Here is a 1,153,433-nt window from a genome sequence, read left to right on the forward strand (position 1 = left end):
GCCTGCCTGGAGCACCTGAAGCCTCCGAGTGTCAACGGTTGGCCTGTTCCCTGGGAACAAGAGCCTTAGAAGCATCCTGCAGACTTTGTGTTTTTAATTAAAAGTCTATTTTAAGGGCAAAATCGGGTGGAAAGGCGTGCGTGCTCAATTAACTGTATCTAAATGTAAGGCCTTTAACAAAGATTGAGGTCTCGTCTGCAGGATGCCTGGGACCGTCCCCCTCTTTCCGTGGGGCACAGAGACCCCCAGTGGCTCTGGACTTCTATAGGGACCCCCTGCGGCGAAGACCGCCTCCTCACGCTTCATTTAATTAACAGTTTGTTTTGATTAACGCCGTCCGTCACGGCCTTCACACTGACACCTTGGCGCAATCCGCATTAACCAAGGTCGGGGCCTTGACCCTGAGCGAGCCGGGGGGTTGGGACGCTGTGCGCTGGCGCAGGAGAGGGGAGGGGCGGGGTGTTGGGGCGGGGCCTGTGGGGGGCGGAGCGTTGGGTGCGAGACCTGCGGGGGCAGGTCTGTCGAGGGGCGGGGCGTTGGGGGCGGGGCCTGCGGAGGGCGGGGCCCGGGAAATTCCCGGGCGGAGGTGAGGAGGCAGGCGCGGCGGTCAGCTGAGCCGCGCTGGGCGGGGTCGCGAGGCTGCACGTCAGCCGGAGGCTCCCCAGCCCCCAGCCGCCGCCCCCAGCCGGTACCGTGGTCGGCGTCTGCATCCGGGTCCAGATCCCTCCCCCAGCGGGCACGATGCGGAGGAAGCAGTGACCCCGAGGGAGGCCGGAGCCCGGGCGCCGGGTGAGCCGGGGCGGGGGGCGGGCAGGGGCTCCCTCTCCACCCTGGAAGCCGTTCCCGCAGCCCCGCAGCCCCCTTCCCTGCGACCCGGAGCCAGTAGGGACGTGGGGGGCGAGGGGTGGGGCGTCCCCTCGGGTGGGACGGCTGCCCTCGCTGGGAGGGTTTGCAGGCCCCGGTGATCCGGACCTGGTGCGAAAGGGCGGCGGGGGCGCCCATCCCAAAGCGCCCTTCCCCCTTTTTTACCCGCCAGGCTGGCCGCAGGTGACTTCCTCTGTAGGTCATGAAGGTGGTTTAAGGGTGACATCCTTCCTCAGGTTGGGAATGATTATACAGCCAGTTCCTCATTAAAAGGGAAAGGGTTAAGGACACACGTTTGGAAGATGTAAAAACCACTTCAGCTTTACAAAATGGCCCAGGACACTAAAGAACCAGTGACCGCTCTCTAAGGGGGTGGGATTACGGAACAGCTGAAAGGAATCGTCATTAACCGTCGTGTCTAGGAGAGCACGTGTGTGTGTGTGTGGATACATAGGTAGAGAATATGAATATTTGATGAGGCGGAGAACCCCCCCAAAGGGATTGTTTCTGTTGTGTAAGCTGGAGGTCGAGAAAACGTAACCCCGCCACAGAACTGCCGAAGGATGAAGTGGAAAACGGAAACTTAGAACAGCAAAAGCCCGGCATCTGCTTAAGCAAGCGGCACTATTAGCAGAAGAACCCCTCACCCTTGCTCTTTGCCTGAAGGAGAGAAGAGCTGGGGGGTCCTGGCCACCACCCCACCCCCCCCTCCCCCCACCCCCCAGGATATACCCAGTTTGGAGTGGGCTGAGGAGGTCCCTGGCTGGCAGTCCAGGAACTGCCCCGTAATGCCCTGGGCAAGAGAAGCTAAAATGTAGGGGGTAGAGAGGACAGTGATGAGAGTCTTCCGGGTGATTGGTCGCTTTTTCTACTGGGCCAATTTTAGTTGTTCTTTAGGTATTGTGTACAACATTATAAAAGTAGTATTTTTTTTTTTTTATTTTTTGTAACTGACCTCAAGTTGCATGTTATGCTATGGATTCCAACTAAACTCTCCAAAACAAAAACGCTTATTCTTGAAAGGAATTGGTCACTTTTACTTTCCTATGCAATACCCACATGGTTATTCTCTTCTCCAAGCCTCACTTTCTCTTAATTTTATAGAGATTTGGACTGTTTGATATGTTCTTTGGAATCTACGGAATAGTAAGTCCAAAGGAAAAGGAAGAAATTAAACTGTTTTGAAAATAAAATCTGTTTCAGGAAAAAAAAAATTAAAAGTTCTTGTTTTCACTTTGACATAGTATGTGGGTTGAGTAATGGAATGTTATGAAATAACATCCAGATACTTTTGTAGTGATATTTTTTAAATAGTACTAATTTTCAAAATAAGTTGAGCTAAAGAATCTGGAAATGAGTGCTGTTGAACTGTAGAAAAACTTGTAATACTAGTATGTTGGGTTTGTGTTTTACAAGTGTTAAGACTGAAATACCTCGTTACACTCTAGTTTCACTTCATTTTAGCAGACGTTTACTGAGAGCCTGCTCTCAGTGTGCATGTCTCTAAATAAGGTAGAGATCTTGACTTAGGTTTGACGGGAAGATTGACCGGCATGGGATGTACTTTGCATGAAAGGACCAAGGTGGGGTGGAACATACAAAGCGCTATTGGGTGCTCAGAGGAAGGGACAGGTCATTTTACACAGGACATCTATTTGAGCTGGACATTGAACTGTCCAGTGGGTGTTTGCCAGGGTAAGCGAGATATGGGCATTTCGGGGATGGGTGGAAAAGCAAAAGAAGGCCGAGAACTGTGAGCTCTTTAATGTGCCTCAGGTATGAGTGTCGTTGGTGACAGGAGATGGATGATACTGGTGAGTAAGTGGGGGCCAGACACTGAAAGCCATGTTTGTCTTGCTTGGGAGCTGAAGCTCTGTCTTGTATGGGAAGGGTTTAAACCAGGAGATGCCCTCGTACTAGGGAAGAAATCATGGAGGCAGTGAGGCTGCAGTGCAAAGAGATGAGTCAGACCATGGAGGAAGCTATGCAAATTCATTCAGCAAGTATTTGTTGAACCCCCATTATATGTCGGGTGATGTTCTAGATGCTAGGGACACAGCAGTGGACAAAACAGATGGAAGTCTTGTAATCTGTGGAGGAAAGCATTGCTGTGGGCCAGACAAGACAAGAAGGGTCTGCCCTAAGCAGGTAGGGATTGAGAGGGGGTGGGAGTGACAGGACTCCATGACCCATTAGACTTGGGGGAAGAGGAAATAGGAAGACTCGAGCATAAGTCCCAGGTTCTTGCCTTGGGTGATGAGGGTAAATCTGTTTCCATTTTCTTTATGTTAGCAGTTACAAAAGTCAAACTACCATTTCTGGCATAAAAGGTAAGGCTTCTTTTACCCCCTTAATAGGATATGTACTTTGAGTTCTTTTTCCAGGATGGTGATGAGGTTAGTTGACGCAATCTTGGAATGTTACTCAATCCCCTTGAAAATCCCAACAAGAATTTGCCAATGGCCAACTGCTGTCTCTGATTAGGAAATAGGTTTTCACTGTTTAAAAGTAATTTATCCATGTGGGGGTTGAACCTGTGAATACTGAATCAGCAGGTTTAGAGAATCAGCCACACCAGGCTAAGGGCCTGGGTTTATTCTGTATTATTCTTGCTGGTCCAGTGTCCGGTGGGAAGTCAGTATAAGGCAGATTTCTGTTGGATACAAAATGGCTTTCTGGCAGTCAGAGCCATCCTGGAATAGAATGGGCAGTTGCCTGCTGAGGTCATGTGCTCATTTTTTTCTGTCATCGAAGTCATTCAAGCCTGGGCTATATGACCATCTGCCATGGAAACCAGACGGGACATTCTTGCATTGAATAAAAAGCTGGGCTGGGTCATTTTTAACACCAACTCAGGAAGGATATTTAAGCTCATGCCTATGAAGTCAAGTCACTGTTACAATTACTTGACCTCTGGAATTAAAAACAATAATTATAATCAGGAATTCAAATAGCAGATCCGGGAATAAAATCTAGGAGATTTTGTTTTTGATCTTTCACCTTCCAGGTAGTTCCCAGTCTTCCTCATTGGTGAAATCTTGACAAATCCTGTGCTAAATTAATTCACCCTTCTGTAGTTAAAAAAAAACCTTTGCTTAGAAATGATGCATTTCTGATCATTGGTTGGATCTTTATGAGAAATTCTGTTATTAGAACCTTGGAGTAAATGGCTTATTTCCAATTTTCATAACCGTTGAGGATGTGTGCAAGGATTTGTAATACACCTCTGCATTTTCTCAATTGAAAATACTTCAAAGTGATGTTAAACATTTAGAGAATTCAGCTTTCTCTAACTGGCATTCTACCAGTAGACATCTCATATACACACTGTACTGTGATAGCTTATAATGATGCCCCCCAAATATTCTAAAATCATAAAATGCACTTTGAGTCACCAAAAATCAATTAAATTGCTTTTAGTAAAATTTTGATTATAAGCATTTACATGCTTCTGTTTGGCATGTAGGCTAATTTCTTATTTACTATGACATTTGAATTACCAAATAATTTTTCCTAACAATGCTGCATAACAGAGCTCACTATAATCGGGACGGGCATGTGTATTAGTGAGAGAGGGCAGCGTCACTGGGAGGGTGCTGGGGTGTATGTGTTTGACAGTGGGGGTCGGACTGTGATCTTGCTAGAAGCTTAAGAATACTTTTCACAGGGCTTTTGAGCTGAAAGCAACCTTAGTGATCATCATTTGCTAGATGAGTCCCTAAATCATCACAAGAGGTCAGGTGAGTTCTCAAGGTCACACATCTGGTTAGTGGCACCCAGTTTATTTTTCTACTGTCTCCTTTAGCATAACCCTGCCCTTTTTTTTTTTTTTTTTCTTTTCTCATGTCCTTATAAAATCTGGGCATCCAGAAAATGTTGATAAGTGGAGCTGGTTTTAACTGTTACAGTTGTGCCTGGAGTCTTGGTGGAGATATAACAGAAAGTCAAGGAGGAAAGCTATCTGAAGGAATTGTCTCTCTTTTCTCCCCTCCTCCTTCCCTGCTCTCACTTCCCCTCTCCTCACCTTTCCGCCTCCTCTTCTCTCCCTCTGCTTTAGGTACTTTTAAAAAAATCTGTTAAGTGTTTCCATTTACTTTTGCAAAGTATACTCTAATCCTTGAATATCTGAGGAAATTTAATATTGACAAATGAATAATACACATTAAAAGGATTTTCTTTGTCGATTACTTAGAATTCTCTGCAAAATAGGAGCATTGTTATTTACTAAAAATCCATTTGTATGAAATTTTAGCTCCAACATAGTACTGTGCAAAAATGAGTTTTATGGAAAGCCAGAAACTGGCTTTATCCAAATTATTTTATGCCAAATAATCCAAGTTATTTTACTGCAGAAAACAAAAGCAGTCTATTCTGGTCACCCACTGCTAAGAGAGAGCACACTTCAGCAGGGTACCTCTTTCCAAATGAATTAGGATATGTAAAACAGGTGCTTTCAGAAGGCTCAAAATGCTTTATGCGTGTTTTCACTTCTGAGAATTGCCATCCTCATTAAAGAATTCCATGAGGATGCCTTTCCTGTGCCAGCTGCTCTAGAGAAATCACACAGGCCACAGTGCTGGGGGCCGGCTGTCCCCTCAGTAGTAGCACTGTCTCTGATTTGTTATAGGTTCCTTTAGACCAAAAGCAGGTCACCAGGCTCTTGGTTCCAGGAGATCTCCAGAGAGCCCAGGGATTGCCTCCTGCCGGAGTCGGGAAGAAGCGCCGCTCTGCACTCCAAGGGTTTGGTGCCTTATGGGCACTAATATATGGTGCTTTCCCCAGCTTCTGTCCTAACATGCACGGAGACTTAACAACGAAAACCATAACTGAAGCTTCCCTTGCAGCCTCTTAGAGAAATAGTCATTTGTACCCTGCCCCACTGTTGGGTGGCAGGTTCTATTGGCATATGTAGGAATTTCTTACAGGAACAAGGTCCTTTGGACACAGTGAAAGTCTGTTAGTAGTAACTTGTTTGTAAGCAATTCATTGACTGTTATTGCTAAGAAGTAGGAAGAAAAATCCTTCCAGCAACCCTGGTTATTTCTTTAAGATTTCTGGCAGTGTGGGATGGGTGGATGAAGTGGAATTTGAACTTTGGGTAAGTTGCATGGGCCCGCCTCCTGTGTTCATCCAGAGAGCACGCCCAGAGGTTGTGATACAGTGACAGATCAGAGAGCACCTCTCTCTCTTGATGCAGTAACTGCAGTTCCTCATGAAAAGGCGTATCATTATCTTTGTGAAATGTGAAAAAGAACGTTTGCCCACAGCATTTGATTTCCATGTCTGCCCAGGTGGTAGGCTATACAGAAGTACAGTTGGGATATACCTGTCTATCTTATCTATGGCCACATTGACCCCTAGACAAATAAATACAGTGGGATGCTTAAAATATTCTCAGAATATGGGACAAATAAGCAAGATCTTCGCAGTCTTTTTAGCGTGCTTTGCAAAAGTATCAGTTATGGAAGCCTAAGTATTCATTGGCACCTTATTGTATGATAGGACTGGGTTTTGGAATCATCCTTAATGCTCAGTTGGTGCCCTTCATTAAGTGACCTTGGATGAGCTACCAAACCTCTGTGAACTCAGCTCCGTCATCGGGAAAATAGCTGTCTAGCTGAGTTTTAGTGAGGATTAGAAGCTGACACCTCGGTGTGGTCATTTAGCACATAGTAAGCATCCGAAATATGTTAGTTCTCCCTTTCCTTTCAGCAAAAAATACAAGAAATAAAATATGGGGATTTTGTAACAGTTAATTGTTCAGATATAATTCACAAACCATACAATTCACCCAAAATAGGGAGCTTTGAGCTTAAAGATTTCTCTGGGGAAAAAAATCAATTTAATAATACTTTGCCCACGTCTACAAATATATATAACGGAAACTCTCTTGAACTCCACACGTTAGGATTTCTGACCATCTTGATATCATGCCTGTCTCCCCCTCCTCCACCCCCCACCTCCTCACTGTACCCTTTTACACACCCTTACACAGACATGCGCATACAGACTGGAGCTAGGATGTACCTTTTTTGTTTAAAAGGAAGAATCAAGATTGTTCAAAATGTAGTGGAAGAGAATGTCAGCATCTTCTAGAATACTTACTAGTACTTGCATGTGGGTCTGTGGGACTCGTGGGGACCCCGTGCAGAGGGGGACAGTTATATTTTCTGTACTTTGTGACTTTTCCATAGGAACTGCTGCCATGTCCCACCAACCACTTAGCTGCCTGACTGAAAAGGGAGACAGCCCCAGCGAAACCACAGGAAATGGACCCCCCAATCTGGCTCACCCAAACCTGGACACATTCACCCCACATGAGCTGCTGCAGCAGATGAGAGAGCTTCTCATCGAGAACCATCAGCTGAAAGGTAAGCAGCACCTGGCCCCATCTCCACTCACCCTGGGCCTTCGGGAGCACGATCCCTCGGTAATAGCTTGTAGCTGAATCCCCTTCTCTGCACCTGATTGCCTGCAGGGAGAAAGAGCATAGAATTAGCTTTTAGTAAGGCTAAAACTGTTTCCATTGTTTACTTTTGGATACAGGTAAGACTAACACGTATGTATCTCTGGGAAGTGGCATAATGACATTTAGCCCATTAAAAGGAAAAAGGAAAAAAGGCTGCTATTATTACAGAGTTAGTCCCAAATGTTACCTTAAGAGAAAGCATTCTAATATCTCCAGCCATGGCTTTTGGCAGAACCAGTGTTGGAATCCAGGAGTGATGGACCTCAGTCTATCTAGTTATTAATAGGCATTTTGAATAAATCAATAAAATCAATTTTATTTTCTTGAGACTCTTGAGGACTAGAGATGACAATAGACCTGCTAGTCCTGCCTGGAAGCAGAAACCACTCATCTTGCTACGCAGTCTTTCTGGCTGACCCTGGGGCCCAGGCCAAGCCTGGCATTTTGAGGTTCAGAGCTACAGAGTGAGGTGGTCTATGGGCAGGTTCTATTAATGACCCCAAGTCCAGTCCCCTGATGTGACACTCTCCCTGCAGAAGCCATGAAGCTAAACAATCAAGCTATGAAAGGGCGATTTGAGGAGCTTTCAGCCTGGACAGAGAAGCAGAAGGAAGAACGCCTTTTTTTTGAGACCCAGAGCAAAGAAGCCAAAGAGCGCCTAACAGCACTGAGTCTTGAAAATGAAAAACTGAAGCAAGAACTTGGAAAACTAAAAGGGAAAACTGAAAGGTCATTCGAGGTGAGCAGACTGATCAGTTGTGATTTTATTCTGTCCATATTTGTAGTGCAGTCTTACTTGACTAGACTTCTAGATCAAAACCTTTCTCGATTCAGGCTAGGTGGGTGCCGAGACCAGCTCGGCGACTCGAGGTGAGTGACGGATGCCGTAAGCTTGAAGAAGACACAGACACAGACTGAAGAGAAAAGTGGGACCCGGGGGCTCAAGACCTCTCGGATCAAGAGCCCCGCTGACTCATCCCAGGCTGCTTTTATTGAGTTCGTGGGCTAACATTCTCAGGTTACACTCATAAACAATCAAAGGCCTCACATGACTGAGGCAATTATCTTTGTTTACTTCCTGGGTCTGAGTTGAGCAGGTGTGGATTTGAGCTGGGGGTGGAGAGCAAAACAGCCCTGGGGGTAGGAGACCTCTCTCAGATATTGGGGGTCTGTGCCCCACCCGTGTTGGCCCCTCTGCGACTGTGCCTGTCTTAGGTTGTTCCTCCCTTGAGGAATCTTACCCGTCTCTGGCTAACCAGTCATCCTCCAGGGCCAAACACGGTGATATAAGGAAGGCTCTATGCACCACCCCTGTTGGCCCCTCTGCGGCTGTGCCTGTCTTAGGTTGTTCCTCCTCTGAGGAATCTTACCCGTCTTTGGCTAACCAGCCATCCCTCAGGGCCAAACGGTGATATTAGTCTCCACGCCCCGCACCCTCAGCTCCTCCACTGCTCAAGCAGGACATTCTGAATCCCATAGCTCGGCCCACGTACTTCAACATTTTCAAGGTTTCTAAAAGGTTCCAGAATGTCTTCCCACAGGTGGGTGCTTTGCATTATCTTGAAAGAAGAGTGCTTGATGAGAAGATTGGTTACAATTTTAAGGGTCATGTATAATCTCTGGTGAAGTAGAGAAATGGTTAAAGCTTTGACCATATTGATTATAGTCAAAAGAGTGTTATGATTATAAGTCAGTATTTTGTATTCGTTATAGATAGTACAGAAGGACCTCTGCCTAGAACCACCCAAGTGTTAGTCTTTATGTCTTTGATACAGAGTAACATTTTAAAAATCTATCACTCAGAATTTTCACTTATTGACCTTGTCCTTTCTCTCCGTCTAAAATAGATTCCTCACTTTATGTTTTAAATTTACTTTTGAAAAATGGTTTGACAGATGTCACATTGTGATGTGAGGTTATAAGGTTGCCACACTTCCACTGATCCAAAGAACCTGAGAAATGTACTTTGAGAAAAGGTATCAAAGATGTGAGTGAAAAAGCACTTTTGTAGCCTCTGACCGTACTCACTGGGTATTATTGTTTAGATGGACATCTGTGGTTCATTTTCCTCTAAACCTAGAGGATGGGAGGGAGGAGCACTGGGCTGATTCTTGGTTATCAGTGATTTTTGTTTCTTTTTTTTTTTTTTTAGTTGATTTACAATATTGTGTTAGTTTCAGGTATACAACAAAGTAATTCAGTTTTACATATATATTTTTTTTTCAGATTATTCTCCATTATAGGTTATTCTAAGATATTGAGTATAGTTCCCTGTGCTAAACAGTAAATTCTTGTTGCTTATCTGCTTTATGTATAGTAGTTTGTATCTGTTAATCCCATACTCCTTATTTATCCCTCCCCTCATCAGTGATTTTTCTTGAGACTTTACCTGGAACTTTGTTGATGTCTAGTTTTTTAAATGGGTAAAGAATATAAACAAAGAAGTAAAATGGAAAGAAAATAAGGAAAAGGGGATGATGCAGAATAATCTAAGGAATGAAAAGTTGTTTAGAAAAATATCAGTGATCTTACTCATCAACTCCTGCTCATGGGACAGTGAAAACATTCAGCTTTAATAAGTTTGTATTTGTATTGGAAATGTTTCATTGTTGATGAGATTTATCACATCTGATGATTCAGTTTGTCTTACAGTTCAAAGAGCACTAAGTCACTTCTTTGGGGGAAACCTCTCATTATCTAAATATTTGTGAGGTGGAATACTCTGAAGAAATGATCACTGGGGATATATGAGTAATTCTCTACTCCCTGGAAGAAAATATCTCACTGTGTTTTCGTCCCTTGGCTTTTGGGATGTGGACTCACGGTTGGCCTCGGCATCTGGGGGCCCATTACGTTGAAGCCAAAAAGGAAGCTTCCAGAAGCAGTTTGTCTGTCTGAGATAGTCTGCCTGTAGGTTTTCCGAAAAGGTCCCAGTGTTGGAAGAAGTTGAGATCAGAAGCTGGAGCTCTGGGCAGCTTCTTTCAGTGCAGAGGATCAGTTGAAGCAGATGACAAGCAGGACTCAGAAATGAGTCCTGGGGACAAAGTGACACTTAGGACTCTTAAAGACCCTTGGTCATCAGCTGTGTCCCCCCAGACTGTGCCTCCCAGGCCCACCCCTTGCCCCCTGCCTCTTCTGTAATGTTTGTTTCCTGGACCACTTGTATTGTTGGTTTTTGGTTTTTTTAATTTAGGCCCTCATCTTCATGATTTACTAAAGCTCTCAAGGCCTCAGATTTTCCTCACTCACGCTGGCTCATCTTTGCTGCTGCTTCTGCAGGGACCGCCCCCGCCCCCCCCTCCCCCCGCTTCCTCCTCCCTCCCTGCCCCCCCTCCCCCCACCCCCCGACATACAAGCCATCAGGGCCTCTCCTGTGGTCTGTGCCACACAAGGGAAGGGAGCAGGGAATTTCCTTTGGAGATCTGCCTTCCGATCCTCAGGGTGAGGCTGAGGCATTACTGGTTCTATCCAGTTTCACTGAATTACACATCATAATGATCTCTAAAGAGTACTTTTTAACTTTTAACTACAGATTGCCAGGCAAAGGTCATTAGATAGACTTTTGTTTTTGGACTATAAAATGGCCTGTCAGCCTGGGCACACTTCCAGGACAATACAAGCACACAAAAAGACAAAGAAATTGTTGTTTCACGAAGGCTGATCAATGCTAAGTGCTCAAAATGATGAAAGACATAACAAATAATGGAGTTGGGCTTGAGATCCCAGAGAATAAGCCCTGGGAGTTTAGTCCAGGAAGATGATGGACAGAGCCTTGACAGTGAAATGAAGAGAAATTTAAAGTGTCACTTCACATGGTGTTTTATATAGATAAGCAGGTCCATAATTTCCCAAGGATAATCAACAGATCCTCATGATTGCAAAAACGAAAATTAACCTGACGTCTGAGACTCTAGAGTCATGGCCTTATGTCCCTGGTCCTCAGACACTTGTTGAAAACTCGAATTCCTTCCTATTTGGAAAGGTGGTTTTTAAAAAAGTCCATTCTCCGCAGTGTCCTCAGGGAGGTCAGGAGGGTGGATGTGAAGATTGCTAACAGGGCATAGTCTTGCCCTTCGCTGCCTGCTTCCTGGTTCCAGGCTAGGCAGTACCTTTTTCCTTTTATCTTTTCGTGCCTTTAAATATACATTTGTTTGGTCTTAGTCATTACCAGGAGAGACTGCACAGGCTCTGAACCTTTCCTTGCATACCTAACTCTTCAGTTTTATAATGAGTTGCTTTTTTTCTAAAGCCTGTGGGGGTTTCCTAGCAAGAGGATGGTCCAGATGAAGGCAGAGCATGATCCCACTGGTGTGGGGAGCACTTCCATGCTGCCAGTTACTGCCTAGCCCTCACTTGTTAATACTTCCTGGACTAGCTGGTTTATAGTCGGTGCACAAGCCTTGCTGATAATCTTTTGGTTCTACTATAAGCCTTTGGGCCTGTTTACCATTCCTTAGGAGATCTGTCAGAGGAGGGGTGTGTGTGTATGGATTTTCTGTGTGTTGCAATCCTCTGATAATCTCAAGTGTATGTATCTCTGGTGGCGCCATGTCCATAAGAGCAGTGAGGGAAGAAATCAGAGAGGCTAAGAAGGTCACAGCTGGAAGAGACCACAGAGACCACGTGGTATCACGTCTTTCTTTCTGAGCTGAGAAAACTGAAGCCAAGACATTAAGTGAATCTGCTCAAGGCAACACATGCTCTGATTAGCAGAGTGTGAACTAGAATCTGTTCTCCCTTCTCCCAAGTAAAAACACCACGTCAACAGGCTCTTTCTCTTATGACTTTGTCATATGTGGCAATTGAAACAGGATGAACACAACAGGTACCTGACATTAGGCAAATATTAATATTTATTATTAGTGTTTATAGAGGCTGAAATTTAATTCTTCCACCCTTGGTACCAGCCTCTGAATTTTCAGTTTTCTTATTTCTCACTAGGCTTATTTTTAGCAACCTTAAAATATGAGTAAAGAGTATTACAGCAACTAGACTACATACCTGAGAGAATTTTGGACCTTTCTTTGTGTTCTGCCATTCCTATAACGTTATGCCCTTGGTGCTTTGGCTTCTGAGTAGACATGACAAGTGTGGGGAGAGTAGGGGTGGGTATGCATTTATAGGGAGAAAAAAAAGGCAAGAGGTTGAGTTGTGGCAGTTCTTTGTCCTTATTTTCTGGAATTTTAGACTACAGTTTACAAGTCTACCATTGCCAAAGTCTGGTTGGTTGTTTTCATGGCATCAGATTATTTCAGCATGCTGAAGAAGCCTTTCTTGTCATGAGGTTATTTTAACTTCCTGTTATTTGCATACGATAAAATAATGTAAATTTCTCCATTTGAAATGGCATGTCAGAATAAATCACCAAGGAAAAGCTAGAATTTCCGACTGTAAAGCACAGCTGTCTTGCTGGTGGGTATGGAGGCACTCGAGTTTGATGGCCGAGTCCTTAGCTTGATTCATTAATTCACTTTGCTCCTCGTCCCTTCCAGGACCTCATTGGGGACTCCAAGGTCCCCAAGGCAGAAGCAGAACAGGAAGTGGAACAGCTGAAGACCCAGGTGGCACGCCTTCAAGCTGAAAAGGCAGATCTGCTGGGCATCGTGTCTGAATTACAACTCAAGCTGAACGCAGGCGGCCCCTCTGAAGACTCCTTTGTTGAAATCAGGATGGCTGTAAGTGTGTTGGTTTTGGTTTTGTTTTAAGCAAGTTACAAAACCTCACCTGAACAACTGCTACAAATACCACCATTTCCTTTCAACATGAGGAAGCCAAGTAGTGGGGAAGTTTCAGCGCAGTCCACTTAAATGTATAACATGATGCTTGTGGTTATCATAGCTGAAATGGAAAATACTGATTACCTTTTATGGCCAAAGAGATAGTCCTTTTTTTCCCAGTATCTCCTGACAAATTTATGTGACTGATCTAAAAAGAAAAAAGAAAATAAAAAAAGACATTAACTTTTTCAGCCCAGATCTCGAAGCTGTGTTCAGCATTTCACGTAGGTGAGCAGAGTCGTGATGAGATGCAGTAAAATCAAAAGGCTTTAAAACACTTGTTAATAATAGAACCTCTTTTCAAACAAAATCTTAAGAGGAACATTGGTATCAATATATTAAAAATAAGAAGTGGAGAGAAGAAAGAGCAGAGCTGCTCTGGTTGTAGCCCGAGGGATTACCCTGGCTTCCCCGCCACCCCCACCCCCACCAGCAGTTGCTGGGGAACCGCCGAGAACAGGGTTTGAAGCCAGTGTTTTCGAACTGGCATTGACATGCAAGCCCCAGATGAAGCGAGCTGGGCGGGGTGGCACGTGCCGGCCCATTCCTGATGGACAGCATGCGTGGGGGCGGGGGGTAGCTGGTGTGCGGGGGGGGGGGGGTAGCTGGTGTGCGGGCAGTCCTGCTAAAGAGCACAGAAGGTAGGTGAACCCCAGAGGGACCTCTCCTTCTTTGCTACCAGAAAAAAAACTGACTGCAGGGTAAGGGAGACAAGCACAGGAGGATAAAATCCTCCTTTGTACACACAGTCATTCCAGCTTTGTCAGAGTACACATCTGATACAGGAACAGAGGTTAGCTGTGTCTCTGAAAGAGAAGACTTGACTTTGTAGATAAGTGGAGGTGGGCTGGGGCAGGGTGAGATGCACCTCACAGGAAGCTTAACTACTGGATGGGTCTGAAAGATTAGACTGTGACTTTCTCATTTATTTGCTGTGCTAAAGATGAATAGAGTTGGAAAATGGCTGTTAATAACCCTACCCCCCCATGCCTCTCATAAATTTTAGATGAATAAGAGCTGAAGTCATGCAAAGTAAAATACTAATGGGGAAGTCACTATGTCAGAGTACTCTTTCTGCAAATGAGCAAAGATTATGAAAACACAACATTGATTAAAGAGCGTTAACCTTCTGCAAATAACTGATAAAATTCAGGAAGCCCAGGGAGCGTATCAGAAGTTTCCAAATGAGGCTTCTTTCTTCGGGGTGCACAGTTCGCATGATATTCTCCCTCACTGATGAGTGACAGTCATTTCTAGTGTAAATATGTTTTTCTTGCCTTGCTTCTGTGAACGGAAAAACACTGCCCAAGATTTAGGAACAGTGTGCACACACAAAATTATCTAGAACCATCACTGTGTATTTTTGGAAGATCTCTCTGCTAGCTCATTAGAATAGAAATGTCTTTCAAATCATTTAAATGCCCTTAGTCTTCCTGTTCCCTAAGTGGCCCAAGATGCATGCAAATTTCTAATAGGAGCCAACCTTGTGCTTTGTGAGCCTTGCCCACAGAAAACAGCCTGCTTTTCAGTGTTGCTTCAGCAAGTTCTAGTATTTTTGCATTTTAAAGGACTATGTGGTGAAAGTATGTGGAATTGTCACTAGCTCTGTGTGACCTTAACTTGGGAGGTGGGGGGGAAATGGAACTGCCAAGGAGAGAAGAAGATAAGCTTTCCTGTGTGGGGGTCAGGTTGACTGTGAAGAGAGGAGACAACCTTCTCGACCTTCTCATTTTCGCCTGGATATTTATAATTCTGACAGGGCGTGCAGGTTGAGGGAAGGGTAAATTTCCATTCCATTTGAGTGACCAAATTTAAACATCTCACATTTCCATGTTTGATAGGTTCCTTGGGTTGTGTGTCGTCCAAATCCTTGCTCTTTTGCCTTTTTCTCGTTTGATAAGGAATTCATCTTGCAGACATGCTGTGTTAAATCCCTTTTTTTGGGGGGGGGCTGTGTTGGGTCTTTATTGCTCTGCATGGGGCTCTCTAGTTGCAGCGAGCAGGGGCTACCCTTTGTTGCAGTGCATGGACTTCCCATTGCGGTGGCTTCTCTCTTTGTGGAGCACAGGCTCTAGGCTCGTGGGCTTCAGTAGTTGCAGCATGCGGGCTCAGTAATTGTGGCCTGTGGGCTCTAGGGTGCACAGGCTTCAATAGTTGCAGCACATGGGCTTAGTAGTTGTGGCACTCGGGCTCTAGTGTACAGGCTTAGCAGTTGTGGTGCATGGGCTTCGTTGCTCTACAGCATATGGGATCTTCCCGGACCAGGGATTCAGCCTGTGTCCCCTGCATTGGCAGGTGGAGTCTTAACCACTGTGCCACCTGGGAAGTCCTTGAATCCCTTTCATTTCTGCTTTTACAGGAGGGAGAAGCAGATGTGGCAACGAAAGAAATCAAGACAAGTCCTGGGCCCACAAGAACTGATTCCATTGACACGTACGTGAAAACAGACTAGGGCTGTCGGATAGACACGCTGGGAAGTCTTGTCACTTTCAGCTCGCCCCTCGGAGGCCAAACGTGATGGGCTGAAAAAGCCACTTATTAATTTATACCAGGACCTTTCAAGAATGTTCAGTTTGAATGCTATTTAATGTTGCAGCCCAAACAGGTAGAGAATAAAAACTATGGTGCCTTTGTAAGCTAACCAACCCCTCACCACTCTGTATAGAGGTGTTTCATCTCCATCAGATGGGAAGTGAAAAGAAACTTGTTCTTGATTACAAGACCTATGTTTTCTAATTTGTTTAACCAGTGCACTCTGACCAGGCTGCCCAGCTGATAAGGGGGATGTTTCCATTTTCTCTTCCCTTTTCATTCCCGAGTACAAGCCAAGGTGATCAATCCAGGATAACCTTCCATAACAATAATGACTATTGTTGTTCTGAGTGACGGCAGCTGTTTTTTGAACGTGCCCAGATATCTTACCTGGGGAATCGCAAGTACACCTGTGCTAAGTAGATATTAGGAAGATCTTAAGAGGTGGGGGTACCTTGAGGAGGAGACAGCAGGGAAACTGGGCACCTGAGTCTCTCGCAAGTAGCTCTGACCCAGAATGCGTGTCAGATCATCCCCTGTAAGCAGGTTACTACTGTCTGACTCTACTTAAGAAGATTTATCTGAAAATTTCCCTAAGGATCTCTTCCCTCATAGGCTTTTAATATCTTTTTTCCTGTAACTTGATGAATGTATTTATAAAACATAAAAATGGGTTGTTATTTTTTTTCAATTATGCTTCCAAGCCCTTGTATAAGGGAGAAAATCAGAATTAGATATTCTTTCATCAAACAGGGCAGTTGGCAAAAATGAAAGTTATTCCTTTTTTTTTGGTTAGAAATTCCTCAACTTTCCCCCTCCTCCCGTATTGCTTTTTTAATATCAGTAGACTTTCCTGGAACTAGTGGGAAGGAAAAAAGCCCTATTTGAAATTTCCAAACCACTTCCTCATCATGTATAGCCATGTAAAGACCACTTCCTCTTCTAAGCCACACAGCTGTTTTTTTAATAACAGCTTCTTTACCCTGTTTGAAAGTATTTTAAGGAATCAGAGATTGATTTCCAGGTTTGGAGTCTGAGCTTTGGCGATGGGAACCGGGATTGAATCCTGGGTTTTTATTAGATGTGTGAACTTGAGTAGGCTACTGAAAGAGTTGCTGCCATTGGCATCAGCATAGCTGTCCAGAATCGTTGTTCCTGCAGTGCTGCTTGTGGTTTTCCTTGTCATTGAACTGCCTCTTGATTTAATCTGAGTTGGAAATCAAGAAAAATATTTGACATACCAACAGTGCCTACATTTCTCTGCTCTAACTGTTTGAAACTAAAAACAAAAATGATTTTCTTCTCGTGACTAGAGAATGTGGTGGTCTGTGTCAAGTTGGAGAACGGCCGGTGGTCTGCATGTCGCCATGGCAGCACACGTGCTTGTGCCCTTTGTGTGACTGTGGTCCTCTTGGAGGTTAGTCCTCTAGGAAAGCCAGGGTCTCTGTTCCACTGTTTATGTGGATCCTGTGGTCTGGCGCCGTGGACACGGTGACTATTTGGAGGAAGTGAGCATGTGCAGTGTAAAGCGAGCCTGCCCATCAGTCCCCACTCCTTCCCTGGAAAGCACGGAGGAGTGAGGCACTGGTGGTCACCAGGCCAGCTGTGCTTAGTCTGTAAATGAGAATTAACTGGAGAATGTTCTGGAAAGCAGTTCCTTTAAACTACTTCCAGTAATATTCTTAGGCTCTGACATTTCTCTTTTCCCATGGAAACCTTTTAACCTTTATGCTGTCCTGTGTAGTAGCAAATCTGCAGAAGGTGCCAGGAATTATTTGGAATTTGAGGAATTAACCGTGAGCCAGCTCCTGCTTTGTCTAAGGGAAGGAAACCAGAAGGTGGAGAGACTTGAAATTGCCCTCAAGGAAGCCAAAGAAAGGTATGAAATAGGAAATGCAAAATATGCATATGTTGCTTTTTTAACAGATTTATCGAGATGTAATTAAGATACAATTCATCCGTTTAAAGTGTACATTTCAAAAAAAAAAATTTACATTTCAACTTTTTTTTTTTAGAATATTCACAGTTATGTGGCCTTTACCACATTAAAATTTTAGAACAGTTTTTCTCCCAAATAAGAAACCCGATACCTGTTAGCACTCATTGCCAATTCCCTCTAGTAGTTTACTTTCTGTCTCCATAGACTTACCTTTCCTGGACACTTCATACAGATGGAATCATACATGTGATCTTTTGTGATTGGCTTATTTTATTTAGCATAATGTTTTCAACGTTCATCCATGATGTAGCATGTGTCAGTTCTTTTCTCCTTTTTGTTGCCAAATAATATTCCATATTGTAACTAGACAAACTTTTATTTATCTGCTCATCATCTGATGAACATTGGGGTTGTTCCCACTTTTTGCCTATTATGAATAATATTTGCTCTGAACATTCATGCACAGTTTTTTGTGTGGACATACTTTTTTTTTAAAATAAATTTATTTATTTACTTTATGTATGTATGTATGTATGTATTTTATTGGCTGTGTTGGGTCTTTTTTGCTATGCGTGGGCTTTTTAGTTGCAGTGAGTGGGGGCTACTCTTTTGTTGTGATGTGCGGGCTCCTCATTGCCATGGTTTCTCTTGTTGCGGAGCACGGGCTCTAGGCGTGTGGGCTTCAGTAGCTGCAGCACATGGGCTCAGTAGCTGTGGCCCGCGGGCATAGTTGCTCCGCAGCATGTGGGATCTTCCTGGAGCAGGGATCGAATGTGTGTCCCCTGCATTGGCAGGCGGATTTTCAACCACTGCGCCACCTAGGAAGCCCCGCAGACATACTTTTTTAATTCTCTGGGTATATACCTAGGAGTTGAATTGCTGGGTCACATGGTTACTCTGTTTAATACTTCGAGGAACTACCAAACTGTTTTCCACAATGGCTGCACCATTTTACATTCTTATCAGCGTTGTATGAGGGTTCCACTTTCTTCACATCCACATCAGCACTTGTTGTCTGTCTTTTGATTATGACCATTTTCGTGGATATAAAGTGGTATCTCATGATTTTGATTCTATTTCCCCAATGACTAACAGTGTTGAGCATCTTTTCATGTTGGCCATTTGTATATCTTCTTCTTTGTCCTTTTAAAAAAATTGGATTGTCTTTTAATTATTGAATGATAAGAGATCATTAATATTCTGGATACAAGTCCTTTATGAGGTATATGGTTTGCAAATATTTTCTCCCAGTCTGTGAATTATCCTTTCACTTCCTTGATGGTATCATTTGTAGCACAAAATTTTTAATTTTGATCTAGTCCAATTTATCTGTTTGATTTTTTGTCACTTCTGCTTTTAGTGTTGTATCTAAGAAACCATTGCCTAACCCAAAGTCACAAAGATTCACCCCTGTATTTTTCCCTAAGAGTTTTATAGTTTCAGCTCTTACATTTAAGTCTATGATCCATGTTGAATGCATCTGTGCGTGGTGTGAGGTGAGGATCCAACTTCATTCTTGTGTATGTAGATACCTAATTGTCCCAGCACCATTTGTTGTTGAAAAGATCATTCTTTTCCTCACTGAATTGTCTTGACACCCCTGGTGTAAATCAGTTGACCATAAATGTAAAGATTAATCCCTAAATATTCAGTTTTATTCAGTTGATCTATATGTCTATCCTTATGCCAAACTACACTGTCTTGACTAGTTTTGTAGTAAATTTTGAAATTGGGAATTGCAAGTCCTCCAATTTTGTTCTTCTTTTAAAAGATTGTTTTGGCTATTCTGGGTCCCTTGCTTTTTTATATAATTCTTAGGATAAGTTTATTAATTTTGGGGAAGAAGCCAGCTGGAATTTTGTTAGGGATTGAACTGAATCTGGAGGTTGATTTGGGGAGCATTGCCATCAATGATATTAAGTCTTCTTTTTATTTATTTATTTGTTTGTTTGTTTATTTATTTATTGGTTGTGTTGGGCCTAAGTTGCTGTGCATGGGCTGTCTCCAGTTGTGGCAAGCAGGGGCTACTCTTTGTTGTGGCGTGCAGGCTTCTCATTGCAGTGGCTTCTCTTGTTGCGGAGCGTGGGCTCCAGGTGCTTGAGCTTCAGTAGTTGTGGCACGTGGGTTCAGCAGTTGTGGCTCAAGGGCTTAGTTGCTCTGTGGCATGTGGTATATTCCCAGACAGGGCTCGAACCTGTGTCCCCTGCATTGGCAGGTGGATTCTTAACCACTGTACCGCCAGGGAAGCCCAATATTAAGTCTTCTGATCCATGAACATGGGTGTCTTTCCATTTACTTAGGTCATCCTTAATTTCTTTCAATGATGTGTTGTAGTTTTCACAATACAGGTCTTGCGCTTCTTTTTCAAAATTTGTTCCTATGTATTCTAGTCTTTTTGGTGCTATTATACATGAAATTGTTTTCTTAATTTCATTTTTGGATTATTTATTGCTAGTGCAGAGAAATACAACTGATTTTTGTATATTGATCTTGTAGCCTGCAGCCTTGCTGAATTCGTTTATTAGCGCTAATCATTTTTTTAGTGGATTCCTTAGGATTTTCTATATACAAGATCATGTCATTTGCAAAGAAATGTTTTACTTCTTCCTTACCAACCAGGATTCCTTTTATTTCTCTTTCTAGCATGATTTCCCTGGCTAGAACTTCTAATAAAATGTAAATAAAAGTGGAGAAAATAGACATCCTTGTCTTGTTCCTGATCTTAGGGGGGAACACTTTCAGTCTTTCACCATTGAGTTGGTATTAGCTTTGTTTTTCATAGATGCTTTTATGAAGTTGAGAAGCTCCCTTCTATTTCTAGCTGCAATTTTTAAAAAATTTTTATTTACTTATTTATTTTTGACTGTTGGGTCTTCGTTGCTACGTGCAGGCTTTCTCTAGTTGTGGCAAGTGGGGGCTACCCTTTGTTGTGGTTCACAGGCTTCTCAGTGCAGTGGCTTCTACTATTGCAGAGCATGGGCTCTGGGTGTGCGGGCTTCAGTTGTTGCAGCACACAGGCTCAGTAGTTGTGGCACCTGGGCCCTAGCGCAAGCAGGTCAGTAGCTGTGGCGTGCAAGCTCAGTGTGGCGCACGGGCTTAGTTGCTCCACAGCACGTGGGATCTTCCTGGCCCAGGGATCGAACGCGTGTTCCCTGCATTGGCAGGCAAATTCTTAACCATTGCACCACCAGGGAAGTCTTCTAGTTGCAGTTTTTATCATGAAAGGGTTTTGGATTTTGTTAAATGTTTTTTCTAAGTCTATGAAAATGACTGTATGGAGTTTGTTTTTGTTTTTTTAACTTCTATTAATATAATGTATCATTGAGTTGGCCAAAAAGTTCATTCGGGTTTTTCCATATACATTGATTGATTTTCCAATATTAAGCTCATTTTTCATTCATGGATAAATCCCACTTGGTCATGATGTATGACCTTTTTTATATGTTGCTGGTTTGGATTGCTAGTCTTTTGTTAAGGATTTTTGCATCTGTATTCCTAAGGGGTATTGGTCTGTAATTTTCTTGTGATGTCTCTGTCTGGCTTTGGCGTAAGGGAAATACAGGCCTTATAGAATGTGACATACACACATACTTTGGGATAGCATTTATTTACCTTACAGAGTTGTGAAGTCAATGAATTTCTGTGTGTGAATGAACTTTTTAGGAATGCAAAGTTGCTGAACCACATAAGATGGCGGTGGGCGGGGGGAGAAAATGCAACAGTTTTAGGGTTCCAGTGATTTCAACATTTAATCAAGTATACTATAAATAGCATATACTGTAATATACATAAATATATTAATGATGTCTGAGATATAATTAATTCTCTCAGACATTATAAGTGGTTCATTAATCTTAAAATTATAGCACCATAAGAAGCGCTTTCTAACTTAAGCAGTTGAACTTTTAACCATAAGAAGATCTGCTCTTAAAATTGAAGCATAAGTTATTTATTCAGAATGAGTAACCTAGAATAATCAGTGTTTGTCCAAAGACTTATTTGATAGTCAGCTCTTTTGAAAGATGAAAAAGGTATGATGGCTATGAATCATAGTTTCTTACCCCATATCCTACTGCTGTCCCTTAGAAAAGTTCGGAGAGTAACTTCTGGAGACTAGTACCGTGTATTCTAATGGAGTAAAATATTTGTCGTGCCTTTTTGACAAGTCCCCACACCTAGGAATAATGCACAGAAAAATAAATAAATAAAAGCATTCTTTTTACACTTTAATCATTACAGCTGCTTTTAAAGGGAAGATGTTTTGCTTTCAAAAAGATCTTTAATAGTCAAGAGTAATCAGTGTGTTCCTGTTTCATTGGCACGTTTACCATCCTTAGTTCTGTACACCTTTCTAACAAGTCAAGTTTAGCCAGTAATTCATCCTTCCTCAGACAACATGATTAGCTTTAATAATAAAAGTGTAAACTTAGGAATTTGCTGATTATACATCCTGATCTTTCATATAATCTAGTATATAATTCCTGCTTTCAAAATAATGATAGCTCTCTGTCTGGAGGTGTAGCTTTTCAGATTGCAGCTAGGAAGTCAGGCCTGCCTTTGAGATGGGTGTTTCCCTCTCTCACCCTGAGCGCCCTGTAAAGGATCCCTTTCTCAATAGCATTAAATTTCCATTTTGTGAGTCAGCCTTCTGGCAGTATTTAACACCTGGCAAGTCAGTGATCGGTTTCCAAGAGTGATGTTTTCCATATGAGTATTAGGATGACCTCCTGGCTAAGGTCGGACTGAAACCACGAAATAAAATCACTGATACCTGGACAGCCTGGCTTGATTTACTCTGTGGGATATAATGAAAAGACCTTCCAAGACCTAACATGTCTTTTTCTCAATTACGTAAGTCAGTCTTCAAACATTTTCATCAGTCATGAGAAACCAGGGGTAATAGACAGTCTGAAATTTACTCTGAAAAGTTTTAGGTGATTTGTGGGGAGAGGGGATGATAGACTTATCTTTCTTCCCATTGTTTGCCAGGATTCATATTTCCTGTAATTTGTGTCTTCTGAACAAACTTAAAACTGATAGCCAGGAAGGAGAGGGAAAGTGTATATGAAGTGTGACCCAGGATAATCAAGAGGTAGCAGGAAAAAGTCAGCCCAAGATGAACACTGGCCCTAGAAAATTAAGTTGAAATTCAAATGTAGGTCAGAAGCCTGCATCATATGTGAGTGATGTAATAAAGGCCCATCCTTCAACCCTGCACTAACCAGCTTTTAACCCATTTATTTGCTTAGCTAGAAACAGTGCCTGTGCACCAATTAGGTTTCGCAGTTTGCAACAGATACCAGTGCTATTTGTTTTTTATTATCACTAAGTTCTTTTTTAAAAATCAGTTTTGCATTCGCATAAAGAATTGGTTCCACAAGCTTTTTATGGAGAAACAGTAATTCTCTGACCAACTACCTCCCCCCCACCTCCTTTTCCTGCTTCTCAGACAGTCACAACATATTTAGCTGGTTCTTTTGAACATACTCCCATATATCAAGATTAAATTGCTACTTAATTTTTTTTTCCTATTTTAGATATAATCTGTTGACCTCCCACTATGAAGGATGGGGATTTAACTGCCTTTCACTCCCACCATTGTCACCACACACACTTCTGGACCCTTCTTCCCACCCCACCCCATCCTACTCCAAAATTGATTAATTGACATTTAATCAGATCACTACTCAGTGTTTATTATTATCATGCATACATCTGCATGGCACACGTACACACAGTTCTCTGTTAAGCTGTGCTGTATGCCTTGACCACTTTTCCTTTTTTATACTTAAAAAAAAAAAAATCTCTATGCAAAATGACCTTTTAAAAAGTTGCTTAGTTTCACCATACTCTTCTCCAATGAGGGAATCTCAATTACATTCAACCAAGTTAGTAGTCTAATAGTTTTCTCTTCTTGAAGACTTTTCTCCTGAAGTTGACCTGGTTGCTATCTAGGCCCTGCTGTATTGCAGTCATCTTGGAATCTCCCCTTGTCATTGTCCTGTGGAATTCCTTCAGCTCTACTATGTTGGATCACCTGTTTTCTGAATCCAGTGCCTTTCTTACTCTCTAAATATCTTTAAATATCTCCATTAACTTACTAAGAAAGACTATATGGGAAGGACATTTTCTGAGATCTGTATATCTGAAATTCTGTTTCTGCCTTTATACTTAACAGATAGTTTGGCCAGATATAGAATTCTATATTGGATATAATTTTCCCTCCAGATTTTGAAAGCATTACTTCATCGTATTCTAGCTTTCGGTGTTAATGTTGAAAAATTATTGCTATTCTGATTCTTAATCTTTTGGCATAAAACTTCTTTTGTTTTTCCTCTCCCCCAAAGGTTCTTTGCTCTGTTCCAGGTTTTCTGACATTTCACATGTGCTTTGGTGTGAGCTTGTTTTCATCCATTTGTTCCGGACATTCCTGGCCTCTTTCATTCTGCAAACTCATGTCCTTCAGTTCTTGAAAAATGATCTTGAAATAATTTAGGGATAATCTCTTATCCTCAGTTTTCTCTATTCTCTCATTCTAGCACTACTGTTATTTTATTTTTTTTTTTTATAGCCAGTGGGAAGTTGTTGTAACACTACTGTTATTTTGAATTGGACCTCCTGGGCCAGTCCTCTGACTTTCTCAACTTGGTGTTCCTCTTTTCCATTTTTCTCTCTCTCCTTATCTCTCTCTTTCTCTCCATCCTTCCTTTGCTCTTGCTTTCTTTCTCTCTTTTTCTGCTTTCTGATACATTTGATCAGCTTTCATCTTCTTGGGGGCAGGCTGTTTGAATGTTCCTCTTCCATTCTATTGTGGTGGTAATATGTTTCCTTATGTCACTAAGGATATTAATAATAGTTTTTTTGAAGTTTTTTCCCCTTGGCATACTCTAATTTCAGTAAGTTGTTTTTTTGTCTGGTTTACTTTATCTGTTTCATTTTAAGGTTTTCCTGAAATGTCTAGTAATCTTGTCAGTTCTGTCGGATTTATGAGTGGGGGGGTTAGGTGCTGATTGAAGTGCTGTGTGCATGTGTAGGGAGATCTGGCCAAGAGGTTTCCTTGAGGAAAGTCTCATGTCAGAAGCTTCAACTCTTTTCCTTATCCTGAGCAAATTCTCCAGAGGAGACTCTTCCAGTCTCTTGTCTGAAGGGTGCTTTTCTAAATGCCAGCATTCTTTTTTTTTTTAATTAAATGTATTTATTTATTTATTGGCTGCATTAGGTTTTCATTGCTGCACATGGGCTTTCTCTAGTTGGGGCGAGCAAGGGCTACTCTTCATTGCGGTGCATGGGCGTCTCATTGCGGTGGCTTCTCTTGCAGAGCACAGGCTCTAGGAGCTCGCAGACTCAATAGTTGTGGCTCATGGGCTCTAGAGCACAGGCTCAGTAGTTGTGGCACACGGGCTTAGTTGCTCCGAGGCATGTGGGATCTTCCCGGACCAGGGATCGAACCTGTGTTCCCTGCATTGGCAGGCAGATTCTTAATCACTGTGCCGCCAGGGAAGTCCTAGATGCCAGCATTCTTGAGATGAGTAGCAACAGAAGGCTGATGGTCTTAGTATTCTGTAAGTTGCCCTCTTTTCAGTAGGGAACCCAACCCCTCAACTCGGATTAAGGTCTCTGAGTCCAGAGATCCTTTATTTTATGATCTTTTAGTCCTTCTTAAACAGGTCCCAACTTTATCCCCACGTCCAGAGGTACCTGGTGTCTCTGATTCCTGAGCTTTTGGGGTCCCACAGTGTGAATTGGGCTCATCTTGGCTCTCCCTACTGTTGGCTCAGATCCAGTCCTCTTGGGCTATCTAGTCAGTTCCCAGTCATATCTATGCTTCCCAAATCTTCTTCCTATTATTTCATCTCCCTTTCTCTTTGTTCTTGTAGTTATATGGCTTTTTAAAGTCATTTTAGTGGCATTTGGGGTGGGAGAAAAATTACATGCGTATGTTTAATTTACCATCTTTAACCACAAGTCTCTCTTTATTTCATTTGTATTGGGATGGCTTTCATATGGTTATGATTCAGTGTAAGAATGTTGCTATATTTGTTTGTTTTCAGGAACTTGTAAACTCGGGTCCACAAAAAGTCTTTCCCTCTCTACTGAATCCTTATAAAGGGACACCCACTCTCATGTAGCACACATGCATGCCCATGTGTACACACATAAAAACATGAATTTAAAAAATATTTCTGTGCATTACAGTGATGTGGAAAAAGGCAGTGTTTTTCAGTGTTAAAGATAAATTATACCTATCTTATAGCTCTGTGTGCATTCATCCCTTCAATCAGTTCTAGCCAATTTCAGGTTGAAAGCAAAACCAGAGCTAATATAGTCAATGTGAAGAGATTTTGAAAACATTGATCCTTTATCCAAATTTTGAACAATATTCTTTTTATGCTTCCGCAATTGTTACACCTCTGGAAGCCAAAGAGACAGTAACTTTTCTATGTTCTGTAATTTTTCAGAATTTCTGTTTTTGAAAAGAAAGCAAAGGATCGTTCTGAGATTGAGACCCAGACAGAGGGGCACACAGAACAAGAGAAAGAAGAGGAGAAAGGCACAGAAACTGTGGGTACTAAGAGTCTAAGACGGTTATCACACCCCTGAGGGACAGAGAGTAGTGCAGGCTCTGGAGCCAAGCCTTGTGATCTGTTACTGGCTTTAGAAACAGAGCAATAATTTTCATGTTAAATATTTTCTGTTTCTCTCATATTTCCTTGTCCTGATATGACTTTCATTCATTGTATTGTACTGAGATGTATTCCTGTCCTAGTGATTCTAGATCAGTTCTCTCTCTTCTTGACTGATTTTCTCTCCAGAATCGTAAGTGAACAGGCCCACTAATTGAGAAAGGAATTTTGTCCAGTTTATAATGAGGTTATTTGAGGATATGACCCAGAAACTTAAGGTAGCATTGAAAGATCTTGGTTCTGTCGCACTACTGGTTTGAATAAAATAGTTTGAACAAAAAAGGTTCATGTTTATATACATGTTTATATACATTTTTGTTCTGTGGCAACTCAGAGGCATGCCTTGTAGCCTGCAAACACAGTCCAAAGCTTAGGGAAAGGTGACAAAGCCAGAAGTTGTAAGACCCAAAGTAGCCCACGAGAAAGGCATTTATACAAGATGCACACTTTAGCTAATTTATTTAACCAACAAATATATATCAAATGCCTACTGTATGCCATGCTCTGGGCTGAGTTCCCTACTTGCAGGAGAATGGAGAACACCTAAAAAACTGAGATGAAGAGACCACTGTGAGTAATAGTATCCTGTTGACTAAAACTAATTGACAATTAATAATAGAGAAGTACTGAGACTTCCATGGCACTGTAAAACTCATTGACAAAAATTCTAGAGCTGCCAGGAAAAAGGCAGTACAGTGAAAGTAGTCAAGTAAACTAGAAAAATAAATCAACCAGGGAATATGGGCATGAGTTGCTAGCTGGATAAATTAGATTGTGCTTTGACATCACTGTGATCTGTGATCTCCTGGATTCATTTTAATTAAGATAAAGTCATGGCACAACAGTGTAAAGCAATTATATTCCAATGAAGAGCTTTAAAAAAAAAAAGATAAAGTCATTATCACAAGTGCATCCAAATTGATCAGTTAATACTCTATAAGGAAACAGAGTTGTAGCCAAAGCTTTTTTTTTCATACAAGGTATTTGGGGCATTAATTGCCAAAAGTTTAATCAATTCACTGGTCTTAATTAGACAGCAGTGGTTCACACTGTTTTCTCACAAAGAGGTTCATTTAGCCTCTGGTAAATGCGTGTTTGTGATCTCCTGGATGACAGGTTGGAAGTGAAGTGGAAACGTTGAACCTTCAGGTGACAACCCTGTTTAAGGAGCTTCAGGAGGCTCACACAAAACTCAGTGAAGCTGAGCTAATGAAGAAGAGACTTCAAGAAAAGTAAGAATGAGCGAAGAATTTTACCCTCCTTCGAAAAGTGTAGTTTTACAAAAAATGTTAATATACAAAAACATAGTTTTATTACTGTTTTACTGAGTAAAAGAAAAAAAGACCTAATTAAAATATGACTTCAGAAAACACTAAAGTTCAGATTACTATACAAACATGAAGTCCTGGTAGTAATATGGGGGAATGGGCCCAGGGAACTCTGGTTCTGCTGTTCAGGGGCATTTGTTGAGCATACATGAGGACCTGGAAAAAGTAGTGAGCCAGACTGCCTGGGACCTATGTGAGCCAACAACATTGATGGGAACAAACATAAAGCTACAAAGGGCAAAAAGAACTTGAATGAGATTTATTTAAGAAGAAAAAAAAAAAGGATTTTCAATCAATTTGGCTAATTTATAAACTGAGAGAATTTTGCATTTGCTTGTTTCTCTTGATGTAAGAAGTTACCCCAAATTTAGGAAAGCTAAGTTGATGTTGTTCTTTTGGATTAGTTGGCAAACATATTTCTGGCACAATATATGTTTCCCTGGAGTTACACTGACTAATATATGTTTCCCTGGAGTTACACTGACTAAGGCTGTACAGTGTTATGGTTATCTAGTACAGCATAGCAGCTGATGCTAAGGACTTTGGATAAACAGACCTAAGGTTAAAATATGGATCTACCCCTTATTTGTGGTATTACCCTGGACAAGTTATTTATTTAACCTCTCTGAGCTTCAGTTTTGTCGTTTGTAAACTGTGTCATAATTCTGACTTTGTATTGTCAGCACATGTTTAACATGCTTTGCGTTAATGCCTTGCATGTAGCTATCATTGGTTTGTATTTGCTACTGTTATTGAAATTCTCTCTCTGATCTTTAAGAGGACTTAAAGCACTTTCTTCTCCCCTATGGAACTTTTGTCAGAAGTCATATTTTTTGTGCTTAACAGAGCCCATAACTTCTAAAAATGTTAAAAATATCCATGGATCACTATACAAGAAGCACCTCTAGCCAACTACTACTTTGGTCTTTGTCTAAATCACAGAAATATATTTGCATGACTATTTGAAACAATTCCTCCAGGTGGACAATAGCTTCTGTGATCTTAGATCTGTGCTTGTTTATGTTAGGCGTAAGGGTTCAGAAATATGTAAATTTCTCTTACAAAAATCCGTATTTTTTTATATTCAGGCATAATGGTTCAGAAATACTACTTCTAGTAAAGAAACAGGGAGGATAAAACATTTAATTTTGTACTGTTAAATTTTTGAAAAATATAATCCTAAATTTCTTTGTATTTGCTACCTAATCTGGGGATTTGTTTAAAAGCCACTGAGAAATGAAGGCGCACTGTTGGTCCTCATACTGTTTTGCTCTGTCTTAGATGTCAGGCCCTTGAAAGGAAAAATTCTGCAACCCCATCTGAGCTGAATGAAAAGCAAGAGCTTGTTTATAATAACAAAAAGTTAGAGCTCCAAGTGGAAAGCATGAGATCAGAAATCAAAATGGAGCAAGCAAAAACAGAAGATGAAAAGTGAGTATGCTGTGACTGTGTGGCCACTTGCTAGAAGAAGACAGGATAGCTGTTTCATGCAGATGGGAATCAGGATTTGAGAATAAATTAAAATTTTTTTCTCTTTTATTTATTTGAATAAAAACTAGGAGACTTTTCTGAGGAGATAAAATTTAAGTTTTATTATAACAATTATGAAAATTATTTGTAATCTGTCTTGATTTTGGGGGGAAAATTGTATTCTCTGAGAGTGAGAAATGCTCATAGGTGGGGGGATGATAAAGGTGGGAGGGAAGATTTTGCTACTTGAGTGTTCAGAAGCGGGTTGGGAGGGAAGGCTAAGTTTCTATGATATTTTCCCCAAGATTCCATTTTAAAATTTCTTTTTAAATAGGTCCAAATTAGCCACTCTACAGTTGACACACAACAGGCTTCTTCAAGAATACAATAATGCATTGAAAACAATTGAGGAACTAAAAAGGAGAGAGGTACTCATAGGAATAAAAAACTACTTTCACAGCCTAGCAGTAAACAGAACTGTTGAACATTTTATGTAAATATGTAAAGTATAGCTGTGTTAATCCTTAATTAAGTCTGGCTTCACAAGGTGGTTTTTCCACTTATGATTGATTTCTTGTGTCTAAGTGTTTCTAACACCTGATGTTCCACGTGTGTAATAATGTGCCTTGTGTCGGTCAGGGAGTAAGCTTTTGGCGTTTCTAACGGTGGGTGGGTTTGTAGGAGAGCTGAGCGCAGGCTCCTACACGAGTAATGACTGTATAGTGAGACTGCTGCCTGGAGCTATCACAGGCTATCACTGCCTGCTATCAGTGAACTTGAGACTCTCGACTTATTGGGCTGCAACTTAAATGATTGCAGTAGTAATGGTAATAATGTCGCCAGCATGGTGTGGTAATTTAAACACCATGGATAGATACGTCAGGTGGTAGATGTGTTAATTAACCCGATGGTGGGTATCCTTTCACAATGTATACGTGTATCAAATCATCACGTTGTACACTTTAAATATTTTACAATTTTATTCATCAGTTTTACCTCAGTAAAGCTTGAATAAATAAAAACCATGGGAGCTTTGAATTAGAAGGGGTCTTTGAGTTTATATTCTTAGAAATATACTTTGTGTTTTTCATTTACTTTAACTAGAATATTGTTCCTCTCTAGGACCTAGTAAATTTTTAATTTAAACATTCTACTGACTTTATAAAGTAAGAATAATGTGAATGGAAGAATGGGAGTATCAGCAAGTTACAACCTCCCTGAGATAGGGGTTTGTTTTTATATCTCTTATTTTAGAGTTTTCTTTTTTTAAATCATTATTGTAAATTAGGAAATTATCTGCAAGCCATAAATTAAGTACATGCAAGGTGCTAAGTTATCACTGCTGATTAACAGAACAGTTTAGAGCCAATCATTTTTAAAAAATAAAACTTCACCTAATATTTTACTAAAAGAGGTTGAATTATTTCAAAACCCTGTCTAGAATAAGCTTGTCTTTTTCAGTTGGAACAAGTGGATAAGGCGGTGCTGCAGGAACTGAGTGGAAAGCTGGAACTGGCAGAGAAGGCCCTGGCTTCCAAGCAGCTGCAAATGGATGAGATGAAGCAGACCATCGCCAAGCAGGAGAGGGACCTGGAAACCATGGCTGTTCTCAGGGCTCAGGTAGGCTTCGTTCCCAAATGTGAGCCGAGGGAGGCCAACTCCAATTATATTCTCAAACAGGGAAGTGATAGTGCTTAAAGTATATTTTTGGATTTTATACTGTTTCCACCAGTATATTTTTAAAAACCTTTTTACTGAAGTATATCACATGTGAAAAGTGCACTACACTTTTAAGTGTATTACTCACTGAATTTATCCATTCTACAGTTGAGGGAGAGCTGGATTATTTCCAGTTTGGGGCTTTGTGTTTAATGTGTTCTGACATTCTTATACACATCTCTTTGTTCACCTGTGCATTCATTTCTGTTGGGTGCACACCTAGGAGGAGAAGTGCATGTTCATAGAGTATGCAGGTTACTCAATTTTAGTAAATAATGTCAAAGAGGTTTCCAAAGTGGATGTACCAGTTTTCACTCCCATCAACAGAGTTCCTCTTGCTCTTCGTTCTTACCCTTACTTGTATTATCAGTATTTTTAACCATTCTAGTGGGTTTATAATGGTGTCTCATTAAATTTGCATTTCCCTGATGGTATGAGAGTGAGTACTTTTTCAGACGTTTATTGGCCTTCTAAACATCCCCTTTTGTGAAGTGCCTGATCAGGTCTTTGCCCAATTTTCTTCTGGTTTGCTGGCCCTCCCTCCCTCCCTCCCTCCCTTCCTTCCTCCCTTCCTTTTGTATTTATTTATTTCTTTATTGGCTGCGTTGAGTCTTCATTGCCGCGCACGGGCTTTCTCTAGTTGCAGAGAGTGGTGGCTACTCTTTGTTGCGGTGAGCGGACTTCTCATTGCAGTGGCTTCTCTTGTTGTAGAGCACAGGCTCTAGGTGCACAGGCTTAGTTGCTCAGTGGCATGTGCCAGGGTTCGAACCTGTGTCCCCTGCATTGGCAGGCGGATTCTTAACGACTGCACCACCAGGGAGGCCCTGGCTTTTTCTTAATTTTATTGGAGTCCTTTATATATTTTACAAGCCCTTGCCAGTTATACTTTTTACAGATTCCCTCACTCTGAATTGCCTTTCCACTCTCATGAACTTGTCTTTCGACGAACGAAAATTCTTAATTTTAATGCAGTCCAGTTTATCAGTGTTTTCATTTACAATTATAGTACTTTTTGTGTCCTGTTTTAAAAGCTTTCACTACCTCAAGGCCACAAACATATTCTCCTGTGTTGTCTTCTAAAAGTTTTATGGTTTTGCCTTTTACATTAAGATCTAAAAACCATCTGGAATTAGCTTTTCTATATGGAGTGAGGTAAGGGTAAAGATTCATATTTTTTTTTTCTACATGAATATCCTATTCATTTGGCACCATTTATTTAAAAGCTCATCTTTTCTTAAGGACTCTGCTGCCCTCTTTGTCACATAATATGTCCAGGTCCAGGTACCCATGGGTCTATTTCTGGATTCTATAGGGCTATTTGTACATCTTTGCTCTGGTTCCATACTGTCTTACATAAGGAATAAAATGCTTTGAAATGTGGTAGAGTAAGTCTTCCTACTCATTGAGAGTCTTCAAGAGGACTTAGATTTTCCTTCTTTTTTTCCTTTTCTTATACATTTCAGAATTCTCTTGCTATTTTCTACACAGAAAAAAAACATGGGATTTTGATTAGCATTATATTAAATATATAAAAATCAATTTGGAAATAATTGACAACTTTACAACATTGACTCTTCCAGTCCATGAATGTGACATATCTTCTTTCATTCTTTTCAGTAAAATATGTCATCTTCTCAGTAAAGATTGTGCTCATCTTTTATCAGATTATTCCTAGATATTTTCTATTTTTATGATACTTTTATAAATAGCATTTTTTTAAAAACTTCATTTTCTAATGCTTGCTGCTATATAGAAATACAGTGGATTTTTTATATTGATTTCCCATGCAGTAAACTTGCTCAACTCACATTTAAATTCTAATATTTCTGAATATTCCTTTGGACCTGGTACACTAATAATCATTTCAGTGGAATAATGACAGTTTTATTTTTTTCCTTTCCAGTTCATTCTGTCTTTTTCCTTCTTTTTCTTGCCTTATTGCACTGGCTGGGACCTCAGTGCAATGCTGTGTAACAGTGGAGAGAGCAGGCAGCCTTGCCATGCTCTCAGTCTAAGAAGCAGTGTTTTCAGCATTTTACTGTTAAGTGTGTGGTGTTTGCTATAGGCTTTTCATGGATATAATCTACCAGATTAAGAAAATTCCCTTCTCTTCCTTGTTTGCCAAAAATGTTTATTGTGAGTAGATGCTGAATTTTATTTAGGAAATGTTTTTTCTTCATATAATGATATAATTAGATAATTATATGCCTTTTTCCTTTACTTTGCATTTCTTGAATTATCCTCTATATATTGTTGGATTTGGTTTGCTCATATATTGCTTAGGATTTTTGTATCAATATTCTTGAGTGAGATAGGCCTAGAATTTTCCTTCTGCTCATGTCTTTGTCAGGTTTAGATTTCAGTGTTTTACTAGCCTCATAAAAACAAGTTGGGGCACATTTCTTCTTTTACTGTACTCTGGAAGAATTTGTGTACAATTAGCTGGTTGTGACTGTTTGGCCTACTTTTCATATTGGTGGGTGGAGTTCTTAGAGGAGAGTTTATTAGTCAGCATATATCCTGCCTGAGATGTTAAATCACCAAAAAAGTGGGAGGAAACCTCTTTTTGTTTGTTTCTATTTTGTTTGCTTAATTAAAAGTGGGATCATGCCATACATTTTATACTACTTTTTCATTTCATGATATATCTTGGATATCTCTCCGTGTTATTACTCACAGCCATATGTACTTTTTTTAACAGTTGTATGGTGTCCAGAGTGTACATTGCCATGACAGATTTGACTAGTCCTCTATTAATGGACCTGTAGGTTGCACCAATATTTTTGCTATTATCAATAATGCTGAACTGAACATTCTTGTATGTATATCTTTGCATACTTGTGGAGTCTCTAGTAAGATACAGAAATGTAATGGTTGGGCCACTGGGTATGCCTGTTTTTAAGTTAAATAAGTATTATCAAGTTGTCTTCCCAAAATGCATAACCAAAATTATTCCCTCAGCAAAAGTAGATGAGAGCTCCTATTTCCCCACATCTTTCCATCACTCTTAAATGTTTGCCAATCTGATGAAGATAAACAGATTATTTTTAATGTAACAATGCCAGAAGTTTATTATTCCCTATATACATACTTATTACCAGCTGCCCAGAGTGGCTGGCCCAGTGAAATATGGAAGTGGTTAACTGGACTCATGGCTTTAGTTTTGTTTCTATAGGAATAGAATTTCAACCTGAGCTCTTTAAGGCATTTCCTTCGTTTGGGCATAATACTGTAGTCATGTACTTTTGCCACATTCTGTACAGAGACATTTGTTTTGTTTTGGTTTTTAGTTTTATAAATTTATTTATTTATTTACTTGCTGTGTTGGGTCTTCATTGCTGTGTGTGGGCTTTCTCTAGTTGCGGTGAGCAGGAGCTATTCTTCAGTGCAGTGCTTGGGCTTCTCATTGCAGTGGCTTCTCTTGTTGCGAAGCACAGGCTCTAGGTGCACAGGCTTCAGTAGTTGTGGCACACAGGCTCAGTAGTTGTGGCTCTCGCACTCTAGAGTGCAGGGTCAGTAGTTGGGGTGCACAGGCTTAGTTGCTCCACGGCACATGGAATCTTCCCTGTCCAGGGCTCGAACCCATGTCCCCTGCATTGGGAGGCGGATTCTTAACCACTGCGCCATCAGGGAAGTCCATTTGTTTTGTTTTGAGGGATACTCTTGTTCTGGCTCAAAGCTCACAAGTGATGGAAGTGAGATTCTAACTCAGATTTAGGTCTGACTCAAAAAAAGCCCATGATCTATCAATGATAACCATGAAATGTTGGATCATCACAAATGGCAGGAAGTCCCTTAAAATGATCTCTTTATTTCATACTTTTTTGGTAACTACAATTATGATTAGAATATTTAAATTTTTATTAATTTTACCTTTTAAAGTAATGGATAAAAATTTGTATCCTGGAACCACTAAATTTGAAAAGAAAAACCTAATTTTAAATATGGAAAGTTGAAAACCGGTATTAAAATAGTGTTCAATTCACTATTAAGGCATTCATTTTTGCTTTATAATTTTATAACAGTGAAAAAATTGCTTATTATGGCATATTATTTACTTATTTTTTATAGGTAACACATTATTCTCCAAACGTAGCAGCTAAAACAACAAGCATTTGTTATCACACACAGTTACTATGGATCAGGAATCCAGGAGCAGTTTAGCAGGGTGATTCTGACTCAGGATTATCTCCGAGATGGCTCGCTCACGGCTGTGGGGGAGGCTTCGGTTCCTGACCATGCGTGCCTCTCCACAGGGCTGCGTGAATACCCTCAGGACATGGCAGCTAGCTTCCCCAGAGCAAGTGATCCAGGAGAGAAGGCAGAAGCCACCGTGTCTTTTATAACCTAGTTTCAGAAGCCACACACCATTACTTCTGTAATATCCTAGTGGTTACATGGGTTGGCCCATTCATTGTGGGAGGGGACCACATGAGGGTATGATTAACGAGAGGGAAGGATCACTGGCGCCATCTGGGGGGCTGGCTACCATTGTGGAAAGTAGCACGGTATATGGAAGCGTCCATAGTGTATGAGCTTCAACCTGGGTTCACATCCTGGTTTGAGCACTTAACTAATTTCCCCAAGATTAAGAACTATGAAACTTATAAATGTAAAATGATGATAGCAATTGTACCTTCCAAGGATTTGGGATAAGGAGGAAATAAAATGGTCAATAAGGGCACCAAACATAGGACCTGCACATGTTTGGAATTCAATAAATAGGATCTATTTATTATTGTTATTTGAAATTTAGCTTAAGGTCAGCCTTCATAAGTACACCTAACAGGGTAAATAAACCATTTACTAGATTAAGCTAGTGCTGAATATTATTTTTTAAGAAGAGACCGGAGAATTTTACTGAATTAATGGCACACAGTATTTAAACTACCTTTATCAGTGTAATTGCTGGGCTCTAGCTGTTTAAAGCACACACACAGACATAACTTGTGTCCTCTGTTTGAAGGCAGTTAGAAAGTCATGGTCATTACACTGGTTTTTAGCAGGAACATGTACCTGTTATTTGCAAGACGTGTCACAGGATGTAGCACTACCTCTTCACCTTTATCAACAGGTGAGCTGTAGAGAATCCACATTCATCTAGGTAGTAACTTCTGTCTCTTTTTTTCCTCTAACAGATGGAGGTTTACTGCTCTGACTTTCATGCTGAAAGAGCAGCAAGAGAGAAGATTCATGAAGAAAAGGAGCAACTGGCATTGCAGCTGGCAATTTTGCTGAAAGAGAATAATGTTTTTGACGATGGAGGCAGGTAAATGAGGGGAAGACGTAGAGTACATATCACCTGGGCTGTGGGAGAGGGGACTCAAAGTGTTTCCTAATTTGAGCTATAAAAATTGCTCTGAGCACACTTTGCCTGACGGTGTCCCTAACACTTAGTTTGCCCTACAGGGGCTGGCAGCGTCTTGTGGGAACCCGATCAAGTTCTTTGCTTTTAGGTAGATTGTAAAGACATAACATTTTGTGTTCCGAAGTCATGTCCTGCCATTGTCATGGATGAAATATTTCTAACACTTTAAATAATTCTGTAATATGTTTTAAAAGAAAATACTGCTAGAATTACTTCCACCTTTAAAATTTTCATTTCGAGAAAATATTGAGGAATAGAAATAGAAAAATACAGAGAATAAAATAATACACACCAATATGTACCCAATTGGAATTGAGAGTTACTAATATTTCCTTTTTTTGCTTCAAGTATATTTTTATTAAAAGAAGAAAGAGTTGTAGATGAAATTGTGGTCTTCTCCCCTCCTGCCCTCCCCCCCCCATTATAGTCCCCTCTCCCTTCCCACACTGCCTGGAACTGGTGGGTAGCATCCCCAGCTGTTTTGTACTTTTGTATATATACACATCTATGTAATATCTTGAAACAAGCTAATATTAATTTCTTAAAACAAGGTGCATAGGTTACAAAATGGTCACTATAGGTATTATTCTGCAACTTGCTTCATATAACTAATTTTGAACTTTCTGTGTGTGTGTATATATATATATGCAGATATAATTCATTCTGTTTAATTGTTCTGTTGTGTCTTATTTTAAAACTATGTCACTGTTTTCTAATCTATTCCCCATGAATTGACATTTTGTTTATTTCCTGATTTTTTAAAATTTTTATTATTTACTTTCACTACATGTGTCCTAGTGCCAATAATATTTGAAACCCAAATTACTCTTAAGTTCTGGTTTCTGTGAACCTTGGCTTTGTAGTTTAGCTTTTTTATTCTCATACTTCTGTTGAATGCCTGCTAAATGTTGTCATATTTCAGGGTTTCACATATAGTGTTGCTTTTCATCCCAGCAGGCAGTCCTTGATGGAAATGCAGAGCCGTCATGGGGCGAGAGCAAGTGACGCTGACCAGCAGGCTTATCTCGTTCAAAGAGGTGAGTCACCCGTGATTCTAGGCTGTCAAGGCTCTAGGGGTTAGCTATCCTATGAGGAAAATGCTTGAAGAAGAATTCCACTGCATTCTATGCAATGGATTCCAAATCAAGCTACCAAAAATATAGCACCTATCAGTCTTATTTCCACAGTACCCCAAACTCCATCCACTTCATACTGAATCCAGACCAGACTCTTCACCCTAGCAGTTAAGGCATGGCATAGCCAAACTTTTGAGCCTTCTCTCACTCTGTTCCCCTATAGATATTAGCCAATGGAATCACTTCCTGTTCCTTGAACTTGTCCCAAGCTTACATACTACATATACTTGCTTATGTGGTATCCTTCACATAGATGCCCTTCCCTCATTCATATCTCTCTTCCTATAGTCTCTTTCCAGTGAACTCTTGCCCCATTATTTATGTGTTCTAAATATGCATTTAAGTACTCTATTAAATAAGCTTCCTTGGAGCTTATATGCTCATCCCTCTACCTGTTAGGCACATAGTAATGGTAACCGTCTGTTGAGAGTTTACTATGCATGGGTGCTGTGCTGATCGTTTCCTGTGATATATAAATACATATTATTTCATGTGATCCTCACAAAATTCCACGAGGTATATTGTATCACCATCTTCCAGAAGACAAGCTTAAATAACCCAGGATCGGACTTCCCTGGTGGTGCAGTGGTTAAGAATCCGCCTGCCAATGCAGGGGACACAGGTTTGATCCCTGGTCCTGGCAGATCCCACATGCCGTGGAGCAACTAAGTCCTGTGCGCCACAACTACTGAGCCTGGACTCTAGAGCGCTCGAGCCACAACTACTGAGCCTGAGTGCCACAACTACTGAAGCCTAAACGCCTAGAACCTGTGCTCTGCAGCAAGAGAAGCCACTGCACTGAGTAGCCCACTCACCACAACAAAGAGTAGCTCCTACTCAGCGCAACTAGAGAAAGCCTGTGCACAGCAATGAAAACCCAATGCAGCCAAAAAATAAATAATAAACAAACAAACAAAAACAAAAAACCCCAGGATCACAAAGCTTGTTAAGGGCAGAACTGGACATGGAACCCAAGGTTATCTGACTCTTCGCCACTACACAGTACTGCATAAAATAGATTGTCACTATGTACTACATCCAGATTTTAATTCCCTGAGTGAAATTGATCATGAGATGTATTTAAAGTATGGTGCTTTGTTTATTACATGGTTTTAATACTCTAGTAATAATGTTCTGTTATTTACAGTAAATTACATCACCAAAAGGGAAGTATTAGCCTTGAGTCTAGATATGAAAAAAACATAAAATTCAAAGGGTCAAAGACTGACACAGCTAGATGAAAAGTTAATAGCAGTGCCACTAAGAAGGATCAGGGTATAAGAGCTGTTATCCAGTTTCACATAAAAGTGGTTCTTTAACTTTTTTAAAATGCTGGATCAGTCTAAGTCCCTTTCACATACCAACAGACTTTTGTTTTTTTATTGGCTGCACTGGGTCTTCGTTGTTGTGAGCAGGGGCTACTCTTCATTGCAGCGCGGTGGCTTCTCTTGTTGCAGAGCATGGGCTTTAGGCACACAGGCTTCAGTAGTTGTGGTGTGTGGGCTTAGTTGCTCCACAGCATGTGGGAATCTTCCCCGACCAGAGATCGAACCCGTGTCCCCTGCATTGGCAGGCAGATTCTTAACCACTGCACCACCAGGGAAGTCCCCCAACAAACTATTGAAATGGAACTATCACAGTGTTATCAACAGCAAAGAAGCAATATTAGTATGTATAGTTAACTATTAAATCCTAGGGGAATTTCTGAGTTTCCCTTTTACCTCCTATCACCTCCTATCACCACCGATGCCCTGCCAAAGTTCTTTTACAGGAAGAATTAGGTTAAAGTAAATATTAGAGGTAGTAATTCAGGTTAAAAATATACACAGAAAAAATAAATTCCAAAAAAACCCTCCAAAACATTACACAGTATCCATGGGGCACAGGGACTGACATAAATATTAGCCTCAGGCATTTTTTTAGCATCAGCAGGTAAAGCTGTGTTCTCTGAAGGCTGCATCTACCCATGTGCCCACTGCCAGGCCTTTTCTCTAACCTGAATTTAAATATCCTAGAACACCCAGATACCCCATATCTAGAAGTGCCTCCAAGATTGTCTGGGTTCAAAAAAAGGACAGTCTCTTGCACTTGGATTTCTTAGGGGAAGGAAGATTTTCCTTCCTCATAATTATGTAAGACAAACATCTACATATACTTAAAAAAAAAAAAAGAACTGGTCAAAACAGGCTTTGACTTATAATCTGAAAATGGCCACAAAGTGCAAATGTATTCATAATTATCCTCATAAGATTTTTGTCTTATAAAAATATTCCAGAGATTGTCTTAAGATTTTTTGTCTGTTTCCTAACAAAGCTGCTTTAAACAACAGCTCCTCTCAATATATTTCATCATGGTTGTTCCCTCCCGTCTGCAGCAGTGTCTGCTAAGTGTCTGCTCCTGTCTGGGCGAGAGGGAACAAATAGGCCTAAGGAGGGTCAGATTCGTGAAGGCCTGTGGTCTAGTTGGAGAGACAGGATGTGCACATAAAAAGATGAATTCATAGTACAAGATAACAAGTAAGGAATAGAAATAACAGTGCCGGAGTTAAGAGGAAAGGATGACCCCCTAAGGGCCAGGGGGGGTTGAGAAAGGCCTTGGAAAGATGTGACCTGGAAGCCAGGATTTAGACAACTTCTATATGAGAATAAAAGGGCAAAGGCAGAAATGAGTGTGATGTGTTAATAATGAAAACTGACTACGTTTATTTTATAGTGAAGAACCAGGAGGTAGAGGGAACCCATTAGCTGACTGATACAAGAGCCCAAATCTGCATCTTGAAACCTAGACCAGGACAAAAAGATAGGCACAGATGGACGCAAGAAAGTTTAAAGGGACTAATCAACAGTCCCTGATAAGTGGCTGGTTGTCATCTAGAGCAGGCTTTGGTAGACTGCAGCCCACAGGCCAAATCTGGCCAGTCACCTGTTTGTATAAGTCAGGTTTTATTGCGACATAGTCATGCCCTCGTGTTGACATATTGCCTGGCTACTTTCATGTTACAGTGGCAGAGTTGAGTAGCTATGACAGAAATTTATGACCTGTAAAGCCTGAAATATTTACTGTCTGGCCCTTTACAGAAAAAGTTACTGACCCCTGATCTAAAACAATGAGACCTGCTTCAGAAATCATGCCTTGTGATCAGTATTTCTGTTCAAGGGTGCTTCTAAGGTTTGCTGAACACAAACCATCCCTAACAGTCTCCCATGGTATTCAGTTCAAATAATGTGCTCACAAGCAAATAACCATGTTAAAAGTTACCTCCACTATCATCTGCCAAAACAAACATTTTGTGGGCTGAATAAAAGTCCAGAGATCTGGGTGGAGGCGCCAAAAAACTAAAATGCTTTACACTGGTGCAGAAAGATCAGATCATAGAGGTGTTCTGGGAGCCAGAAATCACTTCCCGTACTGAGCACGGTTTGCACACAGAGGACCTGCTGAGTGTCATGGCTTCTTCAGAGCATTCTTTGATTTAGACTGGAACCTCAGTTCAGCTCCAAAATTGGGGGAAACAAGAGGACTGATTCTTCCATTCTTCTCATCACTTCCTTTGCCCGGATAACTCTTATTCATTCTTGAGACTCCTCTCAAGTGGAGCTGGTCTCATCAGGGGGCCTGTCTACACTGAGCAGTCTGAGCCCGGTGCCTTTCTCTGCCCTCCCACGAAGCCAGCTGGTGTCTGACACAGCCTCGGTGCTTCCCTTACGTCCCGCTGCTGTCACTTTTCTTGCCTTACGTCCCCATGATGTCTTGTATCCTTCTCTTCCACCTCCCAGCTGTTCAAAAGCATCTGCTGAATGACCATAATTATTGCCTCTGCTTCTGAGAAGGTACCTACAGTTCCAGGATCTCTCTCCATGCTCTGCTCACTGTGCACATTCTCTCCTTTTAGCTTACACCCTCATGCATCTCTTTTCTTCTCTCAAATATTCTAGTTTTTTTTTCCAGATCTTTATTGGAGTATAATTGCTTTACAACGTTGTGTTAGTTTCTGCTGTACAACAAAGTGAATCAGCTGTATATATACACATATCCCCATATCCCCTCCCTCTTGAGCCTCCCTCCCACCCTCCCTATCCCACCCCTCTAGGTTGTCTCCCTGTGTATGCAGCAGCTTCCCACTAGCCATCCATTTTGCATTTGGTAGTGTATATATATCAATGCTATCAAATATTCTAGTTTTTACTAGAACATGTATCATCCTGTACCTGTAAGTGAAACCACGTATTTTCACATACCTAGAACCTGGAATAAAGCCTAAATCTTAATATGATAGGGAAGCAGGTACTACTTTTGGAGATTTTTTTCTGTGTGTGTAGATTACTTCAGTTAAAGACCAAAAAAACCTGTATTCATTTCCCATGAGGTATTGATTACAAAGTTTAACTGATTTAAAATTAACCATCTGTTATTAAAAACTGTTTGCAACATGGAAGGAATGGATTAACGTTTCATTTAATGCTTATTCCCAGGAGCCGAGGATAGAAACTGGATGCAGCAGCAACAACGGAATATTCCAATTCATTCTTGCCCCAAATGTGGAGAAGTTCTGCCGGACATAGATACACTACTGATTCATGTTACAGACTGCATCATTTAAGTGTTGACCTTTCACCTCCCCCAAACTGTTGGTAAATGTCAGACTTTCTTCTTCCAAGAGTTGTACTTTTGTGTTGTTTGTTTCACTCAAATATTTTGGCTCATTATATTTATTTTAGGAGAAAGAACATTGTTATGTGCTAAATAGGACATTTTTTGGCGCAGTTCCATAAACTCGCAAAATTGAATCCTTAACACACCACTCTTCTGATAATAGGTTCATTTTTTTTTTTAAATATTCAGTTGATGTGAGCACTGAACTTAAACTGTTCATGCAGGTAGTGAGAGTGTGACATTGTGGACAGAGTAAACATGGTAATAAGATGGACAAAGCCTCGCGGATTAAGAACCTTCTAAAGAGGCAGGAAAAATGAAGTCGTCACAGCTTTCATCAAGAAAAGTGTCTCTGAAGTATTTTTAAATAAATTATATTGTTATTTTTCTTTATTCATTTAAGACAGATCTATCTGGGATTGTGTATATATGTATATCTTACAGTTTTATTTCAGCCATAGCACCAAAGTTACAATGTGGCTCTTTTCAGATGAACCCTGCAAGCTTTTACTTGATCATCAGGACAAGTGAAAAAATACGGACCTACATGAAGCAGATGCATTAGGTTCCCTGGATTTCATGTAACCACCCACAGTGTAAAGTTCTTTTTCTTTTGTTGTGCTGCGGGTATATGTTTATCTACTATACAGTAGATAGTTTATTAATTTCTAAAAAGAATAGCTATTAATTTTGTTCCTGGATTAGGCTCTATATTCATAATCACAAAATATTTATTGCAAAATAAAATTTTGCTTATGAATCTTTCACATTGTTCATATATGACTGGCTAATTTCATAGGATGTGTTTTCTCTATTCAGCTTCATATAAGCTTAATACTTATTCAGAACTGTTTTGTTAACTCCATGAATATAAGCAAATTCCTTTACTGGAGACCAGTAAGTGGTGTTTGAATTAGAAACTGTTCTTTCTAAGGAGGTGAAAAGATAGGGATTTGCTGTATTTTGTAAACCTACAGTTTACCAGCCATAAAAGTTAGCAATGTCCTTATGTATCTATATCCTAAAATATTTAAGAGAAAAATTTTAAGCCTCCTCTGTTTGACTTTGTCATAAGAATCTCTCCTAGACAAACCTGACTTGTGTGTGTGTATGTGTGTAGATATATATATATATATATATTTTTTTTTTTAAGCAGGAATCAAAACTATTATAGCTTCATGCCAGGAGAACACATGGCACAAATTCAAAAGTAATTTAGATTCCCCTCCTCCCCCTTACCCCAGGGGGTTTGTTAATGACATTTCTAAAATAACCATGAATATTTTACTTTTAATTTCTTGTTTATAGTTTCTAGTTTAAAATTTTTTTCCTTACTATTTTATATTGAGAAGATAGATTTCTATAGTATCCTAAATAGAAAAGCAAAACAGATCTTTCCACACTTAAGTTATTGGGAATATCCTTTTACTTTGTTCAAGTAAAAATATTAAGCTGATCCCAACGTGAAATAACAGTGTGAATGTGCTTATTAAGCCTGTAATCAGATTGTTTCCTTGGTAATTAGAAGGACTGCAGATGAAAGCAAGTTCATATGGTCAATTTAAACTAAGGCTATTGTTTTGGGGGAATCAAACAGTTTGGTAAACAACTTGTAAAGTCTGTGCATGTCTTATCCAGTTAATTTAGTCTTCAAAGGCTTTGTTCCATAGTACCAGTTAACCACACCTCATCAGAATTTTGGCCCCTCTTCTAGGGCCAGCCATATTGTATTCTTGTGTGGCTAATGGGAGCAACAGAAAGATGGGAACTATGAAGAAATATGAGGAAGCAAAAGAAAATTTTACAGCTAATAATTTTACAAAATTAAGTCTTCAAATATTATATTTAAAAATAATTGTGGGGACTTGCCTGGTGGCACAGTAGTTAAAAATCTGCCTGCCAGTGCAGGGGACACAGCTTCCATCCCTGGTCCGGGAAGATCCCACATGCCACAGAGCAACTAAACCCATGCACCACAACTACTAAGCCTGTGCTCTAGAGCCTGTGAGCCACAACTACTGAGCCCATATGCTGCAACTCCTTAAGGCCATGTGCCTAGAGCCTGTGCTCTGCAACAAAAGAATCCACTGCAATGAGAAGCCCGCTCACCGCAATGAAGAGTAGCCCCCACTCACCGCAACTAGAGAAAGCCTGCTCGCAGCAATGAAGGCCCAACACAGCCGAAAAGAAGTAATAATAATTTTTAAAATTGGAAAAAATATAAATGTTTTAAAAAAAATAATTCTGATCTGGTCTGGTATGTAAGGAACTTGGATGTCATCACTCCTATCCTTATAATAAGAAAAAAGCTGAACAAACTTAAAATTGTCAACTCTTTTAAAATCCTTCAGAGAACTGCGGTCATAGGGTAAACCTCTGCCCCCAAACTGGAGAGGCAGACAGGGAGATACAGAGTTGCTGATTACCAGACCAGGGTCTCAGGAGCAGAAACCACAGCAGAAGCCAGTACCTCAGTAGGAAAACTTAAAACTATAATTGAAGAATTGCTAAAGTCTCAGTGTGGATGAGCTTGAGAGTTAAAAACTCCAGGGGAGCCCAGTTTTAGGGGGACCCCTGCAGTTTTGTGAGTTTTACCTTCACAAGCCCTACCAGATTCTCACAGTAAAGATTAGAAAAAGCTCCCCCAGGATTCCAGGGCAGGGGAGGGGAGGTTACAGGGAGTAGGCATTTTGAAATACACCAGAGCCTTCTGTTCTTAAGAAGGCCTGCCCTGAAGGGAAACTATTTTACCAAAGCCTAACTTGCTGGAATATTATCAGAGTCTAACCAACCTGGGGGAATGGATATACCCAACTTTTGCCCCCTCTAGCCTTATTCTTTGCGCCTGAGGAGGAGGGAAAAAACTTGTAGAGGTCACAGCCTAGAGGCACTAGCTCACGAAAAGACTGATCACAGACCTATGGAATGCTTCCTCCTCCCTCACTGCACTTCACCACCACATCAGCAGGGCTCCTCTATAATAGCAGGGGATTACAATGGAAAGAACTGCATATCTTAGACTTTCTCTAAGAAGAAGTCTAGAGGGAAACCCAGAGACAACAATGGAGACAAAAACAAGGACACCAGAGGAAATTTTAGCATATGACACTTACAGCTGCAGCAAACACTAATCATAGACCAACTCCTAGCCAGATAAACAAAAAACCTCACACTAAAGGCCTGTTTACCTCAGTTCCTTTCACCTAGTACATCATGTTCAGTTTTCAACAAAAAAATTATAAGGCGTACAAAAAGACAAAAAAACCCAACAGTTTGTAAAGATAATGCCTCAGAACCAGACTCAGACATAATGGATATAAAACGGGGAATTTGAAACAACTGTGATTAATATCCTAAGAGCTCTAATGGAAAAAGTGACAATATGCAGGAACAAAGGGGTAATATGAGCCGAGAGATGGGAACTCTAAAAAAAGGTCAAAAGGAAATACCAGAGATAAAAAATCCTGTATCAGAAATGAAGAATGCCTATGATGGGCTCTTGAGCAGACTGACCATGGCTGAGAAAAGAATTGGTGAGCTTAAAGAAATGTCATGGGAGACTTCCAAAACTGAAAATCAAATAGAAAAAAGGAATGAAGAAGAATGGACTATCCAAGAACTGTTAGACAGTTACAAAAAGTGTAACAAATGTACAATGAGAATACCAGATGGAAAAGAAGGAGAGAAGGGGACAGGGAATGTTTGAAGTAATAATGGCTGAGAATTTTCAAAAATTAATGACAGGGCTTCCCTGGAGGTGCAGTGGTTAAGAATCCAGCTGCCAATGCAGGGGACACGGGTTCCGTCCCTGGTCCGGGAAGATCCTACATGCCACAGAGCATCTAAGCCCATGAACCACAACTAGTGAGCCCGTGCTCTAGAGCCCACAAGCCACAACTATTGAGCCCACATGCCACAACTGCTGAAGCCTGCACATCTAGAGCCTGTGCTCCACAATAAGAGAAGCCACCGCAATGAGAAGCCCGCGCACTGTAACGAAGAGTAGCCCTCACTTGCCACCACTATAGAAAGCCCGCATGCAGCAACGAAGACCCAAAACAGCCAAAAAATAAATACATTAATTAAAAATGAAGATTTTTTTTTTAAAAAAGCTTTTAAAAAAAGATGGAGTAGCTATTTTATTTTCAAAGATGATTTCAAAGCAAGGTAAACTATCAGTGATAAAGGGGCATTACAAAATGATAAAGGGATCAATTTTCTAAGAAGACATAACAATCCCTACTGTTTATGTACCTAAAAACAGAGCATCAAAATACTTAAGGCAAACACTGCAAGGAAAAATATATGAATCCACTAGTTGGAGACGTCATAATCCCTCTATCAGTGATTAATAGACCCAACAAGCAAAAAAGATCATTAAGAACATAGTTGAACTGAACAGCCTCAACCAACTAAATCTGACATTTACAGAATACTTCATATTCTATATACGACAGAATACACATTCTTCTCAGACTCATAGAGAACATTTACCGTGACAGACCAAATTCTGAGCCATAAAACACAGCTTAAGAAATTTAAAACAACAGAAATCATACACAGTATGTTTTCATCGTACCCAGTGGAACTAAACTAGAAATCAATAACAGAAAGATACCTGGAAACCCTCACAACACTTGGAGATTAAGTACACTCTGTAAATAACACATGGGTTAAGGAAGTCTCAAGAGAAATTTAAATATATTTTAAACTAAATGGAATAAAATATAACATCAGAATTTGGGGATGAAATGAAAGCAATGCTTAGCTGGAAATGTGTAGCAATGAATGCACATATAGAAAAGAAGATCTAAAATCAATAATTAACACTTAAAAAAAAAACTAGAAAAAGAATGGCAAGTTAAATGCAAAATAAGCAGAAGAAAATAACTAATAATAATGAGACCAGAAATCAATGAAATTTAAACCAGGAACTCAATAGTGAAAATCAACGAAACCAAAAGCTGGTTCTTTGAAACAATTGATAAAACTGATAAACCTCTATCCATGTTAACTAAGAAAAGAGAAGACACAGATTACCAGTATCAGTATGCCATGAACAACTGGAACTTGAAATTTAAAAAAAAACACTATAACATCTACATTAACACCCCAAAAGGAAATGCTTAGTTATAAATCCAATAAAATATGTATAAGATCTGATGAAAGAAATTAAAGAACTAAATAAATGGAGAGATATTCCATGTTTATGTAAAGGGAAACAATATTTTTAAGATATCAATTCTTTCCAACCTGATCTACAGAGTCAATGCAATTACAATCAAAATCCCATTATTTTGTGGTTATCAGCAAACTCGTTCTAAAGTTTATATGAAGAAGCAAAAGACCCAGAATAACCAACACAGTATTGAGTGAGAAGAACAAATTTGGAGGGTGGACACTACCCAACTCCAAGACTTACTATAAAGCCATAGTAATCAAGACAGTCTGGTGAAAGAATAGACAAATATATGAATGGAACAGAATACAGAGCCAGAAACAGACCCAGAGAGTCAACTGGTTTTTTGTTTTTGTTTTTATAAATTTATTTATTTAATTTATTTATTAGCTGTGTTGGGTCTTTGTTGCTGCACACGTGCTTTCTCTAGTTGCTGTGAGTAGGGACTACTCTTCATTGTGGTGCGCAGGCTCCTCATTGCAGTGGTATCTCTTGTTGTGGAGCACAGGTTCTAGGTGCGTGGGCTTCAGTAATTGCGGCACATGGGCTCAATAGTTGTGGCTTACGGGCTCTAGAGTGCAGGCTCACTAGTTGTGGTGCATAGGCTTAGTTGCTCCATGGCATGTGGAATCTTCCCAGAGCAGGGCTCAAACCCGTGTCCCCTGCATTGGCAGGTGGATTCCTAATCACTGCACCACCTAGGAAGTCCCAACTGGTTTTTGACAAAGGAGCAAAAGCAATTCAATGGAGAAAGGATAGTTATTTTCAACAAATGGTGCCCGCACAAGTGAACATCCACTTGCAAAGAAAAAGAATCTAGGCGAGTGAGTCAAAAATTATCTGCACTCTGGCTGTAGAATTTATTTTAATTAACTTTTAGAAAAGACAAATACATCATTTTTCGACATAATCTCCTTGCTTCTCAATACACTTTGTCCATCTGTCAACGAGCTTTCGTATTCCCTCATTAAAAAATGTTTTAGGCTGAGCTGCGACCCACGAATGCACTGCTGTCTTCACTTCTTCATCAGAAGTGAATTTTCGTTAGGCTGCTTTCAGGGGACCAAACAGGTGAAAGTTCGATGGAGCAAGATCAGGACTATAGGGAGGATGGTTTCACACCTCAAAACAAAGTTTTTGCAGCGTGTGGACAGTGTGGGCAGAAGTGTGTGGACGTGCATTGTCATGCAAGATCACAACGCCTGTAGATAGCAGTCCTCTGCATTTAATGCAAAGTTTAGGCTTCAGCTCTTCAATAAGCATCTCTATCCATTCATACACACTTCTTTGCAACAAAACACTTTCTCCATATTGCACACAAAGTCTTTGATAAATAACGGCACCAGGTATACCCTCAGACCACAAAAAATGAATCACTGCACAGTGCTCTTCTTTCATGCAAATCACAAATGGGGCATCCATTTTTGCTTGCACCGCGTTTACAAATGAACTGATGTAACACGTTCACACCTGCACAGCAGTAATTGGGGAGACAGTAGCCTTGACGGAAAGTGCTGATAAGACAGTGCGGCCAACAGAAGTTTTAATATGACCAGAGTGCGGATAATTTTTGACTCACCCTCGTAGATGCAGGCCTTACACCTTCCACAAAAACTAACTCAAGCCACATACTGGGAATAAGTCTTTACAAAACATATATCTCAAAAAGGACTGGTATTGAAATATCCAAAGAACTCTTAAAATGGAACAATAAGAAAACAACCCAATTTTTTAAAGGGCAAAAGATAACGGATACCTCACCAAAGATGTACCATTGGCAAATAAATACATGAAAAGATGCTAAACATCATATGTCATTAGGGGATTGCAAATTTCAACAAGATACCATCACATACTTATTAGAATGGCTACAGTTCAAACAATAACATCACCAAGTGCTAGGGAGGATGTGGAACAATAGGAATTCTCATTCATTGCTAGTAGAAATGCAGAATGCTACTTCGGAAGACAGTTTGGCAGTTTGTTGCAAAACTAAGCACACAATCTTTAGTATTTACCCAAATGAACTGAAAACTGACATCCACACAAAACCCGCACATGAATGTTCATAATAGCTTTACTCATAACTCCAAAACTTGGAAGCAACCAAGATGTCCTTCAATAGGTAAATGGATAACCAAACTATGGTATACATCCATGTGATGGAGTATTATTCAGTGCTAAAAAGAAATAAGCTATCAAACCACAGAAAGACATGGAGGAATCAAAAGCATATTGCTAAGTGTTTCATTTGACCCATAATGAAAGGGCTAAGCTGGAACTGCTTTTAATGAAAATCAGATTTATTATGCGATCATTAATTCAATGGAAGAAATCTGATAGAACAGCTAGTTGCAGCTTTTAAGTGTAACAGGAATCAAGTATACGGACCAATATTCAAATGCTTTAGTGAAAGAAGGAAAGGTACCAAAATTGCGTTGCTATGAAAGGCAGAAAGTAGAAATAATTTTACCACCTTCTTTGTTATCCTTTGATTTACAGAATTTGTCATTTTAAAAATTACTGAAATAACATTATGTTCTTGCTGTGAAGATATCAGTCATTACTGAGTATTGTAAGTGTTCTTTTTTTCTAGCTAAGTAATTGCAAAGATATGAAGTACAATACAAAAAAACTGGCTCAGGAACTCTCAGTGAGCTGATAGGTTCATGTAACAATTTTGTCCTTTAAATATATGGAGCCATAATCATGGATAAAATTTATTCCGCATCCATGAAGTATATATTGTAGTTATTAACTCAGCAAAACCAAGGAAGAAATGTGTTGAGCATTCTTATGAATTAATTAAAGCCAGCAAGGCTAGAGGATTTTTTATTGGCTTCTCTTTGCAAAACATCAGTCGAGATGGAGGAACATACCCTGTTGCTTAAAGTAAGCTCTAGATTGTTTGCAAAGCAATAGACATTTATTTGGGCAACAAAGACAATATTCTGTTAGGAAAATTAAGGAGGCCGGGTTTTCCTCTTTCTCAGAGGGGCCATTCATCTCTAAGTAGAGCGCTGCCTCTGAGGAAGAATAACAGTTTTCTCAGTAAAGGGTTTTTGCCCAGTTAGTTGGACAAATTCAAGTTCAAGATAAGACTCCAGAGAATTCTGTACCATAAAGCATGAGATGTGAAGGCAGATGTAAACAGATGTCTACGGGGAGGTGGAGGGGATGCTATGGAAACCAGCTATTACTCCCAGAAGATCTGATTTTCTGATTTTGAATAGCATTGCTTCCTGCTGGGCCTAAAGGTGGGAGTATGGATTTAATCGTCTGGTGCATTAACCCTGGAAAATACTCAAAGATTTTCTGCTTCTACCATCTCTACTTTAGCGAACTCAACTGCGCTCACTAAACCTACACTTGGGGACTTCCCTGGTGGTCCAGTGGGTAAGACTCCACGCTCCCAGTGTAGGGGGCCTGGGTTCAATCCCTGGTTGGGGAACTAAGAAGCCTGCAGGCTGCAACTAAACATCCCACATGCCACAACTAAGACCCAAATAAATAAATATTTTTAAAAATAATAACAAAAAAATAAACCTACACTTGAAGCCCTGATATGTCCCCTTGGCTTGGGTCACATGCTAATGGTAGCGCTGAAATCTCCCTGCCATCGCCTCAGGCTGAACTCACCATCTCTACCCTGTCCAAAGCAAACTCCTCCTCTATAAGTCTGCCGGTCTCCCAGCTATTGCCAACCTGGCCATCATCCTCTCCTTTTCCTGCCAAAGGCAACTTTCCTTTGGTCAGTTACCAGAGCAGATAGATTTCCCTCATAACATGTTTCCAATTTGTCCCCTCCCTTCAGCTCTCACAGTCTGGGACTATCAGGATCTATCAAGCCTCTGTCTTCAGTTTCTGGTATATCCAGTTCCTGAGCACCTATCTTTTAAATTTTTCTTTTTTTTTTTTTTTCCTTTTTGGCTATGTTGCGTGTCTTGCAGGATCTTAGTTCTCCGACCAGGGATTGAACCCGGGGCCACGGCAGAGAAAGTGCCAAATCCTAACCACCGGACAGCCAGGGAATTCCCTGAGCACCTATCTTTGTTAGCCCAATCGTCCTAAGCATTGCCTTATAAAGTAGTAAAATTACACATTTAACTCTTACAAGTGTTGGGCACACTGCATATTTTCAGGTTTTTCTCATGAGTCCTCACAATACCCTATGCAATAACTATGACTGTCCCTGTTTTGCAGATAAGTTGAGGTTCAGAGAGGTTAAGTAACTTAGACGAGGTTGCACAGTTAGTAGGTGGCAGTTAAAAATCACACAATCTTAACTGTACAGTCTGAGCACTTAGCCACACCTTCCTCTATCCATCTACCTTCCTCCCCCACCTGCTCAAACACTTACAGAATAAAGTTTTCATCGTCTGCCACACAATTTGTTTCACCTACTTTTTAAAATGTTTCCACCTCTTCTTCTCTATTTTATACCTCCTCTTCAGCAAGACTGGTGCTCCCTGGTAGTCACCTTATGTAATTTGTCCTTTATGCATATATCACATCTCCCAAATTAAACTAAATTCCTAGAATATGGATCACATCTTTGTCCAACCTGCACACCTAAGGCACTAAGTGATTATGGCTGATAACCACTGTGTGAAAATGTACTTGGAATTCTCATTTGATCCTTCCCGAAACCTTGTAATCCAGATATTGCCGTTTTTTTTTCTTTTTTGCCACACCACGCAGCATGCAGGATCTTAGTTCCGCAATCAGGGATGGAACCTGCGCCCACTATGGTGGAAGCGCTATCTTAAGCGCTGGACCACCATGGAAGTCCCCCAAGTATTGCTTTTATCAGCACTTTAGGGTTGAAGAAATTGAGCCCCCCCAAAGCTAAGTGACTAGTCAAAGAGCAGATACTCTATTTGACATTTTCTCTCTGTAAACATTTGTTAAGTGCCCAGCACCAGCAGCAAGAGAGAAGACAAAGGGAATTCCCAGATGGTCCAGTAGTTGAGGCTCTGCGCTTCCACTGCAAGGGGCACAGGGTTCGACCCCTGCTCAGGGAACTAAGATCCTGCATGCGGTGCAGCCAAATATAAACAAACAAACAAATCATTAAGAAAAAAAAGAAAAAGAGGAAAGGCAGAGGAAGAGCTAGGAAGATGAACAAGACGTGGTCCCCTCGTCTCCAGAGGCTAAGATTTTGATGGGAAGAAGCAGAAGACAGTTATTCCCAGCTCTGACGCAAATCTCAGTCTACAGACCACGAACTCCTCAGGAAACAGTGGTTTCTACTGTGTCAAAGAATGTGATCCAGTCTTTCCTTCTCATTTTTTTTAAAAATTATTTATTTATTTATTTTATTGGCTGTGTTGGGTCCTTTTTTTTGCTGTGCGCGGGCTTTCTTTAGTTGTGGTGTGCAGGCTTCTCATTGCCGTCGCTTCTCTTGTTGCGGAGCACAGGCTCTAGGCGTGTGGGCTTCAGTAGTTGCAGCACATGGGCTCAATAGTTGTGGTTCACAGGCTCTAAAGCGGAGGCTCAATAGCTGTGGCGCAAAGACTTAGTTGCTCCGCAGCATGTGGGATCTTCCTGGAGCAGGGATCGAACCCGTGTTCCCTGCATTGGCAGGCGGATTCTTAACCACTGCGCCACCTAGGAAGCCCCTTTCCTTCTCATTTTACAGACGGTGACGATGTTACTTCCCCAAGGTCAGACAGAGGTAAAAGTGGACCCGATTTTTGTTGGTTTGTTTTTTAGTCCAATTATCTCAGCTGAACATAAGGTTGTAAAATAAACAACTAAGTGAAATTATCAACCAGCCCGTTCAGACCTCTCTACAGTCAATCCACCACAGGCAATCTGTGAAGCAGGCGGAAGGTCTGCAGTGGGTTCCGCGGCCTGAGTCTCAAAGTTCAGGCTTCTCGGAGTCAAGCGTTACCCGCCATCCCACAGAAAGAGAAAACGAGGCTCAGGACCGAATAACAAAGTCAGTGCCGGAAAGTATGAGGAACTCACTTCTGACTTTCCATGAAAGTACCGTACAGGGACACTTCTACTTCCTGGCGCGGGTGCGGACGCTAAAACACTTACCCCAGCAGGCCAGAGTTGCACCGACAGGAAGTTCCCTTGCCCCCAACAAAGATGGCGCCAGTCGCGTGAGCCAATCAGATTGCTCTACGCAGGGTCACCTTCTCCCCACCCCCCCGCGGTCGTTTCCGCCCTGAGCTCTGAAGTAGCCAATCAGTGCAGCCCCGTGCCGGCGTGCGTCTGACGCCAGAGGTGGGGGACGGAGTCGAGTTGGAATTTTGGCGGGTTTGGCCGTGAAAAGAGAAAGGGGTGCGGAGTCAGGTAGGAAGCGGGTCTGCGAATGCTGAGGGGCAGATCGAGGGGCCGTTGCTCGCGTCTGTGGGAGAGTTTAGCGAGCTCCGCGGGAGGGAGGCGCGGAGCCCGGGGGCGCTCAGGTGACCGAGACTGGTATTGGACGAGCGCAGGAGCGGCCTGGGCTGAGCGCAGGGCCGGCGCGGGGCCGGGCGGCGGGGTGGGCGTTGGGTGCGGAGCGGCGGGAGGTTGGGGTGGGGGGGCTGCGGGATTGCAAATGCACCGAGAGGTGCCAGGCGTTCGGCCGTCCACGCTATTTAAGGGTCCAGTTTTTTTTCTTTTTAAACGCAACCTTTTAAAACGCTTGCTAAATGCATATCGTTTGGACTTTCCCTTATTCATTCACTTGCTTAAATTGATGATTTGCTAATAGTTGCCGAGTGCGTGCCAGATGCAGGGCTCCGAACACCCATCACTTCTGCCTGCGTGAAGTTTGGAGTTTAAAGTGGGTAACAGATAGCAAACAGGTACACCATAGTGGAGCTTGCAGTTAAGTCGTGAAAAGGGTGAGGTGAGAGGGTTCCAGGGGCCTGGTCAGATAGGGTGGTCTGGAAAGGCTTAGAAAAATCGATAGTTAAGCAGGGTCTGAGGGATGAGAAGGGGCTAGGGGAGAGCTTTCCAAAGAACCTGAGGCCTGAAAGCACTTGTGGTTTCAGGAAGTTGAAAGCAGGCTTGTCTGGCTGGAGCATTCTTGGGGGGTGGGGGGCCGGCGGGTAGAGTTGGGCCGAGTGGTTGTAGAAAGAATGAGGAAGTGGAAGTAGGCAGGAGAGAGAATATCCATTGCCTCATAGGAATTTTTGTAAATTTTGTTCTAAGGGCAGTGGAAGAATCATTAAAGAAATTTTATTGAGGAAATACTGCGATCTGATTTATGTTCCTAAAGATTGCTAAGGAAAGAAAAGACTACTGTAGCTTTTGTACAGAAGATAAATTACAGAGGGACAGAGAGACCAATACAGGAAGCTAACACAGTAGTCCAGGCAAAAGATTGATGGCGGCTTGGACTAGGCTTTTGGCAGTGAAATTGGGGAGAAGTAGAAGATTTGAGCAATATATTGGAGATAGAACCCACAGTACTTGCCGGATGGTCGCAGGTGTGAGGGTGAGGAAGAGTGTGTGGGTTTGTTTGGGGGAAAACAAGGTTGGTTATACAAATAAACAAGACAGTTTGCTCTTACCTAACCCTCAGGAAAGCTTATAATCCTGAGATTCACCAGTAGACAACACAGTGCAGGACACATGATGGGTCCGTGGAAATGTTTGTTGAATAAATGAAAAGAAAGCACTGTAATTAATACTTGACATTAGATTTACCAAGGTCATATATATTATAGAGCATGTATAAGTTAAGCAGTAACCTAGAAAATTTACATTTTCTTCTTGCAGTTTTAAAAATCATTTTAAATGAAAAAAGGAAAGTGCACAGAATAATATAAATTTATCCTAATTAGCTATGCCTTCTATTCCTCTGAGCCTTGCTAACTAGTATTGAATTGAAATCTTGATGTGACTAAGGCTGCAACTAAATAGAACCACACAGTTGGCTCTTATGGACAATGTAGGCCTCAAATGTGTTACAAGAAATAAAACAGATAATGGCCCTGCTGTTTAGACCAGGCTTCGTAATACCTGTTCACAATTTTGCTCATCTGTGTAATCCAGTATCATACAAACTACTCTGTACCTCAACTGAGTTTTTATAACCATAGCTTGAAGACAAGACACAGGGACTACTTCCATACGAGGAGGGACAAGTTGGAAGTAGGTTGAGAAATAGCCAGAGCCTGGATGAATTCTGGGCTTAAGGCCCTAGAATGTGTAGGATTCTGGATTTGTTGAATACCCAATATGTGAGAAAAGAATCAACGGTGACTTTTCTTATGTTGCTTTCACACAGCCAGGGTTCTACATTCCTGTCGTCTCCTGGGCACCTGATCCTCCCTCACAGCTCTCTGTCATCTCTGTTCTGACAGCAATGGATGGTGAGTCCTGGCCGTTTTCTCGATTCCTCTTTGTTTAGTGGCAAGTCACTCTTGTCCATGGACTTGTTACTTATTCTGCTTATAAAATAGTGAAAATAGCTACCCGACCCTCAAGCATTGTTTGAATGGTTCAAAAGAATTCTCACTTCAGTCAGTGAATGTTACTTGTTTTAATCAGGTGAGATTTCTCCTCCTGACAGCATTGGTTGTCTTTCATAATAATATTAGTTGGCATGTGCTTACAGTGTGCCAAGCTCTTCTCTAAGATTTTATGTATACAGTTGGCCTTCCATATCTGCAGATTCAACGAACTGCATATAAAAAATATTCAAGAAAAAAAATTCCAGAAAGTTCCAAAAAGCAAAACTTGAATTCGCTGAACTCTGGCAGGTATTTACGTGGCATTTACATTGTATTAGGTTTTATAAGTATCATCTAGAGATGATTTAAAGTGTACAGGAGGATATGTGTAGCTTTTATGCAAATACTATGCCATCTTATATAAGGGATTTGAGCATCTGTGGATTTTGGAATGTATGTGGGGTCCTGGAACAAATGCCTTGTGGATACCAGCAATGATGGTACTGATTTCATCCTCACAGCAACCATATTTTATTCTGACAGGAAGACAGAGGGGTGATAACTTGTCACAGGTGAAACTGTGAGAGCAGTGATTTGAACCCAGGCAGCCTCACTTTGGAGTTCACATTTGATACTGAAATCCGTTGAAGTGGTTTTAGTCTAACTCTGACTTAAATTATAGTCATTTTAATTTTTCTTCATTTTTCAGGGATGTGTGCAAAATATTTACCTAGTAAAACCATGTTGCTCTAGTTAACAGAGCTCAGCCTGAGAGCAGCACAGAAATGATCGTGCTGTCTGTGAAGAGACCCTAACGAGTAAAATGCATTATTTTTCTCATTGTGTAATTTTAAAGTCCAAGTTTATTATACTTTGCCCTTTAAAAAAATTAAAACCAAATGCTGAAATTCACCACACTGTGATATGTGAGGTTGATTGTACCATCGGTATAATGATAGTTTCCTATTTCTTAAAATCACCAAATTACTGCAGGGCCATTGATGTAATACAAAGTATAACTTTTTGCTGTGAGGTATTCATGAGAAGAAGTGATGAATGGGTCTGTGTTTTCTAAGAAATCATTGTTTCCAAAAAAATCTTATTTGGTGTGCATGGCTTCACAGTTTGGTCCAGTATAGATGAAATCAAAAAGTTTCCTGGTGCTAGGTGCTGTTGAACAGCGTCCATGTTTACATACTAGTAGAGAGAGCAAGATAATAAAAAACAAGTAGGAAAATATCAGGTAGTTGGTAGGATGGGAGATGCCGGAATGAGTTTGGATGCTGAGAGGAATACACCAGAAGACAGGAAAGAATGGGTGATGTTGGGGGGAGCTGGTGATTGTCGACTGAAGTCCTGGAGAAGCTGAGAGGAATGGGAGCCAAGGTATAAATAGAGGAATTGGCCAGAAATAGGACTCGATGCTTCATCCATCGTCGCTGGAAGAAAAGCAGAGAATACGTGTTCAGGCTTGGTAGTGAAAGATGATGAAGTCGGATTGCTACTATTTTTTTTTTCCTGTAAAATATGAGACAGGATCAATAAGCCAAGATTAAAGTGGGCGGAGAGGGCATCAGAGGTTTGAGGAGAGACGTGAAGGAGTTCGAGAATAGGAAAGCAAGTGTATCAGGGAGGTGTGGGGATTTTTAAGCAGTATTGACTGCAAGTTTGTTATTGGTGGGTGCACAGTATATTTAAAGCCATCATGGTGGTGGGTCTTGGTCCAGGAAAGTTCACCAGCTGGGGTGCAGGCAGGGAGGCGGTGGCCTGTTGGATTTTATCAGAGTTAAGAACCATGAGGGCAAGGGAGACAAGCAGGGGAGTTAAGAGGCGTTAGAAAGCAGTGATTATAATGATAGAACACGGATCCAGAGTGAGGAGATGGGGGATGAGGGATGGTAAAAACACTGTAGGAGGGTGGGTGGACTTGGACATATTTTTTTTTTTAATTTTTATTGGAGTATAGTTGATTTATAATGTTGTATTAGTTTCAGATGTACAGCAAAGTGAATCACTTATACATGTATCCACTCTTTTTTTTTTCTTTAAAATTCTTTTCCCACATAGGCCATTATATAGTATTGAGTAGAGTTCCCTGTGCTGTACAGCAAGTTCTTATTAGTTATCTATTTTATATATAGTAGTGTGTATATGTCAGTCCCAATCTTCCAATTTATTCCTCCACCCACCCCTCTTTATCCCCTGGTAACCATAGGTTTGTTTTCTACATCTGTGACTCTACTTCTATTTTGTAAATAAATTCATTTGTACCCGTGTTTTTTAGATTCTGCATATAAGTGATATCATATGATATTTGTCTTTCTGTGTTTGACTTACTTCACTCAGTGTGACAATCTCTAGGTGAATCCCGTGTTGCTGCGAATGGCATTATTTTGTTCTTTTTTATTGCTGAGTAATATTCCATTGTATTCAACATACGTGTACTGCATTTTCTTTATCCATTCCCCAGTCAATGGACATTTAGGTTGCGTCCATGTCCTGGCTATTGTAAATAGTGCTGCAGGGATCATTGGGGTGCATTTATCTTTTTGAATTATGGTTTTCTCAAGGTATATGCCCAGGAGTGGGATTGCTGGATCATATGGCAACTCTATTTTTAGTTTTCTGAGGAACCTCCATATTGTTCTCCATACTGGCTGCACCAACTTATATTCCCACCAACAGTGTAGAAGGGTTCCCCTTTCTCCACACCCTCTCCAGAATTTATTGTTTGTAGATTTTTTGATGATGCCCATTCTGACTGGTGTGAGGTGATACCTCATTGTAGTTTTGATTTGGACATCTTAATAAAGTGGAGGAAATGCCTGGCGCGAGCACTGGGGTGAGTTGGTGGAAGGATAGGAGGTGGGGATCCAAGTGGAATGCTTGAAATCAGGATCTCGGAGGTAGGTTACATCTTTGCTGTGATGACACGGAATGACTTTGGGAATAAGTGGCTAAGATGAGGGGAGGACGGGACCATTGAAGGTGAGGTCAGGAAACGAAGAGACTGAGGTATTGGCTGGATCATCCTTGTGTGGGTTGTAGTTACTGAGAATGGTGACAGCAGTAGAGATGGAGGGGAATAGGGAGCCATCCTAAGGGAAATCAGTCAGTGACAGCAACCAGGAAGGGATCTTTTTTTTCCCCCAAATTGATTGATTGATTGATTGATTGATTGCTGTGTTGGGTCTTCATTGCTGGGTCCGGGCTTTCTCTAGTTACGGTAAACAGGCGCTACTCTTTGTTGCAGTGCACGGGTTTCGCAGTGCGCTGGCTTCTCTTGTTGCAGAGCACAGGCTCTAGGTGTGTGGGCTTCAGTAGTTGCGTCATTTGGGCTCAGTAGTTGTGGCTCACGGGCTTAGCTGCTCTGCGGCATATGTGATCTCCCTGGCCCAGGGCTCAAACCCGTGTATTCTCAACCACTGTGCCACCAGGCAAGCCCCAGGAAGGGATCTTGATGAAACAAATCTGCTGTCGTGAACTGTGGCTTGAAGAAAGGTAAGTGGTTCCAAACTGAACAGTGATAATCAGAGAGGATGTCAGGGCCCTGGAGCTGACCACCCAATATCTATTGCGTGCCAAGTGCATGCTGGACACTGTTCCAGCATTTGCAGTGTGGGGTGTGGATGATTAAAGAACTTCCACTCAAGAGGGTCACAGGGCAGCCAGATATCGGCTGTAAGAGCCATTGAGGGGCCTTTCCTGGTGGTCCAGTGGCTAAGACTCCACACTCCCAATACAGGGGGCCCGGGTTTGATCCCTGCTCAGGGAACTAGATCCCACATGCCTCACCTAAGACCTCATGTGCCGCAGCTAAGATCCCACATGCTGCACTGAAGATCCCACATGCTGCAGCCAAGACCTGACACAGCCAAATAAATAAATATTAAAAAAAAAAAAGAAGAAGAAGAGCGATTGAGAATATAGGGAAACTGGCTGGTAGTATATTCTGTTGGGTCCAGAGAGCAGATCCCAGGAGTTTGGCAGCAAGAAGGGTGGAAGATGGGGTCAGTATAGCATGGAGAGGACAGGTGGTTTGGGGTGGTGACCGAGGTAAACTGGGATGGGAGGCATCACGTGATCGGCCTTGGTTCCCTCATGAAACGATGGGTTCAAGGCCCAGAGTGTGGAGCCACTAGGCAACCTTTCTCACCTGTGGCTCCCAGTGGTGTGGCCCCAGGCCTCTCCTGGGGTATGCTCTTCACAGCAGCTTGGAACAGGAGAGAGAACGGAGGGCCTCTTGGCTCCATTTCGGGGATGTGGTGATCTCACCTGGAGCCTAGGGAGCCTGATGGCCTCTTCTTTTGCTGCACCCTGCAGTCTCAGAGTCATTGTTGACTAAGCAGTTCAGACTAATCGTTATGCGACCTTTGACTTTAAGCTTTAGATTCTTTCATCAGATTCTAGGCCTTGAGTTTGGCTATTGGCTCATTTCCTTCTGGCAAGGAAGTGTCGAGCGGTGGAAAGGATATTGGTTTGCTGATCTAGAGATCTCCATCCTAACCCAGGCTCCTGCGCTGACCTGTTTCACAATGTGATCATGAAAAGGCCCTTAACCTCTCTAGGTTTCAGCCCATGTCTTTCCAGTGAGGGGGTACATCACATATTCTTAATGTTTGTGCTTTAAATGCCTCTGACTTTATAAAGGAATCACACCCAAATAGGGGGAAAAAAATGAGCAAACAAAATAAACACATAAATCCAGAAAGAAGAAATCCAACCGGCCAGTAAACAGTTCTCTCCCTCACCAGTAATCCTGGAAATGCCAATCAAAATAGCAAGCTGTCTTTTTAAATCATCCATCAGATTAGCAAAAAATCTTAAATGTTGTATCAGGTGTTGGTGAGGTGGTAGGGAGAAACTCTCACGCATGTGCAAGAAGGTATATACATGATTGCAGCATAGTTTGTAGTGGGAAAAAATTGTAACTAGCCCATAAGTCCTTTATTGGTAACTGGATTAGTAAAATGTGATACACTCTTACCATGGAATACTATACAGCAGTTGAAAGAAATAAACAAACTATATTCTGATTTGGATCAGTCTTACATGCAATGTTGAATGAAAACAGGATAGGAGTAATATGGACAATGTGAAGTAATTTGTATAAATATTTTAAAGCAATCAAATACTATGTTAATGAATACCTATATATTTATGTTAAAAGTATGAAGAATGGCCTCGAGTGATGTAGCAAAATTATGACAGTGATTGCAGCAGGGCCTGGAGGCAGTGGTAAGGAGTTGGGATAAGATTTGACATAATAAACTTCTTAAACTTTTTTTTCCCAACCATTTAATGTAAAAGCCAAAAGCAAACATGATAAAATGTTAATGATGGCTAATTCTAGGTGATGGGATATGAATACACTTAAAGTAATGTTTTGAAACTTTCTATAGTTTTTCAAAATTGCTCAAACAATTAAAAAGTGGGGAATATAGACGTCTACAAGCTAAATGTATGCTTAGCATGTTTTTCAGTTATTCCCTTTTGGGTTGCATTTCGTAAGCAGGAAGTCATCTGATTAACTGAAGTAGCGCAGGTAAAGAGATCTAGCCCAGTGGCTGGCCCACTTTCTTAGCCCAGAGCCCTCCAAGAAGCACTTGGGGAGAGGAAAGGTAGAAACAAGAACAATAATTATACCAGACAAAATGGTGAATCTGCAGAGTTATTTTAACTGCCTTCTGAAAGTTGAATGTTTTAACTCTGCTTGTCAGTGGCTGTTTTTCACATATAGGCGTCCTTTCTTTCCTTTTTCTTCTTCTTCCCATAGGGGAGGAAGATGATTTGTCTCTGTTGGCTGCACTGCTGGAGGAGAATGAGACGGCCTTGAGTTGTAATTCAGAAGAGAGTCAGTCGTTGACCCAGGAAGATGGTGAACCGGACTCATTTGATGAGCTCTTTGACGCTGACAGTGATGGTGAATCTTACACAGAGGAGGCTGATGTGGTAGAAGTGGAAAAGGCTGAAGACCAAAAGGAGAATTTGGATGCTCTCTTTGGAGACATGGAAGACTTAACAGATGAGGAGGAAGTTCCTACATCGCAGTCAACTAACAACAGGGTCCTCCCTGCTCCTGTTCCCAGTCAAGGGAAAACTAATCAGGAATTGCAAGGTGCCCTAACCACTTGCTTTCTCTAATTTCTTTACGATAGAGCAGATGAAGACCACCCATCTGACAGCTTTCCTCAAAATAGCTGCCGAGTCAGGAGGGCAAAGATAAATGACTTCGCCAAAAAAATTGCATGAGTTAATGGAGCAAGCGTTTAAAGCCAGCATTTGAGGGTACAGAGACCCCCTTATATCAGTCAACCAGCTATTATTTATCCTTCCCAGAATGGCTCTAACATTTCTCACGTTTATTACAGAAAAATAAAACTTTGGGATTTAGCAAAAGGAGCCAGGGACCAGACTACAAAGCTGCTGCACATTCTGTTTCAGCAGAAGACCAGTTCTGAACAGACAGGCACATTGAGGAGTGCTAGTTTCTTATTCCCGACATCTTTCTCTCATATATTTTTAAATTACAACAAAATTCCATTTTTATCAGTGGGCTATTTCTTCTACTACAGAAGTCAGCATTTATTGTATTCATTATGGTACCTGATTTATGAAATGAATATAATCATTTCTTGACTCTTAAGAACTTGTCAACCATGGACATGTATCTGTGATTATCTGTCAGTAGTACAGATTCATAACCAGCTTTGGTGTTAGAGATTTGATTACTGGAAATATCATGTTTCTTTCTCTGAGGGGATCCCTTTGAAGTACACAAGTTCATCATGAGTTCTCGGTATGTGATTCTATTGCAGGTCTCAAGGTTGTGGGGGTGATGGGTGGACATCAAAAATCATTTCAGCACTTTCATCATGTATAATATTTCCTCTGGTCTGGTTCTTAATATATTTTTCTTCCCTAGATGAGTTAAGGAAGTTGCAAGAACAAATGAAGTCCTTACAAGAACAGCTGAAACGAGCAACAATTAAACAGCCTGCAAGTCCAGCCCGTCTGCCTAAAACCCCAGGTAATCAGACTGATTCTAGGGGTAGTATGCATTTCTGTTATGAAAGATTTCTAACATTACTGCTGCATCCAACTCCTGGTAAAACAGTTTTTGAGCCCCGTTCTAAATTTTCTCTATTAATTCCTTTTACTTTTAATCAAGTAGATAAGTCTCCACGTCCCCCTCTTAAGGAGAAGAAAATTCAGAGAATTCAGGAGTCGTCGTGCTTTTCTGCAGAGCTTGACGTCCCTACTCTGCCGAAACCCAAGCGGGTGGCTCGGACACCAAAGGTTTCACCTGCAGGTGTAGTACTTGAGGCCTCTCTGGTTTCTCACTGCTTGGGCTCTGTTTACAATACACTTTGGCACTGGTGTGTATGTGTGCGCGTGTGTGTTTTGGTCTGTCTTACCTGCCCATTGAGAAGAGTAAGTTTCCTAGGGATGGGAACCATATGCTGTATTTCCTGATCTTTCTCTACATCTCAAAGTGCTTAGAAAATCCTTATGTAGCGAGTAGGTATTTAACTAAATGCTTAGTGGATTCAATTTTTTTTTTAACTTGATAGTCCTGTAGTTTGCTTGAATTGTAGTTAAGTACAACCTCAGGGTTGAGTTCTTATGCTAGCAATCTAGAGATTTAATCTTCAGGCTGTGAGACTGAGGCACAGATCCCCTTATAAAATGATCGTTTTATTTGAAGCCAAGTTGTTTTAAACCAGAGGGTCCACTCTTTAGAAAAGGCTTCTTTGCCATGAGTGTAGAATGGTACTCAAATAAAATCCTATTTCAACACATACATATATACACAAAATAAAATGGAAAGGATTTGTAAGCTTTATGTATGGGTTTTGTTGTACTGTCTTTTTGCCCAAAGTGATTATGCTTTGGAAGATCTAAGACAAAATGGTCTGGAGATAACATAGCTTAGAGTAAGCAGCATTTTACTGATTACACATGTTCAAAAAGGCCCTTTTGACTCCCATTGGCATGTGACACAATAGTATAGAATAGCCAGCTGTAGGCTCTAAGTGTTCTTATTTATTTGACAACAAATTATATATTCTGTGTATCCATTTATTAATAGCATTTATCCCCTTAGGACCTTTGCTGTTACTAAGGTGTTTTGTTAGGCAGTGTCCAAAGTTGTGTTTTGAGGGGTTGTGGCAAGGGCATGGTTTCTGGAGATTCTAAAGTTCTAGGGTTGTCCTGGCCCCTGGCTTGGGAGCAGTGATCCAAAGTTGTTTTGAAGGTAAACAACAATCTTATTTAAGAGAGAGAGAGATTTTATTAAGGAGAATACCCGAGCTTTGTGACCCTCAGGAGCATTATCAAATGCTTCTAAAATATGAAAACCATATCAGAATACCCTGAGCTTCCTAATTATCCCCCAGCCCCATAAGTAAAATGCAATAGATTGAAATGGAATGAAACGAAATAAGAAAACAAAGGGGAGCTACCTTTGAATGTTTTTTAGGTAGAATTTGACCTGTGCACAAATCTCCACCAATTACTGATTTCTACAGAAGGGCTCTTACTCCCTAATAGAATCTTCCGCAGTGCTCTGTGTATGGAGAATACTCAATCACATTGCACAGAAAAACAGTGTTTTAGAACAGCACTGATACAGCAGCCACTAGCCACATGTGGCCAATTCGATTAAATTAGACATTCATTTCCTTAGAGACACCTTAGAGAGTCAGTTTCAAGTGATCAGTGTCCACCTGTGGCTGGTGGCCATCACATTGGACAGCGGTATAAAATATTTCCATACGCAGGAAGTTCTTTTGGACTACACTGCAGAGATTGGGGATAGTACAGAAACGATCCTATGGGCTTTCTTTGTTCTTTCAAGATTTGGTTATTGCATGTGTTGGTTAAAAAGAAACAATTCCATAAAAAAATGTTTAGTTATCAGTGTGGTGTTCTTTTTAATTTTTATGTTAATTTTTTAGAGCCCCAAAGCTCATCTTTGAGGATGACAAGTGCACCCTTCCAACCACTCCGAATGACTCCTGGGAACAAGCCTAGTGGGATGACGAGGGATCAGAGTGCAGGGACCCCCAGGAGCTCTGGGGAAATGGCTCAGACAGTCTCCGTGGAAGCCTTCTCCGGCCTGAGGCTCAGGTCAGTAACTGTAACAACCCTCTCACTCTGCTCATAGGCCTCACTAGATGCCTCTTCCTCCTTCCTAGGGCTTGAGCCTTCCAGAAGTAGTGTGTTTGTACCACAGATCCCCATAAGACCTACAGCTCTTGAACTTGACCATATTAGGCCACTGGCACTGGGTTTGACTCGGTTTATTTACATATGAATAAGGAAAACTTTCTTTTGCTTGTGTAAAGAATAAAAGATATATGTTCATAAAAAAGAAATCAATAAATAATAAGTATTGTATTTAATCAGAAACTGATAGAAACAGTGATGGAGACTATTTTCAGATACCTAAAGGCATATACAGTTTAACCAGGATAGTAGTACTTTCCTATAGTTGATGTTAAGAGAAATATCTGTGTCCTTTTTCTTCCTAATAACTTTTAAGGCCAATTTATATTTTTTGTATCTGTTATGTGGAGAAATTAAGATATTGAGTTAAAATAGGAATAAATCCCAGGACCAGTTAAGGGAAAAGCCTGGACTTTTAAATCTTCTGTGCTCTGCATCACGACTGCCTTGCATCTCCATTATACTGCCCTTGAAGCTCAGGGCAAAGCAGTAACCCTTACTGTGAAACCAGATCGCCTTTACTACTGTATCTGAGTAGCCAAGTGCAACCCCTCTAGAACACCTGAGCCTTGTCAATCTAAACTAAAACTGCTAAGCTCTTAAATTGCATGTTATTAAGCAGAGGAGGAACAAGTGACTGCTGACATGCAGTACAAGTTGGTTGCGAAGACTCAGTACTCTCCAAAATTGGTGGGGGAATTAGTATCTTAATTACATTTGAGACAGAGTTAGGGGGACGGAATACAGTAAAAGCTCATTGAGGGGGCTCAGGGTTCTTTTTTAAGGTAAAAGTGGCTCTGCTGAGATGACAGTGCCTTTCCCAGTTGAAAGTCCCTACAGATAATGAAAGATGTTGCTGATGCGAGCGTGCTGCACGTTTGAACTGAATGGAAGTAGACAAAGTTGAAACTACTCAGCCAAAGCTTCTGAGGGGCCTACAAATTTAGGAGGTTGCAGAGCTGTTTGAGTCTCTATAATTCTTTGACCTGAACCACAGAACCTAAAAATACCCTGAAGGATCATTGCCTGATAGTAACCTGTTAGCTCACAAATATCAGGCAAAGTAAGGATTTCTCCACCTACACCAGTGTTTCCCTCCTTAATATTCTTCATTGTTCCAAGTTAGCTCTTGGACTTTCTATTCCAGAAGACTTCTGAAAGAGTCAAAAAGCATGTTTTTCCCTGTTTTCTCTTGTCCTTGAATATATAATATGATCAAACATGGAACAGATGTTAATATTATACTAGAGAAAAAATTTGCAAATTCGTGAGTTTTTAGCCAGTCATTAGGAACAAGAATGTATTAATTGAAGCTAGACTCAAAGCTTTTATTTATTATGTGAAAAGGTTGGCTTTAAAAAAATATAATTAGAAATAGTAGAACTTGTGAAATTCTTGCAGAATTGATGGAATTGAAATATCTTATTTACTTAAGCAATTCATGATTTTGTGTTAAAATCAGGAGATTATTTTTAAAAGACTTACAACTTTATATTAGAATTCATAAGAACTTAAATAATTTGTGATCTTTATTTTCTACATAAGTCCCAGTTCTAGATCCATGGAAAAGCAAACCTAGCTTTTAAAATTATCTCTTTTTTTTTTTGGATGAACCATGTGGCATGCGGGATCTTAGTTCCCCAACCAGGGATCGAACCCGTGCCCCCTGCAGTGGAAGCACTGAGTCTTAACCACTGGACCTCCAGGGAAGTCCCAAAATTATCTCATTTTTATCTGCTGTAAAAATATGTACCTTGTCCATTACTACATAACTAAGCCTTCCTGAGAACAGGTGCTTTAGAGATTTTTACCTATAACATCTCTTCTAACCAATTTGCTACAGTGCCAGAGAACCTCTTCTTAAAATAATAATCTACCAATCACTGGTTTCTTGACCCAGGAAGCCTCGAGTATCCTCCACAGAAATGAATAAGAAAATGACCGGCCGAAGACTAATCAGACTGTCTCAGCTCAAGGAAAAGATGGCAAGTGAGAAGCTGGAAGAAATAGACTGGGTGACGTTTGGGGTCATATTGAAGAAAATCACTCCACAGAGTTCTAACAGTGTAAGCCATTTTACTGATTTCTCAGCTTTGTCATCACAGATTGGCATTGGGGACTCATATGTTCTTGATTTGTTACTCAGAGCCCATCAGTATTTCATTTTGAAGTCATTGCTCCTAAGCTCCCAAGTTGCCACAACCATCACTAGGTTGGTACCCGACGGGGAGATATGTAAGGAAGGCCCTACTAAAAGAAGATCATTGTACAGGCTTCTTGGGCTTTTTATTGTCTATGTCATTCTTACTCATTTCACTTGTCATTGTTTGGTGATGTATGTAGATGCCCCTATGATACTGTAATCCCTCTTGTGGAAGGGGAGCAGGTCCTCAAAGAGGCTGAGTTCACAGATCCTTTAGAAAGCTTTACTAGATGTAAGGTGTCAATTGCAAAAGTGCTGAAATTGCTGACCTGTGCCCATACAGTATGATATATTTAATTTGATGGATATTAAAAAAGATCTAACAACTTTTAAAATAACAGTTGACTGAGGCATAACAGAAAAATTATTTTGCAGCCTGATAAGTCAGAAAATCTGGATTCTAAGCCTCGTTCTCCGTTTAGCAGGAGTTGCGGCCTTAGGCTGGCCCTGAATCTTTCTTTAAGGACCTCCATTTCCTTATCTGTAAAATGAAGGAACTGGCTTTTGATTATCTCAAAGGCTCTCTCTAAAATACTGCAAATAATCTTGCAAAAACTAATTTCATTCTCCAATTTAGATCTTGGCCAACCTTAGATCTTTTAATAGCTCAACACCAGGAGTCGTGTTTCAGATTCTGAATCCTGCTCTAGCCCTGTTCTGTCTCGGTAAATGTGAACAAGTCTGGTTTTCATTTGATTAAGTTCCTAATTGCATCACCACTGGCTGTAATGGCATGGAAATAATAGGCGTGAATTTTATCTGAACTCCTCTGTACAAATCCTTGGAAGAATAATTATAATACTTGAGTCTAGGCAATAGTTCATCATAACCTGTAACCATACCCACTCTAGGCTGCCTCTGTGAAATAGTTTGATTCAATGTTGTATGAATTATTTTGTTTAAAAAAAAAATCTGTAAACGTGGAAGTTGTTCATACTGTAAGTGGGCAGCATTTTGAGTTACACTTTTAAAAATGTCATAGTATTTCCAAAATTTTATAGTTAAATACAACTAGTTTTCTATAAATGATGCTTTTTTCTTCTAAGCTAAGGAAAGATTTAGAAGCATTGGGCTGAAACCTCCTTATTAATATTAATAACATAATTAGTGATAAATAATATTTGCTAAATTTATATCAGTAAGTTTTTTTTAATTGAAGTGTAGTTGATTTATAATGCTGTGCTAGTTCTTGTTGTACAGTGAAGTGATTCATTTATATATTCTTTTTTCATATTTTTTTCCATTTTGGTTTATTACAGGATATTGAATATGGTTCCCTGTGCTATACAGTAGTAGTCTTTGTTGTTTAAATATTTTATATATCGTAGTATGTATGTGCTAGTAACAAGTTTGCTATTGGCTTGCCTGTCTTTGTCTTCATTTCTAAAATGAGGAAAGTCATACCAAAACCTAGAGGAAGGATTAATTTATAGTTAACAGGCATTCTGATGATTATAGATTGAGGGTGGGTTATACTTAGATATTTTTCCACAGTAGACCTCTCGAACTATAAATGGAGACACTGTAACCCATTGTTCAAAATTTATTACAAATAAGAATAAATATTTGCTCCAGGGGAAAACATTTAGCATCTGGCGACTGAATGATCTTCGTGACCTGACACGGTACGTGTCACTGTTCCTGTTTGGAGAGGTTCACAAAGAACTCTGGAAGACTGAGCAGGGTACCGTCATAGGGCTGCTCAACGCAAACCCTATGAAGCCCAAGGATGGTTCAGAGGAGGTAAGACTCTGTTTCCATACTTGATTGTTTATTTATTTATTTATGATCTTTATAACTTATCTGAGTTCTATCAAAAACATTTATATTGGTCTACCTCCAGGTAGTAAGTCAAGCATTTATATTCTTTTATCTCCATTAAACTGTTTTTTTGTTCGTTAGTTCAACCCTCACCCACCAATATCCTGAATTTCAGACTACTCTAGAGTATTTTGTAACAACTTCCTTCATTATATCTTTTCAAATTTGGTCCAAGGTTCCTGGAATTCTTTCAATTTTGGGGCTCAGGTTCCCTTAGATCTCCCATAAATTTCTGTGATGGAATCAAGAAGGCAAGGGTTTATAGCTAATGGAACTTTGTTCCATTTGTTAGTACAATCATAGCTGTAACTTGTGAATTTTCATTTTTAAAGTGAATTTTCATCTTCTCAAGCAGCATTAGAGTTTGAGTACTACCTGCTGATTCTCTAGTAAATTACAAACCTATATGAATAGCTTTGTGAATAGCAACAGCTTCTCCACTGGAGCCAGCAAGAAGCTACTGCTTTTGTTGTAGACAGATTATTATATCACAAGGAGTGAGAGACTAAGTTATTTCATTTCTGCTTTCACAGAGAATGGCAACAAATCTTCATTTATTGGTTAGGAAGGTGTTTGGCTACAAGTAACGGAGAAACTTCCCTGCAGTTTCTTTTTAATGGTAAACATGGAGATTTGTTTTTCTTTCATAATAAAAAATCCAGACATAGGCAATGTGGTAATGCCAGGGCCGATGTCCATGAGTCTCTCAGCCTTTTCCTCTTGATCACAAGATGGCTGTGAAGCTCTAGCCATCACATCTCCGTTCAAGGCAGGAAGTGAGCCAGGCTTCTTGCTCTGCTTTTAAAGGAAAGCAGAAGCTTTCCCAGCTACCTTCCCTGCCAATTCCTGCTTCAGTCTCTTTGGCCACATGGGGTCACATGACCATCACTAGCTATAAAGAATGCCAGGAAAACTGGGAACTGGATCCACCACCCGAGGCTGAGCATTTGGATCCTGATAGCAAAGACACAGGAGGTACTGGATAGTGGGTGGAGAGCTAAATGTGTCTTCTACACCTCCCATTTCTACAGCTGTCTTATGGAGCACTGGTTTCAAATTCCAGTGCACTGATAAAAAGGATAAAAAACCTTCTTAACTCATGCCAACCGTTGTTACATCTACTCTTGCTTATGAAAGGCCATACCTTTGTCTGCTTTTAACTCCCACTTCACCTCTTTTCTACAGGTGTGCTTATCTATTGATCATCCTCAAAAGATCTTAATTATGGGGGAAGCTCTTGACCTGGGAACCTGTAAAGCAAAGAAGAAGAATGGAGAACCGTGTACACAGACTGTGAATTTGGTAGGTTTCAGCTTTGTTGGGATGGTTTTTGATAAAGAAAGAAACTAATAGAAATAAATTACAGGTACTTTACCTGTAATGACCTATTTGGAACTAAGTTTTCCTACATTACAGGAAGCATCAAAGTGAGCAAATTGAATGCATGGTTAATAATGACCAGTTTAAAAGCTGAGGGCAGGGGAAGGATTTAACCTCTTAGGAAAGTGATCTTTTATTGCTAGCTGACTAGGAGGTATATGAAAGATAGAATTTTGATTTCCCCTCAGTTCTTTCTAGTGCTGGAGATTAAACACTAATGATGAAATACACTGAAACATTTAGTCAATACTTAACTCTATTATACCTTTTCTTAGAGCTTTCTTTTTAAAAAAATAATAGCTTTATTGAGATAGAAGTCACATGCCAGACAATTCATTCCTTTGAAGTGCACAGTTTAGTAATTTTTAATATATTCACAGAGTTGTGTAACCATCACCACTATGTAATTTCAGAAAATTTTCACTACCCTTCCAAAAAACCCATATCCACTAGTAGTCATTCCCTATTCCCCTCTTCCCCCAGTCCTCGCAACCACTAATCTACTTTCTGTCTCTATAGATTTGCCTATTCTGCACATTTCATACAATGGAATTGTATAATATGTGGCCTTTTGTGTCTGGCTTCTTTCACTTAGCATAATGCTTTTAAGATTCATCTGTGCTATATCCATGCTACAAAGCCGTTTATCAGCACTTCACTCCTTTGTTTGGTTAAATAGTATTTCACTGTATGGATAGACCATACTCTGTTTATCCATTCATTGGTTGATGGACATTTGGGTTGTGTTCACATTTGACTGTTATGGATAATGCTGCTGTAAACATTCATGTACAAGTTCTTGTGTAGATGTCCATTTTCAGTTCCCTCGGGTATATATCTGGGATGGAATTGCTGGGTCTTATGGTAACTCTATGTTTAGGCTTTTGAGGAGCCACCAAACTAGATTCCAAAGTGGCTTTTACATTCTCCCCAGCAGTATGTAAGGGTTCTAGTTTCTCCACATCCCGGCCAACACTTGTTATGGTCTGTCTTTGATTACAGCCATCCTAGTGGATACTATCCATCAAGTGGTACTTCTTAGAGCTCTTTGAAAGGATTAAATGACAAATCTCGGTTTCATCTCTTTTTGTTTCCCTTATTCTTGTCTAACAGATGAACTAGTGAGCAGGACATAGGAAGGAGGGAGATAGTTGGAAAACAGGTCTCAGGGGAAGTACTTGACAGACCACTTAAGAGCTAGACTATTAAACCTCCACTGCCACCATCTCTGAGGTTCACCCAATAGGATAATACTTCAGAGTTTCTCTTTGTTCCTTTCACTGAAAGGGTAGCATTTGCCCAAGAGTCAACCAGAGAAACAGAAAACCTCTTTAGAAACTGATTTTGTTTTATTTTTTAACTTTTATCAAGGTAAAATGCACATTACATAAAATTGACCCATTTTAAAATGTACACATCAGTAAGTGTGTTCACTTTGTTGTATAACCACAAGCTTCTTCTAACTTCAAAACCTTTTCATCACCCCATAAAAACACCCCCTACCTATTAAGTAACCCCTTCTCCGGTGACCTGTATCTGCTTTCTGTCTCTGTGGATGTATGCCGTAAAGGAATCATACAACATGGGATCTTTGTGTCTGACTTCTTTTACTTAGCATAACTTTTTCACGGTTCATCCTAGAAGCTGATTTTATTTCCATTGAAGAAAGAGGGCAAAGGCATTGAATGATACCACTTTTTCTTTTACCCAAATAGTGTGTTCAGAGTTTAGGGGAAGAACTTCTCCCCCTCCCCCCCTTTTTAAAAAATTTTTATTGGAGTATAGTTGATTTACAATATTGTGTTAGTTTCAGGTGTATGGCAAAGTGAATCAGTTATTCTTTTCCCACATAGGCCATTGCAGAGTACTGAGTAGAGTTCCCTGTGCTATGCAGTACGTCCTTATAGTTATCTATTTTATATATAATAGTATGTATATGTCAGTCCAAATCTCTCAATTTATCCTCCCACCCCGCCCCCCCTCACGTAGGGGAAGAACTTCTAAGTTGCTTAGCTGTGTGCTGAGAATGGTCTCGGAGGTCAGCAGGGAGGGTTCTGCCCACAACATAGCTCTCTGTGAGGCTGGGAGAAAGGAGCTGTGTCTGTTAACGGTGTCCGCGGCCTGTCGCCCTAACACTGATGCAGCCCCTCTTCCTTTTCACAGAACGACTGTGAATACTGTCAGTATCACATCCAGGCCCAGTACAAGAGGCTCAGCGCCAGGCGAGCCGACCTGCAGTCCACCTTCTCCGGAGGCCGAATTCCAAAAAAATTTGCCCGCAAAGGCATCAGCCTAAAAGAACGGCTGTGCCAGGATGGTTTTTACTATGGAGGAGTTTCTTCGGCCTCATATGCAGCCTCAGTGTAAGACATTCACAGGGCTTCTTTGGGGACAAGGGTCTTACTTGTCTTCTTTTAAGAGTTAAACCCAGTGGTTATATGTTTCTGTCCTGGTCCTGGAAGACTTGTACAAGTTTTATCTTTCGTAACGTGCTGCCTAGAACAAGGTAGCTGAAGGCCTCTTTCATTCCCAGGAAAAGAGGAAAACACTCAGAAGGTGGAGAAACTGAGTCAGGTCGCGATGGTGTTTAACAAGGAGTTCACGCTTCTTCTTTGGTTCCTGATGTGAATGGTGCAGCTTTGTCAGGGCTGATTGGCCATTAAAAGTTTTCATCACAGTTGTTGGCATCCTTGAAATCATTTCCCTCATGACTCCTAGCATGGATTTGCTGACCTCGTGGAACCCACATTTAATTTAGTGAATGAATATGCAGAGAAGCTTCACAGGGAAGGGGGATGGTGCTGAGGCCAGTACACCTGCCCTCTCCCTAGAGTCACTGAGTAGGTGATCATTGGCCTTGTCACCGTTCTCTAGAAAGTACATCTGAGGACACGACAGGTGGGACCTGGCTCAAGGGAGCTACAGTTGGTCCAAGAACAAAACATAGATTTTTGTCCTCGATCCCACAGAAGTTGAGCTAGAGGACTCTCACTTCCTGTCTGTTTTGTAATATCAAGCATTTTTAAGATTTTAAATAACTTCGATATTTTACCAAATTGCAAAAAAGCAAATATACATGTTATTTTTTTTTTTATGTATGTACAGTTTAGCCAAAAGGAGACAATAAAAACCATCTATAATCCCACCACCTAGATAACTGTTAGTTTTGGTATATATGGTTCTAGGGTGGTTGGTTTTTTTTCCACATATATAAATTTTTAACAGTATAAAATGAGATCATAGTATACTTATACTTTGCAACATTCCTTTTTCCCATATAAAATAACGAATTTTTCTTTGTGGAATATTCACTTATGACATTATTTTCAGTGACTACATTGTATTCTTTTACATGGCTCTGTTAATTTAAATAATTCCCCATGGGGACTTCCCTGGTGGCGCAGTGGTCAAGAATCAGCCTGCCAGTGCAGGGGACAAGGGTTCGATCCCTGGTCTGGGAAGATCCCACATGCCGTGGAGCAACTAAGCCCGTGCTCCTAGAGCCCATGCTTCACAGCAAGAGAAACCACCACAATGAGAAGCCTGTGCACCGCAACGAAGAATATCCCCCACTCACCACAACTAGAGAAAGCCCTCACGCAGCAATGAAGACCCAACGCAGCCTAACTAACTAAATAAATAAATTTTTAAAAATAAATAAACAATTCCCCATGGATAAACATTTGTAGTATTTCCAACTTTTAACAATACAAACAAGGCTTGCGTTAATATCGTAAATTTTCGCATAGGTCTTAGGTAAATCCTAGACTACTTGATCAGAGTGTTGGCATATTTATTTCTTTTGCCAACTTGCTTTTCCAGAATGGACTTCTAGCAAATTTGTAGTTTGCCTGTTATTTTACATCTGTGACACAATGCACACACCAGTTATGCTGTAGGGCCACGGTACTAAGAAAGTCTACTTACATGGTGCTTTGAGAAACTTTGACAGTTTGTAATAAATGACTACTTATGTACCTTCTTTACCTCACAGATCATTGAAGTTTAGTAATTTTCCTTTTTTCGGGGCGGGGGGGTGACTCTTGTCATTTCAGTGCAGCTGCTGTTGCACCTAAAAAGAAGATTCAAACCACTCTGACTAATCTGGTGGTTAAGGGCACGGACTTGATTCTTCATGAAACTCAACAAAAACTCGGTAATTTTGTTTCTCGATATTGTTTCTTTCTCCAGCTTAAATGTGTAGTCTTTAGTGTTGAAAATGGTTAGCTCCTAATTCTAAGTTATACTTAGTGAGTGATGTTAACCAAGCTTGGTTGGCAGCATCTTAAGAAAAAAACAGCATATTAATCTTAGCTGTGTCTTAGCTTTTTAAACTGTCTTGATGTATCTGGGCTTAAGTCTTAATGACCAGCTCTAGAATCAGTAGTATCAGTTTCCTAGTCAGACTCATCAGTTATCTTTCATTAAAACAGTTCTAGGTCAGAGAATGCCACCTGCACCCTGTCCTTGGGGCTCTGTTCATAACAGTGGTCAAGGTCTAGCATGGACCCTTAACTATAGGGCATATTCCAGGAAAAGTGTACAAAATGACCCCACAGATATTAGTATTCTAATCATTGTTCAAAATAAGATATATTTGTCTTACTTTTACAGTCCTATTAATTTCATGTCAGAGGTTAAGGATTCTCTTTTCTCTTGATATTCCATCTGCTTCATTTACAAATGACAAAGTTATGAAAGCAGAGTTTAAAAAAGGATAAGTTACATCACATAAAATAGTCTGAATTTTGAATCCTCTAAAGCTGATATTCGTATATTCCAGGAATACCCCAGAAGAGCTTGTCTTCCTCTGAGGAATTCAGGGAATTGATGGACTTGCCTACATCTGGAGCCAGAAACTTGAAACATCATTTAGCCAAAGTCAAAGCATCAGGTAGAGTCAGCCTGCCTCTGGTGTAATGTCCGTACCTGAGCCTGCAGCCTCTCAGAACCCCCTCAGCCTGTGGCTTATGTTTTAGGGATCATGGGGAGCCCGAAACCTGCTTTCCAGTCTATCTCGGCATCAGCCCTCTTAAAGCAACAGAAGCAGCGTGTGCTAGAGTTGCGGAAAAAGAAATCAGAAGAAATACAGAAACGGTAGGAGTCACAGATGTAATGTTCCCTGTTTAGACAGCTCACCTCAGGAATTCTGAGGATGTCCTATAGATTTCAAAAATGCGACTTTGGGGTGGTTGGCTACCTTTTTAACTTTGAAAGTTTTTAAAAAATAATTTTAACATAACCTTTGAAGTTATAAAGCATTTGAAGTTATGTATTTCTGACTTATGCTAGTGAATCCTGAGCCCAGGTGGTATAGGCTACAGTAATTAATATCACTGGAAAAGAGGAAGGAGCGATATGTAAAGACAGTTTTGTGAAAAGTGAAAGTAGGTGTTGGCCTGTTTGGTGCCCATTTCTCAGTTTTGCCATAGTTAGGTTTTTAATTACAGGCTGAGCCAGTGCTCAGTTTCTGCATTTGTTGAGGTCAGTGATAAAAATGAGGCACTGAGAATGGAGAGTCATCAGAGGCAAAATCAAGTGGAAATGGGTGCAGAAGGTAAATGAATCAAAGACTTTTGAACTCAAGATATCCAGATGGTAGTAAGAGCTACTGTTTATAGGCAACCAGCGTGTGCTGAGCACCATGCTTTACACTGTTCACATGCCTCATCCGTCCTTACCGTAATCAACAAGGTGTTATTATCCTTGTTTTATGACAAATGTAACTGAAGACCAGAGAGCTAATAGGTGATGGAGCCAAGTTTGAACTCACACCTACCTGTTGTACCCCAGTGCTGAACCATTATGCTGTCCCAGATCTGGGTTCCTATAGGGTACGTAGTTCCATGGAAAAGGAAGTCTATTACGAGTCAAGAGGAAATGCTTTGGAAAAATAAGAGAATGGATTTGTCCTCAGGCAGGTTAGTTTGAGGTGCTGGTGGGATATCTGTAGAGGTATTCATCAGGGGCCTACAGATGACGTAAATGTATACATATGGACATAAAAATGTATATGGAGTCATGGACCTTGTAGGGAGTAAAAAGCACCTGTCAGTTTAAAGGCATTACAGTATGAAGTTTTTCAGAATTTTGCTGGCCAAACAAAACATACCTTTGGGCAGGATCTGCTAGGCAATTAGCAAACTCAGCCTGGAGCTTACAGGAGTGGGGATGTGGTAGGGAAGAGAAGACTGGCCCAGGATTACCTGGCACTAGTTTTGAGTCTGTCACTTATGAGCAGTGGGGTCTTGGGCCTCAATTTCTTCATCTGTACCATGAGAGGTATGGACTAGATGATTTCTGACCTCAAAGTTTTTCAGTAGCCCTTAAAGCCATATATAAAATAATCACTGTGTGAATTATAGCACCTTTCTGTTAGGACTTCCAAATGTATCACATGTGTTACCTCTTCCCAGTAGAGGAAACAAAATACAGAGAGATTAGGTGAGTTCCTGAAGGATCTCAGCTAACCACAGGGCTAGAAATACAGTTCACAGCTCGCCTTCAGGGCTGAAGGTGCTCCACAGTCTGCACCCACTGGAAACCCAGTTGATAAAAATAGTCATCTGTTCTAAACTGGTGAAACAGTTAGCATTTATTCAATGAAAAATCAGTTAACTGAAGAGTTAGTGAGGCTACTATTGTTTTTACTGTGGCCTAATCTGAATTAATAACCAAGGAGGGAAAATTATTTTACTAACGACTGTTCATCAGCTGGTAGCCTGCCTGCAGTCTCCCAGTCTGTGTTTTGTGCTCACATGCATAGTTTGTGACTGCCTGTTTCTTTAAAGATTTCTCCAAAGCTCGAGTGGAGTCGAGAGCCCAGCTGTGCCATCCTCTTCTCAGCAGCCCCCTTTTCAGTCTCCACCAATGGGGGCTGAGTTCCCTAAGATGAAAGGAGCCCCAGCCATACAGACACCCAAACTTGGAAGAGGCATCTCAGAAGGAGATGATGTCCTCTTTTTTGATGAGTCACCACCACCAAGACCAAAACTGAGCGCGTTAGCAGAAGCCAAAAAGGTAACTAGCATCTCTTTTCTTCATCACTTGAATTTGTTTTCTGTGAGTGACACAGCTGGTGTTTCAAACTTTATATACCTATGACAAGGAAAGACAGACACCTCATACCTACTTATTGATCATGATAGAGTCAAAGGAATTTTAAATGATAATGGGGTATCAACATAATACCATTAATTTAATCCAAGAGAACTAGCCACTGTCTCCACGCTCTTTCTTGTCAGACTGCAGGAGATAACCTAGAAGAAGATACTGTTTTATAGCTGGAGACCTTAGTATTAGGGGGAAACATTCTTGAAATTGTTGAAGCAATTGAATTATCAAATAGTGGTTTAAAGAATCCTTTGAAAGAAACCTTACACAGAAGCCCAGTCTGTAGACAGATATAAGCTAAGTTGCTCTGATTGAAGTGGGAGTTGGGAGTGGTCAGAAGTCCCCCTGCTCAGCAGGTTCCATCTCTCCTCTTCCTGAGTCACCCTGAGCCCCTGACTTGAGCCTGTCTTCTCTTTGTTCTAGCTAGCAGCTAGAACCACATGAAGGTGCAGCAAGCCAAAGCCGTACCTACAGTAATAATAATAGCAATTATGCAAATATGTTACTGTTACTCTGTGTCTGTGATATGTGCATACATGCTATTTACTATGTACAAAATACATGCTTGGCTTGCATTATCTCATTTTATCCTTATAGCCACAACCCTAAAAGATAGGTTACTGCTGTCATCCCCATTTTATAAATGTAGAAACTGAAGCTGAACAATTAAGTCAAGTTATAAACTAGTAAGTGGCAGAGCTGGGATTCTATCCTAATTCTGTCTGTTCTGAAACAAACTTCTGAAATGTTTATGTGGTTCCTCTCTGGGTCTAAAAGCCTGCAGACTAGCTGAAGTTTATCTATTGATATTTAAATAAGCTGAGATCTGGTTTACTAACTTAGAGACCTGTCTTCCATTCTTTTAAATTTTAATAATTGTGTTAATAATGCTAAGTAAAATGAAGATATATTTTGCTAATATACATTTGATAACAGCTAGAACTCACTGGTTAATCACTGGAAAGCGGTACAGAGCTACAGATGCCTGTCTCACCTTTTAGATTTTTATCTCCCTCTCTTCTTTTTTTCTAGTTAGCTGCTATAACCAAATTAAGAGCAAAAGGCCAGATTCTTACAAAAACAGACCCAAACAGCATTAAGAAGCTAAAGGAACCCCAGGATGTCCTGGAAGTGAAGGAACGTGTAGAAAAGAACAGCACATTTTCTCCTGAAGGTACTGCAAACGAGAAACTTAGTGGGAAAGAGATACTGCTTATAAGGGAAACGTTTCAAAACATAACCAGCCTCCCTGACTACAAAAGTCATTATTTTACTTCCATTTACCTATATGGAGAGCATCTGAATAGAATTTCTGCAGCTGAAACTGATTGTTTTTCATAGACACATTAAATTAAAATGAAATTATGCCCAATTTGAAAACTTGAGATTACTCATTGGATCTTTGCACATATATATTAGTATAAAGATTTACTTTGAAAGCAGTAGAATTCCTTTGTTTTAAATTGCCCTATTTTTATTTTTAAAACTCTGAAGAAGCTGGCAGTGTCATTTAACATCAATTTGTAAATAGGCATTTTGTTGTTGTTGTTATCTATTATCGTAATTGGCTCTTATTTTAAGGTGAAAGGAGATTCTAAGTTACTGGTCAAATCTGCTGTCCCCTACCCCATATTCTAGTTTGTACTTCTCAACTCACTTCTTCTAAGAGCCTTCCTTTGCTGGTACCAGGGCAGGTAAATTCAGTTTGAAGGGTCTTATGGGGGGTGACACAGAGACTGGAGGAAGCTGAATCGTCAAGGCCCGCTATCTCTCAGAGGTTCTTCTGTAACAGCTCACGCTTTTTCTTTCTCCTTTAGCTGATGATGAATTAGAGCCTGCCAGAAAAAAAAGGAGAAAACAGCTCGCCTACCTGGAATCTGAGGAATTTCAGACAATACTAAAAGCAAAATCGAGGCACACGGGGATCCTAAAAGAGGTAAAGAGAAGCCCAGAGGGTCAAAGATGACAGAGATGTCCTCAGACTCGGGCACTCTGTCATGGGACTAAGAATCTCTTCATGTTAGTTCAGCCGAGACGCTAGTTATATGTCAGTTTGTTTGAGTTTGTTTTGAAGAACAGGAATATTGTTAAGAGATCTTAGCTTTGCCTTTGTTGCCTTGAAGAATATCATTCAGTATTTTTTTTTTAATCTTTCTATCTATTTATTTTATTGGCTGTGTTGGGTCTTTTCTGCTATGTGCAGGCTTTCTTTTAGTTGCCATGAGTGGGGGCTACTCTTCATTGTGGTGCACGGGCTCCTCATTGCTGTGGCTTCTCTTGTTGCAGAGCATGGGCTCTAGGCACGTGGGCTTCAGTAGTTGCAGCACATGGGCTCAAAAGTTGTGGCTCACGGGCTTAGTTGCTCCACGGCATGTGGGATCCTCCTGGAGCAGGGATCGAACCCGTGTCCCCTGCATTGGCAGTTGGACTCCCAACCACTGTGCCACCTAGGAAGCCCTCATTCAGTATTATTTAAATTGACTTCAGTATTATAAAAATGTTTCAGTCAATATTTTATAATAACTTTGATTGGAATATATTCTATAAAAATATTGAATTACTGTGTTATACACCCGAAACTAATATAAAATTGTTGTCAGCTATACTTGAATTTTAAATGATTAATCAACCTTTTTAAATGTTTACCTGTAGTTATGGCTGTGAAGTTATGTTTTAATTGCTCTCTACTATCTACTATTTTCTCCCTTACAGTATGCGAAGGGATTTTTCCATTCATATATTTTTATATGGGCCCTTCAGATGCTCTAATTCAGTAGTTCTCAACCCAACACTCACAATAGCAAGTGTTTTGTATTGTCTTATTATCCTGAAATTAAATTTGTGGGTAATGTAAATTACCTAGCTAGTAATTTCAAAAATACCAATATAATATCCTAGCCGTAATATAAAGAGGAAAAAGGAAAATGTTCATAATAAAATATGTATTTCATTATGTAAAATACTTGGGCACAACTACCCTTGAAGAAATAAAGAAGTAGTCAGAGGCTTGGATTTGTAAGTATATATAAGTGGATTTATCAGGCAGCTAGCATTGAAGACTCATTAGATGTGTTTTCTTGGTAACTTGAATACCATGGGCCTATTTCTTTGAAAGCGTGGGTTTTTTTTTTAACTTTTGAAGACATCAAAGCGCAGTTGTCCTTCCATATCCACAGGACTTGTCTGGTTGTGCTTTTGGAACAGTCAGTGTATATTAAAACCATGCACAAGTATTATAGGGTTGTATATAAAGCAGTTAGGTTTGAGGGTTATAGTCGGGTTTTTCATCCACATGGTTGCCTTGTAGAACATTCAGAACAATCCTTTGACGTATGAGGGACTGTTCCATGCACTGCAGAAAGTGTAGCGTCCATGGTCCCCGCCAGTAGCAGGGGTAGTCGTCACTGGGATGACAAAAAAAAAAATGCTCCCACAAATTTTCAAAATGTCCCCCATTTAGTTGCCAGTACGCCAATGACCTGCCTTTCTTTCGATTAACAAAGGACTAACAAGACAATTATATATCCTTCTACTGGACTTGAAGTTCAATCAGGAGAGGTGCTCAAGCAGACCCTGAAAGGCTGTAGAGCTCTTGTGGCCCCAAAGACCTTGTGCCCCGTGCCTTGTGCAGCTGCGCTAACCTGAGCTGTGACGACATCCATCCTGCACTGAATATCTCTCTGCCCGCACACCTTCTACCTGTGTTCCAGACCAGCAGGGATTGCTGCTGCCAAGTGCTTCGTCTGGAGAATAGTGTCGGATAGACTGGGCGTCATCACTGGGGAGGCATCCAGCACCTCCCATAGCCAAGTCTGTGTTGGAACAGTGGAAACGGTTCCCTTCTGGGGCACACTTGACCTGATGATACTGTTATCATGTCAGTAGTTTAAATTTGTATTTCGCATGTTACACGTCGCCAAATGCTTTCATACTCCTTTTTTGCCCGTTAAGGGCTTCTTTCTACTCACCATCTTTTGGGTTGCGGGTCATTGATCCGTGTCCTCATACAGTTAGGTGTCTCTTCAGTTCAGATTTCATTATTACTAAATGGCTGCCTGAGTCTATATCGGATCTGGTACAACGTCTTCTGGGTGTCTTGTCATTCCAGGCTGAGGCTGAGCTGCAGGAACTCTATTTTGAGCCCCTGGTGAAAAAAGAACAAATAGAAGAAAAGATGAGAAACACCCGGGAAGTGAAATGCCGAGTCGTGACGTGCAAGACGGTGAGTGCGGGAGACGGCGCTCCCTGCGGCCTGTCTGGGCTGCTGTGACTCAGCAGGACATGGAGGCTCTGTGGGGTATAGGGCCACGTCTTGTGACCAGAGTCCTGCCTTTTTTTAATTAGGCTGAAAACCAAACAGCCTCCCATAGCCCAGGACCGGGCTTCCTGTGACCCAGCCACCAAGCTCTGATGGTAGAACTTTTGTATTGAGATGCTCCTCATTTGGCCACAGCCCCCAGTTCTGTGGACGAGCCTCTTCCCCTTTGACCACTGGACCCAAATATTCTTATCTCTCCTCCTCAAGTGTCAGCACGTCCTCAGTCCGTAGTCCCCAGTCCCTGGGGCCTTGGTTGAACAACTTGATTTGGTATCAGATGTCGTTGATCAACTACTATTGTTCCCTTCTGCTCAGGGCATAACCTACTAGACTGCATCTCAAGGCAGTGTGTGAGTTGTATTATTGTCTCTGCAGAATTTTTACCCTGAGTCTATAAGAAAATTCGAAATCATCTACTCCTCAATATTAATACAGAATGACCCAAAAAATAAGTTCTTGCTGAACACTACTCCTTCCATTACCATTCCTTCTAAATATACCTGCATGGCTAATCCACCCCATGAGCATGTGTAAGAGAAAGAGGTGTAGCTTACCCACTGCAATTTTCTCTATCTTTATTCTTTTTAAAACCTTAGATTCTCCTTTACGCTTAGGGGGTGGCCCAAAAGGTGGGGCTTCCTTGAGAAAGTTCAGACCATGGAGAATCAGTAAAGCTTTTACCTCGGAGGACAGCTTTTCCGCTGACGGTGTGGCTATATCAGGACAAAGCTGGTGTATTCATTTTCTGTTGCTGCTGTAACAAATGACCACCAGCTGGGGACTTAGAACAACACAAATTTATTATCTCACAGTTCTGTAGGTCAGAAGTAGGTCTCGCTGGGGTAAACTCCAGGTGTCAGTAGGGTGTGTTCCTTTCTGGAGGCTCTAGGGGAGAATCTGTGTCCTCGCCTTTCCCGGCTTGTAGAATCACCTGCATCCCTTGGCTCCTGGCCCCTTCCTCCATCATCAAAACCAGCAATGGGAGGTGGGGTCCTCTGGTCACATGGCTCTGACCTCTTCCCCTGTGTCCCACTTCCACTCTTGCGGACCCTCATGATTCCATTGGGCGCACCTGGACAATCCAGGATACTTTCCCAGTCTTAAAATTGACTGATCAACAACCTTAATTCCATCTGCAACCTGAATTCCCCTTTGCCATGTAAGGTAACTTACTCATAAGTTCCAGGGAGTAGGGTGTGCACATCTCGGGGGGATTATTTTGCCTTCCGCAATTGGCATACCACTCTGCTCTGCCCTCTTTGAGACTGCCGTGGCCAAAAGTTATTTATCTAGCCTCAGTGTGATTACCAGAAACTACATTGCACTGTCCTGGCTCTGTTTCAACCTTCACCCACCATTTCTTGTTCTTTTCAGTCCTTTGAAGGGTCAAAATTAAAAGTAAATTACTTAATATCTATCTTGGTTTTGCTGCTTATGAAATAGGAGCAGTAATAAATTTATAATCCTTTTTAGCAGCCTTGTGAGAGGAAATGAAAGAGTAGCTCATTGTCCTTCCTAAATAGGCCCTGTGCCTATAATCTGTAGTCTTATGATCACGGACTACAGTGAATACAGGGCAGACCAGTCGAAGCTCCTTGGAGATTTCCAGTCGTTTTCTTTCTTTGCCCTAGCTGTTGTCTTGATGTCACAGAAGATTATTGTGTATTTTACACCTGAAATTGGGGCAAACATGAGAAAAAGTGGTATCAGTAGGGGAAAAGTCAAGGAATCACATGTATCACTGCAGCCAGAAGATCATAACTCCACCGGCACCTGCCTGGTGGCAAGGAGAGAATAGAAGTTCTCAGGACAGGCTGCCCTCATGGCAGCTGGCCCGTTTCTCCTTCAAAGCTCTTGACCAGGTGTGTGCCTTCTTTCTGCCGGTTCTGTGCAGTGCGCCTACACCCACTTCAAGCCTCTGGAGACCTGCGTCAGCGAGCAGCACGACTACCACTGGCACGACGGTGTTAAGAGGTTTTTCAAGTGTCCCTGTGGAAACAGAAGTATCTCCCTCAACAGGCTCCCCCAAAAGCACTGCAGGTATGAAATTGCTGGGGTTCTTGGTCCCATCGAGACCTCTTGAACCTTTTTCCAATTCCCATGTGATGCTGCTCCCTTGGAACTTTGAACAGTCCTCGACTCTGGGAGGGTCAGCCTTGCTCTGTGCCACCTTATGGCTCCGGGGTATCCCCGAATGCTCCTAGAGGAAAGGGACCCTGCCGCTTTCACAGCTGTATCCCCACTACTGAATACAGTACCTGGCACATAGTAGGTTATCAGAAATGTTTGTTGAATAAATAAATGGAGGGTTGGTGAAATATGTATGTTTGTGGGGGGCTCAGATAGGGAATTTTTTTTCTCTGCTGTAAAGTTATTTGTTTAAATTTTTTTAATGTGTATGTGTGTTTTAAGGGACTTTTTGCTTTTACTTTGGAGGGGGGATTTCGGATACAGAGTCAGAGCTGCTGTATTTGACTATTCAGGGGGCATGATTCATGTAGAACAGTCTGAACAATACCTGTGCAGTTTGGGGTACAGTGTGTAGAACATTGTCCTTGGTCCATTCAGTGCTCTCCTCATTTATTTCTCTGTCCCCTTCCTCACTCACTATAATGTTAGATATCTTTTCTTCACTGTGTGATTTTATTTTCCTTTAATTTATCAATGTGGTGCATTACATTGTTACGTTTTTCTGAAGTTGAACTTTCCTTTTATTCCTTGGATAAACCATGACTTATCTTGATGATTTCTCTATTTCAGCACACTGTTATAATCAAGTAACTAATATTCTATATGTGATTTTTGTATCTATATTCATAAGTGAATTAGACTTTTTTTTTTTTTTCTTTTATAGACCTATCTGGTTTTGGAACCAAGATTATGTGAGCTTTGTAAAATGAACTGGGCAACTTTCTGAAGTAACATATTAACTAGCAGTTATTTCTTGAAAGTTTAATAAATATCAGCTATAAAATTATTTAGGCCCTGTTCTTGGAGGAAAGGGGTGGCTTTGATTACCATTTCAATTTCATGGTCTCTCTTCTGCCAATTTCAGCTTTTTATATTTTTCTAGAATCCATTTCATTTAGATTTTCAAATTTGTTAACATTTAGCTGTCTCTAGTGTACTTTTTTCAGTCTGTTAGTTGCTATTGTTTTATTAATAGGTATTTACTATATTTTGTTCTGTGATTTTTTTTTTCTTTTCTTTTTCAAGGTCAACCTTGACAGAAGTCTCTTAGTTCTGTTAACCTTTTGAGAAAACCATCTTTTAGATTTTCTACACATTTATTGATTTTCTTTCTGTTTTCCTGATTTCCACCCTTATCTTTAGGTCCTTCTTGTTTCTTTGGATTTGCTTTGTATCCTTTTGTGTACATTCTTCAGTTAAAGCTTAAACTCAGCTTATTAGTTTGTAACCTTTCTTATTGCCTCATAAATCAATTTAAATCTCCTTTCCCTCTAAGTAGTTCTGCTTTAGCATCACCTGCAAAGTTTGACGCTTAGTTAAAATTATTTTTTGTCTTAAATGATTTCCTTTCTGACCCTGGAGTTAATAATATACATGGGATTGATATTATCTTTGTTATTAATTTCTAACTTTATTGTGTTATTCTTGAAGGAGGTAATTTGTATGATGTTGATTCTTTGGAATTTAAGGCAATTTCACTGTCACCTTTTCACCAGGATATTCTCACTACCTTTGTGTTCGCTCATTTCATTTTGGTTGTTGTTTGTTTCCTGGAGACCAAACTTCACTCTCATCTCAAGTTTCTCCAAAGCTGATTTGGGGTGAGGGTTGGGGGTAGGGACCCCATACCCCATGCTGGTTCATCATCTTGTCAGGAGCTGGTTTGTGCATTTTTTTACAGTCTAGATTAGAATTGTTTTAAGTAGCTATTTGTATATTGATACTTGACTTCTCTCCAAAATATTGTAACAGCAAGAGCTTTTGTAAAACATTTGATTATCAGAGAAATGTATTCATTGAGGATAAGCAGTGAGTGCAACTCAAATGGAAGAACACGATGCGTTTCAGTCTCTAGGTGGCACTGTTATTTTTGTTAAGAACATCTGCTTTCTCTGGTCTTGCTCGTGTCGATTCTTAATCTAGAGCAGAAACGGGCAGATAGTAAAAGGCCATGGAGTAAATATATTAGGCAGGCCCTGTAGTCTGTTTCAGCACTCCTCAGCTTTGCTGTCATGGCAGCCGTAGTTGATACTCAAACAAATAGGATTGGCTGTGTTCAAAAAAACTTCACGAAAACTGTGGCAGGCTGGATTTGGCCCTTGTGTTATAATTGCCAACCCTTGTCAGTGAGTTGTGCGTAATATCATCATTGATCTGGTCGTAGGCCGTGAAAGTTCTCTCGATGGATATTGAACTGGTCTCTAGCTGGGGGAGGTGGTGGAGAGGCTCGGGGCTGAGTCCTCTGGCAGCTGACACTCAGGGCAGGAGTGGAGTCTAAGCCAGATGGGGAGGAAGGATGAGGCTGGTGAGGCAGCCCCTACAGCCCAGACCCTCTCAGATCCAAGACTGCTGGGAGACATAGTCCCATGACGTCACTGTATTTCTTTTCTATTTCTCTCTTCCCCAGAGTAAATCTTATAGAAAATAGAAAATAAGCTTTCCCCATAGTATCCCAATGCCTTCTCAGGATTGGATTCGCCTCCCACGTGAATGGGGACATGGTAGGTGAATCCAAAATGAGAACGAGAGTCTCTAGGCTCTTTGACTAAAGAGAGTGGAAATGTTTGGGCTGTGAAGAGATTTCCTTCTTGTTGTGTTGGTTTAACACCAAATTTAACATTGACTTTTTTTTAACAATTTTTTAAATTTTATTTTTTTAATTAATTAATTAATTTATTTATTTATTTTGGCTGTACCGGGTCTTAGTTGAGGTGTGTGGACTTCTTAGTTACGGCATGTGGGGATCTAGTTCCCTGACCAGGGATCGAACCCAGGCCTCCTGCGTTAGGAGTGTGGAGTCTTACCCACTGGACCACCAGAGAAGTCCCAACATTGACCTTTAAGTATAAATCAAGATATCACTGTCTTCCCTGTTCTTATAACTGGAAAAGGGGGAAGGATTGTTCAAACCAGAAAGAAGAGTAATCCTTTGTTAGCACGACCTTTTAGTTCCAGGAAAGGAGAAAGGGCAAGCCATAGGCTGCACGTAGCTGTAGGCTGGCTTCCTCAATCCGAGGGGCTTCCCAGTGACCATCATGAGAAACCAAGCTCGCACGCATCACCTGTAGTGTGTGTAGCCCTCTTATACCACCATCTGAAGTCCCTTCTCTGAAGTATCTAGCTTATTGCCGAGTTGAAGACCATCTCTCAAATCATTGGAGTGTGTATTTTCAGTAGCAGTAGAGTGTAGCCTGGAATATGAATGTCACCTTGATCAGCTTCTGCTTAAATGGGGGAGATCTTCCCCCCCAGTGCAGGGACACTGTTATCTTCATGTATGTGGGCCTATAACTGCACCACTGAGTCAATCCCATCTTCTCTGTTTCAGTAATTGTGGCCTCTTCAAGTGGGAACGAGACGGAATGTTAAAGGTATGTCATCTGCAAGGTGAGGGGTTTTAGTGACCCTTGCAAATAATGTTGACCCATTTCTTACTAAACTCTTTTTATTTTTCTAGGAAAAGACAGGTCCAAAGATAGGAGGAGAAACCCTGTTACCAAGAGGAGAAGAACATGCCAAATTTCTGAATAGCCTTATATAGCCCCGACTTCAAACAGGTACCCACAGCCTACGTTGCTTTTTGTGGTTCTGGAAAAGCAGAGCATTGGCTCTGAGTTGCCAGTGTTCCTGGTTGACACAGTCAGGATGAATCCTTGTTAAACCTGCAACGTTGTCTTCTTCCTTGGTTGTGTTGGTTTAACATCAAATTTAATATTGACCTTTAAGTGGAAAATAAAGATCGCATTGTCTTCCCTAATCTCACTACTGATGGCAGAATTCACACAATTTTTATGCCCCCAAACTGGGAGGTAGATCAAGAGTTGTGTTTCTCTCGCTTGGGTTATAGAGTATGCAGTGTCACTTCTTAATTACACTGAGGTTCTGATATTTATGTGGACACCCAGAGGCAAAAGAATGAATTTACCTCAGGTAACCTGCCTGACTTCTGGGCTTCAGTTTCCTCATCTGTAAAATGTGGAAGATTGGACTAAATGATCTTGAAATGTGTCTTTGAGCACGCAAAGTCTAAAAATAATGTAATGTTTTGCGATCTAGAAAATTATGACCACCGCCCTTGATATAGTCTTGCTGTATTGATATTAAAAGCCGGGTTCCTTCTGATTCTACTGTTACCTCTATTTTGTTGTTGGAAATCAAGTTACTGACCCACTTGGCCTTTTAATTCATATTTATATGGTCTCTGTGCCCTTACAATATCATGGAGCTCTGTAGTGGAAATGCCTAAAATCTCATCATTTTAAAATGTGGCTTTATTTAAATATGGTTTAAAGAAACTTTGAAACCTCTAACCAAAACAAATGTAAAATTTGAGAAGCCATGAAGCCCGATTGGAAAACAGAAACCTCCCACAACAATCCTGTGGAGTTTGGGATGTGCAGATATGCTTTATACCCACTAAGAATTATAGGTCAGGGATCACCATGTGATGGAGGGGGAGGGGCAGCCTGGGACTTGTGATTACGCCCGAGTCTCGGCTCTTCCGCTCCCTGATTCTGTGACCGCGGCCAAGGCTCGGGGCTAAGTGCTGCAAAATGAAAGCGATGATGTCTTGGTGGCGCGGACTCACGTGAGATGGCTCATGCGTGCAAGGGCGCAGGAGGTGCCCCTTTCATTGTTTATGAGAGAAATGGCGCTTCCCAGGTAAGAGCACAGAGACGCAAAAAAGCAGGCCTTGAAAAGAGCATTTTGGTTGCGGGTCAGGGAGGTGCTGTTGCAGGTGAAGCTGGGGAAGCAGGTGGTGGCAGGCCTTGAACTTTGCAGGGCCTCCTTGGCTGTGGTGAGGACGTGGGTCTTGATCCTGTGTGTATTGGGACCCACCAGAGGGCTTTAAGCAGGGGGTTCTGTAAGATCACTCAGCTGCCACGGGGAGAATGAGGCGGGGGCGGGGGTGCTAAAGGCAGAAAGATGCTGACATATTGCAGCACTCGAGGGAAGGGAGTGGCAGCCTGGACGGAAGGGTGATGATGGAGGTGGACAGTGGTGGATGGTCTTAAAGGAACAGATTGTGCTGGAGAGGGAGTCCAGGGTAACGTTCTGGGTTAGGTAACTAACTGCGTGGATGTTGAGAGGAAACTCTGAAGGGGTGGGAGACAGATAGCCCAGACGTTCAGATGCACTAGGCTCCCCACCCAGGGAAGATCACAGCGGCGTCAGGAAGCAACTCTGGGGCAGCTTGGCCCCCAGGGCAAGACCTCTACAGTCTAAGGTTCTCCCGGAGGTTGCTAAGGGCACATGCGAATGTGGACTATAGCCACCATTTTGTACAAACATTAGGTGCAAAAAAGAAAAAAGAAAAAAGATCACATTGTATATACACAATCTTTTTCATTTGTATTATATAGTGAGCATTTCCACATTTCATTAAAAAGTCTTTGAGCAAAATTTAAAAAACAAAAAAAATCAGGTGCTCAGTGAGCTTCTAAAGAAATAGCAATTTTATGAGGACCAAGAGCCAGAAGAATGAGGCCAGCATTCCAAATACGGCCAGCATTCCAAATACGGCAGGATGGGGTTTCACTGGATCAGCTCTGTCTTATCTGTCCTAAAGCCAACTCAGAGGTGCCCATAAGGTCTCGGGTCCTTGCCTTGAACCAGCCAGGCTTTAGAGTCACTGCAGGAATCAGAGTATGTGACTCTGGCAGGGTCACCAGCAGAAGAATAGATGCGGAGGTGAATGTTGCTCATGGAAGATCCTTTCCAGGCCATTCCTCAAACACAGCTCAGTGTTTATGGGTGAAATGATAAAAATGTCAAGGATTGCCTTTCAAAGAATAAAATGATGGAAGGTGGCAGTGGTGGTTTCGGTGAACCAAAGGTGGCCGAGTTACTAATTGTTAAAGCCAGGTCATGGGTACACCGAGACTGGTGCTCATCTCTGTATTGTCACGTGTGTTGTAAAATGTCATTATGAAAAGTGAAAAAACAAGATAAGCAGCTCGAGCTTGCCTTCTCCGTGATGCCTGCCCAGTATCCCTGGGAGCAGCTGACATGACTTCCTTGAGGTTGTTGCTGTATTTTGAACATTGCTCTGGCAGGGAACTTACAGTAATGGGTTTGTTTGTCCTCGTCACCTGCTAGCTTGTATATTTTAGTGTGGTTCAATTTCCAGGTGCCAAACACAGTGCTGCCCTGCTGGTGCTCGGTGAGCGTTGGGTGGTTGGAGGGATTTTAAAAATTGTGAATACAAGGAACTTAATAAATGTTTTCTGAATTGTTAACAAACAAACAAACAAAAGAATTATAGCTCAAACCTCATGCAGGTTACCACCAGAAAATTCCATTTAGGAGAGTCCTCTGCCTGGGCAACCTGATTTTCGAATACTGTATGACCCAAGTGAATGCCACATAAAGATTGGGTCAATTGATAGGATTATTATATTGGGATTTAAATTCTAGCTAGAAATAATTTAGGTTACCCCCAAGATGGTATTATAGTAGGAACATGACACTTACAGGAGGTGGTTGTGGGAGATAGTTGATTTAGGTTTTCAAGAGACAGAAATAAATTTCACATGCCTTGGATTTCATCAAAGTTTGGTCTTTGTGGGTAGAAGCTGCTGTGTCTGACGCTTGTGTTCTTCTTAAGCTCACATCCTTACAGCTATATATTTAGGAGTATTTTACTTTCCAGGAAGTGTGTATGCGTGTTTGTTTTTCTTTAATTTTTAACTAACAGAGAAAATGTTGAAGTCTCAAAAAGAACCAAAAGCACTTGAAATTCTGGTTTTTTTGATGGCTCATTTCGAGTAGGTGTGTTTCTCCCATAAACTTAAAACAGAGCTGTGGACCTGAAGTAGCTCACAGCTGAGCAGCTGCCTGGACACTGAACTCCAGGTTACTCTTTGAGGAGCCTCTTCCTATATAAGAAACTTGTTCCTGTTTGAACCGAGGATGTTGTCAGAGTCCAGATTCACTTGTATATTGTGTATAAGTTGTGCAGTAACATTTTTATAAAGGTTAATTGGTAAGCTGAATCTAGATGCCCTCTGTTTTTAAACTTAATTTTTAAATTTTGAATGATTAAAAATAAAATCAAGTTACTTCTCAGTTACTCTAGGTGTTGGGGGGCTTCCACTGGGGGTGCCGTGTGTGGGGGGGTGGGGGTTAGAATACTCAGGGATGAGAAGGGATGGGTGGGCTGGAGGGGGCACTTGTTTGCATTGAAAATGTGATTCATCATGAGGCCAGTCTTTACTCCTACCACCTTCTTTATCAACATGTATTAAATGTTTTCAGAATCCAAAATGTGTGTTTAATTTTTTCTTACACTCTCTTCGGCAACATAGGAATTATTGTATAATCACGGGCCATCAAAGCAGGGTAAGTACACAGTGGTCTAAGCACACAAAAACTGGCTATGTCCTTCATGGTTGATCACACTGTTCTGGTCATCACAATAGATTTTTTTTTTCTATGCCTTTTTCTTTTCTTTCTTCTTCTTGTTTGTTTGTTTGTTTAATGGGGGGGGGGGGGCGGCATGCCACGTGGCTTGCCGGATCTCTAACTACTAGGCTACCAGGGAATTCCCTATGCCTTTTTCTGTTTAGAGGAAATAAGTGGCTTTTTAAAGAAAATCATCTTTCTCTTGTGTTTTGTTAAACTATACTTTCTCTTTCCAAACAACGAAAGGAAAATGAACTAGTGTAGAAAACAATGAAAACAATAGCAAATAAGAAGCTTCCGAATGGTTGGTGTGCAGTTGTCCCCAAGGGGAACTTAAAACATTTAAAGTTTTCACTTAAAAATTTTCCAGTTTTCAACTTTTAAAAACATTACAAGCTGATGTATCGCAAAGTTGACAGGCAGTGATTGAATGAATTGAGTTTTTGTGTAAAAGTTGATGATAGAAGTAAAGCTTGATGTTTTTAAGAAATTAAATGTCTGACAACATTAATTTTTTAAAATCAGGAGAGTAAGTTGTCACTGATAGCAGCCCATCAGAGCCTCTGCTCTTACAGGTAGAGCAGACACCTCAGTTGCCATGGGGAGAGATTTGAAAGCAGTACTGCCCACAAGGAGGATGACTGGCCCCCAAAATGAAATTTTGTATTTGCCAATGGTGAAGAAAGAAATGGTGATGTATCTAAAGAAAATAACAGAGAGGCACAAAAGGTGGAAGAAATCAGTTGGCTTAAGTTGACAGCAGTTTGTGAAAAAGCTGTGGAATTTTTGAATATTAAAGAAAGCCAAGAATGCAGCCACACAGCTGAACTGTCCAGATCAAGATGGGGAAGAGGCCTGCATTTCCTGCACAGTCAGATCACGTATCCAATAAAATTGACCTGCATTTTGAATAAAAGCCAGACACCGGTAATCGAGGTGGTGAAAACTCAAAGCCATTTCATCCAAGAAAGGAAGAAAGAACTAGAAATATATAAACAGTGGATTTTTGTTATTCACAGTCATTATGTTTCTCACAGTCACCAGTGGAACTAGCAGATACCTAATCGCTGCTCGTAGGCGAAATACAGGCTTAGGTTCCCTCAAACCCCTGGTCACATCTTCACCAGATGAATACATTACCTTGTATTTTCTGTGTTTGTTTAAAGACACCTTATATAATATATATTGTCGATTCATTAATGTGACACAGCCAACAGCACTGTGACTCATGACCGAACAAAGCTGATCTCAGTACACTCGTTTTCTCCGGATGGTGTATCCCAACCTTCCTGCCCTCAGGAGTGCTTCAGCATTATGCTTGGCCATTTTCAACAGCAAAAGCACCCCCAAAAAAGCACAAACGTGACGAATATGGCATGAAAAGGACATCTTTTTACAGTATCAGAGCTGAAACCAGCAGAAGTATTGTTTTGTTTGACCTCAGCTGGGAACAACTCAGATTTCTCATTGGTCCACACATGTGCATGTCCATAAGTGACCACAAAAAACACCACAGGAATTGCTTTTGGAGTTATAAATAAATTTTAGCAATTAGGTGAATTCGGAAATACACGGAATTCACAAATAATGAGGAGCAACTGTGTAACACTTCCCAAAACAGGGCCAGGTTGGGAGTGTCCTTGTTTTGCAGATTAGAAAAAATTAAGTGATTTGAAAGTATGGGTTGAAACCAGGATTGCAACCAAGTCTGCGGTAATGTTGCTCGAGCAGAGACTTCTCTATTGGTATTTTTTTAAGTCAACTTTATTAAGGGCTAAATTTCACACAGCAAAAGGCATACACCATAAGTGTACGGTTGAGGTAAATATTACCCCCATATAACCACCATCACAAGTAAGATAGGGAGCATTCCCATCACCCCAAAAGGTTGCCTCTGCCACGTCCCAGCCAGGCCACAGCCCAGTTTTCATCCATCACTGATCTCTTTTCCATCATTGGTCTGTTTAGATCTGTTTTTTCTAGAGTTTCATATAAATGGAATCATACAGAATGTACTCTTACACTTCACTCAGCATATTTTGAAATAAACCCATGTTGTTGCCTGTGTCCGTAGATCATTTTCTGTTATCGCGTATTTCAACTGCATGCGTATGTCACTATTCACCTGTAGGTGGAAATTTTAGGTTGGCCTGTTTCCACTTTGGGCTGATATAAATAAAGCCATTAGCAACATTCAGTTATAAGTCTTTCTATGAATATGTTTTTGTTTCTCTTCAGTAAGTATCTAGGAGTGGGATTTCTGGTAAGTGTTTGGCGTCATAAGAAACTGCTGAACTATTTTCCAAAGTAGTCTTTTACATATCCACTAAAGATGCATGAGGGTTCCATTTGCTCCACATCCTCACCGATACTTGGTATTGTCAGTCTTTTCAAGTTTAGCCCTTCTGATGGGTGTATGATGGTATCTCATTGTGGTTTTAATTTGCATTTCCCTCATGACATATTTTCCTGTGCAATTGGCCATTTGTGTATCTGTACTTATTTACTGGGTCAAGTCGTAAGAATTCTTTCTGTGTTTTGGATACAGTTGCTTTTCTTTTTTTCTTTTTTTTTTTTTTTTTTTTAAGCATTTATTTCAGATAACTCACCCCAGGGACAAGTCATAGATGCAATCCAGCCAACTAAAAACATTCCTTCCCTGTTCAAGCCCCACACTCAATCCCCAAGCCCTGTGGGTTCCACCTCAGAAATACCTCTCAAGTCCCCTCCTTCCTCTAGACCCATCTAGAGCCTCATTTCCTGCTTTCAGGCTCCTGTATGGTTATCTCAGGCTCAGGAAATCCTTAACTTTCATCCTATGCCTTTTTACAATTCTGTGCCTCTGCAAAACTGCTTCTTCTGCCTGAAATCCACTGGGTTAAACGCACAGACACAAGAGCCACACTGCCTGAGTTCGAATCCTGACTGAAGTTTTCTTCTTCCACAAAATGGAAGCAGCAGTACCTACCTAATAGAGTTGCTGGGAAGATTAACACAAGTTATAAATGTAAAGCGCTTAGCGCCTGGCACATAAATGCTCAGTGTTAGCTGATGTTATTTACCAACAGGGAAACTCCTACACATCCTGAGGCCCAGCCAGGACCTCACTCTTTTCTCATTGGCACTGTCACTCCTTCCTTTGCTCCTCCACTGCTTGATCCCTGTCTCTGTTGTGGTCCCTTTTACTGTATTATAATAGCCTATTCACACATCCATCTGCTCCCATAGCTCTTGTAGGCCATGAAGGGCGGGAACTATCTTATTCATCCTTGTATCTTCAGCACCTGAAACACAGTATTTCCTCAATAATTACTTTTCCAGGGCATCTAGCCCCACTGGGATACCTGTGATTCCCAAATATGCTATGGAGCTTTAGATCCTGTACCTAAGCACATGCCTTTCCCAGCCCTTCTCTGCCATCCACTTAATAAATCTATTCTTTCATTTTTTTCTACTCATGTTTCTCCACTCAAGGTCATTTTTCCTGTTAAGTCATCTTTGAGTCCTCCTTCCCTTGCTAGTTATTTCCAGGTTTATATCTCTGGAACTTTATAGTATCTATCTTTATTAGTCAGTTCTCTTAGATGTCTTTTTCCTCTACTCGACAGATCTTTGAAAACCTGATGTGTAATACCATGTAAGGCATTCAGTAAACCAGTGGCCCTCAATTCTAGCTGTGCATCAGAAATCACCCCCCATTTTTTAAAAACACTGATTTGCAGGGCCCCATCCTTAAAGACTTTTATCAAGAGTCTTTCAGGCAAAGCCCTAAATCACTCTCTGATAGCTGATGGGCAGCCAGAGTTGAGAACCTTGGTAGCAGATAACGAAAACTTATCCTTAAGACCTATATCCATTCATCAAATGGAAGACATCAAAGATTCATTTCACTAAGCCTGAACCAATTCTGAAGGATCCTCCCCGTAGAGACATATAGGGACAGTAGGGTGTCTTCCTGATGACGCTCTGGTTCCTTACCATATAACTGATACACTTTAAAGGGTCTGTGAAAGGGCAGCAAAAGTAGCAGAATGTGCTAGACCCAACCACGGTAATGGCACAGGTGAACAGAGTCCAGGAGAAACAGCTTTATTTTGAGAGTTGGAGAGTGAGAGGAAGACCTGAGATAGCATACTAAGCTAAGGAGCAGAGATTAGTTTCCAAAATGGCAGTCAGAGCTCATCAACCAAATGGACTCCATTTCCCAGCAGCCTTGCAGGGAGTGCAATCAATAAAAGGCCTGCTGGGAAATGTTTATTTGCCACTAAATCACCCAAGCGTGCCACAATTACAAGAAAGGTACAGGTCACTTTTTTCTTTCCATAACTAAATTTCCACAGCATCTCCCCAATCATAAGTATTAAAAAACAAAGTAAAAAATCACATGTTACAGATCTTAGACTTGTCTTCAGCATTTAGTTCAAATCTCCATCTTCAAAAAATAGTTCTCCTGCAAAACCCATCAGCTAAAAGTTCTATCCAAGCAGTGAAAAGACGGCCTTTGTTAGCTGATGGCAATTCTTTTCTCATTTTCCCTAGCCAGTTAGGGTTTATCAGCAGAGTGAGGCTTAGATTGCAGGGGTGGTGGCGGGAGAGGGACACGGGGGCTATATTTCCCCCAGTACAAGATGGCATCTGAAGCTTGATGGGAGAGCAGAACTGGAGAGACTTGAGGGAAGGGTCCAGGCCCTGTATTCAATCAGAGTCACTGCTGGAAGAGGAGGAGGAGGAGGAGGAGGAATGCTTGCCATGCTTGTGGTGTTTCTGCTTCTTTTTATGAGCTTTCTTCATTTTCTTCTGCATCTTCTTGTCAATCACTATTCCTGGTCCTACCATGCCAGGAGTCAATGGATTTACAGGACGCATGCCAGGGGCAGGTGGTGGGTATGGAGGAGGGTAGGGACCTGAGGGTTGGCATCCTGGATACCCTGGTTGTGGCACAGGATAACAGGGCCCACAAGGGGGAAAGGCTGGATTCCCCTGGGGTGCTCCTGGGGGAGTCGGAAAGGGGCCTGGAGGACAGACAGGGTTGGCCGGTGGTGGATGGGCAGGATTGCAACCTCCAGGGTACCTGACATTAGGCGGGTGTGGATATGGCCCTTGATGCCCGGCATTGGGATTCCACATGTTCGGGTGTTTCCTCCAGCCTTTACACCACTGCCTAGGCAGACGCCTTCTTCCAAGCCTACAGTTGCTTTTTGTGGATGCATGTGTGGTGAATATTTTCTACTAGTTTGTGGCTTGCCTTTTCATTTTTTTTTTTAACAGTGTCTTCCAAAGAGCATTTTTGTCATTTTGGTGGAGCCCATTTTATCACTTTCTTTTATGGTTTATGTGGTTTTTATTCTAGCTAGGAAATCTTTACCTGCCTTAAGATCATAAAGATTTTCTTACAGAATTTTTCTAATACAGTTTTAGCTTTTACTATTAGGTCTGTGATCCATTTCAAATTAATTTCTGTTTAAGTTGTGAGGTAAGGATTGTGAGTCGTTGTTTTCCAAATGGGCATTCAGTTGTTACAGCAGCACTCCGTGAAAAGATTATAATTTCCTCAGTGAATTATTTTCACTCCTTTACCAAAAATCAGTTGACCATACATTTTGGGGTCTTCTGGACTTAGTTCTGTTAAATTAATCTGTATGTCATTCCTATGCAAGTACCACACTGTCTTAATTACTGTAGTTATATAGTAAGTCTTAGAACCACGTAGTATTAGTCCTCCAGCTCTGTTCTTTTTAAAATTTGTTTTGGTAATTCTAGGTCCTTTGCATTTTGGTGTAAATATTTGAATCAGCTTATGAATTTTATACCCCCAAAACCCTGCTGAAATTTTTATTAGGATTGTGTTTAATCTATAATATTAAGATTTTCTATCTATGAATATAATATGTCTCTCCATTTATTTGGGTCTTTAATTTTCTCAGCAATGTTTAGTGGTTTCAGTGTATGGATCATATACATATTTTGTCTTTTTAAATAGTTTTGATGGTGTCATAAGTGGTATTTTTTTCATTTTTAATTTCCAGTTATTCTGCATACATGCTAGTATACAGAAATACAATGCTTATTTGTCTATTGGCCTTGTATCCTGGGATCATGCCAAACTTACATACTAGTATAGCAGCTTTTTCGTAGATTCCTTGGGATTTTCATATGGGATCTTGTTACCTGAGAAGTTTTAACATTTCATTTCCTGTTTGTATGACTGTTTTTTCTTGTTCCCAGGCTGAGAAGGAAAGCATTTTCCTTCACCATTAAGTATCAAGGAAGTATTTTGAATAAGATTGGACAAGATCTATAAATAATGGTGTGGTTTTTGTTTGTCTTCTCTTATATTCCATGGAGTGATGTTACCATTGAGCATTAGTGGGCTTGGCCTTGAGAAGAGGAAGTGTATTCAAATTCTGGGCTGAGTACATTTTCAGGTGGTGATGCCGACTTTCTTACATAATTATTAATCATGCCAAGACAAAAGTAGTGTCCAATTGTGTGTCATTCATGCACTTTGAGTTAAAGGTACAAGAAAAGCTGTCTTCAGTGACTTACTAAAGGAATGTAATATTCCCTTTTTTCAACAGTGATTTCAAGGGACCAAGCTAACATTATATGTGGGTTTTTTATCATCTAAATCCACTTACAAAATATAAAATATCTTGCGCCTTGGTACCACAGTTCTGTGCTGGATGCATGGTAAACAACCAAGCATGAGGTAATAAAATCATATGCAAAGGCTCCCGGACCTCACTGCCTCATTAAGATGCTGTCATTTTATTTAGAAAGTTTTTAACACTAAATGATTCAGACTCACTAGTATGTTATTTGAGACTGATTATTACAGAGTCTAAATTAATGAGAAATTATCTAGAAAAATATTTTTCACTTTCACTTTACCTATTAAATCAGTGAGGTATGTCCCCTCAAACGTTGCCATTCCCACAGGAAGCTTTTTTTTTCCAGAAGGCTTTTATGAAAATTGCTTAACTGTAAATTAACCACAAATTTTTTAATGGTAGAAAGTTAGTTTAATATGTCAAGTAGGCATCACTCATCAAAAATTAATTTTAAAGTTTAAAAATAAAAATGGAAAAGAAGTACAGCTGGATACTTAGATGTGCACAGGTCACTTGAAGGGTGCTCCAGACTTGGGGATGATGGTTTTCTTTGCGAGACAGGGAAAGGATACTGAATTCTTTTTTGTCCTGTGAAAAATTTATATCATGTGTATACATTACCTATTCATATTTTAATTAGAAAAATAAAAATAATGTGGAAAGTGGACAAAACTGTATCTAAAGTGTCATTGAAAATCACAGAGTATACCAAAGTTACATTTGTGAACTAGAATATCCATACTTTACCAATTTGCTTTTGGACAAATCCCTTAAGAGCTTTTAAATTATGAAAAACTTGCCAAAGAATTAAGAACATAATTGGTTGAAAAGGAATTAGAAATGAAAAAAAGCATATGACATTTTTTTTTTTTTTAATTTTTAAATCATTTTGGATCTCAGGAAAATTACCACCTCCTTCCAAAAATCTAAATAAACAAAGGCACATGGTAAGTTACAGAATCTCCCCTGGAGCACATACACTCTCAAAAAAAAAAAAAAAAATAGAATGACAACATGCAAAACTAGTGGGAAAAGCATTTTCACCAATTCATCCTTTGGCAAAATTTGTTTTCAGCTACATACCTGGGACCCGTAAAGGACTTGGGGATAGTAAGGAAACAGCAGAAAAGAGGTAGAAGAATGTCCCAAAGGCCATCCTTTTGACAAGGCCAGTCTCTGAAAATACAGATCCTCCGTTACTAATTCCTATGAAACTCAGCTGCCCAGATTCTGGTCATGTTTCCTTTGGCATCCTTCTCCCTGCCCAGGAAATGGCTGCGATTGACTTTGAATGAAGGAATTCTAAAATCCTGAGGTATAATGGTGGCCTTGTTAAGGTTGGGGTAGAACGAGGTAATAGAATTCTTCTTTCTGCCAGAATTCTTTATCTAGAGCTGACGTGCAAAGCCTGGCTATCAAACAGACAAGGAGAGGCTGTTTTTTTCTTTTAAACTGGCTGCTCACCCAGACCATTCTTGGTGTTTGACATCTGTATGGCCCCAGCGTTCCCTTCTGTGTAAGCAGCAGGCTTTTTGAGCCAGTTGGCTGCAAAGTGTGGCCTTGAGTCAGACTCCATCAGCCACCAGGCACCTGGCTGCCGGCTCTCCTGCCAGAGGCGTTGGGTGTGTAATTGTCACAATATGAGCCAGACCGTGGCTCCTCTTGTTTCCTGGCTGATGTGAGAGAGCAGTGCTTTGCCTTTTCTTTGTCATACATCTGGGTGTGTGAAAACACACGCACACCCTCGTAAGTTCGGGTTAGCAACCTAAAGGGTCAGGGACTGGGTCTGCTGGCGTGGCGTCTGGCTCCTGGTCAACCGAGAGGGTGTTTCGTGTGGGTGGAGCACAGGTCCACCTGGATCGCCGGCCCAGCAGCCGGCAGCCCTGACTCGGGACCTGAGCTAGCAGTCAGCAGAGCTTGCACCTGCCCCACGAGAACCCCATCTCTCGCTGCCCTGGGTAACTGAGCTGAGGAGATTCTTTGTGGTTCCTACATGCCTGTTACCAAGAACTCCTAATCCATGTGTGGGCCGGGTACCACCAGGAGCCCCACCCCCGAGAGCACAGACCTGGCCCGTTTGCTAAGGTTCTCTGCTCTACTTTCGAGGGTGCGGTAGGAAGCAGGTGGGATGCGTGTGAGTCTCCTGCCCTGTAGTTCAGAGAGGATCATCTCTGACCTTTGTTCTCAAGCCAGCTGATTTCTCCAGTGTAGACCAGAGATGGCAGAGGTGGAGGACAAACAGCAGAACTCCGTTTCGGTCTGTTTAGATTTATGCTCCAAAACTTTGAAATGCTCGTTCCTCCCAAATAGGAGAGTGAGTCAGAAATTATCCGCACCCCGGTTATATTAAAACTTCTGTAAATTCTACAGCCAGAGTGCTGATAATTTTGGACTTGCCCTCCTAATTTCAATCTTATCAGGCAATAAGAGAAAACAGTAATGAAATATCGAGGCATCTGCAGAGCTTTTATTTCATGCCAGTTTCTTCCACTGCTGTCACCTTCAAATCTGAAGCTCCTGGTACTTGCGGTGAGAGCTGTGGGGAGCAGCAGGCTTCCTAAAGAGCCTGTCGGTTGAAAACAGGCCCAAAGGCAGGGAGGTGGCTGGTGGGAACATGCAGATTGTGTAGGTGGGGTGTTCACTGATAACCTGGTTTCGGATATAGTGCTGACTGTACAGGAGGTGGTTTGAAATGCGCATGATTGCTTGATCACTAGAATGCTTTTAAAGGTTTTGTCCCAGTCTTTTAAAAAATTACTTTGCATTCATTGCAGAGTGTCCACATCTAATTAATTGTTCCACCTCTGATGGGGTATTTTACTACATTTGAGCAGCTTTTCTTCAAAACAAAGCTGCCCTATACTGCCTTGGAAACCCAACCTCCAAAGCAGGCTGGACCAGCCAGCCTGGGACCCAAGTCAAGGGGGAAGCAGAGGGCCCAGGGGTGGGGCAGGGAGATGGCCAGGAGTGGATGCTTATTCTTCATCTAGGGTCCTCTTTAACATTGAGAGCTGACCCCCACAGAGGTGTCCGCTTATGTTGTTCTTGAGTTTTCTGCATTCTTCGTGTGGAACGGAAGGCAGTTGGGAGCAAGACAGGAAGTAGCCTACTGTAGAGTCTGGGGCAGGAAGGCAGAGCCCTTGGGACAGAAGAAAGGGCACTGCTATGGGCTGGATTGTTTCCCCTAAAAGATATGCAGAAGTATAACCCCTGAGACCTGTGCGTGTTGACCTTATGTAGAAGTGGGGTCTCTGCAGATGTAATCAAGTTAGTGAGGCTGGTAGGGTGGGCCCTTAACTCAGTGACTGGTGTCCTTATAAGAAGAGAAGAGACAGACACACAGGGAAGATGTGGAGACCTGGGGAGAAAGGCTGAGTGACAGCGGAGGCAGTGACTAGAGTGACGCTGCCACAGCCACGGAACAGCTAAGCCCCCAGAAGCTGGAAGAGGCAAGGGAGGGCCCTCCCCTGGAGCCTTAGGAGGGAATGTAGCCCTGCCAACACCTTGATTTCAGACTTGCAGCCTCCAGAACTGTGAGGGAATAAATGTACATTGTTTTAAGCCTCCTGGTTTCTGGCACTTTGTTATGGCAGCTCTAGCAAAGTAACACTACGAAGAAAAAGGAGATGATACTAAAACTGAACCTTATCTGCTGTCTAGTTCTGGTTACACCTGGCCTCACTGCGGCTCTGGCCTCTGAGTGATGCCATTAAGAAACCACCGTTGAACCTTAAGTCTCTTTTCAGAGATGTGAGAAGGCCCTGGGCTCAGAGGATGGGTTTTACCCAAACAATTGCAGTAGCAGGTCCCTGCCAGTCATGTGACTGCTGAGACAGGCTGTGGAAATAGTGAGCAGTGCTCCTGAGTCCAAGCTTCCTGATGCCCGCGTCGGTGAGAGTCCCACTGTCAGCTGGGGGGTGGGGGGGACAAGTTGGTGCTGCTCAGTGAGATTTGAGAAGACAGTGCAGAGCGTTGACTCAGCGTTTTTATTCATAAGCTGCAAGCAGACACGTGATCTTTTCTTTCTACTGTGATTCTTTCATCGTTCTATGGGCCAGGAGTCTCCCTGTGGGAAGTGGCAAAGCAATAGGAAACCTCTGTAGGGGTGACGCCAGGAGGCCCCACAGGCCTTTGCTCACCTCAGAAAATCATCTGCCCAGAAGCGCAAGCCAGGACATCCATGAGAACAGAAGGCCCCAGGCTGAGGCCCTGTGAAGGGGCCTGTTTGTGTGCAAGAGGGATGCCCGAATACCGGGGGGGGGGGGGGGGGGGGGGGGGGCTGTCTCCAGCTCTGTCTTCGGGTCTGTCAGGCCAGAGTCAGATGCGGTGGCGGTTGTAGAGATAGGATGGGTACAGGCCATCGTAATGCCACTGGCGCCATTGCTCGATGGCCTCGCGGCTTCTCTCTTCCTGCTCTGGGGACGAGAGTTGAATTCTTTATGTGAGGATGGAGGGCTCTGATCTGGGGACAGCCACCAAGTCCACCCAGAGTCCTGACCCCCCACCCCCCCAACCATGACATGAACCACTATGCCTGTGTGCATGGGTGACAGACACAATGTCCCAGCCAAAGGTCTCGTTTTGCCAATCAGGCCCAGACAGGTGAGTGTCACAGAGCTGGTTGCCAGGAGAGTGGAGACTAGGGTCCTGCATTCGGTTCAGTGCGCCTTCCCTGCACAGCCAGCAAAGGGGGAGGAGCCGAGTGCAGAAACTGGCCCAGAGACACACTGACTAAGAATACGAAATCACAGCAGCAGAAAAATAGACTGCAAACCATACTGTTGAAAAAAATCATGGAAGGAAATAATTGTCAATTTTAAGTGATAGAATTATGAGTAAGGTTTTCCTTCTTACTATTTCTTAGCTTTAAAAATAACTTTAGGCTTTTAAAACTAACTGGGAAAGGGGGTGGATGAAGCCAGTGCAGGAAAATCTTGATAATCACTGCCCCCAGGTGATGGTTAAATGAGGATTTGTTATACTATACACTTTTCCATGTGTCTGAAATGTTTCATAGTAAAAGGCTAAAAAGAAGGGAGTTTTTAATGAGTAAGAAAGTCTGATTTCTCTGTCTTTGATAAGACATGTTTCTGAATAACACCTTTGTGAAGCTACAGAATTAGGTTCCAGGTGCCAGTTCAAGACTGCCTGTCACTCACTGTTAGGTACCATGAAAACACAAGCAGGTATCCCAAGGCTATCAGTGTTTAAAAAGCATCCTCAAAAAGTTGGACAGAATTACCATATAACCCAGCAGTTCTGAAAATAGGAATAGATGAACAGATAAGATGTGAGCTGTTAGATAGACAGGAATGTATAGATATGTCTATGTAGTATTCAGCCACAAAAAGGAATGACATTCTGATACATGCTGTAACGTGAATGAACCTTGAAACATGCTACATGAAATACAGTAGACACAAAAAGACGAATGTGGTGTGACTTCTCTTCTATGAAATGTGTAGGATAGGCAAATTGATACAGACAGAGAATATATTAGAGGCTGCCAGGGGCTGTGGGGGGAGGGGAGTCAATGCCTAATTGATACAAAGTTTGTTTGAAGTGATAAAAGGGGTTTGGAAATAAATAAAGGTGATGGTTGTGAATGTACTAAATGCCACTGAATTTGTACACTTAAAAATAGATAAGATGGCAAATTTTATGTTCTATATATTTTACCACAATTTTTTTTTTTAAGTATTTGGGGAAAATGTTGGAAGAGTAGAAAGTTAATAGAAGATAATAGCGAGGATTCAAAACTCAAAATGTCTGCCTTGCCTGTTTCTCAAGTGTGGGCTTCACCAAAAGCCTGTGACCCTGACTTTGGTGCTAGTGAAATGCATCCTCTGTGGCACTGGGCTAACAGGACGGCCTGGTGGCTTCAGCATATGGAGAAAATGGATGTCCCTGTGGTCCTTAGCACCTGGGAGAGCCAGGTGCCCTCAATATGAAGGGCCCTTGTGAGCGCAGGGTGTTCAGGCGCCTTGTCTGCTGGGCGTGTTTCCTTCTGTGTGAGCTTGAGGTGCGCTACCCTGGATGCTGGGAATCCTCTTAGGGACTTGGTGCCTCCGAGACAACCTGGAGCTCAGAGAGCCAGGCCAGGCTGTTAGCCTTGGGCCGTTTCAGAACTTTCTCGGGCCACATAGGGCAGCTACCCTTGGCCAATCTTGAGAGCATGATTTTGACATAGAAGTTGATTTTTCCTTCCCAGGTCATATCAAACCCTTCTTAGACCATTTCATTTAGACAAAGGGAAGGTCTCCCTGGTAAAGACCCAGGGCCTGGACACTGCGGCCTTCGTGTAGGGACCACTTGTGGCCAGGCATCATGCAGCCAGCCTGGGATGGCCTGACCTGGGCTTCCAGCTTTGAAGGTGGAAGCAGACCTGGGTACTACGTATGCCTTAGAAGTGGGAGCTCAACACTGTTTATCCTGGAGCTTTCAGAGACAGAACTCAGTTATTTTTGCCTTGAAACTGGTTTTGTTTTGAGTAGAGTTACAACAGGAGTCTGTTGTGTACAATTCACTGCTCACGGTGGAGGTTTCCGGCAACCTGGCCTCTGTGCATGGTCTGTTCTGGGGCAGAGGCAAGGGAAGGAGGGAAGCTGAAATGAGTTTCACCTTTGTCAGCACATACCCTCAGCCAGGCTGGGCCCGCTGCACCGCTTTGCCTCCTTCCTTTATCAAGCTCGGGGGAGACCCTGCTGGGCCGCTCTGCATTACCTCCTCCCTCCCTCCATCCTCACATGTCAATCCTTGGATTGAAGAAGCTCTGCAAGACCTGTACGCATTTGGTCATCCTTCGTTTACAAGAACATGGCCTTTGCTGGCAAACTCATTTAAATCCTTTATTACCTATGTCACCTGGGCATTCACATATCCTTTCTAAGCCTGAGTTTTTAAAACCGTAATTTGGAAATTAAAAGACCTGAGAGGCTGGTCATAAGGATTACATAGTTTGGTACTGTGCCTTGCAGGGCAAGTGCTCAACCAATGACAACAGCTGCTGTCACTGCAGTCCCCGAAGGCCTGTGCCCTGCCCTGGAGCCTCTGCATCTGTGGGCCTGAGGCCCCTGACCTTAGTCTCCTCTGGCTTTGGTGGAGAACCTGGCATCCCTCGTCCTAATTCATCATGGGAGGGAAAACAGTGAATGTTTTCCGTCCAGATGCTAGGGATTTGGACCCTGAAACATTTAAAAATGCACAAAATAAAATGCTGCTATTAATACTATGAGTTTAAAAAAAAAAAAAAACCACTGAAGGAATTTTACAGGCCACATTCTCGTTTTTTAAATGCTTCTCCCCAAGCTGCCCACCAAGGTAAACAAGTCTTTAACAGAAGTACTTGCTTCTGAATTACAAGAGTCTGAGCTTTTCCCAGGATGTTGACTTGCCAGGATCCTGCCCAACACCTGTCTGCAGGGCTCAGCCAGATGCCACCTGCAAGGCCATGGGCACAGCTGGCAGCCCCCTGGCACCTGGTGATGGTGTCCGTTCCACTGAGAGGTGCCTTTAGGGCTTATTACCTCCCAAATCCACCAGAGCAAGCAAGCGAGGAGGTTGACAACTTCAGAACTAAAATTGCAGACTTTCTCTAACAAAGGTCACCTTAACTGGGGTCTTATGTCCAGGCTCACCTGCATCCAGGTACTTACCCAGAAGCATTTCAATCTTGAAGTTTCAGAAAAGACAACAAAAAGGAATAAAAACACACATTGGCCTGCCTGGCCTGATCCCTGTTCCATGTTCTGTGGATTTTTTGCTATAGGTGACACTTGAGGGCACTTCATACATACAAAGCTGAATCTGCCCCCCCCCCAACCCCCCATAGGAGGTTGTGGTTCAAAGGTAGAGCCTCCCTCTACCTCCACCCTCGCCCACACCCAGAGGCCTGGTTGAAACCAGCATTCCTGCGGGGAGGCTGGAGCCCCGTCTCCCAAGGCCAGAGGGTGGGATGAGGTGTGCTAATTGAGTGTCTGGTGAGAGACACAGAGGCAAAGGCCAAAGCTTTGCAAACAAGACACTCGCAGCACCTGGGTGAGGGAACGCGCACACCCTGTAGGAACGCGCAGGGGCCCAATGCCCTGGGTGAGAGGGAGTGGTCCTGTGGACTGTAGATGTTGAAGTGGGAGGTGGGGAGGGTATGGAGCAGGGCCCCGTGACCGGAGCTTTCTGAGTTCGCTTGTCCTGGTTTGCTTCCGCTGGTCAGCAGATGCCGATGTTAGTGACCAGGTAAATGAAGGCCTGGGTTTCCCAGGATGGGCAGTTCCTAGAGCCATGACATTGACGCAAATCCAAGCGACATGAAAGTGAGTTTGAAATCCTCCCAGCCCACCAGTGCAGGTGCTAAGACAGAACACACCCAAGTAGGAGGAGAAAACACTATCAACTGAAAACTCCCCCAGCCCCACAGTCCCCAAGCTGGTGGTACCCCAGGTGTTCTGTCCTCTTGCATTTCTTCTCAAGTTCTGTAGCCACTTTTGTGACTTTCTCCCTTTTTCTTTGGAGACGTCTATAGATATGAATTGAAAGTAGAGCTCTTACCTTCCTCTAATTAAAATTTAGGGAGAAGTGTAGGCAAATCACATGGCTTTCCCACAAAGCTCCACTTCCCCGAAGTCACTGGCTGATGTGCTCTTACCATCGTTTTGCTCCTCCACGAAGTTCTCAAGCTCATTCCTTTGTTCCTCCTGATACTCTCTTCGCAGCTCATCCACCTGCAGCTTCTGCCTGTTTTCCGCTGGGGGAAGGGAAGAGGTGAGAGTTGCCCCCAAGAATAGTGGCAGCCACATGCATTTAGGAGGACAACAATCATTCTGCCTAAGGAACGTAATCAGGTGCAGAAGGGGCTGTTTGTGAGGGGGTAGGGGTGGGGCTTCACTGAAATGGTTCACTCCCATCCCACCACTTCGTTTTGTGAGAGGACTGAGACCCCAAAAGTTGAAGCCATTTAGCTCCAGTTGTAAAATGAATGGTGTATCCAAGCATGCTCAGCCTCTCAGAAGCTAGGAATTCAATGATAGAAATGAATTCCCTGAGAGAATAATCCAACTTAATTTCACATCAACACCTGCAAGTCCATTCAGCATCTTTGTGCTCCTGTCACGGCCAGAATATATGCTAAGCACTGGGATGAAAAAGGCAAGTAAGAAAGATTCTGTCCCTCTGCCTAGGAGGCCTGTAGTCCAGGAGAAAGACATGAAAATAAGTTGCACCCAGCATTATGGCTGCTATGATAGAAATAGCCATAGGGCATGATGATGGCATGTGGTCCAGGGCATCTAAGGTGATCCTGGTATTCATGCCCTTAGGTGATTCTCTCCCCTTGTGTGGCTCGTTTCTAATGGGCAAAATATGGCAGAAGTGATGGGATATGACTTCTGAGGTTAGGTTACAAACAAGGCTGGCTTCCGTCTTGGGTTGGTCTGTATCTGTCTCTCTGTCTATCTACCTATCTGTCTACCTCTCACTTTTGCTCTGAGGGAAGCTAGCTGCCACGTTGTAAGCTGTTCTGTGGAGAGGCCCACTCATGGCAGGAACTGGTGTCCTTGATCAGTAGTCAGCAGGACCTGAGGCTTGTCAACAGCCATGTGTGTGAGCTTGAAAGCGAATCTGCTTGTGATCAGGCCTTGAAATGAATGCAGCCCCAACCAACACCTTGACTGCATGCTATTAAAGACCCTGAGCCAGAGGCCACCAGCTAAGCCGACCCTAGACTCCAGAAACTGAGACAATCAATATTTGTTGTTTTAAGCTGCTAAATTTGGGGCTCATTTGTTACACAGCAGTAGCTACAGGATATGGAGTGATCAGGTATACTCTCTGATGATGGAAATACCAACCTCGGATATCCCTTAGTTTGTGTGGCAATGCATCCCAGTAAAGTTGGCTGTAAACTTTTTTATGAGGAGTCCCAGTTTCACATTATAAAATTGGAGGTAAACCTCTGTGGTTGGAGAAATACCCCCAGTGATAAATGAAAAATGAGAACACATAAACACGGCGACCATTCCTTGGCTGTTGAACATGAAGCTTGCCAGAGGGACTCCTACCTGAGCTACCACATCACATCTCACCAGCAGGTGTAGCTGTCCCTCACCTGCTTAATGTAGCCCCCGCCAAAAAATCTCTCTAGATTTTAGATTTTCCAATGTAAAGTAAGTTTCTAGGTTCATCCATTTGGCCCTCACATGTTACATCGACCTCTTTGGTGTGAGAGCTGTGGTTGTCTGGCGGAAATGATTTAAAGCTCTCAGTTTCAGCATGTATCTTTCAACAGGGCTTTAACGGGAGAGATCCACATAGGCAGGAAGGTGTGGTGCGGGAGAGCTGGTCCCTCAGAACACCTTGCGCAAGCACGGTGTGATGCCCTTACATCACAGCGAGGAGACAGAGGTGCTGTTGTCCCCACCAGCCACAAGGAGCAAGAAGAAGTGGGGGGTTGATGATGGAAACACACTGAGACAAGATGTTGGTTTCCTGCCCCACCCACACTACGGAGGTGGTGGGAGAAACAAGAAATATTTCTTTGTGAAATGTACCATAAGCCATCTCCAATCCTTGAAGGTAAGGAGCCTACGCTAAAAAGTTATGTAAATTCTAGTTATTGATTTTATTTTTATATGACTTAATGTAACTCCAGTTAAAAATCATGTTATCTGTGAATTGGTCTCAGTGCATATCCCCCCATATTTTTCCCACACTTGTGCCTCTGCCTGCGTAGTTGCGGGCATCTTTATTCTGGCAAAAGGGATTGGTACTCCAGTCCTTCCCCATGCCTCGCCCCTTGCCCCACATCCACACATCTCTTAGGAGGGGATTCAGGCTCAGAGAGGTACAGTGGCCTAATCAAGGTCACACAGCTGGTCAGGCCAGAGCTGGGACTGGCCTAGAATGTACCTTGCACGCAGCATCCACCTTACAATCCACCATAAGCCCTGATGTTGCTCCAGGTACCAGAAAGCTGCTGGGGGGTGGGGGTGGGGGTGGGGAGGCAGAGGACAGGAGGTTTAGAGGGAACAGGAGGCAGGTGCTTACCAAGCTACCACCAGTTCCTAAAGAAACATTTTCCATTTCTGTGTACTCCAGAAAAGAAACAGTCTTCCCAAATTGCCTTTTTGGAGGTGCCACAAATTGGCCCTCTGACTCAGCAATGAATAAGAATATAATTCTTGGGACAAGATGCTATTTTTATGCTATGCACCCTGTACATAGGATACATCCCTTCTAAGGAACGTGCATTTCCTCAGATTAGTTCCTCCTTTTGCCGTAAAGTAACCTGCATCTTTACCCAGAAGCTTAGAGATAGGAGATGCCTGTTTTCTGGTTCCAAATTCAAGTTTATCAAAATGTCGCCTGCCTTTGCTGAACCTGAGACATAATTGGGCATTGTTCTGCCTATCACCAGAGTTGACCAGGTGACAGCAGGTGCACTCAGGTACCTCCTAGGCATTCACCAGGCTGTCCTGGGTGCCCACAACTGAAACCCTGAGCTTCCAACCCGGGGGACGGACCTCTGGCTTAATCATTGTTCTGAATCCACTTAGAGGATGGAAACTATTTGCCTCTTAAATTCATGCCCGTTCCCCGCTGGGAGTCTGCCAGAAGGTTGCTTCTCTCATTTCCATCAAGAACTGCCCAAGCTCATCAGTCTTTTCAGTGTTTCTTGACATTTGTTAACCTTTAAATCCCAAATTCTGTGAGGCCTGGAGATTTTCCCAGTGTGGTTGTACTTCTCCAATTTAAAAAAAAAAAAAAAGGAATTTCATCTCCAAGCATTTTCATCTCACTTCTTGCCCATCATTTGAAAACAGTCCTGTTATTTTCACTGAGCAAGTTACCTTGCTGAGTGTGCTGAGAGACACAAAGGGTTTGTTCAGACACACACACAAGTAATGAATCAAGCCTTGGACTCAGAGACGGTCAGAGCGGAGTCCTTGGAAGAGTCTAGTTCAAGGGCAGAAAACTCAAATGCCTTCAAGGGTCGGCGGGTCACGGAAATGAGGATCCCTGCCAGGCAGGGGACACCGGGGCCTACTTCAGGCTGAGAAGGAGACATACTTCCGAGCTCAGAAGCCTCCCAAATGCATTGGAAGCAAAGACTTAAAAATACTGCTGGCTGAACACCGCTCTCTCAGGGGCTTATAAATAAGGAAACCTGGGTCCAGGGAGAGGAAGTGGTCAAGGCCACTTAGCAGCAAAGCTGTCACCAAAGCCACATGCCCAGTTCCCGGTCCCATGTGCCCTCTTCCCTGCTTGCAGTGCTGCTCTCTTGCCTGTTGAGGGTACACCGTGAATTACCCAGAGAGCACATACTGACCGCCAGGGAAGTCCCCTTGGGACATTTTTAACTTTCAGAAATCGAGATGCAGTTCATCACTTAAGTGCATTCAGTGTGGCCTTTCCCCTCTCTATTCCTTACACCGACAGATAGCCAGTCAAAGACTGGCCTACAATCGAGGAAACATGGTATGACTTCTAATTCAGAGCTGCAGTCACGTTGACACCCAAAGGCCTAGGTTTGTCCCTGGCGGCCCCTGCAGGCCGGCTGACTGTGGGAGAGAAGGAGCAGGAGGCAAGAGCAAAAGGCAGACACCAGCATCCTTACCATTGACCTCATCTCGGGATTTGGGAGACCGCTTGCCGCGCTTCTTGAGGAAATTCAGGGCATCTAATTCCTGCATGAAAATCTCTTCCACACCTGAAACCCAAGAGAGGCCAGTCATAACCAGCAGGGGCTCACCAGGGCAACCTCGGGAGCCAGCCCATCCATCCCGCACCCCTGGGTGGCCCTGGCACTCACCTGCCTGCACCTCTTGTCCTGCCGGCTGCCTGGTGCCCACCGACGCAGCGATCCCCTCTCGCAGCGCTGTGAGACAGGAGCACGGCATGAGGGAGGCTTCCCCCTGAGCCAGGCCAGGACAGTCCCTCCCAGGGCTGTGACTTGCCCTGGAGACTTGGATGCCTCCAGTACCCAAGAAACCACCAGGCAAGCTGTTTTCTCTGTACTGCATTGTGTTAGACACACAGACACACACACCCAGGTACAGTAGCCACCCCCTTTACCTGGGCCACCTGAGCAGCCTCACCTAACACCTAACACCAAGTCCATCCTGGAGCCTCCCCATACTCACTGGACAGGACCACAATGGCCGAGAGACAGGAGATCAGGAACAGCTGTCTCCAGGCCATCTTTGGAAAGGCTGAGGCTTTGTCTGGGAACTGCAGACAGAGAGGGTTCCACAGACCCTGAGGCTGCTGGGTCCTCACTTCTGTGTCAGGCAGACCAGGAGGGAGAGAGAGCGAGGCAGGAGGCTGGGATACCACTGGAGCAGGGAGGGCTGGGGAGGAGGGAGTGGGAGGGGTCCCGGCCGTGACTTCCATTGGCTGCTCCAGCTAGAGCACCGGAGATGTTTTTGGCACCTTGCAAACCTCACAAAAGCCGAGCCTGTCATCAGGGTCCCAGCCAGGACAGTTCTGAAGTGGCCTTTCCAAGATCTGCACCCACGGAGTTGCTGTTGGAATGCCCAGCCTCAGAGTCAGGATTCCAAAGACCAAGGGCAAGTTGCAAAGAGCCCCTGACATCTGCTTCAGGGGAGGTGGGGACTCTAGTCCTGGAGGCTGAAGCATGTGGGAGTGAAAGGGGGGGCTCAGTGGGGGACTTGGACTCAGCTCTCAGACCAGGAGGGGCTGTAAAAGGGCCAAAGACGCCCCCCCCCCCCCCGGAGATGCTCACACAGACACGTGGGCAATCTGGGCAGTAACCCCCTCCTTGCCATGTCCCCAGCTGATGCTCACTGTCAAGCAAAGCACAGACCCCTGGGCCCGGGGTCCCAGAGCCCTTTCAAGACATCGAGGAAGAGAGGCAGTCAGCCTTCCACGGGGGAGAGGAGAAGCACAGTGTGTAAAGAGCCCCTCCACTGGGCATACTTCTCTAAGGCACACCCCGCGTAGGGGAGGAAATGCATTCCTAGACATGGGAATGCTGATGGTCCAAGCCCTGTGGGCTGTCAGAGCCCAGTCCCTTAGGAGCTTTGTTCTTGATGCTGTCATTTATTCTGAACCATCCAAAGAGTTGGCCTTTGGGCATTGTTTAGCATCGTCCTCATGGTGACCATCACTAGACCCACCCAAACGAAGCTCCCCTTTCATTAGACCTGTGTAGCAACCTCCCGCACGCACGTGGACCATTGGTGGGAAAAGAATGTTAATAGCAGAAAAATAACCAAGGCAGAGCAAACAAAACAAATTGGTTGTCTGCCATTGGAGGGAAGTGCCACTGACACCTGAGCCAGCTCTTGGTGGCCGGGAGCACACAGAGGGCTCCCCTTCAACACTGGCTGACCCCACTTAACCAGGTGCAGGTGGGCTCTCCTCATCAACCCAGGAGGGGCAGCACCCGTGAGGACACATCAGCAAGGATTCACCTGTCAGGGTAACTAGCTGTCACGTGAAAGAGGGAAGGGCCACGAGACAGTGATGTTGATGGGACTTGTGGGTGAGAAAATGGGTGTGTGAAATATCTGTGACATCCTTGATATCCTGATTCTTCTTGCTGCCTTGTTTAGTTCCATTTATTTCAGCCATGAGTATTTATGAAACACCTACTCTAAGCCAGGCACCTGAGCCAGTCACACGCTCACTAGCTTTTAGTAAATCTGCCCAACGTCTCCGAAGTACCTTCTGCCCGAAGTCAGACGCTGTGCATCCACTGTCCACGCAGAAAGGCTTAGGGAAGAATCTCAAGCCCTAGAAAGTCCTTTCAGACCCAGCCTGGAAGAAAAGGGCAGGAAATCCAGAATTCACTGAATGGAGGATGGAGGCTTGAAATGGGACGCAAGCTCAGTTCTGGAAAAGCAAGCTTCCATTTCTTACATACCTAGGCTGAGATTCCTATAGGCTACACTGATGTGCTCCAAGGAATGGTCTGGCCACAGCTGGTCTCCAAGTATAATCTCTCAGTTTCTCCAGAGCTTTCTCTTCCTCTAGACCCTTTGGTGTCTGCACTTCCCACCCTGTTTCATTTTCCACTTTCAGCTCTGCTGCCTCTGGGGCTGTTCACCACGCCTGGCTGTGGTGCAGAAGTGGCCTCCTTGTGACATCATACCCCGGAGTATGACAAGCCACCCTCCTCAAGGCAAAGGCATGATTCTAAATCAACCGTAATTTTATGAATATACTAAAACCCATTGAATTGTGCACTTCACATGGATGAATTGCATGGTATGTAATCAATATCTCAAAAAAGCTATTACAAAAACAAGGGACTTCCCTGCTGGCACAGTGGTTAAGACTCCATGGTCCCAATGCAGGGGGCCCGGATTCAATCCCTGGTCAGGGAACTAGATCCCACATACATGCTGCAACTAAGAGTTTGCATGCCACAACTAAGGAGCCCACCTGCCGCAACTAAGGAGCCCATGTGCTGCAACTAAGACCCAGCACAGATAAATAAATATTAAACAAAACAAAAACATGTATATATGCATGTATTACACAATATGGAAACAGCTTTAAGATACTCATCTATAGGGGTCATGGCGGGGGTGGAGAGGGTCAGGAAGACTTTAAAGAGTGGTGGCTGAGACGAGGCTTGAGAGACGAGGGTTTCCAGAACCCAGTCAGATGGAAGGCATTGTCAAAGGGCCCAGAGGAGTGAAGCCCTTTTGAGAAACTGCAGGCATTGAGTAATAGCAGAGCACGGGAGCACATGGAGGGGCTGGGGGTAGTCAGGGCCTAGGTCACAGGGCAAGGGGTCTGGCCTCCATCCTTGTGAGACTAGCATGACAGCTATATGCACATATCCCAGGGCTAGTCTCCCAGTTCAGTCCCAGCTCTGGTCTGAACCAGCTGCATGGCCCTGGGCAAGTGATTTTACATCTCGGTGCCCAGTTCCCTGCTCTGTCATAGATTGATGTGAGGATTGGAGATAATACATCCACAGCTCTTACAACAGTCCCTGGCTTGCACAAACCATTGTGTATGTGTTTGCTCTCATGACACAATAATGACCCATTGAATAATTTTGAGCAGGGAAGTGACAGAAGCGTTTTGGATTTTTTGGGGGGAACACCACACCCATGATGTGGAGGGTAAAGGGGATTAGGCTAAAGTGGAGAGACTTAGAGAAGGCGGTTGCAGTAGTCCAGATGAAAGATGATGTCAGCAGGAGGCAGGAGGCTTAGGAATGGAGAGGACAGATACTTTAAAAGATTGAAGAAATAGAATAAGTAAGACTTGATGACTAGTTAGCTCAAGGGAGTAACGGATTGGGAGGTGTGCATTTCAGGTGGCTTCTGAATGTTTAGTCTGAATATGTGGGTGGATGAATGGTAAGATCATTTTGTGAGGTGGAGAAAACAGAAACAGAAAGTTCAAGGGATGTGTCATTGGACAGATCAAGTCCAGTGGTTTCTGGATTCAAACCAGGTCTTCTGATGTCAGATCCAGTGCTCTTCCCATTTTCCCATAACCATAATTTTGTGAATATACTAAACCATCCCCACAATCAATTTTAGAATACTTTCATCACCCTGCAAAAGAAATTCCAGGGACTTCCCTGGTGGTGCAGTGGTTAAGAATCTGCCTGCCAATGCAGGGGACACAGGTTCAAGCCCTGGTCTGGGAGGAACCCACATGCCGCAGAGCAACTAAGCCCGTGCGCCACAACTACTGAGCCTGCACTCTAGAGCCCACAAGCCACAACTACTGAGCTCATATGCTGCGATTACTGAAGCCCATGTGCCTAGAGCCCATGCTCCATAACAAGAGAAGCCCTTGCACTGAGAAGCCCGCGCACCACGATGAAGGGTAGCCCCTGCTCACCTCAACTAGAGAAAGGCCGCGCACAGCAGCAAAGACCCAACACAGCCAATTAATTAATTAATTAATTAAATTAAAGAACTGTGTCAGGTACATTAAAAAAAAACCTTAAGCTTATTTAAAAAAAAAAAGAAAGAAATTCCATAGCCATTAGCGGTCACCCCCCATTTTTCCCAACCCCCAAAGTCCTGGGCGACCACTAATCTGCTTTCTGTCTATGAATTTGCGTGTTCTGGACATTTCGCCTAAATGGAATCATGCCGTATGTGGCCTTTTGCGATTGCTTTCACTTCAAATACTGTGTTCAAGGCTCTTTCATGTTGTAGCATGCATCCGTACTTCATTCCTTCTTATTGCTGAATAGTGTCCTATTGTACAGATATACTGTATTTTATTTATCCATTCACTGGTTGATGGACATGTGGGTTGTTTCTGCCTTTTGGCTATTGTAAATAATGCTGCTATGAACATTCTTGTGCATGTTTTTGTGTGGGCCTATGCTTTCATTTCTGTTAGGTGGATACCTAGGTGTAGAATTGTTGGAACATATGGTAACTCCAGGTTTAACATATGGTAACTCCAAGTTTAACTTCTGAGGAACTCTCACATTATAACTAAAATGTTCATTTAGTGAACATAGTTCCTTCAGTGCTGTGAGGTCTCTTTGAGAAGAAGTTTCCACCTTCTTCATACTTGAGATGGTCCCTGGCACCAAATTGATGCTTCATAAACGTTTCAATAAACATTAATCAATGAAAATACTCTGGGGTGAGGGCATTAAAAGGAAACATTTATGAGCTCATTTCAATGGGCTATTCATAAGAAGGTACCCACACAGGGACCTGAAATTTCCAAGTTTATGTATTGCTGGGTTCAGGGTCCTTCTCAAGCAGCAGACATGCATTCTATGCTGCACTCGTGGATTGTCTTCGAGGACAACCACGATGGCCTTCATGTTCCCCTCAGTTAGACTGAACTTTAGACAGGTTTTTTTCTGGCTATAAGCCCCTGACCTCCCTTCTGTAAGAGCATTTAATTTAGAAAACATGCACTTGTAAATTCTTACCTTGCACCTTTGAAATGTATGCAGATCTTCTAACCTCTTGCCAGACATTCAAGCCAGGAAATGTCTTTCTCAAGGATCTGGTTTTCAAAAAAAAAACGTTTTCGAAATGAAAAAACCAAAGGAGATAGCACTTTTATCTCACACCAGGGAAGATAGCACTCATACCCTCTGTGGGAGGGTAGACACCTAACTTTGGTGGGCACTTTATTCCAATTGTGAAGGCCAATTATCAAACACAGGTGGCCTATGCTTCCCCCTACCCCAGCTCTTAAAACCTCCCCAGGTCTGCCGTATGATCCAGCAATTCCGCTCCTGGGTATTTATCCAAAGAAAACAAAAACACTAATTTGAAAAGACACATGCACCCCAATGTTCATAGCAGCATGATTTACAGTCACCAAGATATGGATACAACCTATGTGCCCATCAACAGATGAATGGGTAAACAAGATGTGGTATATATATGTAATGGAATATTACTTAGCCGTAAAAAACGGATGAAATTTTGCCATTGGCAACAAGATGGTGGACCATGGGTATTACGCTTAGTGAAATAAGTCAGGCAGAGAAGGACAAATAGTACACTTTTCACTAATATGTAGAATCTGAAAAATAAAACAAATGAGCAAATAGAACAAAACAAAAACAGACTGACAGATACAGAGAACAAACTAGTTTTTTCCAGAAGGGAAAGGTAAAGGGAGAGGAGCAAGATGGGGAAGGAGATTAAGAGGTACGAACTACCAGGTATAAATTAGTTACAAGGCTGTGATGTACAGCACAGGGAATGTAGTCAATATTTTATAATAACTTTGTATGGAGTACATTCTATAAAAGTATCAAATTACTATGTTGTACACCTGAAACTAATGTATCAATAATATTCTAAGTCAACTACACTTCAAATGGAAAAAAAAAAACGTCCAGCCCTTTTTTTAGTAGAGTTGAGTTCAGTCTCTCTCCTCTATTGCAATAGGCTTGAATAAACTCTTCCTTGCTTTGTCTGGTGCAGTTTTAACTTTGACAAGGGCACTGACTCAACATGTCACTTGATCCCCCAGGGAAAGAGGGCGTAACTCACGTAAGTGGAAATGATCCTTAGGGAGTGGGTCCGTGCAGGTGAGGTCACTAGATGCCATGGCCCAACTGTAAGTGTTATCCTAACTAAATATAGAAAAGCCCACTGTCTGTGCCTGTTACTGATTACATGTTATGTTCTTTCCTTTCACTTCATTTTCAATGGACTAATTATGCTTCTGAGCACCATCCCCATATGGCAGAGGGGAGTTAAGGATTGTACCAAAAGCGGGTCTCATGACCCTGGGAACCAGGAGATCCTCAGAGTTCAGCCCCTGCAGGCGCCCCCACAGAACATATAAATGGACACCTTTCCTGCCATCTCCTCAGTGAGAAGGAAGCACCGTAGATGTGAATGTGAAGGCTTATTTGTTGAGCAAAAGAGTGACAGTTTGCAAAAAAAAAAGTTTCAACTCATTTGAAGTCCCTCTGGCTCTAACTGTGTTGACACAGGTGGATGTGGAAAATGAGGACCTGATGAGTCAGGACAACATCTCTGAAACCTTTCTGGTTTCTTATTTTCCTGTGAAAGACATTCATTTCTCTAAGCACCTAGCCAGAGTGTCATAGAACTTCTTTATAGCTCTTGCCCTCATGTGCCTTGGAAAGGTTATCCATCCCTATGAAAACGGTATCTAGACGTCTCCCTGTGAAACTGTCTCCATTCAGAGCGATTGGCATCGCTGGACTCATGTTCTGTTCTCAGTGTGACCAACGACTTACTTGAGTCTATAGAGAAAACTATAAACCATTCTCTGTGTCTTGCTTTCCCCACATGCCATACAAGGAGGCCAAGAAACATCTGTCTTCTACCGTCCCCGCTAAGATATATGACACATTAGCTGAGGAAAGCTTTGGAAAGGGCATGGGGTATTCATGGAGTATTGCCATGAATAGCTGGCTTGACATTCAGCAGGCAAGCACTGTTGTGGCTAAAATAAGTTACTAAAATATCAAAATATGTCCTTATCAGTTGGTCAATAGCCACTTTCCTGAGCCATCTTTCACCCTCTGTTGCCCCAGGTACCCCAGGCTCTCTCCCAGAACCCCCACTTTCCATAATCCTTTATCCAAAGGGATGATGCTTGGCCCAGCAGGGAACCCTGCTCTCCCCCTGCAGCTGGCCTCGATTCTGATTGGTCAATGTCTGTCCTGTGTCAGCTAAACATATTTAATATCCCTCTGAATTCAGGGATTTCTGTTTACTCACAAGTCCTCTAAAATTACCTTATATTTTTTTCCACCTCTCCCCTTTGCCACCTCTTGTGTTTCTCATACCAAAGTACTATTCCTAACCCCCACCAAAAATCCCATACCTGTTTCAAAGATTCATGTGCACTGAAGTTTAAAGTATCTATACTTATAAAAGTGCAAAGCTGGAAACAGTCTAGATAAAACAACAGGACGCACATTATGGTGTATGTGTGAGAGAATAGTATGTACCTATTGGAAATGTTACGAAAGATGGGAGAATATGGTGGTATAATAGTTGTTGCCAAGAAGCCACAACAGCGTAGGTAGCCAAATGCTTTACCAGAAAGGTGTCCCACCGTAACAGGTTCACCTGGTTTCCTGAAAAATCCCTTTAAAATAGGGGTGAGTAAAGTAAGTTAGTGATATAAGGGAAGGGTGAATTGGCCCCATTTTTCTGGAAGATCAGTCACCTTGAAGGGGTAGATCTTCACTGTTCTGAGAATGAGTCACTTTGGCAGTTCTTGTGGGAGCGGAGGGGGAGGAGGGAAAGAGGAGGAAGAAGAGGGGGTGGAGGGATGTTTCAGGTCAGTGAGGGGGGTCTTGGGCAGGTCCTGACCCAGCATCCCTTGGGCAAGAGTCCGTGGAACCAACAAGATTCCAGAACCAGCAATCACTAAGATTGCTGAGATGTGTCATAGCTTGGGCATAAGACACTAGACTGAGAGTCCCCTGGGGCTCATCCCTCCCCAAAGAAACAAAGTGAAGGACCTTTGCTCTACTACCCATGGCAGCAACTAGAGCAGAGCATCTAGCCTTCACCTCTGGAGCGCCCTGTGCCAGCATGGTCACCTTTCCCCTAACCCTAGGAGCCTGAGCCTTCTGACCCAGACTCACTGGCTCCCACCTTCCTCAGCAGCCTCTTGCCTCTGACCTACTGCCCACTTTCCAAGCCGCCCCAGGATTTGGGAGTGGCATCTTGGTGCCTGGGTTATTGCTGCATCACACCCCTAAACTTCACTGCTCAGAAGTTGACCCATCAGGGACTTAAAAAGCCTCCCAGTCAGGGTGGCTTGAAGCCCCTGTCCTGAAGATATCACTCAAAGGTGAGAACCCACCCCCAAGGGTTTACTGCTCTACATGATGACAACAGCTTAGCTTATACATAGGAACTGAAGACGCGACCCAGCCCGCTGACTTGGACTCAACTCACCAAGGCCAGCTTCCAGCACGAACCCTAATCTCACCAGGTCATAGTCCCAAGACTAACCTCCCAAGATGTAATCAAGGCAAATTGTACTGCTGCCCACAAGACCCGTGATGTACAGCAGGAAAGAGACTGAACTTCTGGACTCTGCTCTTGCCGTCAGATAGGGAGACTTGAATGTTCTCACTCTTGGAGTGGATGTACATTCATTAGCTTTACTCCAGAGGGTTTAGAGATGTGGTTCTCAGACTTGACTGTGAATTCAGATCTCCCTGGTGCTTTAAAAATACCGTTGGGGACTTCCTTGGCAGTCCAGTCGTTAAGACTCTGAGCTTCCACTGCAGGGAGCACGGGTTCAATCCCTTGTTGGGGAACTAAGATCCCACATGTCGCGTGGTGTGGCCAAAATAAATAAGTAAATAAATAATTAATTAAAAAAAATACCAACATTGGGCCTCAACCTCTAAGGGTCTTTGGTGTGTAATTTGAAACATTCATGTCTTTCACAGATGAACCTATCTATGAAACAGAAACAGAATCAAGGACATAGAGAATAGACTGGTGGTTGCTAAGGTGGAGGGCAGGTGGGAGAGGGATGGATTGGGAGTCTGGGATTAGCAGATGCAAACTGCTTTATATAGAATGGATAAACAACAAGGTCCTACTGTATCTCACAGGGAACTATATTCAATATCCTGTGATAAACCATAATGGAAAAGAATATGAAAAAGAATATATATAACAGAGTCACTTTGCTGTACAACAGTAATTAATACATTATAACTCAACTGCACTTCAATTTAAAATTTTTTTTAACATTTTGCAGGGACAGAGGTATTATTGATAACCTAGGTCTGCACTGTCACCTGGAAAGTTGTGCATTTCTCTGAACAAAGTTACACTCTCTCTCTGGAGATGAAAGACAGAGCAGCTTTCTGGTTTCAGGATGGGCTTTCTGAGGGAACGGAAAGGAAAAGGATGCCCTGGCAAGGCCCACAGAAGAGCATAGAAATGAGGTCTGTGGGATAGGAAGTGTGGGCCAAGCTGGCTGGGGTCCCTGGCCATCCAGGAATCCTGTGACTATACAGCTCGTATTCTGGATTCTCCACAGTCTGGACAGCTTGGCACGGCATGAGGCAGGCGCTGGTGGAGAGAAACTAAGTCACCTCCAGAAGCCTGGTCCGGGGCTGAGCCATGTTAAAGGCACACAGGCCCCTCTCTTGCCCAACTTTTGGGGACAACTTTGCAGGAGAGCCTGTGGGGGACTCTGCTAGGCTAAGTCCTACACGACAGGCCTGGGGGACCAAAAGGACTGGACCTCTGACCCTCTTCCTCCTGCCAGACACCAAAATGCCTCTCACTGGAGGGAGAGGGCATCATCCTGTCACTCCCAGTGATAGCTCAGCACTGGGGAATATATTAGGGTGTAGGTTCCCCAAAGTTTGGACACCCTGTGCTATAAGATGCTCCAAGATGAAAGGCTTCCAGGGTCAAATAAATTTGGGAAGTACTATATAGACTCTATCCTCCCCCTCCATGCCAGATTCACAATGCACAGGAGCATATTAAAGGCTCTGACAAGTCCTGCAGCTGGAAAATCTGCTTTTTGTTTAGCATTCCCCAAATTTTATTGATCGTACCATCTTCATTCATAGAGCACCCTTTAACATCCCATGGCCTATTTTGGGACGATCCAACTTGGTCATTTAATAGCAAGAGAGTCTGTAGCTAGAATGGCATTTGTCAATAATCTAATTCCATTTCCAAGAACAAGCATAATGTAATGTGTTACATAATAATTGCATAGTACTGCCCTCAAATAATATACAGTCCAAAAACATGATACAAATGAATTTATTTACAAAACAGAAACAGACTCACAGACTTCCAAAACAAACGTATGGTTACCAGAGAAGAAAGATTGGGAGAAGTGATAAACTAGGAGTTTGGGATTAACATATACACACTATTGTATATAAAACAGACAAACAACAAGGACCTACTGTAAAACACTGGGAACTCTACTCAATATTCTGTAATAACCTATATGGGAAAAGAATCTGAAAAAGAATGGATATATGTGTATGTATAACTGAACCATTGTGCTGTACACCTGAAACTAACAGTATATTGTAAATCAACTTGTGGGATGTTAGTTCCCCAACCGGGGATTGAATCCATGCTCCCTGCAGTGGAAGCTGGGAGTCCTAACTGTTGGACCATGAGGGAATTCCCTGGAAATAGTTTTTTTAAATGACAATAAGCTGTGACCACCAAAGGCATTGGTAAAGATAGAATTGTCTAGGAGAGCAGTCAGTGTAGGCAGGGAAGCTTCTAAGAAAGCCCTGGTGTAAAGGAAGATGTGAGATCTTGAAGGATCAACAGAGTGTGCCTTCAGCGGAGGGCAGGGGGGGAATTCCAAACTGGAGTTATTGGTCTTATCATTTGAAAAAGCAAAAAATCCAGCAAAGGAAGGATAGGCATAGATGTGGACATATGAAAGAAGGAAAATAATCTCCCTCATGCATCCAACTGTGGGCCAAATTGGAGAGATTCTGAATTCAAGGTCACCTCTTCTGACCAGAGGGAACTTCAGATGAAAATGATGTCTTGTCCTGTGACCTAGTTAGACTCTGATTAGCACCATTTTGAAAAACAGTCCAACAGCCCATGGAAGCTCAAAAATCATTCTCCATGTGCACATGACCAAAGCCTAAGCATGTGGTAAATCTGTCCTAAGAACAGTGACTCTTGGCACCTTGCTGTAGAAGCACCATCCTTCACATCATCAGTTCTCCTGACGTCCCTAGTAGGACTCAGGACAACCTCTGTTCCCAGGGCAGGCTCCCACGTCAGCTCTCTGCTGCCAGACAGTCCCTAAGAAAGGCTGGCTGCCTTCAAGCTCAGGAGCTCTGTTCTTGTTGTGTTTTAATTTAGTTTTGTTTTCACTGAAGGAAAGCAAGGAAATGGCTGCTCCAAGATCTTAAAGTGTCTTAACAGCATGAGTTGTCAATTCTGGTGAAATTATTAAAAAGAAAAAAAGCCTCCCCTCTCCCCACCACAAATCCTTGCTTCTTGTACTTTTTTGGCACAGCTAACTCCAGGGAGGGCAGCTAGTGATGGGGCAGGCAGAGAAGCAGCCCCCAGAAGGGCTCTCATCCTTCTGGAAATAGCTGGGAAGTGAGAAAAGCAGAGACTGGCTATTGTGTGGCATAAAAGGGGCAGGGACAGAACTTTCCAAGCATAGGGACAGCTGTTGGAGTAAAACAATGAGAAGGGAGCTTGTACATAGTTGATTGTCTGTGATGTCCCAGGACCTGCATTATCATACTTGAGTCTCAATATAACCTGAGATGGGGGTGTGTGGAGATGACCACCAATTTAGGGATGAGAGAGTTGTTAGGGGCTCCCTTCTTCTTACTGGGATCCTGGACAAATTAAAGAATAAAACAGAGTGGAAGGTGAAGGTTAAATGTCACCTTTATGACTCAAAATCTAGAGTGTGAGAAACCAGGAGTGTATAGAGTTCCAGTTGCTCTACATCTTCACCAACGGCTGATGGTGTTAGTGTTTCTAATTTAGCCAATCAAGTGGACTTTAATGAAACCATATTACATTATGGTTTTAGTTTGCAGTCCCCTGATAACTAAGGATATTGAGCAATTTTTCATGTTCTTATTGGCCATTTGTACTTATTCTTTTGCAAAGTTTCTGTTTAAGTCTTTTGCTCATTTTGTATTGGTTTGTCTTTTTATTTTAGATTTTCTATATTCTTGATATACTACTTTGTCAGATATAATTTTTTAATATATTTTTTAAATACTTTGTCAGTAAATATTTTCTCTAGGTCTATTTCATTTTCATCACTGTGTCTTTTAAATTAATTAATTAATTAATTTATTGGCTGTGTTGGGTCTTCGTTGCTGTGCACAGGCTTTCTCTAGTTGTATTGAGTGGGGGCTCTTCATTGTGTTGCATGGGCTTCTCATTGTGGTGGCTTCTTCTGTTGCAGAGCATGGGCTCTAGGTGCACAGACTTCAGTAGTTGTGCCTTGTGGGCTCTAGAGCCCAGGCTCAGTAGTTGTGGTGCATGGGCTTAGTTGCTCCCTGGCATGTGGGATCTTTGTGGCCGAGGGATCGAACCCATGGCCCCTGCATTAGCAGACAGATTCTTAACCACTGCAACACCAGGGAAGCCCCATCACTGTGGGTTTTAATTAGCATCAGTTTTTAATTTTAATAAAGTATGACTAGTGTTTTTTGTTCATGATTTGTGCTTTCTATGTTCTAAGAGCTACTCCAAGGTTTCAAAGATCTTTATTCTCTTATACAAGTTTTATGTTTATATCTATGATCTATCTTGAATTGTTTTTTTAATTTTAGTTGCTTTATTTTTATTTATTTGTTTGTTTACTTGAAGTATATGATTTACAGTGTTTCAGGTGTACAGCTGATTCAGTTACATATATATGTGTATACATGTGTATATATATTATTTTCAGGTTCTTTTCCATTATAGGTTATTACAAGATATTGAATATAGTTGCCTGTGCTATACAGTAGGTCTTTGTAGTTTATCTATTTTATATATAGTAGTGTGTATCTGTTAATCCCAAATTCCCAATGTGTCCCCCCATCCCTTTTCCCTTTGGTAACCATAAGTTTGTTTTTGAAGTCTGTGAGTCTGTTTCTGTTTCTGTTTTGTAAATAAGTTCATTTGTATCATTTTTTTAGATTCTACATATAAGCGATATCGTATGATATTTGTGTTTCTCTGTCTGACTTACTTTTGTGTATGGTATGAGATAGGAGTCAACATTCATTTCTTTTCCTTATGAGTATTCAATTGTTCCAGCATCATTTGATGAAAATTTTTTCTTACTCCATAGGATTGCTTTGATGCCTTTGTCAAAAATCAGTTAACCACATATCTGTGGGATTATTCTGTTTCATTGATCTGTTTGTCTCCCCTTATGTCAGTTATGGCACCACACTGCCTTAATTTCTGTAGCTTTTTGTAGTCTTTTAAAATCACATAGTGTAATCATTAGAGAAATGCAAATCAAAACCACAGTGAGGTATCACTTCATACCAGTCAGAATGGGCATCATCAAAAAATCTGGAAACAATAAGTGCTGGAGAGGGTATGGAGAAAAGGGAACCCTCCTGTACTTTTGGTGGGAATGTAAATTGATATAGCCACTATGGAGAACAGAATGGAGGTTCCTTAAAAAACTGAAAATAGAGCTACCATATGACCCAGCAATCCCACTCCTGGGCATATACCCTGAGAAAACCATAATTCAGAAAGATATATGTACCACAATGTTCATTGCAGTACTATTTACAATAGCCAGGACATGGAAGCAACCTAAATGTCCATCAGCAGATGAATGGATAAAGAAGATGTGGCACCTATTTACAATCGAATATTAGCCATAAAAAGGAATGAAACTGAGTTATTTGTAGTGAGGTGGATGGACCTAGAGTCTGTCATACCGAGTGAAGTAAGTCAGAAAGAGAAAAACAAATACCGTATGCCAATGCATATATATGGAATCTAAAAAAAAAAACAGTACTGATGAACCTAGTGGCAGGGCAAGAATAAAGATGCGGACATAGATGCAGAGAATGGACTGGAGGACATGGGGTGAGGGAGGAGGCGGCGAAGGGGAAGCTGGGACAAAATGAGAGAATAGCATAGACATATATATACTACCAACTGTAAAATAGATAGCTGGTGGGAAGTTGCTGTATAACAAAGGGAGATCAACTCGGTGATGAGTGATGCTTTAGAGGGCCAGGACAAGGAGGGTGGGTGGGAGTCGCGGGAGGGAGGGGATATGGGGATATATGTATAAATACTGCTGATTCACTTTGGTGTACGTCAAAAACTGGTACAAGAGTGTAAAGCAATTATATTCCAATAAAGAGCTTAGAAAAAAAAAAAGATACAGACATAGAGAACAGACTTGAGGATACAGTGGGGGAAGGGGAAGCTGGGACAAAATGAGAGAGTAGCATTGACATATATACACTACCAAAAGTAAAATGGCTGGCTAATGAGATGCTGCTGCATAACACAGGGAGATCAACTCAATGCTTTGTAACGATCTAGAGGTGTTCGATAGGGAAGGTGGGAGGGAGGCTCAAAAGGGAGGGGATATGTGGATATATGTATACATATAGCTGATTTACTTGGTTGTGCAGGAGAAACTAACACAATGTTGTAAAGCAATTATACTCCAGTAAAGATGTGGGGAAAAAAATCACATAGTGTAAGCCCTCCAACTTTGGTCTTCCTTCTGCTATTCTATGTTCTTCTACATTTCCGTATATATTATAGAAACACTTGAGGGAGATTAATTTGGGGAGACCTGCAATTTTAACAATATTAGGTCTTCCAGTCAATGGCATGACCTCTCTCTCCATTTATTTATTTATTTATTTAAATTTATTTATTTTATTGGCTGTGTTGGGTGTTTTTTTTTTTTTTTTTTGCTGTGTGCAGGCTTTCTTTTTTTAGTTGCGGTGAGTGGAGGCTACTCTTTGTTGTGGTGCGCGGGCTCCTCATTGCTGTGGCTACTCTTGTTGCAGTGTGCGGGCTCTAGGTGCGTGGGCTTCAGTAGTTGCAGCACATGGGCTCAGTAGTTGTGGCTCATGGGCTTAGTTGCTCCGCGGCATGTGGGATCTTCCTGGAGCAGGGATCAAACCCGTGTCCCCTGCATTGGCAGGCAGATTCTCAACCACTGCGCCACCTAGGAAGCCCCTCTCCATTTATTTTGATCTTCTTTAATATCTCTCAGCAATGTTTTTTACAGTTCATTTTTGAAGTGCATAGCTGTTGTAGATTTATCCCTAAGTATTTTATATTTTTTAAAATAAATTTATTTATTTTTTACTTATTGGCTGCATTGGGTCTTCATTGCTGTGCGCAGGCTTTCTGTAGTTGCACAGAGCAGGGGCTACTCTTCGTTGTGGTGCTTCTCATTGCAGTGGCTTCTCTTGTTGCAGAGCATGGGCTCTAGGCACACGGGCTTCAGTAGTTGCTAAGCATGGGCTCATTAGTTGTGGCTCGCAGGCTCTAGAGCGCAGGCTCAGTAGTTGTGGCACACAGGCTTAGTTGCCCCTCGACATGTGGGATCTTCCTGGAGCAGGGATTAAACCCATGTCGCCTGCATTGGCAGGCAGCTTCTTAACCACTGTGCCACCAGGGAAGCCCTGGTTTTTTTTAAGGAATTTAAATTTTTTATTTTCTACTCGTTTACTGCTCATATATAAAAATGCTACTTATTTTTGTATGTTGATCTTTTATCCTGCAACTTAGCTAAATTCCCACACTATAGTAGTTTTTTGTAGATTCTTTAGGATTTTCTGTGTCCACAGTCTTGTTGTTTGTGAGTAAAAGTTTTCCTTTTTTTCTAATCTGTATTCTTTTTATTTATCTTCCCATATTGCAACGGCTAAAGCTTATAATGCAGTGTTGTATAGAGATGTTAGAGAGCCATCTGAAGGAAAAGGTGTTGTATTTCATCACTAAGTATGATATTAGCGGTTGGTTTTTTGCAGATGTCCCTTATCAGAATGAGATAGTTTCCTTCTATTCCTAGTACACTGAGAGGTTTGTTGTTATTGTTATTAAGTTTTATGAAATGCTTTTACTATATCGAGATATCGTACGATTTTTCTTTTATTCTGTTTTTAATGTGATGAATTACATTGATTAACTTTCAAATGTTAAAGCAATATTGTATTCCTAGGGTAAATCCTACCTGGTTATACTGAATTATCCTTATTATTTATTGCTGAATACTACTCATATTTTATTTAGGATTTTTGCATCTACGTTCGAGGGTATTCATCTGTAGTTTTCTTGTAATATCTTTTACTAGTTTTGGTATCAAGGCAATGCCAGCCTCCTAAAATGAGTTAGGAAATGCTCACTCTACTCGTCTATTTTCTCAAAGAGTGTGTGTAAGATTCATATTATTTCTTCTTTAAATGGTTGATAATTCACTAGTGAAATCATCTGAGCCTGGTGTTTTCTCTGAGCCTAGGGTTTTGAGGGAAGTTTAAAATGACAGCTTCCATGTTGTTAACAGATACAGGGCTATTCAGATTTTATATTTATGCTTTTGTCAGCTTTGGAAACTTGTGTCTTTCAAAGAATTTTTCCGTTTCATCTAGGCTGTCAAATTTATTGGCAGAAAGCTGTACATAATTTCCTATTACTAACCTTTCTGTGTTTTTATGACATGTTTTGATGTCCCCTCTTTCATTCCTAATATTGGAAATTTGAATTTTCTTTTTTATCAAATCAGTCTTGCTAAGTGTTTATTGACTTTATTAATCTTTTCAAAGAACCAACTTTTGCTCTCATTGATTTTTCCCCCTGTTGTTTATCCATTTTGTATTTAATTGACTTCCACTATTATTTCTTTTCTTTTACTTTTTTCATTTAATTTGTCTTATTTTTTCTAACTTCTTTTAAGAGGAAAGCTTAAATCACTGATCTAAGCTTATTTCTTTTCTTTTTTTAATTTAATTAATTAATTAATTGGCTGCACTGGGTCTTCTTTGCTGCATGCGGGCTTTCTCTAGATGCGCAAGTGGGGGCTACTCTTTGTTGTGGTGTGTGGGCTCCTCATTGCAGTGGCTTCTCTTGTTGTGGAGCACGGGCTCTAGGCACATGGGCTCAGTAGTTGTGGCTCGCAGGCTCTAGAGCACAGACTCAGTGGTTGTGGCAGATGGGCTTAGTTGCTCATGGCATGTGGGATCTTCCTGGAGCAGGCATTGAATCCATGTCCCCTGCATTTGCAGGCGAATTCTTAACCACTGCACCACCTAGGAAGTCCCCTTATTCTTTTCTAATATAAACATTTTTTAAAATCATAGATTTCCTACTCAGCACTGATTTCAATGCATACTACAAATTTTGATATGTTTTTATTGTCACTCATTTCTAAATGTTTTCTAATTTCCCTTGTGATTTCTTTGACCTGTGCGTTAACAGTGTGTTGTTTAATTTTCAAGTAGCTGGGCATTTTCCAGGTTATCTCCTCCTGAAACATTTTATGGTCAGAGAATATGCTTAGTGTGATTTCAGTCTTTTGAAATTCATTGACACTTGTTTTATGACCAGCGTATGGTGTATCTTCAAGTTAGGGTTCACTGGCAAAGAAACAGTGATTTCTGCAATTGTTGAGTGTAATGGTCTATAAACCATTAGCCTCTCTAAAAGAACTTTGAGAAACTGTGACTCTCCTCACACATTTTAAGATGTTATCTACAGTTTTGTTATAAATTTAAATACTTACAAATAATTTTAGAGATGTTACAGTCATTAACATTTTTAAGTAAAGTTGCTGCATTGCTCTCTTTTAAACATATTCAAGAGACTCTAAATACAATAGTGATTTTACAGCCACCATCATCCATTTAAAAAAACTACATGAATGCTCTTCTTTAACAGTTGGAAATTTGACATATTTTCCTTTGCCCTTTGAATTCTCTTTTTTTAAAATATTTATTTATTTATTTTATTAGTTGTGTTGGGTCTTCATTGCTGCACATGGGCTTTCTCTAGTTATGGCGAGCAGGGACTGCTCTTCATTGTGGTGCACAGGCTCCTCACTGTGGTGGCCTCTCTTATTGTGGAGCATGGGCTCTAGGCTCATAGGCTTCAGTAGTTGCAGCACATGGGCTCAATAGTTGTGGCTCATGGGCTCTAGAGTGTAGGCTCAATACCTGCGGAGCATGGGCTCTAGGCACATGGGCTCAGTAGTTGTGGCTTGCAGGCTCTAGAGCACAGACTCAATTGTTGTGGCACATGGGCTTAGTTGCTCCTCGGCATGTGTTATCTTCCTGGGGCAGGGATTGAACCCTTGTCCCCTGTGTTGGCAGGCAGATTCTTAACCACTGCGCCACCTAGGAAGTCCCTGCCCTTTGAATTCTTATTTCCAGTCCACAGGGATGAAATAGCAAATGCTAAGGCCCTAGGGCCTTTTCATTTGCCTCTTCACAAAATATTTTCCTAATGCAGTATATCTTTAAGCTTGTAAGTCTTCATTTATCACTCTGTCATACTTTTCTGCTAGTATATTTTTCTTTCTGAAACCATAGTCCCAGTGTTAATTTTTTTCTGAATTGAGTTGATATTACAATTATTGTTAATGCATAACTGATCAAATAACATAATTGTTATCTATTATATGATAAATGGTTATTTATAGATGTTAATTGTTAAACATTTCCTTGTGAATTGAGAATAGTTGTTCTTTGCAAATTAGATTTCATATATATATATGGATGTGAATGACATCGCTAGATTGAGACAAGATTCAGCAGTGTTCTTCCTTTTTCATTTTCATGGGTAGAAGAACTGATGAAGCTTTTCCCCATAAATAAATAGATTAGGCAAAGAGTTTTATTATTATAGCAGTGTCACTCTGAAATTCCTCAAAAATTTTCTGAGGTATATGCCAGAAATCACATAGATGATCTGTCATCGAATATCATTTGTAAGGACCTATCAGCTGACAGATCTATTACATCTTCTTTCAATTTTGATGAAAGCAAAGAGTTGGAAACCACTAGAGCTGGAAAAGGATTTGTTACCTGTCATTAAAGTCGTTTGCTTTCCCAGCTTTGGGAAAACAGAATAAGAAGGATTTTATCAAGAATTCTAAAATTATTTATTATTAAACATTTGTTAATAAAATATTTTAACAAAAATTTCATCAGAAGCATGCTGTACATGTATGTATACATTCATATATATAAATACACACATGTATATAATTTTTTGCCTTACATATATATTTTTATCAAGTACTGGAGCTGCATATTCTGCTCATGACTTTAGGGGGAAGCCTGACACCTCACCAAATTGCTAAGTGCCTTGTATCCCCTCATCATAAAGTCAGACCAGCCAACAGACTTTCTGCCATCAAAGGTCTGACTTTATTTTTCAGATTAAATAAATCTGCTAATACACTTCCTGGAACAACCATCTCACTTCTGAGTTCGGCTTCCAGGCGAGACACAGAGCCTCACCATGAATTTGTCTCTGTGATGAGATCATACCTGTTCCTACACTTTTTCTCTCTGACAGCCTCTTTGCTTTATTCTCACCAGACTTTACTCAGAAACAAATACCCCTGGAGTTTTTTTTTTACCCCCTGGAACAATGAACCTCAGTAAGATGCAGGAAGCTTGTGGGAGCAGGTGCTGGTCTTTTGTTAAAAAGTGTACAGGGGAGTGGGGAACCCACACCTCCATCTCGTGATGTTCTCGGGTGGAGCAGTTTTAGGAAAGAGGACGTGTGCTAGGACTTGATCCCCTTCAAACTCTCTGTGGTGCATACACCTAGGAAGACCTCAGGCACCCCTATTTGAAATTCTCTTATCTCAAGAATAAGGTGAGAGAGAAGAGAAGAGGTCTGAGACACACCTAAGGCAGGCACAGATTTAGAGATCAGCGATGTGAAGAAAAACGAGCAAAGGAAATTGGTGAGGAGTTGCTGGTCAGTTAGAAGGTTCAAGAGAAGATGGGTTGATGGCAGAAGGAACTACATACATCTGGTCAACCACATACATCTGACAGAAGGAACCATGTACATCTGGTTCTCAGTGGGATCTCTAAGGGTTTGGAAAGCCCTTCTTTTGGAGAGTCCCAAAGTGCTTTGCTGAGAACTCTCAGGTGAATTTGGCAGAGGGAAGTGATAGTCCCCCTGAGGGACCAGTGGTCACCTGGGCTCCTCCTTTTTCCTCATCCATCACTTTTATGTCTCACGTACTGTCTGCTCTTTTCCCTTTTCCTCTGAGTGCATTTGCTGTAATAGAGGCTATCATTTCAAACCCTCTGACACTGGTTTTCCTGCCTCTAGTCTCATTTTTCTCTCTCTTATCTATCCTGCAAACCAGTCTCAGATTCATCTTTCTACAGTGCAGATCTGATCATATCACACCACTACCTAAAATCTTCCTGGGATGCACAGCACAGTGATGGCAGCTGCCACCCCATTTTTTGTCAACAGAGCCAAGATTTTTGTCCAGTTCTCTGTCAGCTGTTGGCTTCCAGGATCTCTGGAGCCATCTCCAATCCCTGGATCTTGATTACTCAAGCCAATCAAGTAATCCTCTTGCTAATCCTTGACTTAATAAAGGGCATAAGAACTTGAGGGGTGAGAGCAAGCCTGCTGGAATAGGGTAGATTCTGGGAAAGGATTCTTAGTTTTTAAAAAGAAACACAAAGATGGGCTCCTGCATCCTGAAAAGGAGACACATAAAAGATACAAATCTTTTCTGCCTCTGGATGTTGCTGTGTGAGGATGAAATGCCTGAGGCTGCTGCAGCCATGTTGTGACCATGAGAAGAGTGAGCAACATGATGAAGATGGAACAGGAAAGAGGTGAAAAAACCTGAGCCTTTGATGACACTGAGTATATTGTGCCTTTCTCTGGGCTTCCAATTGTATGTTAATCCATTGTGTTTATTGGTTAAACCTCCAGAGTTGACTTTTTCTGTCACTTGCTACCAAAAGCATCCTGAGTGACTCACCACTGAATAGTGAATAAATTTCTAATTACTTTGCATGGCGTAAGAGGATTTTCATTATCTGTCCCTGTTTACCTCTTTGAACCCCTCTCCCTCTGTCTGGCATGTCACACCCTGCCATGCCATGCAGATTCTCCCTTTCTTCACATTGTCTCTCTGGGAAGCAACCTTCTCCTCCTTGTCCACCTGGCAAAGTCTTTCTAATTCTTCAAGATTATTCTCAAGCTCCCCTTCTTTTCAACACCTCCCTTTCCAGGTAGGAGAGACCTTCTCTTCCTCCTGTTCCATCCTCTCCTTCTCTCCCCTTTGCCTGATTTTCCCCATGCCCCACCTCAATTTTAGGACCAGTCTCACCCCATGCATTTAGATTTTTACATGGTTTCCCTTTCTCCCTGGCCACCCTTCAATCAACTCTGAGCTCCTTGAGAGCAAACACCACTTCTTATTCAGTTCTGTTGCTCCTAGGACTCACGATGGTGCCTGGCATATCATGGTCACTTAATAAATACCTGTTGAAGCAGATTTATGTGGGTAACTTGGATGAAAGCTGAGAAAAGCAGGCACGGTGTCCAGGCAAATCTGAGAGGATGGGGACTGGAATGCTGGTGTGCAGTGTGAGTGTGTGTGTACACGCACACATGTTGGCTGGTGTCTGAGTTTCTCAGTTGAGGGAACACATGAAAAGGTGTCTGTGTGAATGGTACAAGTGTTAACAAGTGGGTGAATGTAGGCTTGTGTGAGTGAAGTCTTCTGTGTAAGGAGGTATGAAAGGCAGTTTGTCTGTGTGACTGGGGAGTCTGTGAGACTCTTTGGAGTGAAATTCTGAGGGTTGAGTCAAAAGTGTAGAAGGAACATATATAAATTTTTCAAATCACTCAAAGTGTTGGTCAGCCTCAGATCTTTCCTCAAGCTGTCTTTGCAATCTATTAAGTCCTTGTTTCCAACTCTCTAATTATTTCATTCCCACTCACCCTGCCCAAGTTTTCCACATCCCTTTCAAGGAACCTGAATTTAATGAGGCAAAATGCCCTAATAACAAGCAGATCATCACCTATTATATGTGTAACCCTGGTGTTTAAAAAAACAGTTATGAGGATATGAGGAGTGAATGGGAACAATCTGAGGGTCTCTAGCCACTGGATGGTGGAAGATATGTGCATGTTTTTGCTTTCCTTGGTTTTATTTCAGAGGAAGATGCTTGGTCCCATCAGAGCAGTGAGGGACCAACACAAGATTAAGGGCCCAAGGGTCACCCTCTCTGAAGCTGGTCTGAGGCACTCCTCTTCTGACCTGGGGCTGATTTTCTTTGTTTTTATTGGTAACATGGACCTCATTTTTTAAATTTTATTTTCATTTTTATTTTTTATATTTTATTTATTTATTTTTGGCTGTGCTGGGCCTTTGTTGCGGCACGTGGGCTTCTCTGCTTGTGGCATGTGGGCTCTCTAGTTGTGGTGTGAAGGCTCTAGAGCACGAGGGCTCAGTAGTTGTGGTGTACAAGTTTAATTGCAGTATGTGGGATCTTAGTTTCCTGACCAGGGATCAAACCCGGGCCCCCTGCATTGGAAGTGTGGAGTCCTAACTGCTAGATCACCAGAGAAGTCCCTGGACCTCATTTTTAAGAACTCCTTTACCAAGTGAAGTCTGACTAGCTTCTCAACAAACAATAAGAGCAGAAAAGAAGTATGCCCAACACTTATTTATTCTTCAAGACCACCCCATGAAGCCCCATGTTACAAATAAAGAAACTGAGGTCTGGGGAATTCCCTGGTGGTCCAGTGGTTAGGATTCGGCGCTTCCACTACAGGGGCCCGGGTTCGATCCCTGGCCAGGGAACTAAAATCCCACAAGCCGTGTGGTACAGCCAAAAGAACCCACTAAAAACAAACAAACAAAAAAAGAAACTGGGGTCTGGAGATGTTAAGTGACTTGCACAGTGGGTAAATAATAGAGCTGGGATTTCACCTCTGGCCTGTCAGAGGGAAACCCTTAAGGGGAGTCCCTGAGGAGAGCTGGGGACCGTTTTGCTTTTGGTTTTGTTTCTTTGGCTCTGACATTGGTCTGGGAAATGCCCACGGACCAGGAAATATAGGTTCAAGACCAGGAGGAGATTCTCCAAGGCACCTGGAGGAGAAAGCTGTTTCCTCAGAGGTGAGCCAGTGGCCGGACCCCAGGGCCAAGTCACAAAACCCCCAGAAACAGTGCTGAACTGTGTGCAGGAAGGACTGGCCTAACTCTCTGCCTGGGACTGACTTGAGCAGCCATGGAGTTAAGGCAGGGGTGTGTTATGTACAGGCAGGTGGGGCTCTACCGGGGGCCCCTTTCTAAAGCTTTCCAAGTGGTGAGAAGCCTATAAATACATAAATGATGTTATATATGATCTTTTAATGCTTTATTCTAATGACAAAGTGGCAAGGACTCAAGAGCCTGACTGCTAGTGTTCAGATTCTGGCTTCTCCACTTTCTAGCTGTATGACCTTAGGCAAATTACTTACCCTCTCTGTGCCTGCGTTGTCTCTTTTGTAAAGTGGGGATAATGATTGTATTTACACTACAGAGTCGTTATGAGAATTGAAAGCATCAATAAAGTTGAGTACTTACAATGGTACTTGGCATGTAGTAAGGCAAAATGCAAGTGTTTGCTGCTACTGCTGTAATTGGTTAAAGGAGAAACTGATGTTATTCAAAAATAACCCCTCTGATGGCAGGGGTTCCCCAGGGCCTCTCTGTAGATGCCCCTGTGATCAAGCTGCAGGCTGTTCTGTTGTGGTTAGTTCAGTGTCACACCGGCCACTTAGCCTCTGCTCTCTCTCCTTCCAGGCCTCCCCTCCCCTCCATCACCCTTGTCTCCTGGGGTTGCACTCCCCTACAGAGTCAGTGCAGAAGCTTTTGCCTCCAGCTCTGAGACTTAAGGAATCAGGGTTCAGGCAGACATTTCCTGTCACACATCCTGTAAGTTCTACCAAGGAAAATAACCTGCAGCCCATGATTTTCTTTGTGACTATGAGTAGAGGCCCTCTGCAGGTATTCTGAGTGTGGTGGGAGAGAGAGCGTCTGGTCTGGGAATCAGAACTCCTGGATTTTCCAGTCTCCTCTCCGGCACAAACCAACTAAATTGCTCTTCAGAGAGTGGGTTACCAAAAAATGGTGCAACACATGTTTATCCTCTTATCTCACATTTGTGAGGATTAATAAGCATTGTAACTAACACTTGTTGAATGCCTGCTACACTCTATGATCTCTTTTGAGAGTCCACCAATGAGCTGGATAGTTTTACTTACAAAGACAAGGCCTTATTGCTTCCATTTTTCACATGAGCACTCTGAGACCCAGAGATATTAGGTAACTTACACAAGGTCACACAGCTATTTAGTACCAGAGCCAGGAATTAATTGTGGGCTTGTCTGACCTCCAAGCTCATCTTTCCACTGTACTGTCCTGCTTGTCCAGTGAGGAAATGCATATGAAAATATGTTAAACTCCACAAAACATAGGGACTTCTGGGCTGGCGCAGTGGTTAATCTGCCTGCCAATGCAGGGGACATGGGTTCAATCCCTGGTCCAGTTAGATCCCACATGCCGCAGAGAACTAAGCCCATGCACCACAACTATTGAGCCTGCACTCTAGAGCCCATAAGCCACAACTGTTGAGCCCATGTGGCGCAACTACTGAAGCCCACATGCCTAGAGCCCATGCTCCACAACAAGAGAAGCCACCACAATGAGGAGCCTGCACACCACAATGAGGAGTAGCCCCCGCTCACTGCAACCAGAGAAAGCCTATGTGCAACACTGAAGACCCAATGCAGCCAATAAATTAATTAATTAAAAAAACAAAAACAAAAACATAGTAAAATGTACTCTGGGAGTTGAAGACACTACTGACCATATTTATTCTAATAAGGTCTATGTTCTTTGAGGCCTTTTGTTCTGGAAATGAGACACAAAATCAGTGACTTAGACAGAAGTTAGGTCTTTTATGTATATCCTTTTTGGCCCTAACTCCTTCTTTCTGCTAGAGATACCTCCACACATTGCCACAATTTTTAAAAATTGTCTCAGACCAGTAACAAATAGTGACCATCTAAGCTATAAGAAGGGCCCGTGTTCTCTCTCTCTCCACCTCTGCGGCAGCCAGCAGGTGGCATGTGGCTCACATTCTGTCCCCAGAACTTGTCCCCAGGTCTTGGCTCCAGAGCAGGGGCCCCAGGGTCAGAAGTGGGGGTGGGAAGGGCTACAGCCATCACCAGGGCCACTGGCGCAGCCTGTCCCTTCACAGGTGCTCTTGTGCACTGCACACCTGGCCTCCTGGCCGTCTGCGTGCTGCTGAGCCCTGGAGAGCCTGCCAACATGGCGCACGTCTCTTGCCTGTGGTCATGATCAGTGTGTTATTTGTAACCAAGATTTTTGAAGGATACTGATGTAGGAGGGTCAGTCAAAAATTATCCACACTCTGGCTGTAGAATTTATTTTTAATTAACTTTTAGAAAAGACAGATACATTGTTTTTTGACACAATCTCCTTGCTTTTCAATGCACTTTGTCCACCCGTCAACAAGCTTTTGTATTCCCTCATTAAAAAATGTTTTAGGCTGAGCTGCAAGCCATGAATGCACTGCTGTCTTCACTTCATCAGAAGTGAATCCGGCTCCTTCTTGATGGCTAACACTTGTGCGGCCTTCCTTGAACTCCTCTATCCATTCATACACACTTCTTCATGACAAAACACTTTCTCCATACTGCACACAAAGTCTTCGATAAATAACAGCACCAGGTACACCCTCAGGCCACACAAAAGCAATCACTGCACGCTCCTCTTCTTTCATGCAAATCATAAGTGGGGCAACCATTTTTGCTCACACCTCAGTTACAAACGAACTGATGTAACACATTCACACCTGCACAGCAGTGACTGGGGAGGCAGTAGCCTTGAACGGAAAGCGCTGATGAGACAGTGTGGCCAACAGAAGTTTCAATATAACTGGTGTGCGGATAATTTTTGACTCACGCTCGTATTTAAGTGGATTCTGTGACTACATCAGCATCTCCACTGCACCTCAAAGCAACTCCTTTCTGGGCTACAGACTACATCACAGGTCTCGAGGGTGTCCCAAACTTAACCCAGATTAACAACGCACCACATCAGGCAAAAAATGAGGATGTTAACTAAACTTTTACGGTAATCATTTCACAATATATAGTAAATCATCATTACATTATACACCTAAGACTACTACAATGTTATATGTTCAATTATATCTCAATTTTTTAAAATAAGAGTACATTTTTTAAAAAAATTAAAAAAAGGAGCAGTCTTCCATTACACGTGGAAGCAAGCCGCACTCTGCCCTGGGCAGGGCCAGGCTTACGGCACCTTCTTTGTTGTAAAGAAGCAGCGAGGTGCAGGCACCCCAAGCACAGCTCCCACTGGGCCAGATGCTTCTTACCAAGGTGCAAAGAACTTGTTTGCTGTACTGACTCCATGTATTCATCCAGAGCCGATGGGCAAACAGGAGCTCAGGTCAAATCTGGCAGACCACCTGTTTTTGTAAATAGAGTTTTATGGGATCACGTCCAGTGCCTGTTTGCGTACGTGTGGTGTGGTCTCCGGCTGCCTCTCTGAGTTGTTGCAACAGAGACTTTATAGCTGGTGAAGCCAAAAATGTTTGCTCTCTGGCCCTTGACAGAAAAAGATCACTGACTCCTGACTGAGGGCAGAAATCCCCAGAAGGGCAGAGAGGGTTTTGCTTGCACCCCTTAGTGAGCTGGCTCTGAGTCAATTTTAATTTCTTCCTGTTCATTTTTTTTTTTTACTATAAAATTTCATTTTAGGTTCTGAATGGGGAGTGCATTCACCTGGTTCAAATCAAAATCAAATAAATGAGAAAAGTCCTGGTCCTTCCTCTCACCACCCAAAAATTGTTCCAAGAAATGACAATTCTCAAGAGAAGTTTGGTTACTCATCAGAAGTTCCACAATAGGTTTGAGTGTATTGAGTTTGGTATCTATTATTTAGTTGGATATTCTTTAAAAAATTTTAATTGTAGTAAAATGCACATCAAATTTCCAACCTTAACCATTTCTAAGTGTACATTTGAGTGTTAAGTACATTGCTGTTAAGTACATTCATATTGTTGTGCCACCATCACTGCCATCCATCTCCAGAACTCTCACCTTGCAGAACGAAATCCCAACTCCCCATTTCCTCCCCCCCCCCAACAACCCATGGTACCACTATTCTATCTTTTGTTTCTATGAATTGGACTAGTCTAGATTCCTCATATTAAGTGAAATCATACAGTGTTTGTCTTTTTGTGACTGGCTTATTTCACTTAGCATACTGTCCTCGAGGTTCGTGTATGTTGCAGCCAGTGTCAGAACTTCTTTCCTTTTGAAGGCTTTCTTTTTTGAGGTGACAGAGATGTTCTAAAATCGACTGTGGTGATGGTTGCACATATCTGTGAATCTACTCAAAGCCATTGAATTGTACCTTTTAAGTAGGTGAGTTCTGTGATATGCAAGATATCTTGATAAAGCTGATAATTAAAAAAATTAACAGTGCAGAATATGGATGCATGTTAATTAAGTTTAATCTGCACCCTCGGAGTGATCAGTTAGCATTTAAAGCAGCCCCACCAGAAACTCACGTTCAAGTGCTTTAAATATTATCTAAATCTGCACCAGAGGGTTTGTAATTACCATCAGGGAAGATAGAAACAGTGTTCCATCCTTAATACCAGTGTTGCTGAAGAGTCTCGGGAGCGGAGCGGCAGGGCGAGGGCGCTGCAGGGTGAGCAGGGGCTAGTAGGGGCTAGTAAGGGTGTGTGGGCACAGCTCTCCTAGCACATACAACACAGAGGAAAACAGCCACCGGGACCCCTGTGGCATGGCATTCTAGGTTCAGGGACCTTCATTCACAAGGACCTGCAGCCAGAGCCAATGAAAAGACTCCCCTGCTCTCAGATCACTGTTTCCCGCCCCAGATGGCAAAGGAGAGAGAGGGGAAATTCTCTGAGATGAACAGACCACGTTAGCTCACTGACTCTGCCGTCCATTTGCCAGCAACTGTTTGAATCAGTAGCAGAATTTATTCTGAGACTTGTTTGTATTGTCCACCTGACAATTGTTGGAAGCAGGTGACGTTAAGATGTTGAATAACCAGTGAAGCTTGGCGTGTCCACGGTCCTGGGGCAGGTCCCCTTTGGCTGCTGGATTTGGGGAAAGGTAGGGAGGGGTCCCAGAAAAGAGGTGGGAGCAGCTGGGATGGAGAGGTGGCACTTGGCGTGGGGGGTGGTGATGGAAACACTTCAGAACAGTGGCTATCTACCCACTGTCATGACAGTTTTCCAGTATTTCAGCAGCAGATACAACTGCTCTGATGCATACGGGCTCAGTGCCAGTTCTGGTGAAAGGGCACTTTTGGCTTATGTCACCTTGCATCACTGTTACACACTTCCCGTGACCCTCTTCACTTTTGCTTTTCTGTCCCCATCTGTTATCTGTCCTTTTTTCCCAAAGGCTGTTTCATTTCTCCTATCAAAAATGAGGAAACGTCTCCACTAAGATGTTAGGATTTAATGCCAGACTTCCAGAGGTACTTGAGTTTTAAAAGAGAACATCTAAAAAGAGGCTCGTTCCTCAAACTCATGGCTAGGGTGGAATTTGCAATGTGGGTGGAAGATGATTTGAAGTGGGAACCTTCTCGACCCTCTTCTAAACACATGACAAAGGGGGTAAGCCTATGTGGGACCTGCCTTGTTCAGGATAATGGTATTAGAACTAAAACCCAGGAGTGGCTTATGTTTATTCAGAATAATTTAGTCCCTGTGAACTTCCAGAATCAATTGTATCCTTCTGAAGAAGATAGAATTGATAGTTGAGAGACAGTGTCTTAGCCAAAGACTAAAGTATTTTGAGATGGAGAAGTTTCCAGGTTGGAACAGTAAAGGAATTTACAGAATGATAGAGATGTACACCACCTCCACCTATTCTCTTTCAGTAAGGTAATCAACTTTCAGCTGTCCTTGTAAGTCTGAGTTAAGAATTTTACTTTGGTCAGAAATATCTAACCCAGCACCACCTCACACCCATTAAGATGGCTACTATAAAAATACCAAAAATAATAAGAGTTGGCGAGGATGTGGAGAAATTGGAACCGTTGTGCTCTTTTGGTGGGAATGGAAAATGGTGCAGCTGCTGTGGAAAACAATATGGTGGGTACTCAAAAAATTAAAAATAGAACTACCATATGATCCAGCAATTCCCCTTCTGGGTATGTACCCAAAAGAATTGAAAACAGTGTCTCAAAGGGTTATTTGTATACCACGTTCATAACAGCTTTATTCACACAAGTTGGAAGCAACTCAGGTGTCCCCAAACGGAAGAATGGATAAGCAAAATGTGGTCTATCTACTCAGTAGATTGTTATTCAAGCTTAAAAGGGAAGGAAGTTCTGACACTTGCTACAACATACATGAACCTCGGGGACAGTATGCTAAGTGGAATAAGCCAGTCACAAAAAGACAAATACTGTATGATTCCACTTCATATGAGGAACCTGGAATAGTCCAATTCATAGAGACTAAAGGTAGACTAGTGGTACCATGGGTTGGGGGAAGGAGTGAATGAAGAGTAGGGGTTTAGTTTTGCAAGATGAAGAGAGTTCTGGAGATGGATGGCAGTGATGGTGGCGCAACAATGTGAATGTATGTAGCACTCAAATGTGCACTTAAAAATGGTTAAGGTTGGAAATTTGATGTGCATTTTACTACAATTAAAATTTTTTAAAGAATATCCAGCTAAAAAATAGATATCAAACTCAACACAATCAAACCTATTATGGAGCTTCTGATGAGTAACCAAACTTCTCAGTCACAGTCACCTCCTTTCCCAGCCTCCCTGTCCCCCAGCATATGTGGAAGAGGTACTGGTGAAGAGTGCAGTGGAGTGAGAGGTGGCTGGAACACTCAGGGAAAAACACATCAGGAACTGCATATCAGTGCCAAGGCTGCACAGGCCAAGTGTGTGTAAGAGGGACACACTTTCTCTTTTTCTTGATTTACAGTGTTGTGTTAGTTTCAGATGTACAGCAAAGTGAATCAGTTGTACATATACATATATCCACTCTTTTTTAGATTCTTTTTCCCATGTAGGTTGTTATTGAGTAGAGTTCCCTGTGCTATACAGTAAGTCCTAGTTTGTTGTCTATTTTATATATAGTAGTGTGTATATGTCAATCCTAGTCTCCCAATTTATCCCACCCATCCGCTTTCCCCCCTGATAACCATAAGTTTGTTTTCTATATCTGTGGCTGTATTTCTGTTTTGTAAGTTCATTTATATCATTTTTTTATATTCCATATATAAGTGGTATATGACATTTGTCTTTCTCTGTCTGACTTACTTCACTTAGTGTGATAATCTCTAGGTCCATCCATGATGCTGCAAATGGCATTATTTCATTCTTTTTTATGGCTGAGTAATACTCCATTGTATATATGTACCACATGTTCTTTATCCATTCATCTGTTGATGGATATTTAGGTTGCTTCCATGTCTTGACTATTGTAAATTATGCTGAACATTGGGGTGCATGTGTCTTTTTGAAATAGAGTTTTCTCCAGATATATGCCCAGGAGTGGGATTGCTGGATCATATGGTAGTTCTATTTTTCATTTTTTGTTTTTTTGTATTTTTCTTTGTATTCTTTTATTTTTTTTATTTTTTGGGGGGTACACCAAGTTCAATCATCTGTTTTTATACACATATCCCCATATTCCCTCCCTTCCTTGACTCCCCCTGCCTCAAGTCCCCCCCACCCTCCCCACCCCAGTCCTCTAAGGCATCTTCCGTCCTTGAGTTGGACTCCCTATGTTATACAACAACTTCCCACTGACTATCTATTTTACAGTTGGTAGTATATATATGTCTATGCTACTCTCTCACTTCATCTCAGCTTCCCCTTCACCCCCCGCCCCCTCCCAAACCTCGAGTTCTCCAGTCCATTCTCTGTATCTGCGTCCTTGTTCTTGTCACTGAGTTCATCAGTACCATTTTTAGATTCCGTATATGTGAGTTAGCATACAATATTTGTCTTTCTCTTTCTCACTTACTTCACTCTGTATGACAGACTGTAGTTCTATCCACCTCATGACATATAGCTCCATCTCATCCCTTTTTATAGCTGAGTAATATTCCATTGTATAAATATGCCACATCTTCTTTATCCATTCATTTGTTGATGGGCATTTAGGTTGCTGCCATGTCCTGGCTATTGTAAATAGTGCTGCAATAAACATTATGGTACAAGTTTCTTTGGGGATTATGGTTTTCTTTGGGCATATGCCCAGTAGTGGGATTACTGGATCATATGGTAGTTCTATTTGTAGTTTTTAAAGGAACCTCCAAACTGTTTTCCATAGTGGCTGTACCAACTTACAATCCCACCAACAGTGCAGGAGAGTTCCCTTTTCTCCACACCCTCTCCAACATTTGTTGTTTCCAGATTTTGTGATGATGGCCATTCTGATCGGTGTGAGGTGATACCTCATTGTGGCTTTGACTTGCATTTCTCTGATGATGAGTGATGTTGAGCAGCTTTTCATGTGTTTGTTGGCCATCTGTATGTCTTCTTTGGAGAAATGTCTATTTAGGTCTTCTGCCCATTTGTGGATTGGGTTATTTGCTTTTTTGGTATGAAGCTGCATGAGCTGCTTGTATATTTTGGAGGTTAATCCTTTGTCCGTTGTTTCATAGGCAATTATTTTTTCCCATTCTGAGGGTTGCCTTTTAGTCTTGTTTATGGTTTCTTTCGCTGTGCAAAAGCTTTTAAGTTTCATGAGGTCCCATTTGTTTATTCTTGATTTTATTTCCCTGATTCTAGGAGGTGGGTCCAAAAGGATCTTGCTTTGATGGATGTCATAGAGTGTTCTGCCTATGTTTTCCTCTAGGAGTTTGATAGTGTCTGGCCTTACATGTAGGTCTTTAATCCACTTGGAGTTTATTTTTGTGTATGGTGTTAGGAAGTGTTCTAATTTCATTCTTTTACATGTTGCTGTCCAATTTTCCCAGCACCACTTATTGAAGAGGCTGTCTTTTTTCCATTGTATATTCGTGCCTCCTTTGTCAAAGATAAGGTGCTCATATGTGTTTGGGCTTACTTCTGAGTTCTCTATTCTATTCCATTGATCTTCCTTTCTATTTTTGTGCCAGTACCATACTGTCTTGATCACTATGGCCTTGTAGTATAGTTTGAAGTCAGGTAGCCTGATTCCACCAACTCCATTTTTCCTTCTCAAGATTGCTTTGGCTATTCGGGATCTTTTGCGTTTCCATACAAATCGTAAGATTTCTTGCTCTAGTTCTGTGAAAAATGCCATTGGTAATTTGATTGGGATTGCATTGAATCTGTAAATTGCTTTGGGTAGTACAGTCATTTTCATGATGTTGATTCTTCCAATCCAGGAACATGGTATGTCCCTCCATCTGTGTGTGTCGTCTTTGATTTCTTTCATCAATGTCTTATAGTTTTCTGCATACAGATCTTTTGCCTCCTTAGGCAGGTTTCTTCCTAGGTATTTTATTCTTTTTTTTGTAATGGTGAATGGGAGAGTTTCCTTAATTTCTCTTTCTGCTCTTCCGTTGTTAGTGTATAGGAATGCAAGAGATTTCTGTGCATTAATTTTGTATCCTGCTACTTTACTAAAGTCATCAATTAGTGCTAGCTATTTTTCATTTTTTAAGGAACTTCCATACTGTTCTCCATAATGGTTGTACCAATTTACATTCCCTCCAACAATGTATGTGGGTAGAGGGATACACTCTTTTATGTAAGAGAAACAGTTACAAGAATGAGGAACTTCCCTGGAGTTTCAGTGGTTAAGACTCTGTGCTTCCACTGCAGGGGGCACAGGTTCCATCCCTGGTCAGAAAACTAAGATCCTGTGTGCTGTACGGCATAGCTGAAAGAAAAAAAAAGAAGAGAGCGAGAGAGAGGTTTGGTACTCACATTGAACAAGCAATAAATACCAAGGGCTCGTATGTGAGGGCACTGTAAGTGGTAACAGAGGTGTCCAAAGGGATGGGCAGGACCTTAAAGGGTCTTACCATCTCTATTCAGGAAGGCAGCATATTTACAAATAGGAAAATCATACTTTCAGGAAATGTATTAAGTGCCAAGTGGTGGTATGTACTGTACATACAGGATGGGTACAAGAGTTAAGTTGAAGGAGAGATTAATTCAGGCTGTGTTGGGCTAGTAAGAAAAGATTTTGCACAGATTAGTAAGAAAAGATTTAGAGCTGGTTTGAACCATGGAGCTCTATTACTAGAATTGGCTTTGGGAAATGTTACCATGTTTTATTGATGCAGTCATAAGCTTTTCAAACTCATTTACTCTGTCACTTAAAAGGGGGGAGCTCAAAGCAGATAAAGGTCTCTGGTTTTCCTACACTTAATCCCAAATATCGTAGAAGAGGAGGATCATTTCTATTTGTTTTGTTCCGTACTGTGAGTACCTCTTATACTCCTTTTAGATGAGTCTCTGGTGAAATAAACACAAGCCCAGGATAAACCCCTTTCCACCCACTGTGAAGCCAGGCTTTTCCTCATTCTGCCAAGATCTGGTGATATTCCTATCCCAGCCCGTCAATTTCCAGTGGATGTTGGCTCCCACCTTTCCAGGGGGTCCCAAAACAAAATGAGCAGTTGGAGCTCATCCTGCTACTGTTTTCCTTCCATATTTGGTCCTGTTACACGGAGTGGATGTGATAGCGCGGGTAATCGTTAGTCAAATCCATTTCTCCTGCCTCCACTAACCAAGGTGGTTTTAATTGTTGCTACTAAAGACTCCCATGTCCTCCACCTGGCATGTAGCCTAAGCAATAAGATGTTTGCCCGAGTAGTCTCAGAACTTGGAGTCAGCTATGTCGAGCTGAGCTGGGTAGGACCAGCTAAGACTGGATGGGACCACCAACCCTCCAATTGGGCATTCGCACGTGTCCACTAGGTGAACTTTTGACATCAGGGGACAGAAAACCACCCTCAGTCCTCGTGCTAAGCGCCTCCATTTCTGCACATGCAGAGGCCTGCAGCTTAGTCGCACCCGTGCAGAATAACAATGATGACCTGACCACACCTTTTCCCAATCACCTTTCCCATGTTCCCCTCGCATCAGTCTGCCCTGCTGTCTTATCCCCTAAATACCCCAAGCCCCTTGTCTTCAGGGAGACAGGTCTGAGACTTTGTTCTGTCTCCTCTCTTTGCTGCAAACCTCAGGTCTTGGCATCTCGGCTTCAAAAACCTTTCTAGAAACTGGGACAAAGTTAACCTGGTTCAGTAACAGATGCTTGGATATTTGTTAGATGAGCTAGTGGACAAAAGGGACAGAGATAAAATGGGAAATGTTTCCCAACTGACTGGGGTTCACTCAAAAATGCACAAAGGAAATGGCAAATTCTGCTGTCTGGTTTTCCTATTGAAGTCTATTTTGAAAAATTTATTTAAAATTTAAAACTAGTTTGAAAATGTTATTGCAGAACAGTGTCCCATACATACTGTTTATGCTGGTTTTCCTTATACATATTTTATTTCCAATTATTCCATAATCCTTAGACCCTGTCAGGGATTCTCTTGTCTTCCCCAGTTTCTAGCTAGACCTGAGCTTAGACTGGGGATCCTTACAGAGAAACTGAGAAAAACGGTGAAACTAGATTTAGGAAAACATGTGCTTAGCAGAATAACAAGAAGGGACTCTTTCTTTTCTTATTCTTTTTTCCTTCACATTAAAGCTTTAACTAGAATTTAAAAAAAATAAGGACTGTCTCCTTGCTGCCCTCAGCTGGTGTAGAAATACAGTGCTCTATTAAATTCCCCCAGTCCACACCACTTGAAATCCAAGTCAAAAGTATCTAAAAATTTCTTTCCTTGAAAGAAGTTAGGTTTCATTCATAAATGCTGAAGGTTTTCAGCTGCCCTGCCCAATAAGAATTGGCAGAGAAAGTTACCCTGGTCGTCTTTCTTTAGAGAAAAAGACTTGGAAAGATCCAGTCTTTTTTAAGGAGGGTGGTTGGGCTGGAGAGGCCGTGGAAGGAACCCTGTGTCAGAACATGAGTTTCCACCCTTATTTTTACTCCCTGATGCCCTTCTTAGGGCCTCCACTAACTGTGCCTCTAATATTCATTGTTCCCGATTTGAAAAGAAATCTCTCAACATAAATTGGGAGGTAGTTGGTTTTGCGTTTCAAAGCATTAATCTCTGCTTGGGTAAAGAGCTAATTGAATGAAACTGATCTAACACACTTCAATTATGCATCACCTTTATTAGTTGCAACTCCAAGTTTTCCTTAAAACAGTAATATTTCACTTTTACTGTTTTTACATCCTTTAAAGCCACCCCACCATACTGCAAAATTACCCGTATGCAGTTAAGTACCAGATCTGTGCAGTTTGATTTTGTTAACAAGTGAATAGAAAAGAGTCTATCATCTCATTGTGAAAATGTTTTCCTCTGACACCTTGTTCCATCTTGGTTTACTTGAAAAGAGTTCGAGCAAAGGGCTACTTCAAAGGTTGATTCTTTCTCCTTTCACAACACGCGCTCGAAATTTCCAAATATCCTGGAAATAATACCAAACACAATGAATTTATGGGACACTTCAGTTTACCTGCTCACCATAAGACAAAGATTTCTAACATCTTCAAATGGTTAAATTTTAAAAAACCCTACACAGTAGTCATAACAGTAAATAAACCACATTCTGAGACTCCAGTTAATTTACTTGCGAACATTTAATCATGTTTCATAAGCCAAGACAGTGAGTCCCCACACTGTCAGTCTTGCTCTACTTGGCATTCGTGCGGATTATGGGCTGTTAAGTTTGGTCACAATACAAATAGCTTAGTACTCAAGCTCCTTGGTGATGTTCGCCTGCTCCATTCAGAGTGAACTACTCCTGATTAGATCATTATCAAGAAAATGATGTCCTGGGCTACTGGTTTGGGTTTTTTTCTTCTTTGTTCCTAATAAAACAATACAGGTGAAGTGTATTCATTAGGAAAGCCTATGAAATACTGTCTTATGCCTGCTGTGAGAAGCACCAGTGATCTGTCACCTCTGCTACATGCAGGCTCTCAAACTCTGGATGCAAACTGACCGAAACAGACACTTGCTTGAGCATTGCTTTCTGGGAGTCTTACGGGAATTCCAAATGCATACATAACTTTCTTCTTTACAAATAAAGGAGGCCTATGATTGACAGCCCAAACCTTTAACACCTGTGTGTTCAGACGGTAGCCTTGTCCTTCATTTCCTCTCCTCTGAATCTGATGGCCTGCATACCACAGGACAGCCCAAAGACTTACAGAAGTCAGGTCCCCTACACTGGGGAAGCAAGTAGTACAAACAAACTCCACTGTCATTCTTAAAAGGGCTCAGCACTGTTTCTGAAATGAGCTCTAAACCCAAGCACTTTATACTTTCAAGTCAGGTATGAGAATTATTATGCATCTGAAGAAAGAAAAAACCAAGATTTTTACCTTGTCATTTCATACAAACATACCTTCAGGCTGATGTCTTTCACTTGACGGATTTTACTGGCCATCCCTAAAATTTCCTTTTCAATGTTTTCTTGACTGGTGCCCTTCACATCGATGTAGTGGCAGTTGGCATCTGCGAAATGGCAAGAAATTGCCTGTGCAAAGTTTTAGGAAAAAACAAAAACAAACAAAAAAACACCCTGTTAACACCACCAACCAAGCAAGAAGGCTTCTTTTAGAAATCACTGATATTTGATTTCTAGATTGAATGCTTTCCCACGTGTCCTAAATCAGTCTTTTGATGACTCAGCTACTTTTTTTCCCCCAGCTAAAGGCTAACTGAGAAATTACAGGGAATTTCCTGGTGGTGCAGTGCTAAGAATCTGCCTGCCAATGCAGGGCACACGGGTTCAATCCCTGGTCCGGGAAGATCCCACATGCCGAGGAGCAACTAAGCCCATGCTGTACAACTACTGAGCCTGTGCTCTAGAGCCTGCGAGCCACAACTACTGAGCCCACGTGCCACAACTACTGAAGTCCGGGTGCCTGGAGCCCATGCTCCGTAACAAGAGAAGTCACTGCAATGAGAAGCCCATGCACCGCAACGAAGAGTAGCCCCTGCTCGCCACAACTCGAGAAAGCCTGCATGCAGCAATGAAGACCCAGTGCAGCCAAATAAATAAAATAAATGGTTTAAAAAAAGAGTGAAAGAAATTACAAGATGTTTTTAACTAGCTGTGGTATTTATTTTCCAAAGGTATATATGGGGCAGGGAACAGAATTATGTAAGTAAGAAGTCTTAAACTTTTTAGCATTTGATTTTTCTAATGAGTAGATATTGTCAAGTCCTACAAAGGAATGTATTGCAGGCTTTTTCATCACCTTCTCAGTTATAAAAGTTACTCAGTCGAGTTTGTAATGAGTTGGTATTTCAATGGCCATAGATTATGGGGGAGGAAAACTGAAAAGACCTTGCAAAGGAAAATAATATGCAGACACCCCTCTTGAATCAAAAGGACATTTAAAGTTTGATAGCAGTCATATACAATACCCATCTTGTTTCCTTTTGAAGGTAAGATGGAAGTTACTTGGTTCTCCCCATTCTTAAAAGAGGTATACACAGATCTAACTTTCAAGGCAGTAATTAAAACTCACCTTCCTTGTCACAATTTAGTTATCTTAGGGTGACTGCACCCATCAGAAGAGCTTCCTACTTTGCCCCAAATATCAAATTTCTAGGCAACTGAGTCACAAACTTTATTTCCTATGGAAGTCCCAGTGCCATCCCAAGCCAATCTGGAGCCTGAGGCAAAAAGGGGAAAAATGTACACTCCTGCCTATATGCTTTTATATATATATATATACTATATACTTTTAATATATTTATACTTAATATATAATAGATATATATTTTATATACATATTTGTTTTTTCTGGCCATGCCTCACAGCATGTGGAATCTTAGTTCCCCAACCAGGGATCAAACCCACACCCCCTGCACTGGCAGCACGGAGACTTAATCACTGGACCACCAGGGAAGTCCCCTACATATATTTTTTAATGGTTAGTATTTTCCCAAACATTAAAGTAGTATAAAAATATTGAAAAATTACAAAGTCAGTATATTAAAACTCACATTATTTCCAGTGTACTGCCTGTACACCCCGTTTGCACAGTTCTGAGTGTCATGGTAGTGGAGGATCTGATCTCATCTTTATTTAAAATTTTGGCATTGTGCTCACCATGGACTGTTTGGCATTAACTTTGATTTTTTAAAAATACTACTGCATTAAAGTATTATTTCACTGGATTGCTGAATGTTTTTGGTGCCCCTGAGTGCCTTCTCGCCTTCTCGTGCTCATCCCGGTCCTGTTGAGCCTGATGGATGTTTTGAATGAATGGAAGGTGAAGTCTGACAACTAACCCTCAGCCTCAGGGAGCTAAGAGGGCTGGTGTGACAAACTGGAAAGCTTCACTCGGCCCCAGAGGAGCCCCTAGTATTTAGTACCAACAGCTACGTCATCACGGGAAAATGTGAGGCCATGGTATTGTCAGATCTGCTGCATTTTAGAGAAGCAAGAAATCTGCGAATTTATGAGAAATTCTGTCAATTTTTAATGTAAGCAATGAAATCATAAAGTTGAAAACACTCTTGAGTATAGCACAGGGAGCTCAGCTTGGTGCTCTGTGGTGACCTAGGTGGGTGGGATGGGGGTCGGGGGGAGGGAGGTCCAAGAGCGAGGGGTTATATGTATACATACGGCTGATTCACTTCGTTGTACAGCAGAAACTAACACTACATTGTAAAGCAACTATACCCCATTAAAAATAACTTTTTAAAAAACCACAAAAACGAAAACCACTCTGAGGCTAAAGGGTGAAAAACATGGCTGCCTGCCATATCTGATTTCTGGGCGGCCAATTCAGACCTTCCTTTTCAATCTGAAATAATATTTTCCCCAATAGTAATATTACAAATGTTCCTCTTATATGAGCTGAATACATTCCAAATGTTATTATGTGGTATGTCTGCCATTGCTTTTTTAAAAATAAATAAATTTATTTATGTATTTATTAGCTGCGTTGGGCCTTAGTTGCTGCACACAGGCTTCTGTAGTTGTGGTGAGTGGGGGCTACTCTTTGTTGCAGTGCACAGGCTTCTCATTGTGGTGGCTTCTCTTGTTGAGGAGCATGGGCTCTAGGCATGTGAGCTTCAGTAGCTGTGACACTTGGGCTCAGTAGCTGTGGCTCACGGGCTTAGTGTACCTCGGAGGCATGTGGGATCTTCCTGGACCAGGGATCGAACCTGTGTCCCCTGCACTGGCAGGCGGATTCTTAACCACTGCGCCACCAGGGAAGTCCTGCCATTGCTTTTGGCTCTGAAAACACAGGCTCTTGCTCTGAAGCAATTCCATGAATGTTCCATTTGGCTTGGATCCTGAGGGCACCTGGCTTCTTACTGCTGTGAGCAAGAAAGCATGAGGGAGGCAAACATGTTTCCTGGTAAATAAAATAGACTAAAGGGCAGTTTAGTTAGAAGTCACAAGTCCTTTAACTTTTAATATCTTGTGACATTTTTGTTTCTAATGCATCCATTTTTTGGAAAGAGCTGTGATGTGAGTGCATACCTTCCGGAATCCTTGACTTTTGTTCCGACCAGATCCGTGGATGAGCAAAGGATGAAAGAACACGGTGTCTCCCTTCTCCATCAGGAGGTGCACCCGGGCGTCATTTTTGTCATAGTCCTGGATTCCATGGAACATGATGTTAACCCCTCCCTAAAACACGAGAGAAGCCAAGTCCGGATGTGAGGAGGCCAGTAATTAAAACCCTTGTCAATGACTCATCAGGAAACATAAAGCTTCTCTAAGTTCTTCCAAGAGAAAGAGATAAATAAATTAGATTAAAGAAAAAATTCAAACAACTTATACCAAAGCTTCTCAGATGACTGGTTTTAGAAAGCCACATGTTAATGTTAAAATCATGGATTTTTTAGACCAGATGAAAAATTTGGAATTTCCACCTACCCTTCATTACTGAATTATAAATGAAGATCTAGATCAGCTTTTCATTTTGTGGTAACACAGGAGACCACCTTTCCAGGTGAACCCATAATCGTTCTTTCCCAGCATTGTGGAATTTTACATAAATCATTCTTCTATTACTCAGGAATATCTGTGAGAAGCTAACTATTCTCCCAAACTAGGGGAGAGAAAATACCTAGTTTTTCTGAGCTCAAAAATCACTCAAGTCCAGAATAAAGAAAGAATAGCAAATTAAAATGTTATGCTTGTTTATAACTATTTACAAAATTAGTTATTGCATTAGGTAATTGTTGTGTCTTTATGGAAGAAACTGAAACGAGAAGTGACTTGAAGTTTGCAAGCCTTTATGGGTCTTTGGAGGGCAGCATCCCATTTCCTTTCCTAAGACTATCCCAAATCCAGATTCCTTTTGAGGAAAGACTACTTCCTTGTTGCACTGTGTTGGGACTTTGACCCACAGAGCTTCTCTCCTGCTCAGAGTGCAAATGTAACCAAGGTAAGCCCATCTGACCTCTCACTGAGGCCACACTGAATCTGAGCAGAGGTTGGAAGAGACCAAACATAGGGCTCATCTGCCCACACCAGGTACCCCACCCCAACTGTTCCCACAAGCAAGGACCCCTGCTTTCCTTCCCCACTTTCCCCTGCCCCCAGAGCTGGCCAGCCTTCCCATGGATTCAGCATACCCCTACAGGCTTCCAAAACACTCCTCCCTTTGGCTTAAGTCACTGAGAACCTACTTCTGTTGCTTGCACCAACCTTTCCTAAACCTCCACTTAGTGATCAATTTCAGATTTCATATCAGAATCTAGAGTCAAATATTTCCACTTAACACTAATCCTCAGTGTAAGAATTCTAACTAATTGGCACAGAAGTCCTGAGAGCCATATTCTTGACACCCTACAGAACCACATCCAATCTGCCTGCCTTAACAGGTGCTCTTCCCATCCTGATCATCATTATGGGATTTTGAGACCTTATTGCCTTACACCTAAAATCATAAGAGTCTCCTCTCTGGTTTCTCTGCCTCTGGACTCCTACACCTGCAATACATTCTGTGCCAGACCACAAGGTTATCGTTCTTTTTATATATATAAATTTATTTATTGGTTCATTGGGTATTCGTTACTGCAAGTGGGCTCTCCAGTTGTGGTTAGCAGGCACTACTCTCCGTTGCAGTGAGCGGGCTGCTCATTGCAGTGGCTTCTCCTGTTACGGAGCACGGGCTCTAGGTGCGTGGGCTTCAGTAGTTGTGGCTCACGGGCTGTAGAGTGCAGACCAGTAATTGTTGTGCAGGGGCTTAGCTGCTCCGTGGCATGTGGGATCTTCCTGGACCAGGGATTGAACCCATGTCCCCTGCAATGGCAGGCAGATTGTTAACCGCCGCACCACCAGGAAAGTCCCTCGTTCTTGAAGAACCAATTTAATCTCCTCACTCATCGACTGCAAAGCATTTAACAGTCCTCCAGCAGCATCAGCTGAATTGATAAACTGTGGAACAGCCTCACAACCAGATACTACTTAGTCCTCTCCAGAGCCTCTCTCTGCTGGTCTCTCCAGCTGGAAGGAGATGATTCCTCTTCTTTGCCGCAACAGCAAGCAATCAGTGGGTAAGACTCAGCATTTGGCACATACATCTGGTGTTGCCATGTTTGTATCTTACCTCTGCAGTTAGGCTTTATTATCTCAGGTCTTTTATAGCTCTACTTTGGTTGGCTTTCAAGCACTTGTTGAAAGAACAAAGATGATCATTTTATCTGACATCCTTGAATTTTCCCTGATCCTCATTCTAAATCCTAGAACAGTGTTTTGCTAAGAAAGGAAATATCTTATTGGCAAAGCTCCTTCTGTCGACTGATGTGAAATCAAAACGACGAAAGATTCTGATCAAGACTCAGCCTCCCCTTACCTCCCACTGGGGATAATCGTGTGGTTTCAAGGGGCCTTTGTGTGTCCCCGGGAGCACAACCAGGCAGCCGTTGTTCCGGTCGATGTGCTCCATGGCTGTCCAGGCACAAACGATGCTGTTGCTGGGCCTGAAGGGGAAATAGTGCAGATCCTGGTGCAAGGGGTGACGGGACGTCTTCTTGCCTGAAACAGAACCTGCTGTTAAACTAGATAAATTCAAATCTCAGAATTCTTCTCCTGTGCCTGAAAATCCAGAACAATGACCTATCCCTGCAAAAACCAAACAGATGAAACAATGCTAAAGAAAACCAGCCTCGACAGATAAACACCAAACTGGAACATTGAATCAGCACAGTGACTCTGTCTTTTTTTTTTGGCCATTTTGCATGGCATGAGGGATCTTAGTTCCCCAACCAGGGATCAAACTCGTGCCCCTTGCAGTGGAAACATGGAATCCTAAGCGCTGGACCGCCAGGGAATTCCCATCAGCACAGTAACTCTGGATCCTATAATTCTTTCTGGGTTTCTGGTAGCCAAGGACTACTTACACTATTTTCTAGCAAGCTGTACATATGTCATCATCTCTATTGTGCTTTATTCTTTTCTAACTCTGGTTGAGGCACAGAGCTTAGTATTCCCCAAAAAAGGTTGATTCATTAGAGAGTGGTCAAATCTGAGGTCCTCTGATAGTCTTCCATGTGGCTGATACAAAAATATATTATATATTCATTAACCAACTAAATAAAAGGCCTCTCAGAGGTTTCCCCACCAAACTAGAGGCACTTGGTGTACAGTCACTGTGGAGAATCAGAGATACTAGGCCCACATTTACAGTTTTCCCTGGTTTTGCCCTCTGAACGTGGTTCCCCCAGGCCACTGGGTCCCCGCCGGCAAGACATCCAGCGAGGGAAAGACGTGATGATGTTAAGCTACAGGCGTGTTGCATAAACCTCTCCTGGCCATCAGGAGGAAGACAAAGGAGAAACGGATCAAAGATCATTCGTGGCCGATTTTCTACTGCTGGTACAGCTCCATTTCTCAGTGTGGCCCAAGAGCCATCTGCATTAGCATCTCTGGGTATGGTTAATAAAATGCAGATTCCAGGGTTCTTTTTCTGAATCAGTCTCTCTAGGAGGGAGGTCTTCAAAGTTACATTTTAGCAAGCACAGGAAATTTTAAGAATAACTATGGTATGTGATTTTTAAGAACAGTTTTGACTTTGTTAGTAATAATACTGTCTTTAGATCAGGAAGGCAAAGTCCACACTCTCACACGTGGGTGAGAGTGGGTTACAGAGCTTAGAGATGTTGAATAACAGGAGCCTATGGGGTGTAGGGACAGTTGTGTTTACTAAACTGCATCTTTCAGAAGCCCGTTGTCTGAAAACCCAGCGATAACCCTATAGTTAACATCGAAATCACTATTATACTTCATTGTTGTTATGATGTAAGCTATCTTGACTTAAATAAAAGTACATATATTCACTGATGCAAAGTTTAGCAGTTGTGCACATTGCTATTAGTTAGGACATCAACCTTATGTATTTTTTATTCTTATTTTTTATCCTTTTTGCTTTTCCTTTACAAATGAGAGCTCTTTACCAGAATCTGGAGGCTTGTTTATCAGCATTGTATGCATGGCCATAATATTGGGTCCAGTGAAGCACTCCACATATTTCAGAACCTAAGGGAAAAGGGGAAAAAAAGTTCATGGGAAATCAGATGCATAGGCAAGTGTCACAAAGTACATCTTCCTATACAAGAACCCAGATGGCAATCATTTAAAACAATCAATCGATGTTTCACAACCTTGCAAACAAACCATAGAAAAGTCAGCAACTGGAAATCATTGGAAATTTACAACACTCTGAATCAAACAGGCTTTTTGGAGCCAGCTGGAAACCTAAGTGCTTCTTCTACAAGAGACATGAGTTTCTGTGCGACACCACCTGCAAAGGGCAGGAATGCCCTTCTTTCCACTAAAGCTGTTGGCAGTTGCCCAGTGAGAAGGCAGCTTCCTGCCTTCTTCACCAAAAATAATTAGCAAAATTATGAGCAGGATTTCTCAGTCTTGGCACTACTGACATTTTGGGCTGGATAATTCTTTGTTTCGGAGAAGGGGCTATTCTGTGCATTATAGCATCCCTGGGCGCCAATAGCATCATCCCTGACCTCTACCCATTAGAAGCCAACAGGACACCATCCCTCCTGCCTGACAAGCAAACATGTCTCCAGAATTGCCAAATGTCCAGCTCTGATTGAGAACCACCACTCTAGGGCTCCAGTAGAAAAGGACTAAAGTTAAAAAAAAAAAAAAAGAAGAAGAAGATTTCAGAGGCAGGCATGCAGATGGGCTGTTAGCTTAAGGAGAAAGAAAACACAAGAAGGTCTTGAACCTCAGGGAGGGTGCAGTATCTGAAGAGTTCCCCATCTTCTTGGAAATCTTGGACCTTGGTAATCATTTTCTCGCTTGGCACACGCTCTGATTTTGCAATGCTCACATCTCTCATCAGCATCAATCCCAGTGGTTTCACTTCATTTCTGCAGATTCTTTCAAACTCATCCCTAGAAAATTCAATTGGTAAATGACATCATTACCGCAGGCTGCAAGCATCTGCCTGGCCTTATTCTGTGGAAAGACTCGAAGATTTGGGGGTGGTTTCTCTGCACTAAATTGGCCTCTAGCCCCAGGCTGAATAGTTCTGATGAGAGGAGGGAGAAAATGGCCAATTCAGAAGTGCCTGCCTCCTAACTGTGAGGCTGAAATTTGCTACCAGAATTCAGATAGTCCTTAGCTTAGCAGACCAATGGGGAAATATTTGTGATTTGGCTTCATCTGAAGAAAATAGCAAACACTTCCCTAGTACTACCATGCACCAGGCCCTGTTGAAAGCATTCTCTCTCAAAGACACATGCACCCCAATGTTCATTGTAGCACTATTTACAATAGGCAGGTCATGGAAGCAACCTAAATGTCCATCAATAGATGAATGGATAAAGAAGATGTGGTACATATACACAATGGAATATTACTCAGCTGTAAAAAGGAACGAAATTGGGACATTTGTAGACAGGGATGGACCTAAAGACTGTCATACAGAGTGAAGTAAGTCAAAAAAGAAAAATAAATATTGTATATTAACACACATACGTGGAATCTAGAAAAATGGTACAGATCCACTGGTTTGCAAGGCAGAAATAGAGACACAGATGTAGAAAACAAACATATGGACACCAAGTGGGGAAAGCAGGCGGGGGTTGGGGTGGGATGAATTGGGAGACTGGGATTACCATATATACATTACTAATAAGAAAAAAAATCAAATTATACACTTTATGTGCAGTTGATGGTATGTCAATTATATCTCAATAAAAGTTCTTAAAAAAAAAAGTACTCTCTATTTTACCTATTTAGTCCTAAAAACAACTCTAGGACATAAGTACTGTTATTTTTTCCATTTTGCAGATATGCAAACAGACATGGAAAGGTTAAGTAAATTGCCTCCTACATACAGTGTTAAGTGATGGGGCTAAGGGACTGCCCTGGTGGCACAGTGGTTAAGAATCTGCCTGCCAATGCGGGGGACATGGGTTTGATCCCTGGTGCGGGAACATCCCACATTCTGTGGAGCAACTAAGCCCGTGCGCCACAACTACTAAGCCTGCGCTCTAGAACCCATGCACTGCAACCAAGAGTAGCCCCCACTCTCCACAACTAGAGAAAGCCCGCAAGCAACAACAAAGACCCAATGCAGCCAATTAATTAATTAATTCTTAAGAAAAGTGATGGGGCTAAGATTAAAGCCAGCCACTCTGGCTCCAGCCCAGGTTCTAACAAACCACTTTCTAACAAACCCAATCCCTGAAAACTATCTGAACATAGTACATGAGCTGATCTTACTCATATTCCCACTATATACATAATACATATTTCTGTTATATAACAAATAGTGTTACTGTACCTAAAGCGTTGAATATCAGCATCAGACACCACATTTTTAATGACAAGAAATCCATTTTCTTCATAAAATTTTCTCTGTTCTAGGCTTAGAACAGTATTATCCCGAGTATACCTAAAGGAGAAGAAAAAGTCTCAAATAAGTCTAATTTAAAAATCACAACCTAACAATAATGTATTATGAACCTGAGAAATATTTGTGCTCTTCCACTCAGCATTTCTATTTCTATGACTTTAAAGAAATAATCTGAAAAAATTTTTAAAGCTTTAGATCCAAAGCATTAATTACTGTCACCAAGAAGTGGAAGACTAATTAACTAATTATATTATATCCATTCAATGGGATATGACTCAAGCATTAAAAATGAGGAGCATATAATAGCATTGACAATGCCTATTAAATTAAGATATGATGACAGTGATGTAAAACCAAGAAACTGTTTGAAAAAAAAAAAAGACTGGAAAGAAATACAACAAAAAATTTTTTTAACTGTGATTGTTTTTATGTAATAGCATTATGGTTGATTTTTTAAAATTCCTTCTATTTCTCTGATTTTAAAATTTGTTCTGTAATGAATATGTATGGTTTTTCAGATGGGAAACAACTTTAATATATTTTATGTTTTTAATTGTCTAGTTCATGCATTCACAGAAGAAATCAAAGTAACAAAAATCTCAATACGTGTAGAGTGCACACACAAACTCACGTCATCCTGTCCATTCCTCTGGTTTGGAACTGTGGATCTATGAGAATATTCCATGGAGATCAGTGTCTTCCACTTCAAAGGTTATTTTAAGATAAACCAAATATGCTAGCTAATACATCAGAATAACCAAACAACAGGCTAATTTAAATGAGATATACCATGCCTGAATTTTACAAAATAAGATTATATACTTTTTTCCTCCTTTCTGAATTTCAAAATACATACAGAAAAAGTCAGGGCCTTCAAAAATTTCCACAATTGTTCTAATTAGAACACACCCTGGAAACAGATTTGTACAATGAATTTCCATCAGGCAACATGTATTTTATATCCTACTTGACACTAGGGGAAAAAAAAACCTTTATATATACCTTGTATGGTTAAAAATTAAAATTAGATCTACTTACTGGAATTGTTGAGGATGGATCCTGGCAGGAGAAACAACCCCTGAAGTGGGATGAGCTATCTAGGATGTGAATTAAGGCAAATGAAGTAAAATTTAGGAGTCAAGCTTTTCTAGAAACAATCTGCCCTGGATTGGTTTTCACACGAGAAGACCAGCCCTAAACAGTCATCAAGCACACTGATTAACACATAAGCTCTGATGCACTGCTGCTTACATTGCTTTATTTCACAATAGCCTGAGGAGGTGGCTGCAAGCCAAGAGCTTCATCATTCCTGCTGCACAGAGCAGGAACACCAGGCTCGGAGGGCTCCTAACCGGTCCAAGTTCACCCAGCAGAAAACAGCTGAGTCGAGACTTAACCCATGCTACATTCATAGTTTCCATCTATTTTTTTCCACCTGGCTATTCCTTCCACCAAACTACTGAACGAATAAAAATGGAAAGGCTCTATTCTAGAAATAAGGAGAAACACATGCTATTCAAAAGAAGCTTAGTGGGAGTCTAGTCCAAAGTAGTAGAAACAGTTTGGCTGGTCACTTTAAAAAAAAAAAGTCTACCTTTATAGAAAGTGTTTGCCAACCCTGGTTCAAGACTATGAGCTGTTGATTTAGTGGAGTGCCTCTCTGAAAAGCACTGATTCTCGAATGAGGTAGTTATGATGGGTATCAGAATCACCCGGAGAATTGTTTCAAACCCCTGCTATGGTACAAGCTCCAAGATTCTGCCTCCAGTTGAAAATTCACTCTGAGAGGACTAGTTGCCTTAGGTATAAGATTTGCAACGATACAGCCTTTTACAGGCCTCTGAATTACCTATGGTTTCTCAAAAGAAAAAAAAAAGTCTATAAACAGTGATTCCAAGAAAAATGTGATTCACACAGTTGAGTATAATTTAAATCCCTTAAAGAACTAGAATATCCTTCTAGTTTTCTTTTCTATCCAGTAATCACAGATGACCGATTTAGCATCTCACTGGTGTTTTTCTTCTCATTTTTTTCATTTTTTCTTTAGCTTAAAGAGTTACTTTCAGAATATCACTTCTCATATACATGTTATCCTTTTTGAATGATGCCTTTATGTAACTGGGACAATATAATAGTCAAGGAGATGGGAATTCCCTGGCTGTCCAGGGGTTAGGACTCGGTGCTTTCACTGCCATTGCCCAGGTTCAATCCCTGGTCTCGGAACTAAGATCCCGAAAGCTTCGTGGTGTGGCCAAAAAAAAAAAGTCAAGGAGAGAGGCAGGCTAGGAGTCAGAATTACTAGCTACTGTCTGTTTTCCCCGAGGGAGAGAGTTAACCTCTTTGTCAACTGTTCTTAGCAAAATGTGGCTGCTGGGACAGTCTAGACATCAGCCTTCCAGTCCTTTTTTCTCCTCTACCACTCCTGCATTATGGTTTTTATTTTTGTTGTTATTTTTGGAGAGATTTTTTTAATATGTGGAAATGTTTACTCTACAAAGCTAATAAATGTTTACTATATTTACTATATATAGTTAGTAAACATGAAAAAAAATGGATGCAAAAGTCTGTACCGCACAGGATGGACCTAAATATATAATTATGCAATAATGTAAATGCATAGAAAAGAAACACACCAAAACGCTTACAAATAATGATATGTGAGAAATGGAATTATGAGTCATATTAACTTTGTGTTTATCTGCATTTAAAAACACTGTGATACTTCAAAAATTATTCCTTATTTCAGAATCCACTCTTCTTAAAACCAGTTAAGGTTGGGAAGAAACCGCTGCAAAATTTCCAGTAGTTTAAGCCTAAACCACACACATATTCCCCTAAAAATCTAGGCAGAGCTGTCCAGTACCCAGAGATCTCACCACATCTAGCTATGTAAACTGAAATGAATTAAAATGAAAACTTCAGTTCCTTAACTACACTAGTCATATTTCAAGTGCTCATAGCCACATGTGGCTACCATATTGGCCAGTGCTGGTATAGAACATTTCCACCATCACAGGTATTTGTATTGGATGGTGCTCTTCTAGGAAACAGAGATGAAAGAAACAAGCCCTGACCTTGACACTGTAATAACAAAGTCCAGTTGGATCAGAATATTTTTAGGGAATTTCCTGGCGGTCCAGTGGTTAGGACTCCGTGCTTCCACTGCAGGGGGCATGGGTTCCATCCCTGGCCAGGGAACTAAAATCCCACATGCCACACAGCACGGCCAAAAAAATATTTGTTTTAATTTTAAAAGTTCTAATACACTGGACCCGGAAACCTTAATCTAGTCCCAGTTATATCTAGTCCTGGTATATTGGTGGTTCTCGCAATTGAACTTGTATCATAAACAAGTGGAAACAGCGCTTCCTAGGTGGCGCAGTGGTTGAGAATCCGCCTGCCAATGCAGGGGACATGGGTTTGATCCCTGCTCCAGGAAGATCCCACATGCCGCAAAGCAACTAAGCCCATGTGCCACAACTATTGAGCCTGAGCTTTAGAGCCCGTGAGCCACAACTGTTGAGCCCATGTGCTGCAACTACTGAAGCCAATGCTCTGCAACAAGAGAAGCCACGGCAATGAGGATCCCATGCACTGCCACGCACTGCAGCAAAGAGTAGCCCCCCTCACAACAACTAAAAGGAAATTCTGTGCACAGCAAAAAAAAAGACCCAACACAACCAATAAAATAAGTAAATTTATATATATATAAAAAAAGAAACAAGTGGAAACGGATCACTGGGCCCCACCTCCAGGTATTTTGATACCACAGGTCTGAGATGAGCATGAGTATCTGCATTTCTACCAAGTTCCCTGGCGGGGTGCTGAGGCTGCTTGTCCCGGGACTGCACTTTGACAACCACTGCTTCCTTTAAATGACCTTGGTCAGGAGTTTTCATCTCTCCTAGCCTCAACTGTTTTCTCGCCTGTAAAATGAGATTACACAGTCACCTGGGGTTCTTTTTATCGGTTTGGGGACAGGATTTTGAATTTACAACGGTTCTGATATATCAAGGCTTGGAACTCAGCCTGGAGAGCACCAGTGAAAGCAAAAAGAGACAACCAGTAAAGTCGTCTTAGGAGAGATTTCAGGATCCTGAACACAGCAGAACAGAGGCTATTCAGGTCACTTAAGGAAAAGAAAGAAAAAAATCCCAGGCCCAGTTTTCTGCAGAGCTTCCCAAAGTTCGCCCAGAATGAAAACACTTAATCTGAGCAGGCAAAACAGTTCTATGAAGCAACTTGATTGGTGGCACGGTGACATCGCTCTGGATTCAACACCAGTAAACAAACACGCATTCTCTCGGGGATTAACTTCTGAAGGCCTGACCAGGAGCGGACAGGACAGGACACCCAGGCCTTCTTCTCCAGGATAGTGTGAGCTACACGGGTCTCCCCTGGAGAAGGAAGAGCTGGGGGACGGCTCCACCGGGTAGCTCTGCGCCCCCCGCCCCCGTTTACCGTCTCGGTCTCTGGCAGCCGGGGCGACCAGGCGCGGCCAAGTGCATTAGGTGACAAGGCAGCGGAGAGCAGGCCCGCTTGGTAATTTCCCACCCTTCCCTCCCAAAGCCGGGGAACAGAGGCCCTGAGCGGGCCCGGAAGGCTACAGCGACGGCACGCCAGTCGCTGGGGCTCACAGTCCCGCGCCGACCGGGCGGGCCGGTCCCCTCTGGGGCCTTGGGGACCACCGGCTCCTGGGGACGCACCTCCCCCCCCCCCCCGCACCCAGCGCCCGGAAGAGACATGACCATCAGGGGCACACAGGCGGCGCGGCGGCTGTGCGAGGAGGCCTGAAAGCCGCCAACCCTTCCAGCTCGAGCCCCGCGCACCCAAAGGATACGACGGCCCCGGCCGAGCGGCCGCCGAGGTGTCGCAGCAAGACCCGTAAGCGGGCGGAGGCGCGACGCTGCTCCATGGCCTAGCGGAGGCGGAACGCCCAGCGGCCGGCCTCCGCCGAGCTTTACTCCGCGGGTGGCCCCGCCTCCGCGCGGCGGGAGGGGCTTGGGGCGGACCCGGGCCAGCGCTGGCCGCGGGGCTCGGGGAGGCGCCCGCTCCCGGGCAGCCCAGGCCGCTGCGCGCAGATCCACGCGCCCCTCCCTTCCCGCGCGTCTTGCTTCTAGAAGACCCCAAAGAGCATCTCTGTCACACAGCAGGAAACTAGTCCCTAAGGGCGCAGGCGCTGTTCCGATCGCTCAAGAAGAAATGGAGCCAGAAGATAACACGTGCTTAAGGGCATAGTTCCACTTGTTCCATATGACTGATGTTTCCACTAAGCTGCTGAAGGAATAAAAATTCAAATCTTCAGCCCTACAAGTAACAGGTGCTTTCCAAAAGAGACGCTTAATTTAGTGGGAATCCAGGCCGAAGTATTAGGAAGAGTTTGGTCATTTAAAAAAAAAAATGTAGGAAATAAGTGATCCTATGAAATGTCTAAGCCACGGTCTAGTTTTTTTGGGGGTGTGTGTGTGTGTGTGTGTGTGTGTGTGTGTGTGTATTTTGGCCCTGCCACGTGGCATGCAAGATCTTAATTCCCCGACCAGGGATGGAATTCATGGGCCCTGTGTGAGAAATAAATGCACTTGTCTGATTACCAAAGCAAGGACATGGAAGCCCAGAGTACAGCAAAGCGTGACTTTAATAACAGTCTTGCAAGAGTGAGTGTCTGCCAGACGGGCAGGCACACACCTGAGGATTGCAGTTAGCGTTTTATCCGCTAGTTGGCAAATCCCTCCCCTGGGTCTTCATTGGCTGAGTACTACAGGGTTCACGGGACTTTCCCCAACGGGAGCCTACCAATGAGGTTATAATGTGTACTTTGTTACTATTGGATTGGAGGGCTTAGACTTCCCTCATGGCGCTGTGGCTGTTACCACGCCTCCCTTTGCTCTGTTACTTTTGGCACTAACTTTTGCCTTGTTACTTTCTGGTAGGAGCCTTTGGCCAGGTCCGCAAACTTCACTCCATTCTTTGGAAATGAATCGCCAGGCATCTGTTATCTCTCACAATTCCCTCTTCTTTTTGTTTATCATTTCTGATTCTTTTTCACTATTTTATTAAGCCCTTAAAGGCCTCGTTGTTGTTCAAACGTATTGAGCAAATATTGACTTTCTTTTTCATGATTTACTTTCTCATCTAAAAGTAGGAGGTTATTGGGGGTATAAGTCGTGGGCATTTGTTTGTTTATAGCTGCATCTATTAGACTCTGGGTTAACCCGCTTTTACAGGGAATAATACAACATCCTATGGCTGTTAGGACTCCTGCTACAGTGACCAGGGAAGTTACGACCAGAGCAACCATCCCCTTCCACTTGCCAAACCATCCCTCTAGCCAGTCTGTAAATGGGTCTTCAATTCCTGAATTTTCAGCTAGTTCATTAGCCAAGGTTGTCAATCCCTGTAACGCTTTAGTTGTCATGCCATCTGGGGCTGTGTTATTAGGGATGAAGGTGCAACATTTTCCTCCCAGCATGACACATACTCCCCCTTTTTCTGCTAAAATCATGCCAGGGCTATTCTATTTTTCCAAGCCATCTGACTGGTCGCATCCAGCTGGCTCACTACTCCTTGCAGTGCATCTCTAGTATAGTTAATAAATCTCTGTTGATGGTAATGAGTGTAATTAATCCAATAAACATTTTTATTAATGGTGGACCACCAAAAGAGGGCTGTCTCAAATCCTGCAGCCATCTGATTCCTGGCTTTGAATTCATTAGGAACTCCCCTAGGTGCTCCTATTGAGTCTATATACACATTAGAATCAAGTGACCCTTGTATGGACCTCTCACTTCTGTGTTGAAGTTTACCTTCAGAGTTAGAGCGAAATGCCAGGGTGAATGGAATGGCCAATTGGACCAAAGTACAGGTCCCAATCCAGCTGGATGGCAACTGGTTACACAAGCTTTTCCCTCCACAGTACCACCAAACATCCGCTCAGGGGATGTGCAGACTCGAGTAGTTACTGCCAGATTCATTGGAGACATCTAGGATACGGGTACAAGTCAGCAGTTGTCCCGCAGGAGTTGTGAAACCTTCCCCTTGCCTAGAGAGACATGAGGAGTGATTCATCGTCCCTATGGAGAAGGAGGGGCTTGTCCTTGGGTCTGACCTCTGCAAGGCAGGGAAGAGCAGAGACAAGCTCTTACAAGTCTTGTTTCCCCAAGCGTCCTTGTTCTGGTATAGGGCAAGCATACAGCTCATCCCAGTGGGTCTGTGTCCCAGTCAAGAGGGAATGGGACCACTTGCGCCTGTGGCTGTCCTGCAGCACATACATAACAATCCATTTTGTTCAAAGCTAATGCTGAAAATTTGACCCTTTCTACCCAGGCATTAGTGTCTCCATAACCTGTCTCAATTTTCTAGAGTTTGCCTTAGGTCCCTAACTTCGATTATTTTCACCTGAGATTTGTTCAGGACAGAGATACTTGTCTACCTGTGAGAGCTGCCTCTGAGCTTCTAGATTCCCACAATGTAAACTTGACAAGCATCAAACTTTACAGTTAAGAGTGTAGCTGACTTGGTTACATTAATTGTTAACCTAACGGGGTAACCATTGTAGACTGGATTTAGCCCTAGGATGAACTGGGCTCCAGAGATCATCTGATCCACCCATTTTAACCCCCATATAACCTGCCAGTATTCAGTTGTCATGTTTGGAAGTCTTCCTTAAGATATCTTTCTTAAAGTCAGCTTTAAAGGTTTCCCAGGCACTTTGTGCACCTCCCACCGTTTTTCCTCCCTCCCCTTTTTAAGTCCTTTATTAATCCCTTGACACATGTATAATGAGTCCAGCCCTTTTCTGCTGTCCTTATGGCAGTCTCGGTGGTCAGGAGCACTTGATAGGGGCCTTCCCAGCCAGGCTGGAGTCGATCTTCTTTCCAAGACTTAATCAGCACCAGGTCTCCAGGCTGGAAACAGTGAGTGAAGAACTCAAGGGGAGGAATCCTTTCAACCTGAGGGAGGACAAGGTGGAGGACACAGCCAGCACATATTCGCTTAGAAATGGATCTTTTGTTTCCATAGTGGGCAGGTCGGTTGCCCTTCCCAGGCACGGCATCCCATATAATAACTCATAGGGGGAAGTCCTAGATCCCCTTGGGGAGCCGTTCCAATTCTTAGGAGTGCTATAGGAAGACATGTAATCCAAGGTAACTTAGTTTCCAGCATTAATTTGGTTAAATGTTTCTTAAGAGTCTGATCCATTTTCTCTACTTTCCCTGAGGATGGTGGATGCCAGGGTGTATAGAAGTCCCACTGCACCTGGAGGGCCCCCATTATCCCTTGTAACACCTTTGAGGTAAAGTGACTCCCGTTATCCGAATCAATGTTTTCTATTAAACTGACCCTAGGAATCACCTGTTCCAAAAGTACCCTTATTACTGACCCTGCTGTTGCCGTCGTTAACAGGTATGCTTCCACCCATCCAGTGAGATGGTCAACAATTACTAATAAATATCTGAGTCTTCTACTCTTTGGCATCCCAGTAAAGTCAACTTGAACGCTCTGGAATGGCCTCAGCCCTCGGGGGCTTCCCCCTTCACTGATTTTCTGATAGCCTTCCTCTTTATTTTCTGAAAGACTGTACATCCTCTACAGACCTGTTCAGCAATGGTATAAATGCCCAGACACCCATAGGTTTTCAAAAGTGCATCGCACATTGCTTGAGATCCCCAGTGGCTTCCTTTATGTAATATGGTCATTAGCTCTCTCATAATTGGTTTACTGACCATCTCCCTCCCATCTGGGAGAAACCATTTCCCCTCTCCATTTGGGGAAGCTCCTAATTCTTTCATTCTCTTCATTTCTTCTTCAGTAAACTGTGGCCTTACGGTGACCACAGGTCTATCGGGGGTGAGGTTTAGGAGATTAGTCTCTCTCTCTAAGGTGACCTCTTTGGCTACTTCATCAGCAAGTCTATTGCCAACCGCCTCAAAGGAGCCCCCCCCCCCCCCGCCCCGATGGCCATTGACATGTGTTGTTGCTATCTCTATGGGCAGTAACAAATTTTCTAAAATCTCTTTAACCTGTTCTCCATGGATCAGTTCCCTTCCCTTGCTATTTATAAGACCTCTTTCTGTCCAGATTTTCCCAAAGGTATGGGCCACTGCAAAGGCATATTTAGAATCCGTATAGATGCTGCCCTCTTTATCTGCAAGCAACTTCAGAGCCTGATTAAAGGTGAACAATTCACAAGTTTGTGCAGACCATTTATTAGGCAACCTTCCCCTCTCACAGGCAGATAACTGGCGTCCTTCAGTCACTCTGGAGGACCCATCTATGAGCAGCTTAATGCCCTCATGCAGCTGCACTTCCCCCAAGTCCAGTCTGACTTTGGTTTGGTATTGAATAATATCTAGACAATTATGACCTAATTCTTCTTGACTTTTTACCTCTCCGGCACTTAAGAAGCTAGCCGGGTTGAGGTAGGTATCTGTGGTTAGTATCAAATCATCCCTTTCTAATAGTATTGCCTCATATTTTAGGATCCAAGAATCAGTTAACCAACGTCTGGCCCTTCTCTATCCCTATATTTAAACCCAATTGAATGATTAAATCTCTGCCTAAAAGATTCACCCCTGCCTTGGGAACAAATCAAAATGACCCGTTGGTTGTCTCAGTTTCAGTCCTCACAGTCATTGCTTCAGATATAGGAACTTGAAACCCTTCTCCTTTCACTGCCAAAACTAGAAGCTTCTCTGCTAAGAATTTGGTCTCTTGTGGTTTGAACATTAGGTGGGAACAGGCTGGCCCCTGTGTCAACCAGAAAGGTTGAATCCTCCTCTTTGGGCCCCACCTTCAAATTTATCAAGGGGTCCTGGTGGGGTCTAACGAAGGGGAACCCCTGACTCCCCTATTCTTCCTCATCTAAAGTGGAGGAGGTCACTTCTTTCTCTTTTTTCCAACGGGGGGCACTGTCTCTTGAAGTGACCCATTTTTTTATATTTGTAACATTTCTTTTTTCCAGAAACTTGTCCTCTTAACAGAGAGAAAAGCCAAATTCAAGTTTTGCACCAGCTTACTTTTTCACTTTCTTTTTTTTTTTTTAATTATTTTTTTGGGGGTACACCAAGTTCAATCATCTGTTTTTATACACATATCCCCGTATTCCCTCCCTTCCTTGACTCCCCCCCCTCAAGTCCCCCCCACCCTCCCCGCCCCAGTCCTTGAAGGCATCTTCCATCCTCGAGTTGGACTCCCTTTGTTATACAACAACTTCCCACTGACTATTTTACAGTTGGTAGTATATATATGTCTGTACTACTCTCCCGCTTCTTCTCAGCTTCCCCTTCACCCCCCGCCCCCTCCCATACACCAGCTTACTTTTAAAATCCATTTACTCAACTAAATTTATTCTAAACTTAGTCAATCTTGACCATGCAGAAAACTCTTTTCTCAGGGTCCACTTTCCACAAACCTTCTTATCACTTTCCATATCATTACTTTCCCATTCAAAAACAGCCACCTGTAATTCAGACCTAGTTTCTTTTCCCTAAAATGAAATTCCATTCCTCATTTCCTCATCCCGTTTCACAAACACTTTCTGTGCCTCTCTAGGATTCTTCTACCGCTTTTCCATTTTACCCTTCAAGGTTTCCTGTATACTTGTTTACCTGGCTAGGCTCAGTCAGAGGCTGGCTTTCTGATGTCCCTTGTTCCTGTTTGAAAGGTCCTATCTTCTGATTTTAAAACTGAATTTGTCAGGGATAAAATTTACTAGTGAAACTGGGTGGTGGGCCAGTGTGCTGTTTGTGAGCTTAATTCCTCTAGGAGTCACCCCAGAGTCGTTTCAGTTTCTTGACCCCTGCACAGTATGAGGACTCTGCCTCTACCAGTCCTGTAACTTTCTCAGTCGCCTGAGAAAGCTGTAACCGGCCCGGAGGAGCCTTTTTCCTTTTCTTCAGAGCAAAGCTCTCATGTAAAATTCTCAATTTCTATCCCGACAAATTCCACTGGAGCAGCTAATTTGAGGGAAACCATCAGGTCAGCAGCCTTGTATCTAACTGTTCACCATTCAGCTAAGAGCGCTCAGTTCCCTACAACTGAGCAAACCTCGGTGTTTTCAACCGAGCCCTTCCCCCAGTGGACTACCTGGGGGAATATCCAGGGGAAAGCTTCTGAAGTTTCCTCCCAATTTCCCTAGGCCTAGACTTTTTGTTTCCCAGTCTCGTCTACCAGGTGAGTGATTTAGTTCCCGAGCCCCTCCTGAGGTACTCAACCCCCTTAATGGAGGTTTCTCGAACACATCAGGACCCGCTTCATCTGTCTGGCCATTTCCCCGGCCCTGGGAGAACGGAGCCACTGATTGAGACTCCGCACTCGTTTCGTATCTAGGATAGGTCTCAGTCACGCACACGCGGCCTCCGAGAATTCCCGACCCCAAGGCAGTACTCACAGTCCAATTTTCCTACCTTGGTTCGTGTACAAGATTACCGGGTCACCATGGTGCCTATCTTTTTCTCTTTTTTTTTTTTCCCCCAGTGTCACCTTGAATGTCTCCAAAAACCAGTCTCAGGCTCTATGGATCCGTGGAGGCCAGGAACTTCCCAAACAAAGGGAGGCCACCTGAGAAACTGGGGCAGGACGTGTCTTCCTCCCCAGCAGGAAGACCCAGGCCCCACGAGTGCAAATAAATCCCTGACGAGCGCCCAGATTGTGAGAAATAAATTCACTTGTCCAGTTACCAGAGAAAGGACATGGAAACCCAGAGTACAGCAAAGTGAGACTTTAATAACGATCTTGCAAGAGCAGGTGTCTGCCAGACAGACAGGCACACACGCGACCATTACCCATTAAGGCAAGCATTTTATCCCCTAGTTCGCAAATCCCTCCCCTGCTTCCTCATTGGCTGAGCACTACAGGGTTCACACACTTTCTGGAAAGTCGCCTACCAATGAGGTTACAATATGTACTTTGTTACTATTGGATTGGAGGGCTTAGACTTCCCTCATGACCGTGTGACTGTTACCACGCCTCCCTTTGCTCTGTTACTTTTGCCGGTTACTTTCTGGTAGGAGCCTTTGGTCAGGTGCGAAAACTTTACTCCATTCTTTGGAAATGAATCGCCAGACATCTGTTATCTCTCATACCTGAAATGGAAGCGCAGGAGCCCTGACCTCCAGGGAATTCCCTAATTTTAAATTTAGTGAAGAATTAGAATTTTTTTTTTCAATTGGGTGAGTTTGGGGATGAGTATACATGAAACCAGCACCACCATCAAGGACATAAACAGCCATCACTTCTCAGTTTCTTCCCACACTCTTTAGCTAAATATTGTGTGCGCAGGTGTGCGGGGTGGGGGTGGAGTAAGAACACAATATAAGATCTACCCTCTTACCAAGTTTGAAGTATAGGAGGAAGCACTGTTAGCTACAGGCACGGTGCTGTATTGTAGACCTGCAGAACTGTCTATCTTGCATAACTGAAACTTGATAACCTCGGACCCACCTCTCCATTTCTCCCTCCCCCATCCCCTGGCAACCATTATTCTCCTCTGTGTTTCTTCCACATACAAGTACTGCCATGTAATATTTGTCCTTCTGTGATTAGCTTATTTCACTTAGCATTATGCTCTCAAGGTTTATCCATGTTGTCGCAAATGGCAGGATTTTCTTCTTTATTAAGGCTGAGTAACATTCCATTGTATGGATATACCCCGCTGTCTTTACCCATTCATCCATTGATGGACCGGTAGGTTGTTTCCATATCTTGGGTGTTGTAATAATGCTGCAGTGAACAAGGCGATGCAGGTATCTCTTCGAGATCCTGATTTCAATTCATTCAGATAAATACCTAGAACTGGAATTGCCAGATAATATGGTAGTTCTATTTGTAATTTTTAAAATTTATTTATTTATTGGCTGTGTTGGGTCTTTGTTGCTGCACACGTGCTTTCTCTAGTTGCGGCGAGTGGGGGCTACTCTTCATTGCAGGGCGCAGACTCCTCATTGTTGTGGCTTCTCTTGTTGTGGAGCACGGGCTCTAGGCACGTGGGCTTCAGTAGCTGTGGCACATGGGCTCAATAGTTGTGGCACACAGGCTTAGTTGCTCCACAGCATGTGAGATCTTCGTAGGCTGGGGTTGAACCCATGTCCCCTTCATTGGCAGGCGGATTCTTAACCACTGTGTCACCTAGGAAGCCTTTTTTAATTTTTTGAGGTACCTTTATAGTGTTTTCCATGGTGGCTATAAGAATTAGAAATTCTTTCCATAAGATCTCTTTTCCATGTAATATCTACAGATGGCTGACTTAGCATGTCCTTGAGCTTTTTTCTCTCATTTTAAAAATCTTTATTTATTTATTTGGTTGCACTGGGTCTTTTTTTTTTCTTTTTTGGCTGCATTGAGTCTTCATTGCTCTGCGCAGGCTTTCTCTAGTTGTGGCGGGTGGTGGCTACTCTTCGTTGTGGTACACAGTCTTCTCATTGCAGTGGCTTCTCTTGTTGTGGAGTACGGGCTCTAGGCATGGAGGCTTCAGTAGTTGCAGCATGCGGGCTCAGTAGTTGTGGCCCACGGGCTCTAGAGCACAGGCTTAGTAGTTGTGGTACATGGGCTTAGTTGCTCTGTGGCATGTGGGATCTTCCTGGACTAGGGATCGAACCCATGTCCTCTGCATTGGCAGGCAGATTCTTTTTTTTTTTTTTTAATAAATTTATTTATTTATTTTATTGGCTGTGTTGGGTCTTTTTTTGCTGTGTGCAGGCTTTCTTTAGTTGCGGTGAGTGGGGGCTACTCTTCGTTGTGGTGTGCGGGCTCCTCATTGCCATGGCTTCTCTTGTTGTGGAGCACAAGCTCTAGCTACGTGGGCTTCAGTAGTTGCGGCACATGGGCTCAATAGTTGTAGCTCACGGGCTCTAAAGCTCAGGCTCAATGGTTGTGGCACACACAGGCTTAGTTGCTCCACGGCATGTTGGAGCAGGGATCAAGCCCGTGTCGCCTGCATTGGCAGGCGCATTCTTAACCACTGCGCCATCTAGGAAGCCCTGGCAGGCAGATTCTTAACCACTGCGCCAACAGAGAAGTCCAGCGCTGGGCCTTAGTTGCAGCAGGTAGGCTCCTTAGTTACGGAATGCAAACTCTTAGTTGCTGCATGCATGCAGGGTCTAGTTCCCTGACCAGGGATCAAACCCAGGCCCTCTGCATTGGGAACGCAGAGTCATATCCCCTGCACCATTAGGGAAGTCCCTCTCATTTTCTAATTGTTTCTTTATCTTAAAGATGTCTCACCTCGTAAACATGTTTTGATTTCTTAATGATGCCTTTATATAATGTGGTGAAACTGCCATAGTCAAGGAGAGAAGAGGGACTCAGAATTACTAGCTGCTGCCTGTTTTCTCTGAGGCAAGAAGGAGAAAGGACCCTCTCTGGGCTTTCACCTCTGGGTTCTTTATTCTTTTTCCGTGATTCCTCCTTACCCACACTAGCAGATTCTTTTACTTAACAGGAGAACCTTGGGCCTTCCCTTACTAGTTCTTAACCGCATTCCCCTCAAACTGTTCATCCCATGGCTGGAACCTGACCCTGAACTTGTCGATTGGATCGCTAAGGGTGTTCAGGAGATGCACTTATGTTTATCATAGTTTGAAGTGAAGTGTCGGGCCTTTGATAGGTACAGGAAAGAGAATCTGCCTCTTTCTGAAACTTTCTGAGAAAACCCCCCGGCCTGAATGGGAATGGTCAGATAGCTGTCTCCTTACTGCCCTTGCCTGGTGAAAAGTGGGGACTGCTGGGAGGAGGGAAAAAAAGTAAATATGTCAATTCAGTCCACCTTTACCTGAATTTTTGTTTCTTTGGGTTTTTTGTTTGTTTTTTATTGAACTGTAGTTGATTTACATTATTGTGTTAGTTTCAGCTGTACAGAAAAGTGATTCAGTTATATATTCATAGATATGTATATATAGTCTTTTTCAGATTCTTTTCCATTATAAGTTATTATAAGATTTTGAGTATAGTTCATTTTGCTATACAGTAGGTCCTTGTTGTCTGTCTATTTTTATATATACTAGTGTGTATCTGTTAATCCCATACTCCTAATTTATCCCTTCTCCCTCTTTAGTAACCATAAGGTTGTTTTGTCTGTGAGACTTTCTGTTTTGTAAATAAGTTCATTTGTATCATATTTTAGATTCCACATATAAGTGATATCATATATGTCTTTCTCTGACTTAGTATGATAATCTCTAAGTCCATCCATGTTGCTGCAAATGGCATTATTTCCTTTTTTATGGCTGAGTAATAGTCCATTGTATGTATATATCATATCTTCTTTATCCAGTCATCTGTCAATGGACATTTAGGTTGCTTTCATGTCTTGGCTACTGTAACTAGTGCTGCTGTGAACACTAGGGTTTATGCATCTTTTCAAATTAAGGTTTTCTTCAGATATATGCCCAGGAGTGGGATTGCTGGATCACATGGTAGCTCTATTTTAGTTTTTTAAGGAACCTCTTTACTGTTCTCTGTAGTGGCTGCACCAATTTACATTCTCACCAACAGTGTAGGAGGGTTCCGTTTTCTCCACACCCTCTCCAGCATTTATTATTTGTAGACTTTTTGATGATGGCTATTCTGAGTGGTGTGAGGTGATTGTAGTTTTGATTTGCATTTCCCTAATAATTAGTAATGATGAGCATCTTTTCATGTCCTGTTGGCCATCTGTATGTCTTCTTTGGGGAAATGTCTCTTAGATCTTCTGCCCGAATTATTTAAAGATCAAGACATTTACCTTCACAGGCCTTGAGAGAGGCCTTGGCTTTCCTGACCAATGAGAAATAGGAATGAAAAGAAGTTATCTACACCTGTATTTTTAATGTTGCCTTAAAATATCCTCATTTTACAAGTGTGTGAAAATCCCTTTCCTCTCTATCATCAGTCATTTACACAAAGGATGTGTATAAGTTTATGATGGTTAGAAGAGACGAGGAAATCCTTGAGTGCTTCCAGTTGTTATCTGCCTCTTTAAAATTAGAGGGATGCTGGGTTTAAATTTTGCATTTAAGATCCCGTTGGAGGACTTCCCTGGTGGCGCAGTGGTTAAGAATCCGCCTGCCAATGCAGGGGGCACGGTTTCGATCCCTGGTCCAGGAAAATCCCACATGCCCCAGAGCAACTAAGCCCGTGCGTCAGAACTACTGAAGCCCATGTGCCTAGAACTCACGCTCCACAACAAGAGAAGCCACCACAATGAGAGGGCTGCGCACCGCAACAAAGAGTAGCCCCTGCTCACCACAACTAGAGAAAGCCCACGCACAGCAATGAAGACCCAACACAGCCAATAAATAAATAAATAAATAAATCTTTAAAAAAAATCCCATTGGGAATTAAAACAATAAATTGTTCTTTAGGTAGAGATAATTTGATGAATGTTACTAGTATTTTAAAATAGCAATTTTGGGGAGTTCCCTGGGGGTCTAATGGTTAGGACTTGGCGCTTTCACTGCTGTGGCCCAGATTCAATCCCTGGTCGGGGAACTGAGATCTGGCAAGCTGCGCAGCACGGCCAAAAAAAAAAAAAGTAATGTAATTTGGATTATTTGGAAATTCCCTATGTAGGCATTTTTAGTAATTGTGTTATTAAAATAAAAATAGTTTACAACTATTGAAACAAAACAATGAATGTAAACATTATTACAAGAGTGACAGTTTCTTCTTCAGCATTTGATATTTATTCATTTCTTATTAAGTAAAATATCTATTTTCCCTCCTTCAAGCAATAGACTTGGTTTACCCAAATGTTGAAGGTAATCTTGAAGACAAATGTTGAAACATAACAATTTTCAAAATCATCTAAGAAAGTTTTTCCAATGTGTAAGAAGTTAAAGGAAAGGATTTTTAAAATAATAGCCATATATTTGAGCAGCTAAGAAAAATTAGTAGGGGACTTCCCTGGTGGCACAGTGGTTAAAAATCTGCCTGCCAATGCAGGGGACATGGGTTCAATCCCGAGTCTGGGAAGATCTCACATGTCTCAGAGCAACTAACCCTGTGTGCCACAACTACTGAGCCCATGTGCCACAACTCCTGAAGTACACATGCCTAGAGCCCATGCCCTGCAACAAAAGAAGCCACCACAATGAGAAGCCTGCACACCGCAACAAAGAGTAGCCCCTGCTCACCACAACTAGAGAAAGCCTGTGCACAGCAACAAAGACCCAACAAAGCCCCCCAAAAAAAGGAAAAAGAAAGAAAAATTAGGAGGACCTAAGGAAAGCTTGGATTAGATTGTTCAAGTGTTGTGCACACTAAGAAAATTTCATTATATAAATGAGAAAATGTAATCAATTCCAGATTGAATAATGCCATTTCCTTTTGAGAAGGATAGATATGACAATAGGCTATGTTATTTATTAGTCAGTTTGTTGGTTTTTTCTTTTAAATTTTATTGGAGTATAGTTGATTTATAGTGTTGTGTTAGTTTCAGGTGTACAGCAAAGTGATTCAATTATACATGTACATATATTCATTCTTTTTGAGATTCTTTTCTCATATAAGTTGTCACAGAATATTGAGTATAGCTCCCTGTGCTATACAGTTGGTCCTTGTTAGTTATCTATCTTATATATAGTAGTGCATATATATTAATCCCAAGCTCCTGATTTACCCCTCCCCACCACATTTCCCCTTTGGTAACTATAAGCTTGTTTTTGATATCTGTAAGTCTGTTTCTATTTTGTAAAGAAGTTCATTTGTATCATTTTTTAAAATTAGATTCCACATATGAGTGATATCATATGGTATTTGTCTGTCTCTGTCTGACTTACTTCACTTAGTATGATAATCTCTAGGTTCCCATCCATGTTGCTGCAAATGGCATTATTTAGTTCTTTTTTATGGCTGAGGTTTTTTTTTTAGAACTTTTATTGAGATACAATTAACAGACAATAAATAGCATATATTTAGAGTGTACAGTTTGGTATCCCAATCTCCCAATTCATCCCCCCCCCAACCCTCCCTGCTTTCCCCACTTGGTGTCCATGTGTTTGTTCTCTACGTCCGTGTCTCTATTTCTACCTTGCATTTCCTCTTTCATAGTTGTTAGCATTTGCCTTATGTATTGAGGTGCTCCTATGTTGGGTGCATATATATTTATAATTGTTATCTCCTCTTCTTTGATGGATCCCTTGATCTTTATGTAATGTCCTTTCTTGTCTCTTGTCACATTTTTTATTTTAAAGTCTATTTTATCTGATGTGACTATTGCTACTCCAGCTTTCCTTTGATTTTCATTTGAATGGAATATCTTTTTCCATCCCCTCACTTTCCATCTATATGTGTCCCTAGGTCTGAAGTGGATCTCTTGTAGACAGCATATATATGGGTCTTGTTTTTGTATCCATTCAGCCAGTCTCTGTCTTTTGGTTGGTGCATTTAGTCCATTTACATTCAAGGTAATTATTGATATGTATGTTCCTATTACCATGTTCTTAATTGTTTTGTTTTTGTTTTTGTAGGTCCTTTTCTCCTCTTATGTTTCCCGCTTAGAGAAGTTCCTTTAGCATTTGTTGTAGGACTGGTTTGGTGGTGCTGAATTCTCTTAGGTATTGCTTGTCTGGGAAGCTTTTGATTTCTCCGTGGAATCTGAATGAGATCCTTGCTGGGTAGAGTATTCTTGGTTGTAGGTTCTTCCCTTTCATCACTTTAAATATATTGTGCCACTCCCTTCTGGCTTGCAGAGTTTATGCTGAGAAATCAGCTGTTAACCTTATGGGAGTTCCCTTGTATGTTATTTGTTGTTTTTCCCCTGTTGCTTTTAATAACTTTTCTCTGTCTTTAATTTTTGTCAATTTGACTACTATGTGTCTTGGTGTGTTTCTCCTTGGGTTTCTCCTGCCTGGGACTCTCTGCGCTTCCTGGACTTGGGTAGCTATTTCCTTTCCCACGTTAGGGAAGTTTTCAACTAGAATCTCTTCCAATGTTTTCTTGGGTCCTTTCTCTCTCTCTTCTCCTTCTGGGACCCCTATAATGCGAATGTTGGTGCGTTTAACATTGTCCCAGAGGTATCGTAGGCTGTCTTCAGTTCTTTTCATTCTTTTTTCCTTATGCTTTTCCGCATCAGTGATTTTCTCCATTCTGTCTTCCAGCTCACTTATTTGCCCTTCTGCCTCAGTGAATCTGCTGTTGGTTCCTTCTAGTGTATTTTTCATTTCAGTTATTGTGTTGCATATCTCTGTTTGTTTGCTCTTTAATTCTTCTAGGTCTTTGGTAAACTTTTCAATCTTTGCATCCAGTCTCTTTTCAAAGTCCTGGATCATCTTCACCATCATTATTCTGAATTCTTTTTCTGGAAGGGTGCCTATCTCCTCTTCATTTAGTTGTTTTTCTGGGGTTTTATCCTGTCCCTTCATCTGGTACAAAGTCCTCTGCTTTTTCATTTTCTCTATCTTTCTGTGGCTGTGGTTTTCAGTTCCACAAGACAAAATACTGCTGATACTGCTTGATACCGCTGTCTGCCCTCTTGTGGAGGAAGGTATCTAGGAGGCTCACGCATGCTTCCTGTTGGGAGGGACTGATGGTGGGTAGGGCTGGGTGGGCGGAGCTCAGTAAGACTTTAATACGATTTGGTGGGCAGAGCTCAGTAAAATAATCTGCTTGTCTGCTAATGGGTGGGGCTGTGTTCACACCTTGTTGGTTGTTTGGCCTGAGGCGACCCAGCACTGGAGCTTACAGTCTCTTTGGTGGGGCTAATGGTGGACTCTGGGAGGGTTCACACCAATGAGCACTTCCCAGAACCCCTGCTGACAGTGCCCCTGTCTCCTCGGTGAGCCACAGCTGCCCCCTGCCTCTGCAGGCAACCCTCCAACACCAGCAGGTAGGTCTGGTTCAGTCTCCTATGGGGTCACTGCTCCTTCCCCCTGGGTCCTGGTGAGCACACTTTTTTGTGTGCCCTCCAAGAGTGGAGTCTCTGTTTCCCCCAGTCCTGTGGAGGTCCTGCAATCAAATCCCGCCGGCTTTCAAAGTCTGATTCTCTGGGGATTCCCTCTCCCGTTGCTGGACTCCCAGGTTGGGAAGCCTGACGTGGGGCTCAGAACCCTCACTTTAGTGGGTGGACTTCTGCAGTATAACTGTTCTCCAGTTTGTGAGACACCCACCCAGCATTTATGGGATTTGATTTTAATGCAATTGCGCCCCTCCTACCATCTCACTGCGGCTTCTCCTTTGTCTCTGGATGTGGGGTGTCTTTTTTGGTGAGTTCCAGTGTCTTTCTGTCAATGATTGTTCAGCATTTAGTTGTAATTCCAGTGCTCTTGCAAGAGGGAGTCTATGGCTGAGTTTTAAAGTACACTTAAGGAGTTCCCTGGTGGCCTAGTGGTTAGGATTCTGAGCGTTCACTGCCATGGCCCAAGTTCAATCCGTGGGCGGGGAACTGAGATCCCACAACCAAAAAAAAAAAAAAACCAAAAAACCCAGAAGCCAGCACACTTGCCATGTCCCTACAGCTTTGCTATAGGACTGCTCTGTGCTCCCAGCAGAAGCCAGCCCTCCCCTTGTGCATCCCTTGTGTTGACAGTTCTCCTCTCCTTCTCCATCTTGTTGGGTCCTTCCCCCCAGCAGCATACAACATGCTCTTATTTCCCCTATTTTATAAAAGCTCCCTGTTGGCCCCACCTCTCCTTCCAGCTATCACTCCTATTTCTCCATCTTTTCACAGCAAAACTTGAGAAAATTGTATAAATTCACTGTCACCAGTTTTTCTCCTCTCATTTTCTTTGGAAGCCAGTCAATCTTTAGTGTCATCATTTCACTGAAACTGCTTTTGTCAAGTTCAGCAGTAATCACAAGGTCATCGAGCATCCAGTGGTTTGATTCTCATTATGACACTTACTGGACTCTTGAGCAGCTCTGGACCCAGTAAATCACCGAAGTGACTTCACTTCCTGCTCTTTCTCAGCCTCCTTTGCTTGGTTCTTCCTTCCAATTCAGTCCTTTTGTTGCAGGAAGGGGGACCCCTTCCAGGGCCCGAGAACGGACTCGTGCCTAACATTTGGAAATGAATTGTCTGAGGAGACACACCTGCTGACAAAGCAAGAGACTTTATTGGGAAGAGGCTGCTGGGAAGAGGGCAGCAGGGTAAGGGAACCCAGGAGGACTGCTCTGCGTCGAGGCTCACAGTCTCAGGTTTTATGGTGATGGAGTTAGTTTCCAGGCTGTCTTAGGGCCAGTCATCTTGCTTGGCCCATAGACTGACACAGGGTTCTTCCTGGTGGTGCGTGCATCTCTCAGCTGAGATGGATGCCAGTGAGAGGGTTTCTGGGAGGTTGGCAGGGCACACTGTCTCCTCCCTCCTCCTTTTGGCCTTCCCAAATTCTCCCGGTTAGTTTTCAGCGGCAGCACCATGTTCTTTATCGGGACCTCCTGATGTGAGACACTCAGCCCAGAAGTTATCATTGTCCTGGCCAAAGTGGGTGGTTTCTGTCAATGGTTCCCTAACACTTTGACATCTTTTTTTCTAAAAACACTAGTTCCCTCGGTAGTCTCCTCTGGCCTCATGATGTTAAGTTCCGTCTGTAAACTGGTGATCCCCATATTTATATCTCTGGCCTGGACTCTCCAAAAAATTCCAGACCCTGTGTATTCAATTGCCTACTTCACGTCATCACCAGGATTTCTAAAAGATGTCTCAGAACAGAATTTCTGAAGCTGTCCCCCCAGAAGATACGTCCATGTCCTAACACCTGCAAAGGGTAGAGGTGACCTTGTTTGGAAAAGGAGTCTTTGCAGACGTCGACTGAAAAAAAATGCACAACCTAAAAGTGGAGAATTATGTTTTATTTGGTGGACTTGCCGAGGACTTAAGCCTGGGAGGCAGCCTCTCATGTAGCTCTGAGCAACAGTCCTGAAGATGTAAAGGAGGAGCCAGCATATATAGGAGTTTTTGTCAAAGGAAAAAAAAACAAAAAACAAAAAAAAACCCACAGGTAGTTGGAACATCAAAAATTACCATTCATTAAAGAAAAAGGAGATATCTCAAATTAATGAATTTAGTGCTTTTCTTTTGTATGAGAAGATGCAGGAGTCTGGGCTCATTGAAATCATTCCTTTGCTATGCACCTTAACTATCTAGGGCCAGTGTCTTGTTTTTTCTCCACCCGGAATCCCTTCAGTGTGCACAGTTGGGGGCAGCTGTAGTGGCTGCTGGCTTGATGGCCACAACATCCTTGGTTTACTGGTATGGATGGCCACAACATCCTTGGTTTACATTTTTTGTCCACACAGATGCGATTAAGTTAAGGATCTAGAGATGAGCTCATCCTGGGTGAGCCTGGGTGAGCCCTAAACCCAAGGAAAAATCTCTCCAGGTGACTTCGACATATCACTACCCCATTACCATCCCGTTGAGGATCACTGATCTCTAGCATTTTTGTGGTGAAGGTGGAGTAGGGAGGAAGGAAACAAGGAAAAAAATCACACACACACACCACTTGTTTCCATTTCTTTAGCTCTGACTTACAGTTTCTGCATCTGTCCCATAAAGATCACAGTCTTCTCTGATGAAAATAATTTAAGGAAAACAGCATAAAGATATTTCTAAGGGTACAAATATAATTAAGCTGTGTGTTGTAGTTATAATACAAACCTCCTATAAGTCATTTCCAGACAAAGAGATGCAAGTTTATTTTCTCCAAGCCCATTTCTGATGTCAGCCATAATTAAAACAAGTCTGAAGAATTGAAACAATGTATGGTACAGAGAGGTTTTGAATCTTTCTGTAGGGACTAGAAACTAAAAGATACATATGTACAGATTCAGCAGAAGATGAAAGGATAAAATGATCACTTATGGAATTGTTTGGACTGAAAAATCTCAAGAGGACTCCGGTAAATTATCCAACATGAAATGAAGATATATCAACCAACACAACTTCACACACTTCCTGGGTACTGAATTTGTGCAGGGCTGCTTACAAAGTACAGGGAAACATAAAGAGGGATGCCGGAAGCATTCATGTGAGCAGAAGGTTCACGGTCTAGTTAGGAAGATAGTGAGTACCTGGCAAGGGCTAGAGGATCTGCCGGAGGCATTTCTCCACAGGGAGTACGTGCAGCCTGAGGGGACAGGGGCGGGGAGAGAGGCTGGGACCAGAGAGCCTGGGAGCTGGTGGGTCAGAGGGTAACACTATAAACCAGGGGAGGGAAAGATCCTTAGAAGATATGTCAAGTCCAGAATTTCTCTGCTGTTTTACGATTCAAGTATTTGGGGATTGGATATTTCTCTAAAATATGGCTCACAACCTGCTGGTTTATCCTCGCACTTCAGAGAAGCCGACCATGCCATAGTGCACCTGGAGGCCCAGGCTTGCTGGGTGCCCAGGGCTCGGCAGGGAGTGGTGGAGAAATCTTCCCCCCACCCCAGCCCAGTTGGCCCCACTTGGCAGGGCCACGTAAGCAATTCTTGTTAATTGATTTACAGTAAGTTCCCTACATATGAACCTTCAAGTGGCAAATTTTCAAAGATGCGAACTTGCATTCGCATATCCAGTCATGTAAGTTAGCTCACGTGTCTGGCGTACATTGTCACGTGTGAGCATCCTCTACAACCGGCTGTGCGTTTGTGTACAGAACACAGTAGTCGTACAGTATCTTTATTTCAAGCTAGATGGGCAAGAGGGCGACTTCATTGAACTCCTTGCTGTGCAACACAAGGCGCTGACTAATGAAGATCTGATGGAATTGGAGGCCCAGGGAAAGGATGAAGAGAGGCAAAAGGAAGAAGTAACTGGAAAACCGAAGAGATTCATGACGCAGGAAATGGCAAGGGGGTTTTCTTTATTTGAGGAGGCACTGTTAGTTATTGAGGCACAGGACGTGAATGTGGAATGGTACACGAAGGTTACAGCAGCCGTTTAGAACGCAATCCAGTGCTACCGTATCATCTATGATGAGAAAAAAAGAGCTACTGCCCAGACATCACTGGATTGTCTTTATAAGAGGGTAGATAGAATTGAATCCAGCAGGAAACCAGAACCTGTGCCACCCACGGCAGGCGTGAGCGACACTGCAGCTCGCCCTCCGCCTCCTGTTGCTGACGAGCCTTCAGCTCTACCATCTGCCACCTCCTCTCCCTCCTCCAGTCAGTAACTCTTGCCTGTTCCCTCGATGCCAGCCCCTGTATGCCAACTCTTGTTCTGTGCTACTGTACTTTTCAAGGTACTCTACTGTAAGATTAAAAATGTTTTCTTTAATTTTTGTTTTTTTATGTATTATTTGTGTGAAAAATATTATAAACCTATTATAGGACAGTACTATATAGCCAATTGTGTTACTTGGGTACCTAGGCTAACTTTGTTGGACTTACAAACAAATTGGACTTATGGACACCCTCTTGAAACAGAACTGGTTTGTATGTAGGGGACTTACTGTAAAAAGTACTGTGTTTGAGCCAACACTTGTTGCATCGAACAGGAGTGAACTCTAGCAGACTGCCATGGAGGGCTACGTAAATAGCTACTTGAAAAATCCTCAAATCAGATTAGCTTGGGCATGGAAGTACAACATTTAGGTGTTCAACAAAACTGAAGGTGAGTGAACTGGAGACAATTAGAAACATCTTCAATATTTCTATTTCAATGCGTGAGTATCCTATAGCCATGCAATGGGATACTACATTAGGGTTAAAGTGAATGGGAAGGGTTCTGTCATTAAATATGATAGGAAATTAGGTCCAGGGTATATAAGTAAAAAGAAATAAGTTGCACAGTAATATATCTAATATATGCCAATTTTTTAAAAGCTCCATTCCTCATTTGGTACTTAGTTTTGTTCACCTGCATTATTTCATACTCTGGAAATTCTCTTTCATTCTTCCCTTAAAATATAAAAACTGGGACTTCCCTGGTGCTGCTGTGGTTAAGAATCCACCTGCAGGGCTTCCTAGGTGGCGCAGTGGTTAAGAATCTGCCTGCCAATGCAGGGGACATGGGTTCAACTCAGCCTGTGTGCCACAACTACTGAGCCTGTGCTGTAGAGCCCACGAGCCACAACTATTGAGCCCCTGTGCTGCAACTACTGAAGTCTGTGAGCCTAGAGCCCGTGCTCCTCAACAAGAGAAGCCATTGCACTGAGAAGCCTGCGCACCACAACGAAGAGCAGCCCCCACTCGTCACAACTAGAGAAAGCCCATGCGCAGCAACAAAGACCCAACGCAGCCAAAATACATATAAACTGCCGTGAAAACACTATGGCCAGAGGCAAGGCAATCTGCTCAGCTGAGGAAAGTACTGCTAGGACAATGTGAGATCCTGCCACTTACAGTGTCACCACGTCTGCAGCCTCCCTACATGAGTGGCTCTGTCACAACCAAACCAGACTGTGTATGTATTGATGTAAGAATGTGTGCCTGCTTGTGTTACAGATGGAAAGAAAGCAAGTATGATAAAATATCAACAACTTAACATTTCTAGGAGTGTCCATTCTACTATTCCTTCAACTTTTCCATGTTTAATTTTTTTTCAAAATAAAAAGTTGGGGAAAGAAATAAATGTTTTCTGAACTTGAAGCACCCTAAAGCTTCTTAAGGTAGGTAGGCTTACTAGACCAATTTCACTGGCATAAGGTAGCCTTGGCTACTTACTTTTATAACCTTTTAAAAATTATTTATTTATTTATTGGCCATGCCACGCAGCTTGAGGGATCTTAGTTCCCTGACCAGGGATCGAACCTGTGCCCCACTCAGTGGAAGCACGGAGTCTTAACCACTGGACTCCAGGGACGTCCCTGTAACTTTTAAAATTGTCCAGGTTGGCTGTCTTATTCTAATGTTTGAGAAATTATTTATAAGCCTATGTCCTTTGATTCCTTTGTATTATTTATTAACGTGCTAGATATAAAATCTAGCTCTTTAAAAAAAAAAAACACAGGAATACTCAGCTATTACAATTTTCTTCATTCTGTCAAAATGGACCAAAGCAGGGCTATGTTTGAGACACAAATTTTATACAACTCTTAAGTACCAGGCAACATACAGAACTGGATAATTGGTAATTATCAACCTAACGTTTCACAGGTCTCCGTAAACTTCTATGTGCCTGTGCTGATCCTCCTGAAATGCAGAGGAGACAATACACTGACTTTCCCGCAACCAGATCACTAGTATCATAGGTTTTCTATTTCCTCCCACGAAGCTTTGATGGGCTTATGATATGTAGTCCTCCCAAGCACAGACTCCCTCTCAAGGCAACAGGACTAGAAGGACCATCAAAAACCACTGAAAACATCAACTGTATTTTCAGAGCTGGACATCAAATATTTAAGGACCGTGAAACGCAGGAACCACACAGTGTTTGCTGTCTAACCCAAAGCAATTGGCATTGATCACAGACTTGGATTCCAGCAATCCAGGGAGGGTGGGGAGAGAGAGTCGAGGGAGGGAGGGAATACGGGGATATGTGTATAAAAACAGATGATTGAACTTGGTGTACCCCCCAAAAAATAATAAATAAATAAATAATTTTTTAAAATTATTTATTTATTTATTTAGGCTGCTCTGGGTCTTCATTGTGGCATGAGGGATCTTCAGTTGCAGCATGTGGGATCTTAGTTGCGGTATGCACGTGGGATCTAGTTCCCTGACCAGGGATGGAACCCGAGCCCCCTGCATGGGGAGCATGGAGTCTCACCCACTGGACCACCAGGGAAGTCCCTCTAGCAATTCTTAAAGGTGTCTAGACACCTTTGAACTCCCCATCTTACCAATTGTTTCACTGGGTGAAGGCCTGACAATCTACCGACTCTGAGTCTTTCAAGACAGAGACTTTAACCAAAGACAAAATGATATTCTAATGCTCCCTTTTAAGACTAGGGCTTTGTGGGTTTTCCTGGTGGACCCTGGTATGTTTAATAATTGCATGGTTCATTGTGTGTCTTTAATGAGAAAAGGTACAAATTACTGTTGAAAATAAACTGTATTGTCTATGCAGCCATTACCTAACCTAGAAGAACAGGGTAAGCAGGTGTGGAAGTGAGCAGCTCAGGGAGATACATATACACTTACAAACACACGTGCGTGCACACATGCAACAGTTAAGTATTTGAAGCATCAATATCTATGTTTGCTTTATTACCTCTAAAAATAAAGAATAATCTAGTATGGCTATTATGGGCTTTCTTTACAGAATAACACTGTGAAACTTAGAATTCAGATTAACTCTTTTAAGGGCAATGCTAAGTTCAGGCTGGAAACTCCTGGCTACAATCAATGATTTTTAAACACTCGCATTTATTCAGAAAGCATGCAGAACTTGGAAACAATATACTAAGTTACTTAAACATACTGAGCCCCAAGGAAAAAGTACATATCACTTAACACAATATTTCAGTTTCTTTTCCTGGACTAAATCACAATAAATGCTTCAACACAGCCTGTGCAATTAACAAGCACAGCTTTGATATTCATTGGCAAATAATTCCTGTTTCTGAAGGAATTACTGAGCTCTCCAGGGTCCAGGCTCTGTAGGGTGTCCTCACCAATGCTGTGCATTCTAACAAACTGTATTTTTGGATGCAAAAACATCATAGGGTTTAAAGATAATAAATCTCTATACCAAGATGAATACACCTCAATGTGAAGTTTTAAAGTGCTATCAGAAAGTCAAATAATTGCCTATTAACTGTTCACCGAATTTTAAAATATTCTCCATAGATTTTGCCAAGAACTCAAATAGTGACAACCACTTGATTCTTCAAAGAACGTTCAAGATACTTGGGCTTTTTTGTTTGGCTCGACCCAGTCCATAAACAGAGTGGTCAAGACTTAAAATTCCTGGAAAAGCATACTGTAAAAGCAAGGTCTCTCTCCCTCCCTTGGTGCCTCCCTCAGGCCTCTGTAACATTCTTTAGATGTGTGCTTCTAACTTGAGTGTGCCTAGCCACGCAGGCTGCTCATTTAACACGGATTCCCTAGTCCCACACCCCTCAAACTGTGATTCTGTTGGCCTAGGGTGGGGCCCGATAATTTGACTTTGATAAGCATCCCCAGGTGATTCTAACACAGGTGTGATCTGGACCCGCTCTCTAAGAAACACCCCTTTAATAAAGCCCAGTTCTTCCTGCTTGATTACATGGACTTCTAAGTACCCAGCATTTTCTCTTTATAAACAAGGATCTTCACAAAGGTGATTTCCTCAGGTGCATCATTCGATTAGCTAACTTCCTCTCACCAGACCTGCCGCCAAGGAAACCATCAGCATTCAAGACATGAACAACATTGAAAGTAGTTCAGATTTAGCCATCACGCCTCTATTTAAAGAAAAAAAAAAAAAAAAAAAAAAGCTCAACAGTAGGTTTGTCTTACTCAGAGGTTTCCAACACATTTTATTTTGCAGACCACCAGTTTGTAGCTTTTGAGGACTGACAAGGGTATCAATTCCTATAAAACGTACAATTAATTTCAGTTCGGCAGCAGCCCCTCGGTCCTGCGCACTGAACTTATGGCTTGAGTTCCAGTAACACATGCGATGAGGCTGCGCTTTGGCTCCTGAAGGAGGATGTGTCCAAGGTAGAGCCTCTGCCAGGGCTTCGTCTCCCGGGTGGTGGTTTCCTTTGGCAAGAAGTCAGCTGTTCTCTTGGCTTTGGCGCCTGCAGGCAGGAATTGCGCAGAAGTGGGCAGCACAGACATGCAAGGGGTCAGTGCACTTGTGCTTGAGGACAGGAGCCCCTCCTACTTGTTTAGTAGGTGAAAATATAAGGAAGCCTCTGTTTTTAAGCAACACGGATAAACACCTTTTTAGATTGCCTATTTGTTCTAGAACTACAAAATTTAATTCAAGAAAATATAGGTCCCGTGAAAGACTTAAAAGTTTTATAAAACTAAAATCTAGTTTTCCCCCAATAAATTGTATTTTAGCCAAAACCCTCCCGATGTTTCTAAAATAATACTAAAAGGGGCATCTGATTATACAAGAGTAATAAAAAAAATTAAATATTTATTTGAATAACAAGTTGAAGTTTGAGCTGCACGGTCGGCAATGGGGTTTCCACACAGATCACAGGAGGCGTGCACAGAAAAGTACTGGCGCACAGAACAAAAGGATGCTAAGAATCAGGCTAAAGATCTGCTGATTTTAAGAAAACAAAAGGCCGGAAATCACTATACAAAATATAAAATGTATTAAACACTACTATCCACAGAACATCTTTATTTTTGATTATATTTAAAAATTATTTGTGTCATATGTTGACTTGTAAATGAGTATTATACACGAACCCCCTTCAGGAGGGCACTTCCTTGCTGTGCTGTTGAACATCTAATTACATTGCAGAAAGTGTCCTTTTTTGCTATCAATAAAGAAAACGGTTAATGATATTACTGTAAGTATTAGGAAGGCTACAAAAAAAAAAGAAATAACATTTCTTTTTTGTCTTCAAAGTGCTTTCCATGCAGAGTTAAGCACTTGCCTGGTTTAACTGAGTGCACTCTTGGGTCAAAGAGATGCTGTAGAAATAGAAGACTCGAAGGACTCATGCAACCCTCTCGCTACCGGGATACCGTGTCGCCTGTCACTCACTCACCGATTCTGTCTTTCAGAACACCATTCCAGACACTTCAGAGAGGACTGGACTGATAATGGTAAATACACACAGAAGGAAGAGACACAAACTGCTGTCTGACACTACGACGGGTAATGTCTGTGCTACATGAAAGCACCTTTAAAAAGAGCCTACTCGGCAAGAGATAAGTGTCTAAAGATTCAAAATGAATCAACAGTATTGGATAACAATATAATTCTCAACTCAGAAGCTGCCTCAAGATTAGGTGCATCTTCAGTTAATGTAATGGGAAAAAAAGGCAATGAATTTTATTTGATTAATTGCATCCACTCACAAATCGACCTAAGGTCACCAGATGTGTAGACACAATGAGATTTTTTTCGTTGTTGTTTATAGTCTTTAATTGAAATGATGATAAAGGAAATAGAGCTATTTAAAAACAAAACCACACAGCTGCCTCGGTCTAGACTAAGAGGTGGCACCAGGCGTGGGGTTCACATTCTGGGTGGCCACCTGCGGCGCGACCTCGATGATCCGGGGTTTGTCTATGATCCTGGCCGTGCGGTTACCCTTCTCCACGATCCCAATAATCCACGCTTGGTGGCCTTCGCCGTATTTGGGGGACTTTATCTCCGCGCAGAATCGAGCGGCTTGCTCACGCGGTAAACAGATCAGAAGGCCTCCTGGCAAGGGGAAAAAAGAAGAAAGGATTACCATCAGCTGTGATGCTGTGTCTGCGGTTTCCCTGCAACTCTCTCTAGAAAACATCTGCACTGAGCTTGAGCTACGTGCTACGAAGAAGCCGGCTGCACTGCCTTCACCTCTTCCACACACACTGCACTACAGAGTCTTTAAGCAACTCCCTGGTCAGCTCCTACTACACTTCAAAACACACACAACAAACTTTAACTCATGAAAACGCCCCACTTGTGAATTGTCTGATGCTGTGTGGGAATGAGGTATTTGAGGCTCAGTAATATATACGGCGGCTATCTTTTCCAGGCTACACTGAAAGGATTATTTAAAAACAGAAGATAACTTCTCCTTTTTTGATTTGATTCTCTACATGGAGTCCTCATTTTACAAAAAAAGGCTTTTCATATTTTTTTAATTAAAAAATTAAGGTCATGAAAGAGTGTGTGTGCCTCAAAGTATCTGGATTCTGTCACTGGCTCTGTCATTATCTTCAAAATAGAAAAAAATATATGTGAAATCTTCATTGATACTTGAGTAGCTAGGCCAGAATATTTCCTGTATTTGTAAGTAGAAGAAACACAATCAAGAAAAAATATATACTACACTTTTACAAAAAAAGGAAAGACTTCTCATTTTTGAATAGAGACAGCTTACGTTAGTTGAGAATATTCATTAGTTTAGGAACTCCACTGATTCCATGCTCACACCAGGTGGCAGGTGCTGTTCTGCTAGCAGTTAGTTCAGCTGCCCTCTTGGAGCTTATTTCCAGGAAATGGATTTCGTATCTGTTTTGAGGCCAGCGAGTGCAGGGTCCTCTCCATGGCCGTGAGAGGCTCACCTGAGACCCAGGCCGCCCCCAGGGCTGGTGCATGGGTGGGGCTCCATGGTCTTGGCCTCTGGGGGTCAGAATTTCTCATGACCAGGCCCACCCCAGACTGACTTAATTAGGTTTCCTGGGGGTCCACTCTAGGCATAGGTATTTTTCTTAATCCCCAGATGACTCAACTCTTTTAACCAGGATAGGGAAACTACCGAGTTATAGAGGAAATAAAATAGAAGAGAAACTAGGGGGGAGAAAAGGGGGTGGGGTGGAATTGAAAGGATGAAACAGTCTAGGTAAAGAGAAGAGAGAAAAAAAGGGACAAAAAAATGGCACTTTGGAGACATATTATACTATTTCATTCTTAAAATAGCAATTTTAGACTATTTTTTGCAAGGAAAAAATACAGCCTTTTCAATGTAACCTAGCGATACACTGGTTATTTCAAGTGCTGTTTCCAATGGAAACTGAGTGATGACCTATTTTTCCCATCTCTGCCCTCCCTGCCTCTCATCCCATCACCAAACACACAAACACTGGACTGAAAATGACTGCTCATCGCAGGCAGGAGACACCACCAGGGGCTGAGAACCCTCACAGCCAAGACCTCACACTGTGGGGTCCAGCTCCTAGACCTGGCTTCCTCATCGGGGACTTCCCACTCGCCTCCCCAGCGTAACCCTCAGCCCAGCCCAGGGCCTCGGTACCTGACGTCTCCGGACAGGTCCCATGCATGAGGCCAAACATGTTCCCGCAGGCCTTGCTCACGGCTGCCATCTTGGCCAGGACCGGGAGGTTGTGAATCACAAAGGACACCTCGTTCCTCTGCTGCTTGGCCAGGTTCTGCGCGTGGCCCAGGATCCCAAAGCCTGTGATGTCGGTGGCTGCGTGGGCGTTGAATGTGTGCATGAGGCCGGCCGCTGCCAGAGGACAGAGGAGCCTTTATCACCTGGTGTCATGAATGGAGACGCCGAGAAAACACCCTCCCTCAACTCAAAATCTTACATATGCTTTTATCTCAAAACTCCTAATTGGTCAGTGAGACGGCATGAAGGGATGAGAGTGTATTTTAAAAGAAATCAACAAAACCTGGAGTGAAACTCTAAAAGCTGGTTTCGTAGTTCAATTTGAACCACTCAGAACAGCAGCTTCAACCAACAGTAAATCCCCAGTAAACTAAACTAAACTATCCGTAGAGGGACTTCCCTGGTGGTCCAGCGGTTAAGACGCCATGCTCCGAATGCAGGGGGCCCGGGTTCCATCCCTGCTTGGGGAACTAGGTCCCGAATGCAGCAACCAAGATCCCACTTGCCGTGACTAAGACCCAGTGCATCCAAAATTAATTAACGAATAAAAATAAATACATATTAAAAGGTACTTTCCTGATGTCTGAAAGGTTAATCTTTTCTATTTTTTAATTTAAAAAATTAATACACTTAATTTTTTGTAGTCTTAGGTTTAGAGAAAATTGAGCAGAAGTGCAGGAAGTTGGCACACAGTCATCATTTTCTCCCCGCCCCAGTTTCTCCTACATTAACACCCAGCATCAGGGTGGTACTGTGATGAGTCGGTACTGACGCACTGTTATTAACTCCAGTTCAGTTTACACTGGGGTCCAGGGTTCCCTCTTGACGTTGTACAGTCTGTGGGTGCCGTCAAACGTACGATCATGTGTATCCATCATTAGAGTATCATAAAGAGAATTCTCACTTCCCTAGAAATTCCCTGTTCCTCCTTTTTACCCATTCCTCCAACCCCTGGAAACCACTGATCTTTTTACTGTCTCCATAGCTTTGCCTTTTCCAGAATGTTAGAGAGTTGGAATCATATATTTGGTCTTTTCCGATTGGTTTCTTTCACTTAGTAATGCGTACTCTAGGTTTCCCTATGTCTTCTCACAGCTTGACAGCTCACTTTTTAGCACTGTCTAGATGGACCACGGTTTATTTATCTATTCACCACTTACTGAAGGACTTGGTGGTGTGCCATGTTTTTGGGTGGACAGAAGTTTTCAATTCATTTGGGTAAATACTAAGGAGCACACTTGCTGGATCACATTAGTAGATTTAGTTTTGTAAGAAACTGCCGAACACCATTTTGCATCCCCACCAGCAATCAATGAGTTCTTACTGCTCCACATCCTCACCAGCATCTGGTGCTGGCAGTGTTCTAGATTTTAGCTTTTCCAGTAGGTGCACAGTAGTATTTTTTTGTCTTAATTTGCAATTCCCTAATGACATATGATGTGGAGCATCTTTTCATCTGATTACCTGCCATCTGTGTACCTTCTTTGGTGAAGTGTCTGTTCAGATCTTTCATCCGTTTTTTAAATGGATTTTCCTATTGTTGGGTCTTGAGAGTTCTTTGTATATTCTGGATACTAGTCCTTCATCAGATGTGTTTTGTAAAGATTTTCTTCTAGTCTGTGGCTTGTCTTTTCATCTTCTTAGTCTCTTTCATGAGAAATTTTTGATATTAATGAGGTCCAACTTCTCAGTTTTTTCTTTTATGGATAGTGTGTCTGATGTTATCTCAACAGTCATCGCCAAACCCAAGATCACCTAAATTTCCTTCTATGTTATCTTCTAGGATTTCAATGGTCTTGCATTTTACATTTAGGTCTACAATCCATTGAGTTAATTTTTATGAAGGGTTTAAGACCTGTGTCTAAATTCGTTTTTTACTTGTGGATGTGCAGTTTTCACAGCACCATTTGTTGAAAAGATTATCCTTTCTCCATTGAATTACCTTTGCTCCTTTCTCAAAGAGCAGTTCAACTATACTTACGCGGGCCTATTTCTGGGCTCTCTCTTCTGTTCCATTGATCTCTCTCTTTTTTCACCAACACACACTGCCTTAATGTCTGCAGCTTTATATGAAGTCCTGAACTTTGGAAGTGTCAGTCCTCCAACCTGCTCTTCTTCTACACTATGTTGGCTGTTCTGGGTCCTTTGCTTCTCCATCCACATAAACTTCAGAATCAGTTTGTGGATACTCACAGAATAACTTGCTGGAGTTTTAGTTGGCATTGCATTACACCTGTAGTTGGGAAGAACGGACATCTTCACAGTGTTGAGTCCTCCTATCCACATGTGTGGAATACCTCCATTTACTTACATCTTTAATTTTTTTCATCAGTTTTGTAGTTTTCCTCATACAGAGCTTGTACATTATTTTTTTTAAGAGTCACACCTAAATACTTCATTTCTGGGGGGGAGTAGCTGAAGGCTAGTTTTTAAAAATTAAATGTCTTTCTCATGGAATGAAATATGCCCTATGTTTACAGACGTACTCTGGGGTGAGTGCCTTTTTGGGGTACATATTCTCTCTTAAGACCAAGATCTCTTTTTCTTAGGTGCATTCTCCACAACACGTGCAGATAGGAGAACTGACCCTTCTGGTCCATGGTGCTCGCTGAACGGCTGGACAAGGCCATCCTATTAACACACCTGCACCTGGCACAGTGGCACAGCCCATGACACTTAACAAAGCCTCGATCTGCACTTCAGCTCTTCCCAGTGCTGTCCTCAGGTCTTCCCAGTGCTGTCCTAGGCAAGCTCTGAAGACCACAGTCGACAAGAGGACCCACTGAATCCTACAGCCTGTAAGAGGGATTCCATTTTTAAGGTACTGATTACCACTTCTTCCCTGTATGGGGAATTACTGTCGCTAATTTTTACTATGGAAATTTCAATGAAACACAAAATTAGAGAGAGTAGCAGCCCACAACGAACTCCCACATACCCAACAACAGCCAGCTTCAACCATCACCACCTTTCTCATCTATTGCTGCCCACCTGTGGGGGGATATGGGGGGTGGGGTGGGGTGGGTAATTTTAAAGCCACCCCAGTCATATCACTTCAACTATAAATACAATATTTCTGTGTGTGCCTCTAAAATATAAAAAACTTGTAACAGCTACAATATCATCATACCAACAAAATTAATACTACATTTGATTGTTATCTCAAACTTAATTTTAAAGTTTCCCCTCCTTTCCCCATGTCATTTACTTGTGGAAACTGAGCCATTTTTTTCTGTAGCATCTCTTGCCTTCTGGATGTGGTGATCTTCCCCTATTTCCTGTACTGGTGTTTAGGACCAAAGCTCCAAGAGACTCGGGTTCATTTTTTTCTGGCAAGAATACTTTATGGGGGTGATGGAGGATAATAACATCTCAACATGAACCTTTCACCAAAAGGTTTTAGCAGCCACTGGTAGTTGTTGTTGAGGTTCATTACCTCAAGGGGGCAGCAAAAATGGCAACTCTGTAATTCAATCATTCTTCCTGTGTTTATTAGATGTGTAAAAGTTTTTAGAAAATATGGTTTCCCTGAAATACAGTCCATATTAAAACAGGTAAAATAAGGGGTTGATTCCTTTTATTTCAGAAAAAGTTGGTGCCCTAGCAACTTCCAAAGGTGACCAAAAAAGTTTTAATTATCATTTATTTAGGTACTTGATATGGTCACTCTAGTCTTTGATGCTCACACTGCAACCCCCAACCCTTCCCCCTGGGACAGGCGGGAGCCCCTTCCAGTTGTGGGAAAGTGATACGATCCCACTAGTGGTTGAGAGCGCCACCACTTCCAGGCACAGGAAGCCCAGGCTTATCTTCTGTACTTCCTGTCCCAGAGCTGGGATCTGCCATTTCCCCAGGGAGTCCTGGCACTTTTTAGTGGAAAACATTAACCTTCCGATCAGAATCTGGGCACCAGGACTTCACATCTACTGGTTATCACTGTTTCTAGGCCTTTTCAATAGGCTCAGAAATAAACATTTTTAGAGAAAAAAAAATCCCGAGTTCACACTGATAATTCCAAATTAAAAGACTACAGCTTTCACTTAGCTTCTCTGATCTTATTACTTCTCTCTCATTCTTAAAATCTTTGTTCCTAACTACATTAACTTCTTTGTTTTATCTTAGTATACCAACATTCTCACAAACACAAACCCACTGATGACCATGAAATACTTTTGTGGATTTTTGTCCTGAGGATGTGCCCTGAGACTACCAGGATCAAAGCGATTTGAAATAATTCTTCTTCATGTGGTTTTCCTACTAACTTAGAAATATGTTGAATGACCTTAAAAAAACTTGGTTTGGATTTGTACAATATGCTCTTTTAATTTAATTTTTAAGTATAGAAAACTATACAAAACATTTATTTCCAAGCTGAACTTAGAAAACAAAGCATGTTCAGAGAGGGTCTGCTTCCTCCCTATTCTCTCTCTTATATGTAACAATTTTTATTAATGATTTATTTTTCCATTGTTTCTTTTTGAAAGTATAAAATACATATTATTACTTCATATTCATTTATGAACGCACAGAATGCAGCATACTACATACATGCTCTGTCCTTTGCTTTTTTCATTTGACCATATCCTAGAGACAGCTCCCTAGTAATAAAGCTCTCCCGTTCCTTTTTTTTTAGCTATATAGTATTCCTCTGTGCATGGAAACAAGATGATACAATCAGTCACCCAGTGATGGCCATTTGGACTGTTTCCTTTTTTTGTAGTTATCAACAGTGCTTCCATGAATAGCCTTGTACATGTGTCATTTCATATTTTGGCCACTGTAGCTTTGGGACAGAGGCATAGAAGTGGGACTTCTGGGTCAAAATAAAGGTACACAGAGATTTGCTAGATATGACCAAACACTCCTCCGTAAATGTCCTGCCATGCTGTATCTGCACCAACAATGTCTACAACTTCAGGACGGGGACTCTTAAATGCTCAAATATAAGCAAAATAATAACCCGTGTGGGTAAAAATAAATCCATTACAAATCACTTTCTTGTTAAACTACTTAACTTGAAGGACCAAAAACGGGGAAAAGACCCCTTAAACATTTGGAACAGCACAGGAACAGAAGTATGGAAGAAAAGCTTTGTAAGTGATGAAAGCGTCTGAGAACAAAGAATAATAAAATTCAACAACATTAACAGAAGCTGTTTTTAGCTACTTGGGACTATGAACAATGTTTTTTCTCTCCTTTTTTTCATTTTCTAAAAACTTTTCTATTGTGAGCATATGATTATTTTTTTACAGTAGAAAAACTATATATATAAAATAAACAGGAAGAGAAAACATATTAAAGAAATATTTAAATGCAGCATACTCTCTGGGAATCATTTAGCACCTTCTAGGAAAGCTGAGGCAGTAGTGCCCTCTTTCTTACACACGTGCACCAGACGTTCTCAGCAGAAACCCAATGCCCATCAACAGCAGACCAGATAAGTCAGTCACAAAGTGGAAGATTATACAGCAGTGAAAATAAATGAAATACAACTACACACACCACGGATGACGCTCAGGAATACTAAACAGTGGACAAAACAGTAAAAAACAAAACAAAGCAAAACAACCAAAGGTATGATTTAATAAAGCAAAAAATACAAAACTAACTTATTGCTTAAGGATACAAGTCTATGTGGCAAACACAGTTTAAAGTGCATGGGAATAAACATTAGATTCAGAACAGCATCACCCCTAGTCCTGCAGCTGGGTGTGGGAGGGGCCCTCGGGGTTTGAAGGCCATGTTCTTTTTCTCATACGAGATGGTGGACACATGGGTACTATAATTGCTGTTCCTTAAGCCCCACACATATTTTATAAAATTCTTTAGTATCACCTTGGTATCTAATAAAAATTTTTAATGAAGGTGGGAAAGGTGGATATTAGGAAAAAAATCTCTTTTCACATTTTAAAGTGACTTTAAAATCAGAATTTCAGAGATTTTTTGAGATTTCCTGTTCAACAGTCACATTTCTTCTTCTTTTTAAATAACTGAAGACTTCATGGCTTAAGTATTGCACATACTGGCTTCAGAGTCACTTGGGGGAAGTTGAAGAATGGGAAGGACGAGATTTCTGACTGCTAGCTCAGGGAACCCTGAGTAAATAAAGAGGGACATTTTTGAGGATAAGATTATTGAACTTCATATTCATCTAAAACTTCATCTTCAAGTATCTTCAAAGTTCCAGAAAAGGATGCCACACAACCCGAACCCAGGTCCTTAAACACAACATGCAACTAACGATGGGGAAGAAAACGTGTTTCCAAAGGAAAATTATGCCGACTTCTATCACAGGCTTATGCAGATGGAACAAGCTGGAGAAAGAGCACCAGCCACTTACTTCCTTTGAGGCGTGTCACGCTCATCCTGCTCTTCTGTCAAGAACACGCAATGTATCTGGAGTCTCACAGGTGCTGTAGGCACCAACACAAGGGGTTCTGCCGTCACTGGCCAAACGTGGCCCAAGGCCAGTTCCTCCAGCTAAGAATGTATTTTGATTTTTTAGGGGTTTTTTTGTTTTGTTTAAAAAAACAAAAACAAAACAAAAACAAAAATGTGTAAAAGAATCATGGGGGGAAAAGAATCAATGCAACTGAGACCGTCTGTGGCGCACAAAGCCTAAAATATCTCCCATCCTGGCCCTGCTCAGAAAGCTCACCAAGCCCTGCGAGGTGAGCCCCGGCTGTACCTGTCCTGTTGAGCCTGGCCATGTTCATCATCGCCTCCTGGTACGCCAGCTCCACATCCTCCTGGGTGACCACAAGCTTGATTTTATTCCATTTCTCAGGCTAATGGCAGGAACACAGGTGAGGGAGAAAAGAGAGAAAAAACGTGATCAATCTTTGTTTCTAACCAGTGAAACAGCGTATTTTTTTCTTTAGTCATTTTCTGGGGAGTTTTACTTATCGAATTCTGCACACAAAATTATGTTTCCTAAACCGCCCGCCCCACCCCCCACCCCCACCCCCCGACTACTATTTTAGGTGTTCCTTAGACATATCATCGTGGCATCTCCTCTGTCCTCAGCCACACCTCTGTAGTCAAACACTGCAGTTTCCTGGGAACATGCAAGCAGCAGGACGGTTCTGAACATCCTTAGGTTCTCCTCTCATTTCCCCTAGTAAGCTGAGACTCATTTTTCATGTAATTAATTATACTCTTACTGACTTTCCCTGAATTCTGGGATGAAGTCCTCTTGAAGAACAAATGAATGGGAAACAACTCCATCAGCTCTGAGGATGGCTTGATGACCACACAGCACATCCTCTGAAAGACCACTGTCTTCCCCCTTCTTCCTTGGTCTGATTTTCAAAGGATCAGATGCTGGGTTCATGACATACAGTCATCATGGTCCATTAATGGTCAGCACTTGTGCATTCCTTTCTTAGTAACATCCAATAACTTACTGCCCAACGCAGTAACTGAAGTCTATCTCTGCGTCCCTCCCTTATCCCTCGGCCCCCATCTCTCTCCCCCAGAGGAAACAATTCTGAATTTCATATATATCATTTCCCTGCCTTTAAAAAAATAGTATCCTTGTATGTATAGATGCCCAAATAATACTCTTTGGTTGCTTTCGACCTTCATGAAAGGGTATTGTGCTGTTACTTTTGTCTTTGAAATTTGCTTTTTTCAATTCTGAGTATCTTTATTAGACACTGGTTAAAAAAAAAAAAAAAAAAAGGCAGCAACAAAGGCAGTGTCAGGTTGCGGGTGGACAGAAGGGTCCCAGAGCCCCTCATCTTGGACCTCCCTTTGCCTCCCCTTGGCAGTCATACTGGAAAGCACCTCTGACTACTGCCCTGTAAAGGCCCTGTAGTCCGATTCACAGGTGATCATATCTGATGGGAAATCTCCCCATTGTCACTGGATGAGAAGGGAAAAATAACTAAAGAATGTGGCCTTCTTAGAGATTTCCTCTGCTCTGTTTGTCAAGCTAGATATATCTGGTTGATGGATAACATAAAATTGTTCTTTTTCAATTGTTTCTCAGGACTGGTGGTTTCAGGTGACAGTTGTAGAAATTAAAAGCACTGTGATATGTGAGAATATACCACAATCGTATTAATTTTTGAGTTGCTATGGCAATGAAAAGTCTTAAATAACGTTTGATCATAACTCACTAGAAAAGTGACTCAGGATAAATACCTTCATATCCTAAATGCATCCTTCACGAGATACTTATCTATCAAAATGTCCCTCATTACTAACTAGTTTAAAAAGACAAAACAAGCAACCAGAAATGACCAAAAAAAAACACGACTAAAATAATCTAAATTGTCAATAAGCCTGGCCTTACTTATACCTTAAATATCAAACTTTGCACACATTCTCCTCCTTTTTAAAAAATATTTGTTTACTGTTTATTTATTTTGGCTGCACTGGGTCTTTGTTGTGGCATGCAGGATCTTTTAGTTGCAGCGTGTGGGATCTAGTTCCCGATCAGGGATCAAACCCGGACCCCCTGCACTGGGAGTGCAGTCTCACCCACTGGACCACCAGTAAAGTCCCTCCTCTGTACTATCATTATTATATTTGTTTTGTCCCTGCCTCCTGGCTTGTGAGTTATTAGTTCCCCTACCAGGGATTGAACCTGGGCCTTCGGCAGTAAAAGCACCTGGTCTTAACCACTGAACCACTGGGGAAGTCCCCTCTGTATTATTTTATGTTGATGCTTAAGTATGAGAGACGCAGCCCAAACAAAAGAACAGATAAACCGAACTCACTGTCCCCTAAGTTCTCTTTAACAAATTATCTCTGAGCTCCGAGCAGGGCGCACCCACTTTAAGCATTCAACACATGAAACTTGGATTTAACAAAAGAACGGGGACAATTCCCAGGATTTCTGAAGGCCTAGATGGACATCACACTCGCCAGTACCGAAACTAGAAGAGCTTATTTTAGAAGACACACTGCTGACATCGGGAGGTGTAGGTCACTCACAATGTCCAGCCACTGGTGCACAGCCACGGCCACTTGCGTCCCCAAGGGCTTCGTCAGCACAAGCACGTCACCTGGCACTGCGTTATCTGGCCTGAAGAAGAGAACACAGGCAGGTTCTTGTCAGAGTAACCATGGAGGTAAGTTCATTATCAGCTGAACAGGAGAAAGAAGAGGCTACTAAAAGCACGTGTGTGTCTACAAACACTGAGATTTAAGCCAGCTACTACCATGCGTTAGCGCTTTGCTGTTTACTGCTGGGACGACTAATGAACAGAACAGCAAATGAAAAGTGAGGAGGCCACAGACTTTGACGCTTGGGTCAATGAGTTTCTAGTTTCCCAAAAAAGCTAATCACGTAGCCTTCAAAGGCCTCATCAGGCCCTGATTCAGCCATGTTCTTGTGCACTTTTTGACACAGAACTCCCCCCTCCCCCAACCTGGGTTCCAAGGCAACAAGACTTCTGGAACAAAGACCACTGTTTTGTTTGCTTATTTTTCATTTTGTTTTTTTTTAATTAATTAATTTATTTATTTTATTGGCTGTGTTGGGTCTTTTTTGCTGTGCGCGGGTTTTCTTTTAGTTGCAGTGAGTGGGAACTACTCTTCGTTGTGGTGCGCAGGCTCCTCACTGCCGTGGCTTCTCTTGTTGCAGAGCATGGGCTCTAGGCACGTGGGCTTCAGTAGTTGCAGCACATGGGCTCAACAGTTGTGGCTCACGGGCTCTAAAGCGCAGGCTCAATAGTTGTGGCGCACGGGCTTAGTTGCTCCACGGCATGTGGGATCTTCCTGGAGGAGGGCTCAAACTCGTGTCCCCTGCATTGGCAGGTGGACTCCCAACCACTGCGCCACCTAGGAAGCCCTTGTTTTTTTTTAAACAATAACTTATATGGTAGAGACGCAGGTGGGATTTCTCAGGCTGTGGGATTTGGCTAGAATCTGTGGGTCCAATGTTTTGGTGATTTTAGCATCAATGTTTCAAACTCAGAGTTTCCTACTTGGTACACAGAGGGTCCCTGTCTTAAAGACAGAAAGCAAATACTAAAAAAAGCAGCCCTAAAAGCAGAAAGACTGTCCCCCTCAAATAAAACTCTTATCTCACTTGCATCCTCACGACCAAGATGTGGGTCTAGCACGCACGTCTTTCTCGTCCAAGTTCAAGGAACTATATGCAAACAGCCATCCTGTCCCCTGACAGCAATCAACTCACTCATCCAAGTTGACTAAACAACCAGGGGCACAGACTTAAATATCAACAACTAGCTCCTCGACTCAACCTATAATATCTATATCCACTGTTAGCTCTGAAAAATATTAACTCTGGGACCATATACCAGAAACTCGGTTTCCAAAAACGAGACCTTAAGATATAAATGTCTTTCAATTCTGACTCAGCTGTACCTGAGGGCTGATGTGCTCTTGTGTGTCACTGGTTATATGCAACCTACAAATTTATATCAGCAAGTGAAGTGTGATATTACTGGGTTATTTTTAAGTTTATGGGCAATCTCTTTTTTTTCTTAAGTTTTACAACCCATAATTTTTATCATTTCTTTTTAAAAATTAATTATTTATTGGCTACGTTGGGTCTTTGTAGCTGCTCGCGGGCTTTCTCTGGTTGCAGTGAGCTGGGGCTACTCTTCGTTGCAGTGTGTGGGCTCCTCCTGTTGTGGAGCATGGGCTCTAGGTGCTCGGGTTTCAACAGTTGTGGCACTTGGGCTCAGTAGTTGTGGCGCATGGGCTTAGCTGCCCCGCGGCATGTGGGATCTTCCCAGACCAGGGATTGAACCGGTGTCCCCTGCAGTGGCAGGCGGATTCTTAACCACTGCGCCACCAGGGAAGTCCCTGTGGGCAATCTTTTACAAAACATAATCACCTGCATAGGTGCATTCTTATTTTACAAAGTAAACATACATGTTGTTGACAAAAAATTCACTGCAGCTTGTTTTATTATTTTTTCCTTTCTCATTTTTTGGCTACCGCTGGGTTCCTTTTCTATGGAAAAGCTGGAATGGGTGAGACAGATGGACATTTTCTTGTCCCATCCAAGTGCAAAGTTTGAGAACTACCAACATAAAACATAGGAAAATAAAACCTGGATGTAGGTAAAATGCAAGACCCTTAACATGAACGCACCCATCAGTCAAAAAATGGACCAAAGACATGAATACATGAAAACTACACTCACCCGTACTCACAGAAGTAAAGCCAAGACCGAGGAGGCTGTCACCAGGCTGTGCTGGTGAGGATGGGGGAACCAGGCCCTCTCACTCACTGCTGGTGGAGCCTCCATGAAGGGCAAACTGGAGACATCAATGAGAACTATGGGGCACGGGCACTGGACCCAGCAATTCCATTTTGAAAAATGTCTTACCAAGAGTCACAATGCAAGATGATCTGTGCGTTGGAGTACTATGTGTAATGTCAACATAACTGAAGATAACCTAAATGTCAAGGGGAACTTGGTTAAAAATACCCAAGACCAGTAAAAGCGTTTGCCTCCAGAAGGGACACTGAGGACTGAGGCGCAGGTGAGGGACTGTGCACTGCAGGGCTTCTCACACCCCTAGAATTCTGAACCGTGCGAACACAGTCCCTGCGCAGAAAATCAGATAAACAAATGGAACTTTTGCTTCCTTTGAGAACAGGACAAGGTGGCTTTCTTAATAAGACATCAATCATGAAAAGTGCCAACCTGTGTTAAGAGAACTCCTCCAAAGATCTAGAAATGGCCAGAGGGCACATGAAAAGATGCTTACAGCATCAGCCACCAGGGAAATGCAAATCAAATCCCAGTGAGGAATCGCCTCACACTCACTAAGACAGCTGTTAACAAAAAGTGAGTCAAACATGTCCTGGTGCAGATGTGGAGACGTCCGGGTCCCATCCACGGCTGTGGGATGCAAAATGGTGCAGCGGCCTTAGTTTGTTCCTCAAGTTAAATAGTTACCACATGACCCAGTCATTCTTAGGTATCCACCTCAGGGAACTGGAATGTATATCCACACAAAGAACTTGCACACGAATGTTTATAGCAGCGTCACTTGCAACAGCAGGTGGAAATAACCCAAAGGTCCACAACCTATGAATGGATGAACAAACTGTGGTCTGTCCACACAACGGAGGGTTATTCACCCATAAAAAGGAGTGAAGTACTGACACACATGCAACATGGGTGAACTCTGAAAACACACTAAGTGAAAAAAGCCAGACATAAAACATCACATGTTGCATGATTCCATTTATATGAAATGTCCAAAACAGGTAAATCCATGAGATGGAAAGCAGACTTGTGGTTTCCAGGGGATGGGGAGGAGGGAGTTGGGAGTGGCTGCTCTGGATAGCAGGTTTCTTTCTGGGGGAGATGGACATGTTCTGGAGCTGGATGGTGGTGAGCACTGCACAACTTTGTGAATACTAAAACCAATGAATTGTATACTTTTAAAAGCTAAATGTTGTTATGTGAAATACTGTTATACAGATTATACTTCAACTAAAAAAATCTAGAACTGTTTTATAAACAGGAATGAAGTACTGATATAAGCTACAAAATGGATGAACTTTAAAAAGATTATGCTAATATTTTGTGAAGAGAGAGAAGCCAGGATGAGGATGAGGACTGGGGTGGGGGTAGGGGTGGGGTGGGGGATGGATGGGGTTTCTCGCTGGGGCTATAAAAGTGTTGTGAAGTCGACTCTGGTGATGGTTGTACAACTCTGACTATACCAAAGACCACTAAATTTATACTTTATAAATACTTTACATAAGTGAACTGTATGGTATATGAATTAATATTTCAATAAATCTATTAAAAAGAAGAGAGAGAGAGAGAACCTGGCGAGGTGACATGAAACAGAAATCAACTTACATGATAAATTCGTTGGGCTGGCAGACAGTTGTAGCCACACCTCCTAAAACAATCCAGGGGTTTAGCACTGTCTGGCCGCCTGTTACAGATGTTCCTGCCTCCTCTGCTGCGTCTTTAAAACCCTGTATTATTAGGGGCATCACTTTGTCCCTTTCCTAGGGTTTAAAAGGACACAAATTAAAAGTCACATCATTCAGTTCAAAACCCAGAAAAAAGAATCTACACTTGTAGTTATAAAAAGATCATAAAACCCTTACAGGAAGTCCTGAGAGTTTACACAAGGGGCAGAGTAACAGAAAGAGGTAGGGAACAGTTCACATTGTAGCCTTTTTATCAAAAGTTGGAAGAGGCTCCAGGTTACAACCTGAATGAAGCCCAGACAACAGAGAAGTAGACACTGGAACAGGCTGGGTGCACAGGGCTGCCCTGTATCTCAGCTGGCTCTCTGAACGGTCCTCAACCGCCCTGAGACCAGCTAACATGCACCCACACGCCTGCCCCAGATGGCTATGTATGAGCAATGGCCCAAGAGCACATTGTAGGGGCAGAGAAGGGCCTACTGAACTCTCAAAGAACAGGTCAGACAATGAGGCCACAGATGCTACCAGGTGAGCACGTGAACCAACGGGACACCCTGACCCTACCACTGCCTACGTCACCATCCAACCAGCGGCCAAAGAAGTGGGTGCCCGGCCTCGGCGCCGTGCCCTGGGCTGGGAGGCCTGGCCCGGGAGGCCTGGCCCAAAGGTGCTGTTACTGCGGCTTGAATGTCATTAAAACAAGCACATGCAAACGTGCTGACTTCAGTCCGCCCAGGAGAGAGAAAGGGAAGCAGGTGGTGGGAATGGAAACATGAATAGGCCAGCCTATTTTAATTCACTGCTAACTGCCAAAAAGCAGAGGGCGAAGGGAAAGTGGACAGGCTGGCTTCACAGCGGGAAAGAGGGCCAACCAGACACATGACGGGACCACGAGCGCGCCTGAGGACGCAGCCGGAGCGGCTCCTACTTACCCGGTCGGTCATCTTATTACTGATCCCAAGGAGCATCAGCATGTTGTCGCATTCTGTGACCCCCATGGCATAGAGGTCACTGAGGACATTGGCACAGGCTATCCTGCCCTGGAAGAGAGGGGAGACGTGAGCGGGGACCACAGGGGACTTTCCGGGACAGTCACAAAGCTGGGCTGCAGGCGGTGCCCAGGAGGGGACTTTCCGGGGTGTGGTCCTCGGCTTCTGTGCTTCGCAGACTCGCTGCCTCTGCTCCATCACAGGGCTGCTTTCAGACATTCCTGTTACCAGCTCTCCTTCCTTGGGCACAATACATCATTTCCAGGTTCTTTCCCATTCTAGAATTTAGGGAGAAGTCTGCAATTTATTTAGGTGCAGAACAGGGAGTGGGGAGATGGTGGGGAGAAGCTTGGAGTGGATGGTTTCAGAGGAGCCAGACTGAAAATGCTGGGAAACAACTGTCCCAAAGAAAACGTGGAAACAGCCACTTATCCTGAGCAGAGCCTGAAAAATGTCAACTTTATTGGTTATAGAGAACATGGGTTTTATACACTTGGATGGAGAAATTTTTGGAGCTTCTTTTCAAGGCTGTATGAGATAAACAGGAAAATCATCTTGGTTGAGAAACAAAAAGACAGAAGAAATAAACAACACCTAGGCCTGAAATCTGATTGTTTTCTAAAGGAAAAGGGAAGCATTTCCCAGTAAACTATATGGTTTTATTGAGGAACTTTGAAATAGTACTCAACAGAAACATGGTAATAAAGATTTTCTACTGCCAACGGAGATTTAAAAAAAATTCTAACGTTGTCTTTCTCTAGACAGTAAAGGAGGAAATGACAAATTTCTCTTCTCACATACGGGTAACCAAATCGCAAGTTACTATCACTTCCAGTGGCCGTTTCATTGCTCGTTTATGTTGTCTCACAACTTCCCAGCAGGTCGGCAGGGGGCCAGATCGCCTCCTGCGACTCACTCTTGAGGTAACAGGCAGCGTGGCCGGCAGCTGGGGGGCACCAACCACAGGTTCGGGCTGCAGCGATCTGCTGCCCCTCCTGTGCTGGGCGCTCGGGTCCTTCCACCAGGCGCTGGCAGGGGACGAATTCTGGCTCTAGCCCCCGGGCCCCTCATCAGGCCCTCCGGAGCACTGCTCTAGAGGAGAGACCAGCTGGGCGTCTGGCTGAGAAACACACGTGCTTGTCCCCGGCACCCGAGAGGGAGCTCCCCACCTTTATACCTCCTGGCCTCAGTCCCCACGTGTGCAGCTGGAGCCCAGTGCCCTCAGCACAGGGAAGGGCCTCTGGAACTCCCTAATGACAGGACGTTCCCAATCTCTTCATCGGCTCCTGCCAGCTGCCAGGATGGAGGGTCCAGCTGGGGAGATGGAGCAGCCGCTGGCAGCAGCCTTGCAACAAGCAGGTGGGGGTGTCTGAGCAGAGCGTGATCGGCAGGCAGATGCACACGCTACACACGGTGAGGGGAGTGACCAGAATCAGAATCAACGGTCAAGTTTCACTGTGATGAGATGGTAACCTCTTTATTTCTGGACAGAGAGCTCTAGGATCAGTCCTATTACAAAGGATGGTGAAACACAGGAACGTGGCGTTTACAAATGTTAAAGAAAAGTACAAGCAAATAAAGAAGAAAACTACAAACACACTAGTCAACAGACACGCTTAACAGACCACAGGTGTTCTGACACAGACACGCAGGCAGGTGCGAAAGCGGCAGGGGACGCCCCACGTCCGCCTTAACTGCCTCCCGCATGGCACCAAGTGTGAGCAAGGGATCGATCAGATCAGATCTACAAACGCGGAAGTCAGGGCAGGGGTGAGATAAGGACTATTCATATAGACCGAAAACATCCCCCCCCCCCCCCCACGCATATACAAAACCCCAGCTGCCACCTAAGACCAAAGAAGTAAGCAGTTCCAGAAGTATAAACACACTGCGTGGAACTTACCATCATGTAAGGGTCATCGACGATGGGATAAATGTAATCTGTGGTTTGAACCAAGGACAGACCGCCGTGCCTCAGGGGAATGACACAGGTATCCATTCCGATGCCTGCAAAGATGGGAGTCATCACCGTCCAGAAGGCACCAGGAAGAGCCATGTCATTTTGTACCTTCCGTGTCCTGAACAGGAGGGGTTTTGCACAAGACACTTATAGAACACTGCTCACTGCCAACAAAGCCATGTGTTTCCTATCAAGGAGCATAACTGAAATAAATGTGAAACAAAATCAGCTGTAGACAGAAAATGAGAACACAATTTGTTAGTCATGAAGACAACTTCTATATGGTACAATTTTTAGACTTTAATGCCTTGAAGAGAAATTTTCCTGTGTGTTACTGTATCATGTGACTGGCACCATATAGAATTTCTGTAAAGATGAGAACAGCACAGATGCAACTTGGGTTGTCTTCGCTGTAGTTACTTAGGAGTATATCTTTGGGCATCATTCTGTTTTTCCAACAAAAAATCTGTAAAATATTTTACATATATAAAATGCTATTATTCTACATTTTAGTCAAAAATGACCAAAAAAAAAAAAAAAAAAAGAGAGAGCGAGAGAGAAAAGGACAAAGCTAGAATAAGTATTCACTGATTCCAATCAAGCATGTACATAAACGATGCAGCACCCATGGCATCTGTTACATAAGTTCCCAAAAGCATTTTTTAAGAAGAAATCTTAAATTTCCATGCATTCCACTCATGAGAAACTTAGAAATGTCACCTCTAGTAACTTATACTATGAGCAGGGAAAGAAAAATTTGCTTAACATGCCTACGGGATATATTTCAACTTATTAAAAATCGTTTCTAAACATTTAGAAAAATAACAGACAACTGACGAGCTAATTAGAAACCATTCCATTTTCCTGAAATCAGTTTAGAAACAGTCAAGACTAGCTACTCAAGGCTACATTGCTTTAAAAATCACCTGTGATGCAAACACAACACATTCAGACTGGCCTCCCACCAGGTCAACCGAGTGGACTGCTTTCTACACCTAACTCCCTCAAGAGGATGCTCTCCGGCCCTTAGGAAATATTTCAGCCTTGCAGTCCAGGGACTTCCCTGGTGGCACAGTGGTTAAGAACCCACCTGCCAATGCAGGGGACAGGGGTTCGATCCCTGGTCTGGGAAGATCCCACATGCCAAGGAGCAACTAAGCCCGTGTGCCACATCTACTGAGCCTGCACCCTAGAGCGCTAGTGCCACAACTACTGAGCCCGAGCTCCATGCTCCACAACGAGAAGCCACTGCAATGAGAAGTCTGAGCACCACAACAAAGAATAGCCCCTGCTCTCCACAACTAGAGAAAGCCCACATGCAGCGATGAAGACCCAATGCAGCCAAAAATTTAAAAAAAACTTTGCAGTCCAGTGGCGAAAGGCAAAGGACAAATCAGGATCAAGTAAGAAAGGAAGCAGGTAGGTGTTACCCTCTCGAATCAGAATTCCAAATGGAACAAGAATAAACCACCCCCGAGCTGCAGAGAGGACTACATGCGAGCTTTAAGGAGCCCAGCAAAGAGAAGCCAGTGCCCAGAGGCACCGTGCCAAGTCCCGATCCATTATCACTAACACAAAAATGAAATCAAGTTTAGTAAAAGACCACTCTGTGAAGGCAGGCTGATTTTTTACTACTATAGCAGACAGCAAAGCATAAACTCTTGGTGGAAGATCCGGTTAGGGAATGGAGGACTTTGCTTCAGAATGGCAAGTCTCACAAATCTGTGACAATGGAACTCGTTACCAGTGATCAGAAAGTGTGTGATAGTTCATCTCAACAGTGCATGTGTGCAGAAATGCCCTCTAACAACGTGCTGTAGCACTCAAGAGGAGATCGGGCAAGAACCACAATTAAACTCATACTGGGACTTCCCTGGTGGCACAGTGGTTAACAATCTGCCTGCCAATGCAGGGGACATGGGTTCGAGCCCCAGTCTGGGAGGATCCCACATGTCGAGGAGCAGCTAAGCCAGTGCGGCACAACTACTGAGCCTGCCTGCCACAACTACTGAAGCCTGTGCACCTAGAGTCCACGGTCCGCAACAAGAAGCCCATGCATTGCAACAAAGAGTAGCCCCCGCTCGCTGCAACAAAGATCCAATGCAGCCAATAAATAAATAGATAAATTAATTAAAAATAAACTCATACTGATCCTCCCTAAATTGGATATTCCAACAACTGTATATTCCAATATTACCATTCACTTTGGAAAAGAGGGAAGAACTGTTTTCTTTTAGATTTTCATATAAACCATAGGACTATTGAAAGAGACACTAAAAAGAGATGCTGAAAGTTAGCTTTAAATGTTTCCTAATGTGGGAATCTTAAACTTGAATTCAATCTTTTTGATTTGTAAAGCAGTTCATTTCTCTTGATATCCAGCATCAGAGCGTGTGAACCATGACTCCTGAGGACGCTCCTGGGGCTGACAAGAAGCTCCCGTTACCTGGAAGTCCCCTCTCTCCACCAGGACACCACTCGTGCTAGAAGAAGGGCAGAGTGCTGTCCACATGGGAACCGCCAGCCACGCGCAATTACCGAGCACGTGAGATGCGGCAGTTCCAAAGTTAACAGGCTCTGCAAGTGTAAAACACACTCAATTTTAAACACATAGAACCGAGAAAAGCCAACACCTTGTTGGCAATGTTTTATATTAATTATGCATTGAAATGATATTCTTCTTATATTGGGTTAAATAAAATATATTAGAATTCAATTCACCTGATTGTGTTTGTTTTTTTTTAAATGGAACTACCTGTACTAGAAATTTTTAAATGACACAGGAAGCTCACCTCATCTTCTTCTGGGATAGCACTGGTCTGTAGTGATTGGTTTACAAATCACCTACCAAATTTCAAGAAAGGAAGAGAGAGAGGGGTGAGCCTGGGAACGGCCACGGGCTTTGCGAATGAGGGTATCCAGCTGCGAGCTGCGAGAGAGACAGAGGCAGAGGGCAGGTGGAACAAAGGAAACCGCCAGCGGAGGGAGCCTCAAATACCAGACCAAGCAGGGTGTGTGTACTCATCAGGGGGCGGCAATGGGGAATTCTAGGTTTCAGCGGGACTGAAACCCTCCATCAAAAAACCAACCAAAAAAAAACAAACAAAAAAACACACCCCGAATCATCACACTACCCTCACTGCCAACAGCCAACACATGACAGCTCTTAAGCATCAGGCAACAGATGTACCAAGTTCTAAGACACACTTATCTTAACATTTCTTTAGTTAGAATACATCTAATACATGTGTATATTTAACAACTGTTATGGTTTATCCTTAGAATCCAGGAAATATGACAGTTTTTCAGAAAAAAAATTTTAAAAAACACAACAGACTACTTGTGTATATACATATATACACATATGTATATACAAACATACACATGTATGTGGGTACAGATACACACGGTGCACATGCATACACGGATAATGTGTACTACTCACAACAGTAAACAGTAAGTGTTATTGCAAACAGTAAGTATTATCCCATTTTGCAGATGGGGAAACTGAGGCTCAGGAGGGTTAAGAACTTGCAGAGTAACATTTACTTCTCTTTCTCCTTCCTGTCCCCTTGCTGTGGACATCTGTCCCCTTTTGCCAATGCTAAGTTATAGCTGACACAGCTCCTCTCCACATGTCTGGACTTAAAAACCAGATGACAAGCAGTATGGTGAGTGGAGGAATCAGAAGATGCAGATTCCAGGTCCTGACCCCCACCAAGCGACAGGGAACAGGTTACCCAGCCTTCCTGAGCTCCATGGGGCTGCTGGAAGGAGCAACTGCCCGAGTGCTCAGTAAGTCAACGGGGGCAGTTACAGAGGGGAATGATTATCTTATCCATGAAGTTTTCACTGCATTTGTCTTTGCCCACTTGGTAGATTATTTTTCTGGGCAAAGTTATCTAAGCGCTTTCTCAGTATATTCTCATTTCTTGGCAAGTAAGCTGACATCCACTCCACCTCATTCACATGGTATTTCTCCATGCTGAGACATCAGCTAGATGACGACGATATTCTAACTGAGCTCCTGCGAGCCCTAGCGGCCCCAAGAGTGTAGGGTGTGAGTTTTCCTCCCACCTGAAACAACTATGCTTTTATCTGCATTATACATCAGGAAAGAAAGGGGTACCCTGGGTTCTAAACCAATGTTATAAGAACGGGACCATAAAATAATGGTCGAATAGGAATGCAATTAAAACCTTATGTGAGAAAGCTGATCAAGTCACACGCTGTAACTACAAAACCCCCACAAACTCCTAAAATACACGTCAAACACTCGAAAGGCAAAGTGATCATAGTCTTGCATCACATACTTAACAAAGCACACAACGGAAACTAACAAACAGCATCCTAGTAGCCTAGAATTTCTTTCTGAGCTTTATGTTTGGGAAAAGGCAAACCACTAATGACAGTAGGAACTGGGTCAAGGAATCACAGCTCTCAAGTCCAGATGCCATCCTGGGGTCCACTGTTCTCGCCTTCTGTGTCCAGAGCAGTTTCCTTCTCCCTTCTCCCCATGGGAGCTTTTCAAACAATGCCTGTTACAGAGGAACCCCGAGTTCCCCCCTCCAACCCAGTCACTGCTCTCCCACTCCTGCACAACGATGCTTAAGCACCACCTTTCCTAATCCGATTTAATAAAAAATGCTTTTACTATAATAAAATTGCCTCAATCGCATATTTAATAGTTTAAAAATGGTTAGAGCACATTTCTTGATTCTTTTCAAAGTAGTTCCTCCAAACAGGTAATAGTTATCATTGCTTTGCTCTCTGAATTCTTCTTGCAGAAATTTAAAAAGAAAGAAAAGGAGGAAGGAAGGAAGGAGGGAAGAAAAAAAAGGAAAGAAAAAAGAAAAGAAAAAAAGGCAACTTGGGAAGAGAGAAATCTAACCTAGTTTTTGACTCATTGACTACACTGCAGCCAAGATGCTCTACTTAGGGAAATATGAAAGAAACAGTGGTTAACATACCAAGCCTTGGCATAACTGCTCCAAGAAACTGCTCATCTTCTTGGAAGTGGTTCTCCTGTAACGATTCCAGCAATTTCTGCAGGACATCTTGGGGCACTTTGCAGCCAGTGCCCTTCAGTTCAGTGAATCTGGTTAACCGGAAGCTCTTGTCCAATTCATAACTTTCTGGGTTAAAGGACTCCCGCGCAGACATGGTTCTTGGGCGCACACACCTCACCACTGGGCTCCTCCCCTCCCTCTCCTATGCCGCTGGTTTCTTTACAGATCCACCTGGATAGCACTGAAACACAAAGGCACCATTAAAAGAGTTCTCACCAGTACTTGCCAAGAATCAAGTGATATGACAGTGAAAAGTAAACATGAAAAGGGCTGAAGTCACCAAGACCATAGGGAAACAGTCATCTGGGACCACAACAGTTTGTCACAGTGATGCATAAGTCAGAAGTCATTTTAAAAGGTGACTGTACCATTAGAGACAGGTTCTACGGAAGAAGATCTGATGTCTGTGTTGTTGTAACTGTGGCTCTGAGGGGCAGCAAGGAAGACAGAACTAAGGGCCAGCTGGCTTACAGGACACAGTGCCATCTTGAGCAAAAAGTCCCAAATGTTCTTCTAGCTGGCAGCATTACAGGAAAACTAGTCACCTCACCTATCAACCAGGAAGTACTATGGTTTAGAAATTAGATGCCCTGGCTAAAGTGACTTTTCAGGAAGACCTTTTGCTATCTCACATAGAAAAATAAAATGCCTAACAGACACTTTTGGTGAAAAGAACGCTGATGGCTATGCTATTGATGAAATTCTTTATGATGCTAAGTTCAATTTTAGAAAAACAGGTTTTCACTCTGAGTCAGAAGTACACGACATGATCCAAAACTAATAGGAAGCCTCTCTTAAGAACACAACTTGAAAACTGGAATGGTTTAACACAGCAAGGCTCATTTTCTACCAGAAAGCAGTGGAAAGCTCTCTGATGTTTTACTTCAGTGCTATTTCCTAGAAAGCAAACATCCCGCCCAGCAAACTAGTACACACACATCATTGACAAAATATGCTACTGCTCATTACTGTTTCATTGCAGACCTAAAGTGATAAAATAAACTGTACTAAATCACTAGCATTTATGGTATCCGGTACCACTGGAAGTTCCTGGAACAAACTTTTCTAAGTATGAAGCCTTTGGGGCTAAACGAAAACCTTCTAAGAGCTCCCCGGGTTTACAAAACTTCCAGGTTGATACTTCATTGGGCATAGAATTCCAGACACCCCAAGTTTTAGGGTCAGTTTCCCCTATAAAATTTATGATTAAGAACATAATTCCCATTTATAGAGCTTTTGATCCCCTGGGAAGCACATCACTCATTTAAAATAAATCTCATGAAACCTGAGTTTGGGCAGCAATCCAAACTTTCTTTACAAAACCATGTTTGGGGTGAGCAGTGATTTCGGTTTGAAACCTACAACTGTAAAGGAGTAAACCTTCCCATATTCCAAGAAAACCACCTGTCCAAAAGGAGGGCGCCAAGGAGAGATAAGTAAGTTACGGAGATGGGAATTTTGAAGCCATTTTAGAGTTAGAAAAAGTCCAACAGCACTTTGACTTGCAAGGGTTTGGAGCAAAAACAACAGTCCTTTCCTCACCAAATGCCTCGCACTTAACACCGCCTCACTCCTACCAGGGGAAAAAAAAAAATCCAACTCACGAGGCATCCAGTTATTTTCCTACCTCCAATTCCTCTCCAAAAAAAAAAAAAAAAAAAGGCGGGGAGAGGAATTTGGAATTCAGGGGACTAACTTCCTTTTAAACCTTCCTAGAATTTTAAAGGCAAAAAGTTTAGAACACCTTAAGCCCAGAAGGCACTAGAAGAGTTTTAAAATTCCAAGCGGAACGAGGGACGTAAATCACACACATCGTATCCGAATCCTAAAAAAAAAATAAACCCTTACATTTTTGGGAGGAGATGAGAAAGGGGGGGGTGAGAGGGGGACGTGTGGAAAGGCGTAATAAATGGGGGGGTTGCCAAATACGCAGCCGACTCCAACCCCGAAGCCGCCTGTTTACACCTTTAAAACAATGATATGAATATTTAAAAACAACGGTTAACCCTCTCCTTCTCGGCCACGTTTTTCATTTGTTCAAACGAAGGCGCCAAGCGGGCCGCAAAGCCGGGGGAGCACGGTAAGCGGGGGCGGGGCAGGCGGCAGCCCCGGCCCGGTACCTACCTCCCCCCAGGCCCCCCAGCCCGGGAAGTAAACAACGGGGGGCGCCGCGGCGACGTGGGCGCAGGGGCCGCGCGCCCCCCGGGCAGCCCGCGCGGCGGCCGGAGCGCGGAGGGCGGCGCTCGGGGACACCTTAAATCCCCGGCTGCCGCCTTCAGAGGCCACCCGGGCCCGGGCTCTTTGTGCGGCGCGGCCGGGTGGAGGCGGAGCGGGGCGGCCAGCGGGGCCATGCCCGCCCGCCCGCCCGCTCTCTGTCCCGGCGGCGGCGGGAACCGCGCGGCCCAGGCCGCGGGGAGAGTGCGAGGCGCGCACGGCCCACCGGCCGCAGCGGATCCGCCGGCTCTCGGGGCGCCCGGGGTCAGGCGGGGCCGGAGGGAGGGCGCGCGCGCGCGGGCGGGGAGGGGGCGGGGAGGGCCCGGGGGCGCCGCGCGCCGCGCCCCGCGGACCCGGCTGGGCTCTCCCGCCGCGCGCGCGGGCCGCCGCCGCACGAAAATGTCGGCGGGCGAAAAAATTAACCCCTGCGTCGCCGCCCTCCCCCTCCACTCCTCCCCCGCCCTCTCCTCCCTCCCTCCCTCCTTCCCCGGCCCCGCGCGGCGGCGGCGGCGGCAGCTGAGGCGGCGGCGGCGGCGGCGCGGGCGGTGCTTCTTTTTTAAAGCGGCCCCACCAAGCCCTGGCTCGGCCCCTCTCCAGGCTGCGCTGCAGAGCGCCGGCCGTGCACGGGTCCCGGCGCGCCCGGGCGGCCCGCGGGGGGATCCGCACGGCCGCCCTGGGCCTGCAGACGAATATTCCCCTTTAAGCCTGGTGTCTCGCCCCCCCCCCCCTCCCCGAGCCAGGCGCTTACCGGTTCGCTTTGCGCCCTCCGCCTCCTCCCGCGAACGGGACTCCGCCGCTCCCACAATGCACCGGGCGCGGCCGGGCTCCCTTAAGCGTCGCCTGAATAAAAAGGCCGCTCCCGGCGGCGGCGGCGGCGGCGGCGGCGTGGAGGGCGGGAGGGCCCCGGGCCGCGCCTGGGCGCCGCGGGGGCTCGGCCTGGCTCGGCGCGCCCCTGCCGGGAACGGGGCCGCCGCGCTCCGCCGTGCGCCGCGCGCGAGGGGCCCTTTAGGGCCGGCTCCCTCCCTTTAAGGGGCGGCGGGCCGCGGCCGGAGCGGCTCGGTGGCTGCGTGCGGCCCGGGAAGGGGGCGGGGGCGATGTGCAGGCCCGAGCGCGGCAATGATTGGTCTCGGGGGAGGGGTGGGGGGTTGCAAGCCCGAGCAGCGGTGGCATCCGTTGCATGATGCAAAAAAGGATTGATTTCAAAAGTTGCGAGTTGCTTTGGCAGCAGCCTTCGGCGCCCGGGCCACCTCCTTTTCCTCGATCCGCTGGAAGGGCCGCGAATGTTTCCCAAAACCTGGCCGGGCTCAACCGCGCTGCGTTCTGCGGGACGCAGTACCTGCTCCCCGAGCGCTCCGGTCGTTCCTACCGGCAGACAATGAGCATGGAAACAGTTTGAAAATCGAGTAGGAGCAGAGCAGAGGCTCCCTTCTATTGTTCGGCCTGGCTCAGGAGTTAACACGGGTCTTCGTGAACATGCACACGTCCTGCAAAGTTTCTTGAATGTTTCATGTGCTTGGTAGGAAGTCACAGCTTAAGGTTCCTCGGTTACATTGCCTGCTCATCACAGGTCCAAGTAAACATGGCAGCCTGATACTCTGCATGTGTTTGAATGAACACCCATAGGAGCGATTCCGTTTCTGAGATTACTTTTTTCAGGTTTTCAACTTCATAAGGCGTTGCTGGATAAAATAAAGCATCATACTTTCCTACGACGTCCCTTAAAACCGAGAGGTGGTAGTAGGGATGCCGACCAAACTTTTCTAGAGTGGTCCAGCAGTTTCCACATATATTTTGGGGCAGGAGTGTGTTTTAACCGAAAGGTGTTGTAGGTTCTGTCTTCAGGTTTGTAGGCTACGCAGATGTTCTTTTCATTCTTAAAATTTCTGCTTGGCAGTTACCCAGGATTTTGATCTAGGCGAGGATGCAGTTGTGATGCAGCCTGTGGCCAGGCTGATGCAGGCGCCTCTCTGGCTTTTCTCTGTAGCCCTACAGGAAGTTAGGTAAGAACACAGTAGCCTAGATTCTTTAATGTGATGTGTTGGACTTTTGTCAGTGTGGCATAACCCACTGGTTGACAAACCTAGATTTGCCTCTGAATCGCCTGGGGAAACGCGGGTACAGGCAATTCCCAGGCAACACTGCAGACCTTCGGAATCAGGGAAGGAGGATGCAAACATCTTAATTCCCCTCATCCCCTCCCTTATATTATAAAATCGATCTTGTGAGTTATTTGTGGCATTTTGGTAGTATGTGTGTGTGTTTATTTTGTCACCAAAAAAATGTCACAACTAGGAAAAAAGATTTGGGTGATTAGGGGGAAGGTGACTCAACAGAGGTGAGTAGGTCCCTCTGTACAGATGCATGTTTCATGCTGAGTTTGGTGTTTATGCCGTAGTCAGCAGAGTTTGTCAGATTTGGTTTTTACAAGTTTAGCTTGTAAAAGAAGGCTGTACCACATTTGGGAGGATGCCCTTTCCCAGAGGGGAAAGCAGGGCCACATGTCTAGTGAGGAGAGAATTGTACTAGACAAGCATGGAGTCGAGGGTATCTGAACTAAAGCTGCAAGAATGCAGACAAAGAAAGGAATTTCAGGTGATTTAGTGCGTGGTTGGAGGAAGAAGCATAAGAAGACACCCAGATTTCTAGTTTGGGGGGAACCGGGTGAGTAGTGAGGCTACTAGTTGAAACAGGAACTTATTAGCAGGCAAACAAGTTTGGGGGCGAGTTCAGCTTTGGAAATGTTAAATTTCAGGCGCCCGCCAGATATTCTAGGCAGAAGGCAATTGGTAAAACTAGGTCTGGCACTTGGAGTGGGGGTGGGCTCTGAGTTTGAGATGCAAATGTGGGCACCATCAGCATGTAAATGGGGTTTGAAGCCCCGGAAAAGGATGAGGTTAACCAGGAGTGAGAGGAGAGGAAAAAAATGAAAGAGACCTTGGACAGAGCCCTGCGGAGCTTCAAAATTGAATGGCTAGGCCAGCGAGAGGCCCAGCCCTGCTTTGTGTGGGAGGCGAACATCCTCAGAACTCCCTCCTTCCTCCCCCAGCCTCTGGGGTTGGAGCTCTTAGGCAGCTCCAGGACAACTTGAGTCAGATTCTCCCCAGCAGAGTTTGTAGACTGTGGCCAAAGCACGATGCCTTGATTAGCCTGGAGTCAGGCTACAGTCTTGGGGTCAGATACTCCACCAGGGCTCTACTCCCTCCCTTTCTTTGCCCTAAACACAAGTCTCTCCCTGTGCTTCCCCTCATCAGCTTTTTTTTCTCTCTCTAGGAGTCTTCCCCCAGGGGGCTCATCAAAGCCCCATCCTGCTGGGAACCATCTCCCCCGAGTTCTCAGGTCCTACCAGCTCCAACTGAACGATGGTTCTCCTGGGTTGCATTACCTGGTGGAGGCTTGTTAAAAATACAGGTTTACCAGCCCCACTCCAAAGGTTATATCAATCAGGTGTCATGGGTGGAATTGTGACAAAGATGCTTTGCCTGACCAAATTTCAATCAGGCTCCTGAACCTTCTCCTAGACCCATCTGTGCACTTCCTTGTAAAATCCAGTTTTAGAAAATCTGATCACCCTCAGTGTCTGATCAGGGTCCTCATCCTCCACCATCCCCCAGGTAATGTACCTAATCCCCCTGGCCTGCTTGCAGCAAGTGCCACTGGAGCCGTGCTGTCCAATAAATACGGTAACCACTCTCCATGGTGCCTATGCCCAACTGAGCTGTGCTCTCTAAAAAAATGCACTGGATTTTGAAGACTTAAAATGAAAAAAGAATGTAAAATATTTCCGTGATATTTTATATTGCTTCATCTTGAAATAGAATATTTTGGATATGTTGGGTTGTATAAAATATGTTATTTTATCTATTTCTTTTTACTTTGTTTTTTTTAATGTGGCCACCTATTTAAAATGACATAGGTGGCTCACAGCCTGTTTTTCTTCTGGACAGCTAGGCCCTCCATAATGCCCCAGTCCCCAGAGCCCCAGACACAGGCATTCAAGTACAATAGGTACATGAGTGTTCCACAAACACTTCAAATCGAGCATGTTCCAGATCAAAGCAGTTATTTTCCTTCCAACCCTGCCCACCCCTCCCCTCCATCAACTCCCCCTCTATTTGCTGTCTTGGCAGATGGACAGTTATCTGCTGCCCTGCACATGCTAGAGCCCTGGCAATCACTCCCAGCTCCTCCTTTTCCAGTCTTCACTGTTACCCATCAGTTCTACCACCTTGATATTGTTCATATCCAATCCCTCCACTCCCCTCCCACAGTCCCTGCCTCTGTTCATTGCTCATCTGTCCCCTCAACTATTGCGGAAGTCTCCTAATTTATGGTCTTTTTGCTGTGATTTTCACTGGTCTCCATTCAGTCCAAAGTGATTAATGCTACAGAAATGATATTGATGCAAGGTAAACCTGATTGTGTTTTTTCCCTGCCCAAAACCTTTAGGTGGTTTCTGTGCCCCTGGCCCCTGGCTCCATTTCTCAAAGTACGCTACTCACTCATGGGTGTGCATGGATGGTTTTAGGGGGTACGAGGAAGAGCATTTTGTAGTCACACACACATTTTAACACACACTAAAAAGATCTAACTAGCATATAAAACCTGTGATTTCGTGGGCATTATTCTTTAGGACAAAAAGTGAGTCAACTTGAAAGTTGTGTTTTTTTTAGAATATTTGCTTTATTTTATTTATTTTAATGATAATTCCCAGTGTTTAATTAATTAATTGATTTTGGCTGCACCGGGTCTTAGTTGCAGCACACGGGACCTTCACTGGAGCATGCAGGATCTTTTTTTAGTTGCAGTGTTCCGACTCTTAGTTGCGGCATGTGGAATCTAGTTCCCCGACCAGGGATCGAACCCAGGCCTCCTGTATTGGGAACACAGAGTCTTACCCCCTGGACCACCAGGAAAGTGCCTAAAGAAAGTTTTAAAGAAAGAATAGCACAGTCTAAAGTAATGACATTAGTAAAGTAAATACATTTCAGATAAATTTCAGACTCAATGTGGTAAAAACAAACAAAGAAAAACAAAAAAAACCCCAAACGTTCATGATCCAGCTTCTGCTTTTCCTCTCCAGAAGGTCCCCTCTTCCTAGTCTTCAGCCATACAACCGTGCCAGGTGCTTACAGACCTCCAGGCTCGCCTTCTCCTCCATTTAGCCTCTCGGCAGGTGCTAGTCCTTTCCTTGTACCCCCTTATCCCCTCTTCTGGCAAGTAAGAGCTAAACCTGTAAAATTCTGCTCTGAGAGTCTTCTCTCTGAAGAGTTGTCTGCCTGTTCCAGGGAGAACCCCATCTATGGCAGGCAGCATAATGGTCCCCAGAGATATCCACATCCTAATCACCTGTGAATATGTTACCTTACCTGGCAAAAGGGACTTTGCAGATGTGATTAAGGATTTTTTTTTTTTTTTTGGCTGTGCCACACAGCATGTGGGATCTTAAGTTCCCTGACCAGGGATCGAACCCATGCCCCCTGCAATGGAAGTGTAGAGTCTTAACCACTGGACCACCAGGGAAGCCCCATTAAGGATTTTGGGATTTTTTGATGAGATTTTCCTGGATTATCTGGATGGACCAATGTAACACCAGGATCCTTATACAGAAAAAAAAGGGGGGGGGGCAAGATAGCCCAAAGAGTTGTGACAAAGGAAGCAGAGGTCACAGACATGGGGCCAGGAGCCAAGGAATGTGGGCAGCTTCCAGAAGCTGGAAAAGGCAAGGAAATGGATTCTCCCCTGAGCCTTCAAAAGGAACCAGCCCCACCAACTCATTTTGGTCCTTATTGTGGAACTTATCCTGCTGATTTGCCATTATTCCATGTAGCTAATATCTCCTCCACATCTCCCCCCAACCCCCCAGCCCAAAGCCTTGAGCTCCTGGAAACACTGCCTGAGTACTTTTTCCTCCCAGTGCCTTGTGCATTCCCTGGCCTGTGATAAGAGTGGCAGGAGAGATTTATTCTGGAATTGAAGGATGGAGAGTTTAAGAAGGTAGGAGGAGTCAGCATTGTCATGTGCTATAGAAAATTGAGATAAGGACCAAAAGTAGACCATTGGATTTAGTGGCCTTGGGGGCTGGTACTTCAGTGCAAGTGGAAGACAGGACGTAGGGGGGCCAAGGAGAGAGTGTGGGCTGACAGTGGAAATGATGAGTGTAGATACCTCTTTTAAGAAGCATGTTGTAGAAGAGGCAGAAGAAGAGGGACATTTACTTGAGGGGGAGGAGGGGTTTGTTTTTTAGAACCTGAAAAGCTTTGAACAGGTGCGTAAACTAAACAAAGAAGACTAAAGATGTAGGAATGAGGAAGGGTAGTTGGTAGAACAAGATCCCGGAGGGAGGGGAGGGGCGAGGCATTCTGGCACATGGATGGAGGCAGAAGAGAAAGCAGGTACAGATGATTTGGTAGCCAGGTTCAGTGGGTGGATTGTACAGTGTTTGCTCTGCTTTCCTCATGGACTGTAAGTTCCATGCAGGCAAGGACCATGGCTGTGGGTTCAACGTAGCGATGACAGTTAACACTTCAAATCACTTGCTGTGTGGGACTTTCCTGGTGGCTCAGTGGTTGAGAGTCCACCTGCCAATGCAGAGGACATGGGTTCGGTCCCTGGTCCAGGAAGATCCCACATGCTGCAGAGCAACTAAGCCCGTGTGCCACAACTACTGAGCCTGCGCTCTAGAGCCTGCAAGCTGCAACTACTGAGCCCACCTGCCACAACTACTGACACCTGTGTGCCTAGAGCCCGTGCTCCACAACAAGAGAAGCCATTGCAAGTGGGCTTCGAAGACCCAATGCAGCCAATAAATAAAGAAATAAATTTATTAAAAACAGAAAAACAAATTGCTTGCTCTGTGTATGCCAAGCACGCTCTAAGAGCTCGGCATAGATTAATTCACTTAATCCTCATAACAACCCGATAAAGTAGGTACCATTATCCCCATTTTATAGGGCACAGAGAGGGTAAGTAATTTATGCAAAGTCACAACAGCAGAAAGTGGAGGGCTTGGATTTGAACTTGGGCCGTCTGTCTCCCAAGTCCGCACTCAAAGATGCAGGCACTCACTAAGTTGTCAAGTGACTGAGGAATGGAGCTGGCTTCTTGTGCTTCCCTCAGAATAGCAGGGTGGTTTACTCTCCTGCAGCTCCCTGCCCCTCCCCCGAGTGGGGTGTTATCCATCTGCATTGTCCTCTTACACACATGAGGCCTGACTGAAAGGGTCACTGTCTGCTGGACCAAGGTTGCGGCCGCAGAGATGCCTGAGATGTTATCCCTTACCCTCCATCTAGCGGCAGGAACTACAAACACTGGGTTCCATTCGGATGACACCTGGACACCTCGCTCTCCCCTCTCCCTCCCTCTCAGCCCAGGCTATCCCTTGCTCCCCAGCAGATTACAGGAGTGTTCCTTCCACACCACCCGCCACTGCCTGCAGGTCTAGTTTTACAGCCCTAGACCTGTCTGCTAGCAGGGCTTAGGGCCCTGGGGGGCGAGTGTCAGAACCCCTACTGAAGGCGGGTTTCTTTGGGGGGCAGAGAGGGGCAGAAATTCAGATCCAGAAGCACGAGTGCCAGAGGTAATAGGTTCAGAGCCTGGAAAGGAAAGATGGGGCCTTGGCAGCTCTCGTGGGAAAGCAGCGTAGCATCTGTGCCTGGAATAGACAGTGTCCAGCCCCTCACAGACAGCATCGTCCTGGTGGGCAGATTCTAGAAAGGAGCAAGGTCCCTAAGGCAGATTTTAGGCTGCACCCTGATCTTTTGAGGGCCCTCTCTGTTTTCCCCTAGGCCCCTATCTAGTTCTTGTAACTACACATTTTCTAGATCACTCTAACTCTCTCAAGAGCTAAGTCTCCAGATTCCTGTCTGTATAAGAGAAACTGGCTCTTTTTTCACACTATGAAATTTTCAAGTGATCCAAATCCCAGTAAAAATGGTAACAGCTTAAAGGCCAATCAGGTTTTTTTTCGTGCAAGACATAAACACGCTTTCTCCCTATTTTTAAATATCTTTTCTCTCATTTCACCATTCTTGCCTAAAAAGTCAGGTGAACAATAAGCCTTATCTTTGAGCAGCTATTAGTTTGCAGGCACTGTGCTCAGTGTTGGGACTCTGTGAATAGGTCAAGATCCCAATCAATGAAAGAGAATTGCTGTAATACCAAATGCTAAGTCAAGGTCTCAGGCATTCTTTTTTTGGAGAGGGGGAGGAAATCTATGAACCTTCTGAAATTATGTGCAAAATTGTACCTGTGCATTTCTGGGAAGAGAGTTCCCAGCTTTTATCAGCTCCCTGGAGGGGTCTGTGACCCCCCCAAACTAAGTAATATGGTGGCAAGCAGCTGTGGGAGAACGGAATTTGAATTGGGAGGAGAAATTGGATATGTAGGGAGTGCATTATTATTCCATTAATTCATTAATGCTACAGTCATTACAATAATCATCATTTATTTTCTTCAGTGGTCTTTTATAATCTAAAGCTATGGTAAAAACCATAGCATTTTTGGATAAGAAAAAAGGTCACAAGAAATTCAAGTCATGGTGTTTGACTTCAGAAGGAGTAAATTGGTTATTTCTTTTTCTTTTTTTAATCAATTAATTTATTTTATTTTATTTTTGCCTGTGTTGGGTCTTCTTGCTGCAAACGGGCTTTCTCTAGTTGTGGCTAGCGGGGGCTACTCTTCGTTGCTGTGTGCGGGCTTCTTGGTGCGGTGGCTTCTCTTGTTGTGGAGCTTGGGCTTCAGTAGTTGCGGCACGTAGGCTCAATAGTCGTGGCTCATGGGCTCAATTGTTGTGGCTCATGGGCTCTAGAGCGCAGGCTCAGTAGCTGTGGCTCATGGGCTTAGTTGCTCCGTGGCGTGTGGAATCTTCCCAGCCCAGGGATTGAAGCTGTGTCCCCTGCATTGGCAGGCAGATCCTTAACCACTGCGCCTCCAGGGAAGCCCGTGAATTGGTTATTTCTAAATGAAGGAGGCTCTTTGGAATAGTTAAGGAGTTAACGAGTCCCCTGCAGGCTCCCTGGTGTGTCTCCCCTCCCCCCACCAAGCCTGGGGCTCCCCGGAGACCTGCTTCCTGTGTCACCCACCGTGTGTGGCTCTGAGTGTGATCGGCCGAGGAGGGTATCCTCCACTGAAACACAATTAATAATGTGATGCTTTCGGAAATTCTGGCTCTGTGCCTCCCAAAACATAGCCACATTCCACAAGATCACACTGTGCTGTGGGGTTGTCCCCAGCGAATCCCATTTATCTTAAGCTCAAAAGTGATTAATTTGGTGCTATAAAGTGAAGATTTCATTGTTTGCACCCAGAGAGTAGCAAAGGCTACAAAATTGTTTTCCTTTTGTCTGTTTGATACATGAGAGATAACGCGGAGGGAAATAAAACCAGTTTATTTTCTTTAATTGCATTTTCACATCCCTCTCTTTTCCTGTCTTCACTGATTAAAATGAGTGAAGTTTTGCACATAATTTCCAAAAATGCATAGACTACTCCCCCTCACCCCCTCCAATCCTGAGACCTTGAAAGCCATCCACTCCTGAGTCGTTATCCAGTTTTTCCCTCCACCATTCCATTCCCTCTTCTGTTAAGGAAAGCTGCTCTTGCCTTCTAGCCAGAGACCCTATCCTAGCTATTTCCAGCTTCCTGTCCTTCAGGGGTTGGTTCTGCAATGTAGTAAATGAAGGGTCTTGGTTAGTTGGTTCGGGTGCATTTTTTCCCATTTTTCTGAATCACATGTAATTGGCTCCCCCCCCCCCCCCCCCACCGTGTCTAAGACCCTCTGCACGTGATCATATTGTAATGAATGATGAGTGTTAGAAGCTCAATTCTCCCTAGTGTTTGGGGGGGGGGGTGTGGAGGAAAGAGAGGGAGAGGTGAGGAAGGGGAGAAGCTGAGAACACAGGTAGAGATGATGTGTCCATGCGGATGTAAGTTTCAGGCTTACTGTCTATTTCCTGCTCTCAGAATTGGTTAAATAAAAATTGGCTCCAGGGATTTCCCTGGCGGTCCAGTGGTTAAGACTCTGTGCTTCCAACGCAGGGGCACAGGTTTGATTCCTGGTTGGGGAACTAAAATTCCACATGCCTCTCGGCCAAAAAAAATTGCCTCCAGAACCAAGCCCTAAGTGAACTAGAGTTCACTGTTCTACCAGCAAAGGAGCAGCTATTTATTCACATTCTTTGTTCCCTGCACTTAATCCGTGGCCGACTTCACCCTTTGCTCCCAAATACTGCATATTCCTTCATTATCCCCTCTGGTCAGAGGCTGCTTGGGAAAAGAATTACAGATTGAGTTCATCCTACTCGAGGGTTCCTGTCCTCATCTGGCACTTGCTCTGTGTTGCAATGTGTGAGGCATATGCTGAACACAGCTCAGGACTGGACCCGGCCTCGGGGCCTCCAGACATGAAACTAGACAGACAGGATACACGTGAGGAATAATAAATAAATAATGGTGGAGGCAAAAATCGGTGTTAATTTAACTTTCTCAGGGCACCCACATCTGGAACGCAGAGACCGTGTCTGGTTTTGAATGTGGTTCAGGTCTGGCTCTCCTTGGCTAGAATTTCTCTGAGCTGAGCCAGTCCTCTGGCCAAGGTGGTACTGTTTTCTTCAAAGAGAGTGAGTGGACATGTTTCCATTTCCATGCTTGGTGGGTGGGTCCAAGCCACAGGTGGATAGTTGTACTGGATGAGACTTAAGATCCTTTTCCACCTGGAGATTCTGTGATTCATTTAAGGTGGGTGTGCACCCCTGACAATTTGTTGGTGGTGATTTCCTCTGATGGGACTGGCTTCCTGTTGATTCTACTTTACTGAATATTGCTCAAATCCATTCATTTTTTTTTTCCTCCACCGGTTCTTCCTAAGTTCATATTTCATTTGCCTGAATGACTTGCAGTGGTCTCTGCTATGGACAGAATGTTTGTATCCCCCCTAAAATTCATATGTTGAAGCCCTAACCACCAATGTGATGGTATCAGGAAATGGGGCCTTTGGGAGGTAATTAGGTTTAGATGAAGTCATGTGAATATGTGAATGGAGCCCCTATGATGGGATTAGAGCCCTTATAAGAAGAGAAAGAGACCAGAGCCTTCTTTCTCTCTTGCTCTCTCTTTGCGATGTGAGGATTCAGCAAGAAGGTGGCCATCTACAAGTAGGAAGAGGGATCCTCCCAGATGCTGAATCTGCCAGTACTGTGATTGTGGACTTCCCAGTATCCAGAACTAAGAGAAGTAGATATTTGTAGTTTAAGTCGCCAAGTGTATGGTATTTTGTTATAGCATCCTGAACTAAGACAGTCCTCAAACTGATATCTTTGCTTCCACACTGTTGTCCCAACCCCCATATACATTAAAATGCATGTTAAAATGCATAGACTTAATAAATTAATGCTTTTCACACACATACACACAAAACAGCAATGCAATATAATTGTGCTAGTTACAAGAAACTAGAGGTTTTATAGAGGAAAATTAGATCTTTAGTCTTATCAAAGAAAGTAAAAGAGTTTCTTTTTAGGTCCTCAGAACAAGAAGGAGTTCTTAAATAAGTTGCAAAGAGCACGAAGGAAAAAGGAAAAAGAAATGATAAATTTGGCTATGTCGAAATTAAAACTTATGTGCAATAAAAAAGATGCTTACGCCAAGAGAAAAGCCACAGACTGGGAGTAGATATTTGTAACATAATCAACAAAGAACACTTTCTGGAATAGGTAACGAATGCCTACAAATCAATAAGAAAAAACAATCCAATAGAAAAAGTGGTAATGATATGAACAGGGAATTCAGAAAAAAGGACATTTGTGTTGCTAATAAATACATGAAAAGATGTTCAACCTCACGAGAAATTAGGAGAATGCAAATGAAAACGTAATACCATTTTATATCCACCAGATTGGCAAAAATTAAAAGTCCAGTGAGACCAAATGTTGTCAGGAGTGTACAGAAATTGAGGTTGTATTATACTAATGGTAGGAATGGAAATTAGTAAAGCCATTTTGAGGAGTGATTGAATGCTCTCTAGTAAAGTTGGATATATCTTCTGGCTCATGAATTCCTCTTCTAGGTGGATGTATGTATGCAAAGACATATATCAGGATATTTGTAATAGCTGCAAGTTGGAAATAATTTAAATTTCCATCAGAGAGGAGGTGGGAAAATAAAGATTGCACAGTCATATCATGGAATGCTATATAGTGGTTGCAATGATGGAACTACTCAATGTATCCAGATGAAGGGCCTTGAAAACATAATGCTAAGGGAGTTAGTATTTGACTATGGAGTATGGAGTTTTAATTCAGGAAGATGAAAATGTTTTGGAGATGAATGGCTGGTGATATTTGCACAACAAAATGAATGTAGTTAATGCCATTGAACTGTACGCTTAAAATGGTAAATTTTATATTATGTCTATTTTACCACAATTTAAAGGAAAAAAAAATCCATAATGAACAGAACAAGTGCACCACGAAATGCATTAGATGATAAGCTCATGACAGTTAATAATATTAATCATAACTAAATAACATAATTAACTAAAGCATGAAACATATTGAGTATGTATATATATGATAAATTCATGAAGATGAAGGTAAGAAGGAATCCCAGGATTGCAAGATGTGCTCACCTGTTGGGAGGGAGAGGAGGAAAGTCTGAGGTGGTCGCTATGGTAGAAGTCTGTCTGTGGCATTTTATTAAAAAAAAAAATCTAAGAACACTCGTTAAAAACAGAATGGGTGTTATACCAATCAGTGTGGTTCAGTCTGAACACTGGGGCAGTCTCTCCCTCTGTGATTGGGCTTTATGTGTCACGTGCCCTCTGGCCTTGCATCTGTTTAGGACCAGCTCTTTTCTACGTATTTCTGGAGGTCCTTTTAGTCTCAGGCACGTTGCCAGATGCTGGGAACTCCATGATGACCAGAACAGGCATGGCTCCTACCCTTAGAAAGCATTTTCCTCCCAGGGAGGTTCTTGCACAACGGTTTTCAAAGGGTAGCCCCTGGACCTGCAGCATCTGCCTCATCGTGCAACTTACTGGAAATGCAAATTTGGGGGCCCCACCCCAGACCTATTAGCTCAGATGCTATGGGGTGGGGCCCCATTTGGGGCACTTTCACAAGCCCTCCAGGTAATTCTGGTGCACGCTCAAATTTGGGAACCATTGCTCTTGTATAAAGAGGAGAATGCTGTCTCCTTTTTACACCTAACCTGAGGTGGTGGGGGGCAGAGGGTGTCCCTCCAAAAGTTGCCTGTGTCCCAACGTGTTCCAGAGGTGAAGAAAATGCCCTTTCATCACGGTTGCATGCACCACCCCAGTTCTGGTGCCACCCTGTCCTGGTGCCTGCTGCCCCTGCCCCGGGGTGCTTGGAACTCCTCCCCTCTCCCCTCCCCCACACTCAGCCTCTGGGCTATGCCTGGTTTGCCAAGTCAGACTCTTTCCAAGTCAGACTCAGCCTCCAAGGACCCTCCCTCAAAGCTGCTCACACCAGGTCCTAAGTCTACATAGTCCAAACTCCTGGGGCAGAGTGAGTTCAGGTCATTTTCCCAGAAGTATTACAGCTCCCATGGGAAAGTGGGACACTGCTGGATACCTGGGTATAGGAGTGTCTGTGTTTCACAGGCCCACAGACGCTCCACTCCAGCTCCTGCCTGATCAAGATATCCTACTACCCTCCTTACTTTCACATTTAAGACCCTCAGTGACCTGACCCCATCTACGTTTCTCTCTCTCCCTCCTGAAAGAAGACTGGTAAAAGACAGCACTTCTCCTTGCTCATAGAAGATAGTCACACTTTCCTGTCTCAGAGGCTTGTGTTTTATTTTATTTTATTTGTATTTCTTCTGTCTGGAGTAGTTACCATATATGACAACTCTGCTCTCCCCACCTCAGCCCCCCTACACACATCATTTCAGATCAGCCTCAAATGTCGTTTCCTCCTTCTCTAGCTGGAGGCAATTGCTTCTTCCTTTGTGTTCACCTAGTCCAAGGCTTTATCGGCTTCTGTAACCTGCCATTTCTCTCTCCCATTTCATCTTGTATTCCAGTGTTTTATGTATGTGTCTTATGAAGTCATGAACTTAATTTATTGTCTTATTCAGACGTCTTAGTCAAGATGATTCCTTTAACGATGCTGAGCATGCTTTCAAGCTCAAGTGATGTCAGTAAGGGTATTGTTCCAAAGTCTCTAAGATGTGGTCTTCTGTCCTCCAATTACTGGAGGACTAGAGGGGAAGACAAATACTTTGTTTATACAGGGTGACAGGGTTCAGGACAGAGTGATGTGTTTGCCTGGAGGAGAGAGACTGATTCTGCCCGTGAAGGCGTTGGAGGTGGGAAGGGTTGACTGAGAAGGTCTGGCTGGAAGCTGTCACAATGAGGAGATCTCATTACAAGAAAGTGTAAGCGGATGGGAGGCTGAAACAGGGCAAAGATGCCCCCCCCCACCCATTTTCTAGGAGAAAAGACAGAAAGGTGTAGATGGCAAAGAAGAGAAGTAAGTACAGTTCCACAGAAGCCAAGGGAAGAATATGTTTCTATAGGAATGGAGTTAGAATCATCACCAAAAGTTAAGTCAAGAGATACCCTTATGCAAGGTCACCGTTACTGCCAGGCTTTCTGTGGGAACTGCAAGAGGTACCTAATCCTGAGAACAAAAGTAAATGCCTTGAAGGATTTCCCCGTGGAAACTGAAGGCACCTATTTGAATTTAAGACTTGGTTGCTGTTTGAACTTCTTTATTTGTATGATTTAAAATGGTGTTTTTCAATGTAGGGGCTGTAGATATATTTAAGATATATACATATATATATATTTCCCCCCCCTCCTTTGAAAGAGTCTATAGTGATTAAGTTGAGAAGCGCTGAATTATAATTTTCCTCCCGGTGTGTTTTGTGTAGAGTCTCACTCTGTCCAGTAGACGGCAGCATAACCTAATGCTCTGAGTCAGGATCCTTGCTGCTGGAGTTGGCTCTGACCCAGGAAGGAGGACGCTTTCCTCGGTTCTGTGCTTACATTTCCTTCTCTACATCCTGAAAAAGGTAGGAATTAATTAGTAGCCAAACATCTTCAAAACGTTAAATGATGTGGGGGTGCTGGGCAGAAATCACAGCTGAATATAGCACCAATCTCTCTCTGACTTGGCCCTGAAAGCTGAAGAGCTCAAAGCTTTTTGCTAGGGAGTTGTTCCCATTTTCTGCACATGGAAACTCTAAGTATGTAAATTCACAAAAGACAAGGATGTCCACTATTTAGATGTAACTAAACTAAAATAAACATCACAGCAAACTTCCACCTGTAGGTATGAAAAAATGAAAAAGCAAGGGTTTTTTTCTGGCCATTTCCATTTCCATTTTGTTACTTTAATGCTCTAAAATTGCTTAAAATGATTATATTACTTTTGAATGTATTAAAGCAGTCATTTGTCTATTGCAAACGCTGTATATTACTATCTTCAAGAGCTGAAATGTTAGGTCTGATGTATTTGCAAGTCCCTCCACTTCCCAGAGGCAGCAAAACACAGTGGAGACACATACCAGGCCCTCCCTCCAGCTGTGTGACCTCAGAGAGGTGGTCCAACCTCTCTGATCTTCCCAGCACCTATGAAATTGGACTGGTCATAATAGTACCAACTGGGAAAGCTTGTTGGGGAGCGTGAAACAAGAGCCTGGCACATAGTGGACATTCAGTAAATACTTCAGCAAATTATTACTGGCTGGATATTTGGTCCCTAATCTAGAATATGATGTGGGGCATTGGATTCGGTGCCTTCCAGGTGTCAGGTTCTATGATTCTATTGGATATGGTGAAATCATAAAATGTACTTTCATTTCGGCTTTCCTAAAACCACCCTCATGTTAAACACTGACAAAAAAGTTACTCTGCTGACCTTGACCATGTTAAAGCCTTCAGGATCACGCGCTACATCCTCAGAAGGCCTCAACTGCTTTTTCTTTCCCCATAAATTGGTTTCTTTGGGAGGTGCACTTCTGGGCTGAGCACTGCAGCTACTGTCATTCACTAAACAGAATTCCAAGCCGCTCACGGGAATTAATGGACATGATTATGGTTTGGGGACCCGTGAAAGAGAATCAGTGTATAACTTGGACAAGATGCCATGTGAAAAATGGTTGTGTGGTCATGTGTTTGGAAACACTGCTTACCACAGTCTCCTAGAGATTCACCACGTACTGCCGTGGGTCGAAATCTCTGAGTAGCTCTGTCCAATAGGAGTGGAATGTGAGCCGCAGGTGCGACTTAAAATTTTCTAGCAGCCACGTTAAAAAAGTAAAAAAGAAACAGATGAAATTTATTTTAATAAATTTACCCCAAATAGTACCATTTCAACCTGTAACCAATATTTTAAAATAAATTATCTCATGAAGTCTTCGATAGACTGCATGTATTTTATACCTAGCACACTCCTCAATTGGGATTAGCCATGTCTCAAGTGTTCTGCAGCCACATGGAGCTGGCGGTTACGTTATAGTATGACTCAGGCTCAGAGAATCTGTGCTTGGAGAGAACACCAATAGAACCTGAAAAGTCCCCAAGAAGTTACAGGGAAAATAATGGAAGAGAATAGAAGATGCCTTTAGGTTAATTTAAGAGCCAAGATCTTGGAAGAGGGACTGTCCAGAAAAGGCTTAAATGAATATAACTTCAGTTAGGGTTAAAAACTGACCCATATCAGCATTTTTCTCAAAACCTCAGGCAGAGATGGGCAGAGGCACCTGTGGTCCAGACAAAGAGGTGATATGGTCTCGTGTTTATTGACTGCTCTGAATTCTTGTTTAATCTTGTGTTTCTCTACTTCTGGGCGTCTACAGGTTGAGGCTGTGCCGTGTTGGGTGATTTTTAAAACATCTGCAAATCACGTACATTAGCAGCAACCACTTCTCAAACTCTTTAGCAAGAGACGATTTTTGCCCCCCGTCTCATCCCATTTTTCTGGTCCCAACCTGTTCACTGTGTCTGCGAGCTGGCGTTCTCTTCACTCCCCATCCTGACTCCCCCCACCTTTGTCTCATATTCGGGCCAGCTCTCATCCCCCAGACAGAAGAAGCCTCAGACTTGAAATATTTGGTCCCCTCCTGACCTGCTGTGAAATACTTCCTCTCACATGCCTCTGTAAAATACGTTTTATGATCCCGTGTATTAATCAATGTGGTTCTTTATCAGCGCTGTATAATTGTACCATGAATCGCAGCCGTGAGTCAAAAGACCTTCTCTAAACTTTCAGTGATTGCTCTGGACAGTTGCGTAGGAGGGAAGATGGCAGAAGTTTAATCAGAGACTAGGAGTCTTTCAGGAGAACGTCCAACCTACCCGACTCATCCAAAGGCCGTTTGCTTTTCCCTCCCAAGCTTTTCGCTTGATCCAAGGTCTGTTAACAATTTGAAAGTCAAATCCCCCTCTCGGGTTATGGAATGGGTATCTCCTTTTGTTGTGAAAGGGGGTGTGTAATTATCCCGTCCAGGTTCAGACACCTGATCCCAGCTGGTAGATCTCCCAAGGATGCTCCTACAGCACTAAGTTCACAAGTTACCTTCTTAGATGGGCAGTGCCACGTAACCAAACAGGCCATCCGATTGCCCCTCCCGGAAGGAGCAAACATCTGCTGGGCTCCGAGGACTGTGTTTTATGTAAACACACCCAGTTCACTCCATCATCTGGAGACGGCTGTAGAGACAGGCAATCGAGTTGGGACCACATGCTTTAGATAATCTTTTGGCAAGTGAGCATTTCCCGAAGCCAGGATTTGTCATCCTTTCTCTTTCTTAGCTGTGAGAAAGAGATACATGTTTTGTTGGTTGCACTTTTTGAAAGCCACTTGTCTGTTTTTTGGTGCCCGATATAACTTTCAAGGCAATGAATGTCAAATTTGGTTACTTTGCCTCCCGTGGTTGAGGTTACTTTCCTTCTACAGCGGGAGAGGTAAGATGGGCAGGAACGATAGCCTAAAGTGACCAAGATGGAGAGTAGTTTAGGGCAAAGTGCCCATTCTCCTGTCTGGGCCTGTCTACACCACCAGCCTGGGGCACCTGCAACTTCCTGCTATTTCAACCTTATCCTCCCAGCTAACGTTTGCTCTCCAAAACTGATAGATAAAGGTGATTTATACCTTAGCTTTTTTTTTTTTTACTATAATACATATATCATAAAATTCACCCCTTTTAAGTGGTTTGTTAGTATATTCCAAAATTGTGTGACCTTTACCACTAATTCCAGAACACTTTCATCACCCCTAAATGGAACTCTCACCTCCAGCACTAATTTACCTTCTGTCTCTAGAGATATGCCTCTTCTGGACATTTTCTATAAAGGGAATCCTGCAGTATGTGTCTGGCTTCTTTCACTTAGCAGAATGTTTTCGAGGTTCGTCCATGTTGTAGCATGAATCAGTACTTCATTCCTTTCTATGGCTGAAGAATATTCCGTGTTCCTTGTTTGGTTTATCCACTCCTCAGTTAGTGGACACTTGTGTTGTTTCCACATTTTCGCTAATATGAATGACACTGTTGTGAACGTGCCTGTGCAGGTTTCTGTGTGGATATAAATGTTTTCATTTCTCTTGGTTATATACTTTGGAGTGGAATGGCTGAGTCACGTGGGAACCATGTTTAACTTTTTGAGAAACTGCCAAACTCTTCTCCAGAGTGGCCGCACCACTTCACATTCGCGCCACCAGCAACGGAGGATGCCATTTCTCCACGTCCTCACCAGTGCTGGTTACCGTTATCTTTTTGGTCGTGGCCATCTGTGTGGATGTGAAGTCCTACCCCATTGTGGTTTTGATTTGCATTCCTCTGATGGCTAATGATATTGAACATCTTCTCATGGGCTTACTGGCCATTTGTACGTCTTCAGAGAAATGTCTTTTCAAATCCTCTGCCCATTTGGCAATTGGGTTGCCTTTTCCCTGTTAGGCTGTAAGAGGTCTCTGTGTATTCTGGATACTAGACCCTTACCAGATATAAGATTTGCAAATATTTTTTTCCCAGTTTGTGGCTCCTCTTTTCACTTTCTGGATAGCTTCCTTGGAAGCAAAAAGATTTTAATTTCGACGAAACCTGATGTATCCATTTTTTATTTGCTGCCTGTGTTTAGGATATTTTTATGCTTCGTTACATCTTTGAGTATACTTATGTTTTAAATTTTAGCTTCAGTTATAGAATAACAGACTTTGCCTTTGGAGGCAAGGATTTTGAGGGGCAGGGAGATCACTCAAACTACCTGCGTGTTAGAAAGCACTTGGTCACAGCTTCATACCTGTGAAGGTACCTCAGTGTGTGTGTGTGTGTGTGTGTGTGTGTGTGTGTGTGTGTGTGTGTGTGTGTGTGTGCACGCACGCACACGCGGATTGGCATTGCTTGAGGGCTGACACATGTGCCACAGGACTGAAGGGAACGTCGGCTTGCAGACGAGGATTGAAATGGAGAGTGAGAATACCACCTCTCGCACGTGTGTCGTTCACCCCAGTTCTTCTCAGACCGAGCTGGAGGTGATTCCTCTAAACAGTGTCTCCCGCCCCCCCCCCCCCCCAACTTACCAGGTTATCCTTCTGCCTGTCACACTCACATCACCATCTTTGTCCTCCCAGACCCATCTCAAACGCAGCCCCTGCAGAGAGGCGCTAGAGCCCCTTGGTCAGACTGTGTTTACACTTTTTATTTGTACATGTATCATACTCTGTTCTGTACGCTCCTGTGCCCACGCCCTCCTTGAGAAGCTCAAGTTGGGGGGGATGGGGTCTTCTTAGCCTGCCCATTGTGTTGGGGATCAGGCCTTGAACCCTGGGTTCTCGGTTAACACTTGTGGCCTTGACCTAAACAACATCTGCTGACCAGCTCTCAGAGCCACTTTGTGTAACATACACTTTTGTCAAATATGCCTTTCATCTTCACAGTCTTCCAGTTATTACGATTATTATTTTTTTTGGCTGCGCCACGGCATGTGGGATCTTAGTTCCCCAACCAGGGATGGAACCCGTGCCCCCTGCAGTGGACGCGTGGAGCCCTAGCCACTGGACCACCAGGGAATTACCTCTTCTAGTTATTTTATTTTATTTTATTTTATTTTTCTTGGGCACACGGGCTTAGTTGCTCCGTGGCATGTGGGATCTTCCTGGAGCAGGGATCGAACCCGTGTGCTCTGCATTGGCAGGCGGATTCTTAACCATTGCACCACCAGGGAAGCCCATCTTCTAGTTATTTTAAAAGCAGACACACACACAAAACCCTTGTAAGGTGTGTGGCAATAGTTTCAGATCACACACCACTTGGACCCGTTAAAGAGTTAATACAAAAATTAAAGATCAGTATCGGGTGAGCTTTTACTCCCTCTGTCTGTCTGTCTGTCTCTCTATATATGTATTTTAATCGAAGTAAAATTCATATGATGTAAATTAACCCCTTTACAGTGAACAATTTCATGTCATTTAGTACATTCTCAACGTTGTGCAAACACCACCTCTACCTAATTCCAAGACATTTCCATCACTCCTCAAAGAAACCCCACTCCCAATCACTCCCCATTCCCTCCTCCCCTAGCCTCTCGCAACCACCCATCTGTGGGCCTTTCTGTGGACTCCCCGATTCTGGACATTTCCTATAAATGCAATCATGCAGTCAGTGACCTTTTGTATCTGGCTTGTATCATCTAGCATAATACATATATATATATATATTTCTTTTTTTAATATATTTACTTATTTATTTGGTTGTGCTGGGTCTTAGTTGCAGCATGTGAACTCTTAGTTGCAGCATGCATGTGGGATCTAGTTCCCTGACCAGGGATCGAACCTGGGCCCCCTGCACTGGGAACGCAGAGTCTTATCCACTGCGCCACCAGGGAAGTCCCCATATATATATTTTTGACCGCACCGTGGCATGCTGGAACTTAGTTCCCGTACCAGGGATCAAACCTGTGCCCCCTGCAACAGAAGTGTGGAGCCCTAACCACTGGCCCTCCAGGGAATTCCCTAGCATGATATTTTGAGGTTCATCCATGTTGCAGGATGCCTCAGTACTTCATTCCTTTTCATAGCTGAATAATATTCCATTGCATTGCCCTCCTAATTTTTTTAATCAAAGTTCAAGTTAATTACCTATATCCATAAATGAAAAGACCAGCTGTCTCTCCCAGCCCCTCAGGGTGTTATGTAACCACAGCCTAACCAGGGGCGGGGAAGGTTACACTAACAGGATTGGACCTCTTCATCACTGTAGTCAAAGCTGACTCTAATTAATCAGATAGTGTAAGCTGTTCCAATTTAATTCCACTCAAGTAACATCATGAAATTTGGGCACTAGGAAGGATTAGTGGCAGAAGAAAATAAATACAAGTGAAGCTTCTGAACAGACTTGATTCCTGTTGGAGGCGTGTCCTGCCCCCATGGTCTACCGACCTATCACCAGCATCCGTAAAAATTACCCAGCCTGCATGCTCTTCCAGTGGGGAAAACACTCCCTGCCCTAGGGCTAATCCAACTCTAAAAAGCTGTGATCTGTATGTCCTTACTTTGTTTTTGCCCCAAAGGGCTCACGTTTCTTTATATTGGAATGTTTTGAGAGAATCTTTTTTTTTTAACACATTTATTTCTGTATTTATTTATTTGTTTATTAGCTGCATTGGGTCTTTGTTGCTGCTCATGGGCTTTCTCTAGCTGCAGCGAGCGCAGGCTCCTCATTGCAGTGGCTTCTCTTGTTACAGAGCACGGGCTCTAGGCACTCAGGCTTCAGTAGTTATGGCGCACGAGCTTAGTTGCTCCACGGCATGTGGGATCTTCCCGGCCCAGGGCTCAAACCCGTATCCCCTGCATTGGCAAGTGGATTCTTAACCACTGAGCCACCTAGGAAGTCCCATTTTGGGGGGAGAATCTTAAATGGGAAGAATCAGCTGAACCATTGACTCAGGGGTACCCCCTAGAGGCAATGAGGTCAGGGTCTGAGTTCCGTGGAACCCTCGAAACTAAAGCAGGAGATGGTCACGAGAACAAGCTTGTGGATGAACCGCAGGGCACAGAGATCTGGGGCACAGGATGTGGGTTCTAATTATGGCTGCAAGTGTTGAGCTTCCTTTGGGTCTCTCCTTGCTTCAGTGTCTTTCATTCTTCCACTCAGGGAGAGCGGGAGACATCAGGGAGAAGAAACCCAGGGGTTCATACTATGAATATTAAGGAGCAGAACAGATTTTTTTTAAGCAATATCCATGGCATCTACACGAATGAGCTGGAGAGGGAAGAGAGTGCGATTACAGAACTGCACAGAACTCAAGTCATTTGGAGATTGGATCAGAGAAGGAAAAGGATTCACCACTCAAAGCCGCAGTGTATTCAGCTGAGAAAAGGGAATGCTAACCAGAAAGCACTACTGTCTGTAAGGTGCCGGTGGAAATGTCAGCATGGTTGCACTTATTGGTGGAACCATGGAAGGGAACCAGGAGGTATCACCCCCCCACTCCAAATATGCCACTTTGGCATAAGGATTCTTTTATTATTTTGCGCTGAAGGCAACTGAGAATCAACAGATGCAGGAAGAGTTCTCTGGCCTCCCCTTATCCACCTAAGAGCCAGGCATAAATTTCCCTTGGTGACAAGAGTCCCTCTCTCTGTGCCAGGAGGAGGAGAATGACTCATATCACCAGAGACAGAGTATCGGCACCGAGATGAGTCTGCATAAACAGACTTTACTGAAATAACCCTTATCTTCCATTAGCTCTTCCATGTATATCCTAGTCACTTCCCCATAATTTATTGTGCCTTGAAGCCATAGCCTCCTTTCCTTTGTTAAAATGATATGTAAGCCCCTGAGTCTAATCACCTCTTTGAGTTTTAGTTCTTTTCTTCTTCTTCTTCTTCTTTAATATTTATTTATTTATTTATTTATTTTGGCTGCACCGGCTCTTAGTTGTGGCAGGCAGACTTCTTAGTTGTGGCATGCAGACTCTTAGTTGCGGCATTCAGGTGGGATCTAGTTCCTCGACCAGGGATCAAGTCCAGGCTCCCTGCATTAGGAGCGCAGAGTCTTACCCACTGGACCACCAGGGAAGTCCTGAGCTTTAGTTCTTTTCTATAAACTCCCATGCATGTAAAATATTAGCAAAAATTGTATGCCTTTTCTCCTGTCTTTTGTTGGTTTAATTTTGCACACCCTCGGTGACTAAGTCTGAGAGGATAGAGGAAAGGTTTTTCCTCCCTGACACCATGCGTCGTACGAGATGTGTGGACGACCAGAGGAGTGCTGGGCATTTTGCCATCGGAGGTGAGGGGGACTCTTCCCAACTTGAGTTAGTGCCTTGGCATTGGGGATTGTGCCAAGGCTATTTTTGTGATGACTCTCCACTAGAATTGCTTGGTAAATACCTTTCGACCGATTGGCTGTTGGCGTGCTGAACAGCAGTTCTCAGAGAACAGCTTTCTTCTGATGAGTTTTAGTCACAGACCCAGAATAGAAAAGGGATGGATGCAGTCAGATGTTAAGGTGGGACTTGGGAGAAGAGATGAAAAATTGTGCTTCTGGAGGGGTCAGAGGTACAAAGGGATACTGAGTTTCATGTTTTCCATGAGGAGAAAGGACTTAAGTTGTTGGCTGATTTGAGAGGCACTGATCACCCAGTCATTCAGAAAGGGCATTCTGTCATCTGAAGAACATTCCAAGGCAGGAACTTTGTTTAGAGAATTTAGAGGACAAAGTCTTTGACTGTAATCCCAGAAGACACATTGGTGAAATTTAGTTCCCCAGAATAAGTGGGACTAAGCCTTCAAAGGAAGACCATACATGACACATCTTAAAAAATATTTGGGGATTAAAATGGGTGCCTGTGATTTAATTTTCCAGTGGCAACACACCAAGCAGGACAAGAAACAAACGCTTTTACGTCTAAAATGAGCAATAACGTGGTTACAAAAGATGCTGGTTTGGTATGGCTAATAAGCCAGGACCATGAAATATGACAGGACAATGAAATGAAATACATGACAATGAGGTGAGGTACTTGGCCAGGTTGGGGAGTGGGCAGAAGAATGTTGCACGTGGCAGGGAGATGGTGGGACGATCCTTCCACCTCTGGGAGCAGAGCTAGGTTATGTGATTATGAAGAATCTGGGCAGTTCACCTGCTAACACAGGTTGAAGGAGACCTTGAATACAGGACGCCGGAAACTGACCAGCTCGGTGTGCAGACTGCAGGGAACTCCTTCCGCGAGGTGGTTCCCGTGGGACTGAAGGACGATTCAGTTTGCCCAGAATCAGAATAAAAGAGATGGGTGGGGGGAGCATCCTGAGGTAACTCCCACGGTGGAGACCAGAGAGCAGAGAAAAAGTGAAAAAAGAGCACTGGGTTCTAAGTCCGGACACGAAAGGAAGAGTTAGGTCGGCTAAAACCAAGGAGAGAACAGGGGAAATGAAAAGTGCAGCGTGGCCTGACATTGTGGTCAAAAGTGTCTTTTCTAGACGATGGAAACCGGTCCTTCTTATTCTCCGTGGGCAAAAAGTTTCAGAGAGGCTGAGGGCAGATAAAGGAATCCGAGGCTGACTGCCAAAGACCGGAGGTAAAAGACGCAAGAAGAGTTCAGAAGTTCAGGAAAATAAAAGAGGATTTAAGGGTTCTGTGAACCAGAGAAAAGGGGAAATGACAGGGAGCTCTGGGAGTGGCTGGTGGGGGGGTGGGGCACTGAGGGGGTGGGGGAGGGGAGAGGTGCGGTCCCTTAGGGTGAACTCCACCAGGTGTGGATGGGACTCTAAGTAAGTAAACAGGTGGAGGTGGGCCGGCTTTCTTCTCGCAAAGCACCTAATCAACCAGATAAAACTCTCCCCGAAAGACCAGACTAGAAGGTCTGACGGGTGGAGGACTGGTTCTGGGCAGGTTCCATGTTTACATCCTTGGAGAGAAAATTCCTTCAGCCTTGGCATTTCAATTTTTTAAAAACGTTTAAGGTTTTCTATTTTAAATAAAGCCACCCCAGACTTAAAAAGCACTCAAAGGGTTGCACATAACAAAGAGGGGTGTGGCGGCAGAGGAGACGCCCAGCCCCCCACCCCCCACCCCCCTTCCAGGGAGAGGAGGGCGGCAGAAGATAATGAAAAAGATGTAGAGGTAATAAGAAGTGCAGTGAAGGCAGGGCAAATGAGAGAACTAAAATACTGCCCAGAACAAGAGACAAATCTACAGGAAAATATTGACAACAAGGGAGAAAGAGAAATCTCTGTAAATGATGGAGCTGAAAGAACCAATGAAGACATACAGGAATAAAATCCAAAGGGGAAAGGCAAGGCAGGTCCCGGTGAAAGCCTGAAGCATGATGCATCATTGAGGGAAGGGAGTCGAAATGCTGGTAAAAATGAGGATAAATAAAACCAAGTGGACAGAAGTTTGAAGTTATAATTTTTTTTAATTTATTTCACTGAAGTATAGTTGATTTACAATGTTGTGTTAATTTCTGCGGTACAGCAGAGTGATTCAGTTATACACATGTGTATATTCTGTTTCATATTCTTTTCCATTATGTTTTATCACAGGATACTGAATATAGTTCCCTGTGCTGTACAGGAGGACCTTGTTGTTTATCCATCCTAAATGTAATAGTTTCCATCTGCTCATCCCAAACTCCCACTCCATCTCTCCCACCCCCCCACCCCCAGGCAACCACCAGTCTGTCTTCTATGTCTGTGAGTCTGTTTCTGTTTCATAAATTCATTTGTGTCATATTTGAGATTCTACATGTAAATGATATCGTATGGTATTTGTCTTTCTCTTTCTATATTTAATTCACTTAATATGATAATCTCTAGGTCCATCCATGTTGCTGCAAATGGTATTATTTCATTCTTTATTATGGCTGAGTAGTATTCCGTTGTATATATGTACTACATCTTCTTTATCCATTCATCTGCTGATGGCATTTAGTTTGTTTCCACGTCTTGGCTATTGTAAATAGCGCTGCTACGAACATTGGGGTGCATGTGTCTTTTCAAATTATGGTCTTCTCTGGATATATGCCCAGGAGTGGGATTGCTGGATCATATGGTAGCTCTACTTTTAGTTTTTAAGTCACCTCCATACTATTTTCCATAGTGGCTGCACCAGTTTACATTCCCACCAACAATGTAGGAGGGTTCCCTTGAAAAGTTGTAATTTTTAGTGTACTGAGAAATTTTGAAACTTTATTAAGATGATGAAGATGGAACAGGATACTTAGATTTTTAAAGGCCAAAATTAGAGCATAAAGAATGGGTTTCTTGTTTGGATAGATTTACTCTTGGTTTAAAAAAAAAAAAAGATTTTCAATATATTTGGTCATAGGGTTTCGATGAACTCTTGGAAATTTGAAATGACTGCAAAAAGGGAATTCAAACATTGTTTTGTAAAAATGGTATATTTTCTCTATTTCTTTCTTTCAATCTCTTTCTGCACACGCAAACACAAACTTGAATAATCTTTTTCCTGAACATTTGCAGACATCATGATACTTCAGTATACATTTCCTATTAGTAAGAACATTTTCCTACCTGTGCACGAAACCACTGTTACACCTAAGAAAACAAATAATAATTCCATAATATCTAATAGGTAGTCATATTTAAATATCAGCAATGCCAAAAATAATTTGAGCTCTTGTTTTGTTTTGTTGTTGTTTGTTTGTTTGTTTTTAAAGAAGAATCCAATTAAGTTTCATCCATAGCATTTGATTGTTTTGCCTCTTGAGAGTCTAGTCTTTTTAGGCCAACCTCATCATTTTAAAAAAATTAATTAATTAATTTATTTATTGGCTGCATTGGGTCTTCATTGCTGCACTTGGGCTTTCTCTAGTTGCAGTGAGGGGGCTACTCTTCATTGTGGTGCGCAGGCTCCTCATTGAGGTGGTTTCTCGTGTTGCGGAGCACGGGCTCTAGGCACGCAGGCTTCAGTGTTGAGGCACATGGGCTCAATAGTTGTGGCTCGTGGGCTCTACAGCACAGCCTCAATAGTTGTGGCACACGGACTTAGTTGCTCCGCGGCATGTGGGATCTTCTTGGAGCAGGGATTGAACATGTGTCCCTTGCATTGGCAGGTGGATTCTTAACCGCTGCGCCACCTAGGAAGTCCCCCAACCTCATCATTTCTGACATGAGAAAAATACTGTTGAGATAAGGGGATTTGCTCAAGGCTGATGCACACAGTATACACTCCATTTCACTTAAGTAGGATTTTATAGTAAAATAGCTTTAAATTTTAAAATAATTTAAAAATGATAAGTATCAAAGCTCTCTCATTGTCCTACAGGAATTACTACTCCTCAGATACTGTCCTGGACATTTGCATTCCTCTGCTTAGTTAACTTGTCAGAAACCACATGATGATGACTCAGAGACGCTCGCCTGCCACACAGCAGAAGCTCAGAGCTGTTGCCAGCCTGCGCTGGATCTGGAAGCTGGCAGAAGACCCAGGTAGACTCCACTGAGCCTTTATATCACTATTCTGCTCTGACACTCCAGGGCACCAACGTATACTGCCTCTGAGTATATTTTGAGACTGCCGTTGCCCTCCATACCCGTGGGTGCCGTGTCCGCAGAGTCAACCAATTGTGGGTTGAAAATATTTGGGGGAAAAAAAAAAGAGAAAGTTCTGTACAGCAAAACTTGAATTTGCCATGCACTGGCAACTAAGTACATAGACTTTAGATTGTATTATTTTAAGTAATCCAGAGATGGTTTAAAGTGTACAGAGGAATGTGTGGTGGGTTATATGCAAATACTGTACAATTTTATATCAGGGACTTGAGCATCCTTGGATTTTGGTATCTGCAGAGGTCCTGGAACTAGTCTCCCATTGATACTGAGGGGTGACTGTACATCTGTAAGTTGTATGTAACTTTTCGAATGAAGTCGTAAAACTAGGTGGTGCCCTCTCCCCAGCGAGTATTCTCAATGGCTGGCATTGGAGAGACAATCAGATGCTGCTTTGGAGAAAGGAAAAATGGCAAGCAAGGCAAGGTGAAATCTTCAGCCTTTGATGCTTTGGCCAACACAAACTGATGGGATTCCTAGGACACATTTTGGCAGTAAAGGGAGACTGCAGAACGCTTAGTAACAGTAAGAGAAAGAACAGATCATGCAAATGACAAATACTGCCGCTAAATGAACCCAGATTAAAAGTAGAATGAATGAAACTGGATCTTTCTCTTGCTGCTTTTTAATTTATTATTTATTTAGTAAACTATATGAAGATGCCAGGAAGTTTAGGGTAGATACCTTGGTTTATTTTGCCTTTGCATTCCCTGGAGTTCATGCATAATTCAGAGTCTGCATTGGTATTCAGATAATACATTCATTCAGCAAATATTTTCCTGAATGCATTCTGTGTGCCCGATGCTGTGCTGGTCCTGCACCAAGATAAGAAACAACAGGCACTTTCCATCCTGCTTGGTAAGCTTGATGGATGATGGGGTAAGTGTTGTAGGCTTGGGAGGCACAGGAAAGGCTTCCAGGAGGAGGGTCCATTTAAGTCAGGACTGAAGGTGGAGTAGTAACTCAAGTTGGCTGAACTGAATGGGTGACTTTTCTTTGAAGTAGCTTAAAGCCACAGGGAACAGTAAACTATTGGGACAGATCTTGTTTGAACTGGCAAACAGCCAGTGAGAATGCTAGCCTGTGTGTAGGAAATAGAGCGATTGGGACAAGGACGTATGCCCTTTTACATCTTTTAAATCGTCTACTAATTTTTTTGAGTCATTAAAATGATTTTTTTGTACTTCTTGGCACCCCTTTGAGAAAATTTTTAAAAAGAAAAGAATGAATTTATGTTCTAGATGGACGGTCACTGCAGGGAACAGAACAGGGAAGGACATAAACGCATCCCCCTTCAATTGAGCAAAATTTGAAGATGCTGTAAACTTCACAGTGGTCTAAGGGAAGGGGCTATGCTTTCCAGTGTGTGAGCGTGTTGCGGACTTATCCAAGGTCCAAAGAGAGAGGGAATGAAAGTGAATGGGTTCATTAAACTCTTTGTAATTTTTTTGAAAAGGAAATCTCTAGAAACAGAAACGGGGAGACAATCTGAAAAAAGAAGAGAAATGAAGACTATAGAAAATATGACAAATGCATCCCTGAAGCAATTAATCCATGTTTCTTGATCCTTCGTTTTATACAGTTGTGTTTCACGATGTGAACCAGGCAAAGGGCAGTTTTGATGACAAATGTTTGTACAGATGACACAGCGAATACATTTACAAGAGGGCTAGTATTATTGTGTGAGAGTGTTTAGATGTGAATTTATTTTATTTTTTATTGAGGTATGATTGATTTACAATGTAGTGTTAGTTTCAGGTGTATAACGTAGTGATTCAGTTATACAGATACATGTATATATATATATATATATTTCAGATTCTTTTCCCTTATAGGTTATTACAAAATATGGAGTACAGTTCCCTGTGCTATACACACCTGTTGGTTATCTGTTTATATATAGTACTGTGTACATGTGAATCCCAAACTCCTAATTTATCTCTCCCCACCCTTTCCCCTTATGGTAACCATAAGTTTGCTTTCTATGTCTGTGGGTCTATTTCTGTTTTGTATATAAGTTCATTTGTATCCTATTTTTTGGATTCCACCTATAAGTGATATCATATGATATTTGTCTTTCTCTGTCTGGCTTACTTCGCGTAGTGTGATAATCTCCAGGTCCATTCATGTTGCTGCAAATGGGAGATGTGAAATTTTTAATGGAGGGATTTTTTACTTTTTGAAATTTGTGCAAGGGCAGCGCGTTAAGGAAAATGTAAGTCTCCTAAGCCCAGTGTAAAACCGGACGTCTGGGGGAGGGCACACAAGTTGGGTCAGGAGGCGGGAGTTTGAATCCTGGCTGTGCCACTCACTAGCTCTGGAACTTTGGTGATGTTATTCAGTTTCTCCACACTGCATCTCTATCAGTGGCATCGGGTTAGTGACCCACGTGAGAGGGTTGTTTTGAGAGTTGACGGCGACGTGGCAGCTCAGAACACCAGCCTCGTGTTGTTTCCACTGGGCAGGATGGCCAGAGTCCTAGGAGACCACCCAGCTGCTGGGTGGGGAAGTGGCTGCTGTCCCGTACGCTGTGGTTCTGGACAAGAGGTGTAAAAATTGCAGGCAACCCACTGATCAGCGAGAAATTTCTGATTGCTTGCTGGGTAGGTTCGCTTTCTCTGCAGCCTCCCACAGACCTCCGTAATGGGAACCAGAGAACACCAAACCCAAGTAAATGACAGTTCATTGAAACAGAGCAGTGGAAAGCTAAGGGAGGAAAAGGGGGAAATCCTCAAGAGAAAAGCAGACATGTCAAGAGGCTCTTATGGATTTGGGGGAGAGGGAAATTGGCAAAGGACATTTCTGTGTCCATGGAGAAGGGGAGAAGCGTATTCTAGGTCTAGGTAGGAGATGACAAAAGGCAGAAGAAACACAAAACTATCAAATGTCTGCGATAATGTTTTCAGAGAAACTCAAGCAAGCTGTGGGTGAATGAGAGGTCAAAAAAAGATTGTATGAGCATATTTTTTAAAAAATTCATTCAAGAACAGGACTTCCCTGGTAGTCCAGAGTTTAAGACTTCACCTTCCAATGCAGGGGGTGTGGGTTTGACCCCTGGTTGGGGAGCTAAGGTCCCACATGCCTCGGGGCCAAAAAAGCAAAACATAGAAGCAATATTGTAAGAAATTCAATAAAGGCTTTAAAAATGGTCCACATCGAAAAACAAAATCCCTAAAAAAATACATGTAAAAACACAAAGTTGGATTTATATTGTTTCAATGCCTTCATCAAGTAAGTGACAATAAATATATCTTTTAATGTTATACAGACAATTTACAGGTGCTCTAAAATGGGTTTGGGCCCTGTTAAAAATGTTTGGAGGGGCCAGCCCAGGTAAAAATATTCACATGGGATTTGTTCTTATATGTGCCTTGGAAGGGCCCTGAGACCCTGTGGACCATCCCTGCTGGTTACTTGTTCTGGCTCCTCCTACTGTCCTGTTGGACCTGACAATTAATATTTGTAGAACATGTTTGAAAAAAATACATACAAGACAATTAGAATCACGTGTAAGGAAGTCACTTTCTGGGTCAAAGATCCATAAGAGCCCCCCTCGTCCTGGTGTTCAAAGCCTTCTATAATCTCGACCCAAACATACTTGTCCAGTCTCTACGCCAACTACAATAAATAAATGTCATTCATCAAACCCTTGTTGACTTGCTGTCAGGGTCTGAGTACCAAGGGGAGGAAGCCCCGACTGCCCTGTCATCTCACGGGGGTGCCATCCTCAGCAGGTAAGCCAAGCTTCCTCCAGAAAATACAGTGCTCCGTCCTCCCTTCACACCTTCCTCATACTGTTAAGAAGCGAGAAAAAAGAGAATAACTCAGAGGAGCAATGTGATGGAGGCATTTCAGAAACTGCTCCTCTGGCGAAGGACCTGGGATTCCTCCTGTTGCCTTGGAAGGTTCCTCAAGCTTCTTCTTCCCCAAGTCCCACCTTCCTTTTCTGGCCACTCACCACATCCGTCTAACAGCCCTCCTCTCAAGGAGTTTGCAAGCTGGTAGAAGAGGCAAACGATTAACTCTGACGGTGGCCAGCATGTGGCAGAAGGAATGCAAAGTGCTACTGGAGGGAGCGAGATGGTGGGAGAGGAGGGAAAGAAGATACTGGAATGATTTTGCGGAAGAGGTAGCTTCGGAGATGGAAAAGTGTGGGTAGAATCGTGGAGAGCTGCTTGAGTTGAATAAGGGTTTGCTGAGTAAGTACCTTGCACGGCTGGATTGGGTACATTTTTGGGTGTTAATATTCAGGTGACAAACCCAGAGAGAGTGATTTAGGACATCTTCTGAAGAGCCTTTATTGGCAGACTGTGAAATGTGCACCTAATATAGTAGCCAATAGGAATCCATTGGAGGTCTTTGAGCAGAAGAGTGACACAGAATCATGTGATCTCCAAGCTCAAAGGGACTTAAAGGCCTTTGCTTCCACCCAAAGCTAGACATCTCTGATTGTCAAGTCCAGACTTGGCCGCTAGATTCTCCTTGCCATGAGGATTGAATGAGATGACATATGTAAAGTGCTTAGCGCAGGGTTTGCCAGACAGTAAAGCTCAATAAATCTTGACTGCTATTGGCAGCATCACCATACACTGGGTTATTATTTAGGAAGGCTTTCCTTAAGCCTGCTTCCACATTTGTCCTGTAAGACTTTGAAGACGGCTATCCCATTCCTATCTGAGCTTTTTCTTCTCTAGACCAAATATTTTTGGTTTCCTCCACCACCCCACATTCCTTTACCTAACTGATGGTCTCCAGTCCTTGTAAAATGTGGTACGTGGAACCCAGTTGTCTGATCACAGCTGACCAGAGCAGGCCCTTCCCTTGTCTCATTCTACAGAAGATGCCTGAAATGGAAAAAAAAAATTAAGATTTTTTTGGCAGTCACACTCTGAATATAATACTGGCACTCATCACACTGAATATAATACTGATTTCAACTCCTAAGCCATTCCCACATGCACCACTGCTAAGCTACAGCCTTTTCTATTCTTTGCTTGTACTTGGTCGCTGCAAAAGACCTCAGATTGCTTTATGATTGTTTCCTCTTATTGTCGGGAAAAATTGGGAAAGGCCTTGAAATGGGTGAAAAGATTACTGAGTTTCCATTCAGTGGATTGCCGGGTATCATCTAGTGGATTCTTCTGTGTTGTCTGGTTTTACAGCGGTCTGTGTCTTTCCTTGTTTTTGACTGAACTATTTTGCAACTATAAATTGTAGAAAACACATGGTAATGCAAAGAATTCTTGTCCATAAAGAGACGAATGAATTTTGCTTGGTGGACATGCAATTCATTTCCACCCCGTGAAAGAGGCTGCCAGTCTTGCATCTATTAGCAAATTTATTTGGTTGCTTCTGTATGTGTCTGTTCTTTGGACTCCCCTTGGAGCCAGTTGTATGTGAGTTTTTTGGGTTTTTTTGTTTGTTTGTTTGGCTCAATAGTTGTGGCACACGGGATTAGTTGCTCCTCAGTACATGGGATCTTCCCAGACCAGGAATTGAACCTGTGTCCCCTGCACTGGCAGGCGGATTCTTAACCGCTGTGCCACCAGGAAAGTCCCTTGGAGCCAGTCGTAATGTTTTACTGCCTCCATTGTTCACTTAATGAGTTAATTAATGGACACACATTCATTTTATGTTTGTATGAGAGCCCTGATTCTAACTTAAAACTTATTCTTCAGCACTGATTTTCTTATCCCTTCACAAATTGGAAAGGCATGAACAGGGCAGAAATGAAGACTGGGCAAGCCATAGAGACTTCACTTTAAATTGACATGGATTATAATTGCCAAGATATGGAAGCAACCTAAGTGTCTATCAGCAGATGAATGGATAAAGAAGATGTGGTACACACACACACACACACACACACAGGAATACTACTCAGCCTTAAAAAGAATGAAATTCTGCCATTTGTCAGAATGACCACCTGCAATGTGGATGGTCATAGAAAATGTTATGCTTAGTGAAATAAGTCAGAAAAAGACTAATACTGTATGTTATTACTTATATGTGGAATCTAAAAAGTAAAACCAACTAGTGAATATAACAAAAAAGAAGACTCACAGATGTAGAGAACAGACTAGTGGTTACCAGTGGGCAGAAGGAAGGAGGAGGGAGCACAATAGGGGTAGGGGACCAAGAGGTACAAACTACTATGTAGAGAATACATAAGCTACAAGGACATATTGCACAGCACAGGGAATAGAGCCAATATTTTATAAGAAGTATAAATGGAGTGTAAGCTATAAAATTTTTGAATCTCTATGTTGTATACCTAAAACTACTATCATATTGCAAATCAACTATACCTCAATTTAAAAAAATAATAAGTTTAGGGACTTCCCTGGTGGCACAGTGGTTAAGAATCCACGTGCCAATGCAGGGGACACATGTTTGATCCCTGGTCTGGGAAGATCCCACATGCCATGGAGCAACTAAGCCTGTGCACCACAACTACTGAGCCTGCACTCTAGAGCCCATGAGCCACAACTATTGAGCCCACCTGCCACAACTACTGAAGCCCGTGTGCCTAGAGCCCATGCTCCTCAACAAGAGAAGCCGCCACAATGAGAAGCCCATTGCACCGCAACGAAGAGCAGCCCCCACTTGCCACAACTAGAGAAAGCCCACGCGTAGCAACGAAGACCCAATGCAGCCAATAATAAATAAATAAATAAATAAATAAATAAAATATTAAAAAAATTTTTTTCAAATAATTTAAAAAAAAGAAAAAGAAAAAGATTGACATTGGTCTACCAACATATATCTTTTGGCAAAGTTGTTCAACTAATTGTTAATCTACTTAACCATACTAATGTGCCTCTACTTACAAACAAGCCGTTCCCAAGTACATTTGTGCATAAATTCCATGTGATTAAGAAGGATTAAAATTTGCTGGCCCCAGGTGCATTCCCACCAATGATGGTTGTAGGTCTGACTTTGATAACTTTGAAATCAGTCATAGATTTCCTCTTTTTGTTTGTGTACATTCAAATGGATACCCTTTGCCAAAACAGACCAGTTTTACCTTCACTAAAAGTCCTTAAATGGGACTTCCCTGGTGGTCCAGTGGCTGAGAATCTGCCTTCCAATGCAAGGGACCTGGATTCGATCCCTGGTTGGGGAACTAAGATCCCATACGCTGTAAGGCAACTAAGCCTGTGCACCGTAACGAAAGATCCCACATGCCGCAACTAAGACCTGACGCAGCCACAAGTAAATACATAAATTTTTTTTAAAAGTCCTTAATGTTCTTGTTGGAGAGTACTGAGCAGGAGAAATGTATTGCTTTGTAGAAGAGGAATTTGAGGATTGGTTAGTGGAAACAGAATGAGTTAAGTGAGGGAAGTTAAAGTCTGTTACCAGCCTGCAGAAATAGTGCAGGAACAGCTAGGAGAATGGGGAGGTGGCTGCCTTGATGGCATTTTTGGCTTGAAGGTAGTGAGACAGCCAAGGATGCAGGTGGATGGAATGGAGGAGAGGGCCCTTCCTTGTGCTAATGATATTATAATGATACGTAAACATTAATCTGGTCCTCAGGAAACCTGTGACTAGTGGCTGCATGTTGGGAGAAGGACAGGAGGGTTCTGAGAGGATGCTCTTGGGCAGACAGAGGATGAGATCCTGGACAGGAAAGGACCAAGTTAGGAGAATGAGAGCTGGTGAAGAGGCCTTGGTGCTGGAGACCTTCTTGGGTATTACAGACTGTGTTCCAGTGTTGGTTCAGGTCTAAGGACATAATAAATCAGGATTACGGCTCCATGATGCCTCATGTTGGCCACTGCTGCACTAAAGGTAAATTTAGAAGGAACAGGACAGGTGAGGCAACAAATTGCAGTAACGTTGCAGGACATTCCTTAGCACTTACTGTATTCAGATCCACCAAACACTCTTGACGACGGACGTGGCCATGTCCACATCACCACAGTTGACGGTGGGTAGAGACCCCTCATTAAGCTCTCACTCTGGACCAGCTTTGTCTGCATCGATGGAAGGTCTTCTGCTAAAAAGCTTCTGGGTTATGTGTTAGCCCACATCTCTCAACCTTTTCTCCAAGGGTGAGAGGCTTATTGAATGAGTTGCTCAAGTCCTGACCCAGTATGTTTAATACTTTTTCTAATTTACTGGTTTAGCCATAGAAAGAAGTTACTCTTATGTAATACAATTATACCTTAGAAAGATTAACTTGTCATCAGTGTGTAGGCTGTATCAGGAGGGTGCATAGAGAGGTGAGCATGGAATTTGAAGGAGACCACGCTTGCCAGTCATTGTACAGATGACAGTGATAGCTGACAGTGTAAGATGCTACGGGAGAGGATGAAGTGAGTGAAGGCTTTCAGATAGAGCAGGTGGAAGGTCATTGGTGGTCCTGGAATCAAGGTAGAAACCAGATTACAGGAAGTTGAGGACAGAATGGGTGGGGAGGAGATGTTTACAACAGGTGTAAACTTCTCTTTCAATCAGATCAATATGAAGGTGAGGGAAGAGACCGAATGAGCAGCGTGAGTGGGAAGGAGGGCTATTTGGGGGACTGGATAGTTCGAGAACATACAAAGATGGGAAGGAAGGAATGTATCTGGAAAGACAGAAGATAGGAGCAGAGAGAGGAGATGACCAGATCCTGAGGGTGGGAGCAGAATCCTGGCGATGCTGGGAGGGGGCGCCGTTAAGGTCGCAAGTACAGGGAAGGAGGGACCAGGGGCGGGAAGGAGGACTGATGCTCCTGAGAAGAAAGCAACAGCACAGACGGAGAGTCAGGAAGACGTTGAGGTAAACTGAAGGCGTGTTGAAATAGGTCACTTCAGATGCTCTCAAATGTTTTGGGGCAAAGCAGATCTGAGGATGAGGAATGGCGGGAGCTGGAGAATCCAGCAATCGCTTGTTCAGATGCCTTAATTTTGCACTTGCTCCTCGGTGTCCTCACACCCTTGACTTTCCGTAGCGTCCAGACGGTGCAACCCTACCTCCCGGGCAACGCGATCACCTGTTCCAGTGTATCGGTGCGCACACCAGCAGCTGCATGGTGCGAAGGGGAAACCACGTAAGCTGAGCGCCCCTTTCAAAGGCGTCAGTCCTGACTGGGACAGTGATGCCACCCATTCTGCAAGGCCCGTTCCCCAGAGCTGGTGATTTGAAACTCACCCCGAGAGGAATAAATGTGTAGGTGAGTCCCTCCCGGCTCTACTTTTCAGATCGTAAGTATTTCAGATATTCTCTTGGGGACTCTAGGTAATGGAATGGTTTTTAAAATTAATAAAAATCATGCTTTATGAACATAATTTATGTATATTTTTTTTTTAGGAAAAAGGATTAAAAGCTGATACACCAAAGTATTTTTTCTTTTTTTTAAATTAATTTTATTGGAGTGTAGTTGCTTTACAATGTTGTGTTACTTTCCTGTGTACAGCAAAGTGAATCAGTTATGCATATACACATATCCACTCTTTTTGAGATTCTTTTCCCATATAGGTCATTACAGAGTATTGAGTGGAGTTGCCTATGCTATACAGTCGGTCCTTATTAGTTATCTATTTTATACATAGTAGTGTGTATGTGTCAATCCCAATCTCCCAATTTATTCCTCCCCCACACCCCTCTTGGTAACCATGTTTGCTTTCTACATCTGTACTTTATTTCTGTTTTGTAAATAAGTTCATTTGTACCATTTTTTAAGATTCCACATATAAGCAATATCACATGGTGTTTGTCTTTCTCTCACCTCACTCAGTATCTAGGTTCATCCATGTTGTTGCAAATGGCATTATTTAGTTCTTTTTTATGACTAATATTCCATTGTATATGTACCACATCTTTACCCATTCATCTGTCAATGGACATTTAGGTCCTGGCTATTGTAAATAGTGCTGCTATCAATATTGGGGTGCATGTATCTTTTTGAATGTTTTTCATTCAACAAATATTTATTGAGCACTGTTCTTAGTGCTCAGGGAGGCAAATTCCCAGCCTTCATGGACTTTGTGTTCTACTGAGGTAGACAGACAGTAAGCAGCAAACACCACAACAATAATAGTAAAAATAATCTAACAAAGCTATGAACCAAAGTAAGGCAGAGTAGGAGTATAGAGGGTGGGACTTCCCTGGTGGTGCAGTGGTTAAAAATCCACCTCCCAATGCAGGGGACATGGGTTCGAGCCCTGGTTGGGGGGATCTCACGTGCCGCGGTGCAAGTAAGCCCATGCGCCACAACTACTGAGCCTGAGCTCTAGAGCCTGCAAGCCACAGCTACTGAAGCCCATGCGCCTAGAGCCCGTGCTCCACAACAAGAGAAGCCACAGCAATGAGAAGCCCATGCACCTCATTGAAGAGTAGCTCCTGCTCGCCACAACTAGAAAAGGCTGCACCCAGCAACGAAGACTCAATGAAGCCAAACAAAAAAGTATAGAGGGTGTTAGAGAAGTGACAGTGGTATCGCATCTCTAGATGGTAAGATTACAGATAATTTACATTTTTTTCTTCGTGTTTTTCTCTATTTTCCAAATTATTTACAGTAAACAGGCATTCCTTCTGTAACTAGGAAAAAAATAAAAGCGATTTGGAGAAATGTTCTATTAAGTGGCAGTTACAGATTGTCAGGCTTCTGTTCCCTTTCTTTTTTTGACAAAGGTCTTTGTTGTTTACTGATCCTCACTCCTTTTTTTGACAAAGGTCTTTGTTGTTTACTGATCCATTGTGTATGACTTGTGATTTTCCTGGGGAGAACAGGAAAAAAGAAAGGGCAGATGGATTTACCAACTTTTCTTTATTTACCTTAGCCTGTAAGCAAAGTTTAAGAAACCAAACACTGATCAGGTCACTCTGGGGAAAAAGTGAGTTGGCAGAGCACCAAATACTGCCCCAGGCAGCTGCCAGCCCACCTGATGGCCCCTCTTCCCTGGTTTTGTGTCTATCACTGCAGTAAAAAAAAAAAGGGCACGGCTGCGATTGTCAGAAAAGCCACTGCCTCCACCATGGGCCACAGCTCCCTGGGGATGATGGTTGACTCCATACCTCTGGTTGTGACACCCCCGCCAGCAGAGCCTTTGTACCCGCCCGATGCTACCACATGAGGGACATCCACATGCCCTGGCTTGGAGCTCTGGTGACGGAGCCGGCTGCATCTGTCTGAGACTTGATTAGCAGTTATCAAGTTCATGGGACAAAGTCATGTAAGTGTGATAAATGGATAAGAAGCATCTTGGGAATTCAGCACAGAGAATCTTAGGGATTGAAACCAATCCCTAAGTTTGTAGGTTGAAGTTTTTAGAGAAATACCGCCAGGATATGCCTAGGAATCAAGATGGTGGTGTTAGGAGAGAGGGTATGAAAGTTCTGTAGGTTCTGTGAAGTTAATCCTATTTTATCTCTAGGTGTCACTTATTACGATGTAGATGTCCTTGGGACATGCTGATTTTTCCTAGTCTTTTAGGATACTCTCCAGAACATTATCTCCCCACCTAGTAGTTTATCAAAAAAGAAAGCCTTTGATTCCATGATTAGAGATGAGGATGAAAATGTAATTTCAGTGCTGTGGGTACCAAGCTTAATAGACCTGGTTCCAGCCCTCAAGGGAGCAGTGTGGTAAGAGGCCAGGCCGGATGCTACGGGAGTGTAAAGAGGGGCAGGAAGACATGGGAGGCAGTGAACACAGAATGTGGTCCCTAAATTCAGTCCCACTTGTGTCACACAGTTTTAATTTTTGTAAATTATACAAGTCACATATGCATGAATTTTCAGGGTTGTTTTTGTAGAGAGAAATATTTTTCTATGGGATATCATTAATTGAATCCATTCCACAATTTACCTTTTCATAAAAGGGCACCACTGTCTGACAGCCCAGGTCACTTGAAGAATCCCAGTCTGATTACACGCTGGTTAAACTCTGTGGGCCCTTCAGGCCAGCTCATCAGCCCGTGGACCCAAACTGTAGGGCGCTTTGGTGTGGAACTTTAAAAGTCATGTGGGTCAACTAAATAGTGAATTCATGTATCATGTGAGTGAACTATAATGATATAATAAGGTTTTATTTCTGTGATTAGTTTCCTATTGCTGCTGTAACAAGTTACCGCAAACTTAGTGGCTGAAAACAACACAATTTATTATTTACTCTTCTGGAGGTCAGAAATCCCATAAGAGTATTAGAAGGCTGAAATCAAGATGTTGCAAGCTCCAGAGAGAATTTGTTTTCTTACCTTTTTCTGGAGGCTGCCCTCATTCCTTGCCTCACAGCCTCACTCCTTTGTCTTCAAAGCACATCACTGCAGTCTCTGCTTACATCCTTGCATCTCTTTTTTATGACCTTGACCCTCTTGCCTCCCTCTTTATTTTCATTGTTGTAAAATATATGTAACAGAAAATTTGGCATTTAACCCCTTTTTAAGGATACAATTCAGTGGCATTAATTACATCCACAACGTAGTACAACAGTCCCACTATTTGCAAAACCCTTCCTCGCCCAAACAGAAACTCTGTACCCGTTAAGCGATAACTCCCCATTACCTCCTCCTCCCAGCTGACGGTAACCTTGGGTCTATTTGCTATCTCTACAAATTCGCCCATTCTACGTATTTCATGTAAATGGAGTCATGCAGTGTTTATCCTTTTGTGTTTGCTTTTCTCACTTAACACAGTGTTTTCAATGTTCATCCGTGTCATAGCATATCCTAAAACTTCATTCCTTTTGTGGCTGAGTAATATTCCATTGAATGCATACACCACATTTTGTTTATCTGTTCATCGGTTGATGGACATTTGGCTTATTTGCATTTTTCCGATATTGTGAATAACGTGGCAGTGAACGCTGGAGTACAAGTATCTGTTTAAGTTCCTGTTTTCACTTCTTTTGGTTGTGTACCTAAGAGCAGAACTGTGGGATTATATGAAAATGCTGTGTTTAGGTTTCTGAGCAACTGCAGAACTGTTTTCCATAGTAGCTGCATCATTTTACATTCCTGCCAGCAATGTGCATAGGTTCCAGTTTCTCCACATCCTCACCAACATTTGTTATCATCTACCTTTATGATTATAGTTATCCTAGTGCCTGTGAGGTGGTTTCTGGTTGTAATTGTGATTTCTTTAATGAGTAATGATGTTGAGCATCTTTTCATATGCTCGTTGACCAACTGTATACCTTCTTTGGAGAAATGTCTAGTCCTTTGCCCATTTTTAATTGGGTTGTTTGTCTTTTTGTTGTTGAGTTGTAGGAATTCTTTATATATTCTGGATATTAATCCCTTATCAGACATACAATTTGCAGGTATCTTCTCCCACTCTTGCAGTGTCGTTTCACTCTCTTGAGCGTGTCCTTTGATGCACAAAAGTTTTGCCTCCCTCTTATAAGGATCCTTGTGATCACACCTAATAATCCAAGATAATCTCACTATCTCAAAATCCTTTATTTAATCACATCTGCATCCTTAATCACATCCTTAATTTAATTACATCTTTTACCATGTAAGGTAGTGTTATCCACAGGTTCTGAGGCTAGGAGGTGGACATCTTGGGCGGAGCCAATATTCCATCTACTACAATTCATTTCAAAATGTCTACAAAGTCAGAAATTGTGAATGTATTTGTGCAAAAAAGGTGTAAGCAAGCAACTTTGAAAGAAAGCAACCTGCCTCACGTGCAGCTGTCATTTAGGCTTCTGCCCTGAATCCCCCTTTCACCCTGTGCTGGGTTCCTTAATTTCTCTGGGTTACTGAACTTCTCTGTTCATTTGTAAAATGAGACCAATTCTTCTTCCTCTTTTCCTCCTCTGGGTCTTAAGGGTGAGCGATGAATAGACCCAGTTGGGGCTTTTTTGTCATCTGCATGAATAAGTCCCAAATATAAAAGCCACTTTAGGGAACATCAAGAAAACTGGAGCACAGTGAATGCATAAATACAGGCCAACAAATAAGGTTTGTGTTTGGATCTGTATCAGAAGGAAAAATAACAGATCTATGAAGATTAATGAGGCCATGTCTTGGAAAACCTTTGAGCTCTTTGGAGGAAAAGTGCTTCGTAAATGCAAGCATTTCTATGCCCCTCCTCACCTTTTTTCCCCTCTAGCAGCTGCGGTGCCTTTTTATTCCTCTTACCTATCACAGCAGCCTGTAATTATCGGAAGTAATAATTGTGCTTGGGTGGAAAGGTGGCAGAGGGCAAAGATACCTCGGTAAGAACATAGGACCAAATGTTGGATTAGTATCAGGGGAGGGCCTGACCCACAAAGTCAGAGAATCTGAAAAGACAGCTCTTTTTCTGTGTTCCCAAAGCCTTCAAAGCAAGTGTCTGTACATTGGACAGAGTAATTTCACTCACAGGAATCTAGCCTAAAGAAATGCTCAGAAACACAGGCTAGGATATAAACCAAAGATGTTTGTCATCATTATTTGTAATTGTGAAAAACTGAAAACAACCTAAATGTTGCTTCCAACGGTTGGAAATGGTTAGGTAAATGACGGCATGAAACACCATGCTGCCATTCAATACACTGATGAATAATTTTTAATGATGTTATGAAAAGAGTCTGATCAAGTGTAACAGAAAAAAGCAAGACTGATTTCAACATGAACTGTGTTCTCAGTGACATAATATACTGATGGGTCAGAAAAAGGAAAATAAAAAAAAAGGAATGGGGACTTCTCTGGTGGCGCAATGGTTAAGAATCCGCCTGCCAGTACAGGGGACACAGGCTCGATCCCTGGTCCAGGAAGATCCCACGTGCCAAGGAGCAACTAAGCCTGTGCGCCACAACTACTGAGCCTGAGCTCTAGAGCATGCAAGCCACAACTAATGAGCCCTCATGCTGCAGCAACTGAAGCCCGTGTGCCCAGGGCCCATGCTCCACAACAAGAGAAGCCACTGCACTGAGAAGCCTGTGCACCACAATGAAGAGTAGCCCCCGCTCACCACAACTAGAGAAAGTCTGTGTGCAGCAACAAAGACCCAACGCAACCAAAAATAAATAAAGAAATAGATAGATAAATAAATAATTAAAAAAAAAAAAAAAAAACAAGGAACGCACCAAATGTTACCACTTGTTATTTCTGCTTGGTGGAATTCTGGATGTGAGTCCAGTGACCCAGGGAGGCTGGGTTCTTTTGCTTAGTGGTTTGCCATTTCCTGGGGATGATGCTAACATGTTGGGCTGTTTTTTTGATATTTGCCTTGCTTTAAGAAAGGATCAGAGAACTGAAGTATTAAAACAAAATTTAGGAGAAAACCATAGCTAATGAGTGCTGAGATTTACTGCTATAGGTGCTGTTTTTGAAATTTCCTTTAAAAGTGGTGAGAATGGAAATGAAGATAACAAAACAATCTACTTTTTCTGCCTCCCTTGCTATACTTAGCTATTTCCAATAAGCTAAACAAAACATTTCTGATGGGTCTTGTGCTAATGCTGTGTTCAGCAGAAGCTCCTCGGTCATTTCCATACTGTATGGGCACAATTGAAGCCCTAAGCCCAAGAACCTCAAAATGTGACTGTATTTGGATATAAGGCCTTTAAAGAGGTAATTTAGGCAAAATCAGGAAATATGGATAGGCCCTAATCCAATACAACTGGTGTCCTTATAAGAAGAGGAGATTAGGACAAGACACCTATAGAGTGAATGTTTCTTTCCCCCCCAAATTCATATGCTAAATCCTAGCCCCCAGTGAGATGGTATTTGGAGGTGGGGTCTTTGGGGGTGTTTAGGTCATGAGGGTGGAGCCCTCATGAGTGAGATTAGTGCCTTTGTAGAAGAGAGACCAGCGAGCTCCCTCACCCTTTCCACCATGTGAGGACACAGAAAGAAGATGGCTGTCTATGAACCAGGAAGTGGGCCACAGCAAACACCAAATCGATCATCTTTTTTTTTTTAAATAAATTTATTTATTTTTTTATTGGCTGCACTGGGTCTTCGTTGCTGCACAGTTCCAGCCTCCAGAACTGTGAACAATGCATTTCTGCTATTTACAAGCCACTTAGTTTTTCATATTTTGTTACAGCAGCCCAAATGGACTAAGACAGACATATACAGATAGAAGATGATGTGAGGACACAGGGAGAAGGCAGCTGTCTACAAGCCAAGAAGAGAGGCCTCCACAGAAACCAATCCTGCCCACACCTTGAACTTGGACTTCCAGCCTCTGGAACTGTGAGAAAATACATTTCTATCGATTAAGCCCCTCAGTCTGTGGTATATTGTTATGGCAGCTCTAGCAGACGAATACACATACTTGTTATTTATTTATTTATTTATTTTAAAAGATTTAATTAATTAATTAATTTTATTTTTGGCTGCGTTGGGTCTTCATTGCTGCACACGGTCTTTCTCTAGTTGCGTCGAGCCAGGGCTACTCTTCGTTGTAGTCCATGGGCTCTAGGCTTGCGGGCTTCAGTAATTGCGGCACATGGGCTCAGTAGTTGTGGCTTGTAGGCTCTAGAGCACAGGCTCGGTAATTGTGGCCCACGGGCTTAGTTGCTCCGTGGCATGTGGGATCTTCCTGGCCCAGGGATCGAACCCATGTGCCCTGCATTGGCAGGCAAATTATTAACCACTGCGCCACCAGGGAAGCCCCACGTACATATATATTTAAACGTGTTTATGTCAAGCATTGAGTATCCCAAACACCTGAAGACAGCAATAGTTATGGAACAGTCAGTGTTAGGAGGACAGGTGTGTGATGGGCTGGTGCATGGGGATGAGTATGTGCTTAAAGCTTGTATTGTTGGCCAAAAAGTTTATCTTTAACGGCTTATGGAAAAACCCGAAAGAACTTTTTGGCAACCCAATACTTGGTAGTAAAGGAAGGAGGTGCTGAATTTTTAATTTTTTAATTTTAATTTTTTAACTTATTGGCTGCGTTGGGTCTTCTTTGCTGTGCATGGGCTTTCTGTAGTTGTGGAGAGCAGGGGCTACTTTTCGTTGTGATGTGAGGGCTTCTCATTGTGGTGGCTTCTCTTGTTGCAGAGCACGGGCTCTAGGCGTGTGCGCGCAGGCTTCAGTAGTTGTGGAGCGTGTGCTCATCAGTAGTTGTGGCTTGCAGGCTCTAGAGCGCAGACTCAGTAGTTGTGGCACACAGGCTTAGTTGCTCTGCGGTATGTGGGATCTTCCTGGACCAGGGCTCGAACCCGTGTCCCGTTCATTGGCAGGCGATTCTTAACCACTGTGCTACCAGGAAAGCCTGCTGATTCTTTTTTAAAAACTACAACTTAAAGTAAATTCCCCTCCTTGAAGCTGGGACCAGAGAAAGGTACCCTGTTTCATCTCTTTCTGTTGGTGTGAATGTCACCAGGGCAGGGCTGCCTCACCAGGAGGGGTCTTGGCCACGCACACCCAGAGCATCTGACCCAGCTCCCATAGCTGAGGTCAGAGTCCTTCCCACCACAAAAAGGGGCCCGAGAGGTAAGGAATACTTCAAAGGCAACAGCAATGGGTCAAGTTAAATTTCACCTGGAAGGGAGGTTTAGGAAAGGGGCTGCCTGCTCACTGCTCTGGGGCCTGGGCCTTCCCCGGTCTGAAGGAGGCATTCAGATCTGGGGATTCTGCCTCGAGGTCAATCTAAGGCCTTGAGCCAAGAGAACACTTTGCATCCTTGGCATTAGGCCCTTCCTGCTTTCCATCTGCTTCAGTGACCCAGGCCTACCCAGTGCATTCCTGACAGTCTGGGATGTGTTTCTGAGCCAGGGAATTCTGATCTCTAAAGTGAATCCCCACGAGTGGTTTACACCTTCCCTGTGCCAGCCAGCTTGAGCGTTGCTTCGTAAATAAGAACTTGTGTATACCGTGGTCCAGCCACCACATTTCTCCCAGCTGCAGGCTTGGAGTTTCCACAGCTTTGGCGCTGCTTCTGCTTGAGAGGTTTAATTGATAACATAACAGAGCGACTTAAAAATAGCCCTGTGACTGCCTCGCTCCGGCGCCAAGGAACGACACATCTCCTCCCTAGGCCTACCTGTCCTGGGATTGGGGCCCTGCCCTTCTGGCCTCCTGGGCTGGGTGAGTCCAAGCTGTACCCGCTAAGGACCAGGAAAGGGGCTGTGGGGGATCCTAGCCTTTTCACACAGAGCAGGAGACCCTCTGGTATGTATCTCCTGGGATGTCTCTGGTCATAGAGCAGTTTTCTCAGAGGTGGTACGGTGATCATCCCTTTTTGATCTCTCACCCCTTCTACAGGGCCAGGCTCTGTGCTGGGAAGTGATGTTGGAATACGGTGAAAGGCCACGACCTAGCTGCTTGTGGGCTGTAAATTCAGCCTTTAATTTTCAAAATTAGTGTTTTATTGTGAAACGTGTATTCTCACAGCATGTGGCATAATCTCTGTTGGCAGGTACACAGTATGTTTAAAAAAAAAAAAAAAAAGCTTGGATTCTGGAACCAGGCCGCCTGAGTCTAAATAATCCTACCCCAGCCAGTTAGAAGCTCTGTGAGTTTGGGCCTGTACCTTAGCATCTCTGGTCACTAGTTTCCGTGTTTGTAAAATGGGGTTGATCATGTCAGACCTACCTTAAAGATTGTTATGAGGGTTATGTGAGTTTTAAACAAGGAAAGCACTTTGAACAGTGCTGGGCAGAGAGGAAGCATTCAATAAATAATAATAAACAAGTTCTTTTTTTATTGTGGTGAAATGTACATAATGTAAAATTTACCATTTCAACCAGTTCTAAGTGTTCCATTCCGTGACACTAAGTGCATTTACATTGTGCAACCATTACCACACTCCACCTCCAGAACTTATTCACCTTGCAAAACTGAAACACTATACCCATTAAGCAATAAGGCCCCATCTTCCTCTGCTCCCAGGCCCTGGTACCCACCATTCTATGAATTTGACTATTCCAGGTTCCTCATATAAGTGGAATCATACACTATTGTTCTTTTGTGACTAGCTGCTTACACTGAGCAGACGGACCTCAGGGTTCCTCCATGTAGCTTGTGTCAGAACTTCCTTCCTTTTTAAGGCTGAATAACATCACTTGTATGTCTACACCATGTTGTGTTTATTCATTCATCTGTAAATGGACGTATGAATTGTTTCCACGTTTCAGCTACTGTGAGTAGTGTTGCTATGAACACAGGTGTACAAATGTCTCTTCAGGTCCCCGCTTTCAGTTCTTTTGGGTACATACCCAGAAGTGGAATGGCTGGATTCTGTGGGAGTTCCATGTTTAATTGTTTCAGTAACCATGCTACTGCATGGTTACTAAATAGCTGCACCATCATTCTCTTGGTGTTAACCACTATCTACAGGCTGATGAATTCCAGCTTTATATCTATAACTTCATACCTTTCCTGCGTCGTAGCTAGATGTACACAATTGCCCACTTGATGTACACGATTGCCTACTTGACCTTGTCAATTAGATGTCTCACAGGCATCTCGAGATTAAACGAGTCCCAGACTGCACCTCTTACTCCACCCTACTCTTCCCCATTCTGGTAAATGACACTAATTAAAAATCTGGTTGCTCAAAATGGAAATCTTTAAGCAGGACCAGCTACATGATATGCCAGACCTGGTGCTACCTGAAGGTGGGCAGGAGCAGGGAGGCCAGCTCCCCCTTCTTACAGGTCTGCGCCTCAACCCTCAGTGGACCAGCCACCCCTGGAAGGCTGCAGCCTCCGTGCTGGGATGTGCCCAGCATCCTGGGGGGCCGAGAGCCTCCACCGAGGCCCCTGCCAGCCTGGGGTGGGGATGGTTATTGGCACTGATCACACCCCCATAAATCTGACTATGAATCATTCAATGACTCCTTGGTTCCTCTTTTTTCCTCCCCCTCCAAATTCGCTTCGTCAGCAAGACCTATGAGTTCCACCTCTAAAATCGATCTCAGCTCTTTACTTCTCTATTCTCTCCTGCCATTAGGAGCATCCAAGCCGCCATCACTTGTCTCTACTGTGAAAAACCACCCACCTGGTCTCTTTCACTCACACGTGCCCCCTCCCCCCACATTCCACACAAGAGCCAGAGTAATTGTTTCCAAAAATAAATGAGTCCGTGTTTACTGCCCAGTTTTAAAACATTCGTGGGCTCCTCGCCACACTTCGAGTAAGAGGTAAGCACCTCGCTAAGGCACACAAAGGCAGGTGATTTCATAGCCCTGTCCTTTCTTCGCAGGGCGTGACGTTCTGCTTTCTACACCGTGAAGATGCCAAGCTTGTAATGGCCTCAGGGCAGGGTTTCTCCAACCAGCACTACTGACATTTTGTTATTTATTTTTTTGACTGCATTGGGTCTTTGTTGCTGCGCACAGGCTTTCTCTAGCTGTGGTGAGCAGGGGCTACTCTTCGTTGCAGTGTGCGGGCTTCTCATTGCGGTGGCTTCTCTTGTTGCCGAGCACAGGCTCTAGGCACGTGGGCTCAGTAGTTGTGGCTCTTGGGCTCTAGAGCACAGGCTCAGTAGTTGTGGTGCACGGGCTTAGTTGTTCCACGGCATATGGGATCCTCCTGGCCCAGGGCTCAAACCTGTGTCCCCTGCATTGGCAGGTGGATACTTAACCACTGCGCCACCAGGGACGTCCCGCCACTGACATTTTGGATAATCCTTTACGTGGGGGTTTGTCCCCTGCACTGCAGCAGTTCATCAGCATCCCTGACCTCTAACCCCTAGATGCCAGTGGCACTGCCCCCTCACCACCTTGTGAGGACAGAATGTCCCCAAACATTACCAGATGTTCCCCAGGAGCCACCCCCTCCCTATTCCTCAGAACCTTCCCTGGAGCCTTAGAGCACTGGTTCTCCCTCCAGCTGGATCGTTGCCCCCCCAACACCCTCCACCGCCTTCACGCTTGTAGCATCTTCTTGTCCTTTAGAGAGACACTTAAATGTCACTTTCCCTGAGCAACCAATACTGTAGAAAGCAGTCTCTCACTCACACTCTCTGTTTTAAATTGCTGTCTAAACACTCGCCAGTCTCTGGTATCTCTTTTGTGTAATGATTTGTTTACTTTCTGTCCCAGCCTCCAGCCCCCACCAGGATGCAGGCTCCTTGAGGGCGGTGATGGGCATCATTTTGTTGCGTGCTGTGTTCCTGACGCCTGGGATGGAAGCTGGCACATAGTAGGTGCCTAGTACATCTTTGATGAACGAACGAATTCACAACACTTTGTTATTTATTTTTTTTAATTGAAGCATAGTTGATTTACAGTGTTGTGTTAGTTTCAGGTGTACAGCAAAGTAATTCAGTTTTATATATATATATATGTATATATATATATAAATTCTTTTTCATATCCTTTTCCATTATGGTTTATCACAGGATATCGAATGTAGTTCCCTGTGCTATACAGTAGGATCTTCTTGTTTACCTTTTTTTATATATAGTAGTGCATATTTGCTAATCCCAAACTCCTAATTTATCCTCCACCCCCCTTTTTCCTTTGGTAACCATAAGTTTGTTTTCTATGTCTGTGAGTCTGTAATTGTTTTGTAAATAAGTTCATTTGTGTCATATTTTAGATTCCACATGTAAGTGATATCATATGATATTTGCTTTCTCTGACTTACTTCACTTAGTATGATAATCTCCAGGTCTATCTCTTTCTGACTTACTTCACTTAGTATGATAATCTCCAGTTGCATCCATGTCGCTGCAAATGGCATTATTTCATTCTTTTTAATGGCTGAGTCATATTCCATTGTATATATGTGCCACATCTTTATCCATTCATCTGTTGATGGACATTTAGGATGTTTCCATGTCTTGGCTATTGTAAAATAGTGCTGCTATGAACGTTGGGCTGCACGTATCTTTTTGAATTAGAGTTTTGTCTGGATAGATGCCCAGGAGTGGGATTGCTGGATCACATGGCAACTCTATTTTTAGTTTTTTAAGGCACCTCCATACTGTTCTCTATAGTAGCTGCACCAATTTACATTCCCACCAACTGTGTAGGAGGGCTCACTTTTCTCCACACTCTCTCCAGCTTTTATTATTTTTAAATGATGGCCATTCTGACCTGTGTGAAGTGATACCTCACTGTAGTTTTGATTTGCGTTGAGCATCTTTTCATGTGCCTCTTGGCCATCTGTGTGTCTCCTTTGGAGAAATGTCTATTTAGGTCTCTGCCCACTTTCCCATTGGATTGTTTGGTTTTTTGTTATTGAGTTGTATGAGCTGTTTGTATATTTTGGAAATTAAGCCCTTGTGAATTCACAACACTTTGAAACCCTGCTTGTTTCTGTGTACTTGTCAGGCCATTTTCATTTTTTTCCAGTTTTTTCTCTTCTTTCCTTTTTCTAGCCTCTACTTTCCCTTTCTGGTCCCCACTTCTGCTCTATTGTGTTTTTTCCTTCTCTTCGTCATAGCATAGGTGATATTTCTCACATTAATTTTTAAAAAAATATTTATTTTATTTATTATTCATTTAGGCCATGACGGGTGTTAGTGGCAGCACACGGGATCTTTTGTTGGGGCATGCGGGATCTTTTTTTTTTTTTTTTTAGTGGCAGCATGTGAACTCTTAGTTGCGGCATGCAGGCTTCTTAGTTGTGGCATTCAGGCTCTCAGTTGCATCATGCATGCAGGATCTAGTTCCCTGACCAGGGATCGAACCTGGGCCCCCTGCATTGGGAGGGTGGAGTCTTACCCAGTGGACCACCAGGGAAGTCCCTCTCGTGTTAATTTGATTCAACATCTTTCATAACAGAAACACAGGCTAGTCAAACATGACACAAAGTATCGGTGAAGTTGAACTAAGCAACAGGATCTCATGGTCAAGGTCATTGAACTTCACACGGCAGGAGGGTCTCCCAGGACACGGAGGATCCCGGGAATTGCCTGGAACTAGAGAGGACAGCCCTGGAGGTAATCCCAGGGGCCTCTCGCTCAGTCTCTTTTCCTTCCTTCACTCTGAGTGTTGGCTGCATTCTCCTCTCTTGTTACAGCCCAGACCCCTGTGCCTCTCTGTTCATCCGGTGAGAAATATTATTGCCATCCATACCTCCCTTGGCTTTATTGAAGAAGCCAGGCAGATTGAGCCAAAATGTCTTTATCCCAAACTCAAAAGAACCACCGGGGAAAGGATTCCTTGGCTCAACCTGGGGAGGAGACGTTGCTGAGTGTCTCCATGTGCCAGGCACCTCTGGGTGATGAGGATAGAGTAGAGAACACAACAGACACAATTCTGTTGTCATGAAACTTACATTCTCTGACATTGCACTTGCTCTATGTCTATTACTAAATGCCTAACCTTGTACCAAGGATACACTGAGCAAAACACACAAACATAATTGCATATGGTGATAGGTTCATTAATTCATTTAGTCAACAGTCAAGATTGCTACATGAACATATAGCAAGAGGGACTTGATCTGGTTTGAGGAACTGGGGAAATTTTTCGAAAATGTGAATTAAATCAACTTTATTTTTTACAGCAGTTTTAGATTTACAGAGAGGTATTGAGTATAGTTCAGAGAGTTCCCATCTATCCCAAACCCATTTTCTCCTGTGATGGACGTCTTTCATTACTACAACACATTTGTCACCAGTAATGAGCCAATATTTATACATGAACGAAAGTCCATACTTTTTTCAGATTTCCTTAGTTTGTACCAGATGTTCTTTTTCTGTTCCAGGATCTCACATTGTAATCATCATGTCTCCTTAGGCTCCCCTTGGCTATGCCAGTGTCTTAGATTTTTATCATTTTTGATGACCTTGACAGTTTTGAGGATGACTAGTTAAGTATATTGTAGGATGCACTTCTACTGGAGTTTTCCTCTTAATTAGACTGGAGTTTTGTTTTCTGGGAGGAAGACCACAGAGATAAAGTACCATTTCCATCACATCATACCAACAGTAAGTCCTGTCTGCATGACATCACTGTTGATGTTGATCTTGACCACCTGGTTGACATAGTTTTCATCATGTTTCTCCATGGTGAAGGTCTTTCCCTCCCCCTTTCCATACTGTAAAGCAGCTACATTTAAGGGGTGGGGGGGAGAGTTGGTATGCTTCACCACCTTCATAATGTGTTTTGTTTTTCATAGCTTTATTGAAGTACAGTTTACATACCACAAAATTCACCCATTTTAAGTGGATAGTTCGATGCGTTTTAGAAAATTGATATAGTTGTGCCTGAGGAAAATGGTCTTGGAGCTGACAGCCAAAGGATGCGGAGGCTTTAAATAGGCAAAGACAGGGAAGAACCGTTCTAAGCAGAGATTACAGCATGCACCAACCCCATGTGGGGGCATGGCGCGTTCAAGGAACCTGAGTGAGTCCTGAGTAATCTAGAAAAGGTAGACTGTGTCACCTTCCTTCATTGAATATGCTTCATAAATATTTTCCGCAGAACATTTAAAAGTCAACAGCATTTTATCGCCTAAATGTCTAAATTCCAGTTCTGTGAAACAAATGTCTGTCTAGAACAACTCCGTCCCTGTTGGTTTATCCAAGGTTTTACTGTAACAATGAGTAAATATTAGGGTAGTAAAATTCAGAATGGTCCCTGAATAAAACTGTTTGTAAGATTTCCTCCCTTTTCAGGTCTTGTTTAAATGAGAAGGTAAAGTGTGTATACTACTGCCTCTCTGATTTATTTCCTTTTGAAAGAAGCCCACCAGAACAAAATGAGAATGAGAAGGTGATTCAGAAGTAGAAGAAGGGAAAGGAACTATACTCAGAAATATGTCCTTTTACAAACCTAGAATCTGAAAAAATCCAGTTAACAAAAAAACTGAAAGGTTATTTCCATGAGGGAAATATCCAGGAAGCTCTGTCAGGACTTCTGTGGGACACTGGAAATCCCCAGCCCATATGAGCACCGTATTAGTCAGGGTCAGTAGGGCTGTGCTGCAGTAACAAAGAAACCTCATATCTTCAGTGGCTTAATACAATAGGTCATCTGATGTAGGTCAAGGGGCTCTTCTTGGTGGCTCTCCTTCAGTAATTGATTCAGGGATCTGGGCTGCATCTGTCTTGTCATGGTGTCATCTAATAATCATGCAGCCTCAGAAGTTTGCCACAGAAAAGGAAGAGTGTGGATGATGACATCAGGGGTTTTATGGCCAGGTCTGGAATTGGGATACATTGCTTCTGCCCACATCTTTTTGGTCAGATCCAATTACATAAGCCCAACCTACATGCAAGGGAGGCTGGGAAATGATGTCTTCTTGTCTGTGCAGGAAGAAGATAATAAAATGGGGTCTGATGAACATTTAGTATTGTCTTTGCCATAAGCTCTTAACTTTTCTTATTTGATGCTTTTCAAATTATGAACTAATACATGCTTACTGTAGCTAGTGAAACAGGTGTATGAAGGTGAGACCAATTGTCTCCCTACTTCCAGGCTCTCCTCACATTCCCTTCCCTGTCACACTTCTGTCTTTGTTCATGTAACTGTATTCCATGTACCTGTGTGATTCAGGAGAAATGAGCTCTGGAAGACACATCTGAACTGGAAGTTGTCATGAGGATGCTTTTAGAATTGCTGAGAAACATCCAAAAGGAATGTTCACCCAAGAGGTACCTTGTGTTGACAGAGGAGGGACAGAATTTGGCTGAAATTTAAAATCCAGTGCTTTGTTTATTTTTTCTTGGCTCACTGCAGGTGTTTGGCATTTATCTCCACCTCTGGGTAGGCTTTCTGAACTCCCTTGTCACTATTAGAGACTCTGCTTCTGAATGGTAGGCCCAGCTGGAGCTGGGGCATCAGAAAGATCTGAGTTCAGATCCTGGCTCTGCCTCCTACAGTGTCTGTGACTTTGGATAAGTAATAAACCCTTCCAAGCATCATGGAAGCATCATGACTTAGTATTTGAAACAGAGATCCAGTACCTATCCATGTGGTATTTGCAGTACCTACTCTTTTTTATAAACTTTTATTTTATATTGGAGTACAGTTGATTAACAGCATTGTGTTAGTTTCAGGTGTACAACAATGTGATTCAGTTATACATATACCTGTATCTATTCTTTTTCAAATTCTTTTCCCAATTAGGTTGTTACAGAATATTGAGCAGAGTTCCCTGTGCTATACAGTAGGTCCTTGTTGGTTATCTATTTTATTATTTTTTAAATAAATTTATTTATCTTATTGGCTGTGTTGGGTCTTCTTTGCTGCACACAGGCTTTCTGTAGTTGAGGAGAGCGGGGGCTACTCTTCGCTGCGGTGTCCGGGCTTCTCGTTGTGGTGGCTTCTCTTGTTGCAGAGCACGGGCTCTAGACATGCGGGTTTCAGTAGTTGCGAAGTGTGGGCTCATCATTAGTTGTGGCTTGAAAGCTCTAGAGCGCAGGCTCAGTAGTTATGGTGCACAGGCTTAGTTGCTCCGCAGCATGTGGGATCTTCCTGGACCAGGGATCGAACCCATGTCCCCTGCCTTGGCAGGTGGATTCTTAACCACTGTGCTACCAGGGAAGCCCTGGTTACCTATGTTAAGTATAGCAGCGCCTACTCTTAAATCTCCCGGGTTGCTGGATATCTATTGACATCTTAGGATCCACAACCAGAGACCAAGGCAAGTGGTATTTTAAAGTGTGCACAGGGTGACTGAGAGGCTGCGGTAAACCTCTCCGAAACCAAGTGCCATAAGATGGGGAGGAAAGGAAGAGAAAATATAGACTTGAAAATGTGAGTGGGCTGAAGTGGATTTGGAGTACTCATCTTGGAAGGAAGGAAGATATACAGGGCAATGAAGATTGGGAGATGAGGAGATTATTAGAAACATGTTGAGACGATCAGGCTCCCAATTTTCCTCTTCATTAGTTATGCATAGCTCCCATCCACAGGGGCAGGGCCCTGCTGTGGCAGACCTCTCTTGTTCATGACCCAGTGGGCGCAAAGGTTTAGTGCCGCCCCCAGGGGTCCCCAGAGGAAGGGATTGGCTCTGCCCAGTGCTTTAAGTTTGTTTTGCAATTTAATGTGACAGTGATCTAAAAGCAGAGGAGCCCAGTTAGGGGTGAGCAGCAAAGTTTGCCAGTGTTGAGAGAGTGGTGGGAAGAAACATCGGCAACTGAAAAAAATTAAGAACAGAAAGATCTTGTCAAAGAATTCAGCCAAATGAGGACAAAGGACAGCACCAAACATGAAAAGTTGGGTATTTACAAGTTTATTTCAGAGATACTGAAAGTTTGGTTCCGGCTCACCGCAATAAAGTGAATGTCATAATAAATTGAGTTGCACAAATTTTTTTGTTTCCCAGTGCATATCAAAGTTATGTTTACACTATACTATAGTCTATTCAGTATGCAATCGCATTATGTCTAAAAAAACATCGTACATACTTTAAGGAAAAAATACTTTCTTGCTAAAAATTACTAACCATCAGCTGAGCCTTCAGCAAACCGTAGTAGTAACATCAGAGATCACGGATCACAGATCACCATAACAAGTGTAATAATGATGAAAAAGATTGAAATATTTCAAGAATCACCAACATGTGACTCAGAGACACAAAGTGAGCAGATGCTTTTGGGAAAATGCACTGATAGATGTGCTTGACACAGGGTTGCCACAAAACCTTCAACTTGTAAAAAACACACTATCTGTGAAGCACAATAAAATGAGGCCTGCCTGTATACAAATGTCCAAAAGAGAAAAAAATTGAAGAAATATTCATCAGTAAGTGTTCAGTCGTTAAAACCAGAAATCATTTTGGGTATTTCAAACAGAGAGGGATTTAATACAGGGAATTGAGTCATAAAACTGGTGGAAGGGCTGGGAGAGTGAAAAGGCAGAAGGTGTTGTTTACCCAGAGATCAGAAATGCAGGGAGCTGGGGACATATTCCAAGCAGTTAAATTCTAGACGTTGAAAGCTGTTGATCACCCAATATTCTAAGAACAGCTCTGTAGCTTTTCTGGTCTTTGTACCCCTCTTAGGTATGGGTTAGATTATAATCCCAAGGCTTAATTTTATGGCCTGTATAGCATGCAGAGCCCTGTAGGGGCTCAAGGCCATGACAATACTCTTATAGTAACAGAGAGGCTGTGAGAGCTGGTCCATGGCATCTTAAACTTTGGTGAACAGGCTGTTCATACAGCTGGGCTCCCTTGGTTTTGCCTTCCTCTGACTCAGCCCAGGGTTTGTTTGCTCTGCATGCTGGGCTGACATTTATGTGAATCAAGGGATGGTGCATGTGACTTTTCCTCCTAGGTGTGTTTTGGGGGAAGAGGGGATCTGTGCTTCAGGTTTGAGTCTGATGTACCTATTCTGATGGCAGCCTGATCTGATGGCAGGGTTGGTGGACATTTCTGTGGACGGTCAGGATTCCATGAGTTTTTGAAGGAATCAATTTGGGAAGAGCTCAATAGTGGGACTTTGCAGAAACATGTAGAGACGGGGCCGTCTTGGTTTTTAGAAGGCTGTGTTCTCTCTCAGGGGCTGGCCTACTACGGCTCATTCCTCAGGCTCCTCCTTCATCCTCCTTCCCCTCTGGGTTGTCCCTTCCTCCTTTGCTCCCTTAGGGCAGTCCTCCCTGCCTGTGGTGTTACCAGGGAACCCAGGTGTCTCCCAGCTGGTCTTCCCATTGATAATAGCTCTGTTGACAGAGGCTAAGGTTCCTGTGACAAGGTACTAAGTGACAAGTCTTTCTGTTCTGAGACCCCCGCTTCCTACTCCGGAGCAGGCTGATGGGTCAGTTTCCACAGAGTGACCTGTGTTTCTTCTTTGGTATTTACTCTCCACTTAAGTGGAAAGATTCTGTATTAAAAAACAAATGTTTCCACTGAATTCTCTCCCTAGAATTCCAGTCTCCCTAAAGTAGGTTCAAGTTTACCAGCCTGAGAAGTTTGTCTTGAACTTGGCTGAGTACCCCACTTGTTCACCTCTCTACCCCCAGTAGGCACTGGGCTGTTCTAATCAAATTACTCAGTAGGGGTCTCCCCACAACCCCATCCTCTTCATCCCTACATATAGCTCCCTCCTTCACACTCCCCCACTGATTAAAAGCTCTTTCGTCAGGGAGAGTCTCCCAACATCTTCTCCTAACCCCAACCTGCCCAAGGAAGGTGACATTCTGGGAAGCTTCTTAAGGAATATGATCAGAAAGCCTGCGATTACCTCTCCTGAGTGTGTTCTCCAGAAATGCCCAGACTCAGGAGTCCAACCAGGCCAGTCAAAGGGACCCAGTTTCTCCCATGCACTTTGATTGATGGTTTGCAAAGCATTTACATCTTAACACATATTCTTAATTTGAGTCTCATGTTCCATATTCTTCCCAGATGGCTCAGGGATTAGGGAACGTATGCCTGCTTATATAATAGAAAGCTGGGCCAGGAGTCAAGTCCAGGTCTTCAGACTCTGACTTCCAGACCATCTTTCTGTACCAGACAAAAGACTAGCCTAGGAAGATGTAACGAGTGTGGGTGTTTACAGCACATGTGTCCTTTCACGGTCAAAAAGATGACTTTACCCTTCAGAGCCTGGCAAGGGTACATTTTTTGCAAAGGAAGCCTCCTGTGACTGATGGAGGGGTGGGGTTATGAAAGCAGAGCATAGCCTTGGAGGACCCCCTCCATAGAGGGAGATACTCCAGTACATTTTCTAAAGGTAGTGTCTTTTGATTAAAAGACAGTAGAAAAAGCAGATCTGTTCAGCACATGATTGAAAGAAGAGTGGTTTGACTAAATCCCTGACAAAGGTGCTAAAACATGCCCTAAGAGGAGGAGGAGAGGAGAACTTAAAATGTGTGGATATTTCTCTGCTGTGACACACCTAGACCTTACACTTCTAGTACGTTGGAAATTGCCAACCAAACTTAAATCTCCAGGATTCAGAACTCATCTGGGCTTGCCTGGAGGGCTGGCAAGGCAGATCCCAGGCCTAGCACCAATGCTGAAGGACAATCTTTTATAAAAAATTTATTTTATTGAAGTATTGTTGATTTACAATGTTGTGTTAATTTCTGCTCTACACCAAAGTGATTCAGTTAAACATACGAGGGTGAGTCAAAAATTATTCGCCCCCTGGCTGTAGAATTTACAGAAGTTTTAATATAACCAGAGTGTGGATAATTTTTGACTCACCTTCATATATACATTAGTTTTCATATTCTTTTTTTTTTAAAGTATTTATTTATTTACTTATTTATTTAGGTTGTGTCAGGTCTTAATTGAGGCATGTGGGATCTATCGTTGCAGCGTGCGGGCTTCTCTCAAGTTGTGGCAAGCAGGTTTTCTCTTCTCTAGCTGAGGCATGCGAGCTCAGTAGTTGTGGTGCACGGGCTTAGTTGTCCCATGGCACGTGGGATCTTAGTTCTCTGACGAGGGATCGAACCCATGTCCCTTGCATTAGAAGGCAGATTCTTTACCACTGGACCACCAGGGAAGTCTCTCATATTCTTTTCCATTATGTTTTATCACAGAATATTGAGTATAGTTCCCTGCGCTCTACAGTAGGACCTTGTTGTTTTTCCATTCTATGTATAATAGTTTGCACCTGCTAATCCCAAACTCCCACTCCATCCCTCCCCCACTCCCCTACCCTCTTGGCAACCTATGTCTGTGGGTCTGTTTCTGTTTTGCAGATAAATTCGTTTGTGTCATATTTTAAGATTCCACATGTAAGTGATATCATATGGTATTTGTCTTTCTCTTTCTGACTTACTTCACTTAGTATGATAATCTCCAGTGGCATCCATGTTGCTGCAAATGGCATTATTCCATTCTTTTTTATGGCTGAGTAGTACTCCATTGTATATATGTACCACACCTTCTTTATCCATTCCTCTGTCAATGGACATTTAGGTTGTTTCCATGTCTTGGCTGCTGTGAATAGTGCTGCTGTGAACATAGGGGTGCATGTATCTTTTTGAATTACAGTTTTGTCTGGATGTATGCCCAGGAGTGGGATTGCTGGATCATGTGGCAACTCTATTTTTAGTTTTTTGAGGAACCTCCATGCTGTTCTCCATAGTGGCTGCACCAATTTACATTCCCACCAACAGTGTAGGAGGGTTCCCTTTTCTCCACATCCTCTCCAGCATTTGTTGTTTGTAGATTTTTAAATGATGGCCATTCTGACCATTGTGAGGTGGTTCCTCATTATAGTTTTGATCTGTATTTCTCTAATAATTAGCAATGTTGAGCATCTTTTCATGTGTCTATTGCCCATGTGTATGTCTTCTTTGGAGAAATGTCTATTTAGGTCTTCTGCCCATTTGTGTATTGGGTTATTTGTTTTTTCGTTGTTGAGTTGTATGAACTGTTTATATATTTTAGAAATTAAGCCCTTGTTGGTTGCACCATTTGTAAATATTTTCTCCCATTCTGTGGATTATCTTTTTGTTTTGTTTATGGTTTTCTTTGCTGTGCAAGCTTATAAGTTTGATTAGGTCCCATTTGTTTATTTTTGTTTTTATTTCTATGGCCTTGGGAGAGAGTGACCTAAGAAAACATTGGTATGATTTGTGTCAGATAATGTTTTGCCTTTGTTCTCTTCTAAGAGTTTTATGGTATCCTGTCTTATATTGAAGTCTTTAAGCCATTTTGAGTTCATTTTTGTGCATGGTGTGAGGGAGTGTTCTAACTTTATTGATTTACATGCAGCTGTCCAGCTTTCCCAACACCAGTTGCTGAAGAGACTGTCTTTTTCCCGTTGTATATTCTTGCTGAAGGGCAAGCTTCAGCATGGCAGGGCCATACATCATCCTCCCGAACGCGTCTCACAGCATTAGGAGTGCTGAGGAACCTACACAGTGGCCCGACGTGGGGAGGGTGGGGTGTGTGATTCAGGCTTCTCTCTTCTTTAGGGAGAACAGGCATCAGCAGCTGGTGTGTCTTGATGTCCAGGGCCTTGAGGAGAAGCCTCAGCCTGACTGTAGACCCCTGAGCAGCAGCAGACAGGAATGGGGGGAGGCACCTTCCTGGGACCTTCAGGTCTTGAGAAGCTTAGTGCATAGCCTAGTAGGGAACCACAGTTAGACTTGGGGAAGGCAGTGTGTGCCACGTGGTCGGGAAAGGACACGTGTGCCCATGAGACACCCCCAGGGGATGTCCCAGAAGTGATGACAGAGGCTTTTGGGGTGGCTGGGGAATCCTACAATGGCAGGCAGGGTCAAAGCCAGAGAACTACACATGATTTTACTGTGCAGTGTCTTGTTTGGGGTCTGTCCTAGGCCAACAAGCAGAGACCCCACATCCTATTGAGTGAATGCTCAGAGGTGGGACAGCTCGAGGCCACCAATGAGCAGGAACAGCCAGAGGTGGCCTCAGGGCTCAGAAAGCTCACCGCGTAGGCACCTGTGTTTGGTTTGGCTCACAAGAAGGGCATCCTCTCTGCTCAGTAAACCCCAGATCAAGGGCTGATCATCTCAGGTATGCGAGGCAAAGGTGGCAGGTAGTCTTTCATTAGGTTTCCTGCAGCAGGGCCATGCCTGGCTTGCCTTTTTATTACCCTCCCACTTCTCGTTGGTACCTAATATATGTTATCTGTAGACTCTGACTGAATTGGATGACGAAGCTGGAATTCCTTCTTGGCCACACTCTGCCATCCTCTCATCCTTCATCTTTATTCCTCTAGAGCCCCCACCGGGGGACTCCGATAGGTCCCACCTAGTGGCTTCAGTGTGAGAGGAAGCCCAGAGAAGCGAGGAAGATAGTTTACATGGAAGGAAAAACAGAAGGAATGGAGGGAGTGTGCTCAGTCAATGCCAGGTGAGGAAGTGGGGGCGGTGGCTGGTCACCTAATTAGCCGTCAAGTGACCCAGCTAGATTACTACTCCTTCTACACCCTTGGCTGCACACATCTGCCTTATGAAAAGTATCACATGGTTAAAGTAACATAATTGATGTCAGAAGGAGGAGGAAAAACATCCCATAAAAATTATCACCTCCAGGACTGATATTGGCAAATCTCCTGAGCTCTGGATCTGGACGTGATGTTTAGGAGGCCAGGGAGGGCACAGGTGGCAGGGGGAAGGTGAGGGCTTGTGATTTTTAAAAAACTTTTTTTATTATTTTTAAAAAATTTATTTATTTATTTATTGGTTGCCTTGGGTCTTTGCTACTGTGTGAGGGCTTTCTTTAGTTGCAGAGAGCGGGGGCTACTCTTCATTGTGGTGTGCAGGTTTCTCCTTGCAGTGGCTTCTCTCGTTGCAGAGCATGGGCTATAGGCACACAGGCTTCAGTAGTTGTGGCACATGGGCTCAGTAGTTGTGGTGCATGGGCTTAGTTGCTCCGAGGCATGTGGGATCTTCCTGGCCCAGGGCTCGAACCCACGTCCCCTGCATTGGCAGATGGATTCTTAACCACTGCGCTTCCAGGGAAGCCCAGAGCTTGTGATTTTTACCACCTTTATTTGAGCATGAGAAGTTTCTAGAGCCTGGATGCTTTCAGTAGGTCCTCAGTGACCCAGATGTAGCACTTGGTCTCCAGAGTGTTGCATGCCACCTACATCTGAAGCTCTCTGTTCTCTGCACAGAGCTGGCTTCTGCTCAGAAAGGCCTTGCACGTGGTCAATGCTCTACTGCCGCCATTTTGAAATCCTTCAGTTTTCTTTTCTAATAACTCTTCTTTTGTAGCAAAATATATGTAACAGTGTTTTACCATAGTTAGAAATAGAACACACACACATCATAAAATTTGTCATTTTAAAGTATACTATTGAGTGATATTAATTACTTTCACAATATACTACAGCTATCACCACTATCTATTTCCAAAACTTTTTTCCTCACCCCAAATAAAAAATCTAAACCCATTAAGCAATAACCCTCCCTTTCCCTCTCCCTTCAGCCCCTGATAACCTCTAATGTACTTTCTATCTCTATGAATTTGCCTGTTCTGGGTATTTCATGTAAGTGGAATCATACAATATTTACCCTTTTATGTTAAGATTATTTCTCTTAGCATAGGGTTTTCAGGGTTCACCAATGCTGTAGCATACATCAGAGCTTCATTTTCTTTTTATGGATGAATAATATGCCATTACATGTACATACCCCATTTTTTGTATCCATTCATATGTCGACGGACATGGGTTATTTCTCCCTTTTGGCAATTGTGAATAATGCTGCAGTGAACATTGGTGTACAATTGTGTCTTTGAGTCCTGGTTTTCAGGGTTTTTTTTAGTATATACCTAGGAGTGGAATTCATATGGTAATTCTTTTTTTTAAATTAATTTATTTATTTTTATTTCTTATTTATTGGCTGCATTGGGTCTTCACTGCTGCGCTCGGACTTTCTCTAGTTGCGGCGAGCGGGAGCTACTCTTCATTGCTGTGCACCGGCTTCTTATTGCGGTGGCTTCTCTTGTTGCAGAGCACAGGCTCTAGGCATTTGGGCTTCAGTAGTTGTGGCGCTGGGACTCAATAGTTGTGACTTGTGGGCTCTAGAGCGCAGGCTCAGTAGTTGTGGCACACAGGCTTAGTTGCTCTGCGGCATGTGGGATCTTCCTGGACCAGGGCTCAAACCTGTGTCCCCTACATTGGCAGGCAGATTCTTAACCACTGTGCCTCCAGGGACGCCCCATATGGTAATTCTATGTTTAGCTTTTTGAAGAACTGTCAAACCATTTGATATTCTTAGTTTTTGAACAAGGGGCCCTGCATTTTCATTTTGCATTGGGCTCTTCAAGTTATGTTGCTGGTCCTGCCTCTCAGGGCTATTGTCAGATATCAAAGTCTAAGGCATACTTGAATCACTTCTCCCTTGGAAAGTTTAGCATATGTCACCCCTATTTAACCAGAAATTAGCCACCACACCTACCCTAGAGCCCACTTAGGTTTGCTGTACTCCTGTGGACAAACATGGTCTTTACTTCTCCGTCCGTGTATGTCACAATGCGGAAGGAGAGTGGTTTGCTTAAGGTCATTGGCTCAAGGACTGAAAGCATCTATGTCCACAGAGCTAGCTTATGTCTGCATTAATGTGACTAGTACCACGCAGTCTTCACCAACATGACTTGATTCCACTGTCTTTACCAATGTGGTTTAACCATTGCAGAAACTCTTGCCCAGGAAGATAAAAGCTGCAAATAACTTTATTGACTTAGGAACTTCCCCCAAATCCACTTAAAACTGCTTAGCTTTTCAAAAGATAGCCTCAAATGACTGTTAACACACCTTGCTGTGCCCACAGTCCTGAACTAGTACATCAAGAGACTTACACAATCTCAATGAGCCCCACACTGAAAGACCCACCTTCCAAACCAGATGACTATCCTGACTTCACCTGCCTGACTCAGAGACACTGTCAAGACTGCCAGGTAGTGACCTCTCTTACTGCTGGGAGCTTTGCTCTGTCAACAGGTTGTCTTGGTATATTCTATGGGAACCTGTATTCAATAAAGCTACAATTTTATTTTCTGAACGACACAATTGCTCCAACCCTATGTGATCCGATGTAATCCATCCATCCATTCATTGATTTATTCACTTAACAAATGTTTACTGAGTAACTGCTATATGTGAGGCACCCTCAGAGACTAGCTCCCTGGTGACTGAGACAGATATGACCCTTGTTTTTACAGAGCTCACCCTCTGCTTCATCCTTCTGTCATGTTCCTGCTGCTAGAGAAAGTGGAGATTAAGAGCCACTTTCAACTTGAATTTACTTAAAAATGGAGTTTTCTGCAGCAAACAAGTTGGATCTCTGCTTTTAAAATCTGAATCTCTGGACTTTGTTGGGGAGGAAAAACTTTTCCTCCACCCTCTTATGTTCAGTACCAGAGGGCCTGCAAATTTAACCAACAAAAGACAGAATAACAGAAGAAAAGGAAGATGAATTTGATTAATATTTTACATGCATGGAGTTCACAGAAAAGAGTGAAACTCAAAGAAGTAGACAATTTGGGGATTTATACATCATTTTCAACAAAGGAAAGGAGGTTTAGGCTTATAGAGACAATATATTGTGGAGAAGTGACTAGGAAATACAAGGGGGAAACTAATGGAAGATAAGGGTTTTTTAAATTAATTAATTTATTTATTGGCTGTATTGTGTCTTCATTGCTGTGCACGGGCTTTCTCTAGTTGTGATGAACAGGGGCTACTCTTCATTGTGGTGCATGGGCTTCTCATTGCCGTGGCTTCTTTTGTTGCAGAGCACAGGCTCTAGGCATGCAGGCTTCAGTAGTTGCAGCACGTGGGCTCAATAGTTGTGGCTCGCGGGCTGTAGACCGTAGGCTCAGTAGTTGTGGCGCGTGGGCTTCGTTGCTCTCAGGCATGTGGGATCTTCCCGGCCCAGGGATCAAACCCTTGTCCCCTGCACTGGCAGGCGGATTCTTAACCACTGCACCACCACGGAAGTCCCAACTTGATCTTTAGAAGACTAGGCAGCAAGACGGTCTTAGGATGAGTTGTCGCTCCCAATGATTACCCGCCTTCTCAGGGCTGTGTTTGCCTACCTCCAAGGTGCGTCTTGTGTCCTGGTACCACCCTGTGCGGCCAATGCAGGGACGGAGCCCAGGGCTTGGAAGCCATAAGGTGACCCGAGTTCCCCAGCACAGCCCTTTCAAACCTAGCGCCCAGTTGGTGAAATGACCCACTGGCTCATCCCAGGAGAGCCCCCAGAGGGATGTTTCCGGGATATGTGATCAGCCTGGTAAGGAACGGGCCCTATTAGAAGCTTTGCCAAGAGCTATGACCTGCTGGACCGGTTTGTAAAGCAGCTCCAGCCACTTCCGGGGGAGGGACTGTTATGTGTCTGGATGTACACAAATCTGGACGCTCAAACCATTCTCTCAACGTTTGGTTTTCTTTTAACTTAAGATGAGCTTTCATTTTTCTTCCCTTTTTATCTTTTCTGCAGCCAGGTCCTCGAGATGCTCCAGCCCAACCTGTTTACCTTGTGAGCTGCAGAAAGCGTGCGCTCCCTCTGCCGCAGCTCTGTCCCCGTGTGATTACATCTTTCCTTGGTAATGGGGTTTTGACTGGCCTTTTGTATAATGCTAAGCCACAATGGGACAGGAATATTCTCCCCTTATTTTTATCAGGCGCTTTTATTTCCTGAGCTGTTTTGTTAAATGTGCCTGTTTCTGATTTTGCTCCTGGTTAGGAAAGGGGCCCAGGATTCGGGGAGAAGATTAGGTGCCTGGTGTGTCGATTGGTCTTTAAAAGAATGAAGCAGGAGTTGATCACGTGCTGAAGCTCAGGGCCAATGCAGAGCTGCTTCCCAAGAGGCCAGTCAATTTCAATTAAGGAGATTAAAAGCCCCGAGCACAGGAGGGCTGGTCACGGGTTTCTGAATGCCTTGCTTCTCCAGCAGCCTGAAAGCAGGCCATGGGCCCCAGAAACGCTGGATGGTGTCCTCTGGGTCAATGTCAAGACAGCAGTGAGGAGTCAAATGCAAAAGGAGAAGCTGGCTGAAGGGGCTCAGTGATTCTTCAGGGGCCCTACTGGCATTTGGGGCAGGACCGACCTGTCAGTGTCCTCAATCCCATCCAGTATCTAGTCCCTAGTTACTGGGCTGTCCCAACCCAACCCAACCCTATCCCTGTCCCCCACTTCCAGGGTGGAACCACCCTGGGCTCCCAGAAGCTGCCTCTGATCTGCTGTCTAGGTGGAGGGCAAGCTTTCTGTGGCTTCTGGGTGGAGAGCTGGTTCTCCTGGTCTGGACCCTCCTCCTCCACTGGGAGTCCCAGAGGCTCCGTGTCTGCCACCTTCCTTAGCTGCTTGGGCATCCTAGAGGCCACACCCCTGAGGGATAAGGGCAGAGGCCAGAGCGGGATGTCTGGTGGAGGAGAGGGGGCTTTGGCATCACACAGACCCTGGGCTGAGCCCGCCTTCACCTGTTACCAGCTCTGCGTTGGCCCTGAGTCAGCACGTGACCAGCCTGTGCTTGTTTTTTTTAAGACCATTGGACACCCCAGGGCATCCAATCTGTACCCAGGCATCCAAGTGAGCCTCACGTTCCATGTTTATAAAAGGGAGCTCCCCACCCCCGGCCTCACAGGGTTTGCCAGGCTCACAGGAGGTACTGTATGTACATAAAGCATCTGATGTCCCCAAGCAGCCCCTGATTGCAGTGGCCCTGGGTAGACAGGGGACCCCGGGGGCAAAAATTACACTCAGCTCCCCAGATCTGGTGATTTCTGTCCAGAAGCTAGTAAATCAACAATATCGCGAGGATTCAATGAACGTGCTTTGTCCACTGTAAGTGGCAGGTAGGTGTTGAAGGAGGGGGTGGGAGAACCAGGCCATGGGAGGAAGGGCATGCAGGATGTAGGGGGAAGGAGCCTCCAGGTGGGGCATGGCCTGAGGCTGATGGAAACCACGGGGATGTGTTGGGCAGGAAAGAGAAGCCAGATACAGCTTCTTGGGCAGCAGCAACTACAGAGACAAGCACAGACTTTGCTGGGAGCTCCAGGAGGCTGAAGCCACCGTTCCCCCGGCACTCAGGGGTGAGGTTCTCTCTAAGGACTGGCTGTTCATCCAGGGGTCTCTTCCTTCTCTTGGCTGTTTACCTTCTGGCTACTTTCCTATTAACAGGACAGCCTGCAGAATGAAGGGAGCAGGAAGGAAGGCTCATTTCAGGCCATTTGGCTTCTTGTTTGATTATGTAAAGGACAGGGTGGTCGCTGTAGAAAGTGACCTCATCAAGAAGGATGGGGTCACAGAGCTCCAAACCCTCATGGGGAGCCAGGTGCAGGGCAGGTCACGGACTTACCCAAGGTCACCCTCATTAATGGCAGGGCCAGTCTCCTGCTGTCCTGTTACACCCCTCAGCCTCCTGGGCCTGCTTTCATCCCTGACCTACTTCTCCCAGGATAACTGAGAAATGAGGGATGGGAGCTGCGGGCTTCTGCTTGCTGTGGAGAGCTGGGTGGCTGTTCATAAACTTTTACAGCATCTGGACCTTTCTCTAAAATGACAACAAAATCAGTCTCATGAACGTCACGTTATATAAACATGGTCTTATTCATGATAACAAATTAATCTCACAAATGCAGAAAAGTGGAACTTTTATACTGAAAAGGAGGAAACGATTGTTATGGGGAGCTTTAAGGTTGCTAAGAAAGGGGTAGGAGAGTTTCCGAAGGGAGTCCCACCTCGAGGTGGGAGCAGCTTTGTGGGAGGGAGGTGTTCGTGAGTCCCAGCCCTTCCTTCCTGAGATGGAAACCTGAGGGATGATGGCACGAGGGCAGGGCACAGCTGCCAAGTCAGGCAGTAGGAAGGGGATGGGGTGTGATGTGTCCTGGGACCTGCCTTCAAGCCCAGCACCTTGTAGGGGCAGGTCTGTGTCCTGGGGAACAGGCTTAGTCATGGCATGTCATGGGAACCCGTGCCAATTTTGATAAGGACCTGAGGGAGGAAATGCTGCCAGTAGAGGAAGCATCAGACAGCGGGAGGCTCAGCCTCAGCCACAGGGCCTTGGGCTGTCAGTAGCAGAGCCAAGGTCTCAGTCTGTTTGGGCTGCTATAACAAAACACCACAGACTGGGGGGGAGGGGGGGACTTAGACAGCACACATTTAGTTCTCACAGTTCTGGAGCCTGGAAGTCTGAGGTCAAGGTGCCAGCAGACTTGGTTCCTGGTGAGGCCTCCCCCTCTGGCTTGCAGATGGCCACCTTCTCGCTGTGTCCTCACAGGGCATCTCTTCCTCTTAAAAGGGCACTAATCCCATCCTGGGTGCCTCATCCTCATGACCTCATCTAAACCTAACTTCCACCTGGAGGCCCCACTCCATATACCATCACATCTGGGGTCGGGGCTTCAACATGTGGATTTTGGGAGGACACAGACATTCAACCCATAACACCTGGGCTCAGTGCCTCCCCATCTCTATGTCTCCCTAGTCAGTTATGCTGGCCTCTGGGCAGCACTCCTCAAAGTGTCCATGGTAAGGAAGCAGTTTTTTTGGACATGCCACTCAGCTTGTGAGATCCTACTTCCCTGGCCAGGGATTGAACCCAGGACCATGGCAGTGAAAGCACCGAGCCCTAACCACTCAACCACCAGAGAAGTCCCAAGGACCAGTTTTCTTATTTGCAATGAGGTATGATGTGTGCTGAGAAAAATGAGATTACTATATGAGATACAAGCTCATTTCTTTTTTATGGTTGGGTTCCACACCCTAGCATTGCTGTTGAATTGGCGTGAACACGTATGCTCACTTTCTGTCTCCATCTCCTTCTGGAGCAGTGACTGAGCCTTCGAGGGCCTCCCGCTGCAGACCACTCTTTCAGTGGCACTATTTAGAGCCCCATGGAAAGCACGTGTCAGCCACGGAACAGTGGTATCTGAAGCTTCCAGAGATGAAATGTCATGTGCCCCAGCTCAGCAAGGTCCTCACTGGGCCTTTTCACCTTGGTTATCTTGGGACATGTGGGGCCTGTAAGGAGGATGGTGATGTGGTTGCCTCTCTCTCAGTGGCATTCTGAGGTGGCAGAAGCACAGGCCTGAGTCACAGACCAGAAGGCAAATCTGTCTCCCACACTTGTGAGCTGTGTGAATTTGGGGCGAGCAGTTAACCAATATGTGCCTCAGTTTCTCCATCTAGCAAATGGAGGCGGTGGTAGCTTCCCCTTGGGGAGGTTGTGAAGATTAAGTGAGATGGTACCTGCACTTAGCATGGTGCCCCATCGCTGTCTCTTCCTCCTTCTTCTGGAAAAGGGCCCCAGTGGAGAGGCAGGACTCTGCCCTAGGGGAAAGAGCCCCACGCTTGACAAGAACAAAGGAGCCTCTTTCACAGAATCACGGGCTATCCATATGGGTGGGTACAACTTCTGGGAATCCAGACAAGAGTGAAGATTTCCCTGGAGAAAATTTCTCCAGCAAGAGCACTGGAGCAAGAAAGGTAAGATGTCAGCTCAACCTCAGACCAGTTGACCAGATGGTTCAAATTTCAAATCCCGCATCCAGATTTGCCAGGGGATGATGCCCTGACCGAAGAGGAGACTGACCTCCAAGGTATCTGAGATGAACACGATGCACGTGAGCGCCAACCAGCTGGGATGTCTGTGGTTTCTGCATTTCTCCCAGGAAGCCTCAAAGGAACCATCTTGGGGTACCGAGATGAATGCCAGGAGACCTGGGACCTCTGACTCACCATCGACACAGTGGCAGTAGAGGCCTCTGTATTCGTTTGCTTAGGCTGCTGTAACAAAGCCCCGGGGACCGGGCAGCTTAAACAACAGACATTTCTTGTCCCACATTCTGGCGGCCAGAGATCTGAAATCAAGTTGTGGGCAGGGTTGGCTGCTTCTGAGGGCTGTGTTGGAAGGGTCTGCTCCAGGCCTCTCTCCTTGGCCTGTGGGTGACTGTCTTCCCTCTGTGTGTGTCTGTGTCCAAATTTCCCCTTCCTATAAGGACACCAGTCATATGGGATTAGGGCCCACCCTAATCATGTCACTTTAAATTAATTACCTCTTTAAAGGCCCTATCTCCAAATACAGCCACATTCTGTGGTACTGGGGGTTTAGGGATTCAACATATGAATTCCGGGGCAATTCAGCCCATTACGGCCCTTTACCCAACTGGTCTCAATTTCATCAGCAGAGAAATAATGGTTGAGCCTGCGGTTTCCCAGATTTATCCTGATTTTAAGCATATTAAGTTTCAGCCTAGAATTGCGCGTCAACCTGCCAAATGCGGCTGAATGGGTGACTTAGGCCATGTCATCTTTCCAAGTTAAAATGTATTTATAAAGCACAGATAATACAAATAACATCTATTTATCTCCCCAGGTGTTCTGAGCCTTAAGTTTTGGATGCAGTGATGATGTATTATGAAACCAAACAAATCAGTCCTTAGGACAGACGACTCGGGAAAATCAACCATCACCTCCAAGATAAAACAAGCTTTCAACCCCACAAGAGAAAACAGGATTGTAATGCCTTCCTAACAACATTGCTTTATTGATGCAAGGCAAGGGAAACTACATTAAATTCTATTGATTCTTGTTGAGATTTAATAATATGCTTTATTCAGATCTTATTCACATTCCTCTTTCTCCACGGGTCTATCTCAGGAGCTGATATTGGCCAGTTACAAACAGAATTTGTTCTGCTGTCATTGGAAATCACAGAAGCGAATGTGTTTTTGAACACAAAGTCTACCACGCTTTCTTTGGGAAACAAGGCACAGTTGGAAAAAAAAAATCTCACTTCTAAAGGAAATTGAGAGCATGGCTAACTTGAGATTTATTTGATTACAAAGTCTTTCTCCAGGCTAATCAGTTTTAGAACCCATTCCTATTGGCACCAATGAGCCAATAAAAGATCCAGAAGGAGAAAAAAAGTATCACATCAACTCAGAGAAACAAGATTGTTCATTTTTTTAAAAAGCATTGAATCAATGTTTACACCGCTGAGTCAAATTATTTATACATGTGCTATAGGTTTTGCATCTCCAGAATTTGTTAGCATTCAGAGTATGATAAATTGTACCTGACTTACTTGTGAAAAATCATCTTGAGAAAGATTTTTTTTCCCCTGGGAAAAATATGGAAATGACACATGGTGTGTGCAGCCAGAAACACTCAGCAGAAGGAAGGGCGGGTTTTTAGCTGTCACAATGGATGGATAAGAATTTCAGCTTTGGGTCAGGGTCATTATGCTCAAGTCACTTCACCTCGAAACCTCACTGTCTTCATCTCTAGAATAGGTTTCAAACTCAGGGTTTCCTGTAAATATTGAATGGGATAACATATGCACAGAGTTCGACATTAACCCTCCCAGAGGCCAAATAAGAATCCGATAAATGCCAGCTTCTCTATCATTATCATTAGAGAAGAATCCTTGCATGCTTTGTCTTTCATCTGTGGAAAAATCACAAAAAGGATTACTTTTGTTGGAGAAAAAAAGGGAGTCTTGGGCCCCCCCTTAGCACATGTGCTCTGCATCCTTTCTAAAACGTGATGTTAACAAAGTAACAGGTGTTAAGGAGAAGGCGGAGTCACCAGAGCACTCTTACATTGCTGGTGGGGATGTAAAGGGATGCAGACCTTTTGGAAGACTCTTTGGTGGCTCCTCAAAAGTTAGACATAGATACCAGGAGAATGGAAAACAAGCATTCGCACAAAAACTTGTTCATAAATGTTCACTGCAGGATTATTCATTGTAGCCGGAAGGTAGAGAGACACAGCTCGTGTCTAGCGACTAATGAATGGATAAACAAAAGATGAAACAGCCATGCCTTGGAATTTTATTTGGCAATAAGGTACTGTGAAGTATGGACACAAGCTACAGCATGGATAAACCTTGAAAATGTGATGCTAATGGAAAGAAACAAGTCACAAAAGGCTACATACTGCAGGATTTCATTTATAGGAAACATCCAGAATAAACAGCTCGATAGAGATGGGAAAGTAATTAGATTAGTGGTTGCCTGGGGCTTGGGGAGGGGGTGGTCAGGAATGGGGAGTGACTGCTAATGGATACAGGGTTTCTTTTTGAAAGGATGAAAATTTTCTGGAATTAAAGAGTAAATGATGGTCACACAACTTTGTGAATATTCTCAAAACACTGAACTGTACCTTCTAAAATGGTGAATTTCATGGTTTATGAATTGTATCTGGAAAAAATCAATGAATGCTTAATGTGGAAATTAAGAAAATGGGGAAAAAATTGTCCTTGTAGCATCCAGAGATAATCACTGCAAATGCTTTGATTTAGAGCCTTCCAGACTGATGCAAACATACACATTTAAAAAAATAAAATGGGATCATACAGTATGTACTGTTGAGTGAGGTTTGTTTTTGTATTACTGTTTCTTTTCCTTTTTATATTAAGAAATTGCTGCTCTAAACATAGGTGGCGTCTACCTCTGAGTCTTCTCAAACGTCTTGCCTTTCCATTTTCCTCTACCAAACTGTGCTTCTCTTTCCAAAGCCCATCTTAGGACTTTTCGAATGAATCTGTTCACCTTGGATCACCAGAGTGCTTTCAGTTGCTTGCTGTCACTACTTGACCTGTTACAAGCTATTTCATTCATATCCATGACTTCAGTGAAACTGATCCCTAAATTTGCATCTCTAACCTTGACCTCTGTTCCATACACTCTTCCTGCATCTCCAAATACCTACTGGAAACCCCCACTTGGACATTCATCACTGACATTAACATAAGACGAAAATCAAACTCATACTTTTCAACACCCCAGCTCGGCACAGTGGAAGATGTGAATTTTGAAATGGAAGTTCACGCCCACACTTCACCTTTCTCATTCAAGTCAAGGTTTTCAGAAGCCATGAAAACCTACTCTGGCTAACTTAGAAAAGGTGGCTATGGAGGGAAGGCTGAGGAAGCGGATTTGGAAACAGGGCAGGAAAATGACGTTCCAGGGGCCGTGTGGCAGTGACCGCTGCCAGGTGAGCCTGAGCAAGGTCTGGCCCGATGCCTGCCGCTGGTACAGGTATCCCTGCCGCTGCTGCCTGGGATGCTGATGGTCCCCCTGTCACTGTCGCAATTCCTCAGAGTGAAGAGAGCTGCCGGATATGGGACTGTAAAGAAAAACAAGTGCCTGTCCACTTAGTCTCAGTTTCCTTAGACCAAAAGAGTGGAGATAATTTTCCTACCCACCTCATGGGACTGCAAGAAAGATGGCTGGTATTTTGGAAGATACTTGGTAAATCAAGAGCCCCTCCACGAGTGTAGCTTGTTTCTACTGTAAAGTGAGGTTTTCCTTCTAATCTGTTCTGTTCCTGACCATGTGTACCTCTCTTCCCCCTCAGGGTTTCCACATCCCCTCACAGCCCCCATGTCCCCTCACTGCCTCCTCTTGACTGAAAAGAAAATCACAATGTGAGAGTTGTGAGTTAAGTTTTATTTGGGGCAAAATGAGGACTGCAGCCCAGGAGACAGCATTTCAGATGGCTCTGAGGAACTGCTCCAAAGAGTTGGGGGGTGGGGGGAAGGTCAGTATATTTGTGATTTTGGTGAAGGGGGAGAACATGTAATCAAGTACATATATTTTGCAGAAGGTTCTGCTAGTCTTGTGAAGGTTTCTGCTGGTCATGAGGAGCAGATGTCACCATGAAGGATTTTAGTGCTTTTCTAGATATGAGGAGATGCAAGAATTGGGCTCATAAAATCTTCTTCTGAAAATACCTAACTAGCCGAAGACCTGTTCTGCTAGTTTTTCCCCAAACACAGAGTGCCTCCTTCCTGATCTTCACCCTGAACTCCTTTCACGGGGTGTGGAAGGTCAGCAGTTGCAGCAGCACATGGTTTAATCCTTGTACAGGTAGATGGCAAGTGCCAATTTGTAGGTGACACTCCAGATCCCCTCACGGCCCCCATATTTAAGCCCTACGGTCTTGCCTATTATTCCTTCTCCCTGCCACCTGTCCCTTCCCATCATCCTTGGCCCTTGAAATCAGCTGCAACAATGGAAATCAATCATTCCCAAGCTTGATGATACATTGGACCCACCTGGGGCAGTAATTCTGCTTCAGAGGAGCTGTGAGGAGACCTTTGAAGGTGTATTCTCAACAGGCTACTGAGGCGATCACAACAGGAACAGACTCACCAACCCACTGACTGAAATCTACAAACTGAGTTTGTTACCTGGGGCACTAGTCCTCAGAAGAAGGGTTCTGTGTTGCAATCTTTGTAAAACGCAGCCTACAACTTCTCCCTCCAGAGATTCACAACTGAAGAGGTCCTGCAGGTAAGATACCTGTGAAACTGTCCAATCCAGAATATCTAAGACCTATGAGATTGCAAGACTCTTTTGTCCTGTGATATTGTGATTTATAATAAGAAATATGCACGTGGTCTTGGTCCTATTTCTGGCAGAGAGCTCCCTTAACCCTAGGACTTTAAGTGGCGAGAGCCTCAAAGGTGTCTCTTGTTATGTTAATGAGGTAACTTTTGGAAGCACTTAAGGATGGGGGCTGGTTGCCATGGAGCAGCTCTGTGATTGGAGGGTTGGAACCTTGAGTCTCACCCCGCTGATCCAGCAGAGAGGAGCCAATGGCCAATGGTGCAATCAATCACACCTACGTAAAGAAGCCTCCATTAAAAAAAAAAAATCAAAAAGATGGGCTTGGAGAACTTCTGGGTTGGTGATCGCATGGAGGTGCTGCGACAGTGGTGCCTGGAGAGAACGTGGACCCTCCAAGTCCCTTCCCCCTGACTTGCCTTACGCATCTCTTCTGTCCGGCTGTTCCTGAGTTACGTCCTCTCGCTCGTAATAAACTGGTGGTCTGGTAAGTAAAATGTTTCTCTGAGTTCTGTGAGCTGCTCTAGTAAAGTGCTCGAACCTGAGACGGTTGGGGCAACCTCTGATTTATAGTCAGTGGGTCAGAAGCATAGGTGACAACCTGGACTTGTGCCTGGAGTCTGAGTGGGGGTGGGGGCGTCTTGTAGGACTGAGCCCCTAACCTGTGGACTCTGATGCTGTCTCTGGGTAGATACTGTCAGAGCGGGGTTGAATTGTAGGACCCCCAACTGGTATCCTGAGAATTGCCTGTTGATGTGGGAATCCTCTCCCTGCATTAGATTTGGTACTAGAATCCATTTAGTCCTGTAACATCTATTAAAATTCTACCAAGAAAATATTCTGAGAAGTACACTTACACTTTGGGGAACCCTGGCCTATAGAAATCAATTTGGAATTTGTTACTCTGGTTTCCAAGGTTTTTGACCACTTGGCTGCAAACTTCATTTCCTCCCACACCTTTATTTTTTTAACTTTTTTTAAAAGATCTCTTTTAAAATTATTTTTTACTTTATTTGTTCATTTATTTATTGGCTGCAATGGGTCTTTGTTGCTCCACGTGGGCTTTCTCTAATTGCAGCAAGTAGGGGCTACTCTTCCTTGCGGTGTGCGGGCTTCTCATTGCAGTGGCTTCTCTTGTTGCAGAGCACGGGCTCTAGGCACGTGGGCTTCAGTAGTTGAGGCACATGAGCTCAGTAGTTGTGGCTAATGGTCTCTGGAGCACAGGCTCAGTAGTTGTGGTGCGTGGGCTTAGTTGCTCCAAGGCATGTGGGATCTTACGGGACCAGGGATTGAACCTGTGTCCCCTGCACTGGCAGGTGTATTCTTAACTACTGCACCACCAGGGAAGTCCCCCCACCTCCCACACACCTTTATATACACAGTCGGCCGTGGGTATCTGTCGGGGATGGATCCTAGGACCCCCGAAGATACCCAGATCCTCGGATGCTCAAGTCCCTTATGTAAAATGGCCTAGTATGTGCATAAAACCCACCTAACACAATTAATACATAAAACAATGTAAATGCAGTGTAAATAGTTGCCAGGCATGGGGCAAATTCAAGTTTTGCTTTTGGGAACTTTCTGGAACTTTTTTCCCCAAATATTTTCTACTGGAGGTTAGAGGAACCTGTGACTCCAGAGCTCCTGGAGCTTGTCTTGCCTCTGAAATTGTGCTGGGTTGATGTCCTATCTCCTCCTCTAACCCCTAAAAAGCAGTGACCGTGTGTTAGGTACTTGTAGTCCCCTTTCCTGGTGCAGGGCCCTCTGCGGTAGGGGCCTGGTCAATTCAGCTGGTTTGTTGAAAGTCTTTTGGGATTTGGGGGTTTGGTGCTTCCCAACCTCCTAGGCATCCTGTTTGTGGGGCTCAGGGTCACCCTGGAGGGCGGAGTGCTGGTCAAGGCCACCAAGTGGGTTACATGACTGTCTAGGGCAACCGTGGACGGGACGGAGGGGAGGTCCGGGAGGAACACAGCTGCTGAGAGGGTCTTGGGAGGGAGTGACCGGCTGAGGATGTGGCCCAAGGAGGTGAGAGTTTGGGGTTAGTCCCTGCCCTCTAGGGGCCTCAATCCAGCTGCCAAAAAAGAGGAGGCTGGGTCTGAATTTTCCCTCATGAATGCCCCACCTCCACCGGTCCCTGGGGAACTGGCACTTCCAGTTGCTTCTGGGATGTCTTCCCGTTCTCTCCAATCAGGGTGCAAGGGGCAGTGATGCTCTCACAGGGAAAGCTTTGAGTCTGCTCTGACTCATTAAGGGAGCAATGCTGATGCTGCCAGTCTAGGGAATGACACTCCTCGGGCCACTGATCTGGGGCATCACCCCAGAGCTTCTGGGTCAGCTGGTCCAGGGTGGGGCTGGAGGTTTTGCATTGCTAACAAGTTCCCCAGGTGACCCAGATGCTGCCAGTCTAGGAATCACTCTGAGGACCACTGATTTGAGGCATCACGTCCCTCAGGCTTCCCTAGCCTTGCCACCTGCAGCAAATGTCTCCCCACCGAAATGAGGGGTTTTCAGTTGCTTTCATCATTCTGGGGATAGTCTGACCTCCATTTCAGTCTGTCTCTTCTCATTCTTTTGGTAGACGGACAAACAGTGGCGAGAGGGAGGAAATTAGGGATAAAAAGATAGCCGAGCTCAGTAAATGGCAGAGCCAGTATTTAAACCGTGGTCATTCTGATTACAAAACTCCCTCTGTTAACTACTCTGCTATGTGCTTTTGCAAACGTTTTAACAAAGAACCTGTTGTCAGGTTAAAACCGTAGCTACTTCCCAGGCTCTTCCAGACAATATTTTGGGAATATTGCAAACGAGCTGATTCAATTAAAACACTTAAAACAAGGCCGGACGTAGAACAAATATCTAAGATGTACATAGAAGTACATCTTGTAGCAAAGAGATTAGAGGCAAAGGCTGTGGATCAGAATGCCTGGGTGTGAATCCTGGCTTTGCCACTTACTAGCTCTGACTTTGGGCCAGTTAGTTAAGCTCTCTGTAACTCAGTCTCCTCATCTGTAAAATGGGGAGAATAATAGTAGTACTTCCAGGCTTACAACGGAGATCAACTGAATTCTTACCTATAAAATACTTAGGACCGTGTTATCATTCCCAGTTCAATGCTTTTGTGCAAACTAAAGTATAAAGGGCATGGTAAAGGCAGCTCCTGGCACTCAGTTGGGGTTATTATGAACACTTTACTGAATGTCTGGATGAATGGGAGCTGGAGTCACACTTCCTGGATTCAAGTCTTCGCTGAAAAATGACTAAGTGAACTGGAACAAACTGCCTCACTTTTTTCATCTGTTCAATGGGGATAACCATAGGAGTTTGCGGGCTTCTTCTAGTTGTGGTGAGTGGGGGCCGCTCTTCGTTGTGGTGCATGGGCTTCTCAGTGCAGTGGCTTCTCTTGTTGCAGAGCACGGGCTCTAGCTGCGTGGGCTCAGTAGTTGTGGCTCACAGGCTCAGTTGCTCTGAGGCGTGTGGGATCTTCCCGGTCCAGGGATCAAACCCGTGTCCCCTGCATTGGCAGGCGGGTTCTTAACCACTGCGCCACCAGGAAAGTCCCTAAACTGGACTGAAAGCATTAGAACAGTGCCTGGCCTGTGCTATGTGTCCCACACGTGTTGGCTGGTATTCACAGAGAGTGGGCATTACCTGTGGGCCTGACAGCCATCCATCTGTTTTCCAAAGCACGTCTCCTGTTAGGTCCCTGTCACCTTGCACAGAGGGATAAGCACGTGAGTGAAGACCGTCGTGGCCCAGCTGCTTGTGTTTTGGTTTCATTTGTTATAGGAACCCACTGGTTTTATTTTTCTTAGGTAGTCATTCTCCCCAAATCCCAAAGGCCCTGATGGAATTGTTTTTTGAACTGATGTGTCAAATGCACTTAGACCTCAGATAGGTTTCTTCTTATCTTGCAACTAATACATTTTTTATAAATCATCAGCTCTGGTTTCCTTTCAAGCTATCCTTTTCCTGTTAAACTGCAGAATGATTTTTCCCCCTTCAAAGTAAAGCATTAATTTCCAGAGCCCTGTAAATGGGTTTAACGTACATATAATTGGAGTAGCAAGCTAAAGTTTTCACTGGAGCTTATATGATTCTTGGGAAGCCTGAATTACAAGAGTTTGCATTGACATTTCAGGTATTCCCAACAGTATCCAAGCAGTCAGCATGATATACATACAAATATATAGACCACTGAGCCTTTTCTTCTTTACCTGTATTTTTTTCATTTTCAAAAGTTTCCTAAAATAAACATTTAACACAAATAGTTTTTTAAAATCACATAATTCTACCACCCAGAGCTAACCACTATTGACAACTTCTATTCTTTTTTTCTCTGCACGTGTATAAATATTTCTTTTACAGAAAGTGATCAGGCCAGTGGGTAGCACATTGTCTCTATCTTTTTAAAGCTGTAGGAGTTGATGTATATGTATTTTTGGACATGCTGCAATTTGTCTGTAGTTACACACAATGACCATTAATCTAACTTTATAAAAATAAATGTTTCCAAAAAAAAATATGATCAGACTGAACAGACTATTTAATAGCAACTATATCATGAACATTTCTGCACACTATAAATATTTGTTTACATACTAAAAAGTTTTAAAAATAACTTCCCTTTTCATTGCAAAAGCAACAGATGTTTGTTACAGGAAAGTTAATTTAGGTAAACAACAGGAAGAAAAATTTAAAGTACCCATGGTCTCACTTCAGAGGTAGCTATCAATAGTTGGGTGTGAGTTCTCTTAGACATTTTTTTGAGTTCAATTATTTAAAAACCCAAAAGACCCTATAGTATATATTGTTCTGTGACCTTTTTCAATCCATTGACTGTTGAGCTCTGCGTACACCACTGAAAATGGCTGTGCGGTATTCTTTTTTTTTTTTTCCATTTATTTTCTTGAAGTATAGTTGATTTACAATGTGTTAATTTCTGCTGTACAGCAAAGTGATTCATTTATACATGCATACACATATACATTCTTTTTCATATTCTTTTCCATTATGATTTATCACAGGATATTGACTATAGTTCCCTGTGCTATACTGTAGGACTTTGTTTATCCATCCTATATATAATAGTTTGCATCTGCTAATTCCAAACTCCCAATCCACCTCTTCCCCACCCCTCTCCCCCTTGGCAACCACAAGTCTGTTCTCTATGTCCATAAGTCTGTTGCTGTTTTATAAATATGTTTATTTGTATCATATTTTAGATTCTACATATAAGTGATATGTGCTATGTCTTTCTCTTTTTGACTTAGTATGAGAATCTCTAGGTCCATTCATGTTGCTGCAAATGGCATTTCATTTTTATAACTGAGTAATATTCCATTGTATATATATAAATACCACATCTTTATCCATTCATCTGCCTATGGACGTTTAGGTTGTTTCCATGTCTTGACTATTGTGAATAGTGCTGTTATGAACATAGGGGTGCATGTATCTTTTTGAATTATAGTTTTGTCTGGATATATGCCCAGGAGTGGGATTGCTGGATCATGTGGCAACTCTATTTTTAGTTTTTTGAGGAACCTCCATACTGTTCTCCATAGTGGCTGCACCAATTTACATCCCCATCAACCATGTAGGAGGGTTCCCTTTTCTCCACACCCTCTCCAGCATTTGTTATTTGTAGATTTTTTGATAATGGCCATTCTGACTGGGATAAGGTGGTACCTCATTGTAGTTTTGATTTGCATTTCTCTAATAATTAGCCATGTTGAACATCTTTTCATGCGCATGTTGGCCATCTGTATGTCTTTGGAGAAATGTCTATTTAGGTCTTCTGACCATTTTTCAGTTGGGTTGTTTTCTTGTTGTTGAGTTGTAGTTTGGAAATTAAGCCTTTGTTTGTCACATCATTTGCAAATATTTTCTTCCAGTTCGTAGGTTTTTTCATTTTGTTTGTGGTTCCTTTTGCTGTACAAAAGCTTGTAAGCTTGATTAGGTCCCGTTTGTTTATTTTTGCTTTTATTTCTACTGCCTTGGGAGACTAAGCTAAGAAAACATTGCTGTGATTTATGTCACAGAATGTTTTGCCTATGTTCTCTTCTAGGAGTTTTATGGTGTTGTATCTTATATTTAAGTCTTTAATTCAGAAAATGGCTGTATAGTATTCTAATTTAAGGATGTATTATAATTTAAACTATTGTTGGATGTGTAAATCATCTTAATTTTTAAAAATATTATACAATGTTGTAATGAACATCCTGTAGCTTGATCTTTGGGCAAATCTTTATTTCTTCCAGATAAATTCCTTCAAGTAAATTGCTGGGTCAAAAGTTTTAAACAAATTTGATATTTATTGCCAAACTGCCCTCAGAAATATTGTACCAATTAACATGCCTATTAATAGTAACTGAGTTCCCCTCATCATAAAAAACACTGGTGCTGCCTTTCTATCAGTATTTGCCCACTGAATAACCAAAGTTTTCTTACTACTGTTTTAATTTGCATTTCTTGGTTTAATTTTATTTATTTATTTAAAAGATTTATTTTATTTATTTTTGGCTGTGTTGGGTCTTCATTGCTGTGCACGGGCTTTCTCTAGTTGTGGCAAGCAGGAGCTACTCTTTGTTGCGGTGCACAGGTTTCTCATTGTGGTGGCTTCTCTTGTCATGGAGCATGGGCTATAGGCGTGTGGGCTTCAGTAGTTGCAGCATGCTGGCTCATTAGTTGTGGCTCGTGGTCTCTAGAGGGCAGGCTCAGTAGTTGTGGCTCACGGTCTTGTTGCTCCGCAGCATATGGGATCTTCCGAGAGCAGGGATTGAACCCGTGTCACCTGCATTGGCAGGTGGATTCTTAACCACTGCACCACCAGGGAAGCACTCTTGGTTTAATTTTAGCATTTTAATATTTGTTGGCTGTTTGATTTATAAGAGTTGGATATATGATAAGTATCTTCTTTCTTAAAAAATTTATCCTGAAAATGTTTTTCTCCTTTTGTCACTTGCTATTTATCTTTATAAAATTTTTGAAGTATGATTTAAAATTTTTAGTTAATTTTTACTTTATCATTTCTTCCTATGGCATCATGTTTGAGAAATCCTTTTTCTCCTCAAGCTTATGTAAATGTTAATTACAAATTTTCTAGTATTTTTGTTTTATTTAAATCCTTGAAATATCTGGAATTAATTGTCACAAATAGAGTAAGGTAAGAGGGTCCAACTTGACTATAATTTTTTAACAGCTTTATTGAGATATAATTCACATACTATAAAACCTGCCCTTTTGAAGTATACAGGTCAGTGGTTTTTAATATATTCAGTTGTGCAACCATCACCACTATCTGATTTTAGTACAGAGTCATCATCCAAAGGGAAACCCTGCACCCATTAGCAGTCACTTTCCACTACTGCTCCCCATCCTGGCCCTAGGCAACCACTACTGACTTTCTGTCTCTATGGACTTTCCTAATATGGACATTTCATATAAATGGAATCATAGTTTATGTGGCCTTTGTGTCTAGTTTCTTTCACTCAGCATGATGTTTTCAAGGTTCATCCATGGTAGCATGTATCAGTAGTTCATTTTCTTTAACTGCTGAATAATATTCCATTGTACCACATTTTGCTTATCCATTCATCATGGGCACTAAGTTTCCAGTTTTTGGCTATTGTGAATAATGCTGCCCTGAACATGTGTGTACAAGTCTTTGTGTGCGCAGATGTTTTCATTTCTCTTGAACTTCCTTCCACTCTTACTCCCCCTTCCCATAGTCTTAAATGTAGATTTATGCCCGTGAGCCAGCTTTGACCACATGGACGGGGATGTCTCCCGGGGGCGGCAGAACAATAGGATGGATGTAACCGAGTTTCCAGATGACCACATGGAGCAGAGCTGCTTACTACCACCCTGGGCCACCCACCCACTTCTAAAAATCTGCATTACGTATATACCTAGGATGGTAATTGCTGAGTCATGTGGTAACTCTGTTTAACTTTTTGAGGAACTGTTGATCTGTTTCCCAAAGAGCTTGTACCATTTTACATTCCCACCAAAAACTAAGGGTTTCAATTTCCCCACATTCTCACCACACTTATTCTTGTTTCTCGTTTTGGTTATAACCAGCTTGGTACGTGTAAAGTGATGTCTTATTTTGGTTTTGATTTGCATTTTCCTAATGACTAATGATGCTGAACAGCTCTTCATATGCTTATTGGTCTACTGGCCGTTTATATATATTCTATGGAGAAAAGTCTGTTCAACTCTTTTGCCCATTTTTAAGTCAGGTTGTCTTTTTAGTTTTGAGCTGTAAAAGTTCTTTTGTCTATTCTGGATACAAGTTCTTTATCAGCTGTGTGATTTGTGAATCTTTTCTCCATGTCTGTGAGTTGTCTTTTCACTTTTTTCATAACCTTTGAAGTACAAAAGTTTTTAATGTCTATGATGGCCAGTTTGTCCGTTTTCCTCTTGTCACCTGTATTTGGTGTCAAATCTAAGAAACCATTACCTGACCCAACAGCATGAAGATTTACTCCTATGTTTTAAGAATTTTTTACTTGTATAGCTTTTACATTTGGATCTATGATCCATTTTGAGCTAATTCTGTATATGTCTCAACTTATTTTTATAAATGGCTAGGCAGTTTTCCTCAACACTTTTTGCTGAAGAATTCATCCTTTTCTGAGCAGTGAAAAAGGCACCAGTGGTTCCAACAGCTGACTGTCACTAGTATTCATTCTTCCCCTCCTCCTGATAGAAATAGAATCAAAGTTTTAGGTAGGCACATAGCCATCCAGCTGGAGACTCTATTTCCTAGTTTCCTTTGGGGCTAGGTATAGCCATCTGACTAAGTTTTAGCCAATGGGGTGTAACCAGAAGTGATGTATGCAGTCCCAAGGTCATGTTTTCACAAGGAACTTGCTTCCCCTCCACTGTTATTCCCCCTTCCCATAGTCTTAAATATAGATGTGTGCTGATGAGCCAGTTTTGACCATGTAGTTGTAGATGTGTCCCGGGGTAGCAGAACAATAAGATGGATATAACTGGGTTTCTGGATGACCATGTGGAGCGGAGCTGTCTACCACCACCCTGGACAACCCACCCACCTCTAGGCTGTTATGAATTGGAGGAAATAAAATCTGTATTGCATTTGAGCCACTTTATTTGGGGGCCTCTTTGTTATAGCAGCTGAACATATGTTATGCTAATAACAAGTTTTCCCTTAAACCTCCATTCTGTTTTATGGGTCTGTCTACCCTGGTATCAAAACCACAGCTTCAATTTCTGTAGTTTTATGTTTAAATGGGGGAAGGATGGGAGGGGAGTAAATTTCTCTCACAATTTTTAATTGACTTTTCTCCTGCATTCAAGCTTTCAAATGAATTCAGACTGACTTTGTCAGCCTCCATCACCTCCTCTTCTCCACCTCCAAAGTTACTGGGTTCTTGCCAATCAAAAGTCATCTCTTGGTCTTTGAGAGTTGGCTCATTTTCTAAAGCTGTATATGAAAATGCTAGCCTAGGCACAATCAAGGTACATTTCAGCTCCTGTTTCTTAATATGGCCAGGAGTCAGCTGGACATTTAAAATCTACCCTGTCTACCATGACTGTTGAGCCCATCCACTGGGACAAAGGGAAAGACCAGCTGTGGTTACGGCTTCCAGGGAACACCGACATTATGGAGGTGGGTAGGACAAACACACTTGAACAGTCCGTGACAAACCATAGAAACAAGCAAAATCTTACGGAGCCAAAGCTGCCCACAGCTATAGGTCTATGTTACAGGGAGTGTCAGTGAGGTACGAGTAGAAGAAGGTGGTATTGCTTCACACCAGTGACGTATTTCTCCTAAAGATGGTGCAGTGCTACACTATTGATCACAAGAGGGGGATGGGATTGTGAACTGAGTCTGATTGTTTTCCCTATCCAGTGGTTAGAAATACATCACTTTTGGAGGGTGCTTAATTCAGTCATAAACAGAGTAAGTGTCATCTATTATAATGTATTCTTTCTCCCTTCATTGCTAGAGGACAGCAGAGAGTAGTTCTTCTATCAGAATATGCAATTGGTCCACCACTTCATTGAACCAATTTAGGATGCTCAGTTCCCTTTGTAAGATTGATTTTCTTGCTCCGTATTCACATTGAGGGCCCTCCATGTTTTGAATCTGGATGGCACCGTGGTGGAGAGGGTGCACACCTGACGTTCAGGAGCCTTGGTTTCTGACGAGCTCCTCTGTTTAACACACTCACAATCAGCTTCATTTTTGGAACGTGTTTTAAATGAATTAGCTGAAGTAGTTTAGTTTCAAAGTTTAGGTTTAAAATGCCCTTCAATTTGTCAGCATTAACAGGTAAAAAAGGCAAAAAAAAAAAAAAAAGTGCAATGAAAAAGGCCCTTAAGTATGGAGTCTGTTTGGAACATCAGTTCGTGTAAAGCACAGTGCACTGTGGATTATCCCACATGGGCTCCATTTCTAGATTGTTCTTCAGCTTTTCCATTATGACTCTTTTATATTCTTTTAATTTCACTGATCGCAAGATGGAAATAAACACATAATATGCATATACTATATGTATTTAGGGGGAATGATCAATATCATGCTTTCAGAGGTTGCAAAATGCAAAAGGAGTTGTTTTGTGTAAATTCAAAGCTTTGCTCTGAATCATTAGAGTTACCAGATTCTCCTGAAGTGCACCCAGTATCTCTCCAGCAGATTTATGGACACGGTTTCGCCAACATTTATGAAGAGTGTCAACAGGGACAGAGGAGGTCCATGTGATCTAAGGCTACGGGACGCGGAAGAGGGAGAGGGTGGTGTCCCTCCTAGTCCACTCCTGCTGGGGAGGATGGGAAGTGGGGGTCCTGAAAACACATTTTCCCCAAGGACTGGCCTTAAAGATAAGATCCTGATGTCATGACCCTTAGATTCCAGAGGAAAAACAGATAATAAACACATAAATAAGACAATTTCAGAGTGTCGTAAGTGACCCAAAGGGACGAAAAGACTGTGACTTGATGGAGACTGGGGGCTACCTGTGAGCCGACAGTCACAGACCCCTCTGTGATGATGCAGTTTAGTTCAGATTTGAAATATGCGGAATGAATGGGGCTTCAAACCTTGATCGACTCTAGCTTGGGACAAAGCTTCCTCTCGTTCAGGAACTCAACAGGCTGCTGTTTCCTCAGGGCTCACGGCTGTGCTCCCGGCCCCCAGAACAGTACCAGGCAGACCCCAAGTGTTCAGTGACCTTCCTCATGGAAGGAAAGAATAGAGTACTGTGTGCTCCTGAACTTGTCCGTCATCTTTCTCCAAGTTGCCCCTCCCCTCCGTGTTCCCAGTCTTGGGAGCGCCAATAACACCCGCACGGTTCTGCAGCCAGGGACCTGGGTGCTGGCTTCTACACCTCCTCCCTCCTCTCAAAGGCTGCACTCCCTCCTCCACCCCAAGCTAGTGCATCTCCAAGTCCTGTTGGTCCTCCTCTGCTTCAGCTTGTGGGGCTTTGTCCTCTTGGGTTCTCTTTACCCATCCCTAGCTATTCCCACAGCTTCTTAACAGGACTCCTTGCTCTAGGCTTGCCCCCAGCCAGTTACTGTTCCAGACTTCAGCCAGGCTGATCAAGATAGCCTACGACTCTGATCAGACCTCTTACTCAGAATGCTTTGGTGGCCCCCATGCCCTCCCAGCTTCTCGGGATGGTCCACGAGGCCTGGCATGGATGGCACCAGGTCGGCAGACTGCCCCAGCTTCAGCCCTCATCCCTTGCATCCCAACCCCAGCTGTGCTAAACCAACACATCGTCTCCCTACAGTGGGTGTTGAGTAAATACTTGAGCTGGACTCGAGGTGCAGCTAGGAAATGAGTCAGCCGCCGCTCTCCCATCACTTGGTTTTAAGGCTGAGCTTGTAAGAGGGGAGAAAACTGAGGCAGGTGTGTGAGCTCTTATTTTACGAGAATGCAAATAGCGCCCCTCCAGGTGGTGAGACTGGGTCGCCTCCTACTGAATGAGAAAGCCCTTCAGGGTGTTAGCCAGGCAACACAGAAGGCACAGATCCTCGCCAGCGAGTGGGAGCAAGTGTATTCTGGGGGCCTGGGGCCAAATCACGTGACGCGGCAATAATACAATAACACAAATTACTTTCCCAGCACAAAGGGCCACACCAAGCCCTGGGGGGATTATAGCAGGAGGGGCAGGCTGGTGCCAGGCCCCCAGCTTCCATGAGGTGCGGGTATGTGGGAGACTCTGGTCGGCAGTAGTTTAGATTTTCTCTCTGCAAGCAGTTCACCCTGCTGCCTTCCCTCCTGCAATCCAGTTGCATTCTTACCTGAGGCTACTGCCCCCCACCCCACAGCCATCCCTCCTCTTAGCTGTAGATTAGCTCAGCGCCCCCTCTGCCCTCAAACGAAGGCCCAAGAACCAGACCCCGAACCAAAGCCCCAACAGAGCTGACAGACCAGCCCGGGGCGGGGCAGGGGGCGGCGGCTTTGCAGGCAGGAGGGGGCAAGTCCCCATGAGGAGTAGCGCCCCCCTGTGTTCAGAGAGGAGAATAAAGCAATTAGGTTTGAACAGCCACTTTGCATTACAGAAGATTGATGTGTCCTTCTGATGTGTTGTTTCCATAGAAGCAGGGCTTAACCTTTTAAGTGAAGATTATGAAGCTACGTAATTCATTTAAAATTAGGCTTCCAGCATATCACTACTTACTGCTCAAGTGTTACCGTGGGACTTGCCATTGATCCAACTGCCAGGCGGAGCCTGTGACTTAATACATTCCGAGACACTTTCTGGTGGCAATCTGGCTTGTTCGTTTATTTTTAAAAATTAACTTCAGAAGGAGATAAAACTTTCTGCATAAGATCACCAGGGTATTAATAAATATCTTTTAATTAATGAGTAACATTGACTCCTCTTCATAAACGGGAGAGGGCTGGCACACAGGCATGAGACAGGCGCATTCAATTAAAGTAATTTATTGAATTCTTCCAGAACAGACGTAAAGGGCGTCTTGGGAATTCATACCACAACACGTTATACACCATTTTCACAGCTAGCCTTGCGTTGAATTTTTTTTTAAAGAACATAGTAATCTTAAAAAATCTAAATATTTACATATTAATAAAACATATATACAGAAGATTGAGACATTATCCACAGATATGGAATAATTCTTTTTGTTTTTGCTAAGAAAGCCTATAAAAAGGATTTCTGAATAAAGTCTGAACAGTAGTCACAGTTAAGTAAACACACAGCTTTAATTTACAAAATGTGATTTTACTGTTGCAGTTTTACAACATGTATTTCCAATTTGTGAATCCATTGCACATATCTGTGAGCTGAACAATCCCTGCCCGCCCCTCAAGTAGTGAAAAGTTCAAGCTCTTGCCCAGTCTTGGCAGGAAGTGCTTTGAAGATTCATGGTGCATATTTAACAGATTCCACAGCTGTAACGTAAATGTTTCTACCTTTATTCACAACATATTCATCTTATTGTAACAGAGTTGAAAGGTCACAAATTAATCTTTTCAATTCCCTTGAGAAAGACTTCTTTCTGAGAGGCAGAAGACATATTTTAAAACAGACCTTGCAGAGAAACAAAAGCCTGGGTTCACAGTGCTTCATCAGACCCCTTGATGAACAGAGACGCTGGCCTCAGGGAACGGGTTACTAACGGGCCTGAAATCGACAAGGCTAATGACTAAACCTGTGATGGAAATCACTAATCTGAACCTTCCCTGAGGCTCCAAAAAAAGAGACAGAAGACACAGGGGCAAGAGATGTAGCTCTCTAGCCGTTGGGTGGAGTCCACAAGCCACAGCCAGGCCAGCTCGGTCACATTACAGGGATGCCGCCTGTGGTCTTGGGCTGATTCGCTGAACTTTGGTGGCTGCTGGTTCACCCCAGAGCTCCCCTCCTAGCTCAGGGTGAGCTGTCCCGACACGTGTGACACAAGTACCTTGGACAGGGTAGGAAGGAGCTGGTCAGCCCTGATGGGTGGCTGCCTGGCCCTGGGCAACCGTGAGCCTCACGTCTCAGCTGCCTCGCCACAAAATGAGAGCGTGGGACTAAGGGACCTGAACGGTATCTCTGAGCTCTTACACTCTCTGATTTGATAAAATACGTGCATTTAACATGAGTTAAATGATAGCACAGCATCCCCTGCCCCCGCCCCCCCGGGGTTTGGTGTTTCTACTGTCCAGATTTCTTTCAAGCCAATTCTGGTCTCTGGGTCAAGTGCCAAAGATTCACAGCAGTTTGCTTTATACAGTAAATGAAGTGTAAATGCAATGCATCCAAATAAACAGGTATCTTAAATTCACCACCTTACTAGAGAAAGGAATCTGGAGGCAAATATCTCTGCAAAATAAATACCTACATTCCAAAATATTTCTTTAAAACGAATCCACATTTTCATTTGTTGGTTTTATATAAAGTGGAGGGCAAGTGTACTAGAACCAAATGATGTATATAAGATTAAGTACATGTGTGGCCGCTTGCCACACGGTGCTACGACACTGGACCACTCAGTTAAAACCATCTGTTAAAATAGTTGTCAGGTATCATGTGGAAAGCTGGCTACTTTGAGTTTCTCACCTTTTAATTAGTTATTTTGTCGCTGTGTTGACACAACCTACGTGAAAGATTTTTCTTTTCTAACAATTCATGTATCCCTCGCACGTATCAGTGACAAATGATTATTTTTGGGCGGAAATGATGTCACAAATGATTTCATCTAATAGATCAGAGCTGCCCTGTCTCCCAAAACAACTTTTCCACCTTCTAAGCTTTTGAAGGTTCTAATTAATTTTGGGCTTCACAACTGTTACTTTGGTCCTGAAAGAGCCATTCTTCTTTATACTGCATCTAAGCAATTTACGTTAAAATAAATATGCTTCAAAACTCTACACCATATTCACATTGGGAAAAAAAAAAGGAAAATAAAATTGCTTTTTAATGGACAGTGAACCAACCGAGTGATATGTTGGACATTTAAAGGCTGAAAATTCAACTCTAAAGATGATTTTTAAAAATCTTAGACCAAACTGGCAGCTCGATCATCACATATTACAAAGAAACAGTATGAAAACTATTCAAACATGACGGGTCAGCTTCACAGAATGCCCACACTTTGCAGTAACCTGAAGTGCTAGTGGTTCTTTGAGGAAATTCAAATGGAGGAGATGCCTGTGCTAAGGAGCAGTGTCACTAAAGGGAAGTCTAGGCAGTGAAAGCTGTCTCTGTGTCTTCCGTGTTTTCTCTCCTGGTGTCAAGTATATGACCTACAACAGAGACAAGAAAGTGAAGAGGGGTCCACTTCTCTAAGGAAGCGTTGTACGCTTTGCTATGACACGGCCAGACACAGGACCTCATTGGGGAGGTGTCTGTGTTTCACCTCTAAATGACTATTTTTTAGCGAAGGCATTAGATGTGCCAGATGAGCAATTTTAGCCATTAGAAATCTGTAATGATGATCTTTACAGGAAAAGCCGTGAATGCGGGTTACTATTAGAGTATGTTCATATCAATTATCCAGGAGTGGAAAATGGCTAAATAAATGTGATTTACCTGTAAGACAGAATATCGTGCAGCTATTAAATAATTTGTATGGAGACTCGTAATAAAATGGAAACTGCTTGTTAGGAGGTAAAACAAAACAAAACCTTAGGAAACAAAAGTGGATGGATTTGACCTCCATCATATAAATTTTTAAAATATGGAGAGAAAATTCTGGGAAAAAACACCCAACAATATTGGTCGTGTCTGAGTGGTAAAAGTAAATTTACATTTTCTTTCTTCCTTACACTTTTCTGTATTAATTTCTAAAAAGTTTGTAAATGAATGCCAATTTAGGACCAAAAATGCTCAGCCTAGGTGCACGGTGCACTGTTCTATTTCAAATTCAGAAGCCCCCTTTTCAAGTTGTAGGAAATACTGTTGCGTTGCGATTTCATCCTCTGTACTGTTTTCTCCCCCCAGAATGTTCCCGTCTCCTGGGTGGTTTCCCTCCGTTATCAGAGCGCTGTCTCCACCCCGGGGCCACAGCAGCCTCTGCTGCTGACCTGAGGGCGGCATTTGTTCACCAGGACCTAACTCAGTGCCGGTTCCTGGCATTGCTCAAAAATGCTTACTGCCAGGGTGGAGGGAAAAGAAATTAAGAAAATATGTTCTTCCACTATAAAACCTGTATCCATTTTTGTTAGAACTAGACAAGAAGAAGTTTGCTTCAGTGTTAACGGATTGAGATAAGTGTCATGTGACACCTGACCGTAACCTTGGCCTGGTTGGTTCTGGTTCACAGAAACACCTGGGGATTTATGCCCCCGTCCCCCCCCTCCCCAACACACATGAATTTGGAAGGAGAAAAAAGACCTTAACGAGATAATAAAGGCATTGTTAGATCTTTAAAAAGGACCAACTGTTGCCAGCTCAGATAGACCAGATGAGGAAGGTCTGGCCCGTGAGTCTCAAATCCAGGGAGGAAGCTACACATACAAGAAAGGTGGAATTCATCCCTCAGACGGGCTCATTAGGAGACATGTAAGGAGGGAGGACTCAGTCGTGACACTGTGTTCAGAGAAGCCCCAGACTTGGATTTTATGTTAGAGGGGCTCCAGAGACATGCTAGTCTCATCAAGATTGGTTAATTCCATTACTACAAAATTTGGGCACCAATGTGTGACTTCTTGTCCCCTTTCCGATATGATAAGTGGTATCATTTAGCATGCTGTTTCGTGATTTGTATCAAATATCTATCAGGAGTCTAGTGAAAAGACTGCAGGGGGTGTCCTACTCCTCTCCTCCTTAGGGCTTCACAGCCTTGGGTAAGATCTAAGGAGAAATCCGAGAGCTGAAGCTGCAGCAGACTTCAGGCAGACTTACGACGGACACTAATTGTGAAGACGGAGTGACACTGAAATGGAATCCTAAAGGGATTAGTACATCCATCAACTCTTAGGATCTTTAGGAAACATGCAGAGAAGGTATAAGAAAGCTACACGGTGGATTGGCTGGGAGTTGAGAGGCCTGGGCTCCAGCCAGGCCACCAACCAGCCGTGAGAACTTGAGAAAGTCATTTAGTGTTTCTGGGCCTCAGGCTTTTTTACCTGTAAAATAAAAGGACTGGATAAAAAAAGAAGGGACGGGACTAGATGATTTCTAACGTTCCTTCTTTCTCAGATTCCTTGAAATTCTTTTCAGTTCCATGAGGTGGTTCTACCATCCCGTGTTCAATTTTCTCATCTGAAACATTTCTCTGCCTCCATCTTCAGACAGGAAAATGCAAAGGTATTATTTCAAGGAGAATGGTTTTTGGATAATAATACTTCTTAAAAGCCCACTGTGTCAGGTGGTAGGCAGGACAGGCAGTGTAAATGTCCTGGGGTCAGTGGGGCTGCGGGGGAGGGGAGGAACCCTGGAAAGTACAACTAGCACAGCAAGGTGTTCTCCAGAGGGCCTCCCTAAGGCACAATTTCATCATCAGTAGCAGTGCTTCGTGCCTCTACCTGCAGTGGGTGGTCAGAACAAGGTTAGTGGGAGCTGTCCTGATGCTCAGAGGAGGACAGGTGGGGAGGGAACAAGAGAGATCTCAATTCTCCTGATTCCAAAGTGTGGAAACATAGCCAAACAAGAACTCCCCTTCCCGCCATTTCTGTAATGACTATATACGTGAGAAATTGATAGAAGCAGGTTGCTCTTGCCCTCTGCGGCTCATTTCACTTATTTGTCTATTGATCTGTCGCTTAGCTACTCAATGACAGAAAAGCGCTGTGTCATTTGTGCGACCGAGTCTTCCGGCTGCTCCAAAGTTCACTAATGTATGTCTCTGCTACACCGTGAACTCAGGAGAAGTGCTGTCTGTGAACATCCTACACAGACTAGTGACTCCTTTCATACTTGCTGGGTCTAACTTAAAACTTACCACCCCAAATGGAGAGAAAACACTGAGTTGTGCTTTTTCATTTACAGGGTTTTTTTTGGTGGGGGGGAGGGAGGTCTGGGTTTGGTTGTTACATAACCTTCAGGTATTTTGAGGGCAGTTAATAGAGTCTTGAGACCAACTGAGGAGATAAACTCTGTCACATGGCTCGCTGATCACACACCTGTCCCTCAGGCTCTCAGGTGAGAGCCTATGTGGAGGCAGGAGCCCAGGTCGGAAGGATTACTTGAGAGTCAAATAATAAGAATTAAGTCAGTGGCTTAACCCCGCAGCAGATGCAGCAGTGAGATGGTGTATTTGGCTGATGGGGTTATAGTGTTAGCCACCCAGGCCTATTCAATCACTCGCTAAAAACACAGTATTCATCCGGTGGCCACTCTAGGAAGAGCAACGACACTGCCTCGCAAAGCCTTTCTGGGGGTGGTGGGAGAGGCCAGAATGGACATGAGTTTCATCATAAAATGGATACCCCTAATCTAAACAGAAATATCGTTCCACGTTAAAATAGATATATTTTTAATGTCCCAAGGTTTGGGGAGGTGAAATGTTGTGACGCTAAGTTCTTAGGACATGCTGTTCTGAGCTTTCCAAGAAGATGAAACAGAATGTGAGAAAACTGTAGCTTTTCATATTCAATGTGCAAAATCCCCCTGAACACAGGGCACGAGCTCCCCTGATGACTGGGGGCTGGGTCTCTTACAGAAGCAGTTTGCTCAAGCATCTGCGTCTCTGATGGTAAAAACATTTTCAATGCAAATATTCTCACATGCTGTATTTTCCAGTGGGTGATGAAAATGGAAATGTGTTTTACCTGTTGGGGGTAGAGAGACGCCGTCCAGCCGTTCATCACCGTCAGCTGCCTCTGCTGGTTACAAACATAAAACACAAATCTCATTAGTTTCAGGGAGATTAGTCATTCTACTGAATACAGTAATACAATTTGAAAACTTCGGCGTACATAATAGTTTTCACTCTTCCTCTCTCGGCTTCAGCCAGTTCACGTCAGAGAGTTTAGTATCATTATTTAAATAGAATTTTTAAAAAATGATGATATAAAATCCACTTTCCTGTATTAACATTTTTTATATCTTATGAACCTTATTCTATCAGTCATTGATGGTTTCAGTTCATCTCCGCTTATTTCCAAGGCCTGTTCCCACCCCGAATCTGGGGTGAATTGTTTACACGTGATGGTTGAAGGCATGAGGTTAGTGAATTCCTGTGGTAGAATTTTACATGTCACCCTCAGAACCACTTCGGTGGGGCAGGCTTGGGACAGCTTGGGAATGGACCTTTCTTTGGAGATGACTAGAAATTCAGTCAAAAATTGGCATTAATTTAGTCATGAATGAAATCAGGAGTAAGCGTTTCTTTAGAAGATTCGTCCCTTCTGTGCTTTAACATGCAAACCTTCGCTCACCTCTGATCTATTTCAGTCTCATTAAGAGTTTTCCAAAGGCAGATCCTTCCTTCACAGAAAACTTTCCACTAAGCACAAAAAGAAGGTGCTCGTAGGTTTCCTTATAAGTGATGGGCTTGTCAGTTTCCCCGACGAGCTGTGGACAGGCCAGAACATTCCACGGCTACTGGGATAACTCTGGCCCTGCTCCCTCTGTCCCAGGGCTGTGGCCCTGTTGGAAGTTTCCTGTGTGTGTGCCTCTGAGGTCAGTCAGGTGAGGGCTGCTACATGTAACACGTTGTAATGATGAGTTTGTGGGAAGCAAACTAATGCTATGTTCTTGGGGTTTTTTCTTTTTAATTTATTTTTAAATTTATTTATTTATTGGCTGTGTTGGGTCTTTGTTGCTGTGCACAGGCTTTCTCTTCTTGAGGGGAGTGGAGGCTACTCTTCATTTTGGTGCACAGGCTTCTTAGTGCAGTGGCTTCTCTTGCTGCGGAGCATAGGTTCTAGGCGTGTGGGCTTCAGTAATTGCAGCACACGGGCTCAGTAGTTGTGGCTCATGGGCTCTAGAGCACAGGCTCAGTAGTTGTGGCACATGGGCTTAGTTGCTCCGAGGTATGTGGGATCTTCTCGGCCCACGGATCGAACCCGTGTCCCCTGCATTGGCAGGCAGATTCTTAACCACTGCACCACCAGGAAAGTCCTATGTTCTTGTTTTGATTGCTGTGGTTTTAAATACAATCAGGGTTCAGATATGGATGGAGACATTCAGAGATTCCCCCTCACTCACCCCTCCACCCTCCTGCCCTCAGATTGCCACACTCTGGCTCTGGTGAATGACCCATTGCCCTTCATCTGCTAAATCCACCACAAAGAGAAAACACCGAGACAGAGTAGTCAGGACTAATCTTGGTTGGAGAAGAGCAGCAACCACTAAAAATGATGCTGCAGATGGGTGTTTACTAACATATAAAACATTGCAGTCAAGCAATGGGATAAACGGTAAGATTTGAATTCTGTAAATAGGTTTATGGACAAACGAGAGGAGATACTAAAATGTTAACCGTGTTTCTCTCTGGATGAAGAGCTTATGGGTATTTAAAGTTTTGTTGAGTTTTTAAATATTTTCTTATATATTTCAAAAATAACAAACGTTATTTTTGTATTTAGAAGACATTATTTTCTTCTGATTGGTTTAAGCGAACTTGAATAGGAAGATGAACTACACGGCACTTCTTTCATTGTCTGGAATTGTAAAAATTCTTCAGCAGTAATAGTAATAACAGCTGTGATAGGCATCACCATTTACTAAATACCACCTACTGAGCAGTATGTGTCCTCTAACCCTTAGGCACCCCTGCAAGGCAGGTCTATCTTATGCCCATTTCAACAAATGAGGCAATGGAGACGGACGTTAAGAAGTTTACCTAAGGTGATAATACAGCCAGTAAGTGACTCTGCCTAGGGTTTGACTCAGGTTAATACCTGGGCTTAATCTCTTTGCTATTAATAGTGCCAACATATATCACATGCATCACTATAAGCTACATGTTTTAAAACTTCTAGTTCGTTTTACACTTTAGTAACTTTCTCTACTTCCCATGAGTAACGGCTTTTCATTAGTGCAGACAGAAGTCAGTTCTGGGTATCAGCTGATCTTCCCTTTGTAATTCAGTTCGCCTCACTTTTAAAAAACAGGCCCTTGCAATTATATGCTTTAGTGAGAACCGAACATACACAAGCCCCGAATCTGTAAAGGATTATGTATAAATTAGTAGCTGCCCTGCTCAGACAGGGCCAAATGTTGTGGCTGAAGAACACTACTGTTACTTAAATTTAATTATGACGTCTGTAGCGACAGGTTCACAATCTTTCTTCTCTGGTGACAGGCAAGTTGTGAAATTTGGGAAAGATTGAGCAAGTCCAATAAAAATTTAATGGCAGTGACAGCTTTCCTCTTAGATCCAACACAAATTCAGGTCCTTTAGGGACTGTTAATCACTCTCCCCAGCCAGAGGCACAGGTTCTGGAACACCAGGCCTTCTTCCTGCTTCCTCTGGTGTCTCTGGTTCAGCCCCTTAACTAGCAACATCCAGATCCTGAGTGTACACCATCCTTTCCCCTCAAGCTCCAAGTGTTTCCCACATTTTCCCAGGTACTCCCACCACCCCCTGTGATGCCGGAAGGGGCTCTGGGTAGAGGAATAGATTTGTCAGAAGCTGGTGGCACAGCTGGGACCAGGGTGCGAGGACCACAGGGCAGCTGGTGGCTGGGTCCTGGCCACCCTGGTCCTTTGCCTGTCCTTTGGCCTAACCATTACATTTCAGTCTCTGCACTAGGACAAATCTTAGATGTCTCTGATGTTAATTCAGTGTCTTTGTTTTTTGGGTTCGACAACTTGCTCTGAAAAGCAACAGGTAGGTACAAGTTCTTACGCAAAACAGTCAGAATCACGAATCAGAATTTAGGCAGCATGAGACCAACTGAATACTTACTAGCAAGGACACTGCTCAGGCTCACATCGAAATCTGCTTTGGGATATAAAGCTAAGGATACACGCACCCAACACGACCCCAGTGCTCAATAAGGCGTTACTCATGTAAAGCAACTATACTCCAACAAAAATTAAAAAAAAATAAGGCGTTACTCATGGTGTGCTTTTATACCTGTCAGTCAGTCACAAAAAGTGCTTTCCCTGGAGCCTGAGAGTAACAAAGGGGCCTCTGTGAGGTGTCTCCGGGTGGAGGCAGGGGACCTTTAGCCTAGGAAGAGATCAGAGACCCGGCAGGAGGTTGGTCTTCCCAGGGGTTAGTGAATCCACCCAGAGTGAGGTCTGGGCGTCTTGACTCGAGACTCTGAACCTTGGAGAGGCCGGGAGAACAGGGAGGGAAGTGAGAGGACTCAGGAGACAGGGGCAGAGAAGTGACAGAAAGGGCCTGAGGAGGAAGGACAGGGCACCCGGGGATGGCCATGCAAGAGGCCGCAGGTGTCCCCAGGACGCGGCCACCCCGCGGGTTCTGCGGGGGGATGGGGAGGCATTTGAACCTCAAGTGAGGAACTGATGGAATCCTCTCCAGGATCTCATGTGACCACCATGGACAGTAGTCCTTTCATTTCCATTCATTGGTTCATTGGTTCATTCAACAAATATCGTGTGTCCACACTGTGTCACACACTGTTCTAAACACTTAGGACAGGAACATGCAGCCTCTGCCCCTGAGGATCTCGTGGAGGAAACAGGTGCGTCACTGTCACTTTTCAGGTGGCAGAAGATCAAAGTGCCGGGGCTGCCTGTGAAGCCTCCAGGAGAAAGTAACCTTTGAGATGCTGAGTGCTTCCTAGGCAGGGGGAGAGCGTGAGTGTGGGAGGCCAGCGATTTCAGACCAGGGAGCGGTCTGGTGCCGCCATGGGAGGAAGGCAGCTGATGGCAGGAGATGAGGCTGGCACTGGACCACAAAGAACCATGCGTGCCATGCTGGGAGGAGTGTTTAGAAGGGAGTTTATTTGGGGGAGGACAGGAAGCTAGAAGTATTTAATCTGCAGTGGGGCATCACTAGACCTCATTAGCAGAGGCACAGGGAATGAAGACTTGGGTCTCAGGATGTGGCCACGCCGGCACACTAGGGAGTGTGGCCACGCCGGCACACTGGGGAGCCGCCAATAATGGGACAGTGCCGGTCACGAGGGAGGATGCAGAACGAGAATGAGAAGGAGCACCAAGGATGAAGACCGGGACCCCGGGTTGAGGAGAAAGAGGCGGGGAAGGAGACCCGAGGCACTGATGGGGAATGTGGGGGAGAGATAAGGAGAATGAAATCACAGAACCTGTGGGAAGAGCGTTTCAAGAAGGATGAGATCTGACAGGGTAAAAATCAATATGGAGGTCAAGTCCACGTGTTAATATAAACAAGTGAAATCTGATGATCTGAACGTGAACATGGCAAAGGTTCACGTAGAGGAGGGAGGTCAGAGGGCAAAATGCAATGGATTCTAAAGTGAACTGGGATGGGGAGGCAGGCTCAGGGAATGCAGACGCCTTTGGAAGAAATCTGACCCACAAGGTCAGGAGAAAGACCCAGCAGTGCTTTTAAGACCTTCAAGGAGAAAGGAACTGCTTTGTTTAGTTTTAGGTGGCAAAGGGAAGCAGGGTGAGGTCGTGGGCACTTTCTGGGCATTAGTACATGTCTGCTCTGTATCGGTGGCAATACTCACATGATCTAATTTTAGCTCTGAAAACACTCCCCGAGTTCGGTATCAGCCTCGTTACATAAATGGAGAACCCGAGGCTCAGAGAGGTTGACAAATTGGTCCAGGTTCCCAGGAAATTGTAAACAGCAGGTCAGGGCCAAGAAAGCAGACCTGTTCTCTCCACTGCACCACATTGCATTTATTTGTGATGGTTTGGGATGCAGAAGACACCCGTGAAAACTGGGAGACGGAAGAGGAGGATGAGCACATGATTTACTGTCCAAGCCTGAAAGCCTTTGAGCGCGAAAGGGGTGTCACTGATCATCACGCCAGAGAACAGGAGCAAAGTGCCTGCCCCGGCACAGGAGGCTTGCTGGTCCGCTGACCAGTCCGTCTGAGGACACGACTGTGGCTGCCCCAGTGACCTCCAAGCCGCCAAGCACGGCCGCGCACAGAGACAGGCATCTTTCGAGAGGTACGCTAGCCTCTCTGATAAAGACATTCATGAACAACACACATCTGCCTCAGGACAGCTCTGAGGCAGGCTGTACTTCTATGTCCACTTCATGATGGGAACCCAAGATGAGAAGGACTGAGTGACGTGCCCAAGGTCCAGAGCTGGTGAGAGCGGACACGAGCCTTGGAAACCAGATCTACGCACTCCGCTGTGACTTGTTACCTAAAGCAATAATCCCTTTGTTTACCCATTAAAAACACTAGTAGTCCATTGCTCTTTATAAAAAGAGCATCTGTTAAATGTAAAAGAAGTCAAAAGGTTAAAAAAGGATGAAGGGAAGGTTTTTAATCAAAAAAATTCATCTAGGTGTAGCTAGATAGAGTCCTGCTAGCTGCTTTTATAAAACTGTAAGGTTTTTCACACTGTCCCTCGGTGCCCTGTGTCTTGCTGAGTCAAGGGCACTCCTGGCCTGAGCCCAGAGCTCTCCTCCCCAGGGGCCAGTGGCCGGGCTCCTCGGCAGGCTTGGTCACGGTTACTTTTGCTCATGGTGAGAGTTCAAGTAAGAGGCAGCGTTACAGACAGTCTCACAAGTTTGTGCCGCTGTTCTCATGGACCTCTGGACCTCTGTTTACATCCCAATGTGTGACTTTCAAGCATCTAAACTCTGTTTCCCAAACTCTCATAGCACAGCCACAGAAGCACAGAAGGCTCTTAGTAGGCCAGGGGGCCTGAGGTTTGATTGTTTTTTTGTTGTGGTGGTGGTTTTTTGGGGGGGTCTTCGTTGCTGTGTGAGGGCTTTCTCTGGTTCTGGCAAGCGGGGGCTACTCTTCATTGTGGGGCGCGGGTTTCTCAGTGAGGTGGCTTCTCTTGTTGCCAAACATGGGCTCTAGGTGCATGGGCTTCAGTAGTTGTGGTGCACGGGCTTAGCTGCTCTGTGGCATGTGGGATGTTCCCGGACCAGGGATCGAACCCATGTGCCCTGCATTGGCAGGCGGATTCCTAACCATTGCGCCACCAGAGATGTCCCTGTTTTGTTGTTTAAAAATAATATCTAGAGACTTGTGGCCTTCTAGGGATGATTATTCCTACATAATGGCAGAAACTGACCTCCAGAGGATTCTTCATTGGTAAATTGTCCCACAGTCACTTTGGGGAGACTTAGATTTCACATGACTAGATCTGAATAGCCATAATTCAGCTGGTGTTCACTTTTCCTGTAAGAATTATCCCAGAACTGCCAAGCCCAGATTGGAAAAAAAAAGAAAGTAAATCAATAGTTTACTTAAAAATCCCTTTCTACTTCACATGGTATTTCTGGTAGGTTGATTATTGTTGTTGTTTTCTTTTTTGTTTTTGTTTTGTTTTGTTTTTTAACCTTAAGCAACTAGTACTTTTTATAAAGTCATGCAGATCCAAACAAATAAAAATCAATAGGCAATAGAAACAAATCACCAAAGAGCTTCATACATAAGATTATTGCTAAAAGATTAGCAATCTTTTTCAATCATACTATTTACACGGCCTGACATAATTTTCACTATTTAGTCTTAAGGTGAATTTCAAAATCACTTGAATAAGATTTTAAAATACAAAACCAAAGCACATTCTATAAAGCTTCTCCTTCAAAAGACAATGAAGTATCCAAGAGCAAAGAACTGGACTTTGCGTCATCTAAGAGTTCAATAAAGCACCCTTACAGCTATTCTCTTGTGACTTATTCATACCTGAGCCTCTCTTTAACCGTCTTCTGGCCAGCTTGATCTGATCCTGTAGAATCTGAACCCAGTCTCTCGGGCCGGGAAGTTTATCCACGTGATTAGCAGTGCAGTATTTTTCTGTGAAGACTGAAAGAAAATGTGAGATATTGTTAAATATGTTAACTAAGAAAGTATGCAGATCTGAAATAGGAGCATAACCCCAAGAAGGAAAAAAACAAAAAAGAGTATATTTCTAAAAGATGTCAGTTCTGGGACTTCCCTGGTGGTCCAGTGGCTACGATTTCGCCTTCCACTGCAGGCGGTGTGGGTTTGATCACTGGTCGGGGAGCTAAGATCCCACATGCCTCCAGGCCAAAAAAACATAAAACAGAAGCAATAGTGTAGCAAATTCAATAAAGACTTTAAAAATGGTCCACATCAAAAAAATCTTAAAAAAAAATAAAGTGTCAGTTCTGTAGAGGATGTTCTCCAAATCCATATGACATTCCTTTGGTGAAGATGGAGCCTGGCAGGACCCATCCTACCCACCATGTCCTGTGCTTCCAAATATGAAGTCGTTCTATGGAAACGACTCTTTCTGATGGCTCCATGTCCCTGCGAGTGTCTTACAAGCAGAGAAGAAAATGCTTCCTAGGGGTGCATTGGCCCCATGACAGAATTCTGCGAGTGTATCAACATATTTCACTTCTCTGTTGTTAACTCAAAATCAAATGGAAAATTACATAGAAAGATGATGTTCTGGTGGTGATCCCTGCTAACTCGATCAGTGCTCAAAATAGATGCGATGCAGTCGGGTCTTAGGTGAACGTTCCAGTCCTACTTTGAGTCAACCTCCTGCATTTTGTACTAGCAGCTTCTAGGAAAGAGCTCCCTCATAAGCACAAAGAAAACTCTGGAGAGTCACGTGCCAGGAAAAAAGGGAGGCAGGGCAATTATCTTAGGAAAGCCGCACAGCGTGTGACAGTGCACAGGGCGCTGGGGTTGGCATTTCCGCTTCACACTTCGTTCCTGAGCACTCTTCAACCTGCTCCCCTCAAGGTCAAGGCCTGCTACTCGGTCACGTCACGCTGCCTTCTTGGTATTTAAAATATCGATCATTTTAACATTTTAAAGGTTTCTTTTAAAAAGAAAGGACAGAGGGAAATGTTGACAGATTCAGCTACATAAAACTGTAAAATTGCTATTGAATAAAAAAATAAAATTTCATTTGAATGAGGAGAGCTAGTGGCACTAAATTTACCACCATAGGAAGATCCCCCAACTAAGACCTGAGGCAGCCCAAAATAAATACATTAAAAAAAAATTCTTAAGTGGATCAAATATTAAAAAAAAAAGAGAAGGGACCCATTGTCCCGAGTGCAGAAGTGCCAGGAAGGAGGGTCCTGGAGGCCATCATCACAGATGGCACTCTCCAAACATCAGGTTCCGGCAGGGAAGGAAGAGGAGGAGGAGGAAGTCTGGGGTGGGAGGTGGCCAGCACTGTGGGCGGGGGAGGATCCAGGGAAAAGGAGGGGACAGTCAGAGGAACCATATGCCGAGGCGCGCTGGGTGGGGGGTGGAGTCAGGGTCCAGGAGAGAGCGGGGGGTTACCCTCGACCAGAACCAGGAGGAAAACCTCCTCCTCTAAAGCCAGAGGAGGGTCAGACTGGGGTGGACTTAGAAGTGGTCAGAGGGGGGTCATCATCGCTCCTGACGCCTCAGTGAACGCGACGGCGAAGGGCGTGGAGGGCGTGGGGACATCTGGAACTGCCCAGAGACGAACGGGAAGAGGAAGGCAGCAGCCGAGGGCAGAGGGCCGAGCCGGAGCAGGGGGCTGCGTGCGTGCGGCGGCAGCAACCGTAGGGTAGGCACGTTCTCCAGGGCACCAGCCAGCTCCTGGTCCGCGGTGGAGACAACGGATGGGAGGGCTGGTCTGGGCTTAGGATTTTGCTGGACAGGTCTGGCAGAAGGACCGGATATAAAGCACTGAAGATGTTGGCGAAGATGCCCCCTGGATGAACTACAGCTTTCTTCACCCATCCTTCCTTTCCACCCAAATCTAAGAGGCAGGTGAGGCCAGAAAATGGCTCAGACTTGGGAAAAATCTACGGAGACCAGGGAATGGAATTATCAGTGGGGTTGGCAAGGGGATGCCAGGGAGAGGGGCAACTGAGAGTACAATGGTGGACCAACAAATATTGGCGGTGAGTGGGACGTGCGGTCCACAGTGTGGGGCTGGAGTTGAGTGCAGGTGAAAGCCAGTGTGGACGAGGTCCCCACACTCTAGCTAGGGGGTCGCAGGGACCTTTCACGTGGACAGCGAAGTGATCCAAGATGACAGCGGGACCTGGGAGTGAGAGGAAGAGGCAGAGCTGTGCTGATGGAAAGGCTCCAACCCAGCCCCAACTGAGGAGAGGAGGAGAGATGAGGAGGGGGCAGAAGTAAGATCCAGGGAGAATATCAACCAGGCTGCCCAGTACACGATGCGTGGGGCCTGCGAGGAAGCAGTCTCCACTAGGAGAGATGCAGAGGGGACAGCATCCCTGGAGGAGAGGTGCTTCTGAATCTCCTGTACCAGATTATAGACAACTTAGGGCTCTTTGTCTATTTTGTCTCCCTGAAAGCACCTACTGCAGTGCCCTGGACTAAGAACTCCACAAACATTTGAAGAATTAACAAACATATTTTCTGCTTTTGCTTCTAACGGAAGTAAATACGGTAACTCAGACATTTAGGCTAACTGGGGGCAGAAAGGCCTCTCTGAATTAGCAGGAAATCTTAATAGCATATATTTAAAGAAACAAGAAAGATAATACATTCAAATGCCCACGATGAGGCTTCTTAATCAGAGAGTTGCTGAAAGGTTCTTGAAATCCTACTTTAATGAACAGGAAAAAATATTTGTATTTGGCACTCTATTAGTATATAGGAAAATGTGTACCACAGAAATGACTGATTACACCGTCTTAGGTAAACATCTCCCGCCTTCCCTGTAATATTATTTATGTAATTAATTTCCATAGCAACCCCTCTCTTCTTAGATTGGGAAATGCATGCCTCCAAATTAGCCCACATTAGAAAGTAGAGATTCGAAATTCACAAAATACATTTGGGTTATGCCAACATCAAAGTGATTCCCGGCAATCACGTGTGTCTACGACAGAGTTTTAGGAGAACCAGAGGGAAGGTCTCCCACTGTGTGAGAGGCTTCCAAGCAGATCTTTCTAATCTCATTTTAAGCTCAAGTATTCTGCCCCTCGTTCAAAAGGCAACAATTTCTGGTTACTTTTTTCTCCCTTCAATGAAAAGTTATCTGGTTTCAATCACAAGGAACCAGGGAAACCTCTGCCTCCTGGGTCTGTGTCTGAGATCTTTGCTTGCAAAGCATTAAGCTTGCCGAAAAATACCTCTACAAACAAATGTTTCCACTGGGCATATTACTGATGTTCTAGTTCATGGCTTACACTTAAAAGAAACTTAACTAGAATCTACCTACAGAGGACGAAATCCTATTCTTTCTGTTACATGCGCAGATGAGGCCTGAGAACAGGGCCAAAGGATTGTCACTGTATTGATCTGAAAGCGCTCCACGTGCTATGTGGGTAGAGGTATCGGGTAAGCAGAACATATTTTTGCTATCTGAATCTATAGCTAAAGGTCAAGCTATTATCCTGGTAACAGTTCCATTAGGAGTAATGATGTGAAAAGAGGTATTGCATTAATGCGCTGGGTTTCCTACTATGTTAATAGCGGGCCATTAAGAATCAGAGTAGAACAATCTGCATTTATCCTTAGAATGCAATAGGTCCTGAAAAGAAATCTCCCTCTTCTCCTATTTTAATATATTAAAGAGAAGCAAGGGATCATTTTAAACAAGTCCAAATAATCTGAACAAGGGGATTAAGCCCAACAATCAAGCTAAATAGAAGAGTGGAAGCATCTACTCTGCTTGACACAGTCTGAGCTCCCAAGGCACAAAGAGTACGTGAAGTCACCAGGGCAATGACAGATGTTCAATTTGATCCGTACGTGAATAAGGACTTTTCTTAGATGCTTCCATTCATCTGAACCATGCCCTTGAACTGTGCGTCAATAATGAATGAGCCAGAGGTGGCCGAGCCGATCCTTCCCTGGGAACGCGGCACCTGATATAATCACCAACGATCATATCACGGTTATACTGATGATTATATCACTACACACACGACAGTGCGTAGTGTGTCTGAATGTGATGTCTTGGGAACCGAGCGGATTGACTGTGATCCCCACACGGCTGTCTGTTCACGCCACAGTTCCTAGAGGACCCTTCATGGGGGTTTTTCTGGGTCTCTGCGCCGAGAAAAGCAGGATGTGGTACAGATGTTTAAAGAAAGCCACTGGATCACACAGACAATTTAAGAAGCAGGAGAAGACTTGTGGAACTTTAATTTCACCGTGAAATCCTCTAGCTGGGTTAAAACTCCGGCCAGCCGTAAGAGCCCAGCTTATGATTTGCTGACTCAGGGTTAACTTCCGGTCAGGCAGACAAGCGGAAATCAAGGTTTACATCAAGCAGAACTGAAAGTGCAGTTCTCATTAGATCCGCCAAACTCCCAGGGCTTGTGAGGGGCTGGGGTCAAGGGTGAGAAAGAGAAGAGTCCGCAGTAGGGTCCCGGGGATGTGCAAACAGGGAGGAACCTTGGGACCAGCCCCGAGGAGAGAGGGGCTGGACGGGCAGATTAGGCTTCCCTGCAGGTTGAGCCCACCTCTTCCCATCTGAGTGAGGATAAGACAGGCAGCACCCCTCCCACATTCCCCTCTTTCCTTCGACTCCTTCCAAGCTATGATTTGAAACCTCCCATGTGCTAAGCACTGTCTATCTCATTTAATCTTGGCAGGAATCGGCAGCGCAGGTATTGTGATCCTATTTGACAGATGACAAGCTCAAAGTTCGGGCAGGTTTAAATCACCAGCCCAAGATGGCACAGCTAAGAGGGATTATTTTTCCACATAAATTATTTAATTTTTAATGTCACGTTGTATATGAGCACACAGATTCTGTAAAAGAATAATGACTGAGTTCTCCATAGAAGCAAATGGGAAGCTAAGGTAATGCTTCCACGTGAGAGCTGTGATCGCTGGTGTGACTTTCAACCCCACAAAGCAGAAGCGTGGCAGCCAATGGGGGAGGGAGACCCGGGCGGGTCTGTGGGATCACCCCCCCCCCACATTAAGGGGCCCAGGTGGCCTTGGTAAGGAAGACAGAGGGACACGGCCTTAGGTAGCCTGGGTGTATAGTGAGGGTGAAATAAGGACATTTTCAGGACAAAGGCTGAAAGACTATGCCACACAGACCCTCATTCAAAGCATTACTAAAGGCTGTATGTACTTGAGGAAGAAGAATCCAAACGTGGAAGGAAAGGTGGGAGGAGAGAGGGGAAGAACAGGAGGGCACGACCTGCAGGATATTAGGAATTACTGCAATGCCAAACTAATGAAAGCTGTGTAGTACGGGCTCAGAGGCAGATAAAAGACCAAGTGTAAACATGGAAAAGGAGAGCTTAGTCCATGACAGCAGTGGAATTACAATCCATGTTAAAGAGAAAAAAGCATGGTGTTAAAATGACCGATGACACCTAGAGAAAAACGCATTCAACCCCTCCCTCACATTCTAGGCAAAAGTAAATTCCAGGTGGATAAAAGACTTGAATATGAAAGAGAAAACTTTAAAAATTTTTTGGGAAAAAGAGAGAGAGAGAATACCATTACATAATCAGGGCAGGGAGAATTTCTTAAAAAGGGCACGAGAAACGCACAAAGCATAAAGTAATCTATCTGACTGTTAAATCTAAACTGTGGTATGATGAAGGACTTCGTCGGCAAAGTTTCTACTAGTTGGAAAGTGAGAAGAAAAATATTCTTAACACCTGTAACAGAGGAAAGAATTCACGTAAGTCAATAAGGAAACCGCAATCTAACGGGAACATAGGAAAAGCATGGAAATTCAGAGGCAAACAACCAAATAGCAATAAATATGAAATGATGCTCCACATCGTTAATTATCAGGGGACCCACCACTGAGCTGCCCTTTGAGACCAGACTGGCAAAGAGTCTTAACACCCAGTGCTGGCAAGAATGAGAAAAAGTGGAATTTTGTATCCACTGCTGGTGGACGTCTACACGATAGTGCTGGCTTTAGAGAGCCATTTGGCAACACTTAGTGACACTGACGATGCGTCCACCCCCGAGATGCAATCTACTCCCTGTTGCATGCCACCCGCCAGGAGAATCGCAAGCAAGGAGAACCAACTTAACTGTCTCTTAACAGAAGGCTGGGGAAGAAAGTGCTTTGTTTATACAGTGCTGAGCAGTTAAAATGAATACACTGGATTTATAAATGTACTGATATGGATAAACTTGAGAAAAAAAGACACAGACTTGCAAAAGTACAGCATGAGGCCACGTATATAATATGTACACACGCGAATTCACAAAACGATAGTACATGTGATATATGGATACACACTTAAGCAGTAAAGTAAAAAGAGCGTGATCGGGGAATAGTCATACCAACTTCACGTTACTCTGGAGCAGGAGGGAGGGAGAGTCTGGCGGAGGAACATTTTGATTCTTAAAAAAAATAAAGGAGCAGGGGGTATGAAGTCGACCTAACACCTGTTTTCAATCTCAGTGGTAAGGTGGAAAGAAAAGGAATCTTGGAAAATGCCTTCAATACATTCAAGATGAAGAAGGATACCATTATTTACACTTGTGACCTCAAGACTCTGCTGATGGGGACAAACGCTGTTCTTCAATCAAGTCTATGAATGTGGGGCTTCGCTGGTGGTACAGCGGTTAAGAATCTGCCTGCCAATGCAGGGGACACGGGTTCAAGCCCTGGGCCATGAAGATCCCACATGCCGTGGAGCAACTAAGCCCTTGTGATACAACCCCTGACCCTGTGCTCTAGAGCCCACAAGCCACAACAACTGAGCCCATGTGCTGCAACTACTGAAGCCCACACGCCTAGAGCCCGTGCTCTGCAACAAGAGAAGCCACCACAATGTGAAGCCCGTGCACTGCCATGAAGAGTAGCCCCCGCTCGCCACAACTAGAGAAAGCCCGTGTGCAGCAACGAAGACCCAATGCAGCCAATAAATAAATAAATAAATAATAAAATAAATCTTAAAAAAAAGTCAGCCTATGAACAAATCAAACAATGTCTCCCAGGATGAGGCCGTGGAAATGCCAGTGCTGACTTAGTCTCAAGCACACTCCTTACACACACTCTCTCAGGATGGGCACCAAAAGCTTTCTTTAAAAGAGAACCAGAAGACCGGGTGATTGGCCTGCTGGGAGTAACAGGTGAAGGCAGGAATCCATCAACCTGCAGGTCTCAGCTGAAATGCGACCTTCTCAGGCAAACCCTCCCTGAATTTGTTAACCAGTGGTTTTTAAAATAATACCATCTAGTGACTGTCCAGACTATAAACTCAACAAGGACAGAGATCACAGCTCTCTCGCGTTCATGGCTGGCCCATGACAGGCAACATAAATGTATGGTTGGTGGAAGAATAAATCTGAGAAACTCTCTTTCTCTGGCCTGTGGCTTAACTTGAAAGGATTGAAGGAAGAATTTCCTCAGTAAATAGCCGTCAGTCTTGAAACACACTGAATCCTGGAGTTCATTTCAGGTTTGATTTAACAATAAGACTTAGAGTAGTTCACCAATAAGTGCACCTAAATATGAAGTCTCTAGATTAGATGCAGAGTTAAAGAAACACAGTCATGCAAACAATATGTTTTTTGCTGAGATCAGAATATCCTACTGAACTGTGTACACAGGAGACTGCAGGGCTGGCCCAGTAGAGGGATAGCTGACCATAACCACCATCAAATGCTTCGTAGAGGGCTGTAACTTCCAGTTGGTTGTTGTATGAAAAGGAATCTAGGAACTTCCCTGGTGGCGCAGTGGTTAAGAATCCGCCTGCCAATACAGGGACACAGGTTTGATCCCTGGTCTGGGAAGATCCCACGTGCCGCAGAGCAACTAAGCCCGTCCACCACAACTACTGAGCCTGCGCTCTAGAGCCCGTGAGCCATAACTACTGAACCCACATGCCACAACTTTCACTGAAGCCCGTGCGCTCGAGAGCCCATGCTCTGCAACAAGAAAAGCTACTGCAATGAGAAGCCTGCGCAACACAATGAAGAGTAGCCCCCAAACACCTCAACTAGAGAAATCCTGCGCACAGCAACCAAGACCCAATGCAGCCAAATAAATAAATTAATTAAAAAAAGGAATCTAGATATCCATGAAACTTATTCCCAGTTGTATTTATTTAATTATGAGAATTTGGACAAAATTTACTGAAGTGTAGATTTCTAAACTGGAAGAGACTTGAAAAATTAGCCAAGCCACACTCTTTTTTTGCAAGAGAAGGTAATGTGTCAAGACCTTACGTGGCAGAGTCAGAAGTAAATCTACATCCCATGATGCTCCTTTCATTGTCCGCAAACTGGTGGGAGTTGGAGGTCTGAACAGTCTTGTGGAATCACAGTGATTCTCAACGATTTGAGGCCAGAGTAGTCTGGAGGAAAAGAACAATATCCCTTGCCTCCCTCTATTCAGTTTTTGCTACGATGGTGTCTCTGTCTAAGAGGAAGTGCCTTTAGTGGTGTCTTATGTTAAACAAAGTTAATTTTAATTTATTTTTATTTAAGCAAGCCCTCAGCAGACCTCATCTGTAACACAGCTACAGGGAAGTGTAACACGTTGCGGTGCTGCAACACGTTTGCTTCACGTGCTTGGTGTATTCCAAGGGGATGAATTGTATCTGCTAAATATTAAGATCTGGTTAATGACAAACTTTGATGTAATGGTGATTTACCATTTACCCCCTTTTTGGCAAAGACAGATGCTTCACGATCATAGGTGTATAGAAATTCTACTCGGAAGACAACTTGGAAATATGTATAACTCATTTATTTCATAGATCAGGAACTGAGAGGCTCAAGTGAAAGAAAATTTAAAAGATCGAGAATCAGCAGTTCAAATAGCTGCTCAGTGGCACAAAACCACGTGTCCGCCAAGCGCCCAAGCATTGCTTCTATGTTTATCTGTTCTTTACAGAAATGATGAGGAGAAAGTGCTGAGTTTTTCTCTCAACTTTTAAAGCTAGGGCTTCCTGGCATATGCACTTTCCAAGTCGTTCCATGAGGTCCTGAGTTCACCTGCTAGCCAGTATCAGCTACAGGGCCAGAATGAGTTCGGACACATTTGGGAAGTTCGGGGACCATCCTATCCCTCACGACCTCCTAAATTCAGAGATGGCCAAGGTGGGAAGAATGAGAATGATGAGCTGGGAAAGCAGTGGGGGCGATGGGGGTCTCGCCCATGGGGGTCAGGTCATCAGAGCAACATACTCGCCCCACCCCTGCCTGCACTACCTGTGGCTAATGTTGGGGAGTGAACATCAGGGTGAAGATGCCGGGCATCGGGACAGGGCTGAGGCCTCAGAGCTGGCATTCTATTTCCCGATCTTTTTTTAATGGTAACAGCTCCCTTCTGATGGGGATCAGCTTTAAGGAAACTTTGGGCTTATGTTGAGGCTGACAATAAAAAAGTTCTCGAACGTTTCCTTGATACTCTCTCTGAGGCACCAAGGTACTATGAGGATAGATGCTAAAAAAACACAGGGATGGATAAGGATATGGATATATTGAAGAGGTAAAGACAGAAAACGGCACATTTAGCCTGTTTAGGGATTCCATTTGGGGCTTTATTTAAAATCAAAACCCCACGAGAAAATTATTATGCTTTACCTTTAGGAGATGATTACTCTCTGGCATGAACGAAATTGCGAAAAACTACACTTCCTATATTGTGTATTGTGGAGGCTGCTCTTTGATGTTTAACGATAACGCATGCTTTCAGAGCCCCCACGGAATACAAACGAGGTTTTATATTCAGGATCGTCTTGATGGTTTTGATTGACAAGATTTATACCATTCTTGACTGCACCACTTGATTGTCTGTTGCTGTTGTTTCTTCTAATCTTCAAACTTAGATTCTGCCTTCTCGAATTTCAGCAGCCCTCTTCCAGCTGGTCATGCAGAAGTTGTGTGCTTATCCTGTTATTCATGCCCTGTATACATCCAATGGGGTGGAGTTGTGTTTTGATTTTTTTTTTCTTATTTATTTTTGGCTGCATTGGGTCTTTGTTGCTGCGTGTGGACTTTCCTCTAGTTGCAGCGAGTGGGGGCTACTCTTCGTTGCGGTGTGCAGGCTTCTCATTGCAGTGGCTTCTCTTGTTGTGGAGCATGGGCTCTAGGCGTGCGGGCTTCAATAGTTGCAGCACACAGGCTCAATAGTTGTGGCTCGAGGGCTCTAGAGCGCAGGCTCGGTAGTTGTGGCGCATGGGCTTAGTTGCTCCACAGCATGTGGGATCTTCCCCACCCAGGGATCGAACCTGTGTTCCCTGTATTGGCAGATGGATTCTCAGCCACCGCGCCACCAGGGAAGCCCCGTGTTGTGATTTTTAAGAAACCACCTTGTTCAGTGAGGATGAACTGACTGCCTGATTCCCTCCCTCTTTCCTTCCTTCCTGCATTTATTGATCATTAATTATGTTTCCCGTGCCATGGTATTTGCAAAGCAAATGTTTTCCCCATGTAAGATTTGCCCCCTTGGAGCTTACAGCCTTGTTGGAAAGATAAGATGTCCAAATACAAGTAGGATGACCACAGATCCTGATTTGCCCAGGACCGTTCAAAATGTCTGTTTTCCTGGTGAAATGATTAACAGCACCATTTTCACTCTCAAAGTGTCCCAGTTGGGGCAATAAATGATACAGTCATCCCTCACATAAACCATGAGCAGCAAAGCTAAGGGTTAGGATGTATTGCTAAGCTGTATAATGGGAACATGTGCTATAGGAATTTACAGAAGGGAGAAATCAGTGGGAGGCTCAGGCATCAGGAGAATGTCTCATGGAAGAGGTGATGAGACTTGGGCTGGACCGAGAAGAATGAGCTGGATTTGTCTACAAAAGAGAAGAGCATTGCAGCCCCGGGGAACACAGGATAACTCACAGTCCAAAAGGAATACGTGATGCTTGAGGAACAATGTCAGCGCTAGGCTGGTTCACTGGGTAAGAGCCCTGAGAAATGTGGTTGGGAGGAGAGGAAAATCAAGTTGAGGGGAGTCTGGCAAAGTCCAGTGTTTGCACTTGATTTAATGCGCAAAGAGGAGGTAGGAAAAATGTCATGAAGTTACAAGTGGCTGTTAGTGTGAACTAGACAAAGAAATGAGGGGAGGGAGGATATGGAAAGTGTTTTTGCCAAATTTCAGGGACAAGATGACGGATGGATGGACTAGGATGGTGTCAGAGAAGCCGGAGACCAGGGAGAGGAAGGACAAAAAGAACTGGCAGGACCGGGTTGTGAAGTGGGATTAACTGGCAGAAGAGGGGAAAAAAAGGCATTGACGGTGATTCTGAGCTTTTCAAACTTGAAAAGTAGTTGATGCCTCTGTCAAAGATAATATGTCTGGGACTTCTCTGGCGGTCCAGCGGTTAAGACTCTGCACTTCCAATGCAGGGAACTCGGGTTCGATCCCTGGTTGGGGAACTGAGATCCCATGGGAATTAAGATCCCACAGGCGGTGTGGCCAAAATAATAATAATAATAATGTTTTCAAGGGGGTGTTAGTGTTAGAAGCCCCAAGCCACCTTTCAGGTGATGCATGTGTGGGCAAGAAGGACCACCCTTGACTCTAGAAAGAGGCCAGGACAGGCCCCCAGGCCTGGTGGTTAGGTTGGATGTTCTGTGTGTCTTGGTCCCTGTATCTCCTTTGCTCCTGGCTTCTGTCCACATTTCTACTTAGGATTTGCCCCCACTTAGTTGTAGATGGCTAAGCTGCTTCCACATGGTACGGGTGGTGATGAAGAGGTGGGGGGAGACATGTAGGTAACGTAACCAACACCAGATGTGCTCTGTGATCGAAGGGACAGGGTGGATGAGGGGGCGCCAAGGTTCTGAGAAATACCAGGAGCTGATGATGGAGAAGTGTCAAAACCTAACCAAGAGCCAGAAGCAAGAAAGAAGAATCTGGAAACACAGCTGACGTAACAGAAGACTTGACTGTAGGGAGCAGTCAGTGAGAAAACCTGACTAATTCCAAGAGGCAGCGTCTCTCTCTTCTAAGGATGCTTTTAACCAGACAGATGCAGCTAGGTTTGCTTTTATACAAAGATGTCTTCAAGGCAGTTACAATCGATGACAGCTTTCAGTTCAATTTTAAATAAAGGTCTATGGATTTTTAGGCATTTTCTTAATGGAAGCTGACATATATCCTCAGATTTTTTTGTGGGCTTACCATCAGTCCCCAGGACTACAGTGACAGCAACTATCCCATGATCATTTGTATACACACCTTCAGGGCAGCAATCCGAGCACATGTCAGTCCTGCATCTCTCAGATTTCTGCAGCACACCTTGTATGAGACAGTCAATACCTCTTCATGGAAATGAATTAAAATAATTGCCAGGTCACTAGCACCAACGATGGGTCCAGGAAAAAAGCGACAAAGGAATGTGATTTGACTAATTTTGGACTTATTATCCAATTCTGCTTCCCAGCAGTGGGAAAGAAAATATGAGAGATGTGGCATTACCTAAAGATGCCGGTGAGCGTTTCAGATGAGCCGCACACTTCAGCCTTTAAAGGCAAAAGAGATGAGCTACGCAGAAAACATTGTTTGCTAGGTTCAGGGCTGTGGCTAGCCCACGCCATACCATGATGCAAATTAGAAAGGCGTCGGGACATTTTACGTGCATCTGCCAGAAAACTGTCACGACAGGGCTTCCCTGGTGGCACAGTAGTTAAGAATCCACCTGCCAATGCAGGGGACACAGGGAAGATCAGTCCATGGGCTGGGAAGATCCTACGTGCCGTGGAGCAGCTAAGCCCGTGCGCCTAGAGCCTGTGCTCCGCAACCAGAGAAGCCACCGCAATGAAAAACCCGGGCACTGCAATGAAGAGTAGCCCCCGCGTGCCACAATTAGAGAAAGCCCGTGCGCAGCAATGAAAACCCAATGCAGTCAAAAATAAACAAACAAAACAAATCATAAAAAAAAAAAACTGTCACAATAAACAAATCAAGAACATCCACCATGGGAAGGGTGCCCATAACATTGTAAAATGCACAGTCATGCTATAGTGGCCCTGCTTATGCGACAGAAACTCATCTCTTTTGACAGGAGGCTGTTTATGTAATGAAATGCAGGCTGGGTGACAATTCAGTGACCGGGACTTAGAACTGAGTCCCTGTGAGTTAATCCACCACAGGTTCCTGTCTGTGGTGTGATGGGCTGAAGATAGATCAGCAAAAGCCACAACCTCCTTCTTAACAAACGTCTGCATGTTTCCCTTTACTTCTTATCCAGATGGAGTTGTCATTTTGAGGAAGGGGAGGTCCCTTTTCTGAGCTTACGGAAGACCAGTGACCAAATAGGGACACTCGTGCCATTCCCTCTGGCCCCAAGCCCAAGGATTCCGGTTCATTAAGTCTGGGATGGGGCCGAAGCAGCTTTAAGAAGCAACTTTAAGAAGCACAGCCCCGGCTGAAAACCCCTGGAGGTAAACGGTGTTTGAGTCCGTTGCACTGGTATTTATATTTATGAAGTTAAACACCTGAAGGTGAAGGGGTTAGTGAGGACTCAAGGCCCAACGCTTAGAATAGACTTTAAACAGTTCTGGAGGCGAAGACTTTCACCCAATGTCTTACTTCACGGAAGCTGCATTAAACTTACTCTGTAAGTTAACCTTTTCCATTCTTTTTGCATCTGGGACACTGCTCATCCTTCAAGGTCTAGTTCCAGTGTCACCTGTTCCGTGAGCCCTTCTCTCACCAGGATTTCCAGCCTCTGTGCTTTCTCCTTCCAGCAGTAACAGGCACTTGACGTTTATTCTGTTCTATCCTGGAGACGGTTCTAGGTCCTGGCTCACCATTGACATGTCTGTCGCTCCGCTGGACGGCACATTCCTGAAGGTCAAGGGCCATGCCTTACTGGTCTTTGTGAGTGTGATTTGTAACAGAAATGTCACGCCTGCCGATGAGTTCTAGGTTGGTGAGGTCAGTGAAAATACTGCAGACATTTTGGTGTTCCCGTGACTTACTCAGTATTGGTAAAGCAGCGAAGACCACGTATCCTGTACCACACTGTTGGGTGTGGAAGTTGGCTGGCTAAGTGCTTCAAATATGCCATCGAGGAGCCTGGCCAAGTGCTTGCCAAGAACGGAGACGACATCTTCTGTAGTGATGATAAAGCCGCACAGAAAATACACATTTTTTATTGATCCACCTGCCAGACTCGGGCTGAAGTGTGGCAACACGCTTCTTCCTCTTTGGTTAACTAGGTGGTTAATCACTCAGGTCCTGGGGAGGCACTGCAGGCACGTCTGAAACCAGGGCCCTTGTATAACACAACAGGGAAAATCAGTTTAAGCCCCAGAGATTCTAAGGATGAGAGCCGCCAACACACGTTCTCTTCTCATTTGCTCCAGGAGAGACGTAGGGCAGCCTTCAGAAAAGGGGTGCTCTTGGCAACAGAGGAAGATGAACGTGTGCAGGAGGGCTGTGCAGCCCGTACGGATCGTGGCTCATCGAGCCAGTGATCAGAATCGGAGCCAGGATGGCACTGCTCTTCCCAGGCTGGTCTGGAAACAGCCTGCACCAGGCACCTGCAGGTGCTTGCTCAAAATCCCGACTCCCGGGATCATCCTGCACTGACTGGATCAATCTCTGAGAATGGGACCCAGAAGTCTGAATTTTGAACCAATACCTCAGGTAATTGTGGTGCACGTTGAAATATGAGACCAGCTGTGGAAGGGGCTGAACACACGGGGCTCTGTGTGTGGAATGAGCAAGATTCAGTATCACCCACCTGTCCCCGCGGCTCCATAAAAAGAGGGAGGATACAAACAACAACGAGGTAAAGTTACAGACAAACTATGACTCTGATGTCACTGAACTGTCGTTATAAATGATTCTGTTATATATTAGCAGTTCTATCCTGTTTTAAGCTGATATGATATATAAAAGTCTGAACAGCTAAGTTACAAATGATCTTCCAAAAGGATTCTTGAATGAAAGCATTCATCAGTTGGTTCCAATGGCCAAACGCTTCAACTAGAATTGAATTTACATACAACGTCACGCAGGGCGACATGCATGCTCTTTCTGGGTCTATGTACTGGAAGAGTTTCTTTCCCTAGGGAAGGGAACACACTTCTGTTTTCCTCTCTACTATGATGGGGCTGACTCTCACTGTCTTCAAAGAAAGACCTGCCCTCGAAGCTAGTAAATAAACTGAAGGACAGCTAAGCTTTGCCTAGAGATTCATTCTGAATACAACACAACAACTGACTGGTCATTTTAAATCATTAGTGTGGTCAACTTCCTGGTGCAATTTACAAAGAATCCAAAGTGCTAAAATTTAAGATAGAAATGTGAAGTTGAGGCACCTTTCTTTCTTTTCATATAGTCCTCACAGAAGGAATGAAGTAATGGAGTCAGGGAGGCCTGGGGTTAAATCCTGCCTCTCCCACTTACTAGTTGTTTCCTTTAAGTTTATTTAACTTCTCACAGCCTCAGTTTCCTCTCCCGTAAATGGAACTAAAATCATCAACATCGTAGGGGTATCTGAATTCAAGCTGATGTTTCAGCCTAGTTCTTACAGGGAGTTCTCAGAACACAGAGAAGTTACTATCAAGAAATAAATAAGAAATCAGATGTAGATTCTACCCCCAAACATATTAAAGTCTATTTGAGATCAGATAGAAAACAGCTATTCACTTTTTGGGACTAAATCCAAGGAAATAAGTAAGGATATACAATAAAAATGGAAAATAAAGGAATTCTAAAATGACAAATATAGACCCTATGTGTCTCTAGAGTTGCTGGAATAAAAAGAGAGGTTTTGGTGGTCTGTTCAGCAGAGGTTATGAAAGGGTGAGGTCACATGAAGTCTCAGAAGTACCGTCGAGTGTTTGGAGCGCCACGACCACCACCCAAGGAGGATGCTCCCAGGGATACTCTGATCCCTGAGGGCCGTCCCAGCTGGTCAGCAGCCCTGATGCTCCCCAAGAGCAGCAGTGCAGTTTGTGTGTTGCATGGGGTGAACGAAGGGCAGTAGAGTGGTTCTTGCACTTGACAGGCAGACCTCATTTCCTTTGAATGCAAGAGGATTCAAGAATCTAGTGTTTTTTGATAGTAATAAAACTTTCTCAATCACTATGAAGCTAGTGATTTTAAAAATGGTTCTAAAAATGGCTTTACTGCAACTACACTTTCTGAAGAGCCTTCAGAGGTGCAATGATTACGTCAATAATTGATAACTCTCACTAGGTCACCCTGCCTGGTCTCCTGGCATAGGACACCAAGAACTAGGTGGTCTTCGGCAGGTAAAGCATAAAGGGAGGGGAGTATGCCTGGGTCCTGACCTCCACTCTGCGTCCTGGCTGTAAAATCATTTCCAAAATGCATCCAGGACATAGAACTATCCTCAGCACCAAAACCTAAGACTCCACTTAATCAGTTCCTAAGTTGCTTCTTGCCAGAGTTAAACTCAAAGTGCTCAGGTGAATGTTTCTAATTAAGGATACTTTCATCACCACCACCTTGGGTCATACCTAGACATGAATTTTTAGTGAATTATCAATACGTGTTAGCTACCCTAAAACAGATGAGACTATGTGAAAAGCGTGATCTCTACAAAAAGGCTTATATTTTATTTTCAAGATACTATACTATGGGGGGATATTAATTATCATTACAAAGAGCTATGTTAACAATCCCAGAATAAACTGCTTTTTTAGTCCATTTCTGTTTCTGTTTATAAGCATTTTACAGGTTTTCCTTCATCTTTTTTTCCCATTCTTGTCTTAACCAACCTCATCACTTTGTTTGAAACAAAAATCTAGCCTCCACTATTGTTTTTACCTTGAAGGTTATATATATATATATATATATATAAAATATATATACAATTTATATATATAAAAATATATAAAATCAACCAGTCTTTGTATATTCCTCGGTTATAGAACTTTTCCAGTTAATACAGTATTGGGGCACTATCCCGTAAAGGATGGAGGAAGAAAGACTGAATCTTTAGTATTTGCAAAATCTTTCTAAAGTATGTGGTAGACAGCAAGGGTAACATGAGTAGTCTTGCCATTATTATGTAGAAAGAAACCATTTTCTTACTTTGTCACATTACTCAGATTCGAAAAACTTGGCTAGGGAAATAAATTTCTTTTTTTTTAACTCTAATAATAGCAAGAAAAACTGGGTATAATTATTCAATAAGACCGTCAATTAGGAGTTGCTGAGATTTCCTGGGTCTCTCCCATTTATACATGGTATTAAATTTTGTGTGATTTTCTCTTGTTAAAAAAAAAAGACCTTTAATTAATAGCTACTTCCAAAAATCACTTTATAGTATAGTATGTTGGTTAATAAACTTTTAGCAAGTCAAAGTGTGGTATGAAAAGAAAAAAGATATTAGGGAATTAAAAATTATATTCAAAATTATATTCAAGTTTGGTTTCCTTTTTTTTTTTTTTTTTGCTCTCATTGGCACTTTATTAACTGATAGCAATTTACAGCAATGTTTTGACGTCAGTCATTCCAAATTAAATGTGATGTTCAGTACTAGGCCCATTATGTCAATAAATTAAGGGCAAAGTCAAGATGAAAACTAAAAACCTCTGTCCATTTGTTCACCCAATGTGTATTTATGGAAACCCGACTGCGTATAGAACTCTCAGTGAAGTGCAACAGGTAATAAAAAATTTGAAGACAAACTTGTCCTCAAGGTGCTTGTGAGAAATTGTCAGAATAAATCAGGTAAAAACGTTGGCTAGTCATGAGAACAGAATGTTCTTGAAGAGATAAACCTGACACCACATTTATACTTTGAATGAAGACTGCAGCAGTGTATACGGTACCCTCTGAAGATGGGATGATGGAGGGCTTTCAGCTTTCTATGCTTTTTTATGGTTTGGATTTTTTTTACAAGCATGCATTATTTTTGTAATCAGGAAAAAAATCAAAATTGAAATATTTCTCTGCATCAACACAGCAAGTAAACAAGTAAAGATACAGTATCTGTTGCTTTAGATTGTTAAGTGCCTCAAGATTTATGTTTTGTTCTAAAACAATTTTTAGCGCCAGGTTTAATTCAACAATAAAAGAAGAGTATGAAAAATTTAAGTTCTTTGGTTTGAATAATCTGCTTTATTATGCTCCGGGGCAGAAGAGGCCTCACTGCCATTTTTATTTCTAGCTAAAGAGGAGGGCTGTGAAGAAGATTAAGGCATGTTTTCTGTTTGTATTTGTAATATACTTTTTCAAACTACTGTATGATGTCCAGTCTAGATTGAAAATGGTAGAATAAACCCATATCAGTCTACTCGTAATGATATATTTCATTATCATCTATGATGAGAGTAACTTCTACTGTCATTAAAATGGAACATGGTCATTTATGATTCCTAATTTCCAAACACTTTCATATTGTTAATATACTGCCCTGGAAAAAGAGAAAATTAAAACAATCCCTGGCTACATTTCAGCATGTTTAAAAACTTCAGCATGAAAAGCATCATCAGCCTTGACCTTTATGTTTCCAGAAGCCCCAGCCATATTAAATCCAAAGGGGACCCTTCTTCAATTCAGCAAGTCCTAGTTACATCATTGACTATTTTTCAAATTCTGTAATCTTGTTTTTAGTGTCGCTTCAGGCTGAATCATTCTTTTCAGAAATGGCACAGATTGTGGTATCTCTGTAGCTTATTTAATACAACTCAGCTGTCACTTTAAGTGAAAAAACTCTGTTGGAGAATGAGAAATTTTCTGTTAATGAAGGTTCACATCCTTCTGGCCACGAACAAAGGCTGCCTGGTACTTGCTAACTCCATTTAAAAATCGTATTATTTTGAAAAGTTAATTGTGGGTTTCCGAGTATCCTCTAAGTGCTATTGAATTCATTTACTTGTTCTGCACGATGGCGGGGACCAGGAGTGGGGGGGTGTCTCTGTGTGTCAGTCCCAGTCCATACCCAGACAACGGGGCAACCTGGGCAGGGAGGGGCCTCCAGGTGAGTGATTCTGAGGTAACTAAGGCCTGATCCCAAATTTTGTTTTCATGGTAGTTGTGTTTACATTTGCAAATTCATTTACATTTTTTCTGGAAATCACATTTAAATACTTCTATTACCTAAAATTACATTTATCAGAGTCCTAAATAAGGACATTTGAAAATTAAGAAATAAGGAAAATTAAATTAAAAATATGCAACGCATCTAGGATGTGGAACTGGATGTAAATGAAGATCTACGCACACGTGTGCCTGGTGGCCATCATAGCGCAGTGGAGTTCAGACGCCCCTTCACAGGTGTCAATGGGGAGACCCAGGGTCTTGTTTGCACATAAGTGGTACGATTCCATATCAAAAAACTGGAGGGAGGGGAGAAGGGTCTGGCTTCACAGTGCAATCACTTCCATTTAAAGTGTCTTCAGAAGCGGTGACCTGGTAAAGCAACTTCTGAACTTTGGAGAGAACTGTTTTACTCTCTTTTCAAAAGAGCATCACAGCTTTGTTCTTACAACTAAAAATCTAAGCAGAAATCCTATTTTGATGAAGTTCTTAGAAATGACTGAAAGGAAAAAATACTTTCATTTTCAAAGTTAATTAAGGAACAACTTTTTGGTTCTGCAGCAGATCAGACTGGCTCTTAAATTCTGATGTTAACAAATTAACATCTCCTTGAAATAGCAGAGAGAGTCTAGTGGTATTTGGGGCGGAGAGTTAGGGCGCTCACACCCAAAAGCCACGCCAGTGGGCAGAGGGCCAAAGGCAAAGTAAATTCTCCTCTCGTTCATTTGCTACAGTTTCAGCTGCATCTTTATGGAATGAAGGCAAAGCTTAACAAAGACCCCGTAAAATGAAATGATGCAGACCAACCTTTTATTGCACCCACAATATTTTGGTCTAGTCCTTTCCGGTTGTCATTGAGTCCTCTTTTCCTCTTCCCATTGGGTAGGGAGTTAGCCAAAGTCTTGTCATCAAAAAATGCACACACCAGTTTTCTAAAGAGAAGGCTTCCTGAGCGAGTGTAGTTTGACAATATAGAGTCCAGCTGAGATTTAGGCATAAACACATCGAAGCCTTCAGCAAGCTGCACTTCTGGCTACCAAAAGAACATAAATATGTCAGTAAAAGCAAGATTTGAAGCAACCAACTTTGGGCATATGTGCAACAAAAAACCATCACTAGCTCTTGCAACGGCCATATATCCTGCAAACCACACAGCCTCAGCTTTGTGTGCCAGTGTCTGCGATTTACAAAACCAATTACTAGTTACAATTCACCAAACAAGATGCTCTAATTCCAACATTGTCTTGTCAAAAGCAGTAGAAAGGAGTACGCTGAAAAAAGCGTTCTCATCTTCGAAAGAGTTAAGACAAAGCTGGATAATTACCAAAGCATCTAATCTTAGAGCTACCCAGGGGACTTGAGACTTCTGGGTCAAACGTCTGCATTTTGTAAATGAAGGAACTCAGGCCCAAAGAGATCATAATAAAAATGACTTAAAAATAATTTAGACGTACTCAGTGCATTACAGTTTACAGATCACTCTCCCCTACGTTAAATAATTTGATCTCATTTGCCTAAGGACATGGACATGGGGCTACCCCATAGGTCCCGTGCTCTTGGTACTAGGCCAGTGGTTTTTAGCTGTGGAATTGTATTTTTCCCTCCAGTGAAAACTTATGTCAACCAATATATAAAATAAACAAAAATGTGGAACAGGTGCCCCAACTCCTGCTTTTGGGTGGAAAATCTGAAGCTCTATCCCAGAGCACCATTAGAAGAGCAGTGTACCAATCATTGTGCTTCCCTGCCGGGGATGTTCTGGCTGGGATACTGGATCAGAAGACCAACGAGGGGCCTTTCAACTTGGACTCTACCGTGTAAGCTCAGACACTGATAATACATTATCTATGTATACGCCACAGATGTTTACAACCCATCTTTCAACCCAGCTTTCCATTTCAAAGCCTCTCCTAACTTCTTTCCCAAGCAGGCAACTATGCATTCTCTGTTGCTGCTATTTATTTGACATACTTGTATGATTGTGTTTATTATTCTGTATTATAATTATTGATTATATCAAGGCCCTTCCTGATGCCTGGAAATAAGATTTTGTATCTCTAAGGCTTGGCACATAGTAGGCACTCAATAAATTTTTTTTTTTTTTTTGCTGCGCTGTGCGGCTTGCGGGATCTTAGTTCCCTAATCAGGGGTTGAACCCGTGCCCTCGGCAGTGAAAGCGCAGAGTCCTAACCCTTGGACCACCAGGGAAGTCCCTTATTAAACAGATAAAAGTTCATTAGTCATGATCTAAACTATTAAGTCATTTACTGTTGATTATAACATGATGACTTTAATAACTTTAGGGTTGCAGTTGGCAAGCTTTCGTTAGCAAAAAAGTCAGAAGGAAACCTCACTTAAGATGAATCATAAAAGCTAATTCTTAGATCTCATATTTAAAACTTTGCAAACCTGATGCTACTTTAGATTTTCTCAATCGTATTAGAAACGTGAGGATTGGGGTCTAGTTTTTCTCCTGGAGAATAGCAGTTATTATTTTTCTTTAACCTGTTGCTTCTCAAAATGTGCACAGTGTCCTGTGGTCAGAGTAAATGGCTCAGAGAGGGGCTTAAATCAATCAGATGATGTGGGGATGATTTGGGGCCCTGCTCCTCCCAAATGGAATCCTCAACTGGATTTTCCAGAAAGTCATCACACTTCTCTGCTTTCCTTTGCCGTTTGGCTTTTGGTCTCTGAATGCTTGGTAAATATCACTATGAAAACAGTGCTGCTGGATGGTTTCCTGACTTTTGCACCTCACTGCTAGTGAAGGTCTGCAGAGGAGAATGACGGGAGCCAGGGGCTGTGCCCCAACTCCGACAGAAGCTGTACAATCGGCACTCAATGCATGTTTGTTGAATGACTGAATGTAGCAATGTTAGGATTGAGAGAATTCTACCATCAAAATCAAAGTGGACGTTTTACTCATAATCAGAATTTTCTTTTGCACATCCTATGGCTGCCTTTAGACCTTTTATGCTAAATGAACTGACCACAGACTTTTGCTAAGTGCTCCTATATCGTTTGAAAGCCATTAAGAATAGAACCCCAGTCTACTTTATAGAAACAGCAACGGACAGCTGCGTGAGGATCCAGGGTAGTAGAGAAGCTCTTAAACTCGTAATAGAGGAAAGGGAAAGATACCATCTTCTCTCATTCACGTATCCTTGCTGGATTCTAATACCACCAAGCAGGTGTTTAAAATTCAGCGACCTGACCTCTGAGACTCCCAGCACCTCCCCTCGGACTCATCTTAAAGGACCTGGACCCGGTTTGAGAGGCTCTGACCTAAACTAGCCACCAGGCAGAACTAGCCACTGCTTTCTTCACACACACAGAGTATTTTCTATGAACTATGTCTCTGGCACTTTTCACACTGCATTTATTCAGTCGCGAGTCTGTGTTTCTCATCAGAATGTGTACTCTTTTGCATTCAGAGTGCTAAACACCCAGCTAGCGCCCGATAGATTTTTCTCAGAATAAACAAAACACTATATAAGAATTCACTCAAAATGACTGATATTGACTTCGTGGTCTTTTATCCCCACATAAAGGAAGCGGGTGTGGAGTCTGCCGTGCCCTGGTCCAGCACGCCAGCCTTCTCCTCTCAGGGCCCGTGCTAGCTTGGGGAGCAGGCTACCTGGAGAACACTGCCCTGACCCAATCAATCGACGTTCACTCAGCACCCTCCACGTGGAAGGAGGTTAAGGTCGGGCCCACTAGATGAGACACGTACGTACACGTCTGTCCCACGAAGTGGAGAATGTTAAATGCTACAAGAGGAGTAACAGACCATTGGGGTGCTGGCAAGTGGGGAAAGGGTTTTGGTTAGCAGGGCAGGAGAGCATTTTATCAGGGCTTTGGAGGTGCGATTCAGGAAAGAGATGCAGCTGCTGTTTCTGGCATCTGCTGCGACTCCTAAAACTAAGTATCTGGAGGTTTCTGTGGAGCCAAGAGACTTCCTGTGGGATCAGAATAGCGTTTTAATTTCTGAGATGCTATCCTGATGCAGAAGCTGTCGATGCTTTGTGTTCTACTTTCTACTGCCAGACGACTGTTGTTATTTTGAAGCCTTCCTTCCAGATCAAGGAAGAGGAACTCGCCCAGTTATGCATCCCTTACAAAGGAGTCAGCTTTATTAGTGGAGGCGGCAGCAGAGGCCGAGGTGACTGCTCTCTGCCCCTCCCTTCTCCTCACGTCCTTTCTTTCATGCAGATTTCCCAGCTGGTTGTCAGTCAGCACTAAGGGGCCACAAAGCAACAGGCCAATTCCTTAAAAAAATAAAGAGGGTAGCTTTACTTCCTAAGACATGAAGAAAAGATACCAGGTTAATCTCAAATTTTTCCTATGAAACCTTTTGATTTCCTCCATTTTAGAAATATAATCACAGGAGATCACTACTGTGTAACGATCTACAGCTTTGCACTTATATTTAAAAACAGGTTAAAACTCTTTAATTGTATGCTTGGCTCTCTTCTCTTTGTTTAGTGTCTAGTCTAAGTGAGCTCTCTCTGCTTACTGATGATGGCTATGATAGAAACCACCACTATTCCAAATGAATATCATTTTAAAAGCGACACTTCCTTTGACAGAATTACTATTTGATAATAGTAATTATTATTATCAGGACAGAGCAAGGACAGACAGCTAACACAATAATTTACAGCTTCTATTGAGCGAGGACAGACAGCGAATACACTAATTTACAGATTCTATGGATTACTGAAGTAATACAGTCTTTAAATGATGACATCCGAAGTATGGGGCAGGATTTACGACACTTGGAGTCATCATTTTAAGAGTTGAGAGTCTGAATTCCCACCATAAATTTGGATTTCCATGTATGTCTTGCCTATTTTCAGTACCTCGGCCACAGTAAAGCACCAAATGTTGAATTTTCCTATCCAATGGTATTACATCTGACACCCAGGGAAGGTCGGGAGGCAAAAAATGCATGTAGTCATGAGGACTCTTGAAAGTGTTCCTGGACCCAGGCCTGTGGACATTAACCACCTTGTTTTTCTCCGCATTTCAACTGTGGTCTCCCTTTGCTTAGAAGTAGTTAGGGTCAAGATTTAGTTTGGCTGGGGGGATCCTATAACACCTGGTCACTTAAAAGATTTTCCCCTAAGTCTCTCTGAGTATATCATGTGACTCCCCAGTATAATCTAAAGAAAAATACATAAAAGAATTTTAAGGAGAGCATAACAAATTAATCACACAGGGAACATTTCTGATCTTGGCTGTTTTAGATAAGGTACTGTCAGTAGCAAATTTCAGTAAGATGTAAAAAGCTGCACGTGGTCACTGGTTAAAAAGAGTAAAAAGAAGCCCATGAATGTTCATACCGAGCATTAGCCCCAGATTTTTAACTGCAAATTGGTTAATTATACACAATAATTTGTATACCTGACTTGCTACGTAGTCAAGTTTCAGACTGGCTCAAGACTGAAACGTACAAGAAAATTAAGGATGAAAAGGCAGGATTCTGTCAAATAAGACTAACCGATTTTGGACTGAAAATGTATAGCAAAATTTATAAGAATGTTTAAAAGCTGTGATTTCGGCCTTTCTGTTTGTAATATTATCATATGCAGTGATCCTTTATTCTCGCTTAGTATTTACTTAGCAGAGTACTAGGTGTACTTCTAGGAAAATGAGCTTTAGTTTATGAAATTTAAAAAACCACAAAACCCCTTTGTAATTGATTTTATTTTGCTTACAAATGTGATCTGCTTCTGTTTGAGAAAAACTGAAATCGTTTTCTGTGACTCGGGTCTGCTCCAGGTAGATTTAGCAAGCATTACCCTTACTGTTTATTTAATGTCCCTCCAAGATCATGGCCAATGAGCTGGGCAGCCCCAGGAATCCAATGGATTGGAAGGCCGGCCTGCTCTCGGTCCAGCGGGCACAGCTCAAAGCAGCATGGCCTGGGGACGTGGCAGAGCCAAGAACCACGAGGCAGCAGAGGCTCCACGGTGGGTGGACCCCTTGTGTAAAAAGGATGTTCTGTAGCAAGTAAAAAATGCTCAGGTAAGAGTTCTATCGAAAAGTACACATCATCTCTAGATCAGCATATACTGAATGTTGAATAGGATGATAATTACGTGGAAGTCATTAAAGAGCCAATACTTTATTGATTTTTATTTGACAAAATTTTGGTAGAAGAATTTAACGTTAGAAAAGACAATCTAGGGGGGAATTCCCTGGTGGTCCGCAGTTAGGACTCGGTGCTTTCACTGCTGGGGCCTGGATTCGATCCCTGGTTGGGGAACTAAGATCCCGCAAGCTGCATGGCATGGCCAAAAAAGTAAATGAATAAAAATTAATTAAAAAGAAAAGACAGTATAGTTTGGCTCCTTGAAAACGACGCCACGCACTTGCACAATGAGACACTGCAAGTCTTCCGGAGCTGTTTTCGGCATCTTCCTTTTGCAGGTGGTAAATTAACAACTCTGAGGACCTGGGCTGGACTTATGCTCAAGCTATTGGAGCCAAAATGTTTAATACATAAGATTTCAACCACTGCAGTCTTACTTCTTCCATCACAGCTCCACTGAAGCTGCTGCTCCGAGAAGACGTCCACCTCTGAGAGCCTGTCCTTAACCCTCTGGGCAGAGGCCAACTCCACTCTGGCGGCCTGCGAGCCTTATGTCCTATTATCCTGTGATTACTGTTCATGTGTTTTCCTCACATGGTCCTTGAAGGGCGAGGACTATTTCATTCGCTTCAGGAGCCCTGGAAAGCGGTGCTATAATTAGCATGTCCTTGCTACTTAGCATAGCCCAGGCCCTAGGCTAACACGCATTACACAGGCTTTCTAATTTAATTCTCATCATGCTATGAAGCGGCCACTTTCATGATTCCCAATTTGCAGAGGCAAAAACCAAGGTTTAGAGAGATTAGGTAACTTGTCTAAGATTATTGAGCTCCTAAGTGGTGAAGCAAAGATGTGAACCCAGGCAGTCTGCACTAGAACTTAAACTCTTAAGCATACGCTGCCTTAATTTCAGTGTGTTGGTGAGTAAATTAAAAAATCGCTTGCTTAATTGATTTGCTTTACCAGCTCCCAGTGGGTTACTTTATTTATTGGGCTAAGAAGAAATTAAGAAAACAGATTCTGAATTCAGGAGCTATTTATTTGAAAGCGCCAATGCATTTTAAATTATTTATCTTAAGAATGACATAAACATTAAAAAAATTATCTTCAGTTGATGGGTATCCATAGCTTTATCTTCTGATAACTTCTGTGTTGTCTGGGATTACTGGAAAATATTCACAGTAACCACAACAAAGACAAAAACATCTTCTATGTTTTTTTAAAAAACATTTTGAAATATTTAAAAAAACTGATGTCAGTGTTTCACCAAGGCCAAAGAATAAGCCAAACAAGAAGCAACAACAAGGAAATAAACCTAAGCCACTCATATCTGCCCTGAAAAAACAATAAATACAACTAGGAAGGGAAAAACAGTAACTGTAAAAATAATTCACAACTGTCTTGTCTGAGTACTGGTAGAGTACTGGGTTGGGATCTCCTAAAGAAAGAATTAAATATTGTATTTAAATCTGAAATTTGGTTTGGGGTTTCTGCTTTTACTTCTGTGCAGTTCAGGTTTCAATTTTACTTAATGTGCTAATACCTTAAAATGGATCAAGTAATCCTGCCCCCAAAGAGAAACATTTCTGGCCACTCTCTCTTTAAAAACACTATTAGTTCATGTGTGTTTGTTCATGTATATGTACACGTAGGTTTACTTAACAAACATGTATATTTATCCCTATAAGGGTACTTAGCTAGGACGGCTAAGGTTTAAAAAGGAATCAGTATGCACTCAGTGCGTGAAACATACCAGCTACTATTCTAAGTGCTTCACACAGATGACTTCACGTAACTCTTCCAGCAGGCCCCCGCTCTGAGGTCAGCGCTATTACCATCCCCATTTTCCGGAGAGAAAACTGAGGGAGGCAAGGGTGGGTGCACTTGCTCGGGGTCACACAGCTGGGCTTCTAGTTGGGCATCCTGACCTCAGAGGCTGCACCTTAACCATGAAGTTCTCCCCTGGAACCTTCCGAGTAAACAGCATAGGCAGCCATAGTCTAACCGTTCGGGTCTCCTCTGTGTTATAATCATCTCACGAAGATTCCGAGCAGTGGTCACGTACACGAACTGGGGGAGAGCAGGGGCCTGAGTCCGGCACTCGGTGGGTCAGGGCAGCTCAGCCCTGGTCTGGGAACCAGCTCCACCCTTCTGGCTGTGTGGGCTCGGGCACGCTGCTCAGGCCCTTTATGCCACAGTCGCCTCATCTACAAACTGAGGATAATAACATTACCTCAAAGAGTAAGGATGAAATTTGAAAAATTATTTGGCAAAGGATAGCACACAAACACTATACTATGACTACTATGCATGTTATAATTATTTTTTTTAATTTAGTCCCTGCCCTTGAGGAGTCAAGGGTGAAGGAGGGGAAATCACGAAAATAATTACAAACTAGTATAGAAAGTTCTATGAAGGACTGTTGAAATTATACTGGTGCTTTGGGGGAAGGGGGTGTGTGCAGAGAGGAATGACAGGGAAAGAACAAGAAAACTGAGGAGAGGGTTGCAATTAAAGCCAAGTCCTAGACCAAAATTTTTATAAGGTGATTTTCTATACTGTGCTTCACGCGAATGCGGATGCTTGGCCATTTATTGAGTACCTTTTATGTGCCAGGCACTGCAGCGGGATTCCCGCACGTGCTCTAGGTCACTTAGTGCTGACGGCACTCGGAGGCGCGGCACTGCAGCTGGTACTGACTAGGGCTCCTGCTTCTCTGCACTGAGCAGGGACACCCATCAGGGGTCCGAGGGTCGGTGGTCCACCTGCAATGATCTATAGCCCTCATGTTCACGCTCCTGCCTAGACACACACATTTGTACTTGGGTGACTCTAAAAGTCACAGCATAAAAAAGATAATGTAATACATTGTGAACTTTAAACAATTTACAGTAATTTCTTTTTTACATTTAAAAAGCAATAACGCACAGGTTTTATGTGTCCTTTTTTCGTTGCTTCCTGCTCTAATCTTTCTCCTGTGCTCCAAATGTCTAATGACTTTTGAGGACACTCAGCTTCCTTTTACTTCCCATCCAGAACTGAAGGCCTGCTTCTGCTCTTGCCTCCCCTGTCTCTGATAAGGAAATCAGTGCCACCTAGTAACCAACCTCATTTTACAGGATGGAAATGTGGGGCTTACGTCTCCCGAGTCACCAAGTCCTCTGTGTGGGTGACCCCTGGATGCCTCTCATTTCACTGTCCCTTCAGGTTCACGGCTCACGTACGGACCCTCCCCATCTCTTGCCTGGCTGCCTGGAATTATCTTCCTCCTGGTCTCTTTGACTCTAGTCTCTTCTCTGTATTTATCAATCATCCACAATGCCATTCCAGAGGCCATTCTAAACACAGGTGTGATTATTCCTCTAGCTGAAATCTGCAATGGCTCCCTAGCGCCCACAAGATAAAAAGGCCAAGGGCCTCGGCAGGACGTGTCAGGGCTTTCACTGCCTGGCTCCATCCCACATTTATATCATCTGCTGTCCGTGCAGCCACACAGCTGCTCTAGCTGCGCTGGACCACAGGCCCAATCCTACAACTTTGGACTTAATCTTCCCAACGCTGGGTACTCTGCAGAGCCCATCTTCAGATACACAATTCCAGTCTACTTATGTATAACCCAATTATATTACCTTTTCTTCAACTGGTTTTACAGAATAATTCCTATAAGATTATCATCTATGTTCTGTTTTCTCCTCTGGACTTCCGCCAAAGTTTAAAAGGCTCATGGCTAAGAAATATTAAAATACTAGAAGGGCACCTAAATGTAGATGCCTTAGCACTGATGGTCCCGTCACCTAAGGGAGTCATCACCTAAGGGGCCAGCCTCATTCATGCCAGAAAGACTATCCAGGTACAAAATTTCTAATGATGGGACTCACTGCATGGTCCTCTAAGTGCAGTTACAGTTTCCATCGCGTAGATGAATAAAAGGGCACATCAGCTGGATAATGTAAAGATAATATCTATGCATGTTTCTGCTTTTCTTTAGAAGCATGTTATTCCTCAATCAAAGATAGCACCTAATTGAGTTTTCATGGACAATTCTGAATGTGTTTTATTAAATTTAATAGCTCTTGTTAGCAAAAAGCATCATGAATAAAAAGCTATTTTTTTGGTATTTAAATTACAATATTGATATTGGTAAAGATAAGAAAAATTCTACTTCACTAATGTACATAAGGCCTTCATCAGATCTTTCTCCATTTATCTCTGAAGTACGTTTAGAGCTTAAAAATTTTAAAAAGGAGGAGGTTCAGTTATTAGCATTAGATGGACTTATTTAGGAGGTGATTTTCACAACTCAGATGATTGCTCCTGATATATTAATGTCTATCACAGAAAAGAAGGCCTAAAAAAATTCAAGAAAAATATAAAAGTATTATGAAAACTGCTTCAGACCAAATGTACTTTGTGTTGTGGAATCATTCACCTCTGCTTCCAAGTGTGTGATCAACATGGATTTTGAAACCAGGGCCTCAGTTGCAATCACAGTGGGATAGGGCCAAACGAGCCAGCCAGTCCAGGGTGGAGTGCTGTCATCATTCATGACTTTTTAAAACTAAGTTTTTAGTCGAGAAGAACTTCTTAACAATCATGCGTGTCTTTGTGGATTAAAAAAAACAAAACACATAAACATGAACCCCTCACACCAAGGACTGGATAAAAGTTCAAACGATTTTCTCATCTAACAAAGTCACGAGATGATTTTTTTTTGTTGCCTCTCTTTATTAAAGACCCGTGCTGGCAGACTGTCTTTCTGCAACCTGAAAGGAAGACTGATTTAAAATAGCCATTTATTTCTTTTTTAAAGTTGAAGAGGTAGGGCCAAACTCCCATCCTATATAGGCCTGTGGGAGTTCTCAGCAGGACGTCGCATCCTGTGCCAGCTGGTAACAACAGCTCCCTCATCCTTGTTTATTTTAGGAACTCTCCCAGCAAGCTGGGGTTCACAGCATCACTCAGATCAAGGTACTGGAAGGAGAGTACCCATGGCAGGTAGAGCGCATCGCTGAAGAAGTTCGTTTATGGCCGTGTGACTATAAGATGGTCAGTCAGACGGATGTCTTAGATGTCATCCAGCATCTTGGGCTGCAACGACCTTTCAGCGATGATGTGAAAATAGAAAAACCTCTGCAGAGTGTTAACCTATCATTACATAGACTCCGTGGCACGGCGCTGCAACCTAATTAGCAGTGTGGCTTGCATCTATAAAACAGAATTAGCACCACTGCTCTTTTTTGTATCATTAGTTTGTGTTTCTAGAAAGGTGTGACCTTATCTGTAGCGTTCTGTTCATTTATGCCCATCTACAAAGGATTTAATTATGTTCTTTTAGCTCTCTACACTGAGGAAATTGAAAACGGCCGCTTCGAAATTAAAAATGTTAACGAAATTAGTGAGCAGAATATTTACTCCGTCACCCTTCTTCCTTTGGAGAGAATGGAAACACATGTTTAAGTAAATAAGGCCTACGATTTTCACAAGAGAAAATTCTGGCCAGGGAAATTATTAAGAGTTGTCCTTTCCTCTTTCCCACGTGTATTCTGCAAGTTTCTCTGGTTTTCCTGGGCAGGACTAGGTAAGGGCAAAGTGTATTAATACCGTACGGTTCCTGAAAGTTACACATTAGCGTCAGCAGCCAGAAAACATCAACTTACATCGGAGGCCGGTGACTGGAGCACGATGCCAAATCCCAGGATACGGCTCTCCCCGGGGGAGGGGTGCTCGGCCGCGGGGAGGCCGGGGTTCTCGGGGGCCCCCGCCGCCTTCTTCTCAGCTTCTAACGCACTGGGCTTCTGTTTCACGGTGAGAGGTTCCACAGTCTTTGGGGGCACTTTTTTCTTTTTATTTCTCTTGCGCGCGACAGCAGTTCGCTGGGAGCAGATAAGGGAAATTGGGGGTTGCTGTCTGTTTTGGGTTCCAACTGTGAACAACAAACAAAAATATGGTACAGGCACTTGTGTCTAACTCAGGGGAACATCCTTGCTTCATAAACTGAGGCTGACATGGGTTCAGTCGGGGATGAGGCACAGCGAAATCAACCTCTCGCTGGACCTGAAGGGGACCAAGTGCAGCCTTAAAGGTCTACAGGCAGAAAAACCCAAGGGAAGGCTGTGCTCCAAACGCTGGTGGGTAATCAATAGGAGGAAAGGATGATGAGCTATGAGAAAACACTGAAGCATGGTTTTACGCATCACGTGACATTTCTGTATAACTGAGAACTCTGGAACTTAAATTGAGGCGCAGACGTCCGTGCTTTCTGGCAAGCTGATCGCAGGAATATTCCAGATGTCACTTGAGGTTAAACTGATCAGTAGCCAGCAACCTACAGGCGCCAAAACTGACAAAGGCAGAGCAAGGACAGTCACTTGGGCAAGGCTCATCAAAAGCATCATTTGGGAATGGCCAGTAAGCATGTGGGCCAGGTCTGCCGGTCAATTTCAGGTTCAGTTACTCCTGCCTCACAAACCAATACTGTCCACACATCAGTTATCTCCACACAATACGCTAGTGGATTCTGACCAGGCTGCTTCTCCATACCTCGGTTTTATGTAGCTGAAAAATAGGAAGAATATAACTCTGTACGAGGAGAGCAAATCAGTAAGATCCAGGAACACTTTGAGTTCCAAAGATGAGAAGCGCCGATCAAGAACTGAGTGCGGATGTTGAATGCGTACTTAAGGCAACCAAGGATGCTAATCACAGCTCTCATAGGTGCCCTTCGAGAAGAAATGTTTGTTAACCATTTACAAATACTCTGATGTAAAGTTTAGCGGGAAAACATGGCATTATTACTTAAATCTTCATGTGTGAATATGCTTTACTACACATGACCACAGGACATAGCTGCTTTTTTTTACAGAAGTACACCTCTGAAAATAAGCCAAATGAAAACCTAAAGATCTTACCACGCACATAATATGCATCATTTCCTATCAGGTTGCAAATAAAGAATATTTGTACTTTGAACTTGATATCTGCATCTCCAGGCTGGACAGAAATTTATAAATAAGTACCCATATTAGAAACAAACTACTTGCACTGCAAATGAGCACTGAAAAGTTTTTTAACCGCCTGTGTGGTAATTAGTCTAGCTCACTGGTTCTCGACCTCGGCTATACATTAGAATCACCCTGGAGCTTTAAAAAAAAAAAGCCAGTGCCTCAGCCTCACCCTGACTAATTTGAATTGGAGTTTCCAGGGGTGATACCTGGGCTTCAGGACTTTTTAAAAGCTCCGCAAGTGATCCTTACACGCAAGCCGGACTGGGACTTTTCTCTGTTCTGTCTGAATTTTCACCCGAGGCAGGGTCTCCATCCTAAAGTCAGATGGACAACTGAAGCAATTATCAATGGTCTAGGACTCCGGCCTCACTTTCCAAAGTTAAAAGCGAAATGATTTTAGTTTAAAGAACACAAGGACTGTCTGAGTTTTTCTCCTCCTTCTGCAAGTCTGGACAGAGCTGAAGTCTTGTGCATCCAGATCTTATCGCTGGGTCTTACTCCTTGCCTTCTCCCTAAAGTAAAGGTGAAACTTTCTAAATAGAAGCTAAATCTACGTTTTATAGGCAATAAACCTTAAGTAAATCTACGTGCTCAACGCAGATTCTTAAGTTTAAGAAAATTAAAGGAGAGTAATTTATTCAGTTTATCCTTTGGGCTCTCCTACAGCTTCGGAGTCATTTACTGCCCTAATCTGCCAAGGTTCAGAAAAGAAAACAGGGTGACATAGTGGCATTTACTTAATAGATTCTAAAAAGGCATCAGTCAAGGATTTAAATGGTTGCAATTTGTAGTTTGCCATTTCAGGAGTAAGGAGCTTAAGTGACAAAATAAATCATTACAATTTCATACGCATATTTTCTTAAGTGCTAACAAATTCTTCCTTGCAGGAAAGAATCTGTACCGAATGAAGTAACCTTTCTTTCTGAGCTCCTTCTTTAGGAGATGTTAACCTTTGCCAGGTTAATAAGAACACAGATTATCCTGGTGGAATAATGTGAGTTAAATGCTTACTGGCCTGACCAAGGTGCTTATTCTTTTTTTCCTTGGGATAAGACCAAATCCAGCGCATAAAATTAGATGTTGCTTCTCAGAAAGCCTTTTGCCCATTTTACTTTCACGTGATCTTGGGTGACTGATATGTTTAAGTATTAAGCTTTTTACATCAAACCACATCACTGAATGTTAAAATTTTACTAGAATTCACTAAACGGCACCAAGTACGATTTCTGAACGGTGACCTTTCTGAACACGCTTACCGCGAAGGGGGGGTGGGGATGGGATGCCAGTCATAAAAGACTGTGCTGTTTTCCTGCCCAAGGAGCAGCTTTCCCTGCCGAGGCAGGGCGGGCTTAACAGAATGATTTAGTACTTGCTGTACCTGTGACAAAAAAAGTTCTGTCTTTTTTTCTCTCCTAACTGTGGAGACTAGAACGCACAGCCACTGTGAGAAAGACCTAGGCTTCCACGCCTCTGTGAAATGCTCCAGGTCTTCGTACCAACACTAACGACACAGCTGAGGCTTGGATCATGCTTTACAGAAGTTCATTTCTATTCACTACCTCATTCTATTTTCAAAACAACCCCGTGAGTTAGATATTAATACTCCAGTTACAGATGAGACATCTGAGGTTCAGGGAAGTCACACAGGCTAGGACAGGAGAAACTGGGACTCTGACCCCAAACTGCACGTTCACTGCTCTTCTGTGCTTCAACTTGTCTAACAGGCGTGAGAACAAAAAAAGCGTCGTGTCAATAAAAAAACAAAATAAGAGGTGTCTCTGAGCTTCCCTGACCTGAATGTTATGGAGAAAAGCCACAGGCAGGGCCCGAGGGCCCACGTTTCTTGCCAACGGATGCTCTGGATTCTTTACTGGCGGAGCCCATGCTTCCTAAGTGCTGCTCCACATGCACAAAAATGCGTGGCTCCCCACCTGCCACGCGGAGCGCAGTGCAGGGGGGCACCTGTGCAAGCCTGGGGGGTGGGAGATGCACGCAGCCCCCAAACCGAGCCCCGCAGGAGGGAAGATGAGCCATCTGCACCTCCTTCCCTGACATGAACCTCCCTGTCCATTCACAGTAGGAAAATGAGCTGAAGTGCTCTGCCCACCTTCAGGTATAATTGTTTCAAAGTTTAATTAGCTGACATTTGTGAAGTAGCGGGAGTCGGGGTGACGTATCCGGGGCACACGTACATAAGGACTGAGTAGTGTCAGCCATAAAGCATTTGTTTGACTTGCTCACAGGAAGATGGGCTGCAGAAAAAGTGGAGGAAATAGGTACTTGAAGAAGCACGTCATCAACTATATTCCAGTAAAAAAATTTTTTTTTAAATTAAAAAAACAAAACCCAAGCAGGGCGAGACAGCAAGGAGGGAAGCAGAGAGTAATCAAAGCACCACAAACATCTCAACTGGAGATGTCACACATGCATTCACACCTGAGGCCTGCATCCGAGGCCTGATCTTCGTACCTGCCTGAATCTGCATCAGTTTCCGCATGGTCTTGAGTTCTTGGAGGATGGCCTGCAACGTTGACTGGCAGTTACAAGTACAGCAGTTTGATCCAGCTGACGAACTCACCGCTGGAAGTTCTCCTAAGCACGAAAGAAAAGAATGACGGACGCCAAGCAATGGCAAGATTATAAAGATGGAAAAAAAATGGGAAGGTACCTTGGCAGGCTTCTGAAGACTATGCAGTCATTATGAAATTGTGCCTGAGGAAAACGTACCCAGTCATTTGCACAACCTAAATTCTGGGGTCTGACTTTATCTAATTATCCAGGCTTCTCTATTGTCAGGTGTGTGCTGTGTCTCGGGGTGGCGGGGCCTGAGTGAACGGACGTACACAATCTGCTGTCACAGCAGACTTGCCTACTGTCACCCCGGTTCATCTCAGATAATACAGAAAAATTCACTAGAAACACACTCACGCTATTTTGCACAAAAAACTAGTTCTCTGAACAGCCTTAGAAAAATAAAAAAACAACAAACCTGGTAGCTGTGTATGTCCTGAGAGTTCATATGAAGAATTAAATGTGTCTATTTCAAAAATAGTTTTGGCATTAATCATGTTATTCCAAAAATTAAGAACTGTCAACACATTAAATCTTCACTCTGGGTGTGGTGTGTCTGGGTGGGAAGAGCGGGGGCAGCAGGGGCTGGAAGGATCTATTTGAACTTGAGTGGTTCGAGGGGGCTGGTGTGTTGGATTTTCTCCAGCTTCGCAAAGGAGATTGTTCTGCATCTTTTTTCCATTCCCATTTCTTTAATTTCACTTTAGTCTCTTTTTCACTCTTTAAATTTAGTATATCTTTTCCTTCATAAAACTATCCTACTCTGTTTCCCTTACATGTAAACAAATATCTTCCTATTATCCCTGGAATAAAATTGGACATTTGGAAAAACACGCTTTCAAACCTCAGTATCCAACCCTGCCACCTTAAAGTGGATCAGGATAAGAGACTGCTATCACTTAGATTTCTTCACAGGTGGGAGAGGGAAGTTCTAAGGTTTTGGTCCAGTTATATCTTTTACTATACATTAAATGTAATTTACATCCTGCAATATGCATTATTTGTGGATATACTTAATGTTTGGAGCGGCACAATTCTTTACAAAGTTACAGCAAATTGAGATGTTACAACTTTAAAACTGCAGATAATTCCCATGAGATACTAAATGCAAGCAATCAACACAAAAAGATCTATTTTTAAACGAATAAGGGGGAATTTAGGCTTGCCACTTTTACCATTACTAATATTTTCCAAAGTAAATCCACCATCCTTGTTGGGTCCTGGAAAACAGAACACTGTTCACCCAACACGTATTGACGTGGGACTTACTAACTTCATAAGGCTATTTTATTTCTCTAATCACTTCTCCCATGGCAGTAGAGTTAGGAAGGGCCTTACAGAATATTCCTAGTCACTATCCCAAGTCTATCATTTTTAGAGGACAAAACCAACCCTTTTCAGCTTGTTATAAATCATTTTCTAATTTTAAAGAGAACTGCCTTTTTATTTTTATGGAGGAGTCTTTAAAGAGCGATCTCCTTCTAACCTGGAAGCATGCCAGCGTGTGAATCTGATATTGGCTTATGTAATATTAAGAGAGAGAGAAGACACCCAACATCTCTTGGGGTCCCTCCCTGTCTCACCAGCAGTGGCTCAGGATGGCTTTTCATACCTCTGAACTGGTTCTTGCAAACTGTGTTAAAAAGAAAAATAAAATCACAATAGTTCTTTTTTTCTTGAAGGATGATGAATGGGGCAAAAAAAATCCTTAACTTTTCAAGGAAACTGAAAATGCATTCTTTCTTCTTGTTCTCTTTGTGAAAACTACAGATCTGCACATCTGTACATAATTTCAGAACAAGTAACATCCATTGCCACTGGAGGGAAAACTAACGTGAATGGAGAACTCATCAAGTTTTTCCTTACGGTTTGAAAAAGAAAACTGCCATTTGATTTTTTGCTCTTAACAATCAGAAATTTAAAATAGATAACTGATAAGGACCTACTGCATAGCACAGGGAACTCTACTCAGTGCTCTGTGGTGACCTATATGGGAAAAGAACCTAAAAAAGAGTGGCTATCTGTATGTGTGTGGCTGATTCACTCTGTCGTACAGCAGAACCTAACACAGCATGGTAAATCAACTATACTCCAACAAAAATTTTAAAAACTTAGGAATTTAAACAAAGGAAGTTTTACTTTAAAGGAATCATTTTCAACCTGAATGAAGCAGGTTATTAAATATGAATCATCAGGTTCGGTAGCTTCAATGTGAGGTTAAAGTGCAGGTGTCACTTGGCGGGGGGGCGGGTCATAAGTCTTCCCTTTAACTCACTCTTCCGATAATGAAAAAGCACAGGACAAGGCAAGGGGTTGTATTAATAATACACCACGTGACCAGGAAGCTTCTTTTAATGACAAAGAGGAGCTCTTTCTGCCCTAGTGTCCAGTCTTTTGTGACAATAATATTGGCTTCTCGGCAAATGATGTCTTTAACTTCTTTTTCTTAAAAAAAAATTATTTATTCAGGCTGTGCTGGGTCTTAGTTGGGCACACGGACTCTGAGTTGAGGCATGTGGACTCTTAGTTGTGGCATGCAGGATCTAGTTCCCTGACCAGGGATCCAACCCAGTCCCCCTGCGTTGGGAGCGCGGAGTCTTACCCACTGGACCACCAGGGAAGTCCCTGTCTTTAACTTCTTAATGGGCTAAAATAATCTCTACTAAGAAACTATCCCTTCTAATGGAGAACCCCCCAGTTTTTTCCTGCGTCTCAATCCTGGATTTTGATACTCTTCAGTTTTTTCCTTTATGTCTTCCCTGTCTTTTAAAATAACTCAGCTAAGGTGGGTGATTGAGTGAGGGTTTAATATACTGAACTCAAAGAACATACTGAATATTCGGACAGAAAACACATTGGGACAACGGCCCCTGAGCGTCTGAGGACGGCCATACCGTTGGAGCTCCCGGCGGTGTGCGGCTGGCTCTGGAAGGTTCTGGAGCGGGTGCCGTACTGCCCTGAGAACTGCCCGCTCTGGGATGGTAACTCGTTCCACACACCACGGGAAGACGGGTGGAGGCTCGGTGGGGCCTCCGCAGAGTTCAAACGCTGAGGCCAGATCGAATCCAAATCCTGGGGCTCTTCTTTCAGTTTCTCCCCCTCTTTGCCCACACGCTGATAGATCCTCCCAGTGCTGTCATTCAGGAATCTTCTCATTCCTGTAATTTGTTTTTTAATTTCCATGCTTTCATCTCCTAATGGAAACAAGGCCAGAGATATCAGTGTAAATTAGCGAAAGAAAAAATAACCCACTGCCAGAAAAAAAGGAAAGCCACCCCTTCTTCCTTCTTCGGAAATGGGAATGGTTACTGAGTCCAGATGCAAGCTTCTCTTTTAAGAATCTTCTTTCCTCAGAGGATTCTTTTTTTTAAACCAAGGAATCTGTATTGCACTGAGGGTACTTAATAAATATGAGTTAAAGATGAGTCTAAAATTATACAGATATAAAATATGCTCTGTAAATAATACCATTAGAGGATGCCTAGCTCTGTTAGGAGCCATTTCAAACATACCGTCTTCTTTAATTGTCATCAGCCAGTATCTTTACAAAGATTAAAAGAAGTAGTCTTTTTTTTTTTTCCTCTAATCTGGGTGTTAAAAGTCTAATGCCAAGGTATGTTTACACACTCATACAGTCACTCTACTAAATGCCTGCAATTTCAACTACGAGAAAAGGAAAAGGCCCACAGAAAGTATCTATTAGGAAAAACACAGCTCTTGCAGATAAATCTAGCACATTTAATACTCATGTTTTAATGCATTCAGCATCATATTAGCCAGATTTTTCTGAAGCACGAACTGCACAATGAATGTAGGTATATTTTGTGTTATCTAGTTAGATATTTAGCTAATTAATATATGAATACATGACTGAATATAAGTGAACTTCTATATACTGTTTTGAAATAAGTATCTTCAGTATTTAAAATGATAAAAGTATTAATTGTCTTTAATATCTAACATGAACAAATGCAGAAATAACACAGATTTCCGAATTTACAACACTGCTCTGTGTGGGCATGTGCTCGAGAGGAGAAATACTTTAATTTGTAATAAAACTCTTTTCCCTTCAAACACCTGTGAAAACGACAATATACAAACAATAAATTACGTTCCAGATTTTACGAGAATGAATGACCAAGCACAATGTTAAGTCATGCAGAGCCAGCAAAATTTACAACTTTTTCAAGATGTCTGGGGAACACAGTGTGTCTGCAAGAGGTCCCGGGGGAATTCTGAAAGGTCAATCTATAAGCCAATGTGACTGGTGATAGTTTCAGCATCCAAACCTACCTCTTCCTGGCTAGATTAGCAGCACAGTTTGGGCAAGAAGGAGCTTCTTTCCTGCAGGGTTTTTATGCCTGATCTTCCAGATCGGGGATGTTGCACATGTACTCAAGGCTGCAGCACACGGATCTTAGTTGGCACCAGCTGGTGGCGGCCACTCCCCTCCCTCCCAGCTCCCTGGCGTGAGCTGCACCAGCCAAGCCAGGCGGAGGCAGGCACACTGCCTGGCTCCTGGGTCAGTGCCAGCTTACTCCCCACATGAACCCGGACACATCACAGCGAAAGGGATACTCTCTTTCCAAAGGGTCCACCTCTCCTCCAGTGACTGAATTCTATGCTAGAGTGCTGTCTTTGGAGCGGGGGTGGGGAGTCATGAGGATCCTGGAACTTTCTAAGAGCAAATCTGCTTTGTCATGACCTTAGTTTCACAGCCCTAGAACCTGCAGCTCTGAAAATTACAAGACTGAGACCACAGTGTGACTTCTGCACAGTTGGTATTTTCATGTGGAAGATCAGGCTCCTCGGTCGAGGAAAGGGGGTGCAAACATTAAGGGAGATCCTGGCTGTGGGCTGACGTTTAGAAACATTTCTTCCACAATCAAAACAGAAAACAAACCACGACAACAGATCAGGACCAGAGAGGGAGAAGGAAGAAAACAGCGGTCTGGGAAGGAGGGCAGCAGGGCTGGCTGACTTCCTGAGAAGAGAGCTCACAGTCTGTCGGACTGGGGGACACCTGAAAGGACAGAAAACAGAAAAGTGCAACAACCGCCAGTCAAGCAGAGGAAAGTTGAGAGACGTGGGGAAGGCTGGAAACGGGCTGGCTGTGGGAGCTTCTTAGAGGAGACCGGCTGGGCGTCCCCAGGGGACAATGGGACTGAACTGTCCTTCCTTTAGCCAGAGACGTCAGGAGCAGCCCTGACCCTACCGCCTGGGGGAAGAGGTCCTGGAACAGATCACACACTTAGCGCAGGTGACGCGCTCTGCAGAGAGAGGGGCAGAGCTTCCGCGCACATCTGGGAGGGATGGCGCAGAGGGCCAGGGCTGAGACGTGAAGACCAAAAGTGGGGATGGCAGAAAAAGCTGAGCAGCCTGCGCGCACCCTGATGGAGTGGGCACAGCCTGCAGGCCAGCAGGGGCGCTGCAGAGGCTCACGCCATGGTGCTGGCGTGGGTCAGGGGACAGGCCGGGGCCGGTGCTCCCCAGATGTGGACTCGCTTGCCAACGGTGCTGACATGCTACTTGCTACCTGATACAAGCCACCTGCTATTCTCTGACTCCAGCTTCCTGAACCGTAAAACGAATTCTGAACCAGACCTTGCTTGGTATAACCAGGGGGACATAGAGCCGTCTAGAAGGGATGCAGGTCTTTCCATTACCAAGAGGTTCACAGGGCAATGAATGCCTCTAAAAGTCACGTTTGTCCTTCTCAGAAAGAGTGGGCTTATTCTGACTGTCACAGTGAAGCCAAGTTCTCTGATTTAAAAAAAAAAAAAAAAAAAAAGACGGGAAGTATTAAGAGATTGAGATTTGGAGCGCTAGTTGACCTCTCTTTGTCTTTCCAGTTCTAAGTCAATGTCTTCACGTATAAATGTCAGGAAAAGGAAGTTCCAAAGAAGCATGATTCCATAAGGAAACCTGTGCACTTTCCTGGTTCCTTTCCAAAGCTAACTATGCCTTTACTTAAGTTTAACCACAAGGGGCTGGATCTTTTTAGAAAAGACAAACAGAAAGAAATCTTATTAACATGGATCTGTGCTATGCGGCTGCCTTATAGGTAAAACGGCCTTAAATGAAAAATGTTTTGAGCGTTTACTAACTAGACTCCTTTAGACAAGGTCTGCAAAAGATTGTTGGCTGGATTCTACCCTTTGCTAAATCTCAAGACTCTATTAGATCAATTTCCTTTATGCAAAGAATTTATATAATACACACAGAGTCTTGCAACACCCAAGTCACCATACAGGATCTCCTTTAACTTGGCCAGCAGACAAAGATATGCTACGCAGAACACGATTATTCATGGCTTGGGGAAATAAAATAAAAAAAGACGGTAATGCCCAAACATAGAGTGAAATGATGTATGTAAACATTTTATGTCCATTTCTATTTGCCTTCTTTTCACAAAGACTCACAAAGAACAGTCACCATTATCTTCGCCCTAAAAATTAACTCGTATTGACATACACATAGTAGGCATTCCATACGCCTTTCTTAAGTAAATGAAAGAACTATCCTGTTAAAAGCAGAATGAAGTCCAGTAGAATTAAATGTGATACTAAGGTTATAAACAAACAATATAGTAATAGGATGGAGTGAAAAAGTATCAGAAATAAATTATTCAATAAACATTTATCAAGCATCTCCGGAGCTATAAAAATCAGCTTCTTCAAGATTGCCCTACTGTCCGTAGATGCCTCTGCTTCCTTACTAGAGATAAAAACCAGCTCTTCTCTGAGGACCCTGCCTCCCTGCAGCCCTCTGCATAAAAGTTATTCACCTCCCATTCCCCTGGGGTCTGGGGAGGGTGGTCCTCAAACATCACTCTTCCGGCCCCAGGCAGAAGCTCACTGTTGTCTGAGTTGATGCCACAGCTGTACCACCTCCCACCCTTCTTCCTGAACAGCCGTCTGTGTGCCAGGAGTTTAAGGCTCATAAAGAGAAGCAGCAGGTGATGAATGAAGCTGAAACGTACAGTGAGGTCATCCCAGTAAGGTGCCAGGTTAAGGAAGAATAATTTTGCACTGGAGATCTTGGGTTATTTAAAATTCATTATCTCTTTTAATATAAGGGTGGTAAATAATCAGATCTTTCCTTTAGAAAAACAAATCTGGCAAAACTATGGTGAAAGCGGTGTAGGCAGAGGGAACCAGCTGGCAGGTTATTGCCAAAGGCTACATGAATGACCATGACAGTCTGTACCAGGACTGGGGGATGGGACCAGAGAGAGACGATGGAGAGAGACATGTAAGAAGGTTCACCACATAGACTTGGTGATTCACTGGATGCTGGGATGGGGGTGGGGATGTGAAGGTAACATCAAGGTTTCTAGCTCAGGGGACTGGATGGATGCTAACACCAGTCAGAGAATTAGAAGGTTGAGGGGAAGCGGGGATACAATGAGGCTACTTTTGACAAACAAAATGTAGGTAATCAGCGAGCAGCTGGAAATGTACACAAAGTTGATGATGCAGTGGTCCTCCTGACCTAGTCCCGTAGTAGCTATTACTACCAGTGGTAGCTGGCCCTCTGGACTGAGTCAGCCCCTGGGTTCACCAACAGTTCAGGGGATGGGAGGATACCTTATTCGGAGATACCAGATATCCTATTAATCTAACACAGAGAGAGCTCAAAGCTCTCATTTCGACATTAAAAGAGCTATGACCTCATTTGTGTCCAAGCTGGGAAGTGAGTCCACCTACTCCTCCTGGACTCCCTGTCCCTGTGGCAGGTAGCAGTCACCACAGTCAGAACTGCATCATCTGCAGCTCCCCACACGCCCTGACCCACCGTCAAGTCCATCTGCACTCGGTAGCTCACCGCTACAAAAGGACCGACGGACATTTAAAGTACTGAGGGACAGTCACCACTACATCCAGTATGGATAGGCTCTCACTATGGTATCATGTCCAGTTTTTGTTTGGGGGTTTTTTTTTTCGGCCTCTTGGCTTGCGAGATCTCAGTTTTCCGACCAGGGATTGAACCTGGGCCATGGCAATGAAAGCCTGGAATCCTAACCACTAGGCAACCAGGGAACTCCCATCATGTCCAGTTTTGCACTCTTTTAAACAGGTTGTTGAGGACTTCCTAGGTGGCGCAGTGGTAAAGAATCCACCTGCCAATGCAGGGGACACGGGTTTGAGCCCTGGGAAGATTCCACATGCCACGGAGCAACTAAGCCCGTGCATCACAACTAATGAGCCTGTGCTCTAGAGCCCGTGAGCCACAACTATTGAGCCCATGTACTGCAACTACTGAAGCCCACGCGCCTAGGGCCTGTGCTTCACAACAAGAGAAGCCACTACAATGAGGAGCCCGTGCACCACAGTGAAGCGTAGCCCCTGTTCGCAGCAACTAGAGAAAGCCCGTGTGCAGCGACGAAGACCCAACGCAGCCAATAAATAAATAAATTTTAAAAAAAATAAATAAACAGGTTGTTGAGAAACTAGAGATCATTCAAAAGTCAACAAAAAAGATGAAAGGAACAAGGAAAGGTTAAAAAAGTTGGGTCGTATAAACAAGACTAAAAGGCAACCCTCAGAATGGGAAAAAATAATTGCCTATGAAACAATGGACAAAGGATTAACCTCCAAAATATACAAGCAGCTCATGCAGCCTAATACCAAAAAAGCAAATAACCCAATCCACAAATGGGCAGAAGACCTAAATAGACATTTCTCCAAAGAAGACATACAGATAGCCAACAGACACATGAAAAGATGCTCAACATCACTCATCATCAGAGAAATGCAAGTCAAAGCCACAATGAGGTATCACCTCACACCAGTCAGAATGGCCATCATCACAAAGTCTGGAAACAACAAATGTTGGAGAGGGTGTGGAGAAAAGGGAACTCTCCTGCACTGTTGGTGGGATTGTAAGTTGGTATAGCCACTATGGAAAACAATTTGGAGGTTCCTTTAAAAACTACAAATAGAACTACCATATGATCCAGTAATCCCACTCCTGGGCATATACCCAAAGAAAACCATAATCCCAAAAGAAACTTGTACCATAATGTTTATTGCAGCACTATTTACAATAGCCAGGACATGGAAGCAACCTAAATGCTCATCAACAGATGAATGGATAAAGAAGATGTGGCATATATATACAATGGAATATTATTCAGCTATAAAAAGGGATGAGATGGAGCTAATTGTAATGAGGTGGATAGAACTACAGTCTGTCATACAGAGTGAAGTCAGTCAGAAAGAGAAAGACAAATATTGTATGCTAACTCACATATACGGAATCTAAAAATGGTACTGATGAACTCAGTGACAAGAACAAGGATGCAGATGCAGAGAATGGACTGGAGAACTCGAGGTTTGGGAGGGGGCGGGGGGTAAAGGGGAAGCTGAGACAAAGCGAGAGAGTAGCACAGACATATATATACTACCAACTGTAAAATAGTCAGTGGGAAGTTGTTGTATAACAAAGGGAGTTCAACTCGAGGATGGAAGATGCCTTAGAGGACTAGGGTGGGGGAGACTTGGGGGGGGGAGTCAAGGAAGGGAGGGAATACGGGGATATGTGTATAAAAACAGACAATTGAACTTGGTGTACCCCCCCCCAAAAAAAAAAAAAAAGTTGGGTCGTTTCTCTGAGAGACAAATGGCTATTAAGTGACTTATCTTCAAATACACTACAAGTTATTATAGACACTGTTCTTTATCCACGAGGAAAAAGTGGACTCAAGCTGTAGCTTCCAGGCAGGAGGCCGGGCAACACTGTAGTCTGAAGAGTTGACCCCTCCAGGTCTAGAAACAGGAGGAGCAGCTGAGATGTGCAGAAGGAGCGACAGGAAGACCGCTTTCTGTCTGGGATGTTGAAAAAGTTCTGGACACAGTAGTGATTGCTGCATGTCACTGTGATTATACGTTAAAAAAAAAAAAAAAGCTTTAAAACTCCTTGCATTTTCCAGGTCATGATATGTTACATAGAAAAAAGTTGAGTTTATCAGTGAGAAGTACTTAGATGACCAGGATTTATACTGAAGGGTGCAAATACCACCTCTCAAACGCCAGCATACGTTGGCATGGAGCCATGCTGCAGTAAAGGCTGAACTACAACCTGTCAGATGACAGCAGTAAGAGAAAGAGCAGGAAGGAGGAGGCAGGGTCCGTCAGGCCCAGGCCACAGCTCACTCCACCACATCGCGCGACAAGTGAGCCGGAAAGCCAGGCATCTGGAGCAGACTCTGCACTCTGAGAAGACCCGGGGTCGGCATCGTCACTCCAAACCCGTGGTGACGTGCTATCAAGGTCGCGACTGGCTCTCCCCAGGGACAACAGCCATGTTTACAAGGGACATGGGAGCCTGGGGTTCTAAGTCAGCAAGAATGGTCTGAAAAGCATAAGCCTAGAGAACAGAATGATGGTTGCCAAGTGAGCCCTTCCCTCTCCAGCAATCCGGAGTGGGACCCCACCCCTCCGCCCCGCAAAATAAAGAGCCAAGCTCTACTGGAGAGAAGGTGCCAGAACCCGCATTCCTGAAACAGCCCCTAGAGTCCATCTGTGCACACAGCGGAGCCTAAATGCCACTGAGGAGGAAGGAGGCAAAACGGTGGCTGCAGAATCATTTAACTGGCTGAATACAAAGCTTTGATCAGGAGTTGTTAACCCGTGTGGGTGCTGCCACGCGTTGGAGGGTCCTCCTGTTCAGCTGAAGTTTCAGGTGGAAAATAATTAAGCAGCTCGACACGTACATGGCGTTTTCACTGAAAGGACCAAGAGATTCCTTTCGAATCTATTTAGATAATATCAGGTTCACTCACCCATTCAATAAATATTTATTGTACTACTACTACATATGACATACTGTGGGGCCAAAAAAAGAAACAGAAAAGAAATGCAAGACACAGTCTCTCCCCTCCAGGAGTTTACAGCCTCGCAGGAGACCCAAAGGGACGCGTGATGATTCCAGGGACCCGCGCCTCTCTCCTAACACCTGGGCGGGCTCGACGAGCACGGGCCTCCCGCAGCCAGGGCGGGGGCCAGAGCTCTTTCTAACCAAGGCTGAGGAGGTGATGCCAGAAGAGGTCCAGGCTGCAAAACGGGCCTTCAAAGCAGAAAGGGCAAGAAGGGCTTGAGACGGGTAAGAAGGGCCAGTGGAGCAGAGAAATGCCAGGACGTGAATCAAAATGGGCTTCATGCTGCTTCTCAGATGTGTCCCTCAAAGAACATCTACAGACAGAGGAGAATAACATCTATGAGAAGTCTGGGGGCAAAGTGCTAAAAGGGGATTAAGAAGAAATTTTCTTTGATGTCTCCATGTTTTACCTTAAAAAATAAGTGCAAATACACTCTGCTCCCTGCCGCCCACTGAGATGTGCAGATTCCCGTTGCCCGGGGAACCACCCTGGGCCCCCATGGCTGCCCATCTTGGAAGCATGACGGAGGCAAAGGGCTGCTGCCTCTTACAAACGTCCTCAGCTACACGCTCTAGGAATACATTGACAGTGTGGCCGAACCAAGAGAACACAGGATAAATGCCTTGGACAGAGCATAAAATATGATGTTTCAGGAACTGAGGGGAAGAGGTCATGTTAAACTGGGAGGGTTACAGCCAACTTGATGAAGATGGGAAGACTTGAGCTGGTCAAGAACAGACAGTCAGCATTTCCATGGCAGCTTTGGGGGAGAGAGAAGAGGCAACAGCCCTGAACACAGACTGAAGGCAGAGCAAAACCAGGTGGGCCACAGTGAATACGCTGATTAGTTGGGTTGAATGGGCATTGAATGGGCAAAGCATAGAGCACAAGGACCTTGATGTTTTTATTTTATCCTGAAAATGACTGGATATCAATGAAGAGAATGATATGACACAGCTAGAACTACCCAACCAATTCAGAGAGTTTATCTGCTTTTCTCTCCTCCAAATGTTCTTATAACATGGAAAACTTTGATTTTATAATAAATACAACATGGCCTTCCAATCGAATGTTCCTTCATCAGACATGGACTGTAATTCCAGCCACATTAAGTGGTCAAGCCACCATTTCAAGTAATGTTCAGGAATAATCAAGCCAAAAAGCTAAGATCCCAAATACACGGGAGAGGTCTTATAAATCAAAGAAGAAGACGTGTAAACAACGGAAAATGGGCACAGGACATGAACATGCAATTCACAAGAGAAATAAATAGTTCAAATCTCTTAATGTCCCTAATTATTAATGTAATGAAAATCAAATAACATGAAATACTTTGTCTATTAATTTGGAAAAGACTAGATTTGTAAAGCCTGTTTTGGGGAAAGGTATAGGGTTACAATCCCTCTCATAGGCTGTTGGTGGGGGACTTTTTTTGGAGGGAATTTGGCAATTCCACTCACAGGCATTTACCCTACAGAAGTGTTCGGACAAGTACCTATGACACAAGCACAAGGACATTCACTGTAGCATCATTTCACTAGTGAGACACTGGGAACCATCCAGACATTGATCAGTGAGCATTAGATAAGTGAATCACAGCATATCTATACAATGTGATTACAGTGTATCTTTGCATGTCTGTAAAGAATGAAATGGACCTTTTTATAGTCATTTGGAAGTAAGTGCAAGATAAACTACAAACTCCATGATGGCTGAGACCATGATTATTTCCTTCACCAGAAAACCAGGGCCCAACTGCCTGGCTCAAACTAGATACTCAACCTGTGTGGAATAGATGGAGATTTGGTTAAGCAAAAAAGTTTCAAAACGTTACACAGGATAATTCCATTTTCCTTTTTGTAACACACACCCCTGTATTTTTTTATACCCACTCCACAGTTGCTGCTAGAGAGTGTGACTGGGACAGGATTTTTTATTTATACCTTGTTTTCAACTTTATAAATTAAAACTTAAAATGATTTTGAAATGAGTATGTATTAATTTTTTTTAATTAATTTTTTTATTGGCTGTGTTGGGTCTTCGTTGCTGCACATGGGCTTTCTCTAGTTGCTGTGAGTGGGGGCTACTCTTCATTGTGGTGCGCAGGTGCCTCACCGTGGTGGCTTCTCTTGTTTCGGAGTATGGGCTCTAGGCACGTGGCCTTCAGTAGTTGTGGCGCACAGGTTCAATAGTTCTGGCTCACAGGCTTAGTTGCTCCGAGGCATGTGGGATCTTCCTGGAGCAGGGCTCGAACCCGTGTCCCCTGCATTGCAGGCGGATTCTTAACCACTGCGCCACCTAGGAAGTCCGAGTATGTATTAATTTTTGTAAGAAAAAAATAATCTGGAAGAATTATGTACAGTCTTCTTCCTGTGGGTATAAGGCTACTGGGTAGAGGCAGCTTTGGACATAAAACAAATCTTCTCTAAGTCACCCAGGAAAGATGAAGCTGGGCAGGAAGGGGAAGTAGGTGGCCAGAGATGGCAGCAGAAAGTCCAGGAAGGAGGACTGGGTGAGGTATATTTTGCAATCCCTGGGGTACAGGCCTAAGATGACTTTCTCTTGAAGCTCATTACAAGCCATGTATTTTTTTTTAAAGGAATGTGGATGTACTTAGTGGGGAAAATGTTAAAGTTACCATTTATGAAGCACTTACTAAGTACTGGACCCTCTGGCAAGCACGCTGCCTACGCTCAATCCGATCACAAGCTAAGAGGTTCGAGTGTTGATGAATACATCGGACCCCGGAGAAAACAGAAACTTTGAGTTTAGAAATTAGAGACCCATCACACTCCAAGGTCCGTGAGCCTCACTGCTCTACTAAGACGCCCAGGGAACTAACTAGCTGGATGGAAGGAAGGGCTCCATTCACAAAACAATCCCTCTGCATGGCATCCAGGAAGCTGTCATAACCTGCGCTGGGCACTGTTTGAACTAGTCAGCACCTTAACAGCTTACCTATCTTAATACACATGGTGAAACAATGAAATCTTTGGACCAAACTATCTTTATGGAGTCTTAGCTGTACTGTTTCAAACCAAGAAGAAGGAGGCTCAGACATGTCCTTTTAAATTCAAAACATGGTTCATGTCAGTCCTGTTAGAGTACAAAAGCCAAATATTTAAACTTGGAGAAAGTAGAATAAGAATTTGTGTTCATGGTCCTGTGAAACATAAAGCAAAAGTCTTCGAAGGCTGACAGTACACACAGGAAAAAAATATAACAAGATGGTGGGGACTTCCCTGGTGGTGCAGTGGTTAAGAATCTGCCCGCCAATGCAGGGGACACAGGTTCTATCCCTGGTCCAGGAAGATCCCACATGCCTCGGAGCAACTAAGCCCATGTGCCACAACTACTGAGCCTGTGCTCTAGAGCCCACGAGCCACAACTACTGAGCCCATGTGCTACAACTACTGAAGCCCCTGTGCCTAGAGCCCACGCTCCACAACAAGAGAAGCCACTGAAATGAGAACCCGTGCACCACAACAAACAGTAGCCCCTGCTCGCTATAACTAGAGAAAGCCCGCTTGCAGCAACGAAGACCCAACGCAGCCAAAAAAAAAATACACACACACACACATATAAGATTGTAGATCAAGAGCAGCTTCCATTTTCCTAGAGTAGCATAACCAAAACCTTGCCTTCATTCAATAAGAGAGAAAATGTTCACAATTTACTGTCTGGAAAGAGACAATCCTTTTCAGTATAATCTGAAATCTTGACCCTTCGCCCTACTGTACAGAAAACTCTAAACGAACGCTACTACAGAAGTACACATCCCCCCTCCTGATTGACATGTGAGTTTACATATTTACGTGGTGGGTAAGTTAAGCATAAACAAGATTAAATACTGGAGGTATTATATTCCTTCGGTCATTTAAATTTGTGAAAATATTCCGACTTAAATACACATGCCGTTGCGCGGTTCCATCTCCAGTGTAAGTAATGTTACTGATGATGAGAAACGGGTCGCATCCACAGCACCTTCCCTTCCAAGGGTCTCAAGAAGCTGACGACTCTGCGCCCAAAGGCACCTGGAGGTCGGCAGTCGCCTTCCCTGAGTGAGGCCAAGGGGCGATCTCTTGGGGGGCGGGGGAGGCAACCGTGGCTTAAATCAGCAGCTTCCAAACTTTTTTGACTGATTCACAGCAAGAAAACCAACATTCCACGAATGTATCCTTCCTCCATGCAAGACGCTCTGATATTTTCTGTTCTACTTGTCTTATTATTGATGTTGTAGTTTGTGTTGGTGCCAATCTGCTAAACTGACCTCATGACCCACCTACAGGTCACGGCCATCGCCTTAAATGCCAGAGTGTCCTTGGACCCTCTCTGCACACTTCCCGGACCCCCCCGCCTCTCTCTGGCTCCAGTGGCCATCTGTGTGAGGACCCCAGCCCTGATCCCACCTTGGGGCCCCAAGCCCATATACCCAGTTACCCACTGGATGGCTCCACTTGGACTTTTCCGAAGCAACCTTAAAATCACATCCAGAAACGAATTTTATGACGAATGTCCCTGAGCCTTAATAAAGAGCACCAACCTGGCTGTCCGAGCCAGAAACCTGGGCCTCGTCTCCCATGCCTCCCCTCTCACAGCCAGTTAATCACTGAGTCCTCCTCATTATAACCTCTAGATTGCTCTTCAGTCCTTCACTTGCCTCCTGTTACCACCCGACGGGGCTACGGCCATGAGCCTTCTCCACTGCTCCCCTCCAGGCTGCCGTCCATCAGGAAGCCAGGGTGCAATGCAAACCGCATCACGTGACCTGCCTCAGTGGGATGCCGGCCACCTGGGGATGGAGCCCAGCCCTCGCACGGGGTGCTTCTCCAGGCTTGGCTCCTGCCCTGTCTCTCCTTGTTCTAGACGGCAGCTCTGGGGTCTGATACACATTAGAATCACCTGGACAACTTTCACAAAATACTAACGCCCAGGCCTCAGTTCAGGACATTGAAATCCGAATCCCATCAGCTCTAAGGAAGGTCTTCAGCTCCTGGGACGGGCTCTTACCTCCTAGCGGGCTCACAGCCTCAGCCCCACCCCCTAATTACTCTTCAGGTCTTTCTCTGCTTAAACGTCCTCTTCTCAAGGGTCACATCCCTTAACCCCCTCAGGTGCGGCCCCCTGGTTCACAACCTTGTGGGCTGTCAAATCTCCTAGCCTGGCACCAATGGCTTCTCAGTAAAGACCTACCAGTGGATACAGGAATGGGTTAATTCTAGTATCAGATACACTGGGAAGCTACTGTTGAGGAAAGCTGATAAAAAACCCAAAATGCTGCTGATGTACAAGGCGTAAACTGACAGCTGTGACATCTGCGACGGAAGTTCTCCTGGTTTCCGTGGGGCATGTGGGGTTGGCAAGATGAGGCCACTTGGTGCCTATAGTCAATCGTGTCTTTTATGAAAGCTCTCCCAAGGGCACATGTCTCACCCGCTGCATCTTCCTAGCTCATCAAAGACGACAGACAGGGCATCGTTTCCGCCACTTCTCAAAGGATAGGACTGAGCTGCCCAAAATGACCAAAGGAAACCAGACGGATGAGGTCTGGGCCCCACGTGGCCGCACTGCTCCCTCTGACAGGGTGGAGTTAAGCAGCTGACAGGGACGGCTGGAGCTCCCGCTCCTGCAGCAACTGCCGCTCCGCCATATTTCACACGATGCTTATTAAGGTACCCATTAAAGTCTTGCTAGTAATTGAAAAAATTATATATGTGCGAGGAGAATGAGTTAATGTTCACAGAACAACCTTTACTTTTGCACCTCCTGACTTCTTACTTTCAAGGTGTGCCTTAACCTTGCGTTTTTGTGGGGTTCTCTACATTTTATGTGTGGGTGTAAAGTCACATTTGAGATATAATTCCATTAGCCATACAAGCAACTTCGTAGGCTATTACGTTGCATCAACTTTTTCTGTAAAAATAAATTGTTCAGGATATTATTCCTGGAACAGAATAAATTCTTGGAATTACTGAGTAACTTATGTGCCCTACCACTGTTCCAAGAACACATTACTTATTTTATCATGACAAAGTCAAGTTATTAATCTTCTGGCTTCCATTTCAACAATGAGAAATTCTGCGAGATGCACAGCAGACACCTGCATTACATTTCGGTTCAACTTTATATCATCCATAAACATCTCTGTTTTGGACACCTCGTCCAAACAAATGCTCACAGAATACTCTCTGTAGCATTTGATTTTATGAAACTATAAAAGTTCCTTGCTGTTAATTACAGAGACAAATGTCTCATCACACATTTGGTTACCAGATAGTATAATTAGTTTTCTCCATTAACCTTTCAGATATAAAATTTGATTTCCAAGTTAAAGAAAAAAAAACATTGTAAACCCCTTGGAATGCAAATAACACAGTATATATTTGTACATGCTGGGAAAAAAACGCAATACTAAGAAAACAATTTTATGAATTCTTATTTACAAGGATACTGATTGCCTGGAATCTCAAAAGAAAATCTCTAAACTTCTTAATGGTTTTAAAATATATGATCAAATATGCATGCAGTAAGCTGTCCCTTAGGAGGCACAGCAACCTGACCGTGAACAGAATATGCCCTTTGCTCTCTCTCTTCTCGGGACAGCGATGCAGCTGAATCAGTGCATCACAGCCCCTTCGTACGGGCATCTGAGAGAACGGCAAGGGAAGGGCGTCCAGTCTATGGCAATGCAATGGTTCTTCTCCACTCAGAGCTAAAGGACCCCACGCCCCTAGCCTGCCAGGGACCACGCGCTGGCTCACACGTGCTGGGGGCGTTTCTGATTGTCACAATGACTGCGTGGGATGCTCCCAACCTTTATGTGTATTTCTGCGGCCAACATTCAGAGGGTGAGATCCAGACCTCCTTCAACTCGCAGGACAGTCCTGCCCAGGAAAACCGTCTCAGCTCAACAAACCGTCCCGCTCGAATCAGCTGATAACTGGCGGCAAGCTACATGCTGACATGTCTTAACATGGTACTCATTCATTTACGCAAAATTAGCAATTGAGAGTCTACTTGGTGCCAAGTATTGTGCACTGGGAACACAGGAAGCCCAGAGTCTTGCCCTGCAGGAATTCAAGCTGAGACTCGAGGGGTCAACAGAGGATCTCACAGACAAGGCAGTTAGTAGAGGTAATTGTAGGAAGGGACCAGCAGAGCAGATGCCAGGCCCACGGTACTGCAATACTCCAGGGGCGCCTTCACACTGTGCAGCTTAAGTCTGCGAGGCCCTGGAGGTGGGGCTGGGATACACACAAGGGTGTCCTATTCCAGAGTAGAACTTTAAAAAGAGACCTGGGGACTTCCTGGAGGTCCAGCGGTTAAGACTCTGTGCTTCCACCGCAGGGGGCGTGGGTTCCATCCCTGGCCCAGGAACTAAGATTCCGCAAGCTGTGTGGCTCGGCCAAAAACAAGTAAATAAAAGGGGACCTGCTGTTAACCTAGCAAGAAAGAAAAAAAGATGTGTAATGAAAAGTAGCCATTTCATTGTCAGTACTGGCGTATTTTGTTCCTGACATGTGAGATCCAGGTAGCTACTGAGAAAGATGTGTACATTTTCATCTCTTGCAGCCAGGATGGGGGCTTGGAGGTAAAAGAATGATAAAGCTTCAAGGTGGCTGATCTCGCTACTTTATTTTTAATTCGAAATCGGGCTCCTGGCGCATCCTTGGATGTTTGTGAGGTGACCAGCATTGTGCTGGACGGTGGGGACACAGAGATGACCGTGAGGGAGCTTCCAACCTGGGGGAGAGACACAGAAGTAAACTGGCTGTGCCTTCACTTTGGTAGAGACGCTGTGGAAGGAGAGGGGAGGGGGAATCAGAGAAGACTGCCTGGAGGAAGTTACGTCAACTTGGAGTCTTTAGGTATAAGAGAGAGCCAAGCAGAGAGGAGGGAGCATGGTGCAGGTGCAGGGTTGCAAGCAGAGGAGGTGGCTGGCGCAGGAGGGAAAGAGGGAAAGCAGGAACGGGAGGCAGTCTGGAGTGGCTGAAGCATGGGAGGTGGGAAGGGCCCTGGCAGGAATAAGCTTGAGGCAGGCAGGTGGCAGTCCGTGCGGGGTCTTATCTGTCGTCTGAGTCCTAACCTGAGAGCACAGACAACAGGAGGTTCAGGCAGGGGGGGCGATTCTCCAGGGGCCCTCCTGGCACCCCCTACATCAGTCACTGTACATCCCGGCCTGTGGCCTGCGTCCGGCTACTGTGCTAACATTCCTTCCCAGGTAGTGTTCTCTCCAATAATCTGTTACTTTCAAGAATAACAGACTTGTTGTGTAAACGTCCTAGATCTATTTTTAACTTTGAGATGCAAAACACACTGTTTCCGAGTCTTTCTTTCACCTTATGGATGGCCATACTCTTTTCTTCCAAAAGGAAAAAATCCATATTCCCATGGGAACCAGGGAGGCTACATTGTTAAGACATCTCCTTTATTCTGTCCCTCGTGAAGACTTCTTTGTTTTAGTCATTTGGTCATGATCGGTGCTGGAAAAGCCAACTCTCACAACCCATCACGTGTTTCACTTATAGGGCAGCTGCTGAACCACACCGAGCTTTGATGAGAAACAGAAAGAGAGATGTGTGTAGATGTGCGAGGGGGTGGGGGTGGGGGTCCCCCAAGGGACATTCACCAAGGTCTGTTGCCGTCTAATGCATGGACTTTCTTAAATCCAGGTGGGAAAACTTGCTGCAGGTGGAGCCTGAGAACCAGACAGTGGGTTCTAAACGTGGGCTTAGGAAGAGGGCAGGGCTGTCTTCAGCCCGTTTACAAAGTTGTGCCAAGATCTCAGCAGAGTACGAAGCCAGCAGAACATATGTTATTTTTCAATTTGGGTTTTAAACATGCCGTTGCTTTCATATGCGAGCTCCTCTCCTTCTTGGTCTTTTCTAGACTTGAAAACAACATTAGATTTCTAGTTGCCTCTCACCCATCAGCATCAGAAATCCCCAATTTCTACACTAGTTTAGTATATGACCAAAGCCTCTTCGGTTAAATAAGGCATATCTTTGTTTGGCTCACTAACTGTCTCTAAAATCTCAAGATGGTGGTATATTTTAAAGCAAATTTTCAGAGTCCTGCACACCTGTATCCAGTATACTCATGCAATGAGGTGACGCAGATTTGAGTACCAATAATTTGGGTGGGTACCTATCGTGATCAAACAAAACGCTGTGCTGAGTGGTCTAAAGGATTCAAAAAAGAATCCAGGTCCTACTTGCTCTGTGATCCTCCAATGTACATGAGGAGAGATGGGGCAAAGAAAGAACCATAATTCAACGTGGGAAGTGTTCAGGGTGAGTTGGGGGCGCAGTAAAGGCACGTACAAAAACAAGGAACTGTTAGGCAGTCCGTGGTGAGTACCATAGGAGAGTGGTGTTCCTATTTAGTGCTCAGGTGTCCAAGAAGAAAGGATAACCTCTAATGCAGGGGAGAAGGGAATAAAAATAAGAATACAGCATTTTCTAGTTTTGAAAAAGTGTTTCATCGTATAGGAAGTCCTGAGTGCTGTGGGGGCACCTGATGAGGGCGTGAGGACCAACACCAGGATTTCATTATCTAAGATAAAACCCTGAAGAGTCTTGGCTGAGGTGTGCTGAACTCTTAACCTGAGATTCAAACCGAGGTTTTTTGACCTTGGTATAAACAAACCTGAGTTCCTGCCTTCCCAAATGGGTCCTGGGCTTCCCCGAGCCCAGGCTTTCTGCCACCCCTTTCCTTCTACCTGTGGTGGGGCCCCCTTTCTCACCTGGAAGTCCTACTTTGCTGGGGTAGGGGGGCAATTGGGTTCCAGGGAGGTAAGTTACATCAAAGTCGAAGATGAAGACTCAGATTAGGGGCAGATTGTGGATACTCAAGACTCAGTTAAGGGATTTCAACTTGACCCTAGAATCCATGAGAAGGCAGTTACGTGAGCAGTGGGGAGGACGATGAATTATATACTAAGATCAGCCCGTGTGGGCAGAAGGGGAGCGGGGAGGCAGGCAGCTCTGGCTTGATGAAAAGAGGACGGAACTAGATGTTAAAGGACCCAGTTTAAAGCAGGGCCAGCTACTAATTCCCGTGTGACCTTGGGCAAGTCACTGTCATCTCTGAGCTCAGCATCCCATTTGTATAAGGGACATAACACCTACCTCATGGTGTGGTTGTTATATTAACGCAGTGATTAATAGAAGTATGAGACAGGTCTAGCAGCAAAAGCTCCAAAACTTCAGGCAATAAAGTGCTCTCCAAGCACGACTAAGTCTGCACCCACAGCTACAGAAGCACATGTACTTATATGCACTTATATTCAAAGAAACCATCCATGCTTAAGTCTCCTCAAGAGGCTCTCACATTTGACTTTGCTTGCTCTTGTTTTTGCAGCCATTTTTGGATCCACAGTAGAACCAGATATACCTTCAGTGCCATAGGAATTCTCAGAAACCATCTGGAAGAGAGGCTTTTACACAGTGATGAGGGCACCCTGACAGTTCTGCAGAGGCTGGCAGAGGATGGCGGGACATGGGACAAGGTGCTCTGGGCCTCCTCCACCTGCTCCCAGCTGTCCCTGCTCCCCTTCTACCTCCGGACATATTGGGGTTCCACCCGGGAGTTCATTTGAATGAGCCTTTCCCATGGTCAAGGGCATGGTTTTACAGACGGACAGACCCTGGTTTGTACCCCAGTTCTGTCACTGAGTTATTTTGTGAAATCCTCAAATTTCTCACCTGTAAGGTGAGAATAATAATATCTTTTTGGGGACATTCAATGGGACAGCATACAAATTTCTTAGCATGAGGACTCCCAGGGCGGTTCAGTGGTTAGGACTCCGTGCTTTCACTGCCACCGTGGTCCTGGGTTCAATCCCTGGTCAGGGAACTAAGATTCTGCAAGCTGTGCGATGTGGCCAAAAAAAAAAAAAAAAAAACCAAAACCCCACAAACAAAAAACAAAGTTCTTAGCATGGTACCGGCACCCAGCAAACTCGATGAATGACACCCACTCTTGTTGGCTGCATTCCGAACCCCAAGAGAATCTGTGACATTCTGGGGACCCTGGTAGGGGCTGCTGTTGTCAAGAAAGCAATTGAAAAGAGATTCAAAATATCAGAGATCTCGACCCTGCTCACCTGGCTTGGCTACTTCACCCTGAGCTTCATCTTCTGAAAGTTGTGTCACAGACTGAATATTAAAAAGAACAACTAGAACAGGGCCGGCATGTAACTGGAGAGCCATAAATATCTGAATGAATAAATGAATGGGACCAGACACTTGTAAAATAGACATGTTTCACATGAATCTACTATAACAGTAAATCTAGAACCAAATCCAAATATAAAAAGAGATTTTATGAACTGTTTGTATTATTGTTATGAATAATAAATTTACTGTTTCATTAAAATACTTCCTGGGACCTCCCTGGCAGTCCAGTGGTAAAGAATCCGTCCTGCAATGCAGGGGATGCGGGTTCGATCCCTGGTCTCCAGCAACTAAGCCTGTGTGCCACAACTACTGAGCCCACATGCCCTGGAGCTTGTGTGCCACAACTAGAGGGAAGAGAAAATTCGCATGCCACAACTAGAGAGAAGCCCACGTGCTACAATGAAGAGCCCCCGCGCCTCAAGGAAAGATCCAGTATACTGCAACTGACACCTGCCACAGCCATAAATAAATAAATAAATATTAAAAAAATAAATAAATAAAAAATAAAATACTTCCTAAAAGTGCCTTCCTGCCAGCTGAGGTCTCTCCAATGATCCTTGGATCCTGGCTCAACCAGGCAGAGGGAAAAGATCTTTAGACAGGAGACCTGGGTTTACTCCAGGTTCTGCTACTTACGAGCAAGTCAGTCAGCTGTGAGCTTCAGTTTCCTTCTCTGGGGAACGGAATAACAACACCGCCCAGGCTACTGCACGCGTCCACCGTAAACGTCGTGGGATGACAGATGCGCCAGTGCCGTCCAAACTGCAAAGCGCAACCGCCACTTGACGTCTGAGGACAGTGATGTTCGGCCCTCTGCTGAGGCTCACACCACCCCTCCCACCTGGAACCTGCTCCCCCTGCCTATCCAAACCCTCCCCTAGTTCAAGATCTCGCCCTTCCAGAGCTCTCCACCCAACCCTGAATGGGATCCTTCCCTTCCAGCCCTGCTTTTGCTTATTGCCCTAAAGGTTCACGCTTGTGACGTATCACACACACGCTGTGCTGTGGGGTGTTTCCAGGTCAGGTGGACCTGCGTGGGGTCCCAGCGATGGCACTTGCCCCCTGGGAGACCTGTGGCAGCCGACCTGACACCTCTCAGTCTCACCTACAAAACCAGGATGCTGATGACTCTTACAGATTTGCACTGAGGAGTACATGAGACCCTTCGCATTAAGTACGCGACTCGAGGCTGGGCACAGCGTGAGCTCAGACAGCCGCAGCTGATATGATGACTCAGCTTTGCTGCTTCACCATGTCCTGGATCGGTCCTCTAGCCCCAACTGGATTTTAATCCTTGAGAGCGCGAGCCCTCTCCTATCTGCTTCTCTGGTTTCCCCCGACCCCACTGGCACTGTAGAGAAGTGCTGAGCTCGTCATATTTTCTCAAAAAAAACCCCAAAACCAAAAAACACCTGTTGAATTGATCGAAACAAAGTAGGTTTTCTACAAAATGGTGCCCAAATCTTTATAGGGGCCCGTCACGGCCAACGGGACAAAGCTAATGTCCAGAGGGTAACGCGACGTCTCCTGACCCTATTATCAAGTTAAAAATGTGTGAGGAGCACCCAACCTGCTCAGCCAAGCCATTCACACCATTGAGCTAGCCTACCTTGCTGGATGTGCTGCATAAGTCAACAGCCTGAAAATACTCCAGGGAAATCGACTTGCGGTGGGAACCTCTGACACATTCTGGAGTGTTCTCTTTCCCTGAGACGTGGACTGGAATCTCATAGGTGCAGATAGTATCGAAGATGACACATACATATTTATGTCTGAACACAGAAAATTCCATACAGCATCCTGAAGGCCATGTTTGAGAAATGCGTTATAGGTGAAACAGTTCTGCTATGTTGCTAACAAACTCCCTTGGATGTCACAGACCTCAGCCAGAATTCTACACCATAATGAGTACTGTGATGGGTAGACTCAAGTCATTTACAAAACAAACACGATTTACATTTGCGAATAAGAGCTATAAGCTAAAAAAAAAAAAGGTCCACTTTTTTAACATCGTCAACAACAAAATTTTGAGTCTCACACGCTATCAGTAACTATTCTCAATTACTCTAGAAACAGGTTTGCGTCATCATTTGCCCTTCCACTTTTTTTTTTTCCCCAAATTCACCTGAAGATCACAAAATAGAAATGTTCTTTGGGAACCATATCACACTTTCCCCAGAATGAGGAGAAGACTGAGACTAACCCAGGCACTTTCATGCTGCTCCGTCTTTTTTCTCTTGGTGTCTAAGGCTTCCCTGACCAACAACGTAGAAACTTATCCCAAGCCTGGCCTTTCACTGATGTTCTCTTATCTTCCCGGACGCGAGCTAGGAAAAATGAAGCCAGGCCTGCTCTGTGCAGAGTTTACCTTTCAACGCATCCTAAGTACCAGCACCCTCCTGTTCTGCATCCTTTGCTCTCTGGTACCTAGAAGCCACCTTCTGTATCGTGTCCTCACCATTTTCCAAGTACAGGGCAGAAAGGGGGAAAAAGCCTGCTTTGTCAGAAATGAACTAAACCAAGGACGTGATGTTCTTTTTTATGATAAATGCGCATTTTTTCTACTAATAGGCAAGTTCTTCGTTTCAAATGGTTAGATCAAGCGGTACTTTGACATAGAATTCCAACAGATTGAGTTTAGGAAACTGAAAATACAGGATTCTGAGTAAAATGAAGGAACTGAACAGATTACAATCCAGGAATATTCTCCTGCTGGGTCTTAGCGTTTTGCTTGACTCTTGGGTTCTAGACTTCTAAATAGTAAACACATGCTGAGAGCAGTGCTGGCCTCAGTCATGCTCTCTGTCTGGATGGAAAGATCCACGTGCCTTCACTGCTCACTTGTGGAAGAAATGCCATTACTGCCCTCCTCTTCTAGCTCTATTCAGTATCTGTGTGACTTCTTGGTCCTTTGCAACCCACCCTTTCTTCTCGAAGCAAGAGAGAGAACGCCCCACTGCCTGGCTTCCTCGTTGTTTTAACTGGCAGTACCCTGGGTCTGAGCACCCATCCTGCTTCCTTAAGACCTATCAACTTTCCCCAGAGATATGGCCATTCTGGTCCTTGCTTTCAATGGCTCTTGCCAGGACCGTCTCCTATGTCCTGCTTCCTCGTCGTGCAGCACCCAGTTCCCACGCCGCCACCAGGGCTCGAGGACATACTGGGGACGGGCAAGGTGTAGGCCAAGATGGCCCTCCACTCCAACCTCACAGTACTTCATTCTTAGTGGCAAAATCCTAAATCATTTACTTTTTGGCTCATGGTCTGCAAATAAACTGCATGGGCAAGGCCCCCTGGATACAGTATTTGTACCAAAAACCACACCTGGAAAGAGAGGCATCATTTAGGGGGGACCTACTCATGCATCACGCAGCTACTCTTGTCGGACGGTCTCCAAGATGCGGCTTTGCTCTGCTTGGCCCTGGGCTGAGCTGGGAAGGAGGGTGGGGAGAGCGAAGCCCGGCTCTTCTCTCTGACCACAGATGCTGGTGTGAAATGAACAGAAAGCCAGGCAGAAGAGGGGCGGCCCCGGGATCACTAGTCCTATCAAGGGGTGGTTCAGAGGACAGTCGCACTTTTCTTTTCCTTCCGCTTTTTGGCTGGAGAGTTAATTTAATTTTGTCATGGCAGGATTAGCAACCAGGCCACAGAGGTGAAGGGACATTATCATCAGACAGCATATTAATCCTCTATCCCACCCAAGGCAGAAGCAAAACCAAACAAATAGCAGCTTCCTGGAAATTGAATTTCTGTTATCCAGATGTCAAAGATGTAATACCCCAATTACACAAACTATTGCCAGTGAAGCATGCCAGCGAATGTGCAATGTAAATGGGGTGAACGCAGAGCCACAAAACTGCACGGTCAGCATCTGGCTCTGAGTGTGAGTGATAATTAGCACTGTGTGTAGACACTAATAAACATTTATGTCTGAAATTACAACTTTTAGCAATGTTAATAAGGGATATATTGGCAATCTGTAAAATAAAAGGTCTTGAAAAGAATGTCATACAATAAGCAATGGCAGGCATTTCCCGTTCTGGCACCATCTTTTTTTTTTCCTCTCCCCCTAATTGCAAATGGCCACGCTGTTTTGCTGAGAAATTAATAGACATAAGAACCTACCTAAAAAAATGGGTTGTGTCTCTTTGGCCTCCCCATTAACATCGTTGCTGATTTCTGAGATCTTATAGACCTCATGGTGATAATCTGGGGTGAGAAAACAACCAAAAATTAGAATTCTAATGCCCTGCAAGATATGAGTAAGCAAGACAGGCTAGCATCTCATTATATATAGTATGTAAAAGCTATACTTTAATTTATGAATATAATTTTCAAGAACTCAGTTAATCACAGAATTTGTAGTCACTGGTACTCCCTAAAACTTTGCTTACTCTGGAAAAGTACACAAACTTGAAATCACTACTTTGACTTTAGAAAACAGCTCTGCTTGATCACACAGTTTTCACAGGAAATTTGGCCCACAGATGCCAATTACCTACTAGGCTTCTTTTCTTTCAAATGCCAAGTATGTTTATAAGGAAAAGAAAAAATCTTGCCCAATCACAGGACAGGGGAAGATTCCAAGTTTATCTCCACAACCCATTTTCATGAGTAGGTGACTAGTATGCTTTAGAGTTACCTGGTACTCTCAGTCTACCCAGCTTACAGGCAGGCACACATGAGAAATACTGATTTGTTATTTTAAGTATAGTATAATTTGGATAAGAAAGCCAGTCTTGTATTCAGCTACTGCACTTTAATATGCAATTGCTTGTGTTCTAAAAATGCACCTGCAGAGCAGAGAGAAAAATCAGACCCATAAGTTTAAAAAAAAAAGAAAAAGAAAAAAGACAAACTTGCTATGTCAGTCAAGCTTTAAGACACAGTATTTTACAAGCTTCTTACAGAGGCTACTTCACTTTGGCAATTATCTGTTTCTAAAAAGTACGATTGCTTAGGTAAGAAACTGGAGGTTCCTTGTTAACAGTGATTACCTTTTGGGGTCCTTACACCTCCCAGGACAAGGTCTACAAAACTCCTCTCACTTTTAAAATAAAGTAGTACGTTCCCTGAGGTCATAAATAAGAAAGCAGCCTGCATTCCAGAATGAATCAGATAGACCAACAGGCTAGTCACATATGGAGGGACTTTTAAAGTACAAATGACTGAGTAATCAACACTGCTGGGGGAAAAAATGTACATAGAAAAAAAGAAAAGCCAAATATTTTGAATACGTAAAACTACTTCAGGCTTTTTTCATTAAACAGAATTCGAGCTAAATCGGAGGAAACAGACAGGAGCAGATTTTCAAAACGTCTATAATCAAACCATTTTCAGACTAACCGAAAACAGGCTTTATTGAACCTACATCACAGCTCAGCTTAGCTGGAAACTGCAATCGCCCTCTAATTTTCATCAGCTTAAGTGTGACTTCTCCAGGTTGTTAACACAATCGCCTTGCTCTCTACTCTGATGCCAATGCTAGATAAAACAACAGAGGAACAAAGTGGACGGGTTCTCTGGTTTGGTTTTGACTTCAAGCTAATTCAAAGACGATACTTAAAACAGGATCATTCTAAACTCAATACTGGGACTTGTGACATGACGGGGAGAAAAAGTCACCTGCCTCTAATTTAAGGTGACATGATGCATTCTGATCGACATTATTTTTACGTCTGCCCTTAAGTTCTCTTCGTTTTTTAAAAGTCACAGCAGGAAAAATAAAGACTCTTTAACAAGTCCGTGAACACAGGCGGGACCATTCAACTTTCCCCTCCCCTGACAAAATAAACCCCAGCCCAGAGACTGCGGTGTACACCTGTTAAATCGTCAGGGACCGGCTGGATTTTTTTTTTTTTTTAATGATACTTATCTGACTGATGAATGACCTATTCGAAAACACCTTTCCAGCCCAAATAACGCATCCAGAAAAGATGCCGAATGTCAACAATTCTTATTTGGGCTTGGACACCTAAGTGAGCTCCTTTCTCGATCTTACAAGAGCCACCACCACCTTTTCTCCTTCTCTGTGCGGGAGGAAAAAAAAACCAAACCAACCGCAAACCACCGCGACCATTGGTCCGGCTAGGTGTCCGCACGGCCTGATGGAGAGCGGCGTCCTCCCCCACCCCGCCGCCGAGCCACAGGAGTGGAATACCAAAGAAGGCTCTCCGCTCCCCAAGTGTCATTGTTTGCTAATTTCCTGAGGTGCCCTCCGACTTGTTTACGCGGAATCGCATCCTGCCTCCCCCCGCACAACTTTCCCCGCCGCCCGGCGTGTGCGGCCGCAGCCCCCCTCGGGAGGGCACCCGGGGGGTCGCGGGAGCCGCGGCCCCCGGAGTTGGCCGCGCGGCCGGCCGGGGCGCCGGGCGAGGGGCCGGGGGGCTGTTTACGCGGCGCCAAGTCCTCCCTCCGCCGCCCGCACGCCCCCCGCGCGGCCCGGCCCGGCCCGGCCCGGCCCGGCCCGCCGCTTACCTCGGCTCACCAGTTTGAAGCTCTGGGATTTCCTGCTCCGCTTCCTCTCCGAGAACTCCATGGTGCGGCGGGCGGGCCGGGCAGGGGCTGCGGCCGGGCGGAGGGACGGAGGCGGCGGCGGCCGAGGCGGCAGCAGCGGCGCTGGCTCTTGTCACCCGGCAGCGGGAGCGCGGGGACCAAGGTCCGTCTCTTGGATCCGCGGGGGGGAGGCACAGGCAGGGGAAAAACCACTCGAGCCCGCCCGGGGTCTGCGGCCGGCGGGGCCGGGCGGGAGGCGCTCTCCCGGGAGAAGTTGCCCCCTCAGCGCGCCGCTCAGCGCGCCCCCCGACCCCGGCTCATCCCCGGCGGCCGGGCGAGACGCCGCCGGAGCCGAACTTTCCGTTGGGGAGCGAGTTGGGGGCGGGGAGGGCGGGCCGGGGCTGCCGGCGCCCTGGGCGCTCGCCGCGGGCCGGCCTGGGCGCAGCTCCGGACGCGGCGGCGGCGAGCGCGGCCCCGGGGACGCGGCGGGCGGGCCGAGGGCGGCGGCGGCGGCGGGGTGCGAGCCGGGTCGGGGCGCTGACCGCCCCCGCGGGAGGAGGGGCGCCGGGAGGAGGCGGCGCCGCCGGGACCCCGGGGCCACCTGCTGGCGGAGCGCGGCCGCCGCCATCCCCGGGGGCCCGGGCCGCCGCCACCCACCGGCCTGGCCGCGCGGTGCCCGGAGGAGGAGCCGGAGGCCGCGGCGCAGCGCCGTCGGCCCGACCGGCCGGCCCGCCCGCCCCCGGGGACCACCGGCCCTGCCCGGCGCTGGGGTCCCGACGCCGACGCCCGGCGCCGGGGGTGAGGGGGGGGGTCGGCGGGTCGGGGCGCGGCTTCCCGGGGCGGGGGAGGCGGGGGGGGGGGCTCGGCTCCCGGCCGCGAGCTCGCCTGCGTCTCCCCGCCTCGCCCCGGGGCCGATCTCGTTCCCAACAGCCCTGGGTGTCGGGGACCCTCCTGGCCAGCCCACTCCTCGCCTTGAGATTCCCGGTGTCGGAGGGCCAGACTCACTGGTTTCAGGCAAGTTTTAGGGAAAAAAAAAAAAAAAATCAACCCAAATCCCCAAACTTACCCATCTGCGCTCTGCAGGGGAAAGAGATTTTAGAATTTACTGATGAGCCGAGCTTCAGTGCTTTACCCCAATACGAGGAGGGCTGTGGGAAGATCGGGAGTTATGTTCAAGGAGAGAACTTGGAACGTGGGGCTTGGAGAGGGTGGAAGGGGTGCGGTGCGACGTCGGTGGGTGCCCGACCGCTCTGCCGACTCTTAGGGAAGAAACGAGCAAGGCAGGTGCAGAGAGAGGGCTCAGCCATTTGAGGTAATAATGCCGGAATAATTGGCAGAAACCGAAAGCTTGTGTCAGTTTTATACAATATTCTTTTCTAGGGAGCTAAGAGCACACCATTGCCTTCTAACAACAACTTTATTGTGGGAATGGAAGGGAATTCTATACCACCTGGGAGTGGCAGGACAGAAATGTGATCTGACAAGCTTAGAAGTACCGCCACCGAGCTGATCATCTCTAGACCCGAACACAAAGAAAGTAAAGAGATGGACAACCCATCCAGCACCGCGACAGGTTCAGGTGGCCTCAAAAAAGCAGAGAGGAATAAGGGGAAAGGGTATGTTGATAAATGCAGTAACAGGTTCCACTGTGAGGTCTCATTCAAGTGAGGAGATAGCTATTCAGGGTCCACTCTTTATTTAACAGGGACAGCTAGGAGGAAGGGGAAGTTCCAGGCAACCTACGTAAACACACACACACACTAGGAAATCAAATCAAGGAACAAGGTAACCCACCAACTAGTGGAAGCAGAACATGGTACACCTTCTGAGGTCTTATGTTAGGTGGTAAGTATGTAGCAAGTGGGGAGGCTGGTTATACCCAGCTTCGAGGTGGGAAAGAGGACTGCACATTGAGTTTGCTAAAGCAAACCCTTAAATAAGAGGTTCTTAACTTTTGTGTCCACTGCCTCCTTGGAGATTATGTTCAGAGCTCAGGGCCTTTTCCCAGAAAATATGTGCAGGACAAACAAAATTTTATATAGATTTTTTGGAGTTCTAAAAGGGGGCAGAAGGGATTAAAGTGATAACAAGGATGGATCATCTACCCTATTTGGTTCTCTACCATTCCCCCCCCCCCACCCCCTTCTTTAAAAGCAAGCACCTAAAGATGTTTTGAAGATTTCTAAAGAAACAAAGCATATGAGTATGCTCCCTGGGCTGGGACCCTTTCTTTCTTTTTTGTAATGCCTTTAAAAATGTTACTCCAGAAACCACAAGGCTGAGCATTATACTCATTGAGGAACATTTAGGATTGTTCATGCCTTGGAGCATAAAATGATTTTATTATGCTTAAGCTATGATGAAATCATTGAAGGTACCATACCGAAAAGCAGATCCCTGGGGGGAGATTAACAACTTGGCATTTTCAGTTCAAGTGGGAATATGAATTCCATTTGCTGAAGAAAATATTTTTGATACAGTTAAGAAAAAAATATTTCATTGTGATAAGGTTTTAAAATAATGATCATTTTCCTTGACCCTTCTTCCTGGCTCAACAAAAATGGTCTGTGAGCAGGATGGTCTACAGGGGCCATAGGTCAGGCCTGTGCTATTAACATGTAGAGAAAATTAACAAATATTTGTTTATTCTCCACCATGCCTTTATATAACAAAAAGGTATATATTCATAATTAGCATTAAGTAAAGATTAATCGTGATGTTTAATTAGAGATTGCTTTAGGTGGTACGTATTAGTTGCTTGAGCTGCCATAACAAAATACAATAGATTGGATGGTTTCAAAAATTGAAGTTTACTTTCTCACAGTTCTGAAGGCTAGAAGTCGCAAATCAAGGTCTGGCAGGATCATTTCCTGGTGAGGGCTCTCTTCCTGGCTTATAGATGGCCACCTTCTTGCAGTGATCTCACACGGTGGAGAGAAAGACAGCTCTGATCACTTCCTCTTATAAGAACACTAATCCCATCATCAGTGCCCCATCCTCATGACCTCATCTAACCTAATTACCTCCCAAAGGCCCCACCTCTCAATACCATCACATTTGGGGGTTAGGGCTTCAACATAAGAGTTTGGGGCCTGAGACACAGTTTTTGTAGCAGTATGTTTTTGGTTGTTTGAATATAGTTTTTGTGTTGGGGTGTTCTAGATAGTCCTAGAGGAGATGTACGAAGATCATTTCTCTGTCTCAATAGTTCAAGTTTCCCGAAAGGCTTTAGAACTGTAGGTTTATATATTATTAAAGCTCAGGAAAAACTGGTCAAATACTCCATGACTTCAGGTAGGCCAAATATCTTATCATATGACCATTCTAAAACTCAGTTAATTATAGATAAAGATCAAATGTAGGTTTTAATCTCTGACAAAGACAGGTAATTTGGCCAGAGAACATTTTAGCAATCTTAACCCTAATTTTTGAAACTCCCTTTCTGAAAACTCTATCCTGAGAGGAATTACATTATGAAAACCTCCATCTTTATTTACAGCCCTGCTGTCCAATAGAAATATAATGCAAGCCATAAAAGGAACTTAAAGTTTTCTATTAGCCACAATTTTTAAAAAGTAAGAATAAGCAGATTAAATTTATTTGAATAATATATATTTTATTTAACCCGGTGTATTAAAAATATTATTTTGACATGTAATCAATATAAAATATCAATGAGGTAGTTTACATTCTTTTTCTTTGTGCACTGTTTTGAAAATGGTGTGTATTTTACACTTAGAGGACAAACCAATTCAGATTAGCTAAATTCAAGTATTTAATAGCTGCATATGGCTAGTGCTACCACATTAGATGGCTCAGATTTAGAGAAATTATATGATTTGAACCACGCCGTATACATAGATATGACTACAACCTGCTTATTGTTTGTAATAACCCTCAAAAAGGAGATAAGCAGGATGGTATTAGGGCTTGAGGCTGTTTTTGAATCTTTGATTTGGAGTATCCGGAATTGAAAATCCTGTCGGTAAGTAGAGTCTGGAATCCTTCAGGAAGAGTTAATGAGTATAAATATTAGCTTTTCAGTTTTATAACGATCGCCTATCAGAAGGGTCATGGGAAGAATCAGAGCCTGCCCTACTTTAGCCTCAGTTTATCAATTTGTTGCTGGCATAACTCAAGTTTCCACTTTCATTTACTTAATGGGTTTTAGCGATTGTACCTTAAAAGAAAGAAGATAGCATCTTTGAGATTACTTAAGTGAAAATAAGATCTTGGAATATTCCACCAAAAATATTACCTTATATTTATATGAGGCTTCTCTTATAGGAGCTCAAGAATACTTATACATTATTTAATGCTCTTAATTTCTGTAGGCGGTTGGTAGACATTAATATTCCACTTTTGCAAATGAGGAGACTCAGTCTTCATAAGACTTTTTTAGTGAAACTCGAATGCCATACCAGTTTCCTGACTCTTAAATGTGATGCATTAGGGACTTCCCTGATGGCAGAGTGGTTAAGAGTCTGCCTGCAAATGCAGGGGACACAGCTTCGATCCCTGGTCCTGGAAGATCCCACATGCCTCAGAGCAACTAAGCCTGTGTGCCACAACTACTGAGCCTGAGCTCTAGAGCCCGCTAGCCACAACTACTGAGCCCATGCGCTGCAACTACTGAAGCCTGTGCGCCTAGAGTCTATGTGCCGCAACAAGAGAAGCCACCGCAGTGAGAAGCCTGTGCACCGCAATGAAGAGTAGCCCCCGCTCACCACAACTAGAGAAAGCCCGCATGCAGCAACGAAGACCCAATGCAGCTAATAAATAAAATTAATTAATTAATTAAAAAATGTGATGCGTTAACCTTCCTACCTTTCTGCCATTTCTTTAGGATAAAAATTTAATGTTCTTTTTTTATTGCAATCTAACTTACATACGGAAAAGAACATGACTCTTAAGCGTACACCTCAATCAATTTCTTTTACTGATGTCTATATCAATATAACTGCCCTACCCCCAGGTTAAGATCTAGAGCATTTCCAGCACACCAGTCAGCTCCCTCGTGGTCCCTCCCAGCAGATAACCTCCCCGCCAAGGACACGACAAGTCTAACCTCTATCACTATAGCTTGGTTTCACATGTTCTTGAGCTTCATGTAAATGACATCGTACAGTGTGTACCATTTAGTGTCAGGCTTCTTTGGGTCAACATTATCTCTGTGAGTTTCATTCCTGTTGTGGGTACAGTAGGAGTTTATTCTTTTCCTTTGCTCTATATTAGGTCATTATATAAGCATACCACAATTTTTTACCCATTCTACTGTTGACAGATATTCTTGTACATTTTACTTTGCATCTTTTGGTGGACATAAGCACATGTTATCTTGTGTATATGTTCACAAGTGAAATTTCTGAATTATAGTGCGTGTGAGTCTGTGTGTGTGTGTTTGGCTTTAGTAGATACTGTAAAATAGTTTTCCTGAGTAGTTGTACCAATTTGCACTCTCACCAGCAGTGTATGAGAGTGCTAGCTATCTCATATCTTCACCAACACTTGGTATTATCAGCGCTTAGTACCTCATTGGGATTTTAACTTGCAACAACATTAAGCACATTTTCATGTGCTTGCCGGTCATTTGGGCATCCTTTTCTGTGACAGACCTACTCAAGTTGTTTAAAATTTTTTGAGTTACTGGTCTTTTTCATTAAATTGAAGGAGTTCTTTCTATATTCTGGATAGAAATCCTTTGTAGAATATTTGTATTACAAATGTCTTCTAATCTGTAGCTTGGTGTTTTCATTCTGAATGTTCTTAAAGTTCTGAATTTTAATGAAGGTGAGTTTATAGCTGACCCTTGAACAACTCAGGGGTTAGGGCGCTGACCTTGGCAAGGTCAAAAATCTGAATATAACTTATAGTCCGCTTTCTGTATATGTGGTTCCTCTGAAACTGTGATTCCTCTACATTTGAGGTTCTGCAACCGAGGATTTAACCAACTGCAAGCCATGCAGTACTGTAATACTTAGGATTGGTAAAAGACCAAGTACAATGTAAGTGGACCCGTGCTGTTAAAATCAGTGTTGCTCAAGGATGAACCCTATAGATCTTTTTATGTCACATTAAGAAATTATTTTCTAGAGAATTCCCTGGTGGTCCAGTGGTATGGACTCTGTGCTTTCACTGCCAAGGGCACAGCCTCCATCCCTGGTTGGAGAACTAAGATTCCAGAAGCTGTGTGGTGCAGACCAAAAAAAAAATTGTCTTCTATATGCATACTTTTCTTTTAAACTTGAATTTGTGAATATATTGGTTTCCTGAGGCTGCTGTAGCAAATTATCACAAACTTGGTGGCTTAAGATGATGGTAATTTATTTTCTCACAGTCCTGGGGACCAGAAGTCAGAAATCAGTCCCACTAGCCCAAAATTCAGGTGGCAGCAGGGCTGTGCTTCCTCCAGAGGCTCTGGGAGAGAACTGTTCTTGGCTTCTTTCTGGGCCTTGCCTCTCCCAGCTTCTGGAGGCTGCAGGCATTCCTTTGCTGGTGGCCGCATCACTCCAATCTCTGCCTGTGTTTTCACGACACCTTCTCCTCTTTATGTGTGTGGTCTCATGCTGCCTGTCTCTCTCTGCCCCGCCCCCCTCTTTTTTCCATGCAGTGTGCAGGATCTTAGTTCCCCCACCAGGGATTGAACCCATATCCCTGCAGTGGAAGCACGAAGTCCTAACCACCAGACCGCCAGGGAATTCCACTCTACCTGTCTCTTATAAGGACTCTCATGATGGCATTCAGAAGCACCCTGATTCTCCAGGATAATCTCTACATCTCAAGATCCTCAATAACATCTGCAAAGACCTTTTTTCCGTAAAGGTCATATTCACAGGTGCCAAGGATTAGAACATGAGTCTTTTGGAGACCCAGTTTTTAGTCTCCTGGTCAGATTAACTCCAGAGTAACTAAACTTCAAGGCAAGACAGTGGTATTATAGACAAAGTTTTGTCTGGGAGTTGGGCGACTTGAGTACAACTCCCCATGTAAAGTTTTAATGTCTGTGGGCCTCTGTTTCTATATCTATGGGAAGAATAACATATACCTTATCAGTTCTACAAAGTTGTTTGGGTAAAATCCTGCATGTGAAAGTGATTTGAAATATTAAAATCTGTGGTCGTGTGGTTTCAGTCTGTGCCATACTTGAGGAGGTGTAATTGAGTACCTTACTCCTGTATCACAGTTCTCATTTTTGCCATTGAATGAAATTCTTAGGTAAGTAAATTCTTCCTGTGGCATTAGTGGTATCCAGGCCATGGGGAACAGTTAACCTGGATTTTCTCCCAAATGTTTGAGACAATGTAGCACTGAAGTCTGGAGTGTGTCCTCTGGTATCAGACCTCCTGGGTTTGAAGCCTAGCTTCATTGCTTCCTAGTGGCACATCTTGGGCAGTTTGGGGTCTGATATGGCACTGTATCGGGACAATTTAATGTGAAGAATTGCTAACTAGGAGAAGGAGCTTAGCTCCGAAACAGGGTAAAAAGCCTCCAAGGGGTACAGACATTGCAGCCACTGCCTCTTGGCTGAAGGAGAGGGAACAAAAACGGGACTGAGGACAAGGGGAGGGGAGGGAGGGGAGGGAGGGGAGGGGCCCATCCCCACCCCAACCCCAACCCCAACCCCAACCCCAACCCCACCTCCACCCCCACCCCCACCCCCAAGGCTGGGAGTCAGTCCCCTTCAGAGAAGCTGTGGCCACCTCATGAACATGGAGCCTGCTGGTGGGGAAAGACATTGCAGAAGGTGGGGCCAGCGCTAGTCTGCAGAAGCAGCTCCCAGTGAGGACACTGTGACCCAAAGTGCAGCTGAGCTCCTCCAAACTGGCCACTGGGCTCCCACGCCCAGTACCTGCTATGGAGGGCCAGAATCCGCTCCGGAGGGTCTTCCCGGGGCTGCGGCCTCGCAGTGTCCCTCTGGCGCCCTCTGTTGACAGCCTCGCGTTCCGCCAGCCTCCAGCTCGCAGAAGGGTGGGTTTGGAGCTGAGCGATGACACCATTGATAACTGGCAGTTATCTACTGATACTAATCCTCTTATGCCTTACGGTAAGAACTGGAAACTGGGGCTGAGAACTGTACCCCCACATAGAATTATTGTAAAAAGGAAATGAATTAAAGCACGTAAGTGCTCAGATCGGGGGCTAACACAGTCTAGGTCAGCCATTCCAACCGGCTCGTGTTTATTACCTCATCCAGGCCCATGTCCTGAGCTGACATCAAGAAAGCAATGGGATGCTGCCTCCCCTTCAGGAACCTCATCTTTAGGACCTTAATTAGATGGTCAGATTTTAGAAGAACTGTTTCCCATTCTATACTGATGGGGGTGGGGAGGGGAGGGTTAGCTATTTTTAGCAGAGAAGTACACATCATATCTTTTTATTTGATTCCTTAACTAGAGAAATCAGTGCCAAGTAAATTAATTTCTTCAACCTGTCAGGCAGTATCTAGGCCCTGGGGATACAGAAGTGAACAAGACAAAAATTTCTGTCTTCATGGAGCTTAAATTCTAGGTGGGGCTGGGGGAGAGAGGCAATAAGAATAAATAAAAATATGGCATAAGTTTCAAAACCAATGAAGCATACTAAAACTAGGAACAAGGATGAACGTGATCCTTTTTGTCAAGTCTCGCTACCTAACAAGAAGTGTGTGTGTGTGTGTGTGTGTGTGTGTGTGTATGTTGGTGCCAGTTCCATGTATATCCTGTGATTCTGTATCAGTTGTGGAAACCGGAAGTCCCAGGATCCCACGAGAGCCTGTGTTGGGAATATTTTCCTTTCCACCTAGAGATTTTGGTTAAATTTGACTTAGGTTCTTCTTTTTAAATCTTCCCTGCATAATATAAACACATTCGCTTCTTCAGTCAATTCAGACTCATTGTACCAAGTTGCACGAATACTCAGAGGGCGATGAAGTCCTCTCCCTGTTGGCAGTATTCTTAATTCTCTTCACTTCCAGATTGTGGGTGAGTTGCTAAACCCAATCTTTCTCACCTGTATGTCTGAATGTCAACATCTCCTTAAATCTGAGTAGATCCTCTGTGTTAAATTCTTTTTTTTTAATTCTTCCTCTTTTAAATATTCATGAGAATGGTTGATCTTCATCCTATGAAATAAAAGTAGAAGTTTTAGACTAATCTTCCATTCAATTCCCCCATTCCAAAGACCTTAGAAACAGGTCTGAAAATTATAGGAACCACAAATTTAAAAAGTGTTAGTTTGATATGTCTGAAATTAATGCTTTAATTTATTCACCACAGAATGTCTTCACACATCGCTGTTCTCTGCAATTTTTACCATATACTGTCTACTCATGTTAATGTGTGAAGCATGGTTAAATTATGCCTAAAAGGGACTATGAAAACTATCTACAATATGGTGACAGGGAAAGGGTCTAAGAAGGAGTAATGGGGCAAAATTGAAATAAGACAAATTGAAATAGAAATCTGAGAATAACTGTCAGGTGTCAAGATAAGTCAAACTGGAATAAGTTCTTCAGAAAAAGACTGAAACATTTAGAGCAAGTCTACTGGAAATGGATTAGACAAACTTCTAGAAAATATTTCTATAAGGAATGCATAATTGTACATGGGGCCCAAAAACATAGACTAGATATAGTGGGCTTTTGTGTGTTTCACATCTTCAGCTTTCAGTCTTTTTTTTTTTAATATAAATTTATTTATTTATTTATTGGCTGTGTTGGGTCTTCGTTGCTGCGTGAGGGCTTTCTTTAGTTGCGGCAAGCGGGGGGCTACTCTTCATTGTGGTGCACAGGCTCCTCATTTCTGTGGCTTCTCTTGTTGCAGAGCACGGGCTCTAGGCACGTGGGCTTCAGTAGTTGCGGCACATGGGCTCAATAGTTGTGGCTCACGGGCTCTGAAGTGCAGGCTCAATAGTTGTGGCTCACCGGCTTAGTTGCTCTGCGGCATGTCGGCTCTTCCTGGAGCAGAGATCGAACCCTTGTCCCCTGCGTTGGCAGGTGGATTCTCAACCACTGCACTACCTAGGAAGCCCCAGCTTTCAGTCTTTAGTTAATCATGTCAAAGAAGGTTGGGGATAAAGATCAAATGAACAGATTCTACAGAAAGAGACATTTTGTTAATATGATTTCATTTGTTCTTTTCCCCAAGGTGTGTAACATGCTGACAGGACTTTCATTCATTTTCTGTTGGCTAATTTAATGCTGGTCAAAGTTTGATAAAGCCACAGCCGTACCTCTGGAGTCTGCAGTCTGTTCTCCAGCCCCCTGACCCCATGCTTCAGTCTCATTCTGAAGAAGTCTGGGTGAGAACTGTAAAGGCAGGATGCTCTCTGTGATTCAGTCATTTGCTTTTGGAGATTAATAATATAATGCTAATTAGTATTTGTAAATGTTAGTAATTTGGAGATTACATTCATTAATTCACTGAAACTCCTATCTGTGTGCAAAGCACTTGCTTCTAGGTTTTAGGCCCCTAGGAAATACAGATTTGAGAAACTTCTCCTGCCTTCAATGAGTTTACAGTTTGCTTAGCTGCTAAAATGAGAAAGAGCTGCTGTTTTTACAGAGCCATCACCTCTAAAACACTGGATGAAAAGTAGGAAATGGAATTCAGATGGAGAGTGATTAGGGGTGGGCAGAGAAGCGCCAGAGGAGGTTTTGAGGTTGGTGAGCATCCTCTGTGGTGCTTAATGGAGTTGTTTTTACTCTTGTTTTAGGGCTATCCAGAAACAGAACCCATAGAAGACATACACATATATATACATATACATAAACATATACAAGGGTGAGTCATAAATTATCTGCACTCCAGTTATATTAAAAATCCTTTTGGCCACACTGTCTTATTAGTACTTTCCGTTCAAGGCTACTGCCTCCCCAGTCACTGCTGTGCAGGTGTGAACGTGTTACATCAGTTCATTTGTAACTGCGGATGCCCCACTTGTGATTTGCATGAAAGGAGAGCAGCGTGCAGTGATTTGTTTTTTGTGTTCTGAGAATGTACCTGGTGCCATTGTTTATTGAGAACTTTGTGGCGATAGAGACAGTGTTTTGTCGAGAAGAAGTGTGTGTGAATGGATGGAGAAGTTCAAGGAAGGTCACACAAGTGTTAGCCATCAAGAAGGAGCCAGAGGCCCATCCACGTCCACAGCTGGTGACAACGTGGAGCGTATACGTGAAATGATTCTGTCAAATAGATGAATGACAGTGGACTATGTGGCAAATCATTTGCAAATCAGCCATGTCTCTGCCTATGAAATAATCCATAACAGGCTTAGGTTTCGAAAAGTTTGTACTGAAGCCTAAACTTCAGATTCAATGCAGAGGACTGCTGTCCAAGGGTGTTGTGATCTTGCATGACAATGCACATCCCATACTTCTGCCCAGACTGTGGACACTGCAAAACTTCATTTTGAGGTGGTAAAGCATCCTCCCTATTGTCCTGATCTTGCTCCATCAGACTTTAACCTGTTTGGTCCCCTGAAAGCAGCCATACGAGGATGAAGATTCACTTCTGATGAAGAAGTGAAAACAGCGGTGCATTCGTGGCTCACAGCTCAGCCTAAAACGTTTTTTAATAAGGGAATACGACAGCTTGTTGACAGATGAACAAAGCGTATTGAAAAGCAAGGAGATTATGTTGAAAAATGATGTATTTGTCTTTTCTAAAAGTTAATTAAAATAAATTCTACAGCCAGCGTGCGGATAACTTTTGACTCACCCTCGTACATATACATGTACATACTGTGAAAATTAATGAAGGGAAACTTCACTAAAGTGGAGTTGGGAGGCAGAAGGGGGAGCTCTCACGCACATACCACCTGAGGTCAGTACAGATCCCTGCGTCTCCCTCAGGAAGTGACACTACTTTACTATGCCAGCAGGAGGAAGAAGGATTTTCTCCCTGCCTGACAACAGTTAAGCCAGTAAGAGACTGTCACTACTCAGCCAATGAAAAGCCACTATATTTCAAACTCCCAATTTCCTCCAATGGACTCTTTGCTTACAGTAGCCCCTCCCAACTCTCCCTTCTCCTTTATAAAAAGGTTTCCTCTCCTTTGTTTTACCAGATTTGCAGGTGGTTCACCATAGTTATATGCCCTGAATGGCAATTCTTTGCTGCTCCAGAGTAAACCCATTCTGCTGGTAATATAAATGGCTGTTCTATTCTTTTAGACGAACAATATACATACAGATAAAGAGATTTATCTGAGGAATTGGCTCATGTGATTGAAAAGGCTGAGAAATCCCATTCTGCATCCACAAGCTGGAGACCCAGGGACACTGGTGGTGTCGTTCCAGACTGAGTCTGAAGGCCTGAGAACCAGAGGAACTGGTGGTGTAAATCCCAGTCCAAGGTCAGGAGAAGGTCAGTGTCCCAGCTTAAGCAGGCAGGTAGAAAGCAACAGCGGTAAACGCCTCCTTTCTCTGCCTTTTTTTGTTCAAGGTTCTACTGAAGCCCTTAATGGATTGGATGATGCCCACGCACATTGGGGAGAGGGATCTACTTTACTGAGTCTACTGATTCAACCGCTAATCTCATCCAGAAACACCCCCACAGACACACTCGGAAATAACGTTCAATCTGGGCACCCAATGGCCCAGTCAAGTTGACACATAAAATTAACCATCATGACTCTGAAGTCATATTTCAGCAGAATAGCATTTCTTTCAAATGGAGCGCTGAACGTGCGAAGTCATTTTCGGACTTCTTCAGAGGAGACATAAACAGCACAGTCTTATCTGTTACTGTCTGTGCCTTCACTCTGAAGCCTCCTCCTGTTCCATTCCTCTTACATGCTCCAAATACCTCTGTTTCCCGGATCTGTCCTCAGGGAAACTCTGCTTTCACTTGGGCTGAATCTTATAATTGACTCAAACTCACCTAGGAGCCCCCATCTTATTCAAGCAGCAGGGGATAGTTGTGGGTCCAGGAAGCTGCTTTGCACTCATTACTTTGCATAGCTGCTGCTGCCCCTGAACTAGCATATGCTCTGTTCCGTCCTTGTTGGGGGACCAAATGGTCTCATTTCATCTGTGAAATCCTTTGTAGTTAAACCTTTGCTGAAGAATGCTTTGATGAGATCTGTATCTAATGAAGGTAATGTATGAATAGTTTTTAAAACAGCAAAGCAAAACAAATAAATTGGATATCTGCTATGAAACTTAGGTAATTTGGTGATTTGTCTGGTTTCATAATTTGATTATTAGTAACTAATAATCTGCATAGATACATCATACAATTCCAATAATTTTTACTAATTCAACTGATATAGTTTATAATTACATAAGAATATATTTTATATTTGCTTCTAAAAAAGTGATTTAGCCCTATAAAGTGACACTGCAGTCATTTCATTTTCTGAAGAATTAGGGTGAAATTGCTTGTTTTTTTTTTCTTCTTCTTTTATGAGAATGATCAGGATTGAAGATAAGAAAGTGAAAATCAGCCAGATTAGACTGGCTATTTATCACTTCAAATCTTCACTGCTCTACTCACTTGTATTAGTGTTTTTCAAGGAAAAAAAAAATCATGGGCTTTTTGAACACTTTGGTTGACGCCCACTCTCACCCCTCAAGTTTTCCAGGTCAGTGTAGTTAACATTTCATTGCAGTATCTTTGATCTATATCATCTGTCAGTTTGGCAATGTAGATTTCCTTCAGATTTTTAAACATTCCTACAAGCTCTTTGCTTTGAAATTCCCAAATCCCTCTCCTGGAACTGAGAAGAGACTTTGAGCTTATCTGTGCTTGCTGACAAGTAAATTTTCATGTGGCTACAACACCATATACTCTTTAAGGACAAGCTGACTTGGTCTCTGTCTGTAGGACACCAATAAAACATTTCCAGCTACTTAAGCACCTTAATGCTGCAGACTTCCTCTGTCTGATCTTGATATTTTCAGAGACTACTTTTTTGATATTTTGATGTTTCAGGTATATTTTCTTCTGGGCAACTCAAAAGGCAGTATATACCTAAAAATTTCCATTTTTAAGCCTAAAGTTTTCACTCTTGGTTTTTGGGTGTTTTATTTATTTGTTTATTTATTTATTGGCTATGTTGGGTCTTCATTGCTGCATGCGGGCTTTCTCTAGTTGCAGTGAGTAGGGGCTACTCTTTGTTGCAGTGTGTGGGCTTCTCAGTGCGGTGGCTTCTCTTGTTGCAGAGCATGGGCTTTAGGCACACGGGCTTCAGTAGTTGTGGTGCGTGGGCTTAGTACTTGTGGCACACAGGCTTAGTTGCTCTGAGGCATGTGGGATCTTCCCGGACCAGAGACTGAACCTGTGTCCCCTGCATTGGCAGGCGGATTCTAAACCGCTGCGCCACCAGGGAAGTCCCACGCTCTTCACTGATTATCATATATTAGGGTTACCAGATCTAGGTAGCAGCAAATAATCAAACAGGAGCACCCAGTTAAATTTAAATTTCACATAAAGAATGAATTTTTTAAAAAATAAGTTATAAGTATATCCTGTCAATATTGAGGACATACTAAGAAATTATTCATTCTTTATGTGAAATTCAAATATAACTGGGTGGCCTATATTTTATTTGGCAACCCTATCATAAATAGGAATTTCCATTCCTGCAGCTTCCCTACCCTTCAATCCCCAGAACTTCACCCAGGGTTCAGAGTCCAGAGAGAGGGGGTGGGTGTGGGGATGTAGAAGGGTTTGTGGCACTTTCTGGAGCTATAAACACTCTCCTAGGCCTAGAAAGTGATGCTGAGGTATCCAGAAAAAGGAAGGGGTCCTCAGGAATGAGGTAGCCTCAGGCATGAGATAGCTCCTTGGAGGACTGCTTACCCATCCATTTAAATCAATAGCAATTTAACCAGCCCCCAGCAGGGCTGCCGCGATATTTATCAATGACTATGTGGTCCCTGAATTGTTCACCTGGACTCTATAGCCGGGCTATGTTGTACCTGATGATATCCTAACAGTATACCTGGTTAGGGTTACCCATCATACTGTGCAGTGAAACGTAATTCTGCCTGTGAGATGTTGGTGTGACAAGAAAAAATAATAATATTTGAGGATTCAGTCTCTCCCCTTTCTCACCTTGGGAAGGAGAATTCTGTCTTCACTGATGCTGGTCCCAGGATTGCCCCACACCAGGTTAATGGGAGAAGAAGGGAATTAAAAGCAGCAAGGGACAGTTCCACTGATCTCAAAAAGTGACAGAATGAGAAGGGAGCAGATTCAGAAGATGAGAGCAGTAGGGCAGAAAAGGAAGAAAGTGTGTGTGTGTGAATGGAAGGGGGCATATGAAATGGAGGGGGAGAGGGATGTTTGGGGGAAAATTGTAGAGAAAGAAAGTGTTCCTGGCCCAGTGAAGATAGCAGAGAGAGGAAAGAAAGAAAATTTTCAAGAAATTTTGCTGTAGGTTGTAAGATCTGTCCCCCTTTAGGCATTATTTTTAGTGCTAGATTTCTTAATTAATTAATTAATTAATTAGGCTGCCTTAGGTCTTTCTTGCTGCGCATGGGCTTTCTCTCTAGTTGTGGCAAACGGGCTACTCTTTGTTACGGTGCGGGGGCTTCTCATTGCGGTGGCTTCTCTTGCTGCCGAACACAGGCTCTAGGTGCGCAGGCTTCATTAGTTGTGGCACATGGGCTCAGTAGTTGTGGCTCGTGGGCTCTAGAGCACAGGCTCAGTAGTTGTGGCGCACAGGCTTAGTTGCTCTGAGGCATGTGGGATCTTCCTGGACCAGGGCTCGAACCCGTGTCCCCTGCATTGGCAGACAGAATTCCTAACCACTGCTCCACCAGGAGAGTGCCCCCGCCCCCCTTTTTGGCATTTTTTGAGACATTGTGGTTAATATTTATATTTGTCTAATGACTTTTGCTGTCACAGTGATGTTTCCTTGGAATGTGAATGACCCTCAGGCATACCTACATGCAACCCAGCTTGTGCTGTTCATACGAAGTGAAGAAGAAAGAAAAGCAGGGCAGTAAGGAGCCATCAGATTCTGATCAAACAAATATTGGGCAGTGAAACTGTCAAACTAGTGCCTCATTTATTCCATCTTCAGAAGATTCCCTGGGAGTACCAGAGCAGTAATTCTCCACAGAAACATTAAAAAATAAATTGACATTATCTATTCATGTCTTCATGACATTGTAGATTTCTTCTTTACTGCCTTTCCTCCCTTTGCCCTCATGTAGATAAATATATGTGCGATATGATGTGCGACCATGAGATAAACATATTTTTGTCATGCAGAGTAGAACTTATACTCCAAATTAGTGGAATTTTTTTCCCCAAAGTTGTCAACATGGATGTTAAAATCTTTGCATTTATGCATCATTGCATTGCATTGCATATAAATATTGCCTTGTTCAAAAAGACTGAGATCTCTGTTTTGGAATGATCTTCGGAGTTTATGTCAAATTATTTTGATTGTTCTCAGTAATAGAAAATCTTCATCCTTAAAGATGCATTTGACTTTTGGAAATAGCCAAGGACAATTTAGAACATACTTTGATGGATAAAGTATGTAATCATAATAGGTAATACTTTTGGATTAAAACAAGGTAGCAAAATTAATGAAACTTTTTTTAAAGCTCTTTATTGGAATATAATTGCTTTACACTCTTGTACCAGTTTTTGAGGTATACCAAAGTGAATCAGCTGTATTTATACATATATCCCCATATCCCCTCCCTCACGTGACTCCCTCCCACCTTCCCTGTCCTGCACCTCTACGGCATCACCCATCATTGAGTTGATCTCCCTTTGTTATACAGCAACTTCCCACTAGCTATCTATTTTACAGTTGGTAGTGTAAATATGTCTATGCTACTCTCTCACTTGGTCTCAGCTTCCCCTTCACTGCCCGCCCCCAACCCTGTGTCCTCCAGTCCATTCTCTGCATCTGCATCCTTATTCTTGTCCTGTCACTGGGTTCATCAATACCATTTTTTTTTAGATTCCACATATATGAGTTAGTATACAGTATTTGTTTTTTTCTTTCTGACTTCACTCTGAATGACAGACTCTGGGTCTATCCACCTCATTACTTATAGCTCCCTTTCATTCCTTTTTATGGCTGAGTAATATTCCATTGTATATATGTGCCACATCTTCTTTATCCATTCATCTGTTGATGGGCATTTAGGTTGCTTCCATGTCCTGGCTATTGTAAATAGTGCTGCAGTGAACATTATGGTACATGTTTCTTTTGGGATTATGGTTTTCTCTATATATGCCCAGTAGTGGGATTGCTGGATCATATGGTAGTTCTATTTGTAGTTTTTTAAGGAACCTCCAAATTGTTTTCCATAGTGGCTGTACCAACTTACATTCCCACCAACAGTGCAGGAGAGTTCCCTTTTCTCCACACCCTCTCCAACATTTGTGGTTTCCAGATTTTGTGATGATGGCCATTCTGATCAGTGTGAGGTGATACCTCATTGTGGCTTTGACTTGTATTTCTCCAATGATTAGTGATGTTGAGCACCTTTTCACGTGTCTGTTGGCCATCAGTATGTCTTCTTTGGAGAAATGTCTTTTTAGGTCTTCTGCCCACTTTTGGATTGGGTTATTTGCTTTTTTGGTCTTAAGCTGTATGAACTGCTTGTATATTTTGGAGATTAATCCTTTGTCCGTTACTTCATTGGCAAATATTTTCTCCCATTCTGAGGGTTGTCTTCTTATCTTGTTTATGGTTTCTTTTGCTGTGCAAAAGCTTTTGTCTCATTAGGTCCCATTTGTTTATTCTTGATTTTATTTCCTTTATTCTAGGAGGTGGGTCAAAAAGGATCTTGCTTTGATGTATGTCATAGAGTGTTCTGCCTATGTTTTCCTCTAGGAGTTTTATAGTGTCTGGCCTTACATTTAGGTCTTTCATCCATTTTGAGTTTATTTTTGTGTATGATGTTAGGAAGTCTTCTAATTTCATTCTTTTACATGTTGCTGTCCAGTTTTCCCTGCACCACTTATTGAAGAGGCTGTCTTTTTTCCACTGTATATTCTTGCCTCCTTTGTCAAAGATAAGGTGCCCACATGTGCGTGGGTTTACCTCTGAGTTCTCTATTCTGTTCTACTGATCTTCCTTTCTCTTTTTGTGCCAGTACCATACTGTCTTGATCACTGTAGCCTTCTAGTATAGTTTGAAGTCAGGAAGCTTAATTCCACCAACTCCATCTTTCCTAATCAAGATTGCTTTGGCTATTTGGGCTCTTTTGCATTCCCATGCAAGTTGTAAGATTTCTTATTCTAGTTCTGTGAAAAATGCTGTTGGTAATTTGACAGGGATTGCGTTGAATCTGTAAATCGTTTTGGGTAGTATAGTCATTTTCACAATGTTGATTCTTCCAATCCAAGAACATGGTACGTCTCTCCATCTGTTTGCATCATCTTTGATTTCTTTCATCAGTGTCTTATAGTTTTCTGCATACAGGTCTTTTGCCTCCTTAGGCAGGTTTCTTCCTAGGTATTTTATTCTTTTTGTTGCAATGGTAAATGGCAGAGTTTCCTTAATATCTTTTTCTGCTTTTTCATTGTTAGTGTATAGGAATGCAAGAGATTTCTGTGCATTAATTTTGTATCCTGCTACTTTACTAAATTCATCGATTAGTGCTAGCAGTTTTCTGGTAGAGTCTTTAGGGTTTTCTATATATAATATCATGTCATCTGCAAAGAGTGACAATTTTCCTTCTTCTTTTCCAATTTGTATTCCTTTTATTTCATTTTCTTCTCTGATTGCTGTGGCTAAAACTTCCAAAACTATGTTGAATAATAATGGTGAGAGTGGACACCCTCGTCTTGTTCTTGTTCTTAGAGGGAATGCTTTCAGTTTTTCACCATTTAGAATGATGTTGGCTTTTGGTTTCTCATATATGGCTTTTATTATGTTGAGGTAATTTCCTTCTATGCCCATTTTCTGGAGAGCTTTTATCATAAATGGATGTTGAATTTTGTCAAAAGCTTTTTCTGCATCTATTGAGATTATCATATGGTTTTGATCCTTCAATTTGTTGATATATGCCACATTGATTGATTTGCGTATATTGAAGAATCCTTGCATTCCAGGGATAAACCCCACTTGATCATGGTGTATGATCTTTTTAATGTGTTGTTGGATTCTGTTTGCTAGTATTTTGTTGAGGATTTTTGCATCTATAGTCATCATTGATATTGGCCTGTAATGTTATTTTTTTGTGACATCTTTGCCTGATTTTGGTATCAGGGTGATGGTGGCCTCATAGAATGAGTTTGGGAGTACTCCTCCTTCTGCTATATTTTGGAAGAGTTTGAGAAGGATAAGTGTTAGCTCTTCTCTAAATGTTTGATAGAATTCACTTGTGAAGCCATCTGGCCCTGGGCTTTTGTTTGTTGGGAGATTTTTAATCACAGTCTCAATTTCCATACTTGTGGTTGGTCTCTTCATATGTTCTATTTCTTCCTGGTTCAGTCTTGGAAGATTGTATTTTTCTAAGAATTTATCCATTTCTTCCAGGTTATCCAATTTATTGGCATATACTTGCTTGTAGTAGTCTCTCATGATCTTTTGTATTTCTGCGGTGTCAGTTGTTACTTCTCCTTTTTCATTTCTAATTCTGTTGATTTGCATCTTCTCCCTTTTTTTCCTAATGGGTCTGGCTAATGGTTTATCAATTTTGTTAATCTTCTCAAAGAACCAGCTTTTAGTTTTATTGATCTTTGCTATTGTTTCCGTCATTTCTTTTTCATTTATTTCCGCTCTGATCTTTATGATTTCTTTCCTTCTGCTCACTTTGGGGTTTCTTTGTTCTTCTTTCTCTAATTGTTTTAGGTGTAAGGTTATGTTGTTTATTCAATATTTTTCTTGTTTCTTGAGATAGGACTGCATTGCTATAAACTTCCCTCTTAGAACTGCTTTTACTGCGTCCCATAGATTTTGGATTGTTGTGTTTTCATTGTCATTTGTTTCTAGATATTTTTTGATTTCCTCTTTGATTTCTTTAATGATTTCTTGGTTGTTTAATAGTGAATTGTTTAGCCTCCATGTGTTTGTATTTTTTACAGTTTTTTTCCTGTAATTGATATCTAGTCTCATGGCGTTGTGGTCTGAGAAGATGCTTGATACGATTTCAATTTTCTTCAATTTACTGAGGCTTGATTTGTGACCCAAGATGTGATCTGTCCTGGAGAATGTTCCATGTGCACTTGAGAAGAAAGTGTATTCTGTCGTTTTTGGATGGAATGTCCTATAAATATCAATTAAGTCAAGATGGTCTAATGTGTCATTTAAAGCTTGTGTGTCCTTATTTATTTTCTGTTTGGATGATTTGTCCATTGATGTAAGTGGGGTGTTAAAGTCTCCTACTATTATTGTGCTCCTGTCAATTTCCCTTTTTATGGCTGTTATCATTTGCCTTATGTATTGAGGTGCTCCTATGTTGGGTGCATAGATATTTACAATCGTTACACCTTCTTCTTGGATGGATCCCTTGATTATTATGTAGTGTCCTTCCTTGTCTCTTTTAATAGTCTTTACTTTCAAGTCTAATTTGTCTGATATGAGTATTGCTACTCCAGCTTTCTTTTGACTTCCATTTGCATGGAATATCTTTTTCCATCCCTTTACCTTCAGTCTATGTGTGTCCTTGGGTTTCTTGTAGGCAGCATATAGAAGGATCTTGTTTTTGTATCCATTCAGCCAGTCTGTGTCTTTTGTTTGGAGCCTTTAATCCATTTACATTTAAGGTGATTATTGACATGTGTGTTCCGATTACCATTTTCTTAATTGTTTTGGGCTTGTTTCTGTAGGTGTTTTCCTTCTCTTGTGTTTCCTGCTTAGAAAAGTTCCTTTAGCACTTGTTGTAAGGCTGGTTTGGTGGTGATGAATTCTCTTAACTTTTGCTTGTCTGTAAAGCTTTTGATTTCTCTGTCGAATCTGAATGAGACTCTTGCTGGGTAGAGTATTCTTGGCTGTAGGTTTTTCTCTTTCAGGACTTTCAGTATATCCTGCCATTCCCTTCTGGCCTGCAGAGTTTCTGTAGAAAGATCAGCTGTTATCCTTATGGGGTTTCCCTTATATATTATTTGTTGCTTTTCTCTTACTGCTTTTAATATTTTTCTTTGTCTTTAATTTTTGTTAGTTTGATTAATATATGCCTAAGTGTATTTCACCTTGGGTTTATTCTGTATGGGACTCTCTTGGAGTTTATTAATTATTTCCTTTCCCATGTTGGTGAAGTTTTCCACTATAACCTCCTCAAATATTTTCTCAGACCCTTTCTTTTTTTCTTCTTCTTCTGGGATGCCTATGATTTGAATGTTGGTGTGCTTAATGTTGTCACCAAGGTCTCTGAGACTGTCTTCCATTCTTTTTAATCTTTTTTCTCTTTCCTGCTCTGTGGCAGTTATTTCCCCCATTCTATCTTCCAACTCACTTATTCATTATTCTGCCTCAGTTATTCTGCTGTTTATACCATCTACAGTATTTTTAATTTCAGTTATTTTGTTGTCCATTACTGTTTGTTTGCTCTTTGGTTCTTCTGAATCCTTATTAACTCTTTCTTGAACTTTATTTTGTTGTTAAGATTTTGGATCATCTTTACTCTGAATTCTTTTTCAGGCCACTTTCCTATTTCTTCTTCATTTATTTGGTCTTGTGGTTTTTTTTTTTCCTGCTCCTTTGCCTGCATGGTGTTTCTTTGTTTTCTCATTTTGTCTAATTTATAGGATTTGCTGTCTCCTTTCCCTATGCTGCCTAGTAGTAATTCCTCTTGTTTCTGCCCTCTGACCCCTGTAGTGGGGTTTGTCCAGTGTCTTGAGTAGGCTTCCTGGTGGAGGGTTCTGGTGTCTGCTTTCCTGTGTGTGGCTCTTTGTCTTTTCTCTCTGGTGAGCAGGGTCATATCAGGTGGTGTGTTTTAGGGTATCTGTGAGGTTAATATGGCTTTAGGTAGTCTGTGTGCTGATGGGTGGGTATGTGTGTCTTGTTTGTAGTTTGGTGTGAGGTGTCCAGCACTGGCAGTTGCAGACAGCCAGACAGAGCCAGGCCTTAGACTCTGATACAGGGCTCCATGTGAGTTCTCTGCAGCTAATCTTCCCTGTGTCTGAGGACTCCCTAGTAGTCTAACATCTTGGATTCAGTGCTCCCTCCCCAGAGCCTCCTACCTGACCTCTGATGAAGTAGTCCAGACTTCAGAGGTTGCTTGTCCCAGCAATAAAGGGTTTAAAGAATACTGTCCAAGCACAGACTAATGGCAGAGTGTTGAGTCAAACAAATATTAAATCAAGGAAACACATACATATATAAGGCACACAAATACTGAATCCAATGGAACATAAGGCACTAGAAAGACCTGACAGAAGAACCCCAGTATGCAATCGACAATCAAAGAGAAAATCAACAGAAATTCAAAACCAAAAACAAACAAACAAAAACCCCTAAACCAAAAAAACACACAAACACAAATCCAGGGAGATTTTGAAATCTAGGATCAAATAGAATAAAGAGCAAAAGTACCACCAGACAGACTGAAGATTCTCAGAATGAAATCAGACAATTATACTTAGAACTAAGATAAAGACAAAACCTACTAATAAAAACCAAAGCAGTGTGTCACCTGGAGAATAAAGCAAGGAAACAGAGCAGACTGATAATATTGCTTATAAGTATATTAAGATAAAAGAAACTAAAAAGGATAAAAGACAGAGCAACAGAAGAGCGTAGTGTGACTGGAAATATGAAAAAAAGAAAAGAGAGAAAAAAATAGAAATGTATAAAAGATAGAGAAGGAAAGAAGGTAGGAGAGATAAAGTTAGCACTACAAAAAACTTAGCTAGAAACAGAAATATGTAAAACGTCTAAAAATAAAAATAGAAGAAAAAATAGAAGAAAAGAATAAACGGTATGTTATAATACGTGTAGATCCCTTAAGACTAAGATTGTAATTAACTAAAAAAATCACACGCACACAAACACATATCCAGGGAAATTTTGAAAGCTAGGATCAAATATAATAAAGAGCAAGAGTACAATCAGATGGACTGAAGATTCCCAAAATAAAATCAGACAATTATAACCAGAACTAAGATAAAGACCAAACCTAATAATAAAACCCAAAGCAGTGTGTCCTCTGGATAATAAAGCAAGGAAACAGAGCCGAGCAACAATATTGATTATAAGTATATTAAGATAAAAGAAACTAAAAAAAGGATCAAAGATGGGCAACAGAAGAGTGTAGTGTGACTGGAAATGTGAAAAGAAAAAGAAAAAAATAGAAATATATAAAAGAGATGAAAAGAAGGTAGGAGAGATATAGTCAGCACTACAAAAAACTTAGCTAGAAATAGAAATACATAAAAAGGCTAAAAATAAAAATAGAATAAAAATAGAATAAAAAATGTTATAAAACATGTAGATCCCTTAGTACTAAGATTGTAATTTAAAAAAAAAAAAAAAAAGCTAGAACTGACTCCAGAATGGACCAGATCAATAGAATTAATAATAATATTTCTGTTTCCTTGGGGTCTCAGTTGTAAGTGTCCTTCTACCTGTCCTTCTACCTTTTTGTATTACTCTGCAACAAGCAGAGCTTCCTTTATTGTTTGTCTGTAAACGCTGGTGTGTGGGGAGAGAGAGGGTACAATAGTGGCTCCTTCCCCTGGGGGTGAGTGACCAGTGGCGCCCTGCCTGGGTCGTGGCGATTTGGGCAGTGCCTGTTGCAGAAGGACACAAGTGGCTCAGGCTTAGAGAATGACTACAACCACAGCTCCTCCCCCCTGCTACAACTCCACCGGGGTGCCCTGCCTGGATCATGGTAGCTCAGTCGGCTGTGGTGGTGCCTGTTGCAGAGGGATGCTGGTGGCTCAGGTGTAAACAGAATGTCTCCAGAGCTGGGCAACTCTGCGGACTTTTGGCTCTGGGCTGCAGGCACTCGAGGCCAGCCCCACCCAGGGACCTTTGTTATCCCTGACTTTGTTAGCCAGGCCCAGAGGGTTCCTTCCTTTGTCCATCACAGGCACACAGAGAGAGAGAGAGAGAGGGAGAAAGAGGCTACACCCATGGCTCCTCCCCTCTGCTTGTGAGTCAGCAGTATTGAGCCGCTGCCATGGCCGCCCAGCTTTCCACGGTAGGCATTCTCTGCTGTGGGTTTCTTCCCTCCTGTCCTCTCAGTCCATCTCCCCACTGCCAACAATGTTTCTCACCCTGAACCAGTTCTCCGGTTCCCACGTTCCAGCTCCCAGACCCCCTGTTCAGTTATGAACTGATGTCTCAGTCCGGATACACTGAGCCGTGGTGTGGACCTTCCATGTGTTTCTCGCTTTTTCCCGTCTGCCCCAGATCAGCCACTTCACCCTCTTTGACCAGTCCCAAATGCCTCCCTTCTGATCCAGGGAAATTCCCCATTGGAGAAGGGGTTTCCCCACCAGATAAGGGCTGTTTCCCTGAATTCGGTGATCTCCCCTCTGTTTCAGATTCCCCCACCCCAGGGTGTGGGACCCATCCCTTTCCTTTCTCCTCCTCTTTCTCCTCCCCCCCCACCCCGCCACTCTGTCCCACCCAGTTATGTTGGAATCTTTGCAGTCCTTTCTGGTGTCCAAGGTCTTCTGCTGGTGTTCCACTGGTTCTCTGTGGGATTTATTGTGTCTTTTGATGTATTCCTGATGCATCTGTGGAGAGGGATGCATTCCATGTCCTTCTACTTCACTGCCATCTTTCTTCTTCAATGAAACTTTTTGTGTAACTCCTCAACTGAAAATAATTATAAAAATAAGTCATTCTAAATTGTTTTTGAGCAATGAATTGAGTAGGGTGAAACACATTTTTGCAAGGTGTTAAGATGGGATTCCAGATACCATTGCTGCAGAACAATTACCCCAAAACTTAGTGCCCTAAAACAACAAACATATTTAGTTTTCTCATATATCTGCATTTTGTGCAGGGCGTGGTGGCACCAACTTCTCTTGGCTCCACTCGACTGACAGTTAGAGCACCTGAAGGCCAAGGTCAGGCAATATCTGAACACATCACTCACTCACACATCTGGCAGCTGATGCTGGCTGGTGGTTGAGACCTTAGCTGGGGTTGTGGGCAAGAACACCCACAGGTGGTTTTGCCCACAGGTGGCTGGGCTTCCTAACAACATTGTGGATGGCTTCCAAGGGGAGAATTCTGAGAGGGAGGAGAACTAGAAGAAGGCATATCACCTTTTATGACTTTGCCTTGGAAGTCAGTCAGTGTCATTCACTGCTTTTACGCATCAAGGCCGTATTAATATTACTCCCATTTTCAAGGGGAGAGGAAATAGACCTCACCTCTTGAAGAGTGGTGAAAATTCTAGAACTTGTGGGATGAGAAATATTGCAGTAGCCATTTTTGGAATGGGCCACAGGGCATTTGCTACATGTTACATATTAGCACCAGTAGGGTCTGAGGCTTCACTCTAATGAAACCCATTAACATTTCTTTAACAAAATTAGTGAATATTCACACAAAGCAGAATCAATTTGGGACTTCCCTGGTGGCACAGTGGTTAAGAATCTGCCTGCCAGTGCTGGGGATATGGGTTTGAGCCCTGGTCCAGAAAGATTCCAGATACCTCGGAGTAACTAAGCCTGTGCACCACAACTACTGAGCCTGTGCTCTAGAGCCTGCAAGCCACAACTACTGAGCCCACGTGCCACAACTACTGAAGCCTGCTCACCTAGAGCCCATGCTCCACAACAAGAGAAGCCACCACAATGAGAAGCCTGCACACTGCAGTGAAGGGTAGCCCCTGCTTGCCACAACTAGAGAAAGCCAATGCACAGCAACAAAGACCCAGTGCAGCCAATTAAATAAGTTAATTAATTAATTAAAGAAAAGAATCACTTGAGGTTGTAAATACAAATAGTTCAATTCAGTTTTTGCCATCCAATGAGTTACCAAAAAATATTTTCATTTTCATAGATTTTCTGTATTTCAGACTTTCCAGGAACTGATTTTTGATCTGTAATCCAATTTGTGCTGATGGAGGCTATAGTTATTCATGACACACCTGGAAGATAAGATTGTAGATGGACTGGTGGGGTGGGGGTGGGGTAAAAAATCTTCACAGACAAAGTAGCTTTAAAGGAGTTAGTTAGGAAGGAACTTCCAACCAAAGAACCAGAGTATACAAAGGAATGGAAGTCTGAAAGAATATGGAGTGTCTGAAGAAAAGTAAAATTTTCAGAATAGCTGGAATATGTACATGGTGGCATCAGGGGCCAGATCATGAAGAGTCTTGGATGCCACATTATGGAATTTGGATTTTATCTGGTAGAGACAATTTGTGTCCACTTAAGGATTTTAAGCAGAAGAGGTATGTGATCATATTTGCCCTTCAGAATGATTATTTTGGCAACAGACAGTAGATCGAGGGGGATGAGAATGGAGTTCACTTAGGAAGTTCTTCAACAGGCAGCTGGAGAGACTTCCCTGGTGGTCCAGTGGCTAAGGCTTCACGCTCCCAATGCAGGGGCCTGGGTTCAGTCCCTGGTCAGGGAACTAAAGATCCCACACATGGCAACAAAGATCCTGCCTGCAGCAGCTGAGACCTGGCACAGTCAAATACATACATAAATAAAATAGATATTAAAAAAAATAGGCAGCTGGCATTGATGATCGCCTGAAACAAGAGCAAGGATGAATTGTTGCATTCAGCCGCCATTTCTTTTTGTTCTGTAGATCAGAGCAAATCAAGACAAGCCCAATGTAGGGATGGACATGAGTTGTTAAGACTGTCCGTTTTCTAATCAATTTTTTTAAGCTCTTTATTGGAGTATAATTGCTTTACACTGTTTTGCCAGTTTTTGCTTTACAACAAAGTGAATCAGCTGTATTTACACATATATCCCCATATCCCCTCCCTCCCTCCATTCCTTCCTGCCCTCCCTACCCCACCCCTCTAAGTCATCACCAATTATCAAGTTGATCTCCCTGTGTTATGCAGCAGCTTCCCTCAAGCTATCTATTTTACATTTAGTAGTGTATATATGTCAATGCTACTCTCTCACTTCATCCCAGTCAATTTTTTATCCAAGTAGTACATATATCTTCTTTACAATGTGAAACAGCACAAGGCATAGAATAAAAACCACTGTGCTCTGTACCACATCTCATTACCCCCAATCTTGTTCCATCAAGGCTCCCATTTTCACTCCTGTAAATGGTTTCTTTTGGGATTTACCTCCATGATCTAAGTAATGTGCTACATCTGTTATGAGTAACAGAAAAAACAATTGAAAATGACTGAAATGATAACATTTATTCTCACATAACAAGAAATTCATATTGGGCACGCTTCAGGCACTGCGTCCACCTCCATCTCATCTGGCTCCTCTCATGATCCTAAGATCGATTCTTTGGTTCCGAGCATTACATAGAAAAAAAAATCCAGTGGAAAACGAAGAAGGACTGTTCTAACTATGAGCCTTCGTTTTGTTTAGTTTATCAGGAAATAAATCTTTATCAGAAGCTCTCCAGCTCCCTTCCACTCCTTTGCCTTCAGCTGAGTTGGGTCACATGATCTGTGTTGGATTAGCTGTTGTTGACTTGGCATTGTCACCACCCTTGAGCCAGGGTGATGGAGAGATCATTATTCTCCCATCTGTTTCAGCCATAATTGTGATCGGATGTGGTATACTCAGAGAAACTTCAAGGTGAGTTTTGGGAGCAGTGCGCTTGAGTGTTTCAAGTTGAGAAGGTCAGTGGTCATTTATCTGACCATCGCTCCCTTAGGCCTTTTTTTCCAGGTAAACCACCAGCTCCCTATATTAGAATCCTTTATATCTAGCCTGCAAAGGGTAGTTTCTAGTTTCCTGACTGAGAGATGACCCTTCCTAAACATATCACTGAAGCAGGGGAAATGAATTACAACCCTGACATAGACAAATCAGGATTTACCCCCAGAGATAAGTGGAAAGAAGATGGACATTTTAGTAAGATTCCTATTCTACTAACAAAGAAAACTGGGATGGGGAAGGGGGTGTGACTTCAGTATGGAGCAAAATAGTAATACTGAGAAGTTTGGCTCCTGGTAGTGATGGGTCAGCTTGGTTGGACTAACCTTCCCACAGAAAACAATGATAAAATCTGGGTGAAAATATTAAAAATGAGCTCTTTGAAGACTAATTGTCCAAATTCAAGAAAAAGAAGAAAGAAGAAAAATACATAGATCCTCAGAGAGTTGTAGGACAACACCAAGCAGTCTAATCCATGTAAGTGGAGTGCCAGATGGAGCAGAGACAAGAGGGAAGAAAAAATATTTAAAGAAATAATGGCTGAAAACCTCCAAATTTAGTAGAAACACTAACTTATGGAACCAAGGAGATTAGTGAACCACAAGCAGAAGAAGGACAAAGAAAACCACACTAGATACTTGACAGTCTGCTGAAATCCAAAGGCAAAGAGAAAGTAGCCATGAAACTGTGCACCTCAGACTGGGACTCGAACCCATGTGCCTAAGACTCAAACCTGGCCAAATCCCTGATGGGGACTTGAACCCATGCAACTGGGACTCAAACCCGGCCAAAACCCAAGATCTTCCAACTGAGATCACACACCTGGTTTCAGGACTTAATGAAGCTCAGGTTCTTAATGTCTTATCACAGAAAGAATTCAGTGAGAGACAAAGTGATAGGTAACAAGTTTATTTAGAGGTTTATTTAGAGAGAAACATACTCCACAGACAGAGTGTGGGCCATCTCAGAAGGTGAGAAAGGCACTAGAGTATGGGGGTTGTCACTTTTTGTACAGGTGGGTAATTTCATAGGCTAATGAGTAGGTGGAGTATTCCAGAGTTGGGCCACCACCCACTTTTTGATCCTCATGGGCAGCCTGGAACTGTCATGGCGCCTGGAAGTTGACTTGTCCGCCATCTTGGACCCATTCGGTTCTAATCAGCTTATGTTATGTCCTTGGGCTATGTCATTCTTTCAAAGGTTGTGCCCTGCTCCCTTCCCTTCTGTTTCAGCCAGGAGAAAATAAAACCTATACATTACATAAAGAGAAACAATAACACACATGATGGCAGATTTCTCATCCAAAACCATGGAGGCCAGAAGACTGTGATGCACACCCAGATCCTATCAGTGAAAAACTTGTTGCCCCAGCTGCAAGGAGAGCTGTTATAGACAGCCTTCAGTTGCCAGCCCCTTTCGGGTATTGCCTCAGCTGTAGAGAGCTGCCTCACTCAAGGTTATGTCTCTTCCTGCAATGCCTACAGCCAGTGGCTGATCAGTGCAGAAGAATAAAGACTTGACCAGCTTGGCCCAATGCAAAGCAAACCAAAGAGCTACCCCTGCTGCAGATCTCCTCCAGAGAGTCAGCTGAGGCATGCATTACAACCCAACTTTTCCTTCTCACTATTCTTGCTCCCTTTCCTTTTCAAGATTTTGATACCAAGGAAACGTCTTAGTAAACAAACTGTTAGATAAACTCTATTTCAGAGTCTATCTCCCAGGGAAACCCAACCCATGACAATTGAGTAATGCCTTTAAGTACTGAAATAAATAAAACTGTTAACCCAGAATTTTATATGCAGCAAAGTTATCTTTCAAAAATGAAGGCAAATAAAGATATTTTCAGATAAAAGTTGAGAATATTATCACCAGCAGACTTGTGTATTTATAATAGTATTTCTTATAGAAATACTAAAGGGAGCTCTTCAAGTGGAGGGTTAGATAGTATTAATGTAATAATTCAAATTTCCTGGTTTTAATGACAGTGTTGTGATTATGCAGGAGAATATCCTTTTCTGTAGGAAATACTATTTGGGAGTAAAGAACATGATATTGGCAACTACTCTCAACTGGTTCAAGGGGAGAATGTATGTACTTTGTATTTTACCTGCAACTTTTCTTTAAGTTTGAGATTGTTTCCAAAATAAATAAGTACCCACTTCTAGAAACAAAGCAAAATAAAACCCATGAGATACCATTTTAATGGCTGAAATATATAAAAAATGGTGACAGAAAATGTTGAGAGGAGGATGTGCGGCAACCAGAATTCTCAGAGATTGCTGGTGGAATGTAAAATTACAAAATCACTTTGGAGAAGGTTTGGTAATTTCTTGTGAAGTTATCCCTTTCTTTGACACAGCAATTCCACTCCTAGGTATTTACCCAAGAGGAATGAAACTGTATATCCACTCAAAGATTTGGACATGAATACTTGTGGCAGCTCTCTTTGTAATAACCCAAATCTGGGGGCAAAATATCTATCAGTAGGAAGATGGATTAAAAATTGTGATATACTCACACACTGTAATACTATTCAGTAATCAAAAGGAAAGTACTACTTATACATGCAGCATTATGGGTGAATTTGACAGGTGTTATGCTGAGTGAACAAAGCTGGGATACACACTATTTGATTCTATTTATATGAGATTTTAGAACAGACAAAACTAATCTATGGTGGAAAAAGTCAGAACAGTTATGTAGAAGGGCAAAGGACCTAACATATCCAAAGCAATCTTGAAAAAGAACAACATTGAAGGCCTTCCTCAATTGCCTAGTGATCATGGGCTGTCCTTTTGCATTTAAAAATAAGGTATTTAACCATATGACCCAGCAATCCCACTATTGGGCATATACTCTTGAAAACCATAATTCAAAAAGACACATGCACCCCAATGTTCGTTGCAGCACTAAGTCAGAGGGAGAAAAACAAATATCGTATATTAACACATATATGTGGAATCTAGAAAAAGGGTACAGATGAATCTATTTTCAAGGCAGGAATAGAGACACAGATGCAGAAAACAAATATATGGACACCAAGGGGGGAAAGTGGGGGTTGGGGAAGGTGGGATGAATTGGGAGATTGGGATTGACATATATACACCAATATGTATAAAATAGACAACTAATGAGAACATACTGTATAGCACAGGGAACTCTACTCAGTGCTCTGTGGTGACCTAAATGGGAAGGAAATCCCAAAAAGAGGGGATATATGTGTACATATAGCTGATTTGCTTCACTGTGCAACAATATTGTTAGAAACTAACAATATTGTAAAACAACTATACCCCAATTTAAAAAAATGAAAAATAAATAAATAAAAAGTAAGGTATTTAAGAAGTCCTACTTGGCAGCTTAATATGTATAAACAAGGTTTGCTATCTGGTGCGCTTCACTGTTTTATTGGGTGACCTCCAAATGAAAATGTCTGTGCACTTTACCTCCAGGAGGTTAGAGGTGGGGGTGGGGCATGGTGGTGAGACATGGTGGTGGTGATTGGTGGTCTAAGCTTGGGAGGTAATAGTGAGAAAGGGGACCTTGGACGTCACCATGAACTACACAAACTTTCATGCAAAAAAATTTTAGGGACACTACTTTGTTGATTTCCTCTACTGTGTCTAGTGTCCATGTCCAGATTGTGGGGTTAAATTTCTCCAAAAGTAAACCTCCCACCCCTTCTCTGGGTTGGTGAGGAATGCCCAGTTTCATGGAGTATGGAAGAGACTTTTTCCAGCCACTTTCAACTAATCCCTCTATTTCTAGTTCCATTTCATATTTCTAGTTCCATTTCATGCCTACTTATTTAGTGCCTCTAATTTCCAGGGCTTCCCACAATTCTTTCAGGTGAATGGCTTGCTTTTTTTTTTTGGCACATGGGCTTAGTTGCTCTGCGGCATGTGGGATCTTCCTGGAGCTGGGATTGAACCCGTGACCTCTGCATTGGCAGGCGGATTCTTAACCACTGCGCCACCTAGGAAGCCCCTAATGGCTTGCTTCTTATTGACATCCTATTGCCAACAAGTCTGGCTGGTTTTTAGCTTCTCCTGTCTGCTAAGTAAGTTTTACCTTCACCATCTGTTTTCCATTTCCCAAAAGTTTATTGATAATCCTGTTTTTTCCTTCTCTTTCATTTTCTTTTTTTGTGGCTATGCATTTTTTAAATTAATTAATCAATTAATTTAGGCTGCATTGAGTCTTCATTGCTGCACTCGGGCTTTCTCTAGTTGCGGTGAGCGGGGGCTACTCTTCGTTGCGGTGCATGGGCTTCTCACTGCTGTGGCTTCTCTTGCTGCAGAGCACGGGCTCTAGGCATGTGGGCTCAGTAGTTGTGGCATACGGGCTTAGTTGCTCCCATGGCATGTGGGATCTTCCCGGACCAGGGATCGAACCTGTGTTCCCTGCATTGGCAGGCAGATTCTTAACCACTGAACCACCAGGCAAGTCCCGCTATGTATTTTTTAATCCTTTATTGTCATTTTAGTTTGGTTTCAGGAGGGAGCAGGAAAAAAAACCTGCCATGAAAAAACTGGGAATCCCTCTGAGCTTTCCTGAAAGGTAGTGTGATTTGGGGAGGCAGAGAGTGAAGGGGAGGGTATCATGACTGGAGAAAAAAGCAGCAGGTGGAGACAGGGGACAAAGACAAAAGATATTTATATATCATTATTTAAACACAATCCCATTACTTTATATTTTTGAACATATAACCTCAATTAGCATATCCATTTAATTATTCTCTTATACAAAGAATGCAGAAAAGAATTTGGGGGGCACAAATGCATGTGGATTATTTTAAAATAATGTGGGGATATGCGTATAAAAACAGATGATTGAACTTGGTGTACCCCCCAAAAAATAATAAATAAATAAATAAAATTTAAAAAAAATACAAAAAACAAACAAAAAACAAATGAATGGATAAAGAAGATGTGGCATATATATACAATCGAATATTACTCAGCTATAAAAAGGGATGAGATGGAGCTATACGTAATGAGGTGGATAGACCTAGAGTCTGTCATACAGAGTGAAGTAAGTCAGAAAAAGACAAATATTGTAAAAAATAAAAAAATAAAATAAAATAAAATAATAGGTTTTTTTGCTGATTAAAGATCAGTTAATTCCTCTTCTACAAAATATTAGGAAATCAAATCCAACAATGTATAAACAAGTTATATGACACAACCAAGTAGGATTTATTTCAGTTATGTAAGCTGGTTCAACGTTTGAAAGTCAGTTAATGTAATCCATCATATCAATAGGCTAAAGAATAAAAAAATCAATGATCCTATCAATAGATGCAGAAAAGTATTTTGACAAAAATGAACACTCACTTATGATTAAAAAAAACTCTCAAAAACTAGAAGTAGAGGGGAATTTCTTCAACTTGTTAGAGAATATCTACAAAAAATCTGCATCTAACATCATACTTAATGGTGAGAAACTAGATGCTTTCCCACTTGGTTGGGAATAAGCCAAGGATGTCCACTCTCACCACTCCTATCCAACATCATATTGAAAGTCCTAGTCAATGCAATAAGACAATAAAAGGGGACGGTAGGTATATAATTAGGGAAGGAAGAAATAAAATTATCTTTGCAGATGACATGATTGTAAAAAATCACAAGGAATCAATAAAAAAAATTTCACGTGGAGCTAATAAATGATTATAACAAGGTTGCAGGGCACAAGGTTAATATACAAAAGTCAATTGCTTTCTTATATAACAGCAATGAATAAGTGGAATTTGAAATTAAAACACTATACCATTTACATAAGCACCAAAAAAAGTGAAATACTTAGGTATAACTCTAAGAAAATATGTATAAGATCTATATATGAGGAAAATGATAAAACTGATGAAAAAGATCAAAGATCTAAATAAATGAAGAGGTATCCCATGTACATGGATAGGAAGACTCAATATTGCCAAGATGTCAGTTCTTTCCAACTTGCTCTACAGATTCAATGCAATCCCAATCTAAGAATAGAGAGCCCAGAAATAGATCCACACAAATATAGTCAAGGATCTTTGACAAAGGAACAAAGGCAATTCAATGGAGAATGGATAGTCTTTTAAACAAATGGTGCTGGACAGACACATGCAGAAAGTGAATCTAGATACCTTTCACACGTTTCACAAAAAGTAGCTCAAAATGAATCATAGATCTAAATGCACAAGAAATTCAATATTCCTAGAATACAAACTAGGAGAAAATCTAAGTGACTTTGGTTTTGATGGTGACTTTTAAGATAAAAGACCAAAAGCATGATCCATGAAAGAAAAAAATTAATGTTGGACTTTATTAAAATTTTAAAAAACTGTTCAGAGAATGAAATGGCCACAAATAATATATAAGGAACTCTTAAAATTCAACCACAATAAAACAATTCAGTTTGTTTTAATGGGCAAACTATCTGGACACCTTACCAAAGAATGTATACAAATGGCAAATAATTATATGAAAAGGTGCTCAACATCATATGTTATTAAGGAATCACAAATTAAAACAATGATAAAATACCATTACACACCTATTAGAATAACTAAAACACTGACATACCAAATGCTAGTGTGGATGTGGAGCAACAGGAACTAATTCATTGTTGGTGAGAATACAAGCGAATATAGCCACTTTGAAAGACATTTTGACAGTTTTTAAAATTTAAATTTGTTTGCTTTTACAAAACCAAGCATAATCTTACCATATGATCCAGCAATCATGGTCCTTGGTATTTACCCAAATGAGTTGAAAACTTAACATCCTCACGAAAACCTGCACACAAATGTTTTTAGCAGCTTGATTCATAATTGCCAAAACCTGGAGACTCTTCAGTTGGTGAATGGATAAACAAGCTCTGTTACATTCATACATTGGACTACTACTCAGTGATGAAAAGAAATGAGCTTATCAAGCCATGAAAAAACATAGAGGAAACTTAACTGCATATTGTAAGGGAAGAAGCCAATCAGAAAAAAGCACACTGTATAATTTCAACAATATGACATTCTAGAAAAAGCAAAATTATGGAAACAATAGTAAGATCAGTGGTTTCCAGGGGTTAGGGGAGGGAGAGAGGGAAAACTTAGTTGGGGGAGTAAGAGGATACATGGGAACTCTGTACTTTCTGCTCATTTTTCTCTAAACCTGAAACTTCTCTTAAAGAATAAATTCTATTAATTTTAAAAATAAAGAAAAATAAAAGAAATTTACAAAGTCCGTTCCATGAGGAAAGAGTTGTAGTGATGGAAATGTCTTTATCTTAAACAGGGTGGTGTTTACACATGTGTACTTTAATCAAAGCTTAATTGTACACTTAAAATCTATACATTTAACTGCATGTAAATTTTGCCTCAATAATAAAAAATCAACTCTATGCTTAATTTGGCTACAGTCAACTAAATATATGGTGCAACACTGGAAAGTTTAAAGGAAGTAGGACTCGGCTATAAATAAGTGTTGTTGACCTTGAAGAGTCCCCATCGTGTTCTTGAGCTTCATGAGTAGGTGGAGAATGGCTCTCAAATGCATTCCTTTGTATGGCTAGTCTTTCAGAGTAACTAACACACAGAGGGAAGAATTCTAGTTCCAGGTTTCACTTCTCTAACTGTGGCTTTTTTTGACGCCTCGTTGTATCTTTCCTTTCAGATTTGGTCAGAAGGGAAATGCCACCGCAGGTATGAGCCCACAGATGAAAGAGATCTTGGTAGAGAAGCATTGTTGGGAGCTTGTTCTTGAGGGAGTTTGTGAGACTGGACAGGCAGAGAGGTTTGGGTTTCACAGCATCAGGAGTGGCTGCGGGTGAAGGCTAGTGAACGCAAAGAGGCAGGGCTGACCTGACTCGAGTGAAGGCTTGTGTTTAGGAGCCATGCGGACTAAGTCCTTAAATACAAGAATGAGCAATTTGGTTTTGGTCACACCACCTAGGGAGTTGGGAGAAGATACATTTGTCTTTATCTCTTTCCCAAGCTCAGGGGTTCAGTGACCTTGATTTGTTTCGTGGCTATGATGGTTGTTTTTTGTGTGTCAGCTTGGCTAGGCTGTGGTACCCAGCTGTTTGGTCAAAAACCACTTCAGATGTTGCTTTTTCAAAGTGAGCAACATTTAAATCAGTAGACTTTGAGTAAAGCAGATTACCCTCCATAATGGGGGTAGGGGGGTGGTATTCCAATCAGATGAAGGCCTTAAGAGAAAATGACTGAGATTCCCCAAAGAGGGAGGAATTCTATCTCCAGGATTTCTTGGGACACAAGACTGTAGCATCACCTCTTCTCTGGGTCCAGCCTGCTGGTCCACCTGCAGATTTTGGACTTGCTGGCTGCCACTATTGCATGTGCAATTCCTTAAAATAAATTTCTCTCTCTCTCTCTCTCTCTCTCTCTCTCCCCCTCCCTCCCTCCCTTCCTCTCTGCCTCCCTCCTTCTCTCTCTCCCTCTCTCCATATATATATATGGATATATATATGGATATATATATGGATATATATATGGATATATATATGGATATATATATGGATATATATATGGATATATACATGGATATATATATGGATATATATATATGGATATATATATGGATATATATATATGGATATACATATGAGGGGGGAGAGAGAGAGAGAGAGTATTGGTTCTGTTTCTCTGGAGAACCCTGCCTAATACAATGGCTAGTAGTGCACTACCTGCTCTGAATTTCTCTTGCCGCCTTTCTGCCTTCAACCCAAATCTGCTTTCAGCTAATTCTCAAATTGCGGAGAAATAGATAATTTACACTACAGTGTTGTTTATGTAAAATTGATAGGGCATTACACATTTTTTTAACCATATAATGTCTTCTAACCAAAAAAAAAAGTACTGAAATGCTGGTGGGCTGCCCCAGACACGTGCATTTTATTATAGATACATCGATGTGTGTTTTCCCTATTTTGTCTTTGATGGAGGATCTTTCTGGATGTCAGCCTCTGCCACCTACAGACAGTGGGCGCCCACATCAACAGGCTGAAACTTCACAGTCTCTGAGTCATGGATTTTTCTCAGTCCGTGAGTAATAGATTAAGAACCAGAGTCCACTGGTTCCAAGTGTAGTCTGCTGCTGTCAACCACACACATCTAACTTGGCAATTCCCTCAAAACTGAAGGCTTGCCTGCTGGTAGGCACAGCCTTCCCCACCACTCCCCACAAAGTCCCAGGTTATACAACTGGGCTTCTGCCCTAGTTCCTTGTTTTCACTCTAGTAATCGGTAGTTCTGGAACCATGCCACAAACCTAGACCCGTTTGGCTGGGCTCTGATCACCTGTCTGGCTTTTGCTGGCTCCTGTGCCCAGTGTATGTGAGGCTGCTCTGTCTACTCTAAGTCTCATTCAACCTGGATCAACTTCCTGTGGACTCTGATTTCCGGTTCTGCTTGACTGTGCATTACCACTGCTCAGTGACCGTGGATGCTGGGCCCTCATTTACTGGATGAGCCCTCCTGGGTGGACCCAACTTGAACTGGAGCCAAGTATTTCTTGCTTCAGCGACATTGTGATGTGCATCTTGGGTCGCAACGTTGTTCCTGGATTGGTGTATTCTAAATCTAGTCCCACGGGCTCCAGCATATTTCCTGGGTTCTGCTGATTAGCCTTTGGGGCCCCAATATGCTTCCGGTTTGGTCTATAAAGGTTATAATAGAATAGTCAAATTATAGCACATGGTGGAAGGCAGGCAGAGAAGGATGTCTTTTGTTGTTGTTGTTGTTGTTTGTTTTTTTTTGTTTCTTTTCTGGTTTTTGGTTTTTTAAGTAAATTTATTTTTTATTTTTTGGGCTGCTTTCAGTCTTCGTTGCTGTGCATGTGCTTTCTCTAGTTGTGGTGTGTGGGCTTCTCAGTGTGGTGGCTTCTCTTGTTGTGGAGCATGTTCTCTAGGCACATGGGCTTCAGTAGTTGTGGCACACATGCTCAGTAGTTGCAGCTCGAGGGCTCTAGAGTGCAGGCTCTGTAGCTGTGGCACACTGGGCTTAGTTGCTCTGTGGCCTGTGGGATCTTCTCGGCCCAGGGATCAAACCTGTGTCCCCCTTCATTGGCAGGCGGATTCTTAACCGCTGCGCCACGAGGGAAGTCCCCAGAGAGGGATATCTTAAATAAGAAAGTGACATGATGAAAGTGGCGTTTTAGGATGATTATTTTCTTAGTGTTATGCAGGATAGATCAGAAGCTTGGGAGACTGACTAGCATGAGAATTCATTAATGGAGCTGTGTGGTGCTGAAGATCTGGCCTGGAGTGGTAGTAGATATAAGAAGAAATGAATCTAAAATATTTTATGCAAATAAAAGGCCATTTGCATAAAGATGTTCACTGCAGAATAATTTATAATAGCAAAAACTTTCAGTGACGTAAATATCCAATAGCAGGGGAATGATTTAAATTAATTTTGGTTATAGCCCACTAATGAAATATTATATAACTAAATAAATTTTTGAAGACTATTACTAAAAAATGGAAAAGTGTATATGGTATAATATTGTTAAAAAAGCAGGATATGCAATAATATGCCCAGAATTATTACAAAGTCTATAAATACACGTATAAAATATGTATATGTATTGTATCAAATGGTAGCACTGATTGTGTGATGGAGTTGTAATTCTATGTGATTTTATTTTCTCTGTTTTCCAAATTTCTATAATATGGTTGTATTCGTTTTAAAGATTATATAATTCTTCCTATTTAGACTAATTCTTTCTTTGGTTTAAATGACTCTTTTGATAAATCTTATTGCCGTCCCGATGTTTCCTGGGATGTGGCTTGAGGGAGTGTAAATGAAGCCATTTTGAGGAAGTCATCATTTAACCAGCAAAAAACAGGTTTGACCCTTGATGAAAAAGTAAAAACGAACAAGCAACAATAGCAAAAGCATCTTTTTTGGGACTTCCCTGGTGGTCCAGTGGGTAAGACTCCATGCTCCCAAGGCATGGGGCCTGGGTTCCAACCCTGGTTGGGAAACTAGATCCTGCATGCATGCCGCAACTAAGAGTCTGCACGCCACAACTAAGAAGCCTGTGTGCTACAATTAAGACCTGGCATAGCCTAAATAAGTAAATAAGAAGATAAATATTTAAAAAAATTTTTTTCCCAGGCACCCCAACAAAGACTTACTGAAAATCTCCTTTTTGGATTTAGATGGACTCTTGCATAGCTGGGCTCCAGTGCCCTTCTGGACCACCAGCTGCCCGTAATTTGTCCTGACTTTCCCTTCCCTTTTGGCTGTGATGGGAACTAATGTTGAAATCAACAAGCCCTGACCATCATCCAACTGACATGGCCTTCAGCTATGCTTTTCTGTCCCCCAGTACTGTCCTCTACCTTGAAGCAGTACTAACTTAGTTGATAAGATCATGGACTTTGAAAACCAGGCCAACACAGGTTCAAGTTCTGGGTCCTCTGCTCATAGCTATGTGACTGGGCAAATCACTTGATCATACTGTGTCTCTGTTTGCCCAGGGGGTGATGTTATTCACCTTACGAGATTGGAGGGTGGTTGTAAAAGGCCAAGGAAGACCTATTGATAGAGCTGTTACTTACTGTCACCAAATTGTGCTGAGGGGGAAGGATGCTGACCCCCAAGTGGATCTGCCAACCCCCATTTGGAAGAGGTCAGGGCAGGACTGTGCTCAAGGACCCTATGACTTGTGACTTCGTGGACCCTGAGATATCGTCTGCGTTAATGACTCTCCTGAGACAGTTTGGAAGTCACCATCGTCAGCGCCCAGATATTCTTATGCAGCTACAGAATTTATTGAGGACAACAATTTACAGAGGAGGCTGGGAAAGTGGCAGTCATTGTACACCTTAATGATGGCAAAGATGAACAGATAAGTAAGTAGTCCAGAAATAACAGCTCTCTGAACTCATCTCCCCTGGAGACTCCCTTTTGTGGTATTTATGGTTTTACCACCTCCTCTTCCTGGTATCATCCAGAATCTCTGAGAGCCCAGCTCCTGGTCAATTCTCTGTAGGAGCTCAGGCTGCTCAGAAATACCAATAGGACTCCCTGGGCATTACAAGGGACATCACAATCCAAGGCCATGGTCCATAAGTACCAGATAGCAAGGGGAACAATTCAGATGGGAGATCTCCTGGCTCTCCTTCCACCGTCCTACCCATGTGTCCTTGCCAGCGACTCTATTACAAAGTTTGTAATTACCACGTTCATAGCTCTGATTGCCTTCTGTTTTCAGTTCCCCTTGTACGTGCCGTTCCACAGATTTCAGTACCTGTCCTCTATTGCGCAGTCTAAAGACTCAGCCCAGCCATCTTACATGAGGTCTCAGATAAATGATTAGTGAGGCTGATGTAGCCACAGCCTCCAAGAACCTGTTCCAACTCTGGTCCAGTGGGAGGGGCACAGACTGAAGGACGCCCATGGGATACTCATACACACCCAAGAGAACAGCTCCATTCTCCACCAAGAAAACTCAGATGGGAAACTCTGAGCCTATCCTGTCCGATAGGAGGGACCGATTGGAGGAGATTAATCTGACCCTGTGTCCTTAAACTGGCTAGCTACCCCTAGCACACGACTCCAATTCTCATGAAAGCCTGCTCTGATACACTGTGCACAGGCTGGGCTGCCTCAGGTCTATTTCATGGTTGCACTCTGCTTCCTGAAGATATTCCTGATCCCTTTGGCTCCTGATCCCTTGCCCCTTCTTGTATTTATGGCTTTACACTCATCTCTTTGATCTCATGGTTGTTGCTGCCTTTTTAGCATGACTTCTGATTTCTCTTCACAACAATAACTTGCATTTACTCTTAAGGTTACCTCTGCTTCCACCTCTCGCAGTCGGCACTTCTGCCTGGTCCAGCCCAGCCCCTGTAATACCTAACATTACCTCTTCATTTCTCCAGTCCTGTTAATAGGAACCACATATGAGAAACTAGTGTATCTGTCTACCATCTACTTTAAGGGCTATACCTTCATAGCAATTTTCACCTCTTACATTACAAGTCCCAATGTGGTAAGACTCAGGAGGAAGATCTATAAGGAGCAGAGTCAGAAAGCTTCTAAGTATGAACACTTTAAGATTGACAGGGTACAGCAAAAAGAGGTGTGGAGTGCTGTTCAAATTCAAAGCTATAAATAATCTATTCATTGACTGGCTCATGGACTCTGATCTCTGCACTTTGTTACCTATGTTTCCTCTCTATCTGTCCCTGACTCTAACCTGTCTCCTCTTAGGGGGATCCATGAACTTGCTGGCTAGCCTTCTTGGCTTACCTCTTCCACCTGGCCTTTCAACAACGGCCCATACCCTCACCCACTGCTTGTCTTCCAGTTTGCCTGTCCAGTGTGGATGATCTGGTCTTTCCCACTGCTACCCTTTCTTTTGTTTCAAGGTCTAGCTCTCATTGAACACCTCACCATCACTGGCCAGAGTGATGCTCCTGAACACCCCAGCTCTGTTCCTCAGGCAACTGATACCTTTGAATAGGGCTAATACCCCTTGTGGGGAACTTAGAAGAAAGGCAGTGGGAATGAGGCAATGAGTTGGCAGGGAGTGGAAAAGGATGAAACCATGAGGGGAGAACCATAGAGGGAGAGGAAGAATTGTAAAGCCATTCGGGTGATGTTTGTTGCAGGGAAACTTGAAAGATCGAGTGTGAATGGTGGATGGAGTTCTATGAGAACAAAATTAAGTGTGTGGAGGTGAGAGCTGAAAATAAGAAAAGAAAATAGGTGTATTAGTCAGAGGGGAGCTGCAAGATGGGAGTGAAGCCTGGGGACATGGGATATAGGGCCGTTCCAAGGTGAAATTATAAGGTGGGCAACTAAAACAATTAGCAAAAGTCTGCCATTAAAGGGCACTCTCATAGTTCTTGTCTTCAAGAAAGGTATGTTCTAAAAGATGGCTTAAATATGCACAAAAAATAACTACACAATAAGGTGGACTATTAACAACAGAAAGAAAAGTATAAGTAAATGGTGATGGGGATACCAAAAAAAGGAATGCCATGACAGTCAACACTCAGTTCTGTGCCTCATATGCAGGTCACGCTCAACAAAACCACATCAGGAGAGAGCTGACATCAGAGAAGGTATTGCCGCCTATGTGTGGTTTTTAAATTGCCGTAGCTGATGTTTAATTCGCTACTAGTGATTCTCAACGTTGGATCACATTAGAATCACCTGGGAAGATTTTTTTAAAATATTTATTAATTATTATTATTGTTATTTTGGCTGCACTGGGTCTTAGTTGCAGCATATGGGATCTTAGTTGTGGCATGTGGGATCTAGTTCCCCAAGCAAGGATCGAACCTGGGCCTCCCCTCCCCGCATTGAGAGTGCAGAGTCTCACCCACTGGACAACCAGGGAAGTCCCTGGGAAGCTTTTAGAACGACTGACGTCCAAACTCCGCACTCAGAGATTCTGATGTAATTGGTTTGGGATAAGGCCTAGGCATTAGTATTTTTCAAAAGCTTCCAGATAATTCTACTGAGCAGCCAGGGATGAGAAACCTCTAGTCTAAAAGTATGTTTTTCCTTTTGAAAGGCTCAGGGGCTTAGAATCAAGGGGAGAAATGCAAATCTGGAAAGTAGGAAGTACAGATTATAGATCTAGCACTAGTGTCCATTAATGTTTTGGATAATTTCCTTTCCTCAATACAATAAAAAATTGTATCTAAACTTGGAGTAGTATATTATTTCTGTCTCTTAGCTCTCTTGGGAATTCTGAGACCTAGATACATGAATTCTTCAGTAGGAAATTACTATGTAAGTATACTTAATTACTAAAAATATTCATCAATCAAAAGAAAATAATTTTTAATTAAAAAATTGAGGTGAAATTGACATATTAGTTTTGGGGTACCATGTTATTTTTGATAACAAAACCTATTGTGACTAGAGTCTACTTATAATAAATTTATGCATTTTGACATACATTTTCATTCATTTCTCTCAAAATCTGTGCCAGTGTAGTATTATCTTTATTTTGCAAATGACTGCCTTACAATCTCACCTCCTTAAGTGGCAAAGCCACTTTCTATGAAGGTGACTCAAAAATTATCCACACTCCAGTTGTATTACAGCTTCTATAAATTCTACAGCCAGAGTGCAGATAACTTTTGACTCACCCTGGTATTTCCCTCTTTTTCAGCCTTGTGTGTTTTTCTAGGTCCTTGTTGGCACGCTAACAGCTGGGATAGTCTATGATGGATCAATAGTATTGGTTTTAATATAAAGAGTAAAAAATTTGGCTCTATTTTCAACTCACTGTTTAACTGGCAGGATGATGGAACAGAAATAAAATACATTGAGGAGGGTAAGTAAGACTTATGAGGAATTGGCATTTGCTACTGGCTATTTCTAAGCAGATTAAAAAGACACAAAGAACAGTAACAAAATACTATAAACCATTCAGCTCCTAGCATCATAACTGCTAAACATGTTTTGTTGAAAGGATGAGTGAATGAGTGAATGGATGTATTTTTAAATATTTATGGAAATGACTCTGAGGATACATAAATTATTGAATATTATATGCCGGACACTGTTTTTAGCCCTCACGTGCGTTTTTTGTATGTCTTTTAAATCAATGCACTCATTCTATTAGGTTGATACTGTTATTTTCCATCATTTTACAGATGAAGAAACTGACATTCAGAAAGATAAGTAATTAGTGGAGAGGCCCTGTCCTCTAGTCCACTAGTAGCACTGTGGTCAGTTCCTTAGTTACCTAATTTCATAATGCAGTTGGCCAACCATGCGCTTCCTCCAGGGAGCCAGGCCCAAACCCATCTAGTTGTGTTCTCTGTGGCGCCACCTGCTGGAGATGGGAAGCGCTCTTGTTCCCTTTCCTTAGAGCTATCTCTCCCTGCAATTTCTCCTAGTGACTTCTTGTTCCAGAGTCTGTTGGCACCACTTGCCAGGGTACCTCCTCAGCGAGGGATAGGAATAGGTGGGATCAGGGCTGTTAATTTCAAATGTAACATGGAGACTCTGGCCCAGGGCATGGGTTCCAGTCCTCTGGATTCAGGCTTTGCTCTCCTCTCTGCTATCTCACCCCTGTGAGCCACAGCTGTGTCCTGTGCATCCTCTGTCCAGCCATTCTGCAGTTTATTGACTCTGGGGATGCCATCAGTTCTAAGGTGCACCATTTTAAAAAAGGTATCACTAAGAAAAAGAAACATACCCAATTATAATTGCACAATGTCATCAATTGAAGATGCATCCCTGTTTCAGAGAAGTTAAAATGTGGGGGGAAAAATGCATCTTAAAATTGATGAAATACAGCATATAATCGTGTTTTGATAGAATTTTCTAAAACTTGGGGGCTGTTCATAGTCAGCTTTTCTCATGATCATTGCTATTGCCAACTTGTAATGATTTGTTCCTCCTTTTGGGTGCTATGAACTGTAGCAGCTGTGGTCACAAATAGTGTTCTGCCCCGCAGACCAGTGAAGTGTGTATATTTTGGGTGTGATGGTTAGCATGAGAGAAGAGAGTGGTAGGGTGTGCTAAGGAATGGATGCAGTTGCAGCACTATGGAATATGTCAGATGATAGGAAGTTTAGGGAGTGTCTAGAAGTGTCTTTTTTTTTTGTAACCACTTCATGATATATTGAACCATATATAGAAATAGTTCCATCCAACCCCCCACCCCCCAAAAAAAGCTCCTTCCTGCCCCTTTGGAGTCAATTGCCAGCCCAAGCCTGGCTCCTGGCCATCACTAATCTTCCTTCGATCACTATAGTTTTAATTTTTAAAGAATTCATATAAATGGAACCACGTAGTATATGGTATTTTGTGTCTAGAGTACTTCACTTAGCGTAATGTTTTGAGACTTTTTCATGTTGTTGCATGTCTCAGCTGTTCATTTTTTTAAATTGCAGAATAGTTGTTATTCCTTTGAAAAGATTATACCACAATTTGTTTATCCATTTATTAGTTGGTATACATTTGGGTTGTTTTCCCAAGCTAATGGGAAACCATTCATTCTTTCACCCTTCAATATGATATTAGCTGTAGGTTTTCCATAAATGCTCTTTCCTAGTTTGCTGTCTTGCTGTGGGTGTTGGATTCCGTCAAATGTTTTTTCTCTGTCAATTAATGTAGTCATATGCTTTTTCTTCTTTAGCCTGTTGATATGGTAGATTGCATTCATTGATTTTAGGATGTTGAAGGAATCTTGCATACCACTTTATTATGGTACATAAGTTTTTAATACATTGTTGGACTCAATTTGGTAAATATTTTGTTAAGGAATTTTGTGTCTTAGTTCATAAGAGGTATTGGTTGGTAGTTTTCTTTTTCTGTATTGTCTTTGGTATTAGAGGAATACATTGGGAAGTATGCCCTCCTTTTCCATTTTCTGGAAGAAATTGTCCAAAAGCTGTATTAATGCTACTTGAAATATTTGGTAATTTCTTCAGTGACTATCAGGGCCTAGGGAGTTCTGTTTCCAGTCCACAAATTTTTATACCCTGTGTTTTCATTTTCATTCAGTCAAAATACTTTCTAATTTCCTTTGTGATTTATTCTTTGATCCTTTGGGTTATTTTTTTAAATTATTTAATTTATTTATTTATTGGCTGTGTTAGGTCTTCACTGCTGCACATGGGCTTTCTCTAGTTGCAGAGAGCAGGGGCTACTTTTCATTGTGGTGCGTGGGCTTATTGTGGTGGCTTCTCTTGTTGCAGAGTGTGGGCTCTAGGTGTGTGGGCTTCAGTAGTTGCGGCGCATGGGCTCAATAGTTGTGGCTCACGGGCTTAGTTGCTCCATGGCATGTGGTATCTTCCTGGACCAGGGATCGAACCCATGTCCCCTGCATTGGCAGGCAGAATCTTAACCACTGTGCCACCTAGGAAGTCCCTCTGGGTTATTTTTAAGTGTGTTGTTTGGTTTCCACTATTTGGGGATTTTTCTAGATATTTTTCTGTTATGGATTTCTAGGTTAGTTTATTGGTTATTGGAGAATATACATTGTACGGTTTTAATTCTTCTAAATTTATTGAGACTTGTTTAATGTCCAAGAATGTGATTTGTCTTAGTGTATGTTCCAAATGCACTTTATTTTTATTTATTTATTTTTGGCTGCATTGGGTCTTCATCACTGCACCTGGGCTTTTCTGTAGTTGAGGCAAGTGGGGACTACTCTTCTTTTTGATGTGCAGGCTTCTCGTTGTGGTGGCTTCTCTTGTTGCTGAGCAGGAATACGGGCTTCAGTAGTTGCTCTGCAGCATGTGGGATCTTCCTGGACCAGGGATTGAACCCATGTCCCCTGCATAGGTAGGCAGATTCTTAACCACTGTGCCACCAGGGAAGTCCCCAAATGCACTTTACAGAGTGTGCATCCGTTCTCAGGTTTGGGTGGAGTGTTATATAAATTTTAATTAGGTCACATTAGATGATAGTGATCTATCCTTATTTTCTGTCTACTTATTCCATCCTCTAATTGTGGACTTATTTACTTCTCCTTTCAGTTCTAACAGTTTTTTGCTTCATATATTTTGATGCTGTGTTATTAGGTCCAAACACATTTAGGATTTTTAGGTCTCTTGATACACTGACAACTTAATCATTTTGAAATCTACCTCTTTTCCCTAGTAATCTTCCTTATTCTAAAATTTACTTTCTTTGATATTAATATAGCTGTTCCTAATTTCTTTTTATTAATGGCTGCATACATATATCACTTCCCATCCTTTTACTTTTAACTATTTGTGTTTTTTTAAATTTAAAGTGGGATTCTTGTAGACATTTACAGTTTTTAAAAAAATCTAGTCTGATAATCTCTGCTTTTCAACTGTGCTATTTAGGCAATTTACATTTAATGAAATTATTAATTAAATAGCAAATTACCTTTCTTAAAACATAGTAAGTTACCTTTCTTTTCAAGAGACTGAAAATTAGAAAAAAATCTTTTCTGTATTGTATACATGCTTAGCATTTCTACACTCTTCTTATTCCTTTTGTGTCATTTTTCTTCCACCTGAAGAACTTTCTTTTTAATTTCTTTTTGATGTGGACCATTTTTTTAAAAGTCTTTATTGAATTTGTTACCATATTGCTTCTGTTTTACGTTTTGGTTTTTTGGCCTCAAGGCATGTGGCATCCTCATTCCCTGACCAAGGATCAAACCCACACCCCCTGCATTGGAAGGCAAAGTCTTAACCACTGGACTACCAGGGAAATCCCCTGAAGAACTTTCTTTAACATTTCTTATAGTGCAGTTTGATGATTTACCCTCTCAATTTTATTTGCATGAAAAAAAGCTTTTTTTTCACCTTCATTTTTAATAGCTCAATTTATTGCTCTTTTGGTATAGAATTCTAGATTGACATTTTTTTCTTTCAGTACTTGAATATGTCACTCCCAGGGACTTCTCTGGTGGTGCAGTGGTTAAGAATCCACCTGGCAATGCAGGGGACACAGGTCTGATCCCCGATCCAGGAGGATCCCACATGCCGCAGAGCAACTAAGCCTGTGTGCCACAACTACTGAGCCTTTGCTCTAGAGCCCATGAGCCACAGCTACTGAGCCCATGTGCCGCAGCTACCTACGTCCATGTGCCTAGAGATGTGCTCTGGAACAAGAGAAGCCTGTGCACAGCAACAAAGAGTAGCCCCGGCTCGCCACAACTAGAGAAAGCCTGCACGCAGCAACAAAGACCCAATGCAGCCAATAAATAAATAAATAAATTTATTTTTTAAAATGTCACTCCTTTGTCTCCTGGCTTGCATCATTTGTAATAGGAAGTCTGTAGTCAATCTTTTCTTTATTCCTCTTTACATAAGGACTTTTCTTCCATTTCTCTCTCCGTTATGTTTGTTTTCCTTTACATTTTTGAGTATCTGGGACGTATTTATAATTGCCAGTTTGGAAGCTTTCCTATTTCATCATCTCTGTCATTTCTAGGTTTATTTCTATTGATGGATTTTCCTCCTGGTTATGGATTACATTTTCTGCATGCCTGGTAATTTTGTTTGCATTTCAGGACACTGGGATTTTATATTGTTGGGTGCTGGATTTTGTTATATTTCTTCAAAAATATTGACCTTTGACATGACTCACAGTTAAGTTCATTGGAATCAGATTGACCCTTTTGAGGTTGGCTTTTCTGCTTTTTAGGATGAGTCAGAGAAGCCTTCAGTCTAAGATCATTTAGGTCATCATTACATGGGTGATGCCCTTCTAAAGACTCTATTCTATGCCTGGTATATGCCTATCCCTATGTGCGTTCTGCACATTGTGTGGCCTCTGCTTTAAGGTGGTTCTTTACTCAGCCTTGGGTGTTTCATCTAAGCATATGCAGGTCAGGATTCAGCCAATGATTTGAAGGGACTCCTTTGCAGATCTCTTAAGCTCTCCCCCTCAATGCTTCTCTTCTCTGCAGGATTCTGCCCCACAAATGTAGCTTCCTTAGTCTCCCAGAACTCTTCTCCTCAACTCAGTGAGACAACTGGGTTCTGCTTGTGTTTCTTGTACCTGTGCTATATCATGGAAACTGCCTCCAGGTGGTAGTCCAGGGCTAGGGCTCACCTCATTGGTTTTCCTGGTCTTAGAATCACAGCCCTGTGCTGTCTGTTGTCCAATGTCTGAAAACTTGTTGTTTCATATATTTTGCCTATTTTTATAATTGTTTGTGGTGGGACAGAAGTTCCTTAGCAGTTAGTCCTTCAGGCCAGAAGTAACAATCCACTACCTTTTTTTTTTTTTTTACCATTTTTGTGGCTGTATTGAAAATGTATTCGTCCATTTGATCTTTAAGATAATTTTCTCCTCTTACAAAACCCCACTCCATAAAAAGTATAAGTGAAACACGGAATTTATATATTACTTTTTGGAATGCTGACATTTGCACTGAAAGTAGAAAAGCAATAGTAAGTACACTGATGCAGGGGTATGAATCCAAGCAGTGGCTCTAAACTACTAGTCAGGTTCTTCATTCTCATGCACTCACACACACAAAAGCCAGCTTCACTTAAAAAGTTCTTAGTAAAGCAGTAAAAATGATTAATTTTATCAACTCTTGCCACATGGGTAGGCATCTTTTTAATATTCTGTGTGATGAAACAGGAAGTACACATAAAGCACTTCTGCTGCATACTGAAGTCTGGCGGTCGGCTTTAGGGAAAGCATGTGTGATGTTTAAATTGCAAGCTGAACTAGCTCTTTTTTTTTTTTTCTTTTTTCCAGTGGGATGCCACTTTTACTTAAAAGAATAACCAATAGACATAATATAGTTATTCAGACTTGGGTATTTGGGAGACATTTTCTTGCAAATGAACAAAGTGAGCCTGTCACTTAAACAAAACAACTGACAACGTTTGTTGCTAGCAATAAAATATGAGATTTCAGTAAAAACTAGCATTTTATAATTAGCAAATTGTATCTGCCACCATGAGCTTAATATCTTCCCTATAATTAAAAGGCTTTAAAGTGTTTTTTATTAAAGTATAGTTGGTTTACAATGTTGTGTTAATTTCTGTCGTACAGCAAAGTGACTTAGTTATACATATATATATATTCTTTTTCATATTCTTTTCCATTATGGTTTATCACAGGGTATTGAATATAGTTCCCTGTGCTTTACGGTAAGACCTTGTTGTTTATCCATCCTATGTATAATAGTTTGCATCTACTAATCCCAAACTCCCAATCCTTCCCTCCTCCAGCCCTTGGCAATCACAAATCTGTTCGCTATATCTGTGAGTCTGTTTCTGTTTCATGGATATGTTCATTTGTGTTGTATTTTAGATTCCACATATGTGATATCATATTGTATTTTTCTTTATTTTTCTGACTTATTTCACTTAGATAACCTCTAGGTCCATCCATGGTGCTGCAAATGGCATTATTTCATTCTTCTTAATGGCTGAGTAGTATTCCATTGTGTGTGTGTGTGTGTGTATACACACACATATATATAAATCTATGTCTATGACTATGTCTATATCTATATCTATACCACATCTTCTTTATCCATTCATCTGTTGATGGAAGTTTAGGTTGTTTCTATGTCTTGGCTATTCTGAATAGTGCTGCTATGAACATATGGGTGCATATATCTTTTCAAATTGTGGTTTTGTCTGGATATATGCCCAGGAGTGGGATTGCTGGATCATATGGCAACTTTATTTTAGTTTTTTGAGGAACCTCCATACTGTTCCATAGTGGCTGCACCAATTTACATTCCCACCAATGATAACAGGCTTTTCTAAGGAGATGTGGGGGGGATATTAATAAATGTGATTTTAAAAATATTATGTAATATAGTGTGTCAATGTTTGGAAGACCTGCATAAATCTGTGAATGAATATTTTCCAAATGGCCAATGTATCATGTTATAAAATCATGCACAAGGAAAAGATACATTTAAAGTTCAAGATAGACCTGAAACTAACATAACCATTGTAAATCAACTATACTCCAATAAAAATTTTAAAAATTAATAAAGTTCAAGATAGACTGATGGATTTTAATGTAGCGGAGTAAGAAAAGTTTATTGATATGGTTTCATATTCCATACTGAAACTAACTTTTAGAAAACTACCATTTGTCGCATTTGGGTATAGTATCAAAGAAGAATGCCACAATTATCTGATTTAAGATATTGCTCTTTTCCAACTACATAGCCCTGTGAAGCTAGATTTTCTTCACATACTTTAAACTTTTTTTTTTTTGGCCACACCTCAAGGCTTGTGGGATCTTAGTATCCAGACCAGGAATTGAACCCGTGCCCCCTGTAGTGGAAGTGCAGAGTCCTAACCACTGGACTGCCATGGAAGTCCCTTTTTCACATACTTTAAACAAAATAACATATTACAACAGATTAAATGCAGAAGCAGATGTGAGAATCTGAATTTCTTTTATTTAGGCTAGACATTAAATAGATTTGCAATAATATAAATGAATACCACTCTTCTGCCTAAATTTTTTGAAAACATCATGTTTCCACAAAAATATATTATTTGTATTAAGTTGTAATGTGTTTGTTATTGTTATTTTAAAATGAATTAATAATTTAAGTTTTTGTTTTAATTTTTAGTATGATAAATATTGATAGTTGTAATGCACATAAACAAAGACTTTCTGAAATTTCTAAGAATTTTTATGAATAGAAAGAGGTCCTGAGCCCAGAAAGTTTGAGTTATCCATACTTTAAAGATTATGTGGATCTCAGTGTTGAAAACATCTGAATCTTGGGCCTTTTAAAATGGGGGATCTACAACCACCTGTCTTGCTGCTATTATTGCTTATTTCAGTTTTCTACCCCTTGTTGAACAATTTTGGTAGCTTAAATTTCTGTTAGGAAATCACTCACACATTTTGGGTTTTCAAATTTACTTCCATTGAGTGGCAGGTGGGATTTCTCATACTTCCTTTAACGCTTTTTGTATCCTTGGTTATTTTTCCATTCTTGTTTCTAACCTTGATTTTTTTTTCCTGACTCACTCTTTTAATTATTTTAAAAATCTTAAGCAATTATTTATTTTTAAAAATTGAAGTGTAATTGTTTTATAATAATATGTTAGTATCAGGTGTACAGCAGCGTGATTCATAGTGATTGTACAGATCATACTCCATTTAAAGTTACTATAAAATATTGGCTATATTCCCTGTGCTGTACAATATATCCTTGTAACTTTTTTTATTTTATATCTTTTAGTTTGTACCTGTTAATCCCCTTCCCCTAACTTGCCCCTCCCTTCTTCCCTGTCTCCACTGGTTTGTTTTCTATATCTGTGAGTCTGTTTCTGTTTTGTTTATTCATTCGTTTTATTTTTCAGATTCCACATGTAAGTGGAAACATACAGAGTTTGTCTTTCTCTGTCTTATTTCATTAAGCATAATACCCTTTAGGTCCATCCATGTTGTTGCACATGGCACTGGGCTCACTCTTTGTTTCATTCATTTTACATACCCTGCTAATAAAACGGTATAAAAGCTGTGGGACAAAGAGAACAGAAGGGATGAACAGAGTAGACCAGAAGTGTCAAGGCAGAAGGAAAGGGGACTGATGTGGTATATGGTCTGTCCCCCTCATTTGATCACTGGGAAAGTCCACAAGAAAGAGATGTCAGTGGGGACTGTCTGCTGGTCTCTCAACCAGGGTCATTGATGTTTACAAACCTACCAGGATCCAATCTCTGCTTCTCACCTTTTAGCATCCTTAAATTCAATTTTCCTAGTGTCACCAGCTCTGGAGTAACTGGCTAACTGTATTTACAAAAATGGCTGATGTAAAAACTAGCACGCCAATTTAATAGTCTCCTAACAACTGAACCACAATACCTGTGTCTACCGGTCAAAGCATTTCTTTTCTTTGCAGGCATGTGTTTGTGGCTTCCTAGAGACTGCTCTTGGAGATGCATTTGTAAGGAAGTCAGGAAGGCAAGATTTGGCAGGAGAAGCTGGATTGTGAAGAAGTTGCAACTGAGATCTCCTGTGGTCGTTGGGGACCTGGGAGACCCTTTAGAGTTGCCCTAAGCTGAGACAGTGGATCTGGGCTTTGGAATCTCCAGTCAGTCACTGGTGGTGGGCGCCCCTCTGGGAGGGGCTGTAACCTTGGCTGGGGCAGGTCCCTGCAGCCTGAGTCTGTGCCCAGTGAGGGAGGCAGCTGTGTGCCCCCAGTTCCTGGCAGATGGGGAATGGGTGCCTTGCCCCATACAGAGTGGGCGGAACACCACAGCACTCACTGCAAAGACATTAGTTGTAAAATGCATCCCGAATTCAGAAGCATTAAACTGTGAAAAAAGTATATCTTAAAGAGGTAAATTCAGTAGTGTTTTTGGTATGGAGGTGGAAGCTAGACTCCAGGAAGAACCAGAGTAGAGAACTGGAAATCCAGGGGCTTCGGGGATTACTCTCCATCGTCTGTCAGTCATGATTCTTCTTGCAAATCTGTTTTACTTTTTTTCTTGATATTCCAACTTTCTTTGCTGAATAGTTTAGCAAAGCCCACACGTGAGGTGGGTAATAGCCAGTGCTGTTCTTGTAAATGTGTAAAAACTGGCCCACTGGAGGAAAAGAAGTATACACAGATATGCGTATAATTTTTACTGATGAAAAGGACATGGAGGACAATTTATAGGCAGTAATGAATGATACTATACTCTTTATTGTAAATTCCATATAGCCAATTGATTCTCACAGAATCCTTTCATTGATTTTTGTAGAACTCTTGTGTTCCCAGCCAACCTGTGGTTATAATTGATGAATGTGTCCAGCTCTGACATGAAGACTGGTGGGTATTTTTGCTTAAATTAATGAATAAAACAAAAGTGAAACAAAGATGCATGTCAGAACTTCAGTTGTTTGTCAGTGATGTGAGAGACTTCTTTGTTGAATCACACAATAGTTTTCAAATTCTGGAAGAATATCTGCTCAAATCTTTGTCCTCTTTACTGTGTAACGGCTACAGACATGATGCTTTAAATTTCATCTGTATCAGTGGTTCTCAACTGGAGAGGGATTTTGCCTGTCAGGGGACATTTGGCAGTGTCCAGAGACATTTCTGGTTGTCATAACTATAGAAGGGGTGTTACCCACATCTATCAGGTAGTGTTATCGACATTTCTCCTCCAAAAAAGAATTATCTGGCCCAAGGTTGAGAAACATTTATTAACATTTTTAACATTTTCCCCATAACTTTTTAAAGCTTAGACAATCAACAAAACAATAAATGAAGTCCAGATTGGTAGCATTTGCCAATTTCTGTGGTGTAAATACTCCCATTATGGCTGATTTCAAGCTACCAGCATGAGGTCCTCACGTGTGGCATCAGGGAAAGACATGCAGTTAACTCAACATTATATAATAATTTTACCACAACGATGCCTCACTCATAACTAACTCCAAGAGTGTAAATAATAGTAAAATGCAGCAATTAGTAAGTAATAGGTTCCATGTATTTGTTACCGTTGTTTATAACATATTTAATTGTAAATAAACATTTAACTTTTAATCATGGCTGTGCTTAACAGCAGACTCCAAAATTGTTAAAAATTGAGCAGTGGGCTCTTGCAGGTCAGAATGGCCTGGTCTGGCTCCAGCATGCCACTGGTTTTCAGCACTCTCCAATTCACACCTGCACTTGCAAAGACTGACTCAATTCCAATGCCAATTGTCTAGGGCGCAGACTCTGGCCCAGATGAGGTCAGGTACCAGCCCACGGTGTGACCACACGAAGCAGGCCTGTGAATGTGGCTGTATCCAAAGGGAGCCTGCCCCTTCTATTTAGGAGATTTCTAGAAGCACCACTGTAAGTGGGTGGGTGCCCTGAGAGGCCACATAACAGTGCTGTGGACACTGACACAGCTTCCTCCCCCATCCTGTTCATCCGGACTTCCTGCAGACCGAGGTTCTGACTCCTCCCGTGCCCCCTGAGATTCCAAAATGATATATTAGGTCAGCGGTTCTCAAAGTGTGGTCCCCGAATCCAGCTGCCTCACTTGGGAACTTGTTCAAAAGGCAAATTCTTGGGCTCCCCCATCAACCTTTTGAATGAGACATTCTGGGGTATCAGGACCCACAGTCTGAGTTTCAAAAATTCCTCTGGGTTACTTTGAGGCATGTCGAAGATGGAGGGCCAGTCTATGAAATTAATTTTTTTTTTTTTTTTTTTTTTTGCTGCACCATGTGGCTTGCAGGATCTTAGTTCCCTGACCAGGGATTGAACCTGGGGCCACGGCAGTGAAATTCCTGTGTCCAAAGTACTGGACCGCCGTGGAACTCCCAGTATGAGATTATATAGCTTTCAAAAAAGAAGTTACATTCTATCCTTTAGGACAGCAACAAAACAAACCCAGATCATCCTGATTAAACCTGGTATTTCCTCCATTCTCCAGAAAAGACAGATAATCTCTCAGGATGGGTTACTTCAGCAGAAGAATAATCTCCTCAATCATACACATCTTGATTTTTATTATTTTTTCTTTTAGTTTCTGTGAATACTTTTAAAATAGCCCCATACATGCTACTAAATTGTATTTATCTTATATAATTTAACTTTTAGCTAGTAATATCCTCAAGGGTAGGGACTATGTATTGTATTTGATTTAGGCCACAGAACTTAATGTAGTACAGAGCTCATAGAAGATATTTAAATATTGATTGGCTAAGTATGAAGGTTAAAAAAATTCTCTTTTTTTTTTGTCTGATCCTTTGTTTCCTTTTACTGGCATTATTTAAAATTTATCATACATAATTTCCAAAGTAGTAATATTGGCTTTTTATAAAGAATTTCGATAATAATTAAATAAAACAGAAAATGACTGCTCTCTGGGTTTTTTCCCCCAAATTATGGAATTTGTACAGTTATAGTATAAAGAAGAATCACCAGGAGCTCCACTGACAGGTAGCAACCTGATATTTGGATATGTTTCCTTCCAATCATTTTTCTAGGTTTATATGCTTTTCTTACCAAATGGAGACCATATGCTATATTTCTAGTTTCGTTATCCTACTTTTTTTATTTAATATTGTCATAAGCATTCTCATGTCACTGAATATTTTTTGAACATGCTATCCAGTTGTATCTATGAACTATGACTTTAACCACTCCCCCATTTATGACATTTGGATTGTTTCCAATATTTCACTTTTTAAATAACTGTTGTGATGGAAGGGGATACATATTTTAAAAATGAATATGAGTCCTTAGGGTTGGGATTGACTGGTTCTCTTGAGTGTTTCTAAGCTCGCCTGGCCATCTTTTTCTTTTTCTTTTTTTTTGACTTGTGTTGAGTCTTCGTTGCGATGCTCGGGCTTCTCAGTGCTGTGGCTTCTCTTGTGGAGAATAGGCTCTAGGTGCATGGGCTTCAGTAGTTGTGGCCACATGGGCTTAGTTGCTCCTCGGCATGTGGGATCTTCCCGGATCAGTGATCAAAGCTGTGTCCTCTGCTTTGGCAGGTGGATTCTTAATCACTGTGCCATCAGGGAAATCCTCACCTGATCATCTTTTTTTCCTCCTTTTATACTGAAAATCTTCGTCACCAGTTTACTTGTTCACGTACTCATCTCTCCTACTCTTCCATTTCAGGCCTTTATCAGGATTTAATGCACATGTTTACATAAACATCAAAATCAGTGAAAGTCTGAAATTTAAAAGGAGCCTGTTTGCAGAAGCTACTATCCTCCCTGGTTTACACTAATTATCTCCCATCCGGCCAGCTGTTCCTTCTCTGTAAACTTCCATTACTATTACAATCACCTGTGTCAACCCTTCAGGTTTTGGTGTCATAATTTCTAAAGCCTAAATCAGGAAAAGGCTAATAAATTATTATTCGCCTATTGAATTATAAGTGACTCAAGAAACAAAAAGCCATATAAGAATGTTACCATGTTTGTTAGTTCAAGGACTTTTTTTTTTTTTTTTTTTGGTAAAGCTTTCAAAAGCCCTAAAAATTAGCAAAGCATCTTAGGTCAGAGAGTGAAGTAACTTCCTACATTGATTTATTTCTGGCAAAAGTCAGATATTTTTTAGATGAAATATAACCAACACACACATGTATACAATAAAAATACTTTGTAAATTAAAATGAACAATTCTCTATCATCTTTAATTTTGCTAAACCATCTCACCCATTATGAACTGACTAAACTGAATAATATTTCTTTCCTTTTCTGAGTGGGGAAAAGTAACATGTCAAATAATTGTTCAGTTATGACTTAACTAGAAATTTAGAAACAGCTGCAGTGGCATAGAACCAAAAATAAATGCATTGTAAACAGTTTTTAGGGTCTTAAAAAATTAAAATCTCTGATATTTTTCCTCCAATTTAATTTTTCTTCTTAGGTTGAACTTAAAAAAAAAAAAGGAATTTCTGATTACATTTCCAATCATCTCACTGAAAATCTTGATTGCTGAACACATGGCCAAAGAGATTATCTCTGTTTGCTGGGGTTAATGTTCAATTATTACCAAGATACATAAGCAATCTAGACCTCAGGGAGGAGAGACAAATTTACTTCTGAAATGACTTAAATAGATGTAGTTGCCCAAGTTTACGGGAAGTTTCACAAGCTAGCAACGAACACCTTTTACTCTATACTTATAAGCTAGTATTAGTGTTCAGGGTTTTCTTACTCTAGCGCGTTAATTTGAACAAGCAGGTAACTTCAGCAACCCTGACATGAACTCGTGTAATAAGTAAGGATCTGACCTTAATTACCAAAATTGAGGTGTTCTACTAAGAGGCTTTTGCATACTGAATTAGCAGGTACAAGCAGGTATAGTAACTTTTTTCTCCTTTTAAAACTGAAGTATATTTGACATAGGTATATAACATTAAAAAATGCAGCATCGGTTCGGGAGACTTGTGTTTCAGTCCGTTTGTTCATATCTCCATGGATAGAAACTACAAGCGCGCAGCCGGAGGGCGGCGCCAGGGGGCGTTAACCCTGAGCAGCTTCGTCAACAATAGGCGCCCTGGAACGCTCTTTCCTCTCCTCTCGCTCACCCCAGCTTCCGCCGGAAGCGGCTCCGTCTGTTGTTGTCCTCCGGTATTTGGGCTGGATCTGTGTAGGGGGTTCGCGGCCGCTGGCTGGGTGAGAAGCTTTGGTCCAGGGAGCCGGAGAGAGAAAAAGAAAACTCGAACTTAAACCCAGGCAGCAAGATGGACGTTCTGAAATCGGAAATCCTCCGGAAGCGGCAGCTGGTAGAGGACAGGAACCTGTTGGTGGTGAGGATCCTTGGGGTCGTGGGACGTTGGCGACGGAGGAGCTGAGTGTTTGCGTGGGTCGGGGGCGGCTGGGGGAGGGGAACGGTACTGACAGGGTCCTTGCTGGATGGGGTTTAGCCAGAGCCCCGCCACTACCCCGGAGCGGCCCCCTCTAGACCCGTGTGCCCTTGGTGCTCACTTGGGAGCCTTTGAGATGGAAGTGTGGGAATTGCAGGAAAACAGGAGACTTTGGCAATCGCCTCCCCCCCCCCCCCGCCCCTTACACCCATTCTCATAGGTGTTCTTCGGAAGTGCCCCAGTTTTTCTGGTCGTTCACCTCTGTCGTTTTAGGAAGGAAGGGTTTGTGCTTTATATTTACTTCCTGTTTTGTCACACAGGCTATTATAAAGATGTGGTCGAGGACCAAGATGTAATAAAATTAGTAACCAAGACTTAATAAAATTAGTAATTTTACTGGTTCATCAAGGAGATAGTTAAGTGAAACTGCCCCCGCTTCCCCATTAGCACTTAGCATTGAAGAGTCAGCGACAGCTGGTACAGTTTAGTGCCTTTGTCTTGATTCTTATGAAGCCTTCAGGAGACTTACCGTTGTTTTTTCACCCTCAGTATAAATGGGAACGGAGTGGACAGGCAAATAATACCTTAGTACTGAAAACAGTTTTGACCTCACGGACCCTCTCAAAGGGTCTTAAGGACTCCAGGGTCTTGTGGACCACACTTTGAGAACAGCCTGTCTTAGGTCTTTGAACGTAGTGTGCGATTGATGTTTATGATGTAGTAGTGTAAATAAGTTGGGATTGTTAGCTTGGGAGATGGCAGATTTCATAATCGTTGAAACTTTAAAAACAGCAAAGTGGAGCTGATTGAATAGAATATTACTTAGCAAATGCGGGTGAAGAGGGGAGAGAGCTTGTCCGTATTTGTAACTTGATATTTTCATCCGTAACTCGGGGCCTTTTTCTTTTGATGAGTGGTTTCGAAGTATTTGAAAAAGCTAGTTTGGATGTTGAAATGCATAGTGGGTGTTTGAAAGAGCTAGGTGTTGAAATTTAAAGTGCTTTAGAGGGAAAATTGAATCACGAAAAGCTCAGCTCACTCAGGGTTTACAACACGTGTTTGCATAATCAGGTTCTTTGTCATAGAAACAGACCAACCTTTAAAAATGATCAATTATAAAAACATTGATTCTACATAATTGTTCTTGTCATCACATATAAACTGTTTTTCTGGGATGTCTATCATTTTGTAATTTAATAGTTGATTTAATTACTCAGGTAACCTCGGCCCGAAGGTAAGATTGATTTCCCAGTTAAGATCAGCAAAGGACCTACATGAAATGGGGATTAAAATACTGCAAGTCATAGTTCCGATATTGTTAATAGTAATCTGCAAGGCCTTACACAGAGTGTTTCATATCTGATAGCTCATTTAATTTGTACAGCAGTCCATAAAATTAGTTACTCCCATTTATAGGTGAGGAAATTGAAGCTAAGTTAGATTGATGTACAGAATCTCACAGCTTACAAGAGATGGAGCCTGAATTTGAATCCATCTCTCCCAACCTAAAGCTTGCTCTCTTAACCACCACAGACAGGCTGTTTATTTGTCTCCACCCTATGAACATAGAACTAGTTTGGATAGGGTTAGTCCTAATTAAATTACTGATACTTAAAATTAAATGAACATATGTGAAAACACCATAGCATGCTTTCTCATTTGAGCTTTACAGCAGCTCTGCTTGGTCCATAGGGCAGTTAGATGCTCTTTCCATGGACAGTGAAGCTGAGACTGAGGACTGCATGATTTTCTCCTGGCCCTGTGGCCGGTGGGGGTGGATCTCAGGTCCCCACCTTGTGGATGAGTGCCCCTGCATATCCTAGGGCAGTATGTGTAACTGGACACCTTTTCTTCTTTAGGCCTGGGGAGACAATCATTTTCATTGCAGCCTTTATCTTTCTGTATCATAGTGTCAGTAACTTTCAAACTTTCTTTCATTGCCTCAGCCACAGTAAGAAATCTATATTTTGACCTGATGTGTATGAAAAGAGTTTCATGCAACATTTCTTACCTTTACTACATGTGATTCTATCATACCGTTCACTGTTTTAATCCGTCCTGTTTCATTTTTAAAAAAATGAGGATAATGAATAATCAGTGAGTCCTTTTCATTACACTTTCTGTAGCTGGGAAGCCAGTTTCTCTTGTAGAGTTTTTTGAGAAGTGTCGCCTCCTCATTGGTCATTTTGAGTGATCTCCCAGCTTTTTTGTTTGTTTTTTAAATTTATTGAAGTGTAGTCGATTTATATGTAGTGTTTAATTTCTGCTGGGGTTTTTTACAGAAAAGTGATTCAGTTATACATATATATTCTTTTTCATATTCTTTTCCATTATGGTTTATCAGAGGATATTGAATATAGTCCCCTGTGCTATATATACAGCAGGACTTTATCCATCCTATAGATAGTGTGGTGTTGCAGCTTTTTATTGTTAGTCTGATAGTTGGATAGTAAATACTCAACTTGTGAGCGCCCCTTTGTTAAAGCTGAAGGAGCTCCTAAAGTAGCCTCCTGTCACCTGTGCTAAATGCTCTGCCAGGTGTAACTACTTGGAGGTAAATGTGGTCTCTCTAGAATGCCAGTGCTTTGGTGCCCCGGTGTAGGTGAGTCTTCATTTAATGTAAAAGCCACATTTATATGGAAAGCCGGGCTACTGCAGGGCTCATCAGGGCTTAATCAGCAGTTTTATTAGTTGCAGTTTTGAAGATGGACTTTGTGTAGAATTTTAGCTTTGTTTTTTTCTCCAATATTTATTGAATATGTCCTGTATTCAAGGTACTACAGTGTACTACAGAGGATTTTTTAAAAATGTAATGCTTGATCCTTTTCTTCAAGGAAACTACTTTCAGTTTTATAAAGAAAAGAGAAGCCATTAGGCAAGAAATTTCCCTGTTAAAGTGGGTGAGGTATTGGCTATATGTAGGGTCACGCCTTCCACTTACATGTTGGAGCCCAGCTCTCATCTTTTTTTAGCATCGTCAGAATCTGAGTATCACTTGTCTCCTCTCTTTCTGTGTCTTCAGTCTCTGCTGGCTTGTCTCTAGCAGCAGCGAAACATACACACCCCCCCTCCTTTTTTTTTTTTTTTTTTAAAGACAACTGTCCTTTTTCTTTACAGCCAAGCTTCTTAAATTTTATTTACTACTTACTCCTTTACCTGGCTTTGCCCCCACAGCTACACTGAATCCTTCCTAATCAGGGGCTGCAGTGATCTCCATGCTTTCTTAACCTCAGCAGCATGTGCACTTGACTGGTCCACTTTCTACACTCTTCCCTTGGCATCTCTTACCCCACAGCATCCTGTTTTCCCTTCTTAGGCTGCTTATTCCTGATCTCCTTTATAGGCTTCTTTTTTCTTTATTATTTCATTTTATCCCTTAAATATTGGTTTTCCTTAAAGTTCAGGCCTAGGCCACTTTCTCATCACACTGAGAATTCTCTTATATTACCTTCATATTTACCTCTGGATTTCATTTACCACCTGTAACAGGGATTCTTAAGTGGAGCCTTTGGATGGACTTCAGAGTATCCGTCAGCTCCTTGAAATAGTATAAAAAATTTAGCCTGTACGTATATATATGACCCCTCTTCCCCTCCTGTTGATGATATTATTAAAGGAATCTTTGGCAAAAAGTTCAAGAACAAGTCATTTCTGGAGTGGTGAAAATCTCTGTGCCCATTAATTCCTAGCACCAGTCAGCTCTTCCAGTTCTCCTAAACCTTTTCATTGATTTGGGTCTTTGAACTTGCCTTTCTTCACACTTGTTCCTTCCTTTGCTTGTGCGGTCTTCTGCAATCCTCTCCAATGCCTCTTTCTTTAGTGGTCAGTGTCGAACCTTTCAGTTTTCTTTTGTGTGTGTAGTCAGAGAACAGTGTGGTAGGGAGTTTGTCATTTTTTTTTTTAAGTCTTTATGGAATTTGTTACATTATTGCTTCTGTTTTATGTTTTTTGGTTTGTTGGCCCTGAGACATGTGGGCTCTTAGCTCCCTGACCAGGGATAGACCCCTGCACCCCCTGCATTGGAAGGTGAAGTCCTAACCACTGGACCGCCAGGGAAGTCCCCAAGAGTTTGTCATTTTTTTTTTTATTTATTTTTTTTTTTTTGGGGGGTACACCAGGTTCAATCAACTGTTTTTATACACATATCCCCATATTCCCTCCCTTCCTTGACGCCCCCCCCTCGAGTCCCCCCCACCCTCCCTGCCCCAGTCCTCTAAGGCATCTGAGTTTGTCATTTTGATACCATGTTTTGACATCTGCAAAGAAGATTTTTTTCCCTCAGCATTTCACTGTGAAAAATTTTTTTTATAGGTAAGAAGTTTATTTAGAGCTTTATTTAGAGAGAAGCACAGTGTAGGCCATCTCAGACGGTGAGAAAGGCCACCGAAAAATTTTAAATGTACAGAAAACTCAAAAGAATTGTATCGCAAACACCCATATGCCTACCATCTAGTTTTTGCAATTAAGCCTGCAATTAACATTTTAATATATTTGTTTTATTGTGTAACTGTCCATCTCACCATCATTGTATATCCCATTCATCAATCCATCTAGCAATGCAGAAACTACTTTCACCTCAGAATAGTAAAACAGGCAGAACATTTTAGGATAGTGGGAGGCTGCCTCTCCACGATTTGACAAGAGGCAGTCACAAGCTAAGTCATTACTGTTTCACCTGTCACAGATGAACCATAAACAGCTGGGAAACCGCTTGAAATGACCAAAGGTGAGGGGGCTTTTCTGGAACAGCAAATTCATACACAAGTGTTTTCCAGCTGCAGACAAGGTCATGAAGACGGCGTACTGATGTTTATGCATTTCAAATTGATTTACAGACATTGATACAATTTACCCCTAAAATGTAATATCATATAATTGCCTAAATGTAATTTGGCATGTATATCATTGACTAGTGTTGAGTGTTTATACTTTTTTTGGTGTGTCAGCAAAATTTTACATGTGAAGAAATACACAAATGATGTGTACCATTCAGTGAATTTTGACAAATGCATACACCTGTGTAACCCAGTCTGTATCAGGATGCAGAATATTACCCTCATTCCACCTTCCAGTCAGCCCCTACCTTCCCCAGAAGAAGCTGCTATACCGATTTCTTTCCACCATCAGTTGGTTTTGCCTGTCCTAGAACGTCACATAAATGGAATCATACTGTGTACTCTTATATCACCCACTTTGTTTAATCAGAATGTTTTGAATTTTATTCATGTTGTTGCAGGTATCAGTTGTTTATTCCTTTTATTGCTGAGAAGTATTCCGTTATACAAATAGGCCCGCTTTTTTAATCTGTTCTGATGATGGGCACCTGGGCTGTTTCCAGGGTTTAATGATTATGAATAAATATGCTGTGGATCCTCTCGTGCCAGTCTCATGTTTTCATTGCCCTTAGGAAATTGCTAGGGAATGGAATTGCTAGGTCATGGTGTACGTTACGGGTTTAGTTTTATAGAAATCCACCAGACCTTTTTCCAAATGGTTGGACCATGTCACATCTCCACCAGCAAAGTGAAAGGGTTCAGATCTCTACGTTGTGTCAACAGTTTGTGTTGTCAGTCTTTAATATCAGCCTTTCTGGTGGATGTGCTGTAGTGTCTCATGGTTGTTTTAATAACGCATTTCTCTGATAATTGATATTAAGTACTTTTCATGTATTTTTTGACTGTGTATCTTTTGTGAAATGTCTGTTAAAATTGCTTGCATATTTTATATATCTTGGATTCCAGTCCTTTATCAGATATGTGTTTTGTGAATATTTTCTTCCAGACTGTGGGTTTTCTATTCATTTTCTTAAAGCAAAAGGTTTTAATTTTGATAAAACCCAACTTATCAATTTTTCATGGTTATTGTTGACTGTATCCTGTCTGGGAATATAAAATAGTATAAGCTGTTTGAAAACAATTTGGCAGTGTCTTAAAAGTAAAGCATAGGCCTGCATCGTGATTGAGCTATTTCACTCCTAGGCATTTACTCAGGAGAGTAAGATAATTCTCTTATATCTTCTAAAAGCTTTATGATTTTATCTTTTATAAAAAAATTAATTTTTTTGAATCAATTTTTTTGTATTACGTGAGGTAGAGAGGTTTTTTTTTTTTTAACTTATTTTATTGGTTGTGTTGGGTCTTCGTTGCTGCACACAGGCTTTCTCTAGTTGCGGCGAGTGGGGGCTACTCTTCGTTGTGCGCGGGCTCCTCATTATGCTGGCCTCTTGTTGCAGAGCACGGGTGCTAGGCACGTGAGCTTCAGTAGTTGTGGCACATGGACTCAATAGTTGTGGCTCTTGGGCTCTAGAGCGCAGGCTCAGTTGTGGTGCACGGGCTTAGTTGCTCCTAGGCATGTGGTATCTTCCTGGGGCAGGGCTCGAACCTGTGTCCCCTGCATTAGCAGGCAGATTCTTAACCACTGCGCCACCTAGGAAGTCCGAGAGGTGTTTTTATTGTTTCCCATGTTATTATCCATTTCTTCCAGCACTATTTACTGAGAATATTTTGCTTTCTCCTTTGGATGGTTTTGGCAAAATCAAAAATCAGTAACAGTTTAAGTGTGACTCTGTTTTGGATACTCTGCTCTCGTGTCCTTATTTGGTTGTTGATCCTTATACCAGTGTCACACTGTCTTGATTCCTGTCTCATTCTGGTGAGTTGTAACGTCAGGCAGTATAAATGCTACCACTCTATTTAATTTAATTTTTTAAATTGAAGTATAGTTGCTGTATAATATCATATAAGTTACAGGTATACAGTATATGATTCATAATTTTCAAAGGCTGTATTCCATTTATAGTTATTATAAAGTATTGGCTCTATTCCCTGTGTTGTACAGTACATCCTTGTAGCTTATTTTATACCTAATAGTTTGTACCTCTTACTCCTCTACCCTGTATTGCCCTTCCCCTCTCCTCTCTGCACTGGTAACCACTAGTTTATTCTCTATTATATCTGTGAGTCTGCTTTTTTAAATATTCACTAGTTTGTTGTACTCTTTAGATTCCACATATAAGTGATATCATACAATATTTGTCTTTCTCTGTTTCACTTAGCAAATGCCCTCCACGTCCATCCGTGTTGCTGCAAATGGCAAAATTTTGTTTTCTTATGGCAGAGTAGTATTTCATTGTGTATATGTACCACATCTTCTTTATCCATTCATCAAGGGACACTTAGGTTGCTTCCATATTGTGCTGTTTATTTTTTAAGCAGCTTTATTGAGATATAATTGACAGACAGTAAACCGCATGTATTTAAAGTGCATAACTTCGTGAGTTTTACCATGTTTACACCTGGATGCTGTCACTGCAATGAAGAGAGTGAACATGTCCTTCTCACCCCACATTTTCTTTGTGCCCCTTTGTGATCCTGCTTTCCTGCCCCGCCTGTGCCCTACCCACCCTGTCCACAGGCTACCACCGGTCTGCCTTCTGTTGCGTTACTTTGCACTTTCTAGAGTTTTATGTAAACAGAATTGTTCAGTATGTTGCTTCTCTTATGTGCTTTCTTCCAGTCAGCCTAATTTTGAGATTCATTCATGCATTTGTCTTTATTAAGACTTCATTTTTCTTGCTGAACAGTATTCTGCCATTGTATGGGTATACCTCAATTTGTTTATTCATTAGCCTGTCGATGGGCATTGGGATTGTTTCAATTTTTTTGGCTATTATGATAAAGCTGCTGTGAACATTGGTGTTCTGTTTGGACATGTACTTTGATTTTCTTGAGTAAATGCCGTGGAATGGAGTGGTTGGATCCTATAATAAGTGTATGTTAACTTTATTTTCTTAAGAAATTTGTATAAGATTAGTGCTTATTTCTTGCATACACTTTTACATAATTTTATATGTAATGATATAAATACATGTGATTATGAAATACATAGATTTTGGTATGGTTTTCTACTTTGGATGGCTTCATGGAAAAAATATACTGCCTAGCTAACAGGATCCCTTGAGAGTTGACGTTTCTTTCACTTTGAAAAGCATTGTCTCTTTAAATTGTGTTTGGCTGCCCAACCATTAGGTTTATTATTTTAGACTCTAAGACTGCATTCTTCAGCCAGAAACTGACCCTGCCACATGGTTCTTTATCTCACACCCATTGCTCTGCTTTGGGTGTCCAGGCTGTGTATTTGTTAGCTTTCAGTGTCTTTTTTGTAGAACTCTTGATGATGTGTGTGTTTCATTTATATAAACACTAAAACCCTTAATCTGATTGAAGGAATGATGATTCTAATTAATGAAATGGTGTTGCATGTGGTTTTTAAATTCTGACTCTCCTTCAGTAGCATGGGCTGGCGTTTAGGGTGAAAGACTTGTTCTGTTGAGACCTGGGAATCTCAGGTTTATAATCCAGATAGTACAACTTGGACAAAGTCCAAGAATAACATGTGTGAAGCATCCCGCGGGAATTAGGTTCTGTCTTTAAAAGGAGAAGTGCTCTTTATGTATACCCTTTACAACTTGTTTTTAAAGTCTGCTGTAGTGAGAGGCCCAATGGAAAGGTCAGGTGCTTTAGAAGAGAACCCAGATAAATTTACTATCAGTTCACATGCTGTCTTAAAATTTATACCAGCCACTTTCAGACTTTTGTTTGTAGGGCTCTATTGTATATTGTCATTAATTCAGCAAACTTAGAATTCAAAATTTTTGAATATAGCTAGAAAGGAAACTAAATTTCTAAAATAAGTAAACAAGTCCTAAAGTCTCACTGGGGCTCTGTTACTAGAGAGCTAGTTAATTTGGGGCAAGTTCTCTGCCCTGACTGACTTACCTATAAAGGTGGGGTTTATTACTGATGCTTACACCCTACAATTTCAATTCTGTCATAACTGTATCCACCATACTTTGTATTTCAAAGTGTTTTCAGTGTGCTTTATAAAGTAATGTTTTATAATAAGAAATCACTGCTTGACTTGCTATTCTTACAAACTGCTCTTGTTTCTAAACAAAAAGTATGCAGAGTGATATTTGAAACATGATAGGGAACCTTTTGTTTTTGACATTCTTTTTTGCCCTGAAGTGAGGGGTCCCATAGTATGAAGCAAAATGTTTATATTTTTCTTACTATAACTCTTTAAAATGAAGAGCAAATTAATTTTCAAAAATAAAATTTATTGTTAATAGGTAATGCATTCAGATGATTCAAAGTTCAAAACATACTGAAGGCTATACAATAAAAAGTTTCCTTCTTGCCCATGTCCCCCAGATATCCAGTTTACCTCTAAAGCAGCTAGCGTTATCAGTTTTGGGGTATCCTGTAGTTATTTCATGCATATAAAAGCAAATGTGAAGAAGCAAGTGTGTCTTTTCTCCATTTTTAATACAAATGGTAGCATACTAGATTTGCTCTTCTGCCCTTGCTTTTTTTCATTTATAAAAATATAGAAACCACTTAATTAAAACAAACCCCTCCTTTAACAGAAATTTATGAAACCCCGAAATTGAAAAACAGTAAAGGAAGTGTAGTAACCAATATGAAAGTTACTGGAAAATAGTAAATAATAAAGAAAATGGGGCAAATAATGCATTAATATGTTCTAATAAGTTGGAAAATCAAAGTGAAATAAATGACCAAAAAAACAAGAACTAGAAAATCTGAACAATCCAGTAAGGAAGAAACAAAGTTGTCTGACAAGCAAGAGAAGAAAGCAATTGAAGAAGGAGGGAAGTAACAGTTGCTTGAAGATCCTTGAGGTCTGCACCTTGGAAGTTAGTTATGACCTCGGGATTTTTCAGGGGAGTACTAAGAAGACTCCCAATTGTTGGGCAGCTGCAAAGAGAACTGGAGGTGAGGAATTGGAGACAGAGTAGAGAAACGTTTTATTGTGCTTCTGCTGTAAATGGTACTTAGCACAGAGTAACGAATTTTTCCTTCAAAGTTGTAGAGTCTTGAGCATATGTAAGTGATGATCATTTGTGCCAATAGAGAAGGAAGACGTGAAGATGCAGAAGAAAAGATAGATACTTGACTCTGAGAAAGGCAGGAGGAATTGAGATCTGGAGGACAGCTGTAAGGGGTTGGCCTTAGACAGGACGAGGGTTTCCTCTTCCATTCTGAGATGAAGAAGGGATTGGTGCTGGGAGGAATTCGAAGTTCTTGTTTACTGGCTTCCCTTTTCTCTGTAGAGTGGCCTAGTCATTTGCTGAAAATAAGGGGAAAAATAAGAGGCTTAGAGGTTTAAGAGAATGGAGTATGAATAATGCTTAGTGTAGACAATAGGAGAGAAAACCAGGTAAATACACCAGGATCAGTGGGCAGCATTGGGACCCAAGTGGTTTCACAGCATTTAAGAGCTAGGTGCAGGTGTGGAGAATGCCAGCAAGCGGACTCCTCCAGGACAGAACACTTGTTGGTCTCAGGATCCCTTTACATTCTTTTTTTTTTTTTAATTAATTGATTGATTGATTTTATTGGCCGTGTTGGGTCTTTTTTTGCTGTGCGTGGGCTTTCTTTTAGTTGCAATGAGTGGGGGCTACTCTTCGTTGTGGTGCGCGGGCTCCTCATTGCCGTGGCTTCTCTTGTTGTGGAGCACTGGTTCTAGGCGCATGGGCTTCAGTAGTTGCAGCACGTGGGCTCAATAGTTGTGGCTCACGGGCTCTAAAGCGCAGGCTCAATAGTTGTGGTGCACGGGTTTAGTTGCTCTGCGGCATGTGGGATCTTCCTGGAGCAGGGATCGAACCCATGTCCCCTGCATTGGCAGGTGGATTCTTAACCACTGCGCCACCTAGGAAGCCCCCCCTTTACATTCTTAATTACTGATAGCTTCTGTTTATGTAGAATGTATCTATTGATAATTACTCTATTAGAAATTAAAACTGGGATACTAAAAATGTATATTTATATTCCAGGTAAGAAGTACAGTAAGAAATCCATCATGTTAGCATAAATAATACATTTTTATGAAAACTATGTTTTCCAAAACAAATTTAGTGAGAAGAATGGCATGTTTTACATTTTGCAAATCTCTTTTAATCTCTGTTATATTAGAAGTCAGTTGGATTCTCCTGTTTCTTTTTTCAACCTGTTGCAGTATGTTGTTTTTGTTCAAGTAGATGAAGAAAATTCATCCTGAAGCAGAGATGTAGTTGGAAAAGGGAGAATTTTAATAGCCTTTTCAGTAATTGTGGATGTTTTTCTTTGATACTACACCAAAACTGGATAAGTGGTAAGTTTCTTAAAGATTAGCTAAGAGTTTAGACTCTGACCCATATCAACAGACTTTTTGTATATTAAAATCCATTGACCTGTTCTGCTCTAGATCTGTTCTGACTTATTCTGCTCATAGATCTTTTGCCTGTGCATGATTTTGTAAACTCTTGCCTTTGTAACATCATGAGTTTTTTTAACTTTGCTGGGCTATACAGATCTTCTAAATGTTGATGTTTCATTAGACAATATATGAAACAATCACATTTGTTAATAATATCACCACTGATTTCGTCAGAAAAGCCTTTAAGTATTGGGAAGCCATCAGGTTCACAGTGAAGGATACCAGTTTCCTATGATTCTGATTTTTGCTTGACAGGTGGAATTTTATCTTAGGCAACAAATACTGTCATCGTTTTCCTTTAGGTGACAGGTTTGCTGTGTTCACTTTTGAGGAATATGTTTGCCAGATATGCAGGTCTGAATAATCAACCAGTTGCACAAGTGCTTTTCTTCGCGAGAACTGTTCTACTTCATTATGTAGTGCAAGTGCTTCATATGTTTAATTTCATTTCATTTTGTCATACCAAATATTAAAAGGCCATGTACTCAAGGGCTGAGATTAGTAGAATTGTACTTTGTCAAGACTTTCTTAAGAGAAACTAGCCTTATTTTCCTGCAAGTGCGTGGTGGTGAAGAATACAGTGACCTCTGGCACATAAACTTAGCTTTCATTTATGCTATGGTTCCAGTAGTTTTCCTCACCATTGCTTTTGTACCATCAATGCAAATCTGAGCACAGTGAAAAGGAGGTAGGCGCGTATGTCTTAGTATTATTATGAAAATCAGTTTTACCTGTAGAACCTCTGGAAAGGTCTTAGGGACCCCCAGAAATCCACATATTGAGAATTGATGTTCAAGGCTTTAGGTTTTGTTAGGTGTGTTCAGTGGAATTGAGAGACTGTAGTAAAAGATAGCACAGTTAAAGACTGGACCACGGTCTTTGGCCTGGAAAGTCCTTTTCATTTTCTTCCTACATATCAGCTCTTTCTGAGAGGCTGCCAGTACATGTTTGTCAGTGCATTTATTTGAAATATGATGAGTGCATGCTGCATAGTCAAAAGGAACAGTTTATGATGCTGAAATGCATTTTGGGAGTGAAGAACTGTAGCTTGGAATACTAGATCAGCACAAAGGAGTTAAGGACCAGAGTTCTTAGTCCTGCCTCTGTTACTTATGAGGCTCACTGAGTTCTGGGAAAGTCACCTGAGCTTTCTAATTCTCAGGTTTCTCACCTCTACAGTGGGATTAGTATTATTTGCGCCTAGCTTTCTCAGAGTAGTTTTAATGTTCAGGTGATACTGTCAGTTTCTTATCCCAGGTAACAGCTTCATCTTTATATCTGTAAAGCTGTGCTTGGGGTGCAGCAGATAAGTCAGTAAATATTTATTGAGTTAATGAATGAACTTAAAAAAAACCTATTATGAGCTGTTAGTTTTAAACATACACACAAATAGAGTTGTATAATGAATTCCTGTCTATCTTACCCCAACACATCTAACTCTAGGAAATAAAAACATGTTTGTATAGAATTAAGACCACACCCAGCAGAATTAAAATTGGGTCCTTAATACCATCAAATACTCCTCCCGCATTCAAATATTCCCCAATTGAATTAAATATATGTTTTTACAGTTGATTTATTCAAATCAAATCCACACAAAGTCCACTCATTACTTTTGTTTATTATGACTCTTGGTTTCTTTTAATTGTGAACATTTTCCAGGTCCCTCACTTTTTTTTAATGCATCAACTTGTTGGAGAAACTGGGGCTAGTTATGTAAAGTGTGCTAGTATTTGATTGCTTCCCAGTGGTGTTTCCAGCTTTTGCGTCTATTCCTTACATTTCTAGTAAATGGGAAGTTAACTGTCTGATTAGATTCTGATTTAGAATTTTAGGGTGAACACTCATAAGCGGTCTTCTGTGTACTTCCAATGTGTTTCACATAGGAGGTATGTGGTACTGCTGCCAAGCTTGAGCAGTGAGTTCAAGTGTGGCAGCCTCATCTTTCCATTGTTCACCATCACATTTTCTTGTGGTTTTAGCATCCATTGATGATCACTGCCTGAGTGAGTGAGCTTTGAAACTATGAGGCGCTAAATACATGTGTGGAGGTATTGAGGTACTGTTATGGTTATTGCTAGTAAAGTAGAGTAGCATATTTGAGCTAAGTCATCAATGACACAGTATCTAAGAGGCAGAGCTGCAGATAGTAACAAGCCTCCAAATGAGGGACTGTATTTTTTACATTATAATTGACGTAAAATATTATGTTAGTTGAGGTGCTCAACATAGTGATTTGATAGTTTTATACAAAATGATCAAGGGACTGCATTTTTAATAGGATAATTTTATGTATAGCATGGAAAGAACTGACCTTTTTTTTCCCTGCTGCAGTAGATTTAGAGTTTGTCTCTTAACATCATGTCATATTAAAACAAATACCTTTGAACCATCTTTTTGCTAAAGAGACTCTCCAAAACCACTCTATCTCTGATTATTTTTAAAAAATTGATTAATACTAATACAATTAATTGATCGTTATAATAACATTCCAGATGACAAAAAAGAGTTTGGACACACCCTAGGAGCTCTCTTGGTAATGAGATTTAACATGTCAGCTGAAGCTACCATAATTATTGTTTGATTGCTTCTGTTAGGAGAAAATGATTAAAGTATCCTATTTTACGTGGTTCATAATGAGTCCATTTGTAGAAATTGAATTCGAACACTGGGAAATTAAATCAAAACAATGTGAACATTTGGAAAATGTTGGTTTCTTCTTTGTGCTAGCAGAGATGTCTGTCAGAATGATGCTGCAGGAGGAATAACTCATGTTTAGACCAGGGCCTGAGGACAGGTGGTGTGTTCCAGAAATCAGTATCGTCTCCGTGGAACAAAAAAACTTGACAATTCTCGAAAAACTTTCAAGGTTGTTGACCAAGGGACATGAAATTGTTCCCAAAGACATTAACTTACTTCTTTCTTCAATAGGAAAATAAAAAATATTTCAAGCGTAGTGAACTTGCAAAAAAAGAAGAGGAAGCATATTTTGAAAGATGTGGCTACAAGGTATGAATGACTGCTTTTATGTTAAATTGTATATTTCTGAGTTTAAATTTATACAGCTGTTGTTGAAGTGACAAAACGATTGATCTCTGTTCAATTTATCAATGTTATACATTAGCCTATAAATGAGAAGCCATCTGGAGAGGTATGAGTTTTTTTTTTTTTTCTTTCCTGTTTCTTTTTTTTAATCTTGACTTCAGGAAAATACATGCATGACTTTTGGCTTGGAATGGTTTGGCTTTTTGTGGACAGCATGAAGTGGCTTGAGATCGAAGCTTGAATTTTTTTCTTTTTAATTAAATCCTGGATCTGATACTACCTCATTTTCATCACCACCACCACTCCCCCTCCCCACCTCTCCCAATAAAAGTCCATTTTTAAAGGGTTCAAAAGATTTTATTCATTCAGCCACAGTGGTATCAGCAGTGGTATTTTCCCTGCTTTCTCCTGAATATTTTAAGCCATTATTTTTATATTTGCAATGCTAATAATCCCTTTTGGCCCTCAGTACCTCTGCCTGAGATAGTGTCATTTTGTGTAATAAGGTATCACATTTCAAACACTGCTTCATCTATTGGATAGAAAATGTAATCTTGAAATATTTGTTAGAAATGGGTTTTCTGGAAGACTTTGTATACTTTAGAAACGACTAAAATTATCTTTGAGATTACCTAGTTAATGTATTGGGGTTTTTATTGGGAGGGGTTAAAGGTAACGAGGTGAAGTTGTGTTTAAATTGTTTTAAAAGAAGACTATATCTAGTCGAATAAATGTTTAAACAAAGTTCAGAGGTTCTATTGAAATACTTTTTGACAAATCATAAGTTTGAAATCAACTTTTTGCTTGTGAAACACCAATATAAAATAATACTCTTGTGCATGTAATGGGGAAAGTTCTGGAAATTAATTTTATCTGGCATAGCATTTCTAGAAAGAAGCTTGAGGAATGCAAATGGTATGTATATGCATTTGCTTTCATTTTGTACTTTTGGGAGAGGGCAAGTGTTAAAAATGTAGCATTTCTGTTAGGTTTCTAAAGTGCGAAAGTTTGTATTTTGGTATTTTTCCATAGATACATTGATTTCATTTGTTTCTAGTTTAGGAAATTAAGATATGTTTTATGTAAATAACCATCAAATAGGTGTTCAGAAAGAAGAATTCTCATCTTTTGTTTGCCTAGCATAGTCTAACTCACACTTGAACTAGAATAAGAATCACTTACCAGGGGTTTGGTCTGCTGACTTGTTGCTTTCCCAGATCCCTAAATTTGAACATTTTCAACTTTTTGATAAGGTAGGAAAATAATTTAAACAGTGGTGGTTTTGCTTTGTGTAGATTGCTTCCGTGATAATGGAGGTACTTTCTTGCTCATATGGAGGAAAGCACTGAAGCAAAATCATTACTGTAAAGATACTGCTTGTAACGTTGAGTCCAGCTGACAGAAAGTCTGAGATCTTTTCCTTAAAGCTATTCACTGCCATTCTGTAATTGAAAATGATTTTATCCTGAGATTTGGGGAGAAATACCCGTTTTTATGCTTAAAATGAAAGTACAGGGTTTTCTATCTAAAGCCTTTATAATAGTTCCTTCTTGGTAGTAATGAAAATGCAGCATGTGTTACTTTTATTCCTTTATAAAAACCAGTTACCTTTTTTCTTTTTTTTTTTTTTTTAAGGCTTGATGCTGATTTGTTTGTGAAAATATGAAAGTTTAGTTTTTTTTACCTAAATTTTCTGTTACCACTATTAACACTGATTAACCTTTAACCTAAACTATAGAATCATAAATTATATAATTTTAACCATGTAGCTTTTCTTAGCTGAATGTGAGTTTCTCCTTAATGTTGCTCTTTTTTGTTTTTTGATCTTACTTCTTTTGGCATTTTAGATTTGTCTTATGGTTCAGATGGAAAACCATGTTTCAATATCTTTTTACAGACCACACAGTGGGGCTTATAAATTGCTGAACTCAGTTTTCCTAAACTGTGACTTGGGCAGCAGACTCCAGGAAATATATGAAGAGATTTTTTTCTCTGCAGGTTCATAGGAGCAAGAATGCCCACTCTGTTCCTTGTGTGCTATGAGTAGAGAGGTGCTGGTTTTCATTATTTTCCCACAAGGTTCGTAGCTCAATTTATGGGCAAGTTCTCTGTAGCATCGGAGAGTTTTCTACATGTCCAGTGGTGATTCCTGTGCACTTGGGAAAACACCTTTCAAAAATCAGGATAGACAGGAGCTGGAGCTTGAGGCTTCACAGGTTTTGTTAGAGAGCAGTTCCTTTCGTTGGTCTTCGTTTTAAACCCAGAGCAAGGATCACGTAACCCTGTAAGATGATTTTCTCAAAGAGGAGAAGCAAGTTGATTGTTTCTAAGATGCAAGTAAAAATCTTGTAGTCTAGGGAGAAAATGAGTCTAAATTTCAGACTTTTAAAGTTTTTGACTATGGAAACCATTATACTTCTGTAGTGAGAATGCTGTCTCCCGGGTGTCCCTGAGCTTTCACAAGCATGTACATCGATTATGACCTCTTTGCTCAGAGGAACATTTAGAAAAGTTTCAATATTTAAAACATGGTTAATTTCAATGAGTACCTAATGTATAGAATGATGCGTTAAACCATATTATATTTTAAAAGGAGAATTTCGTTTCCTTTGGCTATTAATGTAGATACAGCCAGAAGAGGAGGACCAGCAACCATTAACTTCATCAAATCCAGTATTAGAACTTGAGCTGGCAGAAGAAAAATTACCCATGACTCTTTCTAGGCAAGAGGTAAGTTTTTATATGAGTGTTTTGTGGAAAAAAGAAAAAGTCTCCACAGCATTTGTGTTTGTCTCTAGTTCTTTCCAATAACTTTTGTCATTATTTCCCATCTAAAATGACTTAGCTGGCCAGCTGCACAGTATTTTAATTCAATTTTCTTCATGAGGCTCTAAAATAATCTCTGCTTTTCTTGATACTGTTGTCTTAAATAGTTTAAAGAATATCTTATGTCTTAAATTTTTTAAAGAATATATCCTTCTCAACTCAAAAAACTAAACACATTCTAAATAAGTATAATTAAATGCATATATTCTAAATAATTATAGTTAGATAATTTGTCTAAATTAAAATAAAAATTATGTATCAAGAGGAAGTCAGTTACAAAATAGTAACTGTACTGTAACTTACTTTCTCTTAATACATCTTTCTAAGTCAGAATATAGAGATCTATGTAATTTTTTGACTGCATAATTTCCTGTAATATTTTAGAAACTACTTCATTATTATTTTTAAAACCAGTTCTTTGTTTATAGTCATGTAGATTGCCTCAGCATTTCTCTGTTATAGATCATACTAAGATGAACACCCTCATACAGATGTCATTGCATGCATAATGATATATGATTGCTCTCCTTTGGAAAATTTTTTAGAAACATGATTTCTGGAGTCATGAAGTAGAACTGAGATAAGTGAGAGGTAGGTTTTCATTTATTTTGAGGAACATAACATATCTGTCCAGAATTGGAATGGGCTGTTTCATTCATGAGGAGGTGTGATTCCTGTCATTTGTCAGGACCTGACTTAGGTGTTCTTGAGGTCATTTCTTCATTGCTTGGAGATGGCACTAAATGACCTCTTAAGTTTAATACCAAGTTTCAGTTAATCCAGTGGGAGCCCTGCCAGTGGTTTCTAAGTGTGATACTATTTATGTTCCCAGATAAGGTTCTTGGTATTTTTTTAAATTACAACTTATTTTCTTAATTATAATTTTTGTTTGTCCTTTTTATAAAATACAACATGTATACAAAGTGTGAAACGTGCACTGTAGTAGATAATTACAAAACAACACTCATATAACCATCACCAAAGTCAAGGAGGAGTATTATCAGCCCCTCAAAAGCTCTGCATGTGCCCCCCCATTTGTTACTCACTTTCTCTTCTGAGGGACTAGTTTTTGGTTTTAATGTTGTATTGTGATGCTGCCTCTTGGCTGTCTGTGGTCATTGACTTACAAGCTGACTCCAGAGTCTTTGTTTTTTTTCCCTATATAGATGTTATTACTCCGTCCTATCTTAATGTTTTTCTTATGTGTTCTACTACACAGATTGTTCCTTTCTGAAACACTTGCCAAATGACCTAAACTGTTAGGGTTATTTAAGGTGTGACAATAATTCAGTATATCTGTTCATGGAAAACTAAAGAAAAAACAGATAAAACTTAACTTTTTGCGTCTACTTTTCACTTACCAAAATAAATGTTTGGTCTTCTAAAATAGGAATTACTATTACTAATGACATAGGGAATTAATATTGTTGTTTGGTATATATTTTTAATAGGTTATCAGAAGATTGCGAGAAAGAGGAGAACCAATCAGACTATTTGGAGAAACTGATTATGATGCTTTTCAGCGTTTAAGGAAAATAGAGATCCTCACACCAGAAGTTAACAAGGTAAGAAGTCGGAACAAAGCTAGAAGAATATCATTGTACCATACAAATGAGAATAGTATGGACTTTGACAGAGTTCGACTAATTGCATTATTAGAGGGAAAAAAAGAAAAAGTTCCCAGATTACTGCTGCTGAATGTAAGTTTTCTTTAATTTTCTTTTAGAAAGCACACATCTTAAGCATGAGGAAGATACAGAGTATTTTCATCACATACACATGAAAGTTCCCCAGCACCCCTTCTTGGTGGATCCCTGGGTTCCTCCTCCTCTACTCCTGGGCAACCACCTTTTTAAATTCTATCCCCATTAATGAACTTTGCTTGTTCTGGTATTTCACACAGGTGGGGTCTTAGAGGATGTGTCTTGCTTCTTTTGCTCAGTGTGATTGCTGTTTTGTAGATTCATCCCTGTTATTGTGTAGTTCCTTTACGTTGCTGATGATACGGAGTCATACGAACATATCACAAGATGTTTCTCGCTTTGGGCTGTGAAGGATAAAACTGCTGTGAACATTCTTACATAAATCTTTTTTGGATCTTTGTTATTTCTCCTGGGTAGATATGTTTTTATCTCTATGGTAAATACTTAGAAGTGGAATTGCTAAATAGTAAATGTATGCTCAACTTTTTAAGAAATGCCAAATATTTCTGGTGTCTCATCAGTGTTTGTTATTGTTAGTATTTGAAATTTTAACCATTCTCTTGTATGTATGGTAGTATCTCATTGTGGTTCTATTTACAATCCCCTGATAATTAAAGATTATGAGAATCTTTTCATTGACTTACTGGCCATATCTTTCTCTATGCATTGTGTCTTTTGTTCATGTTTCAATTCGGTTGTCTTTGTATTTTTGAGTTATAGGAGTTCTTTATGTGTATTGTGGATTCTTTGTCAGATATACAGATTTATGTTTTGTATCTGTTTTTTCCTAGGCCTTACCTATTCTCTTAATGGTGTCTTTTTGTGAGCAGGACTTTTATTTTTTAATTTTATTTATTATTTACTTATTGGCTGCATTGGCTCTTCATTGCTGCACATGGGCTTTTCTCTAGTTGTGGCAAGTGGGGGCTACCCTTAGTTGTGCTTAGGCTTCTCATTGTGGTGGCTTCTCTTGTTGCGGAGCTCGGGCTCTAGGCGCGCAGGCTTCAGTAGTTGTGGCATGTGGCCTCAGTGGTTGTGGCTCGTGGGCTCTAGAACCCAGGCTCAGTATTTGTAGCGCACGGGCTTAGTTGCTCCGTGGCATGTGGGATCTTTCCTGCCCAGGGCTCGAACCCATGTCCTCTGCATTGGCAGGCAGATTCCTAACCACTGTGCCACCAGGGAAGCCTGTGGGCAGGACTTTTAAATTTTGACGAAGTTCACTCTATGGTTATTGCTTTTGGTGTTTTGCTTAAGAAATCTTTGCCTCCCCTAAGGTCTTAAAGAGATGGTATCTTCTGTATTTTCTCCTAAATCTTTAATAGTTTTAGCTTTACTTTTAGGATTCTGATCTTATTTTAGGGCTCAGCTTATGGTCTGTCTTGGCAAATATTCCACTGGGCTCTTGAAAAGAGTATGTTTTATGTTTCGGATAAATGTCAGTTACAGTGGTGGTGTTCAGATCTTCTGTGGCCTTATTAACTTACTTGCTCTTTCAGTTACTGCTCTTTCAGTTACTGTGGCTGTGTAACAAACCACCCTAAAATTTGCAGCTTAAAACAATCCATTATTATCAAATCTTTCTTAGTCATCTATGATGGTAACAAACCACCCTGAAACCTAGTAACCTGAGATAATTTACCATTCTCTCTCACAGTTATGTGGTTTGATTGGGCTAAGCTGGGCAGTTTTTTGCTTGGGGTCTTGCATGTGATGCAGTCAGGTGAGGGCTGTGGCTGAGATAATCTGAAGGCTCCCTGGACTGGCCTTCTGACTTCGCACATTGCGTTAAAGGTGCAGCCGTATTGTAGCAGGTGTCAGCATATGCTGCCTTTTAAAGGCTGAGTAATACTCCATTGTACATATGGACCCTGTTTTGTTTATCCATTCCTTTTGGCTGTTGTGAATAACGCTGCTATGGACACAAGTATGTAAATATCTGTTCAAGTCTCTGCTTTCACTTCTTTTGCGTATATTCCCAGAAGTGGAATTGCTGGATCATGTGGTAATTCTGTCTAACTGTTTTTAAAGCATAAATGAACTTAAAAAATTATCTTCATTTATATTATTGATGTGCACAGCAATTTGTTTTTCTTTATTTTTGGTCCTATATAAACTTTCCTAACCTAAATTCTTGGAAAGAGTAGGTGGTTTTGTAATGCTTGATTTCACCAATATTTGTTTCTCTTTTGTGTCCTGAGTCACTTTCCTTATCAAAAGATAGTCTAAAATGTTAATGTGAACTATTCAGTTTTTGTTACCTGATGTAATTTTTCTGCAGTTCATTTCATTACTTGAAAAATCTTCTAGCTTTTAATATTAATTTATTGCAATCTGCTGTATTCTAATCTTATTCAAGCCTGTCCCAAATACTAGAGTTTAAGTACTTTTTTAAAAATGAGGTATAATTGACATATAACATTATATTAATTTTAGGTGTACAGCATAATGATTTTATATGATCACCACAATAAATCTAGTTAATATTCATCACCATACATAGTTACAACAACATTTTTTTTCTTGTGATGAGAACTTTTTTTAAGATCTCCTCTCTGAGTAACTTTGAAATATGCATTACGGTATTAATTTTAGTCACCATGCTATACGTATATCCCTGTGACTTATTTATTTTATAAATAACTGGAGCAGTTTAGAAGTTCAAAAATTTGAATGCATTCTGAAGCTCTACAGTTTTACTCCCTTCCTTTTACATTTTATTTTTCTAATACCACATTTTACATCTTTTTGTCTTGTGTAGCCCTTAACTAATTATTGTAGTTATAGTTATTTTTACTACTTTTATCTTTAACCTTAATACTAGCTTTGAGTGATTAATTCTCTACCTTTACTTTATATTTACCTTTACTAATGAGATACATACTTTCATGTTTTCTTGTTATTAGTTAGTGCCCTTTCCTGCCAGCTTAAAGAAGTCCCTTTAACATTTCATGTAAAGGTGGTTTAGTGGTGATAAACTCCTTTAGCTTTTTTTTTTTTAATTATTTACTTATTGGCTGTGTTGGGTCTTTGTTATTTCATATGGGCTTTCTCTAGTTGTAGGAGGGGGCTACTCTTCACTGTGGTGTGTGGGCTTCTCATTGCGGTGGCTTCTCTTGTTGCAAAGCATGGGCACGTGGGCTTCAGTAGTTGTGGCATGTGGGCTCAGTAGTTGTGGCTTAAGGGCTCTAGAGCACAGGCTCTGTAGTTGTGGTGCACAGGCTTAGTAGCTCTGGGATCTTCCTGGACCAGGGCTCGAACCCGTGTTCCCTGCATTGGCAGACAGATTCTTAACCACTGTGCCACCAGGGAAGCCCTAACTCCTTTAGCTTTTGCTTGTCTGGAAACTCTATTGCTCCTTCAATTCTGAATGATAACTTTGTTGGGTAGAATATTCTTGGAAATTTTTCTTTACCACTTTGAATATATTGTGCCATTCCCTTCTTGCCTGAAAAGTTTCTGCTGAAAAATCTCCTGATAGTCTTATGTTGGGGGGGTGGGGTTCCCTTTCCCTTGTACAAAACAAGCTGTTTTTCTCTTGCTGCTTTTAAGGTTCTCCCCTTATCTTTAACTTTTTTTTTTTTTAATTGAAGTACAGTTGATTTACAGTATTGTGTTGATTTCAGGTCTGGAGCATAGTGATTAAGGATTTTTGCAGATTATACTCCATTATAGGGTATTACAAGATATTGGGTATAATTTCCTGTGCTATACAGTATGTTCTTGTTGCGTATCTATTTTAAATATAGTAGTTTGTTACTCCCATACCCTTAATTTGTCTCTCTCTCCTTTCCTTTTCCCCTTGGTAACCACAAGTTTGTTTTCTATATCTGTCTGTTTCTCTGTTTTGCATATACATTCATTTGTATTATTTTTTAAGTTTTCACATATGAGTGACATCATACAGTATTTGTCTTTGTCTGATTTATTTCACTAAGCATAATATTCTCCAGGTCCATCTGTGTTACTGGAAATGGCAGAATTTCACTCATTTTTATAGCTGAGTAATATTCCTGTGTGTGTGTGTGTGTGTGTGTATGTGTATGTATCACATCTTCTTAATCCAGTCGCCCTTTGGGCACTTGGGTTGCTTTCATATGCTGGCTGTTGTAAGTAGTGCTGCTATGCCTGTTGGGGTTCATGTATCTTTTTGAATTAGTGTTTACATTTTTTCTGGATATATAACCAGGAGTGGGATTGCTGGATCATATGATAGTTCTATTTTTATTTTAAGGATCCTGAATCCTGTTTTCCATAGTGGCTATTTCAATTTTCATTCCCACCAACAGAGTAGGAGGGTTCCCCCACATCCTCTTCAATGTTTGTTGTTTGTAGACTTTTCAGTGATAGCCATTCTGACAGGTGTGAGGTGATACCTCATTGTGGTTTTGACTTACGCTTCTCTAATAGCGATGTGGAGTGTCTTTTTCATGTGCCTGTTAGCCGTCTGTATGTCTTCTTTGGAGAAATGTCTGTTCAGGACTTCTGAACATTTTTTTTTTTTATAAAAATTATGTATGTATGTATGTATTTGGCTGTGTCAGGTCTTAGTTGTGGCACATGGGATCTTCCTTATCACATGCGGGATCCTTTTTTTTTTTTTTTTTTAGTTGCGGCATGCGAACTCTTAGGTGCAGCATGTGGGATCTAGTTCCCTGACCAGGGATCGAACCCAGGCCCCCTGCATTGGGAACACAGAGTCTTAACCACGGGACCACCAGGGAAGTCCCCTCTGACCATTTTTGGATTGGGTTGTTTTTTGATATTGAATTGTATGAGCTGTTTGTATAGTTTGGATATTAACCCCTTTTGGTTCTCACCATTTGTAAATGGAAGAAGTATTTTCTCCCGTTTAGTAGGTTTTCTTTTCGTTTTGTTGATGGTTTCCTTGCTGTGCAAAAGCTTTTACGTTTAATCAGGTCCCATTTGTTTGGTTTTGTTTTTATTTCTTTTGCCTTAGGAGACTGATTAAAGAGAATATTGCTAAGATTTATGTTAAAGAGTGTTACACCTGTATTCTCTTGTAGGAATTGTCTTTAACTTTTGACATTTTAATTATGATGTGTCTTGGTGTGGGTATGTTTAGCTTTTGCAGATATTGCCATACCATTTTCCACAGTAGCTGCACCATTTACATTTCCAGCAGTGCACTAGTGTTCTGTTTCTCCATATCCTAGTCAGGTTGTTATCTGTTTTCTGTTGATAATATCCATCCTAATGGTTGTGAAGTGGTATCTCTTTGTGGTTTGATTTTCATTTCCCTAAGGACTAGTGATGTCAAGCATCTTTTCATTTACTTACCAGACATTCGTATGTTGTCTTTTCAAGTCCTTTGCCCATTTTAAATCAGATTTTTTGTTTCCTGTTGTATTAGTTAACTCTAAGAGTTTTTAGTTTTATAGTTTTAGCTCTTACATTTAGGTCTTTGATCCATTTTGAGTTAATTTTGCATGTGGTGTATGGCAAGGGTCTATCTTTATGGCTTCCATTTTTACCAAATGGTCACAAACTGGAAGTGAACAGAGTGTGGAATTTGCTGGTTTGTTAGAAATATAGTGAAATCCGAGAATATGGTTGAGACACTGGTTTTATACTGTTGACATTTCCACATGTTTTGGGAGTTCAAAGTATCAATAGTTGCAGTTGTTAGACATTTTCAGTGAACCAGGAAAATGGGTTGGGGACTCTAGTGGAGACTGGTCACTTTCACTAAGGCCTCATTAGAAAATTACAGTGTTAATGCAGATTCTTATTTGAATTTGTCACGTGTATGTTTTATTTTTCTGACCATCAGACTACCGGTAGTGTGTACATTCTTTTAAATTTAAATATGTTCAAAAGAATTGACTTTGAATGGACAGTGGTGATAGCTGTGTAATAAACTGAAATATTATTTGTGTTTCCTTGTGGAGAAAAACATGGATAATACTCATTATTAGAGAAAAAAATCAGAAGTGAAACATCAGTGAAATTTCATACTAGGTATAACTTTTTACCTTTCCTCAGGGATTGAGGAATGATCTGAAAGCAGCTTTGGATAAGATCGATCAGCAGTACCTCAATGAACTTGTGGGTGGCCAAGAACCTGGAGAGGAAGACACCCAGAATGATTTGAAAGTTCACGAAGAAAACACCACAATTGAAGAGTTAGAGGTGATCCCTCCACTGCTTCTCCTCCTCCCCTCTCACACCTTTCATTCCCTGGAGCAGATCGTCTTTGGTCGTTACAAAGGCCCTTCTTCTGTTTCATGCCTTTGGTTTGTTCACTCCCTTTTTTCTCGTTTTCCACACACACTCCCCTACTTCCTGCCTTCGAAAGTATTCATTCTAATGTGTTTGATGTGCATCCTTTTACCAGTTGATAGTCTTGTAAAACCAGTAGTGTTTTGTATGCATGTGTTTTGGTACATAAATGATATTTTACTGTGAAACTCTTCATTCTGTGTTTTTACTTTTTTCCACTTAGAACTATGTTAAGTTCCATCCTTGATACCTTATGTATGTCTAAACCTTTGATTTAAACTGTTAACATAATATTTCATACACTGTGGCATTCACTGTCTTTTATTTTTTGTTCCCCATAATGACGGTGAGATTGCTTCCAGATCCCTGTTACCACAAACAGCTTTGTGACAGTCTTGCATATAACTCCTCTGGGCCGGAAGCAGGATTGCTTCTTATGTATGTTTAACTCGTCTGAGTACTGCCAAGTTGCTCTCTGGGATGGGTTTACCAGTCTCAACCTCCCACCAACAGGGTGTGTGTGTCTTGTATACCTATGTCTCTGTCAACACTTGGCAATATCTTGCCTTCTTATTTTTGCCAGTGTGTTGAATGTGGAGTGATATATGTAATCTTATTTAAAAGTAATGCTGTATTATCTAAATCTCTAGCATGAGCAAAAAAAAATACCACTTAGATTAATGTTCCTAATGCTTAATAAAACATAGTTATTTTCCTGTCACCTTTCATTCCTGGCTCTTAACCCACGTTGCATGCTGTGAGTGAGATTATAGTTGAGGAGGATGTCGTTGTAATTGTACCCCCACACCCTAAATTTTACTGAAATAATTGGTGTGAGCAACCAGTTCTGGACATTTTTTCTTTTTTTTTCCCATCGTTTTAAACAACTTTGGAGATAATCACATACTATACAATTTATCCATTTAATGTGTACAATTCAGTGGTTTTTAGTATATCCACAGGTTGCTGCAACCATCATCACAATCTGATTTTAGAGCATTTTTGTTCCCCTAAAAAGAAACCTCATATTCATTAGCAGCCACTCCTTTTATTCCCACTTTGGTTTATAAAAAAAAATTCTGCATTTAAGTGGCAAACTTTTTTTTTTTTTTAACCTATCTAGAAATTCCATCAGGCTTTTAAATCAAAATTGGACTGTACTTATATATAATAAAAAGCCATGTTTAGTCTGGTGTTGATAACGTATATATTCCACTGTTGTGCTTGATGAATAAACAGAAGCATTCTTTTCAGGCACTGGGAGAGTCTTTAGGAAAAGGCAATGATCACAAAGACATGGACATCATCACCAAATTCCTTAAGGTGTGTACTTTTTTGGCTAGGAAAGGAGGACGTTTTCTCTAGTTAAGAACTGGTCTTACTTTTTTTTTGGTCTTACATTTTTGACTTGTTTAAGAGGTAAAGACTGGAAAGGGAAACCCTCACTAAACGTTTCTGCATGTACGGTGTTTATGACATTGCTATGTTCTTGGATATAGAGGTTAAAAAAATATATATATATCTACTTCATGGCACTTGTAAAGCTGACTTATTAATGTAAACACACTGAAAAGAATCATGGCAGGAATGAACAAGAAGTTTTAAGGATAAAAAAAATTTTTAAACACTCAGGGAAGGAGTGCAATAGGGAGAGGGTTCCAGAAGCTTTTCTGAGAGATGATGATGGTAGGAATGGAAGGAGGTGGGAAGACGTGGACAGTGAAAAAAGCAAACACTCAAGTAACCTTTCAGAGACGTGTGATTAGCTCATTCTGTCTTCCCAGCGTTTCTCTCTTCAGTTGTTTGGGTAGATGATGTGCAAATCCCAGATTCCTTTTAATGTTTATTCACAAATTATTTGTGTTCAGCCCCAGAGACTTAAATGCAAGAAATGCTTTTACTTATATTTACAGTTTAAATACAACATAACTGGTCATCAAGATTCTCAATCCATTGAGGTTTTGGCATGAAATTAGGTAGGGCGTGAGATCTAGCATGAACTACAGTTTCCTCTTTGAGTGACGGCCTTTCCCTATGTAGGGCATGCATACGTAATGCTGCTAGGGGACTATGGCCTCCTCAGCCTTCACTGTTTACCTGCCTCTAGAAAGGATGCTTTTTGTGCAGTTAAACTCAAGGGGCACCTGGGTAGTTTTCTGGGGCAGAGTCGGGGCTGGTCATAGTTTCTTTCATTTTCGTTCCTTTTTGCCTTCCTTCTCCTTTGGTTAGGTGCTTTAGAGGGAATTTTTAATTGAATTGTGGTCTCCACTGCAAAAGTAGAAAGTCCAAATACTACAACAGCATTCTTGGAAGACTGATTAAATATCACAGCACATGTGGCACGATGGCTGATAAGTCTAGGCAGGTTGAATTGTATGTAATAGAAATACAAGTAAAAGGTTATTTCTATCAAACAGTTACCTGTGAAACTTGATAGTTCTTTTTAAGGGAAATGGATCACATTTGAGCAAGGAATATATATAGAATTAGAGAAGTTTGTGACTTGCCAATGGCACTGCGTTAAAACATGTGACATACTGAGCAGAAATAGTTCATTAGTTACATATTAGTTGATGATGTTTTAATCCATCAAGACATTTACTCTAAGGATGAGTGTATACCGTTTTGTGCATCAGTGATCTTTTAAACTTACGGAACCACTGGGTGGCATTGTAGTCTTAAATTTACCCTTTCTTTCCACAGTTTCTTCTTGGTGTTTGGGCTAAGGAGCTGAATGCCAGAGAGGATTATGTGAAGCGCAGTGTGCAGGGTAAACTGAACAGTGCTACTCAGAAACAGACAGAGTCCTATCTCAGACCTCTTTTCAGAAAGCTACGAAAAAGGGTGAGGTTTCTCGAAAAAAGCTTTTGTTACCTGGTTTTTTAAAAATAGAATATATAAAGTTAAAATAAATGTAGTCTGTAGCTTCTGAAGTTAGTTACGCTTTTTTTTTCTTTTTCAGAATCTTCCTGCTGATATTAAAGAATCCATAACAGATATCATTAAATTCATGTTGCAGAGGGAATATGTGAAGGTACATTACCATGCTGTGCATCAAAATTATGTTTATATCTAGGTTATGTACATAATGTGTTCATCTCGTGTGGGAGTGTTCTAATAGAAGATTTAAGAATAAATGTGGGGACTTCCTAGGTGGTGCAGTGGTTAAGAATCTGCCTGCCAATGCAGGGGACACGGGTTCAAGCCCTGCCCCAGGAAGATACCATATGCAACTATTGAGCCCATGTGCCACAACTACTGAAGCCCACGCGCCTAGAGCCCATGCTCCACAACAAGCGAAGCCACCACAATGAGGAGCCCACGCACCACAATGAAGAGTAGCCCCCACTCGCCACAACCAGAGAGTGCCTGTGTGCAGCAATGAAGACCCAACACAGCCAATCAAAAAGGAAAAAAAAAAAAAAAAAGAATACACGTGAAATGAATTAGTAGTTAAAAAAAAAACCCTTTCATTCTCTAATATATTGTCAGCTTTATTGTTAGGCATGAATAATAAATTTTCAGACCATACTGTATTTTTTAGTCATTTTTAAGGAAGGTGTAAAGATTCTTCAGAGCACAAACTGGATACGGGCAGTGTTCATTTCATGAATGGGTTTGAGTTTCAAAGTTTTTAGATTGTTGATTATGGTTTGGAACAAATTTTCCTGTAGAAGCAGTGTTACGTAGATTAGTTTCTCAGGCCAGCTGTAAAAGCCTACTAATGATACAGTGGAATTTAACCGCCCTTTATGCTGGTTTCTCTGAGAAAATGTTCCAAATAAGGCTGCCAGAATGCCTGTCTCCCATTTCAGTACTGCTATAATAGCAGAGCCCAGGAAGGGAAGACTCTTCCCCCTGCTGCAGTGTCTTCATTCCTGAATGAACTCTGGGAGGAGGTGTCAGAGGAAAGAGCTCTGATGTCCACCTGCTCCTGGGGTAGAGTTTAGAAAGGGGTGGAAGGCTGTCAGTCAGCGTGGTGAGCAAGAAGAGAAGGGCCTCCTGCACCACCAGTGGGATTGGAAATGTCGCGCTGCTCGCGGGCCGTCAGCCAAGCCTGAGGGAGGCTTCCAGGGGCTGTGCCTCCCAGGAGAGGAGGAGTAGAGTATCAGTGATTGAGAAAATGTGTATGTGCCCTTTTAAAATTCTGTATATCAGTCTCATAGTTGTTTGATTTTTAAGATGAAATCTCTTTGAGGCCTGGCCATATAAGCCTCTCTGACCTTTGAGGTCTTTTAGAATGTACTTGCTTTCTGTTATGTGCCCACTCCCCCCCACCTCCGGTAGCCTGGATTGGTTTAGAAAAAGAGCGCTTTGTCTTCGTTGCTTTCTCTCCTCTCATTGTGTAGCTTTTATTTGAAGGTTCTTGGCAGGTGGGAGGTTTGGGGGGGCCAAAGTGAAACGATCTCATCCTTTAGCTATTTGACTCGAGGGCCAGTATTTAATCTGTTTACACATCTGCTGTGGACCCGATGTGATGGTCCCAGCACACGGAGCGCACACTGCTTTCAGAGGTCTGCACTGCTGTGTGGGGAGTGGGTGTAATTTCAGGTTGGATTATGAAAAACTAGTTCACCTCTACCTTCTCTGTGACCACCTAGGGAGAAGAGTAGGTCTAATGGAAACTCAGACTAGAGTTTTTGTCAGTGCCTCAAATTACCTACCTGGTAATTTCAGATCTGAAATGTATTAATTTCCAGTGCACCAAGGCTGCAAAGGAGTGTTTGTCTTTTTACTCACTGTGTTAGCATTGGTTTCTGTTTTTCCATAGACATTTGTGGTCCAAGCAGTCAGTCACCCCATATTTTAATTTCTTTTGTTTGAATAATGGGAATGGTAATATTTTCAACATACCCAAGTTATGGATGAAAATTACATCGTGGAGGGCTGCGAAATACTTTAAATGAAAATTTGGACCGACAGAGTATTTTGGCTTTCCTGATATCGTCCTCAATTTTCTTTGCAGGCGAATGATGCTTATCTTCAGATGGCCATTGGAAATGCCCCCTGGCCCATTGGTGTCACTATGGTTGGCATCCATGCCAGAACTGGTAGGGAAAAGATTTTTTCCAAGCACGTTGCACATGTTTTAAACGATGAGACACAGCGGAAATACATTCAGGTAAGCAGTTTGGAGGGCAGAGTACTCTGGCGGTTAACATACCCCACTTCTCAAACTGTAAGTTTTGAGAGGAGAACTACAGCGATAGGAGGTAGCATGATAGGACGCAAGTCCACTCTTTATGTAACTAGTACTTGTATTTAAGATACCTTCATTGTACTGGAAAACAAAAACCCGTTAAGTTTCATGTGTGGTGGAAGACAGGGTGAAGTATTGTGCTTTAATTACCTTAGTAGTGAAGTACAACTATTGCTCTTTGCTTTGGGAGTTTACTGAAGAATGACGACTTTAGAATATTTTGCAGTAAATCACATTTTGTTACTTTCAAGGTGGATTTAACATCTAGGCTAAAAAGGTATGAATAGTAAATATTTGGCCAGTAAATATTTTTAGTGTAATTTATAACAGTGCTTCTCTACACAGAGTTAAATTAGTTATAGTTTATTTTCCTAAAGTTATACGTGCCTCACATAAACCTGATTTCACTGCTGTTGGGTTAAACTTTTCTTTTTAGTGGGGGAAAAAAACCTCAACTGTAATGTAGCTTTTGCCACGTTGTCAGAAATTTCAGGTTGTGTCTGTATAATGACTTTTGCTGGATGTTAACTCTAAAGCTTGAAGATGAAACACTGAAAGTTTATTTAAAGTGTAAGGTTCACTTAAAATGCATAAAGTGCTTTCAGAATTTGTGCCAGACAGTAGTCATTATCATATTCATGAATTATCTTTTTATTTCATTTCAGTTCCAAGTGCTAAAGGTTATTTTGTGTCATACTTTGTGCCTTATTCATATATATTAGCATTTTAAAATGTGATTTCAACCTGACCCCCAATGTGAACTGTAGAATTTATAGAGTTCAAGTATACTTGTGGAAATTCAAAGACATTTCCATTTTTTTAATAACAACTATTGAAGGCAAAAAGCATTTTTGGGGGGGAAAAAGTGGTTTGGCTTTAACAGTAAAAAAGTTTCCAGTGATTAAATTTGCTCATTGTGTTCAGCTATACCATGGCCAAAGCTATACTGTGTGTAAGAGTTCATATAATTCGATAAATTGTCTTAAACACAGCATTTCTTTTTTAGACAGTGGTATGATTACCATCATCTTTTTTTTTTTTTTTTTTTTTTTGCTGTGCGCGGGCTTTCTTTAGTTGCAGTGAGTGGGGGCTACTCTTCATTGTGGTGCACGGGCTCCTCATTGCCATGGCTTCTCTTGTTGCGGAGCACGGGCTCTAGGTGCGTGGGCTTCAGTAGTTGCAGCACATGGGCTCAATAATTGTGGCTCATGGGCTCTAAAGCACAGGCTCAATAGTCGTGGCTCACGGGCTCTAAAGCGCAGGCTCAATAGTTGCGGCGCATGGGCTTAGTTGCTCCGCGGCATGTGGGATCTTCCTGGAGCAGGGCTCGAACCCGTGTCCTCTGCATTTGCGGGCAGATTCTTAACCACTGCGCCACCTAGGAAGCCCTGATTACCATCATCTTATAAACTGATTTTTCTTTTTAAAAATATGCGTAGTATTTTAAAGATTTCTGGTTTATTTTGGAAGCTATATAGTGACCTATCCTCCCTCCATTGTTCTTCCTTTTTAACTGTTCTCTTCCTATTAAAAATTTCCCCTCCTTTTCCCCAAGGTGATTAGGGAAAATTGGCGAACATATTGTGTCTAAACTTTAGGAAGGTGTTTGACCTAAACCCAATAATATTCTTGTGTACAGATGTAAATATGATTAAAATGATGAGGTGGACTCAGCTTGTTGAGTGAGAGAAGCAGTGAGTACTGAGAAATGGATCCACGTCTGTCTGGGTGGATGCTAGGGACCTGCCATGGGGTTCTCAATGACCTCAGTACTGGGACCTCAGTACTGTCCTGTTCAGTTTTAATGAACAGTTTGGATGACTATACTGAGAGGTAAATTTATCAGATTTACAGATAATAAGAAACAGAATGGATGGGGTGTGCATTCAGGTGGAAAAGAAATGTGCATTCTGGAAGTTCTTGACAGTGAAGAAAAAGGCAGATTCTAAAAATATAATTAGCAATGGTGACTATGAAGAAATATGGAACTCTGACTCAGCTGCTTGAGCATACCGTTTGAGCAGTGTGTATGAGGAAGAATTAGGGAATGTAGTGGACGCTAAGTACAATAGCAGTAGTGCAGTATGGCTACTGGAAAGTCTGACGATAGCTTATGCTACATTATTGGACGTAATTTAGTGTAAGTTCCACAAGGCAAGAGCACAGTTGACTGTTGTATCCTTGGAGTCTAGAATTACTCATAGTGGGTGCTCAGTAAATATTTGGTGATTGAATGAATACTCTAGAGGACGAGAGAGGTGAAAGTCTTGCTGTTTTTCCAGTCCTTGAGAAAGAAGACTCTTAGTAGGGGTCGGGGCAACTATAGATAATGAAAGAACTTTCTTATGGAAGAGGGATTAAACGTGTCCCATACAGTTAAAGACCAGGTTAGGTATAGGAATGAAGACGCGTTTCTAATCAGTGTAAGGAAAGGATCCTTCTTTAAATCTTTTTATTTTGAAACAATGATAGACTGATAAGAGGGTGCAAAAATAGTATGACAAAGCTTTTTAACAGGCAGAATTGCCCCCAAATAGGAGTAGGGCTGCTTGCGAAGATAAGGGGGCAATCCCTACCACTTGATGTTTGCAGGCATCCAGTTAACTGTTGCCGTTTCTGGTCCACTGATTCCTCTGATTCTTCTCTGCCATTTTCCTTAGAGGCCATTGCTTAAACCTGAGGTTGCAAACTCACACAGCCAGGATAGTTAGGTAACAACAAGTGAACTGAATGTTAAGAAGCCCCTGACTCTTGTCTGTCTGGTCTTTTCCTACTTTTCGCGTAGGCATAGATAAAAGCAGCATTTCATTTTCCTCAGCTCTGTGGTAAGAAAGGTGGGCAGTTGATTAACAATGTTGTGTTAGTTCAACTATATTCCAACATAAAATAAAAAATTTTAAAAAGTGGACAGTGCAAGCATAGCATGGAGTGTCAGCTGACAGCCTCAGCGTTACTGGAATCACTGCAGCTCATTGTTACCTTGTAGGAATATGGTTCTAGTATTGTTCCATCTTCCTTTATTTTTTAATGAGATGCCAGAATCCTTAATTTGTTAAAAAAGCATATGCTTCTATTTTTAAAATATTGGCAGTAACAACAAAAATTAGCATTGTGTGAGGCCAAATAAAGTGTCAGTTTTTGATCTGTCTTAAACCCATAGTGTAGCTCAAGGCAAAATGCTGCCACTCCCATGTTAGCATTTCATGGAATTCTTCATCACAGTTAACTGAGTGATTTACTAAGCTGTCTTTTGAATCTCTCTCCTCTTACTTTGGTATTTGGGTGAGTTTGATTTAAATTATTCCTACAAAGGGACATTTTAAATATATTATTTGAAGTTTAAGTCAGGGAGTGACATACTTTTTCTTAAAGGATCAGGTAGTAAATATTTTAGGCTCTGCTACAACTCTTTAGCCATGTAGCTGTGTGAAAGCAGCCAGTGGCTGTGTTCCAGTAAAACTTCACTTATAAAAAGAGGCAAGTGGCCTGTGGGTCATAGTTTGCTGACCCCTGGTAAATGTACAAACCGAGACCTTTTCTATGTTAAGGTATTTGCTGAGGAGGTAATTGTGAGTCATTTAATAGGGTAATTTTTCTTTTTAAATTGAGATATAATAAACCTTAGTAAACAGTGGAGCATGCAAAGTGTACTAATCTTAATTGTAAAGCTCAGTGATTTTTCATATACACGTGATAGTTATCAAGACATACAACGAGGTCTAGATAATAGGAAATTTTTAGCAGCACCCCTGAAGTTTCCCCGCATGCCTTTTCCCAGCCTAAGTCCTCCTCCCATCTGAAATAACCACTACTTTGACGTGTGTCGTTATTGGTTAATTTTGCCAGTTCTTGCACATCGTTTAAATGAAATCTTGCAATATATAGAAGAATTATTTTTTTATGTAAAACTACTGGGGAGAAATAACTGTTTTCTGAAACACGGTAAAAACAATTCAAGGGGCTCTTTACTGTAACATGATTTCATCTTTGGGTTTCATGCAAACTTCTGTAGAATTTAAACTGTGAAAGTTGTTTGAAGTGTTCTCTTTCTCACAAAAATTAAACACACCACAGGGAGAGTTTTCTCACCATGCAGATCAAAGAGAAGTTGTATAGCTTATTAGCTAGCCTCAAATCTAGTGTGAGACGGAAATTGTTGGTAGGAACTTCAAGGACTTTGGTCGGTTTGCCAGATGCAGATGTAACCTTTGGCCCAGATTTGGGTAAAGCTTCTATACAGATTAAAGGAAGTTCTTGATTATTTAGAGTCTTGATGATTCAGTCATCTCAAGACATCTCTTGAAAAGGTTCACGTCTTGGGTGTTCTTTACTTGTCGGTAAAGAAGAGCAGGAAGAAAAGCTGAAATTGACATCACGTGGTGATTTGCCCTCCAGATCCACTCCACCCTTCCTCGCCTTGTCCTGTGCCCCGGAAACCTGGCTTTTATGAACAATGTTGACAGATTCCCTTGCCCTCTGACTTCTGAATTGGGCAGGCAGTGAGAGGGACCAGAAGGCATTTTGTAGGTGGGAGAAGAACGAATTTGGGGTATTTATTTCCCTGGCTTCCTCCCTGTGGAGTCGCTACACCCCTCCACCCAAGGCTACAGCTGTCCCATACAGTTATCCTCTCTGGGTTTCAGTAACCACTCTCCTGCTTTGCCGCCTCAGAAACGGGCTGGCCTTACCTTCGCAGCATTGCCAACTCTGGGGTGCTGCACTGTCTCTTGTTGGTCCCGGTCTTGCCCATACCTTTGTGAAGTCCTTGGAACTGCTACCATCAAATTACCCATTTTGGGTGTGCCCTTTGTTTCCTGTGGATACCCTCCCTGAGTCATATAGATTAATCCATCCGTGTGCTGTGTTACAACACAGGTTTCTTTGGGGATTAGAAGATTAAGGAGTAATAATCATTCCAAACCATTTTTCTCAAGCTTTCACTATTCCGAAAGGCAAAATGTCCTATAATATTCTCTTTGGCAAGTTGTATTCAGTAATCTTAAGTCTGTAAATTCCTTGGTAAAAACATCATTCCAGCATTTTATGTCAGATATTTATATCCACATTTCAGATTTTGGCTTGTTTCATCTGTACGAGAATTTGCCAAATTTATTTGTGGAACATTTGTAAATTTATAATATGTTAGTATAGTGCTGAAAATGGTGTAACAGAAACATTACTGCACTGAGTGATCACAGCTTGATCCATGTGTTGTATACACACGTCATGGGCAGTTGGTAAACACTCACTGTGCATCAGATTATATGTCACACGTTTGTGGGTCAAGTGGCCTTATGCTGCCTCCTGGCGTCCTTGGCCCTGATAAACCATTTCTTAAAAGGCAAGTTACTTTGGTAACAAACTGTTTACCCATTTAATAACTTCCTGGCATATTAAAACAAATTTTTAGAGAAAAATACTGCTAGCATTTGTCTTTCACATACGTTACCTTTTAATATCGCAGAACACCATTGTTGGGAAGAAGCACATTTTGGGGAATGCTGGTCTAAACTGTGCCGTGTTTCTTTTTAGCTGGCAGCTAAATAGACATTTTACTTGAGGTATTGACTCTTTCTTACATTTCTCAACCACATGCTTTGGGGGAAAAGAAAAGTCAGATCATCCTGTAGTGTGAAGGCCTCCTAGTCAAATAAATAAAATCTTCCCTCAAATTGGTCATTTGGCATACATTTTACCTAACTTCAGTAAGTAGTGAGTGCTGTTTTCAAAGTGGAATTATCACTTGTAATTTATTTTCTGTGAAATGATGAACTTTTGAACTGGAAGTAATGTTCTTTTATATAACAAACATTCAGACAAATACAAATTGAGAGCAGCTCTCTGTTTCTTACCGTAAACTCCAGAAGATTGTTAGTCCCTGTTAGTTTTCTTTAATTTACCACTATGTCCTACAGATCTTGAACATTTTAATACATTTAACACTTGCATTGGGACTCTTCATTGGAAGCAGTGTGAGATTGCGTTCATCTGCCATCATCCCAAGTAGCTAGATCCAGATCACGTATTAAAAAGTCTAGAATGAGTAATTCAAATCAACCCAGTTTTAATCAGATACTTGTAAGGAAAGAATTCCTGTGGACACTTTTTGAAGGATTGGCCTTTTTATGCATGGCTACAAATGTTAGTTGAAATTGTAGAAATTAACTTTTCGTTATTGTACACATTTTTTGAAAGTCGCATTTCGGGTCAAATGTTTATTCCTTTAGTCTGAAGTTAGGATTAAGTTGTAACTTAAGTATCTCATGGTAACTCATTCCTTTATTAGAAGTTTGGCAGTTCATTGACAGAATTTAAATAGCTGCGTGGAAGATGTTCTCAACTTTCCCCTGTTATTTTCCTCAGCTGCACCACTAAACATTTCTGTGCTTTCATCTGCAAGACTGTTCTTACAGGGTCACTGGTGACAGGGACAAAAATAATTGATTTAATAATATGTCTTCCTTATACTTCAATAAAAAGATTACTGAAAAAATCTTCAAGTCCTATTAACTGATGATAGTTTATAAAAGACACATCTGGCTAAAAGGTTATGATTGTAGTTTGGTTAGGTTTTAAAAAGTTTTTGTTTTCTGCAATAATAAAAATGCTGTTTCTTTAGTCAATGCAGGTTGATTGTTTTAATGGTTCATTGATTTATCTGGATATAAACAACTCATTACCCAGGATTTGTATCCTATTTCACATGCTATGATACACCAAACTGTATCTGTATTTGATATTTTTATACCTTATCTAGAGTATTCTGTAGTGCTTGCAATTAAATTTTTTTAAAAACTGGTGAAATATGACACAAATTTTACTGTCTTGAACCTTTAAAGAATCTTTATTCAGCTCTACTATCTTAATCATTTTAAGTGTACAGTTCATCAATTAGACTTTGAAATGCAGAATATTTTCCTAGAAACAATAGTGATTAAAAAAATCAATTTAGTTAAATATTGTGTGGGGAGAAAGTCATTAAGGAGCCATTAACAAGGACTCTGTAGAATCTGGAAGGGCTCAGTCATGGGACTGTAAGCCACTTCTGAAAGGCCAGACAGTGGGACAGGGCTAAAAATGAAGGATTGGTTGAGAATTAGGATCAGTGGTCCAGAGGTTCCTTCTCCCCTGTGCAAGTGGGCCCTCCTGCCTGTCTCCCCTCTAGCAGAAAACAGGTTAACTTCCTGAGGGATTGTACCCTCAGGCAGGGTGGAGTCCCTGTTCAAAACAGGCAATTCAAGTGAGACTCTGTGTTGACCCTCAAGACCTCTGGTTCCTGTTCTCCATTGGTTCCTCTGATGCTGGCAGCTGGGCCTTTACCCCCAACTCAGGAGTGGGAGGGTTCTTCTCTTTGAACTGACCCAAGAGCAAATTTGTACAGTCACTAACATTTAATATTCCATCAGTGGAAAAAACTAGCTTGCTACCATATTGTCCTAAAATGGAGTTCCGTTGACGAGCCCTGCCCATTGAGTTTCCTTTAGCTCCTTATTGCCTTGCTCACAAATATGCATGTTCACTTAGGATCATCAGGCATTCAGGGGAAGCTTCCAACATGAAGACAGAGACCAAAACACATAGTAAAAATAGAGTTGAGAGACACTGACTTATAGGGAACAGGAAAAAAACCCTTCAATTAAAAATGTAATTAATATTCTTAGATAAGATTGTAACCATGAAACAAGAACATTAGCTACAAAAAAAGTCAGAGAATCAGACTTAGCTTTCAGAAGTTAAACATTACAGCAGAAATTTAAAAATTAGATAAAAGGGTTAGAAGATGAAGTTGAGGAAATCTCAGAAGTATAAAAGTTAAGAGAATGAAGGAGTCAACCTATATGGTCTGCAGCTATTCAAATTCTAGGAAAGGGAGAACAGAGAAACTGGAGGATAGGAAATAAAGAATTAATGCAGAAAAACTTCCCAGAGCTGAAGGACATTTATTTCTAGGATGAAAAAAGCTCACTGAATAAATAACAAATGATCAGGAAGGGGTCTCACATCAAGGCTCAATATAATGAATATCAGAGGGCCAAGGATAAAGAGGAGATTTTCAGTGCTTCTGGAGAAAAGAAGCAGGTCACTTACGAAGGCTCAGGAATTAAAATGCCCTCATACTTCTCATTAACGGTTCTGGAAGACAGTGGAGCAGTACCTTTGTAATAGTAAGGGAAAAAAATTTCCAACTTAGAATTCTGTTCCCACGTGAGCTGTCAGTCAAGCATGAGTATAGGCTTAAGATATTTTCAGACAGGTAAAGTCTCAAAAATGTGACCCATCTTGTGTCACATATCCATTCTCTGACATCATTGTCATCATAGCTAACACTTATATGGTGTTTGCTGTGTGGTCACTGCAGCAATTTAGCACATATGTATTCTCTCTCTCTCTCATGTAATATGAGGATGATACTGTGATTTCTGTGTTTTACAAGTGGGGAAACTAAGGCATGGAGACGTTCCCAAGGTCACACAGCTAGTTAGTGGTGGAATTGGGATTTGAAACTGGATAGTCTTAACTCCACTGTGTTACGTTGCTTCTGCTTGGAGGACGTGCTCCACCAAAATGAGGGAAGCACACAAAGATCTAGGAAACAAGGTCCACAGGAGCAGGGCAAAAGGAATTCCCAGGTTGAAGGTGAAGGGATGCTCTAGGATCATAGCAGTCCAAGGAGGTCTGGAATTCACTTAACCTAGGTTGGTACAGATGGACAGCTGGCTCCAGGGCAAAAAGGAACAGGTACATTACCTATGGGTTTGGTTAAATTGAGAGTAGTCTCACTGTTGGAGAATGAGTTGATAGGTACACAGGCAAGCGAAAAGATGGGGAAAAATAGCTAACAGAAAGGATATTGGCTCTGTTTTGGACAATATTTTTGTAGACATTATGAGGTACATCCTGAATATTGAGAATTGTGATTTTGGCGAGGATGGGGAGAGAAAGGCATGTATGTGCATGTGTGGGGCCAGTGCACATGATGTACAAGATGAAATCTTCAACTTTCATAGTAGATAAAAAAAATAAAAACTAGAAAAAATCAAGCACTATCAGTGTAGTGTTTAGAAATATGGCAGTAAATACCAGAAGAAATGCTTAAGAGATTTGAAGTGGTTGCCTTTGGGGTGCTGGAATTAGGGATTGGAAAGGGTGAGGCAGGGGACTGCTGTTATTTGGTAGAAGAAATATGTGACTTAAAGAAATATATATATATAACAACATGCACACAAAATGTGGGATTGTCTTTGGCATTTCTCTTTCTGTCTCAGCCCGTGTCAGCAAACCATGATTGTTCCATATTCACATTACATCTGGAATCTGATCCCTTCTTACCACCTCCACTGCCGCCATCTGGGTCCCGCCACCAGCCTCTCTTCTCTGGATTGTTGCAGTGTCTCCTCTCTGAGCTTCTTTCCTTGCCCCTCTTCTGTTCAGTATCTGTACGGCACCCAAAGGGATCCAGTTAAAATACAAACCATACTGTGATGCTCTACTCAGAGCCCTATAGTGGCTCCCTAGTTCAGGGAAAGCCAGAGTCCTTCTGGTCACTTCCCACATCCACACATGCATGCCTCTTGCCTGCCTGATCTTCTCCATAGCACTTATCATCATCCAACACCTTAGATATTTACATATTCATTTTGTTTCTTGTCTGTTTTACACATTTTGTTTCTCATCTGTCTTCCTTTGTTAGAATATATTCTCAATGAGGGTGGGGATTTTTTCTCTTTTATTTTCCTGCTGTATTCCCAGAGTCTAGGACAGTGCTTGGCACATAGTAGGCACTGAATAAGGATTTATTAAATAAATCTATTGCTTTTATAAAAGTTGAAATTATATTTAAAAATACTACTAGTTTTTAAGATGCTATTTGCAATAACCTAAGCTAAGCAGCTCCTTGTCTTACTGGTTTAAGCATCCCCAAATAATTTGAAACTAAAATCCTAAGGGACCTAATTGAAAAGATTCGTTTCTGTTTGAAAGATACTCATGTGTTATCATGAGATTATGTCCCTTTAAAAATCTGTGCTGGGGGCTATCAGTCCTTATTGCAGAAATTTATTGTAATGTTTCATGGTAGGTATTTATGATGGAGACTGTTGAGTTTCACAGCTGTTTGGGGGCTAAGATTTCAGACAGTATACTGTTAGTATACTTTAAAGCATAGAATCTGTTAAGCATAACAGATATCTTCTATAAGGCACAGACACCTAAAATTCTAATTCCTGCAGTGTAAGGAAAATGACCGCCAGTTGTCTTAGCATCAGTTTGCCTTTTATTGGCTCATAATTCTTACTGTGTTTTGCTGCAGACTAAAGCTGTTTAGTATTTCATCAGACTGTTCCCTTTCTTAGCTTTGCCTCTCTTCTCACCTGTTCCTTCAGGAAACTTAGGATCCTTTTGATGATATCACATACATTTCCATGGCTACAGATCCAGTTCTGCAGCCACATGATTAGAATTCACAGCAGGAGAAGCTGGGCTTTATCCTAAAGAGTCTTTATGCCAAAGCAAATGCCTGATTAGGCACAGGGAATAGCAACAGCAACAATAAGACGAGGAGCAGAGCAGACTCCCTGGTCTTTCTTTGCACTCGCTGGCAAAAGGCTTCCTTCTTGGAAATCAGCTGAAGGATAACTTCCCTCCACACTTGCAGTCCTTAAATAGCATAATATGGACAATCTTTGAACCCACAAAGGACTTTAAGTAAAATGTTTGAAAATCATGTTTCTCTGATGTCGAATCTCTTAGATTTTAGCTCACTTCATAGAAGTAATTTATATTTGTATTATCTGCTTACTGTGAGACCAAAGAGATTTGGCAGGCTTTTTTCCTCATTGTTTTGTTTTTGGCGATTTCACTTAGCTTAAGAGTTGTTTGAATATGTAAGTAATTACAGAGTAAGAATTCTAGATCTTTGGTGATGTTTTTGGTACCTGTTACGTTAGTATGTGTTTTGGGGGGGTCTACCCTTCCTGCTTAGACTTCTAGATGTTCTTTTCTATTATTAGATTGTATAATTGCAGCAACATACTCTGCTTTTCCAACTGTGTCATGAAGCTCTTTCTTCTTTTAAGAGCAGATGATATTTCACTGTGTCATTTTTAGGAAAGAAAATGCATTTGGGGGAACACTAGTTAAATACCAGGTAGTGTGCTGTATATTTTTTCATATCTAATATACACCTGAACATAGTCAACCTTTGGCCTGTGATGGGATTTCATTGTTCTTGTTACTGTGATAGGAACTGGGTCGTTTCAGTTTTTTGTGAACCCAAGGTGAGAAACCTTTAAATAATTTGTGCCAGAAATTGCTTTGGAGGTCATTAAAATTAAGTGCTGCTATTCTTGGTTGTTGTTTTTAATAACTCATCAATATTGCTATAGATATCTAGATTTCAGTAAGACATTTGACAAAGTCCTTGTAAACAGGACATTTGTAGGCTGGCAGATAAAAGAGTTAATAGGATTCAATGCTGGTTGTAAAACTCCTGCAGAATTGTCTGGATAGATTTATAGTGGCACATCTCAGGTTTCTGCCCTTGTCCCTGGCCTGTTTGTGAATTTGAATAATAACTTAGAGGCATTTTTGCTCACTGTTGAATGAGAAGGCTAAGAGAAATAACTGAAAAATAATGCCAACTAAGGATTTTTTAAAATTACAGACTGGAGGATGAGTTGAAAGGGATTGATTGAATCTGAATTGTGACAGTTCTTGTCATCAGTTAAAAATATCACTATGAAGTTATAGACTGGATGAGAACTGGCCAAATTGTAGAAGAGATAGAAAGCACTTGAAATTTGTAACATCATGGGAATTTGTGGTGTGTATTGTATTTGTCTAAAAAGAACTAAAGGCCGTGCTACAGATGCCAGAGGTACAGAACAAAGGTGGTATAATAGTACTGACTGCATTCTGCAGAATTGGCCAGGTCATGTTTGGAATGTTGTGCTAGTTTTTTTGATTACAGTAAAATGTTTTTATTGTGTAATATTTGGTACATAAAAAAGAATGCGTGACGTGTAAGTTATGAAGCAAAGCATAAGATAAATGTTTAAAGGCCTTAATCTCAGCTTAAGAACTAGTACATTCTGAAGATCATAGAATCTGTATTTTCCTCCTCTACCCCAGAAATAACCATTATCCACAACTTCATTTCCTTGCTTTTTCGAAAATAATTCCACCATGTTATGTTTGTGTTTCTAAACAATATATTATTTTTGAATTGTTTTTGAGTTGTAGTAAAATGGTATAATACTTGAAGAATCAGTATTGTTAAAATGACCATACTACCCAAGGCAGTCTACAGATTTAATGCAGTCCCTACCAAAATACCAATGGCATTTTTCACAGAACTAGAACAAATGATTTAAAAAATCTGTATGGAAACACAAAAGACACTGAACAGCCAAAACAACCTTGAGAAAGAAGGAAAGAGTTTGGGGAATCATGCTCCCTGACTTCAGACTATACCACAAAGCTGCAGTCGTCAAAACAGTGTGGTACTGGCACAAAAACAGACACAGAGACCAATGGTACAGGCTAGAAAACCCAGAAATAAACCCATGCGCTTATGGCCAATTAATTTACGACAAAGGAGGCAAGGATATACAGAAAAGACAGTTTCTTCATTAAGTGGTGCTGGGAAACTGAACAGCTACATGTAAACGAATGAAATTAAAATATTCTCTAACACCATACACAAAAACTAAATTCAAAATGGATTAAAGACCTAAATGTAAGACCAGATACTATAAAACTCCTAGAGGAAAACATAAGCAAAACACTCGATATAAACTGAAGCAGTATTTTTTGAATCTGTCTCTTAGAGTAATGGAAACAAAAGCAAAAATAAACAAATGGGGTCTAATTAAACTTATAAGCTTTTGCACAGCAAAGGAAACCATTGACAAAACTAAAAGACAGCCTACTGAATGAGAGAAAATATTTGCAAATGATATGACCAATAAGGGATTCATGCCTAACAGCTCATACAGCTCAACATTAAAAAAAACAGCCCAATTAAAAAATGGGCAGAAGAACTGAACAGGCATTTTTCCAAAGAGGAAATGCAGATGGCCAACAGGCACATGAAACATGATTAACATTGCTGCTCATCAGGGAAATGCAAATCAAAACCACAATGAGATACCACCTCACACCTGTCAGAATGCCCATCATTAAAAAGTCTACAAACAATAGATGTCATCGAGGATGTGGAGAAAAGGGAACCCTTGTACACTGGTTGGTGGTGATGTGAATTGGTGCAGCTGTTGTGGAAAACAGTATGGAGGTGTCTCAAAAAACTAAAAATAGAACTACCATATGACCTCGCAATTCCAATTCTGGGTATATATCCAAAAAAGAAAAACCCCAAAATACTAATTTAAAAAGATATATGTACCTCAGTGTTCATAGCAGAACTATTTACAATAGCCAAGACATGGAAACAACCTACGTGTCCATCAGCAGATGAATGGATAAAGAAGAGCTGGTACATATATACAATGGGATACTGTTCAGCTCTAAAAAGGAATGAAATTTTGCCATTTGTAATAACATGGATGGACTTTGTGGGCATTATGCCAAGGGAAATGAGTCAGAGAAAGATAATATTGTTCATATGTGGAATCTAAAAGATGTAACAAACTAGTGGATATAACAGAAAAAGAAGCCGACTCACAGATACAGAGAACAAACTAGTGGTTACCAGTTGGTGGGTGGCGGGAGAAAGGCATCATTGGGGTGGGAGAATGGGAGGTACAAACTGTTGGGTGTAAGACAGGCTCAAGGATGTATTGTACAACATGGGGAAGATAGCCAATATTTTGTTAATAACCGTAAATGGAAAGTAACCTTTAAAAATTGTATATAATTAAATTTTTAAAAACGGTGTAATACTGTATATAGCATTTTGCCACTTGCTTTTTACATTTAACATTGTTCTGAGATTCTCATATATGTGTTGTTCTCAACCAGAGTTCCTCATTTGGACCATAGAACACAGAAGGTGATTTGAGTGCCCATTTTCTCATTTCTCCTAAGAATGGGACACATGTAGCACCCTTTTAGGGTGCATCGGAGAGGAGCTGTCTCATTACATGTAATGGATGCTTTAGGCTAGCCAGCGGGGCTTAATTCTCTATTCGAAACTGGTGGAGAAACGCTAAATTGTAGTTCTAGGTAATTCTTTTTTTACTGATGTAGTGTGTTCCTTATGTGAGCATACTAAAGCTTATTCACATATTCTCCTATGACAGGCATTTGGGTTTTTTCTGGTACTTTTGATGTTACTGTTGTTTTTGTGAACAGTGCAGCTATGACCATCTTGTACGTTTCTCTGGGTGCACACAACCTTTCTCCGTGTACATCTGATCTGAGTGGTGTCGCAGGGGACTGCTGCATTTTAACGGGGATATTGGTAAACTGGAGTGAGTACAGAGGAGGGCGATTAAGAACAGTTTAACCATATCGTGACCAACCGTGATTTTCCTTATTTTCTTAGGGGCTGAAGAGGTTAATGACCATTTGCCAGAAGCACTTTCCTACAGATCCATCCAAGTGCGTGGAGTACAACGCACTGTGAGATCTGTGTGTGGTCCAGAAACATCAGCAAGAACCTTAAGGAAGCCTGGCACGGACTTCTGGGTTTACCAGCAGGAATGAGGGAAGAAGGAAAAAGGAGTTTCTGGTTTCTGATTTCTACCTAATGCAACTCTTGGTTTTAAGAACTGTGCTGGCTCTCGTGTCACATCTGACTGCAAAGTGATTTTTGTGTCTTTTATTTTAAGTAGTCAAAGAATTAAGTTCTAAAGACTTTTCCCCGTAATTTAAATGTGTGGACAAAAGTCACAGGACAGGGTTTAAAACAACTTTTTCCCTCTAGACCTGAAAGTTGCAGTTAAAGGATTAAAAAGGAACATTTGAGGATGCACTTAATTATTTCTGTAAAATATGGTAATTTTCACATTGCCTTTTATGTAGTGTTTATAGAAAAATATTTTTATATTTTTCAACAAAAACATGGAACCTTTAAATGAAACTTGATAGTCCTTAAATGTTGCTGATCTTTTGCCATCTTGCAGTAGATTTGAATGTAAATGTTACGACTGTAAAGTGTTATTTTTCTTGCATTTCAAAGCTTGCTTTTCTCTTTTAAAGAGTGTAAATGTTAGTATTGGTCATCTCTTGGGACAGATAGAATTAACAGGAAATAGTTTGGAAAACAGAGATGGTATATTAAACCAACAGAAGTTCAAATCAAGTAACCCCCTTGCATCAAGGTTCAAGGTGGGGAAATGGATTGTCAAGCCAAGAAGGGGGACGTTTTGCTGCTGCTGGTACTTCCTAGAACAGGACTGCCTGCGAGTGTCATCCTCCTGAGACCTGCGGTGGACAGGTCCTGGCTCCATCCCGCTCAGCAGAAGAGGAAGGTGCCAGGACTCTTGTCACTGCTGGAGACAGTAGGTCCTGGGTCTTATTTCACACAAACGAGGACTTCTTTTGAATCTTGCACAGGGTCACAACCAGATAATTGTGACGAATCACTGTGCTTTCGAAGTTGAGAGGACTTGCTGGATAGAGGCAGGTGGGTGAGTAGAATGTTACCCTTGCAGGGGGAGTGGGGGCTCCGAAGTCAGAACTAACTCACCTCAAATTTCAGCTCCCTGCCCACGCACGTATGGGTGTGAGCATGTATTGTATAAAAAGCAAGTCACTTTATCTTACCTGCAAATGGTAGTGAGAGTTGTACATACCTCATGGCATCACTGTTGTCTTTAAGGAAAATAAAACGCTTAGCAGTCTGCCTGGTAAATAAGCTCTCAGCACCTAACAGTTGTGTCCTGTTGTTGTCCTTGGAGTGAAGACAAAGTAGCTTTCCTGAATGTGTGGTCAGGGGCAGTGTACCCTCACATCCTGATAGCAGCTGTGGTGGTGGTGGTGGCAGCAGCATCAGGAGTACCAGTAGAAGCATTTATTAAGCATTTACTATATCCAGGCTCTACAGCTGCTCACTTTCAGCCAGTTCTGAGTTTAGAAGGATCGAGAATGTGGTGGGAGCTGGAGTCAGCTGAGTGGATGCAGGTGGATTCACAGTCACTTATTCTGGCCCCTCTTGGGAAGCCTTGAAAGCCAGTTTTGGCCACTTGTGAGGTCTGTGGCTGTGCCTGGCTGATCGTGGTCACTGGTTATTTGCGCAAAGGTGGCTGAGGCCCTCTGTCCTAAATTGAATCAGGGTTCCTTGCCCTTCACCCCACTTTAGAAATTGTTTCTTACTAAATTACAACCGAGAGAGCTTATTGGAGCAAATAAGAGAGAGACTTTCCTAAGATAAGACAACAGTCTAGACTTCTATTACGTAGCCTTGTTGTAAAGGACTTGTTTAGAAATATTGTTTTTTTATTTTAATTTCGATTGGAGTATGGTTGCTTTACAATGTTGTGTTAGCCTCTGCTGCACAACAGAATGAATCAGCCACACACATACAGATGTCCCCTCCCTTTTGGACTTCCCTCCCATTTAGGTCGCCACAGTGCATTAGGTAGAGTTCCCTGTGTATACAGTATGTGCTCATCAGTTGTCTGTTTTATACATAGTGTCAGTAATGTATATGTGTCAATCCCAGTCTCCCAGTTCCTCCCACCAGGCCCCTTTCCCCCTTGGTATCCATACATTTGGTTTCTACATCTGTGTCTCTATTTTCTGCTTTGCAAATAAGATCATATATACCATTTTTCTAGATTCCATATATGTGAGTTATTATACAATATTTGCTTTTCTCTTTCTGACTTACTTCACTCTGTATGACACTCTGTAGGTCCATCCACTTCTCTACAAATGGCCCAATTTAATCCTTTTTTATGGCTGACTAATATTCCATTGTATATATGTACCATATCTTCTTTATCCATGCCTCTGTTGATGGACATTTAGGTTGCTTCCATGTCCTGGCTATTGTAAATAGTGCTGCAGTGAACATTCGGATGCATGTGTTTTTTTGAGTTGTGGTATTCTCTGGGTATATGCCCAGTAGTGGGATTGCCAGGTCATATGGTAGTTCTATTTTTAGGTTTTTAAGGAACCTCCATACTGTTCTCCATTGTGGCTGTATCAATTTACATTCCCACCAACAGTGTAGGAGTGTTCCCTTTTCTCTACACCCTCTCCAGCATTTATTGTTTGTAGATTTTTTGATGATGGCCATTCCTACCGGTGTGAAGTGATACCTCATTGTAGTTTTGATTTGCATTTCTCTAATGATTAGTGATGTTGGGCATCTTTTCATGTGTTTTTTGGCCATCTGTATGTCTTCTTTGGAGAAATAATGTATACTCCCCAGATTACTTTTTTAAAAATTCACAAGCAGGCCACACCATGGTAGTCAGCTGATTTCCTGTTGTCTTCCCATTTGCTGTTAGTTAATATTCTACACAAAGAAGAAACTGCATCACGTGACACCAGAACCTTCTGAAACGGATCAGTATGGATGGATGGTTTAAAAAAAAAAATTTGTGACATATTCTACAGTGCTGTGAATATTAGTCATTTTGGACATGAGTAGAGGGAGGCAGGTTGAAAAAAGTAAATTTTGTAGAAAAGTTTTCTGTTTCCCTGAAGTGAAAGATCTTTAGAGGATTGCAAATATCATGGGGGTGTGTTAAAAAATGACCTCTCGCGGTCTCCAAATCATGAAAATTTTAGTTCAGCAGATGCTACATATTTCTGTTTAACTATTTCTAAAACAAAGGCCTATCTTTTAAAATCAGTCACAATCCTGAACTAAGTATATTCTTCCCTTTCTTCCTCCTGACCTGCGCAGACTCCTTTCCAAAGGAGTCTTGTCTTTCTGGATTCAAATTTAGTAAAACAGTGGTTTTCCCTCAGAAGTAAATACTGCATTTCTTAGGAGTGTTCTTGCCAACTGCAAAGACTGAGCAGTATTTTTCAGCATTGCAGAAAAGGCTGCGGCAGTCTGGAGGTCTTGGCTGTGATTTCAGCCTTTAGGGAAAACTAGGAAAAGAAAACTAAGGCCAAAGACAATTGACACGTAGCAGGGAGAGAGAGGATGGCCCGGATGTTGTAGGAAGAAGGGGGCGGTCCCGAGAGACCAGAGCTAGGCGGGCAGCTGTCACTAGTAATAGCATTTGGGATATGCTGAGACACTGAACTCTCAGGAAGAATTTGGAGGAATAGAAAATAGAGTTGGTAGCAGTGAGGCTTCTTAATGTTAAGTTTTTCCTTCTGGTGATCTCCTGACCCTCTCTAGCGCTTTAAATTGCCCTGGGATTTGACCGCTGTCAATACTGTAGAAATGCAGTTGTCATTTTATTTGAAAGCAGGTGTTTGGTAGATTTGAACTTGGGGGATTCCTGTCACTGGCTCCTTTTCAGCCCTACAACAACCCCCTTTATTGCTTCAGGACCTGAAAGGGCAGGAGAACTCAGTGGGGCAGATTCAGTGAGAGGGGAGCTGAGGCTGAGATGCGGCCATTTCCTTTGTGCGACTGTCTCGAAGAGCATCTTAGTGGATTGTGCCTCCCTCCTCCACATCCTCGCCCATGAAACCCCTGGAAGAATAACTTTATCCCGTACAAATTCATGGCGTGGAGTCACATTGGGAGGCTTGAACTGAAAGCACTTTCTCACGGCAGGTTTTCGTAAGAGTTCCCAGCTGTCGAGAGCGTGAGGGGCCAGCTCCAGTCCCCGGAGGGTCGCTGTGGGAACACTGTTGTGGCAACTGGTTTTCATCACAGATCCTGCGGCTGGATTGGCTGAGTTATAACTACACACTGGTACCGGAGTGGTTAACAGTAACCTTAAAATCTTTTGAAATTTAAAAATAAGTTCTGGTGCCGTGGACTAACTCGGGGAAACGCAGTGTGGTTGGTGGCGGTGGCGCAGCTGTGGTGTGAGCCGACCCCATTCCATGTTTTGGAACCATGCTCGTTAAAAAGCAAATGTTTTTTACATTTACCAAAACAGTTTATTTTGAAAGCATTGATTATTATTTTTCTGCAAACTCTTATACAACTTGCCCAAATGAATCCCTGTGTTGATGGCAATGGTTACTCTGTGTATCTAGGCCATTTCCTTTTGTTTAGTCTCTCTTCTCTGTCCTTAAGCACCAGCTTTGAAAAAATCGTCCGCCTTCTCACAGCATTCAGGGTGAACACATACCCTGACCACAGAGGGTAGCTAAGAAGGTTCGAGCTGCTTTTTGAGTGTCATTGGTGATCACAGGTGCACTCACCGAGCTTCCTGCCACCACAGTCCGGTCATGTGCACAGTCGACTCTCCTTGCCCTTTGAACACCCAGATTTTACAACTAGCCAAAACCAAACTGCCTTTGCTCCAACCGCCCTTCCCTTGGGACTTAGGAGACACTGTGAACCTGAGTGTTGTCAGAGCCTGGTTTCGAGATTCTGCCATCCTCTGAAGTAGGAGGATTAAAGTTGTAGCTCTGAAGCATTTTGACCACAACTCATGGTCAGCGATGACAAATGCATGGAGACCCAGTATTACCGGCATACATGCATATGTAACAAAAGTGCTGACCATACCTTGTGCGTTACTTTCTTATGTTTTCTTTTTTCTTTTTTTTTTTTAAATTTTTTTATTTTTTTCGGGGTACACCAGGTTCAATCATCTGTTTTTATACACATATCCCCGTATTCCCTCCCTTCCTTGACTCCCCCACCCTCGAGTCCCCCCCACCCTCCCTGCCCCAGTCCTCTAAGGCATCATCCATCCTCGAGTTGGACTCCCTTTGTTATACAACAACTTCCCACTGACTGTTTTACAGTTGGTAGTATATATATGTCTGTGCTACTCTCTCGCTTCGTCTCAGTTTCCCCTTCACCCCCCGCCCCCTCCCATACCTCGAGTTCTCCAGTCCATTCTCTGTATCTGCATCCTTGTTCTTGTCACTGAGTTCATCAGTACCATTTTTAGATTCCGTATATGTGAGTTAGCATACAATATTTGTCCTTCTCTTTCTGACTTACTTCACTCTGTATGACAGATTGTAGTTCTATCCACCTCATTACATATAGCTCCATCTCGTCCCTTTTTATAGCTGAGTAATATTCCATTGTATATATATGCCACATCTTCTGTATCCATTCATTTGTTGATGGGCATTTAGGTTGCTTCCATGTCCTGGCTATTGTAAAGAGTGCTGCAATAAACATTATGGTACAAGTTTCTTTTGGGATTATGGTTTTCTTTGGGTATATGCCCAGGAGTGGGATTACTGGATCATATGGAAGTTCTATTTGTAGTTTTTGAAGGAACCTCCAAATTGTTTTCCATAGTGGCTGTACCAACTTACAGTCCCACCAACAGTGCAGGAGAGTTCCCTTTTCTCCACACCCTCTCCAACATTTGTGGTTTCCAGACTTTGTGATGATGGCCATTCTGACTGGTGTGAGGTGATACCTCATTGTGGCTTTGACTTTCATTTCTCTGATGATGAGTGATGTTGAGCATCTTTTCATGTGTTTGTTGGCCATCTGTATGTCTTCTTTGGAGAAATGTCTATTTAGGTCTTCTGCCCATTTGTGGATTGGGTTATTAGCTTTTTTGGTATGAAGCTTCATGAGCTGCTTGTATATTTTGGAGGTTAATCCTTTGTCCGTTGTTTCATAGGCAATTATTTTTTCCCATTCTGAGGGTTGCCTTTTAGTCTTGTTTATGGTTTCTTTCACTGTGCAAAAGCTTTTAAGTTTCATGAGGTCCCATTCATTTATTCTTGATTTTATTTCCCTGATTCTAGGAGGTGGGTCAAAAAGGATGTTGCTTTGATGTATGTCAAAGAGTGTTCTGCCTATGTTTTCCTCTAGGAGTTTTATAGTGTCTGGCCTTATATGTAGGTCTTTAATCCATTTGGAGTTTATTTTTGTGTATGGTGTTAGGAAGTGTTCTAATTTCATTCTTTTACATGTTGCTGTCCAATTTTCCCAGCACCACTTATTGAAGAGGCTGTCTTTTTTCCATTGTATATTCGTGCCTCCTTTGTCAAAGATAAGGTGCCCATATGTGTTTGGGCTTACTTCTGAGTTCTCTATTCTATTCCATTGATCTTCCTTTCTATTTTTGTGCCAGTACCATACTGTCTTGATCACTATGGCCTTGTAGTATAGTTTAAAGTCAGGAAGCCTGATTCCACCAACTCCATTTTTCCTTCTCAAGATTGCTTTGGCTATTTGGGGTCTTTTGAGTTTCCATACAAATCGTAAGATTTCTTGCTCTAGTTCCGTGAAAAATGCCATTGGTAATTTGATGGGGATTGCATTGAATCTGTAAATTGCTTTGGGTAGTACAGTCATTTTCACGATGTTGATTCTTCCAATCCAGGAACATGGTATATCCTTCCATCTGTTTGTGTCGTCTTTGATTTCTTTCATCAGTGTCTTAAAGTTTTCTGCATACAGATCTTTTGCCTCCTTAGGCAGGTTTCTTCCTAGGTATTTGATTCTTTTGGTTGCAATGGTGAATGGGAGAGTTTCCTTAATTTCTCTTTCTGCTCTTCCGTTGTTCGTGTATAGGAATGCAAGAGATTTCTGTGCCTTAATTTTGTGTCCTGCTACTTTACTAAACTCATCAATTAGTGCTAGCAGTTTTCTGGTAGAATCTTTAGGGTTTTCTATATATAATATCATGTCATCTGGAAAGAGTGACAATTTTACTTCTTCTTTTCCAATTTGGATTCCTTTGATTTCTTTTTCTTCTCTGATTGCTGTGGCTAAAACTTCCAAAACTATGTTGAATAATAGTGGTGAGAGTGGACACCCTTGTGTTGTTCCTGTTCTTAGAGGGAATTCTTCCAGTTTTTCCCCATTGAGAACGATGTTGGCTTTTGGTTTTTCATATATGGCTTTTATTATGTTGAGGTAATTTCCTTCTATGCCCATTTTCTGGAGAGTTTTTATCATAAATGGATGTTGAACTTTGTCAAAAGCTTTTTCTGCATCTATTGAAATGATCATATGGTTTTTATCCTTCAAGTTGTTGATATGATGTATCACGTTGATTGATTTGCGTATATTGAAGAATCCTTGCATCCCAGGGATAAACCCCACTTGATCATGGTGTATGATTTTTTTAATGTGCTGTTGCAGTCTGTTAGCTCGTATTTTGTTGAGGATTTTTGCATCTATATTCATCAGTGATATTGGTCTGTAGTTTTCTTTTTTTGTGACATCTTTGCCTGGTTTTGGTATCAGGGTGATGGTGGCCTCGTAGAATGAGTTTGGGAGTGCTCCGCCTTCTGCAATATTTTGGAAGAGTTTGAGAAGGATAGGTGTTAACTCTTCTCGAAATGTTTGATAGAATTCGCCCATGAACCCATCTGGTCCTGGGCTTTTGTGTGTTGGGAGATTTTTAATCACTGCCTCAATTTCCGTACTTGTGATTGGTCTGTTCATGGTTTCTATTTCTTCCTGGTTCAGTCTTGGAAGATTGTATTTTTCTAAGAATGTATCCATTTCTTCCAGGTTATCCAATTGATTGGCATGTAGTTGCTTGTAGTAGTCTCTCATGATGTTTTGTATTTCTGAGGTGTCTGTTGTAACTTCTCCTTTTTCATTTCTAATTCTGTTGATTTGCACCTTCTCCCTTTTTTTCTTGATGAGTCTGGCTAATGATTTATCAATTTTGTTAATCTTCTCAAAGAACCAGCTTTTAGTTTTATTTATTTTTCTTATGGTTTCTTTCCTTTCTTTTTCATTTATTTCTGCTCTGATCTTTATGATTTCTTTCCTTCTTATGTTTTCTTTTCTGTTGTGTTTCTTTAAAAAGAAATATGCTGGTTGTGACCCTCTAAAGTGGCTTACAACTCATTAATGTGTTGTGAAAACCATGGATTAGAAGGAATTATCAGAGTTATGGAAGCAAATGACCTGGTGGATGAATTCAGGGCTCTACTTTTTTATGTTTTTAATACAAAGAGAGAACTTAACTCTCAAGGTTAATGGGAAATTTGGCAGATTAGAAAACCTTGAGTACTTCACGTGTTAAATACTTTTGAAGTAATAATTCTTAGGTTTCAAATGGGGAGACTTGCCCATAGAGAGAAGCAGCAGCGGGACAAGCCTCATATAATCCTTCTGTAAGAAAATTGGCAGTAAAGAGATACTGTCGGTGGTGCAGTGGTTAAGAATCTGCCTGCCAATGCAGGCGACACCAGTTTGAGCCTTGGTCCAGGAAGATCCCACATGCCGCAGAGCAACTAGCCGGCGCGCCACAACTACTGTGCCTGCACTCTAGAGCCTGCGCGCCGCAACTACTGAGCCCACGTGCCGCAACTACTGAAGCCCTCGTGCCTAGAGCCCATGCTCTGCAACAAGAGAAGCCATGGCAATGAGAGGCCTGCGTGCTGCAAAGTGTAGCCCCTGCTCGCTGCAACTAGAGAAAGCCTGTGTGTAGCAACAAAGACCCAACACAGCTAAAAAAATTAAAAAAAAACTTAAAAAAAAAAAAGGTCAAAATTGATGACAATAAATCTAATATTAAAAAAAAAGATAGGTACTACCTTGGGCTGGCTGTACATTGTGTACAGCAAGAATAAATAAGATGATGAATAAGAGGTTGTTTAAAGTATGGGCTAGGGTTGAGGCAGAGATACCAAGAGTCTAGTATTGTTAATCAGTTATCTGCTGAGGGTTTGTTTAGCCCTTCGAAGATTATTTTGCAAGACTCAGGGCTGCATTACATTTCCTTTATTGTAAATTTTTTTTTAATTGAAATGTAACATGTACAGAAAAGTGTACAAATCAGAAGGGTCAGGATAACGTTTGCAAAGTGAATGTCTCCCAAAGTAACTAGCATCTGAGTCAGGAAAGATAACGTTATTAATGCCCCACAAAGCTCTTCATGCCTCTCTCTAGTCAGAGCCATGGTCCTGACTTCTACTGTCGTGATTAAAAAAAGAAAACTATTGATATGCGATGTGCATACCACAAGAGTCACCCATTTAAAGCGTACAGCAGTCTTTAGAATATTCACAGAGTTGTGCAGTCAGCAGCACAATCTAAACATAGAACACTTTCATCACCCCAAAAAGAAACCCAGTACCCACTAGTCGTCATTCTCTCAATGAGTTAGTTTGCCTGTTTTTTAATTTGCCCGTTTATAGATGAGGTCAGTTATACATTTCATTTCTTTGTCGCAGCTTACATTTTCTGATATTCATCCTTGTGTGCAGTCGTGGTTCTTTCATTCTCATTGCTGTCTCCCATTCTACTCTTGATAGACTAAGTTGTTTGCAGTTTGGGTATGAATGATGTGTGTGTGTTTTTCTGGTGAATATAAATGTCTGTAGGGTATATATGAAGTTGAGATATTTATGGGGCACAGGGTGTGCGGGTACTCAGAAGGTACCACCTAAGAGTATTCCAGTGGGCTTGTGCCAGTTTCCAGTCCACGTGCAGGATTGAAGGGGTCCCGGTGCTCCACATCCTAGCCCCCCCTCCCCCGGTATGTGCTCTGTCATTTCCACTTAAGCTCTTCTGGTGGGTTAACATGGTCTCACATTGTGGTTTTAATTTGCATTTTGCTAAGGACAAATAGAGTTGAGCATTTTTCATATATACTTAATGGCCATTTGTATTTTAACTTTTGTGAAGTTTCTGTTCAAGATTTTATTTTTGTCCACTTTTTCCTATTGACTTCCCAGCCGTTTTCTTACTGACTTATGGTTCCTTATGAATTTTGGTTGTGAGTCCTATGTTAGATATATAACTTCTCTTGCCCTGTGGCTTGCCTTTATGCTGGGTTTTCTATGCATAGGGGAAATAACCTTGTAACTAGCTCGGATATCGACATAACATTTGTTAGCTATCTTTGCCAGATAGATTTTCTAAAAATCAAATCATGTGAATCTTAATGTAATCTTTTCATAGTGGCGTGCCTGAGTATGGGATTTGAGAGAAGAGGAAATCGTGTGAGTTTTTGTATTTTTGTTAAACTTCATAGTTTTATGAGATTATTTCATTGACTTGGTTTTTATTTTTCTTCTTTAGGTCTGCAAGTTTATATGCCATATATGCATGGTGTAGACACTGCCCGCTGCTTACTCTGTTTTTGTCCTCCTCCTCTCCTTTACTACTTTGTGCAGAGTTACAGTGTGCACAGTTGAAGCTCCTTGCTGTCCTGGGACCCTCTGAAGTTCGAGTTGGTTGTGTGACAGGTTCTGGACTTACAGGAAAGCTATTGCTTTTCTTAAAAAAAAAGAGAGAGAGAGACTTAGTTGCCCTTTCTCTCTTCTTTCCTAAAAAAGTGGTCATGATGCTTCAATGCTTTGCAGCCATCCTGCAGTCTTGACAGTGGGAGATACATGGCTAAAGCTGGTGGAGTCACTCAGTTCTTTAATGGCATCATGGGATCATTGTACAAACCTTGGACCACTGCATTAGTCAGGGTTCTCCAGAGAAATAGACCCGTTAAGAGACTTCACATGTGGAGTTGATTCCTGTGGTTCTGCAGGCTGAGAAGTGCCATGGTCTGCTGTCTGCGAACAGGAGAGCCAGTGGTATAAATTCCAGTCTGAGTGCAGGCTTGAGACCCAGGAGAGCCGATGGGAAGTCCCAGTTTGAGGGAAGGAGAGTACCAGTGTCACAGCTCCACAGTCAGGGGGATGGAGCAGATTCTCCCTTACCCCACCTCTTGTTCTACTCAGGCCCTCAACAGATCGGATGAGGCCCACCCACATTGGGGAGAGCAATCTCCTTTACTCAGTTCACCGATTCAGATGTTCATCTCGTCCAGAAACACCCTCGCAGACACACCCAGAGTAAGGTTTAACCAGACATCTGGGCGCCCCATGTCCTAGTCAAGTAAACCCATAAAATTAACCATCACAGCTGCCTTCCTCTGGGCCTCACGTGCTATGAGAACAGTATCAGGTAAGCTCCTGCAATTGTTTCCATATATTCTGCTGAATTCAGTCCCTATGCAGTATATACGTTACTCAGATTTCTCGGCTTTTGAAACCATTGAGGCGTGTAGCAGGTGTGTCCTGGTGCTCTGAGGTCCCGTCTCTCCCGACTGGAGTAAGTCCTGACTTTGCCACATTCTAATAAGATACACATATGTATAACAGCATTCACGTGAATGAACTCTCTGGATCTTGGCACCAGGTCAGTTGAACTGCAGAAAAGCCACAAATCAAATGTTAAAGGCAGTTCAGAGACAACCAGGTTTTAGAGCAGACAGAGGTCTGGCCTGTAGTGGAGATGCTTGTCACTCTGTTGGACAGAGGCTCGTAGCTCTTGTTCCTCTCTGTGTTACTCCCAAACCTCCGTTAGACTTAGAAATGACTTGGAGAGGATTAAACTCTGGAATATCCCTATGGTTGTGAAAGATACCTGAGCAAATGCACAGTGATGATTTCATCATTTGGGGGGAAGGTATCTCGATATGCTTCCACCTGTTACTACCACGGTTCCTTTTAGAGCAGTAACTGACATTATACTGACATGGTACATGTGTTTTTTGTTCTTTATAAAAAATTTTTTGACCAACAGTCTCTCCTGCCACACCTGCCACCCTTCTTTGGGATGAGACTGCAAACCACATTTCTCCTTTGCTGACTGGTTTTTTGTTAGATTCTACCAATCGGGGGGCACATGGGCGATGGGAACCTGGAGAAGGGGCCAGCTCCTCGATGTTTGCTTCCTGTCCCCAACGGTGATGGCCCAGCTGCGCATCTGCAGCCCAACAGTGACAGTTCATTCCTGGAGGAGCGGGTCCCAGCTCACAGGTTTTCTACACTTTTGTACAACCAGCTTCATCTTGCCACCCAAAGGTCGCAGCATCATCCGCCAGCGCCTCTCTTCAGACATTTGAATCCCAACTCCCCGGGGCCCCGCCAAGTTCCTGAAGCACTGGTACCAGCTGCGCAGCGTCCAGATCTCCGAGGTTTGACTCCCAGCTCTACAGGGTGCCTCTTTCCAGCTCCTAGGTCTTTAGAGTCCCTTGTCTTTATTTCCCAGCCCTAAGGGTGGTGGCTGCTTCCTGTGGTTGTCATGTCTGTGATATCTCAGTGTCCCCCTTTTCCTGTCACCTCTTCACTATCTGGTTAACAATCCTTGATATTCAATCCTTTCTGTTAAAATACTTGGCGTGGTCTCAGCCTCCTGATTGAACAGGCAGCCGAATTTGCAGTTCCTGCCTGAGGGGGAATGAGAACGTGTCTGCCTCCAGCTCTCCTGGCTCAGATTGGCTTCCCACTGGAACACGTGGTCTTTGCTTCTAGATCCTGGGATTCGCCCCAAGAGCAGAGAATTAAGACAATGGGGTAAAAGTAGTATTTTGCCTACTGTCTGGCCTTGCAGTCCTATCCTCATGCCCTCTCTCCTTCATTCCCACTCTGCTCTTCCTTAGTCTCTTCAAGACCTTCTGTCCGCTCATTCCTCTGCTTTCTTCTACTTCATCGGCACCTTCTTGGCTTTGCTTTTCTCTGTAGTCCATCGCGATCCCATTGTCGCCACTTCACTTTCTCACCAGCACCGTTTAGTCTCTTCCTCTGTTGTCCTCACCGCACTACACAACCTGGGCCTGGGACGTGCCATCTGTCCCCTCCTGCGCCCTGCTAGTCAGTGCCCCTGGAGGGACTTCACACGCCAAGCGTCCAGTGCCAGCTGGGCTCCACCTCCTCTCCTCTCAGGGCTGTTCTTGCCTGTGGCTGCTCCATCCTGACCCTGCTCTCCTTTCCCTTCTCACCTGGAGGGTGGCCTCGCCTATCTTTTCTCACAGCAGGTTGAATATGGAGGTGAGCTTAAGGTCTGTATCTACCTCCATGCTCACCAGCTGTTCTTACCTTACATGGAGGAAAAGGTGTTCCTCCCCCCATCATAGGCTGAATCTTGCACCGACAGACCCTGCTTTCTTACTATCTTCTAATGTGTTACATAGTTTATTTTCTCCCTCCCTCCACCCCCAATAGAATTTAAATCTTTTACGGGCAGGGATTTCACATCCATTCGGTTGGCTGCAGATGTGAGAAAAGACAGAAAGTCGTCATGGGTGATTCCAAGGATTTGGGCCTGAGCCCTGGAAGATTGGAGTTGCCTCTAACTCAGCTGAGGAAGGTCATCAATGGAGTGGGTTTGGAGGGAAGGTCAGAAATTCAGTTCTGGACATGTTAGCACATTAGACACCCATGCGGAGCTGTTGAGTAGGCCAGAGGATGTACCAGCTTTAGAGTTGAGGTCCAGGGAACAGGGAGAAATACAGGTGTCCTCAGCATACAGACATTTAAAACCATGGACAAGATGAGAGCTACAGAAAGCAGCTGTGGACAGTGAAGAGGAGGCCTTGAACTGAGCTCTGGGACGCTCCAGCACCCAGACCTCGGGGAGATGAAGTAAACCGTCAAGGAGACTGGCAGCAGGAGGCCTGACCGTGAAGAGGAGGAAAACCGGAGGATGTGCTGTCCTGGATGCGAGTGACAGGAGTGTTTCCGTGAAGGACGCAAGAGGGGTCAGCTGTGCCCAGTGTTCCTAGTAAGTCACCTAACACGTGAACAGAGGATTAACCATTGGATTTGGCCTTGTGGGGAGTCATCCTTGACCTTGACAAGAGTGGATTTGGTAGAGTGGGAGGGATAGAAGCATGATTGACACTTTGATGGAAAATGGATGAATGGGTATAAAAAAGGAAACTACTTGTTTGTGCGGATAAAGATTTATGGAGAGAAAAAAAATTTTAATAAGTATTTACTGACTGCGTTTGGTCTTCATTGCTGCACGTGGGTTTCCTCTAGTTGCAGCAAGCGTGAGCTGTTTTCAGTGCAGTGGCTTCTCTTGTGGAGTGTGAGCTCTAGAGTGCAGGCTCAGTAGTTGTGGTGCATGGGCTTAGTTGCTCCGTGGAAAATGAGTTTCTGATTAAAAAAAATATCTTGGCACAGTTGTACATGTATGGGCCCTAACAGCTAACCTGCTCACTGTTTATTCCCCTGAAGTACAATCCAGGCCCTTTGGTTCTTACCTGAACAGATATTATGCTGGGGGTGGGATTTTGTGCAAGGCAGAGAGGCTATACCTCTGCCCGTCCTTTTGGCTTTCCTCTGCCATCTCTTGGACCAGGAAGCTCCTTGAACGAGAGATCAGCAAGAGACCCATTTCCACACTTGCTGATCTCGTCCGTGGCGCTCATTTTCCTCTCTTCCTCCGACCTGTTTAATGCTGGTAACCTCATCTCCCCTTCTGTGGTCGTGTGTCTGTCTGTCTCATGCACAAGGGAGGAAGGCTTGGAGGACCTGGACCCATCACACGATATGGAGTGAATGGCTGACTTCAGCAGCTGGCGCACAGCAGGCGTTCTCTGATGTTCCTGTTTTTAGAGAGAATTTCATGTCTGAGCTTTTTTTTGAACTGGTATTTTGGGAGTAAGGAAGGAAAGGCCTGGCTGCTTGTAGTGCTTTCTATGGGAATCAGGTATTACTGTTTCTCTAATAACCAAAATGATGACTGTTTGGAATTGCCTTGTTGGCATAATGTAAGGGGAGTGCGCATGTGTGCACGTGTGTGTGTGCATGGGTGGTGAAAGGAAGGAGTGGGAAGGAAACGGGAAGGTCCCATCTTCCTGTGGGCCAGCTGCTTTCACGTGATAGAGCTTAGTAGGAGATAGCAGATTTATTTCCTAAGCGGCAACATATTTACATGGAAAAGACTTAACAGAAGATCCTATTTGTTTGCGGTCGGTGTTGATCATCTCAGTACAGAGGCCCTCTTTGCTTTGCCAAGGACAGGCTTAGGAAGTATAAGATGCTGTCCTGATGGGCTCGCTTCCAGACTGCTTTGAGTTAGTTCCCAAGGGCTTGTTTGCATTTTTGGCAGGAGTTGACCTGTGCTGGTGGCAAATGCTTCACGAGGCTTTCCATCCAGAGATGCTCTTGGCCACCAGATTCCTAGCTTCATGCGAGTGAAGGGATGCGGTGGGGGTTAGGGGTCCAGGGATGCAGTTGCAGCAAAGGCTCCATGAAGGTAAGCCAGTCACCCATTTGCCCATCAATGTGGGGCTTTTTGTACCTGCAGGCCCAGCGGGCTGTTGCTTTGGTGATAGGATTTGGATGGTGGGTGACAGAGTTTGAGTTGTGGTATGAACAGCATTGGTAGTAAAGAGCCCACTTCCAGCCTGTCTCCCTACTTGGCCCTTTGTGTCCTACACAGAACCAGGGACCACAGGGGACAGAGACTACGGATGACCCCCAGTGCCCAGATGCCTTTTAGCATTTCTTCCACGATGCAGTGTTCTGTGGGAACAGCACCCAGCCCAGCACATACTGCACACAGTTATTTGCTATGAGCAGTGACACAAACACTAAAATAGCATCCTAACAAAGGTCGACCTCTCATCTCAAATGCTTTTTGTAGTAGGAGGAATACCTGAGAATATATTATCTTTGTATAATTAAACAAGGAAACTAGAATAAGAGGGGATTAGCTTCTGCTAAACAAACCGAGTGTGTCTACATCATGGAGCAGGCCGCTAGGAATATCATCTATATAGACTGACTTTGAAAAAGGAGCCCGAGGGGGCACAGACAACCAAATTACAGATCCCCGGAGCATGCGTAAGCTTTTATCAGTTAGAAACAAACAGAATGTCCAAGAGGCAACTGAGATCTTTTCATTTTGAAAATGCTTTAATAAGTGTTGACAACACTGTTTTGCAAAATGTAAAGGTACTATACAAATTCTTAATACAAAAAGAATAAATTAAAAGCAGATTTCTTTTTAATTCTGCAACTTTGTCTACAACATACATCTTTGTCATTGATTACAGTTGAACAGAATCCAGTAAATTCATCATCTTACATGCTCTACAAGTCAGTTTCAGGAGCAACCTAATCCTTTCCTCCCCATTATTAAACTAGAGTCCATTTTACACAACTTGTAATAAACTATTGACATTAATGTATATGTAAAACTTTACACCTAGTTAATTAAGCAGTAACTGGTCATCTGATAGCACCTGGATGGGGTTTGCTATATGTAGAACTAAACTAATACTGAATGAAAACAAATTGGAATTTGAACAGTTTCAACACTCACCTGCATATGATAAAATTAAAAAACCCACCTGTCTCACACCTGTCTCACAACAAAGTCTGATGTAAGTGTTGTCACCAGCCTTCTGGCTAAACAGGCAGTTTCTTACATGTATCCGAAGAATCCAGTAGGGGCTTTATGTCAGACCAGGGGTTTCATAGTTCACCTTAATTTGCTTTAAAGAAATAGGGATATATAAAGAGCTTGCCAGTGCTTGTGTACAGTAACTACATCATTTCCCACCACACTGATCATTAATCATGTCAGTCTCAGAAGACCAACACTTTATGTACATCTTGTAGGAACAGAACGCAGCTCAACAGTAAAACCTGTTTTACTTAATCTCCGTCTTTACTACCAGACTATCATGATATTTGTCTGAACTGTAATTCCGCCCCCTCTCCCACCTCCAGTCCTTTCTTCCTCCCGAATCCCAAACCCAAGTGTTTAGAAAGAATTTTCATCTCTCATTCCTTGTAACCCAGCTGGGCTAAAAACTTGATCCGACTGACTTCAGACTTGGTTTCAGACTACTATCTATGTTGTGAAACCTGCAGCCATGTAACCCTGTCACGTCCTCTGTTTCCCTTTTGACTTTTCCCCTGGCACAGAGTTTGGTTTGATTATTCATGCATCTTCTTTTGGGAGCAAGAATGTGGCCTAGTATAGAATGTTTCCGAATGGGGAGGGAAAAACCTGCTGTGTGTAGCTCTGACCATCAAAATAAGAGCATCCCCCCATGTCAATCCCCAGAATCATTTAATAACATTATAATCAATTTTATGTACGCTGCAGGGTTTACCCCGAAAGTGTTCTGTGAATATTAATCCCTTCTGCGAGCAGCTGTGCGCAGAGCCAGGGAACCCCGGCCTTGAACCGTCTAGACTGGCCCCAGCCTGCTATGAGTCCCCGGAGGAAGCCCCACGGAGCTTTTCCAGCTGCAGCAGGGGGAGCACCGTGGTTGTTTATTGATATTTCATTTTAACCAATGGTAAGTGTCCATTCTTACCCTCCTGGTCTGGTAGACTCTATTGTTATTCTTGGATTACGTATACATAGAAAACAAAGATTTTTTTTTTTTTTTACACTAAAGCTAACTTCAATTCTGCTTGCCCACAAATCTGCCCCCACCCCAGCTCCTGTCTCTGGCTGTCCACTGCCTTTCCAATAGGAAGTCATTACAAGTGAGAAAAAAATATCCCCCCCCGCGACCCCCCCCCCCCCCCCAACTTGCGCCAGTAAGCACAGCATCCCACTGCTGTGGAGACCGTGTTTGTGCCATTTGAAATAACCCAACTAAGAATGTGCACTTGTTAGTATTTATAAAAGTATTTTTGAGGCCTTTGAAGATTGATGGCTTTCCAGTTGTGTATTAAGCATAGCTCAAAACACATGTAAACGTGCAGCTCCCATGAACCTTTCTTCTGTCTTCCTTTTTTGGTACCTGCAGACCAACGTGACACATCAAGGTAGCTGATGATGTCGTAGGCATAATCCCTCTGGGAGCTGATGTATTTTTTCAACCCTGCTCTGCCTGCCAGCTAGTTAACACGTGAGTATAGTCCTTCTCCCTAAGGGCATAGTTGGGTTCTTGGAAGAAGTAACACATTGGTAACTGGGTGCCGTCGGATCTTAGCTCTGTCACACAAGTGCTAACAAACAGAAAATGGGCTATGACAGTTACACTGGACTGGATTGCAATGTGCTTTTCCCTTGGCTTCCCATAAAAAATCAAATGAAACACCTTGTGCGAAAAAAGTAGGATACACTTTTACTGGTTGTTTTAATGAGAGAGAACCACTTTTGGCAACCATCACCTTACGTTTCCTACACATCCCCACAGGAAAGCAGCCTTGTGTCTTGGGCTGAACCCGCCCCGTGCAGGCCAGGGCTAAGCGGACACTCCGCTGCCCCCCACAGGTCTGTTCTCCTTTGGGTCCAGGCTCTTGGAGATCCAAGTCAGCAGTGCCAGCCAGGGCTCCCCCGACGTGACCATCACATTGGGTTAGTTTTCAGGCTCTCGAGGGGGACGGAGGTGGAATGTTAAGGGAGGGGACGGAGAGGGGGACACGTCACAGATGGTTGACATTCACATGTGGGATGCAGTAGCAGTTGAGGATTTGAAAGAGATTTCATTGCAGAAAGAATGTCTTCCTCATGGCCCCTCTTATTTTTGCGTGTGTTTATTTTTTAATTTTTAAAAATCTTTGGCAGCATAGACCTGATTGTGATCCTCGGATGCATCTCTGACGTGTCCAGCTTCCTTCCGTTTTCCATCCTCCCCCCTCCCCCAACAGCCACTCCTCCCAGGAAGGGCTTCAGCTGTCAGCTGAGCATTCCCACGGGCATCCTCTTCACGAAGTGCTCGGGGGGCCCACAGGTGGGCCACGGCTTTCACAGCCCTTCTGGATCAGCCTGTACTCAAGCCCCCTTTCCTGGTCTCTACCAACGCCACCGCTCGTCCACCGGCATCCACGCAGCCAGCTTCCCTGATGGTTCCTGGCCTGGGGGGCCATCACGGCTGGGGGGGAGCCACCAAGGTGCCCTTGAGGATTGGTGCCTGGCGCTCTGGGCAAGGGAGCCAGGGGACACACAGTGGGACCGGAACCTTCCAGAATGTCTCCTCAGTCAGGTGTTTTGAGGATGAGGGGGATGCGGAGACAGGAGAAAGAAAGTGCTGAGGGCCGAAGCTGGTGCAGGGTGACAGTGTGTCTGGGTAAGGCAAATGAGAGGCAGTGAGGTGATCTCAGAATGGCGTTGAGGCGGTCAGATTGAGGCTGGCTGGCTCACACGAGGGTCCCGGGCTTGGCTTTCTCCTGCCCGTACCACTGGACATCGGCTAGTTCAGGATAGAGGGAGGAATCCAGGAAGCAGCCATCACTGTAGCTCCTGCAGGGAACCCAGAGAGGAGACAGTTAGTGGGGAGCGACCCGAGCAGTCTGCGCTCACAGGTGCGCGGTCGTGTGGGGCTGATCGCCATCCACAATCTTTGCTGCTCATAAGGAACCCGGCCTGAGACCGTGCTGAGTGTACAGCAGGCTCTCGTAGACCGGGAAACATCCACACAGGGGCACCTAGGCCTTGAACGTCTGCGGAGGGAAGTGGAGCTAACACTCATGCAGGGGTCCTCACGCTCGGCTGCATGCGGGAATCACCCGGGAGCCCCCACACGCTCCTGTCTGGGCCCCACCTGGAGATGCTGGTTTAACTGGTCTGGGGTGTGCTTGAGAGGCATGAGCTTTCAAAGCCCCCCAAGTGACTCTCCCGTGCAGCCAAAGCGGAGAAGCCCTTGGGCTGGAGTCCTTGGAATTTTTTCCCTCGATACAGTTGCTTGGTGTGTCCTCTCTGAGACCCCAGAGTTCACTAGATTTTTATTCTGTCCTGGAAGCACATTCTAAATGGCAGGCTTCCCTGTAATGAGACTGAGGTGATATTCTGAATGGAGTCCTAATGCTGTTTATTTGAAATAACGTGTATTGTTTTGTGATTATCAAAAAAGCATTGAAAATATATAGGAAAGTATATAGAAAAGACTTTTTAAGAAAAAGACTTCCAGGTGTGCGTCACAATGCAGCCTGGGTAAAGGTACAGTCGTCCCTTGGTATCCGCGGGCTCTGGGTCCAGGAGTCCCCCTGGATACCGAAGTCCGAGGATGCTTAAGTCCCTGATGTAAACTGATTCAGTACAGCCAGCCCTTCGCACCTGTGGGTTCCTCATCAGTGGATCTGGAGGGCCAGTCGACTATATATTTATTGGAAAAAATCTGAGCGTAAGTGAACCTGTGCGGTTCAAATCTGTGTTGTCCAAAGGGTCAGCTGCAGTTTTTACGAGTCAGGAAGCAAGCACGTGGACATGCTGATGCCAGCAGTCAGTGCTAGGCATCATGAGGAAAAACAGCCCCTCTCCACTGCTCCTAAACTAGCCTTTCCAGGGCAAGATAAAGATCACAGTTCATCTCAGTGAATGTGGGAATGGGCTGGGATTTGCCCAGGAGCCGCTCAGAGGCTGGCTAGTCAGCCATGCAGCCCGAGGAGGCGGGGCCTTACCTTCCTCTCCTGCCCTGCTGGGTACGGCTGACCTTGGCGCTGCAGAGTGGCCTGGATTACCTCGTGTGCTCTTCCTTTGATTTGAGCTGTTACTCCTAGTACCTTTCTGAGTGTTCATTTGTGCTGACTCCTAAAGGGATGAAACCTGGAGGCCTTTAACCACAGCCTGCAGTGTTTGGAATAACAGTCCTGTGAGGGACAGTGGCCTGTGCCTCTGGGTTAGTAGGGGTGGGTGTTGGTCAGGCTGGATTTTCAAGTTTGACTTCCCTACAGCACTCGCCATCTTGGTGGGAGAAATGCCATAAATGTCAGAAGATGGTTTCCTCCCCGGCTGTTGATCTCCCCATGCCCAGCGCTGCGGTTAGGGTTGCAGACGGGTGGCAGGAAGAGACTCCAAGAAAAGTGGTTTCAAGAGCATCTTAAGCACAGCCTCCTGAACCAGTTTATGACTGAGCACAAGCAGTCCTTGCCGTTTCTGTTTGGTTTGCTGATTTCTCTAGGAACAAGTAGATGAAGGTGTTCTGGATTTTGTGAAGGTTTCTCATCTGGCTTTTAAAAAACCCATCAGTGCTGGAAAACCCAAGGCCTCTGTGAGCATACTGTGGCCTTTAAAGAGAGTCCTGGGCCTGGAACCCCTGAAATATATACTGGGGTTAATATGCTTACAGGTGGCTTCAGAAACAAAGTAACATCAAGGCCCTAATTCTGGAACTGGCCATGGCCGGCTTTCACTGTCTAAGTGGCTGATTCCATTACATCCGCCCTGCAAACTCTCTCTCCACCCTGACAAAACTGATGTTTGCCATCATGTCTGAGGGATTGAGAGCCTTTTCATGGCAAAAGGTGGTTTGACCCCATGGTAGACATACACTGTTAACTGTGAGACCGTCTCTAAGTCTGCGTCCTGGTGGTACTCCACCAGGGTGTCACCCCTACCCTCACGGAGGGTGGCCAAGTGGCCCATGGGGAGCCAGTTAGAGTCCTCTAACCCAGGTCACTGGTCAGAGAAGGGAAAATACCTGAGCAAGGCCAAGCAGCTTTCACACTACAGGGCCGCCCACTTCCTCCCAAGGATGTGACCATCAGGAGCAGGAAGGAGAAGCTGAGGTGGGAAGAGAACCCGCCAGCTCCATGCTTGCTCTCAGCCACGAGGCAGGTGCGATCATGCAAAACCCGCCAGACTGTAAAAGAACAGCCAGATCCAAGTCATGTTTCTGGAAGCTGGAATAAATTAAGGCTACAGGCTCACCTGTGGAGAAGACACTCAAGGTTTTTCATTCACCTAAGTTCCAAATAGCCTTGCGTCTCTTTTTCTTTTTTTTTTCCTTTTGTTAAGAGTTACTTGCCTGAAGTTTGCGTTTCTAAGAGCTGGCCTAGGGAAGAATTCCTGGAGGAGACCAGGTGGAACATTCCCATCTCAAAGGCACAGGAGAAGAATGGGAGTTCCTCCAAGAAGGACTTTCCTTTCCTAAATCCAGGTCTTTTACAATGTCTACAGCCTTTTGAGATGAAGAGGGGATGTCTGAGGACTGATGAAAAGGATAGGTGGGCTTTGAATTGCTTCTAGAGGTGCATTTCTTGTAAAGACTAGGTTTGTAAGACAAGGCATTGGGTTGCAACTTGAATGAATGCAACCAGCAAGAACTTTGAACTTTTTTTTTTTTTTTTAACAGTGGCGGCAGCCGTGTGATCCAAAGGAGACTTCTGATTTCAAGCTCCCCCCTTTTGGTTGGTCTGTCTGACTTTATATGGGATTTAGACAAGGACAGACTGTCCTTCTGGTGAGTACTCTCTTGGTTTCTGAATTAGAATGCACTTGATTTAGACTTAAGTTTTCCTGAGAGCAAAACTAAAACAAAAATTGGGGGGCGTGGGTCAAGCACCTAATGAGAGACAACTGTCTCCAAAGCACAAAGGGACTCTCTCCCTTGTCCCCCGGGTAAGGATAAGGTGGTCACAGCGAAGCCTCCTGCAAGAAAATTCCATGTAATGAGAGACCCCAGGTCACGGGTCCGATATACAGGGCAAAGGCCGTCCACCAGGAAAAAGTATCCTGTGAAAGGCAAACTGTCAAACAACCCAAGTCCCAGCCCTAAGCTTACCCCTTAGGCTATCGAGGATTTTTTCTTTGCTCTAGGAAAAACTCTGAAAATGGGATCCCAGTCATCTAAATGCTTTAAAGGTGCCCCCCCACCCCACCTTAGGAACCATCCCCAGCAGTGTTATGTTAAAAAAAATTTAAAGATACAGGAGACAGCTAAAATAAGCCTAAGACTGACGTTAACTCCTGCTGCTCCCCTCTCCCCTCGACTCATTGCCCTAGGCCTCTGTCTGCATCATCGCTCCACTTTGAAGAGACTGCATGACTGTACCCAAAAGCCCATTAGTAGCCTTACAGACACCCCCATATTTACCCTCAAACAAGGACCCCCTGTCTGGGCTCTCCCAGGGTTGATGGGACTCCATGGGATTCTCCTGTAACTGCTACCAGGTATTCTTTCAACAGCTAATGAGAAACTAAAATGAATGGAAAACATTGCCAAGCTGTGGTGGATTGGTAGAGCTACTCTCTAAACCCGACTCAGTCCAGATCCTGCACCTGGGATCCTGGTAAATCTGGCAGAAGCTGGAAAGGTTGAGGATTCTTACCAGAGTCTGCTCTGCTGAATCTCTGTCTGCAGTACCCAGTTGAGAGAGAACGGTAAACCTTCAAGTCCCTTCCTTTGCAAATCCAGACCCATTGGTTGATCTTTTCTCTCCCAGGGACAGCTGTTGCCTTCTTGTTTGTCTCAATTTGTGTCCTGAGAACTTGGCTTCGTGACTGGCAGGTTGGGCAGGAATGTGAGCTGCACCCCAGGTGGCTGAGGTCCTACCCAATCAGTGCCAGCCCTGAGGGGAACCGAGTCTTTCCTGCTTTTGATTTGCTTGGCAGCGGCGCTGGATCTTGGGAGGGTGGTGTCCTTTGCACCCTCTTTGGGAATGCCTCTTGTGTCCATGGGGTCTTTCAATATGATTTACTGTTTGTCCCCCTGACAAGATACTTAAAAGGATTGTTTAAGTGGCTCTATGGTTAGAAGTTGGCCAAATGGGAAGCTGATATTCAGAGCCTGTTAGGAACTTTTTAAAGGCTTTATCCCCTAAGTCAAAATGAAACTATGTACCCAGAGGGAAGGAAAAACATTCCAAAGACAAAGCTCTAAATCCAGAGCGTAGGAATCTTTTGAATTCTGTCCTGAAGATCTCCCTGATCTAAAGAGGCAGATAATGTAGTTGGATGGGTGGGACAGCCTATGATGTCATTCACACTGCAACCCGGTTCCCCAGCTGTCCTTGTCTTATATATCTAGTCTTTACAAGAACAGAAATGCAGCTCTAGATGCAATTCAGAGCCCACCTATCCTTTTTATCAATCCCCCAAAATCCCCTATTCATCTCAGAACACTTGCAGACATTGTAAAAGATGTGGATTTAAGAAAGAAAAGTCCTTCTTGGAGTAACTCCCATTCTTTTCCTGTGCCTTTGAGTTGTGAATGTTCTACCTGGTCTCCCCCAGGAACTCTTAGCTCTTTGAAATGCAAACTTCAGGCAGGTAATTCTTAACAGACGGGGAAAAAAAAAGATGGGGAATGCTATTTGGAGCTTAGATGAATGAAAAATCTTAAGTGTCTTCACAAATAGTAATGAAAGGCATTAGCCATCTGAGCAGGTAACCTTAACTCACTCCAACTTCCAGAAATAGGATTTGGATAAAACTGTTCTTCTATAAACCACTAAGTTTTGCATTATTGTACCTTTTCTATGGCTAAAATTTTAAAACAAAAGCTTTACGATCTCTGCATCTGTCTGTATGTTTATGTATGTAATGTTGTATATCTGTCATGTTTTCCTGCCTCCAAGTGGTGGTTTTGCCAAAATTTGTAAAAGAACATATTTAATTGGTTTAAAGAAAAATAAGCAATTATCAAATTAAGTATTCTACATCTCAGAAATACAGAAACTTAACCCAAATGTTTTTCAAGTTCACATGAACTAGGATAAATCTTTAGTAAATAAAAGCTAGCTTAAGTTTGTTGGTTTAATTCAAGTAGGTACATTAAATATAATGCAGACATACAACTTTTATTGTACCTGAGTTTACTAGTCAAATAAGTTCATGTTACCTCTGGTACAAAAATCTGTCAATGAGACATTGGCTGTCTGCTTAAGGTCTCAAGAAATTTTCATGACTAATCTAACCCTGATTGTTAAGAACAAGTGAACAAATACGTATTGGTCCTGATCTGTATGTTTCTCACTGGGTAGAAGCTTTTCTGTTGATAAGCAACTCCTCTTTTGTAGCAAAGAAATTCCTTCAAAGCCTCATCCCTATGTGGGGCACCCCCCTCATTTCTGCACAGTGACTGAGGAACCCATTTTATGGGCCAGGTAATCCGAGAACTCTGCAGAGTCCTTATGCTATAGAGGCTGCACTCAGGACTAGAAGAAAAGACTAATGACATCATTAAGACCCAACTAGGAAAATTTTCTGAGACTCCAACCAAGGTGCTGTCACTGGTCCTTTTGGATCTAAGGTCCTTGCCTTTTGAAAAACCTAAGCTCACTCCCGATGAAACAGTATCTGGCCACATGTGGCAGAGCCACGCATCTGCCTTATTCTCCATACTCTGACCCTCAAATTGCTCTACAGGACCTATTCAGAAGCTGCTGGTCATCTGTTCTCTATTCCTCCTACATGTTAAAGCAGCTTATGCTGAACAAGATTACAATTATGCTGAACAAGATTACAACCTGACCCTGACTCCACCCATGACCTGCTTCCTGGAGAATATGTCCAGTGGAAAAGACACCAACTAAAAGACTCCTGCACGTCCCTCCTTGGAGAGGATCTTTCCTGGTACTGCCCACCAGTTCCTGCACAGCTAAACGTGAAGGCTTCTGTCCCACCTGAAAGCAGTCGCAGGATGTGAATGGACCAGCACGGCCACCAGTGATCTCACACTCAAGCTCTCCTGGCACCAGAAGCAGAAAACATTGGACGCAGACAGCTCTCCCCAGACACCAGGCCAGGCCTGTATAATTTAACTTGATTTCCACCACTGTGAAAATCACAATAGGGGAAGTTAACCAGACTCCTCCACTTATCTGTTTTCTCTCCTGGTTTCCCATGTCTCCCAGGCGATTACCAAGGGAAGTAACCTTTCCGCCTCTGGATCTGCCATTTAAAACTCCGATCTGTCCAGGATGTTGGAGACTCCCTGTCCTTCTTGTAACCCAGTTTTCCTTCTCATCTTATTGCCATAAACACCACCTGAAATCCCTTTGATGTCAGCTACAGAGTTAAACTTTTGCAGCCAGGCTTCCCAGTGCTTTATTTTTCCCTTTCTTTGATTATAACTCTACTTGCCCACTTTGACACAAATATCTTTTAAATGATAGTACATTTGTACCCCCATGTTCTTATGGTTATCTAAATCCGATTTCAAAGGATTTCTTATGAAAGATATTGTACTAATAAGGCTTATTGTTCACTTACGTGGGAAGCACTGTCAGCTAAGTGATGATAAACCTTGGGTTATTTGGATGGCTGCATGTTATCAATTTATTTCAGAAATTACATTAATGTTATATATGTTCTAGAAATTGAGACATTCCTAGAAAAATCTTATGTTATTGTCATAATTCTGATTATCTTAAAATATTGTATGTTACAGAAATAACCAAATTTCCTTGTCAATTCTATTATAATAAACTCTCATCAGATCTTTAGCAGGGGGTATTTTTTTAAGTTCTTTTGTCACTTACAGACAATTTTTGTTCAATGCTGATGCTTGTGCACAAGTGAGATTCATGGCAAGGAAGCTTGACCAGAACTCTTGACCCCCCACACCACTGCCCAATCACAAGGCGTCAAACCTTGGGTACACAGTTCACCACAGATGAAGGCTCCGCCTGACTTCTGGTCCCGAGCAAAAGCTGGAGATCTCAAATCAAACCGCCTAGGAAGAGAAGTAGTCACCACAGAAGTACACTGCTCCCTCCCAAGGTGTCGGATCAAGAACATTTCTTTCTATTCTTCCTTCCCTCTCTGACCATCCTTTTCCTAGTTCTCACACTTTGAAGGGTTTTATGAGTCTTCTGTCCATCTTTTTGCTTTGCTCTGGCTTGGAAAGCTGATGCCATTGTTCACATATCTCAGGCCACTGCAAAGACTGAATTACCACGATGCTGGTGATTTTCTGATTCTGTCCATCACAAACTGCTCCCTCATTTCCAATGCCTGTTTCTCTGGACCAAACCCAGCCAGCCTCCCTCTCTACTGTGTCCCATTCCCTAACCCTGAGCAGCTGCCTCCTTGTCGCTGGTTACAACCTGGAGAACCTTGCATCCAGGCTCTGTACAAAGAAGGGGACACACGGCAAAAGAAACCAGAATAAAAGCACTGTCGACAGACCCTTCAGTTTTACTGGCTTCCATGGCCGTCAGCTCTTGAGTCCCGAGACACAGACTGAAACACGAATTACCAGGAGATGCTCAAGGATTCAAAATCTGCTTCCTTCAGTAGATCCCTGCTCCGCTGTCCACGAGCTGATGCAAACAAGGCTGTGATCAGGACTGTCTCCTTAGCTCTTGGGGATTCTAGAGTCTGCTGGGAAAGCAACCGCTGCCCAACAAAAATCTCTAGACTCTCTGGCCACAGTCGTTCTTGATAACAAGAAAAGCCTCTGATTATCCTTCATCTGAGCAAGGAGGTTTCTGTGCTGTGACCAACACCACACTTCTCAGCCACTGAAAAACCCAGTCACTCTCTTAGGCCAACAAACCCACCAACGGGCTCGCTCTTTGGGGATTATTCTGCTTATAACAGGCATAGTAGTCACCGTTGTGTGCTGTATTCTCTCAAAAGCTTTAAATGCAGCTTTGCAGCCACTAGCTACCAGGCAAATGAACGGGACGTCAGAAAAGGAACGAAGAATGGCTGACTGAAAGAACGTGAACCCGATGTCATGACCTGTGACGCCCACACAGATTCAGCAAAAAACAGTAAGAAGTCCAGAGCCACAGCTGGGAGTAGCGCTAATGCCTTACATTTTGATCTCTTCTCTTAGTTAGGCTGAGAGTCTGATGATGAAAAGGGCGGAATCATTAAAAAGAAGACAACGGACCCAAAATGAAGTCGCTTAGGCTAAGCTCCACATCACCCAACGGAGACTGGACTTTCAGTGTCAGCTCCCCCAGAAATGGAATCTTCAACCCGTCAAGTCAGGGCCCGCCTGGGCAGCACGGCGATGAGTGCCCGACAGACCCCCGCCGGCCCCTAAAGGAGAGCGACAGCCAACACCGCTTTTTCACCTGGTACAACTTCGTCGTTCCTGCTCCCTTCTGCCTACGTGGCTTTGGTTTTGTACACTCCTCGGAGCTCCTTTCTACCTGCTGGACTGGATGCTGCCTGATTCACGAATCACTGAAATAAAGCCAGTATGCTCTTTCACATTCACTCAGTTCAATTTTGTTTCTTGACACCATCTTGCTCTCGGAGGCTGAGCCCCTGTTTTCTGAATCCCCCCATCTGCCAGCTCAGGGCACTTGCAGTAAAAATTGTTCCACTTCTCCCTCCTTTGGGTCAGGATTTGTCTTTTCCTACCTGCTTTTCAGGCTGAAGTCTGGCTCTTTCTCTACAGCAAGATGACCCTCTGCTGTGCCCCAAACACCCCTGCTTGTCTCTGCATCTGTGTTTTTGCCCTTGGAATGGCCTCCACCTGTCAAACCCCCTCCCCCCACCCTGAGCCTTTGAAGCCAGAAGGGATCCCTCTCTCCTTGGAAACCTTCTAGCATTTTGTTTAAAGTCTCAGAGGACTTAATACCTAAGAGCTGCAAGAGGCAGCATTCCACTTTTTGATTGAATAAACTTACAACCTTTTTAATGGTAAAGTGGAATGGTATCTTTAACTGAATGGTATTCTTATCTTTTTAGTTAACCCTTGAAATGCTATTAATTTCAATACCTTGTCTCCCCCCCGAGGATAGGAACCAGACCAAGTGCTCATGTTTTTCTGCCCACTGTAGCAGGGGTTTGCAAATTCCAACATACGTGTGATTTCACCCAGGGATCCTGTTAAAACGCACATTCAAATTCAGTAGGTCCAAGAGTCTACCTTCTAACAGGCTCTTGGGTGACGAGGGTGATGCTCGTCTGTGGACCACATTTTGGGGAGCAGGGCCCTACGGCATTTGGTAGAGTGTCCGGCTGTCACTCAAGAGCACTGGGATGAAATCGTGGGTGATCATGTGCTCTGGGTCTACTCAGTCTGCCCTTGGCGCCCTGAGGTGTAAACTGCGTGATACTGTTCTTTTCAATAGACATCGACTGCTGGAGCCAGTAAAGCTTCTACAAGTGTCTGCGTGTACAAAGAGCCTGGGAAAGTCTAAAACACTCTTTGTGGTCTTCTCTGGGAAGCAGCAGTGGGAATATCTAACACCTGATGTAAAAACATATGTAGAAACATTGATTTCCACATTTCAGAAATGAGACATGAAAATAACGGCTTCCACACCACTCAGATGTTTCCTTCCGGCACTTATGATACATACGGGCTAAGGCAACACACACGCAGCACGTCTGAGACCACAGACTCATGAGCAGTGATGGGGGAAGGGCTGGGAGAAGGAAACGTTGCCTTACGGTACCTCTATTCATCAGTACTTTGGTGAGTTGGAGACTCAGGCCCATCCATAATGGGCAAGTTTTCTGTTGCTTCTCTGAACAAAGGAAGGCAGAAGAAGGAAGAGAGGAGAGGTCATGTTAAAGAGAGGAACTGACACAGACACGATTAGTAGCTTATAAATATCAAGACATTGGAAAGCCCAGCTGCCTGTGCACCCGAGTGTTAGTGACAGAGAACGTAGGTCTTGCGCAGCTTTCAGCCCCCACGCGAGTCAAAGACCTCTTGCGTTTTGTTAGGAAGGCAGCCGGGCTTTGGCACGTTTGACCCATTTCTCACTTTCTTATGTCACAGAGAACAGTTATTGTTCGTTAATGATAAGTCAACTCAATCTGATAAAAGTTTACAGACCAAAATTTCTTTTTGTTTCAAATTGGTCTCGAGTCCTCACTACCTGTGTGTGGTCAAACATTGGTACATTCCCAGATCCACCCCAGGCTAAAGGCAGGTGAGGATGCCCGAGTCAAGTAACTGTCAGATACTTGGATCAGGTGAGATGGGTGTGATCCAAGAAAACCCAGAGCCGCCAGAGAGACAGCCTGAAATGGGAAGGTCCTTATTCGGGGTGCAATGGGTTAGCCAGTGGAGGTACCATATACACAGAAGATCTGTCATTCTTTTATGAGTCTGTCTCCTTGAAACTCTTGGACTCAAAGTCCTGCAGCAGCTGCCCGACCACAAGAGCTAGAGCACGGGTGTGGATGGTACGTAAGGGAATGTTTTAAGGGTGTGTAATAAGGACAGAGACGGGAGCTGCCGCCCAACAGACCAAGCAGTGGGAGTGGACACACAACGCTGGCAGTTGGGATTGCAGGGTCTCTTAATTCAAGAGGAGTACGAGGCAGCACGGGGTGGTTCTGTGATGGCGTCTGTCAAACCTGAGTGCATCAGAACCCCCCGGAAGGCTTGCTGACACACAGACCGCCGGGCCCCACCATTTCTGATTCAGTGGGTCATCGATGGGCCTGACGTGCATTTGTAACAAGATCCCAGGTGATGCTTCTGCTGCTGGTCTGGGTACCACATTTTAAGAACCACTGGCTTAGTGGAAAAAGACAAGGCTTTGGTTTGGGGGTCACAGACTGCAGGGCTGAAATTCCAGTGCCATCCAGCTATGCGACATAGGCAAGACACTGATTTTCTCTGAGCCTCATCTATAAAACTAAAAAAATCTGGATATGTCCCTTGTAAGACTGCAGTGAGGATTACGTGAGCTCAGAAGTGTTAGAAGCTTCCCGTCTTTGAGTACACAGCAAGCAGTCAATAAATGTGAGCTCCCCTTCTGTCAAATACTAAGGCCGAATAAAGCCTGGTTTAAAATCGCTAGAGATGAATTTGCAGGAACAAAAGTGTCTGCCAGGAACCGAGCCTGAAATGTGGAGCCAGACCTGGTCCTGTAGTTTCCCTCTGGTTTAACTCACAGCTGTCAGATTTTCCCAGACATCCCCACCGATGCACCAGTAAACAGGAAACTGAATAAAGGACCTCTTATTCCTTTCGCCAGTGGGTAAGGGCAGAATGCAGCATCCTCTTAGAGGCCATGTCTCAGGAGCAACGGAAGAGGCAGAGATGCTGAGGGGAGCAGGAAGCAGGTCATATGTACCTGCCAGATTCTTCTGTACATGAGAACATCCCGAGGGTCCACGAGATTTACTGTGCTATGTGGTGTTCTCTGCCTACATTTAAAGCTGAAAAAGGAGCTGAGTTTTGGTTTCATTATTTTACCGTGGGCCACCTCTTAAGGGTCTCAAGGGACCCGATCCCCTTTGTTGGTTATGAACAAAGGGTTGGCCGGCACTGAGAGGGAATCTGAGCCTCCTGCTTTTTTTCTTAAGGTGCATCCTGACACCGAGACAGTGGACACACTGCGAGGCATGTAAAGCATCAGGCTAGGGGCTCAGCCCGGGGGTGGGGGTGGGGGGTTCCTAAATCTCTCCTTGGCTGGCCCGGTAGAACCGGAACCCCCGTCAAAGCTGTGTGGGATTCTGGCCAAAGACGGGCACTCACCTCCCCCACACTCTCGGCACCATCAGCAACTCTGAAAGAGAGTGGAGAGAATGCCCCCGAAGAAAGGGACAGCGCCGGCAAGGAGAGGGGAGGAAGGTCACAGCAGTGCCCGGGGCTTCTCTGGAGAGGAAGAAGTTCCCAGGGCCGTGCGTCATTTCCCGTTCCCCAGTCCATCATTCTTCTGCCAGTAAGCCCTCTGTCACTAGGATCTTAGACCCGCTATACTCTAACTGACAATGAATGCCAAGGATCGTTCCAGAACCTGGAGGGAGGACCGGAGGTCTGAGAGGGGCACTCACCCAGTCTGCCAGGTTAGGATGTGGTGGGGGCTGCTGGGGGGGGTCGCCCCAATTTCACTCGACGGTGTTGAGCTTCTCTGGCTTTGAGGTAAGGCAGCTGCATGTAGGCGGTGCAGAAAAGACAGGGGTCAGACACAGGGCAGTGAAGGAGCCTTTCCAGAGGTGCTGCCTCCAACCCCATGGCAGGGTCCCGGGTGGGGGGGAAACATCCACCCCTCTCCCCACATTTGGCCGATTACGTTTTCTCCCCCAAGCCGTGCAGCTCCATTCTGGGTCAAGCTCGCCTCGGGTCCTCCTAGGTCCCTGCTTTGCCACTGGGAAGTGGCCACAAGGATGGTGACAGGCCCCAAAGTCCTCACAGGGAGACCTAGGCTGGCCTGGTGCAGGCAGGACCTATTTCACTGGACACTAGCGAGATACACCCCAGGGCATCTCCAGAGGTGGCCCCAAGGTTAATCTGTTTTTCGTTACGAATAGAGAACCTCCAGAAAGATTCTCTGAGCTTGTGGTCTCTGCCATTTCAGGCTTATAATTTACCACGTTAGGACACTGCAGACGGGGCAGGGCTTTTCAAAGCTCATCCAAATCTGACTGCTAGGAGCTTATCGATGTGGGCAGGGCTTTTTTGGTTGGGAAAACTCAGTAGGAAGTAAATCCTACTTAAATGCATCCCTTTGCTTCCTTGGGAATGCAATCTTTTTCATCAGTAAAGCTCAGATACAGCTTCTTAGGATTTTTAGTCTAAAATATGTTCCAAAAGATTTACCGAATCTCTTTAGGTAAAGCAAATCTACTAGACAAGTGTTACAATTTTGATAGAACGTTAAGTACTCCTGACTTGTCAACAGAGGCTTCTCCCAATAGGGTCACAGGGGATCAGGCTCTTTAAACGATAATATACATAATATACACTAACTCATCGTTCTCAAAACCCTCCCAGGCAGCTGATGGCAGACTTCACTGGGCCGACTATACAGGTGACAGAGGAACGGTTCTCTCACGACTGCCTGAATCATGTTTACCCGTCTCTGCAACCTGTCATTTGGCCCATGTGCCATAATAAACAAATCACCGGGGATCTGAGGAGAGAAGGCAGGAGCCCTGTGACCCGGCACGACCCGGCCGAGCCTTCCTCTTTGCCCTGTTCTTCCCAGGTCACGAGAATACCCTTCAGTCCCCCAAAGAGGAACCCCCATTTCCTGGCCTTAAGATCATTCTCCCTTCCCTGACTTAACCTTCCTTCCCGTCACAAGTGCAGTCCTGACTTGGACTTCCTTCCATGTGCTGCCCTCATCTTATTCTGACACTTTAAAAATCATTTTTTGTCGCGGAGCAACTAAGCCCGTGTGCCGAAAAAAGAAAAAAAAAAAAATTTTTTTATTATGTCTCAAAATCCTCTGCCACGTCCTTTCCTACAGTCAGTATGATGCAGTCTCTCTATTTGGCTTTACCAGGCGATTCATGATTGGACAGCATCCCATCTACCAACTAGAGAGGCGCTCCCGATAAAGTCTCTCATCACCGCGCAATCTCCCCTCTTTGTGGGCGCTAAAATATGTAAATGAGTTAGTGGCTGCTGGAGCTGGGAACCCCCGCAGGGTCGTAGAGACTGCTGAATAAATACTGGTTATTATTATTGTTATTCTTTCTTGGAGAGGGAGTGGCAAGGGGATGTAACATAAGGGAGAGGATGGTCTCTTGCATTTTTCTCTTGATTGGGTGCTGCACGATGCCCAGAGTACAAGGATATAAGGTAACCCTTCATCGGATGCGGAAAATTTTAAGATGTGACAACAGGGCATCAGAAGCACTCTACAAAAATGACTTTGGTTAGAGCATAACATCATTGAAATGGGGTCCCGAGAAGCTGTCACGAGGTATCTGTGAAGTCATGGGGGACGTCACAGGCAGGGTTCGCCAGCCACTTCATTGTGTAGCCCGTCTGCCCCACCTGGGGAGACACTGGTCAAATCTCACGGCTTCAAGACCAAGCGATGCCCAGTGCAAGCTTTCCTCTACAAGGGTTCCGCTCAGGTCTCTAATCTACTACCGTTTCCCCCTTCACCAGGGTAAAGGCCCACCTTTGACTGGATAAACCCTGAGACACAGACGTCACCCCTGCTTGGATCTCTGTCCTTACGAGAAGTGGATGGAGGGATGGTTTGCATCCCTACTCAGGAAGCTGAGATGGGAGACAGTGCAGCCGGTTGGGCTGGAGTGGGGTTTTGGATGGGCTGCCCACCCCTTCCCAGGTCTTCCTCACTCAGTAAAACCAAGGCTAGAATGGAAGGGGTGGGGAAGGAAGGTCTCACACACCTGACAGCTAGGTTTCTAGAATTAACCATGTCTCCTTACTGTCTGCTCTAAGAAAACCTGCAATCCCCACGGGTTCACATCCAGACCAACCACGTGCGCCCCCTGCGCGGTACCCCCTCTCACCTGACGTGGCCTTGCACATCTGGGGCATCCTGGTGACCCTGCTGTGCGCCACGAAGGTGCTCTGGGAGGAGGTGCTGTACTGGGAGCCGCTGTCCGAGGAGGTGGAGCTGGTGTGCGACAGGCGGCTGTGCTCCTTGTGCGAGGCGCTCGAGCGCTGGTACCACTGGCGCAGCTCGTCCGACACGGCGGCGCGGCCCGCGCCCTTGTCGTGGGCGCCGCCGTCGCGGCCCAGGGACGGAGTCCGCAGGATCTGCGAGCGCGACGGCGTCAGGCGGCCCGCGTCGCCCTCGTCGCCGCCGCGCCAGCTCTCCCGGAACAGGCCGCCGGCCGTGTAGGAGTTGGAGGTCTTGAACTGCGCCTTGACGCTGTAGTGGCCCTCCTGGTCGCTCTCCAGGCTGCGCACCACCACGGGCGTGGCGCCGCCCTCCACATACAGCGGGTACTCCTTGATGCGGTACTGCGAGCTGGGCTGGCTCTGGCTGTGCAGGTAGACGCCGTGGCCGTGGCCGTGGCCGCCGCCGCGCGCCGCCAGGTTGGGCATGCTGCCCGAGTTCGCCGTGCCCAGCGCGCCCGCCGCCCGCTGTCGCTGCCGCTGCCGCGCGCGCGCCTTGGACGGCGAGTCCTCGGCCAGCGTGGAGTAGTTGGCGTTCATCTGCGCCGGGTAGTAGTGCTCCGAGCTCGAGTGGCTGGTGCACGACGAGCAGTCGTCCATGGGGTCCGAGCCGTTGCTGCTACGAGTCCGTGGCGTGTAGAAGTCGGGGCTGCCCGTGTCGTTCTCCGAGCCCAGGAGCTTGCCCTGGGACTCCAAGCTGGAGCTCCGGTGCCGAAAGTGCAGGGCGAGGCTGTGCAGCCGCGTGGGGCTGAGGTCCACCGACCTGCGGGGAGACGACGGCGCGGTGGGTCTGGGGGCGCCCGGGGGAGGGGCGGGCGGCTCTGCGATGCTCGGATCGTTGGTTGCACGCGGAAAGAGCGCGAGGCCACGTGGCCCGGAGCCTCCCGCAAACGCGCATCTAGGAAAGCGGGTCTCAGAGCAGGTGCCCCGAGAATAGAGACGCTTCCCACTCCTCCCAGGGGAAGGCGGGGCCGCAGGGGACAGCGGATCCCCAGAGGAGAGCCGGGCCTCCGCTCAGTCGTTTGATTCCGAGCGGGCGAAGGGAATAAAGGCAGCGCCCCTCAAAGGGCAGCTTCTGAAAAACGCACGCCAATAGCCAGGCCTTTTTTTTTTCTTCCTTTCTTTTTTTTATAAAGAAGAGATTCTATAAGATACAGCAAACCAAGCTCATCCCTGTTCTAGTATCATGTTAAGCAAGATGAAATGCCCATTTTGTAGGTCAAGAAACAGCCCGGTGGAAGCAATCATATAGTTCCACCCAGTGCTATTATGAAACCCAAGTAAACAGATTTCTATTCCCCTGTGAACACTTGTATAAAACAGGAGGTTGGTGGCACATGGAACACTTAAAAATGACAGATGCAAATACTTATCACTCCACGTGTTTAAAATCCACTCTGCTTATTGGAGCCACAGGATAAACATCCATCAGTACGGTGGGGGCAGAGCGCAAGGACTCCACAGACATTCACCAAGTACGGGAAGAGGTGAGCCCCAGGGCTGACTGTCACTCAGGGTAGACTGCAAAGTCCCCACTGTGTGGCCCTGCTTGACTGGGGCCTCAGTTTCCCCTCTGCCTCCCCGCGCCCCCGTCCCTGTTGCTCTGCTCTGGCCACACCAGCCTCCTGGGAGCAGGCCAAGTGCAGGCCTGTGTCTGGGGCTTTGACCCTGCAGTTTCCTAAATATCCTTAGAGTTTGAGACCCCATCCATCCCGGGCTCTGCTCACATGTCACCTTATTAGAGAAGCTTCTCTGAGGCTCTCTTTAAATGATGATCTCTTCCTTCACTCTCGAGCCCCTTGCCCTGTTCATTTTTCTTTTCAGTACTGATCACCACCGACTTACTTCTTTACTGTGACTTTCCTCCTACTAAAACGTCAGTCTGATGAGAGCACGGTGTGGTCTGTTTTGTCCACTGCTCTATGCCCACGATGGCACATAGAGGCACTGGATAACTATCTGGTGGGTGAATGAATGAATGAATGGACAAGAGACTCCTGCCTGGAGAGCTAATCACATCCTGTATAAATGGTTCGCCACTTACAGAAGCTCACTCCATCTGTCCTTCCAGCTGCAGTCCCTATGGACTTAGTTTTAGAGAAAATGGAGTGAAGGCTTTCCTCTTTTTAGGAAAGGAAGGTGTGATTCACTGAAGCCTCACTTTTCCTTTTGCTCTTTACACCTTGGGGCATTAAAAGAAGCCCAGGACAAACTTAGGCTCCAGTAGAAAGATTCATGAGGACTATTCAATAAAGATCACCCTATCAGAGCAAAGTTGTTCTGGTCCCGGTGCTCTTCCCTGATAACCTGGGTAGTCGTTCCTGCCTCCACTCTGATTAGGAAAGCCCCTTCCACGCCCACGGTCTGCAGGGGATTTTCCGACCAACCCCCGGTACCCACTGGTCGTGGACAGTGGGATACAATATGTCTCTTGGCTCCCGTGGGCTCCCTGCTGCCAGCTTAGTTCTTGATTCTGCTTCACTTGGAGAAGAACCTACCTCATTAGTTCAGTTCTGACTCCAGTTCACTTGTTATTTGGGCCGCCTTGGGGCCAGCAATGCCAGATTTGACAAAGGCAGGTCTGGTCTAGGGAGGCGGATGGGTGGACTCACCTCGTGGAATGCACGTAGTGGGGACTCCGGACTCGGAGGTCGGGCGTGGACGGCATGCTGCACTGCGAGTTCCAGTGCGGGAGGCTGCGGATGGGGCTGGTCTGCAGGGAGCTGCTTCCCCCTACCGCTTCGGCACAGCTCCCCGTGCTGGGGAAGCGCTTGTGGCTGCTGCAAACCAGAGGAGGCCACGCCGGTCACTGCCAGACAGAGCTGTGCCTTCTCCCAGGTTGCTGACTATGGCCTTGGGACATCAATCTCGGTGTCCAGGACTCCCACCCTTGACCCTCAGGTCGCTATTCTGGTTCTCAGCCTTTTCCCCAGACGTGGGTGGGCGCCCATCTCTGACCCCCAGGGCAGTGTGAGATGAAGACCCTGTTCTGTGAAGCCGCTGCCCTAGATCACAGTTTCTGTTTTCCGAGAGACAAATATTTACATGTCTGGGCACCCACTGGGAGCTTTATGGGGCATAGTGAAAGGAAATGAGAAAAACAGAGAAGCAGACCAAAAATGCCTTCCCAAAGCCCTCTCTCCCACATCAGCTGAGTAACGAGCTGATAATACACAGCTAAGATTACAGCTGTTTGGCTCCGGAATTCTGTTGGCTGATGGTTTAGGGTTCTGAGCCACTCTGGGATTCTCAGGAATTGCCATTTCGGAGTAGTGCTGCACTAAGACTTCCTAATGAATTCCCGTGGAATTTAACGACATGCAAACCAGCTGCCAAAACGCAGCCTGTGCGCCAAAACCCCCATTTCCCTGGGAAGGACAAATCTGCACCTCGAGCAGGTCAGCAGCAGAGGGCGCTGTGGCGCAACCCTGCTGGAAGGCAGCCCCGGGAGGCGCACCCAGGGCGGCGGGGACCTGTGACTTGCGGATGCTACCTAGGACAGCCCTGGGGTTCCGCCCAAGCGTGGACAATGACCTCGCGTGGCCTCCCCGGCCCAGCTCACCTGGAGTGACTGTGGGAGGAACGTTTCTTAACCTTCTCGTAAGGCTCGTCTAACGAGGACTCGCTCCACATTTTGGGTTTGATGGGCGACTTGTCATAGTCGTTGCGGTGATAGTGCATCTGCCTGAGTCCCTCCAGGGACTGGGGGGGAGGCGGCCGGTTGTGCGACGGTGGCCGAGGAGGGAGCCCCTTGTGAGGGGACTGTAAGGGGGACAGTGTGCTGGTGACCTGAGAGTCTTCTGCACAAAGAGGGAAAGAGAGGACTTGAGCAAGGGTCACCCTTCCCACCTTCCGCACAGCCCCCGCCCCGCCCCGCCTCCGCCCGACATCAGCCGGCATCAGCTACGACTTCACTCTGTTACCCTCAAATCAGGAAGGAAAGAAAGAGCCCCTGGGAGAAGCAAGCCTGTGATGGGAGCAGGGGGCCCAAGTGAGGCCATAATGCCCCTCGGGAGGTCTGGGGTCTGGCACGCGGGGAGCAAACACACACGTGTGCGGTCACGCATTTTGTGATGACAAGTGATGTATCAGCATCAGCTAACGAGGACAATCTATACCTCCCCAACTCCTCTTTACAGAGGAATCTCCCTCAAATGTTCCGGTTTCCTCCCTGCAGAGGCTGGTGTCTGCAGAGGCCAAAACCAGGGCTGGATCTCTGATACTCAAAACAGGGGTCGTCATCGTCGTCCCCCCGCCCCCCCAGGCCCATCATTTCCTCCCACCCACGTAACCAATAAAGATACGACGATCTGATTGCGAACAGAAGGGCCAAGACAACTGGGTAAATACCCCACCAGCCTTCCCCCACATCGGTGACGATGCTTATTATCCTTGCAATTATTATGACTAGGAGCTGGGAGATCTTTCATGTTTTCTGTCTGAATCGCCATCTATCACTGCCTGCCTGAGGTTTCCCTAGAAGGCAGAAAAATTAACTGCCGCTTAATATATTTCTATGTCATTAATGTCTTGACCTCCCCAGGTTGGGTTTAAATCCATGGGAACATTCTCAGAGATGGTTCTGTGTTTGGAATTCCTTCTTCCCTCATGTGTGGTGGTGGTGGTGGTGACAGTGGGCTGCGAGGTAGGGGTGAGGGATCCCTTCTGGTTTTGTAAGAATTTCCCAAGAAAATATCCTGAGAACCACTAGGTTTTTAGAGGTTAGTGGGAAATAAGAAGACACTTTTCTAGGCCTGATCAGGAGGCTAAAGGGACATCTCCCCTTCACTTTCACTATTTCTCAGGAAGGCACAGAGGCTTGTTTTCTTCCGGCTAACCCCAGGCTCTCCTAGAAGGTTTCAATCTTTGTGACCCAAACCAATGTCCACCTCTTTTCCTCTAGAAATTATAAATACTCAAAAGGAAACGGTGCGTGGTGTTTAAGTTGTCTGTTCAGGTAAAAACGTGGTTTCGGCAACTAAAAAAGTAGAACACCACTATCACCTTAAATCTTATGGGCCACGGGACATAATAAAATTTCCAATAGACGTCTGTTTCTATAGCACCCACCCACTCTCCACCAAACAAACAGATGACCCCTGGGAAATGAAAGAATCACAGGGAACCCAGTGCCACGCTGGCCTGGCTCCTGGCTTTCCACTGCACCGTCCCAGACTACATGCAGCTTAATCCTGGTTTAATCCGTGCTCCGAGTTCTCAAGCAGGAAACAGACGACCTACCATCTTCTAGAACAAGGGCATCTGACAGGGAGCTGTCTTCGCTGGCAATATTTCCATCTGAGAAGACAAAAAGCAAAAGTCTAGGAGTGAGCACATCCTCAGACAAAGCCCTATGTGTGAAAATCGTGGGTTTTGCCCTATCCCATAGCCTCCTCTTTCTAATCAGAAAGAACCCATGAAACACAATCAAAATGCTGTTGAGCACTTCTTTTGACAGCCCCTGCGGTGGGTCGTGACTCACCCCCAGTCCTGACACTGCAGTGTGCCGGGGCTTTGTTTCACTGGCGACAGAAACACTGAGCGGTTTCACATCCAATACAAAGGCCGCCTGGCCTGGCGGAGCCACATCAGCATCCCAGCCCATCTCGGGGCGTGTTCCAACTCAGCCCAAGGAAGTGAGCTGCTACTTATTCTACACACGCGAAACTAGGGCGAGGAGCTTGGTTTGGCTCAGATGGCAGTAAGTGGCTTCTCAATAAACTTCTTAAGTCATTAGCAGACAAAACAAGCTTCTCAATAAATACAGCTTCTCTCTGCAAAGCTTTACTTTCATAGACACGATTCAATTAACCATGAGAACACGCCCAGAGGGAGACAGAAAGATAATCCTCCTCCTTTAACAGCTGGGGAAACTGAAGGACACCTAGGGACAGGTGGTTTGTCTGGGGCTGCACTGCTTTCCTGGCTAAGTTATAGCAAAAGGTCCCAAGTCTTTAGATTCCAAGCTTAGAGTTTTATCGCTGCAAATAACAAGCCAGGCTAAGCTGAGGAAGAAGAACTTGAATTACTCCTCTCATTCAAGTGGGCTCATGTGATGAAACACTATTTCAAGGAGGCAGCAAAATGGAGAAGGTATATTCTTGAGCGGTTAAGCACAAATGGCTACAGGCTTAGATCGGACCAAGCTGGTCAGACAGTGATTTACAAACAGACTCTGCTGGCCATCCTCACAGAATGGCCCTCACTGGACAGGCCGGTCAACCATGCTCTTCTGTGGTCGACCAGCAAGACACCAGTCCCTCTGGTGCCCATCCCAGGCTCCATCAGCCTTGCTGATGTTTCCACAGAGCTGGGACCCCCTGAGTTCCTTCAAGGGGGCAGGAGGTCCCAAGAGGCATCAGACAGAGAGGGGCTGGTTGACTGTAGCTCTGTTAGGGAAAGTGACAAAGCCGTGGCCAAGGATAATAGGGCGAGATGGGGAAGCTAGTTATTCCTAATTTCCTAGAGCAAAAGGATTTTTTTTAATGATCTCTCTCTTTCAACTAGAAATTTACTTTATTCATATCACTTGATGAACGAAGATCAACTAGGAGACACAGCCTTGACTAGCATCTTGGAGTCACCGGTAAATCATCCCTTCTCCAGGATACCCACATTTCTAGGTTGCAGCTATACACACACACACACACACACACACATATATAATGGTGGTAAAATATACCTAATGTAAAATTTACCATTTTAGCCATTTTCAGCAGTACAGTTCAGTGGCATTAAGTACATTCACACGGCAGTACAGCCATCACCACCGTCCATCTCCAGAACTTCTGTCATCTTCCCAAACTGAAAGTCTGTCCTCATAAAGTAGTAACTCCCTTTTCCACCTCCCCCCCTGCCTGGTAACCACTCTCCTACTTTCTGTCTTCCTGGAACGAAAGTATCTTAAATGTGTGCAAACTATGAAAGAATACTCGATGTATATTTTAAAGAATTTGATAAACAACAAGGACCTACTGTATTCAGGGAACTACATTAAATTATCCTATTAATAGCCTATAATGGATAAGCATCTGAGAAAGAATATACATATTCTTTTGTGAATCACTTTGCTGTGCACCTGAAACGAACCACATCATACAACACAACTATACTTCTCTTAAAGAAAAAGAATTTGCTGACTCAAAAAAAAAAAAAAAAAAAAAGGGATCATAATAGTCTGAGAGAGACTTGATGGTTGGTGGTGAATTTCGGTGTATTTTCTTCTCATGTTCACCAAATACAATCCCCACCCACTCCCAACCCCTCCTGATCAGAGTCTGGGGCTCTAGACCATCAGAGGGGAGCAGTCTGGTCCCCAGCTTCAGCACTGGGACAGGAGCCCAGAGAAGGGCTGTGGGGGTGCTGGCCTCCGGGTACCCCAGCTGCCCACCTTTCCTTGCACCCCTGGGAAGGAAGACCAGGCCCCTGAGGATATCGGAGCCTGGGCTGGCTCTGGGCCCAGCTCCCAGCGAGGGCTGAGAAGAGGGTTCTCCCAAGGGGCCATAAAGAGTAATCATTTGATGTGTAGAATCCCTTTTCAATCTGGACCCGAGGGCATTTCATTGCCCTCATTATCAGGTCTTTCTAGCTTCATTTTATGGGTGGAAAAATTAAGGCACGGGGTAGCTGAGCAGTTTGCTAGGTCACCAGGTCAGCTGGGCTTTCGGTCCATGCGCTGGACAAGGACCCTGTCCCCTGAGGGCCAGTGGCGGAGGGCGGCACCCGCAGCGGGGAGTGGGGTTGGCACTGACCGTCGATGATCAGCGACGCCCTCTGGGTGGGTTTCTTCCCAGACTTGACGCGGTTCTCGTTGATGGCGCTTTCAATCTCCTGCAGCTTCTTCAGTGCATTCAGATAGGAGGTTTTCCTCTGCTTCTTCAGTTTTTTGCTGACGTTAGGGTCACTGGCCAGGCGGCGGGCGGCCTCCGTAATCTGGGACTGGATGGCGAACTCCCGCTCCAGGCGTTCCAGCTCAGCTTCCTGCGGGACGGAAACCACACTTACGGGGATGCTGAGTGGGTGATACCCATCCTCCTCCCCCCGGCCCCGGCCAGCGAGCCTCAGTCCTCGGAGACACACGTACGAGGAAACCAGCAGCCTCAGCACCCACCCCAACCCTGCCTGGCACCGCAGAGGACCTGCTCCTGCAGTCTCTGGCAGCCGGGGCCCGGGATGCGCCCACTTTTGGCCCCTGATCCAGCCTGGAGACAAGCATCGATCGGTCTAGAGACTGGCACCCTCACTGAGAAACAGGGAGCTTCCTTGCTGCAGCCCTGGGGGTCACTAGCGTTCATTTCCAAGGTCTCCAACCAGGTTCTGGAAGACCCAGCCTTCGTGGAGACCCAGAGCCCACTGGGTTAGTGTTTCCTTTTCCTTTGGGGCAGAGGGGCCAGTGTATTTTCAGAGTGGTCTCTGTCGTGCTTTTCTGTGGTTTGCTAACAGGGGCGCCCATGGGCACACCCCCGCCCCACCCCCGCCACACACACACGCCCTCTGTCTCTCATATTTTGAGCCCCTCATGCTGGCCCTTATTCCCACTCACTCACACCTCCTCTGGAAGCTCTTTTTGCAGGTTCCACTGTGCACTCACACCTGCCTCTGCAAAAACACTTCCACTAAGTGTGGACGGCAGGTGGAGGAGCTGGGTCCCTGCTGCTTGGATCGCTCCTGGGCACTCCTTCCTCTCCTCTATGCCTCCCTCTCTCCTCTACCCCTCACTTTGGCTGAAAGGAGCAGAAGGATGAATGTTCCCACAGAGTTTTGGATGCAGGAGAAACGCAGCTGTGGCCGCCAGAAGGTGCCTGGTGGGTCCAGAGGATGAAAACGGGGCCAGTGTGCTAGCTGTGGCTTCTCTGTGGCTCAGCCGGAGCCTTTTTCAAACACCGATCGGCGAGGCCGGGAGAGCCCAAGCACGCCTCTTGGGCTGGGGCATCCACAGTCTGGCTAAAGCCGGAAAGGGATGGATCTACCCACGGAGGAGGAGCAGATCGCCAAGTTTTCTGGGGCCAACACATCTTCCTAGTTAAAGGCTGAATACAACATCTTCACTCTGGGCACCATGTGCCAGGCTGGGTACCTCCATGAAGCACAAAACTCTGAGCTGGACTCCACTTCCCGGGGAGCACTGCAGGGAGGGGCCCAGGGTGAGTGCAGAAGGCGAGGATGAAAGGAACTGTTATTAATATTAAGAGGCTAAGAAACTCCCCAGTTCCTGCAAGTGCCTGCTGCATTTCTTCTTCTCTGGAGAAGAGTGACGAGGTGGACTCCCGCCCGAGGCCTTGAGACAAGCACGTCACCAAGGACAAAGCTCGCTCGGTGAGTGTGACCCCACCTCGCAGCTGCTCCCGGGCTGTCAGGGCAGCTCTGGCCTGAGACAGCGACCCGGAGCTTTGTGGGAGCCCGGGACAAACCCTTGCTACCTAAACCGAGCCGAGGACGAGGCTGGCGGCCCGTCCGTGCAGATGGCTGCCTGCCGTGTGAACAGGGAGGTCGAGGCCATTCCCAGGAGACACGGGCATTTCCCAGCGAGGTCTGCAGAGAACAGGTGAGGGACGCAGTGGGATTCGCGGGAAGCTTACGTCATCTTTTACTGGGAAGTGTGACGGAGGCGCCACGGGACGAACAACGGGGTGCAGGTGGGAGGTGCCCACTCAAGGAGGGGCCTCCCCTGGAGAGTTTGGTGCAGTTTCTGCCCAGCACAAGAGCGGCAGAAGTTTGCAGGCAATTCTGATGGCAGCTGGGCTTGAGAAATCCTCCACCAGATGGTTTCTGAAATCCCACCGGCCCGCACCCCAGTTCTAACCCTGACAGCATCCCAGGCCCACCCACATCCTCCAGCACGTCCTCACATTTACTGAGCATCCAGCACGTGTCGGTACGGAGTTAAATACTTTCCACACCCAGGCTCACTTAATCCCAGCGACAGCCGGAGAAACGACGGCTATGGGCTTCGTTTTTACAAAAGAGGAACACTGCCTCCAGATTTGGATGAAGCGTCCTGGGGCGTCCACCAGCCCCCCCCAGCACCTGGGAATGGGGACCGGCTGTTACAGATCTCGGAGACGAAGCCACCCCTTCCACTGTCTCCAGGGCACGTGGGGTCCCCTCTGAACTCACCCACTGCACGTGTTACGTGAGAACATCGGTTTCTCTCACAAACCATATGCAAAAGAATATATATAAAAAAGAATATCTATAAGTGTATAACTGTGTCACTGCTGTACTGCAGAGATTGGCACAACCCTGTAAATCAACTAACTTCAATAAAGAAAAAAGAGAGACGAAACACGTACAGAATTCCCTTTTCCACTGGCTTCGATTTCTGCCCTTTTAAGCCCTCTGTTCGATAGCATTGTAATGAGTAACTGTATTCGGAATAAATTTGGAAAGACATTTCCTCAGTGCCCCTGGGGCCTGAGGTGTGCCTGGCCTCGAATTTCTCTTGGTCTGAGACTGGATAACTTATTAACCAGCTGGAGACCCAAGGCTCCCCTGCCCCCAGATCTGAACCCTCCTGTCCCAGCCCTGACCAAGGTTTAGTCCAAAGAGGGTAAAATGAGGGGTGCTCCAGGAAGGCCCAGCTGCTTGCTCATGCTCAGGCAGTGATGTCAGTAGCCAGGTGGAGTTAGGACCACCACGGGCGGGCACAACTGTCTTTCCCCAGCCAGCGGCATTTCTGCACTTGCTGGCATGGCGTCAGTGTTCTTTCTTCTTTGGTTGTTTTGTGTCGTAGATCAGACGATACGCATGGCTCTCAGTAACAAAGAGCTGGGAGAAGTACCAGTGAGTGTTAAGGAATATTCTCCCATTAGCTGCACCACGTGCAACAGGCCTGTCCAGTTAGACACACAGCCTCCACAGAAATCAAAATGCTTCCAGTAACCAGGCCTACCAACGGGCGCTGCATACCAACCAGGCAGCTAACTTCATGTAAAAGGAGAGCGACTCAGGAGGAAAGAGGAAATGGTATCAGGCAGAATGAAAACGTCGTTAGAAAAAACCCAGGCGCCCTCACAAACGAGAAAGTGCGGCGGGTGTAAGAGAATCCAGCCACAGAGAGAAGCACGCACCTCTGCTTTGGGCAGGATTTTCTGCTCATCCAGTTTGAAGGCCGTCCCGATTCTTCTTCGAACAATGGGTGGTTCCTCTCCTGGATCCAGGGGATACTCCACGGGCAGTTTGCCCGTCAGCTCCTGCAGAAGTGTGACAGCACATGGAGAGAAGGAATCTGAGGATGGAGGGTACGTGACTGGCTTCTAGGACACGCGCACCCACTTCACAGCATAGACTTGGTACATAGATTCGAAACCATAGTCTTATGCAATATGAAGCTTCCTGCAATGCAATTTCATGTCTCCCAAAACGTATGAGAATAGTCCTTCCTTTACAGAACAGAGGCACTTGGAAAAGTTTTTCCCAAACTAAATTACCTGTCAGGTAAATAAAATTGCTATTGATTTCCATCACAATAACCCCAAATTCATTCCCTTGTGAATTCTACACGTGTCTGGCGAGTCTACTATGTACCTGTTGAGGCCACACAGCCAGTGAGAGCAAGAGGCAACATGAGATCTCCGGTCTTTCTGGCTGCAAACTCTGTGCTCTTTTCACTGTACCAAATACTCCCTCTCAACTATCTAAGTTTAGAATGGGTCTTTCAAATAAATTTTCTTAGAAAGAATGGTATCTATATGGCAAATTCCAGAAAAGGGCATTATTATATGATTTAGAAGCTGAGCATGAGTAATAATTATTCTACTCTGGCCAGATGCTCAAGGAACAAGCTGAACTGAAAAGACATTACATGTGTATAAACACGAGATTCAGTCGAAACTGAAAATATAATCCATGTTACTGACAAGGCTACTTAAAAAAAAAATCTGGTGTATGTGCATTTGGGGCTCCGGAGATCTAACTGCTGTGAGCAAAATGACGCTGAATTTAGTTGACAGACCACCTTGGTGACAACGGTCCAGGGCTACCGCTGAAAGGTCTGTGGGATGATTTAGGGTTAGAATTAGGCTTGATACGAGCAGGTTACATCTGGGCTAGGAAGAGATCAAATCTGAGTCAGCAGCTAATCCACGTGGTGGAGCCCAGGCATCTACTGCAAGGAGTCACTTCCAGGGACCAGAAAAGCTTGGGAGACCCAATGCCTACCTCCAATGGGATAGGTGGCCCTTCCAGGCAGAGCCCAGCCCTGGTCTCTAGTCCCAGATCAACACAGATGTTGCCAAAGTCCCAAGGCAGGCTCTTCTCAGGCACACCCATCACCCATGCAGAAAGCTTCTGTGCTGGGCAGCCCCCTATGGGCAGGAAAGCCCTGGGCATCAGATTCCACGGGCAGACGGACCTTCTAACAGGAGAAGTGATATGGCTTCTCTGCACCACGGCTTGTCTGCGCCACTGCTGTGTGTGCCCACTGGGGTGTGTGTCTGTACACACTGGTGTGTGTGTGCACACGCGCACGCGTGCGCTCCCGGCATGTACAAGCACACCTACTCCCTGTGATCCTGGGCCTCTCTCCTACTCCTGGGTTTAGGCCACGGGGAAATGACCTCTTGGGCTTTTTATTCCTCAGTGTAAGCATTTCAGAGCACAATGGCCAACTCTTTGAGTATGAAATACTCTGCAATTTTCTTCCCTGTTTTTTTCTTCTTTTTTTAAACATGGTTCAAATGCCTCCCAAGTAGTTATGTGTTTATTCTGCAACATTTTATTTGCTTCCCTAAAAGTCTTCCTATAAATTACATGACATATGGAGGATTTTATACTGTTAGGACTTTCTTTTCTACTTTGACACTTATAAAAAGGAGGGAAAAGTTGTTAAAATGGCCACTGACTTATAACTCTAAAGAGCCTGTGGTTTTCTAACACAACATTGCAAATCAACTACAGTCCAATATAAAATAAAAATTTTTTTAAATCTATGAAAAATTTAAATGCTCTAAGTTTGTACATTTAAGCTACTATAACATAAAAGAAATATTGAACAGCTGTATTAATAATTACTGCAAATTGAGAATCTGTATTGTCTTAGCAAGAGTACCAGGCCTTCCTAGAATAATGAAATAAAACTTCAGAGAAGAAGAAAAAAAAACAGAGTCTGTGGTTTTAAAACAAAATATCTTTCTTAAAAATGAAGTTACTGATTTCCCCCCATCGGCATGAAGGTATCTGAGTCCAGGCCTGGATTCTCCATATTTAATCCGATGTCACGTGTAACCAGAGCCGCCTGGGGAAGGAGGAATTTAACACACTCTTGTGGGGGGCTCCCCTTCCATTCTTATATTGCTTATATTTTGCCAAACGCTCCTATTGCACCTCATTCTGGCCGCCCCACACCCCAGGGGACAAAAAGTTCTTCTCAATACTCTGAGCTGAGGGGGGGTGTAACATAGAGAAAGAACGGCACAAAGTCAGGACAGAGTTCTCCTGTCCCCTAACTTCAGAGGTGGCCGGCTTCCTGTGAGGTTACTCCTGCCACTCAAGTTCTGTTTTCTGGTGTCCACGCTATAAGAAGCAGGAGCTTTGTTTTCCTTCTTTTGCTGTTATTTTTGAGAGGCACGGAGACCTTTAACAGACATGCTAACCTTGCCTGGACATGTTTCGCCGATTTTCTGATGCTGATTCCCTGCTGGGTTTAGGGATGCTGCCTTTATTACAAACAAAACAAGGTTTTACAAATTATTAAATGCAGACACCCACACCCAAGTTTTCTCAATCCTTCCAGCGTATTCTTTATAAAAAGATTGCTAATATTAACAGTATCACAGAGCACATTCCCCAGCCGGGCCAACTGCTTTCCCAAGATTTGCAAAGGATTTGCACTAATGTGGGTCTGCTTTGAGCCGGCTCCGCTTTAAATCAGTGCAGAGCATAATTAAGCCAAGTTGAACTGTAATGTGATCTCACTCAGTGGCCCCTTATTTCATTCTTCCTGGGGCAAGGCATTAGGGCTGGGGGGAGGGGAGCAGGGCTCTTCAGCTTACTTTGGGAACCTCTTTCCACTTCCCTTTCTGAACTGTTGACCAACAGAGCTCCTTGTAATGTTATATGCAGAACTCTCTCTCTCCTGAGGGCTCCCACCCCACGGTGTCTGTGTGTACGCACATGCACACGTGTGTGCGTACACACACGCATAGTAACGTGAGTTGCATTAAAAAATCAAGTCTTCAAACATGATAACAAAGAGTTGTGGAATAAGCAGAAGGTGGTGCAAATAAACCTTTAAGTAAATATAGACAGTGACCTGGCACAGTCTCCAAATCCCAATGCGACATGAGACTAGTGTATATACATGCTTAAGGAAGCACTGCTTTGCATAAACTTAAAAGATTTTTTAGCTGACTAGGCTAAGATTTCATTTACAAACAGCTCATGTGGCTCAACATCCAAAAAACAAACAATCCAATCAAAAAATGGGCAGAAGACCTAAACAGACATTTCTGCAAAGAAGACACACAGATGGCCAAAAAGCCCATGAAAAGGTGCTCAACATTACAGAGAGAAATGCAAATGCAAAACTACAATGAGGTATCACCTCTCACCAGTCAGAATGTCTATCATCAAAAAATCTACAAACAATAAATGCTGGAGAGGGTGTGGAGAAAAGGGAACACTCCTGCACTGTTGGTGGGAATGAAAGAAGATGTGGTACACATATACAATGGAATACTACTCAGCCATTAAAAAGAATGAAATAATGCCATGGCAGCAACATGGCTGGACCTGGAGATTGTCATACTGAGTGAAATAAGTCAGAAAAAGACAAATACCATATATCGCTTATATGCGGAAGCTATAAAAAATGATACAAATAAACTTATTTACAAAACAGAAACAGACTCACAGACTTAGAGAACGGATTTATGGTTACCGGGGAGAAGGGTGGGGGGTAGGGATAGACTGGGTGTTTGGGATTGACATGTACACACTGCTATATTTAAAATAGAAAACCACCAAGGACCTACTGTAAAACAAAATAAAAACAACTAAAGGAAAAAAATGATCTACACCCCGCCACCAAAAAAAAAAAGTGAAAGATACACCAGATCGTGGGTTTTGAAGGGGATTATATACCAAGTGAAATCCTGATTTCCTTGTTGAGCCCCAAAGGTGCTTCTCACTATGACTTCCAGAGGTAAATCCAAAATACACTCGAGAAACAAAAGCCACCACAATGAAAACCTCAGGCACAAGAGCTCAGGAAGATGGCCAACCCTCCCCCGCAGCGTGGTACCACCTTATGAGGAAACGCTGTATACACTCCGGGGCACCGTGCGCACGTCGATGTTTACAACTGGTATCATGACTGCTGTTACTACTTGTCACTTGGCCCCTAGAGGGGTCCCGTTTGGGATTCTGCCACGACTCACGTTCACTGCCGTCCGAGTGTTTTCATTACGGTCCAAGACTCCTGTTTCTGATGGGGCTCATGCTGGGGGCTGGGTGTCGTCAACAGAAGAGGCCTTCCTTCCCCCCACGCCCACCCTTACCGTTTATAACCACGTGGGGACACGTGAGGGCACAGACAGCACAGGTTTCCACAGGACCAACCAGTGATGCTTACCGCTTCTCGGAGGCAGAGCTTCTTCAGCTCTTCCAGCCGCTGGCGAAGCGTTTCCTCCAGAGCTTCCTGCCTGGATTTCAAGGCTGCCAGCATGTCTTTCTTGGCCGACTGGGAGCTATCTGATTCCTGAGAACCTGTCAATTAACAGTGGGGTTACTAGGCCAGCTGACAAGGGGATGCACATCTGGACCACAAAGGAACTGAACCGGAGCCCATGCTGTGGATGTGGGATTTACCCCAGGAATCAAGGGAGTGTGAAATAAAACAGGTGCTCAGTGCTCCAAGCGTGAGGAGCGGATTTGCAGCACTTCGGGTAATTTACTGCCGGTCAGAAGGACCGTCGGGAAAATTTACAGGCCTGAAAAAGAAGTCTCTCTTCTTTGATTATCTTAGGATATCGCACACCCATTTTAATTTCACTAGCAAATTTTAACAGACTTTTTGTACCATGAAAAGGAAAGTGAAGTTAACACATTTCAATACAAAGTTTTAATTTTTTCTATCGAAAAACACTTATTTTTTGATTAGTACAAAGATAATGCATGTTTATCATAAAAATTTTGACAATGTAGACATGTATAAAAATAATCCACGAGCTAGCCAGCTAGTCGCCCACGGATAACCAGCGTCTTGCATTTTCTTTCAGCCCTTTTATCTAAGCATATATATTTTAAAAATAAAATTCGATTTTTATTGTATTTTTTTGAACTCAAGACGGTATCATGAGCAAATTCCCTCCTCATAAAAGTCAGACATATTTTTATATGCAGCATAGAAATATCTGCTTGATGATTCCAGTAGCAGACTGCTAGATAGGAAATCTTGGTGGAAGGCAAACTGTAAACCAAGCGAAAGGAAAATAAGCTGAAATGCCCAATGGAGAGATTTAGGTTAGACCAGAGAATCATTTCTGGGCTGCAACGTTTGGATTGTGAAATAGGTTTCCTGCAGTAAAGCTATTATCCCTTTTCTACCTGGATGGTTAGGCAAGGCGCCTTGACTCCCTGGGAAAGGAAAAACTGATGATTACTTCGCTTCTCGTGTCCATGGAGAGCAGAAGTCTTAGAAATGGATGGGTTTAACTGGGTGTGCCTTCCAGGGGCTCACATCACGCCATCTGCAACAGCGTCAAACAGCATCGAATACCTGGGGATTCATCTAGTGAAAGATGGACAAGATCTCTACACTGAAAAGCACAATACTCTGTTGAGAAAAATGAAAGACCTCGCACAACAGAGAGATGTACTCTGCTCATGGATTGGAAGCCTGATGTTGTATTGATGTCCATTCTTCAGGCGCTAAACCAGAAAATCATTGCGATACCAATAAAAATTCCAGCGGAACATGTCGGAGGGAGGGGTAGGAACTGTATTTCCTTAGGAAACATTTTGGGTCAATTCAATGAATGAAGGACAGATTTGACACTAATCCAATTGGAATTGCCAGAGCCGACTGTTCTATTTCTTCCAATGGTTAAAGAAGGCATGTCAGGACTTCCCTGGTGGCGCAGTAGTTAAGAATCTGCCTGCCAATGCAGGGGACACGGGTTTGAGCCCTGGTCTGGGAAGATCCCACATGCCGCAGAGCAACTAAGCCCATGTGCCACAACTACTGAGTCTGTGCTCTAGAGCCCGTGAGCCGCAACTATTGAGTCTGCATGCTACAACTACTGAAGCCTGCGTGCCTAGAGCCCATGATCCGCAACAAGAGAAGCCACTCCCCTGAGAAGCATGCACACCGCAACGAAGAGAAGCCTCCGCTTGCCACAACTAGAGAAAGCTAGTACACAGCAATGAACACCCAACACAGCCAATAAATAAACAGATTAAAAAAAAAAAAAACCCACGTCAGAATCACAGGACTAGAAAGGACTTCTATGCTTTTGTAACAAAAACCTTGCAATGCTCAAACCATCACCACCCCTACCCCCCACCCCAAATATGACTCTCCTCTCTTACTTAGGCTCCGAGCAGGAATCCCCATATTCCCTCAATTACCAGGCACCCAGGTTTTTAAGAATAATCCTAACCCTCAAGAATTCTCAGTCTTCAGGTACATTTTGACTCCAAATTGGGCGACCCCACCCCCACTCCACCTTGAAATAGAGAATCTCCATCACTACAAGAATGTACTATCTTTATGCCTCCACAGTAGCTAATAAATATTAACTTGAATAAACGAATAAATGTTGTCAATCATATGCTTGGATGCTATAATTAAGCTGTATCTCATCTCTGCAAAGAAATCTAGTACCTGTAGCTTGTTTCTTTATAGCATCGATCTTCCAAACTTTGGATCGTTTTTGTAGCTCTTCCCTGGATTTCGTCATGCTTCAGTCGTGTGTTTCCAAGTTCAAGAGCAAACTCAAACGAAAGCTTGACCCTCACCAAGGCTCCATTACCTCACGGTTCTCAGATACTAAATCCACATGGCGCCATGCTCATGGGACACGTGACTGGACATGACTGCAGGTTCCGCTTTCTGAAATGCTTCAAGTCAATTACCCTGAGCTTATTAGTTCTGAACTATCTCCAGTCTACATTCATCTAATAAAACACAGCTAAATCATTTTGAATCTTAATCTCATTCCCTTAGTCACAGTCATCAATCACAGGCGAAGACACAGGAAACCTTAATGAGCTATGTTCTATTATTCCACCATCTGAAGAATTAATAAGAAGGTAAAATAATACTAGAAGGAAGTCAGACTTTAGATTTAAAAAACAGACCTGGGGGATCTTGGGTCCGAGAAGATTAAAGGATTTCTAGCACAAGTGAAAAATTCATCACTTTCCCTCTCACCCCTGCTTAACCTCTGGATAGGAAATGATGATTTATGAAGTCACATCTAAGAATGAATTATATTCAAGAATGGCAAAAATCACAACATTAAAGTCTGGGTGGTAAAGCACTGAATTTTTGGATGATCTGATCTCTAGTTACGAGATTAGTTCAGCTTTGGTCTTGAGCTCGTTAGCGCTACCTAAGTTATTATTATTTATAAGAATCAGCCTAAATACCAAACCCACATAAGATGGAGTGGATGGCTCAAGAGGCCTTCTCTGTATCTGGCACCACTAACACTGGCTGGCTCTGTTTCACACCTTTACTCCTGAAGTTGCTTCATGAGGAATACGGTGCCAGGTACCAAGTTAAGCCTTTGCAAAATGAGTGAGTTGGTCTGGCCTAGACATGCAGGGTTCCATTTTCATGGTGACTGGATGGCGGGTAAAGGGTAAAACGATCTGGTTTTGACACATCCTAAGCCACTCCCTAGATGGGTGACCTTGGGCAAGTGACCTGCCCTCCTCAATCTGCTGTAAAGACTAATGAGATCACACACATTCAGCACTGGGCTTGTGCCTGGGACAGGCAAACCCTCCGTATCTAGGGTAGACTTAACTTGAGTGAGCGCACACAGCCACACACAGACACACAGGGTAGAATCAAAGAGAGAAATGACTGAAGTGACCTCCTCGCTCAAGGAGGTATTTGCCAAAGAAAAGCAGCTCTCTGGGCAACGCAAGTACCACTCAGGCTCCAAAGTGGTACTTGGAGTGTTCATCTTTAGAAGGGGCAATAGAGGTCTAGGCACTGTTTTCAAATTTTGTTTCTTGAGCCTTTGCGTTTGCATTGATGCCTTTGGGGCAGCTGTGCATAAGGGTGGGATGGGGGTCAAGGGGTTCAGTAGATTCTGGGGCCCCCACCCCCCCCTCCTCAAGCTAGGGGCAGCTCTGCAGTGAGGTTCTTGTCACAATGCATTTGAAAAAGAGGATCCCGGTGCCTTTGTTTCTGTAAAGGAAATGCACTATCTGGGCGAGCATGCTGAGTTCTTACAGCTGCTTGCTTTTGGAACTTGTGGGATTTGAGCCTGTGGGGCTGTTACCTGCAACCAGGCAAATGTGGCAACCCGAGGGGTGGCGGGGTGGCCAAGTGCCCAGGGACAAGATGACAACAACACCACAGAGAGAAACTCAAGGGCATCAGAAGAAGGAGCCCCAAGTGCTCTGTGATATTGACATTGTCACCCTCTAGATATCCCCTGAATAGCGTGCGCGACATCTAAAAGGTAGGCCAGCCAGAGACCCAGAAATTGGGAGGCAGAGATTCACTCTTCATCCTCTCAGGTGACAAAAGAGAACGAATCCAGGGAGAAACACAATCAGAAGAGCCTCAGGGGCTCAGGGCAATGAGAGTCTTGCAAACTAAAGGTTTCTGAGCACAGCTAAAATGATTCTAGACACAGAAATAATTTCCAATCAGTACCTACACTTGGTGAATGGTATAGAAGCTCTCAGTTACTATGATTTATCCATTTCCAGTTATGTGAACACACACGTGCCTTTTCACAGGAAACCTCACTCCAAGGTTATAAATTTAGCCTCAAAGAAATTAACAAGATGGAAATGTTATCTTTGAGAGGTACAGTGAAGGATAAAAGACACCCGGATTTCCAATACCTGTCAGCTGTTAATTGGTGTCAGATCTTGTGTTGTTTACCTCTTGAAGCCATGATGTCCCCAACTAGAAAATGACCAATTAACTAACCTCTAAGATTCCTCCAGACTCAAAGAATCTAGTACTTAATAAACAATGTACTGAGGCAGTTCCCTTTCACCTCTAGCAGTCATTTTTGCAATTTTTACAAAAGGACCCTTACAGGGACTTCCCTGGTGGCACAGTGGTTAAGAATCCACCTGCTAATGTAGGGGACATGGGTTGGATCCCTGGTTTGAGAAGATCCCACATGCCATGGGGCAACTAAGCCCGTGCGCCACAACTACTGAGCCTGCGCTCTAGAGCCCAAGAACAACAACTACTGAGCCTGTGTGCCACAACTACTGAAGCCCACATGCTCTAGGGCCTGCGTGCCTCAACTACGGAGCCCGAGTATCACAACTACTGAAGCCTGAGTGCCTAGAGCCCATGCTCCGCAATAAGAGAAGCTGCTGCAATGAGAAGCCCGTGCACTGCAGCGAAGAGTAGCCCCTGCTCGCCACAGCTAGAGAAAGCCCGTGCCCGGCAATGAAGATCCAACACAGCCAAAATATAAATTAAAAAATTTTTTTCTTTAAAAAAGGATGCTAACATACGGCGCCATCTTCCTCCTCTTTTCTTCCCATACCTACCTCCAGAACAGACAAGCAACCCGCCAGCTCTGGACCTTCTCCCAGATATTTTTATAGTTCGCTTCAAATCAAAAGGAAATGTCTAATTACCAACCAGCACCTAAAGGACTGACCTCTGCATTTTATCAACAGACCAAAGCAAATATCTGTAAACTTGAATACTAAGTAAGTGTTTAATCTGAGCTGTGTTTGGGATTAATGACATATGAAGATGGCCAGAACCTCTCTACAGGAGCCAGAAAAGTAAGATTTCAAAATGACATGTTGACAAAGCAGTAGCCAACTGCTAGTTGGAAAGGGCTGTCCAAGTATAATCAATTGGTGCAGGAACCTGAGGAAAAACAGGAGTGACCTGAATATTTTTGAAGACCTAAGTAGCGCATGAATACTTTGTTGGTGGTGGTGGTCAAACTTTTAAGCAGCACCAAATGTATAGGAAAGAGTGATGTGAACACACCTTGGGAAATGTCAACTGGTCTTGTAGCCTCTGGACGCAGAAGTCTACCATCTAGCAGTTTAGAGTTAACCAGTTAACCAGTAGGGCTCTGCGACTACTAGCTGTGAGGAGGCCAACTTTTGCAGAAGTCCTGTTTTCAGTCCCATATTGTAAGGGAGGACTTCTTCAAAAGCTGGGAGAATCAAATGAGATTGATTCTCATTGGCTTGCAAGATGCTTAGAACAGACCATAATAGGCACTACATGAATATTTGCAGCTGTTTGTGTTAAACAGTGTGTCTGGCCTTTGTCAGGTGTTGGCACCCCAATTCTGGGGAGCTTCAGAATGTAAAAGTGGGAGAACATGGAACAGGCAAGAAACGTGGATGGCTGGTGGAAGGTACACATGCAGGAAACTCGGGAAAAGATGGGGAAGGAAGGGGATTTTTACAGAATTCCTTACAGGAACTTCCCACATGTTTTACTTCATTTCATCCTCACAGAAACATTATCCCCATTCATAGACGAGGTCACCGGATGTAGGGAGGCAGAGCTGGGATTCCAACTTGGCTGTTTGGTCTGTTTCATCCCCAGAATGGAAACACCATGAGGGTAGGAACTTGGTGCGGCTATAATAAACACGGTTAGTGTGCAAGCCTATCTGTCTCTCCAGGTTAGACCCTTTCTGCTGGACTTCACGGAGGAACATATAGGCAGAAAGGAGGAGGAGAAGGAGCCCATGGATACGTGAGAAGCCACAGAAGTCTCTGAAGCACCTTCTGTGTGCAAGGTGGTGGGAGGATGGGGGAGACAGGTAACCCAACACAGGTCCAGCCCTCGGGTCTGGCCGTGAAAAGCTGTCCAGCGGGAGGAAGGAGGAGAGAATGGGAGAGGCGGGAGCTGCCACACCCTGGTTAATTGTTAATCAGACAATTAACCTGCAGGGACCATGATGACCTCTAGTCTAGTCTGAGGAGGGTCAGTCTCTCTGTGGTCCTCTGCCGGGAGGACCAGCACCAGACTAGTTCCCTGGAAAACCTTTCATCCTACTTACTGCTCAGCCAGTATCTCTTTAAATGAGCCCAGATTGAAAATATCTTTTGTTTTTGGCTATCTGATGATCATATTTCAATCCACATACTTTATAGAAATAGGTCACTCATCATCTGGCCTGTGATGAGGAGAATAAGATCTGACCTTTAAGAAGACAATTCCTATCCAAACACAGCCAGGAGAGTTTCAGCAACGTTCTCAAGATCAGAAAGTCACTTTGAGTGGGTATTCGGAAATCTCTCGAGTGAACTCCCAGATGCTAGAGATGTTGTTGGTGGAGATATTTCTGCCACCTCTGAAGAAACTGCCTCTCGGACTTTCTCGTGTTCCAGCTGGGGAACTCCAGATGTTACCCAGTGGGCAGCTGGTTCCCTGGGGCAGGATGTGTGGGGAAGGCCAGCTCACACAAACAGCAGCTCCCCTCCCAACTGGCAAACAGGGGGAAGGATGTCCTCATAGGGCTGAGATGGAGAATGTGCTCCAATCTTTCAAAAGACTCTGGGCTACTCCACACCGGATATGAGAACGCATCCTCTTGAACAGAATGTTGTCAGGAACCAGGCCTCATCTGTTTTTACACAGATAGAATTCTGATGACCAGCCCTGCTGATCTCAGGAGACAGAAGGGGTGCTTTCCTCTCTGAAAGCAGGGGGAAATTCGAAACAGTGCCCCAAAGAAGAAAGGAATCTGTTGTCCTAAAGGTAAGGGAAGGAAATGACAATCTGTCTGTTTAGACTTTTAGGGAAAAAAAAAAAAAAAAAAAAGGAAGAAGGCATATTCCCAGCAGATCTATAAAAGCTGTAAGGAAAAGCTTTGGCAGACACCCCAGAAATACATACGAGGGAAAGATCTGAACCCTTCTTTATGATGAAGAGATATTTATTTGCCTTACAAATCCTCAATTATGAATTCCTTACAGAAAAGATGTCCTAAGAGAACATGGGAAATAAAGCCACCTGGCAGATTTCAGGATAAACGTGCGATCTCTGGAGAGCATCTTAGAGAATGAAATGTGACTTTTTCACATAAAAAGTGCACGCCTGGAAAACTTTTCATTAGGGTCAGATATTTTAAAAATAAAACAGTTCATGTAAAAGAGCAGTGAAATGGAAGAGCTTTGAAAATAAACATCTTTTGGTGACAGCTAAGAGTCTCTGGGACTCAGAAAAAAAAAAGTGCTCAGTGGCACTTTTGCCAAAGGGTGAAGGGTACAAAGATAATTAAAAAGAGAAATTCAGGGAGGAGGAGAGAGAGAACTAAATAACTGATTTAAAAAATTAGCAGCATCTGGTAAAATACCTAGTTGAAGCTACTGTTCTGGGTTAACTTATACGGTTTCCATTTCTTATATTGTGAAATTAGGGGGCTTAGCCTTCTGGCTCCAAGATTCTGTGATGAGACTGCAATATTGAGAGGGCTGGTCTCATTAAATGGGAAGAGAGCAAAGCCTATGGGAGAAGGGGATGGCGATATTTCTTTTTCAGTTTTTAAAATTCCATCAAAGCCGTTCACTTAGGTTATCATTCTGTCCTGGTTTTCTTTAGCAGGCAAAAATTCCTTTACATGGGAGGGCATAAATATATCAGTATAGACGGCTTTATTAGTTTCGTTTGTTTGTTTGCTTTTTTACCCCCAGTGAGAGAGAGCAGAAAGGGACAACCATGCTGCCTTCTCACAATTTCGATTCAGGCCCGTCCTGCTCACACCATGGCCAGAAACATCCATTCCACAGAAAAAGATTTCGCAGCCCTCACCTGCTACACAGTCCCGTACAGACACACCCTGGAAGAAGGCAAGCCCTCTGGCAGTGCTGCCAGCTGAGCTCGTCTGCAGAGCACTGAACCCCGGACCAACACGAAAGGCCCCTGGAATCCTGTGCATCTTAGATGTAAGAGACGACAGGCAGCCGATAACAGAACTTTAAAAGGCCGGAGAGAAATACAGGGAAGAGACAGAATGGGAGCCAAAAAGAAAGGATGAAGATGGGACTTTCCCTGGCGGTCCAGTGGTTAGGACTCCGTGCTTCCAGTGCAGGGTGTGTGGGTTCAATCCCTAGTTGGGGAACTAGGATCCCACATGCCCTGTGGCAAAAAAGTTGACATAAAGTCATTGCAAAATATAAAGGAAATAAATTTGAATGGTAGGAGTAAAATCTATATTTTTTTTAAAAAAAGGATGAAGATGAGAAGAAGAAAAAAGCCCCCAAACATCACATGATTGATACCAACTTCGGGCCATGTATTTTGAGCTGAATGCAGCCCTGACCATAAAGCTGGCAGACGCCTATCAGATCAGTTCACTGGAAGGAGAGACGGCAGACAGCTGGCACCCTCATTGTTACGTTAGTTATTCATAAACTGCCCAACAATGGCAGGAAGTGCTGGCATTCAGAGAGGGTGAACGTGTGAAGAGTTGAGTCACGGACATGGACGGGTCCCAGGCACGGCAGGCCCTGTGCTGATGACAACACGTTTTTCCCCAGAGCAGAAAGGGTCAGAGCTGGGGGATCCCAGCAGACCTGCAGGGTTCTGTGTTCTTTCTTTTTCTTTCTTTTTTCTTTTTTTAACCAAAAATCCATCACCACATTCTTTGCAATCCTGCTCTTGACAATGAAGATGACTCAACTGCCATCTCATTAATCCCACAGCCCAATTCCTATTAATAGACACAAAATGCCGTTTTGTTTTTGGAAAGAGTGGGTGGCTTCTGCCCCGTATTTCCATTCAAAAAGCCAACATCACTCTCATTGTTCTATTCCTTTAAGAAAGGATGCACTGTGACATTTTTTTGTTGGGGCGGGGGAGTTAATGCAACAACCCACGTGGGCCTGCAGAACATGGGGTGTCTCCTAGGCAAGTCTGTGCCCTTTTCTTTAAATTGGCTGAAAGCAAAAATACATCTCTCTGAGCCCCTCCTCTGCCACTGAAACCAGAACTGCTCTGGGCTCGCAGATTCCAGAAGCAATTCTAGGACAATCCTACACTCTCTCTCACTTTCAGAGCAGCTTTGGAAAGGCTCCATGCGTGTTCAGCATACAGTTGTTTCGTTTTTTCTTTTGTCATTCCAATTTTTTCCCTCTCCCATCTTTCTTTGAGATTTCAAGAAATGGGGGTAAAGAAGAGAGGAACAAACTCTTTAAAGTTCCCATGAAAAGGATTTTGGATGCTTTTTGTGAACCCTGAAAACATCACTGTCCTCAAGTGGTTTGACTTCACAGCTGTCCTCTTAAACTCTACCTGACCCCGGAAAGCTTGGAGGCTCTCCTAGGGCAGAGTGTCTACAACGTCCCCTGCTTCCCCCCTTCCCCCCTGCAGTGGTCAGGCAGCAGGGGTACCCAGAGGTGCAGAGATGGTGAGGAGGCCAAGTTGGAGGCAGGGTGGGGCTCTGCTGGCCTGGAAGGGGACGCTGTGCCCTGAGCTGCCTCAATGACCCCTCCTCCAGGGACCCTCTCAGCAGACATGTTCTGGGACAAGGGTCCTCACATCCTTTCAAAGCCTGCCCACCTGAGCCCCTTCAGAAAAGGATTTGGGACACGGGTTCCAGAACCTTCACAGGGTCTGAATCTCATCCAGTGTGATTTTGGGAGGTGAGGGCTTGATCCCTTTTAATCCAACACGGCTCAGAGGCTCAGCACCTCTAAGGGTCTCTCCTAGGACTATAGGTCTCCCACGGGACAGCCCTGGGTGTTACCACCAAAGATCTCAGGGAGTCTTGGACCCAAGCATTAGTAAATCATTTCTACTCTGCAGACCTTTTCTTTTTGAGATGTTAACCACTGGCTCAGGCCAGTAGTAAGGGTGGATTTCTCACTTTAACGATATCAATAACATTTCTTCATTTCTTTAATATCTAAGACCTCAGATAGCTTTAAAATGACTTAAGTCCAGTACCTGGTAATGATGTGCCCTTGTTAAATAGGAAAATCGTCTTCAATGTTACGAAGAGTTGGAAACATTTTATCTCTGTTTTACATCAATAAATAGTATGCAAACTCTTTGAGGAGAGAAGCTATAACTTTTAAAATGCTGTGCGTAGACCCTAGCAAAGCTCAGGAGCTAGAAAAAATGTTTACACTGTAAAAATCACAGTGTGGCTACACAGCTCAGTTACAGCACAATTTAGGCACAGACAAGGGTGGAAGAATGGATGAAAGATAATGAGGAAGGATGGTCTTTGCAGGAGGAGCCTGATCTGACAAGATTAACCTTTGAAGGTCTGACACCATCATGACAAAAGCCATACGGGTACCGTACAATCCGAGGGAAGATATTGTTGGCTGGTTTATGAGACATCTTGGCAAGGACCAAGATACCACACACTCTGGGAACATAGGAGGTTCTTAAAATGCAGCACATGCAGGATTCTTACTAGTATCCTTCAAAATTTAATTTCAATAATCGTGTTTCATTGACATTAGTCTTGGTGATTATTTTTTAAATTTGACACCAAAAGCAGAGGCACCAAAAGTAAAAATAAACAAATGGGACTACATCAAACTAAAAAGCTTCTGCACAACAAAGGAAACCATCAACAAAAAGAAAACGCAAGCTACTGAACAGGAGAAAATATTTGCAAACCATATATCTGATAAAGGACTAATAACCAAAATATATACAGAACTTGTATAACTCAATAACAACCACCAAAAAAGCCAATTAAAAAATGGGCAGAGGACCTGAACAGACATTTTCCAAAGAAGACATACAAACGGCCAACAGGCACATGAAAAGATACCCAACATCATTAATCATCAGGGAAATGCAAATCAAAACCACATGGGAAATCACCTCACATCTGTCAGAATGGCCATCATCAAAAAGAACACAACAGACACTGGCGAGGACGTGGAGAAGAGGAAAGCTTCTTACGCCGTTGCTGGGAATGTGAGTTGGTGCAGCCACTATGTAAAATGGTATGGAGGTTCCTCAAAAAACTAATAATGGAGCTACCATACGACCCAGGAATTTCACTTCTGGGTATTTATCTGAAGAAATGAAACACTAACTGGAAAAGATATCCGCACCCCCATGTTCATACAGCTTTATTCACAATAGCCATAAGATGGAAACAATCTAAGAGTCCACCACAGGATGACTGGATAGGAAATTGTGATCATAACACACACACAATGGAAGACTATTCAGCCGTAACAAAAAGATGAAATCTTGCCATTTGTGACAATATAAATGGACCCCGAGGGCATTATGCTAAGTAAAGTAAATCAGAGAAAGACAAACACCATTTGATCTCACGAATACATAGACTCTAAAAACAAACAAACAAAAACCAAAAACCCTTGCGCTCATAGATAAAAAGAACAGACTGGTGGCTGTCAGAGGCTGGGGGATGACAGTGGGTGAAATAGCTGAAGGGAGTCAAAAGGTACAAATTTCCTGCTATTAAATAGATGAGTCATGGGGAAATCATGTAAAAAATTTAAAAAGTTTAAAAAATCGTGTATGGAGCACCTACTGGGTATTAGGCCCTGGGCTAGAGGTAGAGAAAAGAATTTTCAAGTGATGATCAGTTTCTCAAAATGCTTTTCAGGACTATTTATTAGACACCATCTTTTTTTTTTTTAAGCATGAGCCAGTACGTGAAAGAGAGAAAATAATTGGTCAAATAGGATACTGGGTTATTCGTATCCTGTTTCCTGAGTCAGAGGTGGATCATAGGGTCTGACGAGTGTCGTAAAAAGAGCGTTTAAATCAGGCAGGTCCCCAAAGATTGACGCCCTCTCATCTTGTGGGATCCCATCACTAAAAGGCCTTCTCAGCATGCAGTCAGGCAGGATGCGCTAAAGGATGAAAAGCACAGGTGGGAGACTGGCCTCGATATCTATCTGGTGGGGGATGGGAAACCATCCCTTCCAGGTGGGACTGCAGGGCCTCAGGTGAAGGCATCTTCTCCTGCACATGAACGGTCAGAGGGGCAGGAGTCACAGCCCTGGAGGCAGCGGTGCACAGATCTACAGGTCCTAGGAGCTCCCCGAGGTGACTGATGGGACGCTTCCTGTGCACAGGTTCTCCCTCATGGACCCACGGTCTTTCCAAAGTCAGGGCAGGGGAGCCTCCCCAGGGAGCCTCAGCCTCGGCCTTAAGGACCCACTTAAGGACCGTTCTTCGGTATATGACTTGCAGGGCGGGGCTGAGTTTGATGTGCTCCCTGGCCTGGACATGGGGGCACGGCTCACACATCCCCACCTCCTCCTCCTCCACCCAGCTTTCCTCTTGCTTAGCTAGCAGCAGAGGGTGGGCAGGGAAAAGGCTGAGGGCCTCAGTCCTACAGATGGAGCCACTGCAGAAGTGGGGAGGGCAGGGGGCCTCGGCTGCCTCCATCAAGCCCAAACAGCTTTGCCTGGGGTCCTCGTCACTAAGTCATCAAATGTGCAAAAATTGGTTTACTTTCCCAGGATAAAGATGCTTATATTAGGTGTGGGAGTGGCTTCAGCAGGAAAAGTTTCTCTTTTGATTCATGTCCTAGCCCTAGGGATTGATTACTAATGTCATGTTGATGGCAGGGGACTTCCCTGGTGGTGCAGTGGTTAAGAATCTGCCTACAAAAAATAAATAAATAAATAACAAACCTAAAAAAAAAAAAAAAAAAAAAAAAAAAAATCTGCCTACCAATGCAGGGGGCACGGGTTCGATCCCCGGTCCAGGAAGATCCCACATGCCATGGAGCAACTAAGCCTGCAAGCCACAACTACTGAGCCCATGCACCTAGAGCCAGTGCTCGAAAACAAGAAAAGCTGTAGCACTGAGAAGCCCACACACGGCAACAGAAGAGTAGCCCCAGCTTGCTGCAACTAAAGAAAGCCTGCAAACAGCAACAAACACCCAACACAGCAAAAAAAAGAAGAAAAAAAAAAAGCTGATGGCGGTAACAGAGAGAAATTGCTTTCCAGTCTTAAAGGTGCCCGAATCTCATTTCTTCTTCTTCTTTTTTTTTTTTTTTTTTTTTGGCCATGCTGTGCAGCATGCGGGATCCCAGTTCCTCGACCAGGGATTGAACCCGTGCCCCCTGCAGTGGAAGCGCAGAGTCCCAACCACTGGATTGCCAGGGAAGTCCTTGGATGTCATTTCTGATGGCTGAATGTCAGTTCTATGTCAGAACCTTTGGGGCTCCTGCTCACCACCTGCTTACCACCTCCTCTGTACCTGCTGATAGGTTTGTACCCCTGGAGGCTGCCAGAGACAAAGGGCCTGAGCAGATGGACCAGGACACAGGTTTAATCCTGAGCTACACACCCACCTCAGGCTTTTACCTCTTCTTCAGCAAGAACAGTGGCTCTCAAAGTATGGTCCCCAGACCAGCGGCATCCACATCACCGGGGAACTTCTCAGAACTTGCTAGAAACACAAATTCCCAGGCTCACCCCAGACCTACAGATCAGACACTCCAGGGCCGAAGCCCAGCTACCTGAGTTTGAATGAATCCTCCAAGGGGTTCTGATGCACTAGGAGTTCAGGGAACCCCTGAGCTGGAAGAATCTATTCTCCTTCTAGGTATAACATGCCACGTTCCAAAAGAACGTAGATGTCCAAGTGGATATGAAACCACAGCAGGGATGCATCGCCTCACTGAGGCTGCAGGAAGAATGGGGCTCATCTGTGGCTGGATCAGGAGAACAGTGCGCAGATAAATCCAGGCTCAACTCTGAGACTCTGGGCTTTAACAGAAAGTAGGCGTGTCTAGGGGACAATCACTGAGCTGGCTCTGGCCCTGCCCTGCATCATTCTGCAGGGGACAGGGAGTGGCTGGAATTCAAGGCAGGGGGCTTTGAATGGCATTCTCTTTGCTACAGCGTTGTGCACAGTCTTCACTGCAAACCTTTAAGACTCAGAAATAGTAATTCCTTGGCCCACTGTATTGACGAAAAACGTTTAAGAATCCAAGACAAAGGGTTGACGGTGAACCTTAACGGTGACCTGGGGGAGGCAGAGCCACCTTTGTGGGGCCTGAAACTTACCTAATTTTGGTGCCTCTGTTTAAGAAAAAGAACACAAAATGTATTACCTTCACAGATTTTATAAAACCCATGGCGGGACTTCCCTGGTGGCAGGGTGGTTAAGAATCCGCCTGCCAATGCAGCGGACTAGGGTTCAAGCCCTGCTCCAGGAAGATCCCACATGCCGTGGAGCAACTACACCCGTGCACCACAGCTACTGAGCCTGTGCTCTAGAGCCCTCGAGCCACAACTTCTGAGCCCGCATGCTACAACTATTGAAGCCTGTGTGCCTACAGCCCGTGCTCTGCAACAAGAAAAGCCACCACAATGAGAAGCCTGTGCACGGCAACAAAGAGTAGCTCCTGCCCACCGCAACTAAAGAAAGCCTGTGTGCAGCAACAAAGACCCAATGAAGCCAAAAAAAACCACCAAAAAACAAAAGAACTATGGCCACGTGAACACCTGGCCAGTCCTGGGGCCCCCCAGGACCTTAGAAAGGTCTGTCCATCTTCACCCTCGCCCTTCGGGCCTGAATGTTTTCCTGGCTCTGGTTGGACTCCGCCAGCCCAGAAGCCAGCTGGACAGCTTTCAGCTTCCCCCACCCCCGATCCTGTCTTTATCCTTTTTTTATTTCATTGTTCCTGTCTGCAGTCACCAGATTTATAGAGATAACCCTGAAAGATGAGGTAGGGCAAAGACTTCTGGCTTTACTCTCTGGCTCAAAGGCAAGGACGTGTGCACGGGCTCCAGGAATAAGTGGGCCTTGGCCACGTGGCCTGGGGAGTGACCTGCATTATACTTTCCTAACACTTCCAGGCAATTTTTGCCTCCCTTGCATTCCCTGCGCCACTCAAACACCGCCCTTCCTGTCACTTCAGGTCACGGCATCCCTTCTCCTGCAGTCCAGCCCGATCTGAACCTCAGGGCTTTTCTGCCCCTCCCAACACCCCATGACAGATGACCTGCCCAGGCTCCACAGAAACAGGCCATCAGATCCCCTGACCCTCCCTATCGAAAGGTGCCAGACCACACGGTGCGACAAGTCACTCCTTTCCAAACGATCAAGAGTTTTCCGCGCTTCTGAAAGCCTCGGGAAGTTCCCCTGAGAATGGAATGTAGCTCACCCAGCACCACCACCCTGACCTGCAGCCCTTCCTTACATGACTCTCCTTGAGTGACACACGAGTGACCGCCGCCTTCCGTCCTTGGAGCCGACATTCCTGTCGGTCCGCCATCAGCACTGGGAAGGCTCTGGGGGCGGCTTGGAGAGGCCCAGGTGTCCTCCCCAGGCTGGCAGGGTCTACTGCCTCTCTCCCCTCCCCCACCCCCGCCCCGCTTTGATACTTTGGCCTATTTTCTCACATCCCCATTCGCCTGCAAACATTGGTCTGGACGCCCGCGCCGGCTCCCCGCGCGCCGGCTCCCGGCCACGCCGACCGGTCCCCCTCCTCCGTGGAGCCCCCCGGGGCTGCAGGCCCGCCTGGGGGCCTCTCTCGGGGCCCGCGGGGGCGGGGGGGGGCTCACCTGAGGACAGGAGGCTGCCGCTGCTGCCGCTGATGATCTTGCCCTTGCTGCCCATGTTGGCCAGCTTGGACGTCTTCAGCGTCCCCGTCTCCGTCAGGTCGATGGCGATCTCACTCAGGCTGCGGGCGGCATGGATCTTCGACTAGAAAGACCACCGGGTGGGACAGGTTAGACGGGGGACGCGCGCCTTGCGGCCGGGACAAGCCGACGACAGCAGTCGCTCGCCCGCTTGTCCCGGCATCTGGCAAACGGCCTCAGGGCCCGAACTGCGGCATTTGTGTCGGTGTCCCCAGGGCCATCGCTCATCCCCTGAAGCTTCCCGGCGGGAGCAGACAGGGCTCCAGAGGTGACATTGCGAGGATTCCTCTAAGCTTGTGGTCCCACAGGCTGTGTGCACAGGGCTTACGAGTGTGGACTTCGGAGTCAGACAGACCTCGGTGGGGTCCTGACCTGGGGAGTGGCTTCACCTCACGGAGCAGCACTATTGCCAAGTATAAAACAGGGAAAATACCACCTATAGCTCAAGGTTTTGTTAGGGTCAAAGGAAGTAAGGCAAGGGAAGGGCTCCCCCTGCCCCCAGTCCCCTCCTCTCCTTTTTCCTCCCTTCCCATCCCCCCTCCTCCCCTTGGTCTCCTACATAGCTCTCAATAAACAGTAGCAATTGTACATGATTTTGTGCTTAAAGAAGGAAAAAAACCAATTTTCAGCTTTGTGAATGATTTAAGAGATGTCTGAAGCAAATTTATGAAGTTCCAATAAATTCTAAAGTGGTTTAAACTCTTCAATTATTCACCACGGAGCCAGGAAAACTTAGAGGGCTGGGAAGTGACCACACTGTCAGCCTGCAAGTGTGGTGCGTAAGGGCTTCTGAAACAAATGCTCCTTTGGATGCTTGGTTCCCACCAAGGGGCACCTGACACGGTGCTTTGCTTCTATTTTGCTACCTAAACGTATGAGCCAAGGTCTTCAGGTCATGGTTAAGACTCCACTCCATTTATTCCACAAATTCACTGGCCCACCAGCCCGAGGGCCAGGAGTAACAGCAGGTCAGAGCCATTAGGAAAGGACACTATGTTCACCATTATGTTCCTAAAAGTTACTGTTTGCAGCGAAACTTTCTGCTCTAGTTCTCACTCTAGGAGGTGGAGACAGGTTTGCCCGTCCCCCATGGGTGTTGGACATTTGTTTTTTTCCTTCTTCAAGAAATCAATTTGTGATAACGCTTCAGGCAGCAGCTTTCGCTGTACTTTTGGAAAACAACTACAAACGCTAGTATAGCCCGTACATGCGCTAATCTTTTTGCGGCCCCTGGCGATGTGGCGGGGTTGCACGGATGGCACCAGCGGAAGGTCCCAACTGAGGTTCTAACGTGTGTTCACACCCGGCTGGTGTGAGACCAGGACTCTCCCCCACACAGGAGAAGCCACGGAGGGTGGGCAGACCAGTGCCCGGCTCCCTCTTATTCACATCCTGTGCCCAGGTGCCCACAGCGGTCCAGCAGGGCCTGTCTGAACCCTGAGGCCTTGCCCTTCCTTTGGCCTCCTTGTTGATGCCAGCACTGGTGAAAGACAATGACTTCCGACTGCCAAGTAGTTTCCTCACGTGTACAAGATCAGTCTGCGGGGCAGAGGAAATGCTGAGACTTTCTGCTTGTTTTCTTCACCGGGTCCGACCCATCTTCCTCCTCACCCTCTTCTATCTCATTGGTCCTTCCTTGACCGATGTCTCCTCTCTGACCTCAACTTTTGTCCCTGTGTTCAGAACCAGCCTGCCTTCCTGGGGTGAGGGCTTCCTTGCTCATAAAATCATCTCAGCTGCCAGCCCCTTGCAGAGTTTTCTGGCTTGTTAGCAGAAAGCAGGGGGGCCTCTGTTCTTTCTTTTTTCCCCCATCTTTATTGGAGTATAACTGCTTTACAGTGTTGTGTCAGTTTCTGCTGCACAACAAAGTGAATCAGCTCTATGTATACGTATATCCCCACATCCCCTCCCTGTTGAGCCTCCCTCCCACCCTGCCCATCCCACCCCTCTTTGGCACAGTGTATCAATCGCATCTACCTGGCGGGGTTTTATCCTCAGAGCAGAACCCAGAAAACACAATCCATCACTTCCCTTCTTTCAACGCTATTCTTTTACCAAGGCCCACGCTTTACCAAGAGGAGCCCACGCGTGCAGTTATGCAAGAATAATTCATGAAGACACAGACCAGTTCAGCCTGCTGAAGGACCCAGGCTCTGAAGTCAGAAAGATCTGGACTGGAACCTTGGCTCCTCTCCCTGAATCAGTTTGACCTTGATTCTCAGCCTCTCTGATACCAAGATCATTGTTTGTAAAATGGAGTTCTTAAAACCCACACCATAGAGGTGTGATATCAGGACTAAATTACATATTAGACATCAAGGCTATTGGAACGGAATAGGATATAAATCAGAGCCCGGCAGTAATTTGCTAAATGAGGTTCAATGAATGACAACTGGATATTTCTGGGGATCTCATTAATCTCATGCAAGACCCATCCCTACTCCACCAGTCTCGGAGGCAGGAAACAATCTATGGAAAAGGGACAACAGATATGCTTCCCAAGGGAGACTACATTCTTAGAAGTTTTAGGAAGTTACCAGCTTCTTTCTAGAGTGGAAATATCACCATGACTGAATGGACCAGGTGGAGAGAGGACACCTAAGAGGACATGAATTGATAGGGAGATTCTCTCCTTGTAAAGTCAAGTCTTTGGGCCCATGCAAAAGAGCCTCCAAAGTTTTGGCTGTTTTGCTCTGAGGGTCTTGCCATACTAGGTACTACGATGGGCATTCTGTGAGCAAGGTTTCATTGGTTCTGGCCATACTTTCACTCAGCTTTTGATCTAGATGGAATGAAGATTAGCAGACTGGATCAGGGGAAAAAAAAGATCAAGAAGAAGGAAGATGTTTGGACTGGAGGCCAACTCAACAAGTCCTCAATCTGAATTCAGAGGAACAGTGATTAAACGATTGAAGCTTTCAAGTATTTTCCTCCAAACTCTACAAGACATTCCTTGGCTCTGGGGTACATACGTTGGCGGGATCCAGCTGACAACATTTCTGATCTTTGGGGTCAGCGGATGTAATTTACCAAATGTGACTGGTGTCAGCACAGCCTCTCATTCTGAATGAGCCACCAGCAGGCAACCAAAACGGCTTCATTTTTGCTCTTCTTTTTTTTTTTTTGGTGATGGGGGGTGGGCAGGTATGGGGGGGTGGGGGAGGGAGGGAGAGGGAGATACAAGGAGAGAGAGATTTTCTTAAGTGATTTATACCAGGACCCTGAAAGAAGAAAATAACCAAGCACCAGCGGAAGAACACTAGACTTCTTGGCTACCCACCCCTGCTGATTCCAACCACTGGACTGCACTTGTTTCTGGGGTTGATGAGTATCCTTCGGGAGCCCTGGGCTTTGCTGAAGCACTTCAGAGAAAGGAATGGTTGGCATGGCCTGATACAGTGGAGTGTGAAGCAATGGCCAGTATTCCAGCCAACACTGGCTGCTCAGAAATATTTGGAAACACTTCATCCCAGGCCTGCCAGCCATCACTCACCCTGACCCCTCCTGCCCCCTGGAGATCGGTCCTGTTGCCTGATGGATGTTTCAGAAATGAAAGGTGCTGTAACACGATTCCTAAAGTGAATTTTATCACCTATGGTTTAATTTGGGAAAACTTTTAAACTTTACTCAGATGTTGGCCAGGAAACAGTATGTTGGATTATTAACGATAATAATGAAAGACAGCATGCATCTTCTAAAGCAACTTCACCAACACGGTGTCACCGGACTAACCAGTGATTTCGGTCAGGAATCTCCCTTGCTGCTCTCTAACTGTGGGAGGCAAGTAGGAGTGAAGAAAGACGTGCCCAGGGTCACAGAACTGGAAGGCAGAGTCCTTGCACTTCCCCAGGGGGGACCTCGTTCCTCACCTGTCATCACAGGCTGCTTCCAGCAAGAAATGCGTGGGCTCCGGAGCACCTGTGAGCATTCAGAGCTTATTTGGGAAAAATTCTCCTGCTCCTGGGAGTACGTGCACTTCCTTCAGTCTCCCGGGGGTGGCTGAGCTGAAAGTTCCCTATTGCTTTGAGCAGTTGGTTTGGCCTCTTGAAAGACACTTCTTGCTAATAAGTCGTCTTTGATAGTTACTTTTTGAAGTTTACTTGTTGCATCAATGGGTTGACCTGCAAGCCTGCTGAATAAGGCTTCTCCAGCTGCAGGAAAGACCATCTTCGGGAAGGGGCTGTGAAGCCTTAAGGATGGGCCTCCTCCAAAGATCCTCTAATGGAAAAAAGCCAGCATAGGGAGGAAGAGTGCAAACAGCTAATATACCATCCTTAGGGTGACATATTTTTCTTTTCCCCATTCAAAATCAGTGTGTGGGGGGGCTGCCCGCAAGAGGAGTTGGCAGTGGGGTTCAGAAGGGTTGCCAAACTCTCTACCCCTCATCATGCATCGCCAAACAATATAGAGGATGGAATCACTCTTCTAAGGTTTGGACCTCCAACTCCTGCCACTGGAGGGCAAAACGCTGACACCCACCCACTGTCTCAATCTAAAGCATGAGTCAAAACACTTTGGCCCTGTTTCTTTTGATCTAACTGGGCCTCAAATTCCCGTGCCAATGCCCATCAATCAGCAGGAGAGCTGCAGAATACTCTCATTATTCCTGGCAACAAAAACATTCCACCCTGTACCCATTCACCCCCAAGAATGACCAAAATGGGGGTCAGGAAGAAGACGTAGGAGAGAAGAAAATATGTTACAAAGGAGAAGGTGACTCCTACATGGGAAAGGCTGTGATGTGAAACTTGAATTGTGATGTGAAACTTGAATTATGACTTGAGGGATTGTTTGCTTTCTTCCTGCCCTATTTTTTTTTTTACTATCTTTCTCTTACCTCCCACTCAACCCCAACTCTCTCCTTCCTAATCCTCTCCCGAAGCCAGGGAAAGAGCAACTCCATCCAGAAGGAAAATAAGGCAAAAGAGGAAGCTGCAAGGATCCAAAAGGGCACCAATCCAATAAATCTTGGGCCCAGTAAGCCCAGGGTCCTGCCACCTCCTCCCCTCTCTAGGACTCAGGGAACAGAACAAAACCTCCCACAGATGGTGGTACCGACTAGACCAGGAGCCAAGGTGATCTCCCTCGGTAGCTCTGCATTCCACTTTCCACCCCTCCCGAGCCAGCAGGATCCTGAGAAAGATGCAGAGCCCATCTTGATATAGCTCTTCACCTGAGGAGTAATGAATGGGAGTGGCTTGTGCAGGGAAGGCAAGGGAAGCTGGTAGCTGAGGCTGGAGGACGAAGGGGCAGAGTGTTGATATAAGCTGTGTGTGAACCAAGGAGAGGTCATTTTCCCACCCACCAGAAAGTGCACCCCCGCACCCCCCACCCGGTGTGTCTGAACTGGGGCTGGATCAAACCTCCCTTGGAGAATGACTGTTTACCATCGCCTGAGGCTCCAGGTCTACCTTAGGGAACCAGAGTTGTTGCCTTTTTTTTTTTTTAATGTTTCCAGTTTTGCATTGTTAAGAAATGGAGTTGGCAGTTGGAAAAGCCTGGAGGGATTTCACAGCAATTATCCTCTACAGTGAGGTGGTATCTATTAGTTGAGAATGGTTACTTTTTTTTTTTTTTCTCAAAGGGAAAACAATATGCCACTGTTTACACACCAAAAAGGACTTGACTGCTTGCTCCCAGGAGAGGCTCCTGAGGTTCTAAAGCATGGGTGGAATTCCTCAAAAGGGCCCTGCCTGGCTGCGGCAAATGGTTTGAGCCTCTCTTGACTGTGGTTGACCAAGTCTCCGGGAATGCGTCGCCCTCTTAAAGAGCTGATCTCATTCCTGTCTCCTATAGTCATAAAAGGCCAGTCTTACCTCTGCACATCTCAGAGCATGGGATACAGGGCTACCCCAGCCATCCAATTCCTAATCCCCAAACTATAAAATCCAGAAAAGGGCCCTCGTCTGCTCACAGCTCAGTGAAAGGTCTGGTCTCCCAGCCTCAGGAAAGGGACTTACCTTACTCTGCTTTCTGTCCAGATAGAACTGATGTTGGCTAATGGCCATAGCCCAGATGGACTTGATCAGTGCCGGACACGCGTACCACGTGTGCACCGCGATGCCACTGTGACCAAACGTCCTCCTTGTCACCGAAGCCCTGGGAGAGCAAGAATCAGAAGTGTCAGTCAAATAACTACCACTTTGTACCCTTTGACCAGCATCTCTCCCCATTGCCCCCACCCCCCATCCCTGGTAACTGCTGTTCTGCTCTCTGCTTCTGCTTACTTGACTCTTTTAGATTCCACCTGTAAGTGAGATCATGCAGTTCTTTTCTTTCCGTGTCTGCCTTATAATGTGCTCCAGGTCCATCCATGTTGTTGCAAACGTCAGAATCTCTCTCTTCTAAGGTTGAATGATATTCCATTGTGAATATACACCAAAATTTCTTTATCTGTTCATCCATCGGTGGACACTTAGGTTGTTTCCATACCTTGGCTATTGTGAATCATGCTAATCTTCTGATTTACTGGCTCCTTGGGGTTCAGAATTTGGCTAAGCCTCTGCCTTGTCTGGAATAAGACGGGTCATCCTAGGTCACAGGACAGTCTTTTCTGAGCTTCAGCTCCTGGCACCAGGCCAAGACAAACTTCAGAGGCAGGAAGAGCCTTTGACAATGTCCTTTATTAACCAGGCAACGCAGCCTACGGTGAAGGATGGGTAAATTCTCTTCTAATCGCCACAGCATCTAAGGCAATCAGGACTCCTTATGTTACTCTCACGCAATGTTCCTCTAAAGGGCTGTTTATCAATTTCAAATATGTTCAGAGGGCAGGGGGGTATAAAGAATCAGGAGAGGGGAGGCAGAAAGAAATGAGCTTGGCCAACCCCGCCCCGCTACCCACCTCCACATACACATTTGTGTAGGAGATGTGGAGGACATATGCATGGAGCAGAGAGAGGCAGTCAGACTTTAAACTGAAGGCAGGAAAGACTGGTCCCAACATAATTCATCACATTGATGAAATAAAGGGGAAAAAAGAGTTATATGATTGTGTTCTCAGTGAAGTATATTTTATAGGATGGGTACATGATTTTGCAAGTGAAATTTGAGAATGTGTTTCCATACGTGTGTGCATGTGTCTGCATTCGTGTGTGTGTGTGTATGTGTGTCTAGGGCAAGGTGACAGGACAGTGGGGTGAGGTTTGGGGTAACATGTGCACATCAGAAGAACAATGTGTGTTCAAGATCGAGTTATCTCATTTGAAGAACCTTGAGGCAATCAGGACTTGTGAATAATCACATTATTTTCATGGCAAGTCTTCCCTTGAAGAAAATTAGAAGCTGCTCCCATCACCTTGCCTTGGGTGATGGTACGGGTATAACACTAGGTGTTCTTCAGACCCACTCTTCCCTTTTGTTTTTTCCTGCACCGCACGTGGCATGCAGAACTTCCCCAACGAGGGATCAAACCCGCGACCCCTACAGTAGAAGGACGGAGTCTTAAGCAATGGACCATCAGGGAAATCCCAGACTCACTTTTTAAGGAGGAATTCAAATCTGGTGATCAGTTAACGCTACTGATTCTAAGCAGAGTATTATTCTTCCCTTTGGTTAAAACCAAAGTTAAGAGAAAATGCCAGCTCACAAAGAAACACACAATTAAAAATAATGCGAAAGGAGCCAGCAAGAGAGGGAGGAAGAAACCCCCATGGTCTCTGCGTATGTGAAAAGACACTATGATCTGAACACCCACTCTGGTGAATTAGAAAGGGAAAGTAACTTGAAATGTATTTCAAGGGGTGGGGGGTAGTGAGAGCAGTGCCAGGCTAGGTATATTTTTCAGGTAAGGCAGGGGAGGGGGAGGGAAGAGGCTGGCTGGTCTGGGAGTTCCCAGGAGCACCTACATCAGATGCTCCTGGAGTGTTTCTCCTCTTGATTATGAATTTCTCCCTTCTCTACATCATTCCCTTCAGGCTCTTCCCACTCCACTGACTCTTCTGTTTTGCCAAAACCTTAGAAACAGAATATTTGTGAAGCCCAGAGAACCAGAAACAACGCTGGGTATCGAGTTAGGACAGGTGTCCAGCAGAGCAAATCTCAAAGCATCTTCTGTGACTCGCTGTGTCCCAGGACATCTATCTTCAGGACCCGATGCTGCCCCGCACTTGCCATCCTGTAACTTCGGTCCTGACTCCCTTCCGGGTTTGAGGGAGGGGCTGACCCCGAACCATCCCAACACAGTTCAGTCGATTAGATGACTCTTCCGTGTTCAAATAAACAAGGCAACAGCAACAGGATGACACATTTAACTGGAGGAGCGCCAGGAGGCTGCAGAGGAGCGCTTCCTGCGGCGCCAGGCAGAAGACAGGGTTGGAGCTTTGGTTTGGCCACTAAGCGGGAGAAGCTAACCTGGAACAATCCCCTTTGCCTGCCCTGGTGCACATTTGGAAAAGGTGCCTTTAAAGCCATTGACAACCTAGGTTTCCACCCCTGACATCAAGGAAGCCAGGTCCCTGGCCTCTCCTTGCCTTCCCTCTCCTCTCCCTGTTGGTCTCTAGGCTGACAGAGGACTATTTTCCTCGAGGAGATGTGCTCACGTTCTGTGCTCAGACTGCCTCCGGCTCCTCTACTTTCTTCTCTCTTACGCCTACCTCACCTTACTGATATCTTTATCGCCCCGAGGGCCCACCTTGAGCTTTACATCCTCGGTTAAGATTTCTCCTTCTCAAGAAGTCTCTCCAGACCAGCCTAGCCACCTTCAGCACTTTCTGGGTTCAAATCCTGCCTCTACCCCTTACTTGCTTTTTGTAACTTTGAACAGGTTACTTTGTTTCTTCTATGCCTGTTTCCCAATTAGAAAAGGAATACAAGTACCTGTTTTCTGGGGTTATAGCGAGGACCAGATGAGATAACTGTCCGAGTGTTTAGAACAGTGAATGCGCATAGTAAACACTTAATAAACATCAAGTTCCTTCTTCTGTCTCCCCAACTGTGCTGGAAGTTCCTTCAGGGCTTCTTTCTATACCCCAGGACACGTAACAGTGCCTGGACATGGGAGCCACTCAACAAATGTGAGCTTGATCACTTTCATTTAACAGGCTAAAAGCCGACATAATAGTAACATGTGAGGTTTGGACTCTTTCCAATATACCTCGATCTTGGGAAAGGGAAGGGAATTTAGTATCACATCACGGATAGGACAACAGACCCAGACCGAACATGAATACATACACACATACACACACACACACGGATGCATCCAAAGTGCCCGTGCATTAGCAGAATTCCCCACAGCACAGGCTTGGAGAGTGTGTCTAGTCCTATGCTCAGCCTCTTAGACCATCCAATCTCCAGTCTTTATTTTGTCAATCATCTGCTTTCTGCATCTGACCCTTCGTGGCAAAATTCATTTTGGGACAGTATTTTCAGCATCTCTTGCCCCCCTGCCAGGCCTGAATCTGCAGAGACAGGGTCTCCGAATCGTGAGACCCCTTCATCCCAGGACCCTGAAAAACACCACACAGGTTGTTACCCTGCCAGCGCTCTCCGTCACCACCTGACTGCGAGACACAATCTCTAGGATGTTCTCCACTCACTCGCTGCATAGTAACCATGGTGGCAGCTCCCCCGCTACACGACAGTGCTGTTCCACGCAGATTACACAACCAGGCGAGCCGCACATCAGTCCTCCTGGGTTATCACTGGCTGCAGGAACAGAGACCACCCCACAAGCCTCGCCCTCTGATGGGGCAAAATCTTATTCTCACGCTGAGAACTTTCTGGGAGGCACCCCGGCATGTTTGAGTGCCCAGAAGCCATGTGTGTGGGGAGCTGGTGCCAACAGCTCCTCTTTCCTGAGCCGGGGCTGGGGTGTCAGCACCTAACGTCCACACTTACTCCTCCACAGAGCCTGATCTCACTGTCTTCCCAGGGCTACCTTCTCGTTCTACGTCTGCTTTTAGACCTACTGAAAGCGATTTATCCTTAAGCATTAGGTCTGTTTTTTGGGAATTTTGCTGCCGCTTCTGGGCTGCCTATAACTCTAGGACTAGCAGACAAAGAGAGGAAAAGCCACAGTACATGCTGCCCCGAGAACCTTCCACGCAGTACTTGCTGCCTTCCAAAACGGGACCCTATTGTTTGGCATCTGATAGGGAGCATTGATTTTGAGAGTGCTCCCTGGGATACAAAGTGAGGTGGAGAGAAAAAGACTTGTATTTCTTTGACATCCACCCACCCTAAAATTACAGCTCACAGAATGACACAAGCACAACTCCTTCAGCTGTAGGTTCCTTCTGCGGCTGACTGTTCAACCTGAAACATTCTCAGCAGCTCTGACAAGCCATTCTTCAGACTCTTCTCTTCCCCAGCAAAAACTTCCTAAAAGGACTCAGACCACTGCTCGCTTTAATTTGGTGATTGTTCCGAAGTGCCACAAATCTTTCCTAAAACGCCCCGGCTTGTAAAGACAACGTCCACACATACAAGCAAGAACACGTGTAGCTAGATGAGATGACCGTGGACTTGCTAATTTCTTACACACACACACACACACACACACACACACGCTCCCACAAGCCCACTGCATTTCTCAACACATAGAACAAAACAAAGCTGTACTGTCTTACTTGAACTCTATTCTCCGGACCAACCACCCTCTTCCCCCTCAAATTAACACGAACAGTGACAGCACAAAAATAGCAATGTAAGCAACATGCCGGTGAGGCCACGCACTCCCAGAAGAAGAGCACTTGTCTAGCTTACCTGCGTGGGTCATGAACTTCCACAGAAAACTTCTTCTCTCTGAAATACAGGTTTTCCAACTGTCTCCATTGGAATATCTGGACAGAAAACAATGCAGTTGAAGTTCAAGAGCGGGCGGCTCACGGCTGTAGTCCTCCCTCTGCGGCTGAACTCACAGCTGGCAGTTTCCTTATCAAAGCTGAAACCATACAGTTGTTTGCACCTCCTGTGCCTCTTGCTTCTCTCTCTCTCTCTCTCTCTCTCTCACACACACACACATACACACACACACACACACACACACGCACACACCGCTCTCCAGTTCAAAACCCCAGCAACATGGGTGTGGATTTTCCTGCAGGCTTCTCAACAGGAACAAAACAAGTTCTTTTCAAGTGGTTCCCCGGCTCTGCTTGGCCTTTGTTGAATTCTCCAAGACAGTTCCCAGCTCTGCAGACTTTTCCCTCCAAGGAGAGGGGGAGGTGGGGGGAGAGGAGGGCGGGCTGGAGGAGGGAGGGAGCAGGGCGCTCTCCGGAGGGGGCAGTAGCCATCTGCCTGCAGTGCTGAACCAGCTTCCTCCCTCCAGTGCCGAACTGGGAAGGCGGTCACATGCCCAGCCTCCCCTCTGGACTCCACTTCCTGCCCATGAATGTGGAAGAGCCCCACTCGCCCTGGTGATCTGGGGAGGCTGGGGAAGCTTCCCCGAGAAGGGCCGGGTGGTGGTGGTGGGGGGGTGCTGCTAGGCCTATTTGGGGGCAGGCAACTCGAGATAATAGGAGCCTGTCAAGCCCAGCTTCTTTCTGCAGCACAAAGAAAATCAGGAGTCCTGGAGCCAGCAGGACGCTTCAGACAGGGGCTTGCTGCCTTCGGGGAGGCGGGGAGTGAAATGAAGGGAGTTCTGAACAGTGGGAACTAAACAAAGTTCCTGGCACTGCCCGGCGGGCCCCTCAGGCCCTGGTGGACATTCCTCCTTGGACGAGTGAGCCTGTGAACTAAGATGTCTGGGCGTGATGAGGGCTGCAGCATTGCTCTGGAAGGGGGGTTCTTTCATTGGATGAAAAAGAGAGTTACTTAAACTCTCTGGGAAATGTTAAAAGAGGTTCAAGTTATGCCCTTAACATTCATATGTATACTTGATGCATACTGAAGCCCTTTCTATACACTGAGAACTGGAGTTTACTGAGCCCAAAGAAGGGTCACACAGACTTTTATTCTGGGAGAGGCTGATTCCTTCCATGGTCCTCCCTTTCTTTGCCCACTGAGTTAAGACAAATGCTTTTCTAGGGTCTCATCCTAGACCCAGAATTCTCTCATCTGGGGCCCCTGATCCTCTCTGATCTACTCACATTTTCTCCTTAAAGATGACAATTTCTGTGTCCCATCAACCCTGCCCTGCCAGGCCCAAGACAGTGGCCTGGCCAAAGGACTCCACCCCTTTGTCAAACTGGGTTGGAATAAAAACTGCTTCTAGAATGGCTGCATTCTTCTCACAACCTGCTCTGCAGAATTTTACAATTACTTTGTCTGCCTAATAGGGAGGAGGACATGGATTTTCTCTGATTCCAGAGCTACCTCTTTTGTCCACATCTCAGAGTACATTTTGCTCTGAAATCCAAGGAAAATTACTTCTTTTTCTCCTTTCGGGTCAGTTCCAAGGAAAGCAAGTCCTACATGAGCTCAGATAGCCTTGTGTCAGATCACAGATGAAATGCCACCCGTGTAGTCAATTACTGAAGTCCCAGGTCTAAGTCTTACGCTCTTATCTGATGCTCTGCTCTGCTAAATCCCTCTATAAAATGTGCAAAGTTCCTCTCTGACCCCCCCACTGTTAAGTATTTACAGAGGTTCCACCTGAACTTAGCTACAGACACAAAAGCAACCAGAACTAACAGCTCCCTGACACTGACCTCATAACCTGGAGGTAGTACACAGAACAACATGGCCAGACACACGCTCTGAACTCCGACCACATCGGTTTGAATCCTGACTCCCCTACACCCAAACTGTGTGACCTTAGGCAAGTGACTGCATTTCCTTTAGCCTTAGTCTTCCCATCTGTAAAATGGCACTAACGCTCCTCTAAGATAGAGGCAACAGATTCTCAGCACGGTACTGGTACAAGGTAAATGCTCAATGAACTTGGATCTCAGTGCAGTTCCTAGTTGTTCTTCTCCCAAATACTGGCAAATAAAGATTAACTCCAGAACAACCAAAATAACTGCTTTTTGTTTGTTTAACTTAAGTCCTGTCATTGGGGTTTAAGAAAATAAACGTTGATCATTTGTGTCCCCGAAATGAAGCGTACAGATTTAGTACCCTGCCCCCCACTTTCCTCCCAAGAGAGGGATGGCTAATCCCTGACGGGGACCCGCAGCCCGTGTGCGGCACGCACCTGGCCAAGTAAGGTGGAGCCCTGGAGAGGACCCGCTTCACGGGTGTGTGACCTGTTGGGCCCCACGCCTGGTTTAACGTTTTACTGTCTCCATCTTGAAATTCTCAATAAGATTGATCAACGGGCCCTGCAAATTACGTTGCTGGTCCTGCCTGGTGCTCATGCTAAGGGCGCTGTCCTGAGCTGGGCAGCACTTGGGGGAAGGTGTATCTGACGGACAGAGCTCCACGGGGCCTTCCCTTTGTGGGTGTGCTTGCAAGCACCTCCCTTAGGGCCTTGAGTCGGAAGGCCCCTCCCACCTGGTGAAAAATCCCAAAGCTCAACACTCAGGGGATGGGTTCCCTGGCAACTCCTCCCTCCCTGACTTTTTACAAAACAGAAGGCAGGCCAGGCCTCCGCTGGAAGTGCTCCCTGGCGCTGCTGGTGTGGAGAGCCTTGTGTCTGCCAAGGACCAAAACAAAACCATCTGGGCTCTGCTGTGGCCCTTCCATCCGCCGCCTCAGCCCAGACTCCTGCTCTCGGCACTGAACCCTGGTGGCCTGGCTCCCAGCATCTCCCCGGGAGGATGTACTGTCTGTAGACATTTCTAACAGGGGGTAAGGCAGTGGCTTTGCCTCACGTTTGTGCTAGGCAGGGATTTTTTTTTTTGCAAATGAAATACTGGGAAGTGAGGGAGGGAAGGAGGGCAGTTTTCCAGGACAGGAAGGTCCCAGGAACCAGGGAGAGGTCCTCGTGAGGGAACAATGGCCTCGTCCTTTTCTCCCCACTTGGGGGGACAGGAGGTGCTGGGCAACAGGGGGATGAAGGCAGCTGGAGGCCCCCGTGCACCACGGTGGGCTGTTGTGCTCTGAGGTCCCTGTGCCCACTGTTCAGCGGCCCTGCCTACCAAACCCTCCCCTCTGAGGCTGGCAGAGTCAAACCCCAAGCAGATGAGCCGCAGACGCTTGACCCGGCCTCCTGTGAACAGGTACCCTGCGCTCCCACGTGAGGGTGTGCGGGCGGCCCCTGAGCAGCTGTGTCCCTTTAGGGGAGCCTCCAGGGCTCAGTGTGGCCATAATAACCCGGCCACCAGCTAAAGGCACCACGTGAAGACTCACTGGACACACGATGATGGTTACGACTGGGCTAGAGCCCTTAGGATGCTGCATAATTCCTATTCTGGACAATTCTGCCCAAGGAGCTACCTAAAAGCTCAAACCCACAGCCTATCAGTAATCAAAGGGCTTATTAATACCTATGAAAAAGGCCTTTCTAATGCACTTCATCTGGGCATCTTTGAAAAGCAGACATCTCTTCTTTGATATTTTAGCATTTGCCCCTCACGGCCCCCTCCCCCAACTGCCGAAGAACAAGTGAGAAACTTTCTCCTTGGGGAAAACAAGGCTCAGAGAAATTAGGGGAAAATGCCTAAGGCCACACAGCAAGTCAGTGAAGGAACAGAAATAGGAGTCAAGGGCACCTAGCCCATTACTCTAACCTCTAACTACATTCCTTTCCCCATGGGTCCCCCAATTAGTGGGAACAACTCTTAGTCACTAATGGATAGTTAACTTTATGAGTGGAATGAGTTTTACAAATGAACAGCAATGTGACTCTAGGTAGGAAGTATAGAGCCACATCTTTTCCGTCCTACACAGTGGCTTTTCTTTCCTTTACAGACTGTAAAGGATAACATGTGTAACTGCTCTCTCGTCTTTAGAGACCTGGATTCCTCTGGTTTTCTACAGAGATGCCTTGGTATCAATAGCTTTTCATCAAGGACTAACAAACAAGAAGAATCATGATTAACCCTGAAGCGAATTCAGGGTGGAGACCAGGAATGAGGCCCTCTGTGCTTTGGAGGATGGGTGGAACAGGTCTTCAGGTAGTTAGATGTTTTCAGGAGCTGATTTGATGAGTCCAAACCTTGCATCTCCTCATCTCTAGAAAAGCACTAAATCCCTACACGGTGACACCTGCTCCTTGTGACCAGCAGAAAACTCTACCAAAAAATGTGTTTGATTGCAGGTACTCCTCCTTTACCAAGACTACTTATACACTAGTCTTCCCCTCTGCCTCTCTGGAACAGTTTCTCAGGGCTATCTGGGATGCTGTCTCCTGGACTGCAGTCCTCATTTTGCCCCACATAAACTCAACTCGCAACTCTCAAAAGAAAAAAAAGAAGAAGAAAAAAAAAAAGATTCATGATTAAGAACAGCCTTAATAATTTGGCCTTGCCCTGAAAACAAAAACAGAGCGAGACCATCCAGTGGTGGTTTTATCAAAGACTTTGCCTGTTGCCACGGCTGGGACCACGGCTGGTCCTGCACGTGCATTCGCGGCTCCTGACCCAGATGTGTGATTCCCACGTGAGCACGGGTCCTCCACTTCCCTTTTCTGGGCCTCAGTACCATAAGGTATAAAAGAGGATACTGGAAACGTTTATCCACGGAAAGCAGACAAGAGCTGCTAGTAAATACAGCCTTTTGAGCCCTGAGTGCGGCAGGCCTCACTAAAAACGTTTAACGAGCAGGACCAGGTTACTGGATCCTATCAGCTGCTCTGCCGGATTCCTACATCCTGTGTACGCTGAAGATCGGGGCCAAGAAGGACTCATGTCCTGTTTTTTCTGAGTGGGAGAAGGCACAGCGGGGACAGGCAAAGGGGCCTTGGATCCCTGAGACTTCCTCCACAGCCAGTGTTTACGGGGCGCTAGCACAGCACGTGGGGTGATGGGCAAGCTCGAGGAAGGAGGTGGAAATAAAGGCTTGGGAGGAAGCCGACTCTAGTGGCTCTGGTTCTTGGGCAGGACTTAGGGGAGCCTTGTCTTCCTCCTGTCCCTGAGGCTGAGTCACCAAGCCTCTTAATGACCTCTCTCTGAGTAACTTCCTGCTGCTTCTAGAGGGGCGGTTATACTGAATCCCGGCATCCCTCTGGCCAGCCCCTGCCTCCCACAGATGAAGCAAGCCCGGGGGAAGAGGTTCAGGGGCTGACAGAGGTTAAATAAGTAATTGCTGTCGGGCTCACTCTTGTGACTTCTGTCCTGGGCTCCTTCTCACACACCAGGAGGACCTGATGAGGAGGAAGAACAGAGTTGTTTGGAGTCGATGGTTAAGTAAGTGATCACTTCTCCAAAGGCTCTTGGCTGCCTGCTTTCCACACACCAGCAAGGCGTTCTCCTGTGAGAAGCGTCAGACTCACGGCCAGGAATAACGTCGGAGCTCAGGATGAAACATACCAACGAAGAAAACCCACTTCCTGCTTTCATTTCTGCCTTGTTCATCCTCTAGGAGTAGAGCTCTCGTGCACTCATCTCCAGGTGTATTTATACCTTCAGCAAATAAAAATGAGCTGCCACACATCGTGAGGGATACAGGACAAAAGGAATCACTCGACTCCAACAGGAGGGACTTGAATTAAAATGGGAGCACAGAGACCCCAAGTCTGCACGTTCAGAACGTTTTATCAGGTGCCCCCTGATGAGGCTCTGCTGTCACGAGGGACCTAATTCTAGGCAACAGAAGCGGCGCTGTTTTTAGCGTGTTAATACCATATGTCAGAGGTTTTTATATCAGTTGCATGGGTATTCAATATGTTTTACTTTATGCTCAAAGAAGACAGAAACAAGGCCCTGGGGGGTTAGGTAACATCCAATCCCCATTCCTCTTCCAAACGTTCAAGTCACGGTGTCTACTTTGCATGACATCAGCATAGGCTGATAGGACAGAGAAAGGACCTGACACATCACGTATGTTTATACGTGTAAGGCGCTTACAATCTAGTTGTGAGGATGCAACATACACAAAGCGGACTGTATCCGTGATACAGGAACTAACTTCATGATGGAGTTTAAAACCATCTGTAGTTTCTGTATCAGGCTTTTAAAACTCCAGGGAGGCACCACCGTAACTTATGAAGATATGTCTCGTGATTCTTTCTCAGTCAATATTTATAACCATCGATGAGTCTTCTTGGTTTCTGTTCATCGTTTGTAGGGATGAGAGCTCTGACTTGGAAGTCAGGAGGCCTCAGTGATAGTCCTGACTTTGTAAGTCCCTCTTTATGTCGGCTTCCTTTTCCGCAAAAGGAGGGGCATGTGTGTGGGCATTCCTGCATCCTCAGCATGGGTTGAAGGTCAGCACTGTAAATCCTTGGAATGCCACCCTGCTACTCTTTGGAATTTAAAAACAAAGTAGCTTGTTTTCAATGTTTCCTATTTATGGGAGACAGTACAGAAGACAGTTGTCCTCTGTACCCTCCCGGGGGATTGGTGCCGGGACCTTCCTAAGATACTAGAATCTGAGGATGCCTAAAGTCCCATATATAAAATGTAGTGGTATTTGCATATACCCCATGCGCATCCTCCGGTGCGCTTTAAATAATCCCTAGGTTACTCATAATACCTGATACAATGTAAATGCTATACAGATAGTTGCTGGCACTCAGCAAATTCAAGTTTTGCTTTTTGGAACTTTCTGGAATTTAAAAATTATTTCTGAATCTTTGATTCACGGTTGAATCCACAGATGTGGAACCCACAGATAAGAGAGCTGAGTGTTCCACTGACTGAAAGCATGGTTTTCAAAGGCACAGTCTCCACCACTTACTCACTGTGTTCCTTGGCAATGAAGTTTGTCTCTTTCTGTTCTCATCTTTGAAATACGATTACCAGCAACACCAGTTTTATTTTCACAGGGCTGCTATATTGCTGAGCTAATACATATGAAGTGTTTCAGATAGAGCCCAGCACGCAGTCAGCACTCAAATAGCATCATGTTTCTTCCCTCCATCATTCACACACCTGTATTACTCTTCATGTAAAAAAAATAAAGTTCAGATGACTTCGAACACACAGCCCAAAGTACAGGTTTGTGAATTTTTTTTTTTTTTAAGATGGCTAATATGATGCCAAGGGCATTTTTAAAAATGTTTTTTTGTTCATTGGATTTTTCACGATGCAAGTATAAGCCTAATCCAGCCTCTCCTTCATCCACTTGAGTTGGTGTGTGATGTATTCTCTTTGGATTCTTTGTTCTAATGCTTATCCAGTCAATTCCTGAGTCCACTGCAATTTTGACCAGAGTCAGTTTTGACCATTTTCCTGCTATAACTTTGTTTTGGACACGCAGCTCGTGGGATCTCAGTTCTCAGACAAGGGATCAAGCCGGTGCCCCCTGCAGTGGCATCTCGGAGCCCGAACCACCAGAATGCCAGGGAAGTCCCCCTGCTATGACTTCTAATCTCACAACGTTCACCTTGAGAGGAAAGAACCCTCCTACGCTATGGCTCAGTAGTACATGGAATGGGCCAGACTGAGATCCAAATCAGAGCCTCCAAGACAGGCAAACTCCAAAACTGCTCGCAGATTTAGCTCAGAGAGATCATCAGGGTGTCCTCAAGACCTGTGTTGAAGGAGGGCTCCCTGGTTTCCATTTTTGTCCAAAAGAGCCACATAACCCAGTAAAGAAAATAACAGCTAATTTTTCTGCACAGCCAGACCTAATGCAATCAAGATATTCCTCCGGCCGGCTGTCGACCCCTCAGCGTTCGGCTACAGGAGCTCTCAATTGATTTGGTTAATTCAGTGACAGATGCCCAGAGCGCCGGGCCCTGACCCTTTAATGGATGGCCTCTTTTTAACCCATCAAAAACCTTTTAGTGTCCTTTGGCCCCAGAGTCGTTACTAGGGGAAGAGAGACGGAAGAAAGATCCACAAGTACTTAACAGGCCTACAGAGAAACAGGCCATTTGATTTGTCCCCACTGGACACAACTTCCTTTTAATTTTCTCCCCAGGGGGTATCTCTCTATATCATTTTCTTGTGTGTATTTTGGCTTTTCTCGGGGAAAGACCTAACCATAAAGCTTTGGCAAAAGTAAAAACTTTCAAGAGAAGCTGAGAGTGTTTCTTTCTTATCCTTGGCCTTCTGATGGAATTTCCTCCCTCCTCCGTGTGCCTCTGGGGACTGGATGCGGGTTAGTACTGAAGGGAGAAGCTGGCCAGGGATTCACGCTCCCTGTGTCCAGCTTTGGTGTTTCTGGCAATGAGCATGGTGACCCAGTTTTGTGTGGCTTCACTTCTCCTGGCTCCAGTCTTTCCTTCAAAAAAAACTTCAAGGCTAATCACACCTGCTGTGACTTCAGTGAATGGGATGCCTCAAAGAATTACTCTGAGATGTACTTGGTCTATCTCGGGTGGGGAATTAGGATGGACCATTCACTCACAATGGCAAAGACCTTTTTGGATTGCTGTGAGGGCTTCTGTTTTGATTTCTTTGGTGGACAGACTTTGGGGACACCTGTATTTTTCTATTTTTTTTTTTGTTGGGGGGGGAGTTGGTAGTTTTCGGTTCTCTTATACCTGGTGGCCATGCCCAGAGGTGCAGCATCTCTGAGGAATCAGTAAGATCCCTGATTTCCCTGATGGGGGCTGCCTGAATCTGTCAGAGATGGAGTTGCATGGGGAAGAGTGGGTTGGCAACAAGCTCTACATAAATAAAAGTAAACACTCATAACTAAACCCCTGTTCAGATAAGCTTTAAACAAAAAAGAAGAGGGACTTCCCTGGTGGTCCAGTGGTAAAGAATCTGCCTTCCAACGCAGGGGACTCTGGTTTGATCCCTGGTCAGGGAACTAAGATCCCACATGCCTCGGGGCAACTAAGCCCACGTGCCTCAACTACGGAGCCCATGCACGACAACTAGAGAGCCCATGTGCTCTGGAGCCCAGGCACCACAACTAATGAGCCTGTGCACCACAATGAAAGATCTCTCATGCTGCAACTAAGAGCTGACATTGCCAAGAAATAATTAAATATTAAAACAAACAAAAAACACCAAAACAAACAAAAAAAGAAATGACAATACTCTCGTGTTATCTGTGAAACAAAGTTAAAAACAATTAGTCAACCAGCAAGGGCTCTTTGGGAATAATTACTTAAGAGCAGCTTGTGTGCACTTGAAACCACCCAGTGTTTCAAGGGCTGGTCGATCCTTCTGGGGGAGGGGAAGGCCTTGCAGACCCTGGTTTCTGTGGGTACCAGGAGGGGGACAGATCATTGCTGCCAAGACCGCAGGTGTGAACTCCAGGCTCTCCTGGTTGGAAAGTGTCTCAGGGAACGCGGGGGCCAGGCAGACACGGGGCCAGGGCTGGGTGGCTTGCTTTGCGAATCAGACTGCTGCCGAGACCATGTGCAGTCTTGCTGAAGGCTCGGTGAAGGTGGCCGCAGCCAGCAGAGGCAGGGAAGTGGGGGCTGAGCCGCCACCTCTGCAGCTGGCACCCTGGTTGCCTTTGGGGATCTCTCTCTCTCTCGTTCCTCTTAATAAGCAATTCTGCATCTGTTCCACCATTTAGCCTTCCCAGAAAGAGAGATGAGGGGATGTTTTCTAGAGGTTGAGGACTTCAATTCTAGAATTTCTCTCTTTCCAGGAGGGCTGCTCCTATTTCAAGCTCTGCTCTTGTTCTCTTTTTCCTAGAGGATTCCTGAGGTGGGCAGGTCAATGTGGGGAATTGTGGTTCTGGGGTGGGGGCGGGGAGGAGGGGTAGGGCAGGGGAGGAAATGGGTACTTCTCAGCTGCCTGCCCTAAACCACTTTCTTTTCATGACGGCTGTCCCCAGTCCCCCAGGATTTCCCAGCCCTAATCTGGGCTAGTTCTCCCAGATATTCACGTATCTCCCTCTGTCAAAGCAATTCTCATCCTGTGTCGCAAATGTCTTTTTTACGCAAGTGTCTTTTCTACCAGACTCTAGGCTTGTTGAAGGGATTTTCCTGGCACCTAGCACAATGCCTGGAGCATATCAGGCCTTCAGTAATTGCTGAGTGAATAAGTGAATGAATGAAGAGCTCTGTGAAGTACGTAGGTACTATGGTAACCGAAGTTCAGAGAGGTTAAGTCACTTTCTCCAAGTCACACAGATCGTACATCGTGGGAGTTGGTAGTTGAACCCCTATCTGCTCAAAAATCAGGTACCTTCTGTGCCATGAGGAACCACCAGCCCTTGAACCTACACATCTTGTTACGACATTTCTAAACTGCACAGCATATGGCAACAGGGAAGTGGCAGTGAGGGCCCGCCCAAGAGCTGCAGCCCAGGAACCACAGCCCTTCCTTCTTCGGGTAGCTCTGTCCGAATTCAACTCTACTCCAAAGTGAACGGGGGCAGTTATGGTCTCCAGGAGCTTAGGGCGCAAGTTGGAATCCTAGTCCAGACCTGGAGTGACGCTTCACAATGACTCTGCCTAGAAACTGCCTCGATTGGCTTAACGCTCTTTGACAGGCAGGACCCAGGGCAGGCACAACCCACCTGGTAGGAGCCCCAGCCCAACCTGCAGGCACCACGTTGGGAGTGAGAGCTTGACACCATTCTGGCTGTGCTAGGGTTGAGTATTAAATAGGTTCACACTTCAGGAAGATCAGTTCAGCCTGGGTTTCCCCTCTGATTCATGCTTATTAAAAAAAAAAAACTCACAGAGCTCCTTAAGTATCCCATGGCTCAGCACAAACAAGCTGAAATCCGAGACAAAGCAAAGGTTACTGGATTCAACAAGCAGGGTTTCTCAGCGTAACGCTTCCTGCTTCTAAGCAAGAAAAGGCATCCAGGTGAACTAGAAAGGTTCAGTGGTCCACGTCCTCCAGCAATTCACTTTTGACATAGAGTTACTAGTAGCAATTTGGGTCCTTCTGCTCCAAGAGACAAAAAATAAAACCAAGAGACAGTCCAGACAGACTGATAGGGAAATTTTAGGCTCTCCCCCGCCCCCATCAACAAATCTAAGCTGTAAAAAGCTCTCACACCTCCCTCTCTTTCTTCACAGATGTCTGGCCTTTTATGTGTAGCTTTCTCCCGCCCTTCCTTACAGGAGCTACACTGTTCATCCTTCTATCTCCACACATACATATGGAGATGGCCTCAGAATTAGTGGTAGCTCCCAACAAGCTAGTAGATATTCTGCTCTGGCTGTTTTGTTCATTCAACCAGTATTTACTATTCACCGTAGGTCAGGCACTGCACTATGCAGCAGAGAAAAATCAGGCACAAATCTCTGCACATTTCTGTGAGGGGACAGGTGGGCAAATAAATAAGAGAACTGCACAGGGAGGAAGTCAGAAGGTAGCAGGAGGATAGGACAGGGGTTGTCACTGTATATAAAGCGTCCAGCGTCACCGAAGTGACAGCTGAGTGGGTATCAGACAGATACTGGGGCAAAGCCGTACACCCACATGAGGGAACACAACACATGCAAAGATCCAATGCACAGCTTGTATATGTGTGTGTGTGTGTGTTTGCTATGTTAGTGCAGAAAATGCCGACATAAACAGGGGATGATGGAATCTTCTTCAGCCGTAAGGAGGAGTGAAGTTCTGATTCATGCTACCACATGGATAAACCTTGAACACACTATTCTAAGTCAAAGAAAGCAAGCACAAAAGGCCACAGACTCTATGATTCCATTTATACAAAATGTCTGGAGTAGGCAAGGCCAGAGAGACAGAAAAGTAGGTTCGTGGGTGCCTAAGGCTTGGGGTGGTTGAGGAGAAATGAGGAGTAACCAGTAACCCTTGAGGCTTTTCCATCGTTTTGACTGGTAAATCCTACCCTGCATTAATCTTAAATCAGGAGATGCTCTTTGGTTGAAACTCAGTAAAATTAATTACTTAAAAGGAGCCAGCAGTCCAGGATAAAGCCGTCCTAATCCCCAGGGCTGCCCCTTCTCCATTAAGCAGCCCACCCCTCCCCCTGGTTGGGTGGTCCTCCTACAGGACTCTCCTCTTGGGTCTGCTGGGGTGGGCTCTGCGGATGACAGCTAACCTCCCCCAGCCTGACTGCTTTGGGCTGTCATGGCCCAGGCACTGCTCGGGGGTGTTCTCTGCTATTGCCAGGTAAGAAATCTGGCCAGGGACTGTTCTGAATGCCTTTTCCCACCCCCACAGCTCCAAGCATCAGCTCAGTGATGTATTCAAAGATACACGTGTGTGCACGCCCATGCAGGGGCCATTCACTCAGCTGGGACTCCTGATCCTTGTTACAGGCAGGGCTGGGGGCTGGTTTGTGGCCTGGGGAGGTCTGGAGAGACGGGCACCTAGAGCCCCTCTGGCTCTTCAACATCCCAATAGAAGGCCAGAACAGGAACACATCACAAGGAGGCTGAGTATGCTTGAGGGGTGTGTGGGTGGGGAACAGACTATCTGATGTCAGTATACACTTCCTAGAATGCTTCTCAGGATTGGCGAGGAATCTTTCAAAGCCCCATGTAAGCATCAGAAACACCTGCTGCAAATGCCAGAAAGACCTGGGTGCTGGGATGGTCTACAGGTTCACCGGCCGGGGCTCCCCGGGGTTGCCCCAGTTCTTAACTCGGACAGTTGGCCAGGAGTTACGCTATTGGTGGGTGACGAGACCACTGCATAGCCAGGGAAGCAGGGCACGAAAGTGATGTACTGCCCAAGATGATCAATCTCATTAGAGTGAGTAGTGAGCATACCACCCAGTAAGAGGCAAAACCCAAACAAACAAAAGGGCCAAGAGCCCATTCGACGGGTCACGACGCTGCTTCGAGAGGCCACCACGTGCCCTGGTTTGCCTGTGGCCGCCTGGGTTTGTCTTACGCTGCAGTGTCATCATTAACCAGTGCCCTCTTCCACTCTCTAAAGTGTCCTGGTTTGGATATTAAATCCCCATGGTCACAAAAATAAATATACTGTATGATTCCACTTATATGAGGAGTCAAATCGATAGAGACAGGAAGTAGAATGCTGGCTGCCAGGGACTGGGGGGAGGGGGATGCGGAGTTGTTTAATGGAGACAATTTCAGTTTTGTACAAAGAAAACCTTCCGGAGATGGGTTGCACAACAACATGAATATACTTAATAACCACTTAACAGTGGTTCCCGAGGTAAATTTTATGTCACGTGTACTTTATCACAATTAAACATTTCTTTTAAAATTTAAAACAACATCACCGTTTACATGACTCTGAAACCTCTCACCCTCCATTGGTGTCTGAAAGTGTCTAGGAAGGTAGAAACCAAGGGAGAATTTGAGAGGGAGAGAGGTGTGCTGTGAGCTTCCCCAACCTAGAGAGGGGATGTGGAGGACGACGTCTGCAAACCTAGTGAGAGAGGGCTCAGTACGATCACCTGGAGAGCTTGGCAGGTGTCTCCTGAAGCTAAGGGCCACCTAAGACGGCCACCTGACTCCTGTGATGAGAAGTGGGCTGCCAGCTGCCCTCAGAGGAGCTACGGAGAGTTGGAGGTAGCCAGCTGGGAGAGGGGGCAAGATATAACTTTAAGTCTTGAATGTGTTACAACATTGCTTCTGTTTCGTGTTTTGGTGCTTTGGCCGCAAGGCATGTGGGAATCTTAGCTCCCCGACCAGGGATCCAACCAGCACCCCCTGCATTGGAAGGCGAAGTCTTAACCACTGGACCGCCAGGGAAGTCCCAAGATTTAACTTTAAATCAAGGTTGGGGCTTTGGTTGTTATCAAGGACCGGACACTCATTTCTTAATAAAATTACCTTTGCTACTTACAGTGACTGCATGACTCTGTACTACCTGGGAGTGATCGGAAAAGTCATGGGCTGCCTGTGTTTCCATGTAGGGAAGAACACTCTTAACAGAACAGGGGGAGATAGTAGAAATGCGCCTTTTGCGTCCCAGGTGGTGGATGTTCTTGTCAGCCTGGCCAAGTCTTTGGTTTTTAAGCCAGAGAAACCCAGTTTCTAAGCTACTACTGGCTCAGGGTTCCCTTTGGAGGAGGCGGGGCTCCTGGAGGGGCCTCTACCCAGGAATGAGATCCCACAGCAGCGTTTGGTTTTGATTTGCATCTTCAAATTGCATCCAAGGTCCGTGAGGCGCCCTGAGTAGCAGGAGTCCGTTTCTGTGAGTGATTTAGACGCGCGTCAGTCTCGAGGGGGCTGCTGTCCTGTCTAGCTGGCTGTTTGTCTGATGTGATACATACAGAGTGTTGAGTGTGACCCCTACGCCCCGCCCCGCCCCCATCCACGTGGCTGTTAGTAGGACGGTCCTGGTGCCCCACCCACGCTGCCGGGCGAGGCGACGAGGCACGGCCGCAGGCCGTGGACGGGCCACGCGAGACCTCACACCCCACACGAAGGACAGAAGCCTCAGCTGGGGCGCTGGGGGCGGGGGGGGACCCGTTTTCTTCTCAGACCCAGCAGGGACTTTGGCTAACGTGAACAATAGTCAAAGATGGGGATTTACTCACTTAGAAACTGGCATTTTCTCCCTCTACACTTTCTTCTGGGAAAATGTTGCTGTTCATGCTTCCTTTTATGAAGGACTCCCTTCTGGCTTTCCAACAAGCTTGCCCCTTGCTTCATTCCTCTCCCCTGTTTCTCGTTTCCCGCTTTTCTCAACCTCAAGATTCCCCATCATCTGTATCAGCTGCCTTGCTGATGAGGAAACAGGCCCCGGGATGCAACTCAGCTTGCAGACCTGGACCTAAAACTGAGAGATCTTGACCACCAGGCCAGATATCTTCCTACCAGATATAAAAGTAGGAGGTAGGGGCTTCCGTGGTGGCGCAGTGGTTAAGAATCCGCCTGCTGATGCAGGGGACGGGGGTTCCATCCCTGGTCAGGGAAGATCCCACATGCCGTGGAGCAGCTAAGCCCATGTGCCAAAACTACTGAGCCTGCCCTCTAGAGCCTGCAAGCCACAACTACTGAGCCTTTGTGCTGCAACTACTGAAGCCTGCACACCTTTGCCCCACAACAAGAGAAGCCACCACACTAAGCCCTCACACCACAACGGACAGTAGCCCCTGCTCACCAGAACTAGAGAAAGCCTGCCTGCAGTAACGAAGACCCAATGCAGCCAAACGAACAAAAATAGTAGGAAGTAGGCACAGGAACGGAGCACCCAAAGGGTGATGCCAGGCCTGGAGATTAACCCTTTCAACAAGAGAGCATTTGGGTGAATTCCTCAGAGCATAGTGTACCCCCTCTAAGAGGTACCTCGAAGCATGTCACCCCAGGAGAGACTTGGACCTGCCTCTCTTAAAGGGAGAATTGCATTCCTCTTCTCCTGCACCTCCGCAGAGAAATGACTCTCACGTTACAGTTTCTGAAGATCATCCACTTGGATGGAGGCATGCTTTTAGTTTCTGCTTAGAGGCATCATTTTCTAAAGGGACGGTCTGACGCCAGCACGAGTATTATGGAGACACTTTCAACAAGAATACAAGTAGGTGTCCTTGGAGGGGTGGCTTACTCAGGACCAGGCTTTGAAACAGCCTCCAGAGGAACCTGTGGGAACCAAGGGACCCTGGGTTCCCAGATCCAATGACCAGGAAAAAAAAAAAAAAATCAATCCTCCGAACAAAGAGACACTGTTTGCTCTTCGTGGTGATCCTGCCTCTTGTGTTCAGCATAGAAGAAACTGTAACGATATTTGCTACGTCAAGGGCAACAGAGCTTTTATCTTGGGGAACAGGCAACTCTTTGAGATGTAAACATTTTCAGGATGAGGATAATCAGACTATGTCTCGTGTTTTAGAGTCTCCATTTCACAGGCATAAAAAGAGAGGCACAGGGAGGTTAAATAAGCTGTTTATCGCAGCTCTGAATGCCCTGCAAGTGAGGGTATTCAGTCTTCTAATTCCTCCTTGGTTGAGATTTTGAGATTTATTCTGGGCCTTTAAGTGGATAAAGCCAGTGGGCCACTGGCTCATACAGCATCTTTTTTCTTTTTTAAAGGTATTAACTGTTAGATGAAAGAATTTGATTTTAACTTAGACTAGAATATCTTAACAAAACAACAAAGTAGGATCACAAGGGACGTTTCTGTTACCTGCACGCAGAGCAGTGATCCTCAAACTCTACAGCCTGTTCTCCAAGTCACCTCGAGGACTTGTGGAAACACACACTGCCGAGTCCCACCCTCTGAACTTCTGAGTCCGGAGGGCTCGGGTGGGGACTTGGAGTTTGCGGTTCTAACCTGTTCCCGGGTCACGGAGCTGCTACTGGTGCAAGGGCCACACTTGGGGAACCACTGCGGTAAAAGCTACTGTATCGACCAGCCCCTCCTTCTGGACTGAGGGCTTTATCCTCTCTCTAGGAGTCGCCCTCAGCTGTAGACAGCCATCTTGCCCGAGGTCACGACCCCACGCCTGTGGGTCACCTGTATCTAATGATTGGTTGATGCTGGGTTAAGGCGATGGGCTGACAGTTGATGGCCTGTTATTGCAGCTGCACGGCTTTGCATGAGGTTGTGTCACAGCTCAGCTTCTCCCTCTGCCGGGTCCTGTCTCCTTCCCTTTGCTCATTGGTGTTACTTCCAGACCACTTCCCAGTACACTTCCTGTGTGCGAATCCATCTCTGACTCTGCTTCCCAGGGGAATTGTAACACGCAGAGTAAAGTCCCTTAAACGTCACCTCCTCGGTGAGACCACCCCGACCATCCCCCACCCGCCCCCTCTTCCTTACTCTGATTGGTTGTCTTTGTAGAATTCGATACTCTGCACTCTGCGTTATAGACTTACTTAATGCTATTGTTTGACCATCTCCCCCACCAGACTCTAAGCTCTTTGAGGGCAGGGACCTGTCTCTTTTGTTCACTGTAACACCTGCAGGGCCTCAAGCAGAGCCTGGCTCACCACAGGCACTTGGTAATTCTCCTACCGGCACCACTTTATTGGAGAGGATTTCATATTCATCACCCTCTACTGGAGGTCTACAGCTCTAGCTTAGCACTTTCAGGGAACTGCCGTTCTTGAATGGGAGGAGAGACTGGAATTCCTGTTCCAAAGAGAGAGAACTCAGCCATGCCTAACACATGTGCTTTGAGAAGAGGATGTCTGTTGTCCACTGATGCTCTGAGAAGGGCATCTCAATCCTCCTAGAATACACCTGCGTTTTTTTCTTTCTTGGGGAGTTATTTTAAGATGGTAGATGCTGGTGACTCTCTCTGCCCCCCTCCCCCACCCTGCACCCCCAGCATCCCTCCCGCAGGCCTGCTCCTCAGCTTTGAGGCCAGCTCCCCTTGGGGACCCATGGCCAGGGTCTATCACCCACAGGCATTGAACACTTCCTGGTCTGCTCAGCGCTGAGCGAGATCTGAAGGAGGCAACAAAGAAGCCCTTTGATCTGACACTGAAAAAACAAAGGCTGCAAAATGCTAGGCATGCCAAAGGTATTCCGTGGAGCTCTTCCTCCCCGGAGAGCCTAGGGTGCGGTTTCCCAGGGGAACAGAGATAGCGGAATGAGGGAGGCACCCACCCGCCCGGGGCCTGCCAGGGCAGAGGGCCCAGCAGCCCAACCATGAGTCAAGTGCATCCAAGCAGAAGCTGAAAAATCAGTCGGCAAAGCACTTAATGGCGTGCTTTATCACGCTGAATAATTCAGCAGGCTGACTGCGCTGGGAGTCGGTTCACAGTTAATGGAATATTTCCTGTAAATATTATTTTTCCTTCCTGTCTCATCGTCTCATCCAGTTCAAAAATCTTTACTAATCTGGGAAGGCGACAGCAGGGCATCAGTTCTCTGAGCTAATGCCCCCGCTTCTGAAACACTCTTAGCAACCACAGGAAGCTGCACTGGCTGCCCTGGGGAAAGGGGCAGACCATTTGCTCTGGTTCCTTCTCCTAACGTCTCAGAGGGGAGCCCTCCGTGCTCCTAATTGTGCATCTAAGTGAACATAAAAGCGCCCCTAATTGCACATCAAATAAATAAGTAAATGCTGTCTGCTGAATACGTAGCCAGGACCAGCGCTGCCATCCTTTCCCAGTGGAGAGATTTCATTAAATATGGCCTGGCGAGTGGGCTGCAGCTAGAAATGATGATTTACAGATACTGAATACCCCTTTTAGGGAGGTTTTTTTGGAGTCACGTGTTTCACACTGTTCTTTAATGTGTATATTCTCTGACACAGCCTGCAGGACGGAGCTTTCGTCTCTCTTCCTTGTGCCCCAATCGGAAAGCGTTTTCTGTTGTAAATAATGTTTTCTGATGATTCGATGGCTGCTCTGTCCACAGATTTGGATGGTGTAAATGACAGTGGGAGGACAGAGAAGGCAGCTCAGCTTGGCACTGGTGGGGGTTGAGTCTTGAGTGTGGGAGAGGCTAATCGCCCAAAGCCTTTGGTCCTGATGCTACAAAGAAGAGGCATATTGTCCCAGAGATCAGAGCATTTGGGCTTTTCCAGGCCCTGATCTAAGGAATGCAAGGTCCTCCTCTAAAAGAGGGAGCCCTCTGTGACCGATTACGTCCAGCTTTATTTATCTCTGCCCCATCTGATCCCGGTTCTGCAAGGGGGTTAATAAGCAGTGGCTTTTCAGTATATATCATTTAATTTTCACTCAAATATTCTCAGGGAAGAAGAAACACTCTCGCTTGTATCAACACAACTGCCTGAGGCTGACGGGCCAGCTGATCTGCGGTGTGTCCCCACTGATGGTCTCTTTACATAGCTGGCATTTACTCTTTTTTGACGCTTGGGTGTCTTTCCTTGGCCAAAAATGCAACCTAAGATGAAGCTCGAGATTCACCTCAAGTTCCCAAATGCTGGTCTGACAATGTTTCATGATTCCCTGAAGCCAACAGGACAGTACCTGGTGGAATAAAAGACTTCTCACCTGCAAAGAGCTCCATTTCTACACATGCAGACACACACTAAAAGGGAATGTGGTACCCAGGAGAAAACAGGGTAAAACCATCTACGTAGCTGCAAGGTTTTTTTTTTTTTTCTTTTTTTCACTGCTGTGACCCTCTTTGCACGTTTCTCACCACTGCTAAATCCAGACAGTTGGACATGTGAATGCTGCCGTTCCTGCACTCTGATACCTCACTCACAACGGTGCCTGACACTATCACCCCACAATTACGGGGAAGAAGAGAGGCATGTTTTGCGGTGTGATCCGTATTTTAGGAGGAACAAGAGGCAGAGCGAGAGGGGAAATATCATTGGGTCAAGGAGGGAAATAGGAGGACTTCGTGAGAGTCAATGGAAGGGTATTTAACGACAATCTGCAATTCATCCTCAGATACTGTTTGGTATTCTGGCTGATCTTTTAAACGAGCTCCTCTATACAAGCGAGGGCCACTATCCTGGTGTATGTGGATGTACTGTATATTTTAATTGTTTTTAGTCCTATGTGTGGGTTTTTTAGGGATTTGGGGGGCTATTCTTCTGCACATCATTCCGAAATACTTCTGAAGTTGGCCCTGAGCTTCTGAACACACACAAAAACCAAAATGCCCTCTTTGGGTGCCCACACGTGTCTTGCTGCTCCTGACACGTGTGTCCTGAGGGCAAAGAAGCTGTTTTTTTTTTTTCTCTAACATCAGCCGCTTGCATTTTGGGCTGTGCTTCTGCAAGGCCAGGAGCTCATCTGTTTAGAAGATCCAGGTAGCAGATAGGGGTGCGTGATTGGGAGAGGCCTCGAATGCTCCCCCTACGCCATCTATGAGGGACCCCGTGCTTAACTCCATCTCCCACAAAGCCCCCAGGGCTTCCGAGTGAGCATTCAGCCACTCAGGGTAGACTCTGCCACCAGAGTGGCAAACGGCACCCCAACCAGAGAACGTGGAACAGCTGTGGTGCCACCCACTCCTAGACAGTCGTCAGCTACCCCCCTTTTCTTGGCGGCCCATGAGGAAGCACCTGAGTGTGTTCTCACAGGAGGCTACTGAGCTCCGCTGGCTGTGTGCATGGTCTGCTGATGCTGGGAGGTGAGGGTGCCAGGAGAGGCCTCCAGGCCCTCTGAAGGCGAGGGAGTGGCGCACCCTTCCCTTGCCTCTACTTGAACGTTGGCTCTTAGCATCATGGGCGCATGTGACATAGCAGCCAGAACTGGGTCAGAGTGTCAGGGAGGCCCCTGCCTGGGCTGGAGGTGCAGCTGTTGCTACAGAAGGGCCTTCAGGTGCCCAGAACTGGGCAGCACTCCCAGTTTCCCGAGCCTTGCTGGGGCCGTGGGTGGCGAGCTCCGCCCGGCCCCCTGTGCAAGGGTGTGGCGCTGCCTGGAGGGCCGTCCCTCACTTGGTGCCGGCCCAGACTTGAGCCCTGTGCTCAGCTCTCCGAGTGCAGAGGCCCTGCCAGACAGACCTGCTGTGCCTGGCTGACCCTCCCTGAGTCTGAGTTGGGAAAGGAAGCACCGCTGGCCAAGGTGGTGGTCCTCAACTCTGGCCGCACGTCGGAACTGACTGGGAGGCTTTCTAAATGGTCAGCGGCCGGGTCAGAGATGGGGAGGGTGAGGGCGGGGGAGACTGGGGCATCTCTCCCTTCTGACAGTTTCGTGTGCGTTTCCGATTTTTACCTGAAGACAGATCTTAGGTGCTAGTTTGTGGATGTGCACAGTGGTCACTACCACGTGCCTGTGTCTCTTTAGATTCACAGGTCTGGAGCCAGGGAGTCACTCTGTGCATTCAGAGACTCACAGGTGTCTTACACGGAACAGAGATGGCCTTTTTATGACTGTGATGTTGGCTGTGAGCAGAAGGAACAGGTGCCCTGCCTCCTTCTCTCTGCAGCTGGGACCTCGTCTCTACGGCTCAGGTCAAGTCTTTAGGGCCCGTGGCAGGTTTCAGTACAGGTGGATACCCCTTGGGCTAATGAAACGTCAGGTCTCTTCCCCCATGGGCTTTTATTTCTTTTATTTTTTTTCTTGGCCATGCCAGGCGGCTTGCAGGATCTTAGTTCCCCAACCACGGATTGAACCTGGGCCTTTGGCAGTAAAAGCTCTGTGTCCTGGACCGTCAGGGAATTCCTGTCATGGGCTTTTTCAAAGGCCTGTTCTTCATTTTATACCCAGAGTGCACATTCATTTCCTAAAGAGGGCTCCCCAGGTTACAGAAGGGCCAGGGTGTGCTGGCTCTGGGCCTGCCCTTCTGCCTCACAGGGAATGTCAGGATGGGGAGCTGAAGTCCACTCACAGCTGCTGTACCTTTTCCAGTGTGCCAAGTGCCTCTCCCGTTCCCCTCTCTCTTCAGTCCCTGGTTTGGTTACGATGTGGAAACTCTGGATACTGTCGCGCTCCAGCTGAATACCCACTGCCTATTTGCCACCGCTACCTGGACGTCCCATCAGCCTAAAACTTGGCATGTCCTAAACTGAACTTCTCTCCCCTTCTCTCATATCCCAGGTCGATCAAGAAGGCTGGGAGGCGTTCTAGATTCTCCTCCTGCTCCAACTGCCACGCTCTCACCCCCCGCCCTTGATCGGTCACATCGTCTTCTAAACATCTCACTTCCAGTTCCCCTTCTCCAGCCCTGGTACTGAGAGCCACCCCCAAGCCGCCACCAGCACTGGCCTCTGCTAGTGTAATGATGTCCCCGTTTGCAAGTCTTGCCCCGTATCACCCTGCTCATCCTCCGCCAGCTGCCAGAACGATGCTTCTCTGACTACAAATGTCCAATACGGCCACTCCTCTGCTTCAGTGGCTTCCGTTGCCTCTTAGCAAACCCTCAGGATTCTGGATGCTGGGGTCCCATCAGTCTCCTCTCCAGCTCCTCTCCTGCTATGTTCCAGCCCCACCAGTGCTGTGTGCTTCTCCATCACGCAACGCTGCTCTCCTTCACAGCACTTCCATGCACACCTGTGCGCCTCCTCACCCCAACGGTCCATCGGCAAAACCTCTGTCTACCCCTTAAGACACGGCTGCTACTTTGCTGCCTGTGAAGACCTTTCTTCTTAAGCCCAGCTGATGACTCTCTCCTTGAATTCACTATCAACCCTCAGGCAGACCTCTCATCTGTAAGATGCAATCACCACATCTCTCTCCCTGATAGCCTGGCATGTCCTGAGGACCTGATGTGTGTCTGATTTATCTCAGCACCCTGCGGTCTGCTTGGCGTATAGCAGGTCTGCAGTAAACATTTTTGAAGGAATGAATAAATGAACGAACAGTGACTCTGACGGTTTGGCTGCTCCTCGATTAGAAACAGACTTGAGAATCCCAACTACTTCCTTAGAGGCCACAGAAGCATGCGTTATTTTAAATTGTTACAACTCAGTTTGAGTAGAGCCAATATCCGGAATACATGTATTGATCTTTTAACATTTTTAATCCACTGACCTGCATAAATTCAACCAATGAGAGTAAATTCTCTTATTCAAAGGCTGATTATTCACACATTTCGCTTCCTACTTTTCCATATTTTGAAGTCTGTTTTGGAGTCTTACAAGAATAGTTACCATTTATTGAGCCCTTGCGTTGGGTCACATCCCGCATTTTACATATATCACATTTATCAAGCACTATCTCATTTCTCTAAAATCTTCACCTGCACCTCAATTAGAGAAACAAAGCGAACTTAAACATATTGATAAATTAAACTGAACACATACCAATACTTGTTAGCATGTTTTCCAAAAGCATTCAGAGGGAGAGAAGAATTCAACCATAGGATTTTAATAAACTCCGCGATAGACCCCCAATCGTCCAAGTTGGCCTTGGTCTCCACCAGTGTGAGAGACTGAGAGCTGGATCTACTGTAACCACGACTGAGGTAAAGAATCTAGGCATATCCGTGGCTCTCCGGAGCAGAAAAAACGGCCAAGCAGGTTGGAGACAGGAAAGGGTTGATGGAAAGAGAAGGAAGGAGTAAAGAGAGAAGAAAAAGCACAGAAATTTACAAAGGTCATAAGGGAAAGAGGCAGAGAGGAAACAAGAAGAAAGAGTGTGGAAGAAGTACAGACCCAGTGACTGAGAGAAACAAAGAGGGAAAAAATAAGAACGCAGAGTCCAAATCACGTCTTGCAGCAGGGACCTGGAGGGGTTTTGGGAATAGTCACAAAACAACTGGAACAGCCAGGTTCCTACTGAATTGTCCCCAAGGAAGAATCCCTCCATCATATGCTCAAGATCTTTTCATAGAACTTGACTTACTGACCAATTGAGTGAAAATGCTCCTCAACACAGGGCCAATTTTTTTCCTATCAATTTAATAAAGAAGCTGGCTAAAGACAGATGTTAACCGGATAGACTACAATAAGCTCTGATGTGTAGTGTGGATTTCCATCCTGTTCGTGGATAACGACGCTTGGAAAGCATTCTGCAATGACATCATAAGCCCATATTGCTTTCTCCCACCAAAGGCAAGTGTGGTTTTGATAGCCTTTTAATATGTATTTCAGGGTCTGAACTGCATACTGTCTCCCCATTTTTCTCTGCCAGAGGAACTGAATGACAGCTCTCGCCTCAGAGATATTTTTCCATTATAATTTTTCAATTTGTTCTGGTCTGAAAAATGTGTGGAAACGAAAACAGAGAAAATTCAAGCCCTGTGTCCCCTTCAAACATTGTTTTGGCTTCACTGTGACTTTGCAGACTCCTTTCTGCTTTCCTTTCTGTTTTGGCAAATGGCCTTATTTCTTCCAGATTTCTGATCACTTCTAATATGCCAGAAAATATTTACCAGATTTGCAGGAAAGCCTCTCATGCTTCTTTATTTTTCACCTCTTTTTGACCTACAATTTCTTCTTTTAGTTCCGCCCCTCCAAACAAACAAACAAACAAACAAACAAAATCTTTGGGAAAACTCAGATTAGCTTCAGGATTAAGAGAGAAGCTCCCTCCTGTTCTCCAGCACAGAGCACCCCGGGAAATGAAGGAACAGGACGGTCCCTCAAAGTCCTTTGGTCCATCTGCTCTGGGTGAGCTGATCTAGTCTTCTTACCTGAAATAATTTTAACAGCTTCCGTTTCCTTAGTGACAGGGAGGAAAAATATTTACCCAAGGAACTCAGACTGGATGACTGCGGAGTAGTTTGTATACACCCAAATTAGCAGGAGACCGGGGAGCCCAGAGGCCCCGAGGCTGCAAGGCTGCATTTTTAGTAATTTCTCTGCCTGTTCCTCCCTCCACCTGAGCACTATCCGCCCACAAAGGACAGCACGCTTACCTTCCTGGGCTTGACTTTATCATGGTAGTCATACTGGAAGATGCCTTTGTAGCTCAGTCCCAGCCACCATGGTATCCCCTGCTTGTCCTAGGACATCAAAAGGAGTATGGGTAAGTATGGGACGAGAGAAACACGAACCAAGAGATCTCCTGGTTCACCAGAAGACAAAGGGAAATGCAAATTCCTTGAAAAGGATGGAGCCCACCTCTCTATGCCTCACCTTAACAAGTGTGCCCCTCATCAAAGTGACTTGGAAAGTGCCCTGGGCTGGCTCCTCGCAGGCAGCCTAGCTGTGGTCCTTTCCCCCTTTCTCAGTAAGAAGTAGATGCCTTGTCCTTTGTTCTCCTTCTAAGACTTTAGGTTTTCAGAGTGGGGCCCCCTCACCCACCACCAGGGAAAATCTGAGAGATGCTGAGCATTCTAACAAAATGACCTTCTGAGCTGAGAAACTGTCACCGACTCTCAGAGGTGGAAGGAACCACGGAGACTATGGAAGGCGACTCCTCTAAAAATTTTGTCTTAAAACATTTTATTTTTTTAGCTCAGTTTTAGGTTCACAGCAAAATTGAGAGGAAAGTACAGGGGTTTCCCATGTACTCCCATCCCTACATATGCGAAGCCTCCCCCGTTAATAACATCCTGCACCAGAGCAGTACTTTCGGTGCAACTGGTGAACCTGCACTGACTCATCTGAACCACCCAAAGTCCACAGTATACCTTAGCAGCCAGTCTCGCTGTTGTACATTCTATGGGTTTGGACAAACGTATAATGACCTGTATCCATCATATATTGTAGTGTCACACAGAGTATTTTCTTCGCTCTGAAAATCCTCTGTACTCTGCCTATTCATCCCAGCTTCTGGCAACCAGTTTTGCCTTTTCCCGGATGTCATATAGTTGGAATCATACACTAGGCAGCCTTTCCAGATTGGCTTCTTTCACTTAGTCATATGCATTTAAGACTCCTTAAATTTTATTTTATTTTATGTTTTTTATTTTGTAGCTCATACATGTGTATTTATTTTATTCCTGCCAGAGCAGTGAAAATGCTACTCAAAACTAGTTCAAGTCTTTCTACATCACTTTTTTTTCCTATATGAAAGAATTTTCTCTATTTTTAAATTTTTATTGGAGTATAGTTGACTTACAATATTGTGTTAGTTTCAGGTGTACAGCAAAGTGAATCAGTTATACATATACATATATCCACTTTTTTTTAGATTCTTTCCCCATATAGACCATTATAGAGTACTGAGTAGAGTTCCTTGTGCTATACAGCAGGTTCTTATTAAGGACTCCTCTAATTTTAAAGACAAAGACATCGTGCAAATGTTGTGTCCCACTCTACTCAAGACCCTTCCTTTCCCCCCAGCAGGCCAACGGCAGTGTGGGGCGGGCAGGTGCTACACAGTGAGTCCTGCTCTCCTTGTGAGGACAGTGGTTGCCAGCTAGGACTGGGTGACTCAGGACATAGGACAAAGCAGCAAACTTGAAGCCTAGACACTCCCGGAACTGAATAAGAAACACCAACAACCCTCTTTATTCCTCTACAGAGACCTCTGGCCCCCAGCTTGTAAGTTGCAAATCTACATTCAAGACTGTTCATTAGAAGCCCCCAAATGCTAGGAGTTGACAGCGGGTGTATCAAGCGGCCTTTCCCTGGATTTGTCCTAACTGCCACATGGTGAATGACCTAACACACCCCATGGTGAACATCTTGAAAACTCAAAACTGGCTTCAGGGTTTTCAAATCGGTGTGCAGTGTGAGTTAGCTCAAGGTAAGCACGAAGGTAAAAGGCAAAAGAAATGCATTTTGAATTTTTAGAACAGTTTCTAAATTTCTTGAAAGGTATAAAACCCCGGTCTCTGGAAAGTGTCCACGTGACTGCAATTGTTTCAGAGAACAGAACAAGAGGAGAGACGAAGGCCACTGCAACTTCAGATTGTCGAGGTAAGAGCTGTTTGTCATCACACTGTGAGATGTGGCATCTGTGACACTTACAAGGCCACCAAACAGTGAGCCTCAATACAGTTGGTTAGGCTTTTTCTCCAAATAAGTAGGAGAGCAATCACTCACGCCTGGAGATTCCAAGAGCCAAACACACAGGCACACCTGGCACTTGGAACATCACAAGGTCTGCTTCTGGCCTCTAACAAGCTGCAAAGGAGCGTATTTTTAAAGTTTGATTGGAAGGCAGAAAGCATACATATCAGAGGCCACCTTTCTGTCACGTTCTAGGGCTGACGAGGAAATGGAACACAGGTTTAAGCAAATAAAAGACCAGAAGAAATTCCATCGCAAAGCCTTCCCATCTCGCTGTCTCAAGCCATCTCAACAGTCCTCCAATATCTAGAAGACTTCTGTGGGGTAGCTGGAGAAGCAAATCTCTTGACCTCTATTTTAACTATGAGCGACGGAGGTGAGATCAAGCCAAGAACAAGCAGCAGATCTGAGGATGGAGTCAGGGATTCTCGAGTTTCTGGCTCCCATGCCTGGATGCAGATCCCTTTGATAAACGTGACCGAAGAATATTTCCACGACTGAGGGAGAGGATCGCGGCTTGATTTCTGTGACACGCCTCTTGTAACAATGTCAGGACTCCTCTGTTTCCCTTTTTGGCGGCAAGATAGCACAACGGACACAGGCTCCAAACTCTCACTAGCAGTGTAAGAGTTGAACCCTGGCAGCCAACAGGGGGGATTCTGAGCCTCTTTTCATGATCAATTCAATTTCCTTCTGGGGAGCTGACTGCCCACTGGCTTCAGTGGCCACATCCCAGGGCACAGCCATACAGGGGACTCATCCTTAGAGGACTCATCCTTCTCATGTGGGACAGAAGACAGCCCAGGAGGCCAGGTCACACTTCTCGTGACAGACTACAGCTTAGGCTTGAGAGGGGCAGGGATGGTTGTGATGGCTCTATATGGTCCGCGCATCACGTGAAGAGGGATGAAGAGCTTGCATTGGTGGGAAGGGTGTTGGAAGGACATCAGGAAGCACTGAACCACTGCAGGCTTTGATAGATCCTGGGCTGAGCTGCTGGCTGGGACTGGAGTCCCCATACATGCCCCATAACGGGGCTCCACAAATATCACTCTGACATTTGTTCCCATCACGGAAATGCATACGTCCAGCTACTCAATTCTATTCTCAATAGTGGCACTTGGTACATATTTACTGGGCATCTACTATGTGCCAGGCACTACACTGGATTCCGGGAAAATGTAACCGAGTACAACACAGTCTTTGCCATCGAAAGGCTGCAGTTTAGAGGAAGATACAGGCCATTAAATGTGTATCAAGGATGTGCAAAGTGCCACACAAACTGCCATGGGCGACACAACAAGGAATGAAACACGGTGTATGTTCTCGTCTAAAGGAATGAAAGATACAGTTGGGTGGAAACGTGGGGAAGGAAGTTGGTGGAAGAGCATGTGAATCTCAGGTTGGTTGGTGGGACCATCTTGAGTTCAGAGGTATTTTCTGCTCTTTTTGTCTAGACTTTGGGCAATGACTTTGATAAACTTCATGTCGGGACAGATGAAGGAAAGGAAGGTATCCTTTCTCAGGATAGAAACGGGAGCCTGTGAACATCATTACCTCTTATTTCAAAGAAGGGATCCCAGTCCAGGACATTACGGATAAAATGCAAGAGAATCTAGAAGGGGACCCACATCACACTGGACTTGCCATCACCACATAGAAGACGCAGCCTGTCGATTTGTCAGCCCATACGTCGCACTTCTCCTGTTAGGTTGCCTACGTGGCATGTGACCACCAAGAAGAACACTGTTGGTTCTGCTTGTTCTTTGTACTTAGATGGAATCTTCCTACAGACAGGCTTTGCGGTCCTGATCTCCAGGACAGTTTTGAGAATGAAGAAGTAGGTATTTATCACACCCGCTTCACACAAAGGCAAGTGAGTTTTGGAGAGAACCCAAATCAAGTCTTATTACACTAGGGGGGCTGTTCCATCGTTCCAACTCCCCCTGGCATGCGACCTTCCTGACCAAGTCCTCCCACCTCTCAAAATCTTCAGTAAGATTAAAAAGAAAAAAAGTGAGAATTTTTTTTAGGGCACAGTGGCAACTTTCACCAAATGAGTTCACTTACCTTCACTGCGTAATAGTGAACCCCGTAGGTCGGGAGAGACTCCACGATGCTCATGTAGCTGGGAAGACAACACAACACACACGCGTGGTTACTCAGCAGGACTGGTATCATATACATATTGGTGTGTGTGTGCACACGATAAAGGTCTCAGAAGAATCAATTACTTGAAAATTAAATGGACGCCTCACCCTCTGGAGCTACATCTCTCCCAGCAGAACTGAACAATGTGAACACACACGTGGCCTCATCAGCACTGGGAGGGGCACTTACTTGACGATGGCTTGGCCTCTGGTCTGGCCGTTCAGTTTCTTGTAGTGCTCGATGACCCGGTCCTCACTAGAACAAGAGGAAAAGGAGTCTCCATCTCAGCCCCCACAGCAACGGCCCCGCGCCCTGCTCACAGAGAGACCTGCGAACCCCAGCAGCCTCACAAGATGCTCCAAGGAGCCTACAGCTCCTGGAAAAATGATTTGTTCTGAAAGTAGCATGTCCGAACGCAGACAAAGTGAGATGCCTAGGGCTACAGATGTACCAAAAAAGTCTGGTTTCCCCTCAGAGGACTCACATTCTTTGTCTTGGGCTTAGCATCAGCAAAATAAGATGAGAGCCTGGGGTTTGGGGGTCGGCTCCTTGCAAGAAATGATATTATGGGAGCAGAGGTCGAAGTGGGGAGCATGTCCCAGTGGGGAGGGACAGGGACAGGGGACAGGAAGAGGGCTACTGGCCGGAGGTCCACATGGACACTCTGGCTGACCTCTGTCAGGTCCTCTTTCCACTCCTCACCTCCCTCATCCCATCTGCACAGGGCCTCCTGGCTGGGGGGAGGCAGGCATTGACCTCGACAGGATACCCATGGCCTCCCTACCCAGTTAGTAGTTGGGACTGAGGACATCCAAGGAGGATGGGAAAGTTCTGGAATTTGGGGTCGGTTAACACACACCATGAAGCAATAAAAGCCCCAGAGGAGCACCGGCGAGATAAGAAGGCAGAAATTAGACGGGGACCCCGTTACCTTCTGAAATCTTAGTTCTAACACAGCAAGAGATTAGCTCTAGCCTTGAGGGGCAGTGTGGACCACACCCTCCTGTGACGGGGTGGACGGCATGAAGGGCCTCTCTGGGAAGTTACTCTGCATCTCACTGCCTTTGGAGGCGCAGAACCAATCACAGGGGAAGCACATCCCACCTGCTGAGGGGTCAAGTCCAAAAGGCTGGCCTCCGGGACTGGGCCACATGGCCTTAGAGCCTTCTTCCTAATGCCTCTGCCTCACATCCCTCCCCACAGGCCCATGGACTCCACGACGGGAGGCGATGCCAGGGATGAACCCTCAAGACCTCCTTGGTTAATCTTTTTTAAAAAATTAGTTAATTAATTAATTAGGCTCCTTTGGGTCTTCATTGCTGCACGTGGGGTTTCCCTAGTTGTAGTGAGTGAGGGCTACTCTTCCTGGCAGTGTGTGGGCTTCTTATTGTGGTGGCTTCTTGTGTTGCGGAGCACGGGCTCTAGGCACTCAGGCTTCAGTAGTTGCAGTGAGGGGGCTCAGCAGTTGTGGCTTGTGGGCTCTAGAGCAGGCTCAGTAGTTGTGGCACACAGGCTCACTCTGCGGCATGTGAAATCTTCCTGGACCAGGGATGGAACCCATGTCCCCTGCATTGGCAGGCGCATTCTTAACCACTGCGCCACCAGGGAAGCCCCTCCTTGGTTGATCTTTATGAGCTATTATTCATCTATTATTCCAGAACTGATCGAAAGCCTTTTTTTCACCTTCCTCTTTGTTAGCTAGGTCACTTCTGGGGGGGAGGGGGTCACACATTTTATACGTTCATTACCTAGAACTTGGGGGTCATTTATCTTCTAGTTACTCTCAGGCTTCCATGAATCTCTCTCCATTTTAGCATTCTGAAATTTGATGCATGTAAGGTTGGCCCCTCACAGGAAAGTGTCTTTTCTAACGTCCAGGATGGGGAATGGCTGGCTACGAGGGGCCTTTGTCTAGTTCAGGGTCATTTCGACGGGGTCCGGGGCACCTCTGTTCAGAAAGGGGCAGATGCAGCCGTATTTCTCCTCAGTTCCTACACACCATGGAAGTTCTACATCGAGAGGGACAAAGCCCTCTCCTGACTGAGAATTTCCAGAAGTGCCCTCTTTGGGGTCTGTGCCGGCCTCACAGACCATCAGAGCTGTGTCAGGACGTTCTGAGGTTATCCTTCCAGCTTCCTCCCCAGCCGCCCACTGAATCAGCAGCCTGGTTGGCACACGACGTAGCATTTGGGGTGGTTGACGCCTAGATTCGGGGTCAAGCCACGCAGTATAGCTACGAGCCTGCTGCCTTGGTACAGAGCTGCAGAGAGGGCCCTTGGCTGCCTGGGCTGAGGTGGGGAGATGGAATCCAATGCAGTGCTGTAGCGCGAACCAGAGCAAGGCTCAGGAAAAACACCAGCGGAGTCGGAAACACCGACAGGCAGCTGTTCGGCTGTTTATAAACTGAATGACCCGACCCTGGGGGTCTCACAGTGCCGGACAGCTGCAGGGACCAGCTGCCCCGCCTCACCTGGTGTCTCCTGCTGTACGAGACCCACCGCGAGGCCACAGTATCTTCCTTCGTCCTTGGCTTTTTCCACCCCTCCTGCCCCAGTGGAAACAGCGTGGGCCGGCATGTGACAACAGCCACCACGCTGCCTGAGACCCGCTCCACCCCCTGCCCCGCTCCGGCTCCTCCCTGGGGGGTTGACAGATGGTCACGTGCACCAACTACCCCAGATGCGTGGCGGGGACGCAGTGGGATTATTATCAGAGACCCATGAACCAAAGGAAATGGGATCCCAAAACACCATGACATAGTGTTACATGAAGGAAAAAGGCAAATGACCAAGGCTTACTGTGCCCCAGCCGTGGGTGGGCTCATCCACCTCTGCAGACAAGGAGCCCAGACACAAGGCGATGGCCGCAGGGTTCCCTGTCTCGGGGGAGCCGTCGGCCTGAAGGGGCCAGTGATTTCGGAGTAAAGGGAGATGTCCCCTCACACCCTGTACGGGTGGTATGAGTGGTATAGCATTTGCAAGAGAGGCACGAAAGAGAGTTCAGGTGGGGGCCCTGTTGCTGCTTCATTCTGGGGCCCTGGGCCCTTTGTGCCTGGGATGCCTCCCTGATGGGGAAATCACATGGGGTGGGGAGTTCAAGCTTGCTGAACGCTTGGGGAAAACGAGCGTAAAGGATTACTGCATGACGACTTGGCATCTTTATGCACGGTTTACTACTTTCTAATCGCGTCGTGTGCCTTTTTAATTCCTCTCTTAATTACAGTCGGAATGTGGTTGGTATGGTTAGTCCCAGTGTACAGATGAGAAACCGAGGCAGCAGAGAAGTCACACAGGCTTCCTAGACTGTCATTGCCCCACGGTTCAGAGGCTCGGCTGGGATTCTAAAACCCACAGCTGCTGCTCACTACGCTGTAACGCCTTCCCTGAGTAGCGTGGATGTGCACACTATGGCTTACTTGGCCTGAAGGAGGTTGTCCGCTGCATCTGTGAGTGAGTGTGTGTGTGTGTGTGTACTTTTTCTTCTAAGCAGGGCATCATCAGAATGGTTCATGCTACTAGCTTGTTTGGGTATAAGCTGAGCTGTAGAGCAGCTGAGGGGACCTGCTTCAGAAACATCCCTCCCTCGGTCCTGCCATCCTTCCAGTGCATTTAGACAGTGACATGGGCGCCTCAGGGAACGCGCTGGCCGGGTCACAGAGATGGAGGGCTGTTCTCTCTAGGGATGCGGATGAGGATGAAGCTGAGATGAATACTGACAGAAGAGAAAGCATGAGCGTGAAGGAAGGCGTTTCTGTATCAGTGATGATGTTTGCGCACAGAACGGACTGTAGAGGTAATGGAAGAAAATCCAGAGAGAGGAAGAGGAGAGAGGAAAGAAGGTGTTCATAGCCATGAACTGAGCGCAGGGTGTGAACAACATTTGGAAACAAACAAATGAGATAATTGAGGGATGGATTAGGCTGAAAGCAACTCTGACTCCAGACAACCGAGCAACACTACAGCCCCTGCTGGCAAATACATTTCACCAGGTAGGAACTACCAGCTGTTCGAGTTACCTCCTCAACTCCAGTTCCTTCACCACTGGTTTCCTGAAAATGAGCCGCTGCGGGGATAGGGAAGGTAAGGCCCAGGCAGCATAAGCAACTGGGGAGAGGGCAGTTGGGTTCCACGAACACGGGAACAGGAGTGCCATCTGGGGTCTTCGCATGTGCACGCTGTTAGGCTGGAAGTTTGGAAATCGACACATGCAAAGTCTTTGCATGTTAAATCGATTTTATTCTTTGGGGGCAAATTATAAGGGTCTGAAGCCACTATTTATTTTTATTACTTTTTTCTTTTCATGCCAAGTAGATTTTATTCCCTCACATTAGGCTTTAGAAACTAAAACAAACACATCATTGATTTTATGTTATTCTCTCCCAGACAAGAAAGCAATGAGCAAATAACATTGCAAGTAGCTTTAAAAGTTATTTTTTAACAAGAATAAAATGAAAGGTTAATGAATTAACACATTTATAATATTCTGTAGAGCTTTGTTTTTGCAAAATCCAAAAAGATTATGATTTGAAAACGACTCTTCTCCATTCATAGTTCTAAAAATTTTGTGACTCTTGCTTTTCTGAAATTATCTCAAATATGCCAAAACTTTAAATTGCACATATATATATGTAAATATATTAAAGCCACTATTTATTGACATCTATGTTACCAAAACAGGAATGGCAACAAAACAGTTCAGAGAGATGAAACCGGGGATGCCAGCACACAGGTGGGAGCTCTCAGCCTCAGGGTTCACCTCTTTTATTTCCTGTCCAGCTGCCCCATCACTTGGTTTCTTGGTGAGAAATGATTTATGTACCGGAGTTTCATCCTGCTAACTCCCTCTGCAACAAGATGCACCCCATCCCAGCCAAAGGAATCCCTTAAAGCCACCCGGATGACTGAACAACTAGTTTGCTGACTGGAAAGGTGTCTGGACAAGATGAAATGTTAGTAAGCTCTAAATTTCATAAAGCGTATTAGAGAAGTACTTAAACGTCACGTTATAATTCAACAAGTTTGACTTGTTCGGCAGTTTTCGTTTTATCTTACTATTGTTTTGTAAAATAAAAGCCATTACAGTGGTTTTTGTTAAGGAATCAGAAGGACGATTAGGGAAGTGGCATTGTGCTTTCAAAGGACAGTGGCCGGAGCTCGCCAGCCCAGCAGTATTTCAACACACTGCCCAGCAATGCAAACCCCACTCCACTGTGACCCAAACCACAATCTGGGAACCGTTCAAATGCCTGATTCATTCAGCATCAGTAATTTACGGCCCGACAGTTGAACTACAGCATAATGTTACACGGTGGCTAAATCAGGAGATATGAAACATTGTGGGAAAATAAAAGAATCAATCTCTCTCTTCTGCAAAGAAAAAAACCCCGTCCTCCTCCCATATCTCAAAACCCCCCACATCCTGTTATCAAATGACAAGGATTCCTAAATGAAACTCTAGCAGCTCATGAAAGAATCTCCAAGGAAGCAAAGCATCCAGAGTGAAATTTTAGAAGGTGTTGTTGTTGTTGTTGTTTGTTTTTTAAGAAAGAAAATAGGAAAAAGAGGTCTCACACATTTCACGTTATTTAAATAAATGCAGAAAACAGTTTCATAAAGATTCGAGCCACTCGATATAGTTTGGAGTTGCTCTCCCATTGGGGTCCAGGCTGACCCACGGTGGCGGGGAGGATGGACAGTTGTCCGGAGCCCCCTGCATCCCTAGAGGGAACTCCCTCCTGGGGCGGGGGTGCCTGGGGTGTGCAGAGAAAGGGGGCTTACCAGTAAGCCAGGGAGGGGTGCTCCTTCAGGGCCTGCGTGGGAAGTGCTGGCAGCTTCTTCAGGTCCGTCCTCACCACTTCATTGCTGGAAGACAGGGCAGACAGAGCATAGCAGAAACACGCTCAGCCTCGGAGAAAACCACCACGCCGCGTGAGGTGGCCTGGCCCAGCCTCATCCTCAGACCCCACATCTGTTCCCCTTTGGCGAAAAGTGGTGCTTTCTTTTTATTATTTACTTAAGAGAGACACAGAAGAACACACAGCACACAGAGCCCAGTGGCCTTTCCTTGTGGTGCAGAAGGCAGGGCAGGGCAGAGCCCTCTCGGATGCCTGAGGGTTCTTTCCAAGCTCTGCGCGCCGAGGGAGTACAGATGAGTGTCCTCGGGCAGCAGGAATGTGGGGAGAAGGGTCACCAGTGTCCCCATGGCGGGGGGGGCCCTTAGGAGCTCCTGGGACAGCTCGACTATTTTTGCCTTAAGCTGTTTCCCTCACTAACCCACAGACCAGTTTTCTTTGCCTGGATTGACCAAAATATGACAAATCAGTAACATCTGCTTTAAAAAAATTTTTTTTGATTGAAATATAGTTGATTTACAGTGTTGTATTAGTTTCAGGTGTATAGCAAAGTGATTCCGTTTTATATAAATATATATACATATATATTTTCAGATTCTTTTCCCTTATAGGTTATTGCAAAATATTGAGTAGAGTTCCCTGCGCTACACAGTAGGTCCTTGTTGATTACCTATTTTATATATAGTAGTGTGTATATGTTAATCTCAAGCTCCTAATTTACCCCCCACCCCTTTCCCCTTTAGTAACTATAGGTTTGTTTTCTATGTCTGTGGGTCTATTTCTGTTTTGCATGTAAGTTCGTCATTTGCTTAGATCTGGAAGTGACTTGGAAAGTGTGAAGTGGATTATCAGGCACTAAGAGGAGGTTTTATGCATCTGGTCCCTGGACCAGAAATTCTTCTTTCCCTACAGACTCACACGTTCTCAAGTTTGGGAAACACTTCAAACTTGCCTAGTTTAACCAGGGGGCTTCACAGGCTTGATTTCCCTCTGGGTACTCAGCAGACCTGCACCCGCACTGGGACAGGACATCTGGGTGTTGGCCCCCACTGCCCACCTTCAGAGGCAATTAGCAGCATCCACTTGGGGTGGTTCTGGTGTGTAAAGGTGTCTCCCTAAACTAGTCCACCAAAGCGCCTCACGGCCCCTGCTGGGGAACAGAGGCCACCCCATGAAGCCTGCCTTTATACACAGTTCTAACCTAGGCTATGGTAGCAGCTTCTGTGCTGCTCATGCAAAGCAAGGCAAATATTGGCCACCCAGACCCTGGGCAGTAGCATCTAAAAAGCAACAAGATAGGAGCTCAGTAGATAAATACAAAAGAAGGAGGGAACGCCGCAGTCACATGCCTTTTGTGGGCCCCCACCCAGCCAGAAACACTGCCTCCAGCCATGGAATCAGCAGCTACCCTTTGGATGCCAAGTGCCATTGGGCAAAATCATTTCCATACTTCAAGTTCATGTATGCGGTGACAAAGAAACACATGGACGTGATCTTATAGTTGCTCCCAGAAAGGGCATTTTTCAAGCGGGCTAAGAAACAGGGACAGTGAAATTTGTGAATCTTGGCTTTGGACAATCAACTGGAAGGAAAAACTCAACTTGTAACTGTTGAAATCAATAAATCCAGGTCCTCAAATTGTTATCACTTAAGTGGCAAGGATTTGATTAATAAGTTGAATGTATTTATGGAGCCCCTGCTACAGGGATATATAAAAAAAGGATAAGCCATAGTCCTCATTCAAAAGGTGCTCACAATTCAGTGCGGGGAGTGACAGGTGCTAATAAAAAGATAACTGACTACACGGACAGTATTGGATCATGTCGATTCAAACAACAAACTAAAAAGTTTAGAGGAAAGGAAGGCCCCTGTGAGCTCTGGTGTAAAAGCAGGCTTTGGGGCAGAGCCTACATGGAGAAAAGGATAGGAATCTTATCTTTCTTCTCAGTGGAATACAGCAGAGTATGGAGGCCAGGAACTGAAGAGATCAATTAAAATGGGTGGTATGGAAGGCGCAATCAGGCCAAATAAAGGACAGATTAGGCACAGGGTTCTGAGGACCTTCCAAGCCAGGCTGGTAGAGTTCAAGTTTAGCCAGGAGGCAGTGGTCAGTCACTGGAGCTTTTCAAACAGGTCACCTCCTTGTGTTTAGGAAAATTCAATTCCCAAGCAGAGTTTGGAATTTTTACTCACATGCTATTAAGGCATAGTTTAAAGGGATACTCAGGTTCCCAAACACCCAAGAGCCTACAGTGATGCATTTCTGGGTCTTAGCTCCCCTGTTTATTAACCATAAGCTCTCTGAGAAGAGGGATTTGATTCACTGACTCATCGGTGCTAAGGGTGGCACCTTATGGGTTGAACTTTTATTGGATGGAACTGTGAGAAAGGCAGTTAGGCTGAAGCACGAGTTGGGATTTACTCACACTCATCACACCTAAAGTATATTTGGGGAAGGAAGGAACTAAAGGAGGAAGGGATTGTCTTACCCACTAAACACTTGTTTGTTGGCAAACAAGCGTCCCTGATGAGAGTCCCAGGTCTGACTTCCTGGCTGGAGCTGCAGTGGCTTTTCTAGTGCTTCCCCAGGGCCAGGTGACACACACAAATACAGCCAGAAATCGTGACGGTGTGAAGCCTGTCCAAATCCATTACATTCCAGAAGGGATCCAGGGCTCTTAAACTCTCCCAAAGGACAACTATGTAGAAATGTCCTATTTGCCTTTCTGCTGTCTGTAAACATCTGTAATGACTTAGAGGGGGCCAGCCTGTCAGACAATCTGGCCAAACTCTGGCTGCAAATCACAAAGCTGCCTTCATGGGAGACCTGGTCACTCTACCTCCAGAGGCTTGGGAAGCTGAAACTGAAAGCCTGTGCTAGAAGTTCCCAGCTTCCTCTCTCAAGATCTTCTACTTGGACATTTCCCCCGGAGTTCAGGGCACCTGATAAATGCCAACTTATAAAATACCCTAAAACAGTTCCTTGTTCCAAACAGCAGTTAGATTCCATTTTTAGAAAAAGAAAAAAAAAAAAGGTCTCTTGGAAAGTCACTTGCTAAACTGAGAGTAAAACTTCAGTCTTGTTATTTTTAATATTAACCAGATTTTATTCAAAACTTTTAGGTAGTGATTACTGTTGCCAGCAAAAAAGTGGTCTCTCAACGCTGTATTAGTCTTTGATTTAGGTTTTTTTTTTTTTTTTAAAGATGATGGATCTTGCTTCTATTACCTACCCTGCTCATAAAACATGGGAAATTTGAATGATCTATCATGGAAAACTAAGGTTTCTAGCAATATGTGTCAACTAAGGGGTTTGCCACAAATAATACCAACAACAAATTTAACCAAGAAACCGTAAAGTGAAGAAAGCAAAAATGAAGTTTGATAGGAGGATTAGAAAAATCCACAAGGTGCTTGTTTTCCTTTAAAAATGACGAAATGCCCTTTCAGAAGATTCCCTTTGGGTCAAATGAGATGTCCATAATTTGCAGGACAAACCTCGGGCAAATAGGACTTCATGTGGAAGAATTCTTTCCCAAACCAGTGGTTTTGAGGTGTCCTGGTACTAAAACACTAGAGCACTAAAGCCAGAAAGTAACACTAGTGTCACACACACACACAAAAAACTAACACGAAACTCAGGTGGTAACATGATGCTAACATCCTATAAACTCCTCTGTGTTTCATGAGTATATCACGCAAATGAAGGTCAAATTCTCCTGGGAGAGGGATTTCATAAGTAAAAAAGAGTACTGCGGGTCCTCATTATTCACAATTCCCAAATCTGAAAATCTCTAAGAAATAAAACCTTTTCACCAACGTGGTGGCAAACCTAATGTTCTACCTTTCTGTCTCTCTTTCACTTGGTGTGAATATCCATGTTCTGGTGCAGAAGGTGAACAGACTGGATTCCAGGAGCTGTCGCAGATGCTGCCGTGGGTGTCATGGAATACCCCCAACTACCCATCTAAAACCTACAAAGTTCCGGGTTCAGAAACACTGGGCCCTAAAATTTCAGAGATGCACTGTGGATCTCTTTTTACTTTATTCAGTGATACAATACACCTAGAAAACCCTGAGACAGATGAATAAGGGGAGCTGTAGATTTTCTCTTCTTTGCTGATCTTAATAATCATGCCAAAAACAATTTCTCTCCTTCTCTTCCCTTCTTCCTCTTTTTTTTTTTTTTTTTTGAACCAAATTGAAGTTCAGGTTATAGCAAAGAAAATGAGGATACTTGGCTATCTCCTCCCTATTACACACACTCTTTCAGGGGTGTATGCACGGTCACAGAGCTGGTGGCTGAGGACAGGGCTTGTGAGGTTTCTCTTGTCATTGTGTGACCATTTGCAGACATCAGGAAAGCACCTGGGGTCCCTGTGAGACCCCAGCATAGGATCCTGGATTCTGGGCATGTAACATGGATAAATATGCCACACGCATTTGCCACCTGGACGGAGGGGCAAAATTACCAACATATATGTGCTTTTATTTCTGATGTTAATGGCTAATTTACCTAAGTCAAGATATCTTTCTTGATTGGTGAGTTTGGTTTTCTAGGATGACAGGAAAAATTCTGTGAGTTTCTAACATAGTTGTAAACTTGTAAAATTCAAAACAAGTTAATTTTTTTATAAGCCTGCAATTTGAGACAATAATTTTACTCAAAGAGCACAAGAAGAATCAGCTGATTAATTTTCTACAACATTAACCTTTTGAGTTGAAATCTTAATTCTGAAAAACTGACATAATGTCATAGCCGTGAACCTTTTTGTTATTACCAAGGTCAACTCAAAATATGATACTGGTATTGAAGAAGTGCTTAGCAGACGAGACAAGCTGTCATAATACAAAATTTTCTCCTTTACTTTAAACAGTTCCCATTGGATTGGAAGAAAATCATCCTGCAAGATATTCTATCTGAGTACTTCTCTATGCTTGGAAACTGTGAATTACACACTTGAAAAGCTCAGTAAAATGGACTTTTGTGCACAAAACAAAGCTTTCTGTAATAATTTTTCCACTTGAACATTTTGTTTCAAAATTTCAGATTCTGTTCCTTTCAAAAGGTCTTGCTGGCATGAAAGATTTCAGCTGCTTCTCCCTCCAAGTCCTTTATAAGTCACGGGAAAATATCACACACCCCTTTCTTTCTCTCTCTCTCTCTCTTTTTTTTCTTGTTAAGATAATATAAGAGAGTTATATAAATTTAAATTCTTCCCAAAAAAACTCTCCTTTGGGCTACCATGTATTTCAAACTTAACAGATGACTTTTTCCTCATCATTTTCCAATAAGAAAATTTGCAAGTTTGGGTATTAAAATATTCTTAGGTTATGTAAGTTGTATTCTAAATGTTGACTGTTCCAAACACAGCTGTCTGAGTATTTTTTTTTTTTTACTAATTATCTAAAAGTCTCAGCAAATCTATTTCTCCTACTATATGATCATCCCAGCTGTTTTCTTTCAAGAGGCCAATTAAAACATTGTAGGAAAATATACCCCAAATGAGTAAATGCTCTAATATTGCTTTAAAACTGAGCTCACTTTGACTTGCAGTAGTAAAATCACTTATGTAAGTGCAAAGTAATGATGTTAGTAGACTTGGAATTGTGATTTATAGACCGCTGCCTGAGATTAATCAACTCTCAACACTGTCTCTTAGCTGGGCAAGAAAACAATGTTGTCATCTTTTTAAAGATAGTAATCTACACAAATGTTTATGTTACCAAAAAAAAGGCTTTTAGAAGAAAATTAGCCCTTTTTCTTCTTTTCCTGCTGATCTTCTAAAATTCTTCCTTTAACCTATGACTGCCTAAAAGGCATCATCTAGTCTGACAACAAAACAAAACAAAACAAAATTTAAAAACAAAAACCTAAAAACCTGGAATTTTCAGATACCAGTAAGCCAAGTTTCATTTGCATTAATTGAAAAATGCTCTTAAAAAAGTCAGAACAGATTTCATACAAAGAACAAAAAAAAAATCAAGGGGGTACTTTTTTCCCCACAGAAATTTCATTGTATCTTTCTGACTTAGTGAACACATGGTCCCATGGTTTACAAAAGATAAAATATTAAAAGGTCTTTACTTTTTTTTTTTGCTTCTAATTGCTCTTCTAGAGGCCTAAGACCAGGCAGTATGTGGAAGTTGAAAGGAATTTTTCAGGACAAATAAGTACTCCAACTCCTTTCCTAAAAATGGAGGTAAAAATCATTTTCCAGGCTATTCATTTCTATTGGTGGAGTAACGTGTTGCTCTATTTCTAAAAGCATTATTATTATTATTATTATTATTATTAAGAAGCAGAATTGGAAACCTCCAGGTTGATAAATCAGGGTCACAGTAAGACTCTTACCAACCCTGGAACTCTGATAAGCAGATATTCTCACACTGGGACCAGCCTTTAACTTTGTACAGATGTCATAGAAGCTGACCCCTCCGTATTCAATCACAGCTTTGCTTCTTTGAATTTGGTTGCTGTGTTTGTTTGGAACAGAGAGCCTGCATATGGAGGGCAGCATTCCATCACCTCTAAGGCACATGATGAGCTTTGCCTAACAGGTAAGCAAAATGCTACCCACAGATCTTTACATGGGATTTCCTTAATATCAGCCTTTCTCAGGTGCTGTTTGCTTACTGGTCCTCATAAATCTTTTAATGATTAGCATCAGTACATCCGGTTCTCTGTAACAAAGATATTTCCAGGTCCCAACAGATAGCCCAGAGTAACTGAGCTTTACCGATCTGGTTTCAATAAATCTTGTTAGCAACAAAATTCTATAGAACAGATGTTTTTAAACTAGTTCCTGTTAATCTGCGGATGATTCTTTGTATCAAAGGTAGTGTTATTTGGGAATTTATTTGTGTGGTTCAGCATAAAATATTTTTAATCAATTCACCAATCTGGTAAAATGCTTAAAGTGATTTTTTTTCCTTCTTTTCTCTTTTTTTGGTGGTCCACTTTCAGAAGGGCTGACAGAAGGTAAAAAGTGAGGCTATTCTCAAAATTAGAGTATGAAGATTAGCCACTAGAGTTTTCAGTTAAGGTCCCCTTAGGGAAAAAAACACAAAAAAACCAAGTTCTTTAAGTAATACCTTGCTTAGTAATACTGTATTAATAGTCTTCTATTAAACTAGAATGTAACTATACAATTTGAATGTCCCATTCAGTTGATTAAATGAGGTGTTCCCTGCATTGAGCTTTTTAAAGATGAGAATATTATTTTTCTATAGTAACCCAATGTTTAAAAAGATTTTTTTTTAAAATAAGAAAAATCACGGCTTCCTAGGTGGTGCAGTGGTTGAGAATCCGCCTGCCAATGCAGGGGACACGGGTTTGATTCCTCCTAAAGGAAGATCCCACATGCCGCAGAGCAACTAAGCCCATGTGCTGCAACTACTGAAGCCCGTGTGCCTAGAGCCCGTGCTCCGCAACAAGAGAAGCCATGGCAGTGAGGAGCCCATGCACCACAAGGAAGAGTAGCCCCCGCTCGCTGCAACTAGAGAAGAGCCCACACACAGCAACGAAGACCCACACAGCCAGTAAACAAACAAACAAACAAACAAATAAATAAATTTATAAAAAACAAACAAAAAAAAGAAAAATCAGTGCTCAGCACTTAAACCACTGCAGAGTTTGTGATAAATAAAGCATGTATAAATCCTAGAAAACATATGTTAGCTGACTAAATGCTCAGGAGTGATTATCAAAGGAGAACTTTTTGTTTTTAAAACTGTGTTGACCCTTTTCAACCTAATATTTGACTATATGGCTGCCATGATGAACAGTTCTTAGGCTATTCAATTGTTTTTAAGCAGAAATGCCAACTCCACTGATTTCCTCATTCTTGATGGACTTTCTTTCCTTTTTTTTTTTTTTTTTAACATACATATGTACCAGGAAATGAAATACGATCACTACATGCTGTGCTAAGGAAAATAATACAAAGGAGAAAATATTATTTTTAGATAAGACGATTTCCTCACCCTTTCACAATATCTTACAAATTTGTTAATCCTATGAACGTGGGTGACATATATTTCTTCCTATCGTGGACAATCCTTCCTATCTATCTACACCTCACTCACTTTCTTTCAGCAACACTGAACCCAAGATTTCATTGTCAAGTTCAGTAAGATGAGGAAGTGAACATTTTCATTAACTGGAAAGAAAAGGGGGTTATGTAAGAATAAGCCTTCAGGGGTCTGCTGAGCAAAAGAGTCCAAAAGAAGAAACAGAACAGCTTGTGAGTTTCATGAGAAAGAGCCGCTTGGGCTCTGGGTTGACCTTACATAATCCTCGTTTTAGTAAAGTAACATCAGCACTTTCGACTTCTCCCTTTTGTAAAAAAGAACACGTTTCCTCTTGTACATCAAGGAACTCTTGCTCCCATAATATGTAGATTTTTTTTTTCCTGGCTGTGACACACGGCTTGTGGGATCTTAGTGCCCCAAGCAGGGATTGAACCCGGACCACGGCAGTGAAAGCGTCGAGTCCTAACCACTGACCGCCAGGGCATTCCCATAATATGAGGATTTTTAATACTCATTCCACATAAATACAGTCTGCATATATTCACTGAAATGTAAACATTTAGGATAATAGCATCCTGGGCAAAGTAGCCTTTTAGGAAGGTAGAGACTCAGGCTTGTCAGGCTATGAAAGAGTTACTTTGCCTTTTGAGTGCAACCATTCATTTCAAAGGGTATTTGATCCTCTAGAGTCTAGGAGATCTCAGAATAAAGCCCTGGACCACGTGCTATATGAAGGGCTTCCCCGGCGCTCTGTGTGTTCTAAGCTGGCATCTTATGTCATGGATGTTGCTCAGGAAAACGTATTCTATTTTCAGGGTATGTATATAAGTCAGAGCCATTCAGTTAAGTCCAATTAAGGTTGTAGAGTCCGGCTTTCATTATTAACAGAGCAAAAACAACTCTCTACGATACCAAATTCGGAGAATGGCACATCTAAAATGCCTGACGTTTGGCCCCCAAGCCACGTGTGGTCCACGTCAACGTTTTGGGGATTTTCCCAGATGCGGATGGGAAGAGGCATCGCCAGGGAATTTCGGATTACTTCTCCGGTTCCCAAACTCCAGGCCACTCACGCATACTAACTGTGGGCTTGTACAGGGAGCGGTGTTTATCAGGGAACCCCACCTTCCGCGACGTGAGCTTTGCGCTGGGAGAGAAACTGACCTTTCGGATAAGGTGTCTGACCTCTCCCCTCCCCTGACAGCTATTTCTCACCCCAGACAGCCGTTACAAACAAACTGCAAGGGGACACTTTGACAAAGGAAGCCAAACCAGGACGCTTTGTTTCTCTGCAGCCAACAAGCTGGCATTCCACAAGCTCATGAGGAGGCCATGAGTTACAGGAGGCCAGGCCCGCCCTTCCTCCCCACTGGCCGTCCCTGTGGCCCGTGTTCCCAGGATCTGCGGGGCCAGATGACACTGCTCCCGGATCACATTTCATCCTGTCAGGGGGCTCTCAAAGATAAATAACATTTACAGCAGAATCCAGAGCTGGTGAAAGAAAGGGGGGAAGAGTATCTTCAGAGTAAGTAGACCAGACAATGGAATCTACTGGATTTGTGGTTATTAAAACATTTTTTCATAGGACTTCAGAGCTCTTTGTAAATAGATACGAACCTGCACTTACCAAGAGCCTCAAATCCAATACCAAACGAAAGGCACAAAAAACTAACAAAGGAAAAACAGGACAAAGTATAGTGTCTAGATCCTGAAAATGTTTCACTCAGTCCACTCGGTCAATGGTTACTGGCCACCTACAGCGTTCAACATCTCCTGCTAAGGCTATAAATAAACCTTCATCCAAAAAAAAAAAGGACTGCCTCTGTTTCATAGTAAGAACTTGGGAAACCTAAATAAAAGGGGCCTGGAGGTCTCCTTCTACAAATAATCAAACTCAGCTGAAGGGACTATATTTTAGGATCAGGGGTCAGCCCACTGGCCAGATCCAGACCCCTGCTTGTTTTTATGCAGCCTGTGAACTGAGTGGTTGGGAAAAAAAAAATCTTAAGAAAACAAATCTTAAAACGTTGGGAAAAAAATCAAAAGAAGAAGAATGTTTTGTGGTACATGAAAATGTATATGACATTCAAATTTCTGAATTTGTAAATAAAGTTTTGTTGGAACACCGACATACTCATTGGCTTATTACCTACTATGACTGGCTGCTTTTGCACTTAGAAAGGGAGAGGTGAGTAATTGCAACAGGGACTGCAAAACCCAAGGATTTACTGTCTGGTCCTTTACAGAAAATGTTTGCTGACCCTGGTGTTAGATCATCAAAGAATTTTTTGCTTTTGCTGAGATACCTGAGTGAGAACATATACCTCTGCCTTTGTTAGAAAGCCTTAGAAGAAATGCACGGGGACCAGAAAGAAGGTAGCTAAGGCCTGAAAAACCAGTCAGCATGAACTTGACAAAGCTGGACAAACAGGCAGATACCAAGTCAAGTAGTTTAGGCTTTGTTTACAGATCAGATTCCCCAGAGCATGAGAAAACAGCCAAGTTCCTTCACAGAGCAGAGGTATGATGTGTGTTTCTTTTTCATACCAATTTTGCTAATTTCCTAATGATGGGCCAGAATCCTAAGCCCGGATGCTGTTTTCTTGTATATGTGGTTTAGTCTTTATGTCTCTAGACCTTGATTCTAAAGAATAGGCTATTCTGGACTTCCCACAGGGGACGTCAATAAGACAGAATCCCAGGAATGATGTCTGTCTTTGAGCAGACAGTCTTGGTGGTGGAGTCTCCAGTAATGATCAGGGGAGACTAGTAATTCGGCCCCACTGGTCAAGGGGCTGCACTTAATGAAATGAATGATGAGATTGAAGTTTGCGGGTCTACAGGGTTATTGATGCAGAGCACAGTTTTCCTTGTGGTTAAGTCTGTTTATGTTCTCTCCCTAACATAATATCTGGAGAAGGAAAGAGAGTAGAAGTGGGATATTTATGTTGTAACACTTTCACAAAAGATAGCATTTTGTCCCTTCAGGGTTGGAACTAAAACAGAGGAAAAGAAAGATGTCTGCATCCACGGGGTTATCTCTAGTCAAGTTCATACCATAGTGTTGATTCAAGGCTCCAGGAAGACACCTGGGCAGCCTGACACACCTCCATACAATGGCCACGTGTAACAGTGGGTTCTTATCTCTCAGCCTTTTAGCAACCTTCCTTTGGTACAGAATATCCTCCTACTACTATGTTTTCTCTGCCTGATGTATCTATTTCCATTGACAAGTTGGGAAATGGATTTCATCATTAATATATAATATTAATAAACTGCCCTCCTATAAAGAATAGACAGAACAATTTCTTTTAATAGAGATGCAATGGAATACATTTTTAAGCCAAAAAACTTTTGTAGACTCACCTGGAAAAGTCTCCCTTTGCCTCCTATAGAAGAAGAAAATTCAACATCAGTGACACATTCTGATCCCATGTTATAGAGTTTAAAATACATTGCAGAATCATGACCTCCTCTACTGAATCAGTCCAACAGGCTGCTGTTTTGTTCTGTCAGCTACAGTAACATAATTAAGCACGGACACGTGTATTTACCACTTGAATATGAGAAGATTAAACTTTAGAAAGTTATATACAAAGAAAGTGATGCACAATGACAAAAGGAAAGTTTCCACTTCCAAGCCCTGATCTAACTTTTTCCAGTGCAAAGATTCTGAACCTGGACATGTGTCTGGGTAGCACGGTCTATGGGTCTATATCTTGTGTTATTTGTTGTTTTGTCTTGTATTGTGGGCTTTTGGAGGCAAGGACCGTGGAATCTGTTATGAATCTAGCATAATGCCTGGAACATAGTAGTTGCTAAATAAATCTTTGCTGAAGGGATAAATCAATGACATCATTTCAGTTCATCTTGCCAGTGTTTCTAACCTTGCCCTTGTTGCTAATATTCAGTAATGCCTCTTTTTCGCAGAAGCTACAGGTGTTTTCCTTGTCTTTCATGACAATGATTCTCCTGGCAATTAATTCCTGCTTTTTACTTGGCTTCTTCCAGTGACCTGAAGAAAAGGGGGTCACTGGAGGATCTCAGTTCCTCCCATTCTCAGGTTATATACACACTTTTCCTTTGCGAAGAAATACTGTCTTAAAATTTTGGAGAAGAACAGAGAATAGACTATTTACTGCCATGGTGTAAATAGTTTCCCCAATAGCTCTTTACTTCTTGTGGCTAAAAATAATTAAGCAGTCAAAGAGCTAGTGGATATAGCAAATGCCACACATGATAAGTCTTATTCCTCCTTCTTCTGTGTATGGCCCTGGCAAACAAAGTCGAGGGCAGACAACTCACCTGTAAAATATACGAGGCTAATTCAAACACCACTTCACTGTCAACATCAATCAGCTCCTGAAAGGAAAACCAAGGAAGATAAGTTTGGTCCTTCAATGACGATTTCTTTATGATCTGCCCCCCAAAGAGGATGAGTATTTCTTTTCTGAGATGTTCCCCAGAATCTCAAACACTCATAGAGTATCGTCTCTGAATTACTTGGACCCAAATGCTCCCTGATATCCTTTTCACAGCTCTTAGAATGAATCCAGTGGTCCTGGGTCTACACAGTCACCTGCAAGGCTTCATGTTTGTCTTCATAAGAAATTAACGGATGGACCAGTCCCCAGCTTTTTACAAATCTGTCAATCTGATTAATCAATGGAGTAATGTTACTTGATAACCAAATGCATTTTTCTTTCTAAACTCTACTTCAGAACCAGGAATAAGGCTTTATTGAAGGAAAGGTTACAATTAAATACAATGAAACATATAATTCCCCAGTTGCACTAGCTACATTTCTTTTCTGTCCTCAATACTTCAAGGTAACTGTTGGCTACCATGATGTCAGAGCAGACACAGGGCACTTCACTCATTGTAGGAAGTTCTACTGGTCTGCACTGTTAGAGAATCCAAGTTTAAAAATACTCTGTCCTCTAGTACTTCCCCCAATATTTATTCGTGATCTATGGACTTGGTCTTAAGAGGACACAAGCCTCTCTTAGGTTTTTGAAAAAAATCCTAGACACATTTCAAAATGTGTATAGTCCATGTCTCTTTTTATCTAACAGCTTGATTGAAGTATAATAGACACAGAAAGAAACGGCACATTTAATATATACATATACAATGTATTAGTTTGGACATATGTAAACACCTGTGATACCATCACCAGTTCAAGGTAATAAACGTCCATCACCTCCAAAAGTTTCCTGTGTCCCTCTGTGGTTTTTCTCAGGGGGGAGGTAAGAACACATAATGTGAGATCTACACTCCTAACAAAACTTTACTAACAGTGTATTTTATATACCGTTCAGATCTTAGAGACAAAGGAAAACCTGGAGTCCACCAGCACGCAAGAATAATAACCAAATTAACTGATGTTGTACCTCTGTTACCGAGTACAAGTAGAAATGCCTACGTTCTTTTCTCTCCCTAATATCACTAGATCCTACAGTGAGTGGCTGGAGGCACAGAAAATTAGAGCAAGGACCAACTTAGACTCCAGCTAGCCCAGCCACCCGCTTTCACTGAGAACAGAGATCAAAATCCACCAGGGGAGTCCCCCAAAGTCACAAGGCTTTAGTGGTTGTGATGGGACTGGAAAGCACCCCCAACTTCTTGTCCAGCATCCGACCTTCCGGAGGGTGTGCTTTCCCACATGACAATCAGGTCTCCATCTAGGCCGACCTGGTCTCAGAACCACACCTAGCATCAAAGTTAGCTAAAACAAGAGTGTTTTTTTGTTTTTATTTTTTATTTTTTTAAATATAAACCAAACTCTGATTCACAGATTTTCTAATTATTTTTGTGTGGTCCAGAAGTGACCCCTGTAATTCAAAGCAATGCATTGAAGCAAGCCTGAATCTTTCAAGGGAAGGATGTTCTGCAGGCTCTTTCGGGTTTAGGAACTTCAGAGATGGAAAATAACATTTGCTACCAAACTACCTTGGAGCGTGGGCTAAGAGAACTAATGAGAGACATGGAAGGATTGGGGACAATAATTCTTTATGCTTAACCAGCAGAAGGAGCGTTACGGCCGCTGTAACTGATACAGACTGTCAGTGCTGGGGTGTGGAGGAATGCCTGGAATTGCAGTCCTGGGATTCCCAGGTCCCATCAGAATGTAAATCATTTAACAGTGGACAAATGATTTAACGGAAACACCGTCCAGGGTTTCCACAATGGATCACTTCTACTCGCACTATGTGCCTTTCCATTCCCACCAATCGACTTCCTGAAGGCGCTGGTGTGTACTTGTCAGGATATCGGTATGCGTGCTCTGTCAAACATTTACACCGAGGTTGCAGGCAATGGGCAACGGCGGCTAATGGTTAACATCCCAGGAGAGGCCAACTCAAAACTCACCATTGGGAACAACCCTGTTAAGTGTGAACATCGTTTTTAGTTCATTACTTGACTCATCTGCTAAAGGGAAACATCTACACCTTTGGGGAAGGGAGTAGGGATGGGGAAGGCGGAGGGTGGTCATTTTCTTTTTGATTTGATTTGTATGTATGTATGTATGTATTGGCTGTGTTGGGTCTTCGCTGCTGCGCATGGGCTTTCTGTAGTTGCGGAGAGCGGGGGCTACTCTTCATTGTGGTGCACGGGCTTCTCATTGTGGTAGCTTCTCTTGTGGAGCACAGGCTCTAGGTGCGCAGACTTCAATTGTTGTGGCACATGGGCTCAATAGTTGTGGCTCGCGGGCTCTAGAGTGCAGGCTCAGTAGTTGTGGCACACAGGCTTAGTTGCTCCGTGGCATGTGGGATCTTCCCGGACCAGGGCTCGAACCCGCATCCCTGGAATTGGCAGGTGGATTCTTAACCACTGCGCCACCAGGGGAGCCCTATTTGATTTGATTTGATACAGTCCATTCTGCAAGTACAGGAGACACTGTGGATGCTAATCGCATGGCAACATTAATGTACCATTATTCAGAATCGAGCTACCAAAGATGCCCATATAAACATCAATCCTGATTTATACACGTTCTTTCTCACCGACTGTATGTGTCCCCAGGGTCAGTGGGAACTAGCGCCTCTAACTGGAGTGAGTTTCCACCTTCTCTGACCTTGACCACCTCCCAGTAAAGATATTAAAAACACTGAGAGTTAGAACGTGATCAGTAAGAAGGAAAAGGATTGAAGAATGAGGTGGCCCAGACATTCCCACTCTTGCAAAATCTGATGGGAAAGGGAGCTGCAGTATTCCTTCTCACCATTTCCATTTAATATTTATTAAGTTCAAGAATCACTGCAGCAACTGTCCTCAGAGGAATCAGTGCAGAGATCTAAATGGTGTTTATAAGACCCAATCCAGGAACGGGGGATGCGGGTAAGAGACGCTCCTAATTGCGCAGAAAAATACTTTCGTACCTTGCAGTCTCTGCTCGATTCCCTGATGTCTCCTGTTTATGGTACCTTCCCCCTTTTATACCTGGTCCTCCCAGGTGATTTTATCTTTAAAATTCCCCTGCAATGGAACAGAGCTCTAGACTTCCTGCCCACACCACACACCTCCCGTTGTACCTCAAATTCTGAGAGCTGAGTCCCCGTGGGGAGGAGTGGACAGATGTTTCCAGGGGTCCGCCTGCCACATAACATTCCGAAGATCACTCCACCTTTTTCTCATCTGGCTTCTCTCAAACCCAGATGTGGCTTCTTTCAAGTGTTTCTGCTCAAACAGAGCAAATAAACTGAACAAGACCACAAAGAGTGTGTGCAAAAATCCCACACTTTCCTGGGACACTGGGTTTTCCCTTGACCGAGGACGAAATGGAGAAGGATGGGGAGCAGAAGGTCCTTCAAGGAAGATGTACGGGTGTTTGCCCTCTGGCATCACCCACGGGCTGGACGTGTGACACTCCTCTGTGCACCCAATGCTCTGACAGCCATTTGAGGAGGGGGTGTCTGCTGAGCGAGAGTCTTCCCGGGGAATCTAGGGTGGTCCGGTGGGCATGGAGTCATTTTCTCTTGAGCCTCACTGGTAAGAGGGGGTGCTGATGGAAAGGAAGTGATGTCATGGGGTTCATGTGTCCTTTGGACCTCTGTTTTACTTCCTACTGAATAACGTGTGCCACTTTCTCTGATCTTTTGATATGTGGTATGGAAAGCCAAAACGCCATCTCTGCAGGTGTGTGTGTTCAGACAGGGCTGGGGAGGATGGCCCCACTTCCTCCCAGTCCACATCGTCCTATCCCAGGTGATTAAGTCGCTGAAGGAAGAGGGCTGAGGTCATATATCAGCAGCATCAAGGTTAACAATATTCTCAGAACGATTTCCACTTTGAGGGTCTCTGAGGGTTCCAAAGAAAGATTCCCACAAGAACCCCAAGTGGCAGGTGTTGTGGATGTTCTCCAAAAGTCCTGAGAGTTGGAGGAGCTCGTAGCGACCTCCTTGCTGATGGTCTTCAGACTCAACTGAGAATCTTAATGAAAACCCTTCCTCCATGGTCAGGGATGAGAGAAACTCCAGATTTTACAGAAGATTCGTAAGAGACTTTTATCAGAAAAGATGACGAGTAACTCCATGGCAGGGTGAGAAGATTTCAATGAGGACGATCTTTGCAAAGTCCAGGCAGAACAACCTGCAGGGCTGCCTGATGGTTTTCCTAGGAGATCCTCACTCGCCGTAACCATCTTGCTTCTCACCCACAAAACGCCTGAAGATGACGGTTTCTTGCCATCCTCTTTCGGACCATTTCTACTCCAGGGCCTTGGATGAATACATCACTGGACCTCTTTGAGTTTCACTTGCCTCATTAGGAGAACCATTTCTTTTCCAATTATTGTACTGAATCTGGCGAGGCAGAGATGTAGGGGTGATCTGGAAGCTCTGACTCACTGCAAGTAGCAGGTCTGTATTGTTTATTTCCAGATGCTGGTATTTACGGGTTATCTGAACCCCACAATTTCGTCTGTTCTTCAGCATTTTTTAGCATCTGTTGAATCTTTGGTTTTTTTTTTTTTTTACATTTTATTTATTTCAAAAATTTTTTATTGGAGTGTAGTTGATTTATGATGTTGTGTTAGCTTCTGCTGTACGGAACAGTTACACACATACATATCTCCACTCTTTTTTAGATTCTATCCCCACATAGGTCATTACAGAGTATTGAGTGAAGTTCCCTGTGCTCTACAGCAGGTCCTTATTAGTTGTCTATTTTATATGCAGTAGTGTGTATATGTCAATCCCAGTCTCCCCATGTATCCCTCTCCCCTTCTTTCTCCCCTGGTAACCATAAGTTTATTTTCTGTGTCTGTGACTCTATTTCAGGTTTGTAAATAAGTTCATCGGTATCATTTTTTTTTAGATTCCACATATAAGTGATATATGGTATTTGTCTTTCTCTGTCTGCCTTACTTCACTTGATATGATAATCCCTAGGTCCATCCATGCTGCTGCAAATGGCATTATTTCATTCATTTTTATGGCTGAGTAGTATTCCACTGTATTTATGCACCACACTTTCTTTATCCACTCATCTGCCGATGGACATTTAGGTTGCGTCCATGACTTGGCAGTTGTAAACAGTGCTGCAATGAATATAGGGGTGCGTGTATCTTTCTGAATTAGAGTTTTCTCTGGATATATGACCAGGAATGGGATTGCTGGATCATACCGTAGTTCTATTTTTAGTTTTTTAAGGAACCTCCATACTGTTCTCCATAATGGTTGTTGGAATCTTTAGCAAGACTTATTTTTTAAAAAGGTAGGCAGCATTGTGTGTGTGTGTGTATGTGTGTGTGTGTGTGTGTGTGGGTCACCATGCACATCATCCCAGTGCGTCCTGACGCCCACATTCAGCTTCGCTGCGCCCATGTGCTTGTCCCGTCTCATTGCACAACCCTTAGTGGCTACAGGAGGGGCCCCCGGGCAATCAGGCGCTGGGGGGCAGGACCTTGCACAATTCCTTTCTGAGCCCTTTGCCAGTTTTTCATCAGTCAAGTCCCATCATGCTTATCTGGGGCACATGTTTGTCTGGGGCATCCTCTCACTCGGTGGCCTGGGGATTTCTCCCACTGTCCACTGCATCCAGCCCATTTCACGATCCTGAGGAATCTCTCCTGTAGAGGTCACGGGCACAGCCCAGGTGATGGCTCTGCATGAGTTTATTTCTAGAGAGCTGAAGATGGAAGTCCCTCCCTGTCCTCCGTCCTGTCCTCTCGCTGTCACGTGAGCACACACACTAAGCCAGCAATCATCCTTCTAAGAGATGAGAACTAGGATTCTGTGAGTCTGAGATGAATGTTTATGTTGGTTCCTTTGTCCTGTGGGACTTGATTCTGGGCTTTTGTTTCTGTTATCTTCAGACGAGATATCAACCGCTCATTAGCAAGCCTCTTGGAAGATCTTGGATAAAGATTGTTTATTTCAATTTCAGTATTTAGACCGCAGTAGCAAACGTGGCCCAGGGATGACTGTTTGAACTTCAACTGGATGTGACATTCTCAGTTCAATGGGGACATCTCGGCACAGAAGCCTGGACAAGACCCCGCAGCACACAGAAAGGAGGAATTTTAAGTTTTTTTTCCTGACGTGATCTGTTCTCAGTGGGTACACGTAGGCTCCAAACTTGGTAATTTTCTAGAAAATACGTGAATCCTTTCTCCCTGGGATTGGAAACGAATCTATTAAAATCAATTTACTGAGCATTGACTATGTGCCTTGTTTAGTGAGAAGTCAATGGAAAGTGATCATCAAAATTCACTCAGAAAAATGCTGGTGCCAACTTTTCCTGCAACCCAAGGAGATAAACTTCTGTGCATCTTCAGATGGTGACCATGGGTCCTGTTTCTTTGGTTATCATTTTGGACAAGATAAATTTTGAGATCAAGTATTTACATGTGATGGATGTGTATTTAAAGAGTAGAAGATCTACCCCTTCAGTTCAAACATGAGATTCATAACAGGGCAGCTAGTTATTTTGACTAGTTTCCCTCATTTCACCCAACTCAAATCATCTAAGTATCAAATTGCTCCTCTGAGGAACTGAATAGCAGTGGAAGGTCCTTCAGCATGGGGGCCTATTTTCTGGTCTCTTGGAAGGCACGCCTCTGAACATGACTGGAAGCTGGAAATCAGAGTTCTTTATTTCCCTTATTACTTTAAGATCCATCATCTAAGGGAATCTTTCTTTTTAAAAATGAAAAAAACACTGACATTTTTATGACCTAGCACTTGGTGTTTGCAAAGCTTTTGAAAATTATGGTGGGGACTAATTTTTAACAGTAATCTCACGTCGTCAGTGGAGAACTCTGAGCAGGCAGGATTCCATCCTGAAGGTGGGGAAAGTGCTGAGATTAGAGTCCACGTAGCAAGTCCACTGTCCCCTGCCACGCGGCTGACCAATGGGCCTCTCCAGGTGACAGAGGAAGCTACATCCCAAGAGACAGACGACCAGCTGGAAAGCTTGGCAGGAGACCTCTGCTTTCCTATGTTGCTTCCCAGGAAACACACATCATCCCAGGCTCACTTCCCATGGGAGTTTTCCTTGGAACTAGAAACACATTTCTAAATGAGTTTCATCCATCTCTTGGTCATAAATTTCCTTTCCATCACCACCCCCACCCCCTTGTCCCCTGAGTTGAAACACAACAGAAGTGCTGTTGGAGTGAGTGGCCACGTGTGGTGTCCATGACCCCGTTCTATACTTCCTCCTGCTCCACTTAAAGGAGACAATTCGAGTCCAGCTCATTCCTGACCAGATTCTAACCTTCTGCATCTTGGACAGATTATGACTGTAATTTCCTGCTCTTTGGTAGAAAATAGGGAGATTGTAAAGCAAAGAGAAGTGAGAGGGAAATTCACTGCAGTTCTGCTTTCTGTCTCCTGGTGAAGGAAGAGTGAAGGGTGAGAGCTGGCATTTGTGGTTTGGGGAAAATGACAACACAAACAAAACACTTCCCTCATTTTTGTGCTGTTGAAGAGATCAGAGGTTTGCTCTTTGGAGAAGGGGTTGCAAGGAAGCTAGGATGAAGTGGACCAAGAGCTCAGGGATTAAAAAGGGGGTCTACACCCCAATGGAGGTCACTCCCTCTCCCAGACCCTAGAGGTGGGAGGGGACGTCCCAGGAGGGAAGTTAAGACATTACATCCTCTGGAGACAATGAAGAGCCACAAGAAAAGACATCAAGCACTGATACTTGGGGCTCCCACTGAAAGAACCAGCTTGCCACTGGGACACTCCACAGGGACAGCCACAGGGGACCATCCCCAGCTGGGCACTTGGAGCTTTTGAGGGCCTCACTTTTAAATACGGATGGAAAGCCTCCCACATGAAAGACAGAGACCAAAATAAATAAACAGGAAAAAAAAAAAAAAAAAGAAGAAGAACTGGAAAGAAACAGGAAGGAAACAGAACATGCACGATAATTAATATTATTGGAGTGATAAGAGGATAGTCAAAGACAGTAATAGGATTATATGTATATAAAGAAAAACCAGATAATATGAAGGAAGTCTGGGAAATTCATAACATGATAGCAAAGGTTAAAAAGTCAATAGAGGAGATTAAAGGTAATATTGAAGAATTTGTGTAGAAAGTAGAACAAGATGACAGAGATGGAAAAGAGGAGGAACCAGGTATCAAAGCAGGAGGCCGTGCCCGGCATCTGATTAACAGGAGCTCCAGAAGGAGAGCCCAGAGGAAACAGAGAGACACCGTCAAAGAAATAACACCAAAAACCTGCCAGAACTGAAGAATACGAATTCCCAGACTAAAAGTGTCCATCAAATACACAACATAGTGGGTTTACAAAGACCTACTTCAGGGCACACCATCCTGCAATTTCAGATGAAGGGGAATAAATAGGAAATGCTGAAAGATCCCATGGGTGGTCATGGAGGTGGGGGGTCCACATACAGTGGGTATTTGGACCACAGACTTCCTCAAAGCAACTCTTGAAGACTCTGAGGCAGAGACTTCAAGACCTTTCATATTCTGAGAGAAAGCATTCTGCATTTCCGCATCCAATCAAACTATTAAATCAGATATGAGGGTAGAATAAAGACTGTTTCAGATATGCAAGGACCCAAACATTTTACTTCTCACATACGCTTTCTTTGGATTACTGCAGGATGTTCTCCAGTGAATCAATGGCATAAAACAAAACACAGGAAGACTCAGTATCCAGGAGCTGGGGTGAAGGAAAGACGGGACAGGAAAGGGGCACCTTGGGCTGAGGGCTGTGAATGAGGCCACGTCCAGACAGGAACAGAAGGACAGAGGGTTCTAAAAGGGAGGTGCCTGGAAAAACAACAAAGGCAGCAGCAACAAAAACTAAGCCAAAGAGAGGAAGGGATGAATTACCTAATGGATATGCAAATTAACACTGGTAGACATTTGGGAATTTGCAGCTTCTGGAAAAAAAAATGATGGGTACATAGAAACTAAAACAACTAACAGCAAGGCAATGATTACCTTTGGGTAAAATAACTGGTTGTCTGAAAAAGGAATCACAACCCTAGGATGCTGCTTGGATCAGTCATAATAATGTAATGCTGATGGGTATGGCTTTCGCCGGAACTGTGCTATCACCACACTGGGAAAACGGGAAGAGGAAGGTGTGGGTGGTTGCGTAGGAGACCTCAATCCTCACCTACCCTAACAGGAAGTCAACACATCAAAAATGGATAAATCCATATGGACCCCAAGTGGGGAAGGCGGGGGAGGGTTGGGGGGAGATGAGTTGGGAGATTGGGATTGCCATATATACATTACTAATAAGAAAAAAAAATCAAATTGTACACTTTAAATATATGCAGTTTATTGCATGTCAATTGTATCTCAATAAAAGTTCTTAAAGAAAAAAAAGCTGCTAAAAAAACAAACAAAAACCAAAAAATAAAATAGAGGGTGTAGAATTCCCATCAGTGGACCCATACCTACCTCCAGCTGAAATAAACTGTTTTAGGCATGGATCTTTTTTTAAAAAGTACATATTTTCCCCTTCTTCTATTCTACTACCACTCTTTAAAAAATAAATGTTTGTTTTATTTAAAAAAATGGATAAATCAAGGAATAACACCCTGTGTCAATTATTTAGAAACACAGGGAGAGGCAAACACCAGAAGAAACAGCTAAAATTGTTGGAAGTTGTGGGACTTGGGGTGGGGGTGGGGGTGGGTAGGCTCTTTTTCATAAACAGCTTCTTAGAACCATCTGACTTTTAAACTATGACATATATTACTTAGATAAAGATAAATGTTAATGTGTTAAAAAGTGAATGAAGAAAGGACTTAGAGGAAGTGGGAATAAACAGCTTACTGCATCTGAACAACTGAGATTCCGGTACGTTGTAGGAATTGCTCCGCAAGACACAGGGAGGGCGCTGGGTCAGCTGGTATCAGCATCACCTACCAGTTGTATGTCTGGCACGGCTCTCGGGCTCCTCAAGGCAGCCAAAGTGCCAGAGGGCGGTGTGGGTGGCACACAGAAGATCGCAGCCAAGATGAGCTCAGGTCTGATCCCAAGCGAGCAATTCTACCACAACGGGAGTTAATAACGTGCCTGGAGGGGCGCTAACCACATTCATGTCTGACTCGCTTAATCGCCCCAAGAAGGTGGTGGGTTGGGTCTTTTCATATCCTTGTTCGACCGAAGAAGAAAATTAAGCGCGGAGACGTCACGGAAGCTGTCCGTGTTTATTGCAGCTGCTACGAGGCAGAGGCAGGAAAGGAACCCGGGTCTACGAGCGACCTAATCTAAACCCCCAGCCACCGTCACTGTGCTCCGGGGCCTTCCGCCACCTTTGCATAGTTACAGCGGTGCCGAGCCTGGTCCACAGCTGCTGGCTCCTTGTCTTCGACTGAGTTCCGAGACCTCTCTGGCATCGGTTTCCTCCCTCAGTAAAGCTGATGATTCCATCCCACTCGTGAGCCTCAAAAAATGTAAGATATGTGAAAACTTTTTTATAGACTCTACGTGTCAGCGTATGGAAATGAAAATATTGTTTTTGATGATGGGAGGGAGACAGGTGGCCTTGTGACGCGATTCTGTCTCCTATGTAACCGTCAGAAAAGCCACCGCGGGCTCACAGGCACGACTCACTAAACGCCAGGCCAGATGCTGAGAAGAGGCAGCTGGGGTTCTAGAAGGGCACACACCACCCAGGCCAGCAGGCAGGCTGATGCTGTGGGCACCTGGACCCTGGACGTGGCTGGCTCTGAATGCATCACCCCTCCACGTGGGGAACCTGTAATATTCAGTTCTGGGATTTCTTTTTTTAAAAATTTCCCATTCATCCCAGAGTCCTCTGAGATCATGAGGTTTAAAAGCCCTGAAGCCTTCATCTTCAGTTCCGCATCTGTGACTAGACTGAACTGAACAACTCCTAGAGAAACCATGTCTGCTCCCTTAACCCAGGGGTCTGTATGAGCACAATTTGGGCCAACTTTTTACTTGCCAGGGTTAAGTGCAATTTCACCCTGTCAGCGACGTTCGAGGCATTTACTGCCCAAGTCCGCCCCCTGGTGGACAATCCTCACATTTTTATTCCTGAATTTTTCCAAAGGGCTTTCACATGGATTAAACAAAAGCCATCACAGACGCTTGCCACCTATGAGGTATGTAAGGCTGGTATTATTTCTACTTTATAATGAGAAAATGAGGGTTTAGAGAGAGGAAGAAATTTGCAAGTTCCTGGAACTACATTTAGCGTCATTGTTCTTCCACTCAACAAAATCCCCAAATACCGTAGTCTGAGTGTTCTGGGTTTGAGCCCAGGTTAAGTCTTGGTTCAGCAACTGTCGCCAAGCAAGGTTCTTTCACAGAATTGAATTTGATCACTACCACACCCCTCCATGAATTTGAACATGTGCATTCGGTGGAACTCTTCTGTGCAATGATGTGCTGAAGAACTTCCAGAAGGAAAAGTGATGGTTGATAGACCATTTCAGCTCTTGTATGTGTGCTTTAATGTGTAGTAGCGGGTTGTTGCAATGCCTCCAAACTGGGTTCAGTTAAACAGGAAAATATAGGCAAAGGGATCTCTTTTGAATACAGCCATTGACCGTGTTACAACTGGTGTACTTCGCTTTGAAGTTCTCCAAGAAGAGTCTGCCCTCCAGGGTGCACTGCAACCCAGCAGCTGAGATCTGTGATCTGGAGTCAGGCCCCCAGCTCCAGCCCTGACTGACTCTGCCGTTCAGTAGATATGAAACCCCCGGTGAATCTCATAACTGCCCTGTGCCTCACCTTTTTCGCAGGAAAAACTAGGATAAAGAACAGTATTCATTTCAGAGATGGTGCAAAGATTCAGCCACACAGCTTACAGCAAGCATGCAGCACCAAGCCTGCCACAGTGCCACGGGCTGTCCTCCTCCCTGGTTGTTCATGAGCTGACCTAAGGCTGCAGTCCTGAGACAGAAGGGGGCATGTCGGGGGGGAAAGAGTGGGTGCTTATTTTAAATACATTCTCCTAGTTACAGTTCTTCATCCGGGGGGGTGGGTATTCTGCAGGCTCCTCTCCCCAGGGCCGGGCTGTGTGCTAGAAATTTTCTGTGGGCATTTTGGGTTATCCAATGAAAGGAAACACTACAAGCATATGGAGGAATTGGAGGCAATGCAAAGGACTGTCCCACTCAATTAAGAATTATTCCTTGAATAGACGTGTCCCTAAAGAAGATGTACAAACAACCAATGAGAGCATGTGAAAAGATGCTCAACATCACTAATCATCAGGGAAAAGCAAACCAAAATCACAATGAGATACTATCTAACACCACTAGGATGGCTATTATTTTAAAAAAAAACCAGAAAACAACAAGTGGGGGTGAGGATGTGCAGAATTTGGAATCTTTCTGTGCTGTTGGTGGGAATATAAAATGGTGCAGTCGTTATGGAAAGCAGTATAGCAGTTCCTCAAAAAATGAAAAACTAGAATTACCGTATGACCCAGCATTTCCACTTATGGGTATTAACCCAAAACAACTAAAACAGGGCTTTGAATAGGTATTAATAAACCTATGTTCACAGCAGCATTCCCAATAGCCAAAAGGTGGAAGCAATACAAGTGTCCACTGATGGACAGATGAATAAACAAAATACGAAAAATGCATGCAGTGGAATATCAGCCATAAAAAGGAAAGAAATTTTGACACACGCTACAACATGGATAAACCTTGAGGACATATACTAAGTGAAATAAGCCAGACAGAAATGGACAAATATCGCATGATTCCACTTCTGTGAGGGGCCCAGAGTAGTCAAAAGAGAGAGACAGAAAGGAGAACGGAGGTTGCCAGGGGCTGGGGGTTTGCGAGAACAGGGAATTATCATTGAAAGGGGACAGAGTTTCACTTTTATAAGATGAAGAGTTCATGGTGATGATGGCTACACAACAAGGTAAACGTATTTAATACCACCGAGCTGTACACTTACCAAAAATGACTGTAAATTTTATGACAGGTAAAAACATTGCCCCACCCCACAGAGAACAGACTTGCAGCTGGGAAGGGGGAGGGCCAGGAGGGGAGGGAAGGATTAGGGGTCTGGGATTAGCAGATGCAAACTAGTGTATATAGCATGGATAAACAACAGTGTCCTCCTGTGTAGCACAGGGAACTATATTCAATGTCCTGTGATAAACCATAAAGGAAAAGAATATGAAAAAGAATGTATATATATGCATAACTGAATCACTTTTCTGTACAGTAGAAATGAACACATCGTCAGTCAACGACACTTCAATAAAATAAATTACAAAAAATAAAAACTTGTCCCACCCAAAGTGCCAATAGCATACTTTTGAGAGATACTTCCAGAACATCCAAAAATGATCAAACACACACACATTTGGTTATAAGAGGTTCATTTATAATTGTGAAACTTAGTGCATTTGTCACACTGGTATGGGCTTCCCATTTTTGGGCACAGTTGCCAAGTTAAGGAGACCCTTAAAATCAAGTTAAGGAACACTTTCAAGGAGACAAAACAGAGTGATGGGATTGGAAGGAGTCATGTATGAATACTCGATAGCTTTAGCTCTGCAGAGTTCTCATTTATTTATAGTCAATAACTTACTTCTAATCAATACATTTGCACTAGGTAGCAGCAAGTTGGGACTCCCAGCTTCGAAGAAGACTTTCAGGTGTCAACAGAAAACTCTGAAGAGGTTCTTACCTTGTAGATACAGGACTTGGCGTTCAGGAAGAAGAGCTCTATGGTGGCATTGTCCTTTAGGTATGAGATGCTCTCTATATAGAACCTGGAAGAGACAAACAGCCAGTGAACCACAGAAGCATTAACTGATTAGGCAGAAAATCAAGCGTTCTCTGAGTTACACGATTTGACTTGAGGACGAGGACTCCCAATCCAACAGGAACAAAAGAAAAAGGAATCATCTATTGTTTCCACCGTTCCTTTTTGAGAGAAAACAGTGCTTTTCAAGTCTGTTTACAGTGGGTTAGGACCATCATGACTGACAGCCCTTCTCATAGCAAAGAGCCGGCCCTCCATCAGCCTCTAAGAGTAAACTTGAACTTGACCAAGGAAACTTCCTTCTTCCCTACCTGCTTTCCAATTTTTTTTTATAATGTCCTTTGTTTGCATTACATTACTTTTTGTCCTAATCACTGTTGAGTTGGAGTTTTAAAAGATAATTTCTTCTGCTTAATCGAATAAATGGCCCTATTTCTCCCTGAGATGGTTACGACAGATTTTCCTGAAGACGGGAAGGTGGGGTTTGACATCTGCACATCCAGAGAGCTGTGGCTGGTGTTCTTAATGCTGTGATATTTGTGTACATGAAGCCAAATGAGAATTGGATTTTTTATCCAGATGAAGCTTATGGATTTTTTTCAAGATGACACATGCTGAAATTATTTAAGTTTACATTCAATGCACCTTTACGCATCGACTCTGGAGTTAATTCAATTCCTTAATTAGAGAAGGCACCTGTACTTGTCTAAGGATCAGCTGCACTGAGGGAGCTGTGATGAGAGGGGAGGAGGAAATGACCGGCATGCAGAGCCTTGGAGGGGAAGAGTGGGGGTGACAACTCCTGGAAGGCACTGGGTACCTGCCTCGCGGAAACTGGGGGCCCCAAGAGGGGGCAGGAGGTGAAATGAGAAGAAGCAAGTGCTGTGATCTTCCAGAACAGCGTTACGATGTGACGGAAAGAATCCTGGGGAGGAAGGTGACCTGGGCCCAGCGCTTTGTGATTCAGGGAAAGTCACATAACCTTGCTGGGCTTCTGCTTGCCAGACGGTAAAAGACAGCAGAATGAAGTCAGCAGTTCCCCACCTAGGAAACCTGCTGCTTTCAAACACTGGAAGCTATTTCAGATGAAAACAACAATAGCCACAGCAAAACCAACACACCAACATCCCATGAAGCACACGAAGTGTGTGTATAGGCTTGGGCAAGCATGTGGCCCCCCAGTTTGCAACCTTTCGTCTACAGACTAAGTAAACATCTTTGACCATTTTACAGATGCGTGCAGAGGCTGTCATGATGAATACAAGAGATTCATTTGAATTTGTGAGTGAATCCAGAGTAACTTCAGAGATTAGTAGGTATTTTCAATCCACAGGTATTAGTCCTACAATTACCATCATGGAGGTCTACACAATTTTTGGAAATTACAATGCAGTCTTCTTTCTTACAAAGCCTGGAAATGAGTAGCCTGGTCAATCTCTACCATCACTTCCTTCTCTACTGGGGGGGGAAAAAGCACCTGCCTTCTCCTTTTGGAGCAAGTATTTTAGGTCACGGAGGTCTCCATAAAGAGTCTGCGGTGGTCTCAGAGGAACTGTAAAGCTGTACTACTTTCACTCCCCTGAAAATGGAGACGTGACAGGTGGCAGCAAATTCTACATTTCAAAGCAAAACACAGTTGTCCCTTGGGATCTGCGGCAGATTGGTCCCAGGACCCGCCCCTTTCCCAGGATACCAAAATCCTCCGATGCTCAAGTCCCTGATATAAAATAGTGCAGTACAGTCAGGACACATCCTCCGATTTCATCTCTGATCCACGGATTGGGGAACTGGCTGTAAGTTAAATTTGATGTAATTAAAAAGTCTACATCCGTTGTAAAAAGTTTTTGGCGAGGAGTAAAAATCAGAAGGAAGGAAGGCAGATAGATGGGAAGGAAAAGGAAGGCAGAGGAGGGGAGGTGGAAAGGGTGACCAAGGCTCAGGATGGGGCTCTGGGTGGGTCAGAGCAAGGCCAGCTCAGCTGCACGACCTGCAGGCGTGGCCTATTACAGATCAGTCCTGCGTCTGTGCCTGTATCTGAGCTGCTCCTCTCACTTCCAGAACAATCCTCCCGCACACCTCAGTTCACTGCTGCTCCCTTGAGCCTTGCTCAGGGTCACCACAGGTCCTCACCGACTCTGCGGACAGTCCCCACAGGAGACCTCCTCTCCTGGGCCCCAGTGCTGCCCTCTGCTTACTGTGTGGCCCCATGATCCCGTGATTTTCTGTTCCCTGAGATGCCTTCTCACTAGGCTGCTAACTCCCTGAGGACTGGGACCAAATCTCATTCATTTTTGCATCCCTAGCACTAATCCAGGGCCTGGCACCAACATGTAAATTTCTATGAAGGAAAGACTGTGATTTTCAACACTTCTCCTCGGGTCTTATTGGTGGGAGTTCTTATTGGACAATGACATGGGCAATGAAGACAATGAAGGAGGGAGAAAAAAATAATACATGATTTCCCAGACCATTTATGATTAAGGGGTCTTATGATCCACATCCTGTCCCTGTCCCTCTGCCCCTTCTCTCCCTGTGAACATGGAAAGCTGTTCGTGCAGAGCTGCTGATGACTTTGAATTCTAGAGCCAGGAAAACAGCAGAGGCTTCTAGAGTTTGCCAGTGAGTGACCTTAGTTCTGTAATAATAATTCTGAGTCTAAGGCTGTTGGGTCTGAAATAACTTAGTTTTCAAAGCAATGCCTTCTGTCTTGATCCCATTTGCTTTAATTCACGAGAAGTAAGGAGTGAAGACATTCTGTGTCCCGCCTCCAATTTTCTCCTCAATAGCATATTAAGAAAAAAACATAACACTTCCCTTCCCAACTCTCGAATAATGGAAACCTGAAATGAGATGGTGAATTCTATGCCTTTTCAGACAGTATTTGTTCTCTTGCTGCACAAGAGACAGGAAGGTGGAGGAAATAAACACATTCTGAGATGGAGGAAAAAAAAAAAAATCACCTCCTTTTGACAGAAACTGGAAAGCAGTTTCCTGTTAACCTTTGTCACCAAGAAACAGCCTGGGAAACCCTGTGAGTTCCAGGCCTGTCATGTTATTGTTCTGTAATCCTGGGTTTTCAATTCATCCTGGACGTTCCATCTGCGCTAGGAAGCTGGGGAGTCAACAGTGCCCAGAGGAACACAGACCTCAGACATCTCAACCCCACACCGAGGCCCAACTCACCCTATGGGAGAAGAAACTTCTAGGGAAATGGGAAAGGTTGACGGTTTGCATTCAAAAGTGGAGATGCCAGTTCTGTTCTTTTGGATTTTCCTGGGCGCCTGGGCAAAGGTCCTCCTTTTGGGCAGTAGGTGGCGATGTTGCACTTGCTTACCTACCAGTGCGGAGGGCTTTTTCAAAGACCCGGTTCACAAAGAAAATGCCAGGTCTCTGGGTAACCCTAAGGAAATGGATGATGTCTCATAGGTTCAGAGGGTCTCTGTGGACCATTCCAAGTCTGATTCTGTATTAACCATGGGTTTTAGATGCTTTGCCATCTGGGGGCTTGTTGAACCTTGAAAGAACTGCCCCTCCCAGGCTTAGCCAATTCTTAGAGGTGGTAAAGGATTCACCTGTGAGCACACCTTTTGCAGGCAGACCAACCAGTCCAGTGTCCACATACCCTTCCTCGCTTCCCTTATGGGGATTTTACACTCCAGGCCGCTATCCACCTGCCTTAATCATCCCAAGGTCAGCAACTGGATAACTCAGGACAGTCCCCATGCCCCAAAGCTTGCTGAAATTATTCAAACTAAGCAATCCTAAACCTGCTCACTCTGCCTTATCTGTTCCTTCCTGCAGAAACCATAATAAAGGCTCACGCCCCTAGGTCCCCCACTCCCTCTGCTTTCTGGCTCTGCCTGGTGTGGGGTATCCCCTCCTCTTGGGAACTGAGTAGCAATCTCTCTTTTCAATGGCAGTCATCTCCTGATCTTTTGGCCTCAAGTACCTGAATAATAATAAAAACTACACTTTATAAATTTATTTATTTGTTTATTTATTTATTGGCTGCTTTGGGTCTTCGTTACTGCACATGGGCTTTTCTCTAGTTGCGACGAGTGGAGCTGTTCTTTGTTGTGGTGCACGGGCTTCTCATTGTGGTGGCTTCTCTTGTTGCGGAGCACAGACTCTAGGTGCATAGGCTTCAACGGTTGTGGCACGTGGGCTCAGCAGTTGTGGCTCATGGGCTCTAGAGCACAGGCTCAGTAGTTGTGGCACACGGGCTTAGTTGCTCTGCAGTATGTGTGATCTTCCCGGACCAGGGATTGAACCCATGTCCCCTGCATTGGCAGGCAGATTCTTAACCACTGCACCACCAGGGAAGTCCCAAAACTTCACTTTAAAACAGGTTCTTCAGCACACTTAGGAGGACTGTCTATATGTCTATATATCTATATCTATATCATCTATATCTATATCTTTGGCTGTACCATGCAGCATGTGGAATCTTAGTTCCCTGACCAGGGACTGAACCCACGTACTGAGCAGTGAAAGTGTGAAGCCCTAACCACTTGACTGCCAGGGTATTCCCAGTAGGACTGAATCTTAGGGCTGCTGCTTCTTCTTCTTTTTTTTAAAATATTCATTTACTTATTTGGCCATGCTGGGTCTTAGTTGTGGCATGCAGGATCTTTCATTGCCACATGCAGGATCTTTAGTTGTGGCACATGGGATCTAGTTCCCTGATCAGGGATTGAATCCAGGCCTCCGGCATTGGGAGTGTGGAGTCTTAACCACTGGACCACCAGAGAAGTCCCTTAGGGTTTCTATTTGAGTCAAAGGAAATGGTACGCTAGGCCAAGGGCAAACCTAGCTCAGCAGCATGTCTGATGCCACACCCAACCTGGCCCAGATGATGCTAATCTGAGGATATTTTATCAGATGGTCTGAAGTAGGAATACATATGTGCTATGCTATTATATGTCTGAGCATATTAAATACTCAAGGCTCTGAAGCCTTGGGGAGTCTGGTCCCCTTTCAAGTGTGGAAGCCTCAGGTGGCAGACGACTGAACACCATCCAGCAAGATGACATCAGCTAGGTTTCCTCCGCTGAGCCCCCTTGCTCCTCCTCCTCCCTGTCACACCCACCCCCTGGCACTTGGGAATCACTGACTATTTACAGCAAGTGTTAATTAAATGGCCCAGTGATTTCATTTTGTAATGAACACAAATGTCACGTTTGGAATTCCGACTTTTCGTAGCAAAAAGGAGCGATCGTAATGAGAAGGATAATTAATACTGCTGTGAGTTTCTGCAGCCAAATATCTCTGATGTTGAGAATTTCAACAGTGCTGAAACTCCTAACTGGGACACCCAGTTGAGATCTAGCGAGTTCTGGTTAGCGGGCGCCTTTTAGGCCCATGCCGTCATTGTTACCATGAGTGGCAGGAAACAGCACCTGCGGTCTTAATCAGCCAGGAAAGACACCAACAGTCAGGTCATGAACCTGGCTGTCAAATCCCCTCTCCCAGATGAAAGCTTCCTGGCATCTTTTCTCTTTCTTTCTTTTTTTTTTTTTTTCTTTTCTGTAGCTCACTTTAGTTTATTGCTTGTGAAACTCTAAAGTTTGAGGAGACACATCTAATCTCTATTTATTTTCCTACAAACAGTGTTGATGACCAGAGCTCCAAGGACACTTGGCTGGAGAACATACAATGAAAGAAACAGTCCAGACACAGAGGAATCATCCTGAGCACAAACTCATGTCCACACAGAAGAGGATGGAGGGGCTCCCTTGGGTGGGTAGGCATATTTTCCTTCTACCTTTTCTTGACCTATTTCTTGAGCTTGCCTGGTGGGCACTACCAGAGAGTCCCTGTTCTCAATTTGGGGAGCTTGCCTCATGGCACTAAACAACGGTCTTGTCGTTGAATGTGACCTTGGTCATACACTGATCACTGGGCTGCTTGTAACGGATGTGAGGGGTCAGGGAGTGCAGAGAGATGAGGCTGGATGGCCGTGCACAAGTCAGGTCACTCAGGTTACGTGGAGGGTAGCCTTACATGACAACGGGAAGCCACGAGTAAGGGATTAGAAGGGAATTCTAGAAAGGTGCTCAGTGGCAATATATGGGAGAGGGTGGAAGGGGCCAAGACCGGAAACAGAGATGAACAAGAAGACTTCAGGATCGGGAGAGCCTCATGAAGGTCCTAGTTGCAGCCAGGGGTGCGGGTGTGCGTGGAGGGTAAGGGGTGGAGCTCTCAAAGATGTGAAAATAAGAGGAACTGGTGAATAAGAGGCCAGAGAAGGGAGCAGGTGGGAGAGAGCAGGTGATGTCGAGGCTGACTTTCAAGGCCCTGGCTTGGGGGGCTGTGTGAGTGGTGGTGCCCATCGCGGAGATAAGGAGGCATCAGGGAAAGAAGAGCAAGGTTGGGGGCAGAAAGATGATGACCTTATTTGATTCAGACAGGGGAGGGCAGAGAAGCGCCTGTGGCATTTGGTGCCCAGAGACCTCCAGTGCCTATGGGGGTGATGGGACCAGAAGCTGGACCCCCAGAGACTGAGGGATCAGTGAGATGTGGGAAAGGGGGCAGCTGAATCTTTGCTGTGAACAGAAGGGGGTGCAGAGGTGGTAGCTGCAAGAGGAGGCAAGTCAGGGAGGGTATTTTCTTTTGTGAGGGTGCGAGCACCGTGGATGGATGTGGAGGGGAGGGGTCCGTGGAGAAGCAGCAGTTTAAGATAGAAAAAAAGAGAGGGGAGTCTGGAGTGAGTGAGCTCCCTGAGTTGGTGGAACTGGCGGGCACGTGGACCCTCCAGCCTCAGATGATGGGATGACGGGTGTGTGCGTGAGAGAGAGAGAGAGAGAGACAGACAGACAGACAGACAGACAGAGACAGAGACCTTGGAAGCTGGGGACGGGTGGGGGGTGGTATCTGTTCACTGCTCTATTCTTACCTCCTCAAACAGTACCTACAACATAGCAAGTGCCAATGAGTGTACATGAACCAATAACAGAATCCATTGATCATGGTGAGTACATAGCATGGAGTTGACATGAGAGTGGCTTTTGGCTCTTAAGGCCCAGCAGTGATGCAGCTCAGGGTGACAATAAGGGGCCAGCGGCACGGAGGAGTTTTCTTGGTAGAGGAGAGAGCACTGGATAGGGCAGAATGCCTCCCCACTGGAAGTCCCTGTTGTCAAGAACAAGCTTCCTCAAGCGGGACTAACAGCACACATCTCAGCTTCTGGAAACACCTGCTTTCCCACTGAAGATGCCCCTGCCTCTGCCAAGGTGGTTTCCAGTGGGGCCACCAAGCTTTGGGACCACAGGTTGCTTTGCCCCAGCAGGGGTGCTCTGTCCATGGTGCTGAGTTGGGTACCTCCAGAGCAGCAAGGTTAGGCTCTCCAGCTCCCCTCTCGCCCAGTGCTGGGTACATCTGTCCTTTGCAGATGGACGCTGGTGCTGCAGACGTGGTCAAGCGTGGCGCCTGAGATGGGCCAAGGTCAGGGATCTCGACTCGGGTCCTCTGGCCCTACTTGCACAGGCAACCGCAGGCTCTCTGGTTAGCAATATTCTACTCTATTCTATTCTATTCATTTATTTGGCTGCGTTGGATCTTTGTTGCTGTGCACAGGCTTTCTCTAGTTGCGGTGAGCAGGGGGTACTCTTTGTCGTGGTGTGCGGGCTTCTCACTGCAGTGGCTTCTCTTGTTGCAGAGCACAGGCTCTAGGCACACGGGCTTCAGTAGTTGCGGCACGTGGGCTCAGTGGTTGTGGCTCACGGGCTCAGTTGCCCTGCAGCATGTGGGATCTTCCCGGACCAGGGATGGAACCTGTCTCGCCTGCATTGGCAGGCAGATTCCCAACCACTGCTACCAGGGAAGCCCCTGGTTAGCAATCTTGATGTCACTTTTCACTTGTGAGATGGAGGCTGTGTGGTGTAGGGCAGCGGTCCCCGACCTTTTTGGCACCAGGGATGGGTTTCGTGGAAGACAATTTTCCCACAGGCGAGGGGGGAGGGGAATGGTTCGGGAGGTCATGTGAGTGATGGGCAGCCGGAGACGAAGCTTCGTCACTTGCCCACTGCTCACCTCCTGCTGTGTGGCCCAGTTCCTAACAGGGGTTCCAACCCGGAGCCTGGGGACTGCTGGTGTAGGTGATAGGGCCCCAGGATTGGGGGCAGATCTGGCTGAACAGATGCAATAACTTAATAGCCATGCTGGGGGCAGAATTTACCTAAACATCTTGGGTCCCCATATCCTTAGCTTAATTAGGAAAAACAGTACCTGCTTCAAGGATTGTTGTGAAGATAATTCACTTGTATTAATGGACAGTTCCCTTCTCTGTGACCTTTTCCCTTTTTAGGTCATTATTAAGACCCCGATGCCACTGTGACCATTCCTGCTCATTTGACTGTTGAGAGTTGCAGGGATCAAGTCCCTTTGAGGCTAAACAACAAGTCAGTGAAGGCAGGTTCTCAGCCCTTCATCCTGTCAATCTGAGACTGTCCTGCAGCCTGATGCCAGCTTCAGGCCCTCCCAAGGAGGAAAAGCTTATTTCCTGGCTTAGAGGTTGATGCAGAATTCTGTGAGTTCCAATTGACGTTATTTAATATATTTGGGTCTTACTTTTCCTAATCGGTTGAACGGAGGCCATAATTCTGCCCACAGTTTCACAGATGTGTAGAATATGCATTGCAGCGAAAGAATATATAAATGCCAAGGAACAAGCCACGCGGGGTGGCAGCCCAAACGTAGACCCTTGCTGACACAGGGTTAAGGTTTCCACTCAATGAATTGGCTTGAGGCAGCCGACCTTTTCCGTGGTCTCTTTGGTCAGGTGGTTTTATGCTGCCTTTCTTCCCCTATATAACCGTACACGTGTTATACAGATGTAACACGCAGATGTTTAAAGGAAAGGAGAAAGGTTATGAGGGGCTGGAGCATCAAGCTGCTCTGAGGAGGCACGGCTGATGGACAGCTGGGTTCTTGCTTCGAAAGGTCAGCATGTACATGCAGCAAAAGAGCCCAGCTGGACAGGAGCTCTTTTAGAGACTCCAGCATATTCCAAGGTCTGGGTCTTTAATGAAGATAATTTGTCACACTGCTCCTTTGGAGAAAATAGCCTATAGGCATCCTCAGAAAGGCATTGCGTTACAAATTGGGAATTCTTCCCAGGCTGAAAATCAAGGTAAAAGCGCAGAATTCACCCCTGTGGGAGAATCTGCTTCCTGAGAGAAGATACATTTTCAGTGTTTTGATACCATGCTATTCAGCCAGCTGCAAAGTGGGGACTCAGGAGTGTAGGGGTCTGGGAGCCAGGATCCTCCGTGGCCAGTGCCAAGGAGACACCCATCCTGGGAGGCGGTTGTAATGACTCAGGTGACAGAAGGTGAGGACCTGAGTTCAGGTAATAAAGAGGAGAGGGCAGGGCGGAGAGAGATTTCAGAAGTAGCAGCAGAGAATTAATTTCCGAAAGAATATGAGGGAGAGGAAAGGGGGACAGATTTTAAGATTTAAGCCTATATGACTGAATGGATAACGACATCAGATCTGATGGGACACAGGTTTAGGGAGGTGGGGTGGTGGGGGGAAGATGATGAATTTGGCTTTGGATCTGCTGAGTTTGATGTCCGCAGGTGCCCAAGAGGTAACCGGACATAGAAACCCGGGGCTCTCCAGCAAGATCCGCTTGCAGGATGAGCTAGAGAAAGCTCTGCCTTGTACTTCTCTAAGGTGTACATCCCTAAATGTGAATTCAGAGGGTTTTTCCTAATGAGCATTTGGGGAGGTGCATGCTTCGGCCAACAAGGAAAACACATGTCCTTGGGTCTTCAGTCACTCTGTCGCTAGTTCTGTTGTTGCACTGGTTCTACCTCGGCAGTTCTCTGTGTACCTGGTTCCACGGAGACACGTCAGCTTGGAGTGATTTGGATCCACTGGCAAGCAGACCCTTGGTCACAAACACTTCAACCCAGCAATCTCAAGGCATCCCAAGCTTTTCTCCAAGGCTTGGTTTCCCAGACCCACAAATAACTCAGCTCATAACAGACACTTGGGAAAAACAGCTAATATGCAACCAGCCCAGTGTTTTCTCTTCTTGACTAACGTTGGCAAAAACCACCACAAAGGAGTTGGGGCCTGATACACGGCAAGTGTACACACCCACCTCCCATTACGAGATAATGAACTGCTTAAATGCAACCATGCCTCCCCTGATGTCACTGTTACTCTTGGCTTTATAAGATGACTTTTCCATTTATCTGAGAAAATGTAGCCCCCATTACAGAGACGATGACCCTGAAATCACGCCCATCAGGATGGAAATGGCGAAGATTAGCTCTGATATGTTCGCGGCCATTAAACAAATCGAAAAGGCATTAAATGAAAGTTTAAATCTACTCCGCCAGCTGAGATAAAGACACATACTCCTGACTGTGAAAGGGACCCTTTACCTCTGATTTTGCCTTTCATGATATCAGGATGGCTATGCTGAAAACTGTATTCTTGGCTGTGCTTTTTAGGAAGAATTGAATTGTGAAGCTTTTGTGTCCTGTTCTTGAATTTCTGTTCACATTTTTAAAAAGCACTGGGTCTATGTGTTGGGTGGAAGGGCTAGTCTCCTTTGGAAGACTGAGGCATTTGAACCCAAATACCCCTGCAGCTGTGTAGACAGAAACAGCCCGGTGGTTCCGCAGACTGGGTGCTCCGGGAGCTGCTGGATCTGGGGGCTCAGATTCTGGCTCTGCTACACATGATGTGTACTTTGCCCTTGAACCCACGACATGACCCCCTCTCTGGCTTCACACAACCTTTTGCAAACCCAGGCGGTCGGTTTGGTTGACTTCATACAGTTGTTGCAGACATTAACTACGAGAAGCAGACTGTTCTCTGTGGTCATAAAATAAAACTTGTTACAATAGATTAATGAACAGAAAATGCCTGCTGTTTCTGATATATTATTATACCATAGCCTCCCTTACTGGGAAAAGCATTAATCTATGGTTTGCTGCTAGGTTTCAACTATTCCTATCTGCGATAAAATAGGCAAGTTTCAAGAGGCCAAGGGGTACTTGTGACAGAACCAAGAACACACAGACTTCTGTTATGTAGCTTCGAAGGCCACCAAAAGTAACCACTGGTTTGTGTTATCCTCAGAGACTTAATTTCCTTTGAGATATATGCCCTCTTTCCCCTCAAAAAGCAAAAATGAAGGGTTTTATCTTCATTCCACACAGGCATCCTAGTGCCAGAGCACAAACACACATGTCCATGCACACATGCTGACGTGCCTTACACACTCACGCCCTGTGTTTACATCTGCTGGGAATACAGCTCTACTACAACCTCTATTCCTGGCAATGAACCAAGACAAACCTGAGTTCCCTTTTCTTTGATGGCTCTACCGTCCCGGACTTTTCTGACACAGGAGGAAAAAAAAAAAAGCAAAAGGAGGGATACCCAATGTACATACCTGACACAAAAGTATAAAACCACTGGTCCCGACTTTTTGGGGAAGTCATGTTCCAACACTCTTCGATCTAGTTGAAGCCAGTTTAAGTGTCCCCTGAGGAAAAGAGAGACCAGTGGGTTAGGGCTTTGGGTTTTGCCAAAGTTTCTTGGGATGAAGGTATATGTGCAGCAAAACATGCTGGACCATAGATAAACGTGGACCTTTGCCTCACTCTTAAGTTCTCAGTATTTGCAGAACCCAAAGAAATTACTGGAGGAATACTGCATCAGCAGGAGATAAATACCTGACAATCAAAGTCGGGGGTTTGCGACCCGCTGTCCATTTTCTCGACGGCACTGAAATGAAAAGGCAATCATACGCTTTTCTTGTCCTGAATCCCCTTATCACCACACTCCTGACTGCCTTTTCTCCTGAAGGCCTCCAAACACACTTTAGAAACACGTTAGCAATCTTCACAACATCTCGCTGGAAGCAGATGGGGTGCAAAGTGAAGCAGAGAGAGTTTCTTTAAAAATGAAGTGTACACCGACCATACGACCCAGCCACTCCACTCCTAGGTATTTACCCAAGAGAAATGAAAGGAGATGTCCACGCAAAGACTTTTACACACAGATGTTCACTTTATTTGTAATAGCTCCAAACTTGAAACAACCCAAATGTTTACCAACGGGGGAAGGGACCAATTATGATACAGTTATAGAATGGATTACTATCCAGGGGTAAAGACAATGTGCTATTAATATACACAGCAACAAAGAAGAATCTCAAAATAATTATGCTGAGTGAATGAAGCCAGACAATAGACAGTACAGACTGTATGCTTCCTTTTATAGAAAACTCTAGCAAGTACAAGTGCATCTGCCATGACAGAATGCAGATTGGTGGTTGCCGGGGGTGGGTGATGGGTGGATCATGGGGGCAGGGGACGAGGAAACTTTTGGTCATGATGGAGATGTTCATTATCTTGATATGGTGATGGTGTCATGGGTGTAGACATATGTCTACACTTTTTGAAACTGTACGCTTTAATCTGTGCAGTTTATGGTATGTCAATGTTACATCATTAAAACTATTTTAAACAGTGAACCACAGAAATATTTGATGATATACAAATGGGGTCACTTCTGCATGTATTTCTTCCTTCCTTCCCTCCCTCCCTGTTTCCTTCCATAAATATTAATTGACCGCCTTCTCCAAATAAGAGTAAGGAGTAAGATGCAGCAGGGAGCAAAATTGACACAGTCCCTATTCCCCTGATGCTTATATTCTTGTAGGAGACAGACACTCAGAAACTATTTCCACAGTTAATTATGTAATTACTAATAGTATTAGGACTGTGAGTTATGAGAACCTGTAAGGACATGATCTAGTCTGGGGGTCCGAGAAGCACTGCTTGGTGTTTGTTTGAGATTTGAGGAATGACAAAAGAAAAGCAAAGAGGACGGGGAAACCACTTTCCAAGCAAAGGGGCCAGCATGTGCAAAGGCCCTGAGGTGGGAAGAAACCTTGGTGTCATAAGAGTAGAAAGGGATGAGGTTGGAGAGTGGTGACCAGGGCCTCGGAGACAAGTTGAGGATGCTGGTCTTTGAAGAGCAAGGCAGAATCACAGAACAAGTATGAGCAGAGGAATCTACCCTTGTCCTTTTCCTCTCCTCTCCTTCCCCAATCTCAGCCCGTCACCCTGGAGGACTCAGAGTCCTATAATCGCCTTGACTTAGGAAGCCCATGCTGACCAGACACAACTGCACAACATTTCCTCAGGGGCCTGATGCTGAGTGACACTGATGTTTCTAATGTACACACCTGTGTGAAAGGCCGCCACTTATTAAACAAAAGCTGCTGCATCACTGTATTAAAATGTTTGCTCCTCCAAGCCTCCAAAAAACAAAAGCTAGAGCATACTCTAGAGGCTTCCATCTCCATTGTGAGATGTCATTCAAACTGCACGTTTTGCACAAAAAAGCAAATCCCTCTTTCACTTAAGCCCAAGCCTGTGGCTCTAGGGATGAGGATGAGGGCTGCTTCTGAAGAGTATGTGCCTGAGGATCTCTGGCCTCTTTCTACTCCAAGAATTTTCATCTAGACAAATTTTTTTTTCTATTAACTTTATCTTTCATGTTTGGTTACTCTTCTCTGAGGATAGTAACAGTAAAAAAAAGAATGAAGAAAGAAGTTTTCTAAGCAAAACAACTGGACCAACATCTTTCAGAAAGGTGGGATAAATTCTCATCCAATGGGACGTGGGATCTGGAAACAGAAGGCCTGGAGGCCACTGTGGTCTCTGGTTGTACCTGAAATGCTGACAATGCCCATTAGGGATCATGTCGTTTCAAACTTCTACACCTTAGCTCATGCTGTTCCCTCTGCCTAGAATGCCTTTCCTCTCCTTCACTGCCCAGCAAAGTCTGGTCCATCCTTCAAGACGCAGCTCTCCTATGTCTCCTCCAGAAAGCCTTCCCTGTCACCCCTTCCTCACGCCACACACCAGCCTAGGCTGTAGGTCCTCCTCTGGACTCTCAAGGCACCCATCTCAGGCACACCTCTGCTGTTGCACTTCCCAGAGTCCATGGAACTTACTCTGCATACATATTTTTCCTCAACAGGCTTTTTATATTTGAAAAACACAAAGAGATCTACCCCATAAGGTAACAGCATGTGCATTTCTGATTAATTGGAAGGTAAGACAAACAAACCACACTATCGGGCAGTAATAAGCCATAGCCCCTCCTTTCCAGCCTCTGAAAATGTCCCAAATCTCCTAGGGTCCTCTCTTTGTGCTCAGCCTCTTGCAGACACACCATATGCACGCTCACCCCAGGACTTTGAGCATGTGGCTTCTCCTCACTGGAGCAGTCTCTCCATCCTCTTTACCTGAATGCTAGCCATTGTTCAAGGCTGAGTTCAAGTCTTACTTTTAGCAAAATCTTCCTTGATTGCCTAAGTCTGGGGTTTCTTTCAAATGTCTCCAGAGCTTCTGGTTTGTGTCATTTGCAAGGCATTTAGCACAGCCTTGTGCAATTAGTTATTAAAAATTATGACCTGTCTCTCCAACTAAGTCATAAGTTTTCAACATTAAAAAAAAAAAAATCATCCCCAGAACTTAGCACAGCACTTGGCAAATATTACAGACTCAAGAGTACTTGCTCATTGATTGGATGGCCACCTCCAAAAGCTGATTTGTGTCCTGATCTTAATTTATAAAAGTGACCGAGTGACAACACAGAGAGGTCAATGCCACTGAAGGGAAAGTTTAATGCTCCTCACAGTTCCCTGGAAATGTGAGGCACCCATGCCATGCAGGGCCAGGAGGTGAAGCACCAGTGTTGGTCTTGAGGCAGAAAGGAATATGGAGGAGACACTGGCCAGAGACTTTTTTAGGGTCTTCATGGAAAAGGCAGGGGGAACAGCTTAGGATTGGCTCATCTGAACAATCCTGGTGGACCCTGAGGCATAAAAGCTGTCCCTGGTTTTCTGGCCCCCAGGGTGATTAAGGACAGGTGGAATATTGGCTTGGGGTGTGAGAGTTACATAAAGGAAGTGGTTCAGAGTGTGGTCTCAGGGTGACAGTGGGGATGGAAACAACTTTGGCTGTTAGTTTGGCCCTGTAATTAATGATGCCAAATAAACACAGAATCTGCAAAAACTCAGAACAGAAATCCATCCAATGACCAGGCAGATATAAATTTTAATCTTTTGGCTTGCAATAATTCTTGATGAAGAGTCTTAAGGATCCTCTCAAGAAAGACAGACTAGAATGGTGTACAGTGGTTTTCCTCTGGCCCCAAACTCAAGGAATAAGGAGGAACCAAGAGATGGAATGTTCTACCTGTGCTCTCAAGATCTGTCAACGGGCCAGGCTTGAGAAATTCTCACCCCACTCCAGGGCACAGCATTTCTGACCACTCAGACCACTGGGGATTTGACTTGGCCCTTGGGGGGCCATAATTCACTTGGTGGAAAACCTGAAAGTAGGAACCTTTAGCTTGAAGAGACACAGACACGGATGTCACTTGGGTACCACTCTACTGGGTTTGCTTACTGCTCATCTTCTCCATCCATGCTATCAGAGGACAAATAGGTAGATGGACCCCCCCCCCCCAGGTAATTTCATTCCCCCACACTAAACTTTTTAAAAGAACATTTGGGGGATGAACTCCTTGGTTCCCAGCCATATATTAGTTTAGCATTGATCAAGCCATGAAATGACTAGAAAGTAAGAAAATGGTCAAAAAGCAGAAAGAACAATGAGGCCAGAATCCCCCCTACATCGAATAGTTGGCCTTGGAGGAAAAATGAATTTCCTTCCCCCACTTCCCCTACTTGAATTCCTCAACGCCAGTTCTGTGAGGGAGAGTATCACATACACACACACACACACACACACACACACACACACACACACACACACACAGGCAGGGTTCCAATATCAGTGGGGAGGTGGGCTTCTTGCACCTGGAGTCCAGGGACCCCCCAGGTGGAAGGAAGTCACTCCTTCAACTTTATGTGCCTATAAAAAAATCCCTCTGCTGAAGGTGGCTACAAAGCGAAAGACTGAGGGACCAGGGACCCACTCCAGGTCCCTTAGGATAACTGCCCAATTTTTGGGCAAAAGCTAAAAGATGGTTAAAAAGTAAACTGGAAACCCCAGTTCTGAAGCCACCATTTTCCGCTTAAAGTATTTTCTGCTGATTGTGTTGGGTTCAAAGTCACATTTCCTATACCCAACAGTATCAAGGATGCCTCACTGTCCACGATTTTTTTTTTCTTATGTAACACCTCACGTTCCCAACATCAGGTCTCTTTCTCAACCTCCCCCTTTTTTCCCCTTTAAGCTAGGGTGGGATGGGAAGCAGAGGAAAAGGAGCATTTTCTCTGTACAGTTTAACTAAGAGATGCTTGATAGCTTGGATTTCATTATCTCATTGATTTTTCATTTGAGAATTCACATCAGTGCGTTTGCCGATAACAAAGCAAAAAAAAAAAAAAAAAAAAAAGTCCCAGCAGATACTCGGGTGTTTTTGTTATTGCTTGACTGATAACTGTCTTTAAAGCTGGGCAAGATAACACCCATTTGGTTGATGGTGGCAATAGGTCAAACTGTTAGGTCAGTAATAAATATGCAATTGCTTCCAGGCAACAGAAATTGGATGCATTGCTTTTAGCTTCTACATATAATACAAATAGATTTTTGGTCCAAGCATTGGCACCTTCAATAGAGATGGCCTTAAGGAGAGCTTTGTTCATACAGAGTCACTGGAGGGTGGAGATTGTGATAAGTCTATATACACTCCTTGGACCCAAGCAGAGACTGAGACTCTGTGCCTTTTAGAGGTTTTTATTGTAGACAGCTGATTTGTATGGAATGAGCTTCTGAAGAATGTCTAAGCAAGAAGATAAAATTCTTACAGATGTCACTGGATGGAGAGGGTAGGTAGGGAGTTCTTCAAAAGGAAGAAGATTTCACTATACAGTGTCTTTGAATCAGAAGCACATGTGCTCAGGCAAGGACAGCTCAGGGAAACTGATTTAGCTAGAATCCCTCAAATAGTGGCTTTCAAGTGTGTGAGTGAGAGTGAGAGAGAGAGAGAGAGAGAGAACCTGCGAGAGAGACGCACACACACAGATAACGATTAAGACAAGGAATGTGTTGGAGAGCCCGGATGACTAAATCATGGGCTATTCTGTCCATTTGAATTTATGCTTTTAATTTTTTATTATATGGAGGAATTGTTTGCTTCACTATGTCCTCTGAAGGCTATTCCAAATATTCTTTTCTAGCACCTTCTACCCCCTATCTTAATATTTACTGCCTAAACTAAAAATACAAGCTCTCCAAGGGGTCAAAGCCAGTTACTTCTGTATCTCCAGGCTTAAGACTGGATGCCAAATAAACATCTGTTGAGAAGCGAATATGTCGGCTTCAGATAAGCCCCACAGATCAGTACTGCTGTTGGTTCCATGACTGCCCTGCACGTATAGACACCGCTCCTGCCTTGACTAAACAATCTCCATATTCGATGAGTCCAGTATCCCAGTGCCCCCATACCACTGGCTTTGGGAAGGAAATGGTCCAGGATCCCACTGCCCCCATACCACTGGCTTTGGGAAGGAAATGGTCCAGGATCCCACTGCCCCCATATCACTGGCTTTGGGAAGGAAACAGCAGGAGAAAGCCTGGATCTCCAGGGTCCCCTCTGGTTGTCTCATCCTTTTTTATTTCTCTTAGCTGCACACAGGAAGAGTTCTGCTAAAGCCCCTTTCCGGTTATTGAACAGACTGTTCGGTTGTTTTCCGCAGGCTCTGAGGGTCTACTCGGGCTGCCTCCAAGGGGGTAATGAACGCTGAATGCCACATTCCCAGAAGCAGTTATTATAACCCAGGCACCGCGGTTGTAGCCATTGATTTTCTCCTCAGTCTCACGGTACAGAGTATTTAATGAATGGAAACCCCAAACCTATTTCTAAATAAATTACACTCCCAGGGCTGCATCTCGTGGTGGTTTCTTCTACAATTGGAAAGCTGCTTTCCTACTTTATTTTTTAAATTGTACATCAGCTTGTGACTGGGAAATGCTCATCAACTAGACCTATGTCTCCGTCAATGCCAGTCCTGGTTCTAGTCAAGGGACGCAGGACCCAAGGATGCTGTAGGACAGAGGATTCTCTCCACTGTCCTGGCATTGGGTCTACGGATGTATTTCCAGTGCATTGGGGCACTCTGGACCTTAATTATCCAGATAAATCACACTCCCTAAATAGTACCTCTCCATGACTCAATTAATTAAGACACAGCATGTTGTTTAAAAAAAATCCTTAATTGATTCTTAAACTTAGATTCTGTCTTCAGAGTGTCTGTGAACCCTCTAAAATTTAAGCACTAATTATTTTGTGCATAAACATTTGTGGCGGTGAGGGAAGTAACTTCTTAAATTTCACAGGGGTCTGTGATTAAATAAGAGGTTAAGAACTACTCATTTTCTTAATTGGTATGTGAAAATACATTCTAACTGTATGTGGCTTTGAAAATGTGCAGTAATGGCTACACCAAGTTTCTTATTTTTTTCCCTCAACTACCTAAGTACTTCTTAAAGTACATGGATATTCAGTTACAGCATTTGACAAACAACCCTTAACATTTACAAGAGGGGATTCAAATTAAAATTTAAATATGTTACAATAATCATGACCTCAACTTGGGGTGTGTTTGACAATTTCTGCTAAATAGTCTAAAAGTTGTTTAGTTATTGCTTTTGATGATGGGATTCTCTGTCAACAATTTTTTTTTATTTTAAAAATAAAAAACTTGGGTGTTATAGGTGTTTGCATATGTCAATATTCTGTAATAACCTAAATGGGAAAAGAATTTGAAAAAGAATAGATATATGTATAACTGAATCACTTTGTGGTACACTTGAAACCAACACAACATTGTAAATCAACTATAGTCCAATATAAAATTAAAAAAAATTAAAACCTGGGATGTTACAGGTGTTTGTCTATGTCCAAACTCATTGAATTGCGCACTTTAAATATGTACAGTTTTCTATGCCAATTATACCTCAATATAGCTTTTTTTTTTTAAAGAAACCCAAATAGAGGAAATAAAAATTATGACTGAGACTAGATCAGATAACTAAATATAGGGCTTTATGGATTTAAATTATACAATCAGAACCATGAGCTCTGGAAAAAAAAATCAACATGGGTGTTGAAACAGCAGTGGAAATATTTCAAAAATAACGTGTAAAAATAACTTTCCTTAAATGATGGATGCCAATGTTTGATACATGAAAATCTCGATTATTCTATTTGCACTCAAGGAAATAGAATTGCAAACAATCTGATTGATTTGCAAAGAGTTAGGTTTCAAGTCTGGAATAGGGGAGAGTTTATGACTTTGCAGACTCCCGGCATCTGTCATGATGGGCCCCAAATATTCAAAGTGTGAGTGAACTGGGCTTTCCTTCCTGAATCTGGAGGGAGGGAGCACAGGCATCTGACACCAACATTCCCCTTTCTCTAGAACAGGGGTTTTCAAACCTGGCTACATACGAGAATCAACTGGTGAGCTTCCAAGAATCCTGATGCTCCGGCCACCCCCAGGCCAATTAAATTAGAATTTCTGGGGGAGGGGCCCAGGCATTGGCATTTTATAAAGTATCCTAGGTGACCTCAATGTGGAGTCAAGGTTGAGGACCATGTCTGTAGCAAAACATTAATGATTATTTCAAGATCAAATTTACACTAGGCTCTTACTTGGCTTCAGAATGTTTTAAAGACTGCCAAAATGTCATTGTTTGCACGTATCACCATAATTCAGATATTCACAGGTAACCATCTACAGACACACCTTAGAGTTATTTGGGGGCCACATGAATTTTTTGGTCTCCCAGTGCATTTAAAGTTATGTTATGTTTATACTATATTGTAGTCTATTAAGTGTGCAATAGCATTATGTCTAAAAAAACACGGTACACACCTTAATTAAATACACTTTATGGCTAAAAAATGCTAACTATCATCTGAGGCTTCCGCGAGTTGTAATCTTTTTGCAAAAGTGACACAAAGATCACTGATGACAGAAAACCATAACAAATACAGTGATAATGAAAAAGTTTGAAGTATTGTGAGAATTACCAAAATGTGACGCAGAGACATGAAATGAGCAAATAATGTTAGAAAAATGGCACCAATAGACTTGCTTGATGCAGGGTTGCCATAGACCTTCAATTTGTAAAAAACTCAGTATCTGTGAAGTACAATAAAGGAAAGCATAATAGAATGAGGTATGCCTGTATATCCTGGAACAGAAAAGGTATTCATGGAGAAACTAGAAAATCTGAATAAAGTCTATAGTTCAGTTACTAATATAGTACCAATGTTAATATCTTAGTTTTTTAAAAATATTTTTAAAATTTATTTTTATTTATTTTGCGTTGGGTCTTCGTTGTTGCGCGGGCTTTCTCTAGTTGCGGCGAGCGGGGGCTACTCTTCATTGCGGTGCATGGGCTTCACATTTTGCAGTGGCTTCTCTTGTTGCAGAGTTCAGGCTCTAGGCATGTGGGCTTCAGTAGCTGCAGCATGCAGGCTCAGTAGTTGTGGCACACGGGCTTAGTCGCTCCACGGCATGTGGGATCTTCCAGGACCAGGGCTCGAACCTGCGTCCCCTGCATTGGCAGGTGGATTCCTGGCCACTGCGCCGCCAGCGAAGGCCCTGTTAATTTCTTAGTTTTTGATAATTATCACATGGTGTGTAGGATATTAACATTAGGAGAAACTGGGTGAGGGGTATGTGAGAACTCTCTGTACTACCTTTGCAACTTTTCTGTATATCGAATTATTTCAAAATTAAGTTAAAAAAAGAGGCGGTGGAGCTAGTATTAGTCCTACACAAATGTCGATTCGCTAACAATAGGAAATATCCCCGGGCACTGAGTCTTGCACTGCAGCCTTGGACACTATTCATGAATACAACTTAGGAGTGAAGCTTCCAATATTGTCTACATTCTGGCTTCATATTTCTTTTCTCCAGCAGTTCATACTGAAAGGCTCACTGACCACCTGTGGCCTACGAGTCATATATTCTACGATTAGGAATGATAACACTGCTGGTAATACCTAACACGGGTGCAGTATTTTACAGTTTATAGCACTTTCCAAGTTAGTCTTGTTTTGATTTGCATTAGGAAAAAGGCACATGCAAGGGGCACACGATGCATCGCCATAAAGGATGAAAGTTCCACCCATTTTATTATAAAATACACAGTGCAGCACCTGCAGAAATCACACATGCACACACCCACACAACACAATACACACGCGCCACGTGAAAACACGGTTATTAAATGATCTTGTGTTAGCGTCTGGTGGTGCCCAGCATGAGGGCAGGCTGGGAGGGCGGTGAGAAGGCCGCGGGACAAGGCTAGTGGCTACGGACGTGTGATTGTCACCCTAGACCAAGCCCCACCCACAGGCACCGTTCTGCAGTGGCAGCTTTCAGTCACTCCTTTCCCACCGGGAAAAGGAGAAAAGGTCAGATGGCCGAGGAGGCCGCCAGCCAATGCCTCTGGCCCCAGGTGTTGCCAGCCCACGACTGACTACATCCTGAGTCACGGCCGTCCCGTCTCCTCTTTGTTCTGTCCCCTCATCCGAGTCCCTTGGAGGCCAGTTCCTGATTTCCTCGGGGTCCCTGACACGCACCACGTCCCAGTGACTCAGGCCCATCTGCCACCTCTTTTCCAGGAACCTCTGCCAGCTGCAAAGTCTTGTCCACGGATCTCGGCTGGCTGCCCGCCACCCCTACAATCGCTGGAGGAACCCTCCCACCCAGGCTCGGGTGAAGAGGCTGGTGATGGCCACTCTTCCTCTGTACGGTGCCAGAATATGGTGCATATCCTCCTCATCACTGCCCCCCACAGGGCTCTCCAGCTGCCAGTTCCACCAGGCCAGGGAGAGGGGCCCTTCCATCCAGCCTGGACTGACTTACACACACACTCTCTCTCTCCCTCTCCCTCTCTCTGTCTCTCCCTCTCTCTCTCTGTCACACACACACACACACACACACACACACACACACACACACACACACACACACACCTTCCCTGCCAGCCCAGGGGAACGAGGAACGCCAAGACTTGGAGTAGACAGGCTCCATTTGCTGGGACAGGTGTATGATGCGGTGTGGTTTTCCTGCTTGGGTCTCTCCCGGGAGACGAGTGACTTTCTCCCTGACATTTGCTTCTCTCTGGCTGGTGCCGTCAGGGCTGTGGTCTGAACCCTTCAGCAGGCGTACTTCTTCCTCCTGGGCCCAGGACAACAAGCTCATTCTCTGACTCTTGTTTATTCAAAAGGGAGGTCGAATTGGGACTCCTCTCGAGTTCACTGGCTCTTTTAGAAGAGGAAATGTGAACAATGGGATATGATGAACTGAAACTGTGGTTTCCTTCTAATTAGTGAAAAATGTCTGGGTGACAATTGAGGGGGTTTACAGTGACTCAGGAGAAAGGGCAGAAAACAACTGCATTTGTGAAAGTAGTTATTCTCGATGTATGTTTGTCTTAAAGCATTTTAAAAAATTAATTTATTTATTGGCCTTTGTTGGGTCTTTGTTGCTGCGCATGGGCTTTTTTCTCTTGTTGTGGCGGGCTTCTCATTGCAGTGGCTTCTCTTGTTGCGGAGCACGGGCTCTAGGAGCACAGGTTTCAGTAACTGCGGCACGCAGGCTCAATAGCTGTGGCTCTCGGGCTCTAGAGCACAGGCTCAGTAGTTGTGGCACCCAGGCTTAGTTGCTCTGCGGCATGTGGGATCTTCTTGGACCAGGGATGGAACCTGTGTCCCTTGCATTGGCAAGCATATTCTTTTCTTTTTCTTTTCCTTTTTTTTTTTTTATGGAGAGAATAGTAACACATTAAGATTTATTTATATTTTATGTATATATATTTTCCCAACAGATATATGGGTACACATGCACCAAGAGATGTGTAAAAGATATTCACGACAGCAGTAGTCCTAATATCCCCAAAGTGAGCATTACCGGAAAACACCCGACAACAGTGGGGTCCATAAACAATGCCACAGCCACACAAGAGAACACTCTAGAGCAACGAAAAAGAAGCCACCTTCAGCTGCACGCAACAGCATGAACAGATCTCAAAAACACAATGTGGAATAAGCAAAGACAGACACAAAGGAATGCAAAACTCGATGAGTGGTGATGACCTAGAGGGGTGGGATAGGGAGGGTGGGAGGGAGGCTCAAGAGGGAGGGGATATGGGGATATATGTATAAATTCAGCTGATTCACTTTGTTGTACAGCAGAAACTGGCACAACAGTGTAAAGCAATTATACTCCAATAAAGAGCTGAAAAAAAAATTACCCTCAAGGGAGATGAGCAGTTATTAGTAACAGAGTAAGTGTTCAAACATTTTAAATAAAGGACACCTAAGTTCCTTCTTTCATATGAAAGAAAAAAGAGATTATCATGTTATCAGCTTCCTGTATTCTTATGAGTATATAATCCATATATAAGCATAATCTATTCAGAATATATATAAATTCAATATATCTATTCACATTCAGAAAAGAGAACAATATATTTGACAGTACATTGTTGGCAGGTGGATTCTTAACCACTGCACCATCAGGGAAGTCCCATGTCTTAAAGCATTTTTTAAAATCGCTCTGCTGGCTCCTCCCCATCCCAGCCCTTCCGTTCACAGCCCCGATTATTTGGTCCCACCCGCAGGCACAAAGATCCTTCTAGACCAGAAGCAACCACCCCTGCCTTCCTCCTGGCTCAGTTCCCTGAGGCTGCAGGGCCAGGGGGCAGCCTGTTCCTCCTGGCTTTCTTTAGGCAGGTGTGACTCTGCTCCCAACACTGCTCCCTGATCACACCGCCACCTGAGAGGTCGCTAATTTAGAGGGTGAACATCTGTCCAGTTTGCCCAAGACAGTCCGGATTTACACCCTCTTTTACACACAGGGTCCCGGTTTAGATCATAAACGCTCTGGCCACCCTGTCCTTCTGCAGCTCCTGGAGGGTCCCTGTGCAGATATATCTGATCATCTCACCTACTGACCAACCGTGGATGCCCCCTGTTCCTGCTCTGAGCCCATCCTGCCTTGAAGTTACCATCTGATTGATGGGACATAGCTTCCCTGAGCTGTCTGGTCCAGCCGCTAACTTAAGCCTCATTGATTAGTATTTTAGGAAGTCACCTCTGTGATTCTAAGGATTTGGAGGAGTGTGTGTGCATGCGTGTGTATACAGAGAGGAAAGAAAACTGTGAAACATTTGCTTAGAACAGCTTATTTTTATCTAGGAATCTGTGCTGGTGTTCACTGTAGTCTTTTGTATATTAAGAAGGAAACTGAAATTTTAGTTAAGATATTCCTTCCTTGTGTTGCAAAACACCACTGTATAGAGCCAAACTGAAAGATCACTGCATGCAAATGTACTTTTCATCAGATGAGCGATCTGAATTTTCGATTTTTATATTCTATTTCAGCGTCGACAGTGAAACTGCACAGGTACTTTTTATTTTGAATTTATCATCGCATTGACTTCCTGTTATTGTTATTCCAACACTGGAGAGAAATGTTTCATTTCCAGAAGTTTTCATTTAACTGTAATAGAAAACAAACCCAGACGAATCCACTTTTTTTTTTTAAAAATAAACATTTCAGTTCTGAACGTGCAACAGCTTGATTATAAGAACTGGTTTACCTAATAATTTCATAATATGAGCATCACCCTAATTATATCCTTTGGCCGTTCCAGGCATGATCACAAGGCCTTTGAAATTCAGATGATGAACTTGGACTGACCCTGAACCACAAGACCCAAGTGGCCTGCAGCTGCCTTCATCGGGGACAGTTGAGAGTGCGATTTCAGGTCCTGTATTTTTCCCTTCAGGTTCTCCAAGCGCGTGGGGCACTTACGTCTCATCTGTGAAGGCGATTCCAAAGTATTCCTTCTCTTTCAGATTGAAGTGAGATGCCACTAGGTCAAGCAGCTCCTTGGCCAAAAGCTTGGGCTGGAGGGAGAACAAAATGGAAAAAGGGTAAGTGATGAGAGATTACTTTTCCTAAAACATGCAATCCCAGGTTTATATAATTTTTTGAAAGGAATATCCCAAAGCTCAAGAACATCCAAACAAATGATCTGTTATAAAACCCAAAGAAGTAGACAATGTGGACAGGGCCATCAATGGACTGAGACCTTCTGCCTTGTTTCCTGGTAGTTTGTTCTATCAACAAATGGTACTTGCTCACTGACATGGCTGTCAAACCCCATGGTCTCCTTTCCCACATAGGAGAACATTTTACACTGAATTGCCAGTGACAGGCAAGAGTGGAGATACAGAAGTAGAGAATGGACTTGAGGACACGGGGCTGGGGTGAGGGGCGAAGGGGAAGCTAGGACGAGGTAAGAGAGTAGCATAGACATATTTACACTACCAGCTGTAAAATAGATAGCTAGTGGGGAGTTGCTGTATAACAAAAGGAGATCAACTTGATGATGGGAGATGCCTTGGAGGGCCAGGACGGGGAGGGTGGGGGGGAGTCATGGGAGGGAGGGGATATGGGGATATGTGTGTAGATGGAGCTGATTCACTTTGGTGTAGCTCAAAGACTGGTACAAGAGTGTAAAGCAAATATATTCCAATAAAGAGTTTAAAAAAAATATATATATATATATACCCACATATATATACACACACATATATATGTAATAAATGTTATGACATATATAAATATATATTGTATAACACATGTTATATAATACTATAATTAATATATTATACAATGATAAATATATATATATATTTAACATACACTTCTATAGTATTTGCTATGTGCCAGGCCCTGTTCCAAGCACTTTACAAACACCAGCTTCTTTAACCCTCATCACAACTGAGTGAGGTGGTTCTATTATTAACTCCATTGTATGGGGAGGAAACAGGTGCCCAAAGATTGAATATCTCTGTGTAAGCGTTGGGGCTGGGATTTGAGTCCTGGCTTGAGAGACTGCCCTGGAGCACTCTATATGCTCCCATAATTTAAAACCCAAACAATAAAAGTAACTTCCTGCAAGAAATGTTAACAGTAAGGCCAAAGGGCCTTGGGAATAGTATTTAAGAATAAACTGAAAATTTGCCTTTCTAAAAGGAGTACAGTTTTACCCAAGAATGCTTTTTTATCATGAACTCTTTCCTAAACATCTCTGCCAACATAAAGGAGTTTGCCAGAGCTTTAGGTGTGAAATCATTGTAACTGTTTATATTGTCAATACATCAGTCACTCTGGTCTATCACTGTTGAGATGACCAAGGACCACCAGGCTCAGAGGTGTGGGAGGTGGGATAGGCTGATGATGGAGACATGGGGCCAAAAGGTAACAGTTATTCCTAAACTGCCTCCCAGGTCGGGTATTTGCAGATGTATTGTCTTTACTCTATGACAACTGCCCTGTTCCACGCATACTCGCTGGATGTCTCCAAGCTCAAAGCAAAAACAGATTTGAGAAGAGGAAATGTGTGTGTGTGTATGTGTGTGTGTGTGTGCGCGCGCACGCATTTATGCATGTTAGTATACCCTTCCTATGTTCTGGTGGTTATTTTGCTGCATTAAGAGGGTGGATAAGACACATAAATCAAGAGTTATATGACAGTTTTAGAACCACCAAATGATCCAGCAATTCCACTTCTGGGTATTTATCCAAAGGAAATAAAAACACTAAATCGAAAAGACATGCACCCCCATGTTAATTGCAGCATTATTTACAACAGTCTAGACATGGAAGCAACCTAAGTGTCTGTCAATGGATGAATGGATAAAGAAAATGTGGTATACAATGAGGTATCACCTCACGTTGGTCAGAATGGCCATCATCAAAAAGTCTACAAACAACAAATGTTGGAGAGGGTGTGGAGAAAAGGGAACCCTCCTGCACTGTTGGTGGGAATGTAAATTAGTTACAGCCACTATGGAGAACAGTATGGAGGTTCCTTAAAAAACTAAAAATAGAACTACCATATGACCCAGCAATCCCACTACTGGGCATATACCCTGAGAAAACCATAATTCAACAAGATACATGTACCTCAATGTTCATTGCAGCACTATTTACAATAGCCAGGACATGGAAGCAACCTAAATGCCCATAAACAGATGAATGGATAAAGAAGATGTGGCACATATCTACAATGGAATAATAGCCATAAAAAGGAATGAAATTGAGTTATTTGTAGTGAGGTGGATGGACCTAGGGTCTGTCATACAGAATGAAGTAAGTCAGAAAGAGAAAAATGAATACCATATGCTAACGCGTATGTATGGAATGTAAAAAAACAGTACTGATGAACCTAGTGACAGGGCAAGAACAAAGACGCAGATGTAGAGAATGGACTTGAGGACACAGAGGGGAAGGGGAAGCTTGGACGAAGTGAGAGAGCAGCAATGACATATATACACTACCAAGTGTAAAATAGATGGCTAGTGGGAAGCTGCTGCATAGCACAGGGAGATCAGCTCGATGCTTGGTGACGACCTAGAGGAGTGTGATAGGGAGGGTGGGAGGGAGGCTCAGGAGGAAAGGGATATGGGGATATGTGTATAAATATAGCTGATTCACTTTGTTGTACAACAGAAACCAACACAACATTGTAAAGCAATTGTTCTCAAATAAAGATCTGAAAAAAGATAATAATATGACCAAAAAAATAAAAAAGAAAACGTGGTCTATATACACAATGGAATATTATTCAGCCATAGAAAAGAAGGAAATTTTATCATTCACAACAATATGGATGGACCTTGAGGGTATTATGCTAAGTGAAATAAGTCAGACAGAGGAAGACAAATACTGTATTGTCTTACTTATATGTGGAATCTAAAAAATAAAATAGGGACTTCCCTGGTGGTGCAGTGTTGAGAATCCGCCTGCCAATGCAGAGGACGGGTTCGATCCCTGGTCCAGGAAGATCCCACATGTTGCAGAGCAACTAAGCCTGTGCACCACAACTACTGAGCCTGAGTGCTGCAACTACTGAAGCCCGTGTGCCTAGAGCCCATACTCCACAACAAAGAGTAGCCCCTGCTCACCACAACTAGAGAAAGCCTGCATGCAGCAAAGACCCAACGCAGCCAAAAATAAATAAATACATTTATTTAAAAATAAAATAAAATATAAAATAAAATAAAATAAAACACCTCATAGATACAGAGAACAGACTGGTGGTTGCCAGAGGTAGGGGGGTGGGTAGGGGTTGGTGAAATGGGTGAACGTGGCAAAAAAAAAAAAAAAAAAAAAGAGAGAGAGAGTTACATGACAGTTTAGTTTATCTCACTTTTTCGGTACGACTATGGACTGTACTGTGTCCCCCCAACCCAAATTCACATGTTGAAGCCCTAATCCCTAATGTGATGGTATTTAGAGATGGGGCCTTTGAGAGGTAATCAGGGTTAGATGAAGTCATGAGGGCAGGCCCTTATGGTGGGATTAGTGTCCTTATAAGAAGAGATCCCAGAGAGCTTGCTGGCCCTTTCTCTCCACCAAGTGAGGACACAGTGAGAAGGCTGCCATCTGCAAGTCAGGAAGGGAGCCCTCATAGAGCCTGACCAGGTTGGCACCCAGACCTCGAACTTTTAGCCTCCAGGACTGTGAGAAAACCAGTGTTGTCATCTTCTATTTTTTTTTTTTTTGGCCATGCCACATAGCATGTGGGATCTTAGTTCCCTGACCAGGGATCGAACCCATGCCCCCTGCAGTGGAAGCGCAGAGTCCTAACTGCTGGACCATCAGGGAAGTCCCCCAAATCACTGTCTGTTGTTTAAGCCCCCCAGTCTGTGGTGTTTTATTATGGCACCCCAGGCCTACTAAGACAGGTGTACTTCCTTTAATTCAACAAACACTTATCCAGTGTCTAATAGGTGCAGGACACCAGCCAATCCTGCAGAAGATACAAAAATGCACAGCACACAGGACTTGTCAGGACCTTAGACTTTCATCAGGGCACAGAGTAACAGCAAGTGTTCATTTTAAAAAGCCAAAGCAGATGGTTCCCCCATTGCTGCCTCATCCTGGGCTCCCGGGATGGCAGCCTCCAGGCCTCCATCATCATCCATTTACCAATGAAAACTGCCAGAAATGATGGGAGTGGGTTTGAAGTGAGGGCAGAGCTTCCTCCCCCAAGAAGACATAAATCAACGGGAGAATCCATCTTGATAAATCAACATCATCTAATATTCTATACTCCCATTCACACTAAAATGTGAAAAAATGAAAAAGCAATCTCTGTAACTGACAGGGAATTTAAGACTGTATGTAAGACCCTCCTTCATAAATAGTAGAAATCTACCACAGGGGAAGGCAGGGGAGCAAACGTGGCACATCTCCAAGCATCACTGATAAATGACAAAGTAGAATCCATAGTGAGGGTGCTCTTGAAGCCTCGGGCTGTGTTTGCTATGGGATGCTACACGCCATGTTGCCAGAATCACCTCCATTCCCATAAGGTACCTGGCTGCCCAGATACAAAGCATTTAATGTAGAGGTTGTGACCAAATGTAGGGAAGCATGGCTGAGTTTTACATTGCAACATACCATAACTTATCCGTCCAAATGTTTGCGTCCCTTTCACAGCAGTCACAGCATTTCTATAATCTGCTATTTCTTTAAACATTTTGATAATCTTTGAGGTTTGCCTTTGAAGCTTGTGTCACGTGTAAAAGCATTCTCACTGGTGATAAGTCTTCTTGTACTCAGAACGGATTTTATTTTTTTCAAATGGCAAAAGTCACATGAAGTCAAGTCTGGTGAATGGAGACAGAGGGGGTGGAGGTGAGGAGCACGTTGGATCTAGCTGGTTTTATAAAAAGAGGTGTGACTATAAAGTCATTATATGTCAGTTCTTAGGGGTGATGGGGAGGTTTCCAGCCCAAACTTGGAAATGACAGAAATAAGATTTCCTTCTCTTGGAGAGTTAAACTTGAAAGCCAACATCTCAATGGAATTGACCAGCAATACACAAATTTACTCAAAAGGAGAAAAGAATTACTCTTAGGGCTGGAATAATACTTTATGTGTAATATGACTAAACACAGTAATCATTCCATAGAATGGGCTGGGTGAATGACCAGCGTGTGTGGGGTGGGGGATGGAGGGGAGTCTGGGAAAAAGTCAGCTGGGGAAACAAATGCCATCTTAGCCAACAGGCCTTAAATATTTGAGTCGCAGCAGTCAGGCCTTTCCTCTGGCAGACATGGAGGCATGGGGCTACCTTAGCCAGTCACTGGAAACACTCGAATTAGCTATTTAACTCCCCTTCTTCCAATCCCATGCCTCCCAAAGAATTTATTGAGGTATTACCGCCATGTCCTACATATGGTGCTGAGCAGTCTCCCATATAATGGCATTATCTTCTAAAATAAGAGACGGTCATTCGTCTGCCAAAGATGATGCTGAGACTTGGAGATGCCAGGCAGGCTGTCTCACAGCAGAGCCAGGCTTCCAAATAAAGTCAGACTGGCCTCACAGGTCGCATGTACAACCCTTCTGCCATCACACCTCTGCTAACTCTACTTCCTGGGTGAGAGGTCAAGGATCACGAGCCCTGAGGACCCCATCTGGGTGAGGGTTATATCGCTCACTTGAAACCAGAATGCTGATATTTCATACATCGGTACTGATTTATACATGAGGTACTTTGAACTTGCTTAATGTGCGTCTTCCCCTGAGGATGAACAATCAGGTTTCTGAGCTGCAGAGCTAGGGGACTGACCTGACATGCTGAAGAATTCACCAGAATAACGGATGCCATCCTAGGAGCCTCGTTGACACTGACTTTTGGCCTCTCCATGGTGACACATCCCTATGATTTAGCCTGTCACCACAATCCTTTATATATTGCAACTTCTACAGTAAAAAAAACAAATTTTCTTTGGGATTCATATGCTGAAGGCAACTGAAAGGATCTGAGCAATAGCAGCATCCTTCAAATAAGCTTTATCATCTCAAACGAACTCTTTTCAAGGATAGTACCTGTTTGGATGCATATCTTTGGTTAAAAAGTAAAAAAAAAGGTTAGTCCCATTACTTTATACAACAGTTATTACGGATCTTATGCACCACTCTCAAAAAAGAAAAGCCTGCATTAATTACTCACAATTTACCCATGGGGAAATAAAGGCATTGAAGGGGGAGGTAACAGATGTCAGAAGACACTGAGGTTAGAACTTCTGAATCTTAAGTCCCTTTAAAAGGCACACTCTTTCTTCCACTGTCATGGTGATTGGCAACACTCCAGCAGGTAGCTGCTCCATCAGTGAGAACGAGCTCTCCCACCCATCTGATGGATGTGTAGCACGAGTGAGAAATAAACCTCGGTGTTAAGTGACCTTGACCTTGGGGGTTGCTTGTCACCGCAGCATAACCTAGCCTATCCTAATTGATTCAGGAACTGAATCTTTAATTCTCTGTATGGTAGGTTTAAAACCATTTAAGGCATCAGCCTGTGATTTCCTGATGTTGCAAACTAAGACAATACCCCACCTTGACGTGATGGTGATTAATGAACTACATCGTTCTGAATGCTTCTTAAACTCATTTGGTGAACGTTGCTGTGTAAGCAGAAAGCTTTATGCTATTATGTACTTTGAAGGGATGTTTACAAAATCTGCTGATTAAAATTCGCCAATTACTTGTGCTGTAAACATTTGTGGAGCTTTGCAGGATCAGGCTGGGAGTGAGGCCAGCCAGGCAGCCTGTAGCCAGGTCAAGTTCTACAGGACAAATGGGGCCGAGGCCTCAATGCCAATGTGAGCAAGGCAAGCCCTGCACGTCTTGGGTTAGAAACAGCCTGTTCTGGGTCACTGGCGCCATCCCGGCCCTCCGAGGTCACGACATTTAAGACTGACTTTCTCTTAGCCTGTAATGAATTTCATTCACTCAATAGCTTTTCTTATTTTCTTTTTCTATCTCAGATTCTTTTTTCATGTCCTTCTGAGCTTTTATTCCTCCTTATATCAGACAAATAGAATCTCTTTATAAACATCTGACTCTACCACGCAGATCTGAGTTTCCAAGGGCTCTGGACTATTCCAGTGGGAAACCATGCACATACCAGCACGTACAGGGTTCTGGAACACACCCCATCTACACTGCCTTCCGAGGTGGGACATGATTGGACTGTAATGATCAAAAGAACACTTCATATGGATGTATGGCCCTGGGCACGTCCCCATCATGATCCTTCTAGGTGATCTCATGAGCTGTCCAGGCAAAGCCTGGGGAGAGCAATCAGCTGACCAGGTGGTGCCCTGGCTCCTCTCCAATTCCTCACAGAATATTTTTATCATCACTCACATATTCTGTTTTCCACTTAACATGGGTCCATCCCAGAGAGAAGCTCTTGGACAAACTGTTCTCTGAGCCTCAGTGTTCTCCTCTATAAAGTGATAATCTAGATTGATGAATCAGACTCCCACCCTAAAATATGATTCTTTATTCATTAAACTTATGATTAAATTTAGTTCCTTCCAGGGACTTCCCTGTCAGTTCAATGGTTAAGACTCCGTACTTCCAATGCAGGGGCATGGGTTTGATCCCTGGTCGGGAAACTAAGATCTTACATGGCTCAGCCAAAAAAAAAAAAAAAATTAGTTCCTTCCTTCCCTAAAATCTGCCCAAGGGTCTAGTCACTCATTCTAAAAAACTTTGCAACCATTCCAGATCCCCCCTGGATCTCTTACATCTGTCAGTTAACAGAGCCATCTTTCTTCTATAATCTCAGGCAAGTCATTTGACCTCTCTGTACTTTGGTTTCCTCGGCTGCAAAATGGGGGTGATGCCCACACCCACATCACAGGGCTGCTATGAGGAGTTAATGAGTTAATATTGACCTGCATAAGGTGCTTAGAGCCAGTGCCTGGCACAGAGGGAATGCTCTATGTGTTCATTATCTCACCTATGAATTATTATAATAACCTCCTAAATGGTATCAAGTTATCAATGTCAGTCTGGTATTTAAGCCGACTCTTTGAATCTAGGTCCCATCCAGCCTCACTTTTGCCCAATTCCCGCCAAAAGTATTCATTTCTGTCCAATCTATTTGTATCAGAGTAACAAAAACACCAATCTCATTTCTATTTCCAAAACTTTGCCTACAATATCCTCTCTCCACCCACCTTCCCATTTCAATTTTATCTTGCTCAAGGCCCACTTCTTCCAGGAAGCCCTCCCTGATCATCCCACTTCCAAACAGTCTCTTTCTCCTCTGAACTCCTATAGTATTTACCACACGGACTTAATTCACCCTTAGCATTCATGCTCTTGTGTTGTGGTAATTTTAATTAAAACATTTTTTAAAGTTTGGTAAAACACACATAACATAAATTTGACCATCTTAACCACTTTTAAGTATACAATTCAATATTGTTAAGTATTTTCACATTGTTGTGCAACCAATCTCTAGAATATTTCCTCTTGCAAAACAGAAACTCTTTACCCACTAAGCACCAACTCCCCATTCCCCCCTCCCCGCAGCCCCTGGCAACCACCTTTCTGCTTTCCATCCCTATGAATGTGACTACTCCAGATACCTCATCTAAGTGCAGTTATACAGTGTTTGTCTTTTTGTGACTGGCTTATTTCACTTAGCATAACATCCTCACAGTTCATTCACATTATAGCAGGTGTCAGAATGTCCTTCCTTTTTAGGGTTGAATAATATTCCACTGTGTGGATGAACCACATTTTGTTTCTTTACTGATCCATCAATGGACACTTGGGTTGCTTCCTCATTTGGGCTTTTGTGAATTAACACTGCCATGAACTTGGTGTATTTTTTGTGACATGATTTGCTGTGGCCTGTAATGGGCTGAGTGGTGGCCCCCCCAAAAGGTCTGTCCACACCCTAAATTCTAGAGCCTGTGAACACGACCTCCCATTACAAGCCATGTGATTACGATCCTTGAGAGGGAGAGCATCTCCTGCGTTATCCAGGTGGACCTCAAATGCGATCTCATGGATCCTTCTGGGAGAGACACTGAGGGAGTTTCGACACAGACACACACCAGAGGACTGTGAGAAGACAGAGGCAGACACTGGAGTGACGCAGACATGTGTCAGGGAAGGCTGGCAGCCACCAGAAGCTGGAAGAGGCAAAGAACCAATTTTCCCCTCAGGCTTCCAGAGGAAGCTCTGCTCTGCTGACAGCTCGATTTTGACTTCTGCCTTTCAGAACTGTGAGAGAATATGTTTCTGTTATTTTAAGCCCCCAACTTTGTGGTGATTTCCTATGGCAGCCTCAGGAAATGAATCCACACCCTCAGACAGACGCCCCAAGTGCCTGGCGTACAGGTCCTAAGAGCAGGAAACCCCAACTTTGTTGGCTGCTTGAGACATAAAATGAGATCTCAGCAGAAAGCCCTTTACTAGTATTTGCACTTTCTCTTCATAATGCCATTGACTTTCTGGGCAAGGAAGCCACATACACAAGTCCAGGTGGTGCAGCCTTTGTCTCAGAGCTGACCCTGGGGCAGCCACTGGCAGCATGGGTTTTAACTTGGTGACTTCTCCCCCTCAAGCCCTTTCTTGTCATCCACCGTTCCCTTGGGGCAGCTCACAGATTCGAAATCAATGGAATTGTCACTTCTGAATTAATTGCATTAAAAAAATTAAAACATCACACGGCTCCCATCTGTGCTTTGGGAGGAATCAGGGCTGGAAGACTGACCCTCTCACCTCTCCCTCCTCCCCAAGGCTGGTTTGGACAATTCGCTCCCGGCTGCAGTGCCCACAATGACCGCCAGGCTGCCAGCTGGGGACGGCTCCGCAGCGGGGCCACACCTGCCCGCCCCGAGGGCACCGCCGGCCCCCTCCCAGGAAAGGGTGATTCCCGGCCGGCCCCGGAGGAGTGGCCGCAGCTGTGGAGGTGGCAGAGTCCAGTGCTGAGAGTGGGAAGAACGCGTGGTCACTGTGCCCTTTCTTTCCAACGTTTCTGAAAACCTAGAGGGAGAGAGGCAGGTGAAGAGGGGCAGCTCGGAATTCATGATGCCTGAGCCTGTGGCCTCTTTGAAGCCCTGCCTGTTATTGTGTTTCCCGGAGCAGCTGGGAGCCTGGCTCCAGCCCGCCCCCTCCCCCCCCCCCCCTCCCCCGCTCCTCTCCCCTTCCCCTGGGGGGCTCGGCAATAAGCAGCCAAGCTTTCACTGGCTGTTCCTTCGTCCTGGGGAGGGGGCGCCGGTGATGGAGAGAAAGCATGAGGTCATCGCGCACACAGATGCGGGTCTGGCCGCACTCTCCCTCCCTGTCACCCCCTAGACGCTCCGGCTGATTAGCTGGGAAGGCTGGTTTCCTTCCTACCCTGTCTGTGCAGCCCCTGGGTTGTGTGGCTGGGGGCAGACGGGGGCTGCTTCCTTTACGTAGGCTGACTTGCTCTTCTGGGCTCCCAGGCGCCTGGGATAGGCAGGGGTCGGGGTGGGGGTGGGGATGGGGTTGTAAAGCTCAGTGGGTCCTGCCAGCGGGAGCGTCTCTCCATCTGGGAGGTCCCCATCCAGCCTGAACCCCAACTGGTTAGTGGACAGGAGATGAGTGCTTTACCTCCAGCTCAGAGGGGACCAGCAGCAGAACATGTCAGCAAGGCTGGCTCCAGACACAGCCAGTACTAATGGTTTCTGTTTACTGGGTGCAGCCTCTGTCCCAGAACAGAATGGAGTCAGTACTCACCCAGGAGGCAGATGCCAGGATTACCCTCATTTGATACCAGAGGAGCCAAAGCACAGAGAAAGGAGTAACTTGCCGAATGCACACAGCAGATTAACTCAACAGTCAGGTGGGTATAAGTCACCTAGGGACTCTGGATTATATAAAGAGTCGGCAAGACTGATTACCCAACCCACTTAACTGACAGGGTGGGAAACTAAACTTCAAGGGGTCAAGAAGCCTATCCACGGACAAGGGAGGTCACTGAGTGACCAGCACACATGGGCCAGGACCCAAGTGCCTGCCCGGTCTTCTCCTAGTCCACTTAAGTAGGTGTTTGCAGAAAAGGCTGCAACGATCTGAAACAGGAAGGAAAGAAAACCAAAGGGCATCCATCACATGGGGGTCCTGGCCGGCAAAAAGCGGCCACTGTACACACCACGTTGAGGTCCAGGCTCCCCGTCCCCTCCCCAGATTTGCCTCCTGCTGCTGCTGCCCCTCTGCCCCCAGCACCATCGTGTTCGACAGGCCCTCCCCTGCCGGGTGCTGGGCTCCATGCTTCACTTAGACCACCTTATTTCATCTTCAAAGCAGCCCTGCAACGCTGTACGAATGAGGACAGTGGGACTTAGAAATGTCACTGTGCCCAAGGTCAGGGCAGACGAGGGGCTTGAGTCTGGGACTGACTCCAAAGCTTTTGTTGTAAACACTGGGTACAGATCCAGCATGTAGCAAACAGCACAGACAGCATGGGTTTGGAGCTGCTTTTTCTAAGTGCAACAGAACTCTGCCAGACAATATGTTCTGGGAGGGCAGGGATCAGGTTTGATCAACATCTGTAGTCCTGCACCTGAGCAGAGTCTGACACACAGTAGGCGCCTAATAAAGGTGATCTCTTTTTTTAATTGGTAGATGGGGATAGACTGAAGGATCATTGTTACACACGCCCAGCACGAAAGCTGACCATGGGGAGGATGAAACCTACACGGTCTCTCAAGGCTGGTTGGAAGCACAGAACTGCTAGGCAGAGACTGTGATACCCCACAAAGAAGGATGGGTCCAGATGCCACATCCCCAGATGCAAAAGAGTTCCCAGATTTCAATGGGGTCACATACCCCCAGGCACCCACGAACGAGGCTGTGACATATACTTTGGCAAAGTTACTTGTATACCCAGGAAAGGATGTGTTGTGTCCGTCCGTACTCCTAACCTCTCCTTTCAGTGCATCTTTTTCCTCTACCTGACTTCTCCCTGCAACCAACTTCTTTTAATCTCATCCCTCTGCCTGCTCCCCATTCTCTCTCCTTCCAACAGACTCTGCCCTTTAACTCAGCATCAGGGACTCCCAGGGAACCACCGACCTCTGGTCTCCCAGTTGCTCACCCTTGCCCTTTATCCTATTCCTATACATTACACTTTATGTGAGACTAACTTATTCCCTTGCTCTCGTCCTCTCATTTCCGCATGGTTTCTTCCACATGTGGCTCAGATGCACTCTGGTCCCAGCATGGGGAAAAGCTGGGGTTGAACTCGGTCTGGGAGGCTGAGTCTTCCTCATCCGTGCATTTGAATGATGCCCAATGGGAAGGCTTTGACAGGCGCACGTAATTATGACTCCTCCAGAAATGCAAAGTGCTTCTGCCAGCCGGCTGGGGAGCCTGCTTTACTCAGGAGCGGCCTCTCTGGGGACCCTGGGCGGGCGGGCAGGTGTTCATTAGGGAGCGCCTGCCGATTACATAGTAACCCCCAGACTCCAGCCTGCTCAGGGCAATGTCACAAGGACTGCTCGTCCCGGGTGGCGCCCCTCGGCAGCCTCTCTGAATTCACGACATGCTAACTGTTTTGGTGAGGTAAAAACACAGAAAGATGCGCGGTACTCCACGTGCCTCCACCAGGGTCGGGCTGACAAGTCTGCAGCCCCAATTCTGAGATACTGGAAGCAAGCACGGGGGATGCTAAGGTACCTGGGATTCACTGTCCACGGTCATTGTGTCTTCTATTTTTTTTCTTTAACTCGAAGCCTGCCCTGCATACTGGGTTATGGCCCTATCTTGTGCTACAGTGAGTAATAAATTATTATTTTGGATGTAAACCACCCACACATTCACTGGGAGGTGAGTGCGTCCTCCAGGATCAGACTGGCCGATTGGTCCCCTTTCCAGTGGGACAGATGGCATCCAGACCAATTGAAACTTGAGGTCTTCATGACATTGCACACTGAATTATTCCCTTTGCCTGATGTTCAGGGAAGAGTGAAGAAGGGCATCATCCCAGAGCACAGGACCTCAGAGCTTTAAAATTAGCCCTGTGTGGTCCATAGGAGGCCACGGAGTCTTAGGCAAGGCTCAACCATTCCAACCATCAATTTTGTAGTCAAGGTAGCTAGGAGCTCTTAGGAGTTTCACCAGTAAAGGGATGTTACCCAATAGGGAAGAGAGGAAGAGTTAGGGTGGAGCCATTTTCTGGGACAGGTAGGCTGACTGCTACCTTTTCGTGTAATGTACAGAAGGGTGGCACCTACTGTGCTTTGCCAAGGGCGTGTCTGGTGTTCAAAGAATATGGCTTCATCACCCACATCGCAGAAATAGAAAGTGTGCCTTTTAGTATGTTGGTGGGGAGAGTGGGGGGTTGTGAAGTGGTTAAAAATATATATATGGGGCTGTGATTGATCTATATATACTGTGATGGATCTTAAAACGTAAGCACCCCTTTCATGCCATCTGGGCAGTGGATTTGTAGTCAGACCACAGGGCTTGGAAACCCAATTCTATTCCATGTGTAAACTGCTCAGCACTTATTGTCACTTTGAAACATAATAACATCTACTTCATGGGCTGCTGTGAGGAGTCAATACCTGATCATTTATAAAGTACCTGGTGCACAAAAGATGCTGAATAAAAGCAGGCTCCCCTCTTCTCCTTCCATCAGTAACTGAATCCCCATACAGATGACTATCCCCTCATCACTCTGACAAGGACCTACTCTGATTGGAATCTAAATCCTCTTTTGAGCAAACCGTCATATCCTTTATCTCAGGAACCATGAATAAATCATCACTAGGCAGTAAGGAGCACAGAAAGCAGACGGCCTCCCTTGGAAGTGAACTCGCTGGGTAGATTTGCCCTAAATGGCCCCCTGTCTCTGCTCCCAGGCTCACCTCCATTCACTAGAGTGAACTTTACTTTTTACTTTCTCACATTGATCCCTGCCTCCTGCTTCTTTAGGGTTAAAACTACATGTACCGGCCAGAAGAGGAAAAACCTCTCCTCTGCTCCAGGGATGCATCAGAGGCATGGCTGCTGCCTTTCCGATGTTTGTCAGCATTTTAATTTGGAAGTTCCCCAAGTCTCCTCCCTGCGGACCCTCCTCCCATTGCTCTTGCAAATCGCTGGCAGGTACATGCTGGAGAGCGACCATGCGCTCTGACGATGATGTCATCTTCAATATAATTAAAAAGGCACTCTCGCCGGGGTGGGAGGGAGATGAGAAAGCGCACAGGCACCGGCGTCCCAGGAGGTGAAGGAGGGGAGACCAGCTTTTGGCTGAGAAATATTTATTCCTGAAGAGCCGTTTTTCACTGAAGTCAGACAACACGGTAAAAAGCACTGCAGCCCCTCCCGTGTGCCGTGCTAATTAAGTGGATGAGAACAGATGATGTGCCGCGGGGTCCAAAGAAAGACTGTGTGCTTGTAATACCCTCATTCTCAGATCGAAAATATTATTTTATTATTTGCATACATTCACCCCACCCCCCACTTCCAGAAGGTTTGGAGGAGGCTTACAAAATTTTAAATGGTATAAAATAGGGGGATTAAAACATGAAATAAGACAGTCTGTTGAAGGCGCTCAAACACGTGAAATAAACTAGTTCTTGCTGCTGACTAGGTTACACTGGCTTTGTTAGCAGACTCAAGAAGCAGGCTGAGTTCACACACACAGGCAAGCCTTTTCCTGGGAGTACATCCAAGAAGGAATTTATCATTTGGTTCTACATGTAATGGACAGCAGACAGCACGTCTTCAACACGGTCCCTGGGAAGGACAGAAATGCAGCTCCCATGAACTGTTTGGTAGTTTAGCCGTTGTGCACCACCTTCTCTGCTCGGAGCAGGTTTTAAAGGCATCTCCTGAAGCCCGATGGGAGATTCTGGGAGAGGCCTTATGTTAGATTTATTTACATAAGTGAATTTGGCCAGAAATTTTGGAGGCGATATTTTATTAGGTTCTTAACACATGCTCACGTCAGCCATTAGGCAGCTTGGCACCCACGTTTTGTCCTGATTCTGAAGCCAAGGCACAGAAGAAACAGGCAGTGAGTCCCAATACAGGCGAAGCACACCAGCCTCCTGCAGACTGATAAAGTGAGAGGAAGGGACCACGTACAAAAAAATCACATTGGGAAAAAGCGAAGGCAGGTGAGCTGAGCCAAGTGCCCTCGGACCTGGGCGGGATGAACGGGAGGTGCTGGCACAGGTGGCCAGGAGGCAGGCAATGGTCTGGAGGTGCGTCTCCTCTCGGGCAGGTCTGTAAGCCCACCCTGAGGAGACCCCCACACCTGGGGGGTGGGCGGGAGGGTCGGAGGGAGAAGGGGGTCCTCTGCTCCATCTGTGTCTGGGGGCCTTGTTCTTTCCTTTCCTGCTGGGCTCTGCTACTGCATACCGACTCCCGTGGCCTCTGGGCCCCTTCCTCTTTCTCTGGGCCCCTTCCTCTTTCTCTCCTGCCCCAACTACCTTTTTTTTTTGGCGGCAAGGTGCAGCATGTGGGCTCTTAGTTCCCTGACTGCGGATCGAACCCGTGCCCCCTGCAGTGGAAGCACGGAGTCTTAACCATTGGATCCCCGGGGAAGTTCCCCAAACTACCTTTATATTTCAAGACCCTGTATCATAGCCCCTCTGTGGAGAGAGCTGCCTTGACCTCATGACCTCACACCCTCTCTCCAATTCCCACCCAGGCCTCCCCAGCTGTGCGATGTGATGCCTGGGCTCACACTCCCGGTGTCCATCAGCCTCCCTGGATGCTCTGGTCCCACGACGTGTGCATCTGTGCTCAGAGTCTATTCCTCTTCAAGAATGACCACATCTGGGGAGCAGGAACCTCACTGCCTGTATCTTTGTTTCCACAGAGCCTGACCCAGATGGTCAATGTTAAATGACTGCCCGGGTGGATTGATGAATGGATGGATGGATGAATCCATCCATCGATCAGTGAATAGTGAGGTGGAGGAAGGATCAGAGCAAGAGAAGCCTTCGTACGGATAAACACCAGAGCCCCCTGAGTTCCGTTCCCAGGTCCAGGCCCTTCCCAGTCTTCACACAGGCCTTGACTGAGCTCATCTCTCCTGGTTCTGACTCCTACCAGATTTAAGTGCCTTCCACAGCCAGCAAGGACGTGTGTCTCAGGAGGCATCAGGGAGCCATCCTCAGCTGCCAGGATCTCTGTACAGGTTCAGCGACACTCTTCTAGAGGACGGTCCAGCTCGGGGTCACACCTTCTCTCGGTGTGTATCCTGTGAGCCCCAATCACCCTTAATAAATGGAGCCAAGGAAGCGTGGGGGGCCTGCCAGTGGGGATAACGAAAGCCAGGACAAAGGTGTGCATCCCAGTCTTTGTTCTTGTCACCTGCCTGTCTCTTTGAATCAAAAATCATTTCATCAAAATAAATCCAGGGCCTAGCAGGGACATCTGCGACACTTCACTGTTAGACTTGCAGGGTGGCGCGGAAGACCCTGGGGCCCCCGCCCGTGTGTGTCACTGGTGTCTGCACCAAGCGATGAGTCATCTGGGGGCTTGACCTGGGGCCTCTCCGGACTCCCTCGCCCACTCTGTCTCTTAAGGCCCTCCATTTCCCTTTGTGGAGTCGAGTCAATACGCTTTATATTCTTAATAGCGTGTCAGTCTGGAGAGAGAAATCATCGCAGGCTGTGACCCCGTGGCAGCGGTGTCACTTGGTTGCTAGGCAGGGTGTCCTTAGGGGAGGGAGCTGTCACTCCTGGCCCCTCCTTTCCTCCACTTGTGTGACGGAGGGTCAGACTCCAGCCCAGGTCACAGGCACAAAGAGATTCTGTTCTGTGCTGCTGCCTTGCCAGTCCTCTCTGAAGGACTCCTATCGAAGAAGTTGAGGATTCAAGATGGCAGTAGCGTTACAATAAGGGGAAAAAATAATGAAAATAAGATGAATTTCCTCCCGGAGCTTCTCCAAAGCCAGGGTGTAGCAGGAAGAGCCCTGAGCCGAGAGCAGAGATCCTTGTTCTTATACCGACTCTCCTGGCCACAGAGTCCTTGGTTCTAAGAGCGGAGAAGTTGGGAGATGTAGCTGACTTGCAGCTGCTCTGTTTCACCTACGCCCGCCCCGGCAGAGCCAGCATGAGGCTCCCTGTGAATCCAACCCCAGCACAGCCACTGAACCCTTCATAAGAGGCTGAAAGAAAAGTCTGACCCTGTACATTCATGTTCATAGTCCATACAGAGAGTGTGTGTGCATGTGTGTGTGTGTGTGTGTGACACGTGTGTGCTCAGTATCGTAACTTTTGATTTTTAAAAATTACTCCAGACCCAAGTCTTCCCACAAGACCCTTCTCAGCTGGACAAAGAGGCACAGAGAGACAGGTGGGACCCTCACTCCCAGTCTCTGCTGCGTTTTCAGACCAAACTTTTCTGGTCCCCAAGTAGAGCTCCTCTGGATGAGGTCAACTTCACAGGCTGCCCTCTGGAGACCTGGGCTTCTAATTGTGGCCTTAAGAGCCCAGGATCATTGTCAAGAAACAGGAGGGGGACTTCCTAGGTGGCGCAGTGGTTGAGAATCCGCCTGCCAATGCAGGGGACATGGGTTCAAGCCCTGCTCTGGGAAGATTTCACATGCCGTGGAGCAGCTAAGCCCGTGCACCACAGCTATTGAGCCTGTGCTCTTGAGCCCGTGAGCCACAACTATTGAGCTCATGTGCCGCAACTACTGAAGCCCACGCACCTAGGGCCCGTGCTCCATGACTGCAATGAGGAGCCTGCGCACCACAATGAAGAGCGGCCCCCGCTCGCAGCAACTAGAGAAAGCCCGTGTGCAGCAACGAAGACCCAACACAGCCAATAAATAAATAAATAAATAAATAAATAAATAAATTTATAGGAAAAAAAAAAGAAAGAAACAGGAGGGGTTTGGAGTCAGAGACCTAGATTGGAACCACAGTGCCTGAACTGCTGAGGGGTCATGGCCAAATAGCACAGTTTCTCAGAGCATCAGCCTCTTTCTGTAAAATGGGTATAATTCCACTGACCTTACCAATGTTGTGAAGATCAAATAAGACAATATATGTAAAATGTAATTCAGTTCTTGACCTATGATTATTACTTCATGCTCATTAATTCCTTCCCCACTTTCTCTCTGCAATTCCCCTCCACACACCCACTTTTATCAACATCCTTATCTCCTGTTGCTTTCCTTGGGGAGGACTTCCTTTGAGGCGTCATCACCTGGGAACATCCTGGCATTCACTGGGGGTGGGGCTGAGGTACTCTGGGATGACATCATGTCCGGGTTGACTCATCCATCCGTCAGAATTCATCAAGCCCAATCTCTCAGGACTGTTTTAGCAGAGCCAGAGAAAGATCTCTTGGCACTTCATCTTCAGGACTTTCACTTTCTCAGTCAGAGAATGGAGGGAAAAAATAAAACAGAGCAAAAGCAAAAATAAAACCCACCCCAATGCGTGTGAGGTGGGCTTTGGTGATACATTAGGTCAGGAGGAAAAATTCGCCCCATTCAGGCCCCTGGAGATTGAACCTAGATGCTGCGTTTCCTGCCTACACTGACTACAGTTGGCCCAGGGGATCAGGGGATCAGTTCCAGGACCCCTCAGTGGAGACTGAAATCCGTGGATGCTCAACTCCCTTAGGCAGTCGTATGTATCTGCAGGTTCTGCATCTGTGGAGTCAAACAACCACGAATCATGTACTATATTTACGCCCTGCGGTTGGTCGAATCCATGGATGCAGAACCACGGACAGGGAGGGCCGACTGTATTCTCTTTTAGCATCTCTTACAAGATACATTCTAGGCTGACTTTTCGAACTACTTGACTGAAGTGCCCTCCTGGTGAACCAACAGCAACAGTGAAATCCAGGACTCTCCACTGTACTCTAAAAATGCGTTTCTCCAAACAGACCCTGGTGCTCTATTCAGGTGGAGTTTCCAGAACGGGAAGCAGGAGGTCTGGGCTGAAACGTCCGCTGGGATGTTCTAAATTAGCGATAGTCAGCCTTGGCGACACAGGAGGACCACCTGGGAAGTTAAAGAAGCCACTGCTGCCTGAGCCCCACCCTCAAGAGGCGGGGCTTAACTGACGCAGGGGCGGGGAGGTCCAGGGATCACTGATTCTAACGTGCAGCTGGGCCTGAGCTGCTCTGAAGGAAGCAGTCGTGTGTTGCGGGCGAGATTCTTTGTGATGTTATCAGGATTCTGACTCCTTTCAGTTTACACACTGCCTTCCAGTAGAGGTTTCTCCTGGAGGGTGTGTGGTATTTACGGAGCACCCACGGCGCGCCGGGCAGCGTGCAAGGTGCCAGGGTCCACAGCAGGAAGCCACTGTCCCGGACCTGAAGGAGCTCAGCAAAGCAGCCACAACGACACATGGTTCACCTGCCCCACGCCACGGGGTTCAGAGCCCTGATTCGGAAGCCATTCACCACCTGTGTGGCCTCAGGCAAGTTAAATGAACCTCTCAAAAACACACTATCTCATCCGTGTGTTGTGACGATTAAAAGCCTTAGCACAGGTAAAGCCTTAGAACAGCGTCTGGCATCTAGTGAGGTGTTCCGTAACAGACACATCATGGCAGTTAATCTTCTCTACAACCTCGTGGAGCAAGTACTATTGTTAATGTTATTCCTAGAGGAAAGGTCACACAGCGATTACGCGCTGTAGCTGGGCTTCAAACCCAAGCAGTCTGACTCTAGATCCTGTGTCTTGAACCACAAGGCCATAACTCCCTGCTTCTGATGCTGCTTTTGGGGAAGAAAGAATTAAACAAAAACCAAAAACCAACCCACTACATGGAATACAATATGTAAGGGTTAAACAGAAGCAGGGCTTGGCATGACTTAAACTTGGAGGAATGATAACACACCTGAAGGTGTGTAAGACCCACAGAGGATGGACCCTGAAGGAGGATAATAGATCTCTGGGCCTTGTCACAAAGTTGGGATTTGATTCTACAGGCTTAGGGGTTACATGACCAGATGTGATCATTACAATTAGGAATTCAAGAAAAAGGTAAAGGCCCCCATTTTATGTCTGGAGAGACCAAGGCTAGACAGATGACAGAGCTAGCAAGGGGCAGTGTCAGAATTTAAACCGGGGTAGACCACCTGCTGAGTTGCCGAAAGCACAGTGAGAGATCACTTCCTGTCAGTTGGAAATGTTTAACCATCTCTACTTCCACTCGGAAGATACACTGTAATTTCATGCCCTTTAGGGTACCCTACATGTCCCAGCATTCTGCCTGGGAGACCAGTAGGCTGAGTGGTATCCTACAGGGGGTGGTATCTTACAGCTAAGGTCTGAACGTGCAGCCAGGAGCAGAACATTCCAGAAAAGCCAGAGGGCACCACCCTGAGCAGGACTCAGGAATTTTCTGTGCTTCCTGGAAGGACAGTGAGTGTGGGCAGAAGAGGCAAAAAAGGGGGAGCGGCCTCTGATCCGTGGTTGCAGGGACCGCCCTCTTTCTGGAAGCTCCTCCTGGCTACTCTCCTTTCCCGGGAATGTCGTCTGCAGGAGCAGCAGTGTTGTCATCTGGGTTTCCCATCTTTCTCCAGGGAGCACCCTCAGGGCAGCGGGCTAACTCTGGCCTCTTTCAGGGGGCAGGTCTAGAGGAAAGATGGTCTGAACCCTAACTGTGGGGTCTCAGAACCTCTGACGAACCCTCCCCTCCTCTCTTCCGGAGTATCTGGTGGGTCCGAGAACTAAGCAGGGTTACCCTTTAATCCCATTTGCGCTTGTGAGAGCGTATTTTACAGGTGGTGTTAAGCTCCTCTTTATTTCTTTCTCCTAAAGAGGCTATGATGTGAAATTCCATGAGGAGAGAATTAGCAAAGACGTTATGAATTCCCTCACTAAGAAGGTTCTGCAAGGTCCTACTGTATAGCACAGGGAACTATATTTAATATCCTGTGATAAACCATGATGGAAAAGAACATGGAAAAGAATATATATGTATAACTGTCACTTTGCTCTACAGCACAAATGAACACATTGTAAATCAACTATACTTCAATAATTTTTTTTTAAAAAGGTTTTGACCACCGACATGCTTTCCAAAGAAGGTGGCAAGGTACCAATGACTCTTTTTAAAAATTGTGGTAAAACATACATAATACAAAATTTGCCATCTTAACCATTTCAGTAGCACTGAGGACATTCACTTTGTTATGCAACCAGTCCCCAGAACTCTTTTCATTTTACAAAACTGAAACTCTAGGGCTTCCCTGGTGGCACAGTGGTTAAGAATCCACCTGCCAATGCAGGGGACACGGGTTCAAGCCCTGGTCTGGAAGATCCCACATGCCAGGGAGCTACTAAGCCCGTGCGCCACAACTATAGAGCCTGCGCTCTAGAGCCCGCAAGTCACAACTAATGAGCCCATGCACTGCAACTACCGAAGCCCATGTACCTAGAGACCGTGCTCCACAACAAGAGAAGCCACCGCAATGAGAAGCCACTGCAATGAGAAGCCCACGCACCACAACGAAGAGTAGGCCCCGCTCTCTGCAACTAGAGAAAGCCTGCGTGCAGCAATGAAGACCCAACACAGCCAACAAATAAATAAATAAAAATAAATAAATTAAAAACAAACAAACAAACAAAAACTGAAACTCTAGCCCCATGAAACAAGGCATCAAGTATGTTTTGAAGGCAAGTGTTATTTTCAAAATTGAGTGGGTATGGCCTCAAAAGAGGGAAGGAGAAGAAATACATAAACTTACAGGTCTTTAACACCTTTAATTCATAATTCTATCATTTATCCCATTTCTATTGCCTGATCTTTCACCCCAATGTTTCGTGAGTACAACATATTACAAATGTCAGATATAAAGATAATAAACATGAAAGTCTAGTTGTACAGAAAACACACTAATTCCCCAAGAATCTAACCTTAACAGTATCTTTGTTTGTAGCCCTGTCATAACTTTTCCAACAAGGGATACACACATTTCATACAGAAACTGAATCTGAAAACTATGGAATTTTTTAAAAAAAAACCTATTTCAAAAGAGCACCCTTGAAAGGAAACTCTTAGTGATCTGAGATGCCGCTCGTGTCCCTGTGGCCTGAACTGGGGGGGTGTGTTCTCTGTGTGTCACTCAAAGCAACATGCTCTGTTCTCTGTGCATTAAGGACACCATTTGCATTTCATTTTTAATCGAGACAGGACTGTGCAAAACGTCTGCCTCTCAACTTATCTTTACCCATTATTTTCTGAATAAATCACAACCATGACATTGAACAGAAAGCCACAGGAAGAGTCAAACTCAGAATCTTCACGGAGCCAGGACACAGCATGACATGGAACGGAAAGGGCACATGGCATCCCGGGAACTGGGCTAGTGAGATACATCATTTGGATTAAGTTTGTTCACAAAGCTCTCAACCAGAACCAAAGCTATATGGCCTGTCCTCAACCACGAGGAAAGATGCCCATGACTTTCAACTCAGGGCATGACCTTTTGCATTTGGATTGCAAATAACTGCCTTTGTATGAGAGTCAGAGGTACATATAAGAGGGGCAAGTCTGAAATGAAACTTTCATAACTCAACATTTTAAAAGTAACAGAACCCTGGTCACCTTTACTCATCTTGGTTGCTTGTCAACACACCGGGAGGATAACAGGGAACTTTCTCAGGAGTTGACGGCCTGATGTACCCCCCACTCACACCCACCCCACCCCTTGCCGCTGGTGCCCTCCTTCAGCATTTGTTGTAGGGTCAGTTCCTGTTGACATGCCCTATTCCTGGGACTCTTTCTGCCCAGTCTTCCTGCCTGGGAGCCGATGAAGAAGTGAAACCCTCCGCCCACGCTGAGTGTGCCCTAGAACCCAGTTTCCAGTCCCCGCCAGCTTGCCAAGGCCAGGCCAGCATCCTGTGTTGCATTCATGCCTCAGAATACCGCAGCTTCGAGTCTGAGGATAAAGGCGTGGAGAAGTGAAAAAACACTTGCCTTTCCTTCACAGACCACCCCTGCCAAAAAAAATTCCTAACGTGGTTTCCAGAAAGCCCAAGAGAATCTGATGGCCGGGCCATCCAGGGACCATACTATGAGGTCTCACGACCAACAACAGCTTCATCAAGAAGGGATACTGAGTATCTGGGGGTCTCCGGTGGGCTCAGGGAAGATGCATTTACTGGCTGTGCTTACAGAACGAGCTAGACTTTTGGATGGCTTTACAGATGTATGCACACATCAAAATGATCCCACTGTACACTTTATGCAGTTTGATGTTATGTCAATTATGTCTCAATAAAGCTGTTAAAGATACTTAGAAACTTTTTTTTTAAACAGAAACATGGCACATGATTCAAACTTTAAAAGGCATCCACAGTGAAAAGTATGTAAAAGGAAGTTCCTCCCCCAACGCCAGCCCCCAGGGAGTTTTCAGACAGAGGTTCTGGTCACACACAGAAGTGAGCTCACCAGTCAAGCCCACAGTGGACACACACAATAAGGAAGGAAGTTCTCCTCCCTGAGGACGTGTAAGCTGGTCTGAAAAATACCAAGTATCTTGGCAGGAGAGCCAGTTCTCTTAAGAAACCAAGTCTCTGGACACAAACTAGTTTAGTCTTCCCTAAAATATAACTCTGTCTGCAGACATGAGCTCAATCCCCTGTCCTCTTCTCCAGGAGGAAGAAAAATGGCGAGGAATCAAACTCCTTCCCCCTGAGGCTCCTCTGAGCTCCTCTAAGTATTAATGTTGGAATTGTCACACGGTACCAGAATTTGAAAGCCTAACATTAGAAAGAAAACTTTTGAAGAGACCGACATCATCCCCCAGGGCATACGGAAAACTAAATTGATGTACCTGAAATCTCTGGTCTAGAGAATAGTCTTCAGAGTTGCAAAGAACATCAACAGAAAAAGGAATGAGGCCCATATATGACATACTTCTAGGAAGGTTATTAAAAGGGGGTGATTTAAAGGCATTGGAGAGACAGCCAAATGGCTTTTTAAGCCAACAGGGTTAACATTTCTCCTCTTGGCTACACAGATTTCACTCTTACCCCTGGAATTCTTCTGTTGATTTTTTTTCCTTAGTCCCATTTGGGCAAAGGGACACCCAGACAATCAGATCCTTCCCTGTGAAGGCCATGATCACAGACAAGTGATCAGCACACCATCATCTGCCCAAGACCAAAAAGTCTGGCTGCTGAAGGAGGGCCTAGGACAGACGTCGTCACAGTGGACTAGAAAGAAATATACTTTTCTTTCCTTTTTTTCTTTTTTTAAATTTAATTTTTATTTTATATTAGAGTATAGTTGATCTATCCTTTTTCAGATTCTTTTCCCATTTAGGTTATTACAGAATTTTGAATATAGTTCCCTGTGCTATATAGTAGGTCCTTGTTGATTATCTATTTTATATATAGTGGTGTGTATATGTTGATCCCAAACTCCTAATTTATCCCTCCCCCCACTGTTTCCCCTTTGGTAACCATAAATTTGCTTTCGAACTCTGTGAGTCTGTTTCTGTTTTGTAAATAAGTTCATTTGTATCATATTTTAGATTCCACATATAAAGGATATCATATGATATTTGTCTCTCTCTGTCTGACTTACTTCACTTAGTGTGATCATCTCTAGGTCCATCCACGTTGCTGCAAATGCTTCTTTCCTTTTCAAAATGCCTTCATTCAGCAGGGCAGCAAAGAGAACGGTTAAGAGATGGCTCTGATGTCAGACAAACTGGGGTTTGAGCCTATTTCCTTCCCTCCTGGAGCTGTGTGACTTTCAGCAATTTATTCAAGTCTTAGTGACTCAGTTTCCTCAACCGTGGAGTGGAGATGAGAACAGTTTCTCCCAGAGCTGTCATGGAGATCAGCCGAAACATACAAATATATTTAGAAGTGTGCCTGGCATGTAAATTTCACGACTATCCTATACTGTTATGTACGTTTTATGTATAGTTATATATACTCTTTATATATCCTTATTATTTTTATTCATTGATTCAATCAATATCTACAGAGTGTCTACAATGAACCTGGCACTTTGTAGCTCGGTGCGGAATTTGTCTTTAAGAGATGGATGTCATTCTTTCTCAGAAGGAACTCTTAGGACATTCATCCAACATTGTGGTGGCACCAGGTTCCTAAAGCACTCAAAACGTTTTTGTCATCTTGTCATGACCTTGGTAGCTTTCCCAAGAAGTAAAAAGAGGTGGTACAGAAATCAGTATTTTTTGTTAGGAAAACTGAAGCACAGAAAGGCCGAGTGGCTTGCTCAGAGCCGTCCTATTAGCCCCTGTGGGGCTTAGAGAGGACGCGTCTGGACATGGAGTCTGATGTAGCATCTTCCAGAGTGTTGTGACATAGACCCTGGTCTCTCCAGACCTCATTAAGCTGGACCACCCAAAAGGAGTTTACAGTCTAAGACAGAGGGATTTTCATGGGGAGAGAGGCCTGGGAAAACTAGCTGACGAAATGGCTTCACCATAGGCCTCCTCAATGGTTTCAACAGGCAAATGTGCCCATATCTCAGATGGGAATGTACTGTGAGGCATTTCTCAAACTTCCTTGACACAGGACCCTTCCCTGATAGAGAACCTTCTGGGCCTCATATTGCAGGGAACACATTTTGATGAGTGCTGGTTCAAAGGATGGTTTCCTTACAAGGGTGGGCTTTTTTGAGAAAACCATCCCAAATTAGAAATACAAGTTTAAACCAACCAAACTACCTCCTTTCTCTCTCCCTTAATACGGTCACTGAGCTGGAAAGAAACTTCTCCCAAAGCACACTGGGCCGAGGCCAGCAAGGTTCAAGGGGCCACGACACTCAGGTTCTGGAGTCCCAGCTGGGCTCTGAATCACCACTTCTCCCGTGACGCATGCCAAGAAGCTGAGAATTCCAGCCAAGACTCCTGACCTTGTTCAATGAAATTGTTTAGACCTTTCCATAGATCACAGAAAGTCAGTGGTGGGGAACATACAACAGTTACAAAGGATCAGAGGATCATATTTTCAGCCACCGTGCTTTTTCCAACAGTCCACTGGAACAAGCCGCTTCTGAGTGTTTATCCCCTTGGGCAATATTATTCCTCAAAGTTCTTGCCTCTGTGCTGGCATCATATAGATGCTCACCCGGGGCTCTGTCTCTGATCGTATAGCCGTGCATTCACCAGTGAGAAATTCAAAAGTGAGCTGCTAGCATGACCTCTTGCTTCCATCTCATCAAAGCCCAATTCCATTCCTCCTCTGCAAGTTGTCCATCAATCTATGCGACTCCAGTTACACGGAACCACTGGAGATCTTCTGTTCACTTCCTCCCTCTCTTACTTCTGTTTCATGTTCTGACAACATGAGAACAGCCAGGAATCTGTCTCTGGCCTCCACGGCAACATATCCAGTGAACACCTTTCAAAAGGATGGACAAGCAAAGCAGGCTTCACTCCACCAGAAATCATCCTTCCCACGAAAGACACAGCATCACTTTTCTTCTGTAAGTCATTTCTCTACAGCAAGTGTCATGGAAAAGAGACTTTGAATTCCGGCCCCTCATTTATGGTCTCTTTTCAGAAATTCATTTCTCCCTGATGCACTTCTTGGTTTAATGCATCGTGTACCCTCTGAATTGTTTTCTACATATCTGGCTGCACTGACATGATATTCTTTAGATTGTAAGCTCCTGGGACATGGGGACATTGCCTGTTTTCCATTATTATCTGGTCTAAAAGTACTGACCATCACCATGACATTGAATAAAAGCCATCTGATGGTGAATTAAAAAAACACAACGATTAACATAACTTTAGGGCTTGGCTGGAAGAATCACCATTTCTGAAGACATTTTGAGGAGGTCACCTCAAAATGGGAAAGTATTTTGTCATCTAGCTGGACAGAAGACGAAGGAAATTATATTTACTAGGAAATACTTTTTAAATGATCCTCCTCAGTAATCATCTCATCAAACAGGATTCCTGCCATAAAATGCCTACTGCGATCATTCAGAGAAAGTCTATAGAGCTTTTCGGTGAGGTCCTGGTTCATTTGGCTTTAGGGCACAATTAGCATTCTTCTCTCTTTTCTTTCTCCTTGAAGCTTTTTGAACACTGAGAACTTTTTAAAAATTCATTTTATTGAAGTACAGTTGATTTACAATGTTGTATTAAGTTCTACTGTACAGAAAATTGATTCTGTACATATATAACTGAATATATATATTCTTTTCATATTCTTCTCCATTACGGTTTATCACAGGATATTGAATATAGTTCCCTGTGCTCTACAGTAGGACCTTGTTGTTTATCCATCCTAAATATCATAGTTTGCATCTGCTGGTCCCAAACTCCTAATCCATCACTCCCTGATTCTCTCTCCCCCTTGGCAACCACAAGTCTGTTTTCTATGTCTGTGAGTCTGTTTCTGTTTCATAGATAAGTTCATTTGTGTCATATTTTAGATTCCACATATAAGTGATATATGGTATTTGTCTTTCTCTTTCTGATTTACTTCGCTTAGTATGATAATCTCTAGGTCCATCCATGTTGCTGCAAATGGCATTATTTCATTCTTTTTCGTGGCTGAGTAATATTCCATCACACACACACACACACACACACACACACACACACACACACACACACCCCACATCTTCTTTATCCAATCATCTGTCGATGGACATTTGGATTGCTGAACACCAAGAACTTTAGATTAAGCCTCATGTGCTTTTCCAGAAAGCCACATGGTCACATTAAAGATGACCAGCTCAGTGGTCATCCAGCCCAGACTCACATCACAGCTCACTGCACAGCCTCCTGGCTCAGGAGAGGAAGGGGCCTTACCAGCCAACACCCATGTTTCATGGTGACTGAGATTAGGAAGTAGTGGCCACCTACCACCAGAGCGGTGACTTGGGTCTGAGCTGGCATGTGCTGACCCAGCTCTGACTCCCTCTGAGAAGCACTGAGTCGGAGGGCACCAGCTGCCTTCAGAGCCAGAGCAGAGAGAAACAGTCCCATGAAGCACCCCCCCCCTCCAGGGGGAGAAACCAGAGGCTCATCCCAGGCAGCCCGCCAGGGTGACCTTATAAAAAATGATGGTGTGAGGCCCGTGTACCCTAGAACATCCCAGTGGCAGGCAGCTGGGTCATCATCCACTTTTCTTTCCTTTTACTTACTTTCTTGAAAAAAAAAAAGGCAGATTTAGATGCTAAGACTTCAAGCAGTCATTTGCTCAAGATTACTCTTACGGACTGAACTGTGCCCCCCTGCTTCCCGCAAATTCATACGCTGAAGCCCTCACTCCCAGTGTGGCTGTGTTTGGAGATAGGGTCTTTAAAGAGGTAATTCAGGTTGAATGAGATCGTAAGGGCGGGACCCTAATCCAATACGACTGGTGACCTTACAAGAACAGGGAGAGATACCAGGGATGCGAGTATAGGAAAAGGCCACGTGAGGACAGAGAGAAGGCGGCCGTCTGCAAGCCAAGGAGAAAGACCTCAGGAGAAACGAAACCTGCCACACCTTCATTTTGGACTTCCAGCCTCTAGAACTGTGAGAGAATTAATTTCTGCTATTTAAGCCACCCAGTCTGTCGTATTTCCTTATGGCAGCCTGAACTAAGAGTTTGGTGTCAAAGTTCATGCCTGGGGGCAGGAGAGAGTTCATATATCAACTCTGGTCTTGTTTCAACAATCTCAGGCCAAGTCTTCAGACTCTGGATGCCTGCCTCATTAGCTATTGTTGTATAATAAAGAATTCGATTGGCTTCTGTCCCTGGTTCCTGGGAGGGAGACTTTAAATCCTTGGGATTTCCTTTGATATTCACAAACCCCTGGGATCACACCTGACTTTGTGCTAATGAGATGACTTGGGTAGGGGCTGGTCAGCAGAAAGCCAGTATTGTCATTGGAGGACTAGGTTGGTCACCAGCCCAATCTCCCAGACTCCAGGGAGAGGACAGGGGCTGGGGACTGGGTTCAGTCTTATGACCAAGAATCCAATCACACTTACGTAACTGTTGGTGGGAATGTGAACTGATTCAGCCACTATGGAAAACAGTATGGAGGTTCCAATAAAAATTAAAAATACAACTACCATATAACCCAGCAATCCCGCTTCTTGGTGTATATACAAAGGAAATGAAAACAGAATCTCACACGATATCTGCAGGGCTTCCCTGGTGGTGCACTAGTTAAGAATCTGCCTGCCAATGCAGGAGACACAGGTTGGTGCCCTGGTCTGGGAAGATCCCACATGCTACAGAGCAAATAAGCCTGTGTACCACAACTACTGAGCCTACACTCTAGAGCCTGCGAGCCACAACTATTGAGTCCACATGCTGCAACTACTGAAGCCCATGTGCCTAGAGCCTGTACTCTGCAACAAGAGAAGCCACTGCAATAAGAAGCCTGCACACTGCAACGAAAAGTAGCCCCCGCTCACTGCAACCACAGAAAGCCTATGCACAGCAACAAAGACCCAATGCAGCCAATAAATTATAAATAAATAAATAAATAAATATTAAAAAAAAGATATCTGCACTCCCATGTTCACTGAAGTATTATTCACAACAACCAAGATGTGGAAACAATTTAAGTGTCTGCCAATAGATGAATGGATAAAGAAGATGTCACACACACACACACACACACACACACACACACACACACACACACAGGAATATTATTTACCCATAAAAAAGAACGGGACCTTGCATTTGCAATGATGTGGATGGACCTTGAGGGTATTATGCTATGCGAGATAAGCTAGACAGAGAAAAACAAGTACTGCATAATCTCACTTACATGTGGAATCTAAAAAAGCTGAACTCACAGAAACAGTAGAATGGTGGTTACCAGCGGCTGGAAGGTGGAGGAATTGGGGAGATGTTATGTTTAAGGGTACAAACTGTAACTAGTAGATAAAAAGTCTTGGAGAGCTAATGCACAGCATTGAGACTATAGTCAACAATACTGTACTATAAACTTCAAAGTTGCGAAGAGACTAGACCTTTAATGGTACTCATATTGCAATATATAAATGCGTCAAATCAACACAGTGTACACCTTAAACAATGTTATATGCCGATCATATCTCAATAAAAAAATGAAGAAAAATCATGCTTCTGTAATGAAACCTCAGTAAAACTCTGGACACCAATGCTCCGTGGAGCTTCCTGGTAGGTGAACACGTGGTTGCCCTGAGAGAGTGATCCATCCTGATTCCATGGGGAGAGGGCACAGAAGTTCTGCATACAGGACCCCGCAGACCTCGCCCTGTGTGTCTTTTCACTGGCGGGTCCTGATGTGTATCCCTTGTAATAAAACTCTACAGTTCTAAGTATCATGGTTTCCTGGGTTTCATGAGTCATTCTGGTGAACTACGGAACCTCAGAGAGTGGTGGGAACCCCCATATTTACAGCCAGCTCGTCAGAAGGACAGGGGGCGTGGGGACCCCCGAGCTTGTGGCTGGCCTCTGGAGGGCGGGTGGTCTTGCTGCGGACGGGTGGAGTCTGCACGAACGCCAGCGGTGGGTGCCAGAGCCACACTGCAGTGCTGCAGCCTCCTTCCTCCCATCCGGCTCCCTTGCCAGGCGCCACAGTTGCCTTGTGAATGTCACAGCCCGAGGCTTTGTCAGTCACCGATCGGCTATTTTTTTTTTTGGGGGGGTACACCAAGTTCAATCATCTGTTTTTTTTTTTTTGGGGGGGTACACCAAGTTCAATCGTCTGTTTTTATACACATATCCCCGTATTCCCTCCCTTCCTTGACTCCCCCCCCCTCGAGTCCCCCCCACCCTCCCCGCCCCAGTCCTCTAAGGCATCTTCCATCCTCGAGTTGGACTCCCTTTGTTATACAACAGCTTCCCACTGACTATCTGTTTTACAGTTGGTAGTATATATATGTCTGTGCTACTCTCTCGCTTCGTCTCAGTTTCCCCTTCACCCCCCGCCCCCTCCCATACCTCGAGTTCTCCAGTCCATTCTCTGTGACAAGAACAAGGACGCAGATACAGAGAACTGAGTGGCTATTATTATGCAGCTGAGCACTTGAAGGCAGAGGTGTTTAGAGGCTAAAGGACAACCAAGCTCAAGGCTGGTTGGATTTTAGGAATTAAAATGATTATCCCAAGAATAATCTAGTGAGCCTATGCCCAACTCCTATGTTCCTCTCTCTTTTTTTCAGTATATCTAGTCCCTATGCTTGGATTCACTGCAAAATAATTTGGTTGTCCCTTTTGTCACAAGTCAGTGAGGACAGAGGTCCTAAATTGAAGAATCAAGAAGCTCTTATTTTGAAAGCTATTCGCAGTCACCATTTATGGGACACCTGTGATTAAAGGTGCTGGATTTCATTTTTTGTTAAAATTAATTAATTAATTTTTTGGCAGCGTTGTGTGGCATGCAGGATCTCAGTTCCCCAACGAGGGACTGAACCCGGGCCCCCTGCATTGGGAGCGCGAAGTCTTAACCACTGGACCTCCAGGGAAGCCCAGGTTTCATTATTTCTAATTCTCATCGCAATCCTGCTAGGTAGTTATTACAATTCCCACTTTAGCAATGAGAACGCTGAGGTTCACGCACGTAAATGTTTCCCAAGCCCACACACCATCCACGTGGGACGAGGGAGTCAGGATACAAACCGGGATCTGACTTTATCCAGAGTGCGAGCTTTATCACATCAATGGCCCCTGAGCCCTGGCCCATTTTTCCAAGGGTCAGAGGTGAAACAAGGAAAGTAAGATTAATATATGTAAACGTTTCATAAAGTGAAATGTATCCTACTTAAAAGACTGCTCTTTATTCTCCTTGTCTATCTTTTCTGGTATGTTTTTCTTTTTTATTAAAAAAATGAAGGTTAATGTAGTCCGCGATATTTTCTGAATATGCTTAATTGCCAAAAAAGAAAACATTCCAGCCCTGCTTTCGTTTTATCTTTACATTTTATGGTCCCTTAAATCCCAGTCTGGGGACCACGGCATCACACTGGCCCTAATTGTGAGCCCCAGAGGGAAACTCCAGAAAGGTGTACAGATCTGGAGTCTCCTCTATGTTAGATTCTTACTGCCTTAACATACAGCGTTCTGGGTGAGCATGCAGGCTCCTGCGGCTGGCTGCGTGGAACCAGATTCTGGCTCCATCGCTGGGCCCCACCCCCACAGTCTCTGATTCAGTGCAACCCGGGTGGAGCTGGAGAATCTGCAGTTCTATCATGTTTCCAGGTGGTGCTGATGCTGCCAATCTAGGAGAACACTGAGAAGCGCTGGTTTAAGCCCATCGCATCATTCCTATTCCCTTTGTCGGGCACTGGTTCAGATACGGGAATATGAACCAACTAGTGTCTGGGATGGGTAGGGAAGTAGGGGACAGGGAAGGCTCTTCCTCCATGATAAAAGAGTTACAAGAGGAGAAACCCCCTTCTCGCTTTGGAACTTGGTTGCGTGAAGATACAGTACTTGGAGTTGCTGCAGTCAGCTCGTGACCGGTCGAGTCGAGGAGCCTGAGAACTTCCGGAGAAGTAACTGCACTTAATCTCATTGAGCTCAAAGTGAAGCTGAACAGAAAGATGATTGTTTTCGTGCTTATGAATACAATCTGGTGAGAGCATTGCTGTTGAACTCAGGGTTACATGGCAGTGCTACTCCCTGAGATATATTGTGTGTGCATGTGTGGGGGGGTGTGCGTGTGTCTGAAAAAGCCAAATGAATGTTACAGGCATTTCGATATCACATTATTCATTAGTTTATAAATCATTTTACTAATCTCCAAAAGGCGGATGAGAAGGCAGTGGTCTACCCACACCTCTCTGACTCTGTTACAGATACGCTGTTGAATGAAATGGAGAACTGTGGTCATTTGGAGGACTGTACCATCCAACATACCTTTCTATGAGTCTACTGATACTCTTTCTGCTGTTTCAAAAATCACTGACTCTATTACAAGAGTGAGGAAGACTAATAAAGGAGTTTTATGATACCGACATATGACTAGGTTTCATCTAGTAATGCATCTTAAGATCTTTCCACAGTTTAAAATGTAAGAGTCATTGTAGTTAGATTGGGAGTTTGGGATTGACATGTACACACTGCTCTATTTAAACTAGATAACCAACAAGGACCTACTGTATAGCACAGGGAGCTCTGCTCAATACTCTGTAATAACCTAAATGGGAAAAGAATTTGAAAAAGAATAGACACATGTATATGTATAACTGAGTCACTTTGCTGTACACCTGAAACTAACACAACATTGTAAATGAACTATATTCCAATATAAAATAAAAATTAAAAAAAGAATCACTGTACTGATCTAAGCCACTGTCAAAGGACTCCGTGTGAGATTTTAAAATCTTCTTCCCCTCAAGAAAAAAGTTGCGACCAGTCTTGAACTGGCAGTTAGGCGTTTCCGGAGCCAGGCGGTTCTCCTGGGAATGATCTCAGATGGCTAAGATTCCAGCAGGTCCGGTTACGCACACGTTCCTCTGAGCCTTGCGGAGTTGCAAAAAACACATCTGAATGCCCAAAAATGTCCATCCCGCTCTGGGCTACAAAAACTGGCTAGCAAACTGCAACCTCTGGAAAGGATATAGCCCTTAAAGGGAAATAACAGTTACTGTGTGAACTTGTGAGAACTTGAGACTGTGAGTAAGGAGCTGGGAAACCAATCACTAACTCGCTCATGAAGCACAGTGTTTGCCTTCAGCTTTTACCCTCCCACGTGTCACGGCCAATATGATCCATTTATAGATAATTACGCTTCAAGATCACTTTAAGTGTAAAGTATTATGGATAGGGTCATTTATAAGATACTAGGCTACAACCATCAAAATCTTTTTTTTTTCCTATTTTATCTCCCAGAATGACGAACGCTTAGTATGCTTTGACATAACTGGAAGTCACAACTGCATCCACTTAGGTAGATGGTTATCAGTACTCGGTATGGTTACATGTCCACTTACATCCTGCCTGTCCTCTATGACCTTGTCATATGAGTTATATATGACATTGGAAGGATCAGAAGTGAGAACCACTGTTCATAAAAAGATCGGGGGGCGATGTACTGGGAAGCCTAAAAGGTTAAGCAAGTAAGACATTTTTGATTGACACTTAACCCCATCACTTGTCATATGAACTTGAGCTGAACTCTAGAAATACTTTATAAAGCTTTGTACACAGTCATAAGGAACACCAATTACTAGGAATAATAACACCACAAATTATGTAGCATCTCCCCCAAAGGCCGAGTACATGAACATTCTCATTTTACAGGGAGGTAGCAAAGGAAGTGGCTTGCCCAGGTTACCACAGCTACTAAGTGGTCCAGCCTGGGCATCTGATGGTCTGTGATGTGTCAGGAAGTCTTCTGAGCAAGTTACATGTTCTAATTCATTGAATCCTAATCAGAACTTTATGAGGCAGGTTCTAGTAACAATTTACAGATAAAATTACAGCAGGAAGACTGGAGGCAGTTATGATTCCCAGGTTACAGATAAGGAAACTGAAGCTTAAAGAGGCTGGACGATTGGCCAAGGGGATAGAGCTACTAAGCGTTAAGCTGGTAACTCTGGGACCTTGACTGATTTGAATTCCAGCCAGGTTTTGAAGCCACGCCATCTGGCCCCAGAGCCTGTGCCCTCAGTGTGCTGATGACAAGCTGCTCTTCCTCAGAGCCACATGGCCTGATTTTGAATCAGGTATCTACTCTTTCCCTGCTGTGCCACACTGAATAAGCTACGTCACTGCTCTGTGGCAAAATTTCCTCATCTGAAAAATGGGAAGAATGATGGAGCTGATTATCATCTGACGATTCAGCACATATGAAACACTTAGAACAGTTTGGTACAGAAAGAAATGCCCAATTAGCATGTGATGATGAATCACTAAGCTATAAATCTTCCCAAGGCATTTAAAGATTGGCTTACGTAATTCAAGCTTAAGTCACATGGAACTGTTCAGGAATGTGTTCATTTGCAGAAAGCAAGGGATACTTACATTTTCTATCAGCTGGTTTCTATCTAGAATAGTGGTTTCCAGACTCTGAGGGGTCTGCTGAGACTTCCTCCATTTACATGATTTTGGACAAAGCATTTTGGAACTAAAGGCCGCTTGAGAACCATTGGTCTAAAAGATGACAGATCACATGGTTGCGTAAGTCTGTCACTATACATACAGTTCCCTGCGACTGTAAAGTTCAGGATCTCAGTTCTGCTGGCCCAAGGGTGGCACCTACGACACCACAGGGACACCCAGGGAGGAGGTAGTTTGGGGCAAAACGACACCCTTCAGCTCTTTAATATACTGCTCTTGACAAAGTCAGATTATGGAGGGAAGTAAGAGTACAACAGAAGAATTCAAGCAGGATGAACGACTAAAGGCTTTTGGGCAGACCTACGTTACAAAGCAGGAGTTCGGGAAGAATAACCTGGGTGTGATGTTCAGGACAAACTGGGATGGAATTACGGAGGCGAGCGAGGAGGCTGCTACAGGACCAGAGCAAACAGACTGGAGACGATGAGCATCCCGATGATGGAGAGTCCAGGCTGGTCCACGTCTACATAAGGGTGGTCCAGGCTGGTCCATGTCCACACAAGGGTGATGGCAGGACTGGAGAAGGAAGGTATTTGCTTAAAAGGGAAAGACCTGGCAAGACTTCAGGAAGGGGAAAGGGTTGAAGAATAAGTCAAAAAAGGAGCCTGGGTTCCTAAGCTTGATTCCTTGGTTCCTAAGTGGGCTCACCTTCAAAGCAGGTGCAAGGAAAAGATGACCTGAATTTCAGGAGGGGTGTGGAAGGCATTGGGGTTGGTCTGTGGAGTTGGAGCTGCCACTAGATGGTCACTTCCACATACAGCAAACCTTGTTTTACTGCACATCACTTTATTGAGCTTTGCAGATATTTTGTTTGTGTGTTTGTTTTGCTTTTTACAAATTGAAAGTTTATGGCAACCCTGCACTAAGCAAGTCTATTGGAGCCATTTTTCCAACAGCGTTCACTCACTTCATGTCTTTGTGTCGTATTCTGGTAATTCTCGTGATATTTCAAACTTTTTCATTATTAATTGTATTTATCTTTGACGTTACTCTTGTAACTGCAGATGGGGTGGAAACAGCAAGAGAACTAGAATTAGAAGTGCAGCCTGAAGATGTGTCTGAATTGCTGCAACCTCATGGTAAAACTTTAATGGATGAGGAGTGGCTTCTTATGGGTGAGCAAAGAAAGTGGTTTCTTAAGATGAAATCTACTCCTGGTGAAGATGCTGTGAAGATTGCTGAAATGACAAGAAGCGACTGAGAATATGACATAAGTCGAGCTGATAAAGCAGTGGCAGGGTTTGAGACGACTACCTCCAGTTTTGAAAGAAGTTCTACTGTGGGTCAAATGTCATCAAACAGCACTGCATGCTACAGAGAAACTGTTTGTGAAAGGAAGAGTCAGTTGACATGACAAAATTCACTGTTGTCTTATTTTAAGAAATTGCCCCAGCCGCCCCAGCCTTCAGCAACCACCACCCTGATCAGTAAGCAAGACCCTCCACCAGCAAAGAAACTATGACTTGCTGAAGGCTCAGATGATGGTTAGCTATTTTTGGCAATATTTTTTTTTATTGAAGTATAGTTGATTCACAATGTTGTATTTGCAGTATTTTTAATTAAACTATGTACATCATTTTTTAGATATGCTATTGTACACTTAATAGACTATAGTATAGTATAAACATAATTATTAAAATTGAAGTATAGTTGATTTATAATATACTAGTTTCAGGTGTACAACATAGTGATTTGGTGTTTTTATAGGGTGGTTATCATCAAAAAGACAGCAAATAATAAATGTTGGGGAGGACGTGGAGAAGAGGAAACCCTAGTACCACTATTGGTGGGAATGTAAGTTGGTGCAGCCACTATGGAAAACAGTATGGAGGTTCCTCAAAAAATGAAAAATGGAGCTACTGTATGATCCAGCAGTTCTTCACCTGGGTATATATCTGAAGAAAATGAAAACACTAATTTGGAAAGATACATGCACCCCAGTGCTCAGAGCAGTGTTATATATAATTGCCAAGATAATGGAAGCAACTTAAGTGGCTATCAACAGATGAATGGATAAAGAAGTCGCGATACACGTGCGCGCACGCACACACACACACACAGGAATATTACTCGGCCATAAAAAAGAATGAAATTTTGCCATCTGCAACAACACGGATGGACCTGGAGAGTATTACACTTAGTGAAATAAGTCAGATGGAGAAAGACAAATACTGTATGATATCACTTATATGTGGAGTCTAAAATATGACACAAACGAACCAATCTATGAAACAGAAACAGACTCATAGACATAGAGAACAGACTTGTGGCTGCCACTGGGGAGGTGGGTGGGGGAGGGTTGGATTGGGAGTCTGGGGTTACCAGATGCAAACTATTATGTATAGAATGAATAAACAAGAAGGTCCTACTCTATAGCACAGGGAACTATATTCAATATCCTGTAATAAACCATAACGGAAAAGAATATGAAAAAGAATGTATATCTATGCATGACTGAATCCCTTTGCTGTACAGTAAAAATTAACACAACATTGTAAATCAACTATACTTCAATAAAATAAATTTTAAAAAAAGAAGTCATGACACACACACACACACACACACACACACACACACACACACACACACTGGAATATTACTCAACTATAAAAAAGAAGGAAAATTTTGCCATTTGCAACAACACGTATGGACCTGGAGAATACTACGCGTAGTGCAGTAAGTCAGACAGAAAGACAAATACTATAGGTTTTCACTTATATGTGGAACCTAAAAGATAAAACAAATGAAACCCAAATTTTATATGCACTAGGAAACAAAAACATTGTGCGACTCGCTTTATTGCAGACCCTGAAACCAAACCTGCTGTCTCTCTGCAGTCTGCCTGTACCCAGCAGGTGGCTGAGGCGTAAGACTGGGGCTCTGGCAAGATCGGTGATCTTCCCTGTTGTTTGACAGCTAAATGGTTAGGTCTTCGCTGGGCAAGTGAGGAAACTGGACAGCAGAGAGATTCAAGGGCTCTGAGGCAGGGCCACAGGGGTGGAAGGGTCGGGGGGAACAGAGCAGCTGAGATTTCCTCAGACCCCTGGTTCCTTCTCCACCACCTCTGATACGGGTCCTGCCGTATTTCTCAGGAGAGGGGATCCCTTCCCCCCATCTCCCCGCCTTCCCTCCGTCTCTGGGCTAGGCGGCACAAGCTGTAGCAGAGGCTGCCACAATGCACAGCTCTGCCTCCCAAATCCTCCTGCACCCCTCCTTATTATGGAAGATGGGGTGCCCTTGGTATAACTGCACAGAGAAAGGGGCCTGTCGCAGCCACTGGAGAGCAAGCCGTGAGAACATGCAGCCCATTTTCGAATTAAGAACACCCACCCCTGCATGTGTAAAACGTACAGCCGAATAATAATTTCTCACCGCTAGACATGACCTCCTGCCCCAAAGGGAGGCCCGCTAAGATCTGTGTGGCACAGGAAAAGACGAATAATAGAGATTTATCAAATGCACAAGTACTTGAAATGAGCAATGTGCCAAAAATCAATCTGTGAGTTATGGGTAAAAAACAAAAAACACCCAGATTTGTTACCACCCAGACTCCCATGAAGCCATCCTTTCCAGATGGCCAGCTCTCTCTCCATCTCTATACTCTGCTTGAGGGACCGGTGGGTGCACGTGTGTGTGTGTGTGTGTGTGTGTTTTATGTGTGTCTTTCCCCTATAAACACAATTATTCACATTTTGCTGACCTGCATTGTGTGTTAAACTCATTTTTATCCCTCACCTTTCTCAACCCTCTTGAGCAGAGACACTAAACCGGCAGCCCACAGTTCACACCCACCTCCCGAGGCTCCTTTCTGCCAACACTGCTTTGGGCTCCCTTAGAGAATTTGTGGAAATGATTTTGTAAAGGGATCAAAGAAACAAATAACTCAGCAGTAACACACACACAAGACAAAGCCACAAAATCAACTTTCCAGAGGGTTGTTCCTGGGAGGGAAAGAGATGCGTTGTCTTCTTCTCTTAAAATTTCCTTTCTCGTCCTCCACACAATCAGTTTGAACCCCATAAAGGTGTCCTTTCAGTAGGACAAAGCTGGCCAAATATTGGCCATTTCAAATTGTCCAAGTAGTGCATTTAAAGACCGGTTAAAATTAACATCAAGGGAGAATGGGGCACAGAAATGAAGGGATGGCGGTGGAAGTAGGGTAAGGTGCGAGAGAGGGCAAAGAAAGGGATGTTGCTAGGCAACCGCAGCCTGGACCCCAACCGCCTGGGAGATGGTCTCCCCTCCTCGCCCTGTGCCCAGCTGAGCTGTCTGCTCCTGGAGTTGTGTGCGCGTGTATGTTGGGTTGTGTGTGTGTGTGTGTGTGGGGGGGGGGGGCTGGATGATTGCATCAATCTGCTGTATCCTTGACACTCCTTTCTCACAGCCCCACAAGGGAGACTGGGATTCTCTTCTGTTGTCAAGCAGAGCAGGGTTTACCGACTTTTCCACATAGGCCCTTGAAGCAGAAGGAAGGATGTACAGGTCCCTCCCTCCTCTTGCCAAAGGGGGAAACTCGTGAGCTGCTTGTGGCACCCAAGAGTATACTTGAAGGATTATTTCTTATTTCTCCAAGCCACTAAATGAGCTTTTCATTCCATGTAGAGTGGCCATTCCATACTGTTATGTTCTCTGTCTCTAATCTACACCTTAACACCTATTTGCTTCACCATGTGCCTTTAAGATGTTAAATATTATCAGCCATCCCCAGGGGCTGGAAAGACATCTGTCTGGCTCATCTGGGGGAGTGCCCAGCTTTGCAGGGAGAAGCTTAATAAATGGTGATGGTAATCACAGTGACGTCTGAGGTCAGCCCAAAGCAGTGCTGCTCGACCCCCCTCTGGCTCTTGTTTTATGAGGCGGCCTGGTGGCCTGGGAGGTCCCGGACAGAAGGTTCATCACACCCAGGGGCCTCGGTCTGCTCCCAGCTTCTGCACAGGGCTCCCCACCCCTGGCTGAGACTGTACCTCCTGGTGACTTCAGACCAGACAGGAGCAGATGGCCAAGCTGGCTCACACTTCGGTAGATGGGGCCAGCGAGCGAAAACAGACCACCCCTCTCGGTGGAGAAGAGAAGGAATCAACTCTGTATATTTCTTTCCTTGGCAAAGTATGTTCTGGAGGAATTCCTGGCTTCCTTGGTAGAGAACAATCATTTGTATTTTTACAGAAAAACATGATAAACCACAGAGGTAGCAGAGGATGGGGGCTGAGGGTGAGCGCGTCTGTGGGTGTGTATATGGTGTGGGTGTGGGTGTGTGTGCACACGCGGAGAACCCAGGGCTGTGCAGTTATTCCGTGCAGCACTATTACAGTTCCAGATTTCTGCAAAAGTCAGATACAGGTTGCATTTTTTTTTAAAGCCCATTATAGGTAAGAATGTTTACTTTGCCTTCAGGCTGCTTTATTCAGAGCTCATATTAACTTACTTAACCTTTAAGCCAGTCTCACTAGCATCTTTGTCAGGCAGAGAAAAGTGATGAGAAGGTAAGAATTATTTAATCTGCTGCTAAGTCTCTTCCACACCTGATACCTTCAGGCTTAGATGCAATGTAGAAACTCTTCATCATCACATGTCAAACCTGTATACCTTCACTACATCGATTAGAAACTGAGTTCAAACAGACGGAATGATCCAGGGAAGCCCGTCTTCAGTTCTCGACCTGAGATGAGGTTTTAAGTCTTTATTTCTGGTCATTTATGAAGCTGGTGTGGGGGCCAACGTGGCAGCCACATTACACGTGAACCATCTCGTGTCTCAGATATTTATTGTACATACTTCTTACTTGTGCAGTGAAAGAGAACAGGCTGAACCATCAGAGGATCAATGTTTCTGCTGCACAGACCACTCTGTGACCGTGAGCAAGTGAATCGACCTTTCTGAATTTCTGTTTCATCTGAGTTAGCATCTTCTTTACAAAGTTAATGTGAAGATTAAATAAGATATGCTTCAGAGAAACTCTGTAAAGAACTGTAAAATGCTATCATTATTGTGGAGGACATCCAATAGGAAATTTGGATAACCTTAAATAAGTCTATTAGGTTCTTAATTTTGTCCCTTGCTTAAATGATCTACTCTTTAACCTTCAGAGATCACTGTCCAACAGAAATATCACAGGAGCCCAATTTAATGTTTTTAGTAGCCGCATGAAACAAGGAACAAGAAATAGGTGAGGTTAATTTTAATTATGTATTTTCTTTTATCTCACAGACCCCCAGTATTATCATTTCAACATGGGATCATCAATATAAAAATTATTAATAAGACATTTTACCTTTTTTTTTTCTTAAAGATTTTTTTGATGTGGACCCTTTTTAAGGTCTTTATTGAAGTTGCTACATTATTGCTTCTGGTTTTTTTTTTTTTTTTGGCCCCGAGGCATGTGGAATCTTAGCTCCCTAGCCAGGGATCAAACCCACACCCTCTGCATTGGAAGGTGAAGTCTTACCACTGGACCACCAGGGAAGTCCCCGACATTTTACTTTTTTAAAAAAATGTGAAGACTTCAAAATCAGGTGCATGTTTTACACTCATAGCCCATCTTAATTGAGACTGGCCACCACAGTGTACTCCATGGTGCAGCCTTAAATCTCTCCTGACATTTCTGTCCCACTAGCTTTCTCAGGGTTAGGGACGCCATGTGATGTACAAGAATAGTCCAGCTACTATCTTCAGTTCTCTTGAAAAACACTGACTTGTTGAAGTTGCTCCATTTCTCGGAATCACAGGACACTTGGTTGCTCTATTTGAACGGAAGTAGACGGTTATAAATGTGCTACCGATGGCCACTTAGAGATGGGGTTAGAAAGACACGGTACTCCTAGAATCCGCCCCACATCACTGGGCAGCTCCCACGGGGCAGAGCTGGGGGGATGGAGAGGACTCTGATTTGCTCTATCATCAAAGGGAAAAAATTCTGCCAACAGAGCATAATACCCACTCATCTAAGGTGCTGGGAAAGGCCTTGAAATGAGGCATCTCTAAGGAGTAGCAGGTATATGTCTGTTTTTCTTGAACTGGATTGTCTTCCTGGAAGACAGGATCTCATATAGTATCGTAAGCCTCAAGAGACCCTAAAAGGAAGGACCACACCTCAGCCATTCCAATCTAGAAAAAATCTATTCTATTTTTAAGAAACCCAAGAGAAAGAGCCCGGAATCTTCCCATTAACGGCCTCCAGTTCCCCACCCACTGACCCTCACTGTCAGGAAATTCTTCTCCGCCTTGTTGAAATGACTCTCACTAAGGCTGAAGCACAGTTCTCATTCTTTGCTTCCAAAAGGCTCCTTTAAATATGCATTCAGATCAGAAAAAAAGTGAAGAAAGTCATTTTAAAGGAATAACTACATGAAGACCAGACATGAGATGTAGAGTTTAATACAAAACATGCATGGCACCCTCCTGTCTGGTTATACGAGCATCAAGAAGAGGTTGATTGAGAGATGTGCACAATGGTGGCCTCTCTTGTTTTGATGCGGGCTTTTTTGAGTGCATTTATAACTGCTTGAAACAATTCTGGGCAACAGGGCGAATGCCATTGTCTCTGGGTTGGATGGGAGACAAAGTCCACACATCGCTGACCAAGGCTGAAGGCTTGTTACTGAATCACATACTTGTGTCATAGCATCATTCCAGCTGTCCTGAAGTGCAATTTAAGGACTTAGGGCATCACATGGTCATATCATGGGTCATATCAGGGACCTGCCTGTGGATTTAGGGATGAGCCTTTTGAATATTAAAATCTCAGTATGTACATTCTTGACCTTTGCTCTTTCCCCTGTACACGTAATGTGGGATTTACTCAAGGCCATCAGGAATTTGGATGCACAGATTCCACTTGGTAATCTCAAAGGACTTTATAACAAGCCTTCAATATTGGGCCGTTTTGCTCTGTAACCCAGAGAAGGGAAATGCTTCCGTCACAGTGGCCAGGTCTGCACAGGTGCAGGAAATAATCTCTGTGGTTGTGTGGTTACCAGCATCCTTCCAGTGTGAAGCAATTCTGGTTAGGTGGACTTCCCAGGTGGCACAGTGGTTAAGAATCTGCCTGCCAATGCAGGGGACAAGGGTTCGATCCCTGGTCCGGGAAGATTCCACACGCCACAGAGCAACTAAGCCCATGTGCCGCCACTACTGAGCCTGCACTCTAGAGCCGGCGAGCCACAACTAATGGTGAGCACACATGCTGCAACTACTGAAGCCCATGCGCCTAAAGCCCGTGCTCTGCAACAAGAGAAGCCACTGCAATGAGAAGCCCGCACATCGCAACAAAGAGTAGCCCCTGCTCTCCGCAACTATAAGAAAGCCCGTGCGCAGCAAAGAAGATCCAACACAGCCAATAAATAAAAATAAATAAATAAATAAATAAATAAAGTAAAAAAAAATTCTGGGTAACTGTTGATTCCTAGTCAGCCCAGTTTCTACCACTCCTGCTGTTGGAAACAGTCCTGCTTCTGAAGGTCTGAGGTATAGCCTTACCCTAATCGTTAGTGGCTGAAAAGCTGGGCCTCCCACGTCTGTCGCTACTAATGTCCTTCATTCAGTCGCCCTTGTGTGTAAACCCATTTACGTCTTTGTGGGAGATAAATATTTCCTCCAAATCTGCCTCTCCATCTTATAACCCTTGTGAGGTCAGTGTAGGAAACATCCACCCTTCCCCACCTCTGAGAGTCCAGATCAAAAACTTGGGAAGGGCATTGCTTGTTCTAAGGCTTATTACAAATATTCTGGAATTGTTCTTAACAACAGCAAAAGCTTCAGCACTTAATGTGCATAATATTGATGACTAAAGTATAAACAACTCACAGGGTTCTTGGTCTACAAAATTGATCCAAAAGAAGGGTACGGAGTCAAAATGTTTTATGCTGTTAAAAACCTAGAGTTCCAGAACAGGTAGTCAAAGGCTTATGTAAAAAGACTACAATCCTGGACCACAGAAGTTTGTAGGATAAAAAGAAAAGTCAAATATTTAAGTTGGCTTTTGTCCAACGGGTTTAACCTTGTTTCTCCAAGTTTTGCTGAAACTCACATTGTAATAATGTACCAGGGAATTTAGAATCATTTCTTCTTCATGTTTTTTTAAATTAAGTTTTATTGGAGTATAGTTGATTTAAAATGTATTAGTTTCAGGTGTACAGCAAGTGATTCAGATACACACACACACACACACACACACACATACACACACACATATTCTTTCTCAGATTCTTTTGCCATATAGGTTATTACAGAGTATTGAGAAGAGTTCCCTGTGCTATATAGTAGGTCCTTATTAGTTATATATTTTATATATAGTAGTATATATGTGTCAATCCTAATCTCCCAATTTATCCCCCCCACCTCCCTTTCCTCCTTGGTAACCATAAGTTTGTTTTCTACATCTGTGCCTCTATTTCTGTTTTGTAAATAAGTTCATTTGTACCATTTTTTAAGATTCCACATATAATCAATATCATATGATATTTGTCTTTCTCTGTCTGACTTACCTCAATCAATGTGACAATGTCTAGGTCCATCCATGTCACTGCAAATGGCATTTCTTTGTTCTTTTTTATGGCTGAGTAGTATTCCACTGTATACATGTACTACATCTTTTTTTATCCATTCCTCTGTCGATGGACATTTACGTTGCTTCCATGTTTTTTGTTTGTTTGTTTGTTTGTTTTGGTGCTAAATTAAATTCCCTGCAGAGCAATTGGTTCTATGGTCCTTTGGGAAGGCAATTCCAGGGTATCTTAGGATTTGCCCATTCTTTCACTCAATAAGAATTTACTTACTGACCTATGAGCCAGGCCCTGGGCTGGGTGCTGGGGGTATACAGCAGGCATGACAGAGACCCGGCCCTCACATTGTTGGTGGCTCTGGGAAATGCTGACAAGTAAACGGGCAATGGCAGTGAGTTGTCATGAGTTGTGACAGTAAGAGGGAAACCTCAGGGGGAAGGGTGACAGCTAATGTCACTGAGCAGGACCCTAGGGGGCCTTCCTGGAACAGACCTCCCACCCCAACCCCCCTCTGCCATGTCCTCCACCTGCCTCTTGTTTATAGAAAAACTTTAGCCTCCTAGGCCTTCCGCAAGTTCCAAAAAATAAATTTAATCAGAGAAGTGAGAAAATGCAGAAACAAAGGAAAACAGTCAAGCAAGAAAAAATAATAGTTTAGCCTTTAAGCAAAGTCAAGGACTCAAGGGCTATAGATAATATCCTGAACCATATCCTTTGAGCTATTTTGTAAGTACTGAAACTACCACCAGGTGGAAGAAGGTAACTGTATGCTGACCACAAGCACGGAGACCCCAGGTGGGCTGGAACCAGAAGGTTGATGACGTTGACTCCTGATTACCTCACCACCAGAAGAATGTCCATGAATTGATCACATACCCCAAAACCCTCTCCCTCACCCTGTCTTTAAAAACCATTCCCTGGGGACTTTCCTGGTGGTGCAGTGGTTATGAATCCATCTGCTAATGCAGGGGACACGGGTTTGATCCCCGATCCAGGAAGATCCCACATGCCTCGGAGCAACTAAGCCTGCGCGCCACAACTACTGAGCCTGTGCTCTAGAGCCTGCGAGCCACAACTACTGAAGCCCACAGAACAAGAGATGCCACTGCAATGAGAAGTCCACGCACTGTAATGAAGAGTAGCCCCCCTTGCCACAACTAGAGAAAGCCCACGTGCAGCAATGAACACCCAACTCAGACAATAAAAATAAATTAAAAAAAAACAAAAACAAAACACTCCCTGAAAGCCATTGGGGAGTTCGGGTCTTCTGAGCGTCAGCTGCCCGGACTCCTTGCTTGGTGCCTGCAATAAACGCTGCACTTCCCTTCACCACAACCTGGTATCAGCAATCGGCTTTACTGAGTGTGGACAAACAGACCCAAGTCTGGTTTGGTAACACTAAGAGCCAGACTTGGGAGGAGCAGTGGGCCCAGGGAAAGCCTTGAGGGAGTGGGGTGGGGGGAAGAGTCTTCTAAGTGAGGATATGGGAAGGAGTGTTCCTGAAAGAGGGAACAACATTTGTGGCATGTTCTAAAAAGGCATGGGAAGAGTATGAACCCTTGTTTGGCCTAATTCAACATTTTCTTGATGGTGAAGGCTTGAGGATGACCTTTCCAAAACTGTTGCACGTCAGTAATTACATCTCTTTTCTGTGACTCAAGTCCACTTCAGATGCCCCCAATCATGCTTTCCCAGGGCAGGCTGGCCAACAGACTGTCAATTTCATTGCCACTTGAGGTCTCATTTCCTGTTTAAGAGGGTGGCTGCTTTCTAAGCTTCTGTGAGTTGATATAAAAAAGCATCTTAAACACACCAGGCCACTCACCTCTAAGCATCTCATTCTTAACAATTTAAAGCTCCAAATGCTTTGTTAGTTGGTGATGCTGCTAATTGAAGAGACCTTGCTCACTTTACAGTCCCATCCACTGCCCCGCCCTCCAAATCCAAGCCAAAGTTTCAACTCTTAATAGGACTGTGATCCTCCAAACCCAGTCTAACAAGGACATAATCCAAAATGTGAGAGGACCCTACAAAGATAAACTAATCACAGCATTTACTTGTAATAGTGGAAAAATTGTAAAGAAACATTCAGTGGGTCCAAATAGGTAAATGATTTGATACTAATGGTATATCTATTTCTGGAATTAATGCCGCTATTCACAAAGATGACAATTTACATACAGTAACTTGGAAAAGGCTAATGAAAGACAACATTAAGTAAAAAAAACATAAAATACAGAGAATTAGTCACATTATGATTACAACCATGTAAGAAATACAAATATGAAAAATGCTGGAAAGAAATCTGCCAAAGTGGGAACAGTAGTTGAATTGGTATCCTGTGGTTTAGAGCTTCTTCCCAAGATTACTCTCTCCTACACTGCAATTGTAAAACCTTTATAATTGATATCGTATTAAAAGTATCCACTCTTTTAAGTTAGCAATTTGAACATTTTCAAATTCAAGCAGCACGTACAAGGGAACACGAGATCTGAGTGACTATATGTAAATCTCCCCATGGAAGCATCATTTTCCCCCCATGAATGAGCACGTGTGCATCCCCTCAACCTTCTGATGAACTGTAGCTTTTCCAGGGCAAAATATCGATATGATGGAGGATAAGGAGCACTGCCCTGAGAGTCTGATAGACACTGGAAAATATTAAGCAAACACAGAAAAGCTGGAGGCGAGCAACAGATGTGAAATTAAGTTCTTTAAATCAAGTTTGGTCACTTTGCCATTCTTTAGGGCTCTGAGTAAAACAATGATATATATTTTTCGAAGCTGAACAAGACCAGGGTCTATGATTCTAATTCCTGCTCTGACCTCTCTGCCATTGGTATGTTCTTCGTTTGAGGATAAATGGATTGATTTCCTGGGTGACAACTGACACTAGCTGGTCAACAGGGATGGCAATGATGCTCTATGGGAGGGGGTCCGGGGGTTACTCAGCCCTTAGTGAGAAGACAGAGCCAAGACATTGTTCTTCTTTCTTCACACCTACGAAGGCTTCACTTGAAAACAACAAACTGTTTCCCCTCTGAGCAAGGAAGATGACAAAATCGGTCTTAATTGTAGGAAGAGTACTCTAGATTATATTCTAGTTAACGCCTTCCGCACAGAAAGATTAGCTAATGGCAGTTGTGGAATTTCCTTTTCTAGAGATTTGTAACAATAGGTTAGATCTACCTCTGGCCTTGAATGACTTAGGCATGGTGTACAAAGAAACAGAATGAACAAAAATAGCATGCACACTCACATACACACACACACACACACACACACGCACCATGGTGTGCCCTGGTCCTCATTCATAGATTTTAATAGATAGAGACTTAAAAACAGTTCATATTCTCACCCACCCTTCAGCTGAATCAAAGCCTGAACCACAGCAGCCACAGAAGAAACTTAGAAAGTTGGCCAAAAGTCATTTACCTGTACTAGGAGTTCCAGCTTCCGGTCATCAAGAAGATGTACTTGACATCGACGGCCTTCCGTCATCTAAGAAGAAAGACAAATGATGGTCACCAAGAGTCTATCTGTCTTTCACAGGGTTAGAGGGTCCCCACTGCTGGACGCCAGCAGGCACACTTGTCCGGGCAAAACTTTCCCTGGGAGTTGGAGCCACATAAGGCCAAGAAGCGGCAGGATTGGTTCATTCATTTGTTCGACAGTATTTACTGAGCATTTTCTATGTTCCAGGCACCACTCTGGGAGCTGGGTCACAGCGGCACATAAGACTAGGACCCTGCCCTCGTGGAGCTGACGTCCTTACAGGGGAGATGTAAAATAAATTAGCAAATGCGTACATAACATAATATCAGGTGGTGATACGTGTTCTTCATTCTTGAGTCACTCTTCCATTCAGTAATTTCATCACCGTGCATTAGGGACACAGTTCAATATCTGGTCTCTGCCACCTCTTGACTTGTCCCCCTTACTGATCACAGGGAGCAGAGGACCACCCCACTGGCAACTGCATTTGATTGCTGTGTTAATCATCCCTCACCTTATTTATGACTCTAGTCCCTATAGAGCTTTCACTTATGATAGAGCAACCCTGGAGATAACCGCTTATAGCTGAACTTGACCCTGGACCCCTGTGCCTTTCACCACTAACATACCTGTGTAAGAGAAAGAGCGTCTTGACAGGCACTGGGAGACCAAGTCAAGTCTTAGCCCTGCCGGTTACTGGCTGCAGGACTTTGAACAAGCCTCTGTGATGAACAAGCCTCTGCACCCCAATCTCAGATACAAAAACAAGTGGGTGGGCCTGGTGGAGGTGATGGTGAATGCTTAACAACCAGCTTTCTAGAAGGAAAAAGGCTTAATCTGTAGCATTTTCTGGAGCGCTGGCATCACCCACAAATGAAATCCTCTGAAGAGCAAGCCTTCTGGTAGGTGTCAGCTGATCACCACTCTAACCAACAAGCGTCTTGTTGCTCCAAGTATCTTCACCACATCTGATTTTAAGCGACTGTCAGGACAACACTAAGAGTGTTTCTAACAGACAGATGTAATACACACCACCTCCAGACAGAATGGTGCTGGGACAGGGCATGGAGCTCCACGCCCCTTCCCCACACCTTCCCTGTGCATTTCTTCCATCTGGCTGTTCCTAAGTTTTGTCCTTTTATAATAAACCAATCATCTAGTAAGTTAAAAAAAAAATACACACCACCTCAAGAGTGTAGATGCTAGCAAAGGACAGTAAAATAATGAGGCAGTGGATTGATTTATTTAGTTACTATAGTATTTATTACCTTTGTTTTTAATATAATTTATTTAACTGTAAGTTTATATAATTTAGTGTTAACAATGCCCATGCGTTACAACTGGAGCACAGAATTCCTGAAAATATAACAGCTCATGCTCAGGACCGGATATGAGCCTCCCCAACACCACTGCCTGGACCAGAAGACCCAGAGATTCCTTCTGGTCCTTGGATTTTTATATGACTGTAGCCCCCACTGAAGCCACCTTCTTTTTCCCCAGCTACCAGCCCCTTTGTGCAGATCCAAAGGGAGGATGCACATGGGCTGATTCTGGCCTCACAGCACTGTATGGGCACCAGAGTCCCTTCCCAGAAGCGCTTTCTCCAGGAAGCAGGAAGAAGGCGGCCTCTTCTCGCCCAACCCAGCTCATTCCCTGACCATCAATACATGCAAAGCTGTTGTGTACTCCTGCGAGAGGATTCTTTCTCCTTCCTCCAAAGAAACCAACCAAGCCATATTATTACTGATGCTTCCATCAAGTCATATTATCACTCAGTTATTCATAAGAATATGATTCAGCCGTAAAAAAGAGGAAATCTTGTTACTGGTGACAACATGGATGGAATTCAAGGGCATTATGCTACGTGAAATAAGTCAGACAGAAGAAGACAAATACTGTATGATCTCGCTTATATGTGGACTCTAAAACAAACAAACCAACCCCCCAAAACCAGGAGCTCCTAGATACAGAGAACACATTGGTGGTTGCCAAAGACAGGGGATGGGGGTGGGAGGGTGCAAATTGGGTGAAGGTGGTCAAAAAGTACAAGCTTCCAGTTAAAATAAATAAGACGTGGGGATGTACTGTACAGCATGCTGATTATAATGAATAATACTGTCTCGTAGATTTGAGAGTTGCTAAGACAGCAGATATTAAAAGTCCTCATCACAAGAAAAAAATTCTGTAACATATATGGGGACAGATGTTAGCTAGACTTGTGGTGATCGTTTCATAATATATACAGGTATCAAATCATTATGTTGCACGCCTTAATATAATCTTATAAGTCAACTGTATCTCAATTTTAAAAAAAGAAAAAAAAGCTTTTACAAAGTAAATAAAAAACTTTGCTGGAAAAAAAAAATCCATCAGCTTCATTTCAATCATTCCCCCATCTAAGTTCAGAGAAAGCTACTGTAATTTTAAATTATGCTAAAATATATGCTGTCATACCAAAATGTATACATTATTATTTCATCAAAAAAGTGCACCCAAAATGTTCAAGTTTCAATAGGACTGCTGACAGCAACTGCACAGGCACTTTGGACAACATTTTAGATATTCAGCAATTCAGTTCTTATTAGGAAGAACTCCTGGTCAACAGAGACAGAGCTCTAGGAAGAAGAGCGCTACGGCCATCGCAAATATTATTTTGGAATTTCTTCAAAAATACTTATTAACAATTTGAGAAAATTCTCTGAAGGGTGGAGACACATTTAAGGAATTTTAAGAAAAATGCTGCGTGTGATTTGCATATTTAAAGCACAAAGTTTTGAACTTCCTTTTATTGCAAAAGGTTAAAGGTATAAACACGTTCTTGAGTTACTTATTCATGTTCTAAGAAGTTGTATAAAGACCAAGGAAAATTGGTATCCAAGACATTACTGTATCAAATAAAGTTCTAAACACAGTCATAAAGAAGAGGTAGCCTATCATTTTCTCAACATATTTCCAAGCATGCAAAGTGTGACATAACCCTGAGTTCATACCCATAGCTAAAGGTGTACCCTGAGATTCTCATTTTCATCTGAAACATACAATTCCCATTCCCTTAACCTCACCTTATCTGCTCAGCAGTTTAAAGAAGTAGCTATGCACCCAGATGTTAATATCTACCCAAGGATCTTCCAATTTCATTTGTCTTTTTGACAAAATCTCACTACTAAGCCCTGAGGAATTTATAAGCACACTCCCTATTCTAATAGGAAATTTACAAGCTGCTTCCCTTTTGGAAGGCAAACCATCCCTGAGAAAAGTCAGCACAGAAAAGTGAGTCTAAACAGAAACTCAACTTTGAATCATCGTGTTTTTGAAAGCACAACTTTCTTTTGACAACATGGCTGTGGCTTTTTTTTTTTTTCTTTCTCAAAAGGGAGACCTGTTTGTTGTTCCACGCAGATGGAAGATCCGAGCATCCTGTACTCATCATTAGTTCAGAAAAGGTTTGCCGTCCTGGGTGTGTACAGAGACAGAGTAGCTGGACATCTGTAGCTTTGTCTGGCTTCCCGGGCATAGTGAAATTTTCTTTTGAATATTAACAGTTGTAAAATAATACTGTTTTCCTCGTTCTCGTTTGCAGCTGATCGGGCACAACTGGAAGGCTGGCATCACCCGCAAAGGAAATCCTCTTGGAGAACAAGTCTCCTTGCAGATATCAGCCGGCTACCTCTCCTGCCAGAAATCGACTTCTAACAGGACAATTCTATACCAACCAGAAGTCTGCGAAGTGCACTGTGATTCCAAAAGATACACAGGAAAGTGTCATTTTGAAAGTGAGGTGTCCACCCCATTTATCCAACTTTGCTGTTAAGACACGCACCTCATCACGAAAACTGCATATAAACATGGAAATGCATTTGTAATACACGCTTAAGTGAACACAGCAGAATATGAAATGTGTACCATAAAGGCAGCCAATAAAATTGTCATGCACGTGGACAAGAATTAAGAGGCAAAAATAAAATAGTTGATGTGCTAGGTTAGCAGACTCATGGGTGGGCCCCCACCCCCACCCAACTATGACGTCACATCTTTTTTCTTTCTCAGTTAAAAAATGTAAAAAAGAAACTTTATCTAGGAAAATGAAGGACACGGAGGCCCACAGGCAATGGAGCTCGAGAAGCTTCCTTCTCAGCAAGTTCATTTTAGACTGCCTATGTTTTTAACGTATCAAATCAAACTAATTTACAAACGAGAATGATGGTCATCACAGACGTTAGAAACCTCAAGGCTGAAGGTCTGACACCTTCTCTCCCTGCAGGAGGAATTGATGGGAAAACAGCTGTGACCAGAAGGGGTTCGGGGAGCACAGAATCTGAAAGGGGGGGTTATAAATATCTGTGTTTGAGGGCTGCCATCGACCAGAACCTGACATATTCCTGATGGTGGACGGGGATGCTGTCCAAATATGACAGAGGAATCTCCTCTGCAGGGCATTACTGAAAAACAGCTACCTAACTGGCAATGACAAACTCCCCCTAAGGGCGATTTTGAAGAGCTTTACATGGAGGGGTACAGGGTATTGAATTCAGCATGTGAAAATACGTTTTATTGGGAATATCGTCTCTTCAGATTCAACGCTAAGAAAACCCCATTTCAATATGCTTCTCATTATCACCTTTTTCTCTACACATCACCCCCATTCCTCTCTGAGTCACTTCTGGGATGTCTGCTCTCCGTTTTTTTTTCTTTTTCTTTTTTTAAAAAATTAATTAATTAATTTATTGGCTGTGTTGGGTCTTTGTTGCTGCGCACAGGCTTTCTCTAGTTGTGGTGAGTGGGGGCTACTCTTCGGGCTTCTCATTGCAGTGGCTTCTCTTGTTGCAGAGCACGGGCTCTAGGTGCTCGGGCTTCAGTCGTTGCAGCACACAGGCTCAGTAGTTGTGGCTCACGGGCTCTAGAGCGCAGGATCAGTAGTTGTGGCGCAAGGGCTTGTTGCTCTGCGGCATGTGGGATCTTCCCGGAGCAGGGATTGAACCTGTGTGCCCTGCATTGGTAGGCGGATTCTTAACCACTGCGCCACCAGGGAAGCCCCTCTCCCCGTTTCTTGCCCCTTGTCGAGTAAGTTATCTACTATGGCATATACATGTGGAGGGAATACTCTGAAAAAATAACCCTAGTTCTCCTCTTTATAATATTTTCATAGAAAACTAATGCAGTTGTGCAAATGATTACAGGGTAACAGATCCTGAACTTAGAAGAACATGCAGCTTAAAAAAATAAAACTAAAATAAATTCAATTAACACATTACCATAATATTTCCTGAGACTAATTTATACTGGAACTGTTAGCACTAAGACACTGGGGGCGGGGGTGAGGGTAGGGAGGGGGAGGAGAGACAGGTTCATAGTTCCCATGTGCCTACTTGTTTATAGCTCTGCACACAGTAAGTTACCAAGTTGTGATTCAGATTCATTTTCAAGAAAATACTTTATGGGACAATAAAAGAAGAAACATTAAAGACTCACTGGAATTGCACAAAACAAAGAATTCACATTCCAAAAACATGCTTTACTTTGGAAAGTTATCAATACTCCCCCAAACGACCTGAAATCCTATTCTTTAAAATGTTATCATCAAAGAGAAAATTCAGATTTCCGAAGCATCCAAGCCAAGGCCCAAACCTAGAGATGTGAGTCTTAGAGCAGGTCCTGTGAGCACGGTCCGTGAAGCCACGGGCATCCCGAGGATGCCGGATGTATGACGGCAGCACCTCACAATCTGCCCTCTGACCCAGGCCATTCTGCGGCTCCAAAGGAAATTCCAGAGACATGACCACAAGTTCCCAGGGCAGCTCATTGTTGGGGCTTCTGGTCTCTGGGTCACCTCAATGTGTCACATCCCTCTCTCCACTTCAGTTTCCTCTGCAGACAAATGAAGACTCAGGGACTCACCTAAGTACCAGAAAGTCACAGAATCTCAATAACTATGAAGCTGTCACATCCAAGAGACAAATAAAGGCGACACATTCACAGCATCCTCAAGAAAGTCAACCCCACAGTAAATAACTACGCCAATAGAAAGGACTTCAGGCAAATTAAAAGTTGCTAAAAATATTCATCCATCTGCTGCCCACACCTAACCTGAAACATGGAAATACCATACGATATAATAAGTTATTCTAATGTATATTATATACATTATAATGTGATAATAAAAGTGTATGAGGGGGGGCTTCCCTGGTAGCACAAGTGGTTAAGAATCTGCCTGCCAATGTAGGGGACACAGGTTCGGTCTCTGGTCCAGGAAGATCCCACAAGCCACAGAGCAACTAAGCCCCATGTGCCACAACTACAGAGCCTGCACTCTAGAGCCCATGAGCCACAACTAATGAGCCCACGCGCCACAACTACTGAAGCCCACGGGCCTAGAGCCCGTGCTCTGCAATAAGAGAAGTTACCACAGTGAGAAGCCTGTGCACCACAATGAAGAGTAGCCCCACTTGCCACAACTAGAGAAAGCCTGCACGCAGTAACGAGGACCCAACGCAGCCAATAAATAAAAAATTTTTTAATTTTTTAAAAATTAAAAAAAAAGTGTATGAGGGGCCTCTGCATATAACATTTAACAAAGTTAAAGGTATAGTGTCCATTTTTACTATGACTTTTCCCTCTATCTGATTTATCTCAAACTTACCTTTTTTTTTGTCTCTAGGTGACGTTATATTAAAATAAAGATGCTAACGGAGGGACTTGCCTGGTGGTTCAGTGGTAAAGAATCTACCTTGCAATACAGGTTTGATTCCTGGTCGGGGAACTAAGATTCCACATGCCACAGGGCTATTAAGCCTGTACACCACAACTAGAGAGAAGCCTGTACACCGCAATGAAAGATCCCGCATGCCACAATGAAGATCCTGCGCGCCACAACTAAGACCCAACACAGCCAAAAGTAAATAAGTAAATAAAATATTTTTGTAAAAGATGCTAATGGAAAGAAAAGAGATCCCAAGTACTAGACAGCAGAAGCCTGATTCAGAGAGAATGACTTTGTCCCAGTTTTGCTCTCTGACCTCTGGCAAATTATTTCACCTCAGTCTTTCCTATGAGTCTCCTGGGTTCAGAAGAAGGATACACACAGGCAGTTCTTGGCTGCTGAATACAGCCAACTGATAAAACCCAGATGAGAGCGATTAAATGTGTGGCTCTATTAGAAGCAAATTCACATGGCAATGTAATGTAATATAAGAACTGAAACCGCCTTGCATTCTTCAAAGCTTGACCTGCGGCAAGTGTGCATTTGATGAGGTCATGGTGCGGCCAGTGTCTCAGTGGAGGATCTTTGGAAAGTAGATTGTGGTGGGACTGCTGCCGCCTGGGTCTTTCAGCAAAAGGACATTGGGTTTTCTCTGGTAACGCAGGAAGAGAAGTCGTGGTGATGTGGGCTCATTAAGGGCTTGGGGACAGCAGAGGGCTGCCGTGGCCGGGTGTGTCATAGGGAAGAACAAATCTGACTTCACATGGGACCTGTCTCTTTTTCTTTAACCTTTGTATTGTATTGCTTTTCCTGCAAGTTAATCACTGAAAGAATGTTGCCTACAGCTGGAAATATACAGGATAGCTCATTCTCAAGGCTCTGACCTTTAAAGGTATAACTTTTCCATTCATACAGAGACAAAAATTTGCAGGACAGAAAATAACATTTGTCTTGTTGGAGGTTTACGAACACTGTGACCAGACCTATGGGGACAGCTGCAAGAACCAAGGATTCTGACACCAAGAAGTCTTCAACAACCAACCACAACCCTTCCCCTTTTAGTATAAAAGAAGACCGAATTCTAACTCGGGCAAGCTGGTTTTTTGGGACACGTGGCCACCGTCTTTTCTGTCTGCTGGCTCTCTGAATAAAGTTGCCATTCCCTGCCCCCAATGACTCGCCTCTTGATTTACTAGCCTGTCATGCAGCATGCAATACGAACTTGGACCTGGTAACAGGTGGACAGTTTTATTTCCTGACTCTGCCGACCTGCAGACCACTGCCGTGTGTGATCAAGCCACAAGTCTTGCTGGACCATCATTTCAGTCCTCTCTAGGTGGGACTGCAGGGGAGAGGCTCAAAAAACATTATTAATCGGTCTCTGGGCCTAAAATTGAGACGATGAGGGACAGACTCAGGTCGGAGGAGAGGACAGCCAGGGAGCTCCACTGATAGGCTTGCGTGATCCCAGTGAAGAGGAACTCCCACCCAGAGCTCTGCTGTGGGGTATGAGGGAAGAGGGGACGCTTTCCCCTTCCACCAAGACACTGCAACCTGAGGACAAGCTATAGATGTGGAGTCGGAGAGATGCGTCTCAGATACAGAAGGTCAAGGCCCAAGTGGGGCATTTCAGCCCAGGGCCAGACTGGGACAGACAATTACTTTCTCCTATCTGAGAGCCAACGAAACGGTCAGGAAGAAAAAGCCATATGCAGGGGCCCTGGTTATGCACCACGGACACCACCTTGGTCACCACGGAGCAATGAAGCCACCGCAGTTCAGTTAACGGAAGTGAGGCTTCCAGCTCAAGGAAGGCAGCAGCGCCTTCTGAATTACACTTTAACCAGCTGGACACTGAAAAACAGCAGCCTGACTGTCCTATCTCCTGCTGCTACCAGAGCATCTTCCAAAGATAGGATTTTCTTGACCACTATTTTGAGTATATTAGCAAGATCTCAACCCACTATTCTACCCAAAATACACGTATTAATCCATATTCACCTCATTCACAGCACATCTATAGGCAAGCATTTGCTTTCTCCCCATGCCTAGGGTCCCACACAGCTTTGCTTCTGCAACCAGAACAACTAAAGTCTCTGAAGACCCATGGAGACTCCACCCTACTTGACGTTGTATTATGACTGTTATTATTATTTGGAGAGGGATGGGCAAAAGGAAGAGCTTTCTCATAAGTGAAGGGGAGCTGGGAGTTCCGACCAGAGAGGGAGTCCCAGGCAGCCTGGATAGAGGCTGGCTGGAAACAGAAGGTGGGAATATGTAGAGAGCAGAATCCTGAGATCTGGATGGAATAAAGGTCTGAATATGGGGTATAAAGGTCCGAGGAGGAGATTCCTGACATGGTTGTAAAACACCTGTTGTTGATTATCCACCATGGCTACCATTTGTGAGATGAGTATCTGCACGCTGGACAACGGGCACTCTGAGATCAGGCTCCCCCTCACTACATCTGGTTTTTTCAAATGCTCTCCTTCCCCCACCCTCGACCCCATCCCCACAATTCCAAGACCAGTCCAAGTTCAGGACTCAGCTGCCCTGGACTTCTAAGTTCTGTTTCTCTGAGGGCTACCCATGCCTCTGGGCCTGGCCCATGCTGTCTCTTTTGCCTGGCAACTCTTTCTCTTCCCTCATGTACCCAAAGGACCACCCCTGCCTTCCTGCTCCAGATGACACACTGAGCCAGGGGCTGGAGACACCGCGGGGACCAAACGAAGCTCCATCTTGCTCCTCGGAGGTCACTGGCTTGAGGGAAAGATGGACGTGACTTTCACTCATTCTTGTGGACTCGGCTGTGCTGATGCACACGCTTTCTCCTCCCCATGGGGGGATCTTCCACCCTCGTCTAGGAGCTACGATGCCAGGCTGGGGCCACCCCTCCTGTCCTCCCCAGGCCACTGTGCCGGGGCTTACAGAGGATGGGAGGAGGGCTCTGGGGCCAGACCGCCGCCCGGGTTCGTGTCTTATCCCAGCTTCGCCGGGGGCTAGCTGGGTGTGACCCCCCCACCATGAGCACTTCACCAATTTGTGCCTCACTCCCCAGTCTATGAAATGGAGACCATCCTCGTGCCAACCTCGCAGGGCTGCCGAAAGGAATAACTAAGTTAATGCACATAGAGCATGGCACTCCGCTTGGCACGGAGAAGGCTCAGTATCACCTTCAGAAGTCTCTAGTCAGGGAAGGAGGCGTTCCTCCAAGCAGGAGTGTCAGAAAGACGAGAGACAGTGTGCCCTGCCCTGCGGGGTGGAATCTGGATTTCGTCAACTGCTGCCCCTCCCCCTCCCCCCAACTTGCAGGATGGCCTGGGTGAGGGTGCAGCTTTCTGACACTCATGCCAGGCTGTCCACTACTGTGGCAGGTGAGAGGACGGTGGCCCGGGATCTGTGGATCTGAAAGAATATCGCTTGTATGCGATCGAAACTTTAACACAAACTTTAAAGATAAAAATAACATAAGAAACATAAAATTGAATGAGAAAATGAAAATTGTAACATCCAAAGAACACAAAGTAGAGAATTCCCAAAAGAGACTGGATTGTAGTATAATATTTACAACGAGTCAAGGGCATCGAGTACGTTATGCATATGATGGACATAGATGAGGCAGTGTCACAAACTTACAGGCACAGAGTTGGAAAGCTGAAGCAGAGATTTAAGACATGGAACATCTACAGCTCATGCAGCTCAATACCAAAAAAACAAACAACCCAGTCAAAAAATGGGTGGAAGACCTAAACAGACATTTCTCCAAAGAAGACATACAGGTGGCCAACAAGCACATGAAAAGATGCTCAACATCACTAATTATGAGAGAAATACAAATCAAGGCTACAATGAGGTATCACCTCACACTGGTCAGAATGGCCATCATCAAAAAATCTACAAACAATAAATGTTGGAGAGGGTGTGAAGAAAAGGGAGCCCTCCTATACTGTTGGTGGGAATGTAAACTGGTAAACTCTTGGTATGGAGAACAGCATGGAGGTTGCTCAGAAAACTAAAACAGAACTACCATACTACCCAGCAATCCCACTCCTAGGCATATGCCCAGAGAAAACCATAATTTAAAATGATATATGCACCCCAATATTCATTGCAGCACTATTTGCAATAGCCAGGACATGGAAGCAAACTAAATATCCATCAACAGAGGAATGGATAAAGAAGATGTGGTACATTCATACAATGGAATATTACGCAGCCATAAAAAGAACAAAATAGTGCCATTTGCAAAGACATGGATAGACCTAGAAACTGTCACAAAGAGTGAAGTAAACCAGAAAGAGAAAAACAAATATCGTATAGTATCACTTATATGTGGAATCTAGAAAAATGGTACAGATGAACTTATTTGCGAAGCAGAAACAGAGACACAGATGTAGAGAACAAACTTATGAATATCAAGGGGAAAGCAGAGGGTGGGATGAATTGTGAGATTGGGATTGACGTGTATACACTACTATGTATAAAATAGACAACTGATGAGAACCTACTGTATAGCACAGGGAACTACTCAATGCTCTATGGTGACCTAAATGGGAAGGAAATCCAAAAAAGAGGGGATATGTGTACATGTATAGCTGATTCACCTTGCTGTACAGCAGAGACTAACACAACACTGTAAAGCAACTATACTTCAATAAAAAATTTTTAAAAACTATAAACAAATTTAAAAAATGAAAAAATAAAATAAAACAAAACAAGGAACATCTAAGGACAATTAAAGAGCCTATAAAGATATATTCCAAGCAAGAAGGGCAAGGAAAGGAATATTTTCATCGTTTGGTGCCAACAGATTTTTGTTAAAAGATGAGCTGCTGGACCACTTAGTTCCTGTTTAGTTTCAGTCTTCTCAAACAAGAAGGGAAATGGCAGGACTAACGACTAAAAGAATATAAATTAACGGCACCTCTCGCCCCAAAATAAATCTCAGGTGGTTCATACAATTACATATTAAAAATAGACGGACACCAGAGGGCTGCAGGCGGGGGCTTCTATTTCCCAAGGTCACACAGGTGGGATATGGAGCACCCAAATCAGAACTCAGGTTAACTGACCACCAAAGTAGACGGGTATCTCTCCCCAGTATTCATCACTGTACAAATGCTTATCGGAAATGTTAAAAAAAAAATAATTGGTAAATGAATTGGGAGATTGGGATTGCTATACATACATTACTACTAATAAAAAAAAAAAACCAAATTGTACACTCTAAATATATGCAGTTTATTCTGTTTACTGTATCTCAATTAAAGTTCTTAAAAAATTGGTAAAAATATTATTGCCAATATTTAAGTCTTTTTTGTATTTTTTTAATTTATTTTTTCCCTTTTGTTTTTTTTAATTTCTAAAATGGAAAGTCTGTATTTTTGGTTCTATACCACATTTCATCATATTTTACTGTTTATGTGTGTATATCAGTTAGAAAGTGTGAATTATGTAGAGAGTGTATTTCCTACATACCCTCAAAATAAAAATATCAGTTTTTTCCTGATTTAAAAAAAAAAATAGATTTGTCAGGTCTGCAGAAAAGCGGTGGAAAACGTATAGATTTGATTACATTTTAAAATTCTTTTTAAGAAAGTGATTTTACTCCATAAATCACCATAAGCAAAAAGAAAAAGCAAATGCAAAGTCAGGGAGAAGATAACAATAATGGGGGTTATTATGTTAAAGATAAAATTATTTAATTAGCAGATGATTACAAGTTAAGTAGAAGACTTCTAACAGCCTACAGGAAATAAAACTAAAATGCAAATGGCTAAAATGTTCATCTTCTTTGACAGTAATTTCTCCTCTAGAAGAGATCTATCCATCTCTCTAGTAATCCCGAGAGTAATCTAGTGACCAACCGTCATGAAATAAGAAAAATGGGCTTAAAGGATTGTACACAGTAGTGTCCATCATAGTGTGTGTTCATTCTGCAAATGCTTACAGTACATAGTTATGTTCCAGGCATCTTATTAGATACATAATGATGAACACCACTTTGTTCCTATACTTAACGAGCTTCTATGTCCAGCAGAAGAAATACCCACGTGAATAGGAGATTACAGTGTAATCCATGTGACCATGGGGTGAGTATAAGATGTGATGGGACAGAGGGTTGGAGAGGACCCTCACTCACACCTGGGGGATTGGTGAGTGCTCAGGTGAGGAAGTGATATCTGAACACAGGACATCCGGCAGAAACAACGTGATGTGAGAAGACCTGGATGGGAGAGAACGTGGCATGTTCTGGAAACATCAGCCGGGCAGTAGAGCTGTGGCACAGGTGGTGGGTGGCCACAGAGCAGTGGGAAATACAGCTGGAGAAGCCTATTTACGACAACAGGAAGAAGGAGCATCTTATATCAATGGTCTGAGGATGGCTAAATCACGGATGAAATAGTTAAGTATCTACCGGACAATGTGCTCAAATAAATTTAATCCTAACTGGTGTAACTACTACATTTAAAATGGATAACCAACAAGGACCTGCTGTGTAGCACAGAGAACTCTGCTCAGTGTTATGTAACAACCTAAACGGGAAAAGAATTTGAAAAAGAGTAGATACATGTATATGTATAACTGAATCACTCTGCTGTACACCTGAAACTAACACAACATTGTTAAACAACTACGCTCTGATATAAAATAAAAAGTTAAAACAAAATAACACTAACTCATGTAAAAATGAGGGGAGTCTGGAAAGAGGGTTCTAATTGCAGGTGTTGAGGCTCAGTGCCTTAGAAAGCATACAAGAGATTGGAAAACTACAGAGAGATACTAAGATATAAGCTCTCAGTATCCGTACTACCGCCTAACGATTTGTAACCAGACACAGAAAGTGTGCTGACCAAATTTACAGATGATAAGAGGTTTGTTTAGACAGTCGCTTCAACATCTACAAGTTGAGGTCATATTGTTTAATGGTTTCAGGTCCTGTTCTTAGTTCACACGCTAGAAGCACAGCATCCTGAATAATGAAATCAAGAGGCCTCCTATACTCTTACTACGGTTAAACCATTTCTGGAAATCTGTGTTTAATTCTGGGTACCATATTTTAGGTAGGACATGAAAGAAACTGGAGCAAGGCCAAAGAAGGGTAAAAAGACTGGGTAAAGGTCTGGAAACCATGTCTTCTCAGGGCTGCTGGAAAAGCTGCGTGCTGGCTTAAACAGCAAAGCCTCTAGTGATAGGACCCTGTAATCTATCCCCCATACAAGACCCCTCTGTAAGTGTAAAGGGAGCCCATCATGGATTTCACGGAGGTAACAGGTATAGACTGGACCATCCTGGGCAGGCCTGGATGTGGGGACTTGCTAGTTTGATGATCTAGTGCTAATGTGATGATTAGCTTTGATAACTGACTGGAAGGGAGAACTTTGAGTTGGTGGGCAGAAATGGGGTCAACGAGTAGAAGTGTCAGAAGACACATCAGAATTCAGCAGAAGAGAGAACTTTCCAACAAGCACCACTGCTCAAAATGGAACGAGTTGCCCTGCCATCACTGCAAGCAATCAGGAAAGGCCAGAAGACCGTAAGTCAGGGATGCTGTAGAAAGGATTACTGGACTCCAGGTGAAGGTGGGACACATTTGAAGGTATAAGCCATGGATATAAGTGCACACCTACAGACAAGAATTCCAAAAAAAAAATACTCATTCTAATAACTCATGTATTTACCTATAATGCTTCCAGCTAAATATTACATGTACTTTAATGAAACAAATATTCACCACATTCACTGACAGCTTCAGAACACTTTAAGAAAATCACACTACAGACGGTAGGCACAAACATTATTCTACTTTTTTCCTTACCAATTTCCTTTGTATAAATGTGCTATATTTAAAACACAATGCTGTGCGGAGTGGATATATGTTTCTGTTGTTGGTTTGCTCTTCATATAACTGACAACCAAGAACCAATGACATTTTCTTGGTAACAGGAATTTCCCTATTGTAGTCCAATATCTAATTCAATCTGTCATTTTAATTTTTTTTTTTTTTTTTTGCTTATGTTGTGCTCAGTGGGGTAAGACGACACTTTACAGCTATGGGTCATGTTGAGCAATATGTTAGCATGTTTTTCTTGTAAATATTTTGTTGACCTTAAATGGTATATACATATATGTGTGTGTGATTCAAATAGAATGACATGACTATCATAACAGGCACTCAATAAACATTTTACATGCATTAATAAATATACATTCAAATAACATATATCCTTGCATATCATTTCAAGGGCAATTCCAAACTATAGGTACTATAGCACCTGATTTGCATTCAGTGAGCTATGTTTTAATTTGCGCATTCTGTAGAAACACACCCCCAAACCCAGGCTCAGAAACACATGCATTCCTCGTGGTTTATGTTTTCTGCGTGATGACACGGCACACGATCAGTCTGCCATCAGTGGTAGCTGGGGTGCCTTGTCACACCGATAAGAGAGTTTGGGAATGGGTCCCCCCCACCAAAACAACCCCCTTTGTGTATTATACAGTCAAACTCTCCACTACCCCGAGGGATGTGGGGGGCAGAAAAGAGTATTCTAGACACCCACAAGCTCCTGGAGTTCCATCCTTGGGTCTTTGGTGACTACTGAAGCAAAGTGGGAGAGAATGGGCACCTAAGACAGTGGACTGTTCCCTAGGCCACCTGCTTTCACAGAACCTGCATGGGACACGAAGCAGCCACGTGCCACTCGTGCCTGAGTCCGGGGGCCCAGTGCCAGACGTCAATCCTCCAGATTTGGAAGGAAGTGCTCCAGCCCAACAGGTAATCATTCTGAGACGCGTGCTTCAATTGGGCCAAAATTCCAATGACATCACAGTGCAGCAGATCCGGGGGACATGGGTGCCCTGGATCTGGAAAGCCGCCGTTCTGCAGGATGGTCCCAGCTCGAGGAGGAAGGAGCAAGCCCTTGGCCCTCCCTGGCCCAATGCTCCCAATAAAAAGCTCTCCAGGGAGTGCTTGGGAACCTGGACTGCTTGCAATGAGGGCAGTTTTCACAGCTACCTTAGACGTCTGCACAGGGCAGTCCATCTGGGCTGGAGGCTGCTGCCTGGATGTTTACATAACCGGGTTCTATGGAAAGGATTCGGCTGGAGTGTCGCTGGCAGGAACGGCTCGCTCTTGCATGAGCTGCGCTGGCAGATCTCACCCTCCGTTCATCTTGTTGGAGGTTGCAACGCTGGCCGGCTGCCCCGTGCAGCACCCCAGACGCCTCCTGGAGACCTGCTCCCAGGCCTCCTGATTCTGCTGCAGCAGCGCCATGGGCAGGACAGGACCCCTTGCTCCCCAGCACTGTTTACAAACAGGGGTGGGGCATCAGGCTGGGAAAGGAAGAGGAATAGGGGAGGAGGAAGAAGCAGAGGATTCCAAAACCAAAGGAGGGCTCCCCCCCCCCCGCTTTTCACCCCAGGATGCACCGCCTCTTGGTGGCAATACTGTCTCAGGCTGTAATGCAGTGGTGTAACATGCAACAGCCACGGCAAATGGGGGCTCTAAAAACATCCAGGGTGCCTATCATTGAGAGCAGTTACAGAAATAAAGGCATGATGCTGGATCTGTGAGTCAAATCAAAAATTCTAATTGGACACAGAACCATTTCTCCAAGCTTTCAGCAGGAGGTAATTATTGTGTTGCCTACACATAGGGAAAAAGGAGGAAACAGAGCCTACTGTTTGGGCTGTTTCCACACAAGAAGGAAGGAGAGAGAAGTTTCTGCTTATAGCAGAACTGATTACAATAGCAGGGTTCCTGAGCTTTCCTCTTTCCTGATTTAACTGGGAATGCGGGTGTCAAACAGTTTGCACGTCATTCCAAAGACTTTGGTAACCACACTTGAGTATATTTTCAGCATACACTGGAGAAAAGATCTGGAAATAAGTGTGTGCTGAGATCACTCTTTAGGGAAAGGCAGACTTTTAAATCTGAACCAATATATGAGGCAGGGAATAGCAATTTCATCTTACAGCCTTCATAGTGTCCAGCATGGAGCTTGAAACACACAAAACTCTTGGTAAGTACGACTGATTGAAAAATATGGAGTTGCAATTCTTGGCTGTGGTGATGGTTTCACAGGTGTGGATATATGTCAAAGCTCATCAAATGGTACACTTTAAACACATGTGGCTTACTGTATGTCAAAGATACATCAATAAATCCATTTAAAAGAAGCCTTCAAGGTTCCACGTGATACCTACCTCTGTGCCCCCCTCACTCGGTCTACTGTTCCACCCTCAACTCCTTGCTGTTCCCTACACATCACTATTCTGCCCCGCGCTTGTGAGAAGCTCTGTCCTCTCTCTGGAATGCTCCCCCCAGACACCCACATGGCTCACCTCTTCACATCCTTCAAAGTTTTGGTCACATATCATTTTTTTCATAATATCTCCTCTGACTCCTGAATTTAAAATAGCAGCCTTGCTATACTTCCCAGCCTCTGCTTTATCTTTCTTACAGCAATTACCACCTTCTAGAGAATTAGAGTTATTCCTTTCACACATCAAACAAGGGACAGACCATCAGGATGATCTGAAGAGTCAAATTTGCTTTTGTTGTTGTTACTTTCCTGAATTTTATTATAGCCACGTCTGGTGGATACACACCACACACTTGGCACCTAAGGGACATTTGTTGAGTGAATGAGAGACTGAAGAGTCCAACGTGTGGAGCCGCACATCTCAGCAGAGTTCTTCACACTTTGAGGAGAAACTATTTCACTTTTTATATCCTATATTTTTTAATTTGAAGTGTGAATTGGATTTACAGCATTTCTCAGAGGTTGTCACATGCAGGACTGAGTCACAAAGTCCTTAAATATCAGATCTACTTGGCTGAGTCCCACTTTGTGTCTTTGCCCGGACTTTCTCCTTTCCCAGGCTTGTATATGACATACATAAAGCTGCCCATTCAGCGTCTCCTTTTGGATAGCTGTTCAATATCTCAAACTCAAAGAGAATTACTGACCTATCTTCTTCCATAAACCATCTCCCCTCTCAGTTAATGGCCACTCCAGCTTGGCAACACCATGTGCTGTCCTCTCACATACCACTTCCACCTCACCAGAAAATCTCAAAGTATCCAGACCCTGAACCCTTTTCATCATTGTCACTTTATCACTTGCCCCATTCCTGCAATGGCCACCCAACTGGCACGCCTGCTGTTCCCTCTGCTTGTCTTCCAGTCTAGTCCCCAAACAGCACCCAAACCCTCCCTGTGCAGCCCAAGTGGGATCAGGGTGACACCCAGGTCCACACTCTCCAGCCATCGGTCCCATTTCGCCCAGTGCAGAAGCCTTCAAGGCCCCATGTGACTCCTACCTCTGTGCCCCCCTCACTTGGTCTGCTGTTCCACCCTCATCTCCTTGCTGTTCCCTACATATCACTCTTCTGCTCTGAGCCTGTGAGAAGCTCTTCCCTCTGTCTGGAATGTTCCCTGCAGACACCCACACGACTCACCCCTTCACATCCTTCAAAGCTTTGCTCACATGCCACCCTTTCCTAATGTCTCCTCTGACTTCTGAATTTAAAATAGCAACCTTGCCATACTTCCCAGCCTCTGCTTTATTTTTCTGACAGCAATTAGCACCCTCTGGCACACTATATCATTTACTTATTTATCATGTTTCTTGCCTGCCTCTTCCTTGTTGAGTGCAAGCTCCCTGAGGACACGAAGTTTGGTCTGTTTTGGTTGCTGACATATTCCTGGGACAGAAGAGGCACATGAGTAAGTGTAGGAGTCAGAATGACTGATAATATTGTAAATCAACTACACTTCAATTAAAAAAATAAAGACATGATCCTTCTTTTAGAAGCTACAGTGAGAGACATACACATAAACAGGTCACTCGAATTTGAGATCAAACTGGAACAGTGACCTGATGAGGATGCTGTGGGAGAACAGAGGAGGAAGACCCACTCTGCTTGGAGGAACAGGAGGAGGTAACACTGCAGGTTGAAACTGAAGAACAACCGGGGTGTCCCAGCAGAGAAGGGACAGGAGGGGCCTCTCAATCTGAAGGGTGACTATTTGCAAGAGGCTGGCATCCAGCAAAGGTCAAATGTGCGTGGGGAAAGGCAGGGGTGTGTGGGAGTGTGTGCACAACAGACTGAATGTCTGTGTCCCCCCAAATGCATATGCTAAATTCTAAACCCCAATGTGATGGTAGCAGGAGGTGGGGTATTCGGGAGATGATGAGGTCATGAGGGTGGAGCCCTCTTGAATGGGATTAGTGTCCTTAGGAAAGGGGCTCCAGAGAGCTCTCTCGCCCACTCCCACTGTGTGGGGACACAGCCTCCAGGACGGTGAGAAATAAATGTTTGTTATTTATATTTTGTTATGGTTGCCTGAACAGACTAAGAGAGTGTATGAAGGACAGTGAGAGAGAAGAAGTTTAAGAAATAAGAAGCTACAGGTTATGGCAAGGGCTGTGGTCTACAGAGAATGAAGAGGGGGGTGCAAGGAGAGGTGGAGATGGGATGCTTGCGTGCACGCACGTGTGTGTGTGGTGGGGTAGGGTGGTGGTAAAAGGATAAGTTCTGATGATATTACAACTCAGGAAAGAAAGAGGAGACCTTGAACCATGGCACTGGCAGTGGGCTCCTCACCCCAAAAGAATTTGGGAAGAAAACATATGAACAAGGCATTGAAGAAATTCATTGTAAAAGGCAGGAAGAGTTTGATGCTAGTAATGCAGCAGAGCGGAAGAGTGAGGCAGACATGGTGAGTCACTTATTACTGGGCAGTGATTTTTAAGCCTTAGGAGGAAGAGGAACAGGTAGTCAAAAACCCACAGGTGCAGCTAGTAATAACAAAGGCAAACTCAGCAAAGCATGGGCTGACTCTGGACCACGAGTAGAGTGAGGTTCCTTTGGGGAACTGAATTTACCGAACATTGATAAGTAGCGAAAGACTCAGCGGTTTCAAAGCCGGTCTGACAGGCAATCTCACCAGGGAAGGTCTGATGGGAAGGGGCGGGCAAATGCTGTGGTATTTTCATCCTCACCGTCTGGGCAACAGGGAAAGCTGCAGTAACTTGAGCTTCCCTGCTCCCACCTTTCCACAAACAAACAGCAAGGATGCTCACAAATTAACTGCCTTCTATTTTCAATATAAAACCCAAAGCCACAGTGTAAGCCACAAAACTTACACTTTTCAGATTTTTTCAGTTGGGTTTTGTTAGTTCTTTAGGAGTGCTGTCAGTCCTACTGGCAAGACGAAAAGAAGAACTCAGTCGTTAAAAAATACCCAAAGGACTGTGGTTTGGGATATTATTCTTTGGATAATATTATCAAGATATATTTGAGTATCTTTCCAAGTTGGGAAAGATATCTGTATCTAAAGGGTACAAAATCTCCATCAATAAAGTTACAACCTTAGGAACAGGAGGGCAGGGAAACTAAACTGCCGTGCGCTACAGAAACCACATTTTCCACAATAAAGATGGAACCACAAACAAATACCAGTTTACAATTTCTGCATAAAATGACAGACACACTCCACCCTGTCTAGGCAAATGAAGCCCATAAGCTGTCCTGAAGATCCACCTAAAATAGATCCTTGTTCTGGATGTGGCTATTATGTTCTATAAATACTTTCCTTGTTTTTACATTGGTTTAATGCTTTTATTCTGCTGCCCGTGTGTGTGCCTGTTTAATCCACCTCCAGAAGATGGACCGTCTCTCATTCTGATTTAGTTTATTTAACACTTCGAAGGTTATTAGGTGCTTAGATAATTTTTGATGAATATTCTGCGAACTGGCATGTTGATTTATCCTACTAGGAGGAAACTCTCCCAGTATTTTCAGAGCAGTCAGATGGTGGGTGCAATTAAAAAAACTCACACAAGCATCTGGTACACTCAGGTTCTAGGCTTATTTCTGCCACTCACTTGCTGCGTTAAGTATTTGGGTGACATATAAATAAGAAAATTGGAGCTGAAAATCTTTCTAATTGATGACCAGAAATGGAAAACAACCAAAAATTTTATATACTGATTGGTTTGTTGCCTTTGTTGTTAAAAAATAGATGGTAAACAACAGAAACGTGAAAAGATGCTCCACGTCACTAATTCTGAGAGAAATGCAAGTCAAAACCACAATGTGGTTCCACCTCACACTGGTCAGAATGGCCATCATCAAAAAGTCTACGAACAGTAAGTGCTGCAGAGGGTGTGGAGAAAAGGGAACCCGCCTACACTGCTGGTGGGAATATAAGTTGGTGCAGCCACTGTGGAGAACAGTATGGATGTTCCTTAAAAAAACTAAAAACAGAGCTAGCATATGATCCTGCAATCCCACTCATGGGCATGTATCCGGAGAAAACCATAATTTGAAAAGATACATGCATCCTGATGTTTACAGCAACACTATTTACAATAGCCAAGACATGGAAACAACCTAAATGTTCATCGACGGATGGATAAAGAAGATGTGGTATATATATATACACAGGAATATTGCTTAGCTATAAAAAAGAATGAAATAATGCCATCTGCAGCAACAGGGATGGACCTAGAGATTATCCTACTAAGTCAGACAAAGACAAATATTATATGTTATCACATATGTGGAATCTTAAAAATAACACAAATAAATCTATTTATGAAACTGAAACTGCTCACAGACATAGAAACCTAACTTATGGTTACCAAAGGGGGAAGGGGGGTGGAGGGACAAATTAGGAGTGTGTAATTAAGAGATACAAACTACTATACATAAAATAGATAAGCAACGAGGATTTACTATATAATAAAGGGAACTATATTCAATATCTTGTAATAACCCATATTAGAAAATCATCTGAAAAAGAACATATGTAACTGAATCACTTTGCTGTATACTTGGAACTAACACAATATTTTAAATCAACTATATATACTTCAGTTAAAAAAAAAGGATGGTGTAACCATCGACTGACATACCCTTGTTTCTACTGGAGAATTTTTTCAAGATAAAAGCCCTAAGAGTTTTCTGCTCAATCCTGCAAACTGAAGAATCTCAGAAAGGTAGGGTGATAGAATCCATTAGTGCAAAGGCAAAACCGTATTTCTTCTCTTCCTTCCCCTCCCCCAACCACCCTCACCAGATTAACATTCCTGGACTCACTGGAGACTCAGGGATACATCGGGATGCCGCCCATTCTTTTTTTTTTTGGGGGGGGGGTACATCAGGTTCAATCATCTGTTTTTATACACATATCCCCGTATTCCCTCCCTTCCTTGACTCCCCCCCTCGAGTCCCCACCACCCTCCCTGCCCCAGTCCTCTAAGGCATCTTCCATCCTCGAGTTGGACTCCCTTTGTTATACAACAATTTCCCACTGACTATTTTACAGTTGGTAGTATATATATGTCTGTGCAATAAGCCTCATCCGTCCCAGTAAGGTGAGGACCACTAGGGTGATGTCTTTACCTGCAGAATCCTTTCCTGAAGGCTGGGTGGCATTTATGGAATATCAGAGCTAACGAGTTTTTTTCTTATGCTACTTTCTCTTTACAAAATTCTTTCCAAGATTGTAGGTGAGAAGGTTCCACTTATTTCAGTAGTACTTCTGCTTTCGTGTCCAGTGGCCTTCTTACACCCCATGTTTTCTAAACCTCCTACAGTTAGTACTGTTGGGTTTTCCAGGGACATATGCAAGCCAAGCAGGGAGGGGAGAGTGCAAAGACAAAATTTTGGATTCAAGAGGAGTCTCCCCATTTTTTTTTTTTGTGCTAGGTGTTTCACGGATATTACCTCATTGTCTCCACTGAATATAACTTTTTTGATAAATAAAAAAACTGAGGCCTAGAGAGATGCAGTAACTCACCCAAGTCCTTACAGCCAGGAAGGCACAGAGCCAGAAACCCAAGCCTGGGGGAGATGACCCCACAGCCCCACCCTCCCTTTGCCAAACCACGTGGTCAGGCTGTAGGGACTCCAGTCTTGGCCCTGCAACTGAGACTCCAGCGAGGTCCCTGAACATCTGTGAGCATCTCCTCATTTCTACAAATGATCTCTATGCCCCCTTTCATTCCTAAAACTCCATCTGAGATGTTTGACTTGATGAAGAATCCCAACATCTCATATGTGCGTGGTCCACAGTCTATGCTCAACATTGAGTGTGACTGCAGCCCTTGATGCTTTGCTGTATCCGAGGTCTCTGCTCTCCTGCCAAGACCTGCAGGCTACATCTGTGCTACTGGTCACTCTGTAGTTACTCTGTTACAAAACACTCAACCATCCCAATAAAAGGGGATTGAGAAGGCAGAACACTGCCCTGCATTGTCCGCGGCTCCAATCTGGTGCTTGTCCTCACTACCCTCCCCTCTTTTCTGCTCTCTCTCCGAGCAACAGAGAAATAAGTATCTGATCTCTCTTGGGGGTGGCCAGAGGGAGCAGAGAAACGGGGAAGCCCGCACCGCGCTACCCACTGTTTGTAGGTGTGCTGCCCAGCTCCAGATGGCCCCACGGTATCTGCGTTGCCTAGTTTGGGTTTGTCACATCTACATCCTTCTTCACAGGCATGTGGGGAGAGCATAATTGTGCATTTTATGGTCATGAATGGCACAGCCTGGCAACTCTCCGATTATTATTTCCATTTGCTGTCATGCATTATCAATCTAATTCCCCATTACACGCCATTTTTTTAATGCATTCCTCATACAGCCAGGACAAAGAAAGGCAAAAGCCCTGCAAAGAAGCCTGCAGCACTAGAAGAACAGGCTAATTCTGACGGAAATTGTGGAGTTAGAGTCCAACGCCGAGAGAATAGCTTTTGGCTAATTCGAAGTGAAAATTATCGTCAAAAAGTTTGGTATTTTGCATGAGTACAAAGATGGGCAAGGTACTGCTAAATGGGAACAAGGGGCCACACCACAGAACAGACTAAAAAAGGGTTAGATACAGGAGGACCTCAGAGGTTCCATTATTCTTTAGAGCACTAGATTTTCCAGGTTTCTGAAAATGCTGAAATATATCAGTGTTGGGATTGGTATGAAGAGTCACTCAGTGATTTTTCTCATTCAAATAGGATCTACTGAGTGCCCATCACGAGCAGAGGGTGAATGTTGGGAGCCTTCAGCGAACAGAAGGTGCGCAGTAACTACGGACTGGCAAACAATCGCTACTAAGACAGGAGCAAGATGGCGCATGAGAATGTAATGAGTTTGCGGAGAAGGGTGTGCACTTACAAATAAATGTTCTTGACCATGGACAGCTCATGTCTTCTTGCACTGCGTCAAGGAATGGCAGAGCTCCAATTTTAAAACAAAAAACCAGAGACCATCACACAGAATGGAGATCAGGCTTCGTAAGAAGTTGGATCCTATCAGCTCCAACTCTGAACTAGAGGTAACGGTGCTTGAACATCTAAAGCGGGGTTACCCACTCCGATGGAACCTACCAGCTCATTTTTTCTTGATTATTTGGTAGTCATAAGGCTGCTGAACTGAACCAGATCCCTTCCAGTGATCACAGCCTTTATTCTGAGCAGTAATGTCCATCTTCAAAGAGAAAAGTATTTCTCTTTTGGGGAAAAATACCTAATTTTCACTGACACGACTAAGAATTGAACACTCCCCTCCCCCCCACTCAACAGTACCCAAAATAAACATTAACACAACTCACTAAACAACAGCAATAGCTCTGACCATCTTCCGAGAAAGTGAGAGAGGCATAATGATAGATATATTTAGGATAACGCTGCTGGTGGTGGGGCTGGTAGCCTCAAAAGTAAGGGTGTGTCTAAATTATTCCTTGTAAGAGAAAGACGTGCTGATCCCACAGGACAGGGAAAACGGTGGCAGCTGATGGATTTAGGGAACCAAAAGGAAAGTGCTGTGGAGAGAATTTCTGATAAGCTGGATTTATGCTGATTTGGAAAACTTGCAAAAGCGAGTAGCGAAACCAGCAGGCTTTGTGTGCGATAGTGACCCCAGAGCCCAGAGTACCAAGAGCTATTGTACCAGCTCTTGAGATTAAATGTCCTGGGAAAAGCAAAAACAAAAATGGAACACACTGCCAAAACACTTCAGTCTGATTATGGCTAGAATGAACAGCACAAGGTGAAATGCTCAAATCTTACCCTTCCCCAAGGTTCGACTTTTAGTGGCCACTTTCCCCAGATCCTTTAAAGTCTTTGATTTTGCTTATTGTAGGAAAAGTTCAAGCACCCATGTATCCTACATAACTGATGGAATGATCCTTTCTTTTCCTTTTCTCCCATCAACTCCTACCTGTTAGGAGCCATCCAATATCTACTTTTGTTCCTTTAATTACCTATTCAGAGAGCAATGGACAGCAAAGAATCAGAAATGTGCAAGATGGAGAGAACGGATAACCAGTGTCCTGGGAGGTTACTAGCACATGCTAATCCTGTGAGGCAGTTGCTCTTTTGCATCTTTAGCTCAAGAGGAATGCAGTTTTTAAAATTTAGATCTAAGATCATTGTCCCATGGCTTCTCTCCCTATGAGGTCTCAGAGATCCTTTCTAATAGAGATGCTGGAATTTTTCACAATGAATAAACCACAGAATTTCTGCCACAAGTTATTGACACATCAGCTGATACCCCCAAACAAACAAACAAACAAACAAAATGAATGAAAGCCTAGACTTACACATTCTGATACTGTGTAGAACATGGTTTAAACTAACTTCGTAACATATTTAACTGTTAGCACATCTTTCTCTCTTCACCTCGTTTAAATGGAAATTCTCCAGAAGCTACACTGTTTCTTTTTTCTTTTTTTAAAAAGAAGTGTTGACATATGCAAAAATTTGTCAGAACAAAGCCTGAGCTTTGAACATGCTTCATCATATTTCCAGTCATTCAGTGTGTCAAGCTAAATGCAACTCTTATAACTGATAAGTATATGACATACAAATAGAACTGTAAGTCTTTTACTTATACACACACACTAGAATTAATAACGTGAGCACAGTGGTATATTTATGCAGTAAAGTCGGTCATGGTCTTCTTTGGAGGAGGTCTCACTCAACGCCACATTTACTAAATGACAAAGGTACCCTAACAGGTCCCCTCAATATGCCATTTCCTGCACCTTTCATCTTATCACTGCCTCTCCCATCAAAATCGATCACACTTTCTCATTAACTCATCAAGGCTGACTCAAGAGCCCATTCCTTTACAACTCTGGCATCCCCACTAGTCCACAGAGCCTTTCCCCAAGTTCCAGAACCCAAGCAAGGACTCATTCTTGGTTTGTCCTTTGACCTCAGGCTGTAACTGGGCTGTTATAATAAAACTGTGCACCATCTACAACTGGGAGGCAGTTCTCATGGATTATGAAATCAGCAACTCAGCGAACCTCAAGGGGTTTCCGTTTCCCCCACGATGAGATAATGCTAATGGCACTTGCCACCTGCCAGGCTGTCAGGGGACTTGGCAACAATGCCTACAAATTACAAAGAGGCCCTATGCCATAAATAACAAGTCTTATTAATAAAATTAGTTCAAGTGCCAGAAAGAATATTAGCAACAGCAGTGGCAGATCACACTTGGTCAGAATAAAAGTGGGTGGAGGAATCAAAAAGTGGGTAGAAGATCCAAATAGACATCTCTCCAAAGAAGACATACAGATGGCCAACAGGCACATGAAAAGATGCTCCATATTGCTAATTATCAAAAAAATGCAAATCAAAACTACAGTGAGGTATCACCTCACACTGGTCAGAATGGCCATCGTCAAAGTCTACAAATAACAAATACTGGAGAGGGTGTGGAGAAAAGGGAACCTTCTTACACTATTGGTGGGAATGCAAATTGGTGCAGCCCCTGTGCAGAACAGTATGGAGGTTCCTTAAGAAACTAAACATAGAGCTACCATATGATCCTACAATCCCATTCTTGGGCATATATCTGGAGAAAACCATAATTCAAAAAGACTCTCTGAAATGACCAGAGAGTCATGGTAAATTCCAGTTCAGGGTGACCATTGTTCCCCAAAGAATAATTTCCCCCAGATCACCGAGCCAGTAAGTCTCAGAGTGGTGGGAACGGGAAGGAAATTTGTGAGTGGGTGTGAGGAGTGCCACCTTCTTCAGTCCCTGGGCTCTGGGTTAGTAATTCTGGCAGCAGCATCACCATAAGCTGTTCCTTTGTTGAGAGTATTGATGACTTTTACAGGATGGTTCCCCACCTTGCGATGTGTTACCGTGCTGGCGTGGTGACCAGTTCTTCACCTGACCAGCACACCTTTCTGTAGTACAGCAGCTCCTGGTAAAGCACACATCCTAAAACAAGCAAATCCCATGGGCAAAAAACCATTGCCTCCCTTTTCCCGGTCTCTTCCTCTCTCCCTACCCTGCTCCGTCCCTCCCTTCCTTGGCAAAGCAGAGGTACTGCTTGTAGTTTTGCTTGCGTAGATGTCCCTTCTCTATGGTTCCTGGGTGGAGCTATAAAAACTGCAGTGCTTGTGTGTCAGTGCACTAATCAGAGGTACCTTCCCATGAAGCTGTAGGGATGGGCTGATGGAGGAGATGGCGTATGGCAGGAGTGAGCCTTCTGGGGGTGTAAGAATTTACTGGTGCCTTAAGAACCTATTGTGCCCGGTCCCATGTACACCATTGTCATCTGATGGTGGAATGCTGCTGGCCATGCACTTTATGGCTGGTGGAGTATAGAACACCCTGTTCACAGTGCTCAGCTAGGTGTGAGTGCTTATTTCCTGTCCCATTTTCAGTCATTTAGTCTCCAACAGGGCCCAACAAAAAAACACACAATGTTTTTTAAGAGGAGTGTAATTATTTGCTGAATAGTGCCTGGATTTGTTGTTGAGCTTCAAGGCTTTTTACCATGAGTCTTGTGCTGAGGCTTGCTGTACGTGCCATAGAACGTTCCAGTCTGGCACAGGCACCCTAAGTACTGTTGGATCTGCTGGGTCAACCCAGGTAAGTCTAAGAACTGATTGCATTGCAGTCTGGACCAGGCAGAGAGCCTTATTCTATTACGTACTCCACTCAAGGCTGGTAGTTTACCTCCCAGATGGGTGAAAGTGGTAACCCAAATGGAGTCTATGTTGCCTCCAAAATTCAGAGGCCCACCAATTTTTGTGCTTCTTTTTAAGTGGTAGGAAGCGCAAGGTACAACAACTTAACATTCACTTTTGGGAGACTGTCACGATATGCCTTCAACCACTGGTACTCATGGAACTCACAAAAGTAAAGTCCCCCATTTTTGTGGGATTTCTCTCTTATCCCCTGGCTTGCTGTATTTTACCAAAAGTATCTACAGTACTTGCTATTCCTGTGTTCTAGTCCTAATAAAATGATGTGATTAATGTAGTGGAAAAAAAAAAAAAAAAGATACATGCACCACAATGTTCCTTGCAGCACTGTTTACAATAGCCAAGATGTGGAAGCAACTTAAATGTTCATTGACAGATGAATGGATAAAGAAGATGTGGTATATATATATATATATACACAATGGAATATTACTCAGTTATAAAAAAGAAGGAAATAAAGCCATTTGCAGCAGCATGGATGGACCTGGAGATTATCATACTAAGTGAAGTAAGTCAGAGAGAGAAAAACAAATACCATGTGATATCCCTTACATGCGGAATCTTAAAAAAATGATACAAATGAACTTATTTATAAAACAGAAACAGACTCACAAACAGAGAAAACAAACTAATGGTTACCAAAGGGGAAAGGCGGGGAAGGAATAAATTAGGAGTATAAACTAGATAACCAACAAGGGCCTACTGTATAGCACATGAAACTATATTCAATATATTATAATAATCTATAATGGGGAAGAATCTAACAAAGAATATATATATACGAATCACTTTTCTATACAGTTGAAACTAACAACGTAAATCAACTATATCTCAATAAATTTTTCTTTTTAAAGTAGGTGGAGGGATTTTCTGATCCTCATTTCAACTAATACTGTTCCCTTTTAACAGGAGAAGAGCAGGTTACTTAAGGTTACTTCCACCCACACAACTTCGCACATCCAGCATGGCTTTCTTCCAAGTTAATTGAGGCAACACTGTATTCACTAGCAGTGCAATATAGTGTTAATTTCAAAGTAAGTCCAAATAGTGCTTCCAATCAAAGTAACTGCAGCTATTTAACTACTGGGGACCAAAGAGATTCAAATCTATTTGCTGTAGGACTCCCTCATTCCTGGTGTGCCACAGGGGCCCCTCAGCCCACAGAAGAGGCTCACCCTCTGACCCTCTAGGATGAACGCATTGAGAATCACAATCGGATTTCTGTTGATATGAAGGTTTCGTCTTCCCACCATGTCCAAGTCAGACTCCAAAAGTGACCAAATGCTATGAATGAACTTGAAGCAATTTAAAAACCAGAAACAAAACAACGAAATATGTCCTCCCATCCCCCTTCAACCCCCCCACTTTGTTGCACATTTGAAAGATGGCACACAGAGCTAAGTTCTACTAAGTACAAGGAATAGATTTTTGCATCCAGCTCCTGAGACAGTTCCCCCAGGGTCAGCAGGGGCTTCCCTAGATGAAGTCAGAAGTTTGCCCCTAGCCCTTGGCCCGGTGCCTTCCTGAACATCAGTCATGCTTTCGGAAAAGGACCAGACTTACAGATGCTGAGGCGTTAGGGGGATGTGAGTAGCTGTTCAAAACTCACGCAGGTAAATGCAGATCAAGTCGGCCTGACCAGGTGTCTAAATACTGCTGTGGCTACTCCACCAATGAATAAGCCATCCCCACTAAACAGCTCAGTTTTTAAAATGTGCTTAGCTTAGGTGTTCTGAGCATCCCTTCCTTTTACCAGATGCTGTAAGGATTCAAACTGAAAGAAGCCAGAACACAGGTAGCAACCTCTACTGGGATGTTCCATTCATAGGGGAAAAAGAGCCTCCTCCATTCACGGTGGGGTCAGGCAGTCCTTTACTGGCATTGGATCGCCTTTCTCAGCAAGCAGAGCTTCCGGGGGACTGGCATGGCTGCATCATTCAGAATGAGTGTGTCTATTAAGAAGCCACCGCCAGACCTATTATTAGAACAGCCATCCCTTGGAAATTTTGCAGAATTCGCTTGCATCTATGGAGCAGTTACTCTGCTAACGAGGTATCGGAGAAAGGCACCGAGTTTCTGACTACACATGGGCAGTCCACAGGGCTTTCTAAGTACAGGACCTGTTCATCTTTTCTAAATGCAATATGCACCCACGTTTGGGCGGCTGCCTGCAATACAGAAGCACTGGATTTGGTCATTTTTCAATGACCACGTCTTGAAGGGGTTTCCCTCTCCTCCTCCTCCCGCTGTCTCCCTGCATCAAACTTGCTGCAGCCATTTGGAATGTGAAACAGCAGTCCATTTTAGCAGTCCTAGGCAGCCGGAGGTCTGCAGCGTGCCTCCTGCACCCAAAGAACAGCACTGCCCTGTCACTTCCAGAAAAACGGTTAAAAAAAAAAGAGAGAGAGAGGGAGGGAGAGAAAGAAAAAGAAAAAATCACGCCCAGGTCCGCCCGCAGACGTCCTTTCCTTTCTCCCCGGGTAAATCCAGCCAGTGTGAGGTCGAGGTGCCAAAGAAAGTGGGTGTGGGGGGAGGGGGTAGCAGAGGGTGTAGAGTCGGTGCCGCACGTGGGGTGGGCATTGGAACAATGTCACATCCACGGCATTAAATGCTCTGCGTCCTCAGTAAAGCAGAAGTGTCATGTCTCTCTCACCGGCCCAGAAATGGACCCAGAAGTGCTGCAGAATCAGTCGCCTACCCTCAGTCGCGGCTGGGAAACAAAGACACATTACCTTTTAGTCGTGGCGCTTCCCGGGGAGCCGAGGAACTTCAGGTTTGCAGCGGCTGATCCGCCGAAACGGGCGTCCCATGCGCCCCGGGTGCGCAGGCCCCGGGCCTATCCGGCGGCATCCGCGCCCGGCGCCTCCGCCTCCGCCTCCTCCTCGGCCGCGCGGCGCCCGCAGCCGCCCCGCCGTCCCCGCGGGTCCCCCGTCAGCCCATCGCCCGCTCGCGCCGCTCACGCCGAGCCTGGCCGCGCGCCAGGGCGCACCGCCGCCGGCCCGCCCCTCGCCCGCGCGCCGAGCACCGGGCCGCCGCGCCCGGCCCACCGCATCCCGGCCGGCCCCGCGCGGCGGCCCCGGGCACCGCGAGCGCGCTCGGGGCGGCGGGAGGCCCGGCGATAGGCCGGCTCCGGCGAGTCCCGCGCGGCCGAGCGCGCCGCCGCCTCCCGCGCCCGCCGCCTTCCCCCGAGCGCCGCCCGCACCGGTACAACAATGAACGCGCCCGGCCCGGCCCGGCCCGGCCCCTGCCCGGCCCGGGAGTCCCCGGTTCCCTCTCCGCCGCACACGCGATCGGGACAAAGTTAGGTCCCGAATCAGCCGCTGAGCAGCAGAGGCTGTGCGGAGCCAGAGGCGTGCGGGAGAAGAGCGGGGATTCCGAACCCGAGAACCCCCCGCCCCCAACAAACCCCACCGAAACCCGCCGCGGGAGGCCCCCTCCCACCCTGGGAGCCGGAGAAAGAGGCTACCTTGGCTGAACTTGATTGAAGGTGCGGCTCTTATCCCTCGATCTAGTCCAATTTTCTTGCATTAATCTCCCCTCAACTCTTTGGAAATGGAAGTTCCTGTGAGATAACCCAGTCGTGGGGCTATTGTGAGGATTCGCAACAATTACTGCGGAGAGGAGACTCCCATTTCCAGAGCCTGGGGGAGGAAGACGGCCTGACACGTTCTCTTTCCAAAAAAGAGAAACAAACTGGGAGACTATCCCAACCGAGAACAATAACTCAATTCACATTGTATGTCTAAATGTTTATTGCTTCAGGAGCTCAATTTGCCTTAGACATTTTTTTTTCATGAATTGTCAAAACACGGTTGATGAAATAAAGGGAGAAGCAGACAGGAGCACCCGCTTAGCGAAGGTGGAAAAGCCAGCTTGCCTCAGAGGTAAAATCTTCCTCTAGAGCTCACTCGTCATCCGTCTACCCACCCACCCACCCATCCACCCATCCACCCATCCACCCATCCATCCTTCAAGGGAGGGATTGGTTCCCAGTTCACCATAGTCTGAAGGAGACCCTTGCACCATTTTTTCCCAGGACATTGGAGGGAGTGAAAACTTAAAAACTTTATAATAAAAAGAAATCTCACACATTCTATTTTCCAACTGATCTTTTCAGACACAGCTTGTGTATTCTCTAAAGATCTCTGGCAGACATTTTGACAGTTCAAGAGGTCTCACAATTAATAGAAGGGAAACTCTGCATATGGTTAGTGTTGGAGGAGAAGGTGAACAACTGTGACAAGGGCTACGCATCTTATTTCAAGCTGTGGTGATCACATGCTCCTGGCTGGGGGATTTGATTATCTGGATCTGAGTAATGGGAAGCTGAATGGGAAGTTTCTGTATTTTTGAAGTCCTTGAGGATTGTTCTCACCCCAAGCCCTGTTCTTTCATATTGCAATTGAAGCCCATCTCCTCATGTTCTGAGGCCCTTAAAGGGAATGTTATTTCTTTGGAAGCAGATTATTTCCAGTGCTTATTTGTTTTGACTGCAACACCTAGCAGGTGGTGGTTGAGGAAATGTTCAAACCTAACATTTCTCTTCCGATAGTTAGTTTGCATCCTTAGAAGAGTCTTTGGATTCCATCTACAACCATCTCCTGCCTTTCCACCTTGGCCATCAGAATTATCAACATGTCCTGAACTCAAGTTGACCCACTGGCAAAGCCTCTTTCCAGGTTCCCTAACTTACTAAACAGCATCCTTCCTCTCCCCAGAGGGATAGAAGGACCTTTCATCTCCTTCCTCTTACTCATTCTTCACTGTCAAATTATCACCAAGCCCATCCTCATAAATAGCTCTGAAAAGTTCCTTGAGAGCAGCCCCTTGTCTGACTTGTTCCAATAGTGCCTGGTGCCGGATGGTTAATCTTTGTTGCATAAGTTACCCCTGCCCCCAGGCTCAGTGTCTCCAGCAACCACCTAACTGGACCCCAGTCTTGTCTCTCAAACACGTTCACCATACCACCTGGAGTCATTCCCCTGAAACTCACATCTGATCACAGGACTTCTTTGCGTAAACTCATTTAGGGTTTTCCCGGACCTTAGGAATAAAGTCCTCGCTTCTTTAGGTGGCTAGTATGTCCGGAGCAACAAGTTCTCCTTATCCATCCAGGTTTGTCTGTTGCCCCCAAACCTCCACCATCACTCTTGCCCCTTGAGCTCCATAACCCTATTCCAGGTCCCCTGTGTTCCTGGTTCTCACCAGTCCCCTTGTTCCCCAGCAGCCAGTGACTGTAGAAGCCACTCAGATCATGTCACATCTCTACTTAGAACTATCCAGGCTTCTCACTGCTCATGAAGCATCCTCTCCATCTTCATCATGTGTTACATAGTCCCTCGCTATGCTCTGCCACCCGCGCCACTTTTCTGCTTGTGAATGACTCTTTCCTTTTCTTGGCTTTTGCATGTCTTGTTTCTCTTGCCTGGAATGCTCACTGCCCCCACCAACCCCACTCCTTATAGTTGGCTCCTTGCCAGCCTTCAGGTTTCAGCTCAAACACTGCCTCCTAGATAACCTTCCTTGATCAGCATGTGGGAAGCGATCTCCCCAGCTGCTCTTTGTATCATTAGCCTGTTTATTTCCTTCTTAACTATGATTGGTATTCACAGCTGCGTGTTAAAGACACAGACTGATGTCAGACTTCCAGAGCTTGGCTCCTGCCTCAGCCACCTGCTAGCTGTGCAACCTTGAACAAGTGTCTTAACATCTCTGTGCCTCAGTTTTCTCATTTGTGAAGTGGGAACCGTAATACTACCCACCTCATAGGGTTGTTCTAAGGATTAAATGAATCAATATATGTGAAACACTTAGAACAGGACCTGGCAATATAAATGTACACATGTGAGGGCCTTTATGTGTTTTACTCTGTTCCCATAGCCCGGGCTAGTCCCTGACACAGTCTCTTTACCCTCTAAGTCTTTTGTGTTTGGAACCCAAACTGAGAATGGATACAAATTTAAGAAAGAAAAATTACATTTGAAGAATTTAAGTAGTGAGAGAAATAGGCCATGATAAAACGATGAATCAGATATAAATTCAAACTTAAATTATCTGGAAGTTAATGAAATTATGAAGGAAATATATTCTCTGTTTCACCAGCAGTGATCCTTGGAGCTGATGGTGACAGCTTTGCCAGTCAGAATTCTGTAATGGTCTGTTTTCTGAAGAGAGGCCAGTTCCGCCACCAACAATTCAGGCAGTTTCTTGCAAAGACATAAAGAATCAAAGGACCTTTGCAAAGTGTTGGTGCATTGGCCAGCCCTAAGATGTAGTTGTGATGAAAGAATAGAGCGTGTTTCCATTTTCAGCTTGAGTGTGATGCTTTCTGAAGTATCTAACTGAAGAAGGAAACGTGGAAGGCTGGTTTCTGGACATATGCCTTTGTGTTTTGCTTTCATGGCTGGAGAAGATTCAGAAAGAAGGAGAAATACTTATCCTTTGGTTCTCCCAGAGGGCAAGCAGGATTTTGAGACCTGATTACCTGGGGTTCTTGCAGAGTTAGGGAGCTTTGTGTTGAAAGGAGCTAAAGCCTCTGAGAGAGGAGAGGTGCTGTTAAGCGTGGAAATGGGGGATGGAAAAAGTATGGAGAAAGCCAGTAGCACCCCCTGGAAGAAGGAAAGGGGTGCCACCTGCAATTGGAAATACCCATCTGCATGTCTACAGAGTGCCTCAAGAGGGCGCTGGTCATCTGCTGGGGCAGCCTGAGGGCAGTGGATGAAGGTACCAAATTCTAAGAGGTGTGTCTTAGGCACAGCAAAGGATCTTAGGGTTCGGCCAGGAGGGATGGAGTCTTTAGCTTTAAAATGGACTTCATTTTACTTGAGCATCTCAGTGGCATCTATGCTGGGTCAATGACAAGAGACCCTTTTCCTGTCATGAGGTATCGATAGAGTGTGAGTTGGGGGAGAGGAAAGAATGAGTGAATTCCTGCCACCTTGGTGAGTAAGGACATTGATTTAATTGGATTTGGAGGAGTAAACTAATGTGATTTTTTTACACCCAAAGTTGCAGAGCAAAACTTATACCCACTTCACTAATAGAAAGTACCCAGTTCTTGGACTTCCCTGGTGGCACCTTGATTAAGAATCCGCCTGCCAATGCAGGGAACAGGGGTTCGAGCCATGGTCCAGGAGGATCCTACATGCCACAGAGCAACTAAGCCCATGCGCCACAACTACTGAGCCTGTGTGCCACAACTACTGAAATCCATGCACCTAGAAGCCCATGCTCCACAACGAGAAGCCACCACAATGAGAAGCCCACACAACGCAACAAAGAGTAGCCCCTGCTCGCCACAACTAGAGAGAAAGCCTGCACAGCAACAAAGACTCAACACAGTCAAAAATGAAAGAGAGAGAGAGAGAGTGAGGGAGGAAGAAAGGAAGGAAAGAAAGAACCTGGTTTTTAACTCTAGGATCTGAAGTCACAGCTTTCCTAACAACCTCGGGGCAGTACATGGAGCAGTTAGGAGAAGATGCCTCCACTCAGATCTTAGCTAGAGCACCACTGCTGGTGGAGAAGGATGATACTCACTCACTCCTTTGTGAATCTGTCCATCTAAGGACAGACACCAGCATGGGGTATATCTGAGTCTGGGCTGCACATTCCTTTGCTAGGAGCCCTAGAATCTAGCTCTGAAGGCGAAGTGTGACCATGGACAAGTCTCTTAATTTTTTGGTGCCCATTTCTGCACCTTTGAAACTGGCCTGATGATCATCTCTCTCTCTAGCATTATGAAGACCATGGATTCAACACATATTAACTATTTTCAAAACCACATACCTGATCACAATTGATAGCTAACATCATTATGAGTACATATTCTGTGCCAGGCACAGGGCTAAGAACTTCCCAAGCATTTGTTAATTTGATCATCACAAGATTCCTATGAGAGGGAAACTATTTTTTCTCTCTCTTCTATTTTAAGGAAACTGTGGTTTAAAAAGGTGAAGTCACAAGCTGGGGGCGGTGGGGGGGAGACTCTGTTCATCAGATGTGAACTCAGAGTTATCCTTTTGTGACCCTGAGCTCATATCTTCCAAGCCTGACTACCTTGTACTAACACACATGAAATATATTGGCAATTACAGTGAGCAGGGCCACGCACTTACTTTCTATACACTATTAATTACAGATTGAGCCACTGTTGGAATTGGGTAGCATCTAGGAGGTGATAATATGTTGTACTGTTACATTAGTTCCTAACATGTACCAAATGGACATTTACATCCCTTCCTATGTTTCCAGAGAATAATACTAGCATCTTTTTTTCTACACTTTCACCAGATTTTGAGGATAGAGCAAGACCCCTCTGGGGGCAGGTTAAGGTCCTTGACTGGTTTTAAATGAACCCTATTATATTTTTATACCCAATCCTTTTTTTCTCCTCACTCCCAGGTCAATTAAAGGCCAATTCTCAGCCACTTCCATCAAAAAGAAAGAATCCCATGTCCTCTCCTGGCCAGACAGCAAGCACTTAAGACCACGGTCCCTGGGGTATGTGAAGAAACCATCTAATAGCTGTGTTTAATTTTGTTATTTTTTTTAAATAGCAATGTCATTTTTTAATAGCTATGTTTTATAATCTTGTTATGTTCTCATTACATGAGATTGTTGCTTATTATTTTTTCCTGGTTGGGAATCCTGATTTCAACTGCCTCAACTCAGGGGAGCAAAAACCCAGGGCGAGTCTTTGTGAAACACAGACAAGAATCAATCCAAACATCACAAGCTAATTAATGTCATTTGGAGCCCCTGGGAGCAGCTGCAATACAGTGAGTACCATACTATAAAATTGGTGCACATTAGAAGTACACTGAAGGACATAGGTTAATGCTCTCAGCAAACCCTTTTTGTTTATTTGCTCTGAAATACATATATGAACCGTTGTGAAGACTTACACGGCCCTTGCCAGGTGTCAGATACTGCTTACGTGCTTTATATACAATAACTCATTTACTCTTTGCAACAGCCCTGGGAGGTAGGCGCTATTATTAGCCCCACTTGGAGGGAAGGGAAGAAGGCAGGGAGATGGTTTATAACCCACCTCAGGTCCTACAGATGATAAATAGGCACCAGCCAATTATCAAACGTGGGTGGTTTGAGTCCAGAGATGAGATTATTAACCCTCACTCATTTCCCCTTCCAGTGGTCAAGTATTTGGGGCACTGCGTGCCTTATTTCCTAACACAGTGTCTATCAGCTGGAATGCAACACACAATACTTACTTATTCGTGAGCCCGTCACCTCATTACGAAAGGGAGTTAAGGCAGAGATATTTGTGAAATCGAACGGAAAACATTTTCAGCAAGGATTCCTTTATCAGTTGGAACTTTGAATCGTGAGCAGGCTTCTGTGCAGGTGACATCAATTACTCAATCTCTCGAGCAAGCCATAAGAGTGCACTGGAACCATGAGCCAGTGTGGGAGGGAGGGCCCCAGGATTTAAGAGAACAGGGGCCCCTGTGCCCCAGGGAGAAAAGGCAGGTCAGTTTCCTGGAGTTGAGATGGGGCTGAAAACTGTCATCTAGTGATGACGTGTGATGTGATGATTTTTTTTTTCTGCCACCAAATAAAGATCAGACCTACTCCAAATTATCATGGCAAAGAATTTGCTATAATTCATGTTATAAATAAGGTGGGTTCAGTGCAGCAAGTTTCTAAGACTCTGACTCAAATTGGAAGTTGGTTAGGCTGTTTGTTGAGATGGGAATTGGATATGCAAGGTTAGAACTCCAAAAGAGGTATCTGGGTGGGAAAGAAAAAAGGTGGTCCATATCTATACATAAAGGGCATTTAAACCTATGGAAATTGATGAGATTGTCCAGGAAAGATACTGTCAGGGGAAAAGACGGTTCAGGACCTAGCTTTCAGGCAGTGGTCTTCAGACTTAAGCCAGCATTGGGATTGCCTGAAGCCTTGTCAAAACAGATCACTTGATCTCACCTTCCCCAGGTCCCCCAGAGTTTCTGATTCACAAGTCTGGATTGGGGTGCAAGAATCTGCATTTCTAATCAGTTCCTGGAATGCTGATGCTACTGGTCACTGAGCATCTCTATTCTGCTGTCTTCGCTCTGCTCTGGGTACCCTGGCCTCCCTGCTGTTGTCCAGACTCATCAGACTCCCTCTAGCCTAGGGCCTTTGCACTTCCCTCTGCTTGGAATGCACCAGCCCAATCAAGCCCCAAACCTTTTTCAGGTCCCTGCTCAAATGTAACCTTCTTAGAGATACCCTTTCTGACCGTCTTTTTTTCTTCTTCTTTTTTTCAGTAGCAAGAAATGGAAGCAAGTTTTACTTTTTTCATAGCTGTCACTCGATTCTTCAAATGCCAAACTCACTGTGGTCTACAACCATCCTCCTTAAAAAAGCGACTCCTCCCACTTGCCCTCCTGCTTCTGCCCCTCATCCTCATCCCTTCTCTGGTTAATTTTTCTCCGTTTCCCTTATCACCTTCTAACAGACTATATAACACATATTAGTGTGTTTTGTTCATTATCTGTCCCTTGCAGGAGAGCAGGGATTAATGTCTGTTTTGTTTTTTGCTGACTCTCATGAGCCTAGAACAGTCCCTGGCACATATCAGATGTCCAATAAGTCTTCACTGAAGGATGGATTAAATGAAGGAATAAGCATTCTTACCTGTAGAATTGTGGTTTTAAGAGTTTAATTCTGATGGAAACCCCTTGTAACTAGTTGTCTCCATATCACAAATGAAATATGACCATGTTGTTCCATTCTGAAAAAAAAAATCTCCTCTTGTACCCGGGATAAAGCCAAAGATCCTTGGGTATATTCTCCAGTAGGCACTGGTTGGGGCTGGGACTGGTTGGGTCCCAGCTCAGAGGGAACAGACTCTGAGGTGGTCCCAGTCCTCCTGTTGCTTATAACCTGTTTATAACCCTCTCCCGCTCTAAAGTAGCCTGAGCACATCTCTAACTATGTAGCACTTTAATTGTAACCACTTCATAGCACTTAAATTGTACCCATTTCCGCATTTGTCTATATACGCATTCATTTCCTCCAAGGCAGGAATTATGGCGGTGCTTTGTTTTTGTTTTTATTTTATTCAAAGTCCTCAAAGTTTGTTCATCTGTACACAGTATATTTCATGTTGCTTTATCACTTCCTTGTGGCCAAGCATTAGGATCATTACCCAATAGATTTTTAGAGCGAAATCCACGCAGCTAATAAAAAACAGGAGAAGCATCTGTGATGGTAGGAAACAGCATTTGACCGGTGTTTACATGCAATCCTGTATAACTGTTTTAATAAAGGCGGCCTAAATTATAGGCAATCTGAAGCTATAAATGAGCTCCGCCACTCATAAGTGAGCCAGGGCAAGTCGTGTGGTGTGTGCACTGCCAGTGGAGTGGAACCTTCTGCACTGCCTGCTGCAGATTCTTAAAAGCGTTGGCAGAGGCCTGATGAAAACACAATAATCCTGCAGCTATAATTTCTATCTTGAAATCGGTATTTTCCCATCTCTCTTCTTAGTCTCTACTTAGTAAACTCTAAATCATTTTGATGTTGGCCTTCAGAAACATAAGGTTCTTCCTTGGTTTATATTCTTTTCTATTTTATATTCTTTCCTAATGGGGTCTTGGGAAGATCTTCACAGGTCTCTTCTTGGATCGCACCTCCTTTTTCACTCTCTCAAAAGTGCAAAATAAGGCAAATAAACACTGTGGTCTGAATAGCTGATCCTAAGCAGAGGGGAGGGTGCTCGAGGACAGTTTTGGTCTTGAGCTCTTAGTAGAAGAGGGGATACACAGTGGAGAGAGAGGAAAGTATCTTTAGGATCTTCAGAGGATGCCTCCTATGCCATTTACAAAGAAAATTACCTTGAAAATGGTTATAACCTCAACTGGGATGGGATAATAATAATACTGATAATAATAATAATGGCTATTATTTACTGAGTGGCGCCAGGCACATTATGTGAATCATCTTTAATTCCTGCAGCAACACTGCAGGTAGGTATTATTAATTTCCACTGTATAGATACAGAAATTGAGGCTCAGAAACATTAAGTAACTTGCCAAAAGTCCACTCCCAGAGAAAGGCAGATTTGAATCTGAGTCTGTTTCCAAGTCCTCCAAAATGTAAGACTTAATTTTGAGCAAAAGCAGAAGTTGGTTAACCAAGGACTCAAAGCGAGAAGTCTTGGGATTGGTTTCTGGTGAAGTGGATGGATGGCAAGGGAGCTCCCGGAAGGAATGGAAAGCAGGAAACACCAAAGACAATATTCATCTAGGTGATGGTTTGCTGATCACTGCTCCCAGCTGCCTCTGGTTATCCAAATCACCCCCACCCAAGCAGAGTTCTGCAGACACCTGGAGGTAGTCCCCACCAGCAAGTCCAGTGACAGGACGTAGCTGAGTCGGCACTGCCCCCCGTTGGCTAACCCTGGCATGACTCCTGGTATGTATTTTGACAACAGTTATTTGAGGATGCTCTGTAGTCCTAGTGGTTAGCACCTCTGATTCTGCTCCTTGTCCCTGTACAGCTTTGAACAGGTCAGTCTGATTCTTCAGGCAGGACCTTCCTTATCTGTCTACACAGCAGGCTGAAACCAGTATTAGGATCCACTTTCCTGCCCCAAGATCCGAGAGACATAGAAAGTGGTTAGGAGTGCAGGCTATGGCACTGGACTGCCTGGGTTTGAACCACTTACTATTTGTTGTACTATCATACAAGTAACCTTAGGCTAATGAGTTCTACACTTCAGTCAGCCTCAGCTTCCTATTCATAGGCTTGCTATGAGGATTGCATTGCAAAATGGATAGCTTTTGGCACAGAGTACATGTTTAATAAAACGTTCTGTTAGGAGAAGAAAGATGGCGAAAGACCTATATGCAGAAAACTATAAGACACTGATGAAAGAAATCAAAAACACAAATAGATAGAGAGACATACCACGTTCTTGGATTGGAAGAATCAACATTTTGAAAATTACTATCTTACCCAAAGCAATTTACAGATTCAATGCAATCCCTATAAAATTACCAATGGCATTTTTCACAGAGCTAGAATGAGAAATCTTAGGATTTGTATGGAAACACAAAAAAGCCTGAATAGCCAAAGCAACCTTGAGAAGGAAAGACGGAGTTGGTGGAATTAAGCTTCCTGACTTCAAACCATACTACAAGGCCACAGTGATCAAGACAGTATGGTACTGGCACAAAAATAGAAAGGAAGATCAATGGAACAGAATAGAGAACCCAGAGGTAAACCCAAACACATATGGGCACCTTATCTTTGACAAAGGAGGCAAGAAAATATACAATGGAAAAAAGCCTCTTCAATAAGTGGTGCTGGGAAAATTGGACAGCAACAAGTAAAAGAATGAAATTAGAGCACTTCCTAACACTGCACACAAAAATAAACTCAAAATGGATTAAAGACCTAAATGTAAGGCCAGACACTATAAAACTCCTAAAGGAAAACATAGGCAGAACACTCTATGACATACATCAAAGCAAGATGCTTTTTGACACACCTCCTAGAATAATGGAAATAAAATCAAGAATAAACAAGTGGGACCTAATGAAACAAAAGCTTTTGCACAGTGAAAGAAACCATAAACTAGACAAGAAGACAACCTTCAGAATGGGAGAAAATACTTGCTAACGAAGCAATGGACAAAGGATTAATCTCCAAAATATACAAGCAGCTCATGCAGCTTAATACCAAAAAAGCAAACAACCCAATCCACAAATGGGCAGAAGAGCTAAATAGACATTTCTCCAAAGAAGACATACAGATGGCCAACAAACACATGAAAAGATGCTCAACATCACTAATCATCAGAGAAATGCAAGTCAAAGCCACCATGAGGTATCACCTCACACTGGTCAGAATGGCCATCATCAAAAAATCTAGAAACAATAAATGTTGGCGAGGCTGTGGAGAAAAGGGAATGCTCCCGCACTGTTGGTGGGACTGTAAGTTGGTGCAGCCACTATGGAAAACAGTTTGGAGGTTCCTTAAAAAACTAAAAATAGAATTACCATATGATCCAGTAATCCCACTACTGGGCATATACCCAGAGAAAACCATAATCCAAAAAGAAACATGTACCATAATGTTCATTGCAGCACTATTTACAATAGCCAGGACATGGAAGCAACCTAAATGCCCATCAGCAGATGAATGGATAAAGATGTGGCACATATATACAATGGAATATTACTCAGCCATAAAAAGGAATGAAATGGAGCTATATGTAATGAGATGGATAGACCTAGAGTCTATCATACAGAGTGAAGTAAGCCAGAAAGAGAAAAACAAATACTGTATGCTAACTCATATATATGGAATCTTAAAAAAAAAAAAAGGTACTGATGAACCCAGTGACAGGGCAAGAATAAGGATACAGATGCAGAGAATGAACCAGAGGACATGGGGTTGGGGGGGTGGGGGGCGAAGATGAAGCTGGGATGAAGTGAGAGAGTAGCATAGACATATATACACTACGAACTGTAAAATAGATAGCCAGTGGGAAGTTGCTGTATAACAAAGGGCGATCAACTCGATGATGGGTGATGCCTTAGAGGGCCAGGACAGGGAGGGTGGGAGGGAGCTGCGGGAGGGAGGAGATATGGGGATATATGTATAAATACAGCTGAGTCACTTTGGTGTACCTCAAAAGCTGGTACAAGAGTGTAAAGCAATTATATTCCAATAAAGAGGTTAAAAAATAATGACTGCAAAAACAAAACAACAACAAAAAAAACCATATGCTATTAATATTATTTGCATTATCTGTGTCAGCTAAGGGCATGAAGTCAGACAAAAATATGAGTTTTTGTCCATATACAATACCCCCTTGCCCACTGTGTTAAATGTAGATATTTGGTTTCAGTCCTGTGTATTGTATTGTGAGCTTTAATGAGATCCCAGGTGACATTAAGTCCTGTAAATAAATCATAGGAAATATCCTGATCCTAAAGAATAGTGTCCTGAATCCCATCGCTTTCTTTCTTTTTTTTTTTTTTATTCCCCATCCCTTTCTTCTGAGTGTCCTGCATGCCCTGTGCTTTTAGGGAGTGCTCACCCTGCTCATCTGTGATTAACTTAAGGAAGGATTCAGGTCCATTTAGGAAACTTACAACTTCATTCGGCCATCGAGGGCACATGAGAGAAAACTAGAAAATGAGCCGGACGTTTTAAAGACTGCTCGATCTCCAGTTCAATGGGAAACCCACGGTGGATCCCAGATTAGACAAAACTAAATGCCCTGACCCTTGTTTCCTAGGACACGTCCAGTGCCTGGGCGGCGGTGTCCTTAGGCGTTGTTCACAGAAGCGCTCTGAGGCTTGAAGGCTTGTGTAAGCACCCCTGCTGGACAGATGCGGAAATGTGGAGTTCCTGGCCTGCCCGAGGGCTCCCTGTTAATGTGTGGGACATTCGGAAATAGAACAGGTAGCCTTTCACTCTAAGTCCTGGGCACTGCTCAGCAGTACTGTCCCCTACCAGTGTCTGTGCAGGGTTGTTGCAAGATCAAATATTTATACACTTGTAAGTTCCTTGCCACTGTAGTGAGTTCCTCATTATACAAAAGTACCTAAAATGCATTTCCTGTTAAATTTTGATGTCCTTCTTTAAAAAGCATTTTAAATAATGAAGCATAAGCATTCAGAAAAGTACAGAAAATAGACTCCTAAATAACTACCATTAAGACTGAACATTTTTGCCTTATTTGCTCTAGACTTTCTTTTTTAAAAATTGAGATATAATTGACATATAACATTGTGCGAGTTTACAGTGTACAAGGTGCTGATTTAATACATTTATATTTTGCAATTTGGCTCCCACTGGAATACTTCTATCACATCATATAATTATTTCTTTTGTGTATGTGTGGTGAGAATAAATGAGATCTCGTCCCTTAGCAACTGTGAAGTTTAGAGTACAGTGTTGTTGACTGTAACCACTCTGCTGGCCGTTAGCGCTCCAGGACTAATTCCTATTCTAGTTGCAAGTTTGTACCCTTAAAAAATATCTCCCCAATTCTCCCTTCCCCCAGTCCCTGGTAACCACTATTCTACTCTCTGTTTCTATTCCTAGGAGTTCAGCTTTTTTAGATTCCATGTATCAGGGATATTAGATAGTATTTGTCTTTGTCTGACTTACTCACTTAGCATAATGTCCTCAAGGTCCATCCATTGTTGTTCCAAATGGTAGATCACTTTTTTATTGAGAGAGAGAGAGAGAACAGAGACAGAGACAGAGAGAAGAGAGAAAGGGAGGGAGGGAGGGAAGGAAGGAGGGAGAGCGAGAGAGAGAGCTCTCATCTTTCCCCCTTCCCTCCCCAGAGGTTGAGATCCTTCTAAAGTTTCTGTATATCATTCCCATATTCCCATGTTTGTTTTGTCCTTTGACTACAGACATAGTCATATACAATACATATTTTGTGTGCTTTTAAACCTTACAGAAATGCGACCAGAACAGCTCTATCTTTTCACAATTTATTTTTTATTCAACACAATGTTTTTAAGACTTATCCGTGTTGACACATTGAGACTTAGTCCATTTCTGTGAATCCACTGTACAAATCACCCACAGGTTATTTATCTTTCTCCTACTGAGGGACTAGTGACTTCTAAGTCCTATATTTTATTTATCTGGCCATCCCAGTGACAACTGAGTAAAAACCTGAAGGAATAAGGGAGCAAATTAAGGGGCCATTATGAGAATGTTCTCAAATGAAGGAATAACTGAGAGGTAAGCATGGCAGGCAGAGGAAAGAGTAAGAGCAAAGGCCCTGGCCAACTATAATAGTGAAAACTTAGAAGTATACTATGATTTATTTGCTAAACTAGCAACTCCAACTGCCATGTGCTAGATGAGGCCATCCCTGTCAACCTCTTCAAGTTTTTAACCCCTCCCCAATAGTTCCTATTCTTTTTGTCTGCTTTATTTTTCCTCATAACACTTAGCACCAATTTACCTGCCATATATTTTCCTAATTTATTTTGCTTACTTTCTGTCATCCTCCTCGAAGCTCTTTGAAGGCAGGAATTTTGTTGGTTTTGTCCCCTGCTGTATCCATAATACCTGAAATAGTATGTGAGGCATAGTATGTGCTCAATAAATATTTGCTGAATGAATGAATGCATAAATGAATAAATACAATAATGCAAAGACTATCTTTGTGTGTGTCTCCTAAGTACATCTGAGAATTTCTATAAGAGAAATCCTTGGAAATGGAGTTGTTTTTTGTAGGATGTCTGTCTTTACCAGATATTTCTCATTGCTGTTCAAAGTGATTGAACTAATTTCTATTCCCATCAGCAATGTATAAATGTCCCCATTTCCCCAAACCCACACTTTCTTTCCTTTCTTTCCTTCCTTCCTTCCTTCCTTCCTTCCTTCCTTCCTTCCTTCCTTCCTTCCTTTCTTCCTTCCTTCCCTCCCTCCCTCCCTCTCTCCCTCCCTCCTTTCCTCCCTCTCTCTTTCTTTCTTTCCCTTTGGAAATACACAAATTTAAAACATTTACAGCAACAGTTGAAACCAGCATGAAAACATAAGATACCCACTAGTGATTTGTAACTAGTGAATTGATAACAAACAGTAATTGTTAATCCAAAAAATTTCAGATGTTCTTGGATACTTATGTAAAATATAACTTCATTATTATGGATGTGCAAACATTCCTAAGCCATGGTATCTCTTGTGTAAGAAAACAAACAAAAATTGCTCTAAACCATCATTATTGCAGTGACATTGAAAAGGTCATTATATACATAATCTGTGTACTTGATATCTGGGAACAGTGCCTTCCTGTCATGGGAACAAGCCTGGAAGATATGAGACCTAGTAGATCAAAGCCGAGTCAACTGGTTTGTCCCAACTGAGGCCCTGGAGAGGTGCGAGAGCTCAGCTGAGGTCAGCAAAGTTGCCTGCTTGACCAGCCGCTGATCACAGATGCACGAGGAAGACAAGAAGAACAGCCCAGCTGAGCCCAGCTCAGATTGCCAACATATACCGTCACACATTGAATAAATGCTGATTGTTCGAAGGCACTACATTTTGTGATGATTTGTTACACAGCAATGGTTACTGATGCATAGGCTAACTTGGTTCCTCACCCTACAGAAAGCAGAGCTGTTAATTTCTTCAGTTTCTTTCCTTTTGCTATATTTATGCTGATGAAATGGGTGAATATATCTTTTTTTTTTCTTTTTTTTGTTTCTTTTTTTTTTTTTTTTAGGCGCACAGGCTTAGTTGCTCCGTGGCATGTGGAATCTTCCCAGGGCAGGGCTCGAACCTGTGTCCCCTGCATTGGCAGGCAGATTCTTTACCACTGCGCCACCTAGGAAGTCCGGGTGAATATATCTTAATTTGCAAAGGGCTTGATGGCAAAATAACAATTTTTTTCAACAAAATATGTGAATGTTTTATTGAGCACAACAGCCACTGAAACCAGTAAACAATCGTGTCCACAGATTGACACCCGTCTGTGACAGACACACAACTGTATCTCACCATTCTGCTGCACTAGCAGCCACTGCAGCATCCACCAAGAACACTCTACTTTTACACCTCTGGGAGTTTCAAGGCAAAAATTTAGTAGTTTGAAAACTTGTCTTTTTAAGGAAATTGTAAGGAAATGACAAGTGCCTCTGAAATTTGACTTTTTAGAAAACAGTATTCTGTGCATATCTTTTCCCTCAGCCAGAGGAAACTGCCGGCTGGAATTTTCAAACTTAGAGATGAATTGTTAGTTTTCTTTATGGAAAGCAAATAAAAATAGACAAACAAAGAAACAACACCCCCCCCCCCACCCTGTCAACTACAACCTTTAAAGGGAATCCTTGTACATTGTTTGTGGGAATGTAAATTGGTGCAGCTACTGTGGAAAACACTATAGAGGTTTATTAAAAAATACTAAAAATAGAACTATCATATGACCCAGCAATTCCTTTCCTGAGTATATGTCTGAAAAAAACAAAACACTAATTTGAAAAGATACATGTACCCCAATATTCACAGCAGCATTATTTACAGTTGCCAAGATACGGAAGCAACCTAAGTGTCTATCAAGAGATGAATGGGTAAAGAAGATGTGGTATATATACACAATGGAATCCTATAGAGCCATAAAAAAGAATGAAATTTTGCCATGTGCAGAACCATGGATGGACTTGGAGGGCATTTTGCTAAGTACATAAGTTAAAGACAAATACTATATGATATCACTTATTTATGGAATCTAAAAACTACAGCAGACTAGTGAATATAACAAAAAAGAAGCAGACTCACAGATATAGAGAACAAACTAGTAGTTACCAGTGGGGGGGGAGGGGCAATATGGGGGTCGGGGAGTGGGAGGTACAGACTATTGGGTGTAAGATAGGCTCAAAGATGTATTGCACAACATGGGGAATACAGCCAATATTTTGTAATAACTGTAAATGGAGTATAACATTTAAAAATTGTATAAAAATTTTAAAAGTTTAAAAAATATTAAAAATCCTAATAAAGTTTATTATGTTGAAGAATGCCTCAAAAAATTTGTTTCAAGGCTAACCTTTCACAGTTAACCAGTGGTAAGCTATGCATATTTTTTTCTGAAAGTGGGACAATCACTTCCATAAAAAGAAAGTTCTATAATGAATGCAAAGAACAGTCTTGTATAACTCTAAGGTCATTCATATTATGAAAACCAACCTGTTGGGGTAAAATAAAGAAAAACACCCTTAGTCATCTTACTTCAATGAAAGTCTAGGTCCCTGAGGATTTAAAGGAGATTGGCTGATAGAGCAGAGACCCCCTCAGTTCACCATATGCAAAAGGATGCATTTTTGACATTTCCATCTGCAGAAGCCTAAAAATGCTCCATTCGGTGGCATGCCAGGGAGTCTCTAGCGATTATGCTGGCATAGCGTGAAAGCAGGGAGAGAAATGTTGCTCTTCCTACCAACATATTTATGGGCGTCTGGGTCCTTAAAACACTGAAGCACAAAAACAGAGAAGAGAGACTGGACACCGAAACACATTTTTCGCTTTCTTCAGTTTTCTTGAATGCAGCTCAGTTTTCCAAAATGAAGAGGCACAATCCTAATCCTTTCAGTTTAGGGTTTTGCTTTATTTTTCCTCATGGTAACTAATTGAAATTCAACAAGTGAACCTTTTATATTATCAAAATAATGCAAAATTCACAAGGAATTTATGATAAACAGCAAAACCAAAAAGAGGCAGCCTACAAAAACAAGTGTTGGTGAGGATGGGGAGAAACTGGAACCCTCACACACTGCTGGTGGGAATGCAAAATGGTGCAGCTCTTTTGGAAAACAATCTGGAAGTTCTTCAAAATGTCACGAATATACCCAAGAGAAATGAAAACATACATCACACAAAACTTGTACATGATTTTCACAGCAACATTAGTCATAAGAGGCAAATTGGAAACAACCAAAATGTCCACCAACTGATGAATGGGGATAAAAAAAATGTGGTGTAACCATACAATGGAATATTATCCAGCCGTCAAAAGGAGCTAAGTCCTGAAGCAAGCTACAACATGGATAAACCTTGAGCACACATATGCTAAGTGAAAGAAGTCCGTTACAAAAGACCACACAGTATCTGATTCCATTGACATGCAGTATTGGAAATAGACAAATCTATCTATAGAGAAAGTAAATTAGTGGTTGCCTAGGGTTGAGGGGATGGGATGGTTTTCTGGGGTGTTGGGGGGTGATGGTTAATGGGTACAGTGTTTCTTTTGGGGAATAATGAAAATGTTCTAAAACTGACTGTGGGGATGGTTGCATTACTCTGTGAATATGCTGAAGATCACTGACTTGTACACTTTAATGGGTGAACCATATGCTATGGGAATCATAAGCGTTCCGCTTTCATTCGGGCCGCTGTGCCCAGGCTCTGGTGCGTGTCTTTGCTCTTCTCTGCCATTAAGTCCTTGGTGCTGGAGGAATTCTATAATTGGAACAAAAATTTGGGAGCCATTCAAATAGGGGTCTAGATAAATCCCCTCAAGTATGTGATCCCCATTCATTCACCCAACAAACATTTATTGAGATCCTACAACAAGCCAGGTACTATTTTTAGTCCTAGGGATATAGTTAGTGAACAAAACAGACTCTGCCCAAAGTCCCTGTCCCTGCACTCATGAAGCTGGCATTCTTGTGGGAGAGCCAGGCAACCAACAAATTAGTAAATAAGTACGTAGCCTATGAGATGGGAACAGCCTGTGGCTGGGGAGGCAGGTAGATGCTGCGGAAGCCGGATTATAGAGAGAGACGACAGAGCCTCCGAAAGGCAATTGTCATGAGCAGGTGAAGAAGTCTGGAAGGGAGATGAAGCTTGACCGTCTGTAGACCCAACACCTCTCCACCTCCCTGGGGCACATTTGCATCCTGCAAAGGAGACAGCCATGGGCAAGATGAAAGACCTATTGAGTCACTCAGCTGTGGCCCCTGCTCTGCCCAAGAAGGGGAAGGTGCCAGTGGACACCTCATGTTGTAAAGGTGTCAAGAGCTGGTGGTAAGCCCTGGCCTCATTTCCTTTTTACTAGGGCTAATCGGCAGAGTATATATTAGTTTCAGCGAAACATTTTACAAAGATTCTCCTATACGTGAATTCTATAATTGTAACTTGAGGTCTGGAAACATTAAAATAAGGGATATATTGGGAGTTTGGAATTGACACGCACACCCACTGCTCTATTTAAAACAGATAACTGGGCTTCCCTTGATAGCACAGTGGTTAAGAATCTGCATGCCAATGTAGGGGGCACAAGTTTGAGCCCTGGTCCGGGAAGATCCCACATGCCACGGAACAACTAAGCCCGTGCGCCTCTACTGAGCCTGCGCTCTAGAGCCCACGAGCCACAACTATTCAGCCCACGTGCCACAACTACTGAAACCTGCATGCCTAGAGTCCGTGCTCTGCACCAAGAGAAGCCATCACAATGAAAAGACCGTACACAGCAATGAAGACCCAATGTAGCCAATAAATAAATAAATAAATAGATAGATAGATAAATACATTAATTAATTTTAAGAAATAGATAACCAACAAGGACCTACTGTATAGCACAGGGAACTCTGCTCAATATTCTGTGATAACCTAAATGGGAAAAGAATTTGAAAAAGAATAGATACATGTATATGTATAACTGAATCACTTTGCTGTATACCTAAAACCAACACAACATTGTTAGTCAACAATACTCCAATATAAAATAAGAATAAAAAAATAAAAAAATAAACCAAATAGGGGTATATCCTTACCATGGGTAGGTTCATAACTCATAAAATAACCATACACAAAGAATGTCAATTAATGAAATAATATAGTAGATATTAACTAACTGTATTCAATATGCCTGTGATAAGTAATGACAGTAATACTATTATCAACAGTATGCTCAATTAATATTATTGAATGGCATTCAATATTATTAAGAAGAATAACAGTTGTAGTCTAAGAAGAGTTTTATTGGTCTCTGGTTGTGTGGCACAGAGCCTTGTTCTTGGTTATGTACAGATAACTATTTTTAGTAATCCCTTGGCCGACATTAGGACAAACTTTTCAAATTTTCAAAATGACAAACACTTAAAAAGAGAGCTAAAAAGCAGGATTCAAAAAGTTCTGAGAAGAGAGAATGATGGATTTAACTACGGGAATTGTGGGTTTAACCAAACCTACTGCATACACGTAGGATGAAAATAGCAGTTAGTATTTAAAAAAATCCTGAATTTTATTGACAACACTCTTAATTAGGAAACTGGAATGTCATGGGGTGGGCTCAAAATCTAGTGCAATATTACTACACAAAATAAATCACAGTGTTCTCGACAAGGCATTCACAGGACCAATATATTCAGAACGTATAAGAATTACTGTATTTAATTTCATGGGCTACATTCTAAGATGAATGTTTGCAAATTTAACTATATCAAGATGAGTGTAATTAAGGATGGGGAAACTTTCAGGACCAACTTCAGTGATTGAAGGGAACAGTGATGTTTAGTCCCTGAAAGAATAGCTCTAGTGGAGGGAAGGCGGGAGCCAGCTACCTGGAGAGTTGATCTCAGGGAAATGCAGTGTGTTAAGTGCTGGTGCAGGAAACTAGGACACCCACTGGAGTGGAGGGGGCTTTAAGGGTGCAGACTTTACGGTAACTGTGTAACTCAGATCTGCTAACCAATGGGGTGGCTTCTCTGTGATGTAGTGTGTGGGTGTCCTGTCACCAGGAGTGTCCCTGCAGAGGCCGGGCATCACCTGTGGTCCTGCAGGGGTGGGAACACCACTCTGGGTGGGCGGATGGACTCCTGACCCTGAGGTCCCTCTGACTCTCAGAGTCTGGGAGTAAGTACCACCAACAAAGAGTTCCAGTTACGTGGTTGGCTCAGGCAGTGCGGCTTCCCAACACTAGTAATTTGTATTCAGAGAACAAACATAACATTGTCTGAATTTAAGCACCACTGAAGGCATGGACTTTGAGAAGTAAACGCTATCTGGAATGGTGCTGACTGCAGGTCAATTAGAAATGCAAATCCCTCCAAGATAGAAGCCTGTTTTTCATTTTTTGAGCACCTTACCCTCCATGGCTGCCTGACCTGGCTTGGCCAGGAATCCTCTAGAAGGTTTCATCTTATCCTCCCTCCCCTGCAGACAATTTCAGGGAACCCCTAGCAGCTTTGTCACCTGAACCATACACTCCAATCTGCGTGGTCCCCACTGTAGACTCTTTGCTCTGATTTTGCTTTCTGCCTCCTCTCTTGGGTTTTCTGGGTTGTTCCTCACTTTTTGAGGCTGCCTTCATCTAGCTCCTGGTCCTCACCGCTCCTCTGGCTCCTTTGGCTGCTCTTGGGGTTCAGCCCTGCCCACCCCCTCTGGCTTCAGGGGCTCATAGTCCAAGTCAAGGCCTTCACTGCCCTGGAGGGAAGGCCCAACAGGAGTGCAATAGGCACTCAGTAGCCCCATGATAGTGCCATTTATTGACTGTCTACTTATGTACCAGACACCTAACAGTCTGTTTCATTTAATCCCTATAATAGACATTTCAGAGCAGGTGTTATGCCCACTTTACAGAAGAGGAACATGAGGTGCGATAGCCAACTTGCCCCAGGTTACTCAGTGAGAAATAGACCTGGAATTCAAACCTCTCCATCTATTTCCTATATCAACATTTCTCTCTAGTTTTGAGTCAGCACCTTACTGAAACGATGCCAGGTTTCCAATAAACACTTGATTCTTGCTTTTTTGTTCATTTGCTTGTTTTTAGGGGATGGAGAAAACATTCTACTCATTTTCCAAAAAACAGGCCACGATCTTAGGACTTTACTTAAACAGTGGTTGAGCGCACTTAAAATGAAAGCTCTGTGTTTGACAAATTAACTTTGAGATTTTACACTTGGATAATTCTAAATGGGAAAGGAATAGTCTCTGTGGGTCTACTAAAGTTTTGGCTCTCAAAGCTTAATTGGAATGATAAATGAAATTTAAAAAAATTCAGTATAGCAGGGATGAGTCGTACTGTCTGATAAAGACTCTCATCACCAAAAAGCGGCTTGAGTTTGATGAATAACAAGTCAGGCAATGGCCCAGATGACAAATGTGTGCAGCACCAAATGTGGCAGCTCCTAGCTAGGGTGTAATTCAAGACTTATAAGTATGGGTTGGATGAGGAGAGTGATGTCCAGATTGTTGGGAAATTCTTCAATCTTACCCAATTCCTCTCCTTTTTTGTATCCTAATACTGTGCACAGATTTTTTTAAAAATAATAACCACACACTGTACTTTTATTACCCCTAGGGAGGGAAAAAAAATCCAAACCCGGAAACTGTAAATATTAAACTTGTGTAAATATCAAACTTCATGAATCAGCAACTCTGAGCAGAGTGCAAACATGCCACACAGGCTTCCTTAATCCCCCTGTCATCAGGAATGATACAGATGGACACTTCATATCACCAGGCAGAGGGGACAGGAGATCTGGGCCAGCACTGGGCACCCCTGCTCACTGGGTATATGGCTCTGGCCAAGCTGTTTAATCAGCATCTGACCCTCAGTTTTATCATGAATAAAATGGGAGATAAATCAAGAAAAACGTGGGAGAGAGTACAGTAAACTGTAAAGCACTCTACAGAACGTGGTTACTATTACTTTAGTCCACAGACTTTCCAGTGGGGAGAAGTCAACTCATCTGTATTAAAATTTTACAAAACAAAAATAGAGTTACAGATGGAGAAAACAATCTTACGGTTATCAGGGGGTAAGATGGGGGGAGGGATAAACTGGGAGATTGGGATTGACATATACACACTACTGTGTGTAAAATAGACAACTACTAAGGACCTACTGTAGAGCACAAGGAACTCTACTCAATACTCTGTAATGACCTATATGGGAAAAGAATCTAAAGAAGAATGGATATATGTATATGTATAACTGATTCACTTTCCTGTACACCTGAAACTAACACAACATTGCCAATTGACTATACTCTAATAAAAATTTAAAAAATGAAAAAATGAGATCTTTGATCTAAAATTGCCCACAGCACATTCTCTCCCCCATCAATGACTTGTTTTCCTCCTTTGTACTTATCATTTCCTAACATATGTTTGATGATTTTGTCCATTGTCTGCTTCCCCATATTGGATGGTGTCCTTGAAGGCCATTTTCATCCATTTTGCTCTGTGTTGTATCCCAGAGCCTTGAACGGTTCCTGACACACACTAGGCTCAGTAAATTCTTGTTGAATGAATAAATGTCAAATGATATTTCTAGTCTCAAGGACCCCCTTCTCGCCCCCAGCTCTAAGGTTGTGAATAAGAAGTCACAAAATCATCGTTTTAGGAACATGATTTTGGAAGCAGACTTTGAGCATGGTTTATTCATCCATTTATTCGTTCACTTAACTGGTGTTTATTGAGTACTATGTGCAAATCTCTGGGCTAGTCAACGAAGGAAGCATGCCAAGTGTGGGGCATGAATGTCAATCGAGAATATTGTAAAAAAAGCAAAATGAGCTTTGTAAAAAAAAAGATTTCAAATACATATTTAAGTGACAAATGTTCCCCTAATACCTACAGTCCATTCTATTTGGTATCATTACATCTCATTTATAGATATCTTGCTTCTGGTGGCTTGTTTTTAGATTTAAGAGGCTTCTCTTAATTTCCAAAGTGATATCTGGTTGGAGGCTGAAGGGGAGATACTGTATTCTCTGGTTTCTTCCATACCTGCTTCAAAAATGGTTGTAATTACTATAGATATGTGGGGGTTTTTGCACAGAAATTTAGTTAGAATTTATTTTTATGATATGAGATATTAATCAACATTTTTTTCTGTGTACACATAGAAAAACATGACATTCTTTGAAAACCTCTTCCTCTCTCACTCATTTTTAGTGCAAAAATGAATGCCTACTTGATGATAAAAAGGAAATAAAAGAAAAATTCCCAAGCAAAGCAAACTTGAAGTTCAGGTCAGCTTATTGCCAACTTTTACTGTGAAGGCTATTGAAGTTTGACTTATAGAAGCAGGAGAAAGTTTTGAGGTGTTTTTTTTTTTTTAATTGAAGTGTAGTTCATTTACAATGTTGTTTTAGTTTCAGGTGTAGAGAAAAGTGATTCAGTTATAGATATATATGTGTGTATATGTATACATAATATATTATTTTTCAGATTCTTTTCCATTACAGGTTGTTACAAGATATTGAATATAGTCTTCTGTGCTATGCAGTAGGACTTTGTTATCTGTTTTATATGTAGTGGTGTGTATATGTTAATCCCAAATGCCTAATTTGTCTCTCTCTCTCCTCTTTCCCCTTTGGTTAACTGTAAGATTGTTTCCTGTGTCTGTGAATCTATTTCTGTCTTGTAAATAAATTCATTTGTATCATTCTTTTAGATTCCACATATGAGTGATATCATATGATACCTGTCTTTCTCCGTCTCACTGACTTCACTTAGTATGATCACCTCTAGGTCCATCCGTGTTAGAGAAGTGGATTTAAAAGACAACATTAATGAATAAGGTTGATGTGCAAAAAAAGTCCCTTAGCAGAAAAAGTTAAAAAGGAAATCCCTGTTCTATTGTGCTGACTTTTAAACGAGCCAGTTGTCTGTGACTTTGTTTATACTGCAGTTGGGTAACGTTTTACTTAGGAAGTGGCTCATTCATCATTGTACTAATGAGTTAATAAGCAACTAGATGCCTGTATTTTCCAATTATGGCCCACTTTACTTCCGGGAAGTAACAATATAAACAGTTTGAAAGGAAGGGTCCAAGAAGGAAAGAAAACTTAGAAAGAGCTGGAGACCTTCAGAAATATGTTTGTGGTATGTGTATCTCAAAGACCAACACATTATTGCTGGACTTAAAGAGTGTTTAGAAAATGCTTTGCAATGATACACACACACACACACACACACACACACACACACTAAAAAGTGCCAATAAATGCAAAAGTAGCAATTAAGTGGAAGGATACCTATTTCAAATTCCTAAGTAATTTTTAAAACTTTGAATTGAAATTATGCCCCTACATGAACATCTGACCATTAAAGAGGCCAATGAAAACTCCAGAACCTCTCCCCACACAGTCCTAAACCTCCTGTCTATCAGAAGGGGAGCAGGATTTTTCAGTTGGTAAAGAGTTTATAGCAATTGGAGAAAGCCTTCAAGGGTAAAGCAATTCTAGAGTCGCAGCAAATCTTTCTGAAACCAGTTAGATGAAGGAAAATAAAGTCAGGCATTTTAGAATTCCTCTAACACCTAGGCTATATTTTGGTGGAAGCAAAACTATGTAGCTGCTGTTTTGCTATCCAGCCATCCGAACGTTTAGGTCTTGTTAGGACGACACTGCAATATTTGTCCTCAAGGCCATGATGAGGTTCTTTAAGTGAATATCTGCATTGCCTCCCTCCCATTCTATCTACCCTCCAACTCCTACCCATTTATTTAGACCCAATTATTTAGTATATTGAACTCGTTCGTCCAGAATACAGACTTTCAAGGTGATTACAGGAATTCTTTCTAGGATGTAAGAACCTACAATACAATATACCCTTTGTTTGCACCCAAATTTGGACACGTTGTCAGAAGTTGAATTTTAATATTGTGAATGTGTATTGGAAAACCACTGTATCTAAGAGGGTTTCCCTGACAGTCGTAGGAAGTCAGAAATCAAACACTGGGTTCTCTCACGTGAGCATTCTGTTTTAGACTAGCGCCCTTCATATTCCAAAAAATTCTTACACACATTATGTTTATGAGAGCCTGGGAGCCAACTTTTATAGTTAATACATCTTCTTTTTTAAAAAAAATTCTTCTGCAGTTCTTAGAATGGGATCCGTTCCGTACAGGTGCTTCAATAGCAAAATAGTAACAAACGTATAATACCTTCTTACTGTGTCAGGCACCATGCCAAGCGTTCTATTTATCTTAATTCACTTAATGCTTAATGTAATGTAACATCTTAATGTAACACCATGTAAAATGTAACATCCCCATTTTCCAGATACAGAAGAGTCACAGAGCTGGTGAGAGCCAAAATGAAATTCCGACTCAGTGTGGCTCCAGTGCCCTTACATTATTCCGTATTGTTTCTCAAGCAAGCTTTGCCTCCTTATATGCTAACAACTTAGAACTTTTGTGTGGTGGCTGCTATGGACTCAGTTGTGTCCCCCATCAAATCCATATATTGGAGATTTAACCCTCCATTTGATGGTATTAGGAGATGGGGCCTTCGGGAGGTGAATAGGGCTGAATGAGGTCATGAGATTGAGATTAGAGTCCTTATAAGAAGCGCTTCCTTTCTGCCATGCGAGGACACAGTGAGAAGGTGGCTGTCTACAAGCCAGGAAGAGAGCCCTCACCAGACACCAAGTCTGTTGGCACTGTAATCGTGGACTTCCCAGCCTCCAGAGGTATGAGAAATACATGTCTGTTGTTTAATCCACCTCATCTATGGTATTTTTTTTTAATAGTACCCTGAACTAAAACATGGCAATTCATCTGTCCATCTGTCTATCTGCCTATCCCTGATGTTGATGATATGCAGTAAAGAATAAAAAGTTAAGGAACTATGAAAGTAAGCAGATGGACAGTGGTCTTTAAGGTCAATGTCAATGCATGTATTCAAACAGCAATAAAAGACATTTACAACAGCCAGAAAATTTGTTTGAGAGTATGTGGTCCCACCCCTTTATTTTACAGAAAAAAGTGGAACCCAGAGAGGTTAAGTGACTTGTCAAGGTCACATGGAAGTTAGAACAAGGTTGTTTATTTTGTAGGATTTAGAGAAGATTGATTTGTATCTATACGGTAAGTGGAGTCTGCTCTAAAAATAAAAGGCTCTCATTCTCCTCTCGCCTTGCTTTGAAGTAGTAGGTACAATTCCTGTTTTATTATTCTAATGACAAGATCATACTGCTTCTGACTAGAAAAAGCCAAAATATGAGACACAATGAGAATCAGATGATGCCACTTAAAAATAAATCAGAAACCAACAAGTTTAGTGCTTTGTCATTTCTTTCCTCTCTCTCTAGGATATAGTCAGTAGAACTGAATCATTACAATGAAGCTTGTGACAGAAATGTTGACTGTTTCTGCCATGTCTGTCTGTTTATGACTTCTTCAGACTACAGTAATTGTCAGCAATAAATAGAGTATATTCAAACAGTACAATTCACTTGCTATTCAGTATTATAACCAACTGTGAGTAGTTCATTCTTTGGTTAAATTAGACTTGTAAGAACTGAGCAAATGGGAGGAAAAAACTGCACTCCATCCATAATGAAAACCCAGGGTCATCATGTATTTTCTTGAAAGAAATAACAAAGAACACACATCTTGGACACAGAATAAATCATGTAGTAGAAGACTCTGGAGAGGGAGGTCTACGGGAGTGAGGCTTTCTAGGGGCAATTTTATATAAAAGTCCATCTGTTTGAATTTTATAAACTTGCACACATGTTCCCTAGAAGGGGGTACTTAAGTAAATCAGGCCTCTCTGTTCATCTCAGGGCATACCGTAGTGTACATGCAAATAAGTGGCTTTCTTCCTCAGGTGTTTACAAAGCCCAAGGCCAAGTTAAAAGGGCAAGGACACAACATACCCAGCTGCCAGACAGGTGTTTGTAAGTGTGGACTTTTCTGCTTCCAAACTACTGGCATAACCATTTCAGATTTAGGCTCTGCCAGCCAGGCTTTTATTCTGCTGAAGGAAAAGATAATGCTGTTTCTGCTCACACGTGTGCACACATGACATGCATATAGACACCACTACACATGCAAATCCAAACCAGGTGGTAAGCACAGCATCATGTATCCCATATCGAGCTTTTGTTCTGATCAGCAAATGGCCAACTTGCTCAGACTACAGACGTCATCAACTTTTTTTTTTTTTAAGGCAGCTCTATCATTTGGATGCCTCATACTGAGTTCAAGGTCTGCTAAAAATCAGATTTTTCTTTCACCTGAACTTTCATAACAAGGTCAGCCTTATCTATCTTATGCATAAGCAGTTGATTTTTAATATATTTCATCTCATTGGTTCAGATCCATCCTAATAGAATGCTAAAGAATTCAATGATTCAAAGAAATTTTACTGAATCTCTACCTTGGAAAGTGACTAAGGCACCATTCTGTTTTTAAGGATGGTGCATTGTTGAAGGGGAGAGAGAGGAGGACTAAACCTACAAATCCCAGAATGTGATGACTGACGTGTGTGCGGAGGTTAAGGGAGCATCACCTGGGAGAGTCTACCCATCAGGACAGGGGAGTGGTGGCTGGGGCTGAGGGACCAGGGAAGGCTTCCCGGGACAAGCTGCTATTTAGCTGGGTTTTAAAAGTTAAGAAGAAACATTTTAAGATCTTGATTCTCTTGTTTTCCCTATTTTGTATTATTTGCGAGTCTCACGAACATGCCTTCTGTGCCGACTAGTCAGGGGATGACTAAACTATGTGGACTTTAGGGCCTGGCCTCTGAGAGTCTGTTGTCCAAGTGGTGGTTAGAACAATTCTTTAAAATCATAAGCCAAAGCACATTATGCCTCAGCTCAAATTCCTCCAATACGTCCCATCTAATTCAGAGCAAAATCTAAAGTGTATACAAGAGCCTAGAAAAAAATCAACGTTATTTGGAATACCCGTTCCCGACTCCCACTCATCTCCTCCCACTTTCCTTCTCTCTCCCTCCCTTTATTCCAGTTCCTGGACAAGCCATGCTCCCTCCTCCAGGCCATCGCATTTACTGTTCCCTCTGCCTGGAGCTCTCCTTCCCCAGACAGTCTCGTGGTTTATACAGGACTTCTCTTAAAGGGACGCCATACTGATCATCAATCTAAATCACAACTTTCCCCTGCTGCCCCTCTTTGTCCTCCTAGACTGCTTCACTTTTCTTTAGGGCATTTTGCCCATTATCGGATACAGTACAGGTTTATTTTCCACGCAAAGGTCCTGTTCCACGCAAAGGTACTTCCATGACAGTGGGGATGGGCGTGTTTTGTTCTCTGCTTTATGCCCAGTATTTAGAGGAATATTTGGCGTATCACAGCCATTTGTTGAAAGAATGGCTTCATAGAGGATTCAACTGGCTGCATGTCTGCCTGGTGACACCACTGGAGAGACCCTGCAGTCACTTAGAGACACCACTAGCATGGCTGGGACTGATCACATCACTGGTCAGGACTGAGAGTCAATCGCTACACCAAGGATGGGGCTTGAATTGACCCCGGGCCGAGAGAGAGAGATGCAGATGTCGTATGAAGAATTTCCTCCAATCAATTTTTTACAGTCAGCCAAAAGCACTTGCATGTTTATTTTTGTGTATAAAAATTCGGCCTCACTGATCTGACCACTTTGCACTTATAAGCTCCTATTTATTAGACCATTTCCCTAAAGAAGTTAATTTTGGCGAGAGGGGGAATGCCAATGCTTTTTAATCGTACCCTCTTTCTCTTCATTAAAACCCATTTTTAGTGTAACACTATGAAATTTTTCATTGTCCTGAAAGGTGTTTGTTGTTTGTCTGGTTTTTGTTTGTTTGTTTTAGTACAAAGGTTTTTTTTTATTTAGGTAATCTCATGTTACCAATCAGTAAATGTATTTGATTGATTGAATATGGTACATGGTAAAAATTTGCTGCTCAAGGAACTCAACTTTGCACTTCTTCCTTTTAGGCATCTGGTTCAAAAAAGAAGTTCTTGGCTACAGAGATCTGAAAACCAGAGTGAAGGAGTATATTCAATTTTGACCTGTTCCTGCTTTGGTGTATTGGGCATTGTTGAAAGTTATGTGAAGAAACAGAGGAGAACAGAAAGCAAGGCTAGGTGTCAGGAAACATTTCTCAACCTGTGAGCACAGATCCCCAGAGAGCCAGTGAAAACCTCCTTGTTGGAGTCATTTGCAGCCAGACTAGTCCAGATACTTGAGATGTAGAGAATAATCCTGTCTGGACCCCTTAAGGTGCAGGGTAAGGAAGGGGTGAAGATGATCTAATAGGCTGTTCCCTTTCCTACTGGGTATTGATTGAAGCCAAGGCAATACCCAAAGAAGCTCCTGTCCATAGTAAAAAAGCAACACAGACTTAGAGAACAAACTTATGTTTAGCAGGGGGAGGAGGAGGGGAGGGATAGTTAGGAGTTTGGGATTGACATGTAAACCAGCTATATTTAAATTGGATAACCAACAAGGACCTATTGTATAGCACAGGGAATTCTGCTCAATATTCTGTAACAACCTAATTGGGAAAAGAATTTGAAAAAGAATAGACATATGTATGTGTGTAACTGAACCACTTTGTTGCGCACCTGAAACTAACACAACATTGTTAATCAACTATACTTGAATACAAAATAGTTAAACACACACACACACACACACACACACACACAAAACAACACAACAAAAGTGCCAATGACCAGCCGGCAATTTAGAAGACAAAGGTAAAGACCAGAAATCTGGCTACTTATTTGCAGGCTTCTTAATGTCACCTCCTGCAAACACCAGCATAAAGCACAATTTTCCTTTGTGGCTCCCAGTTTCTGTTGAAACAGTTTTGACTGGAGCAGTAAGAGAGGATGCTTGCTCACTCAGAGCTTCCTGATATGCTGATCTTCATGTGTCCTCCTCCACTTTGGCAATTTCCTTACCTTACAAAGACAAGTAAGGAAAATGTGCTCAAGGTGAGAATATACAAGGATTCACAGAATAAAGGGAAGAAAGACATCCAGAGGCACCATTGAGCACCAGATACTTTCAGAACAGAGTAATAAGTAGCCACTGCTGGGTCACTTGGGAATTTCTATATTTCTACTTATCAAATCCCCCACCTTTCCAAAGAAGATAGCCCAGTCAAGTTCTTTCCAGTGCAAAGATTTCAAAATAAATCTCTATTTATGATTTCTATTTAGAATGAAGCCCAAGGTCATTCATCATTCTCTCCTCTAGCATGTAAAACCATCTATTTAGAAAGACCAATTTCACGATAATGAAAATGTTTCCTAGAACCTAAATGTCTTAGTCTGTTCAGGGTGCTGTAACAAGTTTCATGAACTGGGTAGCTTATAAATAACAGAAATAAATTTCTCAGAGTCCTGGAGGCTGGAAGTCCCAGATCAGAATGCCAGCATGGGTGGGAACTTGTGAGAAACCTCTGGGTTACAGATTGCCAACTTCCCTGTGTCTTCACAGGGTGGAAACTTGGGATCTCTCTGGAGTCTCTTTTATAAGGGCACTAATCCTGTTCATGGGGGCTTCACCCTCATGACCTAAGTACCTCCTAGAGGCCTCACCTCCTAACACCATCACATCGGGCGTTAGGTTTCAACATATGAACATTGAAGGGACAGAAACATTCAGACCATAACACTAGAATTACCCTACATGCATGCCTGCCCATGAATTTCTGCTTGAAGACTGATTTTTTACAGCATCCTGAATCATACATTGGTATCTGATTTTTCTACACCACCGAAGAAGTAAAAAATCTGAATTTCAATTGGGTTCAGTTGCTTTCTTCCTTTTATCTGGATACAAGGAGCAGCAAGATCATTTAAAAATAGCTAAGAAATACCCTTGGTAGCAGGAAAGGATCAGGAAAAGAGTAGTTATTTCCATTAGGCTGGCTCTTAAAACTGAAGCGCACATAACCGTGAATGCAAAGACTCTATAAATTCTATATATGTGGAGAGACGGTTGGCACACAAGAGAGGCTGTAATTTCATAGCAACATACCAAAAGTGGACACAATTCGATCTTTAAATTCTACAGTAGTTGGCGGTATTGGAAGTTCAAGAAATTTAAGTTCTTTTGGAACACGTACATTAAGTTGGAGATCCTTAAGAAATGAATCTGTTTTTCTTTCCCTAGTATCATTTTTAGAGTCTATTTTCACAATTCAACTGAATTGTGTTCAGGATTCAAAATGATAGCTCAGTGATCTATTTTAAAGGGCAGAAATTCAGCCAGAAGGAAAAAGATGGTCCTATTTAACTTATCTTTAGCTAATTTCACAACTGAGTCTGTTTTTCTCTTCTACTTAAAAAAAAATACTTCCCTCTGTATGACAGACTCTAGGTCCATCCACCTCACTACAAATAGCTCAGCCTCATTCCTTTTTATGGCTAATATTCCATTGTATACATGTGCCACATATTCTTTATCCATTCATCTCTTGATGGGCATTTAGGTTGCTTCGTGGGAAGCTGCTGCATAACACAGGGAGATCAACTCAACGATGAGTGATGACTTAGAGGGATGGGATAGGGAGGGTGGGAAGGAGTCGCGAGGGAGGGGATATGGGGATATATGTATAAACACAGCTGATTCACTTTGGCATACACAACAGTGTAAAGCAATTATACTCCAATAAAGAGCTTAAAAAAATCCTGAACCATGAATTTGAATAAGTGAAAATCCAGCTATTGGCACAAGTATTTGGATTGGTATTTGTACTTTGGGTTGAGCCAAATGATCTAAGGTATTTTTTTTTTAACCTGTGGAATTAAAAAATACAGACTCTTTCTAGAAGACTAGCAGTTGGATTTTTTATTTTAGTGGCTCCGTTTCATTTCTTTTTATATACAGTGATAAATGGAGATTATATATTTTCCTTAATAGCCCATTCTGTGATTTCACATAAGTGCTGGGCCTGGCTAGAGGCTTCTTGAAGGAAGTGTGGCAGTGTGGCAGGGCAGGAGGTGGGGAATTCTGAGAATGAGGCCCTGTCACTGTTCAGTCCACCCCAGGACTAGAGGACCAAGTGGACACTTAGCCACTCAGAAGGCCCAGGCGATATAGATCATGGGGGACTTTCTCCAATTCCCTTCCCCCTTCCTTCCACCTTATCAGATATGTGTAACAGAATCACAAGAAGCAGAAGGCCTACTTGGAGTAGTGTTACGTGGAATTTTTAGGTAGCCACGCCTCCGGTTTGCTCTAAATATGATTGAGCATTTGGTGGCATATATGAAATTGATCTGAAAGTAACCAGACATGCTTGGGATCCTTTTCTTCCTGTGCCAAGCCATCCTGTTAGCCTTACGTTTTATTTTCCTATTATTTGTAGAAGTGTTTGGCTGCACAGCAAGCTACACGTTATTTGTGGGACGACAGCCTGGGGCAATTTTTTATTTTTAAATTAAGATACTATCGACATACAAAATGTAAATTTCCCTTGTCCTAGAGTAACAGCGACAGCCCCATGTTTCACAATTTGTCCAGTCCGTTCCTTTTCATATGGACTGATTAGCAGGCAGCCTGGAAAGCTTCCTCCAGGTTGAGGACTTGCTGAAGACCCTCTTGAGCCCCAGGCACAGCTCCCTTGGCATCAAGCCTGCCTAGGTCTTGGGTCCCCTTTTCACAGGAGTGATGCAACTTTAAGGCATTCAATGGTCAAATCTGGAACCAGGAAGTGTTGTCACTTCCAGAGGGAAAACCAGTTTCTGAAGATGAGAAATAAGGTCACCATGGAAGGAGAACCCTGAGCTGGAGAAACATGTGGCACAGAGCCTAATTCTACCACCTGAATAAAAAGAGGGGAGAGGACAAGAGCTCCCCAAAGCTGGAGGTCTAGTTCCTGAGATTGTCCCAAATGTGAACTTATGCCAACTTTATATAACCTTCAGCATTTAAATTCTCAGCAGGTAGAATGGCAATAAGGTGCAACAGTAAAGATGCAGGATCTGGGGTCAGCTTCTGTGGGCTTGAGTCTCGGCTGTGCTACTTCCCAGCTCTTTGACGGGGCAGATTAAACCCTCTGTGCCTCAGTTAGCTCATCTATTACATGGGGACCACATCTGCCTGATAAGGTTGTTGTGAGGATTAAACGAAATATGAAAATGAAAATCACACAGACCAGAGTCTGGTACATAATAGTGTGCAATAAATATTAGCCAAAATGGTTATAATCATTATTATTCTGGGCCAGGACAGAGAGTGAGAATTAATCTTTTTCTCCAGGAAAAAGACTTTCAATTCTATCAAGAAGAGATGCATGTTATATCCAGAGAAAATCATAATTCAAAAAGACACATGCACCCCAATGATCTTTGCAGCACTATTTACAATAGCCAGGTCATGGAAGCAACCTAAATGTCCATTGACAGATGAATGGATAAAGAAGATGTGGTACATATATACAATGGAATATTACTCAGCCACAAAAAGGAACGAAATTGGGACATTTGTGGAGACATGGATGGACCTAGAGACTGTCATTCACAGTGAAGTGAGTCAGAAAGAGAAAAACAAATATCGTATATTAACGCACGTATGAGGAATCTAGAAAAAATGGTACAGATCAACTGGTTTGCAAGGCAGAAATAGAGATGCAGGTGTAGAGAACAAACATATGGACACCAAGTAGGGAAAGCGGTGGGGGGCTGTTTGGGTGGGATGAATTGGAAGATTGGGATTGCCACATATACATTATTAATAAGAAAAAAAAATCAAACTGTACACTTTAAATATATGCAGTTTATTGCATGTCAATTATATCTCAATAAAAGTTCTAAAAATAAAAAGAAGAGATGCATGTGATAGGCATTTTCCAACTTAGTCAGGAGGCAGAGATGACCTTATGGGTACACAGAGCTATGTATGTGGGGAGCATTTCCCACTAAAGTCCCAATGGCTAAGTCAGGTCTTCATACAGCAGATTTGGTGCTGCGTCTGTTGCTCATGGCAACTTGCTTTGATCAAAGACAGTTCTCTAGATTTGGTAGCTTGTGGGGTGGGCTGAGAACCTTAACAGGGAGGTGATGAGTGAGCAGAGGGTAGGTTCCTGCCACTACCCAACTTCCCTGTTGAGTGTTTGATAATGCTGGCCTCCGCTAGATAAGCCACAGGGGTTCCCTGTCCTGTGTGAGCCTTCCAAGGAATCAGAGAGGAAGCCGTCAACTCCACAGGCCAGTTGGTGCCTGTGGAGGCTGGAAAACAGCCTTTGGATGGTTTTGCAGCGAGGCATGTTTTGTTCCTGCCGTGTACAAGATGATTCTCTCTAATCAACTGTAAAATCCAGTCACAAGCAGAGCATCCCTGCTAGGTGGTCCCCAAAGGGCTGGGGTTGGGGTTGGCGAAGACACAGTTAAAGGGATTTCAGCTTAAGGGAAAAATGTGGTTGGAGTGAGAGAACACTTCATTAGGGAACATCACGGGGCAGAGTTACGAATAATAAGGTAAATGGGCCCTTTGATTACCGTTGAATCCCAGAGCCTTCATCTTTTTAGTCTTTGCCTAAATGAGACTGGTCCTGGGAAAACTTTCTAACATTTTAACCTTAGACCCAAGGTGTGATAGAGCTGTGTAGAAATCAGCGGGGGAGAGAAGTTTCGAGATCATTCAATCTTTCAATACGCTGCCAGGAAAGGGGTGACTCTGGAGAGCCTGGGCCGTTGCTCAAGGCGCCACAGCTAAATCGAAACCAAGGGAGGTCTAGGATCCAGGTCACCTGACCCCCCACCCCCTCCACCACCTTTCCCGTCCAAGGCTCAGGCCACCCCACGCGCCCCTTCAGGGTTGGGACAGCTGCAGCCAGGGCTGACCGAATCCAATCTCCCTCCCGCGCTGACGCATTTCTGCACCCCCGGGACCTGCTGACGGATGAATCTCCCCTCCCCCTGCCCATTTCAGAGCTGAGATTTCACCACGTTGTTCCCCAGAATGGGCTATCCTGGCCCCCCCGCGTGCGGGCTGCCTGCTCCTCCCTGTGCTTCTAAACCCCCTTCACCCCCCATCACCACACATCTCCCATTGGAGCATAATTGTCTGTTCTTGAGAAAGAAAAAAAAGTTAAATAGGAACAAAAGGATCCAGAAATGAGAAACAATAAGGCAAACAGCCTCTTTTCCCCACAGAATTGTAGAGAAGCAGTTCCTAACGAAACCATACTGCCCCCTCAGAAAAACCTTTCACCTTTTCACCACAACTAACTCTAAGTTTTGCAAAAGCAGTGACCAGTTCCTCTGTTTTGCCTGTGGTGTCCCTTCCCGGTACACAGAAGGTGCTCAATAAATGTTTGTTTCATGAAAACTGAATGAATGCATTAATTTTAACGAATGACAAATCAATCACATCCCTCCTATGTCTTTTCTTCTTTAACCTAAACAGCTCCATTTTTTCTCCTGTTTCTCAAAAGACATGGTTTCCAGCGTTTTCATCACTTGAAAACCTCTCCCGGGCAAACTACAGGTTCTCAAAGTTCTGTTTTGGTGGTGACTCAGCAGAGGGTACACCTCGCTCCAGATGGAGAGGGCTGGCCAGTTTGATTAATTTCTCCCACGATCTAGTCCCATGATTCTATGAATGAGGTTTAAGGTTACATGGGTTCCCTTAACTGCTGGCAACACCCTCTGCTCATCTTGAACTTATACCCATCCAAGACCACCATGTATTTTCAGAAGGGAAGTTCTCAAAGAACTTTCAGTCTATCTGAAGAAATTACGAACAACACATACACGAAATGACAGTGAATAACACATTGCGATCCACAGGCGTGTGAATACTTAAGTAGTTCATTTTACTCTCCATAATTACAAGAACACTTCTGACTGCATTTAGAAGAGCGGAAGCCTTCTAACTCATGTTCATGAGAGAAGTCACACTCCAAACACAACAAGAAGGAATCAATACAAACAGTAGCAGTAGGGGAACCAGATGTTTTGTAAAGTCAGATCTGTCTATGTTTAAAAGTTTCCCTTCCAGCTTTTCAACGTGTAAGGAGACGTTTCATTGTTTTCGTTGCTATTTTGGATGATCATGGCCAACGTGTGTTGCCTGCCTCCTGCATCTCTTTCCCGGGGGTACTCGGGGCACAGAAAGAAAGGACCTGGCATCCCCAGGGACGTGGGCAACAGATGGGGGGAGGCAGGTGGTGAGACAGACGTGGAGGAGAAACTCATTTCTGTGAACCACCAGGCAAGCTGAACGCTGGGAGTAAAGGAGCAAAGTATAGAAACATCACCCGTGTGACGGTGTGGGGAAATATAGTATCCTTGACAGCTCAGTAATTACCATGCAGAAAATAGCAACAGCCAGAATCATCCAAGGTTGCAAAGAAACATTAAAACTGTTATGAATGAATATCTAAAAGACATGATCCAGAAAAGAAGTACAGGATTTGGCGAACACCTATATGTGGGGTTAATTAAATTTTCACACTTTGGAAAAAATATGTGAGTTCTATGCCTAAAAAACATTGATGATGACAGCATCCAGGGTGGTGAAATATATGGAAGCAGGTCTTGAAGAGAGCTAAAAGGAGTTCAGTTTTAGGGATACATTAATCTGATTTCTTATATCCAGGTCAAAGGACTGCTAGAGCAAAGAAGAAATCCTAATAAGGTGTAGACGATCCAGCTTCAGATTGTGCTGGTCTGCAGAGCAGAGGGGACTATTCATTTCAACATATGGATATAGGGATTTGGAGAAGAGTCAGAAACAGAACTGTATATATGTGTGTGTGTGTATGTGTGTGTGTGTGTGTGTGTGTGTGTGTGTGTGTGTGTGTGTGTATAATGGAATATTACTCAGCCATAAAAAAGAATGAAATGATGCCCTTTGCAGCAACATGGATGGACCTAGAGATTATCATACTAAGTGAAGCAAGTCAGAGAAAGACAAATATCATATGATATCACTTATAAATGGGATCTAAAAAAATGATATAAATGAACTTATTTCCAAAACAGATATAGACTCACAGACATAGAAAACAAACTGATGGTTACCAAAGGGGAAGGTGGAAAGGATAAATTAGGAGTTTGAGATTAACATGTTCACACTACTTTACATAAAATAGGTAACCAAAAAGGTCCTACTGTATATAGTACAGGGAACTATACTCAATATCTTGTAATAACCTGTAAGGGAAAAGAACCTGAAAAAGAATATATACATATAACTGAATCACTTTGCCGTACATCTGAAACTAACACAACATTGTAAGTCAACTATACTCCAATTAAAAAAAAAAAAAACAACCCAACTTATATCTAGTTAGTAAATGTTGGTGTTTCCTCAGAGTATAAAGCTTTGTTTCTACACACTTGCTGAAATAAGATGATCTGTCTCTTTGCTGTCAATCTCTTGCAGAATGTTTTTACACGTACAGCATTCGACTAGAATGCTAAGGAATATTTTGGCTTTCTTGCAGAGAAACTAAAAATGGACCACATGATAATTAGCTTATAAAAAAAATTCAATATGAAGTTATGACGAGAACCGTGTAGATTCAAGACTAGAAGAGCGGCCCTCATTCTGGAAACAATACCAACTGATGGGTGATATTCAAGAAAGTCCCAGGATGATACGTGAGCAATGTGTTAAGTGAAAATATCTTTATATAAAGTGTGCCATAGGTTTCAGGGAATGGGTCAAAGCAAGTCGGTCATCTCTGCTATGAGTTTTTCAGAGGGAAAGTGAAGGAAAGACCATCAGTACAGAATAGCCACTGGGAGCCCTGTCCTGGGCATCCGCTATGCGCCCAGGGCTACCCTGGGCTCTTCCCACATGTCACCCTGTTGCCGTATCACACCAGCCATGGACCCTTCATTTCCCTTCATTTTTACAGACCAGAATGGAGGCTCAGGAAGTCATACGAATTCCCTGAAGATATGCACCTTTTAAGTGGAAAAACTATGACTTGGATCACAGCCTGTCTGCCCCTCAAGTCCAAGTACACGGCACCAGCTTATCCTGACCCGCATGCTGCTCTCTCCTCTGCTCCCTTTGACCACCCCCTGAACTGCCCCCCCGCCCCGGAAGATTGGCATAAATAAATGAAAATGTATTTGTACAAAAAGAGGTTCTGTAGAGTCTCCTTTGTCCAAACCAGGGGGTCAGACATTGCAAATAAGATATAAGGAAGTGGATATAATTCCCACCCTGACCTGCTGGTACACAAAGAACCATAAGACAGACATGAACATCCAGGAAGGCTTCATGGAGGGCTCAGCATATGAGCTTAGGGGCAAGTCAAGAACTTCAGCTTGTTTCAGGCTGGACAGTAGTCACAGTTTTAAATCACCAGGGGGTGGTAGTGGGGCAAGAATGGCCCAGAGCTAGACTATGAGCACCTCACTGGGTTCCTTGGCCCAGTCTCTTACTGTGGATGGGCTGAGACTGGACCTTCATTGTAAATGAGGCAGTGAACCAAGGATGCCTGGTTGCTTTAAGTCCCAAAGATCTACAAGTCTATGTTCTATCTTGATTAGAAAGAAAAAAATCGTTCTCCTCTTGCTATGTTTTCATCACTTATGCTGTACACTCATGTGTTAACTAAGCTTTTCCCCTTAAATAAATTGTTTTGACATTTCTTTGTGCTGCCTCTGATACATGCAGCTGAAGTCTCTACTGCCAATGGCTAGACGGGCAGCAGCAGCAACTTTGGCCGAGCTAGCCCAGGGAGCCTTCGCTTCTCAGCAAGATGGAAAGACTCCTGACAGCAAATGAGAGGTTGAAAAAGGCCTCCAGGGGTGACATTTTTGCAAACCTTTTGGCGGGTAACCCCCTTTATCCCTGGAAAGCATGAAATGCTTGCCATGCCCAGAAGCTACGCATTTTTGGAGAAAGGAAAGAAGAGCTCTCATTTTGCTAACAGCAAACCTCAGGTGAATTGTGAAGGGACACCTGATGACAGAGGTGCTTGCAGCAAGATCTGGAATAATTGACCCCATGGAGAATGTACTTAGTGAAGCAGAAAGGGGAGGTAAAGCAATAGTTGGCAGATAAAAGGAAAAACAACTTGAGGTTTATGTGCCGATAGCTACGAACTCTTTAAATCGTGGAAACCAAAACTACCACCCCTCCCACTGCAACCCAGTGCCACGCCCCTCAATACATCCTACTTATACTTAGGGCATTGTTACTTTAAATGTGGTTGCGGAGAAGGAGGGTTTCTTGCTTTAGCCTGACTTCAAGGTGGGTAGCAAGTTGTCAGGCTCTTTCACACTCACGCTGCTTTTTGGTGAACTGAGGTAATGATATTCATTACCCTTTGTGAGAGGCTGTGCTGAGGCCCTTTGGGCACTGGCGCTCATAAATTAATATTTATGCTAAAGAGTAATAAAACCGACATAAAAAAAAAGAGGGACTTAAAATTAAAATTTAAAAAGCTCTTCAATCTGTAAAGCCATTGCCAGTGAAAGGGATGGAGGAGCAGTTAGTAACACGCGTGTTCTGAAACATTTATCAGTAGGAAAATCTCTTAATTGTAACCATTATATTACGTTATGAGTCATCTGTTAATCTCTCAGTTTCATTCTCCACTGCTTCTCATTTAAGCATATTCTGGGTGTCATTTTTTCTGAATGATTAGTTCTTCAGTTAAAGAAGGGAGAAAACCTCTTGCAAAATAACCTACGTTTCCATTGTATTCCTGTATACTCACATTCTTTCTGTTCCATGTGAAAGAGAGTAAACAGAAAGTTTTAAAAAGGACTTTAAAGGAATTCTATCCTGTTTACATGCCCTGTCCTAAACCCCCCGCTACCCACTCACTAGTCTTTTTAAAGACCTTCAAAGAGTCCTGCTGGATATATGTCATTATTAATGAGCCTCCATATGAGAAAAGTTTTGCTGGTGTTCAGAAATCACTCCTATGGTGGTTTTAAAGCATGCTTTTTGCTCTGTTGCTATGCAGCCCTCCATAGATCATAATAACATATGTTCATACAGCACAAATTCAAGCTAACCCTTGACAAAGCCTTCTTCTGGGCACAGTGGGGTGAACAGTGGTTCTCAACAGGGGGTGAACCCCCGGGGGATGTTTGACAACATCTGGAGACAGTTTTGATTGCCATAACTTGAGAGGTGCTACTGACATCTGGGCGTAGGGATCAGGGATGTTGCTAAGATCTTAAAATGCACAGGACAGTGCCTGCAACGGAGAACTATTCGGAACCATTGTGCCCGGTTGGCACACCCTGCATTTGGAGGCAGTGGGGCAACATGGGAAGGAGAGACCCCCTGAAACAGCTGTAGGAAATTCAACTCCTGCAGTTAAAGAAGGAACTGTGCAGTTTAAATGGTTCAGTCTCACGGGATTAATCAATGCAGAGTGAGATTAGAGACAGAAACCAGCCTGGAGATCATTTGAGGTCTTGAAAATTCTTACCCACATGATTTTAGTTATACTTTGGACCTACTCCTTATTTTATCGTCGGATTATCAACCCAATTTGCCTCTATTTTTCATCAGGTAGAAGCTGTAATTCATTATTTGGGAATTATAATTTTTCAGGAAATACTTTAGCTTGGGCAGCTTCACCGTCAGCCTCTTGACATACTTCCCTGGCATAATGTGTGGGATTTATTTGTAATATAAACTTCTGACTGGTTAGTCCCTGGCTCTGACTTTAGAAACTGCCACATTTTGGGGAGGGGGGAGTTGGACTTTCCCAACATTAGCAAGAGAGCTTGAATGTTTTTGTCCCTCCAGAAAAATGTCTGTGTGTCAAAGGTCAATGATATAAAAGTCTTCCTAATTTCAGAGCAGGCATGACTAAATACAGAAGGGAACAGAACCTTCCAATGGCTTGGTGGAGCCAAGAACAATAATGATCTCTGGTGCTGTAGAGTGAGTGTCTTGCCTGACAACTTCTAAATGTGTTATGTGTCTTTTCAACAGGATGGCCACAATGGGAGTTAGTACAGAGCCTGCATTAAAACAAATTTCCCATCCTGGCAGCAAAAAGATTTTCCCATCTCATCACCGGGGTCGGAAAATAAGGATCCATGTCCTAACAGGCAGTTGGAGTACTTTGTAAACTTCAGAGGGATCCACACTTTTAAGGCTTACCAAGGTATCCATTTCCAATGTGTTGGAAAAGCAACAGTGCAGCTCTTTGATGGAAATAAATATGGGAAGACAACCTGATACTTGTGGCAGTCCTGTACCACAAGCCATGTGGCCTTATGAGTTAGAAAGAGAGAACTATGACTACCGCCCATGTTTTGCTTGGTAAGCCTGAAGGCGTTATCCTTCCTTCCCTGTGGGTCTGACACTGTTTCACACAGGGCAGTGTCATCTGAGGTCAAGGGTACATGTTGACTCCTCCTATGGGCAGCCAGTTTCTTCAAGTCCTGTGGGAAGAGCCAGCCCTGCGAGCCTTCCCTAGTGCCCACGTATGAATATGAGACTGCTGTAGTTGGAAGGGGCAAGAATGTAGGATTTCTCCTGGTCCACTTCTAAGAAAGGGCATCCTTCAATGTCATGTTGATTTCGTGTAAAAAAGACAGGAACCTTTACATTTAATTTGATGCCATACATGTTATCATTTCTTGTTCAGTTAAAAAAAAAACAAAAAAAACTATGTCCTTGTGTTTTAGATTTCTGCATCATGTCCATCTGTTACCCTGGGAACTCTTCTCTTTCTCAATCTTGAGGCTATGAGTCTGGAGCAGAAAGGGCTCCATTTCTGTTTCTTTGCACCCTGTTAACTCTCTTACCTGGTGGATTCTGAGGGGATTGAGGAATGAGGATGATGGGGGTAGTGCTGGGAAGAGAACGCTCTCAGGGGAGAGTCTGGCGGATGCCCTGGGAAAACAGCTACAAGATGGGGCTTATCCATTTTGCATCCCCACGCAACTGGACCTTGCTGCCTTATCCACAGAGTCGTGGAAGCTTGCAGCCCAGCAACGTCCTCAGGGCTGTTCAGTCCTACCCCCCAGTAAACTGTGGGCCAGAGTGGTTAGGGTGTCAATGATTACACAGCCAGAGGCCAGGATGGGACCGGCTCTCTATGGTGCCACTGACAGCAAAGTAAGAAAGTGGGATGGGAGGATTCCAATGAACCCACAAAGAGGAGGAAGAAAGACACCAAGGATTCAACATTCCAGTGTCCAAGGACCGCGTGTTGAAAGAGCGCAGTTAGATTCAGTACAAAGTGCCAATGGAAAAGAAAACATATAGCCTTGCTTTCTCAAAACATGGGGCATTCATATTAAGGCTCAGAAAAACAAAGTGATATATACACAAACTACGTATAAAATAGATAAATAACTTACTGTACAGCACAGGGAACAATACTCAAAACCTTATAATAACCTATAACGGAAAACAATCGGAAAAAGAATATATAAGTAACTGAATCACTTTGCTGTACACTTGAAACTAACACAACATTGTAAGTCAACGATATGTCAACTAAAAAGAAAAGGAAAACAAAGTGAAACTAAACTAAGCTAAATTAAAAGTGAGGGAAGAATCTCAGGTGGTACCTGACAGGTTACCTAGGAGAGCTCTTCTGCTACCTAGAGGCTCAGGCTACCTACCTACCTAGAACTGCAGTTAGGATTTGTGCTTGCCGTTTAAGAGAGGGTGGCCATGACCTCACAACTTATCCCGGAATGAGGAGGGAACCTCTCCTGCAATTTCAGTAGGGTCACTCTTACCCTGGTCTGGAACCTCCCTGCTTCTAGGCGGTGCCCACAGGAGGAGAACCAAGTAGCCAAAAGTAATACCAGAGAAGGCTGGGTATCCAGAGGGCTTCTGGAGTGGTGACTCTAGTTTGCTCCCCAGGGGATCCCCGAGGGCACTAGACCCAGTTCCAAGCCTATTAGTAGAGACTGGAGGAATCACAGAATGTGCAGGTTAGGGCCCAGCCTGCCCAGCTTGCACCCCTAGCCCCTGGTTCAGGCGAGCTTGAGGGGGTGCCAGTGGAGCCCACAGAGCCCAAGGCAGGTGCCCGGCATCTTCAGGCCAGCACGGCGACCTCTGTTGTGGGTGGTGGTACATTTTCACTGCAGTCTCCCTGGGATGGAGGCGACCTAGCCACTCTAAGGGTGGTTACCAGCTCTGAAAACTGCTCTGTGACAGGGTAAATGACTCAGAAAGTTTCTGATTCAGCCACAAATGAAACTGGGGAAGGCTCATTAAAGGCACTAATGAGCTCTCCCTTTCACCCCCGGTGCTATCTCGGCTTCTCCCATGCTGCCTCCCTGCAAGGCTGGGCGCCGTGCCCTTCACAGGAGAGCGGACTTGCTGAGGCTGAACTCTGTGAACCCAGGTTGACTTCAGGTCTGAAAGGCACGTCCAGCTTGAAGGCATCTGGAAGAGATCAGGGGCTCCCTGCAGGCTACTGAGGCTTCATCAGGGAAGGAGCGAGGATGGCTGAGGGCTCGCCTGGGTTTCCATGATTGGAAGAGTGTACAGGACATTACAGCACTACAGACGGCACGTTTGTGCCCTGTCCCCCTATTCATATGCTAAAGCATAATCCCCAATGTGATGGTACTTGGAGGTGGGGCTTTTGGGTGGAGCCCTCGTGAATGGGATTAGCACCTCCTAAAAGAAGACCCTAGAGAACTCCCTTGGCCCTTCCACCATGTGAGGACACAGCCAGAAGATGACCATCTATGAACCAGGAAGGGGTCCCACAAGACCCCGAATCTGCTGGCACCTTAATCTTGGACTTTCCAGACCGTGAGAAATAAATCTCTATTGTTATTAAGTCTCCGGTGTTTTGTTAAAACAAGCTGAACTGGCTAAGATATATGGCTTGATTTCTTTCTGACCATGATGCCTAGAAAAGGTGCGAATGAATTTTACAGAGGTCTATGAATTTTCTGCAAAAACAGAAAGCTTTCTTCCCATATAAAAAGAAAGGGTTAAGAGCTGTGTCTTTTAGCCCAGGACCAGATGGGTTCATGGGCGAATTCTATCAAACATTTAAGGAAGAGCTAACACCTATCCTTCTCAAACTCTTCCAAAATATTGCAGAAGGCGGAACACTCCCAAACTCATTCTACGAGGCTACCATCACCCTGATACCAAAACCAGGCAAAGATGTCACAAAAAAAGAAAACTACAGACCAATATCACTGATGAATATAGATGCAAAAATCCTCAACAAAATACTAGCTAACAGACTCCAACAGCACATTAAAAAAATCATACACCATGATCAAGTGGGGTTTATCCCTGGGATGCAAGGATTCTTCAATATTTGCAAATCAATCAACGTGATACATCATATCAACAAATTGAAGGATAAAAACCATATGATCATTTCAATAGATGCAGAAAAAGCTTTTGACAAAGTTCAACATCCATTTATGATAAAAACTCTCCAGAAAATGGGCATAGAAGGAAATTACCTCAACATAATAAAAGCCACATATGAAAAACCAAAAGCCAACATCGTTCTCAATGGGGAAAAACTGGAAGAATTCCCTCTAAGAACAGGAACAAGACAAGGGTGTCCACTCTCACCATTATTATTCAACATAGTTTTGGAAGTTTTAGCCACAGCAATCAGAGAAGAAAAAGAAATCAAAGGAATCCAAATTGGAAAAGAAGAAGTGAAATTGTCACTCTTTGCAGATGACATGATATTATATATAGAAAACTCTAAAGACTCCACCAGAAAACTGCTAGCACTAATTGATGAGTTCAGTAAAGTAGCAGGATACAAAATTAATGCACAGAAATCTCTTGCATTCCTATACACTAACAACGGAAGAGCAGAAAGAGAAATTAAGGAAACTCTCCCATTCACCATTGCAACAAAAAGAATAAAATACCTAGGAATAAACCTGCCTAAGGAGGCAAAAGATCTGTATGCAGAAAACTTTAAGACATTGATGAAAGAAATCAAAGAGGACACAAACAGATGGAGGGACATACCATGTTCCTGGATTGGAAGAATCAACATCGTGAAAATGACTGTACTACCCAAAGCAATTTACAGATTCAATGCAATCCCGATCAAATTACCAATGGCATTTTTCACAGAACTAGAGCAAGAAATCTTACGATTTGTATGGAAACGCAAAAGACCCCGAATAGCCAAAGTAATCTTGAGAAGGAAAAATGGAGTTGGTGGAATCAGGCTTCCTGACTTCAAACTATACTACAAGGCCATAGTGATCAAGACAGTATGGTACTGGCACAAAAATAGAAAGGAAGATCAATGGAATAGAATAGAGAACTCAGAAGTAAGCCCAAACACATATGGGCACCTTATCTTTGACAAAGGAAGCATGAGTATACAATGGAAAAAAGACAGCCTCTTCAATAAGTGGTGCTGGGAAAATTGGACAGCAACATGTAAAAGAAGGAAATTAGAACACTTCCTAACACCATACATGAAAATAAACTCCAAATGGATTAAAGACCTACATGTAAGGCCAGACACTATAAAACTCCTAGAGGAAAACATAGGCAGAACACTCTATGACATCCATCAAAGCAAGATCCTTTTTGACCCACCTCCTAGAATCAGGGAAATGAAATCAAGAATAAACAAATGGGACCTCATGAAACTTAAAAGCTTTTGCACAGCGAAAAAAAACCATAAACAAGACTAAAAGGCAACCCTCAGAATGGGAAAAAAATAATTGCCTATGAAACAACGGACAAAGGATTAACCTCCAAAATATACAAGCAGCTCATGAAGCTTAACACCAAAACAGCAAATAACCCAATCCACAAATGGGCAGAAGACCTAAATAGACATTTCTCCAAAGAAGACATACAGATGGCCAACAAACACATGAAAAGCTGCTCAACATCACTCATCATCAGAGAATTGCAAGTCAAAGCCACAATAAGGTATCACCTCACACCGATCAGAATGGCCATCATCACAAAGTCTGGAAACCACAAATGTTGGAGAGGGTGTGGAGAAAGGGGAACTCTCCTGCACTGTTGGTGGGACTGTAAGTTGGTACAGCCACTATGGAAAACAATTTGGAGGTTCCTTAAAAAACTACAAATAGAACTTCCATATGATCCAGTAATCCCACTACTGGGCATATACCCAAAGAAAACCATAATCCCAAAAGAAACTTGTACCATAATGTTTATTGCAGCACTATTTACAATAGCCAAGACATGGAAGCAACCTAAATGCCCATCAACAAATGAATGGATAAAGAAGATGTGGCATATATACACAATGGAATATTACTCAGCTATAAAAAGGGATGAGATGGAGCTATATGTAATGAGGTAGATAGAACTACAATCTGTCATACAGAGTGAAGTAAGTCAGAAAGAGAAGGACAAATATTGTATGCTAACTCACATATACGGAATCTAAAAATGGTACTGATGAACTCAGTGACAAGAACAAGGATGCAGATACAGAGAATGGACTGGAGAACTCGAGGTATGGGAGGGGGCGGGGGGTGAAGGGGAAGCTGAGACGAAGCGAGAGAGTAGCACAGACATATATATACTACCAACTGTAAAATAGTCAGTGGGAAGTTGCTGTATAACAAAGGGAGCCCAACTCGAGGATGGAAGATGCCTTAGAGGACTGGGGCGGGGAGGGTGGGGGGGACTCGAGGGGGGGGGAGTCAAGGAAGGGAGGGAATACGGGGATATGTGTATAAAAACAGATGATTGAACCTGATGTACCCCCCCCCAAAAAAAAAAAAAAAGCTGTGTCTTTTGCTTTTATTTGCCTTGAGAGAAACAGATGTATTGTGGTTTCTGTCATAAACTGTCTGCTATCACACCAGGGTTGGCAGGGCGGAGAGGTGGTGGATGTCGTGACTGTAAAGTCATTCTAAAACTATGGGTTCTACATTTCATTTTGCAAATTTCTATGACATTTGTGAAGAACTGGGCTTTTACACATGGCAAAATGTCCAGCATGAGGGCCCCAAAGCCAGTCCCAACTCTTGATCAAAATAGATAATGTGATAAAAAATAGACCTAAATCCAAAAGTAATGTTTTTGGAGTAATCATAAAGCCAATAATTTGTATTCTTTTTAGGTAATACCAAACCAAATAGCTATTATGCCTTTCCACATACCTGATATGGCAGTAGGTTGGTGTGTGCGGGTTAAATCGCTGTTGAAAGCCTGGCCCAGAGGGCGCTGGAGCAGGGGTCCTGCTAAGTAAGGTGGGGAGGCAGGCACACTCACGTGGCCGTGAGAGGGATAAGGTCCTGTATTTCCGGGACATCAGAAGAACTTTCAATGCTTCCTCCACGTAGAGGCAACAGAATAAAAGACTTGGAGAAATTGGGAGCGGCCATCTGTCTAGGACCCCCTTCTCTGGCAGGTGAATATTGCAACCATCCGGGATGTCTGTTTATTTCTTGGGGCTCTTTTATGAGCCAGGGACCACACACCCATTAGCAGGGTGTGACAGAGCACACCACTGTTTGGTCTGCTTAACCTTCAGAGTGTTTTCCCTGGCATTGGACAGAAAACTCCCCTGTTTTAGAAGTTCGTAGTTATATTTTGAGACCAGCTCTCAGCTGCTGATCGATTGTTCTGGAAGCTTCTTTTGTGACATGGGAAGGCTTGATAAATACCTCCTGGTGCTGTGCCCTCTCTGCCTGTATCCACAGCAACACGTAGAAAGTGACCCCTAGCCCTCTAATCAGGAACACAGAGCATCCGAGTCTCTGCGAGACCCAGGCTGCTGAGTCCTGCAGTGTGGTCCTCATCCAGGGAGGTCAGCGTTACCAGGTAGAGCCACGTTTAGGTGATGTCATGTGGCCAGCAATTAGCACTGGTTCTACTGGAGCACCTTTGTTATTACAGCCCCTTCAGGTCTCTCTACCAGCATCGATGCGGTGGGAGTAACACCTGAGAAATGCACCCAAGCTGGAGGGAGGCTGGGCAAAGCTAAACCCAGACCCAGCAGGCAGGATGGAGAGTAAATAGACAAAGAGATTTAATTAAAAAAAAAAAAAAAAAAAAAGGGCATTTCTTGGGTGTGGTGGATGAAAGCTGCCAAGTCCACGTCTTCAATATTTTCTGTCTAGTAAAATTTTAATCTTTTACCTTGGGATTGAGGTCTGTGTGGTTAGGCTCCTCCCAAATATGGGTCCGGCCGCTTGGTTTGGTCCTACAAGTTATTTATTTTTTAAAGCAATGGTGAATTTTTCATAAGTTCCTTTCTTTTCTTTCCTTCCTACAACAGACCTGGGAAAGGAACTTAAAACCAGAATGCTATCAAATCCTTTATGAAACATTTGGGGCTAATTACCCTTGCTGGAAGTCTCAGGATTTCTTTTTTTTCTTTGCCTCTCTTTCTCCCTCCTCCTCTTTTTTTCATTTTAATGGAACACAGTTCAAGTCTCATAAATGCTTAAATATGTAGTTGTAAAGTTTGAGATGTCTCATGGGCACCGCTGTCTGCGAATCTGCCAATCAGGGCTCTGGGGAGGTTCAAATTCAAACTGGTTTCCGCCTCTAGAACAGCGTGTTATGTAAACCGGGCTGGGAGAATTTACATGCTCAGTGTGACAAGTAGTTCAATAAAGCGTGCTCGATTCTATACCCAGGGTCAGCCCTAGAAATCCTGCCACCTCCACATTTAAACAGTGAGGGGGGTCTATGCATTTGACCATTGCTTCTCTCGCCTTATCCAGTTATCACCAGCAACTAAGTCCATTTTTTTGCTGACTTCTCGAGGCTGCGAAGAGGAAGCCCGACCAGGCCAGGTTAGATGTGTCAGTTTTATGTTCCTCTGGCTGAAACCAAAGCTATAAATCAGAGCCCAAGCATTATTTACATATCTCTGGAATTTGCCTTCCTCACTCTCAGAATGATACACCAAGTGGTTTAGGGAGGTGAAAAATAGGACTGCCCAGGTGTGGAATAATTTTGGGCCCCACAACAATGAGTTAGGATCCAAAAGGCAAAGGAAGGGATCCGATCTGCTTTGAACTCTGTTTGGTGGCAGCCCTGCCCTGACCCGAGGAGACCAGGATAACCAGTGAAACCAGAGGCACATGTGGATGCTTCCTGACGCTCGGAGCTAGAAGAACAAACTCAGCTGGATTTTCCAGGCAAGTCCTTCCCTGAACTCAAGGAACACATTTGTTGGGTTGAAGGTCTAAGGCTGGAACCAGGAAGCTGAGATGCGCTGGTTACCCAGACTCCCCTGCTCGACTTCCTCCTTCTCAGACACCAGCTGATGCCAGAGGCATCTCAGGACAGGGGAGAATTTTTCTTACCACCACAAAAGATTTCAGGTGCTCTGGTGTAACGATCATTTGTCTGTTTCCCTCATTTCCCCCAAGTCACATAAATGTGTCTTGTAATCATGGAACACATTTCATCTCCCCTGGGTCTCTCTGCAGACTCTAGGGGCCACTGACTCACTTTTGTGGAACTTTACCATGGGAATAGAAACCAGTCTCTTTTCTCATCTTTTCTTTTACATCCTCCAATTTACACTTCTTTTCTTTTACCACCCTTCTCCTGGCTGAGCTATAAAGTGATCCCTTAGAAATCAGCAGGTATCTTTTCAAAAAAAGATACAAATGAACTTATTTCCAAAACGGAAAGAAATTTACAGACATAGAAAACAAATTTATGGTTACCAAAGGGGAAAGGGGTTGGGGGAGGGATAAATTAGGAGGTTAGGATTAACATATACACACTGCTACATATAAAACAGATTTAACCAACAAGGGCCTACTGCATAGCACAGGGAACTGTACTCAATATTTTGTAGTAACCTATAAGGGAAAGAACCTAAAAAAGAATATATATATATTTTTTCCAGTGATTCAGTTATATATAGTTATATATATACATGTATACACACACACACACATATGTGCTGTATACCTGAAACTAACATGACATTGTAAATCAACTATACTTCAATTAAAAAAAGACAACAAAATAAAATAATCATCATTTTGGCTTCTTTCCCCGCCCCCTCCCCCCCCCCCCCCAGGCCAAATCAGCATGGACAGCCTATAATGGTTATAGGAAAATAACCAGCAAGTTAAACTATGGGACAATAAAAAAGATCAGGTGCTTTGGGTGGGGGGTGGGGATGAACAGGCAGAGCATAGATTTAGGGCATTGAAAACACTCATTATATTATAATGATGGTTACATGTCATTATACTTTTGTCTAAACCCACAGAACGTATAACACCAAGAGTGAACCCTAAGATAAACCACGCACTTTGGGTGATTACGATATGTCAGTGTTGGTTGATCCTTGGTAAAAACTGCACCATTCTGGTGAATAATGATACCCAGTATAAAGAATCTGTTGACCCTGGCATGGGGGGATTTGTGAGAGGAGCTTTTGTCATGTTTTAAATGAGAGACGTTCTGCTTGCATTTTCTAAAACCTAATATTTTTAGGTACGGCTTTGCTTACTTACAGAGCAATTTAGTTCACACTGGGAATTAACACATGACTTCAAGGGGAGTTTTCTTTGGGTACTCATCTGCCTGATTTGGGAAACACAGCATGGGTCCTAGCAGCTCATGTCCTGGACCAGATTTCATCAAAAGGAACACAATGCAGACCAGAATGGACACTACCAAGATTTTTCAAAAGCTTCAAACATACTTAAATTTTGTAAGGTCTTTCATGATTCGCAAAGCAATTTCACAAACTTGTGATCTTCGCATCAACTCTGTTGGGTAGATTTTTATAAGTCCCTAGTTTTGTAGACAAGGTACTGAGTCCCAGAGTGGGTGACAGTTAATAACCGCTACCAAGCTTATAACTGAAACTAGGTGTGACATTGCGATTTATCAGAAATACATATTTGGTCTTCATCCTCTTTCCTGGCACAAAGCTCCTAAAACCCTTGGAATTTCCTAAGTGAGGAGAGTGATAAAGGTGTCTTGTTACTCATAACAAACCCCTTTTAGCCACACCTGAGTTGATGTTAATAGAGTGACTTTTGGAAAGCCCCTAAGGATGGAGGCTGGTTGCCAGGGGAAACCACTGTGTGATTAGAGGGTTGGGACCTCCAGGAAGGGGAGAGGGGCTGGAGGTTGAATGAATCGCCAATGGCCAATGCTTTAATCAACCATGCCTACTTATTGAAGCCTCCATAAAAACACCAAAGCGCAAGGTTCAGACAGCTTCCGGGTTGGTAAACATGTGGAAGTTCTGGGAGAGTGGTGCCCAGAGAGGGCATGGAGCTTTTCAAGCCTTCCCACATACCTTGCCGTATGCATCTCTTTAATCTGGCTGTTCCTGAGTTCTATCCTTTTATGATAAACCAGTTATCTGGCAAGTAAACTGTATTCCTGAGTTCTGTAAGCCACTCTAGCAAATTAATAGAGTTTGAGGAGGGAGTGGTGGGAAGCTATGATCTCCAGCAGGTCAGACATACAGGTGACAAGCAGCACCAGTGGCTGGCATCTGGGATGGGTTGTGGGGAGGCCCATGGGACTGAACTCTTAACCTGCGGCATCTGATGCTTACTCCAGGTGGACAGTGTCAGAATTGAGTTAAACTGCTGGACATTCAGCTGGTGTCACAGAATTGCTTGATGTGTGGAAAATCCCACACTTCTGGTGTCATGAGTGAAGCAGTCTTGTAGCAGAGTACTGAGGGTAGAGGAGAAATGTGAGTGTTTTCCCTTTATTCTCGGTTTTCCAGCTTGCACCCTGCACTAGTGAGATTTCTCAGCATCTTGTTTCAGAAGCAGCGGGGATGGAGAATAGACATTCACATCTGTGTATCTTTCTCTTTGGAATGCATGAAATGAGATGCTAGTCATTCTCCATGTCGTCAAGAGTCAAGGCTTCTTATGACAGATCACAGCATCTCAGAAAATGTTTCTTTAATTAGCAGTGTTACTGACTTTGCAACATGTAGATGATTTCCCCAGAAAGAGCCTTCTGGGTTACTGCAGTGTGACCTGATCCTGTGCGAGGAATTCTCCTCCACCCACAGCTGGTCCTGTGGAGATGAAAAACAGGCACACACCCTAAAATCTTGCCCCAGATGAGTGGCTTTGGGGGATGCTGAATTTCCAGCCAGGCGGAGGCAAAAAAAAAGCGGGGGAGGGGTACACTAGCTTTAGTTGTTTTGGCTGAATTTTACTGATGTTTCAGTGTGATGTTATTTCTGGCATCGTCTTGATTAGTGACTCAAAGACTGGTTTTAACTTGGGGAAAGTCTGAATCTGAAAAGATTTCATTTCTGTCTTCTCTTATCGCCTTCACTGAAATTCAACTAATTTCATACTGTGTTGATCTAATGCCAGAGAAGATAGAAAAACAAGTAAGATCTGATCTTCTCACTTGAGATGCCTCCAGTAGGAGATGTAAGGCATTCTGCAAACAATGCCATTTGAAGGCAGAATGATAATAATAATACAGCAACCTAGGGATGCAGACATTTAATATTTCATGAAGGAGCCTACCCTTCCATCCAAACTTTCTTCTACTCTGTCCTTTGCTCACCATACTCTAGCCATCCTGTCTTCTTTCTCTTCCTAGAACAGGCCAAGCTTGCTTCTGCCTCAGGATTTTGCACTTGCTCTTCCCTCTGTTCTTCCTCTAGAACTCTTCCTGCTTGGTTCTTTTTCATCGTTTGGGTCTCAGCCCAGAGGCCATGTCAGGAAGTCCTTCCTGATAACCTTATTCTGCGTATTTGTTTAATGATCATCTTTTTGCCCAACAGCATGTAAGCTTCCCACATACATCCTTGAGAGCCAAAAATAAACTATGCCTTGAATATGCAGCTCTAAAAAAAGACGGAGATTCAAAGGGAGAGAATAAAACAAGACGGAGAATGGATCTTTAGTGTATCCATTAGATGGAATGAGGAGCAAGAGAAAGCGGCGATGGAAGCGGAGAAGGAAGAAGAAAAGGATAGTACCGGCGGATAGAAGCCAAGGGTGCTGAGCGCCTCCAAGGAGAAGGTGATCAAAGCTATGGGAACATTGAGGAGGATGGGAAATCAGCGTAGGATGCGACAGGTGGATGGTCAATGGTGATGTCTGAGAGAAACAGGACAGGAAGGACAGGGGTCAAGATCACAAGAAGTGGGTGGTGAGGATGCCGGGGACTCCAGGAACAGTGAATTCCATCTGATGGTTCGTAGAGGAGGAAGGAGTGAGGTAGGATGCCATCTTGTAATGGTAGCAGGCTTGAGAGGATGTACTTTAGAGGTTGGATGGGGAGATCTAAGTTTGCGTGCAGACGGAGAGGAAACCAAACCAGTGTTCAGGAAACACTGAAGATGAAAAAGGAGAGAGGAGTTTATAGAGGTGAAGTCCTTCTGAAAGAGGTGAGAGAAGGAGAAAAAGAGTACAAATGAAGGGATTCAGCTAGCCAAGTCTGAGGGTGGGGAAGGGTATCCTCATCAATGGGAAAAACATTAAGGATGATCAGTTATTATTACCTAAAATTTTACAGAGAAGTGATAGGTGAGAATAGCTGTTCTCTTTGCTTTTTCCGAGTTTTAGAGTTAAGATGTTCTTTAACATTTTCATTTTAAATTAGAACTGTCTTGTTTTCAAGCCAATTAAATCGGGCTTAATTTAACATCTCCTAGATGAAGCAAGTGTTTGTTTTTTTCTTTCCCACAACGTATATCGCTACCCAACCCTCTTTTTATGCTTTTTGTTTTCTGATTTTTCAGGTAATGTGTGCTCTCTGTAGAAGAAAATTGGAAAACACAGAAAAGTGAAAGGAAGTGAAAACGTATCTGTTTAATTCCACAACCTAGAAATAATTGTCATATTACAGCACGGTGGCTAAAGAGCATGAATTCCAGAAACATCTGCCATGGTTCAAATTTAGTTCTATTACTTCTTACTGAGGGACCCTCGCAAATTAAAGTTTAAAGTTTGGTGTCTTCATACGTAAGATGGAGACGGTGGTAACACCCACTGCCTAGCAGTGCTGTGGTGAGGATTAAATTACATGAAGATTAAACTACATCTGAGAACATACAGCCTTGTACCTGACATATGGGAAGCACACATGTCACAACACTTTTGTGATAACAGCGTTTTTCACCTGACTTTTCCATATAGATGTTCTTCTCTTTGTGAAATGGGAATTTCTGTGTCTGAAGAATTGTATAGCCTATTTTTGTTCCCACATACTGTTACCTTGTGAATGTTTTCCTGTAACATGTGCAGCATTTCCCTTTTTATTCTAAAGTAAGCTATGGAATGTTTCCTCCAAGAAATGAAAGAACTATGCGTTGTCACTACCCTGGCAGTATCGACTATTTTTGCCCTTTGTAAAACCTCAGAACTCAACTTATCATAATCAGATAAGAAGTTTACTTTGCAAAGAATCACCAGAGGGCAGCCACCCATCCTCATTCTTTCTTTACGAAAAACAAATCCAGAGCAAAAATGAATGATCTAGCACTGTGCTAGGAGGTCAGAGCAGAAACAGACACAAATGTGTGCAGTTTTCACTTCTCCACTAAGTCTTCACTGCTCTTCTCTGAGCTGGGCTATGTTTATACAGGAATGAATAAAAGGAGAGACCTCTTTGTAATCAGTTTCCTACGGTGCCCCGTGGCTCTGGCTGTTCAAGTAATGGGGAAGGGTCTCCAAGTGAGAAGCACGGTCCCTGCACCATCAGAACCCGCCCAGACACGGGTGTCACAGACCCACGGCAGGATATCCCCATCCCCTCCTGCTGGCAGCCTGTGTGATTGGTGAGGTCATCAGCCAAGCTCCTCCAAGGTCACACCTGGAGTACATCACAGACTGCACACCGGGGTCCAGAACCCCTCACCAAACCTGCCCAGAGCACGCGTGTGAAATGCAAGGTCGCCACACAATCCTGACTCTGTTGTTGCCCGTTTAATCTGTGATACTTCGGGTCGCAGGTAGGCTAGACATAATCAGCACATTGTCTTTAAAAGCAATTCGAATAAAGGACCTCGACTTTGATTCTTTTAGCCATCGACACGATTTTCTTTCTTGGACTCGCTCCATTTTTCAAACGTCACAGGATCTTAACAGAGCACACACCATAGTCAGGTGTGTAAGGTAGTCATTCTAACTGATTGGAATAATTCTGCTCCTAAATGTTCTTTAATGTGTGCTCCATCGTCCTCCTAACCCGAGGTCCTGAAGTGTAAATGCATAAAGAAGAATCTGGTGGCTGGTGAGGCTGAAATACCGCAGGGGCGGAGAAGACTGTCTCTGGCTCAAGGCACCTCTGTTCTACAGTGGTATTGTTAGCCCATGGGCTTTCACATGCGGTGAGAAGCTAACCCTCAAAGTCTGGGGCTGCAATTCTTTCCTTACGTAAAAGCACATTGTAATAGCAGAGGTGTTGCCTGATGGCAGGCTTACTTGCCAACATGGGCCCAGTGCCCTGCTGGGTCTACTTTGTTTTACAATTTCTAGTGTATTAAAGGCCCTATAGAGAAACGGTGCTCCGTGTGTGGAGATATCCAGCCTTCCACAAAGGCACAGCTGTGGAGGGAAGGGCGGTATTGATTAGTCATCAGTGCTGGGAGGGGGAGAAGAACATAGTTCTTATATGTAACGCAGTACATCCAAAGAATATTTCTTTATTTTCCAGGCTCTCCCGATCTTGGTTTGAAATTGGTAATGCATGTGAATAATATCAAGGTGGTTTTTATTTTAATTCCTTTCACATTCATCTCTAAATCTGCTGCAAAGGGCCTCCTAGCAATGCTAGGTTTCCAAGAGTGCTTAAATGGTGAATGAAGGATTCATGATGAAACGACTACTCTTCATTGAACATCTTGTATGTGTATACAGTATGCTGAGTGCTTTAGGTAGGTTGTTTTATCCTCAAAACAATCTTATAAGAAACTGATTTTCACCCCCATTCTACAGAAGAGGAAACCGAGGTTCATGACAACTAAGAAGCCTGCCAGGTTCATGCAACAGGTAGATGATAGACCTGTATTTGGCGGAGACAGGTAATTTGGACCTGTATCAGTTTGACACCAAAGTCCCTGCTCATCTCAGGGACGCCATGATGCTAATCTAAAATTACGAGAGGCTCCCATGCTCACTGCAGCATTATTTACAATAGCCAAGACACGGAAACAACCTAAGTGTCCACAGTGATGGGTACAGAGAGGAGTTGTGGTACACACACACAATGGAATATTATTCACCCATAAAAAAGAAGGAAATGCTGCCATTTGTGACATGGATGGACCTTGAGAGCATTACTCTAAGTGAAATAAGTCAGACAGAGACAAATACTGTATGATCTCTCTTAGATGTGGAATCTAGAAAACACAACAGCAAAAACCCCACAAACTCAGAGAAAAAGAGACCATATTTCTGGGTGGGAGCTGGATGGGAGGTAGGGGAAGGATGAAGGTGGTGAAAAGGTAGAAATTTCCAGTTATAAGATAAATAATACTGGGGATGTAATTTACTGCATGGCATGATGACTATGGTTAACACTGTGGTATGGCAGATGAACGCTGTTAAAAAAGCTCTCATCACAAGGAGGAAAAAGCTTTTCTTTTGTGTGTGTGTGTCTCTATTCAAGATGGTGGAAGTTCACTAAACTTATTGTGGTAATCACTTAATATTTGTAAGTCAAATCACCATGCTGTACATCTTAAGCTTATACTGTGCTATCTTAAGAAAACTGTAAAAAAATAAATTACTATCTGAAAAAAAAAAAAAGAAAAGAACCATGGCTCTATGGCTGTGTATTTTTTCCAGTGGCACAGAAAATAGATTTAGTGGTGAGTTTTTAAGATTCGAATGAATTGATTCGCATTCCTGAGTATGATTAATGATTTGGAGAACAGTACCGTACAAGGTTGGAGGAGAAAAACAAAACAAATGGACTCCTTCTGAGCCTTGGCCCACAGCAAGCACCTGGGAGGGGCAGAAAGCAGGCGATTTTGAGCATTTTTGAAAACTGAGATTCACAATGAGTTCCACATTCAGCCCTGACCCTCCTTCCAGCCGCCACACCGGGCACTTCCTCTGTTTCTGAGAACTGAGTGTCTGCTTATCCAAACGTTCCTGTTAAACAACTGGCTTGGAAAGTCATGGAGAGCGTCAGCCGGCCCTGAACCAGAGGGTAACACAAACTGTCGGTTAATACCAAGATCCACGCTGTCTCCGGCAGTGGCTCTGCCTCTGTACAGGTGCGGGTGGGAAGGCAAGTGTGTGTCGAAGCCAAAAGATTCCACAAATAGGCAGGTGCCTCTGAGACGCTCTACTGCCTGACGGTTGATGTTTATAAATCTTCCCGCTTCTCTTTAGTTTGTACTTTACCATAACCAGAGTCTAAAGAAAAAGGAGGGAGTGTAAACCCTCCTTCGATGGGGAAACTGTGGTGTCTCATATTCAGAATCTAGCTGGGAATTGGCGATCCTTGGTGTTATTTCTGGCTGTGATATTAATTCATGGGGTTAAGCAAATCACTAGCTTTTTTCCTGCCTTCAGTTCCCCATTCCGTGTAGTCCTATTTTGGTCCTTGTAACTCTTTGGCCCCAACTGTCCCTCCCTCTGTACTATAAGTCACTTAGAAAGTTGATCACATATGGTAACTACGAATACATCCTATGCTGCCTCTCCCTCACCTTTTCCCGTATTTGCAATAAGTTTTTTCTGTTTGGGAACCTTCCCTTCTCCTATAGCCTTGCTAAATCCTGTCTGGGCTTTGTCTTCCTCCCTGAATCCTGTTCTGAGCCCTGGTTCCTTCTTTCTCTGAAATCTAACAGGATTTGTTGTCTGAACCTCTCACTTGGCCTCTTGCAGCTACCGCCACGCAACCCTAGTTATGTTTTTTACTACGGACCTGACTGATTTACCCAGCTGCTTTGAAACTTGCAGCAAATACCTTAACCTAGCCTTTTGTCTTTCTCTCCATATTAGCACACTGACTGGCAAGGGGCTTCATCAATGTTTGTTGATTGAAATGTAACCCAGCAATGTTAATAATGGCACTGGCTGCCTCTTATTGGCGGCTTCCTGCCCACCAGAAGGATGCCAAGAGCTTTATGGCAATGTCTCACTCATGATAACACAATTTTGAGGGCTTATTTCTCCCCATTTTACAGTGGACGAAACCGCAGCTCAGCAACAACATAACGGTCACATAGCTATTACGTGGTGTGGTGTCGGAACTGAGATTCGGCCCTAGAGCTGCAGGGTCCGGTGCGTGCCATGCTTCCCTGCCCCAATCAAGAAAAGCGTGATGACTGACTAAAACAACAATGAAACAAGGCAGGGACATTTGCATTTATGGTCCATGTGGCTGTAGACAGGTGACCATGAATCTAAAACAGGAGCAAGGAGATGACGCGAGGATTCCATGAAAACAGCTTTGCAGTCAGTAGCTTCTCCTATGGAACCCCCCAGTGTCAGCCGCAGTGTCTCATGCTTCAAACTCTGAACTCTCAAGTCAAACTGATTCGATTTGAACCTCGGGTCTACAGCCCACCAGCTGTTTGATCTTGGGTGACTGACACTAAGCTCTTGGTGATTCAGTTTTTTCTGGTGTAAAGGTGGACAATACGGTACCCTCTCATCTGGTTGCCTTGAAGATTAAATATACACATGTGAAAGGCACATTATATCGAGCCTTGAATAAATGTCAGCTAGTATTACCAAGAACCTCTAACTTAGTCCAAAGTAATAGAATCTAGGCTGAAAGGCAGAAATGGTTGTGTATTTTTAAATTTCAGGCAACGGGAAAGAGCTCTGTTTTTATTCTTCAAAGAAACTGCAGGTAGAGAGTTTTAGAAGAGAGAGAAAGGCCACCTAAGGACTGTATCTCAAGGATTATCACATATGCCAATGCCGTGCTGACCTGAAACCCATCACTTAAACGGCCGTGGGAGCCAAGGGGATGGGGGCAGCCAGAGGGACCACTGGTAGTTGGTAAACACTGCAATATGTGAATAGGGGTTTTCTACAATCACTAAACATCTGGCCTCTGATTGTTTCTTACGAGTTGTATGACCTTGGGCTGGGTCACTCAACCTCCCTTTTCTTACATATAAAATGGGATAATCATTGTAGCTACCTTGTAGGATCACGGAGAAAAGTAATGTATATGTAAAGTGCCTGGAACAGAACTCAATAAACACCTTCAGTTTATTTTACTTTTATAGTTATCATCAGTCTAGACAAATAGTTTCCTTGGGTACTTGAGATGTAGCCTTGATAGAAGAAAAGGGATTACTCACGACTAAGGTAACAAGATTCTCCAGCACTCTGAGTATTTTATTCTAAAAAGTGGCTTAAATAAGGGAATTTTATTAGATAGCACGGGCTGGAATTCTCAGAATCTCTTCTCAGCAAGCCCCTCCTTTGGTAATCAGATAATGTCTATCCACATTCTTCAAAAACTGAATTTTTTTTTTTTAAGATTTGATCTTAACACCCTGCAGAGACCTTTTAGAGGAAGGCCAGGTTGTGACACAACGGCTGAGCCAATTTTTGCCCCAAGGGTTTATATAAGGCTTCACGGGCACGGGAAGAAACTAAATATAACCTGAGGTGCTAAAGGAGGTCAAACACAGCTCATCAGGGGCCTCCATGCCTGCCTCCGAGCACACAGTGAGGGCTGGCACTCGCTGCCCTTCCACTGCCATGCCTGGATCAGAGCCCTCAAACGAGGGGCTGGCTGCAATCTACCCCCCCAGGGCTGGAGAGCAGCAAGGACATCCTCTTGCTCGGAAGATGCTGGGGGCAGGGGGTGCTCTGCACTCTGGGCTTGGCCAAGAGGAAAAGCAAGCTGCAGGTTATTTGGCCCAGACCAGCAGATGCTGTGCAAAAGCCACAGTGGCCACCCCCAAACGGAAATCACAAACCAAATGCTTGCCTAGGGAAGCGCAAACAAAGCTTCCTGGTGTGGGAGGAACAGCCCCCACGCTAGGATCCAGGCTCCGCAGGGAGGAGAGAACAGAGGGCCCTTCAGATTTCCAGGAACCACCAACCTTGGGACGTTCAGCGCTGGGTCCCCAGAGGCCACCGCCACCTAAGACACCAAAATTGCCTGCTTAAAATCTTGGGTCACAGCTTGTTTATTTCCTGACACAATTGTCTGTCAAAAGACTTCCTTAAATTTCCCCTAGAAACTCAAAGGAGGCTCATGAAGAATAGTCTTGTACAAATTTTGGAAACTGGGTATTTTTTTCTTCTCTCAGAAGTGAAAGAATATTGTTTTACATCCCCATTCATTTCTCAGAGGAGAGGATACAAAAGGCCCAGGTACCTTTAAATTTGCTTTTATTTTGTAGTAAATGAATAAATTAATAATAATGGCTTAACATCTATTGAGCTGGTATTATTTACCAGGTTTGGCCTAAGTATTTCACATATAATGCCTCATTCAATCGTAAAGATGACTATAGGTGGTAAATAGAGTTATTTCTGTTTTGTGGATGAGAAGATTTGGTCTGGGGATTGGGATTTTATACCTAATTCACTGACTCAGGGCACAAGCCCTAAACCCTGTGTGATTGGTGGGCCAGCTGCCCACCCACATGCTCCTCCCAGCATCCTTAGCGGTTGGGGGTGGCCGTGTGACTGCCTTCTGGCCAATGGGATGTGAGTATAAAGGAAGAGCTCTACTTCTAAGTCTGATTCATGAAAAACTCTCAGGGATGCTTCCCTTCCATATCCTTCTTTACTAAATAAATAGGCCACTGAGACCCTAGAGGAGAGACAAGTCACGAGATGACTCTGAACTATCCTGGGGAAGGGAAGGCCATCTACCAACCAAAACATGTTGGACTTACTATGAGTGAGAACTAAATTTCTGTTGTGATAAGTCACTGAGATGTCCAAGGTATCTACTGCAGAAGCCCAAGTTACTTTAATTGATGCACCCTTTGCGAAAAATGAATCAATTGCCCACAGTTCAGATGTTATGTTATTGTTAGTGGACCCTTAGGGCAGAACTGCCACCTAGTTCTACACTGCATGCTTTCTCTCAAAATACAGGGTGTATGACCACAATAAGGAAATTCTCTTCCAACTAAGGAAATTCTCTTCCAACTTAGAAAGATGATAAAGAGACCCCATGCCCTGTCTCCACCTTCCAAAGAAGGGTAACATGACACAAAAGTAATCAGATTGCATAATCATCATTTATTAGGAACCCATCTGGTGTGGGGATGAGCTCATACCCTTGAGAATAAAGAAAATTTCCAGCTGAGGCTGGATGGTGGGGCTTCCTAAACAGGCCAGCTGTTTTCAGAAGGTCCAGTGCTGGGTTAGGACAAGGCTCAGGGAAGAGCGGCCAGTGGTGAAGCGGTACGGTCACCATTATCGTATTTGATATAAAATACATTACACTTATTACATAAGGATGTGTGATTGTTAGCCTAACAAATTCCATCTAATTTTCCTCCTTTCTGCAGCAGATTTGGGTTGGTACATTGTGTTATTTCTGCCCATCCCCTTTGCCTAGTTAATACCCAGTCATCTTTAAGATCGCTGCTCATCTACTGCCTTCTCAGGAAGGCTTCCCTGACGTCTCAGAACAAGCAAGTTCTCCTGTTAAACCCTCTTAGGCCGTCAGGTACCTTTGTCCTCAAAGCATTGATTTCCAATTTTAATTTCCCATGAGTTTGCATAATTATATTAGCACTGTTGTCAGAACTCTACCATTGGAATATAATCTCTATATGAATATGGAATCATGTTTGGTTTTGTTCACCATCCTATCTCTAGAACTCAGTGCAGTATCTGGCACTTAGCAGGTGTTATTTAATTTGTTAAATGAATGAACAAACACCTGAATGAATGAGTGAATGAGTGAGTGAGGGAATGAATCTTCATTTAGTGAAGAAACTGAAGAATGCCATACCCAGATACAGTAGTATAGCTATGATATATAATTTAGAATATTTGATTTCTGCAGCTGCTACTGCCCATCTTCTTCCAAATGACTCTTTAAAAAGAGACACCTTCAAATCAGCTGGCACTTGCATAGGTGATCATCACACCAGAACAAATGCCAGTAACATAGATGCTGAGATTGTACCCCACAGTAGGCCAGCCACTAACGGCTCTGAGCCTTGATGTGGTACCCTCATGTATAACCCCTCCCACTGGTGTCAAGAATCAAAAATAGAGAATGTATCTGACAATACTCTGTAAACTATAAAAAGATATGCATGGGGACTTCCCTGGTGGCACAGTGGTTAAGAATCCACCTGCCTATGCTGGGGACAGGGGTTTGTTCCCTGATCTGGGAAGATCCCACATGCCACAGAGAAACTAAGCCCATGCACCACAACTACTGAGCCTGCACCCTAGAGCCCATGAGCCACAACTACTGAGACCACATGCTGCAACTACTGAAGCCTGTGTGCCTAGAGCCTGTGCTCCGCAACAAGAGAAGCCACTGCAATGAGATGCCTGCACACTGCAATGAAGAGTAGCTCCCACTAGCCACAATTAGAGAAAGCCCGCATGCAGCAAGGAGGACCCAACACAGCCAAAAAAAAAAGAGATGTGCATGTATGTTTTTCTTGAAGTTAGAAAGTATGAAAAATTGTCTCTCAATGGATGGGATTTTGAAAAGACACGACTTTGTGAAGAATAGGGCATTTTGAAGATACTAGACAAAGACTCACCATTTAGTTAAATAATCATTATTTCCAGGCAATGGCAGAGAAATTAGATCCCCACAGTTTCCATCAGCCCCCGCCCCAAAGGCCCCTAAACAAAACATACAATTTAACTAATAAACTTTCTACTCTCCTTCTCATGGGATTACTATCTCCAAGCACCACCTGAGCAGAAATTTAGAAGCCCTTACTATTCAAAGGTAGTGCGATATTGGTCAACAGTGAAACTTCTGAGCTGATTTCCACAATGCTTTCAAAGCAGATTAGCATATGTTGGGAAGGACCGGCCCAAAGTGAGAGTTGTTTGGTGTAGTGACTGACAGCTAATTTTAAACACTGAAAGTATTATTTTTTCACTGGAACTAAGGAAAGTGCTTTCAAGAAGGATGAAAACACACCCCATGTCAGACTGAGCTCCTACTTTAGTTTGCAAATATGCTGCTAGAAAATTCAAGAATGAGTCTTGCACACTCATGAGTTTTGAATGGTCCTATTGCAAAGATGTGATCTTTGTCAATGTAAGAAAATGCTGTTGCAAAGACAGAGTGTGTAACATTCAAGCACACTGGCAGAAATGCAAGCACATCATCCTTTACTGATAGGCACCAATAGCCGGAATGAGCTGCAGAAAAGGTTGAAGCAAACAAATGCACAGACTTGACAAAAGGTAGAAAGAAGTAGAATACATTTGCTAATTGTTCTTCTTGGTGCAAGCCTATTTTTTCTTGGTGCAAGCTATAACACATGTTGTAGATCATCAGAGAAAAGTCTCAGCCCCGTACCATATGTGAGCACTAAATAATACAAAAACCCTTGGAAAACATACATTGCCGGAATGATATGATGAAAGAGGAACAGCAAAAATAGCAAATTGAGCATCAAAGCGTAGCTTTGCACATGTGGGAACGTTTTTTGGAATCAGGGCATCATCCATCGGTCCCAGACGGGTTATATTAGTTGCTTTAGAAGATACAAATGAATCACTGCAAACCCAACACCCTTTTAGAAGAATTGTTCATCATTAGGAGAATTTACCACTGACATCATTATAACTCATCATGCAGACAGTTGATAAAGTTGCAGTTTCAAAATCACTGCTATTTCTAGAACCTCTCAGTTTCACAAGCACAATTCCTACTTAGAGGAAAACGTACGAACCATTCTCTGTGACTATAAACCCCATCCTGGGGAGATAAAGCAATTTCTGTTGGCTCCCCTCTTGTTGGTTTTTTGTTTTTGTTTTTGTTCTGGCAATGTTTGTGGGAAATTCAGTGCATGTAGGTCAATGTAGGCCTCATTCTGTGGGCCATAGAGAACCAGCGTCAGAGCATTGAGTTAGAACCACTCTATGCAAATAAAAAAAGGACACTTCCCCAATTCCTGACACTTGGGTATCACTCTAGCCTCTGGTGTGTATTTTCTTCTAGAAGAAGCAATGATGGGTGAACCATGGATGATTTTAAAACCATGTAAGAAATCACACTTCTTGGAGGAAGGTGGGAATGTACACTAGGACATATTCCCACTCCTAGTTTCTCCCCTAAGCTTATATCCTAAAGTCAGGAAGAGCACGTAAGTTTCCTCTTTGCACTTTGTTCCGCGGGCCTCAGAAAATGAAAAACAGAAACAAAGTTGACAACTTTCATGAAGGGTACCGTTTCTACAAATAGACCAAAAATGAAAAAATTGAAAAAATGAATGACATCCAACTGAAAAAAAATAATAATCTAAAACAGGCTCACATATGCTTTACAGATGTGCTCTCCATCTTTGGGGCCAGGAGCGATTTATGGCAGGGCAATAATTTAGGTTACTGGTCTGATTTATCTTATTTTTCCTGTAGTTCATACCGGTGATAAGGGGTGGTGTGGTTGGGTACAAAGATGGATTCATCGTGATGCCAATGAAGCTTAAACTTCAGGGTCCGTCACATCCCGGGGTCTCTTCCAGGGCTCTTGGATGATTCCAAGTAATATGTGTACATAGTCATATTTGCATAAGGGAACTATTTTAAATGCCATCACTTGTGACTACTGTCTCTTTCTGCACTGACCTCCCCTCTGCTAAGCTTCCCTTCTTGATCACGTAGCATTGAAATGGCCATGGGCATTTTTTTTTGGAATTCAGCTCAGGTGCAGTTGAGTTAGGATACGTGTAGTTCGGGTGAGAGGGGTATACGTGTAAGTTCACAGCCATTTCCATCCATCTAAGAAAAGATGGAAATGGACAGTGCCATTGAAGGAATGGCTTCCAGCCATATTCCTCACCCCTCAGTGTTGACTTACCCTGTGCTGTCCACGAAGGTACAGGGCCTGAAATCTTATGCAGATATTTTACTACCTCTTATAGCACCTGGCTTTGGAAGTGCGTGGCCTCCAAGTAGGAGAAGTCAGGTTTAAAATGCAGGGAGCCAATTTGCAGCAACATGGGTGGACCTAGAGAGTATTCTACTAGGTGAAGGAAGCCAGACAGAGAAAGACAAATATCATATGATATCACTTATATGTGGAATCTTTTTTAAAAAAGGTACAAATGAACTTATTTAAAAAACAGAAATAGACTCACAGACATAGAAAACAAACTTATGGCTACCAAAGGAGAAAGGAGGGAAAGGAATGAATTAGGAGTTTGGGATTAAAATATACACACTACTATATATAAAATAGGTAACCAACAAGGACCTGTTGTATAGCAGAGGAAACGATACTTAATATCTTGTAATAACCTATAATGGAAAAGAATATAAAAAAGAATATATATTTGTAAATATACATATACGTGAATCACTTCGCTGTACACCTGAAACTAACACATTATAAATCAATTATGTTTCAATAAAATATATATATATATAAATGCAGGGAGCCAGAAGCTAGTCTGTGGAGAAATCTTCCAATTATCAGACCAGTAAAATTATAAGTAGAGAGTTTGGTTCCATAACCCACAGTCAAAAGAAGAAAGTATTTCCTCTGTTAAGAGTGTATATAATATAAAACATAGACAATTGTAAAAACACTATATAATTTTTTCTTTATCAAAGGAAATAGAATGTAATTGAATTTCTCCAGAATTCCTTTGTTTAGAGCCCTCTTTTACTGTAGTTTTACTATAAACAGTAAGTATGTTGATAATAGACCATACATAGAAGAAACCGAGAGAAGGATGTCCAAATCTGACAACAATTCTAAAAATGTGCACAATATTTCCAATGATAAGTTGTGAATCTGAATGAGACCTTTCTAATCTAACAGTAATAAAAACACAGATTTTGCTCAGCCATGCTGGAGGAGAGACCAACTTTTCTTTCTCTCCTCTCTCTACAGAAAATATTACAAAGTCATTGCCTCGTGAAAAAGAGATGGAAGAGTGGGCAGCCAAAATGTGTAGGAAAAAAATATATAATAGAGATGTATTGGGCAGTTAATTAATAAACTTGTTACTTTTTTGGATTTTGTGATGCTTACACTATTTGTCAGCTTTCTTATGTTTGTAACATGTGGTGATTTTCCTTTCACACCTAAGTTTGTACAATTTTTTATTATTTCTCTTTTAAGGAATCCCACCCCCCATTATATAAGACTCAGGCTCCGTGATTAACCCTTGTGAGAAAGAAGTCCTGAGGAAGAGACACTTCAGGAAGACAAAAGTCCCTGCAGAGAAGAGACTCGCGTTGCCTGACATGGTCCAGCACAGCTGGAGCCATTGTTTTAAGAGCAGGATGGGGATCTGGAAATGAGGAAGGCTTCCCTCCAGAGTCACACTTGAGTCCTGTTCTAGAGAAGGTCATTGCTGCACTGAGGGTCAAATCATACCCTCTTCACAGTTTCGACCATGGGCGATCATGTTTATTCTTGTAATAATAAAAGCCCCTAACACTGCTGGGTGCTTCTTATGTGCCAAGCAATGGGCTTCTTTTGAACTGAGTTCATTCTCATGATAACCTTGTCAAACCATTACTCGTGACCCTCGTTTTTAAGTGCCACATAATCCCTTTGGTCCTCTATTAGTGCTTCCTACTAATCTCATGAATCACATGTTAAGAATATGCATTTCCAGACCCTAGTCTCAGCTGTTCTTCATCATTAAATTTAAGATAAGGCTCATGGGATTAATATGTATTTTTTTAAAGTGGTCCCCACAGTGACTCAGATACAGCCTATTGGGGTTTTTGTAACCATCTGCTTACTATTTGACAGCGGAATGAGCTTCCTTCAGCTCAGAGACTCCCCAGCTGGATTGCACAATAGAATCACCCAGAAAGCTTTAAAAACATACATACATAGGTCCCAGATCAATTAAATAAGAATCCCTGGGAGCTGGACCTGGGCATGGGTGGCTTTAAAAGCACCCTAATTGAATCAAAAGTCCAGCCAGGGATTGACAGCCATCACTACAGCCAATGGAGAGACAGGAAACCATGAAAGTATAGCTATGAAATAATAGGAAAAAAAATATGTTCTCTGTCCCCCATTTCTGGCACAGAGCTCCTCAGACTCTGCTTTTTCCTAAGTGATTAGAGCACTAGGGGCATCTTTCGTTCTAATATCTGGTCCTTGACTTTGGTTCCTGACACAGAGCTCCTAAATCCCTTAGAATTTCCTGGGTGATAGGAATGTCTTTTGTTTTAGTGAGATGACTCTTGTTGGGCTCCTAGATGGCTTCAGAATGGGGACTGGTCACCAGAAAGATCAAGCCATGATTAGAAACTTGGAACTTTCAGCCCCACCCCTATCCTCTGGGAAGGAGAGAGGCACTGGAGACTGAGTTAATGATTCATCATGCCTACATGATGAAGCTTACATAAAAATTCGCAAAAGCATGGGGTTCAAAAAGCTTCTGGGTTGGTGAACATTTCCATGTGCTGGGATAATGGTGCATGCCAATTCCACGGGGACAGAAGCTCCTGCACACTGGACCTTCCCAGATCTTATCCTATGAATCTCTTCATCTGGCTATTCATCTGTAACCCTTCTTGTTTCCTTCACCATGTAATAAACTGATAAATGTGTTTCCCTGAGTTCTGTGAGCTGTTCTAGCAAATGATCAAATCCAAGGAGGGGATCGTGGGAACCTTCAATTTGTAGCCAAGTTAGCCAGAAGTTGTGGGTAAACTGGGGACTTGCGATTGGTGTCTGAAGTGAGGGGGCTGTCCTTAACCTGAGCGCTTAACCTGAACTGTGCTAACTCCAGGCAGTTCGTGTCAGGATTGCTTGGTGTGGAAAACCTACCCATCCAGCATCAGAAGCATTGTGTGATAGTAGCATGAGAGTAAAGGAAAAACAGATAGTCTTCCCCTAGACAATTGCCTAAACAAAATCCATAAAAATGGCCATTAATCACCTTACCACTAGTAAATAAAGGCACTCATGATGAATTTTTCCCAAGATAAAACAGTAAGAATACTGTATATTAAAAAACTATAATAAAAAGCTGAAAATAGAACTACCATATGATCCAGAAATTCCAATCCTGGGTATATAGCTGAAGAAAATGAAAACACTAACGTGAAAAGATACATGCACCCCAATGTTCATAGCAGCATTATTTACAATAGCCAAGATATGGAAGCAACTATCATCAAAAAGAACACAAATAACAAATACTGGAGAAGATGTGGAGAAAAGGGAACACTCGTACACTGCTGGTGGGAATGTAAATTGGTGCAGCCACTGTGGAAAACAATATGGACATTTCTCAAAAAAGTAAAAATAGAATTATCATATGACCCAGCAATTCCACTCCTGAAAAAAACAAAACCTTAATTCGAAAAGATACATGCACCCCAATGTTCATAGCAACATTATTTACAATTGCCAAGATATGGAAGCAGCCTAAGTGCCCATCGGCAGATGAATGGATAAAGAGGATGTGATACATATATACAATGGAATACTACTCAGCCATAAACAAGAATGAAATTTTGCCATTTGCAGCAACATGGATGGACTTGGAGGGCATTATGCTAAGTGAAATAAGAGAAAGACCAATACTGTATGATATCATTTATATGTAGAATCTAAAAAATACCAAATATAACAAAAAAGAAGCAGACTCACAGATATAGAGAACAACCAAATACTTACCAGTGGGGAGAGGGAACAGGGGGTGGGGGGCAAGATAGGGGTAGGGGAGTAAGAGGTACAAACTATTAAGTATAAAATAAGCTACAAGGATATATTGTACAACACAGTGGATATAGCCAATATTCTATAATAACTATAAATGGAATATAACATTTAAAAATTGTGAATCACTATATTATACACCTGTAACACATAATATTGTACAGCAACTAGACTTCAATAAAAACCACAACATTTCCCATTATATACTTTAGTATGTGCTGCACACTTTCACAAATATACCCTTATGTAACCCTTATACTGCTATGAAGCTATAATGGATAAGCAAAATACTTTGGATAAAATAAAATACTTTCTAAAAAGTCTTCCCTGAGCAAAATAAGCTACTCTCTGCTCTTCCCTTGAAAATGAGATTTCTTTTCTTGACTGCTCCCCAGGAGGCTGTGAGATTCTGAGGACAGGCAAGTATTTTGTTTTATGTGTTCCTCTAAACCAACCCTGCTTGCCAGTGTGGTTGGGTCTGGGAGCAGGTAAAGCTGCCCAGGAGATGGTAAGTCTCATCTGGGACTCCTCCAGCCCACCCAGGTCCTTTGCTTTTGGCCTCTCTTCCATCACCAAGACCCTTAGCCCAACTCTATAGACAGCTAACAGGTCAACCTGGCCTCCTGGCTCTGCAGACAGATAACTGGTCAACCTGGCCTCTTCGGTCAATGAACTAGTTTAGACCTGCCACCCTGACTTTCCCCTCCATAAATGCTTTCCAGACCCACTTGTGGGAATTGCCTGCTGGCTGCAGACAGGCTGCGTGGGTCACAGGCATCTGCCTTCAGGGATGACCGCCCTGGCTCTGCCAACCAGCCCTGCTCAGCCAGAGGCAAACCATGGACAAGCATGAGTTGTGATTAGCCTCTGAGTCCCAACTGCCTACCGAGGGCCAGACATGCAAGTCCCATTTGGTAAGTGTCTGATGAATTGAGGTGAGGTTGAAGCAGGAAGAAACGTTTTTCTGGATTTGACAGCCAATAATTCAATGTTCTCATTTAACAACACATTTACAACATGAAGTCCTAAAAAAAGCCCCCCTGAAGTGGGGCTAGTCCACCCTGCTCACTCGATTTAGAGTCTTGATTTTTATGTAATTTGATGAAACAAAAGAGAGCACAAATAGGAGATAAAAAGAAAGTGGGAGACAGAGTTAAGAAGCCAGGACCCCCAAACTCATTTGTAATCAGCGACAAATAAGACAGAATCATCTGGACTAAGGAATTATCCCCAAACATCAGGCTATTTGAAATTTGATTCTAAAACCAAGGTTTCAAAAAAAAAAAAAATTCCTCAAATGGACAAACCAACAACATTAGTTACTGCTTGAATCTCCCATCTGGGATATTTCTTTTTCCCTCAAGAAGCCTTTCAGATTCACAATTCGTCATGGGAAACATTGTGTAGATTTTTCAGATTGCTGTCAAATTCGAGAAGACTTCTCTCAAGTTTCTTTTATATGTGATCTATTACAGGCATAGTTGCCGTTTATAGTAAAACTGTAGGTATGTGCCCTTCAAACACAAGAATTCTGGGGAAAAAACCCTCCTTTCTGCAAACCACTTGAAAGGTCTTCACCCCATCTGCCTGTGGGCAGAAGAAGAAGAAGATGGGGGTTTTGGGAGGGCTGTATCTCTCTCTGAAATCAACCCAGGGCTCCTGGGTGCATCTTCCAAGTTGCTGTCCGTGGAATATCCAGGTCTGGTTGTTCCACGAGGAGGGCTGGGGGGAAGGGTGGCTACACGGCCCTGCGTTGTTTAGCCATTACGGTTCATTAAGGGATTATATGTCACCAAATTACGCCTAAAAATACAAAGGCCAGCAGTGCCCGCTTGGTTCCAAGCAGTGTGGGAAGAAAAGAGAAAGGCCCAAACCACTCAAGTTAACTTAATGAAATAAAATAGGTTACAAGAAAACATCAACGGAGGAAGAGCTAGTGACACCTTCCTTCAAGAACCAGGGAGGGGCAGAGCTCATCTGCCTTCACCGCCCCAGGCAGTCTGGCTCCTTCTTCTCAGGCTGGGCTGGGCCTTCAGGGCTGAAACCCCTGTGGCCGGCAGGGACCTGGCTTCATGCCACCTGTCTGGACGGATGGATGGGAAAGCAAACCCTCTTGTCTCTCCCTTTCTAAGAGCTCCGCATCCCCAGCCAATTGACTCAGAAAGGCCACCATCCTGCAGAAAAGTTTCCCTCTTTCTCACATTTGTGTGGGGATGTTTGACTAAGGATGCCACCAAAAGGGAGGGAGGTGAGGATGGGGACCCGATATTGTTGCCCAGGGCTCTTCCCTCCTCAACGCCTGTCACACAGCCAATGTCCCTTATTAGCTTGTCATCACTCCTACACACAAACACACATACACACACGTTGAGAAAACAGCATTTCTTGTGAGAGGAGCACGAACTTGTGGAAAGAGCATCCTCATCTTTGTAGCCAGAAAAACTTGGGTGTAAATCACAGGGCTCTGTCATTTACCAGCCAGATAACTCTGAACAACTCATGCCCCTCCCTGAGTTTCAATAACTTCATCTTCTAAAGGTGCCAGAAATGCCTATTTTATCAGGTTGTTTGGAAAACCGAATTAGATCCAGCTTACGATGCACCTCTCTCAGCGCCTGGCACCTAGGAGGTGATGCCAGATGAAGGTGAACCCCTCCCTTTATTTACTGCACATAAAATACAAGTGACAACAGCTGACGCCTCTTCCCCATCACCCCCCACAGATTTCTCATGCTGAGAAAAAAACAGAAGAGGAGCGTCTGGTCCCACCTGGTAGACAGCCCTGGAGATGCACCATGGCTTCAGCATCAGCTGCAGGACCCGCAAGTTCCCCCCTCGGCACGTCCTCAGCGCCCGGCAAGTCAGGCCCCATACCAGCCGGTCCCAGCCACTCAGCAGGTCCTGGGAGCCCAGTGGCCCCGCAGCCATGCCAGCCCAGGCCTCGCTCTGCCCCTCTGTCCCGGGCCCCACTCACAGGGCTGTGTTCTTTTCCTAACGCCAAGTTCAAATATCACTGAGATGTCGTCAGGCCAGGAAAAATGCAATCCAAATAACTCTGCCTCCCCTTGGTCCTCTGTCCTCACCCCCTATCCTCTCTCCCCATCACCCTTACTAATCTTCCAGGGAGCGTTTCCGCTCAAGGAAGAGCAAACGGCTCCTAAATGAAAATGTTTTCTCCCTGCCTCTGGGAAGTCCCCAGGGACAAGGTAAAAATAAGCCTCCCGCCTGCAGATAATAGCACTCGGTGAACCTCGATGGACACCCAGCTGACTTTCGGGGCGGATCAGAACAGAATTTAAAGAAGAACGTGAACCCAAAGTCATCACTGAGTGCTCGTGGTTCCGGGATTCCATCCAGGGTGAGAAGCAAAGGGGACAGATTTTCAGCCTCCCTGCCAACATTCCCAAGGCATTCCATCTAGTGTCTTAACTCTTTAAAACTTCGAGAACCAGAGTTTCTGCATGGCGAAGCCAAAAGGTCAGTTTTTTTCGTCGTCGGTTTGTTTTTGTTTTAAATCAACGCTGGAAAAACTGCTATTTCTGTGGACAATTTGTAAAAACCCAGGCATTTACTTTGGAAATCTCCCAAGTCTAGGTTAGGAAGACAAGGGCAGTAAGAAAACTTATCTGTTAGATGTGATATCTACATCTGTGATTTTGGAAGAAGGCAGATAAAGGGGGTAAAAGTGGCCTACCTCCCTTTTCCCCATGACGGGTAATTTTCTAGAAATGCTCTTGTGACTTTATTACACACTGGATAAGTCCTGTGGTGACCTTAATCCAAGGAAGGACCTCCAGTTAAACAAGGTATAGCTATTTGAGATGTCAGTCATTTTGAGTTTTATTTTACTTATTACGACTATTTTATTACTTTATTTACTAGGATTATTTTCTTTTAACCATGTTTCAGAAGGGCACCTGCATCCTAATTCAATAGCTTATAGACAGAAACACGAGATTCCAGAGTCAGAGGGAGGGAAGAGGTAGGAGACGATTCCATCACAACACGGCCTGTACAGTTAAGGGAAGGGCATGTTTAAGTCTTAACATCATTTTGGGTGTGTGGTAATTCCTGAGGCATATTTGCCTTCTGCACATTCTTTATATTGGTTGATTGATTATCTTGCCTCTTCAACTCAAATCTTTAACAGCATCAGAAAACTAGTAGAACATAACCCACAGAACTCATAACTCACTACCTTCTAGAATGTCCCGACCTCAGACAAATTAACTTCTCCAACTTACTAGTTCTTTACCTGTAGAGGTGGAAATCATACCAATAATGTTGGGCTGTTGTGAGGATTGAGTCAGGGGATATACTTACAGTGGGGGCTGTGGCATGTACCCGAGTTTAATTTTTTGGAGCGTTTCCCATGATCAGGTAATTCTAGGATATTATCTACCACTGATAGTATTCTCTAAATCATCTTCTTGGAATCCCATTTTTCCTTTCACTGTGGATCCATGCATTCATTCATTTAGTGGACATGTGAAGACTCCTTTCATTTAAACTCTTCTTGGATGATTTTATCATTTTTTTTGTGAGTTATGGCTCCAGGGTAAAACTGTATGATTTCATTTCTGTGTATTATTCCTTTATTTTCAAATACCCCATAGTAAAAGGTGGGATGGCGGTTCACGAAAGAATCTTGTGTTTCTACAAAGACATCAGCAGAGATAGTTTTACTTAAAGAAAGGAAAGAGATGAAAGAAAGTAAGAAAGAAAGAAAGAAAGAAAGAAAGGATAGAGAGAGAAAGAAAGAAAGAAAAAGAAACAAAGAAAGAGAGAAAGGAAGAAAGAAAGAAAAAGGAAGGAAGGAAGAATGGAATGGAAGAAAGAAAGGAAGGGAGGGAGGAAGAAAAAGAAAGAAGGAAGGAAAGAAAGAAAAAGAAGGAAGCTAAATTAAAAAACAAATAGTACATGGAAAGTAATTTTTCCATTAACACTAGCTAACTGCCTTGGTATTTTCAAGAAAAAACAAAGGCAAGCTGTATCATCGTTAGCTGTTGTCTATTCCCCAAGCTCACACTCTCCATCCTCTGGAGATTTTGGCCGTGAACCAGGCTCTTATCCAGAGCATGTAATTATGGAATGGATAGGGACTGTTTTAAAGACACTCTTTTACTTTATGATTAAATAATGTGACTTTAAAAATTAAAAAAAAAAGTTAAATATATATTTAGCTTATAGTCTGGGAATCTTCGAAGTCTAATGTTGCCATAATAAGCTTTTAAAAAACATGCCTGAATATAAACATATTAATTCCTGAGACTAGCAAGACCTACTGAAACTGCCCTGAGGTCTTTCCCACACATGGAGACAGGGACATCCTCTGTCCCTGCGGTGTGGTTTTTCCACACATGGAGGCACAGGTGACAGGGATGGGTCCTGCCTGAGTGCAGATGGAGGATGCTGTGCAGTTTCGCTGGCCCCATCTCCTTAATCATACCCAATTCTGCCTCAGACTTTAGGTCACTAATTCAGACTTTCACAGGGCGGCTTTCCCAATCACATCTGGGGCTGTGCGTACAAATAGCTCTTCTACCGTCGCTGTGATGCCCTGTGCTTTTAAAGGGATTTATGATGCTCAGAGCAGTTAGATACAGATGTGTGTATCTCTGTGTCTGTGTGTGTCTCTGTGTATCTGTGTGTGTATCTGTGTATGTGCATCTGTGTGTATGTGTGTCTCTGTGTGTGTGCACCTTCATGTAACAGAGGAGGAAATCAGAGTGACTTGTCCAGGCCATGTGAATATTGCGATGGTGTTGGGATGTGACACTAGGGCTCACCAGGCCAACAAATGACCTGGATTTGTCTTACTGACTCCCAATTCCTTTTTTTTTTTTTTTTAATTTTATTGGCGTATAGTTGATTTACAATGTTGTGTTAGTTTCAGGTGTACAGCAAAGTAAATCAGTCTCCCAACTCCTTTTATTCAATTTCTTTATTTTTTCCTCAAAAATGGTGGAAAACTAGGGTTTTCTAGGTGGTTTCCCGCTTAGACAGCTGATCACTAACCCTAAGGAGTAAAGAACTGATGACCTGCTGGGGGATGAAGAGGCTAAGTGTTGAGTTAATTGGCAGGATTGGGTCAGTTGCCGTGTGTTTGCCTACTGTCTCTCCTGGAGGGACATCACAGGTAGAACTGGAGTAGTGGTCCTGTGGTTCCACGTTTGGGAAGGGAACCAGTCCCTGGGGAAGGCAAGCCTGGTGAAGGAAGCCAGGGGTGCGTGCCCAGGGCAAAGGCAGGAGAGTCGCAGGGGGCCTTACCGGGCATGTGAGGCCCTGCATGCCCCTGCCCCGCCCCCCCCCCCCCACCTCAGCTGCTCCACCCTCAGGCCAGTTCCCTCCATCTCCATGCCTTTGGATTTTCCATCCCTGCTCCCAGACTCTCCTCACTGTTTTTGAAAAGATGGGGGAATTTTTTAAAAAGCAATAAATGCCCTTGCTTAACTCCAGGGATGCTTTCAGACATAATTACTGCTTTGAGAAGAACTTGGAAAAGCTCAAGTTGGAGGTAACACGTAGTGTCATTATGAACAAAATTTGCAAATACACAAAATCACAGGAAATGGCACACAGCACACACGTGGAAAAGCCTATTTATAGCAACCAAAAATATGTTCAGAAATGCAATCTAATTAACCCATCTTAATTATTCACTGATTATTTACTGATATCTATTTTAGAAAATGTCAGCCATAAGATTGACTGGAGAACTCCCATACTCTATGTCAGGTTAAATTCAGCTACTGGGAGGCATAAATAGCATTTTCTAAAAGATTCTCTTGGATGTGTTATGTTATCCTTTGCTGACAGAACCTGAGGAGAAAGGGCAGTTTCTCCGACATCAAGCTGCAGTTCAGTTGAGACCCAATGCCATTTCAGCCAGAATCAAGGCCTTACTAAAAGCCACATCTGTTCCCTTGGAAGAACTAGAGGACCAACAGGCAACTTATTCCAAAGTGAGCCTGAGAAGGTGCTGGAAAATAAATGAATCCATAACAGGGAGCAGTAAAGCAGGAATGTGTTTAGAAACACCTGTCAGCCACATCTTCAGGTTTTGTAGAAAGCAGATCTCTTTTGGGTTTTGTGTACAGTTAACATTTCTGTGTCACAGACCTTTTCAGCTCTCAGCTACTAACTCATGTTTTAATTCTACATCTGGCCACCTCCCCCTCCCCCCACCCCCCACTGCCATGACTTCCAACACAGCATCAAACTTAGGTTGAAATCTATTGCACGTTTAGTTCTTCCCATCCATTGAATGCTTTTGTTATTAAATCTCCATGTGTAACCAAAAATGCCGATTTGGGCTGAATTGGAAGCTCTATTCTTTAAATGAAGGTGGCCCATCATTCTTTGTTAGTATTCTTTAAAAAAGAACACTTAATTGAGATATATACGATACACTTTACACACTTAGAGTGTACAGTTCAAGGGACTTTAGTGTATTCACTGGGTTGTACAGCCATCACCACGGTCTCATTTTAGAACATTTTCACCACCCTGAAATGAAACCCCATACCCATCAGCTGGTACCACCACCTCCCGTCTTTCTCCCTCCTTCCCCCAGCTACCTGCAACCACTAATACACTATCTGTCTCTACACATTTGCCTATTGTGGACATTTTATACAAACGTGATCTCTGTGCCTGGCTTCTCTTACAGAGCATAATGTTTTCAAGGTTCATCATGTTGTAGCCTGTCAGCACCTTGTGTCTTTCTCTTGTGTAGAGATAACACATTTTGTTTATCTATTCATCCATTGGTGGGCATTTGGGTTGTTTATCCTTTGGGGCTATTATGAATAATGCTGCTGTGGGCATTCAGGTACGAGTTTTTGTCCTGAGGTGTATTTTTCATCTCTCTTGATGAGCTACCCAGGAGTGGCATTGCTGGATCGTATGTTATCTCCATGTTTAGCCTTTTGAGGAATGGTCAAGCTGTCTTTCTGAGCTGCTGCATCATTTTACATTCCCACCAGCAGTGCATGAGGGTTTTTAATTTCTCCACATGCTCGCCAACCTTGTTAAGGTCTGTCCTTTGGATTATCACCATCCTAGTGGGTATGAAGTGGTAGCAATCTTGCTTTCCTGATTGGGTTCTAAGACAAGGCCTTTAGGTAGGGTGGGGCATGACAGCCAACAGGCGGTGGTGCTGCCTTTCGAGGGCTGGCCTGCTGTCTTTCCTGACTTAGCCCCAAGCATGCAGATGGACTTTGGGGAAACAGAGGCAGAAGGTACGGAAGAACCCAGAATTTCCCCTCCCCCTCCTTCTCCTTCTGCTCCTGACACTCTCACGCCCACCATCTGGAACAAAAGTCCAAATGCTTTTGGAAGTTCCCATTTGTCACTTTATAATCCCAGTGCCAGCTCTTTGGGAAAAGGATATTTAGAAATCGCGCTTGTCTGGTGAAGTGAGTGGGCGACATGCAAAACCCAAACAATCTCTTGAAATCTCAAGGCATTTCAGAACTGCTCGCTGACACACTGAATCCCATATTTGGGTCTGGAAAACGTCCCAGCTCTGACAAAGAGTCATCCATGCGTCATCATTCCTCAACCTGGGAACCCAAGAGACCCGCTTATATAATGCTGGGGAGTGCACTCTGATCCTTTGGGGGGCAAATGATGCTTTAAAAAATGCTTGGCTGTGTACATAAAAATATTTTGGGTCCCTGGGAAAGTAGCAGAGAGGCAGAAGCTGCCCTCTGGTTTAAGAGCTCCAGAGCTGGACGCCAAGAGCTATGTTTAGAAATATTTCCCTCAAGCGCTACAAACCATTATGCAACGGATCCTAGAGCCATAAAAGTGATGTCATCCCAGCAATTACCCTGGTTACGAAAGTCAGTTCTCATATACGTGCCAGGCCCCAGTAGAAATAAAATCAGGGCTGTATGAATCAAATCAGTCCAGACCCTGGAGAGAAATTAAATGTCCCCCTCCTCTCTTAATCTCCCGTTCCTTGGTTTCCATGGGACTCAGTGGCTAAGGATGATTTTTGAGCATATATTTTGCAGGTCTGTGTTTATGTGATCACGGCCTCATGTGAAAAAAAATAGATGCCTTGTTTTCTTTAGGGGTTGTAAAGGCTTGAAAGGGCAATGGTCTGGGGCCTCTCGGGAGTGAAGTTGTAAAGCTGGGAGGAGGGTCTGCTGGCTGCTTGAGCACCATCCCCTCTTCCTTCTCACAGAGGGAGATTAAGATCAGTTACTGCTCAGAGGAGAGCTGTCCAGAGAGAACTTTCCCTGAAAATGGGAGCTGAGAAGATGTTAGAGAATATGTGTCTAAAGGCTGTGAAAAGGTTTAAGGATAACTCAGTGAGGAAGAAGTTAATGTTTCTTCTCCAGACATAAAGGAAGGCAAGGAGGACTGGTAAGAGGTAAATCAGGATAAAAACACTTAGTTTTTTACCTATAGCTTAAATTCCTTTTAACCCTTGCCCCAACTGTGGGCTTGACGTTCTTATGTCTTATATTATGTTGTCCTTAATATATTATAAGGTTTTAAAAATTTTGTTACTCATTTCTCTAAAATTCCTTCTAATTTAGCAAAACTACTTATTTTTTTAAATTCTCAGTGTCTTGAGCTTAATAGAAATGTAATGACAAAGAATAAATGAAAATGTGTATTTTCTATAAAAGCATAGGCTTGTGGCTTTTCCTTCTGCTCCTGGGTGACGCGCCCTCATAAAATCTACCCTGGAGTAGCTTAAGCTCCGTAACAGGAGTTTCTGTTGTTCTTCTTGCTTTGGCTTCTCAAAGACCCGGCATATAGGGTTAGTCCTACTTACTCGGTGGTGAGGACATGACACACTACGACACTGACAATACTGGAGGCTTGATGAATGGGGATGGAATGGCCTTGCTAATGGAGGTGGGGTCAATGCCACTTTTGTAGGTCAGATGCAATTTTGGTGAGATAATGACTTTGGGAAACCATTCCCTAGGCTACATTTTCCCCTTGCTTTCTTGGAATGCTTTTCCCAAGGGGAAAAGAAAGCAGAGAAATAAAGGATGTCTGTTATCTGAAGAACCCAGCTGGGAGACTATCTCCTGACCACCCCATTGGCCCATCACAGAGCTCTGTATCCTTACTCTGAATCCAGAAGTCCCAAAGCTATGCCTGGTTCCAGAGACTGTATTGAACCAAGAAGCAAATCTTTTCATATATACAAAATTAGGCCTGTTCTAGGATAAGCTTATTAATATAGTGAGTTGCCTAAAGTACTGCTAAAGAAGTTTATACTGTACTTTCTCATTAAGATCTCTTATGGATAAAAATATTTATTTGGAGTGCTGCTTTTCAGAATCACTTAAATTAGCCTGATTATGGGAGGCATGGTTTGTTTTGTATCTGTGGCTGACCAAGGATAATAGAGATGGCTTAGGATTTAGTGACAGAGTTTGGAAAACCAGGAACTATATTGGCGTTGGAGATCTAGGCAAATTATGGTTAGGAAATCATGTCAGTGGTTACAGATATCCAAAGTCATCCAGAGTTTAAAGGTCAAGGTGAATCAATGAGTTCAAAGCAAGCAATCGAACTGCCTGTGAACAGTGAATTTAGACTTCAGGTCGACCAGAAGACAGGAAACTAGGTGGGCTGAGAGCAAACAGACTGAAAGATATAAGAAAAGACAAGCCAGGGGTTCACATCGGGATGTAAGGCTGGAGGGAAAGCACGACTGGCCAGACCCTCCTCCATCTGCCTGTGCCAGGGGATTTCACATCCTTCCCTTTACAGCAGTGGTCAAGCTCCTAGTGGGATGACCTGCAGATAGAAGCAGGTGAGTTGGGACCCACCAAAATACAAATGGATAGATGAGGGGGAAGTAAGGCTGCAACAGGTATCCATATCAGCCATCTAAAATTCCCTTTATTTAGATTTCTCCTATGTCATCCCAATTTCTGAAGGGGGCCAAGTGGCCTGTGTAAGTGAAACATGTACTTAACTCAAGACTCACTGTGTCTCCTAATTTGCAACAGGTCCTTTGCCTCAATTGGCAACCCTAAAATTGCAAAGGCCAGGGAAACAGGCAATGGAAAGAAATGTAATGCCCTTTAATGATGCAAGAGAAAAAATATAATTATACCCACACAGGCCATGAAAGCATCTGAAAATCTATAAGGAAAACTAGCTGAGAAATTATTGTTTGATTTGTTATGGAAAATACAATGAATTTCCCCCTTTTTTCAAAAGAAGTCTCTATGTGGTATAATTTGAGGTAAATTTCCACGAGAGAGGGAGGAAATAGGATCCAGGGATTGGTTATTTTTCCCTCGATGCAGAAACAAAGGTGATGATTTAAGCTTTGGCTGTGAGGAGATGCTTAGGAGCTAAGTGCCTTCTGTTCGTGTCTCAATAAACCCAGGACGACAGCCTCATTGTACCACAGCTGGGAGCAGGCTTCTCGTTAATTAAGCACCAGTAATGGGCAGGTCTGAGATCTCCTTCGTGAGTTTGGCCACAATCAAGTGGCCTGAGGCACTCTCTCGAGGGAACACTCTACCTCCTTCACCAAAACTCAGGCTGGATTTCAAAATGGGAAAAACAGAGCAGCCTATGTGGCAGGGATTTCATGAAGTTGAACGTGTGTTCAGAGCCCAAACCAGGATGACGACCCCCTCCTCATTCCCTGTGTGAGGCATGGAAGCATTTACCTGCTGGGCTTCACACCCTCCAACCCTCTGGGTTACAGATGTTGATCTTTTAAAAAAAATGTTGTAAATATACATAAACATAAAATTTACGATTTTAACCATTTTCAAGCGTTCAGTGGTATTAAGTACATTCACACTATTGCACAATCCTCACCATCACCCACCACTAGAATGCAAAACTGAAATTCTGTGCCTATCATACAATTCTTCCTGGCCCCTGGCAACCACCATTCTACTTTCTGTCTCTCTGAATTTGCCTATTCTAGGTACCTCATGCAAGTGGAATCACACAGTGTTTGTTCTTTCCTGACTGGGCTTATTTCATTTAGCATAATGTGTTCAAAGTTCATCCATGTTGTAGCCTGTGTTAGAATTCGCTTTCTTTTTAAGGCTGAGTAATACTCCACTGTATGTGTATACCACATTTTGTTTAACCCTTCATCTGTTGATGGACACTTGGGTTGCTTCTACCTTGTGGCTTTTGTGAATAATGGTGCTACAACATGGAAGCAACCTAAATGTCCACTGACAGACAAATGGATAAAGAAGATGTGGTGCATATATACGTACACACACACACAATGGAATACTACTCAGCCATCATAAAAAAGAATGAAATAATGTCATTTGCAGCAACATGGATGGATCTAGAGATTCTTAATAAGTGAAGTAAGTCAGACAAAGACAAATACCATATGATATCACTTATATGTGGAATATAAAAATAATGATACAAATGAACTTATTTATAGAACAGAAATAGACACAGACATTGAAAACAAATGTATAGTTACCAAAGGGGATAGTAGGGGGCCGGGCGAGAGAGAAATTAGGACTTTGGGATTAACATATACACACTGCTAGATATAAAATAGGCAAATAACAAGGACCTACTATATAGCACAGGGGATTATACTCAATATCTTATAATAACCTGTAATGGAAAAGAATCTGAAAAAGAACACACAGGCACACATATATACACATATATATACACATATACATATACACACATATATATAGCTGAATCACTTTACTGTACACTTGAAACTAATACAAGATTGTAAACTATACCTCAACAAAAAAATAAATAAAAAATAATGCTGCTGCGAACATGAGTGTACAAATATCTGAGTCTCTGCTTTCATTTCTTTTGGGCTTATAGCCAGAAATGGAATTGCTGGATCATCTGGTGATTCTATGTTTAATTTTTAAACAAACTGACATACCCTTAGATAGTGATCTTTTTCACCTACTGCTTCTGCTCTGTCCTGTTCCTGGGCTGTTCCTGAGGCAGCCTGGGACCTGTTTATGTAAATGGGCTCTGCTCAGGTGGCCCTCAGGTGAACCGGTGCTACTTTGCATGTACCTGCCTCATCTGCCCTGACCTTTACTACGTCTGCTTGACTTGCGTTCTTGTTCCCAGGTTGGAACCAGAGTCCAGCTCTGAAGCCCAGAGCAGGTGGCACCTGGCGTGGCCCGCACAGTTCCCTCCTCCTGGACACTCAGCATGGACCACGGTGCTCACCTGACCCATGGGGCCTTAGCCGTGAGGTGGGCCGGTTCCTCCTGTAGAAGGTCAAGGGCAAGAAAAGGAAGGTGGGAATGGGTGGTGCCCTCTGAGCAGACTGCACTGGCCTAGGGTGTTTTGGGGGTTAGTGGCTTCAGGCTGATTGAGGCTGTGACCCTATTTAAATTACCCTGAACATTGCTTGGCTTCTGGTGGTGGGTTTGAGTTCGACTCAGCATCAGGATGTGGAAAGATGCAGGAAACAGACTGGGATCCTTTCTGACCTGAAGCAGGGCCTCCAGCTAGAGCAGGGTTTGCAAGACTGCAGCCACAACAGGCTCCAGCCTCCGAGGGAAAGCAGACACAGATTAGAGTCAAGGGCACGAGCCCACTGGTTTGGGCTGGGTTTAGGGGGAAAACAGCTACCCCTTGGAAACGTGAGGGTCCCTGGCACCACCTACGCCATTGGAGACCAGGCTGCAGAGCCGGTAGACCCTTCCTGCTCGTACTGATCGGCTTCCTGGAACTCGGCCACACTTGACCTGTGCCGACTTAGGAATGAGGTGTTGGCAGCTTTCACATCCGTACCTGGGAAGCGCTAGCAAGGTGGGGTCTGACAACCACCAAGTGGCTCCAAAGGAAACTCCTCCACCCCTGCTGTGGCCACTGATCACAGTGACACCGCCAGTGGCTCTGGACATCTCCCTTGCCTAGAATGTCAAGCTTGCAGGGCCTGCCTGGATCCTGCTCTACGGATTGCGGCCCCCTCTCCCCAGGCATCGGCACTTCAGCCAAGTTAGCGACCCTCCCTCACCTGGTCCCTCCTTTCCCATGGACCGCTGGTTGCCAACCCTGGCTGGCCCATTAGAATCAGACAGGAAGCTTTTATGAAATGCTTCTACCTGGGCCCCATCCCTAGGGATTCTGATATTATGGGTCTGGGGGAGGGAGCTGGTATTGCTACTCTTAAAAAACAGACCAGTCATCCTAACACACAGCCATGGAAAAGAACTGCGGCCGTAGACCAACACTGAGGTCTCTGTGTCTTGAAGATGAGGTCCTTTAACTCCTGATGTTATCTAAGAGCCCATGGCAGTGTTCTCACTCTTTAGCTTGTGTTTTAGAGTCACCCGGAAGATAGATGTGTTCAAACACAGACCTCCAGGCCTCACCCCACAGTGATCAGGTATAGGCCTGGGCATTTGAGTTTCTAATGTGTTCCCAGGTGAGACTGAAACTCTAGCCCTGGGATTACACTTTCCGAGAGCCACCGATCTAGGCCCATGACACTCCTTGATTCCTGGACTTAGGGCGATGGAGAAAAATGGAAGTGAGTCAGTCACAGTTTTTACTGTTTACAATTTCATTCTTGGACACCCTTTTGAAAAAGGTGCCATTTACATCTGAGTATCATGGTAGGGCCTAGTGAATGATCCTTTCCCCAAACACGGAATGGAAAGTCAACACTTAAGGACCTTCTACCCAACTATTCCTTGTGCATCCCACCCCCTGACCTCCTGAAAAATAATTCAGTAGTTAAAAAGAAATATTTTGTTAAAAGAAATCCAATTTTTCTTCCCACCATGAGGACCTGCTCGTTGACTTGAAAAACCTCTTAGGAATGTGCATTTATTTCTAAATTAAAACGGTTTCTTAATGATGTGATATTTCAGGACTTGAGTTCCCCAAAGGCAGGCATGAAGCGGCCAAACCGAGAGCCTGAATCACTCACTCCTTTGTCCCTGTGGCCGGGAAGGCAGAACATTTCAGAGGTTACAATCTGCTGTCAACAAAGAGCATTTAGACTCTTGTTGTAGAAATGAGTGACTCATCTTTGGGTCATTTTCATTCTCTATCTCCTCTCTCCTCTCTCCCCTCTCCCTTGACAACGAGGAAACTGCAGGCGAAACACTCTTCTTTATCTCAATGCACAAAGGACACAAATGTTGCTGATCTCGAAACCTGACTTCCTGTTATTAAGGAGGACATCCTACAATTTCACCGGTTTCACGGAGTGAGATTTCCAAGCAAAGCAGAAGGTCTAACGATTTCAGAATTTGCTCCCCACCTACAATTAACTAGGACACAGCTGTAAAGGAAGAGGGAAAAAAGGAAGAGGGAAAAAATTTACATCACACAGAGGCAGGAGCCCTTGATATCATCTGTGGCTGAAAAATAAACACTTCATTTTATTTGTTAAAAGGAAGAGCAAGACATCTGACAGAAACAAGTACATTTGAGATGTGATAGGAGTGAAAAAAAAATCTGATCTGACAATAGGCCAGGGCTGGTGTCTCAGGCCTAATTATTTTATTTAATATTTGTACAAAACCGAGAGGGAAATGGAAATGATCTCCTTCATATATATGAACCATGATCTGCCTTTAATCTGTGCAGAGGACTTCTTAGGATTAAGAAGAACCCGTAAAGATTCCCATGTGATCATGCAAGGGTTAAAGACTTTTTAAGACCCAGAACTGTTTCAGGTCTGTTGGACTTCCAAATTTGGCAAATATAAAATTCTCATAGCAGATTCCTTTGACCTTGATCGGACATCAAGGCAGGATAGACTATTTCAGATTGAACTAGATATTTAAGAACCCACATATCCAAGGAAAGGAGCAGCTCAATGTGCTGTGTCCCTTTCTTTCTCTCTTATGACCCCCTGGCACTTTGGGGATTTCATTGCTGGCTGAGTGGCCAAGATCAGTGTGAATGTCAGTAACCTGTCTACCAAAAATAACCCCTTTCTTTCTAGAATCTCAACGTGAGCAAATCTATTCCAAGAAGCCTGGCTAAAATATGGTTCCTCATTCAGGTATTACACACACACACACACACACACACACACACACACACCCCAATTTGTGGATGTGCTGTAGAGTAGAATTTATGAGAGACCCAGCTGAGATGTCTACACAAAACCAAGGGCTTCCCTGATGACATAGTTGTGTCTCTTACATGTTATGTTTCAAAGCAATGTTTTACTTAGAAAACAACTCTATTCAAGATGGTTCTTTTGTTGGGATTGTTTTCCAGTGTAATTCCATCATCAATAAATGGTATAATAGAAAAAATGGGTCAGTGACATTCACACTGATCTTACTCAAACGTTTGTATAAAATAGTCATGGTAAAGATGATAGATTGATAGATGGATAGACAGACATAGAGATAGATAGAGATTGACAGAGGACAGATAGATGATATGTGAAACAAAGATGGGGAAAAAAATCTATGTCCACATGCATCAGTTAGGACATGAGCTACTGAAAGTGTCCTCTGTGGACACGTTAGTGCATCAGTGCGATTTTGGGAGCTTATTAGAAATGCAGGTTCCCAGGCCCTGCCCCAGACCTGCTGAATCAGAATCTGAATTTGACAAGATCCTCAGATGATCCCTTCATCCACTGATGTTAGAGAAGCACTGTTTTAGAGCAGAACAGCCTAGAACAGTGATCTTCTATAACTGGAGATCTTTGCCCAAATGAAACTGTAGGTGGAAACATAAATATCTTAGAAGCGGAATTCCTCTGGTTGAGTCAGGGGTGAGTTATCTAAGGCTTCTTGGCCCTCTAGTGGTACCTCCCACCCCCATCAGCAGTTACATCTACTTCTCTGGGGGAAGCAAAGATGCCCAGTGCTTGTAACCTAACACCTACTGTCCCAGAGGGCACAGGCCACCACTTCCTGAACAACATCTAAGCCCCGGCATATTATGGGTACTCAAGCAATATTAGATCATTGCTAACAAGTGATTTTGAAGCAAGATTATGTGCAGAAGCTCAAAAGGACACAGGAGAAATCAAAGAGGGCAAGCAAATAGCATATTTAATACGAGAGAAAGACAAGACAAAGAGAGAAATGAAAGTGGTCCTATAGTCAGAGCTGCCAGACAAAATCTGGGACACTCCGTTAAATTTGAATTTCAGAAAAACAACGTGAGGCAGACTTCCACTAAAGCACTATTTGTCTGCTGTTTATCTGAAATTCAAATTTAACTGGGCATCTGTATCTTCATTTGCCAAATCTAGCAACCCTCATTCCTCCCCGGAGGACACTTCTCAGATGCTCAGGCCCCAAGAGTCTCCTTCCAGTTTAGACCCCAATCAGATTCCCTCAGGAGAGGCCCTGCCTGGGTTCAAACCCTGCATCTGCCAGTGCTGGTGGCTGTGGGACCCTGGGCGAATGACTTCATCTCTCTGCTCTGTCTTCCGATTCTGTAAAGTGTGGATGCACAGAAAGCCTGCCTCACAGGACTGTCTGGGGGTTAAAGGAGAAAATATCTGTAAAGTAAAGCGCAATGTAGGAGCTCACTGAATAAATGTACTTTACATTGTTGTCTAACAGGTCAAAGTCTCATGCGTCTCAGCAACTGCCTTTCTGTCTGAATTTGCTCTTGGTCGTTTTCTTGGAGATCTGAGATCAATCTGCAGAGGGAGGAGGGGGGAGAAGAGGACATGGTGCCTGAAAGACCACAGAAGTGGATGCTTTCCTCTCCTTTCTGAGGGGCCTGGCCTGGCGTGACCATCCGGTCCTTGCATTTCCGTCCCCTCTCTCCCTGGGGGCCATGTCAGGGGATGTACTAGGGAAGGAGGGAGGAAAATGTGTCACTTGATATTTGCTCCTTGACCCCGGCTGACCCAGTTAATTCACTGCAGGATGGAAGGAAGTGCACTCAGGAGACCTTCCTTTGCCAGAGCTTCTTGGCCGGATGTCTCAGCCATCAGGGAGCAAGATCTTGCTTCCTTGACGCTTAGCTGAGCAATGGGCTTTCCAATACCCTGGCAAGGTGGACAAGCCCAGGACAGTGACACCTTATATCTCAGGGTCAGAAATTCTCAGAAACCTGCTCTGTACAGGAGCCAGCATTTGGCATGTGTTATTTCTTCCTATTGGAGTAAACCTGACCATTGAAGCCTCATCGCTTCCCAGCTTTTGTTTTCATCTTTGTTCCCATGAATGCCAAGATCAGAGACTAGATTCTGGTAATGAACTGTTCTTCAACATTAAGCAAATAAAACAAGAAAGCCAAGGTAACAGGGGGTGGGGCTCAAAGTCCCCCCCCCCCCACACCCCAAAGAGGAGATACTGGAGTCAGGTTTCGCGGTGGATTCTGAACCAGCATCCCTCATGGAAATCAAACAATTCTGCCGAAACTGTGATCTGAATGCTACGATTTCCCTGAAACTGTGTTCTGGGCTTTCCTCCTCTGCTTGGCACTGACCCAGTGCCTGCAGCAGCAAAGGTTTCCCAGGAAGCTATTGTTATTTGTACATCTGATCGTTTACAGCAGAGCACGCTGACAGCAAAATTTAGAAAGGAAAAGAAAAAAGAAGCAGAGGGTGAAAAGGACAAAACGGAGGCTTCCAGAAACCGGGTGGGAACTTAAAAGCAGAAACACCTCTCTTTCGGCCCTCAGCACAGCGCGTAAGCACTGTACCGAAAAGCCACCCTCAGGCAGAGCTGCAGCCTGTATGGAAGGTGGGCGTCATACACAGAGATTCAGAATGAGGATGTGCCCCTCTGCCCCTCCCCTGGGGATACCATCTTGAGCATATTCTCTGACCTTCCGCAGGGCATCCCTCCAAACTGCCACCAAGGAGCTGCACTCCGTCGCTGAGACCACATAGCACACAAAGGGGGTGAAAAGGAGGGGCTTTGTTTTTCAGGGCTGAACATTCCAAATGAGTTCATTTCCTTCTGGGAAAAAGCTCTGCCTTGTTCAGGGCACGAAGTTCCCAGGGCTCGGCTTACCTGGCAGCATCTTGGATACACCTGTTGGGATCATTAGCTCTGCCAAGAGAAGGGAAGCAGTAGGCTTTGTTCTGTTTTCTGCTCCCAGTTGACTCTGTTCCCACTGTGTTGGTTTCCCTTACAGAAGCTAACCCAAACAGAAGAGAAAGTTATAGGACTCCATGCTGCGTGGCAGGGAGCAAAATATATGCACATAAATATACAGCAGACCCTTCAAACCATACAGGTCTCAACTGTGTGGGCCCCCTTACGTGTGGATATTTTTCAGTAGTCATACTACAGTACTACACAATCTGTGGGTGGTGGCGTCCACAGATGTGGAATCTTAGATACGGCGGCATTGTGAACAGAAAGGAACCACAGATTCGGATGACTGACTGTAACTCACACGTGGCTTTTCCACTGTGCCCAGAGTTGGCACCTCCAACCCCTGCATCATTCAGGAGTCAACTGTATACCTGGAATATAAGGCAAACCAGGAAATTAAGGACAACGTAAAATAGAGACAAAGGAAAGAACAAAAATGAGTTAAAAGGATGAGATCATGTGAAAAGGCAGCTAGAACAAGTAAGTTGGACCCCACTTTTAGCTCTGAGCTTCCTGGTGGCAAAGGTTAAAAAGGTAATCAAGCAGAATCACATGCTTATTAGCTCCAAAAGGAATGAACAGGATGGACTTCATAGAAGGAATCCTGAATAACATAAGAAACATTATTTCTGTCATTTTGAAAGAGCCTCAGAAGCATTTTTACAGATGTTTCTTCTGTTGGATTTCTAAGCATGGTGGTACCTTACTCTCTCTGCCTGTCCACAGCCCGGGCTATACTCAGACATGCCCTTGGCTCTGTAAGTGGTTCAAGTGATGCCTCCACTCTTCCTCCTACCTTTGCTCTGAACCTACTTCTTCTCCTCGAATCTCTCTGGTCTCCATCGACCATGTCATTCCAAATTTCTGCAACTCCAACCAACTGTTTCACACTCAGGACCCATTAACCTGTCCGTGAGGTTTGTTTTAGGGATTCCTGCCACCAGCAAACTCTCATTCCTTGCCTTGGTTTTATATATTGTAAATCCTTCCCAACCCACTCCATGTCCTGCCCAAGTCCTAGATCTCTTGGCCCAAGTTCAGGCCCAGAATGGGGTGTTGCATGTCTTTAAAAAAAAAAGGACATCAGCCTTTAATGAAGATGAGTTAAACCTTAACTCAATAAAAGAATCTCAGCAGGCCGCTGAGAATATGTGGTTCAGGTATATTGATATTTGATTACTTAACTTCATAAAGATAAAGGGACTGAAGTAATGAATAGCTACCACGTCCCTTGATCTGCTTCTCTTGGGTGTCAGGTGTCCCTAGGAAGCCTTTGGCTAAGTGCTGGAAGACAGGCAATTCACAGTGGCCTCATCCAGCAAGAGGCAGCAATGAAGATATTCTGAGATTAAAATTAAAGAGATACATGTCTGCTGTGGGTCCAAGTGAGAGCTGCCACTTGGAAGGGACAGTTGAGAAGTGTGCCTTCTATTGTCCCCTCATCGGAGCATCGTTCCACCTTGACATCCTGGTAAGATTGAGAGTTCCTACGGTTAAAGCCAAGGCTTTCATCAGAAAAGAAACTGTGAATCCATTCAAGTTCTTGCTCAAGGACTTGGCTGAGACCCCAGAATTCTCCTCCATGGAGCATGAAAGAGATGATTGAAAATGAAAAAAAAATTGTAGTTCCGCTCTTACTGGCCAACCACCTGGATCATAAAAGAGGCTCATTTTGGCTCTTGTGCAATGTCTGGTTTGGGGTAAGACCACACACTGCTGGTCTGTAAATATGAGTTAGCAGCAAAGTAAACCTCAATGTGATGGAGCGATTGCCTCATTGGATGAAATTGATCGATACGGTTCACTTTGATACTGGAGAACATTTGCCAAAAGCAAAAGAATGGGCTGACACTAATTATGACCCACAGGTCATAATTAGATCGTAGGTTCAGTAGCTTCTTAAGATCTATTCCTCTTACTAGGTAATAAAACCATGCTCTCAATAAACAGGATGCTGTCTTCCTATTTCCTATAGCTGGAAGACACGCATTCAATTTATTTCAATGTATTTTAAACTTTGCATTTGATCTATCTGAAGAGCTGCTTTTTTCTTTTTTAAATTCTGATTTAGCAGTAGGATTATGACGCCAGCTAGAGGGCCTGAGAATCTATTCCAAGATTCATTTTTTTGTATCACGATGTCTCTTTTTATGATATTCAAGACAGGGAAGGCAGAATACATAGATATGTGGGGTGGGATGGTGCTCATTTTATTGTAGAAGTTGAAAACTGGCATCTCGTGGGCCAAATGTAGCCTGTAAACAGGCTTTCTTTGGCACGCAGTGTTTTTCTTTAAGCTTGGATTTGTTGCCAGCATATAAAAATTGAGATATTTCATCTCTTTCTCACACACACACACATATATATTCTTACTTATGAGAAGATTGCACAAAGATTTTCCTTTGAAAAATCAGAAGATCCAGGAACACCAGCCCCAGTTTCTCTGTGGCAAAGCTGAGTACCAGCTGGTCGTTTGCTAAGATACGAGATCTCCAGTTTGCAAGGTACCACTTTCCTTCTTGACCTCCATGTATTTGACCTGCCTTACTCCTGTAAGCATCTGAGTTATAATGCCTGTGTGGGGCCCTATTTTATAGGGTGACCAGCATGAAGAGAGGCAGCCCAGGATTAAGATGAGGGATGGAGTCCTAAGGGTACCATCACAGATAGATATAAACTCTTGAAAACAGCCAGTTTCTGATGGGTGAGTCTCCAAAGGAGCAAGAAAAGTCTCGCCCTGCACAGGCCCTATTCTAAGACACACGATACATGTTTCTCTCATGCCACCTTAAGGCCATGTGACTGAAGGAAAAAGGAAGTCACAGAGTCCCGAAGATACTTTTGTTTGCTGCTGGGCTCTTTGGAGGGGACCTCAGAACACACGTCCAGGGACTGTGCTCGAAATAAGGACTATTAAGATGCTTAGGAACGGACTCTGAGGCCAAGCCAAACGCTGCAGGATGTTGGTGTTCGCCTCCACCCCACCCCCGCCCGCAGCTGATGGAATGGGATGCTGTGTGGCCTGGGGATCCTGGCTCCTGCTCCTTCGGTGTGGCCCTTAGGAGGTGCGCAGAGCTGCTAGCGGAGGCCCTGGTGTGAGCATATCATTCTCTGCTTCTGATTCCAAATCAATGGGTGCCCCTTGTGTGTTTCCAGAGGATGTTTTGTTTCTTTCTTTAGTAGCTCCTCTCCCAGAATGCTCTGATGCTTGAAAACCCAGAGCTGGGACCCAGCGGGATTGCGGCGGGCTGTGGTTCCCTTTCCTCATTCTTCCCTTAGGTTGACATCTTAATGAAAAGGATTCTAGAATCTGGCGCCCGCATTGCTGCCTATGTGGATGGACTTGGCTGTGCACCACAGTAGTGCAAGGCAAGGGTGTCAGGCACAAGTGCAGAAGAGGAGCTTTCTCGGGGCATTGGGGGCTGAGCGCACCTGAGTTATAATGCCTGCGTGGGGCCCTGTTATATATGCACCCAGACACACCCGATTCTGCTTGGGAAATGAAACGGCCTAATTCCCCAACATCAGCCTGGAATCATGGGAGGGACTCACAACACGTCTGCCTTTAAAGCCTCCCTTTCACCAGTTCAAATGTGATGTTCCTGAAAGGAAGATGAAGGAGGGTGGGGAGGGGAAATATGCATGTGCTAACTGGGTGGATATTCTCAGTTGTCCCAGATAGAAACCCTTTGATTGACAGGATCTACATAAAGGGCTATGTTCACATTGCTAACGGCTGTTACCTTCCTTCAGCCCAAACGGCAGATAAGAGTGAGATTTTCTTCTATAAGAAACACCATGAAGACTCATTGAGACAGAGCCTGATGTCAAAGACATGATTTCTTCCAGTTCAATCCAAATCCATTTGCTTTTACAGAATAGGTCTAAACTCCAACATTCAAGGTTCAAATCAGGACCTGCTCATTTCAGGCATTTGGTAGCTGGCTCAGCCCTAAATTATACTTTCTCAGTCTATTCTGGGACTTGGCTGGGTTATGAAGCTCTGACACATGATAGCAGCAAGCCATTTTTAAAACATTTTCAGAAGCGAAACAGAACAAAACAAAGCAAAAGAAAAGAGAGTTTCCTCACAGAGATCTTAGGAAAGCAAGGCTGAGTGGTGGGGTGCTGGCTTTTGACGCAGTGATCAATGTAAGATGTTGGAATCTGTCTTTCATCTTCTCTCTTGCCGTTTTGTTTTGTTTTGTTTTGTTTTGTTTTGCTTTGTTTTGTTTTTGCCTGGACTAGCTCTAGAGGGACTGATTGCAGTTCTATTTTTCTGACATAGTGGTTTAAGTTGAGGGCGGCTGTTTAAAACAGGAGCACTGAGTTTCTAGGATGCTGTAGGGAGGAAGATTCGCTACTGGCCTTGGTTTTCATAACGTCCCCCATTATTCCTCACGCTGGTCTCTGCTTGCTCACGCCAGGACTGACCTCAGGTTAAGTAAGAATTGTCCCAAAAGTTCTCCCCTTTCCTGTCTCCATTATTTCCCCCTCCTTCTGCTGTGCTCTTTTCTCTACCTCACTGGTGCACGCCCCCCCCCCCCTTCTTTTTCTGGAAAGTTATGCTTCCGGTACTGTTTCTCAAACTTCAGTCCATGTTATAACCCTCAGAGGTTCAGATGCAGTGTGTCTGGGGTGGAGACCATGCATCTATGGGTTTAGAGAACATCCGGGTGATTCGATGCACACAGTTTGCACACAAGCTTTTTGATAACACTGCAGTTAAATGATTCCCTAGGCCTTATCATACTTGACTATCAGTAGCACTGAACAGTCCAACATTCCCTTCTGAGAATTTCTCTTCAATTCTCTTTGCACCTCACTGGATGCACCTTATTTGTGTTCTTTGCTGGTTCCTCCTCCTGGAACTGACCTTTAAGCTGATATGCCAAGTCCTCTGATACTTCCTTGGGCCACCACCCAGGTGACATCACCTAATGTTGTGGCTGTAAGAACCATCCTCCAAGGGTGTATTGGGAAGTATTCAACCATTGACTCCCCAGAAAAAAAGCCCTGATTTGTAATGTTTGCCAATTTCCATGGTGTAAATTCTCCCACCGTGGCCCATTTCAAGCTGCCCACGTGTGGTCACTGAATGTGGAGTTGGGAAGAGATGTACAGTCAGCTCTTCAGAGCCTGGGATAAGCCAGCTCTATCATCCTCCGGATTACTGTCCACATTTATATCTCCTGTCCAGGCTCTCACCTAAACACTAAACGTGTTTTTAATGCCCTCCATTTGCATTTTTAAACATCATATCGAGTTTAACACAGCCAAATAGAAGCCCTCATCTCCCAGCTCCTGCGGTCAACACCCCCAGCTGGTCCTGCAGTGTTTCCCATCTTAGTGGCAACTCCACTCTCCAGCTGCTTGGGATGCCTTCTTGATTCCCCATTGTCTATCATCCAGCCCATCAGCCAATCCTGTCAACCCTACATTGTAGATAAATCCAGAATCCGTTCACGTCTCACCTTCATAGTCAGCATCTCTCATCAAGATTCTTACACTCATGACCTAATGAGTCACCTGCTTCCACGTCAGGTTCCCTATCAGCCTAGTAGCTGCAGGGACTCCTTTAAAACATGTCAGCTGAGGACATCCTCTGTCCCCAAACCACTGATCTCCTTCTGTCTGGCTCAGAATAAAACCCCAAAGTCCTTATCATAGCCCACATAGCCCTCTGTCATCTGGGCTCCTAACACTTCCCTGTCTGCTGCTCCTGACTGCGTACCCCCCAGCCCACCCCACTTTACTCCTCAAATCCTTCACGTGTGCTCTTGCATCACACCTGTGTACATGTGTGTTCTCTCCCCAGAGGGCTGCATGCCCTGCTCCCTTACTTCTTCATGCCTCTTCTCCACCACCACCTTACCAGAGAGCTACATTATAGAAAATGCAAGATACCCATCTCTCCTCACTCCTTATGCTGCTACATATTTCCCTAGAGGCTTTATCACCAATTACAGTCATCCCTGGGGGATTAGTTCCAAGACCCTCACAGAGACCCAAATCCACGGATGCTCCAGTCTCCTGTATAAAATGGCCTAGTACACAGTACATCAGCCTTCTGTATCTGCAGGTTCCATGTCAGTGGACAAGGAGAACCCACCGTGACATGAAAGCAGAGACTTTGCTACATCCCCTGGGCCTAGAACACTGCCTGGCATGTAGTAGGTATGAAATAAAAATCTATAGAATTAATAATAGAGTGTTGGGTCCTAGATATTAAATTCCCTGGGGTATTTATATTCTGAGACTGATTTTGTTTGCTTGAACTTGAACCACATTTTCCAGAAATGATTAATATACTTCTAAAAGCCTTACTGGTTTTCCTGATTAATGTTCCAATAGAGGGATTGGAAGGACCATTTGGAAGCAATCTATCCACGTGGAAATGTGACCTTGGCATGTTTGAGAAAAGTCAGCAGGCAGTGGAGGAAACTGATCAGGGGAATATTTATGGACTACCTTGAAATATACACACAGATTCTGACTGGGAAGGAAGAGGGCTGCCCACACACTCAGAAGGGTTAATTGTGTAGTAAGGTTTCAAGAAGTTTTTCTTTTTGCCCCTCACTCTTTTTCAGATTCTTCTCTCATATAGGTAATTAGAGTATTGAGTAGAACAAGAAGTTTTTCATGAGCAAGTGCTCTACCAAGAAGACCTAGCATCCTAAATTGAGTCACTATGTTAGAACTGGTAATGACACAAATATTTATCTGCATAAGAAAGGCAGAAACTTTGCAACCCTATTCTTTGAGTGACAATTCTGTTTGAGTTTATGACCACAAAAACATTCTTTTTCTTCATCTATTCACATTCATTCAACGAATGTGTATTCATGCTCTATACGTGCCAGGCACTTGCTCTAGGCGCTGGGACTTAGTAGAAAAACTGATCAAGCCCTTTGAAGCAATTAGCTATCGAATGACCAGGAAGGGAAGAGAAAAAAGAATGAAAAATCCACAGATGTGGTTCATCCCCTCCCAGATTAGAAAACATAGATCATGGCAGAGTTTCTTCTATGTTGTTTCCTACACATAAGATGCTTTTGTTCTCAGAGGCGCATTGATAGATCAATACAAATAAAAGTGGATTGTTTTCAACTACGTGTTCAAAGAAACTCTTATATTACACAGGTGGATAGTGGTCACACTGCTAGAGCAATTTATAAGAGATCTTCTTTCAAAATACCTATAGAGAGTGTCCTGAGGATACAGGATTGATTTTATAAACATGGCTGCAAGGTGGTGGGTTGAAATACACCCTGAAGGGACTTTGTCCCTGCTCCAGTGGAGAGGAACTTTGCCAGAGTAGCTGCATTGGGTGTTTCTGATCATGTAAAAGGAAGTCCTGCACGGTACTAGCCTCTATGATTTCAGAAGGCTGGGTTCAATTATCCAGAAAGTGACCTCAAAGTGTTGGGCACTTCATAGGGTGTCCCAGGTGTATGACTACAACTTTCCAAGAGATGAAGTTTCTTCTCCTACTGAGAATGACGCTCTTGACTAAAAATCCAACATGGTCAACTCATTTATTTCCTTTTTATGTGAAGACACCAGAAAGCACAGGAACTAGCTAATTTCTTTATGCTAGCATCTTGCCCAGACAACACATCTTGGCAATAATCTCACCTTGTGACTGTGGTTCTCAATGTGGCTACACAGTAGAATCACCTGGGGGCTTAACTACTGATGAAGCCTGGGTCCCTTCTCCAGAGATGCTGATATTTGTCTGTTTGGGGTGCAGCTTGGGTGTTGGGATTTTTAAAGCGTCTCAGGTGCTTCCAGAGTGAAGCCAAGGTTGAGAAGCACTGCGTTAGGATGAGTGATGGCATTTGACCCAAGACATTAAGGAAAAGGATTCAGGACCTGGGAATGAGTAGTCTAAAGAGGGAGACCATCGCCTGACTTCAAGCTGAACTTGAGAGCTGTAGTTTGGGGCAGAGTGGTGAGGCTTCTTGGGGGTCCTGCTTTCCCCACCAGCCTGAGGAATGAGAACCCTGGAGTGGTACCCAGTAGAGGGACAGCCTTTCCATTACGCCATCTCATTCTGGCCAAAATGAGAAGTCACTGGTTTAACTTGACGCGAGCTGCTGCGAGAAGTAAAGTAAATGTTGGTGCACCAAGTTGGGTCACTTAAAATTGCCCGAGACTAACCAATGTGGGGAACGTGGCCTTCAATGCAGCCCGTGAACCCGAGAATTGGAGTTCCTGATATAGTTCATGTTCTTTCTCCTCCAGAGAGGTGTATATTTATAGAAAGAACAAAACCTATGCAGGATGAGGGGGTTGGATAATAATATGTGTGAATAAATACACTGATCTGTCTGAACCGTTTCTTGGCTGTCTGCTTTCCATGGTAATAAATATCCACTAAAAGCCGTCTGCTGTATGTGTTTTCGGTAAAGTCTTACACTTCCCTGCATGAATACATTCAGAATGTAAGCACCACACGCTCCACGACAGAGACTCTGTTGTATTCTGAATTCCTAAGTTATGCAGCTTAGCAGCTGTGATAATGTAATGGTTTGCAAAATAATAGACGGGCCGTACGTCAACCTGGAATAACACGTCAAATAATGAATAATGTGGGTGCAAAAGGATTTAATTTATACTGTGTTAAAAATACTGCTCCAGAAATACCACACCATTTCAGTCTTTCCAGGACAGAAAAAAAAAAGAAAAGAAAAGAAACAATAAAACCCAACAACACTTTTACTTAGATACTTAAATAATTGTGGTAAAAGAGAATGCTTCTCATTTATTTTTTTCAATAAAAAAGTCCAACTCCTAGTACTCTGTGAAGAGACATATAATGAGTCTGATCTGTTGCTCACACACATACATTGTTCTCCTTCAAGATACGTTCTTTGGTCTTAGATTTCAGAATAAAGAGGAGAAAAGCATTTGTCTCCTCAGTTTGTATTAAATCTAAGCATGGACACATTTTCCACCTGCAAAAATGGGGCAGGTGGTCATTTAACATAAGACATGAGGCTGTTTCTGTTTGTGTCCTCATTTTGATCCTTTCCCCAAGTTTTCTCCCTGAGGGAAGTTTCTAGCAAATTTCAGATTTCATTCAATCTCTTGCCTAGTGAATATTTATTGCCCTCCGGTTAGGAACCAGGGAGATGTGTTCCCTGTCCTTAAGGAGCCTGTCATCATGGGGAGGGTAGATGTGAAGGAAGTAGGTGGGCAACAGGCAGATTCAATGCAGTGTCACTTGTGCTATTGTCAGGGAGATACAGAGAGCTCTGAGAACCCAAAGGAAGGAACAGCAGTTATTCACACTTGGGGAGTGATGGAGTACCTAGAGAGGCTTCCCACAGGATGTTATCTTTAGGCTGAAGGGTGTGAATAGGGAGTTAAAGAGGTGGAGGGAGGAGGCAGTGTGTGTCAAGCCTACAAAAGCACATGCAAAGGCCCTGCGGCCAGGGAGAGTGCGGTAGTTTGGAGGAACTGCAGACTGAACTGTGTTCAGTATGGTTGGATTGTACAATACCCAGGGTAAGGGATGGGAGAGACCAGGCTGGAGAGGGGAGCAGCTTCCTGACTATGAAGGGCCTTATAATTAGACATTTGTGCTTATCTTGAGGCAGGGATTTTAAGTAGACAAGTGGAAGATGATGGAGGCCTGAACCAGGAAATGGGGAGGAGTCAGATGTGAGAGATTCTGGGGCTAGAACTGGCAGCACACGGTGGCTGATCAGATGGGGGACCCCAAGGAAAGCGAGGAGGCAGGGAAGATGCCTGGGTTCTCGTTTGGGTATTTAAGTGGCAGGTAGTGTTAGAGGAAGCAGAACAGGATTATGGGTGAGATGATGAATTCCACTTTGAAGATATTGCATTTGAGGGAGTGAAACACTCAAGAGAAGGGAGATCTCCAGCCCACCCTAGGACGTGTGGGTCTGGATGACAGAGAGGATAAATCAGTGGGGAGATGAGCATCCTTAATAAACACACACACTGAAACAATATGCACCGGCCACATACAGCTCAGCCATCTATTTGTAGGTTTGGGACCTATAAAGGCAATCTCCAACATGAAACCATTTCCTCAGACTGTAGGGTCATAGATGTTTAATAAAAACATTCCCTCCATCTCCAAAGCAAAGTCCCCCCAAAAAGGTCCACATTTGCTCTTTCCTTAACTCATTTATATAATGTTCTTACATCCATTAGAATTTTCCATGAAGTTCATTTTTACCTTTTCAGCGCTAGAAGGAAAAGGCCCTGTTAAAGTATCTGGGCTTGAGTAAGTTCACTTATTTGGCACTGGCATGTAATAAATTTGAAACACTCTGTTTTTCATGTTTTACATAAAATTGGGAGTCCAAGGGAAGTTATCACCAGGAAAGACTTCTGTTTTGGCTTTAGTGGGTGAATATCCTTTAAAGGACCTCTCTGGGTGACAGTAAGTGTGACTAAGAATGTGTGTAAAAGGCTATTGGTTATTAATAATAGAAGCCAAGTGTTCGTCTACTCAAAATGCAAACTTCAAAAATATGCCCATCGAAAGTAAATTGGTGCAGCCATTGTGGAAAACAATATGGAGGTTCCTCAAAAGATTAAAAATAGAACAAATATATGATCCAGCTATCCCACTCCTGGGTATATATCTGGACAAAATTATAATTTGAAAAGATATATGCACCCCTACGGTCATAGCAGCACTATTTACAATAGTCAAGATATGGAAACAATCTAAATGTCCATCGACAGATGAATGGATGAAGAAGATGTGGTATATACATGCAATGGAATACTACTCAGCCATCAAGAAGAATGAAATAATGCCATTTATAGCAACATGGATGGACCTAGAGATTATCAGACTAAGCGAAGTAAGTCAGAAAGAGAAAGACACATACTATATGATACCACTTATATGTGGAATCTAAAGTATGATACAAATGAACTTATCTAGGAAACAGAAACAGACTCAGAGACATAGAGGACAGGCTTGTGGTAGCCAAGGCGGAAGGGGGTGGGAGAGGGAAGGATTGGGAGTTTGGGATGAGCAGATGCAAACTATTATGTATAAAATGGATAAACAGCAAGGTCCTACTGTATAGCACAGAGAACCATATTCAATATCCTGTGATAAACCATAATGGAAAAGATTATGAAAAAGAATATCTAAGTCACTTTGCTCTACAGCAGAAATTAACACAATACTGCAAATCAACTCTACTTCAATATAATAAGGTTAAAAATATGCCCATCATTAATGATTGTCTCCTTTCTACATGCCGGGTATCACGATAGGGTCTTACATACATCACCTCTAATCCTTAACAACTGTCCTCAAGGGCAAATAGTGCAGATGAATAAACCAGGCTGAGAAAGCCCCAGTCACTGCCAAAGTCACACGATTAGTAGGTAGCGAGGCTCTTGTTTCTTGGGAGAGTGTGGCTGCAAGCCCCACCCTTTCCAGCCCACCTGGCTGCTTCCTGTTGCACCTGAATCATCTTCATTACTTCTTTGTAGCTGGATTAGAGCCCTATTGTATTGACTTATAACTGTTTCCTTTATATAAATCTCAGATCCCTAATCTCTCCTATGTTACCAAACGGCATCTTAGATGTCTTTTTCTGCCCTGCCTAGCATGGTGATGGGTTGGTTGACGGTCGTCTGTGAAAACACACGAGGCTTGGTCTCCCAGTCTGAGTGTTTTTGGAATCAGGATTTGATGGCTGTCTAAGTAGCAGAGTTAGAAAGGTGCATTTCTGGTTTTTCAACGCAACTTCTGGGCAGGTGGAAAACGGAAGGCATTGTTTAATCCCGGACGTGTAAGGGCCCGTGACTGTCAGTGAACTAGGTCATGAGTTCTTCTCTTTGGTTGTCAGTATCTCTGCCTTTGGTAAGTTTCCTTTCCTGTGAAGTACTCGTGACAATTTGGGTAAAACCCATTTCTCAGGGCCAGGCTGCAATGTCGAAGCTCCCCCAGGGAGCAAAGGTGATGAAACACAGGCTCAATGGCAGGGGTGTAAGATACCAGGTCTCTAGATTGAGGTCCTGCTCTGTGTTTGACTGTATGTCCCCGGCCAGAAGATTAAACCTCCACATGCCTTGGTTTCCCTGTTCGTACAGGACAAGGGTAACAATCGTCACTCTCTGTGCCTCGGTAGCAACCCACAGTCGTAAAGGGAGGTAACAGATAAGAAAGTGCATTAGGGCAAAGGTGTTACAGAAACGGGAGGTCTTACCGTCATTAACTATCATGTGACCATAGCAATCACTCAGACGTCTGGCACCCTCTAGGCTACAGATGTAACCGAGAAAGCTGTCGCTGCTTTTAATTCAGGGAGTCCCAAGAAAAGAGCCGCTCGTTCTCAGTGTCCGCCCTGAAAGCAGATGCCATTTCTCACCTTTCCTGCCCCCCTTTTATATAAATAGATGGTTCTGATTCTGAAAGGTCATAAAACCAGCCATGGCATAAAATATCCAATTGAAATCGACATGACATCATATATTCCAATTAGTCTCACTTTCCCCTGTGGTGGAGGGTGAGAGGGTAGACTCATAGGAATGCAAGGGGGCTCTTCTGGCGAGTAATGGTGTCCCAGCCCCCCTCCCCACGTCACAGCCGGCGATGGAGATTGATAGGATATTTGATGCCCCAGTGATGGACGTGCTTCTCCTAAGGGCACCAGAGATTTCAGATCAGACTCCTAAGGCCCAGGCGACACTGGTGTGTGCCCAAGGGCAGGACATAGGTCTGTGTCTTGAATGTCAGTGTACACCAGCACATACGACAACAGACAGGTTTTACATATGACACTGTGTTCATATATATTGTCAGTTTTTCTTAAACGAATAACAGAAATGGTACCTGCATACATCTGGATTTATGAAACATAGATGATTTATTAAATGTCCATCTGGAGATTCTCATGGTGAAATAGGTTACTATGGACTTTTTTGTGCGTATGTGCAGGATAATGCTCTCCTCAGTTTTGTCATGTGGTACAACTCCAGTGCGGGCAACTCACATTTCCATGTTAGTTTTTGTGAACAGAACATATTATATAAACTTAGTTACCATACAGGTCAAAAAATTTTCGCCAGAACCTAAAATCACGCTCAAGATAAGCTACGTTTGTAAATATAATGATCAATTTGTGCATTTTGCTCTAACAGTTGGTCCTATACCCTAAAGCTCCTGGTATAAAAGGGAACATGCTTTAGGCACTGAATACACTTAAGTTGATGACCCTGATATGCAGCCCAAGAAATATGTCTCCAAAGAAAGACCTACATACAGTCAGAATAGGATGTGAAGTGTTTTTCATTATTACTCAAATGGCAGAATAAAATGTAACTCATCAAAAGTCAGGAAATCAACCCCACCTGGAAGTCTAGATAGTCCCTCGTACTTTTAAAACTTGAAACATATTTTTCTTAAATTAAAAAAAATCACTGAGTAGACAGTATGCAAACCAAAAAAAGTCACTTGCATTAAATGCTGTTCCCCTTTATAAGATGTGGCGTGTCGATTACCTATCACGAGAGCGGTTTGTGGTGTTTTTGCCGTTTTGATTTTAGATTACACTGTAACTTAAAACGTCTAAGGAGACATCCACAGCCCACGGACAGGCCTGCTGTGATGCAAACAGGGGCTCTGGGGGTTTCTGAGACCCCCAAACCATTTCACCCCTGTGTGGGTACAGGCACTGTCCCGGCTTGAATGACCCCAACATCCCGAGGACGGGCAGATTTACAGTAACTACCGTCATCCCCCAAACAACATTAGTTCCTCCAGAGAAGGAAAAATCCCTGTTATTGTTTTACAGCATCTTCTCTGCCAGGCACTACCGTAAAGTAAGCATGCTTTCAGAAAATTAACAGAGCCCAAATACATAATATTAAAAAAAACAAACAAACCCAAATGATGGCAAGGTATTTGGAACAACAACAACTAAACAACAGAGGGGATTTTAATCAACCAGGTGCATCATTTAAACCCTCAAAGCATCTCAGCTCCTTGTCACCATCACCTCCTTTGAAGACACTGTCGCCCAGCAGAGGAGAGGAAATTTGCAGCCCCGCTGCAACAGTGAATCTGCTTCTCTAAATGGAGAGGAAAACAGGTTTTGCAGCCCGAAGCTCTTCTCAAGGAGCACTCTCATCGCCCTACTCTTTCCAGAGGGCAGTACCTACCTCAATCTTTTCTCTTATATTTCATCTCCAACAGCCCCCATCCCCATGCACAGCTGGCCAACATCCGTTTCAAATTTCTCATCATTCTCTACTAAGAAAAAGAATTACATATGCCATAGTATTCTTCAGTCGCATGCATTTGAATCTTTCAAGAAAACATGACTACCAGAAGGGATGCTATGTACAATGAAAAGAAACCTCTCCCTTTCTTTGGAGCAACTGCTCCGGTGAAAAACAAACAGCCCGCCAGGTCGCTTACCCTCTCCACGCTGCGTCTTCTCAGAGATCCATAAGGAATCTTCAGTAAAAGTCTCTGGGATCTATTCGGAGCCACTGCAGCCTGAACCACCATGGTGTAGAGCCGTGGGTGAGTGTGACTGTGTGAGTGAGTGTGTGTGTGTGTGTGTGTGTCTGTGTTCCCAGCAAAGGGAGAGATGGAGGTGTCCTCAAAACTAAGTTATGGTCTCCTGGAGGTTTCCCAAATATCAAATAACTGAAAGAGTTTTTTTTCTTTTGACCGTATGAGTCAAGATGTGGTGTGTCGGGAGGTGGGGGGTGGGGAAGAAGAAAAAAAGCCCAAGTTCTGCAACTTCAGTGCGCCTCCCACAGCTCAGCCCAGCTCCCTCCTGTCTGCCCCCGCCTGTCAGTTCCTCCCAGAGTCTGCATGTCCCAGGAATGAGCAAGTGATGCTTTTGGGGAGAGTGAGCCAGAAATGTCAACTTTGCTTCTCGCGGCTCCAGACAGTAACCAGGCCAGTTGTCTAATCGAAGCCCTAATCAGACGTATTATTCATTCCATCATGTGACTGCAAAGCCCCTCGGCCGTACAGTAGGTCACATGCTCACCTTAAAAAGTCTATTTGGACTAGCACCATCTGGTGCGGAGATTAATGTGCAATCCTGCATTGTGATTTCACTCTTTTCTGGACACAGGAAAAATATTTGAAGGGCAGTGACATAACATAAATGGGGACTTGTGTGTGGGGGGGGAATCCCTCTTTTCAGTCATAAATTATATGTACCACCCTGAGCCTCAGACAGGCGTACTTTTTCCTTCCTGCTCTCTAATAGATAGAAAATAAATACAGGCATACGGTTAATTATATATGTGAATGGTGTCCACAAAGAGGAAGTGTCAGGGAAGAAAGGAGAAAATGTTTGTATCACATGGTTCAGATGAATCAAATCAGATATACCAGACAGACTCGCACTTGGCATCTCCTCATTTAAATGTTTGTGTTACAGAGCATTGATTTTTATGCGTGCCAATAAACATGAAGAAATTATGTTTGCTTTTACAGGGCTCTGAAAAGGACTGTCTATGCTCAGATTCACCCATCCCACTTGTCTATTCTCCTCTAATCAAATGGTATAATTCCACATCAGACAAGCTTCTCAGACCGATGGTACACGTGCTCTAAAAATTTGTGTCCCGTAATATTTTGTTTCTGATGTATTGTCCACTTGTGCAACTGCTCCCAACCTCTACTTTTCCCTAAATTTGCTTATTTCTATAGCAGAAGATTTCTATAGAGAAAATTTCTAAAAAGGAAATACAAGTAAGGGGCTTCCAGGATTGGAGGTATTTTAGTTTTTTTTCTTTTTAACGTATTTCTGCCTCCGCTGCTTCTCTCTTCTGGGGTTTTATGAAAGGGATGCCATTTCCTTTGTAAAAATCCCATGGCTTTGGGTGTTTGCCTAATATCACTCTTATGCTTTGGGAACCAGCTTTTATTTATTCTCTACAGATCCGTTTATTGAAAACAATGGAAAAGAAAGTTCTGTTTATTCTAAGAGTTTGATGGGAAGCGGGGGTGAGGTGCAGAGGGAAAAAAAGTGGAATTTTACAATGCTCAAAAGTAAATCAGGAAAAAGACTCTTAGAAGGGGGTGCTTATGGGGGTCGGGGTGAGAGGAATGGAGACATGGGTCTGGTCACCCAACTCAGACATACATTAAGAGGCAGTTAAAGAAAGCATCAAGTTGATGTGGGAAATTCCAAATATACAACAATTGGGCTTTGTTCATAATGGGTTCCATATGTGCAGTTGAGAGTTCGTGAGGAGGGGAGAGGGAAGCGGGGAGACGGCGAAAGATGGAAAGTTCTCCAGCATGACCTGCAGAGTCTTTGGCGAGGTGGTTTAGGCTTACAGACCCTTCTTCCTCTTTCTCACTTCCTTTCTGCACTGCCCGGTGGAAATACATCTGGAGTGCTACCCAATAACTTGGCCAAATGGATAGGCTCTCTTTCCTTTATAAAACCCTGTTTGATTTTGTAACGGTTTTGAACAAAGGAGCGGCACATTTTCAAAATACTTATCTGTCCAGAGCCCTGGGATTTCTGTTTGCAAGTGCAGTTTGAGAGGGGGCCATGGATCAAATCAACTGAGAAGTCACCGTCTCTTTCCTGACCCAGGCCAGGCAAAGCCCCTGGGAGCTGGATTTATTTATATTTCACTGAATGCAACTTCCTGTTTCCCAGGGGTATAAATGAGTGTTTCGCTGAAGAGCTCAAGGCTTCATGGCAGAGTTCAGATCATAAGGGACACTTTGATGAACTAAGTGCAAATAAAACAAAAACATATGCCTTTGATTAAAGTTAAAATACATATAGAAGAGAATGTTAATGGAAACAAAAATAACCCTTGGCCAGACTCCCACACATTCTAGCCCCACACATTCTACCCCCACCCTGGGGGTGGGTGGAGAGCAATTATTTCTTATATCAGCACTGCCGCCTCATCCCAGCTAATAGAGAGCCCTCCCTAGTCCCCAAAGAGTAGGTGGACACCTCCTCAGAGAGGTCTGAAGGCACTCAAAGTTCAGCTTGTGCAAAACTATCTTTCCGATGGTCTTGCTGTGGGTGTTTGAGATTTACATGTTTTAAATTAACTATTGAGTCTAAAGCACTTATTTCCAGAAGACCACTGTTACATTGTTACAACACAAATATGTCACTTGGGAGGGTATATGAGCCCATACCTTAGCAGATATGACCACTTTAGGAGAGGCAAGGGTAACTAATGTTTAGTGAGTGACCAGCAGTTGCCAGGCAACATGCTGGAAGGTTACCAACGGCTGTCTCCAGGGCAGAATTAAGTTTCATTATCACAAGTGATGAAACTGGGACGCAGAAAAGGTTAGTAAGTTGACCAAGGTAGCACAGTTAGAACTGTCAGAGCTACGATGAAAACCAAAGTCAATTTAGCTGATTTCAGGGCCCAACTTGGTCCATTACCCACTCTCACTTGCCAGAGAGGACTTTATCAGATTATGGCACTTTGGAAATCTAAAAAGGAGATGCATCCATGGAGACCATCAGGGAAATGGAAAAATCATGTCTTTGAAAAAGAGAGCATTTCAATACAGGAAATGGCATTCGATTGAGCCGTGTCTCTGAAAGCACTGCTTCGATGCACAGGGAATGGAAGAGCCAAGAAGCCCACAGGAGCTGAGGAAGAACCCAGGGAGGCAGAACAGCACAGCCAGCACAAGCCTGGGCCAAGGGGCAAAGAGAAGAGCTGGTTATTAGAGCCCAGGGCCAGGGTCACCTGGCAGAGGTGGAACCCTGTGGACCCATTGGTGGGACCGGATCCCTGCTGGAGCCATCAGTGAAGCCAAGTATGAAGAAGGGGGTGGGGAGGACTACCTTGCTTCTCTCTTCCTACCCCCTCCCAGCCACCACCAGTGCGTTCCATGCACTGAGGCTACCCACTGACCCTGAGCTGTGAACACAGCCACAGAGGCAGGGAGGGAAAGGGTAGGGAACAGATCTGAGGATAAACAGCGGAGGAGCAGCACTGAGGGACCCAGGGGCACTGGAGCAAAGGACCGGGAAAGGGTGAATTTAGAATTAGCTGAGAGAGAACAGAGGAAAACCTTTGGAATAGAGTGTAGCCGGTCCTCCCCATCCGTGGGTTCCGTATCAATAGATTCAACCAACCACGGATATAGGTTTTGATCTGTGGTTGAGTGATTGTGGATGTGGAGCCTGCAGGTGTGGAGGGCCAACTGTCAGGGACTTGAGCATCCACAGGTGTTGGTATCCACAGGGGTCCTCGAAGTAATCCCCTGCGGATACCAGCGAGGGACTGTATTACTTATAGAGAGCTTGTTTTTGCCAGGATGGTGGATGATGGGGTTTCCTGTGCATCCAAGGAAAAGCTTAATGGGCACGGGGCAGACAGGGAGGATGCTGCCGGGTCAGGGTATCAATGGGTCCTGCTGGGAGATGGCGTGGAGAAGACACACCTCTGTTCTAGAGTCCCTGAAGCTTCTGCTTCTGATGCCTCTGGGAGCACAGCACCCACTCGAGTCTGGTGGAGCTTTTTATTTGTTTGTTTTGAATATTTCCTTCCTGTCTCAGTGAGAGTATTCACATTCAAACTCTGGAATAAAAATGCACAGGAATCGATCAAGCCATATTTCAGGAGAATCAGTGGTCTTGACACATGGAAGCAAGATGTATCCAATCAAATGGGTGCTCATGGTTGGGGATAGTGGGGGTGGGGTAGGGATGGTGGCCTGTCCGGGGGAAAGCGTCTCCTGCCACTGGAACTGGTGAGAGGCAGGGGAGGGAAGGTTCTACGGGGTGACGTGTGCGCCTAGGTGCGAGTGCCGACTCCCACGTCAGGCTGCTGGCCATGCGGGTGCCTGCTGGGCAGCCCTGGGGAGGGTGGGTGACCTCCTGGGAGGACACTGGGCACAGCAATGGGGACCGGTCATTGCACCCTCCTGCCCAGAGTGAGCCGGACATACCGGAACCCAGTGTTTATCCCAACTGTTGGCCCAGGGCCTGTAGTGGCTGTTTGCGAGGTTAAGCCTTTTGGCCCTTGGCAGGTCCACATGGAGGCCTGTCTCACTGCAGACTAACTCACTGGCACTAAGTCCACTCACTCACATTGCTTGATTTTGCTCATTTGGCAGAATATGAGGAGAAGGGGTAATATGACAGAGAGGTGTTGGCTGGGGGAGGTGACTGAGGGCACGCTGTGGGGGAGGGAGAGGAGGTCGGAGGGCAGCCTGAGGTCACTGTGAGCCTGGGGTCAAGGGCAAAGGGCGGTGAGCTGAGACGTGTCGGGAGGGTGAGCTGAAGTGCCCTTCTGGAAAGAAGGACAGTATCAATCTGAAAAATGTCATCCCTGGCCTTTTTGGCCACTTGCGTTCTTTCTCTGGTGAAAGGTGGAACATGGCTTATATTAGGGAAATGAAGACAACAGAAAGCAGACAGATGAGATGCTTCTCCTCACATCCATCTCAAGCCATTATTTCTTGTGAGTCGAGCAGGATGTGAAAGGGCTCTTTCTCAGCTTTATTGGTGGTTTCAAGGCAGCAGGAGCCACCTTTGCAAACTCACTCCACTTCCAGGGCTTGCGAGGTAGGCTCTAAAGCCCCCAGGTGACCTCGTCCTGCAGGTTGTTTGGGCAGGAGGAAGAGAGAGAAGGGGGAGCCGCTGGCCCCTCACCTCAGGCCCAGGGTGAGGCAGGGAGAGAAGGGCAGAAAAGTCTCTCTCTGGGATGGACAAGTGTTTAAACCCAATGTTGTCCCTGCAGGGTGCCTGTGGGTTCTTTGAAGACTCTGCCCCTGACCTCTCATACCTTCCCCATGCCTGGCATCATCCCCACACCAGCCCTGGGCTGGGGGACAGAGGAGTTGCAGCCTTGAATGACATTTGGAGATTTTAACGACTGTCATGTAAAACGGATAAGAGAATAAATAGGCTGAGACTGACACAAACACACACATGAAGACCACACATTCCTAACCAATTTGGAAAATTCCTCCAGCAGGAGGGAGGGAAGCCCTGTCTTTCTTCAACATTCCAACACCATTTCCATTAGCTCCTAACTCCACTAACCTGGGTGACTCATGTCATGTCTTATTAGAGGAAGCTGTGACTGAGGCTACGCAAACAGAAATACTGCTGACAGCCATCATTTTCTGTTTGAAAAGGGGCTGGAATTTAGGCCAAACGTGAAACCCAATATCCCTAAGAACAGACCCAAGATGTGGAGCAACACTGGTGTCACCAGACCTCACATGCCCGGGGCCGGTGGGATGATCAAGAGGTCCCCGTGCAGGATAGTTGAGGTTTCTCTTGGTTGGAACTAAGGTTTGCACTGATGCTGTGCATGGTGGACATTACCCATCTTTGGACAGACTTTTCCTCCTCCTATGGCATTTGGAAGAAACAGTAGGTAGAATTGTAGGGAGCTTGAGTAGGCAGACGAATTTTTCCTTCCCTATTTCCCTCTTTCTGTTTCAAGCTTCCTTTGTCTCGTTGGGCTCTGTCCTGGGCTTCACTGAACAGTTCTCCCCCATGACCATCCAGGCAAAGAAAATCAGTGAAGCTTAATCTGAATCTTCAGTCTGACTCCCGATTACCCTCGCTGGGCAAGGTCTGGTGGCCAAGGATGCCTCCACTCTTTGCCTCTGAGATGAAACGTGCATGCTCTTCCTGTATTCCACACCAGGCTCCACACTGGCCTTGCCCTTGTCTAAACCAATGATGTCATTTTCTCTCACTGCTTGACCTGCGCATCCTTGATTCAACAATTATTTGACTGAGTGTCTAACAAAATAATGGCAACCCTCTTACCCGCCACATTCCATTACAGGCACACTTCTAAAGGTTTTTAAAAATGCAGTCATTCATTTAATTCTCACAATACCTTATCAAATATGTAATCTTGTTTTCCCTGGATGAAGAAACTAAGGCAGGGAGACATGAAGTCACCTGTCTGGGGTCCCCTATATGTGGCCTCACAGTCTGTGAACTGTTACACTCTCCTAGATGGCTACTGTGTATTGGGTGCTGGGCCAAGAATTGAGGCCACAGGAGAATTTTGCTCATTGGAAGACTTTTCTTTTGTTCCTGAAACTCAGCTCCTCTCCATGATGAGGGTCTCTGGGGACGTGAAAGAACACTGGCCTTATACCTGAGATGGCACCTAGAAGGTTACTGAACACCTACCTGCACAACAGGAGGAAATGAAATCATGTTTGTGAAAGTTCTTTGTAAATCACACACACACACACACACACACACACACACACACACACACAGTTTTCCTGTTGCTTCTGTCACCACAACAGCCTTCTTGGACCTCACCATCTACCTCTCTCTCCCTTCGTATGTATCTTGCTATGATGACCATGTTTCATCTGTCTGAATTCCCTAAAGGTCATACAGTTAAGCTCCTTTTTTGTGGGGGTGGGGAAGTAAAGAGACTTCTTCTTGGAACTTTGAGAACCCCCTCTTGAGGATGTTTCATTTGAGTAGAGAATTAATTAGCCCAGAATAAGACCCTCTATCTCCATCAACTCAAAAACACACATCCCATCACAAAGGAAACTAGATCTCACTCTCTTTCAGGGTAGGGAAGAAAATGTAGCCTGTGCTGATGGAAACCTTGCTAACTAGGTGTCCCAGAATCTCATTCAATCTTTATGGCAACAATCAAGCCGAAGAGAAGGTCAAGTGGAAAATATCAATGGCCTGTGAGGAGGATTCATCCATGTTCTGTCTTAGCAACCCTTGCTTCATGGACATCAGATAACAGGCTCAACAGCATGGTGGCAGGATTATTCAACTACTCACCCATGAAAAGAGGGAGCAGGCAGAGGCCCCGATTGCAAGCAGCAGATGCATCTTATTCCCCCACAGGGAGGTTCTTCACACATGACCCGGGTATGATTTGTCCCCATCACAGCTTTACTTGCCCTTTGCAGCAAGAGGCTCAGTCAGGCAATCAATGGCTGCAGCCTGGGATGACGGCTCTTCTGCATGGTGGTAATGGCTTTTTGTGTGTGCTGTCAGGAGTGATGTCATGGTTAGGTCCTGAGGAATCAATAAGATTGCCGGGATGCCTGTGTGATTACGCAGTCAATAAGCTGACCTGTGCGGGGCTGGCCGTGTAGATTGTCTTTCAAGACCATTTTGCAAAGCCCTTTTTCATGTGCTATTGGTTGTGGATGGATTTTGATAACTAGCATTGATTTGCTATATTTATGAAGTGCTGTTGGCACTGGTTAAACTGCGGAATTGCACCTAGAATGGACAAATAAATAATGTCTTTATCTATGGTATTGACTACCCAGACTTAACTGAAAATATATAGTACACCTCCAAACAATCAATGGATGTTGACTCTTGAAATTTCTTTCTTTTCTTTTTTTTTTTTAGCTCTCAAATTTCAGTTAAGCATTGGGTGGTAAGTGACCAACTCTTAAATCTGCTTCTAATTTTCATGCTTCCTTTTTCCAGGAGGAGACGTTTAACATGTAATTTTCTTCAATAGGAAAATGGTTCATCTTGGTTTAAGTGATCCCTCTGATGCTGCAGAAAAGGATGGTTTCCACTTGGGCCATCAGATTGCTTTCTTTCCTGTGCCCAGGAACATGTCGTTCCCAAGTGTAACTGCCCACTTGCCCAGGGGTCTCTGGAATAAGCCGCATGGTCTGAGTTTTCCCAAGGAGAGGAAATAAAGCATTTGAATCTGCTAGGAAGATGGATGTCTAGAAGTCTCACATTGTAGGTATAAGGCTTATCTTAAATGTGCCCTAGAAGGCCTGCTAAGGTGAAAATGCCAAAGGGTTTCCCAATATCAGATCATGGCTAAAATGGGCAAAATGCCTTCAACGGGCAAATCCTTCAATGTAAATGAGAATGGGTAAGGGATTCTGTAACGTTTGCTTGGAGTACTCCATTCTATTTGAACTTTAAACCTCTGTAGCATGAATACAGGTAATAGACTGTTGTGAAACTTGAATGAAACAGTAGAATCACCTGTGTGAGATCCAGTGTGGTCAGAAACGACAATGAGACCAGATTCTGATGTTCATACTGCAGAAGAATATATTTTAGATCTTATTCTATTTGCAAGAGGGAGTCATTAAAAGTTATTTTTTGAAAGGAAGAGATACCATCTTCCTGAATATTTTGAACTTGAGTCATGAAGGATGAAGTGTAGAATGGAGAGACAAGGAAAGCAGTTACAACGTCACTGCAATTGTCCGAACGAGTGATGATTAAGTCCAGAACTAGGATGGTGGTGAGAGGTTGAATACAAGATGTTGGTGGGTTATAAGTGCTGGAAGGAAGAATAGTGTCCCCCTGTATGGAGGAACTGGAGGAAGGATGTTAAGTTAAGTCCACAGAAGGGGGAGGTTTGGAAAGATGACAATGTGTAGTTCTGGATGGACAGAATTTCTGGTGCCTGAACATTTTGACCTGGAACTGAAGAGGGGAGTCAAGCCTGGAAATGTAGGACTTGGATTTCAAGAGCAGACACATAACCACTAGACAAGTTATTAGTCATGTGTGAGGGCAGACATTCAAGAACACAAAGATTTACTTCTCATCCACCTTTTCTCAGGAGTTTACTGGAAGATAATCTCCAACGAAAGAAAGTTAAACCTACAAAGAGGGGAACAAGAGTTCCAAGAAAGGAGAACAGATCACAGGACAGGTGCAAAGGGAGTTCCCAGAATAATGGAAAAGTGGAGCCTCAAGAAGACAGAGGTACAAGAGACTTACAGAGCTAGTCCACTTGATACAGGAGGATGGAGGGATACAGGAAGGATGCCTCAAAGAAAGAAAAACAAAAGGAATAGGTTGAGTATCTGATGGGTTTGCCAAATTGAGATGAGTTTTTCACTCTACTGAAGATCTTACAGAAAAATGCTTGATGGGTACAACAGAATATTAAGAAAGTGAACAATGAAACAAGGCAACTATTAACTCCTGGAAAAACATAAGGTTGGAAAGTCCAGGATATGTAATGATTCTACACAATAATTCTCAGCTGTAAACAATATCTTGGTGGTCATAATAAAACTGAATTTTGATTTAAACTGAGTTATAAGGTATTTTGAGAGAGATTTTGAGAAGATAGGAGAGAAGAGATACATGTGTGCCTGTAGGGATGTGGAGTAATGATTGAAGTAAATTTTAAGCCTCATTATTTAGGGTGGCAGCATAAAATGCCAAAAACTGAGTAGTTAAAAAAATCATAATATAAACAGATGATCGAGAAATCTGGAGTTAACTACCAGAAGCAACAGTTGAAAGAGAATGTCCATGGGTACCCATGGGGATAGGGACTCAGAGATGGAAAGAAGGAAAATGGAGCCTGGTGTTTTTCTTTATAGGTCTTCTAGTACTCTTCAACTTTAAAATGTTATGAAAATTGCCACATACATGTATGATTTTGATAAAAATGAGAAATTATCAAGAGAAGGAGCAATATTCTAGGCAGTTTGAGCCAGACAAGGCCTGGCAGCAGCGGATGGTAATTAGAAGAGCACTGATGGCCTTGAGAAGGTGTGCGTGGAATGCTGACAGCGGACACTAGGCTGTGGAAGGAGAGACCTGGGTCACCTGGCCTCTTTCTGAAAGGACAGATTTGAGTCCAGATACTGGGCTATTTAATCCAACAAGTAAATGTTTCAGGAGACCTGCTTCATTTTTTCTGGTTTCACTGTATGTTACAGGGCTCTCTGTCCACGAATCTGCTACTGAAATGGCCCTTGAACGCCTAGCCTTTAAGTTATGCCTCGGAAAGGAGCACCTTAAACCCTTTGAAACAAGATGAGGATAGACAGACAAAACGAGAAAGACAAACACATCAGCAAGGGCACTGCCATCAATTCTGGAGCCAGCACTGGAGGGTCATTCATGCTTTTGACTGATCTCACCATTTTTTTTTTTTTTTGGCTCCACTGCGTAGCACATGGGATCTTAGTTCCCTGACCAGGGATCGAACCCGTGCCCCCTGCAGTGGAAGTGCATAGTTCTAATCACTGGACCACCAGGGAAGTCCTGATCTCACCTCTTGTGCTCTTTACTTCAGTGCAGTGTCATGTGTGTTTGCATGTGTACACGCTCATGCACATACATGTGTGCGTGTTATTTCCTCTTGTGTACCCAGCAGCATTGCAGCAGCTACAGGGGCCCCAGAGTGGTGACAACTAATTACAAAACACCAGGCACGATGTGTCCTTTTTATCTCATCTTACAGAAGCCTTGTATTCCCATGAAACCCCCCAGCAGCCCTTGGTAATCCTGAGAGGAAGTGTCAATATGGAAACAGCTGTTCTTGAGATAGTGAGACGACAGTCTAGCGAGCATGCTATGAACTATGGGGAGAACACAAGGCAAATGGCACTTGGATGCAAATATTCTTTCTAGACAATTAGATGCACGTGAGAAAGCCCGTAATCCCTAGGAAGGCAGAAAGGGGGGACACTGGGCTGTAGATGTCACGTCCCCTCATTCTTACATGGGTTCTTTATCCTCCAAAGCCCTGCGGGATGTTGAACATTCCCTGTCTCTCTACTGGGAGGTGGACACCTAAGTCCCCTTGCTGAAAGTCCCCTCCAGGGGAACCCAGCTGGAGAGCAGAAGCCAAGCACAGCCTGTGCCCATAGCTCTATCCTCCTGTCGGCTGCTGGGTGAGGTTAGGACTGGGTACCTCCTTTTTGGAAGCAGGCAGGAGAAACGGACACAGGCTGATGTGACTAAGGCAGGGAGCCAAAGCTGTGCCTCGACAGAACCAAACCCCCGGATCCTTCAAGGGGAAGGTTATGTGGTGAGAATGAGAGAGAGCTTTAAGGGCAAACAAATGGGAACCGACTTTTTACAGTTAGGGACTTAAAACCGATGCCTTTTCCAGGGGAAGGCAAAGGGTAGAAGACTAACTTTCCCAGTGCCTCCTCTGCATCAGGCATGGCCCTGGGCACTTGCTCTCAATGATCTCTTTTAAACCTTCACTGTGATCCTGTAACCTGTGCAGTATTAGCTACACTTTATTGATGAGGAAATCAAAGCTCAGAAAGATTAAATGCTTGCCAACCTGGGGTTGAGACCCCAAGTCCGTGATATTGAAGCTCATTCTCAGGATTTTTTAAGGATATGTACGTAGACGTACATCAGAGCATTCTGTTCTTAACAAGAATAAAATATTTTACCAGAGCCTAAACAGTCGAGGTGGTATCAGAGCATAACCTACTTGGGGGAAGGGAAATACCCACTCCAGCCCCATCCACCCACCCTGTCTCACCTAAAAGGGGGTGGGGATCCCTGAGAAGTACTGTGAAGTTTATAGTCCAAGGGCTCAGGCTCCTAAAAGACTGAGACCTCACATAGGACTGTAGAATGCCCCACTGCTGGCCTCACCACCACATTACTAAAAGCCTATTCACCACAGTTCCTTTTACACAGTACATCATGTCCACCGTGAAATTACAAGGCATCCTCAAAGGCGAGAAACAGTTTGAAGAGACTGAACAAGCATCAGAACCAGAGTCAGATGTGGCAGGCACATTGGAATTAAATCAGACCAGGAACTAAAAAACAAACAAACATCAACAACAACAAAAACAGTGATTTTCATCTTAAGGGCATTAATGCAAAAAGTTGACTATATGAAGGAACAGACGGATAACATAAACAGAGAGATGGAAATTCCAGGAATCAAAAACACTGTAAGAAACATGAAGAGTGCTTTTGATGGTTTCATCGGTAGACTGGACACGGCTGAGGAAAGAATCTCTGAGCTTGAGGATATGACAACAGAAACTTTTAAAATTGAAACGCAAAGAGGAAAAAGACTGAAAAGAAACCCCACCAGAATAGAATACCCAAGAATGGTAGGATAACTACGAAACGTGTAACACATGCACAATGGGAATAGGAGAAGAAAGAGAGGGAAAAAAAAAACAGAAGCGATGTTTGAAGAATAATGCTGAGAATTTCCCCAATTTTAATGTCAGGCACAAAACCACAGATCTAGAAAACTCAGTGAACACCAAACCAGATAAATCCCACCCCCACTTTAAAAAAAACCCCAAATCAACCCCCCACCACAAAACCACACACACAAAAACCCCCATAAAAAACAAACTACATCTCAGAATATCATAGTCAAATTTCAGAAGATCAAAGATAAAAATACTTTTTAAAAATCTTTTTCATATTCTTTTCCATTATGGTTTATTACAGGATATTGAATATAGTTCCCTGTGCTATACAGTAGGACCTTGCTGTTTATCCATTCTATATATAATAGTTTGAATCTGCTAATCCCAAACCCCCAATCCTTCCCTCCCCCAATCCTACCTCCACTTTGGCAACCACAAATCTGTCCTCTATGTCTATGAGTCTGTTTCTCTTTCACAGATAAGTTCATTTGTGTCCTATTTTAGATTCCACATATAAGTGATATCATATGATATTCATTTTTCTCTTTCTGGTTTACTTCACCTAATACAATAATCTCTAGGTCTATCCATGTTGTTACAAATGACATTATTTCATTCTTTTTTATGGCTGAGCAGTATTCCATTGCATATATATACCACATCTTCTTTATCCATTCATCTGTCAATGGACATTTAGGTTGTTTACATGTCTTGGCTACTGTAAATAGTGCTGCTATAAACATAGGGGTACATGTATGATAAAGAAAATATCTTGAGAGAAGCCAGAGGGTAGACGGATTCACTGGTGAATTCTACCAAACATTTATGAAAGAATATACCAATTCTCCACAATCTTTTCCAGAAGACAGAAGCAGTGAGAAGACTTCCTAATTTATTCTATGAAACCAGCATTGCTCTAACAATAAAATCAGACATAGGTATTACTAGAAAAGAAAACTACAGACTGATATCTCTCATGAACATAGATGCAAAAATCCTCAGCAAAATATTAACAAATTGAATACAACAGGTATAAAAAGAATTATATACCATACCCAAGTAGTATTTATCCCATGTATACAAGGCTGTTTAAACATTCAAAAATCAACTAATGTATTTCATCATATCAAAAGGCTAGAAAAGACAAATCACATGATCATATCAATATACGCAATGAAGGAATTTGACAAAATCCAACACCCATTCATGATAAAAACTGTCAGTAAACTAGGATTAGAGGTAAACTTTCTTAACTTGATAAAAAAATATCCTCAGAAACCTACAACTAACCTCATACTTAGTGGTGAGAAACTTGAAGTTTTCCCACTAAGACCAGGAACAAGCCAAGGATGCCCTTCTCACCATTGCTTTCAACATCTTATTGAACAAAGTCCTAGCTAATACAGTAAGACAAGGAAAAGAAATAAAAGTTATATAGATTTGGAAAGAAGAAATAAAACTATCATTGTTCACGAATGACATGATTGTCCATGTAGAAAATCTGAAAGAACTGACAAAGATACTCCTGGAACTAATAAGTGATTATAGGAAGGTTATAAGATACAGAGTTAATATACAAAAGTCAATTGCTTTCCTATATACCAGCAATGAACAAATGGAATTTAAAATTAAAAATACATTACCATTTACACTAGAACCCCCCAACACGAAATATTTAGGTATAATTCTAACAAAATATGTACAAGATCTACATGAGCAAAATGAGAAAACTCTCATGAGAGATAGCAAAGAAGAACTAAATAGATGGAGAAATATTCCATGTTCACGGATAGGAAGACTCAATATTGTCAAAATATCAGCTCTTCCCAATTTGATCTATATGTTTAATACAATCTCAGTCAAAATCTCAGCAAGTTATTTTATGGATATCAGCAAACCGATTGTGAAATTTATGTAGAGAGGCAAAAGACCCAGTTTAGTTGACTCAATATTAGTGGAAAAGCTGACACTACCTAACTTCAAGACTTACTAGAAAGTTATGCTAATTATGACAGTATGGTATTGGTACAAGAATAGATAAATAGAACAATGTAACAGAATAGACAACCTACATAAATAAAGCCAACTGTTCTTTGGCAAAGAAGCAAAGGTAGTAGAATGGAGCAAAAGGCAGTCTTTTCAACAAATGGCATTGGAACAACTGGACATCCACATGTAAGAAAATTAATCTAGGCACAGACCTAATAGTCTTCACAAAAATTAACTCAAAATGGATCACAGACTTAAATGTAAAATATGAAACTATAAAACTCCTAGAAGATAACATAGGAGAAAACCTAGATGAACTTGGATATGGTGAAACCTTTTTAGATATAACACCAAGGTAAGATGCATGAAAGAAATAGTTGATAAGCTGGACTTCATTAAAGTGAAAAATTTCTGCTTTGCAAAACACAGTGTTAAGAGAATGAGAAGAAACGTCACAGACTGGGAGAAAATATCTGTAAAAGGCATATCTGACAAATGACTGGTATCCAAAAGAACTCTTAAAACTCAACAAGAGGGATTTCCCTGGTGGCACAGTGGTTAAGAATCCACCTGCCAATGCAGGGGACATGGGTTCGATCCCTGGTCCGGGAAGATCCCATGTGCCACGGAACAACTAAGCCCATGAGCCACAAATACTGAGCCTGCATGCCACAACTAGCGTAGCTGGTGCACCTAGAGCCCATGTTCCACAACAAGAGAAGCCACTGCAATGAAAAGCCTGTGGATGGCAACAAAGAGTAACCCCACTTGTCACAACTAGAGAAAGCCCGTGTGCAGCAACAAAGACACAACACAGCCAAAAATAATAAATGAAAACATACATAAATAAATAAATAAATAAATAATCTTAAAAAAAAGTACTCAACAATAAGAAAACAAACAACCAGATTAATAGTTGGACAAAGGACCTGAACAGACACCTCACCAAAGAAGATATACAGATGGCAAGTGAGCACATGAAAAGATGTTCAAAATCATATATCATTAAGGAAATGCAAATTAAGACAATGATGAGATACCACTACATATCTATTAGAAAAGCTAAAATCCAAAACACTGACAACAGCAAATGTTGGCCAGGACGTGAAGTAATAGGAGCTCTCGTTCAGTGGGAATGCAAAGTGGTACAACCATTTTGGAAGGCAATTCGGTGGTTTCCTGTCATACAATCCAGCAATCAAGCTCCTGGGTATTTACTCAAATGAATCAAAACTTATGTCCACACAAAAACCTGCACATGGATGTTTATAGAAGTTTATTCGTAATTGCCAAAACTTGGAAGCAAACAAGTTGTCTTTCAGTAGGTGGATGAATAAATAAATTGTGGTACATTCATACAATGGAATATTATTCAGCACTGAAAAGAAATGAGCTATCAAGCCATGAAAAGAAATGGAGGAAATTTATGTGTGTTTTTTTTTTTGTGGTCAGGCCACGCAATTTTATTTTATTCAACACTTATTGAATATCTACTATATGCCAGGCATTAAGTTATGTGCAAGTGATAATACTGCCATTAGGGTCACACATAGTCTAGTATGGAAACAGCACATAGATACAGATTTAACCTTGGAGGTGTTGTCAGTCTTTTGAGTTATAAACAAGTGCTATGAGACGCAATAGAGGGTGTCTCATTTCTTTTTGTTTTTTTCTTTAGAAATGGAGGAAATTTAAATTCATATTGCTAAGAGAAAGAAGCCAGTCTATAAAGGGTACATATTATGTGATTCAAACTATAGGACCATTCTGGAAAAGGCAAAACTATGCAGACTGTAAAAAGATTAGTGCTTGCCAGGCATTAGGGGAGAGGGGCGGATGAACAGGTAAAGCACGGAGGATTTTAGGACAGTGAAACCGTCCTGTGTGATACAGCGATGGTAGATACACATCATTACACGTTTGTCCAGACAACTCCAAGAGTGAACCCTCATGTAAAATACTGACTTTGAATGATAATGATGTGTCAGTGTAGATGTGTCCATGGCAACAAAGGTACCACTTTTGTGAGTGATGTCCACAGTGAGTGTGCGGGGACAGAGGTATATGGGAAATCTTTGTGCTTTCTGCTCAGTTTTGCTGTGAACCTAAAAACTAATCTAAAAGTGTTTTTTATAAATTAAAAAAATAGAGTGTGGGGAGGTTGATCTGGAGATGATAATGGTAGGATAAGCTGCAGGAGAAACACTAGATGTAGGAGAATAATTAGATGATTAGTCCAAGTGAGAGATAAGGACCTAAACTGGGGCCATGAAATTATGGGTTGTGTTTACCGAAAAGGATGGAGTGTATGACTGTAATCCCTTCCAGGAGTGTCCAAGCAAGATTATGGACGTGGAACCATTGGGAAAAGAGCGTGGGGTGAGGGCAGTTAAGGGGAGAAGGGCAATGTATGAATGACCTTATGGTATTTAAAGAAAGCAACTCCTTGATTCATTTCTCCCCCCAAACCAAACTCACACCAACCCTTTGGTATGCCACAGACACCCCCCCCCCCCCGCGTGAGACCCCACAGCCACCCACCGCCAGCCCCACCATGACAGGCAGCGGTATTTGGGCAGTTCAAAGAACCCTCCCCCCCCCCGTTCAGTCTCTATTTATGCTTCAGATAAAGTAAGGATGCTGGCTGTGGATCTTCCATCACTGGAAACCCAGAAGGACCCTCTCCATTCTTGACAACTAAGAAAGTTGAACCTTAAGGCATAACTTTCCAGCCCTATGGTTAGAATGACCGTGAGTCACTGAGATCCCGGTACCCAAGCCCTTGGAAAGCCTGATTCCCTCTGGGAATCCTGCCAGCATCATGTTGCCTCAATTTGAAGACAAATTATAAATTAATAAATTAAAAGAGCCCCAGACTCTCACGTCTGCCAAAACACACCATTCCCTGAAAGGATCCTGAAAGGGCCTCAGTGATGCATAGTATAGAAAGAGGCAACCCTCCAAAAACCTTTTCCAGATTCAAGAGGCTCACTGGCTTGTCCTCAAAATGTACCCCAGCTGCCTTTCCCAGGGCAGAGTCAGTGTTGTTCTTGGAAGGAGAACACCTCCCAGCTGGGTTACCACCTGCATGTTTCACACAGTCTGGAGTTCCCTAAATCCCCACCAAGAACACAAAACAGAGAGACCTATCACAGACAAAAAACCCCGAGGAAAGAGTGAGAAAGATTGTGGTGTGCGTGGGGTGGCAACGCTGTTTAGGTTTCTATGAATGCCAGGGGTTTTCAAAGATTGTGTTTCTGAGCTCACCACAGGCACAGAAATGTCCTTGTCAGCTGCTTTTTCTTTAAGAGTCGCTCAAACAGCCTCACTCCATAAAATCAACTCCGGAGGAAGTCTTGGTAACCTAACACCTACGAAAGAGGCAGGGATCCAGGCGCTGGAGAGGGGAGTTCCCCATCTACCCTGCCCTCCGCATTCTCCATCAGAAAAGTACAGACATTTCAGTCCCCCTCACTTTCTTTTCTGGGGAGCGATGCCTTCACTTTACAAATGAATCTGATTCTCCCAGGCAATGCCTTCTGAAACTGCGTAGGTCTCTGCAAATGTTTTCTATTTCTTCCCTCCATTCATTCGACTTCTGCATGTTACTTGGTTTAAAAAGCTGCTTCTCTGCTATGTAATCTGTATATAGACCAATCTGCACAGCTCAAGCACTTAGTGAGTTTACGGTGTTCTTTCCCCAAAGGCCCGTGAAGAAGAAATTAACAGCACGGTGAGGACTGGATGATTGTGGAAGAGAATCAGACTCAGTGATGGGGACAGGAAGACTCTGGGGGTGGCAGAGGAAGGTCTGCCTTTACTTACAAACACATCCATGAGCAGGTGTTCCAGCGTCACCTCAAAGTCCTCCAGTTTGGCAGCTAAAGTCATAACGAATGATCCGATGGATGATCAGGCCCCACCGACGGCCCAAACCTGAAGACTCTTTCGCTCAGAAAATGCAGCGACAAATTTAGTCACAAGGCAGAATCGCCACTAATGGAAAGTGGAAACCCTCAAAAGAGAACAGAGCATCGCAGACTGTCTGGCTGGAGCCTCGTAGCCAGAACTCTTAAAGGATTGGAAAAAAAAAACTGTAAAAAGGATGCTGTGGGACGAGACTGGACACAAAGTGATGTCACCAGGTGAAGAATCCAGCCACTGCCTGGCTCTTGATAACTTCACGGTCTGAGGTGCCGTAGGAAATGCAGGGAAACCCCGATAGTGGGTGAAAGAGAGAAAGCAAGATGGGATGAGTAGGGAGAGTGGGAAAAAATGGAACCAACCGTCTGACTCTGATATTTATAGGGCCACATGTTTTTGACTCCAGCCCATTTCTCAGTTCATTTGTGACCTTTCATAAACGGCCAAACACACTGGAGCATATTGTAGAACGGGGGCAGTGGGTCCCACAGAAGTTGGCTGTGACCAATGGTAGGGCAATTCACACAGACACGCCATCAATGGTTCTTTGTGAAACACCCATCAGACCTTGCTCTGTACATGATGACAGAAAAGCACATAGTCTTGTGAAAAACAAGGAAACGAAATTTTTCCTCAGAATATTATTAGATCCTCAGACTCTCCCCCGTCCCGCATCCTCCCCACCCCCTCCTCTGCAAGAGTAGATAAACATCAAGGAAAAAAATTGAATCTCTTGTGTCAACTCCTCAAGCTTCTGCCAGTGAAAGACTATCCACTCAATCTTGCAAAGGCCATTTCTCCTTTTCTGCTTTCCAAGTTTGCTTCTTTTTTCTTTTTAACTTGAAAGATTTTAATTGTGGTAAAATTCACATAGTGTGAAATTGACCATCTTCACTAAGTTGAAGTGTATAGTTAAGAAGTATTAAGTACATTCACATTGTTCTGTAACCAACCTCCAGAATGCTTTTTGTCTTGTAGAACTCAGTCTCTATACCCATTAAACAATAACTCCAAATCCCCCCGCCCCAGCCCCTGGCAGCGACCATGCTTTTTTCTGTCTATGGATTTGACGACTCTTGGATAACTCATAGAAGTAGATTCATCCAATATTTGTCCTTTTGTGTCTGATTTCTTTTACTTAGCATCATGTTTTCAAGGTTCATCTAGGTTGTAGCCTGTGTCAGAATTTCTTTCCCCTTTAAGGCTGAAATCTTTTATCTTAAGAAAAACCACTGCTTGGACAATTTTTCAGGTCTGAATAAAATCTCTCAGGAACACTTGGTTGATAAGCCTAGAGGTGGTCATCCTTCCTGTGACCATCCTAACAGAAACAGTCTTGGTCTACAAGTGAATTCTGTCCTGTTCCCTAAATAATTGCTGAATGATCCGTGCAAATTCTAGCCTCTGACTCTGAACAGGCTATGACCACTTAACAGTTAATATTGATGCCAAAAAGAAGGCGACCCACGTGGAACGGAGAAGGAAACAAAAATATGAAACCCTCTGCTTTGTCATAAAACTCTCCCCCTCTTCTTGTCAGAGCTTTTTAAAGTGGGAACAGCTGAAACTCTCCAATTTAGTATCTTCCCATGAATTTTCATTTTCCCAGAGGAGATACAAACCCACTTCACTCAGCATATAACATTTAAACAAAGCAAGCATAAAATAAAGGACCAAGAAAAAAAAAACCTGATACATATTATTTATCAAGCAGATTTGGAGTCTGTCAGAGTAGTTTAGCTTGACAGTCGGTCATAAATTGTACATAAATGTTCCTTGAATTATGGTTTCGATTCTGTTTTCAAGCCTCTAATAGGGGAATTAGAGTGGGTCTCACGACAAGTGTCCCTTGTTAGGCAGAGGCACCAGGGAGGGGGCGGCAGGCCGGTGATGAATGGCTCCAATAGCCAAGAGTGTACAGAAAATATATTTCCCTGCTGGGTGAACTCATATTCACAGACCTTCCTATGAGCTAATGTGTTTCCCATGTCTGCAGTGGAGGCAAGGACCAGAGCAAACGATGTCAGCCACCGAGGCTCAGCACCAGCCGACGTCTTGCCATATAATCGCTGTCTTTTGTCAAAACTATCGCTGCCCTGAAGGAACTCAAGACGCCAGCTTACCTTTTCTCACTAGGTAAGACAGCGATGGGTAAGCAATGGATTATATAACCAGGAGACTGCTGGAGAGGAGAGGTGTATACACAGATGCGATACTGTTCTGGTCTCTTGAGAATCTCAGGAGAGCTTTCAAAATTAGATTTTCTTGAGCCCCTTGCCTTAAGAATTCAATTTGGACAAAATATTTCAAAAACCTGGAATTTCATAAAAGATATACTTGTGTATTTCATTAATCCTCTTCCTGCAATGGACAAGGGATCAGTCGACGGAGAGCAGTTAACATTTTTCATTTTAGGCAACTAGTCTCCCAGTCCCAGCAATGACTTCACATGGTTTTAAGGGCAATCCAAGACATGGGTTCTCTTAGAATATAAACAGCAACCTTCAGGACAAGAAACTGTGCCTAATTTGGTGAGTGGTTAATATTCTTGAGCTGGAGCTCTGAGGCAGAGGAATAAAGAATGTCCTAATTTCAAGAACAAAGCCACCTTAATAGTTTCCAAAGGGGAAACCTTGACCAGAAGAGAGTTAGTATGAAGACAGAATGAGGAAACTGGGAGTGGATATAGGATGTCACCCCTAATAGGCATCTGGTATACGTTCCGGTGTTAGTGGGTGATATGAACCATAGGGAGAAAGCTGGGTACCCTGGAGGCAGCAGGACCACAGTAGTCCTAAGACAGAGACACTGTTGAAGATGCATCATGATAAGGCAAGCTTGCTGGCATCTGTGCTTATCAGTGTGTGAGCATATGGTAAAAGGATGGCTTGGGCAGATTGAACGCAGAAGTTTTTTTAGCAACTATATTCTAATTGATAAACATTTTTGGTAACTATGGAGACATTTTATGGATGCTTATATAAAATCTGAACATTCATTTGTTCATTCATTCACACATCTTTTTGACATATTTATTTAGCAACTAGGCCAGATATTGGGGTGAGTCCTATTGCTGCTAAGAAGATCAAGGCATGGCTCTTTCTTTAAGACTTACAGTCTAGGGAAGATATGGCAAGATGTGCTGATGCAATTTGATACTATCTTTTTCTGAGAATATGAAGGAAGAGTGTACTTCCTCATTGGGGAGCACTCCCTCTGGGACGTGGGGGATGAGAGGGCTCATTGATTAAAAAAAAGACCATTACTCCAACCGCATGGGAAATGAATAAGAGTGAGTCAGGTGTAGAGCACGCCTCCTGAGGATGGGATTTGCAGCAGTAAGTGGCAGGGGCATGGATGGGACAGTGATGGATCCTAGGGGTCTGAGCCCAGAGACCGTTGGCTTTGAGAAGGCAGCAGCCAACGTCGCAATATCGGCAGCCCAGGGTCCTGACACCATCCCCTAGACATTACTTTGATGGTATACATCTCATTGAGAAAAAAATACATACTTTAAACATTGATCAAAGCTTAGTGATCACTTAAGAAGGATCTGACACTTGCCACCACTCTGGGGCTTGCCAACTGAGAGCAATTAATCAGCAACACACCTGATACGGTAGGCAAAGGCTAGACTTTGCACATTTAAATCATACCATTTGTGGTTATATGTTTAAATTTTGAGTTTCTGTTTGAATCTCATGGACCATTTCCTCCTCCCAAGTCCATGAAAAACCTCTTCCAGCAGCCTCAATATTTTGGTGATAGGACTCAGATGAAAGGGAAATCTTTGGAAGGCAGGGACTGGCTGGAGTCCCTGTACAGACACGAAGCCAATATCCCTTCAGTCCTCCCAAGGGAAGCGGTGGGCAAACCAGTCTTATAGAGAGAACTATGTTATTCTGCAGCCCTGAAAACAAATCACCCACAGTGCAAATCATCCATGCACTGTGAGCACGGTGCAGAGGTGAGGTCCTTGGTTCAACAAGATCACAGTTCAGGTCATCTGAGACAATCTCTACTAAGTACAATGGTGTGCAAGCCCAAGGCAGTAGGCAATTGAACATGCAAAGATGTTTTTCTGGAAAGTTCTCTCTGTTTACTCTAGTGCAGTGAATTTCTACTTAGCAACACCATTTGAAGGTCAGCTACACAGCAGTGGATTAGACCACCATCCAGTTGATCAGAATTGGTCACTAAGATAACCTAGTTAACCATTTCAGTGCCTCCATTGCTGAATGTTAGCAGCGATTTGAAACAATGATGAAATATTTACTGAGATATATTTTTTAAAAAAGCAAAACCACTGGCTTTTATTTTGATCACTCAATTATATCCCATAGACCCAGTTTGTAGTACAAAAAACTCCTAATTATACATGTAAAAGCTACCGATACTACTATCCTATTGATATACTTGTCTGTCAAGCTTCTGCCTTCCCTTAAAACGGGAAAAAGAGGGTTCTTAAGGATATGCATGTTTAAGTAAAACAGGCTCTTTGGACGGCCCTACAGACAGCTGCCTGTCTGGGTCTAGTAATAAAGGCCCGCCTGTCTGCTCGAGCTGTCTCTCAGAGGACAGACTTGCTAATTTAAAGGTTGGCCTGTATAGGGCCCCCGGCAGGCTGGCACTGCAGTGGCTCCACCAGCAGACCATGCTTGCAGTGTCTGCCTCGTTCCTCCCATGCTTGTGTCAGATGGCTTACACAAGCAGTCTTGTCTTTCCCACTCAGTACGCGTTTTCGATTTTGACAGCCTCTCTGACAAGTACAAAGGCTCTATTCCTCCACATCTGTCCCCCTACCCCACCCTGGCCCTGCCTCCCACACCCGCATCCCCTGCCTGTTCACAAGGATGAATTTCAAGACTTTCAAAACTAACAGGCAGTGAAACTCGTGTCAGGCACAGGCAGTGGTGCTCTGGGCTGATGATGGAGAGGACACATAATACGTGTCTCATTTCTTTCAGTCAGGCCACTGGTCCCTTGCCTCCCACTTCGAGCAAAAAAGGCTCAAAGAGATTCTGAGCTCCCCCCGAGCAGGGCACCTTGGACTTCACCGAGGGTAATCACCCCAGCTCCACCACCCGCACCTTCCAGCGTACCTTGCTTTCTGGAGTTCACGTGAAGGCTGTGGAAGCACAGATCCTCACCACATCCTCCCAAATCTCTTACAGACATTTTTGATGACTCTTTCTCATCTGCCCAAGTTGCACAGGATTTAAAGATTTCCATGCCTTCCAGGGTTGTTTTGAACAGGAACCTGATAAATTTAGGTAAAATGCTTTGAGCTAGTCTAAAACGAGATGCTGTGGGCATGTGAACTATGGGGTGGTTACTACTTGCTGTGAACTGAATGTTTGTGTCACCACCAAATTCATAAATAGAAGACCTAACCCTCAGTGTGATGGTACCTGGAGGTGGGGGCTCTGGGAAGTGATTAGGTCCTGATGAGGTTATAGCTAGAAGATGGTCATCTACAAACCAGGAAGTGACAGACTGAACCAGGAAGCAGGTTCTCACCAGACCCTGAATCTGCTCGCACTTTGATCCTGGACTTTCCAGCTTCCAAAACTGTGAGAAATATATTTCTCCTGCTTAAAAGCCACCCAGTCTATGGTATTTTGTTTGAGCAGCCCAAACAGCTGTAGCAGGCTGGCCTCCTGTGAGCGTAACTCTCTTAAGAGTTCACAATGAAGTATCACCTCACACCAGTCAGAATGGCCATCATCAAAAAGTCTACAAACGATAAATGCTGGAGAGGGTGTGGAGAAAAAGGAACCCTCCTACACTGTTGGTGGGAATGTAAATTGGTACAACCACTATTGAGAACAGTATGGAGGTTCCTTAAAAAACTAAAAATAGAGCTACCATATGATCCTTCAATCCCACTCCTGGGCATATATCCAGATAAAACTCTAATTCAAAAAGGTACATGCACCCCAGTGTTCACTGCAGCACTATTTACAATAGCCAAGACATGGAGGGCAAACCAAATGCCTATTAACAGATGAACGGATAAAGAAGTGGTATATAGAAAAAATGGAATACTACTTAGCCATAAAAAATGAGGAATTGGAGCCACGTGCAGCAACATGGATGGATGTGGAGATTATCATACTAAGTGAAGCAAGTCAGACAGAGAAGGACAAATATCATATGTCATCACTTATATGTGGAATCTAAAAAAATACTTACATACAAAAAATAACTTATATACAAAACAGAACTAGACCCACAGACATAGAAAACAAACTTATAGTTATCAAAGAGGAAGAGGGGGAAGTTAAATTAGGAGTTTGGGATTAACATATACACTCTACTATATGTAAAACAGATAACCAACAAGGACCTACTGTACAGCACAGGGAACTCTACTCAGTATTTTTTAATAATCTATAAGGGAAAAGAATCTGAAAAAGAATAGATATATCTATATGTATAATGGAATCACATTGCTGTACACCTGACACTAACACAACATTGTAAATCAGCTATACTTCAACTAAAAAAAAAAAAAAAAAAAAAAAGAGTTCATAGGTGGTCAGGTCAGCATCCAGAGACTGACTCTTGACTTTCTTCATTCTTCAACTGGCAGAGCCCTGCATCTTCCATGCCTGATTCCCAGAACTTGGAAGAGCACTCTGGGTACAGGTGGCTGAAACATGGCAATGGGAGGATGACCCTTTGGCTTTTAATGCTCATGAGATTGATATAATCCCATCACTGAGAAAAATGAAGCTTCCACAAGACAACAAGACAAATATTTTCCTAAGAAGTACTCGGGGGGATGGGGGGGCTAAGGATGATCGGCTCTTGGGCTTTGGGTGGGTCTCTACCCATAACTCAGAGCGCTAATCAACAAATAACCCAAGTTCCTCATGCAGTTGACAAATCCCTGTTCAAGTTTAGCTCGAGTGTTGACCCCAAAGAGAGAAGGACGTGAAATGACCTGCATTTGTCTCACAATGGCAGCCCTGCTCCAGAGACCAGGTCCTTACATCTTCACTCGGGCCAGTCCTAAACGGGAAAGGGCTCTGACATTCTGCAACAACTTCAATTCTGGGGGATGATTTCATAGTAGGGAGATGTGCCTGTCAACACAGGTGCCCAGAGGAAGTCTTCATGGATTTTCCTGAGCCTTAAACAGATCCCAAAGCATTCAGGTGTCTTAGGCTACACGTCTCTTCTGAATCCCATTTCATGCCATACTGTGCCCTGATAAGAGTGAAATGAAATATTTTCCTAAATGTGGTCAGAGGAAAACCCCACTGGTCACATCAAGACCACAGGGCAGAAAAGTGGGGAAATTTTGGTAGCAGATGCTCTTTCTAGTGTATTATTCATTGTGATACACAAAAAAGGAACTCTTTCACGTGCTACATGTCTTGGCTCAAGTTTTTAGGCTGATCCCCATGGTTAATATCTCTTTTCTCCCTTTTTACAGAAGGACCTTTGGCTGAAGATGTGGAGTGATTGATCTGAGAGCTTTATCCCACGGATGGCTTCACAAATGGCCAGGATTTGCCATAACTAAGTTTTCACATGGATACCAGTGAGGTCTGTACTCCCTCTCACTCTGCAGGGAGGCTGTTCTAGTGCAACTGAGGCAGGAGCGAAACTGGGGTCCCCCCATCTGTGACTTGAGGCTCGCAGCCTCTTTGGGCTGTTTCTGCATGTGTTTAAATCCAGGCTGAGGGCTTCCCTGGTGGCGCAGTGGTTAAGAATCCGCCTGCCAGTGCAGGGGACACAGATTCGAACCCTGGTCTGGGAAGATCCCACATGCAGAGGAGCTACTAAGCTTGTGCTCTGCAACTACTGAGCCTGTGCTCTAGAGCCCACGTGCCACAGCTACTGAAGCCCTCAAGGCTAGAGCCCGTGCTCCACAACAAGAGAAGCCACCACAAGGAGAAACCTGTACACTGCAATGAAGAGTAGCTCCCGCTCTCTGCAACTAGAGAAAGCCCGCATGCAGCAACGAAGACCCAATGCAGCCAATATAATAAAAATAAATAAATAAAAATTTTAAAAAATTCCTTAAATCCAGGCTGAGCCTAGACAAGGAATTTCAGACTGTGGGTATCACGGAACACTACAATTTGCACATTGAATTAAATATTGGGAGGACCAAGCTAGGGTTGCCAATATCTTATACATTAAGTTGAGGCATTAACCAGAACAAATAACAAAACAAGCCTGTTACCATCTGCCATTGCTGGGATTTTATTAAAGGAGAGACGTTTTAACACACACCAAAAATAGGAGAGAGATCATCTCATAATTTAAAGCGGATGGCATTTAGCTGGATGGAGAACTCCCTCTGTTGTCTGTATTTTCTCTGTGCTGCTGACTAGTGAGGAGTTTATTACAGGCAGGCATTGGTGCCTGGAACCAGAGGATCGTCAGCTACCATTCAGCTCTAAGATCTGCAATCGTATCTCTGGTTTTCAATGCATCGTTACACAGCTACTAAAACATAGACTGAAGATATGCAGAAACAGCTCATAGGTGCATCACCGCAAATGGATCCTCCATCTTCCTCTCCATGTGCTTCTTCTCTCCCTCAAGTTCAGTGCACATCCATTGAAGAGAACATAGGCCAGGCAGAAAAGGGAAGCTGAAATAAGCACTCTGCCTTCAGTTTCAGGGGCATGGAGAAAGGACACCACCAGACCAAGGGAGAATGTAGTGATCTTCTTTGGCTTCATGGTCGACCCAGGTCCTTCCAGGTGTGTTCTGGAAACATCCGGGCTCTCTGGGCGCTACTGCTCCTCACCATGATGAAATCTCTTTCCTACGTGTGTGCTTGAGAATGAACAACTGATTTCTAGGCACAAGACTGAGCCCCCCTTTTCTGAACCTCTTTTTGTTAATGGTTTTTGAATTGGTAACGTATGCTGATGATACAAAATTAAAAACGAACAAGAGAACAGGTGAAAAAGCTTCTCTCTTTTATCTATCTGACCTATAGCCACTCAGTTCGTACTAGGCAAGCGCCTTAACTGCTTCTGGAGATGTTCTATGTCATTAACATAACATGAAAATGCATTTTGGGGACTGGTGGTCCAGTGGTTAAGAATCCGCCTGCCAACGCAGGGGACACGGGTTTGATCCCTGGTCCAGGAAGATCCCACATGGTGCAGAGAAACTAAGCCTGCGCTCTACAGCCACAACTAATGAGCCCCCATGCCACAAGTACTGAGCCCACGCACCTAGAGCCCATGCTCTGCATCAAGAGAAGCCATCTCAATGAGAAGCCAGTGCACTGCAATGAAGAGTAGCCCCCGCTTGCCACAACTAGAGAAAGCTCACATGCAGCAATGAAGACCAATGCAGCCAAAAAAAAAAAAGAAAGAAAGAGAGAGAGAATGCATTTCGGGTGTGTAGACTTCTAGAGGTGGAATTGCTGACTCAAAGGTCACATGCATTAAAAAAAATTTTACCCTCCATAGAGTTTCTGCCAATTTACACCCCCCCAAAAAATTAGAGCATGCCTGATTCCTGACACTGTCAGCCGCAGGATGTGACAGCTAACTTTTTGAATCTTGGCAATATGATGAGTGAAAAATGGCATCTCATTTTTATTTCAACTTATAATCTCCCGTAATAATTGAAAATAGTGGTTCACAAAAATTCCCTAACATGAATTCTCTTTTTTTTTAAAGCAAGTCTTCATTGATCCAGATGGGTCCAGCTGTGTCTCATGCACATTCTGATAATGGGCAGGAACTAAGGATTAGCAGCAAGATGTTCGGCCCGTGTACTCACTGATGTCCACACTTAAAGGCAATTTAAGAGAATCTTTATTAACGGCTCCCTTATGCATCTCTGTATCACCTGTTCCAAAACACACCTTTTAGGATGACTGGAAATTCAAACCACACTAAGGAAGAACAATGGGTAATTCATTCCTTTGTAAAATTTCCCTTTGCCCTTGAAAAGAGAGATCAAAGCGATGAAAAGGTTGAATCTTGAAAGACTTTGGACTGTGACACTTGATCAGATGTGGACTGTATAAAATTGATAACATTTGTCAGCTACTCCATTTCAAATCTACCAAACTCAGAAGCTAATCTCATAAAGGATCAGCAGTGTTGGCAATGAAGGTCCTCAGAATTTCCCCTACATTCCAAGATATACGAGAGTGTCAACTCTTTAGGTATGGTTGCAGATTCCCCTGGCGACTTTGTTGGTCAAAGACTTGTGACCACTGACTTCCATCAGTAAAGCTGATCCTACCGCCTCACTGAATTTACGATGCACCTCTATTTTCTACTGTTGCTCATCTCTGTTTAGGTTTCCACTTACTCTCAAGGTCACTAGCTCTGTTTGGACAAAATGATAATAATATTGATCCTCAGGACACCATTTCTTGAGCATTTTTGAAAGGGACAGTGTAGACACCAGTTATTTCATGGACACGTGAAAAAAAATCATTACAGAAGGGCAGCCAACAAACTAATTAATTTAATTAATTTAACTTAATTAAATATTAAATATTTACTGAGCTTGTTTTCTATTGGATTTGCATGGAGGTTGTAGTGATTTTGTCATGTGCTGCAAGCACCAAGTTATTAATTTTGTGGCTGGAAGTGCTTAGACTCATAAATTGTTAGGAGACTATTTTCTAGAACATTACCTGCACTTAGACAATTTACTTGTGTTGTTATTTAATATTATCCCCTCTTTTTGCTCACAACGGGGTAGATGTTATTATGTGCTATGGGTGAGGCAGGTCTTTCACAGCTAAGAATCTGCATTTCCAGTTTCTAAGTAAGATCTTATTGCTTGTTTACTTGCTTATCTCTCTATTATCTATTGATTGATTGATCTATCGATCGATCAATGAATCATCAATCTATCCATCTTTCTTCTTTCTTTTTCTTTCATTCTTCTTTCTTCCATCCATCCATACATACATCTGTCCATCATTTATCTATCATCTATTCATCCATTTATTATCTATCTAGCTATCATCAATCGATCTTTCCATCTTTGTTTTCTTTCTTCCATCCATCATTTATCATCTATGTATCTATCCATTTCCTATCTTTCTTTCCTTCTCTCTTTCCCTCCCTCTCTTCCTTCCTTTCTCCTCTATTCTCTCCTCTCCTCTCTTCTTTTCTTTCTCCCATCCACCCATCATTTATCTATCATCTATCTATCCATCCATTATCTATCTATCTACCTATCTATCTATCTATCTATCTATCTATCTATTGATCTATCATCTATCACCTATCTATCTATCATCTCCCATCTAATCTTTACCCTGTGCCAGGGGAACCGTACCTTACCAATATGAATTCATCTAATCCTCACTATAGCCCAATGAGGTGGTTATCATTTTTCCATCCCCATTTTACAGATAGGGAAACTCAGGAACAGAGAGTCACTTCCTAACAGTCACACAGCCAGTCCAGTGGTGGAATCAGAATACGAGCTTCAGAGCCAGTGATGTAACCACTACACTGGGCTTGTGTGTGTCCAACATTCTCGTTTTGTGAACCATCACTTGTTCCCTGTCGCGGAGGGAAAATCACTCTTCTGTTGGACGAAACAGAGGGAGTTCTTATGAGGAAGCAAAGCTGGTTAAAAAGTGTATGGTGGTGGTGGTAGTGGGGTTTATTGGAAAATGTCTGGTATTCATTTACAAGATAATCTTAATAGCATCTGAATTGTGTAATGGAGAGATTCAATAACAGTACTAAAGAAATTCAGTTGAAATTAATGTTGGAGCAAAAAACACTGAGTGATGCAATTCTTAAAACTGGGAGGAGTATAAGATTCATCTGAGACTGACTGTATTTTGGAGATGAGAGAACAGGCCCTGGGGACTACGGCCTCATTTGGCCTGTCTGCTAGAGCCCATCTTGGACCCAGGGATCCAGATCCAGACATAACATCTCCAGGTGCAGTGGTCTTGCTTCCTTCCTTTCTTAACAGAACTGCAGACTCCTCAGAGGCCTTAGATCAGCTCAGGGATCTCCCTGACCCCCTCTGTAATGCATTCTTCACAGGCACTGAGGGCAGAGGGAGAGAGTTCTGGCCTGCAGTGGACACAGTGGTTCAGTGCTCACTCACATAGGTGCTTCCTTTAACCAGAAGAGGCTGGGGGTGAAGAGAAGGAATGGCCAGGTGTCTTAGCCACAAGTCTGCAGAAATATATTTCTTGGGACTGTGGAGTAGCGTGTGCCAGGCCTTCAGAGCAGGATAACTGTTTTACTTCCTCTTCATTAAATGAATTATAGGACTTCCTTGTGAGAAAGCAAAAGGACTTCTTTGATCATAATGTAGCTTTGGAAACAGCAACTTGCAGGGCTTTGAAAAAGTCATAAAGTATGTGGAGTTCCAGTCGATTCTTTTCGTTTTGTTTTTTAGTTTTCATGCTGAAATGGGGGCAATTCGAACACTTCTGCTTTCTCCAAATAAAACAGAGTGCTTTCTGTCCTTTGAATTCTTCAGAGCTGCTTTTAAAGGAGGCTAACTTGGCTTCCTGGTGACGTTTTTCAAAAAGCCTTTCTGATGACGTTCTCTGAAAAGCTTTGCTTTGCTGCAGTGCTTCCAATGGTTCAACATTTTAGTTACAGATCAACTTTCTGTCATTGAAATTCTAATTGAAATTATTTTTGTCTGTTTATAAATGAATTTGTTTTCTGCACCAAAAGGGAAGCACATTATCATTTTCATACCTGAGCTATTTGATTAAACAAGATTTAAAGTTGGGAAATATTTGCAAATAAGTTTCACATCTAGGCATGTACCTTGCCCCTCCCCCCAAATAAGCTTCCCATAAAAATAAATTCTTCCCAAGTAACTGTCCATTATAAGCACCAGAGGACTTATTTCCCCATGTATTTTCACAGCAGCATTATTCATGATTGTTCCAAAATGAAAACAATCCAAATGCCCATCAGACGTATAACAGATACTTATGCTGTATGTTCCTATTGTGTAATCATACAAGGGAATGAAACTCAGCAATGAAAATTAAGACACAATTGAGCTTTACAATCCCTGCTGCACTAAAGTGACTACAGTGATTAGGAACAGTGACACTTTTTCCTGCATAAAACCCAGAGGTGAAAGTTTATTAATGTCACAAGAGGCCACGATTTTCCTTTTCTATATTATCTCACAGGAATCTTTAAAAACAGTATACAAATACACATGGCAACATTGCAAAGCTGTTCCATAACTTTTTGGAAAAACTCTTTCCAGATCAGCTGAGTCCACGGGGCCTAATGTGACCATATTTTAAGAAAACAAAAGGCAGAATTGGGACTTCCCTGGCTGTCCAGTGGTTAGGACTCCGTGCTTTCACCGCAGTGGGCCCGGGGTTCAATCCCCGGTTGGGGAACTAAGATCCCACAAACCACACAACGTCACCAAAAAAACAAATAAATAAACAAAAAAGGGCAGAATTATTTTATTACTTCTTAATGCTAAGGCAGGGGTCATTTCCAGCTTTGCTGCTTCTTTCATGAGATTCCTGACTCCACCCTTTCTGGTTCCTGATTCAATGAAGGAAATCATTTGCTTACTCAGGGTGACGAGCAGGCCTTTGGTGCTCATAGCTATCATGCTTTGATGGGCAGGCATTCAGTATCCTGCCTGGGTTTGCAATGCAGCAGCCCAAAGACTGGTTAAGGGAATGATTTTCTGGCTGCTCTAATGAGAATAATCCAAATTGATCCAAGTGTGGGAATGCAAAATTCCCATCGAGTGGTAACTGCTTCTGTTATTAAGCATGGTTGTCAGGGCTGGTCATTGGAGAGCATCTGGAGAAGAGAAAGATTTATAAACTGTAGAGTTCCATCGTGGGGCCCTCCAATCCAAATTCCTTCTAATTTGTCAGGAGATGCAGTAGTGGGCTTTCAACTCCAGCGTCACTCTCCGAATATTGTGGAAAGACCGTCTGTGAGGCAGAGTGATGTCCTCATCTAAACAGAATTTTGATGGCTCTTGTGTCAAAATTTTAATTCCATTAAACAGATTTGTTGAGGAAAGAATAGATTCTTCATGGTAGAAATATACTGATGCAAAATTGTTTTAACATCTTTATCCTTTGGAGTTTTGCTTTTATTGTCGTCCTTGCCTATTGGAAAAGATGTGAAGAACATCTCCTTGGTTAGGAGCATAGGTTGCCCACTGATTCTGATGTACTTTGGTTATAGTAGACCAGCAACTTTCAGTGAAGCCCCCCAAATAATACCACTGTCTTGGAGGTCAGGGCTCAAAGATGTGTCAAGAAAGTTCTTCAAATGCCCTCCTACCAGTGTGTAGTCCACAGGCACTCTCTGCTCTCTCCTCTTGTCTCCTGATGGGAATGTTTTCCCTTAAGGAACTCTGTAGGAATTGGCCTTTCTGGAAATTTCTGGAGTGGCAGCTAAATATGCCTGTGAGAGGCAAAAGGTCCATGCCTAGCACACTGTAGACCACACTGGAAAGTGGTCCAGAGCTTGACACCCCATCCATCCAGGATGAAGTGAGAGGTTGTTCTCTTGAGCCCAGTCCTAAGATGGTGCTTCTTTTGCAAAGGGCTGGGAGAGAAAGAAGAGGGTCTTGAAGCTAGAGTCACACCGTAACTACTGCCCGGCCTGAGCTTGACCATCCAATGGCTTTGCAGCATCTCCTTTTATAAACTGTTGATTCAGTGTTGATCGTGTTTACAGGGATTCTTACCTTGGGGACCCTTGGCTTCAAGAGGACTGAGAAACCTCAAATCCCAGAGACAAAATGTGTGTAAATAAATACACATGCATGATTCTAGGTAGAGGGGCCAAGGTTTTATCAGCTTATCAACCCAGATAAAGATCCCAAACAGAAGAACATCATCAACAACAAAACAAGACAAAAACAAACAAGGGAAAGAAAGAAGGAAAGAAGGAGGGAAGAAAAAGAAGCTATTAGGTTCATTTCAGCTTTTCAAACCAGAGCACAGTCAGTTTTATCCATTTCAGAGGCCGAAGGGTCAAGGAGGTTGATACAAACTCTATACAATCTTTCATTGAAATAAACTTGAATGCTCAACAGCTGATTATCAGTGGATGGAGGAGATAATTTACATATTCCTGTTGGTTTCTCTCCTGTCTGTGTTCTGAAAACCCAAAGGAGAACCCCATTGTACTAGCACTGAATAACCCAGAAAGCTCACTGACTGTAACATAAAAAGTGAAACTTTAGGATGAGAAGTACTTTCCATCCTAGAAATGTTCCCCTCTGAGGGATTTCCAAGTCCAAGCAGTGTGGGAGAATGTGACTCTTTAGAGTTTGAGTACCAACGAGTAGCGAGGTATTGGCATGGAATAGAAAGAAGCTTTGGAGTTAAAACAGAGAACCACGGCGTTGCTGCTTCCCCACTGCGGGGCCAGAGATGGACTATTGAGGTCAAGGCTCAGCTTCCTTCCCCAGCAAAGGGGAGGTTCTGACCACTTAATGAACAATGTATGAGGCACTGAGCACACAGCCTAGCACACGGTCACTCAGTAAACATTAGACATTATTTCTGCTTCGCTAATCAATTAAATCCCACAATAATGGCGGAGAAGGGTAGAGCTCTTACTGGGGAGGAGGAAGAGGAGGAATGCGGGAGTGAGATGGGGCAGTAACCAAGCACCCTGAAGAAGGCTGAAGAGTGAACCAGCCAACCAAGATACTACTAGGATGGATGCCAGTGCTCTGACGTCCCAACCAGCTACAGGACCCAGGATGGTCCCCGTGGATGTTCACGCCGCAGCATGTGACTTCTGAGACTGGAATGGATTTGGATGGAGAAGCAGGAACTTTGGAAATTCTGGTCAGTGAGGTTTGAGAGTGCCTTATTCACTTTGTTTTCTCCTTATTAGCACAATCCCCCCCTTGTGTATGACTGATATTTTTAAGCTCCCCCACTTATTACATATGGCGGCATTTTACAGTAATAAAATCAATAGTGATTTTTGTAAACAGAATGGGTTCTCCCTGGTTGTTATTAAGACAAAAATATTTCTTTCCTTCTGGTCCTTGAGACTGCCAGTCACTGACTGACCACCAGTTCCTAAAGACTGCTCAGAAATGTGAGGGAAGTTAGTCTTTCACGACAACATCTTTTATTGGCAGAATGTAGAGAAACTCCCTTGTAGTTCGAAAAGGATGTACGAAATGACCATGGCCACCAGGATTTTGTGTTCAGGACCAACCACAGGCTGGCTCATAGAATGACGTGGAAAGAAGTTGAGAAGCCAGTTGTTCTGGGAAATAAGTGTTGGACTTGTCCAGTGTTGTATTATTCACCTACAGATGTGCTGGTTTAATTTGCACCTGAGACCTTACTCCTACCTTTGTCTAATAAGCAAGTTTACAAAGACAATTAGCAGAGCAATTAAGACCATTGGAATTACAAATGTGCAATGGGACTTGGGGGTGAGAAGATAATGGTCTATATAAACGAGGACTGCATGGTGAAGTGGACAGTTTCACACCGGACGGAGCCTTCAGAGCAGGCTGAGAAAAGGAAGCTGGAGAAACTTGCTGGGAAGCATTCCAGAACTTTAAGAACCAAGGCTAGACTGTGGCCTTTTAGAGCTGCAATCCCCACCCCCAGTGTGGCTGTGGGCACATCAGGAAAGAGGTCAGACAAACTGTGTCCTTCCCTTCCTCATAATTCATGGTGGTCTACAGTAAATCTTTTTTCTCTTAGATGTCCTCAGGGGCTATTGGATTTTATTTTATTTTTAGTTGGGCCTCACGCTGCAAAGATTTTATTAAACATGAGGGAAAGTCTTGCTTTTATGAGTCAACCATGCTTTCACAGGTGCCCTCCCCAGCGTGCTTACCACGCCTCCATCCAGCCCATCTTTTCAGACCAGGAAGTATTTATTGAGCACCTATACGTGGCGGCAACAGAGTCATGGTGCGAGTGTAGGCATGGCTCCACCACTTACAACACACACACTGGTGTTAGGCAGTTCTTTCAACGTCTCTAGGCCTCAACTGTCCCATCTGTAAAAATGGGGCTAATGGTATTCATCTCCCAGAGTTGTTGTGAAGATTCAGTGAGTTCATCCATCTAAAGCAGACAGAACATGGAGCAAAGGCACATTAGGCAGAAACAGCTCCCGCTCTCTGGACTGCTCCCTTGTGCCAGGCGCCATTGTCCTGAGAGCTTTGTGTGAATTAACTCACTGAATTCCCACCAGATTCCCGTGAGGTGGGTCCTGTTATCATCCCCCCTTTTGTGGATGATGAAATGAAGGTTTAGAGAAGTGAAGTGAGGGCAGAGCATGGCTGATTGGCTGCCCCAAAGGAGGATCACATCTCCATGAGTAATTCTGCTCCTGCACAAGTTAACACTTCTCAAAATGTGCGGATCTTGGGGGCAGGATATGCAGGAAGCACCGTGTGCAGCCTTAAAATCACGTCAATCATAGGGCTTTGATTTCAGTAGAGCCCAGCCTGCAGGTTTCCCCAGCTGGAAGTTGGGATGCTTTCCTTTCCACGTCCCTACTTCCCTAGAACTTCACTTCAATTATACCTTTCCCAAGACTCTTAGCTTGCTATCCTCACCCAACTGAGCCAACCCTTTCTTCTATGCTACCTGAGTGTCTTAGTCTCTTTGGGCTGCTGTAACAAAAATACCATAGACTGAGTATTTCTCATAGTCCTGGAGGGTCAAAATCTGAGATCAGGGTGCTGGCTGATTGAGTTCTAATGAGGACCCTATCTCAAGTTGCAGAGGCTGCCTTCTCCTTATATCTGTCCACAGCAGAAAGCAAAGAGGGGAAACAAGCTTTCCTACTAGGGCACTAATCCCATCACAAGGGCCCCACCCTCATGACCTCATCTAATCTCAATTACATCCCAAAGGTGACACCTTCTAATAACATCAAGTTGGGGGTAGGGTTTCAACATACAAATTTTGATGATGTAAGCATTCACTCTATAATGCTGAGTACTTGGTTTCAGTTGTTGATTTTTCACCCCTACAGCTTAGGAGTCACCCATCTTTGCCTTCTAAACAAGGTTACACTTGCTTTTAATACCCAGATTATTATGGTATCAGTCCACCTCCATCCAAAAGACCCCTGCCGTTTCTGAGCATTTTCTGAGGCCCTGTCTTCAGTATGTTCTGGGACATACAGCCCTAGGTGCTTGGTTCTAACCCTTCATCTATAGTTATGATCCTGCCACCTCTTCCATCGCTGGTGACCCTGGAGAGGTTGACTTTTCCAGCCCACCCAAGACACCAATTCTGGTTTTGGGATGGGAGACACTCCCTTTCTTTCTTCCCTGCACAACACTATCCTAGGAGTGGACACAAGCCTTGACCTAATTTCCCAAACTAGGACTGAGACCAGGCTGCAACTTCTACAGGCCTTATTGAACATTCAATGAGAATGCATAGAAAAATGGAAATTGCCCTACAGGTGTAGTCCCATCCTACCATCTGGTACACAGCCAGCATCCCACATAGAACCTGGACAGTCTTCAAGGAGTGAGGCCAGGCTACCCAGCACCACCCCACGCCCAGGTCTCTCCAGGCCTCAGCATCATGAAAAACTGTCTTCTCGGATCCTAAGAGAGGGAGTATTTACCCCCAACTGCCACCCCAAGTCCACTTTGCTCAGGCTTGGATTTTTGCCTCCTCCCAGGAAGACAGGTGGAGAGACAACTGGTTCACTCCAGAAAAAAACCTCACCTCCAACCACCTAAGTGTCATCTGGTCCTTGTCCCCAGAAATTCAACTACAGTCACTTTGTTAACAAATCAATTAATACATCAATACTCTGTTTTCTTCTAAGGAAGATTTAAGGAGGTTAGGTTAGGTTATCAGGTTACTTTACAGGAGCATGTATTAGCGCCTCCCTTCCTTCCAGATGCCACCATCAGCTTCGTGTTTGTATGACCTCTGTTCCCATCCAGTTAAGATCCTCAGGAATAGAGAGTAAGGCTTACATCCCCTTTTCTGACTTCACTGTACCCTCCACCCCTACACTGCTGCAGCTACACACACACACACACACACACACACACACACACACACACACACGCCTATATACTCAAAACCTAAAAATCAGCGAATTGCGCGCACACAGCAGACACTGAATGATCCCCAGATTTGTTTTCTCACAAAGCTTCTGAAACAACTGAAGGATTAAGAAGACTAAATTACACCTGCCTTCATTTTAAAGATATTTGCTCTTTTCAGTTTTAACATACGAACCTCCTGACCTTTTTTCAATTGAAAAAATTTTTTCCATTTTTTCCCGGGTATTTCTCCAGGACCAATCTCGGCCCGCGGTTACCACTTCCCTGGACCCAGCAAGTGCATGGCGTCACTGCTTTTTTATTAGCCATCTAACCTGCCACTCACGCATCCTCCATCCTATCCGAACCCACAGCCCGGTGAGGGGAGACCTCCCCTGCATCTGCTCCGGTTCATTCACTTGCAAATATTCAGGCATTTCAAATGTAGAGCTCAGCTCTCTGCTGCTTCTTTGTCTCTTCTAGTGAGAGAAAAACGCTTGTGGGAGAGTTCTTGCTTTCTGCCCCTCAGACTTTCAAAGAAAAAGAAAAGGTATTGCTTATAGGATATTTTGGAAAAAAAAAAAAAAATCACTGCTCCGACATCTCCCTTAGTGGGTTTCTCTGTGGTTGTATTTAGCCCTGCTAGGCCTGGCAGACTCTGTTTTGTAACAAAAGCTTGAAGCCTTAGTAAGTGGACTTACATATTCTGTATCTCTTTGGACTTGTCATATCTAAAAAAGCAGCCAACAATAAGAACGCGAGAATTTTCAGCCAGGCTTGGGGAACGAGGCCTCAAAGAGCTTTGCAATGACAGCATTTCGCTTTTGGGTCAGTGGAAGTTTAGTCGTGTAATACTATCAATACAGACCCTAGACTCAGTTATTTATTTGCCTGTCCAATGAGGCCACACAGGCAGAGAACACACTGGAACCTTACTTTCCAAATCCCAGCAAACACAGCAACATTCTTAATTAAATGAAAGCAATAAGAGAGAGAACATGTCCTATTCTGCACAATCTGAATCTAGTATCTTCCTCACATGTTATCTTTACCCTAGAGCCGGATTTATGGGAATATGTTTTGTTGACAAATACAAAAAATAATAAACATCAGGCTCTGTGGCTATTTTGCGTTATTGCTTCAACTCAAGACATTTTGAAGAAAGGGAAACACGGATCCAACAAGACAGAAATCAACGTGGCCTCAGCAGATTGTGGAAATGGAAGACCCCTTTCCCATCTCGTGCTCTTCTTTATACCCTCGACACTCATTTAATGGATACATCAGAGTCTCTGGGAACCAAACCTAGTTTGTCTGTGTTGGTGAACGTGATTAAAAAATAATACTCAAACTCACCCAGGAATAAAAGAACAGTTTTGATCAGGGGAGTAATATCTAGTTCCCTGCAAAGGAATCAGCTAATTCACTGCCACTAAGGTCTTAAACTGAACCTGCCATAGATGTGTGCCTATTTCTGGTTCTTTCAAGAGGTGAAAGTAGAGAGAAATGATTAGAAAAACCCAGGCTTTGTTGAAGGAGGTGGTGGTGGCAGGGGGAGGTTCCTCTTACCAAATACACCACATCCCCAAATACCAGCTTCCTTTCCTTCTTTTTGCCCTTAGAGATGAGAAAGCAGAGGAGATTTTGGCTATTTTCATAATGATTCATCCATCTTGTTGAATTCATTGGCTTAGGGTCAATCTAAAGTTTAAACTTACACATCTTTTGCTTTTTTCAAGGACAAAATGTAGTTGGATGTATGCAATTTGAAATGCATACTTTCAAAATCTTCATTTTGCCTTCTAGAATCTTTCCGCCATTTATCTTTTAGGTACATTGTCTAGTCTGGATCAATAAGACTGTTACAGGATGGAAGAGTCAGAGAGAAGAAATGTGAAAGGTATCTTTTTAACATCATGGTACTGTTCAAAACCAGGTCTTTCCATTTACCATAGTGTGGTAGAAACTAGAGAAAAAATTGACTAAATTTCACAAAAGGGATACATGCAGACATTCACTGTTGACTGAGAACCTCATCTAGGTGAGCAGGGATTGGATTCTCATGGTCCTTTCTCTGAAGCTCGTTTGACCGGAAGGGGGTGGGCTGGCCGGAACACTGCACACATCCCAGCATGGCGGTCTTTGAAGTCCCCACAAAGCCCTTTGGTGAAGGAACATGCCACAGAGAACCCTGCAATTGTAGGGTCTCCAGAGAGCAGACTGGCCGCACATGTTTACACCCACCCACCCGCTAAACCACAGATTCAAATGGGACATGCGGCACTTAGAGGCCCCAAGTGGCATTTTAGGCTGCCATAATCACATGTAATGTCTACCCTTGGTTTAGAAGGTGGGTGGAAGCAGGGAAAAAATGCTGTGGTCAAACTAAAAATGTTTCTTGTAGTCAAGGCAATAATGATGAACTGATATATAACAGAGGAGAATACAAAAAGCAAAATGCAAAGCACACTTACTTTATCCAATAATTTTGGTTAAAAAAACAACTTAAAAGAAAAAGGAGCTTATTGCAAATCATATCAGGATTGAAAGAAAGAGAAAACCTGGTCCAAACCTAGTTATGTTTTGTGAACGTCACTGTGGAGTCTAATGTTTGTGTGTAGATGAAACCAGGTGGCTAGTATTAGCTCCTGTCTCCTTTGGAGTCCCAGCACTGTTACTCTAAAACCAAGAATAATGTAAAAGCTAGAGGTGGGATTTCTTGGAAACTCTGCTATGGACTGATTTATGTGTCCCATCCAGCCCAGACACTGTCCAGAGAGAGAAGAGAGGCATCCCTTCCTGTAGCTCTGCCAGTCGCCTCCCAACAGACTTCCCTTTCGTCTTGTTAACCACATTCCCACTGCTGGACTGGAACTAACTGCTACAGTGAGGATGGTGTTGTTCTAGCCCAACGGGGCCGACCGTTAGAACTGGGGGTGGGTTGGCTTTACCTGAGTGGTGGGTATGAACAAAATCACGTAATAATCAGAGGAGGTGGGGGTACAGGGGTGGTGGGTGCCTTCTATGGTGTTCACTAATCTGCTATGCTGGCACTCATTTTATTCCTCCAGCTCCCTTGTTTTAATTCCCTGTGGTTTTGTCTCCAGGGACATAATGTACTGATCCTACAGACATTGCATGTTTCCCATTTTTTGGACAGTGCTTCTCATGTTAACTCTAATCATACAACTTACATCTTAGTGATTATTTATTAAGTACTTAATATGAGCCAGACACTATTTTAAGAGCTTTATACATAAGGAAAGAATGTACTTATTTTGCAGACATGAATATTTCCAGCCTAGGAAATTAGTCTTAAATGATAAAAATAAACTAAAATTTCTAGCATCTTAGTGACCACCTCAGTCTCCTGGATGCTAGGGTTAGCATGTGTCCATCTCCCCAGCCTGAATTACCGCTGGACATCAATAAGCGTCATTCTCCTGTCATACAGAATGAAGTACGTCAGAAAGAGAAAAACAAATATAGTATATCACTTATATATGTAATCTAGAAAAATGATAGAGATGAACTTAACTGCAAAGCAGAAATAGAGTCACAGATGTAGAGAACAAACTTATGGTTACCAAGGGTGGAGGAGGGTTGGGATGAATTGGGAGATTGGGATTGACATATACATACTACTATATATAAAATAGATAACTATGGGACTTCCCTGGTGGCGCAGTAGTTAAGAACCCACCTGCCAATGCTGGGGACATGGGTTCGAGCCCTGGGCCAGGAAGATCCCACATGCCATGGAGCAACTAAGCCCGTATGCCACAATTATTGAGCCTGTGCTCTAGAGCCCGCGAGCCACGACTACTGAGCTCACGTGCCACAACTACTGAAGGCTGCATGCCTGGAGCCCATGCTCCAAAACAAGAGAAGCCACTGCAGTGAGAAGCCTGTACACCACAACTAAGAGTAGCCCCCACTCGCCACAACTAGAGAAAGCCAGCAAGCAGCAATGAAGACCCAATGCAGCCAATAAATAAATAAATAAATAAATTTATTTTAAAAAATAGATAACTAATGAGAACCTACTGTATAGCACAGGGAACTCTACTCAACACTCTGTGGTGACCTAAATGGGAAGGAAATCCAAAAAAGAGGGGATATGTGTATACTTATAACTGATTCACTTTGCTGTAAAACAAGAAACTAACACAACATTGTAAAGCAACTATACTCTGATAAAAATTAATATAAAATTAATAAAAATTAATTAAATAAAATTTTAATTAAAAATTAATTAAAAAATAAGAGTCAGTCTCAACTTTGCAGAGTAGAGGCAACATCCAGATTCTTTTAACTTCAGCCCTGATTTGCCTCATCAAGATGAGCCACATATTTGCTAGGCCATTTGCATTTATTATATTATTCTCTCAACTACACTATTAGGTTGATTCTATTATCTCTGGAGATTTTACATATACGGAAACTGAGGCTCAGAGAGTTCAAGTAGTATACCCCGAATTAAAGATAAAGCCAAAATTCTTTCTATTTTGTTTGCTTTCCTCTTAAAAAAAAAAAAAGTCTTACATTATAAGCTTTAATTTCATGCCCTTAATTTAGCGATAAGCTTATAATTCTGCTGAAACCCAACAGGGTTCAAACCATTGCTGGGCACATAGTTATTTCTTAATCTGGCCATTATCCAATCAAACCAGGATAGACGGGGCATCACGGCTTTAAACCACACAATCTAAACCACACAACCGTGCACGTGGATTTAGCAAACGCCCATCTGATAGGCTTCTCCTGCTGATGCATTCCGAACTCCTTAGAATTTCTTATCTGCCTCAGTGAAAAAGACACTGTAGCCAAAACATGAGAATTAAGTCTATTTGCTATATACATCTCATTAAAAAATTGCCCCATGAGTTTTAAGCACACTAAACATTAAGAATCTGAAAATAGACATTTTACAGCTTCCCCAAGACTCTTGAGGCCAACTGAATGGTTCAAAAGCTTAAGAGCAGCCGTATATCTACCAGGGATTTGAAAAATCGTGTTCTTCCTGCTACTTAAATCCATACCAAGAGTAAAGATTTTGCAATCAGAAGCGCACTAGCAATTTCTCTGGGAAGCGCTCAACAATGGAATGCCGCTTAATCCCCCCAGCTGGTTGGGAGCTGCAGCCCAACAGTAGCCAAGTGTGTCCTCATAAAATATGACTCAGAAGCATTCACGGAGCCGGAGATATTGAGGTCCTAAAAATAGTCTATTTTTATACTGGTGTTTTCCCTAACTACAGCCTCACTGAAAGAATGCATGTGTTCACAGTTCCACTTTTCCTTCCATAGTGCTTTTAAATGACGCGTCCTTATGACCAGTTCCAGCAGCCTCAGAAATATTCCTCATTGTGAAAGGGCGCCATGTGAAGGCCACCATCCAAGTATCGAACTCTTCCACCCAACATTGCCATGGCCACCGGTGGGGAAGGCTTTCCTTCAGCCCGTGGAAAACAATAAATGCTTATTCTCGGGAAATTATGATTTCTTCTGTGTGAACTTTTAAGGGCACTTTGCTTGGGCCTGTTACTGTGGAGCTTCTGGTGAATTCCAGCAATCAGAATACTATGCTTATTTGGAACATTGAGGAAGTGAACAGTCACTCAAACAGCCGCAGTGGCAATTTTAGCATGCAAAACTGCGGTGATAATAATACACTGTAATAATGTTACCAAGCATTTATCAAATGCCTTACCATTTTTAAGCATTTTCCCAGTGCTTCCTAATTTGAATGGTAGCGTATCATAAACCCCTGTTGATGGCTTACGGGGTCTTTGTTCACACCCATCACTGATATTTTATTCTGTCAGTAACAGGAGGAGACAGATGGAGAATGGGAGACGAGCTTCATTCAGTTCAACTCTGTTTTTCTAGTTTTTGCTTGCAGCAGCCTATGAGGGAAAGCCTTAATTCAACCTCTCTAAATCCCCACTGAAATACCTATGCTAAGAACTCACTCAAGTATCCAACACCAAAACATCAGATAACAGAATCTGGGAGAAATTTCTACTGTCGGAAAGGCTGTTGGAATTAAAGTTAAATAAACAGTGGCCTCACGTTGCTTAACTTGTTGAAACAAAGAAGCCCCACCCCCATGAAAGAAGAGGAACACAGATGGTCGCTTCTTTTTTTCGGCCTCGCCCCCTGGCTCTCAGATTCAGGGGCTGACTAAAGCATGAAGAGGGTCAGGGTACCCTCTTCTCCATGGGATGGTTTAGAGGTGACCAGGGTCCTAGCCCCTAATTCTCCCCGCTAACGTCGTCATACTGGGATAAACATCTCGTGACTTCCAGAAAACAAAAGCAGTGGAAATGGGAAGAGAGGAGGAGTGGGTGGCATGCACACGCCCCGTATGTATATATGCAAATGGAGGCAACTCACTGGCAGGAAGAGTAGCAGCAGGACCAGGGCTGATTCTGGGGACTGAAAATACTGAGGAGCAGAGCCAGGCTAGCACTGGGAAAGTCTCCTTCCGCTCCAAATGTCTTTTCCACCCAGTGTTACCCCATCTGACATCCTACCGCCAGAAGTTCCTCTTAATAAATGAAGTCATGTGCTTTCGAGGATCACCTTTCGCAGCCTAAATATGCCTGAGAGGACTCAGGTATGAAGTCACTGACCCCTTAGCAGGAATGGTGGGGGATGTTATAAAGTCAACCTTTTCCAGCCTCAGGCCCCAGGGAGGGTGTGTGAAAGCTCGGCTGATGTCCATGAGAGAAACAGGACACCATTGCCCGGATGACTCCACTAAGGGGTGATTATATCATATGCCTGAAGGGAACATTTGGGAGACTGAACTTGTTATGATCAAGAACAAATAATATAGACCAGATCCTCACTACTTATTTGTTTCCCTGTGATCTTATCATTCAAGTACGGTAAGAAAAATTCAAGCTCAATAAAGATTTGATTAATTATAATCTAGTAAATGTCTCTATTACCGTATTTTGGTCATCGTGTTTGTATGTTTGTCTGACTTTGGGCTGTGCTGAGTAGCTCTGCTCAGAGTTCTTAACCTTGGTATATAAAAAGAGGTATGGGGGATGGGAGGAAAGTTTTCCTTCCCTTCCCATGAAAATAATTAAATTGTATAGAGTGAAAAATACCTTACATTTGATATCTCGTATGTGTGAGTTTGAAGTTCTCACACATATATTATCACACACTGCTGGCTAGCAGCTGAACTACCCACATGTTAGGACATTAGTCTTTAGGGTTAATTGGAATTGTTTCCTGGTTTTCTTTCCCCCTAGGCTAAGCAAGATGAAGGAACTGTCTTATCTAGCCAGTTTTCTCTCTCTTAAAATCATCCTGAAGGATTTGTGGGTATATTATTCTCTCATGTCCAAAGGCATTGCTTTTGTTCCTTCTGTAGTGTCACTCTGTTTCCAATCACCCCCACCTCCCCCCAGTCCCAATCCCCACTCCTGCCTCCAGGAGAGGGAGAAAGTGGATTTGCTGATTTACTTTTCAGTATTGTTGGGCAAATATCATTTGCTCTCTATGTTATATTCTTGGAGTGTTAAGTAGTTTGGCTAAGTGACGTTGAACTCAGGTCAGGTGAATTGTATTCCTTGATCTGCCACTAATTCACATGGTGATAGCTGTAAGATATTGAACTGACATGCCTTGGTATGCACAGCTATAAAATTAAGATAAGATTGCAAAGCTATAAAATTAAGATAAGATTGCAAAAACGACTGGCCGTGGTATGATGAATTCAAATGACTGATCTCTACCCATATAACGGTTCTCTGGAGCACTAGTGCTTATCTCAGAGATGAACTTCCTGAAGTTCTTTGCAAAAGCTTCTGTGCATCTGCATATTTTCTTGGGAGACGGTTCATGAGTTTCATCTGAGTTCAGCCTGTTTGCCCCGGAGCCTCCAGGACAGCTGTGCATAAACACTGGACTGGGGACTCATGAAGAATTTTTTATTGGCCCATGATGAAATGTGAAAATAAGAAAAATTGTAAGGGAGTTTCCATAAAGCCAAATGGATTCAACTTTAAAGACAGCGCTTTATTTTTAAAGTGTATATTTTCCAGTGTTTTGGTGTTTCACTTACTATTATGATGGTGTTAATGTAGGGTAGTCCCCTGCTCCCTCTCTATCCCAGTGGCTTTCCAAGGCAAAATGTTAAAGTTAGGTTCAAAGAGCTTTTTAATATTTTCATGGCTCATGAAACCAAGTATTTGGGGACTTCAGCTTTCATAGAAGATTCTCCTGGCCCTTAATTGTCCTTTCAAATATTTGCTGTCTGTCTTTGGCTATTTTGAGGGTGATACTAATCAAGGAGCATTGGGCTGCCTCTAGGGCTGGTCTATTTCACACAAATCAACAGCTGTCAGCCTTGAAGAACAAAAGGTCTCCACTGTGGGTGATCTTGAAGGGATGGTTCACCCAGAGCATCAAAGTGCATTTACTTTGCTTCCTCTCAAATCTCAGGAAGCACAACCACTCAGCTTCTTTCCTTCTGTCCTCATACTGCCAACCGCCCCCTCCCCATATCCTTCTGAGCACAGCGCTATGCCCCATCCCATGCTCTTTCCCAGGGAGACCCCTGTGGGGTGCAATTCAGCATTTACTCTATCCCCTTTCCCCCGCCTCCTCCCCCAAGGAGTCATCCTGGACATTTGGAAGATAGGATCTTTCACCTTGTATTGGAATTACAGTTCAAAGAAGTGAGACTCAAAAATGACACCTATATACAATACTGTAAATCAACTATACTTTCAAAAGAAAAGGGCAACTATACACTACATTCCTCATCCTTAATCTTTCACTTTACTTGTTTTTTTCCCCTACTATCTTTCTTCTACTAACATTTTATTAGAAGTATAATAGGGCAGCCCATTGGAGAACTGAATGAAAGTAAAATGGTCAAGGAGAGTAAACGCTGAAGAGAGGCTGAGACAGGAAGAGTTAGTCTTCCATCTGAGCAAGAATGGAGTTGAAAATGCAACGCTGTCTATTTGGGGGCTTCGGAAGCACCAGACCACTTATCTCTCTCAGGGCTCTGGAGTTCCTTTGGACTGTGATCCATGTTTTAGTGCTATATCTTGGTTCATTCATTCATTCATTCATTCAACAACTATCTATTGAATGTCTGTTGTGTACTAGACACTGCTAGGCACTGGGGATGCAACAGCAAACAGATGCAGACATGGTTTCTGCAAACATGGCGGCTCAGAACACCACTGATCAGCAGGATCCAGGAGAAGGTTATGTTTTAAGTTCACTGAGCTGACATTCATTGCCTCAGCTTCTTATAAGGAGAGGCAAGGATTTCAGATCAAGATTGAAGAATCTAATCAAAGAGAATGGAAAAGTTGCAAGATAAGATCCATACTGGTGAACCTTTAGTAATTATTCTCTAGGGAAAAGGCATAAACTGAGGTCACTGATGTACCAAGGCAAACACCCCTTACCAGGAAAAGAGCCCACATCCCTGACCACTGGTACCCTTCTCATTTTCTCCAGTTGTCTTTCTGAGGCTCCTTGTGGCCATTGCACCTGTGAGGGCATTTATATCACAGTTTCTCAGAAGCCTGTCAAGAGCAAACATAAATCCAAGGCTGACAAAATCCCCCTCACATTCCATGCCATGTTCAGAAAGGCAACCAATTTTCCAAGAGATCAAAATTAAATCAGGCTGGCATCTTGACCTAGCTGGAGACGAAGTCTACTTAAGGCAGGTGACTTTTAAACAGAGTTCATGTTAACATTGGCCATGTTGTAAATCCTGATTTTCCAGCTTAAAGTTAAGCTTACCCTTCAAACATCATGTCTTCATTCCCAAAACACAGGAGAAACCTTTGGTTTGGGATGAATTACATTTAAAAATGTAAAGCAAAGGAAAAATCTTTGGAAATGATCATGAATTTTCTAACATCTGAAAATACTTCATGTAAAGAACTAATTTAAGAGAAAAAAAGACCTATTTTGAATTGGAAAATGTTTAAACTAGGAGGGACAGGAAGAGTTGGAGATAGTGTAGGAAGAAAAGTTAACTTGTGAATTATTATTGTCCCTAAACTCTGTTTTTAGGAGTTGAGTGGCTAGGACTTGGGTGCTCCTGGAGGCTAAAGATGTAGGTGGTAATGGGGCAGAGAAGATGACCAGACATGTGCAGAAAGATATGTGCTTACAGGGCATCTTCTCCAAGGCAATCATTAAATGAAGGAGAATCAGTCGATGAGAACACTGCGTGATGGTGACACTGGAGTGGACACTTGGATGAGTGGGAGCTGGTGGCTGGAGTGAGAGGGAGAGTGAAAGAAAGAGGTGCTGGGAAGCATTTCTTTCCTTGTCATATCACAAGACTGCTTCTCTTAATGTTGTAGTTTTGCCATAAAGCCCAAAGAACTGTGACCAATGTTTAACAAGCCTTCAATAAATATTGACATTTCTACCTGAAATTCCACCCATTCAACAGTGATTTATGCTAACAACATCCTTTTTAAAATAAAAATTCTCTTGGAAAGTTTCAAGGCAACTGACCATTCATCTTTCACGACAAGTGTTTAATAAGACTGCTTCTGCATATCTAGCTGAGGTCAGCTGCATAACGAGAGTTCAATAGCCAAGGCAAGGCAACGTAGGGTCAAGGAGATGCTGGGCTGAGTTCAGGCACAAGCGGGGGCCTGGGAAGTCAGAAGTTTTTACTTCTCTGGGATCATGTCCTGTAAGTGCCCAGTGAAGGAGCTGTGAGGAAGAATAAGCCCAAAATAGCAACTGTGGCTGTGCCATCTGGGGGCCAAATGTAGGGTTCACATGACCCTCACTCTTCAAACTTGTAAGCATTCTTTGGCAATTATACATCTAAAATATCTTAAAGATTTTAAATTCTGTGAGTTGGCCTCAACTAGTCTTCTAGTTTAGTGCTTTCTGAACCTTGTGGTGTTACCCCAATGAGTAAGCATCCACGTTTGCTGTCCACAGCTGCAAAGCTCTCATTTTCAGCATGATGTGAAGTAGGCGTTTGAGAGCATAGAAGCAGCACCACAACCGCCACCACAAAGGATCATTTATCAGTTATTTTGGGAAAGGGGAGGATTTTTTTTTAGAAGAGAGGAAACTATGCTAATAAGCTTTTTGTCTGCACTCATTGCCCGCTGAGATCCCATATCTATGCATCTCAGTTTGTTACAGTTAGCCTTAAAGGAAAATGAGGTGAGATGGAGATATTTAAGTCATAAAAGTAATAAAACATGCTTCTGGAAAATAGCTTTCTACTTTCTCTTAACCCCACACGCTTCTCAGTTATGTGGTTTATTTCTTCAATGCAAGCCTTTGGAAAGTATAGTTAGGGATACTGATTACTAGAAAAATATATACATAAGGCTTCCCTGGTGGCACAGTGGTTAAGAATCTGTGTGCCAGTGCAGGGGACACGGGTTCGAGCCCTGGTCTAGGAAGATCCCACATGCCACGAAGCAACTAAGCCCATGTGCCACAACTACTGAGCCCACGTGCCACAACTAATGAAGCCCACGTGCCTAGAGCCCATGGCCCTCAACAAGAGATGCCACCACAACAAGAACCCAGTGCACTGCAATGAAGAGTAGCCTCTGCTCTCCACAACTACAGAAAGCCTGTGCACAGCAACAAAGATCCAATGCAGCCAATAAAAGATAAATAAATAAAAAGTTTAAAAATATATATATATATACATATGTTTATAATTTATATGAAGGAAAAAAAGCATTAAAGAGAAATAACTTAGTATTAGAAAAAGAGAAAAGAACCAAGGACAAGGCTTACTCTATGAGGATACTCTGTCACCTGCACCCATACCAGCTTTCCAGGCAAAACAGGGGGTCCCCATCTCCTGGCTCAGACGTTAGTGCCAGGCAATGTCTTCTATTTATCTTCTGTCTCTGGGGATCCTGATGATTGGAGTACTTCTTACAATTCCTTTAATAGGCAGGGCGTGAAGGTGTCCTGCATGCTGGGTTTTTGGTGGAGCTGAGGCAAGGGTCACAAGGACATTGAGGGATGGCAAACGTGGAAGAACCTTTGGTATGAAAGGAGGTGTTCTAGGTCATGAAGAACTAGATCCATTGGGTTGTCTGCAAGAAATGTTAACATTCCTCAGGTTCCCAGGTGGTTCACTTAATTTGTCCATCATTTTTAGATGGTTGGCTTTGTGGGTGTGTGGTTGAAACTAAACACAGAGGACCTTGAATCTACCCTCCAAAACCAAAACATGACTGGGATCTGAGGTCAGATTCCACATGGCTGGTATCCATGATAGGAAAGATCTCGGAGGATGGCTGATGAGGTGGGGGGTGTCTTAGCTTACTCAAGGGCTGTTATGGGGGTAGGGGATGGAGCAAGGGGTATTTTGGGGGAAAAATCTGCCCTTTTCTTGGGTTTTTCACCATCACCAGTCATCTACCTCCCAAAAGGTCAAGTTTAAATTCCTGATAACTCAGGTGCTGGAAGACTGGAAGTTGCCCTGCATCAGCTGAGTCACCAAAACTCCTTTTAAATTTTGCGTAGGTAGTACCATAGCACCAATAAAGAACTTAGGTGGCAAGTAGAAGGGTAGTCAAGATGAATTGTAAGGGTGCGGGTTACAGAATGGGGTCTCAGTAGTGGACAGAGCAAAATCAGAAGCAGTGGAAGGGCCAGAGAGGATGTATGTCTCAATGGTGTGTCAACTGCCCCTCAACCTGGGCTGTGCTCTCCAATCTTCCACTTGTCCCGGAGCTAAGAGGGAGAGTCAGGCGGTGCAAATAGTTTAAGACCTGGGACTTCAACAAGATGAATTATCAGCTGTTTCAAGTCATGTCTGAAATGTTGGATACACACAGCTGAGAAAAGCACCAGTAATCAAAGTCAACATTCGAGAAGACATCACAGCTATAAACTGCTGTGCAAAAGCATTTCTGTGTCCAGGTACAATGGCCCTGGGGATGAATGCGTTCAGAGTTAATGCCTCATGAACACACAGAAGAGGAAATGCCTCATCCAGGAGGGTGTGGGACTGATGTGCGGTCCATCTGTGTGCTTATGACTATGCACAGCTGGAATGGAGGGGACCCCAGTGGAGGAGAGAAGGAGACTCACCAGGGGCAAGAAGGGTTTTAAAGATGATAACACAGGTAAACACATGCTAAGCATGTGGGACTGGGTAACGGGAGGCATAACTCCCATCTGAAGAAAAGCCTCCAGGTCTTGACTTCAAGGGACTTGCTCGTAGATGGTTTAACTTACATATTTCAGAAGCTTATAACACAGCAAACGCTACAGATACGGGGATAACCCAGGCTAGCTGATGGTCTACATATTCCATAGAGTATAGTCAAAGAAAGACACCCTTAATAATTAAAGAAAAAAGCTATGCTAACTCAAGCCAACTTCTGGACAATACCGTATTGCCAAAGAGAGGTTCTGGAAGATCATCAGGAATGACTAGATCTGGCTTATTTTAAATTATACTCACATTTGCATATAAATAATCAATGACCTACATCTCAAAAAATGTTTTGTTGTTTTTCCCTCTCCAGTAAGCACTTAACGCCCTGGTGAACTCCTGTTCATCTGATTACTTTACTATATTGGGAAGAAGAGAGGCAGGGAGAAAAGGAAATATTTGTCTCCTAATCAATCCAGGTACATAGTAAATACTTTACCTCCCTTATCGTATTTAATCATCAGAACAACACTATGGATTACCTACCATTGATTCTGTTTTCCAAATCAAGGAACCAAGGTCTGAAGAGTTGATGTAGCTCTCCCAGGCACTAAGAACAGAGAGAGAACTGGAACTCCCATCTACCTTCCAGGGCCACTGCTCCTTCCAGTATGCCATGTTGCTTCTCCAAACCAACAGTGGCCTAACATGAGCTTGTAACATACCATCTACATTTAAATACAGGTATTTGCCAGAAGAATCTGACTTTAGCTGGACAGCTACCTGGTCTTGGTCTGTCTGCCACTCCTGAGCCTCTGAAAAACCAGCCTCAGTGCTATAAGGCTGGCCCACCACTCACCCACCACGCATCTCTTTACGTATTCACCCACCCAGCATGGGTGGGCCGCAGCCAGCAGCCCGCAGCTGTGTCACGAGGGCCTGGATGAATCCCTACGGGCCCCTCCTGGGTTATCTGCGTGTTCACGAGGACTGCGGAGTTTGTAAGCGTGGCAAAAGAATACAGCGTGCTTGGGTTTACTTTGTCATTTCCAGGGCTGGGTTAAAATCACCACCTTAAGGAGCTAAAATGTGTATAGCTGTTAAATCTATTACTATTTGTTTGGGGGTGGGGGCGGAGGAACAAGATAGATACAATCCACTAATTTGACTTTTCCTACACTTGTCTGGATTTCTCCCTAGTAGTGAATGATTTAATTAATGTCTTCATATGTTCATTCCACACATATTCCCTGAATGGGACAACTTGCCTTAGCCTACAAGGCTGAATGAGATGTGGTTCTTGTCCTCAATGAGCTCTCAAATAGGGGAGATGGGGGGTGGGGGGAGAGTAAGAGATTAAGACATATAGCACAGGGGCTGAGAGAGGATGTACTGTATACAGGATGCAGTGAGTGAACATAAAGCAGAGGGCAGAGTCCAGAGGCTTTCAGAGAAGACAGCTCTTGGAGTTTCACACTTTGATCCTCTTAACAGGGAACCTGGGTCTAGGAGTACTTTCTAGCAGTTTCCATCAGAGCCAGCTCAGTGTCACTCAACACTTAGAGAAGTGAGGTGAAGCCAGAAATCCCAGGTTCTGCCATGGTACGTGGGTAGGTATTGCAAGGGACTAAAAAAGCTGCTTGGGACTGAGGACCATCAGGAAACAAGAAATAGATGCTATAAGGACTGTCCTCTGGGCCCCAAATTGCTTCTCTACCAAAAGCTGTTCTTACTGGGATGCAAGATTTGGACCCGGTCACTGGGGATGCTGGTTCTTCCTTGGTGCCTGATGCCTGTGGAACCGCAGGGCTTGGCTTTCTCATCCTTGAGTGAGGATGAGAAAGGGAATAACAATGCCTTCTCCGTGATCACTCAGGCTGTTATGAGGCTCAAAGGGGATAATGCATGCGAGGGTGCTTCGTAAGTGGGCCCTAAGTATTCAGAGTCACTATTATTAGTGTTGGCAAAGTGTCAATTTTTGCTTCCCTCTCTAGCTGAGTGGAAAGCCTTTCTGTCTCCCTGCTCTTAGGAGGTCATTTCTGTCAATTCTGAGATGCCCTTTGCAATAATGGAAGCTTCTTGGGAGTGATGCATTTGGAGTAACCACCTCTTAAGGTTTGATAAATGCATTCATTTTTTTTAGAAGCAAACCCAACGTGAAGCAGACCTGCTTGGACTGAGGTTTCATGTCGAATGCTCAGAGGGTTAGGTAATTAAATCAGAGATCGCGTCCCCTGAAATACTCAGACATAGACCCGTTCTCACAGGCTCAACATCCGTGTTGAAGATTCCCCTTGCTCGTGGCTAGGCAGTGCACGTGTCACATGGCGTGCACACGTCAGTGCCCTCACCCACACGTGAGTGAGGCACGAGGTAGAGAAAGAAGAAGATGAAAACGATGGTTTCTGATTCCATCTTTCTTTGACATCTAGCACTAATTTTGAGATAATCAAGCCTATGGAGCAATGGTATTGAACGAAATGGGTGAAATTATAGTGCTTTTAGACAACCAATCACTGGCCAGAGAGTAACAGACCTTGTAGATGAGTCTATGTGTCTTTTGGTGCCTCAAACACTTCTGCCACTCAACAAGACTGTGTGAGTCTAGTGTTGGGTCACGTGATTACTCCTTCCCTGCTCCACTTGGAGTGTCCTATAGAGACAGACTCCCAAATAATCCACTTTCGCTGCTACTTTGTTTCTTACTCATCAGCTGAAGGCTGTGATGATAGTCTATCCTCTCCTCCATATTTTCCCAACCACAGACATGGGAATTGGGCCCTGTGCACGGATTAGTGTAGGAAAGGAGCCCCCACTCACGATGTCAAGCCCTGCGGCACCTTGGACTCTCTCTTGCTGGGTATCAGTGACTTGACAAGCAAGGCATGTTCTTTGCTGGGGCCTCTCTTTCCCGATGCCATGGGAGTGCCTGGGCTAAGATAAGACGGTGAGCCCCACTCCTGGGCTGGGAATTGTTTCCCAGGACTGTACTGGGCCAGATGCCTTCGGATCCTGAGCACAGCGGCTTACAGTCAGGAAAAGGACACTGGGAGCTAGTGAGGCCAGCTCCTCATTTTGCAGATGAGGAAACGGCAGCCCGAGAGGGGGCCCAGCGTGCCAGCAAGAGGCTGAGCTGGGAGAAGAATCCTGGGGACTAGCGCCCAGTTGGGCTCTCATTAGGGCTCATCTGCTGCCTTCGTGATCACCCGCCAAGCTTGTGTCATCGGCGTAAGGGACTGATCTCAACGAGATAAACGTGTCAAGTCAAAGGGACGCCTGGAGAAAGGCACTTGGTTTGAAGTGGGGAGCGCGCTGCTAGGCGTCTAACCCAGCTCAGATGTTGGTGGGTAGTCGTCATCTCCGTAAGGGGAGACAGCAGGCATCGTCCTAACCGAATCACAGCTCTCTGATGCTTTTATAGAGAGATGACTCATTTTGGAATAATAGCCCATAAATTAATAAATGCCATTAAGTTTATGGGCTTCTCCTAGTCGGAGTCCTTTCTAGCTATCAATTTAGTTTTTAATGAACTCCCCATGACTTGTAAAACCACAGCAGTCAATTTCTGATCCATGCCGAAGTGACATTTCTGGTATCGACTTCCTTCTGCATGTGTGCGATGAAGGCGAACGGGCCCAAAACAAAACAAAAACTAGGTGGAGAGACATTTGTCAGTTTATATTAGGCGACCGGATAAAGGCCGGTGTGCCTGGCTGCCTCTCTCAGGGTCTGGGTGCCTGCACTGGGGGTCTTGTAAGCATCTCGCTGGATAGCTCAGATGGAAGAGGAGACAGGAGAGCCACCTTCGATGGCGACTCTCTGAAGCAGAGTTGGGTGGGAGTCATGGCTGAGCCAGCATGTGACTTGTCACCTAAAATAGTACTAGCTCTGCATACGTCATGGGGTGGTGGGGGGTAAAGAAAGTGATAGTTCAGTAGCAAGCTTTATGTCCAGGAAAATGTAAAAGGGCAATCACGCTTTCATGATGATGATGACGGTGATAAATGTCACATACCAAGTATCTTCTACGACATAAGCAACTGCGGCAAGCACTAGACGTTCATCATTGTTTTTGATCCCCACAGCGCTCCCAGGAGGCAAGTATCACTCTCCTTGGGCCCAGAGTGGATGAGTAACTCACTGGAGGCGACAGAAGCAAACTCCTCCTGTGGCAAATTCGGCCTTCCAATCCGTTCATCTGATTCTAGTCATGGTCTTGCACTGCCCTGGACCATTTAACATGCAATTTTTAACTAAGGTTTATCTGTCTTAATTCAAACCATACTTTTCAAAGATTTTCTACTCATTGTCAAAAACACAGATACAACCTAGAATGTTTTTTGTTAATATTCCAGGCTTGGATTCTGCAAAAGACATGCCATCTTTGTTGCCAACCAATGCAAGAGGCTCTGTGCAGAACTCAACCTTTTTTTTTTTTTTTTTTTTCCCAAGAAGCCCTACAGAAGTGGAGGGTGGGAGACAGGGGTAGATCTTGGGGATCCCAAAAACTGCTTATTTAAGGAGAGGCAGAACTCCTAATTGCCTTTAGAATAGATCTCCCATGGGCTGATACAGTTGGAGGAGATTGCAGAGTTCTTTGCATGCAACATCCCACTTCTGCAGGAGAGGGTTCTGCAGCTCAAGGAGTTTGTAGTACTGTGTCCAAGGTCAACAGCTAGTTGGTGACAAAACTGGCTCAGTTATTCTAAGTCCCTGTACTCCTTCCTCCATGCAATGCTATCTCTTGGCTGAGGGATACAACCAACGACCCGCCGCTCCAGCATTTCCCTGCAACCAAGCTGTAGTGAGGTGAGGGCTGGGTGAGGCGGAGGCATCAGACGCTCAAGTGCGTTTGAGTTAGTGACTGGTCTTCATGGACACTGTCAGAATGTAAGGAGAATGGCTTTGTAGCCCATAGCTGACTCTACAAATCATCTCTTCCATGGTGTTTTCAGACCTACCAATGATCATGATAAATAGCCATTAAATTGGGTGGGCATGATTGGGAATTATCTATAGTGCCCTGCAAAGGTCTGACAATGATCTGAACAAATAGATTTTTCAAGAATGTTTGCTATTATATCCCTGCACCTAGCAGAGTGTCATATACGCGTACAGAGCATCACTGATAGATATTTGTTGAACAAAATAGCTGTTAATGTCTCAATGTACTGAAATAGCAGTTCCCAGAAGCCAGAAATCCGGTAACTTGTTTTGCATTGCACAGGTCCAGCTAAGAGGTGAGGTGAAATGTGAAGTTAGATCTGCCTGCCTGAAAAGCCTCTATCCCACCCACTTTCAAGCTTAAATTTTAAGATGCAGTTCTCACACATTAGTGGGCTGAGTATGTATAAGAACCAGCTGGGGAGCAGAATCCTGGCTCCTTCCCTAGAGGCTTTGGTTTTGTAGGACCCTTGCCACAGCAGCATAGGTTATTATGGTGCAGATGGACCATGGGCCCCACTTGAACAAACGCTATTCCAAAGATCATTAACAACAGCTGACATTTATGAGTCCTTACTCTGTCCCTAGAATTGTTATTTAATCCTCTCACCAATGCTATGATATAGGTTCTATTATTATCGTTGCATTCTAGAGTTTAGGGGAAAAAATCTTGAAGCACAGAGAGGTTCGGTGACCAGCCCTGGTCACTGAGTTGTCAGTTACGGAACCCAAGTGTCATGTTGCAGAACATCTGCTCTCAGGCATCAGCCTCTTCCAACAGGAAGGGTGAGGTGGGAGGCTGGAGTGTAACGGACTGTTACTGTCTCCACTCAATTTTGTCTGAGCGTAAAAGAAACTAGATCCTCAGGTGCTTCCAGGTGGAGGGAAGGCTGGCAAAGGTGACCCTTCCAGGCATGGCTTCAGTCTGGGGCCACACCCAAGGGCAGAGCTAAGCTGTGAATTGACAGAGGAACTGGACAATGTCTCTAGCTACCGTCTAGTGCCCACCCACGGATGAGGAGACATTTAGAGTAGATTTTAGAGTAGATTCCTCTCTTAGCTACAATTTCTTCCTTTTTGGTAGCATAGAAGGCAGACAATTGCAAAAGACATATATAAAACAGAAAAACTTGGTATGAGCATCGTGCAGAGCTTACAATGACATCCACACTTTTGTTAGGCTTCTCGTCCCCACCTTTGTCCCACTGAAACTCTAGGGAACGAAACAGATGATCATATTTCTAAAGAAATATTGCTATGAGTCAAGCACCCGGGCTAATAAAGACTCATTTATGAGAGGTTACACCCAGAGAAAAACAGCAAACAAGCCCATGGTTCAGTCCTCTTGGACGTGTAAAGAGTCCACATGCAATGTGCTCTGAAAGCAGCAAAACTGTCCCATAAAATGTTTGTAGCCATGACTGCTGCTTATGTTGTCATGGGGGAAAGTGAAAAAGGCACATGCACAAAAGAGAGTTTTTTAGGTGCTCTCTTGAGCTAATTGTATTTTTTATTTTCTATATTTTATGATGCCTCGAAATATTGGTGCCTGGTGGCCTGGAGGACAGACTGCTTCTCCCAGAATCAACTATACTCATCCCCCCCCACCCCTACTGGCAGGGGATACGTCCCAAGACCCCCAGTGGATGCTGCCAACTGCCGTTAGTACTGAACCTATATGTAAAAAACCTATTTTTTTTTCCTATACATACATACTTATGATAAAGTTTAACTTATAAATTAGGCACAGTAAGAGACTAACAGCAGTAATTAATAATAAAACAGAATAATTATAACAATATACTGTAATAAAAGTTACATGAATGTGGTCTGTTTCTCTCAATCTCTCTCAAAATATCTTATTGGACAAATTTAATGCATTCTCCATCTTAACTAAGCACTCAGCACCCACTGTGGCTGTAACTTCTGTAGTTTGAAGTACAGCAGCAAAAGTAGCATGAATTTCTTTTTCCTTCTTCACAACTTCATGGGTAGAAGATTTGGTCTTACTGTAGATTTTAGCAACCTCAGCATACAAGTTTTCCCTTTCCTTATTAAGTCGAGAACTTCTACCTTTTCACTTAAACGAAGCCCTTTATGGAAGATTTAAATGCCAGCATCACTCTTCTTGTGCTTTAGGGCTGTTATTAAGTAAAATAAGGGTGACTTGAACACAAGCACTGTGGTAACTGGACAGTCAATCTGATAACTGAGGTGGCTACTCAATGAGTAAGGGGTGTGATACTCTGGATAAAAGGATGATTCACAACTCCAGGCAGGATGGAGTGGGACAGCACAGGATTTTAACACACCACTCAGAATGGCTCAAAAGTTTAAACTTATGAATTGTTTATTTCTGGAACTTTTAATTTAATATTTTTGGACCGAGGTTGCCTGTAGGCAACTGAAACTGTGGAAAGCAAAACCACAAATGGGTGGGAGGGCTCCTGCAGTTCCTAGAGGTAGCAAACAATTTGCCTGCCAACACACCTTAGTATGCAAACCAACCAATTCTCAGCCTGTGTCCCCATCTACCTCCTTTTATCAGGTCCTGCAGTCTGGGACATTATCCCCCTGCCCTAAATCACCCTAGGGCCAAATACAGGACACCTAGAGACCATCTCTATATCACAGAATCTGCCAAAGTTAATCAAAGTGTCAGATCATAAGACTTCCCAGATGCACACCCATCCTTGTCCATTCTTTCCCATGGAAAACCACCATAAAGGCCTTTACCCATGCCTTCCCCTTGCTCCTTCTGCCTCCCGACCAAGCCCGGTGCTTCCCTGTGTGACCCTGCAAGGCATGCCATGCCCCCTCTCCTTGGGAACTCTGAGTAACAAATTCTTTTCCGTAGCAATTATCTCCTGCTTTGTTGGCCTTACCATACCTGAATAAAAACAAAATCTTGGGTTCATTTTGAGACACCTCCTTGCTAAATGCCAGAATAAATTCTCCTAATTCTTACTAAGGGAATCACTCCTCTATCTGTTTATAAATCAAGAGGTTTTCATCACATGCTCTGAAAACCTCCTTGCAAGGTACGTTGCCCTGTGACATCATAGGACGGTGGTTATGTGCCTGGATGCTGGAGGCAGCAAGAGGTGGTTGAATCCTAACTCCTATTTGCTGGGTGGGTTATTCCCTCTAAGTCCCAGTTTTCTCATCTGTAAATGTCAATGTGAATCTCTAACTCCCGGGGTTGTGGGTTTACATGAGATGGTGTCTATAAAGAACACAGCCCCTTGTTTGGGTTCCAGTTAGTACTAAGCAAAGGGTAGCTTTCAGGCATTCTAATTTTCTCCAATCACCAGTCTTGGTACGGTGGCTTGCCAACCCCTGGGTGAGGCTCTGACAGTTTGCAGGGAGTATGCCCCCTTATCAAAAATTCTTTCTGCAGCAGAGAGATTAAACAGGTCTCAGAATCTCATATTCAGAGAGCTTGCCTTTCAATTTAATGCCCCTGGGGATGCTGGGGAAAAAGACTGCCTCACACATCCGGTACCATGACAGAGCAGTGAGAACTCAGCCTGTGGGCCAGAGAGGGCGCCTGTGGGCAGCCGCAGTTTCCCATCTATTCATTTGCGCTCACTGTCCTGTGAAAACCTCCTCTCTGTGAAATTGGTGTAGTCACAATTTGGGGGATGGACCATCTGCCTGGTCCCAGATGTGATTCATGAACTTGGATGGATTTGCATTAACTGTTCATTTCAGGGCAGGAGTCGTGCATTCATTTCACAGCTTTGAGCATCAGCACCCTTTCTGGACTGCAACAGGCATGCAGGGGCTCATTTTGATGAGCCTTGCAACCAATTTTTCTCTTCTTTTGCAAAATCCTCTGCCTTCAACTTTAATGGGATTGGCAGTCAGCCATTTGTGCCTGTCTTCCAAGAACCCTCCAGCATATTTAGAGGCATGTACTTCCACCTTAGACATATATTTCTCTAGTCAGCGTCCATATTTATTATAAGTGTAAAATAAATGCAAATGATGTACTTTTCTATTTATTGTCAAAGAAGTAAAACTAATTAGGTAGGCTGGGGAATGGGATATACCGATTAAATCTAATTACTATTTAACTAAGTCTAAAGGAAAATCTCACTTTGGTTTCCACTATTCTGAGAAAAAAAATCTTTCAAATGTACCAGCCTGCTTTTCTGCCTTAGTAGACTGAACATTTGATTAATCGTGGGTAATTCAGTTCTGCCAGTGCCTCGAATTCATTAATATGAACATCAAGTCTGCCAACAGAAAAGATCTGAATCCATGTTTATATATTCTAAACAAAGGTTAGGAACTACTTACACCAAAAACTTCTTCATAATGTACTTTGTTGTGATTTGCCTTTTACCTGCTGTAAGTGAAATAGGGCTCTATCCCATTGATAGAATTTGGGATAATCAAGTTTGATTTAAAAGTATTTTATCATAAACTCCCTCATCTCAGCTGAAAGGCTGTTTCCAACATTGATTTCATGGATTTACCATTTTTTTCATGGTCATTTTTGGGGCAAAGTTTGTGGCCCTCCTTGAGTATAGTTTAATGTTGCCAAGAAAGCCTACCTTGACAACTTTTGGTGTGTAAGTCCCCTTGAGAATTTATTTATACAATATGTGTTTTCCTAGAATTGTGGGTGATCGCTGGGGCATAAAGAAACATGGAATGGACCCATTCTTGTTCTTCTGTCTGACTCCAGGGGATCCGTAGCTCTGCCTCCACCACGACCCAGCTACTGCCAGCTGGTCTGGAAAGAGTAGAAGCAAGGGTTGGGCGGTGGCGGTGGCGGGGGGGTGGGGGTGGGGTGGGGGGGTGGGCGCGGTTGGAGGTGTTGGGAAAGGCATGTAACATGAGTCCTCATTTATGACGGAGCCAGTGGGGCTTGTTGAGCCCATTTCTGGCCACCACCACTGCAAAGCCTCTTTCTTGGAATGTCCCCAGCGCTTGAAGTCCATTTTCTTTCCCAGCTGATTTTACAGTCACAAAGCCTGCTGCTGACTTTACCTATGTTCCCACCAGCCCCTGGCAATGGCTCCCTGGAACTTGTTTCCATGGGGAGAGCACAGTGAACAGTGCGGTTGCCTTTGGCTCACTTCCCATCTGCGATGCCTTCTTCCCCGCCCCCGGGGACCCGGCCAACCAGCCTCTGTGTGCACATATCAGCACGGTTCACAGACAGGATGGGCTGGTGCAACTCTGAACTGTCACCTGCTCCAGGGAAAACAAAGACCCTCTCCCCCACCTCTCCCCCAGTCCACTGGGAACAGGGCCAGCTCGTTCTATGTTTTCAATAAGTTTTCAAACATGCTCCTTTCAGTGGCCTCTTTTACGGTGATTATCTCATTAGGGTCTTGGCCTCAAAACACCTTATTTATTGTGAATTGTAAAACGGTACACCCTCTCAAGCTTTTAAAAAAAAAGGCTCACGTTTTACTGGAAATTTTTCTTGTGGGAAAATCTCTCCCTGCCCCACTGAGAGATGCCATCACCCACAGTTTGGATGGATCGGACGGGCCTGGCCCAGGGCCATGGAGCAGGAGCTCACAGCCCAGATGTCGAGGCAATTTCCAGACCTTGTTTTGTTTCCTCCGTCCTCTTCATGAGTCCATGGATTAAACCACAGGAGCTGACCAGCTCCTGATTGCTTTGTACAAACGGCACAGAGTTTTCAGGAAACAAAAATAAATCTTGCTCTCTCCTAACTGAGCAGGGACAATATTCTCTAGGAGAGAGAGGAATAGTTGAAATGGCTCTAGAATGGATGGTAGTCCTGTGATTGTGTAACCCAAACAGCCAGCATAAAATTGTAAAACTCTGCTGCAGGGGCTGCTGGCTGCTGGGAGGATATTTATACCAGGGACCTAGAAATAACTGTAAAGGACAAGCCTTCTGAGGAACAGGAGACACGACTTCAAGGTAGCATTTGGTCTGGAAGATGTTCTGGATCTTATCTGAAATCCTGGCGGGCTGGCTCTGCATCCCCCACCAGGCAGAGAGAATATTTGGTATATTCACAGCATGTACAGAAGTTACCCCTCCCATAGCTGTGTGCTGCACAGATCTGACAGATAGGAATTGGAAACAGGGAGGGAAGTAGGGAGAGTATTAGGAGCATGATTGGGACATTTTGCACTGCTCGCCTGAGAGCTGCAGTGAGCCCAAGGACATGCTAGAATCTGCACAATAGCGGTCATCACATCAGGAAGGGGCCACCTTGCAGGGATGGGCACGAGGCAGGGGCAAGAAATGCAGAACTGGGGCAAGGAGACCAGGGTCTGGGTTCAAATTAGGACGCATGGCCCCAGCCCCTCTGTGCTAAAGCCTTCGCCAACTGGCCAAGGAGGAGGGAGGGAACCAGACTACAGTGGGGCCTGGGTACTACTTGTAATTCTTTCTCTATTTCTAACCTGAAAAAAATTTTTTTGGCCATGCCATGTGACATGTGGGATCTTAGTTCCCTGAGCAAGGATTGAACCTGTGCCCCCTGCATTGGAAGCACAGCGTCTTAACTGGACTGCCAGAGAAGTCCTATTTCTAACTTTATGAACTGCATCAAGAGCACTTTGTTAGCATGGGTTCGGGACTTAGCAATACATCTTTTTGTCACTGTTAAAAATTCTTGAGCTTTGGTTCTCGTTAAAGAGAAGTACCCAAATTCAGCGCCCAAAGCAACACCGAAGTCACTGCTCTTGGATCCTAACAGTGTAGAGCAGCAAGCCACGAAATGATACCAAACCTCTTAAAACTGTAAGGCATGAATGAGACTACAAGAAAGAGAGAGAAGTATGTTCAGACTCCTAAAGAGGATTTCATTTTGTATAATTAACTTCTTAAGTAAGTCATTTGATCTTTTAAAAATGCATTAAAAAGCAATCAGGTGCAGAACTTCCTCGGTGGTGCAGTGGATAAGACTCCGTGCTCCCAATACAGGGGGCCCAGGTTCAATCCTCAGTCAGGGAACTAGACCTCACATGCATGCTGAAACTAAGAGTTCAAGTGCCCCAACTAAGGAGCCCACGTGTCACAACTAAGGAGCCCACCTACCACAACTAAGACCCAGCACAACCAACCAACCAAATAAATAAAATAAATCTCAAGAAATAAAAAAAGCAATCAGGTGCTTTGTGTGCATGTGTGTGTATATATATGTGTATGTATATAGTAGACAAGTTAGCTCCATACAGTATTCAGAACAAACCAGAACGCTCCCATAACTGTCTGAGAAAACAGCTGCTTGAAAAAACGGCACCATGTATTAAAGATTTTTTTCTAAGAACTGATTGAACTGATTTTTCCGGTCTTAGTTTCCCTCGGAGTGTATCTTTCCTCCATGCTTGCCTCATTCCAATGGGAGAGTCAGTGAGGAGCTTGGCTTTACTGATTTGCTTTCCAGCTAGTACATCACTAAGATTTATCATGTGTATCTTTAAGTCCCCACCTGGAATCAGCAATGTTAACAACCCATGCTACTCACTTAGAAGATAATTAACAAAATATCCCAAGCACAGCCCTTCTAGAAGGCACAACTGTCCACTACATACAGAAACCTGGCCTCAGCCAATCTCATCTTCTTAGCAAGAGATGGCTTATTTTCACCTCAGAGCCACCTCAGGTCCTCCAGATCACCTACGTGATTAAACCCAAGGTAGGGGTGATTTTACACTCCTGACACATTCATCTCTCTTACAGCAAGTTAATCAGGCAGAATGTGAGTGGTCCAGGGCTTCCCACCCCAAGCCAGGCAGATTCCTCATGTCTGCGCTGTGCTGCACTTGCTGGTGAGGACACTTGGCCGTGGAGACCCAGGAAGACAGTGTTTAAGTGACTCTTCAGCTCTCCGGTTCCCTGCTCACATTGAATACCAGTAGCCCAACCTGCTGGTGGACATGGATTGAAGGAGTTTTACCTGGAACTGAGCAGGAGGCTTTGATGGCCTCAGGCACAGCCAGCCGCATCCTAATTTGCTACACACTGGGTGCAGATCGGGAGGGACCATGGCCTAGAAAAGGATCTTCCAGCATGGGAACAGACCCTGCCACTGGCTTTGGGAGAAGGTGTCGAGGCAGAATATAGATCTGGAGATGGGTGTAAGCTCTCTGATGACAGGGACCATGTCTGATCTCCACTGTATCCCTATTATCCAGCTCAGAGCCTCGCACATAGTAACCCCCCACAGAGTTCATTGAGTGCGCCAGCAAAGCTGGAGTTTTTCATGGTGATCTCGTGGGAGGGGTTCAAAAGGGAATCATGTGGCATCCAAACAGCTCAGTGGAGGACACTCTTAGGGACCCAGAAGTTAGCAATATCCAGTGATCAGAGGCAATGGGGGATGGTCTGCAGCAGATAGTAGGGTCCTGAGACCAGGCTCAGATATAAAGGAGGAGAACGTCTGGCAAGAGCAAGGCAAGACTAGAGGGAGTGGACAGGTTACCAAGACCAGGCCACAGACCTGGATGGAGAGAAGGATCCAGAAGTTGGAAGAAGCCTAGTTATGAGACCTGGACTGAGATCAGGGTTAGAGCAGCAACATGGCTAATTGCAGTGATGCTGTTGTGTCTAAGAATGTTTAGCTAGAAACAGAGCTTCCTGCATCACTTCTGTTAAGTTTCCTGGGCCAGGGCCAGGGTAGGGCCAGGGGTAAAGAGCAGGGGGTGCATAGGCTGTGACATGACAGGGTCTGCGTTCCTGATCTGGTGAGGTCAATCTCTCCGGCCACAGGCCAGAATCAGTAGTTTATGGAAGCTGCCTTTCCAGTTGATTTACGACTGTTTTCTTCCCCTCTAAACAAAGTGCATTGAGATTTAAAACCAGGCAGCATATAAATAAACCAATTGAGGACACAGGCACTAAAATATTAGTGTCCTTTCATAAATTTGAAGTTTTAGACTGTTCCCAAGGCAGAGGCAACATAAGATTCCAGGCTTTACCTGCTGTGAAAACCGTGACCTTAAATCTAGTAGGGTGAAAGGGAGGTGATGGTTACATAGAGAAATTAATCAAAGGACAACACCACCTAAATCCTCCAAGGCATCCTGAGGCTCTTCCATCTTCTAAAGAAAACACACACACCTTCACACTTACACCCACTCACACTTATGCAGACAATGGAATTTCTGGCTGGGTGAGTAGGACCTGCTTGTAATCACTGTTTGCTGGGAAGGAAATATGTTTATAGGTGATGAATGAATGCCATCAGTTTCAACAATATTATGAATACAGCCAGAATAGGAATTAGCAGAGAGCTAAGAGGAGGTTTGACAATGAAGCTTAGATTTCATCATCTAGTAAAATACTAGGTGTTGCCTTAAAAGTGCAGGTTGGTCTCTGTTGTTGATCTATGTCGGATCCCGTGGCTGGTAGATATCCAACATGTTCAGCCTCGCTTGCCCTGGAAAAGCCTTTCTAAAGCAGCCTTCTTTCCCTCACTGTTCGCTGCCACCTAGTGAGCTCACTTGGAAAAGGAACCAGAGCTGGAAAGGAAATGTTTTTTAAAAGGCAAATAGCTTTAACTGGTGGCTTCAATTGTCAAGTTATAACGGGTGCCCGGAGCGGGAAGGTAGAAGCTCTTGCCAAAAGGGCCGTGGAGGAGATAATGAAATTCAAGCCACTGGAGCAGAGCACACAAATGAAGTTGCTGTCTGGTGGAGCCTTCTGGAAAAAGCAGGTTGCGGTCAGCAATTCGTGACAGCACGGGGCTGCGGATCAGGACAGCCTGGCTCGACAGAATCAGTCTGTTCCTCTGCCCACCCCTCGGTTGACCCCAAAGGCAGGGCCGCATGTCGCATGGCCCACATACAGATGTTAAGAGCTTGGTAGACAAGAAAGCTGCCTGCAATGACGTGGCAGGGGCCACAGCTCCAGAGTTTGTGCAGCGGAGGCATGAAGAGTATGTTAACAAGGCCCCCTGGGGGGCCGATCACAGAAGTGAGGGAAATGTAATTAGAACAGAAATGTAATAATGTGCAGCTTTCCTAACCCCCAGCTCTGTCTTTGGCCATTCTCCCTGCAGTGTGAACACAAAGGCTGTGATCTCCCAAATCATGAGTGGGCCAGGGTGACCGTCTAGTGCTCACATCCAAGATCTCTGGGTACTGAAAGGATGCTGTTCCTCCATCACTCCACACACAAACTGCAGGAGGGAGGTGGGCGTGGGTACTGATTCCGTGAGCGCTGCTGTGTGGCTCAGTCTGGTCCCTCTGCTTCAGAATCCACCTTGCCTCTCTCTCTACTGGGATGGTGAGAGCCCTCAGCCCTGCCCAGATTCTCAGGCTTGCCCAGGTTCTGTGAACATGCTGGAGAAGTGGATTGCTCAGGTTCAGGTAATGATACTTGTGCAAATAAGCTATGCAGTGGCTGTTGCCATTGGAGTGTGTGTATGTGTGTGTGTGTGCATGCACACATATGTACGTGGTAGTATATGTGTGCCTGTGAGTGCATGGGCGTGTGTGTGTGTGTGTGTATGCTATGTGAACACTGAGAAACTGATGACATCAAGTCTCTTATGATCTTATGGTACATTGTCTCTGAAGGGTAAGCTTTAATGACCCTGATTGTTAAGGAAATGTTGAGGCTGTTTGGCTCAGAAACTAAGAAAAAAGAATCCACTGATTTTAATAATTAAATGAGACCAAAATGAAACTCTAAGATTTTTTTTTTCACTCAAGAGACCATAGACCATTCAAGTCATGACACCTCTCCCCCAGGCATCCTCCAGAGTAGCTAGTTCAGTGTTAAAAGGCTCTGCATGTAACTGCTGTGTGTTTCCTGCTAGCCATCACTTTCACACTCAGAAAAGATTTGCCCCGTTGCAAAAATGATGATATTATTATTTTGGCACTGGGCCATTCACTGATTTGATGCTATGTATATTGTAATTTACAGTTGTCAATTGAATTTGAATGCTGTTTCTATCCGTGGGGACCTGAGCTATTAATAGAGCAATGCATAAAGAGTCCAAGCATATCGTTGGGGATCACTCAGTTTGAATTATTTTATGTATGTACTGTGAAACGTCATCTCAGCTTTAGCACTGTGCAGCCTGTGGGCCAGTGCTGTTCACTGGATCCATTTCTCCAGAATCATTGTTCCTCTTACACAACTGATCAAATCCTTATTCATTACAAAGGAATGAAACAAAGACCACATGTGAGGGTGTTAGCCCATCTACGATGATGTGGCTTATAATTAAGCACAGCTAACGTGCTTTCCAAATAACGTCCAACTCCTGCAGAGTTTTATTACACTGCACTTTATCCAGAAGTTGGTGGTCCCATCCCAGGGCAAATCCAAAGTGCAGCAATGTGAGACCTCCAGGGAACTTGCTCTCCCAGGATCCATAAAACCAGGAGAACAACAAGAAGATTTGAGGAGTAAAAATGAAAAACTAGAACACTCCAGTATGGTGGGAATTTGGATCATCTGTGCCTGATGGAGAGAGACTGTAAAAATAACCCTCACCTTCCTGTACTTGGGGAAAAAACAGTGCCAAGCATTCTCAGTTAGTACTTTCCCCGGCAGCAATTCAGAGACTCTGTGATCCCCAAATCCTCCTAGAGGTAGGAAGTTGACCTCACAGAAATCTAGGTGACTTTGGGAAAAATGACTCAACCCAGCTTTGCAAATAAATAAGGTTTTATTTATTAGATATTTCTCTCCAAACTTACAACAGATAATTCACACAGAGTAAATTTTAAGCAACGAATTTTGCATGGGGCTCAGTCTGTTCGGCCATGAAAAGAGTCAGGCCGACCTGGACTCTGCTGTCCAGGAGCTGGGGACCCAGGAGGGTCTGAGTTGAAAAGGCAATGAAATAGAAACATGACAGCAACGCGTAATTCCTGACCCATCCAGTTGGGGGCGTTAGCTATATGGCTTGTTTAGATGCCCTGCATTTTATTCATTTACTAAAGAAGAGCAATAAAAAAAAAAAAAGTCTATTTCTGGAAGACACCACGCTACACACCACAGATTCTCAACCCTACTGCTCTGTAGGAAACCTGAGAAATATAATTTTTGAAATTTTTAAATTGTTTAAATGAGATCACAATGAAATTTTTAAAATTCACTAATTCTGATTCTCTGCAGATGTTTGTTCTCTGGTTGACAGGAAGGACTATTAATAATTATAATGATAACAAAGTAGCTATTTATTGAGCACTATGTTCTAGGCAACTGTATTACAATTGCTTTTAAGTGATTCATCTTTTTAATCCTAATTTTCACAATACCCTTTAAGATAACATCATTGCAATGGATTGAAATTTTGTGTATACTCAGAAAATTCACATGTTAGAATCCTGACCCCCAGTGTGATGGTATTAGAAGGTAGGACATTTGGGAGGGGATGAGGTCGTGAGGGTGGAACCCTCGTGAATGGGATTAAGGCCCTTATAAAAGGGACCTCAGAGAGTTCCCATACCCTCTTTCTGCCATGTGAGGCTACAGCGAGAAGCTGGCAGTCTGTAACCCAGTAGAGGGCTCTCACCAGAACCCAGCCACGCTTGCGCCCTGATCTTGAACTTCCAGCCCCCAGAACTGTGAGAATAATTGTCTGTTGTTTATATGCCCCACCCCAGTCTATGGTATTTTGTTACAGCAGCTCAAACTAGCTAAGACAATCATTATCTCTACTTTACAAAGGGGGAAGTTGATTGTCTAAGGTTAAGCAATTAATATGTGACAGAAGTGAGATTCAGACTTTGGACTATTGGGTTCCAGAGTCAGTGTCCTCGATTGCTACACTCACAGTTACATGATGTCTTATATCTTTATTTATAGATCATGCCTTTTCTATTCCCATTTTCCTAGCCTAGGAAGCTCTCAGTGGACTCTCGCCATAGTCTTCAAACTGGCTGCCACTGACTCCTGTCTCTTCTCCGACAAATCCACCCCCATAAGCAGCCAACAGAGTTATGTTCTTAAAATGCAAGTCATGTGATTCTCTCCAATATCCAAAGCTCTCAATGGCTCCTTTCACTTGACTGATAAAGTAAACACTTCTGAATATGATGCTTAAGGGCCCAAGATCCAGCCTCATGTCCTTTTTATATCCCTCACAGTGAACACCTCTGTTCAATGTTCAAAAGGTCCAAGACTTTTGTTCGTGCTATGGCCCCAATCTGGCTTGCCTTTACTTGCATTACGGCACAGTGGGCAGGAATAGGAGCTTGGGGTTGACTGGACTTGGACTGGAATCCCAGCTCTGCCACCCACCAGCTGTGTGACCTTGGGCTGGTTGTGTGACTTCTCTAAACCTTATCTGTTCATCTGAAAACATGCAGTGTTGAGAGCATCAAAGGAAAGAACAGATACATTCCACTTAGCATAGTGCCCAGCACACAGTATTCAGTAAATGGAAGCTATTTTATTTGCCTTGGGAAACTCTGTGCCCTCTCTTCCATCTGTGACTCAGAGGGTAACCGGGCATACAGGGCTTGCTCTATCTAACTGACCTTCACACTCCATCAATGTCACATTCAGGCCTGACTTTTGGCTTAAGCCCCAAACCCATAAGTATGGTTCATCCCTCTTTTGGTCTTCCAGATGCATCCAGTAAAATAGTCATTCTAGTCTAAATTTCCAGGGCAGAGTTAGAAGAGAGATGGGAGATCAAAGAGGGTAAAAATCAGAAAGTTGTATAATAATTATAATCGAAATAGCTAATAGTCACTGAACATGATGTATCAGACTCTGCTTTACGTGATGTATGTATATTGGCTTATTAAGTCTTAAAAGATTGGTTCCATTTTTAGTTCCCCTCTTTGTAGATGAGAAATTAAATGTTTCAAATGACAGAGCCTGGCAACCTGGCATTTGGGCAAGCATCATCCCCTCCGCCCCATCCACTGTCCAGCTCTCCCCTCAATTCCCTGTTCCTGACATTTATGCAAACTCTCAGGTGGAGCACAGATCTCTGGTTTTTACCCAAATGTGCTGGCTTTTGGTGGCTCATCCCGTCCTTGTTTTATAGTTAGCTCAGCAAAGCCAGTTGCTCCACGTGGGATGCCCTATGATTTATGCCATCTTCATTTCCACTCTCATCATGATTCACCTGAACTTATGAATTTAAAATCACTTAATGCATGTGGTAAAAGAAGTATTTCATTTTCTATCGCTTTTTTATTTGAAGTAGCATCCATGCTGGAGCTTCAAAGAATTCACTAGAAACATAGCTGCAACAGAGCTTGATATACTCAGACACTTGGGAGAAATGCCTGGAAAAATGTCTTGTAAATATTTAAAAATTGTTCTATCATCCTCAGCAAGGATAGGTTGGGTTTGGGTGCTGGGATAATGAGACATGAGGTTTTAGGAAGAGTAATTTCTAAAAGACTATTCCCCCTTAGAGTTCTCCTTCCTAAAAATCTGAATAAATGGAATAGCTCAATGTTTCCATACACAGTTATGATCTAGAGTCTGGGACATTTGCTTCTATATTCATGGGGTCTAGGAATTAACCACACATTTGAATCAACTTGAGAAAAGTCAAATCTGTCTGAGATTGTTGAAGTTAAGATTATACTGGAAATATAGCACGTATGTGTTTTTGATTGATGGGATTTTAGGTAGATTTCATTTTTTCCCTTACTCTCCCTACACTTTCTAGGTTTTCAAATAATTGGAAAAAATAAACATCGAAGGGAAAATCAGTCATCTGTTCACTGTGATGGGAAACCTCTGAACTAGAAGTTTAGAGTGTCAGGTCTGGTTTAATTTGGCCCCTCCTGGCTGTGTAACTTTGAGCAAGTCTTTTAGCATCTAGAACTCAAGCTTCTGGATCTTTGTAAAGTGTGGGTTGGATGAGTAGGTAAAAAAAACCTGTGTGATCTGCTGCTCAAAAGATCCCTTCCCAGACACTCATCACCGGCTGAGATTCCAATGGCATTCATTACACTTTATAACAATTTAGGTGTAACTCAGTTTTAACAGACTCTTCTGAGACAAGAGAAGAGAGGGAAAAAAATGACACTGAGAATCAAAGTAGAAAGGACGTCAGGTGAAGAGCAAAAACAATACAAGGAAATGAAGAGGAAACCAACGGTCCCTTCTACCTGCTTCATGTCCTACTCATACTTGGACGTGGTCTGTGTAATCACCATCTTGGTGCCTGAGAACGTCTACCTTCCAGTGCTGCACCTGGCCCCTATGCTAACACAACACAACACAACACAACACAACACAACACAACACATCTCTCTTCATGAATAATGCCCACAAACCACTCACAAAGCAAATCCCCGAAGTACACTCTTTTCCTTCTCTTCCTCTTCCCTCCCTCTTCATTTCCCATCAAGGTCATCGCATCTAATTTTAAGCACACCTCCCACCAGATGTTTGAGACCATCATCTCTCAGCCATTTCTAGAAACCAAATGAGAAAATCAAGCTGCTTTCCCTGGATGTCTGTCCAACCTGTGGACTACCACACTTTTAGGGAAGAGAAGATGCAGATATTCTCCCAGTTAAGCATATTTTGAAAAAAAAACACAAGATGCAGAAGAGCTCAGAAAAAGCTATGGGAAAAGAATGCAGATGGAGTCGTCCAGCAATTGGAAGATCCTTTGATAAGTGACAGAACCTATGGTCCCACAACAGCAGCAAGTCTTCAGCAATATACAGTCACAGCATGTAGCTTAATCTCTCTCGAGAGACAGACTGAATAATGCCCTGCTCATTTCTTACTCACCAAGCTTTTGATTACACAGGTATGTCAGGAAACCCTGACCACTGGTTATCAAGACCCAGTTGAACCTCACATAATGGATAAGACATCAGCCCATTGTATTAAATCCACAGTTTTAAAGGCTCTGGAACTTAAGGGATTCTTTATGGGAAAAGGTACATCAGAGAAGATTTCCCTCAATCATATATTGTCCTCTGTACATTTTCTAAATTTTATACATAGCAAATATCTGAACTTCAAAAGCTTCCTCAATCAGATGGATTTGGCTCCTAGTACAATGTTATTGTTAAGTCTTAAAGAGAGAAAAGAAAGTCTCACAGAAACGTATTCTTGAAAAGAACAGGGCTTGGGTGTTCTCATTTGGCATGTAGCCCTTAAATAGATCTGACAGCTCAATTTTCCAATATGATATGCAGGAAATGTGAAATTAGCTCCCAATTATATCTGGTGCAGTGATTATATGCACGGGAGGTTTCATGCAGGGCAACTTGTCACAGCTACTTCCTGAAGCTTTTTTTCCCCCTGAAATGCTAAACCCGGCCTATAGAAAATCAGCAGTGTTTAAAAAATGGTCAGGGTGAGGAGGAAAACATGATTTACTTTTTGTTTTATTTGGGCATCTTTCTTATCTGGTTTCATGACATGAGTTTCTCCTTGACACAGGGGTCTTGGCCAACAGCAGGCTCCACTGCAAAAGAAACAGAGCCTGCAGTGTCAACCCTGACCTGCTTTTCTGTCCTCTGCTCCATGTAACAAAACGTGTTTTAATCAGATCAGCAATGAGCCCATCTACAAGGGTATACAGGTGCATGCTCACACAGATTTGTTCTATGACTATGCTTTGCCTAGGGGGATGTGAACAGAAGTCTCCTTAACCAGGAGGACATAGCCTGTGCCCCTTCTGCCTCTCTGCAGTCTGGAATACGTGTCTATCTCAAGCAGCCGGTTGGGGCCGTGAGGTGATGTATTGAGGATGATCGGGCACCAAAACTCAAGAAGCCTGGCTGCCTGCTGACCACCGTATGAACAGCCCTGGTAAGCCTTAGTTTTTCTATTATGTGCGGCTGAATGTAAGCCTAATTAATATAATTAGTGTCTTTCAAATATCAGGTTCCAGTTACCACATAATTGCTAAATGAAGAGAGCATTCTGCAAGGGGGTGCCTTACCTTGTCTTCCCACTCCATGGGCCAGAGTTTTTATTGAAACAGTTAGTAGGAAGATTCCCAGATCGATCGATTGATCTATCTATCATCTTCCTTTCTTTCTTCCTTCCCTTCTTCCTTCCATTTTCCTTCCTTCCTTCCTCCCTCCCTCCCTCCCTCCTCCCGCATCCTTACAATCTCAGCTTGAATGTCCCACTTACCTACAACTGGGTCCCTGGCACTGAGCCTGACAGATAAGGAGTGGGTTGAATTAAGAGCTAAATTGTTTTCATGGTTTCCTCTTTTCTTTGGGCCTTAAAAAGTTTGTTTCTCAGCTTTATTGAGATATAATTAACATGCAACATTGTGTAAGTTTAAGGTGTACAATGTGATGATTTCATATGCATATGTATTATGAAATGTTTACTCCACTAAGGTTAGTTCATACACCCTTGACCTTTTGCCATTTTGCAGTTGTTATGGAGAGAACATTGAATTATATTCTCACAGCAACATTCAAGTATATAATGGGGTATTATTATCTATAGTCACCATGCTGTACATTAGATCCCTAGTACTTATTCATCTTATAACTGGAAGTTTGTACCCTTTGACCAACATCTCCCCATTTCTCCCACCCCTCGTACCTGGCAACCACCATTCTACTCTGATCCTGTGAGTTTAACTTTTTAAAATTCCACATAAAAGTGAGATCTTACACTATTTGCCTTTTTCTGACTTATTTTACTTAGCATAATACCCTGAAGGTCCATTCACGTTGTTGCAAACAGAAGAATCTCCTTCTTTCTCATGCCTGAATCATATGCCATTACCTATCTATCTATCTATCTATCTATCTATCTATCTATCTATCTATCTACCTACCTATCTAATACATATATTTATCCATTCATCACACCGTTGATGGACACTTAGGTTGTTTCATGTCGTGGCTGCTGAGATTAATGCTGCAATGAAAACGGGAGTGCAGATATCTATTTGAGAGAGTGATTTCCTCTTCTTAGGATGTATACCCCAGAGTGGGATTGCTGGATTGTATGGTAGTTCTATTTTTAACTTTTGGAGGAAGCTCCATACTGTTTTCCATAGTGGCTGCACCAATCTACATGCCCACCAAGTGCAAGACACTTCAAGTTTCACAGCCTCCAGGAGAGTAGGCATTCATGAATAACACTTATGCGCTGGGAAAATGCTGGTTCAGCAGAAGCATCTCAGAAAGAGCCTCGGAGGCTGTAGCAATAAGTGAGATATTATACCCTGCACAGGCCGAGAAAGACTCATCCGTCCATTCATTCATTCTCTTCCACAGTCAGCTCTCCAGTACAGCATAAGGTCCAGTTTGGTTCACTGTGTTATGGAAGTTACAGAGAAATGGAAAGAACTATAAAGAAGGAAAATTTGACCAAAACATGGATAATTAGTGTTATAAGGAAAAGTAAGCAGAATTATACTTGCTTCTTCTAAAGAAAGTAAAAGGTGTCTCATTACTGTATTCAAGTCCACTTCAATTTGAACATATTCTACTGTTAGAAAACAAAATACATAATCGAATGTGTTTCCTTTGTGTCTAAGCTGCCAGAAAAATGTGTAGCAAAATTTATCAACGATGGGCATGAACTGCTCCTTGTAGGTGCCTGAAAGTCTTCACTATTTCTACATCTTACAGATGGCCTCTCCTCTACTCCTAAATGTCTCCTCCAAAGCACTGAAAACCTTATCAAAAGTAGATATGTTTAAAAAAAAAAGTTATGCACACACAAACACTGCTTTCAAATATGTAAGTATAAGAGGGATTTCATGAAAAGGCTGCTAGGATCTTTCAGTTTAATTTAGGAAGCCAAATAAAGAGACATTGGTTTGTAAAAAGGATGAAAAGAATTTATTTGAGAGAAAGAAAACCCCCTCTCGCCCATGATCAAACATGGAAATGGGGTGCTGAAGCCATCTGTGCCATTCTTGTCTTTGAAAACAGCAAATACGAGTGATTTTATAAATTGTAAAGTGATCTGTAAGGTTTTCTTCTTTTTTATGATTCAAAAGATGATGCAGAAATACACATTCTGGATGACTGAGATGGGTATCTATTTTTAAAAAAAGACAAGATTAGAAACCCTTCCAGGGAAGGGTCCATCTAGTCACCGGAACTACACTGAACTGGAGTCCTCCCTTATTTTGAAAACAGCTGTGAATCCTTCTGTTATGCTGAAAATCAATGAGTGTTTTTGCTGTTGTTGAAATGATTTTAATCTGCCAAACACACTTCTAAGAATTCTCTCATGAGCAGTTATCGTTTTCTTTTTAATGGTCATTTAAATTTTAAAAATTGTGATAAAATACACTCAACTTAAAATTTGCCATCTTAACCATTTAAAATGCTACAGTTCAGTGGTGAGCGGTCCATTCACATTGTTGTGCAACCCACCTCCAGAGCTCTTGTCTTCTTGTAAAATGGAAGCTCAGTAGCCATTAAACAACTCCGCCACCTCCTCCCCCAGCTCCCCCGGGCAACCACTACTCTGCTTTCTGTCTCCATGCATTTGACTACTCCAGGTACCTCACAGAAGTGGAATACACAGTAATTGTCCTTTTGTGACTGGCTTATTTCACTTAGCGTAAATGTCCCTCAAGTGCATAGGCCATGTTTAAACTCTTATTTACCTCTGCTTTGTAAAACCACAGGGCTCTATGCCTTGGGTGTGCCTGAGGCCTAGATCTGTTGAGAATGCTGGCCTATTACCGGAAGCTGGGATCAGGCTTGTGGTTTTGTTGGATGGTTGTAAAGTGCGCACATGTCCAGTTCACAGATTACTCTCCCCTCCACAGCCCTCCCTTCAAGAAAGGGTTGCTTAGGCAGTATTGCGGCCTCTTCCCTGGAGGGATCCCTAAGCTTGAAATGCTATGGTTGGGAAAAGATCGCTACTGTGGGAAAGATCATAGTACAGACATCACTATGACTGAATTCTAATAAAATCAATCCATTCATTAATTCGTTCATCCATAGAGGAAACATGTATTGGGCATATCTAGCTCAGGCAAAGCATTATGTCAGGTACCGAAAAGAATAAGGCATGATCCTTGTGCTGAGAAACTTGAAATCTCATTGAGAGATGAGATAAACACATTCAGAAAAATGAACAGGATATGCTATAGTCTGAATGTTTGCTTCCTCACCCCAAAAATCATATACTAAATCCTAACTCCAAAGGTGATGGTATAAGGAAGTAGGGCCTCTGGGAGCTGATTAGGTCATGGAGGGGGAGCCCTCTTGAATGGGATTAGTGCCCTTATAATAGAGACCCCAGAGAGCACCCTTGCCCCCTTCACCATATGAGGACACAGCAAGAAGATGGCCATCTATGAAGCGGGTCCTCACCAGACACCAAATCTGCCAGCACCTCGATCTTGGACTTGCAGCCCCCAGAACTGTGAGAAATAAATGTCTGTTGTTCAGAAGCCTACAGTCTATGGTCTTCTGTTATAGCAGCCAGAACAGACAAATACAGTGGACTATAATAGCACAAGAGATTGTTGCAGGATTCTATGACTAATTGACAAATTAATGACAAAAAATTAAGTGCTGTGTGCTCTGGGGAAGGAGGGTGTTTCACACACAGCTCCTCACGCACTGTAGGTACTCAGTGACTACGGAGGAAGGAAGGTAGCATCTGAAAAAGCAAAAAGACTTACAGCCTGGGGAATAGTATGAACAAATGCTTTGTGTTGGGAAAGTTCACAAATTATTTGAGAAACGCTAGGCAGAGTAGGTTTGGCAGAGGAAGGGGACCGGCCTGGAGGTACCTGAAGGCAAAGATCAGATATGAGAACGTGAGCCCTCCTGGGGAGGGCCTGCAGCAGTGGGATGTGGTTTTGAATTTAATGCTGGAAGTAATTAGGAGCGATGAAGACCGCGAGCAGGAGGAATGTGATGAATGTGGCATTTTAGGAGGATTAATCTGGCAGGTATGTGCAATGGATCAGTGCAGAGGAGAGAGAGGAAGACAGAGCCGTGAGGAACACTCTGCTGGGGTCTGGATGTGGTCAGGACTGCATGTTCTCTCAATTGATTTCAAAAGAATGAGACAGCTTTGAAGAGCTCACAATAGCTCCACTGGGACCTCCCCATCCGCACACTTTAGGTCAGGATTATGGGAAGGCAATGATTAAACTTTATTTCTTCCAAATTCAAAAGGACATCCCATTCTATGCTTCTCTCTCCATCCTCACTCAATGGGTATAATTATTATAATTAAGGAGACATACAGAGGGGTTATTAAACAGTGGCTAAGTGTGTGCTAATTGGGAAATACACACCAAGAGGCCAGACTCAATGACTTGGTGGGGGTGGGGGACGGGAGCTTGTGTGTCTAGTACAGATTCACCCTTAAAATCCCTTTTAGTGACTCTATACTCTGCATTCTTTAAGGGAAAACCAGCTCAAAGAATGCGGTGAGGTACGTGGATTTTCATTTCATTTGTCATCACTGTTATTGGATAAAATGTTCCTTTAAAAAAAAAAAGGCAACTATACATAATAAACCCATTTCCAGAAATCATTTACTGTTCGTCTCTTCAATTATCTGAATAATTAGTGAAGCTCTAATCAGAAAAGTACATATATGTGTGTATATGTACAATATGTTTGTTTTTCTTCTTCGTCAGGTTTCTATTATTGAGCAAACACTGTTTCCTACTTGAATAGTCTAGAAGTCAGATCTCCTGATCTTCAGGATCAAGCGTCAAGGTCTATTCTTCTGCACCCACACCAATCCCAATCCATCCTATCTCCAAGGATGCTGAGAGTTGATGTGGGCTGGCCAGACTCCAGTGCATGGACTGGGCAACGTCTCAGTGGGTGGCTCTTTCAAAAGCTCAACATGCTTGAGTATGGCTTGCTTTGGAATTTTAGTCTCCCCCCCTTCTCTGAAAGGCCACCCCTGCTCATTGCCTGCTCTGTGCTCCAACAAAGATTCAGGGAGGACATCTTGGGCAACCTCCCACAGACTTGGGGAGAGTGTTCCTGTTCTTTCCTGTTCTTCCTCATTCTTTTCCTTGTTTTCTCCTCTCTGTGGGCAAGTTCTGGCCTGCCACTTGCCGGGTCCTACTCTCTGAGATGCAGGTTGGGTTCTGAGAGCATTATTCAAGACTGCTTTGCAACCTAAATGTCCACCGGCAGATGAATGGATAAAGAAGATATGGTACATATATAATGGAACACTACTCAGTCAAATGAAATGATGCCATTTGCAGCAACAAGGATGGACCTAGAGATTACCATACTAAGTGAAGTAAGTCAGAAAGAGAAAGACAAATATCATGTGATATCGCTTATATGTGAAATCTCAAATGTGACACAAATGAACTTATCTATGAAACAGAAGTAGACTCATAGACATAGAGAAAAAAAAATCTATGGTTACGGGGACTTCCCTGATGGTGCAGTGGTTAAGAATCTGCCTGTCAATGCAGGGGACATGGGTTCAATCCCTGGTCCCGGAAGACCCCACATGCCTCGGAGCAGCTAAGCCCGTGCACCACAAATACTGAACCTGTGCTCTAGAGCCTGCGAGCCACAACTACTGAGTCCACTTGCTGCAACTACTGAAGCCCACGCGCCTAGATCCTGAGCTCTGCAACAAGAGAAGCCATTGCACTGCGAAGCCCATGCACTGCAATGAAGAGTAGCCCCTGCTTGCCACAACTAGAGAAAAGCCTGCATGCAGCAACAAAGACCCAATTCAGCCAAAATAAATAAATAAATAAATAAATAAATTTTAAAAATGGTTTCCTTAAAAAAAAAATCTATAGTTACCAAAGATGAAAGTGGGGGAAGGAATAAAGTAGGAGCTTGGGATTAAGAGATACACACTACTATGTATAAAATAGATAAGCAACAAGGACCTACTGTACAGCACAGGGAACTATACTCGATATCTTGTAATAACCTAGCAGCCTGGCTCAAGTAACAGAGTCCTCTGAGGGTATTTCATGCAGTGTATTGGAGTTCTGCCTTGGAGCGGGAGAACAGCCCAGCTTGCAGTGAGATATACCTTCACTGCTCTTGGTTCTCTGTGCACATGTTTTCTTAGAAACACTCATTTGGAAGTGTGGTTGGGTAGACCTGAATGCTTTGGCCAAATACCATCTTAACCTCACCCCAGTGGCTTCTAACTTTCCAAACACAGCATCAGCCTAGATATGAACTAACTTCATTTTTCAGAGCTCACTTCCCTCATAACACCCCTCACCTGAAATGCAGCCCAGGACGAGTGACGAGCAGAAGCCCTCAGAAAAGCCAACAGAAATCGCCCAAGTCTGTGTTCCAGAGTCAATTTCACTTACAGGATGGCTCTTCAAGCCCTCACTTGGAATGCATTTATTCTTATTGGTAGACACAATTCTAAAAAGCCCATTTTTGCTTCCTTAGTTCTCAAGCATTTATAGCCTGTAATTTAGGAGGGGCAGACCCACGAAGAGCAGAAAGAAAGGACCAATGGAAACCTGATGATAAGGGAGCATCGGGAAGAATGGTTCCAGGAAGGGGCAGCAGCCATAGGACCATCAGATAACAGAAAGGGTCAACTAAAATCTTTGGAGAAATGGAAGAGGCAAGAAAGCAGGGAGGGAAATCTGAGTATGGACAATTAAGCCCCGCTTCAGAGAGCTTCTGAACCCCACAGACCCACTGGTAGGTGACGGAGCTTGCAAAACCCCCATTCAAGCTGCCAGGATTAGCACAGGTAGGTGTGCTTCAGGACCTGTGACGGCCACCTGGATGCCTTAGAGTAAGTTCCAAATGGAATGATCAGCAGTTACGAAAGAACTGTGGCAGGAAGGTGGATGGGCTACTAAGAGTGTCTGCAGAGTGAGATAACAAAGAATCACCTTCCTACCACTAACAGTGCTGACATGCTTAACTCATCCTCTCACCCACCCGGAAGACATCCTAGACCACCTCGTACATTCCAGGAACGGTGCTGTGTTCTAAGGGTACAGTAGGAGACCCCGTCTCCGGGAAGCTTACAGTCTAGAGCAGCCCCATCGTGGAAATCCAGGATGTCGTTTATACTTAGAGCACCTCAGTTCTGACCAGGTACAGTAACCACATGTGCGAGCGGCCACTGCACAGCCCAGTGCCTGGAGGTACAGGCATAACTGGTTATTCCTGGATCATTACATGTGCAAAGGTCCCAACTCACCAGTGGTTGGGCTATCTGTAGCTTATCTCCTAGTTCTCATGGAATCACAGACTATAGAAGTAAAATCAGAGAAAATTACTCTTTCACCCAGTTAGACAGATAGTGCCTAGTCTCACAGTCTTCCCACCACAGACGAAGATATTATTTGTGTGATCCTACTCTCCTCTACCTCATGCATAGGAATGGATGGAAAATTCCATTTAACTCCCCTGAACCCCATTCCTTTCTCTGTTAGCATATCTGGCTGTACTGTATTCTCTAAAAAAAACCCTCGCCCATAATAGACACTCAATAAATATCTCTGAGTGAAAGACTGAAGAAATATTTTGTACATGTCATCCACACTCATCAATTTCAAAACACCGGGGGCAACAGCACCAATACTCAGAAACATTTCAGATCTCGGTGCGATAGTTGTCTTTCTCCCTAGGCTATCTCAGCTTTCATGCGTGTAAATAGAGGGGTTGGTTATGAAAATTTCATGCCCTGCCTCATTACTCTGTCCCATTAGGAACCAGTGCTGACACAGGAAAACAGGAACATGTTTCACTCCGGAAGTGTGTGTAGCATCTGTTCGGAAAACCCAAACACTGCCACAACAGCTTGTTTCTTCACCTTGGATTCAGGTGAAGAATGCACACTGGTAGGTGGTTTTTGCATGTTTCTTCCTCTGTTATGATGAAATTCAACCTGTTGGTACTCGTGGGATGAACAGATTTAAGCGTTATGCCTCTTGTGTTTTCTAGCTCAGCTGAAAGCCGATATTGAGAATTACTGCAATACTTGCTTATCCTGGGATTTACCGAGCCCTGACATTGCAAATAAAGAAGCCCTGATGTACAAGGTGGCAAAAGGGGTGAAAGAGGGCTTCTGATGGACACATCTTGAGACAGAAAGGAGTCTTGGGGAGGGGGTGGTCCTTGAACTCAGCTTCATAACCGTGCAAAAACCTCATTTGCAGAAGCTTTATAAACAAGCAGTAAACAAAGGCCATCTCATAACATTTGCCCAGTCCACCCTTCCCCCATAAATAAGAGCCATGAACGCAGACTAGCACCTGGTACAATTTATAGGCACCCTCCATAAATTACTTTGTCTTTAGGAGACAGGAAACGGTTATCAGGCAAGCAAGCCTAAGGCATCTTAGGAAGATGGATGTAACTTCCTCTTTCCTTAGCTCTGACTCCTTGCCAAAATTTGCTCGTACTTCTTTTCAAATTCTGGTTTTGGTGAAAAGCGTGGCTCTGAAGCTGCCAGGGGAACACGCCTGGCAGACCTCATAGAGCAGAGAGCGTAACTGATCCAGAGCCCTCTGCTGTGCATTGAAACCCATCACTGTGCTGGCCCTGAGGCAGTGCCACCCACAGGCTACTACCCACCTACGACCAAGTAAGTATAGCAGAGACGCTAAGGCGGCCCGTTCCTGGGAGACACTGGACTCATTTAATGGCCAGTTTAGGCTCAAGTACTCCCCAGTGGCTCAAGCACAGTGGTTTGGGATGCTTCCATCCAGACTGCTCCACCTGTCAGTCTGCTTGGGCTGCTATGAGGTGGATAGAACTACAGTCTGTCATACATAGTGAAGTAAGTCAGAAAGAGAAGGACAAATATTGTATGCTAACTCACATATACGGAATCTAAAAATGGTACTGATGAACTCAGTGACAAGAACAGGGACGCAGATACAGAGAATGGACTGGAGAACTCGAGGTATGGGAGGGGGCGGGGGGTGAAGGGGAAACTGAGACGAAGCGAGAGAGTAGCACAGACATATATATACTACCAACTGTAAAATAGTCAGTGGGAAGTTGTTGTATAGCAAAGGGAGCCCAACTCGAGGATGGAAGATGCCTTAGAGGACTGGGGCAGGGAGGGTGGGGGGGACTCGAGGGGGGGGGAGTCAAGGAAGGGAGGGAAGACGGGGATATGTGTATAAAAACAGATGATTGAACCTGGTGTACCCCCCAAAAAATAAAAAAAAATTATAAAAAAAAAAAAAAAAAGAAACACCACAGACTGGGTGGCTTATAAACAACAGAAATTTCTGTCTCATGGTTTTGGAGGCTGAAAGTCCAAGATCAGGGTGCTGGCATGGTTGGTTGAGGACCCTTTTCTCGGCCACAGATATTCTGTAATGTCCTCACATGGCGGAAGGTAGTGAGGGATCTCCCTGGAGCCTTTCTTACAAGAGCACTGATCTCATTCAGGAGGGCTCCACCCTCATGACTTAAGCACCTCCCAAAGGCCCCACCTCCTAATACCATTGTCTTTGGGGGTAAGGATTTCAACCTATGACTTCGGAGGGAACATAAGCCTTCAGATCATAGCGTTCCCTCTTCCCTTCACTCCAGGTCAGACTTGCGTTGCCTTCTGAGGGCTCTCCCAGCTTTTTGCACCTCTTGCCATTGCTTTTCATGTAGGCATCTCCCCTGATAAAATCTTTGCATGTATAACCTTGACCTGGTGTCTGCTTCTTCTGCAAGGCCCAGACTCGTAGCGGCCACTGACCCAGGAGAAGACCTGAGTTCATCACAAGGCAGGGCCTGAACAGGGCCTCGCATGCAGTGGTCACTCAAGTCATGTTTGCTGAAAGAGTAAATGAATGAATGAATGGGAGTCCCTTACTCAGGTCAGGAGGCAGTCCTGGCTATGAAGGTGTGCTTCCGTGCACTGTGCAAGTGACAGTCTGTTGGCTTGCTTAGCATCGGGGTCACTGCCCTCTATCTCTACGGAAGCAGGAGTCCCATGTTCTAGGGGTTGATGGGGAGTTACTGTATTGTGGGGGGGGGGGGTCACAGTGACTTTGGGTCTCTGGAACTCTGAGAATTCAGCAGCCTACTTCACTGAGCTCTGTCTTCCTAAAGCATTAGGCAATAAACACTTGTTTTTTTTCCCACCAAGTGGGGCCAAGAAAGGAGGCCCCATCAAGAGGCCAACATTGTCTGTGAAGTTAACTCCAAGCAAGACAGGTCGGTTACCCTGGGGAAGGGAGGGCAGAGGGAGCTGGCTCCCATCTGAGCACGAATGGCATTGTGTGGGCATCTACTGATGGAGTGGAGGCCTTGACCCACCCCCCACAGAGCATCCTGGTGACTCACGGGAGCACATGTAACAGAATCTGGAAGTCTAGGACAGCTGTGATGTATCTCCTTGGCTACAGATGTGTGAGCCTGTCTAGAGCCTGGGGTGAGACTGAATGCCCTAAATATTCAAGCCGTGAGTGCAGTACCTGGGAAATGATGATGTCCAGAGACACTGTGGAATTGCCAAAGAACTTAAACTTGAAACCTATAGGCCAGTTTTATCAAACATCAAACACACCATAGCTAGGGCCTGGGAATCTGAATTTTCACAAGCCTCCCTGAAATTCTTGGCCCTAAATGTAGTCTACATGGCCAATATTAAAGACAGCAGTTGGAGATCTTGAGAGCAACAGAGTTCAATTTTGGCAGCAAACTGAAAAGGTAGGGAGATCACAGATAGAAACTTAACTGAAATGACCTCCATCAATAGCCAAACAGAATCAAAATGCCCAGGGCCTTCTTCCCTTGAAGACTCAGAGTATCAGAGGTGACCCGCCCTTATTAGGTGGGGAGACAAGACAGCAGATGTTTACAAGTGAAGACTTTGGGGAAGTGGCAGGAAGGATGGACGGTGAACCCATTGTCAGTGTCTGCAGGTGTTAACTGCCTATTGTAAATAATATTATGAGCCACCCAGTGTTGATGTATTTAAACCTCACTGCATCCCACAGAGGCACGACACAGAAACAGCCAACAACGGACCCCCTTCCTGTTTGGGGCACGCCCACCAGATGAGACTTGGTGGGCCTGAGGCAGTTTCCCACCAAGGAAGCTGAAAATATTTCATGCCTCCTTGCTCTTCTGCCTCCCTGGAGAGTGGGCATGGGACCTGGGCATATGCATTGGCTTTACACCTGGAGTCAGAGGCTGGGTGGAGTCAAGGAGTCCTGGGCACCAAGAGGCATCTCCAACAGCAGCAGCCATGGGAGAGTGTGTGGCCTCAGGGCAGCAGCGTGGCAGCTGTCCTAGTGAGGGTGCCTGGTGTCCAGAGGTGCGAACTACAGCATCTGGGCCCGGTGTGGAGGTGATGGTGTCCCCAGGGGATCCACTGGGTGGTGGGATTTGGGGCATCTTTCCCAGCCATCTAACCCTGGATCCCAGCAATTCTCTGGCTCTTGTGGAAATTCTGGAACCTCCTGAGTGGTCTCCCTTTTAACTGATTTCTTTCCTTAATAATCAGCCAGATGTGTTTCTACAATGAGGGACAAAGACTCCCAGTTGACTGAGTGGTCTTTCGTTGGAGGAGGAATTGGTTTCCAACAGAGCGTCCAGCTCAGGAAGGTGGCCAGGAGCAGTGCTGAGGGCTGCAGTGGTTGTTGCCCGCCAGCAGCTAGGGCAAACCAGTCGAGCACTCAAGTTCAGAGGGGCGACAGGCATGGGAGGACGACTCATTCTCACCTCTGCAGACACCAGGGCTACAGGCTTCTGTGAATCAAGAGCTGCAAGGAAAGCATCTCTTAGGAGCATCCAAGGAGAGGAAGAGAGGGTCAGAGAGGAGGAGCCTGCAGTCTGTGGGAGGAGACAGCATGATGGCGGGAGCTGAGCTCAGGTCCCTTGGGTGGGATTGAGCCTCGGGGAACTCCCTCACCTGTGCATTTGCTGTGGAGCAGCTCTGAGGACCCCTGGTGGGAGGAGGTGAGATGGAGCAAGCATCCTTAACGTGCAGAAATGACATTTCCCTACCCAAGAGTTTCATCAGTAAGAGAGGCTGGAGATCAAGGAATAGAAGCTGGCGGTGATGTTTGCTGTGATATATTGGCAGCGTTTTTCAAGCAGATCAGGGAGCAGTGGTGAAGTTACCCCAACGCTGAGCTTCAAGTCAACCTGTCTCTTCAGCATTCAGAACATCCTGTGATTAATGGCGGCCCAGAGCCCAGCAAATGACAGGAGGTAACATCCTGTCGGCCGCTCTTTGTTCTGATTAAGTTATTAATCACTCCTTAATTATGACAGACAGAACTTTGTATCCTGTCCCACAGACCAGCTAAGGACATATTTGGGGCTGACAGTTTGGTGGAGATATGGTTTCCGGCTGTTCCGAAAACCCACGGCCACCCAAAACTAAGAAAATGGGTGAAATCTGCATATCCCTCCTTCAGTAATGACTTCCCCAGGGTGAGGCAGGTGACAGCTGTTCCAGGACTATAAAATATGGGGTAATTTAAAGCAGCTTGCATCTCCATTCTTGCAGAGTTATAAAGGGCATTTTAGGGAGGACACTCATTCGTGTGTGTGTGTGTGTGTGTGTGTGTGTGTGTGTGTGTGTGTGTGTGTTCCAGGTTACTAGGTATGAGAGTGACATGCAAGTGTGTGGTCGGAACCATTTGCATCTTTTCCTGCCAGCCTGGGCCAGACCGCAGGTCCACATTTTCCCACCTTCCAGGAGACAGGCCACTCAGCCGTTCTGAACTGCCTTCCTCCACATCCCTCATCCTTCCCCGAAACCATCATCCAGCCAACTGTCTGTTTCCCAAACTTGAGTTCTTCCATGACTTCACACAGGCTGCTTGCACTGCAGTCTTGAGTCTTCAAACTTTACTCTTTGTTTTGTTTATTCTTTCCTTATGTCTAAACTCAGTTCAGTGCCACTTCTGCCAGGAAGCCTTCCCTGATGTCCCTGCCTGATGCCCCAAGTTCCCAGAGCACTCCTGCTTACTCATGTCCACGGTCTCCGGTCACTGGGCTGCTCGTTTTCTCCTCTGGATGCTGAGCTCTTGGCAAGGAGGAACGGCTCTATTACTCTGTTATTCTAAGTCCCTCCATATGCCAGACATCAACAAGTGTTTGTTGAGTGAATGAATGAGTGAACGGGTGCAGACATGAATCGTATTCATTTTTCAGTACGATTCATGCATTTTTTCGTTCATTGGATGAATAAGTGAACACTTGAGAGCTGAAAGTTCCCAGTGAGCTGTGGTGGGAGCTGCTGGCCGGTCATGAAAGCTTCTTCCTGAACAGAGAGGCAGACCACACTTTCCACCTTCCCTTGCAGTTAGAGGTGGCCGTGGAGTGGGAGTGGGAGTAATGGGCTTCACTCCCAGTTTGCTGGGAGCAGAGCCCTCCCCTCTGATTAGATTTTACCCAAGTGAGAAATACTTATTGTAAAATCTCGGAGACTTGGTTTCCCTGCTGCAGCAGCTACTGCTACCTTAACCAGCACACAGGCATCCTAGGCAAGGACTGCGTCTCCTGGCGGTGTTTCCTCCAGCCATCATCTCTTTCTTGTCTCCAAAGCAGAAAGATCTTGCTGGCGTGATCTCATCTGTTACAGATCAGTGCCTCTCAACCTTTAACTTGCATACAAGTCACCTGGGGATCTTGTTAAAAATGCAGCTTCAGATTCAGTACATCTGGGTGGAGGCCTGCAGTTATAACAACCCCCCAGGGGATGTGAACATTGCTTGTTCACAGACCGCACTTTGAGGAGCAAGAATTTAAGAAACAGGGTGTCAGCTACCATCGCCTGTGAACTGGAGAGGAACCACCTGTAGGTGTGAGCGGGCAGGGCCAGAACACTGGGGGCCTTGATTCTGGGTATTCTGGGGCAAGGCCTGAGAGTCTGCATTTCTAACAAGTTCTGAGTGAGGTCCGTGCGGCGGTTCTGGGGACCGGACAACGAGAGCCACTAGCTTCATGGCAAATGGCGAGCACGTGGGGCCCATTGCAGCTGGCTCTTCACCCTGGCCCTGCCACCCACTGGCTGTGCAACCTGGAGCAAGTGAGCCTCCTGGTGCCTCAATTTCCCCATCAGTTAAATGGAGATGATGCCACCCATAGTACTGACCTTACAAGCTGGATGTCAGCATCACGTTAACATAGGGAAGTGTGTGCCTGGCATGGAATGGCTCTACTGTTACATGACTAGAGTGTGTGAGTCAGGGGTTGAGGAACTTGGGTTCTAATCTTACTCATCTACCTACCAACGCTGTCCCCAGGCAAATTACATAACCTCTCTAAGCCTCGTTGTCTCCATTTGTTAAAGGCGAATCAAAGTCCTTGCTTCATAGGGATGTTGTGGGGATTAAACGAGAAGGTGAACATACAGCACTGCACAACCCAAAAGGCAGCTGCAGCTGAAATAACCACAAGCCTGACTGCAGGCAGATTGAAGCGCGCATTGGCCCCGCCACACCCAGGCAGGCAATCAGCCGGACCTACTCTGTGCTCACACTCCCCACAGGCTGAGAGCCGATGGGCGCCCACCAGCTTGTTCCGGGGCGCCCTGGGAGCACACTTGTGCACCCTTATTCGAGCTCTGCTCCAGAAGTTTTCCTTCTTGCCAGCATCTTTAGGTTTCTGGCCAAATCTTCCAGCAACTGTCTCCAGTTCCATTTCTCTTACCAGTTGGAAGGATAACTTTGTGAAAACAAAGGCAAAACGCCTAGGACTGGAGGGCCCCCGGTCCTCTCCCTGCATAAGAGAAACGGACTTCTCCAGAAGGGTCAGCCTCCTCTGCAGGTCTAGGGCCACCCCACCGGGCTCACCCATCTTTACTTCCAGTTGTGAAGGGACCCCGGGCCTGTTTTCTAAATCACACTTCACATACAGCCTTTCTTCAACGGAAAAGTCTTATGTCTCCTAGAACTCCCGTTTACTACTCAGAACCTTCAAGAACTCTAATGTGCTTGGCCCCGGTCCTAGGAGAGAGGCCACCGTGCTACTTGGAGCTGATGTTGAAGTTTAAACATCCATCATCGTTGCGACTCCTTTGCGAAGCTCGTTGTCATCACCTGTCTGCCCAGCGGTCACTTGGGTTCGCTTGGATCTGAGCGGAGTGGTGGTCTTCTTCGTGTAGGCAGCCCCCGAGTCTTTTAGACTGGGACTGGCTGTGTTACTGGCAACTCGCTGGACACTCATGTATTCTCCCCACGTCCCCAGGAGAATGCAGACGGTTCTGCAAAATGCTACAGAGAACAGGGCTTAGGGCAAATATTTGAGCAAAAGCTCTCACCCACCCACACCGGGATCCCCTGCAACTGGACAGCACTAGACTCTGGGTTCAAAATAAGGGAAACTCTATGGAGCAGATGCTGTGAGCACGCCGACTCCAGGGCCTCCTGACTCAAGCAGAGCAGCGTGGTCGATTCAGGCCGAACTCAGGAGACACGAGGATCTGAGTTCCAGCTTTCCTGCCACCTCCTTTTGTGACTCGAGACATAATAATCTCAGTACCCAGGTACCAAACACTTGCTCTGTACTAGGTACCAAGATGGTTGCTTGATCTGGGATTCTCACAAGAGGTACTCACAGACAGGTGTTATAATTCCCCATTTCACAGAGGAGAAAACTGAGGCTCAAAGTACCTAAGTAGGTAGTAAGTGATGAAGCTGGGATATGAACGCAAGGGTGCCTGATCACCAAGCATGACTCTATCCACTGCTGGGCATGCACCTTTCCTGACTCCATTTTTCTCACCTGTAAAAAAGACAGGTTTGGATAGTGTGTAATAATTTCCTTTCACTTCTGGGTGAGTCCTTCCTTGGTGGCCACAGGAGGAGCCATGAGCCTCTGAATACAATTATAGACTATATTTGGAGAAGGATGGAAAGGAGAGACTGTGTTTTTAACATCAGTTTTTCAGAGCCAAGGAGCATGAAGCCCTGTGTAAGGCTGTTTTCCAGCTTCCTTTTACAAATGAGGTTGAAGAAAGAAAAGTTAATGAAGCAACTCAGCTACTGCGACTGAGAATGCAGCAGGAAGTCATCAAGTCCAGAACTGTGGGATGGTTGCCATGACATTCCAAAGCAAGCACCGTGATCGGAGCCTATGAATATGCCCTCCCTTGATTGATGGCAGGTTGCCTCTCTTTTCTTGTAAGCAAATGTGATAATAATATTTAGCAATTATAAGTAATGTCCCCCAGCTGCTCCTCCACTGTACTTGAAATATTATTTTAGATCTGCCAAAATAATTGCAAACCTATTCATAAGAACAGGGAGGAGCCTGTACTTTTACCTTTCAAAGACAAAAGGGTGGCGAGTTTCCTTCCAGGACATTCAAAGACACGGCCACCCTGTCATCAGCCTGAGGCTTGCAAAGGTCCATTTGCACTTTGGAGATGCTTGTGGGATAAACTCTTCCAACACGCAAGCACTAAGGCACAGTCAGGAGTGAAGGGGTAGCTGATAAGGTGGGCATTTTGTCGGCTCCAAGGTTAGATGCAACTCTTCCACCAAAGTGTGGCTGTCTGATCCTCATAAAGCTACAGCCCAGCTAAATCCAGCAAATATTTACCTACCACTGACTGTGGACAAAGCAATAATCTGCTGTGGGGAATGCAGTCACACACACACACACACACACACACACACACACACACACACACACGCATGTACATGCACGCACATGGGGACACACACAACCACTGTTATCTTGAAGCTCTCAGGCTGGTCCAAGGAGGAAAGGCAAACATTAGTAAATAAGCCTGATACAAGCAGAACTGTGAGAAACAGGATAACAGGGGACCAAACATGGAACAACAGAAGCATACAAGAAGCAGAGATGAATTCGGATTTACTTTATGGAATTGATTACAGAGCAGTGCATGAAAATCTGGCCTGGATGAGTCATTTTTATCCAGCATTTTCTATCCTAGAGATTGGAACCTCCACTCATCCACTCAGTGGTCCAAGCCAGTGATTGGAACCTCCATCTATGACCCAGTGGTCTAAGCCAGAAAATGAGGGGTGTTCCTTAAGACCATCTTCTCCCTCACCCCTTATGTCCTCAAACATTACCAAGTCCTGTTTGCTTTTACCTACTAAACTTCTTTCCATTTTTTCCAACTCCACTAGCACTACCTTGGCTACGAAACGACCACCAGTAGCAGCTGAGTCAACAGGCAGCCCTGTTTGCCTCCAAAAATATGTCCTTTCCTTCAGTCTGGGCAGCTTAGGACATAGGCCATTCCTGGGCCAATAGCAGTTGCCAGAGAAATGCCCCAAAGTGGCAAAATAATCAGCAGCTCCTCTCGGAATAGGTGATTGTGTGGCTAGCTAAATAAAAGTGGGTTTTATAGGAAGGAGAAAGAGGAAAATGCTTCTTGGGGAAGAAACAATAGTAATCTGCCTCAGGGAAAAGGCACCGTAGGAGAATAAATCATAATTGGTAACTTGCCATATTACATATTTATTGTAGTCCTTGGGTTCCCAGGTACCAGACAGAGCTATCGTTTATTCACTTGACAAGTATTTGAGTGGCAGGCACTAGGGACCCAACAGTGAACAAAAAATGTACAGAGTTCCTTCCCTCACAGAGCTTGGACTCTAACAGGAAGGGCTGACACTAATGACAGGGTCACATAACAAGAGAAAGCACAGCCCTGCTCCAAGGAGGAGACCCACGTGCACTGCAGGAGCCCTGGAAGTGAGGGGGACGCCGTGAGGGAGTCGGAAAGGCTGCCCTGGAGCTGAGACTGGGGAGGGAAGTAGGCAGGGGATGGAGAGAGCCATCAGCCAGCTGTGGAAGCTGACCCACAGGCTGGAGGGGGAGGGGCGGGAAGCGCCACCTTCTGGACATTTCTGTTCAGCCACGGAAATGAACTGACCAGCGATGGCTCTTGCCTGACCTCTGGACTTCGTGTTCTGTGGGGTCATCCATTTTCCTTTGATTTCAGCTGGTTTGAGTTGGGGTCTGTCATTTGCAACCCAAAGCAAAATAACTGACGCTGATCCCACTGCCCTGGGAGGTAGAGGGGAGGCCTCACCACAGTTTGGGGAAGCTGAAGATGGAGAAGGTTTAGAGAATCCAGACTAGAGGCTCTGTCATGTACCATCTAAGAGGATGGCTTCTGGAGCCAGACCACCCAGATCCAGGCCCTGGCTTTCTGACCATGTCCTCTCCCTGCCTCAATTTTCTCATCTGTGTGATGAGATGATGACAGTATCTGTCTCTATCTCTAAGACCCTTCACAATCAGACCAATTACCTATCTTTTCACGCTTTTAATTCAGAACCCTCTTTCCTGTGTCCTCTACTGTATCCCAAGTGGATCACTCATTACCCCCTCAACGTGATCACGTTTATGTCTTCTATGTCATTGCTCTGGACATTTTCTCTCCCCAAAATAACTTTGGTCCATCTCTTGTTGAAATGCAACCCATCTTCCAAACACCAATTCAAATTCCATCCCCAGAAAGCCTTCTTCAATGACCCCCAGCCATCCCCATTGCCTCCAAGCTCACTTTTAGACATTGGACCACTTTTCCTACCACTTCTTATCTTTTGCTTTCTTGGAGAGTGACAGGCATGTGTGAGTCTTCCCTCTACTTGAATGTGACGTTATTGAGGGCAAATGTTATTTGCATAATCATTATATTCCAAGAATCTTAGGCACTCAAATCTGATGCAAATTTTGGTATGTTTTCCCTGTAAAAATAAAATTTGCTGGTTGGTACAGGGCCTTGCATATGGTAGCTGAGCAAATCTAGGGTTTAAAGTTTTCTGCCTCCCAACTCAGTGTCCCATACATTATGTAGATGAGTCTCCTATTTGTGTGATGAGAAAATTCATGTGATAACTTTGTAGACTGTAAAGCACTACAGGCATGCCAACACTGAGATTTTGCGTGTTCAATTCCAGACCGCTGTAACAAAATAAATACCACAATAAAGTGAGTCACACAACTCTTTTGGTTTTCCAGTACATGTAAAGGTTATGTCTACACTCTACCGTGCAATAGCATTATGTCTAAAAAGCAATGTACATACCTTAGTTAAAAAACCCTTTCTTGCTAAAAAATGCTAACCATCATTTGAGCCTTCAGTGAGTCACAGCAGTGACATCAAAGATCACAGATCAACAAATATAATAATAATGAAAAAGTTTGAAATATTGTGAGAATTACCAAAATGTGACAGAGACACAAAGTGAGCAAATGCTTTTAGAAAATGGCACTGATAGACTTGCTTGATGCAGTTGCCTCAAAACTTTGATTTGTAAAAAAAAAAAAAATGCAATAAAGTGAAGCACAATAAAATGAGGTCTGCCTGTGTATGCATATCGATTGCTATGATCACCATCATCACCATCACCACCATCATCATCACCATCATCACCATCATCACATCACCATCATCACCATCATCATCACCACCATCATCACCACCATCGCCATTATCATCGTCACCATCACCATCATCATCATCACCACCATCATCACCATCATCACCACCATCATCATTACCATTACCACCATCACCATTATCATTGTCACCATCACCATCATCATCACCACCATCATCACTATCATCACCACCATCATCATTACCATCACCACCATCACCATCATCATAACCACCATCATCACCATCACCACCACCATCACCACCACCATCATCACCACCATCACCATTATCGTCACCATCACCATCATCATCACCATCATCACCACCATCATCACCATCATCACCACCATCATCACCACCATCATCACCATCATCATCACCATCATCACCACCATCATCACCATCATCATCACCACCACTATCATCATCACCATCATCATCACCATCATCATCATCACCACCATCACCAACGCTCTCAGGCCTGACACCATCTCCAGTGTACCTCAGCCCTCCTTTGACCTCATTTAACCTCCTCTGTCCTATATTCCCATCTTTGGATTGTGACAGTCAGGAAAGATTATGAATGTGAAAAGGTGCTGGGTACATGAATGGAAGGTACACTGCTTGTTTTCTAGCTGAGAAAATAAGCTTCCTTTGCAAGTTTGTATACCAACAGTATAGGTGTTGTCCCCCAAATAACATGTTTCCTGCTCTCCCACTTTCGAATCCATGCCTTGCCTCACATGGATGGATCTTTCCATTGACAGCAGCTTCACCCCAATAGCCTTTAACTTTCTCTCTTTTCCCACCATTGCGAATGGGAGTGAAGCATCTTATTACCATCTATCTAGTTAATAATTCAAAGAACCAAAGCACAGAGATATTTTTCCCTTTGATCATTTAACTTAAATCAGGAAAAGACCAAACAAAAACAGTTCCTCTGAGAATCTCAGGGTTGCTTACTGATTAAAAATCACCCATAATTTATAACAACACCATTACTATTCCTAGATATATGTGAATAGTAGAAGCAATTTGGAATCAGCAATTTAAAAACCAGCTTGAGGCTGCAGAGAGGGTCAATACCACAGTGGAATTAGCACTGACTTCAGGTAGTTCTCTCCTAGGAAGGAGAGTTCCCAGGCAGCCCATCTGCTGGGCAGGAGGCCAGCCCCTGGAAACAGAGGCAACCACCCGCAGACCAGCAACCTGGGAAGAAGGGTCCCTTCTCACCCGTCTGCCAGTGGGGCCACGCATGCATCACCCTAGGTAATTCACCCTGTGTACTACTGCTGAGCTGACATGTTCCTGCTCCCTCCTCTTTCAGGGTCACTGGGAAATATCTGAAATACAAGATAGGAAGTCTTACCCTTGGGTGATGTTAACAGCTTTAATTAACATGAAACAACACGAAGTCAGTGGTTGATCTTTGAAGTCAGCAAATCTCTTTGTCCACACGCTGCCGGATTTTCCATCTTGTGGGCACTTGGCTGAAGCTTTGGGTAGATGATCCTTCCAGCTCCTTCCATGTTGCAGCATGCCCTCTAGGTTCTCCTGGTTCCATGGAGTTGTCCTCCCCGCCAGCCTCCCCAGGCTGTGGTCTTACTGCTGGATTTAGGCTGATTCCGTGCCCTGTGGACCCACCATGCTTCCTCCCCATCCAAGATTTCCTCTCCCCTATGCCCTAGGCGACAGCCACAGATGGAGGGAGCACAACTCCTTTTACTGTCGCGACACGTCTTTCTTCCCCCACCCCACCCCCTTCAAATTTCTTCCATTCTTGTCTTTACTATATTCAGAAAACTTTGTCCTCCACCAAACTGGAAACGTTTGTCTGTCTCACTTGCCACCGACAATATTCTTATGTTTTTCTCCTTAGGGTTTATTGCAATTTTGCTGACATTGTTAAAATGCCACTTAACACAGGACTTGTACTATAGTCACTCATTCACATTTGAAAAACAAACTGATGATCACACACCTTATATACAAAACCGATGATTTGTATATAAGCTACACCACTTAGGCATTAGCATTGCAACCTAACTGCATGCATCCATCTGTAGATATGTGTACATTTATTCGACATAGGAAATAAGGCTTTATATTCTTATCTTAAAACTCTAACATCAGGCTCCCAGAAGCCTTTGAAATCTGTTTAGCCTGGGATCAAGCCTGCACAATTTCTAAGTTCTCCAGTGGCACATCCCAACTAGACCCCAGATTGGGGATCAAGCTTCAGTCAGAGGAAAATGTGCCCAGGTGGAATCTAGCATCTTTGGTTTCTATGTCTTCATCTAGAGAGGTACAGGACGATTGTTCTTTCAGAAAAGCTTAGTTACACCAGACAGCATTAAATTCTTGCATACCATCTCTGCAGCTCTCCTATAATTGGCCTTGTTACACCACAAGCCCCGAACTGCAGCGTTTGTAGTATGGAGTTGAATCACACAAATCCCCTAATTATACTTTTGCTAGAACAAAGGAAACAATGAATTGCAGAGTTCTCAAATCTCTCCTCTAATTATGCCACACCCAAAAAACCAGGACTGGCAAAACCACCAGAGAGAGGAGACGGTAAGATGATATGGAAGTGCTGAGGGACCCCCACAGTGGATCGGAGATGGAAGGCAGGAGAAGGAAAGGAAAGCTTCTGGATGCCTAGTTAGTTTAGCCAAGTTACTGCCCTCCTGCCACCTGCTGCCTCTTCTATCTGGTGTCTCTCCTGGGTCACCCTGCTTCAACACTCAGCCTTGAAGATGAAATCCAGTTAAGTGTGACCATCCCGGAGACTGCTGGAAAAGACACAGATCCAGCCCATGAAGAAAACAGAGTAACTTAGTTAAGTGTCTGTGGCTCAGCTGTGTGGCTGCTCTGGCTCCCGTATCAAATGTATGAGGCTTTCATCTGAAGCTTCTGATCCACTTGCCAGGCCATTACAAGAAATTTAGGCATAGATAAAAATACATTTTAAGATCTTGGCTCAGGAGAGAGACACACACAGGACACACAGCGCCACTGGATGGGGGGGATCGTTTTCTGCACGTCACCAACCAAGGAAGCTCCGTTCTTCCTTTCCTGAAAGGGCTGCACCATGCTGTCAGGGCTGGGAGTGGGGCTGTTGAAATCATGGACTTCTGTCCTGTCACTGTGATGACTACAATGACTTCTTTACTCTTGATCAAAACATCCCACCTCTGTACTCCCATCATAAACCCCCTGCTCGGCTGGCAGTCACCCCCTGACCTGCGGTCACACAGGCAATTTCCAATTTCTTATCCCTGACCAATGGGGCAGAAAACACACACACACACACACACACACACACACACACACACACACACACACACAGTCAGGTGGGAGTTCCCAGAGAGCCACGCTTGCCTTTCTAAGTTGTCAGCCAACTAGACAGAGAAGTACCGAAGGGAAAGGAGAGCAGAGCGCGTGTGCTGAGGGTGGGGAGGCTGCCAAGGGTTTGCAGGAGCAGGCGGCATGCGGCTTTTACCTCCTAATGTCTGTGACCCGCGGAGGCTGTTACCAGCAGCACTGAACTCTGTTGCCTATGAGCCACCCATTGGCACCTGGGAATGTGTGAGGCTCTCGTCATGGAAAGGGGAGGGAGGATGAAGGCAGAGACCACTGGTGGTATGGACTGAATGTCTGTGTCCACCTCAAATTCCTGTGTTGAAGCCCTCATCCCCAATGTGATGGGATTTGGAGATGGGGCCTTTGGGAGATAGCTAGGGTTAGGTTAGGTCATGAGGGGTCGCCATGATAGGAATAACGGCCTTATAAACAGAGGAAGAGACAAAAAACATCTCTCTTTCTTCCTGCATGCACACACCAAGGAAAGGCCACGTGAGGACATAGCAAGAAAGCAGCATCTGCAAACCAGGAAGGGGACTGAATCTGCCCAACCTTGATCTTGGACTTCCCAGCCTCCAGAACTGTGAGAAATAAATGTTTGTTGTTGCAGCCACCGGGTCTATGATAATGCGTAATAACAGCCCAAGCTGAGTAAGACAGCTGGGTCCCAAGTATTTTCCACCATCCCCCCTTCCTCTCTTTTAAAACCTTCTATTTGATGTTGGGAGTGTCCCTTGCCCACGGCATGAGCAGGACACACCATGGCCATCATGGGAAACTGCCAGAGAGAAGCATCACGGGTCCAGCCCTGCCTCTGTGAGTCACACATGGGTGGAGGGAAATGAGTTTTATTCTGTCATAGGCGTGGTCTGACCTCACTGTGACCTGCTGAATAGGGATTGAGCCCCTATTGTGGTTTCCAGTGGATTCAACAACCGTATTTTCTTTTTTCTCTTTTTAAAAATTGTATAGTTGATTTACAGTGTTTCAGGTATACTTCAAAGCGAAGTATATATATGTTCTTTTTCAGATTCCTTTCCATTATAGGTTATTAAAAGATATTGAATATAATTCTCGTAATCTACAGTAGATTCTTGACAACAACTGTATTTTCTTGTACCATTAGAATTCTAAAGACAGGGCAGCCATCCTGATTGTCTAATTTATGAACAGCTAGTCCTCCTTTATCCTGTGCCCTCACCAACAAGATCAGAATAAGAAGGAGGAATAACTCAGTGAAATCTAAGTGAATTCTGACCAAACTTTTGAAGATTTGGTTCAAAAATTTCGCTGTGATTTCAATTCAGCCTATGATAGAACTGACAGATGTCAAATTAGCAGGAAAGGATGATACCTTGCTAAGGGGATTTGGGACATGGCTCTTTGGGGCCAAGCAAAGAGCACTTTGTAAAAGCCTCTAGGCTTCAGCTACAAAGATGGCATGTGAGAATCAAGCGAATAATTGAGTTTGAGTTTAGGTGCTAAAGCAATGTTGGAGAATGGGAAAGTAAGGCAGGCATTTGGCCATGTATTTTCAAAGCGTTCATGGGTCACTGCCCTGGCAGCACGGTCTCTAGACACTTGGCCATCTCAACAGGAAACAGGACCACAGGCCATGTAGGGAGAGTATGGTGGCCATGGCTGGGGGACAGCCTCAGCCAGGAGGACCCCATCTAGTGGCTGCCGAGGCCTAGCCGGCAGATGTCCTGGTCCATCTCCAGAGGGAGGAGGAAGGACACATCTCTCCTGGGTGTTCACTCCCAAACATTCACCCCCCTCCTGTGTGCCACAGCCCGCCTGCAGAGGTGGGCGCACAATCCTTTCCTCCCCTGCTTGGCTAGGACCTTCCTTCCCCACTTGAAGTACGGAAGGCGACTTTAAAGCATGCTTACTCACTGCAGTATCTTGTGATTCTGTTTTCTCTGAATAAAGCCCATCATTTAGAGGACAAAGGGCCTCCCTCTTTCTCCACCTCTAGTTAGTCTCACATAGGGTGAGTTCAGATGGGAAAATAGTTTGTTAGGAGCACGTGGTGATGGGCAGGGAGAGAGAGAAATAGTGAAGTTTGAAGGACTTGTTTCTCTTCGGCATCTGATGTGATCTGTGAGTCTTGGGACCGGCTGATTTCTTCTGTTTGCTGTGACTACTAGCAATTTTAGAGCCACAGCTGTAATTTACCTTTTGATAATTTCTACAACACTCCGGTAAATGAAGACTTCGGTTTCCTGTGACCAGTTTTCATTTGTATTTCTCTTTTTGTTCCTTTTCTGCTATAAAGCGTGTCTTTTGCAAGATGTCTTGAACTCTTTTTTGATTTCAAAGAGCCTTGGAAAGCATACATAGATGGGTGGGTGGATGGATGAATGGGTGGACAGAGAGGTAGGAAGGTAAATGAGGTGGAGAGAGTGATGGAGACTACAGCGATGGAGGAAAAACATTCACCACCTCTGTCCGACTGTCGACAAGGGAGATTTAAAAAAAATAGAAGGATTACTGAGGATGAGGACTTGACTAAGGTTAGAAACACATGGTCACAGACCCTACCATGTCAAGGCTCAGAATACAATGCCCTTGACAATTACATAGAAGGGAAATCAAAGAGTTTTTGAGGTACTATTTTGTTTTAGGACTAGAGGTTACACAGGTAACCCGCCATTCTATTTCCACAATATTTTCATAGGAAAAAAATTTAAATATGAAAGCAAGCGCTCAGCACAAGAGCAGTATTGAACTGAAAATTCAGCTTTCTGATTCACTTTTTCAAGTGCTCAGAGGTACAGCATCAAGAGATGAACTCTAAATGCTCAGCCCATTGAGAACATACCCTGGGTCCTAACTTGGTTTCCCATCTTCATCAAGATCAGCCCTGGTTCTTTCACTGCCCTTTCTGGCCAGGTTACTCAGAGTTTTCCTATCATCTTGTTAACGAATGCATAGGAACCAGTAGTTTTAAGTGTTCATAATTAGTTTCATGCATTTTGCAGGCACGTAAGACAGAAATTCAGGCACTGCCATGAACAATGCCAAATGGCAGTTACATTCCCATGCCTGCACCTATCTTGTCCCCTCCGTGCAGGTAACGTTCCCATGATGTCACTCCCCCCTTGATTATCAGCACTTGCTGATTATCCCAACTCAACAAGAGCCATGCCATTCATTAGGCGAAGCCCTCCAGGGTCATGCTACTCTGACCTCCCAAAAGCCAGCACACGTGGAGGAATTTTCTTTAGGTGACTCCTACAAGGAGGGTCTCACGACTTCTGCTTTGTTTTTCTTCCACTGGAATGGAATGAGTATAATTTGATCCTGAGTTCGTTAAAAATCATCTTCCTCTGCTGGAATAACACCCCATCCCCAGTGGAAAGATGCATTCTGACTCTGAAGCCAGATTTGCAGTCTACCTGCAAGCATATCTTGCTGTTTGAGCCGGGCTTTTAATTCTGCCTGGGAACATGTGTGTTTTGAAGCGACAAGTGACAAAAAGGTGTTGGGTTTGACTGAACGGAAGCTTTGAGTTTGTCTGGCACTTTTCTCTCTTTCTTCCTCTCCCAGTGAAACTCCCACCCTTTGAATTCTCCCCTGTGCCTCAAGAGCCACCAGCACACACTGATTTCAACATTAAGAAGTTTTTTGCCTAATGTGAGTAAAGTGATTGAAGTTGAGTGGAGATGAGTAGGGAGTCATGATAAGAATTCATGCCACGTGGCCCAGGAAAACCTGCTCTCACTGCGTAGAAACACCTCCGAGATGTGACTCCCAGCTCTCCCCCATCCCCCGCCCCAGCTTCCTTGCCCACCTGGATCATGTCTCTTCTCATTAGCCATCAACTGCTTATATATTTTTTCCACCTCTGAATATGAAAGTGTTCTGCTGCCCTCCTTCTCTGTTCTCTAATTTCCATCCTCTCTGAACCTATTTCATTCCTGCCTCTTTTCCTTCTCTTATGGAATTATTTAAAGCCCCAAGTGCTTTGCTCTGGGGAGTGTTTTGGGCCTGGGCACATCAAAATCTTTGAACAGACTTGTTCTGCACTCGCCCTGCTGGTAAGCAAGTGTGGGCAGGCTCTTCACAATATGAAGTTATCGTTAGGTAGAAAGACCACTTCAGCATCCCGGCATGTAAGCCGAGAGACCAGAAGGTGACCAATATATTCACTGAATGGGAATGGAAAATGGGTCATTGAGTTTTCAACTAGCTCTGGATGTTGAATGAATCAAGAATAAACTTGTTTAAGAAAGAGACTCACGGACATAGAGAACAGACTTGTGGTTGCCGAGGGGAAGGGGGTTAGGGGATGGATGGAGAGGGAGGTTGGGGTTAGCAGATATAAGTTTTTATATATAGAATGGGTGAACAACAAGGTCCTACTATATAGCACAGAGAGCTATATTCAGTATCCTATGATAATGGAAAATAATATGTTAAAAAAAGAAAGTATATAATGTATAACTGAATCACTTTGCTGTAAGGCAGAAATTAACACAACATTTTAAATCAACTATACTTTGACAAAAAGCCATCAACTATTAGGCAGAGGAATATATTTAGAATTGCTTTTATAAACATCAGCCTGACTTCTGTATGAAGAAAAGATGTAGAGGAAATTGATCTGGTGAAGGTATAGTAAGATTGCAGTTGAGAAATAATAGTCTGGACAAGACTAGTAGTTAAGATTATACACAGACACATGCCATTCTCCATGCATCTCCAAATGAATCCATTCCTTCTCTCCAAATTATCTTTTCCTGTGTTTATCATCTTAGTGAAGTAAAATGATTAACCAAAAAAAAAAAAAAGACTAAGCTTGTTTATTTATTCACAAACTTTCTACTCGCCTGGCTCAGTGTTCACCATTGGCGACACCAAGGTACCCAAGACATACCTTTGTTCTCCAGGATCTCACAATATGGTGGGTAGGGTGAAGCAGCTGAATCCAACTGTGTCTCGTGGAAAAGACTCTCTACAGCCTTGTAAGGAGCTCATCTTTCTCCCTATGATCTAGTTCTGGTAATGCAGTAAATGTTTGATGACAATGACAGCAAAATAAATAAATTCAACCCTCTTTATTATCTTCCTAATGCTGCTGGGACAAGGGACTGGTAGAAAGTTGGAGGCCTAGTCATTGTAACCTGTTTACTAGCCTCCATGATATTCAGCTAACACAACAACTACCTGTTAAAATACTGAAACACAAAATGGCAAGTGACTGGCCAGCATGCCACCAAGGACAGCAGAGACTCAGTCACAAAAGGCAATGGGAGGCTGTGGCAGTCTCTCCCAAATGGGCTTCTGTCCAAAGGGGCTCGCCTGGCGGGCAGAGACAGGCACTGGTAAGAAGACACTCCAGGGAGAGGGAAGATTTCAAGGAGATGGAGACTGGACACATGTTCTGAGCTTAAGAGATGGTGGTGATCTGATATTTTATCAGGAGCCTGTACCCCAGTAATGGGTAGAAAAGGAGCCTTTAGAAGTCCCCACTCAGAAGATGCAAAGGAAGGTATGAGTATTTTTGAGTTGCCCGTATGTGCCAACCATCGCAGGAGCCAATGTAGAAACTGCACTTAAATCTCACAGCAACTGTGAGGGAAGAGTTTTTATTACCATGTTACAAGTAAGAAAAAGAGGTCTGGAGAACAGGGCCCCTGAGCCTCCTCACTACAGGACCTTGTACTATCTTTTCAGCCTCATGTCTCACCACCTCCTGCCCGTTCTCATGTCGGGGACTCCTCCTGAAACACACAGAGCATCTGCTCTCTGCTCTGCCTTTGCCCATGTTGTGATCGTTCATTTTAAGTGTCAACTTGACTGGTCCACAGGGTACCCAGATATTTGGTGAAGCATTATCCCAGGCGTGACTGTGAGGGTGCATTTGGATGAGAGTACCATTTCCAGGAGTATGCAGTAAAGCAGATTGCCTTCCCCACGTAGGTGGGCCTCATCCAATCAGTTGAAGGCCTGGGTAGAACAAAAGGCCGACCCTGCCCCGAGTCACAGGGAATTCTTCCTGGTTGACTGTCTTCACACGGAGACCTTGGCTTTTCTCCTGCCTCCACACTACAAGTGAAACACTGGCTCTCCCTGAGTCTCGGGCCTGCTGGTTTTTGGACTGGAACTGTATGGCCCTCCAAGTCTAGAGCTCACGGATTCACCCTACAGAATTTGGGACTTGTTTTCCATAATCACATGAGCCAATTCCTTATAACACATCTCTTTATATATATATATATATATATATATATGAAGAGTGTGTATGTGAGTGTGTGTATGTAGGCGTGTGTGTGTTTGTGTGTATGTGCAGGAGAACCCTAACACAGGAGCTGTTCCTCTTGCCCATAACACCTTCCTCCACACCTCCACCTCCATCCCCTCCACCTACCGAAGTCCTATTTCTCCTTAAAGTTCACCTCAGCAGTTTCCCTTCCCGTAACACCTCCCTTGATGATCCGCCCAGCCTCCACCCCCAGGCAAGATGAATTGTTTCCTCTCTCTACACTTTCACATCGAGGTCTGTTGCTTCTGCTTTTTCCCTCCAGTGCTTCTCACCATGTGGTCTTTCTGGTTCAAAGTTTGGGGGTGTGTGTGTGTGATCCCCAATACTACCAGTTTCTTGTGTTTTTGGATCCTCTGATGCCTGGCATCATGAAGGAATTCAACAAAGGTTGGTTGACGGAAAATTTTCATTACATCACAAAATGTACACTTGCTCTAATGGCTCTGTTGTCACGAAGGAAGGTTTATGAACAAAAACCACAGTTTGGGTGACTGGTTTTTATTAGGATCAATAATAGACATTATAAGGAATGGAAAAATAGTTTTTTAAACAAAGGTGCTACTAAAGGAAAGGCGTTTTTGTCAGAAAGCTCCAGCTTTCTCGTCGTTAACCCCTTCGGTATGCTTCCTCTCTGTCACTCCATAATGGTTATTCAAGGTGCGTGCATCATTTATACACGTGATCTGGTGACATCCTCTAAATTGTTGAGCATGAGTTTTCTAAGTAAAGCATACTCTCTGCTATTAAGGGAAGCTGTCAAGCAATTTAAGCAGAAAATATGACCTAGTAAAATGCTGACCCTTCAGAAGCTGTAATCTCATGGCAACTGCTTCTTCCAGTACAAACACTGTCAAAAACCCATCCCGTGCCCTAAGAAAATTAAGAGAAGCAGTAACAGTGAGATGTGCACCCTTAACTGAAAATCTGGCTCTAGGATGCGGATGTGAAAAGTCTGCATCCAAGAAGCTCTCTCCAAAACCAGCGTTTGTATCATGACTAGCGTCGGGGCTTTCCAACCTGGAAGACTTTGTGAGTGATAATATAACCCGACACCCTCCTTTCCAGATGAGAGAAAATGAGAACAGAGTACAGAGAAGTATGTAAAGCCAGAGAGTATTTTAACAGGTAGATTAAAGCCTGAGCCTCCTAGACATCTGAGCTTGGCTCTTCCTGCCATTTCTGGCTGCCAAACTAAATGTTGTTAGTGTAATAAAACTGGAACACAAGGGGAGAGTGTATGCATCCTTTTCACTAAGTGAGGACAAAGTGTGAGAGTGTAGGAGAGTTGGAGTACAGTGCTAAAACTGAAAATATGTGGACGTATGGGTAGCAAGGAGGTAGAAGAGGGGACCCCTACATGTTATTGGGAGGATTTGAGGGTGCCCACCCCAAAGTCCTCCCCACTTGCTGGCTGATGTCCTAAATCTCTTCCTTGGAAGTTCATTCATTCGACCTTAGGTTGTGTAAATGCACATCAGCATTACTCCTGCGAGTGACAGCACTCGGTCACATGGTCACCAGTGCCTTCAGAGAACAGGGACGGAAACCCCTTTGGGAACTGGTTCTCAGGGTGGGGGAGGGGGAAGAGGGAAAACAAAAGTCTAATAACAACAGAATTCCTTCTTTCTCTTGCTCCTTTTTAATCTCTGGTGTGTTAGGTGAATCTTTCAAATAGTACACACAATTACCTTTATTCAGCATCACACAAATTACATGGCCCGAATTGAAAAGTACAAAACCTTGGTGGGTTTCTGCTCTAAACCATCCCACCGGCAGTAAATGTGTCTTTACGGCATTTTTCTACCTGCCGTTGCGGCCTTATTAAGTTTGGTAATTGTCTCAGCACAATTTGCGTCACTCACTAGGGTATTATCACGCCGGGGTGCCAGGTGGGACTTCGTTCTGACAGACGGAACGGCCATCTCTGAGCCTGAAAGACAGGGGACGATTTCCCACGCCCTGGGTCGAAGAGGGAGCAGCTTCGGAACGAGAAAACCCTTAAACCATTTCATACCCTGCTTAGTTCTGGGTTGAGTGATAAAGCTCAATGAACGGGACACTGCAGAGAAGGATGTGGGTCAAGAGAAATTCTGGAGACTGCAATCACAGGGTTGAGACAAAGACTTGGAAACAGACGCACACCCTCTCCTTCACTAGCCAGGCTCCTCTAAGCCCTCTAGGCCTCGGCATTCAGTGTCCATCCTCGTGTCTTGTTGGGCCTGCATGGCCCACCTGTAGCAAGAATCCTATCAGGTTGGTCTAGAATCCCCACCCTCGACATCTGATCATGTCAATATCTCATCATATTGTTCAGGTGATGTCTCATCGCCCCAGCCTGCCTTCAGCAAGAATCCTATCAAGTCGTTTTAGCCAGAATCCTCCCTTACCACTGAAGTCTCCTCTTAGTAATTTTCTATCCACAGATCCCCTCCTCTGCTCCTTGGCTATAAATCCCCACTTGTTCATGCTGTATTCAGAATGGAGCCCTGTTCCATTTTCCTTGGGTCTCTTTTCCTCCACTGCAATAATTCCTGGTTAAAATCGGATTTTACTGCTTTAACGACTGTCCAGCTTTAGCAAGACAAACTCAGAACTGAAAGGCGCTTTGAAATCATCTAATGTTGCTCCTTCATTTTACTGAGGCCTGGAGAAATTATTGGTAGTTGATGAGCTGTAGGTGGCAGAGAAGAGAAAGGAACCCAAGGTCCCTTCAAGGTTCATTGCTGGGGTGACCTGGAGAATGGTGTTACTGTGAAGAGATGTAAGTGTACGCTGAGACAGAAAGACAGAGCAAACACGTACGTACAAGGACAAGCGGAAGAAGCATAAATAGCACACCTAAGGTGGGTGACAACCACAGAGGAGAACTGCTAAGTACGCAAGAAAGCTGCAGGAAGCTGGAATTCTAATCCTAATTCTACCACTGATTTATTGAGTGACTTTGGAAGAGTTACTTAATTAATCTCCCCCAGATCATACTCTTCCTGCTTTTCCCCATATCGAGATGATATATACAATTAACTAGTGCTCACCAATTTAAAAAATGAGTTCTATATACAGGTCATTGAGACACTCAGTGCCTCATCCTACCTGTGTCCGGTTCTGAGTGCTGCTCTTAAGCCGTTTTTCCCCACGTTCGGGGGGTGGGGCGGGTTCCAGCAATAAGAACACCTACCTGCCCCGTGCTAGGCTCTATGTTACACGCACGATTTAAACATTATGACAAGGCTATTTGCAGATTTTATTATTGGTTTAGTAATTATATCTTCAAAAATTATATTTACTATTACTAGCTGAGGAAGTTGAGTCACTGAGAGGTTAAGCGTCATGTCCAGGGTCACAAAGCTAAAGGCTGGCAGAATGGGGACTTGAACTTATACTGCCTGGGTCCAGAAGACAGACTCTCAGCCTCTCACTATGTTGCCTTCCTTAGGAGTAGGAGTAAGGAGTAGGCTCCCTGACAAAGGTTTGGGAACATTTTCCTTTGGAAGAAGAGCCGGATTTTTCTGTTCTGATAGGACAAAACAGGATCACTGGATCTCAGCACATGAAGGTAGATTTCAGATGAACCTTATGACATTTTCCTAACCATATGATCTGGAAATGAAATCAATCATCTCAGAAGCCTTAGTGGTTAAGAGCTCTGCTGTCTGGTGGTCCTGTGGCCTTAAGCAAATGACTAAACATCTTTGTGTCTCAGTGTCCTCATCTCGGTGATGGGGCTGGTAACAGGACCCACCTCAGAAAGCCAGTGTAAGGATTCAGTGAGTTCTACATGGGGAATGCTTAAAAGCTGGCTCATGGAAAGTGCTCAATAAACATCAGCACTTCTCTTTGTCATCATTCCTCCACTATGTTGGGATGTGGCAGTTAGATGATCACATGACAGAAATGATACAGGAAGGAAAAGATTCCTACATAGTGTGGGAGGTAGGCAGGATGGACATTTCCTCTGAAGATCTATGGGCCCAATTACAATGTGATACAATTCAAGACAACAGGACACAGCACAGTAGACAGCAAAACAGTGTTTGCCAGTGTGACCAGCTCCCTACGCATCTTACAGCTGTTGGCCCTTAGCATGGCCATTACCAGTATGTGATGAGGTAACATATCTGTTAGAGCCCTGAAGATCTGGGGATAAACTCTCCCACACCGGGCTGGTTTTTCACGTCGCAGGGCCCCTCCTGACACCTTTTCTGACACAATATAGCACAGCATGAGATGTGGTCTTGCTCTCATCTCTTGGTTCACGCAAGCCAGACTTTCCCTGAGGTTCAATGTCAGGATCTAGCCGTGTCTTCAACATCTTTACCCAGCACTTCGTGGGCACAAGGCAGGTTCCCAGCACAAATGAGTTGATTGATGGGTGGAAAAGAAATGTGCAATTTTGTATGTGATCAGCTGGGGCAGATGACAGGAATGCTTAATTATAGTAAGTATCATCATCTATTTGCTTCATTTCCTTTTTAGGTTTGCAATTTTCTATTTTCATTTAATAAGCACATGTATATGTCTTGATTATACTGCCTTAACTCCCTTTTAGACACAAAGTATAAATTATAAATAAATAAACAAAATGCCAGACAGGCCAGTTTGTTGAAAGATGGCCTGGATTTTACAGATTTCTGAGCCCTAGGACATAGGATCTTTTGGAAAAGATACAAATGTTCCTTTCTTCATGCCAATCTGCAGCTGATTAATCACTTATGAGCCAAAGAAGGTGAGAGTCTGAAGGACAGGTGGGGGTGAGAAGGTCCAGAGCCAACCCTGATGGGTGTCCACTATGTTCCTAATGGGAGTCAATTGGCTCTAGATGCTGGGGCCAAGACACAACTCCAGACTGAAGATGCCATTGAGATTTGTTAAGGATGTAGGCTCTGGAGCCACACTGCCTGGATTCAAATCCTGCCTCCTTCACTTACTATGTGATCTTGGAACACTTACTCAATGTTTCTGTGCCTCAGTTTCCTTACCTGTAAAGGAGTGAATGGTTGAAATTCTTTCCATCTCAAGGTGTTTGAGGATCACTTATTTCCATTAATTTCTTTTTTAAAAAAATTTATTTATTGGCTGCACGTGGGTTTTCTCTAGTTGCGGAGAGTGGGGACATTGCAGTGTCCGGGCTTTTCACTGCGGTGGCTTCTCTTGTTGGCCAGGCTCTAGGCTGTGGGCATCAGCAGTTGTGGTGCACGGGCTTAGTTGCTCTGCAGCATGTGGGATCTTCCTGGACCAGGGATCAAACCCCTGTCCCCTGCACTGGAAGACGAGTTCTTAGCCACTGCACCACCAGGGAAGTCCCTAATTCCATTACTTTCTTTTAAGAACACTCTCAATAATGTTGGTTGTCCTCATTCCCTTAATAGGTACACCCTCTACTAATAAGGACTGTACTGTGCTACAATGTTACCGAGAAGGTCTTGGGGAAGACTCAGACCCACCATGCACTTGAAGAGTGAACACGCCTTATTTACCGTTCTGGAATCCATGAGATGTAGTCAGATATGGAAAGAAAATGTGTTTTAACTGCCATTTTTCCATTTCCAGGTTAATGAGCTCCAGGAATTTTACATGTCATGACTGTTTTATTCTTCTCATCCATTTTATAGAAATCACCATTCCACGTTTCAACATATTTGACCAGAACTCATGGCCATGAGTTGACCATGGCCTCAACCAGGAACTCTCCTTTGCAAACAATGAATGAACAAAGAAGACATTCTCAAAGGGTTCTAAAATCCAGAGAAAACTCCCTTTTAAAAAAGAAACATTAAAAAAACTTCCTCCTGTTTCTTTGAGGAATTGTAGAACCAAAAATGTTCACCATTAAAATCTGGGGCAAGACCTCATAGTGTTAATGTGTTTCTTAGATCATTTAAGGTTTACACTAGGATTTTACTTCCCACATACAGACCCAGATATATGCAAATGTGCACACGCTTGTAATTATAAATGAGCTATAATACGTGATTATATACACATCACTGAAAATAAACCTAATTCACACACCAAAGCACAGAAATGACAAAACATTGATAAGAGTGATTCTAAGAACCCGCAAACATCATGAGCAAGTCAAAAGCCAAGTTCTTAAAACTTACTGAGCTGTACCCACTTACAGTGAAACTATACTCTTTCACGGACCATTGTTTTCACAGAAAACACATATCATAGAAGAATTTCAATTGAAAAATAAATTACAGCACTTATCAGGCAACTTGATGCTTCCCATAATATGCATAATATTTCAACATTAATTGTATTAGAGGCATAGACATATCCAGTGAATTTGATGTAAGTGTCTTTTAAATATTCCCATTACTTTAAGATATGGAAACATTACTAAAATATGGAAACAACCTAAATGTCCATCAATGGATAAATGGATAAAGAAAATGTGTGTGTGTAATGGAATATGGTTCAGCCATTAAAAAAGAATGAAATCTTGCCATTTGTGATAACATGGATAGACCTTGAGGGCATTATGCTAAGTGAAATAAGTGAGATAGAGAAAGACAAATATTATATAATCTCACATGTGGAAGCTAAAAACAAAACAAAATAAAAACAAAAATAAAACAAACAAACAAAAACCAAGCTCATAGATACAGAAGCAGATTGGTACCTGCCAGAGGTGGGGAAGGGGGGGTGGCGTAAACTGGGTGAAGGGGTCCGAAGGTACAAACTTCCGGTTATAAAATTAAGAAGTCCTAGGGATGTAAAACACAGCATGGGGGAAGAAAAAGCAATTACAACATTCATCAGGCAACTGGATTCCTGCCATAATGTACCTAACACTTCAACATTAATTATACTAGAGGCATAGAAATATCCAGTGGGTTTGACGTAAATGCCTTTTAAATATCCCTCCATCCCCTTAAACATGTAGCCAGCTCCACTTATCCTCAGGGAGGGTGGAGGACAGGGGGTTAACTTATAGGCTTCTTACCCCCAAGTGGCATCTCCATCCTAGCCAGCGCTCTTTCACTTAGGATCTAGGTCTATTCCTTGGTCATAAAAGGAAGGACACAAAGGAGCATGGACATTTCATACACTTCATACATGGCCTCCATTTTTCAAAACAAACCAACGCCGATGACTCGCTGACAGGGAGCAAGTACTATCAGCTTCATTCTTAGAGGATAATTAGGTTGTTACTTTCATTTATGCGGGGACGCTGAAGTAGAGATGATGCTGTTATTTCATTGGTACATTGCTTAATTTTTTGCACATTGATGAGATTAGATTGCATTCCAGTCTAGCCAAAATACCCATTTTTACTTTTCCCACTCTGTACCCACCTTGACCTTACCAGCAGTTCCAAAAGATATCACTAAAAATAGAGTATTTTCTTTACGAATTAGACTGTGGGGCTCAGCCAATGATTTACTTTTTCCTTTCCCTGTGCATATTCGCCTTCGTATTTCTCACTCCTCCTCTCACATTTTGGAGAGCCTACCGCACTCCATCACATGTGGTTTCCTAGGAGACACGCTCACAGCCAGGAACCCCAAACTACACATTTCCATTTTCTTCCCCAGCTCCTCTCCCAGGAAGCTTTAGCTAATGAAATAAGGTGCAAATACATCAGCACTTTTAAAATTACTCTACAAATCACTCCACCGATTTCATACTCATTCACGGAAAGACCTTGTAATTGCCGACTGTGGGCTTTTACTAGAGCAATCTCAGTTTAGAATCACACCTTAGTGATATCCCAGGTATTGGATTTGTCACACACCTAGGGATTTCACATGCTGCTCAGAGGCGAAGACCAAGGTTATTGAAATTCCTTGACTTCCCAGTTTGAAGCTCCTTGAGGCAGTTCTGGTAGTTTATTTGCTGACACCACCCCCTCCCCTGACCCTGTGCCTGGAAGGGTGTCTGCCCTTTGAAGGAGGATAAATGTCTGATTGGAGGAAGAGAACCTTCTACAAGGAGAGCAGCCCATCCTCCCTGTAACCCTTCCTCCCTCTCTCCCTCCCTCCCTCCCTCCCACCCCCAGGGTATGCTTCTTGGAAATGCTGTAGGTTAGTTTTGGAGATGTTTAATTAATTTCTTTTCTCCTTATATTTCTCTCTCCTTCATTTTAGAGAGGCAGCAGCCCCTGTGCCTCTCACTTCAGGAAAGTTTCCACCGCAGCCCAAAGGAAGAAGTTGCTTGCAGGACACGTTCTACCCCAGTTTCTAGTTTCCTAAAACCCAGCTCATTGAAAAGATGTTGCCAGGATTCCCAGGGGGAGAAGAGCAAGAGAATGGGACTCTGGGCAACACGAAGAGAAGGCAATGTAATGCATTTATGCTGTCTCTTAATACACCAGAATTTGCCAGAAAATAGATATGTAGCCAAACCAGATATATCCATGTGTTCCCATTAGAGAAATCTAAAGAGAGTAACCCAGCCAGTGAAAGTGAAGTAAAAATATCTGTCTGGCATCTTGGTCACACTGATCAAAGGGACAAATGTCTTCCTTCTGGACCCCCTTTATTGAGCATCTTGGATGTAAGAATGTGGAGAAGAGAGACTCCCCCAGCCTGGGATGCAGACAGAGGTCAGTGGTTCCATGTTCATGAGCAGTAGACAGCTTTACCCCACTCTCCGGTGGAGCCCCAGGAAGAAGGCAAGATCCAAGGGGAAGATGGCAGCAAGGGGCTCCTGGGAATGCTGGACACTGGGCACTAGGGTTCCAGTCCTTGGCAAAGATTCCCGGGCCCCACATAAGGCAAGGGAGCAGAGAGCTACCCAACTTGCCTCTTGTAGGCTGGACAGTGAGCAGTCAGTGGTGACCATGATGGATTGGAGGAGAGAGGCCTTTTCCCATTTTCCATGCACCATGTGAAAAGAGTGATGAGAGTAACCCCTGCCCATCTACAGGGATGAAGACTCAGATTCAAATTAATTCAGTTTAAGAAAATAAAGCAATGGACATTCTTGCACACCTACCCTTGTAGATAGACTAAGATTCAAATCTGTTATGTATAGATGCTAACTTTTGTATGTTGTCTCCTGAATGATTTTTTTTTATAAAGTCAGAAGATAGAGATGGTACTAAACCTGAGTGCTGAAATGCCCCTTCTGTGCTCATGACAGACATGATTAATCCATCAATCACTCTTTCCCCAACTACACATGCACAGATAGAGTCACAGGAACATCAACATGGGGATCCAGGCAGCCATAGCAATCAATCACACTGGTACAAAATAAGAATCCTATTCATCTTTCCACACCTAGAGTGAGGCCATACGAGTGTGTCAAAGTCACCCATAAAGAGCCATTCCCAGTGTCAGTTATCTGAGAGAAGTGGAGGGTTGTTGCACAAAAAACAGAACTCAGGAGGCACGCCTTCATGTGCCTGTTTCCCTCCCTTCCCTTGCTCTGGGTCACAGGGAAGTGCATTCCCAGGCTCACTGGCTGGTGGCTTTGTCAGTAGGGAGGGAAGACTGCAGGGAGATAGCTTTCTCTCTGAGCTTCTAGTGCTGCCTCTCCCTCCACGAACGCAGCCCCTGCTGGGACTCTAACTCCTGACAAATGTCTCAGGCCGGCAGGTTCCGGTAACCTTGCCACCTCTCTGTGTCCCTATAGCATTATGGGGCGGTGGAGAGTGGCTTCCTGCTGTCACTTCACCACCTCCTGCTCACCTTCTTAGCTCTTCCAGCACCTGGGTAACCAATTCCCTGTCTTAAATGATCTGGGTTTGAAACACATGACTGGACCTGGCTGAAACAGGAAGTAACAAACAGGAAGTGATTCCAGAGAGGTTGGGCAGGGATGTTCTGTCTCTCTCTTGACCTCAAGTTCCAGGGTATGGATTTTGAGAGCCTCCAGCAGCATTGCAGGAACCGCAGGCGATGAAGAAGCAAGGCCCCTGCCCAAGAAGGGGACAAACAGGAGCCTCCACGAGGACTGACCGTGAGAGCATTCCTCCTCCCAGCAGAGATGAGAAAGTCACAGGGAACTGTTCCATCTGGGTCTCAGCTATACCAAGAGATTTCATTTCACTTCAGAAATGTGTGAACCCCTTTCAAGGACAACCTACTCCCAGAATTCCGGTGCTGGCTTCACATCTTTTTATCATAATTTTAGTCACTTAAATTTGTGCAAGCATTTTAAAAAAAAAGATAATCTCTTACGTTTAGAGTTCTTACATAACCATAAAGTCAAATTTGTAAATTAAATACACACATATATGTATAAAACCAACAAAATTCAAATTAACATCATTGATTTAACCGGGTGAAGATTTTTTTGGCTGAAACGAAATTGCTGATCTTAGCATGAATATGGTTCTGAATCCCACATGGCAGGTTCTTTCAAGTGTGGCATGCCTGTATTACTATGTGTGGGGTGAGATGCCAGTTTCCCCCTCCTTTATTTTCCTTCTCAAACTTCTGCAAAACCTTTAATAACACAGTGCAATGCCCCTGGTCTGCAGTTGGCAGAACCACATCATTTGTTACTGAGAAAATCTCTGCTCTTTCCTCATTAGCCTGAAAGAAATATGGTGAACGGTACCATCGTGGGCCTGTGCTGAGCTCTGAGGTCATGAGATGGTGCACAGCCCTCTCCTACTCTTTGTGTTCTGAGGAGTATTGGGTTGGAATGTAAAATAAAAATTCTCATAGAGGTCCCCTGAGAAACAGAACAGGTAATAGTGCCTCTGAGGCCAGATTAGCAGTGGTGGCAATAAATACTGAATAGTTCCTCAGGGAAGCTAGGCCTCCAGAAAATGAAATAAAAACTTGGGGGATTAGCTGCCATCTTTTTCCATGTGGAGATTCTCCTTCTTTGGACAGCCTTAATGAGGTGGGCTTGGCTTTATTACCAGTCTAGCAAGTTTCATTACAGTTTTGTGAATTTTATGTAAAGAAAATTTCTTTTTCTATATATTCTCTCTCATGTAAAGGATGGAGCAAAGGAGCACATATCAAAACCCCCAAAGTATCAAAAATCAAGTAATCTCAGATCAGGCCATATTGATTAATGCCATAAATACAAACATACATACATACATTCGTGACATATATTAATGCTATACATATAATGCAATGCACAGTAGGGAGGGTGCTGGGATATTGGGACGATGACATTGAGAGTACATGTGAGTTGGAAGCAACCTAAATGTCCACCGACAGATGAATGGATAAAGAAGATGTGACGTTTATGCACAATGGAGTATTACTCAGCCATAAAAAAGAATAAATAATGCCTTTTGCAGCAACATGGATGGACCTAGAGATAATCATACCAACAAAGGCAAATCTCATATCATATCACTTGTATGTGAATCTAAAAAAAAAGACACAAATTAACTTATTTACAAAACAGAAATAGGCCCACAGACATAGAAAACAAACTTATGGTTACCAAAGGGAAAGAGGGAGGAGGAGGAATAAATTAGGAGGATGGGATAAATAAAATATATCTATATTCCTATATCATATCACTGTGCTGCACACCTGAAAATAACATGACATTGTAAATCAACTATACTTCAATTAAATTAATAAATAAAATTTTTTAAAAAGAGAAAGTACACATTACAGCAGAATGACAGCGAATGGAGGTTTTGGAGGGAAGTAATCAAATATTGATACCTCTCTTATTTTCATCCTCAGGACACAATGCAACAAGTATAACAAATGTTGTATATGTAGACAGAAACATTTATGCTGTTCCTACTCTTGGCATCACCCTTAATTGTGTGTAGATACACCTACCACAGAACACAGTGAAGAGAGAAGTATAACACAGGGAAATGAAACATGTTTTGATGGTCACTGTCTTTGGAGAACAATTTAGTACATGTTAGGAGGTCCATACCTCCAAGCCCAGCAATTCCCCTCCCAGTGTAGACACTGGGGAAACTTTCCCCATGAGCTCAAGGAGACATATATAGGAATGGACAGGGCAATATTGTTTGCAATGACAAAAAAAGCGAGAGAGGGAAATATTCACCCACAAGAAAATGAATATAGGACTTGTGGTATATTCACGCACTGCTGTGCTTTAGCAATTCTTTCAGGAGGGAAAATAAATGACCTATAGCTGTACATATCCATGCTGGTCTCATATACACACATACATGCGTGTGCACACATACACACACACACACTGTTGAGTGGTGAGAACAAGTCACAGAGGATCATATACTTAGGCACCATTTCTGGAAAGCACTAAAATATACACATAATATCACTGACTTTTTATTACAAACATTGGTAGTGAAAATATAAATAAAAGTATAAAACGGTAAATATCAAATTCAGGATGGACGTCACATCTGGGAGGGTAAGAAGTGGGATGATGGCTTACCAGCAATGTTTTATTTCTTAATCTGGGTGACACATATATAGGTATATAGATCTATACTCTTTATGTGTTTTTGTATACCTGAAATAAATCATGATAAATAAGGCATTTTAGCAAATCGGCCATCTTATATAAAACTCAACTCTGCTTGGAAATACTTCAGTGGAAACCTCTGAAGCATCCACAGACTCCACGATGTTTCTGGACCACAGCTTGTAAACCTGAGCACAAGCCTTGCCTGATGATCGCATCAAGTCCATCAAAGAGCTTCATTAGTCCATCAAGGCTCTCCCCAAGAAAACATTAGTCGTAAAGCAAAAGAAACTCTACAACAATCTGGATACGTGTTTCCTTAGAGCAAATACACTCATGTCAAAATAGCTGTAGAGCTGTTGTTAGTTCATTTGTTTAACAGAGGTAGAGCTCCGGGGAGCAGAGCAAAGGAATATGCGTGTTTTCATGGGCAAAACTCGCCACTACCTGGGAGCCTTGGAGTTCAGGTCTGAAAGCTGAAGCGAAATTTAAACTGACTCTAAAACCAAGTGGCAAAGCAACCCCCCTGTGCTCCTTGAAGGAGGTCCCATATATCAGATCGACCTAATAAGAGGGCATTCACAGCATTTGCTCTGATGTTATAGGAATTGACCTTACATGGAGAGCCTTCGAGTCTTCTCCATGGCTCCTGGTCTATCTCTGCACCCAAGTGGAGCCCAGGACCTACTGTAATCTGGCTTATCCTCTACTCTTCTTCCTGAGGAACTAGATCACCTGTATATCATACTAACAATACCACCAACCACATCGCAGATTTGGGAGGCATTTGGTATAGTGGAAGGAATGTGGGATTTGAGGCCAACTAAGGGTTCAGGTCCTTCCTGGCTCCATCCGTGTGATGATTGTGGGGTCTTGGGAAAGTTACTTGACTTTCTCGAGCCTCAGTTTCCTCAGCTTTAAAATGGGGATGAAAACACCTAATCGCATGCTAATAACAGTGGGTGGAACTCAGCAGGTGGCATCATTGGCCCCATGGCACTGGAGCTTGGCCAACATCAGCACTGACACAGCGCCTCCTGCAGCTGAGCCCCGCTGTCCTAGCTGGGGTGGAGGCCCCTGGCCTTTTGCATCTGGCACCCTCACATCTGTAGGTGAACACTAGCCATCCATGGTACAGCACACACAGGACATGAGGCAGATAATGAATGAATGGAATGATAATTCTGCATCTGGCCAAACTTATTATCTGTGTGGGACAAGCCTGAGAGCTTGGATGGTGATTTTCTATTTTTTGACAACGAGCTGTTGAACACCTTACTGTGACGTGTACGGCGGGTGGGGTGCGGTGGGGGTGGTGTACAGATGCAATAGTGGAGACATGAGAAAAGGAGACCCTAACTCTGTACTCAGTTCAGGGAAGGATTCATGGATGAAGCGACATTTTAATTATTTGGGGGAGACCTAGAGAATTTTCAGGCAGACAAGAAGGAGAGCCGAATGTAGACAAAGGCACAGAGGACAGGGAAGCCATGAGATTGGGTGAAGCATCAGAATAGAACATCTCAGGGAGAAGTGGCAACAGTGGAGACTGAACGGGTAGGGAGGGGCCTGATTATGAGACAGACTGGGACCTGGGACACTTTGCTACAAGGCTTGCACCTAGATAAAGGAGCAAGAAAATACAAAGAAGCTATAAGGGACTAAAAATAACTGCATGCATCCACAGTTGGGGCAAAGTATGGACAACAAGATACAAAAAGACCAAAAACCCAACTGCCAGTTCTGAAGAGCTGAGGGCAAAAGCAGGGGGTCGGGAGAAGAAAGCATCACCAAAGGGCAAACCACCTAAGCCACCCCTCTGACCGGACCCCTGGACTCACCCCCTGCCCTCACCCCTTATGAGAAACCAGCTCGCAACCCCCCCTCCTCAGGGAGTGTGTAAGGGAACCTGTCACTTGTTCTCACTCCCTCCTGTTGCAATCAGTGGCCCCAATAAAGACTTGCCTGAGTTTCTTGTCTGGCCTCTTATCAATTTCTACTGATTAAGGAGGCCAAGAACCCTGGTTGGTGACAGTTACCTGAATGTCACACTAGGGGGGATAGTTTTCTTCACAGGCAATGGGAACAGCTAGAGAAGAATCTTGAAAAATGACATAATTGGTTTAGTTTTTAAGAACAGTGGCTCTATCAGGAACAAATTGATGGATCAGAGGAAGTGAGTCTTGGAGACCAGAAGCCCAGTGAGGAAACTCCAGCAAGATTTCAGTCACAAGATGGCCACTTGCACCACAACGGTGACCACATGGATGAAAAGGAGGGGAAAGACACAAGGTACAGCTCAGAGATGAGACACCAGGACGTGGAAGAGTCGGGGGGCAGAAGAGGGTGTAAAGACCAGGTCTTTGGCTTGAGCCTGGATGGAAGGGGCTGCCACTTAGTGAGATGGGGACACAGCTAGAGGAGCAGCTTGGGGGGTAACAGTGAGTTGATGCTTATGTTACGTTAAAATGTCTCCGGAATATCCAGGGGGTGATGAAAACCAAAACAATAGAAACACACAACTATTTTGGATGTGCCGCCATGAAACTTGAGAGAGGGGTGTGGGCTGGGGGTAGGGAAATTGGAGGCCTCACATAATCAGGATCAGCAGGGCCAAGAACTTGAACTCCATTGTTTGGGGAGAGTGGAGGAAAATGTTCTGCCAGCTGACAAAACCTCTACATAGAGTGCCTTCGTGTCTGCAGCAACCAGCTACAGAAAATCCCTGCAGGAATGTGATTAAACCAGAGGGAAAGACCTGAAGCAACACTTGGAATGGCCAAAAAAAAAAGAGAGAGAGAGAGAAACTCAAGATTAATGTTAAATTGACTGGGAGGAAAGTGTGGAAAACAACCCCATGAACCGCTTAGAACTGCTCTGTTCTCCAGTGTCCACATGTCCTCTCTGACCTGACCCCGTCCCTCCTGCACAATGTGGGCATTGAGCTCATTCATCCTTTGTGTGTGACCATCAGCCTTCACTGTTGAGGTCAAAGCCCTCTGGGCATTCATCCCACCAGATATGCTTGTACCGGGGCTCCCAGGCTGTGCCAAAGTCCCAGCTACAAAACAGCACTGGGGAGAACTGACATTGTCAAAATAAGCTGTTAGGACAGCAAGTGCAATTTAACCAGTACTAGACCAATCCCAGCACAGTGGCCACAACCACGTGTGTCTATCGAGCCCTTGAAATGTGGCCAGTCTGGGTCAAGACATGCTGCAAGCATTAAATGCACACCAGATTTTGAAGACAGTATAAAAAAGAATGTAAAATATCTCATGCATAATGTTGATATTGATTACATGGGGAAAGGATATTATATTAGATATATTTAGCTAAATAAAAGATATCATTAAAATTACTTACAGCTGTATCTTTTTAAAAATGTGTCTACTAGAAACTTTAAAATTACACCTGTAGCTTGAATTATATTTCTATTGGCCAGTGCTGAATTAGAGAACTTGTGTAAGCTTCATGCCTTTTCATATACTACAGCATACCCTTTGTACATACTATGCTTTTATCCCTAACATTGAAAACAAAGTAACTTAGAGTAAATGTTAATATCCTTCCACTCTATGCCCAAGAGCCCTACCCAAGAGCTAACAATGATTTACTTAACCTGAAAACAAAAGATGTTATAGCCTGTAGGAAAACATCTAAATCCTACTCCCTTTCTACCACTTACACTTGCATTGGAATCATTTTGAGAAGCATCAATTTTGAAAGTGAATGACAGATACACATACCACACACACACAGCCACACAGACACAGACACACACACACACACACACACACACACACACACACACTAAATATGAATCTCCCACCAAAAATCTGTAGAGACAGAAGAATAACAGAAAGTCCATGTACGTACTTGGGGTTATTCTAGTTCTCAAAACAAATTGCTTAAGTAAGGACTTTGGTCTTTAACAAATTTCACAGTATCGTACTCTGTGTTTTCTAAACTGGTTTCCCCGGTGCTAAAGACAGTGTTTGACTTCGAAATTTTAGGAGAAATGTCTGAGTTTTAGTTTCCCCATTTAGAAAACACGTCTGAGTTTGCACTCTTCACATAGATAAAGGAAACCTTCCAAGATTCAGTAGGATCCTCCTTGAGTCATCATCATCCCTTTGAAGACACTCAGTTATTAATGTAATTCCCTTTGAATACCAATGTGGAGTTAATTTATCCAATTGCTATCACCCACTTGTGTTAAAAAGCATCACACTTAGTGAAAAGGAACGTGCCCTTTGGAAATAGCATTTTCTCCTGCTTCCAGCTTTAAGAGCATGTGCTCAGATTGTTTTCAAGGAAAGGGATTGGGTTGCTTTGTCTGGTTTGTGGACCTTTAACACGTCCCCTTTTGTCTGTACAACCTTGACAGAAGGAAACGAGTTTATTCCCTGACACTTGATCTGAGCACTTACTAAATCCTTGTTGGATGGATAGGTAACTGAGATAGAAGAACTGCCCAGTTACTTTCTCGTGCTCAGCAGCTTTGCTGTTAAGAGAACTCTTCTCCTGCTGGGAATGTACCAAACAGATATGACTGGAAAATGAACAGAATTACCACAAATAAATCAACTCCCTATTTTTTATATATCAGAAACGCTCAAAAATTCTCATCTCACACCCTCCCCTCCCTCAATCATATTAACATTTACCTGCCACACACATATTCCAGTTTAATTACACAGCATGAGGTCAGTGGCTTGAAGGCCCTTATCCACCTTTTTTTTCCCAAGTGCAGCTTGGCTTACCAGCCTCTGGGAATGGCCACCCGGGGCCCTGTCATCCTATCTGATGAAGCCAGTGGCCCGTGCCTTTTCTTATTCCACAGGGCCATCCAGACAGCCTCCTCTGTGACTTCATAAAATCTCCTGGGCCAACAGGACTTTTGTTGGTATATGATGGAAAAGGCTTAAAACCAACCATGGCTTTGAAAGCCCGACAGTTACCAGGCTGTTCTGTGGTTGGTTCCTAGCTCTTTCATCTACCTTCTGGGGTGTGGTACAAGCCTCATGTCTTGCCTTTGCCCGGGCTTGGTCTCCAAGCACCAAGCCCTCACTGTCGGGAAACAGGAGAGCTGTTCTGTCTGGGGAGACCTAGCAGAGGCACCCCTCTGCCTGTTCCCAGCTCTCTCCTCCCAGGGGGCTTATAACCACTGCAGTAAAGATCATACAAGATAACACACGTTCAATTTTGCAAGATTTAAAGCACAAAAGAAAGAAAGACTGTTCTTTTAGGAAGGTGTCAGTGAAGAGATGACAAACCCAAAACCTGGAGCAGAAGAGTGATTTTCTCGAGGTCCTGGGGAGGAAACCTTTCGCCTTAAGCTGAATATACCGTCTTTTCTTCTAAACGATCTCCCTATCATAATTATTTTTTGTGAAAGACCTGATAGTAATGAGAGCTGATTTACACACCAAAGGCATCTGTTTTATTCTGAGCTCTTGGAGCTGCACCTGGACAGATGAGGGCCTGGCTTCACAGGGATCTTGCAGGTGGAAGGGACTCTCCTATGTTTCAGCTTGAAGATAGATGGTCTGCCTTTCTTATTGGTACTCACGACTACGACCATTCATCCCCAACATTTGTTGCAAGACTTGCAGATATTCATTTAAATATTTGTTCACACACTGATACTAGTAATAGCTAATTTTTATTATGATGTGCCAAGACCCTATAGCCATTAGCTTATTTACTTCTCACAACAACCCATGGTATTGGTCCCATCACTGGATGCATTTTATATATGAGAAAACAGGCTCAGAAAATGTACATCCTAGTCAGTGGCAGAGCTAGAGTTTGAACCACAAGTTCTACGGGAGCTTGAAGTAGTCTATTGCCTGACCAGGAAGGGCTATGGTGACTTTTGCATCTCTTCTCATTAACCAAATAAATTGTCCTATGGTCCTCAACTTCCTCTCCACAATTCACAGATTCCTTGAAAGAGGTTGTTTGAAAAAAGAGTAAAGTTGTTTCCTGTTCATGCCCAACTGAGTTGAGGAATTCAATAAATGCACTACAGTAGCTCTTTGTAAAGGAATCTGATGCATGCCTCAAAAACAAACCTATTTCTGATTTTATTGGCTTTATGGTAAAAATTCACAGCATCATAAAAACAGGGCATGTCTTAAAGGCTCCTCCCGGCTTCACGGGTAGGAACATCCTTACCTGTCTCAGAAGCCTCTAGATTAGAAACTGTATAAACCTTTCTCAGGAAAATATTTTGATGTCAAGAAAGATTGCCTTGAATTTAATCTACAGCTGTCATGTTTCAGTGCCAGTGGTTTTCCTCTCATTCAGTTCTCCATTAAGATAAAGTATAGCCTGTCATTAGCTGGTGAATAATCTTGTGTATATTTAATGTGTTTGAAAGTAATTGTCAAGCCCGCCTTAGTCTTCCCGACTCAGACTACACCATTCTTTTGTCTGTACTGATTTCTAGTTCAAAGAGCTCTTTCAAAGGGAGATTCCAATATTTTATCAGAATCTACGTATCAAGAAGGTAGAACACAATGGGTCATTTCAGGCACTCTTCTCCTTGGAGTCCTGGCAAAGTTTTAAGCTGACTTAGCACAATTCTAAGTGACTTGATGGGTTTCCTATACTGTCTGATAATTGGTCTAAAGAGCCAGAGAGCCTTTGTACCCTTTCAATTCTTTCTTTTGCTGTCTATATTGCCTGTAATTTTAGGATGTTCACATCTTACATCTGTATCTAATGTGTTTCCAAAATTGCAGTGTGGTGGAGAAGGACTGTCCTTGAACTAACAGCAGCTGCTGTGTGGGGCACTTACTCTGGGTGCATAAGATCCGGACACAATTCTTGTGTTAATTTCAAATGCTCACACTTTGTCAGCTCAGCTTACATTTCTCCTCAGTATCCCTTTCATAAATGGCCTGATCCTTTCAGAATGACTTCCTTTAGAAAACTACCTTATGCCATAGATCAGCAGTCAATCCTTCAAAAAAAAAGTAACTGAAGTGGAGTAAATGACACAATATCTTTGAGGCAGAAATTAAGGAATCAGACATAAACAGCACCTTCCCTGGGGAGTTAGCTAATTATAAATGGAGGGCAGATGTTAAAGGCAAGAGCATCATGGTATTCTAAAAACGCGAGTTAGCACAGAGACGAGTTACTCAGCTGTCAAATTAAACTTTTAAAAAGTTAATACTCCATCCTTTGTAGAGAAGTTAATTTCAACCCATTTACAGTGCAAGTGTTTGATAAAACATATCTGTAACTCTGGATGCAAGAGGTGCACCTCCCATTCTTCAAAAAATGAAAAAATAGAACCACCATATAATCCAGACATTTCCCTTATGGGTATTTATCCAAAGGAGATGAAATCACAAACTCAAAAGGATATCTGCACCTCTTGTTCATTGCAGCATTATGTACAACAGCCAAGACATGGAAGCAGCCCAACTGTCTATCAATGGATGAATGGATAAAGAAATCGTTTTACGCACACACACACGTGTACGCGCACACAAACCCCAATGAATGATCATTCAGTCATAAAAAAGAAGGAAATCCTGCCATTCGTGACAACATGGATGGAACTTGAAGGCGTTATGCTAATGTGATGTCAGACACAGAAAGACGAATGTATGATCTCTTTCATATGTGAAACTAAAAAAACTCATAGAAAAAGAAATCATATTTGTGGTTACCAGAGGCTGGGCGTTGGGGAAGAGGGATTGGAGGAAGGGTGTCAAATGACACAAACTTCCGGTCATAAGATCAATCAATACTAGGGTTATAAAGTACAGCATGGCGAGAACAGTGAACGCTGCTGGATGTTATATTTGAAAGTTGCTAACACCGTAAATCTTAAAAGTTTTCAACACAAGGAAAAACATTTTTTGGTAGCTATATGTGGAGCTGGATGTCAAATGAACTTATCGTGGGGGTCATTTTGAAATACACACCTATGCCAAGTCATTAAGCTCCACACCTTAAACGTATACAGTGTTGTGGTCTGTCAGTTACAACTCAGTAAAACTGAAAGGAAAAAACAAAAGATGGACCTTTAACCAAGCCATCTTCCTTTCCCTCCCTCCTCTACCCTTCCCTCCCCTTTCTTCTCCTCCTCTCTCGTCTCCTCCTGCAAATTTTGCAGCAGACACTGGCAAGGAGGAATCACAAAAAGCTGAAAATGAGAGGAATTTTTTTGCCAGCTTCATTCACTGGAGGCAGTGCAGAGAGGATTAAAGAGAATTATGAAAGTTGGGGGATTAAAAATCAAATTAAAAAAGGACACATTTAAAAAGTGCACAAAGAAGATTAATTATAAAATTCTTTCCTTGACCCTCCTAGGAGAAATGACTCAATCAGTGCCTCTCTTCCTTTTCTTTTCTTTCCCCCCAGCCTCTGCAAACATCATTTGTTATGGTTAGAATCCTGAGGCTTGAGTCGTAGCCTGCCAGGAGGCCGGTCACAAGTATATCCATCAGCCTGGAGACGCTCTGAGATTGCATTATATATAAAAGGAAGAATAAGTAGTGTACTCAAGTGAATCCAGCCACAAGCCAAAAGCTAGAGTGAGTCGCGGTATCACTGACAACACACTGACTGTGACATGGGGAGGCCAGCTGCCACCCTGTCTGTTTCCAGGTATGTCGCGTGGGCACCACCCAGGAGACACACGTGCTCAGGTGCCCTCTTTGCAAATGCCTTAATCTGAACACTCGTGAACATTTTGCCCACCTCCTTTTGCCACTTCCAGTTAATCTCATGCATATTTATATGCCAATTATGCAAATCCCAAGATAAAAATGCATTAAGCACCCATGATTTAGGCTGGTTAAGTCCATTACACGGCATAATGAAATTAGTGCATGATGTCCAATTTACCTCAACACTTGCTTTAAACTGTCAGTAAGTTATTAAGTAACCATAACACACCGAAATTTAGCACTAGGAGGCTTTCTTTGCCCAACCCATCATGATACCCTGAAACCAGAAACGTCCAGCTAAATCCTTATGAAAGGGGGAAAATATTTCAGAATAGACTTAACGAGACACAATGTGGATCAAAGTTTAAGAACGTCAACCCACTGCCATTGATCTAAGTCTTTAGATACATTTTCAAAAGTCACTGGGTAATTTCAGCCACACAGGACACAGCAATTAAGGAACCAAAGCTGAGACCCATCAGAGGGATCTCCTTTGATTCTTACACAGTCAGGTCTTGTCCCCTGAGTCATGATGACACTGGAAGGTACGCAATTCAAATGCAATTTGAATCTTCAATATGCACATATTGATTTCCAGAGTCAGAGAGAAAGAGATTTAAAAAGAATTCACAGGAGCAATTTAATTCACACACACAAATCTCATGAAACCTAAAAATTAGTGGGTTGGAAGAAGAGTCAGTTTGCCACATAGAAATTCTATGTTTGAACTCTAGCAGGACCCCCCCCCCAATAGTTTCAATATTCATTGGGTGATATAACAGTTAAGGAACAAACCATGATGTGAATTAAACTGATAAACATAATATACGAGTAGTCTGACCCAAGGACATCCATTTCTCCCACTTTAATCGGCCCCCAGTGTGATTTACGCAGTGTTTAGGTCCTGACTCATTTGCACTGGGAACTCCCCTTCAAGTCTATGAGAGTTTTACTCATATTAAGGTTATGAGCGCAGATTCATAGCTCTGATGGGAGCCTGATCTGTGCACAAGACCACAGTAGAGGGTTAGTGGTAGCAATTTCAAAAGCTGCCCAAACGAACAGATTTTCATGCCATCCCCTAAAGCATTCACACCCCACCCTGTCAGTAAAGAGACACAGAAATCCAAAGCCATTTGCCATTCTCTTTGCAGTGGTGGACAACACACAAACGATACCTGCTGCTTCCGCAGCACTTTGGATTGAGGTATGCTGCCTGCAACCATAACGATGTCAGCTACGTGCTCCAAGAGAGCAAGTGGGTCACAGAGGGGATCTTGCAGGAGATCAGACAACCAGCTGAGAGGCTGAAATTAGAACCTTTGCTAACAAACTCACTTGGGGCCACGCTTCTAATGAACGACTGTCAAATGACTGGGGACTATGACGGGGAGATGGGAAATTCTGCCGTAGGATGGGAGGCTTTCATGCTTAAGACTCTAGTTCTAACATTCTCTTAAAACATTGTGGTCATGGTCATTAACTAGCAGGGAAAAAATGTTCAATGACAAAAGAGTCTATTTGTGTTGGAATCATTAAATAAAGCATCAAAGAGACAAGGTAAATCAAAGCCGTGATCTTTTGGCTTCAACTCTGCTGTGCAGTTAGTTATAGAGCTAATTTCCCTCTGATTTTTTGGAAAGGTAGTATTTCTAGCACGATTTAGAACTTTTGGCACACCCGTTTAGAGTTATATGTGAATATACAGATAATAGACTACTCATCATCTGAGCTTTTAATGCCCCTTCTTCATGGCATCCCCTTTCTCAAGTGAAAAAGCAAACTCCAGCCAGGAGAACAAGTTCCCAGAGCCTCCGGGAGACAGTGAGCCGTTTCCCATGTCTCTAAATGTTACAGGACCGAGTTCTAGATGTCAGGCTAGACCACTGCACTGGACTCTTTCCCGCGGGTCTGGTAGTTCTCTGAGAACACGCTGGCTTCCAGAATGCATTAACCTACTTTCCGCGAGGATTCCCTGGCCCTCTTGCTCTAAGAAGAGGAGGAGGAAAGAGGCTATTTCGAGGGGGAGGTGGGCATGCTCTGCTTTAAAACGTGTTACTCTTTTTTGCTCAACAGCAATATAGAAATTGGTACTTCCTGCAACGAACAGCTCTGAGGGCTGCACAGCCTCCAAGGAAGAGTGATTGAAAATCCTGCTAAAATATGGCTGTCTAATCACCCGAGAGGAGAACTCATTTAAGATTCCCATTGTCCACACTGACAGATGGTTTTCTCCCCGCTGCTTCCCCCTTCCTACAGATCGCACTGCCTTTGAGGCGAGCCTATTCTTCGAGAGATCCAGTTGCATCCGCCAGCCTAGTTCTGAAACAAGACAAAAGCTCCGCGAGCCTCCCATTCACTGAGGCTGCGAGCACCTCAGCCGCCTTTTCTGTTCCTCCCAGCGGAATCAAAAGAAATCGAGATCCAGTCCCCTTACCTTCGTCCTCATCGGAGACAGGAGCCCTTCCATTTTGGCGGAATCCTCATGCCAGTTTCCCACTCCTCCAAGTTACTCTCTCCGCGCAGTCCTTAAGCATCCCACACGAAAAGAGCCATGCCGGGAGCCGCCGGGCACTCCCCTCTCCCCAGTGGCGCCAAGGCACCGCCACCCTGTCTAACTTGAATCCCCAGTGCCTGAAAAGCACCGTTCCTGGAGAAGCCTGCTCCTCTCCTCGCCCTCTTCCCTCGCTCTTTCTCTCTCTCCCGCGCTCTCTCTCCCCTCCCTCTCTCTCCTCCCTCTCTCTTTCCATAATCTGCCTACAGCTCTCTGTGTACCAGGCTCATTTGACAAATGATCCCTGTCTTAGGTACCGCATTTGAGCCAAGAAAAGTGATCTGCACCAAAGCACAGGGGCAGCTCACCCAGGACAGGAGGCGAGGGGGGCTGAGCTGTGCCCGGGCATCCCCCCAGCTCCCCAGGTTCAGCTGCGAGGCCGCTCTCTCTAGGGCTGACAGCCCAAGGCACTGCTGGAGCTACCCATTCATTCCTTCCTCTTTTAAGGAACAGACCCCAACAGCCTTGCATCCAGTTGCCACCATTACTCAACTGGTTTTCTGGCTGGTGTGCAGAAAGCCAAAAAAGAAATCTCACCACTTGGATATTTCTAGGTACTTTTTTCTTTTTTCTCTTTCTTTTTTTTTAGCCCAGTGTTGACATAACATCTGGATAGTTAACTGGTTTTCTTGCTATTTGACCAGATGTGTATAGCATATAGGAAAAGTTTCAAAAGCAGATTTATGGGCTCAGTTCCTGAACAGCTGAGCATGAAATACTGAGAGAGAGAGAGTGTGTGTGTGTGTGTGTGTGTGTGTGTGTGCGCCGCCCAAGACTCCACATAAACCAGGATTGTCTCATTCAGCCTGTTGGTCCCTTGTAAAAAGTAGACAGTGAAAAAATATTGCCAAGACCTGGGTCAAATTGAAAAATATGAGGTTTGCCAGAACTTTTTTATGCTTGAGAAATTCTCTGTGTGGAAATAATTCAATAATAAATAAATAAATAAATAAATAAATAAATAAATCTCTACCATTATGTGACACACACATACCGTATGTGACCTCATCAATGATATTTAAGCCTCATACCCTCTGTCCCTTGGGTGGAACTTGTCCCTCTGTCTGCTGCTTTTATGCCTGACTCTTGACACATCTCCAGGATGGGGCAGCTCGCATGCTGATTCCCAGGTGGTATCAGAGGTTGGTCCTCTTCCCCGGTCTCTTCCTTCATTTGTGTTCCTCATCCTCGATGAGCCCATGTTTTCTCCTCCAGTTCACACACCTGCATTCTAAAGAACCCCAGGGTCTACACCAACTCCATCACCTCCTAATTCCTCTCCTTGGCTAATCCTCAGCCCTCTACTCTTCACCTTTCTCTACTACATCTCAGGTGCACAACCATAACCTCATTCTCGTTTAACCAGGTACTTCCATCCTTTGGCCAGAGTCTTAGTTAATCTTAGTTAATCTTCAATAATCCCAGCATAGTGGGTGCAACACTCTCCCTTGATCTTTGCCATTTCTGGGGGCCTCTGGACCTTGGCCTCTAGTTACTGGCTTAACCACGACTTCTTCATATTCAGTGAACCAGTATTTGGGGGCAGGTCCCTTAATATTTTATTTATTCAGTTATTCAACAAAGAGTTGTAATGTACCTACTATGGGCTGGGACCTGTTCTAGTTTGGGGTGATACAGTGGAGAATGGGGTAGAGAAGGTCCTTGTCAACTCATTTTTTATATCAACTGCTACTCATGCTCTTGTGTTTCTCTGTAGGATTTTTGGAAACCCTACCATGAGATTCCACTTCCACCATGGCCCCACTCTCTTTGAGACCCTCCTGCTAGTGGGATACCCATTATTCTCTTTCAGAGGCAACTGAAAACTCATTTGTTCCACAAGAATGCCATTCCTCCACCTCCATCTTTAATTATACTCCCTGTTCCCCAAATCCTTCCTTTATCCCCTCAAGGGCTTTATGTGGGCGGGGGGAATCACTCTTGGGTTTTCGAGATAGGAATGTTCGTCTCCCCCACTTCCTAGCACTGGACATTAAAACAGGCCTGCTATTCTGCTCATATTTGACACGTCACCCATTCCATTTAGCTTTCATCCTGTTTGATTCCTTGGGATGTGGACAAGGTAGTGATACATCCATCATATGCCTTTTACTTTCCACAACTCTTTTCTGAAGCATTCTGTTCCAGTCTCTGCCCCTTCCTCATCCCGGAGCCCCACACACCAGGACTGCCAACTCGCATCACTTTTCTCGAGCTTTCTCCTTGACCTTTTTTGCCTTTGGCACAACTGATCACCTCCTGCTTCTTGTTACTCTCTTTGACCCTAAATCTCCCAAAGGGTTAAAGTGGTACAACAGAGTGGGACTATGTCAATTTCAAAAAGAAAAAGAAAAAAATTAGACTCATTACATGTTTGAGGCTAGCTGGTTTCTGACAAGCTCCAAGCATAGTTTTTGGAACCAGAACAGCCTTCCTGAGTCAAAGGAAGAAGCTTGAGGGAAGGAATTTGGACTCTCCTGTATCAGCACACCCCATAATAGAGGTGTAACTTTTCTGGTCGTTCTCATTCCAGTCCTCCAGCCCCTGGAGTGTGGGTTGCTCACCATGTTCATAGTGGTCTGAGAGGCCCCTGATGAACCCAAACCTTGGAACATAGGTAGGACCTGGACCAAACTAGGATCTTGAGGGGATGCTGATGGTGACAGTAAAGATGAAGACGATGACGGCTGTCAACCACTTACACTGTACTAGGTTCTGGACAAAGTGATTTTCATGCATTAGCTCACATCCCCTAGCTACCATATGAGGGAGGTACTATGCTTCACCGCTCTTTGGTGGACATTTTGGTTAAGTAATTTGTCCACACAGCAGACATCCATTTAGCTCAATGAGGCCACTGTTACTGAGAACACTGTTTCCTTCCCATCTCCTCCACCAACATAAGACATATAAAGAGTTAATGGTCTGTTCTTTATTAGTTACGGACTACAAATTAAACATTTGAAACTGTATTATTTTAGGCTATTGTGTTAACTTTAGTACCTCATTCACTTATTTGTTCTTGATACCAGTATTCATTGGCCATCCACCTCAAGCCAGTTACCGTGTAAGATACTTTTCAAGCACAAGTCTTGTGTTTATTAAAGATAATGAGTTATTTGTGACATGGAACATACCAGTCAATTTACTACCTATCATTTCCAAGTCCTTTAAATACGGACCACTCCATCTCTCATATCTGAATTAGATAGATTTGTTTGGGGGATGGGAAGGAGCAGGTGGAGATGGTGGTGGGGGTTTAGGAAATAGTCCAACCAGGGCAATAGATGCGTCATGTCTGTTGACAAGAACCACCAGCTCATTAGGCCCCTGACACTCTTAAGGATGACCAGTGTTGCTGAAATATGCAAAAGTGGGAACAATCATTCACATTTCTCCCCCTAGATTTCCTTAGGCTGAGGCCCTCTCCGCTTACAATTTCATGACCCAAAAGAGTTCCTTCTGCTTCACAAAAGGCAGGAGTCACCATCTGGGATTAACTCAGCCTTGGAAGAAAAAGTTGATGGATATTAAAAGTGCAGAAATGGTTAAAATATCAATTAAGTTTGCATCACAGGCAAAGGGAGTCTTGGCTCAAGTCTGCCTTAAGGAATTTCCACTGCATGGTGGGGACTTCTGACCTTGGAGGGCACATCCCTGCACCAAGGAAACTTTCTTAGCAAATACCTTTGTCCTTTGGGCCATTCTTCTTCCCCATTTTGACATTAAAAAAATGGAAGAAAGAACTTCATAATAAACCTCTCTAGGCCAGGAGCACTTGGAAATGTCACAAAGGTCATTAGACGGGTCTTGGTCAGAGGCTCAGATTTCGCCTCTCTCTTGCTTTAAGATACTGACACTTTCTTGCCCACTTCTCTCCATTTTCAAGGTTAATTTCTTTAGGTCCTTGCAATCTCTGAGGACCACAGCCAGTTGCACATTTAAGGTTCATGATCCGAGAATGGTATTGCCTGGCTTCATAAACAGTTTTCGATTTATTAAGATAACAGGACTGTGACCTGACAACCATTAGGGTTTTCTCTCCGTGACCCATCATTCCTTACTTCTTATTGGGAAACCTCCTCATTAAGACTTAGGCTTTCGGGTGATAAAGCATAGAAAAGACCTTAGTCCTGGATGGGTTCCAGATATCTTAGGCAACACTCTGAGACTTCCTTTAGCTTATGCCATAAATTCCCCTCCCATTTCCACTTTCCCCTGCATCTGCCGTTGATCTTGGGCCACATGTATTTATTTTGCTTTATAATGTAAATATTAAAATATATCCCAGAGAAAATTTCCATTTGCTACATGCTGAACCAAAGGGCTCAATGAAAATTGTGAATTAACACCCAAATGCTTGAATTTTTGTTTGTATCTGGTGAGGAGAAGCATTCTATAAGTTATGGCAATATGAAAATTGCTGATTGGCATTCGTTCCAAGTGCTTTCATATGCATTACCTTTTGAGAACTTCACAATAATCTTGCGTGGTGTGGCAGGTATTAATTTCCATTTTGCAAAGTTGGAGAGGCGAATAGGAAGAAAGTAACATTTACCCAGTATCAACTTTGTTCTGGTTTTGAGCTGAGTACTTTTAAGTGCGGGTTTTGTTTCTTCTTCAATGATACATTGTTATCCGCATGTAGCAGAGGAGAGAATGGAGACTGAGAGAATTAAGCATGGTGGTAGATTGCATCATTCAGCCTCAGCTAATCATGCATTTTGTCATCCACGCTGTCTACCCCCAGACTTTGCCATCCTCTCTCATTTCCTCTGCGTGTGGCTATGTGACTGGTTTGGGCCAGTGGGATGTTAACAATTGTGGTACAAACAGAAGGTTGACAGTGTCCATGGGAAGGGCACACCCAGGCTAGTCTGCTGATGCCAGGCAGAGTGTTTGTTAGGCAGCTAATGGATACAACAGCTTATCCAAGATCACAGTTCCTAACCAACAGAACCAGAACTAGACACAGGTCTTCCAATTCCAAATTTCAAGTTTCCCTACTCTATACAGTTCTGAAAGCGAGTCACGTAAAGTGATGAAAGTGATGATCATTCAAGTATTTTCCAGACCTCTGGGTCAACATCTGAGCTTCAAGACACACACACACTAGAACTTGTGTGTTACTGAATATCAGGCACATGACTGACAACATTTCATCCTCAGTGCCTTTTTCCCTCCACTATTTTCCTTCTACACTTGCAGAAGCCTGGGGGAAGGAGGGTGTTATGTTCTAAGTCCTGGTTGATCAGTCATGTTGTCTTTATGATCTTTCAGATGCTCTGCCCCATTTTCTAAAGAATAGCAATTGCCAAAAGTTATCAGCAATCAGTACTGCAGTTAATTGGAATCTAGCCCTGGGAGACATATTCCTTCAGCAGTTCTTGTCTTTCTGAAAAAGTGCCACACAGTGGGAAAAAGAAAACTGCTTTTGTTCATCTTCATGCAAGCTTTAACTGGAAATGGGTCTCTACCTACCCCTGTGTTGTACAAAAAAGGATAAAGAACAGAATGACATTACTTTGCAAGGTGTTTGAAAAGAGGTATTTACATGTCTCCTTCTTTAAGGTTTTTGGTTTAAGTGCTTTGGCAAAGAGGGAGGAAACCAACAGCTGCTGTGGCCTCAGACCATTACTCCGGTGTTTGCTTAGAAGACCTCTGGGAGCACAGATAAGGATAAAGCTGAAGGAGGGTATCAGGAGCAAGGCACCAAGGAAGCTGCTGGCACTTTCCTTCCTTCTGATCCCTGAGGAGGGGGAAGCAGTTGGATGTTCCTTTAACCCTCTCCACCCTCCTCCCTGCAAAGAAAGCATCTGTTGGCATTTTTAAGGCCTCCTATTTCTTTTAGGGTCCTTATTTCAAAGCTCCAAAACAAGGCATTGTGCTGAAGGATATTATGTAGGGAAAACACTTTTTCTTGCTCTTTCTCTCAAAATGTTCATGAAGGTTAGGCCTTAGACAAATCACTTTCACAAATCAAAACCTAGACATGGATGGGACAAAAATGACAGTGATGTACAGAGACGGGAATCCTAGCAGTTTCTGCTTTGGCGATTTCCTTGAACCCTCGAGCTGTATTAAACAGAACTTTTTTCTCTAAATATGCCTACCCCATGCTCTGGGGGGTGTGAAAGAGGGCCCCCACCTTCTATTCTAAGAGCACCTCATTAATAACTGAGCTCAGTGAAGCTGGGCACCGAGATCTTGTGGGGTGCTTTCAAGCCACATGTGTGTGTTGAGAAATGTCTCAGTCCATTCAGGCTGCTATAATAGAAATACCATAGACAGGGTGGCATATAAACAACAGAAATTTACTTCTTATGACTCTGGAGGCTGAGGAGGCCAAGATCAAAGTGCCAGCAGATTCATTGTCTGGTAAAGATCCATTTCCTTGTTTGTAGACTGTTGTCTTCTCGCTGTGTCCTCTCAGGGAGGAAGGGGCAAGGCAGCTCCGTGGGGTTCCTTTTATAAGAGCATGAACCCCTTTCATGGGGGCTCCATCTTCAGGTACTAATCACTTTCCAGAGGCCCCACCTGCAAATACCATCAGGTTGGGGGTTAGACTTCAACACATGAATTTTAGGGGGCACAGAAACATTCCGTCGATAGGAGGAACCTCCTGTATGTTACACTCCGCTCTGAGGTTACCAAGGTAAGGAAGACTGGTCATGGCTTTTGAAGAATTCCAAGGACTGGACAAGAACATCCCTTCAACAATCTGAATTATACTGAAAGAGAACTAGATGAAGGGGTTGGACAATCAAAGTGGAACCAACGGTGGGGGAAACACTGATTCATTTAGCACTGGGGATGGAGGCTTCACAGAGGGGGCTATTCTCATGGCTTCAAGGCCACTACGTGGAGCTTAGAGTTGTCAAGATGGCAGGATGGGCACGGATATGGGTTGGACTGAAGAGAGGATTTCAGGCAGAGAGATTGACACATGAAAATGAAATACAGAGGCAGAAAATAATATGATGCTTGAGGACAAAGGTAAGAACACCAAGGTGTGCAGAGTGCTGATGAGTGATCTCCAGGTTATGCAATCTCAGACACAACTTTCTCTAATTTAAAACAATTTACACCTCACAGTGTTTGAAAAAATCTATACACTGTGCACAAATGAAATAATAAGCATAGTTCACTTTATACCATCAGTGTTTTCTTTTTTTTATAAATTTATTTATTTATTTATTTACTTATTTACTTAATTGTCTGTGTTGGGTCTTTTTTGCTGTGCACGGGCTTTCTTTAGTTGTGGTGAGTGGGGGCTACTCTTTGTTGTGGTGCGCGGGCTTCTCATTGCCGTGGCTTCTCTTGTTGCGGAGCACGGGCTCTAGGTGCGTGGGCTTCAGTAGTTGCAGCACATGGGCTCAATGGTTGTGGCTCATGGGCTCTAAAGCACAGGCTCAATAGTTGTGGTGCATGGGCTTAGTTGCTCCGTGGCATGTGGGATCTTCCTGGAGCAGGGATCAAACCCATGTCCCCTGCATTCACAGGCGGATTTTTAACCACTGCACCACCTAGGAAGCCCCCATCAGTGTTTTCTTAAAAAGTTGCATATTACTTAACATTCTGCAGGAAATTCTTTTATTTTATGAATGCTGATTTTTTAAGTTATTTAACATGACAAGTTGGAGTGTGCATACCTTCACAGTACTTGATGGTCTCTTTAATTACCAGTAGTGAGATTACCTAATAATGAAATTATGCTGAGAACATGACCTTTCAAACAATAAATGTGCCTCAATGTGCATTATTTTCATAGCTCTGAGGTTTTTGAAATCAATCCTGCAACTTAAATTTCATTGGCCAATTCTGACCTGAGGCACAAAGGAAAATAATTGCTTAATTCAATTTCTTACTGTGTTAAACTCATGGAATTAATGATAGATATTGATGGGCATCTTTTATCCCAAAACCTGAAAAAGCTGTATCTGAACCTTGAGATCTAAGTATGTGCTTTAAAAGCAAAACCAGTGACTTTCTCTCATAAATAGAAAAAGAGGCACTAGTGCCTGAGGTCACAAAGTCGTTGGCATTTTAATCAGACATGAGGAATATTTCTACCTCAATTCTAATAAAACATGATTTTTCTGATTCAGCACCTCAGCCTGAACCTGAGAAACCAAACTCCGAATGTGAAGAGTATTGACTTTAAATATAATGGCAATTAATCATAAGCATCAAGAGAAATTATGAGATGTGGAACACAGCTATAGAAAAATAGTTATTATTTTAAAACTTTGCTGTGATCATAGAACAACCATCTGGTCATGGTCTGCGGAAAGAGATGGGACCTTTTAAAACCAGACCATCAAAGTTCTTATGCCTGAATTCATTTTCTATATCTAACTTGTTGAATCATCCTGGTTATTTATCTTGCTTCTCTTCGCCAACTTTCTATTCTATTAAACAGGAAAATTGCTAGTTCTCAAATGTTCCAAAGCCTTCCTGAATAAATGGTATTTTATTTCCAATTTAAGTGAATTCATTCGCTCAACAAAGATTAAAGTTCCCTATGCAAGGCACCATGCCCATCTCCCGAGGGGCATCTTGACTGTTCACAGATGCGCATGTCCGGGCTGGGCAAGACGTAACTTCTTTGTTACCTCTCTATGAAATAAACCTCCTGAAGCTTCATTTCAGAGGAGCCCAGATGTATGGCACACGGGCTACGTGTCAGCAATGAAAGGAGAGAAGTTTGGGGAATAAAGTGGTATTTCTTTTCTTTCCTTTCCTTTTTTTTAAGGAAATGCTGGATTTCCTTACCGCATCCTCGGGCAGGCATCCCCAGGCGCAGCTCTGCAGGCACAATGGCGCACAAACAAACACGACTGCTAAAGTAGTGTAGGGTGTCTCCCTTTCATGTCTGAGTATGTTTAGAAGTTACACAGCCAGAGAGCTTGGAATGAAAGAAAACAATGCCCAGGAGAAAGGAATGCTTTGAATCTGGGTCTCTGGGCCTTGATTTTGCTTACTACTCCTCTGGTAAAGCAACCCAAGGCCATTGCACATCTTCATCATCCCTTGCCAGAGTCTGTGTCTGGACAAGTTTTCCCAGGTGTATAGCTCAGAAATAACCTTCCACCCTGCTTTTCCTAGTATGTGTCTAACATAGAATACTCCAAAGCCACTGCAGGGACTAACCTGCACGACTGTTTCAAGAAGCCTAGAGACACCATTTGCATAAGGCTCTTGCTTCCTGGGAGGCCTTAGGAGACAGATTTAGAGATGGATTCTTTTCACTTTTTTCATTTAATCCAAGACATCCCCAGGAAAGATATTTGTGACTTAACCTTAACAGCTGTAGGGTATTCTTGGGGAAAGAGGTACCACCCTAAGAGAAAGGAGAGGTTCTGCATGTCAGAACACAGCAGCAGAGGCCGATTCCAAAGCCCTGGCAAATCCTGCAACGTGGTGCTGCCCTCCTGATACTTTTGGGGACTTGGGCTAGGTCCACAAAACCAAAGAATTAGATCGTTAAAATCTCAATGACATATTATAGTAGGAAAAAGAAAGTAGACACAATTGACGAAAAGGGAGTATACCCCATGGGTCTGAAGCTGTAGGGACAGCAGTTAGCATTGGAGGCAGGGCTGGTCGGAGCTGCCATGGCACCGATGTTATAGTGTCTATAGGTGATGCTCTCAATGCAAGAGGTGATAGGGTGGCCGTGGCATTGGCGGAGTAGGAACCAGAACTGAACCTGGGTAAGAGGGGCAGCAGCCTCAGGACTTGGTAGCCAAGGTGGAGAATCTCTAGCGGCCACAGGAGAGCAGTGGCAGCTGTACCAGCCTCAGGGATAGGCATCTTTAGCAGTTCCAGAGGGATCTGATGGCGGCAGCAGTAGAAAAGGCTGGTAGCAGTCAAAACCACCGGGAAGCTAATCTACACTAGTCCTGGAAGGTGTGGAGCTGAGCTGGGCTGGACCCAGCAGAAGCAGCAGTGGTCAGATTCTGTAAAGAGTGGGATAGAATGGTAACAGCAGTGGGGCAGAGACAGGCTTAGCAATGGCTGCAAATAAAAAAATAAATACATAACAGCAGGCAAGAGTACCGTCAGAGCAGAACCATTATGAGTCAAAGGTAAAGACAGGAGCAGGTCCAGAGGACCAGTTGCACAGAGTTCATGGTCAGTAGAGAAATGCAGTAGGTAAGGGTGCAAGCTGGGACCCACATAGTTGAGCAAAGGAAACATTGTGGTCTGGAGACCTTGCTGGTCTTATATTCAATGTCACCCACATGTGACCCCCAGGTATAGACTGTGCATCTTCTTCCCTCTTAATTATATTCATACCCTCCCAAGAGAGGAGAGAATTATTCAGCCTCTGAGGTTGCCGCTGTTGGACTGAGCTCCACATTTCTGCCCAGGGGATTCAGCAGGAAAGACTGTGGTCTTTGACTGCTCAAAATGGCCCTGGGCATAGTTGTACCCTTCAAGAATAATTTATAATAAGAAAGAGCTTCTAGTCTAGAAATATAGTGATGCTACTTTTTAAAGGCATTATAAGCCTAACTCTGTGATATAAAGGCTCAGGATATTACAGTTGAATTTTATATCAACTGATGTATCCACTCATTTCACAGATGGACAAACTGAGTCCCAGAGAGCTCAGTGAATTTCCTAAGATTATACAAATCCTCAGCCCTCCGAATTCAGTGTTCTTTCTCCTCCAACACACTTGTCTTCTATATATGTCCCTTGCCAGTTAAAGGTATTTTATTTAGACCAGCCTTTCAAATGCTGGTGAAATGACTTGGAAACTCTCCACGGACATTTGCTTTGACCTGTATCCGAGGCATTTCTCCACTGACCCTCCAATGTACAGAGGGAAACCGATACCCAGATATGGTGGGAAGAAGTGATAGGGAGGACACAGGTCTGTCACAGAGGAGCTACCCAACAAACACCTGCTGAATGACATGTTTTGGGAGTTAGAAATAGACTCGGAGAATTTGGTTTTTATTTGAGTCTGTAATTTGCTGGGAGAAAAGAAAATGATGCAAAGAAAGACAACACAAAGAGAGATGGAACTAAAACAAATAGATGGTTCACATTCCCCTAGGGCACAGGCCAGAAAATAAAAGCTGGGTACCATTTTGCCCATTAATTAGGCAGAATTATAAGATGCCGGGCAGAAGGTAGTTTCCAATGGTGGCCAATCCCTGCTACTCCCTAAAAAAAAAGAGCATAAGATGCTCCATTAGGCTTATGGTCCGTGAGCCTGTGGCCTCCCCAGTTCCCCATGAGGAAGGTGAGGGGGATGCATCCCAGCAGCCCCCACAATCCAAGTTCCTCATCGCTAATACCTTACAGGAAGGATATCTCCACCTACTTGTAGTCCGCTCAAATTTAACCCATCCAAAACTCAGTTCTAACCTTCTTTCTCCCATATGAGCTCCCTTCCCAGACATCCAAATTCTGTCACTGATGGCAGTAATTCTTCCAGTCAGCCTTCTACTCCTTCTTGCCTTTTACCTCTCCTCCTGTGCCCAGGTCCCACGACCTAATGTCTGGGCTGTTTCAGTGGTCAGACGGTGGATTTCACCAGAGTTTCTTTCTTAAATCGTACAATTGGGTTCATAGCATTCTCCACTGAAAATGTACACTAGCTCCCCATTACGTGAAAATGCAGTTCAAACTCCTTCATTTGGCTTTTAGAGTCACCTACCATCCTCTTTCTTGTTTACCTCCCCTCCTGCCAAACGCAGTATTCAAGCATTCCCACTTCGAGGCCACCATTCCCACTTTCCCACTTTTATTCCCTTATCAAAGATCTCCCCCTTAATCAATGAGATAAAGCAGGCAAAGGGCCCAATGCCCTCTACTTAATAAGCACTCAATAAATATTAGCTCTCTTCAAAGTCCACAGACGCACCTCTTCCTTCAGGAAGCTTTCCCTCAGCAACCCAGCTCACTGCTTAGCTATGTCGCCTATTTGACATTTAGCTTCAGCTGCATCCTAACCCTCTCATAGCTCTTCGTATTTCCCTCACTACATACAGTGTCTGGTAGAGGGTAAGACCTTAATACCTTGCACTGATGCTGCTGCTGTAGCATCACTAGAATGTTATCCTTAGCTCCAAACTTACATCACTGGCTCACCTCTTATCCCCAATAGCAAAATTCCAGAAACGTAAGTCCTTTAGATGGAGAAAGGAATAAGAGCAGGAAGGAGAACAAGTATCTACTGGTTACCTTTCTGTACACAAGGTAATAGTCTTTGTGCATAAATGTCTTCTCATACAAAGGAAGAATAACATAAAGAGTGAATTGATTTAGGCAGGATAACAAATGTTGGTGTCACTGCTTAGGACTGGAGCCCTTAAACTTCCGACTTTCGCTGAAAAACAGCCAATGTCAAGGTGAGTTTAGATGGATCTTAACTCTGCCAGATACTCATTAATGAGAATGATGGTGAAAGTGTTGGGAAACTAAGTTGGCTTCAGTAAGAAAAGCCTTATAAACTTAATGAGAGCTCAGGAGAGATTTCTACCTGTCTTCCTTATGCTTGCAAGCTTCACAGTGTTCTGAGTCTAGGTTAAGCCACGAAGCGCCTCGATACCTTTCATATATAAACCTCAGGCAGTTGGGGTTCTCTTGACAAGTACATCACCTTCCAAACATGTTTGACAAAACTTATCTAGATATTTTGCAGACATTACCCTGTGAGCAAGAAAAAGACTTTGCTTGTCACTCCCCATTCACAGATGGGAAAACCGAGGTACAGACCATTACAGTGACTTGTCCGTTGTTTCATGACACACCAGAATGGCCCTGTCCTACTAGGCTAGTCTGTTGCTCATCCTGGAGTGGAAATGGGAGACTTTTCATGGCTAATGACCACCACTCATATACCTCATATACTGGTGGCAACTTCTAAGAAAACTGGGCAGCACAAGTGGAAGGGGTCATCTGCTCAAGGGAACTTTATCTAGATGGACACACGATTCGTAAAACCGCCATGTTGCTGACATAGAGCTGTGGTTCGCCAAAGCAGAGGCTGACACCCAGTTTAAGTGCCAGCTCATAAAGGAAAAGTTGTCATGGGGCGGCTCTAGCTTACAAGGCCTGGACCCAATGCTCATAAAAGTTCTCCATGATGGTTCTGGTCTCTGTGTCACTAATTAGGAAATACAATCAGCTGCTTCCCTGTTTCCCATGTAGTGCATCAGGCATCACTTGACTACTCAGAAGAACGAAAAGTAGCATCGGGCTGTTGCTATGGAGACCTAAGAACCATATGAATTGCTGTAGCATCATAAAAGCAAAATTCCAATCATCAGTCTTTAACTACAGGGCTGTTGAAATCTATCTCATATTTTTAGAATGTGTGACATTTAACACACAGATGAATATTTCCAGCTTCAGAATACATTCCCTGCTCTCATATTTAGATGGGAGTTTTCAGTTCCATTGGCTGGAGTTTTGTTTTTCCTCCTGGTAAACGCTCCATCTCCTTATGCGTGATCGCAGCTCTTTATAGACTTCTTTCCTAGATGTTGCTTCATTCTTGCTTCCTCTTTTCTCTTTATTCTATAATTAAAATTATTTTCTCACTGGCTGTGGATTTCCTCTTCCTCCAGGACATTCTTAGTTATATGTTTCATATCCCTAGTTGAAACACCATCCAGGTCTCAGTTCCCACTGGTCTTAACTGATCACACTTTAAGCCTTAGTTGCTAATAATCAACAGTTCTGTGTCCTGGTAAAGGTGCATAACTGCTTCTCTGGTGATTCTTTGTGTGTGTGTGCTTAATTTCTTTTTTTAAAAAAGATTGATTTTATTATTTATCTATCTATATATATATATAGATAAATATAAATAAATATATATATATTTATTATTGGCCGCATTGGGTCTTTGTTGCTGTGCACGGGCTTTTACTAGGTGCAGTGAGCAGGGGCTCCTCTTCATTGTGGTGCGTGGGCTCCTCATTGCCATGGCTTCTCTTGTTGCAGAGTATGGGCTCTAGGCCCGTGGGCTTCAGTAGTTGTAGCACGAGGGCTCAGTAGTTGTGGCTCACAGGCTCTAGAGCGCAGGCTCAGTAGTTGTGGTGCACGGGCTTACCTGCTCTGAGGCATGTGGGATCTTCCCGGACCAGAGCTCGAACCCATGTCCCCTGCATTTGCAGGCAGATTTTTAACCACAGAGCCACCAGGGAAACCCCTTCCTGGTGATTCTTTATCTCTGAAGTTACCTCATTTTATCATCCAAGGTGATCTCAACTTACTGACATTTCCAGGCTTTGTATAAAAATCTTTCTTTGGGATCTGGAATAATAGGCATGTCATTTCCATTTCTTTTCTCTATGAGAATTGCTAAAAGGATCTGGTTTAACTCTACCATTTTGGAAATACACACACACGCACACACATACTGTTTACCTTATTTGAAAGATGTTGAAAGCGATTGATCAGCTGTTAAAAATAACTACTCTTATAACCTAGTTTGTTTAAAAGAAAAAAATGGGAAAATTTGAATATATAGTCAGCAAACACAAATTCTGTTCAAAGAAGCATGTGGAGTACACGGTTGTGTGACAAGCCTCCTCCACAGTCTTCTTGTTCATCCACATCAGCCTCTCCAAACCTTCTGGTTTCTGTAAGAGCCTTCTCCTTTGAACCTCTTTCCTTAAGAGAGTTTCAGGATCTCTTGGGCTTGTTTATTTTCTTCCCCTCTCTAAACCTCTCCAGAGAAGTGCCTTCTTGCTCTCTCCACAGTGTCAGACAGTAAACTCAAGCACCCTGGTGGGTACGGCACTACCAATGTGTGACTTTTAGTCTGTGAATTTCCAGGAACTGACATCTCTGCCTCTACATAACTGAATTTAAGAGCATAATGAATTCCTTGAAGAAGTTTTCAAGCATTTTTGAGTCAACGTTTTCTTCTAGAGGTTACCAGGATCTACCAGAGGATGATGTATTTATTTGCTATTATGTCTCCAATCACCCCCAGTGGGCTGCAGTGTCAGGGCTGTGTACGCAGCAATGTGCACCAAATATATTTGCACAGAGAGTCATGCCACGAAAGAAATAAAGAATAACAGCCTGTGTTTGCTGACTTCAACATCAAGGACTGCACTGTTATCCTTGTCAATATTTAGGTCAAGTTAAATACTTTGTTCAGAAATTCCACTCTGGGCCAACCATGGCTAATTTTGTTTTATGTTTGAATGAGATTTCTGGCAATCATAATCTGGTGAAGAACATACTCTTAATTTGGATAATTTTAAAAACATTTTGATTGTTTGTAAACCAATGAACTGTACTTTGCTTTTTCCTGATACATTGCCTCTTAATTAATCAATCAGTCCACCAAGAATAATGTACCCAGGGATGTGCCTTGCATTGAAAACTGTGCTGTGGAAGCAATGGGACAGCCTTTGGTGACATTTGTACTTAACTGTTTCAAGTCTGAAGACCTTGACATCACTTAGAAATGAAACATCCATAAAATGAAAATGTCAAACTGCCTTGCTTTTTATTCCTTACAGTGTCTTATCACACACCAAGTATGTGATAAAAAACTTGCCCAGTGAATGAAAAACCATAGGAATGAATACAGAACCAGATCCAGATGAATCTTCAAGGAGCTTACAAATTTGGGGGGTAGAGGAGAGACCAGAAATCATTCCTACTTAATAGAAGATGGTCTATGAAGCCAGCAAAATGATACAGGAGAGACCAGAAATCCTGTAGGAATGTAGACCATGGAGGGGCAGTTCAAGAGGAGAATTTGGGCGGGGCGAGGGGGAAGAAGACGTAGCACTTGGGAGATGTGGTTTGGATTTTTCAAAACAGGCAGAACATGGAGACATGGGGTGGAGACAGTATAGGGAAAGACAAGAGTGGATGACCTCAAAGGGCAGCTCTGTGTGGGGCAAGAATAACAGAAGATGCACCAAGAACCGAATGGTCTTTGCTTAGACGCTATTATACGGGGTTATTGCTTGTCAGAAATTGCCACTTATATCTCTGTGCTTCTAGTTTGCCTCTTCAGCAGCAATTAAAGTGATTCTTTAAATGTAAGTCTTTTTTAAAAAGTTTATTTATTTATGTATTTATTGGCTGTGTTGGGTCTTCGTTGCTGTGCGTGGGCTTTCTCTAGTTGCGGTGAACAGGGGCTACCCCTTGTTGCAGTGTGCAGGCTTCTCATTGTGGTGGCTTCTCTTGTTGCAGAGCCTGGGCTCTAGGCACGCAGGCTTCAGTAGTTGTGGCACGTGGGCTCAACAGTTGTGGCTCGTGGGCTCTAGAGTGCAGACTCAGTAGCTGTGGTGCACGGGCTTAGTTGCTCCGCAGCATGTGGGATCTTCCCGGCCCAGGGATCGAACCCGTGTCCGCTGCATTGGCAGGCGGATTCTTAACCACTGCACCACCAGGGAAGCCCCAAATGTAAGTCTTTACAAAGGCAAAAGGATTCATAAGAAAAAAAACGAATACCATGGAATGAACAAGGGACCTCTCTGTTACTCAGTTATCATAAACATAGCACATTATCAATAAACAAAAATTACCTATGCGTGTATACATGCATTTGCATGTATAGACACATATTTGAGAGGATATACTGATGTAGTCATAGTTAGACTGCTATTCTATTTGTAGTTTTTTGAACAAACATGCGTGCTTAGGAACACTGCTGTGATGTTCTACTGTCAACTCCAGACTCCTCTTGCTAAGCTGCTGGCACACTTCTCAGTTTGGTGAGATGGAAGGAGCTGTATCACCCCTTGGCAAGAGCTCTTTGTTCTTTTGTTCGATTGGTTCCGTTGTCAACATTGATCTGCTCTAACCCACCTCCCATGCTTATCTAAAATCGTCCCCGAGTCAAGGTTGATACACACACACACTGTGTGGAAATTCCTATTCTTTCTCTAATTCCTTGAAGATTAGGCTTTTGAAAACAGAATTTTTTATGAGTTAGGTTTCTATGAAGAGCTAGGTATCTTGGTGAAGGTACAAAGCTGTAAATGAAGACCCCAGGCAAGTTCATGCCCTCCACTGTGTACTCGGTAAAATGATCTGCTACTGCTGCCTGCTGATACCCAGGGATGGCTCCCGCAGTCTGTTGCCGTGCAAAGATAGGTGTGTGGGGGTGTGCATGTGTGCCTGTGTGCTGGGGGGAGGGGGGAGACTCTGCAGACTCTGAATTGTCATGGGAAGAGCATTACTTTCAGGACGTAGACCTTCACGGTGATCCTCTCCCGTTATCCACAGACAAACCATCCCTCCTATTTCACTCACCCACCCTCTTGCTCAGCCCTCCTCGCACCACCTCCACCCCTGCCAGGTGCCCAGACCCCACAGCTAGCTGTCAGACGGACTCATGTTCACCTTGGTATGTGCTATATGCTGTCGGCTGCTCCTTAGCCCAAAAAAGAGTTTGGGTTTCACGTGAATATAAGGATTTTTTTTAGTTGAGGTGAAATTCACGGCATAAAATTAACCATTTCAAAGTGGAACAATTCAGTGGTATTTAGTACATTCACAAGGTGGTACAACCACTACCACTACTTAGTTCTGAAATATTTTCATCACCCCAAAAGGAAGGATGAATATTTTCATCACCCCAAAAGGAAAGGTGAATATTTTCATCATTCCAAAAGGAAAGATGAATATTTTCATCACCCCAAAAGGAAAGGTGTACCCATTAAACAGTTGCTCCCTAGTCCTCCATCTCCCCGGCCCTTGGCAACTGCTGATCTGTGATCTGTCTCTATAGATTCACCTATTCTGGCTTTTCATATAAATGGAATCATACAGTATGCGGCCTTCTGTGCCTGGCTTCTTGCATTCAGCGTAATGTTTCTGAGGTTCATCTGTGTTGTAGCCTGTGTCAGTACCTTATTCCTTTTTATGACTGAAAAATATCCATCGGGTAATTTGTTTATGCAATCAGCAGCTGATAGGTATTGGAGTCGTTTCCACCTTCTGGCTATTGGGAATAATATTGCTCTGAATGTGCGTGTGCATGGATTTGTTTGAGTCCCTGCTTTTGATTCTTTGGGGTCTGTACCTGGGAGTAGAATTTCTGGGTCATGTGATAATTCTATATGTAACTATTTAAGGAAACATCAAATTGTTTTCCACAGCAGCTGCACCAACATCTGGATTTAAGCTGAAAAATGCTGAGAGCCCCAGAAAATTGGATGGAGATGTCTAAAGCTGCTCTCTGCCCTCTCCTATCGCCCAGCAGGTGACCGGGCGAGAGAACCATCTATGTACGCTTCCTCACGGGAGAGACAAGCTTCACCTTCCCCAATAAAACAGGCACTGTAGGAAGAGGGCACGACTAGGCAAAAGGAGAAATAGAAGCAATTGATAAACACATGTCAAAGAAAATCAAGAGCTTGAAGAAGGACTTTCCCTCTACATCTAGAAATTATCCTAAGGAAATCGTCTTAAGATGGCTAACTATTTATACATATGGAACTCATTACAGAATTATTTTCATAGTAAAACTTAAATGTCCAATCTGCAAGACAATTTAATTCTATTGAGGTACTTCCAATCATATTTTACCCATATTTTACTTGTGAAAATATTCACAATAGACTATTAATTGGAGAAAGAGTTAATCACACAACTATATATTACGATGTCCAGCTATAAAAATGAGGCTATAGAGTTATACACAAACACCCACATATGTGTGTATATGCGTGTGAAGTCTGCATGTATGGAAAACAGAAGGAAATATGCCAAAATCTTTACAATGGGATCCCCGTGATTATTATTTTCATTTGATATTTGTCTCCATTTTCCAAAGTTCCTACAGTGAACTTCAAAAACAAGCAAAACTTCAAAAACAAGCAAAAACAAACCACTGGGGAGATGCCAGAGCATTCACCTGTTTCTTCATTAATTCATCCACCTCTACATTCCTATATTCACTCATCAACCACATACAAGCCCTTTTTTCACACCACTGGGCTAGGTATTGGGGAGGTTGGCGGTAAAAAAAAAAAAAAAGCAAGGAAAGTTCTTATCTGTGAGACCTTTTAATTTCTGAAATGTCAAGATGTCAAAATTTATGATATTTCACATTTCATGATCCCCCTCTTTCTTATCTCCTTAAATAAAATTTAAAAGCTTCTTTTTGTTCTTTAACTTTTTTTTTTTTTTTTTTTGGCACACGGGCTTAGTTGCTCCGCGGCATGTGGGATCTTCTTGGAGCAGGGATCGAACCCATGTCCTCTGCATTGGCAGGCTGATTCTTAACCTCTGCCCCACCTAGGAAGCCCCCAAAAAGCTTCTTTTTGTTTTTAAAACATATTATTCATGTTTATATTTCAAATGTCCTTTAAAAAAATGCCTCATCTGACTTCGTAGAGACAGTTAGATGAAAATTATGAACCACATCCTAGTTTTGGAGAGGAATGCCCCCTGCTCCACTTCATACTGGTCAAGACATTAAGTAATCATCTCTCTGCTTATTTTCCCTTCCTTCCTTAAAAATTAAATAGCAATTCTTATTCTCAGGGCAGGTTTAAATAGAACAATAAGAATTATTAGTGGTAGTATATGTTATTCTTTCTTATATAATGTCAAAGATAATCTACCATATTCCTCTGATGATCCTTTTTATGGCATCTAGATGTCCTATTTTTTGTTTTTGCTTGAGTGGAAATGCCCAGAGGCACTCAGGATATTGCCTATTATAATCCAGTACATTAGAAATGGAACAAGAATTAGAAACCGAATCTCTAAAATCTGGCTCAGGATTTCAGCAAAATCTTAAAAGAAAAACATACCTGAGAGAGAAGGATACCTGCGTGAGAGAGTAAATCTTTCTCACAAAAGTAAAATGTCTCCCCTGTGTTTCTTTGCATTAAAGATCAGTTGCCATCAAGAAAGAGCAGAGACGTGCAGGGCTGCAGTTACAGGCAGAAAACTACCTGTAAAAATCATTTCCCTAAGGTTCCCCATTTATTCCGTTCTCACCTCAGATAATAAATAAACTTGCTCAGTTTTGAACATCAACTCTGGATCTTCTTGCTGAGAGATCTCCAGGTGTCCCTGCTACAGGAAGAGTCAAGCTGGGTCCAATCAATTCCTTACCTGATTGCCAGGCAAGGAGGTGGTAATACTTAGAAAAGACCAGAGTGAAACCGGCTCCATTTCTGAGGGTGTATCCCATTAGGAAATTAATAGTTGCAAGTTGGATTAGGGCCATCAAAACCTTCAGCATACATACAGCCCCGGAGAGGTTCACAGAGGGAGGAGGCCGTTGTGCACACCCCCATACTTCCCTGCGCCTGCACTGAACATACACAGACTGAGAATCTGAATCAAGTCGTTCTTTACCCCTTTGCAACACTGAACTATTTCATGCAATAAATTCAGAAACCGGTGACCATGTCTCTTTATTAGCTTTTTTGTGAAAGATCAGTGGAGATAGTCAACAAAGACTTTCTCAGGGAAGGCAAATCAGTTACTATGGCCAGGAACTGCAAAAACATATTCTGACTCCCATCTTAAATCCTTTCCAGTGTAACTACAAGTGCACACACGTGCACGCACATACATACACACACACCTGCACACGCACAGTCACAGGGGAACAGGGCAGGAATCTCATTACTAGAAACCAGGGATGTCTGGGGCTGAGCAGGACCAGAAATTAAGATCAATTCAACGGTGTGCTACTGAAACTTGACCTACTCTCCAAGGATCAATCCCAGAGTCTTTTACTAGGCTGACCTTCAGCCATAGACCCACTAGCTCAGCCTGCAAGAGTTCCAGAGAGGTTGTAAAACATTAAAATATACCTATTATCAAGTGGCATTGGGGCACATGAAGAACATGAAAGATTCAAATCAAAGGCGAAAATTCAATTTAAGTCAGAATCGGAAGGCTCTACTTTTATAAAAGAACAAAAAATCAAGCACAAACTAAAATAATATTTCCTACGTATGTCACAAGGAGAGACACTTGACCTTGGTGGGGTTGACTGGAGGCTGTGCATCACAGCAGAGTCTACAGGGTACGTACGCTTATGTTTATTTGGTGTTTGATTAGAAATGCCTTTCATAATGTAAATGGATGGCCCACAGAAATATCTCACGAAATGTTAACTGTTATTGTGAGTACCAATGCTACCTGTGACAACTTGAAATCAGATATAAAGTGATTCGCCCCCATCTCTGTGTCTGCCCTCATTCTCTAAATGGCATGGGCCAAGCTTTGGTCTGGGGGAAGGATGCTGCCAAAGGGAGGTCAAAGCCAGGCAGGTGAAGGCAGGCAAGCCCCCTAGGATGGGTGGATGCATTCTCAGCAGTTTGCCAGCCCAATCGCCATAACTGGAAACCAACTGATTGGGAGAATCTTGGGATTGCTACTTTTGTCCTCCAAGTCTCAGCCAGTCGCGATACCCAGAATTATCCCTGTGGATATTAAAGTCAGCTCAGAAAGCTGCCACCAGGTGGCGCCACAACAAGGCTCTGACCAAAAGCCAACCTAGAAGCTCCCTTGTTCAATTCATTAACGTCACAATTAAGGAACTTCATGTTTGATAGATCCAACACATTGGGACCCATTTATTGTACTATGGCTATTGTGTTATGACAACTTTTAAGAATGAAAGAGACTCTATAATAATGGAGCAAAAGACATAAACCAAAACCATTCAGGGCAATTAGGATATATGTCACCCTAGTTATAGCAAGACTTACACATTATTATTATTATTATATTATTATTATTATTACTATTTTATACCATAATATTGCTTTGAAGTTATTTGTGATATATGCAAACATACATGTAAACTTCACGTTAAAATGCCAACTTCATGCTAATGCCTAATAGTGTCTACAGCTTTTTAACCCTAGAAAACGAAAACATCGCATACGCAAGCTTGAGAAACAAATATCTCCAAATTATTCCAAAGAGACAGAAAAGTCCTGCTTCTTCACTCCCCACCGTGTGTCATACCAGCTTGACCTGTTTCCTGGTATTTCTGATATTGGGCTCTTTGGGGAGTCGGCAGTCTATAGGACAGACTAGGCCAATTTCGGTGGCTTCTCAACCCTCACCTTCATTCAGCAGAGCTCATCCTATTAAGAAATGTGCCTGAACAGTCTCCCGGAATTGCTAGGCTTTCAAAGTAGGTTCCCAAACACACGAGTTGAGATGGTGACACAAGTGGAAGCAATAGATCCCAGTGGGGAGTGGCCGCTCGGACACACAGAAGGTCCTTTCCTTGGGGTCCCCTGGGAGAACAGAGGAGCACATCTCTGCAGGGATGGAATTTCTGAGCATGGCATCTCGGGGTGAGGGAGATGTGGGTATCCATGGTAGATGACCTCATGTGGACCAACGTGCTGGTGAGACCTGGGATGTTGAGGCAACAGCCATGCAATTTCCACAAGGCAGAGCGATGTGAACCAGTCAAAACGGGCAGGCCACCGGGGCTCAGAGGGGCCAGGGCTGCTTTGGAAGCCCTCCTGCCAGGCAAGGAAAGAGCAAAGCTTGGTGAAGGGGCCCATGCCATTCTGTTAAGCTTGAGGCAAAGGGCAGAGAAGACACCCCAGGCTCTGGTGACCAGGGGACCAGACAGAGGGGAAGTGAGGATTCTAAGGAGCAAATCAGTGTCATGGGGGACTTTACTGAGGCCCCAGATCCTTCTCTGTTTCCTCCCACTTCCCCCTTGTCCTCTTTTCTGATTTTGCCCTCATTTTATCTTATCACAGACAGGTTTTGTAGACTAGATCGGTAATTCAACATCACTCTCAAATCTCATTGACATAATAGGTACTGATGCTTTTTTCTCTTTCTACTGTTCATTATCCTGGCGCTTTCTTCAGAACTTGGGCTCTGCATCTAAACAGATCTAGCTGAATTTAAACTCCAACTCCAGAATTTTATGAGCTGGGAGAATGCTCTAAGTCTCAGTTTTCCAACCTATGAAACGTGGGGATCTAATAGTGTTGCAGAAATCAATCCCACGAGAAACCAAGCACCACGCTCGGAGGGTTGAAGAACTCAGGTTTATTGAGCCGGCAGACCCAGATGAGCTAATGCTCCAAAATTCTGGGCCCCGTTCCAGGTGAATTCTCTCCTTATATAGGTTAAGACACATAGCTACAATTGGCATTAATTGATTGGCTACAGTTGGCATTAATTGATTGGCTACTCAGTTTCCATACGTTACAGGTGATTACAGAGCATGGGCGTTGCTAGGGGTTACATGAAAAGGGTTTTCAAACAAAGGTGAGAAGGGGCAGGAACAGGACATTCCATACTTATCTGATCATCTTTTAGGCTCCAGTTGATTGTTAAAGTATTTTGTCCTCACTCTAGTGCAGCAAGCAGGTTTTACAGAAGCAGAGCAGGCATAAAGCTATTTTCTAGCTGTGTATGAACTCAATAGTACCTGCCTCTTGGGGCGGTAGAGAGACAAATGAAATACGACATTGAAAGCACTTAGCACAGCGTCTGTCATTCGTTCTTTAAATGCCTGATAAATGGTAGTTACTATTCTTTGCTGTTACACTTAAGCTTTTTGCTTCTGTCTTATCTTTCCTGTTTTCTCTTACAATTAATTTAAAACTAAATTAACTATTTCAAATTAATTAAATTTAAAAATAATTTTCCTTTCTTATCCAATTTTTCTCTTTTCCAAAAAATAATTTAATTCCACTTTACTAGTTTTATTTTCAAGTTGATTACATTCTTATGTTGTTTCATTAAAAAATTAATCCCATTTGTTTTAGCTATTGTTTTAATGCTCATTTATTTAATTTATTCTTTATTGTTTTCCATGAACTCTAATAGGCATTAGATTCTTAATTTTCTTATTTATTTATGTATTTATTTATTTATTTACTTTTGGTGACAACATTTAAGTTCTACTCTGTTAGCAAATCTCAATTATACAATACAGTGTTATCAACTAGACACCAGGTTTTACCTTAGACTTTATTCATCTTAGAGCTACAAGTTTGGACCTTTTACCATCCTCGTCCTATTCCCCCACCCCTGCCTCTCAGCCCCTGGCGACCACTGTTTTACTCTCTGTTTTTATGTTTGGGTTTTTTTTGTTGTTTTTTTGATTCCACATAAAAGTGATACCATGCAGTAGTTGTCTTTCTCTGTCTGATTTATTTCAGGGAGAGCCATGGTTGGTACTTCCCCAGAGCTGTGAGTCTCTTCACCCAGGTGGCAAATGGCTTTGTTGAATAGGGTTGCCTCCTGACACCTCCAATGGACCTTTCCATGCATGAGGACCTTCATGGTTTGTTGTTTTTTGTTGGTTTGTTTGTTTGTTGTTTTGAGTTACGAGTTGAGTTTATGTGGGGCAAAATGAGGACGGCAGCCCGGGAGACAGCATCCCAGAGAGCCCTGAGAACCTGTTCCAGAGAGGCGGGGGTGGGGGGGCGGAGATTAACATATCTGTAGTCTTGGTGAAGGAGGAGTACCTGCACTCAAACACATTTCTTTGTAGAGTTTTCTGCTGGTCACAAGGAGCAGATGTCACCATGTAGGGATTTAGTGCTTTTCTAGAGATGACGAGATACAAGGGTTGGACCCATAAAATCAGCTCCTGAAAACATCTAACTATCTGAAGACCTGTTCCACCCATTTTCCAAAGCACAAAGTGCCTCATTCCTGGTCTCCACCCTGAATTCCCTTCAGGGGATGTGGAAGGTCAGCAGCTGCAGCAGCACGTGTGATTTAATCCTTGTTGTGGAGGTAGATGGCAAGTGCCCATGGCAAGTGCCAATTTATAGGTGACAGGGCCCCCTCATGGTCATAAATTCGGCCATGCTTTGGGAGGCATAGGACCTTCATGTATTTGAAATCCACGTAGAGCCACTGGATTTTGGAAACCAAGTCAATGGCGTGCTTCAAGGCAGTGGTGGGCAGGAGGGGGCAGTCAGGGTGAAGACTTCCTGTCCCTGCCTGGGCCTGATGCTGGTCCTCAAGCAGAAGGTGGTGATGGCCCCCCAGGTAGACAAGGACACCGTGAAGGTGATCTGGAGGCCTGTCTAGGAGAAGTTATCCTCTTCCCAGGCACCCCGTTAGTTCTGACTGTCTAGTTACCATGCGTCTCATAAGCGGATGTTTCTAACGTTGCAGGGGCTGCTAGGTTATGTAGACTCTGATTGGTGCCCACACTCCACAAAAACACAGAAATGGGGTGGCACACTCAGCATTTGCTGGTTGTCTTTCTTACTTTCCTTTTGCTTCACTTTCTTCACTTGTTTAACTTACGTGTTTATTGCAGCACCTATACATTTTAAAAATAAATTCTCAGTTACTTGAATATTTGATATCATGTAGAGGACGTTGACAACAGATACTACTTTCTCATTTTCCATCCCCCAATTGGGTAGTGATGGGCTGTCTGAAACTGAGCCTAATTATTACACAGGTCATCTTGTAGCGAATGGAGAATGTTTCTGCAGTGTCATCTTCGTGAGGGGGAATCCAATAAGCAGTTGACTTAATACTAGATTCTAGGAAGTGTCACACATATAGAACAGATAGTCACTCAGCTACATTTACTCTCATTTTCCTATCGTCCTGATCGTTTGGGTTTTGAATCAGTAGGTACTTTCCATGGACACCTGGGCATCGCCTGCCTTGTTTGCATCTCGTCATTTGGCTCTGTGCCATCATCATTAGAAATCTTTGCAATTTTCCTTTTTTTCCGTGTCTGCATTTATTGAGAGTAGACATAGATCGGTGAATTCTTTTGTAGGAAATGGGAAAGATATGGAAGGAACCTAAGTGTCCATCAATGGGTGAATGGATAAAGAAGTGTGGTACGTACATACAATGGAATAATATTACTCAGACACGAAAAAGGAAGGAAGTCAGACAACATGGATGGACCATGAGGGCATTATGCTAAGTGAAATAAGTCAGACGGATGCTATATGATCTCAAAACACAAAGAAGCAAACAAAGGGGCTGATAGATACAGAAAACACATTGGTGGTTACCAGAGGCAGGGGTGGAGGGGAGATGAAATGGGTGAAGAGGGTCAAAAGGTAGAAACTCAGTTACAAAATAAATGTCATCGGATGTAACGTGCAGCATGGTGACTACAGTTGATAATGCTGTGTTATGTATTTGAAAGTTGCTAAGAAAGTAGACCTTAATAAAAGTCCTCACCACAAGAAAAAAATTTTTTGTAATGGTAGATGGATGTTAGCTAGACTTATTGTGGTGATCATCTCAGAATAGACACAAATATCAAATTATTATGTTGTACACTTGAGACTCATCTAAGGTTTATGTAAATTATACCTCAAAAAATAGAAAAATTACCATAAAAAAGGGGGAAGAGGCCTTTTATATGTGATGGGAAAGCTAGTTTTTTCTTTGGGTGGTCAACTTTCTTATTGCACCAGAGGCCTTTGGCATTGAAAATGGCTGAAAAGAAGAAAGGGAGGCTCACTGAAAGATATCACTCTCTCCATCCATAGATAATTATTAACTAGGTTAATGAGGCTTTACATAGGAGTGGAAACTCACAACAGACTATGTTATCTCACGTCAAGGTGGATTGCAAGAGTCAAGGTCAATTCTTTTTCTCACAACTGTAAAATGAGTTGACTAGGACCCACTCCACCAAGGAATAAGAAAGACATGGTAACCCTTGGGGCTGTGACATTCCTTTTGCCAAGACCTCTTTTCTTATTCCATAAAGTTGCATTTTGTTTCTTTTTCTACATGGGCACGTCATTGAAACTGACATACTTGATCAGTGCCTTTGGAGAAAGATGAAAGCATCGCACTCACATCTGTGCAGCGGGACCGAGAAGGGAGAAATTGTAAAGATTAGGCAGAGAGCTTTCATGCCAAGATCCACCAGCTGTGTGGAAAATCAACCCTATTGAAAGTGAAACACCGAACCACCAAAATAACCCTGCAACCAGGAAGGAAAGGAATAAACGCCCCCAGCAAAGCAAACCCAACTTGGTTGCACTTCAAACAAATTCATTACCATCCTCTCCAAGCTCCATCACATCCCTCTGCCTCAGTTGCTCTTTACCCAAGTTCTGCTGCCTGGTTCTTTTTTGATTAAATGAGAATGAAATGGAGCAGGACCCTGTGGTCCTTGCCCCCATGTCCTCTGCCTGCCTTTAGTCTGTCGAAAAACTTTAGCCAAAGAATAAGTTTAATCAGAGAAGTGAGAAAATGCAGAAGCAAAGAAAAGCAGTCAAACAGGAAAAAGCAATCATAATTCGGTCAGTAAGCAAAGTCAAGGACATTTAGTTCCTCCTCAAGGGCCAGAGATAATATTCTGAGCCACGTCCTGTCAGCTGCCTTATAGATACAGCCATGACATGAGCTGCCACAAGTCCAAGAGCTGGCCTCAAGGAAATGGGAACAAACTGACCCTAGAACTGAAGATTAACGGTACTTAAAACAATCAAGATGATGCTGGTTAGACCACCGCAGGATCAATTTCAAGACAACTGTCAGAGCTGACCGTGCTGTTTTTGCATGTAGCCCTCTCCTTCCGCCTATAAAAGCTCCTGCCCACTGACTGTTAGTGGAGGGAGTTGAGGGGAGTCCGCCCTCCCCTCCCCCACCCCTGGTTGCCGGCCTCGGAAATAAAGCAAGCTTTCCTTTCCACCAACAGTGCCTCTTTATTGGCTTTAGAGAGGTGAATAGCGGGACCCCACTTTCGATAACAGTACCATTTTACTTCTTTGTATAAACCAAAAGTTTACCTAAAACAGGATTTGGGCTTTCAACATTGTTAGCCATAAACCTAAAAAGCTTTTTTATTGTTTGAAACCTCTGTGCTAGCCAGTGCAGCAGCCAACAGCCACAGGAGACCATTTACATTAAAATGAATTATAATAAAATACCATTACAAATTCAATTGCTCAGTTGCACTGGCTACATTTCAAGGACCCAACCACACATGGCTAGTGGTTACCATATTGGCCAATGCAGATACAGAATTTTTCCATCTCTGCAGAAAGTTCTCCAGGCAATAGAAGGATAACAGAACTCAGCTTCCACTATGTGACTGGTTTATATTCCTGTAAGCTTTCTGACACTCTGAGAATCTATCATCATTGGTTGAGTTCCTGATATTACTACTAATGTGGACTCAGATGCAAGAAATTCCCTGGGGCCTAGGTGACTCAGGTTATTTAGAAACTGTGTTCATTCTTGCAGGTTATGAGGCCTCTGCTTTATTTGGATGCAAGAGACGATTTCCTAATCTTTAATGCAGCCTCCCAAGGTCACCGTCATGGTTAATTTTGTGTGTCAACACGACTGGATCATGGGATGCCCAGATTATTTCTAGGTGTGTCTGTGAGGGTGTTTCCCAATGAGATTAGTGGTGGAACGGTGACTCAGTAAAGTAGATGGTCCTCCCCCATGTGGGTGGGTGCCATCCAACCCATCAAAGGCCTGAATAGAGTACAAAGTGGAGGAAGGAGGAATTCACCCCTTTAATCCTGCTTCACTGCCAAGCTGGGACATATCTCATCTCATCTTCTGCTGCCCTTGGATTGGGATTTATGCCATAGGCTCTACTGATTCTCAGGCCTTTGAACTCAGATGGCGTTACATCACTGTCTTTCCTGGTTCCCCAGCTTGCAGATCGCAGATCATGGGACTGAAACTGAGTAGGACCCTGTGGGGCTCCTGGGCATGGAAGCCTTTCTGTCCCCAGTTTCTTGTTTGTAGGAAATAGGCTTCAGTCTCCATGACCTTTCCTGAGTTCCAAAGGGCAGATTCAAACAGTTGCTAATCAGGGAAGGGAGGGGATGCAGAGAGAAGGGAGGAACAGTCAAGAGACAACAGTGCCGCCTGGGGGCAGGGTCCTGGCTCCACCTCAAGAGATACCCATAACAATATATTTGAGCTCTGGTGCAGATACTGATACTTCCCAACAAATGGAAGATGTTAACTACTTGATGAAGCAGTCTTCATTCCAGAGAGAAGGTCATCGTTTGATAATCACAAAAGCACATCAGGAGACCACCTGAGGCCAGATTAAAGGAGTGCAGGCCCTGCACACACCCTGATCCTTATCAGCAACCCCGCCCTTGAACCACTGCTATAAAACTCCCCACCAAATCCCCCCGGAACTGGGACACACAGTTTTTCAGCGCAGGAGTCCACTGTGTCCCCCCTTTGCCTGGCAAAGCAATAAAGCTATTCTTTTCTACTTCACGGAGACTCTGCCTCTGAGATTGCATTCAGCACCAGTGCACAGAGGCACCAACAGGAGTTTTCAGCAACAGGACTTCTCAGCCCCCTAATCACATGAGCCAATTCCAGTCGCCCTTCTCATCACGGGAGGTATGTGACTCTGCGGAGGCTTCACTCAGGCCCATGGAAAGGCTCGTCCGTGAACTTCCCCAGCCCTGCCTGACCTTCTCAGGTGATATGTATGCAGGCCTTTCACCCTGGAAAGGGCATAAGCACCAGCTAGTGCCTAGCAGTTGGAAGCGGTCGCACTTCAACTCTTTGAAATACAGCAAAGATCATGCCAAGGATAAAGAAGTTAAGGATAAGCAGAGACTATCTGGGGGCAGCCAGGCCTCCAGATTGGTTCCCTGGGGGACAAAAGGGTGTCCCGTCTGGTCTGGACTGTTAGGATCTTCTGTTTGCTTATTAAACAAGAACAATGACTGTCCCCAGAACGTGTCACTTCTTGAGGCTCTTATTTCTTCCTGAGATTTATTGTATATTCTGGAGGGAATAAGTTCAGACAGATAAAAGCTGGCTTCGGCTGGTCCTCCGAGGGGCCAGGCCTCGAGTCGGTGACCCAGTCTGCCTCCCCATTTGATGGGCATCACGTCCAGTCATTGCTAATAGAATCCCAGCCACTGACTGGCTGGTTATTTTCAAAGCTAAATATTCAGAATAATCTAACAGACTCTCACATGACTACACAGACACACAAGGTTCTCATCACCTTCTCAACAGGAAAGCTCATATTTCTTCCTCCCATCCCGGCCCCACACTGACAACCAGCCAGCACTTAAATTGGAACAAAGAAATGAAAAGATAGATCCACCACTTACAGGTTTCTTTAAAAAACTATTACTGCTCTTTTTTCCACACGAGAGGCCTGTGTTTTGAATTTTAATATATGTTCATCTACTTTATGCTCTATTGCTCCTTTTAATCCTAATTTCTTTTCTCTGTCTCCTATTTGTAGACCCAAATGTTCCATATTGAGAAGCTAGTTCAAAAGGCAATCTTTAAAATGAGAAACAAAATATACTTCTAAAAAATTACATAAAACACTGGAAATGAGATCAACAGGCTCGTGTCCTGCTGATTGAAATGCAAAATAATACAATATTTCTGGGAGGAAATTTTATCCACCCTGATCAATGGCTTTAAAGTCATTCAAAACCTCTGACCTAATTAACACCTCTACTTCTGGGGAGCTACCCTAAATAACCAGATAGTGCCACAAAGATCTGCCCAGGGATGCTCATCACAGTATAATTTGTGATGCAGAAATGTCAGGGAGGGGACCTGAAATGTTTAAGAGATCCATCTATATTTCACAGACAAGGAAAGTGAGGTTCCTCGATATTTCTATAGCGCTGTGACAGGAATCAGACCAAATTGTACATATTGTTTGTAAAGGGACACTTACTATTTCTCTTAAATTTCCCTCCTCTCCTCTGCCATGATAAGGTCTTTAGGGGGCAAAAATTGTATTTTACTTATTTTGGGTCCACCGAAGCTCTACCCACTGTCCCTGAGAGAGCAAAGGACCAGTGAGTGTCTGGTGCAGCCCAGCCTGGAATATAACACATTTCCATGTTCCCGAGACTACAAAGTATTTGGAGCTGCGATCTAACATTTAAGTAAGAATCACAAGAACGAGTCCAATTAAGTGACTTGAAAAACTCTCAGACATTACAACACATTATAATCCAATTTCCTAGTGGAAGTTGTAGACGGGCTGCCATGAGAGGTATTTCAATATAAAGTGCTTGGAAGCCCTAACTGTAGCTCAGTGACGCCTTAGTACCAGGAAACGGGCTGCTGGATTTTCTTCATCTCTCTTCAGTGGGAACCCGTGTGATATAATGAAGCAGATTCAAGCTCCAAAAGGATGGCTAGGGTATGAATAGACATCCCCCCTTTGATGCTTCGAGACAATAAGTCTTTGTTTGGGCTGAAGAAGTGCCCCAGGATAGCTCCAAATTGGCACTTCTCTCCCAGGAGGAGAAAGGGGGGGCCCTCTCCTCAGTACCCCCCTCCAATGCCTTCCCTGTGGGACCCCCACGAACAAGGGCTGCTCAGCAGCGTCCACAACAGAATTCAGAGGCACTGAGGCCTTTGTATTCGCCACCCTGGGAAGATAGCCTTTGGGAGAATATTAATTATAAGAGACGGCACATCATTACCCTTTGCCTCCTACGACCTCCTGCTTCTAGTGAGAGGTGGAACAGCTTCAGCTGTCCTTCCAGCTTCACCTAAATGTGCGCCCCCCCCACACTGCCTTATCACAGAAGAGGGGGCTGGATCAGTTGTCTTCCCTGAGCTCCTAGCATCCAGTGATCTTATTTCCTCCTTAATGGAAGAACAGATCTGCACTCCTGATACCGAAAATCATTTAGTCCCTGTGATGCCAGCCACAAGCTCAGCCAGCTCTTCTCCTGTGGACACTGGACACCAGGCAAAGAAATGATCTATATCCTTAAAGCATATGAAGATGCTTGAAACCAGAGAAGGAGAGCAGGAGAGCAACTCTGTGATTTTGCGATGGAAGCTTCGCATCCGGCACCGTGGTAAGCTGTTTTTTGAGAAGGTGTTTCAACATTTGAAGGCTATAACTGCCTCTTTTATTTTTGGTATAGAAGTATAGTTGATTGACAGGGGTACGGCATAGTGATTCAGTATTTTCACAGATTATACTCCATTAAAAGTTATTAGAAAATAACGGCTAGAATTCCTTGAACTCCCTGTGCTGCACGATATATCCGGCTGCTTATCTATTTTATGCACAATAGTTTGTACTTCTTAATCCCATACCCCTAACTTGCCCCCTCTTCCCTCTCCCCTCTGACAACCACTAGTTTGTTTTCTATATCTGTAAGCCTGTTTCTATTTTGCTATATACACTCATTTGTATGATTTTTAGGTTTGCTTATAAGGGATATGGATCAGAACCTCATGGTTCAAACAGTGAGTAGTTATTTCACATTTACTGCTGTAGACTGAGTGTTTGTGTCACCCTCAGATTCATATGTTGAAACCTAATTCCCAATGTGATGGTGTTTGGAGGCAGTGCCTTTGGGAGGTGATTAGATCATAAAGATGGGGCCTTCTTGGTGGGATTAGTGCCCTTACAAAGGGACCCCACAGAGCTCCCTTCTCCCTTCAGCATGTCAGGATCCAGGGAGATAACAGTCATCTATGAATCAGGCACTGAGTCTACTGCCACCTTAATCTAGGGCTTCCCAGCCTCCAAACTGTGAGAAACAAATGTTTGTTATTTAAGCCACCTGATCCATGGTATTTTTTGTTACAGCAGCTTGAATGGACTATAGACCAGGTGCCCGGGAAATTGTTTTATAAGCAGGATCTCATTTAATTTTCACAACAACACTATGAGGTAGGTGCTATCATTATCTTTGAAGTCAGAGAGGTTAAGTAACTTACTGAAGGTCACACAGACAGTAAGCAGTGGAGCCAGTGTTCAAGCCCTACTCAAGCTTTTAGCAATGCCAAGCATTCTTGAAGTGACCAGTCCTTCAAGGGCTGTCCTGTTGATTTGACCAGATCATCCCTCAAGGTTGCCCTGGGCTCAGGTGGTCTGCTCACCCAGAAGCACCCAGGGAACAGAAGAAGCAGAGGTGGTATTTCAACATTTGAAGACTGTAGCTGTCTTGATGCTATTTATATATTATTTTTAAATATTTATTTATTTATTTATTTATTTATGGCTGCATTGGGTCTTTGTTGCTGCACACAGGCTTTCTCTAGTTGTGATGAGTGGGGGCTACTCTTCACTGTGGTGCATGGGCTTCTCATTGTGGTGGCCTCTCTTGCTGTGGAGCATGGGCTCTGGGCACTCAGGCTTCAGTAGCTGTAGCACGAGGGCTCAGTAGTTGTGGCACACAGGCTTAACTGCTCTGCAGCATGTGGGATCCTCCCAGACCAGGGCTCAAACCCGTGTCCCCTGCATTGGCCGGTGGACTCCCAACCCCTACACCACCAGGGAAGTCCCTCTTCATGCCACTTAAATGAAGGGCACAGTGCTTTACAGTTGCTGAGAGAGCTATGCTAGAAGAGCTTTTGCGTTCTCTGCCTGTATAAACCCCACCCTTTTTTAGAATGTCTTCCCCCCTGGAGGTGGTCATTAGCATCTATGGGGACACATACAGAGGTATACAGAGTCCAACCTGCACAACGTTACCTAAAGGCTCTGAATTTAGGTCTTCAAAGCCCAACTCCAATCCACTGTGTGCTGTGAAGCCTTCCTTGGTTGTCCTTTTGGAGATGAGGGGAGGAAGTGATGGGACCCAAGGTTCTGAGCTGGGAGTTAGCGGACGTTGTTCTAGCTGTGGTTCCACTGAGTGTAAGCTGAGTGACCCTAGACAAATCATTTAACCTTCCCGGACCTCAGTTTTATCTCTGGAAAAATAAAGGAGTGGAACTAGATGAGTCTATGGGTCCTGCCAGCTCAAAAACTCTATAATCTGTCTCTTTCGAGCTCAAAACTTTTGTAACTTAGCACTTAAAATACATTACCTTATACAGCATTCTTATTTCCACACATCTTTATTTCTATCATATTTCTCTAAAATTTGTGAGTTTCTTACACGCAGGGTCTCTCTAGATTCTCAATCGGAACAGTGATATTTGATGTTCAGAGTCCCCTTGTGCACAGATTACCTTGTATTTGACACATTTCCCCTGTGCCTAGAAGTCCACAGTCATTATACCACATGGACACAACTGAGTTGAAGCATTCTGGGAAAACTGAAAGGATGGAAACCAGGTGTGATTTTAAAAAATCTTCTTTGTATTGTGCCTTAATGTAATCAAAGAATTATCTAAGTAGTAGCCCCTTGCTAATTTATACTTGAATATCATAATTTGTAAGGCAGAATCATACCAACAAAGCTAATAGGTATATAATAAAAAGCACATTATCCCAATTTTTTGCAGTTTATTATTGTGGCTGAATTAGAGCAAGCATGATGAACCAGGTCACTACATCAGATTAGATTTCAGATAAAAGAATGTGAGAATTTAAAAATGCCAACCATTGGACTATTGAAATGACACAATAGCAGCCAGTTAAGTAGGAAAAAGGTAGATGCCATCAGCTCCAAAAGCCTTTGTCTTGACTTTAATGGAAAAGCCATGAAAAATAAATACATTCCAGGGGTTCAAAAGTTATTTTAAATTCCATCTGTATACTTAAGTGAAAAACAAGCCAGCCCCTAAAATAATTAAAGCCATCAATATGAACTACTCAGGTTTGAAAGAGACCAATACTTCTTACTCATAAAAAATGTAATAGCATGTGCAATTTGGTTTTTTTTTCTTTGCCGTCTGCTACTTGAATTGCAAGGTGTGGTTGAAAAGCTAATATAACACCAGAATATCATTAATAAGGCTATAGGACACTTAATCTTAGCCAAAGCATGAAGGCATGGCTTTCTTTTTTACTGTAACTTTTTTAACTTCATAAACTAAAAGTAACAAGAGTGACTTTAGACTTTTTTTTTCTTTTTTTTTTTGGCTTTCCCTCTTTTAGAGAAAAAGAGCATTAAGTAAGTGGGGAGAAAAGCAAATGTAATAAAACTGAGTGTAATAACACAATTCCCTATAGAATACAAGGCCGAGGTGTCCAGCTGTTTCTCCCACTCATGTTGAAAGATTTGCTTAGAGGTTCTATTTGAAGAGCTTGCTGGAAAGCTTGAAAGACTAGTACAAACACATGAGTGAAAGTCTCTATTAACCAATCAGTTACTAAATTCACCAAGTTTTGTCAAAGAACAAGGAAAGCCTACTGTGAAATTAACCATTTCACACCATTTAAGAATTTAGTCATGGGAGTCTCAGTGGCTACTTTCCACACCTCCTGGCTGCCTTGCATCCTTAGCTAGAAAGCCTTACCATCCTGAGCAGGTCATTTCATTTTCTTCTTTTTAAACTCTAATGTTGCATTACCCATTGGGAAAAGACGTCCAACCTTGTTCTGTCTGTGGCACCTAAGGCCACAATCTGCTGCTTTGGGACATGAACTCTGTGTTTAGGCTTAGGAAACCCACCAGCTTCACATAAACTGTGGTTATTCCAAGTTCCCTCCAGCACTCTCAGATTTGCTGAACAAATATCCTTTGATTGTGATTGAAGTCGATTCCACTGTGAATCGATGAAATCGACTTCAAACATAATCAAACTCAGTTTGATTTCCTCCTCTCTCTTCATAAACACACCAATATTTTCGGACTCCTTCTTGGTTTCTTTAACTTCTTGAGATAAAATGACAGGATTCACACACACACACGCCTCCCCCCGCCACACACACACCCCCCCACCCATCCCAAGTAGGGATACGACCTGGTTTTGCTCGAAAGGAGAATAGACTTCTGGTTTTTCAAAAATACTTTTGGTTGCAGGAAAAAGATGCTTCAAGTTCTTTAGGGAGCCTGTAAATTATCAGTCTTGTACCAACTACCAAAACACCAGCAAGCCCTCCTCCTTGGTGAGATGGCAGATCCCAGAGAAAGGGACCAATTCCTTAAACTCTTTGTATCTAGAACCTCCTTCTATACGTTCCCCCTTTTCCCAAGTTCCCACCCTTTTTTTAGTTCTTTCACATCCATTTCCTGAGCATCTACTATCTGCCTGAAATGCAGCGGACTGTTGAGGACACAGGAACGTGCTCAGAATGCTTCCCCCAAATCCGTCCACAGGATTTCCTGAGTGTTACCTTCACTTCCTCACTTTTCTGTCATTACACCTGACACACTCAGCTTTTTGATTAAACGTTTTACTATATAGAATAAGTTTTCAAAATGAATATGCACTCTACCCTGTAGACGATTTAAAAGATGTCAAAGGAGATAATCCGAAGCATTGGTCCTTAGCGGACCCATGGTTCCCACTCTGGACCCCCCAGCAGGGTTGACAGGTGGTGGCCTGCACAGGAGCACCTGGTCACAGCTGGCTCTCTGCAGTCTGGGCCCCGCCTCCTGGGACAGGACCCTATCCATCCACAAGAAGGACCACCTACGGAAGTTCCCACAAGGGTGCATCATAAGCTAGCAGGGTCTCCTTCAAAATAGTCATCATTTATCTCTGCTCTCCTTTTCCTTTGCAATTCACATCCAATCTGTTTCCCAATTCCATGACAACCTAGTTGGTTTAAATTGGTGTGAAATAAAGTTGAAGATGTGCCTAAAGATTACACACAGGGATTCCTTTTTTATCTACATCCTCATTCAAACAAGCAGAGAATTTAATTAATTATTGGACTCATTGTTTCTTTCACCAAGTAGGCACAGTTGTTTACGTGTTCATTAACTGATCCAGATCAGAACTCAGAACTGCTGAGTTACCATCCCTAGGGTTAAACCGCTGGGCTTCAGTCATAACGCCGAAGCACCATCTCCACTACCAATGTCATCATTCTTTATTTCTGTATAACATTTTATAGTTTACAAAGTCCTTCTGTATATAGAATCTCACACCATCTCATGTGATTCACCTAACTTGTGGTAGGTCGTAAGGCTGGATCAAGATGGCTCTTACCTGTGGAGTTGCTTGCGAAAGAAGAAAGAGGAGGTAAAGGAGGGGGCAGGAACATAGGGGATGAGAGGAAGCCAAAGAATAAGCAAGAGTAAGTCACATAAGCAGGGCTCAGCCTGCGTGAAAAAAGAACTGGGAACAGAATGATGAAGACATCTCAAAACCCAGCGTTTCTATTCTGTGTTGTCTGAGCACTGGGGTGAGTTTTCTTTGTGACCTTGGGCAGCTGGAGTCTCTGGCTTCTTCAAGAACAGCCCCTGTCATCTCTGTGGGATGCTTTTGATGAGGACCTGGATGTCCCGGGACCTACATCAGGACCGATGTGTGGCTAATCCACCACATCCCGCAAATGTGTACTGAGCACCTACTGTGTGTCAGCACATGTGAACCCTGCCATGAATTTGCAGCCTGGGTATTACTATTCTCATTCACACTGGGATATTACTGTTTCCATACAATAAGGAAACTGCAACTCAGAGAAACATCTTTCTGAGATCACAGCACGAGGCAGTGGTGGACCTGAGATTCCATGAACTCTCAGGTTACAAACTCTTGCTCTTTTGACTGAGTTGCTTTGTCCTGTCTGATCCTGTCTCCAATACCTACGTTTATTGTTTTGTTTTTCAGGAATGGAGGAGCACATAGAGACAGCTAAGCTGGATGGAATACCTTCGGACAGGGGTCCTGAGAACTTCTGAGGGGCTGAGGGAAGGTGATGGGTGCTCGTGGACGTCCACGATCCAGACGCAGTCCAGGAACAAAACCTGACTGTGGGGAAGAGGGAATTGGGTCAAGAGGGATAAAAGTATTTTTCCCTTTATTGCAACAGAGGAAAGTGGAGATCCCTAGGATGAATTTCACACGATGTATTATGACTCTCATCACAGACACCATCTGGAGCAAGAGGCTGGTTTTCACGCCAGACTGTCCACTGACCATGGTGACCACCTGGCCCTGATCGGCCAGGATCTGTGTTTTCCTCTGCTGTCATTCCAGAACTTATGTCCTAGTGATCCACGCAGGTTTACTCTCGTCCTTTAGGGGCCGAAACTGGCCAACATGGATCAGCCATGACTTATCAGCTTCTTCCAAAGAGGCCCCAACACCAGGTCAATGTGAATTAACTCTATCAAATCAGACCTCAAATGCCCCATTTATACCACCTCATCCCAGAAGGCAATTGTAACTTTCTTTGTATTATTGATAATATTACTAATTTGTCCTGCCATTCAAAAATAAACGTGAACCCATTTCCCTCTGTTAATTGCACAGGGCAATTCGAAATCCTTCCTGGAAATCACAATGCCCCACCACCCCAGTGCTCCAAAGTGGGGTCGGGATGGCCCATTGCTACCTCCAGCCTTTCAGCCGATCACTGAATTTGTTCGGTATGTGTGAGCTATACGGCCTGAATGTCCTCTCATCACTGCTGTGCTCTCTGAAACCTCACCGGTTAGAGAAAATTCACTTGAACTGCTTGAAAGCACTCTGATTCTGCAGTAAGTGACTTTTAAAGTGACTGAAGTCAGTGAAGAAGGGAGAGTGTCAGAACTTCAAGGTCCTCCAGCACTGGACCAGCCCGGTGAGAGGGGTTCTGAGGGGGCTGCTTGGCGGCCTTGGCTTTCAGGGAGCAGGCAGAGGGGTTGGTGGAGTTGCACGGCGGGTGCGGGGATTAGTCCACAGCTCCGAGCAGGGCATAACTCTATGAGGCAGGCACATGGGATGCTGTTGGGGGGCAGGGGTGCTACCACGCTGACTGCGGAAAGACGTCCCGAAAATAAAAGGGGTCATACAGCCAATGGTGGCTAGACTTGGGCAGAGGGGAAGCAAGGCACTGACCCAGGATCCTGGGTGGGCCTGAGCAGAGGCAGGGCTGGTCCAGCACCGTTGGTGGTGCCCTACTGGCCCCGGGGACTTAAACCCTCTTGACCAGGTGAGCACTTCTGTCTGAACTTGACCGAGGGGCTGCCCTGTACAGGTAGGGGCAGACTGTTGCATCTATGGGGGTGGAGGGCTTTCAGGAGGAAGCCAGGCAGGGATTTTTGAGAGTCTGGAGAAACGTGGAGAAGGAAGCCTGGGGATGTGTGTGGGATGCCCCAGAGAGAGCGCTGTGTGGGGGCAGGTACCAAGGATGGGCTCTCTGACCCCAGTGGATGGCGTGATCTGGAGAGAAGAATCACAACACCTTCCTTTCTTCAAACACAAATCTGTTTGCTGCAGCTCTAAAATCATTACCTCGAAGAAGATTAATGCCACACTCTCCCTGAATCTGTATTTCTTAATTGGTGGAGTTTTCATGCCAATGGTTTTGTTCCCAAACTCTCCTGTGTTACTGGAGGGGTGCTCCTGACTATTGAGTAGCGAGGCCCCAGTTTACTTTTCTTGATAACAGGCTTAAAAAACGATGGTTGCCTCTCTCAAAGATGGTTAATTAATTCTTGTGGATTTTTCTGTCCCTGCCTTCCTAAGAGAGAAGGCGATTGTTCTCTAGCCCACAAGCACACACATGCCATATGTATCCAATGTCTCAATTTTAGTTCATCAGCGAAGTATGAAATTATTTTTAAATGACATATCTTTCGATATTCAAATGAGAATCAATCTGGCAAGGAAAATTACATGATGCGAATTACTCTTTGTGCATATAAATCAGCTGTGAAATCATTTGAAACTCCTGAGTGTTTGGGTTCCTTACTGGCAGTGCAGAATAATTATCAACAGACCTTAGTAAGCCTCGCTTAGCAAAAGTTCTCATTATTTAGAGAACATAGGTTTGCTTGGTGCTTCCTGGTCTGCAAAATATCTAGCCCAGCTTGCGCCCACCATGGAGCACATGTAAAAGAGGTATGTGATGGCTGTCCAGTGTCGAATAATCAGAATCATCCTTTGAGAATAGAAGATATGAGAATCTGATGTGAGGAGAGACAGAGACACAGAAACTAAGCCATCTGTGAAAGCGGATATTCTAAACCAACAGTAGGAACAGATACTTAGAAATTAGAAGTTACTTCTTATAATGACATTCAAGATATGATTCTCATCACGTGTGACCTCTTTCCATCCAACCTGTGCTACTCCCACCCCTCCCCTACTCACTGCTGAATTGGACCACAGTCTTGAATAGGCAAGTTCAGGAGATCATTGGAATGAAAGCATCTAGAGGAGAGAAATATTATATATTGCTTTCTTGTTGCTTTCAGGGGGTGCTTCTGGCTACTGATAATCACTATGGGGCTCTGAAATTAATTAACTAGTGAGAACCATTGGTCTAGTGATTTTCACTTCCTCCCAAGAGGAAAACCTTGATGGTCCACATTTCTCAGGGTATCAGACACACGTGCTCAGCAAGGCCAGCATGGCACCCTCACTCTGGCAGCACCAACCATACCAGGGATACCTTCTCCCTCCTCCTTCCTTCCCCAAACCTAGACTGGTGGACACATCCATGCTTCTCTCTGGAAAGAGTTGCTCTCTGGAAGGTGACAGTGGCTCCAATGATTTTCTTTGGGGTTCTCAGAGAAGTGTTGAAAGAGCCAGGTGTGATAAGTGGGCAGAGGCTGGTGTGATGAGGCGGGGACCCCCTGGCCACCCTCCAACACCGTGTTGAACTCTCCTCTTCAACCCTATGGGCCCCTGTATCATGGACCCCCCTACAGCCCTTGTTCCTGTTAAGGGGCTAGCTGAAAAGACTTTAGGGACTTCTCTCTAAAGCTGGTCATTTACAGCAGGGAGCTTTGCCCTGGGGGCCCTCAAATCACCCCTTCGAAAAGCTGGCTTTGTGGCCAGGTGACATTTACCATCCATTGCTCTGCCTGGGGAAGAAGTCCTGCCCATTTCACTCCAGGGCAGGGCTGCCCTGCTCCCTCTGAAGGGACGAACAAGCCCCTCTCCTTCAAATCCATGCCCCCCCACCAAAAGTGTGCAGAAAGCCAACTCCACAGAATAGCCCAGTTTCTGAGGAGTACCTTACGAATCAAGGTCTTTATTCCTCAGTGTGGGGCCCCACTTGCAGAGCTGCCCATCCTCACCCTTCTGCAACATCATGTGGCTCCTTTGGGACACCTGCCACTGCGTGATTGTCACGTGCATACATGTGTCTCCCCATTAGATGGGGGCCCTTTGAGAGCAGAGCTTTGTTTTATCTTACTTGTTTTTTCTTCCCTCACTTCCACTCTTTACTGAGACCTGGAAGAAGGATCTGGGGCCTGGCCAATTAAAAGACCAGTTAATATATTTACAAGGTAAACATTTTTGACTGTGAAAATGGCACCCTGACCAAAATTGGAAACATTTTTCCCATAAAGAACTTCAATACACCAGCAACTTGCAAGCAAGCCTACATGGATAAAATTACAACTGCCGGCTCCAGCCATTCAGGGGCCCCACCCCCGTCACTACCCAGGAGCAGCAAAAGATGAAAGAGGACGCTTAAAAGAGACTCGTGTTTATCTCCTCAGAGCACATGACTTTTGATGACAGTCATGTTACGAGGGAAGACCTGATTAATTTAATTTCACTGGCCTGCAGCTACAGGGAGAGAGGCCGGAAGTTTTATCAACTTCATTTGTAAGTCCGACTTGTCACTGATGGAGAGCAGCCCCACAGGAAACCATTCAGCACACAGTTAAAGGGAAAGGAAAATATCCAAGAGCTCTCAAAGAAATGTACCAGCAAACCTGAAATATATAAATGCACCCTGCCTTTCCCATTCTGATCCTGTGTCATCTGAATTATAAAAAGTCCTAAAAACAAGAGTCCCCAGGGTGAGAGAGTCACCTGCCTCCAAAGAGACCTGGCATTCATGTTAGAAATAGTGGGAAGAGTGAAAGGTTAAATATACACCAGATGACAGTAAATTATCAATATTTTACAAACGAACATCTTAAAAAATTTGCTGTAAAACATTGAGCCTGAAAGAACCATTACTAAAACCATTGCTTTAAAAATATTATATTTATACCAATTTAAGAAATTGACATGAGAACTACAGTGAGGCCTTATCCCCAATCCTGATCTCCATCCTTACAGTCAAGAATGTGGAAATGAGGGAAATGAAACTTTGAAATCGGCACATGATGGATGAAAGCAGCGAGATATGGAATTATTTCAAAGAAAGTGAATGGTTCTTAGGGCAGCAAGACAAGTCTCTAATCTGATGGAAGATATTTATATTTCAAAGACAAACCACTTGTAATAAACTATAATGGAGGAACTTCCCTGGTGGCGCAGTGGTTAAGAATCTGCCTCCCAACGCAGGAGACACAGGTTATATCCCTGGTCTGGGAAGGTCCCACATGCCGCAGAGCAACTAAGCCTGTGCACCACAACTACTGAGCCCATGTGCTGCAACTATTGAAGCCCATGTGCCTGGAGCCTGTGCTCTGCAGAAAGAGAAGCCACTGCAATGAGAAGCCCTCGCACTGCAATGAAAAGTAGCCCCACTCGCCACAACTAGAGAAAGCCTGTGCGCAGCAACGAAGACTCAATGCAGCCAACAAATAAATATTTTAAAAAAATTTTCTGGAAAAGAATACGAAAAAGAATATGTATATTATATACGAACTGAATCACTTTGCTGTACACCAGTACATCAGAAACTAACACAACACTGTAAATTAACTGTACTTAAAAAAGAAAAAGACAAACCAAGTCTTCGTTAATATGGAGTGGATCATCTAGGGAAGCAAGGACCATTGTAGAGACAAAAGTCAGCAGTGTCTCCCAAGCACTGACCAGGGCAGAGGGCAGCCAGCTGATGGCTGATGGGGATGGATGTACAATCTGTTTGGCATCCCCTCTGGACTATGGGGGACACTACGTCAGGCTATCAGAGCCTGATTCCTTTACCAATTCAAATCACGAAACTAACTCCCTTGTTCTGATTCTGTGGGTACCAAACAACCTTCTGATTATTTGTTTCCCTCTGTAGCTCTGCTGTAGGTGATAGAAGAGGCTGGTCAGGAAGACACATGTATCTGTTCTACTTGCCAGTTCTATTTCTTATTATCAATTAATAATTTGGTATTTGGGTTCTAGATAATGTCTCTTGTAAGCTTTATGATTGTGAGTCTGTTCTGGGACCATCTCAAAGGGGCAATTTCTTAAGCCAAGGGGGTAGCCCAGGCGGGCCTCTGGGCAGCCAGACATTCTATTTGATAGCCCGATCTTGCTACATACTCCTTTCTTGCTAATTCCTACAAGCAAATATTTTAAAACAACATATAACACAGCCTTTTTCATCTAATTAATTGTGAAGAAAGCATTCAGTACCAAAGTAACAGCACATATTTCTCTGGGTTCCCACATGGTGAAACCAACAATATTGTTAATGTAAATCCAGAGCTACATTTTCGCACACAAGCTGATGATATCAGTGTGCGGCCTGGAATGATAAGCAGGAGCCCCCAGAACTCCAATCTGAAGTCTCCCCCGTGGAGTGGACGCACTGCCCGGGACCCTTCCCAGCTGGGGCTCCAGATTGCTGTTCCAGGGACTTCCCAGCGCTGCTTGGATCTGGATGTAGGTGCTTCCCCAATTCGGTGATGTATGAGCCTCTGTCTTTACTATTCTTTCTTAGCTAATTACTCTCTTAGTTAGTATACTGTGATCTTTGTTAATTTAATAAATCCTCTCTAAATTCTTGTTTAACTGAGTATAGAGTGGTTATTTTGCCAGCGAATCCTATGAAACTTGAATCCGAAAGTAAGGCTTTTGGCAAAACCGCCTCTCAACTCGGAGACGGGACAAGTCCCCCAAAGCTAACGTGTCCAAACCGAGTTATCAGCATCTCCCTCCATGGGCTCCTGCTCACCTTAAAGAATGGTACCCACTGTTCAAGCTTAAAACCTGAGTAGCCCTCTGTATTTGTTTGCTAGGGCCGTCCTAACAAAGTAACACAAACTAGGTGGCTTAGATGACAGACTTTCTTATTTCAGGATGCTGGAGGCTCAACGTCCACGATCAAGGTGTCGGCTGGCTGGTTCCTTCTGGGGGCTGAGAGGGAAGGATCTGTCCCAGGCCTCTCTCCTTGGCTTTTAGAATAACTGTCTTTTCCCTGTGTGTCTTCACATGGTCTTTCCTCTGTTGATGTCTGTGTCCCAATGTGCCCTTTTCATATGGACACTAGGGGCTAGGGTTTCAACAGGTAACTATAAGGACACTAGGGGTTTGGGTTTCAACACGTAAATTTGGGAGGAACACAGTTCAACCCACAAGAACACCCTACTTCCCCGGCCTCCCTCAGCCCCCACTGACTCCACCCCTAAGAGTCTCTTTATCACAGTGACTGCCCTTCCTAGGCCTCTGTCAGTTCCTTCCTGTGGCCCCCATTCCAGACCCCTCATCTACTCTTCACACGTAGGCCCAGAGGTGTCTCTTGCTATTGCCTTTAAAGCACTTCAGTGGGGCCCCCTTATCCTTGAAATGGAATCAAAACTCCTCTCTACAGCTCTGGAGACCTTTCAGGATCTGGGTCCACATACTGAGTCGCATTGTTTGACCACATCCCACCCATGGCTGCACGTCCAGCAAAAGTGACCTACTTCCAGTTTCCTGAAGGGGCCAAGTTCTCTCTTTTTTGAGAGAGATTAGAAACTTCTTTAACGTTGAAACTGAACAGTTTGGGGGCTTCCCTGGTGGTGCAATGGTTAAGAATCCACCTGCCAATGCAGGGGACACAGGTTTGATCCCGGGTCCGGGAAGATCCCCCATGCCAAGAAGCACCTAAGCCCAGGAGCTGCAACGACTGAGCCTGCGCTCGAGAGCCCGTGCTCCGCAGCAAGAGAAGCCACCACAGTGAGAAGCCCACACACCACAATGAAGAGTAGCCCCCGCCCGCCAAAACTAGAGAGAGCCCTCGCACAGCAATGACGATCCAACACAACCAAAAAATAATAATAAATAATAAAATAAATCTTAAAAACAGAAGAAATTGAACAGTTTTATAAAAGTACAAAAAACATATATTTACAGTTTAACAAATCATCCAGATTAAGAAACAGGACGTTGCTAGTACTTCAGAACCTTTCAGAACGCTCATTCATGATCACAGCCCTCTTCCTTCCCCCGATGGTAACCACTATGTTGATGATTGGTTATTAGTTTTTTTTTTTTTTAATAATTTTACTACCTACCATGAGAGCGATCATGCCATAATTATTCTTGTACAGGGGCCACAATCGCATGTGAACACATTTCGATAGGATAACTAACTAGGAATGGCTTTGCTGGGTCATAGGATGTGAACATCTTTGCCTTTGCTGAATATTGTCACACTATTTCCCAAGTGGTTCTACCAATTTTCATGCCTAGGAGTGTGTGCCAGTTTCTGCTATTTTACATCATTGACAACTTTTTTCTGTGGTATGTCAGACTTTAGTGGGGTTTTTTTGTTTGTTTTTGTTTTTTGTGCCAACAATGCTTGCAGTATTTTTCAGTCTTTATTTCCAGATGATGACTTTCCTTCACATTTCTCTGAGAAAAGAGAACAAACGGAATAGACATGCTACAATTCCCATCACTACTTCTACCTGCCTACCTGCCTCTGTCTTTGAACCTGCTCTTCCTGCAGCCTAGAACATTGCTGCTTCCCTCTTCACCCTTTCAACTTCTGCACATCCTTCAGTGCCCAGCTTGGGTATTATTCACACCCAGGCTGCGTGAAGTGTCATCTTTCTGTGTTTTCATGCAAGCCCTTCTTGACTCCTCATAAAATACTGAAATGGTCCAGTTGCTCACCTACATTATTCACTAGACTACGAGCTTCACAGTGGGTTGGACTGTATCTACTTGGCACACAATTGCATCCCTAGCACCCAGCACTGGTTGCTGGCTCGGACCAGGTGTTAAAGAGCGTTGTTAGATATTTGTTGAAAATGATGACTTCGTAACTAATTTTTCAAACAAAGCTTTCTGACTGGAAATCTGAACAAAATCAAATGTTAATCAATCTAGATTCAAAGTAGGTAACAATGTTGGAAGACTTCTAATACAGTTTTAGTTGCAAAATTCAAATCCTATCTATATACTCACAGACAGTACACACTGATAATATTGGGTTGGCCAAAAAGTTAATTTGGTTAGTGAATATGTTGTTCAATAAAATTCTTGGTGAAGATGAAGTGTCTTTTTACTTAAACCAAATGAACTTTTTGGCCAACCCAGTACTTTCACAAGTTGTCGGTGACCATATGTCCGCATTTGATTGGGACCACCGGTTTAATCCTATTGTTCAGCATAATTTTAATAACATTCCCATTCTCTCTCACAAGTGCACAGGTTTGGATGATTAATTATGCAGTCACCTACCCATACACCAGTTTACAAATGTCTCATTTTGTAGATGAAAATAGTATTTTCCTAACTCTGCTTTCTTAGGAGAAAGTAAATAGCTATGGTCCAAAAATACAGAATGAGGTTTGTTTGAGAAAGTGGGGTTTGGAACCAAGAGGGTGATAGTAGCTGAGGTTTATAAGATGCAGACTTTTGACTTAAAGGAAACAAACAATAAATCTGAGTCAACACGTGACAGAGCCAACAGAGGATGCATATATCTGGAGTAATTGAATTAAAGCAGATTAGGGTCTAGATTAATACGAATCACTAATTTCTGTTTGTTCAGTTTTTGTTAGTCATTGAGAAATACATCCAATTAATTTCTTACATTTAGAAAAATTATGATCAAGCCGTCACAGTTCAAAGGCATAAAGTAGGATGTAGAAGTCAATTTTCTACCACTCTTGCATCAGACTGTCCAAGATTGCTTCATGATTTAGTTTCAAATGTTAAGCATTCCCACAGTATCAGCGGAACCACTGTGTGATACAAGCCCAAGAATACAGCCTACAGCTTAATCCAGGCACTACTGGGATTATCTGCTCATGTATATTTTCCTCGCCCTGTTGCCCTTCTCCTTCACCCATATTAGAGAAATGTTTTTGTGATAAAAGTGGACCATTCAATGATGGGAGGGTGGAATGGATTCCTATTCAGGATAAGATTCCTTTGTCATCGTTTGCTGAACATAGTTCAAAATGTAAAAGCATATTCAGGAAAAGACGTTTTCATAGAGGTAATAAAGTGAAGACCCATTGCATATGCATAGACACAAGATTAATTTAAAGCCAACCTGGTGACATGAGTAGACATGTTACAGGGGTTTTTGTGCATGTCTACACCATCATTTAAACTTGTGCTACTCAACATATTGCGCTGCTTTAAGTGCCTTTTTTTTTTTAAACTAAAATTAGGTATGGAAAAATGGCAACTACAGACACTTTCAAGCTTGTAAAATGTATTTGGAGATCCTGTTTTTCTTCTTAAGGCCAATTACACAAGGCTGTCATAGTATATCACAAATATACAAACACACATGTATTTTTATTTCAGAAACCAAGCAATGTAATGTCAACAAGTTCTATATAAAACATAAAACTAAAATTCAGACTCTCCAGAGCTCCCATATTGAAACAGAGCTGAACATGCATACAATCTAGCCAGCCTGTCCTCTCTACATGGGGTCATTCTGCCTCAAATCAAAGCTTGAATTGTCCTATAAACTATAAAAGTTGAGTTCATGCCCTTTGGGAACTGGTAGAAAATCCAATTTGCTTCATTCTGCCTCCCCCCACCCCCTGCCCCCACCGCCGCCCACCCCCCACTGGCTGCAGAGATGGGCTGATCTAATGGTCAGAGATCTTTCAGATCTCAACTGCTAAGAGAGCTTCTTGTAAGTACAGTCACTGCCCATCTTTCTAATCACAGCGTGGTGTACACATCCCTGAGTGTGTACCTCACCTTTGCCATCTATAGAAGGTTCATTACTGTTTCTCCTTTCAGAGATGAGAAACGTGGGACCCTATTTTCCACCTACTTGATACCAGATTTAAGGACACTTTTGTTCACTGTCACTGAGAAATGGTTAAGAGCTTGGAGTCTGGATACTGCACAGCTGGGCATAAAGCTCTGCTTTCTCATGTCCAAGCTGTGGGTCCCCGAGAAAGGTCTTTAGTCATCCTAGGTCTCAGCTGCCTTGTTTGCAAAATAGGAATAATAACAGTATCTAAATCACAATATTATTGTGAGGATTACAAAGAAAATGCAAAGGTCCCGGCATCTGGTAGGTGCTCAATAAATACCAGCTATGATTATTGTTGTTTGTTTTTGTTGTGGCTGTTGTTGTTACTCATAAGAATGATCACGGGCACTCCTAAGCCTGCACAATAAGTTTTAGTTGTATAGATAGAGAGGTAGAGTAGAAAAAAATACAGACTTTATGAAAATCAGACTGATCTGTATTCCAACCCAGTTCTGACACATAATAGCTACATGACCCCCTGCAACTTTCTTAACCCCTCTGAGATTCAGTTTCCTCTTCTGTAAAATGGGGATAATACCTACCTCACAGGATTACTGTGATGTATATAAAGATAATGTACATAAAGGTATTTGGGACAATGAGGGTAAGCGCTCATTAAATGGTCATTATTGACATTATTAGTTCTTCAACCTCCACCGAGGCATAAAGAAATATATGTCCTTAAAACCATCTGATTTTATGGTATCCCCCACTCCAAAACACAATTCCTCTGGGCATTTTTGTGACCCTACTCAGTTCAGTGTAGGATGTAAGAGCTTTGCAAATTCACAGGAATAGAAACAGACTAAACAAGAATAAAAACAAGCAAGCTGAAAGAAACCCACGGGCTCTGCTTCCTTACAAAAGAACAGGCTCAGCACAGGCAAGTGGAGAGAGGCAGAGACAGCTACAGTTAAGCCACACAGCCATGCAGTTGATTGCCTTTTGCAATGTGGAGAGCTGAAGTCAGAATCAGAATCCGTTTCAGGTTCTAATGCAAGATTCAAAAGCTGGAAAGTTGTTTTTGAACGTGAGTCTGAAATAATAAATCAATGTGACACAGGGAAAAGATTTCTAAATAGGCAGTACTTTGCCAGTGCTGTAAAACTTCCAACTTCACTTCTTTGCTCTTGTGCCAAGATGAAGGGGGAAGAAAGAAATCCCCAAGCACAGAAAGCTACCATCTTCCTTCCTGAGACCAAGCCCAGAATGCTAGATACTCTCAAAGAGCTGGGGACCAGGCAAGCAGATAAATGAGACGCACCTTTTTTGTCTCAACCCTTAACACAGCATCTCTGAAGACAAGCATCTAGGATATTGATTGCCTGTTTGCTAGGGCTTCAGGGAATGGGAAAAAAATCAGTTCTGGTTGAATCATCCACTCCAACCCCATGTTTCTGGATTGGCTATGTCAGTCCCCGACGAGAAGTCCATAAGTTCTGAGGCAGCCCCTTCCCACTGATCAAAACATCAGAGACCGATTCTGTTTGCCCTTTGTGTTCACATAAAGTTCTTATCACTGGTCCCCTGGAGCACCTCAGAGGGATCGCAGGGTTGATGTGAATTAGGCATGAGGGTATCCCTCACAGGCAGCAACCAGCCCACCTTACACAGGGATGTTCAGACTTACTGCCCCAGTACGGAGCCCCAAGGATTTGGGTCTGGGCATTCTGAGGGCAAGTTCAATGCCGAAGCAGGCCTTATGTGGCTCTGGGGTATGAATGTGGGCTGTGGACCACAGTGTGAACCTGGTCTTGTTCTGGAAACAGAACTCAATAACTATAATGCGAGCTTCATGCCAAAGACCAATTCTTCCTTATTAAGATGGCGGAAACTTTTATCCAAGAGCAGCTGGGGAAATGTCTCTCTGCTAGGCATTCAGATCTTCTCCTTTTATGATGAAATTCTGCAACCTTCCTGGTCCCACATCTACCAACAGCCCCTCTGCCTCTATGTTAGATCAATCACTTCTGTGACTCATGAAGGATTCATGGATTATAGGGCATTTTTAGTACTGCTCTAAACTTGCTCCACGCTCAGGCTTTAAAGCATTTATCTTTATCAACTGTACTTCTGCAGCTCTGTTACTTTTTTTCTTATTTGCTCCTAAATAGACACATGCAGAAGTGGAAGGTATAGCTCTCTCCCAGTTAGCAATGCGTCTACCTGTAGTCACGTACTCACCACAGTGACGTCTTCTGGGTCTGTGATGCTTCAATGGGAGGGCTTTCCAGGCAAGCTCAGCAGTCTTTTGGCAGCAACCCCATCTTCCCACACATACCCACCTCTGCGTTGCTAGAAGGGTTCACAGTTACTTCCCATACCACACTGTAATACACCTTCTTTACTTCACAGTTACTTCCCATACCACACTGTAATACACCTTCTTTACTTCACAGTTACTTCCCATACCACACTGTAATACACCTTCTTTACTTCACAGTTACTTCCCATACCACACTGTAATACACCTTCCAGACCAATGTTAACAACCGTCCATTAGTTGCTTCAATGGGGTTTTGTTATGGGATGTTTGTTCACATGTATTATAGAATCAGCCACTGCCGTGTGTCCTATAGGGGAGCTTCTTTCCAACCATGCTCCAGCCAGCCCGAGACTGCTGTGCTGTTGTGGAGCTCACAGAAAGGAAGACAGAATCCCAGAGTACAGAATGATGTCTACTGTCCTCAGGACTATTTGCTGGTTGTGCTATCTGCCAGGTAAAGGAAATAAGTAGGATGACTTTGTAAGGACCATACAGAATAGGCACAGATCATAATCCTCATTCTGAATTATATTCGCCTATGACTCTGCTAAGAATCAGACAGAAAATCCAACCTTTGACAGTGAAGGATGCAACAACCCAGGGCATAAGAGAGTGTATCTGAGTCTCAACAAATCCTGTAACAAGAATTCACAGGTCCAGGAAGAGGGTGGAACAGAAAGAACTCCATTGAGTTTCACGTGTGAATGCTCTCCATCGAGTCTCTGAGTCTTTCTTTTGTGCTCTTTAGGATTTCCTACAAGGGATGCTCTTTATACTGTACTTGCTTTCAATCCAATGGTAAAGAAGAGCAAAGTAAAACCCTTTCCCTCAGTCCCATTCCACAGCCTTGCTCTGTTTACAGTTTTTTGGGGGAGGCATCTTTTCCTGGGTAAAACACCCCATCAGCAGAATGTGATCTGGATTCCTCAGCGGCATGGGATGAGAGATCTTGATTGTAATCCAAGAAAGCAGTTCTGGTTGATTCAAGCAAAAGAAGCATTCCTGGAAGGATGTAGGGAAGGACACTTGCGCTGAGAGGGAGACTAGAGAACAGAGTGAGAGAATGAGGAACCAGGGGTCTAGGGAGCAGAGGAGATAGCCGAGGTCCCCCACCATCAGTCAGTTGGGACAGCTGGCCCCATACCACTGGGCGCTTGATGCTGTGCTAAAACTGGGAGTACCTCTAATAATCTGTAACTGCCCCTGCATTGGTGCATTGTCTCTGCACAGGCAGAGAATCAGGAACAGGAGCCGACTGCTCGGATTCCATCCTGGGCAGTGGGACCCTGTCTCATACATCAGGTGCGAGACCCCCTTAAACAGGCAGGGAGTTCAGATGGTGGCCAACCAATAAATAAGCAAATGAACAATCCAAGAGGCAAACATCCAGAACAGGTGATATTTAACAGTAAGGCCAACTAAGGCTTCAAGGAAATTCCACTTTTGTCTTGTGCAACCTTGGTCAAATGACTGGGTTTTGGGGCCTTGGTCTACTCATCTGTGAAGTGCACACAATAAAGCCTATATTTCAGGAATTGCTGTGAAAGTTAGAGGTACTGTGCATACAGTGCCCACAAGAGATTGATTTATTTATATGTCAATGATTTATTCTTATTCAAACAGGAAAAATGAATTCACCAAAGAAGGTGGTAAGAGAAGGGCCAACACCTGGCTGGCTCATTCACCGTCTCCGCAGGATTTAGAAGCAAAATCAAATAATCCAAAGATATAAAACTGTGGTCCATGCTATAAAAGAGAGGACTTGGGAAGGGAAAGGAAAGGAAAGGGTGGCATTAGGGGTCTGTAGGAAGTTTTCTGACATAGCATGAAGCAGGGAGGTTTTGCTGACTTGTGAGGGGGAGGGGGGAGAGAGAGAGAGAGAGAAGGAATCCTTGAGGGTAGAGTAGGGGTAGAGAGGCTGCAACCACAGCCAGACTAGGAGAAGGCAGAGACCTCTTACAAGGCTTAACTGGAAAGCAAAGATATAGGTCCTGGCCCGGGATGTATCTGCCCAAGAATCACTTAGAAGATGGTGGAAATTATTTTCTGGGTTTCCTTACAGTTAGAGTGACCAGTTTGCCCCAGACTGAGGGGGCTCCCCAGAAGGGGGTACGTTCTGGGTGAACCGGAGTACATCGGTCATCTGACTAGGCTGGGTCTCTGATGGAAATTCCAAGGAGAAGCAAAGGGACGAGGCAGTGGAGGGGTCTGGGGTGGAGGCAAAGAAGAGAAATTCCCCTGCCCCCACTTTCGGTGGCGGTCAGGATCTTTTGATAGAGATGAATCAGAAGCAAGGTCGATGAGGAGTGCTTCCGAGACCTCTACGTCCAGGAGCAAAGGTGGGGGGGACCCTGAGGGAGAACCATTAGTGCCAGTCCTGGGGGAGCTTTGTCACAAAGGCTCTTACCGCAGGGTAACTACTGTGTCCGGCTTGTGGTTGGCAACCACTCTCTCAGCACTGAGGTGACTGTACCTGGGGACACCTTGGCCTCCTTCTTCTCTGGAGGCTCTCCTGCGGAGCAGAACTGTAAAGGTGGGCAGGACGCCCCAGGAGCATCTGGCTCACTGCTGAGTGCGCAGTGCCTGGCTGAGCCCCCTCCCTTCACTAGCTCCACGCCTTAGATGACTGCACCCCGCACGTGCTCTGAATGCCACGGCCCAGTGGATGTTGCCACATTTATTTCTCCATCCTAGACCTCCTGCGCGTGCTGGACTCCAGCACTGTGTGCACAGGCACCACCGCCATGTCTCACAGGTATCTTAAACCAATACAGAGACCTTGATGGGACACTCCCCCTTATTCTTCTAAACCTGCTCGTCTGCCTTGGCAAAAAAAATGAAGAATGATCACAGCACATGACAAATCCCAAGTACTATCAAAATACGTGTATTGGGGGCCCACCCTAAGGTGCTTTTGTTATGTTTTTTGTTTTTCATATTTTATTTTATAGCAGTAAAAACACTTAACAGGAGACCTACCCTCATCACGTGTTTAAGTGTATGTTATTGCCAACTACAGGCACAATATTACACAGCTGATCTCTAGAGCTTATTCATCTTACTTGACTGAAACTATGCCTTTTGATTAGTAACTCTCCATTTCTCCCACCCCGACACCTGGCAACTAGCATTCCACTATTTGATTCTATGAATTTGACTATTTTCAATACCCCGTATCAGTGGAATCATGCAGTATTGTCTTTCTGTGACTGGTTTATTTCACTCAGTAACGTCCTTGAAGTTGATGTTATTACACATTGCAGAATTTCTTTCTTTTTTTAAGGCTGAATGATATCCCATTGTATGTATATACTACACTCTCTTTATCCATTCATCTACTGATGGGCATTTAGGTTGTCTCCACATCCTGGCCATTGTGAAGGTGGTGCAGTGAACACAGGAGCTGGGTTGTACCCTATTCAGCACTCGGAGCCCTTATAGCCTTTAGTGATATACACTGATCAGAGTTTGACATCAACTGCATAAAACTCTCATCACACCTTTCTATTCTTTGTTACTTAACTGCGCAGGAAAGATGAATAGCTATCATCGCACCATTAGTAGTATTTTCATACTTACTATGTTAAGATGAGCTACAGACATGAATGTTACAAGAAAACGTACCTGTGTGTTAAATCACCACAGAGACTGACTACTAAACTGTAACTTCACCGATCATGATATGCTCAGGCTTTACAGATTTTCTGTAAAATGTGTCTAAAAAGATTTAGGCACTAAGTACAGAGCAGTAATATTTCTAACATTTAAATTCTAAGCTTTTTAAAAAATATGCATGTTATGTACAATATGCTGAAATTTCCCAAGGAATTCTGGCACATGTATAATATGTATAAAATATGTCTATTTTCATTGTCACATGTTTACTGTGCCTTCAGCACTCAGTAAATAAAAATATTCCTTTCACTAAATGAATAAGATGGAGTGGGAACTTATTCTTTAAAGTTTATGACATAGCACATTGATAAGGTGAACTGTTGATGGTGTTTACTTTGTATATTGGCAAGTTTTCAATAGGCAGTGTTTACTTAGATCTACTCTTTAAAGTGCGGAATTCAGGGCTTCCTTCGCCTTCAGGAAAAGCTGGAACTCCTAATTCTGAACTTGAATGAGGCAACTATGATTTGTTCTTCTACTAGAAAAATATCTCAAGCAATGGTTTGTACTTTCTGGTATTTTAGTAACTACAGTAGTTGATTAGTAACAAGGTTAAGAGGATTTGGACCAAGTATATTGGGTCTCCAAAATCTCAGCTATGGAGTCCTTAAGGGAATGCATCTACTCTTGTATTAGTCCTTTATCTCCCATTTTTGAGCATGCTGTGTGCCAAGCACTGGGTAAGGTACTGAGATGCTCCAGTGTTGAGGCACTGTCATCATGGGGCTGTAGGGAATGCAGACAAACCACAGGCAATGAAGAAAGGGCTCTGACGGGTCAAGTTCAGGTTGGTACAAGGGCACAGAAGCGCCTGTCAGAGACTTAGTGGAGGAGCAGTCAGAAAGGGCTTCATGGAGGAAGCAATCTTTAAGCTGAGACTGGAAAGCAGAGAGGAGTGAGCCAGGCAAAGAGGGGGCTGCAGGGGAAGAGGAGGCAGGTGTGGCCAGGCAGAGGGAGCAGCCAGAGGGGATGGAACTTACTGAGCAGGGTCTTTGTCACCTTTTCTCTTCCCTCTCTCCTGTCCCCGCTTCCCCACCTGTTAAAAATGAAGAACTGCCACTTGCTTTGTTCCCGTTGGTTTTCTAAGCACTTTCACATATAGCTCCACCTCTGTGACTACAACAACCCCATAAATTATCTATACACATCTTCATTAGCTTTGCTCACTTTTTTTAATCTTCAAAGGAAGTGCCAAAGCCCAGAGAGAGAGAGCTTAAGTGGCTTACTCCTGTCCATACAGCAGGCAGGAGTAAGAGCCTGAGCTCACACCCAGAGGTCTAACCCTACATCCCATGTGCCTCCCACTGCATGTTGATGAGGAGTCCAGGCAGGGGGAGGTGACCGATTCTGAGAGCTCGGTTCTCCATGATCCATCTCTGGCCCTTGCTGGCCTCCCATACAGAGCTCTGTAGTGGGATTTCCAAGGGGCGGGGGACAGAAGACCTTCTACATTTCCGCATGAATCCAGCAAAGGGAACAGACTGTACGGAGGCAGAAAAGGCCATTTTCCTCTGGGCAGGATCACAGTTAAGGGACAGCAAACGTGCAAGGACACAGACCACTCGGCTCCACAGAAGACAAACTCATTTGACCACACGTGCGGAATGTCCTCCTTTTGCCCTGTTGAATTTTGAATCCGACTGGAATTTTTTTTAATATTTTCCAAATGTTACAAAATGAGCAGCTTTGAATTATTAAACTGGAATATTAAATATGGCCTTTGTCCTTCCTGATTAGGAAAGTTTTATGTTGCTTTTAGAGCTTCCTTGTTAAAGGTTTGTTGCCTTCCTAGGGTTTCCCTGAATGCAGGAGATACACAGTTTATTGGAGAGCAAATCCCAAGCATTAGTAGGGACAGGACAGAAAAGTGAGACAGAGGAAGGGAAGTCAAAAAAGGCTCATTATGGAGCTGATTACTGCTGTGGCAAGGGGCGGGGCTCGGTTTCACTGGGGACCCCTAAGGAGTATCGTAGAATGTCCTCCCAAATTGTCCCCTCAGGGCACAGAAGCTGGGGCATTTATCCACTGATTCCACCCCCCACACTGGTTGAAGGTTGCCTCCAAGGGCATTGAACTTTCCTACTTCAGGTTCAGGAGGCTTCTGGGAAAATCCTGGAAGGGGAAACAGAGAGAAACCAAGGTTCTGTGCTTGAGGTGGGTCCCTGACCACATGTAAGTGCTGTCCCTTCAGTTGCATGGGAGCCAAATGGGACATGGTGACATGACATGGGCACACCAAGCACTGTCACAGCAAGCCAAGATTTGAGCACGTGGGATTTGGGGGCAGAATGCATGTTTTAGGTCCCTGTGCCTTCTGCTTTAATCAGAGATAAGTCACACAAGTCATCAATTTCTCTTCTGTTGAGAAAGAGACAGAGACAGAGAGGAAGGAAAGAATCCCAGCCCTACTTATGCCATTGGGCTGCTGCAAGGATCAAATAGGATAATGTGCAGAACTATGAAGTTCTACACAAATGCTGTTCATTATGTTGACCACTTAAGGTCCCTCTGGGAACCCATTATTTACTCTGGGTCTATAAGTGTCCACCATGGTGATGCTGCTAAGGTGATCCCTCCCTCTGACATCTCCTAGCGGTAGGCAGGTGTCACCTCGGTCCTCACCTGCTTTCAGTAGCATCTGTTCCTACTCTGCTTGTGTCATTCCAGGATTCCGCCATAGGTCAGTGCCATTGACAGGACCCTTCCAACCTGCCAGCAAGCGTTGCTCCCCACGTTCAAATAACACTCACTGCTGCCTTTAGGAATCCTGAGAACAACCTTCCCAGTGATTCATAGCAAAAACAAGGCACCAATCACCCTAACATCTGTTGCAAGCTTACCATGTTCCAGGAGTGAGTCTAAGCGCCTTACATAGTGTGTCATAGAATCTTGGAATTATATATTGCATGTATGTAAGATATATTTATTATCTGAAATTTGTAGGAGAATCGGGAGCTTATCCAGATAAAATAACTTGCCTGACGTGGGTCCGCAGCGAGTGTTGGTGACAATAAATGAATCTAGACCTGATCTCAGAGCCCTGAGCCATCACATGATGTTCCGTCCAGAAATCAGATCATCCTCCACTTTATTTCTTCCTTAGGGAAATAAAAACGTCCTCTGACCCATCACTTCTCCAAAGGACTTTTAAATATCTGTTTCCCCACTTCTTTTCTGAGCAAGGTGCATTTTTTTCACTCATTTATTTCTACCCTTCCTGCCTGGTGACCTATAAAAGCATCTTCTAAATGCAGTTCTAATATTGAGAACATGGGAAGGCAGGTATGACATTTCACCCTGGAGCTACTGTCATTTTAATTATCTGGCACATTCATAGAAAAATGTCCTGGAGATGCATGCTTCCTTTGAGTTTCCTTTGTGGTAACAGAGCTGGATCATTTAAGAGTTGAAATCTCTCAAGCGGGATGTTGTTTAGGTAGTATGACGCTCCAGGGATTAATAAATTTATGAACCGCTTTAATTTGCTCTAATTAAAAATAGCCTTTTAATTGGTTTTTAAGAGAAAGTCTTGTAGAGAATTGCTCCTTTAAAACCGGTAAAGGCAGGGTGGGGTCAGGCAGGTTTCTATTGATTTACAATCTAACTACTCAAACCACATGCATCTCAGCCCAACCGCTGAGACTGCATAGACTGGCCAAGTGGAAAGAGAATAGGAAAATAAAAAAGAAAAGATGCCACTCCAAGCATTTGCTCAGCTCAAAGAGCAGTGTGATTTTTGGAAACACCCACTCGGGCTCTGCTTACTTTGAGCTAATCTGTGCAATGAACAGCGGTGACATTTTCTGTGCAATAGATGTAACACCTTCAAAAGAGTAAATAGCCTTCTGCAATAGGACCCTTCGCACCTCAGAAAGTGAATTACCTCAGGAGATATTTGGCAATCTGTAAATCAAATCGTGCACTGATTGAGCGAATGTTTTGAATGTGTGCTCACTTGGTCTGTATATTGCAACACAGGGTAGTGTGTAGATTGTTACTAGAGTTACAATCCCAATATTGATGGAGCAATGACGTCTTCATTATTCTTCACTCGCTCCATCTTCCTTTCCCTTCCCAGCCTCCCTCAACAGAGCAGGATGGTCACAAGGTAAATTCAATGCTGTCAATCAACTGAAGCCCATGTTGGAAGTTTTAGTCTGAGATCACACAGGCAGGGAGGCAACACCAGCTGCATGACAACTATTTCTGATTTCTCAGGCCGTCCCCAAATGCCTCCCTTTGTGTGTGACATTTCTATCACATGGCCCACTCAGTATATGTGTCAGGCTCTTCCCGAAACAAGACCGCTGGTTTATGATGATAAACAGTGCCGTGATCTGCAGTGATTCCCACCCATCCACATGCTGGCAAAGGTCGCCTAGCAACTGTTGTTAGGGGCAACACCAGCAATGGTTAGTTTAATTCAGTCCAACAGGACAAACTCGGTCTCCAGATGGAGGTTCAAGTTCATGCCCTGGAGATCAGGACCCCCTCACACACCCACCCCTGTTATAACCCCTCCTTGTGCTTGCATAAGATTTAACCATTATTACTAAATTTGCCCATTTAACAAGATCAGATTGGTCATTCTGAGCATATCACACCTTCCACCCAGGCAGTGGGAAAGGGTTAGTATCTGATTTTTACGAGGTAACAGCTTGGCCTCCTTCCCTTCCCTGTTTAATATTCACAGCGTTGACTTCAAAATGGTTTCCAAACTATAAAGCCTAGTATGAAAATAAAAAGTTTAGAAAAAGGAGAAAAGAGTCCTTTATTAAGCCCCTGCTGGGATGTGTTTTTCCTTAATGCACTTCAAAAAAAAATCCTGAACAATTTTGCATTCAGATGCATGAACAGAACCAGGCGAAAAATGTCTGTTTGTGGATTACACCACCCCCTACTGATTGATCCTCTTAATGGCTCAGAGTTTTGCAAATGAAGAAGCAGTTGCCCTAGCTCTGTGGGCTATTAATTCAGTCTACATAGGTTTCTGCTGCTTTAATGAGAACAGAATATCTTCTACCAAAATGCAGTGCTTTCAAGGTATAGAATAAAACAGTTCTGCAAAATAGCCTGTGTTAAAAATAGCCTATAATAAAATAGCTAGCTAGTGTAAAACGTAATTTCATGTCACCATATTTAGAAAAATAGCCCGTCAGTCCCCATTTAGAGGAAAAAGAATGTATGTTAAACAAGCTTGGCTTTGACCTGGGCTCTCTGTAGTAAACTACCCAATAGTGACAGTTGAAACTATCTGAACCTGTTGTTTAAAATTAGCTACGGGAACTTTTCGCTATGGTCAGCATTTTAAGGATAACCTCAAATAATCAGGTGAGGCTGATTATTCAACAGTAATTAATATTTCTATTTAGCATAAAAGAGATTTCAATTATGAGTTTATTTTTAACTCTCGGTTTTAAAAAAAGTCTTCCATAAAGAGCAGAAATATATAAATACAATGGTTTGAAGGACACCTGTGAGTTCACACACTTGTGTTCAGAGTTTATATAATTTACATTCAAATTATTTATTAGCCAGCCTGAATGTCACTGTGACTCTAATCCCCTTCTACAGAGTGTTGGAGGGAATTGTTTTTTCTTTCTAAAAAAAAAAAGCCAATTGAGAATTATACAGAGGCAGTGTCAGGGACAGAGATGACAAAAATGAAATAAGACAAAATAACAGAATTGTCTTTTGCATGTGCCTCTCTGCCTGGAAGTATGAGAAGATGGCTTCCCGAAGGCTCCAGGACCACCCAGGTAGGGATTTCCTGGCCGTGTAGGAGGAACAAGGCCATAGTTCGGGTATCTTCTGTTTTCCTAAGCTAGTATCACCATCAAGCTGCTATTCTTGGAAAGCTAAGCACCCAGGTGGGAGGGTAGCTCTGTTTGCTCAGACAAAGCTGATGGAGAACAGCCTGCCTACAGGAGTGAGGAGCAGAACTTTGGAGAACGTGGGGCTGTTTTCTCTACACTGCTCTACAAAACATTTATTTGTACCTTTCCTCACAAGCTAAGCTCTCAAGCCTGGGACATTAAAATCCTTTCAGGCTTGGGACCTAAGCTATATGGTGAAAGCCATTATTTCAAAGTAAAAGGGCGCAGATTATATTGAGAAAATCAGGACAGAGTCCACTGATGGGATATTTATTACCATCCAGAGTCATAGAGAGCAGGGAAGGAAGAGGATAACATCCACAGGTGTAGCTAGATTCCCCAAGTTTTGTTTTGTTTTGTATGTGGATAGAGTAGCATGTAGTCAGATATATCTAGCACACCTAAAAGTCAGATACTAACTAAACACCAAGTGCATTCCTCAAATTAACTTTATTCCCACAAATCTCTAAGGGGCTGCATTTCTATATTAGACTTCGTCAGTATTTCTCACACATCGTTACTAAGAATGTTGGAGGAATTCAGTGATAGATAGCCCACAGGTATAGCAAGTATATTAATGGTAATAAAAAAATGACAAAAGTCCAATAAAGACATACAAAGGATAACTTCCCAGTTCACATGTTCTTTGTCGGGATTCAAAGTATAACCTATGCCTCTAGTACATGACCTCTGAGCAAAATTACAAAGTCAAACAAGGATAAGGAGGCAATAAATGCCAAATGAGGTCATCACGATAGATGGGATGTAAGAGGGACTCTGTCCTTTACACAAGAACGTGAAGCAAGCAACTCACACTCCCAGGCTCTCCATGAGGAGGTCAGCCAGGGAGTAAAGAGTAACAGGTACCCGGATGGTGGGAATGGAAAGCGGTGCAATCACTATGGAAAACCATATGGAGATGTCTCGAAAAATTAAAAATAGAATTACCATAAAATCCAGTACTCTCACTTCTGGGTATAGATTACCCCCCAAAAAATTGAAAGCAGGGGCTCAAACAGATATTTGCACACACATGTTCACAGAGGCATTATTTACGATAGTCAGAAAGTGGAAGCGACCCAAGTGTCTACAGACAGATGAATGGATAAACCAAATGTGGTCTATACATATAATGGAATATTATTCAGCCTTAAAAAGGAAGGAAAGTTGGACACATTATAATACGGATGAAACTTGAAGACATTGTAATTAAGTGAAATAAGCCAATCACAAAGGAACAAATACCGAGTGATTCCATTTATATGAAGTAGTGACAGTAGTCAAATTCACAGAGACAGAGGTAGAATGGTGGTTGCCAGGAGATGGAGGAGGGGGAATGGAGAGCTACTGTTTAGTGGGTGTGGCGTTTCAGTTTGGGAAGATGACAAAAGTTCTGGCAGTGGATGGTGGTGATGGTTGCACAATACGGTGAATCTATGAATGCCACTAAGCCAAATACTTAAAAATGGTTAAAGTGGTAAATTTTGTATTATGTACATTTTATTGCAACTTTTAAAAAAGTAAAGGGGAGGAGTCAGTCCTGGGCTGCAATGTAACCACATCCAGGTCAGTGCTAAAAAGCAGTGTGGCCCTCAGCTGTTTGAGTCAGATAAAAATGACCATCTCTGAGTTTCATTCTCTATCCAAGACACACACAATGTCACTCATACACTCATAAAATCTCCTTTTCAATGCATGGTCAAAAATGCATTCATTTTATAAATGAATCTACACAGCTCTACCGCGACAGCTCAGAGAATAACAACTGACTCTGGGATATTCATAGATAATTTTACCCAAGGGTGAGGGGGTAACAGGATGTGCAGCTTAATCAATTAGTCCACTTAATTAGGATTCATTAAGTCTTGCTGGAAAGAGAGCAAATGGAACCAGATACAATGGTTTTCAGTAAAGGCAGAACCCATCATAAGAATGTTAGTACCATGCACTCAACACCTACTCTGTAGCGCGAAGTGTCCTTACTGCTATTTACCTGCTCATCCTGGTAGGAGCTGGAAGGTTTGCACCCAGGGACCCCTCACGCTTAAGTGGAGCCATGTGACCGGGTCCAGCTGAAGAGCTGTGAGCAGCAACACACACACGTCACTCCCAAACGGAAACATCTACAAGCTGGTACAAGATTCTCCAGAGATGGCTGGTGACCAGCAATACTTGAGACGGTGGCTCTTCCATCAGAGTGAGGAGTCAGGGGTAGACACACTGCACTAGACATAAATTTCTGTAGTGATGAAACCACTAAGATTGCGGGTAATTTGTTACTGCAGTTTATTTAACCTAGCCTATTTTTTGCGACAAAACAAAACAAAAAAAACAACTGAGACACTGAACAGGGCACCTAACATATATATGCAGGTAGACCTCGAAGATACTGCAAGTCCCATTCCAGACCACCTCCATCAAGTGAATATTGCAATAAAGCACATCAGTAAGTTTTTTGTTTTCTCAGCAATTAGAAAAGCTATGTTTACACTAGACTGTAGTCTACTAAGTATGTGATAGCATTATGTTTTTTAAAAAAGTACATCCCTTAATTGAAAAATACTTTGTGGCTAAAAAGTGCTAAACATCATCTGAGCCTTCAGAAAGTTGTAGTAGAAGGTCAATGATCACAGATCACCATGACAAATACAATCAGCATGAAAACATTTGAAATATTGTGAGAATTACCAAAAACGTAACATAGAGACACGGAGTGAGTAGATGCTATTGGAAAAATGGAGCCGATAGATTTGCTTAATGTGAGGTTGCCACAAACTTTCAATCTGTAAAATATTCAGTATCTGTTTAGCACAGTAAAGCAAAGTGCAATAAAACCAGGTGTGCCTGTAATCTGTGACCCTGCAAGGAGATATCATATACCCATTTTCCAGATGAAGCAGCTGAGGCCAAAACATCACACCCAGTAAGGTAGCAGTAACAGCTAAAACCCCAAGACCTGTTCACTTTCCACTGTAATATAATGTTCCCTTTAACATTCATGTCTAGTTTGATCATTAAGAACCATCATAAGTCATTGTCTGTCATCTCAAAGGGCTATGTTGTTTATCCTCGAGATGAAGTGATGGTTTCTTTGCCTCACTTGATTTGCCTCTAAATAAGCACCACCTTTCTGGAAGAACAGTCTTCTTTGGTAAGCAGAGCCCTTCAGTGCTCTCGGATCCCTTGAATATAGAATCTTCCTCTGAAGGCTCAACATCCTATGACCCAAGCTGTAAAATGAGGGTGATTAACAGCCTAATATTCCTTCTTCCAACGAGTCTGCTTACAGACATTGCACAGCAGGATATACCTTGGGTCCTGAGCAGCCTTTCTGAGACTCTCAGGTCAGGATGAGTGGTGCTGGAGGTGGGGGGGTGGAGGAACAGGAGTGGACCGGCACAGGGAGGATAGTGTGGGGCTGGAGTCCGACCTCTGGTCCACGGGCCAGTGACCAGCTCTGACGTATTGGCAGGCTGTCCTTCCTTTACTGTTTCCTCATGAAATGGTGAAGAAATTAATACTTACCAAAGGCACTGACGTGTAAAGTAAATGAGTTCCTACCTATAAAACACCCGGGGAATACGTTGAAGAGGAACATCTATGGTATTTATGGCATTAGAGGAGAGCAGAATGCTTTCCAGAAGCTGCTTGAGCCCTGTTACGGCTGAACTGCATCCCCCTTAAATCCCTATGTTGAAACCATAACCTCCGGGACCTCAGAATGGGACTCTGGAGACTGGGTCTTTACAGAGGTAATTAAGTTAAATAAGGTTATTAGGGTGAGCAGCAGTCCTATAACACGGATGTCTTACAAGAAGAGGAAATTTGGACACGGACACATACAGACAGAAGACCACGTGAAGACACAGGGAGAAGACAGATGTCTACAAGCCAAAGAGAGAGGCCTCAGAAGAAACCAACCCTGCTGACACCTCGATCTTGGACTTCCAGCCTCCAGAACTGAGAAGAAAAACTTCTATTGTGCAAGCCTCCTAGTCTGTGGTTTTTTGTTATGGCAGCTGTAGCCTCTACTGGCTGCCAGCGGCCAGAGCAACTCTGAAAACCCTCATCAGCTACTGATGCTGGACAATTAAAGCTGGCTTTGCCATGAGGACGTAGCAGCACATTGGCCACAGAGAAGCCCCGTCTCTCATAGAGGCCTTTGCTGTATCATCCTAGAACTGACCCAAAGGGAGGCTTTGAGGGTTGCTGACTTACCCTTGCAAGGGGCTCCCCCAGATCCACTCTCTACACCCCAAAGACCGATGTGGTCCCAGGCTCAGCAGGAACCTTCCAGAGAAACTGTTGGCCAGTGCTAGGTTTCTTGTTGAACCACTGAAGTTTTCTCAGGTCTAATTAAAGATCTAGGTCTCCAATTTAGCAGCACTAGAGAGAATTGGAGTCAAAGTCAATTTATCAAGAAGAAGCTTTATATCACAGCCAAATACAAGACCTAATGGCACTCATATCAGGAAAATACCTTTCAAATATGTAGGCCTAAGGAGTGCTGGTTCAGAAACAACTAAGAAAACACACACACACACACACACACACACACACACACACACACGGAGCCTTTATCCCACAGATATGATGAGCTGTAAGAAGTTATTTTGATAAAACACCAAGTCTACTGGGCAGAAATGTCCAGCACCAAAGGAAGGTATGGTGTCAAAAAGGAAGAGAGGGTGGTAAGGACCCTCCTCAAGGGAAACAGAGAAGGGAGAACACGTGCAGACAGTGAGGGCTTGAAGACATGTAGGAGAGGGAAGCTCATGCGTCCAGTCCAGGGATGTGGAAGGGGAGGAGGCCATAGGCCCACAAGCACAGCTGCAGGGACTGGGTAGCCTTTATGGGTACGTGAAGCTCTAGACCATTTTTCTTCAAAGGAGGATTTTCCAAATGATCAAAGGATGCTGGCAGTTCTCCACTTGGCTATATGAGCAGCTCTTTCAGTGTGTGAACCAGCAGGAGGCGGGGTGGGATAGAAACAGCAGGTCTCCTCTGGCATCCACACGTATACACTGCTGGCCACACAGGGGGCCTAGTGACCCCAAGAGACCAGTGGGAGACCAAATGGCATCTCCAGAGGAGCCCTGCTTTCACCCTGGTGGAAGTCGGTTTGCTACCTAGGTGGCCAGAAAGAGCCTCAGAAAGATGGTCAGTTATCTCCCCAATGGTCCCACTGCTGAGCACTTGCTCCTGAAGACCTGGGTTCAGGCCCCTCAGGCCCCTCAGGCCCTGGGATAAAGACATTACACAGTCGCCAAAACACAACAAATGAAAACGCAGCTCAGGGAGCCTGTCAGGAGGAATAAGATCACGTTAAAATTCTTGCCCTTTCCTTTATCAGCTAAACTAGCTAGCGTACCATGCAAACAGCCCTCTCTGCCTCTCTCTCTGTCTCTGACTCTCTGTGTCTTTGTCTCTGTGTGTGTGTCTCTTTGTGTCTCTGTCTGTCTCTCTGTCTCTGTCTCTCTCTATGTCTCTCTCCGTCTCTCTTTGTCTCTCTCTCTTTTCTGTCTGTCTCTGTCTCTCTCTGTCCCCCACCCTCATCTATTTTTCTGACTGTCCATCTGTCTCTCTCTTTCTCTGTCTGTCTCTCTAGCCAGTGTTCTGGAGAGCAGCACAAGGATCCATATGTCACCACCTGGCGTGAAGGAAGCTGGTACAAAAGACATATCTACTCTCTTCCTTTTGGGTGGCTTGGGAACGAGCCCCATTGAGGGGGGTTCAAATGAAGGGAAGGAGAGAGAGTGGATGGCCACACGGAGCAGGGGACCCACTCGGCACCATCAGGTCTCAGCCGTGAACTAAAGCCCAGCCCCCATTCCATGCTTCTCTGTGTCGTGAGGACATGGAATAGCTTAGTTGTCATTTGTAAAGTGTGTCCACACGATGTACAAGAGCCAGAAAGCTCTGTTGGGGCCTCACACAAAACATGATCTCTAAGAGCTAAAAAAAAAATTGCTTTTGGAAACAAGCCTCTGTACATGGTCAAATCCTGTCCTAAGCCACGTGATAGAATAAGTAAGTTTGCCTTGTGCTCCTCTGTCCTAAAACCCTCCTGCCTCCCCCACCCCCAGGTCCCCAATGGGTGCTCACCCAGAGTCGGCATCTGCCATCGGACGCCCCCATGACAAGAGCCAGCGTGAACGGAGCACTGGCTGTGTGCCAGGCAGAGGGCTGAGCATCTGATAGACCCCACGTTTTTATTCTCACACAACATCAGGAGTTAGATAACTGATACATCTCCCCAAATATAAGGAGACCCATCTTGCACCATGAGAAGATCCTCCCAACACCAATTTTCTATCCAGTCAATTATATAAACTCTTAGGGCTGTAGCTAAAGTAAATACGACTTACAAAATTTAATTTATTAATTCGCTTGCACATACATATTTGAAACCACATACTATTTAAATTATACATTAATGGAGAAATATTGCCTTTTTTCCAGCCTGACACATCATTACATAATTTCATTCATCGCATGTTCATTATCTCTAGAGCCAATTTTTGAGTCATTCAATTCATTTTTTTCCAGGACATGTCACTTTCATTTCTGTCTCAGTTTTTTGAGATACAGCACGCTGTCACTGAAAAGTTTATCCCAAGCCACAGATACCTATTAATACAACATTAGGACAGTTGTTTTAGGTATTCAAACTGTAGGTGTGTATTTTCGAGCCGCCACAATGTAACCACTTATCTTATTGCCTTTCAAGGGAATATTCAGAAGGTCTGTTTACAATGGCATCCAATATTCACAATCCTTGAGGTCAGATTCCCAGAAATAATTGCTCAATCTGTGCTCAATTCATTTGCCTCTCTTCTGTTGACTGATTCTGTCAGAAAACCTCTGTAAGCATCCCAAACAAGCACTGATTGAAGTCATTTCAGGTCAACATATTTTCTTTAAACAATGCCGTGGTTTTTTTCAAAGTCAGTGAGACAACATCCCCAAATTTGAGACACCTTATAAGGATTTGAAATTTTGGACACACCTTCTTTCCTAAGGGATGATTTTGGTAAAAGCCCTTGGACTATGTTCTGATTTACATGAGATCATTCACCCCCTTTTACAGATCATGAAACTGAGGTTCAGAAGTTAAAGTAACTTTGCCAAGATCAAAGAGCTAGTGTCTGATTGAGGGCCAGGGGGCCATGTGCTGAACCGCTAGCACCACTGCCCATGTGGCCCCTGACCTCATGCCCACTTTCTGTAGCCAATCTCCTTTCCAGAGCTTCCCTGCTGCTCTCGGAATTCGAAGCAATCCTCATTCCTTTCTCTGACCCAGTAATTTCACTTACAGGAATTTATCAGAAGGAACCCATTAGAAATGTGCACGATTATTTAGCCCAAGGATATTCATGATAATGTTATTTTTAAGGTCAAAAACTTGGAAACACACTAAGCATCCACAATGAGACACGTGTTAAACTAACTATAAGCTCACAATGGAACAGTGAGCAGCTGTGTTTACCATTCATGAAATATTAAGTGGAAAAAATGAGAGGTTGTGTAATACGATTCTAGATTTATTATTATTATTATTATTATTATTATTATTATTATTATTATTATTATTACGACTACTACTACAGCTTGTGGGATCATAGTTTCCCGACCAGGGATTGAACCCAGGCCCTCGGCAGAGAAAGCACAGAGTCCTGACCTCTGGACGACCAGGGAATTCCCTAACTTATTATTTTTTAAAATGAAAGCATATATACATCAAAAAAAGACTAGGAAGAAGCACGACAACAGGTTCACTTAGTTCATCTCTGGGTGATGGAATTAAATGAGGTGGTTATTTTCTCATTTGTATTTTTCTGTTTTCACCTTCCAAAAAAGTTGTGCCTATTCCAAAAACATAACTCCAACAGTGAGAATTTGGGGGTCAAGAAAGAGGAAACAGGCCACGTGGAATGGCAGGAGACAGAACTGGGTGGAAATGATGTCTTGTTTTAGAAACTGTTGCCTGGACTATTTCCACAGAGGTGTTGCCCTGCAAAAGGATTTTCCAATTAAGGGGAAAAGATTACGGCTGTAATCCTGGGAAGCTATCAAGTCCAAAATCAGTTTGGTCTCCCCATTACTACTGCACAGGTATAATAGCCTGCCTTGCAGAACCAACCAAGTGTACAAAGCATGTGGCATATGTCAGACCCTCTGCTACAGCCAAAAATCAATCAAGCTCTCCTAGGGAAGAAGCCAGTGCTCTTTTAACCCAGTTCCTGGCCCAGTGTTGTGCTAGGTGGGAAGTAACAGATTTGGCAAAAATGACACATTCTCTACCCTCAGGGAGTCCACTAATCCAGCACAGCCAGGCTGATGAAGACATGGACGCAACGAGCAGTAACGGAATGGACAGTCTCTGGGGGAGCCCCCAAAGTCACGGCCAGTCACTTGCTGATACTGGGAGGAATGTCCAGCACCTAGAGGGCTAACGGTACTGGATTGGAAAAGGTAAACAGGAAGCCAATTTGTACTCATTGCCAGGACAAAGCAAGGCTGGCTCTTAGAAAGTTACCGTTCCGTTCCCCCACCACGTGGTTTCTAGCTAGGTTCAAAAACTGCCCTCTTTCAAGAGTTTATTGTATCCAGTGAGAATAAATATGACAACGTGTACACAGCTAATAGATAAATTCTGTGGGAGGTGGCCCCCAAGACAGCCCCCAGTGATCCCCACCTCCTGGCATTTACCCCCTAGTGCAATGTGAAATCCCCTCTCTTTCCAAGTGAGATGATCTTATTGATCTGTTTTGAATGACTACAATACAACACAGGATGTCACTTCTGAGATCCAATTATAAGAAGAAAATGGGAATAACACCACCACCTAGCCCACAGACAAAGACTAAATGAGTATATATATATAAAATACAGTGCCAAAGAGTAAGTGCTCTTTGTTTGCTATCACGACAATTAAAACATGGTACAAAATGAGACATCACTATCGTACTTTGTATTTTTAATTTAAGATTTCTATTTGCTTATATTTCATTTTGATAAAACTTCAGATTTACATAAAAATTTCAAGAAGAGGAAGAACAAGGACCTGATACTCTCCTAGATTTCTCAAATGTTAATACTTTATTCCACTTGCTTTAGCCTTTCCTCTCTCTCTTTCATCTTTTTTCAGACTTAAAGAAAAATGTATCCCTGAATACTCTACTGTGTCTTTCTGAAAAGCAAGAAATTTTCTCACATAACTACAGAAAATCATCGAAATCAAGAAATGAACATTGAAGCATTATCATCTAACTTACACATATTATTGAGATTTTTTTTTGTCATTTGTCCCAATAATGCCCTTTACAGCAAAAGAAAATCCAATATTCAAATCACATGCTGCATTCAGATGCCATGTCTCTTTACTCCACAACAATTCTTGACTCTATTATTTGTCTTTGTACTTTATGATATTGATATTTTTGAAGAATACAGGCTAGTGATTTTGGAAATTATTCCTCACTTTGGGTTTGTCCAATGTTTCCTCATAATTAGACCTCAGTTCTGCCTTTTGGCAGGAATACTCTGGAAGTGAGGCTGAGTTCTCAGAGCATGGTGTCAGGTGGCACACACTGTCCATTTGTGCCATTTCTGGCAGTGTTACCCTTGATCATTGGTTCAGGTGGTGTCTGCCATGTATCTCTACTGTAATGTTAATATTTTTCTCTTTGTAACAAAAAGTAGCTTGTGGGAGATATACTTGGAGACTACATAAATATCCTTTTATTCCTCAAACTTTGATCCACTATGCTAAAACCAATTATCACTATGCCAATTGGCAAATGGTGTTTTTCCAATTCCATAATTTATTTTGCATTCATTAGTTGACATTCTACTTTAAGGACGAGCTTTCCTTCCTTCCCCATTCATTCATTCATTCATTCACTCATTCACATCAGTGTAGACTCCTGGATTCTTACTTTATTCAGTAGGTTATAATCTTTCACTCTCCATAATTTGAATTAAAGCCAAATATAAATATGAATAGCTCTGAATCAAATAGATTGCTTTGACAACATTTAAGGACCAAGAGTATATATATTCATCTCTAAGAGACGTGGGTATATTTTCTTTTATCAGAACAGAGATTTTGCTTATGTTAAGAACTTTTTGTTTTCTCCATCCATGCTCTGGCCAAGGTTAGTTCCACTGAAGACTAAGTAACTGAGTTGACATCATTATTAATCATTTCTGCAGAATATGACAGCATGAAGCATTCAAGATAAATAGCAAGCATCTCTTTTAAGAATTTAAAAAAGCTTATCCTAATGTTTCAATAACAATTTGGCAAAGAATTCCAGCACAGTACTACCCACTCCAGATGTCCTCCACTGAACTGGACAGAGAAATTCTCGGGAAACAAGCAGGGAATGACCCAGGACAGGAAATGGTAGGGGACACTGTGCCAAAGACTGACCTTCAGTAGGAAATGTAGATGGGGACCCAAGAAGAGCCCTGGTGGTACTGCTCACTGGGAATTGTACTTTTTAATATACCACGATGTTGAGAATTTCAGAGAACAAAGCAGCAAAGGCAGGAGATAATCAGACTAGTAGAATAGTACTCGCCAGACACTGGGAATTGAGTTATGAGCTGAAGACACAAACCTGCCTCAAACTGCAGATCTGAAAAGGTGATTAGTCCAGACACCGGAAAACAATGGTGAAAGGAACCCTAAATACATACATACATACATACATACATACATAAAATAAGTTTAAAGTTTGGATGCCAAAACTTCATAAAAGTGATTTTGAAAATCACAGAATTAATAAAGGTAGTTTAAGTGATCAGATAAAATATAAATATACCAAAAGCATTTATGTTCCTAGCTGAAACTGGTTAAAAGATATAATAGGGTAAAGAAAGACTCTGTTTATAATAGAAAGCAATAAGTAGAAATATCTAGGAACGATGCTAATAAGAAATGTGTAATAGAAACTCATATGATGAAAACTATAAAGCTTTAATGAAAGATATAAAAAACCTACATAAAAGAAGGCATAAACAAATTTCTCCATGGCGTGACTAAAATTGAAAAAGTGGCAGTCCTCCACAAAATTATACATTGGTACAATGCTAGCTGAGTAGAAATTACAATGCACTTGAACAATTTTGACCAAATTACTTTAAAGTTCATTTCGACGAATAAATAGGGGAAAAAATGGAAGTAACAGGAGATTTTCCTTGATAGCTGTTAAAGCCAATTATAAAGTTACGATTATTAGAGTGCAGTACTGGTACACATCTCAAAAACAGTAATGCAACAAAATGGTCATTAAATTGGTCTTAATGTATATGCTTATAAGAACTTAAAGGAGGATTGGGAGAAAAGATGGCGGCGAAGTAGAGAGACATGGACTGCATCCCTCTCCACAGATGCATTGGGAATGCACGGAAGGATGCAGTAATTCCCACAGAGAACCAGCTGAACACCAGCAGACGGCCTCGGACACCAGAAAGGACCGCAGGGAGCCCGACACAGCCGGTAGGGAGGCATCTACTAAGGCTCAAAGAGGGTGAAGCGGCGGAGCTGTGGCAGACGGGAGGGAGTGAGAAACATACGGAGGGTCCGCAGCGCAGTTCAGCGTTCCTGGACCGAGACATCGATCCATGGCTGAACGGAGGGTCCAGGAGCGGGAGTGTGGGAACCAGAGAGCTCGTTCAGGGTGAGAAACATTGTTGCCGGTAGGGTGACGGACCGAGAGGACAGGAGGGAGGAGGTCCACGGAGAGGAGTGCCTGTCCCTGAGAGCTGCCTGGCCATGATGGCGGCTGGAGGCTGCAAGCTCATGGGCGGGGGGGAGGAGCCGCGCGTGTAGCCTCTCTCTCTCTTTCGGCGCCTCTGCAACAGGCAGTGGAGAGACGCCAGAGGGCCACCTAAGGCGCTCAGGGATAACAAGCACCCTCAGGCACTCGGGCGGGGCTAGATTAAAACCCCCTGCAACACCAGCAGCAGGGAGGCTGCCGAGAGAAAAAAAAAAAACAACAAGAGCAACAAAAAAAAAACCCCGAGAGAGGCCCAACTCTAAGACTTTCTGTTTATGCCTGAGCCACCAGCACCCTCTGCAACAGGCACCTCCAAGCCTGACTGAAACAACAGTGCGCCACTGCTCACTCACTCCCAGGAGAAGGAGCCACTATTGTACCCTCTCCCTCCCCACACACCGACGCTTACAGATGAACACTAAAGGAACCTCTGCTGGTCACAGAATAATGCAAAAAAACCCAAGGCAAGGAGAAGGACACTTACAGCTGAGACACTAAGGAAACAGAAATAGTAGTATCAATACCTATTGAACTGGTCCATTCTGGGATCAGTTCTGGATTTTTTTTTTCTTTTTTTCTTTTTCTTTTTCTCTCTCTCTTTTTTTTTCTTTATTAAATATGATCTTAGCCCTTAGGGATCTACAAGTTTTATAACATAATTTTTTAATGATATTTTTTCTTCTTCTTTTTTTTTTTTTTTTTGCCTTTTTATATACTTCTATATCTAGCTAAGTTTTTGGTAGTATGGACAATATATCTCTCATACTTTCCTTTCATCCCTGTCTTTTATACATTTCTATTCCTTTCTTTTTATTTGCATATTTCCAACCACATTATGCTCTTCTGTTCCCCTTTCTTCCAGCCTTTTTAAGTTTATTTTATCTTAACATACTTATAAGCAACACTATCGGTCTGCTCAGACTCCTTGCTCTATTCTCCATATGACGCACTGCCTTGGTATTTAATATTAGGCTTTTGTCTTTATCTTAGTTCTTAGTACAGTTGTCTAATTACATTCTGAGAATCTCCATTCTCTCTGGCGGTACTCTGGCTCTTTTCTATATTTGATCTTAGCTTACAAAATCTCCCTGGATTAATGTTTGTATGTGTAAGGTGTTATTTGTTTGTTTGTTTGCTTTTGCTTTTGTCTCTGATTTGTTCTGTTTCAGTTGTCAATTTCTGCTGGGTTTCTCTTTGAATATCTGATAGCACACTGGGGTTCTGTCAGGTCTTTCTAGAGCCTTATGTCCTAACGGATTCAGTAATTGTGTGTCTTATACATGTATGTGTTTCCTAGACTTAATATTTGTTTAATCCAATACTTGGACATCAGTCTGAGGCTTGGACAGTCTTCTATAAACACCTCTATTGCCAGGACAAGCAACCCCAAAAGTTTGGACAACCATGAGGAAACAAAGAAACACCATGCAGGCAAAGGAGCAGGAAAAAAACCCACAAGACCAAATAAATGAGGAGGAAATAGGAAAAATGCCTGAAAAAGAATTTAGAGTAATGATAGTAAAAATGATACAAAATCTTGATAACAAAATAGAGAAAGTACAAGAAACAGTTCATAAGAACTCAGAAAAACAAACAGCAATGGATAACAAAATAACCGAAATTAAAAATACTCCAGATGCTATAACCAGCAGAATGACTGAGGCAGAAGAACGAATAAGTGAGTTGGAAGATAGAATGGGGGAAATAAATGCCACAGAGCAGGAAAAAGAAAAAAGAATAAAAAGAATAGAAGACAGTCTCAGAGACCTCAGTGATAACATTAAGCGTACCAACATTCGAATTATAGGCATCCCAGAAGAAGAAGAAAAAAAGAAAGGGTCTGAGAAAATATTTGAAGAGGTTAGAGTGGAAAACTTCCCCAACATGGGAAAGGAAATAATTAACCAAGTCCAAGAAGCACAGAGAGTCCCATACAGAATAAACCCAAGGAGAAATACACCAAGACACATATTAATCAAACTAACGACAATTAAACACAAAGAAAACATATTAAAAGCAGCAAGAGAAAAGCAACAAACAACATATAAGGGAAAACACATAAGGATAACAGCTGACCTTTCTACAGAACCTCTGCAGGCCAGAAGGGAATGGCAGGATATACTGAAAGTCCTGAAAGAGAAAAACCTACAGCCAAGAATACTCTACCCAGCAAGAATCTCATTCAGATTTGAGGGAGAAATCAAAAGCTTTACAGACAAGCAAAAGTTAAGAGAATTCAGCACCACCAAACCAGCCTTACAACAAGTGCTAAAGGAACTTCTCTAAGTAGGAAACACAAGAAAAGGAAAACACCTACAAAAACAAACCCAAAACAATTCAGAAAATGGTAATTGGAACACACATGTCAATAATCACTTTAAATGTAAATGGACTAAATGCTCCAACCAAAAGACACAGACTGGCTGAATGGATACAAAAACAAGACCCTTCTATATGCTGCCTACAAGAAACCCACTTCAGACCAAGGGATACATATAGACTGAAAGTAAAGGGATGGAAAAAGATATTCCATGCAAATGGAAGTCAAAAGAAAGCTGGAGTAGCAATACTCATATCAGACAAATTAGACTTGAGAGTAAAGACTATTAAAAGAGACAAGGAAGGACACTACATAATGATCAAGGGATCCATTCAAGAAGAACATATCACAGTGGTAAATATCTATGCCCCCAATATAGGAGCACCTCAATACATAAGGCAAATACTAACAGCTATAAAAGGGGACATCGACAGTAACTCAATAACAGTGGGAGACTTGAACACCCCACTTACATCAATGGACAGATCATCCAAACAGAAAATAAATAAAGACACACAAGCTTTCAATGACACATTAGACCATCTCGACTTAATTGATATTTATAGGACATTCCACCCAAAAAACAACAGACTACACTTTCTTCTCAAGTGCACATGGAACATTTTCCAGGATAGATCACATCTTGGGTCACAAATCAAACCTCAGCAAATTCAAGAAAATTGAAATCATATCAAGCATCTTCTCAGACCACAACGCCATGAGACTAGATATCAATTACAGGAAAAAAACTGCAAAAAATACAAACACATGGAGGCTAAACAATTCACTCTTAAACAACCAAGGAATCACTACAGAAATCAAAGAGGAAATCAAAAAATATCTAGAAACAAATGACAACGAAAACACAACAACCCCAAACCTATGGGATGCAGCAAAAGCAGTTCTAAGAGGGAAGTTTATAGCAATACAGTCCTACCTTAAGAAACAAGAAAATGATCGAATAAACAACCTAACCTTACACCTAAAACAACTAGAGAAAGAAGAACAAAGAAACCCCAAAGGGAGCAGAAGGAAAGAAATCATAAAGATCAGAGCAGAAATAAATGAAAAAGAAAGGAAGGAAACCATAGCAAAAATAAATAAAACTAAAAGCTGGTTCTTTGAGAAGATTAACAAAATTGATAAACCATTAGCCAGACTCATCAAGAAAAAAAGGGAGAAGATGCAAATCAACAGAATTAGAAATGAAATAGGAGAAGTAACAACGGACACTTCAGAAATACAAAACATCATAAGAGACTACTACAAGCAACTATATGCCAATCAATTGGATAACCTGGAAGAAATGGATACATTCTTAGAAAAATACAATCTTCCAAGACTGAACCAGGAAGAAATAGAAACCATGAACAGACCAATCACAAGTACGGAAATCGAGGCAGTGATTAAAAATCTCCCAACACACAAAAGCCCAGGACCAGATGGGTTCACAGGCGAATTCTATCAAACATTTCAAGAAGAGTTAACACCTATCCTTCTCAAACTCTTCCAAAATATTGCAGAAGGCGGAACACTCCCAAACTCATTCTACGAGGCTACCATCACCTTGATACCAAAACCAGGCAAAGATGTCACAAAAAAAGAAAACTACAGACCAATATCACTGATGAATATAGATGCAAAAATCCTCAACAAAATACTAGCTAACAGACTCCAACAGCACATTAAAAAAATCATACACCATGATCAAGTGGGGTTTATCCCTGGGATGCAAGGATTCTTCAATATACGCAAATTAATCAACGTGATACATCATATCAACAAATTGAAGGATAAAAACCATATGATCATTTCAATAGATGCAGAAAAAGCTTTTGACAAAATTCAACATCCATTTATGATAAAAGCTCTCCAGAAAATGGGCATAGAAGGAAATTACCTCAACATAATAAAAGCCATATATGAAAAACCAAAAGCCAACATCGTTCTCAATGGGGAAAAACTGGAAGAATTCCCTCTAAGAACAGGAACAACACAAGGGTGTCCACTCTCACCACTATTATTCAACATAGTTTTGGAAGTTTTAGCCACAGCAATCAGAGAAGAAAAAGAAATCAAAGGAATCCAAATTGGAAAAGAAGAAGTCAAATTGTCACTCTTTGCAGATGACATGATATTATATATAGAAAACCCTAAAGACTCTACCAGAAAACTGCTAGCACTAATTGATGAGTTTAGTAAAGTAGCAGGATACAAAATTAATGCACAGAAATCTCTTGCATTCCTATACATTAACAATGAAAGAACAGAAAGAGAAATTAAGGAAACTCTCCCATTCACCATTGCAACAAAAAGAATCAAATACCTAGGAATAAACCTCCCTAAGGAGGCAAAAGATCTGTATGCAGAAAACTTTAAGACATTGATGAAAGAAATCAAAGACAACACAAACAGATGGAGGGACATACCATGTTCCTGGATTGGAAGAATCAACATCGTGAAAATGACTGTACTACCCAAAGCAATTTACAGATTCGATGCAATCCCGATCAAATTACCAATAGCATTTTTCACAGAACTAGAGCAAGAAATCTTACGATTTGTATGGAAACGCAAAAGACCCCGAATAGCCAAAGCAATCTTGAGAAGGAAAAATGGAGTTGGTGGAATCAGGCTTCCTGGCTTCAAACTACACTACAAGGCCATAGTGATCAAGACAGTATGGTACTGGCACAAAAATAGAAAGGAAGATCAATGGAATAGAATAGAGAACTCAGAAGTAAGCCCAAACACATATGGGCACCTTATCTTTGACAAAGGAAGCACGAGTATACAATGGAAAAAAGACAGCCTCTTCAATAAGTGGTGCTGGGAAAATTGGACAGCAACATGTCAAAGAATGAAATTAGAACACTTCCTAACACCATACACAAAAAGAAACTCCAAATGGATTAAAGACCTACATGCAAGGCCAGACACTATAAAACTCCTAGAGGAAAACCTAGGCAGAACACTCTATGACATACATCAAAGCAAGATCCTTTTTGATTCACCTCCTAGAATCATGGAAATAAAATCAAGAATAAACAAATGGGACCTCATGAAACTTAAAAGCTTTTGCACAGCGAAAAAAAACCATAAACAAGACTAAAAGGCAACCCTCAGAATGGGAAAAAATAATTGCCTATGAAACAACGGACAAAGGATTAACCTCCAAAATATACAAGCAGCTCATGAAGCATAATACCAGAAAAGCAAATAACCCAAACCACAAATGGGCAGAAGACCTAAATAGACATTTCTCCAAGAAGACATACAGATGGCCAACAAACACATGAAAAGATGCTCCACATCACTCATCATCAGAGAAATGCAAGTCAAAGCCACAATGAGGTATCACCTCACACCGATCAGAATGGCCATCATCACAAAATCTGGAAACAACAAATGTTGGAGAGGGTGTGGAGAAAAGGGAACTCTCCTGCACTGTTGGTGGGAATGTAAGTTGGTACAGCCACTATGGAAAACAATTTGGAGGTTCCTTAAAAAACTACAAATAGAACTTCCATATGATCCAGTAATCCCACTACTGGGCATATACCCAAAGAAAACCATAATCCCCAAAGAAACTTGTACCATAATGTTTATTGCAGCACTCTTTACAATAGCCAGGACATGGAAGCAACCTAAATGCCCATCAACAAATGAATGGATAAAGAAGATGTGGCATATATATACAATGGAATATTACTCAGCTATAAAAAGGGATGAGATGGAGCTATATGTAACGAGGTAGATAGAACTACAATCTGTCATACAGAGTGAAGTAAGTCAGAAAGAGAAGGACAAATATTGTACGCTAACTCACATATACGGAATCTAAAAATGGTACTGATGAACTCAGTGACAAGAACAAGGACACAGATACAGAGAATGGACTGGAGAACTCGAGGTATGGGAGGGGGCGGGGGGTGAAGGGGAAACTGAGACGAAGCGAGAGAGTAGCACAGACATATATATACTACCAACTGTAAAATAGATAGTCAGTGGGAAGTTGTTGTATAACAAAGGGAGTCCAACTCGAGGATGGAAGATGCCTTAGAGGACTCGGGCGGGGAGGGTGGTGGGGGACTCGAGGGGGGGGTCAAGGAAGGGAGGGAATACGGGGATATGTGTATAAAAGCAGATGATTGAACTTGGTGTACCCCCAAAAAAATAATAAAAAAATAAAAAAAATAAAAAATAAATTAAAAAAAATAGATAGCCAGTGGGAAGCAGTTGTATAACAAAGGGAATTCAAGTCGAGGATGGAAGATGCCTTAGAGGACTGGGACGGGGAGGGTGGGGGGGACTCGAGGGAGGGTGGGGGGGGCAGTCAAGGGAGGGAGGGGATACGGGGACATGTGTATAAAAACAGATGATTGAACTTGGTGTACCCCCAAAAAAATTATAAATAAATAAAATTTTAAAAAAATATTAAAAAAAAAAAAGAACTTAAAGGAGGCAACAGGAAGGTCACAAGATGAATTATCCCACAAATGGAGAATGGCTCTTTTAAAAAATTTTATATAATCAGATACAGACATTTATATAAAGTATCATGTATATATCTTTAGAATTTAAAACATAGAATAAATACTAGGCACTAGGAAGGAAAAAAAGAAATTGGTTACTTTGGAGAAAAAAACCTTACAGTGTAACCATATACCATACTCCAAAATTTACTCCAAATTTTTAAAAGTTAAATCATTTAACTGATTGGAATAAAACAGAGGTTAATATATAAACTGATCTCAGGATAAGAAACGACTTTCGAAGCATAAAAGCGAAGAAACCAAATCAAAGAGTATAAGTCACATACACGGTTAATTGATTTCCAGCAAAGGTGCCCAAGTAATTTATACTCAGTTAAATTCATGCCCACTCAGAACCTCTGAATGTGAACTTCATTGGGAATAGGGTCTTTGCCAATGTAATTTGTTAAGATGAGTTCATATGGAGTAGGGTGGCCCTAACATCCAGTGTGACTGGCATCCACATAAAAAGAGAAAACAGAGACGCACACAGAGGAAAGATTGTCATGGGAAGACAGAAGCAGAAATTGGAGTGGCTATAAACCAAGGACTGCTAAGGACTGCCAGCGACCACCAGAAGCTAGGAAGAGGGAAGGAAGGATTCACCCCTAGAGTCTCCAGAGAGAGCGTGGTTCCACCAACACCTAATTTTGAACTTCCGTCTTCTAGAACTAGAAGAAAACTAATTTCTGGGTTTTAATTCACCCAGATTGTAGCAATTTGTTATGTCAGCCCTAGGACACTAATACAAAATTCAGTGGGAAAGGAAATCTTTTCAACAAAAGGTGCTGAAAATATTGAATAGCCACATGGAAAAATAAATAAAACTTGATCCTTACTTCACACTAGATACAAAAGTTCACTAAAATGGATCACATTATACAGTACATTTAGAATAAAACATAGATGAAAATCTTAGTGACTTTGGGTTTGGAAAAGATTTCTAAGATAGGATACAAAAATCATAGACTAAAAAAAAAGAAACCAATAAACTTGACTTCGTCAAAATTTAAAACTTGTACTCTTAAAAAACACATTACAAAATGAAAGGCAAGTCACAGCCTGGGAGAAAATATTTGCAAGGCCTATATATGAAAGGGATTTTATCTAAAACATATATTGACTCTCAAAATTCAATACTAAGATAAATTAAAAAATGGACAAATGATTTTAACAGACACTTCACTAAGGAAGATATAAGCACGACAACATGCCCATGAAAAGATGCTCAGCATCATTAGTTATTGGGAAAAAGCAAATTAAAACCACAAAAAGGTACTATTACACACCCATTAGAATTGCTCAAATTTAAAATGCTAAAGCAACTATACCCCAATTAAAAAAAAAGATTAAAAAAATAAAAATAAATGCTGACTATTCCAAGTGTTGATAAAGATGTAGAGTAACTGAAACTTTCCTACGCTGCTGGTGGGAATGGGAAAACACTTTGGAAAACAGTCTATCAGTTTCTTAAAAAGGTACGCCTACATCCAGCATGTGATCCAGTCATTTTGTACCTAAGTATTTACCTGAGAGAAATGAAAGCATATGGCCATACAAAGTCTTGATCAGGAATGTTCATAGCAGCTTTATTTGTGATGTCCCCAAAACAGAAAAGAACCAAATGCCCATCAAGTGGTTTAAAAGATAAATTGTGGTTTAACCATACAATGAAATACCATACAAGAAGAAAGGAGAAGAAGAAGGAGAAGGAGGAGGAGGAGGAGAAGAAGAAGAAAGAAGAAAAGAAAGGAACATGTAACAGCGTGGATAAATTTCAAAATAATTATGTTAAGTGAAATAGGCCAGAAAGAAAGAGTACATATTGTGTGCCTCCATTTACATAAAATTCTAGATCGTACAAACTAACATACAGTGACAAAAAGCAGATCAGTGGCTACTAAGGACCGGGGGCAGGGGGAGGAAGGGATTACAAGGGTCACAAGGAAACTCCTAGGAATGATGTATATGTTCCTTGTCTTGATTGCGGTGATGGTTCAATGACTGTATACATATGTCAAAGTTTATCAAAAATGTACACTTTAAATATGTGCAGTGTACTATATATTAATCGTACTTCAATAACCCTGTTAAAAAGAATGGAATCATAAAAAAAATATTAGGCAGATAATAAGAGGAAATATTTATAACAATGACATGTAATGGTTAATGTACCAAACATACAAAGTGGCCTTAAAATTCAATAAGAACACATAAACAAATTTTTAAAATACTAAAAGTATAAAAAAAATTCACAACTAAAAAAATAAATTTTTAATATTAATAAAAATTTTAAAAAATGCTTTGTATGCCAGTTCTCATTGAAAAAAATGACATTTCCTTTCAGTTTTAGTAATTAATCCTGGCTTTGATGCAGTGAAATGGGCATTCATAGTCCAGCAATGGTAATGCAATTGGAAAAACTATTCAAAGAAGCCATTTGCCAATATTAAAATCTTCATATCTCTAGGTGTTGCAATATGAAGGCATCTTAATTTTCTCCTCAGTAATTTCCTCCTTTCACGTTTTTAATAGTCACCATAAATTCTTTCATCAGAGAAAATATTCTTAAAAAGGAAAACCTTTGAACTAGCTTCATTTTGCAAATGTACAAGCACAGAGAGTTGGATGCACCTGGTAAGTCTCCCTGCCTATTGACTACGGGTTTCCCACAGTGGGGGAGGGAAGCATGACATTGTCACCGTGGGATCTGCTTACAGATGGCTCATAGGGTTGCACGCCACGAGGACCACAGTGTCCATTTGCATCTCCCAACGACACATGGTTCCAGCTTATTCTCTCACATACACCTCTACCTCTTCCTAACAATATTCAGAGGAAATTAATACCAGCTTCTCAAGAAAGAAAAAAATCTCTAAGGATCTCTATGTCACAGATAAGGTCCAGAGATGGAGAAAAACAATCCACGTCTCGTCTGGTTGGCAGCTAACCCAAACTCACAGGGCAGGATATCACTGACATCACGCAGAAAGTGGAATGAAAGTAAAGTGACATGGAGTAGAGCCTCATCAGGTCGTGGGAAGACCCGGACTTCAGCCCGCCATGACCCAACTTCCAACCATTGCCCTCTCTTCCTTCTATACCATGCTAACTCACATTTGCTTTCACAGTCATCCGAGTTTTAGATGGGGATCTATTTATCCTTAAGTAAACCAATAAAGAAGTTTTAGTCCCCACAAGCCAAACCATCTAGCGGAGGGAAACTATCCCTTCTGCAGATATGGACACCAAACAGCGACTGTGTCAACGGGTCAAGCCCAGAACAGCTGCAACAACACAGAGAAAGCATGAAAAGTCCTCTGGGGCTCAAGGTTCACACACTGATCCCATCAGAGGGTTACCAGTTGTCCCGCATACTCATTAAATCACAAGGAAAGAGTGTTTTCTTTCATGGCCTGACACTTCAGTGACAGTATCGAATCATTGTGAAGATTAGAACTGAAGCCAGAATGATCACCATTTAAGGTATATGCTGATCTTAACCACTCCAAATTGCCCATCCCTGCTACCTCCAGTCAAAGGGCAGAACAGATGACACATTCACAGCCATGCTCACAATCTCTTCCTTTGTTCTTAAGAGAAACTCCCCCAGCAATGATGAAACATGGATTTTGTCAAGGCAAATGATTTCCTTGACCTTAAAAATGAATTAAAAATAAAACATAAATATGGGTGAAAACATGGACATTCTCCCCCCAGTAACAAAGAAGATACAGTGCTCTAAAGTTCAGAATTGTTAGATTCCAAAAAGAGCGTTAGGATCAAGTTTTGACTCTGCCACCAACGTCTTTGAGTACACCACTCACTTCTCTAAGTCATTTTTTCTCACTGGTAAAAAGGAGTGTGTTGAAGTAGATGATCTCTAAAAGCTTTAAGCCTAACCACTTGGGGGAATTTTAAGACAAGATGGTATCTGGGCAATGAACACTGAGATTAAGAGGCTGGAGTCTGGCCTTCAGCAGTCAACATGGTCCCTGGTCTCTTTGCTCCAGACAGTGTCTAATCTTTCCTTCCTCAGGGCAATATGGCTCATGAGTCAGTCTTGGAGGTAGAGGCTGCATGGATTCAGGATTTAAAGGGGCATCAGAACATAATTATTAAATATTGGGAATATTATCCCCCTTACATTTGTTTAGATACTTGTTCATGGATTCTTTATGCATGGTGGCCTACATACACATTTGATGAGTGAATAAATGAATGAACAAATTAAATGCAAAGAATTCTCCGGACCACATTTTAATGTAGCTACCTTGACAGCTCTCATTTACTTGGACATCAGCAAAAAGCAATATATGAAAGGACAGATATCAAAAAGTGAAGAAGAGAACTTTAGCAAGAATTTCTATTAGATATATAGTAGTTACACAGTAAGATGACAACTGCATTATTCAATGAACATAGGAGCATCCTGAGTCCTAGGGTTGAGACCACTGCCATATGAATCAACTATATATGCTTCATGATATGAGCCCTTATTAACATGTAGTTTTGATGTCTAGCTGATACTTCAAGAGTAAACCAACTCCTTCACCCCAAACCGTCCCAGGAAATATTGACATCAGTTTGAGATACAGGGAAAGATTCATATTGGAAGAGGAGTAAAAAAGGGATTTGGGTACCATTGGGCAAGGTGGAAAGGAAATGAGGGTCAGAGTGTGATGTGGGTAGCATGACCTCTGCTCTCCATCACTGTGGTGAACTGTTAGAAACTGGGATCCAGAAGCAGATTACTGGTTTGAATCCTTACTTTACCATTTCTTAGCTGGGTAACTTTTGGAAAGGTATGCGCTCTGGGTTTCACCTTCAACATGTATAAAATGATTGCTAATAATTTCAACCTGCTAGGGTCATTGAGAGGATTAAATGATATCATCGTTACCTGGCAAGTAAAAGAGTGCCTGGCATGTAGCAAGATTTCAATAAACGTTAGCTGTTCTTTATGATCTGACCTCTTGGGTTGAGTGTGAGCCCATACAATTAGGAAAGGGGGAGCTACAAAAGATTTCCAGGAGAGACTTCATGGGATTCCGTGGAAGGAGTATGGGCCAGAAACTGACCCAACTATTTTAAAAAATGTCATAAAATGCTAGGCATAGCAGCACCCAGAAGATAAATTTTTCTTAGTAGGAAGCATCTAGCCTCCCCACATCTGCAGGGACACTAACCAGGCTACAGCATCTTGAGAACTAGAAGCTCAGGAGGCATTCAGGGAAAACAGTCTTAGTAACAATAGTGTGCATTTACTGAGAACTCACTGCATGTCAGGCCTGGTTTGAGTCATGAGCATGGAATTATCTTGGCACGGACATTGCCTTCCAGTGAAGGGCCAGAGCAGGGATGCGGGTGTTCCAGGCAGCTCTGAGGTCAACAGTCTTGGGGTGTGGTGGGGGTGGTTAAAGGGGAACACATGCAAAATGAGAGCATGTGGAGCACCTCTTCAGGGGGACTCCTGGGAATAACTGGGCGGTGTGACTGAATCTGGTGAGAACTCATACCTTCACACTGTGAGTATCAAAAAGAAGGGACCTGTACTTACTAATCCCAGGCTGGTGAGTGCCGTGCTCTTTGGATCACTCATCCAAGATGGCAAAAGAGTGAATTTACCTTCAAGGCCATAGCTTTCACCGACACATGGACCACATTCCATGTATCTCAGTGAACCTGGGACTGAGTCATAACTGAAATCCTCACCCACATTTGACTCCTAACACCACCTCTGTATTTCTGCTTGGCTTGTAGTTAATTGTTTTTTATTTACTTAACAACAACAATAACAAAAAATACACACACACACACACAGACCTAATGCTGCGTGCCAGGTAGTTTCGAATGTTTTATGAATGTTAGCCTATTTGATCTTTACGAACAATCCTATGGTGTAGTTATTATCCTAATCCCCATTTTACAGATGAGGGAAGTCAGGTGAAGAATGTGAGTACAGGTTAACTATAGGACTTAAACCCAGGTGGCCTCACTTCCAAGTCCTCATCCTTAGTCCTGTCACCAAGGAGTCCTACATCACAGGAGTGGGGGGGGGGGGGGCGTATTTATTTTTCAGTATTATTCTCCATTCAGCAGTTCCCCTTTTAGAAGAAGAGGGAAAATAAAAAGAAACAAAAGGAGCTAAGTGCTCAAAGGGAATAGACATCCCCAAGGCATCATGAAATGCCTGACATTCTGAAGTCATTTTAGAGCAAATCATTTTCCAGTGATTACTTTTTCTGAACATCAGAATTAGCGCCCAGAATGGATTTTGCTTCAAAACTGGTTGTCAGACTGTGTCCCTGTTACCTCGCCATCCATGTAGTCCTGAATTCAAAGATGCCCTCCTCACCACCAGCCTTAATGCCCAACTCTTCCCTTTCAAGGACTCAAATCAAAGCTGTTTCTTTTACCATTGAAACAGCAGTCAGAGAAGCTGCTTTCCAACAGCCGCCTTTCCCAAACACTTTCCCTTCCAAGGAGGGTACCGTGGTAGCACCACTCTGTCCCATTTCAACCTGGCGCACGTCAGCCCGAGGGCAGGCACCGTGTGAGCAGAGAAGACCTGGGCTCTCATCCCAGCTCTGCTGATGGTGAGTTGGTGGCCTTGGGTCAATCATTTAATTTCTCTGCACCTTAGTTCCTTCATCTATAGCCTGAGGGAGAGAGCCAAGAAGGATCTTTTTTTTTTCAACATTGATGTAGTTAATAAAGATCTTTTAAAATTACTAGGTTCTTTTGAGTCCACTTGTGTCCAAAGCAAAGTAACTGAGAGATTCCAACCCAGGCACTGGTCTCAAGGGAGGCTGTTAACAAATCAGGGGCTGGTGGGAGACAGCTATTCAGTCTTACACACACACGCACACACACACGCACACGCACACACACACAGAGCCTTCATTTCCCCTGTCCCCTGCTCTCAACTTCTCTGTCTCTCCATCTCTTTTTTCACTCCTCAACATGTTTCTTCTGCCTCTATAGACTTCCAAAATTTGAAGAATAATCTTTGATTCACAGGGGGAAAGAGTCATGCAGAAAACCCATCTTCTTGTGGCAAAGCCACAAAATACAAACAGATGTCATATTTCAGTCTGTGCTTTTCTCCAAATATCTACATGAAAACTGGGCTGCGACATTTCTTTCCATCACCTGACTAGCTTGGTTATCTCTTCTCTTCCCTAACATGAACTAGGTAACCTTGGGCAAGTTACCGCTTCCTCTGAATCCTGGTTCTGTAAAATGGGGTTAAAATACCGACAGCATGTGGTTGTCATGTTTGTTAAAAATTTCAATGCCTGGCACCGTGCAAATTCTTGGTAATGATTATATGTAAATATTCGTGATGATATTTTGTGTAATGAGGTTTATCCAGAAGACTCTGGAATGCAAGCATATACGATGCTGTCAGTGATGGTGGGGCAGGCAGAAAGGAGCAGGAGCTGAGTGTTTTTCCTCAAAGGCTGACTCGCCCTCACCTCGTTCTGCCCACTCAGACCCTTGCCAGAGCTGGTGATTTACAAATGCACAAAAGTCTTCTGGGTGGTGAGCAGCAGAAGGAATTTGGAATGAGCCTCTTTCCTGTTCCCTGAAGGGTGGAGAGACAAATGATAATGCTCTAGTGATGGGGTAAAAAGACAGAAAGCACATCACAAACCCGAGGGTGGTTGTCCTGGGGCCTCAGGCCTCAGGTGTGTTAAGCTTCACGGTCAAGAGCATCCCCTGCTAAAGAACATTTTCTTTTACAAGTAAATTAAACAAGTCAGCATACTGAACAGCTCTTTAATTCATCAGGGAAACCGGAGGGCAAGCCATAAAAGAAGGAAAGAGCAAATCCAGTCCGCGCTGTTCTCATTCTGTCAGGCAGAGCTGGCAAAGGGGGTAAATAAACCAGCACGGCATCCCCCTGAACTGCATCCCTGTCCCATCCTTGCTCAGAAATCCCCTTTCAGGACAAATAGCCTGGAAGGGACTCGTGCTATTTTCTGATGCCAGTGTTTAAGGAGACAGAGCCACAAAGTTTGGACTGACTTAACTGGAGAAAGCAGGACCCGGATACCCCGTCTTGGGAGCGGGCACGACAGCCTGATGACCCAGCGTGGTCCCTCCCCACCAGCCCCATCCGAGTGAAGCTTCTTCTTGGTAGAGCTGAGGCCCCTGCTCAGAAACTGAGCCCGTGGCCTTGCCTTCAGCCAGTGCAGGAAGAGGTGGGGGTCAGCCACAAAAAATCACTTGTAAAACCGCTGGATAAGCTTGCTGCTAAGAATCGCCAACAATTTCCATCTTATTCCTTTGTGGCATAAACTTTCTTTTTTACTATTAATAAGTGGATCCATTCCATGTGCTTTGGAACCTCAAGCTATCCAGGTTGTTCCCTATAAATCAGCCTTCACTGGAAGCCCGCCCCCACTCCCCCCCCCCCCCGCCACAAGCTGGCTCTGAGTTTCCTGACTCTGTCTGTGCACCACACACCATGACCCGCTGCCCCAGGAAGATGCTGTAGGGACTGTCACAAGGGTAGCAGCGTCAGCGGGGGCATCTTTGGATCCCAGACAAGACTCCCTAAACCCCTCAGTATTCTGGGGTTGGGGTGTGGGCAGAGCAGGGACAATGTTCAAGGAGCCCTTGGCGTCATCAGAAGAGCCATAGGCACTTCATTTCCACGGTGATTCATGCCTGCCCTTGATAAGCGCTATAGACGGAAGGTTCACATTCCCACAAAATTCATGTGTTGAAACTAAACCTACAGTGTGATGGTAGCAGGAGGTGAGGCCTTTGGGAGGTGATTAGGTCATGAGGGAGGAGCCTTCACGAATGGGATTAGTGCCCTTAGAAAAAAGACCCCCGAGAGCTTCCTGGCCACTTCTGCCTTGTGAGGACTCAACGAGAAGACGGCCATCTGTGAACCAGGAAGCAGGCTCTCATCAGACCACAAATCTGGATGCACCTTGATCTTGGACTTCCCAGACTCCAGAACCATGAGAAATAAATGTCTGCTGTTTATAAGCCACCTAGCCTCTGGTACTTTGTGAAAGCAGCCCAAAGGGCCTAAGACAATAAGCAAATCTCAAACTGAATGAAGACATTCCAGCAGACAGTGCGGTTGCCAGGAGAGGCCATCCGGAGAAGGCACATGGGGGTAGCCTGGAGCTGGGGAATAAGCTGTTGGTGGGCACCCAAGAGAAGAGGGTGGGCAGAGCAGCACCGGGCCCTTCTCCCCTGGGCGGACGTCCCCATGCTACCCATAAAGAGCTGTGGCATGAATTCCGCGTCTCCTTGCTAAAGATTCCCTCCCGGAGTGTCTACAGAAACTAATGAGTGCAATCATAGCACCCCTCAAGCCCTTTCCACCTGTCAAGCCCTTCGCAAGATTCGCTCCTGAATCCACACAGCCTTCCCGTGAGGCTGGTCATCATGATATGCCCAGTTCAGAGATGGAGCAACTGAGCAGAGATGAAGCTACTTTCTGGAGTCTCTGGGTGCACTGCAGCCCTCTTCTTTCCATAAAGCAAAGCACAGGCCTCTGAGCTGCATTTTCCTGTCTTTTCTCTTATCCCAGCTTCCATTGGTAGGACGATCCCTGAGGCAGGAGCTAGATGGGCTCCAGGCTAGGCATTTACAACCAGCCTCCTACTTACATTTCCCGAGGAAGGAGGCAGGTGGGCTCTAGGCTGTAGATATTTATTACAACCCGCCTCCTGTTTGCACTTTGAGATGGAAATAACAGGAACAGGGTAAATGGCTGGACTTTGCCTCCTGTGGACTCTTCAAGATAACAGCTATGGCAGGGACAGAGAGAGGCTAAACCCTGTTTGAGCAAAAAGATCAAGGGGTCACACGTTTCCCATCCTTGGGGCAAAAGAGACACTGCACACGTGCAGAAAGCCTCCTTGGGGGTCAAAAAGGAGCGGGTACACCCCATAGTAGGTGATACCAAGGCCTCTCATAGACCTCTGGGCTGGAATCCATCTTGGAAAAAAGTTGCACATGCCTGGTGGGGAGGGTCCTAGGGCAGTTCAGGTGTGGAAAAAGAAACCAGATAACTGGCCAAAGGTAAACAAAGACCCGGAAAAACTGTCCTGTATAAATGATTTAAATCACCTCTTTACCGTGTTCCTAATTAGGGAGGATGCCCACACCCTTTCGCTCTGTGTGTGTATTTCTGCCTTGCTTCCGACTTAAATAAACAAGCAGCGTCTCTGTGTGCTCTCCCACTTGTTGTGCTGTGTCTCTAACAATAAACTTTGTACTTGCTTTTACAGTTTTTGCCTCCTTGAGAGATGCATTTTTCAGTGGGGGCAAGGGCCAGGGGAATTTTGCTTCTAGTCTCTAGCCCCTGGTGGACTAGTGGCTACGATTCCTGGATTTTATCCAGGCTACCCAGGTTCAATTCCTGGGCAGGGAACTAAGATCTCACTTCAAGCCACAACTCACTGCTGCCTCTCCCTCATCCTGAAAAAGGGTAGGGAACATACTGGCTGGATCTCCACATCACATAAAGGCTGACTAACTCCCTTTCAAAGTCATTACCGCCAACGTTACTGTTTTATAGCTGACGTATTGCTAGATTCTTGCTGATGACCGATTCATAGCCAACAATGAATTATTAATTTAAACAGCAGATATTTATTGACTGTCTTCCATATTTCAAACACTGTACCATGCCCTGTGCTCAGTGCTAAGTTAGTTTTTAAAAACGTGTGGATGCCCCCTCAATTTTGTTATAAAGTTATTTAGCCTGAATATAGGGAATTCCTATGGAATATTGTTCCATATTTTCCCTTCCCCCAACTTTGCTTCCTCTAGATTTCATTGACACAAGAACGAACCAATCACTTAATATTATATTAATGTTATTCCAAGTCCTGGAAAAGGAAGGGCCCTTTTGCCCATTATTGGCTCTGAACTTTTCCCACAGCCACCTGTGCTACCGTTGAAGCAAGAAGGTATCCCTCCCCTTGTTTCCCAAAGCACAGCAGACATCTGTAGGAGGCATGATTCCTTGCGTCAGGCAGTAGGAAACCTCTGGTGAACCACGTGTGACATTCTAGGTGTTCGCTCTTGTCAAAGGTTCAGGAGGTAGAAGTTAAGAAAATTACCTGGTAACTAATTTAAAATATTAATTTTCCAATCAAAGAAGAAAAACCATATTATGGAGTTAAGCTCAAGCTCAGCCCTAAAGAAAAGTCAAGCTCACAGCCCACCTCCAGCTGGCTCACTGCCATGAGATGCAGAGGGGAGACAGCTGGGGGCGGGGGCAGGGTGTGTGTGCTGTGGGTCTAAGTCATCACATCCTGTCTCTGTCCAATGTGGGGGCAACATGAGCCAGCACTAGAGGGAATCGGAAGGGCTCAGGGTTAGACGTAAAGGTCCAGAGATCAAAGGTGCCAATTAGTATAGCCATCACTGCCCTGTGGCGTCAACCACGGATGCCAAGCTTACGGGCAGCAGAGATTGGATGGATATATGTCAGGGAGAAAAGAGAGAGATGAATGAAGGTGGTCAACCTACACATATTTTGTGGGAGTTGGAGTGGCTGCTTCTGACACTGTACCCTTTCCAAGCAGCATGATGGTGCTCGTGAAAGCACGTGGTTAAGAACCCAGAATCTGATCACATGGGTCTGAGTTCCAGTCTTGGCTCGATCACTTATTAGCTCGATGAGATACTTACACATCTCCAGGTCCTCGGTTTCTTCATCTCTGAAGCAGATGAAGAGTGGTAGTATTTCACGGGATGGTGGTGAAGAAAAACTAAAATAATCCATACAAAATGCTTTGTGTGCCTGATGTATAATATTCCCCAAATAAATGCAAACTATTATGATTTCTAAAGTTTAAAGTGTTACATGATTATAACAAAATATGTCAGTGTTATTATCATTGTCCTTTTAAAAAATCTCTCATTCAATACCCTTAGTTTAAGGTTATGCCTGATTAAAATGAACAGATGGTATTTTCTCCTTGGTTATATCTGTAGGACCATAGCAGTAAGTTCTTCTTTTTAACCTAAAAGTTTTCATAGGGATTTGGTAGATGTTTTTGGATTTATGCACTATTCAGAAAAACCCATTGCTTCTTAGGTGAAAAAATTTTAAGTAAATCACATAAACTTTAGAACAAAGACTCACATATTGTTACATAAAATTATAAAAGCTGGAAACAATGAGAATATAATTTTTTAAAGATTCAATGCATTCCAATGATAGAAAATCAAAACTGATTATTTCTATAGTGCTTTCTAATAATCCTACCGAGATTAAAATGGAATGGCCTGTTAGGTACATGACAAGGATTTAGGAATGGTTCTAAGTGATGGCATGTAGCGATAGAGCTATTTCATATCTGCATATTAAAATCTCAAATCAGTGCACTCCAGATAGGTTGGGACTGTGACTTCATGTGTGTGCTGCTGGTTGCCAGAGCAACCAAGGAGCAAGAAGCAACCATTCATCATAAATCACACCTGGTGCTGCCCCATCAATGCCCTCCCCCAACTCATGTGAAGCAAAGACATCATCGCTACCTGCCCCAAAGCCACTACAGCAATGGACTGTCAAAGTGTGCTGTGTCTGTCTCTCCCCATTATTTCAACAGGAGTTAGTTATGCAGTCTAAAAAAAAAAAGGTAAGCATGATGAAAAATGGACTTTATAACATATACTAATTGAGAAAGTATGATCTGGATGTCAAAACGGGATAAGAGCAGCCATTTGCTGGAAGAAGACATGGAGAGGAGGTTGTGATGTACTTTGAATATAAAGAAGTATGTAGAGTAGCTCAGCATCTTGTCCCCAAATCCCCTCTTGCCCCCAGCACAAGTCTTCAGACTTGGAAACAAAGAAAATAAACTTAAGATAGCCAGTATAAAAACTGCCCAGTCATGGGGACCAGTGAGCTCAACTGGCTGTGAGCTTTGAGCTGGTTTCTCAAACTCGGTACTGTTGACACTTGGGGCTGGTTAATTCTCTGTACTGGGAAGCTGTCCTGTGCATGGCAGGATGTTTAGCAGCCCTCCTGGTCACTATGGACTAGATGCCAGTAGCCCTTTCTTCCTAGCTGTGACAACCACAAATCTCTCCAGACATTGCCAAATGTCCTCTAGGGGGTCGGTCTTGGGGGGATAAAATAGCCCCTGATTGAAAATGGCTACTTATCCCTTGAGAAGTTTCTCTCCAAATCTGATAAAGTTTGGGGAGATGCCTTAAAATTATTAATATTTTCTGATACAATGCCATTGAATCACCAAATTAAATGAGCCCATTTCTGCTTCATTGGATGCTTGGAACTCCCAGTGTGGGCTGTGTGTGTATGTGTGTGTGTGTGTGTGTGTGTGTGTGTTACACTATGCAGGATTGTTTCATACAAACACTCAGTAAAGCAGAAAGCTGTTTGGAAAATGTTCCCCCAGAGATTAATGACATAAAGAGAACACATTCATAAAAGAGAAAAAATGGGGAAAGAGAAAAAATCATATTTTCACACTCAAGAGTGTACGTTAGTTTAACTCCCTTTATTGTCTTTCTTACGAAGAAACTTCAAGAAATGTAATTGCAAATATAGTTAAAAGTTAATTATACTATTATAAATTATATCCTTTTACTACTCTCTGGAGAACACTAAGAATTTTAGGGTGAATAGATGGGTATAAATGTTCATGTTGTAGTCAATACACAATTTATATCATCGAGCTACCATTAAATATAATGATTTCCCACACTGTGTCATGGAAATAATCAAGAACAGAACTATTTTTTTCTTAAGAATTCCTAAGCAGCATTTAAGTTTCAGTGTTGCTAGCACTGTGTATTGACAAAACACGTTTTATTTGAAAGACTCAATGCCTGGGGCAGGCAGATAGATGCAGTTAATAGAGTTAGAACAAAAGCACACAGAGAAAACATAATTGGCTCCCGTTCTACCAATTAAGTCTATGGCTGAAGAAAAGAAATAGAGGTTAAAAAAGGTAAGAGATCAAGACCTTGGGATTTTTTAATTATTATTTTATATATCACATGTTTCTTTCAGGCAAATGAGGTCTGCATGTACTGTACTTTTTGTGAACACGTCTGGAGGTTTAAAAGAAGGAAGAGCAGAAGCCAGCAAAAACACACCTAGCTAAAAGTTGTATCTTCATATATCATCCCATTAATCCTTTAACAACCCTGGGAAGTGGGTGTTACTGACCCATTTCAAAGATGAGGAAACTAGAGGACCGTTAAGTAACTTGTCCAGTGTCAAGCAGTAAAGACACTATGGCTTTGTTAAATTTCAAGGCCCTCCTCTTACTCATAAGCTACTCGATACAGCCTCTCTGCTCAAAAATATCTATTTTTACTTCCAGAATAGACTCCAGAGAGAATACTGTACTCATGTTCTTTCAGTGTTTGCAATTCAGCCAATTAAAAATTCATTTAAGTGAAAAAATAACCTCTTTTAAAACTCTAAATCCTCTAGGTTAAATGTTTATAAGTCATGTACATGTTAGCATAAATTAATAGAAGCAGATGAATACGTTTTCAGAATTTAGACTTGAGTCCTGGCTCTTCAATTTACTAGCTGTGTATCCCAGAGAAGTTCACTTAGCTCTGTGAAGACTCAAATGCCTTATTATGACATAAATAGATGTTTGTGATCTAGGCCGCAGATACCTAATCACTGTAGGGTTACTTTATAGGAAATAATGTATCCTAGATTCTAAATAACTGATTTACAAATATTAGAATGCAATCTAACTTAAAACAGAGGACACATTTTTTAAGTGTCTAGCTCAAGTGTAGCAATTTATTAGTGGGAGAACCTGTGTGTGTGTGTGTGTGTGTGTGTGTATTTGTTTTGATTTGTTTTGTTTTTTGCTTCAAGTATGAAACACAACTGTCAAATCATGGCATAGCTATAGACAAGAAACAAGTGATACTTTTCAATAAATACGTTATGCAGCAAAAGGCAGTTTCTTGCAATGCTATAGGCCACTTGTACTGCCCACAATAATACACATGACAGATAATTGAACGTGAATTGTTTGTATAGATGTCTTCATCTAATCAATGAACACCTTGGCCTCTCTTCATCCATAATGCTCAGTCCTAGATCTATTTATTTTCCGCAAATAGGCCTAAACACTGCAAATGTAATACACTATAGGACTCCCTCAATTCATTTACTTTTTCATTCATCTTCATAAAAAAATATACCAAAGAAATTGCTACAGTTCTTCATGTGCTACCTCCCTGCCAGGGGCTCCAACAAACTAGTGAAGATTAACTAATATTTGGAGGAAGCCACTTAAGGTCTGAAATATCTGATGCATAATGAAATCGACACGATATCCCCATGGAAATGCAAAGCTTGGTGGCTGTTCATTTGCAATTCACATGTATGCAGGAAACAGTCAGAGACAATGCTTTGCAGAAATTAAGCCAACAGCCAACAGAAGCAGGCCAGTATTCCTTGCCATGTCAAACCGTCCAGAGAGCCAAGGCGAACTGTTCATAGTTCCTACGCGTGTTGGGCTCATCCTCAATTTACAAATGCTCCGAATCAAATAGCAACTGCATTAAAAAAAAAAAAAAGCCTCACCTTTGAAGCAACCACTGGGTAAGAGTTGTCCACTAAGCGTATCCCATGGGATAAAAGTCAAGGACAGGGAGCCAGTGCCACAGCTACCTGAGGTTTGGGTAAAGTAATTGGGGGCAAGAGAGGGGAAACCTGAGATAAATTTCGATTTCTCTCTGTGTTTAGATGACTGCATCCTGAACCGTAAGGTCATACTACGACAGCTCTGTGGGTGCGTTGGTTGGGCAAGGCCACGGGATGGGGTGGTGACTGAAAGGGGTGGGGGACAGGTGGGTACTCCTCCTACTCAATGCCACACTGTTCAGAAGCCCAACAAAGAAGAAGCTTGACATGGCAACCACAGCAGAGCTTTTACGAGTGGCCTTAGAATCTGCCATGGTTGTCTCCTACTGATGCTGTAACAAATTACTCCAAACGTAGCTGCTGAAACAACCCAAATCTGTTTTCTTAACTGTTTAGTAGGTCAGAAGTCTGACATGAGTCTCACTGAGCTAAAATCAAGGTGTCAGCAGGGATGCATTCCTTTCTGAAGTCTTCAGGGGAGAATCTGTCTCCCTGCCTTTTCCATTTTCTAGAGACTGTCCACATCCCTTGGCTCATGGTCCCTTCCTCCATCTTCAAAGCCAGCAGAGAAGCATCTCTCTTTCTGGCCCCGGCTGGAAAAGTTCTCTGCTTCTACGGACTCATGTGATTAGACTGGGTCCACCTGGATGATCCAGGAGAGTTTCCCCATTTCAAGGTCATTAACTTGATCACATTTGCTAAATCCATTTTGTCATGTAAGGTAACATATTCATAGGTTCTGGGGATTAGAATGAGAACATCTTTGGGGAACTATTAACCTGACTACCAGAGTGGTCCACGATCTGGAGATTCCCAAACCCTTTACCCATTTATCCCCTTTAATGGGAAATCCCTCCCACCCACTGCGGAAGCAATTTTGCTTGCTGCATATTAACACTGAGAACCCATCAGTATTATTACTCATTTATAGAGCAAACTCTCAAAGTTCCTTCTGGCAGATGCCATTATGACAACTGTTGGAATATAGCTGTGCTCAAGTACAATCTTCTTGTTTACTCTTAAGAACATCTTACAATATTGGGTTTGGGATATCTTTGCATTACATCATTTTCTTATTTAATAATCAGCATCTATAAAAGTTTTAACTTAACTGAGAGGTTAAGGCATTCTTCCCCCTCCTTCTTTCCTTCTTTCTTTCCTTCCTTCCTCCCTCCCTCCCCCTTCCCTCCTCCCTTCCTTTCTTCCTTCCTTCCTCTCTCTCTTTCTCCCTTCCTTCTTTCCTTTCTCTCTCTCTCTTCCTTCCTTCCTTTCTTCTTTCCTTCATCCTTCCTCCCTCTCTCCTTCTGTCCTTCTTTCTTTCTCACTACACAGCTTGCAGGATCTCAGTTCCCCGACCAGGGACTGAACCTGGGCCATAGCAATGAAAGCCCAGAATCCTAACCACTAGCCCACCAGGGAACTCCCAAGTGAGGCATTTTCTTGATATTCTGTGACATGATCTGTATTTTTTTTAATGTATTTTATAAGTGGTTAGCTGGGGTAAAATTAACATACCCTGGTCTGGAAATTGTAGTGGTCAACATCACGGCATCTCTACAATATTTTCAGTGCAACTCTTATGGGTGTTACTTAATAATTGGCTTAATGAGTACATTTATAATTAACTTTAATATTAATTAATTAATAATGTATTTTGTTTGTTACTTTACCCAATCACTTGTCAGAAAAATCATAAAGAGACCTACCATACTGATCAGATTAGGATAGGCTATCGTACAGGAACAAACAAATACTGATTTTTTTTTTTTTGAGAGTTATGTTTTATTCGGTGGACAAATCTGAGGACTTAAGCCTGGTACACAGCATCTCAGATAATTCTGAGAGACTGCTCCCACAAATCTTTATATCTCAAAAACATCTGATAAAATGAATGTTTATTTTTTCTCACACAAAGCCCAATGCAGTTCGGGTAAGCGTCCCCCATCCTGTTGCTATGCCATCAGGGAAGCATGGTTTCCTGCAGCCAAGGTTGCTTTAGGCAGGAAGAAAGCAATGGAGAAGGTGTACCGGCTCTTAGCTGCCTCAGCTGAAAAGTGACAAGTGTCACGTCCTCTCCCAGGCCATTGGCCAGAAGGAGTCACGTGACCCAACTTGCCTTCAAAGGATGCTGGGAAATACAGAGGAGCACATGGGACTTTGCTCAGGGCTAATTGTCTATGCCAGTCTGTCACCTTCATCCCTTTCACTGACTTCCTTTGCCTTCTTACTGTGAAAGGTGGATGGAAGTAGAAACAAAAGTGATCTGTAGCTAAGCCATCCAAGCCACCTTCTATCCTAACACCTCCAGTACCGTTCTGCCATTTTGCAGCTTTGGAAGTTTCTGAGGGCAGGTTCATTTTATCTAAGACAGGGTCTCTTAAGGTTTCCTGAAACAACTAATTTCCATTAAAGTCATGGGACTTTCAGTGACTGACACTTTGAAGCCACCTCATTTGTCTTTCCCTGAAGGATTTACCTTTAGGATGGTCGATAATGTTGACTCACTCAAAACTTATACCTTCACAAAAAGGCCTGAAGGTCACGTCTTGGTTCTGTTTGAAGTTAATATTTTAATCAATTTAATTGGCAAATATTTTACTCAAGTAGTCCTCTCAGGCACTGAAACACCTTCCTATTATTTTTTTAAAAACGTACCTCTCCTGGGGGCAAGGAAGTAACCAATTTTGCCACCTTACAGAGCTATGGTGACTTGAAGTTACACAGTCAGATGGAGAAATGCTGGCTAAAGATTCCGTGTTATTCCATTGAGCTCTGTTCAATTCAATCTTCATCTCTCAGTCATAATGCTTCCATAACAATATTGGCTTCTGACAATATTCAAGAAAATTCATTTTGCAAATGAAATATTAAAATAGGTGATATTAAATTATCAGCTCACAGAGCTGGCAAATATTTTTTGAGCGAATGAAATTAGCAATCTTCCCTGCTCACCTTTTCCAATTAAAACAGAGCTTAGGGAGTTCCCTGGTGGTCCAGTGGTTAGGACTCAGTGCTTTGACTGCCATGGTCTTGGTTCAATCCCTGGTCGGGGAAGGTGCAGCCAAAAAATGAAAGTAAATAAAACAGAGCTTAGATTCAAGGTAGAAGTGAATTCTAACCTTTTCATAGACCTTCCAGATCTAAACACTAGACACAGATGTGGACCTAATCTCTACATACCTTCAGCCCAGGGCTCTGGGTGGTCAGAGTTGACTCCAGGATTCTTATTTGAAACAGGACCCCCTGTTCTTTGGATAAATGAGGACAGGACTTTGGGTCCTTTGATTAAAACCTCCGGATATCAAGATTCAGTTTGGCAGCTGAATCTCAAACTTCTTCTTACCCTTGACCGTGGCACTGGAATTTCAGTTTCCAGGTTGGCATCCTTCTCTCCCTTAAGCTTTAGTCTTGGTCTTTCTGTCTCCCACAGTTGGGTAGGACACTTCTTGCTCTAGTCAACCCTTTAAAATCCAACTTCTGGCTCTAGCTGCTGGCTGGTGCCAGGCAGTTCCACCTTGTCTCCATGAGGGGAAGGTCTGATTTCCTGGGTGTCAGGCTCTCTGCCCCATCCCAGGCACATGGAGACCATCAGGAAAACCTCACGTGCATTACTGACCTCCCAGACTTAGTTCGTAGCACTTAGACTAACTGAACAATACTTAATGGTAGTTGCCAAAGTCTCAACCTCTCCCAACAGGACTGAAGAAAATAAAACCCACTTAAGCTTTATAAAGGGAGTATTAAAAATGCACAATGTCTTATGGCATAAACAGACAAAATATACTAGGAAGTGTGTACAGCAAAATTGCCTTCCTTTTTAGCCAAAATATTCAAACACAAGTGGTATTTCCACCATCAGCCACCTGGTTGGTGGGTATTTGAATATGCTGAGTCTATGCAAAGATGTCAGGTGATGCAAAGAAGGGGAATATAGGAAGGACAAGCAAAGAAAAATGTCCAACAGCAGAGAATCAAGCCAACTTACACTTTCAGACGATATTTAAACTGTTTCAGTGTGTTCTGAAGTTTTTGCCTTGTCTTACATACAACCAGATTGCCATTAGAAGATAAAGGTGGTTAAATGCAAACATCTCTGTATTTAGGTAAAAACTGAAGACTTTTCTGGAAGGAGTCCATCTCTAGCCTTTAAAAACACAAAATGTCAGAGTGCATCAGGAGACTGGGGATCTGGCCTTGGCCTGCCAGACTCTGACATTGACTAAACCAAATGACCTCTAGGGGATGTTTTGTTTTGTTTTTCCCAGCAGAAAACAGTATTTTAGGTTAATCTGTAAGGCCCTCTTTGGCCCTAAAATTCATGCCTCGGTGTCATGACTGTGAAACACTGCTGTCCAAGTGCACTGTGTGCTTCTGAGAGCCAAGTGGAAGTTCAATGTGCTCAGCTTCACAATCCAGCCCAACATGGCTCAACTTGAATACTTCCTCTAAGGAGGCTTCCCAAACCCCCACAAAAAGCGACTTGGAGCAAACCTCACCGCCTTCTTTTGCTGTCCTCCCCACCTCTTGGGAAACCCATTCAGGGAGAGAGTTCCCTCCAGAATCCCTTGTTGAGAAGGCCCCCGGCTTCCAGCCTCTCTGCTGGGGAACTCCGTGTCCCTATTTTCAAGGTTCAACTTGCCACTCTGGCCCTCTGCCTCTGGCTTCCATTCCTGCCCAGGGAAGTTGGAAATTGTCCAAAATCATGTGAGGGAAGCTGATCCCTTGTCACGGGGCCCCACAGGCAGGAGAAAAAGGCTAGACTCCTCACCAGAGCCACCCAAGCCACTGGAGTTTTCTTTTCTCTCTGTTTATTTTTTGTTTCTCTATGGTTTTAAGCCTCGCCTTCCATTCCAATGTGATCAGCGGTGTGTCTGCCCCCTCTTTTCTTCCCGGCCCACATTTCTTACATTTGTGGGGGATGTCACAGGCCCAATGTCCTGCCATCCCCAGCCAGATGAGGTTCTCAGGAGAAGCCCTCACAGTAGTCAGGGAGGAAGGTCCGAATCTGAGTGTGAGTGCTGGGAAGGATGGAGAAATAGAGTTTAGAGACAGAAAGGAGAGAATCCTCTCAGCAAACAGGAGGCAAGAAGCCCTCCCTGCACACTTTACTGTACCTTCCACCTGGTCTCTCTTTCCTGCCCCTCCTCCCCTCCGCCAGGCTGCCTCCTGAGGATGCTCTCTATTGACCCATAAGCTCTTCATTTGCCAGGGATGGGGCCCCAGCCCAACAGAGCCCAGGGGTAGGGGAGCCCAGGCATTCGCTGACTTCTCAAGGTCACTTCCTCCCAATGGCCTGAGCTCTGCACCATAAACACTGCAGTTAAATTCAACACTGAGGGAACACATCATGACATGCCAGGTTTTGAACGGCACCCAATTCCCCAGCCCAGGTCCCACAGCCAACACCTGACTTGTTGCCAACTCAGCTGCCAGCAATAGGACCTGGGGTCATCACGTCCATCACTTTTTCTGATGTTCTAACTGCAGGGACCTCTTTGACACTCTGGAGCCCTATATTTCAAATCAGTTTGGATGCCCTAAGAATTTGAAACTGGGGATCCCCTGAGTGGAATCAACCTTGTTGGGTTCCTATTCTCAGGTCTAAGGAATAAAGATGAAAAGTGGTCCTTGCTTGAAACTCCATTTGTAGGGACTTAGCCAGTGAGGGCTGCATTAGCTTATTTCTAGATTTTCTCTCCACTTTGCCTCGTTCCTCTAACTTACAAATACTTTCCAAATAATTTCTTCCCCAGTCTACTGTCCCCAATACGCAGGGGGTCTCCATCTTTCCCAGTGGGATGTGAGGCTAAGGCCCAGAATACAGCTTTAAGTCAATTAGCAATTTTTTTTCCCAATGCAGTTGACCCTTGAATGATGCAGAGGGATAACCCAAACATACAGTCAGCCCTCTAAGTCCGTGGTTCCTCCACGTCTGTGGATTCAACCATCTGTGAATCGTGTAGTTCTACATTTACCATTGAAAAATATCCACATAAATGGGGACCCTGTGCAGTTCAAACCCACTGCATTCAAGGGTCAGCTGGAAAACACTTATCTAAGGTCACCATAATTCAACATGAAAATTAAACAACCTCCCCACACTCATAGAAGTCTACAACTCAGCCACTAAACGTCTTTGAACACATTTATCCTTATAACCTTTCATTGACATAAGTGAGTAGGGGCAGACTCCATTTTCCTAGGAATGTAAATGAAGGCACAATAAAGTGGCACACGTTGAAAGGTTTTACTAATGAGATGGGGTAAAGAATCCCTCCTGGCCCCTGCCTGGGGTTTGAAGGGGGTCATGTGTCTTCCAGGTGACCACGTGACCATGCAATCTGCAGCTCTTGGAGCTTTGCGCCTGGCCCGGTGAAGCCATCAATCTCATCCTGTCTGACAAATGTTACAAAGGAGACCCGCGGCGAAGACAGCGGGAGGGCAATCTTTATTTTCTGCTTTTTCGCATTTAATTCTGTGTTCTCAGGTAGAAATGTATGGATTTCTTTTCTCTAGTTAATCACAGCTGTGCTGTTGGAAGTCTCCCCTTTCTCTTTGTCCTTTGGTTTACTTGGTGCATCAGCTGGAGAGGCATGGGCATCTCGCAGGGTCCCAGCTACTTCAGGGTGTGCTGAGCACCTGGCCTGGGCTCCATCAGTTGGTGGGCATTGATCTGTGGGTGTTTAGAAAGCATCAGTGGCTTCAACCTAATGCCACTATCAAAGTAAACTATTTCCTTGAGGAAGTGGGGGTTTTCAACATTTATAAAACTCAGGTGAAAAGTCTGAATTTATTGCTCAAAATGTTCTTTCTTCACACTTCTTTCAAACTATACAAACAGCTCAATAAAAATAAAAAATAAAAAAATGGGCAGAAGAGCTAAATAGACCTTTCTCTGAAGAAGACATACAGGTGGCCAAAAGGCACATGAAAAGATACACAACATCGCTAATTATTAGAGAAATGCAAATCAAAACTACAGTGAGGTATCACCTCACACCAGTCAGAATGGCCATCAGCAAAAAGTCTACAAATAATAAATGCTGGAGAAGGTGTGGAGAAAAATGAACCCTCCTACACTGTTGGATGTAAATTGGAGCAGCAGCTACAGAGAACAGTATGGCAGTTCCTTAAAACTAAAAATAGAACTACCATATGATCCTGCAATTCCACTCCTGGGCAGAGTGAGAAAAATCATAATTCGAAAAGATACATGCACCCCAATGTGTAGTAGCCAAGACATGGAAGCAGCCTAAATGTCCATCAGCAGATGAAAGAACATGTGGTATATGTGTATGCAATGGAATACTACTCAGCCATTAAAAAGAATGAAATAATGCCATTTGCAGCAACATGGATGTACTTAGAGATTTTCATCCTAATTAAAGTAAGCCAGACAAACATAAATATCATAAGATACTGCACTTATATGTGGAGTCTTAAAAAAAAAAGATACAAATGAATGTATTTCCAAAATAGAAAGAGATTCACAGAGAGAGAAAACAAACTTATGCTTACCAAAGGGGAAAGGGGGGCGGGGGAACAGATAAATTAGGAGGTTTGGATTAACATATACACACTACTATATGTAAAATAGATAACCAGCAAGGACCTACTGTATAGCACAGGGAACTCTACTCAATATTTTCTGATGGCCTATGGGGGAGGAGAATCTGAAGAAGAATATATATTTATATATAACTGATTCACTGTGCTGTACACCTGAAACTAACATGATATTGTAAATCAACTATACTTCAATTAAAATAAAAAATAAGACAGTTACTCATCTAGTCAAAAGGAATCCCCTTTATTGTGATTTAGAAGCATAGAACCAGGCTGTCCTGAGTTTGAAACGGAAGCTTAGATGGTGACGGTGGTAATGATGAGAAGCCATGGGGGTTTACTCGACACGAGTTTACACACGTTATCTCCTTGATCCACACAGCAACTCTACTAGAAACAGAGTGACTGTTACCATCCCCATTTCAAAGAAACTGAAGGTCAAGAATGAAGTCACCTGTTCAAGACAACACAGTCTTCCAACCCAGGTCTGCCTGTCTCAAGCCCACGTTCGTAACCATGACACATTCTTGCCATCTAGTACGTGTCCTACACGTTACCGATGAGGAAACTGGGGCCCAGAGAAGTGAACAGCCCAATATCACCATGTTAACTGGCGGTAGAGTGAGCAGACCACCCTGGGCTCCTGACAGCTCTTTACCCATCTTGAGTAAAATTTGACCCACTGGGGACATAACTGGTCATTTATTTTTTAAGGACAATACTGCCTGGCATTGGGAGTGCAATGTGGTGGTGGGACAAAGCAGAGGGGGCAGGGAGGGAGCCACCTACAACCCCTATAGCCCAACCTGGTGGAAAAGCATCGTGATGGGTTGGCTTTATTCCACCCTGACCTTGGCCATGCACATTATGAACTTGTTACATCTCAGACCTACCAAGGTCAAGCCCACCATGTAAGTGATTTGTATGTACAAACAACATAATCTAAATATACCCAAATCAGTTTTAAATTTAAAAAAAAAAGGAATCCTTTCAAACAGCTCTGGATTTAGCTGTGAAAGTAAGTGACTGGATCCGTTGTCTCCTCCTTTCCTGCCAGACTTTGCTCCCAGGGAGGTATTTCAAAAGATCTAGGCCCATATATCGAGATTCTGAAAGGTGTGTGGATTTTGGAGAACATGCAGGTCATTCTCATGCCTCATTTGAGATCCACTGAGTTAGAAATTGGAACTTTTGAACTCCTGATAACCGAGTTCAACCCACTTTCTAAAATTTTACTTTTCTTATGGGCTGAATTCTGTTCCCTCAAGTTCATATGTGGAAGTCCTAAGCCCCAGGACCTCAGAATGTGACTGTATTTGGAGATGGGACCTTTAAAGAGGTAGGTAAGTTAGATGAGGTCCTCGGGATAGGCCCTATTCCAATACGACCGGTGTCCTTTCAAGAAGAGGAGATTAGAACACAGACACACACAGCGGGATGACCGTGTGAAGATGCATGGGGAAGACAGCCACCTACAAGCCAAGGAGAGAGGCCTCAGAAGAATCCATCTCTGCTTGATCTTAGACTTCTAGGCCCCAGGACTGTAAGACCATGAATTTCTGTTGTTTAAGTACCACCCAGTCTGTGGTAAAATATACATAACATGAAATTTGCCATTTAAATCATTTTTAAGTCTACAGTTCAGTAGCAGTAAGGACATTCACCATGTCATACAACCATCGCCAGAACTTTTTCATCTTCCCCAGTGGAAACTCTGTACCCATTAAATGCTAACTCTGCATTTTAATCTACTCTTAACCACATGCTGTGTAATTGTCTGCCTATTCTGAGCCACAATAACCTTGTCTCACTTGATTTTAACCCAGACACAGTAAACTCATACAGGGACATGTAGGAACAAGCTAGTCAATAAACTAAAGGAAATATGTGTGAAGGTATTTATAGGGGGCTGGCAAGTGCCCTTTTTAAATGTAGGGGCTTGATCTAGACCATGTTCGCAAGACGTTCATGGCTTGCTAAGTCAACTCCCAGCTTACAGACAAGATAAACTAGCAACTGTGACTCATCTGTCCTTCTAAAAGGCTCAGAAGTCTCCAGGCAAACACTCTAATAAAATGAGTAATCTCCTTTGCTTCAGCCGTGAGGAAGCAGCAACAGATCAGCAGATTAAACAAAGATAGGAGAGACAGGGAACTAAGGCATTCTGATACAGTTCCGTCACAGGCTTCCAGAGAGGTGCTCTTTAGTTACCCCCAATGCTAAATGGAGTTGAATGGAGCTAAAAGTGTGCGAAGCTTCCAGGACAAAAAATGCAGAAATAGACTATATAAAGAAACTGAGAATCAACAGAGCTCAGACTCCAGGTCATATATGAACTTTGTAACTGGAAAGATACAGGTTTGAGGAGAACCCATCTGGAAAGAGATACGTACACATTTGCTCATCAATTATCATTCAGCTGTGGTGAGAATTTGAAATCAGCGTCCTCCAAGCAAAAATTTATACACACAGCCTCCTCCCTTCTGTCTACTGCTCTGAGAGAGATGTTCTTATACAGGCTGGAAGGTCCTCCTTCCCTTCCCTTCCTTGGACTGTTGGGTCAGGAAACATTGCTTACACCTTAGCTACAACCAGAAAAAGCAGTTGCTTGGGGTTTGCGCTAATATCAAAGTGCATCCCTCCAGAAAGGATTGTGTGAAAGCTAAAGTCCAGATGACATTGCCACTGGACACTTACAGCTGTGTCATCAAAGAATGTCAGTATCTCTTGTGAGTTCCAGGCATGAGCTTGAAGCTCCAACTCACAAATATGAAGGGACTATCAAACAGCAGTGTCTATTGAGAGCAGCTCTTGCTAAATGTCCTTCACAAGCTCTCCTCCAACCATAATTCTCAGCTAAATCTCCTATCTTCAGATTCAGATTCCTATCAGGAGCTGACTTTAACTTAGCAAGATTTCAAGGTTTGAGTGGCTTCAAATCAGAATGACCTCTGCCAAAATTTGCAATTGTTAAAGCAGTAGAGTTCAAATTGGTAATGGCCAAAAAGTTGATAATTGAAAAGAAATAAGGCTGCATATAAAATATTTAACACTTAATTACAGACTTATATCACTGCTGTACCCTGTGTATTTCTACATCCATGGGAAAGATAAAAAGACTGGGGAGAGGGGGGACCAACAAAAACAAACAAACAACAACCCCTCAACCAACCATATAGACTAAGAAAGATTTCAGATTGGGTCCATGTATTGGCATTCAAAACTCTTGAATATTTATTTTCTCTTGGGTTCGCATCCATTTCTTCACTGCATCATAATTACAATAATTCCTTTGATTGTGTGTAATGTTGACCTTCAACTATTTATTTATAATACATGTTGTTTCAACAACTCTATCTTGTGAATAATCCTTGTAGGTCATGGAATCTGAGCTCTAATTTTAAAACACACAAGTGCATGTTTTGGAATCAGATAAAATAGTGATTAATTCTGGGCAAGTTTCTTAACCTCTATAATAATAACTAAAAATAGTTATAACTTCATTGAGCATAACTGGGCCAAGGGCTCAGTGCAGATCATCTCAACTGATCCTTCCACAACATTTTTTTTTTCCATTGCTCCATCATTTTTATTATTGAATGCAAAAGTATATGGCATTATATCAGCCCAGGTTCTACCAGAGAAACAGAAGCAGTAGGATATTTTGTAAAAAAAAAAAAAAAAAAAAAAAAACCTTTAAAGGATAGATTTAATATGAAATATAAAAATTATGACAATATTTATAAATGAATTAAACTCCTTGACAAAAAGAACAATACTTTCATGTAGGATTTTAAAAAGTAAACAAAATAATGTTGAAAAATAAATACCATTTTAAGCAAAATCAAAGTTAAAAGTTAAAGAATGAGCAAATGTCAATACAAACAAAAAGAAAGCTGGCATCTTAAGCAAAACCATTACTAACTGATATAGATAAGTGGTGAATTCACATTTCACCATTCTTTTTTCATTGATATCTACCTCTTTACCTATGTGTGTGCTTCATCAGTGAGTTATCCCTATTGTGGTTTTTTGTTTGTTTTTAAAGTACTTTTATTGAGATATAATTGACATACAATAAACTGCATATATCTTCCACAACCTTTTCATAAGTATGCTATTGTTACTACCAATTTGCTGGTTGGAGGGGTTAAGTAACTGGCTCATGGTCAAACAAAAACCTGTAAATAAGGAGTTGTTATCTAAACCTAGATAGTCCAATATACTAATTTACTTCTCTGAGTCTTAGTTATCTCAACTGTAAAATTATGAGCAAAAATACTCAACTCATAGGATCGTTATAAAATTTAAATGAGGTTACCTGTGTAATCAATACCACAGAGGCTGAGATAAAGTCGGTATCCAATAAATATTATGTTGCTAATATTGTATACCTTCCCAAGATGCCCCAAATTGTCACTATGCGTATCACCATTGAATAAACTCTACTTACTTGAGCTTGAAGTATATATGCCAAATAACACTTTTAGATAGTCATGGTGGTAACCGAAATATACAGCAACAAAAAAACAATTATAAAGTACTGTTGCAGAGCTAAACACATTGGCAATAAAATCCGTGTAGTCACTGCAAAACTTGTATGGTGCTACATACTTCTGCAGTACTTATTCTATGTGCTTGTGTGGTGGTAATATATCTCCATTCCTCATTCCTGCCTTCTCTTCCTAGGAAACTCCTATTCATCCTTCAAGACCCTTCTCAAAAGTATCTTCCTCTGTGGAGCCTTTTCTTACATCCACAGCAGAAGGGAGCTGCCCTGTCTTCTGCACTACTACAGAGCTCCCCTAGATGGTACCTGAGATGGGGACTACACTTAGCAAACATTTGATACTCAGGTCCAACCTGGAGCTTGATATACAGAAGGTACACAGCAACTGCTTATTTAATGAAGGAATACTTCGAATGTGCTGACTTAAAATTCCTAATAATCTAAATAGCTGAGATACCATAAAGTAGGGTTTAAATACTGCAAAGTCTAGCATTCATTAGACATCTTACATGAGAGTGAGCGATGCCACTCCTCAGTAAGGCTTCAGCGAAGGGTCAGACTTGGGGTGATGAACAAAGCATACTGTGTACCCTCGAAGCAAACCCCTCCGGCAGGACTCCCCCAGCTCACGTGCCTAGTTTCCATATTTACATTCTTGGGTCTGGGCCTAATTCTTGTCTTCACAGAGCCCACTGTAACGTTCAGAGTCCCACTGGGGCTACAAGCTGTAGATCCAGCAGCTGCCAATATTCTAGACATGAGAAAAGACGTGGGTGGAAAACACTAGTCTGAACGGTGAGGTTCAAGGGAAGGGAACGTCGGAGACTTCGAGATGGGTTCTCCCTTTAACAAAAGGAGTTTGTGGAGTTTTACAGAACTGCACGTGTGAGACAGTGCCCACCCCTGTAGCACACGGGGTGCAGGATCCTAGCTGACATTGCTGTTCCCATCTCTGCCTTGGTGTAGCGGGAAGACGGCAGCTTCAGAGTGACCCACAGACAGGCTGAGACAGGCTTATGAGACCATAGGTAAGTTACTCAGCTCATCTGACCATCTGTAAAACGGGATAATGATACATCTCAAGGCTGACGTGAGGATTATAGAAAGTACCATACGTTAAGCATCTACATGGCACTGAGTATGCACAATAAATACCTGCTCCCTGGCTCTTCTCATTAGCCCAACACCAGCTTTCCCTGAAAAGCAATGTGACTCTCTCATCTCAAGGTTTAAGATCATGGATCAGTGCCAGCTGACTGGCAGTCAATAGATCAGAAGCTCCACTGGCCTCAAAGGCCAGTAAACTAATCCAATGGTGGTGATGATGTTCTGGTCTGAATAGCCTGGGTTGGGAAATACTAGTTTTATACCTATTTATTCAAAAACACAAAATGGCAGATCTGTGCAAGAACTTCAAAGTGCCTAAAATATCACAGCCATGTAATAGAACATGTGGACCCTAAGAATTCTCCTCATGCATGGTGGTGCTAATTTAAGATCAGAAATTGCCCTTCCTGTTTTGCTTTGCAAAGCTTTGGCATTCTCAGCTAAGCCCCAGTTTCTTCCTGGACTCAGCAAATGGATTTGTACTTGGCTGCCTGAGAAAAGCAATTGCAGATGCTCGCTAGAAATTTCTTCGCTCATTTAGAAACACAGTCAAAAAGAGAAAGAAAGGATATGATAGCTTTGCAGTCTATTCTCACTCAACTAGCTCCTGAATTGTCTCTTAAATGAAAGCATGGGCAGGACCGGAGCCCTGTGCTCCTCGGCCATGTGGTCAAGTCTCCAGGCTGTACGAGCTGCGGCAGCTCAACCTGTTGCCTTTGCAAGTTTTCTGCTCAAATTACATTATTCATATTCATGCTGCCCTCTCTTAAGTAATGGCTTGAGGAAAAATGTGCCAGTAAAACTGAAATTGTTATGCTGGGGAAAGAGCTACGCGAAGAGAAACATACCTCCCAGTTCCCCACTGAGGCTGAGTCTCTAATAACCCCCAGGAGCCAAGCAGCTGTGTTTCACAGCACAAGGCCAGGAGCACGCCTGCCTCGAATGCAGAAGCCACTTTCATTGTTCCACCATCCTTCCCCAGCGTGGGGAGGAGGGAAAGCCCTGGATCTGCTCTGTAGAAATGAAACCTTAAAAAGTAGGCCTTCAAAAAATTAGATTGGTTTGGAAGCTGGGAGGGTGTGGGAGGAGACCATGTCCACACGGGGAAATTCGCCAAGGACTTTCAGGGACAGGAATCTAGTTGCCCACATCGAGTGGCCATTCAAAGAAAGACTCAAAATGGTGACGGTCACATGGCCCCCCATGAAGCAACAGAAACAGCACATTTCCATTCTCACAAACAGTATGTTTCAAATTGCTTTTGGGATTCTGTACCTTTAGGGTCAATCTTTAATAAAATTGCAAAACAGGCAAAGTTTATCTTCTAGCTTCACCTACGAAAGTCCCAATTCTTTTTTTGCCACTATCTTATTCTCTGACATTGCTCCCTCTGTGACCCATTTATGCTCTCAGATGGCCCTCATGTCACCCCTGCTGCGGGTAGGCTGGCCATCAGGATGCCCCTCTTCTGAGTTTCTGTAGAAAGTGTGTGTGTGTGTGTGTGTGTGTGTGTGTGTGTGTGTGTAGACACAGATCCCACTACACACACAGCTTTCATATGTGTATTGCAGCAGCCTGCAAGGTCCTTAAGGGAGGAGGGCCTATTTCTTTTCTTTTTATATCCTCTGACCTTAGGGATGGTTTTCACACTTAGGAGTTACTGAACACATTTTTAAAGCAGTTGAAGAAATTGATTAAGATACTAGTGATAGTATCTTCGGTGTATTTCTCTCAGACATATAAACGTTGTGAAAGAGATTACAAAGGATCAGAAGATCTTTAGGATCCACAGAGTGAGATGTCAGTCAGTGGGGGCAGGATAACCCACCCAACACTCTCTAAGACCCAGTTACATTGGTAGACACCAACAACTCTCATAAATAAGACAGTTCCTATCATAAAGATATTTGTCCTTCTACCAATGAAGAAACAAGGTCCCTCTTCACCTCTGTGCATATCCCTTACTTGTTACACACCACGCACCCTATTAAAGAAGTGTTCTCAACCTTCTGAAGGCTTTCCTCTCGCCCAGCTCTTGAGGCCTCTTTTGCAAAGACCCAGCAAATGGACAACACGGTAAATATCAGGTTTCAGAGAAACCAGACGTTCAGACAATAGTTCCTTAACCTCAGAAGTGACAAAACAATCTTATCCAAGAGCCTCAAAGTGCCTTACAAACTAACCACGGAATCCTCCCTGGACTCCTGCGAAGAAACGGGGTATTTACCTTCCATTTTTCAGAGGAAATTGATGCTCTAGATGAAATGACTTTCTCCAGGGGGAAAAAATGGGGGTGAAAAGACACCGGCCCTGCGAGTAACGACGTACGCCAACGCGCCCCCTCACCAGCCTCTTTGTCTTCACCGTGACCTTTTCCAAGAAAAGTGCGGCTAAAACATTTCAAGGGGCAGTTAGGGGTGGGCACTCATGGCAGAGCGCACAGCCCCACTCTGCGCAGCGGAGCAGCAGGATGTGCCACCCCTCCTCCCAAACAGAGACGGCAACGTCTTACTCTCAAGTAAGCCCCCAGGCCTCCTGGGATGCACCGGTGCAGTTTGCCTAGAGTTGGGGGGATGGGAGAAGGTGGGATGGATTTGCTGCAATTAAATTGCAATTATCATATAAGAGGGAACATGTGCAATTTCAGGCGAGGGATTTAGACTTTCCTCAGTCCAAGGAAGCCAACACCATGTATTAAAAATGCCTGAATAAGCTAAGGGAAGCAGCACTGAGGCATTGAAGGAGAATGGTCTTGCATGGTTCCATCTGATAGGGTCTTGGGCAAGTTACTCAATTTCTTTTAAATTCAGTTCCCTCATCTGTCAAATGGGAATAATGAGAGCTACCTCACAGGGTCTTCGGTTCTAAAATATGTAAAATATATGCAAAATGGCTAGTACAATGCCTGGCACAGAGGAACTGAATAAAAGCTATCTATCACTAGTAGTGAAATGGATTTTGGACCCCCTTGTAAATAAATGATCCTTTAGGAATGTGGGATTTATTTGCAACAAGTTGGGAAGAGAAATAGAGTGAGAAAAAGCAGATTGTGACCTTTTACACTCAAACATTATTTCCTGAGAGTGAGACCGCGGAGAAAGGGAAGATTCAAGTTAAACCATTCATTTTCTTACGATTTTCAACCTGTGTCAAGATAATCAGTATGAATAACATTGATTTTTTTATAATAACAAAAATACAACAAACTGTAAGATATACAAATTATGTATCTTTGTAACAGCATCTAAAAATTTTAATAAACTTTCTGATTTTTTACAAATGAGGAAACTGAAACTGAGAGGGAAACTAGTTTTTATTCAGTTAAAATCTGGTAGCCAGCAATAACATTGTGATTTGTTATTAAAAGAAAGCAGGAGGGCGGCTTCCTAGGTGGCACAGTGGTTAAGAATCCACCTGCCAATGCAGGGGACATGGGTTCAATCCCTGCTACAGGAAGATCCCACATGCCATGGAGCAACTAAGCCCATGTGCCACAACTATTGAGCCTGCACTTTAGAGCCTGTGAGCCACAACTATTGAGCCCACGTGCTGCAACTACTGAAGCCCACACACCTAGAGCCTGTGCTCTGCAACAAGAGAAGCCATGTCAGTGAGGAGCCCGCACACCACAATGAAGAGCAGCCCCCACTCACAGCAACTAAAGAAAGCCCATGCACAGCAAAAAAAAAAAAAAAAAAAAGAAAGAAAGAAAGGAGGGAGACTTAAATGTAGATATTTTGACTCAGAGTTTGGATCTTTCTACTATACTGCAACGGACAAAAGTGGCTATCCATCATGTTTTCTTGGCTTTGTACAAGGAATGCAAGGTTGGCTTACTAGATTAATGTAGTTCACCCTAGCTTACAGGACAAATACTATCTGATTATCTCTGTAAATATAAAATAATAATATAATCTAACAAAATTAACATCAATTCATGTTAAGAATAATCTTAGTGGGAATTCTCTGGCAGTCCAATGGTTAGGACTCTGCTCTTTCACTGCTAAGGGCCTGGGTTCTACCAATAGGGAACTAAGATCCTGTAAGCCACAATGCATGGCCAAATAAAGAAAGAAAGAAAGAAAAGAAAAGAATAACCTTAGAAAGCTTGGAATAGTAGGGAATTTCATTTCCCTAATAAAGTCTATCTATATAAAAACCTTCAGAAAGTAACACATTTACTGGTGAAATGTTTAAAAGCATTCTGTGTAAGAGCAGGAAGAAGCTAAGAGATCCCACCATCACTGCTCTTACTGGAGTCCTAGTTAGCATAGTAGGATAAAAAATATATACATAAACAACAACTGAAATGAAAAAACAAAAACCCAAAACTGTCATCATTTACCATTGATACAAATCTCAAAAGAATCAAATAGATGAATGATTAATAGGGGATTTCACAATGATTAAATTTAAGTAATTTATTAAATTTAATCATTTTAAATTGCCATGTGTTAAAGTACCTTCACAATAGTTACATACATACACATATTTCTCAGGAATAAATCTAACTAAGTACATACAGGTGCTTTATAAAGAAAATGAGAAAATGTTAATGAAAGATTTCAGAGACTCAAATGGAGACCTAAATAATTCATACGTCAGAAGACTCAAAGAGTAAAAATGTTATTTTTTCCCAAACTGTTCCATGTATTTAATGCAGTATTATAGAAAATGCTTTATAGAACTGGATAATTTACAGGACTGGATGAGTTGATTTTCTAGTTTATATGGAAACCAAGATGCTTCTGAAGAATGACTTGGAAGGAGACAGTTCTTGCAGACATCACACTTTTTATGAGGCTACAGTAATTAAGACAGTAAGATGTTGGCCCAGGGTATGAGAAACAGGCCAACTGAACAGAATAGAATGCTCAGAAATATGCCCACGCATATATGCAGATTTTACTTATCACAGAAGAGCACTGGAGATGAGTGGAAAGAGGACAGACAATTCAATGAAAAAAATTAAATTGCATATCTTTCTTCTTACCTACACAAACATAAGTCCTGGTAGATTTTATTCAACTCCACAGGGAAAATTATAAAACTTTAGAAGAAGTAGGAGTTCATTTTTATGACCTCTAAGTAGAATTTCTTAAACACACAAATGTGTAATCCATAGAGAAAAGATTGTTTGACTACATTTGTATTAAGAAGTTCCACTCACTAAAAACTACTATCTTAAGAGTGAGAATATAAGCCACCAAATGTAGATATTACAGCACTTACAACTGACAAAGCATAAGTATTATGAGCTTACAACAAACTGCTAAAAATTAATAAGAAAAAGACAAATGATTGATAGAAAAATGTGCAAATGACAAGAACAGGAATTTTACAGAAGAGGAAACTCGAATGTCCAATGAACAAAAGTGCCTTATTTTACAAACAACTGGGGAAATAAAAATCATTTCACACTTCGAGTTAGATTATCATTCACACTATCAGGTTGGCAGTTCTAAGTTTTAGTGAAGATGTAGACAGAACAGGTAATGCTTATCTATGGCTGGTTAGAGGTTAAATTAGTGCAACTTTGTTGAAGACATTTTGCATTACACACGCTGTGTTTACCCTAAGCCCCAGCAATCGCATTCCTTAGTGTAAACCCTGGAGAAACTCCTGAACGTGTGCACCAGGAAACCCATTCAAGAGTGTTCATGCAGGACTTCCTAGATGGCGCAGTGATTAAGAATCCGTCTGCCAATGCAGGGGACACGGGTTCAATCCCTGCTCCAGGAAGATACCACATGCTGTGGAGCAACTAAGCCTGTGCACCACAACTACTGAGCCTACGTGCTGCAACTACTGAAGCCTGTGCACCTAGAGTCTGTGCTCCACAACAAGAGAAGCCACTGCAATGAGGAGCCCGTGCACCACAATGTAGAGTAGCCCCTGCTCTCTGCAACTAGAGAAAGCCCCCGTGCAGCAATGAAGAGCCAATACAGCCAAAAAATAAATAAATAATTTATTTATTTATTAAAAAAAAATAAAAATAAAGAAGAAAGGAAGAATACATACAGGATAATTTCATCTCTGTAAAATTCAAAAACAGGCAAAAATAAGTGTATTGTTTGGGGATAGTGACGTAATGCAACTACCAAGAAAAGCAATGGCATGATTAACGTAGAATGCAGGTTGGTACCTCCCAGTGGGGTGGGAGAGGGTGCAGACAGGGAGGGGAACCAGGACTTCTAAGTGCTGCTGATATTCTGTTTCCTATTCAGACTGAAGTGTACATTGATGTTTATTCTTATTCTTTAGAATGGACATACATTTTACATACTCTTTTGTATGTATGATCTATCTCCTATTTCTTAATTAAAAAATAGGCAATCTTTGCTTTAACCTATCAGTGATGCTAAAAGTCAGGGCCTTGAAGACCAGAAGTCCAAACGGCCCGGCACAGACTAGTAAAAAAGGGACAAGTAAAAATATTAGGTGTCCTGCACGTCCTCCAGATAAAATAATAAGGCCATGCCTGTGGCTTTGCAGTAAATGCAATATCTCTGCCAAGTATTGCAATCCATAGTTCACTGACCCTTAATAGAGGCATGATTACCATGGTACCTTCATCCGTAGCATAAACTGGCCCTGAATTCAGGCAGATTCAAATGGACAAACCAGTGAAATTGAGGCCTTTAGTATCTTTCAAAAAAAAAAAGTCTAATAAAGACATAAAGGTTTTTTCTCTACCACAGTGAGCACATCCTGCATTGCGTTAACCTGCTGACACTATTTGTAATAGCAAAGAAAGGTCACTGAAGCCTAAATCTGCTTGGCAAGATTCCCCACCACGGTCTTCTCAAAAACACAAGCTTGATTAAATATCAGCTTCCATCTTATTTCCAAGAAGGCCACCCAAAGGTTACGGTGGGCTCAGGTGTGCTGAGCTCAGCTATTATTCTGTCCCTCATTTGCATAGCATCTGCCCTCTGCATCACTCAGCACATCTACTTCAGGGTCTCACATTAACCCTCTATCTACCCTAGCAGCATGGGGATGGAGTGGGCTGGGGTTCTCTGCTTTTCGCAAATGGGAAACTAGAGTCAGACAGAGACAAAGCATTTTCAGTATGGGCAGATCTCGTTTTACTGCACTTCATTTTACTGAACTTTGCAGATACTGCCATTTTACAAATTGTGTAAATTTGTGACAACCCTGCATTGAGCAAGTCTATCAGCTTCATTTGCTCACTTCATGTCTCTGAGTCACATTTTGGTAATTCTCACATATTTCAAACTTCTTCATTATGATTATATCTGTTACGTTAATCTGTGATCAGAGATCTTTGATGTTACTGTACGACTCGCTGAAGGTCTGCATTTTTTAGCAATAAAGCATTTTTTAATTAAGGTACATACTTTTCTTAGACATAATGCTAGAGCACACTTAATAGACTACAGTACCGTGTAAACATAACTTTTACATGTACCAGGAAACCAAAAAATGCATGCGACTTGCTTTATTGCAATATTTACTTTACTGGCGGTGGTCCAGAACCAAATCCTGGCATCTCCAAGGCCTGCCTGTCATGAGGTTAGTTCTTTCCCTCCTTAAAGCAGTGATTCTGAAGAGGGTCAGCCTCTATAACTCAAGCTTTGGGACAAGTTTACATGGTGGGGAAGAGATGATGAGAGACCCACAGCAACACGATGTGACCCTCACAGGTTACCTGCGGGGCTGAGGCCCTCGGGATGGCTTTAGGCCACGTTTCCCTCCGTGTGATGCCCTAGTTTACTAGGAGGGTTTACCATAGCTGCTGAAACACCTAAGTTCCTCTAAAGATCTAATTCGCTGGGAAGCTCTGAGTCGCTAAAAAGTCAAGTGATTAAAAAAACCATACATCAAGAGGAAAATACAAACCAATTTCATTTCTGTTTTGCTTTTCAAGGTACAAAGAAGAGGCCCCTTGTAGCTTCTCTGACCCCATATATTTCCTGAACTTTCCATCTCAGTTTCTGCTGCCTCAGTCTCTCCATTCTTCCCAATTCCAGAGCAAGGAACCTGCTACACCCAGCTCACGTTTTGTGGGAGGCCCATCAGAGTCATATGTCAAAGGCACTGCCTCAACTCTGGGCTACCCCTTATCCAATGTGCCAGGGTGAGAGGAGATGGGGAAGGGGCACAGCATATAAAATTAGGCTATGGCAGACACTATGGATGGACAGTCTTCCCTTACAAGAAGTTTGGGAGAGGGAGGTGGGCAGGAAATACAGAAATTTTAGTTTCACACACATTTTGAAGAAAAACATTTACTGCTTAACGTCAGACGCTTCTGCAAATACCAAAGTTACATAAATCCAATAACATAAGTTTTTACAAAGCTCTATTATCTCAAAAATAATTTCAGAAAACAGGACGCAGCAGTGTAAACTGGTTTGAAATAAACAAAATGAAAAAACAATCCTTTTGGAAGTTGTGGGGCATGATACAGTTCTCTTTGCCTATGCACTTCGTTAAGAAAATTTTTTTCCAATGACTGTTTCTTTTTAATTACTTAACAAGAAGTGTCTTTATGGTGAGAAGATAAAATGCAAAAATGAATCACCTGGCATGGCAGGGCAACTACTCCAGTCATAACTCATGTCCTGCTCCCACCAGAAGAAAAATAGACCGGGTGATGTACACCAAGTCATAAACACTTGTTGGATGAGGATATTTCCTGTAAAGGCCTTTGGCCAAAGCAATAAAATTCTGGCCTGACCCAACAAGGCTACCCACAGGCAGGAACATGCAGACTGAAAAAATAGGGGCTGGTGCTCAAAGCAAAGAACAGATCTTAGCCTCTCGCTCCAAGATGTGGCTGCAGCATGTCCTTTGACCTGCGACAGGAATTCTCTGCTTTCCCATGTCCTGCCTGTCATCTTCTCAGAAAGGCCTTTCCACCCTTGCCTTGTCAGGCTTATGGCTCTGTCCAACCAAAAGCCACCTTTCTCATCCCTAAGCATTTGTTATCAGCCTCCATCTGCCCTCAGGTATCAGCAAGATCCATCTCCCTACATCATCTGTAATGTTTGAATGTTTGCAGACATTCCAGCAAAATGGGTTAGTAGCTCTGGCTGCTTCATATAAAATGCTAATGTGGAGACCACATGAGAAAAAGAGAGACCACGTACTTAATGCCAAAGGGGTATTAATGCATGAATTCCTGTCTATCTGCTCATTTACTTTCTTGAGAATCAGCACCATGAATCACAACCACTCTCCTTCTTGACTCAGTCCCCTCTTGGGCATCTCTCCATCACAGGAGTTTCCTCTCTTACAGCTTTGTCTTCATTACTGCCCCAGAGAGGAACAGCAAGGGAGAAGAAGGCTAATGCAACTTCTCTTCCCAATTATCTTTCTGTCCTAAATTAGTGATGGAAATACGTAGCCTGCATGCCACCTGCCTTATTTCTGTGCCACGGCAGACATCATGGGTCAGTCACAGAGCTCTCTCTCTCTCTCTCTGAGCCTGAACACTCTGTAGAACTTCTCATCACAGCACTGCAGGCATCCTGAAACAACTAGACAGAAACATCCCACAAGATGAAACCTATCTGTTCTCTCCCTCTTAACCCCACCAGCCACAGTTCTGCCAGGCCCAGAGAATTCCAGCTCTCCATGGACTCTTTTCAAATGATATTTTTCTTAATTTTTTTCTTAGAAAAGAGGATATAAAGAAGACTATGCAAATCATTCAGGCTTCTATTTTAAGAAATCATACTCAGAGCAAGAGTAAAGGATGTAGCGAAGGATACACCACTTCTAAGGTGCATGGGTGTCAAGCTGTTATAGACTACCAGATGGAGAAAGATAACCTTAGGCTTGCCTAAGCTCCACCACCTGTACCTTCCACCCTTATTCCTACAGCTCCAATCATATCACTGTGTCCAGCAGGGTGGGATTAAAGCCCAGGAGGGAGGCTGAGCAGCAGTAGATGAACGATGACATGAAGCAGAGGTATTTGTGTTGGGCTCTTGAGGTCTAAAAAGCTGAGATCTTAGTATCAATTCTGTTATAAACTAGTAACTGATGTTATCTCTCTGGTTTCCTCATCTGTAAAATGAGGGAGATAAACTAGATCAGGAACTAGGATGGACTAAGGGCCAAGCCTGATCCAATGCCTGTTTTTATAAATAAAGTTTTATTAAAACACAGGCACATTCACTCATCCATGGACTAGCTAAGACTGCCATCATGCCACCAAGACAGAACAGAGTTACTGAAAAGTAACTTTGTATCCCACAAAGCCCTAAATATTTTAGGTTCTGTGGAACATAATATTTCAGTTTGGTCTCTTCTTATGGTTTCTATTTCTTGAATGAAGTTCCTGTTTTATTTCATGCTTTGATTTCCTGGTTTTGTTTTTGCCATCTGTGTTTTCTTGCTTGCAGGTAGCAGTGGACAGGAGCAGGTGGATTAAGAGAGGGCAGGCCAACCCCTGCACTATATCACAACTGCCAAGCTCAAATGCCTACATGAATCAGACAAGGAACATAAATCGGTGAAATAGGCTAGGTTTAAGCAATAGTATTGGAACCACTCGTAACCTTGGGATCGACTGTTCTCTGATCGGCTGTATTTGTGTTATTAGCAGACTTTATAGGGAAAAACACTTCAGAAAGGGGTAGGAACAACAGAAAAAAAGACCTACGAATGGAGGAACATGCCAGGAGGACAGAGAGGAGCTGCTGGGAGCGACGTGTGGAGGGTGAGGACACTCAGATGAGGCTGGGAAGCAAGTTGGGGCCCTACTGGAAAGGCTGCAACTGCCAGACTGAACAAGGGGAAGCCTGGGCTATTTGGATGATAAAGTGGTCTACTGAGATCAGTTTTAGGACGGAATTATCTAGGATATTAGGGAAAGGGGGCATTCACTGTAGGATGACCTACTGCTCCCATTTGCCCAGTTTCCTGGGTTGTAGGACTTTCAGTGCTTAAACTGGGATGATGTTGGGAAACTGGACATTTGTTCAGCCTCGTAGAGACAAGGAGATCTGTCCAGATTCCTGTAGTCCAGACAGTAGGTGACAAGACTCCGAAGCGAAGGAATCTTTAATCCATTCTGTTCTGATAGACAACTTCCTGCCAAAGTCTCCACGGAAAGGAATAGCCTCCTCTTCTCTGCTTATGCCTTGTTCCAGCAAAACCTTATCCCGAAGAACGACACTGGTTTAGTGGCAGGAATGCAGGCATACAGCTGGCCAGTGCAGAAGCTCACAGGTAGCAACCTTTGGTGGGGGGGTAGCGGGGGGAGGGCAAGCTGGCTGCTGCTAATAAAGGCTCCTGTGAAGAAGTTCTTGCTATGGCCCGGAATGTCACTTGCTATTGATAAGAATCCCATCAAGGTAAGTATTATTTTCACCCCCTTTTTCAAGCGAGGTAGCTGAAGAGTAACTTCCCAGTGTCACACAGCTATTAAGTGTGGGAGCCTGAATTTAAGATGAGGGTCACCGCAACCTCTAGCCCTGCAGGACACCTTACCTCCCCAACTCCAGTCACCCCCTCATCTGTCCTTGGGGGGGGGGGGGGTCCTGGCTGCAATTACCGATGGCCACCTCCCGAGAACAGCATGCGCTGCTTTAGACAAGACACGTCAACTGCCAGAAAAGAGCCAGTAGCCTGAGGGGAACCCAGAGGAGAGCCACATGAATAATTAAGGGCTGAGAAGGATTGATGTGTCAGGAAAGATTAGAAGAATTCAATATGTGTCGTTTGTCTAAGCTGGCTAAGGGAGGGGGAGGCTGGGGGTAGGGAGGAGCAGGAAAGCAAAGCCATTACAGAACGCGTGGGCTTTCTGCTCCTGGACAGCACAGGGAAGCATGGCTGAGAGGAAGGCAAGAAGGTACACAGGGGAGGTTCTAGAAGGATCTCCCAAGGAACAAATTCTGCCCCAGAATTCAGAAGGGAACCCAGCTAGATATCCACCCTGTGTGATGTAATCCAGAAAGATCTACTTGAATGTATAAAAGTGCGGTTTTCCCTCTTAGCATTTCCTTAGCAAAGCACAAAATTCAAGGTCCTTCCATGTCTCTCCAACCTTTGGATCACCCCCAAGTCTCTCATCTGTGAAACTGAACTGCTTAATTCTACCCAGAGTCAACTGTCAATTACATAAAAGAGGACTTCCCTGGTGGTGCAATGGTTAAGAATCTGCCTGCCAATGCAGGGGACACGGGTTCGAGCCCTGGTCCAGGAAGACCCAACATGCTGCGGAGCAACTAAGCTCATGAGCCACAACTACTGAGCCTGTGCTCTAGAGCCCATGAGCCACAACTACTAAAGCCCACGCACCCAGTGCCCCTGCTCCGCAACAAGAGAAGCCACCACAATAGGACCGCTCACCACAACAAAGAGTAGCCCCTGCTCCCCGCAGCTAGAGAAAGCCTGCACGCAGCAACGAAGATCCAATGCAGACAACAAATAAGTAAATAAGTAAATAAATACATTTATATACATATAAAAAAATTACACAAAAGACACCAGGCTTGGAGATGTGGAGAACTAACCCAAGTACTGCTTTGCCAGGCTCTGAGTCAAGCAGTGTATAAACATTCAGTCCTTTTCTCACGTGTCCATGATCACATAAGTGGTTAGCCAGTCTCCAATGTTTTGCTTTTTGTTTTTAAATTCCAGGCTCTGACCTCTGCTTATCTGTTTCTTGGGTCAGTTTACGAGCCCAGCACTGTGCTAAAAGCTGGGCCTGTATGAGTGACCAAGGCAGGCTCAGTCCCTGCTCTCACAAGGTACATAATCCACGGAGGGAGGCCAAGATGCACTTGATACTTACTCAGATCATTGATGTAAGATGGTGTGAAATACTATGAAGGATAAGAATGTGGTGTGTATGAGACCACAAAACAAAAGGACAGCTCAGTCTGTGGTAAAAGAAAAGATTCTCTGAAGAAAGGAGAGTGAAACTGAGGCCTGAATGTTAGGCAGGAGGTGAGGGGCTGAGTACTGAAAAATTTTTACCCAAAGGGAGGTCTCCTCTTTGCCTCAGCTACTGGGAGGTGATCTCTGGGCCCCCAGAATGTCATGCTTGATAGGAGGATCTTAGTTTTCCTGAGGGCTTTGGCCACTGTACAGTCTAGCAATATGATTTATGATGGGGGCTTTGGTCCACATTGCATTAATTCTACCTCTGGAAGGCATGGAGACTGAAGGTCAGATGTGCGAAATATGTGATTGAACCTCCGGGAAAATTCTGGACACCGAAGGCTTAGGTGAGCTTTCCCTGTTGGCAGTAATTTGTGCATGTTGCCAAACATCTATACCAGGAAAGTAACACTTGTCCTGACTCCATAGAAAGAACATTGGAATGTGATCCAACAATCCCACTTCTGAGTACACATCCAAAGGAATTGAAATCAGGTTCCCATAGAAGCACCTGCATCCCCATGTTCACTGCAGCATTATTCACAATGGTCAAGATAATGGAGGTGACCTAAGTGTATGTCAAGGGATGAATGGATAAAAAAAGATGGGGTATATGTGTATATATATATACAGTGAAATATTATTCAGCCATGAGAAAGAAGGAAATCCTACCATTTGTGACAACTTGGAAGAATCTTGAGGGCATTATGCTATATGTAATAAGTCAGACAGACAAAGACAAATACTGTACGGTATCACTTATATGTGGAACCAAAAAAAAAGCTGAACTCACAGAAACAGAGAGTAGATAGGTGGTTACAAGAGTCTGGGGGGTGGGTGGAAGTGGGGAGATATTGGTCAAAAGGTATAAGCTTCCAGTTATAAGATTAACGAGTTCTGGGGATCTAATGTACAGCATGGTGACTATAGCTGATAATATTGTATTATATATACTTGCATGTTACTGAGAGAGTAGATCTTAAATTTACCACCATCACTACAACAAAAAAGTAATCATTTGACAGGATGGAAGTGTTAATTAATGCTGTAGTGACAGTCATGTTGCAACATATATAAATGTATCAAAGCAACACATCACACACCTTGAACTTACACAATGTTATACGTCTATTATATTCCATTAAAGCTGGAAAAAAAGAAAGGACAGTGGAAGTTCCATGTCTAGTAACTTTCCTGGACTCTGCCCTAGTGTTTCTTCCCTTAACTTGTTTTAATCTGTGTTCTTTCACTGTAATAAACCATTAACGATAACAGCTTTCAGTGAGTTCTGTGAGTCCTTCTAGAGAATTATCGAAACTAAAGGTGGTTTAGGGAACCCCTCAAACTTGCAATTGGTGTCAGAGTGGAATAGTATCCTATGGGAACTGTCCCCATCTCAGGTGCTGAAAGAGGAAACGTCCCCTGGGCAGAGGGCAGGGCCTTTTACTTTCAGCACTGGGCCAATTTGCTCTTAATAGCAAAATTGTTTTTTTGTACAAATCCCCAAGCTTCACTCTTTTACTCAAATGACTGAATATATGATATCACAAAAAAACACTCAGTGCCTAGTGAAACCTGTTGGGTTTCTTTTTTTAACATTATCTTCTTTCTACAATCTCAAGACCTGTGAAAATAACTACACTGCATGTGCAGTTCTTACTTTCCTATAAGAAAACAGGTTTTTCCAACGTAATGGTAGGCTTTAGATGTGCTAAATTTACAATGAATCAGAAAAGACTTCCAGGAAGTAAAATTGATAATGTGATTCACGAAGGGGGAACTGAGCCAGTGATTTTTAAAAAGGCAAAGAAAAATTACCTGGAGAAGGAGCCGGAAAGTCCCTGAACAATTGGGTACAGGTCAAAGGAACTCAGTGAGTCATGACAGCAGGGCATCAATTGACCCAAGGAAGCCAGTTAGGAAAGGCTTGAGAGAGGAGAGTAATTCCCAGAGGAGTTTTCCAGATGGAGATGGGGAAACAGAGAAACTGTGGCCTCCAAGTCTGGGTGGCTATGGAACAGATGTCACTGTAGTAGGAAAGCTTTGATCTTTACGTAGTGTATCAGATGGTCCCTTCTTCCAAGATCTCTCCCTGGATTTCTCATCCCCTTCAATCCGCTCCTTAAATGCTGGTTTCCCTCCAGAATGCTTTTCTCTTTCCACGACACATTTTGACCACCAGAGACTGAACTAGCTGGCCTGGGGGTGGGGGCAAGGGGCAAGTAGTAAGTGTCAAAAAACCAAACTTATATGTTCTGCAGAGTCAAGCTGAATTCAGCAAATGAGCTTCATAGTGAAATCTGCCCTGTATGGAATGTGCTCACGGAGTCCTTCTAAATTTGTTCTAAGGGAATTTTATTCAAAAATAGCATAGTGGTGAAGAACATGGGCTTTGGAGTCAGAATCCAGATTAACTGTGTGACCTGCAATAGATCAACTGTGTGACCTTGAGCAACTTACTGTCCTTTTCTGTGCTTTCCATGCATAATGGAGATAATGATAGCACCTACCTTATAGGGGTTTAGTGAGGCTTAAATTAGTTAACAAATATGGACTTTTTAGAACAGTGCTTAGCACATAATAATTGTTCAATAAGCATTTGAACAATTATTATGCTCTGTCTCAAGGCAACACAATGAGCCTTTCAGAATACTGGGAATTTTTAAAAAGCTTCCCTCATCTCCATGATTTTAAAGTATAACCATGGTTGAGAACAACTGCTCTGAAGTTTATCCAGCTTCTTCTCCAATTTTAATGTGCAAAGGACACTGGAGCTTCTTGTCAAAATGCAGATTGTGATTAGGTCAGGGTGAGCTCCCGGATTCTGCATTTCTAACAAGTCCCCTGGTGATGCTGATGTGCTGGTTGGTGGACCGTGGACGCTAGGGCCTGGCAGCACACATGGTATTTGGAGACAAACCCCAAGTGGGTGGTTAGTAATTGCAACTTGGCTACTAGGTCCTTGGGTTGGGAACTGTGCCTCCATCCAAGTCCTACTGGACAGAAGGATAAAGCACTGAAACCCATCGTGTTCTTCTCTGGATGGTCAGGACTCTCAGGCAGGTCTGAGGTGGCACACGTGGGCATCAGTGAATTCAGCCGTGCAGAGTTGGGGGGCAGAGACCGGGGCTGACACAGGCAGCAGCTGTAGCCAGAAGGAAAGGATCTGAGACTTAAAAATAACGAGGTAGAAGAATAAAGTTGCAGCAGTAGATCTTTTTTTTTTTTCTCTCTCTCCTCATTCCCTCTCCTTTCAGTCTCTGACAGCCATCATTCTGCACTCTCTCTCTCTGAATGTGGCTACTCAATACCTCATAGAGGTGGAATCATACAGTCAGTATCTGTCCTTTTGCATCTGGCTTATTTCACTGAGCATAATGTCGTCAGGGTTCATCCATGCTTGTGTCCGCATTTCCTTCCTTTTTGAGACTGAATAATATTCCATTGTATGGATATACCACATTTTGCTTATCCATTCTTCTGTCAGTGGACACTTGGGTTGCTTCTGCTTTTTGGCTATTTTACATAAGCTGCTGTGAACATAGGTGAACAAATAACTCTTTGAGACCTTGCTTTCAATTCTTTTGGATATATGTCTAGAAAAAGAATTGCTGGATCATATGGTAATTCTATTTTTTAATTTTTTGAGGAAATGCCATGCTATTTTCCACAGCAGCTGCACAATTTTGCACTCCCATCAACAGTGCAAAAGGGTTGCAATTTCTCCATATCCTCACCAACACGTTATTTTATGGGTTCCTTTTTTTCCTCTCTCTCTCTCTCTCTCTCTCTGTCTGTATTTCTTTCTTCATAGTAGCCATCCTAATGGATATGAGGTCATATCTCATTGTGGTTTTGATCTGCATTTTCCTATTGATCAGTGATGCTGAGAGCAGTAGATTTAATAAAAATAGATAATCTCACTCCAAGCATTTATAGGCAGCATCTCATTATTTCCTACTCACGAGTCTTAGTTTACAATTAGATGGAAGACTGCTTGAATCCTGTTGAGTCCAGCTAAGCTAGAGTGGCTGTTCTGTCCATTGACACTATGGTGGGCACGTCCCATGTCCCGCCAGATCCCCTCCTCAACCACTGCTTAAAAACTCTGCCTAAGGACTTTTTGCCTGGCAGTGGAAAAATCCTCTTTCACCACAGATCAGATGGGAAGTGCCAAATCAGAAGTGGTGGAGAATGAAAGGCCTCAGAGCAGCCTGCAGCAAGTGGCAGATGGAGGGCTGGTGGATAAATACCCCAGCTGCCTCTCCCCTGCACTGGGATACATCTGAGGCATCTCTCCACTTCTCCAGGAGTTTCTCAATTGAGTGGCTCATGCCCACAGTGGAAATGAGTTTGACAATGCCTCTTTTTCTGGCTTCCTTTCCTTCTCTGCCTCCCTTCCTCACCTCCCTACAAGCATTTCCTCAGATCACATCCTAAATAAACAACCTGTGCTCAAATCCTGACCTCAAGGTCTGTTTCTGGGGGGAACCCAAATCAATACAGACTATATTTTACTTCTTTCAGTTACCAATACTTGTTTTTGGTTGGTGTGAAAAAAGTTAGGTAAAGATTTTCAGGTCTGTGAAAATGCTCAAGAGAGTCTGTGCTTTGTACCTTTCTGCCAGGTTCTATTATTCACATTTTGCCCAGATATGCATGTGCCTCAAGGAGATTCACATCTGCCATAAACTCACCTCTAATTATAAAACACTTCAAAGTAGCATCCTGCACACAGGAAACTGATGAGAAAAGCATTTTAAGTACTATGGTTTGTATCTTTCCCCATTAAAAACACTTGAGTCTCGGACTTCCCTGGTGGCACAGTGGTTAAGAATCTGCCTGCCAGCGCAGGCGACACAGGTTCGATCCCTGGTCCAGGAAGATCCCACATGCCACAGAGCAACTAAGCCCGTGTGCCACAGCTCCTGAGCCAGTGCTCTAGAGCCTGTGAGCCATAACTACTGAGCCCACGTGCCGCAACTACTGAAGCCCATGTGCCTAGAGCCATGCTCTGCAACAAGAGAAGCCACTGCAATGAGAAGCCTGCACACTGCAATGAAGAGTAGCCTTGCTCGCTGCAACTAGAGAAAACCCACACAGAGCAATGAAGACCCAGCACAGCCAATAAATTAATAAATAAAATAAATCTTTAAAAAAAATGCTTAAGTCTCCAGCACAGTATAACATGTATTAGAACCCACATACGTGTCAAGCCAAGGAAATATCTTCATAGAGTTTAATGCTAATAATAAGATAATACAGCTCATAATCATGGCAACCTTGTGTACCAGATGTTTTCTCTACTGGGTTCCCCTTGGTGGTTGCACCTTCATAAATATCTGCTTCATTATACTGAGAGTGAGACTACAGAAAGCAACTGTTATATGAGAACCATAAATGCTTTTCTTGAAGGGAATTATATACATGTTTCAAGTAGGAAAGTGTAAATTACAATGAGTCAAGTTCAAAATGGAAAAGAGGAGAAGGAGTTGAGAACTATCTTCTCCCAACACTGAGAGGTCATCAGTTCTATCCTGGTGTGAAAGTAGATGTTCACCCAGAAGAAGCCAGGAGACTGCTCTAAGCTGGAGCCAAAATAGTAACCAGTTAATACTGAGAATGTAGCCAATAGCTGAGCAAACTAGGATGCCATCAGAAAGATCCAATGTTCCATTTCAAGGTTATGGATGTTATAACAGCAGGCAGCAGTAACACCGAAGCAATTCTGAATTTCAGGATGTGGATAGAGTGGGACAGAGGCTCTTCCCACCAGATAATCTGCTCATTTTCTCCATGGAAAAGAATTAAGGGAGTCTGTTCTGATATTTTTATGTAGGTCCATAATAGGAACACTATGCCCCTCTGAGGGAAATTCACATGTTACAAAAGAGAAATGCAGATGTAACAACTCAGTAAATATTCAGTGGAATCTTCTGTTTAAGGTGCAGTGATTAAAATTTTTATTTTAAATTTCTCTAGCTCTTGAAAAAGGTAAAGTGATTTGTCCATCATTCAAAAGCGATGACTTTATACATCTGAAACTCTGAACCCAGTGTGTGTACGGGGGGGAGAGGACACAAGTGGAGAGGGGGAGGGAACGAGAGAGAATATCTGATAACATTTAGCAAAATCAAGACCCTGTAAAAATTTTTTTTTCGTCTCCAGAAAGACTCTACTCCTGCGACTAATGTAGGAGCCAGGAAAATGCAAGAGTTGAAAAGCCACTGTGTTGATAAAAGTCAAATGTTTCTGCTATTTTAGGAACGTATTCACACTCATTAGCCATTAATACTATTTATCAATTTTCTTTCATTTTCAGTTTCTGACTTCTGATACTTCTCTTTGATAACACATTTACATCCATTTGTCACTATAAAAAATACACATTAATAAAGCTATTAATTTAAAGCCAAGGATGAGTCAGAGACAATTAGAAGGGAAAAGCAACACCCCAGAAAGGGCTGGACTTTGCATGAAGCTTCATTAACCAGTTCTTGATGGATTGAGAGCTTGTGTCCCCAAATTTTTATATGTTGATGCCTTAATTCCCAAAGTGACAATATTTGGAAATAGGGCCTTTATGGAAGTAATCAAGGTAAAATGAGGTCATAAGGGTGGGGCCCTGGTCTGATGGGATTGGTGTACATATAAGAGAAGGAGACACCAAGAATTCTCTTGCTCTCTTTGGCATGTGAGGACCCAGGCAGAAGGCTTCATTTAAACTGTATACAAGCCTCTGTGTCCCTGTCCTTTGAAATAAAAGGCTTTTGCTTTAGTCTGCCAGGCCTCCCTTAAGCCTCAAAAGGCTGACTCAAGACTTCAGGATTAGGAGAGTGAAGACGTAGAAACAAAGAATAGCTGTTGTGCCAGGAAACAATTTAGACTATAAATTCTGCCACATAGTGGAATCACCAAACTTCCAGTTCCCTGAAAGATATAGATAAAGGCCTGACACACATTCCTGAGCTGTTTTTTACAGGAAGCAGACCCCCACCAGATGAAAACTGCTGACCACAAGAACATAGACCCTAGACTACTTGAAACTTCACCTTGATGCCAACCAATCTGAGAATTGTGCATGAGCTGATCACACATCCTGCAGCGCCCCCCCTCCACCACCCCCGCCGCAACCATCTTTAAAACCCCTTCCCTGAAAGCCATCGGGGAGTTTGGGTCTTTTGAACATGAGGTGTCTGTTCGTTCTCCTTGCTTGGTGCCTGCAATAAATGCTGTACCTTCCTTCAGCACAACTCTGTGTCAGTAGATTGGCTTTCCTGCGTGTGGGTGAGTGGACCCAAGTTTGGTTCGGTAACACCATCTGCAAGCTCAGAAGACAGCTCACACCAGAAACCCAACTGGACAGCACCTTGATCCTGAATGCCTAGCCTCCAGAACTGTGAGAAATAAATGTCTGCTGTGTAAGCCCCCCAGTCTGTGATATTTTGTTATGACGCCCAATATACTGACTAATACATGTATCGATTAATCAAGGAGAATGTCCCCAACTGAGAAATCACTCCCCCCAAAAATGAGTCATGTAAAGAAAAAGAACAAGATCACATGACACATTCTACTCAGTCTGGCTTGAGCCTGCCAGTAGTGACATTTACACAGTGCTTTTAAAAGATATCTTAAAATGCAAACTCTAAACCTTTGTTTCTTCTTCTTTTAATTCCACGCCTTCCAGAGCCAGAACTACTAACCTACCCACTGTCCCTCCTATTAGGGGTGAGAAAACACCTCTGTCACTAGCTACACTGTTAAGGTAACTGCAGAAGAAAACCCAAAGGGAAGAAACAAAATTATTCCCTGCCCAGAGTGAAAACTTGTGTGACAGGGACTATCAACTCCACTGAGGTTCTTTCAGAAATGAGGAAAAAATATTGGGAAAATTCCATGGACAGTTTTTGTTTAGCAACATTTATTTGCCTTCCCAAACTCCAGAGAAGATAAGGAATTAGTCTTAACAGTTTTAAATTTAAACGCACTCTCTGGGTAAGAGACATATTTGCCTTCATCTCAGAACAGACTCTAGTCCTGGTTTGCTAGTCTTTACTGGGGTCCTGATTCCTAATTCCTCCCTTCCTTTCTCCACAGGATTCATCACAAGGCATGTGTTGAAAAGTCAGTGGCAAAACCTTTGTTTTGGAAAGTATCTAAGATACATCAGTTTCTCCTTACCCAATGGACAGCTTTTAACACAAACAAACAAACAAGCAAGATAGAAACTGATTTTCAGTGCTCTGAAGCTCAGTCTTTCAAACAAGGGAGGACTTGCTCAATGAAATTTCATTTTCTAATCATTTCTAATCATTTCGCCACAGTTAAATGTAGTCATTTTCAAACAGCATTTCAAAGTCTACTGATGGACAAATTGTACAAATTGTATCCTTTTAATTGGTCTCAAGTGACACTCTTTTAAATGACTTTGGGAAGAGAAGAGAGATAAACGTGCCAAGGATAACTCACACAAAGAAAATTTACACGCCGTCTTTGTTTCCCTTTCTTTGGCATAGATACTGACTACCAATTTATTATTATTTTTTCCTTGAGGAAAATAGTGAGAATGTGAACAGCAGTCTGGATTCTTCTTGTTCTGTTACCATAATTAGAAAAGTCGGATAAAATTATGCAGAAGCAGATTGAGGGAAAAATATAGCTCGGCTTTCATATGAAATAGCTACCTCTTTTATAAATTCAAAGGTTTTTCTCTCCCTGCAAATATCTTTCATCTCTGAGTAGTTGCTGTGCCTCTTTTAAGTCTATTTTCAGGTTGAAAGACAAGCACACTCTTTGAAAATGTTCAGGCATTGATGGGAAGCGTGTTCATGACCATCACCGCCATTGTTATGAAATACCGCCCTGATGGACGGGTGACTTCCCAGTGCAGACCGGCAAAAGACCACCACCCCGAAATTACATGGTACTGACAATCCCTACCAAAGGGTGGGATTGAAGAAACCAGACAAATCATTTTCAGAAAAAAACTCAAAATGCAACCTATCGAATCACCCTTTGATTAATCATCCTACAAGACATCATCTGTAGGTCACAACTAATATTGGAAAGAGCTGTGAAAATTCAATGAGCAGATGCCCACTTTTTAAACTATATCTGAAGAGCTATCCAAGGATTCAGTAGCACTTCCTCTTTGACAGTTTCCTTTCCTTCCATCCCTTCTTCCTTGGCGGGGACAATGCTTTATGCAAGCCTGCACTGAAACCACAGCCAGTTCACAGACGAACATGTAGGGAACAGAGAAGTTCTCAATGTGTGACTCTTGGGTCACCAGCAACAGAATCATCTGGGGTGGTTTTTAAAAATCACACATTCGTGGAGCCATGCCAGATGCAGAGAATTAGAGTCTCGGAGGTTATGGCCCTGGAACTTGAACTTTGAACAGGTGATTCTTGGGTTGTATAAAGTTCTGAGAACCTCCAAGGTGGTCCAAAGTCCACTCTCACTAGGGATTTGCTGAGTGGACATTTCAAACTCCAGCCACTCTGGTCCTTGTTCCTGGCTCCCTGTCCAACTGGGGGGACACCACGTTCACCACTCAGGCTACTCATGTCCTCCACAACTCCTGTGATCATTCCCAATTCATCAGCCCACCACCATCGCCCCTCCCCACAAACACCTCCCCCCAGCCATCCCCGCTCACAAGTCTGCAATGGATTCTCACTTATTCCCTAATTCAAAACAAACTTCTCAGCCTAGAATTCAAAGCCTGAAAGAAGATCCTTTCCTGGACTGATTTCTTACCCCTCCCTCGCTCACTCCCCAAACTCCATCTGTCTAACCCCCCAGAACGACTGGTTGCTCTTCCAACGCATCAGTGGCTGGTGCACCACAGTCTCGTGTGCTTTCCTTTACTCTTGCTCATCTCTGCTGGGGGTCCACTCTCCCAGACCCTCTTCTTCAACCCTGCAAGCTGAACTCCAGTGTGTCCTCAAGGCCCACCACACTGGATGTCACCCTGACCCCCAGCCAACTGCGATTTTTCTTCCTTGAATCTCTGCAGCACTTGGTTGATACCTTTCCTGGGCTCTTGCCTTATGTGGCCTTGTTTCTTTCTCTATTCACTCAACGTGTAGCTCCTTCAGGCTCTCTTGGTCAGCTTGTTACTGCCCTCTAGCATCTCACATGGGGTTTGAACATTACAGACCAGCAGTTACTACTTACTGGATTACTGAACAGACTCACTCCTCACCTGCATGTGGTACCAAGGCTGGAGGCGTCTGGCTTTGTTGTTCCTCTGAGTTCCACCCACACTGTCCATCCCTCACCAGTGCACCACCAGCTCAGCCCCTTTGTAGCCAAATACCTGGAACACTGCCCAGGCCTCACTGCCCAGCCCCCCCAGCTTCCATTTCTTCCCACCACTGCCCCCAGTCTTTAGTCTTTTCTGGGGCCATCTATTCAGGTCCCAGAAAACAGCTGTCTCATTCTCTGAAGGCTGGACAAATTTAGATAAATTCACAAAGCTCTGGAACAAAGAAGGATGGCATTTTATAAGTGGGACACTAAGAAGGGTCCACTTCAAATTCAAGGGGCTGAGTGTGAGAGCCTAGACCATAAGCCTTTTTAGTTATTGGGGACCATTCTGCACACACTACACATCTTCTTTCTCCCAAATGCTCCTTCCAGTAGATCACACTCAGTTTCTATTATTTCCTGTATATTCCTACCAACAGGCATGGCCTTTTGTTATGTGGTCCCACCTCATCCACTCAAACCCAGGTCTCACTCAGTTCCACTGGCTCATGGCAACCCTACCCTGCTCCCCATTTCTTTGGGGAGAGCTTTTCCATTTCTCCTCCCACACTGCAAAACCAAACCAACACCCATCTGTCTCACAGAATCCCTGATGGTCCCAATGCAGAGCAACCTCTTCCTTCTTTGCATTGCTAAGTATGAATACTTAAATTATACATCATAGCATTTAGATACTGCTTTGTATTTGGCCTTTAATTACTTGCATTTTATATGTTGATTTCTCAACCCAGATTGCAAGATCACTGAAGGTAGGGACCTTCTAACTTTTCTTAGATGGGACTACTCAGTGTTTAAATAATTACTGGGACCCCATATATGTTAACGGGTTAAATCCCAATCCCAGATATGTGCTTGCTAAAATGTGTAAGAGAGTTTCATTGTGCTTTCTGTTAAAATTAATTTGATATGTGAAAAATGCAATAAACTATTTTCTCAGTGAAAGTAAAAGAAGAGAGGGGAACAATCTGAGGAAGAGATGAAATTTGGGTATAATTCTTGGGATATAAAATTAAAAGGCCATCTGCCTTTGAGATGGAACAGATGTGTAATTGATATTCACTGCTCATTTGCCACTTGAATTTTACAGACATTTAATGTGGTAATTGTTTATACAGTAAGATTCTAAACACTCTTTGGAGAATAGCTCACTCTTCCTATAGTCTCTGTGTTCCGTACCAGCAGATAGGAATGGGTTTTATACATTTAGAGCTTTGAAAGTGTAATTTTTAAAAACAAATTTGCATGGTGCCTTTTTGAAGACAGTGATATGATAATATCCATGACAATTCTGAATGATATACCCTTGATTCAGTATTCTCCATCTAGGAATTTGTCCTACAGTATATTCAAGCCATCTGCACAAGGATGGATGCATGTGAATCTTCACTGCAGGGTTGTTTGCAATTATAGAATACTGAACATAGCCTAATGTCCATGGATAATGGATTGGTTAAATAAATTATGAGTCAAATTATGAGTATAATATTATCAATATATATCCTTTAAAAAGAATGAGGTAGCACTATAGGGATTGACAAGGAAAGATGTTGCATATGTATAGACAATTTCTGGAAGGATACTCAATAATCTAAAGGATTAAGGAGCTAGGGTGGGAGATTATATATATTTTTTCCAAAGGGTAATAAATATATATACATATGTGTGTGTCTGTGTGTGTGTGTGTGTGTGTGTGTGTGTGTATACACATATAACAGCTACGTATGTCATGTAAAGGTGTTCATATTTTTAAAAACTAGCCCAAAATTTTAATTTGCAAAAAATGGTATTAGTAGTCAAAAGGATTGGATCCAAGATTCAAATGGCTAAATATCTACCAAGACTTTCAAAAACCATATTGCCTGTTAGTCTACATATTCATAATTTAAATTATAATATTTATCAAAAAGACAATTTCCCTTCCTCCCTTCCCTTCCTTGGATTCTATTTTGTAACTGTCATCCCTCATATTTGGATGGTGGCCTGAATAGTGTTTCAAAAGCTGTTGTCAGCAGTAACAACAGAGATGAAATAGGTGTAGCTTTGTACTAATAGCTTTCACAGAAGCCACTGTCATAGAATAATGGTTATACTTTAAATATTTTGATGGTTCCCTAAAAACGTCATGTACCAAATAAAATACTCACCAAGTGCGTTCTATTTACAAAGCTATGTAGGTCCACCCTTATCTTTGGCAGATCCTTTTGGTTCCCTACAAAACAGCCATTACCCTGAATTTTCATCTCTACTGGAAGAGCCTAAAAAGGCCAGCGATTCTCTTTCCCAGCCTCCCTTACAGTTGTAGCAGTCTTGCATGTTGTTCAAGGTTCTTCATTGCAGACAACAGAATCCACTCTAATTAGTGTAAGCAGAAAAGAAATTATTACAGGGTATTAGGTAGTTTAAGAATATATAGGAATACTAGATGACCAAGGTCATTCACCACAGAGCCAAGAGTAATGACAAGTATACCTCCAGACCCCACAGTGTCACTCAGCCACCTCCTCTGACACCAGAGACTGGACACCAGCACCTCCACAATAGCTGGTCCCAAAGAACCTAACACTCTGCCATCTTGCTTGCAAGAAAATCTGCAACAGCCACTTCTACTCATTCACTTCACTTATCCAAGTCTGATGCTGGAGAGCTTGCTTGGTGGAAGTCAGATCACATGCAGAACCCCAGCTGCAAGGGAGGTTGGGAAATGCATGTTTTTAGATTCCCAGCCAATAGTTTAGGAGGGCATTCCAGGGAGGTGTTATGGGGGGTGGGGCGAGTGAACCAATTTGCAACATGTCACATAAATGACTCTGTTCTGACCAAAGAAAATAAGGGGAAGTATTCTGAGGAGCTTTTGGGAGAGATTTTCTTCCTTGATAGAAATTAAGAGACACAAGGAAGGCTCTCTTTACTGTTTCTCTTCTTTTTGCTTTTGGACACAGGAGTGAGGAATGTGGTGGTTGGAGCTGCAGCAGCCATCTTGGAACTATGAGGGCAAGCATTGCCAACATTCCCCCCAAACCCCTTATACTTTTAATTTTTCAATCTCTCTGAGCCTCTCTGAGTCTATAACAATGTTTATGATTTTCCCATCTCTGAAATACCTCCCTTGTTTCCTCCCACTCCTCAGGCTACCATCTATTCTCCCCATCTCCTATATTCTCTCTGTGTTTACTTACTCACCTCCTATTTCCTCTTCATTCACTTGCAACCTGGCTTCCGATTTTACCACATTCATGAAGCATCTCACCATAAGGTCACCACTGCCATCCTGATTGGCAAATCCAATGTTTCAGTTTTTATTTTCCTTCATCTCTCTGTTGCACTTGACAGTCTTGATCATCACTCCTCACTCTTTTCTTGGAACGCTGCACTCTCTTGTCATCCAAGATAGTATGTGCTCCTGGACCTCCTTCCACCTCCCTGAATTTCTTTCTTTGCCTCTTTTATGGGCTTTCTTTCTACTCCCTACCCTTTTAGTACCTCACCCAGGGCTCATGGCTCCACCCAGTCTACACTCCCCAAGTGGGTTCACTCTCTTGTGTTGTTCTAACCATCCCCTGAATATTGACAACTCTGAATGTGCATGTCCTAACCAGAACTATTCCCCAACTTCACACACATACATCTGACCACAGCTAAACTCCTCCCCTAGAATGGTTCACTGGCTCCTGAAATGAACCTGTCCAAAACAAAGGTATCATTAGTCCTTCAAAATCTGTTCTTGCCTGTGATCTTCACCTGCCTCCTCAACCGACATAAAGACCTGAGGTCATCCTTGACCCCTCCCTCCGTCTTACACATCCAACCAACAGCTAATCAGCTGCTGATTTCACCTCATCATGTCCGTCTCGTGTTCCTACAGCAGTTTTCTACACATCCAATCAACAGCTATTCAGCTGCTGATTTCACCTCATCATGTCCGTCTCATGTTCCTACAGCAGTTTTCTACACATCCTTGGCAGAGTGGTCTATACAAATGCAAAGGGGATGATTTCATTCTCCAGGGTAAAAATTTTCAGGTGTCTTCCATTCCCTATAAGAGATAACCCAAGCCCCTCAGCAGAGTATGGTCCTTTCTTACTCTCAGCCTCACCCTTGGCCTCTCTCTGCCTTGGACTTTTGTGCCAGAAATTCTGAACTCCTTGATTTCCCTGAAATGTATCATGCAACTGTATGATTCTTTACTGTTGCCAATTCTTTTTAGCTCTGCTTGAAACCCTTCCTTTACTTCATCTCATGGTCTATACCTTCAAGCTCAGCTACTACCTCTTCCTAGATACCTTTACTTGTCAACAAATGTTTACTGAGCACTTACTATGTGCCAGGCACTAAGCTAAGAGCTAAAGAATCAATGGTGAATGAGACATAGGTCCTGCTTTCAAAAAACTTACAATCCACATACTGACCTCCCTCTTCTTCCAATTTACCCTGGTGAGTTCAATGCCCTTTTCTGTGCTCCAGTCGTAGATACTGTTGGTTGTCTCTGTAGCAACCACGCCCAGCTTCTTCCCTCCCTTTTATGTGATACAGTGGAAATTGACCCCATTCCCAGCTGTAGCAGTAAATACTGACACATCCAAGCCATGCAGGGTGACTCCATGCTTCTTACCTAGTGATTAGTTCAAAATCCTAGGCTTAAGCCAACTAGTGCTTGACTTTCCCCTGGGGAGGGTGGATGACCTGAGTGGGCACTCTCAAAAAGAAAGGAAGAATTTATTGTTCCTATTTTGAGGAGAGATGTATCCTCTCTCCACCTGGGCTTGAACAGGTGCTGCTGGCAGCCACCTTGTGACCATGTGAGGGAAGCCAGCCTGCAGGCAGAGCCCACAGACCAGAGCAGAGCTAAGAGATCAAAAGGGGTGGGGGTGGGACTGGAGCCTGGCAATGGCTTTACCTTTGGACTTGATATATGAACTAAAGAGTTTCCCTGCTTAAAGGCCAGTTGGAGCAGGCATTTATTTTATTTATTAATGGCAGTCATGACAAACCATCCCCCTCTCTCTCCCACTTCAGGGGCTTATGAGTCCATCCCCACTGGCCCGGCATTAGTCCACCTAGCTTGTCAATGGGATGACCTCCACATCTTCTTACCCAGGCTGCCTTCCCTCAGGTCACCCCTTCTTTCTGTCCATTCTCCGTACTACTTCCTGAGTAGTGGCTCTATATCACAACTCTGAGCACATCGTCCCCTGCTTAAAATCATTAATGACCATCAGCAAGTTTCAAGTTCAAACTCCGTACCAGCTGTTCAGAAAACCATTTGTGTCTGCCCCTAGCCAGGATTTTGGCCTCACCTCTGCCATTTGCTCTGGCTTTTCCTGTACCCAACTGTCACATAGTTGCTGAAACATACAACTCTCTCATTTGCATCAGTGTACACTGTTCCCCACACCTGGAATTCCCCAGCACCACCATCCACCTCCCACTCCAAATCTTTCAAAACTCACCTGAAACATCAGTGCCGTTTAGAAGTTCCTGCTCTGTGCTCCTGTGTTCTACAGCACATTGACCATTTCTCTGTCATGACATTAACTCACTGTGTTGGAATTATTTATTTATTGGCCTTTCCAATGAAATGCTAAACTTCTTGAGAGTGGGGACCAGTATCCTATCTATTCCCATATCCTAGTGCTTTACCCCAATGTCTGTCTGAGTGCCACCCTCCATAAATGTTTTTTAAGAGAGAAGGGAAGCCTAGAGACTGTCATACAGAGTGAAGTAAGCCAGAAAGAGAAAGACAAATATCGTATATTAACACATATATGTGGAATATAGAAAAATGGTACGGATCCACCGGTTTGCAAGGCAGAAACAGAGACAGAGATGTAGAGAACAAACATATGGACACCAAGTGAGGAAAGCAGCCGGGATGGGAGGGGCGGGGGATGAACTGGGAGACTGGGATTGCCATATATACATTACTAATAAGAAAAAAAAATCAAACTGTACACTTTAAATATATGCAGTTTATTGTGTGTCAATTATATCTCAATAAAATTTCTTTAAAAAATAAAAAAGTTTTAAAATTTAAAAAAAAGAGAGAGAGAGGGAAGGGAAGGAGAGGGGAAGGGAGGGGAGGAGGGAGAAGGGAAGAGGAAGGAAGGGAAGCTTCAAACTTTCCTGCCCTCAGTGCTTCATGCCTTCGGAGTGTGTGTTAAAAAGGCTGCCTGGCTCAGCAATTGTGGGGAATGGAGAGGAAACAAACAGTTGTTCACACGGGTAATTCTCATGTCCCCGATTGTAGCAGCATATGGCGGTGGCTGTAACGGCCCAACATAAAGCATTCCTGGACAATATTAATGACCAACTAGGTTAATGACCGAAGACTAAGCCTCGGGCCACGAACACATTCTGCCTGTCATTAATTCCCTGGGAAATGACCGCAGCCGTGTTCATGACGGCTCAATTACGCTCACACTCCTCAAGAGGGAAAAAAAGCATTTCCATCCGAGCACCAAGCTACGTCCCTTCTTTTACCTTGACACATGGGCAATAAAGACACGAAACAAATTAGGAGTCCAAATACCAAGCATGTAAAGGAAGCAACACTGTGGCTTTACTAGCTCCTAATCATCAGTGGGAACTAAACGCAGGGACCTTAGAGGTCACAGATCTGGCAGGTCAGGCCATTCTTCCTGACTCATACATTCTCTGGACATTCTTTGAAGGTGTAACGTGGAAGCACTAAATTCATGTGACTCCCCAGATATTTAGAGTTTGGATGAAAACCTGAGAACTCAAAGGCAACTCTTTGCTAACAGCCAAAAATAATTTTTTAATTGGCTTATTCAGATATCCACCTACCATTCCATCAATGAATATTTATGGAATGCTTGCACCGAGCAAAGTCCTATAGCCACATGGTGAGTCACTTGACAAGTAAAAGACACTCAAGGACCATGAAATTTGGTTACAAAGAATGAACATACATTGTGATGGCTTTAAACACATCTTCAAATATGTTGACATGTTTGTCTCAAGAGGTGGGGGTTAATCCTCTCCTTTTGAGTTTAGCCCTAGTGACTTGTTGTCAACCAAGAAAATTCAGCAGAAGCAAGTCCATGTGACTGCTGAGGCTAAGTCACCACACGTCATACAGCTCTGCCTTGTTAGCTCAGATATTTGGTTTTGGGCCCTGAACCATCACGTAAGCAGTGCAACTACCTTGAAGTAGCCATGTTGTGAGGAAGCCCAAGCCATGTGGAGAGGCCCTGGACAAGCACTGTGGTCAACAGAACCAGCTGTGGTCCAGCTGACAGCAACACCACTGCCAGCGCATGTGAGTGGAGACACCTCTAGGAGATGCCAGTGTCCAGCTGTCCAGTGACCCCAGACTCTGACTCTTCCCAGCCAAGGCTCCAGACACTGTAGAGCAGAGACAAGCCATTCCCACCATCACCTGTTGGAACTCCCTGCACACAGAACTGAGGAGCACAATGAAATGGTTGTGTTGAGTCACAGTGTGGGATAGTTGCCGTGCAGCAGTAGTAACTGGAATGCACATACGCGATAGATACATCCAACTGCTTTGTGAAGTTTAGTAACAGTTTGCTTACGTACATTCCTAGCTCAGCCGTGCGCTACAGAAATCCGAGGAAATGCAGTCATCGGATGGAACTGCATTTAACCGACACCTAGCTAAAGAGCTCCTTCGCTGCTCCAATGAGGCCATGCGGTATGTTTAACTTAAGGAAAATTAATTCCAAAGTCAAGGTAACATTGATCTGGTCCAAATGGGGCCTTGTGTACCAAGGTAATATGAACTGTGTCTAACCAGAGCTGTTGGAATTCCCTTTCCCAGGCTTGGCCTCCTATTCTTTTCTCCCTAGGATCTATCTTCAGGATCCCTGAGTTTCCAGACTCACTCCCAGTCCTGTTCCTCCAAATCTAATCATGGACCTAACAGGATCATCATCTGCAACTGCCCATCAAACAGCTCTGCTAGGAAATCCTGTTATTACCTCAGCACCTTCCACTCAGGATCGTAAGTTAACTGCAGCCCATTCTTTTTCAAACTGTATTTCCCACCCCGAAGTCGTTCCTATCCGTCACACTCCCGCCGCCCCAATAGCCAACATGCTGTCATCCTGGCTGACTCCCTCCTGTGCATGGTCCCCTGCTGTCAATCCATCACATTGTCCTGATGCTCCTGCCTTCAGAATGCGCCTTAAATTCATCCACTTTGCTCTTCGCTCACAGCCACCACCGTGCTGCCTCTTTGCCTCCCACCCAAATTTGTGCAAGTGACTCTGAACTGGCGTTCTCCCTTCTGTCTCCCCAGTGCAGCCAGCATGCCACCTCCAGATTCAATTTCCCCACACCCACTAAGTCAGTGTCCACCCAAGATAAGCTCCCAAGTGTCCTGGCTCCCCTCCAGGTGCTCACAGCAGCATTTGCAGCCTCTTCCTTCATCCGGTCCCAACTCGCTTCGCCGGCTTTCCTTCTCCTCCAAGTCCTCCCCTTCATTTAGTCCCATATGCTCCCAACCAACCCCTCCTTCACATCCCCGCCTCTGCCCTCGTCCCCTCTGCCCGCTTGGCCATTTATGATCATTTCCTCTGGAATCTCCCTCATCACTTCGTTCCTTTTGCTGGGAAGACACCTTCTCTCTTCCCTCTCCCATCAAAAATAAACGCACCCAATCCCACTCCTGGGTATTTATCCAAAGGAAATGAAACCAGGATCTCACAGAGACATCTGCACCCCCACATTCACAGCAGCATTATTTACAATAGCCAGGACATGGAAACAACCTAAGTGCCCATCAACAGATGAATGGATAAAGAAGATGTGGAATATATATACAGTGTAATATTATTCAGCCATGAAAAAGAAAGAAATCCTGCCATTTGCAACAACATGGATGGACCCTGAAGGCATTTTGCTAAGTGAGATAAGCCAGACAGAGAAAGACATACTGTGTTATCTCACTTATACGAAGAAGTAAAATTATCACTCTTTGCAGATGACATGATACTATATATAGAAAACCCTAAAGACTCTACCAGAAAACTGCTAGCACTAATTGATGAGTTTAGTAAAGTAGCAGGATACAAAATTAATGCACAGAAATCTCTTGCATTCCTATACACTAACAACGGAAGAGCAGAAAGAGAAATTAAGGAAACTCTCCCATTCACCATTGCAACCAAAAGAATAAAATACCTAGGAATAAACCTGCCTAAGGAGGCAAAAGATCTGTATGCAGAAAACTTTAAGACATTGATGAAAGAAATCAAAGATGACATAAACAGATGGAGGGATATACCATGTTCCTGGATTGGAAGAATCAACATCGTGAAAATGACTGTACTACCCAAAGCAATTTACAGATTTAATGCAATCCCGATCAGATTACCAATGGCATTTTTCACAGAACTAGAGCAAGAAATCTTACGATTTGTATGGAAATGCAAAAGACCCCGAATAGCCAAAGCAATCTTGAGAAGGAAAAATGGAGTTGGTGGAATCAGGCTTCCTGACTTCAAACTATACTACAAGGCCATAGTGATCAAGACAGTATGGTACTGGCACAAAAATAGAAAGGAAGATCAATGGAACAGAATAGAGAACTCAGAAGTAAGCCCAAACACATATGGGCACCTTATCTTTGACAAAGGAGGCACGAGTATACAATGGAAAAAAGACAGCCTCTTCAATAAGTGGTGCTGGGAAAATTGGACAGCAACATGTAAAAGAATGAAATTAGAACACTTCCTAACACCATACACAAAAATAAACTCCAAATGGATTAAAGACCTACATATAAGGCCAGACACTATCAAACTCCTAGAGGAAAACATAGGCAGAACACTCTTTGACATACATCAAAGCAACATCCTTTTTGACCCACCTCCTAGAATCATGGAAATAAAATCAAGAATAAACGAATGGGACCTCATGAAACTTAAAAGCTTTTGCACAGCAAAAGAAACCATAAACAAGACTAAAAGGCAACCCTCAGAATGGGAAAAAATAATTGCCTATGAAACAACGGACAAAATATACGTGGAATCTAAAACAGCCAAACTTATAGAAACAGAGAGTAGAATGGCAGTTACCAGGGGCTGGGGAGTGAATGAAAGGGAAGATGTTGGTCAAAGGTTACAAACTTCCAGTTAGGAGATGAATAAATTCCAGGGATCTAGTGTACAGCATAGTGACTATAGTTAATAAGGCATTACACACTTGAACATAGCTAAGGAGTAGATTTTAGATGTTCTCGCCACACACACAAAAAAGAGTTGGTAATTATATGACATGATGGAGGTATGGGGGTAATCATTTTTCAATATATAACTATGGAATCAACATGTTGTACACTTTACACTTACACAGTGTCAATTATATCTCAATAAAACCAGGGGGAAATGCACCCTTTGAAATGATTTAATGTCCTTTTCTTCCGCAGGCTCTGTCTTAGCTAGGTCTCTAAGCCTCATTCCCCTGTCCCCACCCCCCTACCTGCTACTACTCCTCTGAACGCCTTCCTACACACTGTTGGTACTACACCCATTAATGTGGGGCCACTTCCTTTCATGCAATGGTACCTTGATGTTGTCTGTAATTCTATTTCTCTAATGAGATTCAAGCTCTGGGAAAGGGCCATGTGCTGGACTTAACTCAAATTCCTCCCAGAGCCTGGTCCACTGCTAAAGCTTGGAAGTGCTCAATGCACGCCTCGATGCACCCAATCTACTGAATGCAGTGCCGGGTGCTGGGGCTTGCAAAACTCCTTCCGGTCCTACAGCCTTTCCCCAGTTGGAAAGCCCAGCCCATAACTTTCAATTACTGTTTCCTTCTTACCAATTGCCCTTTAGCTTAAATGCCACCTCCTCAGATGAGGCTTCCTTGATCACCCACTCTGAAGCTAGAGTATTTTCTCCTAATCATTGTTTTAAATTCCCAATAGGGCATTTATGACTCCTTGATATTTCTTTTCATTATATATATATGTAACCTCCTAGAGAATGTGAGCTCAAGGACAGAAGAAGCCTCATTCTGCTTGTTCAAGGCTGCATCCTTTACATTAAAACAGTGTCCAGAAGATAGTAGTTGCTCAGAAGTATTTTTTGAATGAATGGATGACACATAATCTCTATTTTTGATGTGCTTACAGTCTATTAAGCAAAATAGATATAAAAGTCAAATATCATACAGCAGTGTTATCAATAAGTGAGATGATAGAAAAAATATATATGAATGAAATATATATGAATGAATGAAATAAAGGAGAAACTGAAAGAATGGCAGTCCAGATAGCGGAAAGAGCACATCCAATAGTGCGTGTGCTTGAGCCATCGTAGCACCCGTGAGGGGTGAGGGGTAGGAAGCATACAACTGCTAGTGTAGGAATTTTGAGGGCTGGTAGAGGGAACAGTGAGACATGAGGCTGGGCAGGTGGGCAGAGGCCAGAGCTAGAAGTGACCGATGTGGTATACTAAAAAGCTTTATTCCATGTGTGATTGGGTGTAATCAGAGGATCTTAGGTCTAGAAAGTAGACCTTCATTTTATAAATATCACTCTGGAAAATGTACAAAGGACAGACGTAGAAGCAGGAAGACCAGGTAGGTGGCTCTGCAGGTAGCCCAAGTGCATGAGATTATAGATTTGAATGATGGCAGAGGCAGGGGGATGGGGAGGAGGGACCAGAGAAGGGAGAAGAGGAGGAAGCAGAAGCACCAGGACAGGGTGATAACTGGACATGCTGGATGAGGGAGAAGAAAGAGTTGAAGATGAATTCTGGGATGACAGGGAGAATGATGCTTTCACCAATGATGCTAAGACACGCAGACTAGTGAGGAGAACATAAGTCCTTTTTGGGGTGAGTTGGGTCTGAGGTACCTGTGAGACAAGCAGGAGGATAAATCGGTAAGCATTTAGATTCAGAGTCATCAGGAGCTTGGGGGCAAGACTGAGCCACAGACATAATCAGAGAGTCAAGAATATCAGATGAGTACCACCCCGTACCAGTTAGAAGGGGCATCATCAGAAAATCTACAAACAATACATGCTGGAGGGGGTGTGGAGAAAAGGGAACCCTCTTGCACTGCTGGTGGGAATGTAAATTGGTGCAGCCATTATGGAGAACAGTATGGAGGTTCCTTAAAAAACTAAAAATAGAACTACCATATGACCTAGCAATCCCACTACTGGGCATATACCCAGAGAACACCATAATTCAAAAAGACACATGCACCCCAATGTTCCTTGCAGCACTGTTTACAATAGCCAGGTCATGGAAGCAACCTAAATGTCCATCAACAGATAAATGGATAAAGAAGATGTGGTACATACATACAATGGAATATTATTCAGCCGTAAAAAGGAATGAAATTGGGACATTTGTAGAGACATGGTTGGACCTAGAGACTGTCATACAGAGTGAAATAAGTCAGAAAGAGAAAAACAAATATCGTATGTTAATGCATATATGCAGAATCTAGGAAAATTATACAGATCAACCAGTTTGCAAGGCAGAAATAGAGACACGCATGTAGAGAACAAACATATGGACACCAAGTGGGGAATGGGGGGGGAGGTTTGGGGTGGGATGAATTGGGAGATTGGGATTGCCATATATACATCACTAATAAGAAAAAAAATCAAATTGTACACTTTAAATATATGCAGTTTATTGTGTGTCAATTATATTTCAATAAAAGTTCTTTTAAAAAAAGAATGTAAGAATATAAGATGAGTACCACCTCATACCAGTTAGAATGGGCATCATCAGAAAATTAAAATCATGGGTGTACATGATGTTGCTTGGGGACAGGAAGTGCATTTACTGGTCAGGAAAATTACATCTCCACGTCTAGACAGTGAGACTAAGGTTTCAATATCCAAGGTTATAGAGAGCACACATTCCTATGCAACACAAGATGCAGGTCAATGTTACCTTGACAATAGAATTGTGTCTCACTCAGTATGTACCACATGGTCTTAGTCAAGCGTGTTTCCAGGACCTTTGATTACGACCAGGCTACATATCATATGTTCCATTAGATTTCCTATTTTGGCAGAGAATTCAATGAGAAACTGCTACCTGCACCAGGAGCATATGTTCTCCACACCACTATTAAGCTTTGCAAAGCAACCGCACAATTAATTTTTAGCAGAGATGCGCTAATAGCTGCCCAGTCATGTGTACCAGGCCTGGATGGCATGCATTTTGCATTTGCCAGAGAGAACATATTGCAGCCCATATTTTAATCATCTCCCCTCAGAGGGTAAGAAAATTTTGTGAGGTATTCAAGATAGGAATGCAAATTTAAATTTGCTCACGACTGGAATGGTTCACCTGACTCTCGGAGCATCTGTTTTTCTAAAACCATTGGCTGGTTGTCCAAAAGTGGTCACCGATCGCCCAGAGACTGGGCTGCAGAAAGAGATAATTGGGCCACTTTTTCTTTTAGGTTGACTCTGGCTCATGCAGGAACCCAGTGAGATGGGTTAAGGAGGATGGTAATTTCATATCTTTTAAAATAAAGCAAGCAACTATTAATACAATTGGCCCTCCGTATCCATGGGTTCTGCATCTGCAAATTCAACCAACCACAGAGCAAAGATATTCAGAAGAAGAATTCCAGAAAGTTCCAAAAAGCAGAACTTAAATTAGCTGCGTGCTGAGCCCTATGCTGAATCCACGTGAATGAAGTGATGTGTAGGCACACCCTGCTGTAGCCTCCACCTTCTCAGGTCCTCAGTCTCTGCCCAGCACCCCTTGTGTGAGCTTTGTTCAATCTCATGTCTTATTTGTTCATTGCTTGTGTTGTGTGGAACCTTTCTTTCGGTGAAAAAATGGCTCCTACAAAGCAATGACGTGGTCAAAGCCATCTCTCAAAGGCTAAGAGAGAGCATAAAGGGCTATTTCTTGATGAGAAAGTTAAAATCAAAGCTCTTTTGAAAAGTGGTGTGTTGCTTGCCAAAGTGGGCCATGGGGTCAGTGAGTTCAAATCCAGCTTCTGAACAACAAATCAGAAAGAAGCCGAAGTTCGTGGCAGTGTTTGTGCTGCCCCTCTAACGGCAAAAGAGGTCTCTCTGGCTGGTGACAAAGTGCTTGCCAAGACTGGGAAAACATTAAGTGTGTGGCTAGAGGACATGTCACAGAAGCATGTCCCTGTTAATGGCAAAATTATGTGTGAAAAAGCACCTACCCTGTATGAGCACTACTGTGAGGGGGTCGAGAAGAGGAAGGAGTTTAAAGTAAGTGAGAGATGGCTGGCTAGCCATGTATAGTGCTACAGCCTCAGGAACTCAAAGATCACAGGAGAACCCACATAGCCTGATGCCAGGGCAGCATCAGAGTTCCCAGAGGAGCTCAAGAAACTCACAGAAGAGAAAGGCTACCTTCCAGAGCAAGCCTTCAATTGTGATGATCTGGGCTTGTTCTGGAGGAAGATGCCCAATCATACCTACATCCCTGAGTGCCAGCGCCAAGCAAGCCCCAGAGCTCAATGCCAGGAAAGATCATCTTACTCTGGTGCTGTGTGGCAACACAGCAGGTCACATGAGCCAATGAGCAAACAATCCCCAGGCTCTTAAGAAGAAAAATGAAAACTGCCTGCCCTTGCTCTGGCATCACAACAAGAAGGCTTGGGTAATGGCCATCTTGTTCTTGGAATGATTCCACCAGCATTTCATTCCTGAAGTGAAGAAATACCTTGAAGAGAAGGAGCTGCCATTCTCGGTCCTCCTCAAAACTGACAACGCTCCCAGCCACCCCCAATCTCTCCACTTCACTGCTGACAACATGGAGGTGATATTTCCGCCTCCTACACTGCATCACTGCTGCAGCCCCTGGATCAAAGCATCATCAAGTGCACAAAGGTGATTTACATCCCCCTCACCTTCAGGAGGATGTGTGCTGCCCTTGATGCCAACCTGACAGCAGCAGCATGGATTTATGGAAGCACTTCACAATTACAGAGACTGTGGACACCCTAAAGCCGGAGTCTGTCAATGCATATTGGAAACTATTATGGAGTGAGGTAGTTAACGATATCAGAAACTTCCCCACTCTTGATGCAAAAGTCAGGGACAATTTGAATGTTGCAAGGGAAATTGGTGAGAAAGAATTCTCTGACACAATCAAGGATGCTGTTGAGGAACATGTAGAAGAACATAGAGAAATGTTTACCAACAAGGAAACTGAAGATCTGCTGAAATCCTCCACAGATGATGATGAAGGTGATGGTGGTTGGGAAAATTTAGAGGAGGCAGAGCTATCAATTTGGACGCTTGAAAAATTTGAAGCAGGCTTTCCACAGGCCCAAATGTTAAAGGCTATGATTCTTGAGCATGGTCTTTCCATGGAACAAGGCTTCTGTGTCACCAGCAGGATAACAACATGCCTACAACCACCACAAGATTTGTTTGCTGATGCGAAGAAAAAGAAGAAACCGCTTCCTATAACAATGCTTCTAACTAAGGAATCTCCAACTGTGAAGCCTCAACCTTTGATGCTTGAAGATCCTGAGCCCTCAACCTCTACAGGTCCTGATGCTAGCATCACTGACCTCCTCCAAAGCATCAGTGTCTACAATCAGAACTCAGTTCTTCCTACATATTAATAGATGATCCTTCTGACTTCCTGTGAGAAGGTTCAAGTTAGCCTGACGTCTCACCCACTTACCTAGAGCCCACATACGTTTTCACCTCATCACATCTGTACTGTAGGTGTCATATAGCAACCATCACCACCATCACCACCACCATCATCAACACCACCATCACCATCATCATCACATGAGGGTCACCAAGAGAGAAGAAGCAGGATTTGGGGATGTGTGTGTGTGTGTGTGTGTGTCTGTCTGTCTGTCTGTCTGTCTGTGGGGGGGGGGGGGAATAAATTTATATTTTCTATTTAAATTTATATTTTTCTATTTATAATTATATTTTCTATTTGTACTTGTATTTTAAATATTCTGTGTTTTATTCTATGTATTTCTCTTTCAGGTCATTAAATGAAAGCAGTCCCTAATAATACTACGCTGATGCTGACATGTACTATGTAATTAGGCCTATGATGGTTGTGTCTGTACTGAACATGTACAGATTTTTTCTTGTCATTATTCCCTAAAAAATACAGTGTAACAACTCTTTACACAGCATTTACATTGTATTAAGTATTACAAGTAATCTAGGGATGATTTAACGTGTGATTCAGATGGAATTATCAGCCAATAGACCCACCTCCTTCCTCGCCTCAGATCAGGAGACAAAAGCCAACCTGCTTCGTCAAAGAACGCATCCCTGGACCCAGTGATTGGCCTGGGATAAGCCTATTATCCAACAGGGCCAAACAGATGGTAAGAGATGAACTTGTAAGGAAAGTCTTGCTCATTTATCTGGCTTCCCTAACTCTAAGGACAAGTAACCCCAGAGCTGCTGGGGGAAGAATCCACCAGAGCCTGAAGTCAACAGAGAGCAAACTAGAATCAAGACAAGGGGAAACAGGGTCCTGGTGCCATTACTCAAAGTCCTTGATCCAGCTTTTCCTGGAGCTCTGTCATTTCTTGGACTCCCCAATTATATTGGTCAATACCTTTCCCTCTTCGCTAAGGAGTAGTGAAGAGGGAAAGGTATTGAGTAGGTCTCCGTCACAACCAGAGAGACAGATTTGACATAAAATGAAATAAAAATATATTTAGCAAAAAAAATTATCGAGAGAGGTGATTTGACTGTCATTGATTTCAAATTTCACCCTCTGAGACAGATAAATTTGTATATTAAACACTAATGACAAAAATTGTTGATAACAAGATTTCAGATTTACCCACAGGAAATTGCACCTTAGAAACTAGATAATTGAGTGTAAGAAGGATTTTAGCTAGTGCCTCACTTGTAACAATGACATGACGTTTCCCAGAGACTTTAGAATAATTACTCTACTTTATCTAAACCAGAAAGATAAATGATTCTAAGAACCAGCCATACTTGTAGACCAGAACATCCAGGGTCCCTGTCCCAGGCCCCACGCTTAGGTGGTCCCACTCTGTATACAATGTTTTAGATGGCTACACTCCGTAATATTCTCTGAATTTCCACAAAGGTTGTCAATATCACATTTTCAAACTTATGAGCTAGCCATCATGGAAGCCTGGGTAATATCTCAATTTCATCCTGGGCAAGTCATTTAACTTCTCTGAATCTCAGTTTCATCATATAAAAGAGAGATAGAGTACTTGTCCCACTCGGCTTGCAGAGGACATCTGGTAAAAAAAAACAGATGCAAAAGCACTCTGAAAAAACATAAGGGCTATTATTATTAACTCAAGAGCAAGATTCCTCAAGACAACTCAACTTTATCCTATGCCTTTTGCCAATGGGGACCAGAAGAAAACACTGTGGTCTTATCAGAAATTCTGAATAGAGACCTGTAACTGTCATTTCAGTTAGGTGAAAATTAGGCTATAGCAATAGAACTAGAACCCTGGTCACACACCCCCAACCTGCCCTTCTGACCATGTAACCCTTTGCAACCTACAGAAACTCTATGCAAACCAGTTGACTTCCCAATTCCCAAACACAATCTAGACTTGGTTGTAATTCACTCTCCTCACCTCAAATCTGCTCTCTTAACACACCCATTCCACAACATGTTACCTAACTTAACCAGTTCCTCCATTCTGACAATCGGTGCACACCAGGGCTTTTGAACTCAGCGCACCCCAGGGCTCACTTGGTGGTGATTAAGCACTGCATTATAACAGTTCCTATGTGATTCTCTGAAGTTGTCCTGTGAATTCCTAATATAGTCTCCATTCCTAATATAGTTCTCCAATTAGACTGTAAGTCCACTAAAGCCAGTGAGTAGCTTATATTCTTCTTGTACAGAGTAGATACTTAGCAAATATTTGTTGAATAATTAAAAAGGAAAATGTCCAAATGAGGAAAATGGCTGAGGACTGAAGAATCTATAATGAAATGAAATGAAATGAAATGAAATGAAATATGAAATGAAATGAAATGAAATGAGAGATAGAGTTACAGGACAGTAGGTTGGAATCTATACGAAACAGAGCAAGGGGTAACTCTATTAGAGAAAATCCCAGAAATAGGAAATCAATTTTTGGGGGGGATGGAAAGAACCTTCAGAACAGTCTAATTTACACGCTTCATTCGTTGAGAATAACTACCTACTAATTTCTCTGACTTGAATTAGTTTTTACAGGTTTAATTTTCCTATTATAAAACATGACTCTCAGCAATTTTTTAGAAACCGAGTCCAAGAGAATGGGACCTTGAAAACATGGCAAGTCTTTTATGGATATAAAAATACTTCATTTGGCTAGAGTCAAACCAGACGTCTTGAGCCATACCTGTGGTATCACTTTTTGATTTTACATTTCTACATGGAAAAGAATAACAATAACCAAGAAGACAGGGTTACCCACCCAGAAACATGGAAAATTCAGAAGGCCTCCAAGGTGAGGCCCCCTGAGGGCCTAATACGAAGTGTTAGAAGATCCTGGTAGTCAATTTCTCAAGCTTTGATATGGTATGAGAGTGCTGGCTTGAGAGTCTGAGGACCTCAGTTTTGAGACTTTGCACCATCAATTTCTGATGTGTGACCACTGACAGGTTCCCAAATTCTGATTATCAATTTTTTTGTCTTAAAAATAAGATTGTTGAAGGGATTAAATGAGATTATGTCTATAAAGACACTTTGCTTGCACAAAAGCATAATGTGCATTATTACCCAACCAGCTAACTTATATTAAAAACCATTTTAATCAGTGTCTGAGCTTTCAGAACCTAAGAGGCAAAATGTCAAAATACCATCTCGGTAGCCCCTTGGTTATGTATCTCTATCCTGTCGCTAAGAAATAATCAATGAATCTCTGACTCTAGTATGTTCCAAACTCACATGACTTCAACAAACGACACACAGCCAAGAGCTCCCTGCTCGACAATGAGTCACATCAGGCTGAAGGCTCCCAACAGTGTGGTGAACACAGCAGTGTCTTTTCTTGCTTCCCAAGATTTCTGCAAAGATGGGCTTCTCCACAGCATGGGAGACTGTCTCCACCACTGGCACCCATCAGTCCAAGGAGGGCCACCCTTCTTTGGTTGTTTGTGGGGCTCCATCTTACATGGAATCTCATTACCCCCATGGCAACTCCCCATCGAAAGCATCAGTGAAATCCTCCCACCATAAGAGAGTCAGGGCACATTTACAAACCAGGACCCCACCCATATGCCCAAACCCAGCACCAGGTTGCAAAGGCACCTTAGGTATTGCTCAAAAGTCACTTGCTCTTGTCCAACAGTATAAATTAGGCTCCCGTTGGGTAGGATTCCTGACAGCAGAGGGTGAATGAACCCTAATGATCACCCATTTCAGCAAATACTATGAAACATACTTGCCCTGGCATAAAAGCCACGTGCATGGGAACACATTTCCAAAAGCACCATAGTTTATGTGCTAAGGGTGCAAATAAGATTCAATGCTGAATAAAGCATTAGGAGCTATGTTCTAGATACCATTCCTAGAGGTCTTGAATCATGTTTCACAGAGCTGAAAGGGACCCTAGTGATGAGTATGATCGCCTCAGTTAGCAAAAGACTTAGGCACAGAGAGAGGAGGTGACATACCCAGGATCACCCAGTGAGTGGCAGAGCTGGGAACGGAACACAGGGGGCTCCAAGTCTAGACTCTGCTGCCATTTCCGCAACCAAATCAACATTTTCTGCCCCGAACCATACAGCGTCTACACTGAATATAATCTCTGGCTGACTCCTTATCCAAAAGCAAGGGGCGTGGCCATGTGCTCTCCACCACCCCCCACCCCCGTGCCCCCACAGTTCTAGGAGTCCCTGCAGCCCAGTGACTCTATGGCATAGAACCAGAATTGCAGTCAGGCAACCTGATACCGACCTTCCCCCAAACTGGGTACTTTTTTGAGCTCCCGCTCTTGGTCTTACTCCATGTTGCTTCCCTCAGTCAGTGAGTGCTCCACAAATACTGAGAACTGATTGGCTGATTGATTGGCTAATAAACAATAATGTTTACAGCTTCCTCCCTGAACTCACAGCCAAAGCAGCTCTGCTAAATGGCCTCTTTTCCTTCTTTCTTTCCTCATGGACTTGCTTATAAATTTTGAGACTCATCATGTAGTTGGTCAGGGAAGCAATTACTTTAAGGTTTACTCTTAAAAATGAAAAAAGCAATGAAGTCCATAGGGGAAAATTCCCGTGAACCACACGTGAACCAGAAAACATGCATTGACTCCGGTTACACACAATGCTCCAGGGTTCTCTAATCTAATGGTCCATCACGGTGTCAAGAGCTATTTTCCCCTGTTTCCGAGCAAGACGTGCACACAATCCTTTAATGCGGGCAGGAGGTGAGTGCTGGGGAGAGATCTGAGGGCAGAGGCCACTGACAAACAGAGGATGAAGTCTGAGCTGCAGAGACCTCCAGCGTGGCAACCATAATATTTGGGAGCCCTGGGAACAGGAGAACCTGGGTGTGTATCTATCAGGAGCAATTGGACCAGGATGTTGATCTGCTTGGGTACCAAAGATGTATGCTTAGGGCTCCCAGTAAAACAGACACATACCCAAGTGCTCAGAAGCACAGGTGAGAATTTAGAGCAGAAATCTGGAGGCAAGACAACCGTTTTTCAAGAACGCATTTCTTCTCTGCATTAGCATAATATAGGATTGATTTCTGTATTATTTAAACAACATTAGATAATATACACGTGCATATCTGCATGTGAGCGTACACATCTCTATTTTTTTTTTTTGCACATAACCCAGTTTCCTGGGAGTCCCCTGGTTCTCACAGTTACTGCCACTTCAGTGCCTGCCACAGTCACCAACACTCAGAACCCCTATCGTCCACTTATGTGGCCACAGGCAGATGATGGAAGCTAAATCATCACCAGACAATAGAATTCGTGAGGGAAGGAAGATGCATAAAGGGTAACTTCTCCAGAAAACAACTTTCACTCTTTCCCATCCTTCTCCCCCAGTGACATCAGATGTCAGCAGAGGCCCATGAAATCTCAATCATTTCAAGTACCTCTGTGGCTGAAACCACATCCAGGGTAACACAGTACCAAGGTACCTGTCTCTCAGCTTGACCCAGCTCCTCACCCAGGAGACGGGCTCCCAGCTGGCTCCTCTTCCCAGCGACCTTAATAAACTCCCCAGATCTCAAAAAGCAGCATCTCCCCTTCTCAGGGGGAAAGCAGAGATCAATATACACAGCAGAAGTACTTATGCTTTGTGTGTAAAATCTCCCGGGTCACTGTGACGCCCATTCACGCACCAAACTTCACACGGGCTGCTTCCATCAGCAACCCCGGGGCATGGGGGCTCCTCAGTGAGGAGGAGGGTGGAGCAACAGGACAGCAAAAGCAAACCCTGAACCTAGTGTCAAGCAAAAGGTCGATCGGGTTGAAACAAGGCCATGCCACTGACCTTGTTTGCTTAAATATACTAAGGGCGGAAGCCTTCTTAACATGATGGAAATCGCAGAGCAGCTGAAAGTAGGTCAGTGATCTATATGAGGACTGCCAGGGTCTCCCCAGCAATTGTGGTTGGGAGATAAGCTTTCTCCAGCTCTGCAGCCCAAGTGCCACGAAAGGCCACAGCCAACCCCCTGGGCTGCTTCTGTGGGGAAATCTGAGCAGACACACGGGCATCTAGAAAGAAAAGCCTGTGGGCAAAAAAAACCTCCACAGTTGCCACAAGAAGAGGTAACTAAACAAACACAATTACCTCGATTAGATACAAAAGGTGCAGGGTGGGGCAGGGGGGAAGGATGCTGAGAGCCAGGGGGAGGCGTTGGTGGGACTATTTCCAGGGGCTCTCAGCACCTGTTTGCAAGCACATCTCTCAAAATAGCGTTAAGCAACAAGTTTCTAAAATGGCAAATCTAACGCTTCTTTTCCCTGGGAATGCTTTGTCATGGCTGAGACTCTTACCCAAGAAATCATTTCAAAAGAGCGTGTGGGATTAACGCAGGGCAATTTTGAACACGTCTGCAGCTACTGAAGCAGCAGCAGCCCACGGTGTGTGGTGTGTGGTGTGTGATGTGCGTGGTGTGTGATGTGTGTGATGCGGAGAGGCTGGAGCTGGGCGCTGCCTGGGCCCCACCTCCTCCTGAGCACTCACCATCAGCAGGCTGAGCGCGGAGTCGGGCACCAGCTGCACTGCCATGGTCTCCGATTCCCATGCACAAACCTCCTGCGGAGTTAGGCTGCCTGGGCCCTGGGCGACTTCAAAGCATCCACAGAAACCTGCAGCAAAACAGCCAGAAATCCAGACTCAGGGTGCAAAGGGCTCGAGATGCAGAGTGGCCACATTTCACACGGGGTGGCAGGGGAGGTCAGGGAGATGTTGGCAAGAAAGGGTGGGAATCGTGTTTATGGAGGGAAAAAAAAAAAAGGAAAAATAGGAAGCTGCAGGTTCTTTAAAGGTGAGCCCTGCCTAGCTTCCCTAAGCTGTACAAGCACAGAAGCCACATCAAACACAAATATAAAAGCTAAGAACATAGGATGTTTAACGGATACCTTAGCCTAGGCAGCAACTCTTTTTTTAACTGACAATTAAAACATTTCCTACTGCAGATAAATTACCCAGCCTGAATAACCCTCCCGCCCCCACCCCCCCCACCCCCCACCTGCCTTCTCTGCATCTCTCAGCAATTCTGCTGCATAAACATGCTGGATGTCAACCTACCGCTTGCAATCTGGTCAGTGTCTTCTTTCCTGCAGAAAGGTGTGTTCCTTTTGCAAAATCAAGTATCTGGGAGCGAGAGAGCAGAGCCTGACCACGAGCATCAGGCAGTCACTGGAGATCAGCAGATGCCCTCATCATAGCCGAGCAGGAGGTCAGTCATGAGCTGACCCCTTCCACCACCCCCAAATCTACTTTTCCTCCCCAAGTAGAAGGGCAAGCCGAGTTCCCCATGAGGCTAACATACTTCCGAGGACCATGTAATTACACTGCCTGTTCTGTGAGCGTTCCGATCTCCCTGCCTGCACCACATGTACACGGCAGACAGACACCCTCTACCTCTCTCTCCCTCCCTCTCTCCCGCCCTGCCTCCCTCCCTTCCCTTCCCTCCCATCTCTCCACCAGGCTGCCTGTTAGGAATTTTGAAGGAGACTCTCTAGCTTAGGGAGGCATGGGAAGCCAATTTGTAGCAAGGGACACTGCTTAAGACAAAAAAAGCAAATTAGCTTTGATAATCATATCATGCAGCATTTTCCTGGGAAGATGTCAATGGAAAAAAAAAAAAAAAAAAAGGAAGTCTGCCCAGTCTTGTTATATAAGGACTGGCTCCAAAGCCTTCCCAGATTCAAAGATTTAAGAAAATTAAAGCATCTTTTTTATGAGCACTGCCAAGCTTATATCTTATTATGGAGTCCACTTTTTCAACTAAAAATAGCAATTACTAATACTCCTGGCAACAGTTTCTCATGTCCTTTCCTGATTTCTTCCTTTACTCACCTGCTATAATGACTCCAAAAATTCCTTGGAATTAACCACACAGTATGAAGTACAGGAACATGGAAACCAATTTTCTAACTAAAAATTGGGGAGAAGAAATTAATAACCTTTACGCGTTCCTATGGATGTATAACAGTTCCCCTATATAATTTATACTTTTAAAAGCATTTATTTGATCATCACAGTGCTTGGCATAAAGTAAGTGCTCAAAAATATTAATGGAGTGAATAAAAAGTTTCCTTTCTCATTGTTTATCCTCTGGTGGCCCAATGGGTCAAAACTCCCTTCTGTGTTGTTGGATTGGACTCTAATGCCCTTGACCTCAGGAACTTCTGAGAAATCACTCCCCACTGTCAGGTTCTTGGGAATTCACAGCATGATCTGAGTCACGTGAACGTGGCTTTGCACCAAGCTGTCAGAACATTCTAGATTTGCTGATGGGTTTCATAAAAGAATTCAAAATTAACCATAATAATAGTGATGATTTGAGGAACACATCTACAGGGTTATCTTAACCTCATGGGTAGGCTGCTGGGTATATTCAACTGATCTTTGCTGAGTGTCTACTGTGTGCTGTGTTCTATAATAAGCTTTGCAGAAGGTGCAAAACTCAATCATAATCTCTCCCCTCTAGGAGCTTTTTATCTGGTAGATGCAATGATACCCAGGAATCATTTATGATACAAGACATTATGTTATAAATGTGACCTAAAAATGACCTAAAAACAGTGCAGGCAGCAAATAGCAGAGAGAGTTTACCTTCAGCTTCAAGAACGTCATTGTTTTTGAGCTGGAATTTAAGGAATAAGCAGAACCTCTTTTTTATGACTTTTGGCTTATGATTTCACATGGACTACGTACTTGGAAAATATAGAAAGCATAAGAGAAAAAGTGGATACTGGTGCTACTGCAACTGGTAGACATGGGCAGAGGGAGGGTGTACTCCGTAGAAGGCCCAGCCCGAGAAGTTCTGGAAGTGGAGAAGCCCAAAACACACTAGGGCGAGAGATTTCACGTCAACCACTGATACTGGATATTGACACACCTGCCTTCCTCTCTCTGAACTTCACTTGTAAAGCCTCACCCTGAATCTTTGCCCTAGAAGAAAGAATCTAGAAAACAGAGTCTATAGCAGATCTCACATGTGAAGACATTGTTGGAAGGTTTCATCTCAGGGCAGCAAGACTGAAGGAGGTGGGAGAGGATGAGAGGGGGTACCAGGTGGTACCTACACAGCTGGTCACAGTACAGATGCTCAGTGGTGAGGAAGGGTGTCCAGATAGGCATGGAACTTTATTCCTTGGGACAGTCTGTCCCAAGGGGATGGTTACCAGCCTGCTCCTGACCATCAGCTGACTTTTGTTGACCAAATGGACTCCCTTACACTTCAGAGTTACTTAACCAGCTCCTCCAGGTAGCCATGAACAGAAAGGCATGCTATCTGAGCCCAGAAACAGAGGGACACCCTCAGGCTCTGTGGGTCAGTCAGATGGGACGTGGGCACTGGATCTGCTGAGGGTCCTTCCTCAGTGTCTGTGATGGAAGCTGGCCCACAGCCTGGCCCACACCCTGGAGGAGGCTGGGATGGCCAGCAGTGCTAGGAAGTGAAGGGACAGTGACAGCAGCAGGGCTCCCTCTCCACTAAGCGCATAGCTAAATCCCAGAGGCCATGATGGGACCAAGCAAGTCTGGGAGGTGCATAAACTGAGTTTGGTAAAAGTGTGTATGTTTACAAAACTTCTAATGTCAAAAGTTATATCCTCCAAGCAATATTTCCTGATTTTTCCATTTGGGCATTCAAATTTGCTTTGTTTGTACAACTCTTAAGTTACTGTTTTTTATGACCATTATTCACGTTCCTTTATTATCCTCCTACTACAGCATGAACAGCCAGATGTTAGAACTAGGTACCATTCCTCTCTGCTAAATCCTATAGCTCTGAGCATCAAGCTCAGAGCAGTAGGTGCTCAATAATATTCAACTGGGCCCCAATGGAGATGCTAAAATGTTAAATAAAGAAGAAAGGGGCAAGCACAGCACCCTGGAAGGGATGGGTAGAACATGGGGAGTTTGTGAGGAAAACTTGCAGTCTAAAAGAGGAGGAGGAAGACAACCCCAGAATTCCAGTGACAATGGTCCCTCCACAAAGATGCCGGGAGCTCTTAGAGTTATGGACTTAGAAATCAAAGTGGCAGGATTGTGGAGCAATCTGTAAGGAAGAGGAGTCAATTAGTGTAAAACAGATGCATAAACAAACAGACAAACAAACAAACAAATAGTGAGATATGAACTATCTAGGTCTTTTCATAACCTTGTCCAAGAGCAATCAAGATCAGAGAAGGAGAAAGTGTGGAGAACAGCAGTCCTGTCCCCTAAGTAACTAAGTTCCATCCTTGGCTAATGTTACATCCCAAGAAAGCTACATAATTCCTTTCCATGTAGCTCTTCCTAAAAGCTCCTCAGTTGAAGGGCAGATCAATGTCACACCCATCAAAAGCCATTGCAAAAAAAAAAAAAAAAAAGCCAATAAAAACCCCTTCTGTATTTGGTAGGAAGCTGTTGGGTAGACTCTGATGTTTGCCCCATGAGAGAAATTTCTCTTGGAATTTAGTACAAGTAAAATGCCTGTCCCTGCTGAGGCAGTCTGCATGCCTGGTGGCTTTAGCCTCAGAATCCCTGTTGTGACATTTTACTCCTGAAAATCCGGAAGCTATCCTGTCATTTGTTCTGTGACCCAGGGTAGGTACTAGGAGGGTGAGGTGAAAATCAAATCAAATATTATTATACCTTTGGTTAAGTAGCCCATAGTAGGCATTCAATACTATTAGTTCCCCTTAAGTCTCCTTTACATTCGGATAATGCGAATAATGGATCTAATCACAGTTGGAACATTTGGCTGCCAGAATACCCGAAGCCTAATTTTACTTTCAATTAGAGCAGATATTATCATAGTTGGCATTATTACTTCCTTGGTTTTTCTCAAACTTGTTTTTCCTTTTAATTCATGATGTATTACTCTTACTTAGTGGGCCTTTTTGTCAGTAAGCCATCTGAAATTCTTTTTTGGAATCAATCATTCTTTAATGTATAAACTGCTCTCAAATAAATCTGGCATGCCCTGGAATATTTTGCAGTTACTAAAAGGGCAATTATGAAAACTATTTAGAAATATGGAAACTGTCTGTCTGAGATATAATGTTTATTTGGCCATAAAATGATACATATACTCTAATTGCAACCATGTAAATAGTTGTATTTTAGAGGGTATGAATGAACTTCTGCTTCCAGCCAAGAGGGAGTAACAGGCACTAAGTTTACCCTCCCACCTGAAATGAACAAAAAACGGACAAAATATTGGGTTGGCCAAAAAGTTCACTCAGGTTTTTCCAAACGAACCAACAAATGAACCAATACTTTTTGAGATACTGGGCACAGAACAACAAAGGGCAATGATCCACAATACACCTTCCAGTTGTCCCCAGTTATTGAATTGAGTGTTTCCAGGCCACAGAACAGAGAGAAGACCCCAAGTGGAATCAAGCAGATTCCCCAAATTTAGTAGACAAAGCTGAGAGTCAGGGGAGACCAGGATGAACAGAGTTCACAGGGCAGAGCAGTGGAGATGAGAGAGGTGCAGAGAGAGGGAAATTCAGAGATCTATAAAAGGGTCCCTTTGACTATTCAGTGGAGTACTGATCATTGATAGGAAACTATCTGAAGCTGGGGAAGAACCACCTAAAAGAATTAGAAAGATTGGTGGCTGGTGCTCACACAGGGCCAGGAACAGTACCTGTTCACACATCCAGCCAGAAAAGCCTCATAATTCATGGTTCATTAGGTAGGATACTCAGAAGGTTTTTACCTCGGTAGCGAGGAATATTTAGCCATATATTGATCACTTCCCTGAGTCTGCCTAGCAAATCTGAACAGCAAAACACAAAAGGGTCAAACTACCTCCAAGTAAGTTATCTGTGCTCCAAAATAAAGTGAAAGAACATTTATAGAAGTGCAAAAATATCCAGCACCCATAAAGGTAAAATTTACAATGTCTGGCAACTAATAAAAACTGACAGGTATGGAAAGAAGTAGGAGAATATGACCATTAAATAACAGACAAATCAATCAAAATCATCCAGAACTAACACAGATGTTTGAGTTAGCAGAAAAGAACATTAAAATTGTTATTATAATTTTATTGAATATGTTTTTAAAAAGTTAACTAGAGACATGGAAGATATAACAAGAACCAATCTGAACTTTCAGAGATTAAAAACTACGGTGTCAAAAATGAAAAAAAAAACATTGGTTGGGATTAATAGAGATTAGACATGAAAGAAAAATTAGTGAACTTGAAAACAGAAACTATTCTAATTGAAACACAGAGATTAAAAAATAATTTTAATGAAAAAAAAATGAGCATCTGTGAACTGTGGGGCACCTTCAGGGAGCCTAATATACATGTAATTTGTATCCCTGAACAAATGGAGACACAGAAAATATATTGAAGAAATAATGGCCAGAACTTCCCCAAATTATATGCTGAACAAACTGTAAGCATAAAATACATGAAGAAAACAACACCAAGGCACATCATAATCAAACTGCAAAATATCAGTGATAAGGAAACTATTTTGAAAGCAACCAGAAGGAATCAAACCTATGTCACACATAGAGGAACAAGGGTAAAGATATTAGATTTCTTATCAGATATAATGCAAGCGAGAAGACAGTGAAGAAACATCTTTAAAAAATTTAAAGGAAAAACTGTCATTCTAGGATTCTTTAATCAACAAAAGTAACTTTCAAAAACAAAAGCAAAATAAAGACTTTTTCAGAAATAGAAAGTAAATAAAAGGCAGATTGGCAAGGAAGACGTAAAACTTCCCACCAAAAAAAAAAAAAATCAGGCCCAGATTGGCTTCATTGAGTATAGCAAATATTTAAGAAAGAAATAACAATTCTACACAAGTTCTTTGAGAACATGGAAGAGGAGGAAATATTGCTGAAATAATTTTATAAGGTCAGCATTACCCTGATATTAAAATCAGACAAAGACAATATAAGAAAGGAAAACTACAAATTAATTATCCATCATGAACAAGGATGCAAACATTCTAAACAAAATTATAGAAAATAGAATGTAACAATACATTAAAAAGATAATACATCATGACCAGCCAAGGTTTATCCCAAGAATACAAATTTGGCTTAACATTCTGAAAGCAGCCAGTGTAATTCATCATCATAACAAACTAAGAAAGAAAAAACCACAAAATCAGCTCAACAGATGTATAAAAAAGCAATTGACAAAATTCAACATCTATTCCTGATTTTTTTAAAAAATCAGCAAACTAGGAATAGAAGGGAACTTTCTCAGCCTGACAAAGAGCATCTACAACAAATTACAGCTGTTATATTTAACACAAATCATCGAACGCTTTCCCCCTAAGATCAAAAACAGGGCAGCGTTATCTACTCTCTGGACTTCTCGTCAACATCATACTAGAGATACCAGACAGTGCAATAAGACCAGGAAAGGAAATAAAATATATTCCATTTGGAAAAGAAAAAGTAAAACGGTCTTTAGTCACAAACAACTTGATCTCTCATGTAGAAAATCTGATGAAATTTACAAGAAACAAAACAAAAACAAACAAGCAAAAACTTACTAGAATTAATAAGCAAGTGTAGCAAAGTTGAAGGATGCAAGACATAATCAAAAATCAATTGTATTTCTACACTATGAACAATAGGAAATTTAAATTAAAAATACAGTGCAATTTATAACCACATCATACAATATGATATACTTAGGGATAAATCTGGCAAAGATGTGAAAGGTCTATACACTGAAAACTTATAAAACACTGCTGAAAGTAGTTAAAGACAATAAATGGAGAGATACACTGGAGTCATGGATCAGAAAACTTGGTGTTATTAAGGTGTCAATTCTCACCAAATTTATTTATAGATTCAGCAGAATTCCAATCAATATCCCATCTGACTTTTTTTGGTGAAAATTGACAAGCTGATTCTAAATTGATGTGAAACCACAAAAAACATAGAACTGCCAATACAACTTTGAAAAAGAAAAACATCACTGAAGAACTAGCATTACTTAACATCAAGATTTCTTATAGGGCCTTCCCTGGCGGTTCAATGGTTAAGACTTCACCTTCCAATGCAGGGGGTGTGGGTTCAATCCCTGGTTGGGAAGCTAAGATCCCACATGCCTCGGGGCCAAAAAACCAAAAATATTAAAAAAAAAAGAAGTAATATTGTAACAAATTCAATAAAGACTTTAAAAATGGTCCACATCAAAAAAATCTTTAAAAAAAAGATTTCTTATAAATTTACAGTAATCAAAATAGTGTAGTATCGTCAGAAAGGTAGACAAATAGTTCAACAAAACTGAACAGTCTTGAAAGAGACCTGCACTTACACAGACGAAGGTACAAATACAATTCAGTAGAGAAAGTCTTTTTAACAAATCGTGCTGAAACAATAGGATATCCATACTCAGAAGCATTAACTTCAATCCATTCCTTGCAATGTATACAAAATTTAACTTGAAATGTATCATAGACCTAATTATAAAACCTAAAACTGTAAAACCTTTAGATAAAAACATGCAGGAGAAAATCCTTGCGACTTTGGGTAAAGCAAAAACTTCTTAGATATGGAAATCCATAAAAGTATAGATCAATAAATTGGGCTTTATAAAAAGTAAAACTTCTATGTTTTGGAAGACACCATTAAGAGAATAAAACACAGCCCATAGAATAGTAGCAAATATTTGGAAAGCATATGTTTGGTACAAATATTGTATCTGGAACATATAAAGGCCTCTCAATACATAATAATAAGAAAACAAACAACCCAATAAAAAAGGTACAAAAGACTTGAACAAATGCTTCATTAAAGTATATATATATATATATATATGGCAAATAAGCACATGAAAAGGTGCTCAACATCATGAGTTATTGGGAAAATGCAAATTAAAATCATAATGAGACACCACAACAAACCTACGAGACAGCTACTGTTACAGACTGATCATACCAAGTTTTAGGTGGCATGTGGGGATCTGGTGAGAATGTAAAATAGTATACCCACTTTGGAAAACAGTTCGGCAGTTTAATAAAACATTAAACACACACCAGCCTTATGGTCCAGCCATCCCAAGAGAAATAAAACTTAAAGTTCAGACAAAGACCAAAGTTCATACGTGAATCTTAATGGCAGCTTTATTTGTAATAGTCAAAAATCTGAAACAATCCAAATGTCCATCAAATAGTGAACGTTTGATCAAATTGTACATTCATAGAATGAAATCCAGTCCAGCAATAAAAATGAGTGAGGTTCTGACATATGCTACCACATGGATGAACCTCAAAAGCATAAGCTAAGTGGAAGAGGCCAGGATCAAAAGATCACATATTTTTATTCCATTTATAACAAACATTCAAAAAAGGTAAACCTATCGACACATAAAGTAGACTACTGGTTATCTAGATGGAAGTGACTGCAAATGGAGACAAGGAATCTTCTGGGATAGTGGAAGTACTGTAAAATTGGATTGTGGTGATGGTTGTATGATTATGCAAATTCACTAAAACTAACCAAACTGTACACTTAAAATGGGTGGGTTTAACTGTATGTAAATCACACCTTTAGAAGCTGGGTTTTTTAAAAGAATGAACTACCAATACAGGGAAAAACATGAATCAGTCTCAAAATAATTACAGTGCATGAAAGAAGCTAGACCAAAAAAATACATACTATGTGATTCCATTCGTATAAAATTCTGGATAATTTAACGCACAGTGACAGAAAGCAGACCACTAGTTGCCTGGGGAATAGGGATGGGGTGGAAAGGAGTGGACACCTAACAAGAGGTAGGCAGGCAGGAGGGCGGGGGTACCATGCGGCACAAGGAAAATGTGGGTGGTGATGAGTATGCCATTATTTTCATTAGGGTGGTGGTTTCATGGATGTGTAAAGTGTCAGAACTTTTCAAACTGCGTACTTCAAATATCTGCAGGTTATTGCATGTTAATTTTGCCCAAATAAAGTTGTTTTTTAAGGGACATGTTGGTATGATAATTACCCCCAAAATTAAGTTAGTTCTGTTAGAATGGTATGATTAATTTCTTTCCTGTTTAAAATTTTTTGATTTGTCCTTACATTATATTTTCAATAATTAAAATAACAATGTTTTTTAGAAATCATTTAATACTTAAATAAGAAGGAAGGTATAGATTGAGGAGCTAGTAGGGTCAAAAGAAGACATTGTTGTTTGCTGCTGTTGTTTGTTGCTGGTGAAGGCAGAAGAACCCCTGGGTGTATTTTAAGACACATGACAGGAAGCCAGCAAGATGAAAAGACAAAAGGACACTATAAATCGCAAAGTAATCAAGGGGGAATGGAATCCCAGACTGAGGGGCTATTTTTCACTGGGAAGAGGGCTGCATCTTCCCCTGAGATGAAAAGGGAAAATGTTGAGAAAATGTGAAGAAGGAGTGGAAACAGATTATTTTAATCTGCTAAGGAGGGCTCGAAGCACATTCATTCAATGGTCTTGATCTCAGTAGAGAGTCATCATGCTTCTGCTTCACCAGGATAAAATGCCCTGGGAGATGCTGGTCCCCAGATGGTTCACACCTCCACCCTCCTCCCCCACGCCAGGCCCCTCACTCGGAGCTGTAGCCTGACATGAATGCACAGGGTTCCAGAGTGGATGACCGCTCCCTGCAAGGCCTACACGAGGGCAAGCTTCCCTGGGCACTCTTCCTAATGTTCTTCAGAGACACCAGCCCAGAACCTATCCTGTCCTGCTGTAGCCCAGACCCAGGCTCAAACACCAGGTCTCCGTCTGCTCCTCTGAAATACAACTGTGGATGGTAGCCCACCCCTGGCCTCCCTGGGCCACCCAGGGAGGGTCATAGATGCCTCTCACCAGCAAATGCAGCCCTTCTCAGCTCTAAACCAGAGCAAGGAGCCCACTGGCATCCTATATTGTGCCAAGGGGACTCGGTACCCACAGCCTTCATCTGACACATGCTTGCTGGGCTTGCTGAATCCACGCAACTGGCTTCTGCCTTGGTCCTCTGCCCAGCATTCCAGTTCCACAAGGGACTCCAACCCTCGTCCCCAAACCCTCGGTCATGTATCTTCCATGCAGCACAGCAGCCTGGGTCACCTTCCCCAGCCCCCCACCCGCCACGCCAGGACCCCCCTCCCCAAGGGCCCACAGAACCAAAGTGCCGACAGTCTTGGTGTTTTTGCCACCCCAGGTCCAAAATGCAATGAGCAACACTGCTTAAGGAAGACAAACCACTGGAAATGGGCAAATGAGCACATTTCTTGTAACACCCAAATACCTCCAATTAACCCATTACTATATGTAGATGTTCACATTCATTCTTTTTTCATGTTAATTCTTTAATGTTGATTTTTTTAAAACATTATACAAATTACACCCCAAATTCCTTCACCTAGACTTAACTACCTTTCTTGATAACATCTCTCATCTTTAACCACAGGTAAACGTTCTGCGATATTTGAATCATGATCAAAATTTTGTCTTTTGCTATTTTTCCCTGTAATTCTTATCTGAGAACTACTTTTCTAATTCCCCACCTTCAGCTCCTAATAAACAGCCTTGCATTGGATTATTAAAATATAGATTACTTCACTGTTCTCAAGTGTTTAACATTTATTTGGTTTCTAGTTATTGTAATTATCCCAGGTAATATCACTATAATTCACCTTTGTACAGATAACATTTGTGTTCCTTTAAATTATTTTCATACAAAAACTTCCCCATAATAAGATACCTAGAATAAAGCTACAAATAGTTTCAAGTTGCCTAAAATATTGCCCTGGTGAAGAATTGAATCCGTTTATAGTGTCATCTCTAATGCATGTGGTACCTTCAAGATTCATCGGCACTTCCTGTGATGTTGGCTTATTTAATAGGTGTGTAATTTACTCTGGAATGAGTTTAATTTCTATTTACTTTCTTGCAAATGAAGAGTTTTTTTCTTTTGTGTGACATTTGTTGACACATAGTTGTATATATATGTAGACATATATATTTATCTATGGGAGATTTGATGGTAGTTTTAGAGCTTTTATAAGCTCTTTAAATATTTTATCTATTAAATTTCTATCTGTTGCATAAGTATATTTGTAAAACATCAGAAGCCCTAAAGAACATTTAATAACAGCGCCCAAGTGACACTTGGACTTGCTGCAAGTACTTAAAATATTTTATTTATTTTGCTGCTATTTTATCTTTATTTTAATTGTACGATGTTTGAGTTTTATTTTAAAATCTTTGACCATTTTTTTCTTCACAACTTCTCTAATAATCTAAAATGGTTTCCATCTTTGGTTAAATAAACTACCTCTTTGCATACAACTTAGTTTTCTATTTTAATTCTTTGAGGTAAATTTGGTTTTTGCTACATTGAAATAAAATTACCCTAGAAGCATGTATAAAATAATTATGCTCTTTATAATTCTATTATACTCATTTGCCATATATTATCTTTTCATACATACTAAAAATTACTTATGCATGCCCTATTTTATTTCAATGGTCTATATTTTTCCTTTTAATCCAGGGTTATACTTGCTCTGTTATTGTTATTTTTTAAACAGCCTATTTCATAATTATTAGTTCTTCATTAACACTTCCATATTTTTGTCCATATTTCCAAGCATACTATAGAACCAATTATTTTGAATTCTTTAAAACACGACTGACATCATCAGTACTGCAACGGAAGTTGTCTTAAAACTACAAATTAACAGAAAATAATTGCCATTTCCATTTGACCTTCCTATCCAGAAAAAGGACATATTTCTCTCTATATTTAGTCCTTTTCCTCACCATGAAAATTTTGTAGATTTTTTGATGTGTGTTACATACCCTCACACAAGTTTAATTAACACAATTCAATTTTGTGGCTATCATAAATTGAAAGTCCTTTATTATTATATATTTTGTGGATAATAAAGGCATTTGAGTATAGGACTTATTCATGTGATTCTGTCTTTTGACCAGCTGTTTTTCTCCACTGTTCTATTATCTCTAATAGCTTTGGTTGATTACTTTAGCTTTTCTAGGTATCTAATCATAGTTTTCTAATGGAGTTCCTTTTAAAGCCCATTTATTTTTTGTACATTATTATGTGGACAAGAAAATAAAAATTTCTACAAGATAGTCATTGTGAAAGCCACTGCATCCTGCCTGCTGCTGATGCTGAAAAGAAACTCATGTCCACCTTTATCTTCAGCAAAACCTGCTGACTCTACCTTCAGAAAACCTCCAGAATCCCACTCCTTTCCACCATTTCCACTCCTTCATCTCAGCCACCAGACTCTCACGTGGGGATTATTACAATGGCCTCCTTGGCACAATCCAAAGGAGCAGCCAAAATAATTCTTGAACTTAAGGTCAGATATTGTCATACTTCTGCTCAAAAGCCTTTCAAAGTGCTGATAGTTCCTTGCAAAGCCCCAAATGGTCTGCCTCCTCTGTCTGTGCAACCTACCACTCTGTTCCTCATTAACGTCTTTCCAGCTACAGGAGACTCTACTATTGCTTGAACATATCGGATATGTTCCTGCCTCAGGGCCTTTGCACTTGCTACTGCGGATGCCTAGAAAGCACTTCCCTGGGTATTTGGATGGCTCACCCCCTTTACCTCCTCCAAATGTTTGCTCAAATGTTAGATTCTCAGTGATGCCTCCCTTATTTAAAATTAAACCCTTTTCCCTGTGCTTCCTAAGCTTTTCCTGCTTTATTTTTTTCCACTGCACTTTCCACCATGTGACACTACATATAATGTTTATTTCGCATCCCCCTACCTATCTCCTTCCGATATACCCCTAAACTAAAATGTAGGCTTCAGAGAGCAAGTCTGTTTTGCTCTTTACTATATTCTGAGCATTAGAAAGTAGGTGCTCAACACATAATTGTATTGAATGAAAGTATTGAATTCTATTGAATGAAATTGTTTTGTAGCAGGTTGAGGGTGAATAATTCTGAATATATGTAAATTCAGTATGATTTTTATTAAGTGGACCTTTTAATCATATTAAAGGACAATATTTTTGTTTCTTCTTTTCATAGGTTTGATTGGGAACTGGTGCTCAATTTTATTAAATATCTCATCAGGCAGGTGTAATTTTACATACTCTGTCATCCTACAGAGTATTAATGTATTTCACTAAATATTTCTCCCTTAAATGGTCAAACAAAATTAATCTCCAGGGATATTCCTAAAAGTATTAGATGTATTGTTCAACTGGGCATACTGCCTTCTCATGGATACAGGCCAATGGCTGATCCACTAGGGAGCAAAGAAGAGGAAATTCTAATGATTTGGCCAGCTTAAAACTAAGCAAGATGCGGAGAAAATGCTTCGCTGACGTATTTCAAATTGACCCCTGTGAATATGTCTTCCTTGTTTGTGTATAAAACATTGATTAACGACAGCATCTGGGTCGGTTGACGGGAGTTCCAGTTATCAACAACTACTGTTATGCAGATGTTTCACAGTCATATTATATAGCCTATGAGTTATAATTTCTTTTAACCTCCTTAATGACCTGACTCGTTCACCAACATCTAGCAATTTCTCTAATCCCTAATGTTTCTTACAAATTAAAGGCCCACAGGTAAGAAGAAGTAAAAGATAGGTTTTAATTCTAACATATCTATCAGCGATAGCAGCACAGACACGTGCTCAAGTATTTTAATGAATAAATTACATTAACCTTTGTCCTTCAGTAGTAAAAATTCTCAGTTTACTACAGCATAGGATTCAGAACACTTAAAAGTGAATTTTGAGTTTTATTCATACTTGCAAATATTTAAAAATCAAATGAAGTTTCATTATTTTGTCAACTATAGGTAGTCTTAGTTCATTTCATATCCATGCACTCTCTCACTGCCCAAGATTAACATTATGGGTGTAATTTCTTTCAATTAAAAGCTGTGTCCTCAGGGCTTCCATGGTGGCACAGAGGTTAAGAGTCCGCCTGCCAATGCAGGATACATGGGTTCGAGCCCTGGCCCGGGAAGATCCCACATGCCATGGAGCAACTAAGCCCGTGAGCCACAACTACCAAACCTGTACTCTAGAGTCTGTGAGCCACAACTACTGAGCCCACGTGCTACAACTACTGAAGCCCACACATCTAGAGCCCATGCTCCACAACAAGAGAAGCCACCACAGTGAGAAGCCCTCACACCACAAAGAAGAGTAGCCCTCACTCACCGCAACTAGAGAAAGCCTGCACACACCAATGAAGACACAACACAGCCAAAAATAAATAATTTTTTTTTTAAAAGCTGTGTCCTCAAAAATAAACTCAAAATAGATTAAAGACCTAAATGGAAGGCCAGACACTATAACACTCTTAGAGGAAAACATAGACAGAACACTCTATGACATAAATGACATCAAGATCCTTTTTGACCCACCTCCTGGAGTAATGGAAATAAAAACAAAAATAAACAAATAGGACCTAATGAAACTTAAAAGTTTTTGCACAGCCAAGGAAACCATAAATAAGAGAAAAAGACAACCCTCAGAATGGGAGAAAATACTTGCAAATGAAGCAACCAACAAACAATTAATCTCCAAAATATACAAACAGCTCATACAGCTTAATATCAAAAAAACAAACAACCCCATCCAAAAATGGGCAGAAGACCTAAATAGACATTTCTCCAAAGAAGACATACAGATGGCCAACAAACACATGAAAAGATGCTCAACATCACTCATTATTAGAGAAATGCAAATCAAAACCACAATGAGGTATCACCTCACACCAGTCAAAATGGCCATCACCAGAAAATCTAGGAACAGTAAATGCTGGAGAGGGTTCGGAGAAAAGCGAACCTTCCTGCACTGTTGGTGGGAATCTAACTTGATACAGCCACCATGGAAAACAGTATGGAGATTCCTTAAAAAACTAAAAACAGAACTACCATATGACCCAGCAATCGCACTACTGGGCATATACCCTGAGAAAACCATAATTCAAAAAGACACACGTACCCCAATGTTCATTGCAGCACTATTTACAATCTCCAGGACATGGAATCAACCTAAATGCCCATCAACAGATGAATGGATAAAGAAGATGTGGCACATATATACAATGGAATATTACTCAGCCATAAAAAGGAATGAAATTGAGTTATTTGTAGTGAGGTGGATGGACCTAAAGTCTGTCATACAGAGTGAAGTAAGTCAGAAAGACAAAAACAAATACTGTATGCTAACGCATATATATGGAATCTAAAAAAAGGTACTGATGAACCCAGTGGCAGGGGAAGAATAAAGATGCAGATATAGAGAACAGACTTGCAGACACAGGGTTGGGGGGGAGAAGCTGGGACGAAGGGAGAGAGTAGCATTGACATATATACACTACCAAATGTAAAATAGGTGACTAGTGGGAAGCTGCTGCAGAACACAGGGAGATCAACTCAATGACTGGTGATGACCTAGAGGAGTGGGATAGAGAAGGTGGGAGGGAGGCTCAAGAGGGAGGTGAAGTGGGGATATATGTATAAGTTCAGGTGATTCACTTTGCTTTACAGGAGAAACTGGCACAACAGTGTAAAGCAATTATACTCAAATAAAGATCTGAAAAAAAAAAGTGAAAAAATAAAATAAAATAGTCTTGAACTTAAAAAAAAAAAAAAAAGGCTGTGTCCTAACAGGTGGCACATGAAGAAATTTCTTCATCTTCTTTTTTAAGTATGCAGTGGGAATTGCCTATTAAAAGTGTGCTCTGCTTGCCAAACACTACACCTCAGCCAGGAGATCAAGGTCAATGTCAACAGTGGTGAGTCACACTGATAGCATCTACCTTTGATACGATGTGATGAAAGTGGTATTTCTGCTTATTTCTTTCTCCCAGAACCCCTAACTCCAGTCTACCCATAAGAAAACACCAAACAAAATCCAGTTGAGGAACATTCAACAAGATACTTGACCAGTGCTCCTTAAAAGTGTTTAGGTCATCAAAAACAAGGAAAGTCTAAAAAAACTGTCACAGCAAAGGGAACCCTAAGGAGACATGACAACTAAGTGTGATGCGGTGCCCTCGACGGGAGCCTAAAAGAGAAAAGGGACATTTGGTAAAAACTAAGGAAATCTCAATGAGGTATGGACTTTATCTTATTATTAATGTGATAATTATATATTAATATTGATTCATTAATTTTGGCAAATGTCCTATACTAATGTAAGACATTAATAATAAAGGAAATTGTGTGTGGACTACAAAGAGAACTCTTTGTACTAACTTGTTCATTTTTCCTATAAATCTAAAACTGTTCTAAAATCTTGAGTTTATTTAAAAGAATAGAATTGTGAACATAGCTTCAATTTGGCCAAAATATTAATTATTATTGTGGTTTATTTGCATAATTGATGATGAAAAAAGTTCCAAAGCTATATTTAAAAATTCAAGGAAGATATTTTACAGGTAAGTGATAACATGGATTCAGGTATATTTTCCCTACCATTTTGTGATGATGTCAAAGTAATTTTTGGCTTGAATTATCTAGATGATTGTTTTAATATTCCTTGTTGCTGATATTTGTGGAACTAGTCTGCCTTTATAAAAATCCAAACAAATAAGATAGCAACACTGCTTCTAATTGATAAATGAAATGTTAGATAAAGAACAGAGATGGATGGATCCCAATTTTTAAAAATTGAGCGTCATCACAGATATTTTTTCAAAACTAATGATCTCTTTGTAAAGTATACTAGCAGTGGATATTCTCTTTATGAATGTTGATTTTTGTCCACTATATTTATTAAAAGCAATGCATACTTCTACAAACAGCAAACTATGCTATCCAGTGGTGTCAAACCAAAATCACCCTAGAACACAGGTGTCAGCCAGCCAAGCAATAACCACAAAGATTGAGAGTTTCAGCCCTAACTGTACAACTGAAATCAGAGCATCAGGCAGAAGGAAAAATTCCTGCAGCTGGACAACAAATGATAAATTCATTGCCATCCCATAGGAACTAACAGGATTGGGCCCTATCAAGTCAACAAGGCGAAGACATGCACCCACGACTTGTAGTTACCATTTTTCACTCCTCACCATGAGCTAATGGGAAAGCAAAGAGCTGGGAGCAAAGAAAATTTGGGGTTTATAAACTCAGCATTTCTATGAAGTTAAGTAGACAAACCCCTGCATGGAAATTCTCTGTGAAGTACCTTTCAGGGTTGACTTCCAACTTTTCCCTCACAGGAGAATGGAGACCAAACACTCCCTAATGATGTGTTTTAATACGAGAGAGTGCAAAAGGGTTTGGGAATGAATCTCAGCAATTATTTCCAAAGGCATAGCTTCTATGACCACAAGGAAATCCACTACTAACATGCTACTTTTAAAAAATGGTTTTATATTTTAAATATTTACTAATGTAAAAAAGAGAACCATATCAGCATTTCATAGGAAGGTATTAAATATTTCTATTCACATTCTCAGGAAGAAGTCTACTTAAGAATACTAAAGGGAAAACTAGTTAAATTCACCATATGCAATATAGGAAAGTTTTCCATTCTAGAGGATTTTTTAAAAACAAAATTATTCAAGTCATGTAATACAGAAACCAGAGGGAAATTAACCTAAAAATATAAATAATACAAGAGAGAAAGTATAATATCTCTCCTAAATATCATTACATTGTCTTATGAAATAGTTGCCATTAAGTACTTTATTTCCTTGTTTGTCCCTTGTCCTTTCATTACATTAATTTGTGTCTTAGTAATAATTTCTCCCAGGGCTGCATGCAGGCAGGGCCAGCATTAACATGGAATTTAAATATTGTTTCTAGCTGAGAATCAAACCAGATGCTGATAGCCAGCACGTCATTCTTTCTCTTGGTTGCTAACAGGAGCGACCTAGGAGCCCCTGAGCTGGGCTCAACACAAGAACAAAAGACAGTTGAAGGGAGAATGAGGAAGCAATGAGGATATCTTCACTCCTTATTTTTGCTAGAATAAGGGCTAAAAAAGAATTAATTACACAATGGTCGGAAGTAAGCCTCCCTCCCCTTGTGAGGTTTCCCAAATGGAAACAGAAATACAACCTAATTAGTCCCTGAAAAAAAAATATGCAGATAATGTTCAACATAAAATAATGCCAAGTGCCCAAAAGGTCAATAAGTGGATGGTAAATTTCAGACTCCTCCAGCCTTTTATTGTGAAATGGTCTCAACCATGCAGTTATGTTAAATATTAATGCTCCTATACACCATGTGTTCACATAGAATAAGAGAATATATATAAATGTTTGGGAATTCTACCTTAATTACTAGAGTTTTGTCCATTTCATCTGTAGCTGCTGTTGGGATTAGATGTTGAGTATGTGGCTGGAATGTGATTAAAATAAAGACTAATTGTATACAATATCTATCCGCCTCCCTCATTTTCCATCAAAGTGACCAGACGGGTCTCTTTATGTCCCAATTACTTGCTCATTGGGGCCCTATAAAGCTATTCCCGGGCTGGCACATTTTCTAAAAGAGTTTTGTAAGGAAGATTAGCCCTTCTTTTAGAACCTGCAAAGGGGCAGCACTGCCAAGTCCCCAAAATCCATTCCAAGGAGTTCATTTACATACTGGGTCATAGGATTGCTTCTTCCCAGGACCACTAGGGCCCCTCCACGTGGGGAGAGAACCTAAGAGCTCCAGGCAAAGGCGTCTGCCAGTCAGGCAGTGTACTGGCTCCCTGCCCAGGACAAATCCCTTGCTTCGACCTTGAATGGAAGGCAGGCATCAGTACTGCTGAGTCATCAATCCTGGCTGGTAATGTGGAAATGCAGGCAGCATCCTTTTGGCTGCTGCAGTGACCAATTCTGTGCTTCAGATCCCATCCTATTCTGATCCCAAATCCAACTCCTTAATGAAAATATAAAAAGAAACACTGGTCTGAAGGTCTAAAGCCCAAAGGGCCAGAACAACAGATGACCTGGTAGACTTTGGGCAATGAGCTTATTAGAAATGTAATATAATTGATTTTTCCTTTCTGATTCAACCACCCCTTTTTGTTGGCATGGATTCCTATAGGGAAAGGGAAATTCTAGGGGCATATACATATACAGTGGGCAGGAGGTGAAAGTTGTTAGAGTATCTGTAATGGGTTTGGAACCACTGAGATGAGATGAAAGCCCCATCTGGGATGATGCTCAACTTTCCCGGGTCCTTAGGTGGTCAGCACATTGACATCTTAGAATGGGGGACAAGTCTAAGAGGCAGGGGCAGCAAGAGGTGCCCTCAGGCTGAAAGGAAGGTCTGGGGACTTGGAGCAAGAGGGAGACATTAGAGCAAACGCCAAACTCAACAAGTCAGACTGCCTGCGGACACCCCTACTTCTGGACTCAAAGGCTCAAAATACATAGTGAGATTCCACAAAAATCCACCCAGAAGGCCAGCCTTCAAATGTCAGGGCATGTGTTCCTAGCAACTTTGAATTCCATTAGTGATTTTGTAGACAGGACCAATCCTAAACAAAGTCTGCCTCGAGTGCTGTGTCCTTGGTATTCTGGTGAATCTCTGGTCCTGGGACTCCATTGCTCTCCAAGTCCCCATGCAGGCTTCAGGACCATCAGCTTCAGGACCCCTGTAGACCTCTTTCCATGGGAACCCCTCACTCCTTCCCTACATCCCTCCTTCACCACTGTGTTTATTGCCTCTTGGAGCACATTTCCTGTTTTGCCATGTATGGAGCCCGCCAAGCTCTATATCCTTTGGCAGACTCAAGTCTTCGACATCATTATATTTTTTTGCAGTTCCCTGAAGATAGTGATGCTCAATAAAGGTTTGCATAATTAATAAATTATTAAATCATGAAAATATGGACAACATAATGCAAAGGAATTCTCTCTAATAGAATCCCTATCTATGTGACATCTGAGTATAGTAAAGAAAACCTTTTTGTTTTTGGAAGTCTTTTCTTCTGGGTCTCATTAAATTCTGCACACGTGTAAATTTTTAAGCATTCTTTCAAAGTTACTTGAGGGACATAAACCACCACAAAACTGAGATCACTCTTTGCTTCCTGGGACATAAAATATAACCCTAATTAATTTTCTCTTTTACATTGAAATTTGACATTTTATGATTCATAATCATAAATCACAATACAGTATTGTCTTCTCCTAATGCTAACTTGAATTTTCAGTAATTCAATAAATTTTTCAATCTTCCAGACTACTAAAATTGTTATTATTAATTATTATTACTAATTGTTTATTATTACTAATTGTTTATTACTATTGTTATTTGTTAGTAATACAAAATTGTTACTCATTGTTAACACTTTTTTTAGACAATAAGCCCTTTCTAGATCAACTGTGCTTACCTTTGGCATTGTGCCCTCTTGTACTCTCCTGGTTCCCATGTCAGTATAGAGTCCTAATCTGTTACCATTAAGTTATTATAGATGGTTTTAATTCCTTTTCTTCAAAAAGCAAATTAGAGAAAATTATTTCTATTTGTCTAAACTTCAATAAATGCAAATTGGCATATTCAAGGCAAAGAAGAATTTTTCTCCGATTTACTTCTTCTGCTTATATATAAATGGGTTCTTGTTCGTGACTAAGTTTTAACACATGAGAAAAGTCTCTGCTTATATAAGCACAGAGATGATGGATGGATGCATGGGTGGATAGAGAGATAGATTACAGACAGACATAAATACATACAAGTGGAAGAGAGTGAACATGTATTTGGACTTATACATTCATATTATATAAAAGCAAAATTCCAATCAATTTTGGAAATTCCTTACAGGTGGTGAGATAGATTTAGACATGGAAAAGAATGGAAGGACAAAAGGTTTACCAGAAGGAGATTACCCACCAAAGAAAGAGGCTTACAGGAAGGGTTGAGGAGGGAACGTGATGAGTTCTGTAGCCTTGATGCATGCAGTGAGGGAAGTCGGGGCAAAACAGTGAGCGTTAGTCTTAATTACATTGACTAAGATCATTAAAGATCAGTGCCAGTGAATGAGTAGGGATTCATTTATTGTAGGTATTATTTCATTCATTTTTCCAGCAGTTTCAAAAGGAATACTGTTTATATATAATGGCATATACTCAATTATGGATAAATATAATTTATTTGCATTGAAATAACTGCACAGAAATCCTTTATAGTTTAGCAGTGAATTATATTCATGACAATTATATTTGAGGGGAGAGAGAGACAGAAGATCTCCCAGATACTCATATTGTAGGTTTAGATTCATTCTGTCAAAACATATAGAAAGTAATGTTACAAGATAAACTATTTGAGAAACAAATTTTTCTGTATTGTTTTGTTTTGGTTTCAAACTGAAGTTTTCTCACAACAGAATAATGTATTTTCCCAGTACTCCACCATTTAAGAAGATATTCCAAGCCCTTTGAACCCTAGAAATCAAGACTTATCTTGCCTGGGGGTAACATTTTGTTTTCCAAAATGTGGGCTACCAAGGTAAGAGAGGTCACTTGTCCAAAAGAGGAGAGTGCTGAGGACTGAAATAGAGGGAACTGGCCCAACCCAGTCTTGACTCCTCAGGACTGAAGGAGGGGAACTGGGGGTACAAAGGGATAGTTCTTTGTACAAGTGGTGGGGACATGCCCTCTGTCCTCAGGCAGCTCCCTGGAGACAGAATGACAGGCTGGACACTAAGCCTGCAGCTTCACAGGCTGTGACAAGTGTCTCTTCTTGCCAAGCCTGTGGTTGGGGGAAGACCTTAGCTAAGAGCTCCCTGCAGCTCTCCCAGTGCAGCTGGGAGATCAGAGACAGGGGCAGCAAATGTACCATGTAGCATATATTGCCATGGCAACAATGGTGCAGCTATAAGGATGCTTTGGTTGTAAGCAACAAAAGCAATGGCGGTGATTAAAAAGGGCATCTCACAGAATTAAAGAGAAAACTGAAAACCGAGGTCTCCAAAAGGACAGAAATCAGGGAAGTTCAGGGTATCTAGGTAGCCAGTGATGTCCACTCTCCTCAGAGCTCCACTGTTGGGATGCATTGGTTTCAACTGTTTTCTTTCCAGGTATCAAATGTTCAGTTTCGATTCATACTTTCAGAAAATTGAATGTGATTGGCTTGGTGGGGTGGTTGCCCACCCCTCGGCCAAGGAAGGGCAGGGCACTTCGCTCACAATCCCCTCAAGCACTATACATACAACTAAAGGAGAGTCATTTCCCAAATGAACACGAGAGGCTGTTTGCTAAAACCAAGGAACAAATTGGCAAAAACACAGGTGTCTACTATAGAAAGGGCCCACTGTGAGCTAAGGAAAAGGCCCTTCCAATTTTTCCCAGTCACATAAGAGCCAGGATATTTTATCACCCAGTGTCATATAGGGGCACTTCCTATATGATTAACAATCAATCACAAGTGATTGATATTCACTTGTGATCTACGATAATAATGGCATCTTGAGCTAGTTTTATCTCAGTTTAGAAAAATAAAGCAATGAGACATTTCTTGTGCCCAAGCATAGTGGGGGAAATTCATTCTAGTTCCTTCCAGTGTAGTTGTTGGTGATTTTCTGCTTGTTTTCCCACTTCCACTTTGTATCTTTCATTGAACCCCAGGAGGCTTAACTATGTAGGCTGCATGTGAGTGAGCTCCTTGTCCTGTGGTTTCTGGCTGGGTTGGCTAATGAGGGTAAGAGGTTGGAGGGCAGGAAGAATTTGAGGGTAAGGTGTTTTCCCCCAGCCCCTCCCTGCTGGGTGCCGTGGAGAGGCTGCTTCTCTGAACCGAAAGTCACAGCTCTGGTCAAGCAGCCTCCCCTTACAACCCCTCTCCCCAGAGTTCTCAGCATTGCTCCCCTTCCTCTCATCAAAGGATGCTTAACAGTTCCTTGTTGGCACCCCTATAACATTCCCCTCCACTTTATAAAAATTGCCTTCATTAACTTGCTGCAATTATCCTACTGGGGGAGTCCATCTGTTTCCTGCCTGGACCCTGACTGATACACAGAGAAAAAACAAACTCAGGTCTAGGAATCAAGGAAGCAATAGCCAGCTTGACTCAACCAGTCACATCCTGTTGTCAAGCACAAGTGCCAATGTCTCCTTTGCCCGAGATTAAAAATGATCTGAGCAGCTGCAGCAGCAAATTTATGTCTGTCAAAGAGCTTAGGAAAGATCAGAGAGCAGCTTTCAGTACAGCTTGCTCTTCAGCAGAACGTGGAGCCAACAGTCACAGGAGCCCATGAACACCCCCCTCTCTACCTCCCACCAAAGCAATACAAATGCAATCAGCTCAACTGCCACTCTCACACTTGAAGAGAAGGTGCAAGATGGTGCCTGGGTTTGGGCACCATGGCAACCTCACACTCTTCCTCACCAGATCACGCGGGTGCCATCGCCAGAGCCCATCCACGCACCATTGGCTGCTGTGGGCTGTGCCGGGGCAATCTCGGAAGACTTGTACCCCGGGTGCCATAGTGGAAGAGAGTGGCTAGACCACACACATTACATATGTGTGAGTGCACAATGCTGCCAGTTAGCAGAATGTGTTGTTGATCCTGTTTCAAAAGCGCCCGACAGTCAGCTGCACCAGGGGAGGGAAGGATGTATTGCCGATCAGAGGTAGATTGAGAGGCAGGATGCCATGTGGTGCTATTGTTAGAGCTGCAGCCTGTCCCAGGAATAGAACTGTTGAGAACAAAAGCAAAAGCAAAGGGAGGAGGTGCTTAGAGGTTTCGAGAGTCACCTTCTGCCCGGAACGTGTTGGAAAGGCAGACCAACCAACCATCTGGTAGTTTCTCCTATGGACTGGGGAATATATGCTGTGAATTGTCAGAGCTTTTGAAACCAGGTGCTAATGTCACCTTCATGAAGGAAAGGGCAGGAAAGAGTTAAATCTCAAAACCAAGACTGTCAGGGGACAAGGAGTGAGAGGTAGGTAGAACTGAACAGTATGCCAAAAGAAGGCACTGTGGAGAAGTTCTGAGATGAGGAAGATCTGAAGTGCTTTCTCTTTCTGACACAAGCCAAGCAGTAAAGAAAAATCCTTCCACCTCGTGTTCGATGCTACAAGCTGGCTCGCTGAACCCATTCCTGCTGCTCCGCGTGCCTTCTTGCGTCACAGAGACTCAAATTGTCAGAAACAGTACTTCTCAGACTCTCCTGCATCCAAGCAAAGGGCACTTGGACTTCAAGATATCTTTTGTGGGGGGGGACACAATTCAACCCACAGCAGTCCTCCTTTTCCTTTGGAAGGGAAGATTGACGTTCACTCCAGGTTCTTGCTGTGGTAATGGCTGTGGAGTTTGCTGGTTACTGAGTTAATTGAAAAATATTTCAACTTTCACTCAATAGAATGTGTCTAGCCTCCCAATTTATCCTTTTGTTGCCTTTGAAACAACTCAGAGCTTCAAAAGCCGCTATGGTATACAAGAGCTCTACAATGCAAACTAAAAATATCCTATAGAGAGAAAATAAAGAAAAAGTAAATGAATCAAGGGGTATGCTAGGTACATGGACTGTGGGACATAATATTATAAACAAATCAAATATTTTCCTAATATATCTATAAGTGTAATGCAATCCCAATCAAAATCCCAGAATTTTCTTTCTTTTCTTTTTTTTAGAAATTGACAAGCTGATCCTAAAATTCGTAAGAAAATACAGAAGGCTAAAAAGAGCAAAAACACCTCGCTGGCAAAACATAATTCCTGGGTGTGTCTGTGAGGTGTTTCCAGGAGAGGTGAGCATTGGAAGCGGTGGACCGAGGGAAGACCACCCTCCCCAGCGTGCCTGGGTGGGCAGCATCCAATCTGGCGAGGGTTCAGATAGAATGAAAATATGAAGGAAGGGCAAATGCATTCATTCTGTCTCTCTCTGTCTCTCTCCCTTTGTCTTCTTGAGCTGGGACATCCATCTTCTTCTGCCCTCGGACATCAGAGCTCTTGATTCTCAGGCCTTCAGACGCGCCCTGAATTATGCCACCGGCTTTTCTGGACCTCCAGCTTACAGCTGGCAGATCATGGAAGCTCGCAGCCTCCATAAGCATGGGAGCCAATTCCCATAATAAATCTCTTCCTATATATCTATATGTATATATCGATACCTCTCTCTCCCTCTCTCTCTCTCTCTCTACCTATCTATCTATCTCTGGGGCGGGGGAGGGAGAGAGAGAGAGAGACAGATGTACACTACTGCTTCCATCCCTCTGGAGGAGCCTGGTACACCTAGGCAGCCACTAAGACTGCTCGCTGGCTGCCCTGCTTTTGGCGGCGACAGCTGTTTCCTCTGCTCTTCTGTCAGGTCCCAATCAGACCGTGACAGGCCAGGAGAACGGCTGCAGACAACAGTCTCCCCACCACAGTGACTGTCACGGCGCTACTGCTTCTGGTCCCACCACTGCCACATCTGGAGAGCTGCCGTATGGCAGACTACATCAGCGCAGTTCACAAACATGCCCCCTGGAGAAATTATGGAACAAGCCCACATTCCCAAACTTTTTCATCTCAGGACCCCTTTGCACACTTGAAAAATAATTGAGGGCCCCAGCGAGTTTTCATTTATGTGGATTTTACCTATTCATATTATCCATAATAGAACTTAAAACTGAGACTTTTAAAATAGCTATCTATTAAGTTATTTAAAATAATAACAAAACAGTTCCATCACCCAAAGGACTCTGTTTTTCAATCCAAAAACATAATAAAAGTTCCTGGATTATTGCAAAGACTCACTAGGTAATTCGTGTGACACGCCTTCTGCTTAGCAATGCTAGCTATTGTTATTACACCCATTGTGTAGATGAGGAAATTGAGATAGAGGTTAAACAGTTTGCCCAGGGTCACAACGATAGACAGTGACAGGCAGACGCTGAACCCAAATCTTAACCGCAAGGCACATTAGGTGTTTTCAGCCCCTGCTCTTTTTCTACATCATCAGGTGCAAATATGAAGTCAAGAGAAGGGAGCCAAGTAGGATGCACTTTAGAGAGCACCCTTGTGGAAAGGCGATTGTTAGCCCCTCCAGTAATGTAAGAGAATATGACAAATACACTGATGTTACATTTTAAGATCCACTCCCCCCACCCCACCCCCCACCCCCTGCAAAGTCTACTATTACACTTAAATATTTACACGTGGTAGTAACACCACACCCAAAGATGAGTCAGCAGAGAGACCCTTGGGAACCACCACATACATCAGTCACCCCACGGGGCTTCCAAATGAGATGCTTAAAAATAAATAGTTATGCATCCTTTCTACTTCCTTGCTTCTCCTTCTATACCCAGTACTTTTCCCCAGGGGCTACCAAGAGCCTAGCGGAGCCCACAGAGGCCACAGCAGGGCCAGCGTGGATCTTGCACGCTGAAGGCACAGCAGGTAGGAATCCTTGTCCTCTCCATAGCAACCAAGGGTGGCCTCTCGCACCCCTGATCTGTCCCCCGCCCCGAGGCTCTTTCTCACCCTCTCTCCTGGTTCCCCTCCCACCTTCCTGGCCTTTCACTGTATACTCATGGAGTTTTAACTTTGTATCTTCTGACCCCAAGTCTCCATCTGCAGCCTCAACCACCTAGTGAGCTTCAGACACACAGGCCAACAAACACACACACAACAGATGTCTTTCCTCCGCTGCCCCTCTCAACCCTGGCGGTGCCCAAAACAGGTCTCTCACAAACCGCTTAGTTAAGTGTGAGACATCTACCTCTTCACTATTTCATGCCTTTCCAGATGCCTGAAACCATCTTCTAGCTCAGGACCTCTTCCCGTCCATGCACAAGCACGGTAGCCTTCTCACTCCCCCACCCCATCCCCGCCTCCAATCATTTCTTTACTTAATGAATTCCTTCTGAGTTCCTACTGTGTGCCAGGCACAAGGCTCAGTGAACAAAGGCTTATAATCCCATCTACTTTCAATTCGCCATCTACACTGCAAGTGGAGATTTCTCGTCTAAGCCCTTTTCTCTCTGAAATAGTATATAGGAAACTGGTTAAGGGTGTGGGTTTTGGAGAAAGACCTGTGTGCAGATCCCTGCTGCTCTATACACTGTGTACACACTGTGGAAAGTCAACTTACCGATACTTTGGTTTCCTCTTTTGTAAAAGGGAGGGCAGTAATTCCTAACTCATAAGGTTATTCCAGAATTAAGTCTGCAAAGCACTTAGCATAGTCTATAAATATAACACACAGTAAGTACTCTAAGTGGCCGTTATCAATATTATTATTGGCTCTCTTAAAACCCTTAAACAACATGCCATCAACAACAAAGTATTCTAAGCTCCCTAGAATGGCATTCAAGGCTTCCCCACTCATATCCCCAGCCTCATCACCTCACTCTACGTCTGCCATTAATCGAAGCCCCCACCCAACTCCATGGCTCTGTATAAACCACTGTCTCTTCCTGGAGTCCTCATCTCACCTTTTTCTGTCATGTGCTCTCTTCCAGGAAGCCTTCCTCAAAGCCCTAGGTGGTCACCAGGTCCAGCTGCAAGATGATGAAAAGGTGAAAGCACAGCCCACCTGGACTGTCCAGTTGCTAAAGAGCTACTGATGCAGGACCGAGTGCCCCCACCAGACGATCCTAAGGTCCCTCTCCCCACGTGGCCTCCTCAGATAGAGTGGGCTGCACAGCATCAGGGGAGATGACCAGCCTGGTGACAGCGCTGGCATCCTGTTAGGCAGATGCCCCTATGCCTCCCGGTAGGAGCCCCTATGACCCCGAGGATGTAACCACCCACTGGCATCCAGGGCTCCCTCAGCAGAGCCTTCCCCTGTCCATCGTGGGAACTGGAGCTTCCTCAGGATACCTTCCAGGCTGATAGGTCTTTGGACCCGAGTCCCCACCCCCATCCAGAGCAGCCCACGCTTGCGCTCTCCAGTCACTTAGCGTGTCACACTGACATTGCCTGGTTGCCCTCCGCCTGTAACCATGCTGCAGGTGGGGCCAGGAGAAGGAAACGTGAATTCGCTTTCACACCCTAGCACCAAGCCCAGACGGGCGCATCGCAGCCATGGTCGAAATGCACAAGTATCTGCAGATGAGCCAGGTTCTCCTCTGCAATCCAGGTAAAGCATTGGCTGTAGAGTCCAGAGGCCGATGAGGGATACTCAGCTATAAGCTTCTCCCACATCCCCTTCTGAAGCCAGACGACCCGTCCAGCAGGGCTGACAGCTGCCTCCAGTCAACTGAGCCTTCAGGAGGTGCCACCCACACAGCTAGGCCACCAACCTGAACAGGCCCAGCACGTCACAAATCCTAAATAGCAATAAAAGCCATCATCTGGGACTGAGCAGCCTCTGTCCCAACCAATTTAAATGACACTGTCTCCAACCTCCTCGGTGCTCCAGTTTAGTAGTCCAGCCTACTGTTTTAGGTATAGATGGAGTTCTCTGCCATTTTCAAACCAGCCTCCAGTGCTGACCATTAAGTCATCAAATCGTTTCTGCCAAAACTCATGTACTTTAATGTTGAAATATTCCTTGTTTGATTATCTCCAGTAAACAGCTGATTTTCCCCCAAATAAAGTCCACAGTCAGCCAATGATCTGCCCCCCAGCCTAGGTGATCAGCTGCACTATTTTCTCACTCATGATGCTATTCAGAGCGCCCTGTCACCTGCTGAGGCCCTATTCCCTGCCAGGTTTGATGTTGACAACGGCTGTTCCCTGTGGGCAACAGGTGACTGTCAGTGGAACCCTGGGGGCAAGTGTTATAGACAAGTTGTTTGGTATTCACCCAGGTTCTGCTGTAGTGCAGCAGAAGGGAAAGGGCTTTGGTGCCAGGAAGACCAGAGTTCAAATCCCAGCCCCGTTGTATATCATCTGTGTGACCTCAGGCAAGTTACCTATGCTCTCTGAATTCCAGTTTCTGCTCCTACAGAAAATGGGCTAACCATCCTCAGAATTGGTGTGAGGATTACATGAGATAACATATATATAAAGTGCCAGGTACTTAAGAAGCCTTAGATAAATGCTAGTTCCCTTTCCATTCCTTCCCCTCAGCTAGAGTGGTGTTAACTGGTATCATGAACATTGTATTTTGTGAACCACTAAGAAAGCTAGAGCTGGAAGAAAACTTACTTGAGAGATTGGTGCAAGCTGCTTTGTTTACAGGCAATGAAGATGAGGTAGAGATGAACCCCCTCCAAAAACATGGAAGAATTTGTGGCTGTGCAAACTCTCCCCCTCCCTCTTGACTACGCAGTGCGCTAGTGCCCCAGTAGAGTTGGAAACCCTTCCCATCTGCCAGACACAGATTCTGCTTGGGACCTGAGCACTGGCACATATGGTTGCACAGGCTGTGCACTGCACAATTAAGGGAGTGCATTCATACCAAAAAAATGAAGTGGTGCCCCCCTGGGATTTTGAAACATGGGTCCCTGGACTTCTCCATGAGGAGATGGACATACTTTATCTACTTAGGTGAGCCAACAAGAGGGATAGGTACTTCACACCTGGCTGACAGCATGGAGTCCAGGATGCTGCAGAGAGCTGGCTGGCATGCCAGCCTCAGAAAATGAAGCAGAGATTCAGCAGCTTCCAACAGCTACCCAGCTTGGAAATGGGGCCAGACTGTAACCACTCAATTGGTAAACAGTTATGAAAACTCTACTCTGAGGTCTGTGATAGATTGTTGCAAGGATAGTCCCTAATTTGTTCACACCCCTGTCTCCATTGCTTTCTGGTATCCCCTCCCCCACTGGCTCTGGGCTTGGCCATGTGACTTCCTTTGCATAATAGGACAGTAGAAGAATGTGACAGAAGGAAGGTCTGTCTCTGTGGTGCTCTTGGACTCTGAAGCCAATCTGTTAACGTGCCCAAGCTACCTTGCTAGAGCATCAGAGACCATATGGAAAAAGAGGCCCCAGGATCCAGTCATCTGAGGTCAGTCTGTGACTGACCAGTCCTCCCCTAGCTGGTCCTCCAGCTGACCGCAGACACATAAGCAAGCCCAGCTGAGACCAGCAGAGCCAAGCCTAGACCAGAATTGCCCAGCCCAAGTTGCCAACCTACAAAATGATGAGCTACATAAATCATTATTATTTTAAGTCAATAAGTTTTAAGGTAGTTTGTTACACAGCAAAAGCTAACTGATATAGGTGCATGCCAGACTTGGCAAAGGATTCCTGAAAAGAAGGAGAAATAAACTAGAGGAGCCATAATCTAGCTGAGAAGAGAGAATTTTGCCTGTAAAGAAACACATTAGGTTACAGCTAAGAGTCAAATGAGGGACAAGTTCTCATGGAGGGGGAAACTTTAACTCTCCTTGAAAGACATCATTTTATCAATCCAGCAAACACTTGTCATGTGTTCCATGGGGCTAGGTGCTACTCTCCTATCTCCATATCTCCCATGTCAGGGCTGGGATGTTGTCCCCCCTTGCAGATGAGGTTAGGCAACTTGCCCAAGTTTACAGAGGAAGAAAGTGGCTGAGCCAGAATTTGAATCCAGGCAGTCTCACTCCAGAACACAACCTGCATCAAATAGTTTTCCTAAATTCACAGACAATATATGCAAAATCCAACATGCAAATTCTAGGGCCGTCTTGTGCCCTGCCTGTCAGTTGTGAGACACATCCCCATAGGAGCATCCCTGTAATTCCACACTGAGTACTTTATACTCACCCCATTCTTCCTGCCAATTAGAGCAGATGCTCGAAGGAAATATTTTTCCTGTTTATTGCACCAGTTTTGGGGGTGGCAGGTAAGAAAAGGCACGGAATGGGAGCTCAGTGTCTGGTGGTGATGACAGAGGGCAAGGACCTCCCTCCCCTCCTGTGAAGCCTCTGTCATCCAGGGGAGCCAGATGGAAAGAGGCAGATGGGAACATAGATGCAAGAGGGAAGGGGCAAGCACTGCAATGCCTGCCTGTTAGCATTTGGATAAAATAGACAAGGAAATAATACCAGACTCTGCCCTTTATAAATCTCTGAACTAACAAAACTCTTTTCATGCATATTAACTTTGTGAATGTGAGTAGATCTGGGTTCTACTATGGCCATGCTTTGTTGAAAGGACAATTTCACTTCTTTGTACCTATAAATAGAGAGGGTGAATCTTATTTACTCATTTGGGTATGTTGATGAGACTGTTTGAAATGTTCTTAAGCATTCTCAAGAATGGGAGACCCTAAATGTACTAGCAGTTAGTATATATTGGGCAGTTACAAGCAGTAGGCACTGTGCTAATTGCTCTTCCTGCATTTTATCAGTTGATCCTCTCAACAAGGCTATGAAGGAAGGACTATTGGTTTCCTCATTTTAAAGAGAGGGAAATTGGGATTTATTGAGAACAAATAACTTATCTGAAGTCACACAGGTGGTAAGTGACAAAGGCAGAATTTGAATGCTGGCAAGTTGGTGTCACAGCCCACCCTTTTAGCTACCCTGCAATACTGACTTGACTTAAACATGTGATATCAAGCTAGAAGGAGATGGGTTTTCAATGATTCAAAAAATACATACTGAACAGGTAGAAAGAATAAAGAGATGTTCACTCAGAGACATTATGCTAACCAAAAATATTCACAGGCTAAACTTAGGGTTCCTAGCTTGAGATAAGGCTAGTAAAGAGAAGTTAGATATATTAGAAACATAATCCTAAACTTCTGAGGAATATATAGAGTAGAAATTTAAAACTCAGGTTAATTAGTATTGGATTTAGCTACAAAGAACAGAAAACTTTTATAGTGGCTTAAACTAGGTCAGAAATTTATTTCTCTCTTATATAAATGTAGGCACGCACTTACGTCTCAGTGCTCTACTCATCTCTACAAGTGTCTTCCATTGGGGCCAACATAACTGCTCTAGCTCTAGCCATCACATCTGCATTCCAGCCAAGAGGAAGGAGAAAAAGAATAAAAGGCACACTCCTTCCCTTGAAAGGCACTTCCTGGAAGTTGCACATATCGCTTCCATTTACATCCCATTGGCCAGGACTTAGCCACATGGCCATACCCATTTGCAAAGGAGGCTGGGTAATGTAGTCTTGATTCCAAGACCATGTGCCAACCACAAATGGCAGACTGGATAAAGGAAGGAAGGGTACTGGTAGCACAAGAAGCACCATCTGTCACAGGATGACAAATAAGGACCTTTATGATTGGGTCACTTCTCTCCTGCGTTTGACATCCCATCAATCCCCTGTTGATACACCCCTCCTCCATTTCAGCCCTGTGGAACTACCTGCATTTCCCCAAGGACACCAGACCTCCACACTCTGTCCTCTTCTCTCTGCCTAGCTGAGCCTCTCCATTCTCTCTCTTTCCAGCTCCTTCCCTCCCACCTCCATCTCCAGCCCCATTCCCTGTGGGAGCTCCATGACCCTCTCCAGCACTCCTCTCCAGCTAGCTGCCACTCCCTACCCCTTCCAGCAACACAGAATCCTGTACTGTCCTCTCACGTGGCTCTCAGCACAACGTGTTATCACCAGCTGTTTACTTACCTGTCCTCCCCGCTAGGCTACAAGTGCCTCCAGGCAGGACCTGGGTCTTAGTCCCTCTCCCTGGATCCCCCTCTCAACCCCTGCCTTCCGCTGGCTGGTGTTCAAAACCTACATGGTTATCGAAACACTTTGTACTTCCCTGCACCACTGTCAGAAGCCAAGTTACAAGCCACTGGGGCCTGGGAATGGTTGGGAGTGTCTTTCTTCGTTAAAAGATAAAATTGTGGGGATAAAACGTTTGAGTGACTCTAATATCAAAACTCTAATAAAGAAATTCACTGAGGGGACTTCCCTGGCAGTCCACTGGTTAAGACTCCATGCTCCCAATGCAGGGGGCATGGGTTTGATCCCTGGTCAGGGAACTAAGATCCCACATGCCGCACAATGTGGCTAAAAAAAAAAAAAGAAAGAAAGAAAGAAAAAGAAATACACTGAGGACTCCTGCATCACGTCTCCATCCACTCCATTCCTCTTGCCCCTAAAGGAATAATTTCCATCAATTTCTTTTCCTTCTGGTGTTTCTTTATGGTGTGTAAGCAAATATAAATATATGCTTACTTTCCTCCATTTCTTACGCAAAGGTTAATGCTGTTTGCCTTCTTTCTCTCATCCACTGAATCATATATCCTAGAAAGCCTACCATCTCAGTAAAAAGCACATCCTGATTCCTCTTTACATGGCATGGGGTCCCACTGTGAGAGGGTGCCATTGTTTTTTTTAACAAGTTTTCTCTTTGTCTTCACAAACAAGGCTGAAGATGTTATTTCGTATACAGGGGAGTGAACTTATAAAATCCCAAAGTGGGAATTCTGCATGGAAAGGCAAATGTATTTGTCATGTTGTAACTATTACAGCATAGCATTCCTAAACTTAAAACAAAACCAAAAAAGTCAAGTCTGAAGAAGGGTATCTTCTGAGCAGTGAACAAAATCATCTTTTCAAAATAAATCGTAATAAAAATTTAAAAGAGCAGCAAAGAATCATCTTTTCTAAGGAAACAGACTATGAAGATAGGGCAAATGATTTCAGTGTCACTGGAATATTTTGTCACATTCACAGTGAACCTGGGGAAGCACCAGGTGTGAAAAATCACTCTAGCTTAGCTCTTTTTACAAACACAGTGCATCTGAACCCAGTGATTTTCTTGGCATTTAGAGAAAGGCCATTTCTGCCTGGGGTTTGTACTACTACAAAGCTTTTAATGGAGCCGTAGACAAATGACAAATTCCCCACATTGGAGGCACTTTCCTGGAAGTAAGCAGTGTGGCCTCACACGCCACTCTGGGAGCTTTGAAAACATCACAGCACATCAAATTGCTGGGCCATCTGTGGTTCCCTGTCCATGGGTAGGTAGGGGCAGCAGCTGCCTCTCTGGACCTCAGCAAACATGCTGGGGCCAGGCCATGGCCATGTCCAGCTGCACCCGTCCAACAGATGCCCTTCCAAGAGCTGAGGGTTCCTGCCTCCTGTCTAAACAAGCACAGAAATCACAGCTCAAACATCCTCCCCATAAAAGCTCGTCTTCAGGGAGCTTATGTATTTAGTAGCATGTCCAAGGTCACAGAGACCAGAGCAGGTGTCGAGGATGAGGAAGTGCTAAGGAGACTCAGTATCTCCAGTCCTGCCACCAACGAGCCTTCAACCTGTCCTGCTTGTGCAGGAAGTGATGAGGTGCCACTCACCTCAGCACAAGTTGCTGCTGTGCCAGGACACATGTGGCAGGGGGGACACATGGTCCAAGCCCTGGGGCCTGGGCCAGCAGGGTGAGTAGATGCCCTCTCCAGTGGGCTTATCAGTGATTCTGAAGCCAGATGTGTGTCAGGGAAATTTGGGGCAAAATCCACAACAAACCAAGTTAGGGAGAAGTTAGCTCTTGTCTTCAGGGTCCCTGAATTGTCCCTGGCAGAGACCTCCCTTTGCAAGGTCCCCACTGCCGTTTCCCACCTGGGCTGTGGCCAGAGCCTCCCACTGATCTATGTTTACACTTCCGACTGTCCTGAACACGGTGGCCAGAGTGGTGCTTTCAGTGTAAGTCTGAACACGTAGCTCCCCCGCTCGGAAGCCTGCAATGATGCCCGCCTCTTTTTCAGAGTAGAGGGCTGTGCATGAGCTGATACCCCCCAGCCTCTAACCCCATCCACTCCACCCTCCCCGCCTCTTCCACTCCAGCCACCCAGCCTCCTTGCAGCTCCTCAATCACCAGAACCCCGGCTTCTGCTCTTGCTGTTCCTTCCACCCGGAATGCCTTCCACCCCCCAGAACTGCATAACCACCCTCCTTCCCTGTGGCCTTTCCTGACCACCCTACTTAAAAGGGCGGCACTAACCCCCCTCCCACTGGAATTCCTTGCCTCCCTCTGTTTTCTCTGCCTCCAAAGTACTTATCACCATCTATATACACGATTCATTTTACTTATTTATTTCTTATTTCCCCGTGCCCCATGCTAGAATATAAGCTCTGTGAGACCGAGGACTTCTATCTGTTTTGCTTACCACTCTCTCCCCACGTCCAGACAGTGCCTGGCACACAGCACTCCCTCAAACATTTGCCGAAGGGATACAGGAAAAGAGGGGATGCACTCCCCACAAGCGACCTCATCTCCCTGTGCACAGAGGAAAGGAAGATTGTCTAGAAACTGCCCCCTCCCTGTCCAGCACTTTTAGAAATGACCACAATGAGCTACCACCTCACACCTCTCAGGATGGCTATCATCAAAAAGACCACAAATAACAAGTGTTGGCGAGGACGTGGAGGAAAGGGACCACTTGTGCACTGTTGGTGGGAATGTAAATTGATGCAGCCACTATAGAAAACAGTATGGGTGTTCCTCAGAAAACTGAAAATAGATCCAGCAATGCCACTCCTGGGTATATATCCGAAGAAAACAAAAACAGTAATTCAAAAAGATCCACGCACCCCAGTGCTCACAGAGGCATTATTTACAATAGCCATGATATGGAAGCAATGTAAGGGTCCATCAACAGATGAATGGATAAAGAAGATTCTATACACACACACACACACACACACACACACACACAATGGAATACTACTCAGCCGTAAGAAAGGAGTAAACGTTTGCCATTTGCAACAACATGGGTGGACCTGGAGGGTATTAGCTTAATGAAATAAGTCAGACGGAGAAAAACAAATATTGTATTTTATCACATATATGGAACCAAACAAATGAATGAATATAATAAAACAGAAACAGACTCACAGATATAGAGAACAAACTAGTGGTTACCAGTAGGCAGATGGGGGGGGGCGGATTAAGAGATACGAACCACTACGTATAAAAGAAATAAGCTACAAGGATATAGTGTACAACTCAGGGGTTGTAGGCAATATTTTATAATAACTTTAAATGGAGTATAATCTACAAAAATACTGAATCACTATGCTGTACACCTGAAACTAATATAATATTGTAAGTCAGCTATACTTCAATATAAATGCATGAAGTAATGGATTTGCTGGTCTTTAACACAGAATGTTTCACGCCACAATGAGGGGATCAGTACGAGCAGAGAGCTTCCCCTGATGTCCAGGGCACACCCACGCCATCTGCTCCCAGCCAGCCTCGGGGAGTAACAGTGTGAAAGAGCTCACAGAGGTCTCCGCCGGGTCAGCACAGGCAGCATGGGCTCTGTCAGCTGTAGCAGTTATGGAGACACACAAGCGCCGGAGATGGATTCTGCTCCTTCGGACCTCGGCAGCCTAAGGCGCGTCAGCCAAGGGTGACCTGAGCACCTGGCCACCACAGCTGAGTGCTGCGACCTTCATGAACAAAGAGGAGAGGACACTGTTCCTCTTCTACCAAAGCCATCCTGTCCTAGTTAGTTTGTATTGGACACCAAAGCCAAAGGAAAGCCATGTTCAAAATATTTCATTTCTATAGGGACCTAATGGTTGATACTTTAATTTTATCACAAGATTTAAAAGATAGATATAATATATAATATATTTTTAAATTTTATATATATTTAGATATATAAATACATTTATATATGCACATAAACCTATGTGTGTGTATATAAGGTCCATGCACACACACATATAGATGACTCTTCTATTTTGTGTGTCATCCATGCTGATCCCTGCATGGTCTTTCTAGAAAGTGGTAAGCTACAACATAATAAACTCTCTCTAGCCCTAAGGACTTTACCTCTTCAGCGCATATGGTTGTAGTAAAGAGAAAGTAAGGGAGAAGATGGCAATGACCATTAACATGGCTGGGAAGCTCCTAAGATGATGTGGGTAAAGGAAGTACCAACAAGCACTTCAGGGTCCACGGCTGGGCATGCAAAGCCTCCTGCTCCAGCCCTTCTTCCTCCCACGGCAGCCCTGAGATGGCGAGGTCGCACCCTCTGCGTGCTCACTTCCTGGGCTGATAGCAAGAATGTTACACTAGATGCAGACTGATTGAGGTCTTCTCAAAACATCCATGTCTCATCAATAGACATCAAGGTTGGAGCAGCCTGCATGCCCAGGCAATCAGGAACGTGGAAAGCGGCCACTGCAGGAAGGTGGTTATATGAGTTCTGATGGTGATTATACGAGTCCGATGGTATCCCTAATCAAAGTTGCCTGAAGCCTAGACCACCACTACTTTCAACTTGCCCTCTATGGACACTTCCATGGTTTGAACCAAATGAATCGATCTGGGCTATTTTTTGGAGGAACATGTGGCAGGGAGTCTCTGGAACCCACTCTGAAGTCAGATTTTGTTGCTTCTGCTCCGACACGTGTTTAAAGAAAGGATGGATCTGACGATAATAAAAGCCTGTATCTGTTTTATGACAACATAGGCAACTAGCCATCCTCGGCTCTTACCACAGTCACTGTTACTTAACTATTTATATCAACCCGATCTGGGGCCAGGGAGACTAGAGGGGCCTTACTGAGTTGAGATGTAATAAAAGCTCTAGGTTCAGCCATTTCCTGCTATTTTAAAACAGTGACGTCATAGCTCAAGTGTGTTACTACGTCAAGGTCACCAGCGACCCGGGGTTGCTCATCCACTGCTCTGTCTCAGTCCCCCTGACTTGCTGCGTCAGGGCATTTGATCTGCCTCCTTCCACAAGTCTCTCCTTCTCACCTTTTTGTGTGCTGTGTGCCCTGGATTTCCTTTCTACCTGACCGGCTGCTCCTCCTCCATCTCCTTGGCTGGAACCTCCTCTCCTGGCCTCTACATGGGAGCTTGTCCTGTCCTACGGCCTGAATGAAACCATCTACATGTGGATGACTCTCAAATTTCTATCCCACAGCTAGCTTCTGGGCAACAGGCTCAGAGCCCAGCTCTGCCTCCTGGATGTCTCCACCTGGATGGCCAAGGGCATCTCAGACTCCTGGTGTCCAACATAGCATAATTGGCTTTACCTGGATGCTTTATTGTAGTAAATCATGCCCATCTTCACCCAAAGTGCTCGAGTCCAACTGCAGAGGTGTTCCTGGATCCCTCTTTCCCTCAGACCACACATTGAATTGTGCACCAAGCCCAGCAACTCTGCCTCAAGAACCTTTCCCATCCTCGTCCTTTGCACGCACCGTCCCCGGTTTACAGCCACCTAACGCAAGCCTGCTTTATGCTTGCTCTGAACAGCTGCCTCAGCCTCTCACCTGGGCTCCCTGCTTTCACTCCCACCCTCCTCCACTTCCTCCTCCCCTCGGTGGCGGGGGGACGTTCCGACAATGCAAGACAGTCTCTCCTCTGCTTAAACCCTCTGCAGCCCCCAACTGCTTTGAGAATAAAGTGTCATGACCACATTAAGAGCTCTGTGATCTGCAGCCCACTCCCTCAGCCTCCCCGCCCCCCGGTTTGTCCTCCTCAATCTGCTCTGTTCCAGCACAAGCCCATCCTCCACCCAGGCTCTCTGGATGTCCTGTGTCCTCTGTCTGGGCACCTTCTCCGCTGGTTCTCCACCAGCTGACCGCAGCTCACCCTCTGGGCTCAGCCTCACCATCACCTTATCAGAAAGGCCTGCCCTGACCACTGTAACATACATACTCCATCATGTTTGCCTGTTAATGTAACAGAGCAGGGCCCTACGGGACCTTCCCCAAACAGACCCCCGCCATGTCCTCTGCCTACCCTTTGTCTGTAGGGAAACTTTAGCCAAAGAATAAATTTAATCAGAGAAATGAGAAACTGAAAGGAAAACACTCAAACAAGACAAAACAATAATAATTTAGGCATTAAACAAAGACCTTTAATTCCTCCTCAAGGGCTATAGATAATATTCTGAGTCATACCCTTTGAGCTGTTTTACAGACACTGAAACCCCCACCAGGTGGAAGAAGTTAACTACAGTTATGGACAGACTGTATTCATGACATAAGCTGCCACAACTGCAAGAATTGGCCTCAAAGAAATGGAAACAAACCGACCCTGAAACTAAAGATTCACTGTATTTAAAACAATCAAGATGACACTGGTCAGACCACCACAGGCCCAATTTCAAGACGACTATCAGAGCTGACTGTGCTGTTCTGCATGTAGCCCTGTCCCACCACGTACCTCTGAAACTCCCCTTTAAAAACTCTTGCGTCCTGATCCACAAGGGGGAGTTGGTTCTTTGAGACATGAGTCCACCTTCTCCCCAGGATTGCCAGCCTCCTCAATAAGGCTCTCTTTCCTTTTACCCACCCCTTGTCTCTCAGTATGGGATCCTTGAGCAACGAGCTCCGGAACCTGAGCTCAGTAACGTGAATTCACTGTTTTCATTGCACTTACCACCATCCCATTACCTCACTCATTTGCTACTTGTTAACTGCCTGCCTCCCCCACCAAGCGTCAGCTCCATCAGAAGGGGTCTTGCTTCCCTCATTCACTGCTCTATCTCCAGTGCCTAGTACAGTTCCTGGCTCATAGCAGGTCCTCAGTCAATATTTGTTGAGTGAATCAGTGATGTCAAAGACCTTTAAAAAAAAAAAAAAAGCCAGGTCTTTTGTTCTTCACCCTCACACCACATCATGGGCATTTCTTCCAGCAAATTCCTCTAGTATATCCTCAAATGATGCTTCTTACTCATGTGGTGAAGATAAATGGGATGGCTTACTCTTGAGTGTACATTATAATAGAGCTGTTAGCAGTTATTAATTACATACCACCAAACACCCCTCATGGCCCCAGGCAGCCTAATGGAGAGCATCAGTCACACCTTGACGGGCACGGCCACTTTGCAGATGCAGTGAAAATGTGAAATGAGGGTGAAATAACCCATCCAGTCCACCTACCAAGTCATATACAGTGTAGTAGGAAATAACTAGGATTTTTGACGTCAAACAGTCCTGGGTGAAATTCTAGTTCTGCTTACTAGCTGGGTGTTACTCAACCTGTCTAAGCTTTTGTGATCTTTATTCTGGGCTGCTGTGAGGATTCTATGTGATAACGCATGAGAAATACTTATTACAATGGTTGTCATATATTAACAGCTCAGTAATGTTAACTACCCCGTGTGTAAACTAGTAATGAATAGGAATCAGAAATGGAAAGAATCACACACAAAAAATAAAAATACCAGCTCTGCTGAGGCTGTAAGATCTGGGTGATTTTCCTTTATATCCTATATTGTTTTCCTTTTATTGTTACGTTTCCTTTTTCTCCTGGGCACTCAGCTAGCTCACAGGCCTGCGTCTCGTGCAGATTTCCCTGACTCAGTTAATTACTGGCAACTGTTATTGCAGTTGCTCAACTCAAAAAACCTTGAGTCATTTTGGATCCTCTCTCTTCCACCCCCATCTAAGTGAGTAAATCCTGTTGGTTCTGCCTTCAAAACCCCACCAGTCGTCACCCCTTCACCTCTGCATCCTGATCCCCTCAACCACTACCACTTGTCTTGGTTACTGAATCTGCATCCTAACTGGTCTTCCTGCCACACCCATAACTCCCCTACAGTGCATGCTCCACTGGCAACCAGGAAGAGCCTTTTAATATGTAACTCCCACCATGACCATCCTCTGCTCAAAACCCTCCAATAACGCCCACCTCACTGAAATCTTTAGAACAGCTTACAAGGTCCTATGCAAGCTGGTCCTGGTTAGCTGTCTCACTCACTTTCCCTCTCACCCTCTCCTCTTTTACGTGGTTCCACACCAGCCACACTAGCTTCTTGGCTATTCCCTGAAATGCCAAGGGTGCTCCCACCCCAGGGCCTTTGCACATGCTGTTCCCTCTGCCTAGCACACTTTTCCTCCAGATTTCCATGTGGCTCACTTCCTCAATGTCTATGCCCAAGTCCCACCTTCTCAGAGACACCTTCCTGATCACTGTGTGTGCATGTACACACACACACACACACAAAGGGCAAATTTTTCCATTCCCACCCCATCCTATCTTCCATACCCTGTTTTCCCCCACAGCCTCTATTGCCATTGGATATAAACAAATACAACGTACCTTTCTATTTGTTTATTTTGTACTGCTGCCACTAGGAAAAAAAAGGTTTCACTTGATCAAGGACTTATTTTGTTGTGTTCACTGATGTATCTCCAGCACGTAGAACAAAGGTATCATAAAGTGGATGTTTGATTAATATTTTTTTAATGAACTGACTGAATGAGATCAAAGGATTTCATGGGTGTTAATTAATGCCCGTGTACTCCTGAGCAACAGAGACAACAGCATTATTTCTTTTCATCACATGAAACAAACAGGAGAAAGAGTAAGTGGCTTTCTCCCAGCTACGTTAGGGCCTAAGGCTTTCTGCTTAACAGTGTCTGCACAGAAAAACAGTGGGCTTTGAAGAATCCCCAGAGATCATGGCCTGGCATGTCTATGTGTACACACACACACATATACACATACCTTGCATACTAGAGTGCAGAAGAAAACCTCCCAGAGGAGGTAGCAGCCTATCTCCAGGCCATGGTGAACAGCAGCTACCATCATTGCAATTTGAAAAACTCTAAATCAGCTGCTCTCTGACCCCACAGAGTTAGGCTTAGTGTCTTCATGTGTGGGCTTTCCTAGGCGGGGCCCAGATCAGTAGCAGCAGCCACTCCTGGGGACTTGTTGAGAAAGCACATTCTTGAGCCCACCCCAGACCTACTGAGTCAGAAGTCTGGGGAGACTGGGCCCAGCACTCTGTAGCTGAACAGGCCCTCCAGGTGATTCAAATGCACTCAAGTTTGAGAACCACTGCCTTAGCGGGTAAACAAGAACGTACGGGAAGAACAAAATATGAAAACCTGGTAAAATTGTCAAGTGCTCTGTTAGGTCTAATATCGAGTTCTGACTTGAATGTATCAGGCTGTATAAAACCAAATAACCTCAGGAGTGAGGGGAACTGGTTCTCAGAATGGTGGAAACCCTATCGCTTCCCCATCACTGATCTCTTATTCAGATTCTGCTGTTCCCATTGGGCTGGCATGAGATGAATTAGCAATGTCACCAGCTTCTCAAGGAACAGGTGTCTCTGCCGTAATCACAGAAGCCAAGATCAGCGCCTGTACTAACTGGGCTTCCCTTGTCAGGCCCTTCAAGAATCACAGGACTGGAGGGGAAGGGATAAATTAGGAGTTTGGGATTAACACATACACACTATTATATATAAAACAGATAAACAACAAGGACCTACTGTATAGCACAGGGAACTATATTCAATATCTTGTAATAATCTATAATGGTAAAGAATCTGAAAAAAAAGTATATATATATGAAGCGGAATCACTTTGCTGTATATCTGAAACACTGTACATCAACTATGCATTAATTTTAGAAAATCACAGGACTGAATGGGCCCCAGAGAGTGAGTCACCTTTCACAGGTCCAGAGCTGTCTCTGCCCCACCCTCACCCCCATCTCAGCTTCAGTTTATGGGAAATACGGGACACTATGGGAGCAGTACAGAGATATAGGACGTTGCTGAAGTTTGTGGGAGGAAAAATCGAACCCAAGCCTTCTGCCCTAATTACACTACATTTTCAGCTCATAGCGAACAAAGATTCTTGTGGTTAGTGATGTCATCTGTATCCACCCACACTGCTTCTGGACCCAGCAACCAGAGCTGCTGGAGAATATCACACAATCCCTCAGAAAAAGGCACAGTTTCTTCCTAAAATGTCACTCCCTGCTTGAGCGCCAGGATGCCTTTCCATAGCACTGAGGACCAAATCCTAACCCCCTCAACGACAGCAACAACAACAACAACAACAACAAGGAAAACCAAACAACCCAATTTAAAAATGGGCATGGAATTTGAATAGACGTTTCTCCAAAGAAGATTTACAAATGGCCAATAAACACGTGAAAAGAGGCTCAATATCACTCATCATTAGACATGCAAATCAAAACCACAGTGAGGTACCACTTCACACCCATTACTATGGTTATTATTTTTAAAAAACTATGAGTGTTAGTAGAGAAAATGGACCCTTTGTACATTGCCGCTGGGAATATAAAATGGTGCAGCTGTGGATGAAAACATTACGATGGTTCCTCGAAAAATTAAATATAGAATTACCATATGATCTAGCAATTCTTCTTCTAGGTATATACTCTAAAGAATTGAAAGCAGGGACTCAAACAAATATTTGTACACCAGTGTTCAAAGCAGCATTATTCACAATAGCTGAAAGGTGGAAACAACGTGAACATCCACTGATAGAAGATGAACAGATAAACAAAACGTGCTATATGCTTGCAGCAGAATGTTATTTGTTTTTCCATAATTACATTATTTATTTATTTATTTATTTATTTATTTATTTATTTATTTATTGGCTGTGTTGGGTCTTCGTTGCTGCACACAGGCTTTCTCTAGTTTCGGAGAGCAGGGGCTACTCTTCGTTGCTGTGCTGGGCTTCTCGGTGTGGTGCTTCTCTTTTTGCAGAGCATAGGCTCTAGGTGCGCAGGCTTCAGTTGTTGTGGCATGCAGCCTCAATAGTTGTGGTTCGCAGGCTCTAGAGCACAGTCTCAGTAGTTGTGGCGCACGTGCTTAGTTGCTCCACAGCATGTGGGATCTTCTTAGACCAGGGCTCAAACCCGTGTCCCCTGCATTAGCAGGCGGATTCTTAACCACTGCACCACCAGGGAGGTCCCTATTATTTAGTCTTTAAAAAGAAGAATGAAATTCTGATATGTACTACACCATCGATGAACCTTAAAGACATTAGGCTAGGTGCAATAAGCCAGACTCACAAGGACAAATACTATATGATTGCTATTACACGTGGTTCCTAAAGTAGTCAAATTCATAGAGACAGAAAGTAAACTAGTGGTTGCCAAAGGCTGAGGGAAGGGGGAATTTAGCACAGAATTTCAGTTTGGGATGATGAAAACTTTCTATAGATGGAGAGTGGTGGTGCTTGCTCCACAACGGGAATGTACTGAAAGCCACTGAATGATATACTTACAAATGGTTAAAATGGTAAATTCGATGTTATGTATATTTTACCACAATAAAAAAAAATTTGAAAACCCCAACCTCCTCTTCTAATCAGACCTCTACCCGTTGCTTAACCATTCTCTCAATTACTCCATCCCCACTCACCCTGCTTCAGCCACCCTGTTCTTATTTCAGCTCCTCAAATGTGCCAAGCTCTTTCTTGCCCCAGAGCCTTGTACATATCTTTTCCTCCATCAAGAACATTCTTCCTTGTATTCTTTGCAGGGATAAATCCTTTTGATCCTTTGAATCTATGGCAGAAACTAGTTAGATGGTCACAAACCTGTTTCCCCTTTCTCCTGGGCACACAGCTGGACCTCACTTCCCAGCCTCCCTTGCAGTCAGATATGTCAAGTGATGGTGAACAAAAATAACATGCATCGCTCATAGGCATGCTACCCGCCATGATGCAGAAGAGCATGGTGACCATGAAAGCTACATGTTGAAAACTGAGGAGCCATGACATGGAAGGGGCCAGGGTCCTGAATCACTGCCTGGAAAAGAGCCACCTGCTTGATCAAGAATATTCATTTTGGATTTTATGTGAGTGAGAAAAAAAGTGGCCTTCGAGCCATTACATATTTTGGGGTATCCCAATTATGCTTATAAAACACAACTCACTCTAACACAAATCTTAGATAGGGGTATTCTCCATCCCACCAAGGTCAGAAAGCTTTCCCCCACTCCCTCATTCCCTGTGTCACCATGTTGTTTCTTAACCTCTTTTCATAGTTTGTAACTTTATTCATTTTAACATGTCAATTTTGGTATGTCTCTCCCATGAGATAGTAACCTTCTCTGATACACAAACTGTGTGTCTTGGTTGTCACTGTATTTCCCAGTGTGTAATACAACCTTAATAAACCTATCCTGCATGTCTGAGTAAAGGTCTAAATTTCAGCCTAGTATCGGGGCACTTTCTGTTGGACTATCCTCCACACTCATGCAGAACGTGTCTTCATCTATCATGCCCTTGATGGTCTCAGAGATTTCTGAAACTTACACACATTTATGTCGAGCCCTTTAACACAGTGTTTTCTAATGCTGCAATTGATGCTATCAGAGCCTTCTATCTCCCACAGATGGAGTTTCTCCAGGGTGTGTTTGTATTCCTAGTCTCCAGAATGTAGCAGGCAGTCAAATAAATTGAGTGAGCAAGTGACTTTGTCAAGAGAAGGATATGACACTGATTCTATCTCAAGTCAGAGGCAGTGTGCAGAATACACCATTTGTGAAGTTTGGCTTATTTCTGTCTAGACAAGTGTCATGAGTCACCACGCCCCAGGGCTGGAGTATGGTCTGCAAAGAGCCCTGACTGGGGAGGCAGGGGACGTGGCCTCAGAGCCCACAGAGTCCTCAGCTCACCGCACACCCTCGGCAGGTCACTTTACTTCTTGCGGACTCAAATCTCTTATCTGTAATATATGGAATTTGGGCTAAACAATATTGAAAGACTTTTAACTTTTCAATGACATTGCAGTCATCCCTCGGTATCAGCAGGGACTGGTTCCAGGACCCCCATGGATACCAAACTCCATGGATGCTCAAGTCTCATATAAAATGGTGTGTACAGTTTGCCCTCCATACCTGCGGGCTTCACATCTGCAGATTCAATGCTCGGTTGGTTGAATCTGCTGAGGTGGAACCCTGGGATACAGAGGGCTGACTGTATTTAAACCCAGGCAACCAAAGAGGAAATGGAGAATAATGCTCTACTTCTGCTGATTCAGAAAGCACTAACCACACATGGCAATGGAGTGCTTGAAATGTCTGGTCCAGATTGAAATAGGCTATCAATATGAAATGCACACCAGATTTCAAAGACTTAGTACAAAAAATGTAAATATCAGTAATTCTATATTGATTACATGTAGAAATGATACTAAAGTTAAATATATTATTAAAATTAACTTTACCCATTTCTTTTTGCTATATTTTAATATGGTTACTAGTAATGTAAAAATTAACACAGTGCCTTGTGACATCATCAGTACTGTAATCCAGCTACAAAATCCAAACTACAATGCATAAATCTTGCTTCTAAATCCTCTTCTAAGTTCTCCAGTCATTGTCAGATAAATCCAAAAATGGTTCCCAAAGTGGAATTATCTTTAATGAAACTTCATTATAAATGTGTGCCCATGCAGACGTTCAATTTTGTTTCGTAACCATTTAGTTTTAGGTTGAAACTATTAGTAAGAAAGAAAACAGCTGCAGCAATGAAAAAACTATAAGACTGAAACAATCTTAATGGAGACAAAGACACAGCGAAAAAGGGTATCTTTTCCAGATACGGGGTAGCCCTGTGTGCTCCCCTAAGCCCCAGATGTAATATCTGTGTTATTGGAAAAGTAAAAGAATATCTTTTCTTTGTTTCACTCATTTTGAAAATGACCAAAGTGTGAGCTGAGCTGGTGGCAGCGCTGGTAGAATTACAGGAAAGGAGAAGCAATGATGAGAAGTGTGGGTAAAAATCAGTGTCCTTTTAAGAAATGAGGGATTTGAGGGGAGCAGGGAAGGACCAGGGAGAGAAACCAGGAGAGCGACTGTGGAGTTGGTGTGCAGAATCTGCAGTGGCAGCATCTCCTGGGAACCTGATTGAAATGCAGATTCTTGGGCTCATCCCAGGTGGTCAAAACTGGACCCTCATCTCCTGTCTAGGACTTTTCATGGAGTCTTGGGAAAATACGCATCTAGGCCTGGGATTTTCAAGGAGCAGATCTCAAAGATTTTCGTAGTAGATCCCCAAGCCAGTTACTGACATTCTCTTTTACATCAATCCCCTACCCCTGCCGCCACCCCCACCACCCAGAAGGCAGCTGGAATTACTTAAAGGAATAGCGGAGAGAGGTATCTCTGCTGGCTACTTGAAGTCTTAACTGTCAGCAAAGTCTTCCTCCTACCTGTCCACCTATTCCGTTCCCTCCGCAGGGACTTCATCACCATCACAGAAAAGGCTAATGTGTAGGGCTATAAACCTGGCACTTTCCAAATGAGTTGCTCAGACTCTGTACACATGATGTTAAAAAATAATTTATCCCTGGATGTTTTGAAGTTTCCTGGTCTCAGTAATCAAGCACCAAAGGTAATATGGATGGAGAAAAATACCCAAGCAAATTCATTTTTAATAGTGACAGGAGTTGTTTTCATTCTCAATCATGCCCTTAACAGAAGTGGAATCTGAACACAATGCAAATGGAGAAGTAACACCTTTCGAGCCAGAAAAGTCGCCTCCTCTGGGAAGTCCTCACCTCATTCAGGCCCCCAGTTTTGATAAATTTCCCTTGACTCTTCTTCATAACACTTTCCACAATGGAAAATGATGAATATATGTACACTTTCTTCTTTAATATAGGCCTGTTCTACTCAGCCGTATGGTCCGTGGGATCAAAAACCTTGGCTATATTTTCAGTTCTGTATCCCCAGGTGCCCAGTTCATACTGGACACTCAGTAAATATCTGTGAAAGGAATAAACATCCAAGAAGTGCTTTATGATCATGAAATAACTGCAAGACTTAGTGTGCCAATTTTTTTCTGGAAGGAAAACTGGGTCTGTAGAAGGATTGTGGCCAAGAGCAGCAGAGAAGTGAGAGAAAGGCTCAGGGCTCTGAAAGCTTTGGCCTCATTTTGTCCATAAGAGACATAGGTCAAAAAACTTGAGTGGGAATCAGGACCAAAACCCCACCTGGCATCAAAGGGGAGGGAAGTGATTCTGACAAAGGAAGCCTTGGGATGTACTTGACTCATGACCAAAAAAGGAGGTGAGGAAAATTTCAGAGTTGAATTAAAAAAAAAAAAATTATGGGGAAATTTCCCAAGGGTGAATTAAGGATCAAATTCCCTGCTGAAGCAGGTCTAAGTTGGGTCAAGTCACAGCTGAGTCTCTAAGTATTTATTTGATCTTATTTTCCACACTTGAGAGGATAGACCTTGCCCATCAGTTATCAGTCTATGCAGTGTTGTGACCCGAAGGCCACTTGCCTTGCTTTCCAGTGGCCCCTGTTGACACCACACTTAATCTGTAGGAATCCCCATGCTTAGACCAGTTGCTCATGGCGACTTCCACCACTAATCACCCACGAATCTACTCCACATCGACCAGAACCTTCTCACCTAAAGACACCAGAGGAGGGGTTCTAAGAAGACACACATCAGGAAACCCCCAGCAAACCCTTTATTTTCTCCTCACGTCTACCATCCCAATTGTTCAGCTGGGGACATGACTAGGCCACTTCTCTTGTCCTAAATAAATAAATAAGCTTTGCAGAAATGAACAGATGGAGGAAAATTTCAAAGCAGCATGTGGGCGTTTCAGGCTCAGATCCCATCAACAGATAACAGGATTTATAACAGCCGCTCCCACACAGAGCTCTGGAAATTTTAAACTTGTGTGGTAGATCAGGCTCTCCCTCCCCCAAATTATCTGCATTGAGTTCAGAGACATGAGGTCCTTTCATCTGGGTCAAACCTCTTTCTCCAAGCTAAAGAGTCCACACTGCCACCTAAAAAGTGTGTTCGGGCCAGCAGGGGTGGGAAAGGGGAGCACAGGTGGGCAGCAGTGAGTGTGATCATTGATATTGCTTCTTGGTTCCCTCTTTTTCTCCCAGCTGTGTTGTACAATTCCTGGAGGAGTGGCAGGTTGATTGTGGCAAATTGGAGCCCTAACCTTGACTCAAGGGAAAGAAGACTACAAGCATGGATGCTCTCGGTTACCCAAAGCACATGGCCACCTTGCTTCAACACAACAAGAGAACCTAGGTCCAGGCTAATGTCAAGATATTCAGAGGTCCCACCTGGCACTCTAGCAAAGGTATCAGCACCGTTAAGAAACTACACAGGGAGCAAAACAAAGGGATCATTCTGGGACAGCCAGGAAAGCATTCTCAGAGCCCCGCAGAAGTAGATGGAGGAGACCCCAAGAATCCTTGTCTGGGCTGGGAAGGATGTATGGGCTCTGCTCACAGAAGGAGCTGTTGACTGGAAATCATTGTTAGTGAGACCTGTATTTACTTGGTTTTCCCCTTCAGACTGATAGAGGAGTAGGCACACAAAGTACCCTAATCATTAGTACTAGAGTAGAAAGGAAGGCTCTTAATTAATTCATTGACAATCCTGAAACTCAGGATACTCAGGGATAAAAATCCATAATGGCCATGACTCAACACTGAAGGAAATCGTTAGAGTTACTTCTAGTCCCTGACCTGGGCACAGGCCTCATAGTTTCATGTGTGGCCCACTGAATCACTGCCCCCAGAAATTCAGAGACAAGTGAAACAGCTTTATGGCCAAGTCAGGTGGCCACTAGAGCACAGTAACAGGGACTCGGTCCCAGGCACATCTTAACACCAAGTAAAAATAGCATCCATGCTACACACTGATATATAAATGCTTCCATCCTATTTCAGCTTAAACTTCCTCAAAAAAACCTTCCCTGACTTCCCCGACTTTTAGGTCTCCCTGTTAAATGTTCCCATAGCACCCAGTTCTCCTTTACAGCATTTCACCTACCTGTAATCATGCATTTAATTAGTCATCATTATATGCTTAATGTCTGTCTTTCCTACTAGACTGTGAGCTCTGTGATAGTTGAAAATATGCCTATTTTTCTCACCGTTTTATCCCTAGAGCTTAAAAAGTGTATGTTGGGACTTCCTTGGTGCCACAGTGGTTAAGCGTCTGCCCTTCAGGGCAGATGACGTGGGTTCGATCCCTGGTCTGGGAAGATACCACATGCCACAGAGCAGCTTATCCCATGTGCCACAACTACTGAGCCTGTGCTCTAGAGCCCACACGCCACAACTACTGAAGCCCACATGCTCTAGGGCCCGTGCTCTGCAACAAGAGAAGCCACTGCAATGAGAAGCCCACACACCTCAACGAAGAGTAGCCCCTGCTCATCACAACTAGAGAAAGCCCGCGTGCAGCAACGAAGATACAACACAGCCAAAAAAATAAATAAATGTAAGTTGACTAACTCTGGACTAATGGTCAAGAATAATGCAGGCATTATTTATTAAATAAAGAACCAAATGAATAGAATCAATTAATCAATAACATTTCATGACAGAGGAGAGGATATGAGATTCTTTCAAATAGGGGAATACTTAGTGTAAAGAGATATGATACACACCTCTGGCCATATACCATGAGATCCAAAATATGCAAGCAGAACTTGGTTGGACTGAATGGGGATATTGACCTTGAAAAAGTCCTATGAGAAGCCTCAGTTGAAGGTAATAAGCCAAAAACTCAACTTCAATGGTTGTCGAATGCGTATTTCTCCAGTTTAGTATATTTCCAGCAGCTCAAGATAAGCAAAAAATGTCTTGATATAGTTGGCTTGCTGAACTGGTACCTTGGGAGAATTAAGGTATTACTTGTAGCAGTGACCACCTGTGGGTTTAAGAAGCCTGATGGGTGTTATTCAAGAATTCAGAATGTGCAGCACAGTGTGTGAATGACATTGAGTTCTAAGGACACACAAATCCTAGAAGGAATCTTCACTCACTTCACCCCAACATGCATACACACTATTTACCAGGCTATTTTGATGCTAAAAGTCTAGAACATGGTCTCCCTAGCATGTTAGGTGATTGTAGCGAGTGCCCTATATTCATTACATGACCTTGACTTTCTACTTGAATTTAGGTAAAATCAGAGAGTCCTAGTTGGATGCAGATGGACAATTGACCCATCCACATACCTTAATCTCATTGCGTTCAGTGAGGCTCTTGCGTCTGATTTAAGAGGGAGTGTTTGAATTTTCTCAGTCCCCCACGTCTGCTCAGTGGTAGTCATAGAACCAGGTATCAGTGTCCAGGGCCCTGAAGGCTGAGTGCATCCTGGAAGTATAGGAATCTCATGCAGGCTTAAGAACAGGGCTTGACAGGCCTCATTTTCAGCCCTTATAAGCTCTCTGGGGTTCTCCTATTATCCTATTTCTTGGAGGATAGACCCCCAAGAAAGACTAGAATTCCCCTTATCTTGGGGGGAGGGGGTGAGCTGTGAAATAATGAGAATTTGTGGGTTTGGACATAAACAAAATCTTATTTTACTCGTATAGCTGACTCTCAAGGAAGAAATTCTGGATTCAGAAATATTTTTCTTAACAGAGAAACTTACCTAGTTTATATTATTATGGCCAGTAAAATCATAGACAGAAGTTCAGTTATTAGTGAACAAATTCAATTTCCCATAACAAAGTTTAAGTTTAAGGGAACAAATACAGTTTTCTTTAATAACTACTTTTAAACAAACACTGAAGTTAACACGGGCTAATGATTATAGGTTCCAATCTTGAGTGAGAATTACCCAAAAATAATCTCTAAAGGAGAAGCCAGATCTCATCCAAGGGATTCTATGCTCTTCATTAATCAAAATTTAGGAAGAATCATCTTTTTATCTATAAGAGTCAGAGCATGTAAAAATTTAAAAGACGAGGTTCCTACTTTGGGCTAAGGGTCATTGGTCCGTCATATTTTATGAACCACCAAATACAAGTCTGCTTAACTTAATCTTTCTTATCTTGCTGAGTTATAGAAATGCTCAGCCCTGCACTTTGAATTCTTGAACTAGTTTTATCAACAAAGTTTATTCTATTTCAATGTTTGACCCGATCAAAACCATCATAACCTTATGTCTTTCAGTTTTAACCAAGACTGCAATAATATAATTTTAGGTTTACCATTTTTTATTTTCACGGGCTAGTTTTAATTTAATTTGGGGAAATAAAGGAGACATGATCATATTTACAACCCAAGGGCTACTGAACAGTCCATACCTGTTATATTAAATAAAAGTGTAATGTTGTATCTTCCACCAAGCAGCCCTCCTAGCATGACCTTGTGGGAAAGCCTTTGTCCTACTTCCCATATGGCATCAGGAGAGGAAAGGAAGGTGACAAGCTTCCAGCAGTGGTCTGTGAAATGCTGCGTGGGTGGGGGGTGGGGGGAGCAGGGAGAGGGACAATGTATTCAAAAGTATCAGGCTGTGTGTTATACCCAGCAAAAAATTATATAAAACAAAGCCCCTGGACCCTCATTAACACTCTGCTGTGTTTTTTTAACTTTTTAATTTTATATTGGAGTATAGCTGATGGACAATGTTGTGACAGTGTCAGGTGCACAGCAAAGTGATTGAGTTATACCTATGCATGTATCCACTCCTTTTCAAATTCTTTTTCCATTTAGATTGTCACCTAATATTGAGCAGAGTTCCCTGTGCTACACAGTAGGTCCTTGTTGTAACACTCTGCTGTATTTGAAGCTACAGGCTGGATTGCCCCATCTCTCTCTAGGAGAGTGGAATTCTAACCATGCCTTCTTTCTCACTGTTGCTGTCATCCAAGATGTCCTGATTTTCCATCACTCTGTTCCTTAACGGTGCCAAGCCTAGGAAGATACACAAAGGTAGCCTTATTCTCTCCACCCTCTCTTACCCATGGCCCCTCTCCTGATTCCTCACCCCACTCGGTCCAGTGCCCTCTTTCTCCCTCCTGCACCCTTCCAGCAAAATCTAATCTCAGCAAGTGATCTGATCAGTGCATGCACTTTCAAGTAGACATCTGAAAACAGACAAATTGGCTACCCCTCCCAAGAGCACTTGCTCTTCAGTAAAAGAACGAGCTTAAGTTAAAAGAATAATTCTCTGCTAGTCTCAAATTTCAAGACTCGTTGACCTGGTGCCCATAGAGGGATATCCTGGTGACCCTGACATCACAGTTCAGGAGACCTCAAACCCTCCCACCTTCTTGTTGACTTGTCCAGCATCCCTTTACCCCACCACGCAAATTCACAGTTTTAGTATTAATCTTGGCTTTGAAATTCCCTTTAAGATGCAGAACACTCCAAGTTCTGGCATCATATAAGAAGAACGGGGAATAAAAGTCAGCTTCGAAAGCTTTGAAAGCATCTTGGATTCTAATCACAGCATGGTCTGTCCCAGAACTGCTGGCATCAATGGCAGAGGCTTGGGGAAATTGTGACTATGAAAAGTGTCCAAGAGCTCACAAAATCTGATTTGCCATCTTAAAGGCAGGGGGCAAAGGAATTAAGAAATCACCTGAGTGCTTAAATCTCCATCAATAGGAAATGATAAAAATGGCTGCTACTGACCACAAGCAGCATGGCTTAAATATGCCCCACCAAGCTCAAGCAGCAATGTGCCAGGGCCCACAGCTGCACTGCTGATAAAGTCTCTCCAGTGGCTGGCCCGCCGCCTCCCTTACTCTGAACATGTAGGCAGCAAGCTGAGTGGGGCTGGCAGGGTGGGCCGGCCAGCTGTGTCTGATGCCACTGATGTAGAGGGACCTTATCTTTCTTTTTCCCCTACCCATTAAGTTTGGGCTTCAAAAGTAACGAAGCATACAAATCCAAACAATGCAGAAACCAGGGAGTTAAGCACCATTTTCTATACAATCCAAATCCTGGACTTTCTTTCAAGATAGTCCAGAAGGAACTTGGGTTTGAAACATTCTACAAGGACCCCATTAAATTTTTGGTTCATTTTTATAAAAACATACAACTGATTGAGAATGTGGGATTGGTAGATGCAAGCTATTACATTTAGAATGGATAAACAGCAAGGTCCTACTGTGTAGCACAGGAAACTATATCCAATCTCCTGGGATAAACCACAATGGGAAAGAATATTTAAAAAAGAATTATAACCAAACAACAACAACAACAACAACATGTAACTGAAAGTTCCTTTCTCTCTGTAAGGGATGTAAATAGAAGTTGCTCTGTTTGTAGTACCTGGCACCAAGCAAACAATAGGTGAAAAAAAAATGAGTAATCAAATGCACTGAGTCAATTTCCTTTCAAAAATTTTAAACAGACCATCTTTGTGGGAGTATTCTGTGCACAACAGCCTTTGAGCAGTCATTGTGTTCTCAGCCACGCGGGAAACAGAAGCGGCCCTTAGCCCCTGGATGCTGCCTTTTTTATGATGATCCAAGGGGAATTTCTGAATAAAGCTTTAGTTATGTATTGAGCCCCTAGCATGTGAAGGCACGTTACCAGGACAGCACGCTCCCATGGGCTACCTCACCTGATCTCAGCAAGCTGGTGATGAAGGCAGGAGAGACCAGGGTACGTCTCACAACCATCGAGGGAAACAACAAAATCACAGAGTCAGTAACTTATGAAACTAGGTTTATGCTCAGGTTATCTTACTCTTCCTTGAGGGTGACCTGCCATGCCAAGTTGGCTTCCCCCCAAATTCTTCCATCTGACTGGGAGGAAAAGAAATGCAAAAAATAACTAATGCAGAGGATTCTATAAAACATGCCTCATGAACAGTACAGTTAACAAAAGCCAAAAGAAGTCAGAAGAAAAACAAAAGCTGAGGGAAGCCTGAAATAGTGAAGGAAGAATTCACAAAGGATACAGAACAGGAGTTGGGGTTGAAAATGTGTAGGACAAGTATAGTTGGAGAGAAGAAGTAGGGGATTCTGGTCCACGAGAGCATAATTAGAGTGGTTTCAGGGCTCCTTTCTCTTCCTTTCTCTATGTAAGGTATATAAGTAGAGGTTGCTCTGTTTACAATACCTGGCACCAGGCAAACAACAAGTGAAGTAAAATCAGTAATGAAACATCTTTAAATAGGGAAAAGGTATAAAATCTACAGGAACATTCTAACCCATTGAAAGTCTTCTTCTCCTTCTCTGGAAACTCCATCATTGTATGACTTATGTAACAAAATCAGGGGAGAGAGGAATTGAAAGTGTGGACAACACCTAGACCTTTCCTAGTGAAGTCTAGCACAGGTGATGGGGCTGTGAACTAAGGTGGAGGTGGTGGAAAAGAAGGGATGGGTGGCAGGTGTACTGAGGAGGGACCATCTTCAGGGTTTGGGAATGGATGGGCCATGTGAGTCAGGACAACTGGTATCAACGGAGCTCCTGCTCCGCCACTGATCATCTGCGTGACTTTGGATAAGTCAATTCTGCTCCAGGAGAAGGTTTTCCCAGCTATAACTAATCCTTGGGAATTCACACATTTTCCTTATCCCACTAAATTTCCATTTAGCTACATCTCTTGACCCCAAATACCTTCACTCAGCTTATGTGCTTCCCTTTCACCAAAGTGGGACTGATGGAGAATTCATGAAATGTGAGTTATCTTGGTTAAAATGAGAAAATTTTAAGTCATTGTTAATAACTAACACCCCATATTCAGCACTCTTTGCTGCGCTTCATCATCTAATCAATCTGTACCTTTCCCTCCTGTCACTCAGTGCCTCCTGATCTCTCTTCCCCTCAACTCCATGGCTGATCACCTGAGCTCCTCTCCTCTCTTTGACTCGATTCTTTTACACCCAGTACCTCTTGCCCACTTACCCTCCAGACCCTCATCTTTGCATTGGTACTATGGTCTGACTTCTCAGCTTCTGAATACAAAACAGGGAAAGCTCATGACAATGCAGGTAGGACAGAGTGTCCGCAGAGTCATGGTTTACATCTGGAAAGGGTCATCAGCTTTGCCCATCAGTCTTTTTTTTTTTAAGCTCTTTATTGGAATATAATTGCTTTACACTTTTGTACCAGTTTTTGAGGTACACCAAAGTGAATCAGCTGTATTTATACATATATCCCCATATCCCCTCCCTCCCATGACTCCCTCCTACCCTCCCTGTCCTGGCCCTCTAAGGCATCACCCATCATTGAGTTGATCTCCCCTTGTTATACAGCAACTTCCTACTAGCTATTTTACATTTGGTAGTGTTATCTATGTCTATGTTACTCTCTCACTTCATCCCAGCTTCCCCTTCGCCCCCCCACCCCCCCACCCCAGCCCTGTGTCCTCAAGTCCATTCTCTACATCTGCATCTCCACTCTTGCCCTGTCACTGGGTTCATCAGTATCATTTCTTCAAATTCCATATATATGAGTTAGCATACGGTATTTGTTTTTCTCTTTCTGGCTTACTTCGCTCTGTAGGACAGTCTCTAGGTCTATCCACCTCATTACATATAGCTCAATTCCGTTCCTTTTTATGGCTGAGTAATATTCCATTGTATATATGTGCCACATCTTCTTTATCCATTCATCTGTTGACTGCCCATCAGTCTTTTACTTGTTGGCCAGATCCCTTTCCCTTCAGTGTCAATTCCAGATGACAGCCCTGTCCACTAATAAACTTGACAGCATCTACTCCCATCCTGCTCCTGTTTACTTTCCATCTGGCCTCTGTCATGCTTCCCCTCCCGGTTCTGTCCTCCAGCTCTCTTTCTCTCATCTGCAGGCTCCACTGCCCACACTGCGCTCCAAAGTACGTTTGCCCGCAACTTGCTACCTGTGTCTTTGAATGACCTCATCTACTCCCATTGTTTTCAATACCCCATAGAAGCTGCACTGAGTTGAACAGTGTGCCCCCCAAATTCACATCCTTCCTGGAACCTCAGAATGTGAGCTTATTTGGAAATAGCATCTTTGCAGATCTAATTAGTCAAGATAAGGTTTTATGGAGTAGGGTGGCCCTTAAATCCAATATGTCCTTATAAAAAAGAAGCATCGGCAGCATAGGGAAAGGTACAGGGGAGAAGGCCACGTAAAGATGGAGGCAGAGGTTGGAGGGAGGAGTCTGCAAGCCGAGGGATGTCAAGAATTGACGGCAACCACCAGAAGCTAGCACAGAAGCAGGGACCAGTTTCTTCCTAGAGCTTTCAGTAGGAACCAACCCAGCTGGTCCCGTGATTTGGGGCTTCTAGCCTCCAGGAGAGTGAGAGAATAAATTTCAGTGGCTTTAGGTCACTGTGTTTTGTGGTTCTTTGTTATAACAGTGCTAGGAAATTAACACAGATGATGCTGATAACCCTCAAATCCTTATCACCAGCTTAGCCTTCTCTCCAAACCCCAAACTGTGTCTCCACCTGGTCCCTCTCCCTGGATGTCCTACATGTGGACGCCCACAGCAGAAATCAGGATCTCCCTTCAAAATCTGCTTCCCTATGCCCTTCATTCACTTCGTACTACCACCATTCTTCCAGTCACCAAGTGTGGAGCTCTGGAGGGCAATTTTTCTCTCTCCTTTACTCTTGCAGTATTCAGTAACTAAATTCAGGTTTTCATCATGTCTTGACTGAGTTTCTGCAAACTCTTCCTTAACTGATCTCCTGTCCCCACTCCTGCCCTCTCCCTCAAATCTCTTCTCCATAGCCAAGAGCATCCTTCACAGAGCAAATATGAA

The 1,153,433-nt window shown here is 43.4% G+C and overlaps 9 protein-coding genes and 2 long non-coding RNA genes across 36 annotated transcripts; 5 read left to right on the plus strand and 6 right to left on the minus strand.

The window, feature by feature from the left end:
* Nucleotides 1-592: 592 nt before the first annotated feature.
* Nucleotides 593-42,706, plus strand: OPTN (optineurin). Of its 3 annotated transcripts, XM_057731806.1 has the most exons (15): nt 594-789; nt 7,059-7,235; nt 7,870-8,072; nt 12,826-13,008; nt 15,470-15,543; nt 17,387-17,521; nt 26,041-26,143; nt 27,382-27,497; nt 28,875-29,024; nt 29,398-29,491; nt 30,525-30,683; nt 35,921-36,051; nt 37,105-37,187; nt 41,759-41,917; nt 42,430-42,706. In XM_057731806.1, exons 2-14 carry the CDS (start codon nt 7,070-7,072, stop codon nt 41,884-41,886), a joined length of 1,725 nt encoding a protein of 574 aa, XP_057587789.1. In that variant the 5' UTR covers nt 594-789; nt 7,059-7,069; the 3' UTR covers nt 41,887-41,917; nt 42,430-42,706. The 3 variants fall into 3 exon arrangements, with proteins under 3 accessions (XP_057587790.1, XP_057587789.1, XP_057587788.1); XM_057731807.1 differs by having other exon boundaries at nt 593-789; nt 37,108-37,187; nt 41,759-42,706; XM_057731805.1 differs by having other exon boundaries at nt 41,759-42,706.
* Nucleotides 42,707-53,363: 10,657 nt separating this feature from the next.
* Nucleotides 53,364-191,293, plus strand: MCM10 (minichromosome maintenance 10 replication initiation factor). Of its 7 annotated transcripts, none has more exons than XM_057731603.1 (21): nt 53,364-53,424; nt 55,352-55,436; nt 61,294-61,635; nt 62,443-62,547; nt 62,689-62,829; nt 64,478-64,649; nt 66,649-66,814; nt 68,527-68,694; nt 69,958-70,074; nt 72,316-72,515; nt 74,208-74,308; nt 74,936-75,046; nt 75,132-75,249; nt 76,944-77,172; nt 78,298-78,439; nt 79,083-79,201; nt 81,374-81,487; nt 83,478-83,623; nt 87,102-87,144; nt 87,231-87,330; nt 191,069-191,293. In XM_057731603.1, exons 2-20 carry the CDS (start codon nt 55,430-55,432, stop codon nt 87,312-87,314), a joined length of 2,625 nt encoding a protein of 874 aa, XP_057587586.1. In that variant the 5' UTR covers nt 53,364-53,424; nt 55,352-55,429; the 3' UTR covers nt 87,315-87,330; nt 191,069-191,293. The 7 variants fall into 7 exon arrangements, with proteins under 7 accessions (XP_057587586.1, XP_057587585.1, XP_057587592.1 ...); XM_057731606.1 differs by lacking the exon at nt 191,069-191,293 and adding an exon at nt 53,828-53,921 and having other exon boundaries at nt 53,385-53,424; nt 87,231-90,873; XM_057731605.1 differs by lacking the exons at nt 53,364-53,424; nt 191,069-191,293 and adding exons at nt 53,435-53,537; nt 53,828-53,921 and having other exon boundaries at nt 87,231-90,873.
* Nucleotides 94,999-96,345, minus strand: LOC130851387 (proline-rich protein 13-like). The gene has a single exon (XM_057731626.1). It carries the CDS (start codon nt 96,302-96,304, stop codon nt 95,873-95,875), a length of 432 nt encoding a protein of 143 aa, XP_057587609.1. The 5' UTR covers nt 96,305-96,345; the 3' UTR covers nt 94,999-95,872.
* Nucleotides 102,075-111,043, minus strand: UCMA (upper zone of growth plate and cartilage matrix associated). Its single transcript, XM_057731627.1, has 5 exons — nt 110,922-111,043; nt 110,591-110,656; nt 110,396-110,488; nt 106,430-106,528; nt 102,075-102,203 (listed from the first exon to the last, which is right to left on the minus strand). Exons 1-5 carry the CDS (start codon nt 110,977-110,979, stop codon nt 102,106-102,108), a joined length of 414 nt encoding a protein of 137 aa, XP_057587610.1. The 5' UTR covers nt 110,980-111,043; the 3' UTR covers nt 102,075-102,105.
* On the minus strand, nt 145,919-161,700 carry PHYH (phytanoyl-CoA 2-hydroxylase). The gene is made up of 9 exons (XM_057731625.1): nt 161,564-161,700; nt 157,762-157,820; nt 156,652-156,762; nt 155,086-155,254; nt 154,292-154,373; nt 152,692-152,873; nt 150,366-150,515; nt 147,261-147,392; nt 145,919-146,318 (listed from the first exon to the last, which is right to left on the minus strand). The coding sequence occupies exons 1-9, from the start codon at nt 161,636-161,638 to the stop codon at nt 146,265-146,267; spliced, it is 1,014 nt and encodes a 337-aa protein (XP_057587608.1). The 5' UTR covers nt 161,639-161,700; the 3' UTR covers nt 145,919-146,264.
* Nucleotides 186,491-212,535, minus strand: SEPHS1 (selenophosphate synthetase 1). Of its 4 annotated transcripts, none has more exons than XM_057731622.1 (9): nt 212,388-212,535; nt 209,327-209,606; nt 204,300-204,403; nt 202,340-202,447; nt 201,328-201,482; nt 197,463-197,553; nt 195,208-195,307; nt 188,421-188,633; nt 186,491-186,880 (listed from the first exon to the last, which is right to left on the minus strand). In XM_057731622.1, the coding sequence occupies exons 2-9, from the start codon at nt 209,517-209,519 to the stop codon at nt 186,666-186,668; spliced, it is 1,179 nt and encodes a 392-aa protein (XP_057587605.1). In that variant the 5' UTR covers nt 209,520-209,606; nt 212,388-212,535; the 3' UTR covers nt 186,491-186,665. The 4 variants fall into 4 exon arrangements, with proteins under 4 accessions (XP_057587605.1, XP_057587606.1, XP_057587604.1 ...); XM_057731623.1 differs by lacking the exon at nt 212,388-212,535 and adding an exon at nt 211,550-211,909; XM_057731621.1 differs by lacking the exon at nt 212,388-212,535 and adding an exon at nt 209,794-211,481.
* LOC130851389 (uncharacterized) lies at nt 211,366-280,886 on the plus strand. Of its 2 annotated transcripts, XR_009053187.1 has the most exons (5): nt 211,366-211,505; nt 226,532-226,672; nt 238,895-239,058; nt 275,836-275,941; nt 280,711-280,886. It is a non-coding gene; the product is annotated as an uncharacterized LOC130851389 (long non-coding RNA). The 2 variants fall into 2 exon arrangements; XR_009053188.1 differs by lacking the exon at nt 238,895-239,058.
* A 487-nt stretch (nt 280,887-281,373) lies between these two features.
* Nucleotides 281,374-374,220, minus strand: BEND7 (BEN domain containing 7). Of its 9 annotated transcripts, none has more exons than XM_057731611.1 (9): nt 373,741-374,220; nt 371,389-371,472; nt 348,096-348,395; nt 345,100-345,222; nt 341,284-341,549; nt 330,337-330,562; nt 310,353-310,472; nt 303,393-303,446; nt 281,374-281,783 (listed from the first exon to the last, which is right to left on the minus strand). In XM_057731611.1, the coding sequence occupies exons 1-9, from the start codon at nt 373,799-373,801 to the stop codon at nt 281,593-281,595; spliced, it is 1,425 nt and encodes a 474-aa protein (XP_057587594.1). In that variant the 5' UTR covers nt 373,802-374,220; the 3' UTR covers nt 281,374-281,592. The 9 variants fall into 9 exon arrangements, with proteins under 9 accessions (XP_057587594.1, XP_057587597.1, XP_057587598.1 ...); XM_057731614.1 differs by having other exon boundaries at nt 373,751-373,812; XM_057731613.1 differs by lacking the exon at nt 281,374-281,783 and adding an exon at nt 297,635-301,907.
* A 56,695-nt stretch (nt 374,221-430,915) lies between these two features.
* PRPF18 (pre-mRNA processing factor 18) lies at nt 430,916-476,386 on the plus strand. Its single transcript, XM_057731245.1, has 10 exons — nt 430,916-431,108; nt 445,374-445,451; nt 448,113-448,217; nt 449,765-449,878; nt 456,020-456,166; nt 457,511-457,579; nt 458,960-459,100; nt 459,219-459,290; nt 461,223-461,378; nt 475,960-476,386. Exons 1-10 carry the CDS (start codon nt 431,043-431,045, stop codon nt 476,038-476,040), a joined length of 1,029 nt encoding a protein of 342 aa, XP_057587228.1. The 5' UTR covers nt 430,916-431,042; the 3' UTR covers nt 476,041-476,386.
* Nucleotides 476,387-492,410: 16,024 nt separating this feature from the next.
* On the plus strand, nt 492,411-504,206 carry LOC130851241 (uncharacterized). The gene is made up of 5 exons (XR_009053150.1): nt 492,411-493,498; nt 493,958-494,059; nt 498,227-498,334; nt 499,060-499,254; nt 500,892-504,206. It is a non-coding gene; the product is annotated as an uncharacterized LOC130851241 (long non-coding RNA).
* Nucleotides 493,727-943,830, minus strand: FRMD4A (FERM domain containing 4A). 6 transcript variants are annotated; one of them, XM_057731241.1, is made up of 23 exons: nt 943,767-943,830; nt 685,911-685,976; nt 637,932-638,026; nt 624,492-624,584; nt 613,001-613,085; nt 599,178-599,234; nt 598,239-598,261; nt 586,765-586,848; nt 581,177-581,242; nt 580,907-580,964; nt 576,793-576,879; nt 552,581-552,657; nt 547,834-547,972; nt 541,796-541,937; nt 525,702-525,835; nt 521,200-521,322; nt 517,882-518,110; nt 515,372-515,428; nt 513,693-513,930; nt 512,743-512,910; nt 510,019-510,893; nt 507,580-507,676; nt 493,727-495,396 (listed from the first exon to the last, which is right to left on the minus strand). In XM_057731241.1, the coding sequence occupies exons 1-23, from the start codon at nt 943,797-943,799 to the stop codon at nt 495,294-495,296; spliced, it is 3,129 nt and encodes a 1,042-aa protein (XP_057587224.1). In that variant the 5' UTR covers nt 943,800-943,830; the 3' UTR covers nt 493,727-495,293. The 6 variants fall into 6 exon arrangements, with proteins under 6 accessions (XP_057587224.1, XP_057587223.1, XP_057587222.1 ...); XM_057731240.1 differs by lacking the exon at nt 943,767-943,830 and adding an exon at nt 819,002-819,150; XM_057731239.1 differs by lacking the exon at nt 943,767-943,830 and adding an exon at nt 788,324-788,537.
* Between the last annotated feature and the right edge of the window lie 209,603 nt (nt 943,831-1,153,433).

Source organism: Hippopotamus amphibius, chromosome 4, assembly GCF_030028045.1.
Source record: "Hippopotamus amphibius kiboko isolate mHipAmp2 chromosome 4, mHipAmp2.hap2, whole genome shotgun sequence".
Taxonomy (NCBI): Eukaryota; Metazoa; Chordata; class Mammalia; order Artiodactyla; family Hippopotamidae; genus Hippopotamus; species Hippopotamus amphibius.

Excerpts from the sequence above, each read along its gene's own strand:
- UCMA (XM_057731627.1), bottom strand. The coding sequence starts at position 110,979 with ATGGCCTGGAGACAGCTGTTCCTGATCTCCTGTCTCTCGGCCATTGTG. Across the intron at positions 110,657-110,921 it reads GGCCATTGTGGTCCTGTCCA|CGCTGCGAGAGGGGATCGCT; the intron begins GTGAGTATGGGG and ends CCTGTCTCACAG. Across the intron at positions 106,529-110,395 it reads ATCCCGAGATGAGGTCAATG|CGGAAAACAGGCAGAAGCTG; the intron begins GTAAGGATGCTG and ends CCCTTCCCCCAG.
- MCM10 (XM_057731603.1), top strand. Across the intron at positions 79,202-81,373 it reads ACACGGGGATCCTAAAAGAG|GCTGAGGCTGAGCTGCAGGA; the intron begins GTAAAGAGAAGC and ends TTGTCATTCCAG. Across the intron at positions 81,488-83,477 it reads GAGTCGTGACGTGCAAGACG|TGCGCCTACACCCACTTCAA; the intron begins GTGAGTGCGGGA and ends GGTTCTGTGCAG.
- BEND7 (XM_057731611.1), bottom strand. The coding sequence starts at position 373,801 with ATGGAGTTCTCGGAGAGGAAGCGGAGCAGGAAATCCCAGAGCTTCAAA. Across the intron at positions 310,473-330,336 it reads TATTGTGGGTGCAATAAAAG|TCTTCACAGAAAAATACTGC; the intron begins GTTGGTCTGCAT and ends ATTTTCTTTCAG. Across the intron at positions 281,784-303,392 it reads CGTCTCTCTACCCCCAACAG|ATGAAAGACAAAGCATGCAA; the intron begins GTAAAACACATT and ends ATTTTTCCACAG.
- FRMD4A (XM_057731239.1), bottom strand. The coding sequence starts at position 788,482 with ATGGCTGCGGGGCCACTGGGCTCCCAGGACCTGCTGAGTGGCTGGGAC. Across the intron at positions 581,243-586,764 it reads CACCCCTCCCTGGCTTACTG|TGAGGACCGGGTCATCGAGC; the intron begins GTAAGCCCCCTT and ends CTCTTGTTCTAG. Across the intron at positions 512,911-513,692 it reads TCCTCCCACAGTCACTCCAG|CAGCCACAAGCGCTTCCCCA; the intron begins GTGAGCTGGGCC and ends TCTGGTTTGCAG.
- PHYH (XM_057731625.1), bottom strand. The coding sequence starts at position 161,638 with ATGGAGCAGCGTCGCGCCTCCGCCCGCTTACGGGTCTTGCTGCGACAC. Across the intron at positions 156,763-157,761 it reads ATCCATCCTCAACAATTCCA|GTATACTCGGGATAATACTG; the intron begins GTAAGTAGATCT and ends CTTCTCCTTTAG. Across the intron at positions 146,319-147,260 it reads TGAAAGACATCAGCCTGAAG|GATATTTGGAAATTTCGAGC; the intron begins GTATGTTTGTAT and ends TATTATTTCCAG.
- OPTN (XM_057731805.1), top strand. The coding sequence starts at position 7,070 with ATGTCCCACCAACCACTTAGCTGCCTGACTGAAAAGGGAGACAGCCCC. Across the intron at positions 17,522-26,040 it reads CTCAAGGAAGCCAAAGAAAG|AATTTCTGTTTTTGAAAAGA; the intron begins GTATGAAATAGG and ends GTAATTTTTCAG. Across the intron at positions 26,144-27,381 it reads AGGAGAAAGGCACAGAAACT|GTTGGAAGTGAAGTGGAAAC; the intron begins GTGGGTACTAAG and ends CCTGGATGACAG.
- PRPF18 (XM_057731245.1), top strand. The coding sequence starts at position 431,043 with ATGGACGTTCTGAAATCGGAAATCCTCCGGAAGCGGCAGCTGGTAGAG. Across the intron at positions 431,109-445,373 it reads AGGACAGGAACCTGTTGGTG|GAAAATAAAAAATATTTCAA; the intron begins GTGAGGATCCTT and ends TTTCTTCAATAG. Across the intron at positions 459,101-459,218 it reads TCAGAAAGCTACGAAAAAGG|AATCTTCCTGCTGATATTAA; the intron begins GTGAGGTTTCTC and ends TTTCTTTTTCAG.
- SEPHS1 (XM_057731622.1), bottom strand. The coding sequence starts at position 209,519 with ATGTCTGCGCGGGAGTCCTTTAACCCAGAAAGTTATGAATTGGACAAG. Across the intron at positions 202,448-204,299 it reads TCGATGACCCTTACATGATG|GGCAGGATAGCCTGTGCCAA; the intron begins GTAAGTTCCACG and ends CCTCTCTTCCAG. Across the intron at positions 195,308-197,462 it reads TGCACCAGTGGCTGGACATT|CCTGAGAAATGGAATAAAAT; the intron begins GTGAGTGACCTA and ends TCCTGCCATTAG.
- LOC130851387 (XM_057731626.1), bottom strand. The coding sequence starts at position 96,304 with ATGTGGAATCCCAATGCCGGGCATCAAGGGCCATATCCACACCCGCCT.